We start from the raw sequence: 1,153,433 nt of genomic DNA, 5'->3' as shown, positions 1-1,153,433 counted from the left end.
CTCTGGTAAGTTGTTTGTATTTATTTATTTATTTATTTCTACATGACAATAGTGGAATGCATTACATTCATAATTACCATTCACAGCACAATTTTTCGTAACTCTGTATATAAAGTATGTTCACACCAAATTATGCCATTATACATGAGCTCTCCCTTTTTTTTTGCATTAAAATTCTTAATACACCTTTATAACACAATTTATCATATCTCTGTTTGCACACAAGGCATGTTGACACCAAATTCACATCTTCATACATGTATTTTATATAATGATGACTGTCTCCTTCCACCATCCCTGCTATTCCCCTTCTCCTTCCCTTTCCCTCCCACCCCTATTTCCTATGTAGAGGTAATCTTCCTCCCATGCTCTCCCTTCCTACCCTACTTTGAGTCATCTCTCTTATATCAGAGAAAACATTTAGCATTTTTTTGGGGGGATAGGCTAACTTCAATTAGCATAATCTTCTCTAATGCCGTCCATTTCCCTGCAAAAGCCATAATCTTATTTTTTGCTGAGTAATATTCCATTGTGTATAAATGCCACATTTTTTTTTTTTATCCATTCATCCACTGAAGGACATCTATGTTGGCTCCACAGTTTAGCTATTGTGAATTGTGCTGTTATAAACATTGATGTGGCTGTGTCCCTGTAGTATGCTGTTTTTAGATCCTTTGGGTATAGTGTGAGAAGAGGAATAGGTGGGTCAAATGGTGGTTCCATTCCCAGCTTTCCAAGGAATCTCCATACTGCTTTTCATATTGGCTGCACTAATTTGCAGTCCCCACCAGCAGTGTATGAATATATCTTCCCCCCCATCCTCGCCAACACTTGTTGTTGTTTGTCTTCATAATGGCTGCCATTTTCATGGGAGTGAAATGGTATCTTAGAGTAGTTTTGATTTACATTTATCTGATTGCTAGAAATGATGAGCATTTTTTTTGTATATTTGTTGATTGATTGTATATCCTCTTCTGAGAAGTATCTGTTCAGGTTTTTGGTCCATTTATTGATTGGATTATTTTTTTGTTCTTATCTTAATGAGCTCTTTATATACCCTAGAGATTAGAGCTCTATCTGATGTGTGAAGGGTAAAAATTTGTTCCCAGGATGTAGGCTCCTTGTTCACCTCACAGATTATTTCTTTTTCTGAGAAAAAACTTTTTAGTTTGAATTCGTCCCATTTGTTGATTCTTGGTTTTAATTCTTGTGCTATAGGCATCTTATTAAGGAAGTTGGAGCCTACCCCCATGTGGTGAAGATTAGGGTCTATTTTTTCTTCTATTAGATGCAGAGTATCTGGCTTAATTCCTAGATCCTTGATCCATTTTGAGTTAACTTCTGTGCATGGTGGGAGATAAGGATTCAATTTAATTTTGTTGCATATGGATTTCCAGTTTGGTAAGTTGTTATACACTGTAACCATATATCTGTCTCTCCAGTTTTTAAGGCAGCAGGTTGCTTTGCGACTTTGCTTCTCTGACACATTTAAGAAGAGTTAATCTTCATTTTGTTCAGCTTTTTGTTGTTGTTAGGATGGAGTGATGACTTTCAAGTTGCTTATAGGTAGACCAGAAATTGGAAGTCAACATCATTCTCTAGATCTGGGCCCTGGGAACATATCAAATCAGGGTCCTTTTCAGATCCTGTGTGTCAAAAAATCATTATAAATTTCTTCTTTGAGATGCTACCTTTGCTCCAAATATATGGTAGTATTAAAAGAGTGTCAAAAGTACTATATGTATCAGTATAAAGGAATAACATCTCCATGTATTAGAAACACAACAAAACTTCTATACTATGATTAAGGGTTGGTTCTGGATTCCGCTCAGGGCTGTGTGGGCAAGTAGGAGTGTCTCAAGACCAAAGGATTAAGCAAAAGTCTCCTGGTTCAGAAAGAATTTGGAAGTTTCTTTAGGACTGTCACTTTTGGCAAGATCTATATCCATGAAAAAAAGACATTGAATAAGTTCACCACTCGAAACTAAAATAAGCCTCATACATTAGCAAATCACCAATATGTGCAATATTAGTAGAAGCAACCTCAAACCTAGGAGAGTGGCTGGAAAGGAAGGGAAAACCAAAACCAAACCAAAACAAAAAAGCTCCTCACCTAAGATGAGCTTGTAATGCACATTTCAAAATATATGAAAAATTTTAGTCAAAGATGGACAACCAAAAATTTGAGACAAATTCACTTTAGGTACAATTTAAAAACCAGAATAAGTTGAAAAGGTATTAAATATATGAGTTTAGGGTTCTGAGTGGTGAATGAAAAAAAAAATCATAAAAGAACCAGAATTAACCAAACAAATGTAGGTAAAAATGCAATAAGGAGAGAAACATGAACTAGAACCATCTACATATCTTATGCATGAGAAATACAGACAGTTAAATGAAACACACAGTAGATTGTATTCATTCTAGGCTGACTCCAAGGGAGGAAGTAGTGCTCTGAAAGTGGGAAGGAGATGAAAAACAGGAGGCTTCAGCATGTATTCAACAGGAGATTCAGAGGAAGAGAAAGGAAGTTGTAAAAAAAAAAGAAGAAGAAGAAGAAAACAACTGAAAAATTTTCAAAATTTAAAAAATTCACAAATCCTCACATTGAAAAGAATACCAAGAAAAATGAAAAGGATAAATAGAAGTAAATGCACATGATAGTAATATTGCAAAACCACACACACCAAGGAAAAATCTCAAAAGAATTCCTGCTAACAAGTACCATTCAATGAATAATAGACTTTTTATGGGCAACAGATTCCAGAACACAACAAAATAAAGTTCTCAAAGTGCTGTTAAAAAACAACTGCGAACTTTGAATTTTAAACTCCTATAATAAATATATATATATACAATATAAAAATAAAAACTTAAAAATAAAGGCCATATAAAGACAGTTTCAAACATGCCTTAGCAAAACTTAACCACTTAGAAGCCTTAATGAAAGAACCATCAATAGATATCCAAGAATTGAGATGTAAAATAAAACCAACAAGAGAAACTAATGGTTTTAACTGCTCTTATGTTTAATTAACCATTGACAACACACACACACACACACACACACACACCCCCCAAAAACTAGATAAGAATATTATAGAAGAAGGTAAAGTGGAGAGGGAGTCTTTTCTTTGAAGATTGCTTTGGTTGAATTTAATAGGTGGATAAAGATGTTAAGTAGTTCTAGACCAGTGTTCCTCAAGCTTTGGCATTCATCAGAATCACTTAGAATATACAATTTGTGGCCCCACCTCCAAAGTTAGGCTTGGAGTAGGGCCTGGGAATCTGCATTTTTACAATTTCCACATGACGCTAATGCTGCTGCTCTAGAAGCCATGCTTTGAGAACCAGTTCTTTAGTGTTTATTATGAAGATGTTGTAATTAAGTATGTAGATACAAATTAAGGGTGATCATTAAAAGAATAGGAATTCTACATAGTTTCAAAACCACAGTGGAGAGGTCAGGTGCGATGGTGGCACTCACCTGTAATACCACCAACTTGGGAGATTGGGGTAGAGCGATCCCAAGTTCAAAGTCAGCCTTAGCAACTTAGCAAGGCCTAAGCAACTTAGCAAGACCTTGTCTCAAAATAAAAGCACAACTGGGTTCAATCCCTGGTACTAAAAAGAAAAAAAGAATATGTAAAAATGTTATAACAGAAGGCAAGCAAGAAAGGGAAAAACTAGAGAGTGAGGAGGAAGAGAATAGCATATAAAATTAATGGTAGAACTAAATCCACAGACTAGAAAGGCCTTTGCAACACTTTATCAGTTGATAAAGAATTTGTTTCCAGAATTGATCAAGATTTTTTACAGACCTTTGAAGAAAAGACAAAGCCCCAATAAAATGTGAAAGGAGGTGATTCAGCAATTCAGACAAAAAGGAAATCAGTATGGCCAAAAAGCAAACAAAAGTCTCACTAGTAAGAGGGAAATACAAATTAAGATATGGATTTATACCCAGCATATTTTACTTGAAAACAAGGTGACAATTGCTAACAAATATATGATCTTTGTATCATGTCAGCATGAAAGTGCACATTCTCTTAACCTGTGTCTGGGAAGTTGCACTTATTAAAAATCTAGAGGAACTCTTGCATGTGTGTGCAGAAGTGTGTGTATAATGTTCTGGTGGTATTGCTTGTGATAATAAAAAACAGAAAATAAACTCATTCTATCATCAGGGACCGGATCAAAGTGTGGTACCTTTATACAGTGATTTACTCCAAAGAGTTAACATGAATTGGTGCTATAAATACAGAGTTTACATACAGATGCTTTAATATTCTATATTATTAACGTTATTTACCCTGAATACTTTGAATTGGCCTCAGTTACAATTTTGGTTGAAACTCTAAGCTAAATGTTTCAGCAATAGTTAATAAAAAATTTCAGTGAAGTTATTGGCATAAATGTTCTGGAAAATCTAAAGCACAATCAGCCTTTTTTCTTTGTTTAGATTAGCAAGATAATGCAAGAGGTTAAGGAATATTTATATTCCAGTTACATGATTTAAAATTCAATCTGTGTGTCTTTTGTATTTTGTTATCATAGAATTGTCTCTATCTATGACTATTTACTTAATAGTACAAAGAACTTTCCTATTAAATATAGTAGTGACTGTCCTAAGACTGTTGACTTGATAACTTGTAACAATGTACGTTTGTTTTAGGAAATTCCATTTGTTTAAATATTTGTATTAGAGAATTGTGTGTATCTTTTACTTAAATAAACTGTCAGTCATTCTGTTCTTGTTTCAACCAGCGTATAAAAACTGTTCGTTAAAGACAGGAATGAATAATTTAAGATTTTCCTCCCTGCAAAAAATTTTTTTCCAGTTAAAAAAAACTAAGGCTTGTAACATTAACTTAAAAACTACAATACAAATACCAGTTTCCTAGTTATGTGTGTTTATTTAAGCAACAAAATTTATAAAATTAACACGACTGGTATTCCATGTGGCATTCGTTTACCAGAAACGTTAGTGTCAAATAAATATAAATATTGCTTAAACTTAATATATATTGGTGATGAATTATTGAAGTGTGAAGGGTAGTTGAGAACATGGATGATTTCTGCAGGAGGCAGGCGGCTTCATTATCTCTCATGCTTACTTCAGAAAATAAGTGATCTGATGGATATATGGCAAAAATAGCATTGCTGAATGTAGATATGGGTACTTGGATATTTGAGTATTTGATTTTAAAAGGATAAGACATCACATGCATTCTTAAATGGATTATAGATGGAAAAATAACTATGTGAAAAATGTGTTCTTTTTTCTCATATATGCAATTTATATTAGCCAATTCCTAATTTCCCATGCCAAATCAGGTCTTACACATTTCACACAGACACTGTATAACTCCAGGGACATGAGTCTTAAGCTGTGACAGCAGTGAGCCAACACCATCTTTACATTGCTCCAGTCATGTTTCTGCACATTTCTAGCTGGCAAACTCTTGCTTGTCCATGAGGACCATACAGACCTTCACCAATCTCTTGATGCTCCCTCAGCATCCTAAATGCTCAGCAGATGACGTCATTCAAGTTCCTCAGCAGAGTAGAGATTCTGAGGCATTCTTTCCAGAACATCCCTCCAATTCTTTTCCCTTTGTTCTCCAGGAAAACAGGACAAATTGTGTGTGTGTGTGTGTGTGTGTGTGTGTGTGTGTGTGTGTGCATGTGTACAATGTTGTTTATTTATCTAGCAATTGATTTATTTTAAGAAATCGATTCACACAGTTGTGGGTTGTCAAGTCAAAAAATTTGCAGGGCAGACTAGCAGTACAGAAATTCCTGCTGCGCTCCACATCATGTACAACCACTAGAATGGGAAGTTAAACTCCATGTATGTCTAATAGGTCAAAATACATTCTACTGTCATGTAAAACTAAAAAGTTTCATGTAAAATTTAAAAAATGGGGAAAAAAAGGAAATTCCTGTGGCAGTTGATGTTATAGTCTTTGGTTTGAACACAATCTGGAGGCAGAATTCCTTCCTTCCTCAGTGGGTCAGCGGGTAGGGTGCCTGGGAGGTTTAGTCTTTTCTTTTAAGGCCATCAGCTGATTGGGTGGGTTCATCAATAAATGGAGGTCAATCTATTTTATTCAAACTCTATTTTTTCTCCCATATTTTTTATTTGTGCATTAGAGCTGTACATATTGATGGGATTTGTTGTTATACATTTGTACATGCATACAATATAAGAACATAATTTGGCCAATATCATTTCCCAGCATTTTTCCCCTCCCAACCTGCCTCCCACTCTTTGGTCCCTTTTTCCTACTGACCTCCCCTTGATTTTCAAAATATCCACCTCACCTTTGTTGTCGTTGTTGTTTTCCTCTCTCTCTAGCTTCTGTATATGAGAGAAACCATATGACCCTCAAGCTTCTTAATTGGACTTTTTCACTTGAAATGATGGTCTCTAGTTCTATCCATTTTCCTTCAAATGCCATAATTTCATATTTCATGGCTAAATAAAATTCCATTGTGTATCTATATCATATTTACTTTATCCATTCATCTGTTGATGGATACCCAGGTTGATTCCATAGTTTTGCTGTTGTAAATAGTGAACTGCTATATACATGTGTATGCATGTATTACCAAAGTAAATGACTTTAATTCTTCAGGATTACTGCTGAGGAGTGGTATAGCTGGGTCCTATGGGGGTTACATGCCTGTCCTTTGGAGAAGTCTTCATACTGATTTCCATAGGTGTTGTACTAATTTATGGTTCCACTGACAGTGCAAAATTGTTCTTTTTCTCCACATCCTCTTTTATTTATTATTTGTATTCATTATATCCAGCATTTATTATTTGTATTCTTTATGACTGCCATTCTGATTCTGACTGGTGTGAGATAAAATCTCAGTGTAGTTTTGATTTGCATTTCCCTAATTGCTAATGATGTTGAACATTTTTTCATGTATTTGTTGGCCATTTGTATTTCTTCTTTTGAGAAACGTCTGCTTAATTCATTTGCCCTCTTATTAACTGTGTTCTTTGGTTTATTTTTTGGTGTCAAGTGTTTTGGGCTCTTTATATATTCTAAATATTAATCTTCTGTCAAAAGAGTAGGTAGCAAAGATTTTTCTCCCATTCTGTGGGTTCTCTCTTCACATTCCTGTTTGTTTCTGTTGCTGTGAAGAAGTTTTTAAATTTGATGCTATTCCATTTATTAACTCCCCTCATTATTTCCTAAACTTTAGGGATTCTACCAAGAAAATTGGTGCCTGTGCCTAAATGCTGGAGTGTTGACCCTAGGTTTTCTTCTAGCAGTTGCATAGTTTCTGTTCTAATTCTGAATCACTGGAATTGAAAAGGACTATGAGATGTGGGCTAATGGGATGGATAAGCCCTTCAAACTCCTGAGGCCTGTTTAAACCTAAGCCCCACCTGCTGGAACTCCACTCATAAAACTTGCAGACACCCCACTATGGGAGTGTATTGATCTGATCTATGCAAAAAAACTTCAAATGACATTACTTCCTATCTCATTCTACCTCATACAGGGGAGAAGAGAAGCTAAGACTTAATTGAACCAACTTTAGTCTTAATCCACTCCAACTGGCAGCTTGGTGAACAACACAAAAAGAAGAAGGGGATAATGACCCCTAAGTCCTTGCTTTCTCTCCCAGTACATAGCCCAAGAGGAAATGGAAAGAAAGGCATAGACAGTGTTCATCTATTTTCACCTTATTTAAAATGATTGCTTAATTTTTCATTAAGTACATGTGTTTTTCTTTTTCTCTTTTTGTTTTTGTGTGTGTTTTCTCTGATTACTGGCTTATGGACATATACATATTCTTTTTTTCATTTTTAACATTTTAAAACTGTAGTTGTTTTTCCTTGCTTTGTCTTTTGAGGATTAGAGCTTTTGATTAGTAAATTTTGATTTTGGTTTTGTTTTATGTTGTTTTTTATTTGTCTGTTTCTCTTACTTCTTATTCTTTCTTTTCATCTGCTAACAGCCAAATTCTATTGTTCTCTATTTCACTCTGTCTTTACTTTGTTATTTCTACTCTTTCTCTTCCTTCATTATAACTATCACATGCTACATCTCTTCTGAATTCTCTGTTCACTTTTTGAAATTATGAACTCTTTTCTGCCTTCCTATCACATTTTGTTTCCACTTAATTAACTGCATTCTTACCATCATTTAGCACTAATTGGTTTATGTAACTCCTGCCCCTCACCATTCATGTTGTTGCAATTATTACTGCTGTGAATGACATACTTGACCCCTGTTTCTTGCTTTAATGACCAATATAGTTCAAGGTTACTTATTGTTTTTGCTGTTGGCAATTGCTGACCCTACTATTTCTTGGTTTTGTGGAAATTAAAATTGTATATGTCATAGGAGACACCCAGCATTTAGTGTATGCTGTATATTGTTTGCATTGGTTACTGTTATTGTTTGTTTCTCCCTATTCTGTGAGGTGCTTCAAACCTACTGGGATACAAATATACAGGGTAGATACTCTGCTTCTGAACTAAACTCAACCAAAAAACAGTGTATCTTGTTCCACTCACAAACAAATGTCACTCAATCTTCAGCTATACTTTAATACAAAGAATAGAAGAGAACAAAAACCTAAACTAATGACCAGGTCTCAAGTTGAAACAGCCTTAGTGAAAACAGAGAAATAATATGGAGGCTGTAAATACCATAATTATGTGTGTGTGGGTGTCTCAATCTAAATCAATATAAGACGCTTTGGCAAGTGAAGACTGTGCTCTAAAGAAGTCCACACAAAAGATTGGAAGAGAAATTCTTTCCAACAAATGCATAAAACCCACACATGAATACAAGAAATATAAGAAAGCAAGCTAACATAAAACCTCCTAGAGTTTATAATTCACCAGAAAATGATCCCCAAACGTTTAAGTGGATGAGATATCAAATAAGGAATTCAAAAGAATTATTATAAAAATGACCAATGAATTTTAGAAGAACATTGAAAAACAACTGAATGAATTAAGGAAGTCAGAACAGAATATGAACAAGAAATTTAACAAGGAGATAGAAATATTGAAAAAGAACCAAACAGAAACCTTGGAAATAAAAGACACAATAAATCAGACAAAATGCTCAGTCTCTCTAATAAAGTAGACTATGCTGAAGACAGAAGCTCAGACTTGGAAGACAAAATAGCAAGCCTGGAACATTCAGACAATATTAAAGAAAAAAATAATAAATAATCATGATCAGAATATACAAGAACTCTGGGACATTAAGAGAACAAATTTTAGAATCACTAGAATTGAGAAGGACTGTGAGATTTCAGCTAATGGGGATGGATAAACTTTTCAAAAATTTTTAATCGAAAATTTTGAAAATTTAAGAATAATATGGACATCCAGATACAGGAAGCATTCAGAACTCTAAGTAGACAAGATCAAAAAATAACCTTTCCACAACACATTGTAATTAAAATGCCTAAAATACAAGACAAGGATAGAATTTTAAAAACCTCAAGAAAAAAAAAATCAGGTCACATTTAGAGGCAAGCCGATCAGAATCACTCTTGATTTCTAAGCAGAACTTTACAAGTCAGGAGGGTTAGAATAATGTGTTCCAAATCCTGAAAGAAAATAACTGTCAACTGCTACATACAGCAAAGCTATTATTCAAAATCAAAGATGAAATGAAAATCTTGCAGATAAGAAAAATCTAAAATAATCTGTGACTACTAAACCAGCACTACAGAACTTACTTGAAGAAGTACTACACACAGAAGAACTAAAAAACAAACCTCAGAGATCATAAAAGAACAAATATCATTTGAAGATTATCTAAGCAAATAAGAAGGACCAAATTAAACACAATAAATAAATCAAAATGGCAGGGATTAGTAAATAATTCTCTATAATAACACTGAATGGAAATAGTCTCAACTCTCTATTTAAAAGATATAGGCCAGCAGAATGGATTACAATACAAAACCTAACTCTGTGTTTTGTTTTTTTTTTTTTCAAGAGACACACTTTATTTTGCCAAACACAGCCACAGGCTGAAAGTGAAAGGAAGGAAATTGAATCACTATGTGAATGGAGCCCCAAAACATGCAGGAGTAGCTACTTTATATCTATCAAAGCAAATTTCACGTCAAAATTAATCAGAAGATACAAAGAAGGTCACTTCATATTGGTAAAGGGAATGATCCAATAAGAAGATATGATAATAATGAATATTTATACCCCAAATATGGGCACAACTAATTACATAAAAAAGACTCTATTATACTTGAGGCTCTAGCAAGGCCCCAGTACAATAATACTGGGTGCTTTCAACACAACTCTTTCACCCTGATATAAGTCATCAAGACATAAACTCTTTGGACCTGAAAAACATAAATCAAATGGACCTAATAGACATCTATAGAATATTTCATCCAAGAAGAGCTGAAATACTTTTTTCTCAGAAATTCATGGAACCTTTTCTAAAATAGATCATATTTTAGTACACAAAACAACTCTTAGCAAATACAAAATATTGATATAATTCCTTTCATCTTATTGGATCACAATGGAATAAAATTAGAAATCAACACCACCAAACCCTACAGAAACTATATAAACACATGGATATTAAACAATACTATTTTGAATGATTAATGAGTGATAGAAAAAATCAAGGGAGACATTAAAAAATTCTTGGACTCAAATGAGAATAGAAATACCACATAACAGAACCTCTGGGATGCTATGAAGGAAGTTTTTGGAAAGTTTATAGCTATAAGTGCCTACATAAGAAAATCAGAAAGATTCCAAGAAAACAACCTAATGATGTATCTCAAAGCTCTTGAAAAAGAGAACAAGTAGAAGGAGGAAATAATTAAGATGAGACAAAATCAATGAAATTGATAATAAAAAAATACAAAGGAATGACAAAACAAAATGTTGGTTCTTCAAAAAGATAAACACGATTGATAAGCCCTTAGCCAAACCAACCAAAAGAAAAAGGCAGAAAAGCCAAATTAATAGAATCAGAGATCAAAAATAAGAAATCACCACAAATCTCTCAAAAATCCAGCAGATTTTAAGGACTATTTTGAAAACTTACATTTCAACAAATTGGAAGAAGAAATGGATACATTTCTAGACAAATATGATCTGCCAAAACTAAATCAAGAGAACATAAAAACCTAATAACTAAGCAAACTAATAACTTATAATGAGATACAAATAGCAATAAAAGCTTTCAAATAAATAAAAGCCCAGGACCAGATGGGTTTTCAGTTGCATTCTACCAAACCTTTCAAGAAGAACTAATGCCAATACTCCTCAAATTATTTCATGAAATATAAAGGGATGGAATACTTCCAAATTCATTTTTTGAAGCCAGTATCACACTCATACCAAAACAAGATAAGAACAAATCAAGAAAACTACAGATCAATACCCCCCAATGAACTTAGATGCAAAAATACTTAATAAAATATTAGCAAATCATGTTCAATAACATACTAAGAAGATTGTACACCACAGCCAAGTTGGTTTTTCCAAAGATACAAGGACAGTTTAACATACACAAATCAATAAATATAATTCATCACATTAACAGACTTAAGGACAAAAATTGCTTAGTAATCTTAATAGATGCCGAGAAGACCTTTGTTAAAATTCAGAGCCTGTTCATGATAAAAACATTGAAGAAACTAGGGATAGAAGAATCCTACCTCAACATCACAAAGGCACTATATGAAAAACCAAAAGCAACCTCATAGCAAATAGGGAAAAATTGAAAGCATTTCCTTTAAAATCTGGGACAACACAAGGATGTCCACTCTCACCACTCCTATTTAATATAGGACAAGAAATTCGGGCCACAGCACTTAGGCAAGAGAAGGAAATTAAAGGGATAAAAATAGGAAAGGGAGAAGTCAAATTTTCACTCTTGGCAGATGACATGATTCCATATCTAGAATATCCAAAAAATTCTACCAAAAGACCAGTAAAGCTAATAAGCAAATTTGGCAAAGTAATAGGTTACAAATCAACATCAGAAAATCAATAGCTTTCCCATGTACTAACAATGAATATGCTGAAAAAGAAACAAGGAAAATAATTCCATTCACAATAGTCTCAAAAAACAAAGAAACAACAACAACAACAAAAACAAACAAACAAACAAACAAAAAACCCTGGAAATAAATTTAACCAAGAAGGTCAAAGGCCTCTATAATAAAAACTATAGGATAGTAAATAAAGAAACCAAAGACTTCAGAAGATGGGAAACCTCCCATATTCATGGATAGGCAGAATTAATATTGTTAAAATGGCCATATTATTAAAAGCAATATACGATTTAAATACCAAAATACCAATGGAATTCTGAAATGAAAATCCCCACCAAAATACCAATGGAACTCTTCACAGAGCTAGAAAAAACAGTCTTAAAATTAATTTGGAAGAATAAAAGTCCCAGAATAGCTAAAGCAATTTAAGTCAAAAAAGCAATGCTGGAGGTATCACAATACCTGACTTCAAATTAAAATACAGAGTTATAACACAAAAACAATGGTACAGAACAGAAGATACAGGGACAAACCCACCCAGATGCCATCTGATCCTTGACTAAGGTGGCAAAAACATACATTGGAGAAAAGACAGCCTTTTATCCATATGTAGAAGAATGAAACTAGACCCTTATCTTTCATCCTGTACAAATCAACTCAAAATGGATCAAAACCCTCAGTATTAGAACAGAGACTATGTAACTCCTGGAAGAAAACCTAGAGTTAACACTCTATCTTTTAGGCATGGGAACAAATTTTCTTGATAGAATCCCTAAAGCTGAGGAAATAATGCTGAGAGTTAATAAATGGAATAGCATCAAATTTAAAAGCTTCCGCACAGCAACAGAAACATACAGAAATGTGAAGAGAGAGCCTACAGAATGGGAGAATATCTTTGCTAGCTACTCTTTTAACAGAAGATTAATATCTAGAATATATAAAGAGCTCCAAAAAACTTGACACCAGAAAAAAAAATCTGCCAATTTTTGTAACTTCCTTTTAATGTCTGGGGCTGATTAATATGAATTTATCCTTTAAAATTATGTGGCCCTCAGGTATTCAGAATCTACTGTAGTGTGCTTTCTCAATGCCTCTAGAAGTTTCTTCAGAATGTTTGCAGGGTTCTTCTGATGAATTTCAGATATGAATTTCAGAATTCTTGATGAATTTCAGATATCTTAGAGTAACTGATAGACTTCTGCCTTGATGTTCGGAGACCTTCAAGGAACAGAGCCTGAAGATGTCTCATTCTCTAATTATCCTGTTCATCATTCAGTTTCCATTCAGAATTGTTCTTAGGAACTGTGTGTGCCCCAGGTATATTATTAGATTTACTCCTACTCTGTGTTGCAGGGGCATGAATGAGACACTGATCATTTCCAAAATGTTTAGATGTCCTTAAAAGAGTCTCCTTTTCATTAGAGGTCAAAATTTGGTTAAGCAGTAATATAATATCCTTCCAGGTTAAGATATAAGTTTTGGAACACTTCAATGTATTTATCTGGATCCTTTGAAAACTTACTTTAGTCCTTTATTTACCTCAGGTGTTGAAGGAAAAATGGGACATGGATATTGTTTGGCTCAAATTCCCTTTCTGGCATTTCCAGAAGTGGCAGTATGTTTTGCCCTCCTCTAGGGGTGGATGATGAGGGTCTTGAGGAAGGAGGACAGGAAAGCTCATGGCAAGGGTTAGTAGGGTTAGGAAATCTTGGGATTTCTCGAACTTTGCTACTCTCTTAGATGTTTCCTTAGACTTCGCTTCCATTAAGGCTGCAATTATAGCTGGGTCTAGCTTACATTGCTGATATAATTTGGGGTTCTCCCTCAGAGAAATAAAATCTGAACATAGGGGACCTCAGGCCATTTTTCTTCCTTCTTACAAAACAAACTAAGCTTCAAGATAGGTTTAAAGTTTATACTTCCCCCTGGCAGCATGATTCTCCTTTGGAGAGTTTGTATTGAGGTCACCCCTGACAGTAGAAGAAAATCAGGCACATTTTCCTGAGTGTCTGTGAATCAAATTTGTCCCAGTTTTTTGGTGGGCAGGCTAGTGGTGAAACTGGCACTACTTTTGAGGCTGAAGCTCCAAACTGGATCAGAATCAGAACTCAGGCACTCACACCAGAAGAACTGCCCACTCTCAGAGGGGTGTCTCTCTGAATGAGCTTCTTGGCCAATGGCAATCCCACCCCTCTCATTCTACATGATTCACTGGATTTATTGCTGCCTTACCAGAAAATTCCTCAGATTTTGGTTTCCACATGACAAAGAACCCGAGGAGACTCAGACTTAGTGGATCTTACTGGTCTCTCCTGGACACTATTGGACTTCCATATATGATGGCTGATAATTAAATGTCAGCCAATAGTGGGATGTATTTCTCTGCTTCATGTGTCTACAAAATTAGAGAGACTAGTAAGAATTAATTTTCCTTCAGTTGAGCAGGATCCAAAGAGTCTATGTAAGATCAGGGTCATCATGGACAAAGGACCCTTTTAAAGGGGTTTTTCCATCTACAATCTGCATCCCAAGAGGGGTCCCAGAAGGACAAAGAGGACAGGTTGTCTCTGAGGACTTTCTGCCTTCCTCATGGAAAAATTTGAGGAAGAATTAAATTAACAGTTGTGAGCCCAATGGGCTTGGAGATACCCAAGAGGGACAGAGGGATAGAGTTCAGCTTCCTTCCATGGGAAATGTGTGAGAATGTGTCTCCTAGACCCCTAAAGAACAAAAAGAGTTGGGTGCCTCCCCTTCCCTTTCAGACAAAGAAACTGGGGAGTTGCATGAGGGTGAAACAGTGGTGGTATCTTTGCAAGTCAGCAGCCCTTCAATATGTGAGAAAGGGAGCCCAAACCCATTTCTACAACCACTCTGTGTAGAATATACCTCTTTCTACGGATAGACCCTTAGTTATGAGGGAAGCGCTTGGGACAATCTAGTGTGAGGAAGGAGGTGCAGGTGGCTCACTATGAAAGTGCTGGCCTCACAGAATGTTCGTTCAGTGCCATGATATATCAATTGCCACAGGATACCCCAAAGAGCTCTTGGGAAATGGCATCAGAAGAGGGCCTTTGACAGTCACTGAAGACCAATCTTAGACCTTCCAACTTCCCACCCAGATCCTCACATCCAAGGGCAGGCCAGGATCAGGGGGCACCGTCTCCTTGCTCTGGATGCACCCTGAGCCAGGATAGAAAAGTGGGAAATGGCTCCATAGAGCCCAACATGTCTGACTATAGGGCAGGAGATTGGAAACTACAGAAACGGAGGAACCTATTACCTGAGACTTGAGCCATGCTAATTGCTTTTTTTTTTTTTTGAGAGAGAGAGAGAAGAGAGAATTTTTTAATATTTGTTTTTTAGTTTTTGGTGGACACAACATCTTTATTTTATTTTTATGTGGTGCTGAGAATCAAACCCAGCGCCCCATGCATGCCAGACAAGCGCGCTACCTCTTGAGCCACATCCCCAGCCCATGCTAACTGCTTTTAAGTGGCAGACAGGTGCCCAGTTTTCCTCCAAAGGATAGTGAAGGCAAAGAACATCAGTAGCAAATGGCTTACCTTGGTGAGGATTGGGGTCCTGGATGAGCCCCCAGGATGTTACTGGCTGGATTTGAAATAGGGTTCATGGTCCATGGAGTTGAAGAATAAACACCACAAATGCAGCAAGTGAGCAGGAATTTTATTAAAAAGGAAAGTGAGAAAAAGATCCAGAACTTCCAATGCTGTGTGCCTAGGAGGGTCAAGGCTGTTGTTTAAGTCTTACAGCATCCTCTTTTTTGTGTGTGCCTCAGTGGGCATGGGCTCTATTATGGATTATGCAGTCACCTTTTGTGAGGTAGAAATTTATACCTTTTGAGAAACAGGAACAGTTTAATAACACATCAGGGTATGTTGAATGGCTGTCCTCAGGCTTGCCCTCTTGTTGACCTTTCCTGTCCCTTCCCTACTTTCCAAGGCCTATCCTTTTCTATCTTGCCAGTGGTAGCTGTTACTACTGCCACAACTACTCTAATGTAGTCTTTCTTCATTGATTAATATAGCCAAAATTTCTGATTCTCTAAGACACTGTGACTGTCCAATACTGAGTTTTGGTGAAATCTCTCTTTCACCCACCTTGCAGAGGAAGCAGTACTCCTGCTGCTTCAGTCCCAGGCAACAGAGAAACTAAGAATGCAGCCTTCCTCTAGCTCATTATTCTGAATCCCCCTCAAAGTCTACTTTAAATGTTATCACATCTGAAAAATATAGCATTTAGGTGAGTTTATCAAATAACTGGGTACCACAAATTTAGTCATTTTACCTTTTCCCCTGGGACCTACTGATCTGAATCCACAGCTTTTATTTTCACTGTTCCCTGAAGTTTCTTTTAGAATAATGACCTTCATTCTACATAAATATATCCATGTTCCTTATCTTCTTTCCTTTTACTTTCTCCAAACGTCATTTTATCAACGATGCTCTCTGACTTCTGTTTCTTCATTGTCTCTCATTTATTTTTGTTTCCTTTTGGTATCTAATTATATTATCTCCCATCTTAAAAAAAAATCCCCCTTAATTCTCCATCTCCCTCCCATTTTCCCTATACCCATGCCTCCTGTAACAGCACTAACTCATTTCTGAAAATTCTGTTGCTAAATGAACAGCCATTAAATGAAGACAGTATTTCCATTACTTTTAATGGAAACATGATGAATTTCATCTGAACTCATACACTCAATTTTTATAGGTAGTAATATATGTTGAATATACACTCAATTTTTATAGGTAGTGATATATATTGAATGATGAAAACAAGTTTTTACAAATAATGAATAACATTGAAAATCAATAATTTGTGCATCAAGTATAATATAATGACTGTTAAGCTAAATATTTATCTTTGTATCATTTTCTTCAAAAGTTTTTCAATCTGTTCAGGGCACATGTTATCTTCACTCCTCTCCTCCCTCTAACTAGTCCCTTTCCTCTGCTCTCCTGGTCTCCCTTCAATTTTCCTGAGACCCACTCCTACCCCTGCAACCACACATACACCTTTTCCCCCTCTAACTTTTATATATGAAAGAAAACTTACAATCTTGATTTTCTTTAATATTTTTAACATCCCTCACTTTTTTTTATTGGTGCATTATAGTTATACACATTGATGGGATTTGTTGTTACATATTTGTACATGTATACAATGCATGATATAAAAATATAATTTGGCCAATATCATTCCCCCACACTCCCCCCACCCCCTCCTCCAACATACAACCTCTTGATCTCTTTCTTCTACTGATGTCCCTTTGATCTTCATGAGATCCCTACCTTTCTTTTTCTGTTTCCTCTGTATCTTCTGCATATTATAGAAAACATATGCCCCTTAATCTTCTGAGTTTGAATTATTTCATTTAACATGATGGTCTTTAGTTCCATTCATTCTTCTGCAAAAGACAAAATTTTAGTTCTTAACAGCTGAATAAAACCCCACTGTGTATATACACCACATTTTAATTATCCATTCATTCATTGGTGGACACCTAGGCCATTTCCATAGTTTTGCTATTGCAAATTGTGCTGCTATAAACATGGGTATACATATATCACTGTAGTATGATGACTTTCATTCTTCAGAATAAATACTGATGCATAGTATAGCTGAGTCCTATGGTGGTTCCATTTCTAGTCTTTTAAGGAGACTCCAAACTGATTCCATAGTGACAACCCTTGATTTTTTGAATTTGGTTTATTTCACTTAACATAATGTTCTCATCAAGGGAAAAGACCTTCCATTTTCCTGAAAATGTCACTTCTTACAGAGTTTATGGTTAGTATATTTTAGGTGAAAAAGTCATTATAGTCAAACAAAAGTGATATAATATTTCAAGAGCCTGGTGGTAAAAATCTTTCCCTTACCACCTACTATATAAGGTAACATAAGTCTTTACTGCTAAACTTTTCAAAAGAGAAATCTACTATTACTGTCTCCACTGTCTCAACTCATTTTTATGGTTGTTTGGGTTCAGTTCTCTTGCCAAGAACCTTTCTAATTGGTCATCCTGTTTTTAAGTACAATATTTTGACTTGGCTTCTTGGAAGTCATTCATAGGGCCAATCATTTCCTCTTATTTTAAAGTCTTTCCTTCCTTGATTTCAATTTTGTTGAGCAAACACACATTGATGGACCAGATACATTGTGTCAGAAATCATACTGGCTGCTAGAGACCCAGGGGTATATACAATGTAGACTCTGTTCCTGAGGATTTAACAGCCTGGGGCTTGGGGCAGACTAGTAAAATTTGCTTCAATATAATGGCATGGATTCTGGACATAACAGTACTTAAGGGCAAAAAGTAAAAGCAGTTTACTGTGGTGGGGAGGACAGAGAGATCCAGATCAAGTTTTTTTTTTTTTTTATTTTTATTTTTTAAGTGGCATCTGAACTGAGTCTTAAATCTTGAGTATTAATGTGGTTTTCAACTTGTCATATTTCCTTTCTATCTCTGGTTTTTCTTTTTCACTTCTCTTTTTGGTGTTTATGTTCCTCAGTCTTCCCTCCTTGGTGTCTCATTCTCTTCTCATTGTAATCTCTCTTTTTCTCCATGGCGGTATATCCTGCTTATATCTGTCTCTGAAACTGCCAACTAGATGTATTGTAGACACTTCTGTCTAGTCTAGACATTTCAAAGGCAATTCAACCTAAGACATCTAAAGTGGATAATTATTTAATCCCTTACATCTGTTCTTCCTCCTGTGCATCCTACCAGAGAATGACACCGCACTGCCTAGATTCCCAAGCCAACAGTCTGCCAGTCATACTCCCCTCCTCATTTTCTTTTATCTCCAATGTCTATCTGCTCCCCAGGAGGTGTGGCTCTAGGTACTCCACATCTCCTACAACCATCTGCTTACCTGAGTTCCTGCTGCTGGAGTCTTAGTTCAGACTTCCTCGTTCTTGCCCACGGCATTCACACATCTACGGGCCTCTCCATCTTCAGGCTTGCTCCCCTTTCAGTATTTTGTATATCTTGACTGCAATGACCTCTCAAAGCTCACATCTGACCTTTGATTAAATCACTGACCACTCCTCATTGACATTAATGTGTGAGATAAACTAGTTGACCTGGCTCATGTATCCTTTCCTCTGGAAACGTTCACCTTCTTTCCATTTCCAGCAAACAAAATTTTATGTGGTTCCCAGTTGACCAGGCTCTCTTATGTTTTTATACTTACACATGTTTCAATTACTCTGGCTGGGATTTCCTTGTCTTCTTTCTTTACTTGACTGACTGTACCTCAATCACTAAGTTGTCACTTTCAAACTACAAAAAATTCTTTTGGGTATAGAGTGAGGAGTGGGATAGCTGGGTCAAATGGTGGAGTTTATTTTTTCAGTCCCACCAGCAATGTAAAAGTGTGCCCTTTCCCCAACATTCTCTCCAACACTTATTGTTATTTGTACTCTTAATAGCTGCTATTCTGACTCAAGTGGGATGAAATCTTAGAGTAATTTTGATTTTGCATTTCTCTAATTGCTAGAGATGTTCATCATTTTTTAATATATTTGACTGATTGCATAACATCTTCTGGGAAGTGTCTTTTTTTTTGGCCCATTTATTGATTGGATCATTAAAATTTTTTTTTTGTTGTAGATGGATGCAATGTTTGTTTTATTTATTTATGTGGTGCTGAGGATTGAATCCAGTGCTTCATGAATGCAAGGCAAGTGTTCTACCACTGAGCCACAATCCCAACCCTAGATTATTTGGGTTTTTTTGGTTTTAAGAATTTTGAGTTCTTTATATATCCTAGAGATTAGTGCTCTATCTGATGTGGGTATGGTAAAAATTTGTTCCCATTCTGTAGGCTCTCTGTTCACTTCACTGGTTGTTTCTTTTGCTGAGAAAAAGCTTTTGAGTTTGAATCCATCTCATTTATTGAGTCTTGATTTTAATTCTTGTGCTATATATAGGAGTCTTATTAAGAAAATTGAGCACTAATCTGACATGATGGAGATTTGGGCCTACTTTTTCTTCTATTAGGTGCAGGGTCTCTGGTTTAATTACTAGGTCCTTGATCCACTCTGAGTTGAGTTTTGTGCATGGTGAGAGATAGGGGATAATTTCATTTTGCTGCATATGGATTTTCAGTTTTCACAGAACCATTTGTTGAGGAGGCTATCTTTTCTCCAATTCACATTTTTGGCATCTTTATTTAATATAAGATAACTGTAATTATGTGGGTTAGTCTCTGTGTCCTCTATTATAAATCATTGGTCTACAAGTCTATTTTGGTGTCAATACCATGCTATTTTGTTATAATTGCTCTGTGGTGTAGCTTAAGGTCTGGTATAGTGATGCCACCTGCTTCATTCTTCTTGCTAAAGATTGTTTTTGCTATTCTAGATCTCTTATTTTTCTAGGTGAATTTCACAGCTGCCTTTTCTATTTCTATGAGGAATGTCATTGGGATTTTGATTGGAATTGCATTAAATCTGTATACTGCTTTTGGTAGTATGGTCATTTTGACAATATTAATTTTGCCTATCCAAGAACAAGGGAGATCTTTCTATCTTCTAAGGTCTTCTTTAATTTCTTTCTTTAGCATTCTGTAGTTTTCACTGTACAGGTCTTTCACTTCTTTTATTAAGTTGAATTCCAAGTATTTTATTTTTTTGAGGTTATTGGAAATGGGATAATTTTCCTAGTTTGTCTTTCAGAGGATTTGTCACTGATGTACAGAAATGCCTTTGATTTATGGGTGTTGATTTTATATTTTGCTACCTTGCTGAATTCATTCACTATTTCTAGAAATTTTCTGGTGGACTATTTTTGGTCTTCTATGTATAAAATCATATGGTTGACAAATAGTGCTAATTTGAGTTCTTCTTTTCCTATCCATATCCCTTTAATTTCTTTTGTCTATTAATTGCTCTGGCCAGTGTTTCAAGAACTGTGTTAAATTGAAGTGGTGAAAGAGGGCATTCCTGTCTTGTTCCAGTTTTTTGAAAGAATGCTTTCAATTTTTCTTCATTTAGAATGATGTTGGCCTGGGGCTTAGCATGGATAGCTTTTACAATGTTGAGACAAGTACCTGTTATCCCTAGTTTTTCTAGTGTTTTGAATATGAAGGGGTTCTGTATTTTGTTGAATGCTTTTTCTGCATCTATTGAGATGATCATATTATTTTTACCTTGAAGTCTATTGATATGTTAAATTACATTTATTGACTTCTGAATGGTGAACCAACCTTGCATTCCTGGGATGAACCCCACTTGATCATGATGCACTATCTTTTTGATATGTTTTTGTATTTGATTTGTCAGAATTTTATTGAGAACTTTTGAATCTATGTTCATTAGAGGTATTTGTCTGAAGTTTTTTTTCTTTGATGTGTATTTGCCTGGTTTTGGAATCAGGGTGACATTGGCTAGCTATACCACTCCTTTTTCTATACCCATAGGACTTAAAACAGCATACTACAAGGACACAATTACATCAATGTTTATAGCTAAGCACAATTCACAGTAGCTAAATTGTGGATCCAACCTAGATACCCTTCAGTAGATGAATGGATAAATAAAATGTAGTATATATACACAATGGAATATTACTAAGCATTAAAAGAGAATAAAATCATGTCATTTGAAGGTAAATGGATGGAGTTGGAGAATATAATGCTAAGTGAAGTAAGCCAAGCCCCCCCAAACCAAATGCCTAAAGTCTTCTTTGATATAATGATGCTGATTCATAATGGCATGGGTGAGGGGAAACATGAGAAGAATAGATGAACTCTAGATAGGGAAAAGAGAAGGGAGGGGAAGGGAAGAGGCATGGGGGTAAGAATAATGGTGGAATGAGATGGACATCATTACCCTAAGTACATGTATGAAAACATGAATGTTGTGACTCTACTTTGTGTTTAACCAGAGACATAAAAAGTTGTGTTCTATTTGTGTAATATGGATTGTTGAATTTTATTCTGCTGTCATATATAACAAATTAGAATAAATAAAAAATTTAAAAAAACTATAAAAAATTGTCCCTTAACCCTCCTTTCCCAATTCACCTTCATTTGAGGTTCATGCTTACATAAATTTTTGTATCTAGTGTTTAACACACCACACATCTGTAACATGCCTGTATTTCTACTTAGTCTCTAGGGTCCCTGAGCCCAATCATGATTTTTGTTCCCTGTGGCCTCAGCTCCTGGAGTAAAGCCAGACTCACAGGCATATAAGGTGTACAAAAAGGATGTGTGTGGAATGAATAAATGAATCCAGCTTTCCCTACGAACTCTTGCCATGGCCATCAACCCACCAAGGGCTTCTTTTAAGTTTGAACTGTAAAAAGCAAGAGGAAAGGGGAAATCATTTCCCTTTCTATGTGTAGAATCATATGGTTGACAAATAGTGCTAATGTGAGTTCTTCTTTTCCATGAGGCCACACCCTCAAGAAGTGAGTCCCGATGGCACTTGTTGGGTGTGTTGTGTCTGCAGCAGCCACCACTAATCTCCAAGCAGCTGACCCCATTGCAGGAATGCCCTCTTTCCCCCACTTCTATTTAACATAGTTCTTGAAACACTGGCCAGAGCAATTAGACAGACGAAAGAAATTAAAGGGGTATGGATAGGAAAGGAAGAGATGGCAGCTCTGCTACAGCAGAGAGAGACAACAGCCTGTATCAGACCATGAGCTTCATGCTCTAGATGAAGCCCAGCAAAGAGAAAAGCTGACTTTTATGATGAAGACCAAGATGAAAAGGATATATTGCTTGTACAAGTTTTGGAAGATATGTGGGAGCAGAAATTCCTACAGTTCAAACCTAGACGTCCTATAACAGAAGCCAATTAAAAAAAAAAAAAATCAAACCTCATTGCACCGGAAGCTAGACAGGAACCTTATCCTGTTAGTCAGACAGAAGCCTGGAGATGAGGATGTTTGGATGGTGCCCCAGTGGTGGCCTGGGAGACCTTCCCAGGGACAGCTGAGTGAACCCTGGCTACACTCTCAGAAAACAACAAGGAAGCCAAGTACCCAGGAAATGCACCTTTTGATTACTACAAGTTCAAGTTCCCCCAGGCAATGCGGACAGAGAGTAACCTTGGGGCCAAAGTGTTCTTCTTTAAAGCAGGAGTAGTAAGAATACTAAGCGAAGACTTTTCCCAGACTGAGAAGAAAGGCCATCATGTGTGGGTCAGCAAGGAGGAGTTGGGCTGCTATTTGAAACTAAAATGGCTGACCCAGGTTACGTGATTTCTTTTGGACCTCTAAGGAACTGAGCTGCCTGTGGACAATGCTCAGACAAATCAGGGGTTAGGGCTTTAAGAACATTTGTGTGGTAGCCCCATATATGCAGGGAATATCAAGCAGCAAACTAAATTCTGAGAATTAAATGAGTCTATCGTTGTGTTGGTCTCAGCTGATTTGCCCTTTGGGGTGACTGGCTTCTCTCAGTGAAGAGGGAGCCACCTCTTAGGGTGCCTTTCCATTTTCCCCAAGCTGATAATTGAGTATTGTATTACTTTAGAGTGAAGTAACTGGCCTTCTGGGCTCAGGAAGAAAGAACAGAAGAATATGAATCAACCCGAAGTGTTGAGTTCTGTGAAAACTTCTAGGCCCACAAGAAAAACCTGTTCCATATAGTTTCTTAGCCATTTTCCATTTTATTTTCCCTTTCTTTTTCATTTGATATGAGAGAATTTAAATCTTGCCTAGGAAATAATGCCTTCTTTTCCATCTCTTCCTCTCTCCACCTTCTCTTTCTTTTCCCATTCCTTTTCCCTTTCTTTTCTTTCTCTCTCTTTCATTCTTTCAAAATGCATTTTATATTAAAAAAAAAAAAAGAAATCAATCATGTCTTAAGCTGTTTTGAAAACAATTGTGTGAAATAAGCAAGTTCAGCTTCTCTCTCCATTCTGCAAACGGAGGAATCATGACCAGTCTATAACCTGGCTCAGAATCCTGCTGCGCATTCCTGATGGAGCTAGAGAAGGGTGAGCTCTTGCTTGGGGTTGGGGCTTTTGGATCTTGTTTGTTGCTTGGGTCACCCGACTTGAAGCAGTGCCTGGATATAGAAAGTATAAATAAATATTTGCTACATGAGTGAAAAAAAAAAAAAGAAGCAGGGAAAGAAAGTAGAAAGGACAGAAGGCAGACTACCAAGCAAAGTGGCATGGTGGTTAAAAAAGATCTTTTGGTTAAAAGAAAAGCAGCAAAACAATAAAACAAGTCCTAACCATTGACTTTGAGATTTTTAAAGACATGTTTTAAGAAATATCAAAAATCAAGCTTTTCAAAGTCTGGAGATAAAATCTTAAAACAATGCTAATTATTATTTAAGTTAACATTAAGGAGCATTTTTGTCATGCCAGGCACCATACTGAGTGTTTTGCATGAGTGTTTTGCATGAGTGTTTTGCATGCATTGTTTCAATCTATCTCTGCGCAGCACTATGAAGCATGTATAATTAGTGTGCCCAGGTTTCTGATGAGGAAACCGGTGCCCAGTTCAGCTGGATTGAAACCCAGTGCTTTCTGTCTTCTAACAAGGAACTTTCCCCTCAGGGGACAAAGCTCCACTCTCCAGGCCTTGCCCAAGTACAGCTGCATTCTCTCTAGGCCACAGCAGCTCTGAGAAGTGGGAGTCATGGCCAGGGTGCATTTCTACCCTGTCTTCATAATTGCTTTTTGTGGATTTCCCTATTGGGAGCCTCTGGGCACAGGGATTGGCAATGCACCAGAGGCTGTGGAGAAGCTAAACATTTTAAGGTAATTACAATTTTCATTTTCCTGTGTGGTTTGTGGGTGTGAGTGCTGAGAACAAGGTTCTTCTGCAGAATGAGGAAGTGGGGGGCCAGGAGTTAGAATAGCTGATCAGAACTCCCTAAGGAAGTGGAACTCAAGCAAAACCTTGTGCTTTCACCACCAGACACTCAAGTAGCTTAAACTGGACACACATATGCGTGAAAGAGGGAGAGAGAAAAGAAATGTGACCTAGTAAATGAATCTGCAGGGAGCGAGGGCAGAAGCCTATCTTCATTTATTTGGAGCCTCCTCAAAATTTCAAATTCAGAACTCAGCTCAAAACAAACCCCTTACCCCAACATTGGATGTCCTTGGTGAATCCAGAAGATTTTATGAACTAAATATTATTTGACTGAACGATCATGTATTTATGCTATTAGGTGTTACTGATCCTTATGTAAAGATGAAAATATGAACCCTGAAAGAGGTTTAACAACTTATTCAAGGCCACTCTGAAAATGAGGAAAGGAGCTTGGGTTCCAGAGCAGCAACTCTAGTGGTCACAGGCTAAAGGACTTGGCCTTTCCTATCCTTCATTGGCTCACAAAAGCCCACTGTAAAGTATTTAGGAGCTTTCAAATTGATTATTGAATCACCAGAGGCTTGAAATCAACATGCAGTTTCTGTTAAGCTGAAAGGGGTGTCAATGAGACCTGACTTGCATCCTACCAGAGCAACGGGAAGTTCTGGTTAGAGTGTTCTATTTTCAGCTTGGGGGAAAGAAAAAGCCATGATGCTAGATGAGTTGGGATAAGGAAGGAGGAAGGAAGAAAGACGAAAGGGAAGGAAGGAAGAAGGAAGGTTTGAAGAAAGGACAGGGTGAAGTGAAGTAAAAAGAAAGAGAAAGGGAAACAGGGAAAGAAAAAGATAAGAAAATAGAAAGGACAGAAGATAGATTAGAAGGAAGGAAAGAAAAGAGAGAAAAGAAAGAGAAGGCAAAGGAGGGAAAAGAGGGGTATAGAGTAGGCAAAACAGATGAATAGTCTAGACCATATTTACAATGGGTGCTTTGGGTCATAAAATAATTGTAAACAAGAATTCTTCATTAAGAATAGAAATCTATAAAATAAGAATTCAAAAAGAGACTCATAAAAACAGAACAAAATGAAAAAGGAGATTTCGGAGCTAAGGGAACAACTTAAGAAACAAAACAATGTCATTACAAAATCTAATTAGAAACATAAATGAGAAACAACAGAAAACAGTACACACAGCTGAAAATCAAATTACTACATAGAAGCAATGTTGAGGATAATCATAATGAACACAGAGGAAAAATGTAAGAGTTGAGAGCAGAGTGAAGGGTCACCACCCCTGGTTTCCTGGCTCACTCTTGGGTCTTCTTCCTGAGATGCCAGTCTCTTGACTCCTCCACTTCTCATTACTCATCAAGCTTGCTAAGCTTACTCTCTCTTTCTCTGGATGAGGCCAAAAATACTCCTTGAAAGTCTGAATAATAATTTTTTTCTGAATTATTTTGTTTTTGGCAAACGTCTCTGGGAAGAACAGTATTTCTGGTATGAATGGAGCATGGTTTAGAGCAAGAGATTTTCCACACTGAAGGTTTTATTCTGTGGTCTGTCATGGTAATCAACCCCTGGGAAACTAGGTTTATGTTAGCTCCCTTCTCTCCTTTCCACCTTCATTATACTTGGCAACACAAATGAACAAACAAAAAAATAAGACAAAATGCAAAACAGAAACACTACCACGATTAAATCCAACTACATGCCTATTTGGAGCATCTGAAAGGGGTTGGAGTAACTAATGCAAATGAACCGATTCATCCGACTTTTTCTGTAATTTTTGAAAGAGAACTTGATATTTCCTAGCTTTCCTTGTTTGTTCTCTTTACTTTCTGATTTTTCAAAATTATATTTTCACAAATTCTTTTCTGTCCTCCAACCTTTAGTATCACACTGTTCCTACACTATCTTGGCAGATCCTTTTCCTTCACATGTCAAAACAAATTGATGGTAACACGCTTAATTTCCCCCCTCCATTTTCCATTGCTTGACTCTTGTCTCTCCCATCAACTCAGCAGCAGAGTGGGCTCTTCATCCCTTGTAAAGCACTTTCTAGCATTGGCCTCTAGATCAGCCTCAGATGACTCTTCTACTTCCCCTCCTACCTCCCTAGCTATTCCTCAGAAGCCTTACTGGATCCTCCTCTTTCTGACTCCTTGTTAGTGTATACAAAGCCTCAGCCCTAAATCCACATTCATCTTCACATATGCTGGTTTCTTCTGGGGATAGAAATTGGGCACAGGTTTTTCTTACAGCTTCTTCAGTGATTTTGCTGCATAGAGAGAACTGAAGACCACTTACCTACCCTTGGTAATTTCAATCATTTCGTAGCATAAATTGTATCTGTACTGTGACTGCTCCAAAAATTTTCTTTCCACTGAACTTTGGACTAAACATAGGTCTTTCTGTATACTGGATTTTGAGTAAATATCAATAATGTGATATTCCCAATCCTTTGTTCCCAGTCCCTTCTCAGTAAGTTGCACTAATTTTAATCCAGTTGCTCAAGTCAAACGAAACCAACAAGCCAGCCAATCAACCAAAAGTACAAATGCACACTATCATTTGTCCTTGGTTCCATATTTCTCATTCTTCTACCTCCAATCCATTAGCAGATCCCTCCACTCTACTTGGACTGTATGCCCTGAGTTTGCTATTTCTCTATATTCTTTCTATTATTGCTGTAGTCCAAGATACCATCCTAAATGGACTTCTTGCTTCCACTTTTCCATTCCAGCTTCCCTTTCAGTTCATTTTCTACACCGGAGTTAACTTGGTCTTTTCAAAATGTAAATCACTTGGTATCTCTCTATGCCCCTCTTGCTTATGTTGGCTCTGTACTCCTTTTGAATACAGTCACTTCATGTCTTGGTGTAAAACTCCCTGTGTGAAATGACTCCTGTTCATGTCTCTAACCTCACGTCTCCTTTCCTGCTCTCCCATTGAGCTCTAGCCATGTTGATCTTCTTTCAGTTATTCAAACATTTTGAGCTTATTTCTGCTGTAAGCATTTTTTGTTCCTTCTATAGAATGCCTCCCTCTTCCCGCTATAATTTTTCTTTTTTTCTGTTTTTTTTTTTTTTGTAGTAAGGATTGAACCTCAGGGCACTTAACCACTGAGCCACATCCCCAGACCTTTTAAAAAATATTTCCCTTTGAGACAGGGTCTTACAAAGTTAGGGCCTTGCTAAGGTGCTGAAGCTGGCTTTGAACTTGTGATCCTCCTGCCTCAGTCTCCTGAGCTGCTGGGATTACAGGCATGTGCCACTGTGCCCAGCTTTACCTTCTCTTGACTGTCTCTTTTGAATCATTCTGGACTTAGCACAAGTGTCACATCCAAAGAGAAGTCTTTCTTGACTTACATGTCCTTTCCTCACTTATTCACAATTTGTCCTTATATAGACAGCACTTACCATACACGACTTGAAAATCATCTTGGCTTTTGTGTTGTGTATATTTTCTCTCCTTCTTTAAAATGTAAGTTCTGTGAATGCAAGGATCTCACCTGTCTTTTTCATTCTCATTTCCAGTGCCTACATATTTTAAATATATTTGTTAAATAGACTCCAGAATGGAAAACCTATTGTTAAAATGATCAGTGTTGAGAGTTAGATACATTTAAATAGAGAAGTAGGGCTGAAAACTGGAGGATGATAATTACAGAACAGATTTTAAGTATTAAAATTTTTGACACAGTTAACATAACAATATAGCCTACAAAAGAATGTGAAGGGAATTATCCAAGACTAATTTTCTTATTGTTCAAAGTAAGGAGTCAGTCTTTCAATTTCACTTTCCAAACTTCTACCATTTAATTCAAATACAATTGAATTTTATGTTTTAAAACATAGCATATGGAGTGATACCCCATTTTACATTTTCCTCCATCTATCCAGCTTCCTGTTAGTATATATTAATAGAAAATAGATGTTAGAAAGAGAAAAGAGATAATTGTTTCTGGGTTCTTGGAATTCTGGTGAGTTTTTTCTTTCTTCTTTAATTTTTTTTCTATTGCTTAAGTTGGAAAAACAAAACCATGCCAATGAAGTGAAAAAATATCAATGAGGCGAAAAACCAAGAAAAGAAAGGTGAACAAGTAAATACTACTTATGTAGAACACTCTTCCAAGGAGCCACCATGAAGGAGAGGATTGAGAGAGATTCTCCTAAGGTTTTCTGCAGAGCTTTGCTTGCTTGTTTGCTTCTTGCAGGATAGGAGGATACTCCAGGATACAACCAGGCTGATAAAATGGACTCAGAAATTAGGATGCATGCTTGGTATTTTCAGGCCAGAGAAGAAGTGATCTACTGAGCAAGATCCCTTCCCAAGAAGGGAAGAGTGGATACTTCCACTGAGCCCATTACAAATTCACCTTCATTCGAAGGGGACGATTTACCTATTATGAGAGGGCAAAAAGGCAATGAGTGTGGGCAGATGCAGGACAGTATTTAGATTTAGCACAGTTGAGTTATTTCACGATGGGTGCTTTGCTCAGTGTTTGCACAATGACAAAAGAATCTGAAGGGAGTTCAGGAACTTTCAGGAGGAATATTGCAATAGAATCTAAGATGGATGAGAAGAGAGGCAAAGAGGTTCTAGTTAATAAACAGAAATTGGTGCTACCTGTATGTTGAAACTGATGACAGGTTTGAAGGAATGTTGTTACTAGTGTATTTGAGCAACTGTCTTCCATTCATGAACAGAGAAAGACTATCTGGAGCACTTACTTGGGACTTAGTAAATGGCTTGTGCCAAACCTTATCTGTAAATAAAAGGGTTGAACTATATCAAGGGATCTCAAACTTCAGTGTGCACACAGATTATTTAGTATCTTGTTAAAATGCAGATTCTGATTCAGTAGGTCTTGGATGGGGGCCTGAGTTTTTTCATTTCTAATAAGTTCTCAAGTCCGTGCTGCTGGTCCAGAAGCCACACTTTAAGTAGCAAGGATGGGCTTCAAAATTCTGATGATAAAATTTTAACCTTGAAATGTATTTCCTCCTCCTTCTCCTCTACTCTTCTCTGAGCTTTGCTAATTCATCTTGAAACCAGATCTTTGCACACTTCTATAGATTTCCCTTAACTGGGCAGGAAGTAAATAGAGAAAGATGCAAACCCTGCAGAATGAACAACGCCCAGCAACGGAAACAGAGAGGGTTCTGATGACGTCTCACAGCTTGTGTCTGCCTCGGTGGGGGTAAGTGAGACTGCCTTTTCCCGGGCCTGTTGTGTCAAACAGGAGTGCGCTATCCTGCAGGAAATGGCTTCAATACAAACAGGGACAGCAGAGATCAGGGTTGAATGAGAGACACTGATCACAGCAAATGGCAACTGTGAACAGACACTCAGATCAATTTCCTTCCTTTGTCGCGTCAAAAGGTCTCTGTGTCAAGCTTCCTTTGCTTAAAAAACACCTTTTCCCATTCTCAAATATTTAATACTGACCACTATGAATCATCTTTTATTCAGTCAACTTTAGCTTTCATTTTGTCTTAAGGCCAAAGACTACCAGAAGCCCATCTGGAGCCAACCTAGAGAAACCCACTTAAACTGCTCCCATATTGTGTTGCCCATATGTAACTCTTACATTTCAAGAGGTCCCAATTACAAGGGTGTGTTTTTCTGGAACAAACATGTTTTCCACAGGCAATAAATATGTGCTTCAATTATTAGATAAATAATAAGTTCTTTAGCAAATCGAATCTGATATATTAAATGAAAAGGGAAAATTTGTTACAAAGAGAAATAGAGAAAAGAAAGGAATATCATTTTTTTTGCAACAGTCATAACTATTGAGAAGAGATTTCATTTAGTGAAATGTGTATTGGTGATGGTAGGAAATGCTGAATGTGAGTAATTTAGAATCAACATTTCCTTTCAGGATGTTTCAATAGAGGAGGAAATTATTCCGAGAAGTACTTATTGGCTTGGTATTGCATATGGAACTGCCCATGGGCCAAGTTTAGAAAGGACTGCAAAAGACACACCCAGGGTCTGAATGTCCACTTCCAGGCTTTTACCCTGTGGGCACCCAGCTTTCTTAAAGAGAGAGCTCTGTCACCCCCAAGACATGAAGAAAGGGTTGATATTATCTAATGGCTCCCCCCTTTTTTTCTGGGGACCTTTGACTGAGTGTTTATGGATGGCAAAACAATAAAGGGAAAAGAGCTATTTATCTAAGATCTGGCTGTTAGGTTTTCTTTAAGTATCTTGACTGCATCAAATAAATGTTTTGGAATATGTTTTACATTGTGCTAAAATCTAAGCCATGTTGATCTCCAGGAAAAGGTGGTTGGGTGCCACAAAAGAAAATAAGATTGTTTATTGATAGCAGCCATTTGCAATAGAGTAAGCAATCTACTGAACTCTGGAAAGAGCAGTCACAAAAGGCTATTTGCACAGGAACAAAACACTGTATGCAAAAACACAAATGAACTCAATACACACAAATGAACTCCCAGCTTGCCCTCCTCCCTGCCTCTCACTGTGTCTTCCTGCACACTGTTGGATCCACAGACCATGAAATAGATGACAGCATTGACCAATCAAGCTGAAGAATCATCCGAGGTCACTTTAATTAAAAACTGGTGCTCATCATTAGATTGGGAAAAAAAAAAAAAAAAGAAGGAACTGGATTAATCTTGCTTGAAATGCATTGTTACCATGTTACAATGCCAAGGAATTTGAAGGGTTGTCACAATAGGCATTGTGGCATTTTTTTCCCCCCAAGGAGCTGCATAGGGGGTGTGAGTGGATTATAAGACTGAAAATTGCTTTGAATAAAGTAGAAATGTTTTTATGGAAGGAGTTTCTACTACACGTAGCACATTAAATTCCAGATGTTCATCCCTACAAAATCTCCACCAGATGTCCAAACTCATAGTGGCTGGGGGATGTTTATTGAAAGTAAGTCATGGAGCACCTGTTCTCCAGAGACCTCCCTCTTACCTTTTCATGTGTACTGGCATGTTAATCATGCAGGAGTGATGAAATATTTAGGTTTCATTTGATAATTAAAAAGGTTAGGGAAAATTTTAAATTGCTAATTACTCTAGAAAGCCAGTTAAGTAAATGACTATAGTATGCCTCTTGGGACATTTTTAAAGATTTACTAACAACACTGTTCCACAAATCTGGGATCCATTTTTGGAAGTGAACGCAAATGGATAAAGGACGTCAGATCAAATAATCCAGCCCAAAGGACAGATAATGACCTTTAGCATAGGATCCTCATTTATAAACAAAAGCAGCCCTGGTTTCTGCTATACTGTAACTTATTTGCTGCACAATAGCTTATTGTAGAACCTCCATTTTTATAAACCAAAGGATCGCTTCTTTCTTTTCTCTTACACGGAGTAGATGAGCATTGCTTCTCAGTGGGCAGGGAGGGGGACTCTAAGGCTGTCGGTGGTGGATCCTTTCAGCAAGTCACTGCTCCTTCCTGTGTCATATTTTAGTTTGAATTTAGTTTGAGTTCTACAGTTTGAGATCAATGTTAAAAATAAGAGTTAAAATAACTATCATTGCTACTTTTGAGCGAATACTTCAATTTCCACAAAATCAAGAAGAATTTTACTAGTTCCTGGCATATGTAAGGATAGTCACTGTCTTTCTAGCTTGTAGCCTGGCAGGGAGGTTGGGGAAGAGGAAGGAACCAATGTGGCTTTCTTCAAAGCTCATAGCATATAGCCTGTCACACATCTTGTCTTGATAACTATGGTCCCTTGAGATGGCAAAACAAATGACTTTTTTTTTTTTTATAACCTTCTTTTGCCTTCTGAGGACTGCCGTTATGATGCAGTTAAACTGAATTTTAAAAAAATGAAATAGATTTTATTTTTTCAGGGCAGATTAAGATTTACAGCAAAATTGAGCAAAAGGTTCAGAGTTTCTGTGTGTTCCTGCCCCTATGAATGCAGTCACCCAGCAACCCCACCCCCGACATCCTGCCCCAGAGTGATGTGCAATAGGTACATCATCGACACAGCATCATGATCCAAAGTTTGTAGTTTATATTAGGTTTCACTCTGAGAGCTGTGTCCTCTGTGGGTTTTGACAAATGTAAAATGACTTATATTTACTGTTATAGCATCATACAGACTAGTTTTACTGCCTTTAAAATCCTCTGTGCTCTGCCTATTCATTCCAATGTCTCTCTTAGTCCCTGTTCATTTTACTGTTTGTATAGTTTTGCCTTTTTCAGAACATTATATATTCGAACTCACAGTAGGTAGCCTTTTCCGATTGGTTTCTTTCTGGCAATACATTTACGTTCGCTCCATCTTTTCATGGCTGAATTCCTTTTTATAAACAAAACGTTAAGGTAGAGAGAGTAAAAATACATAACGGCTTGCCAAGAGTAGGGGCTTTAGTGTGTGGTCTTTGTATGATAAGTCCCCAGGATGACACATTAGATTTTGATAATCCTCCAGTGGACTTGGGAATTTTTTATATACCAGTTATTCTAATCTGTTCTGCCATTGTGATGCTCCCATCTGTTTGATATCCCTTTGTCTTCCTTTATTGCTTTCCATCTCAATGAACATAAGACTATAATGAGATTTTTTTGATGGGTTACTGTTACGAGAGGAGATATTATTCACTTCTACAAATAAAGGGGCATAGAGAATATTTTTCTGTTTTTCTGCTCAGACGAGTTGTCTTCTGATTTGGGCTTCCTGTTTCAGTAGAGGGCACTCCGATCTTACCTAGAGCCTAGTGTTTTTTTTTTCATTTGACCAGTTGTAGAAAGAAGCTCGCTTATCATATCACTCTCTGTTTTGCAGTCGGCCGTGGGCACCCAGTTGAAGTAGGAACCAGATGTACCAAATTAGGGCTCAGCCCTATCAGGAAGCCCTTTGTTCATCTCTTCTCCTGTAACTCCTGTCATTTTCTATTGTAACTAAGGCATTTACCTGAAACCTTTTTGATGAGTCTGTGAACTCTTTGGAGCTGGAATCTGTATATTTAACCCTGAGAGTGAAGCACAAGGCCTGAAACTGCCTATATACCCCCAAAATATCTGTTGATTCCATGAAAACAAAACAAAGGTAGAATCTAGCTTGACAGTAACGAAGGGAAGCTTGTGCCTGTGTTTGTTTCTTAGGAAGCCAACTTTACCTTGTGGATTCAATAGTAACCCATGTTGCTATGTATCAGGAGACAAAAATGGCATCTGCCTTAGGTCCAGACTGGAAGAGCCCATGGGGCCACTCCATTTGGCATGGTATTGTGTTTCCTGTCCATAACAGTGAGGTCATGGCAAGCCATATACATAAATGCTACTTCTTTTAGCAGAATTCAGACTGGCAATAACGCAAGATAAATCCTGTTTCCTCATTTGCTTTTCCCTTTTCCTGGTGCTTGTATGCCCATTTGTCATTCCAAGTCTTAGAATCCTAGCAGACATTCAATTGCCAGTTCCATGTCACTACTTTCATAACGCTCAGCAACAGAACACCAGTAACCTGTCCTGGTCTTGTGAAGAGACCAGATCTTTGAACAACTTTGATGGCACTTTGAGTTCCCTCTAATTTTTTTTTTTTGGTACTCAGGATTGAACCTAGGGGTGCTTAACCACTGAGCCACATCCTCAGCCCTCTCCCCTTTTAATATTTTATTCAGAGAGGTTCTAGCTTAGTTACTTAGTGCCTCGCTAAGTTGCTGAGGCTGGCTTTGAACTTGTGATCTTCCTGCCTCAGCCTCCTGAGCCACGGGGATTAGAGGCGTGTTTCCTTTCATCTAGTTATTTTTTATTTGTGTGTCTTATCTTTTCTCCTGGGATTTTTCTCTCCTTTAGAAAGGAGCTTGTCATTTTTGGAGTACCTACTACATGTCATATTATATCTAAACTTTACAACATTTCAGTAGTAGATATCACCACTTTTATTTTATCTGATAATAGACTGAAGCACAAAAAAGTAAAATATATTGAGTATTATCACTCAGCTAAGAACATGATTGATCAGTTTGGCCTGATGGCAAAATTCGTGTTCTTTCTATTATGTTATGCTACCTAGAAACAGGATCCACTATGTCCCTGAGAAGGTTGAATCCTAAGTTGTGAAAAGTAGAATCCTTTTACTTTTCTTTGTAGATTTCCAGAATTGTTATGATTTTCTTGTTTAACGCCCATTTGTCAGTCCAAATCTTAGAATCCCAGCAGACACTCACAACCTGTTCACAGAAGAGAATGTATGGAGCCTTCGTTCATATTATATATTTTAAAATTTTAAAATTGTTATATAATCTAGATGCAGAAAATACAATATCTAGTGTACAGCTTGGTGAAGTTTCATATATTATACAGAAGAGTTAACATGGTATTATGACTGCTGTCCTTAGAAAGACCTTTCAAGATTGACCCTTGGCCTGTATCCAGGAACTTGAATTCCATGAGGGTTCCCAGTATTCTTTTATAAGAATGACTGGTTTTGTGTTTATGTGAATAATGTGGTTTATTCTGAGCACTTTCTTTCCTTCTGAGAGGCTGAAATTTTGGTACATGCTGGGAAGAGGGTGCCTACTTGATTGATTTCCAATAAAGGAGAGAACTCTTCATACTTTTTTTGTACTATTTTCTTTTAAAATTTATTCTCTCTCTCTCTCTCTCTCTCTCTCTCTATATATATATATATATATATATATATATATATATATATATGAAAGTAAAGTGTATTTTAACATATTATACATATATGGAGTATAATTTCCCATTCTTGTGGTTGGACATGATTTGAAGTTACACTGGTTATGTATTCATATTTGAACATAGAAAATTATGTGTTTTTACTATTTTTTTTTTTTTTTTTTGCTGCAAGAATTAATATCCTGTAGGGCTTCACTGCAAGAGGATGCTTGGAATCTTGTACCTGGTTTACATGAAACTTGGCCCTATGCACCTTTCTCTTTGCTGATTTTACTCTGCATCTTTTTGTTGTTCTATAGCAAATCATAGCCCTGAGTATTACTGTATTCTGAGTCAGGTAAATCATCAGACCTGGGAGCGGTGGATTCCTGCTGTGGCTTGAATATAGTTTGTCCCTCCAAAATTCATGTTGGAGCTTAATTCCCATTGTGAGATATTCAGAGGGTAGAAGCTTAATCCAACTGGGATGCTTACAATTGGGACTTTGGGAGCCCTATGATTACTCGAATATGAGTACCTTTGTAAGAAAAGGGAGAGAGGCCAGGAGGCATACATATGCACATATGTCCCCTGCTGCTCATCACGTGAGACCCTATGCTGCCTCAGGAACACTGAGAAGGCCATCACAAGACCTCTTGACCTTGGGCCATAAACATGAGTCAAAATCTCTCTTCTTTAAACTTATGCAGTGTATATCATTGTGTTGTTAGCTGTAGGAAATGGACTAATAATCCTCAACTCATGTGTACATATATACACATGTGTACATATACCCAACATATGTGTGTGTAACCATCATGATGATCGAGGTATAGAATATTTCCATCATTCCAGAAATTTCCTTCATGCCTCTTTTCAGTAAATATCCTTGTCTCCAAAAGAGGTTACCATTATTCTGGCTTCTGTTGCCATAGATTGGTTTTGCCTGTTCTTGAACTTCAAATCCTTAGTCATAAATGTATATGCTCTTGTGTCTGACTTCTTTCACTGAATATAATATTTTTTGAGATTAGTCTACTCACAGTATACCATAAACTCATAAAATATGTCACAATTTCTTTCCTTCTCTTAATAGACATTTGTGCCATTTTCAGGTTTTGGCTCTTACAAATTATAGCCATGATAGACATTCTTAAACAAAATTTTGTGAGGACACTCATTTTTAGGAAAACATCCCAATTGTTGTGTCATAGGTAGAAATATTGTTGCCTGTCCTAAAAATTTTTGGAAACTTTTCTAATGCAGCTGTATCATCTTTCATCTCTACTAGTATTGTGTAAGATGCCCCCTTGCTCCACATTCTTGCAAATCCTTGTCATCCATCCTTTTAATTTCAGCCATCCTAAGGGCATGTGGTGACAACATACTGTGGTTTAATTGTGTCTTTCTGATGACTAGAGATATTAAGCACCTTTTTGCATTCTTTATTAACCATTTATATATTTTCTTTTGTGGAATAATTTTGAAATTATTTTCTAAAAAAACTCCTAATTTTGTCTTTAACTTATTTCACATTTGAGGTATGTTATTCTTTCATATAATTCACCATTAAAAAGTTTTATTAGTTTATTTAAAAAGCATCATGTTACAGTTTTCTCTTGTTCTGTGTCCATTATTACCCGGCAGTGCTCTCATTATCTGTTGGGATGTTTTCCTGTGCCTCATTCTCTATTTTCTTAGAAAAAACATTGTCTAGAATTCAACTACGATATTTTCCTGTTGCTCATTTTTTATTTAAATTTGTTTTCCTTCATTCCCAGGAGAAAGAGATAGGTCAGGATAACAGTTTTTGTGCGGCTGTACAGTCATCTCTTTTTGTAGTTTTATCGTTTTTGTTCAAAAATATGGCCTCATACTTTTGGAGAGCGTCTGGTTTTGTTACTGATCTGGGCCTTCTCTTTCTTTTCTCTTGATTGGTCAGTTTGGGTTCTATTCTCAGAAGTTTCTTCATAACATAGAGCTTTTTCCTGGAAGGGCACTTGGGCAGATTTGGTTTCACAGTTCCTAAGACTCAGATTGAGTCTTCCTCTTGAAAACTTACAATCATCCCTTTATACTTAGCTGAAAAAAAAAAAGTCCTCTAATTCTGCTGCTGTCTGCAGACTGACTGACCAAGTTTTCTAGCCAATATATTTTGCAGTTATCTCATTCTCAGATCTTTGTTCCTGTCAACTTCCTCCTGTATAGGTAGATGTTGATACTACATGGGACCTGCTGATTTGTTCTACCTCACTCCTCTTCTGGGCTTCATGAAGATAACATACTACCTGGTTTTATTATAGGTTTTATTTGTGGCTTTTGGTTTGGCTCTGGCTGTTTTTATGGGGTGATTTAGTGAAGTTAAAATCCTGTACACCTTCATGATCATCTTCCCATATTATATTTTGAAAATACACCAATATGTCTTACTTCTCAGATAACAGATGAGGTCATACAATGCTAAACTGGTGTCTACTGGGCCCTTTGAGAGAGAGGGTGCTGTGGTTTGAGTATTGTTTGTCCTCTCTGAAACTCATCTGGAACTTTAATTATTATTATGAGACATAAAGGGGAGGGACCATGTGTGTCTTTTAGAGGTAGTTCTGGTTCTGCCTCCATGCATGGATTAATGGGTTAAAGGATTATCATGTAATTACTAGATTAGTGGGTTAATTGGGCATCTTGACAGTGGGTCTGCTATAAAAGTCAGTTTTTCCAGGTCTTTTGTGTGAACTCTGTTTCTCAACAAGTGATATCCTGGACTTTCCTAGGATTCTGCCAGCAAGAAGGCTAGAGTCAGATGTGGCTCCTCAACTCTATACTGTAATTATGGTTCAAGCAAACCTATTGTCTGCTTATCCATTCTGTGGCATTGTCTAATTAGCATCAGAAAAGAGACAAAGGCAAGAGACTTAGAAAGAATATATAACTTTATGCTTAGCTTCCCCCACCCCCCAAAAAATCAACTAGTCTATATTCTCTGCTCGCTTTCCTTTCCTTGGTTTGAATTCCTAGGAGTATGTTTTACTGGTTTCTTATATAAGAGTAGCTTAACAAAGGAAATTTCTTAAACTCCTTTCCCACATCCCCAAACAAAAATTGACAAAGAGGAGGATCCAAGATGGTGGGCTAGAGGGAGGTTGTGTTCTGTGTTATTCCAGGACCTGGGATTCAAGTAGTGGGAATACTGTTTCTCTGTGAGTGATTAGAGGACTCCTGAAAGCTGTTTCCCATGCAGGAATCACAGCTGCTGTGCCTGTGCAGGTCTCCAAGCCTCAACATCAGCACAGGACTCCTGGCCACTCACCCACGCAGGATCTCCAGGTGCCAGAGCAGGAACACTGGCATCAGCACCTGCGCAGGAATCCTGGCGGCTGCTCCCATGCAGGACCTTATCGCTGCCTGTTTGTAGGACCTCTGGCCCCGACTCCCGTGTGGCCCCCCATTTACCAATGTGGGGCTCCCCTGGTTGCCTCCATCTTGGGACACTGCACCACCGCTATAATCCCCTACATGTGGTAGAGTGCACCACCCCACAGGGTCTGGATATAGCTGCCAGCCATAATGGCTCATGCCACGGAGCTGCATTTCTGAACATGCTGCCCAGTGCCACCACCGGGCCCCACCTGACCTGACACCCCATCGCTGAAAGCAACCACCTCCATATTGGGACATCTTTGTAGCCATCTTTAGTTGGGGCAACCTTCAACTGGCTGGAGCTTAGAAGCAATATCAATATCTCCAACTCCCCCTACTCCCTGGCAGCTGCTAATCTGGCACAGTGCTTGTGACTACATGGCTGGTCTGTAGCTCACAAAACCTGATCCTGAACTGCCCAATACAAAACAGCTCTCTGGGACAGGTGCACAGCCCACAAGACCTCTCGAGAGAAAGTTTCCTGGCTGGGAAGTAGATAGGGAAGGGGTGAGTGAGATACAGTTTAGAGACTAAATCAGAGATGGGCAATAGAAGGAGATAAGACCAGGTGCCCATATCATACCACCATTGGACCGAAAGGAGATCCTTGGAGTGCAGTCTCCCACTGAGGATTGGGAAGTGCTATTCCCACCCCCAGGAGGTCTGCCCCAAGACCAACCCTCCCACCCTAATAATCTTCACCATCCTGAAGGTGGAGATACCAGCAAACAACAGACAACCTCACCTATTGTATGAGAAGGGAAGCAGGAAAGATACTGATCTCCAATAAAAACAATCCTTGTATCTTCCTTTGAGATTTTTTCCCCTCTTTTCTCTCTCTCTTCTCCTGCCTTCATATTCCCAACATTTGTGAAACCAAGTACTTTTCATGAATTAAGCTACTGGAGACTGGGATGTCTGAATTGTATATTACAGTTGTGTTATATATTTTTTATCTCCTATTTTTACATTTTTAATTTTTCTTAATATTTATGGTTTTTTTGGTACTCTCTCAGTTGTCTTCCTATTTACTTGTCTCCCCCAAATCCCTTTCTTTCTCTTCTCCTGCTACTAACTTCTTTAGATTTCTTTTTTATGCTTTCTAAGATCTAATAACTCTATATTCTTACCTCCTACCTCCTCAACATCTCATGCTACACCTCACCCGTAGTTCTTTGTCTACTATCAGAAACTGTAGACCCTTTTGCAAACCTACTTTTAAATATTGTAGATAATAATTGAACTCACCGTTTCTGGATATTGTGACAAAACCATAAACATCGTAATAGCAGCTACTTGGTTTAAGGCTGTATATTGTTTAGATTGGGATCTGTTAGTATTGTTCTCTCCCTTAAGATGAGGTATTGGAGCCCTTCAGGGACACTATAAGCCTGTAGGGTAAAAACTGTAACACCTTGGATCCACAGTTCTAGAAGGAAAGACACATGAGCAATATGAAAAAACAAGGGAAGAAAGCATTCCAAACAAATCAAGATACTACATGATTAGAATCCATGGTCAGCACAACAGAAGAAATTATAGGGAAGAAGTTCAGGATGTACATGATTAAAATGTTCTGTGAATTAAAGGATGATAGAGAAAATACAGGCAACAAAAGATCATTTAAAGAAAGAGCTATATAAGCAAATATAGGAGAAAAAGATCACTCCAATAAGGAAATAGAAATTCTGGGGGAAAAAAAGCCAAACAGAATTCCTCAAAATGAAAGAAATAATAAACCAAATTAAAAACTCAATACAAAGCACCACCAACAGATTATACCACTTGGAAGACAATAAAGACAAAATATAAAATCTTGAAAATAATTTTGACCACACAGTGAAGATGGCAAGAAACCATGAGCAGAACATTCAAGAATTATGGAATAGCATAAAAAGACCAAATTTAAGAATTATTGGGATATAGGAAGGCATAAAGTTACAAACCAAAGGAATGAACAATCTAGTCAATGAAATAATATCAGAGAATTTTGCAAACATGAAGAATGAATTGTAAAATCAAATACAGGAGGCTTACAGGACACCAAATGTACAAAATTACAATAGATCCACACCAAGGCACATTATAATGAAAATGCCTAGCATACAGAATAAGGAAAGAATTTTAAAAGCCACAAGAGAAAGGAATCAAATTATACATAGGGGGAAACCAATAGGATATCTGCAGGTTTTTCAACCCAGATCCTGAAAGTTAGAAGATCCTGGTATAACAAATACCAAGCTCTGAAAGAAAATGGATGCCAACCAATAATCTTTTATCCAGAAAAATTAAGCTTTAGATTGGATGACAAAATAAAAACCTTCCATGATGAACAAAAGTTAAAAGAATTTACAACTAGAAAGCCTGCAGTACAGAACATCCTAGGCAAAATATTCTATGAGGAGGAAATAAAAAACAACAATGAAAATCAGCAAGCGGAGGTATTACACAAAAATAAAAAGGAATCAAAGGAGAAACCAAGTCAAGATAAATACTAAATATAAACAAAAATGACTAGGAATACAAATCATGTTTCAATAGTAACTCTGAATGTTAATGGCCTAAATTCATCAACCAAAAGATACAGACTGGCATATTGGATTAAAAAAAAAAAAGATCCAACAACATGCTACCTTCAAGAGACTTCTCTCATACAAAAAGTCATCCACAGACTGAAGGTGAAAGATTGGGAAAAAAAATATACTGTTCATATGGACTGCGGAAATAAGCAGGGGTTTCCAGCTTTATATCAAATAAAATAGACTTCAAGCCAAAGTTAATAAAAGGATAAAGAAGGGTATTTTATACTGCTTAAGAGAAACACAAATCAACAAGATATAACAATTATAAATATATATGCGCCAAACAGTGGAGCATCTATGTTCATCAAAAAAACTCTTCTCAAGTTCAAGAGTCAAATTTGCCACAAAACAATAATTTTGGGTGATTTAACACACCTCTTTTATCACTGGATAGATCATCCAAACAAAAGCTGAACAAAGAAACTATAGAACTCAATAATACAATCAATAACTTAGACTTAACTGACACATATAGAATATTTCATCCATCAACAAGTGAATATACTTTCTTCTCAGCATCACATGGATCCTTCTCTAAAATAGACCATATATTATGGCACAAAGCAACTCTTAGCAAATACAATAAAAGTAGAGATAATACCCTGCATTCTATCAGATCATAATGGAATGAAGTTAGAAATCAATGATAAGATAAAAAATAGGAGCTACTCCAACAACTGGGGACTAAATAATATGCTATTGAATGAACAATGGGTTGCAAAAGACATCAAGGAGGAGACTAAAACATTCTTAGAGGTAAATGAGAACACTGATACAACATATTAAAATCTCTGGGACACTATGAAGGCAGTAGTAAGAGGAAAGTTCATTGCATGGAGTTCATTCCTTAAAAGAAGAAAAAGTCAACAAATGAATGACCTAACATTACATTGCAAATCCCTAGAAAAAGAAGAACAAACCAACATCAAAATCAGTAGAAGGCAGGAAATAATTAAAATCAGAGCTGAAATCAATGATGTTGAAACAAAAAAACAATTGAAAAAATTGAAAAACAAAAAGTTTGTTCTTTGAAAAATAAATAAAATTGATAAACTCTTAGTCATGCTAATGAAGAGAAGGAGAGAGAAAACTCAAATTACTAACATCTGTGAAGAAAAAAGAAATATCATGATGGACAGTACAGAAATACAGAAGATAATCAGAAATTATTTTGAAAATTTGCACTCCAATAAAATAGAAAATATTGAAGGCATTGACAAATATCTAGAGTCATATAATTTGCCTAGACGGAATCAGGATGATATACACAAGTTAAGCACATCAAATTTAAGCAATGAAACAGAAGATGCCTCACAAGCCTATCAACCAAGAAAAGCCCAGGACCAGATGGATACACAGCTGAGTTATTCAAGACCTTCAAAGAAGAACTAACCAATACTCCTAAAGTTATTTCATGAAATAGAAAAAGAGAGAACACTTCCAAACTCATTCTATGAAGCCAATATCACCCTGACTCCAAAACAAGACAAAGATACATCAAAGAAAGAAAACTTCAGACCAATATCTCTAATGAACATAGATGCAAAAAATCTCAATAAAATTCTGGCAAAAAAATTCAAATACATATAAAAAAGATAATGCACCATGATTAACTGGGGTTTATCCAGGGATGCAAGTTTGGTTCACCATATGGAAATCAATAAATGTAATTCATCACATCAATATACTTAAAAATAAGAATAATATGATCATCTCAATCTCAATAGATGCAGAAAAAGCATTCAACAAAATACAGAACCCTTCATGTTCAAAATACTAGAAAAACTAGGAATTAGAGGAACATTTCTCAACATTGTAAAAGCTATCTATGCTAAGCGCCAGGCCAACATCATTCTAAATGGAGAAAAATTGAAAACATTCCCTGTAAAAACTGGAACAAGACAGGGATGCCCTCTTACACTACTTCAATTTAACATAGTTCTTGAAACACTAACCAGAGTAACTAGATAGATGAAATAAAATAAATGGTGTATGGAGAGGAAAAGAAGAACTCAAATTAGCACTATTTGCTGATGACATAATTCTATACCTTGAGGATCCAAAAAATTTCATCAGAAAACGTCTAGGACTAATAAATGAATTTGAAAAAGTAGCAGGATATAAAATTAACACCCGTACATCAAAGGCATTTCTGTACAAATCCTCTGAAAAAGAACCTAGGAAAACTACCTCATTTACAATAGCCTCAAAAAAATACTTGGTAAATGAAGCTAGCCAATCCCTTAAAAACAAATGCCAAATGTCTTCTTTGATATAAGGAGAGTAACTAAGAACAGAGTAGGGACGAAGAGCATGAGAAGAAGATTAACATTAAACAGGGATGAGAGGTGGGAGGGAAAGGGAGAGAGAAGGGAAATTGCATGTAAATGGAAGGAGACCCTCAGGGGTATACAAAATTACATACAAGAGGAAGTGAGGGGAAAGGAGGAAAAATATAAGGGGAGAAATAAATTACAGTAGAGGGGGTAGAGAGAGAAGAGGGGAGGGGAGGGGGGAGGGGGGATAGTAGAGGATAGGAAAGGCAGCAGAATACAACAGTCACCAGAATGGCAATATGTAAATCAATGGTTGTGCAACTGATGTGATTCTGCAATCTGTATATGGGGTAAAAATGGGAGGTCATATCCCACTTGAATCAAAGTGTGAAATATGATATATCAAGAACTATGTAATGTTTTGAACAACCTACAATAAAAATTAATAAAAAAAGACTTGGGAATTAAGAAGTGAAAGAACTGTTCAATGAAAACTACAGAATGCTAAATAAAGAAATTAAAGAAGACCTTAGAAGATGGAAAGATCTCCTTTGTTCTTGGATAGGCAGGATTAATATTGTCAAAATGACCATACTACCACAAACATTATACAGATTTAATGTAATTTCAATCAAAATCCCAATGACATTCCTCATAGAAACAGAAAAAGCAGTCATGAAATTAATTCAGTAAAGTAGCAGGATAGCCAGACCCAGAATAGCCAAAGCAATTCTTAGCAAGAAGAATAAAGCAGGTGGCATCACTATACCAGACCTTAAACCATACTACAGAGCAATAATAACAAAACAGCATGGAATTGGTACCAAAAAAGACTTGTAGACCAATAGTACAGAATAGAGGACACACAGACAAGCTCACATAAATACAGTTATCTCATATTAAACAAAGGCGCCAAAAACATATACTGGAGAAAATATAGCCTCCTCAACAAATGATGCTGGGAAAACTGGAAATCTATATGCAGCAAAATGAAATTAAGCCCCTATCTCTCACCATGCACAAAACTCAACTCAAAGTGGATCAAGGACCTAGGAATTAAACCAGAGACCCTGCACCTAATAGAAAAAAAAAAGTAGACCAAAGTCTTCATCATGTTGAATTAGGTCCTGATTTTCTTAATAAGACTCCTATAGTGCAAGAAATAAAATCACGAATCAATAAATGGGATGAACTCTAACTCAAAAGTTTCTTCTCAGCAAAAGAAACAATCAGTGAAGTGAATAGAGAGCCTACAGAATGGAAGCAAATTTTTACCACACACACATTATAAAGAGCACTAATCTCTAGGATATATAAAGAACTCAAAAATATTAACACCAAAAAACCAAATAACCCACTCAATAAATGGGCCAAGGACATGAACAGACACTTCTCATAAGAGGATCTACAATCAATCAACAAATATATGAAAAAATGTTCATCATCGCTAGCAATTAGAGAAATGCAAATCAAAACTCAGATTTCATCTCACTCCAGTCAGAATGGCAGCTATTAAGAATACAAACAACAAAAAGTGTTGGCAAGGATGTGGGGGAAAAGGCATACTCACATACTGCTGGTGGGGCTGCAAATTGGTGCAGCCAATATGGAAAGCAGTATGGAGATTTCTTGGAAAATTAAGAATGGAATCACCATTTGACCCAGCTATACCTCTCCTCAGTCTATACCCAAAGGACTTAAAAACAGCATACTACAGAGACACAGCCTCATCAATGTTTATAGCAGCACAATTCACAATAGATATATTGTGGAACCAAACTAGATGCTCTTGAGTAGATGAATGGATAAAGAAAATGTGGTATGTATACACAATGGAATATTACTCAGCAATAAAAAAGAATAAAATCATGGAATTTGCAGGTAAGTGGATGGAGTTGGGGATGGAGTTGGGGAATATAATGATAAGTGAAGTTAGCTAATCCTCCCCCAAAACAAATGCTGAATATTGTTTCTGATATGAGGATGCTGATCCATAATGGGGATGGAGAGGAGCAGGGGAGGAATAAAGGAACTTTAGCTAGGGCAAAGGGGATGGAGGGAAAGGAAGTGAGTATGGGGGAAGGAAAGATGGTGGAATGAGATGGGCATCATTACCCTAAGTACATGTATGAAGACACGAATGGTGTGACTTTGTGTACAACCAGAGACATGAAAAATTGTGCTCTACATGTGTACTATGAATTGAAATGCATTCTGCAGTCATGTATAACAAATTAGAATAAATAAATAAATTTTAAAAATTGACAAATGTACAGATCACAATCCAAACATTCAATGAAACTCATGAGACTGAAATCTTTGTATAATGAGACCACCATGGGATCTTGTTTTTATTCTCATCTCCTTAGAATTCCTCCCCTACTGAATTTAGATAGTGAGTATTCTGGTGGGGGACATTTTTAAAAAATTTTGTGGTTAATGACCAAATTTAGAGTGCCCCAATTGAGGGTAACCACACAACCCAATGGTTCTTTAATTTTGTTTTTAGAAGAATCACCTGGCATTTCAGAATCCCACAAACTGGAGATTGGGATTCGATATTATAGGGTAGGTCTAGGAATCTGTACAGGTATCTATCTATCTGTCTGTCTATCTATCTATGTATCTATCTATACATATATATACTGGATGAGGCTGATATAGTTGGTTGGTCCATGGACCATGCTTTGAGAAAAGTATTTTCTGCCAAAAGTATTTTCAGAGACCAAACTCAAATTAAGTTTGATTGCTGTGGTGTCTAAAATAAGCAGTGAGCTTTCAGAAAAAAATGCTCTATTATAGACATCCATTTATGCATTTTTTAGTTAATATATTAAACTGTCACTATGGATCAGGGCCTCCACTTGACACTGGGATGGGTGAGAGACGGGCCAAGACTTTCTGGCTAATATGAGACTAACAAGCAAAGGAATAACTCCCAAATAATATAGAAAATGCAAAAGCATGAATCTTAGACATTTTCAAGGGATTTATCTGTGTTTTTTCAAATTTTCTGTACAATTCCTCCTCCTCCCTCAAATAAGTCTGTAATCAAAAATGAAGAGCAACAATCTCAGCAAAATCTAGAATCTGGGCTGCTACACAGATTTTTTTTTTTTTTTTTTACTCAGTGACCTCCACAGAATTCTGTTCCAATTTTGATCAGTAAAATGATAATTGTTTATCAAGATCCATCTGGTCTGTTAAGAGAGTTAAATCCACAATTGTCGAAGGCTATCTGAGATTAAACTTTTGTAGAGTAGTGCTTCTCAAATACAAGCAAATTTATTAAAACCCAGATACCAGATCTTTCTATAATGTTTTGAGTAGGTCAGGAGTAGTGTTAAGAATGCTCATTCTTAGTGCTCTCCCAAGCAATGCTGCTGTTCTAAAGACCACAGTTCTGATAAGTCTTAGGTGCATTCGAGGCAGCATTGAGAAACTAGTGATTAATATCTTTGATTGAGAAATGATGGGACATGAAGATGAGGAAGCTCTTCACAAAGGACCTTGGGTGTGGAAATTACTGTCAAAAAGGGAAAATAATAGCTAAGGAGAAGGTGTCCAGGCAGATGGAATTCTCTGTGCAAAATGGAGTGGCACAGGGCATCAGTGTGTAAAATCTAAAAGCCTACACTGACGCCACAGACAGTGGAAAATAACATAGCTCCTACTTGAGCAGCAGAGGAAATGTAAGCAATGGAAAAACTGAGCTCCCACTTGAGCAGTGGAGGAAATGGAGACAATGGTATTTCAGGCTTGAGGAAACAAATTGTGCCAAGAGATAGCAGGATGCACTGGTGCTAGGCGTTCTCCTTGAGATATTTCTATGAAAGGATGAGTGGTTTGTTTCTGGGAATCAGATAAGTACAGTTATTCCTGCAGATATTGTTGTGAGCTCCCATCCAAACCTGATTCTGTAGTATTAAAAATGCACTTAAAATTTGAGGGTATGAAAATTTTAAAAAAAATGCTTTATAGGTGTTTCTTTTTTTTTTTTAAACTTTAGAAAATAAATTATTATTATTATTTTTTTTTTGTTTTAGTTATCCTAGCTTCTTTGCTTTTCCATATTGATTTTAGAATCAGGTTTTCAATTTTTATAGAGAATATTGCTGAAATTCTTTTTTTAATTGGTTGTTCAAAACATTACAAATCTCTTGACATATCATATTTCATACATTAGATTCAAGTGGGTTATGAACTCCCATTTTTACCCCAAATACAGATTGCAGAATCACATCGGTTACACATCCACAATTTTACATAATGCCATATTAGTAACTGTTGTATTATGCTACCTTTCCTATCCTCTACTATCCCCCCTCCCCCCATCTTCTCTCTCTACCCCATCTACTGTAATTCATTTCTCTCTTTGTTTATTTTCCCATTTCCCTCACAACCTCTTATATGTAATTTTGTATAGCAATGAGGTCTTCCTCCATTTCCATGCAATTTCCCTTTTCTTTCCCTTTCCCTCCCACCTCATGTATCTGTTTAATGTTAATCTTTTCTTCCTGCTCTTCTTCCCTGCTCTGTTCTTAGTTGCTCTCATTATATCAAAGAAGACATTTGGTATTTGTTTTTTAGGGATTGGCTAGCTTCACTAAGCATAATCTGCTCTAGTGCCATCCATTTCCCTGCAAATTCCATGATTTTGTCATTTTTTAGTGCTGCGTAATACTCCATGGTGTATAAATGCCACATTTTTTTTTTTTATCCATTCATCTATTGAAGGGCATCTGGGTTGGTTCCACAGTCTAGCTATTGCGAATTGTGCTGCTATGAACATTGATGTGGCAGTATCCCTGTAGTACCCTCTTTTAAGGTCTTCAGGGAATAGTCCGAGAAGGGCAATAGCTGGGTCAAATGGTGGTTCCATTCCCAGCTTTCCCAGGAATCTCCATACTGCTTTCCAAATTGGCCGCACCAATTTGCAGTCCCACCAGCAATGTACAAGAGTACCCTTTTCCCCACATCCTCGCCAGCACTTGTTGTTGTTTGACTTCATAATGGCTGCCAATCTTACTGGAGTGAGATGGTATCTTAGGGTGGTTTTGATTTGCATTTCTCTGACTGCTAGAGATGGTGAGCATTTTTTTCATGTACTTGTTGATTGATTGTATGTCCTCCTCTGAGAAGTGTCTGTTCAGGTCCTTGGCCCATTTGTTGATTGGGTTATTTGTTATCTTATTGTCTAATTTTTTGAGTTCTTTGTATTCTCTGGATATTAGGGCTCTATCTGAAGTGTGAGGAGTAAAAATTTGTTCCCATGATGTAGGCTCTCTATTTACCTCTCTTATTGTTTCTCTTGCTGAGAAAAAACTTTTTAGTTTAAGTAAGTCCCATTTGTTGATTCTTGTTATTAACTCTTGTGCTATGGGTGTCCTATTAAGGAATTTGGAGCCCGACCCCACAATATGTAGATCGGAGCCAACTTTTTCTTCTATCAGACACAGAGTCTCTGATTTGATATCAAGCTCCTTGACCCATTTTGAGTTAACTTTTGTGCATGGTGAGAGGAGGGGATTCAGTTTCATTTAGTTGCATATGGATTTCCAATTTTCCCAACACCATTTGTTGAAGATGCTATCCTTCCTCCATTGCATGCTTTTAGCCCCTTTATCAAATATAAGATAGTTGTAACTTTGTGGATTAGTCTCTGTGTCCTCTATTCTGTACCATTGGTCCACCCGCCTGTTTTGGTACCAGTACCATGCTGTTTTTGTTACAATTGCTCTGTAATATAGTTTGAAATCTGGTATCGCTATACCGCCTGATTCACACTTCCTGCTTAGAATTGCTTTTGCTATTCTGGGTCTTTTATTTTTCCATATGAATTTCTTGATTGCTTTATCTATTTCTACAAGAAATGCCGTTGGGATTTTAATTGGCATTGCATTAAACCTATAGAGAAATTTTGGTAATATTGACATTTTGATGATGTTAGTTCTGCCTATCCATGAACAGGGTATAATTTTCCATCTTCTAACATCTTCTTCTACTTCTCTTTTTGGGGTTCTGTAGTTTTCATTGTATAAATCTTTCACGTCTTTTGTTAGGTTGATTCCCAAGTATTTTATTTTTTTTGAAGATATTGTGAATGGAGTGTTTTTCCTCGTTTCTATTTCAGAAGTTTTGTCGCTGATATACAGAAATGCCTTTGATTTATGCGTGTTGATTTTATATCCTGCCACTTTGCTGAATTCATTTATTAGTTCTAGCAGTTTTTTTGTAGACCCTTTTGGGTCTTCTAGGTATAGAATCATGTTGCCTGCAAATAGTGATAATTTAAGTTCTTCTTTTCCTATTTTTATGCCTTTAATTTCTTTTGTCTGTCTAATTGCTCTGGCCAGTGTTTCGAGAACTATGTTGAATAGAAGTGGTGATAGAGGGCATCCCTGTCTTGTTCCAGATTTTAGAGGGAATGCCTTCAATTTTTCTCCATTCAGAATGATGCTAGCCTGAGGCTTAGCATAGATTGCTTTTACAATGTTGAGGTAAGTTCCTGTTATTCCTAGTTTTTCTAATGTTTTGAACATAAAGGGATGCTTTACTTTGTCGAATGCTTTTTCTGCATCTATTGAGATGTTCATATGGTTCTAATCTTTAAGTCTATTGATGTGGTGAATAACATTTATTGATTTCCGTATATTGAATCATCCTTGCATCCCAGGGATGAATCCCACTTGATCATGGTGCACAATTTTTTTGATGTGCCTTTGTATCCGATTCGCCAGAATTTTATTGAGGATTTTTGCATCTAGGTTCATCAGAGATATTGGTCTGTAGTTTTCTTTCTTTGAGGTGTCTTTGTCTGGTTTCGGAATCAGGGTGATGTTGGCCTCATAGAATGAATGTGGAAGAGTTCCCTCTTTTTCTATTTCCTGAAATAACTTGAAAAGTATTGGTATTAATTCTTCTTTAAAGGTTTTGTGAAACTCCGCTGTATACCCATCCGGTCCTGGGCTTTTCTTGGTTGGTAGTCTTTTGATTGCTTCTTCTATTTCATCCATTGATATTGGTCTGTTCAAATTGTGTGTATTCTCCTGACTCAGTCTGGGCAAACCATATGACTTAAGAAATTTATCGATGTCTTCACTATCTTCAATTTTATTGGAATATAGATTTTCAAAATAATTTCTAATTGTCTTCTGTATTTTCGTAGCATCTGTTGTGATATTGCCTTTTTCATCCCATATGTTAGTAATTTGAGTTCTCTCTCTTCTTCTCTTCATTAGCATGGCTAAGGGTCTGTTGATCTTATTTATTTTTTTGAAGAACCAACTTTTAGTTTTGTTAATTTTTTCAATAGTTTCTTTTGTTTCAATTTCGTTGATTTCTATTTTTCTTGCCTTCTGCTACATTTGCTGTTGTTTTGCTCTTCCTTTTCTAGGGCTTTGAGATGAAGTGTGAGCTCATTTATTTTTTGGTTTTTCCTTTTTTTGAGGAATGACATCCAGGCAATGAATTTCCCTCTTCAAACTGCTTTCATTGTGTCCCATAGATTCTGATATGTTGTATCTGTATTTTCATTTATCTCTAAGAATTTTTTTATTTCCTCCTTTATGTCTTCTGTAACCCATTGATCATTCAGTAACATATTGTTCATTTTCCATGTGATGTAGGATTTTTCCTTTCTTCTTTTTATCATTGATTTCCAGTTTCATTCCATTATGATCAGATATAATGCATGGTATTATCTCCACCCCTTTATATTTACTGAGGTTTGCCCTATGGCATAATATATGGTCTATTTTTGATAAGGATCCATGTGCTGCTGAGAAAAAAGTATATCCACTTGATGATGGTTGATATATTCTATATATGTCAGTTAAGTCTAGGTTATTGATTGTGATATTGAGTTCTATAGTTTCTTTATTCAAATTTTGTTTGGAGGATCTGTCCAATGGTGAGAGAGGTGTGTTGAAGTCACCCATAATTATTGTGTTGTGGTCTATTTGATTCTTGAACTTGAGGAGAATTTGTTTTATGAACGTCGCAACACCATTATTTGGTGCATAAATATTGATAATTGTTATGTCTTGTTGGTGAATGGTTCCTTTTAACAGTATATAATGTCCTTCCTTATCCCTTTTGATTAACTTAGTCTTGAAGTTGATTTTATTCGATATGAGGATGGCCACCCCTGCTTGCTTACAAGGACCGTGTGCGTGGTATATTTTTTTCTAACCTTTCACCTTCAGCCTGTGTATGTCTTTTCCAATCATATGTGTCTCCTGGAGGCAGCATATTGTTGGATTTGTTTTTTTAATCCATGTTACCAGCCTATGTCGCTTTATTGGAGAGTTTAAACCATTAATGTTTAGAGTTACTATTGATATATGGTTTGTACTTCCTGCCATGTTTGATTATTTATCTTTTTTTTTTTCTAATTTAGTTTGTTTCTCCATGATTAGCTTTCCCCCCACCCTCTGTCTTTACCGAGGCACTTCCCACTGATGGTTTTGGTTATTGTTTTTCATTTCTTCCTCGTGTAGTGTTTTGCTCAAGACACTTTGCAATGCTGGTTTTCTGGCTGCAAATTCTTTTAGCTTTTGTTTATCATGAAAGATTTTTATTTTGTTGTTGTACCTGAAGCTTAATTTTGCTGGATACAGAATTCTTGGTTGGCATCCATTGTCTTTCAGTGTTTGAAATACATTGTTCCAGGATCTTTTTGCTTTCAGCATATGTGATGAAAAATCCGTTGTTAACCTTATTGGTTTACCCCTGAATGTAATCTGTCTCCTTTATCTTGTAGCTTTTAATATTATCTCTTTGTTTTGTATATTGGATATCTTCATAACAATGTGTCTTGGCGTTGGCCTACTGTGATTTTGTGTGCTCGGTGTCCTGTATGCATCTACAATTTGTATATTCGATTCCTTTTTTATTTCTGGAAAGTTTTCTGTAATTATTTCATTCAGCAGGTTACTCATTCCCTTGGTTTGAATCTCTATACTTTCCTCTATCCCGATGACTCATAAGTTTGGTTTTTTTATGTTAACCCATATCTCTTGGATGTTTTTCTCGTGATTTTTAACCAGCTTTTCTGAGTTGGCTAGGCTCTTTTCAATATGATATATTTTGTCTTCATTATCTAACATTCTGGTTTCTACTTGCTCCACTCTGTTAGTGATACTCTCATTTGAGTTTTTAATTTGGTTTATAGTTTCTTTCATTTCTAGAATTATTGTTTGATTTTTTAATAATCTCTATCTCCTGATAAAGATGCTTAACTTCTTCTTTATCTGTTTATGTAATTCAATTTCAATGTGTTCTTTCACTGTTTGAATTTGCTGTCTCGTATCCTCTTTAAAGTTCCATTCCATCTGTCTAAGGTATTCCTTGAGTTCTTTATTTGACCATTTTTCTGATGACTCTAGGTCCTCCTGAAGATTTAGGCTGTCCTGCATTATTGTACTCCTTTTCTTCCTTGCTTTTTCATGCTGCTCATGTTAATTCTTGTTCTGTTTGACTGCTGAGTTACTGTTTACTCCTATAAATTTATTTGATGCTTGGGAGGAAAGGTATTAGAAGAGAAGGGAAGAAGTCACTAAAGAGAATGAGAGTGAGCAGGTAGAATTCAAGGAAGGGGGAATAAGAGAATTGAAAAGAAATGAAAAGACAAAAGAAAAAAATAGAAAATAAAAAAAAGAAAAAAAAATAGAAAATAAAAAAAGAAAAAAATTAAAAAAATAATAATAATAAATGAAAATTAAAATTTAAAAAAATAAATTTAAAAATATTCAAAAAACAACAACAAAAAATGAAAATGAAGAATAAAAAATTAATAAATGCAGTCTTAGAGTTGATTAACTTCTCTTCCAGTAGGTGGAGCTGTGCCCACCACGCCAAGCTTCTCCTTTCAAAAGGCGGGAACCAATCACTGTGCAGCAGCTCTTCCTCCCAGACTGGGCGGGTCTCCAATCCTGAGTGCCTAGGGCCTTCTCTTGTGTTTCCTCAAGCCAGGCCCTGCTCCTCATTGACGCTCACCACAATACTGGCTACACGCCAGGTCTGCTGCTCCTGGGAGTCCTGTTTTCATGAACTTCTGGGCACACTCTCCCCGTTTGCCATTCCCTCAGACCCTAAGTTTGTAGAGCTTGGGGCTAAGAACCCCCAGCGAATTTGCTTGCCCTCTGGTAGCCACGCCCCCGGTAGCTGGTGCAAGGGACCTCAGTTGTCAGCACTGGTGGGAGCAGTAGCCAGGAGTTCCACGCCGCGAGTCCCGCGCCACTCCTATTCCCTCGGTCTGTCTATCGCGCTAACAGGAGAGCTGGGAGGGGCCCTTAAGGTTTCCCTGCTGTGTGGAGAGGGAAGGCTAGGGGATTACACACCTGTTGCTGCTGGTTTCAATGAAGTTATCTCCTCCGCCGCGTTTTGTTGACATCAGTTCTCTGCCATGGTGGTATCCCATGCAAATGGTGGCCGTTCGTTCCCTTTGCCGGGTGACCAACGCAACGGGTGGGTCCTGACTGTCTCTCCCAAGCCCCGTTTCAATCCTGTGGCCACTGCCTATGAAGGCTCAGTTGGCATTTACCTCTGTAGGATCAGAAGGGCCGACCAGTTGTTTCGGCGGGGTCGTTAATGCTGAGTCACAGCGGTTTGGCTGCGAGAAGCAGGCGAACGGGAGCTTGAATGCAGCCGATCCGGGCTCGGTGTGTGTTCTGAGAGGCCCGGACTGTTCGCCCCAGATCCACGTCAGCTCAGCATTGCCTAGTGATCCTGAGCAAACAGCATTTAGACAGCTTACAACTCCCTATGCCCGCGCAGCTGAGGAGGTCAGAGACTTGATCTCTCTGCGCCCGCCGACATGTTGGATCTCCCAAAGGTGTTTCTACATATACAAAATCTACTTGATTAGGCTTGAAACACACCCCCGCTTGCAAAGTAGAATGCCAACTTCTATGAGAGAGGGACAGTCTCTCCAAAGCTCCTGTCAGGATAGCCCTAATATATGCATTTAGAGCCGCAAGTTCAACTTAGGTTATAACTCCTCAACTATATTCCTTGGCAAAGAATCCCACAATAACCCAGTCTCTCATTAGAGAGCTGCCAGAGAATGTTGTGTTATTGGGCAGCAAAGAACACTGCTCTGGTCAATAGATGTAATAATTGGACATTCTCATTAGCAGTATCTGGAGTTCACAGTAAGAAAACACTACAGGAGAAAGAACATCAGTAATTGTGACCCCAGGACTTTACCTCACTGGGTCTTCATTTCTCTTCCCAGGAGGACTGACATGACTTTTGCAAGAGGAAATGAATGATCTCCAAACCCAACAAAGTCAAACAATCTCTGCGTGTGTTTCTAAAGAAAAAATAATATCCACTTTTACCATAATTTTTTTTTTTGATGAAAGGTGAATTTTCTCTCTTTTTATGCCCTCTATCAGTGGCTATATAATTCTGGGTCCTGGAGTATTCCCACTTTCATAAAGAGTGGAGCTTAATCTCAGCAGGAACTAATAGCTGAGGCTAGTCCTATGTGAAGAGCCCGACACACTCTCTCCTTCAATTCTCACCATCCAGATCCACAGGCAAACCAGCACTGCAGGGTTGGCTGCAGAACAAAAGCCAGGGGCTCTTTATTTGCTACTGATTGGCTTGGTAAATGAATTTGTCACAGAAATGCTCTCTGAAAGGACCAACCCAAATCTGTCGGCTTTTATTTACTTACTTTCTCCTGCCAAGAATTGGGCTTGACTCTGGTTCTTTCAGAGACCCCTTAGAGCTCATGCATTCATATTAAATCTCTGCTTCGTGCCAACCACAGTGCCAGGTGCAGGGCTACTACGAACAATAGGATTCAGCTTAGAACTTTCTTCCTGATAGAGGAGATCGATAAGTAAGCAGCTTTTTCCCTTCTTTTCTGGCAGACAGCGCAACGTGTAAACTGACTTCCTGAAGGGAGTTTGCCTCCCAGGTAAAGCGTTAGTTGGGGTCAGGGTGATTCTCCTTGGAAGGGAAGAAAGGCACACAGGACAGGATTAATAGGAAACGCAAAATCATAGGGACTCTTTGGCCTTTAGAAACCCATAGGAAATTTGGATTGAGTTTGGATTGGATTGGGTGGTGCCAGGAGTTGAAGGTGGAGATACAGGAGGGCCACATAGTGACTGGCTCAATAAATGGTACAAGGAAAAAAACATTCACAGTATCTCTTAAGAGTCTGGATCTGTGTAGGTGTCTTGTCTGTATCACACGCATCATCTGTATAATGGAATAAAAATTATGCTTATGTTACCGGACTGCTGTGTGTTAAGGCCACAGCCGAGTCGGGAAGAACTCACTGGCGTCACCTCTCAACCACTACTTCTGGCAAAAATGCCATGCGTCATCCCAACTCGGCTGTGGCCCTCAACAGCCGTGAGTATCAAATATGGTAATGTATTCACTGGATTTTTTTTGGTTATTGTTCTTTATGAGTTGTAAAACTGTAATAGCAGTGACAGTAGAGATAAGGGCATTTATTTATTTATTGATTGATTGATTGATTGATTGGTACTGGGGATTGAACCCAGGACTGCTTAACCTCTGAGGCACATCCCCAGCACCCCCCCCCCTTTTTTTTTTTTTTTAGCTAAGTTGTTCAGGGCCTTGCTATGCTGCTGAGGCTGACTTTGAACTTGCAATCCTCCCGCCTCAGCTTCCTGAGCTGCAGGGCTTATAGGAATGCACCGCCATGCCTGTCCTGGGGCTGTTCTTGTTGGTTGTGAAGGTCATAATATTTCTGCTGCAACTTTTCCCTCTGTGTCTGTGATCAATTGTGGAGAACCTGAAAAGGAAACTCTGGAGAGCCTGTTATCATCCCGCGGGTGCTGGAATGAATGGCAGGTAAGGAACTGTCTGGAGAAAGTCTGAGAGTTCTGGGTCCCCTCCTGAGCACAGGTTTATAGATAAGTTGGGTGCATCTATGCAGGAGAATGAAAAGAACCTGAATCAGACCAGTGAGGATAGTGAGTGAGTTTAATAACATGTATGTCTTCAATATGCATGTCCCGTCTAGACTCTGCTTAACTTGATGTTGCTCTCCAGTGGTCCATAGGGAGAGAACATTTCCAGTTCACAGAGTGGGAATGAATACATTGTACAATGCGTGCAGACCATGGAATACTATGCAGCCCTTTTATTTTATTTTATTTTTTAAAATTAGCAGATATTTTTAATTTTAAACAGGAAAATTTAAATTTTTGTAAGAATTTCCTTTCTGGCTTCTTTTTTTTAATTAACATTCTTTTGTTGGTGAATTATAATTTTACCTAAGAGTGGAATTCATCATTACATATTTGCACATGCACACAATTTAATAATATAGTTTGGTCAGTTTTATTCCCTAGAACCTCTCCTTACTATTCCACCCTCACTACCCCAGTTCCCCTTCCTCTATTCCACTGGTCTTCTTTCTATTTTCATGATATTCTCCCTCCCCCCTTTTTCTTCTCTAGCTGCCACATATTACAGAGAACATACGACTCTTGACTTTCTAAGTTTGGCTTATTTTGCTTAACATAATTCTCTCAAGGTCCATCCATTTTCCTGCAAATAACATAATTTCATCCTTCTTTATGGCCAAGTAAGGCTCCATTAGGTATATATTCCATATTTTAAGAAGTCCATTCATCAGTTGATGGACACCGAGGCTGGTTTAATGTTTTGCTATTGTGTATTGTGCTGCTATAAGCATGGGTGTATTGCTATAGTATGCGACTTTAATTATTTATGATAAATACTGAAAGCGGTATAGCTGGGCCATATAGTGGTTCCATGCCTGGTCTTTTGAGGAAACTCCATACTGATTTCCAGAGTGGTTGTGTTGGTTATGATTACCTCAACAGTGTAAGTGCTCCTTCTTCCCCATATCCTTTCTCTCAGCATTTATTATTAGTAGTGTTCTTGATGACTGCCATTCTAGATTAAATCTAAATGTAGTTTTGAGTTTCTCTGCAGTCCTTTTAAAAGAATGAATTAAAGTGATCCCAGTAGAGTTGGAAGAAATTCTAGGAGGATTTGAGGGAGAAAAGCAGGATGCAGAAAAGAACAATTAACATGAACTTAGTCCTGTAAGGCAATGACCAGAAAAAGTTGTTCCTATAAAGTATAAGTGTGAATGTAGAGGATAGAATTAAGTAGAATTATGTGAGTAAAAATAATACATTAAAAGATATTGATTAGGTTGTAAAAATGGAGTTCCTTAGAATGAGAGTAATGACTAATCCATATAGACAGAAGATGAAAGATTGAAAAAGTCAACCGAAATGAAAATAAAAACATTATATATATATACACATACATATATGTATATATCCATTTACAAGTAAAATTACCTGGATGATGAAATTTTTGAAAAATTTTCCAAGAGAAGTAAAAGTGTGTGAAAGGCAATTTATTCATGTATTTACAGAGATATTTAGTGATTTTTTTCAAAAAACCTAAAATGACTTCTTTTTAAAATTATCATATTGCAAAAGTTCAATGTGTATAGAATTTGTTGAGCTTTTTCTAAAGCACTTAGTGCAAAGTCCGTTTTCTGAATTGCCAATTTTTTTCTTACCACAGAAGTATAAAGAGAATTTCAAATATGATCCTGATATTGCACTTCCTTCCATTTTTAGCAAGCTTCACATGTGATAAAACTTTGCAAATGCTTGCTAGTTTTATAGTGATTTCACTTTATTTTTCAGTAACATGTGAAGAACTCTACCTGAATGTACTTATTGAAATATGTAATAGTGTGTTAGTCTGTTTTCTGTTGCTGTAATGGAACACCTGGGGCTGAATGATGTATAGAGAAAAGAGGTTTGATTAGCTCACAAGTCTGGTGGCTTAAAGCACTAGATTAGGCAACCCCAAGGGTTCAGCCCTCATGAGGGCCTTCTGGCTACATCATAAAATGGCGGACAGCATCATGGTTGAATAACATGGGAGAGGAAGTATGCAGTCACAGGAAATGAGAGTTCAGGGGATAGGCTTGCTCTTTTCCTAACAACTCACTGTTGAGAGAACTGACTCACCCTATGAAAGCAGCATTGATCCCATCAGAGGAGGATGTACTGCTTTGACCTTATTTACCTTGCACTAGACTCTGTCTCTTAAACAAGGTTCCATACCTTCAGTATTGTCAAACTGGGCACCAAGATTCTAACACATGAAACTTTAAGAAACACATTCAGACTGTACCCAGATCATAGAAAATGATCATGTAGGATAGTGGAAAGATTTCAGACTTCAGCCTCAGTGCTGTCACTCATTAGGGATGTGAACATTAGCAAGTTATTATATTTCTGCTCTTCAGCTTCTTCCCTGGCAAAGTGGGGATCATAAAAGGGCACAACTCTCAGATTTTTTGCGAGGATGGATAAGATTAGGTAAAGTGCTCAGCTTGATTCTAGGCACATCGTATTCACTCATATTTTGAGTTTTTACTGTGTGCCATCATCTGTGCTGAGTACTGGGCATAAGAAGAATAGATCCATGTAGCCTCAGTTAACCTGTAAGTTAATAGAGGTTGCAGAAGAGTCTAATGGACATACAATGAGTAATTGAAAACTGATATGTGCTCAGAAGAAAATCTGTAGGAAGCAATGAGAGAACTTGATCCAGTTGGGATTCAGGGAAGGTTTTTCTGAGTAAGCAATGTTTAGGCAGAAACCCAAAGATTGAATAAATAGTAATTAGTTGAACAGGATGAGGAATGTTCAAGGCTGAGAAAAGAGCTTACACAAAGCCTGAGGCAATGGGGAGAATGATTTATTCTGTGATTGGCATTGCATCAAATGTCTATTGCTAGATATTTAACCAAACCCATTTTTCAGTTTCTGACTATACAAATTTTATGGGGAGTATGAAGGTTAAATCATATCTTCTTGCTAGTGTGTGAAGTAAGAAAGTGTACTTAAAGCATACTACTGTATACATACAGTATACCACAAATGTTCATTTGTACACTACAAATGTTCTCTCCTCCAATATCTGGGCTTTGCCATTGAGATGTTTAATGTAAATCAATTGCTTAATTAATTGGTAATGTGAATCAATAGGTATGTGAAATAATTTATGTATATAATATCTCTATATTTATGTATACAATATCTATATATCTATGTTTACATTCAGCCATTGTGTGGGGATCCAGCACTACATCTGGAGACACAGCTTTGTTTGTGCAAGGTGAAGTTTTCCCCCAATGAAATCTGAACCTTTTTTTTTTTCTGAGTTTCATTTCAAAAGTTTTCATGCTATTAACTTCCTTTGCTAAAGTCCCAGAAGTGAGCTGCATGGGAAAAAGAAAATTGGAATGATGACTAGAGCATTCTCCAGCTATATATGTGTCGGGTAATAATCTGCTCTAGGTAGGATAATAACAAGACACTCATTTCAGTTCACTGCGACTTAACATATGCTGACTCTGTGCTAGACATTAAAGTAGTTGCTGGGTAATCAAAAATTATTAAAACAGAGTCTATATTCAGTGAGGGAGACTTTTATATAATAAAATTAGTGCTTATTAGTCTTCTGCTCTCCTCAACGGTAGCAAAACCAAGCCTGGAGGCTAAGAGTAGGAAGCAATACAAACCGGAGAAGAGCTCGCCATCTCGCCCCAAAATGTGCCCAGGCAGCTTCCCCCCAGTGCTGCTTTCTGCTCAGCTCTAATGAAATTAGGGCTCACCCAGAAAAAGCGCCATCAGAGACCAAATACCCCTGCCATCGAGCTGCATATCCACTGTCCTCCCCACTGCTCTCCTGCCCTTATTCACATCTACCTCAGGTCTGACACAATTGTGTCTTCTTGGAGTAACTTAGGCCACATGAAAAAAATCCCAGCTGATAGGAATATTTGGAAATGAATTTTCAGCTTCCTCTCCTTCATTTTACAGTAAAGCGTAACAAAAGGGTTTTAGATTAGGAGTTGAGTGAGAATGTTGTCAGTACTCTCCATAGTTCACATCTTTATCTGGGTCTTCAAAAACCTATAATTAAACTTCAAAACAACAATGGCAACAGAAACGTTCTCCCTGCAACTATTCTTTCTTTCCAAAGGGAAAATCAAAGTCTTGACAGTTACTGGAGACATTCTCATGTCCATCAATCCTTCAGCTGAGGAGGTGGCTAACTATTGTCTCCAAACCAAATCCAGCCACCATTCATGTTTGAAAAATAAAGTTTTTTTTGGAACATAGTCATGCTCACTTGTTTACGGGTTGTCTTTGGCTGCTTTTGTGTAAGCTCAATGACAGAGTTGAATCATTGTTGGAGATACTGCATCCACACAAGCCCTAAAATATCTACTATCAGGCCTTTTACAGAAAATGTTCACTGACCCCTATCCTAGCCTCACCATGATCCTGTCTTGATATCCCATAACCAAATTGTTATGTTAGTCACCATTAACTCACCAAGGGAAATAACAGGGGACAGGGAAATATTTTTTTAAAGAAATGGTTAATATCTTTTAACAAGTAAGAAATATGAGTATAAACTATGATCGTCATTTCTAGACTTTTCTCCTCCTATGTCCTTGTTCCCTTTACCCTCGGTTAATGAAGGTACCCTCCCTGAGGACATCTCACTATAGTCGGCTGTGAGTGTCCCCCAGAAGTCCTTGTGTTGAAAGCTCCATCACAGGTTGACATTACTGGGAGATGGGGCAACCTTGAGGAGGCAAGACCTAGTGTGAGGTCCAAAGGGCCTTGGAGGACTGCCCTCGAAGGTGAATGTGGGATCCTGATCTCTTCCTCTTCCTGTTTCTTCGACCTCTTTGCTTCTTGTTTCACGACATTTGCTGTTTTCTCCACAGTGTGCTCCTGTCGTGATGTGCTGCTTTGCCAGAGGCCCATAGCAATAGAGCCACTCAGTCATGAATTGGATCTCCAGGACTATGAGCCAAATAAACACTTTCCCTTTGTAAGTCAATTGTTATAATGATGGAAAGATGACGCGTACGGCATATTTTCACTCCTCTGGATCTTGGTCTCATCAGCTGGCCTCTGTGGTTGCTGGAGTTGCTCACGGACCATTGACTATGACAGTGCTAGGAGAGGACCCACGGAAATCACTGGCTTCCAGACACATGCTTCTCTGCTTATTCTATGGAGTTCAGAACTTCTTTTTTCTTGATTATTATGAACAATCACCTCAATTCACAAAGTATTTTCACCCACAAAGTCAGGGGATTGAGGGTTTAAAAATCAATCAGGTGGCATTTGTATCTTCTAGGTCAATGGAACTCTTATTTTGTCAGCCAAAGTTGTCCTTCTTCCTTTTGGTGCTGTATAAGCAGAACCTCAAAAGAATGGAGAATAGAAATCTTGCCAGGAGTTTTCAAGTGGTAGCACTGAGAAGTGCTTTTCCAACTTGTGCCCCTTTGGTCCTTGTTATGGGCTGACTTATGTCTCCCCTGACCCAAATTTACATGTTAAAGCATTAACCCCCAGTACTTCAGGATGTGCCTGAATTTGGAAATAGGACTTTTATAGGGGATAATCATGGGAAATGAAGCCATCAATATAGGCCTTAATTCAATGTGACTGATGGCAAGAGGAGGAAATTGGGATACAAACCTACAGAGGAAATATGGTCTACAAGTTATGAGAAAAGCCTGGTAAGTATTCTTCCCTCACAACCCTCAGAAGGAGGCAACCCTGCGGTAAGCTTGATTTTGGACTTGCAGCCTCTAGAACATTGAGAAAATAAGTTTCCATTATTTAAGCCACCCTGCGTGTGGAACTTTCTTAAGGCAGCTCTATCAAACGAATACACTCTCAGACCCATATATTTTGGCTAGGAGAGAAACAGCACCATATATTGTTTACTTATTTATAACAAAGAACGATAACTCAGACCGTCTGCTGGGGTTTTAAGTCTTTAGTAGACATTTGCTATTCCATAAAGTCCGCTGCTTTTGATTGGTGGAAAGTATCATAGGATCAATGTCTTCTGTGAATGGAAACTATTACTTTATTCTTTTGCCATAAAAGTGAGTGAGTTAGAGGTTATAGCTTGTGGTCTACTTTAATGGCAAGTCCGACCATGGTGATGTTAGCATAAGCACGCCCTGCAGAAAGGGCAAATCCACAACCAGGATAAATGTACTCCAGAGAGGAGAAGTGACTTCATGGATGGCTGATATTTCAGTGGCGTGTGCTAGCAGTTGGTTTGTGTGGTTGGAAGTTTGGGTGCTCACCAATGGCATTAGCCAGATAAGGTGCTGTGCCATTATAAAAGTGCATACTTTCAGTCCTGCCACTATTATTACTTGATAAACAAATCTACAGAGAAGTCTTTAAGTACCTAAACAAAGATGCAAAATTGACATTCACAGAGTAAGTGATCTTGTCCATATGATTGTTAATTAACATTCTGAGGAGAGTACTTTGGTATACAAAATACAAAAGTATTAATATTTGATTAATTTTGAAGAGTTCATACACGTGTCTTCCCTGAAACCTTGTCATAAATCCAATTCCTCTACCATCCAAACCACTAATTACTACCTTCTGTGAATAATTATAGATTGGAGTATCCAGCTATTATTCCTCTTGATCTTTCCCTCCTGCTGTCCTTTATGGTCACCCTTGATTGGGCCACATTATACAGTCATCCACTTATGGCGGGTGTTGGGATTCTGGACAAGAGCATTTCTAGACCACACTAGTATTTTCTTCCTCTTTAATGAACTTCTAAAGGGAAACTTTCATCAGGTCTTGTATGTAGCAGTAGAGGAGAAGTAGGTGTACTAAGAATATGTATATAACAGTATATGCTCATGCAGCTTATTTGTGTTTTCAGGACTTAATTGAGTTTTATATTAAATATAAATCTTCATTGACTGTGAGATGCTTCCTGTTCATAGCTTGGTAAACTAATAACATCAAATTATCACATGCATCTTGGATGTCAAAGTTACTTTTTGTCCTATTGTCCATCTTCTCAGAGCCCAGGAACAAGTCAGAAACTATTTTCTAGAACAGTGATGTTTTAAGGAGTTTGTGGTTTATTTTCCAAATTTCAAGGGAATTATACTATAATCCTCCCACTTAGACTTGCTACAACAACCACATACTATCCTGTTTTGTGACAGACATTTTAAACAACACTGAGTTTTCTGGGTCATAAAGGCCAATTGGCACAATTATTTGCCATGCAACTAGAAAGCTGGGGGCTTTTTCTTTCTATGCCCCCCATTCAAAGATGGCAGCCTTACATATTGTTCAAATGTATCAAAATGAGGTACATGTTAACTCACAAGAAACCTGAATAAAGTGGTAGATAACTAAATATCCACAGAATTTATTTTCAACACTCTAGCATGCATGTGTTTTATGGCATCTAATATACCTGCTATCATGATATTCTGTAAAATGGTAAGACAATCCAAGTCCCTGCAAAATGAATTCTGGCAATACTCCAGAGACTATCTAGAGCTCTGTGGCAAGAGAATGTGGGCAATCTGTTGACTATGTTAGGTGAAAACAAATTTACGTCCAATTAGCTTAAAAGATGCTTCCAGGGTTTTATAATGAATGGAATGGGGTGGGGGAAGCATTACTCAGAAAAGTGGATGCATATCACAAGCCAAGTACTATGTGAATGTTCGAATAAATAGTCTAAAGTAGAAAAAAGAACAGCAGTTGAAATTAACATCTGGAAATAGGAGCAGCAGTTAAAATTTACGTCCAATTAGCTTAAAAGATGCTATTATTATTATTATTACCAAGAAACAGGCAGGCAAATTAGGTAGAAATATAATGATATCAGCATTCTGCTTACCAATTCTCTTATAGATGAGGTATTTTAAAAGTTTGTCATTTTGGAAGTCTTACCTAAATGGATCAGAAAGTCAATGTGCAGTGGCTTATATAAATTTCTGGGTATATTTATTTCAGTTATAAATACAGGGATCATGGAAATGACCAGAAAGTGTTTTTAAAGATTCTGCTAGCCAGCTGTGGCATGATTCAATGCAAACTTAGTTTATCATGTGATCCACAGAGACTTCCACTGTGGCAAGCAGATGGTAGTGTGTCTAGGACCCCCAGAGATTAGTACTAGGATTACACACTCCCCAAAGTAGTTGTCTTTTGTCAGTGTGCAGCTACTCTGATAAGGGGCTGTGGTCAGAACATCTATGAGGGCCTTTTTTCAAGAATACCAGCTTCTTGAATCAAGGGACCTTGCAGCCAGGAACTGACTGAATCTGGAGTTGGCTGATAGACCATAACTCTCCACTGCCAGACCTACAGTTTTCAGTTATGCAGATTAATTAAAATTAGTGTGCTGCCAATCATCTTTTAACCTAAGGGACTATGAGACTTATAATTCATGGTCAAAGATCTTTGCAGATCAAATCATTCTGATTATCATTTAAATATTACTGTCTGTTATAGTAACCACTTATTTTAGTCAGTTTTTTTTGCCACTGTGACCAAAAACCTGACAAGAACAAAATTTTCCACATTTTTTAAATTGGTGCATTATAGTTGTACATATTAATGGAATTTGTAGTTGCACATTTGTTCATGCACACAATATAACAATATAATTTGGCCAGTATCAATCCCCAGCACCTCCCCGCTTCTTACCTCCCTCCTACCTTTTCTCCCTTTCTCTGCTGTTCTCCCTCTGATTTTTAGGAGATCCACCCCCACCTTTGTTTTCTGTTTTCCTCTCTAGCTTCTACCTATGACAGAAAACATATGATCCTTAACCTTCTGAGTTTGATTTATTTCACTTATCATGATGGTCTCTAGTTCCATCCATTTTCCTGCAAATGTCATTTCATTTTTCTTTATGGCTAAATAAGAATACCACATTTTCTTTATCCATTCATCCATTCATGAACACCTAGGCTGGTTCTGTAGTTTTGCTATTGTGAATTGTGCTGCTATAAACATAGGTGTGCATGTTATCACTGTAGTATGATGCCTTTAAATCTTCAGGATAAATATCAAGAAGTGGTATAGCTGGGTCCTGTGGTGGTTCCATGCCTGGCCTTTAAAGGAACCTCCATAATGATTTCCACAGTGGTTGTACTAATTTACAGTTCCAACAACAGTGTAAAAGTGTTCCTTTTTTTCCCACATCCTCTCCAACATTTATTATTATTTGTTTCTTGATGACTACCATTCTGACTGGTATGAGATGAAATCTCAATGTAGTTTTGACTTGCATTTCCATGATTGTTAGTGATGTTGAACATTTTTTCATATATTTGTTAGCTGTCTGTGCTTCTTTTTTTTTGAAAAGTTATCTGTTTAGTTCATTTGACCATTTGTTAATTGTGTTATTTGATTTATTGGTGTCAAGTTTTTTGAGTTCTTTATATATTCTAGATGCTAATCTTCTGTTAATAAAGTGGTAGCAAAGATTTTCTCCCATTCTGTGGGTTCTCTTTTCACATTCCAAATTGTATCCTTTGCTGTGAAAAACTTTTTTGTTTTATTATATCCTATTTACTAACTCTTGACATTATTCTCTGAGCATTAGGGGTCCTATTTAGGCAGTTATTGCCTCTGTCTCAAAGCTGGAGTGTTGACCCTTTCTTCTAGTAGTTGCATAGTTTTATGTCTAATTCTAAGGTCTTTGATCCATTTTGAGTTGATTTTTATGCAGGGTGAGAGATAGGGTCTAGTTTTATTCTTCTATGCAGTGTTAACCTGTTGTCCCAGCCCTACATGTTAAAAAGGCTGTCTTTTCTTCAATGTATGTTTTTGGTACCTTTGACAAGAACAATTTTGGAGGAGGAAAAGTTTGGTGCTCACAGTTTCAGGGGTCTCAGTCCACAGACAACCAATTTCATTGCTCTGTGCCCAAAGTGAGGCAGAATATCAGGGCAAAAAAGCCTGGTGGAGAGAAGCAGCTCTGGACAGAACAATCAGGAAGCAGAGAGAGACTAAACTTGGCTCACCCAGGGACAAAATGTAAACCCCAAAGGCCCAGCCCCAGTGACCCACCTCTTGTAGCTACACCCTATCTGCCTACAATTATAATCCCGTTAATCCATTCAAGTGTATTAATGCACAGATTAGGTTAAGGATTTTATAACCCACACATTTCACCTCTAAACTTTCTTGCATTGCCTCACACATGAACTTTTGGGGGAATTCCTCATAGCTAAACCATATTGCCACTCTCACTTTGTTTTTAAAACATAGTTAATGATGTTTACCTGGCTCACACAACTTCAGGATCTCCTTATTGCCACTGAAATTAGGAAATCTTTCTCAACAGCAACTTCTTTCATCTTCACTTCTGGCCTATAGAAGACACAAACAAGGGTTCTTTAAAAAATCTTGCTACTTTCTTCATTGATGGCTAAGTAGATAACACCTAATAAGTTCTTTCTGATAGTCTCATATTGTTAATCTTCAGATTCCTTTATTTACATTTTAATAGGGACTTACTGCTCTCTCAACTTCAGTTGAGCCCTATTAAGACTGAGTTTTATCAATTATCAGCATAATCAAAACTATTGATAATGAATGAAATGAGCACAATGAATCCAGAATCTAAGTACACTCATGTAAAAATCTTGCCAGATCTTAAATTATCTTTCACCCTCATCTCTCCTTATTATCCTTAGAATTCATTTTCACACATATTCCTGAGAATATGTGGTATTAATTTTTATAATATTGCAATTTTATTGCTGTGTAGGATTTTCCTTTCGGGTTTGTAGTAGATCTTCTGAAACATGCTGGGATTTGGCTTTTGTTACATGTTTGGAGGTAACAGGATATGTAGGTAGAGAAAAAAGAGAACTGACTTCTCTTTAAAAGTAATAATAGTGCTAGGTCTACAAGCGAGGCAGCAAAAATCTTACTAAAGACAGTGACAAAGGTTACCTTTGCTAATAGGGGAGGCTCACTGGAGTTTGAGAGAATGAATAACTTGAAGTTTTCAAGGTTTTACAAATTTCCCTATTCCTATTCTTGAGGTCCCACTCTTTCTGAATTAGTGCCCCAACTCTCTTATAAAGCTCTTAGATGAGTCATGAATTCAACTTACATTGTAATTTAGCAACCCATAGGATCAGGTCCTTCAAACTCTGTGCACATCTCCCCAGCTACAAAAACAGATAATGTCTACATTAGTAAAGTCATGGTTCTCTGACTATGCCATTGACCAAAGCTTTAAAAACCCCAACTTGGCTATTTTCTTTATTAAAGCTTCCTATAATTTGCATTAAATTCCCATTTCCTAAAAGTTTTTAAGCTTTTCTGGTACAAATTCCTACATGGGCCAGAATTATTAGTTGCAAACAACAGAATCCATTATAGGCAGCTTGGGCATTAAGTGATTGACTGTAGGGTATTAAGTAGCAAAGCAAATTTCCAGGAGGACCAAGAAGCCATATTTGAGTACTGACCAGTCAGAAGCAGGATAGTATACAGACATTCCAAACCATCATAGGATTGTTTTAATGGAAACTTTCCTGTTGCTGTTGCCTGCTATTTGATATGCACAATATTACTGACAGAGAATGAAACCTTGGTCATAGTGCCATGTGACCAAGATCTATATGCCTTGTAAGAAGATATGGTTGTCTAGGTTCTGCTGCCTCTCATTGTTTGGTTAGACATTACATGTCTCTAAAAAGAATATGTGCAAGGGAATCCTAGCCATATAGACATTAGCCTTTTAGTATATGAAGGTACATGCTAGGGAGGGCCAGAAGCAGCTGGTGAGTGAATCAATATGCAGTATCTACCACAACTTCCATGGAGCCTAATGAAAAATATTTATGAAGACATCAATATAGAAGATTCTCAGTCTGGCATTTTGTGATTTAGTTTGAATATTCAAGCAAACACTCTATTTTGGGAATGTAATCTACAATTATTAACTGTGTCTCTGTTGGGAACCTACCTATCATTCTAATTCCATTCTATGGGAGGCATGGCCCCCAAAAAGTATCATTCTTCTACTTTAATGAACAGCCCATTAGACCCATATTATTGGACCTGGTTGCCTCATTTCCTAAGTATGGCCAGACTTTGTAAGGATGCTTTAGGGGAAACTGGCCATGGGAAAGAAAGCCAAGTTGAAACTCTAACTCGTTTTCTTTTTTCAAGCATTATGCACCATTCAGCATCCAGGGTATGTACGGTTCTCAGGTCTCTGATCTTTTTGAATGGTTCAGGGTTTTGTTTTTGCTTCCATAGCCAGGAAAAATCCTTAGTACAGGTCGACAGATTGTGGGCCACTGTCTCTCTCTGGGGTTCTCCTGGATTTTGCTCTTCCTACGCCGTGCCAGTTCCTTTTTAATCATCCTAACAATGCTGTATGTTTAGCAGTGAATGCTGTTTCCTGGTCATCTTTCATCTTTTGTGAAAAATCAATTTGTCTTCTCAAATAATAAACTGCAGGAACTTGTCTTCCTACATGCCATTTTCTCATATTCTTCTAAGGTCTGAGAGTTGAAAAAAGATCTATAATATTTCACTGAAAAATACTACAAAATGCATTTCTGAAAACTTTGGTGAATCTAATAGGGGCTTTATAGCTATTGGCTAAGGGTAAGAGCTAATGGGAGACTGGATGTTTCTATGTTTAGGAAAACTTTCTTGGGAGGAGGAAAAAGAAGCATTTTTTAAAAACCCATTCAGAAAGCTTGTTCAGAAAGTGAAGAAAAACTGTAGACTCTATTTTAATGAGAAGCATATTCTACCCAAGAAAGAAATATTTGGGCAAAAAACTTTTTTAAGGGGTAAGGATAATTAGGCTTACTCTATAGGGGAATAGTACACGTATGTATTCTTGGAAGGAAAAGAAGTAGAAGTGGTCTTAGAAGAGAAAAATATTAAACAAAGGTTTTTGAAGGGAATCAGACTTGATCTAAATCTTAACTATTCCACTTGCTACCCATGTAAGTCTGAATGAGTTATCTTTTTGGTTATTTATACCCTTTGGTATAATAGCTGCCTAAAGGAGTATTTTGAGGATTAGTTGAATTAATGTATAAAATATTTTATGCCTGGATATATCTATTAGCTATTATCATTCTGGTGATTTTTAGGCAGTTAAAATAATCTAACATTGCATGGATATATTCAACCATAGAGTTTTAGGACTATACTTTTATTTTCAGCTATCTATATCTGATCTCTTGGTCTTGTTTGCTAGTAAATCAAAATAATTCATATTTACTCAATGTTTGTGTGACTGGTTGTCTGCACAGCATCTTTTGTGTCATTTTCCTTACTAAGAAGTCCTAATGTGCTCAGCTAAAAGAGGACTACTTTCAAAGTTACACAAGAGACAGAAAGCAGCTGTCTGCTGATGAATTGAAAGAGTTTTCCTTTCCTAACCTCACTGCCTGACTTTCCTCCTTCTCACTTTCTTCTTCCCAGTTGGAAGGTTGAGATGAGGATGGAGGCAGGGTTTCCATCTTGAGGTCCCAAAGAGTCCATTAGAATGAGGGGAACCCAGGGAGGCTCAGCCGTCTTGTATCTTCTTGATATGCTTTTCTGTTTTGTTTTAAATATGTAAACCTTGGTGTTTTTTTTTTTTTTTTTTGTTAAGAGTGATTTCAGGTGTATAGCGAAATGAAGCAGGAAGTATGGACAGCTCTCACTTACCTACAGTCAGTACTATGCATAGCCTCCCTGACCGTCAACATCTTCCACCAGATATATTTATTATAATCAGTGAACCTACACTGAAACATCATTATTACCCAATGTCCACACTTTTGGTGTTGTACATTCTATGGGATTTGACAAATGCTAAATGACGTGTATTTCCACCAATGTAGCATACAGAATGGTTTCCTTGTATTAAAAATCCTCTGTGCTCAGGCTGGGGCTGTAGTTCAGTGGCAGAGCACTTGCCTAACATGTGTGAGGCACCGAGTTTGATCCTTAGCACCACATAAAAAAATAAACAAATAAAGGCATGCTGTTCATCAACAACTACCAAAAAAAATTCTTTTTAAATCCTCTGTGCTTATGTATTCATCCCTCCACACCAATTAATCCCCAGCTACCACTGATCTTTTTACTGTCTCTACAGTTTGGCTTTTTCTTTTCTTTCTTTCTTTTTTTATTGATTTTTTTTAAAAAAATAAATAACAGCAGCATGCATTACAATTCTTATTACACATATACAGCACAATTTTTCATATCTCTGGTTGTATATAAAGTATGTTAATACCAATTCATGTCTTCATACAAGTACTTTGGATAATGATGTCGATCACATTATACCATCCTTGCTAATCCCCTGTCTTCTCCCCTTCCTTCCCACCCCTCTGCCCTATCTAGAATTCATCGATTCCTCCCATGCTCCCCCTCCCTACCCCACTATGAGTCAGCCTCCTTATATCAGAGAAAACACTCAGCATTTGTTTTTTGGGATTGGCTGACTTCACTTAGCATTATCTTCTCCAATGCCATCCATTTACCTGCAAATGCTATGATTTAATTCTCATTTATTGCTGCGTAAAGTTCCATTGTATATATATGCCACATTTTTTTATGCATTCATCCACTGAAGGGCATCTAGATTGGCTCCATAGTTTAGCTATTGTGAATTGTGCTGCTATAAACATTGATGTGGCTGTGTCCCTGTAGTATGCTGTTTTTAAGTCTTTTGGGTATAGACAGAGGAGAGGGATAGCTGAGTCAAATGGTGGTTCTATTCCCAGATTTCCAAGGAATCTCCATACTGCTTTCCATATTGGCTGCACCAATTTGCAGTTTCACCAACAATGTATGAATGTACCTTTTTCCCCACATTCTCCCCAACACATTGTTGTTTGTCTTCATAATATCTGCCGTTCTGACTGGAGTGAGATGATATCTTAGAGTAGTTTTGATTTGCATTTCTCCAGTTGCTAGAGATGTTGAACATTTTTTCATATATTTGTTGATTAATTGTATATCCTCTTCTGAGAAGTGTCTGTTTAGGTCCTTGGCCCATTTTTTGATTGGGTTATTTGTTTTTTTTTTTTTTGGTGCTTAGCTTTTTGATTTTTTTTATATATCCTAGAAATTAGTGCTCTATCTGATGTGTGAGGGGTATAGGCTCTCTGTTAACCTCACAGAATGTTTCTTTTGCTGAGAAGAAACTTTTTAGTTTGATTCCATCTCATTTATTTATTCTTGATTTTAATTCTTGCACTATAGGAGTCTTATTAAGGAAGTTGGGGCCTAAGCCCACATGATGAAGATTAGGGTCTACTTTTTCTTCTATTAGATGCAGAGTCTCTGGTTTTAGTCCTAGGTCCTTGATCCACTTTGAGTTGAGTTTTGTGCATGGTGAGAGATAGGGGTTTAATTTCGTTTTGTTGCATATGGATTTCTAGTTTTCCCAGCACCATTTGTTGAAGAGGCTATCTTTTCTCCAATGCATGCTTTTGGCAACTTTGTATAGTATAAGACAATTGTAATTTTGTGGGTTAGTCTCTATGTCTTCTATTCTGTACCATTGGTCTACCTGTCTGTTTTGTTACTATTGCTCTGTAGGATAGTTGAAGGTCTGGTATAGTGATGTCTGCTTCACTTTTCCTGCTAAGGATTGCTTTAGCTATTCTGGGTCTCTTATTTTTTCCAGATGAATTTCATGATTGCTTTTTATATGTCCATGAGAAATTCCATTGGGATTTTGATCAGAATTGCATTAAATTTGTATAGTGCTTTTGGTAATATGGCATTTTGATAATATTAATTCTGCCTATCCAAGAGAAAGGTAGATGTTTCCATCTTCTAAGGTCTTCTTTGATTTCTTTCTTTAGGGTTCTGTAATTTTCATTGTATAGATCTTTCACCTCTTTCCTTAAGTTGATTCCCAAGTATCTTATTTTTTTGGAGGTTATTGTAAATGGGGTAGTTTTCCTCATTTCCTTCTCAGAGAATTTGTCACTGATATACAGAAATGCCTTTGATTTATGGGTGTTGATTTTATATCCTGCTACTTTTCTGAATTCATTTACTAGTTCTAGAAGTTTTCTGGTGGAGATTTTTGGGTCTTCTATTCTCTACCTAGAATCATATCATCATATTGTCAGCAAACAATGCTAATTTAAGTTCTTCTCTTCCTATACGTATCCCTTTAATTTCTTTCATCTGTCTAATTGCTCTGACCAGTGTTTCAAGAATTATGTTGAATAGAAGTGGTAGAAGAGGGTATTCCTGTATCATTCCAGTTTTTAGAGGGAATGCCTTTAATTTTTCTTCATTTAGAATGATGTTGGCCTGAGGCTTAGCGTAGATAGCCTTTATGATGTTGAGATATGTTCTTGTTATCCCTAGTTTTTCTAGTGTTTTGAACATGTAAAGGTGCTGTATTTTATCAAATGCTTTTTCTGCATCTATTGAGATGATCATATAATTCTCATCTTTTAGCCGATTGATGTGATGAATTACACTTATTGATTTCCATATGTTGAACTAATCTTGCATTCCTGGGATGAATCACGCTTGATCATGTTGCACAGTCTTTTTGATATGTTTTTGTATTCAATTTGCTAGAATTTTATTGAGAATTTTTGCATCTATGTTCATTAGAGATATTGGTCTGGAGTTTTCTTTCTTGATATGTCTTTTCCTGGTTTTGAGATCAAGGTGATATTGGCCTCATAGAATGAGTTTGGAAGTGCTGCCTCTTTTTCTATTTCCTGAAATAAATTGTAGAATATTGGTCACACTACATCTCAATACCCTAGAAAATGAAGAACATATCAGCAGCAAAAGCAGTAGAAGGCAAGAAATAATTAAAATTAGAGTTGAAATCAATGAAATCAAAACAAAAGAAACAATTGAAAAACAATTGACAAAACAAAAAGTTGGTTCTTTGAAAAAATAAATAAAATTGACAGACCCTTAGCTATGCTAACTAACGAAGAGAAGGAGACAGAAAACTCAAATTACTAGTATACATGGTGAAAAAGGTAATATCACAACAGACACTAAAGAAATACAGAGGATAATTAGAAATTATTTTGAAAACTTATACTCAAAAAAAAAAAAAAATAGAAGACATTGAAGGCATCAAGAAATTTCTGAAGTCATACAATTTGCCCAGATTGAATCAGGAAGATATACACAATTTGAACAGACCAATATCAAGAGAGGAAATAGAAGACGCCATTAGAAGCTTACCAACCAAGAAAAGCCCAGGACCAGATGGATACACAGCTGAGTTCTAATACCAATACTGTATAATTTATTTCAGGAAATAGAAAAAGTGGCCTTTTCTTATCTGTCATAGTTACATATAGTATGTAGTCTTTTCATATCAACTTATATCCATTTAAATTTCTTCCATTTCTTGATAGATCCTTTCTTTTTAGGGATGAATAACATGTCATTGTCTGGGTGTGCCACAGTTTCTTTATCCATTTACCAGTGAAAGACATCTTGGTTGCTTCCCAGTTTAAATGGTTATGAATAAAGCTGCTATAAACATTGTATGCAGTTTTTGTGTGTGTGTGTGTGGACATAGTTTTCAGTTCATGTGGGTAAATGCCAAAGAGTATGATTGCTGACAATATGGTTAGGGTAAGTTTAGGGCTGTAAGAAACTGTCAACTATCTTCCAAAGTAGTTGTGCCATTTTGCATTCCCACCAGCAACAAATGAGTGTTTTTGCTGCTTCATATCCTCAATAGCTTTGGTGTTGTCAAAAATTCGGAGCTTGTTCATTCCAATAGTGTATGGTGGTATCTTGTTTGGGTTGGCAATATGCTGAACATCTTTTCATGGTCTTATTCTTCATCTGAATACCTTCTTTAGTGAGGTATTTATTCAGGCCATTTTCCCATTTTTAAATTGGGTTCTTCCTTTTTTCTTTTTGAATTTTAAGAGTTCTTTGTATATTTTGATAAGAACACTTATCTTTTGTAAGTATTTTGCTAGTATGTTCTTCCAACATGTGTCATGTCTTCTCATTCTCTTAACATTGTTACTGATAGAGCAGAAGTCTGAAATTTCAATGAACTCTAGCTTGTCACTGATTTCTTTTTTGTATTGTGCCTTTGGTGTTATATCTAAAAAAATTATGTCCGTACACAAGGTCATTTAGATTTTCTCCTGTCATCTTTGAAGTTTTGTACTTTTACATTTTACGCTCTGATCTATTTTGAGTTAATTCTGTGAAGAACGTGAGCTCTGTATCTAGATTCATTCATATGCTCTCAATTCTGCTCCACTGATGTTTTCATCTGTTCTTTTGCCAGTACCACACTGTCTTTATTACTGTAGCTTATATTAAGTCTTGAAATTGGGTAATGTTGATCATCTGACTGACATCATTTATTATTCCTGAGTTGGCTATGCTGGGTCTTTTACATTTCCATATGAACTTTAGAATCAGTTTGTTGATATTTATAAATTAAATTGCTGGTATTTTGTTGGAATCATCTTGAATCTATAAATCAAGTTGACAATATTGAGTCTTCCTACCCATGAACATTAAGTAGTTTTTCATTTGTTCAGTTTTACTTTAGTTTCTTTCACCAGACTTTTGTAGTTCTATACTTAAGTATTAAAATACCTAAGTTTTTGTTATTATTATTATTGTTGTTGTTGTTATTATTATTGGCAGTGGGAATTGAACCCTCAGGTATTCTATCACTGAGCTACATCCTTAGCCTTTAAATTTGTTGAGACAGGGTCTTGCTAAGTTGCTGAGGTCAAACCTGCAATCTTTCTGCTTCAGCCTCCTGAGTAGCTGGGATTATAGGCATGTACCTCAGCCCCCAGCTAGTTTTTATTTTTGTGGATACTAATATAAATGGTAACAAATTCCACTTGATAACGGTTGGTGTTTAGGAAAGCAATTTGTTATATATACCTTGTATACTACAATTTTGCTATAATCACTTATTAGTTCCAGGAATTCTTTGTTGATTCTTTCAGAATTTCTGCACAGAGGATCATGTCTTCTGTGAACAAAGTCAATTTTATATCTTTCTTTCTAGCCAGAACACATTTTATTTCATTTTCTTACATGACTGCATTAGCTAGGACTTCTCATACAATGTTGAAGTGATAAGAAGAGTTCCTCACCTTATTCCTAATCTTAGCAGGAAAGTTTTGAGTGTCTCACCATTAAGTGTGACAATTTGCTGTAGAACTTTTGTAGATGATCTTCAGGTTGAAGAAGTTTCCCTCTCTTCCAAGTTTGCTGAGAGTTTTAATCATGACTGGATGGTTTTTATCAATTGATTCTTATACATCTTATCTGTATGATTATAAATGATCATGTAATTTTTCTTCTTTAGCCTGTTGATGTGATGTATTGAATAAAATGATTCATGAATGAGGAATCAGACTTGCATATCTGGGATAAAATCCACTTGATCATGATGTCTATGTTTTTAATACAATATTGGGTTTAATTTGCTAACATTTTGTTGAGGATTTTTGCATCTATGTTCATGAGATATATCTGTCTACTGTTTTTCTTTCTTATTGTTTGTTTTTGGTATTTAAATAATAGTGGCTAATGGAACATTAGGAAGTGTTTCCTTTCCTTTGATTTTCTAAAAGAGAGTAGAGGATTTGTATAATTTCTTTCTTAAACATATCACAGAATTTCTTAGTGACTCATCTGGGTCTGTCATTTTCTCTTTTGGAAGGTTATTATTATTGATTCAATATTCTTGATAGATGTAGGACTATTCAGATTGTCTTTCTTGTGTAACTTTTAGAAGTTTGTGTCTTTCAATAAATTATTCCATTTCATTTACATCAAATTGGTTAATAGAGTTTAAATATTCTATAATATTATTCTATCAATTAATGAGAAATGAATATTAAATCTCCAACTGTGGTTATGCATGTCTCTTCTATTCCTTTTAATTTCATCTATTTTTGTTGTCGTTGAGTACAAGTTAAAAATTTTTATATCTTTCAGGTGGATTGACCCATTATTGACCTTATTCCTAATCTTAGCAGGAAAGTTTTGAGTATCTCACCATTTTTTTTCTAGAAATTCTCTTGTCTTAAATGCTAGGCAGTTGTTTTACCACCAAGCAGGATCCCAGCCCTTAAATATTTCTTCTTATTTTATTTCCCCTCTACCTTCTTCCTAGGAACATATTCCTTACTCTTTTAATTATTACTTAGAGATGATAATGAGTCACTATTTATTAGAGCCTAATATAAATTATTACTTTTAATATATTCAGGAGAATGCAAGAGACTTAGAGAAGCTCCCTTTATTTCCCACCCAGTGGTGTGCTGAAGCTGGCTTATGGTGGCTTCCAAAAATGAATGGTAAATTTTCAAAAATTTTGCAAGCCAGTTGTTAAGACTCTGGTGGTTGATATTGGTGTGGTGGGAGCATTTATACCAGAGAAAGCAAAAATAACCCAAGTAGGATGTTTTGGGGTTTCTTTGTGAATAAGAGCTGTTAGGCATCTACTAGCAAATTACTGCTTGCATCTCCAATTATGTTTCTGTTTTCATATATTTTAATACTGTGTATATTTTACAATACTTTATTAATACTCCACAGTAGTTTATTAATATTATCTTGTGGAGTTAGTATTCATGTATGTATGAAATGAATGGAATCACGACTGTCTGACAAGACTTCACAGCTATATGCTTTTTTTCAAATTAGCATGTTTTTCATGCCAGAAAGGATTAAAGTATAAATGGACAATTATTTAACCAGCAGAATATACATGAGTTAGGGACACTGGCTTTGCCTAATCTCAATTCTCTTTCATGTCAGCAACTCAAGTGATATTTTCATAAATGTCAGCTATCTATTTAGGCATTCAGTCCAGTGTTTGTTGAATGAATGACAAAATTAATAAACAAGAGAAATAACTTTTTAGATATTGTTATCTTGGGTGCTGCTACCATTGTTACTAACACAATAAGGTTAAGAAAGGAATTCCCTTTATTATATACACAAAACATAGTGTGCCCTCAATAAAGTTTTGTGGAATTGATGAATGAATAATAACAAGCCACAAATCAAGTACCTTTTCTCACTAGCATATTCTCTAAAAGTCTATTTTTTATCTGAAAAGTCTATTCATTGTTCAGGCTTCAGCCTCCTCTAGAAAGCTTTTCCTGTCTGTCCAAGGTCACATTAGGTATCCATTTGTGCTCCTACACTATTCTGTGCTTCCTCTAGCACACCACATAACATTGCTTTGTAATTGCTTGTTTAATTATTGATCATTTCTACCATGCTGTGTTCTCTGAGAAGGCCAGGATCATGGCTCTGCTGACATATAGTAGATGGTAACTACATTTAACTCAAATGCACAAACCATATATTTCCAAGGGCAGTGCTAAATTGCATCTGCCTGTTTTTACTTTGTCACTTGGGCACAGTACAACATTGTAATGTGGATTTCAATTAAAACTTCTTATTTGACATTAACACTCTCCCTTTAAAAAGATGCTCAGAAAAAATAAACTGCTTTTAATATTAACTCGAATAAAAATACTGAGAACTAAAACTGGATTAAACAGTTCCATAATAATATTTGAAGTATTTTCCACTTTAGCTTTCCAGTTTTTGCTTCCATCCAGCAACATACGTGACTAAGCCCTCTTAGCATTTCAAAAGAGTGAAATAGAGGAACAGAGCATCTTAACCGGAGGATTTCCAAATATTTTAGATGATTTGGGGGTGGTGATGTTCAATAAAATGGAAGCAGAAATGAGTCAAATATGATATTAGGATTAAAGTAAAGAATTTCGACTCCCAGTTTCATGGTTGAATAACTGTTTTATTTGCTCAGCAGGTAGAATGTGTTGGAAATTGTGTTCACTTTGGTGCACGTCATACCCAAGAAGTCAGAATCTAAGGTTTTCAATCCAGATATCATTTTTTTTCACAGACTTTATTGAACAATTGCTTTAGCCAGAATAAAAATTCTCCTTGCTTTTCCACTGTCAACACATATTGTGGCAATTTGGAATTACGTATTTGGCATTGCATGAAGTTTACAGAATTCCCTGAATGTGGCCTTCGGCTCAGAACCAATTGGCAATTCCCGTTGGTTAGAAAGGTCAATTACATTTGTAAAGGTTTTAGTCCTTAGAAAAACATACTCTAGGAATAATGAGAAAAAAATAAAAAATCTCTAAGTTGGCTGGGATGAGGCTGATCATGTCATCTGTCCCAAATTTAAATTGTTTAGGAGTGAAGAAGATACAAGGTTTTATTTTTTTAAAAAATGACTATAGGTCATGATTTTCATAACCAGGCTGCTTTTGGCTACATATTATTGTGTTAAATGGCACATGGAAAATTTTCAAATCCAAATCATGACATCTTTTTTTCTTTTTATTTGCTGATCACAGCCTGCTTTGTCTAGATCTTCTCTGTGGTTGTGCTAGTAGAGAATTCTAATCAGATATTCCTCAGGGAAGATTCTTGTTTGGATTTGTCACTGCGCACTTTTTTCCTATTTCTTAGGAAACTTTTAGTTAGTAATTGAAACCAGTAGGTGGTCTATTGTCTGGTTTGGAGAACACATTCAAGTTCTCTTGTCAAAATGTGACCAGGGCATTGAAGGAGATGGAACCTGTGCCTTCTATGGCTGAGAAAGTGTTGCTGTTAGATCAAGCTAGAAGAATGCCTGCTTTAATGCCACCTCATTTATTTAACTCCTATTTCCTTCATCTATTCTGGGCAAACCCTATTACACTCCAATTCAAACAGAAGGCTGTGTTTATTTTTGCATACATGATAAATGGACACAATGTGGACCATGTATCTTTGTGATTTTATAACAGCGTTTACTTCCTATCTGATGCCTATTAGCTGCAGAGAAAAGATGAGTGGGAATTCAGGGATTCTTAAAGGAAGCAGGGAAAAGTCCTTCTGTTTTCACTGTTCTCTTTAACCTGTCTGTCCTCATCTGAGTTTTCAACCCTGAGATGGAGGCCCAGGCAAAGTTGCATCCTCTACCTCGGTTTCTTTATTCTTCCTCCCCACCCTCATTTTGCTTGGGCTGGAACATGCTATTGCAAATAATCTACCATTGAGCTATATTTTTATACCTTCTTATTCTTTAACCACTGCTGTGGAAGGAGCAGTCTTATGACAGACTCTTGCTATTTGAAACGGTGTTCATTCTGACTGAAACTCCCTAAGGCCTTCCAACATGGATCTTAATAGTGGAGCCATAGAATGATTCAGAACTCTGAGTTACTGAGAATGAAAATGGATTGGTTGAATTTTCCTTCCTCAAAAATAAAGCACAACTATATGCATTACAAAAATGGAACCATAATGTTTATATTTTTAATAACCCACTTAAAAATATGAACAGCTATCTGCATCCTCAGACATAAATCTACATTGTCTTTTTAAAGTGACTCCATGTTATTCCCTTGTAATTTATTCGAACTTCCTTTGCTAAATTAAAAAAAAAAAAGGGGGGGGGGATTTCATTGATAGAGCTCTTTTGTAGTAGTTGCTATGATTTCTTTCAGGCTGAAAATGTTGCTATTTCTGTACTTTGGAATATTTTCTTCTAAACCTTTAAAAAGTTTTTCAAGTCTTTTAATTTTTAAAATACTCTAAGTGACCTTGATACTCATATCAACTATTAATGGCCCAATAATTCCTGATTAGTTTTAAGATATTCTAGAAAGATTAGAATAAATTTTGGAAAAATTCCCTCATTTTCACCATCCACCAATGAACAGAACTTGGACACCTGTATCTGACTAAAGCTGAGTGCAAATCCACCATCATTCACATGTGATGTCCTGCCTCAGCATAGCCTGACAATATTTAAACACCTTGAAATCTCACAATAACCTCATCATTTTATTTTTTATTCCATGGTTATAAAACCTGTTACCATTGGGATAATCTAGACTATGGTTTGAGTGAATTTGAGAAGTCTGATGTTTTTGTTTTCCCCTACTCCCCCTGAAAAAGCGTGAGAAGCAGAGAGGATAAGCCTATTGGATATCCAATACAGGAAGAGGGCCTGGCCAGGGGGGCTAGAAGAGGGTTGGGTCAGGCTTCAGGAACTCAGTGTCTGTGATCGCTACAGGGCAATTTGCCTAATCATCTTTTTCCCAACACAGTTTCTAATGGAAAAGTCTACTACTCTCATCTCTTCTGGAAAAATGCTATCATCCCCTACTTCACATGCATAATCATGGTCCAAGTAGAGATGAGTGTAAATTTCAGGTCTTATACCCTGGGGAGGGAGCAATTTTCAGAGCCAGTGACCAGATCCTTTATGGAGATTAAAAAAAAAAAAAGACTGGTTTTATAAACATTTATTGGGGAACATAGCACATAGCAGAAGAACCACAGGTCCTAAGATGCTGTGTACATACTAATTTACTGTTAGATGGGCGCCCTCTAGGGGACGGTGGGTGGAGGAGATGGTCCAGGCCCCTGAATTTTGCCCTGTTTGCAGTTTAGGACAGTCTATGGGAAGTAGCATCAGCAATGCCTGACACTACTTGACAATTAAAAGAGGTTCAAGACTCAGAGTCATTCATAAGGGTTTAATAATAATTCCTGATCAGCTTACCTTTAGCAGTTGTGAGAAATAAGGTGAGTGGCTTACTTTGTAATCCAGAAATCACTACATGAATATGAGTAATCATAATTAGTCTGTAAGTCTTATAAAAACTGTAAGTCTCATAAAAAAACTGTAAGAAGGCGGCAATGAAACTATTTTAATTTTTCAACACGAAAATCACTCTATTTTTGTTGGATTATGGAAAATGCTTATGTTTTATCTGTCAAAAAAGGGAATATATATTTTAAAATTTCATACATATTCCTCAATAGTCCTCCAAAAAGATTTTACTAGTAAGTATACTTAACAGAATATATAAGGGCAGATTATGAATTGTACACTTAAAATGTTGGATTTTGCCCATCTTTTTAATCATAGCCAATCTGTTGTTTTATTTGCATTTCTTTGATTACTAGGGAGGATGAACATCTGTTCATATATTTACTGGCTCTGTTTCTTTTTGAATTGTTTATCCATATCCTTTACTCATTTTTCCTTCTCTTATGTGTTGATGTTGTTATAAGAACTTAACCCACTATAGGTATTTACCTTTATTTTTAGCACATATGTTGCAAATCTTTTTTCTAGGTGTTGTTTTTCTTTTACCTTGATTGTTATGTTTTTGTTATTAAGAAAATATTATGCATAATCATGTTTATTTTTGCATGCATGGAATATGGATACAATATGGTCCAAGTAGAGATGATAGTGTAAATTTTAGGTCTTATACCCTGGGGTATAAGTAGTTTAAATATACTAATATTTTTATTTTTGATTTCTAGCTTTAGAACCAGAAAACCTTCCTTGTTTAAAGTTGTAAAATTACCCATCCATATTTTCTCTGAAAATAGTATTTGTTGGATATCTATATGTGCCAGAAGCTGTGTTTAGGTCATTATGTGTATAATTTCATCACAATATTATGAGGTAGGTATTATCACTATCACCATTTTGCAAATAAAAATTTACAGGGCAGAAATCTTAGTTTATTCGTGGTCACCTTGCTGAGGAGTGGTAGATTCATGGCTTGAGGTCTTGTCTCTGACTCCAGAGAATCCCTGAGTGTGGTGATGCAGGCCTATAAACCCAGCGGCTCGGAGGCTAAGGCAGGAGGATCTTGAATTCAAAGTCAGCCTCAACAATTTAGTGAGGCTCTAAGCAACTCAGTGAAACCCTGTCTCTAAATAAAATATAAAAAAGGGCTAGGGATGTGGCTCAGTGGTAAAATGCCCCCGGGTTCAATCCCTGGTATCTGGCCACCCCCCCAAAAAAAATCTAATTCCAGAGAATAAACTATACAGATATTCCACATTCCAGAGATGACCCTTTCTACAGATATTTAATCTGAATAAGTTAATAAATTAGAGGGACTCTATTACAAATAGTTGCCTAAGAAAAAAAGCACCCAAACCTAAAAAGAGTTACTTTAATAGATTCATGCAAGCCAGATAATTTTTTTTTAAAAAGTAGAGAATACTGAGAATGCCAAGAACCAGTTTTTAGAACAAAATTCATTAATTTCTATAACATAGAGGGATTGGTATTTTGATTATTCAAACATTCCATTTAAAATAAAATGAAAAGCAATATCACCACAAGCCCAAAGGATGAACTTTCTAAGGTTTTCCTTGGGTAGAAAGCAGTTCTTTTTTAAATGATCAGGAAACAAAATAAATAAATATTATTACTCCTTCTACAATAGCTGTTTTCTTGGGCCAATGTTTTATTCCTACCTCCTTTATATATTCCAAATGTTAGTTTATTTTTACAGTCAAATCTTGGTTTCATATTTGTTCTCTTTCAATTCCCTTTCCAGGTTTGATGCCTTACCTAATTGTTTTCTGTAAATCTTTTGTTACTTGACTCATTTGCAGACCACTTCTAGCGAAATCCATCCAGTGAACTACAAAATTTCTTGTAAACAAGATAACTGGGTCTTTGGTAAGATCAGAATTGATTGTCAAATATTAAACAATGTAAAATGTAATGAAGATATTGCTGTGGATATGAATCTTTCCTACTGATACATTGAGGTTTTGCTACTTTGATAGGATTTGTAGAGGAAATGAGGTGTTTTAAAATTATATGGAAAAGAAGTTATTAGCATTGTGAGCATGATTTCCAATACTTTAAGGCCAAGAAAAAAAAATACATTGGATAAAAAGGCAAAAGGAGATTATTTAAATAAGTACCATGTTAGAGAGGGTTGTGAAATAATTTCATTTTGGTTTCCTTATAAAATGCAGTATATGTAAGAAGTAATATCCAAGGAGGTTTTGTAATGTTTTGACTGAGGTTGTGTTTTTTTTCTTAAAGATAATTTTATATGCTTGGATCGATGATCTAAAAGCGATAGTTTATAAGATGTGAAGAAGAAAGTTTGCAGGCTAATTATCCACCACGTAAGGGAATACAGTTAAGGCAACATGTAAGAAGTGGGTCCAGAGGATGTTTTTAGATATAAAAAGGCTAGATAAATTCCTTTGAACAAGCAATCTCACCTCCTTTTCTTTTTAGATAGGAGACAGAGGAGGAGAAAGGGAAGGAGGAGGAAAAGGAGAAGACAGGCAGGAAGAAGAGGAGAGGAGAGGATAGAAGGAGGTAGGGAAGTTCTGATTGACTACTGGGTAACAAATCAGTTTCTATGTAGGGTGGTCCCTACTTAATGGAGACAGAGTTATGCAGAGGTTGGGGGTTATAATGATATGAGTAACTGCATAGACAATAGTTGCATTTTTTATAATGGGAAATAGGTAGAAAGTCGAGGGAGAAGTGTAAATGTGCAGATATGGAGTTTGGAACAGGGATCTGGACTGGAGATGCACATCCAGAAGTCAGAATTCATTCATTTATTCAGTCAACTGGGCCTATGAAGTACACACTGTGTACTGGACTCATTTTGGATTCTGGGAAACAGTATTCTCTTGCTGTAGCTTTAGCCCATAGACAATTATTGGACTAATGGAGAGAGTCCTAGGGAGGGTGTTTTTTCTTTTCTCACCAGTTCCTCATTCACTCCTTGTTAAGGGATGGAGAAGAGGTTAATCAGTAGCACAGAACTTGAAATTAATGTGCTGCACTTTACAGAGGGCAGGGCCATTATGTTAATGTAGGTGTCATGTTAATGGCATGCCCTCTTCTTTCTTGCAATTTCCAGACCCAGGCTGCTGGCAGTTTAGAATGTCAAGGACTTTCCCTCTGTGTGAAATACAGCTATTTCTTTTCTCTACTCTGTCTTCTTCTATGGGTCTGGCTGCTCTTGCCAGCTGCAGGCTGCAAAACAAGGTCAGCTCAGAGCAGTGCTTTAGAGTTAGGCCTGTCCTTTCGGCCGGCTGTCTCTGTTTCTGTGTCTGGACTGACGAGGCAGCCTCTGATTCCTGTCCCTGTTGTGAGGTTGATCTGGGGTTGCCCTGCAGAGCTGGCCTTTGCTGTATACTTACTCCAGGCAGCTAGGAAGCTGGAGGTCTCATTGTGACCTCAAGGGTAAGCTATTTTGTTTTTCAAATCATCTTTTATAAGAGCTCTGCTCTGTTAATGTCATTAATAAACAGAATGCTTTATTTTTCTAGTGATCTTCGGATCCATACTTCACTGGTCATGGCCTTGATGGGGAGGAGGGGAGAGTGGTAGTTCAAATCTCCAAGGGTGCTTAAGTAACATATAGAGCACCTGAGCCTTGGAAATAAATGTGGTGTTTCAGGGATGGTATGTAAAATGAGTAAAGAAGTTACAGGATGGGCTGGGGCTGTGGCTCAGTGGCAGAGCGCTTGCCTAGCATGTGTTGAGGCACTGGGTTCGATCCTTAGCACCACATAAAAAGATAAATAAAATAAAGGCACGCTGACCATCTACAACTATTAGAAAAAATTTTTAAAAAAAGAAGGGAAAGGATGTTAGATTCCTCAGGAGAAAATCAATATTCAAAAGATAGGTATGACATTAAGTAACCACACTGTGAAAGAAAAGGCAGGGTAAAAAGTCAAATGGAAACATAATAATCATGACTACATGGACATTAACATTGTGGGATTGTATTATTTCTTTTGTTTTTACTTTTGTACCTTTAAAAAAAAAACACCATCAATGAGCAGAACCTACTTTTATAAGAATAATTTTTTAAAAAACTTAGAAGTCAGATGGAAAAAGAACTTGATTTAGATAGAAGAAAGACTCTTTTTTATGATTATAGAATCATTTCAGCTATTATGAAAGGCAGAAGTTTTCATTGCACATGGTTGATGATGAATTATAGTTTCAAAGAGTTTAGATGTTTCTGGAGAGAAAAAAAAACACCAGAGGATGAGTTAAATCTTTACATTTTATTTTTAAACTAAATCAAAAGACATCTCAAGCTTCTTTTTTTAAAAATTTCTTTTAATTAATTACACATGATAGTACAATGATCTTGACATATCGTACATTTGAATCAGATGGGATATAATTTCTCATTTTTCTGAGTGTACAGGTTACAAAATTACATTGGTCATGCAATCACATATATACCCACAGCAATAATAATGTCTATTGTATTCTGCTGTCCTTCCACCCCCTATTTCCCCCTCCCCTCCCAATCACTTCTCTCTACCCAATCTAATGTGACCCACTTCTTTTATTTTTTTCCCCTCACATCGTCATACATGTATTCTGTATAACGAAGCGGGTCTCCTTCCCTCTTCCATGCTATTCCCTTTCTCCCTCCCATTCCCTCCCACCTCTCTTCCCTATCTAGAGGTAATTTTCTTCTCATGCTCTTCCTCCCTACCCCATTTTGAGTCACCTCCCTTATATCAGAGAAGACATTCGGCATTTGTTTAATAAGACGCCTATAGCACAATAATTAAAACCAAGAATCAACAAATGGGATGAATTCAAACTAAAAAGTTTTTTCTCAGAAAGAGAAATAATATGCAAGGTGAATAGGGAGCCTACATCCTGGGAACAAATTTTTACTCCTCACACATCAGATAGAGCTCTAATCTCTAGGATATACAAAACTCAAAAAGTTAAACAACAAAAAAACAAATAACCCAATTAACAAATGAGCCAAGGACCTGAACAGACACTTCTCAGAAGAGGATATACAATCAATCAACAAATACACGAAAAAATGCTCATCATCACTAGCAATCAGAGAAATGCAAATTAAAACTACTCTAAGATACCATCTCACTCCAGTAAGAATGGCAGCCATTATGAAGTCAAACAACAACAAGTGCTGGTGAGGATGTGGGGGGAAAGGTACAATCATACATTGCTGGTGGGACGGCAAATTGGTGCAGTCAATTTGGAAAGCAGTATGGAGATTCTTTGGAAAACTGGGAATGGAACCACCATTTGACCCAGCTATTCCTCTTCTAAAGAGGAATAGACCTAAAAATGGCAAACTACAGGGACACAGCCACATCAATGTTTATAGCAGCACAATTCACAATAGCTAGACAGTGGAGCCAACCTAGATGCCCTTCAATGGATGAATGGATAAAAAAAAATGTGGCATTTATACACAATGGAATATTACTCAGCACTAAAAAATAACAAGACCATGGCATATGCAGGGAAATGGATGGTATTAGAGCAGATTATGCTAAGTGAAGTTAGCGAATCACAAGAAAGACTCTTTAGAATAATAAAGGCTTTATACGTCACAGATTCTACAATATTGCCATCTGCCTGTGGCCTCAAGGAAAGATGAATCTTCCTTCCATCTTGACCTGCAATGAAGAGACCCACTCTCAACTGTGCGTGTTGTAAGTGCACCTCTCTGGCAGTCAACACATATGAAGCATATATGGATTTTGACAAAATTCATGTTGTGAGAATCAAAAGTCATTCTGTCAACTTGTGTGAGAAACTCTTTAGGGACAGTAAAGTCTGAGGCTAGGGAGCTTCCAGTGAGACTGGGGAAGCTGGTGCAAAGGGAGAGAAGAAACCCGGCTTGACAAAGAGCAGAAGGGTTTATTCATTGATTCAGCAAACACTTATTGAATGCCTGTTGCGTTTCAGGACCTGTGTGGGGTGCTGGGAACACAAGAGTCAATAGTACTAATGTGGTTTCTGGGCTAATGGAACTTCCACGTGAGGAAAGACGGTGGCAAGAAAGAAGGAAGTTACAACAGAATGATAAAAGTCATGATGAACCACCGTGACAGTGGCACTTAGCAGGTCTGAGGCAGGCCTTGGTGAGGGAATGCAGGGTGTGGTGGTAGCCATGGGGATGGTGGTGCGCACAGAACTCTGTTGTGGACCTACACCTTCCCTAGGTGTGTATTTGATGGGTCCTCTCAGACAAGAAAGGAACATTTCCTTCTAATAACTGCAAAGTTAAGATGCTTCAGTATGGATACATAGATGTTTCTGTGACCAAATGAATGACTATTTTATTAATGAACAAAATGGCTGAATACTCTGAATACTCTGACTGCACTGCCCCGTATCTGAACAGGGCCTGACAAACCTCTTCTTGCATGAGAAGCTGTCTGGCTTCTGCACCTACACCCTGCTGAAAAGCTAATTTGCAAACCGTAGATGATGAAAGCCAAGACAGGCCGGCCATCCCATGGCAGCTGTGGCAGATTAGAGCCTGTTAAGTTGCAAAGACACATTCATTGTGTCACGGTGCTGCCGAGAAGCCCAGGTAGTTTGTTCGTGACTGTTTTGGATCTAAGTTTCCCCAAGGTTTCAGCTCTGTGGTGCTGTGTCTTGCGTTGGTGTGTAGGGAGCCAGGGACATCAGAGCTGCATCTTCTAGGCTTAGAGTGGGGAAAACTGCAAGAGCAAGGATGGAGACAAAGATTGAAATTAAAATGTGTCACCTGATGGCTTTATTCTATTGCTGTATGGCTCTGAGCCTACATTCTGTCCAAAATTTCAGTCCAATTTCTTCTACAGTTTTCATTAATGGAATGGAATTGGTGGGTATAAAATAACCAGGCTGACTATTGGAAGGGTTTCTCTCTGCCATTTGGATTTAGCGATTGTGTCAGCTTTCTGTCACCGCAACCGAATACCTGAGGTGATGAGCTTATAAGGAGGACAGGTTATTTTGGCTCAGAGTCCACATCACGGGGCCCTGTTTGGGTCTGTGGTATGTGTCGGAGGACGCTGCTCACCTAGTGGTGGCTGGGAAGTCAAGAAAGAGGAAGGGCCTGGGGTCCCAAAACTCCCTTCAAAGGCACACTCCCAGTGACCCGACTTCCTCCCAGCAGGCCTTAAAAGTGCTGCCGTCTCCCAAGAGTGCTATAGTCAGTGACCAAGGCTTTAGCACATGGGCTTCGGCTTGAAATTAAAATGTGTCACCTGATGGCGCTTTATTCTATTTATTTTTACTGGAACCATGGCAGAGATGCAGGGAGGTTTACGAGAGAACATGAGGTGAGACCCCAACCTGGGCCAGGTGACAGGAGCTGAGGGATGTTCTGAGAGGACTCTGAAACTGTTCTGAGGATTTAAAAAGAAAATGTTCCTGAGAACATCCCATTAATCCCTTTCCTAAAACCCCTCCCCTCCTCATCTGGCTCTTGGATCCCACCAACTCTTCTGACAATTTATTTGGGAACATGAAACAATAGGTTTGTGGCCACAGGGCCATCTTTTGTATTTGGCCCGTCAGGGGAAGGGCGTGGTTTTCTCAGCCTAAATGGTGGTTCTGGATCAGCCTTCACTTCAGATTGAAGGTGGCTCAGTGTCACCTCTGGTCTCTCCATCAGGTTCCTGAGACAGATAACCAGAACCCTGGATGCAGAAGAGCAAGGCCTTACTTCATGGCAGCGTTTCCTCTCTCCTTCTTTCTCCCTTTAGTCTGTCCTTTCCCACCTGAAAAAGAAAACAAAGCAGAAACAATTCAAAGGAAGTAGAAAGGTAGCTGGATTATGAACCTGAGCTAAGGCATTTCCTATAGTTAAGTACCAAATGTAGCTCTAAATTTACTAGAAACAATACAAAACCACTTAAGTAGTCCAGGGCCCCAAGTAGGCTATCTGCAATTTGAAAATAATAGATTTGTGAAAAATCTTAAAAGTGGCTTGCTCCGTAGACTGTATTTTATAAGTAACTATAGGTGAGAAAACACAGTGTCTCAGTTTGCATCATTTTCATTCCTTCTTTGAATCAATATATTAATAATTAGATGAGATTTCGTATTTTCTTTCTTTTGGGGGGCTGGGGGGTGGATACCAACTATTAAACTTAGGGGCACTTGACCACTGAACAACATCCCCAGACCTATTTTGCATTTTCATTAGAGTCAGGGGCTCACTGAGTTGCTTAGCACCTTGCTTTTGCTGAGGCTGGCTTTGAACTTGAGATCCTCCTGCCTCAGCCTACCAAACCTCTGGGATTATAGGCGTGTGCCCCCACACCCAGCAGATTTCATATTTTCTTGTTTATTATCTTCTCTCCTGAGCAGGCTTAATCTCCTTGAGGCAAGAGCTGTACTTGCATTGCTTAATCTCTATATGTGTGGTCACCACAGTGCCTTTTACATAATGAATGCTCATAAAATTTGGTGAACACCTGAATGAGCAAAAGATTTTGAAGAGGTACAGCTTCTGAGAAGATACACAAGTGAGTAAAGTAAGTGAAGTAAAAAAGATTCTACCAAGAATAAGATAAAGGGTGACATTACCAGATGTTAAAATTTAAGGGAGCTAAGACTAATAATAACTTAGGAGCCTGTATTTAGTTTTGCATGTCAGTCAGTTTCCAGGGGACCTAAGATATCAAAGAATATAAAGAAGGAGGCATTGCCAAGTAATATAGCCAAAATCTTTCCTACACGCATAACTTGTTTTTATAATTTATTTTTAATTGGTGCATTATAATTATACATAGTAGTGGGATTCATCACACATAGCCTATAAAATTGTCACATTTGTATTCTCTTACATCTAGAGTATATCATAAGTCAGTCCCACAGAACTTCCTCCTCCAAATTAGGAAGACAGGAATGAAAAAAGGCAAATAACTTGTCTAAATCCAAATGGTGAATCAGTGATGCAGATTCCAGAGGTGACCGCTGAGCTGTGAGACCCTCCCTAAGTCACTGAGTTCCTCTGAGCCTTGTCTGGCAGATGGTGTGGTGATAGGTGTTCTCTTACCTTTCTCCCAGGGCCACATCTCCTAATAGAGGTGATACTTTCAGAGACACATTGTATAAATACAAGAGAAGAGAGCCATCTATCTTGTTTTGCCTGCCAATATGTAGCTCTGTGTTACTTGGGGTACCCTCATCTGCAGAAACAAATAGACCTACACACTAATGGAGAGAGAGAGCATTTTCTTTCTCCTCATATAACAGTCTGGGCTGGTTTTGGTGGTGGAAGTGATGGTGAAGGATTCTGGTCCTGGAGGTTAGTCAAGGATCTAAGTGGATTTCAGCTCTGCCATTTTTGTGATTGCTCTGGGCATTGCAATTACCTCTCATAAAAGGCACAGTGAGGTTAATGGCCCCAGCTTGGAAGTGGCACCATTGACTTCTACTCATTGAAGAGACTTCATCACCCAGCCACACAAAAAGGCAAGAGAATCTGGGAAATGCAGCGCAGTGGGGGAGCAATTTTCCAAGAAGGATTTTGAGGGGCAACCAGAAATCTTTGCCCTTATTCTTTTATCCTAATGGAGTCAGTTTCTTCCATTACAGGATTTTATAGCACTATAGACCTCACATTCTTTGCACTTGTCAAAGATATAACTTGACACTTTCTGGTATTGGATTAATTTTGCCCCCTTAGCTAAGGGCAAGCATCCTGGCTCTTGTCCTGTATCTCCAGCACTTGACACGATGCCAGACTGGCCATAGAACTTCCAGAAATATTTACTCTATGGGAAAAAAAGGTATATATAAAGATTTTGGTTGATACTAAAAAACTTCAAATGAGGCCGAGGTGTCTGATGAGGAGTTGGGGCCTTTCCCTCATCAGTTATCTTTCTACAACTTTTGATATATTTGGAAAAGTAGGTCTGGTATACAGAACTCTTTAAAAATTATTTTTACCGGTTCTTTATAATTATTCATAATAGTGGAATTCATTGTGAAATATTCATACATGCTTTTAACTAATTTGATCCATTTCGCTCTCCAGTGCCTCTCTTTTCCCTCCTCCTCCCCCACCAAATCCATGATGAGATATCATTTCACAATCTAGTTATGATACATGGCACAGTTGACCTCAGTCAAGGAAAGTTATCCTAGGTATATATGATGGGTGAGCCCTTAAGAAGGACCAGGCCCTTCTAAAGTTAGAACTAGAAGTATGGGAGGGATTTGATGATGGCTTTAGAGAGGGTGGGAGCCACGAGGAAAGGAATGGGGATAACTCCTAAAGGCAGAGGGGGCTCCCTACTGATAGCTAGCAAGGAAATGGAGCTCTCAATCTTATAATTAAAGGTCCAAATTTGGCCATCAACCTGAATGAGAATAGAATCTTCCCCTATAACTCAGAGCTCAGCCTGACTGATACTTTTGATTTCTACCCAAGAAGACTGTGAGTAGAGAGCCCAGGTGAGACCCATTCAGTCTTCTTACCTGCAGAAGCTATGAGATTCATCAGCTATTGCTTTAAACCGCTCAGTCCACGGTAATCTGTAACACAATAATAGGAGGCCAATGCAGGCTTAGATTTATGTACTGGGGCAAACACAGATGGGATGAGGCTGGGGGCAGAGGGAAAGTTGGAGATGAGACAAGCTCTCTGTTTCCTTGAGAGCTTTGTAGGTCTAGTGTCTGAAACCTAGGAAGACTAAGTGTTCTGGAGTTGAAGGTTTCCAGGGATGTGAGGTACTCAGTGCTCACACAAGGGCAGTTGTGAGGAAAGGAGGGGGCAGTTGGTTCCCTACAAACTGTAGGAGTTTTGTGAAGAAGGAGAGTAATGGGACATGGATGCTAGCACAGCCTCTTCCTGCTCAGTGCAGGAATCTAGTGCTATTTTGGCCCATGATGACTTGTTTTAGGAGCACTGACATCAATAGGATCATTGGTACCTGTAGCAGAGGATGAAAACAAGCCCAGCCCTCATGCAACTTTGCAAGTAGAAGACTTAAGTGAGGAATCCCTGAGGGAAATTATATAAACATCAAATGTAACCACAGGGACACCTGCTCAAACACCCTAAATTAACCACATCCTGAAATGGATCTGCAGCTCAGGCAGAATACTGAAGTGGCATGTGCAAGGGAAATTTGCATTCTTACTGGCAATGCGACCTTTTTGTAACCACAGGCTCATGACACCGAGGGGTCCTCACATTTACTGCAGCAGTCACTCTGCTAGCTCATAAAACCTCACTGAGTCTTACATGGTGGCTATTATAAGCCCCATTTTGATGATGAGGAATCTGAGACTTAGTCAATTTACATAGTCTGTTTAAGGATGGCCACCTGGGGCTATTCTACATGCAAGCCAAATCTCCAGGAAATACTAAAAACAGCTTTAAGAAGCAATATATGTAACATTAGTAAAACTGCCTTTTCTGACTTAATTTGGGAGTTAGAAGCGCTGTGGAGAGAAGTAGGGGTATATTGAGTAGAAAAGTCATCCACATAGGGTTTTTTTGTGGGCCAAACATCTAAACATTTATGGAGGATAATCTTCTCCTAGGAGTCTGATGAGAAATTGTGACATTAATTTAAAGATACAGATGGATTATTTATATTAATTAAAATAAAATTAAAAACCAGTATTAGCACATGTCTTATTATTACGTTGCTTCAAAAAAAAATAAGGAGCACCTGATAAAAAGGATGAAAAACATATTTCTTCCAAGTGTGTTCATTATTTGCTGTACCAGGACTAATACTACAATCAGAAAATGAGCATTCCTCCCTGTATTTAAATTTTTTTTTAGTTGCAGGTGGATAACAATACCTTTATTTTTAATTTATTCGTATGTGGTGCTGGGATTGAACCCAGTGCCTCACATGTACTTGGCGGGCGCTGTACCATTGAGCTACAGCCCCAGTCCCAAAACTGATTCAGTTTTTCATTCTACAACCCAGGACTACTGTGTACAACTAGATGGGTTGTTTACTGCAAAAATGTGTCTGGCATAGTAGGCATCATTTTCTAATTTGCAAAGGAAAAGTACTCAGTGGGCTAGAAGCTGCTTAATCCCAATACGGGTCCCAGGTTCAGACAATGAAAATGTGCATTGTATCCTGGAAAATGTGGGTCCTTTCAAATAGCATTGTACAAGTGTCTGTTTGTTGGGATGGGAGTAGGAGATGAAGGAAGCACCTATCAGCAATGCATGCTGGGAGCTCTAGTTTTCAGGTACTGTACTGGTCAGCACATCAGAGAGTAAAATGGGGATATAGGAAGATTCCTGTACCACAGAGACCTGAACCTGCCTAAAAACTAATCTTTAAACTGGGTGTGAAAATGGTAACTTTTTTTTTTTTTTTTACTTCTAAAATATCATGTAGTCTAATTGTAAGTGCCTAATGAAAGAAAACTTAATTTCAGTTCATTTCAAAAACAAATATCAGTTATTTCAGGTTTAAATTGAGATGATTTAGTTCTTCTCTCATCCTTACCCCCATCCCCAAAGTGAGAGTTTATTTTCTCTCCTCTTTCCCCGGTTCCAGAACTTTAAACAGCATGAAAGTACCACAGGGAGGGGTCTGCACTCTGTCCATAGCAACTGTCCCTTCGACAGGTAGGAGATTTGACTCCTCCCATCTAGAGTTTGGTTTTTCACATCTGTGCCCACCGACCTGCAGTCCTATGTTGGAATGGGTGCATTCAGGGTACACTTGTTGTTTGCAGGGAGCTGCCCCATCTGAAGCCTATCATAGACACTTTTGCATCCTTTTAAGAACATGGGAAATGGTTATTTCTTCTCTCACAACATTGTGGGCTTGTGCATAAATCTTGGGGTGCAGAATAGGGACTTTTTGGAAAATAAAGTAGGGTCTCTTTTATTTTCAAAGCCCAACTTCAGTTTGGGAGTTTACTTTCCCTCTCCTGAGATTTATCCCAAGAGAAGTAGGCCCTCAGAAGGACACTTAGCAGGATTTAATTTTCTTTCTTCTATTTTGCTTTTTTAATCCAATCTTGGGTCTGGGGACAACTTTTAAGTCATCTACTATTTAGTGCACAAACTTTGCTTTTTAGTACTTAAAACCCTGTTCTTGAGACTCAGAAACATCTCTCTCTCTTAATGCATTACTTCTGCTTCAAATTTCAGAACTCTTTATAGAGGAAGGTAAGAAATGATTCTTCTTTCTCCTCCAGTGGCCTTCCTTCGGATACCTAAGTCTGGGGAGGCTAATTGCAGCCTGAAAGTAGAGAGAGAGAGAGAGAGTGTGTGGGGGGGAGCACCCAGAGTTATATAATCATTAAATGTATAGCATAATGACTAGTTGATACTACATAGTATACTGACTTTGCTAATAGAGTAGATTTTAGGTGCTCTCAACATACACACACACACACACACACACAGAGAGAGAGAGAGAGAGAGAGAGAGAGAGAGAGAAACTACATAAGGAGATAGATATGAATTTTCTTGACTAAAGTAATTATTTCGCTATGTATACGAAAACATGTTGCATACCTTAAATATCTACAATAAAAATAAATTTTAAAAAAGCCTAAAGAAGTTAATGCTCAAATATTGCTCCCTCACATTTGCTAGGATGACTTTGAGATCTGGAATGGGCATGAGTGAACAGTGAGCAGGACCATGGTCACCCACCCAGGACTGGAGGTCCTGGCTGAGCTATTTTTAATAATAGTGATAAAACAAATATTTTGTTTATTTGATAATTATTGAAGGTACTTAAGTATTTAAAAATAAATGAGTTGTTTTTGAAAGTTAACATTATTGGAGTCTAAGATCATCAAATTAAGGATAGTGTTTAAAATTAGGTGAAAGTGACAAAAAAACTGAAAGTATGAATGAGGAGGGATGAGCCTACATATACTTGTGTAGTCTGTGGACCCTCAACTCTAGGGGATGAACAGTGATTCTGGAGTTGATTAATTCAGCAACTCTAATCAGACTGAAATCAACTCTACCACTTAGTGAATGCCATAACAGTAATCAAAGGCTGAAATTTTTATAAGATGTTGAGATTTAAAGCCACATTTGATAAAATGACATAAGATAGGGTTGGCAAATACTGCTTATTTCTCATGACTTAACGGTGGCTGCCTGAGGAACTATATTAAAAAGAATTCTGAGACCACATCTTTTTTTTATTTTTTTAAAAATTTGTATATGACAGGAGAATGCATTACAATTCTTATTACCTATGTAGAGTCTGAGACCACATCTTAACCCAGAGGGATAAAAAAGCATCAGGATCAATTGTTTGTGGTTGTTATGAGCAGTGATAGAGATACCTGTGCCATGTTTTTGCTATCATAGGTATAAATTATGAGAAAAACATAAATAGAGAAAAAAAAAAAACTCTAGAAGGTAAGTGGATTAATCAAAGAGATGTTTCCCCAGGAGGCCACCCTAGGCATCTTAGCCACAGCCTGTCTCAACAGAAAAAAAGAAAAAATGAAGTGGGGGTTAGTGGTAGATTGCTTGTATAGTATGCCTGAAATCCTGGGTTCAATCCCCGCTAGAGTGATATCTTTCTTCATCTTGACACATAGGTAGTTGAACAGCTTTGTACTATCAGCTATGGGATTAGAAAACTGATAAAACTGAGATCACTTCAGATCTATTGCCATCCATGCTTCAAGCCTTAGTGCCGAAAGATTTTACTTCTGTTCATGAGAAAAATACTGACAGGGATCTGAAGAGCATTCTGAAGGACATCAAATTCAGATAACCTTATAAAGCTCAAAAGGGAATTTCCTTTGTTGTATTCATTTAAAACGTATTTTCTGCCATATTTGTTTCAAAAGTGTATTGATCTTCTTGTGCTGCCCTAACAAATTACCACAGGTTGGGTGGCTTAAACAACAGAAATTTATTTTTTTCATGGATGTGCAGGTTGGAAGTCTGGAAGTCCAAGATAAGGTGCCAGCAGGGTTGGTTTCTGGTGAGGTGTTTGTCCTTGGCTGTGGATGGGACCTTTTTGTCTTGTCCTCTGAGTGCCTTTCCTCTGTGGATGTGTGTTGAGAGAGAGCTCTCTAGTGCCTTATCTCTTCTTATAAGTGTATCTGTTCTGTAGGATAAGGGTCCTGCCCTATGATCTGTTTTACTCTTCATTACCTCTTTAAAGCCCTGTCCTCAAATCAGTCACTGTGGTAATTAAGCCTTCAGCATATGAATTTTGGGAGAACACAATTCCCTCTGCAACAGTCATCTTCCGCCCTCAGTCACATAATCTCCTGGTGGAGGCAGGTCCGTGCTCCACTTCCTGTGGGAGAGAATGTAATCATCACCAGGTTGTGAACACCAGAAAGTGCTCAGGGGGTGAAGGAGGTACTGAAAGCAAAAGCCGTAGCCTTCTCCAGGGGAGCCTCTTTGTTACCTCTTTAGCTACTCATTTCTCCCTCCACGTCAAGGGACCGTGTTTTACAGTCTTAATGTTCTGTGGATATGTTTTAATGGTTCCTTAAACGTGTGATTTGATTTTATGCAAAAATATATTTTAACTGTTAAAATCATTACATGACACATGAAATAACCCACCTGTGTTATGTACCAAGTGTTAACACATTTGGGACCGTTTTTATGACTATTTAGGAAGCCAGCCGATCTTGATTTCTAGTAGACCTTGGAATAACACCTCTGCTGTTTCTGCCTAGTTGAAGAATAGTTTGAGAACATGGGATAAGCCATCAGAAATGGTTTATCTGTGCAAACAAAGAAACCAAAAAATTGCTATCCAATTTTTATTTTAAATCCCTGATTTCTGCATTTGCCTTCTTTTTGTGAAAACAAACTCGTGGACTTAATGCAACTATTACATATATAAACTCATAAGTTGAATTATTCTAATAAATTTATGCTAATAAAATTCCCTTTATACTGATTTATTTAAAATTTTCATTTGAAAGTAAGGTTGCTGCTAAAACAAGTTTAAAAGTACAGTACTCTATTTGCTTACAGGCATTTCGTGTTGCATGTTCTATTAGAGTTAAAAGCTGCTCATGTTTGGTATGATGCAAACCAAACAGTGAAGCATGAAATAAACCAAACAGGAACGATCAGGCCCATGGATGTCCAGGTGGACAGAAGTACATGTCATTTAGGTGCCCTTGAATCATTGGTTTTACAGCCTGACTCTGAGCAGTCATTCATTATAAATCATTAGGATTTTAATTTAAAAAATTAGTGTAGGGAGCTGAGTTGGGGAGGGACATTAATATGAGTATTTGGTATTAAGATGAGAGCAGCTCGGTGGGAAACTTCCTAATGGAAATGTCACTGATAGTAATTACCCCTTTCCAGTCAAGCGGCTCTTTGATTTTCCTCCAGCATTAGGGGACCAGGCAGTCTGACAGATAGAGTGAAACAAGAGGGTGATTTAGAAAGCTGGAGAATCCAGAAAGCTGGCTAGGGAATTTGGAGACAGCAGTGTAATTTGATATTTGCATCATTTGAAGGGTGCAGTGGGACATGCTTTTTAATCACTAACTGTAAATTCAATGGGGACAAACTGATGTGGAATGGTGAGAAGTAGAGGTGAGGAGTGAGAATGGCAGGAAGCACAGACCCCGCTGACCCAGGGATTTGTACTTCGGGGGAGGTGCACAGGCAAGTCCATGGTGAAACTAACAGGTTGTCAGCTCTTCGGTTCTCCCTCAAGATCCTCCTAGGTTCTCAGTGCCCGTGGGTGCAGTGCCAATGACCCTGGGAGAAGTTTTTGGAAGATGTATGGCATTGTCGTTTTTTTGGTATGGAATATGTTTGTTGTCACTCAATGCTTATGAAATCTTGTGTTAATTAAAGTGAATGTGCAAAAAACTTTAAATATAGTCCCTGTACCAAATTAGCTTTCTTTATGCCTTAAAAAAAAAAAAATAGTTCTGGGACTCCTTAAACCTAGTACCAGCAACAACCTATTTCCAAAGTACATGCTTACAAGTTTGAAGGGTAAAATTTCTGATGATTACACAGACTCTTGCCAATGGATAAATGTGTTTGCTTTTCATTCCTTAGTTTTCTAGTATTATTATCCCCTGTGCTTCTATAATTTTCTCCACCACAGAAACAGCTCTATAATCTCAAAATGAAGAGACTGAATGAGAACTGTGGCCCCAGATTTTGTTTTTCTACTTCAATGACAGAAACTTTCTTTGTAAAAACCATGCAGGGGATGATGTCAGAGGGCTTAAATCATCTTTATTCACAAGTGATGAGTTAATGATAAGACTGAGTTCTTCTATCTGTCTCTGGAATAAATCTCATTTCTCTGAGAATACAAAACATACAAAGAAATCACACTTATCATATCATATGTAAATATGACTAATATGCTTAAGGATTTCCATGGGTGAAGTTAGAAAAATGCTTTGAATATAAAAATTTTTGGTTCTCAATAAAGAAAATTGCTCCAACTATTGCTCTGTAAAGCTAACCTACTCTGTGTTAACTGGCTGATGTAATGATCAGGGTCTTTTTTGGTCGATTTCCTAGCAATGAGAGATAACATCACGATTTACCATATTTGGTTTTTGTGGGTTGGTAATGGTTCAAACACATAAGAGTAATTCAAAGCTTTGCTTTTGTGAGTTCAATAATTCCATCCACTTAGAAATGAAATGATAGATTTTTTTTTAAAAAAAAGCAACTAAATAATGCATGTTGTGTTGGGATGAGGAGAGTATTGCTAAAATTCACATCAAAAAGCATACTCTATCACACTGCTCGGTTCTCAGAGCTGTTCCATTAGTGCCCCTTTAACATGTAATATTTCCCAATTAAATATGTTGGTAAGAATTATTCATTTTAATAATTAAAGAGCTTCCCCAGCTCCCTGAAGAGCGTTACCATGGAGGCCCAGCTCCACTGCTGGGAATAATCACAGCATGCTAATGTAAGGAGAGGGTGACAGTTGAATGCTAGTATTGCCACTAGTGAAACTAACTCACGGCCCATTTGAATGGCTAGGCCTTGGGACACCTGTGAAGTGACCTTTTGCAATATTGGGTTGTGATGTGGGTTAGCATTGTGGCTATAATAGAGCATAAAATTTATCAGCTATGATGCATTGACTGTCTTGAGACACTCTAGGATGCCATGAGACGGCTTTTGACTGTCTTCACCCTGCATTGGGTTTTGTGATGCCTTAGGGTTATACCATGAAGTTCTCCAAACAAAAGTGTCTTTCATTTTAAATCAAATAAATATGACCTTGGGACTTTTAAGAAGGGCTGATGCAAAAGGAAATTTGACAAGTGGTTATGACGGAATGCAAGAGTAGTCTGCTCTGTTAGCAGCCACTATGTTGAATGTGGGTCTTTTAGTAGCAGCAAGACAGTGCCTTCTTTGGTATAAAATGCTGGTAAAAGTAACCATAGCTATAGGGATTGGACAATTCCCAAACACTTAAGTTCCAAATATAAGAGAACTACATAGTACAGTAAGACCAAATACCTCATCCCATTATTGAAAATAATAATAGAGATAACAATATACGATAGCTATCACTTCCCCTGGTAACTTTAAAATAGCTTGCACTTTAGAGAGGATTTTCTATAGAACACTGTTCTAAGTAAATTGAATAAATCGATTCATTTAATTATGGGTTTATAGATATCAGGTCATAGATTATGATAGTTTGCTGTTTCAATGGCTACAGCATTTTTACAAGTATTAGCACCATGTCATAGTACTATTCAATACTACACATCTTTCAAACTACACCATGTTTATTCATTGATTCAATTCTTACAACAAAACATTTAGGTAAACATACTTTATGATAATTATACAGAGACACTGTGAGATTTCAAAGGTTCTACAGCTCATCTTGAATTCCTAGAATTTTCAAATTGGAAGTATTTTACAGATTTATTTATCTTTTATCAGTGAGAAAACTGATTTATAGAGATTCATAGTGTTATCCCTTAGTTTTACTTGATAAGAGCTAGTTTTGGGCAAAGGTTGTGTTATGGTTTAGATGTAAGGTGCCACCCCAAAAGATCATGTGTGAGACAATGCAAGAAGGTTTGGAGGAGAAATGATTGGGCTATAGCCTTAACCTAATCAGTTAATCAATCCCAGATGGGATTAACTGAGTGGTAGCTAGAGTTAGGTGGGGTGTGGCTGGAGGAAGTGGTTTTTTGTGGGCATGGTTATGGGGGTATATATTTTGTATCTAGAGAGTGGAGTCTCTCTCTCTCTGCTTCCTGAGCATCATGTAAGCTGGTTTCCTCTGCCACACTGTTCCGCCATGATGTCCTGCCTCACCTCTGAGCCCTGAGGAATGGAGCCAGCCTTCTATGGACTAAGACCTCTGAAACAGTGAGCTCTCAAATAAACTTTTCCTTCTCTACAATTGGTTCTGGTCTGATCCTTTAGTCACAGCAGCAAAAAAAGCTGACTAAAACAGGTTGCAAAAGGACACTCCCGGAACAAAAGCTGAGGCAGAGTTGATTCTCTAAACAATTTTAATGTTTCCCATCTTGGAATAACCAGGAATATGAAAACAATGAAAGAAGACAGAAAAGGGTCAGAAAGTTGAAGGGGAGAGGGAATTACCTGTTGTTACGGTTTGGATATAAGGAAAGCTCCTGTGTTAATGCAGGAATGTTTGGAAGTAAAATGATTGGATTGTGAGAGCCATACCTTAATCAGTTCGTGCTAGTTTGAATGGACTGGGTGGTAACTATACAGGTGGGGTATGACTGGACAGGGTGGGCCACTGGGTGCATGCCCTGGAGGAGTTCATCTTCCTTATAGCCTCTTCCACTTTCCTCTCTCTGCTTCCTTGCTGCCATGGGGTGAGCAGCTTGCCTCCCCAATGCCCTTCCACCATAATGTTCTGCCTCACTCTAGGCCCACAGCAATGGAGTCAGCCCACCATGGACTAAACCTCCAAAACCATGAGCCAAAATAAAATTTTCCTCGCCTAAGTTGTTCTTGTCAGATATTTCAGTCACGGGGTCGCTAAGCTGACTAAAACACCTGTCATGGTTTTCCTACGTGCTGTCTAGGACAGGACAGAACTCAGCACTTTCTGGCTTCACAGACAAGGGATGGATGGTGGTGAATTGCTCCACAGGATTCCAGGCTGTAACTAACCCATTTTGGGGTGGCTTGCTCAGAGTTTTTTGCTCACATTTGTGGGTAGTCATGATACAGTTGTGATGTGTGAAAGGACTGCTAGAAACCTGGGCGATGGGAGCCAGCTGCCCCGGCTCCTCCAGGGTGGATCTAATTCTCCATCTGTCAACAAGCCTCGCCTCCACCTTCTCCATAATCCCGAGCCTATCTGGACAGATGGTTCTCACATGGTATATGGTTTTTGTTTTTTGGGAAGCTTTATGGTTATAGTTAACATTTTATAGTTAACTTAGAGTTAACATTTTAGCTAAGTCTTTCTCTATTATTGTAATACTGTGACAAAAAAGAAACACATATTTAGTATTTGTTCCCAATTCCTGGCATAAAGCTTCTAAAACCTTTGTAATTTCCTGAGGGATAAAGGAATCTTTTGTTATTTATAATAAACCCCTTTCAATCATACTTGAGTTTATGGCTACTGAGGTAACTCTTGGAGGGTCCCAAGACGGTTTCAGGATGGTGGCTGGTAGCCAGAGGAACCATCCATATTAGAGGGATGAAAATTACACCCCTCATCACCTGACCTCTGGGGAGGAGGGTGGGGCTAGAGATTGAAAATTATCACTAATAGTCAATGGTTTAATCGACCAAGCTTAAATTATAGATCTTTCATAAAAATACTGAACAGTCTGGTTCAGGGGGCTACTGGGTTGATGAGCCTGTGGTACTGGGGAAGTGGTGTGCCCAGGGACCACACAGAAGCTATCTATGCTCTTCCCCTGTATCTTTCCCATTTGGCTGTTCCTGGGTTGTATTCTTTATATTAAAACAAACAAAAACAAAACAAAACAACAACAAAATCTCCAAACACACCCAATAAATGTATACAGTGTTCCCCTGAGTTTTATGAGCTCTTGTAACAAATCACTGAAGGAGGTTATGGGAGCCTCTGATTTATAACCTGTTGGTCAGAAGTACGAATGGTCTGGAACTGTGCTTGACACTTGAGGAGAGGGCAGTATTGTGAGACTGACCTCTTAATCCATGGGATCTGCACTAAATAGTTAGTGTTAGGATTGAATTAAGTCAGGAGAAGACGTTTGGGTGGATCTAGGCAGAAACCTTTGAACCCTCCACAGCCCAGAAAGGAAGCAGTGAACAAGAATAGCTAACCAGAGAGGTGGGTGACAGAACAAATACTCTAAAATTCAATACTGTAATGCTTGAGACTTGGAGGAACTTGGGAATTTAATTACTGGAGCAGAAAATAAGCACAGAATTCCTTGACTCTAAACCCTAACCATGTTGGGGTTGAGGGGAGGGACAACTAGGGACAAAGAGGGAGAGGAAGAGCCCATAGTTTACTTCCTTAACCACAGCTGGAAAGAAAAGCAGACCAATTTAAAATGGAACAGGAGGAGCCAAGACAGTGGAGGAAATCACAGAGTTTAGCTCAAATTGTGGGCTGAGAGCGGTGCCTGCAGGGCAGCAATTTTGTGGAGTCCACAGCTAGCCAGTCTCCTTAGAAAAAAATTAAAACAATACAGCTTCTCCCCAACATCAGATAATAACAAATAAAACCAGAGGGAATAACTCTGAAATGGGTTGTCTCAATAATCCACCTAAACGGAACTTGTAGAGGGATCTCTGCTAGCTGAAAGTTACTGAAACCCTCCATCATTACCACGGGCAGGGGGATTGAGGTGGGACTGACCTGAGAGCAAATCATTCCCGGGGAGTGTTAACCCCAACCCTGTGCCCCCCACAGCTTTTGCAGGAGTAAAGGGAAAGACAGGCCAACTGCATCCTACCCGAATCATGGTGATAGGCAAGACCCTAGTGAGCTGTATGGGTCAGGGCAGAGCCTTCTGTGCCTCAGATGGCCCACAGAGAGACAGTACCCACAGGCCCCACAGTTGCAGATAGCATCCATGTGAGAATCCTGCTCCACAGAAGTCCCAGCAGAGGGGAGTAGTTGCCCAATGATTCACAACCACCACAGCAGGAGCTCAGATGCAGGCAGGCCAACTGGTGCTCAAGTCATCTACATTAGCCAGGGTGGAGGCTTCTGCACCACAGATCACTCATAGAGAGCCCTCAACCATGCGGCCCACACTTGCAGACAGCCTCCCAGATATATGCCACCCTAAAGGAAGCCCTGTGGAGGTCAGAGGGTACACAGCATCCCCATGCCATCAGCAACAGCATTGAGCCCTGCATTTTATGCTTCTGTACCCAACAGAAAGAGTCAGCAGACACAGCACAGCACCCTTCAAGGACATAGGCTTGGGTCTCTAGATTGATGAACAAGAACCAGTTGGTAAGAAAACCATAGAACCAGGGAAGTAGTTCCTATGCCCTAGAACCTCTAGGAGGTTCTACAGCTGTGAGTCCTAGAGTTGCCAATTAATTAAATTCTTATTCAGGTGCATGGACCCACAGAAGACAATTCCTGAAGATAACCCCAAAGAGCTAGCAGAGAAACTTGCATATACACAGTGGGAAGTATACACACAGGGAGGGGCTTAGAGATGACCACTCCACAGACACTAGCCACCACCCTGTATGCCTAGGTACAAGCCCTCAAATCTGCAAGTTGGCATTCCAAAGGGAGCAGCAGACCTACACCCACTCACAGCCCACAGGCCACCAAGCACCACAGAAAACAAATTATAACACCTCTATCTTAGACTGCTACACCCCATACACTCTGGAATACATAGGGGGTGGCCCACATCGAATGTGACAGTGCTGGATGCACAGAACTTTTCTTCAGGAGGGTACAGAAGATTGCACACCATAATGGGGAATAATTGAGCTGCTAAGTCACAATCAGGTTTGATCTCAGATTGAACAGAAAATTAGTAAGTACCTAGACACACCAATGTTTGGAGGGAGCCTCCTAGAATTGTATCAGAGAGCATTACTACAATTTTATACCTGGATTAGAGGACATGTGGAGAACATTTCCAACAATTTTCTCCCCTAAGGTTTAATAGAACATGGCTTTGCTTTAAAGTGATTTCAGTTAATAGGTTTTAGTATCTTCTCTCAAAATGGTGCTGATATTGGAAACAGTAGATGATACATGTTGAGTGGGAGTATCAATAACTGGATATTTGGTTAGCCTGGGGCACTTAAGGGAAAGTAACTCAATATATACTTCCTTGCAAAAAAAAAAAAAAATAAAAGAGATAATCATCCCAGAATAAGTGTAGACACACAAAAAATATAAAACAGCAAGGAAAAATGTCACTCCAAAGAACCCACAACTCTTCATTGGCACCACAGTGGAGAAAATGTTGAAGAGTTTAGAATGTTTATAGTTAAAATGTTCAAAGTGCTAAAAAAGAAGAGGCAAGGATTTAACTTAGAGAAAATACAGAAAGTGGGGAATAATTTCAATGAAGAGATAGAGACTCTGAGAAAGAACAAAACATAAATACTGGAAATGAAAGATTTAATAAATCCAAATTAAAAATTCAGTTGAAAGATCATCAATAGTAGACCACATAGAATACAGATTCTCAGACCTTGAAGACACAGTGTATAATATTGAAAATAAAGTTGACAATAAAGAAAAGATGTTAAGAGACTATGACCAGAATATTTAAGAAATATGGGATAATATCAAGGGACCAAATATAAAATTATTGGCATGAATAAAAGCACTGAAATACACACTAAAGAATGCACAAACCTTTCAATGAAATAATATCAGAAAAATATACAAACCTTAGAAATGAGATGGAAATCCAATACAACTAACTCATTCATGTTGAAAACACTGGAACAACAAGGAATAGAATGAATTTACCTCAATATTGTAAAAGCTACATGTGACAAACCCGAGGTCAATATCATACTGAATGGGAAAAAGCCCTAAAAACATTTCCTCTAAAATCAGAAACAAGACAAGGATGTCTACTCTTATCACTCCTATTCAACATAGTTCTTAAAACTATAGCCAGAGCAATCAGGCAAGAAGAAGGAGTTAAATTATATGATGACATGATCCTTATATCTAGAAGACCCCAAAACTCTCCTTGAAGACTTCTAGAGCTGATAAACAAATTCAGCAAGGTAGCAGGATATAAGAGTAGCTTCCATAAGTCAATAGCTTTTCTATACTGCAATAATGAATCTGTTGAGAAAGAAATAGGAAAACTAGCCCATCCACAATAAGCTGCCCCCTCCCTAAATACTTGGGAATAAATCTAACCAAAGAGGTAAAAAAATCTCTACAATGAAAACTATGGTATACTGAAGAGAGAAGTTGAAGAAGTTCTTAGAAGATGGAAAGAACTCCCAAGTTTTCACTACATTGTCAAAATAGCCATTATATGGATTCAATGCAATTCTCGTCACAATACCAATGACATCCTTCATAGAACTAGGAAAAATCCAGTCTGAAAATTCATTTTGAGGAATAAAAGATTCAGAATATCCAAAGCAATCCTGAGCAAGAAGAGTGATGCTGGAGGGATCACAATGCATGATCTCAAATCATACCACAGAGCTATTATAAGAAAAACAGTATGGTATGGCATAAAAACAGACATGAACACCCATGGAATAGAAGAGAAGACACAGAGACAAAACTACATAGATATATTATCTTCTACTTTCCAAAGGTGCCCAAAAATATAGTTGGAGAAAAAAAATTGCCTTTTTAACAAATGGTGTTAGAGGATTTGGATATCCATACATAGATTAATAAGACTAGATACTCATCTTTCAACCTGCACAAAAGTCAACCCAACATGGATCAAAGACCTATGTACAATTGTGATTATACCACAGAGAATTTCACCTTTATGTATATTTACATGGTACCAATTAAAGAAACTATAAGTAATTAGAAGGAAGACCAGTAGAGAAAAAGGAAAAGTAGGTGGGAGGAGCCATGGTAAAAAAGAAATACTGGAGATCAAAGTGGAGCAAATTATGTCTGATGTATGTCAAAATGAACCCCAATATTATGTGTAACTATAATTCACTAATAAAACCATAAAAAGTTTTGAATTATAGGATATCTAATTGATACTTGCAATGTTATAAAAGAAAAAGAAAAACCACACACTTGGTGTTGGAAATAGTGACAGGAGAGAAAATAAATTATAGACTTGTAGTCACAATTGGCAGCATATAGACACAAACTAATGACTTTTGTATGTATAAGTAGTATAAATAACTCACCAGTTAATACTTTTAATACAACAACACATACTTACAATGTTTGTAGCACCATAAACTAAAGTAAGAGTCACCCTAAATGAGTAAAAAGAAGAGAGACCACTCATGGTTTCTCCCTAAGTTCCCACTGTGTCCCCATCACACCGTTTGTACATTCCCAGATAATTATGGACTTTTACTTGTCTGGCTGACTTAATCAGGACATATTTGGTTGCAAGAAATGAAACTCTTTCTAAAACAAATTAAGTTTTAACAAATGAGTGATTCATTTTAAGGCTACAACAAGAATTTTCAAGGTGACCTACAGGTAGGAAATGAAATGTACCCTCTTATGGGACTGAGACTTGGAAATATTAAGTCAAGGTGTGAACTTCTTTTTCTTTCAAGGTTCTCATGTATTTGGTGTCTGCCTTTCATGGGGTATCTGCAGACTGTCTTCTGCTGCTGGCATGGCTGGTAGCTGCTTTCAAATGATAGCTTAAACTCCCAGATTCTCTCTATTGTATGGTCTGATGCTGGCATCCAGCTGAATTGGACCCTGTACATTAGTCACTCTTCTTAGTTGTAAGCAACAGAAACCACCATGGCTAATTTAAACAAAAAAGAAACTTACTGGATATTAGGGAGCTTATAGAATTGATGAAGAGGCTTGAAAAGCAGGAAGAAGGGGATGGGGAAAGGAAATTACCCAACCAGCAGCACAGCCATGATCACACACAAAGCTGGTCCTGTGAAGTCACCCTCCTGCTATTAGGCACCCACAACGTGAACCAGTGACACTGGTGGCACTGGACTCTGCTGTTGCTTCTTCTGCTAAAGTCCACTTCAGCCCTCACAAAATAAAACTCTCTAATGTTCTGGCAACTTCTGTATCACTGGGTTTCAATTCAAAATCCAAGACAGATTTTCTGATAGGTTAAGACTAGGTCATGTGCCAATTCCTTGGTTACAAGTGAGGCTGGGAAAGCAATTATTAGGCACCTTCAAATTTTGTAGTGGAAAGAGCAGTATATTTCCTACCACTTCTCATAAAGCAGGAAGTTCCTCAAAACTAAGAAAGGAATTTAGATTCTGGGTAACAGAAAAAATACGATCACTAGACTCACTGATCTATTTCGTTACACCTGAATGAATACGAGCACTCTATTTTGAGTCAGACATGTATGTGTGGACCAAATGACTGTGGCCAGAAGGCAAGATTCCTTTCTACCTAGACCTGAGTTGTCCAGGACTTTGAGTTCGTAGATGTTTCTCTAAGAAGTGGGGTATGTGATATCATGGTTAGGTAGTTCCTTTTCTTCTTCTATGGCTGGCTCATGATTGGTATCCTGAAGTGATCTGGTGACTTGGATCCTGTGTTACCCATCTCAGATTACTTGATATCTTGCCATCAGTTTCATTAATACACTTTTGTATGTTTATTTCCTGTTAGTGAGGCACCAGGTTACTTTGGCGAATTTGGTGGACAAACTCAAGCCTACTTCTTGCCTGGATATCTGAAATTATCACACCTAATATTCAGCAAAGTGGACCTAGCAAAACAACACTTTGGAACTTTAGAAGAAGATCTACCAGATATGATCCTTGAGAACACCTACCTGTCTGAGATGTGTGAAGTATGAAAATGGAAGAAAGTCTTTGTAAAGTTAAAATACCACCAAGATAATTATTTATTGAATATATATTGAATGTCTACCAGATGCTAGGGACTGTCAAGTTACACTAAAGTTAGTTTTTCTTTTCTTATTTTAGGGAGTTCAGCTCATGACCAATTAAACTAGATCTCTCTCAGTGGGTGCCAAATAAATAACCAACAAAAGCCATACAAGGCCATACATGGCGAAGGCCATTTTTAGTTCTATGCTTCTGTAATTTGAATATTTGGGATTCAAATATGGGGAGATTGGCTGGTTAGCCCTATTTACAGCCTCTGTCTTGAGAGAGATTTACATTTTTTAATAAGTTCTACAATTTAATAAGGAATTATGAAACAGTTTCTGGAGTTTTTGTTTTAGGTTCTGAATTTTAACAAGCACAATTGGGTCTTTGTTCTGAATTAGGTAAATGGTGCTAGGAACAATTATCTTCAATGATTATGGTTACTTGCACTTTATAGGAGGAAAAAGAAATATCAAAGTTGATAGGAAATAAAAGGTGTCTGTAAGAAACAAAAAACAAACAAGAATGGATATTATATGAAAATTCCACCATGGTAAGGGGACAGAATGGTAGGATTTTCTTCATTACATACAGTCAAATATAAAAAAAATACAAAGTTGGAATGTTAAACACGAAAATATTTGAGCCTAGGAAGGAAAATGCAGAAGTTTAAGAATGGGCAAATTGGTAAAGAATACCAAAGATCATACCATTGTCATCTGTTTTACTAGTTCTCATTACCATCTATGTTCACATTTAATCTCTCCTTTGAAGGTCTGCTGCATCTCAGAAAGATGCTGTAGTTATGGCTGAAAAGTAATAATGTAATTATGTTTGAAAAATAATAACATAATTATGTCATAGAATAGATTGCTTGGGAAGTTTTGTTTGACAATATTGTCGTATGTGAGAGGTATCAAAATAAATCATGCTCTTTTATACCACTTTAATAATATTTTAATAAAGAACCATGATGAAATATGAAATAGTAATTTGCATACTCAGTAGGCCTAAGACACATCACTGTACAATAATTCCATTCGTCTTTGGGGGAACTGAGTTTTCTCTATAAGGAAAGTTTTCTCTATAAGTTTTCTCTATAGAGATAGGCAAAGCTCTAACCTGGAACCATATAAAAATGGAAAAAGTCTTTGTAAAGGTAAAATATCACTAAATAATTACTTATTGCAATTACTTCTTCGTATCCAAAACATATATAGTGGATGTCTATCGGATGCTAGGAACTGGGTCAGGCTTCACTGGAGTTAGTTTTTCTTTTCTTATTTTAGGGAGTATAGGAGATACCGTAGGGATGGTCTGCTGGAATAAGATCCCACTGCAGCCGTTTTTGTTTAACAAGAGGACACGGGTGGATAAAGCCCTCCATATAAGATTGAAGCTGAGCAAACTCACCATCCAACTGAATTCTCAAAAGCAAGGATCATCCAATTTTCCATAAAGGACCAGCTAGTGTCCACGTAAGCTTTGTGGTTCTAACAGTCACTATCATGACTCTTCAACTCTACCTGTAGAGCTCAAAAGTAGTCATGGAAATGAAGGAGTGTGACTGTGTTTCGATGAAATTTTATTTATGGACATTGAAAGTTGAATTTGTGTAATTTGTATGACAAACATTATTATTCCTTTGATTTTTTTCAACCACTGAAAAATGGAGAATTTATTCCTACATTTATAGATTGTACGAAAAGAGGTGGTGGGCCAGATGAGTTGGACCTTGGGCTACAGTTTGCCAACCCTGCTTTAACGTGTCCTGTTCTTTTCCTTCTTTCATAGTTTCCAAACTAATTAAGATTAAATACATTTTCAGGAGGCCTGTCAGAGCTTCTGTGGTGTCACAACTTAGTTTTAAAATATTATGGTCTAACCTTGCACATCCTCTTCCCATTCAGGTGTAAAGATCTTTAAGATATAGTGTCAAGAAGGTGAAAAGCAGATAAGACTTGTCAGAGTTCATAGATTCAGTATTTAAACCACTTTCTTCCACATTATTTAATTCATCTTTTCTTTCCCCAGTTTCAAAACATAATTCCTAATCCATTTCCTACCTTTCCACTTTAAATCGCATTTGTATGGGACATATATAATCTTCTTTGGAAAAGATATTTGCCATGACTCAAACAATCCTTCTGTTTGCTGTTGGTTTCTTACTTTTGAAATCAGAGAACACATTTTAGTCCCAGATGAATAAGAGGGGGAAAAAAAAGTAAATGGAGTTGAACATCAGCCAAAATACAGGCTTTACATAAGATGCCCAACTAATTTCCCCAGCTCTGTCCGCTCTATTAATTTTCTGCCAGTTGCTTATTTTCTCACAAATCTTACACATCCTGTACATGCAAAAGCAAGAGCAGCAAAAGCTCATATTTGAACTAAATAAGCAGAAAGAACACAGCCATTCTTGTTACCATTATAGAAAAGCATTTTAAATTCAATTTAACCCATAATGAGAGTATACCCACGCGTTTTTCCATAGATAGTGCTGTGTAGACTGGGAGATTCTAAATGTCTGTATCATAGAGTATAAACCTGTAAGGAGTTTGCAACTAAAAAATACTCTCAAGTATATTTTAATAAAGAATAATAAATGTGCCATGTGGTTTGGTCAAAAATCATTGGTTGACAAAAAATATCCTAAATGGCTCCTTTTATTCTTTGAGCCGCTCTGAAATCCTTCCTTACCTCAAAGGACTTCTCACACATGCTGTCTTTTGCATTTCCATCTTAATACCATGAGGCATTGTTTGTTTGTTTGTTTGTTTGTTACAGCCTGTTGAGCACAGCTAAGGTTGTAGCTCCTGCTAGCCTCAGTTCTCAGTGCCCTAGCCTGGAGTGCTTGCTGTTTATCCCCTCTCGTTTCTAAGGATTCTGAATATTCCGTTACTTAAGGGTGAAAAACTTTTTTTGCCCCATTTCCCCCCCTCTGCTGCAAAGCAGTTTCTTCTCTACTCAATTTCTTATCAAATAAATATATATTTTTTTAATTTTAAAAAATGTTTTTGCAGCCCATTTCTTACCTTAAGACTCAGGAACTTATCCTTGATAAAAAGGCTATGAGTAGTTTGAGGGTCTGACACCAACATGTAATCATCCTCCCTTCAGTAAAATCCCAATGACCTTGAACTAAATGTATGCATCTTAATTCCCCTTTCTCTTGGCATGAATTCCGCTCCCTAAACTTTCTCATACAGTGTCATTCATCCAGATCCTGGACCAGACAAATCCTGTAAGTCACACTAAAATTAGCTCAATAGTCACATACAACTTGGACTTCCATTCTGGGGGCTCTGCACATAAGCACATAGAATAGCTAGAGTGAACTACACAAATGATACAAGTTGTAGGTAGGTGTTCAGAGAGAACATTCTATTGGAATCTAGTGTTTGAGCTGGACTTTGAAAAATGGATAGAATATGGATAGTCAATGTCTTTCTTCAGTGATGTTCTGGACTACATTTTAGGAGTTTATAGTCCAAGTCTGAAGGTCATTGAAGTGGACAGATTATCAGAAGAAAGATAATAGAGGTTAAAACAAACATGAACCAAATGAACAGAAATGTAGCAGAAGAAATCAGGGAGAAAAGGTAATTTTTATGTGTTATTTGATGCATTTTTCAGGATATGAAATCCAAGTTCATACTATGCCTTGTAGCATGTTTCAGTTACCTCTATAGAAGACATGTGTGAATTTGTGTGCAAGAAAGGCTTTATGCAAAAGATGGGAATTGAGAAGTTTCTGAAGGTTCAAGAGGCTTTGACCAATTTAATTCATAAGATTTGTAGGAAAAAGTTTTTTGAAATATCACCAAGATGAAATCTGGGGTGAAAACTTTTTTTTTTTTTTTTTTTTTGGATTTGCTTAAAGACCTTTCTATTAACTAGAGTATTAATATCCATCAGATGTGTTGATTTTTTTTGACTGAAAGATGCCGCAGTCTCTGGCTGGGCACAAATCACGAGCCACCACACAGCTTGTAGATTCAAACAGCAATTCTTTATTCCCGATCTCACACCGGCCATCTACAAACATGTTCTGGGGAAATCCACGTTCTCTGCCCAAAATCCACACCCACTGGGCTTCGGTCTCCCAAAAATACTGTCTGACCCTAAGAACTCAAGAGGAATTCAGGCAGCAGGATACGCCCTATTCTAAACGGGGAACACCCTAATTTCATATTATGCTAAACCAGGAACACCCTAAACACGGATCCGCCCTGGTCCTTGAGCAAGGTCACCTTTCAGGAGTCCTTCCACTAGACAGCATGGGAGTATGCTGGCAAGGAAATTGTCATACCTACTTGGCTGATGGCCCCCAGATATGCCAGCATTACCACAATTAACATGTGGTGCCCTGGCAGAAAAGGGGCATTTTATGCTTGTGGTTTTCCAAAACAGAAAAGAGAAACGGAGTACAACAAGTTGCATTTTCTGGTTATGATTCATATGGTTAAGTTTGTATTGAGCCAAAGACAATGAAGGAATAACTGGAGGATCTTTAGGAGGTGGGGAGTTTTAGGTAAAGTCATGAAGGTGGGATCCTCATTATGGGATTAGTATCCTTATAAGTAGAGGAAGAAACTGCAGAATTCTTCACCAGCCCTCCTACCAGGTGAAGAAATCCTGGAAGGTGGCTATCTGTAAGCTAAGAGGTGGGCCCTCGGGAGTAACTGAGTCTTCCAGTACCATAGTCTTGGATTGCTGGCCTCCAGAACTGTGAGAAATAAATGTTATGTTGCCAGAGTCACCCAGCATTTTGTCATAGTAGTCTGCTATGGCTTGCATGTCCCCTCTAAAAATCATATTGAAATTTAATTGCCATTGAAACAGTATTAAGAAATGAAAACTTTAAGTGGTGATTAGGTTATGTGGGCCATGCCCTCAAAAATGGATTAATACAGTCATTATGGGAGTCGATTCATTTCTCAATTCTTGACCTTCTGCTATGTTGCATGAAGACCTTTTTTTTTTTTGATAAAGTATAAAGGATTTATTTGTTGAAATGAAAGTATGATCCAGGTAGAACATAAGGAGAGTCCCAAGAGAAGAGCAGCCTTGTATCTTCTGTGTTGTGATTTTTATGGCCTGCTTGGGATTCTCTGACCCCATAGATTATCCATTTAGAACAGTATGGTTGTAGCATGAAGCCTTATATCAAATACTGGCACCAAACATGCTCTTAGATTTTCCAGTCTTTGGGACTGTGAGCAACATAAACTTCTCTTGTCCATAATTTACTCAGTCTGTTATATTCTGTTATAGTAGCAGAAAATGAACTAACACAGAAAACTGGTACCAAGAGTATGGTACCAAATATCAAGCTATTGTTATACACAATAATTTGGAAAGAACTCAAGGAATTGTACTGAGTGAAAGAAAGATCACATAATGTATGGTTTTACTCATATAACATTCCTGAAATGACAAAATTATAGAAATGGAGAACTGATTAGTGATGGATAGGTATTAGAAATGATGAGGGGAAGGGAATGGGTATGACCCTAACGGGGTCACATAAGGGAAATGTTTACAGTGACAGAATAGCTCTGTATTTTGATTGTGACAGTAGTCATATAATTTTGATAAAATTATGTAGAATTATATTCACACAGTATACCAATGTCGGTATCCTACGTTTGATACTGTGCTACTAGTATGTAAGATAATACCAATGGGGGAAATTAGGTGAAGAATATATGGGACCTTTTTGTATTGTTTTTATAATTTCCAATAAATCTATAATTAATTTAATGTATATATTCAGCCTGAACTCAAATCGCAGAAAATTCAAGGAATCGCTTCTAGTGAGGCTACTATGAACTTCATGTACTTGTGTCTTTTATTATTAGATTTTAGTTGTACATACCATTATTTTTTGTCTTCTTACTATATTGTCCCTTTTATTATTATTGAATGTTTCTATCTTTGTAGTATTTAGTGTGTGTGTGGATGTGTGTGTGTGTGTGTGTGTGTGTGTGTGTGTGTGTGTATGGGTGGTCTTTTTAAAAATCCTTTATCTTTCATTCTATTTGTGTCTTTGAATATAAAATGTGTTTCTGCAGCCAGTATTTACTGGATCTTGCTTCAAATCCAGTCTTGCATTCTCTGTCTTTTGATTTAAGCATTGAATCCATTTACATTTGAAGTAATCAATGTTATACTTGTATTTATAGCTTCCCTTTTGCTATTTATTTTGTATACATCTTATTTTATTTCTCTCTTCCTCTTCAATGTCTTATTCTGTGTTAACAAAACTTTTTGTATATCATTTAAATTTCTCTGCTAATTAATATTTTTCATTTAGTTTTTCTTTTCATTTGTTGCTGTTCTAGGTATTATACTATGCATCTTAATTCGTCTTCTCAGGTTACTACTAGCTCAATTTCATGTAAAATAAAGCAAATTTATTCCAACATAGCTGCTTCTTCTCCCTATTTTGGTCTATTATCATGACCATTTATATTAATTATAATATATATATATATATAAATATATATATATAATGAATTATACAATATAGTGTTATAATTGTTGATTTCGACAATCTCATGATTTTAAATTAAATCAAGAGAAGGTAAAGAAAAAATACATATTTATGCAGTCATATATATATATTTATCAACTTTGGTTATTTTTATTTCTTTCTACGTTATTGAGTATGATGTCATTTTCTTTCAGCATGAAAGATATACTCTACTATTTCTTTTAAGGCAGGTCTACTAGAAACACTTTTACTTTTTTTTTTAAATTTGGAATGTTTTATTTTCCCATTCATTTTAAAAGATTGCTTTATAAAATATAGACTTCCTGGTTGACAGTTTTTCTTTCAGTATGTATGGCTATGACTTTTGATAGTTAAACTGATGATCTTTCAATTTTACATTGGTGTGAAAGTGATGCACATTCTGTAGAAACTATACTTAAAATTTTAAAATTTGATCTTTTTCTATATCTAGTTCTATGACCCTCTCATTTCCTGTCCTCTCATTGGAACTATTTTAAACCTAGGTAGAATTTAATAATTACAAACTGTGAATTTATACTTTAAATTTAACTGTTATTTTCTCTGTGAATGGAGATGCACAAAAGTGTGATGATATCCAATTATCAGGTTAAATAAAAATCATAATTGCAGTTGTGCCTTTTTTTGCATTTGCATTGGAAAATAATCTTTTTTACACAAGTAACAGGTTTTAGCTACAAGATCTAACTATATTTATATTTATTTAAATTATTCTTGAATTCCCTTGGAGGCATTGATCACCATTTTACAGATGAAGAAACTATGGCTGAGAAAAGGACAGGCATGTAAAAACTGATGTGATGCAGAGCATAAACCCAGCTGGTCTGACCCTCAAGATCATGTTCACATGGTATGTGACTATGTGTTTTGGAAATTCGTGGTATTGTTTCTAACTGGGAGTAATATAATTTTTAGAGGTGAGACTTTTTCATTTCCCTTTTTCCTTTCCTGTTGAACTTGTAGCATTGCTCCTGAGACTGATAAAATGAATCCACTCATTGCAGTTTTAGCCTCTTCTACTCTGGAACAACTTCCCTGGGGCAGAGTGGTAATTGCTTTTACATACCTTATAGCTCTCTTGCTTTACTTGAGAAGACAAAGTGTATAAACACAATTGCTTTACAGTCACTTAAATACAGGTAATCTTTCCTTTGCCTTCTAAGTATTGGAAATGCTTAGGTAAACATCTGTTATGGTTTAGATATAAGGTGTCCCTCCCAAACTCATATGTGAGACAATGCAAGAAAGTTTAGAGGTGAAATGATAGGGTTATGAAAACCTTAACCCAATCAGTGCATTAATCCATTTGAATGGATTAACTGGGTGGTAGCTGTAGCCAGGTAGTGTGTGGCTGAAATAGGTAGTTTCCTGGGGCTTGCCTTTGGGATATATATATTTTGTCCTTGGTGCAAGGAGCTTATTCAGCTTCCTGGTGTCAGGTCTTGAACTGTATATGTCTTCCAAAACACCCTTCTGTCATGATGTTCTGCCTCACTTTGGGCCCAGATCTGGCCACTATGGAATGAGGTCTCTGAAACTATGAGTGACAAATAAACTTTTTCTTCTCTAAAATTGTTATTGTCAGGTCTATCACTCACAACGGTAAAAAAGCCGACTAAAACACCTAAGATTTTAAACTTAGCTTCTTTAAAATTAGCAACTTTTAACTTTGATATGTTAGCCAGAATAATACTTCCAAATTCAACATGTTGTCTATCGTCTTTAATACATGCAGAATATGTGGTGATAGTATGGAGTATGAAAGTAACCCATATTTTTTTCCACTGCTGAAAATCTCTGTGATCAACAAAGATGTTATATACTATTTTTAAGTTTCATTTATTTCTTCCCAGAGTACAATTCCCTTTTAAAGATCACACGTGGGTTCTATACTGGAAAATACCCATATTGAATTTGAGTAACACTTCAGTTAGATGAGAGGATACTTACTTGTTTAAATTCACTTTTTTTTTTTGTCTGAGAATACCTATGAAGAGTGAAAAGTGTGTCCCCTGCCCTCTGGGATGAAGAAGGCCAGATGTACTGAGAATGCTAATGTTTATCTTTTGAGAACAAATGTGGCCCAAATCATTTTAATCTTTGTTTTTAATATAGTTCTCGTTGGTTGTTTATTGTTAGCTGATGGAAGAAGATGCAAGGAAGAGGAGGAAATTAATTATTTATATGGATAACAACAGAACATGTGAGATGTGGATATTGGTCAAGATGAAACAGTTTTCTTAACAGATTAATACAATTTAGGCAAAGATAAGACACGTGTACACATACACATTAGTTGTTTATAGGGAATTGGTTATGAGATAAATCTCACCTTTGAGACTGATTCTGAATCCCAGGGGACCAGAGGAACATACATGTAGCTATACAAACTGCTCTCAATGAAAAAATGAGAAAAAAAAAGGCATAAGAGAAATTCATTTTTTCCTGACTGGTTTTCTGACCTTAAATCAAATTTATCTTTTTGCCAGAGGTTATTTTGCCAATAGCTTTATTCATTCTTAGGAGGCTCAGCATTTGAATATGTCAGAGCATCACTTTGCACTCACTGTGGCTCAGGAAGAAGGGTTGCTTATATAGAAAGAAGAAACCTCTAAGAAGGTTTTTGGCCCCTGAGGTTTGTCTACAAATACCCTATTATTGTGGATCACCTCAGGCTCCTGAGATGTGTTAATTTTCTAAAAAATCAGCTCCAAAGCTACCACATAAACTTCAGAATTCTCTGTTTCTGTCTGTCTTCTCACAGTTTCAATTGACTATTACATATGGACCCACAGAGTCTAGAATATAGTTTGGTGGTTTCTAATAATAAAGTGAAAGCAGATAATGGATGAATTAGGTCCTAAAGCAAAACCTATGTCCTGATGTGTGAATGCTTCTGTAACTTTTGGGAAAAACATAATTTTTTTCAGATTGCCTTTCCAGGGAATGGAATTTAAAAATGAGGCACTTAAGGACATTATTTCTTAAAAATGGTAGCAGTTAAATTCTCTGAAAAGATGGAAAAATTGAGAAAACTTTCAAAATGTGTAATACAATGTTCAGATTTGTAATTAGCCAGTGTAGGAATTGAAATACACAGATTTGAGGCCTTAGAAAATGAACAAGAGTGACTATGGGAAGATGAGTAGCCTTTAGAAATATCTCAGAAAGTAATATACTGATACGTAGTCCCAGAGTCCCCATGCAAAGTCCCAGTCATGAGGAATCTGAAGAGGAGATAAGCATTCCCAAATACCTTTTTGGAGGAAAAATAAAAATGAAATATTTTTTTTCTTTTTTATTTCATATTAGTGCAAAGCCTGCTAAATAGTAATAGCTAGTTGAGAAAATAAAGGAGTTAGAGTTGACATTAAGATATAATTTTTTTTATAAAGCTCTTTGGAATTCAGAATTGACTTGGTGGAATGTCAACAATTGTTTATGACCATATATAGCTGTGACAGTACATAAATAATACATGTTTGCTTCATTTTAGATCTATGAGCATGGGATGCTAGGATGATCTTAGAAATATTTACTCTTTCTCATTTGCAGTTATTTCAAGATTTTCTGACCAAAAAGGTGGAAGTCAACATTTCTCCTCATAAGGTTTATGCCATTGGCTATAATAAAAAGGTAGATTTTCTATATTCTGATTTATCTGGAGAGTTCATTAAAATTCTCAGATGAGCTTGCCTTTTCATCTATAAAATATGTTTTGATACTATGTAGTGACTATATCATTCCTACACTTTAGTGTATATGATAATTGTATATAAACATCAGGCAGACTTCAAATAGAAATTACTCTGAGCTTAAAACAGTGAAGCTGTTGGGCAAAACATAATTCTTTTCAAGGAAACCCCCACAGTTAGGGGTTTAGGATCTCAATGTATATTTTTGGTGGGTCACAATCCAATAATTTAATGCCATATTAGCTATACAAATAATGGTAAACTAAGAAACCAAATAGGACACATTCTAAGGATTAAATAACAGGAGGAAGCCATTGCTATCATGCATTAGTTATCTATAACTGTGTAACAAATTGCCTCAAACTTAATGCTTTAAAACAATAGAATATATATTTTTTATCTCTTACAGTTTTTGAGGATCAAGAATGTAGACATGGATTACATGGGTTCTCCTGACTCAATGTCTTTTTGGAGCTATTGACTAGGGCTATACCTCCCCAGTGGGTGCTTGACTGGGGTGAAGAATCCCTTTCCAAGCTTGCTTAGGTGATGGGTGGAGAGTTTTACTCCTTGTATATTTGTAGCATTATGTCATGGCAACTGGCTTCCCCAGAGCAAATTGTCTTTTAAGAGAATTAGTGAGAGATATGCTCAAAACAGAGCCCATTTTAAAAAAATTTCTGAAGTGATATTCCATCACTTCTGCCTTTGTCTGTCTATTTATTTTAAGTGAGTTGCTAGATGGAGCCAATACTTAAGGGAAAGGGAGTATACAAGGTATGCATAGTGGAGGTGAGCCTATTGGTTTTCTGGGGCTGTAAGAACAAAATATCACAAAATGAGTGGTTTAATAGAAAATTAATATCTTGATTCTAGAACCTAGCAGTTCAATATTAATGTGCTAGAAGAATTGGTTTCTTTTGGGTGGTGATGGAGAATCTGCTCCATGCCTTATGCTTAGCTTCAGGTGATTTGCTGACAATCTCTGACATTTCTTAATTTGTAGATGTACCCCTCCATCTTTGCTTTCATTGTCACATGGTATTTTCCCTGTGGATACGTATGTATCTGTGTCCAGATTACCTCTTTTTATAAGGATGGGAGTCATACTGGATCAAGGTCCACCCTAATGACTTCATTGTGACTATACCTGTAAAGATCCTAATTAATACAAATAGGGTCACATTCACAGGCTCCGTGGGGATTAGGAAGTCAGAGTTTCAAACACCCACAGTTAGGGGTTTAGGATCTCAATATATCTTTTTGGTGGGTCACAATTCAACGCATAACCAGGAGCTGTGATAGAGGCCCACACAATTAGTGGAGGAGGCAGTATTAAAAATCCTAGCCGAAAGGTTACCCAAAGGAATGTAAGGTCATGGTAGGCTTTCTGGAAGGAGTCATAGAGAAGACTCAGCTGCTGCCAGAATTGCTATGTGAGCAGAGAGTGATTGGTTTTCTCTCTACCCTGGCCCCCCCAGAAGTATACAGTCCAATTTTCCCTTGCTGAAATTTAATCAATAAGGAAGCCTCTAAGAGTCTACCTCCTGCAAGACTGAACAGAGTAGGGGAAAGCCAAGCAACATACCTGAGGACAGATTGCCCCCATGACAGGAATATATGCATCCCATGAGATCTGCAGGGCAGAGTTCTAGGGTGCTGCAGTGAACTCACAGAGTACTACTGGGTATTTTAGTGTTGGGAGGTTAACAGAGTAATACTTGATATCTGTTGGAAATCACATGAAATTCTAGCTTGAGATAGTTCATGGGTTCCACATGATATTGTGCCACATTCCTTTCTGAGTTCTTGCAGATGCCATGTCCTAACTACTTTGATAAGTAGAATTGGAGCCATATCTCTGTCTAGAGGAGCTATAAAAAATTCCTGTCATTAAGTGCACTAAGAAAGTTTAAAATTAGTCTTTATTTATATTATTACCCACCACAGCCATATGTATAGATCATGCCCAAGGAAGTTAATTCTTCAATATCTTGGCAGCTAACTTCCTGCCTGTTATCATTCTCAATTTTACCTAAGTATTGCTGAAGTCAAGGTTGGGTCATGAGATTGTCCAGTTGGGATAATGCACTGAGGATAAAAGTCTTTCCTGAGAAATACAGATTAACTTTTGTTGGTCCTGGAAATCGGCACTTTCAGGGTTTGTGATTTATTTGCCAAGGCTGCTGTTTAAAAGGAGAAAACGTTTGGAGGAGTAGGTGTGTGTGTATGTTGGAGTTGGACTGAACAAGCTCTCAGCTCCTCACATACTGTGCATTTATGGACAGCAACAGTCTTTGCACCTGCTACTCCTCATTGCCAGTGCAGACTTCCTTCTCTGACCACCTGCCACTTCCACCAAGGGCTGATTTTCCCTCCAGGGCTTAGTCAAGGATGTACTTAGTCCAGAGTGTTTTTCTGTGTCTCTAAGCCTGGTTTGGTGGCCTTTCTATGTTTATAGCTGCTGGTGCCCTTCTGTGGACAGTGAACTGGACCACAAAGCATCTTTGTGTCTCTCTCTTGCTCACTGCTTTGTAAGCTCTATAAGGGAAAGAATTTTAGCTGTCATGTGGTACCTCTAGGATCTCTTGGCACATAGGCATTTAATAAGTATTTGAAAGATGATTGTCTGTTTAGGAATCAGATTAAAACAGAGAGGCCATGGCTTTCATTCCAGTGAGCCCAAGGCAGGTGCTTCCTTTGGTGACAAAATATTTTCTCTTATATTCCTCCAAGACACTACAACAGGAAATGCTACTTTAATAAGAAACCCAGTTTAATAAGATCCACATATTCACATTAGGACTCAAACATGCATAAAACTTTATTTATAGCAGATAATGGTACCCTTACTTGCCTTTTCAATGTTACTCAACAATTTCCTGTTTACAACTTAGTCTGTTCTGTGTTAACTCAATCTCTTTAGAGGGGGAAAAAAAGGCTTTTCTTTTTCATGAAGGGGTCAGTTTAGACTGACTGGGTTGGCTTAAGAGTCTTTTGCTATGAGAAAGAAAGAATATTCTGTGACCATCTTCTGACCCTTGGCTCCTGTTGTGGTGTAGATTATCTTTGTTGGTCACTGGGTGTCCTCTGTTGGCACCTGCCTGGTTACTGGGCATCATTTGGTAACCCAGTGATGTTTAGGTCCTGTTGTGCCTCTGATCCTGAGGGCCGTATGTTGTCCATCTCCATCATCTCAAACATGGGTCTCTCCTGTTTATTTCTGTCTCTAGAAAGCCCAAGAAAACTGCCTCTTCTGTGTCATCTCAGGGTGTGTGTCTCTGAGGCTCTCCTGGGTACAGGTCATTGTTATTACAGGGCACTGTCCCTGCATTACCAGGCTGAATGCCAGCCTCCCTGGGTGTTTTAGTTAGCTTTTTCACTGCTGAGACCAAAAGACCTGACAGAACAATATTAAAGGAGGCTTCAGTCCATAGACAGCTGACTCCATTGCTCTGGGCTTGAGATGAGTTAGAACATCATGTGGGAAGGGTGTGGAGGATGAACATGACAACCAGGAAGCAGAAGACTCAGATTGGCTCACTAGGGACAAAATATATGCCTCAAATACTCCCCCGGTGACTAACCTTCAGCTAACACCACGTTAACCTGTTCAAATGCACCAAGCCTTTGATTAGGTTATACCTCTTATAATGTAATATTTCACCTCTGAATGTTTTTGCATTTTCTCACACAGGAGCTTTTGGGGGATACCTCATATCTAAACCATAACAGATTACTCATGCTCTTTCTAGGATATGATATTCCCTGATAAGACAGGCTCAGCTGACTTCCATTATTATTCCACCAAGTCTCCTTGGGGCTCTTATTATTTCACATTCCCTAGAGCCAAAGTCCAGAGACATGAGGCATGGAGCCTGTCTTGGTGACTCAGGTAGCATGTTAACTCTGGTCCTGTATCCTCTGAACTCTTATTTACTCTATGACTTTATTTTATAAATTCTTCATGCTCACTGTCTTAAGTTTGGCTTTCATTTTTATTTTTCACAGTTCAAAATAAAACCCTCTTTTACCATTAGTGCACATCCCTAACTAATCAGAACCTTTTGGTTTTTGAAGGAGTGTTTTTACTCTGGGTATAAAAACATTTTATTTGAAACTCAAAGCCCAGCAATGACTTCTTTGTTAAGCAGTATCTGTTCTCCCCTTATTCAGGGAGGTAGGCCTAATGTTCATGGCTCAACTTCGCTGGCAGAAAGGATAACAGGTGAAGGCAGGAAGGGAAAGAAAGTCAATATCTAAAAATATTATTCTACCTTGGTTGTAGTAATAACATATGTAGCGGTTGTGTCATATTTATATAAAATTTTATAGTGCACAAAATGTGTTGGTGTATGTTAATGATGGTGATGGTTAAAAGCTCAAATCTTACACCTGGACTAGGCTAGCAGAGTGTTCTCAGGATGAGAGACTGATGGCTGGACAGTCCTACTTTCTGCAGTGTACTTCTTTGGCCTGCTGCAGAGAAAACACACACACACACACAAAAAAAAAAAAAAAAAAAAAAAAAAAACACCCTTAACAGCTCAATTTATCACCCAGTATACATTGAGTAAATGGGATGTTATTATAATTATACCAAATATAATGAAAAGATTTAAAAAATTGAAATATATTTTGATCATTTAACCTAAAGACCATAAAAGACATTTAAGGATGGATATTTTGGTAATATTGAAAAAGAGTATAAAACATGAAATTTATCTACAATTCTAAGATTTCTATCAAGCTTATAGTTAGGAGAAGAAGAAATCAGTCCAACTGAATATTTGAATGGTTTTAAGAGTTCGCCCAAGTATTTGAAACAAGTTCAAATATTGGAAGAGAGCAATGGAATGAGTTTAGAAATCTGAAACTGGAATTGAGTTTAGAATGCTAAATTGTATGTTTATGCATGTTGAAGATTGCATATAAATGCACAAATAAACAAATAAAAATTTGCAAGTGCTATGATTTAGATATTAAGTGTCCCCTCAAAGCTCATATGTGATACAATGCAAGAACACTCAGAGCTGAAATGATTGGGTTATGGGAGCCTTAACCCAATCAGTGAATTAATGTCCTTGTTGGGTTTAACTGAGTGGTAACTGAAGGCAGAATGTGGCTGGAGGAGATATATTATCAAGGATGTGTCTTTGGTGTATATATTTTATATCTGGCAAGTGAAGTCTCTCTTTTCTTCCTGATCATCATTCAAGTCTCTTCCCTCTGCCACACTCTTCTGCCACGATATTCTGCTTTACCTTGAGCCCCAAGGAATGAAGCCAGCTATCTATAGACTGAGACCTCTGAAACTGTGAGCCTCCAAATAGAGTTTTCCTCCTCTATAATTGTTTTTGTCAGGTTGACTAAAACACCAAGAAATCTTAGACAATATGTAGAGGTGGAAAATAACTTTATAATCTGAACTGGAAATTCAGAATCTATAAAATAAAATATATATATATAGATATAGATATAGATATAGATAGATAGATAGATAGATAGAGATCTACATATAGATATAGCATTAAAAGTTAGACCCAATTACAGTATTATACAAAATATTACAAAGTTAAGAAGTAAATGATGGATTAGAAAAAGTATGGGGAATACAAATGGCTAAGGATTTGCATACCTAATCATGCACGGAGCCCTTAAAACTTGAAAAAGATGAATAAAGCAGTAGAGAAATGGCAAGAGCATATACTCATGGAAAGTCAACATGCCATGTTAATTTGTTGATGTTAGGCTGACAAAATTAAACAGACATAGATGTACAAGACTGTCTTGTGGAACACAAACATAAATGAGTATTTTCATGCACTTGCAATGGGTTTGTTTACATTCATTTAGAAAGAGAAGTGACAATGCCTATTCAAATTAAAAGTAAAAAAAAAAGTCTGTTGACCTAGAAATTTTACTTACAGAAATATACCATAGAAATAAATAGTCAACTACAAATGGAAATAAATACAAGGATATTTATTTTATACTGTTAATGATGTTAAATAAATTATGACACATTCCCAGCATGGAAAGTTATGCATCTATTATGAGGAATGAATCAGAGTTATATTAGTCAGCTTGGAGGTATTTCCATGAAGCAGCATTGAGTAAGCAAACAAATATTTGGAGAAGTATATAATATTAACAAATTTGTATAAACAGTAACAACTCTCTCATATAAATGTCTGTAAATGTGTGCATGTGATTCCAGAGAGATGCAGTAATTTTTAACATGGGTTACCTGGGGGTGAGGGTAATAGGGCTGAGGGCAAAAGAAACATGATGGATAGAAAGCAAGGGAAAAATATATGGACTGAAAAGTAGATGCACAGGTGCCAGTTGCCAAATAAGAATATACACATACTTAGACATACACATTCAAATTAGGAGAGAATGGATAAATTTAGTTGATGTATACTGACCTATATGAATGGCCTATGATATTTAGTCAAGTTTATATGCAGAGACATTTGTGTAGTATGATTCTAATTTTATTAAAATAAGTACTCACCTAAATATCAACATAGATGTTTATGTATCTATGTCTTACAGTTATACACACACATAATTTAAGGGTGTAGAAATGTGCAAAACAGACTGAATTTGCATTCTTTAGGCAGTGGGCATGAAACAGGGACAGGATGATATGTTAATTTTTTTTGTTATATATTTCTTACTTATTTGCTAAGCTTGTATTAATTTTGTAATTTATATTACCCTAAATAAGTTGAAATAATATTACCTTGTATGTGTATGACTTTTAGATTCCATAAATGTGTTGACTCAATAAAACAATACACCAAATCCTGGTCTGTAGCCAACATGATTTAAGCCAAACTATGATCTTATTCTGAAGGGAAACTTACTTTTCTTATGTTAAGCAATTTGAAGACGCCATTAGCCTGCACATATTCCCATCTGCTTCTCATCAACAGCCCAAGTTGTTATTAACCCCCTTTTTACATATGTGGGAGAAGAAATTGGAGAGCTTCAGTGACTTGCCAAAGGTTCAAAATCTACTTCTGTATCTCAAATAGCAGTGCTTTTATTATATCACAAGTGCTGCTAAGCAAGTGTTTTTCTATCTTTCCAAAACCCCAACATGCCTCCATGGATGAGTGTGGATGGGTACAAAACTGTTCATACCACACAGTGACATTTCCCTCTCTGGTTGCCAAAGTGCCATTTATTCATTCCTATCTCAGATGCCCTCTTCTCTTCTTACTGCTTGGCTAAATGCTACCCATTTGTGAAAGTGCTTGGGTACCTCTGTTGCATGGCAGTGAAAGAAGACTCAGCCCTCTGAGCTGCCTTCTGTTTCAAGCAAAACAGCCCAATTCTTAGGTTAGACCATAGCCAATTTTTTTTTTTTGGCCTTAGTGCTAAAGAAATGAGCAAAGCAGATTATATATATATATATATATATATATATATATATATATATATATATATATATATATATATATATGATTTTATATATATATAAAATCTTACGGCCTCAGGCTACAGAAATGAAAAAATAGGAAAAGAACCAACATATAAGTTGCAGCCATTGGACAGACACTGTGGTGACTTGGTCTTCTAGCATAGGTTTAGAGGAAGTGCTGTGGCTATTTCACACCCATGCCTGTGCTTTTATTTCTTAAATTATACTTGTGGTATAGTTATTTAAGGCCTCAAATAATCCTATCCTCTTGATGCAGGCAAAACTTGCTGCATCAGAAAATGGCAGAAGTAATGGGATACTTAGTCCCAGGGCTGATTTGTATTATACATGAACAGAGAGATTTTCCTCCTGGCCTATGAAAAAAAAGCGCTCTCCCAGGTGTTATGAGAGGATCACATGGCCAGAAACTGTGGGTGGCTCTAGGAGCTAAGAATGGACCCCAGCTGACAGCCAGCAAAGAAGACAGGGACTTCAGTCTTACAACCCCAAAGAGCTAAATTCTGACAATGGTCACAGGAGTTTGGGCAAAGACCCTGAGCTCCAGAAAAGAATGCAAACAAGCCAACATCCTATTACAGCATCATGAGACCCTGAGCAGAACTAGATAGGCTGAGCCTGGATCTTCAGTCACAGAAACTGCGACATAAGAAATTAGTACAATTGTAATGTGCATCAAAATAGATGTTGTGGTGATTTGTAAGCAACAGTAGAAAATGAATAGAACACATCGCAAGTACAAAGTATGACATCATGGAAAGAACACAGCTCTAGAGCCCAGACAAGCTGGGTTATTCTCTGTGTCCCAGTGAACTTTTTAGGTTTCATGCAGGTCAAAAGCCCTTTGAGCACCTCAGCCAGGGAAGACAGAGGAGTCCAGGAGGCTTTTTTCCCAGCTGCTCCACAGCATGAGACCAAGAGAGCAGATAAACAGCTTCTCACTGAGCTGGGTGACAGATTTTACTGGGATTTCATTTTGGACACCCAGAGCAGCTTGGGGACACAGAAGATTGGCTACAACAAAATAAAGAAGAAACTCTACCGCTGGCGCTGACACACGGTGGGCAAGGGAGCCAGATTAGGGAACTGCATTTCAGGTGGCACGGTGGCATGTCTTGGTACGGAGAAATCTGAGATCAAGGACGTGACTGGACTGATCCAGAGACTGTGCTGCAAAATATCCTCACGAGAGAAAGACACTGTGTGTTTCCCAGTTGTCTGCAGAGAGCCAAGACAGGAGCCATCTTGCCACTGGGCTATGGTGGCTAGTGGCTGTGGGGACCAGGAAATCTGAGCCGTGTTTGAAGACAGGACCTGGCCTGTACCACAAACTAGACTATGCCTAAGAGACCAGGAGAAAATAAGGCACAGAGAGCATTTTACCCAGGGGAACGTGGGTCAAGGAGTCTCCAGAGTCCAGTTCCCTCTCCAAAATTTGTTTCTGGTGGCTTGCAGGACCAGCTGGGGTGAGTGGGTGTGACCATGTGCTCAGAAACTGAGCCTGGGAGGTTGAGAAGGGCAGGGTGGTGGGAGGCCAGGGACTGACTCCTCCACCTTAGGAGCAGAACCTGGGGAATACTCCTGGGGTCGTCTCCCAGCATGGATCAGCAGCTGCCAGGTCCCCAGGGGGTGTACTTATTTAATTTCTCCAGACCAACTGCCACTCAAAGAAGCACCTGGGGCCTGCCTAGACCTAAGCCCTGCCTTCAGGAGCTAGCCTAAGGGAACTCATCTCATGGAACTCTACAGCGACCCCGCCTGAGAGTGGAGCAGACAAACTTACCCTTCCACTCTAAGATACTGTCAAGAAAGGAAGCCCAGGTGTCGGCTGCCAGCCATGGGCAGTGTGTGAGCTCTGCACATTTGAGTGTATGAGGGGACTGGACTGATGGTGCTGCCTGATTGGACTGTACAACATTTGTGTGCCTTGTTGCTAGCTCTGCCTTTGATCCCACGTGGGCAGCACCTGAGATAGGTGTGGCTTTCCAAGATGTCAGTCAATCTGCTGACCACAAGACATCACCAAACAACACCCGGAAACCCAATCCCTTGCTCATTTGGGTGGAACTTTCTCCAATGTCTTTCCCCCTAATAAAAACCAGGGTTGGGGCATGTTCTCTCTTTGCCTGCCTCTCTGACCTCCCTTGTGGGATCTGAGGTCGAGGAGCTGTCACTGAACCCCCCAAAAGACATTTTATGTCTCTCTGTGGTTATTTACTAGCCAGCCCAACTCACATGGAATGACCTTAACTGATTCAGTTGCCTGTTGTGGCACCCAGGAGTTTTGAACTCCAACTGGCTATTTGATGAAAAACAAATAGGAGAAAGGATTTGACACCCTATGGCCACTCCTTGTGTACTTAGTACATAACTCAAGAAGAAATGGAAAGAAAGACAGTTGGGAACAAACAATGAACATATATTTTTTTGACCACTGCAAAGGAAACATTTCATAATTTTTTGCATCAAACACCCCCAGTTTTCTTTTTTCTTTTGTTTGTGTACTGAATCATTCATGGACATTTATACATATACATATTTGTTTCTTCTTTCTCACTTCTAGCATTTTTTAAAGGCAGTTATTTTTCATGACTCTTTTTGAGGGCTGGGGTTTTTGATTAATACATTTTGGTTTGGTATTATATTGTTTTTCACTTGGCTGTTTTCCTTGATTCTCTTTCTCTATTATCTTTTTCCAACAGCCAAATTCTATTGTTCACTCTTTCATCCTTTTTTTAAACTTCTATTTTTTCTTCTCCTCCCTCATAATCATCACATCATACATCTCTCTGCATTCTTCCTGTTCACCTTTTGAAATTGCAAACTCTTGAAAATTTACTGATGGCAATTGCTGATCATACCATTTCAATGTGCCAATTAACACTGTAGGTGTTATAGTAGGAACTAAGTGTTTAGTTTAATGCTGTGTATTGTTTGCATTATTTGTAGATATTATTTGTCTCTCCCTAAACTTTGAGGTACTGGAAACTTTCAGGGCTACTGTAAGTTCATTGGGTAGATACCCTGCTGCTTCAGATCCATACTGACAGATGGGTAAATGCAAACAATATGAAAAAACAAGGTAACAAACCACTCCAAGCACCAAAATGCCTCAATAACAGACTCCATTGACAGAAATGGAGGAAATGTCAGAGAAAGAATTCAGAAAGTTCATAGTCAAAATGATTTAAGAGGTAAAAAATGATGTAAGGAGTGAAATCAAAGAGAAAAATACAAGAGTTGAAAGATCATTTCAATAAAGAGATAGAGATTCTGAAGAACCAATTTGAAATCCTCAAAATGAAGGAATCCATTATCCAAATTAAAGATTTAATGGAAAGCATCACCAATAAACTGGACCACATGAAGGATAGAGTTTTAGGCAATGAAAACAAAGTATATAATCTTAAAAATAAAGCTCACCATGGAGAAAAGATGTTAAGAGATCAGAAATAGAATTTTCAAGAAATATGGGGTAATATTAAAAGGCCAAGTTTAAGATTCATTGGGATAGAGGAAGGCTCTGAAATACAAACTAAAGGAATGCACAATATTTTCAATAAAATAATATCAGAAAAATTTCCAAATGTTAAGAAAGAAATGGAAAATCAAATATAGGAGGCATACAGGAATCCAAATGTACAAATTTATAACAGACCCACTCCAAGGCACATCATTATGAAAATGCCAAACATAGAGAATAAGGATAGAATTTTAAAAGATGCTAGAGTAAAACTGGCCACATTTAAAGGTAAAGCAATCTGGATCTCTGCTGTTTTCTCAACCCAGACCCTAAAAGCTAGAAGGTCTTGAAGTACTATATGCCAAGCTCTAAAAGAAAATGAATGCCAACCAAGAATACTCTACTCAGCAAAATTAAGCTTTAGAATTGTTGATAAAATAAAAGCCTTTCATGATAAAAAAAGTTAAAAGAATTCACAACAAGAAAGCCTGCACTACAAAACATACATGATAAAATATTTTGTGAAGAAGAAACAAAACAAAAACAAAGATGAAAACTAGCAGATTGAGGCACTACACTAGAAGAACAGGCTATTAAAGGAGAATCAAATTTAACTTGAAAACTAGAAATAAATCAAAATGACAGAATAAAAGTCACCTCTCAGTAATAACATTGAATGTAAATAACTTAAACTCATCAATCAAAAGACATAGGCTGGAAGACTGTATTACAAAACAAGAACTAACAATATGCTGTCTCCAAGAGATTCACATCAGAGGCAAAGACATCCAAAGACTGAGGGTGAAAGTATGGGAAAAAGCATATCATTCACATGAATCTTCTAAACACAGCCCTAGGAAAAGAAGAACAAATCAACACCCAAATCAGTAGAAGACAGGAAAGAATTAAAATGAGAGGCAAAACAAATTAAATTGAGATTTTAAAAAAAAATTTTAAAAATCAACAAAACAAAAAGTTGGTTCTTCAAAAAAAAAAAAAAGAAAAAAATTGACAAACTCTTAGTCAAGCTAATGAAAAGAAAGAGGGAAAACTCAAATTCTTAAAATTTGTGATGAAAAAGGAAATATTACCATAGACACTGTCAAAGTACAGAGGGTAATCAGACTATTTTAAAAATTCATACTCTAAAAAATTAAAACATCATGAAGACATTGACAAATTCCTAGAGACATATGACTTACCCAAATTGAATCAGGAGGACATAGAAAATTTAAACATATCAATTTCATTTGAAATTGAAGATGCCATCAAAGCCTACCAACAAAGAAAAGCCCAGGAATAGATGGATTCTCAGCTTAGTTCTACCAGACCTTTAAAGAAGAACTAACACCAATCCTCCTCAAATTATTTCATGAAACAGAAAAGGAAGAAATCCTTCCAAATTTATTCTATGAAGCTAATATCACCCTGATACCAAAACCAGAGAAAGACACATAACAGGAAAAAAACTTCAGACCAATATACTTGAATGAACACAGATGCAGAAATTCTTAATAAAATACTGGCAAACCTCATACAAAAACACATTAAAGCCGGGTGTGGTGGCACATGCCTATAATCCCAGCAGCTCAGGAGGCTGAGGCAAGAGGAAGGTGAGTTGAAAGCCAGCCTCAGTAATTTAGTGAGACACTAAGCAACTCAGTGAGTCTCTAATAAAATACAAAATAGGGCTGGGCATATGGCTCAGTGGTTGAGTGCCCCTGAGAAGTTCAATCCCTGGTACCAAAACCAAACCAAAACAACAACAACACATTAAAAAGAGAGTGCACTATGATGAAATGGATTTCATTCCAGGGATATAAGTTTGGTTCAATATATAGAGATGAATTTATCACTTCAATACACTTAAAGACAAGAATTATCACATCAGTAGACTTAAAGACAAGAATCATATGAATATCTCAATAAATGCAGAAAAAGCCTTTGACATAATATATCATTTATTCATGATCAAAACACTTGAAAAATTAGGAATAGGAGGAACATAACTCAACATTGTAAAACTATATACGACAAAACCAAGGCCCCCATCATTCTAAATGGAGAAAAACTGAAAGCATTTTTTCTAAAAACTGGAACAAGATTGAGATGCCTCTTTCACCATTTTATTCAACATAGTCCTGGAAACTCTAGCCAGAGCATTAGAAGAAAGAAATAAAAGGGATAATGAAAAGGAAAAGAAGAGCTTATACTATCTCTATTTGTCGCTGACATGGTCCTATATTTAGAAGATCCAAAAAACTCCACCAGAAAATTTCTAGAACTCATGAATTAATTCAGCAAAGTAGCAGAATACAAAATTAACACCCATGAACCAGGCATTTTAATACACCAATGATGAATCAGCTGAAAGAGAAATTAGGGAAACTATTCACAGTAGCCTCACAAAAACAATTCTGAGGAATCAATCTGACAAAAAGGTGAAAGACCTCTGTAATGAAAACTATGGAACACTAAAGAAAGAAATTTGAGAAGACCTTAGAAGATGGAAAGTTCTTCCATGTTTCAGATAGGCAGAATTAATATTGTCAAAATGGCCATATTACCAAAAGCATTATCTGAATTTAATGTAATTATCATTAAAATTCCAATGATGTTCTTCATAGAAAAAGCAGTCACGAAATTATTTTGGAAAAATAAGAGGTCCAGTGTAGTGAAAGCAATCCTTAGTGAAAAAGTGAAGCAGGAGACATCTCAATATCAGACCTTAAATTTTACTACAGAGCGATAGTAACAAAACCAGCAAGGTATTGCCACCAAAACAGGCATGAAGACCAATGGAATAGAATAAAAGATACAGACACAAACCCACTTAAATACAGTTATTTCATACTAGACAAAGGCTCCATAAACATACATTGGAGAAAAGATAGCCTCTTCAACAATTGGTGCTGGGAAAACTGGAAATCCATATGTAGCAGAATGAAATTTAATCCCTATTTTTTACTCTGCAGGAAACTCCAATCAAAGTGGATCAAAGACCTACATATTAGACCAGAAACCCTGCACCTACCAGAAGAAAATATATGCCCAACACTACAACATGTCAGCTTAGGAAGACACTTACTCAATAAGACTAAGTGTAAGAAGTAAAATAAAAAGCAATAAATGGGGTGGTATCAAACTTAAAAGCTTCTTCTCAGCAAAGGAGAAATCAAGAACATGAAGAGAGAACCTACAGAATCTTTGCCACCGTACCTCTGATAGAGCATTAATCTCCAGGATATACAAAAAAATTAAAAAAGCTTAACACCATAAAAACAAATAGCCTAAAGAACTGAACAGACACTTCTAAGGGAAAAATCAATGATCAACAAATATATGCAAAAATGTTCAATGTTCAACATCTCTAGCAATTAAAGAAATGTGAATTAAAACTATATTGAAATTTCATCTCACTCCAACCAGAATGGCAATTATCAAGAATACAAGTAACAATAAATATTGACAAGGATGTGGGGAAAAGGGTTCATTATACATTGCTGGTAGGAATGCAAATTAGTACAACCACTCTGGAAAGCAGTATGGAGATTGTTGAACAAACATTTGACCCAGTTACCCCACTTCTTGGTTTTATCCAAAGGATTTAAAATTAGCATACTACAGTGATGCAGTCATATTCATGTTAATAGCAGCTCAATTAACAATAGCTAAGCTATGGAACTAACCTACCTGCCCTTCAACAGATGAATGGATAAAGAAAATGTGGAATATATACATCAGAGAATATTCACCCATAAAGAAGAGTGACCTTGTGACTTTTGCTGGTAAACGGATGGATCTGGAGACTATTATGCTAAAGGAAATAATCCATTCAGAAAAAACTAAAGGGTGGATGTTTTCTCTGCCAAGTGGAAGTGAACCCATGATAAGGGGGGCGGGGGGTAAAGGAAAAATAGAAGTTAGGATTAGATAAAGGGTGATAAAGAAAAGGGAAGAGGGATAAGAATAGGAGAGACAGTAGAAATAATTTGACATGATTTTCCTGTGTACATCTAGGAATTCACCACAATGAATCCCACCATCATTGCATCCACAAGCTTGGGGCCCCAATTGGAATAAGCTATATTCCGTGCATGTATAATTTTTTATCAAAATGGGCATTGTTTTCATGTATAACTAAAAATAACCAATAAAAAAATTTTTTAGGGGCTTTAGTAACCTGATATATGAAACCAGTTTCTCGTCAAGATCTCTTAAAGTTCTTGCTATTAACATTTGCTGGCTAATATTGATGTTAAATGCCACAGAATGTGTAGCTATATAGAATATAAGGTTTATTATTCTCAGATATTTTAAATTAGCCAGGTATTTCATTTATTTATTTTTGTAATTATTCTTCAACCTTCAAAAAAAAAAGTAAAAGTCCATTGAAATCAGCATTCTCAGATTTTGATTAAAGAAGCTCAGAAAGGTGTTAAAAATTACATAATGATCATCATCATTACCTGCTAGAAATTTCATTGTAAAAAAAGAGGAAACACAAATTTCACTTTCTGGAACATTTTTAGGATTGTGAATAGTGGACTGGGTGGGCTCCTACGTCTTCTTTTGGAGCATCATGCGATGTAGAAAAACAGCAAAATCTAGGCATCTCTGGAGAGGACCATGCACATCCCCCAGGTGAGATTTCTACGTCAGAAGCGGTGACTTCTTGTCACTCTCAGGAGGCTGGTGGTTCAGCTGGTCCACCTTAACAGTGCACACTCACAGATGCACAAACAGGTAAAGGCAACAACGATGAAGCCACCAACCACTTCCTTGTATTTTGTCACTATTCCGAAACATCATATTTCATATTTAGTGTAGTAATGAGACTTGGTGAGGCAAAGCCTCTTACTGCGCAGGGTAAATGGTATATTCCCTCCTGATCCCGCAAGGGCGCTGTAAACAAAAGAGACTTTGGCTATAAATAGGACCTTGGTCAGGAAACGTTTCATGCAAGTATTAATAATCAATGCACTACACAGACAGTGGAAGGTGAGGATTGGGATAATTATCCAGTGGAAGAAACAAAGAAGTGACTTCTTTTGCTTGAAGTGGCAGTTGGTGTGACCGATTGAAAGATTGGTTATTAATTTATTTTTCCACCTTTGTGGTGATTTAGCTCCACACTTGACACAGGGGTACTGGGCTGACTCTAGGAGTCAGTCTTTGGAGCACAGGAGTGAGCCATCATTTGCAAACTCACCACAGACTGGAAGCAAAGCTAGAAGACAGAGCTGCCAAAGCCAATCACGGCAACCTGTGGCAGGCTCCCCTGCCTGGCTGTCTCACTCACTGCCCTTGGAGTGGCTTCCCTCCCCCTCAGTCCTCCTAGACGGTTGCTGTGGCTGGCTGCAGCTCTCCCCGCACCTGTCGCACCTCCGGGTTTTGGCAGAATGAAGTGAAGAGACAGCTGGAGTCATTATAGTTCATCTATTTGAAGATTGCCCAAATGAAAAACAAACAAACAAATCTGGTGAGTTTCATGTTTCTTTTAAGTGTACAGAAATGCAGCTGCTGAATTGTGTAGGAGATCAAAGGGGCCTTTTAAATTCAGGGCACCAAAGTGTTCTTCCTGGCTTGATCCCTGATGGAGATTCGTTAGCAAACTTTAGAAGGAAGTTGTGGAAGAGGATTAGGTCTATTAAACTGGTTTGAATTGTGAAAAGTTTTTTGTGAAGCTCATTAAGTGTCCTTATTGCTGATCTCTGTGGAGAATGTGACAGGGTGAGCCCTGAGGTCTGGTGACAGGAGTCAAGTGCATAGTTGGAAAACATGCATTTAATAGGCAGAGTGATAAAATAATAGGAGTGATTGCCTATGAATTGTTAATTTCTTGAAGAAGAAACGTGTTCTCATTCATTCAATACTTTCAGTACTTTGAGTGAAATGAAATTGAGTCTTAGCTCCCAATTTGAAGTTATCTCTTGAAATATTAAGGTACTATATAGTTCAAGTAACTGGCATATTATTTTCTATGTGTGTTGCAGTATGTTAAATAGCCTAAACTCCAGTTGATTGGGGCAAAAAAAAAAAAATGTGTACTTATTATTTTCTATTAGTGCCTTAGCAGTTGGTTGCTAATTTTCATAACATTTTTATTCATAAAAGAATGTAAAATTACTTTTAGTGAATTGCAATAGAAAAAGTAAATTATAGTATTTCAATATTAAAATTTTTCTGAGCATTTAAAAAGTGTAAACATTTTATTATTTAAAATTATAGTTTTGGTTTTATTTCGATTCAAATTGGTTATTGAGCTGGCTTACAAATGATTTGCATTTTAAAGTTATTTAAAAAAATCTGACATGCTTTAAAATGACTTCTTGATCCATCTCCTATAATTAGAAGCAGGAATTTTTAAAATGCTATATGGATAGAACAAACAAAGCAAATATGTCCTATGATACATTTGTTATTGTTCATAATATTTGTATATCTGATAAAATCTATCTTGCCTTAATACAAGATTTTTTCTATGTGTTTTCCAATCTCAGTTACTTTTGATTAATTTTTTTCCTAGCTAAAAATCACATATTAAAATTAATATTCACCTGTTATTGTTTTAATCCACAAACTTCACTGAAAACTATTTAATAGCTAGTTATTTGATTGAATTTTTTTTTTTTTTTTTTTTTTTTTGCCAGTGCTAAGGGACTTAAAGTGGGGAGGAAAAGTGAGTGTGAAAGAAGCCTGGAATTAAAAATGTATAAAGGTTAAACATCAAACACTCGCAACTGTTATAATAATTCTAAATCACAGCTGACCATGGATATTGATCTTTCCTCCAATAAATCCTAACCTCCTCTGTGTATTTATTTCTTCTGTTGTCATAATTTCCATATTTTTAGTCTCTGGGATGTTAGCTCCATAAAAGGTAGGTTTGAGGACAGGACTCCTTAAAGGTAGGTTTTTACTTCAGATCCCTATCCATAGCTTATCAAATTCCATATGAGATGCTGGTTGGGGTACATGGTGTCTCCCTGTCTCAAGGTGGTCTTGTCAAATGACTGGGCTCTTGCATTGGCTGGTCTTCAAATGGAAGGCAATAGAATACTTATACCTATATAACTGAAAGAGAAAATTCTTATTTTTAAACTATGTGCCTAGAACTTTAAAATCATCTATATTCATTCATCAAAAAAGCCATTTTTATTTGCTCCCCCCCCCCAATTTGAAGGTCTGTTTATGAACATTTTAATTTGGTGGTAGGCATATAATTGGACCATCGGAAGGAAACTATGATTATCTAGTTTCTGCCTTCTATGTAAAATGCCCTTGATTTTCTTATGTTGCTATAAATTTAAGTTTTCCTTTTCTAATTTATGTTCTTAAAATAAAATCTTTGAATTTCTAAAATAAATCCTCTAACATTTTCAACTTAATTTCACTAAACATTTAACTGATATTTCTGTTTTATAAGATACATGGAAGTTAAAAAGGTTTTCAGGGTTGTTGCTTTTAAGTTCAAAGCAAAATATGTCTTATTTTTGAAAAAATATTTGAACATGAAATTTGTTCATTGTAGATAGAAAATACAAAAAAGTAAAAGGTGGTTATAAAAACAACTCAGTCTCAACAGACAGAGACAATTGTTAATATTGTGGTGTATTTATATGAAGTACATATAGTTTTAAAAAAATTGACTCATGTACAGATTTATTCTGCTTTCCCCCATAAAACATTTATTTCTAAGTACTCATGACTATTTTTAGTTACTACATAACATTGTATTAAATAGACATATCATAATTCTTTTAAATATTACCTAGTTGATATTTTAAAAGTTATTTTATATTAAATGGATACAAGATTTTCTTGGTACAATATGTTTTAAGGTATTGAAAGCACTGACTCTTCCTTGCTCCCCAAGTCTGGTTGTATTCTCTTTTCCAGAAAGGGATATCTCATTATGGAATGAATAGAGGAGCTTCTTTATGTGATTTCTATACTTTCATTTTAATTTTAATGATGAACATTGCAAACATCTTTTATTATAGCTAATGTTGACTGAGTTCTACAGAGATTCATTTAAAGACTTAATAGGCTATTGATACATCACGGGAACACCTTGTAAAGATTCTCCTTTGGAAATCATCTAGAACATTTTTTTTCTCTGAAGGGTACCTTTATACTTGTATATTTGCAAGCAAATAGGAATATTTGGCTTTATTAAAATTCTCAAGTTACTTTTGAAACTACTATAGTAGGAGTGTCACCTGAGGACTATGGTTTCAGGTGGGTTGTAAAATCAATAGGGGGTGATGGATTTTTAAAAAACTAATTATCAGCTACAAGTTTAAAATAGTATCTGGCTAGCAGTCCTCAACTCAACAGTTTCCACTTTAGGAAGATGTTTTAAACATAAACTGGTGCCAGCTATAGTGGTGGAACAGGCCTGTAATCCCAGCAACTCAGGAGATTGAGGCAGGAGGATCGCAAGTCGAGGCCAACTTCAGCAACTTAGCGAGACCCTAATCAAGTCAGTGAGACACTGTCTCAAAAAATAAAAAAGGGCTGGGGATGTGGCCCAGTGATTAAGCCCTGCTGGGTTCCATTCCCAGTACCAATTAAAAAAAAATCAACTTGTAATACTTCTAAAGTACTGGTACCATTACCTGTGAGAACTTTCACTGCACTAGAATACATCAGTGACCTAAGGTTCAGTGTGATTGAAAACAATAGGAAGAAATCCACCTTCCATCTTTCCTTATGTCTAACTCCTTATTTACAATCTTTCAGACTATATCCAAAAGAGAGCTGGATTTCCATTCCTTTACCTAATACTGCTTCTGAGGAGGCCCATGTACTGTTGGTCTACAGTTCTCCCAGATATCTGCATTCCTTTTAAGATTGTCAGATGTGGCAGACCACATAAATAACTATGGAGGAGGATGGAGGAATAACAGCTGCTGTGGTGGCCCCCACCCCTCAGTGAAGCTTTGCAGGTAAACATAGGGAGTGGCAGAACCTGGTAGCCCTGCAGATGAAGTCCAGGGAGTTCTTGCACGACATTGGTTCAATTAGGGATACCTGAGTTAGGACCATACAGTTGGAGCTCTTCCCCAAATAAGCAGAGCAGATGGGCTGTTTAAAAAAGAAAGTGTCCGCTGGGCACAGTGGTGCACACCTGTAATCCCAGAGGCAGGGAGGCTGAGGCAGGAGGACTGCAAGTTCAAAGCTAGCCTCAGCAAAAGTGAGGCACCAAGCAACTCCGTGAGACCCTGTCTCTAAATAAAATACAAATAGGTCTGGGGATGTGGCTCAGTGGTCTAGTGCCCCTGAGTTCAATCGGAAGGAAGGAAGGAAGGAAGGAAGGAAGGAAGGAAGGAAGGAAGGAAGGAAGGATGGGTTCTTTTGAAGTTGTATGTGTGTGTAGTGTGTGTGCACATGCACATGCCTCATACAAAGCTCCTGCATGTGCTAGTAGTGGCATTGTCTTTAGAGAGAGAGGAACTGGACAATGTAGTTGGAAAAGTACCAAGGCTGGTAGAACTGTGGTGTAAGTGTTACTAGGATCCTAGGAATTGGCACCTGAGCTGGGCAAATCTGTCTACCTCCCAGTAGCAGATCTGAGAAGGGGATGTGACCAACATGAGATGTGACTTAGAATAACCCAAGGGATCTTCTCATACCTCGCTGTCTGATAGCAAACCCCTGACTGAACTTTTAAAAACTGAAATCTAGTGCAATTCCATTAAATAGCAGATGTATTTAAAAAATTCTGGAAGGTAAACAAGCCATCTGACTATTCTCTGGATGGTGAGATTAAGGAGATTATAAAATGATTTTAACTGTAATAATTTTTTTAAATTTAAACAAATAATCTGAAGATAATATTTTAGTGATCAAAGATTATCTTTAAGAAAATAAAAGTGGCTAAAGCAGCTTGTCTTATATTTTGCACTAATAATGTAATTGATATCATGCTTGCCTCCCTCTTGACTTTTTCAAAGTCTGTCTACTAAAAGACAACAACAGTGCTGTTTCTCTTTTGACTGGAAGGCTTAGTGACAGTCACCTTTTGGGTTTGTCACACACTAGTTGCTCAGGCTCACTGGTGAGGGGAGAAGGATTGCATGGTCATTCAGATTTTCTTCCTTCCCAGAGCAGCAACACCAGAAGCCACACCTGAAACAACTCTTTTAATCTCAGCAATTTTCCCCGTTGGTCTGGCTAGAGAATGTGATTGTGCTGGGCAACCAGGGTTATGTGATCTGGTGGGCCAGATCCGATTAATGTTTTTAATAGTGTTTTCAAGATGTAACACACCCAGGGAGATTTGTTCCAGATGGATGCAGTACAAAATGAAAAATAAAATAAAACCCCCTCCAAGCACAATATTGTTCTAAATATTTCTTTGAGGCATCAGCAGGTTTTAAATCATTGGAAGATGGGCTGAAGGCATTCTCTACATCATTGTGCCTTTGTCAGTTATTTGAAATAAATTTCAGTTTTAAAGGCTTTTCTGAGTAGCTATATTCTCTACCTAGCCTTTGCAATCTCACCCATTATATTAAGAAAAAGGTACATGGCAAGTCATAATGTGAATAACAGAAACGTTTTAAGAGTGTTGTATGACATGTTCAATATTTTCTCTTGTGCATACAAATTCTTGCATGTGTTTGTGCATATGTGTATGCTTTGAATGGTTGAAAGCGATATAAAAGCTTTATTTGTAAACATTGTGAAATGTTTATGTAATTCAGCAATTCTACAGTGACAAGATGAAACAAATCCATCTGACTGAACATACATCAGTGGTTGGGATATTTAACAATATTAAATTGGGAAAATTTAAGTGTGTGGTAACTTCTGAAAGTTATTAGATTTCTTGTTTGATAGATATCCTGTAAAAGTAGAACTGAATTTCATATGGTCTTCAGAATCTGTTAACAAAAACTAATTTTAGGGGAGAATTTTTTGAAAGTAAATAACTGAGATTTAGTTCAGTAAATATACACATACAATGAGCTAGCAAGTTGGCTAATATCATCTTGGTCCGCTGGGTTTAACAACTAATTTTACAGTTTACAACCAAGAATATATCTTGGTCTACTCCATATCTAATGGTTATATTATTTTGATGTTGGAAAATCTAAAGATTTATCTTCAGGATATTTTCATTGTGAAAATAATTAAAAATCTAGGGTATTTCTTTTTGATTTTGCATTGATTTGAATTTTTTCTTTGAATTTAAGTTGTCCCATAGAGAGCAAAAAAGTCCTTAAACTCTCCCTTACAGTTTAGAAGGAAAAAAGTGTTCAGCATAATCAGAGGTATTAGGTGTTTGAGAAACAGAACCTTGTTTGGGAAATCAGTTTCATGTTTAGCCAGTCACCCAGAAAGCAGAAGATTAATTGTGTTGAGCAGGGACTAGAAGATGTGGTCTTTGCACTGGATCAGCTCATGAGAAAAATTGCACACCCATGCAAGATGAAAACTTCAGTCATATATTTAAGTGGTGCACACTAACAAACCGCAGGCAATTTATAACTGTCTTCTGCATTATTTAGCCCTACTTTTAGGTAATCAATAAGGCTGTTTGCATGAATTTGTTTTCTATTAGAGATTCCATATTCTGTAAAACAGAAGAAACATAACCCATTTCAAATGTCTAGGCCTTGGCCACCATCTTTGAGACTTTATTCCCAATTGAGACTTTTATATAAAGTCAGAACAACATTAACACAGCACATAGCATAAGCACCTTTGGCTAAATGCCATAGCTATTTGAGCTCAGTGGGAGTAGTTGTCATAATTGTTTTAGGTTATTCACAGTGGGAGAACAATTCGTTGACAGTGGCCAAGTATGGAGTAAGGTATGGAAAGCTGGGGTCCTCTGCAACCTGGTCCCTATCCCCAATTGTTGTTTCAAATGGCCATATTCTGCCTAACAGACACAGGTTTTGGGATTGCTGTTTCTTTACCTGGAAGTCCTGAAGCATCTCTTTGAAAGCAAACTTTGTAGATGTGCATCTATCCAAAGAGGTATTTGAAAACGATGATTCAGAAAACTAATAAATAGGGACTGTTTTAAGTTGTTTCAATCTGAATATGGTCACTAAAATAACAATTTAGTTTGGTTTTTAGTGAAAATATAACACAAGCCAAGAGTAACTTTTTCTATTGAACAAGTCTTCAAAGGACCAGAGAGAACTTCCCAACTTGGATTTTTAAAAAGATTGGAATTGTGTAAGATCCCAGGTGATGTATGGATTTGAGTTGGAAATTTTGAGGAAATGGTTATTTCCTCCTTTCTTGTATTCTTTGTTGGCTGGTTCCATTTCTGTTAGCCTCTTTGGATGGAGCACTTGTATATTGATTCATCAGCTTTCTCTGTAAACTCTGGGAGACTTTGCCAGTTCTAAATTGATAATTTGGCAAATGTACACTTTGCCAGTTCTAACTGACAATCTGGCAATGTACTGAAATGTTGTCACAGAAAGGCTGATATTTCACAGGCAAACTGTTTTCTGAGTGTCATTTGATCTGGTGATTTTTGAAGACATAATCCCTTTGGGATTATTAATTTACAGCAAATACTGTTGCATGTGTGTAGCATAATCTGCCAAACTATGGCTTCTGTTTTCTCCATGAAGACCTTGTGTTTTTCACCATTTGTTAGTCATGACTTTCCCATCTACAGAATTTATAACAAATTGGAAAGTTAAATTTGAGTAGGGGATTGGAACACGCTTTCATTTTTTTTTTTTTTTTTTTTTGCGGTGGGTGAGGTAAGGTGTCCATTTGGGCCGATTTAAATTTGTGTTCCATATATGCTTCCTCCTGCTCTTATTTCACTTTGCAACCTGTTCTATCAGTGTTTCTCACAGTGGGAGGAAAATCACAATGCTGGAGGTGGGAACTGGGCTGGCCTTTTCACCAGATCATCAGGTGGTCTTCATCATGGTCCGAAGTGTGTCCGGAGTCATCACTTCCTGTTTCCCATGCTGCAAAAGGTGGTTGAAAAATACCTCTCTATCATTCCCTCACTCCACACACACACAGAGTTTTGATTTTTTTAATTTGCATTTTGAACAAAAATTTCTTGTGGGAGAAATTAATGTGGATGATTAAAATTAGGTTATCTAGGAATTTAGTTTACCCAACATTGCCACAGGCTCATGCCGAGATGATGTCTACTATGATGTGTCTGCTACTCCTAAATGATCAATATAGGTATAATAGCTGTGGAGGTAAACAGTTTTTAGGACATTTCCTGAGTTTTATAAATAAGAGGTCAGTTGTTCAATATTACTATCAGTCATTGTCCTTAATATTGTCATTAGTGATGGCTATTTATGTTATGTTTTTGCAGCACTAGAGATCAAGCCCAGGCCCTTGTGCATGCTAGTCAGGTGATCTACCATTGGGCCACATGTTCAGCATTGAGCTAGGGGGTCTAAATGGTTTCTATGATGTAAGAATGATCTGACAGAGAGCTGAAAACTCATAGCGAAAAATCACAAATATGAAAACAAGTCAAGGCTAAAATATAAGCATATAATAGTTAGTCATTTGTGTCAGTAGTTTTTCAACTGAAATTTTGGTCATTTAAGTATTGGCCTAAGAGACTCTTCACAAGCCAAAGAGATGGTTAACTATATGAATATCCAAAAGGTAAACATAGCATATGCTATCTCGATACACTACTGAAGACAATAAAATGAGGTTAGTTATCTCAACAGGAGAGGCATAAACTACTAAAATCTGCTGGTTTGGGACTTTAAAATAATACATAAATTTATTAGTCAAATCGCTGACATGGCTTAAGGTACATGGATGTGGGAAGTGAGTGGTCTGAGAGGGACAGGGTTTAATAGGGTTCCAGAAGGGCAGACAAAGCATATAATTGTGAGGATTTTCTAAAATCCAATGCCTTGCAACTATGTGTAATCCCACAATTATGATACCATACATTGTTTAAAATACATAAATGGTAACACCAGAGCAGGGAGGCAGAGTTCTTTGCTTGAGGAAGTTCTGAGAGACTTTGGACAACTCATCAGTTCTTGCTTTAGCTACTTGTTGATACTTTGTACCTAAGAAATGTCAGCATGACATCATTGTTGTTGATCCATATGATAAATGATCTGGGAATCAGGTGTGTTTTTAGGTGATTTTTTTTCACTGGTTTGTGGAAAAATTTGTATTTAACTTTTGTCAGTGGCTTTTGGATATCTTGATTCTCTGTGTTCCCATCTGTAAATGCTGTATGTCAGTGAAATTAGTTTGGGGCTTTGATTAAATGTTTCAAAAAATGTTCTTTAACATGCTTTGTTGAAGTTTTAGAGAGTCAGGACTTTTAAGCAACTAGCTCTGGAAATGGTGTTGAATTAAGTTTTTGGAGAATGAGAAAGAATGTACAGAAGTACTTACATGATAGTGTGAGATTAAAAAGTAGAATAGACAACAGATATGTCTGCCAACAATATACCGTGTGTCTATGGAGGAGAGCTCGTGCTATTGAGGGGCTAGTTGATTGGGTTCCACTGGATTATTTTCCCTCATAATCATTTCTTCTTCTGTAACTAGAAAAACAGAATTCACAAACAGAAGATAAGGAAGATCTTACATTTTAAGTGAATAAATATGTGAAGTGTTTAGACTTTAATTGTTAACTGAAGAGTAACTCATTATGAGTTCCTCTCATTTCTTTTTGAACTATCAGATCATTTTGCTTTGCGAATGCCAGCCTTCTTTTTGTGATAGTGTGTGTTGCACAGTGAGAAATATAATGCATAATGAGAAGCAGGTTGGGGCCAGGTTGATGTTAGACCACACTGAAAGATTAGAGCAAACCTCCTGGAGGGGCATTTCCCCATGTGACTAAGGAAAGTTTGGGGTGAGTGGTCAAAGGGAGCCCTACATATTAATGAGAAACAACTTTAACATTTGCTTTCTAGCATGAATTTTAAAAATGACTTTTACTTAATGAATAATTTAAATTTATCAAGTTTTACTTTAAAAAGTAGAAAAACCTATGCTTTTATTAAGTACATCTGTTTAGAGTCATCCACATTTGCAATAGGGCACTTGCCATGTAATCTGAAGTGTGTGAATAAGACAGCCTGACCACCTAATACTGCTTTAGTTAGGTGTCTCTATCTCTGTTATCTATAACTATATCCATCTATATATTAGTATTTCTTGTGGGGGTACAAGGGATTGAAACTAAAGCCTCATATGTATTAGTTAAGAGCTTTGCCACCAAGCTACACCTCTAACTTAATGTTATTATATTAACATTGCAAATTGAATTTCAGTTTAAATCCTTCAGGGTGAGCACTAAAAAAAAAAAAGCTGTAGAGAAGTGATAAGAAATATCAGCATTAGTTTTCCTTAAAAGATAATGTATGAGGGTTGAAGTTGTAGCTCTGTGGTAAAGCACTTGCTTTGCACGCATGAGGCCCTGGGTTCAATCCTCAGCACCACATAGAATAAATAAATAAAAATAAAGATATTGTGTCCATCTACAACTAAATATATATATATATATATATATATATATATATATATATATATATATGTGTGTGTATATATAAATATATAGATATAGATATAGATAGATAATGTATGAAACTTATGGTTACAAAGACAGTAGAGGCCTCTGGAAAGCAGGAGACAGAAAATACCATTTAATGAACAAAATTCACACTAATAAGAACTTTATGATTAAATGTAGACCATTGGGTACTAAGAAACAAATTAAATCTCTTTCTTGAAAGTTAACAGTGGAACATAGTCAAACATCACCTGAGACACTTTCCTTCAAAGGCTGAGATTGCTAAGCACCTGTCAATCATTGGAACAACAATTCTATATTTATCAACGCTATGTAACACATACAGCTACAGGAAGAAGGCTGACATTCTCAAGGCAGAAAAGATCTAATACTTCAGCAAGAAATAAGTGACTTAGGATTATCCTATTCTTTGCTTGACTTTTGTGGCTGTCACTACTTTTAGTAAACTTTGCCTATCTAAATTATTTTTATTTTTATTAATTCTAATTTTAATTATTTTTTAAAAAAATTTATATATGACAGCGGAATGCATTACAATTCTTATTACACATGTAGAGCATAAGTTTTCATATCTCTGGTTCAAAGTATATTCACACCAATTTGTGTCTTCATACATGTACTTTGGATAATAATGTCCTTCACATTCTGCCATCATTTCTAATCCCATGCCCCCTCCCTTCTCCACCCAACCCTGCCCTATCTAGAGTTCCTCTATTCCTCCCATGCTCCCTCTCCCTATATAAATTATTTTTATTATTAGGAATGAAATTTCTAACCTACTTGACATTCACCAGAATTGAAGATAAATGATTGCTTTAGCATTATGCTTATAGAATCTGAACTTCCTGTCATTGACTTTAAATTGTAAGAATGACAACAAAATAATTTCCCCATAAGTGGTTTTATGCATAAATCTTTAAGTGTTTTAGCAATCAGGCCATAAAATAATTCAATTCTACTGTCTTTCTGAGTCATTGCTTTGTGGTGATTCTTTAAAGAATAGAATGAGTTGTGAGGCATCTTGTAGAAATATCTCTTTTGATTGGTGAGCAAAAAGTTGCTACATTGAACTTTTTACATGTGATTATTTGAGAGTAATAAGGTATACTAGTCATTTCTGGTCCCTTCTTATTTATATTTTATGTACAGTCAATCCATCTCACCATTTCACAGTAAATCTTTTCCTAGAAAATGTTGACCTTACCAGGTGCTGCCCAGAATTACTGTAATGTTGTTTCCCCAACTTATTCAGATAGCTGTGAATCTGCACATTAGAAAGTACTTTGTGGCACACAACATAGCAATAATAAAAGGAACTTAGAATAATTAAATATAGGGCTGGGACTGTGGCTCAGTGGTAGTGCACTTGCCTGGCATGTGTGAAGCACTGGGTTCGATTCTCAGCACCACATATGAATAAATAAAATAAAGGTCTATCAACAACTAAAAATATATTTAAAAAAAGAATAATTAAATATACATTTAGAATTCATTCAGACTTTGTCTCATACTAGATTCTCTTAAAATCAAACAGTAGCATTAACCAAAAGTTGAAGAAAATTTATAGGGGATGATTTAGTAAACTGTTTCTGTCATTTACCCATTGTTTTTATTTAAAAATTGGAGAAATTTTATATTGTTTGAAGATTCTTCCATCTCATTTTGTGAATACTAGTGTTTTGAACCATAGTTTGAAAACTATACTAGGGTACAGTGTGTCTCATCTGTGGATGTTTATTGGAATCATCTGAGTAATTGATAAGAATCATATCAATACCTGGGATTTATCCCAGATGGATATATTGATAACTCTTAAGTGTTTTCTTCAGGTGTTTATAGTTTTACAAAGTTCTCCAGGTATTTCCCAATGTACAGCCAAAGCTGAGAATATGATGACAGATAAAGTCATGGATAGACATTGAGGAAGAGTCAGTGGTAACTTTTTGTGATAGCAGAGCTGTTACTCATGGGGTGTGCTCTGGTTAGTTGTAACAACAACTCTGCTACACTGTTTTGACTCCTTCCAATTTATACACTCAGTTTTGTAACTCATAAGCCAAGCCCCCTGTTGGCTTATCATGTGCCTCAATGTCTTTAATACATGGGGAAAATTTACTTGTCTCTGGGTAGGGAATATTTCTTGGTGGACTGGCCATAGAGAGTGAAATCTAATTTAACTATTAGCATTTTGACACTTGACTGTAAGAATTTCTTTTTCCATCCATATGTTGGGAGTTAAGTCAGTCCCATATTTTTAATTGCACCTACTGCTCTGTATTGTTATGGTTTGCACCTTTGTTCTCCCTCTCCCTTCTGCATGACATCAGTAAGTACTAGTACATAAAGTTGCATTGCAGATGTGTTTGCTTTACAATTTTGTGGTCTGATCTACAGGTAGGGTCCAAATATTTTGTTCAAGGATTACAGAGACTCTACTTAGTCATTCCCAATCTTCCTTTTATTGGCTTCAACCCCAATTTTACATATACTTAAGTCCTTATACTACTGTCTGTATGTAAAGCAGATTTATCTAAATATTAACGACAGACTTTCCTTTCTAGATTTCAAAGTGCTATAGACTTTCTAATGTAAATATTGAAATAAGATCACATGAATTAAGTCTTTGGTACTTTAATTAACAAGCTATCTGGGGTTAAATTAAAGACATTTGAAATAGAACGTTTTGAAAAATTTGTTTGCTCTCCAGTAAAATCATCATTTTCAACCAACATGAAGGCGTAATGGTATTTTCATGTAAAACACAATTTTTCATTAATAATCAGAAGCAGTATAATTGTATAAATGCATGCATAAAATCAGAGAGTATGCCAAGAATTATCAGCAGACAATTTTCATTTATTACTTCTTTCTAATGTAAAATCAGTTACTGTGGTCTTTTTCTTTGAGCTGCAAATATAGTTTTGATTATATCTGGGGACTGCATTTTAGGTTCCTGAAAGCTTTCACACTGCAATGGTAAGAGCAGATGGAAGAAGGTGCTATAAAATTACAATGCAGTCTTGCAAATAGGTGTGAAGAATCAACCTCCTAAAATTTCACAGGCTTCTGTTTCTTATGTTTGCACCTGTGTGGTTGCTGCAATTTTATAATGTAACTAACATCCCTTCTTTGGAGGCAATCTTTATTTCTTTCAGGTTTCGTGTCTCTTTCCATAATGTTTTATCATGCGTCCTGCCTAGGAGACAGGGACAGACAGGAAGCCTGCCCATAAAGCAGAGGATACGAAGAGAGAGGGACCTAATGGACCTTAGAGGGACCTCAGCTTAAGTCAAGGCAGAAGGTGTTCCCTGGGTGCTGTAGGCCAAGGATGAGGAGTTAAATGTATTGAGAAAGAAAGCCAGGAGCAAAAATATATGCTCAATAATCAGTTCATTGATACTATAAACATTTGATTGGATGAGTGGGGTCTCCATGATGTACCAGAAGAAAAAAAAAAAAACAAAAAAACCCCCCACAGATTCTAATGTCTCTAACTTTCCTACCTGGAAAACAGATGACATCTTTCTGCAATCAATGCAGCCTTCAACTGGTAGCTTCAATTCTAAATATCCTTTCCATTCTTTGAGGAAAGCAAGTACATTGCTTGGGAAATTTTCAAGTTTTACTTCATTCTGTAGATATTCCTTTGCTTCAGGCTCTGCTTAAAAAAATTAAAAATGAATTTTACAATATGGTACCTAAAAATGAGGCAGTATAAAAGGAGAGTGACACTGTTTCCTTCAGGTTTTAGAAACATGTGGGTTTCATGTCCCTCCCTGATTCCATGTCAGGTTACCATATAGGCTTGTGCACATTATGTACCATGCAACTTTATAAATGTGAATGGCCACCCCTAGAATCATGCAGTGAATAACTTGGATAACTATACCTGGTATCTCAGCATATGTGACCTACTCTTCCTAAACAATACTTGAAGTTCATGAAATATGGGTCAATAATCATATATATGAAGGGCTGTTTTTGTTATTTAGTATCAAGCCCCAGTGGTATGTGCAGTTACTTAGAAGTTGTAACTGGACAATCATTCCCAGTGTGTCACTGGCTGTGACTAAGTTTTATGACCTCAGATCACTTAGTGAGAAGCAGTTGGTGAATTAACTTTCTCCCTCATGTCCCTCATGTGCTGATATCTTACATTAACCAATTTCAGTAACCCTCCTGAAGTATGTATTTCAGGGGATCTATGTTAAGTTTCTATTCTCCAGAGCAGTGTATCTCCAAATTGCTTTGTGTTAGGAATAATGGGGAGTATCTATAAATAATATAGATTTTTGGTTTTTATTTTATGTTTGAAGAATCAAAAATTCTAAGGTAGAGACTGGGGAGTTTTAAAAACCTGCTCTGGTGTATCATATTTTTTGTGATGTGGATTTTCCTAACTGTAAGATATTGCTGCAGCAGAGCATCTGCCAACTCCATTTCTGCACTACAAAAAGTCTGTAACTAAAGCCAAGGTGTTAGTTAGGCCAGGGGAACTTCTTACAGGGTCCTCAAGGTGTCTTTTGCAAATACTCCATTGTGCCATATGCTTAAATCTGTCCTATTTGAGTTAGAGCTATTCCAAAATACAGTCAAATTCTAGCTAATGAAGAGGCATTGCCTGGTGCCTGTCCACCTCACTTCAAAGACAGGGAGCATGCTCTTTTCAATGAAGCCAAAAGGAGCCATGTGCATGCTAAAGAAAGCTCTCAAGTTCTGCAACCCTTCTCTAGCTGTGGACCACTAGCCTGCACACCATTTCATGTTTCTGCTGGGGGAGAAGACAGTCAGGGAAGCTAACTCAATTTACCAGTAACACACAGCCAGCAAATCTCATGGTCAGAATACCTTTGCAGTTTTCTGGGATTTGAGCTTAATAATGTGTTTGCTCGCTCTTTCCTTCCTTCCTTCCTTCCTTCCTTCCTTCCTTCCTTCCTTCCTTCCTTCCTTCCTTCCTTTCTTCCTTCCTTCCTTCCTTCCTTCCTTCCTTCCTTTTATAACTACAGCGAGTCTCTATAGATTGCATGTTCGTTTGTGAGGAGGAGCTGGCAAGGGGTATGTGTATTCTGATCTGTTGATTGTTCTGTGGTCATGGGCAGGATGGGTGTTCTGGGGCGAGAATGGGTCTGTGGCAATGTGAGTAACAAGCTGGGATGGCTTTTAGGGTAATGTAAGACCACTCCTGGTCTGAAGTTGCTTTTTTGCTCTCCTCATCTCTTCTGGATTGATGTTTTAAACTGTGGCAAAGATGAAGGCATTCTAAACCAAGAGATGCTCAATAGGTTTGAACTCCCAGCATTTCTGCTCAGCCGGCCTCCATTTTGGTGATGGAGGAGGTTCTCTTAATACACAGGCACCTTCTTTTCCTGCACAGCATGCTGGTCGTGAGCCTTGATCTTGAGAGAGGTAGTCCACGTGGACTTTGGCAATGAACTTTGCCCAGAAGCAGTTGAAAAATAGATGTTTATGGAACGCCTTTTTAGTCATTTTAGGTAACACTGATGAGTGAATGGTATTTGGGTCTTTCAAGAACCTGTGATCCTTGGGTTCTGGTAAAAGTGTTAGGGTATTGTTTCATTGTAAGGATGACAACAACTAAATTTTTAAGTGCCCCTCCTAGGGATTATAAATAAATAATTTGTTATGGCATGTGCTTAGGTCACAGTTGTAACTTGTCTATAATTTTGGGTCTGTGTATAAAAGTTTCAGAGCAAAAGTTCTGGCCAGATAAAATAAAGTTCCACTGGGGTTCATACAAACAGTGGAGGTGCATGAAGGGTTTTATAGTCTTACTTAATATTCATATATGTTTTCCCTTAGAATTGATGGGTCTGAGGTCTGAGGTTTCCCTCTTTTATTTTCACGATTGCCTCTCTTCAGTTACCATCTTATTTTTCCTATAATTTTTCCTGAATGGAAGCACTATTAATAATTATAGAAGGCAACTGGTGTGAATCAAGACAGCTTTGGACAAAACCACCTGTATAGTCACCTTTCAATTCTCCTATTTTATAAAAGGAAGCCAAATGTCTACCAATTCCCAGATTTTACCATGATGACTGAACCTCAGTTAGATAGACATCTGGGTGCCAAACAAAGTGCAATTGAAAATGTATTGCTCACCAGGACCAGTGCCACACACCTTTAATCCCAGAGATCCTGGAGGGGCTGAGACAGGAGAATCACAAATTTAAAGCCAGTACTCAGCAACTTAGTGAGGCCGTGTCTCAAAAAATAAGAAGGGTTGGGGATGTAACTCAGGGGTAAGAGCACACCTGGGTTCAATTCCCAGTGCCAAACAAACAAACAGAAAGAGAAAATGCATAGCAACCTAAGGAATACTTAGTAATAGAAAGATAAGCAGGGTTCCCTTTCAGTAAGAACTAATGAAGGGGCTGGGGATGTGGCTCAAGCAGTAGCGCGCTCGCCTGGCATGCATGCGGCCTGGGTTCGATCCTCAGCACCACATACAAACAAAGATGTTGTGTCCGCCGAAAACTAAACAATAAACATTAAAAAAAATTTCTCTCTCTCTCTCTCAAAAGAAAAAAAAAAAGAACTAATGAAGGGACTGCACCTTGTATTAACCAGCATAAACTCCTGGTGAGACCCTGTAGCTTCTTGCTCCTTTCTATCTTAGAATTGAAATTAGAAGTGAGATGGTTGTCACAGAGATGTATATTAACATATTAGTTTAAAATGAAAAATGAAACCAGGCTTTTGGGGATGGAACATAAATCTAATTTAGTCGATGAGTTGACAACAAGTATCAGTGTTACAAATCAGGTTACATGACATATATCCTAAGTCACAAAAGTGAAGTTTTCAGCTGTGGGGTTTTGAAAAAAAAAGTTTTAAAGACCAACTATTTAAATTATATCTATTGCAACTATTATACATAATAAACACATGATATAATTTTAAGTGTTAATTTAAACATATGTGAGCGGTACATAGTTTTTCACAATTCTTTTGTCAAATCCTCTGACACCCATTTCTGCATTGAAGCAGTCATGGGGTTAACCCTCTTGGTCTCTGGTCTCACAGCCTTCGTGACTACCACAGCAGGTCCCACACATTTCCCAATGCCACCCTCACCCCAAACTATGTGGAACCATGGTGGATCCAGGAACTCTTCACATAGGTGAATCCTGTATTGGAGAAAAGCCTGAAAAGGAAATCTGGCTGCACTGATCTGGACACTTTGTTCATGATTGTGTCTGCAAGTGGACTGGAAATGTAAGACCAGTTTATTTTAAAGCCTATACACTTTAAAAAAATGCTATTTGGAAACCATGAGACAAATTTCTATTCAGAGAATAATGGAACTGACACCCAGTCCATGTTTGTCAATCCAATAAAATCTTTATTAGACCATCAATTTTTCCCCTTCTACCAAGCAGGCCACCATGTTGTTTTATTTTGTCAGTGAATCTCGATATAATGTTAGAGATGGAAGCAAAAAAAAGGTGATTGAGAAATTTCTTGAAGAAATTGGACATCAGTTCCACTGGTCAGTGTTGCTACAGGATGGGGCAGTTATAGGACAAGTTTTATTTCTGTAAAAGGAATAAAATAATGTTTATCCAAAAAGGAAATGATAATGGAAATGATCTCATTATCCTTCTTTGTAAAGATGTAACTCAAACTAGCTGAAGTGAGACTGGTAAATTTTCCCAGTTCTGGGAGCAGAAAGGATGAAATGAAAAAGAATATGTTCAGAAAAAGGGCCTGTTGCTTTGGAACAGGAGACAGTAAGGAGGATAAATGGGAGAACTTTCTATAGTAGCTCACTCACCTGTACAAAGGACTGTCATCAACAGTGGAATCACACAAATGTGGAGTTAGGCTTATTGGTGGACAAATAGAATAAGATTCTAATTCTTATTCTGCATTTCTGGATGGTTCTGAAAAATTCAGTTTTTTTCCCAAACAGCTCAGCAATATGACCATACCTGGACCTGTAGTACTTAACAGGAAGATTACAAAGTGGCCTTTTTTGTATTATTCTTAATTAGAAAATGGCATCTTACATATTTCACTCTGCTTGGCTTTAACGGGAGTGGCTCACCACACATGGAGACGATGCTCAGGCTGAAGAAGGCAACATTTGGAGCACTCTTGCAAGGCTGCAAGGTCTATAAAAAGCATCTTCCAGCATTGCTCTGTGCTGCTTGTATAAACTGTACTCATATCAGCAAATTAGCCTGTGAAATAGTTGACTCATGCCTAATTAAAGAATGTCTCTATATCCAAGATGAAAACAATTAAATGAGTAATTTACAAAATTATTTTTTAACATTTGACAGATCTAATTATGCCGACACTGCTACTGTAGGTAACCCAAGGCTGACTCCATTATAATTATAATGTACTTTACTTGGAGAGCCTTAACACACCGTGTCAGGCTTCACAGATTTTCTTTCTTTTGCTCGAAAACTAGTAATTTTTCACAAAAGTCCATAAAACCTCCTAAAATAACATACCATTAGCAGGCAGTCATGACAATAAGTTCATGTTACAAGACACAAATTACCAGTTTTTCTTGCTGTCAAGGTGTGAATAACATAAATGCTGTCATTCGATTGAAATAGATGAGCTTACAAATGAAAGATAGGCTGGCACGGTGGATGTCAATGTCTGTGTCGGATCTCTCCTTATTTGTTGATTTTTTTACCCAACTTTTTTGTTTGCAAATAATTCAACAGTTAATATTAATGGTTAGGATGAGATTTTAATATATATTTCATACAAGTCCTTAATAAACTGGAATATTAGTTCAACATACAACAGAGGGAAAAAAATCATAGAAGATTGGTTTAACCATGAGTCTTATTCCAGTTTTTCTTCCTATTTCTGCAGTCCTTATCCAATTTACACACTTATTTCATGGCTGGACTATTGTAATAGTATATTAAGTTGTCTGTCTTCCTTTGTGTCTCCTCCCTTTACTTCATTCCACCTCCTTAGATTAATTTTCTTTGAATGCTTTCTTGATATTAATACCATTTCAATGAATCAATAGCTCATTATATGAAGAGATGATGTGTGAACTACATAGTCTACCATTAAAAAGTAGCTACCATTTATTCAGTACTTTAACAGATACCAGGAGCTGTGTATGTACATTATGCTATTTAATCCTTGCAATAAAATTGTGAGGTAATATCTTTGTCCCTCTCTTATACATAATAAAAGACAAGCTCAGAAGAACTTGAGAAATATTCTTATGGTCGCACAGCTCATAAGTGGTAGAACTGGGATTTAAATCAGTCCTTCCTGATTCCAAAGTCCATTAGTTTAATTTCTAGCCTGGACTTCCTTCAAAGAGATTCTAAAATATTACTCCAATTTACTTCTTCACCTTATTGCCAATACTTTCCCATACCTAATAGCATTCTTTAGTAAGATTCTACCAGGTGCCAGTCTACATAGTTGGGTGAGGAACAGTTGGTCTTGGCCCTTTCGAAAACTGTAGATGTTTATGGAATTATGTCTATACTGCAGGAAACCTGATCAAATTCCTTTACCTTCCCCACAGCATTTTCTAATGCCTTCTTACCAGATCCTACTCTTCATTTGAGAACTATTTTATGTTATCCTAACTGGGAAGTCTTCCTAAACCACTCAAACCAATGATTTCTTCCTCCTCTGAACTTACAGCTCATACTCATTCACTATTTTTGAATGCTAAATCTGCCACCAATTAGCTGTGTGAACTTCAAAGAGTTACTTAACTTCTCTGAACTTCAGTTTCCTTATATATTGAGTGGGGATAATAATAGTATCTATCCCATAGAGTTATTGTGAGGATAAGATGAATCTGTTTACATAAAGACTCAGAACTGTGCATGGTATGTGGCAGGTATTGTGTTAACTAATATTACTACATTATTATCCTATGGTTTTACTTTTTTAAAAAAATCATGATTTTTTACATGATATTTCTGGTACAAATATATCTAATATTATTTACTTCTTGTATTATTATTTTAAATTGTTCATAGATTTCTTTGTAGTTCTGTGCTGCTTAACAGAGTTGCTTGTGCTAATTTCTCTCTGATCTTGTTCTTTGTAAGGGGATTTATTTGTAGAAGAAATGCACATAACAATGTTTTTATTTCTAATAGGATCATATGCTAAGGAGTAAAATGATGGTGATATAGTGAGATTCCAAATATCGGTCTGCTATTGTGATTTAGCTTGTTTCTTAGTTCTTGCTTTTTCATGTTTGTATATTTTACTCAGTGATATAAATAAATCCAACTATTTGGTGATCCCATAACTTCTTATTTGGGTATAATAAACTCACCTCATAAATGGAGACTAGACAGTGGAGTATATTAAGGAGGATTTTTGTACCTGAGCACATTCATTGTTACTAGGATCCTGAAGGTGTGGTTATATTTTGGAGTTTTTAACTCAGTTGCTTCAGGACAGCAGCTACAAAAATAATCTGATCATAGAAGTAACCACTTTTTGGGTCAAACAATACTTTGGGTCAAATGAAAGCTTGAAAAGTTTAAGGAAAATATGAAATATAATAATAAAAATGTCCAATAAACATTTTGTTCACGGACAGAATAATTGATTTCATGTATGATTTGTTTCTCATTTTCTAATGAAATCTAGGTGCCTGGGATAAATTCTGATCATGGATTTCTTCATGACTTAAGAAAATACAAATTCCTAAAAATGACTGGAACTCCCATTTAAAACTCTTTTTTTTTTTTTTTTTTTTTGCCTTGTGCACAAAAGAGTTCTTTGTGAATGCAGATACATGGTTGATGAAAGGATATACTTAAGCTGAAGAAAGAAAAATGAACATCAGGATTATATGGTTGGGGTAAAAAACTAATATAGGGCCTAGACACCCAGGGCCAAATATTTTGCTAGGTCTTTTGAATTTTATTTTGTTAGAGAATATTCAACAGATTTTTTTTTAATGGTAGCAGGTAATAAGGATCCCAAACATTTTAGTTTAAACAAAAATGTGTGCAAGCACAGAAAGTATGTCTTATTATGTACGTGAAAAATTAGACTGAGGTGCAATGGAATTCGGGGTGCAATCAATATTGGTGAGAATCAGTCTTAATTTGGCTTTCCTCTGTGTTGGCTTTATGTTCAAGAAAACTCTTTCCATGTAGATACAAAGATGGCTACTGGTTGATCTAGTCTAGGTTTAGTTTCTGCTAGGAGTTTCAGCAAAATCTAGCGGGGAACTCTGCTCAGCCCTACCTGGGCCTCCTGCTGATCCTTGAATAACCATTTTGCCTAGAGACGGGGAAGGTAATTTGATTGGTCAGTCTGGGTCACATGTTAGTCCTTTTTTCTAGTGGAAGCAAGGCTTTGTGATACAGAGGAAGAGAAATTTCCAAATGGGAAAACAATAATAAATACTCACCAGAGGAAAAAAAAAAGAAAGCATTAATCATATTCGGGACTAAGATACATAGAATGGTAAATATTTATTAAATAAGCAACAATAAAGCTTTAGTGTCTTTCTTCTTGACTTTTTGACTCTGTCCTTAAATTCACCTATTCTGGGAGGTTGATCACCCTTGATGTACATTCTAAGTGAAATTCCACGTTAGGCTTGATATAGTGGAACTGGTCTCTTAAAAAGGTGGGAGTAACCTAGGGAGCCCTGGGTATGGAATTCATCTACACAACATCAAATCCATCTTGCTCTTGGCCTCACCCCATATTCGGTAAGCCCTCACTTCACAGGTTCCTATTTTACTGCTTAATACTGGATTCATTTAGGAATGAATCCTTCTCCTATTCTCTATGGTGACACCAACCTGATCACTAGAAACTTCATGACCTCTTCTTTTTACTCTCCTTCTCCATTTAGTGAGTTTCTCCATGCCATTGTAACACTGGACCCCTGTTTATTACACCAGCTCTGCCAGGGACTGGATTTTCTTTCTGCAAACTCTCCTGACCACAAAATACTGTTCCTAATACTGTTTTTCTGATTTTTTTTCTCTGTGTTGCTCCCCATCTCACTGTAGAAACTTATTCCATTATCTTGTCCCTTGGACTCAACCATTTATTTAACCATTCAATTTTTTCATTTACTTAAATAAAAATGTTTTTTTTCCTTAATAAATATTAGTGTAATTCCATTAGGCACTCAGTTCTGAGTTAGAGTTGGAGAGAAAAAAATATAGATGAATTGTTCTTACCCTCAAATTTTTGAGTTTTGTGGTAAAAGACTGTCAAGTAATCCTCCAGGTATTAGGGAGCAGTATATGGGCACAATGGACAAAGGCCATATCTGAAAGGAGGGGAGGGTTGGGAAGGCTCCCTGTGGACACAGTCCTTGATTCTTAAATGCACAGTATTTAGCTGGGGAAGGAATTAGGATCTCTCCAAAAAAGGAAAACAGAGTCTGCAAAGGCTGAGAGAATGGAGCCTGCGCAGTACGGGGCTGTACGTATGGGAGATCATCAGCAGATGAGCAAACCCAGGTAGAGGATGGCTATTCCCAGGGGAATTCTAGTTCATAAAGGCATTTGGCCTTTTCCCTAATCAAGCTATCTCCTGCCTTTCCTTACTTGAAGGACACCTTGAGTCTTTATCTAATTTAAGAGTTTGGGCAAATGACAATTGAATTCTAGCTGTCTTTTGTGTAACAAACACATAGGCTTCAATACACCAGAACAGTTAGATTCTGTATCTTGCAATGATAGCCTTAAAAAAATATTCTGGGACATATTTCTTAAAAAAAGAAATTTTCTTTTCCTGAATTAGTTCTTCTGGACTTTCCTGATTCTGCAGAAGCTTCTGTCTTCAACTTAGTTGTATATACAACTGTAAAGTCCTGATAATATTTAGATCTCAGAAATGATGGAGCGGACACCCACCTCTTGGAGGCATCTAATGGTGAGGAAGGGCCACCCTAACCAAAAATAATTTCTCTGTCCTTGTGTCTGAAACCATGATTAGAATGATTTCATAAGGATCTTCTAGAATGAGGGTTGTCGTACTTTTTGGAAACAATAAGGCCATGTGACACCTAGGAAGCAAAAATCCCAACCTAAAGACACCTCAGAAGAGCTTTATCTGACAGATTCCAGGTAAGTTTTTATGAAGGCTAAGAACAATCAGGAGAAAAGAACACAGGGGGATTCTCATGTCTGTTAGCTTTCCCTACTACTCACCTCCAGAAGGAGGCCTACGGCCTGTAAGAATTCTGTTGGGTTTCAGATAACCAATTTTAGCTTGATTCATAGGTTTTATCAAAGTCAACAAAATTTAGAGAGAGAAGTAGTGTTTATGGGACATAAGGGAGAGGAAAATTTACCCTTAGAACATAGGAAAAGAGCTCACTATATATTCAGAGATTAAAAGGAGCTAGCAGCCAAAAGAAAAGCCCCCAGCTAATTGAGAGCTAGAACATCTAGCATGTTCTAGAATATGCTAGATGTAAACCAAGGGCCGAATATTCAAAGTTTATAATCCATACTTTCACTTTGTTTTTGAATGCCAAGTGTTTCAGGGAATGGGGGAGCCAAGTGGGGTGAAGGGTTTAGTGAACCCCACCACTTCTGAAAGCCTTGCATAACGTCTAGGTGGGGGTATATTGGCTGTTCGTTAATTCTGACTCTATCTGCTCCTAAACTCATGGCCAAGAGTTAGTTTGGCTTCATCTTTGTTTATTCAAGAGGCCTCATTTATAAAAAAAAAAAAAAAAATTGTTCTTAAAAATGTTTATATTAAAGAGAAATTTTGGGCCATGTGTTTATGAGTACCAGACCATCTCCTGTGCTCCAAACCTTCAGCCCCTCTGCACCCGTGAGTTCAGCAGGGCTGTTTCCCCCTGTGTTACAGTGCTACGGGAGGTGTGACGTGCAAATATATAAAAAATATACCTTACTAACCTAAAAGGTCTTCTCTGTTATTTTCAAAAAGATTCACTTCCAGGCAGTTCAATGGGACAACTCTTAAGGGAGCTTAACTTTGGAAAAGTATATTCAGGAGAAATGAATAAATATTGCCTGAGTGTCAAATAGGTATTGTGGAGACACTCCAAGAAGAAGGTCCTGGAATCTAACCCACACGATATTTCCATATTGGCCTTGTCTCTTTGGACTGACTTGAGGATTGAGGAATGTGATCTTAGGCAATTTTTGGATTGCTTTCTCTTTTGTTTTGCAATGATTGGACCTTTTCTGAAGGCTCTGTACAGTGTAGTTCATTTATACAGTTCTGAGTAAGCCTTTCCTATGCTGTTGTTCATGTCTGTGACCCTGCCAAAAAGAGCAGAGGCTTCAAATTAATTTTTCCTGCGCATAACATTTTGTATGTGTCCTGTCTTCATTTTCAGTTGTTGTGAGGTCACCAATTTTATTTTCCCTTTGGTATCTAATATTCTTGGACAGTTTTTCTCTGAGAGGCTCAGAGGGAACAGATGTTGTATAAACCTTTTCCCCCGCATGTTTTCCCACTTATATTTTCCTTTTAAAAGGAAAAAAAAAATAAAGGAGATCATTGTGTAAGGAACTTTTCTTTTAATAATGCCTAGAAACTGTGAAAACTCTCCCACCTCTATTAAGGCAGAGAAGACTTGGTTTTGAATGCAATTGTCAGTGAACTGCTCCAGCTGCTCGGACAAGTTTCTAATGAGATCCCTCATCCTAGATAGCACATATTAGCTACTAGTTTACTTATTTTTTAATTCCCTCATGTGGAGACCTTTTCAAACACATATTAAATTCCAGCAAAGTTTAACCAGTCCAGGAACAGATGTCAAAAATCTTAGCAAAAGATTTGGTTCAAAGACAAAGATAATTTCAGTATTTGTGAACTTTAATATCTGGATATTTTTTTCCAAGGGCATCTTCCAGTTTGCCAAGTCAAATGAGAAATCCACGTCATAGCTTTCTGTGTAAATTGTGTGCCCCCTCCCCTGCAAATGTTTGAAATAAGCTGAATAAACAGAACACAGTGGGTAACCTGGGGAGTGTTCTAATCAGAAATATTTTCACTCATGGGGTAAGGCTTTACATAACCCACTAAGAGCTGTGATTTAAACCACCCATTGCAAGCAATAAAGCATTGAAATGAGGACATTTTTTAATCAGGTCTCCAGATCCATGTTTATTTTTGCTCTGGCGGCTGCTTATGTGCAGACACACACTTTACTTGTGTCTTGGTCAATGCATACAGATGTCAACCTGAATTCTCAGTTAATCTTTTCTATTAGTTTTTTTTCTTTTTGTCTTCCAAGTGTCAGAAAATAATATAAAAACAGAAGTGCATTAAGAGATATACAGAAAATAGAAATCTAGCCTCATGTGTCACATATTTCAATATGAGGTAGCTCCCTGCATCACACCACTGCACACAAGGGTCTAGTATCTTCTAAACAATAATTTGGTTCTACAGCAACAGCACAATGAGATGCATAAAAAAGAATTCTCTTTATTTAGCTATCTAAAGACATACTTTTATATTAAATAAACCTTTTACAAAGGTTGTATAATACATAGGCATAACAAATAAGTATAGTTTAGATCAGTAAGAAATCAGATATCTGTGTATTTACTAAGCAGCTTAAGAAACAGATTTTGAATACCAAGACCATTGAATGCCCTTCCCTTGATACTACACCTTGATATCTCTATACTTAGAGATAATAACTACCTTTGAAGTTATTATCATTTCTTGCTTTTCTTTAGAGCTTTACTTTATCTGTGTTTTCATAATTTTTGAGCATGCAGGTTTTGAACTTTATATAAATGGATTATAGTCTGCTTGTTTAACATTATGCTTGCAAGATCCATTTGTGTTAATGTCAATACCTTGTTATTTTCCTACTGCATAATATTCCAGAATGGGTAGGGGGGTGGAATAAGCCCTCACTTTTTATTCCGTTCCTCTCTTGTCCAGGGACATTTTGAGTTGGTCCTGATATTTTATTATTTTAGGTATCATTGCTAGAGATATTCCTACTCCATGTCCTCTGGTGCATATGAATAAGAGATTCTCTGAGGTATACATCTAGAAGTAGAATGACTCAATCTTAAGAGTATTGGAATTTTCAACTTTTCTTAAATTATTACTCTGAATTTGGTTTTTATTTAATTTTTTGAAAGTGCATATTCAGAAAATCAAACTTTTGAGTGAAAGTCCAATCTGTTGCTAATTTCTGTTTTATTTTTTCCCCTATATGTTTAAACAAAGGCTCTGACTTACAATTATAAGTCATCTGTGTGCATGGAGATGTTGTTGGTAGCACCTGTGTTTTCGTCTTTGCTCCCTGCTCTGATCATGTGCACGTAGATTAACCAAGATTCCTTTAGCTTCTTAGTGTAACTCCAGGTTCCTTTGCTTACTGCCCTTTAAAGCCTTTCTCACTTGTAACAGGTTGAGCAATTCTTCCCATCTGTAACTGTGGTGGCCACTGATGCTTTATCTGACTATAATCTTTTCTTCTTCTCAGAATAGTACTACTTCTTCCTCATTTTTTTAAAAATTTTTAGTTGTAGTTGGACACAATACCTTTATTTTATTTATTTTATTTTTATGTGGTGCTGAGGCTCAAACCTAGGGCCTCACATGTGCTAGGCAAGTGCTCTACCACTGAGCCACAATCCTAGCCCTATTCCTTCTTTTTAATTAAATATTTCTTTTTAAATTTTTTTTTCTTTTTTTATTTATTTCTTACATACATGACAATAGTGAAGTGCATTACATTCATAATTATTCATTCATAGCACAGTTTTTTGTAACTTTGTATATAAAGTATGTTCACACCAAATTATGCCATTATACATGAGCTCTCATGTTTTTTTGCATTCAATTCTTAATACACCTTTATACCACCATTTATCATATCTCTGTTTGTATATAAGGTATGTTGACACCAAATTCACATATTCATACATGTAATATTTCTTTAGGTTATGGTAAAATGCACATAAAATTAACCATCAGCCATTTTTGAAGTCCTTTTGAAACTGGCTTAAAATTTTCCTTAGTATAAGGTCCTCCAAGCTCATTGTGTTGTAGCATGTGTCAGAATCTCCTTCTGTTTTAAGGCTGAATAATATCTGATGGTATATATTTGTGCCACATTTTGTTTACTATTCATCTGTTAATGGACAGTTGGCTTGTTTCTACCTTTTAGCTATGGTGAGCCTTGCTGCTATGAACCTGAGTGTACAGTTCTTTCTTTGAAGCCCTGCTCTCCTCTCTTTTGGTTATATACCCAGAAGTGGGATTGTTGGCAGACTTCCTCTTCTTTGAGCAATGTTGCTCCTATCCCTTTTCCAACCAGCTGGTTCTGATGAGGGCTGCCAATCATACAAACATTTCTTTCCTTTCCACAGTTGACTGGCTGACAGGTGGACGTCTGATCCAAACTAGGCCAATAAGAATTCTCCCCTGCAAGTTTTCAGAGTGGAGTCAGAGGCCATAATTCAGTCTGCTCTGTGGAAGGAGCCATGAGGTTTAGGAGATTAATGGCTAGTTGTCCTGTCATGTGGCAAAGACCGTTCCCTGAGAAGACAAAATAAAATCATCTGGGCAAAAGGAAATTGAAATGAGAAATGAAAGGATCCTGACAAATACTTGCTTTCTTGTTCTTTCCAAAATATATAAGCCAATGCATTTCTTATTCCTCAGCCAATTTGAATAGGACTTCTATTTTTTTGTTCTCAATGTCCTGGCTAACATAGTATCATGATTATTCCTGCCTTGTGTTTTAGGTGAATTCTTCTTTATGTTGGCCAAGGAGCACTATTGAGTCCCACAATTCTGAAGGCTATGGTAATGGAATGAAAAGAAATATGGTGCCCTACATTCTTTGCTGAAATTGGCAGTAGGGAAGAATGAGAACATGAAACTCACAAAAATTAAACCTAAGAAGATGACTAAAGAGTACAGAGTTTTAAAAAAAAAGATTCTGATTCAATACAAGTTTTTTATGAAGAGGTTGACCTAGACTAAACCTAGGAAGTAGGACTAAATATACAGAGGTCTTTCATGAAATACAGAATAAAAAACAAAACATAAAATTCTATTAGGGAGCAGAATTTTCTGGGAGGGAAGATTTCTTCTAAACTCTGAGAGTGGCTGTGAACTATTTATGATTGGCCTTGGTCCTCCTCCCATAGATTAGAACATAAAGGAAGGGTTCTAGCCTCCCTGGTTTGGAAAAGAAATGTTTATGAGGGTCCTGACTAGTTCTTGGATTTGAGAGACAGAAACTTTCCCCACCTAGATGGGAAAAGAAGAAGAGAGAGAAGCAGAGCAAGAAAGAGGAAGATGAAAAGGAAAGGAAATTTACCAAAAGAATGAAGGTGTGTCTCAAAGAATCTACCTGAGGGCAAGATGCCCTGTTGGTCTCACAGAGCCCTGGGCTCCAGAGGGAACACCTAAGGAGTGAAAGTATTTATTTTCTTGTTGCCTCTCTCACTGGAACTTCTCTTTCTCCTGTATTCTACTTTATTCTTCTATTTTTATTAGTAGGTTTCCTCCACTCTCCATCATTCAGTTCTTGAGTATGGCAGCCTCTTCCCATGACTTACCATATCCTTAAAAATCCAGCCCTTAAGTTTTGGATGAATCTGGTTGGTCCAGTTTGGATCTCATGTCCACTCTGGGTCTAATCAGTGGTGCTCAGAACTTGTTGCCCATTCTGCAGGGAAAGGGCTACTGATGACCAAGAGGAGGAGGTGGGCACATTATCTAACAATGAAGTTAGAAGAAGTGATCCACTCATCTTGCAAGAATATTAATCCAAACCACATTGGACACTATATATGTGCTTTAGGACTCATTTACACAGTATGTAGCCTGAACTATCAACTTCCTCAGAGTTCTGCTTCCTGGGTTTTTTTTTTGTTTTTTTTTTAAACCCTTGTTTTAGTTGTAGCTCTTGATGCTGGCAAAGCCCTTGTCATGTTTCTTGGGGGCTTGTTTTTATTTTTCTCAGGTACCCAGATTTTATATATTTTATATATATATATATATATATATATATATATATATATATATATAAAATCTGGATATATGTGTGTGTGTGTGTGTGTGTGTGTGTGTGTGTAATCTGGGTAGCTGAGAAAAACAAAAACACACACACACACACACACACACATTCGTGATAAGGGTATCACCAGGATACCATGGAAGAGTATTAGTCATTGTCTACATGAGTGACTTGGGCTATGATTTCCTCATCTGTATGATGGGACTGATAGTACACACCTCACTTACTTACAAGGCAGTTACAAACTTGAAATCAAATATGGGGAGCAAAACTTATTAATAACCCTCAAAATAATTCCAAGAAAAGGTAATTAAACCTGGGGTTCTAAGTCCCTGTGTACATGACCTAGAGTGCCATCATGATTTGGGAGAATTAGAAAATTGATAAATGGTAAGGTTGTTAGAAGTAATTTATTACTAGTCATAAATATCCAACATTTATGAATTACTTTTTTTTAAAGGAGAGAGAGAGAGAGAGAGAGAGAGAGAGAGAGAGAGAGAGAATCTTTTTTTTTTTTTTTTTTGTAGATGGACACAACACAATGCCTTTATTTTTATGTGGTGCTGAGGATCGAACCCGGGTCCCACCCGTGCTAGGCGAATGCTTTACCTCTGAGCCACAATCCCAGCCCCTAGGAATTACTTTTTTAAAAAAAATATTTGGAGCAGGAATTGGATGTGGTGGTGTATGCCTCTAATCCCAGTAATTTGGGAGGCTCAGGCAGAAGGATTGCAAGCTCTAAGCCAGCCTCCACAACATAGTGAGGCCCTTAGCAGCTCAACAACACCCTGTCTCAAAATATAAAATAGAAAGTAGTAGGATTGTAGCTCGAGGGTAAAGTGCTCCTGGCTTCAGTCTCCAGTGTCTCCTCTTCCCCCAAATTGGGTATTCTCAAAGCATGTATATAATAATTTATCTGCACTTGTGTAATCAATTTGTTTGTATAATATGACAATAGAAATTGGAACTGCCTATAACTTTTAACACCTGTGGGAGTGCCTCACACCCTGTGCTTCATCTACCATGCATATCACAGCATAACATTAAAAACCAACCATTGCTGGACTATGAGCTGTGTGAGGCAAGACCTGTGTCTTGTTTGGGAGAATGACTAGCCCAGTACATATTGAGGTTCTCAATAATTACTGAAATAACTCAGAAGCTGACATTCTAAGGAACTGCAGGTAGTTTTGCTATTGATAGCTGAGGGAGGAATGCTCTGGGTAGAGAAGGCCTCCATTTTTATTTTTACAAAGTCATAGATTTGAGAATTTCATTCATATACCAAGTGGGGAGAACTATGGCTTTTGCTCACCTTTGTTTAAGAGAAAATATTATGCCCATGGTGTTTGTGGCTGATTTAAGGTGTTAGTCACAGTTGCTAAATTGTTCCTTTGAGGTTTTGGAAAGAGTTGGGAACACAGAGCCATTTATTTACTATGGAGCATCACATTATAAGGTGCTTCCTTTTATGTGCATTCTAAGCCATGAGAAATTTGTTTGATGCATTAAAGAAAGTAATTGATTTTTAAAAAAATACAAAAACCTCAGTGTAGAAGATGGTTCTGAGAAAAGGGTGTTCTTTTGTTTTAATGAAAAAGGAAGAAAAAAGAAAAATAAAACTAAAAATTTATCAAATTATCCTGGTAAAATTTCTTTGGGAAAGAAATTTGAGAGTCTCTGAGCTATAGAAGATGCAAAGCAACTAAAGGATCAGAAAATGAGATAAAGGGCTATAATCAACTACTTTGGTTTTCAAATATTATTTCAGTTTTTAAAAGTTGGTAACAAGTATTACAGTGATTTTGTATGGTGCTAGCAGAGTGGGTGTTGGAGAAGAGAACAATTGCTCCTTTGAGGGAGCTTGTTGGGTGCTTGCCTCCTGCAGCTAGATTTTTCTATTTAAGAGAGCCATCTGCTTCATTAAACTTTCCAGGATCAGGCATTATCTACAGGGAGTTCCACAGCATCTTAAAACTGAGAACTGCAGCAAAGTGTTAAGTTAATGCCAGAAAACCAGATGTGAACCAGATTGTCAAGTTCTTTTTCCCTTTCAGAACCAAAGAATTCAAGTGAGGCTGAATTAATGCAAATGTCAGACAACCCTTTGGGTTGGACTTTGGAGTCGGCCCTGATCTCTTATGGTCACTGTTCATGAAGACCCTCCGAAGTCAGTTGAAGGGAGCTCTGTTTGTGGTTTTAAAAGCTCCATAAACAAAGGAGTGTATGGGGGAGAAATTTTGGCCTTCTCTACTCCCTGTGCACATTCCATACTGAAAAAATTACACACACTACATGCTAGGGAATTCAATAGCTGTTCCCAGTGCTGTCTTCTTAATCCAACATGCATTTATTCACATATTGGATGGGTTTGCATTTCTGATTGTTCCCTACAGCCTGTTGATGTAAAAAAAAAAAAAAAAAGAAGAAAGAAAAGAAAAGAAAAAGAAAAAAGAAAAAATGGAGTGAAGGAAAAAATTTGCAATGTTAACTGAAAATGAAAAAGGCTCCTTCCCATGTCCCCCACGTGCTGACATTTGAATATTTGAATTATGTGGACTGTGGCTCTCAGTAGAGATTTGGAGGTACAAAGAAAGGTATGTTTCTAGAAAGAAGTGCTGAAGGAGGAATGCTCTGGGGAGAGAAGGCCTCCATTTTTGTTTTGACAAAGTGCTAATTTATATTCTGGGATTAGGGAATTCAGAGGTTCTCCCTGTGGCTATCAAACAAGGCAACATTCAGTGTTTTTAGGGACTCGGTGCATTTTCTTCTCTTCACTTCCTTTTAAATCAAATCAGATCAAATCAACCACGCAACTATATAACTACGAAACAACAAAAACCAATCCTTTCTTATCTGACATTTAGAAAGTGAATGTTTTAGGTGGAAACCGCTGTAGTTATAGTTAATTATTATTCTTCCATTTTATGAGACTAAAGCAAGGAAAACCTTTTATTTATTGGTTTAATTTTTCTAGCATGCATAACTTTTCTTCTTCTTCTTCTTCTTTTTTTTTTAGTCATGTTTGTGAAAGTCTGAATTTTAACAGCCTTAAATGGATCAAAAATAAACTGGTCTCTTGCCATGCCTGATGTAAAGGTGTTCCAAGAGTACATCTAAATGGCTGGATTCTCCTTTTAGATCCACAGATGGGTTATCATCATAGCAAGCAAGAAATCATGACCTCTCCTGTGATGAGGGCATGATTTTGCTTTTGTGATTTGCTGTTGTATGTGGAAAATATCCTTCAGATACTTGTACTTTCTATGAGTGAAGGTATTTCAGTTTATTTGCTCATTTCTGTGAGTAGAATTATAAATACTTGGGTTGAAATAGTATTGTCCTAGTTGGTTCCAATAACAAAAAGTGTCACTAGTATCACACATCCCATAAGATGCGTAGGGTCAGGGATATTTCATTTAACAGTGTCCTTTATTCTACTAAAACTTTAATTTTAATTGACACATAATAATTGTACCTATCTGTAGGTTAAAGTGTGATATTTCCATACATGTATACAATGTGTAGTGATCAGATCATAGTAACTGGCGTATTTATCATCTCAAATATTTCTTTGTGTTGAGAGCATTCAAAATTTTCTCTACTAGCTATTTTGAAATACACATCTAATTATTGTGAACCATACTTATCCTATGGTGCAACAGAACATCAAAATTTATTCCTCCTGTTCAACGCACCTTTCCCCATTAACCAACTTCTCTCCAACCCTCTCTTCCCCTACTCTTCCCAGCTTCTGGTAATGACCACTCTAGTCTCTACTTCTAAAAAAAACCAACTTTTTTAGCTTCCACATATAAAAGAGGACAGGTGGTATTTGTCTCTCTGTGCCTGACATATTCTTTAACCACATTATTCTCTCACCCTGCTCATCTTTCTTAAGAATCCTGAGAAAGAACTGTGTAAAAATCATCAGCTACATTGCTAAGGGTTAAAAACCTAGATTTCCTAGGGATCTACCTTTATGGATGGATTTTTTTCCCCCAGAGAAGTGTATGACTCATATTTACCCATCCAGAAGTTATACTCTGCTATGTCAATATCACCTCTCAACTCTGTAGGATTCTCCCTCACTGTTTTTGTGATAATCTGTGATACTTCATATCTTCCTATCTTTAGCAAATATTAGCCCATAGAATCAAGGTAGTTTTCAGAAGCAATGGTGAGCAGCTGCTGTGCAGAAATGTCCCCTGCAATAGCAATAGTTTAAAGCTTGCTGTCAGGTCATTCTTCACTCACACTGGCAAGCAGAGAGCTCCTCATCAAGGCTGTGTTGCTCTTTGTCCAACCGAATTGCCTTCTCCCAAAAGGAGCAAATGCATTATCCTGTCACTCCCAGAGACCTCTGGGCTTCTGCTTCTCTGAGACAGAAAAGGTAGATGGATCACCTTTCTTACCAAAATGTCCATGAATTTTAAAACTGTCAATTCAATATCAATTAACAAAGCTTCTCAGTTGCAAAATGAAAATCTCTGTCAAAGAACGTTTTTGAAACCAAGAGAGTCCCAGCCTTCAGAAAAATCCATTACTCATTATAATCCCCTTTCAAGAATGTTCTTTATCCCCAGAATCTTCAAATAATGTTCTCCAGATTTCCCTTACAAATCTAAGAGTAGTCTGTCTTTTGTTTTTAGGAAGATGATAGAGACTCCTTGGCTTTGTGCCTCTGTTCTGCAGTTTCTGCATTAGAAAAATAAGTTTGCACTAATTTGATACCAAGGCTGATAATAAGGAGAGGAGGTGACTGTACAGAGATCTCAGCAATGCACCCAACTCAGTAACAGATTTTGGCCCTTTGAAGGTAAAAGCTAAATTCAAATTTCCTTTTTGGCAGGGACTATGTCTCTTTCTTTCTTTGTGTCTTTCTAATCCTATCAGTCACAAAACTGAGCATGTCGTAGGTGCTCAATAAACACTATGGATAATTATGACTTTTTTTCTAATTCAAAAAGCAAACTCACTAAACAACTTTAAGAAAAATGTAGGAAGAAAAAGAAGAAAATAAAATCACTCAAGTCCTCACAACCCAGATGGCAGCACAGCTAGGATTTAGTAAATATGTAGTTTGAAGCAGTTTGAAGTGAGGCCTCTGTTGACTATCCTGTGACCAACTGTCAGTTCATTAGTCCAGCCCACTCTTTCTCACTCCCTGTATCCTTAAAAATAGTTCTTAAATACCCGTCTGTCTGGAAAATTCCCATCTGCCCCACCCACGATCACAGCTGGCAGAGTGAAGACATCACACTCTCTCTTTTATGCCCTCTTGTAGGGTGTAAGGGAATTCAGGAATCTGCATATAGAAAATGCCATCTGACTCCTTTACCCATCCATCCTGCCACCCATCCATTCACTGATTCAACAACTATGTGCTCAGGGCCCACTAGGATCCAGGCCACTGTGTTGTATTCTAAGAGAACAGTGGTGAACAAAGGAGAGCTGATTCCCCTTTGTCCTAGACCTCACAGTCGGGTGGGAGAAAAAAGTAATAAACAGTAAGCAAGGAAATGAGTAAACATAGAATTCTGAGAAAACCAAGAAGGATAGGAAAAGAAGCCCAAGTACAGTGTATTTGGCCACATTATTTTTTCCCCACTTGGCATCTTGGAGTATTAGCTCAACTCTTCAGTGGGCTTGCCAAGAAGCCTCGTACAAAACAAGGCTGGTGTGAAGCAAAGTGCCTGTTAAAAAGGCCTGCCTTCTAGTTGGACTAGTAAGGAACAAACCAAAGCCTAAAACAAGACAAATAAGAAAGAGTGTATGAAATATTCAGATTGTATGCAATGGAGAAGTCATGAAGATGAGATGGGGTATCATATGTGTGGTGTGTGGAACTAGGAATTGAACACAGGGTGCTGTACCACTGAGCTGCATCCCTAGCCATTTTTATATTTATTTTTTTAAAATTTTGAGACAAGGTCTTGCTAAGTTATCCAGGCTGGCCTTGAACTTGTGATCCTCCTGACTCAGCCTCCTGAGTAGCTGAGATTACAGGTTCATGCCACTATGCCAAGTTACGTGTTGTGTTTTACAGACAGAGAGCAATGCTAATAAATGAAAGGGTGCTCAGTGCAGGTCTTAAATATACCTGGACTCTGGGATGTTCTGGATCTTCCTCACTGCAGGGTCACTGTGGGCCTCTATTAACTTCTTCAGATGTTGTTGCAAGAGATTGTTGAAGGGGTACCGATGACTGAATAGAATTGTAAATGGAAAGAGGAGAGCAGGGTGGTTGGGAGGGATTCTGTATTGCCGTCATTTCTTTCTCTGCTTAAGGTCACTGTTACTACATATCCTAATATAGTTACAAAGGCTCTCATTTCAATAGGAATTGTGTTTCTCTCTTTCTATTTTACTTGAGTAGTTTTTTTATGATTTCCTAATTGTTGAAGTTTGCCTTTGGACCTTTTACATGTGCAGGTAGAAAGAAATAGATCTAATCTTTCAATTTAAGGGTAATTATTATATCTACATAATGCATATGTAATTATTTACCCATATTCTATGATCTTGGGATCATGATCAGAAAGGACCTGACATCAAATTATCTTTATTTTCCTTAAGGCATGTGCTAGCTGAAGGACACTTCTAACAATAGGTAGCAATTTTCAAAGTATTTGAATAAAAAATCATAAAGCCATTTGATCTGAATCTCAATAAGCTGACTTATTAACTGTACAATCTTCTGTATGTTAAACTCTGAACCTCAGTTTTCTCATCCATAAGATGGAGAAAATTCCTGCCTCACAGCTTTATTAAAGATACTCAGTGAAATACTGTATATGAAAGTGTATGCCCAGACCCAGCATTAAATAGACATCTAATAAATGTAAGCACTCTCATTCATTATGGATGATGGCAAGAACTTGTGCATTATTCAGTATCTGGAAGCTTAGAAGAATTTGAAAGGTTCATTTTCAGCTCACATATCACAGTTTTTAAAGTGATGTTATAGGGGTCTTAAAAGTTAATAGCTTAAAACCATTCAGAGATGTAAATCTTACAGATAAGTGGAAATAACAATAATAGTACAACATAGCAATAACTATAAGAAAAACAAAAGGAATAATTAAGATTGAAAGTTTTATTTTGTACACAGCAAGATTTTTATTTAATCTTTATAAAACATTAAGGGCTAGCATTATTCCCACTTAACAGATGTAGATACTGAGGCATAGAGAGGCTCAGCAAATTGTCCAAGCTCACATAAGAAAGTAGAAGATCCAGGCTGGAAGTGTTTCTGTCTTAATCCAAAGACCAAAGTCTTCTGTGGCCTGCTTCACTTTATACCTACCCCTTTCCCTGCATCCCACACTTAACAGGATCTATTTGAAGCCTGCTTTGGTAGTATCCTTTCCTCAAAGGCAAGAGGTTGAGGAGCCCAGTGGACATGCTCAGGCAGAGGCCATGACTACCGGATCACAATTTGGATACTCAGGACCCTGGATTCTCTGAACAAAAGGTGCCCAGCCAGCTTCCCAAGGTTATACAGATCTCCCCTGAGGGTCCTCATGAGCAGTAGCCACCCATGGGGTGCACATCCCAGGTAGACTTGTGAGCTGGAGGGTCTGCAGGTGGGCACCTGGGTAACCTTGAGTTGGGAGATGAAGTTGGGGATGATGAGGGAAGGAGGTTGCATAAATGTAGGCAAGGTGCAGCTAGACTCTCCTAGGGCTGTCATGTTCTGGCTTAGAACGAGTTCAAGGACTTTTTTTTTTTAAGATTTTCTAAAATTGATGAATAAAATTTGCCTCTATTTCTGGTGTACAATATGATATTTTCATATGTGTATACATTGTGAGATGACTAAGTCAAGCTAATTAACATGGGCATTATCTCATTTCATATTATGTGTGTGTGTGTGTGTGTGTGTGTGTGTGTGTGTGTGTGGTGAGAACTCAAAATTTACACATAGCAATGTCAAGTATGCAATATTTTACTATTACCCATAGTAACTATGGTGTGTAATAGTTCTCCCGAAGGTATTCCCTCTAACTGAAGTTCTGTATCCTTGGACCAGCATCTCTCCAATCCCTTCCTTCTCACCACCTGTGCCTAGTAATCACCATTCTAGTGAGATTCTATGTTATTTGTATTTCTGTGCCTGGCTTATTTCACTTTATGTAATGTCCACCACTTAATGTAATGTCAGGGTCATTCCAGGTGGATTGGGCTGGCACTAAATAATCACATAGACATAGGTTCAGTGCTGGCTTCTCTACCCCAGCTTCCAAAAAGGAGCCAAGGGAGGCTGGCAAAAGATTTTAGAGCACACCTGAAACCATCCTATTTATTGAGGGGAAGACACTCAAGAAAGTTCCACCCAAATGAGGCAAGGGATTGGGCTTCAGGAGGGTGTAGCCCAGTCCCATTGGGTGACGCCCACTCCCAGAGCTGTAATTCCTTGCTGAGTGAAGGTGAGGTCTACCCGCTTTGGCGCTGCGAGTGGAAGCCAGTTCCACACCTCCATTGCTCAAGGCTAAGGGTACGTGCTCAGCTCCTATGAGCTCAGCTCCTGTTCATGGCAGCCCCTGACACTCCAGTTTCATCCATGCTGTTGCAAATGACAGTTTCCTTCTTTTCAAGGAGAATGAATAGTGTTACATTGTGTATAGTGAATACATTTTCTTTATTCATTCACCCTTTGATGGGTGTTTAAGGTGATTCCCTATCTTGATTATTGGAAATACTGCTGCAAGAAATATGGGAATACAAACATCTTTTTGATATACTTATTTCATTTTCTTTGACTTGACTGTCTATGCAGTAGTGGGATTGCTGAGTCATATGATAGTTCCATTTTTACTTTTTTGAGGAAGTTCCATACTGTTTTCCTTAATGGCTGTACTGACATTCCAGTAGTGTGCAAGAACTTTAAATTTAAATCTGGTATTTCAAGTCATTGCGAAGGCATTTTTCTGAAGGCAGGAGGGATAATAAATTTTATTTAATAGCTTGCTGACTTGAATTATAACTTCTAAATATTTAGTCTTTGAGGATAGATCCAAGACCTGCTTTAAAAAATCCCTTTCTACTAAATTCAATATCGAGGTTATTTAGGGACCAGTTTCTAATAATTACTTTTTCCTTTGAATATAGGTCACATTTTTGTGATTCTTCACGTCTAGTGACTATGGATTGCATACTGCACATTGTGATTATACATTGTAGAAACTCTGCATTCTGTTATTTTTCTGCAGTTTTCAAACCCCCATCCCTTTTGTTCTAGCAGTTAAATAGACTGGATTCAAACTTTATCTCTAGAGTTTGAGGTGAAACTGTCCCTCCTCATGTGGGTAGAAGCTTATCTCTCAGGTCAGTTCTATTAGCCTATTAGCCTCAGCTGAGTCTACTCAGCTCATGAGTGTTTTATAGGTTAACTAGAGATTTGGGTAAAACTTATACACAGAATTTTTGTCCATCACTCTCTTCTTTGGGGGAATTTCTCTTTTTTTCTGGGACGTCTTTCCTCACTTTTCAGTTGCCCATTGTTGCCTGATATCTGTTCTCTTCATCAAGCTAGTAAAATTGTGGGTTTGTACTAGTCAGCATGGTGATGGAAGGAGCCGCCTTTAGGCTAAAGACCTTCAAAACCCGGGAAACTCAAGGCTGTCCCCACCTGCCAAGTGTTCACCTCCAACCCCTGTCCCAGAGTCTACCTTCTTTGGGACATAGGCAAAGATGCCTGAATGAGCTCTTTGCTAATATATTTCTTTTGTTGATTATTTTGATTATTACGATATACCCCTTTTATTCTTTCGGCATAAATACTATTCATTTTCAGATGATCAAATAGAATTTAATTTTTTAAAATAATTTTAAATACCAAGAGGAAAGATAATAAATAATCAAGTCTTGGCTTTTTAGGATTTTCTTTATTTTTTCTCCTTGTGCTTATGGACATTCTAAATATGTATCTTAACAAAAATGAATGAGTCTAAGCCATTGTCAATGAGTACTTAAAGAAATCTGACTTTTTTAACAAAAATTGACTTCGAGATGACATTGCCACTTTCCTGTTTTGAGCTATGACACAGCATTTACATGTTGGCACTCGATGTTAAGTGACTCACAGGCCCTATTTTACCTCTTTAATTTACTAAAACTAGAGTAGCAATTTCATTTTCAGAGTCTATCAATTGACCAGTTGTTTTTCAAGTGTATCTGTTGTTTTTTAAGTTGGAGGAAGTTCTTTTTGAGCCATCTAAGCAATTGGAACAAGGTATATCGAAGACCAGTTAGAGAGATTCAGTATTCAAGGATCTTGCTAAGAAAACATAATCCCAAGAAGAAAAAGAAAACTTTAAAAATATTATTTTCCATTCCCAGGTGCTACTTTTAAATCTCCTAAGTAGAGCACACATTTAAATGGAAGATGGCTGAGCACTTGTAAAATCCAAGAATTTTTCATTTCAAAGAAAAGTTTTGAACGTATGAAGTCCTTTATACCAAAATATACTAATCTTGAATAATGAATGAAAGGGATTCGACTCTGAGCCGACACGTCAGAGCAGATGACTTCTCTGCACTGGAGTCAGAGGTGGTGAATGTTCCATAGAATCTGCCTAAAATGAGGGGATTGTAACATTGCTTTCTAAGTCAGTTTGCTCTACTTCCTGTAGCCAAGGTGATGATGAGGCCAACAACAAAAAAGGCACTTTGTCAAAAATGAGTTATTTTTGTTACTTGTTGGTATGACTGTCTCATTTTTCTGTCTTCCAAAATACATCTCATTAATTAATGTGAAATTTTATATATAGCAATTTCTCTGAGATAAGTCATGGTTAAAAAATAAGATGTTCTGCCCTTCAAATACCTTGATTAGTAGAACTTATTATGTTTAGCCCTTCTTTGGTGATTCAGAAGCTAATTCAGAATCTCAGCGCTTTGATGTCATTACTCTGTGAATAGCTTTCTTCTCTTTCTATTTACACATTGACGTACGTGTTACTTTTTCTAATCACCATTTGTTGGCCACTTTCAATGTGTGTGGTACCGTGTAATATATGTAAAGAGAAATGCTCTTTAACAGTGTCAGTTAATTGCCTGATGGGAAATTAAGAATTTATTACCCTTTGAATAAGCGTCTGTGTTCCCAGATTATAGTGTTCTCATATTACAAAGTCCAGCCTAATGAAGTAGAGAAATAAGTGAATTATTAACTGTCAGAAATCTGACAGGAGCTGAAATGTAAATGTAGCCACCCTAAATTTGGGAACATAAGTCACAGTTCATTTTGTTTTTTAATCGTAGTGGTATTTAGTTTTTCCACAAGATGGAAAACCAAAACAAAGGTGAACAAGGAGCCCTCTCTCCAGGAGAAGGCTGCTGCTGTTACATAAGATTGGGCACATACAGTCTTGTGCCTTTATCTTTGACAAAAAGCATGTTTTGATTTTCCGTCTCTGAAATTATGCTCCTACTGGAAAAGACCCCTTCATTCCACCTATCCTTTCCTTCCTTGTTCCTTAGTACTTTTTTTTCCCAAAACCTTGAATTTATGAGTCAGGTATCTATCAGGAAACATATGGAAGACTCAAAATGAGTAATTACAGAGCATTTAATAAAAGGAAAACGTGTGGCCAGGGTTGAGGGAAACACATAAGGGTCTTTATCTTCCCTAGGACTGAGAGGGCAATGGGACAGAACATTTAACTGCTACCCAGACAAAGTAGCTATTTAGAGAGAGCAGGAGCTCTGACTTACAGAAGAGAGACACATCTACCTGTGACAATCTAGCAGGGAAAAATCCAGGGTGGGAAATTCTCTAACCTCAATTTCTTCCTAGTTTCTATGGTACACTCACTTGACCAGTTCAACACAAAACCAGGGGCAAGGGAGCATCCAAGGGCATGGGGTAAATAGAAAAGTGTGGTGATTGGATCTGAAGATACAGATGGAAAATATTCAGCAATTTCTGCATTGCAGATTGTCAATGCAGTATACCACCACTTTCTTCTAGATGGAGGGACTCATGTTTTCCAGATCCTTTTCCTGTAGTGCTCAGAGAGTCATCTAAGGAGTGTCACTGAAGAGAGGTTTGAAAGCCAGAGGTGGAGAAGAAATATTATTTTCCCTAGGCAGTGGCAGAAAGTAGGGCTAACAGTATTTGTTACTATGTGTAATAAGAATACATTGTATGCTTGACATTGCTAAGAGTAAATTTTGAGTTCTCACCACACACACACACACACACACACACACACACACACACACAAAGTATGTGAGATAATGCCCATGTTAATTAGCTTGATTTAGTCATCACACAATGTATACATATGTAAAAATATCATATTGTATACCATAATGGAGGCAAATTTTATTCATATAATAAATAGAGGCAAATTTTATTCATCAATTTTATAATTTTTTTTTTAAAAAAAGCTCTTGAACTCATTGAATTCTAAGCCAGAACATGACAGCCCTAGGAGAGTCTGGCTGCACCTTGCCTACATTCATGCAACCTCCTTCCCTCATCATCCCTAAATTCATCTCCACCAGTTTCAAAATAGCTTTTAGGAAAATACTTGAGAAACATCCATTTCATATATTCAGCAACCTCTCTTTCCTTTTGGCCATCACAAAATTAGTAGGTAAAGCTAGTTGAAGCTAGATTCCATTATGACCCTAAATCAATATAAACCCATATCTGTTAGCAAAATTCTACATTTGTGGTGCAATTGCAAAGAATGTATGTATTTCCTAACTCTTGCCTTTGTCTAGTATGTATTTTGGATCTTAGTACAAAGACTTTATATATCCTAGAATTACTAATTGCTGAACAGCTCTACCCAACCTCACATCTACCTCTCTTCAGTTCTTTGCTCTAGACCTGAACTAGTTCATAAAAACAGTTCTGCTTTATTATATCATCAATTCTATCAACTTAGTCCCTTTACTATGTCCTTAGATACAGTAAAGCAGAATATATGTGAAATATACATCAGTTGTAAAGCATAACAAACACTCACAAACTCATCACCAACTAGATATCCAGAACCTTTCTGATAATGTTGTATTTTGGTTTCTTCCCTCTCCTGATTGCCCCCTCTATTGGTAAATATTATGTAGAATTTTGTATTTATTATTACCTTGATTTTTAAAAATATATGTTTATTATGCACATACATGTATATGTACATTTTTCTATACATTATATTGTATAATTTAACTGCTTCTAAGCTTTAAAAATTGTTCAATGTAATAATTATCTTCAAATTGTTTTCTCAGGGCATGGGATATAGCTCAGTTGGTAAGGTGCTTGCCTCACGTGCACAAGGCCCTAGGTTCAATTCCCAGCACCACACACACACACAAAATTGTTTTCTTCTTAAGAGTGTGTCCCAAAGATTCATTCAAATTATTGCGAATAGCTTTGTTTCATTCCTTAGCTTTGTTTCATTCCTTATCATTGCTCTATAAAGTTCCCTTTATCAATTGTAATTGATGCTTCTATGAATATTCTCCTACAGGCCTTCTGTTGCACTGTGTGAGAAATTCCTTAGGCAGTGCACTTTGGGTTCTAAGCGATGGATAGCAGGATATGTGAATGTTCAACTTTACAATATTATTGCCCACTATTTTCTGAAGGGAAGTAACCAATTTTCATTCCCACTAGTAGTGTGAAAAAAAAATCATTTTAACTAAATCTTTATGAACTTTGGGTGTTGCTAATCTAGTGACTCTAAAATTGGATCTGTCATTTAATTTTTTGTATTGCTTTGGTTACAAACAAGTCTGGGCAATATTTTATTTTATTTTTTTAAAGAGAAAGAGAAAGAGAGAGAGAGAGAGAGAGAGAGAGAGAGAGAGAGAGAGAGAGAGACGGGGAGGGAGAGAGGGAGAGGGAGAGAGAACCCTTTAATATTTCTTTTTTAGTTTTCAGCAGACACAACATCTCTGTCTGCACGTGGTGCCGAGGATTGAACCGGAGCCGCCTGCATGCCAGGCGAGCGCGCCACCGCTTGAGCCACATCCCCAGCCCCCTGGGCAATATTTTATATTTTTAATTTTTATGTTCCTTCTTTTGGGAAGTTTTAGGTTGAGTTCCACACAAGTCACAGTTTAATATTTGGGTTATTTGTATTTTTTTGTTGATTTCTGTGAGTTCTTTATCTTAGTATTAATCCTTTGTTGTATGTATGTACTGCAAATCCTTTTCCTCATATGCTTTGTGTGTGTTTTTTTTCAGTTGTTGGTAGAAGTTAAAGAATAGAAATTCTTATTATTAATGTACTTGCATTTTTCTATTGCTTTTCCTTTTATAAGTAGGGTTTCTTTTTAAGAATTAAAGTTTAGAGCAATGAAGATGTTCTGCATATTTTTCTTCAATACATTGAGAGTTAAATTTTGTGAAAATGTGGGATAGGCACTCAATTTCTTTCTTTCTTTTCTTTTCTTTTTTTCCCTTGTAATAAGCTACTGTCTAATCATCACATCATATGCTGAATTTTCACACGTGCCTACATCTGTTTGTGGAATTTCTCTTCTTTTTGCTCTTTTCTCTGTGATTTTTCTTGCCTTTAAAAATCATTTGAGGTTTTTTATTTGCTTGCTTAGCTTTTCTTATATAACTTTCCTCCCAAGTTGGTGAAAGTTTTACAGATTGACTTCTGTTCTTCCTGTGGTTACTTTTGAAATCTCACCATGTGCATTTAACTTAACAAAATATATAGTCACTATATTAATCTCTTCATTATTACAAGAATGTCAGAAAGTTTACCCTCACCCTGATATTGTACAGGATTTTAATTCTATTCTTTAAAAAAGATACCTTGTTGCACATAATTTATTTTATATCAGTCATGTTGGTTTAAACTTAACTGCATATTTTCCAATGTCTTTGCTCAGCATTCTTTTATTTCAGAATTTTCTTCTGGGAATCATGTACTTCCTTCCGAAAGATTTTCTGGTGAATATCTGTTGATTGTAAATGCTTTTTATCCCTGTTCATCTATTTAGAAATAGTTGTTTTGTTCATAATATTCTAGGTTGGCTGTTATTTTTAATCTCAGCACATTGAGAACATTATTTAAGTGACTTTTGGCTTCTAACATTGCTATTGGTCAGTCTATGAGAGACAAATTATCTTACTTTGTAGAAGATATGTATATCAGTCACCCATTGCTGTGTAACAAACCACACCTACTGCACTGTGACTCATTTATTCTTATTCTACATGCATGTGGAATGTAAATCTGCAGAGGCTCAGATAATCTAGACTGTACTTGGCTGGTCACTCTACTTCATGCTGTAGGTCTGACTGAAATTGGCTTCTCAGTGTGTGTGTTGGACTCAGGTCAGCTCCACCTGTCTTGATTCTGGGACACAAATATTAATTGTAATCATTCTTCATGAAACTGAATAGCATACTGAGGTTTTTAGAGTAAAATTACCAGTATGTGGTCAAATTACTAGAGTAATGAAATTGGAAATGCAGTATTAGGAACAAAGAGGAATACAACACAAAGGATTTCTTTCTTTATTAAGAGGTAAATGCATTTAGGAGATACTGATTGCAGTGTTTCACTGTCTGATTTGTGAAGAGGCTCACATGCTTACTTAAGGAATCTTGGATAAATTAGGGGTCAGCTGATTCCATTTTGCTCATAAAATTGCACTCAGAATAACTTTATTACAGTCTGATATTGGGGAAAAACCTTCAAATGACTTTGATAGCTTATAAAGACTATTCATAAAGTTGCAAACCATAACTGCCCATTAGATTTAAAGTTTGACTTAACAGACTGATGATCTAGCAGTACAAGAATAAATTTATCATAGTGTGTTACAATGAATGTTTTGGCAAAATTTTCAAAGCTTGGGCTCTTGGCTTCAAATGGGATCATCAAGTTGGCAAAAACAGAACAAATGAATTAATGACTGGCAAATAAGAAAATGTATGATTTCAAAAGGATAATAGCATTCTTTGAGATATTTACATTAATTACAAATGCTCTAAATATTATTAGACTAGATCAACTTTTGACTGGAATAACATTTCATCTTTTCTTCTTTCATTAATGTTTATATAATAAATAATAAATAAATATTTTTCTCACCCATGTTACCTAAATGCCAAATGAAAAAGAAAACATAATTAATATAAATATTCAGGTCTTGGTAGGATGCATCAGTCCATTAGTTCTAATTTCAGAAATTCATTGCCCTTATAAAACAAATGAGACAAAATAACTTGGTTTATATATCATAGAATCAAACCATTAATATTATTGGAATGAATTTGATGTGGTGTCATGCAAATGAAACTTGGGCATAATTCCCTAGAGCTAACACTTTTTGAAATAGGCAAAACATTGGCAGATAATTTGTACCTGCTGATAATGGAAAAGGCAATACCCTGGCTGAGAACTTTGCTAGCTCTCAAATTGTATTATTATTATTATTATTAACATAAAGGTGCTCTTCACAGAAAGGTTAAATAATGATTCGGCTCAATTTTATACATTGGTATTGAACTAATTCTTGTATTCTTCTTGTTATCATCATATTGTTCAAAAGATGGAAATTATACAAATTATAGTTCTTTTATTTGGATGAAAAGCAATGAAAGGCATGAACAGTCCTTCAAGTTCATATTAACTTTCCAAGCTAAAGTTGCTTTAACTTTTGTTTAGGACATGCCAGTAGAGCACAAGGTCTTTTCCTCTACCATTGGATCTTTGACTTAAATTCAAGTAAGTATACTCAGGGTTGCTTATTAAAACTTTGTATGATTCCTAGGACAACCATGAAAATTAGCATTTTAACAAACACTGCAGGGGAGAATGTTGCAGTGGTCATGAGCCCACACCTTGCTATAGCCTTCACTGGGCCTTTGTGTTAAAGTGAACTGTCTCACAAAAAAGGAATACATCTTTGCATCACTGCAATTGTTTCCTTTATAACTTCTGCTTCGTAACAACAAAAGTCTCAATAATGTAGAAGTGGCTTAAGACAAGCATACCTTTAAAAGTAATGGTTTTTTAAAAATTTGTTGTTTTTAGATATACATGACAGTAGGGTGTATTTTGACATATTTTACATAAATGGGATGCAACCCATTACAATTTTGATTCCATTCTTGTAGTTGAATATGATGTGGAGTTACACTGGCTGTGTATTCATATATGAGCATAGGAAAGTTATGTCTGATTCATTCTACTATCTTTCCTATTCTCATCCTTCCTCCCTCCCCTTCATTCCCTTTTGTCTAATCCAGTTAACTTCTATGCTTCCTCTCCCTATCCATTCTTGTTATGGGTTAGCATCCATATATCAGAGGGAAGATTTGACCTTTGGTTTTTATTTCACTTAGCATGATATTCTCCATTTATATCCATTTACTGGCAAATACCATAATTTCATTCTTCTTTGTAGCTGAGTAATATTACATTGTATACCACATTTTCTTTATCCATTCATTTGTTGAAGGGCACCTAGATTAGTTCCAAAGCTTGGCTATTTTAGAATTGAGCTGTTATAACCATTTATGTGGCTGTGTCACAGAAGTATACTGATTGTAAGTCCTTTGGGTATAAGCCAAGGAGTGGGATAACCCATTACTCCTTTCCAGAGTGGTTGCAGTTTGGAGTTGCACCAGCAATGTATGAGTTAACCTTTTTAAAATCACATCCTTGCCAACATATGTTGTTACTTGTATTCTTGATAATTGCCATTCTGACTGGAGTGAGATGAAATCTCAGCATAGTTTTTTTTTATTATTAGTTGTTCAAAACATTACAAAGCTCTTGACATATCATATTTCATACATTTGATTCAAGTGGATTATGAACTCCCATTTTCCCCCGTATAGAGATTGCAGAATCACATCAGTTACACATCCACATTTTGACAAACTGCCATACTAGTGTCTGTTGTATTCTGCTGCCTTTCCTATCCTCTACTATCCCCCCTCCCCTCCCCTCCCCTCCCATCTTCTCTCTCTACCCCATCTACTGTAATTCATTTCTCTCTCTTGTTTTTTTTCCCCTTTCCCCTCACTTCTTATATGTAATTTTGTATAACAATGCGGGTCTCCTTCCATTTCCATGCAATTTCCCTTCTCTCTCCCTTTCCCTCCCACCTCTCGTCCCTGTTTAATGGTAATCTTCTTCTCATGCTCTTCCTCCCTGCTCTGTTCTTAGTTGCCCTCCTTATATCAAAGAAGACATTTGGCATTTGTTTTTTGGGGATTGGCTAGCTTCACTTAGCACAATCTGCTCTAATGCCATCCATTTCCCTGCAAATGCCATGATTTTGTCATTTTTTAGTTTAGCATAGTTTTAATTTGCATTTTCCTAATTGCTATAGATTTTGAACATTTAAAATATATTTTTTGACCATTGTATTTTTTCTTCTATGAGGCGGCATAATACCAGATCTTAAATTATACTACAGAGCTATAGTAACAAAAACAGCAAAGTATTTGCACAATATAGAATTAAAGACCAATGGAATAGAATAGAAGACACAGAGACAAACCCACGTAAATACAGCTATCTCATACCACACAAAGGCATCATAAATATACATTGGATAAAAGATAGCTTCTTTAGCAAATGGTGCTTGGAAAACCATATGTAGTAGATTGAAATTGAACCCCTGTATCTCATCCTGCATAAAATTCAATTCAATTCGAGAGACCCTGCATATACGAGAAGAAAATGTAGGCCCAACTCTATCTTATCAACTTAGAAACAGACTTCCTCAATATGACTCCTAAATCCCAAGAAATAAAATCAAGAATCAATAAATGAAATGGCATTAAACTAAAAGACTTATTCACAGCAAAGGAAACAATCAAGAACATGAACAGAAAGCCTACAGAATGGGAGAATATCTTTATCACCTATGTCTCACATAGAGCATTAATCTCCAGGATATACAAATAACTCAAAAAAACTTAACACCAAAACCCCAAATGACCCAATCAACAAATTGGCAAAGGAACTGAACAGATACTTCATAAAAATAATGTACTGCAAGCAAAGAAACAATGAAAGACAAGGTCAATATTTAAAAATACAATTCAAGTAAAAAAAAAAGGCAGTCAAAACAGAACAAATTTGCAGACTATAAGATTTTGATTATTTGTAATAATTGAACTAGCAACTCCTCAAATTTTCCAGGCAGCTAAAACAATGAAAAGATGCAGTGAGTTCTATACTAGGTTTTTATGGTCCTAGAGGAAGCACAGCAGGACACTGGGAGTTGGGGTAGCCATGTCTTCAGGGTTTTCTTTACTGCTAGAAAAGGACATTTCAACCCCTCATCTTTACCCCCCACACTCATGGACTGTGAGATGCCTGTTAGTGTCATACTGTCTGCCAGGTATTGACAGCTGAAGGTATTTTACGCTGATCTCCATATGTTTCTTTACTTTTGCCCTTACTGGGAGAAGTTACTTAAAAAGTCCACTCCAGCCGGGTGTGATGGCACATGCCTGAAATCCCAGTGATTCAGGAGGCTGAGACAGGAGGATCATGAGTTCAAAGCCAGCCTCAGCAAAAGCGAGATGATAAGCAACTCAGTGAGACCTGTCTCTAAATAAAATACAAAATAGGGCTGGGGATGTGTCTCAATGGCTGAGTGTCCCTGAGTTCAGTCCCTGATACCAAAAGGAAAAAAAAAGTCCACTCTGCTTTCCTGCTGTGGATTTGAGTTATTCCAGCTATTAGAATCCTGCACATATGCTGCCTTCTCCAGAAGGCCTTTCAACCAGGTGATGGTTGTTCTCTAACTCAATTCAATGAGGGAAACGCTCTTGTTTTTGTCTTTGCATTTGAAAGCATAATATGGGTAAGAGTCATGCCAACTTGCCCATCATCTCAGATCCCACACAGCTCTTAGACCTGGACAGAGCAGAACTGGGTCAACTTTGGTTTTTGGCTGTTTTTTCTTTTGCTACTGAATTTAGTAGCATGAAGAGAAATCCTGAAAGCTGCTTCAGGTCTTGTCAGGGAAGCCTGCCTATGTCTTGGAACCATGGCTTGTCATGTGGAGGTGAAATGAGTAGTCATCTTGATGGTGCGATTGGTGTTTAAAACCTTCAACTCTCTTTGTTTGTATCCTAAAATATAAAGAATGATGCAACATGAGCACATTCATCAGTTCACTATTTGTAGCAGAAGGACCAAAAGTAATTGAAAACCCTGAGATTCTAGAGGAAGAAGGAGACATTTATAGATGGAATGCAGATGTAGAAGCGTAGCTGTACTCGAAACTCTTTATCTCATGATTTTATCTAGGTCTATTCTTAACCGCCACACTGGGGTGAGATGACATGAAATTATCTCTGTTTGATCTGTAGGTGATCATTGGATCTTCTCATATCAGCATAAGGAAAGTCACCTCAAAAAATTCTTTAATGAAGGGGGAAATTTGTAATGAAATTTGCACATATAGTGTTGATACATTTAAAAAGGGCCAGGGAAGGCCAAGATTAACAATTGAAGCATGAAGAAGATCATATGGGACTGCAGGGCACAGATAATGCAAATGGGTACAATGGGTACCTTGTTTGAATTTTGGATCATTACATTATTTGTGCACAGCAAGGCCAGATTCTTCTGGGGGAAGTTGTAGATCTGCGATGGATTTTATCTAGAGCATCAGTGAATAGATGTTGTTAGAGGGTGTTTTAGTCACTGGTCCCTATTTAATATGGCAAGTTTGTGCTATGGCACCTGAGAGTCCCAATGCCTAATATCCAGGCAAAACTTGTGAAAAATGGAAATGTTATTCCATCTGAAAATGAACATTTGCCATGGCCTTGTTGTTCCGTAAAGTATATCTCAAAAGCACAGTAAGGAGTAATTGTCATTGTACATAATAAGTAAACCTTTCTCAAGATTAACCTGAGAGAATGATCCTCACTGTAAAAGGAAGCTGTCCAATGATGTGAGTGGTCTTTAAACCTTTCAACTCTACAATCAGAAAGGAAAATTGCATTGGTTTTTCATGAAGGGGAAATGGAAAAACAATGAGAAAACTCATATTGTTTTCCTGGTCTCTTTTTGCTTTATTAACATGCATTCTATACGTCTTGAAAAAAAATATTGCAGTTAAGGACTGATACAGATTCATAAGCTATTTTGAAATTGTTTAGAGGAGATTTGCATTAAAAAATCCCCTCAGACATTATGTTAAATGGAATAAATGAGTCACAAATACTGCTTATCTTACTATCAGTGAATTATTCAAAAGTCAAAATCACCCAAACAAATGGTAGAATGCAAACTATCAGAGGCTGAGGTGAGGGAAATAGGGAAGTATCTGTCAAATATCACAAAATTTTAGTTAGGAGGAATAAATTTAAAAGATCTTTGTTCATAGTGGTGACTATAGTTATACCAGTATATTATATGGATAAAAATTGATATGAAAGATGATTTTATGTGTTCTCACCACAAAAAAGTGATGTCTGAGGTAATGATATATTTATTAGCTTGATTTAGCCATTTCACAATGTATATATATCAGTTATGTTACATATATGACTTCACTTGTTAATTAAAAATAAAATATGCATACATAATTACAAAACAAAACAAAACATCTTTCAAAGTCTATTTGTAGGCTAATGATCAGTCTCATTGACTAGGAATTTTAAAATGCATATTCTCTTCACAGATGTTTTCAAAAAACCTTTATATTTCAGGGCGATTATAAGTTGACAGAAAGACTGAGAGGAAGGTACAGAGATGTCTCATACACTCTCCCTGTCCTCACTCTTTTTTTTCTTAAAGTATTTTTTTTTTTAGTTGTAGATGAACACAATACATTCATTCATTCACTTATTTATTCACTTATTTATTTATTTATTTATTTATTTTTGTGGTGCTGAGGATCAGACCTAGTGCCTCACATGTGCCAGGCAAGTGCTCTACCACTGAGTCACAACTCCAGCCCCCTGACTCCACTCTTGCATAGCCTTCCTCATTATCAGCATCCTACAAGAGTAGCACGTTTGTTATAATTGATGAACCAATATTGGCACATATTTGTCACCTAGAGTCCAAAGTTTATATCAGGTTTCAGTCTTGGTGTGGTACACACTATTGTTTAGACATTATAGTATCATGTAGAGTAGTTTCACTCCCTTAAAAATTCTCTATGCTTTGCCTTCCCATCTTCCCCATTCTCCAACTCCTGGAAACTACTAATGTCTTTGCAATCACTACAGTTTTGCTTTTTCCTAAATACAGAGTTGGAATCACATTGTGTGTAGCCTTTCCGGACTGGATTCTTTCACTTAGTAATGTGAATTTAGGGTTCTGCCATAAATTTTCATGCTTTGTTTGCTCATTTTTTTAACATCAAATAATATTCTATTGTCTGAATATACCACAGTTTATTGATCTACTCACCTAGTGAGGGGCATTTTGGTAGCTTCCACATTCTGGGAACTGTTAATAAAACTGCTATAAACATGTATGTGTGGTTTTTTGTGTAGCATAAGTTTTTTATTCATTTGGGTAAACACCCAGGAGTACAATTGATTGTATGGTAAGAGTACCTTTAGTTTTCTAAGATACTGCCAAATGGTCCTCCAAAGTAGCCATACCACTTTCCATTTCACCAGCAACGAATGGGAATTCCTATTGCTCCATATCCTTGCCAGTATTTGGTGCTTTCAGTGTTCTGAATTTGGGCCATTCTATTAGGTGCATAGTGGTATCTCATTATTATAATTTCTATTTTACTAATGACATGTGAAGTGGTGCAACTTTTCCTATACTTGCTTGTCATCTCTTTATCTTCATTGATGAGATGTCTTTTTAGGTTATTTGTTCACTTGTTAATGGGTTTTCATTTTCTTATTGTTGACTTTTCAAAAGTACTTTGTATATTTAAATGATGTCCTTTATCAGATACATCTTTTACAAATGTTTTCTCCCAATCTTGACTTTGTCTTCTGATTTTCTTGACATTATCTTTAATAAAGTGGAAGCTTTTTATTTTAATGAAGTCCAGCTTACCAATTACTTCCATCATGGATTGTATTCTCTATAAAATATGTCATTGGCATATATGGGGCCATTTATATTTTACCCTATGTTATCTTCCGAGTTTTATGTTTGTATTTTACATGCCGGTCTATGATACATTCTGAATTAATTATTCTGAGAGATATGAAGTCTGTATTTAGATTAATTTTTTTTGTTTTATTTTGTCTTGTTTTGTTTGCCTGTGGATATTCACTTGTCACAGCACCCTTTTTGAAAAGACATCTACATCTCTCATCTTCATTGTGTTGCCTTTTCTCCTTTGTAAAAAAATAGTTGGCAATATGAATGTGGTCCATTGATTTACCTTGCTCCATTGATTTACTTCTCTATTCTTTGACCAATATCACACTGTTTTAATTACTATAGTTTTAAAATACATCTTAAAGTTGGGCAGTGTCAGTTTTTTGACGTTGTTCTGACTTAGTATTGATTTAGCTATTTTGGGTCTTTTGCTTTCCATATAAATTTTAGGGTCAGTTTTTCCATATTTGCCAAAAACTTGACAGAATTTTGATTGTGACTGTGTGGAATCTATAGGCCAACTTGAAAAGAACTACCATCTAGACAATATTATCTTTTCTATATATGCACATGGAATAACTTTCCATTTACTTAGTCCTTTTTTGATTTCTTTCATTAGGCTTTTGTAGCTTTCCTCATATTTTGTAGATCTTCTACATATTTTGTTAGATTTATAAGTAAGTATTTTATTTTTAGAGTGCTAACATAAATTGCAATGTATATTTACTTTCAAATTCTACTTGTCAATTGTTATATGGGGAAGAAATTTATTTTTGGATCCTATAACCTTGCTATAATTGTTTATGAGTTCTAAACTTCTTTGGTAAATTCTTTCAGATTTTTTATATGAACATGTCATCTGTGAACAAAGGTACTTTTTTTTTGTTTTCCCCAAATAGCATACCTAATATTTTTTCTTTTGTTATTTCTTGGCCAGGACTTCAAGAAGAAGGTCAAAAAGATGCAGTCAGAGGGAACATTCTTGCCTTCATTTCTGATTTTAGCAGGAGAGTTTTGAGTTTCTCATTATTAGTATAATGTCAGATTTAGGTTTTATGTCGATGTTCTTTATGAAGTTGAAGAAATTCCTCTCTATTACTAGTTAGCTCACAATTTTTACCATGAATGAGTGCTTGATTTTGTTAAATGCCTTTTCTGAATCTATTAATGATCATGATCATGTGATTTTTCTTCTTTAGCTTATTGGTGTGATATGTTCCATTAATTGTTTTTGGATGCTTAACCAGACAACCACATCTGGGGTAAAATCCAGATGATCATATTGTTCCTTTGTCTCTCTCTTTCTTTCCTTCTTTCTTCTTTTCTTTCTTTTCTTTTGCAGAACATCAAATCTATATTTACATCCATATATAATAACATAACTTTAAGCTGAAATATATCATAAATGAAACAAGTAATGTCTACTGTTTGACAACTTAAGTATCAACAATTAAATCAAATGAAATGAAATAAATACATAAATAAAAATCCAACCAGCTGTACCTGTATTGTATGTACCATTGTTGCAAAGAAAAAAACACACACAAAACCAGTAGTATCTCAATAGTTAATATTGATGGACAAAAAAATATATTTTGAAATACAAAGAAAGGTCTGTGGAAAAAATTGATATTTTTATGCATTCAGAAGTGTAGTTGGAAAAGAGAGATCTGAAAACCCCCCAAATTTCAGCATAACACAAACTGAGTTGTTTTCAAATAGATTTGGTGATTTAAAAAAAAAAAGCAGGTTTAAATTTCAGCCTGCTATTATCACATACCCCCTTTTAAGATTTACATTTACAGTCACAGCAAGCTTTCTGTAACACTTACTAGATTAGGCAAAGACAGAATCAATCTTCTTGCAAATGTGTTAATCTTCAAAAATAGACTATAAAAAGTGCAAAACTATGAAAACAAAAATCTAGATTATGTACATATGGTTCAGCTTGTGAAGAGGAAAACAGATAATCGTGTACACTTCCCTGATACAAAGTACTTTGCTGCAAGCCAGCAGACTGGTCTCATACTGGGTCTCCCCTGAACACAGGCGTTAAGACTTCTATCAAGGACATCTTACATTGCATAATAATAATAATAATAATAATAATAAAATCAGGATTTTTGGAGCACTTTTCCCTTGTTTAATGGAGAGGAGCAGGGAAAGAAAAATTAGCAGAGAAAATTTATTTTTGAAACAGTTTCTTAATAAAACATTCTGTGGTAACTAAACCCATGAGCAGCTGATAAGCTCAGCCATGGACAACCCATTAAAGGAACGTAAAATTATAACATGTAGTGAGCCAGCTGGTGTCTGTCCTCTTTAAAACTTGAACTGCATGTGCACTAAGAAAAACATGGGGGCTACAGAACCCAAAGTGGGAAGGCCGCTGAGATCTAGGCACAGACTCCCAGGACTCTCATTCGGATATACATTTCTTTTTATACACTGTTGGATTTGATTTACTAATATTTTGTTGAGGATTTTTAAAATCTATCCTCTTGAGTATTTGTAATGTTATCTGGTTTGGGTATTTTAGTAACGCTGCCTTCATAAAATGAATTAGGAAGTGTTAATTTGTTTCTATTTTCTGGTAGATATTATAAAAAATTGGTATAATTTCTTCAGCAATTAATATTAATCAATATCCTTGATATATACATATAGGACTGTTCAGATTGTCTTTTTCTTCTTATGTAAAATTTGGCAGATTATCTTTTATGGATATTATGGTTTGGATATGAGGTATACCCCTAAAATTTCCTGTAATGATACAGGAGTGTCTCTAAATGAAATCATTGGATTATTAGACTATAACTTAATCAGTCCATCCTAGTTTGAACTGACTGGTGGTAACTGTAGGCAGGTACAGTGTGACTGGAAGAAGTACGTCACTGGGCAGGAGGCATTCCTGAAAGGGCTCACCTTCCCTGTGTACCCCCCTACCTGTTGTCATGAGGAGAGCAGCTTTTCTCCACTGGGCTCCTCCCCCCATGATGTTCTGTCTCATCTTCAGCCTGGAGCAATGGAGTCAGCCATCTATGTGGACTGAGACCTCTGGTACTGTGGCCAAAATAAATTCCCCCCTTTAAAATTGTTCTTGTCAATGGTGTAAAACCTGACTAAAACAATGGAATTGGTCCATTTCATTTATCAAATTGGGAAGTTTAAAGTAATACCTAGTATTTATTATCATTTGTAGTCTCTTGGATTCTGTAGTGATATCCCTGTCTTTCATTTCTGAGATTGGTGATTTCTCTCATTTGTCTTTTTTTCTTATTTAACCTGGATAGGTTTTATTGATCTTTTCAAAGAAATAGTTTGTTCTAAAATTTTTATTTATATAAGTTTTCAATTTCATAGATTCTGCTCTACATTTTATTATTTAGCTTATTCTGCTTACTTTGGATTTAAAAATTTGCTTTATTTTTCTAGTTTATTAGATTACTGATTTTAAATGTTTCTTCTTTAACATAATTTTCTTCTTTTCCTTCAGTTTGTGCTTTTGTAGTTTATTAAATTAGTGATTTTAGATCGCCCTCTTTTCTAATAAATATATATACACCACACTGACAATCCTATAAATTTAAGCACTTTTTCTGTGTTCTACAAATTTTAATGAGTTGTATTTTTATTTTGCATTTATTTTAAAATTTCTCTAGTGATTTCTCTATTGACCTATTCATTACTTAGAAGTGTGTTTTTGTTATACATGTATCTTGTTCTATTCTGTTTTTTTTTTGCTGCTGTTTATTTATAATTTAATCCCATCATGATCTGAGAATAGACATTGTATGATTTTTACTCTTTTAAACTTGATAAGATGTGTTTTATGGCCCAGAAAGTAGACTGTTCCATGGGAACTTGAGAAAAATGTTTAATCAGCTATTATGTCAACTATATCCAGTTGATTGATGGGTTTGTTGAGTTCAACTATGTCCTTACCAATTTTCTGATCTTTCTGTTTCTGACAGAGCAGTGTTGATGTCTCTAACTGTAATAATGGATTCATGTATTTGTCCTTGCAATTCTGTCTATTTTTGCTTCATGAAGTTTGGTGCTCCATTGCTAGTTGAATACAAGCTAAGGACTGATATGTCTTCTTGGAGTGTTGACCCTTTCATCATTGTCTAGTGCCCTTCTTTCTTTGAAAAAGAAATATGACATAAATAGAGTTATTCCCACTTTCTTTTGATTCTGTTAGTTGGTATATCTTTGTCCATCTATTTATATGTCTTTATATTTAAAATATGTTTCTTGTAGATGACATATAGTTAGGTATTGTTTTTTGATCCACCCAGGTAATCTCTGTCTTTATTGGTAAATTTAGAGCATTTACATTCAAAATGATTGTTGATTAGTTGGTTTAATATGTATCATATTTGTTGTTTTCTCTCTCTTTTTTAATGCTTGTTCTGAGTTCCTATTTTTGTCTTCTACTGTTTTTCTCCCTTTTATTATTTTAATTCAGGATTTTATTATTTAATTTTGTCTTCCCTTTGCTTATCAGTTATACTTCTTTTTAAACTTTTTAAGTGTTGCTTTAGAATTTGTACATACATTTATTATTATTATTATTAATGTTATTGGTGGTACTCGGGATTGAACCCAGGGATACTCTACCACTGTGCTACATCCCCAATTCTTTTTTATTTTTATTTTTTGAGACAGGTTCTCACTAAGTACATGGGCTGGGCTTGGACTTGAAGTTGCTGGGTCTACAGTTGTGCACCCTGTGCCCAACTTGCAATATATATTGTTAACTATTTCAAGTTCATGTTCTAATAACACCAATTTTTCTCTTTCATCCTTTGTACCCTCATATCATTTATTTTGCTTATGTATGAGTATACATAGGCATGCACATATATGTACATATAATTTATACATAAACATATATGTTTGAATACATTGTTGTCATTATAGTTTTGAACTAACCATATCAATTAAGTCAATTAAGAATAAGAAAAATAAAATCTTTGTTTTACTTTTACTTATTACTTTTCAATCACTTTCCTATCTTTATGAAGATCTGTTTCTGACCTATATTATTTTCCCTTTAAAAAATAACTTATTTTAATTAAAGTCATTATACTATAGTGATACATGTGTACCCACGTTTATAGCAGTACGATTCACAATAGCCAAACTATGAAACCAGCCTCAGTGTCCATCACTGCATGAATGGATAAAGAAAATATGGTATATATACAAATGGAGTTTTATTAAGCCATATAGAAAAGTGAAATCATGTCATTTGCAGGAAAATGTAACAAGAGATTTTGTCAAGTGAAATAAGTCAAATTCAGAAAGTCAGGGGTCATATGTTTTCTCTCATTTATGGAAACTAGGGAGGAAAAAGGAAAAGCAAGGTAGAGGGGTGGTGGCAGAAGGGATCTCATCAAAGGGAGATCACTGGAGGAAAAGGACCAGGGACTGGAGGAGTAAAGGGAGGCGAGAAGTGATGGATATGATATAGTCAAATTATATTGCTGTATTGTGTGTATGTATGAGTATATAACAACAAATCCCATCATTATGTATAACCATAATACACTAATAAAATGTGAAAAGAGAAACATATGGGGAAAATAAAATTAACTTTTAAAAAATATTTTTTAGGGCTAGGAGTGTGGCTCAGAGACAGAGCACTTGCCTAGTACAAGTGCCTACACACAAGGCCCTAGTACCTCATTACACACATGCATAGTAATATTACTTGCCAGACAGAACTACTGGCAACTAATTCTCTCAATTTTTGTTTGCTGGAGAAAGTATTTCTACTTCGCTTTAAAAGAATAATCACATAATTCTAGGGTAAGCAATTCTAAGTTGGTATTTTTTTTTCTCTGAGCACTTTGAATATTTCGTTCCACCCTTTTTGGTTGTGTGGCTTCTGAGGAGAAGTCAAACTTATCTTTGTTCAAGCAATTCTTATCTCTGTTCCTCTGTAAATTAGGTACTTCTGCCTCTTCTGTTTTTCAGGATTTTGTGTATGTGTGTGTGTGTTTGGTTTCCTGTAGTTAGAAAAGAATATGCCCAGATGTAATTTGGGGCATTAATTCTACTTGGGGATCTCTGAGCTTCCTATATCTGTGGTTTGGTGTCTGACATTAATGTGGGGAAGTTCACAAGTGGTTATTTTTTCAAATATTTCTTCTTTTCATTTCCTTCTTTATTCTATAGTGCTATGATTAAGTCTCAGCCTTTTTGTGAGCCTGTGCCTCTGGGCTGTGAATTAACTTCACAAATACTTCCCAGACTCTCTCCTGCTCAGGTGGGACAGGAGGGTTAAAGGGGATGGGATTGGGGCATTTCCTCTTCCCCCGTGGAAAGCTACATCTGCCTTCCCCCAGGTCAGTTAGGCTCTGACAACACTTCAGCAGGTCATCTCTCTTTTTCTCTCTGGATTCTACATGGGTAGGGGTGATATGGTTAAACACAAAGAAGGTCATTGGTAAATATAGGACCCACTCTGTTGCCGCCCTCCTGAAAATGATGAAGAAAAAAAAAAAAACTGGAATCTGCCAGCACAGCAAGTAAACTTGCTTCTTTTTGGCTGTGAGGATCTGTCAATGTGGTTTCTGTATGAAAACAGTGGCTTGTGGTGCCTGCATTTTTAATACCACTTCCATCATCAAGGTCAAGTCAAAGTGAAGAATTTAGAAAACCAGTAGAAGTACCACCACCTAAGACATCATTACCTTACAAAACATATGTCAATTTATGTAACAAAATTGCCTTGGTTTATTGTTAATTGTATTAAATGGGCATTCTGATTTGCATTACTTTAATATTACTTTCTCAAAAAAGACTAGGAAAGTGAAGTCCTTCTAATTTGTATCAGAAAACATGCTACAATGGGTTATTGTGATTCAATCTTTTTCTTCAGTAATCAAATTATATGATGTGGTACAGTTTTTAAAATCAGTCTACACATTTTTATTTGCAAACCCCCACAGAAGAGAGATCCTGACAGTGACAGGTATATGGATTTTAAACCTTGTTATATTCAGGTGTCCATGCATATTATGTACTTCTCTAACTTTAAATTGGAAAGAGAGAAATTCAGCAAGGAATTCAATCTTCTCTTGGGCACATTAGAACAAAAGTTCTTGATCTCTACCAAGGAATTCACTTTTATTTTGTATCTTTATCTTTATGTTTACAATATTTTAATTGATGAATTGTAGCTGTACATAATTGTTAAATTGTTGTTACATATTCATACAGGCATACAACATAGCAATGTAATTTGATCAATACCATTCTCCACTATTTCCTCTTTCCCTCCCTCTCTCTGCTCCTTTTCCTCTGTTTTAATGATCTCTTTCAACTTTCATGAGATCTCCCTGCTCAACTTTTCTTTTATCCTTCTTTGTTTCCACATATGAGAGAAAACACATGACCCTTCTGAGCTTGACTAGTGTTGCTTAAAATATGTTCTCAAGTTCCACCTATTGTCCTACAAATGACATAATTCATTTTTCGTTATGGTTGAATAAAACTCCATCATGTATATACATCACATTTTCTTTATCCATTCAGCTATTGATAAACACGTAAACTGGTGCAGTTTGGATATTGTGAATTGTGCTGCTATAAATATTGTTACGCATGTATCCGTTGTTGTATGCTTACTTTCATTCTTTAGGATAAGTACTAAGGAATGGTATAGCTGGGTCACACGGTACTTCCATACCTAGTTTTTTGAGGAATCTTCATACTATCTGTCTGTTCTTGCTGACTTAACTTTTTTGAGATACATTGATATAAATTGTGCAAATGTTTGTTTTAAAATCATAATTCATGTTTTTATAAAAAGTTTCTTAATATGTAGGATGTACTAAATGATAAGGTAAAGGAAATACATATACTTCCATAAAGCGCCCACCTCCCCCAAAATAAAACGCAACAAGAACAATAAACTTCAGCAGGTTAGGGAATGTTAAGTACTTTCTTTTCAGAGAAGACCTTATTTTTTTTTTTTAAGGTTGCAACTCATTTATTTATTCATTAAAAAGAAAAAACTTACATGTGAAATCCTATCTACATACCAGGGGCTGGGAGTCCAAAGTGAACAAGAATTGTCCCTCTTACAGCCTGGTGGAAAAGAAAAGCAGTAATCACTGAATAAAATGATAATGTGATGGTGAGCGCATAGGGCAGTGCCATCAAGAAATGCTTTCATAGCTGGGGCAGTGGCACCAGCCTATAATCCAGCGACTCAGGAGGCTGAGGCAGTAGGTTAGAGTTCAAAGCCAGCCTCAGCAACAACCAGGTACTAAGCAACTCAGTGAGACCCTGTCTCTAAATAAAATATAAAAATAAACAAGGAGAGAAATGAACTACAGTAGATGGGATAGAGAGAGAAGATGGGAGGGGAGGGGAGGGGGGATAGTAGAGGATAGGAAAGGCAGCAGAATACAACAGTTACTAATATGGCATTATGTAAAAATGTGGATGTGTAACCGATGTGATTCTGCAATCTGTATTTGGGGTAAAAATGGGAGTTCATAACCCACTTGAATCAAATGTATGAAATATGATATGTCAAGAGCTTTGTAATGTTTTGAACAACCAATAAAAAAATTTAAAAATTAAAAAAAAAAAGGACTGAACCCAGGGGCACTCAACCACTGAGCCACATCCCCAGCCTATTTTTATATTTTATTTACAGAGAAGACCTTATTAAGAACAGAGTGCTGTATTCTATTTCAATGTGATTCCTTTCTTCCTCCCCCTGCTGGAGCCTGAGGATATTTTTCTCAAGCATTTACTGTGAGAACCTGGTTGAGTTCCTAAGGTAACACAAAGTATGTGGGGGTGGGGGTGTGTGTGTGTGGTGGGGAGCATAATGGGATCTCCCTGGAATTTTAAAATGCAGGCTTGTCCATAAGCACATTGAGCTTCTAGCAATTTTCCAATTACAACTCTGGTTTTCCTACCCCACACATGGTTCCTAAAGTAGTTTATGCCTTACACATATCCTTGGATTTCTGCATTCCCAGAGCCCTGCACTCTCAACTGTGACTCCTCATGGGTTCCTTAAGCTAGAGTGTCATTACTCCATGGTCTTCAGATCCTCTGGGGGGCAGTATTTCTGCAGAGACTAGGAAGATAACAATGAGAGTTATATTTGGGGAGGGAAAAAGAAAGAGGAGACTCCATTAGCAGATTGTGAGGCCAAACTTGGGAAGAGTTCTGTTGTCAGTGGAATAGGATCATTGTAATTCATAACTCTCAAGACTTTATGGTGGAGGTTACCTATCTATTCCTAATTTTTGAGTGATATCATTAACAGAGGGGAAAAAAGTTGTTAGGCCTTTCCTAACTTCCCTGCAGTTGATGAACAAAGTTGTTAGGCCTTTCCTAACTTCCCTGCAGTTGATGAACAAGGTTTACTTTTGATATTTGCTTCTGGTGGTTCATCAATTTGGGGAAAAGAATTGCTTCCAAGTGATTTTAGAAAATAAACTTTTCTTTAGGAGTTTTATGTATAGCCAGCAGCAAACGGATGCTACAGATAAAAGGTAATGCGATTAGTAAGAAGGAAGAAAGTCTACAGTTAATTAAGCAATCAGTTCCAAGTCCACCTACATGGGTTCATTTTTCTTATATGAAATGCAAGCTATAGAATGGTGGAACACAATTGTAAAAACATTATTCCAACCAAATAAGTAACTTTTTATCAATTACATATAAATAACACTGAAACTATTCTTGCAGTGCATGTTCTTTTGTTGCAATGCAAAAGGACATGAAATCCCAGTCTCTCTCTTTCTCCTTTTTTTTTCTTGCAGTCCTGAGCAAGTTTTCCACCACTAAGCTACAGCTCTGGCCCTAAGTCTCTACTTCTGGAGAAGACAAATTCATTTTATGGAGGCAATCAGTAAACAAAGAGAAACTATCATATGTGAGAAGCTCCTGTTCAGGTTCAAGTCTTTCATTTAGAGGTAGAACCAAGCCCAGAAAGGTTAGCAACTTGATAAAGCTTTCTTAGTGAGAGACAAGACTGTGGTTGGACTGGAATCAGGAGTTCCAAAGATTTCTAATCAGTTTTTCCCTCCTTTCAATACTCTGTTTTGAGAAAAGGGGTTCTCAACCACTTGCAATTTTGCCCCCATGTTCTTCTTTGGCAATGTCTGGGGACATTTTTTGCTTCTCATGACAGTCTGAGAATTGGTACTGACCTTTAGTAGGTAGGAGTTAGGGATACTCTTAAACATCATGCGATGCACAGGACAGTCCTAAGAACAGCTATCTAGCCAAAATGTCAACAGTGCTCAGGTTGAGAAAGCCTTCTCTAAAGCCTTAATAACAAATTTTGGATTGTTCTTCATTAAGTAAACAGGAGGGGAAAATTTAAAGAAAAGCAAATGTTTTACTCTTTAACAAAGGGTTTCATTAATAATATATTCTAATGTGAAAATCTGAACTGCTTTAATTAATAATAAAAAGATAACTATCAAAGACACATGTACTTCTAAAAAGGCTGAAAGTCTGGCATTAACACAACATGAAGTGAGAAATAAACACAGTAATGCTTTTTTTTTTTCTTTCTTTCTAGATGCTCTATAGGATATGAAGCAATTCAAGTGAAGGGGGGAAGGGAAAGCACTCCTATAAATAAGAAAACTGAAGCTCAGAGAGCTCAAAATACTTATCTCCATCACACAGCATTGGAGTTGGCAAACTTAGAATTTCTGTCTTCAATAAGAATATTCTCTACTTTTTAAAAAATATTTTAATTTGTTTTAATTAGTTATACATGACAGTAGAATGCATACTTTTATATGTGATGTCCATACAATGTATAGAAATAGTTGTGCATGTGTATTAAGAAGTCATTTTTTTAGAACATGTGAATGTTCTTTTGTCTTATTTTTATTCAAATAATATATGTACACAACTTTATTTTTCATGAAAAAACAGAAATAAGTGGTAATATTTTATAGGGGCACCTCTTCCTCAAAGAGGATCAATTTAAAAAGTCACAACTTATCTAAAGCCTGTTTCCTTGGGATCATTAGGCTGGTGTGAAGACTAAGCAGAGAAGGCCATGGCCCAAATCCAGGGAGGGCTCCAGGTAAATGTCACAGATGATGTTTTCAGCCCTTTTTTTCATGCACGATTTACATGGTTTCTCTGCTCACGGACTCAGTGCAACTATGGGAATAGGGGAGAGGTGACAGGGCTTCATTTTGATTTTTTTGGCATCAAAGGACACCATAATCAAAAGTGTCATTCCACTTTGGAACTAAAATATTTATTTTTCAATTTCTCCCTCAGTCTGAGTTTCCGTTCTTGCCTCTTCTGAAGGATTTCACAAGAACAGCATCTCTAACTGAATATTTCAGTGACATAACACTGGATATTAGAATATCTAGATTTTTGTTGTAAGGTTTTAAAATTGCAAGATAATTGTTTCTTTCTGTTTTAAGGCTTTGATTATTTGGAATCTCTTAATGTTGAACATTTATAGAACCTGTAAATACTGCTTTCTATACCAAGAACAAAATGAAACCAGATTTTTATGGGAATTCATTTTAATATGACTTTATTTGGTTTTCTGTAGCCCAATCCAGAGTGTCTATTTCTTATAGGCAAGGAAAAATAATTCATTTACAAGCAATTCTTCATCTTTTTAAACTCCATGTTTAAAAAGATGAAGAATTTAATCTGTTCCACGGCAGATTAAATGCAGCTTTGTTTCCTGCCTTCCCTCTCCCTAGCCCTGTTTCCATATTGTACCCCACACCTCAGTGGAAGAAATCATTTCTTTAAAAATACCACTCTTACGAATGCCTTGGGGAAGAAGGCATTTGTATCTGACTTACCCTTGGTATCTCATGCTCCAAAGATAGGAGTTGAGTTTGCTCTGGATTTAGCTCTCATGGAATGCCTTGCACTTCCTACATCCTTCATGGTTGGTGTCTACTTTAGGACATCTGGCATGGAATGGCACTGCAGCAAGAGCTGGAGGCTAAAAAGAAAGCAAGGGCTCTGAACAGCCACCTCTGGGAGCTTTGTGGCTGGGTATCATGAATCACGGAAGGACTGTTAGAAGTACAAGAAAATACTCAAGCTATTTTAAGACATTGTCCGGAGAAGTCTCTAGCCATAGCAACACATTCAGCTGCCAGGATTCCAAGTATTCATTCATAAAGTCTTCATTTATTCATGTAGTACTTTGTTCAGTCAAACATTTCCTATTGGTTCTGCACAATTCCTAGCACCACAGTCTCAGGAAATTAACTGTCCACCATTCCCAGGAAAGAATCCCCTGCTATGTGAAAGTACCCATGATCTACCTTTTCCAAGAGTACAAGGACAGGACTATGCAATTTTCCTTTCAGTACTTATTAAAAGTACTTGAATGGGGACATCTAAGGGTTTCTGTTATAAATAAACACATATGTGCATATAGGAGTTGTGACATTGAGGTACTGAGGATAATTTTACAATCAAGCATGAAACTTATTCCATTGCTTTAAACTTATGTTTTACATAGAAACATTCTATCAACTAGTAAGAGCCAGAATTAGAGAGTTAAAAAAAAAAATGAAAAAATAAAGGAATATGTGTAAAAAAGCAGTGGGTTAACTGCAGATTTGAGGAACAAGGGTCATATTTGGAGGGTTAATTTTTCCAAGAGGACATATAGGTAATATTTGTACCTTTGTATGTAAAGACAAAAGTAGAATTATAATAAGGAGGAAAATACATGTCTACATTCTTCCTACATCCTATCCTACCCTATTTCTCCTATTTATTGGAGAAAATCAAAATTTTCTTTAGCAAAATAGATTTATCATAACAAATAATACACATCAGAAAGAGTGAATACCTGGGAGGCAGAAGTAGCTAAATAAATAAGTAGAAAGGAACTGGAGAAAGATTTATTTTTGTGAGTTTTGCTGGCTGTGATATGAGAGCCGGGAAGCTCTGTGCTAGCCAGAACGGGGGTGTGGTATTTGTAGCTTCAGATCCCTCCAACAGAGCCATCTTTTGTATTTGTTAAGAGTGTGGAATGTGGGGTGGGACAATGAAACCCCAAATTCATCCCAGCAAAGCTCGACAGGAGGAAAAACACGTGTGTGAGAAGCATCAGGAGCAGTCCACGTGGCAACAGGAAGCTCATTGCTTCATTTTTATTCCACAGTAAAATCTAAACCAGGTGGCTGGCAGGCAGCCCACACGTGAAGGTGTTCTTTAGAGTTCTTCCATTGTGGGCCACGGCTGCTGTTGGATGAACGTGGGAAGGCTGAAACAGCCATCTGGTGGCCAGATTGTTGAGCTCAGGCCTGGTCTCTATCACAGAGCTTCCAGCTAGATCCCTCCTGGTGGTTGGAGTATCTTCTCTCAAGAACTGACAGAGCCTCTCACATCAGCCAGACATATGAGCTCATGTTGAGGTTGTTTCTGGATTCTTTAGAAAACTGGAACTCATAGGGCAGAGGTGCTTATACTTCAGCATGCATCAGGGTTGCCAGGAGGACTTGTTGGCGGCTCCAGAGTCCTGCCTCCAGAGTGTCTGATCCAGGAGGTCTGGGGTAGGCTATGACAATCTGCATTTTTAACAAATTCCCAGGTGATACTTCACTCCGGTCTATTATGGTAGAAGACACTATCTAATGTGTTAGGTATAGAGAAAACAAGAAGAGAGCCTTATGATAATACATTTTTCTCTATGTATGACTCAAAATTTCTGAGTTTTCATATTTGACAAAATTATACAGCAGAGTTGCCTGCATTAACCTTTTCAGATAGTGTCCTCCCAATCATTGATTGCTTCTAGCTGATACACCTATAGCCACAGTCTCACTTTCAGAGGCACACATAAATTAGTTCTCTGATTTAGAATGCCTCATTACTTGGTCAGAAAAAATAAATTCACATCCAATGTGGGCTGACCAGACCAGCAGGTTGGTTTCATAAAAAAATTTAAAAAAATCGAAATCAAATCCATTGTGTTTTCACACTAACAAGCATTTAATAAGAAGTAGTTTCTTCTCCTCCTCCACCTTTTTCTTCATTTTTTTTTCTTTTCTTCCTAGGGAACTACACTGACCTCCACCTGGTATTCTGTGCAATGAACATTTCCCAGAGATTGCAATGATAGAAGGATAAGCAAGGGTGGGCTGCAGAGATGTGGAGATGTTGTTAACTGCTTTTTAAAAATTAAAAATGACAAAGACTGGCTCTGCAGGAGCAACTTTAGTCTAGTTGACTAAAATAGGAGTTGGATAGATGTATCAAAAGAGAGAAAAACAATTTTGCAACACAGATTTGAAGAAGAGGAACATGTAATTAATCTGTATAGGCAAAAGGGAAACAGGATCATTTTGACTTGGCTATGTGTTTGGGGATTTAATGAAAATCTTGCCAACAGCCATAACAGTTTCCTTTCTGCTTCCCATTTTATTATCCTCCTTTTATCTTCTTTTTTTCTCTTCCCATTGCTCCCTAGATTTTTATCTGGCCCTGATATGTGCAAATAAACTCTAGATTGTAGAGAGGATGACTCAGATACACGGTGACAATGCCACCATACTTAAATCTACTTGTGTTCAAACTGCAATTGGCCCTCCATACCTGGAGGTTCTACATCTCTGGAAAATTTTTCCTTAAACAATACAGCACAGCAGCTATTTACATAGCATTGACATTGTATTAGGCATTACAGGTAATAAGGATTAACTTATTATTATTATTATTATTATTATTATTATTATTATTATTTGTGTGTGTGTGTGTGTTTTAAATCCAAGGGTGCTCTACTACTGAGCTACATTCCTAGATTTTATCATTTTTATTTAGAGATGGGGTACTACTACTACTAAGTTGCCCAGACTGACCTCGAACTTATGATCCTCCTGCCTCAGGCTTCTCAGTAGCTGGGATTATAGTCTTGAGCCATCATACCAAGATTAGAGGTTATTTAAAGTATAAAGGAGGATGTGTGTAGGTTTACATGCAAATGTTCCATCATTTTATATAAGGGACATGAGTAGCATGGATTTTTTTTATATCTGCAAGGAGTGGAGGTTTTCTTGTACCTCATGGATACTGAGAGATAATTGTATAATAATTTCATCCCAGATCCTTAATATAAAGTTGTATTAGCATAGATTCCTTTGAGCAATTACCCAGTTGACTGCCTCTCACCATCACAGTTTTTTTTTTCCCCTAATAATCTCCCAGAGCATCTTGAATCTTCACTAGCATCACGTATCCTTGGATTTGACTTGCTGTTAATTCTTAGTAGGTTTAAATATATGCAGATTAGATTGGATGGGGCTGGGTATCTAACACTTCATTCTGGACATTCACATTCTAGCTACTGAACTGTAACATATGATTAAAAAGACAGAAAGAATGCTAGAGATCTCTCAATCAAGCAGTTGCTCCACTCATGCATGGATTACAACTATGACTAATATTGAATTCTGTTGGATCACATAATGGTTTAATTTATGCTTATCAAATTAAATTTGATGACTATAAATTAAATATGCATTGTGGCATATTTTTGGCTATTTTGTTAATCTGAAGTCCTGAAGATAAGATTGTCATAATTTGGTTATATGGATTTGCTGAGACCTTGATAACACTAATGGTTGGGGAGTGAAGGAATAGGCAGGTAAATAGAAAAAGGGGACCTGCTTTGCTCCTGGCTATTGCAATGGCCACCAGGGAGTAGCTAAAAACAATAAATAGGGAAACACAAATTGTAGTTGTTGCAAAAAAGTGAGATCTGAGTAATTATAATTAGCTCCACCATCTACTGCTTGTGTGAACTGCTAAGCCAAAATTCAAAGGGTAATATGAAGATATTGATAATGCCTGTAGTAGAGGATTGTGAGATATAAGTGAAAAAAATGTCGAGTCTTTGGCACAGGGTCCTCAATAAATGTTAGCTATTCTTTCTCTGTCCGTCTTTCTGTCTCCTCAAATATAAACCACATGCAGGCTTCCTTCCATATTTAAGTGGTCTAAGTGCTCTACTGCAGAGGTTCTCAAAGTCTGATCTTTAGACCCGTGCCGTTTGTATCATGTGGAGAAATACAAATCCTCAAGCCCTGCTCAGACCTACTGAAGCAGAAACTCTGGGAACAGAACCAGTATTCTGTGATTTTAGACATCATCTCGGTGACTCTGATACACACTCAGCAGTGAGAACCATTGCTCTAGTGGGATACAGGAAAGTCATTCTCAGCAAGGAAGTGATGCTCAAAGCTGGTGAGCAATTGCACTGTGGTCCAGGGGACTGGCCAATACGGCAGAGGCTTCCACTTATCAGCCCTGTACTGGGGATGAGGTCCATCCTTTCAGGAAAGGAGGCTAGGGTAAGAGCTGGCAGGTTGTCAGACTCTATTCCCTCCTTCTTTTCTCCTTCCAGGCCAAACTAGTTGGTACTCAGGAAAGGGCACTTGTCCCTTGAGGAAGCAGGAGTGCTGATCATAACAAATCCTATCATGTATTTGGGCAAGCTAAGCAGAAGTTAAGGGAAACATAATTCTGTGGGCATGTAGATAATAAAAACCTGCTTCCCATGGGAGCCAAACTTATCCCCAACCAGGTTTCGATAGGCTCAGAAATTAAGTGGAACAGATGCTAAGGATGAAAAGTCTTCATTCTTCTGTCTTATCAGAGCTTGGGAAGCGAAGGACTGAGATGCTGGTGAGATTAACATGATGTCTTTGGCTAAGCATAATCAGCTTCAGTTCCAAACACCTCTGCTCCTCTGCTCCACAGGCCTGTTGCTCTGTGCTCTTGGTTGACAGATCACAGGCATTTTAGAAAGATACTTGGTACTTTGTTTCAGCATTTTCTTCTAAGGTCAACCTCAGACTGTGGCTGTGCCCTTTGTGTCTGGTGACTGCTGTGTGAAGCCCATGGGATTGCCCACTCATCTATAGACTGTGTCGGAGAGCACTGGGCTGGAAATCAGAAATGTCTTCTTGTGCGTGTGTGTCTCTCCTGTAGTCAAGGGTGATGCTTTCTTGAGTGTTCCTCCTAGAAATTTCAGGGGAGAAAATCAAGACCTCTGAGAAATCTTCTGGCCTTATCCCCGGTGGAGAAACCGGGACGCAGAAAACAGGAAGAAACCCAACCCCCCCCCATCCTCTTCCCTCTTCCCTGTCGATGACACAGTGTATCATTCCAGTGCTTCCTCCCCATGTCAGCAGAGGAAGTGAGGATCAGAGAGTCACTTGGGCTTTTTCTCTGCCCTCTCTCATTTGAGCTATCCTGGTGTGATGCTCAACAGCTTGGAAGTATTAGCCCTAATCGGCAAGATACGGATTGAAATTCAGCCTCACAATTATGATCAGAAATGGAAACAAGTTGGATCTCTGAGTGTCACATTGTTATTGGAAAGAAACCAGGGCCTAGAAATGTGAATGAGTTCATAAAGGTAGTTTTCAAATGTCAAATGCAGAATCACCTGGAAGGCTTATTAAAAATACAGCTTCCACTATCTCACACCTAGAATTTCTAATTCAATGTGTTCGGTACAAAGTCTAGAAATATTTATTTTTAACAGTCATCACCAAGTGATGCTAATGTTGTACTCTCTGAAGCATACACTGAATAACAGCGTTTCAGGAAAAGGACAAATATTTTGGGAGCAGTTACTACGTTCTTTTCCTAGACTATAAGCTTCCTGCCAGCAGAGACTCCAGGTCTTTTAATTTACCAGTAGATAATTCAGTCTCGTGTCTTTAAATGCTACGCACAGGTTTCAACTTCCTTGAGCCAGGCAACCGCTCCCCCTTCAACTTCACAGACACATACCTACTCAATACCTGCGTGTCCAGTAGATAGCTCACACTTGTCATGTTAAAACTGGACTTCTGCATTCTCCTAAACACACTCTGCTGTTAGTATCATTCATTCCAATTCATGGCAAATAGATGCTTCCGATTGTTCAAGTGAAAACCAAAAAGAAAAACAAAAACTGGGTAATCTCTACTCCTCTCTTTTTTTCATGCCCTTCATTCAATCTGTTAGAAAATCATGTCACTTGTATTTTAAAATCTACCCAGAATCTGTGTACCTCCACTCTTAATCACCTCATCTAGGCCATTATTATCTCTTGGTTGACAAATAATTGTCTCCTAATTGGTCTCCGTGTTTTCATCTCTGCCCCCTTTACAGTTTGTAACATAGCAGCCAAAGAGACCCTGTTAAAATTCATATCAGGTGAGGGGACTCCTTTGTTTGAGACAACTCTTGTGTCTACCCATTGTATTCAGAGTAAAAACCAAGAGACTTTAGAATGGAGTGCAAAGTCCTGCAACAAGTGACTCTGCACTGCCCCTCTGACCCCATAGTTGCTTAGTTTGGTCACATCCCTATGGTTCTCCTGGCTCCTCCTGCAATACCCTGAACATAATTGTACTTAGGCCCTTTTACTGCTGTTTGCTTTGCCTGGAGTAAGTTTTCCCTGTGTAGCCACAGAGCCACCCCTTCATCTTCCTCGCCTCTTTGATTCTTCATGGAAATGTGCCTTTGTTACCTCTTCAATAAGGTCTGTCTTGGCTCCTGCTCACCCCTAGCATTTCTCAACACCTTTCCCTCTCTCTGTAATGCTTATTTCTCTAATATTCATTGCTATCTAACATCCAATGGAAAAAAAAAAAAAATATATATATATATATATATATATATATATATATATATATAAAAATAATAATTTCTCTCTTTCCCCACTAGAATGTAAGCTTCACAAGTCTTGAGATCTTTATATATTTTGTTCAGTTATATCACAAACACCTAGAATACTGCCTGGGTGTTTATATTGCTATATATCAAGTATTTATTTATCCAATAAATATTAATGGAACCCTTTTATCCTCATTTTACAAATGAAAAAAAAAACCCTAGCTGACTAACAAATAACAAGTAACATGATCAAGATCAAATATTTCATTGGAAACAGAATAGAACAGAGTCCAGATTTACCTGACTCAAATTCCTTCATTTTTTCCTCTCTCACTATTTCTGTGCAATGTTCCACACACTATACTAGCTATTTAGAGGATACAAATGAAAGAGACTTGGTTTCTACTGTTTTCATTTTTTTAAGTCAAGCATACAGAAAAAATATAACTATCTACAAGGTACATATTGTCTATTTTTAAACAAATGTCTAGACAAATATACTCCAAAGCAGAATGTGACATATATTCTCAAAAATGTATTATCATAGCAAAGACAATTAGCCACTGCATAAAATTTGCAGAAAGAAATAATAATCATTGAAAATGTGATTAGTTCTTGATTAGTTATTGGGAGATGGGTAGAACTTAACAGGTGAGGTGAGGACTAGTAGTTCAGTATGAGCAAAGGAAATAGAAATGAAGACTGAAGTGTGGGGAAGATGGCATTTTCCAGAAACAGTATATAATATAGCATAAAGTCACTACCTGGGTAAATTTTCTGGTTCTTTCTTTTGAATATATAGAAAGTTTATATTAATGGAAAAGCTGTATATTGCAAGAACCATTCTGGTAGTTATGTGCTCATTTACATAACATGAAAAGTACTGATTAAATGCTTGCTATGTGTTTGGTGAAGGGAAATAGAAAGAGTGGTGGAGGAAGCCTCTGTTCTTCAGCGCTGGTAATCTGGCAGGGTTGACAGCTAGTTAATCAAGCGGATACAATCCAGTGAAATGTGTACAATGAAAAGAGACAGAGCCTATGGCAGAGAGAATAACCTAGTGTGGGTTTAGGGAAGATATCCAAGAAGATTTAGAGAGAAACTGACTTTTGAGGTAAGACTTGAAAGATGTGTAGACATTACTGTAGCAAATAGTATAAAGAATGTTATAAACAAGGGAGTGACATGTGCATAGATCCAGAAGGGACCAAAACCTTTAATGAAGCTCCCCAAGACCAAGAAGAAGTTTTGCGTAACTGGGGTATAGAATTTTAAAAAAAGGAGACAGCCCAAAGGAGTGATGTTGGAAGAATGGTCAGATGTCAGCTCATATTAAGAGTCGGAACTTTATTATGAAGATAAAGCATTGCTATTATGGGTTTTTAGTGGGAAAATTATATGATCATACTTGCATGTTAGAAATTTAATCTTGCTGCAGTGAATAAAAGTGTTGGAATGGACTAAGACTGGAAGGAAGGAGATCTGTGAAGGAGACTTTGCAATAATCCAGTCAGATGTGGATAGGTTAAAGTGGATAGATGAGCTTGGAAATTGATAGGAAGTGCTGGATGGAGAAAAGAATAGCATCACAGATGACTTTCAGGTTTCTACTTAATGCAAACAAATCATGGTACAGTCAATTACTGAAGTGTGACTGTGTAAAAACTGTGCATGAAGCTTGATGCATATTTGTGTATGTGTATGTACATATATATTTATGTCTGTGCATGTGAGGATATGTGTAGATATAATCAGCTGGGGAGCTATAGCAATGACCCAAGAGACGTAACAACAGTAACAGTGTAAGTCAGGAAATCCATCTTTCGTTAAGTTTGTGATTGTCATAATGTTATTACTAAGAAGCCATATGAATTTAGAAATGTTAACGACATAATTTTTCTAATTAATTTGGAGTTTTCTGGATCCTTAATTGGTAGCCTGTCTATATCTTGAGTTGCTGAGTAGATGTTTCATTTATTTTGTCAGTGTTTCATAGGGAGAGCATTTCAAGGCATTTTGTAAATAAAATGAGTTATAACTTCTAATATTTGTTATTTTGAAACCTTTTAAAATATTGAACAGAAAGATTTTTAAATTTAATTTCTTTGATGTAAACAATGAAATTCTACTTAAACAAAATGTGTATTTATTAGCCACAGTACAATAGAAGCTGCTGCCCACACTGGAGAATTCTTTTTTTAGAAAAGCAGTCATCTGGGAAGTGTTTAACTGTAAAGGCTTAGAAAGTAAGTAGAGGCAAGGAAAAGCCATTTGTGGCTAATGCACAGGAAGGACGGATGAAACAATTTAGCTTGATACTTCCGGGAGTGATTGTCTTCAAATTCAGAGTTGAATTCACATACTGTATATTATTCATTGCACCTGCAAGAAAGTCTAACTATGGACTTGCGAACGTTCTTCTTTTTAAATTTTAAACTTAAATATTACTTTTGAAAGTATCAGTTTAGAAAACGAGCCTTCAAAATGTCCAATCAAGGAAGTATTTAATAAAGTCTCATTGAGCTAAGAATGATGGGCAGGCAGTGCTCCTTCTGCACTCTGATGTGGATTAGGAGAGCTGGAAAAGATTTGGCTTATGAAAAAATTCATTTTATCAAATAAATGGACTTGGTAAAATATTTCTCCCTTCCACTACTTTGAATAAACAGATGAGTTATGTCATTTCTATCCTTTTTTCAGAGGTATGGTCTGGTATTAATAAATACCTTCCAGTTTTCAGAAAATATATGAAGACTTTCAACTGTCTACCAGGCACTAAATTAAAAACTAGTGATACAAGATATAGGCTCTGGTCACAAGAAGCTGATATTTTGGCAACAGAGGTATTTTCTTCAGGACATTCCTTGTAATTGAGCTATTTGCATGTTGATCCACTTACAGTAAGTATTCAATAAATAAATGGATAAAATACAAATAATAAATAAATTATATGTAATCCAGGTTGCCGGACTTTACTTCCCCTTTCCCTCTGCACTCAAATGGTCCATTTTCCATGCAAAGGGAATGTTAAGGAAGGGATTTTTTTTTCCACATAAAATAAATTTTATTTAATCCTCGCAATAAGTGTGACTATTTAAACATCACCAGGTTTTAAAGTTTAGATAAGTTAAGTATTTTATCACTTGAATTATAGACTAAATCTATGGGTTTGAATTTTAACAACAGAGGGATTGGCAGAGTGCACATGGAAACATAGTCATTATCCCACTTCAGCATGTGTTTTCTCAGTTGTCTTCTCCCCAACTGCACCTTCTTCTTTGGGTAGCTAATTCATTACACTTTTCAAACTCTCTTTCCAGGAAAGCATCTTTAATTTTGTAGAAATGGAGAACAATTCATTATTCTCCCAGTGGTTCTTACATTTTAAGAGTGAATTCTCATGATGAAAAATTCAATTTATAACTTGTTGAAAGTATTTATCTTTCAGCACTTAGATAAGGACTTGCGGGAGAAGATAGGAGATCCTTCTCAATATCCATCTGATGAGACAGTGTGAGCGGAGCGCTGTCTTCCGTGTTCACAGATGGGGTTCTGTGAATATACATTCATAATCGATACCTTCTTTCATTCCTTCGACAATTGAATGGTTAACATGATCTATAAAGTTCTTGGAGCTGTGAGACAAGATGGAGCTATGAAGGGACAGAGATTGTGATTCAGAATCACTAAAAGTGATCTAGTAAATGAAATGGAAATGATGAAGTTAGTCCATGAAAGACAAGAGTGGAGCAGGTAGAAACATAGTCACTATGGGGAGGGTCACTCAAATCCCTTGAAAGGACAGATGGACCATCTGTGCGAATGGAATAGCATGCCAAATTTACAACTTGATGTTGGAAAATATTTTAAAGCTCTAAGTGGAGTGGAAGTGGGAATAAGAAGCAAGGGAATGCCAAGACCGTGTGCTCTTTTCTCATTGTGCCTTTGTACTTCACAACTTTGACTTCCTGTGGCCAACTCTCTTCTTCAGGACATCCTCTCAGTTTGGGATTATAGGCATTCTTTGTCTCCTCCTTCTCCTCCTCCTCCTCCTCCTCCTCCTCCTCCTCCTCCTTCTCCTTCTCCTCCTCCTCCTCCTCCTCCTCCTCCTCCTCCTCCTCCTCCTCCTCCTCCTCCTCCTCCTCCTCCTCCTCCTTCTCCTCCTCCTCCTCCTCCTCCTCCTTCTTCTTCTTCCTTCTTCCTTCTTCTTTCTTCTCCTTCTCCTTCTGTTCCCATTTGCAGAATACGGATTTCGTGAGAGTAAGAATGGCCCACCTCATCTGTTTGCAGCGGTTGGCTAAGTTTGTGAGGTGTCTGTATCTTGGTCTAATCTATCATCCATGGATGGCTGCCCAAAGCTGGGCTATAGAAAACCTGTTTCCTTTCTAAGGAAAGTGGGACGTTGTAGACACCAACACTGAAAATCTAGAATATCAAGGAGTTGTTAGAATATAAGAAGAGCTAACTTCTTTGAGTGTTTGCCATATGCACATATTTCTATGTGCACTTTAAATTTATCTTACACTTATAACAACTAGGAAACTAAAGTGTGGAGATGTTCAGTAACTTGCCCTGTTGACTCAGATAGCAAGTGGCAGGCAGAGTTGAGATTTGAACTCAAAAGAGGCTGGTTCTCAAACCTATGCACTCAACCATGATGTTCTAATGGTCAGATTTAAATTTTGTTTTCTTCTTTAATATAGGTGTATGTGCCTGGGCAAGTAATCAGTCACTTTAAATTTCAGGTTTTCCATATACCCAATGAAGATGATACCTGCCTTCATATTATATAAGATTCTTCTTAAGATTAAGTAAGAATGTGTTTGAATATTCATTTTGACCTATAGAGCAAGGTATATATATTTAAAACAACATTGTTCATAATAATAATAATAATAAAAGAACCAAGAGGTTTTGTTGAGTTGTAAACTTTTCGATAATTTCTTTAAAAATCATATATTTCTCCCCTCACGTTCCCATGATGAAGTAATTTTAGTAATCTTTCACACTTGAACATGGCAATCTTTTTTTTTCTCTTGAGGCTGATCAAATAACTGCTGTATCATCCAAGAAATGATAATAATACTGAAAAAGGGCAAATGTCCAGGATCTACATCTATTTTCTCTTTTCCTCCTCCCACCCATGATTATTTGTGGAATAGATAAATTTGTAACACACTTTAAAAGCTTTGGATGAAAGGTGTTATAAGCAATTTAATAACGGCATGTTCTGTTGCATTGTTTTTTCTTGAGACATTCAACAACATATTGTACAAAGTCCTTTTAACTCACTTCTTATCTCCTTAGTTATATGTCCCTTTGATTTTTACCACACTCAGAAAACCCCCCACAGTTTTGCAGAAGTAGGAACACCAATGTGTTTAAAAGGAGATAATTGGGAATGGAGACACTTTTTCTCCTTCCAGGTTTCTCTATTAAAGTAGCAAGCACATTAAATGCCAATACAGTATTAGCCCCAAGAACCCATTAGCTTGCTATGGGATATCTGGAGCTCCATGGTAACAATTATTTGCAGAATTCACAAGGCATACTTTTGGAATTAAAAGATGCTTATCTCTTTTTAGGAAAAATAGCATGCATAGCTACAGGAGAATAGGAGAAGATTTAAACCAGACTATGTTTTTCAAGAACAGACTTTATCCATAATTAATCCTTTCCTGTGGATGTATTTATGTCCCTTCTTATATCTCTCATCTTCTTTTATACTGGAAAATGGTAGGCTTGTGTGCTGCAGTCTGCTGGGGGATTGTGTATGGTTATAAGGTTGGGAATACCTTACATTTCACCCCATAAAGTTGATTATGTCCTCAGAGTACACATAAAAATAAAATTTCCTTTATTTGTTTACTCTTGGAGTGAGATCATTGGGTCAACTACTTGTCTTCATTTTGATTAGATTGATGACCATATCCTCCCCCTATTCCCCATAATGCTCTCCTTATGTCTTTGTGCCCAGAGCAACCACCTGTTTTTTTAAACACAAGCAAGAGTCAGGTGTAGTCACTTGCAGAGGTAGTACACAGGTCAGAGGTTACATCATCTTCTGGCAGCCTTGGCAGAAATGGTTATTACAGGCATATATAGAAGGAGTCTTGGGGAATACAGAGTATTTAGGTAGATGTGAAATGAATAGTATCATCATCACTTCTTCCTAGTGAAAAATTAATAAAAGCAAAAAACGTTGTCAAACTTATTGACCAATTATAACTTTTCTTTCACCTCTAATTGTGGTCCTAAAGTTTTTCTATGATGTATCCCCACAGCTGATATCAAAATCTACTTAAAATACAGTTCATGCGCCTGTATTTTAATTTTTATATGCCAAGGTTAAGGACTGAATTTAGATCTAGTTACAGCGATTGGTGTCTGTTTCATGTAAACATCATTTCCTCCTCTGACAGGAGAGATCACCTAAAATTATACTTTCAGGGATAATTCACTTGGGTACTGCTTTATTTTCAGGGTTTGGGGATTCTTCATTAAAATGCAGATTCCCCAGATAGTAAATACTGGAAGCCGTTATTTCTTAGCTAATAGAAATTCAAAACATTAAGTTACCTGGATGAAGATTATTTTACTTTATTATTAAAACAGCTAATTAAGTGTGAACTAAAAAACTAAAAATGGGCTTCTGGTTCTGGATCAAGATGAACTAGAACTACTTTGCCCTATTCTTTCTGTAAAGTAAGGATTTTAAATAAAAGACAAATACAGGGAGACTGTGAAATGTGGAAAGAGTGTAGACAAGCTTTGGAGCTCTAGACATGAAGGGTTTCTTTTTGCCTGGTATGTCCGACACAGTGTGCTAGAGAGGCACGCCGCCCACATGCTAATGAGAAGACAGATAATCAAAACTTGCTGATTCTCGTCAAATGCCCAGAAAAGGAGCAATATCAAGAACTGTTAGACAATGACCACTTTAACACTTCTTCCACCCATGTCAGCATGGCAGACCAACTAAATCTAGAGGGTGTCCACAGAACACTCCCTTCCAACACCAGTCGAAGACACATTTTCCTATAGTGTACCTGATATTCTTCAGGACAGACCAGGCACTAGACCATGGAAGAGTATTTAATAATCCTTTAAGAGGATTCAGATAATGCAAAGTATTTTCTTTGAATGAAAGTTAAATATCAGAAATAGAAAGAAATTTTGAAATTTACAAATATTTGTAATGCAATAGTACGTTAATAACCATGGAGTAAACCATGAGAGAAGTTAGAAATTACTTTGAGATGAATGAAAATAAATACAAAATAAGCACGAAATTATGAGATGCAGATAAAGCAATGCTTCAGGGAAATATTATGGCTATAAACACCTACATTAAAAAACATAAACCCTCAAATCAATAATCTAATTTTCACCTTAATACTCTAGAACAAGAAGAGCAAACACACACCTAAAACAAGCAGAAGGAAGAAAGCAATAAATTAATAAATATTGAAGTAGAGATTAATGAAACAGAAAAGCAATGAGAAAATACATGAAATCACAAGTTGATTAGTTGGTAGGGTGGCCAACAATGGCAAAATTCTAGCTATAATAACCAAGGAGAGAGAGGAGAGAGAAAGACATACACACACACACACACACACACACACACACACACACAGACTGAAATTACTAAAATCAGGAATGAAAGAATATCTTTTACAGAAATAAAAGTTATATAAGGGAATACTATATACAAAATTCTAAAAATTAGATAACTTAAATAACATAGATAAATTCCCACAAAAACAAAGACTATTGAAACTGAGAAAAGAAGACACTGAAAACCTGAACACATGTATAATGTATAACATGTAAAGAGAATAAATAAATTCACCAGTGAAACCATCTGAACCAAGAAAAGACCAGGTTCAGATGATTTCACTGGTGAATTCTACTGTGTTTTTAAATAATACTGATTTTAAAATTAAAATTATTATTGTTTAAATGTATTTTTTTAAAAAAATTCAAGTTAAATTTTATTATTTAAATATTAGTACTACTTAAATTTTATTTTTTAAATTTAAATTTTTAAATTAAAATTAATGCTAATTTTAAAAGAATCTATTCCAAAAAGAGAAGAGGAGGGAACATTTCCAACTCATTCTTTGAGGCCTGTAAGATCTTGATACCAAAACCATACAGAAATGCCATAAGAACAGAAAATCACAGACAAATAGCTTCTATAAATATGAAGGATAAGAAAATTCTCAATAAAATACCAGCAAACTTAATCCAGAAGTCATAAAAAAAGGGGTGTACATTGCACACAACTGGGAAAACCCTGGAATGCAAGACTTGTTCAATTAATGCAACACACTGAAATTCAATTAATATAATATACCAAATCAATGGGACAACATTTTAAAAGCAAATGGCCATCTCAACAGATGCAGTAAAAACATTTGACAAAGTTCAATGTCATTTTTTTAAAATTAAAAATATGTCACAAGTTAGTAACAGGTAAAGGCTGCACCTGATCAAGGATCTATGAAAAACCCAGTGCTAATATGATACCTGATGTTAAAACACTGGATGCTTTCCCCTAAAAGTCAGGAAAAACACAAGTCTGTCGCCTCTTCCAGTTCTAGTCAACAATGTACTGGAGGTTCTAAGCAGAACAATTAGGACTCATTAGCTATATGATTTGTCAATATTTTTCTTCAATTGTATTGACATCTTTTTATTTTTGATGGTATTTATTAAAGCACAAAAAGCTTAATGATGATGAAACAACATATTTTCTTGACTTGTGTTTTTGTTATCATATATTTAAAAATTGCCTAATGTGAAGTCATAATATTTACCTTTATGTTTTCATCTTAAGAGTTTTATAGATTTAGCTTTTACATTTAGGTTGCTGATGCACTTTGATGATGCATTTTTGTATGGGTCATGAGAAGGGTTCAAACTTCGTTATTTTGCACATGGATATAGTTTTTTTATAGCATAATTTGTTGAAAAGATAATTCTTTCCCCCATTGAATTTTCTTGATTACTCTTTGAAGAATCAGTTGATTGCATATACAAAGGTTTATTTCTAGATTCACATTCTATTGTCCTGTCTTTTCTTATGCTGGTACCAGACTCTCTTGATTTCTGCCACTTTTTGATAGGTTTTCACTTCAGGGAGTGTAAGTCTTCCAACTTTGTTCTCTTTTTCAAGATTGATTTTGACTATGTAGGATTTCTCGCATGAATTTTAGGGTTACATTTTCCATTTTAGAAAATAAAAATGAAGCCATTGGGATTTTGATGTTAATCTGATCTTTGAGAGCTGTTACTATCCTAACAATATTAGGGCTAACAATAAAAACTGTGAAATTTCTTTCTACTTATTTAGATCTTTAATTTCTTTCAAAATGTTTTATAGTTTTTAGTGCACAAGTTTTCAGTGTCCTTGGCTAAATTTATTTCTAAGTATTTTATTCTTTTTCATGCTATTTTTAAATCACAATTAAGCTTCAGAAAACTGAAGACAAAGAAAAATCTTGAAAACAAAGAGAGAAAAACAAGACATTTGGAAAGACAATTCAAATAGCCTTAGATTTGTCATCAGAAACCATGGGAGGCATAAATGGGACAACACTTTCAAGGGCTGAAAGAAAAGAATCATCAACCCCAAGTCCTGAATCCCGCAAAAGTGTCAGGAATGAGGTGAAAATAAAGGCATTATGGGACATGGGAAAATGAAAAGGCTGTTCACCAGCAGATTCATCCTGAAAAATGAATGGCTAAAGGGATGTTTTTGAAAGAGAAAAGATATCTTGGAACATGAGAAAGGAAGAAAGAATATTGGAGAGAGAGAAAATATGGATTAACACAATAAAGATTTTCTCAGAAGTTTTTCAAATGTGCTTGATGTTCCAAGCAAAAAAAGTGTTAGTGTTGCCTAATATAGATCTCAATGCATGGGAAGGAAATATTTAGGGTAATTATATTATAAATAGAAAAAAAAGAAAGGATATGATTACAGGAGAAAAAAAAGAAAGGATATGATTACAGGAGATAATAATACCAGGTGCCTCGAATGCACTGTCAATTTGGGGATGGGAATAGGACTCACTGGAATTACACAACCTGGAAGCCAAATTGTTAGAAAAGGCCCTGTGGGCTCTTGTTGTTTTAAGTTCACAGTTTTTCTTTGGCCACCCGCCTCCCCACATGTCTTTACCATAATTGATTATTTAATTTCAATCATTTAATTTCTCAAACATGACGCCAAATAAATTTTGAGTTTCTTTTCAAAAAAAAAAAAAAGAGTGTAAATGGATACCAGTTTTTACTCTGATAAAGTGCCAGCATCAGTAGGCATTTTTGTGGTTCTGGAATAGTTCCGTATGTTGATTTTTATGCTGGTTATTGAGATTTACATTTTGGAAAATGGCATAGAATGTTACAATACAATTATTAATCTTCCTTTTTGATATTTATATAGTACAGTTATTCAGATGTCACCATTGGGAGAAAATGGTGAAAGGGTACATGAGCCCGTTCAATAGAATATTTGCAAATGTTATTAATCTACAATTATTTAAAAATAAATTTTAAAAAATAATAATTCAATGACTAAGAGAAACCCCCAGGCTATGTGCATATGTGTGTATGTGTGTGTGTGTATAAAAGAGAGAAAGACAGAGGTGTGTGTGTGTGTGTGTGTGTGTGTGTGTGTGTTGAATATAATAGTGTGTGGGATGGAAAAGGGGCAGATAGAGAAGACAAATTTTCTTTTGTTCTCAGCCTGGTTTGTGGCAGTCCTCATACATGCCATGTGGAGTTTTATCTTCCCATAATTAATTTCTCTCATTTTTATGTCATCATCTTCCAAGAACTCCTACATGCTAACCTGTAAAGCTGCTGTGGTTAGTAAGGTGAATCTAAACTTCTCCTTGGATCCATCTCAGCTCCACGACTGCCCTCCATCCTCCATGTCAGAGAGCGTGCTCCACTCTTGTCACTTTCTTTCCCACTCAAGTGAGTTTTAATGTTTACTTGCATTCTTCATGACTTAATCCATTAAGGGATAGGCTGAGAATAAGAGCAGGCATTTGCTAAGTACAACCTAAGTGCACGGTAGACTAAATCTAGAGAAGAGATTTAATATACCAAATCAATAGGATTTAATATACCAAATCTGTTTTAGGATTATGACACCAGAAAGCAGTACAATTTAGGGGTCCTGGCATTTTTGAGGGAAATAAATAAGATATTTGAGAGTATGAAATAATTAAAAAGGTATTATCATGTATTTTAATACTTCCTTTGCAGCAGTATTAAACAGAAGAAAATAAACTCAAAATATATAATAAAATAATCTTATCAAACAGAAAAGCTAATTATAGTTGAAACAGACAGAAGTTGGGGTCTCTTGCTGAGAAAAGGAAAAATAAAAGCAATGGTTAGGATAGTAAGAAGGGTTGAAATGAAAAACAATTCCACTTATAAATAAGCAGCACAAAAAAACATGGATATAAAGTTCAGGTTAATTTTATTCCTTAGAAGACAGGCTATCTGAGAAAACCCAATAACCGGTAAAGCTCATCACATTCAATAAATATCCACCTGTTATGATGAATGACAAATGCTTCCTCGAGTTCCACACCTTTGAACAAAGTGGCAGATTGATACATCTGAGGGGGAGCAAGTGGGCGTGAAGATTAAAAAATAGCAAGTGTCAGGGATTTGCATTGCACTTCTCTTAATAAGTACATAGAGCTAGGATGCAGGGAGGGAATTGAACATCATATTAGATTAAATGGTTGTCTATCAAGAACTCCATGAATAAATCCAAGAGGTACTTCATACATGTTCCTGACTCCAAAAAGATGCTGATGAAAGGAGTTTCAAGTTTTCATCTTTTCATTTTCTATTTTTCATGGGCAAGGTAACAGTATTTATTAGATCTTGGAATTTCACCACGGCAGCAAATAAGCAATACTTGTAGTATGCCCTCATTTAGAAGAATGTAATAATCTGTTTTAGGATTATGACACCAGAAAGCAGTACAATTTAGGGGTCCTGGCATTTTTGAGGGAAATAAAAAGCCAGGGCCAATATTCTTCTCTACTTTAGTATCAGAATGTTAAAAAAGTTCCACTAAAATAGATCTTAAAATGAAAAGAAGCAAAAAATGGACCATACACAAACCAATATGGACCTCACCATATTGGTTTGTGTACAGTGGAGGCAGGGCAATTATCAGCTGAAAGTATGACAAAAACCCTTTGTTATTTTAAACAATGATCATTGTTAGGTAGAGCTGCCACCTCCCTACCAACTGCCTCCATGACTCACTGCCCATCTTCCATAGCCCTGGGAAGCAGGGCTGGGGGTGGTGGGGTGATACACCTTATGTAATATTATGTTGCTAGTTGAAAATTTGGTTAAGAATCTGGCTGGTGGGAAGTATCTCCTGCAGCACTGTCATGTTTGATGACATTATCCTGGATTACGACAAAACCAAATGGTGCATAAAAGGGGTTACCATATTTTGCAAGTAGTAGAGATTTATACAGATAAATGCATCATCATTATCATCATTCATAATCCCCAGAAACATCACTACTTTGTATTAGAAGTCAGAAAGGAAGAACTAGGTGACTTTTATCCATGAAATACCAAATATCTAGATATCTAGATAGATAGATAATATTTGCCATAAAACTCTTTATATATGTATATTTGTATCATCCCAACCTCACAAGCTACTGGGAGGATCTACAATTGATTAAGTAAAAAGGGAAACAATATACAAGTACCAAACATTATTATTGTAAATGTGTGTTGGTCATATCGTTTTTCAATGATTTGTTCTATGAATCATTATCACTATCAGTGAAGGTATTTTTACATGTAATGCATAGCTCAAATTTTGGGGTGCAATAAAGATTAACTATGATTTTTCTACGCTCCATCTACTAAGGTAATCTTGATTAAAACAAAACTAAAATATAAGTATTATATCTTAGTAAGTTAAGAGTAGATATTTAAAAAGTTATATTTAATAACAGAAACTTCCGTATTTTTCTAAAAGATATAACAAACCCTCTTTTTGTTTACAGGAATAGTAGCATCACTTACACTTGAAATATTTTTCAACAAATTCTTTTGCTATACTGAGAATATGAATGTTAAAAAGAACAAAACACTACATTTTCACAAAGTATAGGCTAGGTTGTTTTGAGAAAAGATAGTGGAGGTTTAAAAAAATTTTTTGAAGTAAATGTAGATATTCGGAATTGCAAAATAATGTCCCTTGCACCCCCGTTCCATAGCCTTCCCAATATTACCATTGTACGAAACTATAGCATAATATCAAAGCCATGAAACTGCTTTGGTATAACATGAAGCCTATTCAGATTTCATCAGGTATACATGTACTTTTGTTTGTGTGTGTCACACAAAATACATGGAATCCAATTTATGAATTTATGAAGATAAAAATGGAAGTCTATATTTGGGGCAGAAGTTTCTGTAGCTTTGCATGTTCTCTTTCCCACTAACCTCTCTTTGCACTTACAAGGACACTTAAGACATTAAGGAGACCTAGAGACTTTCAAATTACTGTGTCTGAGTGAATTCATATTATTCTCTTTTAGAGATGTCCTCAAACAATGTTTCTTTTAACCCAATATCTCAGAGAATTTGATGAAGAGCTCCTTTTTTTTGTTGTTGTTGGGGATGGGGAAAATATTTCTGTCTTCTGAATGATATTAATTTGTGCTTTACTCTTATCTCTGTTTCAAGGAGAAGCTTGGCTAGGGATATTTCTTTTCTTTGGGGAACTTTATAGGCCCCCCAGAAGGAACTTCCTGTCATCAAGGGGTGTTCTCCTTTGTTGAAAGAGCCAAAGCTCACTGAGGAGAGGGTGTCCCAAAGATGGAGGGGAAGCTATGAATGCTTTGGCGGGGGGGCGGGGGGGAGAGAGAGAGAGAGAGGTGGGTCTAGAACTCAAGGCCATGGCTTTCTAAAACAGTGGGGACCTGAGCATCAAATCATGGCAGAGCCTCAAGAAGGTGGCCAGCTTTCAAGGAAATGAATTCACCAACTCTGCAACCCAGACCTTCCAAACCTGGACCAAGAACATGAGCTTGGGAGGAGCAACAAAGCAGGTGGTTTCAAGAGATGTCATCATTCTTAGATTTTAGTGCGATCCAGGGAGGTGAAGTCACAATAGAATTTCCTGGTGGATGCTTATTTGGCATGGAGGTCATCATCTGTCAGTTCCAGAGCAATTTGCTACTTATTTTCTTAATTATCTCTATGACATATCCTTCATAAGTGGAACATTAAATACCCCAATAAGGAAAAATCCTTATTCCTTAAATAGAAAGGAATCATGTGGTGGTGGTTTAAGGTCTCTGGAATCAGAGTAGTTGAGGACTGAGTCCTAGCTCTGACATTCACTTGAGGTGTGATAAAGGGTAAATCTGTTGATCTCTTGTGCCTCAGTTTCCTCTTCTGTAATATGGGGATAATTATTGCACCTATATCATAGGGTTACTGGACGTTTAAATCAGCTAATAGAGATAACACTCGAAATAGTGGTTTTTTAATTTACATTTTATTTACATATTTCACTAAAAGGAGATGTCTCCTCTGTCTCAGGAATAGGATTAAAGACAGTTTTCCTTTGGCAAAATTAGCTTTATTGGAAGAAGGCACTGAAAGGTTTTGATTCTACACCGTCCTTTAGTGTACAGAAGACTTACCCTATGTTCAGTGTAGCATAATATGTCCCTTCTAGGCTGAGAAACTGAAGTGAAATCACTGCTAAACAAAATAAGTTCACTTCAGAAATCTCTGCTGAACAAAATAAAAAAGTGTCAGGGAATACCATCGTTTAACTCAGTGTTCTGCATAAAGTTAAGCAACAATAGCCTTTCCCTAAAGTGTAACATTTTGCTATTAAAAAAAAAATAAGAACTACATGAATCAATAACCCCAGGAGAAGTGAACATTTTTCTTTTAAGATGTCAATGTGATTCATTCCATTCCTTTTTGGGGGGCTGGGAGGCTACCGGGGATTGAACTCAGGGGAATTCAACCACTGAGCCTCATCCCCAGCCCTATTTTGTATTTTTTTAAATTTAGAGACAGGATCTCACTGAGTTGCTTAGCACCTTGCTTTTGCTGAGGCTGGCTTTGAACTTGAGATCCTCCTGTCCCAGCCTCCCAAACTGCTGGGATTATAGGTGCGCCATCGCACCAGCTTCCATTCTTTTCTTTACTGAAGCAGGAAACTGCAGGCCCTAATGGATAGAGTTTAGGTCCTTCCAGGGAGGATTGTGGCTCCTCATTTTCCTGTCTTCACATCCTAAGCATTTGGGGCATGCACAGGGCCTGAATGTTCTCAGCTACAAGGCTTCAAAGGAGCCTGCCAAAGACGACAGACTGACTTTGTTAAATCATTACTTCAAATGTTGAACAAGTACTTCAATGTTCTAATAGCTCTAATAGTTCTAATATGCTGAAGCCATTCTCTTTCAACATTCTATTCCTTTCAAAGTTAAATATATAGGAGTTTTAAATCTTTTGTTCTGATAAAACCTTAAAATATATAATATGTAAAAACTTCTATCTAACTGGACATAGTAGTACACACCTGTAATTATAGTACTTGGGAGACTGAGGCCAGAGGATTGCAAGTTCAAGTCCAGCCTCAACAACTTAGCATGACTCTAATTCAAAATAAAAAAATACAAAGAGCTGGAGATGCAACTCAGTGGTAGAGTGACCCTGGGTTCAATTCCCAATATCACCAAAGCAACAAAAGACCCAAACCCAAATCCAAACCCATACAACACCCCCACCTCGTACCTAAATCCACCAACCTATACCCTTAAATGTTAGTATTTTTCTTTCTTATAACACTGTTGAAATTGTGTGTCAAACATTCAGTGATTTTTTTTTCATCTTTCAAACTTTGTGTTACAGCTCTTTTGTGTTTGGATTTCTGTGGTTACTTTTCTAATAATGTCAAACCACCTTTTCATTTGCTATTAATTGTGTATGCGTGTGTGTGTTTTCTGTGTGTCTCTGCTCTATATTATTTCCTTCACTTTATTTTCAAACCCACAGTATTATGATACTAACTGGATCATTGAAAAATCTCTTTGTAGAAGCAGGATGCAGGGAGAAAATTTGTGACCACCAAGCCATTGTGGTATCTATTATATTGTGGCTTATTAGAAAAAGATGCTTTAGATCTTATGAATCCTGATTCAACAGATTTTTTCAGGCCACAAATAATAAGCAAATACATTTCTTGCTAAAATAAAAGAAATCTTTTTAAAGGGACAAGACTTGTTTCTTTTTGTAGAAAGCATAGAAAAATAACACAACAAAATGATTACGAGTCAGTTCCAAACAAGTTATAACAAAACAACATAGAACTTTGGAAACAATACACCTACAATAAGTAATTGCACCAAGATCTACACAAATGGCACTGTAGGGCAGATAAGTAAAGTTATTTATTCCAAATCACACAGCTAGTAAGGAGTGGAGTCTCAACCTAGAATCTAGCTGACCCCCAAATCATGCTCTCTATACTAATTTTTCCCCAGCATAGACAGCATTTCCTTTTCAAGAGAGGGAAGATATGAAGGTCACACTGTTTTTGGTCTCTCTGGAGCTCAACTTTAGCTACAAGTACAGCATGTCCTTCTTGAAAAAATAAATGTGGTAGTCAAGGGAAAGATCAGGAAGGGCACCTCTGTCAGTTTCATAAGGTAATCTTTTGAAAGAAAACCTCCTCAACTGCCGTGCTGGATCACTTAGGGCTATTGTAATGGTGGGAGTGTTTTCTTCAGCGACTTCTTGAATGTGCAGAAGATTGTAAATATATCTTTGTCAACACAGATTGGCACAATATATTTTTTTGTTTAGAAATTATAAAGCTATCCTAAATTATCTTTTACAGTGAGTAAAAAGCTTTAAGTGCCAGATATTTTATCTAGGGGAGAATTAAAGTGCCATATAACATGTCTATTGTGGGAAGAAGTGGTAGACCACTTGACATCCAGAGAAGAGCGCTGGGTATTAAATCAGGATGATGGCACGGGATCCTGGAGACAGGCATACTAAGGAAGAGCTTACCAGCTTCCTCTCACCCATCAGCTTGTGTGCACCTCCAGTCACCACCTTCTCCAAAGGCAGGGCAAATCTAGAGTGTCCTTAACTGCAGGAGTCTTGACAGTTAGAGAACTAACACGCCAGAGCTGAAAGGTCTTTTAGGCTTCTGGCTGGTGCAGAGTAGGTGTCCAAGCGATGGATCTACTCTGGTAAGACCTAGAATACCTCTAGGTATTCAGGAATTCCTGGGACTTCCTTGGCTCTTGCTTCCCCATGGGTTGTTCAATCTGGTCTCAACCTCATAATATCTTGAAACCGAATTAGCCTTTAAAGAGACCAAAGGTAAATTGAAAGTTGTTTGTGTCATTTATTGGCTAATATTGAGGTTGGAGCACATACACACTCTCAAACACACTGATGTGCATGCATTTGAATATAATCCTTCCCAACAGCAAAGTATTTATGTCTTATTAAGATCACTGTTTCTGCACATAAAAGTGTACATAAAGGTTTAGTGGTGAACTCTAGAGCCAGGAGGCATCTTAGAGTAAAGGGAATTTAACATACATGGAAAACAATAGGGGAAATCCTGAAGGAAATGATTGACTTTTAAAAAGGAGATTTTATATTATAATTCTTTAAGAAAGCCAAAGATTCTAGTTTTGAGGCTATTTGTTCATATTACAAATGGAAAAGATGGAAAAGGAAAGTTCTCTTCAATTTCTCATCCCCTGCCCCCATAGAGGCTTAAGAAACTAAATAGAGAGGAAGAGACTGGGAGGCTTAACTAATTTTCTTTTTCTCTTCAAGGTAATAAAAATTGTGTTTGGGTAATATCAAATATTTACTTATTCTCATTAAATCACTGAAAAATGCACCACTACACTTAGTACAAAGCCCTTTGTAAACAGAGGACGTCTCAGAGGTGACTCCACACTTAGAAATAATCACTTACTCTGTCACATTAATATGAAATTAAGAGAAGGCAGATGCTACTGAGAAAGAATAAGTAAATATTTGATAGCTATTTTGATAAATAGAATTAAATAACACTCTTGTGCACCTATCCTTTTTTTTTTTTTTAAAAAAAGCAGATGCATAAAATAAAGATTTAGAATATTTTGGAATTTTGATTTCATTCCAAAGTAATAAATCAGACCAAATAATGTAAAGGAAGAAAAATGATGAAAGATCAAATGACGAAAAGAAACAGTGGAAACAGGAGTTTAAAATTAGGGTCAGCTTCTATGATTCTTATATAAACATTCACTGAGCCAAACGTTCAGATGCTGGTCATTTGTAATCCTGCTGAAATTTAGGGAGAATTTAGCATGATTTAAGCATAAAATTCAGATTGAGACCCTTGTGCCTCATATTAAAAGAAAAAAGGAAGAAAAAGAGAACTCTGTCATGCTTTCAGAGGATACTGATATGAAGATAAAGTATCCTGAGGAAATAAAGAATGCAACACCAACCGTTGGGCCCCCTGGCTCATTGTATACACACAGTGCAGAAAAGTCTCAAGGTCTCTTGGACCTCTTTCTAATTTCTATCTCAGCAACACTGTGGGCCTCTAGGATTCTGCCAAGCTGGATGATTTCCATGAAGACAAGTGGTATAAGAATGAGCTCCCAAGGGCAGAAAGTTCTAATGGGGTCCCTGTTACAAACTACCTTGTGCAGAGCCAGGAGTTGTCTCTCAGCTGTAGACAGACACCTTTGTCATTCTCTAGGGATGATTCAGTAATGAATGATCTCTCCCACAAATCACTTAGGGCAAATTCTTTCACCTAGGGTCTTGGGCTTTCTACATTGTGTGCAAAAGTCTGGAAGCATGTATAGCTATGTTTTTCTTCTGGGTGAGAACTCACGGCCCCCACAGGTTTGTAAACTATTAATGGACAACCCCCCCAACATTTAAGTAAAAGAAACATTTATTTGTGTATCCTTTTGGAAAGGAAGAATTTAGGAAGACCATGGCTTTCCCATTTACCTTTCTCATTTTGGATATGTTCCTATTTTAACCAGCTTGGCATTCTTTTATCTTGTGTTCACCATCCTGATGAGTTTTGTTTCCCTGTTACTGATCTGAACATAAAACACTGCTGACCTCTTCATTGTCATTGTATAGATCATACATTTCAGGAAGTGAGATGAGCTTTCTTTTTAACTCAACAACTGGGAGAACTCTGCATCATCTGGTACAATGTGTTCTGTGGCAGCCCAACTTAATATAAACCGTTATTTAACCCCAAGTGTCAGAGCAGGCATTGGAATCTCTATGAAATGTTCCAAGCCTCCACTCATCAGACAAAGATAATTTCAGTGAAATACAACACGTGGATGATAATAGCATCTCTCATTTTTTAGCATATTGTTGGTTTTGCTTCTTTGTGGAAGTCAGAGGAGACATGTGAAGTGCTTGGGTATTTTAGTTAGCTTGTGAGCCTCAGCTTTCAGATCCTTTTAGGTTCCAATTATGATATTGTAAGAGTTGGGGAAATGAATTTTGAAAGTACATTGAAGATGAAAAGGTAACTAAGCTGCTACTTCTTGTTTAACTAATTGCTTTCACTTCATTCACCTTTATATTCTAGAGGGGAAAATGCACAAATTTGTTCTGTTTTGAGCAGAAAAAAAATGCTTAATAGGATTCTAATTAAATGCTCAGATTCAATTGCACTTAATTTTTTTTCAGAGCAAATGGAAATTGTGACTCTAAGAAATATGGGAATTTTGCATGGTAACGTCTATGTTTCCTTTTCATATTGTTTTGTAATGGACCAAATGTCATTACTCTTTGTTTTTCCATACAAAATAACTGTAAAAAAGGAGAGTTATAAATTTTAGGTTCACAAGATCATTTAGTGCAGTTACATTTAGGAGACTTAGACATGTCTGAGCACTGACCTGACTGCTTCAGATAGTGCTGCAAATTTCCCTTGACCTGTATGGTACTTTGAGAAATTCATACTTCCTTAAAAATGAAAAAAGAGGAAAACCTAATGACTTCTCTAATGCCTCTAAGACTGTGTGAATTTTCAAGATAACCTTTGATGTTTTCCTGCCCCTTATACAATAAAACTGAAGCAATTGGACTTTAGCAAAAATGATTGCCTCATGTTCTAGGGTCACAACTCAAGATCAGGAAAGAAACAGTAGTTTACCTTCAGAAACCTCCAGACTCTGAATTCTCACCCCTTTTTGCCACTTCTGTGTTGTGTATCCTTCTCTATCAATCTTCTGCAATTCTTACTACACATCCAAAAATTCCAGCCACAGACAATGATAAAATTCAGAAGACTGGTCATCGTAGAAGGAGTTGTGTTCTTTTTTATTGTTGTTTTGTTTTGGTGTAGTTTTGTACCAGGGATTGAACCCAGAGGCGCTTAGGCACTGAGCCGCATCCCCAGCCCATTTTAATATTTTTTATTTAGAGACAGAGTCTCACTGAATTGCTTAGGGCCTCACTAAATTGCTGAGGCTGACTTTGAACTCATGATTCCCCTGCCTCAGCCTTCTGAGCCGCTGGGATTATAAGTGTGCACCACAGTGCCTGGCTAGGAGTTGTGTTTTCTAAGAAGTGTAAGTGATGAAATGCAAAGGTGGAAGTTCATGCATCTGTGATGTTGGAAAACAGGTTTGAGGAAAAATATGGCTTTACTAGAAGGATAGTGTCCCATGCCTCTGACTGGAAACAAGAACAGCTCTCCTGATATAGCTAAATTCTCTACAGGCTGAAAAGTTGGTTAAGCTGAAAAACCTTATTGATGTAAGGATAGTCTTTTCTCTGAATATGTTTCTAATAATTATATAGGGCTTATCTTTTTTATATAAACCGTATCTATCATGTAGGTTCTATAATTTCCAGGGTTTTAAAAAATACATATTTTAAAGATAACTGCAGAAGACTTTGAGAGAATCAACTTACATGTTTTCTCTACTTTCCTTTCCTTCCCTTCACAACTGTCTTGTCCACAACATGTTATACCTGCATATTTTTTAAAAATTGGAGAAGGATGACTTCTTTCTCTCCAAAACATTTAATTTGATTTTCATAGAAATGATAGCATTTATTCTTATCTTGCATTGATTTTAAACATATTTAGTTAAATTGAATAATTAAAATAAATACTAATGTAAATAGGCTTGGGAAGAAACACAGCAGACCCCTAGAAAATATATAATGCAACTTGGAGGCAGAAAGGTGTGGGTGCATCAGAGAACAGTTGATTAGTTATTAATGTTCCAGTATCAGGAAGAAGAGAAATCTGTTCCTCATGCCAGCTGGGTGGAGGTCGAGTAAGAGGCTTTCTTCATTCTATAAAAGCTTTGGCTCAGTGCATGGGGTTCCAGGGAGGGAGTTCTTTATGGCACTTTTCCAAATGGGCTTTTTTCCTATAATCTCAGAGGAGTCTCTCTCCAGTATTTCTAAGTTTTTCCCAAATGTTTCTAAAGTGCAGGAAGCAGCAAAGGCAATACATGTTGCATAGACTATCTATCTTTTAGTTTGAGTGACTTGTTTTTCTACAATACATACTTAAAATTTAATAATATAGTGTAATATAATAACACATTGCATTATTAATATATAAACACGAGTTACCTACTGCTAAGAGCCATAGCCAAGTAGTAATGATGCATGGCATTTTTGGTTGAAAGGTGCTGACAGCAAGCCATTGAGATGCTATGATTATGTTAAGATCTGCATTCAAATGGATATTAGACCCCTGCTGTCCCCCTCCACCTGCAACTTTGGAGCTCTAGTGGGACTCCCAGAGAGAGTTCCCATTGGTTGGGGAAGTGCGGTAGGAGGGATTTCCGGAGGAGGGATTTCCTGTTGGGGTAGTGTGTCCCAGGAGAACACCGCATATGTGGGTCGGCATATTTCCCGGGAGCATACAGGGTATTGGCGGGAGTTTCAGAAATAAAGTTTGTTCCTGTTTGAGTGGCTCGTGATTTTGTGCCCAGCCAGACTGCGGCAACCTACATAATTTTGTGTTATAGTGATATAAAAGTATAGTATATAAAAGTGTATAAAGATAGGCAAAAAAGAACTTGGAAGCTAAATATCTGGGGTTCAAGGCTCAGACTTTTAAACATTAGCTGGGAGAACACAGACAAGTCAGGTAACCACACTCAGCCTATTTCCTCTTGGAAAGAGGCAGGTAATACAATATATCCTAAGAGGTAATACATAAAATTATTTTGGCATTTTTAAATGTCATGGTTATATAAGAACACATGCATGGTGATATAATACATGCTTAGTTATAAAAATATAATGAGCAATTTATATAAAATGACTCTAACATAAGGAATCATATTTAGGAACATCTTTCCTTCCTTCTTTCCTGATAAACTTTTTATTGAGGTGAAATATGTATACAAAAAAGCGCATGTTTATAGCTGTGTATCTCTATAAATTCTCCAAAAGGAATATACCCTGGCTGTCAGGATCCAGGTCAAGAAGCAGCACACTATTGGCACTTGAACAGCCCTGAAGGCCATCTTACTGGGATAACAAGCCTCCTTACTTCTAATAGCTTGTTTTTGTCCAATTTCAACTTCATATCAATGAAATTATATGATATACCTTCTTTTGTGTCTGTCTTTTGCTCAGTGTTGTTCTACCACCATGGCCTTGATGTACCAGTAGTTGAGTCTTTCTCATTACTGGGTAGTATTCCACTGTATTAACATAATCACCAGTTGTTTATTTTGCTGATGATGAACAATTCTGTAGTTCCTCCTTTGAGACTTTTACAAATAGAGCTGCTGCAAACATTCTTAAAGTCTTTTATTAATCATGTGTATGCATTTCTGTTGGGTATATAGACTGGAGTAGAATTACTGGGTCACAGCTTTAGTAGATAGTCCCAAACAATTTTCCAAAGTGGTTGCATCAGTATACATACACCTACCAGCAGTGTACAATAATTTCAGTTGCTCCACATCTCAGATGACACTTAGTATTTTCTGTTTGCTTAAATTTTATGCCTGCATAAATTTTCCATTCTGATAAACTTGTTTATCTACTTTTAACAATCAAGGGAAATTTTGGCAACTTATATCCTCCTTTCATCCCTTTTCGATTCCCTTTCCTTCCTACAATTTTAATGGTCATATTATTTTTAATTCTGTCATTATTAAATTTTAGAGTTCTTATACTGTTAACATTAGCCATTATATTTTAATCTCGAAATAAAATTTTAGAAAACTATTTACCTACAGATTTATAAAGAGGAAAAAACTTTATATACATATACATTTATGCAAATACATTCATGAAAAACAAAGGTTTGTTCTAAAAATTCTTACTATCATACTGTGATTTAAAGAGTAGAAAGCCTGGATACCTGAAGGATTTGGTTTCATACTTGAAGGATTTGCATGGCCTATAGACAAGGAGGGAAGGAGGGAGCACAGTTGGGTAGCCAGGCTCTCTGGTTTGCAGTGCCTTCTGCTGTCAGGACTTTAGGATGAATGTAGCCATTGGCAGGCTTGACAGAAGGTGTGGCAGGGGAGATGGGAGATTGTTTTTCCAATGAAAGAGGATATTTTTGGGAACTATTACTCAGAGAATTTCATCCACATAGATGACCAATTTACATAAACCAGGATAACCCTAGTGTTCCTTTTCTTGATTAATAGTCATAGGCTTTGGGTGATTTTTTTGCCTGACTTACAGGCATAATCGTTTCAACTCTCACACTTTTTGGGCTTGTGTGAAACTCAGCCCTCAGGTCTGCTGAAGAGAATCTAATCATGACTAAATACAAATCCTACATCCTGTCTTTGGCTTCCTGGGTATTGACTAATCCCACTTCACAGAGAGTCTAGTCAGAGTGATTAAGCTTTCAGTGAACTCACAAAACATTTGCCCCAAGTTCATTGAACACCATTTTCAAGTTTCTCTTAGTATGGAAGAATGCTGACTCTGACTGGTCCTGATATATGGAAGGACATGACAGAAGGAACCAAGCATTGTTTGTCTAGGAGAAGAAAAATTATAGGGGATGAATAAAGACCATCTTCAAATACTTGATGATTATTATGAAGAAGAGAACATATGTTAAAATGTCTCCAGAATTTAAAATAAGGATAGAAAGCATGGATTTCAGCTTAATTTATAAGGATGGGCTTCCTAATACTTAAACCTATTTAATAAAGAAATGCTCTGCTTATGAGAAAGAAAATACTTAATGCCGAAGGCTGAATGTTTAGGCAGAGGATGAATGATAGCTTGTCAGATTTTTAAAGTTAGACCTCTTCACATCCATCTCACTCCAAGATGCTATGAATCAATATACTATATTACAATCCATCTGAAATGTCATCTATTACAAAAAGCATCCTCATTTCAGAGGTTAAAATGTGAAAAAAAATGAAAGTATTAAAACTGATGAACTATGGTTCACAGTCTCTTATTTTATCAGGAGTGTTTTGGGATCCAACACAGCTTGGTAGTTTTCATCATTTCTCAATGTTTTCCCTCTCCCTCACATCTTCCTGGTCTATTTAGTCCCTGGGTATGCCTATGGGATTACATGTCCTGGAAATAACCAAGGAAAAGATATTGCCTATTAGCTCTTGCAACAAAGTGCAAGACCATGTGACCTAGAGAAAATGGGGTTTGGAGGGTTTCCTCTGATTATAGACTCATCAACAGGCTAGTATAACCATGAAGGCCTCAGATTGGAGAGTGCCTGGGCTAATGGAGGACTGTTAGCATTTGATATTTGCTTGAGTTCCTTAAAAAAATACTGTTTAAAGTTTATTTTCCAGAATCCTTAAAAATGTCATATTTTATTGACACACATATAAAATGTCTACATTAACATTTCATTTTATATAAAAGATCAATCATTTAAGAGCCTTAATATTATGTAATTAATTTGCTATTTCTTTAACATCTAGGAATGAGGACATGTCATACTTCCCATTTGATTTTAAAATTTATTAACCTTCAGTTTTAATCTCAGTGATTCTTTTCTAGTAAAGCTAAACTGCTCTGGAGAATGGAAACAGTTTCTAGCCTTGATGCCAGTATTTCAATCCTGGGGATTTCATCATGTTCTTAGCTTTGACACTGCCATTCTCTGCTAACTTCATAAGAAATATCATAGACTTTCAACCTAGCTTTCCAGTTCCTGTCCATTAGGATCTCTGGAAAGACAAATGAACATCAGAAGGGGAAAGGGCCCATTTTTGCTTGTCTAGAATCATATATAATGTAGCCTCTTTGTACAGTTCCCAGGCACTTTTGCTACTTGTCAAGTGAAAAAAGAAATGCAGAGATCATCTTCAAACAAGCCTTTAAAAACAGTGTTCTATGATAAGGGCAATTGAAAGCTCATTTTTAGACCAAACAGCTAAAAAAATGCCATATGCAATCACTACTCATCATTAAATTTTTCTAAGTACATTTAAAAAAACTCACCAGCTTCTCTGAGTGCTCATTGACATGCTGGTAAGGTCTTTTATGAAAGCTACCCTTGATGGCAGGGTCATTTTTCTCTTAACGGGCTGATATGGGGAAACCAGGGTCTTGTGGCTCCATGAGGTGAGTGTTTTTGGATGATGTGCCTTGATACATCTGAGAAGATTCCTTCTTAGCTCCTTTTCAGGGATGTTATTACTTACATCTAAAGGGTAAACTTTTGAGTTATCCAGGTTAGCACACAGGATTTTCATCTCTATGTCTCTTTGTAGGCAATTAAAAGAAAAACCAAATATTTACTTTGCCTTAATTTGTGGACTTTCATTCTACTCCCAATTGCAATTTAGTTCTCATAACTGTATAATTTATAAACTCAGCATAATTATTTTGTTTTATTTGAAATTTATACCGAATTATTGTATTTCTATGAAATGTCATTAATAATTTCAAATTGATGAATTTAGATAGGGAGCAAGAAAATAGAAAATGGACCCTGTGGCTATCCCATTATGTGTCACCGATGCTTCAAACATTATGCAGTCTCATTGGTTTAATATGGATATGTGATTTATGGACACAAAGGGTCGTTGAAAAAGTTAAGATATATGCATCCTAAGTCTTTTTGCTTAAACTGACAGGATTAATACTAATGCAGCAGTTCACATAGGTGCACACCTGTGGGATTTTAGAACTCTGTATTCCATTCTCATAAACAGGCCAATTCCAAAACCTCTGCTTAATCAGACTGACCATCTGACAGTGATTTTCATAACTTGTACCACAACACCAACATTTTCTTCAGTATTTCTCACCCTCTTCCCTCCTCTTTCACCCCTCTCCCCTTTCCCCCTGGGAGGACCAGGCAGCATTCAAATAGGAGGGAGAATGCTTGATTTAGGAAAGAAATGAAATTTTATCTGTTATTATTGTAACAGATAAGCAACAAGTCAGCCTTTTTCAACTAGGAGAGGTGTTAGGCCTTACCCCCTTTAATAATAAGTAAGGACATTGTTTCAGCTTTTGTAAATTTGTGATGCCCCCCAACTGCCCTCTCCATCTGATCAAGGCATTCCTTAACATGAGGACAGCTCGGCCTGATAAAATAATCGACACAAGCCTTTAGAGACTGCCCGACTTTCTCCTAATGAGCAGACGGCAAATACATGAAAGGATGACAAGGTGGAGTTGACAAAGAATATACAGTACACTGTAATACTACCACAAATCCATCTCCAATCATCCTCAACTGCTGTACCCAATCTCTCTCCAGGAGCGAAAGGGTAAACTGAATACCCACTCCTACCCCAGAAGAGAAAAATGAGTTGATGCCTCAGCACTAACCTCTTCCCTTCCAAGAACCCTCCTCTGCTCCTCCCCCACAGGCCCTTGGGGCTTAATTGTGGATGGAGGAGAGGAGGGGCTTTTTGTTTGTTTTACTTGATTTTTTGCAGTTCTGGGGCCTGGAGTTTGCCAGGCAAAAGCTCCACCACGGAGTTAACCCTTAGTCCTTTGGGGAGCTTTTAAATATCCTGATTCCCAGGCCAGAGTCGGGCCAAATTAATTAGATTCTCTAAGGAATTTAAAAACATTTATAATGAAAAACTACTCAGGTAACTTCCGTGTGTAGCCAAGTCTGAGCCCCAGTGGGCTAATCTGAACAAGCGCGAGAAAGAATTAGCCTGGCATCTGACAAGGAGATGAGCTGGACTCTCCCCATGGATACTTACAAGACAATTGTTGAAAGGAAAAGAAAGGGAAGAGCAAAGGAAAGAGGACAAAGTTGCACGCTTGCTGTCTTTGTCTAAGTCTACTGGAGTCTCCACCCACGCAGTGTGTGTGCCCGGGTTTCCACCCGCAGCTCTGAAAAGGGCAAGGTTGGTCGCCAGCCCTGGGGGACTGGGCCGGGTGGGGCGACTGCGTGAAGCTACCCTGTGGTGCATCCATAGCCCCAGGCGTGGGCCGTCGGTTCCCCCAGGGAAGGCTGCGGCTGCGGAGTGTGAGTGATTTGGGGGCGCAAAAGGAAGCTGGCTTGGGCGCAGGTGGCGCTCGCAGCCCCAGCCCACAGTTTAGCCAATCGCGGGCGCAAGCGCAGCCTGCTGGCGGCGGCGGTAACCCAGCGCCTGGCTCTGGCTGGAGCCAGCAGAGGCAAAGGCGGCGCCAACCGAGAGCTGAGCGCAGGCTGGAGACATAGGCGGCAAAGAGCACAGGGCGCTGGGCCGTGTCCCCGAGGAGAGAGGCCAAGTTAGCATGGGGAAGAAGTGGAGGGATGCAGCCGAAATGGAGCGGGGATGCTCGGACCGCGAGGACAGCGCGGAGAACCGCAGGCGCAGCCGGAGCGCCAGCCGGGGCAGGTTTGCCGAGTCGTGGAAAAGGTTAAGTTCCAAGCAGGGGTCCACCAAGCGCTCGGGACTGCCTTCGCAGCAGACGCCGGTGAGTGGCGGGGGACAAGCCCACGTAGTCTCTTTCCTTTCTCCCTCTGCGCGCGACTCGAGCCCTTTCCATGGTGCTGAACTTGCCTCCTTAGGCGGTCGAACCAGGAACTTGTGGAGCCGCTTCTGATGAAACAAGTGTTGGGGGCTGCGAGGAGGGGCAAGAAGCAGCGCCTTCCCTCCCTTTAGCCAGGGGAGTCCCCTGACGTCTCTGCAAAAATGGAAAACATGTTTGAGAGGAGAAGGGCTCGCTGTCAGATCATTAGAGTTTTGTAATTAACAGAGCGTGTGAGATGTTGTCGAGTGCTTTGTTGTGACTCATGTGTACGTCCTCCAGGGTCTGTGCCCCATGTTTGAAGGTACTTGGCATCAGCTGAATGAGGGCGGAATAGGAAGGGCATGCCATATTTTTACTCAACACTTGCTCTTTCTATCTCACACTCCCACTATTTTAATGGATGCGTTTAATTGTTTGCAGAAGTCATTTGCATGCAGAGAATAGCAAGAATAACCCAGGTGCTTATAATCCTACTGTTCAACATATACCGCATTCACAAAACAGTTTTCCCATGTGTCAAATCCTCTTCAATGCCTAATTGGTGCAATAAAAGCATTCAAGTGAAATTAATATCAGCATCTTGTGTGTAGAGAAGTATTTGCATTTTTAGTATTTAAATATTATCTGTTTCCCTGTTGTAGAGGGAGAGAACTCTGTTCTAGAAGAGAGTTGCATAGCACTCCTGTTGCTCATGGCAAAGGAGGGTATACCACTTTCAACTTCTGAAACATCATTTTGAATATCAGCTTATGTATCTGTACTTATTTTTTTTTACATCTACAGGGACTGATGCAGATACTGCATAGTGAAGAGAATTTGAATTAATTTAAAGAATGGTTGATACATAGCATTGTATACTATAATATGAGCAATGTAACCCTGTTATGTTTTTGAGGGGTGGTTATTGAAGGATTACAAATTTCTAAAATGTAGGTTGTTTAAACATTACTTCCAGAGAATAAATATAAACACAATTTTAGCACATTGCTTTTGTTTGCTTGCTTGTTTAAAAAAACTAGTAGCAGAAAATGTAAAGTTTGGGGATTTTTTTTTTCTCAAATATCTAATATCTCTTGCAGGCAGCTTTTTAATCTAAATATGGATGTAGTATACTTAAAATGTATTATTTTTATTTCAGGCATAGAAATATTGTTTATTTAGAAAGGCAGACTTGAGAATGTCTAGAGAGGAGACTATTGATATGAAGATAGGGTTTTCAAAAATAATTTCATAGAAAATATAAAATTTAAGATACTTTTAAAATCAATTATGTGAATTAAGAATTAATTTTATCCCCTTTTATATAAAAGTCCAAGTGTTATTCGAAGGAACTTTCTCATGCTGCTTCTTTGATTCTGTTCAACAGGTGTGTGAATAGTCTATATGAGAAACATATTCAGTTTTCATATAACTATGTTATAAGTTAGACCAAATAGCTTGCAGATTTCTTACCTAGAATATTAAGTGTGAGAGGGCATAAAAGGATGCCATGACAACCAGATACATCTGGAAAGTAGCTGTCTTCCTGCTTTCTTAGGGTGACGATAGTGCTGTATTACTCTAGAGTGTTTGTTAAGTGAAACATCACTAATTCAGTTAAGAACCAGTTATGACAAAATCCTGTTCTTATTCTCATATTGCATGGCAAGTTTGGTTACGATTTTGTTCTAAAAATAAAAAAACCACATCTCCTACCTGTGATTTTAATGACCCATGTCTAAACAAGAATAACAATAACAATGAAAACAACAAGAAAAACCTGAAGATAATTAAGTTTTATAAATCTTACACCTGGGATCATAGTTTTTAGCCAAGATTTGATTCCTTTAGTTGTTAACAAAACTTTTGACTTCATTAGTAAACATCCAGTTTATTTTTACAAACAAGAGGGAGGGAATGATGATGGCAGCAGACAAGTTCATAAAAGTTATTAATCAATCTTTAGGGTAACAGTTTTTCTCCCACTTAAGGTGAGCTGGTGTTTTTTCAACTTTACTTGTATTTTATGTCAGGAAAATAGATTAAACTCTAGAGATTAAAGCTTTTTATGTAAATAATATTGCTTTTCATTTGTTATTATGGATGAATAAGATATTCTGTGATGTAGCTGGGCATCTTTTTCATTGTGTGTTATACTCAGAAATACTGTGACTTCCCTTCTGATAAAAATCACTTGAAGAAAAATCTTCTTCCCTTTAAAAACAAAATAGATAAATGTGGGGAAATTTGGTTAAAAATAAAACATGGGGGCTTTGTTACATCTTTCTCATTTCTTTCAAGAACATACAATGAGTATGTAGTAGTTTTATTAAAGCAGTCTTTGTTTCTATCTTCTGTGCTTTAAGTAGAGTCTAGAAATCACTTCCATTTAAAGTTATTCCCAGGGAATGGCAAAGCCCAGGACACTTTCTCCAAACTGAATAATTGCATTATTTTTTATTCTCACAAAGAACAAGCATACGTGAGGGTAAATGGAAGATATTTACTTCAGCAATGAGAGTTCTGTCACAATCTTGGCTGCTCAGAGGACTGTTTTCTATGATTTGAGTCATTAGTGTTTTGAATGTGAAATATAGGAGAGATTTGACTCAACTTTGGTTAGATTTCCTACTTACTTAGGTCTAGATAACTAGGGGTTTTTTTAGAGTTTGAGTGGCTCCCTGATTTTGATGACAATATTAGAATCAGAAGTTCCATTCCTGGCAATCTCTTTGGTGTGTAGAGTGTGGTCTTCTGTTTTTTTCAGGGAGTATGGTAGGTCTGGAGTGGGACAATGTGTGCCATCCCTGGCCAGAGCTCTCTGAGATCTGCTTCTTTTCTGGTGCCAGGCAGAAGGAGCACTATCGGGGCAGTAGCTCTTTTGAGTCCTCATGGTGGCATTTAAAAGATGTGTTTTCAAGTCTGGGCCACAATTGTGGGAATTCCCAACAAATCAATCCTTGTTGATTTGAAAATATTTTTGCAAGTCACTTTTCTTTCTTCTTTTTAGGATTCATGGAATCCTAATGAAAGTTTTATGAATTTATGTTGCTTTGGTAGGCAAATTATACCCCAATCAAAAAATTCTATTATGTTGAGGTAGAATTGAATAATATTCCTTCCTTGGAAACTGTTCATCTCTAAGATTGGTCAGAGATTGTTTTAAAATCTAGAAAATATTTTAAAATAAACAAATGAATTTTATGTCAAATTTATTAGAACAGTATGAAAGCTAAATATCTGAATTTTGGATTACAAATTAAGTTTCTGGATATTAGTGTTTTAAATAATGTTTTGTCGAGTTTGTCAATAGGCATAAAAATAATTTAAAACTTCTTTCTGTAAGATCTCAATTTCATATTTTTCCTTAAAGTATTGTGTTTGTCATTCCTATTTTTGATTTTAGCTGCACAGAAATGCGTGGAGAACTATTGAAGGTAATTCATCAAGTGCTGTCTAGTGTTACAAATACCAAATGCTCACTCAGAATTATGTGTTTTTAATTTTGAAAGGTGATTTCCTCTAGACTCACAACTATTTCAAGACTTGCTTTCAAATAGATACAAATTTAATTTAATCTCTGAGCAAGTTTTGTATAAGAAGAAAAGAAGAAACAGTTCCAAAGGAGTGAAGTGATAGAGTACCTGTAATTAGACTTGTTTTTTGACCTTAGCTAGCATGCTTGCTTCCACTAATGCTGTAATTACCCTGATCAGCAGGTGCCAACAGTAGACTGTCACACCTTGTGCAGGCAAGTGGGCAACTAAGAGCATATAGAAGCAGCAGTGAGTATATAAAATCTGCAGTGCTCCACAGTAGGCAGGTCCATCTCAGCTGGTTACCAAATCTACTCTTCCCTCACTGTATGAGATGCTGTGTGTGCAGGGGAGAATCCATGAATAAGCCTCGTTCCATTTGTGACATGGAATGGACCTAGTACATGACTTCCAGTTCTTCCTGCAAAAAGGTGGATACCTCAGGATCTGAAAATGAATAAGATTTTTTTTTTTTTTTTTTTTTTGCTGATTTCAACTCAGGGCTAAAGTCAGAAAAACTCTTGTCAACTCAGTGCCTACTTGAGGTTTGTGTGGATGGAAGGTTCCATGGTGACTGTGGTAGAACCAAGTGCAACTTGGTGAGAATAATCCTTTTTTTCCCTTCCAGTGTCTAACATGTTATTGCAGTGTCATTCAACCCTTAATAGTTTGTTCTTGATATACAAAGGGCTTCCCTGGTGAAAGCAGAATGAATCTCCTACAGTGCTAGTCCATTACTGAGTAAACCATTTCTTGACAGGTTGATTTTTGTCTCACTGTGCTGAAAAAAATTAAGAAAAGAACAATATTGTATTGCTTAGGAATACTGTTGTATTTTCTTGTTATCATGATTTTTTTTATGAAGAAGTAAACATTTTCTGATAATGGTCCATTGTGTTTAAGCATTTCTGAAATATATTTCTAATAAATTAATTTAATAACTAATAGGGTTTTTTCCCTTAACATTACCATAGCAAAAAAAATTAGTTTAATTAATTTAATTTCATCTTCAATTTGAGGCCCACAACTCTATTAGGAAACATATATTTCAAGCATTTTATGTTTGGGGAATAAAATATCTTTGCATGGCAATAGTTTTAAATTGGTTTCAAATTATTCCAAATATATTAGAACAGTTTCTCCTGCTATTATTTATTGAGATCTTTAAAAACAATCAAATCATTCAAAATATAAATAGCAAAAAAAAATAATATTCATTTGACTAGACCAGTTGTGATGGTCTCTGTGTTCATTTTACTTTTTATTTCTTTCATTTGCAAAACCAAAGGAGGTCTGGTAGAGCAAAAATGAAAGAATTAGAGAAATGTTTATAGAAACTTATTCTAACATTTGTTGAGCACTTAAAAAATTTTAGGCACCATGGTAGGTATTAGACAGCTTCCCTAGTAGAATTGAGAGTTTAACTATGGAGGAAAGCTTAAGTAAAGCAACAAGACAGAGATTTCTGGGGCTAAGTTTTATAAGTCAGAGTACCTGGAGCAAACTTTAAAGTAGTCAATGCTTCTTTAAAGGAAATGATGGGATATTTTGAGCAAAGCTTCCTAGACATGATGCCTGATTCTCAGAAGATGAGGAAGAAAAAATTTCTTGGATCTGGCAATTTAGAGAGAAAGCATTGATAGGTTTGGAGAGTCATTTGAAATGAGTCACCAAGGCAGATGGAGGGGAGGCAAAATAGAGGGGAAAGAGAGGTAGCAACAGTAAGAGCAGACACTTATGTAGTGCTTGCTGTGTGCCACATACCTACCTAAGTACATAACATGTGTAATTGTCTATTTCCTACCTTCCCATTAGGACTTCCATTATTTATTACATTAGAATGTAAGTTCCCCAGAGATTTTTTTTGTTTTGTTCACTAATACAACCAAGAGCCTTGAACAGTACCTGTCACAAAGTAACCACTCAAATAAATTAATCTATTAATAAGTAAGTTAATAAAAGTAATACTACCCAATTCATATAAGGTGGATTTCAGATTCTAGTCTATTAAGGAAAAAATAGAGGTAGACATATCTTGTTTTGTAAGCTAAGAGAGATTTGAGCATTTTGATTTGCTAAGAGGACTTTTGTGTGTGTGGTACTCTGGATTGAACCTAGGGGCACTTACCGCTGAGACACATCCCCAGCCTGGGAAAGAAGAACTTATTGGAGAAGAAATTTTAGATAAATAGAAGAGATAATTGCAGTGAAAAATTAGTCATTCAGCTTAGGGGAGGTGTCATTCGTTTTATGGGAGAGTTGAAGACCTACTTTTTCTTGTCTTATATCCAGTTTTGCCTTATCTCTTTGTCTTTATACACTTGCCTGGTGGAAATTGGACCTGATTATTGATTCTTTTGCAGGTTTTACTTAGTACATATTTAGCTAATGTCAATGTTAGTGTACTAATTTTCAAGTTGTCATGCAAGAAAATATGTATTTTTATGGTTTTCCTTGTCAATAATTCAGAGATTGCTGAAATATCATTTTATGTCTTTCTATGACCTCTCCAAATATACCAAGGGATTTGGGAAATTATCTAAACTTCGGTAAGATCTCTTGATTTGTATCTATACTGTTCCACAAAGTCATGTGTTAGCATTCTTTTATTTGTGCAGTGCTAAGGAATCAAGACGTAAAGCCTCATGCATGCCTGGCAAGTGCTCTACCACTGACTAACAACCCAGAACTCCCCACCCTCAGGTGATAAAAATCTCAGTCTCCAAAGCAGCAATGTCCACAATGGATTAATTAATTAATTAAATGGATTAATCCATTTGATGAATTAATAATTTGAATGGACTACTGAGAGGTGGTGGTTCAAACTGTAGGCAAGTGGGCCATGGCTGAAGGAGTCTGGTCAATAGGGGTCTGCACTTGGGGACAACATGTTGTCCCTGACCTCTTCCTTGCACACACATTCTGTTTCCTGGCTGCCTTGAGTTTAAAAACTTTCATCTTCAATAGCCTTCTACCATTATGTTCTGCCTTACCTCAGGCCCAAAACAATGGAACTAGCTGTCCATGCAATGAAACTTCTGAAATTGTGAAGCAAAATAAATCTTTTCCCCAGCTAAATTATTTATGTCAGGCACTTTGGTAACAGGGATGAAAAACTAACTCAGAACAATTTGGATGTCTTTCACCATTTCTATTAGAACAGTCCTTCTTCCTTACCTACTGAATTTAAGATTCACTCAGGATTCTTTTCTTGTAAAGGAAACATATTTATAGCAGTTTATTTTTATTTAAAGCTTAAATAGTCTCCAATATACAAATATTATAGAAAATATTATGAAGAGGGTTGTCATAATCTTGACATATATTAAATAAAGGTTTATAATTTGTTGTCGTTTCTTCATATCTTTTAAAAAGAAAGAAAACATTATAAATATAGCTAAGTAATCTCCCTTCCGTTCTCTTGATATTTTTCCTTAAAGGTAAGAAATACTCTCAAATCAAAGTTCATTCTCAAACAATTAAAAATAGACATATGTATGTATTATTACATAATGATGTACTCATAAAGATATGTAACTATTGTGACTGTGTGTGGTTAAAATGAATTGTGTTGTATAGTATGCATTACTTATAATTTTTCAATTCAACATTATGCTTTTTGAGGTATATTGAGGGATTATGTGTAGATGCAGCATATTTTCCAAAGTATGTTTATACTACATATAGTTTATTCCCTTAGGGACAAATTTTATTTCAATTAATTAATTAATTAATTTTGCCATTACAGACCATATATTCAGTGAACATGATTTTTTGCTTGTCTCTTTGTTCCTTAACTTGCAAATACTTTTGAAAGCATTTAAACTCAGGAACTGATGTTGTTATTTTGAAGACACAAAGATGGGAGGTTTCTCCTTCTTTAGACTTTTTTTTTCCTTTAACAGTAAGCTTGTCTAGACCTAATCTCTAAATTGAGACATCATTTTTCAAGGGGATAAAAGGCAGCAGTGCTAGTCTGCCAATGTAAGACTCTATAAACATTTGAATTAAACAGAATTGATTTGCATTCTGACTCTGTTCATTCATTGGTTTTGCAACTTAATATTTCTGTGTCTTAGGTCTTTCATCATAAAATGAGGATGGAAATACCTGCCCCCAAGATGAAGTATGAATGATACATATATCATATGCATAGCAAGTTCAGTCTGGTCTGAGCTACTCATTAAATGAAAGCAGTTACCTAAGTAACTCTTAGAGTTAACTGGAGATATTATGACAAATATCTAAAGCAGCAGCTGCCCTGGTTTGACAGGGGAATACTGTTTGCAATATTTAATTTTTCTGAAATTAGAAATTTGTTGGGTAAAGCTAAAAGGAAATACAAGGCTAATGATTGCTTGAGACTTGTGGTTTTGAAAGTGCTTTAAAAAATAAAATCAGCTTGTCTTTTCAAAGGCATTGCTTTCCATAGCAAATCTTGTTATTTGAAATCCCTATTCTTATGTGTTTTTACTGAAGGTAAATTTATTGACATTTTTGGAACTAAAATGTGAAATTCATATATATTGAGATACAGCATACTTTTTGCTTTTGGCATTTGATTATTGGTTTCTTTATGCTTTGAGATAAATCATAGTTATAAAATTATTCTCTTTTGAAGCTGAAATCCTTTGAGAAAGAATGCCCTTTAAAATATGTATATTATGGAAAATTTCAAACATATGCAAAAGTAGAGGAAATAGAATAATACGCCTATAACTAGCTTCAATTTATATTCCAATTTTTTATTTCTTCCCTCCAGATTTGCAAGATAATCTCAGGTATTATATCACTTTATCTAAAAACATTTGAAAGATGAGGGCTCTGTATTTTTTATTTATTTGGTTAATAGAGATTGAACACAGGGACTTGCATATGCTAAGAAGAAGATCTACCACTGAGCTAGATCCCTATACCCCTAAGGGTCCCTTATTAAATAAAACAAAACTGTAACACTATTTTGAAATCAAAATAAATTAATTTCTTAATGCCCATACATAGGAAGTTAGGATCACATTTTTGATTATTTCATAATTTTGTTTTTTTGCCCTCAGTTTGTTTGAATAAAAATTCAGCTTTAAATGGCATATTGTAATGGTCCTTTTTAATCTATAGCTTTCCTATTTCAATCTCTTTTTCCTTTGAAAATTATTTGTAAGAAAAAATATATTTATCCTGTAGAGTTTCTCCCATTATATAATTTGTTAATACACCCCAGAGGTGTCATCTTACATGTTCCTCTGTTCGTTGTATTTCCCATGAACTGGGAGTTTAACCAGGGACCTTGATCAGTTTTAATTTGTTTGGCAAGAATTTCACAGGCATCTGGTTGCCTCTTATTTTGTGGGTTAGCTACTACTGATTATTGCTTAGAGCAGGAGTTGGCAAGCTTTTTCTGTAAAGGGCTAAAGAGTAAATATTTAAAGTTTTATGTGCCATCAGGTTTCTTACAACTACTCAGTTCTGCTGTCATAGAGCAAAAGCAGCCATTGACATTCTGGAAATAAATGGGCACCATGGTATTCTAATAAAGCATTATTTGTAAATACTGAAATTTGGATTTCATATAGGTTTTACATGCCACAAAATATTCTTCTTCTTTTGATTTTTCTCAACATTAGTCACCAAGACATCACTCAGACCTCCTAGGCAAAGGAAAGCCAACAGTGAACAGAATGGCTCTTGGCTGAAGTTTGCTGATTCCTGACCAGTGTGAATTATTTCACCAGGGGACTGCAAAATGATGATACAAAGAATTATATTACCCTAGACTTTTCCTTTTTTCAATTATTAGCTTTAGAAAACAGGAACTCTCCTCATGAACTATTTGCTTATACTGAGTTACAATTCAGACAGTAAACTCAAGATAAATCCTTGGAAGATGGCTTTTATAAAGTAGAACTCAGAGCTGTGTGGTAGGGTTGGCATGTTAGTGTACTGTCAGATCTTAGATTTTAATTAGGTCATTGTGTTCATTCCACTGGCAGAAAATATTTGGCCATTTAATTGTGGAGGTCAGTTAAAAATCTCATTAAGAAATGGAATATGTAAAAACACATTGTCAAATTATTTCTGTATTAAAGTGTTGACTTTCAGAATTAAAAAAAAAATGTTGGGCACTGTGTGAATTTTCTGCTGCTGCCATGAAATTAGTATAAAGTTAGTGGCGAAAAGCAACATGAATTTATTATCTTACAGCTTTGTAGTTTACAAGTCTGATATGGTTTTCCCTGGACTAGAAGAGAAGGAGCCAGCAGGGCTGCTTTCCTTTCTGTAGTGTCTGGGTGAAAATCCATCAACTTGCCTTGTCCAGCTTCTAGAATCCACCTATATCCCTTGGTTTCAAAGCTTTCCTCTGTGTCCCTTCTAGCCTTCATCACATTGCTTTTTCTGACTCTTTCTTCTGCCTCTCTCAAACACATTTAAGGACCATCCTGATTGCATTGAGCCCATCCGAATAAGCCAGAATGATTTATTTTAAAGTCAGATTGTTAGGAACCTTAACTCCACATATATCCCTAATTCCCCTTTGCTATGCAGAATAACATATCTACAGGTTTTGGAGATGGGAAGGTCGCCCTCCTGAGGAGGCCTTTATTCTGCCTGCACAGGCATTACACTATTACTATTTGGTTTGTTAACTCTACCAGACGAGGTTATGAAGTTGGCAGTGAAAGATCCTTTATTTCTTATAATTCTGGGGCCTGGGAAGTCCATGATCAAGGCACCTCTGGGTTCAAAGACTGGTGGGACCCTCCTCTTAGGCAGCCATGTTTGTGCTGTAAACTCTCATGGTTTCATGTGAGGAGTGAGGGATCTCTCTGAGTTCTCTTATAATAGCACCAAACATCCTCTCTGAGGTGCCTTAAACTCCATGATGAATACTCATCTCTTTGGGATGAGGTTTTGCTGGCAGACAACACAACAAAATAATGAGAACTCATTGCACCCTCTTGTTTTCTGAGTGTTGGATTCATAGCTGCAGAAGTGGAAACTTTCCTTGCTAGTGGACACTTAGTAAACGTGGGTATACAAATGTTTTGTTTTGACTTGCATTTTCATAGCCAACCACTATGTACAAGGTAAAGCCTCAAACATTACAGGAGAAAAAAATGTGAAAAAGATTTCTGAAATATTTCTTTGTTATATAGAGAGGGAAAATTTTGTATAGAACATGAGATAAATATTAGATAGCAATATATATATATTTACTATATTATTCATATTATAAATATACTAAACTTATATTAATTATATTATTAGCCTGCTTAAATGTTAGTAAAACTGGCCCACCAATTGATTAGACTCATGAATAAAGGATGTATTTTTCAGTTTTTGATTAATTGAATCAAAACTATACAGATGAAATAACATTTTTGATGTTTTCATTTAATATTTTATACATAGATGTTGAAAAATACAATTTTTACCATTTTATAAAGCTTTTAAAATTAGTTCTAATCACTTATACATGACAGCAGAAAGCTTTTCAATTCATTGTACACAAATGGAGCACAACTTTTCATTTCTCTGGTTGTACATGATGTAGAGTCACACCGCATGTGCAGTCATACATATACCTAGGGTAATGATGTTTGTCTCATTCCACCATCTTTCCTACCCAATGCCCCCTCCCCTTTACTCCCTCCCCTTGGCCTAATCAGAGTTCCTACATTCTCTCCAACCCCCACCATTATGGATCAGCATCCACTTACCAGAGAGAACATTTGGCCTTTGGTTTTGGGGGATTGGCTTACTTTGCTTAGCATGATATTCTCCAACTCCATCCATTTACTTGCAAATGCCATAGTTTTATTCTCTTTTAGTGCTGAGTAATATTCCATTGTGTACATATACCACAGTTGCTTTACCCATTCATCTGTGGAAGGGCATCTAGGTTGCTTCCACAGTTGAGCTACTATTGTGAATTTAGCTGCTATAAACATTGATGAGGCTGCATTACTATAGTATGCTGATTTTAAGTCCTTTGGGTTTAGACTGAGGAGTGGAGTGACTGGTTCAAATGGTGGTTCCATTCCAAGTTTTCTAAGGAATCTCCATACTGTTCTTCAGAGTGATTGTACCAATTTGCAGTCCCACCAGCAATGTATGAGTGTGTTTTTTCCTCCACAGCCTTGCCAACACTTATTGTTGTTTGTAATCTTGCTAACTGCCATTCTGACCGGCATGAGATGAAATCTTAGAATAGTTTTGATTTGCATTTCTATAATTACTAAAAATGTTGAACATTTTTTTATATATTTGTTGGTTGATTGTATATCATCTTCTGAGAAGTGTCTGTTCAGCTCTTAGCCCATTTATTGTTTGGGTTTTTTTTTTTTTTTTTTTGGTGTTAAGTTTTTTGAGTTCTTTACATATCCTGGAGATTAGTGCTCTATCTGACATGCCTGTGGCAAGAATTTGCTCCCAAGATGTCTGCTCTCTCTTCACTTCATTGATTATTTCTTTGGCTGAGAACAAGCTTTTTAGTTGGAGTCCATCCCATTTACTGATTATTGATTTTATTTCTTGTACTTTAGGAGTCTTGTTAAGGAAGTTGGAGCCTGATCTGACATGATAAAGATTTGGGCCTACTTTTTCCTCTATCAGGTGCAGGGTTTCTGGTCTAATTCCTAGGACTTCAATCCACTTTGAGTTGAGTTTTGTGCATGGTGAGATACAGGGATTTAGTTTCATTTTGCTACATGTGGATTTCCAGTTTCCCCAGCACAATTTGTTGAAGAGGCTATCTTTTCTCCAATGTACGTTTTTGGTGCCTTTGTCTAGTATGAGACAACTGTATTTATGTGGGTTTGTCTCTGTGTCTTCTATTCTGTACCATTGGTCTATGTGTCTATTTTGGTGCGGATACCAAGCCATTTTTGTTACTATAGCTTTATAGTACAGGTTAAGGTCTGATATTGTGATGCCTTCTGCTTCACTCTTCTTGCCAAGGATTGTTTTGTCTATTCTGGGTCTCTTATTTTTCCAGATGAATTTCACAATTGCCTTTTCTATTTCTATAAGGAATGATGTTGGGATTTTAATTGAAATTGCATTGAATCTGTATAGTGCTTTGGGAAATATAGCCATTTTGACAATATTAATTCTGCGTATTCAAGAGCTTGAGGGATCTTTTCATCCTCTAAGGACTTCTGCTATTTCTTTCTTTAGTTTCTGTAGTTTTAATTGTAGAGTTCTTTCACCTGTTTTATTAAGTTGATTCCCAAGTATTTTTTTTTTTGAGGCTATTGTGCATGGAGTAGTTTTCCTAATTTCTCTTGCACAGGATTCATCACTGATGTATAGAAATGCATTTGATTTATGGATATTGATTTTATGTCCTGCTACATTGCTGAGTTAATTTATTAATTCTAGAAGTTTTCTGGATCCTCTAAGTATAGAATCATGTCATCAGTATACTATATCTTTGAAACAATAGTTGATAATAATTTTCTAGGCTAATAGTAGTTTGAGTTCTTCTTTTTCTATTTGTATCCCTTTAATTTTTTTCATCTTTCTAATTGCTCTGGCTAGAGTTTTGAAGACTATATTCCATAGAATTGGTAAAAAAAGGGCATTCCTGACATGTTCCAGTTTTTAGAGGGAATGCTTCCAATTTTTCTCCATTTAGAATGATGTTTGTCTTGGGTTTAGAATAGATAGTTTTTACAATGTTGAGGTATGTTTCTACCATCCCTAGTTTTTCTAGTATTTTGAACATGAAATGGTGCTGTATTTTGTCAAATGCTTTCTCTGCATCAATTGATATAATCATATGGTTCTTATCTTTAACTCTATTGATGTGATGAATTATGTTTATTAATTTCTGTATGTTGAACCAACCTGGCATCCCTGGAATGAACACCACTTGATCATGGTGTACTATTTTTAAATATGTTTTTATATGCAATTTGCATACAAAAGTAGGCCCAAATCTTCATCACGTCAGATTAGGCTCCAGCTTCCTTAACAAGACTCTTAAAGTACAAGAAATAATTGTCTAAATTTTATTGAGAATTTTTGAATCAATGTTCATCAGGGATAATGGTCTGAAATTTTCTTTCCTTGATGTGTCTCTGCCTGGTTTTTGTATCAGGTTGATACTAGCTTCACAGAAGGAGTTTGCAAGGGTTCCCTCCTTTTCTATTTCATGGAATAACTTAAGGAGTATTGGTGTTAATTCTTCTTTGTAGGTCTTATAGAACTCAGCTGTGAACCCGTCTGGTCCTGGGCTTTTCTTGGTTGGTAGGCTTTTGGTGGCATCTTCTATTTCCTTGCTTGAAATTGATCTGTTTAAATTGTATATGTCCTCCTGACTCAGTTTGAGTTGGTCATATGCCTTTAGAAATTTGTTGGTGTCTTCCAGGTTTTCTATTTTACTGGAGTATAAATTTTCAAAGTAGTTTCTAATTGTCTTCTGTATTTCAATAGTGACTATTATATTATTTCCCTTTTCATCATGAATTTTAGTAATTTGAGTTTTCTTTCTCCTTTTCATTAGGGTGGCTAAGGGTTTGTCCATTTTATTTATTTTTTCATAAAACCAGCCTTTTGTTTTTTTCCTTCTTAGTAAATGAAAATAACCCTAAACTGGGAATCTTGAATCAGAAGTACTTTTTTAAAAGAGCTCTTACCGTTTTTGCCTAGTATATACTGACAAATAAAAATTACAACAATAGATACTTATTATAAATCACTGTTAACATGAAAGAAAGAAGGGTGAAAAGTTAGCACTCAACAAGGACCTGGCAATGGATTGTTTTCAATGCTCATGTCAAATAAGGTGAGAAGTTGAGACTCTCATTCTTTTAAAAATTGTGCCATTTTAAGGAAGTGTGGTTTTGTGAAGAAGTTTAGAAAACTCAGGCCCTGAAGACAGAAATGACCCTAAATAAAACTGAAGAAATATTTACCCCAAAGGAAGTATATCTTTGAAACAATAGTTGATAATAATTTTCTAGGGTAGCAGACTGTGATTGCCTGAACCACACCACACAGGCAGTGAAAACCACTGAGCTATAAAACTTCAGAAAGTAGGTTGTTCTCCCCAGAGTGTCTGTCATGGTGTTTTAGTCTGGGATTTTATTATAAAACACCATAGGCTGGGAAGTTTATGAACTGTAAGAAATAAATGTACTTCTGGCTGGAAAGTCCCAGATCGGGGTGCATCTAGATTTGGTGGCAGGTGAGGGAAACGTTATAGGCAGAAGTGTTTTCACTGTGACCTCCCTCACAAGGTTTCATGAGGGTGGGGATTCCTTTGAATTCTCCTTTGTAAGGGCATCAGTCCTATTTATAAGGGCTTCACAATCATGACCTCAACACCTCCCAGAGGCCACACTTCTAAAGACTCTTACATGGGGGGTTAGCTTTCAACATGCAGATTTTTAGGAAACACTCCATACCACATGGATATTCTGATGAATTTTAGGAAAGTTCCAAGGTTCCTGTAGTCTCCTGATTGGGAAAGCAAAGAATTAGGTGGTGGTAGGAACCCTGATCTGGAGCTGCTGTTGTCCTGTTGAAAGTCCAGGAAGAGAGAGCACACCCCCTGTCTATAGCATTTGTAGCACACATGCTTGTATGTGTATCTACAACAGTCATTTGTGCATTTGGGGAAAAATTTGAAATGGAAATTTTGGTGCTTGTTCAGAATTAGGGAAAAATAAACAAAAGTATTTGTAAATACAAAGCTGATAAATATTCTATGCAGGTGGTTAATCATGAAGGCTCAAGAAATTCTGCAGTTGGTAATTACAAAGAAGTACCAGGAAAGGGTGGAGAAGGAACTAGAGAAAGCTAAAAACTGGATTCAGAGCAAGGTCACAGGACCAAGTTGAAGACAGGATCTGCACCTGGGCTCAAGACAGAAACATGTCCCTTTATCATTCCTGGGTAGGGGTTTTGCTGTAGCTATAGGGATCTATGATGATGATGATGATGATGGTGGTGGTGGTGGTGGTGGTGGTGGTGGTGGTGGTGGTGGTATCTTATATATGATTGAATTTAAGGTAATTGGTGAGTAGACTATATTCATTGATTCATCATATTTGTCTCTGTCTCTTTTTTCTTGTTCCTCATTTTTAATTTTTACTCAGTGCTAGAGATGGAATCCAGGGTCTAATAGAAGATGCTGGACAAGGGCTCTACCACTGAGATATTATACAGCCCAGCACTGTATTTCTTATATTGTGTTGTGGTATGTACAAAGCCTTTTGTGAAGCTCTTCAAGATTTACTGAGAGCAAGTAGTAGAATTGTTCCAAACATTTGTTGTCTCCAACCCATTCCCCAGTTTCAGAGTAAGATCTATTCCCTTTGCTCTGGCCTCATATGGCAGTCATCTCTCCATGGAAAGACACATTTCAAACAAAAAGATAAGCTTTACAATCACTTTCCTTTATTTTAAATTGCTGGAAGTCATTTTGTGAGAAAAATATGAGCTTTTAAGCATGTAAAAGTGTTTGACACCCCAGCTCTAAATGAAATTAGTTTTTCTTAAAAGATAAGCAATGATAATTCAAATTACTAGGACCTGGGACAATGTGGGAATGATTTGGATTACAGCTACTAAAAGAAACCATTATTTAAAAGAATCATCAAGTTATTGGATGTAACTATAGAATACAGTGGTAACAGTAACTAAAACAAGAGCTTAATTCATGTTATTTAGAGCAAACACTCCAAATGAATAGACTATGAAAAACAAATGCAGAAGGAACCAAAGAGAAGCAATGGTTCAGTCCTACTTTTATTCCATTATCCATTAAATGCAGTTTGGGGAGGGAGAACATTCTGCAATCATCCTGCATCTTGTGTAACTGGTACCTTTTGGTGCCCTGATGGAGACAGACAACTGAGCTAGTAGGATTATATCACAGTCCTTCACTGATCTGAGCAGTGAGGTAATTCACTGGGTATTATATTACAGCATAGTTTGTGAATCATACATATTGTAGAAAGCTGAGCATTATTTCTTTTTTGGGGGGGAATGTTTGATTATCAAACAAAATCATATGTAGACAGAATATCATCTAGTCCTTTGGTTTAGGAGCTCCTTCAGAAAAGAGTGTATTTTCATTGCCAAGTATCCCCAAATCTTGCTTAATGCCTGACATGTTGTGGAAACTCAGTGACTGTGTGTGAAGTGACAGAGGACAGTGAAAGTGCTCTGAACTTAGGTGTTTCATGTCCTGGACATAGGGGGTTGGGGTGGGGATGAACATAATTCTGGCATTTCTAAATACATGGCCCATTCAATAATCTCTTATGTAATCTTGACATCATTCTGTTAAGGTTTTATTTGGATGTCCAAAACAGAAGAAGAAACTAAATTTCAGAGAAGTGAAGTCAGTTCTTACCAAAGTCAACTCAGAAATGGTAGCCGAGACATTCAAATGTAATCACCGTTTAACTTTTTGTTTGTTTGTTTCAGTACTCTGTTGACTTGTGAGTTAGGGCCAAGACGTTTAGAAAAACACCAAGTTTATGTGCATCTTTTCTCTCAGAAAGATGATTTGCACTTGAAGGTGAATTAAGGGTTACTATAGATAGTGAGACCAAGTCAAGGCAGTATTTAATAATGAAAGCAATGAAAATATATTGTTAGCAAGCTTGTGAATTACTGATGATACTTCGTTATTATTATTAGGTGAGAATAGGGCAATTTAATTTGAGTTGTGTGAATTATTTTAAAAACTACTTTTAGTATGCTGAATCACTCTTCAAATTTTAAATTGTATTGCTTATTTAACACTGGTTATTTCTTTGTGATGTTAATAACAAACTAAAAAACTTTAAATTTATCAAGTGAAACTTAATACAAAACTCTTGTTAAATAGGTTGTATTTGTGTGAAATATCTACTATTAAAAATGTGACAAACAAGAGACAATTAAGAACCTTCACTGGTTTAATTGGAGAAAGTAATCACTTTGGTTTGTCTCCAGGTTAAAATAGAGTCAGGCCAATAATCTGTATCTTCAGTATCTTCAATTATATCAAATGAAAATTGGTGTCCATAACAATGACCCTCAACTCATAAACTATGCTCTGTCATAAGATGAAGCTGGATTTATGTTTCATGTTTTCTACTTACTAAGGAGAGAAACTGCATTAAGATCAGAGAGAAAGATGTTCAACAGCAGTGGGTGAAAGAAAATAAGTTGATAAATTAGAAAAATCACTTACTCAAAAGAATCCCTTTTCACAAGCATTCTTATTTAATCTCACTCTGTGTTCTCATAAGAAGTATATTTTTACATCTTCATAACAAAGTATTTAAAAAATCTAATTAAAATGTAATGAATTTTACTATTAACCTAAGTAGGGACCATAAAATGGAAGAGTTACCATTCATTCTTCTCCAGTCTCTGGGACCCTGATTGTGAGGTGTCATTGATGGTAGGGATATAGGAGAAGCAAAACATACCTACCCTCTTCTTTTCTGATGTGAAGAGGGAGAAAATGAACATTTGCTGTGTGTTCAGAATTTTTTTTTCACGTTTTCCTTTTATATTTACAAAGATTTCACTATTTTATATAATATCTCATTCTGTGTGCACTACAAACTGGTTAACAATTACCATTTGAATTTTATTGAGTTCCACCCCTGTGGAGCTTATATTCCAGTATGGACTGGTTGAATATACACAGGCTAGTAAATATGTCTATAATGAACCGTCTAGTGATTATGAATGCCATGAGGAAGCATAAAGCAAGGCAGATAACTAGGGAATGAGAGGGGTCACCATCTTAGCTGGAGGGAAAGGCTCTTTGGTTCTGTTGAGTTGATGCCAGAATGAAGCATAGGAACAAATCACGGAGACACCAACCCAGAGGAAGTGGAGTCAAGGCAAAGACCACAGTAGGCACAAGTGCCCTGTGGTATAGGAGCATTTGGTAAGTTTGAGGAATGGAAGAAAGCCCAAAAGGGGCTGGGGATGTGGCTCAGTGGTGGAGTGCTTGCCTAGCATGCATGAGGCACTGGGTTCCATCCTCAAAACCATATAAATGTAAAATAAAGATATTGTGTCCACTTAAAACCAAAAAGATTAAAAAAAAAGACTGGAGTAGAGTGAGCAGAGGGAAGGGAGATATAGGTTTATCTGAAACCAAAACTATGTGCTCAATGCTCCTCTTAGACCATGAACTGGAGGAGCAGTGTAGCAACTAAAGAATAAAACAGGGCATCAAAAACAACCCTAGGTTTTGCAATATAGACTGCAAGTATTGTAGAAAATCAAGAACAGAACCACAGAATGTTTTGTTGGAGGCAGGATAACATGGTTCAGGATTCTAGAATCTGTGTCTTGGCAGAATCAAACTGCAAAGAGCAGATTGAAAAGAACATGTGACAGGATTTCTAATTATAGTTACACCTATTGAAGTCCATGTGTCAGAAACTCTACTGTGGTATTTATGTATACGGAATCATTTATTCTTTTTAGCAACCTCTTTGTATCCATTTTACACACAAGGAAACCCAGAGAGGTATTAAGTTGCTCAATGTCATATTTTTTTTTTTTTGGTTTGAAACCAGGCTGCCTGGTTTCACATTCTGTATTCTAGTATAGAGAGCCTGATGCAGTGGTGCATGCCTATAATCCTAGTAGCTCAGGTTGTTAAGGTGGGAGGATCACCAGTTCAAAACCAGCCTCAGTAAAAGCCAGGTGCTAAGCAACTCAGTGAAACCCCGTCTCTAAACAAAATACAAAAATAGGCCTGGGGACATGGCTCAATGGTCAAGTGTCCCTGAGTTCAATTCCCAGTACCCACCCTCAAAAAACAAAAGTATAGAGAATTGAAGAAAAGGTAGAGCATTTGGTCCAATAATTCTTGATGAAATTTTTGATGAAATGATTTCAAATAGTCACTTCATTGGAGAAGGGCTCCCAAACCTTATGGGTTCTTTGAATCACCTGGGGACTGCTTAAAAATGCAGAATCCTTGGATGAACCATGCCATACCTGTGGACTTTCTATCTCTATGGCAGAGCTGGAAAACTGGAGTTCTGTAAGATCCCCAGGTGACTTAGCTGATAACCCGAATCTGAATATATTTTAATGAGTGTCATCTATCATGGTGATTCATATTAGCAACTATCAGAATCATCTGGAGGGCTTGTTAAAACACAGGTTGCTGGGCTCCACCCTTTGGACTTTCTAAATAAATAAACTTGAGGACTGGTCTGAGAATTTTCATTTTTAACAAGTTCCTAAGGGATCCTGGGGCTTCATGCTTTGGAAATCACTGACTTACAAGAACTTCTGCATGAGAATTGGGGTGGGGGGGCTACAGGACAGATGAATATCACCGCTTTCACTAACAACCATCTGGAGGACTCCAGGGTATTGGATAGAATCACTGACTACCGAAGAAAAAATTACAATAAGACAATGTTATTTCTCTAAGGTATAATTAATCAATTTAGTTATTTGTGTTTTTAGTGGGTTTGTGAATAATGGGCTAACCAGGGGCAATACCACATTATACAAACCTTTTGTTGGGTATCTATGAACTTTTAAAATAATGTAGTTTCATGGGCATGGAAAAAAATGGAGGTGGGGAGGTAATCTTTTATTCAAGGATGAGAACAGATTTAATGACAGGAATAAAAAGAAGATAGCAGGCATTTCTCAAGACAGAGAAAAAGAAACACTGAATTACCTCTGGGATTAGGTCTGGAAATGTTTTTTTCCCTTAACATTTTGGTGAATGCTTTGCAACTGTGAATATGGTGGTAAATCACTTAGAGTATTTAGATCCTAAATTCTTACAAGAAAGAAAATGCCAGGCTGATAGTAATAAACTTTAAAGCTCTTCATAATAAAACCTGTGAAATAGCTACATAATCTGTGGGGCCCAGTGCAAAATGAAAATGCAAAGCCCCACATTGAGGCAGTAACAATTTAAAGATGGCAGCAACAAAACAAAGTATGAGGACTCTTTGCACCTAAAAGGGCTCAATGCCCATGACCCCTGCCTGAGTGTAATCAAAACAGCTTTGAGCCACATGCCTGTAATCCCAGCGGCTCAGGAGGCTGAGGCAGGAGGATTGCTAGTTCAAAGCCAATCTCAGCAATTTAGCAAGCCCCTATGTAACTCAGTGAGACCCTTTCTCTAAATAAAATACAAAAAAAAAAAAAAAAAAGAGTTGGGGATGTGGCTCAGTGGTTAAATACTCCTGGATTCACTCCCCAGTACCAAAACAAAACAAAATAAAACAACTTGGAACGATCTGGAGTTTGAGCCAAGTGCTGTGGTGCCCAACTGTAATCCCAGCAGCCTGGGAAGCTGAGGCAGGAGGATCATGAATTCAAAGCCAGCCTCAGCAATTTAGCAAGATCCTTTATTAAAATAAAAAAGGGATGGGAATGTGGCTCAGTGATTAAGTGCCCCTGGGTTCAATCCCTGGTACCAAAAAGGAAAGATCTGGAGTTCGAGCTAGTTTTGAATTTCATCCCTGACATTCTGCATCATTCTGAGAAACCTACTTTACCTCATTTCTTCTCTTGATATGTACAGTTTGAAGAATAATTATTGCCTTAAACTTATTTAGGAAAACCAAGTTAGAAAATACATGAACATCATAATAGTAGAGCATGACATGGCAGATAATAATTAAAAAAAAATCAACTTTAAAAACCCTAAAAGAGGAAAGGGTTAGTAGGACTGGAGAGATTGTTGATTTTCCCACTATGGGTAGCATTTCTTATATTCTTATACAGTCAACTAAACCATTAAACACATATTTGTTTCATGCCTATAATGTGCCAAACAGCGTTCTAGACACTGTGGTCACGGCCAGCCTTGTGCAGATCAGTCCAGTAAGTGAATAGATGAAAATATAATTGTGAAGAACCGGCAGAGGGGTATGATTTCAGTGGGAGGTAGAGAAAACCTCTCTGAAGAGGTGACATTGAAGCTGTTACAATGGTAGAGGAAAAACTAGTTATAGGAAGCATATTTAGGGCAGAGAGATCTGCAAGTGCAGAAGTCTCTTAAGCAGGAAAGGCATTCACCTGTTTGAGAAACTGAATGAAGACAGCAGCCTGGAGCCAGAGTATGAGGTGGACAGAGGTACAGATGAATTTAAGGAGAAACACAGGGCCAGATGATGTGGCCTTCTGTAAAATCTGTTTTCAGACCTAATCCCAGAAGTACTTTTGGAGGTGAAATAGTAAGTCTTGATTTTATTCTAAGCATGACTAGAATCAATTGAAGAATTTTCAGTGGGAGAATTGATGTGAGCTGAGGAATACTGTGAACCTCTCTAGATACTTTGTGGAGAATAGTGGGAAGAGGAGAAAAGAAGAGATTGTTGTGGAGGGAGAAAAATTGGTGCACACAATGAAGGCCGGGACCAGATTGGTGACTGTAGAGATGGGAAGAAATTGAATGATTTTCCTAATGTGTTTCGGGAATGGGAACAATTGGGTGTGCAGTTAGGGTGCCTGTGAATGTTGAGAGACAGGTGAATTGAGAATGATCAGAAGTTTCTGGCATGGGCAGCTCTGTAGATTGGAATATTCACAGAAATCATGAAGATCTGGGGACAAACTGACCTTGGAGGAAAGTCAGAAGCCCAACATGAAACAGGTTGATTTTAAAGTAATAATATCAAGTTTGTTATTTGAGTCTATGTGGCTGGAGCCCTAAGAGATGTCAGAGTTACCTCTATTTATCTATAAACTAGGAGTGAGTGAGACTAATTAAGATGATGTTACACAAAGAGATACTGAAGGGGTCTAGGAAAGAACCCTGTTGACCTCTTGCGTAGAGGGGGCCATCCAAGGGAACAGAACAACTAGAAACATGTACAGGTAATCGTCACACAGGTCAAGAGAGGAGAGACTTTCTGGGAAGAAAAAGTTAGCAGAGTTAAATGCTACTGAGATAAGAGGGATGAAGATATTAGGAAACCCATTCATTTGGCAATTTGGATTGTTTGTGAAATTTTCAAGAGCAATTACTTGATAGCAATGGGGACACAGGCCAGATTGGAGTAGGCTGAAAAATGAATGAGAGGTGCAGGAGTGAAGATGATGACCGCATTCAACCTATTGAGAATGTACCAGAGAACAGAGCATGAGCTGGGTAGCTGGGAGGGCATATGCAGTCAAAGTACTGTTTTTCTTTGAAGCTAATACCAGGGTATGCTTGTGTGCTGAAAGAATATCATAGGGAGAGAATGATGGTGGAAGAGAGATGGAAACTTACAAAATGCAAACTCTTAGATGGGCAGAGCAGATGGGTCCTGTATAAAACAAAATTACACAAAAAGCAAAATGACTCACTGAAAAGAGAGAACCAGGGTAAACTTATCATTGCCAATAATGCTTGAAATGAACTACATCCTACCTTATCATATTGCTTATCCTTAAATTTTACCTGCCCTGTTACTTTGCTTTACTTTTTAACTTACCAGAGGTGGAGAAATAATCTAATTATACACACATAACTGCTAATATCTAGCACAGTGTGTTGGCCATGTGTGTGGTCAATGTGAGTATATCAAAGTGTTGTCATGAGAAAAAGGAATTTGAATCCAGATCTATTTTAAAAAGTTGGTAGAAAAAATACCATAGAATTGTTTGCCATAGGATACCAAAATATGAATATATATGAATATAAATGCAAATCGACACCTGAGATTGTTGGATTTTTGTATCAGGCAATAAAGAAATGGTCTTCACAGAAGACCAGCCGAGTTGAATTCTCTGTAGGGAACTTTGATTTTTTGCAATGCTGAAGGTAGTTTATAAGGCATCTTTAAAAATATGAACAACACGAGCTTTGGATAGAAACCAAAAGCAGAGTCTGGAATGTTGGAAAGCTATGGAGTTGTGCTTGTTTCAGTTAGGAGCAGTCAAGGTCTAGAAGCTCGGGTAGCTTGATTTCATTGAGCCACTTTAATCAAGTCATCACTGACATGGTAGAGCTGTTGCTCGATTGGGAGAAAAGCAGATGAAGAAAGTAGGTTAGTTACACCAAGGCTTGGTTGGCATTTTAATGATTTTATCTTCATTAAGAAAATATTGCTTCTCTGTGGGTTATGAAATTAGGAGCTGTTATGAAATTAGGAAGAAATAAACTGTTAGAAATAGCAGAGATTTTCTTAAATAGATTAGACAACTATTACCTCACTATGGTGTTAGTATCCTCAATTGCCCTTCTAGATTTCTTGAAATGCATATACTTCTTAAATTTCATAGCCTTCAAAAAGCATACTGTTTTGTTTTTATTTCTAGAAGAGCATAGATAATGTTTTCTACCCACAAAGATTCAGTAATGAGTATAAAATATTGAGAAAACAAACTTAAACTGCTTTCATGGTGCCAGGGTTTAGTTCTTTAGTTTTGCAGAAAATGGTGACAGTAAATTACTCTCAGAAAACAAAGGAATGGTTGCTCAGAAAGCCAGCTTTCTTCATTGCTTAAATGGGGTGTTCGAATCTCTTGTTATGCAGGTCACATGACGACATGGTCTCAAAAAGAATGGATCTTGAAAACAAAAAATGGTAAAATTTGACTTTTCTTAAAGAGCAGTTCATTAAAAAAAAAAAAATCCTGTTTATGGATTTTCTGGCCTTCAGTGATTCTTTCCTGTTTATTTCCTAAAATGTTTTCCGTTTAAATTTGTCTTTCAAAATCAAACTCTGCTACAAACCTGAGAAGTGATTTAATGTTAGTGAAAGCAACTTACTGCAGGAAATGGAGTTTTTCTCCAGGTTTTTTCTTTTCTTTTTTTTGCTTTGGGAGATGAACAATGTTAGACTGAAATGAAAGTGCTGGGAACTGAACAAAACTCTTAATCATGAGCTCACAGAGGATGGTCATAGAATACAATTTTCAGTTTACTGGGCTGATGTTTGGACCTAGCAGGTTTCGCTTTGTAGATTCTGCATCTCAATGTGGTAATGAGCGTCTGAGGCTCTTAAAGGTCATCCATCTTCCTGATAAAAAGTTTAGAAATTATTCTTACATTACCACTGAGCAAAATGAGATCTGGTTAGAACACATACTTATTTTACAGGTTCAGAGATACTGGAAAATATCAAATCACATGTTTTAATTATCAGCTAAATAATTTTTAAAGACTGTTTCTAAGAAACCAAGCCTAGCACTATGACTTGGGTCAGCTGATGTGTCTCATTTGGAGTCCTTTTTAATTTCACTGATCCTGGAAATGCTTTTAGCTCATTTGGAAGTCTTTTGATGTTACTACTAGAAACATCTGTCAAGTTCCCTTATGTGTGAAGGATAAGGGGGCAAGGATTTTCAAACTATTTGGTAAAACCTCAGGTTTTTATAAAATCTGTCTTGGGATTTAGGAAATTAGGCATGTGGTCAAGGGGTCACAACCCTTTGCTACCTGGCCCTAACCCAGCAGCAAATAAAGATTGAAAGGTCTCAAAGGGATGATCCCTTGAGTCAAAGGAGAAAACCATTGTCCTAAATAAAACATCCAGATAGTATTGCTTGCTGTATCTATTTATAACTATGTAAATAATTCTCACATTTTCTTTGGCATGTTCAACACTAATTTTATATATATATAATTATTTATTTAGAATGTTAGCATAGTCATATTATTGTACCTTATTATTTTCTGTTGTAGGGAAGGAAAAGTAATTTTCTCTTTCCCCTTTTAAGTTCTTATCTGAGACTGCTGTAGCAAAAGACAGGTAAATAAGAGAACAAATAGAAGTTTATTGACACATATTTCACACATACATGAGAGAAAACCAATGAGTAACTGTTAAGAGCCTGCTTTAGAACTTTCATATTGCATGTTCAACAAAGAACAGTATATTTTTAGAAAAATGATAAGACTAGGGAAAAGCACCTTGACTCTCCAGGATGGCAAATTTCACATATGGGGGAAGTAATGGTAGACAGAGGCTGGGTATGTAAGACAGCCTCAGCAGAGTCAATGTCACATTCCCACACTCAGCATTTTCCTTGTCACCCTCCTCCACACCAGCCTTTCCATCCACAACACCACCTCTTGTGCTGTCTCTGATCCTGTATTCTCTCCTGTGCTGTGTTACTCTTGATAAGGAGAGTGGCTAATGCTAATGAGAGCTGAAATATGAAACCATGACTCATTTCTTAGAATGAGGCATAGCAGAAAATTCTTAATGTAAATATAAAGTCAAATGGACAGTGGCTGGTTGCCTATTAATAACATATTCATAGTTTGATTTAAAAGAATCTGATTTTTTTAAAATTTCACTGAATAAATGTTAGAAGCTTTAATGTTCAGAACAACAGAATTATATCTGAAATAGGTATCTCAATCAAGGTAAGAGCATAGCTATTATCCTGACATTAATATAGAATATAAATCATTAGTTTCCAATATTATGGGAAGGAAATAAGATGAATTGGGATGCTTTATATCAGAACATTTGGTAAAAGTGTATTTCAAATTTTTAACTGAAAAATATGTTGAAATATGAACACCAAGAAAGTCATATTTTTGAATGTTGCATGCATTGTGATATGTACCTGTTTACAATTTTTATTGCAAATGTTTTGGGTTTTCTGTTTTGCCATTAACACCTTATGAAGGTTAAATTAAAAGACTCCAAGATTTGTGGCCCATAGAAATTAACTGAGTTGATACCTAATTTTTCATCTTGCTTAGGAATACATTACCTCAGAACTCCATTCCTCAGGCAAAGAGGTACCTATTGATTTGCAAATAAAGCAACTAGAAAATGATATCTTTTAAATATTTGAATAAATTTCTCATTCCTCAAACATTTGAGCAGCCATTTGTTTTCTTGGTTCTTTTGTGGGGGGAACATGCCTCTTATGTGAAGAAAATGATCTTCGGAAAAAAACACATTATTCACACATTACTACTACGATAATTGTGCTGCATTAAATCCTAACTCTGAAGCTTTTTCTATTTACTGGTCCTGTAAGTTATTTCAGGAGAGAAGTTGTTCCAGAAATTAGATGCTATATTAGAGTGAACAAAACCCATAAAGGCTCCAAATTTTCACATCTTATGATGGCTTTTCAGTTTTTATGTCCTCATATTTGCATACTGTTTTTACACTTCCCCTTGAAAGTCACAGCATTGTTAAGTTCATGTGTTGAGGGCCTTATGGCTTTCAAAGCACTGATTGTGTGTATGTAACTCAGTGGAGTTTGATAGATCCTGATATTTAGTTTCCCCGAGGTCATGTGGAGACTGATTATTTTCTGACTGCTCAGGACTTTTCCCCTCTCTGACAATACACTAATACTCTTCCCTGATAGTCTCTCAGGGCTGTCATGTGGTACCCCAGATATCTAGTCATGGAGGCAGTGATCCGACCCTCAGCATGAGCATTAGAGGTCCACTGGTAGGAGACTGCTAGAGGTCAGTTCCACTCTATAGAGATCTGCTGAACTTCCAACTTCTTATGTTCAGAGTTCCTTCTTGTCTTTCCCAGGTTCTTGAACCTCTTGGAGATGATGAGATATCCTCTTAGAAGATCCCCTTTTGTTGTAGTTTGCCAGGATTTTTCTGTTCCTTGCCATCCCAAAACAAGACATTGCTATTGTCAGTGTGGTAGAAATTGGTGCCTGGACCCCGACTTCCCAGGGCTCATTATGGTCCATCAGACAGCTAACAAATATTGATTGGTTCTTTTAAAATGCACAATTAAAGCTGAATTATAAGCAATAGTTGCTCATCTTGTTTCAGAAAATGGTTTCCCTATTTTTCCCTTTTTAAATATCTTTCCTACGTCCTCCTTTTAATCTTCTTAAAACTTAAAAAACCAAGTTAAATTTTTTTTTCCATTGGGTATTTCTACTGACAGATGACAAAGAGGAATGGTTTATCAAGGACATAATCATTTGTTTTAGGCAAATAAACAGCTTTTGTGGAAGGCAAAAGTGGTTAGATAAAAATGCACTGAAATTGTTTGACATTTGGCTTACAGAATGATCATGTCTCATGTTATAAAGTCATTTTCTTAGAAAATAGTATTTCCAGTTTAGAAGTTTATATGCAATAATAAACCCCAGGATAATATACTCTCATATTTCCATTTTGCTGGTACTTTATTTTTTTATATCCTCCTCAGGTATCTGTTCTTAATAATTCTTTTCTGCTACATCCTAGTCCATTAAATTATATTAGGGCACTGATTTCACAGGATTATGACAAAAGATTTTGAAATACCAACAAGCTACTATTGGGGTAGGCACTGTGCTGGGGTATGGGTCGTTATTTTCAATACAATGGATGGTCATTGTTCCACCAAAAGATTTGAGTGGGAACTTCATAAAAAATATATGGTTAATAAGCACATGAAAACTGATCAGTATCATTAGTACCAGAGAGAAATGCAAATTAAAACAATAATTATATAATTATACTAGGCTCCCAATAGCTTGACTAAAATTAAAAAGATGAAAAATGTCAATGTTGGCAAGTTGTGGAGAGATTAAAATTCAGATATGTAGGTTGTGAGACTAAACATGTACAATACTTCAGAACATGTAAGAAAACAGCCTGAAAGTTTTCGATAAAATTATTCATACACTTACCTTATGGCCCTGTGATGTCAAATAAAATTTTATGACACAAAGGCTATCATGTGAAAATTCATAACTGCTTTATTTGTAAGAGCCACAAACTAGAAATAACCCAAATGTCCATTAATATATAAATAATAAATTGTGGTATCAATATATAATGAAATAATCAGCAATTAAAAGTAATTAAATACTGATATGCAACTACATGTTTGAATCTTTTTTTTTTTTAAGTTTGGCATTAAACCCAGGAACTTGCATATGCTAGGCAAGTGCTCTATCACTGAGCTACAACCCCAGACTCTACATGGTTAAATCTTAAAAATATGCTGAGAGGGAAAATACAAAAGTACTTAATTAATGATTTTATTTATATGAAACTCCAGAAAAGAGCGGTTTAATCTAGAGTGACAGTAGGTAAATGATTACATATGGCTGGGGGTGGGGGTTAAATGTTCTGGTAGGGAGCAAAAACAACCTTTTGGGTGCAGTAGCAATACTCTATGTCTTGTAGTCCTTTCAAAAATGTATAATTTTGTTAAAGCTCTTTGATTTGTACATTAAAAATCACATCTTATTCTATATAAGTTATACCTCAATAAAATTACAAAAAACATAGATCGACACTGTCCTTTCCAAACTTTGAACCTTATCTTAAATGTGATTGAAATTAAAATGGCAACATCATGGTGCACTGACCAGTTATATTTTTAATGAGTAAGGTTCTCTTTAAAATACATCTATAAACATTAATTTGTATTTATCAACAATGATGTAGGATGAAGAATTATTCAGGAAGCCAGTTATATTTTCTACTTATAATAAGCAATATTTTAATTGTGGAATAAGAGTTAGACAACCCTCATATTTTTAAATAACTTGTGCTGTGAGTTTTGGGGAAAATGTTAAAACAGCAAAAATCCTCTTACATGATAAAATTGTTTGTATTGGTTGACAATTTATCAAATATAAAAAGCCATTTTAAATATTTTTAAATATTTCATTTAATACTTGATTATGAGTCTAGTAAAATTTGTAGGAAAAAAATCACACTAATGTATTACCTTTTCTCCTGCTTTCTTAAATACCTGCTCTAAATTGGTAAATCTTTTTCATTGATCTACAACTTTTAACAGTTGCCAGATAGATCCTGAAAAATCCCTTGATTCTGTAGGTAGGTAAAATGAACATGTCTATTTTCTCCCCTTTAACGAAATAAAGGACTTTCAGGAGCTGGGAGTATAACTAAGTGATAGAGCACTTGCCTAGCATGCACAAGGCCCTTAGTTTGATCCTCTGTATCCCACACTTCCATATTAAGCATTCATTTATTGAGAAGGAAAATTCTCAGCCTTACTGTCCACTAATGGAAAGTAAAAAATTCTTTGAAATATTACAAGATTATTTTAAGGTTATTTTATTTATTTATATATGACAGCATAATGCATCACAATTCTTATTACACATAGAGCAATTTTTCATATCTCTGATTGTATACAAAGTATAAGACCTCAGACAATAATAGGAATTCACTATTTCCTACCACCCATTTTTTTTTTTCAGAGTAGGTTTATGGGAAATAGTATGCTCGGATTTTCTTCCCCAGTTCTTTTGTAATGCTATTTTATTCTTAGTGTTTACATTTTATAAAAATCTTTACATGTTGAATCTAGAGAGGCCATTAGTGATGGAGACCTCCTTGCTAAGATTTTCTTGAATTCCCTCTAAGAGGCTGCTAGAAAGAACTCTCATTGAAGCAGCAACAGAAGGGAGGGGAAGCATTTTGTAAGCTGGAATTAATCTATTTTCAAAATTAAGAATTTAATGGCTGATACAGCAGCCAAGGGTTAGAGATTCTTGAAAAGTCTATAATTATTTTTAGCTCTGAAACTTGAGGTTTTATTTCCTTAATAGCATATTTAGTATCACCCTAAGTGATTAATTTATGATATATGAAAAAGTTTTAAAAGGTTATTTTTACTAGGACTAGATAAATAGAAAAATATATTTGAAGATATATGTGAAGCTAATCATGCCTATATTGTGGTCCTGTTGGCTAATGTAACAAAGGACCACAAACTGGGTGGTTTAACAAAAGAAATCTATTTTCTAACAGTTCTGTAGGCCAGAAGTCTGAAATTACTACCACAGGCTGAAATACTGTTATCGGGAGGGCAACATTCTCCCCAGAGTCTGTTGGGCATTTCTGCATCTTCTCATTTCTGGTTGAGCACTGGGGTTCTTGGCTTGTAGCCACATCAGTCCAGTCTCTGCTGCATTCTACATGGTCAAATCTCCTGCCTTTCTAAGGACATCATATTACATTTGCAGCCCACCCAAATAATCTGAGATAATCTTTCTATCCCAAGATCTTTAATTTAGTTATATCTGCAAAGATCCTTTTTCTCCAAATAAGATATTATTTCTAGGTTCCATGGATTAGGACCTCATATCTTTGGGGGCTCTTAGTCAAGTTACAGTAATGACCAAATGAGCCTTGCTGTTTTAATGGCATTGCTCTTCTTCTCATCAAAAGAAATGGTCTTGGGGGCTGGGGATGTGGCTCAAGCGGTAGTGCGCTCGCCTGGCATGCATGCAGCCTGGGTTCGATCCTCAGCACCACATACAAATAAAGATGTTGTGTCCACTGAAAACTAAAATATAAATATTAAAAATTTCTCTCTCTCTCTCTTAAAAAAAATAAATCGTCTTTCATACACATTTTGTACTTGAAATATATTTATTCAGAAAAGGCTGGATTTGGATATTGAATAAGTCAGTGTCTGTTGTCATTCATTATAATTATAAGAGTTGTGTTTTTTCTACTTTGAGTTAATATCTTGTCTGTCTCATAGGTTAGTAAATATTTTAAACACAAGATCTATATGCCTTGTTATGCCATATGCAACCTGAGGATTTACCTGATGGTACCAACTTAAAATATTGTTAAACTGTTGTTAACCAATGTATCAATTCTATGTTATATTTATGTCTCAATGCAATGATCATATACAGATCATAGGACAGAATAGGCCTTTTACAGTACTTAGTCAAGAAAATAATATTTCTTTTTATTTTAAGCTGGTTCATTACATCTTCCACTTATGTTTTTCCCTTTGTGTAAAGAAGTAGAGGTAATCAATGAATAAGCTATTAAGAGTGGCAACATCAAGTCTATTTTATAACATCAAATTATAACAACCTATTGTTATGATGAACTGATTCTTGTAATAAGGCATTGATGTAGCAGAAATAAGATCCGTCATATTAAAATTTCATTTCCTTGGTCTCACTTAGATGCTGGCTTATGCCCTCTAATGGTATCATTTTTTCCCATCTTAATAGTCTCTTTCAGCTTTGTAGACCACAGAACATGCAGCTGGCATGTGACGGGTTAGAGCTTCCATATACATTACAAAGGATGACAATACAATGGTGCAAATTAAATTTTATTTTTACAAAACACAGTTAAAAGGTTATGGTTTGTTCTAGCTTTGTGAATATTACAAAGTAAAAGGTCGCACTTGGAAAGCCATTTTAGATTAATGTCAGTGGATATGGTTTGAGCCCATCAGAAAGATGCTCAGTGTCTGTTTTATACTGCTATAATGGCCTATCTGAGACTAGGTAATATGTAGGCAAAAGAAAATTATTTCTCAGTGTTGAAGGCTAGGAAGCCCAAGATCAAGTCATTGACGGGCTAGGGCTCTATTTGCTTCTAACAAGGTGCTCTGAGCACTGAGGAGAAGAATGTCCTCACTTGGAAATAGAACATGGTAGGTGAGCACACTACTGCAAGCCCTGTTATAAGGGCATTATCCATTCGTAGGGGTAAAGCCCTCACAACCTAGATATCCCCAACCATAACTGCTAAGACTGTGCAGTGCTTATTAAGTTTCCAACGTGAATTTTAGAGGAGCCATCAGACCATAGCCCTCAGCAAGTTCATTTCTCCATTGAACACATACCACGATTCTCTATGAAAGATTTGTTAAGGGTGTAGTTTGGAGGACCTGAATGCCTATGTATAAATCCCATTATCACTGTATACTAATTTTATGATCTTGGAAAAATTGGTTAATTTCAGCTTGCAAAGTATTTTTTTTAACTTATTGAAAAGAGACAATTATAAAAATGACTTTGAAGTTATATTATGAGAAGTATATAAGCACTTAGGACTACGTATATTCACTGCTCAATAAATGTGGATTGTTAATGACTTTTGAACTCTGAGATGAATATAGAAAACCAAATCGGAGAAAATAGCCAGTTTGACATATTTAAGCCATGTCTCCATACAAATTAATAAGTAGATCATATTCAGTGCCCCTACTCAACAAAAACTTTTCCTTCAATGTGGATCAGAGCTTCTTTGGAATCCCCAAACTGATCCTTGAATCCCCCATCTTGGCCCTAACCATTGCTCTAAACCTTTACCCCTCACCTCTACATTCTGGTTCTAGAGTTCATTCCTTGATTCCTGAAGCAATACCACTTTCTGTACTTTCTAAGGGTACTCAGCGTCCAAAAAGAAAGTTCCCCAATCCACTTGAAATTACAGATGTGGTCCATGAAGGTGGTGACACAGATGACATTAATACAACAAAGCAAAGTGGTGATGCTATGTTGATTTCAAGTCACTCTAAAGCTCTGGAGAAGTTTTAATCAGATTTTTCCATGGATAGAATTTTCATTTCTTTATTAAAAGGACTGATTTGTTTTTACTGTGTGGTGTATTTTTCACTGGGTGAGCTGGAAGGCATGACCCAGCTGAATACTGAGGCTGGCCAAGGTTATTCAAGTAAGCTTTCACATGTGGCCTTCCCTTCAAGGGTTCTCCTTCCCAACATTTCTCATGGTTCCTTTACTCCTTAAGGATGATCTTTGTTAGTTATCGTTTCTCTTTTCTGTAGATTATATTTCTAAAGAGAGAGACTGTATTGTGTTTCTTTTTTGCATTGTTCTTCATTCATGTCTTTATTCTTTCATTCAATAAATATGTATTAAGCACTCCCTATAGCTAGGTACTATTCTAGGCAAGAGATGGAAGCTAAAAAAATAGTGTTGGATCTTTTCATTTGTCAACTTTTTATAGTTTAAAAAGACCACTATATTCAATGAAGAAAGGCTTTGTCTTTCTTGTTTTTGTTCTATTGCCTTTGACTCTTTCTGTACTTAGATGTGAAACAATGAAGAATAGGTACATAGATGCTTTCTTAGCCTTTGGCATCCCATAAAATAGTTCTGTTTTGAATATGTATTAGTTGTCATCTGCCAAATATTAATTACTATTCTTTGAAGCAGCCTGGGTGCAGAGGATAAAGACAAATAGAACTGATAATTTTTACACAGCACCGTGAAAAAAGAGAACCACCAGGAGGAGATGAAATTCATAAAATGACATTTTGTTATAAAGCAATGATAATAGAACTCAATATGTAAAACAAACAAAAATTGTTCCAACAGGGCTCTGAATTTACAGTGATAAAAGCTTTGTCTTTTCATGTTACTAAACGAAAAGTCATAGATCCATTTGCACAACATTGAATGAAAGGAAAATCATCCCCATGTATGGTCGGAGTTTCAGGATAAGATCTCATTTCCATGCAAGGAATACTTGGCAATTGCCAATTAGTGTCTAAATACCTTTGGGAATCAGAAGATATGGGCAGTTGATTTTATCTCTATCTGATCTAACCCAGTGTTTAATGATCACTTGTGCTCTTTCTTAAATTCCTCATTTTTTGGATGTTGTATATTCCATTATATATGCATAGTAACTAAGAAGGTACAGAAGTTTAACTGTCTTAGGATAAAGTTGTTTTATATGATGGTAGAATCTATGAAGACAGACAAGTAGTAATTATCACTTAACAGTTGACAAATATCTGCTGATAATTAGTATGAGACAAATAGACAAGATGTTGTGAAGTCAAATCAGACAGAATCCATGACTTAAAGGTATCCCACAGAGTTTAGATGTGACACATGTGAGTTACAGTAAAATACAGGAATACTAAAATGTGGACAGTTGCCAAGTATTGCAAGAGCTGGAGACATCATGGACCAAATGCTTTCTGAATAAGTTAAAGAGGACACAACAAAGGACAGTGGATATTTGTTTTATCCAGAGCATTCCCTCCCCCTGCACCCCCAGGTATCGAATAGCCAAGCATATATCCCAGGCAGAGAGAATAGCTTATGAAAAGCCCAAGCTGTACAAAAGAAACTGATTTGTGGAAAAGCGGAGGTGATGGTTACAGGAGGGCTAGGTAGTGATAATTCTTGCATGAAGTTGACTTCCTTCTCTATGCAACAGGGACCAGTGGAGGTTGGAAATAGACTAGTGACATCACGTTAATGTACCATCAGCCAATTTGGAGAATGGGGCGGAGGAGTGGAAAGGAATGGAGGCAAGAAAAATAATCAGCAATTGATAGACCCTGGCCATCTCTTAGCTGGACTAATGTTATCTTACCTGAGGCAGAAGGACAAGATCAGGGAGGAGAGACTTAAGATACATAAGGTAGGCTTGAACAAATTTGAGTAACGGAGTTGTAGGAGAGAGTAAGACAAAGACATATTAGATGATTTCAAATCTAAAAAGTTATGGTATGTTGTTCAAGTGGAGATGCATCTCATCAAAATTTCTTTTTTGTTTTTTTAAGCTGAATTTATTTATTTCCTGATGAAAATGTTCATGGAATAATTACTGAACACCTGCTTATTTCTTTTTTGTTGGACAATTCTCCCTGAAGTCAATTAAGGCACCTAGCATTGAGCTGCTACTTTGTGTTAGGCGTCAGTGCTAAGGACTTAGATGTTTTTACCATTTTCACAATTATGGATGTGTGTCACAGCCCTGTGTAGTGTATAGATGAGGAGGCCCCCGCTCTAAGTCACTGTTTCCTGTATAACATGCTGAACTTGTAATAGGTTTCATTAGTAGGACAAAATTGGACATTTCTGATTCTAAAACTCATCTTTTTTTTTTTTTTTAAATCCTACTAGCTTGCTCTCCATCTGTTTTTCAGAATTTTATATATACTGTGTTTTCAGGATTTTGAAAGGAGAAATATTCCTAATTGGCTATTAGAAAGTGCCAGCTTGTTGATGTCCTCTGAATTACTTAAATTTGATTCCTGTGGATCCTTAATTCCCCTTAGGGAGATGCACGTATTCTTGTCTTGCAGTAATCTGTGGGGTTCCAAGGTCCTAGTTCTTTTGATGGCATCTCCCGAAGACTTTGTTGATAATAACATGTTTGCCTTGAAAATGGGAGAGAGCCTGGGAGTCACACTGCCTGGGTTCAGCCCCCTCCTTTGTCATCATTGGCTATGTAACCTCTTCTTAATTCTCTGTGCATTTGTTTGCTCATTCATTAAATAAAGGTTATTGTTTTCAGAACTGTGGGGAAGTGTAAATAAGATAATGTGAGATAATCGTTAGCATAACAATACCTGAAATAAATAGTCAACATTCAAAATGGTAATCATTGAGATTTTTTTCAACCACCTAAGTGTGGAGTACTTTGAAATCTGGTCTTTCCTTATCTTCTCAGCTGAATTCATCCCCACTTTGGACCCACAAGTAACTCCCAGAAAAAACAAAACAACAACAACAACAACAGAAAAAACTTTTATTTTTTTCTACCTTTGCTTGTATTTCTGCAGCTGGGATGGGCAAACCCTATGTTTAAATCCTCTGTGGCCCCTTTCCCTTTACAGATTTCATCTTCAAAGGTCCAGACAGTAACTGCATTCTGCAATGAGGTCCACAGACTGTACTTAAAGAAATAATCGTGCTGGGTTCCAATACAAACTTAATTACAAAGACAAATGTCTGGCTGGGTTGACCTGTAGGCATAGTTTGCCAACCTTTTTTTTCTAAAATGTTTTCTTGAAGTTCTGGGTCAAACTTCTAGGTGAGTCTACCTACAAGGTGAGTCTTTACAGTCTTTACCTGTGACAGAGCACTCTACTCTCATGAAATGATTTATATCCTTCTTTCACAAGACAGAACTTTGAGAACAAGGACTGCATCTTTTTTTTTTTTTAATCTCTTTCTAATTTTTTTTTAATGGTGGAGAAGTTTCGTTAATGTTTTTTGAGTGGATGGATGAATTTCATTAACAGAATTCTGCACCCTGGCTCTGTGATTCAATTTATTTATTTTTTTAAAACAATCTGGTTTAAGCTGATAAGATTAGTGGAAGGTTCAAATTGAGGCCAAATCAGCATGGATTGTGGTTGAGAAAAGTGTGGCCTCTCTTGCCATACAGATAACACAAATTAGGCCTATACACTCTTTTAAGTTTGCTTTAAAATAATTACTGTCCCTACCAAAGAGAGCAACTTTCAGTGGCCATTAAATTGAAACAATTCAATATAAACTATTATTTTATTTCTTAAAAATAGGATAAGTTGGTTAAGTGTGATTTTTTTAAAAATCTAGTGTTCCGGGGGTAATAGTTTGGAAAAGGATGTTGATGAATATAGGTTTGGAAACACCTGCCAGTATATTATTGAGACAACAGGAGAAATATTATAGATTTTTGGTACTTCCATGACAAGACCTTTGTGCAACCTCTGGATAGTTGAGTAGAAAGGAAGTTGAGAGACAAGCTCTAGCAGAACTCGAAGAATAGGTCTGGAAGACACAGAAAATCATATGACAGAAATGGATCAAATTTGACTCCTTTTCTCCAATTTCAGATTATTATACTTACTGTACTTCTTAATATCCACTATTAAAACATACCATCTTTTTATATTTTGCACAATTCACAATAGCTAAACTATGGAACCAACCTAGGTACCCATCAATAGATGAATGGATAAAGAAAATGTTTTGTATACACAATAGAAAATTACTCAGTCATAAAGATGAATGCCTGTATGACATTCACTGGTAAATGGATAGATCTGGAGACTGTCATGCTAAGTGAAATGAGCCAATTCCCAAAAAACCAAAGGTGGAATGTTTTCTCTGATATCTGGATGCTAACACATAACAAGAGGTAGGGGAGGGGATAATAGAAGTTCAATGGGTTAGACAAAAGGTAATGGAGGGGTGCTAAAAATAGGAAAGACAGTGAAAATAATCTGACATATTTTCCTATGTACATATATGAATACACCACAGTGAATCTCTACATATACATCCACAAGACTGGGATTCTAATTAGAATAAGATATACTCCATGTTTGTATAAATGTCAAAATAGACTCTACTTTCACGTACTAGGAAGAACAAATAATTTAAAAAATTGTCTTGATAAGGAAAAATGAATTAGATATGTAAAATAGTTTGCTTTTCAATTTATTTTTGACATAAGGAAGCAGTAAAACGCCAGGCTAGTAAACTCACATGCTGATTCTAATTTGTGATAAATAATTGACAATTTGTCTGTATGCTCATTTCCTTCTTCCTTTCAACCTTGCTGGCTGAAAGTTGTCAGAAACAGAGTTGCTATGAAGACCAACCATCACCTTAGAACCTACACCCTGGGCATGTGTGGTGTGCTTTTTAGAACTCTCCTCAATAACTTGTGAGTGATTTGTTAACTTTTTTGGAATTTCAGTCTTTGCCTATACTTGAAGGCTGTCCAGCTGGTTAAATCATTTATGTTGAAAGAATTCCTAAATTTTTCAGTAGTCCATCATTAGGTTTGAGGATTGACTTTACTTTGACATAGCCTTAGAAATCTTCGAGTCTATTGTCTTTTGAAAGGAGAGGTACTTTGTCTTTCACTCCGTCACTGCTCAAGTTCAGCTCTTCTGTGCCTGAGCCTCATGATTTGCCTCACATCTCCAGTTACTTCTCCAACCACCTTACATATGAAGTTTCTTAAAATGCCACTTTCAGAATATCACTTTTTTCCCCCTGAACATGCAGTGAATCCTCATATTTCTCATCAACAGAAAACTTCTAAATTGACTTTAGACTTCTAAAACCTAACCCTGTTCTGTCTATATGGAGATTACTGGCCATATCCTTCATTCTTAATCAGCATTTGATTGCTTTTATTAATGCTGTTTAGAATGTCTTTCTTTGTAGTACTTTGAGTATCTATACTCAAAGTTACTTATTTCATTTTACCAAAGCCTCTGGATTCTGAAATTTGCTTAAAATAAGAATTAGTAAAATGTATTGCCTAATGCTTAAAAGTAGGACCAAACTATTTTCTTTTTGCACAATATTAATATTTTAAAGGAAATTGTAATTCTTTACCAGACATGGTAAACTGTGACAGCTCCTTGGTTTTAAGAATTAGCAATGATTTCAAAAAAATTAGTTCTGAAAATTGGAAAAGTTACAATTAAAAAATTAAAGTGTAAAAAGTTAAAGATTAAAAATACTTTCTGTTTATATCAAAGTATTTTAACCATGATTTCTCTTTTATCTCCTATGCAACACTTTTTTCACCCAGTTAAGGAGAGAACAGGGTTTCAACACTGAAGAAAAGTAAGTAGGGAATAAGTAACAAAAATCTCTAGATCATCCTAGTGAATATCAAAGTAAATTTTGTGTATAATATAAAAATATCTCAATTGTGTTTTTTTATTAGATTCAAATACTTGCTGTTAGCCTCAGAAAGAAAACTTCTAGTATCCATAAAATAAACATCAGCGTATGTCCAAAACCAGAGTTAGATTTATTCAATTCTGTCATCTAAGTTGATCTTCCTCATGATAACTACATAACACTTTAGTCCATTTTAAAAAGGACATTAGTGGTTATCCAACACAAATTGAGGCCCCGTGTGTGTGTGTGTGTGTGTGTGTGTTTGTGTGTGTGTGTGAGTGTGTGTGTAATTATATCCTGTCCAGGAAAAACAATAAATCGTGTTCAATAAAAAAAATTGCTGGAAAATAGAAGAAAGTATAGGGATTGAAATTAACATCTATTTCCTAATTATTCTAAGATAACTTGTTCTCATTTCATAGATGACTTTGTAGTCTTTTATTTGTCTATGATAGTACATTATGTAATTTAACTGTACTTACTGTAACCATATAAAATCTAGTTTTTTTACGTAGTTATTTCCACTTGGACTCTAAGCTCCCTGAAGTAAGGACTTGTTCTGTTTACATTTTGCTACTAGTGTCTTGAATATTTTCTGGTTTGTGCTGGGCATCAACAAGAACAATCAACTGTGCTTATTTGGCTTTATTATATTACATCTTACAATTTACTATTAGTTCAAACAAAACATCCCCCTAATTTTTCACCATTTGGTTCTGCCATGTTTTTCCCAACAATTCTATTCTTGAACAAAAATATTTCATTATATATTTTACTGGTTTTAAGAAAAATAACTATTATGAGTTTAGGATTAATGGGGCAAAAGTGATAGCTAAAACTATTAAAGTGATTCATAAACTCAATAGCTAAAAAAAAGTGATTTATAGACTCAGTGTTATTAACCATTGTAATAACATTGTGGGAGAAACAGTAGTGTGTGAACCCTATTCTATATTTGAAGGGAAATGTAAAAAGTTGTTATTTGCTCATGGTAATGGGCTGACAAAGATGGAACTGGTACTGGAACTGGACTTTTCACTATTTACCTAACATTTTTCCTTGACACTGCTCTAGCTTAAAACAAAGAAAAAAACCCTTTCAAGGAGCAATTCTTGAATTTTTAGGATAAAGGAGAAACTAAAACTACACAGGGATAGCGGGTTTAATTAAACTGATGTCACGTGCAGCTTATCATGGAACAACCAATGATGATCAGCTTATTAGTGCTTGTACTAGTATTTTTTCTGTTATGAAAAAGACCTGATGCTGGCTACTGTATTAGGAAAAGAGATTTAGCTCAGTTTTGGAGGCTGAATGTCAAGATGGGGCAGCCCCATTTTTCACTCTTGAGATCCTCATTGGCAATGGCATCACAATGGTAGGAGGTGGTGTGAAAGATGATATGCAGAGACATTCAGGAACCAGCATGACTCTTTTTATAATATGTAGCTCTTTCTAGAACTAACTAGTGTCCCTGGAGAACTGTGAATCCCCTGAGGGCTGTACCCTCAATGACCTAATTACTTTGTAGTAGGTCCCAATTTTTAAAAGTCCCTACACCTCCATACTAACACATTGGGAACCAAGCTTCCAGCACATGAATCACTAGGGGACACAACTGAAACCATAGTAGTACTATGCTAGTGCCTGACACAGGCTAGGGATCAAGGCACAGTTGCTCAGTAAATGCATGACACCACTTAAATAGGGTAACCTGGTTAAAGTTGCTAGGACAACACATGCTGTGGTGAAAAACTCAAAACATTTGGGTGAGAGTTTGACTTGGAAAGAAATCTATTAGACAAGGCTCAGATCTGCATTTCAAAGCAATTTCTGTCAACTAAGATTTTCTCTATGAATCCAATGAGGTTTGAACTTGCTCAGTAATTCTGGAATATATAATATAGATTCTCCATCTTTCCCTTTCTCAGTCATTCTCTTTATGGTAGATGAATGAGACTTCTGCATAAATGTGTTGTAACATTTGACTCATGAGAGTTTAGGTCACCACATTTCAAATTTCATTTTCTCATCTGTAATTGGATTTCAAGCTCCTCTGACTTAGGTGATTAGAGTATTAGTGCCAGAGTTTAAATTCTTTGTCATTCTTTCTGCTTTGAAAAGAATGTATATAAAGAAAGCCACGCAAGGGGAAAATGCCCAAATGTTCCCTTGGTGGGGTTTGCATTATTTTAGGTTTAATCCCATGAACACTCTGTCACGGTGGTGTTGTATTTAATATTTGCAGACCTTAGGGTGTCAAGAATCAGATATTCGGATTTCAGACTCTTGGATTTCAGACATTATATTCTTGAGGGTGAAAATGAAAAGACAAGTATGATTCTACTTTAAGGCGTTGGAAAACAGGTATTAGAATAGTATTAAAAGTTGGAGGGTCATGGTTTTATCCTGATTGACAACTGTGCCATTTTAACTTAATTTAATTTATTTTAGGTATTTTTTTTAGTTGTAGATGGACACAATACCTTTATTTTATTTGATTTCATGTGGTGCTGAGGATCGAACCCAGTGCCTCACACGTGCAAGGCAAGCACTCTAACACTGAGCCACAACCCCAGCCCTGTATCATTTTTTATTCAGAATTATCTACACTAATGTTCCTAAATTAATTCTTTGTGTAGAAATATGTTATCTTTATTTGTGACATGAGACTTTTTCCCCCCCAATTTCACAAATTAGCATATTTAGGTATAATGATAAACATTGTCCCCTCTCCAAAGAAATGTTTGCGTATAGTTTCCTTCAACTATACATAAGGTTTGAGCCCCACCCCCAATTCAGGTATTTTATTAAAAAGGTTGACTTTAATTATCCAGTCTTGGTTCTCGGAAGCATCATTCTCCTGAACAGATACTCCCATGTTCGAAATTTCTCCATTGAGAGTGTAATAATATGACTTGTATCTAAAGCTGTGGTCTTCTAATTTTAAAATATTCTGTTCCATTGTCACTATCACTTAAAATAAGAACTAAAAGTTTCTGAAAGCTGTAATTCCTTTGTAGTCTTTAAAACCAAACTGTGTCACTCTCTGTATCCTTAAAAGTGGTTTGTTAAATAAAGATGTGCTTTGATAATTATTACTGATGTCTAACCCTTTGTACATCAAGAAAGTTTTGAACAATATTTCTTAAAAGCAAAGTTTGTAAACTTGAATATAGAAAACACATATCTCTGAATAAACTGTGATTACTTCTAAATGTTGCAAGCCAGAGAAGGACACAATTTACAAAATGGCTTGTCATCTGCATGCTTAAATCCTTTTAGTAGTCCCAGTAGTTTTTTCCATTGCTTATGGAATTAAAACTGAATTGCCAAATCCTTCAAAGTCAGTCTCTCATTTTCCTGGTCTCAGTTTTCTCTGTCTTTTTTAGGGGGCTTTCTTCAACAGGGGCTTCCCTTGACTTTTGTCCCCACTCTTCCCTAATGCATTTCCCAAATTCACATCCTGTGGAAACTGTCCTGATTTCAGAACATCAACTTTTAAAATTTTAGATTTTGTAACTCCATATCTTACCTTTCTGATGAGAGGGGGGTATTTTCCACTTTAACCATGCTTTCTCTATAGCATGCAATTTCTTCTTTGTTCTTTGTTTGGCTTCAAACCTCTCTCTCCCTGACCCTATCATTGTAGCCTCATAAAATTAACTTCAGTGCTTTATTTTCATGTGTGGTAAAATTTTACTTTCTTATTAACTTAATGGAAAACTACTAAATGATAGACTTTAGGTCAGTTTTAATTGATATGAAGCTTGCCCAGCACAGTTACTTGTACCAGTCAGTGCTTTTGATTATAATGATAAAGAATTAACTAAGCTGGAATTTAAGAACTTAGTCAACATTTTGGGGTCTAATCAAAATATTGATGTAAATTTCTATTAATTTGTTAATAGCTATAAAATATAAAGGAAAATGTTTTATTGATGTTTGGTCCTTTACTTTTGCACCAATTCTTCTTGAGTACAATACTGCTGGTATCTGTTACACCACTGAAATGATTCCAGGGCATCTTGGCATGTGATTATTTCTTTCAAAACGCATTCTCTCCAGAATGTGAGGTGGTTTTGTGATATCTGACCTTTCCCAATATAATCTATTGATTGATTCAGGTAGTCTTTAGAATTTCCTAGGTGAAATTTTCTAGTATTGATTGTTGTAGATGCTTCAGGAGCCCACAGTTGAAGAAGGCAAAGGATGTACATATAAAACTGCTAATTTTTTTTTTAGAAAAAAAATCACATAATTAAGTACTGAATTGTGTACAATGGATTTCTATACAGATAAAGGATGTGTCAAAGTGTTTTGGGGGGGAGGTTCATGGAGGAGATGGATTTGGACTTGAGCCCTGTAGTAAAGGAGGACACAATGGGAAGAGCACTGGTAAGGCTCAGTGATTCTCAGGAGAGGTGCTCTTGGCAATGTGGTAGTAAAGGACTTCATTATGAGGGTTTGCTCTGGGCATTACAGAATGTTTAGCATCCCTGGCCTCATAGACAGCAGTATCTCCTGATTGCAGTAGGGATCAAATACTACACAGTTCTAACATATTTGCACTGCCCTTGGTTGGGAGCCATATTTGGACATGCCACCCTCCTGTGAGTAGTCCTGGTTTAGTAAGAATGATTGAGTCAATTGTGATATTTTTCATTTATCAGTTCTATGAATTTTTTTTTCAGTGGTGGGAATCAAACCCAGGACTTGCACATTCTGGGCAAGTGCTCCACCACTGAGCTTCCCAGGAAGAGTGAATTATGCTACATAGTAGGAAGTGAAGCATTTATTGATAATGTAACATGTTGTAGAAGAATACATTGACATGAGTGCTTTTAAAGGATAGGTTGGATTTTTCACTGAAAATTATTTCTCAATCTGAGTTTTTCAGTTAAGCAGGAGAAACTTTATTGTGGATTAATGGGGGAAAAAAATCTTGGAAAAAGCCAGATCATATGTCATTAGAAAGACTGAGCTCTGTGAGGACAGCATTAGGCACCAATAAAATACAACATTCAAATTGGTGAGTTTCCAGAAAAATATGAGAATGGGCCATTTTTGGCTGACCAGTATACCCAGATGGAGAAAATATTGCACAATTAGTCTTGGAAACTTGTAGTCTCCATGTATATTTACCAATTATATATAATTATACTATTAATCCAATATATGCTCATTTATGACAATTTGGAGAACACCAAATATTTTGAAAAAGAAACAAAAATTACCTCAACAATGTGGGGCTCTTTTATTGAAATATATTTTCTATGATTGAAATCATGCTGAGCCAATTGAGCTTCATACTTTTTTCATTTAAAATTATAAAAATATTTTACAATTATATTGAAAATTCTTTATTTATAATGCATCGATTAAATATTTAGTAAGGATGATTGAGACAATTGTGATATTTTTCACTTATCAGTTCTATGAATTTTTTTTTTCCATTCTGGGCAAGTGCTCCACCACTGAGCTCTACCTACAGCTTTCTGTGAAACATCTTATGTTAAATCAACCCAGATGCATTGGCATTACTAATTTTCTTTTTCAGTAGTAGTTCCTAATCCCTTGTATTCCTGCATCTCTGCTTCTCAGAAAAAGGCAGACATGCATATATACATAATTTTTTTTCAGTCTCCAGACCTCCTGAAGACTATATTTCTTAAAGAAATATAGATCCTGGAGTATGAATTCCAATTATTCAGCAAGAATTTTCTTTTAGATATGGGGAAAGTTAGGGGAGGAATTAATGGTAGAATTGAGATGTCTGCCATTTGTTGGTCTCCACGCAACTTAATGATTGGCATGCGGCGTGGTGTAGTGCTGCCAACTATTTGACACCCTGAGGCCATCTTTAGAGTTTGTTTATTCCAGGCCATTGTACCAGAACCTTTTTATTGATGGAATTGCTGTGTGGCTTTGGAAGGGTATGAATTGTCAGGATCTGGTGATAATTTTGTGGACTCTGCTGGCTTGGTGCTCAATTAAAAAGTATCCAAAGATTTCCTCTAATGTTCTCTTATCTTTGAGTTATTTTCATCCTTGTAATTGATATTCTACCCCAAAGTGAAGCTTTACCAGACACTCTTAAATAGCACTTACCAGCATTTCCCTTTTCTTTTCATGCCTGTCATTATCTCAGCTATTTTGTACTTTTGAACCTAGGTCAGGAAATCTCCTGGGACATGAGAAAAGAAACAAACGTTGTGTTCACAATATATGGTGCTTCTCATATCATACTATGCCATTCAAAGTCTGTTGAAACACTATGATCATTCTCAAACTTCAATTCTGTGCATTTTCTTGATTGTTTAATTGCAATGGAAACTGGAGACTATTATGCTAAGTGAAATAAGCCAGTCCCCCAAAAACCAAAGGTCAAATTTTCTCTCTGATATGTGGATGCTAACACACGAGTGTGTATGTGTGTGTGTGTGTGTGTGTGTGTGTGTGTGTGTGTAGAATAGTAAATTGGATTAGATGAAGGGGAATGAAGAAAAGGGAGGAGGATGGGATTAGGAAAGACAATAGAATGAATTGGATGTAAATTTTCTTTGTTCATATATGAATAAACTACAGGTGAAACTCCACATATAATAGATCTAAAATTCAATTCACTTTTTTTTTATTTTCTTGGTGTGAATTAGTCTCTCCCTTTCTTCTACATTACTCCAGTCTCCCCAGATTTAAAGCCACGCAGTCGTATCTTCTTCTCAGTAGTCAATTAGAACTGTTGTATCTAATTCTTCCTAGAAAACAAATAAGCTATGATTCATTCCTTCTTTTAATTTATATTGCTGTAGGGCAGTAACTTATGATTTAGATTTGTTTTCTTTCTATATTTTTCCATATTCCTACCAAATAACCTTCTAAAACATTATTTGGATCACATTACACATATACTCTAAAACATTTAATGGTTCTTTGTTCGCTGGAGGGTAAAGTGCTCTCAGTTGAATAAGATTCAACTAACCTATTTCAGATGCCATTCTCCATGCTCTAGAGGGTACAAGCATGATTTAGATGTGGTCTGTTAAACTCCCAGCTTAGTAGGAAAATCAGGGTACACGTAGTTAACTACAGTGTGAAACAGTAGGTCCTGTAAGTTTTGAGAGAGACACAGAAAGTTCTTTTGAATTTGAGAGGACAGAGTGACAATAATTCCTTCTGAATAAAAAATATTAGGAAGGCTTGTTGGAAGATACAACTTTAAAATACCCCATCTCAAAACAAACAAACAAAACAACAACAACAATAGAATTTAGATGATGGGAGAAATGGGGCAACTGATTTTGAAAGTAGAGAGGTTAATATGGAAAAGACTCATACTGAGTTGAGGCTCATTTGGGCAACATTAAATAGTTCAGTTCAAACTTGCTAGTGTTATGTTCAGGGACATCCATGCATGCCTAGCTTGCTTTCTGGACTTGTATCTCTCCTAGCCATTTTGGCCTATGCCTCCAAACTGATGGGGCCTTGGTCTCTTTCTCCATGCCTTTCCTTTGCGTTTTTTTACTTGTGGCCTCTCAACTTTTACTCTAACCAAAGTTCATAGATATAAATCTGATGTTCCAATTCAGAAGATGTTTTTTTTTTTTTAATAGTACAGTGTTTGCTTTTTAAATTAAATTTCAGTACCTGAATGTGGGGCATACATCCTCTAGTTGACCACTTTCCTTCTAACTTCTGTTATTAAACTATTTTAATTAGCTTTTCTTTGTAGTTCCTACCCAAGCCTTATTAACATTTGAATTTGCAATCCTTGTGAGTTGATTCTAATTCACTTGCATCTTTATTTTTTAAAAATTTTCATTGGTATATCATAACTATACAGAATAGTAGGTTTCATAGTGACGTATTTGTACATGCACACAACATAATTTGATCAATTTCAATCTAGTTCCTCCCCTTGCCCTTCATTTTTTCTTTTTCCAATTCCTTTCCTCTACCCCAATACACTTTTTTTCTTAATAGCCTCAGCATCTGAGAGAAAGCACACAACTGTTTACTTTGAGTCTGGCTTATTTATTTAACAATATGCTCTCTATTTCCATGCATTGTGTTGCAAATTACATATTTTTGTTTTTTATGCCTGAACAAAACTCTATTGTGTGTGTGTGTGTGTATGTGTATGTGTGTGTGTGTGTGTGTGTGTGTGTGTGTGTATGTGTATATGTATATCCCACATCTTTTTAAAACTCATCCACTGATGGACACCTAGGCTGGTTCTGTGACTTGGCTATTGTGAAATGTGCTATTGTAAAATATAGTTATATATGTAGCTCTACAGTATGCTGACCTTAATTCTTTAAAGAATGAATCTATATCACTAGCTGAATTATATATGGGTTTCATTCCTAGTCTTTTGAGGAACCTTTGTATTTATTTCCAGTGTCTGTAGTAATTTACCCTCCTACCAACAGGGTGTCAGAATTTCTTTTACTCTACATCCTCCCTAGCAATTATTGTTGTTGTATTCTTGATGATTACCACCTAACTGGAATGAGATAAAATCTCAGTGTTTTGATTTCCATTTCCCTGATGGCTAGAGATGTTGGACATTTTTTTTTATATAATTGTTGACCAATGGTGTTACTTCATCTTAGAAATGTCTGCTTAGTTCATTTGCTCATTTATTGGGTGAATTATTTGTTTTGCTTTGTGGGTTTTTTTTTTAGTGTTGATTTCTTTTGAGTTCTTTATATATCCTAGATATTAGTCCTCTGTTGGAAAGATAGGTGGCAAAATTTTTCTCCCATTCTGTAGGTTCTCTCCTCATCCTCTTTCCTTTACTATACAGAAGCTTTTCATTTGATGCCATCCCATTTATTGGATCTGGGTATTATTTCCTAAGCTATAGGAATTCTACTGAGGAAGCTGCTGCCTATGCCTATATGTTGAAGTGTTTACCCTATGTTTTTTCCTAGCAGTTGCAAAGTTTCTGGTCTTATTCTTAGGCCTTTCATTAATTTTGAGTTGACTTTTGTGCAGAATGAGATAGGATCTAGTTTCAGCCTTTACAGATCGATATCCAGTTTCCCCAGCACCATTTGTTGAAAAGATTGTCTTTCTCCAGTGTAAGGTTTTTTTGGTCACTTTTGTCAAGAATCAGATAACTATAGCTGTATGGGTTTGTCTCTATTTTCTCTTCCATTTCATTGATCTACAAGTCTTTTTTTATAATTGAAGTTCTGATTGTGATGCCTCCAGATTTACTATTCTTGCTTAGAATTATTCTGGTTTTTATGGGTCTTTTGTCATAAAGTTTTAGGATTTTTTAATGTAATTTTGAGAAGAATATCATTAGTATTTTTATGGGGGAATGTATTGAATCTATATCTCAATTTGGTATTATGGCTATTTTAACAATATTCTGCCTTTCAAAAAATGAACATGGATATCTTTCCATCTTGTATCTTTTTGATTTTTTTTTCAGTGTTTTGTAATTTTCCTTGTATAGATCTATCGTATTTTGATTAGGTTTATACTTAGGTATTTTATTTTTTGAAGCTATTTTGAATGGAATTGTTTTTGATTTCTTAGCATATTTAGTATTTGCAAAGAAATGCTACAGATTTTTGTATGTTGATTTTTTTTATCCTGCTACTTTGCTGAATTTGTTTATCAGCTCTAAAAGTTTTAGGATCCTCTTAGTACAGGATGATATCGTCTGAAAACAAGGACAATTTGACTTTTACTTTTGTATCCCTTTTTATTCTCTTTCCTAATTTCTCTGGTTAATATTTCAAAGATTGAATAGGAGTGACAAGAGTGGACATCCTTGTCTTGATCCTGATTTTAGAGAAAATGCTTTGTTTTTCTCAATTCAGTATGATGTTGGTTTTCTGTTTGTCACAAATGGCCTTTATAATATTAAGGAAAGTTCCTTCTGTCCCTCATTCCTTCAAGGGTTTTTATCATGAGTAGGTGTTCAATTTTGTCAAAGGCTTTTTCTGCATCTATTGTGATGATCATGTGATTTTTGTCCTCAATCCTTTTTATATGTCATATTAGGTTTATTGATTTTCATTTGTTGAATCATCCTTACACCTATGAAATGAATTCAATTTGATCACGATGTAAGATCTTAATGGTTGTTGAATTTCATTTGCTAATATTAAGGGTTTTTACATTTATTCATCTGTAGTTTTCTTTCCTTGAATTATCCTTATCTGGTTTTGGTATGAAGTTGATACTGGCTTCATAGAATGAATTTGGAAGTGTTCTCTCCCTTTCTATTTTATGGAATAACTTGAGGAGCAGTGGCATTGGTTCTTTAAAGTTCTGATAGAATTTAGCTGAGAATTCATCTGATCCTGGGATTTTCTTTGTTGGCAGGCCATTTATCACTGCTTTAGCCTCATTACTTGTTATTGATCTGTTTAGGTTTTCTACATCCTCTTGGTTCCATGTTAGTACCTAATATGTGTCCAGAAATTAAATCATATCTTGAATCCCCCTGCCACCCATTGCCATTTTAGTGGATGGAAGTGACTTCTGTCTTGTCTTGAAGTTCTTCTCCAATCATTCTGGTTTTCGGCCTTCAGTTGGAAATCCTGTATGGCTTGAAATATCTCTATATTGAGCAATTAAATTCCTTAAATGTTTAAACTGCTATACCTGTCTCTTCAGCAAGATAAAGGAGCTACACACATTTAATAACCTTTGATGCTCTAAGAAATTTCTTATGCTCTGCATAAGTGCAGCAGATATTAAATTGAGCTGTATTAAGAAAAAAAAAACCTACCATTTTGGTTTGTCCATTGATTTAATGTCAGCAGTTTTAAATGGTTTGACATGATAGTTAAAGAATTCTTTTTCCAATTTGGAAAACTATGCAACCTCCCCAAATGATTTTTAAAAAAAATTCTGTGGCTTAGTGTTAACTTATTTAGCATCCTTCACATGAAAAAATTTAAATAATAATTAATATAGATTGATTATTATCTGTAAAATAGAATTTGAAAGTCATTTTAATCTGAGTGTATGAATAATAAACATTATATAACTATAATTAGAGAGAATATTTTTTTGAGAAAAGATAGGATCTTAGAAAAATCTATTTTACCAATAAATTTTTTCCCAAGACAGAGAGAAATAGAAAATTATAGATGCTCGAGTGTCATTGTATAGTCAGCTATCTGAACTTGAGTTCTAAGTCTAGACAAGTCACTTCATCTTTTTAGTTTGCTTCTTGTATAAAATAGAAATAATGGCAATACTCTTCTCGCAGGTCTGTTGGGTGAATCAAATGATAAAACTCATATGAAGACCCCAAAGATGGTGCTTAGTACATAAAAGACACTCATGTTCATTTCCTTCCTTTTCATTATTCAGGCAAAAGTGGTCTTATGGGGAATTTAGTGACAAATGAGGGTAATTTGCAATCAAGGCTATATATAGAGAAGTTCATGTTCTTTATACATATTCTATTCCTTTGGATCTGCCTAATAACTGTCTCTGGCCTTGTGTCTCAACACCCTTTGCCTCTTCATTCTGTTATTGATTCTTTTATTCTAGCTAACTTCAAGTGTTCTCTTAATCTTTGCTTGACCTTTAATTTACCCTGCACTCACTATGACAAATATCTTGAAAGTATTGGGTAATACTTTCTCCCTTAGAGCATTTGTAACAATTGCAATGTAAAAGTCATTATGTAGTTTAATGCTTCATATCTCCTCCTTTGCTGGATTTAAAACTCCAATATGCAGAGCATGCTGATTTTATTCACAACTGCATCTGCAGAACCAAGCCTAGAACCTGGACCATAGAAATGAAGTGTTTAATAAGCATTTTCACAATCAGAAACTGACTAACAGATTTAATTAGTAAATTTCTAGATAGAGATCTAGAGGGGTGGATGCACAGTCCACCATGGATGGAGTAGGGATCTATTAAATCATCACAAGGTAATTTCCTAGCTATACATTTTCTAAAAAGGGCATTATTGCTTCTTATTGTGGAGTTGATAAAAAGGAGAAGCTTGTCTTTAGCCAATCTGGGGATATGAACTCTGCATTCAGAACAGTCAGAACATTTGCAAGTGACAAGCTGAAGTTTGGAGAACTCCTATAAATGCAAGTATCTTTTTTTTTAAATCATGCATATTTTCTTTGTTGATTTATATATATATATATATATATATGTATATATATATATATATATGACAGCAAGAATGCATTACAATTCTTATTACACATATAGAACACATTTTTTCATGTCTTTGGTTGTATATAAAAAATATTCACACCAATTTGTGTCTTCATACATGTATTTTGGATAATGATGCTCATCACATTCCACCATCACATTTCTAACCCCCTGCCTCCTCCCTTCCCCTACCACTCCTCTGCCTTATCTAGAGTCCGTCTATTCCTCCCATGCTCCCCATACCTTCCCCACTATGAATCAGACTCCTTATCAGATAAAATATTCTGCATTTGGTTTTTTGGGATTGGCTAACTTCACTTAGTGTTATCTTCTCTAATGCCATCCAATTACCTACAAACGCCATGATTTTATTCTCTTTTGCTGAGTAATATTCCATTGTGTATATATGACACATTTTTAATCCATTCATCTACTGAAGGGCATCTAGTTCACAGTTTAGCTATTGTGAATTCTGCTGCTGTAAACATTGATGTGGCTGTGTCCCCCTGTAGTATGCTTTTTGTAAGTCCTTTGGGTATAGACGGAGGAGAGGGATAGCTGGGTCAAATGGTGGTTCCATTCCCAGTTTTCCAAGAAATCTCCATACTGCTTTCCATATTGGTTGTACCAATTTGCAGTCCCACCAGCAATGTATGAGTGTAACTTTTTCCCCACATCCTCGCCAACACTTATTGTGATTTGTCTTCATAATAGCTGCCATTCTGACTGGAGTGAGATGAAATCTTAGTTTTGATTTGCATTTCTCTAATTGCTAGAGGGGATGAAATTTTTTTCATATATTTATTGATTGATTGTATATCCTCTTGTGACAAGGACATATTTATGTGTTTTTTCAATTTCATTTTGTCCAAAATGTTTTGTGATTTCTATATGGGTTAATTTTAGATGGAGATGAGACCTTCTCCTATTATCATATATCACTTCATGCTTTTTTATTTTCTATAAGAAGTTATTGCTTTGCTGTAATTCTTACAGCAGGATCTGATACTTTTCTGATGTCCAGACCTGTTCACATTAGTTTACATCCCCAGATTTCTCATTTGGGTTTCTGAAAAACAGTGGACTCTGGTGATCCCTGGGCTCTAGACTGCAAATGTGCATTTCCTCACATCGTTAGGGTAATCTCTCCTGGGGTGTGAAAGCCACATTAGGGAAATTGAAGACAAATTTTTTTTTTGTTAGGATTTAAATAACTTCTCTCTAAAGCTAAACTCTCCCTGGCTGATATATGTAGAGCTGTTTAAAAAGTTAGAAGCCAGTAAATTGTTCTTGTAGGCCCTAACATACTATATCAACTATTCTCCAGGCTGAAGTAGGTAGACATATAGGAACATGAATTAATTCTGCTTTACCATTAATGACTTGCATTTTTCTTAGGGGATTTTTCCATGCTCTTATTGACTTGACTTTGTGCCTTCCATATTATGAGTCTGAGATAATACTGCAAATTCCATGCACGTACTCAAAGGCTCTGTCTCAGGAATTTTATGAAGGATCGTCGTAAAATTTTCACTTTTCAATTTTAAGTGCTTCTCATAGTCTGAGTTTAATTCAGCTCCCTCAGACAAAAGTGATTAGATAGTCAGATTTTGTAGTTAAAAAAAAAGAAATTATGCTTTTTGACTTTTTATTTTCTTAAACTTTTTTGCCTATATGTGTTTATATCTGACATAGTGAAAAGAAGCCTGAAAGGTGAGCCCAAAGGTTTCTTTGGTTCATCAAGTAACCAGTGGCTCCTCTTTTTCTTTAACTATATACAGTGGAGCTGCCAAGATCTTCCTGACAGTAGAACACAAACCCCAGACTAACAAGCCTTTGATTATTGTGGTTTCTTTGAAGACAGGAAAAGAACCCTTCAACTTCTTAGAAACAGAGCTGCCCAAAGAATATTATTTGGCAATGGAAAAGTTATTGGAGAATGTAGATGAATATACATTTTGATGTGGAAATATATTTTCAACATATATTTGAGTGAAGAAACATGTTATAACATAATTTGTCAAGTATGATCTTTTATCCAAAGAGAGGAATTAATACCTGTATATCTGTGTGTGCTAGTCTTTTTTTTTAAAGACTTTTTTTTAAGTTGGAGATGGGCACAATACCTTTAATTTTATTTATTTATGTGGTGCTGAGGATCAAACCCAGTGCCTAACACATGTAAGACAAACACTCTACCATCGAGCCACAACCTCAAACCTGTGTGTGCCATTCTTTGTGTGTGTGTGTGTGTGTGTGTGTGTGTGTGTGTGTGTGAATGGATATTCATTTTAATGCTAATAGTGGCCACCTCTGGAGATGGTATTTTGGTTTCTGATGTTTGTGGAAAAAAATTGTTAAGGCCTAATCTGAATCATTTCACTTCTCACATTAATGTTACACACATTTAAATAAGAAGTAATATTTAATCAAAACAAAGAAGAACATTATTTTAAAAGAATAGTACTTTTTTCTTTCTCTCACTTGCCTACTACACTGAAAGTAAGGTATATAGACATCAGGTATTTGAGATATTGTGGCATTAACTTTCCTTTTTCCATGATGTTGTGTGTGTGTGTCTCTCTCTCTCTCGTATTGCATTTCAAGAAATCTCTTCATAGACTCAATTTATAGATGCAAAATGCCATTTTAATTTATATTAAAATGTGATATTTAGGGTCCTGTCATTTTTGACCATCTGTGCATCTGCCCACATGAGCTCCTTCCCTGAGAAATAGCCTACAGATAATTTCCTGCTATCAAAGTATAAATCAGCTTCTGATATCTGGTTTTATTAGACCACAAGGATTTAGAATTCAGAAATCATGATGTTTGACAGCCTGTAGCTCTGGTGTTCTGAGTCTGCTGAGGAAACATCTTGCCTGCTTACATTCCATCCATAATGGAAAAAGCATTGCTCTCCTATGCAATCCAAATTTCAAGTCAGGTCCGATTTGTCTCCTTATAAACTCATAGATCATTGAGCTATTGATACGCAGTTTCTTTCCTGAAAAAATTTGACCCAACTTCCATTGCTGTGTTGAAGAACTTCACCGTGTGCTGAGTGGGTGCTGTCTATAGTAGAAGCAGCACATCAGCATGTCTCCCAGCTTCCTGTCACTCAGCATTTGCTCTCTGTGCCAATGGAAGGTCACATACTAGGAAAGGATAAATGTTTGTACTTGTGTATATTTCTGTCAGCCAGCTACATGATAAACTCAGACTCAAACTTAATTTTTATATAACATTGTCATTTTCTTCAGTAAATTTATAATATTTTCCCTGGCTTAATATTAAAATTACTTGCTATGAATTTACATTTTGAGGTCTGATCCTTGGATTAACATACAGGCCAAATATATAATGCCTGATCTAGTAATACTAATACACTAAATAATATTATATGGTCTTATTTTTCTTGGCATTACCAGTATGGAAATTAACGAATGTTAGTTATATACACACCCCCCAATGTTCACTGACAATCAGACATACCAATACCTTAGTATTGTACAGTTACTACAAGGCCAACTTTCTATATTTATTATCATCAATTCTCTTACCTTAGAAGGTGTTCCTTTTCTGTATTCTTAGAGAATAGCATGCCACTTTTCACCTATTTTCTCAACTAACTCAGAAATCTTGGACTCATTCTTAATTCCATTTTTTTTCCCATTGGTTGGTATGGTATGGAATTTGTAATCACTATTTCTTAATGATTTTATGCCTAAATATATTAAGTATATCTGGGTGCAGTGGTGCATGCCTGTGATCATAGCATCTTGGAAGGCTGAGGCTGGATGATAGGAAGTTTGAGGACAGCCTCAGCAACTTAGTGAGACCCTCAGTAATTTAGTGAGACCCAGTCTCAAAATTTTAAAAAAATTAAAAAATTAAAAATTGCCTGGAGGTAGCTCAGTGGTACCAATACCAAAAATTAAATTAAAAATTAAGAATCATTTAAAAATAAAAGATAATTTGAGTGTCAATGTAGTTAGTGACAGATACATTTTTATTTTAGATGAGGGCTAATTTTTAAAATGAATGAATGTTATGGTCTGCTTGTAATATGATTGTGAATGGTAGTGACTCTGCTCATCTCAGTGCGTGTATATATCCTGCAGGTGGGTTTGAGAATAGTTCTAACCCTTCATTTTTATAATTTCTCTCCTATGGTCTGCTTGTAATATGATTAGAAGCTGATGAGTAGGTAAATGGAAGTTTCATCTGATTGTTTTTAGGTCCTCCAATATTTTATGAGAGGTTAGACATGTGGATCTTTGTGTCAATTTAAGATTTTTAAAAGTAAACTTCTAATTCAGATTAAGAAATGCCAGGCCAGTCAAGTTCTGTACATCAGATTTACCCTGTGGATTATTAGTTTTTGATTGGGGCATATACAAGTTTGAAAGATTTTGCTTAACTGAAAAATGACTTAAACCCTAACTTATGACTTGATTCTTTTAAAATGACATTAGAAATCTTTGAGTTTTAAACTCTTGAGTACCTAAACAATTTTAAGGATCACCTGGGATTCTATTAAAATAAATCATTCCTAATATTGTGTTCATTGCACAGAATTTGATGGAACAAAATAAACTGCTACATTTAGGTACAAGGCACAAAGACTTTTGTTTTGTTTTCTGACAGTACCTAAAAGCCCTAAGATTGTGAAGGGCTAGGAAAATCATAGCTGAAATTTCAGTGGTATCTATGGGAGCATCAAGGAATAGAAAGGCTACTGACTGGCAGTTTCCATGGCAACAATGGAATTTTCAGGCTAGAAAGATGTGTAGGTTACACCATCAAATGTGCCAGAGATTGGTCTCCATGACGACAGCAGTGTGAATGGGGAAATGTATGCTCATGAGATTTTGTTTTATAAGCGTATTGGGTTATTTTAGAAGAAAATCCTTGCCAAATCAATATCTTTTCAATTACGTTTTACTTTCTATTTTTTTCTAAACACATAGTCAAAATAAGAGATTCCATTTGTTCTGCTCTTTTAGAGAAAGTAAGATTCCTTAATATTTGTTTTACAAAAGAGGTCATTGATTTGCAAATAACTCCTTTGGCAGAATTTTTTAAATAAAAAAACTCAAAGAATGCAGATTTTTTCAAATGTATTGACTTTGAAATTTAAACATTTATTTCAGGGAGCAGCACCTCTAAATATAAAAACAACTATGGTGTTATTTAAACTTTCTAATATTTCTGGAGATAAAGCAACTATCAGAATGCATAGAATATCGAAGCCTACTCCTGTTGCATCAGGAAGACAGGGTTATTATAGCATTCATAGAATAGAATACTTAAAACTAATATGCAAGTTCTTCCTATGTTTCAGTTTGTTATAGCTTTGTTGTTGTCTTTTGAAAACCCTAACTTAAATGTAAATGTAAGGACTTATAGTATGTTGTCTCCATATTTAATGATGTATAGATGATATTAGTGAAAGATCTACTCAACCCCAGAAATAAACACTGGCCTTTTGCCTAAGGGTTAAAACACTTAGTGAACACATTGGTTTTGTGTCATGGGCAGATGCTTGTGTAATCTTTTTTTTTTTTTTTATCTGCTTTGTAAGTTTGATTTGATTTTGCTAGTGAGGGAATGTTAAATTTAGAAAACTGAGTAGAGTTAGGAAAAGCAAAGAAGGCTGGTCAGAGCTAGTGCTGGCTAGGAGCAGTTAGACCTCCTTGGTCAGAAGGGACAATGGGTAAGAGGCCATCCGAGAACTTGGAGTAGCCATGGGAAAGGGCCCCCTGACAGGAGCTGCCACCTTTCATTGAGGAGCCCAGAAACTAACTTGGAGCGGTCATAGAAGAGCTGAGAGCAAACCATTCTCTGCCTTCTTGGTCACCTGAGCCATAGGACAAAAACACTAATAGAGGGAATCCATAGAGATCAGTCATGAAGGGCACAGAGAAGAAAAAGAAGGATGAAAGAAGAATCCGGAAAAGGAAACACAACATATGCAGCATACCAGAAATGACATTTATTTCAAAGTATCAAGAATGAAAACATCACACATATACACATCTGCATAAAAGTGTGTTTGTAAATTAGTATGAGATAAGAGTAACATAAATATTGACAAACATTAGAGGAAATAATTCCTTTTATATGCTACCAAAAACATAAAAGCAGCAAAATTGAATGTTACACATGTGGGATATTGATTAAAATATTTTTAAAGTAATAAGTTCCATTTCTCATTATATAACATTTATCCAGTGTCCACTTAACACTATATAATACTGTTTGGGGCTTATATCAAGTAAAGTAAATAATAATGCCCCTTTTCACAATCCTAGAAAAGATTACCAAAATAGTAGTGGTTATTACTTTAATGTCTATTCTTTGTCTTCAGAAAAAGTATTATAGATTATGTCTTGGTGAATGCTCAGTGAGTGTAATACCCTGTCTCCTTACCCACGTAAGGGTAAGAAGTACAAAAGATGAAGAACGTGGAGAGAATATTTAGTAATCCCCTGGTGCAGAACTAAAGGCGTCCCAACATTAGAGAAAGCAGTGTAGTATAGTGAATTTATGGGCTCTGAGATAGACATACATTCAAATATTAATTTTCTTGTTTGTTGAGCAAATTTAACTTTTGAGCCTTGGTTTGCATACCTGTGAGCATAATTAATAGTGGCTTTGTCATTATGTTGCTAGTACACATACACTGCTAGCAATACACAGCTACATTTAATGCATTTAATACATGGTAGCTAGCAATAAAAACGATTTCATGCTGATTTTCAATCCAGCCACAGATACCTTTTTACCTTTGAACTCGGCAGTTGTCTGGAGTTCCACTTCATCCTTTCTGGAAAGCATTAAGTGACCCAAAGGCTTTACCCAGTCATTGAAATGACCACATCCTGACTTGACCTTTTGTGGGGAGCCTTATTTCCCTCTTCACTTTGGTCCACAGGCTGTACCACCTGCTATCTTCTACCTCTGTAATTTCTATTATATTCATTCTTCATCTGGGATAAATCTTCATTTGTTTGTTCTCCCAATCTGAATGTCTCTAGTTTTTAATATTTAATTCTAATACTGCTTCTTCCCCCCACCCCCGCAAAACCCACAATCTTTCCTATCCTGTAGCACTTCATCTGGCTCTTGGAGTCTCTGTCATATATAATGTGACTGCTTATGCTGCATGGGGGCATTTGGTGTCATTCTTTTTGGGTGAAGCTTAAGGGCAGTGATGACGACCTATATTAAGTCCATAGTTGGCCTTTACCTCACTCACTCTGCTCATCTCAACGTGTGTATAATATCCTTCTGGTGGGTTTGAGAGTAGTTCTAGCCCTTCATTTTTATACCTTCTCTCCTTTATTACCTGGCTGAGCGGCAAACTTCTTCCGTGTTAAATTGTGAGCACTTCTGGGTCAGGATGCTGAGTGCTTCTGAGGTCTTGGTCAAAGGTCATGAGACCTCTCTTTCCCTGCCTAGACCCTAAGTTGCCAAATAGGTTTTATTTATGATGTAGTGAGTGAATGATTTAGAGACTAAAGAGAAGGCTCAAAGGAAATGAACCTTTGAAGTCACTTTTATTTTCTATATAAGATCATATTAAATAATAACCAGATGTTAGCCATAACTCTGGACTCTGCTGATAGTTTCTGTCCTGGGAAGACCTGTGTACCTCAGGAAGAGTGGACCTGAGTTAGTTATCCTGGTTATCTCCAGGACCAGGATAACCTATCACCCTCATTAGTCAGTGACATGATTAGCCAAAATGGGAACAAATTTACATTTTCCCATCCTCAATCATGGTCCTTGAGACTTGGGTTAACTCATGCTCTAACTGGCAATATTACAAATTCACAAGCATGAGTGATTTCTTAGAACACAGGGAGAGATTTAAAGCATTTGTGAATCATTTTTGTTTCCTCTTTGTTGTATACCTTTCACACATTCAATTTTGGTCCGTGACTTGCTATATCAAGCTCCAAAGAATATCAGTGATATTTTAGCAGCCTATCATTTCCTAGGAGGAATTTCCTAAAGCAAATAGCTCAGAAGACTACTGCACATCAAAGAAAAACTAGGGTTCTTTCTAATACGGGAGATGCTCAACCTGAATAATTTCAAATTATTTCTTGATTGGCAAGTACACATATACTGTCAGAAAGAGATTGATAGAATCTGCCTTGCATTGCCTTAGCTTAAAATTAGACAAAAATAGAACCAGGGATCAAGGAATGAACACATGGCAAGGCAAAGAGGTTAACAAGAGAACTTTAGACATATCTGGGATTACTGGAATCTACTGTAGAAGTGAATGATGTGCTGACCCTGTGGCTTCTCTTGATACATTTTCTAAGACCAGTACCAGAAGATGGATTGTTTGAGTTCCTTCCCTATTAGATTTTAAAGTCATTAGGGTCAGGGCATGTTTGATTTCTACTAAAAACATAATCTCATGGCCTTTCAACAAAGTCTGACTAAGTATTTCCTGGGATTAAAAAATGAACTCTGGAAAACAAAAAAACATTCTGTAGGTCAGTGATTTACAACCATGAGTATCTGAGAATCATCTGCAAAGCTGTTGCATCACCCAGCACTCACACCAAGTCAATTAGCTTATTTTAGACATTTTTTACAAATATCCCCAAGTGATTCAAATTTGGTGTCAAAATGAAGTTGTTGTTCTGATAGTGGCATCAGCATTTATCTCTTAACATAATGAAAACCCAAGGGATGTCAGAAAGATGTCTGTTTTGTCTCAACAAAAAATATTGAGAAACTGAGAGTTTTGGTATTCCCAGAATCATATAAATTGCTTATTATATATTTAATATTCAGTGCATCCAAGTTTAACAGGACACATATCAATTAATAATAATGTAAGCTGAAGGATAGTACAAGTAATATTTTTAAAACTTTTTTTTTAATGAGGTGATATTGACTGGTGGAAAAAGATTCCAGGAATGTAATTGTCGAATAAGCTTCTTAAAAAGGAGGTTGAGAAAGATGAAGAAGAAACAAACTATCTTGCAAAATGTGATAGAAATATAGAAATGGAAGAATATTGTAGCATGAGAGATTGAGAGAGAGAATGTGCTATTTTGGGAATTTCTTCAGAATAAATTTCAAATGATAGACTCTTTGGATTTACTATATGATTTGAATTATGTAGAATCAAATATCCATATAGTAGATTTGTAAAATTAACAAAGTCATAGGCACTAAACAGCTTTCCAATAAATGCTGATTTAATTATAATTGGACATTGGATTAATAACTGAAAAGGAGTTGCTATTTATGTGCACTGAGTGTGAGTATATGTAAGGGACAACATGCCCAAATAACAAAACAAACCACTTGTATATTCTACACATACTAAATTTCCAGGGAACAGTTGTGGTATTACTATATTATGTGTAGTTTGGAGGAGAGTTGGTTTGGAGGAAGGAAAGGGAGGAATGAAAGCTTACAGAAACCTTTTGTATCAATGAATTTTTAAAATTGTATTTTAATTAACCTAATAATTTAGTATCTTTTAAAAATGCAACAGTACATTGTTTAACATAAGTAGAGACACTAGGTTAAATTTAACTGGTTCTCAGAGATTAAGGATTTTATTAAATGTTGAAGGCTGAGCAACAATTCAACTTATACTTATTTTTGCTTGTTTAGTTTTTGGGGAAGGGTAAAATGGGGATCAAACACAAGTCCTTCTACCTGCTAGGCATGTGTTCTATCTGGGATACTCTGCAAACCCTCAACCCATCATATTTTTAATACTGAAGTCCTGATGCCCACATTGGGAGGATGATAGAGCTTGGGATCTGATCTCCTTGTGTGGATATAACTTAGGGTTTTGTTTTTTAAAATTTAATGTAGAATAGAATTTTTATTTATTGGTCCTTAGAAAACCTTATTGGTGAAAAAAAGATACACTATTCAACCTACTGCTTCATGTGTTATTAAGTTACACTATTTTATTCATTTTGAACATCCATCCATATTGAACAACTTACCGATCATTGTTTTATATGGTTACTTCCAAAGACTGCAGGGAAATAACGTGCAACAATTTCTAGAAAGAAGAATATGTTCTATGGGGAGTGGCAGAGAACACCCTGTAGCCAGCCAGTCATAAAATCAAGCAGCTTTTGTCTTTGGGCTGACTTTCTTTGACTGTAATTATCTTTGCTAGTTGGCTATTGTGGGCGGGGATGATAGTCAGTGGTAACCCTCTTCACTGTACAATTACTGTTGGACACTGAGCAGATGGTAAATACAATATCTAAAAGCATAATTTAAAATAGATGTTCCAATTACAGGTGTTTTTGGTGAGAGAATTGAGCAGACAAATGCCAGTTAGTTGATTGACTATATTGAAGGTTTGTGAAAGCAGTGACAATTAATGTATGCTTTCATAAGGCTGAGCAGCCATTATTTTGTTCTAGAAAAATTGATATCATCTAAAGTATTATTCCAAGTAATGATCTTCAGTATTTTATATCTACATAAGACCTACTCAAACAATGCACATCTATCCTGTAATGTGTTCTAGAGAGATAATTAAGCTCTGATATTTTTCTAATATCACAAATTTGCCTCTTAATATTTTGGTGCTTATCTAAATTTCAAATGAGATTAAGTATCATACAACAAGGAAACAGAAACATCCTACTTCCGGTCAAGATAACAATAGTTATAATATATTGCATCGTAGATATTTATATCTAAAATACAGACAATACTGACTTTTTTGGCTGCTTAATTTGTGAATTTTTAGTATTTACATCTTCAAATTCATAGCACTTAGCAATTCTAATTTTAAAGATAATTTAAAGTGCAGTGACAGAGATAAAAATAAATTTCATGATTATTGCTAGACCTTTAAGGGAGAAGATAGAAATCTAAATTATATCACTGTGTATCAGAGATAATTGTACACATTGTATATTGAATGGAATCATATAAATGTGTGTGTATATAAATAAATAATATGGAATAGGCATTGTATATTCATAGTATGATTAATATAATTTATAATTATTCAATAATATATGTTTTAATGGTATATAATGTAAAGGCTGGGCTTAGTTGGGTTCTAGACAAACAAATCTATTTTTTACTTAGCAAATATAATTAACTAAGAAATTCTACTTAAGTGATATTTGAAGACATTAACTCAGAAGATATTCTTAAAATTATATTCTAATATCTTGATAATTTAGGTGATAATATAGAAACATTCCAAAGGACTTCAAAGGGCATCAAAGTGAAGTATCTGAAAATGCGAAGAAAAACTAAGTGGGATTCTTTGTCTCATCAGACCTGGATCTTCTGTGACTGTCAATTTAATAGCACTTTTCTTTTGTCAGAACCAGGAAAATTATGCCAAACTCTCCATTCCCTTGGAATGGCTCTAACAATAGCATTATCAGGTGAAGAGTATTAATATGTGTGTTACACTTGAATAAAAACTTGGACTAATCACACTTAGAAGAAAATAAGGTATCAAAGACAAATACTTTAAGATTAAAAAGCTCTGGGCATGGTGATTTATTAAATGACTTGCTCAGAGTGAATTGGTTTTGAGTAAGGGTCATATTATTTGGCTATCAAATACAAGCAATTTAATGAGGCCAATTATGATATTTCATATTAAGCCTAAACTTGAGATTTGGTTTAAAGAAACATAAATGTGAACCTCCACATGGCTGATCCTTTCTTAAAATGATTCAAATGATTGCTCTTGAAATAGGTTGAAGGATAATTTCTTAAGGGATTTTTAAATGCCCATTTATTCCAGATTTGGTATAGTGAATCTGTTATCAAACTATCTTTGGTTAATGTGCATTGTTAATGGTCATTTATGTTGAAACTTTTTATCCATATAAGGCAATTTAGTGTAGTGGCAGGAACTAACAATTTGGCATCTCCAAAAAGTTATTTGTATAGTTTTGCCATTTATCAAATTTTGGTCTTTGTAAATTCTTTAAGAGCATTTCTCATTTGTAAAGTACTATAGTAACACTCGCATATCTAGCTATATAAAAATTGGTATCCATGATTAGTATCTTAATACATTTTTCATAGCCTTTTGACTTCTATGCTCTCTTCTTTGAGATAATTTAAAGTGAAGTGACAGAGATAAAAATAAATTTCATGATTAATACAAAAAAACTTCACCAACAAATACATGAAAAAATGCTCACCATCACTAGCAATCAGAGAAATACAAATTAAAACTACTCTAAGATACCATTTCACTCTAGTAAGAATGACAGCCATTATGAAGTCAAACAACAACAAGTGCTGGCGAGGATGCGGGGAAAAAGGTACACTTGTACATTGCTGGTGGGACTACAAATTGGTGCAGCCAATTTGGAAAGCAGTGTGGAGATTCCTTGGAAAACTGGGAATGGAACCACCATTTGACCCAGCTATTCATCTTCTCGGTTTATACTCAAAAGACCTAAAATCGGCATACTACAGGGACACAGCCACATCAATGTTTATAGCAGCACAATTCACAATAGCTAGACTGTGGAGCCAACCTAGATGCCCTTCAATGGATGAATGGATAAAAAAAAAATGTGGCATTTATACACAATGGAATATTACTCGGCACTAAAAAATGACAAGATCATGGCATTTGCATGGAAATGGATGGCATTAGAGCAGATTATGCTAAGTGAAGTTAGCCAATCCCCAAAAAACAAATGCTGAATGTCTTCTCTGATATAAGGGAGGTGACTAAAAAAGGGGTAGGGAGGAAAAGCATGAGAAGAAAATTACCTCTAGATAGGGAAGAGAGGTGGAAGGGAAAGGGAGGGAGAATGGGAATTTCATGGAAGAAGGAAGAAGACCCCTTTCGTTATACAGAATACAGGTATGACAATGTGAGGGAAAAAAAAGAGAAGTGGGTCACATTAGATCGGGTAGAGAGAAGTTATGGGAGGGGAGGGGAGGGGAAGGGGGGAATGGAAGGACAGCCGAATAAAATAGACATTATTATTGCTGTGGGTATATACATGACTGCATGACCAATGTGATTCTGCAACCTGTACACTCAGAAAAAAAGAGAAATTATATCCCATTTGATTCAAATGTATGATACGTCAAGATCAAAATAAATAAATAAAAATTTTTAAAAATTCAAAATTTAAATATTAGGAAGAAATACAAGCATTTTACTTTTTATGTAAATTCTTAAAATTTATGATGGCAGAATACATTACAATTCTTATTACATATATACAGCACAAATTTTCATATCTCTGGTTGTATACAAAGTATATTCACACCAATTCGTGTCTTCTTACATGTACAAGCATTTTACTTTTAATTCATGCTTTCAAGAAGAGAAACACAGTCTCCAAATTTTCTGTTCCCTTAATGTGCTATTGTAGAATTCAGTATAAGTTGTATTATGTAATCTGATGTAAAGAACCTAGATGTATACATTTTATTTGAGCAAGATGATGATGATGATACAATATCCAGTAATTAGAAACTCTTACTGTGTCTAGACACTGCTGTTAGTTTGGTATACTTTTTCTATCCAATCCTAACAACTGCACAAAATAAAATACTTACATTTTCATTGTAGTAACTAGAAAAGAAAGAGGGTAAGACATCATTTTAAACATGCTATAAATATAGAACTTTTAGAAAATTATCTGAATTATTTATTTACTGAGAATGATGAAACACAATGAAATAGATTTTAAATAAAATCCTATTAAGAAATACATAAATTACTTGCAAGGGGAAAAGTGTTATTAGAGTTGTAAAGAGTTGGCCTTAAAAATTGTAAAGCTGCATCATGATTCAATCTCCCTTACTCTTAAATGAAAATGATGAAATATACATGTCCTTTTCTCAAATCCTTCTAGCTTAACTCAGAAGAACTTGGACTATCACTCCTAACCCCTCACCACTGATATTAAAAAATATAGTCTATGTGCTTGGAGAAGACATTAAAAATGAGTCTGCTTAGAGAATGAGATTCTAGTTCTGTCAGGGAATTTCTATTTGCATGGTTTGATTTTTTTTCCCTAAAGAAATATTTTATTGCAGTATGGTATACATACAAAAATGTATACACATTTAAATGTAGAAAATAATTACTCAAACCCCTTTATAACCATGGGATTTATGACCATTGCCTGCAACTCAGAAACCCACTCTAGCTTTCTCCCAGCCGCTGCCACCTAGAAATGAAGCTATAGCTTTTTCATTTTCCCAAGTTTTGATTAATTAAAAATGTAGTTTATTTCATTTATCTTGAGTGTACTGGTATAGTTTTTCAAAATATTATTTTTATCGAATATCTTTCTTTGATTTCCTGGTATTAGATTAGTATTTCCTTCTTTTTCCCTCTTAACCAGCATTGTTAGTAAATAATTTTATTCTCAGGTAAACAATTTCATTGATAATTTCTCTGATTATATATTTCTGTTGCATTCATCTCTGTTCTGTTCTAGTTTTCTTTGCCTTTTTCTTCCTACTTTTTTGAGGACTTAATTTGTGGGTCTTTAAATTCTTAAGATAGTTTATTGATTTTTATTTTTACAAAAATTTTAAAAGATAGTCTTAAATACATATGTTGCAAAAAGAATATCTCTTCTAAGTGGGGATTGTTTAAGTATCCTACATATTTTGGTATGGCTTATGTTTTACATTCAATTCACTTTTTTTTTCCAATTTCCTTTTTTGATCTGTGTTATCTTGAGGGTTTTTTCTATTTGTTACAAATGAAACATTAAATAAAAGGAATTATTTAACAAATAGAAAATCTCAAATAAACAACACATAAATGAAAAAAAATCACAAAAGGAAAATTTTATTAATTCACTAGCTCTTTGCTGGTGGTTTTGCTAGTTTGCCAGTTAGTTGGTTAGCCAGATAATGCATGATTGCTACAGCTATTTAATACAATCTAATAGTAGCCAGAGAATGATCATCTATACAACCATATTTACAATCAATTATATCCTTACCCATCTTGTTTTTTTTTATTTTCTAAAGTCCATTATTATAGGTTATATATTTTTCTGTTAAGGCTCATAAGGATTAGTTTTTTTTATAAACCTAACCAAAATATTTCTTTGTTCTCATGCCTAAGTTTACTAAAACTCTTCCATACAATTGTTTTAAGGCCAGAGATACATATAAAACAAAAGTATTATTCATAAGTAATACTACATGTTAAATCTTATCCTATCTTGATTTATTAGTTATTCTAAAATCTCCATAATCCACATATACCCAATAATAAAAGATAAAACGTATTTTAGCCTGACCTTGAAATGGGTGGTTATTTGGAGCTCTCATAGGGGTGTTAAGTACAATTTATAGGGATGAGAAGGGATTTTTTCCAATGTTTTAAGGTTTAGAAAGATACAGGTAAAATGAACAGATACACAGTCTTAAAACTGCTATTTAAGTTTTACTAATAAAGTGAAACTTTTGGCCCCAAAAGGCAAAAATAATGTTACATTGAATTCTCTTGAAGAGCAATATGATAGTAATTCATGATTCATAATTCCATATTTCTACACATTAAAAGATGGTTTAATAATTTTCTTATTTATTTATTTAGGTGTAGATGGACACAACACAATGCCTTTATATTTATGAGGTGCTGAGGATTGAACCCGAGTCCCGCCCATGCTATGCAAGCGCTGTACTGCTGAGCCACAATCCCAGCCCGGTTTAATAATTTTTAAATGCAGTAAAATTAACCTTACATTTTAAATAAGAAAAATTTCATTAATTAAAGGCAATCCAAATTTTTGACTCAATCTGATGTCATTGTATATTTTCACATAAAACAGATAATGTCTATAATGAAGATTAACTACATTGTTAATCATCATTATAATTAACTACATTGTTAATCTTCATTATAGGCAGAAAAATTATTCTTTACTTTTCGATGAAAAAAGAAATCACAAAGGAAAATTTTATTAATTCAATAGCTCTTTGCTGGTGGTTTTGCTAGTTTATCAGTGTGTCCTGGAGTTTCCTGAAGAACATTCTCAAATCACATATTGTTTGTACCCTATTACAAACATTGCTACACTACAATGTAGAATATGGTCACATCTTTAGCACATATACTTATTCAGAGGTATCATGAAATAATGTAAAATAATGTAAACAGACAGCCTGTGTACTTTAAACTATATTCTTAATTCAACTAGCTCACTTTTCTGCACTTTCCTAGGGTAAAGTGATCAGAATTTAAAAATTGCTACATGTTGGTAGCAATTTATATACTCATAAAACTATGTGATATATTTTATACTTTCTTTTGAGAAATTTGTGAATATTCTTGTTTTTTTAAAGAGAGAGAGAGAGAGAACTTTTTAATATTTATTTTTCAGTTTTTCGGTGGACACAACATTTTTATTTTATTTTTATGTGGTGCTGAGGATCGAACCCAGTGCCCCATGCATGCCAGGCGAGCGCATTACCACTTGAGCCACATCCTCAGCCCCATTGTGAATATTCTTAAAGCAATGCTCTAGGTATTTAATAAAATATTTGACTTTTAAAGTTACCACTCAAATAAATGAAATCCCTTAATTAAAAAAAAATGGGATTAATGTTTATTTGTGCTTCAATACCACACTGAATCTGTTTTTAGAATTTCTGTAATTATGTCTTTATTGTTTTTCCTCAGCTTGAAATTATAAATGCAACTCTTGGATACAGTTTGTTGAAGGCACTTACCAGTATGGCGGTACAGTGGTGCTGGTGAAGGGAGGCGGGAAGGGAGTAATTTGAAAGAATGAGATTTCATGAAAAGAATGAAGTCTTCAGTGAAGTAGAACTCTTTGGCCTGGAATAGGTATTTATGACATCTAGGCTACTTGACTACTCTGATACTGCTGTCTTTTCCAAAGCACTTCTCAGGTATGATCAGCAACTATGACCATATCCTATTGTCCTATGATGGGTTGTTTGTTCCTGATGAAATGGTTTCAGTCAGTGAGCAAGTTGAACTTGTGATTGTTAAGCCTCTTTGAGTTTTACATTTTCTTTCCTTCTAAGATTCTAGAATTTAAAAGATTAAAAAAGTATTCTGTCTTGACCGTCTTATTCCCCCCCCCCCTTTAAATGGACCGTGGATTGTTGGTAAACATTACCTAAGTTTAAAATGTGAAAATTAAGCTATATAGGTGAGGATGTGGTTATCAATATAGTTTAGATTATTATTCTCTGGCTACTACTAGATTGTATTAAGTGGATACTGCAAATAGGCATTATCTGTCAAGCTAGCAAATCAACGAGTAAACTTAGCTATTGAATTGAGAGTTGGTTTTTTTTTTTTATTTTCAAGCAAAAAGGAAAGTAAGAAAAGTGAGATAGTTGGATCAAGAATGTAGTTTAAAGTACACAGGCTGTATGTTTACATTATTTCATGATACCTCTGAATGAGTATATGTGCTAAAGATGTGACCATATTCTACAGTGCAGTGTAGCAATGTTTGTAGTAGGGTAAAAACAATATGTGATTTGATGAAAGTTATTCAGAAAACTCCAGGACATAGAACAACTTATGGCTTCATTGAGAGTGTTAGAAAATCCTGATTTCTATTTCTAAATTTAATGTAACAAGTCATGGCATAAATAATGATAAACACAATCATATATTATTTTTTAATGTGGGACCCTTGCCAAAAAAAAAAATTCTGCCTTCTTTCCTACTTTTTGTTAGCTCAGAGTCAGCTTATGAATATTCAGGAGCTTTGCATAGAGTAGAACCTCTTATTTCATTGCAGGTCCATTTGTTCATTCAACATTTTAAAGCACATCATTATGTGCTAGCATTTCTGCTTCCTGCTGGGCAAAGAGGATTGAACAAGGTATACTTGATCCTTGTTCTTGGGGTACTTTCCATTTACTAGATAGGGCCCTGCCCTCCTCTCTCAGTTCAAACAAAGAAGAAATCCATTGGCAGAACTTTTTCCCCTTTAGTTCTTGGGAGAAATTTCTTTGCTGTCACTAGGATTCATATGGAGGTTCAGGCCTGGAGTTTGACAGGTTGCCAGGGAATTTTCCAATCACTCAGGTTTGTTAGCAAAAGGGTCTGTGTAGCAGTAGTTCCCTTAAGCTAATGGATCAACTCTGCAGCTGTCAAACAAGTAATCAGATGGTCCAAATCAGTTTCTGCAATTTTGCTCACAATCAGAGGAAATAGCACCATTGGTAACCTCATCACAATTTACTGGAGAAAGAATTTATTTTAAGGTCACTGTAGTACCTCTAAAATCATGGTTCTCTCCCAAAGATTTAGGTGCAACCCTTGTTACTGACACTTCTTCAGTCAATAAACCTAAATATGTATTTTGTGTGTATGTGTGTGTATAGATACATGAATGTATATTATCTTACAAAGAGACTAAGATAGCAAGTTGAGAGACCAACTGCAGAAACATTTGTAGTAAGAGTAAGTATATACCAGGAAGATAGATGTTACTTTTTTGGTAACTATCTTAAGAGTAATTGAACATTTCCCCATGGGCAGTGCACACACTAGCTGCATTTGTTCCCCAGGGGAGGCCATCACTTCCCTATGGAATTTCTGGCAATACTTTAACATCATGGGAAAATTGCCGATTTTCATGCCTTATCCTCTTGGATTTACAGAGCACTTTTGCTTCTTATTAGATGGTGTTGGTAAGTTTGGAACTGAACTAGATATTTTTGAATGAGAAAATAGGTTTTTAAAAATGGGTTTGAAGAAGTGAACCCATAACTAGAACTTAGGGGTTTTCCCCCTTCCTATAACTATTCAAAATATTATATGCTGCACAGCTTTATTCCTAATCAAAAGAAAAATTTTAAAAAGCCGCCCAAAATGTTATTTACAAACTTGCCATTTAGTGGTGAATTTCAGCACACTGAACCTTAGCAAATGTGCATTTCCATATTTATAAATTGGAGATAGTAATAAAATATTCCTCCTCAAGTTCTTCTGAGGATTATTGGCTTTGTCCCACTCATCTGGGATAGAGGTATACTGCAGGGTGATCAGCTGTTCTTATGCAAGCCTTCCCCAAACACTGTATGCATGAACTCTTTGATTATTCATATATAGTCTTCTCAAAATGTGCTCGTAGCCTGGGGGAAGGCATTGCCAATTTCTTCAGATTTTTCCAAGTATTATTTTAAGGAATAAAATTGGATTTTAAGATTGCATTGAATGTTTTTTTCTCAGAGTGATTTTGTTTTGTTTATTTTCTTGCTGGAATAAGACAGTTCTAAAAGAACTAAGATTCCTTATTAATTCTATCCATCATATAAAAGTTAGGGCCTCTGTCTGACACTTTTAAAGCAGTCAATTAAACAGAATCATTTGCCCTATGAAGAGTTTCAATTTCTTTCTGTTGGTAGAAACTCATCTATAATACATCCATTTGAATTAATAATGATCTTTTAAAAGTTATGAATGTATGAATTCACCACTGCCAAATTATTTCTATTAGAGATTAATCTGCATTGAAATTAATGAATTCATTTAGGGTAGACCTCTCATGTAATAACAAAAATTTAAACATAAAAAAAAATCTTCTCATGACCCATTGCCCTATGAAACAAATAATTAGGAGAATGCTCTCTTGGAGAGATGTGGTAAGACAGTAGTTCTTAAGATACAAAGACAGTTTTATAAAACTGTACAAGGTAAGTCCTAAGCAAACTGGTTATGCAGGTAGCTTAGGTATGGAGAAGATGGTTCTCTCTCTGCACCACCTGAACGCTCTATACTTGTGCAGTAAGACCCCAGCTTAGGCGGAGGGGCTGAGAGCCCAACATGCTCCCCAGCAAGTCAACCAGCATGTGTCCCAAGCCTCGTATATCTCTGAGCTCTGCTCCCCAGGGCCATCACAAAGTCCCATTCCCTCGTGCTCACTAATTCTATGTTTGCCCTGTTCCAAGGAAACCATACAGGATAAAGCCAGCCTATGACAAGGTGTTAGGGTGTTCTACAGGTAACAACAGGCTTGTATTTGAATATTCGTCCTTAATGATAAAGAAATGAACTCAAGATTTATATGACAACTTATATTTTGGAGCGCTTATTATGTGCTAAGTGACTGTCCTACAAGACCCTTAAGATCCTTCTTTGCAAAGCTCTGTTAACAGACTTCCCCTCATTTTAGTCACATTTCATGTCATGTGTAACATCAGACCTTCCTGTTTAATGTGGTGCCCATCCATTATCTCCATTTTATCCATTTTATTTCATATCACTTATCACACTAATCTCATATAAAAGATGTGCATATTTTCTGCTATATCATTCGATTGTTAGCCTTATAGAAAAATAAGCTTCATTTTATGTGCCAGTGTGCCCCCATTCTTAGACAATAGGTGCAACATACACTTATGTGTTGAATGAAGTGGGGTATTTCCACAGTTGAGGAAGCTGAGATCAGAAATGAAGTGATGAGCTCAGACCACCTGGGTAGAAAATATGGAAGTGGATGAGAAATGAGAATCCATGGTTACTTAGCTCCAACTCTATTTCTTAGGGAACTTTTCCCAGTCCCAGTATAACAAGGAGACCCTAATCAAAGAGATGGCTTGTAACATAGCTCTGTAAGTGGCAGTTTTTTTGTGAAGTCACACCCTTCAGGACTCCTAAAATCATACTCTATAGGTTGCTATATATTTTACCTGTATAGTTACTCCAATTAGGTTGCTCTTTGGGAAATTTTCAGACTCTAAGAGAAAGCCATATCTTGAATGAAATCACCTTACAGGGAGAATTATTATACAGTGAGAGAAACACTATGAAGATCAGTCCAATATGTGACCTGACTACTGGAAAATAGTAAAGAGAATTCTATTTTTTGTCGGGAGGGGGGGAGGGGTTCCAGGGATTGAACTCAGGGCCACTCAACCACTAAGCCACATCCCCAGCCCTATTTTTTTAAATTTTTTATTTATTTTAATTAGTTATACATGACAGTAGAATGCACTTATATACTTTGATATATCATACGTAGATGGGATATAATTTCTTATTCTTCTGAGTGTACATATTGTAGAATCACATTGGTCATACAGTCACATACATACATAAAGTAAAAATGTCTGTTTCATTCTACTATATTTCTTATCCCCACATCCCCTGCCTTCCCCTCTTTTCATTTCCCTCTACCTAATCTAAGGTAAAGTTATTCTTTTTTTTTTTTGCATTACAATTCTTAATATCCATATCTACTACAATTTTTGTATCTATTTGTATATAAAGTATGTTGACACCCAATTCAAATCTTCATACGTGTACTTTGTATAATGATGTCCATCACATTCCAGCATCCTTGCTAATCTGCTAATCCCCTGCCCCTTCCCTTGCCCTCCCATCCCTCTTCCCTATCTGGAATTCATCTATTCCTCCCATGCTCTGCCTCCCAATACCACTATGAGTCAACCTCCTTATATCAGAGAAAAGATTCGGTATTTCTATATTACTTAGAGACAGGATCGCACTGAGTTGCTTAGTGCCTCATTTTGCTGAGGCTGGCTTTGAACTCGTGATCTTCCTGCCTTCCCAGTAGCTAGGATTACAGGCATGCACCACTATGCCTGGCTGAAAAATAATTGTTAATTGTAATCTTCATACTGAGCCTGAGTCATCTTAGTAGGAAAACAACTCACCCAAAGCACGCCGGTTACATAATTTAATATAAAAAAGCCATTCGTTATAAACCAGTGGCAGTGGGTAGGTAAATTCCATTTGCTCATTTATTCTCTAGGGTAGCAGAATGGTGAAGGAAGTGGGGACTTTGCCTGTCATCTCCCTTGAGCTAAAGGAGAAATGAGTTCTGCTCTTAAGTCCCTTGTTAGCTTATTTTCTTCTGTACCTTTCTTTTTCCTTTTTCTCCTTTCTGACTTGGTGTCAATAATACCGGGTCTTTTGTCCATGGTTCTACATTGTTAAAATGAGCAGATTCTAGTGAGAAACAAGATTGTATCTTATTATTTTATTTTACTTCCCTTCAAAAAATAGATTTTTCCCCTGGGCAAATGCTTATGAACATTCCTGTGATTATTCAGTTTAAAGGGATGTATTCTTGTGTCTGAGTAAATCTTTAGTGATTCCCATTTACTGCTTTGCTTAATTGTGGACTTCTCTGTCATCATGGGTCAGTAATTTCCCGGGATGATAAAAGATATTTTATTTAATGAGACATACTACTTTCAAGTGGTTAGATACAAATATTCTTTTATTGTTTTGTCCATGGGATTCCTATCAACTCTACCTCCTAGGGTTGAAGATTTTAAAATAACTTTCTGTCTTAGCTTAGCTCTGAACCTCATGTTAAACTCTTAAGAGGATTTATAATCCTTTAAGTCATTTGGAATGACCATTTGGGTTCTGAGATAAGCAAACAAATTAGCCAACCTTCTTCTAATGACTCTTCCTGACACTGCTAAAGGCAGATGTGTTAAGGTAATCTGCCCAGCACACACACATTTTACCCTGACCAATTAGTGGTTGAAAATGTCCAGGAGACAATCCCATTTAATTAGGCATACACAAACAGTGACTGCATATGTCTTGTGTTATCTTTGAAAGTGTCCTTAAATGGTTCAAGAATTAGCTCCCAATATTTTTTTTTAACTGATACATCCTAAGAGCAATGAATAAATGTGTTAAGACTGCCCCGAGAATGACATGTTTTTGGTTTGGTTTTGGTTTTATAAATGTGAGCCTGACTCATTTTTTATTGTTGTCATAGCCCGTATAATTTGCTTTCCTTTTTTTCCTTTTTAAGTATAATTTCTCATTATGAGACAGCTCTAAATCAAATTTCTAGTCTTACTATTCCTCCTGGTTGGTATTAAGAAAATAGCTTTCAAAAACCAAATGACCTTAAATGCCTTAAGTTTAAACCTTAAGTTTAGTATTTTCCATCTATCTTGTAAATATTTTTGTATGGTTATTATGTGCTAGGCCTGGGGACACAGTAGAGTCTAAGCTAGGATCAGGTCTATCTTTACAGAATTTATAAGCCAGTTGGGTGGCAGACATCAGCAGAAAACAGAAATCTAAAGGGATGTGCTCTGGCCTATGGAAATATGTACCTGAGGCCTCTCGGCCAGAAGAGAGAGAAATTCTCAGAGGGAGTGCAATGTTAAACTGAGATTAGATAGGTGAAAACAAGTTAGCCTATTTTTTTTTTTTTTTTTTTTTTTACATCCAAGGGACTGTGAGCTTCTAGTTCTGGCAGATGCATTCGATGTAGATGACTAGGGACAGAAAGTTTTTTGAAACAAAACACAACTTGTTGATTTGAAGATATATTAAGATAAAACTTAATATATAGTTCAAACCATGTGGTGCAGTATGGCGGCATGTCATTGGAATGAAGTTGGAATGATTGGGTTTTGGGTTTAAATGTCATCCCTGCTGTTTAAGACCTGTGTGCCCTTGGATATAGGATTTAACTATGATGTCTTCAGTCTCCTCTATCAAGATTTCCTTGTAGATTGAATGACATATAAACTAACCTGTCTAAATGGTATCATTATGTTACTGATTCAGGACTCTTAAAACAGTATCTGAAAGCCATCCATCACATTATAATGTGACACGTTAACAGTCCACGAGCAAGTTAGCCTACTGAATGACATTTGAAGTGAGTGATAGATTTTGCCCCCTTATTGATGACATAGCATGGGTACCTTTTCAAAACCAGACTACCCCAAGCCAGGAAAGGTGGTGGTGATCATTGAAATTTAATGCAACTAGCAGTGAGTCCAAATGAAGTTAGTTTTACAATGTGAATTTTATATATTCTTTATGAACTCAAGAGCCTATCTTTTTCTTTTTCTTTTTGAATGCTCATCTATCACTATGATTTTTCCAGAGTATACCTTTAGAGTTCTATGTTTTATTTATTTTATAAAAACAAAGTTGGTGGAATTGAGCATTTTTAACAACTTCATATTCTATGGAAAACACTTCTATGGAAAATCATATTTAAGCAACATGTGTATGGAAAGCAATCACTGTGAAGTTTGGGAATGCAGATCTCAGTTACTCTATGTTCTGGTTCTACCACATACTAACCTGGTAATACTTCCTAGCCTCTATTTTCCCATCACTACAATGGGAATAATAATAGCTTAACCACAGAGATTTCATGTCAATTACAATAATATAAAACTCTTAATACATGCTAAGAATAGGGCAATGGCTCAGTTAAAGGAAAATATCTCAATTTGACTTGGGGAAAACAGTACAACTCTAGGTCTATTGACAGATGGACTACTTATTTGACTATATAGATAGGACTTAAGAGTAACAATTCTATTTCCACACCAGGAAATGATGGCAGACTGGTTGTTATTAATCTGAAAATAAGAGTTTCCTGGAAATAATAGCAAGTGTTGTCTTCTTTTGCTGGCCATTGATATTAATATGCTTTTAACTATTCAATAGTAATTTGGGGGGTTCCACTGGAGCAAATGTGAAGAAATTTTGCCTTATGAAAATTATATCCAAAGGCTCTTTCAGTACTAGTAGAGGTAGAAAAATGAGAACAGTGTTTCTGATTTTTCAACCTTAGCAAGTTTCTTATTTTCCAAGACTTGACCTGGAAATGAGTTTGCTTTTTGTTTGCTTATTTTAAATGAAAGATTCATTCTTTGGTCTTATGTAATCCCAATGAAATGCCACTGGGATTTCCCAAACCCATGCCCACTAAGCTTAATTCCATAGTAATTATTTTTATTTTTTTACCTTTAAAAATTTTAAACTAAATTACATGTAGTCATTAGAGCTGTATCTGTGTTCTTAAGCATCTTATTAGTAGCTACAGATACTGTTTAATTTGAAACTTCAGATCTAATTCATTATGATAGAAGAAAATGTATTTAATTAAAAGTTAATAAGTCTAGTTATCTATTTTGTTCAAAAGGTTTACCTGTAGTCATAGAGACAGGAGTAATGTTAAATACAGGAGATCTTTCAGATGATAGGTAGTTTGAAACGTTAATTCCAATTCTCGGTGTATTTTAGAGAGCTAAGTACACTGGCTTCCTTGTTGAAATTTGCTCAACCAGGCAACAATATAAGCATTTGGGGATGGTTACCTAGGAAATAGTCAAGGAGTTAGAGTTTTTCTTGTGTTCACTAACAGCTTCTGGTATCACAACCCTCCTTGCTATTCTGAAGGTCAGCATCCTTACTGTTCATAGGCTCTGCTCTCCCTGAAGTCAGTATCCGTGGGTCTAGGTTATTAATGGCTGTAAGCTCACCCCATCTTGGTGCATTGGTTTTATAACTAACTATTCCTGAATAAGAAAAATTTAAACTTTTGAAATGAGAGATGTTCAAGCCATGTATACAGACTTTGATGGGGTATTGAGGAACCTTGTCTAAAGTTAATTCAGTACCCCATATAGTTGAGTGTGGCCTTCTGAGGCCTCATCTGTGGGCATGATGAAAGCAGCAGAGAGGGAGTTAGCTAAGAATCAGTGATTCAGGCTCCATCCCATTGTGGCATTAAGTGATGGGCAATCTTAAAGTAAATCACCTCCTTGTTGAACCATGTTTCTGTAACCTGCAGAATGAAGAGGCTTTGACTTGAGCATTCTATGATTCTATAATCTGTTTCATCTCTTTTTACACTCTTTCTTCCACTGGACTGCAAGTTTTTTTTAAGGACAAGATTTTATTTTTCAAATATATTTAATACTGGTTAGGGAAAAATGACTGAAACCTCTAACTATAATAAATCCAGTTTAATTAGTATCAGCTTTTAGTGCAAGTGTCTAGGCTCTAAAAGTCTAGAGTAATTTCATATGGAATAATACATAGACACTAGAAACAATGAAAGACATATTGTATGTGCCAGAAGTTTCTCCATTGCTGTGACAGTGCTACAGGGAGATCACCAGTAAACAGTCAAGTCACAAAAGGGAGCTTGTATATGAACCCAGATGTAAGAGAACACACCCTGCCTCTTCCAGCCAACTGGCCATACCTGAAGCCCTCCTATGTAAAATTCCTTTAGCTACTACGACCTATTCAAGAGCATTGGCTGTGGTCAGCCAGGAGGACAAAGCATGAACCAAATATGTGCCATCAAACAATTCCATCTTGGGAACCAGTTATTCCAGTCCCTTTCTCTTTATTTTTTTATTTTGCCCACCCATGTTTATTTAGTTTTCCCAAAGCTCTTTGATTGAGAGTTAAATTTTATTCTTATGCTATGATCTTTCAATAATTAGAATGCACTTATTAAAATAATATAGATGGGTTAGTGGAGTAGACCAAACAGATGGGGGAGGGAAAGCAGGAGAGGGAGAAGGAAAGTACAGGGGAATGAGATTAATTATGTGGATGTACAGATATGGCATAATGATTCCCACTATGTATATTTATAATGCTTCAATAAAACAATCATAGAAACATTTAATGTACCGATACATTAATTTTTGGAATTGAATATCATTTCAGAAAAAGATAGTTAAGATTTCTTAATGTCATATTTTTAAGAGTATGAAAAATTTCTAATATACAAAAAGAGAATAATACAAAACACTGTATGTATATATCTAGCTTCCATAATTCAAAACTCTGGCAATCTTTCTTGACTATTTTTCTGGAGAAATTTTAATGCAAACTACACCATATAATTTATTAAAAAACTATTACCTTGATGATATAGTGCTGTGCGCTGGCTAATAAACTTCAGAAAAATTCAGGTTACTCTACAGAGAACTACTAATCGGTTGTTTTATATGAATCCAAAGAGATGATGCTATGCAACCAGTCTGTAAGAGTTAGTGTGTGATATCATCTTATGCGTGAATCATCTACTTGATTGTAAACCCATGAGAGCAGCACTTTTTAGATTAATTCACTTCATACCTGTGCTATTTTTTAATTTAGAGATAAAAATAATTTGGAAATTGAATCTTTGTTACCATTTTAATCTCAACTGTAGGATGTCACCCAGTGCCTTATAATCAAGTATGATTTATTTTAAGCCAATTTCAGTGAAATTAATATATCCTTCTGAAATTATTAATACTTTATTGTTTAGTTCTCATGATCTTTGTGCTTAAAATGACATTATAAATGTTGTAATTTTGTCATTAGTGATTCTATCAGCTCATTTACTGAGTTAATTAATGAAATAGTAAAATGGTTTGTCTAAGTTTGGATAATTGTACTTGGTTGAGTTAGAATGGAACTCCTGACTCCTTGGACAGGTCATTACCCATCATTTCACACTGCTTTCTAATATCCAAAAGAAACTTAGAAATTAAATGGATACCTTGAGGTCCCACAACTGGGAAGTAAAGATTAGGATGCTAATGAATGAAAAAGCTAAAAATAATAATCAGTAACACTTACTGTAGCTGGATGTCAGCCACTTTCCCATCAACACTCTTCATTCTTTTGCCTTCACGTAATTTTTTTTTAATTCCTACCAAGTGCCAGGTATTCTCTTTGTTGCTGGGATAATAAACAATAAGCAATTATTTGCTAGCAATAAGGAAAACCCCAAATTCCCACTATCATGCACCAATCTTAGATTATGTTTTCTATAGATCATTCCGTTCTTTGAATCTACACTGCCACTTCATGAATAGCTACTCTTGCTATTGTCATTTTGTGATTGGGGAAATTGATTCACAGAACATTTAAGTTTCTTAAACCCAAGGACACATAGGTAGGAGGTGACACCCAAAATTTGAACCCAAATGGTCTGATTTAATAAACCATATCAGACACAATGCCATTCTGTTTCAATATCAAACTCCAAAGTTTTATATTAACCACACTGCTATGCTGTGTTTCTTGTTGAAGTTCTTGATTTCATTATTAAAGTGAAACCACAAATCTCAAAACACATTATGTAGCCATATGGTTTAGCCCATTTCCAGGGAACTTCTGACAGAGCAGCTTTGTTCCTTTCCATTGTTCTTTGAGCTGCTCAGTTGATGGGTCCTAAGACATCCAATACAAAAAAAAAAAAAAAAGTTTTAGAGGGAAATAAATGGATTTTTGGGTTTTTAAATCATATCAGAAGCAAATGTAGGCACTTTGACTTTCATTTTTTTAAAAATAGCTTTCATATGGGAGGAAAAGATAGGCTATAGGACACAGTTGAACATATCCCTTTAGCCAAATGAGCAAGATTACATTAGGATGTAACATATATAGGCAGCAGCCACCGAAATTGATTAGAGCAGGCAGAAATTGACAACATGGAAATTTTCAAGTTGCATTTAACAACAAACATGTTCTCTTCAAACATTCCATAGAAAACATGCTGACTGACCAGATATTTGAGTTTAAATGCAAAACAAAGGTATGCAGAAATCGAAAGTTAGATTCATTTTTCCTTTTAAAGTCTTCATGTACAGTGAGCATCATTTCTCTCCTTAGTTGTTAGCTATGACATCTGAGTGTTATGGATATTATAAAATTGGGTCTCAAAGACCCTAAATTGCAAAGTCTGCTATGAAAAAAATTCATCTGCAGAACAGCCATGAAAAGCTCCGAAATGAATTGAAGACAGTAAGACATTGTAGGTATTTGTATTGTGACTGAAATCTACCATGATGCTTAATTGTTAGCCCTACCTCAGACCATTCTGGCACTCTTGCTTGAGATTCAGGAAGTATCACCTGTGTGACCACTCATTATTCTGAGTCCTGAAAATAGTGACGTTTTTAACTTAAAGTGAAGCTCCAAGAACATTTAAAAATTTTTGAAAACAAGAACCCAAGAAATATGGGAATAATATGAGCTATGAGAGGTTAACCATAATATTTGTCATTAACAATTAATCTAAAAACTCATGTAGTAGATTAAAATTATTGGTGTTTTAGAATAATAAAGGGCAGCATGAGTCCTAAGGTATCCATTTAAATTATGTTTAAGATTAATTTGGGATTGATTAAGTCAACTTGAAACATTTGTATAGGCATATTTAAAATTTTTCTGCCAGTGTTTCAGTGACTTCCATTCAAAATTTCCTTTTGTTCAAATGGCTTTCTCCTAAGTAAGTTTTAAGATTTAGCTTATTTTTAATTGACACATAATCATACATATTTAAAGAGTACAAAGGGATTTTTTTCAACACATGTAAACATTGTATCATTATGTAATGATCAAATCAGGGTAATTAGCATGTCCACTACCTTAATCATTAACTTGTGAGGAGAACATTCAAAACATTTTCTTGCAGGTATTTTGAAACATTGTGAGCTAGTGACCCTATGCAATAGAACAGAGTTTTTCCTGCCTCCTCTACCTAGAACTTTGCACCTGTTGACCAGATTCTCACTCCTCCCCCCCGACTCCACTTGTACTAGCCACCATTCAACTCTGTGTTTCTGTGAGGTCTACTTATGAATTCCACATCTGAAAGAGATCATGAAGTATTTATTCCCCATCTCACTCCAAATAGCAAAATTCTATCATTTGCAATAACACGAATGAACCTGGAAAACATTACATTAAGAAAAATTTCCTTTTTTCATGGATGCAACCATACTTGATCATCTCAAATATGGTATTAAAAAAACCCCTAATTTCCTCCTTTAATTTACAAATACTTTACTCTTCACCAAATGGGTTGGGCTAATTCTAACAGATTCACTGTCTCACATTCAAGCCCCAAGCCTCTTCTTTTATATATTGATTACTATCCCCTAATTATCTTTGGATGCTACAGTTACTCAATCCCAAATCCTAGTTCTTAATCCTTACATAAATGATAACTAGCTTTTGTTTCAAGAAATTCAGTGGGGTCCCATAGCATCAAAAGATGTATGATTGAATTATTGACTCTATTTGAATTTATTTTAATGTTTGAAAAGCCATATATTATTTTTAGGAAAATATAGGCCATGAGGTATTATGGTAGCTCGCAGAAAGTTTGGCAATTATATGTTTGGCGATAGCATCTATGTATTGCAATGTATGATATCCAGGTGGGATAAAGCTATATCGTTGGAACTACAAGTTTTATTTCACTGTGTTAAGGTACTTTGTGGTAGAATATGATGCATATCTCAGCTTTAAAACTTCTGCACACTCCTCTTACCTTGTCATGTTTGTTATTCTTTCTTGGTATTGTGGTTTACACCCTATTTTATATTCCTTCTTTTCTTTTTAGCACCTTTCATATCCTGGGCTTAAAATGTGGAAAATCTTATTAGAGGACTTGTCAATAGATAATAAAGCACTTAGACTTAGACCCATTTAATTTGAAGAAAATGGGAAGCTTGAGCAAATAGATATCCTTGATTTTGGAGATTATATCCTAACAAACCAGTAGGGTAGACTGTTAGTTGTTTTTCCTGTATTGGTGATTGTATTCATCCAGCTGTATATCTTACTTAGCACTGGCTGGAAAATAACACTACTTTTTCAATAGCTTTTCTAAAGATTATAAGTCTGTGATTTTGAAATTGATGTAGAATCAACAGATCCATGTGGCAATTGAGCCTATAACCTTGCTTCATTAAAACCTACCAATGAGTGGATTGTTTACAGACAAAGCCAAAAAAGAAAAGGGAAAACAACAAGCCACTACTGAGAATGATAATGTTTAATAACAAAGGAAGTTGTTATTCTGGTAGTTTTTAATCTTTCAGACTATTTTATCAAAAACGAGACTTGAACCCAAACTTCCAAATTTATTGACAGGTTTGTTATATTTTCTAGTTAGTAAGTAGGTTCCTTTGAGGAAATGTTGTGTTCTTTTACAGAGAAAAAATTTATATAGTGAAAAATTTACTCCCAATATATTCTCATTTCTTCACTTTCTGTATTCCCCAAGGTCATGGTTGCATTAAAAACCGGGATGAAAATATGGAGTGAGTATAATCTAGACCATTTTGACAAGTTGTAATTTGTATGAAACATAAAATATCATCTTTCATATTGCTTTGTAAGTGCTTTTGGAACCACTAGCCTTTAACAGATGCATGGGAAAAATTGTACAACTGACCAGTTTTTTGTTTTTTTTTGGCTCTGAATGTATCTGTATGATTAAGAAAAAAAAAAGTGGGAAGAAAAAAAGGGTGCATTTCTTTTGAAGATATCCTATCACTTGGTTATGAGGCAGAGTAGGTATGCCCAGTTAGGGCATAGCTGCAGTGAACAGAAGTCATGATTTGTATTGCAGAGAAAGCCTGTAAATTTTGGTGTGTGACATGACTGCAGACAGTGTTCTCAATTCCTGCAAAACATCTGGCTAATGCATACTGTTGTTAATTAGATGCTGGACCAGAAATTGTTGATGGAGATGAATTGATGCCAATGTGAGAGGACAGTAGTGTTATCTTTGTGCTCAGGAGGATGGTTGTGAATTTAGTACAGTACAACATGCCTGCTTATCCTTGAGCTTTGGTTCCTTGTCAAATTACACAACTCTCACCGTTTGAAACAGTGTCACTTGAAGAATGTTGAATGTGATTTTTAGGAATCATTATCATTTTGGTTGGATGAAAAATGGCATGAAATTGTGTCTTCACACAGTTCCTTTTGCATCTTTAGAAATAACACACTACACAAGAAATATTGATTCTGCAAGAGGTAAAGCTTGAAATGTTTAAAGATAGGTCAAGGAGATAAACTGTAACTGAGTTGTATGTTCATTTTTTAGAATTTTTTTCCCCAGATTGAACATACATGGTACTGGGAGAAACCCTCAGTGCCAGGTCTGCAGCAGAGTGGGGTCTCTCAATTACAGGCTCCTGTCCTTTTTCACTGTTTTGTTTTTCATGGATCTCATCAAACTAATATCATGGCTTGGCAAGAGCTGCCCTAGGGAAGTTTTCTTTTTCCCACTTTAATTATGTTGTGGTTTCTGATTTCTTTACTGATCTCTTTGTTTGAGGTTCAGAGATAGGATACAAAAGAAGCTAAAAAGATTCATAACTAAATATGGATAATACAAAGAAAATAGTAGAATTCTTCAAATTTTGTGCTATTACATCAGAAGTTATAGTGTTCATAATAAATAATAATTGCTAGCATTGATTGAAATTTACTGGGTGCCAGACACCAACCTAAGTGGTTCCCATGAATTCTCATTTAATTTCTACAGCAACCTAATGGAATTATTACCCTTATTTTATAGTCATGAGAACTTCATGACAACTAAGTCATGAAGACTTAGCCAAGTGAAATAACATGTCCATATATGTGGGAAAAAGCTGAGATTTGAATTCGAGCTCATCCTCCTAACCACTTCTCTATTTTGCCATCCCATAATACAGAGACACTAACTTAAAAGTTTTCAAAGACTTCACACAGAAATGGTTCAGTTCAAAACACAGGCCACAGTCAATGTATCCGTTTCCATTGGCTAAATGTCATCACTGTGTAGGCTTGATTGTACCCACTGGTTATTCCCTGAAATTTCACGATTCGGATTTTTCTTCAGGAATGAGAATACAATTAAGTCTAATAAGCCACTAGGTAGAAGATTTTTTTCTTGAACTGTGGTTTTTCTAAGTGCAATAGTTCAGATCATTTGGACCTTAATATAAATTTTAGTTGTCTATTAAAAAATCTTAAATTTTAACACTATATTGTATACTTTTAGAGAATATCACAACAACATAGCCTTGGGGGAGAGGGGATAATGTCTTTGCTTTACAAGGTAAAAAAGTCTAAATATCAGTGTTTTTGTAACACCAGAGGTTTCAATCTAGATCATGCAGTATATCCACATCCATTGCAAGTTATTAGAGATCCAAGCCAGAAGTAGATCTCTCATTGGAAGTCAATTGCTCTTGCCTACAATGATTCCATGTGTTTCTTACATGTTTCTTATATTGGAGAGAGATAGTGACATGGTACCAAAATACCACAAGGGGATCATTTTGGTTTCAATGGTTTACCTTAACAAATGATCCCAAACTAGGTAACTTCAAACAACAAAAACTTAATCCCTCAGATTGAGTTATCAATCTGACATCCAGCTGTTGCTAAGTTTGGGTCCTTCTAGAAGTCTGAGAATCTACTCTTACTTTCTGGTGGTGGCTGCCAATCCATGGCATTTCTTGGCTATAGAAACATCACTCCAATCTCTGTCTCTTTACATGGTCTCCTTTGTGTGAGTCTAGTTCCAAATTTCTCTCTTTTAAGGAAATTAGGCATTGGGTTAGTGCTCACCTAAACTCTTCATTTTAATTTACACACTTGCAAAGCCAAACCTGTTCACATTAGCAGGAATTAGGGGTTAGGAATTAGTCACATCTCTTTAGACAACACAATTCAACCAATATTGGGGACCACGGAGTACAATTGTACCATGAGATTGGAAGGTAGAAACATAGAAATAGATGACAAAGGCTTCAATGACTGCTACATTCTATTGAAATTTGAAACTGAGACACATCTGAAAAGAAGTTGTTAGGAGTTTTAAAAAGATTAGCAGCTCAAAGAATTAAGACAGACATGACAATGAATAGAAAACAAATAGTTTAGCCTGAATAGCAGAGATACTATTTGGGAAAAGAGCCACAAAGGATATTTGTGGTTTCAGTGAATCTTATTTCTACTTGTTTCTTATTAACTTATTTCTACTACAGCATGGCAAAATGAAACAGGATTTTGGAGAACTTAGGGACAGAAATAGAAACTAAGGCCCTTTATTCAATTGGAGAATTTTATATGGGATACAATTATCCTCTTGGTGGGAATTGCAACAGAGGATAAGTTAGAAATAAGTAGGATAAGACATTTTAGTTACAGGGACTTCTTAAGATTGATGATATAGTATTATAAAGAATATATGTACTATAAGTTGATGGTTAAAAAAAAGGATGAATTGAAAAGTTAATATGCCTTTTTTGGTTAACTATTACTCAGGTATCTTTTGAAATAAAATTTCTTTGTTTTAAAAGACTGTTTAAGGACAAATAATTATATTTGGATAAAATGAGCTGTGGAAAATGCCTAGTTATAAATGTCTCAGAGGTTAAGAAGCGAGCCTCATCAGAACCTTGTTTAAAGTATCCACAGTGAGCTTAGAATTATGAATTTAATATCAAGGATGGCTCTGGATCCATAAATCAAAGCAAAGAACATCACAAGAACGTGGCATACCTAATGCATATGTAGGTCATTGAAATGCAGGGAGTATGGATATTGTCTGCCAACTGGCAAGATACAGGAATTGACAGGGTGACGTCTGCAAACAACCTTTATCAAGGGCCCTCTCTGGTTGCAGGACAAGTTGTTGTCTCATAGCTAGACTTCTGCATGGCCTATTACAACTTGGCTATGTTCTTCTCCATTGCCTGTATCCCGGAGTGAGGGATAGCAGGTATTGTCGGTGAGACCTTCCATGCATCACAATCGCAAATGTCAGCAAAAAGTGAAAAAAAAAAACATTTTAGAATTGGAGCTAGTAAAAGAAGAACTATAGCTAGAACTATAGCTAGAACTATAGCCCTTGAGGAAGTCATAAGTTCTTGCAGATGAAAGGTCAGGAGTTATAGAAAGACAAAACAGCTGGGTTTGGGGCCAGCTTTGTCATCAACCCTCTGTTGTTTAGGCAGATCATTCTTTTTATTTTTTATTTTTAACATTGAACCCAGTATTTTCTAAGTTTCTTTCTAGCTGGAAACTACCATTATTGAGAGCATTTGCAACTTTGTATTCATCAATACCTTGTGGTTGATGATTCATGCGGGTGGGCAGTCCTCAACTTCGAAGAGAGCTTTATTTCATAAAACCTGTTAAATGTTTATAAAGGAGTCGCTTGGTTTTGAGTTTAGAATTGGATACGGTGCATTATAAAAATAATATAAGTATTTATCAATTATAATAATAAAGACATATTTCAGCAGATACACTATGCAAATTGCTCTGTTTACTCTTCAAACAATCCTGGGGGAGAAAGAGAACCACATGTGGTTGAAATAACTAGCCAAAGGCAACATGACCAGTGATGATATAGCCTGGTGGGCCTTTGCCCTTAATCCTGGCATTGTAATGCTTGCCATGGAGAAATGTGGACAGTAGGTGGGAAGGAAAAGCTAGGGCACAGCAATGACTTTGCACCTCTCTCAAATTTAGGGACTTACTCATTTACTTATAGTTATTGTGCACTTGCTGAATGTCACATACAGTTCCAGACACTATGACATAACTTATCACTAGAAGCCCAGGTCCTGCCTTCACAGGGTTTTCAGTATGTCAGAACACAGGAAGTTAAACAGCATCTAAAATACAGTGTGAAAAATGCTGAGATAAGCAGGAGTAGTAAGAACATCTGTGAGTGATGGAGAGGAGTGGGGCATCTTAGAGGTAGCATTTGAGCTGTAAATTGAAGGATGAATGTGAAAGGAGTGGGAGAAGAAAGGAAAGTATTTCTAGCAGACGGAACAAGTGCTAAGAGCCTAGAGCCAGATTTATGCTTAGGACTCGTATCTATCTGGAAGCTTAAGCATCAGTGGAGATTCTGCTTTGAGTGGTAAGTGATGAGCATGATATTCACACTATGAACAAAGTGACTTGGGTGCCAGGCTGATTTGATTCCAGGAGACCTGTAAGGAGTCAGGTAGTCCTGAGGCCCAGCTTGGAAGTTCCCCTGGAAGGGGTCAGGAAAGGGACCTTTGTAGGTAGGAAATATTATGACCTCCACGGGGGGCTCTCGGCTCTGGGGAGATTTGGATGTGTCTGAGGCAAAGTCTAGATATTCTGTAAACAGTCTAGAAGCACATGGGTCATATGGGAGCCCAGGTTGGAGTTGACAGTTGGAGACAGGACAGGACATATTTCCTTGTTTTTTGAAGAAAAAAAAAATATTTTAGAAAGTGTTTAACTCTCAAGGACTAGTGACCAGCTTGCATCTCAGGATGAGTAGTGCTCAATTAAATGCCTTCTTCCACACGCGAACATGAGATCAACTGCCTGTTAATGTTGTGACACCATTTGTAAGTATTTTGCATGAATTTCATAGGTCAAATACTATGATAGCATACCCTATTTTTACCAGTAAATCACCCCAAAAGAATATAATCAGGAAATATAAATTTCACTTGTCTCAGTGATAGCTCTATGCTATTTCCAGGTTTTTCTAAAGATAAAAAAGTCCATTGTTCATTACAGTGAATATCTGAAGTCATTGTGTACGTAGAGTTGCTTTGGATGTATTTATATGAGATATTTTAAAGGAGGTTTCCTTTTCAAAAACCTTACAACTCTTTACTATGTTTTGGAATTTTCTAATATATAAAATGGTAAAATGAATAATGTGCATCTGTATGTACAGTATTCACCATAAATACTTCTAATTCAATTTCTCTTTTCTTTTCATTGCTCCCTTTCTATAATCTTTATTATTGAACTTGATATTTTTTCTGTGTAAGTGTATAACACTAAAAATATATTGTAATTTTGTATTTTTAAAATATCAAATTACAGCTTCCTGTATATATCTTTCACAAGTATTTTCTTGTTCAACATTTTATTTTAAATATCTATCTATCTATCTATCTATACACATACATATAAATCACTTCATTTTCACTGCATTCTAGTATTTTCCTGTCTAAAATTGCATGATTTATTCTTTCTCCTAAGATAGATTTTTAAATTAGAAACAACCTAAATGTCAAGTTTTTACTTAAATATATATTAGTCTTTGTCATTTATGGTTACCTTCTTCATCTTCACTGATTATCTTATAGAACTATCGTTTCAGAAAGGAAAAGGAAAACAAAGACAACTTAGCAACAAACACCAAATTTGTTCATGTTGGTCCAATTACAGCTCAAACACTGTGTATCTAATCTAATGATCGGCACTAAGAGTGACATTTTTTTAAGTGGAGACAACTGGTTAGTCATAATAAATCCAAAGTTCTGATTGTATTCCATTATCCAGAACTTCCTAGTTCCAGTGATCTTATATAAAGTCGCCAAATAAATTGGCTACAGGAAAAATAGTTTCATATTAACTTTAGACCTGCTCAGCACAATCGATCGTCTTTCAAAGCACTACTTATTGAAAGAAAAGATCACCCCATCAGAACCTGTCACACTCTTGGCCTTTTCAACCTTGAATTCTGAATCAAAACAAACAAAAATTCCCTTTATTCATTCCTAATTTCTAGGAAATTTTAGAGATATTTGCTTTATGTGTATGGGGGTAGTTATCATGATGACCTGATTATGAGTATGTATATAAAATCATTCTTCCTCATCAGTTATCATTGAAGTTTCAAATGTTCTCACCAGAAGACACATCCTTTGTGCTAACTGATTAAAGACAATGCTTATTAAATTTAGGGGATGACATAAATCTTGACAAGTGATTTGAAGTTAGATGACTAGAGTGGGTGCCTTCATATGACAAAAGATGGAAGTAAAAACACCCCACAAATCAGCAAAATAAATCGAACTAGAATGAATGGATAAATTCAAAATTTAATGAAAAAGCATTGAATTGGGTCAACTATTTTTGACAAGTTTTCATGTGAAAAATGTGTGAGGAAAAATGTGATGATAATCTTAATGTGAGTCAGCAGTTTAATAATTGTCAAATTAAGAATGCAAACTTAAGGCCCCATAAATATTCTTATATGTAAGTAAAATCTCAGTCAAAGGAAGTGGTATTCACCCTACAATATTCAGGGACTCATCAGACAACACCTGGAAATTTGTTTGTAGTTTTAGAATTTGTACTGTTCTTGGAACTTTCCTAAAGGGATCCAGTGGCCACAGTATTGAAAAGTTTGGAAATGGAGCCACTGAAGTTTTGCAAAACTAATTTTCTTGCAATCACCCACAATCCTCATGTTATGATTGATCAGCAATTGACATAGAATAATTTCACAAAATGAATGGAAACAGTGCACAAATTATGACTTTCCTTTTCTTAGACTACATAAGCTATTTGCTCATTTGTATTCATATCTCATGATGATTTCTCCAGATAGGGCAAGTCATAAACAGGAAGATGAAAAACAAACTCAATTTTATATGTCCTTCAATCTACTGATAGACAGCAGATAATTATGAGTACCAGAGAGTAAATTTTGTAGCTTCCATGTAGGGTATTTTCAAGGTTCATATATATATATATATATATATATATATATGCTATACAGTATGAATGCTGTATATGTATATATATGGTGATGGATCCCCACTACCCAGTCTATCACTTTCCTTCTTTCAGAGGCAAACAGAGGAATGGAGTAGTGGGGTAATTTGTTTGAGGGGAGCTGAACAGGTCCTAGTTCTGTAGCAATATAGGAATCACATAGGAGAGACATTGCCCAACATTGACAAATAGCTACCCTCCAAACACATTCTCCCATTAGTCAAAATGAGACATTTAAGTGAATTTTTATTGTAATCATGTTTAAATGAACCTGTGAAAGAGCATTAACTTTAAATATAGGTTTTGATTTATGTTGTTTTGTTTCTGGAAAATTCACAAAGTCAATATACTGTAGTCATGTAGAATATTTTAGGCTTCAAAAAGCCAGGTTCCATTAAAGAAGATCATTTTCCAAACACCATGCTGAAATCTCCTTGGTGGAATTTCTCTTCCTGGCATTCTTGGCTGTGAGTTGCTCCACGAGTCTGACTCTGCTAAGCTCTGGGGAAGCCTTAGAAATCTATATTTCCATGGAGTTTTAAGGTAGAGTTCTCCTTTCTCTCTACCAATCAACCCTTATTCTATTGAGACTTCAACACAGTATAAAGTCCTAGTATTGAAGACATGCTTTTTAAATTTTTCTCAATCAGAAATGTTGGTAGGAGTTTTATCTGTATTCTCAGAGAGGTAATTTCAGAGCCATATAATACTGATCTAAGATAACTTTCTGGATTTACATAATTTCTATCTCTAATTTTCTAATCTGCAGCACTGTTAGAGAAGCCAGTCTTCAAAGAAAATAAGTACTTTTCTGAAGTATATAATATATCTGATGTTCTCAAATATATTATGCACATGAAGTCTGGGAAGCTGGGATTTAAAGCATAGGATATTTTAGCTGTTTCAATTGCCCATGTTGGTTAACCTAACTATTCTTCAATAGCTTTATTTAGCAAAAATCACAAAAACAGATTTAGTAGCCATTCTAGGAATGGGTACCTTTCTTATCTGTCAAAAATAATTGTTTTTGGAAAAGTCAACAATCAAACTATCAAAGTGAATAACTGAAGAATTTTTAAAATAGTTTCTCTGTAAAAATGGAAAAGGTAACATTTTTCTTTCTGAATTATTTGGAGAATTAAATGAATTATATTCCTGAGGTGCTTAGCACAGTTACAACTACCTGAGAATATATAGACAAGTAATATAGATAAGGGGTTGGTCTCAATAATAATAGAATAATAGAAGACGTGAAAGTTAAGATGAGGGACAAAGGGCATCTCTATCTTGGCATCTGGATTGAAAAAGAATCAAAGGGAGATGATCACAAAAAGAAAAAAAAAGTCAAATAGACATGATATATGGCAATGATTTCCTAATAAGCCATACAATTTTTTTCTGTGTAACCTCTGAATAATCATTAAAATTGGAGTGAGTTATTAGCCACCATTGCTCACTAAAGTGTGTTTGTGTAATTCTTAAATTCTTAACCATAAAGGCAATTAAAAAGTAAAAATTAAAAAATAATTCTTCCTTTAAAACCTATAACTGGAAACTCTGTAAATAATTATAGCCAGTGACAAATTTTATTTTTCTAAATAATTGTTCTAATATAATTGTTCTAAATAATTTTATTTTTCTAAATAATTGTTCTAATATAATTGTTCTAATAATAATTCTAAATAATTTCTATGAAATAAAATACCCATTAAACTCATTACACTCATTTATTTTAACATTTTCCTCAATCGAAAGAGAGTCTACTACTGTGTATGTGTATGTGTCCTTTTGAACTTTTCAAGAAATGAGAAATCAAGTCACATATCTTTAAATTTAACCTATTAAAATATAACATTTATTTTTAATTTTTAGCCTAATTAATTTCTTTTAAAAGTCATGTTAAGCTGTAGTTTAGTTTATTGTCTAGTGTATAAAAATTAAGCTATTTAATCCAAAATGTTTTTTAGATTTAAGACTATATAACCATTGTATTCATAAAAAAATTTAAAACCTTTTAAATTCCACCATTCTCTCCTATTCCTGATAATAGTGCACTTCAGTAGTGCTAAGTAAATTAACTTAAAAAAAAAAATGAAGAGACCTAAGTAAAAGCCATGGACAAAGACCTTCTAGTGCCCAGGCAGAAAACAAAAGATGAAAGTGCTAACTCTCTGGAAGAAAAAAATGCAGATGCTTACAGGACTTTCATGAGAAAAAAGAATTCCAAGGAGCATTACAAGAGCAACTGACACTAACTGAATGCCTATTTTATATCAGACATTTGTACATCCATTATGGTAAACCTTAATAGCAATGTGCTATGCTTGCATGGCCATACAACTTATTGTCCAAGTGGGGATATCATTTAATCACCAACATGGTAAACCAGGTGTGATATTGAACAATGGGAATTCATTGGAGCTGTCTCGTGAAAAGCAGAATATAAAGTTATCACACATTACTTCCTTTTTCTTTATAGGGACCTCTCATTCTCCCCCACATTTTTAGGGATTTGCTTAATAACCAGGCTTCCCAATATGTCAGAAATGTCAGTTTCCCACATTGGTGTTTGCTCATGGTTTGTGCCACAGTTCTTTGCCAAGTGATGGGAGCAAAGCTATATCCTAATCATCTATGCACAGAAAATTAGAAAACAGATTCTGTATCTTGACAGCACCCTCCCCACAGTTGCAGTTCTCCTTAAGCAGACAGGTACCCTACCCCCACTCTGATCCCTTGTGCATACAGCTGGTAGTTCTCCCTTTGATTCTTTTTCAATCCAGATGCCAAGATGGAGATGCCCTTTGTCCCTCATCTTAACATTCATGTCTTGTGTTATTCTATTATTATTGAGACCAACCCCTGTTCCCTGTTATCTCCTTTCTGCTTCCTTTGGCTTATACCAGTGACTCCTCTCCTTCCCAGAAGGTTCCTCTTCTTAGTTAGATTTTTTTTTTCTTATGTTCTTCTAGTTCACAATGGCTGATAGTGACACTGGTTCCTTCACAGAGTTTGAGCTCTCTGTGAGTAATCAGATATGGGTTTAGTATGCTGCTGATGGAAGCTAATTAGGCCCTATGCTAAATTTTGTGCTTATTTTGTTGTATTTCTTAAAGTTAGGTCATAAAAAGGTAGAAGCAGCAGGCACTTCTGTTCTTGGTAAAAATTTCTAGATCCAATGAGATTGAGATGCAAGAAGTGTAGTAAAAAAAATTGGCATAACGAGAAGAGTTGACATTTGTTTTTTAAATTTAAAAAATGGTCTTTAATTTGCGTGCTATTGCAAAATGCACTGATTTTATGTTTGGAGATCAATTCTTGCTTTATATATGAATAATTGATTCCCTTTTATTGATGAATAATAGTTCATTGTATGAGCATCACGATTTGTGTATCTATTGGTAGACTTTTTTTTTCCCAATTTGGGGATATTATGAACAAAACTGCTATGAATGTTCTTGTGCAACTCTTTTTAAGGAAATATAATTTCTTTTGAGAATATAGTCAAATATGCAGTTAAGTTTTAATAAGCAAATGTTTTAAGAAAAATGTACTGAACAATTCTCTAAAGTCTATTGATCAAGTTGAGTTCCAATTGCTTTTGTCAACTTTTTAGTGTGAACCATTCTTGTGAGTGTGTGATGCACTGCATAGTTTTAATTTGCATTTCCCTGATATCTAGTAATTTTCAGCATCTTTTATATAGTTTTAATATATTCATATATCTTCTTTTGGAATGTTTATCCAATCTTGCCATTTTTAAACTTGTGTGTTCATTTTCTTGTTCTTGAATCACAGGAGTTCTTTATATATCCTGGTTATAAATCATTTGTAAGCTATATTGATGGTGGATATTTTCTCCCAGTCTATGGCATGCATTTACACTTTCTTTAGTAGTTTTTGTCATGAACAACAGTTCTTAATTTTGATTAAGCCTTTAAGCAGTGTATTTTGAATCCTGTGAAATCTTTCAATCACATGGTAATGGTATTCTTCTAAAAGGTTTATATTTTTAGCTTTTTTATTTCTCTACTAATATAGCTACTCTTTGCCCTTGCAATTAATAAGCAACTTGTGAAAGATGTGTAAAAGTCATGTACCTATTCTATATTTCATCCATTTTTATGTCTGTTTATTTTTTGCCCCAATTAATTTTTTCTTTAGTAGTTTAAGAATGGAAGATTTACAAATCTATTTATCAGTTATTATGTGTAAGAAGAATCCACTCACTCTATTTATCAACATGTAACAATAGATTTCTGTTCCATTCACTCTATTTATCAGCATATAACAATAGATTTCTGTTTTATTCAATAGATCATAATAAATGTCCCAGGTATGATCAACGAGTGAAAATTCATGCTGAGTCTTCATTCCTTTTGAAATACCTCCATCAATTTTTGCAACATATTTTTTAATCTCTGGAATAAAAAATGGCACAAACAGGGTGCCATGGCTCATACCTATGATAGAAGTACCTAGGGAGGTTGAGGCAGGAGGATTACAAGTTCAAGGCCAGACTCAGCAATTTAGCAAGGCTGTGTCTCAAAATAAAACAATAAAAAGGGCTGGGGATATGGCTTAGTGGTTAAGTACCCCTGAGTTCAATCTCTATCAAAAAGAAAAACATGGCACAAGCTCTTCTACTTCCCCTACCTCATCATTGGAATATTTCATTTCTTCAAAGATTCCTGGGTCCTTGGTCCCCTCTAAAGGGAAACTCATTTCTGGATGTCAAGTGTGCTCATTGCCACTGGAATAGTATTAATTGGAGGCCTAATCTAGTGAACAGAGCTGGAATAAGAATCTCACCAGGTTCTTCTGTACTTTCCTCCATTCCATATCTGTATCTTCCTTCTTACATATGAACATCATACAAATGTTTATTCTTAAATTGCCAATTGAATTTTGACTTTTTTATGTTTTAATATAGAAGAGATGCAGAATTAGTAGGATATTCATATATCATTTTCTCAGTTTCCATTTAAATTAACATCTTATGGAAACATATAAAAACTACCAAGACTAAGAAATGTTCATTGGTGTATACTAGTAATTAAACTGTAGGTTTCATTCAGATTTTACTGTTTGTTTTTTTCAATAGTGTCAGTTTTCTCTTCTAAGATCCAACTTAGGATTTCACATTGTATATAATCATAAGGTCTCCCTCATCTTCTCCAATCTGATAGTTCAATGCTTTTCCTAACCTTGGCAAGTTTGAAGGGTACTAGCCTCTTCTTTTGTGGAATGTTTCTCAATTTGAGATCATCTGATACTTTCTAGTGAATAGTTTGAGATTGTGCATTATTTTATAAGACACAACAGAGGTGATGTGCTCTTCCCAGTGAAATATCATGGAGTACATGATGATTCTGGTTACTAGCAGTGTTAACTTTGATTTGGTTAAGTTGGTGTCTGTCAAGTTTCTCCACACTAAAGTTACCATTTTTCCTGTTGTAATTAGTAAGGAACCCTGGTTCATTTTGTGAGAAAGTGGTCATTAGAAATAAAGATCTGGTTGCTAAGTATGTTTCATTGTTCCTGAGTTACCACTGCTTTTAGTTCCTTTCAACATGGGTGTAACCAACTCACGATCTCACACACTACTCATCTCTGTATAGATGTGTATATAACAAAACCATAAGTCCATGGTGGTACCTCCCACTCTAGCCCGAAGCTTCTGGGTTTATTCTAGTCTTCCCCATTTCTTTAGGTGTTATTTCTTTTTCTGCAATGATAAATCTGGCTCTCATTATCTACAATGTGTTTATATATTTGTTCAACCCTAGCATATGTGTGTGTGTGTGTGTATGTGTGTGTGTACACATATATAGACACACATATATGCATATGGATACAATATATGTGTGTACACATAATTAGTCTCAGAAACACTAAACTGTAACATTGATTTACCAACCAAGAATGGTGTTTTCTTTAGATTTATAATGTTCATTAAACAGGTTCAAAGATGCTTTAGTCACTTTTATTCCCTATTTTCTTCTGTGTGATTATGTAATCCATTTATAACTCAGTTAAATTAGTTTATCAGTCTGAATTCCATCTTTCTCTACAACCAATTTTTGTTTTAATTTATATATACAAAAAAATCTTTGTGGTGTATAGTTGTGTAAGGCTTTTGGATGCCATGTATCTGATATCAGTTCATGTAGAACAGCCCCATTACCCAGAATGCATCCTGCCATCGCTTTAAAGTCAGTGTCTTGACCTATCACTCCACCTCTGGCAACCAAAGCTCTCTTGTCTAACCCTATACCTTTGCTTTTCAAGGTATCAGATAAATGAAATCATACAATATTTATGCTTTTGAATCTAGCATCTTTCATTTAATACAACTGGTTAAAATTCATTTTTGTTAGTATGAATCAATAGTTTGTTACTATATTTCACCTTATGGATGTACCAGCTTGTTCAGTGGCTAAAGGACTTCTGGGTAGTTTCCAATTTTTGATTTTTGAGTAAGTCTGCTATTAAAAATTTAGGTAGAGGGGAGGGAGTATGGGGGCATGAAGGATAGCAGAGTGAATCAGAGATTATTATCCTATGCACATATAAGACTGCATGACTGGTGGTATTCTACATCATATACAACCAGAAGAATGAGAAATTATACTCCATTTATGTAGGATGTGTCAAAGTGCATTCAACTGTCATGTATAACTATTTAGAATAAATAAAAATTTTAAAAAATGTATGTACAGATTTAGGATGATAAATTTTCATTTTTCTTAGGTCAAAACCTAGAGCTGGCATTGCTGTTTTGTATGATAGGTTTCTCTTTCAATAAGAAACTGCCAAACCATTTCCAAGACTAGCCTTGCCATTTTGCATTCACATCATCAGTGTTGCATTTACTTCATTTTCTTGTCAGCATCCTCCATACTCTTCCTCCTCTTCCTCCTCCTCCTACTCTTCCACCTCCGTCTTTTCCTTTGACCATAATAATGGAGACTGACTGTTAACTCCTTTACCAATTTTTAAATTCATGTATTTTTGTACTGACTTTGAGCATTCTGTATATATTTTGGACATATGTTCTTTTTCAGAAATATGATTAGCAATTATTTACTTTCAGTGTATGGACAGTCATTCTGTTAATGTGGTATTTTTGTTCACACTGAATATTTTATCTGCACATAATCAGTTACTATATATAATTTTATTGAATATAGATTAGGTATCATATTTGAAAGGCATATCCTGCACTGAAATTACAAAATAATTCACTTTTTTTTCCTTTTAGTGTTTGCATAGTTTCATTTTAAAAATTTGTATCTCATGCATTTTGAGTTTATTCTAGTATATTGCATGAGGAGTTGATCTAATATTATCTTTTCCCCAGATGGCTGTACAATTATCCCCACACTATTTGAGTGTATCTTTGCCCGAGCAATTTGAGATATCACCTTTATCATGTGTTAAATTTCCATAAGTTGTTGGGTCTATTTTGGGGCTTCTCTCCGTTTCTATTGTTTTGTCTACTTATATCAGTATGCACACTTCTTTAATTTTGTATTATATTTAAGGGGGCTTTGTAGTTAGGTATCGGGTAGGGGTATATTTCCTGCATAGTTTTTGTTTATATTTCCTGCATAGTTTTTGTTTCTTCATTATTTTTCTAGCTATTCTTGCCTATTTTTTCATTTGAATATGGTATCAACTTGTCTAGCTCTACAAAAACTATTTTGTGATCACACTAAGTTAGTAAGATAACTTCAAAGAGGTCTTACATCTTGATATTTGAGACTTTATAAACAATAAGGGATGGTTTTAATTTATGCAAGTCTATTCATATATTTTAAAGATCTTATAATTTTATAAGTATTTTGAAGTTGTCTAAGTTTATTTTTATTTAGTTTTTATTGTGTATTGTTTTTCATTTTAGTCTTTTAACATTCTTTAAAGAATTTTGATCTTGCATAACAACCTTAAATTTACTATATTGGCTAGTTCTTTTATATGCAAGTTAGTTTTATTAATTCTCTAAGCATTTCTAGATCTGCACTGTCATGCTACCAACATGTAGGAACAGCTTTCTTCCTTTCTCATGGATAAGTGTATTATTGGCTAATCCCTGCAGTTCAATGTTAAGTAGTATTTTTCTTGGCCTTGGAAGGAATTTCTCCTCTGAAGGTAAGATTTTAATGGAGACTGAGTGTGTGTGTGTGTGTGTGTGTGTGTGTGTGTATTCATCTATTTCTATCAAGAATTTTTGTTAAAAATGTTTATGGCAGCCGAGTTATGGAACCAGTCTAGGTGTCCATCAGCTGATAAGTGGATAAAGAAAATGTGGTATATATACACAATGGGGTTTTACTTACCCTTAAAAAAGAATGAAATTATGTCATTTGCAGGAAGATGGATGAAACGTTAGAATATTATGTTAAGTGAATGTTATGTTATGGGAAAGTTATGTTAAGTGAAATAAATCAAACTCAGAAAGTCATTGGTCATGTTTTCTCTCATATGTAGAAACAGAGAGGAAAATGGAAAAGAAAAGTGGGGGAGGCCTCTCATGCAAAGCAAAGGGAGATCAGTAGAGTAGAGAACAAAGACCAGGTGGGAAGGAAAGAGGGGAGAAAAAAGAGAAATTCTGAGGAATTATATTAGCCAAATGATATTGTTATATTGTGTACATGTATGAATATGTAACAAAAAATCACACTATTATGTACAATATAATATGCACAAATTTTAAAAAATGAAGGAAAAATAAAGGGGATTCATGAAAATTAAAAGGAGAATAGTGGAGTAGAGGAAGGTGATCAAGGGGTTAGGAATGAGGGATGGGTGAGGGAAGAAAGAGCGGAATGAAATTGACCAACTTATGCTATATGCATGTGTGAATACATCACAATGAGGTCTACTTTTATGTATAAATATAACACACCAATTTAAAAAGTAATAAATAACTGGAAGGAAGACCAGTAGAGTAGAGGAAAGGGATTAGGGAGGGGAAGCAGGGGAGGGAAATGGGAAAGTCCTGGGATTGAGAATGAGCAAACTTCATGGTATATCAAAATAAATTCCATTATTATGTGTAACTATAAGGCACTAATAAAAACATAAATAAAAGGTATTGAATTTTTGTCAAGAGCTATTTCATAGCCCACTAAGTGTTTTATTTCAGATATTTTTATCCATCTTAGAATTTCCATTAGTTTATTTTATAGTTTTAATCTCTCATGAAACCATGAAATCTCCATCTCTCTCACCACCCCCACTTTTTAAATTTTTTTTTTGAAACTAGGGATCGAGCCAGGGGATGTTGCTTAGGTCCTCAATAATTTGTTGAGGCTGGACTTGAATTTGCAGTCCTCCTGAGTTAGCCTCCCAAGCCACTGGAAAAATCTCCATCTCTTTATTCACACATTCACATTTATTAATAGTTTAACATTGATCATCTAATCATCTGTTTTTTTAATATTTTATAAATTCTTAAATATGTCTTATAACTGGGTCTGTTCCTACTGATCTTTTGGGGGGCCATCAGTTATATTTCCATGTTTCTCTATTAATATTCTAGATATTATGGTTGACACACTAAGGAGCCTGTGTTCTATCGTTTGCCTCTCAAGGGTGTTGAGAGTTGATTTAACCAACAGTTGACTTGCTGGGAGATCACTTTGACCTGGAGGCTTGGATTCAGATTTTGTTGGAGTGTTCCTAAATCAGGTTTGCCCTTAGTCTAATGGCATGGGATATGATTAAATAGAAACTTAATGGAATGACTGAGGGATTTACCAAGCTTCTTTGAATTTGTAGGCAGCTGCTGAAGTTTCTGGTTAGCCCTTTTAGCATTCCATCTTTTTTTTTTCCCCAAAAGCTTCTTGGAGTCTTAAGTACAATTAAACTGTACAATAAGGAGTCATTTAAACATTTTGAGAGAAGATTGTGCAGATTTGGGGGGCTCCCCAGTTTCCCATCTTTTAGCCTAGATTTATGTAGTTCCTGGAGACCTCAGACCTCAGACTTTTGAGCTCTCAATCCATTGCCATTTTCTGTATGAGTTCTAGGCCTTCATTTGCGAAGAATGGGTAGTGCTTTCAGAGGAATGGCTGTAGGCATAGGGAAATTTTTTTATTGGTGCATTACAATGATACATAATAGTGGATTTATCATTACATATTCATATATGTTTACAACCCAACAGTAAAATTGGGTCAATTAATTCCCTAGTACCTTGGTTTTCTCTGCAGTCCTCCCTCGCCCACTCTTCTTCCTCTGCTCTACTGGAACATGGAGATCTTTCACAGTGTCATATTCTTCTTCCAAGGGATGGATCTTTTCACTTCCTGTTTATTGTGGGACAGTCTCCAATTTCTCCAAACATGAAAAAAAAATACATATTTTAAAATTTTATGTTATTGTCAAGAAGTTGAGTCTGGTACAAATACTCTTCTGTTACTTGAATCTAGAAGGCCAGAATTAGTACTAATTTCAGGGGGATTATTTCTGTAGTGCCTGTTCTTTCCTTTTTGCCACTGTCCTAACGACTCTGATTGGCACTTTCTAGGTATGAGAAATGATTTTTATTATTGTCAGGTTATCTTTCAAAGCTAGGTTGCCATGAAATATCTGGTCTTCTTGGAGTGTTTTAATAAACCAGTAGTTTTTCTGTTTTTTTTAAATTGATTGTTCAAAACATTACAGAGCTCATGATATATCATCTTTCATACATTTGACATGATTTATGAATTCCCATTTTTTCCCCAAATACAAATTGCAGAATCACATTGGTTACACACTCACATTTTTACATAATGGCATATTAGTGACTGTTGTGTTCTGCTACCATTCCTATCCCCTATTATCCCCCCTCCCCTCCCCTCCCAGTTTTTCTGTTTTAAATGAATTGATTGGTAGTTGGTGAAATAATCAGTTTGGATATTTCCTTCTGGATGATTAGTCTCATGGACCCCATGGTCACTTTTCTGACTTTAATGAACTTGTCTGATGCTCCTGCACACTTTCATGCAGAGTTGCATGCAAAAGAACATAAATCTCTTCTGAATTCTAAAAATGCCTAAAGATAAACATTTTTAGTATTGCAGCTCAAAATTAGTTTCTACATGCTAGATTCTGATAGATTTTACCTGATATTAGATCCTACCAGTCAATCCTTACATTAACAAAATTTATTCAAAAAATTAGAAAAAATATGATGAACATACAGAAAGGAACTCATTTACAACATGCTTTTTTGCTTATTCTTTCAAATAATACAGTTTATTGGTATCAGAGGCAAAACAGCAGACATTTATTTCTTATATTATTTTGAATGGAAAAGTGGTGAGCCTAATTTTGGCAAGTGTCTTCAGAGTTATATCATGAAGAGATCCTTTCATCTGTAGCATCATGAGTCACACAATAGGAAGATTACAAAGGCATGTTTTATTTTTAGAGTACTCCATATATAAAAATTTAACTACTAGATGTTAAGTTTAAGCATTATGAAGCATTATCTCCTTAATGTTGGTTTTGTAGAAGTGGTCTTATATTTTAAAATATAATCATAAAAAATTGATTGTCAAACTTCTGCCCAGGGTTTCAGAGGAGAATCCTAGTTTACTGCAATCTGTTATAATTAGCAAATCTTGTCCAGGAAAGCTGACCTCTGGTCCCCACAGTGATTACCACATCTCAGGTTTACAAACTTACTAATAAACTTTCCTATTATTGAAGTTGGTTATATTTGCTTTTATCCATATTTTTGGTTATCCATGATGTCCTTCCTATTAACTCTTAGCTCATTTCATTTCATTATACCAGTTAAAATTTGAATGGTGAGTTTATTTTTTTTGGTAATGTGGCATAAAATTTTATCATTATCAATAATTAATATTTTATTTTAAATAATGTTTTAATGAACTCAGCATTGATTTGTGAGCATATAATAAACTAATAATAGAGTAAACTGTTGGAAAGAAAATGGGATAGTGGGTAGGGTGTTAGCTGGTAAAGTCTTGAAACACTGTCATTTCTTGTAGAGATATAAAGGAAGTAATATTTAAGATAATTAAAGAAATAAAATTAAAGAATATCTAATCAGATTTGGTAACTGGAAGAAATGGCTGTGGTAGAATGGTGCAGGAGGAGGTAATTTGGGGAGAAAGATGGCTGTTGAATAAGAAATAGGATAGTGAAGAGAAAATACAATTTGGGATAAAGGATTATAGTTCAGGGACGTAGCCAAGGATAGAAAGGCCTATTTGGGATTCATTCTCATAGAAGTGATGGATGAAATGTTGAAAGTGGGTTAGACAGGATTAGCCATCATCTGTAATACAGCAGATGATGTTATGGTAATTCTGTGGCACAAATTTATAGAAACATTTTGTCTTAAAATGTTTTAGTATGACTTATATCCCTGAGTGCATTTCTGTATTAGCAATTGGCCTTTTTCTCCTAGCAGTTTGCAACTCATGTATATTAACCATAGTAGAGTCTTTCAAATTTAAAAAGAAAAAAAAATAATCCCTTGAGTTTTCTCCAGTGCTTGCTTATTACCATTCTTTGGAAACACACGAGCAGAATGTTAAGCAGGTTTAATGTGAGCACTTTGATTGATTCAAGGTGTCTGGTGAATTGCTCATTTTTTTTTCTCAAATTTTATTAATGATTGTCATACTTGCAACAGGAATTTCTTACCTTTCAATATACTATCTCTGTTGACATTTATGCTTCATCAGTAGCAGGAAAAGTAGTTTTCTTTTTTGTTTTAGAGGATTTTCCTCTAAAAGGAAATGAATTAATGAATGCTCACTTTTGATCATCATCTCTGGCATGGCCCTTGGTAGTGTATCTCTCGAAAAATGGGATTTTCCTATTCTTTTAGCTTTCAGATTTGTTATATTCTGCTGTGCTACATATTTATATATTAATAAATTGGTTTCTACTTTAAAGATATAGGCTGATTTCATATACTTAAATCTAGATTTGAGCCTGCTCTTAAAAAATTAGAAAATCGGTTGACACTCTATTACGTAGCTACTATTAAAAACAACTATCATTATTATCTCAGTTTTTATGGATCAGAAATCCAAGTTGAGGGTAGTTAGGCCCTCTGGCTCCAAGTAGCTTCTCAGAAAGCTTCACTCATGGCCTGTGCTGCAGTTGAGGTCATCTAAGACTCTGCTGGGAGAGGGATCATTTCAGCCCACTCCCTTGGTTATTGGAAGGTTCACTTTCTAAGGGGATATGGGCCAGAGTCCACCCTTGGGTCCTTCCAGGTGGACCTCTCCATAGGGCAGTTCCTTACAAGGAAGTTTGATTCATCAGAGCAAAAATGAGAGGAGCTAGGGAAAATTCTTCCAGGACAGAAGTCGTAGTCTTGACATTGTGTTAATTTTGCTGTGTATTTCCACTGGAAGCAAGTCACTAGGTCCAGCCCATGCTGAAGGGGAGAGGGTTATCTAAGTCAGTCAGCCTCATGCAGTCCCCTTAAAAGACTTGTGTTCTCTGCTGCTAAATGCAATTGAGTTTGCAATCTCTGTTTAATATCATCATAATTATCTTTATCTTATTTTTTGTAGAAATATTTGATCCATAATTCCAAATGCTTCCACACTCCTCCCAAAGGATACATAATTACCACATGGAATCAGCATATTAGACCTGAAAGGCACCAGATTTAAAACAGATCAGTTGTTAAACATATACCTCTTGGTTTTTTGGAAGTTCTCTAGGAATTCTCCAAATTTTGATACAAGTTTTATTACAATAAAATTAAACTTTAAAAAATTGTTTAAGAATATCTACTAGAATATGTTACATAAAAGTCATTGAACTTAAATTCCAACAAAGCTTAATTTGTGCTTTCTACTTTTCACATAATTTTTAAGTTCTTCTAAATGTGCTATCAGAAGGTTGTAGCCCTGCTTTAACCTTTTTAGAAGGAAAAATTTAACATTGTACATGAGTTCTCAGTGGTGTGAAGCAAGATCTTCATGGACTTAATGCAAGTAAAATGAAATATATGAGTATCTTGGTAATGAAGCAGATATAACTCTACTTTTCTCTGTGTCCTGATTTCACATTTCGTAGTTGATCGGAATAAAATATATTCTCATTGACTGATTCTATGAGTAATTTCTAGAAAATGTGAATGTATTTACTAATAAAATACCAGTTTTAGTTGGATTGCCATATCGGGTAAGCTTTTTATGAAAGCAAGGATTTTGCTGCTAATACAAACATTCAAAATTACTTAATCTGGATAAGTATTCCTTTGGATTAAAAAATGTTAGCAAAATATATCTCTAAATAAACTTTATTATTCTTAACTTTTATTCTAATTGACTACTTTATGGCTTTTAGTTTTCTCTTCCTTATAATAATTATAAATATCTAAAACAAAAACTGAGGTACAACAAGATTCTGAAGTGTCTTTTTAAATAACTCAAGATTTTAATATGCCTGTAATTTTTGTAGTAAAGGGGTTATCAATTTTCCAGATATATTGATTAAGCTCTTTGGTCACTATATTCAACTAACCATAATTTTATATTCTCTGATTTTACTATCTTATAGAGAATTTAATTTATAAACACTATTTATGCACAATAACATGTAAATGTTAATTCATATACTACAAATAGTAAAAAATATGTTAAATAAAGTAATGTATGAAAACCTTACTTAGTAAGAACTGAGAATTCTCTTTTTATGTCTACGTAGAATGTAGAATATAGTAGTAAATTGTGGCAGCTATATGTAGTAACTGTTAGGAAATCAAATACTACTTAGCATTGAGACTATTGGGAAAAATTTGTATGTAGCTATTTTATCTGAATAATAATGAAAATTTTCTTATGCTTTTTAACATTATTAAGAGTTTATTTCAAAGTAACTTTCTTTGTTACTGTCATATAATATTTTTCACAAGAAGCTTTATAAACCAATCTGAAATTGTGCTTAATCTAGGATTATTTTTATTGGGTTGTAATTAATACATGTTGAGGATTATGAAGTATTATTTTAAGTGTTATTGATATTCTATAAAATCAAATGATATAAAATTATATAAGTTGCTTTGAAGTTCTAACTTGTCCTGCTAAAGATAATGTCTTTTTTTTTTTTTTTTTCCTGAGTCCAAGGCTAATCCCTTGGGAAAAATGGAGAGTTACCTGGGCCAGGTCAGTGCTTCCATGAGCTCTGGCCATACCTGAAGCTAAGGGAAACCCTACCTGGAAAGACCACAGCACCCTTCTGACTAGAAATTTTTGCAGCCTCTGCATCCCGTGGTCTGAATCTGGTGTCCTTGATCCCACCTTGCTGCTGCCTCCTACTCAGATTCAGACTTCCTCTCCCAGGGCAGACACCTGGGTCTCACAGGCTAGATACTGCACCCCTCCAGGGGGCCTTACTCACAACACTTCAGTGTGAAGTGTGTCCCCAACAGTGCATTGTGGGAAGTCTACACAGCTGCACGGTGACATCCTTCAGCCTCTTAGGCTGTACCGGTTGTTGGGACGGATGGCTTGCATGACTTTCCCCCTTCCCTTCCCCACATCCTTGTCTCCTGTACAGCCTTTAAAACATGCCTTATTCTTAACCTTCAAAATACCCTCCAGCTTGTTCCTGTTTCTCTGAGAAGGAGAAATCAAAGTTATTCTGTTTCTTTCTATGTTATTATAATGAAAATTGAATCCTTGCTGTTAGCAAAATAATAAATTCTAACATTTTAGAGATTCTGTATTAGTAGCATAATAACTAGTAGGTGATTGGCATTCAATAAATGATACTCATTATCCCTCATTTAGTGTGAATAGTATAAGGTTCTGAATATTAGTAATATCATTTATGTATGAATCTATATAAGGATTCTAAGAATGTTTTTCTCTTATTAAAGTAAGGCCCCATATGAACAAAACGTTTTTGCTAGCCTAATTGGGTTACTATGTGTTCTTGAAAGTAATTAAACTGTGTAACCTTAAAAAATTGGCACTTGGTTTTGCATGAATTCATACTGCAGCTTCGGCTCTGGGTAGTCAAGCAAGTTGAACCTTTCGTACGTGTCATCTCATTGACACAAGAGCTGCCTGCAAGAAGGCCTGTGCCTAAGGAGGATGATTTTTAGGTGCTATGTTGGGAACATGCTGCAGCTGCTACCAGACTGTGATGTCTAGTGGGTTGGCTTCCTCTATTGTCTTGCTAAATTTGGTCCCTTTTTCCTTCTCGCTCATTTTTCCTTGTCTGCCAACTTACATCCCACAATTCTTTCAAATTAAAACTCAGAATATGATGCTTCCAAGAAATTTTCTACAGTTATTTGAACACTGGTTCATGAGTACTTAAATTGGAGTAATTTAATGCTCTCTGCACAAGAATATTCTTTTATTTTTATTTATTTTTTTACTTATATACGACAGTAGAGTGCATTATAATTCTTTCTTTTAATAGAATCTGGGAACTTCTTATGTTATAAGAAGATGTTATCCCCAAGTTCTGGGGCCATGCACATATTTTTTACTCAGGAGAAAAATACAGGAAGAATATAGAACACAACTCAAGAATCTAGAAATTCTTGGTTTGATGTAAGAAATTAAAGGCACATATTGATTTATGTTTATGGCTGCAGGTTATTTTGATCATCCATGGCACTTGTTTTTAACTCTTCTTTTAAACACATCTCCATTTACCTAATTTTATTCAGATCTCTTATAAATCAAAGTTCCTTTAATTCCTTTAGTTGGCTCCTTTGAGACACTTGCTGAATCCCTGATGCTCAGCTACATGACTTTGAAGCAATCTGTTTTAGTCACTGTTTTTTTGCTGCTGTGTCTAAAGTATCTGACCAGAACAAATATAGAGGAGGAAAAGTCTGAGGGCTCATGGTTTCAGAAGTCTTAGTCCATAGAAGGCTGGCTCAATTCATTGGGACTTGACATGAGGCTGAACATTATGATGGAAGAGGGTGGCAGAAGAAAGCAGCTCACATCACAATGACCAGGAGGCAGAGCAAGACAGTCCACCCTCCAGATACAATTATATATACCAAGGTCATGCCCCAATTCCCACCTCCTCCAACCACAACCTACCACTTTAGTTAGTCTTATCCAGGATTAACTCACTGATTAGGCTAAGGCTATAGCCCAATCAGTTTTCCTTCAAATCTTCATTTTTTTTTTTTTTGAGAGAGAGAGAGAGAGAGAAAAGAGATTTTTAAATATTTATTTTTCAGTATTCGCCGGACACAACATCTTTGTTTGTATGCGGTACTGAGGATAGAACCTGGGCGGCACGCATGCCAGGCGAGCGCGTTACCGCCCCGAGCCACATCTCCAGCCCCTTCCTTCAAATCTTCTTGCATTGTCTCACATGTGAGCTTTCAGGGGACACCACATCTAAACCATAACATAATCCATATGATTATGATCAATTATAATATTTAAGAATTATTGGATAATTAAAACTATTTTATTCTGACCATACTGAATGTTTGGAGTTATATTAGATGGTATATGAAACACAGAAAATTATAAGATCACTTCTCTCCCGGTGCTAGTTTCAGAGATAAACCAAATGAGAGTAAACTATCAAGGCAGCTGGTAATTAAGTAGTGCTACATTGCTGTTCTGGGGGTTGTTGCTGTTAGTGTTTGTGTGTGCTGCAAAGTTAACAAATATTAGCTAACATTGATTCAATATAGTAGTGTCCCCCTTTACACAGGGATACATTCCAAATCCTTAGTGGATGCCTGAAACCACAGATACTGACCCCTATATATATATATGACCCCTATATATACTTTGCTTTCTTTTTTCCTATTCAAACAAACCTAAGATTAAGTTTATATGTTGGGCACAATAAGAAATTAACAGCAATAACTAGTGACAAAATAGAACAATTTATAAAATATACTGAAATAAGTTATATGAAAGTGGTCTCACTCTTTATCCAACTATATTATTGTACTATACTACCCAGTTGGCTGCAGGCAACTGAAACCACAAATAAGGGGGATTATGTTAGTGAGCATTTTTCCAGTCTCATCCCACTGTATCCTCACAAGAGCTCCATTGTATTTTATATAAAAAAGAAACTAAAGCTGAGAGGTCAGAGTCCTCACCCATAAATACCAGGGCTGAGTTTTGAATTGCATTAAGTTCATATTCTTGATTATTACATTGTATTGGGATTCAGAGTTGTCCAGATGGGCTTATGGAAGCTCTTATCCTCTGGGACATGGTTATAGAGATGTACTTCCTTCTGTGATAGCATCAACGGTAGCTGTTAAAATACAAATGAAGCCTGTAATGCAACACAAGATATAATAATAACAAATTGCTTGTCTCATCTTTTGTATTTTGAAAGCTGCTTCATATGCATTACTGTTGATATGAATTGATTATAAGCTATAGTGTTACATGTATTGCTGTTCCCATCAGAAAGGATGAGGAAACTCCTGAAAAGGTAGTAGTCCTGTAGCTGAGGAATAATGACTTGTTCTAGACTACAGGGCTAGAGATATACATCTGGGAATAGAACTCAGTATTCCAATCACTTTTCCATCAAGTTTATTTCCTCAGAATTGGAAGACATTGTAAAAAAAAATGGATATTCTTCTGTGCTGTCTGAATATATTTAAATAGCAATTTTTAAATCTGTAATAATTACCCAGGCTTGTCAGAGGAGTATTGAATGAGAATTTAATTACTTATATGTGGAAAGTTAATTCATATTTGTTTTACTTTTTGTGATTTTTTAAATGTTCTTAGAATTAAGCTTTATCCCCTTAATTGTTTAATCATATTCTGCTCCAATAGCTATTTGTGGACTTATTCAAACCTGTTTGCAGGACACCTGGTGTCAGTCCCTTATAAAGAGTGACAAGCAACCTCTAGATTGTTGTAGTCAATTAGTTCTAGGGTGTTAGCTAGATAATTAAAAACATTCTCCTCCTTGACTTTAGATTTCAGAGAGACCATATGTCAGTCATTATACCCCCAGCCAGAAGAGAAGGGAGAGGGAGAGGAAATGATCAGAAAGAAACATAAAGTGGTGTAGCAGGACATCTTAGGGACTAACCTAGCCAGGTTGGGCTCCAGGGAAGTGGCAGAGATGAAAGAGAAATCAGAATATAGACAGGGATTTGGGGACCCTTTGACTTCTTCACTCTAGTCATTTCAGCATTTTTTCCCTTTGAAAAGTGATCTACCACTTCTTTGGCTAATGCCATCTGTAATCATTTCCTCTCTTCGATACCAGAGGGCAGTTCATCTCCCAAATGAATCCAACCTATGCACTTCCAGGGTAGTCAAACTGGCTATTTGAAGGGCTGCTGTTGCTATTGTACTATTTCAGGTTAAGTGCCACACCTGGCTGGCACACATGAAACCATCCCTCTTACATACTTTTGGGAAGCAGTGGAGGTATGATGATTAATACATCACAGCATTTTTAAACATTGATAGACCCTCTCAGGGAGATGTTAGTAGGCACAGATTGCTTCTGAAGCAAAGTGACTTCTGAAGGCAATTCAGAGGATGTTGCATGGATGCAGAGGGAGTTGAGGAACCTGGGAACAGTGTGTGTTTTGTTCTTGGTACACAGAATTAAAAACCATACTATATTACTTAAACCTTTTGAAACACTGGTTCATTCACTGTACATTTGAGGGGTTGACAACTAATGAATAATTTGTATTGCATTGTTGCATCTCTTCAGAGTGCTAATCTCATGTAGCACATTTATCCAGTGAAGTTCATCTCAGTGCCCCCATGTGACATACAGCACATATAATCCTTTTGTGCATACCTAGAAAGTCGCTGCCTCTTGTCTCGAGGGATGATGACCTGGGGAGACAAAGGGTGTATGGTGTGGCTGATCAGTCAATCTGCTCCAGCTTAATGGTTCTTAGACATTCCTAGAAAGACAAGCATATTAAATCACAAGAACAAAGGCATTGGATAGTTGCCCATTGCTCTCCATTGCTAGCCTCATTTTAATGATTTCTTGATCCTTATAAGATGAAAACAAAATTCTAATTTGATATCAAATCTGTAGAACCCCATAACGAAAGCTAAGATATTATGCCTCAATACAATAAGAAGACAAATACTATGGCCCAAGGAAAATGGAGAAACTGCATAACTCCAAACAGCAGATCCTATCACCTAGTCCAGGGTGGATAGTATAGTCTATAACTAAGGCATTTTCAGTAAGAGTGGAGGTTGTGAAAACAGTGAACATGGTTGGCCAGTATGTCCAGACACACAGTTCTGGTGTGATCTTGACAGTTGAAGTCATTACTGGGCACACTCAGTAGGAATAGAGCTTGGGAGCTGCATAGGAACACTGTCTTGTTTCTCATCTGCTGGGTTCTAAAAGGTCATGAGAAGTGACTCTCATTTATTGCTAGAACTTCAGAGTTACTAAGCGTGGGAAAGGTGTTTCTGGACCTGGGGAAGTTCCAGATGGCTTCTCTCTTTCTGTTCATCTACCTTGTCACAAAAGGATGTACCCGGGCTTCTTTGCAAACTCACTTGGAACACTAAATGGCAACATCCATGAAGGCAAAGTTTGCATTATAAAAATAGCAATCATCTACTTCCTCGACTTTATTATAACTCATGCTGAAGCAGTCTCTTTATGAATGTTACTCATTCAACCAACACTAAACAGCACACTAGTGCTGAGTCAGGCAAGTTATTGGGTGTTACAGATTCAAAGGTAAATAAAATACACATTCTCTGCCCCTCAAAAGGTTATAATCTGCAAATTAATACTTGTAATACCAAAACATCTGATAAATATTGTTAATTTTCTGGTCACCTGAGAAAACCTTCGTTTCCTTATCTAAAAGTGGAAATAATACATACAGTAGTTTCCTGATTCTTCTAGAGGTCTTCTGTCTCCTGATTCCTCCTGAGCTACTATCAATAAATGTCATGATTAGGATTATAAACTATTTTGTTGGATATAAAATAGCAGCATATTGTCAATTGAAATTGTATATGTTCTTCCCCACATTTAGCAAATTCGTGACCCACAATCTGAGGTCATTAGACTCAATGCCTATATTTTAAGTCTTTCAAACCTAGGAAGTCAAGCTGTTTTCTAACATGGGCAAATATTGAACTGGAAGAAGTAAATAACATCAGATATGTTGTAATGTCTATGACATTTATAGAATTGATTTTGTAGATGGAATTCATGCTGTGGTGAAAATATCTTCTAAAAGATAGTCTAGATTCCTCTCAAATGTGCAACAAATGTGTGAAATCTCTAGGTGGATCCAGTTATGTTAGTTATTAAAATGTTACAAGAATAGAGAAATCAAACCTCAACAGAAAAATCATTATCAAATTACTGTTTTCATTTAATAAAGTATAACAAATCCAGCATCACTGTGTGTGCGTGTGTGCGTGCATATGTGTGTGTGTATTTTGCCAGGGGATAGGGTTAGCATCTTTGAGAAGAAAGGAGGGAAGCTGCATGTTTGAAGATCTGGATAGTTAGTTATTGCCCTTACTCTTTCTCTCTAAGAAATTCTTTCATTGTGTAACAAATTATTTACCTATTAGGTTAGAGGATGTCTTTAAAATGTAATCTCCTTGTCTTCTCTCTGGACAAAAGGGGATTTTATGACTTACAGTCTCTGTCCCTTGACTTGATATTTGGTCTCCCTGAGCCTCACTTTTCTCACAAGAATATTGGGTAATACTTTCTTCACAAGGTTTTTGTGAGAATTCAATAAGCATGTGTAAAACTCACAAATAAATCAGCAGCCTTCATAGATATCACATGATAATTACAAGCTGGTGCTTGAAAAAACGAGAGCACATTTTATCACTTACCACATTGCCTCAAAATGTAGAACATGGCTACTGTTGACATGAGACTTGTTCCACAGTCATGTGGAAACCTGTTTTATTTTTACGCTAGAGAAGGTCTGTTTTTCTGGTTTTGTTTCGGGGGAGACCCACAAATCTGAATTTTGTATCACTTAAAAGACCTATGATTTCTAAGATTCTTCATTTTTACCCTAAGTATTGCTTCCTTAAATCTTCCTAATTATGGTTCCTTTCCTAATTATAATTTTCTTAAATATATACAGATGTATGTATATATACATATATATGTATATATAGTGTGTAGATCTATTCTTGCATATACATATAAGTAGGTAGATGTGTATATACAAATATATAAACAGTAATTGTATTGCATGCATAGGTAGATTATACAGATTTATGGTTTTCTATCTATAGATTGATTAGAAACTCACACCAGATGAGCACATTCTGACACTCCCTTTATTTAAAGTATCAGATAAATGTAATCCATGAGAAAGAGAAAGTTTGGTTTTGTGCATGACAGTGAGCATTGGGAATAAAGTGTAGAGCCTTTATAGGTCAGGTCAGGGCTCTACCATTGGTCTGCAGTCAGGGCAGCTTTGGTGTGATGGAGACAGCCGAGGCCAGGTTAAGCCAAGGGGTTTGGTGTGAGCCCCCAGTCTTCAATTTCACTGTCATCCAAGATCAGGAAGCAAAGTACAATAGGGTCTTCTAGAGCTCTGGGTAGAAAACCAAGAATGAGGTCCCTTTATTCCTCTCTTGTGGTATGCATGCTTTCCTTCATGTTATCTTCTCTCTGATTTTGGCATGTCAGCTTCATTTTATTAACTGGCTTCTTTTGCTTGGTCCTACGTTGGATATGACTTAGCCAAATCATTTCTTGGTCCCTCAGATTATACGGTGGCCTTTCATTTCAACGACAATGTCCAAATGACTGGGGTCTCTTTGTTTTGGTTCAAATTCTCAAGATATTCACGCTCAGTGTTTGTTGTTTTGGGATCAATTATGCATTCCTGATTAACTGCTTTGGATGGGAAAGGTGCAGATATTAACTATGTCTCATATGTTATCCTTACTGACTTGGTTAATATTCAAATCAATTTCCTCTGCCTGGGAAATATATATATATATATATGTGAGTATTTTTGTATACACACATACATAATTATTCATTCATCACAACCTTCAAAGGATAATGTGAAGAAGAAATAAAATTATTTGTGTGAGATTGTTGAGTTGTAGAGTTCAACTAGAAGAAAGAGCTACTCTAGGGGACTGTGGTTCCTAAGTCGAACCATTTACCAACTTATGTGATTGACACTGAAGCCTTTTCCCTTTAAATTTAATCTAACTCATTTTAAAGACTTTAATCCAAATCCTGCTGCAAGGCATAAAGGATAAAGGTGTTTTTGAAGAACCGAGACTGTACTGTTTAAATGGTAGACTATGAGAACAGCACAAATTAGTGTGAAAGACTAAAGAGAAAGAATAGAGCTATTTTGTGTTCCCAAATGTTGATATATTTGCTATATTGCCCAATCATGACATTTACATTTAGTGTGGAGGACAAAAAAGACTTGAAAATATTGCAAAAAGGTGAACGAAAGTAGCTAATTTTTATCAGCAAACATACTTTCTAGCAGAAGTATTAACTTTGAATTAACTGTTACTTGAACTAACTACTTTCTATCAAGTCAGTGCACTAAATTTAATGCTTTGCCTTCAAAAAAAATAAATCAATGTTATCTAGGGAGAATTGCTTAAATGTGCAGCACATCATTCTGAAAATAAATCTAAATTTAGAGATAAGGTACATAAAATAAACTAGTCAATGTGATACTTATTCATGAAATTCTAGGCTAAATCTCTAATACAGTTTATATTTTAATGGTCTCCATTGACACTCTGAAATATAAATTGGAAAAGGCCAACCAACTCAGCCTTGTTCCTGAAGTGGTGTTCATGACACAGGATTTGACATTTTCCTTGCAACCATCTTACTTACACAGAAATGCTGGTAGAGTCTACCTTGGCTGTTACCTAAGGCAATGAGACTTTGCTGAAGAGTCCTTTCTAGACTAATATATCAGGTTAGATTGTTAGGTGCATATGAAGATGCTAAATAACTTAGGGTAATTTACTGAAATCCTACAAGAAATATTTTGAATAATAATTATTTCTTTTGAACAACAACATTTAATGATGTTTTACCAATCTGATTAGATGAACTACTTGGGTGGTTTGTCTGTTAATAAATTTTCTGGGAAAAATTTACAGGCTAATGTTTACTTAATACATCAGTGAGGTCTGTCTTGACATCTAAGATGGCTATGATCAAATAGAAAGCTTACTTTAGTCATCTAAAATCTTTTGGGATGTAAGACCACTACTAAACATGTGATAGAATTTCAAATATTAAAATGTATTGCAGACTTCTGTTGCTTATTATAACAAAAAAATATCCAAGTCATTCACACAACCAAAAATCTTGATGAAAGCTTCCATGAGTCCAAGCTTCTGCTTCAAGCAGTAGGCTATTTTATCTAGAACTTTTTCTTGACATTTAGATTTTCTACTTCTGTTTGTCTTCCACAAAGCTTTGATGTACATATTAATCTATTAATCTCTTTTCTGACACCTCATTTTTTTTCCTTCTGTGATATCTTCTAGTTGAATTCTTTTGAACTTTTTCTTATTATTCATGTCTTCACAAGAGCAGTGTAAGTACATTGAACATAGGGACAATTTCCCATACGTTGTATATGCTAAAAATTGCTCATAAAATTAATGTACACATAGAAACTGTTCTATAAATGTTTACTAAATGGTGACTTTTCTCTTTACAGATAACAGTACCAGTTTATACCCCTTAGCAGCTCAGAAACACTTTTCATCTCCTGCATCTAATCACTTATGTCTACTAGGAGGCTCTTTCCACATAAGCTATTGTCATTTCTTCAGTGAAAAAAAATAATAAATTTTACATCTTCTTAGCAAGTATATACAATTTTAAATGTTATTTTGTTTCTTCCCTCTTATGGTATAGTGATTGTGAATTGTGAGTCTCATGTGAGGTGAAAATGATATTTAAGTATACTCCTAATTTCATGTTGCTGTTATTTTCTATTTGATTTGTACTAAGTGGTTTAAGTCAGGGAGAAACATAACCTTTTGTTTGTTTTTGTTTTGCCTATACAATAGTCTCTTATTTATTGATTGGTACATAACTTTTTGAGGGGATTGAACTCAGGGGCACTTGACCACTGAGCCACATCCTCAGCCTTATTTTGTATTTTATTTAGAGACAAGGTCTCAGTGAGTTGCTTAGCACCTCGCTTTTGCTGAGGCTGGCTTTGAACTCATGGTCCTTCTGCCTCAGCCTCCTGAGCTGCTGGGATCATAGGTGTGTGCCACCGCGCCTGAAGATATACAACCTTCTCACATGTAAAAACAGAGAGGCAAAGACTGGAGGTGAGATCAATTTTGAAGCAATTGGTATCATCTAGGCAAGAGATGACAATTTCTGGGTCCAGTTTAGTGTCATTGGGATTGGAGGAAAGTGCATCAACTCAAGAGAGGTAGAAATCTTAAAAATGATGATTGGATTTCTGGTATGTTGAGCAAGAGGGAGTGGTTTGGTTTTGAAAGATCTGTGCTATTGCATTTCAGAGCATGAATAAAGGAAACCAAAAGAGATGTGGATTGGCTTGTTCTGGAATTGTTGTTGTCCCTGATGGGAACTTGGGTGAAAGCAGCAGAAATGGGTAGAAGTGGACCAGTTCAAGAGATGCTGTGTTCAGGAAATAAAGACAAGAAGTGGTGATGTCAGGCTTGCGTATAGAAGGGGGCCAAGGGAGAGGAAAATGTCAAGAATGACCCCTGTGTGTGATTAGGTGATAAATCATTGGGAGAGAAAAGTGTGGAAGAGGATTTTGTGTGGGAGGAAGAGAAAAGTATCTTTTTGGCATGTCGGTTTTGAGATGGCTTTCAAATACTCAAAAAGAGTTTTTGAGTAGGTGAGTTATGGAGGGACTATCTGGGTTGAAGACACACAGTTGTGAGTCATCCTGTGTAGGTGGGAATTAAAGGTATGAAACTAGGTAAGATTTCCAGAAAGAGCACTAGCCATGGAATGAGAGAAACTGACACACTGAGTGGAGCTAGTTAGATCTGCAAAGGACATGGGGGAAGAGTGGCCAGGACTGCACCTGAGCAGGAGCAATAAAGGAAAAGTGATAAAGACCAAATGATAGAGAACACGGACACAGGTGTGTGCTTTCCTCTCTTGTGAGCAACACTGATATTTTCTTGCTTTTATACTGTTCCATGTTGGTCTTTGTCCCTTCTTGGAGATTCTTCTCATAAACAGAGAATTCTTATTCAATGAACAGTTGCCCAGGGTTTGGACCATAGAATATGTATTCACTTTTTAATTAACATTGAAAATATGTTTGCAGCAGCAGAATGATAGAAAGGATAATTCTAGAGCTTCACTTTGCCTTTCATTTATTTGTTGTTGTTGTTTTTAGCAGACCTTTTATAATTTAAGGTAGACAATAGTTTCTGGATGGCTATGCTCTAGAAGATACCCCACCCCCTTACTCAAATCCCTATTCTTCTAGAAACTTCATTGGAAATTATTTTTAACTTCTCGTTAACCACAAGTTCTAGTTACAGTAGCACAAATTTTTTAAAAAAATAACAAAGTTAAATGATGTAAAGTCTTCTCATATTAAAATTTTATAATTATGTTTTTTCAGGCATCTTAGAAATCAAACTAGAGCACAGAAGAGTTTTTGTTTTCTCTTAAAAAGCCCTTTCCATTTCATGCAGTAATAGCCATGGCCTAATTGACCTCTGTGGGCCATTTGCTTTTTGTCAAAGCTTTGGGATTTCTGAGGCTGAAGTCAACGTTTTTATATAATATTCATTTAATAATATCTTGTAGAGCATATTGCCATGGTTAATTTCATGTGTCAACTTGACTGAGCTAAGAGATAGCCAGAAAGCTTATTAAAGCATTATTTCTGTGTGTGTGTGTGTGTGTGTGTGTGTGCACGCACGTGCACGCGAGCATGCGTGTGCACACGTGGATTTCCAGAAGAGATTAGCATTCATGTGTGGACATTAAGGAAGGATCACCCTCACCATGGTGCGCAGGCATCATTAAAGCCCTGAACAGAACACAACAGCAGAGGAAGTTTGTATTCAGCCTTCCTGTCCTTCAACATTGGTGCTCCTGGTTCTTAGGCCTTTGGATTCAGATCAGGACTTAAACCATTGGCTCCACTGGCTCTCAAGCCTTTGGGTTTCATATGAAATGACACTACCTTTCTGGGTTTTGGCTGGCAGACAGGAGACTGTGAGACCTCTCATTCTCTGCAATCATGTTGGCAATTCCTCACAATAAATATCTATGTATCTAAATGTACCCTCTTGTTTCTGTTTCTCTGGAGAAACCTGACTAATGTAGGCACAAAGTACTTGGCTGCAGAGATAACTTAGAATCTCAGTTCATTAATCTACCCGTTGGGCTTGTGTGCATTTTAAAAATTTACAGGTATACTAAGAAAAAAAAACTACTACTATAAAGAATAAAATACATTAATGTCAAAAACATTGTCCTAAGTGAAAGAAGCCAATTTATCTATAGTAACAGAAAGCCATCGCATGGTTGCCTGGAGCTGAGATTTGGGGGTTAGGGATAGGCTTGGGCTAGATTACCAAGGGGCACAAGGAAATTTTAGGGGATAATGCAGATGTTCATTATCCTGATTCCAGTTTTGTTTTCAAATAAAAAAATTAATCCAATTGAATTTTAAATATTTAAAAGTTTATTTTATTTTAATAATACTTCAATGAAATTTTTTAAAAATAGTATAACCCAGGAAGGAAACAATATCAAAGTTCCTTCCAACTCTCATATTCAGTGACTCTCTTTTAGAGATGAGGGGACTGAAGGTAAAGTACACTTTAAGTTATTGTCAATTGGACAAAATTATGGTCTGTGCATGTATAAAAATACCACAGTGAATTCCACCTTTATATAAATCTATTAAAGCACTAATAAAAAATAAATGATCTCTAATTTTATTCCATTGTGATCTGATAGTATGCAGGGTATTATTTCTGGGTTTTTTTTTTTTTTGTATTTACTAAGAGTTGCTTTGTGGCAAAGATATGGTCTATTTTAGAGAAGGAGCCATGTGCTGCTAAGAAGAAAGTATATTTGCTCATTGATGGATGAAATATTCTATATATGTGTGTTAAGTCCAAATTATTGATTGTATTATTTAGTTCTAGAGTTTCCTTATTTAGTTTTTGTTTGGAAGATATGTCCAGTAGTGACAGAGGTGTGTTAAAGTCACCCAGTATTATGGTATTGTGGTCTATTTGACTTTTGAAATTGAAAAGGGTTTGTTTGATGTACATAGATGTTCCAATGTTTGGGGCATAAATATTTATAATTGTTATATCCTGATTACATATATTTCCCTTCCCTTAAGAAGTATAAAATGTCCTCCTTTGTCTCTTCTGCTTAACTTTGGTTTGAAGTCTACTTTATCTGAAATGAGGATGGAAACCCCTGCTTGTTTACACAATCCCTATGAGTGATAAGTTTTTTCCCATCCTTTCACCTTCAGCCTGTGAATGTCTTTGCCCATGAGGTGAGTCTCAATGTTATTATTGAGATATGATTTATATTCCCTGTTATTTTTATCTATTTCTGTGTTTTGATTTGTCTTAGTTTCTCATTTGATTGAATGTCACTTTACTGTAGATCCTCCTTTTGATGGTGTTCACTTTTTGTTTTCACTTCATGAAATATTTTGTTAAGAATGCTCTGTAGTGTAAGCTTTCTAGTTGTGAATTCTTCCAATTTTTGTGTATCATGAAATGTTTTAATTTAATCTTCAAATCTGAAACTTAATTTTTCTGGATATAAAATTCTTGGTTGGCATTCGTTTTCTTTCAGAGCTTGAAATATATCATTCCAGGACCTCCTAGCTTTGAGGGTCTGAACTGAGAAATCAGTTGAGATCCCAATTGGTTTCCCCTTATACATAATTTGATTTTTTTTTCTCTCATGGCCTTTAAGATTTTATCTTTATTCTCTGTGTTGGTTATTCTAATTATAATGTGCCTTGGTGTGGGTTTTCTGTAATTTTGTACATTTGGGGGGCCTGTAGGCCTCTTGTATTTGATTTTTCATTCCATCCTTTAGGTTTGGGAAATTTTCTGCTATTACATCATTGGAAAGATTGTGCATTCCTTTGGTTTGTATCTCTGCTCTTTCATATATCCCTATAACTCTTAAATTTGGTCTTTTCATGTTATCCCATAATTCTTGGATGTTCTGTTTATGGTTTCTTACCATCTTATCCACATGTTCAACTCTACTTTCAAGGTTATATATTTTTTCTTCATTGTCTTCCAAGTTGGAGAATATCATGCTAAGTGAAATAAGCCAATCCCACAAAACCAAAGGCTGAATATTTTCTCTGATATGCAGATGCTAATTCTCAATAAGGTGGGGGGCACTAGGGAAGAATAGCGTTACCTCAGATTAGGTAGAGGGAAGTGAAGGGAGGAGAGGACGGCATGTGGGAATAGGAAAGATAATAGAATGAAACAGACATTATTACTATATGTATATATGTGGCTGCATGACCAATATGATTCTGCAACATGTACACTCAGAAAAATGAGAAATTATATCCCATCTATGTATGATATATCAAAGTGCATAAATGCATTCTACTGTCATGTATAACTAATTAAAACAAATTTAAAAATTTTGAAAAACATGAAAAGTAAGACTAGTAGAGGAATAAGAAGAAAGGGAGGAAGAAGGAGAGGAAAATAGGATCACCAGTGACCAGAATGGAGTAAATTAAATTCCATGCATGTATGATTTTTGTCAAAATGCAGCCAAGTAATATGTATAACTACAGTACACTGAAAAAAAAGAGAAAACATGAAAGTTATTCCCATATCTGCTTTTAGCATTAAAAGCAGTTGGTAATGGTAACTGGTTGCAAATTCCAAACAACTTATTTTATAATGGAGAGTCTCTTCCTCCTCAGAGCCTTATCTGGTGAGAAAGGAATCTCTGAAATAGTAATATGCATGCTGGTTGAAGAAGTGTATATGATGTGAACACAATTATTGAAAAATCAAACACTTGACATTAAATTGTTCTTTAAACAAACCTCATCATCATACAGTTGTGTAAATCCTGTCCACATGTATAAAAGTAAAATTTTAAAGACAATACCATTTCAGTAGTCAGAAAGTATTCATCGAACATTATTTTATTTGAAGGAAAGCCTTTATTGTTAGCATCTTGTATTTTTAAATCCCTGGTTTGGGCTGCTTTTTAATGACTTTTTAAATTCAATAGTGATCAAGTGTATGTAAATTATCATGAACTTTGTATTAATAAACATGACTTACAAAACTTCATTCTTGTCCTGCTCTATTTGAAATATTGAAGTCCTATATTCTGACTTTACTTTTTCTAGAATGCATTTTTAAGTTTTGTATTTCAAGTATGTGGTCACAGATGGGTCAAAATTTTAATAAACATGGTTAATGCTATTTTTGATAAATGCTATTGCTTTCTTAAGTAAAATTTTTTTTAGTAGAAAGAATGAGAATACTAGTTTAAAACTAGAATAAAATGATACTTTTTGTTCCATAATTTGAACAATTTGTTTTCTTGACTATATAGAATACACAAAGACATTGTTTTTATTTATCATTCAGAATTCTTTTACTTAGCAAAACATTATCATTCTGGTAAAAAAAAAAATGTCTATATGACTGATTTCCTTTTTCACTAGAAGCAGTTGATTAATCTTGTTCACATGTTTGTCTTTGGGACCTTTAATCTTGGTATCACATGGCCTTGAAGTGAATATAATAAGATGGGTCAGAATTACATCCTGAAGTACATCTTGGAATCTTCTGAAGGAGAGAGCAAAGTAAAGTGACAGAAACCAAAACAGCATAAAAGTTGAGGACTCAATATGTATAAATTTCCTCAATAGAAAAGAATTAAGCTCCATTGTAGAGTTGTGAATGACATTAACCATTTGAAAAGCTTGTAGTCAGTTGGCCTAAAGGGTTTTTGTTTTCCATTTTCTATTATTCTTGTAACTAAATCCCACATCCTTAGTGGCTTAAGTCATAAAAATGTGTCATCTTGGACTTGTGGAGGTCAAGTCTGACGTGGGTATCACTGGGCTAACCCTGAGGAGGCGGTAGGCTGTGTTTCTTTTGGAGGCTCCAGGACAGGACCAGTTGACTAACATTTGTTTGCTTCCAGGGGCTGCCCTCCCTTCCTTGGTTCCTGGCTTCCTCCATTTTCAAAGACAACACCCTGTGTGTCTGATTTCTGACTCATAAACAGAAAGGTTCTTGTAAGAACTTGTGTGATTAGTTTGGGCCTCCCTACACAGTCCAGGATAATGTTCCTGTCTCCAGGTCCTTAACTTTGATCACATTGCAAAGGGAACTTTGTAATATAGGGTGACAGATTCATAGGTTCCAAGGATTAAGAGGACGTGGACATCTTTGGGAGGTCATTATTTTGCCTTCCATATGAATAAAATACTAGAACAGTTGAGGAATGAGAGGAGGAGAGAGATTGAATTACTGGGAATACTTTTGAGAGTGTCTGTTAGTATGATTTTCAATAAGAACATCAAGAAATGGAAAAGAATTATCAATAGCAAGGAATTTAGGTATTAGGATTACACTTCTTATTTCCAGTTGCCCCACTTTGCACACAGAGAAACTCTTTGTTCATTCAGTATTTAAATAAACTAATTACACTAATGGGCCTATTCTGTCATCTGTTTCTCAATCTGGGTAGCAGATGTAACTCCATCATTTAGGGACTTGAAGTTCTGCAGTAAACATGTACATAAATTGGCTGAAATTTATTAAGATAAAAGGACCGTTTTTTAAACCTAAAATTTCTTGTCTAGAGGATCCATGGGAGAATAACAATAACTAACTACCAAATAAACTACAAATCAAATTTTGTCTTCAGAAAACTGTTTCACTTACATAGATGAAACTGATACACACACATCAAAAGAAAGGCAAAATTTTGTTCTAGTTTTTAAATTAGCACAATAATATATTCCACTTATTAGAAAAAAATTGGTAAGAAAAAAGGCAGCTTACACTTTAAAAATCTTTTTGAAACATTGTAGGGTCATGCCCTCTTTGTTTTAGTAAATTAAATGCCTTTCATTTATTGCAGAATCCTTTTAAACTGCATTTTTTTCCTTACTAAAATTGATCTTAATACATGAGCTAGATGAAATTAATATTTATGTTCACCTACTAGAAAACTACAAGTGTTGCTGGATTTGATGGCGTTGAAGTTACATGTAGTTTGGAATTCAGAACACAGCTCTAAAATCAGTCATAGTTGAGTAAAGTAGAAATCCAAGAAGATCGGGAAGACAATTTAACATGTCACGGTAAATTCTTCATCTTCAAAGGCATAGAAAGTTTTCAAAATGCCTCTTCCCACTACTATTCTCTATAAAAACAATCTTAGTCTTAATACAAAATGAATATCTGCATTATGCAGTAGAATTATTTACTCCTAAAAGTTAATTCATACAGGAACATAAATTACTGCCATATTGACTTATACAGTTCTTGAACTCCCTTGATCTCACACTTTCTCGACTGTAGGCTGAAAAGGAGGATTGAAGGAATTTGGAGGCAGGAAAGGGAATTAATGCGTATTTTTTTTAAAAAAAGATACACAGATTTCTCTTTACAAGCATCCCCACAACTTCTTTGAGGTAGTTATTATCAAAGGGAGAAAACTGAGGTTTAATGATGGCCAGTAATTTTGTGTAAGGTGAAGCACACCCTTAGCAGGTTTGAACTCTCCTAGGCTGGACTCCTAAGCTTTATTTTTTCTCATCACCTCTATACTGACTACCTGAACTTTGAGGCACATTATTTTTTCTTTGCTTCCTTTTCTCAAACAGATCTCAGTGCCAGCCACAAAGAAAAGGCAAGCCAGTTTCCTCAAAATCTCTCACATTGGCAGATTTATAGGATCCCCTAACATAGCCCAGGGCCCACAAATCAAATGCCTTCAAGTTGCTGGGCCTTTCTTGCTGTCCACCTATGTGATTCATTGAGTCCTCTAACTTGTGGCCTCCCTCCTGAGTTATGAACCTCCTCTGGGAACACATGGAATGTGGCACGTGCCATGCTCTCTGCCTGGAAGTGGAACATGGTTGCACTTCAGCTCAAGTTGTCCCTCTCCTGCCCAGGGTGTGAGTTGTCCCCGCAGATCATGACATTCCTTGCCATTACTCCGGTCCTCACATTCCTTAGGGGTTAATGTGGTTGGGGTGGGGAGCAAAAATATTTTCCTGATTTTTAAAAAGAACTTTGAAACTGAATCTAGAGAGCAGAAGAAATTATCACACAGGCCACTGAAAGAGAACCGCTGTCTTAAGGAATGAGGAAGGTAGTAATATGTGGAGAATGCTTCAGAAAAATGATAAGTACAGATATATTATTCTTTATCAAATAAAAGTTTTATATATGTCATTCTTTGGATATGAAGTGTCCCCCAAAACTCATATGTGAGATAACACAACAATTTTCAGAGTGAAACAATTGGGTTATCAGAGCCTTAACTCAATAAGTGAATCAATCCCCCGATGTGGATTAACTTGGTGGTAACTGTAGGCAGGTAGTGTACGGCTGACGGAGGTAGGTTACTGGGAGCAGGTCTTTGGGATTTATATTTTGTCCTTGATGAGAGCTCTCCCTGCTTCCTGGTGGCCACATCCTGAGCTTCTTTTCTCTATACCTTTCTTCCCTGATGTGCTGCTTTACCTCAGGCACAGAGCAGTAGAGTCTGTTGTCTATGGATGGAGACTCTAACCCTGTAAGCCAAACAAACTTTTCCTCCCGTAAATTGTTCTTGTCACATCTTTTAGTCACAGCGATGAAAAAGCTGACTTAATGATATAATTGTGTGCATGGTTTATTTACCACAGTTATGTGAACTATCTTTCAGGCCAATATAATACTATTTCAAAAAACTCCATCAAGGGATATTTTAAATGTAGGCTGGCATTAACATGAAAAGATATTCACATTGTAATGGCCAGCCCAGGAAAATGGTTTTTAAAAAAACTACTGAATCCTGGAGGGACACATTCAGCCTACAACAAGTGGTGTTTCTAAAGAATTTAATAGGCAAAAAGTTACAGTAATTTAAAAATAAGATCAAAAGGTATATGATATTTTTTAATTATGAAAATTAATAAAAATTCTAAACAAAAGTACTAAAACATTGTTTGCCTGGGGAGTTCTGGCTTCTTGCTGACTTTTCCCCCTGTGTTATTATATTCTCCTAGTATTTACAACCAGAAAAAAACAAAGGGGTGGGGAAGAATAGAAGAGTTTGAGTATTTTCAAGTTACCAATGAGGAAATAAATACCCTTCTGGCCAAATGGGATTTATTGTTGCAAGTTAATTCTGTGATCTTCCTGTTTATATTAAAGCCAGTGAGAACCAGGTAATGAATATAAATCTGCACAATGTTATCTCAGCAAAAGGAAAAAGTAATTAGAAGAGTTATGTAACAAAAGTTCAACTAATAAGTCAAGATGAGGGATATCAGGAGTCCTACGAGGCACATGTTTTAAACATTAAAATATGACTTATCTGTGGAGATACACACACACACACACACACACACACACATATATATATACACATCAACTAATCTTGAAATGAATTGTAAATATCATCTTAATGTATTATTGTGCTTGTCCTTTAATTATTTTTTTTAGTATAAAATTACTTCTAAGAAAAACCAAATAAGTCATTCCTTTAATATAAAATTACCTCTCTCCTAAAAAAATACAGAAATTTAGGAAACAACTATAAAATATTTTCAAGTCTATTAAATATTTGATTGACATATCAACATCATTAAGCATTATGTAAAATTTATAGGTATTACTTTTAAATGTTTAGCATTGTGTTTCTTTTTAATAGATTTTTTATGGGCAATTTTAGATTCAGAGCAAAATTGAGAAGGAGGTATAGAGAGTTCCTATTGTCCCTTATGCTCTGCCCCAACCACATACAGCTTCCCCAGCTATCAATATACCACACCAAAGTAGTACACTGATTACAATTAATGAGCCTTCATTGATAAATTATCATACAAAGTCCATGTTTACAATAGGATTCAGTTTCTGGAGTCACATATTCTGTGGGTTTTGCCAAATGTATAATAACATGTACCTACTATCACAGTACCATGCAGAATAATTTCACTCCCCTAAAAGTCCTCTGTGCTGTGCCTTTTCATCTCTCTCTCCCTCCAATCCTTAGCAACCACTGTTCTTTTTGCTATCTCCATCTTTTTTCAGAATGTCATATATTTGGAATTATATAGTATTTAGCATATTCAGATGAACTACTCTTACTACTGGGTTTAAGATTCCTCCCTGTCTGTCCATGGCTTGAGAGCTCACTTCTTTTTAGTAGCGAATAACTTGCCATTGTCAGAATGTACTGCAGTTTATTCATTCATTCACCGACTACAGGACATCTTGGTTGCTTCTCTTTTGGTTAATTGTGTATACCAAAAATCTGTTTATATATATGCCTTTAAATTTTTGAATGGACGTAAGTTTTCAATTCATTTAAATAAATAACAAGGAGTATGATTGCTAGATTGGATGGTAAGACTGTTTAGTTTTGTAAGAAACTGCCAAACTCTCTTCCAAAGTAGCTGTGCTATTTTGTATTCCCACAGTCAATGAAGGAGAGTACTTGTTGCTCCATATCCTTGTCAGCATTTGACATCAGTGTTCTGGATTTTAACTATTTTAATAAATGTGAAGTAATAACTCATTCTTGTTTTGATTTACATATCCCTTGTGGCATGTGATGTAGAATATCTTTTTGTTGCTCCTCTGTACATCTTCTCTATAGAGTTACCAGTTCAGATATTTTGCACAGTTTTGTTATTTGTTTTCTTACTGTTACATTTTAAGACTATATTTTGTACAATAGCCCTTTATTAGATATATCATTAGCATGTTTTCTTCTAGTCTGCAGCTTATCTTCTCATTCTCTTGACTTTGAGAAGTTTTTAATTTTAATGAATTCAAACCAACCAATTATTTTTCATGGAGAGTGAGTGCTTTTGGAGTTGAATCTAATGAGTCATCTTCATACCCAAGAACATTTAGATTTTCTCCTACCTTCTAGAAGTTTTTTAGTTTTACCTATACAATTATGACTTAAGTTAATTTTTGTGAAAGATTGGGAGTCAGTATCTAGATTCATTTCTTTGTTTGCACATCTGTCCTCTTGTCTCAGCACCATTTGTTGAAAAGACTGTTTTCCCTGTTGTATTTCCTTTATACCTTTGTCAAAGATCAGTTGACTATTTATGTGGGTCTATTTCTGGTCTCTCTATTCTGTTCCATTGATAAAATTATCTATTCTTTTGCCAATACTGCACTTACTTGAAGATATCTTACTTTTCTACTTGAGTGTGACACATTTTCTTAAAAACAATGGCACCCTTGTAGAATGTATTTCTCCACTATAGAAATTGGTTCTAGTGTCTTTAAAAACTTGTGGTATTGAACAGGAAGGTGAATTTGCAAAACTAAAAACAAAACAAAACAAAACAAAACCTTCTTATAGACCATTTTTCTTAAGTGTATCTATTTGTGGATGAGTGTTTAAACCATTTGTTTCTTAGAAGAATTAATATAAAATGAATTATTAAAATGACATCAGATTACATTTCTGTGAATTTTTTTTAAAAAAATCACTCTCCAAAAAAATATGGAAGAAGAGATGAAGAAATAAAAGGAAAATGTTCATTCACTACAATTTCAAAATAATCTTTCTATTTTTAGTAGGAGTTCTAGAAGAGTAAAACCCAGTTAAGGAACAGATTGAAAAATTAACAAATCAGCATCAAATTATAAACAGATTACTTCTATTTATTTATTTATTTATTACACATGACTGTACAATGATCTTGATAAATCATACATTTGAATCAAATGGGGTATAATTTCTCATTTTTCTGATTGTACAGGTTGCAGAATCACACTGGTCATACAGTCACCTATATATTCTCATTTAATTGATGTCTTCCATTCTGGTAAAAAGAAGACCATCAAGCTATTTCAGGTTAAGCCTTATTTGATGACTAGATTTTGGAAAAGTGCTATTCAGAACATTGTCCTCTGCTTGAAACATGGGACCATGTCAGCTGGAGGAGAAATGACCTGAGTGATTGATTCATAGTGACCAAAGACACAAGAGACTGATTTATACATGTTGACTCCCACTCATTAATTAACAATGGGAGTACATTTAATAAAATAACTGGATCAGTTAACTGAGCAAGACACTCCCCTTTGGGTTAGTGGATGCATTCCAGTGGCCACGTTATAGATAAGAAACTTATTTGGAGGCCATGAAATTAAAGAAGTGGGAATTGAATATTACTAGATATTTATTTACAATTAAGAGAGGCTGATAATTTACCCTCTCACCCTCTAGAGATTTTCTGTTTTAATTACTAAAGAGGTGGCCTAGATCTCTCCTTAAAAATTTCAGCTTACTATTCTTTTCTTTAGATGGGTTAAGGTGACTATAACATACTGTTATTAAATCATCCTTTATGAAATGTTAGTTTCAGCTTCCAAGATCACAGTATATTTCAAATTAGTTTTTGAACTTGTCATAGGTTCTTTTTGCTGACTTGAGATATGTCCTCCTAAAAAGAAAATCTAAAAATATTAATATCATAAATTACAATGAATTTTAGCTATTGTGTATTGATACATACCTTGTTTAATTTCAGAGATTGCTGCACTTTAATATTACATTCTGTTCTTTTAGCTTGTTTTCTTTTCTGTAACATATTGAATGATAGGCTAAGATTAACATTTTAATTTTATATTTTATCTTGAGGGTTCACAAATATTAATAGCTCAGCATTTTTGCTATCTACCTTAATTTATGTTACACTTATTTTCTTTTATGAAAGATAAGTTCTTTCTAAAGAAAGGTTTGTTTTCTACTATGAAGTTCTTTTATAATTCAGTTTATGGGCTGAATGATGATAGAAATCTTTCATTCAATTTTGAATCCCACAAAATCACCATTAGAAAATAAAAGGAAAACAGCATGCAGAGAGGAGCTTTTCTTCTTGCTGTCACTTTTGTCAACTCTGCCATGATATTTTCGTGGCATTTTGATGAAAATGAATATGTGTGCATTTCAGTTGTAAATTAACATGTCAGCATATTGATTGCAGGAAGTATATAATTCTAAGATGATAGAAACAATGAATTCAGTATTCAAGTTGTGTTTTTCTCTGAAATGTTGATTTAGTACAGCATGTTATTCATATGCCCATTATTTCAGAATTATACCAAAATTATAAATGCAAGAAAATAACTGAAGATTCAGCATTGGGAAATGAAATTTATGGTGAATGTTGCCAAGCCTATTACTTGCTTTGTGGGTGATATGTGGTTATAATGATAGCCTGGATCCTTTGCATCTGTCCACTAAGTAAAAAGATTTCACCTTTAAGAAATCTATATTGAGACATGTCCATTTTACTTGCAAGACATATGAAATTTGGAATGGAGTCTTTGTAGAAAAAATAAGGCATACTTATAGTATGTAGTATAAATACATGCTCTATCATAGATATAATTATATATAATACTACATTGAATATATTTGTATTAAGAATATGTGTAAAACCAATGTAAATCTTTCTTTGGATACAATACACAAAACATGGCTATAAGGAAGTGGCTAATAGATGAGTTGTTGTGATTCTTTTTAAAAAGAAATAATCTGATAAAGACACACTATTTTATGAACATTAAAATATTAAAAATGAATTTCAGATGCTGATATGTACGTATCTCACATTGTATCTGGTTTCATTAGGTGGTTCCTAGGATGCTATGGAACACACAGACACCTTTAGAGAGTAACCAGACAAAGACAGGATTCTACTCAGTGGAAAACTCTGATAGCCCATTGAAGCCCCAATCATCTAATGACGTGATGTTCTTTCATGTGTGAATGATATATTCTGGAGGTGTCCGTGGAGAGTAACGCCAAGGAAGGAATGATCAATGCAAGATCCCTGTGCATTAGAATTGGCTTTGTAGTCACATGTTAAGATTTGGATTCAATCTTAACCAATTATGTCCCAATCATCCTTCATCTTTAGGATACCTACAGAATTTCTCAATTTGGTTTTTATAGGTGTTCAACACAGAGGATGATGGGACATAATGGGTTAAACAGAAGCAATTTTGGCACCTATTTCTTTCCATTGAAAATTTACTTTTTTCTGCTTCTGTGGTTTTATGGTCCATCTTTGAGCTTTAATTACAGAGCACAGCAGTGCTACTTAAGTCAAAACCACCCATTACTTTGTTTGCTGAGGTGTAAAATAGCTTTCATTCCAGTCAGCCAAAGTCCTACCTAACCTCCAGCTGGTCCTGCAAAAAAGAAAATGATTAGTTTCTTTAATTTAAGGGTGTTAAATACTACCTTGAGGATATGCATCTTAATGAAGTGATAACTGATCATTAAAGAGTTATGACAACTAGATTCTGCCTGAATTGCTAATAAGACTAGATAAATTTAGTAGTCACAAATCGATGTTTAAATTAGATTATAAACATCCTTGGTAACATCCTCCTCAATTTCTGCTGAGGATCTATACTTAGGTTAGTCAGTAACAAACTACAAAAACAAATAGTCATAGCTTTTTTTTTTTTAAGACGCAAATTTTTGTCGATGTCATACTTTCATATAGACTATAATTATGTTCTTGATGTTTGGGAGGCCAGGGATGTTAAACTATATTAAAACTTTTACAAAATTAAACACTATTAAAATATGAATGAGATATAACTGGAAGAAACTAATGGGTTTATGCTTGTGTTTATAGAAGGGAAAAAGGTGCTCAATACAAATTAACCCAAATTTATTTAACCACCCAAAATATAAATATATGAATACTTCCTTGGACTAGTTAACAAGTATTCCAAAGTAATATGTAATTATGATAAGTATAAAAATTTCTATTTATATAAAATGCAGAACATATTTGTTATGATTTTAACATAAGATTTTAAATATTTGGGGGTAATTTGATAAATGAAATGTTGATGCCAAATCAGTGTTACAGTAACCAAGAAAATTAATGCAATCAGTTAAAAAAAACCATTTAATATAAGATTCTAGGGGCTGAGGATATAGCTCTGTGGTAAAGTGCATGCTTAGCACTCAGGAGGTCCTGGGTTTAATCCCTCAGCACCAAAAGCAAAAGTATAAAACAAAAACCTCCAAGAGATAAAAATTTTTTAAACAAACTAAATGTTTTACTAGTAAGAATCAACTAGAAACTATAATATCAATATCAATCATTGTAGCAAATATGTATGAAATATCTAAAAGATAATCAGCAAAGAGAATGTGCATTTTCCGTAAAACTCAACTGAGAGTATAAAAAGCAAGTGTTAAGTAAATAGATATACTTCTAGTGGGAAAACTAAAATTTATAAATATCAGTCATCCAGAGTATATCTTTAAAATAATGATTTTACCTAAGGAAAGAAATGAATTATTGGAACACACTAGATAACTACTGAATAAATTCAGTTATAATACACATAGTCCTCCCCTCCTAAAATGGAGGGGAGAGAAAGAAGTGGGAAGAGAGACTATAGGAAATAGTTTGACATAAAATGTTTAGCAGTTTAAGGGAAAAATTAGATGTATATTTTATGAAATTTACTAGAATAATCTTTAATTATTCCAAAAATAAATATGCAAATATGTAAAAAGAAACGAAAAGAAAATATTTGTCAGCTTTTACAAGGAAAAAAAACTAAATGTGTAGGAAAAATTAAAAAATCAAATTTAATTATACAATTGCAAATAGAGATGCAAACAAGGAAAGATCCAAGCACACATTGTAGTAGGAAAGAAATGTAGGAGTGAGCAGAGGAAAAATAAATAAAAATTTAAATGAAAAGGAAGAAAATGTTCCCATCCCAAAAGTTTGACAGGAAGCTATTGTTCACATGGACGCTGCTTTGGTCCACAAAAAACAAACTTTGAAGGTTATGGGTACTAACAGAAGTGCTTACAGCCGTGAACCTTGTAATCCCACTCTGCTATTTCCAAATTAAGAAATAGTCAAAACAAGGCAGGAACAAAACACACACAAAATATTCAGCATAGCAGAATTTGTTGTAGTGAAAAAAATTGGAAGCAAAAATTAAACAGTGAATGACATATATGAAAAGTGTTACATTGTTTCATGGTGATGTCAAAGGAATATTTAATAGACAGTAACAATGATACCTAAGAAGCAATATGGAAATAATCCTGAAACACATACTTCAAAAATTTGTAAACCTACATTTGAAAAGAAATGTATGGAAGGCTTATAGATGTTATATTACAATAATAAATTTGTAGGTAATTTATTTTCTAAATTTGATATTTTAATACAGAAAAGAATAAACAAACTGAGAAGTAGAGGAAACTTTTCTATATTGACCACATATGTCCATTATAAAAGTATCAGACTGAGAGAAGAAAAAAATAATCATATAGAAGCTCTTCATTTAATGTAGGCAGAATTTCTCTGCAGAGAGACCATAGTTACAAATGGAAGCTTTGTAAGACAATACAAATCACTTGCTCCAGGGCTCCAAGAACTTGTGTGAGAGAAAAGATGGGTTAGTCATATTACAGAGAAGTTATCAAATCTTCAGGGATTTCTTGTTCAGTCCAGAATTTAGGCTACAGGCTTATAATTTGATTTCAGCAACCTAAATGTTTCTTTTCCCATTTGCTAAACTGTAATCAAGCAAATAAGCTTGAGGTGATAGTTACCAAGTAGCAACACCATGTCCCCTCTGCATTCTGCTTGAGAGACCATGCATGTATGTGCATGACCATCCATTGTACTTATTTATGGCAGTTGTTGAACTCTGCAGGAGGATTTAACTGTCAACTTGAAATGCAGAATGAGAATGTTAGTGTATAAAACAAGACACTTTTTTTCCTTTTAGACGTTATTCTTGTGTTTAGAATTGCAAACAAAAGCCCTGAAAAATTGGATCATAAAAAATTCCTGATCCAATAAGGAATTTGAGAGAGAGAGAGATAAAGGCACAGTAAGATCTCCCCAAACTTCTAAACTTGACTCCCATTTCACATACCCCTCAGGTAGAGAACAAATCTCAACCATGGCTGCACATTAGTACCAACTTAGAGTGCAGAAAAAATCCTGACATCTGGACCAGGATACAGACCCATTAAAATAGAATCTCTGGGGGTGGAACCCAAGCATCAGTATTTTTAAATCTCTCCAAGTGACACTGATATGCAGCCAATGCTGAGAACCAGGATCCTGTGATTAGAGAGTTATTTCATCTACTAGGGGCTGCACATGCAAATATCTGTTTGATTCTGACCATGCCTGTGGGTGAATCTGGCCATACTGTTCCCATAATGGTGTCTTCAGTAGTTTTCTTGCAAACAAATGTTTTGCTTATGTAGTAAACATATGTGAATAGTTTGTACTTTAAAAAAAAAGTTTTCTTCCTTAAAATACATGGCTGCTGGAACCTATCTTATGTACCTGATTTTGATAGAGGCTTGGGCATAAGAAATATTTCACTTTCCAATTAACTACATGAAAATGTCAGCACTAATGTAATCATAAGAACTAAAATCTATAAGTCACACTAATGGGTCCTGCTCCTCAATCTCAGTCTGTGAGTATCCAGATGAAAACAGATTCAGATTTGCATGTGAAGTCCATCACATTAAATATTGAGAATTCATTTTTAAAGAAGAAAATTCACTGTGGATCCACAATGTAAGTCAAACAACATATCTGGGTATTTTTTGCTCATAGGTAAAATGTGGTTGGCAGAAAGACAGTTTATATTTATTGAGGTCCCATGGTCAGTTGATCTTATTGCATAATTGAGAAAGAATCAGTCGTTGGATATAAAATAAACAGGATAGGAGTTTAGTTACACAACTTACCTGTTCTCAGAAATAAGGCCTAAGTAGAGTTAAGGCACGTGGTCAGAGTTAAACTACTGGTGAAAGAGATTTGATAATGAAGGACCCCAAATAATGACATTAAATCATCTCTTATGAGAGTCAAGGTAAGTTCCAAAGACTGACAGGGAGGGGTTAGAAGGAAGAAGGGGGAGAGTACGAATCAATCAAACATCTTTCTGTGGACTTTGAAAAGTCTTTACATTGATGTATTTTCATGGCTCAATTCATATGGAAACCATACCTGGAGCCAGTTGGTTCCATTAATCAAAAAACTGACTTGGTCTATTATGTGTCCTTTTCACTCCATTGGTCCGTGGGGAGAATTTGAAGGAAAAAAAAAATCCTCCCCTGGCCAGAGAGACCATAATAGAATGGTTCATTTATAGGACATTAGTTCCCAAACTCCAGCACACACTGAAAGTCTCTGGAGGGACCATTAAAGCAGATTGATCAGAAGAATGGACTGGGACCTGAGGATCTGCATTTCTAACATGCTTCCACGATGTGCTGCACTACATCTTCAGATCCTCAGTTCTTAGATCTTTAATTCTAATTTTCCCACTGACTGGTTTTGTATCCTTTATCTCTGAGTCAGTGGGAAATAATAATCTTCAAATGTACTTGTTAGTGTTCTTCTTAGAGTAAAATTAAATACAAATGCTGAAAAAAAACCCTACTAAGTGAAAAGGCAAAAGTCCTTGGCTTAATAACAACAACAACAACAACAAAATGTATGTTAAGGTTGTTAAGAGCAATGGTAAGAATGAATCTTCTCCCCATGATATTATGAAGGAAAACGAAATTCATGCTAGTTTTTTTATCATACTTCACACTGATTGGTAAATGCTTAGTTAAATTGGGCTAGGCATTAAATTGTATGATTTGATCCTATCTACTGTTTGAGCTATCCACTGGGGGTCTTAGAAAGTATCTCGTGGATAAGGGAGAACTAATAATATATGTCTTGATAAGGTTGATGATCTTTGAATTTTACTATTTGGCAATTTCAAGAACCACTTGATTTTCTTATATAATTGTTTTCCTGTGTTTTATAACAATCAATGGATGCTGATTTTATAATTCCAAATTGTGTGACAGGGATGGTGGGGACCTGTGATCCACAAAGCCCATACTTTGTATAGTTCAAATACATGTGCTTGTACAATTGAAAGTTGAGTGTCTTTTTCTTATGTCTTTATATATCTGGTGATATTTTCTAAGACAGTTGAATCAGTGGGGCACATCCTGGAAGCTGTTTATGATTTCCTTGTTATTATGATATTAGTTAGTGGAACTCCATTTGTCAGGGTGGAATGGACCCAGTAATTGAACTCTCTGGAGGTCAGAATTACTGAGAGGGAGAGCATTAGTATATTCAATTCAGCCAGATTGTATTTTGTTTCTGTATTGTTTTCCAGAGGGGATACTATGTGTATTAGTACCACTTGGAAGAAATCCTATAAGAAACAGGCTGGTGCTTCTCAGCTCTGGCAGAAAAATTACAATCTCCTAGCAACTTCTGGGGGAAAAATGCCTAGGGCTCACTCCCAATTAATTAAATTGGATGCTACAGGAAGCATGGCATTGTATATTTTAAAATCTACATAGATCAGTGGCTCTCAAAGTTTGGCTTGTGTGAGAATCACCTGGAGGACTTATTAGACCATAGGATGTTGGACCTCACCCCTAGAGTTTATGATTGTGTTTAAAGCCTGACAATTGGCATTTTAATAAGGCTCCCAGGTGATGCTGATACTGCTGGTGCTTGGACCACACGTCAAGGACCACTGCTCTCAGTGATGATGATGTGAACTACAGACAGCACTGCCAAGTGGGCAGAGGTTGCCTTTTCTCTAAACTCTGCTTAGTGACTTCATTAGCTTCAGGTTTTCTACCAGATTAAAGAATAATCCTAAAATTCACCATGAACCTTTCCTTATGGACTAAAATCATTTTGAGAAGTGTGCTCCTAGTTATGTTGGAACCCATTTCATTGTCTGGAAAATTAATTTTATATAAAAATTATAAATCTTATCTCAAAATTTGTCAGTTTAGCCATTTTACCTGCATCCATTACCTTCAAACAGCTCTATCTTTGCTGATATTTTTCAACTTGATTTTCTTGTTTTTTTTTTTTGATAAGTTACCAGACCCTTAGGTTGAAGAAAAATAACAGCAGCATCAGCGAGTTTAAAATAAATTAGATCAACACAGGGAAATTTTTGGGTTACCCCTATCCCACCCTTAGTGTAATGAATTTAGTTATTGTTCCAAGGCTATTCTCAGAAAGGTTATTTTTACTAATATGTCTAGGGATCAGTCTCCATTCTCATGAACCTTAGCAGTTGTCAAATCTTGGTTCTTTGTCTTCCTTTGATTCTGCAACATTTCAAATGTCTTTTGATTGCAATTAAACTTCTAAAAACATATTATGTTGGTTTTCTCACTGCACCAAATGTCCATATCTCTCTTGCTAGTGTAATAAAAAGAACATATTCTTCATAGAAATACTTGTCCCTGTATTCTTATTACTAGATAAATACATTTAGGCAAATGATTTGATATCATCCTGCCCCAGATAGCTTATCTGTAAAATGGGAAAATAATGCCCATCTCACAGGGACCTTGCAAAGAGTAAGTGCACAAAGGAAGACCAAGTCCTCAGTTTTGGTGACAGCTAAAATTTAAGACCTATTTTGGGGGATGGTGGTGGGATTTAAGAAGCTATTGGAATCTTGTGTAGAGAGAGGAGATCATGATCAAAATTAGAGATTTACTCAAGTTACAGAACCAAACTAGTTAGCATTATTATGTAACTGTGTGTCTGCACATGGCTTTACTGCCTCCCCTTCATTAATCTTGTCCTTGCTCTGAAGTATTTAAGTTGCCTTGAGAAAGCATCGTTGGCCAGATCTCTGCTCTGAACCACCTTTGTAAATTGCTGACCTAACTTTTAGAACTCTCTATATTGTCACAAGAGTACGAATGTCTGTTAGGCGCTATTTGAAATCTGGAGTCCTGAAGAGTTCATTTAGGCTTAATTGAGAATGGAACTTAAGGATTATCTTCACGATGTAAGCTAGCTGGAACTTGTTTGAGGTTTGTAAATCTTCATCTAACTGTCATATGGCTAATGCTTGGGGTAGACTATTCTCATTCACAGCTTAAGCCAGCAGTTACAATACAGACTTGATCTGGTGTTTTGGAGCTCCACCTCCATCAGATGAGGCAGATGCACACAGCAGCCTCCAACAGCAGCCTCCTGCAGCTTCTTGAAGCAGCAGTGAGTTTGGCAGATGTAACATTTATGAGAGAAACAAAACCAAAATCAAAACCAGACCTGGAGAACTCTAATTACTCTTATTTCAGTATGTTAATTTAACATGGATGCAATATAACTTTAACTCTGTAACATATTATATGACTATGCATGGCAGCATAACCAATTTCAGTACATTAAGCCGTTGCATTAATTATGTGTACAGTTTCTTCAAGCTAGGAATTTTCTACATTGGTCCCAAGGATACATGTTCCAATAGTCAAAGTATGTTTACACATGTTTTTATATAGGTCTGAAAATGTTTTTCATTTTTTATAATTCACAGAATAAACCTTAAATAAAATCAATGCAATATAATAAACATAAACATAGTTTTTTTTCCTTAAGTATTTCTGTTAAAAACCTATTTAAAATAACATGAAAACTGTTGTATTTTACCTTTTCTCTTGAGGTTTTGATAATAGAATTTTATTTTCTGTATCCTTTATATTTTAATAAGCCAGTGGAACAAGCTAGGTAATTAGATTTAATTTTGCCTCTCTCAGGGCCATGACTTGAGCTTTCTCCTATGGGGTTTACAAACACCCTCCTCTCCCACTCAGGGAGCATAACTCTTCTTCTCACTAATGAGCTGAATATTTGAAAAACAGTGAATTGCTAAGAAATTCTTGGGATGACGGCTTCTGGTGTGAGAGGCTCTTGCCTCTTTTTACCTTCATCGGCTCTGATTTCCCACCTGGTGTCTGGATCTCTCGAGATACCTACTGGATACTGCTGCTTCTCCATTCCACCACTGTTCAAAAGTCAACATCTAGAATAACACTGTGACCTATTAAAATTTACACTGTAGGGTGCAGATACACAGAAATGTAACCTTGTTTTCTATAATTAAGTTCAACTTGGTCATGAGCTCCCGTTTCTGTTGGTGGTGGTAGAAAACAAGCTCTGTCTTACTTTTTCAAAGGAACTTATTTGATCTTCCTTTGCATGGTTTAGGCTTTTGATCAGGTGGTGAGTCCAGGAAGAAGCTTAGATAACACCACGGTGGTGGGATGGGCGGGATGGGGTGCTCGGATTGTCCTCTGGGCTCCCTTGGGACACATTGGGGGAGGGAACTATATTGACACAGTCCCTAACCTTTGAGTCCCCACTAGTGTGCCATGTCCTGAGATGTCCAAAGTCAGGAACATCTGCCTCGGCTTTCCTGTAGCCGCCAGGTATTCTCTGAACCCCAATTGTAAGCTAGGCAACAAGCTCCTCTACTTTTAGGATCAGTCCATTTGGAGTTTATTCAGTTTGCTTCTGGGCCTTGGCCTTGTCTCTGGCCTTTCTCAGTGGCTCAGGTACTGTGGCCTATTAGGCTTCTCCCTTTGTAAAGTCTTCATAATGTACATAGCTTACTAAGGGCTCACTCGCCCCTTCTCCTCATCCTCTTCCTCCTTTCCTGTCCTTTTTGGTTAATAAATAAATAGAGATTCCACTTTTCTCCTGAACCAGTAAATACCTTAATTTCAAGGAGTATGGACTGGGTGACTGGGAATTGGAGAAATGAAATTGTCTCAAAAAATATTTCAGAATTCAAATACTTAAGTGTTACAGTTCCTGCATATTGGTTTTGTCCAATATTCTGTGGAGTGTTCGGGTGGCTTTGGACTTTTAAGGCAATGTTTTATCCTCCAGTACTCTGAGGATACAATTTTAAACATACAAACATGACAGTAAGGTCGCACAAAATAGTGCTAATATTTGTTGATAAATTTTTATGATCCCATACATATTAGTGTATCTGCAATGACCTTTATTCTAACTGTGATTAAAATAACTGCAGTTGAGTTTTCAACTGTGCAGATTTTTAAAACCACAGTTATATAGAAAGTAATTTAAAATCCCACAGTGTAGGAGTTGATTTGTGACACCAAATTGTACTTGTTTTTTTGTTTTATATAGACATTTGGAGTTTGTTCTATTATTCCCAAAGCTGTGGCAGTTATCTCTAATGATTCAGAATAAAGAGGAGCATAAAAACAAAAGCTATTTCAATCAATGCAGAGTTGGTAGGGGGAATAATTGATCAGATTTTCTAAGAATCAAGAAAACCTCCTGGGAGAAAATCCATGTTTCCACAGAACTGTAAAGGAAATTAATTGTTATGGAGCCTCCATTGTATGTCAAGTACTACTTAAAGGTTCATGTATGTGATATTTTATTTAGTCCCTACTAGGTAAGTAGATCTTACAATAACTACTTTATAATGAAGCAAGGGTACATAACCAAACTAGAATTTAAAAAACTAGGCCTCTCCCCTATAACCCACTAATAAACACAAAAAAACATCTTTCCCTCCATCAGATGGGCTGCAGACAATGTTTGAATAAGTTGGTTTTATTAAAAGATAGTCACTTATAGAAAAAGGTTAATCATATAATCAAGAAATGATTGGGTAGAAATATAATTTTATAACATTTTACCATAAAATGTGAAAAGTTAATTTTAAAATATATTGATTCACTATATGTCTTTGAAACTGGGTATCAGTAAGCAATTTTGATAATAATTGATTATAACACTTTGACACAAATTAAATGAATATTGGGAGTTGAAGATAATAATCAATATATAAAGCATCAGTTTCTCTTCTGGGAATTATTTTAGAAATAGATTTCCCTTTGAATGCTTGCCCTATCCATAAAGTGAAAAATTGCTCATAGCCTGTGAACACATCTTAGGTGCTTTTGGGCAGGGTCCTGTGTCACTTGCTCAGGAAACAGTTTAGTAAGGCATGGTCCCTTGCATCAAATCAGATGACAGCACTAAATTAAAACTTTGTCACAGGCCACCATTATACCAATCTCCTGAGGGCAGGTTTTCTGTTTTTCCTGTGTTTCTTTTTATATTTGTTTATGGTATATACATAGGAAGTGCCTTACATATATGTATTCATATGTTGGTGATGGAGTATGTATTGATATATATTCATATTGATATCACACTGATTAATATGTTGATCTTAATTACATTGAATTAAATTTCAAGGTGCTTCTAGAGACTTGTTTGAGGTTCCATTGTGACCCTGTGAACTTGAATCATAGCAGATTAAAGCTGAATCCCATATATCTTGTCAAATGACATCACTGGATTTATGTTTTTTTATTTCCATTTCATAATTACAGTGATTTTAGAAACATGATCTAGGAATTAATTATGAAATTTGGAGAAAAAAACTGGCAGGAATTGTCTTATTAATGTACTTATATATGAAGTTCAGTAGATTAGACAATGGGAATGGAGAGAAGGGAGGGGAGATAGGAAAAGGAAAGACAATAGGATGAATCTAATTTTCCTATGTACATATGAAAATATCATAATAAATTCCACCATCATGTACATCCAGAAGAATGGAATTCTAACTAGAACAAGATATATTTCTTGCTTTTCTAATTATATCAAGATTGATTTTATTGTCATGTATTAACTAAAAAGAACCATAAGTTAAAAAAATATTTTTTAATGCACCTCTAAATTATAAAGACTAACCTTGGGTTAAAGATCCTAAATTGGGAAATATTTAGGATTTTGGGTGTGGTGATATACATCTGTAATCTCAGCTTGGGAGGCTAAGGCAGGAGGATCACAAAGTCAAGATCAGCCTGGGGTCCTTAGCAGGGCCCTGTCTCAAAATGAAATAATTGTGAGACACATGCATTCCTGCCCAAACCCAAAGAATGGACTCTGTGACACAAGGTAGAGCAGACAGCAGTCTCTTAAGATGGAATGTCTCATGAGCAGGCACGCCTGGATCAGTTACAGCAAGCACTTCATTCCTTAGCATGCAGGTCCCTCCCTGGTTCCTCATAGGCTGAGTACTATGGGGTTACAATCTTCCCCAACAGTGCCTAAGTTTTGTTATAAGGTTATTCCCTTTTTGATTGGCCCCTGAACCAATCAAATCTAGGGGCATATCTTTGAAAAAGAGCAGATGTGGATGGGATCCAAGATGGCGGGCCAGAGGGACTCAAGTAGTGAGAATACTGTTTCTCTGCGAGTGATATTCCTGCTCCTGTGCAGGAATCACAGCCATCGTGCCAGTCCAGGGCTCCAGGCCTCAGTTTCAGAGTAGGTCTCCCAACTAACTACTCAACCAAAGAAAACTACTGGGTGCCCTAGCAGTGCCATTAGCATCAGCATCCACGCAGACCTTTCGGGCACCCACCTGAGCAGAAATCCCAGAAGCCACTCCCATGCAGGACACCCAGCAGGTACCCACATGTGAGAACTCCAGCCACCACTCCTGTTGAACCCCCATGTACCAACATGGGACTCCCTGTCAACTCCATCTTGGGACTCTGCAGCAACAGAGATGGTCCTCTATGCTTGGTAGCCTGCCTGCACCCGGGAACTTCACACAGGCTCTGAAGACAGCTGAAACCACACACTGCATGCCACAGAGCTCTTTCTGAACACATCTTCCACATCCAACACCATCACCTGGCTCCCCCAGCCCGACCTGACTGCCCATCACTGAAAGCAGCCGCCTCCATCTTGGGTCACCTTCGTCACCATCTTTAGTGGGTGTAACTCCCAGTTTGGAACTCTGGCTGGCTAGGAGAGGTATTGGAGCCCTACAGGGACACTATAAGCCTATAGGGTAAAAATAGTAATACCTTGGATCCACAGTGCTAGAAGGAAAGGCACACAAGCAACATGAAAAGGAAGGAAAGTACCCCGAGCAAATCAAGATGCCATATTATTAGAATCCATGGCCAGCACAGCAGAAGAAATGACAGAGAAGGATTTCAGGATGCACATAATTAAAATGTTCTGTGAATTAAAGGATGATATAAAATAGCAAATTCAGGCAGCAAAAGATCATTTAGATAAAGAGCTATATAAACAAATACAGGAAGCAAAAAATTACTTCAATAGGGAAATAGAGGTTCTAAAAACAAACAAAAAATCAAACACAAATCCTTGAAATGAAAGAAACAATAAACCAAATTAAAAGTTCACTTGAAGGCATCACCAACAGATTAGACCACTTGGAAGACAGGACATAAGACAATGAAGACAAAATATATAATCTTGAAAATGGTAAGAAACCATGAGTAGAACATTCAAGAAATATGGGATTGCATAAAAAGACGAAATTTAAGAGTTATTGGGATAGGGGAAGGAATAGAATTCCAAACCAAAGGAATGAATAACCTAATAACAAATACTTCTCAAGTTCAAGAGTCAAATTGACCACAATATAATAATTTTGGGTGACTTTAACATAGCTTTTTCAGCACTGGTTAGATCTTCCAAACAAAAGCTGGACAAAGAAACTATAGAACTCAATAATACAATCAACTTAGACTTAACTGAGATATATATATATATATATATATATATATATATATATATATATATATATATATATATATATATTTCATCCTTCAACCAGCAAATACACTTTCTTCTCAGCAGCACATTAATCCTTCTCTAAAATAGACCATATATTATATCACAAAGTAACTCTTAGCAAATACAAAAAAGTAGAGGTAGTACCCTGCATTTTATCAGGAAATTTTATGGAATGGAATTAGAAATCAGTGTCAAAATAAAAAATAAAAAACTACTACTATACCTGGAGACTAAATAACATGCTACTGAATGAACAAGGGGTTGCAAAAGGCATCAAGGAGGAGATTAAAAAATTCTTAGAGATAAATGAGAACACTGATAAATCATATTGAAATCTGTGGGACACTATGAAGGCAGTACTCAGAGGAATGTTCATTGCTTGGAGTTCATTCCTTAAAAGAAGAAAAAGTCAACAAATAAATGGCCTAACATTACACCTTCTAGTAAAAGAAGAACAAATCAATACCAAAAGTAGTAGAAAACAGGAAATAATTAAAATCAGAGTTGAAATCAATGAAATTGAATTAGATGAAATAAATTAAAGGAACACAGATAGGAATTAGAAGAACTCAAGTTAGCACTATTTGTGGACAATGTGATTCTATACCTAGAAGACTGAAAAAATTCCACCAGAAAACTTTTACAATTAGTAAATGAATTCAGCAAAGTAGCGGGATATAAAATCAACACCCATAAATCAAAAGCATTTCTGTACATCAGTGATAAAAACCTCTGAAAGGGAAATGAGGAAAACCATCCCATTCACAATAGCCTCAAAAAAAGAAATATTTGTTAAACAACCAAACAAAAGAGGTGAAAGTCCTTTACTATGAAAACTACAGAACACTAAAGAAAGAAATCAAAGAAGAACTTAGAAGATGGAAAGATCTACCTTACTCTTGGATAGGCAAGAGTCAAAGTGACCATACTGCCAAAAGCACTATACAGATTTAATGCAATTCCTTCCGATCAAAATCCCAATGGAATTCCTCATAGAAATAGAAAATGCAATCATGAAATTCATCTGGAAAAATAAGAGACCCAGAATAGCTAAAGCAGTCCTTAGCAGGAAGAGTGAAGCAGGTGGCATCATTCTACCAGAACTTAAACTACACTACAGAGCAACAGTAACAAAAACAACATGGTATTGGCACCAAAACAGACTGGTAGACCAATGGTACAGAATAGAGGACACAGAGACTAACCCACATAATTACAGTTATCTTATGTTAGACAAAGATGTTCAAAAATACATTGGAGGAAAGATAGCCTCTTCAATAAATGGTGCTGGGAAAATTTGAAATCCATATGAAACAAAATGAAATTAACCCCTATCTCTTGCCATACACAAAACTCAAAGTGGATCAAGGACCTGGGAATTAAACCAGAGATCCTGCATCTAATAGAAGAAAAAGTAGGCCCAAATTTCCATCATGTGGGATTAGGCCCCGACTTCCTTAATAAGACTCCTATAGTGCAAGAATTAAAATCAAGAATCAATAAATGGGATGGATTCAAACTAAAAAGTTTCTTCTCACCAAAAGAAACAATCAGTGAGGTGAATAGAGAGCCTACAGTTTGGGAGCAAATTTTTACCACTTGCACATCAGAGCACTAAACTTTAGGGTGTATAAAGAACTCAAAATGCTAAACACCAAAAAAACAACCCAATCAATAAATGGGCCAAGAACCTGAACAGACACTTCTCAGAGGAGGATATACAATCAATCAAAAAAATTCATGAAAAAAAATGTTCAACATCTCTAGCAATTAGAGAAATGCAGATCAAAACTAAGATTTCATCTCACTCCAGTCAGAATGACAGCTATTAAGAATACAAAGAACAATAAGTTGATGAGGCTATGGGGAAACAAGCACACTCATACATTGCTGGAGGGACTGCAAATTGGTGCAGTCAGTATGGAAAGCAGTATGGTGATTCCTTGGAAAACTGGGAATGGAACCACCTTTTGACCCAACTATCCTTCTCCTTGGTCTATACCAAAAAGACTTTAAAACAGCATACTACAGGGACACAGCCACATCAATGTTTATAGCGGCACAATTCACAATAGCTAAACTGTGGAACCAACATAGATGTCCTTTAGTAGATGAATGGATAAAGAAAAGGTAGCATATATACACAATGGAATATTACTGAGCAATAAAAGAGAATAAAATCATGGCATTTGCAGGTAAATGGATGGAGCTGGAGAAGATAATGCTAAGTGCAGTAAGCCAATCCCCCAAAAAAACAAATGCCAAATGTTTTCTCTGAAATTAGGAGGCTGATTCATCGTGGGGTTGGGAGTGGGAGCATGGGAGGATTAAATGAAATCTAGATAGTGCAAAGGGGTGGGAGAGGAAGGGAGGGAGCATTGGGGTAGAAAAGATAGGGTAATGATGTCCATCTCATTCCACTATGTACATGTATTAAGATCTGAATGGTGTGAATACACTTTATGTACAACCAGAGATTTGAAAAATTGTGCTGTATATGTGTAATATGAATTGTAATGCATTCTGCTGTCATATACAACAAATTAGAATAAAAATTTTAAAAAATATGGCCAATGTGATCCTGTAACCTGTACACATGGTAAAATTAAGAATTTATAACCCACTTGAACCAAATGTATGAAATATGATATGTCAAGATCATTGTAATGTTTTGAGCAACCAATAAAAAATATGGACATTATTTAAAAAAGCAGATATGGGCTAACTTTGGACCATTCTAGTTTGTTTATGCCCAAGGCTGCAGTAAGAGGGACGGTGCTGGGTCCCGTGGGGGTGTTTATTCTTAATATCTGCTAGTGTAAGCTAAGTATATGCTGACAATTTGCTAGTGGTTTTGGCTGTGGAGCCAACCTAGATGCCCTTCAATGAATGAATAGATAAAAAAATGTGGCATTTATACACAATGGAATATTACTCAGCAGTTCCTTAATAAGATGCCTGCAACACAAGAATTAAAACCAAGAATCAACAAATGGGATGAATTCAAACTAAAAAGTTTTTTCTCAGCAAGAGAAATAATATGTGAGGTGAATAGGGAGCCTACATCCTGGGAACAAATTTTACCCCTCACACATCAGATAGAGCTCTAATCTCTAGGGTTTACAAAGAACTCAAAAAGTTAAACAACAACAAAAAAAACAAATAACCCAATCAACAATTGGGCCAAGGACCTGAAAAAGACACTTCTCAGAAGAGAATATACAATCAATCAACAAATACACAAAAAAATGCTCACCATAGCTAGCAATCAGAGAAATGCAAATTAAAACTACTCTAAGATACCATCTCACTCTAGTAAGAATGGCAGCCATTATGAAGTCAAACAACAACAAGTGCTGATGAGGATGCGGGGGAAAAAGGTACACTCATACATTGCTGGTGGGACGGCAAATTGGTGCAGCCAATTTGGAAAGCAGTATGGAGATTCCTTGGAAAATTGGGAATGAAACCACCATTTGACTCAGCTATTCCTCTTCTAGGACTATAAAACGGCATACTACGTGAACACAGCCATATCAATGTTTATAGCAGCACAATTCACAATAGCTAGACTGTGGAGCCAACCTAGATGCCCTTCAATGGATGAATAGATAAAAAAAAAATGTGGCATTTATACACAATGGAATATTACTCAGCACTAAAAAATAACAAGATCATGGCATTTGCAAGGAAATGGTTGGCATTAGAGAAGATTACGCTAAGTGAAGTTAGCCAATCCCAAAAAAACAAATGCTGAATTTCTTCTCTGATATAAGGGAGGTGACTCAAAATGGAATAGGGAGAAAGAGCATGAGAAGAAAATTACCTCTAGATAGGGAAGACAGGTGGGAGGGAAAAGGAGGGAGAAGGGGAATTGCATGGAAGAGGGGAAGAGACCCCCTTCTTTATACAGAATACAGATATGATGATGTGAGGGGAAATAAAATAAAATAAAATAAACTTAATAACAAAGGCTGGGGATATAGTTCAGAGGTAGAATGGTCCCGGGTTCTATTTGAAGTACCATTAAAAATATATTGATATCTTTAGAAATAACCCTATAAACAAAAACCTATATTCACCATTCAGGCTGAACTGAGTTGAAAGAAGCAGATGTCAACAGTTGTGGTTAGATGTGTAATTCTTTTTTTGATAAAAAGAGATTTTAGGAAGTTGGTAAGATACCTAATGCAATCTAAGAAATGATTTTATTTTACAATTGAATGGAGAGATGAATCCAGTTAAATAATTTACAAACCAATTAATAGGCAGGCATCCCAGGTCCCTAATAGAGCCATTAAAAGTAGCTCATATCTTCATGAATTTCAAAAATGAGTTTTGACCACCAGTAAGAATATACTGAAATATTTATAACTTTCAAATTACTGTTTATTTGGTTGCCTCATGGTTAATAATATGTCACTATTATAGGGTTCTTTAAGAACCATGAAATGAGGAGCTGTCTTTGTGATGTCTGATTCTTCATAGCTCCAAACACAGAGAGATATTTTTCAATGAGAAATTCAACTTTTTCTTTATCTGCTATAGCTTTTATTTTTGCATTTTAAACTTCTGTTTTGATATAATTTTATAGAGGAGTGGAATTTAAAGATAATACAAAGTATTTTCATATATTCATCTGATTTTCCTCAAAGTTAACATCTCACATAATGATGGTTCATTTATCAAAATACTTTTGTATCTTTCATCTACCCCAACCTTCTATTCCAACACCAGTTAAGATGTACTATCTAGCAAAATTGCTGTATTGACAATGTCAATTCATGTTTCACAAGGGTACAATGAAATGACTTTAAGTAATATCTTCCTTTTTTCCCCCTCTACCCCTTACCTTTATTCATACTCTGATAGTATATAAGTGGCTTTTTAAATAAAAAATCTTCTCTAATAATCCAATTAATGAAGCTGTTTTTAGAGCTTTACTGTGGCTTAGTATTGCTCAAATTTGCTCTTGAAGTGCTGAAACCATTGCTAGAACATCCTCTTTATCTTCAGTCTCAACATCTCCATTCTTTCTTCAGCCAGTGGCCAGGATGCTCTTTGCAGATATACATCTGATCATGCCATTCTGCTTCAATCTTTGAGTAAATCCTCATTGCCCGGGGCTGTGGTCTTCAAACTGTGTAGGAAAGTGCCCAGGCACTGCAGCGAGCATGCGTACGTACATGAGATACTTCAAATATTTGGGGAAAAAAAAACAATACTTGACATCTGTTGAGTACCTTGTACTAGCTTGCGGTAATGCAGTTTCAACAATAGATCGGCTATATTCCTTTCAATGATGTCATCTACAAAGCTAGGTTTTCAGTGATTGCTATGATATGTCACTAGTATCACATAAATGTAAAGCAAAAAAATGACAGGAAGGTGGCAGTATCTAATCTCATTCCAAAATCTATGAAATTGGGAAGTACCCACCTATGCACATCACAATGGTAAGTAATGTGACTACTTCAGAGTGAAATAAATTTTTTTTCTTTCAATTTATGTGTTATTCTTTTTAATGACTAAATTTTTAGGATATAAATACTGAGTTCTTTGGCTCTAAGTACTTAAAAAGAGCCTCATTTATCTGATTTTCATTTGGTTTAGAGTCTTGGTGAAAAAAAAATATCTAGCCTAAGAGTGTCTCAAACAAAGAAAATGTGTATCTAGATCATAAAATAAAAAACAAACTCCATGGTAAGGTCTTACATGTACATCCTGTGAAATTAGTTTTCTCATCTTAAAATGAGGGAATTGTAGCATTCCTATAAAAATTCTGGGCTTCAATTTCCTCATCTCTAAGATAACAAAGAATATTGGACTTGTTGATACTGGACAATTGTTGAAAATTAAGAGATGGGCATGCACCAGCTCCTAGCTCAGCAGCAGGAATATAGCAAAGTTGGGTCATTATGTATTGTTTGTTTTTTTTTCAAATATATTTATTTTTTAGTTTTTAGTTGAACACAATATCTTTATTTTGTTTCTATGTGGTGCTGAGAATCGAACCCAGTGCCTCACAGATGCTAGGTGAGTGCGCTACCACTTGAGCCACATCCCCAGCCCCATATTGTTTGTTCTTAAAATTAACATCTCACTGAAGATGCACAGACTTAGAATCTCAGCGCCCTAATAGTCTCCAGAGTGCTGCTGTTCTTGGACTGACTTAAAGTACTTCAGCTAGTTAGTACACACAGAGAGCTCATAGTAACATCCCTTGCTTGCTGCCCTGTCGGCTGCTCCCCAAGACAGTGAGCAAGATCAGTGCATTTCATCATGCAGTGTGCACTAGAAAGTTCTGGTCATGAGTAGAAATGAGTATTGTGAGTTCAAGAAAGACGTTAGGAAACAAAGTTCAGCAGTGTGCTTTTTATTCTTTATTTTTTTTCCAGAGCAAAAGTTTTAATATTGGTGAGAATGAGAGGCATCAAATACCAAGTTGTTTGCTCTAGCTAGGAAAGCTGGGCAGTGTGGGCTATAAGTTGAATGGGTTCTTATTCCCATTTTCTTTTTGATGGTCTTCTTTTTTCCTTAAAATGGAAGGTTCTACAAAAATACTCACACCTATTCTGCAGGTGAATGCACATTTGTCTGGTGACGCAAGTGCTCTGAAGGAGGGCTGCTTTGAGCTTGAGAGAGCTAGAGAGAGAGTGTGGAGGTGACATTAGAAGGCCTTTCCTCTCTTGCTACCTGCCGTTTGCTACTGGGCCCTTGCCAAGCCATAATGGGGCATCTGTTTGGATTCTGAATTCCTATATTGAGAGAAATATAATTGAAAAAATGACAGTATAGTAAATGGGATTCGTAAAGGACCATGTTGGTCATATACTGTTGCTGAACAAATGAAAAACCAGTAATCCTATATCCTCATCTATGTAAGGAAAAGATTGGACCAGACTATTTCGGGGGATCAAAATTTACCATGAACGGAACCATCAACTCATGTTTTACCCCTTGAGTTTGGGCAAAGTTCTCAATGCATGGGTTTCCCGATCTGCCCAGGAGGAAGTGGTGGACTGATTCAAGTGGGTCTATGAGTTATGCTCCCTGATGGCATGCCAAACAAGAAAAAAAATGCATATCTTAAGGATTTATAGATCAAATATGGTTAGGATACACTGCATCCTGTACTTCTCTTAGATGTTCTAGACTCATGACATCCTCTAGTAAAAAAATCATGTTTAGATTTATTCGACTCAGTTTACTGAACTTCTTGTTTTTGATGGTATACTTTACAGATCTACCAAGGACTGTCCTGCAGAATGTAGGCTAATATGTTCTAAATCCAACTGAACATTTTGATACTGTGACTCCAGAAATGCATTCATGACAACAGAAGAGTTGGTTATCAGCTCTTAGTTTGCTGAACTAGTCCATTCACCTTTTATTATGGATGAGGGTCAGTTCCATCACAGGTGTGCTAAGGAAACAGTGACATGTAGTGAAGTGGCCAGGAGTGAAGAACATGGGACCAGACTGCCTGGATGCAAACTACCTCTGCCATGGACTAGCCATGAGATCTAGTGAAGATCAAGTGAAGAAGCTTGATGCTTCATTATTTTACCATTGATTAAATGAGTCTAATAACACCGATAGCTTAGTGCTGACCCCTATTCCTTACCCGAACCTTTAGTAAATTCTCCATTAATGTTACCCAGCTAGGATTATCATTAAAAATGGCCATTGATTCCTTCCTGGGAGATACCAAGAAGAAAGGAAAAGACTTGCATCCTGTGTTTGTTCATGCATGTTTCAATTTTCATCTCCTTAAATTTCACTTCCCCAGTCTCTCATCTCTCTGTAAATGGCATTGCCCTGCAGTCCATAGTTCCTGTTCCACACTTAGGAGCCCCATCAGTAAGTTCGTTCCTTCCACCTTTAAAATATACCTCCAAACAAGCTCTCTCAAGGTATTATTGCTACCACTTTCTCTTTCCTCTTGTCCTGAAATAACCTTCTAATGGTTTCCATAGTTCTTTTAAACAAACACTCAAGTTGCTGCTGATAAAACATGTATTTGCCTGGGATTTCAGTGCTTTAGAAAAATATCCAAACATCTAACCATGACCTTCACCATCTCCACCTTCTTCCCTAATCTCAGCCCATGGCTCAGCCTGAGCTGGTCAGCCTGGTCAAACACACACAACTTGTTTTCGCCTTGTTTTTTCCATATTTGGTGTTCCCCAGCCTTCAGCATCCCTGCCCAGACTTTTGTAAGCCTGCTTCCTTCTTGTCACTTTGCCTGGGTCCAAATGTTACCTTCTAGGAGAGATCATCTGAGGTAAAAGCAACCCCAACATACTCTGATTTTTTGTTTACTCAATAATCTTTCTTCTACCTGAGTATAAAGCTGCAAGGGAGTAGGGAGCTTCTTAGTCTAGTTCACAGACATCTGTGATTCTAGAATCATCACTATTATTATTTCCATTTCAATATATTCAATACTTGTTTAATGGCTGAATGCATTCTTGTGTAAAGGCCAAACATTACTCATGTTGCCAATTTGTTTTGAAGGTTAAAAGCAAAATTACAAGTGAAGCAGTCAGGATCTGCACTTAGCACGTGGAAGCTGGTGAGCATCTGTACTTATATCTCTTGCTATTTTTATGCCACTTCTATAACCATTTGCCTATTCTAGTCACTCAAGTGCCTAAAGAAAGAGACTTATCAGACCCCTAAAATCTAAGATTCAACAATTGACATGAGCTTTTATTCTATCTATTACATATATAATTTTTCCACTTCAGCTCCCTGGTGTAATTAAAATTTTTGTTTCCATACTTTGAAAGTATTTACCATCATCATTTTCTCAGAAAGAATAACTTCTTGTTCTAGTCTGCTAAACTTTGTGTTATCTGCATAATGAATTAATAAATATTTGTATTCAGGCACCTATATTGCTGAGATAACCCTTTTTCATTATGCATAATTATGAGAGCTATTAAATGTACAAAGATATGTATATCGACAAGAGCATATGTATGGTTTAAATAACAATTAAGTGAACATCTCTATTTTTACCATCCAGGTTATAAAAATAGCACCTATTAAGTGTGTATTCTTCCCCATGTCTATTCTTTCCCCTTATCAAAGTGGTTGCATCCAAATTTGGCAATAATCATTTCCTTACTTTTCTTTATATCCCCAATAACGTACGTTTAGCTTTGTCTGTTTCTGTCCATTTCCCATACAAATGGGATCATGTTGCATGTGTTATTCTGAAATCTGTTTCTCATTTCACATTGTGGATTTGAGATTCCTCCATGTTGAATATAATTGATTCAGTCATGCTCACTTTGGTACAGAATTGCATTGTGTGAGTAAATCACAATTTATTTCTCCATCACCTTGTTGATGGATATTTGGGCTGTTTGGGGATTTTTGCTGCTCTGGATGATGATGTTGTGAACATTTTCTTAGGTCTCTTGGTATACATGTGTAAGAGTTTTCTGAAGGCTTATACTGAGAGTTCTTTTTTGTAAAATATCCTGTATTCAACTCTGCTAAGCAATACCAACTTGTTTTCCAAAGTGATATCAAATGATAACCCCCTCGAGTGGAACATGAAAATTCATGGGGTTTTATATCCTCCTGCACATGTCAAGAAGGTTGTCATCCTTTTCATGTCTTGCCAGTCAGGCAGGTGTAAAATGGATCTCCTTGAGATTTTCATCTGCATTTCCTTGCTCACTAAAGAGACTGAGCATCTTTTCATATGTTTATTTGGCATTCCCATTTCCTCTCCTGGGAAATGGTTGTTCACATTTAATCTATTGGGTTGTTTGTCTTTATCTTACTGATTAATGATTTTATGTTTTTTACATATTCTGGATACTTTTGGGGTTTTGATTGTCATATGTACAGCAAACGTATTATGCTTGGGGATTGTTATGGTTTTTATAGATAAACAGATGTTTTTAAATTTCAATATAGTTGAATGAGTATCATTGTTTTTCCTTTCAAATTGGTACATAACACATTTTTCATGTCATAGATATTTGTGCACATTTCTGAAAAGTCTTTAACTCTTCATGTTAAAATTTTGGAATAAATTTTCATGTAAATTCCAAGTAAAGAATTTTATTTTGCTTTCTCTATGGATTTGTATTATTTCACATAATTTATTTAAAACTCCATCCATTCCCTAAAGATGTGCAGTACTAGTTCTGGTATATATTAAATCTCCATATGTGCTTGAATCTATTTCTAGGCTCTTATTTCATTGACCTATTGTCAAACCCAGGAAAAACACCATAGTTCTAAAACTGCTATAGTTTTATAATAAATCTCAATAATGTGTAGGGCAAGTCTTTTCATCATCTTCTTAATCCTTTCTATTCTGTTTAGAACCCTTCTGTCCAGTTCTGTGAAATATTCTGTTAGGATTTTCACTGGAATTGCATTGGAAATATATTTGTACTTACCACATAAAGCTAAGATGTGCAAATCCTTCATTCCTAGATATTCCCTTTTTGGATTTGTAAAGGATAGATTTTAAAATTTCATTCAAAATTTGTTATATTAAAAAGCAGTGAGTTCAAACCCAGCCTTAGCAACTTAGCAAGGCCCTAAGCAACTCAGCAAGGCCCTGTCTCTAATAAAATATATAAAAAGGGCTGGTAATATGGCTCAGTGGTTAAGTGCCTCTGGGTTCAATTCCTAGTACAAAAAAAAAAAACCACAAATGTGCATTTATTAGTTTCAATAATTTGAAATTTTATTAAGTACATAATAACCTTATCATGGAAGTTTTATTTTTTCATTTACAAACCATTTGTGTGTTCTACTTTTTCTTATTGTGCCAACTTAAACATCAAAGATAATGTATAGACATGATAGTGGACATTTTGGGTAGGATTTTAAAATTTCACCATTAAATACAATGGTTGCTGTTTAATTTCTTTGTTTTTTCTTTCTTTTTTTTTTTTGGTGGATGACCTTTATACAGATTTAAAAGAGGTCTTAGATTGTCTTTGATTCTTGGTTTTTAAAAAGTTTTTCTTGAATTTTGTAGAATGCTTTCACTAGACAAATATATAGGTATTTTTTCTCCCTTTTGACTGAAAATGTCACAGTATGAATTACATTTTTGGTTTCTAATGGTCAACCAACATTACCTTCCTTGAGATAAACATAATGTGGTCATAATGTGTTTACTTTCCTGGGTATTCTTCACTGTGTTTGGTTAGTTATATTAGTTAAATATAAATATATTTATATATGGTTAGGAGTAGCCTGTTATTTTTCTTTCCTGGTACCTATTTGTCTGAAGTTACTGTCAAAGGTTAGACTTACAAAATGATTTGGAGAACGTTTCTTCCCTTCCTCTCCTTAGCAGTGTAGTGAGGCTATTGATTCCCTGACAGTTTGTAAGAACTTACTTGTAAAATGCTGCTCTGAGTATGTTTTCTTTGAAAGGAGACAGTAAACAATTGACTTAAAAAAGTGTTATTAGGAATACTCAGAATTTCTCTCTTCTTAAGTCAGTTTAATAATTCATACAATTCTGAGACTTTTCCTTTCTACTGTGTTTTATATTTAATTGTATTTTGTTTATAATATTTTCTTACCTTTGAATTTATTACTTTTCATTCCTTAATTTCTGCCTACTTTTTAAAAAAACAATATTTTTAGAGATGCTCAATTTATTAAAAATGGATTTTTACTTTATTAATCCTTTCTATTGTATCTTTGTTTTCTGTTTCCATTTTTTTTAATCATATGCTTCTGGTTTCCATGATATTGTTTTCTTCTGCCAACTTCTAAATAAACCATTTTTCCTAAGTTAATTTCTTCCTGTTTTTGTCATGTGCAGGTATATGTATGTACTTTTCCTTCTAAGTTTCAATTTACTTTTTAACATCATTCTTCAAGTTTTCAGTATTTCTTTAGTTTCATTAATTTCCATTTTTACATGAGCTATTTTAGAAGTGTATTCCTTTAACTTCTATTTTTTTTCCTGTTTTCATCCTTCTTATTTTACCTCTTGTGTTTTTGTTTTTTTTTGTGTGTGTGTGTGTGTGTGTGTTTGTTTGATTTTGTGTTTGCTTTGATTTTGTTTTGTGTGCACTGGGATTTGAACCTAGGGACACTTTGTCACTGAACTACATCCCCAATCAATTTTTAAATTTTTGAGACAAGGTCTGGCTAAGTTGCTGAGGCTGGCCTTAAACTTATGATCCTCTTGCCTCTGCCTTCTGACTTGCTGGGATTACAGGCATGTGTCACCACTCCTGGCTCTACTTGCTGTTCTTGTCTTCCTCCTTCTTAACACTTGCAATTTTACTTCTAACTTAACTGTGGGGTAGTAAGAACATGATCTATATGACGATGATCTGAAACATTATGAAACTTGATTATTGCTGATATGTCCAACATATTTTTCTACTTTCTATTTTTTTCTTGCATTTCTAGAATTTTATTTTTCTTTCCTTTTAAAAATTTTATGTAGTTATAAATGACAGTAGAATGCACATTGACATTATACAAAAATGGAGTATAATTTCTCATTCTTCTAGTTGTACATGATATAGAATCATTGGTTGTAAAGTCATATATGTACATAGGGTAATAATGTCTGTTCATTCTACTTCCTACCTCCACACCCCCTTGCCTCCCTTCACTCCCATCTACCTAATCCAAGGTAACTCTATTCTTCCCTACCTCTACCTGCCCTTATTGAGAATTAGCATCTGCATAACAGAGAAAACATTCTGCCTTTGATGTTTTGGGGATTTGCTTATTTCTCTTAGCATGATATTCTCTGGTTCCATCCACTTACTGGAAAATGCCATAATTTCATTCTTTTTAAGGCTGATTAATATTCCATTGAATGTGTATATCTATATCTGTATCTCTATATAATCACATTTTCTTTTTCCATTCACCTGTTGAAGGGCACTTAATTTGGTTCCATAGTTGAGCTGCTATAAACATAGATTTGGCTTTGTCACTGTACTATAATATGCTGATTTTAAGTCCTTTGGGTATAAACTGAGGAGTGGGATAGCTGGGTCAAATGGTGATACCATTCTCAGTTTTCTGAGGAATCTCCATACAGCTTTCCAGAGTGGCTGTACCAATTTGCAGTCCCACCAGCAATGTCTCCACATCTTTGCCAACATTTATTGTTGCTTATATTCTTGATAAGTGCCATTCCAACTAGAGTGAGATGAAATCTTAGAGTAATTTTGATTTGCATTTCTCTAATTGCAAGAGGTGTTGAACATTTTTTCATGTATTTGTTGATTGATTGTATTTCTTCTGTGTAGTGTCTGTTCAGTTTCTTAGCCCATTTATTGATTGGGTTATTTGGGTTTTTTTGGTGTTAAGGTTTTTTTTAGTTCTTTATATATCCTGGAGATTAATGCTCTGAGGTATGTGTGGTAAAGATTTTCTCCCATTTTGTAGGCTCTCTCTTCATGTTATTGTTTCCTTTCCTGAAAAGAAGCTTTTTAGTTTGAATCCATCTCATTTATTGATTCTTGATTTTACTTCTTGTGCTTTAGGAGGCTTGTTAAGGAAGTCAGTTCCTAGGCTGACCTGGTGAAGATTTGGGCCTACTTTCTTTTCTATTAGGCACAGAATCTCTGTTCTAGTGCCTAAGTCTTTGATCTACATTGAGTTGAATTTCATGCAAGGTGAAAGATGGGTTTAATTTTACTTTTTCATATGTGCATTTCCAAGTTTCCCAGCACCATTTGTTAAATAGACTATCTTTTCTCCAGTGAATGTTTTTGGTGCCTTTGTCTAGTATGAGATAACTGTATTTATGTGGGTTTGTCACTGTGTCTTCTATTCTGTACCATTGGTCTACATGTCTCTTTTGGTGCCAATACCATGCAGTTTTTATTAATGTGGCTCTGTTGTGTAGTTTAAGGTCCAGTGATGCCTCCTGCTTCACTCTTCTTGGTAAGGATTGCTTTGGCTATTCTGGGTCTCTAATTTTTCTAAATGAATTTCATGATTGCTTTTCTAGTTCTATGAAGAATGTCATTAGGATTTTAATAGGAATTGCATTAAATCTGTATGATGCTTTTGGTAGTATGGCCATTTTAATTCTGCCTATCAAGGAGCATGAGAGGTCTTTCCATCTTCTAAGGCCATCTTCAAGTTCTTTAGCATTCTGTCATTCTGTCACCTTTTTTGTTCAATTGATTCCCAAGTTTTTTTTGTTTTGTTTTGTTTTGAGACTATTGTGAATGGGGTAGTTTTCCTAATTTCTCTTTCAGTGAATTCATCACTGATGTATAGGAGTATGTTTGATTTATGAGTGATGATTTTATATCTTGCTACTTTGCTGAATTCATTTATTAGTTCTAAAAGTGTTCTGGTGGAATTTTTTAGATCTTCTAAATATAGAATCATGTCATCAGCAAATAGTGAGAGTTTTTCTTTTCCTATTTTTATCCATTTTTTTTTCTCTTGTCTAATTGCTCTGGCTAGATTTTCAAGGACAATGTTGAATAGAAGTGGTGAAAGAGGGCATCCTAGTCTTATTTCAGATTTTAGAGGGAATGCCTTCAATTTTGCTCCATTTAGAATGATGTTGACTTTGAGTTAAGCATATATAGCTTTTACAATGTTGGGGAATAAACATGAAGGGGTGCTGTATTTTGTCAAATATTTCTTCTGCATCTATTGAGTTGATAATATATATATATATATATATATATATATATATATATATATATGGAAACAGCAATATTTTATTTCTTCACTGAAAGATTGAGAATTCCTTTTGTTAACTAATACTGTATTTGGTTAAGAATTTGAAGTCAATAGAAAAAAGTGATAAACCATAATACTTATGGAATTACTTTTTATCACCATAATTGGTTCTTGAATCCTTGCATTGACATATACAAACCATAAGTATTGCACATAATACTGCTAATCCTGCCAAATGAGGCATGACTTTCAGTAGATGATCGAAATTTTATCTTTATTTCATTATTCTCCATAACTTAGAGATTATACTATGCTATGAGTATTGTTTTAGGTTATATGCACTTAAATAAACAAATTAACTTAGCAAAGTCTAATCCATATTTTATATCCTCCCAACACTATAAGGATTTTAGAAAAATTTAATTTGACTACTTTAATTTTATTGCTTTCTGACTTAGTTGTCCTGAATTTTAGTTTTGTCTTGTTTATTTAACTCTAAAAGTAAAACACATATTATTGTTTTTCTACACAGGTTTACTCATATGTTTGTAAATTCCTTTGTTTATCGTTTCTTGAATCTTATATTCCCTTGAGGTTATTTTTTTTTCCTGACATATATCCTTTAGAAAAGTCTTAGAGTCTTGTGATTTTTAAACTGTTCTGTTTGATCTGAAAAATCTTTGCTTCACCCTTATTCAACCAGACATGAAATTCTTGGTTGACTTTTCTCTCACGGTAATTTGAAAGATTTATTCAAAATATTGGTTTCAACTTTTGCAAGTAAAACGTCATTCAACATAATTATTTCACATATCCATCTTTCCTTTTATTTACCACTTAAAAATTATTTCTTGGGGAAACTTCACAGTTCCAAATACCAAGATCCATTTCTTTTTACTCACGGGATGTCCTAGACATCTTAACTATATGACTCAGTGTCTTATTAGTTCTGAGAAATACAAAGTCATTTCTTCTTCAAAAAATGTTTCTCTCCCATTTTGTCTTCTCTTTTGTGAATTTTGAATGTATAAATCTGTTTTAATGGCCAGGATTCTCTAGAGAAACAGAACCAACATGATTTTATAAATATATAAAATATCCTGAGATTATATATGTATTTTATATGTGTATCATTATAAAATGGAGATTTATTAAATTGGCTTTATAAACCCAAAGCTCTGTAGTCCCATAATAGCCATCTGCAGACTGGAGAATTAGAGCAACCAGTACCTGCTCACTCCAAGTGGCTGGGGCCTCCACGCAAGAGGGATCAACAACGACGAAGCACCAGTACAGGACTGAAGGCCTGGAGACTCTCTGGTGAATCACTGGTCAGAGTCTATTTTGCAAGAGTGACCACAGCAGCAATCAAGAATTGGCTCAAGAAGAATGGAGGTTGCCTACACCTGTCCTGCTTCCTTATTCTTTCAAATTTTGTTCCATCTGGGTTCCCAATATATTGGACTATGCTGTACACACTTAGGGTGGATATTCACCTCAGTTTGCTGACTCACATGCCAGTCATTCCTAGAAACACCCTCATTGACACACCCATAAGCCTCTTAATCTTAAATATGTCTTAATCCAATCAAGTTGGCAATTCAGATTAACGTGTTGGACTTTTTCTTCCTGTCCTCCAACCTCTTAGCTTCTCTTCCATTTGCCCTTACCTGATTCTCAGTGTTGTATTTAGGGTCATTTCTTCCATCTTCTTTTTAATTGCACTTTTTTTTTTTTGCCAGATGTGCCTACTCTGTCATGTGCCTACTCATTCATGGAGGTTCTAATTTCTATTATGAGCAACGCTGTAGAAGTGTTATACCTTGCTTTTTCAAAACTTTGTGGTCATTCTTTAACAATTTCTTTTTTTCCTTTGGCATGCTCAGTATTATCTTGTATTAAACACATTTAGAGAAACTAAATATTTGTAGAATTTGCAGGACAGACCCTATAGTTTGCATTTTGTGCTGTTTTCTTCCATATGTTTGATTTGCCCCCCTCCATCCCCAGAGTTAAATTGTGTCTCCAAAGAGGATTTGTACTTGGTGTCTGGTGCTACCTCTTTAAATACAGAGCATATTAGTGACTGTTGAGCCTCTCAGGTTGTATGATTTGTGCTCTCCAATGCATGATTGGGTTTCAGTCTAGAAAGTGTTTAGGAATAGTCCCTCCAACCCCATTCCCATCTAGAATAAAGACCAAGAAAACCTGGATATCCCACTGTTTCCCCTTATAGGAAATTCTGTTTTTCTAGCTCAGCTATCTGAGGCTTTCCAAATTCCTCTCTGCAGGTCTTCTGTGTGACCTCCCATCTTCTGGACCCTGAGCTTTTCTTCTCTGTTTTCTGCTCACACAGTCTTCAGCAAAGTAGGCTGTGGGTTACTGTGGAAGTACTGAAACTCCAGAGTGATTTCTGGGTTTAGTGCTGCTCACCTCTTTGTATTCATTCTTTCTTGTCATTTCTGCCCTCCAAAGAAATGTCTTCATTTTCCTGTTAGCTCAGCCCTGCATTAAAGTAATTTAAAAAATAATTTTTAGTTCTTCTATGCTGCTGAACCATGTCTGTGAGTGTAAAACGAGTTTACTATGCCCCTGAAAGCTGAATGCACACATTTCACTGGAGAAATTTCTGTGATAAGCAATTTTTTTTGGTCTCTCTGTATCTATGTATGCGCATTTAATTTATTGTTATGTATGAATAAACATTTAATGGCATAATAATTTAATGCTGTGCATGGATATTATTAGTAGACTTTAACAATCAAAATTTTTAGCTTTACATAGGAAAAAATACACTACAGATCACATTATTTGTTCATTATCACTCCCGAACACTTCCTTCCTCTCTCCCCTCCTTCCACACCCTGGTTCCTTTCCTTTATTCTACTCATCCTTTGATTTTGATATTCTACTCATCTTTTGATATTGGAATTTGTTGTTACACACAATCTAACATCCTTATGTACAACTATAATGCATCAATAAATGTGGAAAAAAGAAGGAGCAGTTAGCATAGGCTTACTGCTGTTTAGGACATTCACATTCAGGGTAATTTGGCAGTGCCCATGATTGTCTAAGAAACTTGACTTAGGATTTCTCAGAATTACAACTTTGCTTGCAGAGTGGCTATTTCTAGAGTTTGAACACAGCTCTTACTACATCTTTGAGATAGGATTAAGCATTGCTTAACCTCTCTCTCATTTTATTTATTAAATGGGCTAATGGAAATGATAAATGCATAAATACACCATTCTCATGTTATTGCTATGAGAAATAGGGGTGCTTTACCACTACATTCCCAGGCCCTTTGCACTCTTTATATTTATTTTGAGATAGGGTCTCAATAAGTTGTTGAGGCTGGCCTTGAATTTGAAATCCATCTAACTCAGCATCCCTAAATGCTTATATTACATGTGTGCACCACCACGCCTGGCTCCAGCAGTTGACTTTTGAAGGTCTTTCTCTCTACCTCAAATGGGAATATACACTTGAAATAAAGTTTTCCAAAGTTGCTTAGCATTTATATAGCATATTGTCTATTACCATAAGCACTTATAGATTTCTGAACCTAGCTTAATGCTTTTTCTGTTCTCTAAATAAGATAGATTTTGTGGCCCAACCTCACAGTGATTGCCACTATAAAAATCTGACATGCAACCACAAAAGCTCACTGAGGTTTATTCTGAGATACCTGAGACTCAGGAAGGAAAGGCAAGACATTGCTTTTTCTCAGGACTCCCGTAATTCTTCCTCTTTTTGACATTTGTACAATACATCCGGGTATTGTTTCTCTTTTGCACTGTATTTCTCAATTTAGATGGTAAGTCTCCAGACTTACCATTTACATTTAAATGTAGATACAGTTTTTCTTATGTTAATTTCTCAATGTATATTAAGTTTTTGAGAATAATCTTATTAATCCATTCAACAAGTATCTATTGAGCACCTAATAAACGATACCTACAATTTCTGGGCTCTGGGGTCTATATTCATGAACAAGAACTGTGAGGCTCTGCTGTCATGGAATTTACATTGGCTTAGAGGGAGACAGGAAAATGAGTAAATGAACAAGGATTGTAAATAGTGAGTGGATATGGAAAGCTGAGAGAGATGGCATTTGAGCTTTGAATTAAACAAGATGAAGCATCTGAGGATATGAGAGGAATAATCCAGGCAGGGGAAAAGAAATTGACATTTTGAAAACATGAAGAAGGCCAGTGTATCTGGAACACAATAAACAAGGGATAGAGTGGTACTACATAAAATGTGAGAAGACTATAATGACTACATAACTTGATATATGATTTCTATTAACCCAATTCCAGGTGGAGATTAACAGAACTCGCCATATTGACTTCTATTTTATTTTGTCTCTTCTTCCTGTATCTAAGCTATTGATGTCAGTGAACACCTCTTATTATCCCAGTCTTCCCCTCTCTTCAAAACTCCTCTGGGTACTAGTGACCAACAGAATGAATAATTACTTATATATCAAAGAATAAATGTATAAGGGTATAGGTGCTCTGGGTAGAGTTTTCCCTCTTTATGGAGGATGGATTCTGCAAAGTGAGCTTTGCACATCGAAGGGCAGATCACAGCAAGATTCTGGCTTCTTGCAATAAACAGATTGCAAATCCAAATAAATTACATGACCTCCCTTGGCTTAGCTTAATTTGAATTACTATTGTGTAATATGAGTTTCCTGAACTGTTAATCATGATTTATCAACAAGCTGATTGGGAAGCTATAAAACTACTATACTTGATCCGATGACACCTTAAAAAATTGCAGTGATTACCCCATCTCCCTACCCATGCATCATCAGGGGTAAGAAAGGGACTTCTCATAATTGTTTGGAATATTCTCAAATCTTCTCATAAATAGATGTGAGGCCCTTGATTTTTTGGATTATAGGTCTCATGACATGAATCACTATTTTATGAAAATCACATTTTTTTGCATGGAGGAAATAATTATTGAAGGAAATCAAGATCTGGAGGAAAATTATAGGCAAATATGAATAATTTTGTAGCATTGTCAGTCTTCTACTTTTATAAAATGGATGTGACACTGTCTGAAAATTAGGAAGAAAAAGGGTTAATTTGCACCTTCAGAGTGATTGTCCAGGGCAGGTTTGATTTTGAAATTTGGGACAAACTCTAGCTGGGAAGTTAGGCTACAAAGATCATCAGGGAAAGCAAATGTGACTAGAAACTGGTGGGGTTGATGCTTATCCTCAGCAAAGAAAACCTTGTGTAATGTCTGAGCACTTGAGATGGCTTGGACCAGACAGCTTAGGCATTATTTGATTTGGACCAAACAGGCCTGAGATGAAATGGCTTTTCATTCAACTTTGTTAAACAAGGACATGCTGGGCCTTGCTTTCCTTTGAGTTTGCCAAGTAAAAGGATTGGCAACCGCAAAACACTGCAAGACATTTTTGCCACATCAGTCTCTCGATGGCAGCAGTTTGAGCTAATAGGCAGCTTTTCAACTCTGAGAGCTATACTGTTTGTTCAGAGTTTCCTTGCTTGTTGGGCACACAAAAAGGAAAAAAAAAAAATAGGCAAAGAGCCATCTCTTTACACAATGCAGCTAGGGACCTCTAGTGGATGATAGTAAGAATGCAGGTAATTTGAACAGGGAGTTGGGCAGATTATTTCTAACCTTCAGATACAAGAAGCAAGCTCCTGGGGATTGGGTATGAGTTTAGAGGGGCCTAAAGCTTACACAATTGAGAAGCACCTTTTAAAAAGAATGTAAATTATCTTGTTTATATTAATCTTACAAAAGCATGGATAGATTTTCAGTTTATAAATCTAATTTGGACAAAACTTTAGTACTTTGAAGTGCAATACAAAATTCAGACTTAATTTTCAATTATTTCCTCCTTATTAGAAGCTCATATATTTTTAAATCATTGTTAAAAATGAATATTCTTTTATTTGCTATCTGTACATACTAAGTAGTATATAACACATTAGTCTTTAACCTATAAAATCTTCCTTTAATTGGTTCTTTTTATTTACACAACTGTACAATTTATTTTGACATAATTATGAAAGCATGGAATATAATTTGTTCTTATTCAGTCCCCAGTACCTCCTCTTCCCCATCCCTGATCCTTCCTTCTATTCCCTTCTGATAACCAATTGTTCTGCTACTTAAGTTATTTTTTTTAATTAGTGTCTTGTGGATGTATTTGGTGAGATTCACTGTGGTATATTTATATTCATACATAGGAATATTAGATCAGATTCATCCCACTGTCTTCCCCTATTCCATTCTTCTTCCCTTCCTTTGATTCCCCTAAAATCTTAAAGTTTAGTAAACAATTTTAACAGATTATTTTAGGGATATGTATGCTAAGTTATATTATCACTTAACTATAGAAATATTTTTATAGTTAGAAATGCTCGAATTTGCAAATAGGCCTGAAAATCTGCAAAGTGGCGGGCATAAACTGCCAAATAGAGGGGGGAAATGTTGATTCAGTCTTGAATACAAAAGCTTTCTCCTAAAACTGAGGTTTCAGAGGTTTCAGTTCATGACTAGTAGGCTTCAAGGCAGAAGCATCACTGTGAAAGGGTGTCACAGAAGAAAGCTGCTCACCTCAGGAAGCAGGGAGAGGCATAGGGTAGGGGGAAGGGCTGGGGACAAGATAAACCCCATAAGGTACACACACTCCCTGCCATCTTCCTCCAAGAGGCCCCATCTCCTACATTTCTACTACCTCCCAATAATGCGGTCAACTTATTTATCCATTGATGGACTAATCCACTAATGAGGTCAGAGTACCCGTGGTCCAATAATCATTTCCCAAGACCCTCACCTCTGAGCACTAGCCTTCAACATGTGAGATTTGGAAGGATTCCAGATATAAACTATAATGCGCAGTCTACCAAAGCTGGGGGTGTGGCTTAGTGGTAGAGCGCTCGCCTAGCACGTGTGAGGCCCTGGGTTCGATCCTCAGCACCACATATAAATAAAGGTATTGCGTGCAATTACACCTAAAAAGTAAATAAATTTTTTTTTTTTAAAAAAAAAGAAGAATCACAAGCTAATGTATTCATGAAGAGCTTGTTACATTCTGAGACACAAGTCAAAAGAACTTACCAGGCATCTGGACTAATCCCTTCTGCCAAAGACATGTCAAGAGTTGTGTTCTACATGTTTTCTTCATATGTGAGGATGACCAATTTTTTTAAAAAATTTTTTTAAATTGAAATTCTTGATTTCCACTAACACCGAGGCAGATTATTTGGAGTGTTAGAACTATCAGACTATAAATGTGGATCAGTGTCTTTTATCAAAAAATGCAAATTTTATTTTTGTGAGTATTTCTGCTTACAGCCTAAGATAATAATAGCACTTTGGTTTGATAACATATCAGGTGCTGGCCTGTGCATTGTTGGGTACTTAAATTTCCCACGTATTATTTCCTTTTGTTCTCATAATAATCCTTTGAGAATAGTAAGACAGATGAGTAAACTAAAGACCATGAAGAGGAAGTAAATTGCCCAGGGCCATTTGGCTAGCAAGGGCCAGATCAGGGGTCAACTCCAGGCAATCTGTCTTCCTGATATATTGCTGCCCTATCAAAAGGTCCTGAGTAAACCCACTGGTGATCGAGCATGTGACAAAGTTGTGCATTATAATAAAAAAAGGAACATAGACACAATTATAAAACCCAGATATAAGAGGACAACATCAGAACTCATAGAGATATTGATATATTAGAACTCATAGAGAGATTGACATATTAGTGTACTTGACTCAGAGTCTTACAGTCTTCAAGAGTGGTATAATGAAAATTAAAAGAATAGAGCTGGATATACATTAAAAAATTGAAAGCAAGTTGTCCATGAGATATTTGTATATCAATATTTATAGCAGTATTATTCATAATAACTAAGAGGAAAGCAACCCAAGTGTTCATTAGCACACAATTGGATAAAGAAAATGGATGTGTGTGTGTAAATGTGATACACACATACACATGCACACAGAATATTATGTAGCCTTAAAAAGGAAGAAAAATTTGACACATGCTGACTGAGGCAAAGCAGTCACAGAAAGACAAAGACTACAGACTCTATTTATATGAAGTATCTACAGTAGTCAGACTCTTAGAGTTTGGGTTTTGCATTCTGGAGATTAGTTGTACCATGATGTGAATGTGGTCAACACTACTGAGCTCTGCACTTAAAATAGCTATGATGGTAAATGTTACATTATGAATATTTGGCATAATTTTTAAAAGCATAGGGATATGTGAGTCTAAGAAAGGAATTGTAGGTAAGAGAGAAGGGGTTAGAAGATGGAGCCTGAGAAAGAGTTAAAAGGTGGCCTGAAAGTGAGACTGAGTAGACTGGTCAATAATATGGGAAGCCTCCATGTGGCTGTGCCCGAGTGGAGGACAGACATCCTTACCAGGGGCAGCTGCTGATGTTGGTAGAACCTACACACACCCATCCCTTGGACAAGTACACCTCCCACTGACCTTAAAGTATCTGCTCACATCAACCACATGGGGAGTTTGATTATATTTCAGGAAGCTAGTAGATGAGTTATTTCACTTTGGGAGGGGATGGCAGCAGGTGTGATAATATTCCTCAAGGAAGAAAAGTGACACAACCGATTTGAGTTCTCATGCTGATGAGCCTCAAATAAGAAAGAGCATGCTGTTAATTTTGACTTTGAATTTCTATGCAGATGGTGGTAACAGATGTTTCCAAACAACAGGCTTCTAAAAAATCACAATTTGACTTGAAATTTCAAACATAAATATGTGCAGATTCTGTAGTGCTTGGGCATTTCCTCTTGTTTTGAAAAATAGCGGCATACTCTCAACCACTTAGGGTGAGTGAACCTCTGCTTAGTTATAATTTTCCATGTGGATGTTCCTTACCATTGCTCAGGAAGTGCATGGACCCTCAGATGTGCCTTTCTTCTGTTTTTATTCTTATGATTTTAGTAAGAAACTTGATAAGATTGCCAGGAATCCAGCAAATTGTAAAACAATAAGAAAAGCATACCTCTCCAGATTAGGAAGAGTACAATTTAAGAGATGTATATAGCAATAAAAGTGACAATAGATTTGACTCTAAATCCCCACCAGCAGAGTTCATTCTACTGTAAAGTATTTACTAAATGCACATATGCACCAGAGCAATGGGGAGAGAGCAATGGACAACATGCTTTTCAGTGGGACTTTATTCCAGAAAATTAACAAAATAGATAAACAAATGGTTTGGATGAAAGGTATCCCAAGCTTGACCCAGTACGTGTCTCAGAAAAATTCTGGAATCTTTTTCACGGTCCCTTAAGATCTGTCACTGTTCATGCTTATATTTGCCTCTGTCCCTTGTATCCTGAATTGCTGCCTCCTCCTTGGCTTCTTCCATGATATAGGCCAGCCTTGACAAGTCACACAGGTCTTCATCATATTGACACACCTCCCAGTGTCACTTTTGGAGTCCTGATTGTGTCTGTCAGGGCATCTTCCTCCAGTGTGTTCACTGGGAAATATTGAGAACATCATGTCGGGCACATCGCCAAGTGCTGACAAGATCCTTGACTGCACAGAGCTTATCCTCTAGATAGGGAAAAACAACAACAACAAGACAAATTAAAAACCCTAAACAAGTCCATATGAGAAGTGCTTTAAAGGAATGGGAAAAAAAAAGAACACCTTAGATATGGTGGTCACAGAATTCTTCCTTGTGATGTGATATTTAAGTTAGATAAGAAAAAAGAAAGGAAGCAATATTCCTATTTTTGCATTCATGCAGTATGTGTTTACATGAGCCAAGACCCTTAGCTTGGGGGAGCAAAAGAGGCATGATGAAGAATCTGTACTGAAGCTTTTGTGGCATTGATTTAGGGATGGACTACGGAATGAGCTGGATCTATTTCTTAAAGCAAACTAAATGTCGAGGACTTAATTGATTATTATTATTTTTCCTCCACAAATTCCCTCAAGAGCCTTGGGATCATCTCCACCCATGGTAGATGCTAATACTTTTGACAAAGCATGAATCCAGGTTATTCCCTGAATGATCTCCATCTACCCTGAGTCCCACCACCCAGACTCTTTCCTGCCTCAGAAATGGTTCTCTGAGCATGCTTCAGGGGGTCAAGAACTTCCAAGGGTTCTTACCTCTGTTTTTCTTATGATATTTTTCAGTCCCCAATAGTCCTCCATGTCATATTGTACCCTCCATTAATTGCTTAGCACCCTTTCAAAACTTTTCTATTAACACAGTGCTTAGGAAAAAAAAAAAAAAAACACAATTTGACTTTTTTTTTCATTTTGATGAAGATTTTTTTTTCATTTTAATTGAAGATTCAGTTTCTTTCTTGCAAATATTTTTCAAAAGTGCCAGATGGAAAAATATTTAACTACACCCTCCATTGCCTTAGAGAAACTCAGTAAGCCAACACACCTTTGAGCTTTGTTGTGTAACTACCCATATTTGGAGATTTTTATTTTTCATAGTATATTTTTTACCCAGTGGATATCACCCCAAACTGTTGATACTTTCACAGGAAGGGGTTGCCCTCTTTGCCTGTGTGCACATTTTGGACTTAGTAGCTGGGCCAAAGGAAATATTTGTAGCAAAAGCCACTCTGTTGAAGAAGCCAAGTTACTTCCTTTTATTTCCACTATGGGGTATTCTTCAACAATTTGGCTACAAGAAAATAATGAGCATAAATGATCCCTGGGTATTTTTATTGTATCTGAACAGGATAAGTTTGCTGGGAAGAGAACTTGAAAAATAAACAGGATCTTTACCAATCTGAAGACCAGAAAGTACTATTTTATTATTGTTTTAACTTGTATTTCTTTGGTTACCATTATAATGTATTATTTATGTTTCTAAATCACTGGTCATTGATATTTCCTTTGTGCATTACCTCTTGTTTCTTACCTGTTTTTTCTTTTGTGTTTTGACTTTTTTCAATGACAGGTAAGATTGCTATTTATTACCTATGGATATGTTAGGATACAAGCGTATGTTTCCAGGTTATTTTTGGTCAAATCTGTCCATCTATTTCATTTTTATCAAGTTGAGCCATATATAGTTCATGCTTCTGTCAATCAAACATGGCGAAAATCATCACTGTATTCCTCCTTAGAGTATTAAAAAATTTCTTCTAGCATGGTCTGGTTTCATCTAATTTGGCATATATTCATTTTGTTCTGATTTTGGTCTTCAGCATTCCCGAATACCTTTTAGTTTCCACTCTGACATCATCCCCTCTGTGACGCCTCCTGGACCACATTAGCTTGGCTAGGTAGAAGCTCTGTGCTTCTGTGGGATACTCTACACATTTTCTGCTGTGGAATTTACCACGTCAATAGAAATCGTTGATTTCTCTACTTCCAGTCTGGGACCACACTGTACTTCCAAGTCCTAGGATCTAGGTCAGTGGTTATTTTTCCTTTTACCCAAATTTAATTAATTGAGCAGGGGGCCCACAGAATACAGCAGTTACTTATGTTTAATGTTATTTGATCAACCTCCAAGCAGCATCCACAATACCAGCACTAATAGAAATAATAAGAATACCAGAAGGAATTGTACGGGACTGCATTGCATTATTATCCTACACTCTGTAGAGTTAGGTCTCTTTACCTTTGTCTTCCTTCTCATTCATTTTTCTTTTTATGTTTTTTGTTTTGTTTTGGTAAATATTCTTCTGACTTAAAATTCTAGTCTCTACGGGCTGGGGTTGTGGCTCAGCAGTAGAGTGCTCGCCTAGCACCGGCAAGGCCCTGGGTTCTATCCCCAGCATCACATAAAAATAAATAAAGATATTGTGTCGATCTACAACTAAAAAATAAATATATATTTTTTAAAAAATCTAGTCTCTGACCTTGTCTTTACATCATCTTTTCCTGAAATCCATCTGTGGAGTGTGATGCTTAACTGTTTCAGGGGTAAGAGGATATTCATGTTATTTAATTAAAGGATAGATATTTGCTGAAAAAAATAGCATTGGAAGTGTCATATCATTATGTTCAGACTGAACTCCAGGCATTTTCTATTTGGAGAAATACTCTGCATTTTAACCTGATTGTGTTAGTCAGCTTTTCATCACTGTAACCAAAATACCCAACAAGAACAACATAGAGGAGGGAAAATTTATTTTGGCTCCTGATTTCAGAGGTCTCAATCCATGGCTGGCTCATTCCATTCCTCCAGGCCTGAATTGAGACAGAACACTCTGGCATCAGGGCATGGTGGAGGAAAGCTGCTCAGCTCATGCCAGCCAGGAAGCAGAGGGAGAGAGGCAGAGAGAGGAGCCAGGGACAAGATAGAGTTCCCAAGGACATGCCCCCAGTGACATACTTCCTCCAGGCACTTCTAATTACCTACATTGACCATCCAGTAGGCTACTCAAATTTTTAATCTGTCAAGTGGATTAATCCACTTATGGCTATGACTCTCATAATCTGATCACTTCACCTCTGAACATTTTGCATTGAATAACCCATGAGCTTTTGGAGGGACATTAAAGATCCAGACCAGAATATTGATCATGTGAACATATCATAGGTAATTACATTACATTTGCAGACTTCAGCATTTCCCACATTGCAACAATTTTAAACTGTCTACATCTCTTAGCAAATAAGTGTTTAAATTTACCAAATGCAATCCTTCTTTGATTTGTCCTACTAGTTTTTCCCAAGCTTAAAATTGATTCCTGTTGAATATAATATCTAGAGGAAATGACTCATGGTAAACTGTTTTTAAAAAACAAATGAAAATAACAAAACAACTCTATATATAGAGTTATGTAGGCTACAGATAAGAAAATTCAGTAAACCATATGCAGTTTAAAAAAAGAGAGAAATGTGCATCTGTGTATAATTTGCCCCTAGGAAAAATATCATTTAAATCTCATCTTTTTGTTTTTCCTGTGCAGGTTTTCATAAGTGTTCAGTATTCTGAATATCATGTTAATTAATCCCTTGCCTTTTTAAAAGTTTTAAAAAACACTTTTAGGGAATTCCTAAGTATTATGTAATTTTATCTGTTTTTACAATTTGTGTAATGATATTATCACACTGTATGAGTTCTTGGGTAGCTTGATACCATTCAGCATTACATTCTTGAGACTTATTTTTTTGTTTATAATTCATCCTTTTTCATAATATAATATAATATGCCTTTATGGATATGTCACAACTTATTTCTTAACTTACTTATGAGGTACATATATGGGTTTTCATATATGAGGTACAATATATGAGGTACATATATTGCTATTGTAAGTAGGATAGTTGTAAATAGTCATATATATATATACACACACCAATACACATGGGAAAACTTTTTTTTTAAAGGATAAATACCTAGTAGTAAATCTCCCAATCCACAAGCTAACACATGTTTAACTTTCCTACATGATTTTCCAATCCTCTTTCATATACTCAAATTCAAGGCATGAAACTATTTTTTGCCCTGTATTCGTTGCAACACTTTTACTCTACATTTACATTTTTGCCTACTGAAATAAACTGTATCTCATCATGATTTTAATTTATATTTCCCTGATTACTAAAAAGGCTAATATCTTTTTTATTGGTTCTTTTTAGTCATACATGATAGTAGAATTCATTTTGATATAATTGTACAAGCATGGAATATCTTATGCTAGTTAGAACCCCATTCTTATGGATGTACATGATGGTGGGGTTCACTATGGTGCATTCATATAAATACATAGGAAAATTATTTTGGATTCATCCCACTCTTTCCTTTTTCTGTTCCCCATCCCTTCTCTTCATTTTCCTTTGTTTAATTTACTGAATGTCTACTCTTTCCTTCTTCCCCCTAATATGCCTGCCAGTTATTTGTTTATTCACTTTTGAAAAATTCATGTTCATTTCTTTTTGCCATTTTTCAACAGTGTTTGACTTTGTCTTGATAGAATTCTTTGTGTAGTATATAGTAATTTTTATATGTTGCTTTATCCAAACTTATAGCTTCTATTTTTATTCCATGGTGGTTTTTGAAGATAGAAGTTCTTATTTTGTGTGTGTATGTGTAATTGCATTTACCATTATTTCCCTCTTTAATTTGCTTATTTTGTGCCTTTTTTAAGAAATAATATTCTACTCACCCCAAATATTTAAAAATTCTTTTTTCCTAAATTGATTTTAAAATTTTTGCTTTCACATTTGTATGCATGATTAATCAGGGATTGATTTACATGCATAATGGAGGAAGGGATTTTTTTTCCATATGCATACCAAATTGCTCCAATACCACTTACTTTAAACAGTTCATCCTTTCTCCAGTGTTCTGAATTATAAACTGCTGCATGTATCATCCATCATTCTGTTTCTAGGCTCATTCTGTATTAATATGGCTTTATAGTAAATTTTGAAATCTGGTCGTCAAATCCCATGACATTATTTCTTTTCTTATTTTATGTAATTATTGGAACTTGGCAATTTCTTATACATTTTAGAATCAGTTTGCCAGGTTTCATGTATAATGCATATGCACATGTACACATACACAGAGAGAGAGAGAAAAAGAGAGAGAGAGAGAAAGCACTCAAGTGAACGAGTGCTGGGAATTGTGCTCAGAATTCAATCTATAGATTAATTTGTGACCAAATAACATTATTGAACTACTGAATATTCCATTCTAGTTCTACAACTACTCTTTTGTGTTTTTCAATAAATGTTATAATTTTCACTGTAGAGCTTATGAACCCAATTTTTTGGAACTGGTATTTTTTATAGTGGTATTTTTTTATAAGATTTCATTTTTAAAATTTCATTGAGAGTGAATATAAATTCATATGAATTTTTTTGTCCTTCATTTATTCCTAATTTTGCTTACGAAGAGTCATAATAATTTATTGAAATATTCTTATTGTCTGTAAGCATAATTATATCATGGTAAATAGGAATTATTTTGATTTTTCCCCCCAATTCTTATATGTTTTTCTCTCACATTAGTTTATTTATGGAACTGAGGCAAAGATGCATAGACGTGTTAATAGCAGGTATCTTTGCCTTTCTTTCAAACTCAATGGAAATGTTTTCAGTATTTCCACACTAAGAACCAGAAGGGCTTCCCTGTCTGGACTGGGCCCTAACATGGACACACTTAGGTAAAATCACTGAAGGTGAAAGGGGAGATGCCAACCTAACATTATGCTTCTGCCATAAAGTATACTAGGAGCTCAAAGCAAAAAATAATTTCCACTAAGGAAAAATGTAGTGAGAATGTAGGAGAATGTAGGAGAATAGTCCTCTCAGCTGTGTCAATCTAAAGGGAACCAGATGTTCTGTGGTCTCATTCAGTAAAGCCATTCAGTTCTGTCACACATAAAAACAGAATTTTCATTGCTAGGCCTGCGTAGGGCAGGTTTTCTGTAGAGTAGATATACCTCTTTTTGAAATGCACTTGGAGACTTTAGAAGTCAAATCTAAGAAGTTATAAATCGAGGAACACCTCTGCCCAGGACACTAGTGCAGCCGAAGTGAGCTGAAATCCTGGAGCAGCCTGAAGCTGGGGTGACCTGAGGAGGGAGAGGGTTAACACACTCACAGCCTGAGGAAGGAGTGAATGCACACTGTTCAGAACCACTGGCAACGAGAGAACTTGTGAACAATGGATGCTACCCCACGGCATGTTATCTATATAACAAGAAACAACAGGTGGCATTTCCCATATCATAGGCAGGAACTGGAATTGAGAGATACAGGGTGAGTTAAGGAGGATGGTCTTGGCCAACTCTGTAGAATATAACTCAGAGGTTATGAAGCTACCAGCAAAGAGATCAAGGTTAACTTAGAGGATACATGTCATGATGCTTGGGGGACATATGAGTAAGACGGGATAACTTAGGCTAAGGCACGGACATTTGACATTATCTTTAGAGATTCCTTATCTCCCCAGCAGTTCCAATCATCACAGGCATAATATTGCTAAATCAGCTCTTGGGGAAAGTAGATTAATAATAAACATTCTAATAGGCAATAAAAAATGTTAACAAGGATGTGGGGAAAAAAGTACAATCACTCATACTTTGCTGGTGAGGCCGAAAAATGGAGCAACCATTATGGAAAGCAGTATGGAGATTCCTCAGAAAACTTGGAATGGGCCCACCATTTGACCTAGCTATCCCACTTCTCAGTTATATCCAAAGGACATAAAATGAGCGTGCTACAGTGATGTAGCCACATCAATGTTTATAGCAGCTCAGCTCACAATAGCTAAACTATGGAACCAACCTAGGTATCCTTCCACAGATAAAAGGATTAAGAAAATGTGGTATATATACGTAATGGAATATTACTCAGCCTCAAAGAAGAATGAAATTGTGGTACTTGCCAGTAAATGAATAGAGCTAGAGAATATCATGCTAAGCAAAGTAAGCCAATATCAAAAAACCAAAAGCTGAATATTTTCTCTGATGTGGATGCTAATTCACAATAAGTGGGTGGGGGCTAGGGAAGAATAGATGTACTTGGGGTTAGATGGAGGGGAGGAGATATGGGGGAAAGAATAGTAAAATGAATCAGACATTATTATCCTATGTGCATATATGATTACACAACAGGTGTGATTCTACATTATGTACAACCAGAAGAATAAGATGTTGTATTCCGTTTACATATGATATGTCAAAATGCATTCTACAGTTATGTATAACCAATTAGAACAAATACAATTTTAAAAAAATAAGTATTCTAGAATTCTCAGGACAAAGAACACCTTCCTTTTGATGTTATAAACCCAAGGTGTGACCTTACTGACATTTTTAATGATAACTATAATGGAACAATACAGACTGAAATTATACCTTATTGATGGCATCTCAGCTTGCTAATGCTATCTCCATATTTCTGTGCCAAACGATTAAAAAAGAACAGAAGATAGGAAAACAGAATTCATGGTGACTGATCGGGTGACAGGGCTATCTTTTTCTTTCCTCTAACATTGGCCTGTTTCTTGTCAATACCACAGTGTAGGAATTGGGGCTTTGCTGTGGTAGTTGAACTGTAGCTGGAGCTAAATTTGTATCCACTGAAAAAGGGGAACACTGAAGTCAAATTTTGATTTGTCCTTTCAATGTCAGACATCTGGTCATATGAAATTGTTGTTATAGAATTAACATTCCCATATTGTACATCCCTGCACATATTTATTTATTTTTTATTTCATTCTATTTTTATACATTTATTTTATTATTTTTTAAAATTTTTATGTGGTATTGAGGATTGAACCCAGGGCCTCACATGTGCTAGGCAAGTGCTCTACCACTGAGCCACAACTCCAGCCCCGCTGCACATATTTAAATCCCAGTTCCTGTTTCTCTTAACTATGATGATATATCTGAGTTCTCTTTATGCAGGGCATAATTTTGAATAAATAATACAGTAGTGCAGTAAGTATATGATAACATAAAATAAGAAGCATAGTATTAGGATATGTAAATAATGTTTCCTGTTTGTTTTTCCTGTCACAAATTACCAAGTTTCATGGCATCATAGTCTAAACTACAAGTAGGCATAGGAGCCTTTACTAGTAGATATGGCTGAATTTAATCTTTTCATTATATATCATGGACTTCTGAGTCTGTTTCATTTTTGTGTTTTCCAGGGTCCCTAAATATATATTGAATGAATAAATAGTGAATAAATTTATAAATGAGCAAATTCATAAGTATATGTATATTATCATATCTGATATTTTCTAGGAAAAATAATTAGTTTATTTTGGCCTATTTGGACTTTGTTCAGTATATCAACAAATAGACTGCCACTTATTTATACCCTTGTGTTAATATATATACTTGAATCTGCTTAAACATTTTTATCATTGCTTAGAATTAAGCTAAGTAAACTGGCCATGATGGCACATGACTATAATCCCAGTGGCTTGGGAGGCTGAGGCAGGAGGAACAAGTTCAAATCTAGCCTCAGCAAAAGTGAGGGGCTAAGCAACTCAGTGAGACCCTGTCTCTGAATAAAATACAAAAAATAGGGCTGGGGATGTGGCTCAGTGGTTGAGTGCCCCTAAGTTCAAGTCCCAGGACCCCCTTCAAAAAAAAAAAAAAAAGAGTTAAGCTAAGTGAAATTATAACCACCTTTGAAATAGTGTCATTTTCTCTGTAGGGCCTTTCTTTCTGGATGCCTTGGTCATAAAAAGAAGAAAAAGATGAGGAAAAAAAAGTATAATTCTCCTATACCCAGACAACTGTTTGAATGTAATGCATTCACATTTCAATTTAAATTTACTACCTGCCAGGCTCAATTGCCAAGGAAATGTTCAAGCCTAACTCTCATTTTTCTCAGAATTTTGAATCATAACATATTCCTTCTGTTACCCCAAATTATGTCTCAACCTATCCAGCTGGCACAAGAAGGGCAGAATAAGTGGTACTGAATTGGCTCTTCCTAAGAGGTAGGAGGGATGGAGAATGAATAGAACGTTATCCTTTTTCTCTTCTCATCACATCCCTGTTCACCCCTTTCTTTCACGTCTTTTGATTCAAAGAGGCAGCTTCTGTTAACTGTGCATCAAGTGGAAAAGTGACTATTCTCTCTGTGTCTGGGGCTGCTGGGGATGATGCTGTCACCTCCCGTGGAGAATTCCACAGAGGTGTGTTTGCCAGTCTAGTCATTACCCAATCAAACCAGGCCCCACTGGGAGCCCCTTTGTGGTTCTTTCATATTTTGGCATACTTACTCCAGCACCCCCGCCCTCACAATCTTTGCTCCTTGAGGGAGTTTTGTGTTCCTCACTTCAAACGGCTTCTCAGAAACAGACTCCTCTCTTCTGATTGCTGCAGAACTGTTCTCTGTTTCCTCTTCTCACAGAGCTGATGAGCTAGTGCTAAGTTTGTATTCACAGTGGGGAAATTCAGATAATGTATAAAGTCAAAAAATTTGAGACCCTTTCCAGTATGACTCGCTGACTGCAGTAGCAAAATCTTACAACAAAAGCAGCCTTAATAATTTTAAATATAGGGAAATTATTTGTCTGTGAGAACTTTGGGTATGAGGGTAAGAAAAATACTCTTTCTTGTATCTATCAATCAAGACTCATTTTCTTACTAGCACTTGTTGAAAACTATGGGCTAGCATACTTCCCCAAGCCTCTTCTAACTCAACTTCCCACAGAATTAATCTGCATGGAAAATATGTCTGATATTATATTTAAGAGATCTTTGTTTTATTTTACTTAAACATTTTGTTTGGGATTTGACATATCGAATGCTTTGTATTTTTTACAGGCATATGAATACTTACATATTTCCTAGAACAACATAATTGAAACATCATACTACACAGGAATGCATGGGGGTGGTATGTGAGGGTGTGTGGGGGTATAATGTTGCTTCGTTGTTGAGAACGGTGATTAAAAGGCACTCTCTGCAGCTGTGACTTTGTACAGACGGCAGGATCCAAGTCAAAGAGGCTTAAAGGGCTTTCTGGAATGAAGCCAAGAAAGAGCTCCAGTTTTCCCTACTGAATTGTTGGAAGAAAACAGGTGAAAGTACATGCTGCGCAAATAGGAGACATGTGTGTTGTATGTGTGTAGATCTTTTAACTTCCTATTTTGGTCATGGAATTGAATATACAATACCTACTACAAGCTTGTAAAGTCTGAAACCATGTACCTATGTTGTACCTATGTTGAATCTTTAAAAAGATGTATATTTTACACAAAGAGAGAAAGTATTCGGATACAGGACAAGTTTCTCTTGCCTCACACTCTTCAAACAGCTTTGGATAACAGATCAGCTGTAAATTTTGAGACAGTTTGAAGATAACTAGAAAATTACCTGTTTTACATTTGAGTTATTTCTCTGTCTCATTAAAATGAATACTTCTTCATTGTTTGATTTTCTGATAATATCTCATCTACCTTCACTCTGATCTAATATTATGTCCAATTTTGATCTCATATTTTGTCCAATTTGTTTTTGTTTTGAAAAATGGTCTTTTCTATTTCTTGTACATTTCCACTAGATCTCCTGTACTCTAAAATCTTCTCTAAACACAGGTTGTTATTAAAAAATATTCATCCTTTCTTCGGTTAAGAACATGAAGTTTTGATCAAAGGATAGTTGAGAGTCCTGGCTCCCAATTTCTGCTAGGTACAAAATTCTTCTTAATCTTGCATCAAGTGTGAGGTTAGTGAGCCACCATATTAATTGGGACAGAGAGCTAACTAACCAAACTCCTATGTTCTTTGGAAAAATATGTAAAATAGAATTTTCAGAGTATAGATTATTCTTGCAATGGGTCTTTATTGAGTATCTGCTCTAGATGACACAATCTGGGCATAAACCTTATTGAAACATACAAACTTGCTGCCTTCAAGAAGCTTATAATCCAGTGGAAGGAGATGGAAAATAACTAAATACATAGTAAAATGAGGCTAACAGGCTATGCATAGTATGGGAAAGAAAATAAAATTATAATTTCATAATAAATTACAGGTTCAGGTCTCCTTAGATTGGGCATCAGGGTACACCTATGTGAAATGGCATAATAGTTGTTATTGCCATGTAACAAATTATTTCCCTAACTTGAAGCTTGAAAAATGCCATACTTTTTTCTGTTACATGTTTTTTTCCAGATGAGAATTCAGAAATGACTTACCTGGATAGTTATATCTTAGGTTCTCTTAGGCGTTTGCCAGTATCCAAAGGCTTGCCTGGGCTGGAGAATCTGCTTCCATGATGGTGTAGTGCAGTCCCACAACTGTTGGCACAGTCAACACATGGGTCTTTCCATTAGGGCTGCAAGAGTGTCTTTTTGACATGTTGAATGGTTTCTCCCTAAACAAAATACCCAAGAGAGTAAGGCATAGCAGTATATCTTAAATCTTAGCCTTGGAGATCACATGATATCACTCTACCATATTCTATTGATCACATAGATTGATGCTGATGCTGGGAAGAAGACGATTACAGGATGTGAATGCCAGGAGGTGAGGATCCTTAGGAGACACCTCGGATGCTGGCTACCATCAGAAGGGAGAGTGTTATGGTTTGGATGTGAGGTATCCCCCAAGAGCTCACATGCAAGACAATGCAGGAGGATTCAGGGGGCAATGATTGGGTTGTGAGCACCATAACCAAATCAGTGCATTAATCACCTAATGGGATCAATCGGGAGGTCATTGAAGGCAAGTGGGTGTGGTTGGAGGAGATGGGACATTATGGCTATGGGCTATGTATTTGTATCTGGCAAGTGGAAATCTCTCTCTCTCTCTGCTTTCTGATCATCATGTGAGCCACTTTTCTCCACCGTACTCTTCCATGATGTTGTTCTGCCTCACCTTGAGCACCAAGGAATGGAGCCTGCTGTCTATGGATTGAGACCTCTGAACCCATGAGCTCCCAAATAAACTTTTGCCTCCTCTACAGTTGTTCTGGTTGGGTCCTTTTGTCACAGCAGTGATAAAGCTGACTAAACCAGAGTTAAACTGAGGCCGGAGTAATTGCAAGGAACCTGCTAATGGAATACCCAGGGAGAAGGGCATTCCAGTAAAAGAAATAGCAGTTCCCAGAACATGGAGGCAGAAGATGCTTGGTATTCTCAAAGAATAGACATAAGACTAACTGCAATAACTAGGAGAGTTGTGTGGGATGAGTCCAGTGAGAAAAGAGATTACCCAGATCTAAAGGTAATATGTTTTGAGTGTGAAGTGAAACTGTTGGAAGAATGGAAGTTGTTCCAAGCAGTGTCATAAACTTCATGACCACGCATTGAGAACAAAAGTGCAATTCTGAGCAGAGGACTGAATTGGACCTGTAGAATAACAACACTCAAGAGAGTGAAATAGACTAGGATTGTTACCCTTCATGGTCATACTATGGAAACTCATATAAAATGAGATATTTGCATATTTATTCTATTTGATTGATAGAATTAAAGTGGTTCAAGGAAGTAAGTGTGAACTCTGAGCAATTTTCATCAGCCCTGATTTCCCATTCTGCCACCATAAAAGTGGTGGATCTGTTGAGCATCCTCAGGAACCAAAATCCAAAGGGAATTTCAGGCAAGAATATTCCTATGAGATCTTGTTTCAAGGGCCACTGTCTTTCCCATTCAAGCAGTGGGATGCTTCCCTGTTGTTTCTTAAAGCATCGTTCGTTCCAGTTTCTCCAGTTCTTTTTTATGCTCTTGGAAGGCAGGCTTTAATCCATTTTTAAAAAATTCACACAAAAGAAGAGCTCTTTATTCTTTTCTTTCCATATCTGACTCTCCCAGCTCACTGGCCAATGGTGAGTCTTGCTTTTTAAAAGGTGGCTTTATCCTCCAAAGTAAATGAGAAGTAAATTTTATTTCAAATGAGATTATTCTGCTCTGTTGCTCTGTGCAGGTGCTAAGATGCTGGCCACGGTTCACTGACTTACAGAAGGAATGTGTTCAGTTTTTCTCTTAAGCTGAACATACTCAACATGTTTCTGCCATGCCTCTAAAAATATTTCAGTGGTAATAGGCTGTAGCACACACACACAAAGGTTCATAATTTATGATCCTGACCACGTATGCAAAACAAGCCTTTTCTCCAGGTATCATAGTTTGATGCAACATCTCAATCTCCTCTGATTATTTATAGTTTTCTTTCTTAATTAAGGAGTACCTGTGCTTTTTAGATCTTTAAATGCAATGTACCAACTCTTCAAATGTGAATCTACTAAATGTTGTGTATCTTTTATTCAAAATGGTTTTAGGCAAAGAATATGCCTCTATTACTGTAAAGTCCAAACCCCATATTTTGGCTCACTCTTCACCCTTGCCTGCCCCCTCAATCACCCTAGGATCTTATTTTCCTCTAAGTATACCACATCTTTTCCTGATTACATTGCTTTGTATGTGTGGTTTGCTCTGCTTGAAATGTTCTCTAACCTTTCTTGTGAATTCATATTTCTCCTTCAAAGCTCAGTGACAATAATGCTTTCCCCAAGAAGATTTTTTTCTGATCCCTATACACAGGTCTAGCACCTGTTCTCAAGAGCTCACACTAGGGTATTCAGGAATCCTTTAGAGCATTTAGTTCTAGAACCACAGTTGCTTAAGTCTGTCACTAAGTTCACCATCCTTGACATATTCTAGGTTCAATAAAGCTTATTTTCTGAACTAAGAAATATTCTGAAAACATTTTAAATAATCAACTTGAAGCATTCAAAGTTTCCTAGCAAATTTTCTCCTATGTCATTTGCTCATCAGAATCCCATAACAGTTTTAAAGAATATGAACACTTCAGGGTGACTTACCTCAAGAGATCTTAAATGCACTGAGATGGAAAACAATCCCTGTCTTTTCTTAGGTACCCTAGAAGTTCCAGTAACTGTTGGGGATATGAGACTCATTTTATATATGATGATTGTTTGCATCATTTGTCACCCCCTGGGAATATTAGCAAAAAATCATATAAGTCCATCTTCTGTCATGTCCATTGAGAGTATGTGACAGTAAACAGATATCTTCTTGTATTTCTGGGCATTTTAAAAAAGAGTGAGTCTGGGCACTTAAAGTGAGAGGTATGGAATTTTTGATTCTCTGGGGGAGCAGCAGAGATTCTGGGTAAAGTCTAAGCAAAAGGCCTTCCTGACCTTCTGAATCTGTGTGGCCCTGGGGAGTGCCAGGAGAGAGATGGAATTGGAGCACTTAGGGAACTGGCATCCGTGAATTTATCCATGTGTTTATTCATTCCTTTGGCAGCCATCTACCAAGAACTCCCTGGGGCAGCCATTTGCTGGGTGTTGGAGCCACACTGACAGATAAAACAGAAAGAGGTCTTGCCCCCATGGTGTTTCTAAACTTGGAGAGCAAAATGAGTAATTTAATTGCTACAGTTTGGATAGATGTTGTGCTTAATATTCCAGGGTGTTATAAAACAGTGGAGGTGGGCGTTAACTTCACTGAACTCTTAGAAGTCTTTTCCAAGATGGTGACACTTCAGCTGAGCCCTGAAGGAGAAGGCAGTGGGGCAAAGGAGGTGGGACATGGGGAGGAGAAGGCCAAGGGATTCCTGGCTTCCTTGCCACTCTTCATGAGTTTGCCCTAGATGACCAATAGGGTTGGCTGTCTTGGTATCTGTTTCCTTATTTTTCCTTATTTTTGACTCCTAGAACATTAAAATTTACTTTTGCTATTTGGCATGACTTTTTCTTCTCTTTTTCTTTTGTGTGTGTGTGTGTGTTTATGAGAGGAGACACGGCATTGAAAGGATCAAAATTATGTTCATTAATAAAACAGTATCATGCTCATTGAAATTAGCCAGTCACAGACAAATGCTGCATGATTCCATGAATGTGAGGTGTCTGAAGTCATCAAATTCATAACCAGAGAGTGGAATGGTGATTACCAGGGTTTGGGGAGAGTGAGAACTGGGAAGTTACTAACAACTGACATAAAGTTTCATTTTAAATAAATTAAATAACTTCTAAAGATCTACTGTCCACTGTGCCTCTCATCTGTAATACTGTATTGTACACTTAACATGAGATGATTCTCTTAAATTTTTAAGTATTCTTACCACAAAAAAATAGAATAAAATATAAAAATATGATAAAAACAAAGAACACACTAAAAATTTTCTTTATGCTTTTGGACTTGTTTGGCCACTTACAGGAAAAAAAAGAAGGACTCTTGGAAATAATTATGGGAGGAACAAAATCACAGAGAGAAAACAGATAGAACAAAATGCAAGTATAGTGATGGATGGTGTGTTCCAATTACTAAAAAAAAGAAAAAAAATGGATTGGTCCTTTCTTCCTGGAGCCTCAAGGTTCAGGGCACTGTCTTTTATCATTCCCTCAAAACATAAAAATTACTAGGTTAGTTCGTGTTCACCACCTTCAATTCTTCTTTATTTTGACATCTTCAAATAAATTATTCTCTGGATTCCGGTGCCCAGAATCAGATAATCATGAGAGCTGGATAAAATGAAGGCAAGAGCCCCAGAAAGCCTTAGTTTGCTAATACTGTCTGTGCAGTGGTGTGTAAGGTGATGGACTACATATAAAAGTAGCCAGGAAATAGCCAAAACCTAATATTCCAGTTTTGGCTGCAGTAGACTGTAACTTTGAGAGGTCCGTAGGTCTCAGCTGCTCATGATTGGAAGTTGTGATGGATACCAATTCCCTCTCTAGTCAGGGGACATCATAACAAATTGGTTGACACTTACTCATAAGATGGGTTATCCATACTGAAAGGAAGGTTGGAATGTGATACTTGTGACAGTGTTAGATTTCAATTGAGTAGGTCACTTGAATTTAAAATATGAGAGGAAAAAGAGGAACAGAGAGAGATTAAGGTGAGGCAACAGTGTGAGGAGGAACTATGACAATAATAAGTAATCAAATAACTCATACAATTGTACATTAGAAAGGAAAATGTGAGCATGTGAGAGAGATGGCTGTCATCCACCTCAAGGGCCTTTCCCCATGGTGCTCAGCATTCACAATGGACTCACCAGTAGCTCTAAACTGTAGCGTATCATGGAATTGGTATCCATCACAACTCACCAGTAGCATATCATGGAGGACACAAAACAAGTAAAAGAAGCCTGAACAACTTTTGTAAAGTGATGTTTAAAAACCATCAATGGGATGCCAGGTATAGTGGCACATACCTATATTCCCAGTGACACAGGAGGCTGAGGCAAGAGGATTGCAAGTTCAAGGCCAGCCTCAGCAACTTAGTGAGACCCTGTCTCAAAAAGGACTGGAGTTGCTCTGTGGTGGGGCATCCATAGGTTCAATCCCCAGTACCCAAAACAGAATCAACAACAACAAAAATCCAATGGGCTAATGGAAATAAAGTTAGAGAGACTGGAATCACGTGCCTTGAACTTTGGTGGTATATAATATAGAATGTAAAGGGACAATACAACAATAGCTATTTAGCACACATGTTCATTTTATGCATCCTGAAAAGTCACCATTTAAAGCAAAATTTTTATTACTTTATCATTCTACCGCTTGTCCAAATGATTTCTTCTTTTAAAGGATGTGAGAGAAAAGAATCTTAACACACAACCTAATGAATTTAAGTAACTATCAGAAAGACAATGTATTCTAATAGTTGATCTGGCCACTATAGGAATCCAGTATTATGCTCAAAGAAAATTTAAAAATCATGAAATAATTCTGCTCTTTAACAAATGTATAACATATTTTGTGGATAATATATGAGAGGGAGTTTATTAACCTTTGCCATGAAAGTTCTAATTCATCTTTTCCCTTAATTCCTACTAAAATATTAAAGCAATTTAAGAGAATCAAGTGGGTGTTTCATACTTATAAATATATCTTCCCTTGCTATCATCCAAATTAAATGTATTTCTTTGTTAAAACACCTTGTGGTAGGATTTTAAACATGTTCTCTGTAGTATTAATGAGAAATGATACACCCACATGCAATCAGCAGACTTCTAAAAATATGTTTTCTTAAATTTGGCATTAAACAGATTTTCAAACTACTCAGGATAGAAATAATCTGCTTTAGAATGTAGAGTATTGAAAATGAAATGCTTTTCATAAGGTGGGGAGAAAAGAAGGCAAGTGGTACGATGAATCGTTATGTAGCTTCACAGGACGCCCAAGTTCATTTTTACTTAAACTCTGCTCAATGGCCACATTGACCGAGTTTCCTTAACCTTCCTACCCTTGGCTTCCTCACCCAGAGTGGGTGGGAGCAATGCCCACCTCATAGGGCTTTTGTAAGGGTCCAGTGAGTGAGTGTGTGTGTGTGTGTGTGTGTGTGTAAAGTTCACAAAATAGTGAGCATACCTGGTAGAGTCTCATCGAGTACACAGAATCTATTATTTTCTTTTAAAAGGAAAATATTCCTATGCTGATGAAACTGAAATATTCACCACCCCCAACTTTATTGAGGTACAATTGACAAATAAATATTTAATCTATTTGAGTTTTCTCATCATTCCCTTTTTAAAACATATTTTTTTTATTTTATTTATTTTTATATGGTGCTGAGGATTGAACCCAGCGCCTCACATGTGCTAGGTACACTCTCTACCACTGAGCTACAACCCCAACCCTTGTTATTCCCTTTTGTTACCTGGTCACATCAGATGGTAGAGAAGGTGGGGCAAGGTGCCATCTGCATGTGCAGGTGTAAATTCTTTCCAGCTTCTGAGAGGGGGCCACCATTCCTTTTTTTTCTTAAAATATACCTTTTTATTGATTTTTTAAAAAAAATAAATGACAGTTGAATGCATTACAATTCATATCACACATATAGAGCACAATTTTTCACACCTCTGGTTGTATATAAAGTATGTTCACATCAATTCGTATCTACATACGTGTACTTCATACATGTACTTTGGTTCCATTCCCAGTTTTCCAAGGAATCTCCATACTGCTTTTCATATATCCATCATGTTCCACCATCATTGCTAACTCCCTGCCCTTCCCCTGATCCCTCTCTGCTCTATCTAGAGTTTGTCTATTCCTCCCGTGCTCCCCCTCCATACCCCACTATGAGTCGTCACACCAGAGAAAACACTCAGCATTTGTTTTTTTGAGACTGGCTAACTTCACTTAGCATTATATTATCCAACTCCATCCATTTACCTGCAAATGCTATGATTTTATTCTCTTTTATTGCTGAGTAATATTCCATTGTGTGTATATGCCACATTTAAAAAAATTCATCTATTGAAGGCCATTTAGGTTGGTTCCACAGTTTAGCTATTGTGAATTGTGCTCCTATTAACATTGATGTGGCTGTGTCCCTGTAGTATCCTGTTTTTAAGTCCTTTTGGTATAGATTGAGGAGAGGGATAGCTGGGTCAAATGGTGGTTTCATTCCCAGTTTTCCAAGGAATCTCTATACTGCTTTCCATATTGGCTGCACCAATTTGCAGTCACACCAGCAATGTATGAGTGTGCCTTTTTCCCCACATCCTCGCAACAATTATTGTTGTTTGTCTTCATAATAGCTGCCATTCTGACTGGAGCGAGATGAAATCTTAGAGTAGGTTTGATTTGCATTTCTCTAATTGCTAGAGATGATGCACACTCTTTCATTATTTGTTGATTGATTGTATACTGTCATCCAAGAAGTGTCTTCTTCCTCAGTTCTTTGCCCTTTGTCACTTTGTTTCCCCCTCTTCTTAAGAATCTTCACAAGTGAATAAAAGGTAAATCACACTAGTTTTGGAGTAGAATTGGGTGTAAGAATTGCCTGAAATGAGAACAGGTAAGAGATGTTGCATATTTGAGATCCGGGGTGAATGCACCATTGGTTGATCCTGTGGCCCTTGTGCACATGCATGGACTACACTTTTCCCATCTATGGGGAACAATCTAAGAACTGCAGAGGCTGAAATGAGAGAGCGTTCCTTATACCTAAGGAATGTATCCTTGCAAATATACAAAGTTAACTTCCACCTCCATGGAGATCTGTGATAAAGGCCATGAGAATTGCTGCTCAAAGAATGATCTTCTGATAAATTATGCTATTATAGACTCTGAAGTCTTTGTAAGACTTCTATTTGGGGAAATTTCTTTCTCTTGGGTTTGGAAGCAAATTTCAAATAAAATAAACAGTCTCTGTATTATCTACTCCATTTTGAAATTTAATCTTGGGATTATCTCAATACAAGGGAAAATATTCATATAAATTGGGTCACTAATATTTTTAAAATATTTTCTGAATACAAGGAAACTTGGAGGAAAGTTAATTGTAGTTTATTTTATAAGTAAAATAAGATGAAGCTGTTAAAAATAACCATTACAAAAACACTTGTGATATAATGTCTAGTGAAAAATCAGGATAATACTTTTTAATAGAAGAGAAAAAATACTTTAAAATAGTGGTAATCAGTGGGAATTGTGTAATTATTGATTTTAGTTTTTCTAAGATTCCTTAAACTATTTCAGTATTTTCAAATGTAGTGTTAAAAGTAAAATCACAGATTTTAGATATTCAATTACAGTTATTACTGTCACTAGGAAATTAAGGTTAAAATCTGTCATGAGTCCTCAAATAGTAAATAGTCTGATTTTTAGGAGGAAAACTTTCAGAATGCTGAGATCAGGGAAATTTTCTTGCTGCTTTTTTGGTGGGGAGGGTACTGGGGTTTGAACCCAGGGCCTTTGCACACACTTGGACAGCCTTCTACCACTGAGATAAATCCCTGGCCTTTTTAAAATTTTATTTTTGAAATGAAGTCTCACTGATTTGTGGAGGCTGACCTTGAACTCACAATCCTATTGCCCCAGCCTCCTGAGTAGTTGGGATTACAGGCATGCACCAGTATCCCTGGCTCTGAAAATTTATCTCTTTTTGTCTCAGATTCCTTGTATTATGGAGAATATCTGAAAAATATTCCATGGATGTTGGGAAGATCAAATATGATAATGCATGTTAAATAAGTGACAATACCTAATGGTCAGCCATCACAGTTTTATAATTTAAAAAAAATCATAAAATTATTAATTTTATATATTAATATATTTTAAAGATTTAACATATTAACTAAAAGTAACATTATTTGGAGGGTGGAAATTCAAAATGAAAGATCCTCAAGGTAAATGCCAAATCATCATTATCCTATAAGTCGTTAATTTATTTTTGAACATGACAATATAAAAGATGGTGGTGCAAACCTGTAATCCTAGCATCTTGGGAGGTTGAGGCAAGAGGATCAAAGCCAGCCTCAGCAACTTAGCAAGACCCTAAGCAACTAGGGGACACCCTGTCTCAAAAAATCAAAAGGCCTAGAATTATGTCAAAATAGATTCTATTGTCATGTGTAACTTAAAAGAACCAATAAAAAAATGTTTTTAAAAAGGACCTGGAGATGTAGCTCAGTAGTAAAGTGTCCCTGGGTTCAATCCCTAGTACCAAAAAAAAAAAAAAAAAAAAAAGAGAGAAGGCAACTTTTAATACTCTACAAAATTAGGTGCTCAAGAGCTCAGGCACTGCGTCAGGCTACCTGGTTCCAGTACCAGGTTTGCTACCTGCTGCAATAACTTGGATACCCTACTTAACCTCAGTGTCTCTATCTATAAAGTGGGGTTAACAGTAGCACTGTCTTTATGGTGTTACTGTAAGAATTAAATGAGTCCATATATGCAGGGAACTGAGAGCATTGCCTGCTACATAAATGATTGCCATGTAATTTTCTAGAAAATTTGCCCGTGAAGTTTTATGCCTGTGAATTTTTGTCATTTCCATAATTTTAGCCTTTTATCTAATTTTGATTTGCTGAGCAACACCACTCAGAGGTAATAAAGTAAAATATAGTTCTTAGTAAATGTATGTTTTGATGCTTTTAGATGGCGAGAGATCTTTAAATTCTTGAGGTATAAATACTTACTGAATGAGCACAGCAAATTGTCTTACAGAGCAATTTAACACAAAATCCTCCCTCCCCCTGCTTTGTGTATCTGATAAAGAAAAGATTCATTCATGGGATGTTAAGCAATCAGGACTCTAGGTGAGAATTAAAAAGAAAAAAAAATTATCCCAATTATCAATTGTTGTATTAGTTAGCTTTTTGTCACTGTGACCAAAATACACAGCTAGGACAAGAACAGGGAAAGTTTATCTTGGCTCCTGGTTTCAGAGGTTCATTCTGTGCTTGGCTGACTCCATTGCTTTGGACCAAGGTGAGGCAGCACATCAGGGTGAAAGGGTCTGTCAAAGCAAAGCTAATCAGGACATGGCCGCTGGAAAGCAGAGAGAGTAGAGGCCACAGGTCAGGGAAGATGAGCCCTCCCAGGGCACACCCATCTGCCTACAGTTACCACTCAGTCAGTCCATTCAAACTAGGATGAAATGATTAGACTACAGCTCTCACAAACTCATCATTTCATCCCCAAACATCCCTGCATTAACACGAGAACTTTGGGGGGACATCTTGTATTCAAACTGTAATAGCTGTATTGGAGGGAACTGTCCTGTCACATGATACTATCAAAAAGCCCAGTGGCACCGTTCTTGTCTCAACTTCAAAAATCACGTATATGTGTTAAGTGAGACTTAATACAAAGGTAAGTTCATCTGAGATTACTGGTTTCATGAAGGTATTTCCTACAGGAGTGCTATAAATACACAATTTCTTTTGACATAAATCGATACATTTTGTATGTCATAATTGTAAACATTTAAAGAAAATGTCTTAAATAGCTCAATGAGACCCATACTATTGCTATCATATTGAAAAACTGTTTTACACATAATGGTTTTTTTTTTTTTTTTTGATCATCACTATCACAGAGTTCTATTGCCAACCATCAAGTACTTGGTATAAAGATTTTTATGGAACCAGCACTCGAGTCTTTATCCCAATCTGCTGTTCCTTGTTTTCTTCTTCTGACAGATGACACCACCATCTACTGACCTGGAGTTGGTCTTGCATACTCTCTGCCTTACCCTGTCTCCACCTCCCACCCCGTCATTTACCATGTTCTCTCAGGCCTCTCCTCCAATAGCTCCCATCAAAGGGCCCATCTCTTCTGGTTTTCTGTCAATCTTAGACTTTCATCATCTTTACCTGTACTATTTCAGCACTTTCTAAGGGATTTACCCTCTAGGCCATCTGTGACATTAATTTAAAAGGATGACCCGAAAGCAATTCTAAGATGCTAACCTAATTACATTACTTGGCATTTCCCAGAGTTCTCTGCAACACTCATTCTGCACTGTGTCAAAGTTGGTGCATTTGGTCAAGGCTGGGCTCACAGGCTTCTTCACTATAAGAATTTTCAGCATTTTTAGGAATTATACATTATGAATGTCTGAGAGGATATTATAATACCTAAATTTTCCTAAATTTTATTTATTGTATTATTTTTGAAACAGCACAGAGAGGACCATTGTTCTGTGGAATATACTTTGTCCTATACTGGTTTTTTGTCTCTCCAAACCCTTAAAATTCACATCAAGCTACAAGACAAGGCACAAATTCCTTAATGTGCCTGACCAGAGCCTACATGGTCAGCCTCTGCTATCACCCTGGCCAGGTACGCTAGAGCTGTTTTGAAACACATTTTTAGTTTGGGCCCATCAAACTCTCTCTAGATCCCATTTTGTGCCTATTGTGATGGCTTGCATGCTCTCCCCTCTCTACTTAAAGTACATTCCTTGTCCACTTGATGAAGTCCGCTTCACCCCTCAAATCGGGTATAAATAGTACCTGACCACTCAAGCTGACGATTTCTTCTTCTTCTACACCCCTGGAATTTTTCTCTCTTGTACACTTCATCACACTTTATGAAAACCATCTGTGTGTACTGCATTTCCTATGCGAGACTTTGGGAGGGATTGATGGCCAGGGTTCTTCAACGCTGTGTGCCCTACATTTGTGGCATAGTCATTGCTGAGTAAGAAAATTTAGGACTATAATGAATTCAGAGTCAAGTCTGTGTTTACTAACACAGGAGGACTTCAGCCATGGAAGTAGTATCAGCAGGAACACATCTGAATCAGGCAACTGCACAGCCTACTAAAAAAGATGTCCTCAAATCAAATTTAGGGCCTTTGAAGCTTTGAAAGTTACTTTTTACTATATCTCTTTTTCACTCTTGTGGTCTCCATACCTCTAAATAACAGAAAAAAAGAGAAAGGGCCTTCAGAGGGACTGAAATTCCTGTTGAATATGTCACATCTCAGATCTTGGAAGGAGATCAAAGAAGCAGCAATAAATAGGTTTTTTCCCCCCTTTTGATTTCACCACTCACTCTTGGTTGGCTCCAGATCATTAATTTTTGAAAACAAGATAATGTGGCAACAGCTGTCTGTAAGAAGCAAGCCATGGAGTTGGCTTTTCTCCAAAAGAAAGGAAATGAAGATAATGAATTTATTCAGAATAATAACCTTTTAGAGTTTTGACAATTAAAATGGGCACATAGAACCCGTAATTTTACGCATAAGAAAATGGATGGGTCACGGGATTTAGAAGACTCATCCAAAGTAAAAAAAATCAGAAATTCACATTTTGTAGGTTGCAAAGATGTGTTTTTATACCTGTTTAAAATCATGGTTCAAGAAAGACTCAAGTAGTAAGAGTAGACCTCAAGAGCAGGCAAAATAGTATTGGCAAGGTTTTGTCTCTCTTTACCTTCCATTTGTGTATAACATTAATTTTACACCAATTGGTATTTAATGTACTAGGTCATTTGAGCAGAGGTATGTGGAGAAGATGGATCTGTGAGTGAGGAAGGAAGGGTCGATGTGGGCAAAATGGGTGAATGCTTGGCTAGACAACAGGCGTTAAGATGAGCTAGCACTGGGAGTTCTTGAAAGATGGATGTAAAGCCTTCTCTTCGTTTACTCTTGTGACTTAGTGAAGGAGACCCCCAGGTATTGACTCATCACTCAGCATATTTTTAAAGTGAAAGACAATTCGCCAGAAAATAAAAACACAAGACAAACGCTTTACCATTTATGGAAGCACCCAGGGGTTTAGATGGCTCCTACCTAAGGCAGTGGGAATGTGGAAACGAACATAGGTTGTTGCCATGGTAGGTTCTGGATACCTTTGCTTACAGCAGGTGGATCCATGGATTGTGAAAACTATAGGAAAAGACACAGATCTCTTGTGTTAAATTGTACTGGTGAAGGCTCTGTGGCTACAGAAATCATAGAATCTAAAGTTGGATGTGGCTTTGCTAAAATGAGGGTGCTCTATGAAAGAAGTGGGGCCTTCCATTTGGTAATTGGGGAACTCCAGTAGTGCTTCTCAGGGCGGAAGGTGAGAATAGAGGAGTCTATCTGTCTCTGATTTTGTTACTGACTATTCTCTCCTTGCTTTTTTGCCTCTTCCCCTTAGAGGGGTGTGTATGTGTGTGTATGTGTGTGTGTGTGTATCATTTGATCTCATCATGTACATATAAAGCTTTTATGGTCTGCCTAAATATGTGCAGGACCAGATTGCTAACATGTTTAGCAGATTATATTCAATCTTTAAAAAAATAATTTTGGAGCAGTCTGGGGCTGTAGCTCAGGTGGTAGAGAGCTTGCCTTGCATGCACAAGGCCCTGGGTTCAATCCCCAGTATCACCAAAAAAATAATAATTTTGGAGATCTTACTACTTTGGATAAATCCCTAGGAGTTCCTTTTTTAAATTAAATTTTGAAATGTCAAAAATTGCATTCATTTATCATGCACATTATGATGTCTTGAAATATGTGTACAATATGGAACAGCTAAGTCAAGCTAATTAATGTACACATTACACTACCTATTTCCTTTTTGCTGTGAGAACACTTAAAATCTCTCTTAGCAATTTTCAGGTTTATAATACATTGTTATTAAATATAGTTACCATGGATCTCCTGAATTTCTTCATTACTGAAATTTTGTATGCTTTGATCAACATCTCTGCAACACACCTGACTCCAAGGACCCTTAGTAACCACCATTAGACTCTATGTTTACAAGTTCAATATTTTTAGATTCCATATATAAAAATAAGATCATGCAGTATTTGTCATTCTGTACTTGACTTATTTCACTTAATATGATATATTCCTATCTAATCCATGTTTTCACAAGTCACTAACTTTTCTTCTTTTTAATGGCTGAGTAGTATTTCATTTGGCATATATTTCACATTTTCTTTATCCAGTCATGCTAATGAACATATAGGTTGTTTCCATATCTTGGCAATTGTGATTAATGCTACAATGAACTTGGAAGTTCAGGGGTATTTAACAAACTGTTTTCACTTCCTTTGATATATACCCAGTAGTGGGATTGCTGAATCATATTATAGTTCTATTTTAAGTTTTAAGGCCTCTCCATACTGTTTTTCATAATGGCTGTGCAAAAGCCATTTTAGTAGGATAAATTTGGGTGTCACTGTTCCATTTTAACACATGTGAAGAGTAATTGAAATTTTAAAGTCAAATATCCAACCTTAGCACTTTGACATTTTGGCTATCTAATGCTTTGTTAACCAAATTAATTCATTAGAGACTGAGATCAGCATGCAACGGCAGTGCAGATGCAGATATGAAGGATTGTAGCTGAAAGAGGCAACGTGAGCATCAACTCTTGCTCTTTCTGATTTTCTGAGTGCATGAAGATATCTCAGGAACACTTGAAGGTCAAAAAGCATCAACCCCCATATTAATGAAGCCTATAGGAAACCATAGGGCAACATAAATGATGTTAAAACTTATTTTTTCTCTGAGAGAAACAATAAAAGGTAGATAAATCTTATCCATCTATCTGTCCCTCCATCCACCCATTCATCTACCCATCCATCCATCCAACTTCCAAACAAGAGTGTGCTGATCTTTTTGAAACAATACAAAGCATGTTACTCCTGGGATTAGGTTCCTTCTGTGGTTTCCCATTGCTTTTAAACTGAGCCAAACTCCTTTCCATGAGCGTTGGATGCTGCCATGACCTGCCCCTCCTGTCTATCTGACCCATCTTAAAACTCTGTTCCCTTCCTTCAGCTAATCTGCCTTTTACTCTCATCTTAGTACCTCTGCATATGCACCTAAAATTTTGTTCCCTCTGCTCTGGCTCTTGCCCTTCCATCTGCTGGTTGCTTTTCATGTTTCAAATCAAAGTTTAAATGCCACTTCCCTAGAGAAGCTCCCTATTACAACATTCATTTCACTTCAAAGCCCTCCTTGAGAGTAGGAATCCTTGTCTGTTTTCCTCACTAATGTACTCCTGAACAAGGTATAAGAATGGTGTATCCTCAGTACATATATTTTAATAAATAAGAATACATTGCTTCAAGCATTTATTACCTACAGTAGATCATAAGCTTCTTAAGGGCAAAGGGTATATATCTATTTTGGTCATCATTGAATAACCAATGCCTAGGTCAGTTCCCAGTTCAACAAATAACAAGAAATATTTTTTTTAGACATTTATAATAGTAATCCATTTAATAGAAAATGAAGGGTTTTTTATTAGAATCAAGTAAACTTCAGGGATAGAAATTCATTATATATAATTTTATACCACAAAATTTCACTATGTTTGTATTCATAAAAGAATTAAATAGGAAAAGCTGTGTGGAAAAAAATGTAATATATTTCTTCCCCCCACCACCACCCCGTGTGAAGGGTTGAACCCAGGGCCTCATAATACTAAGCAAGCACTCTGAGCTACATCCCAAGCCCAAACAGTAAATTTCTTTAACTGTTGATTATATCATCTATAAAGATGTTGTAGCCCAAATACAGAAACCTACTAAAATAATACGTGAACTTTAAGTGAGGAGAGCCTATTTATTTACTTTCAGTAAAATATTTTTTTGAAGAAATCAGATTATTTATAAGGTTTAATTCAGGTTTAAAAAATAGCAACCTGTGATCCTACTATTAGTCTGCCGTGAATACAGGGAGGAAAAGTTAAAATTTGGTAAACTAATTAAAATGATCTAGCTTGAAGGTTAAATACGAGTGCGAATATCTATTCAAGTTGGATTTATTGTGGGAAAAAATTCCCTGAAATTATTGAACTAGGTTTAAAAATACTTCCCGTTTCTCATAAAATTGCAAGGATGTTCCATTATTAACATTTCATATGATTCTGACACAGTTTAAGTGAGCTTATAAAATTTGTTAGTGAGGTTTATTCTGTTAATGGCTATGGGGTGCTATCAAGACTTAAATTATGGACCATTTGAAAGACCAATATTTACATTGCAGTGTTAAGAGTATAAAATGTTTTCCAACATTAGCCACCAGATGGCAATGTTTCAGGAAAAACTTTCCTCACTTGTGGAAGAATTCCTTCTTCAGCCACTTGGTGGCATCTCTCCATTGTTTTCAGGAATTCTTGACCAACTCCAGATTCCTTTTGTGTTCTCTGCCTGCATGGCTTTCTGTTCTGCACTTCCTCCCTTTCACAGAAGCTCCCACATGCAATTCCAATCCTGTATTATGTTTCCTAAAATCAACATCTTCAGAACATTTCTTTGAAGGATATTCATTGTGAAAATTTTTCATTTTAATTGTAGAAACTACAAATGGTAGCAGAATGATTTTTTTCTTCTGTATTTAAAGGAAACTGAAAATTTTATAGCATTCTTTAAAATTTATGAGAAAATTAAATGTATATCTCAATGAAAAAAAAGAGTGTGTGGGGGGGTGATGTTTTAAAGCTTTCTAATCAGTTCATACAATAATATCAGGTTGCTACATTATATTATGATTCCACACAGGGACCTTCAAACTGTATTCTTTGTTTATGACAAGTTCTGATTATAAATATATATATATATTTATAATTATATATATATATATATATATATATATATATATATATATACACACACACACACACACACACACACATACATACATACACACATACTTAGGGTGAAATGCAAAAACATGTCAAGCTCTATGTAATTTAGAATTTGAATTTCTAATACTTGCAGGTAAATGAATATTTTAGAATATATATGTTTTTCTTAAAAGGCTGGTAGTTTTTCTTTTGAGCTTAGTTAGTCTCATTAACTTATTTGATTTGATCTAATAGAATTTTTGACTGAGACTTTATAAAACAAAGAGACGATCATGTTTTCAATGACAACTCTTTCATAGCATTTTAAAGATGCTTCCAACAAGTTTGGCTATTAACAGTCTGCAAATGAAATGAGCAAATTTTGCAAGGGCTGTTTTTAAATCAGAGTGGATATCCCACATGAAACATTGTTTTCATTGCCTACTGTTTAAAAGCAAATCATGGATTTCTTAAAGCTCATTAGAGATAATCTGCTTTGAATTAAATCTCTCTCCTATTTTTCCTACATGAAAATGTTTATCTGTGTATCTTCAAGTGGCTTTTCCTTGTGCTTTGTGCAATAAGGCTCCCTTCTTTCAAAGCGCCTGCTTCCAAATAACACAGAGCTTATATTTACCATCTTGAGAGCTCTTCCAAAATGTGATTGTTCAGAGAGGTTGACAACCATAGGTGGCCATGTGAGTGTGTAGCAATAATTGGACACTCACTAACAACACTTACAGCAGGGATCCATTGAAAGTGTCTTGGTTTGATGGGAAGATCAAGTAGACAATAAGAGAAAGTTGTGATTAGCTGGGCTGGAGAAAGGGACTTTCTCTCTCCTGTGGACCCCTTAAATCAATTCAGATAGGATTTTCAGTGAGTGACCAAATGTAAAAACCAAGTAAGTTAAAATACAATAAAAATATGTCCTCTTACCTAGAAAGAGGGCCTGGGGAATAATAGTCCAGGTTGGTTAATACAGAGCCTGAATGGTATCCTTTCTGACTTTGACTTCTACCACCCATCTGACTGTGTTGTCTTCTGGCTTGTGCCCTCATGGTGACAAGATGATTGTGCTTCCTGGTGTCATATTCAAATACTAGAAGGTCCAAAAGAAGGAGACACCACCTAGCTATGCTCCCTCAGGTCTCAGTGGCCAGAGTTGGCTGCATATTCCTGTCTAATCCATGGAAAAGCAATTTGATTTCCACCATTGCTTAGACTCTTCAATTTGCCACTGAGTCACCTGGTTGTGGGGAGAATTTCCCAATTGAAAGCATTCAAGAAGGGTAAATGGGATTTGGGTCAACAACCAAAATTTCTGACCCTTACCTTTCAATTATTGAAGGTTTTGGAGAGCTTGAATAAATTCAGTAATTAGACAAGAGTGAGAATATGCAAAATCTGTAATTTTAATGTTCTTGGATCATGGACCCTTTGAAATCCATCAGCCTGTGAGATTTTATTATCAGCCTAGGGAAAGCTGATTTCTTTTTTATCCCCCTCAAATATATCACTGTTACACCTATGTTAAAGTCTTAATTCTAGCTAGTAGACTATTTATTATAAAATAAAAGTTAAGCTTCTAGGATTTCTTGTTCTATAGTTCATAGTTGTTTGGTCTCACATTTCTACAATAGAAGATGACCCTAGGCCATCGTCAGTGGCCAGGCATCAGAAAGGAATCTTTTCTTGCATTCCACTCTCTCCATTATCACATGTATTTGTCAGCTTTCCATCACTGTGACAAAATACCTGAGATGATAACCTTAAAAAGCAAAAAGGTTTATTTTGGCTTACAATTTAAAGGTCCAGTTCATGATCATTTGGCCCTCTTGATTTAGGTCTGTGGTGAGGAAGCACATTATGGCAAAGAACATGTGACAAAGGTGGCTGCTCATGTTATAAAGGCTGGAAAGCAAAGAGAGGGTGGGGGGCAAAGGGCTGGGATCCCAATATCCCCTTCAAGGACATGCCCCCCAATGACCTAATTTACTTACACAAGACTCTACCTACTAAGGATTCCACCACCTCCCTATATCTCCAGAGACTGGGGACTAAACCTTCAGCACATGGGTCTTTGAAGGGCATTTAGGATTCAAACTATAGCACCATAGCAGCTGTTCCCTTACTCCGAGTTAATTACCTAGGATCATCAAGAATACAAGGTTCAACTTCTAGGTGTTCCATCAAATGATCTTCCTATTATTCATCTCTGAGTCTCTCCATCTTCACTCCCATCTTTAGGGATGGGATTCTTCTTCTTCCCAATGCTAATTCCTCATTTAGTGTTTTGGATTCCTGGCTTTTTCTCCTGACTCCTTGAGACTTGTCATTCCAGTTCATCTCCAAGACAAGTAGGTTAGACAATTTGGGCTTGTCTCTGACCCTTTCCTTGACCCCACATATAATGAGCTGGCAACTCCTATTGATTCTTCCTGGAGCTCAGTAGACTGTTCCCCAAACATAGCTTTTCTATAGTCTGGCATTTGTAATAGAGTTTCTATTTTTTTATTTTTAAGCTTTATTAACTATTCCGAGAGGTAACCTTTTGGTAATCTATATTTGCTTTGCCATACACTAGAATTACGTGGTGCACATAAAACCTGAATAGACTGAAATGGTAGTAACTAACTACTAAGTACAGAGAAAGCACTAATTAAAGTGTCTTACAACTAAATCTTCATGATATTAGGGTAGATAAATTAGAACTGTGTGAATTTACAGAGGCCAATTTTGAGATGGCAAAATAAAATCCTGTTATTATTCAGGCCCTGAAAGTAGGTTGATGTAATTGTAAGCAAATGTCAGTTAATTTTGTGAAACCAGTTATTTGGAAAAATGGCTATTAAATAAGGGCAATTCAATTCTGGGTGCTGTTGTGTAAAGCTGTTTGCTTTTCTTTTCCTTTTTCTCTGTTTAGTGAAAATCTCATTTTTTTTTTTTATTATGGCCAAGACTAAGGGGCTTTGTTTCCAGAAACATGTTCTGAAATGTGTGAAGGGTCATCACCTTAAGTAATTTTATTTAGTTTTTATACAATGGTCCATTGACTTCTCTCCTTTTCATTGATTGATTTCTTTCTTTTGTCCATTCACAAATCCAAAATGTGACCAGTCTTGCTTGAAGACTTGGCAAGTGTGTCTGATCTTTTCTAACTGTTTTCTAAAATATAAACACTCGGGGAAATTTTTGAAAATCATTTTTTTAAAAAATCCAGCAATCCCTGGGGTAGAACATTAAACTTTCTTGGAAAACCTTGACAGTGTTAGGACTGTTGCATTGAACTACTTTTCCTCCAATTGTTAGTTCACATAAAAGGAATATTTGGTACACAAATAATCCAAATTACCCAGCAATGTATTTTCCAGACCTCCACCTAAGTTCCACTGTGTAATTTTTAAAGTTTTAAAGCATTATTTAAAACCCTAATCATACTTTAATCTCCTCTTTATCCATTGATTTTGGGTTCCAATTTACTAAGAAAATAAAAGCCAGTCTTCATTAGCTTGATCAAACATCCCTAACCTCTTCTCTCTTGCAAATCTCTCTCCTGTTCCTCCCCTATCTGGGGCAGCTGGGACGACTTCTTCCCATTATTAACTCCAAACCCCACGTATTCAATGTCTGTTCCCGTCTCCTGAGTCTTTTAGCCACCATCCTTCTAGTTACCCAGAATAGACACTTTTAAATGATAGTCAGCCTTTCCTGGAGCCCCTTTTCACGTGACTGGTCACTTCTATTCATTCAGCTGCTTTTACCTGTACTTTCTATTTCCACCACTGTTGTCCTGGTTGAAGCCTATCTCACGTGCATGCCCTGCTTCTGCTAATTTATTCTTATAATTTCTCTCAGCTGTGTTCTTAAAAAAAAATGGAATCATCTTAGTCGTTATCTCAATACTCCTTGCCTGTGATCTGGAGGATAAAAGTCAGGTGTCTTCACATTTCATTCATAGCTCTCCCTGGTCTGGAACAAAACTACTTTTCCAAATTCGTCTCCCAGAATGTTCCCTTTATGTTACCCACGTTGTCCTTAGTGATGCTCTGTACAGTATTGGCATTGTCATGACAGCCAGGCCTCTTTTCATATTGTTCTAGGAACCTAGTACGTCCTCCTCACCAAGATTAAAGTCCTGCTCATTTCTTAAGATCCATTTTGAATGCCATCTTGATTCTCATAAACCCCTTCGCCTAATCCACAAGTCAGAATTTAGAACACAGCACAAACATATGCTATACTACTAAGCTAAATTCCATGTGATACTATAAAATCACTTCACTCATCCTGCCTGTTATTGGATCCAGTGGTTCTCATTTGCATTTTCTCCATTAGTTGATACATCTTCCCACTTCCCTGCCCTAAGCACTTAGCAGAGTGCTATGCTCATGCCAGGAACTCAGTAACATTTGTGGAATAAAATTACCTGTTATTAAAATAGTATGGCTTGGAACTTTGATGTGATCTTTATAATTTTATAAAATTTATTATGAAAAGTAGAGTGCACAACTTTCTGGGTTTTAATGCACTGGTTGAACCCCAAATGGACTTTTGCCTTGTCTAGATATTGATTTTTTTACCCCTCAGAGCAGCATGACTGGACTTGGAATGATATGGAATATTGCCAACAGACATGACAGATGTACAGAAAATACAAATACACATTATCAAGTCCTGTGTTTACTGTGTTGCAAAAGTAGAAGCAGAGAGATTAGTAAAGAGGCTTTCACATAAAGTCCAGACAAGAAGTAATGCAGCAATGATGATAGCAATGGCTATAGTAGCTGAAGTGGTAGTAATTATAAAATAATTATAAAACATATAGCTATCTCTAAGGTGAAAATAAATACAGCATCAACTGTGAACTGTGACTGGTATGTTTCAGTCATTGGTGGCCAATCATTTTAGTCTATAGTTTTATAGATTCTTGGGTTTTTTCTTTCTTTTTTTTAATTGTTATTCAAGTGAAAGCAATTTTAAAATACATTAAGCCACAAGTCTAATTGGGTGATGAATTTGCTAATCCCATGTTCTACTCTCTATTCCTATCTTCCTGTTATAATGCCCTTCTGATTATTTCTGTGTTACATATGTATTTAACAAGGAAAATTAATTAAATTATGCTTTAATTTGAATAATTTCTTAAAGTGAACTGTTGTTTTGTCTCACTGAAAATTTTCAACTGGAAATATTGCACAAACTGCATATGTTCATCTTTTAAATAACTAGGAAATAATCCACCTGTGCCATGATATTCTTAAATATATAAGCAAATATTAAAATTCTTTTGATGCCTAACATTAAAAGGAGTTAAAAGACAAAAAAGTAATTATAAAAATAAGATCAATATCAGAAATAATAGCAATAATAGTCATAGCAACAAAGAGGCTTATCTTTCTATGCCCAATTCTGAATACAGTACTAGAAAAACCAACATTCAGAGAGTCAACTTAGATTGCATTCTTGCATCAAAACCTAAATTCCTTTATTGCATTTCATTCTGTAAACAAAAGTCAAGTAAATAGGTCATGCTGTGCATTTAACCTGGTAGTGATGGAGACTTTTCAGAGTGGTACTACAAGATTATACAGGCTGTTCAGGTGTGGGGAACTGGGCATTTCCTCAATTAACTGACCATTTCATAGACCGGCCACGGAGAGCTGTAAGTCCTCCTGTGGGTCCAGTGAATCTTTTGCCATTGAAAAAAAACTGTGTGAAGTTAGGGACCTCAGCTGGAGGTATCTTGGTTTCATCGTGGTTTCTTGCTGCTGACACAGTAATGCTTTGTGCGGAGTCCTGTACCTTATGCTACTGAGGGACAACAGAATCTTTTGCCTAAAACACTGCTTTCTACATCTGTCTGCTTAAATTTTTTTTTTTAAGTTTTAAAGAAGAAGTGATTTCCCAAGTTGACGCATATGCAAATGTGAGTGATGTTTTTGTCTTAAAACCTCCTTGCAAAAACAATAATATACCTTAGTTATTCTGATTCTCTGTGCTCATTGGCACGATGAACATCACCACTGGATATCTGATGAAGTGAATGTCCTAAATAAAATCATGTGAGCTAGATGTTTTCTTGAATATTTAATATCAATATTAATTTGCATAAAGTCAAAATTGGTCCATTTCTTAAAGCTTTGATTTTAAAGTGAGTTTGTTTATATCACTCAGTATATTTCTATCTATCTATCTCTCTTTTTTTTTTTGCAAATGAGTTTAACTATTATGGCAAGTCCAATCAGTAAGCTTATGAAGCATTAATGCAGTAGATGATACAACTGCAATATAGTGCATTGCAATTATTATATGGATAAAGATTTCAATCCAGAGTTATTTTTTATTTGTTAAATCAAATAGAAGTTTTGTCTGGACATGATTAAGAAAAAGTCACTAGGACTATAAAGAAGGAGCTACCAAGAGAAAGAGGAGAAAAAAGCTCTGGCAACTTTGCCCTTACCACTGGAGAAGATTTAAAATCTAAAGGTGTAAAACAAGAATCAGTGAGAATGTGGTTACCTGAGATTCAAGTTCTGTTTGAAGGCTGCTGCAATTGGATGAAGTAGCATAATGTGCTGTTAACTTAAAACCCTACAAAAGAGTGCTAATTCTGAGGTGTTTTCTTCTATTTGCATTTCTCTTGGAAGGCAAGTAATCCAAATCATTAATAAAGCTTTATTTATATGTTTAGAAAGAAAGATAGTTTAAAAAGGACACATTGTTTATAAAAGGGCTAATGATCAACTAATAAAATAAGGCATAATCTACACCATAGGAAATTCTCAACATAGGAAATGTGGTATCCTGGTAGGAGCCAAAAGAGTTTGATTAAAATTTTAGCCCTAGCATGACCTAGATACCACTCTATGAATTCTTTTTAGCAGACTAATCCTAAAATGGGAAGACTACAGACTCTTCTGTTTTGTTTGAGTTTGTGTTTTACCCCAAAATGTTGACAGTTCTCTCTTCCTTTTCCCTTCCCCGGATGATTTCCCTTATCGCTAAGACATCTTTTGTAAAGTTTTCAACAAAAGACATTGTATTTTTCAAATTCCTATCTTTGTTTCAAAAAAAAAAAAGAGAAGGTATATTTGTTGTTTAAAAATATTTTAATTGAAAATGATGTAGTTCCTACCCTCCAGGAACTAGTAATCTAACCAATCTCTTCTCCTGATGTTCATTTCAGATTATAGCAATAATGAAAAATTTCCCCAGAAGAAAAAAATGATTCAGTGATGAGGTAGACAAATTTTAAATTCATCAAATTCATTAAATATTATTTTAATAAGGAATCTGGCATAGGTGTAAAATGTGGTACATATAAGTCTGATCCAGTTCCATAGAGAAAAAGAATCTGCACATTTATGTAATGATTTTTAAGATGCATGAAATTATCCCTCTGAGCTACATTTAGATGCTATAAACTTTTCTTCAGTTAATCCTTGACAAAAGAATGAAACCTTTCAAGCAAATAAATTCACATGTAGAAAATGTTGTGAATAAATTCCACAGGCTGCCCTAACTAATTCCATTTTCTAAATACAACAAAACCCCTCTTTTTAAAAAAGACCTAAACAGGCAAAGCAATCTTTGAAAATTTCAGTCCATGAAACTCTATCATGGTGAGATAAATTAGTTTCAATGCACATTTTTTTTTTGTATTTAGTATTCTTAAGGTTTTGGAGTTGATCAAATGTGTGAAACTATGAATTTCTCATCCATTTTTAATTAAAAAAAAAGCTCATCAAAAACTCATTTGAGGAATGCATAGTGTATTGGTATTCTACACATTGAATTGTATATTGTATTTATTACTGTTGAATTATATTATTAGTTTGATTCAAAGGAAACAGGTAAATATTTCCTGTAACTTGTAACCCCTATTTTAACTCATGACCTTTGATGTAGAAAGGTGATTTAAAAAAAATTGCTGATAATTTTTGCATACCAAAATTGTGGTGGGAAGGCTTTTCTGATATGGGAAATGGGATCAATATCAATTAATTTAAGTTGTGGAATTTCACCACAAAATAAATATTAAATATTCCATATTTGGATTATTAAGATGCTGTTATTCTTATTTTACTTCTTCAAGGAAAGGAGACAGGAAAAGTCATCTCAATAGAGTTTTCCTGTCTCCTTTCCTTGAAGAAGAAAAATAGAAGATCCCCTTTACTCTAAAAGGCATTCTGATTTCTTGGTGACCTTCATGTGGTCTCACTGCTTAAAGTTCTACCAATTAGAGATGCATTGAGTTTATAAGGTCCCTTTAAAGTTAATGGACCCTGAAGAATAAAGATATCTAATGTGATATTGATAATATTTAATCACAGAAATTCTAGGAAAAGGGCGTCTTTACTCCGTAATTATGAATGAAGGAAAGAAAGTTTATTTTAGAGCACTGGGAATTGGAGACCGGAGCCCAGGGAGATGAAGGAAAGTGATGATTAAATTTAACTGAGGACTTCACAAAATAAAGTAGGGGGACTCCACAGCCTGGTTTAACTTTGAAATTCTTTCCTGAGGTTGAGTTGATAACTTATCTTGTACATTGTGAAATGCTTGGATGAGGGAGAGAAAGTTAAAGTTTCACCTGAGTAAGAGAATGATATGTAGAATGGGAAACCAGACTTCATCCCTGAGAAATCAGGCATCTATGTGAAATGGAATCAGATTACATTTACTGAGGAGAAAATCAGTGTCCTAATAATTTAATGCTACTACTTTATTCTTTTATAGAAATGCATTACAGTGTATTATGGAAATGCAGAAAAGGTGGTCTTTTTGCAAAACCTGTAAATTTCAGCTAACCCTTCTTTGCAATGACCATTTAGAGTTCAATAGGTGTAACCTACTCCATTCACATGAAAAATGAAGGAGAAAAACCTGCCAATCATTTTTTGGGAGTCTTCTATCTTTTGCTTGGAGAATTTATGTTTACATTGAAATTGGTGTCCAAACAACAAAAACACTAAAATCCCATTAGAAATGCCCACAATAGAAATCATCTTCTACACCACCTAATAAATGCATAAAATTTAGACTTCCTATTGCTATCCACATCCCTTATCTCATCTACCTTGTAAGAAAATGAAGCAGGTTTCTATAGCAGTGCACCTGGATAAGGAAATACTACTTAAAAGATGGGGGGGGTATTTCTAAATGTTATAATTGATGAAAATGTTGAAGTCATATTAACATGCTCTGAAACTGTTCAGACTTATCTCCTCATTCACACAAAAGCAAAGAGCATTTGATTCAAGAGCATACTTAAAAGACTCTGAATAGACTCTGAATTTGGGAGACTTGAAATCACAGTCTAATTGTACCCATTTCTTGTGTGGCTCAGCACAAAACTATTTCATCATATGCTCACCTTCATTTTATCAGGTAACTCCGTTTACACAGAGGGTTGCATTTTTTTTCCAGGTGGGCCAATAAATAGATGTATATCTTATTACCTCTTAGGACATGAAGTATTATAAGTTAATTTATCCTCAGAGGATTCTCTGGAGGTTTAGGGAGCATAAATTGAGGAGGTATAAATAGTTAATAAAACTCAAAGTTTTTTTAAAGTGAAATAGGATTGTTTAATTATATACAATCACTGTTCCAAAACATCTCCAGTTACTTCTTTTTATTTTCTACTGCAAGTCTAGAGGAGTGGCCCAGAAACGTGAAGTGAGGAAGAGAAGTAAATGACTAGATTTTAGAACTGAAAGAAACATTACAGACTTGAACCATTACACCTCAGTTTATAGAAAAGGAAACTGATGTCCAGAGAATTTAAATAACTTACCAAAATCCACACATGGGAACCTGATACTGGAAATCAGGTGCTCTAAATCTCAGTCAAGAGGCATTTCCACAATCCATAGAAAATTTGAGGATGAGGACAGATAATTTGTCTCTGAAAGTGTTTTTGTAAGTTATGTTTAATCAACTTATCTTATGGCATCTGTAGACCATAGAAAGTGGCTGATCCATCTAATAATTTTGTCACCACCATATGTCAAATTATTTTTACATAAAAAATTCATGTACAACACAAAAAGGAAGCATAATCCTAAGCCATATCATTTTTATTAGAGTAAATAATTATTTTCTGCCTTCATTGATTGGTTTTGGGGAAATGTACAAAAGTTTTATGACTTAAGAGGAAGTCCTTTTCAAGTCTATGAACTTGAATCTTTCAATATTTAGAATTTCTGGGAAACATATCCAGATTGGCACCCATTTGTGTGTTTGACTATTAACATTGCCGATGTAATATCTGAGTCTGAGTCCCATATCTGAGGAAAACAAACACTTACTGGCAATTTCCAATGTAATTAAAGCAATTTACTGATAACAAATTATTCTATTACTGATCAGAACCCCGGGAAGATGTAAATCACAAAACGGGCACCGCCTTAGTTCCTCCTCCTCTGTTCTGTCAGTCAGACTGCCCAAACTAACCTAATTGATACAGACATGGGTTCATTTATTCAACAAATAAATACTTAGTTTATGTACGATACACTATGACACTGGGTCAACATAATAAAAAGAATAAGCGAAGCCTCCACGATACTAAATCTCATAGTCTAATATGGGAGACCAATAATAAACCATTAAAAATATAATATAACAAGACATATTTGGGTGAAGGTTTGGGGAATGGCTGAGATGGAGGAAGAATGTTTATATAAAATGGGGGTCTGGAAAGTTCTCTCTGAAGAGAGCCTTTTCAGCAGAGTTTCAAATAAGCGAGGGAAGTTGACCTGTAGTGGTGCAGCAGCATAACTCCAGAGGCCAACACAGGTGGAGATCCTCCAGGGCCACCAGCAGGCTGAAGCAGAGGAAGAACAGGTGGAGTGACATGGAATTAGGTTGGAGTCATTAGCAGGGACCAGGACACATAAGGAGAGCCATAGGCCATGACAAGGAATTTGAAGGTAATCCTTACCTGCTCAGAACTTTCTCTCTGAAACCTGTGACACATATGTAGATAAATACGAAATGGTTATTTGTTCACTATTTGTGAAGGGCACATGTATTTCTGGGTAGGTAGTTTGAATATTTGATAACTCCAAGGACAATGGATGCCGGTTATGAAGAAGGTAGATAACAGGATGCTTTGGGCTGAACTGTGTCCCTTCCAAATTCATAGGCTGAGTTTCCTAAACTTCAGTACCTCAGAATTTGGTTATATTGGAGATGAGGTCTTTAAAAAGATAAGTTAAATGAGGACTTCGAGGTAGGCCCTAATTCCTTGTGACTGATATTCTTATAAGAAGAGATTAGGATACAGATACATACAAAAGAAAGACCTCAGGGAGTCACAGGGAGAAGACAACCACCTGCCAGTCAAGAAGAGAGGCCTCAGAAGAAATGACCACTGTCAACTCTTGGATCTCAAGCTTCTGGCCTTTAGAATTGTGACGGGGGAAATTGTGTTGTTTAAGCCAGCCAGTCTGTGGTACTTTGTTATGGCAGCCTGAGCAGACCCACACATAGGGGTCATCAGGCCGTCAGCCACTGAGACAGAACTACCACAATGCCTGCCTCCAGGTATTCCCACCCCAGTGTGGTTCCCCACACACCAATCGAAAATAATGGTGACTTCCAAGGCTGGGTCAAAGTGATGCCGGGCTTCTCCCTTGCTTTCTCTTGGATCAGTCATTCTGGAAAAGGTAAACTGCTCTGTACAGAACACTTAAGCAGCCCCATAAAGAGGTCCAGATGGCAGGGAACCCAGACCTCCGATAACAGGCATGTGGGGAGTAGCCGGCAGAAAGTCAGCTTGGCCAACACTGACACTGCAGCCTCATTCCTAGGCTTAGACCCACCCAGCTGAGCTGCATCCCTATTTCCGACCTCTAGGGATGGCTAAACATATATTGTTGCTGTAAATCACTCAGTCTGAGAGATACCTGTTCCCTTCCGACTGATTAGTAATATAATAATTAAAGAAAAAATGGCCTCATTAATATACTACATTTTTTCTTTGTGAATCTGAAACTAGGTCAACAGAAGCTCATTCAGTCTGAATTAAAGGAAATGATTTTTAAACTTTGCTGCAGAGAAATCCTGAGCCTGGAATGACATTTCAAAGGTCTACCTGACTTTTTGGCTAGAGGGTCTTTGAAAAGTTGTTTTTTTACAAATTCTAAAAGATTTTTAATGCTAATAACAACCCATATGATTCATTTAGCTCTAATTTAAAACACATTTTTCATGTGAACTTCCTCGCTTAATTTGGAAGATGGCAATTCTTTCTGCAGTTTTCTAGAATTTGCAGTTACTTTTCTAAAATTATCAAAGCCGTTCTCCATGGAATAATGCATACGATAATGGCTTTTATTTTTATGGCATAGATGATGCCTTTGCAAAGTAGAACAAGATTTCTTCCCATCTTAATATGTCTTTTAATTTTGCAAATAATACTTTTATCAAGAATTGAGCATTTGAAGATATCTGCATATAATTAAAACTGCTATTGACTGGAAGATGAATATTTGGTACTGAAACTTTAATTATCAAATTGTTATGTGGAGACAAATGAATGTCTGTTGGCTTTAAGTGATTACAGCTTTTGCAAAATGAAAATGGGGCATAGATTCTTTGACAGAACATGACTCTGTCATCCTTGTGAATTTTAAAGGGAGGATAAAAAGGGGGATGGGGAAAGGTTGATGGGAAAATTACAGTTAGATAGGAGTAAGTCACATTGCACAGCCAAGTGACTGCTGGTAATAATAATGTCCTGTACATTTCAAAAAGCTGGATGAGAGAATTTTGAAAGTTTTCCCTATAATGAAGTGATGAATGCTTAAGGCTGATTTAAACATTACACAGTGTGTATCAAAACTTTACATGGTTCTCTATTAATATGTTCATTTTCTTATTTTTATGTATCAGTTAAAAAATTTAGAAATAGGATATAAGATGTATTTGATGTGTAAAGGACATTATCTCTTCTAGGTTCATTGGTTCAATTGCGCTATGCCAGTTTAAGTGAGGATGATGCAAATTGTTGAAGAGTTAGGTGGCACAATAAAACGAAAAGCCTGGATTGCCTTTTCCTGGCTACATGTGGATTTTCAGTTTGTTCCTAGAAGGTGCTTGAGGTTTACAGCCTTTCCTGCATGGAGGCTGAGGACAGATAGCAAATATAAGCCTAGTTACAGAAGGAACATGATCTATGCATTGTCCCAGGGCTATAGTGTGATAATGGGGAAGTTCGTTCATTGTAGCAAAGCCATGGAAGGCAACACAAAGTTAAATGTAGAAAGGAGGAGGGTACAAGTTTAGGAACGGGTGCTTTCACATTGAATCTGCTTATAAATGCAATAGATCATGCATCAGAGAAGGAACAGGATAAGGGAAAGAAACATACAATGTTCTTGCAGTTAATGTTTCAGAGGCTAATGTTAAAGCTTTGATATAACCTGTATATTGGAATTGTATTAGCTTCAGTTTAGCTTCCAGTTTAACCATTTACTAATTAATAGTGTGTATGACTTTGGCAGGTTGTTAGGATGGTGCCACAGATACATAGCTCAGACTGGACTAAAGTGCAATGGGTATAAATGGTGCTGGTGCCAGTCCATTGCTAGGTTGAAAGCTCAGATTCCCTCCATTTGCTCTATCCTCTTTCTTTTTAGACTATGCCCCATTGATATCAGCATTTATTGAATCTTGCTCTCTGGAGCTAGCCTCCATTTTTAACATACAGCTAGGAGGAATCTTTTGAGTCTCCAAAGAAGCATAATGCATTAGGAATTCTTTAAGTTCAATTTCTTAAAATAACTAATACAAATGTAAAACTTGACTTTTAATTTTATTAAAAATTCATCATTTCATTATTTTAATTTCATTATAATAAATATATCTATAAATATGTCTGTGTGTAAACATACACATATATATGTATACACACATACACACACATATTACCTTTTGATGTTGTAACAAATGACTACCAATTTAGAAGCTTAAGAAAAGCACAAACTCATTTTTTAAAATTCTGGAAGTCAAGAGTCCTAAAATGGATCAGGAAACCTGCATTCCTTAGAAGGTTCTAAGGGAGAATCAGTGCTTTAATTTTGTAGCTATAAGAGGCCAGCTGTGTTTCTTGGTTCCAGCAATGTAATATCTTTCATCTCTCTCTTACCCTCTGCTTCTTCTATCACATCTCTTCGTCTGACTCTGACCCTTCTGTTGCCATCTTATAAAACTCAGGGATTACACTGGGTCACATAGATAATGCAGGATAATCTCCCCATCTCAGAACCTTAACTTAATCACATCTGTAAAGTATATTTTGCCAGATAGGATGATATAAAGGCTGTGGGGAGACAATATGGACATTTTTGGAAGGGATATTTAGCCTACCACAGTATGTGCCTATGTAAATAGCTTGTTCTATTCCTTAATACCATTGTATTTCCAATGTTACTTCTGGAAATTATAACTGGGTGATACTGGTTAAATTGCAGCTCTGAAACCTAGTAAAAATTAAGAGTCGTAGATATTTTTTTCTATGTTGTCTCAAATCTTTCCTGTTATATGAGCTATATAAAGTTTCCCATTTTTATTTTTATTTTTTTCCCAATATTTGCAATTGACTTTATGGGTGTTCTACCACTGACCCATACCCCAAGCCCTTTTCATTTTTAATTTTGATTCAGAGTCTCTCCCAGGCTGGACTTGAACCTACAATCCTCCTACCTCAGCCTCCCAAGTTGCTGAGAGTACAGGTGTGCACCACTGTGCCCAGCTGAATTTACCTTTTAAATGTGGAGGAAAGATAATCCAGAAGCCAAGAGAGGAACATATACTTAGAGGCTTGAGGCTTGGAAAGCTGCTGAATAGCATTTGTAATCCAGAAGCTTGACTTTAACCTCAGGTGGTCTTCATTTTATCTTCAAATTAGAATCTTCCTGCCTTGGAATCTATGCAGAACAGGATTCTAATTTAATGAAAAAAAAAAAAAAAAACATGAGCAATCTGTATCAAGTCCATTTTGCAAATGCAGAACTTGGGAGAAAAAGGGTTCTGCTGCAGAGCTGGCCTACAAGCAATTGTGTATTTGCATTGTTAAAATTGCTTGTCTCAGTTATTAGAAAGAATGTGTGTGGGTGACGGGTCGGGAGCACTGAGAATATCTGTTTGCTCAATCTACCTCCCCATGAAAGAAACCACCAAATAAACAAAGGATTACTTCTTCAATTAACAGAATGATGTTTGCTGTTTGTCACTGGGACTTTCTTTCACCTTCAGACTCTTGTCCTTATTACACTCCAAGCATCCTAGAAAGATTGAGCTGTTAAGATCACCGAAAGCCAGGTTTATTATATGTTTAGTCATTCACTCAGTCATTTTTCTATTTTTGACTTATTGACAGTGCGCTGCTCAGTTTCTTTTGTGAAAGAGCTAGGCCATTTACATAGACCAGACACATTGTGTCTTTTCAATGTCAGAATTTATTGAATAACAATAAACTCACAAGATACATCACTTTCATTGGTGTTAATTCGCCAAGTACTCCTGGTTCACTTGGCAGCCATGACCAGGGAGATCACACATTTTTAATCCATTTCAGTCTTGACTTCTGATATGTATAATACTCAATCACACAGCACAGTTTATACATTGATATATGGGTTCTAAAATGTCTATAGAAGGGATCACAGTGGCCACAGGGTTTAAAGAGAGCACCAAAACCAAAGGCAGTTGATACAGATGCAAAGGAATCACTGTAGCTGGTCAGATAAGATTTGCAAACCTGTGGAAGAACTTGTTGGAGGCATGCAGCCATTCAAGGTAAGGGTCCCGACAGTAATTTTGATGTGGGCCTTGTCAACAGGGAGATCTAACTAAACTGAAGCCCTGGCGATAGAGTTGGGAGTTCTTACCTGTTGACCTCCTGAAGCAGTCTCCAAATGATCTGATAAGATGATGGGTCAGTGGGTCAGGTGCCCCTTTGTCTCAAGTACCACTGTCTCAGGTGCCCCTCCTTTTAAGTGTTTCAGGTAAAGGGATTTCATCATCAGATGGTCTGCTATGCTTTGTAAGCTCACGGGCCTGGTTTTTATGGGTTTGATCCACCCGTGCATCCATATGCTTCTGATTTAATTTGATAAGTCCATAAGTGATCATTTTTTTATTAGCACAATTAAGTTATTAGTTTGTGCCTTATGATTGCACTATGCAGCTTCAAGTTATTCTTTTAAGTTCTATACGTCCAACATCTGTTGGTTATCTATTTTCTCAGACAAGTTTCCAAATCATTCTGTCTTAGCAATTGTACTCAAAATGAAGTAGCTCAGGGAAAACTGTTGCTTTATAAAATGGAGCAACTTGGGGCAGGGCACAGCACTCCCCACAGTTTCAGCTTCAACTAATATACTGTAAGCACATTCAGAGAGCCACGCACCCTGGTAGGTATATTGATCACATATGAAGATGAAGTAACGTAATTCTTTTCTTTCAAATATAGGAATTATTCCAAATCTAAGTGGTAGGGAAACTGACATTTAATGTTATTAAACTTCAAACAGTTTGGTATACATACTTGCTCACTGAATGTCTGAGCAGCTTCATCTTCTGGGACTATTATTCCCCTTCATCTGTCTCCCTCAAGCATGTTCTAACTTACCTGGGTTTTACTCCCTGGTTTGTCTCACATCGGCTCTAACTTTACTTCCTGCCTGATGGGCTCCCACAGGTAATCTGTCTGAATTTAATGTGTTGACATGACCAAGGTCTGATCTCCTGGCCACTGCTGTCCTCATGTTATGGCCACAGGTGGCCATCTGGACAGACCCTGTGTCACATGCCAGCCACAGGCCAAATGTGAATATTGAGCACTGCAGTTGACATGGAAATACAAGGCAGAGAAAGGTAGTTTTGAGTACACATCCAGTTTTATACCCAAGACCAAAGTTCATATCTTTCTGCCCAAACTTCATTGTTTCCCATGAAGGTCCTAAATGTCTGAAGGCATAAGTTGAAATCTCAGAACAGGGCAGGAAATAAGAAAATTTCAGATGGCCCTTGAATTAGTTAATAGATTAAAGGATATTGAGTGCAAATGGAGTGGGATTAGCTTTTCTTCCCTAAAACCTATTTAGGTCAATTGGTAAAATGAGCCCCCTTTGCATCAGGCTTTTCAAAATTAAAAAGCATTATTTATTCATATTGAATATAGTGGACAAAGAAGGAAGTAATGATATCTACAAAGTAATCTAATATCCGAAAGGCAGAGTTTTCATAGTATCTCATAGTCTAGATATTGTCTTTGCAGAGAGTGGCTGGTGTCACATATGAGATTAATGTTTCTTCCTAAACTGTGGTTAACTCTTTTGAGTCAGCTTAGCTATTAAAAAACCAATACTGGGAAATCTTTTAAACAGGGCACTTAGTATATACATTTATCACACAGTTGACCAGGCAGAAACACGATGAGTAATAAATAAATAAAAAGGAAAACGAATTCTAAAACAATAGCGATATTAATTTCTTTTTCACTAGTGAAAACAGTCTGTTTTTAAACTATTTATTTTTGGTGAGAGGATCCAGGAAACCATACAAACCATTTTAAGCTTCATAAAAGTCAATCCCGGGAATTTTAGCTTTGAACACATACAAAGTTTTATACCCATTATCAGATAGTCTCTAGATCCTTGGAGCCCACTCTTAGTTATATTTTATGACCCTTGAGTTGTATCATTCTTCTACATCTTCTGTTGATCCTTTTCTGTAATATCTACTCGGCAATCTGATTTTCCCAAATTCACCCATATTTCCCTAGTTCCCAGTTCCAAGATGAATGTTATGCTCAGTATATTAGTATGTATGTTATGTGCAGTATATTAGTATCTAAGTCTCAGTTTCTTAAACTCTAGAAAGATATCTGATATACTGTATTTGTGCCAAGAAACACAGTGACACAGAAAGTGGAAAAGGTGTACATTTTTTAGTTCTCCTGTGTTAGCAGGAAATGAAAATAGTTTTTTTTTCTGAATTCAGGAAAATTTTATTGGTTTCTTGCATGCCAATCACTTTGTTTTTTAAATCAATGATCTAGATGTTTTATGGCTGACTAGGCTAGCTGATGCTATCTCTTAAGAATTCAACACATATGTTTAAATCACACACCATATCACTGAGACCTCCTACAGCTGACTATTAAGAATATCAAGAATATGTACATTTGAGAGATTAGTGAATATATTGATGCATGCTATTTTGTGTCAAATCTGATATTATTTGCAAGTCCTAAAATTTTGGGAAAGTACATGATAGCAAAAAAGAACCATGAGAAAGCCTTCCAACTTGCCTTAAATCTTTTAATAAAGCTTGGTTACTCCAAATAGATCCCCTGCACAGAAGTAAAAATGCAAACTTTTCTCAATGAGAAACTGAGCACAATCATAATACAGTCATAATATCACCAGTCAATATATTTCTTATCCTTTCAGGCTTGGTTAAATGATCATTCAAAGTGAAAAGTTTCCTTGACTGACAGGTAATTAACCAGCCATTTTTTTGTGCTTCTGTATAATTCTGAATAGATTATATAGAATTCATTGGAATATGAGTCAGCCTTTCTCAGTAGATTGTAAACTTGGTCTTATCCATCTGTGTATCCTTAGCTCTAAGCACAGTCACTTGTGCATATTAGGGATTCAATAAATGTGTTTAGGTTGAATGAGTGAATGGATAAATGCCCATGTCCATAGAAGGACCAAAGGACTGGAGATGTAGCTCAGTGATAGGATGGTTGCCTAGCATGCTCAAGGCCCTGGGTTTGATCCCCAGAACTACAAAAAAAAATAAAAAAATAAAAAAAAAGGTCTCTATATTAGTTAGCTTTTCATTGCTGGGATGAAAATACCTAACAAGAATGACTTAGAGGTAGAAAATTTTATTTTGGATTTATGGTTTCAGAGGTTCAGTTCATGGTAGTCTGTTTCCATTGTTCTGGGCCCAAGATAAGGCTCACATCATGGTGGAAAGGCATAGGAGAGGAAAGATGCTTAGTTCATGACTGCTGAGAAGTAAGAGAAAAGCCAGGAGCAAGAAACAAAATACAATCTGTAAGGCCACACCACCAGTGACCCACCTATTCCTGCCATGCCTTGCCTGCAGTTACCATCCAATAAGCCGATCAAATTACTAATTCTTCAAATGGATTAATCCACTATTTAGGTTACAGCTCTTATAACCTAATCATTTCATTTGTGAACATTCCTGCATTTTCTAACATGAACTTTTTGAAGGATACCTCATATCCAAACCATAATTATGGTCATATCAGATAACCAAATGAAGGGCTGCAATTTTTGTGATAGAAAAGTTAGGTTCATTCCAGGCAATATTCTTTGGCAAATTTTGTAGATCACAAGAGAATAAGCAGTAAATTTGAACTTAGGGACCTGGGAGCTAGATTTCCTAAGTTCAAATCCTGTCACTACTGTTTACTACTTGTATGAAATTTGGCTTGTTATTTAATTATACTGTGCTTCAACTTAGTCTGTTTGATCCATTTGGTTTCAAAAATGGACAAACCTAAAGCATTATATAGATTCAGTTATAATTATTATTAAATAAGTTAATGTAGGTAGAGCACCTGACATATTATGTGCCAGTGTGTTACTTTTGTTTTTGAATCTCTGTGTATTTGGAATAGAGAAGATGTAATGGGTAGAGCTGAATTTCAGTCCAGACTTGAAACTGTTTCTTTAAACCTGTATGTGTCAACATTTTTCTATTTTTCCTTAACCTGATATTTTATTAAATGATTTTAATCATCAATATATTTTTATTGTGCACATTATAAGGATGATGCTGCACAAAATAACTTGTACATAAATTCTGGCTTTATAAAGTAGTGATTAAGGTGGTTGAGTGAAAGCTGGCCATGCTTAGTCCTTTAATCAGTCATAGAAGATAAACACCAAATGTTCCTCAATTCTTTGCCTACCTCTTCTCCCTCCTGCCCCCCCCCCCCCATACACTTTTAGTACCTGCAAAATTGGAACAAGGTGACTGTTCCATGGTGTGTCTTTGCTAAACATGAGCATGAACTCCATGACACTATCCATAGTCCACAGAAGAGAGGGAGAGTATTTTAAGTAAGGTCCACTGAACATGTCTGCACAAAGCCAATTTACAAGTCACTGCTGTGGCATCTTAATTGGGTATTTTCATGAAGATTTTCTTGGCGGGGGACAGAATGAAAGTATTTGTTCTTCCCATGAAAGTATTGGGTGATATGAGTAAATTAGTGCATAATTTGATGCTACAAACATGAAGTGAGCACCTAGTATATGCCCTATGCTATTAAGTTACAGTAAGGTAGACACCTTTACCTTTTTTCCCCCAAGAAATTTATCAGAAAGAGGATCTAACTAAATACAAGGATGCTAGGTAGTGAACTGAGTTAATGCATGAGTACCTCCTCTTTAGCTCTTTATTTATGTTCATCTTGAATGAATATTTAATAAAGTAACTGCCTTTTTTTCCAGTATGGACACATGTACTGATATATGATAATAGAGGCCCACAGTAAATTGAGAACATTCTACCAAAGTCAATAGCTATACATTACTACTTTATGTAGATTAAAGTATAATAATTGTATTAGCTCTTTAGGCAAGTGCAGTATGAAAATGATTTACAATCTTGGGTTCTTTTTCCTCTCACAAACAACTAGGCAAAAAATTTGAGAAAGAAATAGAAATATCCCTGAATCCATTTTATCTGTTGATAGGTATCTATGAGATCAACTCACACTAATCTATGCACAAGTTAGTAGAAGAATAATTATCATTTCTGTTAGTTAGAAACCAATTTACAATTTAATCATTTGGACTTATTCTCCCACTTTTAATATATTCACAACTTTTCATAAACAGCAAAGAATAGTTATAGGTCCCCTTAGTTGGGAGCAAAATTCTGTCAATAAATTCAAACTTGGTTGCAATCGGGGTGTGGGTTTTTACTTAAGCCATTAGGCACTTAGCTTTCACAACACACATGTACTAGACCTTTGGTTCCAGACTGTTAATTACTGATTTATCTTTAGCTGCGACATGTCCCTTTACCCTCCTGTACTGTGAGCCTACTAGGGGAAGACATTCCCCTGTGTTGTGTAATGGCTCTGACTGTGGAAATGTATTCAAGACAGTGAGTTTTCTCTGGTTGTGGAGAGCAGTGACAGTGAATGGGAGGGCAGTGTCTGAGACTGGGGGGTGACTTCATGGCTGTGACACCCTTGGTGCCTGGGAAAGTTTCTGTGCAAAGGTTCAGGATGCCTAGCTGTGGTAATGCCCTCCCTGAGGAGACTTTGTGCTAGAATGGTATCAGCCTCCATCTTGATCTCAGACACTCAGCTCCTGGGAATAAAGGAACTCTCTTGCTAAACATTGTTTCACCAAGCTCTGCTGCTCCTGAACCTGTCTACCTAACAGTAACTTTAGAAAATGGACTTTTTGAGAGCTACATAAAGCTTCTAACATTGCACATTGCAACTATAGTATGTAACTGAGGAATAAGCTACATAATGTTGCTAACTTTGTAACCTGCCTAATGACACAATGAACAATAATGTACTAATAATGCCAATGATTTTGATGTAACCTATTGGTATAAATAAAGCCAGCAGCTAGGAGGAGCAGCCATTTTTGCCTCTGCACCTTGCTTCTGTCTCCTTTTGATTTCTTTATAATGTTGTGTATAACTTTGAGGGTCTCCCTGCAACTTTGTAGTAGGAACTTACTTTTTCTGTTCTGCACCGATATGCTGGTTCATGCTGACATTAAAAACAAAAAAACAAAATCTATAGAATACTCTTGAAAACAGTAAATGAGCAAGTACTTTATCCAATTAAAATCACAAAGAAAGAAAATCACTTCCTCCCCAAAATGGAACTGAGTTCTTTATTTCATTCTCTTTCATTTCATCCTTAAGTGAACCTACCTTCTAAATTTGCTGGTTTCTTAATACTTGTCTTGAATTCCCAAGGATGTCAGAAAAAATTAGTGCGTTCTTTGGTAGTGATCCAAGAATGCATTTAGTTAAGACAAGTTCAAAGCAAATTGAATTAAATTCTAGTTGCTTCTGGAAGAAATCTCTTAAGCTACAAAATAAGAGGACTTTAGGAAGTTGTGAAATCCCATGGATTCTAAAATTAGACTTGGGATGTTGAGCAACTGTGGATTGCAAAGCAGAGCTCCCAAGTCTAACTAATTTTTCAGTCTACAAAATAGGCTCCTGGAATGCCTCATAAAATCTGACACATGGCCATGAAATATTGTTCTTTGTCTTTACTCTTGCCTTATTTGCATACTTAAAAATGAGTCTCCTTTAACATCTCTTCCATATGCAAGCCAAATCCAATGCCTTATTAAGGTACATCGAGGAGTAAATTTTAGAAAACAAGGCTGGCAGTAGTGTTCTGAGATATTAATTAACAAATTTATGAACCATAACTTTTTGTCAATCATTTGTGCTAAGCACAAGAAAGGCATTGTCCCTGTCCTAACAGCCTTTACAGTTTTGAGCTGTATTTTTTTTTTCTTGCAAAGGATGGACAAGTATCTGCTGCAAAATTAAAAAAAAAAACTATCAGCAACAAAAAGAATTATGATTATAATGAAGAGGCCTCTGGGTATAAAATAATAGGAGAATTCACCTGGGAAAGTGGAAATACTTAAGGGAAGCACAAGAAAACACAGGCAATTTCATTGGATCTGGAAAGATTAATTTCCAGGTGAACAAGATGGGGAAGTAAGTTTCAGGCAGAGGAATCAATAGAAGCAGGGAGATGGAATTATGAAGTATGGGAATATTCAGTGATTATTAGCCCCTGTGGCTAGAACACAAGGTGTATGGGAGCAAAGGATGATATCCATGAAGAAGATTTAGTAGTGTACCATGGTCAATAGTTTAGTCTGTGTCCTGGCAATTGTAGGGAGCCATCAGAGATTGAAAAGGGAAGTGACATAATATGATAAAAATATGAGAATGGTGAATGGAGTCACCATAAAAAATGACTGGATAATTTGATATCTATAGTGAGAGGGTTTAGTGCAGCTGGTGGACATTTGAGATGGTTGTCTTCTCTAGTTCTTGCTGCTTTCAACATTTTCAACTTTCTGTGTGAAAGCGCTTTTTTGTTACTCTGATACCCAAGAGTGGAAATGCTAGATTGTAAAATAAACATTAACTTTTAAAGAAATATCTAAATTATTTTCTTATTCTTAACATTGCGGGTGGAGCAGGGTGCATGGACATTGTGAAGTAGCAGATATGTTGTTAAGATCTGGATTCCATTCCTCCTATTCAAAGAAAGAATAATTAATAATTAAAGAATAAAATATTTCTATTCTGTTAGACTCTTCTTTCTGGGAATGCTGGAAGATTGCCTTAGACATTGTTTATAAAAGTCAAATGAGTGGGAGGCAATTTTTTCCAACAAGGATTAGTACATAATTACTCATTTCCACATGTTTTAGAAAATTATGAGTTTTGAGAGAATGGTTAAGAGAAAGCATCTCATAAACTCAAGTAAAATGACTTTACTTTGAACTGTGGAGGCAGAATATGAAGCATTTGAAGAAAAGATAAAATAAATCACAACCCAAGAAGCTTTGGGCTTATAGTTTCAAAGTAAATATAAATCTTCACCAAGCTTTTCTCTGCCAAACAGGTTCTATTGTGTGTTTGTTATGCCAGAAAGAAATAGGTAGACTATGCTTGACTTTCAAAAAGTGAATGGATTGATCATTCCTTTATACAAGAAGCATTTTGGACCAAAAGAATATATGTGGGCCATGTCTTAGTCTTTTGGTGGAAATTTGAATTTGGAAATCTTTGTGGTATCTGTTGAAAGCCCTGCTGTATCCTTGTATCCCATAGAACGGATGATTCCATCTCAGTCATTTTTCTTGAAAGAATAAAGTTTTTTAAAAAGACAAGGGCTGGGGATGTGGCTCAAGCGGTAATGTGCTCACCTGGCATGTGCAGGGTTCTGGGTTTGATCCACAGCACCACATAAAAATAAAATAAAGATGTTGTGTCCACCGAAAACTAAAAAATAAATATTAAAAAATTCTCTCTCTCTCTCTCTCTCTCTCTCTCTCTCTCTCCCCCTCTTTAAACAGATTTTTAAAATATTTATTGTTTAGTTGTAGTTGGAAACAATATCTTTATTTCACTTATTTTTTCTTATGAGATGCTGAGAATCAAACCCAGGGTCTCACATGTGTGAGGCGAGCGCTCTACTGCTGAGCCACAACCCCAGCCCATCTCTCTCTCTCTTTAAGAAAAAAAAAAAAGAAAAAACAGAGTAGTAGGACAATTAGTAATATCATGCTGGGTCTATAACATATTTTGAAACTTATTTATTCTGTGCCTGAACATGAGAAACCAAAGATGGAATTAAAACCAAATATCCAGTTCAATGATTGACAAGGCTCAAGGGCAAAATCCAGCCTGATGACTATTTTTGTACATCTCACAAGCAAACACTGGTGTTTTGCATTTTTAATGATTGAGAAAGATCAAAAGGAGAATAACTTGAGACACATGAAAATTATTTGAAATTTAAATGTCAGTATTCTCCCAGAAACTTTCATGGGAACGTGGCCACTTATTTCTGTACATATTGTCTAAGGCTGCATTTGCGCTACGATGCCACTGTGAAGCACCCACAACAGAGATTGTATGGCCCGCAAGACCTAAAATATGTTCTAGCTGGTCCTTCAGCCAAAACATTTGCAGGTGCCTGTTCATAAAACTCATTGTGGTCTTATTTATCTGATTAAAAAATGCATTATTATTTGTTTTTGGTTATGAAATCTTGGCTTATTTTTGTCTTTACTATTAACTTTGTTCTCCACCTCCTGGAATGTATGCCTGTAAACTTTACATTTTATTCTAGTTATGAATTGCTACAATACATGCATACATGCTAAAGCTGAATGTGATCATTCATAGCACATTATAAAGTCTCAAAAAGGAAAAAAAACTTTAAAATAGTTTTGCCCCCAGCCATTTTCCTCTCAGAAAATGCTTCTGTTAATAATTATCACTAACCTCATGTACATTCACATCTTTGTATTTATACTGAAAGCGTCTTTCTTCTAAATGGAGCATTTATTGGGGAATGCTGGTCTCAAGTCACGGACCTCCTAATTGGACTCAGCAATCAAGTACATTTGGGGAGCAATGCAGCCTGCTCTCCATCCATAACACACATCTATATCTTAAAGGTTCTGAGAATCCTTATGGTAAAGACTTTGCTTGAAATTACTGGACTCAGTGTTTTCCCTCGGAGACATTTTTTCATCATATAATACGTATCAATAATAAACTCAGGGAAACACAAAAGCACACTGATTCTTCGTATCTTTTTTTATCAAGAGAATGAAATTAGAAACTCGATGTTACAGAGACCCTCAATGCAAAAACAAATGACATAATGTCTGTCCAGGCCTAAGCTTATGGGAAGGGAGTGTGAGGCCCATTTCTCTGGCATACCAGCTGAGCTCTCCTAGCCCAACCTCTTGGTAGAATCCATTTAATTAAGGTCCTATGATTATATAAGTGAGATTACAAAATGAACTTTCAAGGTACACTCTGTATAAAAGGTGCTAAGTGTTGATTTGTGTCTCCCCCAATTACAATCAGGTTGCTTGAAGTCCTAACCCCTAGCACTGAAGAATGTGACCTTATTTAGAAATAGTATCATTGTGGTTGTGATTAAAGATGATGTCACACCAGAGTAAGATGGGCCTTTATTCCAAGTTAACTGGTATTCTTAGGAAAAGGGTACACTTGGACACAGTGATACTCACAGGAAGAATACCAAGAAGATGAAAGCAGAGATTATGGTGAGTCTTTTACAAGTTAGGGAATGCCAAAGACAGCCAGTCATCCTCCAGACAGCAGGAGAGGCCTTGGACAGATTCTCCCTCACAGCCTTCAGATGGAACCAACTCCGTCGACACCTTGATCACAAACTTGCAGCCTCCAGAACTGTGAGAAACTAACCATCTGATTTGAAGCCACCTAGTTTGTGGCATAATGTTATAGCAGCCCCAGCAAAGTAATACTTAGGGGATGTGAAACTTTGTATTGGCATCATGGTTTTCCACGCAGACTCCATGGAGAAAGAAGGACCATGTAAGAAAGGACTATGATTATATAGAGAAGAATAGCAAACTGAAGGAAAATGGGGTTTGAAACAGTTGTACCTTGTGGAAATAAAAAAAGTAAGGGATCAGTGAAACTTCTTGATACATTTAGAAAGAGCTAAAACTTAGGGATAAGGGATAATGACTTTGAGATTCCTGCAGAGCTTTGGGAAACTGGGATCAGATTGAGTTTACTGCATTTTTTACCTATGTGGTTCTCCATCATGTACAGAAGCAGCACTTCAAAGATCTGCCACAGAATGAATTGTGTCATGCCCCAAATTCATACACTCAGGCGCTAACCCCCATGTGTCTCCATTTGGAGGTAAGGCCTGTGGGGAAATGATAATGGGCAAATGGGGCCAAAAGGATGAAGTTTTAACCTTGGATGATGCGCTAGTAAGAAGAAGAAGTGACAAGTGTATGTACTCTACCATGCAAAGATACAGCAAATGAATGGTCATCTACAAGCTAGGAAGAGAGTTCTCACAATAAATGGAATTGACTGGTACTTTGAGCTTAGGCTTGCTAGCCTCCAGAGCTGTAAGAAGTAGATTTCTGTTGCATAAGCCATCCAGTCTGTGATGTTTTGTTATAGCAACCAGAACTGACCGAGACAAGATCTATGTGCTAACTATATGTAAAAAAGCAATAATATCCGAATCTTGGGCAATTATATTCTACTCTTGAATCAGCTTGATAGAGATGAGACCCTTACAGAAGAAAACAGTAGGCCAAAACCCTAGGGTCTTTCAGAAGTAAGGAAAGGTACCAGGGGAAGTCAGCCTAGGATTTAGAAATGCACTGAGGGATTTACTGTTGGGATTCTGAAAAATCTAAGGTTAGCAGACAGTTTTTATAACACAACCAGGAAATATTTTAGACTTTGTGTGCCACATAGTCTGTATCACAATTTCTGAATTCTGCTGTTATAACTCAAAAGCAGCCATAGACAAATGTAAATAAGGGAACATGGCTGTATTCTAGTAAAATTTTATTTATGGATATTAATGTTTAAATTTCATATAATTTCCATGTGCCATAAAATATTCTTCCTTAGAAGTTTTTTTTTCAACTATTAAATAATGTAAAACCATTCTTAGGTCATGGGTCATACATAAAGAGGCAGCAGGTTGGATGTGGCCTGAGGGCAGTAGTTTGCCAAGCCCACTGTTCTTATTTGTGCAATAATAACACTTAGCAGATATCATTGAGAAAACAAGATGGGCTCTAATACCTGCTATTCTTTTGTTTGAGATTATTTTTGGAAAAAAAATTCACTCCCTGTTTTGGCCTAATTGATCTGATATTTGTGTTAAAGAAGGAAATAAAAAGCCCCTCCCTTGCTTTCTCAAATCTCCTTTTCTCAGTTATATAACTCATAAAACTCATTTTTTGGCATCAGTTTCCTCATCAGGGAGTTAAGCTTAAATATCATTTTGCTTATGGAAATGCATATTCGTGTCCTAATATTTGCATAGAAATTGCAAGTTTATTTCTTACAAAGCAAACAGTTGGTTTTAACAGTTACAAAGCAGAATGGAAATGTGCATTGATTTGCTAATTGTCCTTCCCCATTCTAATATCAGCCAGAACTCAACTTCTAGCTGTGGCATATGAATAATTAAAAAGACTGAGGTTTCATGATTTACATTGGGTCTGGATGGGCTAAAACTTCTCTCTTCACTCACATTCTTCACTAGCCAATAGCTTCATGGGCTTCTCTTCAGGTCTTGAAATTTGAACAACTGGAGATATGTCCAGTTTACAAGGATTTCCAAGATATGTAGTAAAACTTTAAAATAATGTGAAAATTACAGAAGGTCGCACTTATGTTTACATGTCCTTGATCACCTGAATTATTACTTTGGGAAATGAAACAAAAAAAGGAGGTGTTATAGTGTATAAATTAGCAGATATTACAAAAAGAAGGTTATTTTGGCCACTCTTGTGTTAGTACATACTTTTAATGAGATAATTTAGAAAAACTTCATATTCTTTTCTTTTTCTGAATATTGATAACATTAACACAAATATAATAATTTATTTTGATTGACTGCAAAGACCAAAGTAAGTTCCATTATTTCTTAGAAACTGCTCTCAGTTTGTCATATTTCATTAATGCAAACCAAAGTAGGCATCTGTAAAGCAATGTGAACTATAGTTTTCCCTTGATATCTGAGGGAGGTGGGTTCCAGGACCCATGGGTGCTGAAGTCCTTTAAGTAAAATTTAGGAGTATTTGTATCTAAATTTTGCGATTCTCCTGTGTACTTTAAATAGTTTCTAGATTGTTTATAATACCTGATATAATGAAATGCTATGTAAATAATTGTTATGCTGTATTGTTATAAATTAAACCTAGTATGATGAAATGTTATGTAAAAAAGTGTTATACTGTGTTTAGGGAATAATTATAGAAAAAGATAAATGTATACACATGTTCAATTCAATGCAATTATTTTCAAATATTTGCAATCTGTGGCTAAATTTGTGGATATGCAGACATAGGAGGTCCCCTGTGTTTATTCCTAACACCTATTCTCCCCCACAAATATTGATCTTCCACTACAGAAATAATTTCCACTGATTTCCTAGATTTGTGGTAAAGGATGCAAGTCAAGTTCTGATGTTTCCCTCAATGTTTCAAAAGCTCCAGTCCCAAAATTAAAAAAAAAAAAAAAAAAGATTTTTTGCTTTTTTTTGGTCTTTTTCTTTTTTAAAAAAAATTATTTATTTTTATTAGTTACACATGACAGTGCAATGATCTTGACGTATCATACATTTGAATCAAATGGGGTATAACTTCACATTTTTCTGAGTGTACAGGTTGCAGAATCACATTGGTCATATAATCACGTATATACCCACAGCAATAATAATGTCTATTTTATTCTGCTGTCCTTCCATTCCCCTCTTCCCCTCCCCTCTCCTCCCATCACTTCTCTCTACCCAATCTAATGTGGCACACTTCTTTTTCTTTTCCTCTCACATCATCATATATGTATTCTGTATAACGATGAGGGTCTCCATCCATCTTCCGTGCAATTCCCCTTTTCCCTCCCCTTTCCTCCCACCTCTCTTCCCTATTTAGTGGCAATCTTCTTCTCATGCTCTTCCTCCCTATCCCATTTTGAGTCACCCTCTTATATCAGAGAAGACATTTGGCGTTTGTTTTTTAGGGATTGGCTAACTTCACTTAGCATAATCTGCTCTAATGTCATCCATTTCCCTGCAAATGCCATGATCTTGTTATTTTTAAGTGCTGAGTAATATTCCATTGTGTATAAATGCCACATTTTTTTATCCATTCATCTATTGGAGGGCATCTAGGTTGGTTCCACAGTCTAGCTATTGTGAATTGTGCTGCTATAAACATTGATGTGGCTGTGTTCCTGTAGTATGCTCTTTTTAGGTCTTTTGGGTATAGTTCGAGAAGGGGAATAGCTGGGTCAAATGGTGGTTCCATTCCCAGCTTTCCAAGGAATCTCCATATTGCTTTCCAAATTGGCTGCACCAATTTGCAGTCCCACCAGCAATGTATGAGTGTACCTTTTCCCCCGCATCCCCACCAGCACTTGTTGTTGTTTGACTTCATAATGGCTGCCACTCTTACTGGAGTGAGATGGTATCTTAGTAGTTTTAATTTGCATTTCTCTGACTGCTAGAGATGGTGAGCATTTTTTCATGTATTTTTTGATTGATTGTATGTCCTCCTCTGAGAAGTGTCTGTTCAGGTCCTTGATCCATTTGTTGTTTGGGTTATTCATTTTTTTTGTTGTTGTTTAACTTTTTGAGTTCTTTGTATACTCTAGAGATTAGAGCTCTATCTGATGTTTGAGGGGTAAAAATTTGTTCCCAGGATGTAGGCTCCCTATTCACCTCACATATTATTTCTCTTGCTGAGAAAAAACTTTTTAGTTTGAATTTGTCCCTTTTGTTGATTCTTGGTTTTAACTCTTGTGCTATAGGTGTCTTATTAATGAATTTGGGGCCTGACCCCACGTGATGGAGATTAGGGCCTACTTTTTCTTCTATCAGATGCAGAGTCTCTGTTTTGATATAGAGCTCTTTGATCCATTTTGAGTTAACTTTTGTGCATGCTGAGAAAAAGGAATTCAATTTCATTTTGTTGCATATGGATTTCCAGTTCTCCCAGCACCATTTGTTGAAGATGCTATCCTTCCTCCATTGCATGCTTTTAGCACCTTTGTCTAATATAAGGTAGTTGAAATTTTGCGGATTGGTCTCTGTGTCCTCTATTCTGTACCATTGGTCTATCAGCCTGTTTTGGTGCCAGTACCATACTGTTTTTGTTATTATTGGTCTGTAGTATAGTTTAAAATCTTGTATCGCTATACCACCTGTTTCACTCTTAGAATTCCTGCTTAGAATTGCTTTAGCTATTTTGGGTTTCTTATTTTTCCAGATGAATTTCATGATTTTTTTTTCTATTTCTGCAAGCAATGCCGTTGGGATTTTGATTGGAATCGCATTGAACCTGTAAAGTGCTTTTGGTAATATGGCCATTTTAATAATATTAATTCTGCCTATCCATGAGCAAGGTATATCTTTCCATCTCCTAAGGTCTTCTTCTATTTTTCTCTTTAGGGTTCTATAGTTTTCATTGTATATATCTTTCACCTTTTTTGTTAGGTTAATTCCCAAATATTTTATTTTTTTGAGGATATTGTGAATGGGGTAGTTGTCCTCATTTCCATTTCAGAGGATTTGTCATGGATATACAGGAATGCCTTTGATTTATGGGTGTTGATTTTATATCCTGCCACTTTGATGAATTCATTTACTAGCTCTAGAAGTTTCTTGGTAGAACCTTTTTGTGTCTGCTAGGTATAGGATCATGTCATCAGCAAATAGTGCTAATTTAAGTTCTTCTTTTCCTATATTTATGCCTTTAATTTTTTTCGTCTGTCTAATTGCTCTGGCTAGTGTTTCAAGAACTATGTTGAATAGAAGTGGTAAGAGAGGACATTCCAGATTTTAGAGGGAATGCCTTCAATTTTTCTCTGTCTAGAATGATGCTGGCCTGAGGCTCAGCATAGGTAGCTTTTACAGTTTTGAGGTAAGTTCCTGTTATCCCTAGTTTTTCTAGTGTTTTGAACATAAAGGATGCTGTATTTTGTGGAATGCTTTTTCTGCATCTATTGAGATGATCATATGGTTCTTATCTTTTGATGTGGTGAATTACATTTATTGATTTCCATATATTGAACCAGCCTTGCTTCCCAGGGATGAATCCCAGTTGATCATGGTGCACGATCTTTTTGATATGTTTTTGTATCCGATTTGCCAGAATTTTATTGAGAATTTTTGCATCTAGGTTCATTAGAGATATTGGTCTGTAGTTTTCTTTCTTTGAAGTGTCTTTGTCTGGTTTAGGAATCAGGGTGATGTTGGCCTCATAGAGTGAATTTGGAAGTACTTCCTCTTTTTCTATTTCCTGAAATAGATTGAAGAGTATTGGTATTAGTTCTTCTTTAAAGGTTTTGTAAAACTCTGCTGTATATCTGTCAGGTCCTGGGCTTTTATGGTTGGTAATCTTTTGGATGGTTTCTTCTATTTCCTCCATTGATATCAGTCTGTTTAAGTTGTGTATATCTTCCTGACTCAATCTGGCAGATCATATGACTTAAGAAATTTATTAATGTCTTCACTATCTTCTATTTTATTGGAATATAAGGTTTCAAAATAATTTCTAATTATCTTCTGTATTTCTGTAGTGTCTGTTGTGATATTGCCTTTTTCATCCCTTATGTTAGTAATTTGAGTTCTCTCTCTTCTTCTCTTTGTTAGCATGGCTAAGGGTCTATTGATCTTATTTATTTTTTCAAAGAACCAACTTTTAGTTTTGTCAATTTTTTCAGTTGTTTCTTTTATTTCTGTTTAATTGATTTCAGCTCTGATTTTAATTATTTCTTGCCTCCTACTGCATTTGCTGTCGATTTGCTCTTCTTTTTCTAGGGCTTTGAAATGACATGTGAGATCATTTATTTGTTGGCTTTTTCTTTTTTTTTTTTTTTTGGCTTTTTCTTTTTTTTGAGGAATGAACTCCAAGCAATCAATTTTCCTCTTAGAACTGCTTTCATTGTGTCCCATAGATTCCAATATGTTGTCTCTGTGTTTTCATTTATCTCTAAGAATTTTTTAATTTTCTCCTTGATTTCTTCTGTAACCCATTGTTCATTCAGTAGCTTATTGTTCATTCTCCAAGTGATGTAGAAATTTTTCTTCCTTATTTTATCATTGATTTCCAATTTTATTCCAGTATGATGGGATAAAAATGTATGGTAATATCTCTACTCCTTTATATTTGCTAAGAGTTGCCCTATGGCATAATATATGGTCTATTTTTGAAAAGGATCTATGTGCTGCTGAGGAAAAAGTATATCTGTTTGATGATGGTTGATATATTCTATATATGTCAGTTAAGACTAGGTTATTAATTATGTTATTGAGTTCTATAGTTTCTTTATTCAACTTTTGTTTGGAATATCTGTCCAGTGGTGAGATAGGTGTGTTAAAGTCACCCATAATTATTGTGTTGTGGTCTATTTGTCTCTTGAACTTGAGAAGAGTTTATTTTATGAACATAGCTACACCATTGTTTGGGACATATATATTAATGATTGTTATGTCTTATTGGTGAATGGTTCCCTTTAGCAGTATATAGTGTCCTTCTTTATCCCTTTTGATTAACTTTGGCTTGAAGTTAATTTTATTTTGTATGAGTATGGACACCCCTGCTTGGTTCCGAGGTCCATGTGAGTGATATGATTTTTTCCCAATCTTTCACCTTTAGCCTGTGTATGTCTTTTCCTATCAGATGAGTCTCCTGTAGGCAGCATATTGTTGGATCTGTTTTTTTTTTAATCCAAACTACTAGCCTATGTCTCTTGATTGGTGAGTTTAAGCCATTAACATTTAGAGTTACTATTGAGATACGGTTTGTACTTCCAGCCATGTTTGTTTATTTTTGTTATTTAGCTTGATTTGTTTTTCCTCTTTGATTAATTTTTCCCTCTACTGTGCTACCTCCCACTGTTGATTTTCATTGTTGTTTTTCATTTCTCTTCATGTAGTGTTTTGACCCCCCCCCCAAAAAAAGAATTTTTTGTTTAATTAAAAATTTTAACACAACAAGTTGTGTTATTTCTTCCCTTACCCCAGCAGTCTCATTCTACACTATTATTGTGTGGCCAGTTCCAGCAAGAGCGAATGCAATCATTTGGTAGCAGGCATGCCAGATGAAAGTAATTGGCTTAAATGCCAACAGTGTTGGGTCTACCCTTTCTGTGACAGAATACCTAAATAAAGTGAATTCTTTTTTCAAGATTCTCTTCCCACTTCCATTTCAAGTCTAGGGCTGGAAGAACAGAATGAAATGGTCCTGCTCTTCCCAACTTGTGTGTGCCCTCCTTCCTGTGATGTGATACACCTTACCCCATGGGTCAAGTGTGGGACAAAGAAAGGAGGGTTTTAGGGATATGGAAAAACTTAAAGAATGTATTGATGCAATTTTGGAGCAGTTTAAGAAAAAAAATAAAATGACATTAACCTGTATTTGGGAACTAGTGAAAATAGAAAAGCTTGAAATATCCCCACTCTTTACTCTTTCATATTGATTTTTAGAAGGGGCAATGAAGTTCTGTTAAAACTTATTAAATAGACCAACTGTTTAATATATTCAAAAATACTTTAAAGTTCATTTTCATTTTGAATAATATCTGATTCACAGAATTTCTGTGAATACCCTATCCATTACTGTATAGAAAATTTATAGTACTAGAATTAACCAGATAAGGTATAATATCTATCAGAAGATCTATTCAGGATATCTCAATTATTTCTTTAGCTCTTGTGCCAAAAGTCATTTTAGGAAAAAATGGCCAATTTGACTTAATGGGTTATCTATCAAAGAATCTCAATATATTCTTTAAAATTTGGGCTGGTGTTCTTAGCTATCATCTTGTTATAATGTGATAACATTTAAATGGTCACATCTTTGATAGTGTTGGAGTGAAAAATTTAAATACGGCTAAGGATTGTGGTACAAAATCCATTTAATGAAAAAATTATTTTTAACCCTAAATACACTTTCTCATTAAAAAAATACTAAAGTGAGATTCATCCTAGGAATTAGGCCTATAACTGTTAGAAGCATGTTAGATATTTTTAAAGGGTCATAATCTCTTTATTAAAGAAAAAAAGGGGGAGCCAGGCATAGTGACACAGGCCTATAATCCCAACAGCTTGGGAGACTGAGGCAGGAGGATCACAAGTTTAAAGTCAGCCTCAGTAATTCAGCAAGGCCCTTCTCAACTCAGCAAGACTCTGTCTCTAAATAAAATATAAAAAAGGGTTGGGATGTGACTCAGTGGTTAAATGCCCCTGAGTTCATTCCCTGGTACAAAAAAAAAAAAGAAAAAAAGAAAGAAAGAGAAAAAAGGAAATTTTGTAGAAACTGGCTGTTTGATAAAATTTCAAGTTTCTCATTCCTAGTCACTTTTTAGATGCACAGCTGTGTGATAAAGACCTGAATCTGAAATACCAGCTCTTGTCTACAGCCATACCCTGAACACGCCCAATCTCGTCTGAAATATCAGCTCCTTATTTCCTACTCTAAGCTGTTCTCCAGTGTCCTTGCTTTGCTTCTGCATGCAACTCAACTGCTGTCAGAGGGACCTTCCCAGTGTGCTGTATGAGCCAGCCATTGCATGGTAATGCAGTCCTTGGGGTGAGATGGAGAAACCTTTGAGTGTATTAGGAATCAATTTTCTTCTGCAAAGCATTTTGTAAATCTGTGTATTTTCTTCACTCTGTATGCTGTCTCTCTACCCCTGTTCTCTAATATCCCTCATCTTTAAACTCTATTTTCCCTTCAGATTCTGAGGAGTGTTCTTAGAATAGGAGCCAAGGCTTCTTGTGCTTATTTTCTTCCCCTGAGGTGACTCTTTCACACTTTGATTTGTACTGAAATCAAGGTGTACAAACATAGGGATTTTTGTCATTTCTCATGGAAACTACTGGTAGACAGTTTAATTTGTCTATTCTGATGACAGTCTAAGGTGAAAGACATTTATTATTTCGTGTGAATGAATCACATTTACCACTACAGGAAATGTAAATTTGGGAAGGGTGAGTAATTACTTTTTGAGCTGATATTGTTTCGACTGCATAGTGTATAGTTCAAGATGTATCAACATATGTTACTTGGAAAGAACATAATTAGTATAGCTTTTATTTTTCTGTCCTCAAACAACTCAATGTGTTTCAACGCTTTGCACAGTATTGCATATCATTTTATTTGAATGGTGTTTGGCTAACAAGCTTGGCACAGATGCCATTCCATCTCCTTTACTCTCCCTGCCAGCTTCATTCCTCCCCAGTCAGACTCTACCCTATTAGGTGAGAAGCAAACCTAGGCATGGACCCTCATGAAACCCAAGGAAGTTTAGAGGAGAACATGCAAAATTCAATTGGGGTTGAATAAGTAGCTATTTTAAAGCACAGAGTAAAAATAGAAATCAGTACTTAATTTTGTATAATTTTCCTCGTTTTACATTCAAATCTTTTAAATGGTATGCTTAGCAATTATATCGATATCTGTGGCACTGTATTTGAAGATAAGAGAAGGAGGAGGAAAAAGAAGAAGGTAGGAAGGATCATAATAAGCATTTTTATGAAATTCCTAATAGTGTGCCAGGCATTAGCCAAAGTGCTAGATATATTAACTGATCTAATCCACACAGTGGCCCTTAGAGGTAAATAGAACTCCGATCACTACTTTACGGATGAGGAAATAGACACAGAGAGGTCAAGTAACATGGCCAAAGTCACACACACATTTGGTAGCAGAGCTAGGATTTTAATATTAACTATCCCTCTCCAGGTTGATTCTTCCTTTCTAGTATTATTATTTGCCTTCAAGACATATTTTTGACTGAATAAACAAATGATCCAATAAAAGTTTAAAGTAGACAGGAATGTATGTCTGCCATGTTTTAGTATAACTAAATACAATGAATTTGACCATAATTTACTTGTTGAGAAAGGGAAACAAGAGTGTTATTGAATGTTCATTATTAGGAAGATACAGTACTCCTGTGAAAGGGGAAATTTGGAGAGTTTTAGATAAGGGAGAATGAAGCACAGGGAGGTTAGTAAGTGTAACCAAGGCAACATTAAAAGTGGTGAAAACAGCCTTCTAAACAGATCTGTCCTTCTCCAGGGCTTCTCTGTTTTTATGGAACAAGATCTTCCTCAGTGTGTGTTAGTTGATACAAACCAGAGAAGCAGATCCAGTTACCTGTGTACGCTGGCCAAACCAGATGCTTCTGGCACCGACCTGCAGGCTGCCAATTAGCAACCAGGCTTTAAATAATTAATGCTGTTTTCATAAAGTCAGTGCAGTGGGCATACGATGATATTGTTGGCCAACTTAGGGGCTTCCTTTTTACAAAAATAAATGAATTATTCAATATGTATAATGTTCTTTTTCAGAGAACTTTTAAAAAATATTTGCTATGCACCAGTTACCATCTTAAGCAATTTATACCATTTTTTCTCCTTTAGTCTTCCCCAAACTTATATGAAGTAAGCTGTACCAGTAGATTTATCTTACTGAGAAAGATACAAAGGGTAAAGGGCATTGCAAATGACAAAATTGGCATTCAAACCTAGGAAGTTTGGCTCCATTGTCTGGGCTCTTAAAAAAAAATCAGACTTCACTAAAATTTTACAACCAACAATACTGAAGTGTCTTTGCTTCATAGCAAACAGTGTTGTACAGCAGCACATCCATGTGTAGATGGTCAGACTCCTTTTCATACCTTAACTTTCTTTGGAAATAAATGAAAGCTCCACAAGCATTGCTAATAGCTAAATATAGCAGGAATTTAACTGTCTGGTGTCAATTAGGTAACTAAATATTGGAAGCTGATTGGGGTGAAAGTAGGAGAGAGGGGACAGTAGCAGGACAGGGAAGAAGGAGGGAATGTGGCAAAATACACATGCTATGTTAGCAGAAAATGTGCAGTATAAAACTCCATCTAGATTATTAAGGCTGAAATGCAAATATTGAATATGCACATGAACAAGGACCAGAGGTGGCAAAAATGAAAAGAAAAATGCATTTGGGGATGAGGGTATAGATGATGTTTCTGGCTTTGTTATTTTAATACTCTACAAAATAAAGTATTAAAACAGTAAAATGAAGAGTTAATATCTAGAGGTCAGAAAATCATAAGTATGCTAAAAATAAAGCAAGTAAGTTCAATACACTAATTTGTGTGTGTATGTTTATCACTATATCCTTTCAAATAATAGTGCCTGTTCTACATTTTTTCTTTTTTTTTTGAGATATTTCAAATTGTGTAGTCATCAAATAGAATTAAAGTAACATAGTTGATATAACAAAGGAATTCAGAGCTGACAATGTGAGATCTTTTTAAAGAACACCATGTACAAAAGTTAAAATGTGTTAAAAAATTAATAGAAGCCCACTGGACATTTGCCCTCTGCCTCTTCCAGGTGCCTTCATAATTTTGTATTGCTTCTTTACAGTTAACACAATGAAACCAGAGACATGATGTCCATGTTTCTTTGTGTAATGTATACGCCATGATCCTTAATTAGCCACCTACTTAAAAGTTTGTTGAGCACGATTATTCGTGGTGATTTTTGTTGCCTAAATTTTGTTACATCTGATCCCTTCCTCAAGTCTAGCTGAGTTCTTAGAGCTACAGATCAATCATTCTGAATTTAAATATCTGAAACTTGGAATTGGAAATGCTCCAAAATCCAAAATTTTTTGATCATCAATATAACATTACAGTAACAGATACCACATCTGGCCCCTGCGGTTGCAGTCAAAACTTGGGTGCACTAAAAATGTTGTGTAAAACCATCTTCAGGCTCTGTGACTAACTTATTTCTGAAATATAAATAATTTTATGTTTAGATTGGGTCTCATCCCCAAGATATCTCATTATGTATATGCAAATACTCCAACCCAAAAGAAATCTAAAATACTTCTGGTTTTAAGCAATTTAGATAAGGGATTTTCAACCTGCAATTGGAATTTTTTTCCCAAATTATTTCCACATACTGCCAACTGTAGGGTATGCGTTTAATACTGTAGTCAAAGCAGTTGTACATGGATAAAAATACTTTCTAATGCATGTGTTAAGGAGTAGCTTGCTGCTGTGGCAGATAAACCTAGTGATTTCACACAGTAAGAGTTTCTCTCTTGTGCGAGAGTTCTGTGAGAATGTCCCTAGTTGGATGGTTCTCCATCATGCAGAAATTCAGAGACCCAGGCCTTATCTACCTTGTGAGTTCACTACCACTAGTTTATGATGCCCAGGCTAACCTTGGGGGCCATGTTCACTCCAGTTGATCAGATCACCTGTGGGAGTTTTCATGGACCAACTAGATTGTAAAATGGAATGCATCCTTTTGTCAAATTGTATTGACTGGGATTCAGCAGCAAGACCTAACTTAGAGGCTGGGAAACACATACCAGCCATGTACCAAGGAAGAAGAGGAAGCAGGATTCATGGAGCCTACAGCCCCTGTGACAGTTGACTCTTTTAGAGTCTATAGATGATCTATTTCACTCTTTCTCCCTCACATGAATAATTTCACCTTTTCATAAATCGTTAAAAATAGTCAACAAAGGGATACATATTTCAGTGGTCTGTAATTGTGAATAGTACTTTCTAATTTAGTAGGAATGAAGGTTAGAAAGGAAGCCTGATTCAATCTTCCCACAATGCTAACAGATCACAAAAACTCCAGACAATGTCATCCCTCTCCACAATATGAAACACTTCAATGTCACCCACACTTGTAAAATTACTTTTATTTTTAAATTTGTATGTATGTGTGTATATTTATTTATATTAACTTTATATCCAAATTTGATGGCTTGGCTGTACACTGAGCACTCATTAGTGGATATTTTAATGAATGCTGAAATTGTGAGAATTGCATGACCTCTAATGATAAGGGGACTGAGCTCCAATAAGAGCAAGAGACTTTTCAATATCAAACCACTCATTAGTAGCACTTTTTCCATAATCCAAACTGACCTTCTAGATTTTAGATCTCTTGCTAAAATGACTACAATGTCATTCACCGACTGAGGGAACACAAGAGAATAAAAAGTTTGGGAAATTAAATGGATTTTGTGTTTTGTGATGTGAGATATTGCACAGACAGATTTAATAGATGATTTAAATTTCAGTTTTGGAAATGAATATAAAGGTGAGAATTGGAGATATAAACAAGCATCTCCTGAATTCAACTGGAGGGAAATAGATATTTCAAGAAGCACTGAGAAAGAGGAAGGTGAGAGATGAGAGGGAGTTTTGGAAAAATTGGATCCATTAAAGAGCTGTGTTTGAGAGTGTGGGTGGGTAGGAGGGAGTGCAGTCATGAGGACTGAGAAAGAGGACAGGGAGCTGCATCTGATTTTAAGTGGAGCCCAAGAAGGACCCTATTGACCTATTGCAGGTATTTTCAGGAGAATGCAGGAAGTGGAAGACTTTAAAATGGATTCATAGAGCAGGGAGGGAACAAAAGTGATGGCCGCATGGAAAATGAAAGATGATTGCACATCACCAGAGCGACAAAGGCTTGAAGGAAGCACTTCTGGAGTAGATTCATGAAGAAGTCCGAAACAATTTTCTCTCACCTTTGGCAAGGTGTCTCTCGTACCATAAATAGTTTTAAAATAGCACTTATTATCTCCTTAAAGATACTTTACAGCTAAAGTTGAATACACAGAATTCACTTTTCTCAACTGTATTAAGGTATAATTAAAAAATAAAAATTGTATAAACAAAGTGTCAAAAAAAGATGTCTTGAAATACATGGTAAAATCAATTGAGCTAATTAAACTTTGAGAAGAATATCTATGGGGGGGGGAACTTCATGACAGGTTTTGGCAATAAATTTTTGGTTTTAGGTATGACCAAAAAAGCACAGCCAATAAAAGTGAAAATAAGCAAGAGGAACTATATCAATCTAAAAAGTTTCTACAAGGGAACCAACCACAACATGAAAAGGCAGCTGTGGAATAGGAGAAGATATTTACCAACAATATACCCACTAAAGTGTTAATATCAAATATAGGGGAAATAGCAAAATAAGGTAAATATCAAATATAAGGAAATATTGAAATTAAATACCCAATTTAAGATAGGAGGGAAAAATGATTGTTTTAATCTACACTCATGTTTATTAATGGTAATTATTCACAATAGCCAAGATATGGAATCAATGTATAAATAAAATATGGATGATTTAAATTTCAGTTTTGGAAATGAATATAAAAGTGAGAGTTGGAGATATAAACAAGATGTGTAGCCTAATAGCATCTCCTGAATGCTGCCAGTGACTGGTGACTAGAATTCACACTTCAGTGTTTTGATCCTTGATGATGTGGTAGGTTAAAAAAAAATCGTTGTTCTATATATGTATATGTATATGATATGGAAACAGACAAGGATATATGAAGATACATATATCCATCTGTGTATGTGTATATGTATATATAATGAAATACTATATAGCCTTAAAATATATATGTATGAATACTATATAGCCTTAAAAAGATCTCAATATGCCAAGTGAAATAATCTAGCCACAGAAAGACAAATACTATATGATCTTGTCTCTGGACTCTAAAACAGTTGAATTTATAGAGGTGAAGACTAGCATGAGGATTACCAGAGGTTGAGGGAGGGAAGTGAATGAGAAAAGGGGAAATGTTAATCAGAGTATATAAAATTTCACTTAGTAGAGAAAGCTTTACTACTCTATTGCACAGAATAGTGACTATCATAAATCATAGTGTGTGATATATTTAAAAAATTGCTAAAATAAATTGTAAATATGAAGTGATTGAGTATGTGAGGTGATGGAATTATTAGTCTGATTTAATTATCCTACACTATAAACATGTATGAGAACACCATGTTGTACTTCCCCATACAGCAAATACAATTATTATTTGTTGATTAACAACAAAAGTAAATAAAAAGTTATGGCACAATTCTGGGACATATTGTTTGAAAGAATTTCTACTCTTTCATAAGCATTCTTAGGCATGACCCTTAAATTGCTTTTAGAGAGCAAAGCTTCATGCCTTCTCCCCGCTCACCCTCGGCCATCTAGAATTGGAAGAGAATATTAGCTATGCTGTGTGAAGGCCAGCACCCTGTAATACCCTCTGGACTTGTGGGTCCATAATCCGTGCCTTTGCTATTTTTACATCAAGATTTAAGACACTGCTTTTCTTAAGCTCAGAAATAAAGGTTATTGTTGTACATGAGATACTTTTGACTTTTCTTTCTGTATTCTAAGACTAAAAAGGCAGAGTAAGAAAGTACCACATCTGTTAGAAGGGTACATTGATTTCTGTGGGGGTTGTGAAGTACCAGAGTCACCTCCTCAGCAGTTCTGTAAGAAGGGAAAGGTAATTTAACTCGCAAACATGACATTATCTGGAGGCAGAGCTGCTGGCGACTAGTGACTGGAATTCACACTTCAGTGTTTTGATCCTTGGTGATGTGGTAGGTTAAAAAAAAAAATCATTGTTCTATTGTTTCTTAAGGAAATAAAAACAGATTAAAGTCAAAATTATTTCCTCCACAGCAAAAGAAACAGTGTTTACATTTGAGAAAGAGCTGCTCCAAATGGGCAAATTGCAATATTCAAAAATAGTTTTCATCTCATAGCCTTTCAGGTGAGTATAATACAGCCTGGCACAGAAAATGCCGAATCAGCTATCCCTGAGCTCCAGGCATGAAAACTATGGGAACAGAAATAAATGAGAAAGGACAACAAATACATAAGCATTGAAAGGCAGTGGAGCATTAATTGTAAACGTATAGTAGAGACCAGGAGTTAAGGAGAGATAGGAGTGGGTTGAAGAAGTTGGTCAGTCATGGGAAGCACTGTAGGAGGAGGTGACCTTAAAGGAGAGTTGAGGGAAGGCTGGGTGAGCTTTGTCAATACACCCAGAAAGCAAGCAAGCAAAATCACAGACTCCTGACCCATTCAACAAACTTCTATGGAGGATCCGCTCTGTATGCAGCACTAATCTGGCCACTAAGGATACGGACAAGTTGAAGTTGGAAATTACAGACATGTCCAATGCAGCTGTGGGTTTAAAAAGGCTTGGAACCATTATTCATATTCTGGCTACATTACTTTTTAGGTGTGTGGCTTTAGGAAAATTATACTATCATTTTAGTCTACAGGTTTTCTCATCTCTGAGTATAAAGCAAAATGTGTCCTTGGCAGGGCTGTTGTAAGGGGTCTACGGGATAATAATATGCAAACAAAATAGCAAAGGCTCTGAAAATGGATATTGCTCTTCTGGATTAGAGCTTACATCTAGTGGAGGAGAGGGAGCTTTGGCCAGGTGCCTGGTTAGGAGCGACCTATGAATGGTTGGAGAAAGATGGAGACAGTCTACAGGTTTCAGGGGCTTCTGTCCAGGCGAATATCATGATCACAGTGATTATTTAACAGGTGGAGTGTATGAGAGGACAAGTAAGTCACCTTGGTGGCTACTAAAGCTTGGCATTCTGGGATAACTCATTTTGTGTATCTGTATCTACACAGATATGGAGAAGCCATTTCAAAAAGAAATGTGTGTTGTGAACCTGAGCAATTTCTGACATGATTCCTGGGAATTTATCAAGTATCTGTACAAAAGTGAATATTCCCTTTTCCCCCACTGCTCATTATCTTGCTTGTCCATCTTATAGAAAGACCTCAGACACCTGGAAGACTTCTGTTTTCAGATACTTCATAAATTAAATAAAATTCTTACATGTGGACAAAAGATTATTGTCTTGGAGCTAATTGCTACTAAGTCTCTGTGGCAAAAATTTTAATATTGGACATTAATGGGAAAACTTTTGATTGTTGATGATATAAAAAGGGTTAGTATCCACTCAGCAATTATTAATTGAATTCTTATTATTTAGATAGGTATATGTATAAGTTCTTTTGGGCAGGGTGGACTGACCTGCTCTGTTTAGCATGTTGGATAACTTGTAGATCCCAATGCAAATGGGAATACCATTACCATTTCTACCGTGGCTCCAGTGAGCTACTGTGAACAATGACATGGTCCTGTTGCTGCTCATTCCTTGTGTACTATAAACTGTAGACACAATGGATCCTATAGACTTATAGTTCAAAAGTCAAGACAAACAATCAAAGCATTTGGTTTCCTCTTTCACATCTGCTCATCTTTTATGACCACTGGGGACATCAGTTTGTAAGTTGAAATGTATAAAAATGATACCAAAATCAATCTAGAGAATAAAATAAGTCAGCTGATTTTTCAAAGCCTTTCTAGTTACTGTGGGCTACAGATGAATTTTTATGGGACAGGTAAAGGGACTGTGTAACTATTGATATGTAAAATCCTATAGATAAAAGATTTTAAAACACATGATACATAAATGTTCTCAAGAGATATATAATCTCAAAGGAGGAGGAGAGATACTCAAGGTACATTTTGCAAAAGCTAACTTGAGATAGTGTTGTAGAAGAAAGGGAGGGATAAGGGCAAAGGGTTTGAAAAGACAGTTGAGTTGGACTTTTAAGGATAAGCAGGAGTTTAATAAATGAGTGGTGGTTGGGAGAGGACAAAGCTGTTCTAGGCAGGAAGGACAGTTTGGCCACTGACACAAAGATGTTTAAAAGCAGTAGCCATTAGGAAACCCTGAAGACCATGGAGGGTGGAGTTTGATAGTGGAAGCATTAGGATTAAAATGTAAAAGCTAAAATTGTTCTAGAATGCAAATAATCTTTTTTAAAATTATTTTTTTAGAGTTAATGTGTACATCCAATAAGTGAGCAATACAGATAGCAACTTGAGGACACATGGATATACATAAATATTAGTGCCCAGTGCTTCAGCATATAGATAAATTTTTTTTATTCTACAAATTCATGTAGACCAAAATCAAATTCCTTGTCCTGGCTGATTAATGTGGCAGAGAAAACTGATTTTCATAAAAACTGATCTACCTTATTTCTCCACTGAAAAATTAGCTTTTATTCTCTTTCCAGGGAATAAGATAAAATTTGAGAAAACAGTGAGCTTTTATTTTCCACTTTCCAAGATGGTTTCCTTTCATTACACATAGCTTATTCTGGAAATAGGTCAGGGGAAGGAGGTGGATTTCACTATGCATACATGAGAGGTATATGTTAGCCTTATATTTTCTCCAAATGTACCACACATATTGCTGAAGGTACAGCCCACCACCCAGTGTCCAAAACAGCTGAGTAAGAGGCAAACTGTACTTCTGAAGTCAAGTGAGCAAAGTCAATGGATGATCCTGTTTGAATTTTGAGACATCTGAAGGTAGAAGGACGTTTAGAATTGAGAATATTTAGGGACTGGCTGACCTTTGTCTCCCAATTCTGAACACCAGAGAGAGATTTTTGCTGTTGGCCATCTTTCAGAAACATCTTTATTGGAGTGATGTTGACACGATTGATTTAAAACGAGTTTTGGGGATTGTATATATTCAAGGCTCAGGGATGATAGTAGGCTCTTCCCTACTTGAATTTGTAAAAATTCAAATTTGTCCTCAAGAACATATGAGCCAAAAAAAAATCAAAAAGCACAGTAATATAAAAATATCAATGTTCTACATTTTCTTCATACCAGAAAATATGAAAATTTCATGTACATTATTTTACTTAATCCTTATTTGTAACTCAGAGATCAAGAGATAGGGATTATTTATCTCCATTGTACAGAAGAGTGGTACAAAACTTAGAGTTGTAGAATAACTTGCTCATGGTCACAAACCTGATTCATACACTAGTGGGGAAGCAGGAAGATTCCAAGGTGATTTGTGATTCTGAATATAGCCCGGGGTTTGGGAGACACATGTACTTTCTCACCAATATCTGGATGCTCTTAGACCCTGTCCCCCAGGGTTCTTCAAACTATAGAGTTTGATATTTATATGATGCAACACTGTAATCATACAAACAGAACTAAACTATGAAACAAGAAGAGAAAAATATAAAATTGCTAGCATACTGTGATTAAAGGATATAAACCCAAATAGATGGGCACAGATCAGCTTGTGGATAGCAACTCTCTAAATGGGCATTGTTGTTGTTGTCTCTATAATGTTTTCAGTTTTTTTTAAAAAGCCCCCTTTCCCTGCTCTGATTGGAAAAGATCTGGATATTTGATGATACCTGGTATTGGCAAGTAAATGAGGGAACATGCACTCTAGCTCCATCCATCCATCAATCTTTCCTCTGTCTCAAAATGAAGAGAGATGATCTGTTCAGAGACAAGACTGTTGTAGAATAATATGGATGGTATGTTTTCTTTCATATTGTGAAAAGTGTGTGCCTGCATATGATCATATATTCTCAGACCATGTCAGAAGATATGACACTCCAGCTTTAGATAATAGAGGGATGACTTTTAAACTTTGGCTAATGCTCTTCTATATTGTTTGTATTTTTTTATTTTATAAAGAATGTTTTTCACTGATAAAAATCAATTTGGGGTTTTAAATATAATCACTTGATTGAGATACAATTTTGTCCTGAAGATGATTCTGTGTTTTCTAGTTCATTCAGTCTTCCTACTTCCATTTCCCCAGAACCTTCTCTCTTTTTTCGGTACTAGGGATTGAACACAGGAGCACTTAACCACTGAGACACACCCCCAGCCCTTTTTTATATTTTATTTAGAGACAGAGTCTCATTGAGTTGCTTAGGTGTTAGAGTCTGTAAACAAGTCAGGATGGCGCCTGGCATTTTCCCAGAGAAATGTTAGAGTCTATAAACAAGTCTGGATGGTGCCTGGCAAAATGCCAGAGGGAGTGGTTCGTGAAGTAACGGCCAGCAAGTCATTAAGTGTGGAAATTCCTTATTGGTTGACTGCTGTATCTATTTTATGCTAATTAAAATAAGTTGTGTGGAATGTATAAATACCACTCCTGTCCTACAATAAAAGGCTTCTACTCCTGCTGTAACAATCTACACAAGTTGCTCGTCACCCCCCCCCCCCCCCAGTTAGTTTGCTGCAGCCGGACTGCGGCACTTAGGGACTCACTAAATTGTTGAGACTGGCTTTGAAACCGTGATCCTCCTGCCTCAGCCTCCCAAGCTGCTGTGGGAGTACAGGATTGCATCACAGTGCCTAGCTTCCTCAGAATCTTCTTGATGGACTGAGTGTGCAGATGCTAGGCACATTCTTCCTCCATCCCCTTCATGCCCTCTTCCAACCTGTGGGCCTTTGCTTAGAGTGCTGAGTATCTAGAAGGATGCCTCGGATTAACAGAGGGCAGACTTCTGTTGGTACTGTGAGTAGGCATTGCCTAGAAGGAAGAGAAAACAAACCTATGTGTTGAGAGAGAACTCAGTGGGAACAAACTGCTTAGAAACAAAGATTGTGATGCCAACATGTAACCTCTTAACTATAGGTTGATCAACTAGAAATAAAGGGAACTCATTCCTAATTAGAAATGAGGACTTATGTTGGAAATGAGGAACTAAATTTGTTAGGATTTTACAAAAATGTGTGATATTTTAATAAGAAATATATTAAAGCAGAATTTATAAAAGTTATTAGAAATATAGTGGGAGCTAATTTTATTTTGTCTCTTAAGAATAATGACTTAGAAATAATGGGATATATGTTGAACTCATGTTTATCTGATCGACAAAAAATATTTACCAGGCATATAGTACTGTTATAAAGATATTCAATAGTTTATTTAATCTGCTCTATAGAGCTCCTATTAAAAATTTACTGACCTAATTGTTGGTATGCAAACATTCAATTATAAATCAGACCCATCTGCTAATTAAAGTTGTCTCAAAGTTATTTATTCCCACATAATAAAATTATCATTTAGAAGTTTTTAACTAATAGGGGAAAATATGAGAGACTGTTTAAAATCCAATGGCATTCTCAGATTTACTCACAGATGAGTTGGCAGTAATGAGAGAGACTTTTTCTAACTTTTTCTCATTGACAAAGAAAGCATCAATATAGGTAAGAAGAATGGAAAGGTTTGTAGACATTCAAATCATTATTTTTAAAGGACAAAATATGAAAATTAGCAGCTCCCACTATATTTCTAACAATTTTTGTAAATTCTGCATTTCATATTTTTCTAATTAAGAACATCACACACTTTTGTAGAATCCTAACAGATTTCATTCCTCATCTTGGTCTGGGCTTCACTGCATATTGCCAAGATTCATTTATGTTTTTCCTCAGAGGCAGCTCATCTCTGGACATTAATCAGTTTCCTTCATGGAGGCTAATTTACAAACTAAATGTCCTTGGAGACAGGACATTAAGGTAGATATAGCACTTGCAATTAAAAAGCACATGTCATAAGAGCAGAGCAGGCATAAAATTAGAAGGAAATGGAGGGTTGGCTATCCTTTATAAAATGATTACTTAGATTTTTCTAATTTTTTAGTTTGCAAATAGTTTGAATGCAATGAATAGTTAATCTCTAAAATTTCTTAAATATTTTACGTCCTAGATTATGTATTATATTAAAGAATGATTTTCTTATTTGTTGAGTTGACTTATACTCCTACCCCAAAAGATATGTTGAAGGCATAACACCTTATAGTGTGACCTTATTTGGAAATAGGGTAATTGCAAATATATTTAGCTACTATAAGGTCACCCTGGAGTTAGCAAGCTCCTCATCTAATATGATTGGCATCTTTGTAAGAGGACAGCTCTGTGAAAAGAGACACACAGGTGGAACACCATGCAATGTTGAAGGCCAAAATTACAGTCACACAGCTGCAAGGCCAGAGGCACCAAAGATTACCAGCAAGCCACTAGAAGTTTTGGAGAAGAAAGAAAGGACTTCCCCACAGGTTCCAAATGGAGCAGGGCCTTGCAGATAACACCTTCATTTTGGAATTTTAGCCTCAAGGCTACTATGAAGACAATAAGGCACCCAGTTTGTGGTACTTTGTTAAAGTAGACCCAGGAAATGAATATTCCTTACATATGAGATTATGATGCTTTCTGTATGAACAATACCCATTCTCTGCAAGCTGTTCCCTTTAGAGTAATCACTGAGTTCAAGCATGAGTTGCCTTGTCTCTTTGAGCCTCAGTTTTCTGATCCACAAAATATTTAGACTTCAATTTGATAGCAGTGTTGTATGGTGAGACCACACATTAAGTACACAGCGCAGGTCTTGACACACAATACGTACATAATAAATAAATGTGAGGTCTCTCGCATTACCTCTCAGTGAATTGAGCAGGACAGCAGGACAGCAGATTGCTCAAGGAGAAGCTTTGTCCAAAGTCTATTCTAATTAGTCTCTGAGTATGTGAAGTCAGGTCCAGGTCAGTAATTGGGCTTATTTTCGACCTCACTCAAACAGCCCAACAGGAAACAAAGAAACTCACCCTACTGCCAAAGTAAGTTTTGGGGGTTTCTGGGTTGTTGTTGTTGTTTTTTATTTTTTTTGTCATTTCTGTTTTATTTCGGTTTTTGTCCATTCTGCATGAAAATACTGCATAGATATTTGTGGAATTTCTTCAAGTTACTATCTTGAATTTAGATCCAGGGCTGGGATTGTGCCTTTCAATAGTAGGAATCAGGAATGAAAGAGGTGGATATGAGCTGCCTGTGGTTATATCTTAGTATTGTATTAAGGATTTCTCTGAATTGATTTTTTTTCCTTAACATCTCTTCTTTGCTTTCATGCATCAGTTGCACACTGGATTTTATTGCTTTAGAGTTTGTAGTTTCCCCCACAGCACCTTTTGTACCTCAAAAGTTCCCTCTAGGCCACTTGAGAGCCCAATCTTTGAAAAAGTACTTGTTTCTCTAAGAATGCTCTTAATTTGCCCATGAATGTACTTTCATATCTGCTTGTTGTAGAAGGCAGACAAATCATAGGACAGCCTGCATCTTGCCACTACTATTTTGAATGTTTGTACACACAACCCACTGTGTGGTGTGTTGTGTTTTAACAACTTGCTTCTCTTTCCCACCCTCCTTTTTTATAAGAGTGAAACAAACCTCCTCATCAATTACAAATACGACCTGGGTACAAATTCTTCTATAGTAAACAGAACTGGAATTACGTTGGGTGAGGTCTTGTCAAGCCCTTGCCTAAGAGCAGGTTTTAATGGGTCAGAGACTGAAGTAAATATAGGGAGAAGGCTTGGGCAACAAGAAAAAAGAAAAGCAAAGACTGAGACTGCTCAGAACAAGGTTTTGCCTCCTTCATAATGTTGCCCAAGGCTGCTTCTAGACAAAAACTACTCAGCAAGAATGTTGTCCAGCTGCTCTGTGCAGACATGGAATCTGTCCAAATAGAATTATTGTAGAGAGCAGTGATGAGAGTAATCAAGGACTAGCAGATATTGAGAGAGACCTGGGTTACTTCCATCTGCAAGGCTTTAACAATACTGAAGATGGTTGGTACAGAGGGAGGGTAGCAGACAAAACCATGCCTGTAATCCCAGTGGCTAGGGAGACTGAGGCAGGAGGCTTAGGAGTTCAAAGCCAGCCTCAGTAACAGTGAGGGCTGAGCAACTCAGTGAGACTGGGTCTCTAAATAAAATACAAAATAGGGCTGGGGATGTGGCTCAGTGGTTGAGTGCCCTTGAGTTCAATTCCCAGTATCCAACCCCTGCCAAAAAAAAAAAATTGTAGTAAGATTTACATGTTTATATTCTACTTCTTTTTCTTAGAGAAACAATTTAACACTTTCTTCTTCTAGCCAGAGGTCTGTCTATTATGGAGCTGGGATGGAACCCAAGGCTTCCTGCATGCTAGACAATTGCTCTATCACTGAGCTATACCCCAAGCCCTAAGCCTGAAGTCTAGATTCGCAGCCCTTTTTAAGAATGAGCATTGGTCCAAGGGGCACTCTTGGAGCACCTCATCCCTGGCATTGACTAATATCTTAGTTATGCTTTGATCCACTTCCATGTGGCGTGTCATTAATAGTGAGACCTCTTCATGGGATGTATTCCTTACTTCTTCTCTGACAATAATACATTGGTGACAAGTGGAAAAGAACACCCAAAAGCTATGTTTAGAGGACTATACTGAAAGCTGGCTGCCTGTCCAGACTTATAGCTGGGCTGATGGTGGGATTTGACATTTCCTGGCAAGGATGTGGCAAAGCTGAAGTACCCTTGATCACTGTTTGTCCAGTGGGCATTTAACGAACAACTGTTGAGTTCCCTGGCATATGAGTGAGGCCTAAAAATGCTAACTACGCTTTCTTCTTTTACTCTTTTGTCTTTATTCCTACGGAGGAGATTTCATGGTGCTTTTATTTCAAATGACCCTGTAGGTTAAACTGGGATATACATACCAGTTCAATATCTCTCATCCAAGTACTAACCAGGCCCGACCCTGCTTAGCTTCCAAGATCAGACGAGATCGGGCGCGTTCAGGGTGGTATGGCCATAGACTACCTGTTCAATATCTAAGGGCAATGAGAAAGTTATATCACTCCTATCATTCATGTGATTAGTGTGTTCAGAGAGCAGTGTTATTAGTTGCAATGTTCAAAACTCAAGAAGGGAAGGTTTTTCTAAGCTGTGCGTATTTGAATGTGAAAGTGATCCAAATAAATTATCTTTAATATTTGTTACAAATTAGCATGACATTGATAAGTAAAGCTTAGAAAAGAATAGGCGGCTATATAACATCAAAAATCATGAAATGCAACTGTGCTCATAGTGGTTCTCAGGAGAAGGAGCCAATAATCTCAGTGAGACAGGAAATTAAAGAGTGGAAGAGAAAAGCATTTTCAAAGGGAATGGTTGGCTAGAGGGAGAAATGCCTCTAGCATTGCTTCCAAGAGAAAGATCTGATTCAAGTGAGAGCTTTTCTTTCCTGTTCTTTGACTTTCTGTATGCTTAGAGAACCTAGCAGGGGTTGAACAGGTGGTAGTGGAAGCCAGTCCCACAGTGTGTGCATGGTCCTGACCTTGCACCGTTCATGACCTTCGCTATTGTAATACTGCACACATCAGCTCTGCATCCCAAACATTTATTTGGTTTTAAGTCCTTCCTAAGTGGTGGATAATGGATAAACTCACAAAGTACATTTTTCAGTGTACCAGAATTCCTCACTCTTTACTACCTTGTCCAATATGTTCTATCTACCCCCACATTACTTAATGTCTCTTTTTTATACTGTTTGAGAAATGAGTTAAATCATTTATTGCATTTTTTCTCCACCAGTGAACATTTGTTTTCTAGCATAAATAAGCCATTTTACTATTTTATGTTTTATTATGTTGAATTTGAGCAAATAAAATTCAAAATTGCAGAAAATGTATTTTAGGACAAATTGGTTTTTATTTTATTTTAATTTTTTATAAATACGTATGAAATTAACACTATTTTCTTCTGTGGTGCCTGCCTGTAAGTTAAGTGGAATAAAATAAAAATTCTTCTGTTTAGACATGTAGACTAACATAAGAACTTAAAGAAACTCAAGTTCCTCTTGTAGACAGAGAACCCTGGAGGGCTGCTCTTCCTTCTGAAGTTATCATTTGAATGGGGAGTTTCAATGGGATGGAACATAGAAATGTGGCTAATGAATCAACAGTATTTGTGTCATGGGCGCGCACACACGCACACATAGACACATACTCACTCACTCATACCCCAAACATTGTGTTCTATATGTTATGCTGTGCTATGACTTGAACTTAAGAAACTTCTCTGAAATGTTAGTGGCAAATACATATTCAGTAAAAGATAATGGAACAATTAGTAAACACACACTTCAAGAATTTTTATATTGTGTTTGCATCAGACTAAGTGTCCTTCTAAAAAATAAGTAAGACATTTGAGTAATACATGCAATCAGAGTTTGAGACATGAATCCTGTAGAAACCTTGATTTCCTTCATTTGATGTGTCTGAGGAGACTTGCTAAGCATGCAGAATCCTTGACCCTCCTGGTGATTCTGGTCCAGCATTTTTGGAGTGGTCTAGAAAGTTGTATTACCAGACAAATCAGGTGGTTAAGACGCCGTCTATTCAGGGAACACAGAGGGATCATCTAATGCTGACTGGGGAGAGGATCACCTGGTCCAGACATTGGAACAAATATTTGACCTCAGCATTATTCCCAACTAATTCCATTAGAGTCCCATGTGGGGCGTGTTTGTAGGAACAGCAGTGGATGACCTTATGTGGCTAAAGAACAGTGACGAATTTGACATCATTTTTATAAGTTTCCAAAAGAAAAACTCAACTGTAGAAATGCAATACTGTACAATAATGATACCTCAAAGGCAAAAAAAAAAAAAAAAACAAAACAAAACAAGGTAGTTGTCTTGTAAAATACTTCATATACTCCTCCTCATAGTGTCTGATGATAAAATGTTTACTAAATGCCATGCATTTTCCTCATTTATAGTCATCAGCTATTGTTTACCATAAATTTCCTATTTGCTGCTTTATGTTGAGTAGAGTAAGTTGACCTAACAGCTTAAGCTGTCATCTTACCATTTTGTGGTTCGAAGAAGTGTTCTTCTAATCAAAAGAAAAACAGCAGTTTCCTACTCCAGTATTCTTTTTAAAAACCAAACAATCATTTCTATGAAAACAGAAATTGGAGTTTAGAAAAAAAGACACATACTTTCTATATAGGGTTCAAAGTTCTAGGTTGCTGTGGTAGTACAAGATCAGTTTTCATTCAACTTAAAAGAGGACTGGGATGATCTGAGGGTGAGTGATGGGATAATACCTTTGTTCTTAGGAAGAGCACAGATTTCCCTTACTTTATAAAGTGGGGGTGTTAAAAAGACACGGTTATGTTAATTTTAATGGGAATCACTCTGACTTCTGAAGTATCTGGGTCCTCCAATAAGGGCAGTCTTGTCATCCCCCTGTGACTAAATTAACACGAAGAAAATAAACACTCCAGAGCTTTCATGAACTGTTTGCTTTTATTCTGGCAACTTAATTCTCACAGAACTGAAAAGCTGAACCTTTAAATGGAATTTTATTCTGTAATTAGAAGATCAAATATGCCAGACTTTGGGAAAAGGTCAGGACCCTGTTTTCAAAAACTGTCAACCTTTTATTTACTCTGCCTACATAATCTTATCATTCAGAAGTTTTAACTAAGGTCAGAAAATCTCATATCTTATTTATACAAAAGAGAAACCCTTTGTGATGTATCCAGTCTTTATTTAACTTGATAAAAATAATATTAAAGGAAATTTCTCTGGCAACAATAAGAAAGATACCTTACTCATCCTCACAGCTACTCACTACAGATTCTATGGGAACTGTATCCACCATGCCTCCTTCCCGGATATCCAGAAGGACACATTTTCAGAAATTAATTTGACCTTGGAGTGTCTATTATGGATTCCTGTCAAGGACTGAAGTATTGGAACTCATGTTTCTTTCGAGTACAGAACTTACAATGTATAGTCTTCTTTCTAAAAATGGGATCAGGCATGACCCATGCTTTAGGACATCATGACAAGGTTAAATTCCTTTTTAGATGAACTGATTTTGAAATACATTGGGAAGGATATTCTTTTCTAAGAAAGATAGATGATCAGACTCTCCTACTGTACTGTGTAGTGTTGAACCTTTTATGTTCTGTTGAGATCGAGATGATTTCCAAACATGGTGGTTCAACTAAGCAATTTCCTCCTGTGGTGAACTCAAGCATCCCAGGCCCATGAACACCATATGGTGATGGTAGGTCCTGCTGCTATTATTAGGTAAGCCACTAAAATTTATCTCCTATTTTGGGAGGCAGATTTGATTAGAGAAGTCTCATTATGATTTTTAAATTTTGTTTAGGAGACTATTTATGGAAAAAATATTCCCCAAATGGAAATTTCCCTGAGAGAGAAGAAGGGAAGAAGAGTAGGTTATGTTTCATTGGTATGATAAGTGAAGGCTTCTAGATTAGAACAAGTCAAAGAAGTCTCCAGCTAGGTCTACATCCTGCCTCTTCAGAAAAAGCATGGAGTCTGTAGTTTCTTGATTGCCTGGCCTCATTCAACACCAGTTTTGTTTTACAGTTTCAGTTATTACTAGCTTTAAAAAAAATAGATATTTGCTCAGAATTATTTAAATGGTCCAAATTTGCCAGAAGATAACAAACCTTCCATTTTATTATACATAGTATGCATTTGGATTTGGTTCCTAATAAAGCAATGTCAGGCATGAATTCTAAGAGCAGGACGGAGGATACTGAAACCTTGGAGGTGGGGGAGGTGTTGCTCTTTGCAGACAACAGCAAGGCTGCTAGGGACTCTTACTCACTTTCAAGATCATGATTTGATTACTGCAGAGGGATTTTGCCTCTCCTTGGCTTTTAACCATAGGTTAGTTCTCCAAATTCTTTCAGACCCAGTCTGACCCTGGGGGCCAGTCCCTCACATGGAAAGCTGCAATGCACCTTTAGTTGGTCCAGTGCATTTTGCACCAAACTCTTCTATTTCAATTAACTTCCCTTTTTTCTCCCCAAAGGTTTGTCAATCCCTTGAAGGCAGGGAGACACCTGGAGTATAAGGACCAAGGAAATTCGTGGTTTGGTATCTTGTGAAAATTCCCTTTTAATGACTTTATTTGAACGCATGAAACTTTGATTTTTAAAGACTTAAACCATCCTCTAAAGTGTTAAAAATGTTTTAAAATAAAAATTAATTCTGAGAATCTTGATTATATGGTGCTGGAGTGTCACTAGGGAATGACACAGGTTAATTACCTCAACTTCCCAGTATAAACTCCTCCAATGTAAGTAGAGCATGCCTACCCATCAGAGGAGGAGGCAGGAGTTTCCATAGCAGATTGGAATAACAAGAATACAGAGTTTATGACTATGAAATAGATGTGGCTGCTATAACATCGTGCCTTTGTTTACTTAAAAATATTCTTAGGAAATGAATCTTACAAAATTACAATTTTCCCCTTGAGTGTATTATTCATCTTCACTGAAATTCCCTGAACTTTCATGATTATATGTTTTTTTTTAAAAAAAATAACAGCTTCTAACTACCAATGTCATACATATCATATCCTAAAAGAAATAGTCCTAGATATTTCCATAGTATTAAATGCATCATCTTTTCAAATTAATTATTTGCAAACATCATATAACATCATAGATTTGTTAAAATTTAAAAGTCTTTGATATGGGCAAGTCTAAAATCTCATCTGATAGGGATTTCATTGGCTAAAGATGAGTGATGATTAATTCAAACCCAAAACTAAATTGCTTGAGATCCTATAGAAGGGAGAGAAACTACATTTTGTTTTCATTTCCCCATTTATTTTAAATGTCTCAAGTGTATGATCTACTGATTTCAGAAGTTTTTATATGAAACTACTATGAAAACTATATTCTTATTATGTTTATACTGTCTAAAACAATTGATGTACTCACTCTCTATAGCATGTTTCATTCTAATTTGTTTTAAGTTGAGAAATATCCATAATAATGAGTAGGAACTTCTGCCTGAAGTGTGCTCTTATCAACTTAAATACAGGGGTATGGTTTAGGCCATACCTCACACATTGCTATACTTGCCATTGTGAGGGTTTATGCATTTATTATATACCTTTTCTGCTAGTATAATGTGTGATAAAAATCCATCTGGAAGAAAATAAATTCCAAGACCTAACACTCTGAATAATACAAGTTTCCTTATAGCTTAGGGAAGGTAAGTTAAGAAAAACAGCCAGTGAAAACTTCATAAAAAAGTCCATGGAAGAGAGTCCTACATGGCATTCCCACAGAACAACAAACTAAGCCATGATGCGTTAGTCCCAAAGCCAAGGGAAACCAGCTAAAAATCTGAGAACCAAATGAATTATTGGGCCTGGTTGGGTATGTTTTATAATATTCAGAATATTAGTTGGATCTTCCTAAAGTTGAAGATTTGTGAAATAGACCAGGTTGACTTAATGAATAAATGACATTCTCTTTATGTGTGTGAAAATTTCAATATTGAATGTATCAGACAGATATTTTCCATTGTATGGCATACAATCATTCATTGCACACCTGCTGACATTTCTGCTGTGGACTCTGTTTTTAATGCCTTGTCTACTCATACACCTTACCCTTTGGTGATTTCCACTTCCATGTTGAAAACTGATTCAACTCCTCTTGTCACTTGTTGATCCTTCCTTGGTGGCACAGCCAGATACCAGTCCTGATCGTTGAGTAGGACTTGGCTTTGGAGCTCTCTCCCCAGGCCTCTTTCTTCCCCTCTAATGCTATCCTGGCTGCCTGCCATCACTGAAGCCGTCATCCCTTCCGCACGTCTTCACATTGGAGTGGCTGGCAGCCTTCTAGCGTATCTTGTGTTTCTCTGCCTTTGGCTTTCAGTCTTCATGATATTAGAGATTTATTTTTCACACCCACAGTTCCCTGACCCTTGACCTGCCTTGCAGACTCCCTTATGCACTGATAACCCTTGGGACTGTCTCAGCGTAGGCTCTCTCCTCGTCTGTTCATCATCTTCTAGACTTGAGGGGAGGGAAGCATAGATTAGACATCCCGAGCCTATGACAGATTCACACAAATTTAGTCTGGCTGTTGACGAAGCTTCACAAGCCATCTACTTCCCTTTGGTGTAACCCTAAGCTCACTTTCACAGAGGTCACTTGAGACCTGCTTTTTCATCTCTAACTCTCAGTCCTTTCTTCCCCCCCTTCTAAGTTTATTGCAAAGATTGCTGCAGTCTGGTGGGTCAAGTTCACCTCCATCTATTCTTCCTTTCCTGTCCCTACACCTCATGCCTCCAAGGAATTCTGTCTGCCTACCATTTTCTTATTAGTGCTTGAAGACCCTTCATCTCTCATTCCTTCCAGTGGCCCTGAACCCCTTCTTCTTCTTTTAACAGGATTAACTCTCACTAGCTGAAAACAAAACCTAGAAACAGCTTTTGGTTGACCTTGCTGGCCTCGGTTGGTGCTCTCCTACAGAGCTCCATCTTGTGTGTTGAGCTACAGGTGTGTGTGACTCCCATCTGCACATCAGCATCTTCTTCTGTCCTTGGACTCTGGCTTCCAAAGATGATGAGCCCATGCTTCTGTTCCGTCTCTCCTCCACCTACCTCCCAGCTCATTTTTACCCCCAGAGTCTAAATACAAATGTTTTAAAAGTATGTACTTGATTGGTTTCACTCCTGGTTCTTTGCTTTGCATTCCTGAGGCCCCAACCATTAACTATATTTCCACGATGCCCCAAAATAAGCCTCCCTGCAGATCTCTCTTCAAACTTACATCGCCATTTTCAAAGGCCTGCTGGGCATTTCAACATAATTTTCCTATCACTTCTTTCATTTTAGCTTGCCTACAATATAATCAAGGATCTTTCTCAGAACTTTTCCCCTTTAATATTCTTTCCCTGAGTGATTTTTCATTTCCAAATTTATTTTAATTTTTCAGAGAAAAATAGAAGTACTAGAAAAGACAAATTCCTTTGGCTTGCTACTAAGATAGTCACATGCAGTGTCAGCTATCACTTCAGATTTTGGAATACTTTCCTTAGAAACTACACTGTACTGCAGGCTTGTCTTTGAGTGGTGTGAATTTGGGATGACTGTGTGTTCAGCAATTTACAAGGCAAAGCAATGCCCAGATCTTGTCAATTATCTGCTCATCAAATCCATTGTTTTTATTACACGTAAAAGCTCACAAGTAAGAAGAGCTATTTCCAGAACTAAATTGGTTTTTCTAGGTAATAAATCTAGAAACAAATTAAAAGTTGACTCAAAGAGTCCTGTGGCTATTTCAATATCCTTCTTACCTTAGATGAATGTAGAAAAAAACCCACAATATTTGGACTGTTCTTCATGTGCTCACCTCAAAAAATCTCCTTTACTGACATGTAGTGATCTGCTTCCCTCTGTGCCCTGCCCCCATGAAATATTACATAAGGACCGTTTGCATCTCCATTAATATACAGCCATAGCTCTTTCTTCTGCCAAATGCAAGGGTAGCACTTACAAACTATGTTTTCAGGTACTACAATCTTGTGAAGTGTAAGTCATTTCTTCACCAACACTAAATCTGTTTGCCATTTACAATCTTTGTTTCTCTCATCGTTCTTCCTATTTATTAGGAAAAATTAATGATAATACCCTACTAAGGAGATGGGTGTTTGGAATGGGAGAGTCCTTTGTTAATTGAGCGAGGAAGTTTGGAGACTCTGGGGCAAATTTTGTTATGCACAGAAAATGGGATGGACTGGAGACATGGAAAATTTAGATTAAGTTAACAATAACTGAGAATGGGGAAGGCAGGGTGAAGGGTCTAGAGAAAAAGTAACATATATTAACTGGGTGCTATGGAGTGTGCTGTGCAGAGAAAGAGACAATTTTCTTCCAATTAGGCTGCAGAATGTTCAGGAAAATCTCCTTTGCTCATCAGTGGTGCTCAAGGTCAAGTAGATTCTGGGATATGGAAAGAATTCTCCACACTAATGGCATTTGTAAAGGCTGAATGCATGGTGGCAGATGCACATGGTGGTGTTACAATGCTCCAGTCATAAAACAGCGTTGTAATTGTTTTCCATTTTCTACTCCTAGTCATCACTGATGTCTGTTCATGACACAGGATAGACAGTCAAGGAACAAGGAAAATGCAATTACAGACCCGGCATTTAGTGACTTGATTGCTGACCCATAGTTAGTCCATGGCAAAGATTTGTTTTATTATTGGCAAAAACAAAATATGATATTGAATGGAACCTCTTTGTAAAATCCATACCTGGGTGATGATGTCTCTAAAGACTTAGCCTTATCCACACTATCACTCACCCTGACTCTCAGGACCAACAGTCTAGGCTCCCCAGTCAGTTCCACCTCCTGATCCAAGATATCTTGGATATTGGGGTTTTCAGATCCTCTGAGTCTTATCTACTTCTGACATCCTCTCTTCTCTGTCCTTTTATATTTTTATTCTCTGCTGAACCCTTGTCCACTGGCCAGTATCACCTCATCCTCCTGATCCATTAACTTCATTAAACAATATCAGAATCTTTTCAAAACCCCACCATTTCCAGCTTCTCCTCTTCAGCTTCTTTCTCCTTATTTCCCATGTTGTGTATCTCACCCTTCTCCTTCCCACTTGCCACTAGAATTAGAAATTAGAAAGTAACTAGTAGAGGTTGAATTTGGATTTTTATATCTCTGTGTATTTTCCACTCCTGCCTTCCTTCCTGATTGGGAGGGGGAAACTATAGATTTATAACATCAGTAAAGAATTAAATGGTTGTCTAATTGAAACAAACAAAGGTTTAGAGCACTTGCATCATGTGCAAAAGTAGATTTTGGTGGTGGGGGGGAGTTCTTTCCAGATACAGTTTTCAATTGGCTTTCCTGGTCTCTATCCTTGGTCTGTATGCACAGCCCATTAGGCACCTCGTTTGTCTGTTGCAGATGAATAGCATTCACTTGGAAAAATCTCCCCTTCAAAATCTGCATTGTCTCATCTAAGACAGAATCAGTTTTGTGGCCCTGTTTCCAACCACTGTTGAACCTAAAAAACACACTTTGCAAATTGGAAGCCTGAAGGTCACATCTGACTTACAAATATGTTTTGTTTGGAACAACACTGCTTGAAAAAAAAATTATTTTTAGTCAAAATATGGAAAATTATAAGATTTCGTACTCACACATAAGTCAATATCAGATGATCCACTTCACAAGGTGCAAAAATCATTTGGGGCTTAGAAGCAAAAACTTTATTTATGTAGGTGTCCAGTCCTTAGTGGGCCATAGTCCTCACTACTCCCTGTGTGGATACCTGATGCAACTGCCATTCATCTCCTCTTCAACTGTATTCTTGTATCGTAGGAAATATTTTCTCGTGTCCGTGACTGTGTTAATTGTGGGAAAATGAATGATAGCTGAAGAGAGCAGCTTTTTTCAAGCACAGACTGGAAACTAGTTTATTTGTGTCAGTAAAGTATATTCTTACACATGAAATGCAAAATAAAGAAAGAAAGAAAGAAAGAAAGAAAGAAAGAAAGAAAGAAAGAAAGAAAGAAAGAAAGAAAGAAAGAAAGTGTCTGGATCTTTACCCAAACATCTTCACTCATTTAAATTGCTTCCTTGTTCTTGTAAGCATTTAAGTTTGTGGGCCTTGAAAAAAGTTCAAAGAATAATGTTACTATTAAAATTACACTAACACCCCCAGGAAACAGTAAAACCCATGTAGGAAGATTGTGGAGGCCTGAAGAAGGTGTCAGTTGTGCTCTGTGGCCAGTCGTGACCACTCTAAACCTCCACTCAGTACCCACTGCTGTCTGGTCCTTTCTACCCAAGGGGACATGGGGACTGGATCCACAGAGGACAGATGGTACAGGATCTGTCCTGATTTACTCTCTGGTGCTAGGAAGTACAAAAGAGTGAAAACTAGTCCTCAAAGGAAGGCAGCAGAGAAGTTATCTATTAAAAAAGTCATTGCCATGTGCGTGCCACTTTGAAATAGAGGTGACTGGTGGCTTCAAAGCAGTGTAAACAATGCCACTAAATATGATATGATGATGGCTGGTAGTTTTAATTTGATTTGCTTTTCCCATTGCAGGGAAAAACATTTTTGGCAGGCCATTTTTATATTCTCTGTGAGGTGATAATAATAGTTCTTCCTCTAAATGAGGTGTGTCATAATACACTTATTTTCAGCTTGAGCAAAAACAATTCTTTAGCAGTTTATTTGTCATAGAATATTATACAGATATTGGGAAGAAAATTATGTGCCTCATAAAAATTATAGTTTAACCTCCTCAGTCCATCCATATCCTGCCTTCTGCTCATCCCTTCTACTTCCTCTTTTGTACATTACAGCAACTAGGATGCTGTTAGATTTTGAACAGTATATTCTGTCATAATTCCATCTATAACTGGTTTATTAAGATAGACTGGGTAAACCTCATAAAGCTTAGCAGGAAAAAAAAAAATTAAATAAATAAATAAAGCTGTAAGCCACTTGTGCCATTAGGGTGTTTTAATTGGAACCTTAGCCCTGAGCCTTTGGTTCGCAGAACTCTGGAGGCTGCTAATTAGGTTCTAAATTAACATCTGTGTGGAGGAGACTGTTAACTTTAGGAGCATGTTATCACTATGGGGCAGAGTGATGTTTATAAAGAATTCAAAATGAAACTTGTTATGGGAGAAAGAAATGGAGTTTATTTGTTGGGAAGGGCATGATGTTTGATAGTTTTGCTGGTTTTATGGATGAAGCAAGTATTGTTCTGACAAATTCACTCTTGCATTCTTAATGTCTTGTAGTGTACACTTTTGGAATATCAGGAGAAAATAGCAGTGAATTTTACGTAAAAGACAATAATGTCTTTATTTCATCGTATCATATTCACTGCTCTTAAAAATATGACAGGAGGAAAATGAATGAGCAAATCATCTAGGAAGCACTGGAAAAAATGTTTTGGAATAATGTGGATGTAACTTCACTGGTTTTTAAACCAACTGGAGCAAGTGGTCATTTAAAAGATAACATCTAAACGTTTCATTTGATTCAAAATTTGAATTCTGTCATTAATTAAATATAACAGCTTATTTTCTGTGGACCAACTACATTTTAAGTACTATCTCCACTGATGTTTTCTCTCTCTGTGATTCACTGGGTATCTAAAGCAAATGGAACCTTGGGAAACTGCTGTTATGGAGGGAAAAAAAAATGAAAGAAAGAAAACTGGGCACCAAACACACGCCACAAATTTTCACAAACTGTTAAATCCTGTCTCTTCAATACACATTTCTGTAAACCATTGCAAATAGTTAAAAGGAGCAAGTATATTTGGAGAAATGGCCGGTGAATTAACTTTTAGAAAACTGGTTTTAAATGAAGTGGTTATCCAGCCAGCAGGGAATATCAACATTGATATATCAACATTGGTTGTCCTGACTCCTGCCTCTCCTCTTGCTCAGCTCCTCCTGATGATGCCAGCGACTATCTTACCATCTCTGTTCTTGAGCTGATTCTAAACACAACCTTCACACAGGCTACTTAGCATCTGTCATTTGACAGCAAGAGTCTCAACTGAAGCTGCTGGGTGTTGGATTCTCCACTGAAATTTTCTCTGACCATAGGGACCACTGACCTCCAAATGGTCAAATCTAGTGGCTATACTTTTGTCCTTATATTTTCTGATAATTATCTTCTTTTCCCCCTTGTGACTATTCTCTGCAGCGTATACTTTATTTCTGTGATTTCTAGAATCTCTGGGCTCTCTAACTGTTCATTCTGACACCTTTCCTTCACCTGCCCATTCCCTTTAATGGGGTGTTTTTCCAGGGCCCAGTCTTTGTTCTCCTGGTCATCTTGCTTGACATTTTTTAACGTGTTCACATATGAACATGGCTAATGTACCGCACTGAAAATCCCAAATTTATCTCCTGTATTGACCTATCTTCTGAACCCTAGACACATGTCCAAATGTCTACTTGTTATCTCAGTTTGAGTATCTCACAAGTACTTTAACTCTATCATCCTTTTCTGAATTTTCTTTTCTTTATGCTGCCTATCTTGGTCCACGGCACCATCATTTACCACCCGGTATACCACACTGTGCCTCTTCCATCTGTCATCCTTTGTTATCCATTTAGCCACCAAATCCTGCCATTTCCATCTCTTGAATCAATAATCAGCTTCCTCATCTTCCCCTCTCCCTCACTCCTTCCTTTCCTCTTCTCCTTCCCTTTTCCTTCCTCTTCCTTCTGTACCTCCTCCTCCATCTCATCTCCTTCCTCTCTCTCTTAACAATATATTTTTCCTGCCCTAGCACAGTTCTGCATTTGCTCTCACACAAAACACCACAACTGATGCTGAGTGCTATGTTCTGTTTCATCTGAACTCCTTCCAATCTGTCCTTCACATTGTGGCTTCTGAGGGAGTTTCTATGGTGCAATTCTAATTATGTCACCTTTGGGGGTAAAAGTTGTCCCTAGATGTTTATTCTCTTCAGAACAGAGTGATCTCTTTAATATAAATATGAGGCCCTTGTAAACTGGCCCCTGCTTGGCACTCTTAATATTTATTCTTTCACTCTGTGACATGTCTCCATCACTATGGGCCATTTGCAGATTAATGCTCCCAAGCCTCTGCACCTGTTCTGTGAGATCCACGTAAAGCCTTACCTCCGGTAGGAAATCTCTGCCTCCCCAGGCTGACGAGGCCCTTCCCTTTTGTACTCCTACAGCATCTTGTGCACACACATCTTATCAAACCCTTCTGAAATAATTTGTTTACTGTTTTTGTCTCATATACTTAGGTCCAAATTCTATCCAGTTTATCTCCCTAGAACTTAGCCCAGCACATGATAGGTTATCAATGAAACTTTGTGGAATGAATGACCAATGTGTCAGTGAATGAATGAATAGCATAATAAATGAGAAAATTAAGATACTAGCAGAATGTTTCATTTCTGAAATTTCATTCCATTTCTGTAATTTATAGTTTTAAGTCTGCATATTTTGAGAAGAGTTGAATTCATATTAAATACATATTTGAATTAATACTCTATGAATGAAGCATAGCCATTGTTTTGAAAAAGAATATAAAAAAACACCTAGTACAAAAAACTGTGGTCTTAGTGGACTCTAAGCAACTTAGTGAGACCCTGTCTCAAAATACAATAAAATAAAATAAATAGGGCTGAGTATGTGGTTCAGTGGTTAAATGTCCCTGGGTTCAATCCCTGGTTCCAAACCAAACCAAACAAAATAAAACAAAACACACACAAAAATAACAACAAAAACCTGTGGTCTACATGAGCAAATCTATAGTGTTGTTTTCATCTTTGTTTATTGTCATATCCTGATGGTTGTTGTGACTGTCAATTGTTGTCATATGGTAGATATGGAACCTGCAGTTTACCAGAAATCAGAAGACATGTATTTTTTATTCTAATTCCTATGCTGTACTTCTGTTTAATGAGATTGTTTTTTTTAAAGATCTTCTGGAATTTGCAGAGGCTCAATAATACAAATATAGTAAACTTTTAGGTATTTCAGTCATCTCTCTACAAAGTTTTAAATGATCAAGAATCCCTTTTTAAATAATTTTCCAGTGTTTCAGTCAGCTTTTTTGCTGCTGTGACTTACAGACCCAACTAGCACAATTGTAAAGGAGGAAAAGTTTCAGAGGTCTCAATACATAGACTCAGCAGCCTCTGTTCCTCAGGGTTCAAGATAATGTAGAACATCATGGTGGAAGACTGTGACGGAGGGAAGCAGTTCACACGAGTCAGGAAGCACAGAGAGAGAGAGAGAGAGAGAGAGAGAGAGAGAGAGAGAGACTCCATTCACCAGATAAAAATATATATCTCAAAGCCGTCTCTAGTGCCCCATCTCCTCCAGCCACACCTACCTGCCTCCAGTTCCCACTCAGATAATCCCATCAGGTGATCGATTCGTTGATTGGATTAAGGTTCTCATGACCCGATCATTCCTCCTCCAAACCTTTCTGCATTGTCTCACACATGAGCTTTTGGGGGACACCTCACATACACATCACAACATCCTGTAATGTAGCATCATTCTTAAAGTCTAAGCTTTTTCTAAAATAACCTCTGTATAGTTTGAGTCATCAGAGATTCCTCTATTTGCCTCTTCCCTAGCATGGTACCAGGTGCTCAGCAGGTTCTCAGTAACTATCTTGAATCTGTTCTTGAAGCTATTTGTCTTTTTAGTTATGTCACATGTAGAAAAGTTTAAATCCACCAAAGTCCCTAATATAGTCTTTGCAAAGCTGAAGGTATGTTCAAGGACATAACATAGAACAAGAGATTAAGTGTGTATTATTAATCTCCTTGTGATTATGGACACAATCTCAGACTTGAGAGTCTGACATAGGTCCTCTTTGAAGGGAAATGCACATACTCATACACTCACAAATATTGAATGCAAGTTCAAGAGGTCATGGATCCTTGAAAACTTTCATTGACCTTTTATGGTCCAGGCAGCTCAGGTGGGTCCTGGAGTCAGGTTTGATTATCACTGCAGTGAAAGGTGTTCTGTTGGGATGCTGAGGCCAAATTAGAAGTAAATGTGAGATAGAGAAGGGTGTGGATTCTGTAAAAACAGTTGAGATTTCCTCCTAAAGAAGCATTTTACCCTGTGATGACTAAGTTGAAGGATAGTTACAAAACCAAGACTAACAAATCAGAAAGTGAATTTTTTATTTGTTTCAGAGAAAGGCTTGATATAATTCTGTAAAAGTTTCAAGAAAAATATTGAGATTTCTGTGAAATGGCATTAAGTGGGAAATCAATCAGCAAATTGATGTACGCTGAATCGGGAGAAGTGAAGTACCATTGGCTACAAAGCATAAGGTTTACTTATGTCTAATGTTTTGTCTACCAACAGCACAAAACCACAAAGAGATGGCCAGTTCAATCTCTTAAGTATAATTGGATACCTAAAAAGTGTCTGACACTGTTCAAGCTCTAACAGGAAAATAAGCATTTAAAGACTATATCTTCTTGAGCAAGAGACACAAAAGCAATTTTGGTAATGCTATTACTAAGGTCCAATTATATTGGGAAAAAAGAAAGATTTGATCCTGAATACTGGAATCTGAGGCCTTCAGAGGGCAGAGAACTTGAGCAGACTTTGAAGACAGGTTGGGTTTTAACAAGTAGAAATAAGGGACAGAGAGTTTTAGATAAAACTATCCTGTGATCAAAAAATATGGAGTTTGGCTGGGGGTGTAACTCATTAGGAGGGAACTTGCTTAGTATGTGCAAGGTCTTGAGTTCAATCCCTAGCACTGCAAACAACAACAACAAGAAATGGGAATTAGAGAAAGCAAGGAGGATGATAAGTAGTGTTCTTGAGTTGGGGCAGAGCTGTATGATGTGAGGTAAGGAAAAGTATTAATTTGTTCTGCAGCCAACATTCAACAAAAGAAAATAAAGCAGGTAAGGGGGACTGTGAACGCCTTGCAGGATGCAAACTTTTAAACTGGATGGGCCAAGTATAATTCATTGGGAAGGTGATATTAAAGGGGAGAGGGAAGAAACCTTTCAGGGATCATAAGGGAGAATGTTTCAGGAAAGGAGTTACAAGGCTAGATTGTGCCTGGTGTGCCCGAGGAGTGACATGGAGGCCAGTATCAATTGAGTCAAGGACACAGGAGAGGAGCGAAACATACAAAGAGGTAAAGTGGTATGAGGCATCAAGGGTGCTGGTTAGTCTAACATCTGGTGGAAGTTTAAGAATTTTCCCTCTTCCAGTACACAGAATTGGCTCGCAGAATATTCAGTGGGTACACAGTTTTGTTATCTCATAGAAAATGTGGAGTAAATGTTCTGCCACAGCTTTCCCCTGGAAGGGATGTGGTGATTCATCTATTTGTATGCCAGCAGATGGAATCAACATAGTCTCTCTTATTATTTCAAATTTTATTCAACCTCATAAATCTCTGAAATGGAGATGATTTTAATAGACTTCAAAAAGAAAGGAAGCAATATTTCAGGTCATTAAAAGTTTCTCTCTATTGAAACTTAGCTATATTGCCGTAAAATCAACAGGTATGAGTTATTTCTAACTGTAGAGAGTTTTTACCCCAGGAAATTTGCTAGAAAGAAGGCAGTTGTATAGTAACTTTTTTGAAAAGATGGGAAGATAAAAGGCTATGTTTATAGGTTTTATGCTTATTAGGGTTTTTTAAACATACGTGTATTTTATGGGTCAAACATTGAAATATGTGTGCTTGATACAACATACTGATATAATAGATTCCTCTTCTAATTCACACAGTTAGTATATCCAGGCCTTAGTTTTTCACATGATTCTATCTATATCAGGGATATATAAAATCATGTTTGTGTGTGTCTGAGAATATTGATGTCTTTCTATGGTCTGTTCTGTTCAATACTGTTTTCACTACACTCTCTCCCTTATCCTTATAACAAATAGTCCCATGATCTGCTATCTGCAAGTTGGAGACATAGGAAAGGCAAAGACAGCTTAAGGACTCAGGAAAGTCTTGGTAGTGTATATTCTAGTCTTGGTCTAAAGACCTGAGAATGAGGGTTAAGAGTACTAGAAGATCACTGTCTCAACTTAAACATTCAGGCAGGGAGAAAATTCAACTTTCCTCCTCCTCTTTGTTCTATTCAGACCCTCAGCAGATCGAATGAGGGTCCTCTGCTTTACTAAACCCACAAATCTAGCACCTCATAGACATGCCCCAGGCTTCCCATGGACCAATCAAGTAGACATAAAATTAACCATTATAGCCTCCATAAAAGGGAAATATCCATTCTAGTTTTAGAGAAGAGTTATCTCAACCCAACAATGGTTAATTAATTTTGCCCAAGTTACACTGCTTATAGACCATGAAACTATATTATTCAAGTCATGTTTCTCAGACTCCAAATCCTTTGTAATTTCCACTTAATTGAGTGCTTGTCTTCCTTTTAACTGTCTTTGAACAATAAAAATCTAAAGTCCAGTAGAAGAAATAAATTATGCATGGGTTAATAGGTACTGGTATCATCTTTCCTGGATGTGACACCCTAGAATAATTTAGGTAATATGGGTTTAAAAGTCCTGGATCACATACAAGCTTTGCCCCTCATTATGGTATAACTTTGTTCAAGTTATTTTATAATCTTGAGTTTTCATTTCCTAATCTATGCAATGAGGATAATCATATCTACAGTGCAGAATTGTTGAGAGAATTAAATAAGGGCATATTTTGGACCACATAAGACTTCAGTTTTTGTCAGTTGAATATTTCTACAGTCAAAGAATGTTTCTATATCAAGAATTAATAGTCTAAGTTATGTCACAACTTTAAGATTGCATGTACCATGTCTCACTGCATTATGTTCTAATTAGGCTTTCAATAAGAAAAGTTCATTACCGGTCTTGCATGGTAAGTTGTGCTAACCTCATTTAACCCAGTCAAGTGTTCTGTGGTGCCAAATGCAGACATTTTTTTGACAATCTGTCCTCTTAGTTTTTGCATAATTTAATTATTTCAGTTTCAACAATCTGTCTGTGTGCTCTTCAGCTTGTATCTCCTCTTACTAAACTACTTGATTCCTCCTACCTACCACAGAAAAACTAAAAATAGCATATCTTTAACCTAATTTCTTTTATTGCTTAGCATCCATCTGTAGTCAAATGGTGTCAGTTAAAAAGCTAGGCCATCAAAACTCCTCAGTTTTGTTTCCTCTTAATACTTAAAAGCACTAATCATGTACCAATGCATTTGTGGCTCATAGTATGGCTAATAACTGAACTTTGATCAGAGTTTTGGTACATATATGTATACACACAAACATATGAATAATCACATATGTATGAATAGGCAGAATGGCTTTGATTTATTTAATTTATATCACCTGTATAGCATAATAAAAATTTTTAGATTTCCATTGTCTTAATCTCATCCTGCTCTTTCTGTAAAAGAGATTAAGAGTCGAACAAACAATACTAACTGTACGTTTAGGTGGCTATAGTGTAAGAAATTAGAAACTAACGTCTTCAAATTAATGGTTTTGGTCTTTAGGACTTTTCAAAATGAAAAGTAATACTATGAAGATTGAATTTAAGCAGTATGGACACATAGCAATTTGCTTCTGATTCTTTTTAAGTTGCAAGACTTTGGCATTTATTTAGCAGAAATATTCTTTGCTTTCAGAACTGTAACATTTGTTAGTTCAGAACACCAAAGTGTTCCATCAGCACTGTGTAGGTGTTATGCTTTTTTGTTGATAAAGTACTGGTATTCATTTCCTACCAATGTTTAGAAAATAAATGTAGAGTCTAAGAAAGCTAGTACATTCAGTGTGGATTATTACAGTCAGGGAAGCTCTCACTCATCCATGTGAGTGGGAAGGAGGCAGAAGTGGGTCTTTTAAATATTTAATAAAATATGCTTTGTGGAAATTACACTGGGACTTTAATACTCTCCTACCAACTCCTATGGAAACATCACTGTAACAAGTGTTGTGACTTAAGTGTGTTCAATTGGTTTGATCTTAGAGGATAGTTGTCATGAAGGCATCTACTATTCCATCAAACTGTCATAACCAGCTTAGATTGCATTTGTAGTGTCATTGAACTCTCTTTCACAAGGGTTTATAAGTTTTTGAGAAGGCAAATTTTTTCCTGTTGTATATTAGAGATAAATCTTAAATTTGCAAATCTGTTAAGAATCCTGAAGAATATTTATAGCAAGTTCCTAAGTATGGTAATGACTGACTTAGAAACACTGATACATTTTGTTTTGTAATATGAAAACCATTTAATAAAGTAATTACATGGGATTTTATTGGTGGCAACCTAATCACAATAAGTTTTTTCATTTAAAGTATTAAAAGTTAGTTCTGAAAACAAGAAATTGGATTTTTTAATTTATTTTTTATTATTAGCTTTATGGTACTGGGAATTAAACCCAGGTCCTGGTACGTGTTAGGCAAATACTATAGTGCTGAACTATGCCTCCAATCCTTTTTCGTTTTATTTTGAGACAGGATCTTGTTAAATTGCCCAGGCTATCCTCCAACTTACAGTCCTCCTGCCTCAACCTCCAGAGTAGCTAGGATTATATTGCATGCCACTACTCCTGGCTTGTTTTTATTTTAAATAGATAAAAGACTAGGCTGTTCACATGATTATTAATAACCATCATTGGCATTTACTGATCAGTTACTAATGTGCCTGGTTCAGTCATCATCCCTGTATATAGCTTAGCTAATGAAAAATGAGGTAAATACTAATGGTATCCCCATTTTTTTAATATAAAGAAGCAGCAGTTTAAAGAATTCAGTGATGTTTCAAGTCTATAGAGCTGATGAGTTAGTATTCAGTCCAGAGGAGACCTGATTCCAGAACTCACAGCCTCAAACATCCCACTCGATAGCCTTTCTTAAACTATCACTGTGCCTGGACCAATAAAAGTCCACCTATTAGAGCAAAGGATCCCAATACACAAACTGGTCACCAGAACAGGACAATTTGTAGATTAATTTAGAGTGATAGTTTGCAAATCTCATTGAATTCATCAGAATTATCTGATGAATAATAATGATAATTCAGAAGTATCTGAATTAATTATACGTCAGAATTATCTAGAGAATTTTGAAACATACTGGAATTTTGGTTTGATTGGTCTTAGATGGGATCTCAGTACCAGCATTTTTTAAATGTTCTCAAATTTATGCTAACGTACCACCAAGATTTAGATGAATCTATAGAACAAAGTGTGTCATGTAGGATACTAGCATTTTGGAGAAATGCTCTAGGTTTTTTTTCAAATTTAATTTTTAATACATTTGAAAATTAAATAATTATAATATAAGTATATTTAAATATGTTAAGCGAAAAAGGTTTAACCCCAGATGGGCCAAACTCACTTCAGTCTCAGAGTCTTTTCAGTTGGACTAAAATCCTGTGAAGCTTTGTCCAGATGGTGTCTTGTCATCATCCAGGTCTCCGTTCCAATCTTCCTTCAGAGACTCTCTGGATGTCTCCCAGAGGAACTGCCTGAAAATTCTTCATTCTGTTCCTTTAAAATTTTTCTTTAAACCACTTTCATTTTGTGAGATTATCTTATTTTTCCTTGAATATTGTTGGAGCTATTACAATATATGAAAGCAACACATGAACAGGGATCTTATCTGTCTTGTTTTAATCTGGGAGTATTCCTGCAGACTTCAGCACATGGTTAAGTCCTCAATAAATGTCTGAATGAATGAATGATCAGGACACAGCCAAATCAATGTTTTTTTTTAATGTCTTCATACATATACTTTTTATTTTTGCTTTATAATTCTTATTACACATATATACCACAATTTTTCATATCTCTGTATATAAAGTATGTTGACACCCAATTTGTATCTTCATACATGTACTTTGGATAATGATGTCCATCACATTCCACCATCCTTGCTAAACCCCTGCCCCTTCCCTTACCTCCCACCCCTCTGCCCTATCTAGAGTTGATCTATTCTTCCCATGCTCCCCCTTCCCTAACCCACTTTGAGTCAGCCTCCTTATATCAGAGAAAACATTCGGCATTTGTTTCTTTGGGACTGGTTAACTTCACTTAGCATTATCTTCTCCAATGCCATCCATTTACCTGCAAATGCCATGAATTTATTCTCTTGTATTGCTGAGTAAAATTTCATTGTGTATATATACCACAGTTTTTTGTTTTTCTTATCCATTCATCCACTGAAAGGCATCTAGGTTGGAAAGGCATCTAGGTTGGCTCCACAGTTTAGCTATTGTGAATTGTGCTGCATCATTATCCAAAATACATGTATGAAGACATGAATTGGTGTCAACATACTTTATATACAACTAGAGATATGAAAAATTGTGCTGTATATGTGTAATAAGATTATAATGCATTCCGCTGTCATTTATTTTTTAAAAAAATGAATAAAAAATTTTTAAAAATCAATAAAAAAAGAAAATTTAGGATACATTCTATCCTAAATTTTGGATTATAATCTAAGCTCTCTCTTCCAATTTTAGACACAAAGTCTGCAGGAGATGAACATAGGGTATAGATAGAGGGTTTCTGGATTTAATATTAAACTAATGTTAGTTGATAGAACTTTCATTCATAACTGGGATGGTTATGCTTATTTGAGAAGAAATAATGTTTCTGGAAAATAATGGTTGCATTTTCCCATTAACTGGCAATATTAATAAATCTATAATACGTAGGAAGTTTAAATTTTTAAGCTATCCTTCAACAAAAGTCCAAGGTGATTTTCCTTCAACAAAAGTCCAGGGTGATTTTTTTTAATAGATGTGTATCACTGGTAACACTACATGTAATTCTGTTGTTGTTAATATTTTTAAAAAAATCTTGGCCTTTGAATTTTAGCTGTATCATTCTTTGTGCCAATGCTTTTTGACCTTGGCACTCCACTCTTTGGATAAAATAAAATTGGTCAGTAAAGATTACTTTTGTAGAGATGGGAAGGTGGAAAGTCAGAGGTGATCACAATCTCTTATAAGTGAGGCTCTTGACTTTTGTCTGCTTATTCAGAATGGCAGTTTCTAGAAACCATAAAAGACAAAACAAATTCCTGGAATAATATAAAAGAAAGCTCAGTTCAGAAGTAAAATCAGCTTAGTTTTTATTGAGGGATGAGAAATATTTCTCCAGTTAGATTATATAGGAGGGATAAGTCAGTATAGTTTTATTCCATCTAAAAATATTTCTGTCTGCTGCTAGTTGAAGTTTACTAGCTGACAAAATAACAGTAGAATCCATCTAAAGGTAAAAGAAATGTTACAGATTCCTTAATTGAATCATTCATTTTACATCTGAGGAAACTGATCTCAGGAAGGAGGAATGAGTTGAGATCTTTGACTTTTAGCCACATGCTCTGACTTCATAGCTAATGTAGCAAATGGTTCACTACTATATTTTGGTGATTATTTTTTAAAAGGATTTTGCTTTGTATTTATACAACCTGCAAATACTTTGTTTTAAATAAATAAGTAAATATGGATGAGTGAAAAATGTCACTAGGTAAAGGATCTAAAGCATAAGTGATTATTTGCAATGACAATTTGAAACTAAAGCCTTTTTGTGTATATACCTAAAATAGAATTACTTTTATTTGAATAATTCTAGGATCATAAACTATGTTTTTTGTTTGTTTGTTTGCTCTATGAAGCTTGAGCTTTGCCATTACATCTCTCACAGTACCAAAATGAATTTACTCCTGGTATTTTAACATTGACCTTACTTAAAGACGGCTATGGACATGCCAAATTATAAAACACAAAATAAGTTTGAAAGGGACTAAATTAAGATATATACAAAATTAGACTATATAAAAGTCAGTTTGCTAAGTTACAGGGAAAAAAATGAAGGTGCTAATTGTGGGTCACAATTTTAGGGGTATTAAATTCCATTTCCCCACTGGGAGATGTTGTCTTTAAAAAGCACAGATGTCCAGCTCAGGTCAATAAGAGTGTAAGTCTCTGAAGCTTATGGGCCAGGAAAACTGACCCTCCTTTAGGTCAGCTGTACCCTGAGATAAAAATAGAGTGGAATGAACAGGCATGTGTGCCTGGGACACCAACATTAAGGAATATAAGCATTTATAAAAAAGAAAATTTTAATGATGCCTTTAAAATAATGGCATTTACATATTGGCAGAATATGAACTTAGCACCTAATTAGCAAGAAAGAATAATTATGGTAGGAATCTGCCATTTGACAAGCACTGTTACTAATCTCCCCATGAGGTACATAGCCAAGATGGTTTGATGATATTGCTTTCCATGGGCCCAGTATTTCCAAAGATCAATCTTGAATATGCTGGTCGCACAGGGATGTTATGAAGATTATAAGTGAGATAACCTTTGAAATGCTTCCCTGGTCGTGTAAATAAATGATACAATTGAATCAATTTATACTTGGCCATCATGATGGTCAGCGCTCCTTTTCTGTTCTCCAGTTTTGACATTGTGTTAACTTTATGTATCTATCCACCATCTTTCCTACTAGACTTTGAGCAGGGCAAGACTACTTACTGTTGTTTTATCCTTACTACCAGGTGCAGTGCCTGTTGTGGAATAGATTTTCTGTAAAGAGATGAAATGGATGTACACAGTCATTCAGATGTTACTTAATTGGGGCTATTGTTATCATTTTTTGAGACTTCAACCTCTGCCCTGATAGGAAAGATGAGCCAATAAAGGAGGATGAGAACCTTTTTCCACTCCCCTGATGGACTCTGGAGCAGTGATAAGGCCAGGAAGAGCCTATGGTGATTATTAACATATGTATTACCTCCTAATCTCTACCCTCTCTCTCTTTAGCTTCACTTGAAATGTAATAGGTTGGAATTCAGAAATAAAAATAAAAATCTTCTATGTTTATGTTATTTTTACTGAACGTTAATATGATCCAGTTAAAAGGAAAATATAATCTTTTTTTCTTATTCAAGTTATATTTGCACTCTAAATAAGATTTCTTTGGGTTTAAAGCCTTTTAATAATGAAGATTTGCTCACAGAAGAACAATAATAATTAGAAGAAAGATGTTCAAGTCATTAGTTGCTCAGGAGCAAGGCAATCAACCTTCAGCACCTTTCTTGAGAATATGTAACGTGTATCCTCTCAAGTGACTTGGTTTTTAGCAGTGGCCTTGACTTGAAAAATAAATCTCCAACTTACTATGCAGTAAATCTTAGAATCATTCTCCTCACAGTTTATAGCACAGTAAGTTGAAGGTGATAAAATTCTTAACAACAAGGAGTCCACAGTTTTATATGTGATTAAGGACATGTACTTCTGGTTATTTATAACATGTGTCCAGATTTTAAAAACCCCTCATTATCATAAACTCAGCAGTAACAAAAATTGATTGAAAAAGAAGCCATACTTCCCATATATATTCTGAAAGGGAAAGCCACATTTATCAGAGTATGGCTTTAGCAATGTACTTTTTTACTTTTTGATGACAGATATTTGAAGTAAAAAACTCAGAACCTTCACGTGAGAACCCAGCAAATGTGTTTGCTAAAATGGAAGCATAAAATATTCATGTTTACTACCTTCATTTATTCCCTTGGGGCTCATGCCCTATTAGAACTACCTTATTTTTTAAAATAATTGCTTAGTATTCCTATATTTGTATTGATCAAAAGTTGTTAACCAGTCTCCTATAGATACAATTATATGGTATTTCTAAATATTGCTGATATGAACAGGGGTGTACAGAATGTCATGTGAATGTGTCATTGAGCACATGGTGACTACCCTGTGCTAGAATAAATTCCTATCAGTAAAATTGCTAGGTCTGTGGTTCTATACATTTTTATTCTTGATAAATATGACCAAATTGTCTTTCACAGAAGTTGAATCAATTTATATGTACACCAGGAGTATAAGAAGACACATAATTTTTCCCATATGACTTTTTGGTTTTTACCACTCTAATAGATGAAAAGTAGTCTCCTTTTAATTTACACAGCTCTTGTTATGAATGGGAAAAATTTAAGTTATTTATATATTTCATGTATTCTTAAACTCTCTCTGTATTGTCCATTTTTCTCTTAGCTTGTTGGTCTTATTTTTATGTGATTAAGGACATGAACTTCTGGTTATTTATAACATGTGTCCAGATTTTAAAACTCTTTGTACAAACTTTTTCCACATTGGGAAAATCTCTTTGTAATAGGATTTGTGAATGTTATTTTTCTCATTTACTATTTGTATTGGAACATTCTATGATATGGTTTTCCATAAAGGAAATTTATATTTTTACCTAAATAATCTTTTATTTAATGGTTTCTCAGTGCAAATTCATTCCCTAGCCTGTCTCTCCTCTCCTTCCTCCCTTCCTCCCTCCCACCTATTTTCTTCTAGTGTTTTTACCTGGAGTTTATTTTAACATGAGGCAGAGATTCAACTTTGACTTGTCCCAATTGGCTTCCCTTTTGCCTTAACATCATTTAATCTAATCATCTTCTGCGAATCTGACATGCAATCTATACCATAAACTAAATTTTCTTTATGTATTTGGATTTGTATCTATGCTGTTCCATTGGTCTTCTTGTGTAACAGAACCACACTATTTTAATTTCAGTAGACTTATAATAAAACCAGTTTTCAGCGTATCCCTAACTCTTCATCAGATTTCTTCTCTAAACATTTCCTATTTGTGCAGTTATTTTTCCATATGCAATTTTCCAAAACATATTGCAATTGTATTTAAGGTTTGTGCATTAGTTTTCTCAAGTGCTAGTGATTTGTGGTGTTAGGAGGAGCTCATTGTATTGAATTTGGGCATTCTTGTTATGTTGGCTTTCTATAAATAATTTGAAAGATTTTCTTCTAAAAAGAAGAAATACTTTGAATCTGTTTCAATAGTATTTGAAGGGTTTACATTTTTAAATTGAATATAGTTTTGGAGCTATTTACTCTTTATTGTTTTATTTCACCTGGAATTACTTGAGACTGATACTTTTACAAAAGTACAAAAATGGGTGGGAAGAATCACTACTCTACTGGTTTCTCAAATTTATTTCACCAATTAGGATATTTATGATCTTCACTTATCTGGGTCACTTTGTAAATTATATTTTCCTAGTAAACCATGCATCTTATGCAGCTTATCATATTCGTTTGCAAACTGATGTGAATAATAGCTGTCTCTTATTTCTTTTCATTTCCTCTTTACTAGAACTTATTTCTCTCTTCGAGTATGTGTGTTTGCATGCTCACAATGCCTTGCACTTTTTATTGGTTGTATTTGTAATTCATTTTAATGTATGTTTTAAAAAGAATCATTTCTTGTATTTAAAAACAAATCTACACTTGCACACTTAATTATTTGTTCTTTATCTCTCCTTAAATGTTTCTTTCTTTTGCTATTGCTTAATATCATTTTACTTTTCTAATCTCTTAGGTAAACCTAGATAGTTATCATTCATCAGTTTTCTTTCTTTTTTGTTAATATGGATATTTATATACTTCCTCTCATATCTAGTATTAGCTCTTTCTTACAATTTCTAAGGCAGAAAAAACAGATCTGTATTCATTATTTGTATTTTCTAAGTATTCTTAACTGTATTTCTATTTGCTCTTTAAATCACATAGCATGTGTAGCAATGATCCTTTGAGAAATTTACTGAAGTGTTCTGTATGACCTAATACTTGTTTTTTTTTTTTTAATGGATATTCCATCATTACTCCAGAAGAAATTGTCTTGTTTTACAGGCTATAAAAATTTATATCAATCACTCACTCTATGAGTTTTGGCTTCAGGTACATGATGACATTGATTTTGTGTGTTCTACTTGTTTTCTCTGGGAAGATGGAACTTAAATCCTGAATGACTGGTGTGTTTCTACGTCTGTTTTTCCTGTAGTTTTTGCTTTGTGGATTTTAACGCTACACTTTATTTGCAAATATCCTGATAAATCTTCAGTGTGTTGAACTTTTAATCATAATCCTAAGTGTACAATGGAAAGTTAGGTTTCACTCCCCAAAAATCTTTTTCTTTCAACTGGCAAAGACTTCCCTTTATAAGGATCTGGAAGACCAATTTGACCAGTTCTCTGTTTTGTGGTATGTGAGTCCCTTCTATTTACTTGGACAAAATTTCTTGACTTTAATGGTATTTTAATTAGTATTTTTCACTTCTTCTCATCCGTGTTTCTGTTCACAATTTCAGTTGATTACATATTTGTTTTGGTCTTTTTATTTACGTCTTTGAATACCTCTTTTTCTGTTCATTGATTGGTCAGCTATACACAAGGTCTTTTGAATCCTTTAGTTTTAAAAGTGAGGATATAGGCTGGGGTTATAAGTCAATGGTAGAGCACTTGCCTAGCACACATGATGCACTGCGTTCTATCCTTAGCACCACATAAAATAAATAAATAAAATAAAGATATTGTGTCCATTTACAACTTAAAAAAAAAAGTAAGGATACCAGTATTTGGTCACTACTATCAACTTTTTTCCTCATTTAAGTTTTGGTACTTATATTATTTCTTTTATCATATATATGTGTATGATATTATATATATATATATATATATATATATATATATATATATACACACACACACACACACACACACACACACACACAAACACACACACACACACACATACATACACACATACACACACACACTCCATAATGGTCATAGGTTTGATTCCAAATTTAGGTGGCTTCAATAGCCACTGTCATTTGTTGTTCTTATTCTGTTTTTCCTCTCTCAGCTGAAATTCATCCTCTGACTTTCAAGAAATTTCAAACTCCTTAAGAAAGCTTTCTGGGAACAATATTATCTGAGTTCTTCTATGCTCAAAAATGCTTTTCAATGACCTTTATACTCAGATGATTGCTTGGCTGGATATAAAAGTTTTGGTTCATGCTCTTCCTAAAGTATTTCAAGATAGCAATTTATATATGCTGCTCTGGAGAATTCTGTGAATAAGAGAGATTTAAACACACACACACACACACACACACACACACACACACCCTCAAACTAATGCATCAAAAAGCAAAGCATTTTAAAACAACATCCAATGTACCTCCGCTGTATCTGAAAGCATTATTGTAACATACTACATAATATTATCCATGACTTATTCTAGGGTGCTAAGAGAAGTGTGAATTATTTTAATGTTACTTTTAACAGTTCAGGCAAATGTATACTTTGTTTTAGAATACTCTTCTAATAATTAAAGAACTATTTACATGTTCTAATATTTTGGATATTATTAAACTTTAATGTATTTAAAATTTTTGTTCTGTGCAATTTCTCATTTTCTAAGTACTCAAGAAAATGGAAATAACTTTGCTTGCTCAAATGAAGCATGTAAGCATGCCAAAATAACTAAAAAGATTTTTTGAATGCATATATTTCTGTTGCACCACTCCCTGAGATCCTCATTTGAGAATCAGTAATTAAGAATCAAATGAGTTTTATTATTATGAGGGAAAATGGGGGCTCCTTGGGTAGGTCCCTCACTGTAGGCTTCTTGGTGAGGAGACACTTGAGTTGGATAGATTTTTGTTAAAGTAGAGAATAGAAGTGGTGACACATAATCAGTACCCCTGGTGAGGCCTTTGTTGATGGCATTGATGCTTCTCTCAGCAGGTCTGAGATAGGAACTATTCACCGACCTTTGACCAGAGGCAGCATGTTCTATTTGTGTGGTTGTGAATCACCAGGACTGTCAGCAAATGAAGTTACTCCTTTGGTCTGTTCAGTGATTAGAGCTCTTGAAATGGGCTGAGTTCCAAAGTGTAGTCTTAACCTGACTTCCATTCTGACTGGGGATCAGTTTTAAAAAATCACTCAATACCCAACACAGATCTCTTGAGGGTTCTGTCAAGTGTATGCATAGGATTTCAGGAAGCTCAGGGTAGGGCAGCAGAATTTTATATCCATTAACCCTTTCTCAACCAGTACAATATCCATTGGCAGGGGAAGTGATGGGGGTGTATTTAGTGACAGGTGTATATATTTTGCTTAAATATTACAAAGAAGTAGCTGGACCATGGTACAGATATATTTTAGATAGTTCCTGTATGGAATTCCTGTTCTAAAGTTTCCAGGGTCTGTTTTTAACACACAGTTACCCGAAAACAGGAACAAATCAATCTGCATATTTCTTTCACAATTATTGTTTTTAATTAATTATGAACCCCTTAAAGACAAGTAAGTTCATTCGATTTTTCTATCTGGGGATTAGGGTTAGTGCTTTGCATGAAACAATATTTTAACAAATATTTGTTCAATGAGTGTGTGAGCTTTTCATCACTGAAGTTACCTGACAAGAACAACTTAGAGGAGGAAAAGTTTACTTTGGCTCATGATTTCAGAGGTTCAGTCCTTGGTTGAGCAACTCCATTGCTCTGGGTCCAAAGCGAGTTAGGAGTTCGTGGGAGAAGAGCATGGCAGAGGAAAGCTGCTCAGCTCATGGTAGCCAGGAAGCAGAAAGGAAAAGGAAGGGCCACAGAGAAATGATCCCTTCTAGAACAAGTCCTCAGTGACCCACTTCCTCCAGCTATTCTCCACATGCCTACAGTTTTCACCCAGTTACTCCATTCCAACTAGGAAGGACTGATTAGGTTATAGCTTTCATAATCTTATCATTTCACCTCTGAATATTCCTGCATTAACAGAGGAGATTCATGTGAGATACCTATTATTCAAACCACCACAAGGAGGGAATGACCATGAAAAGCTACCAGTTGCTAAATTTTCAGGAAAAAGCATGTGTTTTTCAAGATGTCAAGAACATGGTATTTCCTCATTTCCTTCAACCAGCAGTGCCCTCTAGGGCATGTATTAGTCAATGGCTGAGTGGAATTAACAGGGTAAGAAACACATACAATTGATTATCCTCAGAGTAGAATAATTATTTCCAGAAGAATCAGGAAGAAGGATGCTGGTTAGGGCAGGACGAGCAATCCCCGTAACTTTTACTGATGGAGTACTCAAGAGCACAATTGAACTCTGAAAGGAGCCTGCTACATCTCCACAGATGCTTGTGATGGAAAAGAAATCCATTCTTTGAGGATTATTGTGACAGGAAAATACTAGTGTTAAGAGAACAGACTCTCAAGTTAGTGATTGACAGACTAGTGTTTCTCGAGGATTTAAAATGTTGTCTTTGGCATCTGGTTGATTTTTCACCATTCTGGGTACAGAATCACCAGTGTGATTGTGAAGCTCCTTCACTCTCTCCACTTGCAGACTCCTGAAAGCTGACTTTATTCCACCACAGCATTGTGTAGGTGCATTTGCAAAGGAAGACACTTCCATGGAGGTATCTAGAAGAGAAATCAGAGCTTGGTAACATTTTCTACCCACTGCCCCAAATACATAAAGATAAGAAGTATTTATTTCTTCATTTTGCCTTTAAATGGAGATATTGATCTAAATATAGCAAATGTCTGTCTAAAAATGTAGATACCCACCTAACTTGGAATCACAGCATACGTCACTTTGCCTTCACATGACTTCATAAAGAATCACATTAGTGAGCAGGGTTTTCATTTACCCTAATTCTTTACAATTTTTTAATTTAATAATGGTGGGTAATTATGATGTTTACCATTGGATTTGGTGATTTTGCCCCTTGATGATCATCTTGTATTCAAATTAGTTTAGGAATGTTTCCTTTGTTACACGGCAATTCTAGATACTATTTTAATCTGGAATTTATTTTGTTTAAATTTAGGTGTCATACATATATTTAATTTTTAGTTATTCATGACTGTGGAATGCATTTTAACATATTGTACATCCATGGAGTATAATTTTCCATTCTGTGTTTGCACATGACATGGAGTACCACTAGTCATGTTCTAATCTGGAATTTAAACTCCATGTTTTCAGAAATGATTTTTGTGTATTAGAATTCGAATAGTATACAAACAGTAGCTACTTTACCTTTCTGGTTGTGCAGAAGAAAAATTAGGATTTGATATGAGAAGAGACATTGGCAATGACTGTTTTGTCTGTTGTTATAATTATTATTATCTATATTTTATTTTCCCAGAAGTTCAAATTATTCCTAAAAGGCACACCCAGGTTTCAAAACAGTTTATTAGGACTTTCAGAACACTCTGAGGAAAAGCAATCAGGGGCATGGTAGATGCTGTTTTCTCATAGAAATTCCAGAATCCATTCTCAAAACCTCATATTTAAAGAAAGTTGTATTTCTTACTGTAAAAAGAAAAAAAGTAACATAAGCTCTTGGCAGGATGCCCACATTTACTCTTTCTTCTATTGCCACTTGACCTCTGGTGTGATCAGCTCCAGGGAAGTTACCCAATTAGACTTCCAAATGGAGTTCCATCTGATATTTAGGCTAGTATGTGCATTTCCTCTTATTTTCATATCCTTTTTTACTTCATAATAAACTGACAGGCATGTGACCCTTGATTCTTTGCTCTTGGTTCACTATTATTATGTAGATAAACACCCAGCTTTTCTAGTTTCCCTAAGAATAATAATGAAAACATTTCATAACTTATGATTTGCTAAATTTTGTTGGATTATTAACAGGTATTTATGGAAACAAATATTTTTTTTCTTATAATAAGAAACTTTTAAGATCACTAACATAGTTCTGGTGGCACAACTATTTGGAGCTCAAAATATAAACCTGGGTTACCATGGATACATGCATGCAAGAGCCCACTTCATCAATTTATTACAAAACTTCTATTTATTTTTAGTATGTAATAAAGTTTAACCAAAATCACTGCTACTGCTCATTTTTACTTCCACTAGGGTTATTTTATTAAGCATATTGCTGCTAATTGTTTCTTTCTTTCTTTCTTTCTTTTTTTCTCAAAGATGTTTTATTGCCAAAGGGCACAGTTTAAACATGTGTCAAAATGACTGATCAGCAGGCTGGGTTGACTTTTGCAAGTCTTCCTTTCTCCTGCTGATAATTCGAGTAAGGTTTATATATAACCCTCAGATTATTGTTCATTATAATGTGCTAGACCAATCCCTAGGGAGCTCACAGAAATCTGATTGACCCAGAGGGGGAATAAATTGAACTCTTCCCTTCCCCTAAGAAAAGTCCCCAAATCTCTTGGTGCTCTGCCTATTTTAAGAACACTATAACAATTATTCAGAACAGACTAGAAGCAAAGAAATAATTACTGATCTTTAGGAAGGAAAGAAAAAGAGAATGAGGTGGTGCAGACTTGGAACCACGCCCAGGTCAGGTTGTCCACGAGCAGAGTTGGATGAAAGGAACTGGGAAAGATTGTTATTTATTTATTTATTGAATGGGCCGATATTGGGTAAGGGTAGATAAAAGTGATGGGGCAGGCCTTTTTAAAAATAACTTTTTTGAATAAAATATGCTGCTAGGTGCACAGGATCAAACCTGAATGATAAAAAGTTTAATAGTCGTGATTCTTATGAGATTCAGAGCTCTCTTACTCACTTTTTCTTACCATAGGGTTAAGCACAAAGTAAGGGAGATATCATATAGGGAAATAATTTGGTTAAAATATAACAGGAAAACTTGAATTTGACAGCTAACCAATGTGAAAAGAAACTTCTTTTGAAGTATATATAGATATACATATATACATGCAGCTCCATTACTAAAAGAATAGTGAATGGGACAAGTTCTACTACTGGAAAAATGTGAAACTACTTTGGAGACTGTGTACTATTTGTATAGAGTAACAGAACGTGACAAGCATATGAAAAATGCATCTTTACATGAGCAGAAAAGCCAACTTCAGTATAAATTGCCAGAGAAGCTTCTTTTTTTATAAGTTATCAGTATAAACTAAATCTGAGAATGCTACTTTCATTAATGTGTTCTAATTCAGTTGGCTGATTTTTTGATAATCTGAACTCAGTATTAAAATTTAAATATTAATTTTGATCTCAGGCTAAACTCTGTGTGTCTATGTGTATTATGCGAATAAAAATATAAAGAATAATGGAAGAAAATCTTAAGAAGCACCTAGAAGAACCTAGGCATCCACTATATGCTTATTGGAGCCACTAGTGATGAATGAATTTTCAAACATCATGGCTTAGTGTTATGAATTTGAGAGCAACATTAAAATGTCAGCATAAGCTACTTCAATGTTTTAGATATCTAAATGGTTTAAGAGTCAGAGAGGGGTAAGTAGTCGGTATAAAAACTATGGTAATTTATGCCTGCTCTCTTTTCTTAGAGAAGTAAGAGCCAGCTTGGTGAGGCTTATCTAACAGTATTGATCAAATAGATGGACTGCTAGCCTAGAGATAGAGAAAACTTATTAATGGGGAGAAAGGCATGCAACGGGATTTACACTGTAATGGAAGAGTGTGGAATGACAGAGCTTGGAAATCAAAGGAAGTTTTACAGAGGATGTGTCACTTACTGGCACTAATTTGCAGAATGATCAGGTGTCTGTGACATAGATTGGAAGGGGAGATGGGAAGGGTGTAGCACAACAGGCAGTTGCCCACCCATATCCCTCAACCCACATCAGTGCTTCAAAAACCAACTTCTAACTCTTCACATATGCATCTATTGGAGAACTTCCTCTGGTTGCCAAGGCCCTGTTGTGCAGGCTTCAAGTGCAGGGGAGTTGAAGCCCTCTTTTTGTAGTAGCCCTCAACTGATGACTGACAGCCATTGGCATACAAATTCCCCAGCCCTCAAACTCCACCCCCACCCGCCCCTGACTCTAGAGGAGTAGATTTTATATTATGCCCCAAAGCATCAAGGTTTTAGAAGCTCCAGGGGCCTTCTGTAATAACTTCCTGATAATACCTCCCTCCTTGCCTCTTTTCCCTTTCCATTCTGAAGCCCCACATTTCTTCTGTGTTTCCTGAAATAACTACCAAATGAGCTACTTGTATGCAAACCCTTGCTTTTGGGAAGAACACAACACAAGTGAGGAGGAAGTCATCTCAAAGAGTGTGCAAAAGGATTTTGGAGCTGCTCTGCCAAGAGATGGCCCACCACAAGCCATTCTTTTTACAAATAGAAGAACGGGAATACAGAGAGATTGACACCTAGTCCAAGGTCCCAAAGAGAAGAGATGGAATAAAAATTCTACCCTCTTCACTACAAATGTAATATTCTTAACTGTATTTAACCTCAAAAATTTTAAATAACAGCACTAAAGATTAAAAATGAAACACTGCAGTTTTGACAAAACCCTTTCAACTTCATTGTAAAGACATTCGGATATTATATACTGTTGTTTTGGGTGATGTCCCTCCTAGACAAGGAAATTGAATATGTTATAGACTCAGTGAATGTAATTTCAGAAACAATCAAAAAATATCAAGTACAGTAACAAAATATTGAAGATGTTCTTCCAGAAGAAGAAACTTCATTTCATGGGAAATCAAAAGGAACTGGCAGAGAAATTGAGATTTTGCAACATGGCATCTAACAGATTCAGACATGAGTGAAAGTAGTATTTTTAAAATGTTGTCAACCTATGAAATACAGTAAAAATTTATAATGGTAGCAGTATTATTAATCCCATTGTTCAAGACCTCAGAGATCTTTTTTTTAAAGTGTGATATTTTATTTCAGATGCAGACAATCCAGTATTGGATATGTAATCACAACAACTCAAAATATTCCAGATACGTGTTTGATAAGTCTCTTTAACTTAACAAGTTTATACACACACACACACATACACATATGTGTGTGTGTGTGTGTGTGTATATATATATATATATATATATATATATATATATATATATATATATATATCATGCTTAGAGACTAAGAGTCTGCTAAGAAAGTTCTACTTTAAAGTCATCAGTAAAAGAATAAAAGCAGAATCAGTGGTAAAAAGTAGAGTTATATTCATCCCCAAATTAAAAACTAAATGTTCAGGGCTTGCCATTTTGAATTCATAGAGGATGTTTTTGAACATCAAAATTCAGCTTGAACATAAATTACAGAATTTTTTATATTTATTTTAAATACTTAAGATGTTGTCCCAGGATATAATTAGCCCACCCAATAAAATGCTATTTATAAAGATCTCTGAAGCTGACTATGTTGATTATTGTATGAATTAAGTTTTAATATCTTAATACAACTAATTAAATTACTAAAGTTATCAGAGTAAGAATCAAAGCATAATAACATGCTAACAACAGGCTGGCTTCTTCTTTTTATGGTAATTTTAAAATTTTGAATATCAAAGTTAGATGTATCCTGTTCTATGTACTTGATTTGGGTTCTTGTAAGTATAAAAAGGTAAAAACATGATCTAATTTTCTTTGTTTCAACACAGATGAATACATAACAAGTGATCCATACATCAAGGTTCATATCTGGCTACTGGTTATTTTTGAGCATAGAAACTAATTAAATTTGATTAAGATAATGCCCAGTCCAGGCACGTCCCTTTGGAACTCCCAAATACCCTTAGACAGAGCCAGTTGCTTTATTCTTCTGCTAATTATAGCTTGCTTACACTTATATTGTTGTGTATTTATATCATATGTTAATATGCAGTTATTTTCCTATATAAGCACATATATGTTCGGCTGTTAGGTTCTAGATTTGCTCATCTTTACCCTTGCAACTTATCTTAGTGCCTGGCACACAAAAGACAAATTAATAAATAAATGAACTAATGAGTGATTAAAGAAATATGTCAGTTTAGTGCAATCATTGAGGAAGGTTATGTCTCTTAACTTTAAAGATAGTATGACATTAAAATATGTTTAAGCACTCTTCTAAGATGGGATAAATGACCAAACTTGGAGAGGTGTCAGGATTGTCATAAGAAAGGGTAGAATTGGAACAGGTTAGGGGAATGAAGAGGGAAAAGAAGCAGAGTAACTCTATTTTTAAACCCAGTGTTATGTTGTTTAAGGATTTTAAACACTGGAGATATGGTGCCTGGGTCCAAATGACATGTCTACCAGTTTGTAGCTGTTGGCCTTTGGTCTCTTCATCCATGATTTGCTTCATAGAGTCATTTGTGTTGAGACATTCAAGTCTATTGATTGCTTAAGTAAAGGCATTTGATTATCTTATCTTGGAGGCAGGGGATTTGAGAATAGTTTAACATTGTAGATGCCAGGTTTCCAGGCTATGACTCCTCCTTTCTCTGGACCTCTCACTCATGGTCTCAAGAAGATTGGTATAGCATCATTTATCACTTTCTCAAATAACAGCACCCCAAAAGCAGGACATGAGTGGAAGGACAGTAAGTGGCATAGCAAGGCTGCAGGAAAGCCTGGGGTTTCTTCACCTTTCAAGGAGGGAAGATCTTTCCCCCAATCTCCACATCATTTCTTTCCTTTATTGATCAGAACCAACTTTAAAGGAGACTCAGAAACAAACATTTTATTTTTTAGCCTCCCTGAAAGCAAAAGGACATCAAGGCTGAGATGGCATTTGGGTAGCCAGCCAAAAGCATATGTCAGGTTGTTGTAAGAATTATTACTGATTAGCACCATGTCTGGCACAGTGGAAGTGCTTAACAAGCATTAACTCTTTTTATTATTAGCTAGTCTGCAGTGCAGTAAGCACAATAATTCTAAGATAAATTCAAGTTTTCCTTGGAAAAGTAGACCAGTTCTTACCACATAACATTCGTTCATAGATTATTTATAAATTCATACATTACTATAATCACCAATCCTTTTCACACTATCTTTATTGCCATCCTCTCTTTATTCCCATCTCCACTGCTTTTTTTGTGCAAATAACCAAATATGAGAAGCAGTTTGTTCCTATTTTTAGAACTGAAATGTAAACAGTGGTTTTCCTAAAATATTAATTAAGATGTATGGAAATTTTCATTTTAATTATTTTGAATGTAGCCTTAAGAGTTAAAGTTGAATTTTGCCTCAAAGCTTCTTAAGTTATGAAATTTTCATAGTGGGAAACCTCCTGAGATAATACCTCGCCACTCAGCCATTTCTGTGTGGACTCTTTAGCTAACAGGAAAATTCATCTAATACACTCTTTCCATCAACTTAATCTTTGAGGACACTGCTTATTTCAGTTACATTATGAATTATGGTGAGAGAGGCAGCAATTTGGGAAGATAAAATAGCATGTATTCATGGAATCAAGTAAGAATACCACAGTGGTAAACCAAACAAACAAAATGAACAGGAACCTCTAGAGAGGAGAAGGATCAAAACAGTAAAACCCACAACCAAGTTGTTATGCTGGCAATTAAGTGACCTCTTTAAATGCACTAATCACAAACCTTTATGCTCTTCATGTCATTTACCAGCAGAACTTGCAGTCAGTAGCCCTAAGCAATGGTATTTTTGATGTTTGTAAATAGAAAACAAATAATCGCCTTTAAAAATCAATTTTTATATTAGAGTAAGCAGAAATGTACATGATTATTTGGTGTGTTATTAATATACTGGGGGATCAAAGGGCCAAACAGAGACAGAGACTCCCTAGGAAACCTGATGTAATTTCTGCCTTAAATACTAGTTGAAATATTGGGAAAATCCCATTATAGTCCAGACTTATATTTGTTATCATCTGCTTTATTTTTAAAATACCTGTATTGAAATACATTTAATTTGACCATAATTTAAATTCAACTGTTTATAGTGTACAGCTCAATTATTAGAACCACTATTTTTAAATAAATGAGTTGATTTTTTTAAAGGGAAGGAATGCATATAAACTATTAGTTTCTCACTGGAAACTCATGCCAATACTAAAATAATTAACTGAAGGACAAGTTTTTCATGTAAAACTCAAAAAGAAATTAGAAATATTTTTCACATATTTCATGTTCTCTGTGTCCTATGCTCAGGCTTCTGTGTGTGAGCACAGGATCATTTTCAGGTGGGAATGGAAAAGCTCCAGCTGAAATATCTGGGAGCTAGTATAAACAAGGGCAAGAGAGAGAGTAGAGGGGAAGAAGATACCAGGGAGACCTCTGATGTGGACTCAGGTGTGCATGTTTGAGAAAACTGAATTTATTGATAGGCTTCCTATTCATGTTTCCATGATTTCTATTATTTCCTTCCCCAAAGTATCACTTTTTGCTTTTAATTGCAAAATTCCTTCAACATATATTTTAAATTGTTTAAATAGGGCAAAAGTACTCGAAATGTGTCATCCAAGCCTGAAGCTTCCTTTTGGACATTTTGCAGAACTTCTGAACCTTTTGCATAGGAGTCTTGCAGTGGTATCAAAACAAGAAACTCATGAGAATCAAAGGTCAAAGTCACGGGCTTTTCCATTTGGAAAATTAAAGAGAAATCATAGAAGGGCTACCTTTTTACAAGGAAACAGATTAAGATAATTGGAATTGCTCAGACAATTTACCAGAATGATATTGGCACAATTGCCAGATATATTGTCCATAATCCTGCTAATGGATCTTCAAAATTCTGTATCTTCAGAACTAATTTATTCATGTTATTCTTATGCTCAGACAAGCTTGTCTTAAGTATTTACGGAAGTACTTAAGTTAATCTGTTCACTTGATATTTATTAGACAATTTGATTTTTATTTGATGTTCTTTCTACAAGAGGAAAAGCTACATCAAAAGTAATAGATTTTTGCCTTAGTATAAGGTCATGAAAATGCTGGCATTTATTCTTTATTTCCTTGAAGAAGTATCTTTTTCTTCTTTGTCTCTTCTATGTGAATTTCAATTTCAATACTTTTAAAAAAATAGTTTTAAGGAAAAGCCACAACATAAAAACAATTTTTGCATTACCAAGCACACACTTGAAGTATTAGGTTGATCTCCACTCTAAAAGAAGATTATACCCCTGGGTCTACATAGGTTAAGGAAAAATTTGGTTTCCATGAGTGAAAAATGAAGAATTGGTATTTTTTTTTTTTTTTACAATCAACAGGTTTTATTTCCTTCCTCTAGTATTGCCCATTCAAGCCCATTTCTACACAGACACTAAAGTCATTTTCTTTGAAAGCTTTCTTCTTTTTCTTTCTTTTCCTTGTGATTCTGGGTGTCAAACCTCAGGTCTCCCACATTGTTAGGCAAGAGTGCTATCACTGACCTACTCTCCCAGTCTTAAGGTCATTTTCAAACACAGTTCTGATCACATTCAAGTGCCACAATTAAAAACCTCTATGAATCTCTACCCCACTATGAATCAGCCTCCTTATGTCAGAGAAAACATTCAGCATTTGGTTTTTGGGGATTAGCTAACTAGCATTATCTTCTCCAACACCATCCATTTACCTGCAAATACCATGATTTTATTCTCTTTTATTGCTGAGTAAAATTCTATTGTGAGGCAGATAGGGAGGGGAAGTAAGGGAGGAATAGATGAACTCTAGATAGGGCAGAAGGGTGGGAGGGGTAGGAAGGGGGCAGGGGGTTAGCAAAGATGGTGGAATGTGATAGACATCATTATCCAAAGTACATGTATGAAGACACGAATTGGTGTCAACATACTTTATATACAAACAGAGATGAAAAATCGTGCTGTATATGTGTAATAAGAATTGTAATGCATTCTGCTGTCATTTATTTAAAAAAATCAATAAAAAATAAAAATAAAAACCTCTATGACTCCCTCACCTTTCACTCTATTCACTATTATGATACAGTTCAAACATCTTAGCAACCATTATTACCCATTTCATCCTATACTTTTGGTATAAAAAACAAAACAAACAAATAATAACAACAACAAAAGAAACACTTCTTGTGTTCAGAATATATATGGGCCCTGTTTCTTTCTTACTTTTTTCCAGTATTATTCTACTGTCTCCCATTTCTATGGATGAATTTGCTAATTCCTTGTGTTTCCAGAAGCAACACAGAAATTCCATCTACCCAGCATTCCTATTTCTATGCTTTCCTCATCTCTGTACATCTTTCCATCTGTACCTGGATTCAGGAGCACAAGTAAAAGCAGCAACCTGGTTCCTGTTCTTTAATGGAGAGTTGAACTTCCTTAGAATGCTCTTCAGAAACATTACATTTGTTGAAACTCCTTAGTGGGAAGCTAAGATATGCAGATGGAAAGAACTGATTGGAAAATAATTTGTGTTGGCAAGTAAAAATCCTCAGAAGTAGGTTTCCATTTCCCAATGGCCTTAACCCTTACTTGAGTAGAATAGCTGGTTACCTGTGGAGTTTTGCTTTATCTGATGGAGTGTCCATGTTTGATGGCAGAGTTGAATGACTTGAAGCAAGAGAGAACAGGCGGAGCCTCACAATCTTCCATTGTTGCCCACAAATCTGTCACTCATTCTCTCCTCCAGATTCCTTTAAAGGAATTGACCTTCTTGAGCTACTAGCTAAAGACTTTGTTTTCAGCTTCTCTAGAGGGCTTATTGTCCTGCCAAGTCTTGTCTATGTACAGTTCTTATCTCCTCAGTTAGTTTGCCCGTGTGTTCCATCTTTGCATGCACTATGGATTAATCTCACGTGTATCCCCAGCACTCAGCACAGTACTCCACATACAGCAGACATTCAAATGAAGCTGACAAGACTAAAAATTTGGCTGGCTTGTCCAATCAATGCAAATTTAATCACATTTAAATTGTATCTTTATAAATTTTCTACAATCTTAAATTTATGGTCACCCTGCAAGGGTAGCATCAGATAAATTCTATTCCTAGAGAAATGTATTTATCTAATTCCTCAGCAATTAATAATGTTTGTATTATATGCTCATAAGACTGAAAATGTAATTCTTTTTCATTCTGCTGAGAAAAATAAAGCAGATTATAATTTGCTGGTGTTTTCCTTTTGCCCAAAGATAAGCATATGCTCATGGGTATCTGCCGCAGATGTTTCACAGTATAAATTTCCATAACATTGCCAAACCCTCCCTTCTTAAATCTGTAGGATTCCACGATGCTTTAGGTGAGTTTAGCCTGTTAGGCTGTCCTATTCCATGGATTCTGTATTACATTATTAGGCAATATTCACTTTCTACTCTATATTGCTAATGCTGAAAATAAATGCTTTATTTGTGGAACACTAGAAATGGTTAGAAAGAATCTATACCTCAGTGGATTGGTTTTAAGATATAAAATGTTACTCTGCTAAGAACTCAACAGAGCATGAACATCACTCTTATTTTGTACTATTATCCCAAGATGCAGATTAGCAAGGTAGCCTGACAGAGTGTTCATACTGTTGTTCATTGGTACAAACTAGAGAATTGTGTTGTCCTGTTCTATTCCACTCTGTCATTGTGTCTTTATGGCTTCTGCTTCTCACTTTCCTATCCATTCCACCAAAATAATTGGAAAAATCAGATGACAGGGTTTACATAAAGGGAAGTCAAAATAAAGGGGACTAGGGAGCTAAAGGGTGACTGAGAATGAGTGATTCAGTGTGTGGGCAAGATGCCAACAAAAAATGACATTACATCAGTTCCTGCCTAAGATCCAAATAAACACTTGGTTTCAAGTGAATTCTTGAGAAGGAATGAACATAATTCAAGCATACTGAAAATTATCATAATTGATGACCCCCAATTTTTAGATTTAGGTAGGGATGTCCTTGTAAGGTTTTGTATTAAGAGTTCCTCTTATTGGCTTTCTTATTCATCTGACAGCCTTTTATGCATCTTTCCTGTTGGAAGGGGTTAGTGAATTTTCAAATCGTATTTGTCTCCAACTGCTTGGCAACCAGTTTGATAGCTCTAGAAACATAAGTTCTCTATTTTCTGGCTACTAGTCCACAGAGCTTAGTTCAAGATATTGGCTCTGATCTTGAAATCTCCAGTAGCTTAGATTCTGGCAAACTCAAAAATTAATGTTTCATTTATTCAGTAGCAGGCCAGTAGGCTAGCACTCAATTCACTTATTGCTTTTGCCAGCCAGTTTTGTGGCAGAGATCACTGCAGTATTGAATGATGCAAAACTGAATCTGAGACTGAGAAAAAAGGAATTTCAAGGCATATGACTTCTTTGATTAATGAAGATTGTGTTTACAAGAAAGACATTTCTTATGATAATATTTAAAAATACGAAGCAATTGATATAGATAATATGATAGAAAAAATGCTCACCATCTCTAGCAGTCAGAGAAATGCAAATCAAAACCACCCTAAGATACCATCTCACTCCAGTAAGATTGGCAGCCATTATGAAGTCGAACAATAACAAGTGCTGGCGAGGATGTGGGGAAAAGGGTACTCTTGTACATTGCTGGTGGGACTGCAAAATGGTGAGGCCAATATGGAAAGCAGTATGGAGATTCCTGGGAAACCTGGGAATGGAACCACCATTTGACCCAGCTATTGCCCTTCTCGGACTATTCCCTGAAGACCTCAAAAGAGCGTACTACAGGGATACTGCCACATCGATGTTCATAGCAGCACAATTCACAATAGCTAGACTGTGGAACCAACCCCTATGCCCCTCAATAGATGAATGGATAAAAAAAATGTGGCATTTATACACAATGGAGTACTACGCAGCACTAAGAAATGACAAAATCATGGAATTTGCAGGGAAATGGATGGCACTAGAGCAGATTATGCTAAGTGAAGCTAGCCAATCCCTAAAAATCAAATGCCAAATGTCTTCTTTGATATAATGAGAGCAACCAAGAACAGAGCAGGGAGGAAGAGCAGGAGGAAAAGATTAACATTAAGCAGAGTCATGAAGTGGGAGGGAAAGGGAGAGAAAAGGGAAATTGCTTGGAAATGAAAGGAGACCCTCATTGTTATGCAAAATTACATATAAGAGTTTGTGAGGGGAATGGGAAAAAAATAAGAAGAGAAATGAATTACAGTAGATGGGGTAGAGAGAGAAGATGGGAGGGGAGGGGAGGGGGGATAGTAGAGGATAGGAAAGGTAGCAGAATACAACAGTTACTATTATGGTATTATGTAAAAATGTGGATGTGTAACCGATGTGATTCTGAAATCTTTGTAATGTTTTGAATAAAAAATAAAAAAAAAATAATATGATAGATCTGAAGATCCTTGCTTTCACAATAGTTATCTAGAAAATTTTATCACATCTTTTTGATGGCCCTATAATAAAGAAGATCCTAGTTTGGTTAAGTATCAGCCAGGAAATTTTAGTTAATATTTAAAATACAATTGGAGATGAAGAGATATATGCATACACACATATATGCATGTAGACTTTTACAGATAGTAGGGAAAATAATGAGATCAGTGAGGAGGAGAATGGAGCAGAGATGGTGTTCAGAGTAGCTGACAGACCATAGAACAACTCTTAAGAACATATAAAGGTGAGTGGCTCTCCGAGCTTGAGTGGAGGATAGCATTTCTTTAATACAACATCTATGTTGCATGGAACAAAGAAAATGGCCACTAAATCAAATGTAAAAAAATGTTAAAACTTTCTTAAAATATGAAGAAAAATAAAAAGTTAAAAGATAAGTGCAAAACACAAAAACTCTGGTCACTCACTTGACAATGGATTAATATCCTTAGTTTAAGAAAAGATCTTTTGAATTGATAAGAAAAATAAAATTCTAATAGAAAAAAAGGCAATTTCCTATAAGAATTATAAGTGGTTGTAGGAAAAATGGATCTTTACAAGTAATCAAATAAGTGGACATACATTTCTTCTTCCGTGATCAGCTTGACCATAAACTCAGTGCTATGACCAATCTTATCAATGATTCATTAGTAACATTTTTATACAATGCCAAAAAGCATGTGAAATTCTCCATTCTGAACAGCAACATGAAAATGTCAAGATCCTAGAAAGATATTCATGATTTATGAACTAACCATTCTTCATCCTAAATTGTATCTTAAGGAAATAATCAGAAATGTGCACAAAATATATGACCAAAATATTCATGATAGCAATATTTGTAACGTTAAAAGTGGAAATAAGCTGATTATATTCCACTCAGTAGGTAACAACAGAATCCTGTAAACCATTATATTTTTTAACATGATACCTATAATACTTGATAAAATTTCCAAAAATCATGTTCATAGTTATGGATGAGTAATAGAATTGTAGGTTGTATTCATCTGCTTTCTGTTACTGATAATAATCTCATAAATTGAAAAGGTTTATTTTGGCACACTCCTGGAGGTTTCAGTCCATGACCTTTTGGTCCTGTATGCTTGGTGACCTCTGGTGGCACATCATGGTGAGAGCTCACGGCAGAGCAAAGCTTCTTACCTCATGGCCAGGACAAAAGAGAAAGGAGGGATATCTGGTTATGCTCTCTCTTTCAAGGGCAATCCCTCCCTCCATAATGACCTAAAGAACTCCCACTGGGCACCATCTCTTTAAGGTCTCACTACTTCCCAATAGAGCAACTCTAAGGAACAATCCATTTAAACATGGGCCTTTAGAAAACATTCCAGTTCCAAATTATAGCATAGGTAACTTTTTCATAATGAAACATTTTTCATAATGAAATTTTGTTTCATTATAATAATCATAAAGGACTAAATATATTTTCTCTATCATATATAAAAATTCACCCATTTTGAGTGTCTAGTTGGAATTCCAGTGATGATCCATAGTTGAGTGCCCCTGACTTCAAGATGTAGAGTATTTCCATGATCCTGAAAAGGTTTCTCATGTTGCTTTGTGGTTAGTTCAATCCCCTAAGCAATCCCTGGCAGCCAGCATTCTGCTTCTTATCGTTCTTGGCTTGTCTTTTCTAGAATTTCATGATTTTGAGATATATCCATATTACTGTAAGGGCCAATATTTTCTTCTAAAGATTATATTTCGAAAAACTACTCAGGACATGGCTCACTGTAATTATTAACCTTAGAGTGAAGAGGCCATGAAGCCTAATGGAAAGAACAGCAATATTGCACTGGAATTGGAGAAGTCACCTGTATTCTCTCTTTCTCAGTTTGCTCATCTGTAGAATGACGACAATAGTGACATACCTTTCTCATCTCTCAGCATCGTTATGGGCAATGAATCAGAACATGCTTCTTAAGCCACTCTGTGAGGCAGGCATCCGCTTCAATTCTGCTTTTGTTTTGTGAGTCTGATTGCTGAAGTAGGTCACTGTTCCTCTAAACTTCAAAATAATATTTATGCAAAATAGAGAGTCATCTTCATAAGGACTTAGTCTAATGTCAAGTCCTTCATGAATTGTCATTAGGGGACATGTTTAAGAATGTGCCAGATGGTTATGAGTAGAAAATGGCTGATTTCCTTAGCATGAGTTATTTTCAGTTTCAAATTCTGATATCTATTTCTCTCTTTTCTTATTTTGATTTTATTTTTTTAAATCCCTCTGTGTTTAGAGCTTAGTCTCTACTTAACAGGTTAGAGGCTGAGAACCATCTCTTCTTGTTATTTTTTTTTATTTCTAAATAAGGGGTTCTTAGATGTCTTAAAACTGTGGAGTTAAGACTTGAGGAAGAAAAAGGGCTCTGAAGAATTGATATGTTTTTTTCTTCTTTTTTTATTGGTTGTTCAAAACATTACAAAGCTCTTGACATATCATATTTCATACATTAGATTCAAGTGGGTTATGAACTCCCATTTTTACCCCAAATACAGATTGCAGAATCACATCGGTTACACATCCACATTTTTACATAATGATGTATTAGTAACTGTTGTATTCTGCTACCTTTCCTATTGATATGGTTTTGAAAGCAGCCTGTAGATAAGCACCAGGCTTACCTCTAAAGGACCTAAGAGAGATGCTTTTAACAAACTTGTCTGGTTCCTTCATTCTTCTCTTATTCTTTCTATGGTCAACAAATTCAGCTATCATCAAAACAACCAGAAATAACAAATGCTGGCAAGGATGTGAAGAAAAGGAACCCTTATACACTGTTGGTGGGGATGTGAATTAGTACAGCCATTATGGAAAATAGTATGAAAATTTCTCAAAAAACTAAAAATAGGACTACCATAAGATTCTTCAATTCCATTATTAACCCCAAAGAGATGAGATCGTTACATCAATGTTTGCACTCCCATCTCTTTTGAAGCACTATTCACAATAGCCAAAACATGGAGTCAACTGAAATGTCCTTCAGTGAATGAATGGATAAAGAAAATGTGGTCAATTTATACACAAATGCCACATGTTTTCATTCATTTGAGGAAAACACTAAGTCAACCTTGTAGAAGACCAAAGGGAATATGGATCACTAGAGACTAGGAAGGGTAAGCAGGAAGGAGAACAGAAAGGAATTCAATAGAGGCACAAAAGATACAAAGTAGAAGAATCAGTCCTGGTTCTTCTTTAGCATAGCAGGGTAATTATTGGCAAAACAACCTGTGATATATCACAAAATGAATAGAAAAGAATAGTAAGAAATTCTCAATACATAACATAACAGTTAAACAGGTACAAATTCATATTATTCTTATTTGATGACTATGATATGTACATATTCCTATATGTACTGAGTTGTAATGTACTCCAAGAACAGTATACATTTTAATAATAATAATAATAATAATAATAATAATAATAATAAATTTTGTTAGCTCTTACCATGTTCAGATACTCTGCTGGGATCTGAGATGCAGTTTGACAACTGCTCTATAGAAATTATATTCAAGTTGGAGATGGAGAGCAAAAAATAAGTTAACCAACCAATTACATGCTTGCAAATACTGAAAGTGTAAAAAGAATCCAAAGAAAGAGCTGCAGTGAGTGAGAAAGAACTCTCAAGGGAGATTATACTCAGGTTGAGTTCTAATGCTTAAATAGCAATGGATCTTCCAAAAAGCTGGAAGAAGGAACATGAGGAGCTGAGGGAACAGCGAGTGTGAAGGTCCTGTGAGAGGAAACACAGAGACTAAAATAAATGGCTGAAGCATGATGAGTAGAGGGGAAGGTGCAGAGTAGAGGCAGGAAAGATGGACAGGATCAAGGAAGTCACAACACTGAAAACCAAGAGGAAGAGTCTGGATTTTCTAACTTTATGAAGAACACTTGATCTGCTTTAATCCCGGGTATTTTCATAAAATTGAATTGATCATTTTTTTTTTTCATCTGATCTGTAGCCAGCAGTCCACTTGAAAAGAATTTAATTAAGGTTCAAGAAAAACTCATACATTATAGTTTTACCTATTCTTCACTAAAACAATCATTAGTCAAGGTGTTTTCCTTGGGATAATGTTCTGTAACAGAACATTACAGTGGAAGAGCCTTTGGTCCTGTGTTCTCTAACAGAACATTATCATTCTTTCTCTATAATCATGTCTCTACTTTCTTATTGAGGAAACCTCCAGGGCAGGTTGGGGGAAACTTCCAGGCCAATGCATGTTCTATTTAGACTCAGCAGTCTGAACCTGATTTATTAACTAATTTAGAAGCTATTATAATCAAATTCTTCTTTGGCATCTTCATTTTCTAACTTGCTAGCTTCAAGTTGGAAGTAGAGTTTTCAAAATGTTTTGTTGTTTTTTTTTCCTCCCCAAATACTTAGTTTATTTCATATGAAGGTCAAGTAAACTTGAATAGTTGTCATACTTTTAATTATATGATTGTAAGACCTGTGCTTTTTACTTACTAAAGCAGGTATCAAGTTTTTCAGCTGAGTACATCTTTTGTGCGATTGAAGCTACTTGTTGTCATAAAAATGATCAAGAATGTTATACCTCATTAGACTACCTGGAACTAATTCAATTGACTTAAAATAAGTTTTTTTTTATTTATACATTATGAAACTTTATATACTATGTGAAGTATTTATATTGGAATTCACCCCCATTGCTCTGAAACTTACTGTGTAAACTTAAGAACCTAACCTTTATATGCGTCAGTTTCCTCATCTAAAAAATGTATGTGAGGATCAAAGTTGGACACTAATAAGAATTGGATGAGCTCAAATATATGTAGATGAATATACAGACATATATAAACCTGTATGTATAGATGTATATCTGTAATATGAATTCCCCCTACCACATGAGTTTAGAGACATTTTCCATTTAGTAGATACTGTGTTATAGGTGAGGTGTTATTTATCGGGCATAACAAATGAGTGTGGACAATCATCGCCCCAGCAGAGTGATCAGCCAGATGGAACTAGGAGGTAGGGAAGGGATATGGAAGTCAGCAGTAAAAAACAAAAGAAAGCCAGAGCCATCAGAAGAGCCTTTGGTCTTGTGTTCTGCAGAATTCTGGCATTAAAGTTAGGTGCATAGAGTTGCTTTTTCTCTTTTCAGGTTTGTCAGATCAAATACTAGCTTCTTTTGGGGAGGCCACAAGAAACTTGCATAAATCTTTGCTTTTTAAATTAGTAGCAACGTGCTATATTCAGTAAAAGGACAGGTTATAGAATCAAAACTGGATTCAAGTTGCCTGACCAGCCATGTGAACTTCTGCAAGATTTCTTAACCTCTCTGAGACTATTTTCTTGTTTGTAATATAACATATAATAATGCAACAAACTACATTAGTGTGTTAGGAGAGGTAAATGAGGTGTACACTTAGAAGAATTAGCACAGTGTGTAGCACATACTAGTGCTCCAAAAGATTAGCTATCATCTCTAACATTTTCATAATCAGCCACTATCAATTTTAAGGATGAGGACTCCTAAAAGTTATATTAATTGCCCAGTGACATAATATGGATACAAACCCAGTTCTTCCTGACTTCAAAATCCATGTGGTTTTTTAATTGACTTGATGGCTCTTCATGAGAAAAATGAAACAAAAACTGGACAACTGTAATCTCTGCCACTGTTATTAATAAAATGGAAGGCTTATGGTTGTTAAAAATATGATAACAGAATAAACATTAACGAATAAATTTTTTTTCTGGAAGCATGACAAAAGTAGATAGCAAGTCAAATTTTCATTAGCTTTCTCATTAAAATGCTCTACCAAGCAGAGTACTGCTTTGAGGCTTTTCCAGATCACAGTATGTCTCTGTTTCCCAGGTGAGCAGACCTTATGGTCCAAATCAGTGCCGGCCATTAACATCAGAAACCCGGATACATGAGGCAAGGGGTGGCTGAGCCAGACTCTCAGTTCATTGGTGGGAGTCAGAGGCCATTCCTGAAGATATACATGAATTTTGAGCTTGAATTTGTGTCTTATTTCTACATCCATTAGCCAAAAGAATCTATCTGAAGCTTCAGTGTTAACAATAAAAATGCTGAATGCCCCTCCAATTCACACAGTTTATTTAAAACAATAATTGGAATTCACTGATTCAATCTTCCCTCCCAAAACACATTAATTCATGAGTTCTTTACCAAGTTGGTCAGATTATGAAATTTTCATAATGAAAATTTTACTTAAATTCTGCTTGTAGGGGTTTGTATGTTTGTGTACACATGTGTCTGTGCTGCAGATGTCTGGATTTAGATTAGAGAGATAACATTTATAATAATAGCATTGCAAATAGAAAGAGACTGTGAATATTTAGTGGTTAAAAACAAGCACCTCAAATTCTTATATTTTTAACAAGCCTCCATGAACTCAGTAAAATGTCAGAATCATACCAAAGGGGGGAAAAATCCCCTTTGTGAATGGAAGTAATAGGATTTCAAACCTGAATAAGGATGTATTTTAGCTCTAGACCTTTGAATATCTGTTATACATTGTGTGTGTGTGTGCATGCATATGTGCATAGGATTTTTATTTTTGCTGAGACAGAAGCTGCTTCTATAACTTTGTTTTCCAAAGTGAAGCATTTTATATATTAACGTTTATATTTTATTAGTAGTTGTATGATCCACTTTTAGATGCACAGAGGAAGGCTGTAAGGAAACTCAGGTGTGACTTCCTCCTGTGTCCTCTGCAGCTGCTCCTTTTATTGGAAGAAACAAAAGGAGCAATGAAGGTGTTTTGTTTTATTTATTTTTAAATGGTCTTACTTTCCAAAGAGAAGTCTCTTTGACATATATTAAGCTTATCATCTTCTTGAATGCTATTACTTTTCTTTTCTTAAAGCAATAGCTGTGTGATTTCAGCTTAAAAAATCAAATTAATAATATTTTTTGAGTTTTTGCCACATGTAGACCTCTTTTAAAGCCTCTAAGAATATTGGCTGATTAATTTCACAATATTCCTTTGAGAGACAGAGAATTATTATTCCCAATTTGCAGACGAAGAAACCAAAACACAGTAAGAATAAATAATTTTCCCAAGCTTCATGTAAATGTTAAATCCAGGGTCCAAGTTCAGGCCATTGGGTGTAGAGCTGATGCTCTTAAGCACTGTGTCAAATTAACTGCTAGCAGTCAGTGAAAGAGATAACAATAATTACATTTATATGTATTTTTCACTTCATCAATTCTGTGCTAATTGCTTTTAATCTCAAAAATCTTGTGGTGGAAACTGTTTTGGGCACTTTTTTTTTTTTTTTTTTTTACAGTGGAAAAACTAATTTTCTAAGTGTTTATGTATCTGGCCCAGAGCTACAAAGCATGCACAAGATAGGGCTTAGGTTTGACCTGAGCCTGTCTGACCTTCAGCTATCAGATAAACATAAGGAGGATGAAACACAGATAGTCCAATCCTGCTGTTTCCTGTTTCAAGCATGGGCTTCACTTAGCCCATCACCACCCACCACCACTTCCCATAAAAGTCTATGTTGAGTAAACAAATTTATTCATAAAAATTTTTTTTAAAAGATGCTAAATTATTAGTGAGTCTCCTCTCAAAACTCTCCAAGAGAACTTTGAGAAGTAATAAGAAGGATTTAAGAGGGTTGAGTAATGAACTATATTTAAAGTATCCCTATAACTAATATTGAATATGATCCTAAAGAAAGATTAATGGTCCAAGATGTCCACTGTGGAGAATAGGAGGTTGAACAGAGATTGTTAACAGCATTTTTATAATACTTGAGGATCTTGTTCTCTGGAAGAAAACTTGACTTGGAAGTTTCAGGGAGGCACATTTCATCCGAGCCTTCTGTTAACTATAGCTGTTCAACTATAGTTAATGAATTGCCCCCCAAACTCACCAGAGGGTGGACAGCACTCAGTGAATCTGGGTGAGGTATCCCAATATTGAGAAGAAAACTGGAATAGAAGACCATTCTAATTCTGAGGTGTTTTCACATTTTATATGAAATAAATGCTTCTAGGCGAGTGTGGTGGTTCACGCTTATAATCCCAATAACTTGCAAGATGGAGGCAGGAAGACTGAAAGTTTGAGGCCAGCCTCAGCAGCTTAGCTGGGGCTCTGTCTCAAAATAAAAAATAAAAAGGACTGGAGATGGAGCTCCAGTGGTAAAGCACCCCTGTGTTCAATCCTTAGTGCATAAAAGAAAGAGTGTGAGTCATTTATTTTAATATATTTTAATATAATTCAGAATCTATTATCATAAAAATTACCAAAAGGAGAAATATATGTTAAGTGGAGGGAAAAAAATATTTAATCTCTTTAAAGAACATATACTTGGAAATAACTAAGAACTATTCTAAGTACCAAGGACTCTATAAAGAAATTCATATTTTTGAGAATATTGAATTATTAAAAAATTCCTAAAAATGTTACAGTTCTACTTGAATGCAGTTCACTAGAAGAAATGAGAAAAACATGCTGTTTAGAGAAAAATTATGAGTTGCCAGAAGGTCCACAGGTAGTTTTTTGACAAAAATATCGAACTATCAGAACATGGTAAAGTTGACACTGAGGTCAACTGTAAAGCAAACAGGAAGTTAATATTAAGACTGGAAAATGTGGAGGCAGATGAAGTTCTCTACAAAAGCTTGACTGGTTCCCAGTCTTTTTCTTGGATGCTTGAACATCTGCACCATATAAACCACATTCATATAGTAGAGCCTTGGAAATGCATGCTCAATTAAAGTGCAGATACCCAAGCATTTCAGTGTTATAAATTATACTGGAGTGTGTGTGTGTGTGTGTGTGTGTGTGTGTGTGTGTGTGTGTGTTTTGCAGAAAACACATATGCATGAGGCTTTTTGAATATGCTGTACTATCTGGTCAGTGTGCCATTTCCATTTTGTTTTCTTAGGTTTTTATCAGCCAAACCCCTTTATATCTAAGGGATAGTAAGATTGAGCAAAGTAGTGTAAGGTATATTAAGGTGCCATGATTTTCCTAAAAAGAGGGAAGGTGGCCATGAAAAGGCATAAAGGTGGTATGTCTGTAACCATAGCTCATTGTCATCACTGAGTCTGAGCTCAAATGTTATTAGGATTCTTGAATTTAGCATCATTTATAAAGGACATAAAAAGGGAAGGTGCTCAGTGTGAAGCGGGCTTAAGGAACATGGGAAGGAATTAGAGTTTGAAGAAACGCAGAATTTGGAGTGCAGAAATTTGATACACCAAATTTGCTGTATTTTTAGGATACTGAAAAGTAATATGATCATGTCAGTTTTAAGCTTGCTGAAATGTTTTCTGCATATTTGTAAACACCACATTCATAAAATGTATGAACCAGTTTTTTGGGTTTGTAAAATGCTAACTTCTGAGGATGGACTTGTACCCCTTTGCTGTTCCTCATCAGACTCCCCTCCAAAATCAGGGACAGCATCATCATTCCCTATGAAAATACCATTAGTCAAAATGGAGGAAAAAAGTTTCTGAAAAACTATTGTAGCGATTTTGCTAACAGTTCTGGCGTAAGTTACCCCAAAGATGGAAGAACAACTTTCTGTCTTGGAATTCATCTTTCTTTGATCTTCACCTCTTTTGCAGTGTAGTCTCCAAATCAATTCCCTGGAGGTTTTGTGCTTCTCTCCTTTAATTGCCATTAGAGAGGGCTGTGAATCCTCCTACTTCCTCACTTCATGTACATCCTAACTATATTCTTGGACCAAAGTGATTCATAAAAATTAAAGAGGCTAGGAGGATCAAAGGCTATGTGATTTCAGAATGGTGCTGTCATTTGTGTGGAGTTCTTCACATATTGGAACATTGAGGGCAGGAGTAGGCAACTGGAGTGCTACAGCCTTTCCTTGGAGCAGACTTCTGGCAACTGCAAAGAAACCACATAAAGGCATTTAATAGCTTAGACTATTAAAGACTGCAGCCTCATAGCCTCACTGAAGGCAGTAGCTTGGGGGCTGATGACTACCACTCTGCAATAAAGCTTAGGAAGTCCCTATGCCTTTATACTCTTTTACTTTCCTCTTTACCCCATTTATAAAACTCATAATAACTAATAGGAAGCATTCAGTTTAATTTCTCTTGCTTGGCTTCATTACCTAATTCTGTAAATATCCATACTTGCACATACTTAATGGGAAATGTCCATGGGTTCCCAACCTCAAATCAGCTCATGCTACTTGGAAGATGATACATGGTACAAAGGACCCTAGAATATGGCAGGCGTTGTTCTAAGTGCTTCATTGATAGGCTTATTCAGTCTTCACAACACTCCTGGGGTGTGGTTTTATGTTTATCTCCATTTTATAAATGAGGACTCCAAAGCTCAGAGGAGGCAAGAAAAAGTGCTCCAGGCCAGGGTCAGTATCAGAGTTTCAGCCACGGAGCCTGACTTCAGAATTCATGCTGTTAACTGCTACATCAATGTCATAGCACAGAGATGATCTGAAGGAAGTGCTGAGCATTATTTCTTCTGTCTTTTAGCTTGATTCTTATATACAGTTGAATTACCAGAAAACTGAGGCAGTGATTTTTTTGCTATGGTACCCTTAATTATAAAAGAAACAGGAGAGAAGGAAAAGCTTGTATTAACTAGCCTAGTAAACTAGTTTCAATCCAGACTCCTGATGTACCAGTTATGTTAGATTTATTACTAATTTCTCTGGACCTCACTTGTTTAACCAGTGAAATAGGGTCATGACAGCAGCATCTGCTTCATAGGGTTGTCATTGATATGAACTTACATAATACATTTAAAGTGCCGAGCACCATGCCTGACACATACATGTTAGCTCTTACTATTTTAAAACTACCTCCAACCCTTTGTGTAAATAGTATGGTGACAGCAAATGAACCAACTGGGTGGATTTCTATTAGAGCATACTGCTTAATAGAAGGTAATAAGGCACATGAATTTTATTTACAAGTCAGTGGTCTGTATTCCACCAATGGACCCACTTTTTTGCAATATTCTTCTTTGATCTGTGACTCAGGAGCATTGTATGGAAGTGGTGTTGTAATGCAGTGCATCAGGTATTTATTACACTCTAGGGTGGATCTATGTTGTCCCCAACCCTGAAATACAGCAGTGATCATATTGCTCAAACCCCTCCCAGTTCTGCCTCGGAATATGAAGGAGTCCTGGAGTGGGGCTTTACCTTTCTCTGCCAGCTAATTGGCAGTGGAAAATCAGTATAGACATAGGAAGGGCTAAGAAGTAGAAAGCATAAGTAAGATAGCAATCCTCTAAGGATATGGAATTCTCCTGGGTGGAGTCTTTTAGTCCACTGTACTGACTGAGGTCTAATGCCTTCCGAAGATGGGTACTCCAAATAGGGGGTGTGACACAAACTCTCCCTGCCCCCAATCCTCCTCTAACTTTCTTTTTCTAAATGAAATTATATGATTTCTGCCTTAAAAAATTGAAAATTTCTCTTTTATTCTCTCACCAAAAGAGCCCTAAAGACTATGCATTCCAATGCAGCTACTCTTTCTCGCAGTCTCCTTAGAAAATGATGGGAGTAGGAATCCCCACTTGAGGAAATTCTGTCTTTTATAAATAGCATCCCACATAACACCTGAAGGGTTAAACTTTTGTTGGTGAGGAAGGGTATCAAGTGGCTTCCCAGGAGGAGATAACCCCCAGTTTAGAAACTGACACTTTTAAAATGTAAGCCAAGTATGCATTAGTTTGCACAGCTTTCTATGAAAGGAATAACTCATTGGCACCAGTGTGTGTGTGTGTGTGTGTGTGTGTGTGTGTGTGAGTTTGATCTGTCTTTGCCGTTCTACCTGTCATCTATATAATGTATGTATCAGAGTGGGGACTGTCAATCACAGTTAATAAAAACCCCAGAACAAAACAGGGGTCCCTTCTACTTTAGATCCATTTTATGATAGCTCTCAATTTAGTATGCCAAATAAATCAAAAGGGAAGCATTTTATCTTATCATTCAGAGGCATCCCTTCTCCTTTCGTGTCCTAGCCCCTCCCCCATGCTTGTCCCCAGCCCCTCAAAGATGCTTTGTGCAAGAAAGTGCAAGTTCCCATTCTGGCTTTATTTTTGTTCCCTTTTGCTCTCTTCCTGGCTCCCCCCACAAACCGAGCGAGCAAAGCAAATGGCCCGGGTTCCCCCCCAACGCCTGACCTGCGTTTGCTGGGAGGAGAGCGGGAGAGGGAGCGTGCATTCCGGAGCAGGCTGCTCTGACTCCGACCACAGGCTGTTTTGTGCAGGCTGTCCCTCTCCTTCAAAACCCTGCATCCCCTCCCCGAAGCAGCAGGCAGTGTGCCTTCATTCAGCCACATTTGGTATGCATGAGCACGGCTGCAGAGAGAGGGGAGGTGGCTTTCTTAAGAAGGTTCAGGGGCTCAGGAAACGCCACTTGACTAGTCTCCCAAGTTCCAGGAAGCCTCTGCCCTAATGGAATTTGCAGGTGTGGAGATGACCATGGGATGCCAGGGCCGTGGGGAACCATTTATTTTCTAGGCGTTGCTCAGGTTTGCAGTTTCTTGATTTCCCGGTGGAATTTGGAAGGGGTCATGAATCAAACTGATGCTTCTCGACCCCTAAACTGGACCATCCGGAAGCTGTGCCACGCAGCCTTTCTCCCATCTGTAAGACTCCTTAAGGTACTGTAACTTGCTGCTTTGAATGGCTCTTATTGTGTTTTTCAGGTCTAAATATCCAACTTCGCACTTGGGCTGGGATGCACGTTTTGGGGAGTGCAAATGCATGCAGTACTGGCTCTGTTGCCCATGGCTGGAGAGAGAGTCTCTGCACCCTTCACTGCCCCCACCCCTGCCTGGGAGGATGGTGTGAGCCACACTTGAGAAGGAGATTATGGTCTCAGAGAATGGGCTACCTGAGTGCTCCCCCCACCTCTGTTAACCATCCCTAAAACAGAATTAATTAACTTCTTTGGGAGGGTGGGAACAGGAGTGGGCGTGAAATCTCTTACTCCCCTTGTGTTTGGCTCCTGGGCTTTTTTTTTTTTTTTCCCTCCCTGGGGAAGCCCTTCGACCTACTTTTCCTTAAATGGAACCAGGGAGAACAAAGGATTCTCCTCATTATTTTAAAAGCCCTGTTGTTAGGTGGTCAATCAGGTAAAGACAAAGAAAGAATGTACATTATCAGATGGTGATTTTTTGGTGCCCCTGTGTTTTAAAAAAGCATGATAATTTGTTTCCTGGAGTGAAGTCAGTAGTGGGAAAGTATTGTTCAACACATATTGAACGCAGCTCTCTCTAGCTCTGAGTCACACAAAAGATCCCCGCTACACCTGAGCTAGAATTGCCACCTTGTGTCTGTATTCTTCTCTTTCTAGAAGCACATGTATTAAAGATATGAAAAAGTCCACACAACTCCATAATAATCCACCTTCATCATCAGCTTTATAGGGAAAGAAATACAATTAAAATATAAAGACACAGAAAAGAAATAGTCTTGCCTAGAAAAGAGAATGTGGTAACACTTATTTGGGAAAAGTAGTATTTCTGAAGGCTCTGCCTAGGTCAAGTTTAAAAGTTCTTAATTCTCTTTTCCATTTCATAGATGATCTTTTGATATAATTTCCACTGGGCATTGAACAAATCAGCTAAAATGGAGAATTAATGAATTAACCCTGAATAAATCATACTTATAGATTGTTTTTCTGAGACTGTGTTCTGAATAGGTTAAGTTTAACAATCAATTTCATACAGCTAAGTGGCTCCTCTCCATAGTGTTAGCCATTGTCTGAGTTTCCCTGACCCCGTTAAACACAAACTGGTATTAACTTCCACAAGGGCTGTCCCCAAGTGCTCTTCAACCCCCCATCTTAAGGTTGTCATAGAGATGGTTTGCTTTCCAAAGGGAATATTTGGGGAGACAAGCAGGTTTGAGCTCAGAGAGAGAGGAAGAGAGGCTTCCTAGGATATGTGTGCTTTTGCTATATTGGAACGACACGTGTGATAGGGCGTGAAAGAGAATGAGGCCAGAGAGTTCACAAATGAATGTAAATTCTCCTCCAGAATTACTAGTGAATCAAGAATCTGGGGCAAAGAATGTTTTGGCAAATCTAAGTATTTCCATGTACAATGAGAAAAAATTTGTTTTTCTGTTAAAGTCATCTGTTGGCTTTACCCCAAAAGAATGCTTTACTCTTCTTAAAGATTATGTGTGTACATTATTAATGAACATTCAATGTTATTAATTAATACTGTAGTTTTTAAATGGAAAATATTATTGATTTACTGGTCACAAAATCAGCAAAGAAATGCCTCCTTGAGGTGGGGTTGTGTATTTTTAAGAGTTATCATCTTTTTAAATCTGAAGTCTGTACTATATCCCAAGGGCTGTTGTGGGTGCTTTTGTTGTCATGCAGCTCCATCCTGTCACCATTTACTAACTTGGTGCTTGACAACAGTTCATCTAACAAAGTGCATTAGTGAGTATTCCTCCAATCCTTTCAATATCTTGAAAGACAGGATGCGTTTTCCTGGGAACTTTCCAAATGACATTTGCATTTTTGAAAGATCATAGCTACCCTATGAGATTTTAGATAGCACATTTCAAACTCTTAAAGAAAATAAAGTGCTACCAGGTTTTCTCAGCAATGCTTAGAAAGCAATGAAATCTACTCATGTATATGAGCAATTGTATTATCCCCATAAATATGAATGCTATGTGTTTTTCCCCCTTTGGATTGGTGCTACTCTGTCTTTGCTTAGGCAGTGCCAGTGTATTCTTGCACTGTTTTTTTTTTTTTTTATTGTTCAAGTGAAATGGAAGTTCATGAGTAATAATTCGCATCTTTGTGTAAATGTTCTTCCTGGCTTAGTCTTTAGATTAAATATTTAATAGCAGTTATTCTTACTATTCCTTCCTTAATTTTTGCTTCCTAACTTTCTCCTCTCTCAGACTCTTACTCCCCCTCTCCCATACCACCGCCATGTTATTTTCATGGATGGATTCTCTGGCATCAAGAACTTTATCAAAATACTTGACTAAGAAAGCTAGTTTTCCTATTCAACAGGTAATTTTCGTTCCTCTTCCAAGCTCTGTTCTGATGTGATATGCCCTCTCCAGTGCCCTGACTTGTCAGTAAATGCAGTGTAGGGCATGATGGTCTGATTAGATTTAGCTAAACGCAGACCATTCACCATTTCTGACAGACTGGGTTCAAGCCAATTTCCCTTCTCATCCTTTCCTTGAAAGTGCATGGTTCTTTGCTAACTTACTTTGGTACCATATTAATATTTAGAAATGGCTTCATAATGCTATTTCCTGTATTTCCCATTTCCTAATGGAAATAAGATACTAAAGAATCAGGAAAGGAAGGCCAGCCTCTGAAATATGAATTAGACACAATAAGTGTTAGAATACACTTATTATTTCTTCTGAAAACAATAAATTTGTTGTTTTGTCCATCTCAGAGCAAATTTTAAATGAGCCAACCAACTTGCATTTTGAATTTGGGACTTTATTTGGAAATAACACTTGAAAATGAATTTCTGGACAGATACATGGTAATGATGGCCAAAAGACAGAGCCAGTTTTCAAACGGATAAATTTCCAATGGGACCTTTCCAAGCTGATTCTCCTCTGTTATCATTTGCTTCATTCTTTTGTGTTTCAAGATTTTATCTTACCATTAATCACACACAAAAAAGTCAAGTTTGTTTCAGTGACAGAATGTTCTTAGCATATTTCATATTCATTATCAGGTCTGTCTCTGCCATTGTTTTATTTGGGAGATTTTATTTTGGTAACTCATGTTGAATTTGGAGATTATTTTTAGGGCAGAGAGCTTTCTTAGTATTGAAGTCTTGGCAGACTTTCTGAAGGAAAGGCTCCTAGAAAAAGGGTTGCTTTGGGGGAAAGGGAAGTTCCATATTTGTAAGATTTTGGATGGGCACATTTAAGTCACTTTGTTAATAAACACCAGATGATCAGTAGTGTGTTAAGTTTCTCAGTGTTTTAAAATTGTCTGATTTGAGCAATGTCATCAATCAATAAATTAGACTTTAGAAAGTAGGCCTAAATACTGGGTCCTAATTCATGGTATTCCTAACCAGCTGTGACCTTGGGCCAATTAAATAGTCTCTCTGTAACTTGGGATCCTCTATAAAGTAAAGGGTTTGGATCTTGACTTAGATCCAGAAGTGTGATTCCCTTTGGTGGAGCCTGCCTTGCTCCAGGGGCTTGGAAGAGGACAGTCTCTTTGGGCTAAAAGGATTGAATATTAAAATGAGAAAAAGAAATGGGTGGACTGAATGAATGGCAGGGTTTGAATCTTAAGAGGGCCTTGTCTACTAAGCTTAAGGCTGAAACTAATGAGTACAACCAAAGGAAATTTTGCAGTGAGGTGACCACTAGATTCTTGTATTATATAATTGTTCTGAAAACTGAGACCACAGGCCTGGAGAATTTATTAGAACCTTGGCTAAGGCAAAGTGATCACTGTAAAATAGAGGGGCTCCTTACATTGATTTGTGTAACAGAAGAATCTAGGACAGTTGCTGAGTTCCTGTCTTTCTTCTCTGGTAGGATGTTGGTCCTACTGTTAGAATAAAGGTCCTGACGCAGAAGGGCAGAACCACATCGTGGTTCCCTAATGAGACTAAGACGAAAGTCAAGAATGCGGTTCCTTTTCTCCCTCATCCCATTGACTAATGTGGGCCCCAGTGACTGCCCAACAGCAGAATTCTTTAAAGTATATAATCTGCAGTCAGAAGTATCACTTCTAATTTTCTTACACTGAATTCCCATAATACAGCCTATCATAGTTTTTAAGGTAAACTCCCCCTACCCTTGCCTGGGAAATCCAGCCATAAAGGTCAGACATTGGTTTTAGTTTTCTCTTCTCTTTTATGCAGAAGCACTAATGAAAGTAAACTGGGTGACTCACTTGAAAAATTGTGCTCTATATGTGCAATATGAAATGAATTGCATTCTGCCATCATGTAAAACTAATTATAATAAATAAATAATTTAATTTTTACAAAAAAGTAAACTGGGTAACTCAGGGGAATTGCTTGAGAGAACATTGATGGAATGAAGGGATTAGGTCAGCTCCAGTTTTGCCCTAGTGTTGATACTTTATACTCCTATTAAAGCCAATGTCCATAATGTCCCCCTTGAAGCACAGCGAGACCTTAATAACCAGGTGAACTTGGTCTGACTTCTGCAGTGGAGAATTTACTAGAACCTAGGCTAAGGCAAAGTGAGCATTGTAAAATAGAGGGGCTCCTTACATTGATTTGTATAATAGAAGAATCTAGGATAGTTTCTGAGTTCCTGTCTTTTGTTCTGCAAAGCCTTCTAGAAACTGGATTCTCTTTGTTCTCCAAGAAACAGTTTTGACATTTGTTCAGAGTGTGTTTTACGTTTATGACCTTTAAGGCCACCAATTCACATCTGAAATTCAGAATCTTATAAGGGAGTTAGAATAATACTAAGAAACCAGAATTTCTGTTTAGGCAGGACAGGACACTCCTGAGCCTCACGGTGAACAGCAGTTAATGTCTACAGCCAGAGAGGACCCCCACACCTGCTATATCTATACACATTGACAAATCAGTAAACAAGGGCACAAAACTTGTTAAGGACCAGTCCATGAAGTGCCTGAAGGTGGGAAACTTGAAGAATAAATTTGTCTTAGGAAAACAAAGTGTATTGTTAGGTAGAGTTATAAGGGCTACAAACAAAGAAATATATGCTTTTCCATCTCTCAGCGTGCATTCCCATTTCCTTCCATTCCCTTAAGAAAAAAAGTGAGAAAGATAGAAAAGGAAAGAAAATGTGAGCAAACGCAACCCTGGGGGAGAAGGAAAACTGTCTGCTGTGTTGTTCCTTCCACTCAGTGAGCCATGTGACTGGCTTTTGTGTGAAATGTTCTCAGGCAGCCTGAGCGGAATTCTTGAGACTACAAGAAACCTTCCTGTCTCTCTGGAACATTCTGTCTCCTCTATTGTGGATGCAAGAATGAATATGTGTAGTCAGTGGAGAAGGAGGAAAGAAATGGCTGGGATGTCTGAGTCCAGTGGCAACATCACTGAGGGATGCCTGGAGTTGCCATCATGCCTCTGCCAAAGTCTTTCTTTTTTTTATGATTTCCTGCCTCTCCAGCAGTGGCTTCACATCCTTCTCTCTCCCTGTCTGTTGGTGTAACCTCAACTGCTACCAAATCTTCAGAGAGCTAGATCATGTCCTTTCTCCTTTTCCATGATCTAATAGGAAGTAGAATTTAAGATTGTGCTTGACAAAAGGTATTCAATAGATACTTAGTGAATGAGCTGAGCAAGTGAATGAATGAACAGATGAAAGATATGTGAAATCCTGATGATGCTTAAACATCACTTGGGAAGCTCACATAAAAAGCAAATATTCAATCCTGTCTCCAGAGGTGTTGATTCAGTAGGTAGGCTATGCACCCAGGAATCGGCATTGTAACCCGCTCGCCCACCCAGTTGAGTCTGCTGCCTGTAGCTCTTGTGAAGACCCCACAATGAGAAGAGATGCCACGGATGCAGTAGAGCTGGAAGAAAATTTGATTCAGTGGCCTCTCTTACACTGGCATCTGGGCAGAACAGATTTTGTGCTAGTCAACGGTGGAAGCAAAAGGTTTTAAGTAAACAGTTCACAGGTTTTCAAAATTTAATCATGAAAGATCATGCACAGACAGAAAAATAAATTGAGTTCAGCTGCCCTGTTTTGGGTTGTAAATAATATAACATTATAATCTGAAAATTTTTTTTGTCCTGCTTCCTTTGATTTTCTGCTTGCTTATATGATCATTACTTTGTGTATTTTCTTTTCTGAATTTGTAAAATTTGTTCTAATTAGTTATACAAAGAGTAGAATGCACTTTGATACATCATTCATAAGTGGAGTATAATTTCTCATTTTTCTGGTTGCACATGATGTAGAATCCCACCAGTTGTATAGTCATATATGTACATAGGGTAATAATGTTTGATTCATTCTCTTTTCCTTTCTACCTCCAAACCCTCTCTCCCCTCCTTTCACTCCCCTCTACCTAATCTAAAGTAACTCTATTTTTTCCTAGCCCCACCCATTGTGAATTAGCATCTGCATATCAGAGAAAACATTTAGCCTTTGTTTTGGGGGGGATTGCTTTTTTCACTTAGCATGATATTCTCCAGCTCCATCCATTTACTGACAAATGCCATAAATTCATTCTTCTTTAAGGCTGAGTAATATTTCATTTTATACACACACACACATACACACATACACACACACACACATATTTTCTTTATCAATTTATCTGTTAGAAGGCACCCAAGTTAGGTTCATAGTTTAGCTATTTTGAATTGAGCTGCTATAGACATTGATGTGACTGTGTCACAGTAATATTTTGATTTTAAGTTCTTCCATGAATTTTTATGTGATATAAGATTTCACATTTTCCTGTTCTCTTAAATTTACTTGGAGATATGGTTCTGAACCAGAACTCCCAAAGATGGTATCCGATGATCTTCTAGAGCATTCTACATATGTCCTAATTATTCTCCTATGATATTGAATTACAGTGGCACTCAGTGCATGCTCCTTGGGTTTCAATGGTATGTGATAGTACTAAGTGAGAAGTGAACAGTTTGTGTGTGGGCCAAGGACAAAGAATCCATAACTGTTGCCCACTGTGCTGGAACCCCTACCTCTTACCAGATTCACACCACAGTCTTCAAAGACCAATCAGAGATTCTAGAGAGAAAAGGGGAAGAAGAGAACATCTAGGGATTTTGTTTAGAAAAGTCTATTCATATTTAAAATTAATTTTATACTTATAAATTTTAAAAAGTGATGCTTGGTAATAAATATTATGTAGGAGAAAAATAGAGCTGCACAAAATTGTCTCTTGTGTGCATAGTAAAGATAGTTATATGACTGGGGATTGAAGAGGGCTTTGTAAAACAATTTCTGGGATGGAAATTTAACTATGTTTTGTATCACACATAATACTGTGTTTAATAGCATTCAGGACTTCTGATTCAACCATTATCTCATCTCTGCTTCATTTTGAAGAAATGTGTACCTAGGAATTATAGTTTAGAAATGACATTGATCAGTTTTGTTTCTTCTCCTCCAAATAAAGATTCCACAAGATTTAATAGGTAAGTAAGTAAGTAGTATGTGGTAGATAAGTAGATAAATGGAAGGAAGGATCTTGTTGTTTATAAATCCATTAGAAGTGACATTCCACATATTAAATTACTTTACATGAAAAGAAATTTATCCAATACAATCAGCTCATGAAGGAAGGCTTCTCAAAGTGTGATCCAAGATTGCCTGTCATAGAATCAGATTCTCTGTATTCTACCCAGAATTATTCTCCTGAATTACACTGCTGTGAAACCACGAGAATCTGTATTTAGCAAGCAATCCAGATGAACCTTACACACTGTAATATTTGAGAACATTCTCTAAAGTGTGAAATTTTAGTAGAGAAACACTGGCTCATTAAAATTAGGCCTCTGGCATGACCATACCTCAGTATCTGATTTTTATTGTTCAAAATTGAGCACCACGTATCTCTCTACAAATTTATATAGACTCATAATGTAACCACATCTTGAAAATCCTCGTGCTCACAGGGAATTGAATGACTTTTATAATTGTTTCGTATGTAATTTTGCAGGAAACCTAATTTAAATGAAAGAATTGTATATTCCATAGGTAACACCCTGAATTAAAAAATGAGATGGCATATCAGCCTTATTTTTGTTCACTTAGAACACTATACACTTTCATGGTTGGCAGCAGAAAAATTTTACAGCAGAGAAAGTACAGCTTCTGCTCTATTCATATGGCCATTGCTGAATCAAATTAGCCCCCACCCCCCAAAATCTGCTCCTTTTCCTCTATGCATCAATTGCTAGAATTCTCCATTCACCAAATCACCCAAATTGGAAAACCTGGGTTTATGCCTTTTGCTTTCTTTTCTTATCATTTCTTATATAATCAACCAATAATTTCTGCCAGATTTTCTCATAAATATGAGTCTGATCCACCCCCTTCTGTCTGCTCCTAGTTCCCAAAATTGGTCTCCTCTCTCTTGGGCCAAAAATACGACAACTGCCTCCAGTCTTGTCTACCTCAAATCAGCCTTCCCACAGCCACCAGAATGGTCCATTTAAAATGCAAGGAAAGATGAGGATGATGCTGTATTTGACATTCTTCAGTGGTTCTCCCTCTCCTACAGAATAAAGTCGAAGCTCCTTGCATGATAGACAAGATCCTCAGTGATCAGCCCTCTGCCTACTTCCCACCTTCCTAGCTCATTTGTCCCTTGCTCAAGTTATGGAATTCCATATAGCTGGCTTTTCTGCACAAGTTATTTCCTCACATGGAAAATCTGAACCACACCTTCTTGCCAACGCTTGCCTATCCTTTAATGCTCAACTGAGGTAAGTAAGAGAAGTTCAGGAACAATTTTCTAAATCCCCAAAGCAAGGTTCAACTCTCCTTTTCTGCATGCCCATAATAATCAGTGGGTATTTCTAGCTTTGCTTTTTAGCATGTTTTGGTATTAGTACTTTTTCCTCTTTTCTGAAGATCATTTCAAAGTTGGAAATCATATCTTATTCAATTTAGCAGAAAGCCTAGGATATTTTGGGTTCTAGATGAATTATGCTTGAATGGGTGAATGTTGGAGGAAATACACTCTTGATCCAGAGCTGTGAGATGGTTACTTAGAAGAATCAGTGGTATTACAGGGTCTTCCTACTTTTATATGATTAAAGAATATCTTGAGCTTGAGGTTATTTACTTCATATGTTCCCCAAATTGGATTAAATAATTTAATCAATATTTAGTATAGTACTTAAGTCAGATCAGATGCCTCCTTTGAAAGTGAGAGGTTGAAATTGTCTCATCTTTTAATTATGTCACAGAAAAACATTTCTTAATTTAGTGATCTAGTAGACTTTAATATATTTCTTGAAATAATGCTGTTGAATGGGTTAGGCTACAAAATAGAGAAAATACTATTAGAAGAAAACTATGCTGGTACTGCTGGGCCCATTCCTGCTTTATCCTTTAAACATATCTTTGGCAAATGTGTAGCAATAACTATGTAGACACTATCTTGTTGAAATATCTTGGGGTTTCTATTTAAAGGTAAATGGCATTAGGCTATTTTATTATGGAAGATATCATGCATGAATCACAGTGAAGTAGAAATCTTGGTTTATCAGTTTCCTTTGGAAAAAATAAATTTAAGTCAAAATAATTTTCTTGTGGAATTGATCAGAATTGTTAGAAAACTATCTTACTGTTTATTGGTTAAGATCAAGAGTACATGTGGCTGGAAAGAAGTTAAATAATCATCTGTGGCATATCCTTCTGATTTTCCTTCTCCTTGCTAGAAGAAAATGTTATCAAGAATGAGCTGATAAGCTTCCATAAGAAATCTTTGCTCTATAGTGCTTGCGCAGGAATCAATGATGGCGTGATCATTTAGAATCAGGTGGTTTAATTTGCAGAAATGTTTAATGCTTTGAGCAAGCCTAATGTTGTTCCTTTGAAACAGGATTCCTCAACCTCAGCACTGCTATTTTGGAATGGAAAAATCTTTGTCATGAAGTTACCTGTCCTGTGCATTGTAAAACATTTAGCATTATCTTTGGTTTCTATTCACTAGTTATAAGAAGCTCCCCATTGCGACAACCCAGAATGTCTTCAGATATTACCACAAATTCTTTGAAGGGCAAAATCACCTCAAGTTCATAATAACTGCTTTAAACATTTCCCCTTGAAGACAGGTGTTTTATGGTGAGAGGAGTAGGTAATTGATACTTAAAAGTATCAAAGTATCACATGAAGTAAATACTTTAACTTTAGATACCCTTTATTTTCCATCTTAAAAAAGTTCTGAAATTTAGCTTCCATGTGGGAAATTAACTGGTTGAGAGTGAGAAAGATTAAGGAATTATTTTCTTATCTTCTTGTCAATCATCTCTTATAAGAAAATTGAATGCAGCCAATTTGTCTTAAAGTAAATCTTCCATACACATTGTTTTGTGAATTGCAAACAGAGCATATTTGTCAGTTTGATTGATGGTAGAAGGTGAAATATTTAATTTTTACCATTATTTTCTTCTATAATATCTAACTTAGAACTGCTTAAGAAAAACACAATGTAAAGGTCATTTCAATAGCTAAATGAGGATGATATTTTACTTCATCAATATGAATTTTTGTCATGGCATTAGCTCATGTGAGCTATCAAAGATTTAAGATTGATCCAGTAATTTATACAAGGAGTCTATCTAATTTAAATATGAGTATAACTAAAGTTAATTTTTCATCATTAATTTCAGCATGACCAAATGGATGTGAAAACTGGATTTTTGTTCTCAATATGCATTAATTAACATGCCAACTGAGTTACCTAGAATAAATAGTTTTATCTTTTAGTGCCTCAGTTTTCTTATCTGTTAAGTTATTGGGTTATATTAGGGTCAGCAAATATTTTCTAAAAAAGAGTGGATCATAAATATTTTAGGTTTTGTGGATCAGACCATCTCTGTAACAAAGAACTTTGTGAGTAATCCAGTTTCTCTTACAATATTCAACTCTATTGTATTGTAGCATTAAAACATGCTACAGGAGATGGATACATTACAAATGAGCACAGCTGTGTTCTAATACAACTTATTTATGAAGACTGAGATTTGAATTTCATATAATTGTCATACATGATAAAACATTATTCTTATTTTCATTGTTTTCAATCATATTTTTAATTAAAAAAAACAGTTTTTGCTTACCACCTACACATAAACAGGGGATGGATGGTACTTGGCCTCTGGACATAATTTGTCCACCATGCGATGATTGTGAAGGTCCCTTCCAGCTCTAACATTCTTGAATTTATATAAAAATTCCTGAAAAGTCATTGTATGCCCCTTGTTATCTTAAAATTACTTTCATATCTAAAGGAGGCTGAATGTAAACCATTTGTTCATTATAATGATGTCAAATGCTCTTTGAGAGGCTTGCTGTCTGGTGATGGATAGAATACTTGTTCTCTCTTAAGAAAGCTATATAGTCTCAGTTCTTCAATGGTTTCCATTATTCCAGACTATATTGAAATGTATAAGGATTGAAAGTGAAATAGTTTAAAAAGCTTAACACTTGAAAAGTCCTTTTTAATTTTCAGGGTACTTTGTTTTACAAATGAAATGAAATGAACTTCACAGCAACCTTGTGAGCAACTGTAATAGTTATAGTTACTACTCTTTTTAGGTCAAAAATTATTATGGTCTAGATAAGAGTCAGCCACATGTTAGTGAACTTTTCTGATTCAGAACTTCCCTGCATTCATCTGCATCATATACCTGTCTTCTTTTACACCCTTTTCATCTGGGAAACCTAACTAGATTACAGAGTTACCTCTCACACTGATAATAAGTACAGATTGTTTTGGTACTTAACAAAAATAATTAAAAGCATATTTCTAAAATGATCACTGTCAAGACACAAAACTTCTCTGATTCTTAATTTCCTGAGTTGTAAATTAAAATAATAAAAATAATGCATTATATAATTCCCAAATTAACATATGTTTGGTGTTCGCATAGATTGTAGTCGGTGTTCAATAAATACAAATTTTTTCCCTTTCAACCTAAAAAAACAGAAATGATATAATACGAATTAGTGGAATTCAAGATGTTTTTTGTGATAATTTGGACTCAGGGAATTCATATTATTTTTGCACAACTATTTTCATTTTGAAGTTACTGTAAGTTGTATTAGTCAAGGCTCTCCAGAGAAGCAAGCTAATAGGATGAGAGTATATATAGAAAAAATTTAAGCAATTAGCTTGTGTGATTGTGGTGGCTTGCAAGTCCAAAACCTGATGTTGAGGCTGGGGACTGGGACAAGCTAGAGAATGTGTTTTAGACAGGAAGTTGCAGATCAAGTCCATTGTAGGGTCTGGGGATATAGCTCAGTTGGTAGAGTGCTTACCTTTTGTGCAAGGCCTAGGTTCAATCCCCAGCACACCCCCGCCCCCAACACACACCCAAATCTGTTGTAGAACCAGGAGGAACTGATGTTGGGACCCAAGTCTGATGGCAGTGTGCTGGAAATTTTCCTTCTGCTTGAAGGTCAGCTTTTTGTTGTAGTCTGGCTTTTAGCTGATAACATGAGGCTCACCCACATTATGAAGAACAATATGATTTACCCAAAGTCCACTGATTTAAATGTTCCATCACCCAGAATCAGCCTTATAGAAATAAACATTCAAGTAATGTTTGGCTGAATCTCTGGGCATCATGGTACAGACAAGTTGACATGCAAAATTAGCTATAATATAGTTCATTGTTACATAACTCACGCTTATGTAAATAAAATTATTTTCCTAAATTAATCTCTAGGGTACACAATACTAAAATGGAAACAGAAAACACAGAATGTAGTATTTTCTGTTGTGGGGGCCTAGAACCTCTTATTTCTGCTCTTCCTGGCTCTGTCTATACTACACTTCTTTTTGTAGACCACCTTCCTCTGTTGCTGTATATTCTGCTAACACATGCTTGGGTGCCCTGTCCTATGTGACCTTAGAGTTCTATTGTATTTCTTGCATCTCATCAGTGTGTCTCTCCCTTTCTCTGAAGGAATCTCATTAATCTAGGTTTGGTCAGATGTCCACCTTATCTATTTACCTCTAATCAGGGAATCGAATGACCAGAGCTAGGTAGATAGTATGGCCTGCTAGAACTATTCTTCTAGCAAATGATACAGATGGGAGCAGATTCTCTAAGCAGGAAGATAGGCATAGTGCTTCACTAATTCAATTAGTGGTGAATTCCCTATATACATAATCACTCAGTAGTTTTGCACTTCACCCAGACCTAAAAGGAACTACAAGTAATCCCAAACTAGAATTTCACTCTTCAAGTGAACATATACTGTTTGCTGGTGTATAGCAACAGAAAATGTACTCTACCGTAAGGCCCCATGGAACTTTATTTTTTTTAATTAATTAATTTATTCTAATTTGTTATATTTGACAGCAGAATGCATTTCAATTCATAGTACACATATAGAGCACAATTTTTCATGTCTCTGTACACAAAGTAGAGTCACACCATTCATGTCTTCATACATGTACTTGGGGTAATGATGTCCATCTCATTCCACTGTCTGCTGTACCCTCCTGCCCCCTCCCCTTTGCCCTATCTAAAGTTCCTCCATTCCTCCCATGCTTCCCCCACTTCATCCCCATTATGTATTAGCATCCTCATATCAGAGAAAATATTCGGTATTTGTTTTTTTGGGGATTGGCTTACTTAGCATTATATTTTCCAATTCCATTCATTTACCTGCAAATGCAATGATTATATTCTCTTTTAATGATGAGTAATATTCCACTGTATATATACCAGTTTATTTATCCATGTATCTACTGAAGGGCATCTAGGTTGGATCCACAATTTACCTATTGTGAATTGTGCTGCTATAAACATTGATGTGGCTGTGTTCCTGTAGTATGCTATTTTTAAGTCCTTTGGGTATAAACCAAGGAATGGGATAGCTGGATCAAAGGATGGGTCCATTCCAAGTTTTCCAAGGAATCTTCATATTGCTTTCCATATTGGTTGCATGAATTTGCAGTCCCACCAGCAATGTATGAGTGTACCTTTTTTCCCATATTCTCACCAACACTTACTGTTGTTTGTCTTCATAATAGCTGCCATTCTGACACGAGTAAAATGAAATCTTAGTTTTGATTTGCATTTCTCTAATTACTAGAGATGTTGAACACTTTTCATATATTTGTTGATTGATTGTATATCATCTTCTGAGAAGTATCTATTCAGGTCCTTGGCCCATTTATTGATTGGGTTATTATTATTATTATTTTTTTGGTGTTAAGATTTTTGAGTCCTTTACATATCCTAGAGATTAGTGCTCTATCTGTGCATGTGGTAAAAATTTGCTCCAATTCTGTAGGCTCTCTATTCATCTCACTGATTGTTTCTTTTGTTGAGAAGCTTTTTTGAGTATAAATCCATCTCATTTATTGATTCTTGACTTTATTTCTTGTGCTATAGGAGTCTTATTAAGGAAGTTGGGGCCTAATAAAACATAATGAAGATTTGGGCCTACTTTTTCTTCTGTTAGATGCAGGGTCTCTGGTTTAATTTCTAGGTCCTTGATTCACTTTGAGTTGAGTTTTGTGCACGGTGAGAGATAGTGGCTTAATTTCATTTTCATTTTCATGTATTTCTAGTTTTCCTAGCACCTTTTGTTGAAGAGGCTATCTTTTTTCCAATATATGTTTTCAGCACCTTTGTCTAGTGTGAGATAACTGTATTTCTCATGGAACTTTAAATGAGCTTTGTCAACTTTTCTGGATGACTAAAATTGTACGATTTCAAATTTATATCTCTGAAAAAAAGAGAACAAAATAGCACATGGTTCAGAAGTAATATGATAGTAAACTGAATATGAGTGAGAATGGTTTTATGTATTTTTAATTAATTATGCTTGAAAGAGTTCAGCATAAAAGAGATTATTAATGAATTATTAATGTTTTAATCTGGATATTCCTGTTTTCATTGATGTTCTTTTTTATAATTTTCTCACGGATTTTTACTCATTATTGTTGTACATAATGATGGATTATATATTTGTACTCGGTGATGTTCTTTGGAAGGACAAAAATTTCACACAAATTTGATGCAGTCGAAATGAGTATTTTTGTTGCATTAAGTATATAGCAATTCATATGTCTTCCTCATTCATTTATTTATTCTTCACTCAAGTTATTTATTCTACAGGCATCTATGTGTTAGAAACTGAGTATTAGAAATTTAAATATGAAGAGTACTAAATCCTTGGTCAAAAGGAGCTAATAATGGACTTAGGGAGACAGAAAAGAAAATCGAAAATGACAATATGGCTTGATATGTTTTCCTATCAGGGAACTTAGATAAGGGGCACTGAATGCAGCCAGGAGGGCTGGCAGAGTTTTCTTGAAAACATAATTCCTAAACTGAGAATTGGAGGAGATACTTGTGGGGAGATGGGGTGGAAAGAACATTCTGGATGATTAGAATAATGTGGCATGCACACAGGCAGGGAGGGAGGCATCCTAGAGAGGACAGCCCTTTTGGGAAGCCCCCATGAGGGGACCTGAAGTGTGATGTGTAAGGGGAGTGTCGCGGGAACCACAGGAAGCTAAGGGCCAGTTTCTGTGCTGGGTACAGGGTACATTTATAATCCTCTGGTGTACAGCCCGTACTCACTTACCAGGCTGCCTAGTTTAGGCTGCTCAAGTTGAAGTGCAGTGTTGCCACCTCCTCACCCTCTGCCTGGAAGCTTTGTAGACAGCACCACTGCCCCCAGCTGTGCAAATGCAGAGGCGAACCCAAATTCATTAGTCATTAAGTGTGGGAACTGTTCAGCAGCAGCAGGATGCTCTATTAAGAGGGTTACACTGTAGGAGGGATTCTTCACACTCCTTTCTTTCCTTCCTTTTTTTTTTTTTTTTTTTTTTGTGCCCCTAGCAAACTCATTTTCCATATCCAAACAACTTTGCAAACTGCTTCATCATGGAAAAACATTTTATTCTGTTGTATACATTTTGAAGTATCTGTCCAGAGGGATAATGACCTTCAGAGAATTATAGTAAATGTTATGGTGAGAATGTTTTTCACTCTGGACAGCTGTGAAATGTTAGGCAAAGAGCATGTTAGTTTGACGGTTGTCAACAATGGCCTCTCACTGAGCAGGAAGTCTGTAGGTGTGCGGTGTCTCCTGTCAACAGGTGAACTCCAGATTTGGACACTGTTGAACATCCTGACTCTCTAGGATGGCCATCTTCCATCAGCCTCTGAAAACCTCCAACAGGTCACCTACTTGAGTCAACAGTAGAATAGTGTCAGGAAAACATTCTTCAATTGAGGAGTAACTTGCATCAAGACAATTCATGAATTTAACTATAAGCTCATAACTTTTACAATGTTATTACCTATCTGACCACCACCCATATCAGGGCATGCTAATTTGTGTTAGCACAAATCTTGGAATCCTGGAAATTTCTCTGATGTCCTTTCCAGTAAATATCACCACCATCACCCTTCCCAAGGTAACCACTGTCAGACTTCAGTCTCTCCAAATTTTGTGTTTTTCTATGTATATATTTGAAATGTTTCATGTATTATGATCTTTGGCATTAAAAACAAAAACCTTTTTTGGATGGAAAGAGGTAGAGAATTCTAAGAGGTAATAAGAGCTCAGCTAGGACCATGCCTTTGATATACAAACTCACGGTCCAGAGCCAGACCTCCTCCATCTGCTCTGGACACCTCAGGAGGCAGAATGCTTCTGCCTGAATCACCACAGATCCAGATAGAGGCACCCAAGGACCACCCCTGTAGCTTGCAGTTCACTGATTTTGCTGAAAGTCACCAGTCCTAGCTGATTTCCCTGCCTTGCCTTTTCTGAAATTTAGGACTGTGACCTAAAATTTCCCCTCATTCCTGTCTTCTGCCTCCTAACCACCCAGTGTTTTTCTGTGTGGACCCACAAGAAATGTGTGCTTCCTGTTTTCAGGACCTGGAAGCATGATTATCTGTTTTCCTGAGTCTCTCTTGTCTCTTCTTGTGGACACACCTTACTGTTTGTCACCTAAAATTACTATTCAAAACACAGTCTTTATTTTTGCCTGATCTGAGATTTTGTTTAAATTGAATCATACAATGTGCTTTCTTGTACATGGTGTCTTTCACTTACTGTAATATTTCTGCATTTCATCTACTTAATTTTGTTTATCATTCTGTGTGCCTTGCATGAATATATCACATGCTGCCTGTCCTTTTTATATTAATGGACATTTGTATTATCTCCCACTGGGAGTCCTATGAATAAAGTTGTTATGAACATTCTTAGAGACATATGTGCCTCATTTGTGATGTTATTTACCTAGGAATGGACTTGCTGGGTTATAAGGTACTGTATGTTTGACATTAGTAGAAATTACCAAAGAATTTTGCAAAATGGTAATAGTATTTTATACTCCCTTTAGCATGGTATTATGAGTGTTTCAGTTGCTGCACACTGTAACCAATATTGGCATTAGCTTTCTTTCCTTTTAGCCATTCTGTATCTCACTGATAATAATATGCATCTTCCTAATGAATAATGTGATGTGAATTTTCACATGCAAAAATAAATAAATAATAATGATAGAAAAAAAAGATTTCAGGGTAAATTTGAAGAAAGAAGGGGAAAATTAATATTTATTGAATTATTGTTGCTAGAAAGCAAAAATACATTCTTCATAGCTTATTTAATCTTCAATAATGAAGTCTTCTTATCTCCAGTTTTCAGATGAGGAATTTGAGATTGAGAGAGATTAAATGACATAGGAAGAGTAATATTAATTGCTTTGTGCTATGGTTAGGAGAAATAAATTAATTAATACAGAGTTATGAAAATAGTGTCTGGCACATGAGAGGCATTCAATATATTTTTGCTGTTACAAACCAATGCTATAAAGAAAGGAAGTTAGCTTGTGAAAAGCAAGATATAGTAGACTATAGACCTATTCCCCTGAAGTTATCATCCAGAAATTTTATAAAATGCTGCCTATACCACTGGGGATGTATTTGTATTAATAGTAATGGTCATCCATGAGGAATTGTCAAATGGGTCTTATTGTTCTCTGCTGAAGTTATTTCATGGAGCTTGGTTCTCATGGAAAATGTTCACATTTCAGAAAGAAGTCAGAGTCTGTCATCAATTGATGGATAGATTCACACCTCCCATCAAACTTGTCAGATTCATCCTATGCATAAGATCCAATATTGCGAGGTGGAAATAAACACTTGTATAATATCTTTGGTTAGCTTTCATGGAGCTAAAGGAAAGAAGAAACTGTCTTTGGGAGGGTTTCGGAGGGTATTCTATTTCCCCATCCCTATCACATCTCCTTCCTTTGTTAGTTACACTTGGAATGCTTCCCTCCTCTTTATTCCAGGTCTCTGTAATCAGGAAGATCTTTGTGTTTGGGGCAGGTTTTTATTTTTTAATCTCCTATAAATAAATTTCAAACACTACCAATTACCATGCCAGTATTTGATTTTTTCTCAACTCCAGCTTCTAATGTCTCAGATTTTATTTGTCAAGCTTCTCTCAATTATGTAGTCATATTTCTAACTTATAGGTTGAAAGACTGATTTTCACAGGATTCTTAGGTGATAAGAGAGAAGACACATCACTTTGTTCTAAGATTTCTTATTAAAAAAAATTTTTCTTTTTCTTTTTAATAACTCATTTTATCAAAGAAAATGTAATAGGATGTTTACTTTGGTTATAACAGGAGTCAATGAAGGAAAAGATAATACAAGTGTTTGAGAAAAATTTCAAACACTGAAGTTCAGTATGTGATTTATTGGGTGAATTTTTAAATGACTGAAGTTATCATCCACTTTGTTTATTTACATTTATCTTATGCCTAAGAGGAGTTGAGGTAATGTTTCATTTAAAACCAAACAGCAACTTCTTTGATTAAATTAAACTTCTAAAAACTTGACCCCTGTATTCTCTTTAAACACAAATACTGGGAGGGGGTCAATTTGTGTGGTCATTGCTCAGTGTCTGTGGAGGGGTGTTTGCAATATCCTTGTGGAAATCATGATGTGTGTTTGCTCGAGTCCCTCAGGTAAAATGGAACAGTATTTGCATATAACCTACACATATTCTCCTCTGTGCTTTAAATCATCTGTAGATTTCTTATAATACCTAATGTGATATAAATTTTATATAAATAGTGATTATACCGTATTTTTTTTAGTATGGCAAGAAAAAAAAGTCTACATTTTTAGTATCAAAACAATTTTTCCTGACTGTTTTCAAATGTGGATGGTTGAATCTGTGAATACAGAAGTGGCATGTATGGAGGGCCAGTTGCACTGGTTTATCAGGAAAGGGCAAAGCCTATGGGCTAGTCTGAAAACTAGAAATCAATTTAATTCCATAAACATTTTTGTACAGCTCTTTTGTTCCAAACTTCCTGCTAACTCTGAGCAATACAAAGATGAAAACGACATAATCTTGAAGTGCTGGGTTCTGACCAACTAATGGGAGATGGTTACATGAACAATTAATCAGTGTTTGTTTTGTAAAAAAAAAAAAAAAAAAAAAAATGTAATAGAAGAATATATCAGATATAAAGAGCAGAGTGTGAAACAACTAATTTTGCTTGAGGAAAATGACACTCTTAAAAGGACTATACTTGGTTTGGACCAGTCTTAAAACATGATTAAGATTTCAACAGAAGGAGGAGGGGAAAGCCATTCTGGCTATGTGTGAGAGCACTGTGATGTGAACGAGGAGTATGCCTGCTGGGTGACTTGTAGTTGATCAGTGTAGTCCAGGAAAGCAGGCTTGAGGGACAAGTAGGTGGTGTGGCAGGGGCTGGGACAGGGAGAAGGGAGGGCCTCCTGTGCAGAGATCAGTAGTTTGGACTTAACATCGAAGAACATTCTGCAGCGCTCTCAGGGGAAAATGTGTTCGACAAATATTTACAGAAATCAGCCATGTGGCAGAATCTGGGCTAGGCACTAAGAACACAATGATAAATAAAAACGTACCCCCCACTCCCAGAAATTCCAAGTGGAGCTGAATCAACATAGAAACTGTGGCGATTCAAGGACAGGTGGTTCCCTTTGCTTAACTCCAAGGGAGTTTGGAACGTAAATGACAGCTTTGTTGACTTTGTGACAGAACACCTTCCATTTACTACCAAGGTAAAAATTATTATGTCACTTACCAAAAACTAATGCATCTGTAATGTCATTTCTGGTTTTGCTTTGCTATGGAGAGAATGCCCAAAATATATTTAAAAAGAAAAAATCTTTATGGCACTCCACTTTCACAGATTTGGTGTTCAATGCACAAATTCCCCTAAAAGAAAAAACAAAAATGGAATAGAGTTTTGATTTAATTACCCTCTTCTGAAAGATCCAGAAAGAAAGCTGTTGGACTTTGTAGGGCTTCACCAGTTTTGTTATCAATAATACAAGATTTGGATGCTTAAATGTAGTTTTCTCACAGGGGAAATGCTGTCACAAGAGCCAATGACCTAAATTGTCTTTAAATGTCAAACTTTCTAAAGTGAAGAGGACACATCTGCCCTTTGAATATTAAACTAGTGACTAAACTGGGTCAGAAAGCCTACAAAGAATGCTTTGACAGTGTTCTGGTCTCTTGCAGAAAGAGATGTCTTGAGTATTTATTACCTTGAAGAAATTAATTATAATTTGCATTCAATGGAAGATCTGTGTTTTGCTGATCACCTTTGACAATAGAGCTAAATGCCAGTTTTTAGAGTTCCTTAAACTGATTTGAGTCTAGCTACTTGGGAATTACTCATTCTATCCTACCTATATTCCCTGCTTTCCTCTTCTGTCTTCATTCACACATACAAATAAAAATCCACTTTCTCTTTAGTCTTTAGAAATGGTCTGAATAATTACTTTAGACTTTTTATCTGACTTTCCTACATCAGTCTCCATAGAAGGAGGAAATCAGGGAGTGCTTAGGAGGACTTGAGTAGTTTGGATGGTCAAGGGTAACTGACTAAGGAAGTAGAGGGGGTACTCAGGAAAAAACTTTAAAAAGCAGTAGCACCCACAATCATCTCAAGAGTAGGGAATTTATATCTTACTGACGGTTCTTTCTATGAAACCTGTATTGAAACCACAGATGCTCATATGTTTCCTTCATGGATGAGTGAATAGAAAGAAGAGGCAGAGGTAATCTATTTTAAGAGGATTAGCAGTAGTGGAGAGGACACCTAGCAGGTAAGCTTCAAGTCGTTGTACAGCCCAGAGAAAAAGTGCATTTGGAGTTTAGACACATAAGAAAAACATACGGGCAAATGGAGATTTACACTTTAAGCATGATTTAGGAAGAAGGAAGAATGAGTCATGCCAATGCTAAGACCAAAAATGTAACTTAGGCTCAACCTAAGATGTTTGTGTTATGAGTCTAGGCTCCCTTTCATTCATTTCATAACAAATAACAATAGCCAATATTTATTGAGCATTTATTGTGTTCAAGGCAAGGAACTTTCCCTGGAGATTCGAAGTCTAATTGGCAGGCACACATTTAACACTTCTTGAATAATTTAGTGGGTGAGGAATGATGCTTTCTCTTCTTAAACAATGAAAGATGAACTAAAGCTACAAAGATTTTGATGCTTTAATCATCCAAGAAAACTGATTTAGGAAATGATGACTGTATTCCAGGTAGTATAGCATACACTTAATATTATCTCATTTAACCCTTACTACAAACCTACAAGTTGAGTCAGGAGTAATATTGTTATCATTTATACTTAAATGAGTGAGACTTATTCTAGTTAATTAGACCCAGGGAACTATTAGAGCTAGGACTTGAGTTTAGATTCTGCCTTCAGAGAGGCAAAATCTGCTACCTGATAGTGCTAAGAAATGAGGCTGGAGGTTTGAGTACCTTTTACTTCTGATTGGTCTGATGGTTCCTTATTGCCTCATGATTTTTCATCTATTGCTATATGGATTATGTACTCATTAAGGGTAATGACCTTGACTTGGTAGCTTTGATTTTTCTTCAGTGAAAATAACAAAATTTGTCTTGCTCATCATAGTCAGTTGCATATTTGTTTATTAACAGAGTTAAAATTTGGGACATGAAAAGAGTAGAAAATTAGAAATGAGAATTAAGTTTAACAAAACAATGAAACATAAATACATCTGTTCCTTGAAGTGTGGCAAATTAAGATCTAAGGCCCTAACAGCATAGATAACATTTCTCAAAGGCATATTCAACTTCTTCCAGTATAAAAATAATGGGAGATATTACAACACACTGTCATACACATAAAACATTTAATTTACATCAATATCCATCCAAAGGGAAGCAGAATATCATAGCCTTTGGGGTCAGATTATATATATGTTCACATCTCATCTCTTTCCATGTTAACTTTAGGTCAATTACTTAATCTTTTTAAACCTCAGTTTTCTCATCTGTAAAGGGAATAATAATGACACCTTCTTTCTAGAAATGATATTAAGATGAAATGAAATAATGCATAAAAAAACTTTCAATGAATGAAAGGTTCCATAGACACATAACACAGATGTAGCACGGATCTCAGGTTGAGTCCAAGTTGCATTACATTTTCTCTCGCAGCGTGTGACTAACTGATACATTTGGTTCTCCTCAGTCTTCTTGGAGGGGGAAAAAAAAAACCTCCTGTAAAGATAAAAGTCACAAGCCATTGGATCATTGACAAGGTCCCATATGAGAGAGGAGGGGTGGTATGGCATATAGCATTCTACTCACCCTGTGCTCTTCAAGGAGACAAGGAAGATCTATTTTCCTAAAAAGTGTCTGAAATATTATTAAGTACTAACTGCTCTGGTCTGAAACCTTTGGGGAGGTAGCAAATCCCTTGAGCTTGGACATCCCAGCCTCCAGAACTGTATGCTGCTCCTAAGCTACCCCATTTATGGTAATTTGTTGTGGTATCCCAAATGGACTAAGGCATCCACTCACATGTCTTTGGCTTCAGTGTCAGGGTGTGGAGCCTAAGGAATGAGAACAAGCCCCTCTCTCCTCACCTGACACTGACAGTAGCACTAGCACCAGTGTTCGCTATAGAACTGTCATTGAAAAGTGACATTCTAAAGAGAATATGATAAGTATAGTTTGTCATTGGCTCTGCCCTGTATGGTGCTGTGGAAAGGACAAGGACCCACACCCGGGAAAATAAGGAAAGATCTCCTGTGCATCAGAAATGAGCCACATCATGCTTGCTGTGCTATTCTTGGGGTCTAAGTTGTATAAGCAGTTAAATAAGAGCAGAGGAGACCTACAGTGGTGAAGTCTTAGTACCTAGAATGTTTGCAGAAGGAGAAGCCCTCAAAACTGAAATGGGGTTCACAGCCTGGCTGCAACTTCCACGAGCCGAGATCAACAGTGTAAGTTCATAAACCTGCTCCTTGGTCTCCATTTAGGCCTGGCGGCCCATTTCTCGATAGCAGAGTCCCCAGGTTCACCAGCTGATGGCTGCGGGTCCTGAAGATGTCTTCACCATTTGGACCAGATGAGAGTAATAAGCAGGAAAGCTAAATATGTTCACTTTGGAAATCAATAAGTATTGTAGTCATGATAGCTTGTGTGTTGGGTTTTTTGTTTTAGTCATTTTTTCACAAAATAAAAATTTGACAATCCCAGTGTACCCGGGGTGTGGGGGAAGAGAAAAGTGACATTCTAACAATCATGAGCTCTAGGAGAGAAGAAAGTAGAGATCCTTAGGGAGGCAATAGTATCAGTTCCCAAATGGTGGCTCTGGAGGTGGTGACACAAGTGAAATGCTATTTCACTCTCCACCAAAATCTCCAGGGACTTCAAGAGATCTTTGGACAACACTGAGAAGGATTGGTAATAGTCTGGTTGATATTTGAGAGAATCATGCTATAATTATATCCATGCATGTACCACTTCCAGAGGAACAGGAATTATGTAGAACGTTAGACCTGAAAATAGTGTAACTGGTCATCTGGTTCAATTTTATCACTTAACCAAGGCACAGAGAGGCTAAGTGATTTTGCAGGATCACCTGTAGCAAGAGTGTGTTTAACAAAGTTTGGGTTAATAGGGGAGAATTGACAACTGTGTGTGCCTGTTACTGACCAGCGCTGTGTCGAGTGTGACTGAGCTGAAGAGTGTATAGCAATCATTACATTTACACCAGAATACACGCATAGGTGCATTCGGGGAGTCTGACTTGGTTTGCTTTCCCACACACATCTACTCATTATCCCTCTTTAAAGGTTTCTGGCTGACTGAAAATAAAAATAAAATAAAAACAGGCTCATCAATGCCTACACACTAAATTAATGTTGAGGTGCCATTATGTTTGCACTGTGAGTTATTGATTTCTACTATTTATTTTTAATTGTTGTTTTATTGTCTTTCATTGTGTCTTGATTTAGGTTTGTGTTAGTAGAGGGAGGACACCAGGTGTAATGCATGATACTAGTAAAGGGACTAACAGGAAATAAGTAAATATATTACATGTACCATCATTGAAAAGTGACATTCTAATAGTCATGACTATGTACCAAGAAAGCCATGCTGGTATTGGGTGAATTTGTATGTCCTCTTCTTTTCTTCTTATGGCCTGATGCACTTGGGGATCCTGGTGGCTTTAAAGACTTATCTGTCTCATTCCATTACTGGACTCATTTAATCATGGATCTTGTCCTTTCCACATGTCCCCAACTTTGGGCCATCTGTGATTTTTGGCATCTGGTTATATCCAAAGTCCCCCTTGGCTTCAGCATCTATTGGTTTGGATGAAGCTGGAAATATTTCATCTGTTGGCAATGTTTTTCAAAACCATTAATTGGTTATTTTATCACCTATGATATTGAGATAATCGTGTCACTTCTATATTGCACTGTTGGGCACTTGGAATTTCTTCTCAGCTATTTTTAGGACTTGTCATGCAGAGCCACATAAGATTGAACACCAGGATGTGTTTTGCCCCCTATGGGGAATATATTTGGTTTTAGGAGAAATTCAAATCATGCCAATGAGAAGGAGGGGGAAGGAAAATACAGAGTGGGAAGTGTCAGAAAGTCCTCAGTGGTAAATTTTAAGCACAGAGAAATTTGGAAGAACCCAGAAATTTTTAAAAAAATGCATATGCATTTTAAATATGCATAGTATTAAGTGTAAGTAAATACTACAAAACATGTAAACTGTACTAACTTGTACATATACATGAGTGTATTTATATACATTAAATATTGGCCAGTTTTATATGTGTGGGTATGCATATATACAAACATCCCAAAGTTTTAACAAAATCATTCCATGACACAACTACAGAGAATATTTTCTTACATATTTTCTGAGTTTTTCCATTTTTTTCCCATGGGCATGGAGTAATTTTATAGAAAGGAACAAATGTTGTAAAGCAAATCCATCCTTGAGTCTTTTTGACAACAAATCATGAAAGCTGCCAGAGTCAGGCAGGACATAGGAAATTACTGTGCTTCCTGGGATCTCGCCAAATAGGTCACAGGAACTGGTTTCTCTCCCTTTCTCCTTTGCTTTAGCATCAGCCATTCTGAGCCAGAATGATGTATGTGATCAATGAAGTGACTGCTATGGCATCACCAAAAAAGAGTCCTTGAGCACTTGTTCTAGTGAATTTTGAATTTGTGCATTTTCTCACATAGTTCCAGATAGTCACTTCCCACTCAGTCATAGAAACTGCAGAAATGTACATTCATTCCGTTGATCACTAGCTGATCTGAAAGTTAATGCTCTGTTATAAGGGACTTTTTACAGATAAACAATTGCAGTATTCCAGGTAAATAAAATCTGCTACTGTCATGCTAGGTTCTCCTACCTCCTTCATTTTATTTAATTAAGTGTATATATGCATATGGTGTGTGTGTGTGTGTGTGTGTGTGTGTGTGTGTACACATGCCCAGAAGATGGGGTTCCCACTGTCAATTAGTGATCCTATAGACTTCTCACCTACTGGGTCTCACTTTCTTTCTGGAAGAATTTCCCAGCATCCAGAGACAGCATAGCCCACGATCTTCAGTTTCTCTCAGGACTCCTAATCTACATCACATTATTCTTTTTTTTTTTTTTAACTATAATCGTGACTATAGACATGATTATCTTCTTCCTTCAGATCCCAGTAATGTAGTTCCTCCAAGTTTTAGCAGTTGACAAGAATTGCAACTAGCTGTGAAAATCAGTTGAAATAAGAGGGAATCACACACTACACTGTTTTAATTCTGGATAGTAACATAGCATTTGTAATTTTCTTTGAATTTACATTTTTGATCACTAGCTTATTTTTAAGATAGAAGTGATTGAACTTATTTTTGGAACACCAACTCCACTCACATTCAAATTCAGTCCTCAAGAAGTAAGAGAGCTAATCTTGGGAAGCTATCTTGCTTCAATAATACCTTAGTTTAATACTCAACTGGACACAGTCATAATTGTGTCCAGAAAAGAAAACCACAGACCCACTTTGATTTTGACAGCTGACCTATCTGATCATGGAAGAGGAGAATTGTAATTTCATAAGAAGTTGTTCTGATGAAAATATCAAGTATCCACTTCCTATCTCTGGCAGCTATTTGGGTGAGTAATGGAAAAATTCTCATAGCTATTGGAAGATAATACCCTTTAGCAGGAAATTCTCTAATTCTTCTGGACTAGAAGAGGTAATTGTGTCTTCTCCCTGTTTATGTTTGTGGTGAAAGGCTCATAAGAAACTACCCAAGAGCTTAACTAGAAGGATCTCCTTCTCACTCCCTCTCCTCCAGCCCTAAGTTCTTGTCAGAAAAAAGAAAGAAAGAAAGAAAGAAAGAAAGAAAGAAAGAAAGAAAGAAAGAAAGAAAGAAAGAAAGAAAGAAATCTGGAAAATGGTTTCATTTCTAATACATAAGCATGGAGTCAGTAAGACTCCTGTATTCATTCAATAAGATATTCTTCTGTTAATGAAAACAATAGAGTTTTTGTTCATATAAATTTTAATAGCCAAATGTAATCAGAAACTCAAAAGTCCAAGAAGCAAAAAGGGAATCAGTTAAATGTCCTTTGAGCTGTGCTGTAGATAAAAGCCCAGGCATTTCCCAGGGTTTGGATTACAGTCCATTTTGTAGATAGTCATCTGTGGGGATGATATGTTTCCTCTTTTGAATATCAAGTAGTTGTTTAGAATGGAATGTGCCGAGAGGTTTCAAGATCTTCCTAGAGCTGTGTGTGCTTCCAAACTGCAGAGCCTGTGGTTATCCTGTTCCTTCCTCTATGAACCCTGCCTGCATCCCATGAGATCAATGCAGTCTCACTGACTTGAGTGTTGCTATTGTATTACATGGATGGATTTGTTCCTTAATGATATAAGTGATTAAACTGGCGGTGAAGGTTTTAGTATACACCTTTGTAAGAATGTAGAAGGCACCAGAGAGCCGCCACTGTGTGCCAGGCTCTGTGCTCAGTGCCTTACATGCATTTAGTGTGTTTAATCCCTACAGCCCTGTGACATATGATTACCTTGCTACCTGTGAGAGAACTAAGCTCTGAAAGCTAGATGTTCCACTGCTAGCAGTAGAGTTGAGGTTTGAATCTGGTCTGTACCCTTGGTCCCTAGCTGGATTCCCCTCTCTATTCCTTTTGCTAAGCTCTTCTGTCTCTTATGAGATAATAGGAGTTCTCTGGAAATGGAAGCAACATGGAACAGTCAAACTTATAAAGTGGGAATATGTAGGACTAGAAAGAGATTCAATTTTTTTTCTTAAATATTTGTCAAAAATAATTTGCACAAGGGAGAAAAATCTCGTCTCTTCTGTTTAGCCATGGATGCCCAAATATCTAGTGAAGTGACTGGGGGAACCAAATATTCTAAACAAATGGATGTCTATATTTTACCATCTATAAATTAATCACATTTAATGTAATAGTTACGTTAAAATAACATCCAAAGAGTAGTGGACATTACTTTTGTCAATTCAAATGAATGCTATATTGGTCTTAAAGATTCAGAAATTTAGAATCACAGCAAAAGAAATGAAACACCTAATTGATTTTTTTAAGAGAGAGAGAGAAAAAAATTTTAATATTTATTTGTTTTTTTAGTTTTTCGGCGGACACAATGTCTTTGTGTTTGTATGTGGTGCTGAGGATCGAACCCGGGCCACACGCATGCCAGGCGAGCGCGCTACCGCTTGAGCCACATCCCCAGCCCAACACCTAATTGATTTTGTCTTTGCTATTAAGTCAGTAGTGCAATCCTAAGAAATATGATTGATATCATTTGCAAATACCATTTAGACAATTTCTAAAATTTTGAATTAGGTATATTTTATAATTTATAAAGTATTATGAGAAAGCAGAAGAGTCTATACTTGGTAAGTTGAAAAAGTGAATCTTACTGCTATTAGGAAAACACATTTATAAGAAATTACATTTAAATTCCAATAAACCTGTATTCTTGCATACATATCATGAAAATAGATAATTATTATTGTTTTATTTTCTATAGTTTAAAAATGTTATTCAGATTGCTCACTGCACAACTCTAGAGGGCATTATTCATACTGCAGTGAATCTGTGAATGGAGTCCTGGGCCTAAGGGTTTTGTTTTCTCATTCATACTAGTTGCAGATATCCACAGCCCTGTCCTATCCTTCATATAGACTACTTAGGCCAAAGCAACAGATATCTCTTTGCAAAAAAAAAAAAAAAAAAAAAAAGGGAAATAAATCAATTTACCCAGGATTTTTTTGCATATTAACAAGATAATTTGTTTAAATTTAGCACTTATGGGGTACCTGTGTCAGATTCTGAACCAGAAACTTGTGAATGAGTGAGGTATGACCCTGAGAATAGACTCCCTATTCATCAGAATGAAAACAAAGCTGATGTGACTGTATCTTTACTTGCAGACAGATGTGATATATCACCTAATGCTACAGGTACATAGGTGAAACAAAGATAAAAAATAAGTACAAGTATCCAAGCGTACTTGTGCTTGGATAGTTAGAAACCAAAGCTATTATTATGTTTTTAATTTGGGACCTCCAAACAAAAATTTTTTATTGCTCTTATACACATTGCCTTTCATAGTAGCCAAAAATCCCTTTCCATGGGTTTTGGAACACTAAGGCTATGATTGGAAACTTGTCTTTTGTAGGGTTTATGTCCTTAATTTTCTTTAGCAATTCATATAACTGGTGATTCATTTGTATTGGTTATGGCTCTTTGCAAGCTGAAATTGACAGCAGAATTCAAGCCCAACCGATTTAAAGCACAGAGAAATTTATTCGGTCCTATAACTGGAAACACTGGGAGCTATGTGGCTGCAGGTTGACAAAGTCTCTCTGACTTCAACTTTTTAGTTTTCTTCCTCTGAGTTTACCCATTCCCAGGCAAGGTCTATTGTGGTTCAAAATGACTCCAACAACTCTGGATCTATACCCCGTGTTTCAGGTGAATATCTGAACTACTCACTGTTCGAGGAGGGGGACTTGTGATGTTTCAGCCAGATTAAGCTTGCATAACCTGCTCCAATTGTGAACTGGGATAGATTTCCCAGCCAAAGAACAGCGACTGAGGCTGTGAGATGGGTGGTTTCTCAGAAGCTTGGAGTTCAATTAACAGAAGTGGAATGAAGGGAATTTGGGGCAGCACAAACACACACACACACACACACAAATAGATATTAACTATAGCAGCTGTAAAGAGATATTTGACCTTTCTCAGCTGTCCTTTAATGAAATCAATGCAAGTTTTGTAATAGAAGCTGTCAACATATCAAAGAATCAAATGCCCTAGGTGCAAGGGAATGACAAACATTGTATTTTCAGGCTTTGATATTTCAAGGGTTCACTTTTCAGTCAGTCAAAAGGTAGGATCAGCAGCCATTAAGCAAGAATTACTCTATAATGGATAAAATGAGTAAATTTTTATGAAGCTTAATAAAAAGAAAGAAAGCTTATTAAAAAGAAAGAAATGGGGGAAGTTAGAGAGTACCCTAATATAGCTGTGAATCAAGACTCTGAACATTTAATTCGAGCTCCTAAAATTACTACATGTGAGTGTATTACTAATAGTACTTAACATTTATTCACCATTTACTATATGTTCACTAGTGTACTAAATACTTTTAATACTAATTTAATCTTCCAGGTAATCCCATTAAGTAGGTAGTCATTACCTTCATTTCATGCTGAAGCATGAAGATGTTAAATTGTCTAAGATCACTGAATGAATGAGTACTAGAGCCAGCCTTGAACCTCAGTTCAAGATCAAGGTCAGTTTGGGAGAAAATGATTTAATCTTTGCCATCAAACATTTCTATTAATGGAAGTAATTCAAAGCAAGTAAAGCAGTTATCCCACTGTTTCAATGCTTGTCAGAGCAAATAGGAAGAGCAGTGTAACAGATTGGGAAGTGCATTTTAGGGAAGACCTTGATAAACATGAGGCATGTGGGGGATGTCCAAGATAGGGAGTGGTCTGGAAGTTGCTGGATGAGAAGATCTTATCAAGGAAACAGGATGCAATGACTTGACCTACTTGTGAGAAGTTGCTTATAGGAATGGAATTATATTTGTGCTACACAGAATGGCTGCTGGATGTTTCAGGGAGACAGTTTACAGCTGAAAGCTTTCCAAGCAACTAACTATCCTTGGATATATGCCATTCCTGTCCAGAATGCTTTTCCTTTTTTTCTGACCTGTCCTTGAATATTTAAAGTGTCACTTATTCCACGAGGCCTCACCTTGATGCTGGCATCTCCTTCCAGGAACTCCCACATCATTGACTCCTACTGTGCCAAAGTCCCTCACCACCCCTGAACTGTGCTGTCCTTTATTCATGTGACTCTTATCTTTGGCACAACCCCATAAGCTGTTTGTGAACAACTAGAGATGTGAGTCCCAGGATGCTCAGGACACCTGCTGGAGTGGCCTGCCTCACGAGACACAGCACTCCCGTCTCTGGGTATCTTTGATAGAGACTGAAGACTGTGGTTATTGTGGCTAACTCTTGCATTAAGGTTTATTATATGACTTCTAAGAACTCATTTCACTCTGTGATTCTATGATCTTACACACTTTTATTACTATTTTATAGTTTTGAAGTTATTTTCAGATACTATTTTATGTATCTGACAAAAGAAATCCTAAATGAATTTCTAGCTCTGAAGTATCTAGGTACCTCCAGCTGGAGATGAATACTTCCAGGTAATATCAAGGAAGGTACAAAAAGTATGATCATGGAGTCTGTCATTGTCTTTTATATGTCCCTAACTAGACCATCTTACAAGTTATATGGAGAAAGAAACGCTATTTGAAGAAAAATATATATCATATGCATGTATTCTTTTGTGTTAAGCTGCATGCTTAGAGGTTATAAAGCACTTTTGCAAAAATTATTTTACAGTTATATAGGGACAATATTTACATGAACAAAAGAAATAAATATGTAAAATAATGCATTTAATAATGCCTACATTATTTATGCATACATATATGTGTGTGTAATGTACATATATAATTTACAAGCTTAGCTTGATATTAAGTATCCTTTCAGCCTGGAAGTTAGCTAATACGGGGTCACAATCATTGTTTTTAAACAGTGAAAACTGGGAAAGAGAAAAATCATAAACTGCCTCCTCCCTACACCCAACCCCAGTCTTCATTTCATCTCTTCCCACTCATCTCTTCCCACTCTCATTCCACCTCTCTGCTTATGTACATTTTCATCTGGTCTCAATGTATAAACTCAAATAAAAAGTTAGAGTCAAGTAATTTCAAAATTCAAACAAGCATGAAGAACATTTCAAAGATAAGAAATTTGGGTAAAATAGTATTAAAAAACCTTAGAACTGGAAACAACCTCACCTACATCCACATTATTCCTTCTGTTACCCAAGGTTGTTAAGAATGAGTGAACTTCTTTCTGCCTTTAAACTCTTCTGCTTATACCTCAAAATGTCAGCTGGCTTCTTGGTTAACACAGACAATTTTAGACTTTCTAAAATTGAGTAATGTTTCTTGGGTCTAGAGCCAGACAGAAGTAGTGTTGATATATTTGGAAACATTTTGGTAGCCAAGTAGCTGCAGTTTAGTTTGTATAATAAAATCTCATTAGATTGTTATCTAAGTTGTGTTGGTTCCCAAAGGTATGTTGAAACACGATCTAGATTTGAAGATACACTGAGCAGATTTAGCCTTCTGTTTATGTCCCCACTTCATAGAATGCAGTTCCTCCCTGGCTGTCTGGAAAATCTCACTCAACTTTCAAAATCTGTTTAAATTGCCTCCTCCAGAAATCCACTTTCTCTTTTCTGGTGTATTTAAGCATCTGTCCACTGTGTGATCTGGGTTCTTGAACACTGTGTTGACCAGTGCTGTCTGAAGTCCCTTTTCTTCCACGGTTGGCTATGGAGTCACTGTAACCTGACATGTGTTACTGTAGCTCCATGATAAGAGCTCATGAAAGAACAGTTTTCTTGTCTTCATTGTATTTCTAGTGCTTGCCTCAGTATCAAGCACAATGGAGACCCAATAGACACTTGTCTAAAGAGTGACAGTGGAAGGGCTGAGGCAGATGGACTGCCATAGATGCAATTTCTTCTTGTCAACATTTAAATCCAAAGAACATCATGTCCATGTTTTTTAGCCCTTCAAATATTTGGGCTTCCAGGACTTACTTGCTTTGTATTGATGCAGATTGTAATTTAAAAAATATAATTATACAATGTGCTGATGTTGAGGTCATTTATTATGTTTTCTTAGTCTTTATACCCAATAGAATAGGCCTAAGTGTGAAACAGTCTATGTTTAAAATCTACTTTGCTGACTGGAAGAAGGAAGTGAGCTGTTCTCTCCCAGACTTGCTCATACTCTCCTTCCTGCATGTCCTCCCTGCCTAAAACTTATTAATCCAAGTACACTTTACAGTACTAAATAATGTACCCCATCATGCAAATGTATTGAGGGCCCACCAAGTGCAATTTCATTGCTGGATTTTACAAGGGTACAAGAAAAATAAGAGGTATCTTCCTTCAGGAGTTCAAAGGGCAGTTATAGAACAAGTTATAGAACAGATATAAATGGCAATTTCTTTCTTTCTTTTTTTTTTAAATAAAAAAGCACACTAAGATTTGTGCTCTCTCAGTGTTGTAAACAAAGAGCAATGATAGAATGGGAAGGAAGAGATTAATTTCTGGTGGAATGTGAAAAGTCCTTTCCCAGGAAATGGTATTTGAATTGAGCTTTCAAGTACACAGCATAAGCAGCATACAATGTAAGAAATAAAAAGAAGAAAACTTTCAAGAAGTAGTTCCAACTTGTGATAAGGGTTGGCAGCAGCAAGGTTTAAAGCTGTTCTTTGATACATATGGGATGTTAGCATGGTAAGAGGGTAGAAGATATGGCTGCTGTGTTAGCTTTCTGTAACAAAATACCTGAGGTACTCAACTTAAAAAGAGGAGAGGTTTATTTTGACTTATGTTTTAAAGATTTTTGTCCTTAGTGATTGTCTTGTTGTTTTTGGATCTGTTGTGAGGCAGCCAATAATGGTGGGAGCATGTGGTAGAGCAAAGCTACTCATATCATGGCATCTGGGAAGGAAAGAGATTGGCAACCCACAATCCCCTTTGAGGACATCCCTCCATGACCTAAGAGATCCCACCAGGCCTCACCTCTTAAAGGGCTCTACCACCTTCCAATAGCACCAAATTGAGGACCAAGCCTTTGGAAAACATTCAGTATCCAAACTACCACAACTAGAAAGCAAGATTCATATCAGAACTTCACAGTGAAGGGTTAGGATCTGCCTTTCAGGTACCAAGGAGATAAAAATGTTTAAGGGTAAGGAGAAGACAAATGCTGTTATTCAAATGTTTTCAAGAATCGGTGATTCAAAGTCAATGGAGAGTGAAATTATAAGTAGCAGAATTTAGTAATTTCATAACATTTTGAAATACTTTGAATTCTTATCTTCTCGTAACAGGGCCAATGTGAAGTGTATCAGGTGTAAATTTCTGGAGGTATTTATTCTTGGAGCCTGGCAAGTGCATAAAATAGTGCCCCCCCCACACCTTACCTTAGTCCTAGCCCTACCTAGAAGACTAAGTTAGCATCACCTGGAGAGAGACTCTGCACACTTCCCATCTCTTCTAATGATCAGTGAGGTGGCTGGCTGATTTCTTTCCTTGGTCAGAGCTGCCACTTTTGGTTTCTGAAAGGTGTAGGGAAATAATACTTTAGTAGAATCATCTCAGCATTAAAATCTTGATGTATACTATGCCAGGAAATACAATGATTTTATTGTATTTCACTACCACCTGGAAGAGAGAGTTGGTTAATAATTACACACACACATATATGTATAGGTGTATATATGTACATATATATTTCACATATATCCATACATACATACACATAAATAAATAGAGAGTAGCAATACATCTTTGCAATACTGGTTACAAAACAATACCCATCAATGTATAATGTATAGACCTACTAATTACAGCAACAATAATTAATGCATAAAGTATGTTATTAAAAATACATACTATATTTACCCTTTTCTTCATATTTTCCCATCTATCCCAAACATCTCATTGTGTTATCACAGCATTGTGAAGCTTTTATTTTGAGAATAAGTATCTCTTAAAGTTGGTTCATCCAATAAGACACTGGAAGAGGCAGGATGGAGGAGGGAAAGGAGCATTGGCTTTGAGTCTGTCAGCCAGACCTGATTTGGGGCTTCCCATTTACTAGCCCCATAACCTTGGCCCAGTTGCTTACCTTTCTAAATGTTGATTCAGAAAGTAAATTGTCCCACTGTGCTGTTACAAGCATTCCATGAGATGATGGGCATAAATCATCCAGTGCAGTTCTTGATCCATGGTAGACACTCAATAAATGATAATTATCAGACTAACATTGACTATATTTTATGAAATTATTCTCATCTTACACCATCAGTTCACCTTTCCATGAAATTCACCCAGAATTCAGACCCATACTCTGACACCGCCCCCTCCCTCGTCGCAAGTTGAATGGATTCTGTAGAATGCATTCCCTGTGATATTGTGTTATCTAACTGAAGGTCATTCCTTAGAACATACACATAGAGGTATTTGAGATTTTGCTATTGGGTCAAGCTAGAAATCTCCATATTTCCATGTAAATATTTTTTTTAAAAATTGTCTTCTAAGGTATTACCTGTGCTGTCCTTGCCTGTTGAATTCCTTGTTGTTATCCCAAAGTCTGGTTTGAAGTAAAACTCAATAGCTTATTGTTTGTATATGACCTTCCTTGCCTCTACCACCAGAGACACTGTTCCTGCTAAAGCCATGATCATTGGTTACCTTATTAACATTTTGATTTATTTTCTCTGACATAGATCACTTAAACTCTAGTGACAACCTGCTCTGTTTCTTGATTTGATAGGCAATCAGGGCATGCTGGGTCATTGAATCCTCTCACAACAGAATCCCAGACTTAGATCTGGAAGGCTTTTCATGGGGCCCTACTTCCCTTGCGGGAATACACTTTCTCCTTTTGACACAGCAGGAAATGGAAGTTCTAAGTTAAGGCATCTTGTGAACTTATGTCTTAACACCATACATAGATTCCCTTTGTTTACCTAAAATGAAATTCAAACACAGCTCTGACTTTGCTTTGGGGTATCCCCTCTTTATTCCTTAGGTTAGTAGATATTGCCTGACAAGGCTCTGCAGAACAGTAGACCACAGAGCCCTATTGAGAAGGCAATGTTCCATGAGCATCAGGAAGGTCAGCATCATTAGAATGGTTTCTCAACTTTTATTTTCAACATGAGCTATTTGGCTCTCTATGCATACAGTCTCAGGATTTATTACCACGTAATTAAATCAAAGCACACAAATGAGCTTCAGTAAACACCAAAGGAAATACCCCTTATTCATCTGATGTGTTTTTACCATCTTTAAGATTGGCAATAGGATAAGTTGAGAGGATGTAACTAGTAACTGAACACAGAAATTTTCAAATAATTGGTATTTTAGTAACTCATACAGCTACAGATAAAGACTCATAACCAAATATGCACTTTTTCTTTCCAATATGGATTCCTTTAAAAAACATCAATTGAGGTTGTTTCATCTGTGCAGGGACATAGGGCTCTGCTGGCAGAAAAATTAGAAGATTGGTGAGTAGGCAGATGTGGCTTTTATCTTATTCAGAGTCATCCTAAATTGTGACTCTAGTGAGTCAGTGTAGTAAAGGAAGGAGCCAGAATGTAAGACAGATGTTTGCATACTCTCATTAGAACTGCTTACTACTGGAATAAGACTGTGAGATTGGAAAAACCAATGGCAGTCATTTCAGAAATAGCACACAAAGCATGTAGTTAAACTAAGGCTCTTATTTCTAAATGCTCCTGTGTGTGTATGTGTGTGTGTGTTTTCAAACAATGACATAAAGCATTTTCTTCTAGCTATTATATCAAGATTAAATTACTAATTTCTTAGTAATGCCACAAAGACTTTCAGTACAACACCTGTCTTGGCACCTTGCAAATCTTTCCTTGATTGCCCTACAACTGTCAAAAACTTCTCTCCCTTACACTCTTCTATCTAACACTGATTGAGCACATTTGCTGGTTGCTATATCCTAAGCATTTATTCATTTCAACAGTTACTAAGGTGACTACTCTTACTATCCATTTTTAAAGATGAGCACACTGAAAGGCAGAGGTCTGCTGGCACAGTGAATAGCAGCTTGTGATGAGCAAGGAATAGAATCCAGGCCAACTTCTTTGACTGCTCATCTTCCTAACTGCTTTCAAAAATCACCTTGCATTCCATTCACCATTTGGTGTGACTTTCTCCCTTCTTTCCAGCTAGTGTGCTAATACATTATGCCTTAAAGGCAGAGTAAACTCTGACTTGCTAAAGATCAGTTCAGTGTTATGTCCACAAAGCTGAGGTGGAAGGTGACTCACTGAGGTCAGTGCAGAGGAGCAGTCACTCCAACAGACCTGCTGTTTCCCTGTTCCTCACTTTATCCTGATCTTTGCTTCTGTCCTTATCAGGTACATGACTGACACCAGAATGTAGGTAGAAAAGAGGGTGAGTGTCACCATCACAGTGGAAGGAGAGACTGTAGGGACTTCCATGCTTACTGTGTACACACAAGACCAACTACATAATTTACCAGGTCTGCTGCAAAATGCAATTGCAGAAACTCTTATTCAAAAAGCAGGGAAAAAAACATTACTTTCTTTTGTAGTCTCTCTGTCAACCTGTCATGGCTTCTGTTGTTGGCTCTTTCATGTTGTACTCCTGAAGGCATGGGATACTTACTATGTGAATACATCTAGGTCCCTGAGATGGAAAGTGAGGGAGAAGACAAGTGCTAATTGGGGATCACCATGATTCCATCCCAAGGAGGCAGTGGAAAGTGGGATTGCCACTGGATCTAGGCTCCATAGCCCTGGTTTATTCCCTTATCCAGTATGACCTCACTAAGAGAATACATATCCAATAATAAAATTACTAAGTATTTCAAGATGGCAGCTGCAGAGTATTGAACTCCCAGGGCAGACTCTCCCTTTTGGGTGTGGGGATCTGTACAACTCCACTGGTTGCAGACTCATGAGGCTGGACCTTTGACCATGTTTATTTGGTTTGTCTTTGGGGTTAGGGAGTTAATAGAAAATATAGCTAAAGCCTGTCTTGTCTACCTCTTGTTCTTGCCACCACAGGGTGACAGCAGCAGCCTTTGATATTGTTGCCGTCTCATTCTTATGACTAGATTGGGAATCCTAGAAGGCAGAGAGTCTCCATTATGTCCTTATAAACGTTCCCAATGTAACCAGAAGACCATTCATGGTCATGTGGGCAGTGCAGAAAGGCCATTTCAGGATGTGCCAGTCTTTTAAATCCAACCCCAAACCCAGAAGGAGGATTTGCACCATGTTAGAGTGAACACACTGACAGACGCTGTGGAGGCCTGAGAGAGCTGGAGAGGGAGCAGATGGATGCGACTTGCATAACCCAGTGCTGCATTCCATTGGGAAGACTCACATGCATTTTTAATAAAGAACTACTTACTCTCCAGCTTCTGTCTGAATGGTATGCTTCTGAACGTGCAAAGTGAAAAGGACTTTGGAAATCACCTCTTCCCACGCAGGTGTTTTACCAAACCAAAAAAAAAAAAAAAAAGAGTCCCTCGGAGCAGATTGACTTATCCACATTCACACACCTCCAGGAATAGGCTGGCCTGGATATTTTGCACAGCACACACTCCTCAGGAGGCCAGCACAAGTTCTTTGGAACAGAAGCCAACCCAAGGGAACAACATAGAAAGGCCACCCCCAGAGTCACACCTTCACTCCAAACCACAACTCGCCAGTGCTCATGGACCAGACAGATCTGCTTTTTCTTTTCCCAGAGAGTGTTACCTGTTTTCATCTTATGCTTTACTTTGGTGGTTTATCCAAGTTCCAGCTGCCAACGCTGACGGGCACAATCAAACGTGTCCTTTCCTTTGAGATGTTGGGCTTGTGCAAACCAAACCCCAGCCCCAATACAGTGCCTTCTTATCCCTGCCTCTCCAGGAATTCCAGGGAACTATAAAACTACACAATCTAGGTCATCCTCTCAACTTATCCTGAAAAAGTGGTTCTCCTTCTAATCAATTGGCAGTGAGTTGCTTGAAGAGGATCCTGACCTTTGGCAGGGGGTTCTAGGTTGTATCCCTTCACTTTTGGTGGAGGGTTTTAAGTTTTACCCCCTATTTGCTTCGTACCCAGCATAGGTACTTGCTCCAGATTTTTTTCCTGTATTTTTTATGCTCTAAATTAAAATAATAACAGAAAAAAAGTTTTATGGAAATTCTATGCTCATACACTAAATTTTATAATACGCTTCTCTATTAGCCCCAGCAGAAATACAGCCATCATGGTATTTAAAGGAGCAAGACAATTAGGGGAAAGTACATTTGGTGATCTCTTTAACATTGCATGTGTGTATTTAACAAAATGTTATATTGTACCTATATCCGTCTATACATGCGAGACTAAATATTTTAAAACTCTTTGCTTTTAATTACACTGATACCTAAATTATTTTAGCATTAATTGAAAAAAGTAACAAGCCTCAGTGAAAATTTTAAAGAGTATAAGAAAGCACTCCATAAAAATATTATTATGACATCTCATCACTAGTAATTAATTCCAAATTCTCCATTCTCCCTCCCAGGAGGCAAGTCCTATTAAAATTTTTCTTCATAAGTTTCTAGAAATTGGCTCTGTAGATTCCAGTGCAGGCAGAGTTGTGGGTAAACACAGTTTTCACAAGAGCTTTGGGACATGGGAGGGGGATTTGAAGGTAGGTGTGGTGTTGCTGGAGAGGAACTCTAGTTTATAGTTCCTTTCTGTACTTTGCCCTTGCTGCTTGGGCTTGTAGCATTTACGTGTGAGTCAGGACAAAATGACACACAGCTTGATCCCTGATTAGCCATGGGGTGAATTCCAAAAATCAGTTAAGTACACTGGAGGCCAGTGTACCTCTCCCCCCAGACACATAGCCATACATTCTTTGAATTCCTAAAACAGCACATAAAAGCGTATTTTACCCATAAGGAAAATTGTGCATCTGTGGTTAAAGAAGGTAACAGTGCTGTGGCAAAAATGGGCAAAAAGCAGTACATTTGAATAAGTAGCTTACCATCCAGCCCTGTACCTAAAGGAAGAAGGAAAGGTCTGTCAGGATTTATCAGGGCTGTTTCTCTGAAGAGGCCTTAAGAGTCAACTCACCTCTCCTGATTTCTGCCCTTTTTGTTATCTGAATTGTCTTTCTTTTATGATTCATGGAAATGTACCAGAGGGAGAGGTGTTCCTGAGTAGAAATGAATGGGGCAGAAGAGTAGAAAAAGATGTGATTTCAAATAGGGGGTATATATATCTCTGTGGGAAAGAGGTGACCTGGAACAGGCCTGAGGGAATGCAAGGAATAGTCAAGTGATGGCACTTAGAGTCAGATAGTTGGGAAAATGGCCATCAGGTCACGATGTCCCAACCCCTGGGCTGGCTGTTGAAATGAGGCCTCTGTAGTGCTTGCTTTGAACCTGCAGTTCCCAAACCCGGGAGTATTTCCAAGTCATTTGGAAACTTTGGAAATGTAGATCCCTGGGCACTAACGTAGGAGATTTTATTTGGGAACATGGGGGACAGAGCCCATGAATCTTTATTTGTCTATGTTTGTAATCACAGCCATAATAATAATTGAGAACTTATTTGTACTATTCTACTGTGACTGTGTACTGTTCTGACTACTTTGAAGATGTCATTTCTTTCTGTCTTTGCAATAACCCTGTGAATTAGAAATGTTTATAGTCATCATTTGAGATGTGAAGCAACCAAAGCAGAAGGATGTCAAGTAACTTGCTAAAGAACAAGAGCCAGGATGTCTGATGTTAGAGCCCAAGCCCACCATGAAATACCAAAACCCACAATTCCTCAGAGTCTTATGGTGAAGTAACAGAAAGTCACATTCTTTTCTCTGTTGAAATATAAGGGAAGTATTATACAAACAGAAATAAACAAATATCTATAGCAGGCAATTCTCTCCATAGTAACTGGTCTGTTCTCATACTAATCAGAGCAAAAACTCTGCAAGAAATAGCTGTACAGGTTGCTTCTGTGCAGAAAAATATTGTACAATATTTAGAAAATGATTTAAATAGGTGCTAACAGTGTACACTTTACCTGTTCTGCTGGTTACTAAAATAGAATTAATTGCAGACTGTTGAGTTATATTGTTAATTACAGTGTCGTCAGCCTCTGTTAACCAGGTGGAGGAAGAAGTATTTTGTTACCTCTAAAAGTTATTTATTATCCCAAAACCTAAATGTAATAGAACCAAAAGATATACTCTTCATACAGATGAAAAATAGTGAAAAATAAAAGTTTTAATTAGAACAATTTTATATGATGAAAGTCTATTCTTCTTTATTAATGTTTTTCCGGCTTTTTTATAGCTACCTAGGGAAATAGCATCAAGATAATCATAAATACCTTTGTACCAAAATAAAATTTAGCATTCGTTTTTTTTTAGCATTACGTCTTGCAAATATTTTTGTATTTTTTATTCAATAATATGTAATTCGTGCATTATAGAGTTCCTGCCATATTTTAGCTGCCAGTTTGAAAAGCAGGGCTCTCTACTCTAATATTATGCAACACAAGAAATAAAATTTTCTAACCAAATTGGTTTATTGTCCACTGATAATCTGCAGTGAAATGGGGAAAAACATTACAGCTTGCACTAAAATCTTATTCAAGAAAATATTGATGGGCACTTTGGAACATGAACCATAGTTGAAGCTCCATTTCTGGCCTACAAAATTAAAGCAATTAGGTAGTGTCAGGAGCTGATCATGGTTAGGCCCTCTCTCTGCTTTGTCAAGCTCAGAACTGGGAAATTAAATGACAGGTTGAGAAGGATACCGTATATTTCTCTTTGAGGAATAATCACATATCTTCTACTATGTAGTGAAAACCACATCACATATCCAATTTTCCTTTTTTTTTTTTTTTTGGCCTTACTGCCAAGAAGTTCTGAAGTTAAAATTTTGACTCAATTTCAGGATCTTGCATCAGGCCTATATTTTCCACTGTCAAGTTCCTCCTCTCTTCATCTCTTCATCCTTGTCTTTATTACTTCCCTCTTTCAGTTTTCTGCTCACAGTTGTGGTTTCTTCAAGTTTCTGTGCAGTGTGCTATATATGGTTTCAGTTTTTAAAAATCATTTTGAGTCCTTGAAGAGACAGTATAACTGGACAGGCTCTGGACTGCCTGGGTCCAGCTCTTGATTCTGTACCCTACTGCGGTATGACCTTGGACCAACCACTGAATCCATTTGTTTTTTGTCCTTATCTGTAGAATAGGGTGAAAATGGTACCTGCCTCTAGGGGTTATTGTGAGGATCAGTTAATGTAGGTTAAGAAGGGTGTCTGGCACATGGTAAGCACTCAGTAAATATTAACTATGAAGAGATGGATGGACAGATATGCTCAGAGGGAAATACAAATAGGCAAAACTAAGATAAAATGCTTTATAGAAATAATGGTAGATTTTCTTAATTCATTTTTCTTAATTAACTGGTGACGACACTGAAAGAAAAATTTGGTCCTGATGCTGACCAACTGTAACAGAAAATAGAGAAATCTCAAAAATGTTGATGTTGCCATTAAAGTGTGTGTTCCATAACTTCTGGAAGCTAGATCTGAAATATTTTGGTTTCTCTGTGTAAAAAAAATGTGTTTGTAATATCAGTCTCAATTAGCTCCTCTCTGAAAGTATTTCTTAAAGATCTGGGCTGGGGCTAGGGCTGTAGCTCAGTGACAGAGCACTTGCCTAACAGGTGTGAGGCAATGGGCTCGATCCTCAGCACCACATAAAAATAGACAAAATAAAGGCATTCTGTCCATCTACAACTACAAAATGTTAAAAAAAAAAAAAAGATCTGAGCCCACTGATTCTGCCACTTCAGACCTAATCAACAGAATCAGTACAAAATTAACCAAATTCCATTGTCTATACTGTCCTCTTACCCATTCTTTTTTAATCTCCTGGCACTAAGATGTCTGTGATGCCCCCTCAAAAGAGTGGCAGAGTGATAGATATGCCTGACATTGATTGATTGACTCCCTCTGTATAAACTAGGTTATGTTATAGAAGTTCTATCTGCACCTTGATGCCTCAGAGAGATGTGTTACTATTCCCACTTACACTGCAGGTTCAGGGGACTTAAATGAATCTCCCAATACTGTGTGTTAGTAGTGGCAGAGAATATATGATGCCAAAATTCTATATGATGCCAAAGTCTGTCTGCTTCCTATTCTGTATCTCTAATGACTCTACATAAGATATGTGGACAAAGATATAGCTATAATGCATTAATTTTGCCTTGCTTTGTTTAAGGACCTTTAGCAATGGATATAGAGTCTGGGTTACAATTTCCGTTACAAGTTTTAGAGTTTCTATTCTTCAAGATTTTTCTGGCTAGTTTAGTATTATTCACTTCATTGTTAACATTTTAGTCCTACTAACCATATTTTATCCTTTATCCCTTATGACCCTATCCATTCTTGATTATTCACAGCCAAACTGTTCTCCTGGAACATTCTCTTATATCCAGCCATTTTCATTAGTAAAGGTACAAGCCATCCATTTATAATTAAAATGCCCCAAAATATAGTGGCTCAAACAAGAGTTTTCTTTATTCTTTAACAGTCCACAACTCCAGACCATTCTGTCATCCTCAAAACATGACTCCTTACATTGCCACTCTCCCAGAAAAAAGAGAAGAAGAGGAAGTATGAGGCAAGGAAATGACCCAGAAATGGTCCCTTATTGTCACTGACATCTTATTGGCCCAAACTAACTCATTTGTGCTGGGGGACAATCATGTGTCTCTGACACATTAAGACTAAAAACTAAAGAGGCTTTGAGCTCCTCATTGTCCCTTGTATTGAAGCTGACTAGATTCCAGTGTGTTCCATGATGAGGTCCAATCTTATCAATTTTTCTCTGGAGACTTGCCAACATAGGATCATATCAATTATAGAACTGAAAATAATATTTTACAGCAACATTTATGGTTTTGGCCTATACAACAATCTGTATATTATAAAACCATTAATTGAGTTGGAAAAATCTCCAGCCACTGTCTTTGATGGAGTGTTTCTGATTTGATGAAGAAAATGAGATTTCTATTCATACTAGCTACAGAGATAGTGATTGATACTCACATTATAAAAAGGCAATCACTATACTGAAAAGATAATTTCAGAAATTGAATATCTCTTCCTCTCCCCCTCTTCAGCCCTCATTGTTAAAAAAAAAAAAAAAAAGCAAGGCTGCAGGGGTGGGGAGGACTTGTTATTTGCAAGGGTATCTGTTGAAAGTGAATATTCTGCAACTCTGAGTTTTGCAAGGTTGTTCTTCCAAACCCCCTTGCTATGGCTTTGTGTTGTTTTGATTTTTGAAAAAAAGAAAATATATCTGATAAGAAATTCTGACCCAAGAGAATTTAAGGAACAAAGCTTACAGAAATTGTAGTGGATTTGTTCCACAAGCTGGTGCAAAGCTAAAAGCAAAGTGAAGACCCGTCTCTCTGCTCCCAAACAGTCCTCTCTGTTTCAATCAGCAGCAAAGAACCATGCAGCTGAACATCTTGTAGTGCCATGCATCATTCATGACCTGATGGAGTAGACAAAGTGCATAACAATCGATGCAGAAACCCTGCCGCACAGATAAGTTCACCACCAGGTTATGGACGGCTCCAATTTTGTTTTCTGCTGATCTAGGACATTTCCTCCTCCTGTTTCAGAAACAAATTACTGATACATTTTGATAATAACACTTCATCCAGATATCTCCCCCTGGATTTGCAAACTGATTTGGGTGATGAGAGTTTTGGCAACTATTAAATATAATGATTTCATGAGCAGCACTTATTAAAATCTAAACTAAGCAGAAGAGTGATAACTTGACATGTTAAATTATTGGACTAGTGGCTTTAAAGTCTCTTTTCCTTGCTCAGAATAGATTGGTGTTAGGGGAAGAAACTAAAGACATACTTGTTTTTAATTTAATTTTGGCATAAAGGCTCCTGTTCCTATCCACCCTGTTTATTTTCACAGATAATAACCAATTTTTTTTAGTTTCTTTATACATATACACATACAATGCAAATACCTATTCTTATTACCTGTGTTTCTTTTATATATATATAGATATAGAGATATATATATATAGATATAGATATAGATATAGTGTATATATTGCTAAGCACTTTGTTCTTTCCATGCCTTAGAGAGTTTTCAATAAGTACATAACCAGCCTCCTTATTCTTTTATGGAATTACATATTTTTCTGTTGTGTGGATATGTCAGAGTTCATTTATCTTGTCTAATGGGCACTATTTAATTAAATCCTTAACTATACTGAAATACAGGCATTACTATTCTGATGTTAGACAAACCAAAGCTCTGGGAATCTATATAGTATTTTTGTGGTGATCTCTACTTTCCATTGTCTAATAGATATATATATTACATCATCAGGATGGAAGCCCCTAGTATAAATTCTTAAAATCTGAGCATTCTCAGTAAAAATCTCCTTTTTCATATGCCCATAAGTAAGTTTTTCTATGACAGAGGTTCTAGACTTTAATATTCATGAGAAATGAGATTTTTGAAGATGCACATTCCTAGGTTCTATGCTTATAAGTTCTCATCAGTGTGTCTGGGGTGAGTCTGTGGGGTCAACTGTACCATGGCCATTCACACAGAAGGTAACATACAGAGGTCCTGCTTGATGATCTTCATTTAGAATTTACACCCAGATGATTGTGGGCTGTGATCCCTGGGCGACACTCTAAGATACACAACTGTAGATCCTCTGTGAGGCTCATATCACTTGTGTCTGTCATCAGCAGTAGCCACAGCCCATGGCTACCTGGTTTGGTTTGGTACTCTGGGTCAGGCTTTGTTTTCTAGGGTGCTTTTCACCCTGGCTATGGACTGGCTGCCTTGGACGCCAGTGGAAGCAGCAAAGCATGAGGCTAAATATCTCTTGTTCCTTTGGGATTGAGAAAGCATACAATTATCTGCAGAAAATTAGCATATAAATAAGTGCTGTTAGATTCCCAGATCCTGAGTGAATCAGGAATTGGAAGTATGTAAGAGATTTAATTAGGAAACTCAATAAGATGGAAAACAGGGAAATCTTCCATGAAGAAGAGTTGCTTCCTGAACTTCCTACTCACCCCTTTCTTTTTTTCTACCATAGTCAGGTCAGGAATCTTAAGGATGAGACCATTTCCATGAAACTGAACACCTTACAAAGGCAGATTGAGGAATTATCTGAGATAGCAAGGGGTTCTTAACCTAGGGCCTGTAGAAGGGCTTCCAGTACTCAAAAGCGCCCTGAATTTATGAATAAAGTGCTATATCAAAGGATTTCTGATATACCCCAAATGATTAGGAACAACCTACGGACATGATCCATTGACTTACCAAGGTTACAAAAATTAATGGCTAGGTTAGGAACAGAACATGGAGATCTTAATATCTGATGATTGAGAGGACTTTGAAAATAATATGTGAAGAGCCCTTAGCAATGAACACTCCGTTGCCAGAACCCTGCAATCTTCCTAATAGGAAATGTTAGCTGGGCATGTCACTTAGCCACTTTCAAAGTACTTATTAATTCTGTTGATTCTCATAATCACCCCACAGCATATTACTGTTGTTATTTCATCATCATCCTTATTTTATATATGAGAAAAAATAAAATACAAAGAGATTCATCTATTTGCCAGGATTCAAATTCCAGCAGTTTGGCTCTACAACCCATGTTCTTCCCCAAAAGTTAAGGCATTTCTTTCTCTGAATTCATAATTGATTTCAAATAGGAGAATGACAAAGTCTTTTTACAATCACATTTTCAGAAAACATGGGAGGAAGTGATATTGACTCTTTTCCTGGCTAACTTCTGTACTTAAACATTACTCCCCAAATGAAGAAACACCGTTAGTATGTTTTATGGTTATATACCAAAATGATAACAGCAGTTATCTCTGGGAATATAATAGAGGAATTTAATTTTTGGTTGGTGCTTTTCTACTTATCAGATTTTCTGCAGAGTATGTCTACTACCTTGGTAGGTAAAAAGAAAATATTTCAAAATATTGTATGCAGTGCAAGAAATCTAGAAATGCACCATCTCACATTATTTAAAAAGATCCTTGACCTCTGTAGACATTTGCTGTCAGGTTACAGATACACTCTTGTCTATCTTTGGAGTGATTTTACATGAGTGTGAGGGGTTGAAGGTGATAGAACCACTTTAATGTTGCACTATTGCACTAGTCCCTCAAGAGCCAACAGAAGGAAACAGATTTTCTCCAGACCTTTATCTGCAAACCTGAAAATGATGAACTGATTGAGGTATGAACAGGTGGATTATAGTAGTTAACTTTCAGGTATATCAAGGTGCACAGAGTGGACATTGGGGGTGCAAAAAAGGGAACAGGAGAGACTGGCAGGGGGAAAGAGTCTGGGACAACACATACAAAAAGGTTTTCTGGAGAATAAATTCTGCTCATCTATGATTTCCATGTCTTATTTTTGAAAAAAGTAATTTAATATCCTAAAGCTTTCACTGATGGTTGACATTGATTTTTCAGAGCAAATCTTGCTATGCCAAAATTCGCAGTTGGTAATGAGGCAGCAGCATAAATGTGACCTCACTCTGCATGTGAGGCCATCAGAGGCCCTCTATGTTCTGTACTGTCACATAATAGTATTAGCACATCTTAAAGACTGCTGTCATCTGCCAAGACTCCATTTCCAAACATTTTAGGATCTATTATTTATGTCTAGGAAGGCCTGTGCCATGGAGTTCATTAGAATTTTGAATCTGAAGTTAATGGGCAATTTCTTGGAAAGTCTGAACAGAATCTTTGAGATTTTATCTCCTGGTATGAAAGTAAGACATACCTCCTTTCTCAGTAGCGTTAGCACTTCTCAAATTATGACTGGTTAGTTTTTCTAACATTTTAGTAATAAAGGTCACTAATTTAGTCTTGTTTAGATATCAGCATCATCAGGATATAAAGTATGTCACTTTAGCAAAATTTAGACTGAATTTTGTAAGCTACTGAAGCTTATTTTCTATAACTTTAAATAGAGGGGTAGAAACATTTCCCAGATATGTGATGATGTTTTGTCCATTCGGAAACAAAGCATTCTGGGTGGCCAGGTGTTTATATACACAGCTGATTGTTCTTGAGAAATGAGGTGTACCCAGCAGTGTCCCATCATGCATGAGTCCCAGGCTGCAGTGCCGCTTCACTTTGCATGTCCTTATTTGTTGAACATTTTATCTCTTCTCTTAATTTCCCACTATGAGATGTTATTACTTGCTCTTTCCAGTGTGCCAGTCTAGAAATGCCCAACCTCATACATACTATGTTCCTTTGCTCCTACCATGGACTTAGAAAACTGATAAGCAAACATGTTTGATTCAGGCTCTGTGTGAAGACTGGATTGTTCTCTGGGAATAAAATGCATCCATGCACAGACATGTTATATAATTTTGGTTACTGTCCTGAATATCCTGGATTCCAGGATTTCTTTAGATAAAGAGATAATGAGACAATTTTTTTTTTGTTAAGTCACATTTTACTATGAGTATGGATAGATATTTTAATGATTTTAGTGAATTTAGTAATATGTCCTTAATGTTCTCAGAACACATATTAGTGGCTTCGTTGTTTAGAAATGTAGGATGAGTGACTGAGTTACAGAATTCTGTGTTTGTGATTTGATCATATTATTTGGATACCCAGTAGTAGCCGATCAGTAGCAACCCAGATGATCTCTTCATTCTTCTAATGTTCACGCTCTGCATTCATTCAGTTATTAAAGTACCATATAAGAATAATTTTGTTCTTATTTGTGTGATTTCAATATTAAGGGAGAAGAGGGGTTCATAATATTTCACAATGCTCAAAGATCGTCTACCCAGATAAAGGCATTTTTAATAATTCAGTATGAAAAGTCATTTTTACTTGATATTCCTACTTGAACAAGTTGTCTTCATCCATTAGCTTTGAGAAAATTTAGTGACTATTATTTGTACAATAAAACTCAGTTTTTATAATGGTACAACCCATTATATAGGAATTTGGAAAAATGCCACTTGTAAAATACCATAAAAGCCCTATCACCTAACACCTAACACCTGTTACAAGTAAGCAACTTTGGTTATAAATTAATTTCTGATTTGTCTTGCTTAAATTACTCCTAGTAGGTCTACATATTAATTTTATTTCTGAACAATTGCAGTATACCACAATTTACACCAGTCACTTGAGACACAATCCCAACCTAAAAGAGGTTTTTTTGTTTGTACCAGGGATTAGACCCAAGGGCACTTAACCACTACGCCACATCCCCATCCCTTTTTTTTCTATTTCATTTAAAGATAGGGTCTTACTAAGTTGCTTGCAGCCTCGCTAAGTTGCCGAAGGTGGCTTTGAACTCACAATCCTCCTGCCTCAGCCTCCCAAAACTGCTAGGATTACAAGTATGTACTACCATGCACAGCCTGACCTGAAAGAATTTATGAGCTAAGAAAAGAATCACAATCAAGCAACGATGACATTAATAATTACTTTATTATAATTATGATGAGGGCTATAAATTAGAAGTATAGTGTTATATATTATGACAGTACAGGATCAAAAACATTTTTTAGAAGTTTCCCTTTGGGATCTTAATGTCCTAAATTTCCAATGCTTCTTGGCTATTTCCTCATTTTTGCCTATCGTAGATGGGTCTTTTACTCCCTCTCTGTTTCTAATCTAATTTGATCTCATTACAACAGACACACTGTGATGCCCTTTAGTTTGGAGTCCTCCCAGAGCTCTCTTTCAATGACTTACGGCTTCTTCCATACTACTCTTCCTGAACCTCATCTGCAGAAATGTCGCCTTAAAAACAACCATCAATCCTTCATCATTAGCAAGAGGAATGACAATTGTAGATTGCATTTGAGGCTGTTGTCAGCCTTCCTTTCCAGATCTGCCTTGCTTCCTAGCCATGCCTTCCCTCAGCCATCTTGGTTTATTCACAGTCTCCTAAGTGTAGGTGTGTGCTCATTCTCAACTTCATCAGAAATGCCCTCCTGCCTCTGACCAGTGAATTTTTCCAAACCTCAGATTTCAATATAGATCTCTCCTGTAAAGACTTTCACAGTCCATGGCGGGTTTTGCCTTTTCTCACCTTATAATATCAACTTATCTGTTGCTTACCAACAGTGGTTGTATTACAACCACTTCTAAATACCAAAAACTATGTTACCTTCAGTAGTACTAGGAAGTAGATGCCTTCTAAATATTTATTGACTTCATAAAAATTCCAACTGTACTCAACAAAGGTGAAGACATTTCATTGATCCATATCAATGAGAACCTCCATAGGAGAATGTGCCGGGTTGCTCAGAGACATCAGGTCCAAGAGCTTTGTGACTTCCTCAAGTGGCATTTCATGGGAGGAAGGTATGTTGTGATAGGAATTAAGATCTGCTTTGATAATATGGCCATTATGGCTGGGCTCCAGAGATAGAAGAAACTGTAATGTTGCTTATTGATACTTCAGAAAGCAAGAATGTTTCTTCCATGCCAGTTCTTATCTCATCAATATTTTATTGCCTTTTTCCCTCTCCTGGGAACATAAGGGTAAATATCTTGAATTTGCATTTATTCCAAGAAGCAAAAGTATTTAGCAAGCAAAATCAGCAGTTTTAAGCCTTGCTCCACTGACTAGTGAAGTTGGATACATTTTGTAAAATGTGTTTTTGTATGGTTTTCTGTTATATTAATACTGAAAGGTATTGAAATTGACAAAATCTAAAATGCAGAGACATGAGTGATTTCTCTTGATCTTTAATAATTAATTAATGCAATAAAAGAGGTCCTTTAGATCATAATATTATAGCTTCAATATAAAGAGACAAAGTTGAAATGCCCTAAAGAATACTCTATTAAACTCATTGGCAAATCCAGCATTTTAACAAAAGACAGATAGTTCATTTTGCAATACTCCATGGTTTCAATCTTTCTAAATTCCTGAAGGTAATGTGGAATATTCCTGGAAAATCTAGGGCAGTGGCACTGGGAATTGCAGGTGGTTGTTTAATATGTATTATGGATCTTCACTGGAAGTTGGTGTACATCTTTAAATTTTCATTATCCAGCTGTGGATCACAGCAGACATTTCTATGCCTTAGAGTAGAAATGCAACTACAGAGGCTAGAGTTCCCTGGGAGCATTGCGGCCATTCCACTCCATTCTTCTAAGCCCTACCATGGTCAAAAAAGGTAGAATTCATTCCATAGTCACTTTGGGTTTTTAGGTCAGCAGGCTCACACCCTATGCCAACATCCCCAAGGCATAACAATTCATGAAGACTCACAGGACTCATTATTATATTTATGACTAAGATTTATTACAGAGTAAGCATACAAAACAAAAATCAGCAAAGGAAAAAGACATATAAGGTCAAGTCTGAAGGAAACCAAGCACAAGCTTTTAAGAAGCTTCCTAGTGAAGTCACCCAGGATGTCCAGCAATGAGTTGTGACAGTTCATATGAAATGTTCTTTACCAGGGAAGCTCACTAGAGACTGAGTGCCTGGCATTTTTACTGGGGATGGGCCAGGCAGACATTCTTTACCTGGCATGTCCTAAAATTCCAGATTCCCAGAAAGCAAGCAGGTATTTAGCATAAACCATATTGTTGTGCAAACAGTTTAAGCAACTTAGAACATTCTTTTCCCTTCTGGAAATGGTGGGAACCTTTCCAGGATTTAGGTTCCCTGATGCCTGCGAAGGGACAACCTTGCAGACAGGACTTTTTAACAATAGCAGTCTTGGGCCTGTTAAATTGACTCTTTCTACACACCACACAGCTCTAGCTGTGACTACATCTGAGGACTCTATGACTGGGATGTCCAAACCACCACGTTATCTTTGCCCTTCATTCATTTAAAAAGTTTATATTTTCTCCATGAAGTAGCCTCTTTCTACCTCTTCAGCCACACTGTATTCAACTACTGTCTTTTTCCTCAGTCAGTCACACTGGCCTATGGTCAGTTCTTCCAGAGTAACAAGTGTTTTCCAATTTCAAGGCCATGTTGCACACTACATATGAGTATCATGAGTCCTTCAGCTTTCATCCTAGTGGTCACTTACTGAGCCGGTCCCTAGGAACTCATTGCTTTAAGAGGAAGTGATTCAACACTAATCATTAACAAGCTCTTGCTTGCATTAATCACTCACTGCCCCTTAACTTCTTCTCTTAGAACATGATTATTTTCTGGGACAACACAAAACAAGTCTGATTCCTCTTCCACATTTCCTAATCCTCCAGATGAAATAAATACCCTCTTATCACTCTCAGAATGCTCTTTTCTTCTCAACATTGATGACAATTGTAATGAAATACTTAAGACATTTTAATTTAGTATTTGTCCTCAAAACTCAGAGTAATTGTCTTGATTATAGATGTCAACAACAACTGCAACATACCTTCACAGCAACAGTAACATTAGTGTGATTAAATAACTGGGTACTATCGCCTAGCCAAGTAGGTTAAGAGCCATATCCTTAAACTACAGTGCCCAGAACTAAGCACAAAGACATTTGCTCTGACCAGGGTCCAAGACAGAGAGATTAATAAATCCCTTGATCTGCAGACTACTTCAGCATGAATGAAGTCTGAGGTGTTATTCACTTTTTTAAAGTAGCCAGACCACACTGACTGGATTGTTTTTGCAAGAAGGAGGTCTGGAACCTGTTGTCAGATGGGAGGGTAACTCACAACAAGGGAATGCCCCAAATTGGAGGGAAAGATGTGGTCAAGATTCTGGGAGGAAGAGAAGGAGACTGATATATTTAACACATTCTTTTGTTTATTATACCCCTTAACACAGCCTTCCCTATCCCCTGGAACTTTTCTCTTAACTACCACTTGAAGACCACTAGCATAGACTAAATCAAAATAACTATTAAAAGAAAAACTTGAGACCAATTAAACTCAGGGAGTTGTTTGAGGAAAGAAGGATTCATGAGTTACACAGTCCTTGAACCAGTAGATATTCAGAGAGCTCTGCTAGAGTGTGAGCAGTGAGCATTTATAGGCTAAATATAGAAGCAGAGTAGAGAAATCACCTGATTGGCAGCCAGGCATGTGCTTTATTGGGATCTGGTGTAATGAGTTGGCTACCTATGATTGGCTGAAACCCACTGCTTGTGATTGGTGGAAACTGGGCTGTCTTCTGCTCTCAACTTAGGTTTCTGCTTGTTTATCTGTTAAGTTAGGCTGAAGGTATACTCAAGGTATAATGGCAGCCTCAGGGAAAATTGAATTTATGGTGTTATGTCTCCTAAAGTCTAATTATTTACAGACTAAACGATGACTCTCAATTTGAAAATCATATCATACAAATGCATTTTTGCAGCAGAACTTCCAATTCCAAAGACAGGCAGGAAGGGAGATATTTTTGGAAACTGGCACAGGATTCAGCAGGTGGACCAGCTGTGTCCTACTCTCCATTTCTGAAATCTGTCCACGGTCCCTGTCAAGAGTCTGACCTCTTCAAGAATGGCATCCACTTGATTATCCTGCAGGACCAGCCCTCCTGCATCTATGCAGCTGTGCCACCTCTGTCAGTGGTTTGGTTTCCTAATTCCCATATAAATATCAAGAGGGCCTGAGCAGATGAAGAATCAGCAGGAGAAAACAAGAGAATGGAGTGTGTCACTTCAAAAATAGTCTAAGCCTGCAATACACATCAATCAGAGCTATAGATCTGAAGCTACTGCCAGGTGGCTGCCCCACTGGCTTTAAACATGTTTCTAGTACTATCTGGAACAACATCAAGGCTTGTTTGGGGCTATGCCTTCAAGTTCATTCTGTTGCTAAAGTAGTAGCAACTCTTAGTGAAGTGTTTCAGGGTGTGATATCTCTACCAGTGGTGAGACACAAGATAATGTTAGGTGCCTCATGGATGATTATTTCTACTCTAGACTTATATGTTTATTTATTTTAATGCATATTCTTATAAAATGAGATGTAAGTTTGTATTTATTTTGATTTATATTTTAGAAATATAACTATTAAATCAAATATGCAATTGCTTATAGCTTAAGACAGGCAAAGATAAAAATTTGAGCCTATTTAAAAAGAAATATTAAATCAATAAAACATAGATACTAAGTAGATATAGTAAAAGTTGGCACAGTTACATGAGAATTACTGAAATTAGAAATGCATGATCAGTGGGAAAATGCTGGACTTTACCATCAAATCAGTTGTGTTCAAATTTCAGCCTCATTATTGCATTTAAGATATTGCTTTTCTTACCTATGAAAATGGTAAGAAATATAACCTGTGTACCCTAATCTTTAGGACAGTTTTGATGATTAGAGCTGATGATATAAAGTGCCAGGCACATTTTAGGCACTCCCCCAAATAGAAGTTATTGCTTTTGGTAGTTTAGATCTGTCAGAAGAAAAGGGCATACCTATGAAAACACTGAGAACAAAGAGTAGAGATCTAGTAGCAAGACATTAAGATAGCAAACCCCTTATTTAAATCCACAAGACTACATCAATATTGCTAAGCAGTAGTCTAGCTAACCCCACTTAGAGCACTTAATTATTTGACACTAATTTCATATACAAAAGTGGTGTGAGAATCAGGGCAAGTCCAGACTAGACCTTATGCAAAAAGAGAATCATTGGCACAGAAAGTGTCATGAGAGTTTTATTTAAAGGTACAGAGAAGAGGGACTGGCTACCCCATAGCCCCACCAGAGGACAGGGAGAAAATGACCACCAGATCCCTTGGTCAAGTAGAGAAACATTGAAAAGGTCATGGAAGCCTACTTCTGTGTCAAGGGTGTCCTGAGCAGATTGATTTGGCATCTGGAGATATCCAAATGCAAATAACACTACCAACTACATCTTTCATCCCCTTCATCTGTTTTTGAAATCTGAAAAAGATCTCCCGTGCCTTAGCAATGAAGTCATGAGCCTCTAGAAGATTTCTTTTCACTCCCTTTCCACTTAGTCAGTATGCTGACAGGCATTCCTTCACAGGGCAAATCGGGTCCTAGGGTGTGGATGAATCCAAGCATGCTATGTTAATTAATTTGCTGGGACTGCCATAATAAAGTCCCCCAACCTGGGCAGCCTAAACAATAGGAATTTATTTTCTCACCATTCTGGAGTATAGAATTTTGAAAGCAAGGTGTCAGCAGGGGTGATTTCTTCTGAGGCTTCTCTCCTTGGCTATACTTTGGATGGTGGGTGTTCCCCACAGGTCATGTGTTAACAGGCCTGGTCCTCAGGGTGGCACTATTGGAAGGTGCTGTGGACACTTAAGTGTTGGGACCTAATGGGAGGTTACTAGGTCACTGGGGGTTATCCCTCAAAAAGAATTGTGGGACCCCAGGTCCTTCCTCCTCTTCTGTTTCCAGATGAGATGAGCAGTTTCCTCTGCCATGGATTCCCCATCATTGTCCCCCGGTACCCCAGTCAGAAGCCCAAAGCAGTGGGTCCACCCAATCTTGTACTGGAAGCTCCAAAACTGTGAGCAAAAAGGCCTTTTTCCTATAAGTTAATTAGCTCAGGTACTTAGTTATTAATTAGAAACTCACTAACACACAATCGTATTCTGTGGTATTGGGGTGAGGGCATCGTCATATAAATTTTGGAGGACACAGCTCAGTCCATAAATGTATAAATTGCTCCTGGGAAGAAAGAATTCACAGTGACTGGACCACAGCCTCAGTTTGATCTCATGAAGAGTAATTAGCTGTATCTTTACAGTGTATTCTAAGGATCAGAGTCCAACAATCACCCTTTTCTGAAGTTTTAAAATTGATAGAATTAGATTTCCTTTCAATATATTATAAAAAGATTAAAATAAGAGGCAACACACCGTGATTGGTATATAAATTTCTATTCACAGCTAATGAGTGCTTTGTAGAATACATAATTCTTCAGTTTTGCTAGTCCAAATTCTACCCTCAGTCATGATATTTTAATACTCCTTTAAACTTGTTTGAAATCATGCTTTGCCACCAGATACTTGAATAACCTTGAACAAGTTTTCAGGTCAAGGTTTCAGTTTGTTCATGTATAAAATTCAGATGATAATTACATGATTAAGGGGATAAGAGAAAAGTGCTCTGTACAATTCATGGCATGCAGCAGGTGTTCAATACATGACAGGTAAAACTGTAAGCATAATTTGTATTCTGAGTATTTGAGGAAGGTGGAGTTTTGGGTGTTGGGTTGGTGAATCAAGGAAAAGGGTGGGTCCCTCTCCACCTACATTCTCTGTCAAAAGCAGAAATTTTTCTGATTTACTCTCAAATCATTCATTCAAATCAACATTCAATTTAGAACCAAGAAAGACACACTAACGTTGAATTGTAACAACCTCGGAACATCTAATATTGTCTTTAAGAAAGTGGTATAAAGATTTGAATCCGAGTGACTTTTTGCTACATCATCACTTCCTTCAACAGAATAGGAGGTGGGGCTGGAGAGTCTGTAGGAGGGACTGGGGCAAGTGTCCTGAGGCAGTAAGTGAGAATGCCCAGGTGTGTGTGTGTGTGTGTGTGTGTGTGTGTGTGTGTGTGTGTGTGTGTTTGAATTTTGAGAGCCAGAGCTGCCTTTCCTGGAAAAATATTCCAGTTGAATATAAGAAAGGATATATATTGATTACTTTCCAGCCACTCACAAGCCCTGGTTTTAAAAGTACATGCTGAAATCTAGAAAACTTTATACCTTTTCTTTCTCCTCATGACTCTATTTTACTCATCCTGAATTTCCTACTTTTCCAGGCATTATGTGTGACACCTTGCAAGTATTTAGAACTTCCTCCATGTTAGTCTCTGTGTCCTCTGAGGTTGCAGCTCAGGGGTAGAGCACTTGCCTACCATGCACTGAGGCCCTGATCCAGTCCCTAGCACTGTAAACAAAAATAAAGATTAAAACCAAAACCAAAACAAAAACAAAAAAATTTCTCTAGCTCCAAAGGTGTCAAATTATATTCAGACACCTCCTTCTATTGTCAATAGCACTGACTAAACTTAAGTTTCCACTAACTTTTGTCTAGATTATTATTTTTATAACCAGTTTCCCTGACTTTATTCTCTTTCCTCTCCACTGCATCCAATTTGCGTGATTAAATGTTCAAGCTACCATGTGAAATCACAAATATTCCATCATCAGGCAAGCTGCCTTTCAAATGCTTTAAATACAATCCAAGCTCTGGCCTTAATATAACTACCTACTGCCTTCCTTCCTCATTTATTTCAAACCTCAGATCTACTCTGATCTTGCTGTTTAAACTATAAGCATAGCAACATTCATCCGAGAGCTTACCAGCAGCTAGGCATTATATGGAATTCTTTATCTGTATCATCTTTTTTTAATCATCAAAATTATTCTATACATTATTGGAAGGTACTCTTATCCTCTTCATTTTGCAGAATAAATTGGGGACTGAGGAGATGAAAGGGCTTTCCCTAGGTCATAAAACTAGCAGTGATCAAGTTTGGTTTACCTGACTCCAAAATCACCCTCCTGTCCCTCAACCTGATTCAAATCTACCAGCTAGTCCTTTATGGTACCACAGATGCATCTCCCCTGGTAAAATTGTAAGCTCCTTTGTATTGATATTAAGGAGATGCTAGTTGTGTATGTTTTATTACACATCAGCTCTAGCACAGTGTTAGCTTCACAGCTGGTATTCCATAAATGTTTGATGGATGAATAGATAGAATGGATGGCTTTCAGATAAACCAGAATACAAAACTAGAAATCAAAGTGGCACCAAGTGCTACTGTATAGACTTAGATAAACAAAAACTGGTATGAATTAAATTGCATTTCACTTTACAAACTACCTGAGTGGCCTGCCTCAAGGGCAGAATAAACAGATTCTATTAACAGAGTCTGAGTTCATACAAATGAAAGAACATTGCTGGTGTATGGTCTGGCCTCCTACAAAGGGAAGTGTTTCATAGCAGATATCCTGAATGATAACCAAAGATGCAGAATCCTGTATGTAGAAAACCTCTCGAACCAGTCAACAACATCAGGCTTCCTGGGACCGTTGTTTGCTTAGCATTGACACAACTTACCATTCTTCCCAGGTAAGCCACTGCTCTCTCTAGACCATGTTCCTCATCTGAAATGAGAAGAGGCTGAAAAGTCATCCTTCCCCATTCCCACCTACCATTTTTTTAATGTATATACCACGATAAAAGTATATATGTGTCATTAGTAGATGACACAGCTGTTATGTGGCAAAGCCAGCACTGAATCCTTCTAAGCCTACCTAAATTTTAAGTCTTGACTCTATTATTTTAAAGGTTTTTCTAGCTCTATGATCCAGTGATTCTCCTGAAAGTACTTTTATACCAAAGTTCTTGAGTTGCCTAGAGGCTCCTGCACACTAGTGTCTTAAGCCCCCCTACCATGTTTTGTTATTGTTTTAGTCATCTTTTCATCACTGTGACCAAAATACCTGACAAGAAGAACTTAGAGGAGGAAAAATATATTTTGGGCTTATAGGTTTAGAGGTTCAGCTCATTGTCATCTCACTCCATTGCTCTGGAACTGAGGCAATGCAGAACTTCATGGCAGAAGGTGTGGCAGAGAAAAAATCTTTTGTTGATGGCAGCTGGAAAGCATAACAGAGGGGGAGGAGCCAATATATACTCTGCAAGGACATACCCCCACTGACCCTCCTCCAGCCATGCCTCACTTGTCTATAGGTTCTACCTGATGTAGAAGTCATTTCAAACTATTAGCTCATCAAACAGAATAACCCACTGATTAGGTTATAGTTCTAATTATCTAATCATTTCACCTCTAAACATTCTACATTCATACAGGAGCTTTTGAGGAACTCTCATATTCAAACCATAACTTTCTTTCCCTGGCCCCCAAAAGCTCTTGTCCATCTCACAGTATAAAATGTATTTAGTCCATCTCCAAGAGTCCTCCTCGTAGTCTTAACAGTTTTAGCATTTCTCAAACATTGAAGTTCAAAGTCTCCTCTGAGACACAAGGCAAACTCAGACCTGAACACCTATAAAAAAAATTTAAAAAACTAAGTTATATATATCTAGTATATAAAGCCAAGAGTAAACATTTTTATTATAAAAGGGAGAAACAGGGGCATAGAAAGAATTATGGGATCAAAGCAAAGCTGAAATGCAGTTGGGCAAACGATTCCCGCAGCCCCATGTACAGCATCTGGGGCACACAGTGACAAGAGGTGTTCTCCAAAGAGTTTGGGAGCCCTGTACCTCTTTGGCCTTGCTGGTTGCAGCCCATGAAGCCTACCTTTTAGCCTGGCTCTGTCTACAGCCAGCCACTTTTCTTGGCAGACTTTCCATGTCATTAGTATCTCTTAATCTTGGAGATCTCCACTGCAGTTTCAGTTTTCTTCTCATAACTTCATCCAGCACCCACAGGGGCTGCCTGAAGACATGTTGACACTCCTAGACTTTGCCTGGCCTTTTTTTTGAATCTTAGTGGAAGTCGCCATAACCCCTTAACTCTAGCACTCTGCCTTCCTGCAGAACCAGCCCCCTGTATGCAACACCAAAATCCGCTCACAGCTCAAGCAGTAGCAGGACTCCCTTGGGTCATGACTGTAGTGACCTCTGAATGCCTGGGTGGCTAAGCATGGTGAACCAAATCCTGGGGAAACAGCTTTCTAGGCCCCCCTGTGATAACACTTTGCCCCATTGTTGTTGTCAAAGGATTTTTTACTTTTACATCCTTAAGCCTATAATAGGTACGGTCTCGCTCTTTCCTGAGATACCCTCAAGTCATCTTTTTTTATTGTCTGTATGTACAGTACTTAACTTTTATTAAATGGTGGTAATCTCTCTAACATCTTCCTTGTCTCAATTTTATATGCACTTTTTTTGACCAAATTGCAAGTTCTAAAAATCCTTCCACTCTGCTCCCTGCTCCCAATTCTCTTAACCCTGGTCAAAAGATGCCAACAATATCCATGCCACTGCCTGAATGCTGTGCTGCCTGAACATTTTCTCTGCCAGATTGATTAGTCTATTTTATTTAAATTTAGTCTCATAGAAAATCTCAAGACATGAGCATAATGTAGACAACTTTTTTTACAACAATGTAACATAAGTGGTTTTTAGTTGAAATTTCAATAGAGTTCCTGTTCTATGCTCTGAAACCTTATGAACACAGTCTATATTCTCCACAGCATTCTGGTCTTCTGAGCTCCCACCAAAATCATCCATTAAGCTCTGTATATAACATGTTAAAGTTTATTCAGCCTGCATTTCAAAACTTGTTAAAACTCCTCCCTCAAACCATTTTTAAAGGCTTTTAAGTCACATAATCATGTTAGTCACAGCAATGGCCTCACTCCTAGTACTCATTTTTGTGTCAATCAACTTTTTTTTTATTGCTGTGACCAAATTATCCAACAAGAACAATTTACAGGAGGAGAAGTTGATTTGGGGCTCAGGGTTTTATTTGTCCAGTTTATGGTTAGCCAAATCCATTGCTCTGGGCCCAAGGGATATCAGAGCATCATGGCAAAAGGGTGTGGCAGAGGAAAGCTATTCTGTTTATGGTAGGAAGCAGACCAGAGAGGCAGAGAAGCCAGGGGACAAGATATGATACCCCCGATGATTAACTTCCTCTAGCCACACCTCATGTGCCCACAGTTATTACCCAGTTCAGTAGTCATTTTTAATTATTGATCCATTTAGTGAATTAATCTAGTGATTAGCTTATAGTCCTTATAATTTAGTCATTCTACTTCTGAACATTCTGCATTAACACAGGAAATTTGGGGAGGGGGGAACCATTTATATCCAAACCTTAACAGTCATAGTTGGTCAGTAATATGTATTAGTGATGTTTATACTTTGGTAGCCCTTGGAGTTCCTGCTTGAGAACTATCAACCATTGTGTTAGCTGGTCTGGCTCACAAATGCTAAGAAAAATGTTGCTCAGGTAATATGAGGAGTGTGATGAGGGACAATCAAGAAGCTACTATAGCCAAGTCCATGTCATCAAAAGGCAATTCAATCCTTAAATAGAAATTTTGCAATTTGGATAGTCTCTATGTAAGACAGTTTGACTTATTTTTTCAACTATATGATGGTGTGAAAGCATCCCATACAATCATTCTGTTTTTTTTACTTTCAGTATAATACTGAATTAATTGTATGAGATAGTCAATACTTTATTATAAAATAGGCTTTGTTAAATAGTTTTATTCAACAGTATGCTAATGTAAGTTTTCCAATCACGATTAAGATAGACTGGATTAAGCTATGATATTTGATAGGGTAGGGTAATTATATGCATTTTAAACCTATGCTATTTTTATCTTATAGTGGATTCGTTGGCATATAACCTCATCAAAAACCAAGGAGTATGTTTTAAAATTGTCAGAAAACTTCTATACCTCCAACAGAGCTGCAGAATTGCACATGATTGTCAAAATTGGGTAGTAGAATTTGGGGTGGCATCTTTAAAATCTTGCATTTCATATGCTCATCCTTTGCCACAGTTTTTCTGGTAACCTAGAGAGAAGATCTTAACTTCTCAGAGCCATAAACTCTGTGTGCCTAACATAAATTCTCTCACTTCTGAAGAACGTCTCTTCAAATCTACATGAAGCTGAAATGACAAAGTAGTACTTAAAAGAGGGCTTAGAAACGAGGAGAACAGCACTGTGTAGGTGAAAGTGACCAGGTGGGGTGAGTCCACTTGGAAGCTGTAGTGTGGCCCTGTCCTTCACAGGGTTGGTCTGGTTTAGACTTCATCCACACTCTTCTTCAGCAGGGAGCTGAAATGCATGACCAAAAGACCCTTCCAGAGAGTTGAACAATAGATTCTAAACATCTCCTGCAAGCTTGGTAAACAGCTTTCTCTTTTCCTTCCTTTTCATTTTTTTTTTCCACAGAATTGTTTTAAGGAAAAGATATATTCATTTGCTGATTATGAAGCCCAATATGAAACATTGGTACCAAAAGAGTTACTGCAATCTATTGTGGGTGGTTGTAAAAGTATTTTTGTTTTTGTTTTTCCTGTGATGTAATATAATTAATTGGCCTCCAAAAAAATATCTTCTGGTGGCTATTTCAGTCAATATGAAAAATAATTATTTCACATGGACTCCCATTTTGTGGCTTAGAAGAAGTTCACTTATCTGGTGAAAGTGAGGTGTACTTTGCTTATATGCTAAAAAGGACGAATGATGGTACCTTGGCCATTTGCAGCAAACTCTTAGCTACCTAGAGTTGTAGGGGTTTTCAAATGATTATATGATTTTAGGTCCAGCTAGTGAACGGAGGTGGATGCAAACACGTATGATTGACTTTCATTGTTTAAATTACGTGAAAATGACTTTTAACCCTCATGCCACCACTTCTGTGTCCCCATCCCTATAGAAACATGACTGTTTCATGACTTCAAACATCATACTCCTTCCTAACACCATGGGTCATGGCCAAGAATACTTTCTCAGAGTAATTCAGGAAGCCACTACTAGGGAGAATTGGTAGCCAACACCTAATCCTGTGATTCATTTTAAGGGTATTCATGGCTTAAGAACATAGCCATCTCCCAGGCTTTGTTGGCCGAAGTCTGGAGTTCAGTCAGGGCCCAGTGATTTATAATAAGCTTTGGCACTCAGTTGCTCTGGGACGGATATGGTTCTAAGTGTGACGAATTTAATTTTGCCATATTTAGATTAATGAGCTCATCTCTCCTCATTGTCACTTCATTTTAACCACAACTGAAAAAATACTTTGAAGAAACTATGGGACAAATTTTTGACCTGCCATATTACTAACTGTATGAACTTATCCAAGCTCCTTAACTTGCTTGAACTTCAGAATACTCTGGTATGAAATTGGGATAATGATTTACACAATGCCATCTTAACATGAGGTGAAATTGTGCCCTCAGATTTCTCTCTTCAGTGACACAGAAACAATCATCAGTCATAACAGAGCTACTTATTTTTCTTTATATGGTCTTATTTCTTTTTAAATTTTTTTCCACATTTTATGATAGTTGTACACAATGGTAGGGTAGAGTTATATTTTTAATTTTTTTTTTTTTTTTGGTACCAGGGATTGAATCCAGGGGTGCTTTACCACTAAGCCCTTTTTGTATTTTATTTAGAGACAGGGTCTTGCTGAGTTTCTAAGTGCCTCCCAATGTTGCTGAGGCTGGCTTTGAACTCATAATCCTCCTGCTTCAGCCTCCTGAGTTGCTGGGATTACAGGCATGGCCACTGTGCCCATCCTAGTTAGAGCTACTTTTATATCTTCTTCTCCACCCTGCCCAGTTTCCTTCCCTCTCTGACTTGTCATTCCGATATCAGGAATATATCTGATGAAGAGATGTGGATGTTGTACTGAAATAGATTCAAGTTTATGCCAGACTTGAGCACTAATTGGAATAAAAGGAAATGATAATTATTTTTTCTCTCATATCCCCTAGATGAGACTAAAATGAACAATGCAATTGTGTTCCATAGTAATCCATGGTAACAGAAAAGAGAAACAGCCAAAGAACATATTGTCCTGAATATTCAGAGCACATTTAGGATCAGAGTAAAACAATACAATTCCCTGATTTCTCTTTCATAAGACAATACAATCTCCTGTTTTCTCTTTCTCTCTGTCTTTTATATAGCATAGCCTGGAGCAGGAGAGTACCTTATATGGGTGAGGGAATGTGGTATAGGGGAGACCACTGACCTTGAATCAGAACCCATGTATTCATGTGTCCATAACCTTCTGGGTATCCCGATGCGTGGCTACCATGAGCCTTAGCTTCCTTATCTTCAAAATGGAGGATAATTGTTTTTACCTCATGAAATGTTGAAATGAGATCATGGAATGGTATTTGGTGCATTCGGTAATGGATTTAGCAAACTGCCAAGAATTTAAACCATTTTTAGTTCTAAGAGAGATGCTCAAAAAGAGGTTGAATGAATGTAAACCAGTTAAGGCATAGAGGCCAAGATAATCAACCTAATCAATTCTTTACATTGTAATTCTTTGTTCAAAGCAAGCCTTACTGTAAAAAGCCAGTCATTAAAACAGATAAAATGAAGGTACCCAGACTGAAGAGAAGGAAACCTGATCCCCTCCTCAGGAATCAGGAGACACAGTTTTTAAAACACTGATGATGTCTGCATCTCTTGTTTTACAGATTTGGAAACAAAGCCTGGGCATGAGGGAGTTGTATTTCTTGTGAGCTGATTGGCCATGGCTAGTCAGTCAGTGTGCCAGGCTTTCTCCCATGCCACCTTACCAGGCTCCCTCACTATGTTGTGAAAGTATATGGAATAAAGGAATCCTCTTCTACAAAGCATCATCTGAAGTCATTGCGGGGGTGGGTCAAGTAAGACATAGGCTGTGAAGTAATGCTATATAGTTAATTCAGTGAGATAGAAAACCCACATTCTGTTGTCATGGGCCCACTGCAATTCTGGATGGGTAAAAATTATCTGAAAAAAATGAGTATACACCAGAGGTGTGGATATACTTTGATAAATTATACGGAAAGAAGTGTGTTTTAAGAAATCAGTACTTCAAGTCACCAAGTGATATATTAAGGTAGGATTTTTATTTTGGCAAGATCTATATGACATGAATAAGATACAATTTTTCTCATTACAAACTTATTCAATAAATTTCCCACTCTCACACACTCCCCCCCCAACCCCATTACTATGGCTTCCTTGGCTGATATGGCAAGGACTTCAGAATTAGTCTGAGAAATTCTTCCATTTTTATAAACAACACTGTACCTTGTCCAATTCAAAAGTCCAAATTGTACTTCTTTATATTTATTTCTGTATTACCTATTACCAAAGTGTATCTGTATCTATTTTTCTCACAAAAATAATTTACAAATTTTATTCATACACATAAATATCATTTGAGAGCTTCCTATTCCACAAGCACCATTCTCCATACTAGTGCAACAATGGTAAAAAAAAAAAAAAACAACAAAGTTATGGTTCCTATTCAACAGTCTCCTGTGAGTCTGGATTTCTACTATGTGCATGAACTGAGAAGGTACTTCATAGAATACAGTTAATAAGGTTTTTGAGCACCTTCTGTGTTCCAGGTCTAGTTGTTATTTCATTTTGTATGATTCCACAAGAACCTGCAGTGAGGGTAGTGTGTGTGTGTGTGTGTGTGTAGAACTCTGAACATAAGATCTAACTTTTAACAAAATTTGGATGTAGGGCTGGGATTATAGCTTAGTGAAAGAGTGCTTGCTTAGCATGTGTCAGGCACTGGGTTCAATTCTCAGCACCACATATAAATGAATAAAATAAAGGTCCATGGACAATGAAAAAAATTAAAAAATTAAAAAATTGGGTGTATAATACATTCTTGTTGGCTACAGGTACAGTGCTGTGTAGCAGATCTGGAGGGAGGTTGCTATTAACCCTAAGTGACAGACAAGGTAACTGAATCTCATATAGGCAGTTTTCCCAGACTCACACAAATAGAAATAGAAGAAATGGGATTTTAATACAGGCTCCTGGAACTCTAGAGCCTATAGTCTCTTCCACTATAGCACAGCACCTCGTCTGCTATGGAAGGGTTGCATTCCATCAGACAACACAACCTATTTATGATGACCAAGCAAACTAAAAATGAACAAGTGTCAATCATCTTCTTGGACCTCCCTATTTAGCCACTTCTTCTCCTCAACTCAGGTAATACACGTGCCTTCTTACTGGCGTGGCTCCTTGGGGCTACCCTTTCCCTTTCCTCTCATGCACTTGGTCAATTTGATTTATGTACCGTTATAAAATAGTATTCAGAACTTAAAACTTCACTATCAGAGAAGTGTTAATATGAACATTTTGGAGAATATATATATTATATACTCTGTGTTGGCTATACCACATACTATATCTTAGTACATAAAGTATCTATTTTGTAGGATCCACAGATGCCACCTATTCTAAAGTCTTTCCCATGCCCTGAAAGATAAGTATTTACCTCTGAATCTGACTGAATATTTTGGTGAAAGATGGGAGCTGTGTGAATGGAGGGAAATCAAATTGTGCAGATATGTCAGAACAGCATTTATGTGACAGAGTTAGGGTGGGCCTCATGATAATAAAGTCACATGAGATGGAGTCTCTTATGATGCCTGTCAACTCTTGTGCAAGAATATGCTGAAGGTGAGGGTTCTTGGCCTGCTCTTTGGAAGGATTCATTTGTCACATTCCCTGAAAGTGAAAGATCATGGTAAAGCTATTTTACAAGATGGCATTTAAGAATCTGAGTTAGAAGGGAATGAATAATTTCCATCTGCTTTCCTCTCATAATGGCTAAGGCAGGCCAGAACTGGAGCCATAGCTCAAGCCTCTGATGAAAAATCATATGTCCCCTTTACATTAGAAATGAGTGATTTCTAGTACCTTCAAGTAATTTAATATCTCACAGAAATCCATTCTGACATTCCTCTCATGTCAGCATCAAAGTCAGGTTTTAGTTTTCTGAGTCAGTCTCAAAACTTAGACTTACCTGCAGTTTCTGGGCTTGAGTGTAATTATCTGCAATTTTTCCTCTCCTTCCCAGGGCAAATCTGAGATTCTAAGTCACACAGCAAATAACAGTTTCAAATCACAGAATCAAATGGCATGAGCAGGACACAATTCTGCCCCCTGGCCAGAGCAATAAACCAAGTGCTTAGAGAGGAAACAGAATGCCTTGAGAATTCTCCTGATTTAGATGTCGAAGGAAAACTGTAGTCTTATTGTTGAAAGCATGTGCCACCCCAAAATGCCTGCTTCTCAGACAGATTGCCAGTTCATGAATGGCCAGTGACTGAAGAGTTCCCAAAGACATAGGGTTTAAGGCCAGTCAACCTGTAACTAAGCAAGGGCCTAATGCCTGGATAGTTATTATGAGAAGAATTACTTAATTCTTTGACATAAAATGTGGTAGGTAATTGAATACCCAACTACTTCAAAAACTTAAAAGATAATGTTAGCCATCCTTCATTGGACAAATATATTGAGCACCTGCTTTGACAAAGCAAGATACGAGTCCAGTATGTAGGGGGAGGATAGGATGATGAAAAGGTACATTCTCTAATATTAACAAAAGTGTCAATCACATACTAGATTCAATTTCTACACTGAAGTTCAACCATGATATGACAAGAGCAGAAGAGATGAAAGCTTTCATTCATTCAGCTAATAGTTACTGAGCACTTACTATATACCAGGCACTCAATGAAGCATTAGTAAATTATTGGTAAAGGAGAGAATCAAAGATTCTTACAATTTATTTTTAACCTTGTGGAGTGAAACCAGTAGGCTTGCATCTTGAAAGCATGGTTTTCCATGGCAATTATATACGGATCAACTTAATTTTATAGTTATTATATTAGGGAAGGTTTGGCCCAACTAACTTTCAATGATCATAAAGGATTGTGTTCTTTCGTAAAGAGTAGACTGGGTCATGTCTTGTAGAGATACCATTCAAGGGAAATAATAAAATATTTATTTTATCTAGAGGACAGCCTAAATTATAGGGAATGTCAACAGCCTTGCTTCAACCAGATTTCACTTTCTGTACAAAATCAATTTGTAATTCTTTCCAGGAGTATTTCTGACATGCCTAGATTCTTAATGATGGATCCTAATTCTGGGACATTCAAGTAAAATACATCATAAGAATTTTGTTTAAAAATTATTAAAATTTTGGTAGCTGGTGATCAGTTCATACTAGATGATTTGGGGGTTTAGAATAAAACTAACACAAACTGGGATTATACACACACACACACACACACACACATAAACACACATTTATACATATATACATATATTTTATATATATACATAAAACACAAAAACTGGGATTATACATATATGTGTGTGTGTGTGTGTGTGTGTGTGTATATATATATAATGTTTTTTTTTTTTAATTCCAGGGGTTGAACCCTAGAGCACTACCAAGCCACATCCCCAGCCACATTTTAATTTATTTTTATTTTGATACAGGGTCTTGCTAAGTTGCCAAGGGCTTTGTTAAGTTTTTGAGTCTGGTTTTTAACTTGCAATCCTCCTGCCTCAGCCTCCCAAGCCACGGGTCATGGAATAATATTTTTAAAATAGAAGATCCATAAAATATTAAAATATAAAATAATATCTGTGAAATTCTTGGGCTGGTCTGTTTGATATTTGGTGTTTAATACTTTAAAGTATTATTTTGAACATTTCTTAAGTAAACATTATGCATTTGGTGTTGGGGGGGGTGGAGAGGACCATAACCATGAAATCAAAGATTAGGTAGAATATTAACTCCTTTCCTTCCTGATCAGTCTTTCATTCTGATGAAACCACAGATTGCCTTTAGCAACACTTTCAAGTCATGGTGAATCCATTCTAAATTCTAATGGCCTAAGGATTGTATGTCTAATTTATTTTTTCTTACCTCCTTAAATTGCTAGGAAGATTCCTCCAGAAAAAGGAGTGTCTCACTAAGCAACAATAGGGAAGGAGAGTGGTTGGTATTGGAAGAGAAATCTGGAAACAGAAAACGAAAAACTAATAATCTGTGAAATCCACTTGGGAGAAGGAGCTGTGAAACAGATAATGATATTTAGATGCTTGAAATAGAAGCGCCCTTTTCCTTGATAGACCTGCTAATTCATTCATTACATATCTTAGGCATTCAATGTTAAAATTGCCTTTAGGGTCTTGTTTAAAAACTCACAAAATATCACACTGAAAAGAGTAATTCATGAAGTGCTTCCCAGCATGAGTTCCTCAGGCGTGCTGTCCTTACAGGCTGCTCTGTGATAAAAGACTTGAGTGGTCATACACATGTAGGAAGTACCGCTGGTGGTAGCCCACCTAGAATGTCACACAGTAACCAAAAGAAAGATCCAGGGCATGGTACAATAAAGAACCCTGTTTATTTTTGTCAGATTTTTCCATATAATTTGGCCATAGAATCCCCAATTTTATGGGGTGGCATCTATTAATTTTCCTAACTAATGTCACATAATATATAAACTCTGAGGACTATAGCCTGTTGAATGTCCTTCCTTAAGTGTCCCTTATCCTATAGTTAGAGCTTCACAATTGAAAACAAATCCACATTCCTTTCTCAAGTTTCTGCTCTAAGAAAACTTAAGTATTTCTTCTTTTAAGTTAAAAATTTATTGTTTGCATCCTATATGTCCTCTGTCCCTTCCCATACCTGTTTATCTTATGAGACCCATCAATCATCTCATAAGTAACCTACAGCTGGAATTTATTCACTCAACATACAAGTATTTATTAATCATCTGTCAGATAACAAATTGTGTTTTAGATACTTAGGTGAGAATAATAAATAAATAAATAAATAAAGGCCAGTTCAGTATCTGTCTTCAATGACTTAATAAACTATTTAAGAAGAGAAGCCATTGTTCACGTTGTTATACTAACTCAGATGTCTCATCCAACATCTGTATAAAGGTGGTGAAAATAAGGGAAAGATAATATTCAAATGCTGAAAATCTAAGGTGACATAGAGAAAAATTAAGATGGTATCCCAGGTTGGGTAAAAGCATGAAAAACTAAAATTATAGGAATATAAGAGGCTTTTATGGAGTTATTGTCTTGGTGTGGCTAGAGAGCGGTGCTAGCTAATCCCAGAGAAGAAGTTTGGAATCATAAAAGATAACCTTAAATATCCAGCTATCCAGCTAGTAAATGGAGACTCTATATGGAAGGTAGTGGCAGGTATTAGAGGCTCAAAAATGTCTGTTTATAATATAATAAAACATTGTAATAATATATTGTGATTAACTGAGAAGCTATTACTAGAAAAAGCAATAGTGAAAGAGGACTAGAAGTTGAGTGTTTTGGAAAGTTGGTGGAAGTGAAAAGAATAAACAGACTCAATAAGGCTTGGAAAGTAAACAGTCATGGAGTGAATAAAAACAGATAAACCTGAATCTTTGAGTTTTCTTGTCTGAGAGTCTGGTGAGAGAAATAGGAACAGCTGCTTTGGGGGTGGTGAGGACCGGGTGTTTGGGTTTTTGTGGATTCCTTTTAAGAGGCCACAGAATGTAGAGATGGCATTTCCGTGCAAGCAATTGGAAAGACAGATTTGGAGATTAATAGAGAGTCTTGAATAAAAAGCAAAAATTTAAAAGCTCTATGCTAAATTAATAATTGTAATCATAGAGATGTATTAGACATTTTGGGGGAAAAGCACAAAGACCAAGGAGATGAGAAGTAATGGTGGGAAATTTCAGATAGTGGGTGGGGGATCTATGAGAAAGATTAAGGCATGCTGTGAAATAAAACAGAATCAGTTGGATATTATAAATCTACTGGATGTAAACAGATGAAAAGTTCTCAAGGAGTGGAGTGACATGGTACAAAAATAAGGAAGGATCAGGTTTGAAGAAAAATTGTGCTAGATTTGGTGAATCAATGGAAATTTTTCAATCTTTGAGATGGTTCCAACAGGGTAGTGGTTCTCAGACCATAGTTTGCATTGGATTCCTTGGAGGGCTTGTTAAAACATGGATCACTGGTCAGTCCTTTCATCCCACCCCAATTTTCGATTTGTAGACTAATAGTGAATCCAGAAACTATCCACTTCCAACAGATTCCCAGCTGATCCTCATTACTGATAGTCTAAGGATCACATTCTGAAAACCACTTCAGTAAGGTGATGGGAGATTGCAATAGATGGAAGAGAATTCAAAAATAAGTGAACAGAATGTTCAGGCAGCAATGGCAAGTTCAAAATATTTGCCTTGGAAAAGAACATGGGAGAAGGCCATAGTTCTGGGGACCTGCTTCCCATCTCTTCAGTAACCCACAGCACTGTAGCTTATATCTTGAACTCAGGGACCACCCACACATACACACACAAAAGATTTTCCTTCCATTTGCCCTGATAGCCAAGACTTCTTAAATGCAGCTAATGAGGTCAACTCTTCCATGCTTCTCTATCTCTTCTTCCCAGAAATGACCCCCAAATTCTACTTCATATCCAAAATACATCAATTGAGTGATGATCCCCCTTTACCATCAAAGTTGGGATGGAGCAACATTTGGAGTTCTCCTGAAGGAGTTTGTCTATTCAAGAGTCGAAAAGACTGTGTCAGACTTCACGTTAGCTTTGAAATGCAGCTGTGTGTATATTCTTACATTTACATGCTTAAAAGCTCAAGATCTGTTTTGCAAAGATATCGAAATTTCAGTGCTACTCATAAACCTGCAAGAGCTTGGCAGAATGTGTGTGCTTGCTTCCCTCCAAATGTAGTCATGCTCCTGTGTAATCCCCGGAAATAGGAATTAACACAAATTTTGCAGTTTAGAAAAGTCATTTCAAAGTCTGTGTAGTAGTTTTCTTCATGACACTATGATTTTATTACCTATAATTTAACACACCATGGTGCTTCCTGATGAACTGTTTATAGCTCTTTCATTTTCCCCAACAGCCAGGTAAGTAGGTAATGCTTATTTAAATTAAAAATTTCCTTTCTTATTCCAAACCTTTTAAGGACTCTGCTCTTTGAAAAATTGACTCTTACCTGTGTAAGATGAGAATAAAAACTTACACAAATATAATCAAAGGTTATGGGAAGGCTGAAGCTTCTATTAATTAAAAGTCAGTTTCAGGACATCCAAAGGTCAATTATTTTACATATAAATATTAGCTTAGATATAAGAAATTGTAGTGGTAAAAAACTCAAGAACTACTAAGGAATACTGTAAGAGAGAAAGAGGTTTAGACAGCTGAGCATATCCCTGCCTGCTATCATGGGATATTATTAAATACCTTCAGTTTGCTTAACATATGAAGGAAACTGAAATATAAGGCATAGTCAGTTCTTCACATGAAGACCATCTATTGGCATGACAAGACAACAATTTTTTTCAGAGTGACTTTTGGATGGCATGGTGTACACTAAGCGGAAAAGGCTGCACAATGCCTAACACAGAATAGCAACACAAGTCAGCACAGCGGAGGCTGAGCTCATTGATTATTTGTGCAGAAGGGAAAATATAAGAGGAGGTATTAGGATAGGGGTATGATTTGGGGTCACTGAAGAGATCGGCTGAGCCAGGTAGAAGTGTTTTGTTTCAAATATGGAGGGGATTATGTTGGCTAAATCGTGCTGAATAGAGACTAAACACAGTAGAGACGAAGAAGAGAGTAGATAAAGAAAGAGTGCCCGGGCATATAGCTATGAAAGCCAGCAGCAGTTGACTGCCATTCATCCTAAGGCCTCCAACTCAGCCTTTATAAATGGTATGACACACATACCTATAAGTAATCAAAGTTTATACCAGTTGTTTTAGCATCCACTGGTGTTTCTTTCTGTATAACCATGATGATTCCAAATGGTGATTTTTCTAATTCCAAGTCAAAGACATTTTTTTAAAAAAAATGTGTGTATTCAGAGAGCTACTGCTCTATGTGAGTTACTCTAATTTTAAAAATGCCACCCTGGAAGAAAAATGTTTTATTTACAGCATGGGAAAATATCTCTAACACCCTGCTGTGATAGTCAGTGTCATGGGGAAGTGCTGCTGGGAAGGCCAAGATCAGGTTGATGAGCAGCTACGCATCTCAATGCTTCTGTTATAGAGAAAGCTTTGTTCAGTTTTTACCTTTAACACATTGAGGAATGTCTGCACTTCAGGATAAACTATTTTTATGAAGAAAACTGGCTCAGGCCACCAAGATTTCCTTCTGCTTAAAGACATAAGGAGTTTGGGTTTTCTGCTTTTGCTCAAGCAATAAACATATTTGTACACGATTGAAAGCACACTTGATGCCTTCAAAGTCTATTTGGAGAGAGCTACAGATTTTTTTCCTCCCTACATAGAGACTCTTTCTTTCCCATTATTTGAAATTTATTACAAAACATGGATTTCTATAACACCTGTGAAAGGTATTGGATACAGGAGGGAAAAAGGCTTTTTATTATTACCCTTAAAAATCAATCATCAAGCATCATCATTTCAAACCTATATTATAAAATAGGACTTTTATAGTTCATAAATTTAAAAAAGTATAGCATCTACTGAGTACCTATTATGCCCCAAATGCAGGATTTATTATTATTATTATTATTATTATTATTATTATTATTATTATCATCATCATCATCATCATCATCATCATCCTATTTATCTATAGCTTCATCAAATCCAAAACTATTGTAGAAGGTATTACCTCATTTGTAAAAGACAAAACTGAGACATGGAAAAGTTAAATGCACTTCATTTCATTTCATTTCATTTTCAGGGATTACAAGTTCTCCACCAATGAAAGCTGAGTTGGAAACTATTTTGTTTATGAACCTTGGTGAGAATAGTCAGAGACTATTAACTGTGTCCATGACCCAACAGGCTTATTAATATATTTTACTTTTGTGACTAAGTGTGGCATTTCCAGACCCAATATGTTCTCTTGAAAATGCACATTTTTTTCATCTTTAGCAGTACCAATGTAAAGAGTATAGATTTTTATATTTCTATAAATCCATTACTGTTATTAAAGCATATTTACTGATACTGATTTTTTTTAGTTGTAGTTGGACACAATTACCTTTATTTATTTTTATGTGGTGCTGAGGCTCAAACCCAGGGCACGCACATGCTAGGCGAGTGCTCTACCGCTGAACCACAACCCCCGACCCCTGATACTGTTTTAAAACCTTTTATTGTTAAAATGTATTATGCCTTTGTACCCACTTATGAATGTCTATTAAGTACATAATGTGCCTGTCACATTCTATTGGGTTCTTTACCTGTTTCCTACATAACCTTCTGAAGAGCAGTTTCGAATTCTGATTCTCCACATGAGAAACTAAAACTGAAGTTTAGAGACAGATTTGCTCCAGATCAAAGCACCAGGAAGTTCAGAGTCAGGATCAAATTCCATGAGTTGTGTGATTTCAGAATCCATGACCCACTCACAAGGACTTTCACAAGGTTGCAAGGATCTCTGGGTATGAAGCACACCAGCACACGTTATGATGACAGTGTCTTAGCATGGGTAAATGATATATTTTCCTGTATTTCTTAGTTTTTAAGTTTACTTCAAAATATTCTTCTGAGTTTATTAACTCGATATTTAAAAAGTATGCAAAGATGAAATATTTCAGCAGGAATTCAGGCCTGAAGGTTGCACCTGGGCATTGAGGACAGGTTCAAACAATATTATTGTTTTACTGTTGTCTGGTGCATCATTTCCTCCAAGACCTCCCTAATGGTTTCTTCTAGTCTGGGAACCAACTGAGCAGCTTTCTGCTGTGGGACATCAGCAGGTGCTGTTTCCTTGGCTTGGAATGTTATCCCCAGTCCCCAATGTTAAGATTCAGGTATTAGGTGTCCCCAAAAATCTCAGGTGTGAGGTAATTCAAGATTATTCAGAGGTGAAATGATTGGGTTATGAGAGTCTTAACCCAATCAGTGAATGAATCCACTGATGGGGATTAACTGAATGGTCACTAAAGGCAGGTAGGGTGTGGCTAGAAGAAGTGAGCATGGGGGAATGCACCTCTGGGGTATATATTTTGTGTCCGGCAAGTGGAATCTCTCTCTGCATCCTAGCCATGTCCTGATCCACTTTCTTCCACCATACTCTTTCACCATGATGTCCTGTCTCACCTCAATCTCCAAGAAATGGAGCCAGTTGTCTATGGACTGAGACCTCTGCAACCGTGAGCCCCAAATAAACTTTTCCTCCTTTAAACTTGCTCTTTTCAGATCTTTTAATGACAGTGGAGAAAAAGCTGACTCACACCCCCAATGTCTGTGACAAGCTATCTCCTGAGTGGCCTCCTGCTGGTCTCAGTATCAATATAACTTCCTCAGAAAGCTTTCCCTGACCTGCTGTGGCCATGTACCCTCTTAGACTATGAGCTCCCTGAGGCCAGAGCCCCAACTGAATCCCCAATCCCCAATACCTTGCCTCGTTCATAATAGACACTCAATAAATAATAGTCCAAGTAGATGGATGAGTGGAGTGGATGAAAGAGAAAGAGAAAATGAAAGAATAAACAGAAGAAAAGGACAGAGTCAAGGAGAGAAAAAAGTAGGGAGGGATAGTGTGAGGGAGAAAGAGAGGCGAGGGGGGAAAAGGAAGGAAAAAATGCTCAACCAGTTCAAACGATAAATACATTATAATGAAAACAATTACTGGACCTAAACTCAGTAGCAAAGAATTCAAGTGTTAACTCCTGCATTCACCTGTTCTGTGGGCTTGAATAAATTGTTTTCCCTCTCTGGACCTCTATTTCTTTAATCAGTAAAATTAAAGTTTGATTTTTGAAGGCAAGAGGCAACCGGGTCTCTTCAAATTCTTTCATTCTCCAGATCTACAATTGCTAGTGGATAAGTGTTCTCAAATGACTAATATACACCTCTCCAACTTGTCTTCCAGCTCCCCAAAGTACAAAACAATTCATGGCCTTGAATGATGCAAATGTGTTTGAAAACACTTTATACTCTGTCACTCCAGCTTGTATCGCACTAAGACTGTTGAAAATTCCCTAGGATCATTAAAATCCATTCTTTGGCCTATGTTCTTTTGTAATCAGTCAGTACTCTGTGTTTTGACTGAAGAGAATAAAAGCACAGAAAAGTGTTGGCAGAAAGAATGATGGGCTGAGCCATTTATTTGCATACATAAAATGTCATTTTTCTAGAGGACTGATGATATTATCTAAGTTTTTCTTGATTAGGATTCTCTTGTGGCACCCATGCTTGTGAGTGGACAGGAAGGAAGAATGGCAGACTGGCTTATGTTTTATAGCTCACAAGCTCTTGTATGTTACTGATTATATCTTGTGTGATACATTTCACTGAAAGGCTTCTGCATATTCCTGCCACATTATACCATTGTTCTGAAGGTTGTTAGTCAAGAAGTAAAATGAACCACACAGCTACAAGGCCTAAAGACTGGAGTAAGCAAAAAGTACTCCATTTTAGAAGACTTCTGCTGAATGAATAGGCAAGGGATTGGGCTGAGGCCTCTTTAATGTGTATACACACACACACATACACACACACACACACAGGCATACGCTGTGTGTGTGTATGTGTGTGTGTATACATACATTACATGTACATGTAATATATGTCCCATCTGAAGTCATATATTACATGTACATTTTCACATATTTACACAAATGTTCAAGGGCAACCTCGATTTGAGAAACTCTCGAATTCTGCCTGGTAAAATTAAATCCAGTTAAAACATTGAATGTGTGTTATATATTCAAACTTTACATGTAACAATCCCTTAGATGTCCTCTGAGGTTTAGGGTAGAGATACTAATTTGTTAAAGCAGACTAGCCTTACATACCTAAGTGTCCAAATGTTGACACTCTCCCAATTGTTACAACTTGGAAATGATCATAGCTTACTATGATCAAAAATGCATGATCAGAATACAATTAATTCCCAATAGCTAAAAGGAAAGGAAATAAATAGAGTTTATATATAATATAGTATGTATTTCACACGTGGGCTCTTTTCTGGTTGTTTTTTATGGCTCAGGGCTTTATCTTTTTACCTCAGTCACAGATTCCTGACACCACAGATGCTTACCAGACACGATCATGTCATATTAGGCCATCTTAAATGTTGGGTAATTTTAAAACTGCCAGTTTGTGTTTTTCTTTGAAATGTGCTTTTATACTCCTTTTCAAATGAGTGTTGATCCGAAATCCCCACTGAGCCACCTGGTGACACCCCAAGGTTCAGAGGCCTTGTTTAGCTCCCCATTCTGTCATTTTGAGCAACTCTCTTACAAGTTGCATCATGAGTCTAGGCAGCTACTTTTCTTCAGACTAATGCAATTTAGCCTTCTTTCAAAACTTCCCTTAATCTGGGCAAGGGGCCAAAATCTTGTTTCACAGTTCTCCTTGTGCAAAATAAATTGAGGGAACAACTGCATGCATTTGCCTATTTCTTCAAAAATATTGTGCCAACAAATGGGTAATGAAGCGTCTTTGCTTTTAACTTTTCAGTTAATACCCAGCAAGTTCAAGTAAATAATTAATTAAATGAATTGTGGTTTGTGGGAAAAAAAACAGAAGGCTGAGTCAATAATATATACACAAATACACAAAATCTGGTTGCATGAAGTTTATATGGCTTCATACTAAAAACCAAGCCAAGATGTCTGAGACATGCGAGTTTTCTCAAGAAGATTGAAAAGGCAAATATACAGAGGTATGTGACCCGGAGGTCCGTGCTTCATGCATCCTAATTAAGTAAAACAGTCACTGAAATTGCTTTCTGTCATCTGAGTAAGAAGCAATTACAATTATACTTCAGCTTGTCTGTTTAGTTAGGGAATAAGGTATTGTATTTAGCTGACTCTTTTAATCAGCTGAGGGTTAATAAATTAATGCTGGTATTTGTAAAAATGTAATGTCACAAAGGGGGAACTTCATAACTACTTAGAAAATGGACACTTGAAAAATCCAATCTGCAATCTTCCATTTCTAGATTATAAAGTTACATTGGTAATTTTTACTTCTCATTAAACCTGAAAAAAAATTCCCAAATTGTAAAGCCAAAACAAAAATCACACAACACCCCCCAAACCTGTGTTTGTATCACCAAGTTGGGTTTTAACCTGATATCTAATAAGTTTGGTTAGAATAGAATTCTTAATATACCATCCTCTACTTATTTTTATTTAATTAAAATTATCATATATTTTATAACTCTCAATAGACAATAAGCTCATCAAGGGGAGTGACTATAAGCTTTTTCTTTAAGAAATCCTAATTATAGCAAGTATTCAATGAAAATCTGATGAAGAAGTAAGTTTTTATATTCTTATAAAATAGATCAATAGCCAAACTTGTATCTCCTGGTACCTGTTGTTAAGATATGTTAAGTTTCTAAGAGTAGCTTGTGGATTGGGGGAGTTGTTGTTATTGGAAGATTTTCTGGGAAGTATTCAGTGTTTGCATCCACTGGACTTTGTTTTAGTCTGTTTTTGGTTGACATAACAGAATATCTGAGAATGGGTAATTTTTTATTATTATTTGTTATAATTCGTTATACATGACAGCAGAATGTATTTTGATTCATTGTACACAAATGTTGAGCCTGGGTCATTTTTAAAGGAAAAAACTTTATTTTGCTCTTGGTTTTGGAGACAGAAATCCAAGAGCAAAGCAGTGGTATATGGTAAGGGAGACATAACATGGTAGAATGTAAAAGGGCAATTGATTGCATGAAAAGAAGCAAAACAGAAGAATGGCTTCTGCTTACAACATCTCACTCTGCCAGTGGGAAACTGCTTTAATACCTCTTAGAGACCCCAGGTCCCAACACTGCCACAATGACAGACTGTACCAGTCTTTTTGGTAATTCGTTCTTTTTCCTCCAGAAAAAAAAATCTGAACTCTATGAATTCTTGATGAATGTATCTAGCTGAATGGTTGTCAATAAAGTTTTATTAATCAAGAAAAGACAATTACTTAAAGGGAAAGTTTTTGGAATAATTCTGATTCCAAATAAAGGGGTTGACCTACTAAAAGAGAAAATTGGGCTGGGATTACTAACAGAAAAGTCCACTATTACCAAGTGCCACATTAAAAAAAAAAAAGAATAAACTTGGAGAAACAGCATTAAGAAATTTTGTAGAAGCTAAGTTATTTATCTAGACCACTTTTTTACTGCATAAAAGCAAGATTTAAAGTTATTTCCAATTAATTTTCCATGTGTTAAATTTCCAAACTCTATGTACCATGTGCTTTGTTGGTAACAATTTAACAACCCAATAGCACTCCAGAAAAAAAAAAAAAGAAAAAAAAATATATGTATATATATGCAAAGCAAAGTGACAAAAACAAGAAACAAATAGTAAAATTCCTGATCTGTGGCAATGTTGTTTTCCATGATGTAAGTTCTCAACCATGGCTGATTTTAAACTTACCAAAGTATTGTTACTGAGTGCATAGTTGGGAAGGAATATATAGTCATCTGTCATGCTGAAGTGAGCTACCTTATTTAAACTCAAATATCTGATATATTGAATTCTATGATTTATACATACATAGAGATGAGCCAAATCTCAGTACAAAATTACCTACACTTGCATGAGTAAAATATTCACCTCTTTTGCCCATGTTTCAGTAAACTCAATAGAAGAATGAGACTTTGGACATAAGCTCAACTTAATGAAGCACATTCAGTTGATAAATGTTGTGTATAAATATGAACCACCACTCTCTCTATCATTTTGCCAGTGACCCACACTTACTGACCTGAGTGCTGCCTGGATCACTACTGTTCCAGGTAGAGATGAGGTATGTCCGTCCATCAAGATAACCAGAAAGGGCATCCCTGAAGTCCTAGCTTGTATATGTTAAAGGCAGCTCTCTTCCCAGGGACCTTGCTCCTAGCATCAACTGCATCCGAGAAAACTGTCTGGCCCTTGATTTGTCAGTAGTTTAGGATCCCTTCTTTTATTCTCTATGCTCCCTCCTGCTTCAGGGACTATAAGTCTCAAACTTCTAAAGATGGGGAGATGATTTGTCAAGGTAATATCAGATGGATGCCAAGAGAGTCAGATGGAAATAGAATTTGATTGTTTCACTGTGCTTATAATCAATAATTGGCACTAAGTTAAAGCAGAGCATTTTTAATCAAGGTAAATGGAACTATGATGAATAGGTAGCTAGCTAACTAGAGGCAGGAAAATAACAGAGTATAATTCAAAAAGAAAGGTAAGATTTTATTCAGATACGTAATAAACATCTGACAGGAAAGAAACTTATTCCTTTGCAAATTCTGGAAATTCAGTTAATGAATATTTATTAAGAACCCATACAAGTTTGCATAGCCATGTAGTACACAAAACAACAAAAGGCTATATATTGACAGTTTAGAAATTGTGTACCTCTAATCAACAAATATTTTCCAACATCTACCCAGTTAAGTCTATATCGAAGCCAGTTAAAAACTTAGATGTACTTTTATTCCTCATGAGACTTTATAATGCAAAATCAACAACAAAGTAATCCTTCAGAGTTTTTTTCTGGTGAAGAAATGAAATATCTTTATATCTCAAAATCTGTTGGCAGAATGCTAAAACTAATAGTAAGGATCATCCATGAATAACTGTACAACAGATTTAAAAACACATACATGTATCCCTCAGTATTGTGGTAAAAAATAAATACATGACTACAGTTTCAGGTTCTAGGTCAACTGGATATAAGAAATCACTTTTTGTGTCTATTGCTCCAGATCTTTTTATCATGCACGCTTATATCAACTTTGGTTAATAGAATATTGTTACATTTATATAGACTTGAATTACTATCTTCTTGTTCTGCCTTTTTGCAATCTTCCCTTCTTTCTCTTATACAGTTAGCTTGCTTCACTTCTGCAATATTCAGAGTGTACTCCGATAGTACTTTGACGTATAATCTGATATTTATACATGTAAACCTATACCATTAAATACATGGAGGATTGATCCCAGTGTGTTCCTTCTAAGTCAGTAATAAGTAGGAAGTGTTAGATTTCAATGGTTTTAAAATAATAGTCTATGAAATATATTTTATAAAAGAATTAATGAGCAAGCACATTTTTGGTGAGATTAACCCATAGGGTTCAGCCTTGACTCTTTAAGTTGTTTTTACATAAGAAAAGAGAGTCTGTAAATACAAAGTGATCTCAGAAATGGGAAATGTCTTAGTCCTAGTGGACTATAAATTGGAATGATTTATTAAATATTACTAAAAATGTTATCAATGGCAGGCAGAAAATTATTAATGATAGGTATGCTTTATTCAGTATCTACTTAGGCCAGGAACCAGGACTTCTTAAACATTTGCTATGTGCTGACTACTATGCTAGGTATTTAACCTACATTGCTTCATTCTTTATAACAACATGACAAAAGAATTATCACTACCTTGTTTTTATAAATGAAGAAACTGAAGATTAGAAAAGTTCAGAAACAAATATGAGTAGAGCCAATATTGAAACTCTATTCAGTTTAACCAAAGTTCTGCACTTCTATTACTATGGCAATCTCATTTTAAGCTTTGAAAGGACACAGATCACATTGTTCTAGCTTATGTTTCTATTTCTAGCATCTAATGATTTTCTTGGTATTTCATGTATAGGTGTGAGATGAAGAAATATATGAAAATTTTTCCTAAACTCTCGTTAGCTCTTTTGTTTTTTTTTTTAAAAAATCTGCATAGTGAGAATTATAATGTCAAATATTTTTGGTGAATTTTTAGACATTTAATGAGACCGTAAAACTTAATGTGGTTGCAGCATTTTAATTCCTCAGCATGAAGTAATAAAGATCAGTAGGAGCCCAAGATGTAATCTAGGAAAAGCTCAAATATGCAGAGATGGTGAAGTAAATCCCTAAATCTCATGAATTCAGTAATCTACCTTTGATTCAAATAATTTCACCAGTGACAATAAACACCCTGTAATGGTGCAATTTCTTTTCAAGTGCCTTCTGTCAATATCAGCATAATAAATGCAAGAATTAAATGGAAAAGCTCTAGGAAAAATAGCTTTAAGTTCACTCAGTCTTTGTAGTCCAGTAACACTGCCAAACAGTATTGACTACATCATGGGTGTTGAATTCATAAACATTTTATTATGTATTAATACATTATACACATGCCAGCATTACTCAACCACATTCCAAAATGAATAATCTTGACTATATAAAATAAAGTCTTGCATTCTTAAAATGTCATTCAGCCTGATTAGTTCAGGAAAAACTGGTTGTCATTTTAGCAATCTTTGAGCTTCATTAAAATTTAGAATTCTATCATAATAGAAAAATAGAACTCATCCTTACCAAAGATCATGATGTCCTTGTCATTTCTGGAAACAAAAGAGTGGCAAAGCATTTTCAAATAATTTAAACAACTTTCCCTAACTATAAAGGTAGCATATGTTCATAGAATATATTTTTAAAAATATAATCAAAAGTAAGAAGTTAAATATATCTTTTGAACCTAAGATAACTTCAATAAACAGTGACATTTGTTTGTGTGTGTTCAGAAACTTATGCCTTATTTATAGATAACATGAGTCAATAGAAAGAGAATGTTGATCTACCCTTCTTGTCTTTATAGAAATCCTCAGCATGTCATTGCAGATATTTAGGGCCCTAGAATAGCTCCTTTCAGCTAAAGGGTCAGTAAATATCCTGGTACATGAGTCAAATAAGAGCAGCCCACCAAAGCAATGTCATTGCCCTAAATCAACTGCAATTTTCCTGCTAAACATTTTTTCCTGAATTCCAGTTATCTGTCTCAATATTGTTTGCTATAAATATGTATAATATTGGCATTTGAACCCATATCTATATTATGATCTGGAGTGACTTTATAAGGTCTTTTGCTGAAAATCTCTCATCATAATACATCATTATATACCTTGATTCATAAAGATTTTATAATGCCTGGAGGGCTGTTCTCAATACACATATATTGATATATATTGAATTCTTCTCAATATTAGACCATCTGAACTTTATTATGGTATTTCTCTTCCTTTGCCTTATCTTCAGAGTATTTGAATTTGGAATGGATAAATCTTGAACATTTTATTGAGAAAATATTTCCCAACTTGATTTCCTGTCATATTTTCGTCATCTTTCAAATCAAAGCCTTTACTCCACACTGAATTGTGCACATTTTTAGTACTAGAAATCTGTGCACACACAGAACATACAAATAGTTCCTGTTACAATGTTGATACCATTTCCTCTCTCTTGATAGGGTACTTTGATCTTATTGTAGGCCAGGAGTGCTTTATCTGCAATCTTCAAACATCCAAAGGGACCAAGCACTGAATTCAAAAGGGGAATGAACTTGAATAGGAAAAAATATAATTTTTTATATTCAAAACCTATAGCTGAAGTTTAGTAGTGTCTTTGACTACTAATGAAGACAACAAACCACAAGTCTTAGAAATATCTATGACTTTGTCACAGGTACAATTCACAGTTATTTTCACAAAATAAATATCACCTTACAGTTAGAGATACCTTAAATATTATTTATATTCATCTCTAAGGTGAAATTATGAAAGTTATTAGACCTACTGCTAAATCTTGGTATTTGATATATCAATAAAAGCTTGAATATTTTATTCTGTCACCAGTTTCTGGTTTAAAATTTCAACAGCTGTATTTCACTATTGGTTTTCTTTGTAAACAGAGATAGTTTATTTTATGCATAAAAGCTGTTTTGACAATAAGAGTATCATCCATGAATTTATTTTAGTTCCCCAAAGATTAGGATAACATAGTAAGACATAATAATAATGTCACATTTATGAGCATTAACAACTTTCTAAGAGGAAGACTAGATAAACTTTAAGATCTAATTTAACAGTCAGGTATTTTTATTTAGAGGGCATCATTTTAAAATGCATCCTTTAAGCCATTTTGACTTCAACCTATTTTTCTTTGATTTATAGATATTGGCCTATTTCTCTCTCTCAATAGCTACTTATTATTTGATATATATTCTTCTAATATTTTTCTTAGGCATTTAATTGTATTTTTTAAAAATTGGATGATAACCTGCAGAGTTTTACAGATTGCTTTTTTTGTGTATTTATTTTACAATCTACTAAAAAGATCTTACATTATCATGGTGTTTTACACATTGTCTTAATGGTGACATAATACTCCTTTGATAGATGGGCCACACAGAGCCAGACTTTCTTAGACTACAAAAGCATCTCTTCACTGGTTTCTACACTTTGTTTTGTTTTAATTTAATTTTATTATTTTTTAAATACATGACAACAGTGGAAAGCATTACAATTTTTATTACACATATAGGGCACAACAGTTCATATTTCTGTATATAAAGTATGTTCATGCCAATTTATGCCTTTATACATGTACTTTGTTGTTGTTTTTTGCATTACAATTCTCATTATGCATATAGAGCACATTTTTCATATCTCTGGTTGTATACATAGTATATTCACACTAATTCCGTGTCTTCATACATGTATTTTGGGTAATAATGACCATCACATTCCACCATAATTAATAACCCCATGGCCCCTCTCTTCCCCTCCAACCCCTCTTCCCTATCTAGAATTCATCGAGTCCTCCCATGCTCCCACTCCCTAGCCCACTATGAATCAGCCTCCTTATATCAGAGAAAACATTCCGCATTTGGTTTTGGGGATTGGCTAACTTCACTTAGCATTACCTTCTCTAACTCCATCCATTTACCTGCAAGTGCCATGATTTTATTCTCTTTTATTGCTGATTAATATTCCATTGTGTATATAGGCCACATTTTTTATCCATTCATCTATTGAAGGGCATCAAGGTGCTTCTACAGTTTAGCTATTGTGAATTATGCTGCTATAAACATTGATGTGGCTGTGTCCCTGTAGTATGCTGTTTTTAAGTCCTTTGGGTATAGACTGAGGAGAGGGACAGCTGGGTCAAAAGGTGGTTTCAATCCCAATTTTCCAAGAAATCTCCATAATGCTTTCCATATTGGCTGCACCAATTTGCAGTCCCACCAGCAGTGTATGAGTGTACCTTTTTCCTCACATCCTCACCAACACTTATTGTTGTTTGTATGCATAATAGCTGCCATTCTGACTGGAGTGAGATGAAATCTTAGAGTAGTTTTGATTTGCAGTTCTCTAATTGCCAGAGATGATGAACATTTTTTCATATATTTGTTGATTGGTTGTATATCATCTTCTGAGAAGTGTCTCTTCAGGTCCTTGGCCCATTTGTTAATTGGGTTATTTGGGGTTTTTTTTTGGTGCTTAGATTTTTGAGTTCTTTATATGCCCTAGAGATTAGTGCTCTATCTGATGTGTGAGGGGTAAAAATTTGCTCCCAGGATGTAGGCTTTCTATTCACCTCACAGATTGTTTCTTTTGCTGAGAAGAAACTTTTTAGTTTGATTTCATCCCATTTATTGATTCTTGGTTTTAATTCTTGTGCTATAGGAATCTTATTAAGAAAGTTGGGGCCTAATCTCACATGATGAAGAATCCTACTTTTTTCTTCTATTAGATGCAGAGTCTCTGGCTTAATTCCTAGGTCCTTGATCCATTTTGAGTTGAGTTTTGTGCATGGTGAGAGATAGGTGTTTAATCTCATTTTGTTGCATATGGATTTCCAGTTTTCCCAACACCATTTGTTGAAGTTGCTATCTTTTCTTCTGTGCATGTTTTGGCACCTTTGTCTAAGACAAGGTAATTGTAATTTTGTGGATTGGTCTCTGTGTCCTCTATTCTGTACCATTGGTCTACTGGCCTGTTTTGGTGCCAATACTATGCTGCTTTTGTTACTATTGCTCTGTAGTATAGTTTAAGGTCTGGTAGAGTGATGCCACCTGCTTCACTCTTCCTTCTTAGGATTGCTTTAGCTATTCTGGGTATAAGAGTATTTTTCCAGATGCATTTCATGATTGCTTTTTCTATTTCTATGAGGAATGCCATTGGGATTTTGTGTTTTTAAAATGATGACTTAGAACTTGGAAAAAATAGATAGAAAATTAAAATTAAAACAAAAAGAGAAGGATAAAAAATGGATAGACTTGGGTGAAAAAGGGAGATCCCAAAGAGTTTTGAAGAGGATGTGTCCAAACTCTGCTTCTAGATGATGCTAATCTCATCCAGGAAAGGAATTTCCAGATTAATTTGAATTATTTCTAACAGATCTATAAGACATGGCAGAAGTACTTTTATAAGTACAACTTATGTACTTTTATGTATGTACTTGTTTACTTTTCATACGTTTTGTTATTCAAAAAAACAATCCTGGAAGAGGGACTTTTGAATGCGGAAGTCATTTTTAGGCATTTCCCAAAGTACAAGGCTCTGCAGCCAGAAATGTTTTCTCTGTTCCACATGCTCCCATCCCTAAAGACCTGACCATCTTTAGCAAGAATCTCAGAGAGGAAAAAAAAAGCCCCAACAATCTCATTCTGATTACATGCCCGCTTATTATACAACCATGTCAGGGGGATGTTTCTAGTTCCTGTACATCCACAAAAAAGAATGAATTATGGAGGAAGTTCAGTGAAGGGTAACTGAAATGATCACAGGACAGATTCAGACTTGATTTGAGAAGGCAAAGGCCAAACAAACCAAAACCAAAGCCCTACACAATTCTGAAAGTATAAATAAGATGGAGATGGATCTGTTAAATTCTGGAATGCAGAACTTCTCTTAAAAATAATTGATTTTCAGAAATTAAGAAAAAGTAAATGGTAGAGTCACTATGCACAGCAAGTAGTAACCCTGTCGACTACTTATCTCCAAAGGTGACATTTGTCAATATAAACAGAAAAGGGGCTTAGGACAGTTAAATGAATGTATAATGGCCATCCTGGGGTTCATTGAGGGAAAGCAAAAGTGGCAAGCCTACATGTCTAAATTACTAAAGGTACAGACAAATTTTTTTAGAAAATCAAGAAAAAGGAGCCACTCAATGAATGGGATTCTGATGCTCTGACCATGTAGCTTTTGTTTCCATGAGTTGCATATTGCATCTGCTTTGTCAACAGCAGCGGCTGCGATGTCAATGCCTCTCTTTTTTAAAGAAGAAATGTGCTGGGACAACCAAGTTGTTATTTTTCCAAGGAAAGATCATATTATTTATGGTTCACTGGAAAATATGAGTCTTGTATGACTCACATCCATGTATTTAAGATTTATTTATTTATTTTTAGTCATATATGACAGTAGAATCCATTTTGATACAATCATACAAGCATTTAATATATATTATTCTAGTTAGGATCCCATTTTTGTGAATGTACATGATGGTATAATTCACTGTGATGTTTTCATGTATGTGCATAGGAAAATTACATCAGATCCATTCCACTGTCTTTCCTTTTCCTATCTCCCTCCCTTCCCTTTATTCCCCATTGTCTAATCTTCTGAACTTCTGTTCTTTTCCTTACCTCCACCCTTTATTGTAGGGTAGCTTCCGCATATCAGAGAAAACATTCAACCTTTGGTTTGGGGGCCTAACTTATTTCACTTAGCATGATTGTCCCCAAATCCATCCATTTACTGGCAAATGTCAAAAGTCATTCTTCTTTATGGCTGAGTAATACTCCATTGTATTTTCTTTATCCATTCATCTGATGCAGGGGCACCTAGTTTGGTTCCATAGCTTAGCTATTGTGAATTGAGCTGCTATAAATATTGATGTGGCTGTTTCACTGTAGTACATTGATTTTAAATCCTTTGGATATTTAAAATGAGTCTAATGGTGGTTCCATTCCAAGTTTTTGAGGAATCTTCACACTGTTTTCCAAAGTGATTACACTAATTTGCAGTCCTATCAGCAATGTATGAATATAATTTTCTCCCCACATCCACATTAACATTTATTATTACTTGTATTATTGTTTCAGAAAATAGTTATTTCTTTTTTATGAAGCATGTATTTCTAGATTCTCATACATGGACTTCTCACAATTGTTCTGTGGACCTTAGGACTACTTCCACTCTACTCTAACAGGCAGAATAAGTCTTGTCTGTAGGGATTCAGAGATCATTCCTCTCTGTCAATCTTCATCAGTAAGAAAGTTGCAAAATAAGAAAAAGAAAAATAATAGATTTGTCTGGAAAATGGTTACTACATCTTCTATTTGGAAAATGAGAGATAGTTAAATAAGGTCCACCTGTGCTTTGGCAAGGAAGAAGTTAAATTCCTCGATGCTAGAAGAGTGAAGAAACAGCAGAATATTTTTTGCTGAAGTCAAATAACAAAGACATGCTGGATGTCAAAGCTAGGGAAAGGGGGAGAGATGTCAATGAGATGTATTGTTGAATCTGTTTCCCTTTCCAAGTAACATCACATGTACCTGGGGGAGGGGTGGGTAAGCAGTCACCTGCATGACACTTGTCTTTGGCCTATTTGCAATGGGTCTTAGAAATCGGAGATGCAGAGTTCAGTTCCCCAGACATAGTGGAATGAAAGCAGGCAACAGAGCATCAAAATGCAATTAATGATAACAGTAAAGTAGGGAAACCATCACTTATGGTGTCGTGCATGACAAATATTCTGCTATTCATTAATGTAGTTAGCTAAGACTGACTAAATGCCAGGCATTTTTCTTTCTTTTTTTTTTTTTTTTTAAAGAGAGAGGTGAGAGAGAGAGACAGACAGAATTTTTAATATTTATTTATTTTTTTTAGTTTTTGGCGGACACAACATCTTTGTTTGTATGTGGTGTTGAGGATTGAACCCGGGCCGCACGCATGCCAGGCGAGCGAGCTACCGCTTGAGCCACATCCCTAGCCCTGCCAGGCATTTTTCTAAGCTCTCTACATGCACAATTTCGCCCTCATATTAATCCTGTGTGATTCATGTATTCTGAGGAAGTTGAGGCATAGAGAAGTTTCAATAACTTGCCCAGGGTCAAACTGCTGATGATTTACAGAGTTGACATTAAATCTCAAAAAATTAATTTTAGTGGGCCAGGGTTGTGGCTCAGTGGTAGAGTGCTTGTCTAGCATGCATGAGGCATTGGGTTTGATCCCCAGGACCACATTAAAAAAAAGAAGAAGAAGAAACTAAGTAAAAAAATCAACTTTAGAACTCACACTTGTAACAGTTTACCACGTATTTGGGGGATATGCTCTATTCTGTTCAATAAGGCATGGAGGAAATAAGGGAAAACCCCAGCTAATAAGCTCTGCACATAATTTGGAAAATATTTTAAAGGAATCTTAATATACAGTATTTCTGAATATGCATAGAGGTGAGCATCTACATGGTTTATTGGTGTATTTGTAAATAAATGCATCTTTTTGTAGATCAGTTTTATAATAGATAGTAAAGCCTAAAGATAAGAATATTTATACCCAAGATTAATTTTTAGTTTAGAAAATTGTTTTAGTAACATGAGAAATAATTTCATTAAAAATGGTAGATAAAAAAGTTATATATAATGAGGTTAAACATTTATTTTTTGTTGTTGTTGTTTTTGTTTTTCAGTGGTAGGGATTGAAACTAGGGCCTCATACATGCTAGGCAAGTGTTCTACCACTGAGCTAGAAACCAGTCCAAAAGCTAGGTTTTCAAAGACCTTAGAAAAGAAATTCAGATTGAAATACATCACAATGTTAACAGAGTTATCTTCAGGTGGCTGTCTTATGGGTTTCTTTTTTTTTTTTCTTTTTAAAAAATTGTGATGCTGTCCAAAGAGTCTTTGTAACAACAACAACAAAAACTCATTATGTTTTAATAAATGCTACTTAATGCCTAACCCTGTGCCTGGCTCATGGGGAAATTCAATAAATGTTTATCAAATTGAAAAAAAAATAAGGCACAGAGGTATACCTTCTCTGGACTTCCATCCTGGGTAAGCAGAGCTTACCACCACCTCTTCAATTTTTTTTTCTGATCTAGTATGTCAATCTCTGTGTTATAACTTTTTCCACTTATATTTTACAAATTATTTGTGTATTTGTGGTTAAATATATCATTGTACCATTTTTTTTCTTCTGGTAACATATCTTTAATATCTATTTTCTCTCTTTGCTTGCCTTCTTTTATTTGGAAGGCTAATCAGTTTACCTAAGGAGATAAAAAACCCCAGCAAAAAAGAAATATGTCATGGCTGCCACATGTATGTCTCCTTGGGCACACTGTGGAAAGGCTCTCTAATGGATTTATGTAAGATGTAGAGAAGCTGGGTTTGATATTCCAATTGCAGAGCAAATGTGAAAATACTCATAAGGGTATATAACACAGTATCTGGCGCATAGCAGCACAATGTCTATTCAATTGTTTGAGTCTAAATCTTGTGCTCACAATTTAATATTGTAACAGAAATGCAAGCACAAAAAGGCTTCCACAGTGAGATGCCACTTTATACTTATCACCATGGCTATTATTGTTTTAAAACCAGAAAATAAGAAGCCTTGGTGAATTTGTAACAAATTAGAATCCTGATGCATTGCTGGTGGGAAGGCAAAAATCATGCAGCCACTGTGGAAAATTGAATGTTAACCCCTCAGAAATTTAAAAGAGAATTACCATATGATTCACTACTTCCACCTGTGGGTATACACTCAAAAAAAGTGAAAATGGAGTGAGAATTTTGTTCATTCTTGTTTGTAGCAACATTATTCGCAATAGTCGTAAGATGGAAGAAACCCAAATGTCCCTGGATATTTGGTGATATATATGCACAAGAAAATATTGGATTTTGAAAAGAAAGGAAATTCTGACTCATGCTACATCATGGATGGACCTTGAAGACAAGTAAAATAAGACAGACCCAGTGCGAAATGCTGTATGGTTTCATATATAGGATATACTTGGAGTAGTCAAATTTATAGAGACAGAAAGAAAAAAATGGTGGTTGCCAGGGGTTGGCAGTGAGGAGGGGGAAATGGGGATTTATTGTTGCATATGTTTTTATTTTAGGAAGATAAAAGTTCTGGAGGTGGATGTTGGTTATAGTTATACCACAGTGTCAGTGTGCTTAGTCACACTTAACGATGTTTAAAAATGGATAAATAGTTAAGTTTTATGATATGAGTGTGTCATGATTATTAAAAAGGAATGTTAATGAGATCTGAAGTCCACTTATTGTTGGTGAAATCTTCAGAATGTATTACTTCTCTGTGTAAGGAACTATCAAACACCTACTCCTATGGGACACATGGATATTCCATTTGAACAAAGACCTTTTCTTTTGGTTCATCAATTGGAAATGCAGAACAGATATGAGAAACTCCATATGATAAAATTCATAGTATTAGGATAAAGGAGAGATTCTTGAAATGTTATCAAATCACTGTTCTCGGAGGTTCTATAGCAGTATATAACCATTTTAAATGAAAGTGCTTATGCCATTCCTTTTTGATAAACCGATACCAGATCTGAACCCTTTCTTGCCCCAGAGTTTTGTGACTAGGTAAATCTGTTCTCTGGGATGTGGGAAATTATTTCAGTCCCTGGCAAGAGTGATAATTATGCTAACTGTTTACTATCCCAGGTCCCAGAGTAGCATAATTCACAGCCAGTAGGAAAATAGGAAAGTCTCTCAGTTTGTAAAGGTTTATAAGAAGTTGTCAAAATGTATAAACTAAAAATATGAAACTTTTTTTTTCTTAGTACTAGAGACTGAACTCAGGGGCCCTCAACCACTGAGTCACATCCCCAGCCCTATTTTTAGAGAGTTACTTAGCGCCTGGCGGTTGCTAAGTCTGGGGCTTTGAACCCAAGATCCCCCTGTCTCAGCCTCCCAATCTGCTGGGATTATAGGCGTTAACCACCAGGACTAGCTTGTTAGAAGGCTTTTAATTATTGCTTCAATCTCTGCTTGATATTGGTCTGTTTAAGTTTTCTATTTCCTCATGGTTCAATTTGGGTAATTCATAGGTGTCTAGAAATTTGTTAGTATGTTCTAGTTTTTCCAGTTTATTGGAGTATAAATTTTCAAAATAGTTTCTCATGATCCTCTGAATTTCAGAAGTGTTTGTAGTGATATCTCCTTTTTCATCTCTAATTTTGTTAATTTGGGTCTTCTCTGTCTTTTGGTTAGTTTAGTTAAAGGTTTATCAGTCTTGTTCATCTTTTCAAAGAAAGAACTCTGTTGCATTGATCCTATGTGTTTTTAATTATTCTCAATTTCATGAATTTTTGTTCTGTTTTTAATTATTCTCTGTCTTCTACTGATTTTGGAATTTATTTTCTTTTTCTAGTGCCTTGAGGTGTAACATTAGATTATATTTGTTATCTTTCTGGTTTTTATGTGGGCACTCAATGCAGCTTTCCTCTTAGAATTGTGTTCATACTATTCCAGAGATTTGACATGTTGTATCTCTGTTCTCATATGTTTCAAAGAATTGTTTTTAATGTCTCCACTGATTTTTTCTACAACCCATTCCTAAAATTCATATATGTATTATTTAATCTCCAGGTGTTAAAATATTTTTTGTTATTTTCTTGTTATTAATTTATAATTTCCTTCTATTATGATCTGGCAGGATGGAATGAATTACCTCTATTTTTTTTATGTGTCCTAAAATATGGTCCGTTTTAGAGAAGGTCCCATGTACACCTGAGGACAAGGTAAATTCATTTGCTGATGAATCAAATATCCTGTATATGTCTGTTAGGTCCACTTGATGAATATTATGTTTTATGGAAAGTAGAGTACTGAGGATTATAATGGAGCAAATTATATTCATGCATGTATGACTATATCAACACAAACTCCACTATTATATATAACTGTAATACACTAATCAATATATTAAAATAGTATTAATAAATAGAAAAATGTATTCCAAAAAGGAACATAAAGCAAATAAAAAGAGCTAGTTTGCATGCAATTTGAGTCTTAAAAGAATAATAATTTTAAAATGGAGTGGGTCAGAATTTAAAGGAGTATCTCATTCATAGTTCAGCTACCAAACAAAAAAGGAGAATGAACAGTCTATTTGATTCTTTTTAATCTATGGGTATGTTACAGCAAAGAATGTTTGAAACTTTTTGAATTTATTTTTTAAAGGTTTTCACAGAGTAATGAGGACATTTTAAGAGGTATTAGTACAAAGACAAGTATTTTTTAAAAATAAAAACTTTCTTTTATTCCAAAAAAAAAGTAAGGGAAAAAACTGAGAAAGTATAGAATATTCATTTGGGGTCTCTCATAGTCGTTCTGTATTTTCAATTTGTATACCAAAGCTTTCCTTTAGGAATAAGCCAAGCAAAAAGAAACTCAATGAATGAGAGTTGTTAATTCACTGCAGATTTTCAACAAATATTTGTTATGAATATAGTGTTGAATATAGTATTGAGACATAGTGTGACAAATAATGCCAATATGTATAGCATACATTAATAAGACACAGTTGATACAAAACATTTTAGCCACGTGAGTACATGTAAATGGGCTCACAATTATAACAAAACATTTTCAGATTAGCTGATCAAAACTCAACTCAATACCGTGTGAAAATATACCTAAAAGTGGTTTGCAAAGGTTAACAATTAAGAAATGGTTAAAAACGTGTCAGGCAATTCCAAGCCATAGGAGATCAGGGATTGCTATCCTGATACTTAATATAAAATTCAGGCGCTAAATAAAACAAAAAAGTATGCTAACGGCTTTGGGTGGCCAATCTACACCAAAGGCCCTTTGTAATTAATACCTACCAACTAGTAACCTATTTCATAATGCAGAAATTAACAGAGATTCAAGAAGTTGGAACACTAATAACAGGAGATGTTCATGTTGCCACTCTCAGACTCAGTTCAAGTGGACAAAAAATGAATAAGAATATAAACTTTTTATATAAATAACAAAATATTCTTTTGGCTATATATATCAGTTTGTAACACAATAATAGAGAATATACATGGGACAGTCACAAAAAGTACTACACTTTAATTAATGACATTCTTTTTAAAAAAATGTGGAAAAATACAATACATATTAAATAATAATTTTTCCACCCATCAACAAAATAAGAAATTAATAACCATGAAGATTCTTTTACACTTGGAAATTTAAATATAACACTCTCCATTAAGTCATTCATGAGATAAAATGATAATTGTAAACCAAAATTTCAGAATTTCTACAAAATAACAATATTGAAAACACTGCAGATCAGAATCTGTGGATACAGCTAAAGTACTGGTCAAGGAAAAATAAAGAGCCTTAAATGCTTTTACCAGTAAAGTTAGAGAATAAAATAAATGAGTTAAATTCCCACCCCAAAACATTTCGAGGGGTAAAAATGAGCTTAAAAAGAAGAGAAAAAGAAAAAAGAAGGGAGAAAATAATTACTATTAAAATAGATATTAATGCAATGGAAAACAGAACAGTAGGAACAAGAAAAGAAGTGAAAATGCTATTAAACCATTACCAAACACAATGGGGCAAAAAGTGTGAATTTATGGAAAAATTACAAATGCATATAATAAGAAATGGCAAGGGGTAAATACCATGAAACAACATAAATTTTAAAATCATTAAATCTATTTAACACTGCTGTATGCAAATGAATTTTGAACATCTAATTGAAAGGTGATAATTTTCTATAATAATACTGTTTATTAAAATTGACCTTATGTGATAAAAAGTTTAAACAAATGAATTTCCACAGAATAGGGTTAGTTATCACACACTATGTTGCTGGTTGTGGTGGTGCACACCTGTAATCCCAGAAACTTGGGATCACACATACAAGGTCAACCTCAGTAACTTAGTGAAGCACTATCTCAAAATAATAAAAAAAAAAAATTATCTCAAAATAAAAATAAAAAGAACTGGAGATGTAGCTCAGTGGCAGAGTACCTCTGGGTTCAGTCCCCAGTAAAACACACACACACACACACACACACACACACACACACACACACACAGCACTACCTTTACAACAGAGATTGTTTTCACAAGCAAATTCTAGGAAAATTTCAAAGTCTTGTTCATCCAAATGTACTTAAATTGTTTCATAGCCACATAAACATTAAAAGCATAAGCTTCAAGAGTATTCTCATGAAACCAGTATGACCTTGAGTTTTAAATGTTGTATAAATATAGCACAAAAAGGTCAAGAGTAGCCTGGTCTCACATGTGAAATATAAATGTAAAAATCATAAATGAAATTTAGTTGCACATTAAAAAATCATTGTATGAATAAGAAAGAGCTGTTTCAGGAATTCAAGGATGGTATAATATAATTTACCATCATAAAATATATAAGATAAAAAATCATATCATTATCTCCATAGGAAATGATACTCAATTGATCATACATTCCTGATTTAAAACAAAAGTCAACAAAATAGGAACTTATGGATTCTTCTTTAACATGACTGACTCTCTTTTTTCCCTCCTCCTCCTCCTCCTCCTCCTCCTCCTCCTCCTCCTCCTCCTTCTCTCTCTCTCTCTCTCTCTCTCTCTCTCTCATCCCTTGTATGTGTGTGTGTGTGTGTGTGTACATTTATGTGTGTATACGCCCATTGTACATGTATATCCAAAATTCAGCATCAATGAGGAAACATGGGTCTTTCCATCAATGCCAGGCAAAGATGGGCAGTATCCCACTGTTTGTGTTGAATGTATTAGCCAATGAGATTAAACAGGAACAATCATACAGAGCAAATTTGGAGCTAAAATTGTCCGTATATACCAATAAAATTATATCTAAAAATTCTTAGAGATTTAGTAATAAAACTAACACAAAACAAAAGAATTTGGTAAAATATCACAATAGAAAATAAACATAAATATCATTAGCTGTCAGGTATATAAACAAAAGCAGTTATAAGAAATAATGGGAAAGAAACTCATTTCAAGAAGTGTGCCAAACATTCATGAAGAAAACTTCAAAGAAAATTTTATGAAAAGACACAAAAATAGAGGTGAGCAAGTTAATAGATAAATGTAACATTTTCCTAGAAATAAGTTGTATTCTTCCTGCAGATAAACATCAAAAACATAAGCTTTTTTTTTTACATTTTTGTTGACTCCAAAATTTATCTAGGAAAATAAACATGTAATAATAATAGCTGAGAACCTGCAGAAAGGGAAAGTAGTAGGGGAAGGCTAGCCTCACTAGATAGGAAAGAAAATTACAAAGTTTCTATATTTGAAACAGTATGGGACTGGCACATGAATAGACAAACTAAAAAATGGAATAGGAAATCAAGAAGCCAACTCATACACATATGGAAATGTAGTATATGGAACTGGGGCATCTGTGATCACTGATGTAAAAATAATCTTTTTAAATAAATCACAAACCTAGTTTCAAAACAATAATATTGAATATATTGCATAAGAGATAAGTGTAAAAACAATGAAGGCATGCAAGTACTAAAAGAAACAGAAAAATTCCTGTGTGGCTCCTAAGTAGGAAAGCCTTTTTGTTGTGATTTGTAATCAAGATGCAATTAAATAATGTTACATAAAAATATGCAATTTAAAACAAAAATAAAAGTTTGAAAAATTGCTTTCAAATATGGCACTGATGAAGGGTTTCTTTTCCTGATAAAGAACTTAAACATGATAGGAAAACAAATACCAAAAATCTGTTAAAAAATGGGCCAAAGACACAGCTGACCAAAAACACTATGCATACAGTCTTTAAAATTTTTATTTTAAAATTCATTTTTTAATACCCAACTTTATTGATAAAAGTAATGAAAATCAAATTTCACTAAGACATTTGTCTCATGTATCAGATTGGTAAAAATTCAGAACACTGACAGAACACTGTCAGTGACAATATAAAACAAAAAAATATGCCCTAAAGTAGAACGTCTATTAAAACCTAATTTTAAAGAATGCATGTTTGTGTGTGTGTGTGTGTGTGTGTGTGTATTCATTTACTCTTGTATTTATTTACTCTTAAGTAGTCTGAATTCTAGAAATTTACCCTGAAACTGAACCTTAACAAATACAAAATAACTATATTTCAAATTATTTATTGTATCATTATTTGAAATAAAAAATTAAAAACAACCCCCAGATTCCCATCCAGAGAAGAGTGTTTACATACACTTTACATAGTAAAGTACAATGAACACAAAGATACACAGAGGATTTGGAGAGTATCTTTGCATTGCTGTGCAGGGATCTCTATGATATCCTGTAAAAATGAAAAAAAATTGTTCAAAGGATTCATAATGTCTAAGCTGAATCTAGTCTTGGAAACAACAACTAGACAAATCAGAGAGTGAAACACTGTAGAAGACACATGATTCGAGGATTCTCTGAAAGTATAAGTGCAACGAATAGTAAGAAAAAGAGAACTATAAAAAGCAGTGGACTTGTGCTGGATTAAATCATCTGAAGAGATTTGAGAACCAAATGCAGTAAGGGATCCTAGACTGAATCCAACAAAACAAGAAGTATTAAAGACATTTTTGGAAAATATGACTGTGGACTGAATATTAGATCATATTTATCAATGTTATATTTCTTCATTGTGATGTTAGTACTGTGGTGATATAGCAGAATGTTCTTATTCTTAAGCAGTGTGTGCTTTAGGATCCAGGGATAAAATGTCATGATATCTACTACCAACATTCAAATAGTTCAGAAAAATGAGGAATGTATGTAGCTGGAGGATCTATCTGTCTAGCTAAAGCCCCACAGGTGCCTGTTGTACTCTTAGTTCAACTCTTTGGCAGATTGGAAATTATTCAAATAAAAAGTTGGGAGACAAATGGATAAAAGATCATTTAAATTAGATCAATGTAAATTGATCAGAATTTGCACTTACATTTTAATAATCATAAAAGTAACACATTGGTCATCCTTACCAAATAAATCTATATTGGACATTTATTTTACTGGATTATTGCAGAACAGACCGTATCTCAAAAGAAAAAAAAAAAAAAGAAAAAGGAATGGGGATGTGGCTCAGTGGTTAAGCCCTCCAGGCTCAATCCCTGGTACCAAAAAAAAAAAAAAGAAAGAAAGAAAAGAAAAGAAAAGAAAAACACCAAGGGACATGGAACATTTGAGAACTAAAAGAAAGGTGGTATCATTGGAGCACAGAAGAGGAAAAGATGAATAGCAAGGAATAAGGCTAAAGAGATGGATGGCAAAATTTTCATGCACCTGGTTGCTCAGTATAGTTCTTCCATCTGCATTAGTATGTCAACCACCAGGGGGCACCCAAGACCCAATACCTGGGCCCATGGCATGCTTGACATCCCAACCATTTCCTTTGTTTCTTAGGGTGGTACAAAACCATGTTGGATAGTCCCCATCTTTTTTACATATGCCTCTGCCAACTAAGCAACAAAGGAAAAAACTGACCCAATTAAATTCCAAGTTGCTACCACCACACAAGTGATGCTACATGTCTCATGCTTTCACTTGGGATAGAATACAGAATAGTTGCCTAGACACAGGTTTTCAACAGTACCATCCTTGAATGTTTTCTTTGGATACAATGTCAGAAAGGCTCATTTTTCAAGGATAGAGAATTGTTTAGATGGGAGGAGAAATAAGGAAAACATTTGGTTTTACTTTTTACAATGCTCATATTGTCCCTGGATTTTCCCCTTAGTGGGCATTGAGTGGTACCAAGACATTTAGAAGTAAAGTCAGTGTGCATGGACAGAATGCATTTGAATTTGTAGAAACTTTGTAACTTCTGGTTGAAGTCTCAGTTTGCTAAAATATCTTAAAGTGTTTTAAATGACCTTAAACAGAATGAACCTGAGGGGGAAAGATGTGTCTTTTTTCTGTACCTCCGTATTTGTTAGTTACCCCAGGGTTTATGAACTGTATCAGAAGGCACCGTGACTATGGAATGGTTATAGACAGAACCACCAAATTGGGCTTACTTCTGAGCAGAGCCAAGGGCGTCCTGACCACATCATTTAATTCAGTCTGGACTCCTTGTTCCCAGGACTAGAGCAGACTGGAACTGGCTTTGGGCTCCAAAAGGATAAATAATCAGAATTCACTCAATCACCCATCCACAAACCACTACTTAATCATTTTCTATTCAAATCTTTCACCTATCAGAATGAATGACAATTAATTAAGTAGTGTTGAGAACACAAAGCAAACTATCTTTTTGTATTCTGCAAATAATTTGTTGAAATCCCTCTAATAAGGAAATGTGTTTGGGTTGTAATCTAGATGACATTGTTCATAGAAACAAAAAATTATGAGAATAATATAAATTTCTTCTATAGACACAGCAGAACTGATAAATTGGAAGATAGTGATTGGGAGCTATCTTGATTATGTGAATGTTTTTATTCTATACATGCTAATGAAAAAATTGGAAAAATACATCACCCCCCTTTTCAGAAAGTGACAGCCTTGTGCTAAGTAGCTGATGTACATTTCATCATTAGCATCTTGTTAACTATGTAATGGGTCTTGGTTAATGAAGTAAAGGGCACGAGCCTGCCCTCTTTTTGTTGACAGGTGATTGTTATTTAAAGAGAAAATTGTGTTTAATTAGCTCTAAAGGTAATAACACTAGATAAGTTTGACTACTGATTGCCAGAGGAAAGGCACACAAATTATATAGGAAAATCTAAAGTTTTTTAGATTGCAGTGAGGTTAAATATTTTTTCTATTGTATATATACTCTTTACAATTTATTTTTCATTGAACACCATACCTTGTGGGATTAATTTTGTACCAGAAAACATAGCAATGGATCTGAAAACCATTTTAGTACTTTTTTATTTCCAAAACTTAGCAGCACTTTGGAAATGGCTTAAAAAAATAACTGAAATGAGGTAGAATTTAGCACTTGAACCTGAATATTCAGCCAAATAGAGTCTTCAGGCTCTGAATTGTAAGCTCATTCATCTGACTTGATTTTAGGGTCACATTGAGCTCAAACCAACTTCAGTGTGTTAAATTCATTGCTTTGAATTGAAGAGTAAACTGTTCACTTGTTTCCTATGGAATACATTATGCTGAGGAGTCGCTTCCTGTTTGTCCTGGAGGGGCTTCCCCCTGAAAGAAGTCATCATTTGGGTCAGCTGTCTCTGCAGGGGCCATTCCTGATAGCCTTCTCAGGATAAGTGAGAACCAAAACACCAGGCTGTCCCAATGTATGAAATCAAAGGCGTGGCACATACCCTTCCTTTGCTGAGGGCTCTGACTTTGAAAAATGACCTGAATGCTGAAGTCATTTTCCCCAGGAACTTCTGCTAAAACTCTCTGTGGTATGTTTCAGATGCTCCTGGAAGTCAGGGGAATGCTCCCCACATGGATATTTTAGAAGGTCTGTAGGAGGATTGCCCAAAAAGAGTTACACCTTCTAGGGTGATAGTGGAAGGTGTTGGAGAATAAAAATAGACCTTGATCAACAGATGAGTCAATTGCTGTATTTATCCATTCTGTAGTTAGGGAACAAAAACATAAAATGCCACCTTGCTGAAAATAACGGACAATTAAAGTATGCAAAATCTGTGATACCACACATGGTAGCCAAGTGTACTCAAGAAGCATCATTATGCAGGAATAATGATACTGGGGTTGCCAGTATTTCACACTCTGGGTGCTATCTACTGAAGGCTTTACCCTTTTGCATTTGAAAAGAATGGTTTCATCCAGAGTAATACCAATACTGCCTATCATTTCTGGTCACTTTGAGAAGAAGAAACAACTATGTCCATCCTACTAAATTATAAAGTATGATGCCAAATTCTGGTACAAGCTCTTGCCTGTAGGAGTAGCAATGAGAAAGTACAGACATTCAAAGACTACCCCTTTCACCTGCCTAGAAAATTCAATCCAACTGAAAGTACACCTGCACTATACTTCAGGAATGATGGACAGCATTTTTTACTAGGTCAATGCCTATGTAATTCTTTCTTTCTAGTAAGGCCCTGCAGAGACAGGCAGATACTGTTGCTCATCTTTGCTGAGTGCTTTCATGCCAGGGTTCTCCCTTCTCTGAAAGACATCAAGAGCTTAAGGAGGTAGTGATTGCCAGGCAGAAATAAGAAGATTTGCTAGAACATGGCTGGTAAATGTGCCTACCCTTCACCACAGTTCCTGATCAAGAGCAGACATGCTGCCAAAAATTATAGAAAGTATGATAAGGATGAGTACACTGTGTAGACTGGCAGGAAACAAGAAGAGAGAAAATAAAATTTTAAAGAGAGCTTAAAGACTATTATAAAAAGTAAATATATACAGTTCTAGGACTTCTAGACTACAATAGTGAAATGGTGCATTTCTCACTGCTGTAATCTGAGTTCTAAGAGTACATAATGTTTCATTCTCATGGAATAATGTGAATAGAAGGAGGGAGGGGAAGGGGGAGTAGAACCTACTAGAAAACAACTAAACATCATATGGGGGGGGGGAAGTGAACAGGAGCACACAGAGGATTTTTAGGATTACTCTGCATGACACTATAATGGTTGATCCAGGTCCTTGGACATTTGTCTATACCCCTAAGATGTATGACACCAAGAGTGAACCCATTGTGGACTTCGGGTGATAATGACCTATTCATGTATTTTCTTCAGTTCTAACACATGTCTCACCATAGTGAGGGATGTTGCTAATGGGTGAGACTATGCCTGTGTAGGGATAGGGTGCATATGAGAAATCTCTGTATTTTTATCTCGATTTTGCTTGAATTTAAAGTTGCTCTAAAAATAAAATATTTAGTCTTAAAATAGCGATAGTGATACAAGTAAAATTTAGTTAAAGTGGGTAAGGAAAAAACTGAGGAATACCATTGGAGCATAATGTAAGGAATATATACATAGAAGATAAAATTAAAAACAGAAATTTTTGCAACCACCATAACCTGAGAGCTATAAGAACAGGCTTGAAGACATATGGGCTAGGTGCTTCTTGTTAATGTGTGGCCATGTGCTGTAGGCTGTGGGATTTTCTGTGGTGAGGTTTTGGGTGATCTTCGTAGGTGCTGTGTAAGTGGATTTCAGAGAAGTGCTGAAACTTGTGGTACTGTCAACAGTTAAGAGAAGGTAGGAAAAACAGTGGATAAGGAAGGGTCCAACAGTTTGCCCAAGAAATTTGTTAAAAATTGTGACATTTCTAAGAGATCCTTAGTGAATTATAATGAACATTGATACCCAGGAATTTGACACACTGAGGAATCTGACAAATTAGTGATACAGTGTGGTCTTATGAAAATCATCTGGCACTAGACATCAATTAAATGCTCTACAAAAAACAGTATCCATTCTTAGGGGGAAAGAGAAAGCTTTTGGGATTCCTCTTTTGTGATTTATTAGATTCCAGCTCACCAAAGTGGAAATTTAGTCCTAGTAAAGAATGGGAAAAAGTAAAATTTAGAAATTGTGAAAGGAAATAAAATAAAGTAGTAAGATTAGTGAGTATAAAAAATGTGTTACAGGATATGTAAAAGAGAAAAAAAGGAGTATAGTGTTGAAGTCATAAATCAGTTTTGAGCTCTGTCATTGGAAAGTTATATTGTCCGTGTATTCCTTCCAAAGATGCAAACAGCTGAACATGCTCCATTAAATAGACTATTCTAACCTTGGCCAGCAAAACAGACCCTTATACTACCCCCAGGAAAAATAGGGGTCCTAAACCCCTATGAATGGGATATTCTTGTTTGATTAAAAATTTGTTCTCATTTGTGAAAAAGAATAGCAACCTTACCCAAACTTCCCTCATCTATCTAGAGCATCAGAAAAAAATGTTAATCCATGTTTCTAGTTATTATGAAATTCTGGACAGTAAATATTGAAGCTCTGGAAACAAGTAGAAATGGTCCAGTGAGCTGACCCCATAGTAAGAAATCAGTGTGACCTAACACTGTGACTCAGACAGCTAATTCACTCTTAGCCTTGAATATAATCTAGGTGCCGTGGCCATGGATAGGGTGCCGTGGCTGTCCATAGGGTGAATCTGTATGTTTAGCCTGCTAGTTTGCTTAATTAAACCTGCATAAACCAACAAATGCTCCTGAGTGTCTCATTCAATTGATTTGACTATCAGGCTTTGCTAGCAATGGACCAAGTCCTTTGGCATCATTATAGATCAGAGTAACAAACGGAGAGTCTCTATGATGCCCTGCGACTGACTGCTACAGTATTGGATCTGTGCACTGCACCATGTAAGCCTTCACCCTCTAGACAGACTGCACGAGGTGAGTGCATGTGTGTAGATCAGAATTCTTTATTTTTTTTTTTCAGAGAGTGAGAGAAAGAGAGAGAGAGACAGAGTGAGTTTTTTAATTTATTTTTTAGTTTTCGGTGAATACAACATCTTTATTTTATTTTTATGTGGTGCTGAGGGTCGAACCCAGCGCCCCGCGCATGCCAGGCAAGCGCATTACCGCTTGAGCATATCCCCAGCCCTGTAGATCAGAATTCTTAACCCCTTAAAATAATATACAGAATGCTGATTCTAAGAACATGTACTCAGTTGTTCTGAGGAAAGGATATCATTGGCTTTTCGCATGGGCCTGAAAAGGTTAAGACAGGGCTTTCATTGATTTCAACAATGTAGAGCCTTCAGTGTATGAAATACTAGACTCTGTGATTAAAGAAGTGAATAAGAAACACTAATTGCCCTTAAGCAGTTCTCAATCCACTGGGAAAAACAAGCCCAAGCCAATTTAAAAAATGCATCCTGCATTACAGGAAAGAGACACATAGGCCTAATGGATCCAGGGAATTATAGAGGGAAAAGTGATAAGATTCAAATTTCTTTCTGAAATTATCAGAAATGGTGCCAGTTAGGGACCAAATTAGGGACAATTGCAACAAAATAGTCAAGTAAATTTAAGTCAACAGTGAAGTAAATATGCACGTGTGTGAATCTGTATGTTTAGAGCAGTCAGCAAGTGGGTTTTGCAGGAATTTATTTTGAGCAATTGTTTTTCAAGAGCCTGGCATGCTGATTTATTCATCATTTTGCCCACACATCTGGAAAGATGCTAGGAACCTCTGACATAGCTAATTAAAACAAATGGCTCTTGCAGAACTATGAGGAATATGGTAAGCAACATCTCACTCTTTGTTAATAGTTTCTGCCACAGTCTAATGGGAAAAAAAGGTCAAAACATGCCACCAGATATTTTTCCTAATTGTTACAAGCATAGTGCATGTGCAGGGATGAAAAAATGCCAAAATAAAAGGAGGTTTAAAAAAACAGATCCTGTATGTTGGGTTTAAAGATTAAACTGATGAAAATTAAAAAACAAAAAGTAATCATCTAATATGAACGCTCAGGAAAGATAAGAGTTAAAAACAGGAAGTGATCCATTTCTTCCACTTTCCATCTGCTCTGATTCAGAGAAAATTTGCTTGAACTGCTAATTTGAATGCATTCTTGGAAAAGACCTAAGTGATGTGGACAGTTCAAAGAGGTAATTAGATTCTCTAACCTTAGGAAATGCTGACTATTTTAAAAATAGCACCCGTGTGTTGTACTAAAGAGACTCCAAGGCTAATTTTCAACCAAGTGTAAGGCAGGAAAATGCTGATGAGATTACACAAACGCGTGCACACACACCCCATGAGAGAGAGGGCACGAGGGAACAAGCGTGCAAACCCAAGTGTGAGTTAGAATCATGGACACCTTCTGGCTCTGATTTCTGCAAAGTTCCCTGGGTGCCTTGGTGGCTGTTGTTCATCAGGAATGTCTGCATGGCTCCAATGAATCACCTGTGCAAATACTAAATAAAGATGGAGAACATGCTCTGCAGAAAAGGAGGAGAGGAGTTTCAGAGATACCTACCCTAGGCTGGCTGCCGGTTTCCAAATTGATCAGCTGTTTTAAATAAACTGCCATTTCTTTGTTTCTTGCATGCAAAGTGGCTGGAGGTTTATTAAATAGCACGCACCCAGAAAGCGAATTCAGCAGGAATTTACCTAATGCACATGTTTAATGGCAGGTTGTGAAAAGGGCAGTGCTTTGTGCCTTCCTAGAGATCCCTGGATGCTGAGTAAGCTGGTGATGTTTCCCTGAGGAGTGGGATGGGCTATGAAGAAAAAGAGATGAAGTAGAAGAGGGGAAATTTTTTCCCTGGGTGTTTACTTGAAAAGGAACACATAGATCATGGAGTTGCCCGCCAGAGAGCAGAAGGCAGAGCCAAGCTCAGGAAGCCACATAGATCTACCAGCAATTTTAAGAATGAGTTAAATTCAAAATGATTTTGGAGGACCTTTAGAGAAATACAGAAGAGAAATAAGGAATACAGCCGGAATCAGGTACTTCTGAAGCCAAGAAAAGACCACGGACTCTGTTGTTGCACACACCTGGATAAATTCCCCAGCCCTCTCGTGTAATAACTGGGATTACTAACACTGCTTGAGATATTTCATATCAGTAGCAAACAAATTTTGAGCATTTCTTATGTATTAGGGACTGGGATGTTGTGCATTATTTTTCTTAATTCTTTGTACAGTTTCATTCCATCATAAAGTTTGAGAGAGAAGTTTGTATCTTTTCCATGGTAACACAGCCAAGAAAGTGAAGTCAGGATTTTAACTCAGAGGTCTGCTGACCAGTTTTTGTATTCTAATTATGTCCTCTGTGAAACAGATATGCTGTGATTTATCTCCCAGGGCTTATGGATGAACTACTGGTTTTCTTGTTGACTGAACCCATCCTCTTAGTGCAGTAATCCAAGTAACCTCTGCCATGTGTATGCATGTTGGGTCACTGATGGGAACAGCCAGCCTGCCTGGGTGCTGGACAGCATCTGCAATGCCATGCCCCCAGAGCCCTTTCTCTCTCCTGCTTGTGGTCATTCCACAGGTGCCCTCCACCCACCCCTCAGCTTCAAAGACCATCCTATGCATCTCTAATGCAGATCTGCATTCCCCACCCTGACCTTTCCTCAGAACTTCAACTCAATATCTCCACTTGGATCTCTAATAGGATTTCACATGTGGCATATCTAAAACTGATCTCTTACTATTCACCCTAAATCTTTTCCTGCTTCAATTATTACCTCAGTCAATGGCATTTATCCAAGCTGAATCCCCAGATCTAAGAATTGCTCTTAATCCTTCTCTGACTTTCTTTCCACTCTCCAAAATCAGCCTAGTAGCAGATTTTGCTGACTTTGCTTCTACAATATGTAGTGATTCCATCCATTATTACCGATCATAGTACAAAGTCACCGTCACCAGATACCTGGGCTCCTGTGGTCATTCTAACTGAGCTCCCGGCTCTCATTCTATAATTCACTTTTTATAGTCATCAGAAAAAATATAGATAAAATTGTGCCATTCCCTACTTAAAACCTTCCAAACACGTCCCATTGCACTTGGAAAAAAGATACACAAATTCCTTACCTTGGCTTGTAGAGCCCTGCAGTATGGTACTAGTCCTCCTCTGATTCCATGTCCTATTGCAACCCCTTACCTGCTGTATGTCAGGTAGGTGGGCTTTTATACCCCTCACACAAGCCAGGCAGATAATGCTCTTGGAGGTTTGTACTTGCTTCTGTTACCTCTGCCTAGAATTTTCTTTCCTTCATTTCTTCCTATGGCAGAATCTTTCTTAGGTCTCAGCTCAAATGTTATCTCCTTAAAGAGTACTCCCTGACACCACGGTGAATCTGTGTCCAACTGCATAAGTCTTTGCATTGCATTGGTAGTTTTTAATAACTGAGGCCTTACTCAGCTACATGGCTCTTTTCTTTGTTATTCACACATTTATTCACATGCTCATTTCTAACACACACCCTCTACAACTGCATTATCAATACAGTATCCTCTGCCAACATATGGTTATTTAAATTAAATAAAATGTAAAATTCAGTTCTTCTGTCATACTAGTCACATTTCAAGTGCTCCATATCCATATATGGCTGGCAGCTACTGAATGGGACAGTACAGATATAGATCACTTCCATCACTGCAGAAAGTTCTAGTGGATAGTTCTGTTCTATATTGTAAGCTTCATGAGGATAGGGACACTGTTCATTTACTGCTTAGTCCCCAGTGTCTGGGACATATTGACTCTCAGAAGTATCTGATCATTGGATAAAGTGATCTCATTTTTTTCATGAGAAGATGGTACTTACTTAAAAATATCAAAGGTAAACATTTGAATTACAAAGGCTCCTTAGTCACAATAGAAATCTCCCAGGATCATTCCAAAGATGTAAATTAATCCATCCAGAGGAACCAGGAGAATTCAGCACTAATATTTGGAACAGAAAACCTGCTTTATAAAAAAGTTATCAGGGAAGCAAATCAGTCAATCCCACTACAGTAGAGGGTCCCACACTAACTGCAAAGCCAGTTTGGGGCCAACTCAGGTATTGCTCTTTTATTTAACACTTGTGGACAATAGTCAAGCCCATCTACACAAAAAGCCCACCGTGTGCTCTGTGACATTGTAGCACAAATGGTACCAGAAATTTTCAGACTTATAACCCTTTAAAAACAATGGACTTGTAAATATATAACAGTCGTGCCCTGTGCCCAGACAGAGTGGAAAGCAGGAAGCAAAGAAACTACTGATTGTCCCTAGTTTGAAGGGGATAAAGAGTTGATGTGTCAGATGGAGTGTCACAGGGAGGTAGGTGACCTGGATTTTGGTCTCACATGATGAGCAGGATTTACTAGCAGTAAATCAGAGAAAGACATTGTAATCAAAGGGGACAACATGCCCAGGATGTAAGGGGCTGAAGTAGCTCAGTGCATCTGGGAACTTGAGCCAATTTGGATCAGATGGAGGACAGAGTACAAAGATGGACAGGTGTGTGGGTGATAAGGGAGCTCACAGAGATGAGTAGGTCATGAAAGGTCTTCCATGAGCCACAAAGGATAAATCCACTAGATGGAGCATGTCTTGGAACCTCCGAGGGAGTTTAATTAGTGGAGGAACAGAATAAAAAAATTTTTAGAAATATTCTTCCAAATCAGGGTTCTAGTTCTAAATCATGCACCGCAGGACTCAGCAGTGATCTGGGAAAGCCAATGGATCCCTTCTCAGGATTAAAAATGAATAAATAAATACATAGAATTCCAAAGGAGACCAATTACATTGAAACATGGTTTTCAAAATAAGAAGACAAATTTGTTAGACATCAATATATGTGCTGCTTTAATCTGGTAGTGGGTCTGATAAGTATCATAATGTTGAATGGCAGTGAGCATAAATGACTTGAGGGTATTTGCCACAACTGTAATGAGATATGAACACATCTGTGATTTTTTTGGTGACAAGGTCACAGATACTGCATATAACACTGAAGCTTGTCTTCATTCATGATGGAAGGAAATGATAAATCCCAGTAAGATATCAGTAAAAAATAAAGACAATTTCTTTCATCCTAGTTTATGGGCCACTGAATTCTCTCATGGAATTAACTGCATTGAGAGTCCCTGCTCTATGTAATTTGAAAGTGGACTTGGGGTGGGGAAGAATGGAAGTGGAGGATGTTAGGCTGAAGATAGGGAAAGCAGTTTGAAAGATTTCACCATAGTTCAGGTGAGCGATGAAGAAGCCTAAACTGGCAGTTTCTTCAAACCAATGATATTATATATCAACTTTCAAAATCAATCAATTAAAAGATAATGATATATATTCAAAAGGATCCATTGGGTGTCTCCTGTGAATGGGTGCCCCTTCTCCTTTATTTAAGATGTAACTCAATTGGTTGAACTTTGAGATATGCAAGTTTCCAAAACACATTATTTCTGGAGAAAAAAAGTTGTACCGGTTTTGGTTTTAAAGCTCATATGGAACATAATGAGAAGAAAACTGAGTAATTCTAAAATCTGTTCTGACAGGAGGGGGAAACCCTATTGTGCATTATTTTATGCACTTGGTGGGTTTTTTTGTTTGTTTTAAACCACGTGCATATGTGCACACACACAGTGTTTAAAATCATGACATCAATGATAATAACACATAACTCGGGACTGAGAGAAATGGAATTTTGCCTGCCTTCATTTCAACACAAACATTTCAAGCACAAGATGTTTCGGATCCAAGAACATGTTATAAAGAAACAGAGATCCAGGGAATCACCTTTCAAGACCTATTTATCTCATAACTTGAACTGAAAGCTTCTATCTTGTTATAAACTCTTAAACTGTGCTGTCTCTTTTATGGTGCCTTATTGAATTTTCTAGGCTCTAGGCAGAAGTTTTAAAGCAGGCATTCTCATTCCTCATTTTTATTGCCAATAGCAGTGGTGAGGGAGTAGGAATGTTTGGAGAGGGAAATATTTGGACTCAGTGACTGGCTTTAGGTGTTTCTCTGTTTCCTGCTTGTTCATTTGCCTCTCTAAGCACAGCTAACATGCCCTGACTCCAGGGTCCTGCATCTTTTGCTGAATGTTGCATTTTCTATACAGTAGATTTTTGGACTGAGATAATATATCTTACCTCAGAATATAATGAGCATTAAATATACAATCAAAAAGAAAGAATTCTGGATTCTGAGCTCCTCCACTTATTTACTATCTGATTTGAGGCAAGTGTCCTCTTTGTAAAAAATGCGTAAGGCTAGAATTTATAGTCCCTTTCTCAAAGAGATGTTCTCACAATCAACAGCACCACGTAGCATGCCCACACAGCGTACGACATATAATGCTTAATAAATATTTGGTGTTATTATTTTTAACAAAATGGAAAATGCCCACATTTCCTACACAAATAGAGATTCCTATACATTGTTGTTTTAGATGTAAAAGGGGAAAGCAGATCATCTTTGTATTAGATCTGACTTCAATAAGACTGGAAACATGATTTATTTTTATATGAACCACATTAGAAAATATAATTTGGATGTATATCCAAGTTCCGAGTCAAAATAAGCAAAGCCATTTGGGATTTTCCTGGAACAACATATAATGATTACTGGTCTTACTGAAGTTCCAAGATTTTTCAAGGAAAATTTTAATCTTTGTCCAGATTGGAAGGGCAGAAAGTGCCAATGTCTATCCTCTGAACTATACAGAAGAACAAAGAAAAAGAAAAATGAAAACAGTAATAAAGAGGAAGCTCTTCACAGTTGCAAACCTTTGGGGTTTGCTGTTTGACCAAGTTAAAAGTTCAAGTTGCTGTTTCTAGATTCTTAGCCACGCCCTGTGGGCAGCATGGGAAAGTTGTTTCACTGTAGGGCATTTAAAACAAACTGAAGGAGATGGAGTGAAAGAGATGTGCATTTATGTAGTCCTTGGTGATGTGTCAAAGCAGTGGATATGCTGTTCTTCCTTCCATTTGTCCCTTGGAAGAGAAGAGCTGTCACTTCTTATTTATGTTATAGATATAAACTGAAGTGTGTTGTAAATAAGGAAAGAAGTTTACTTCCCAAATAATATTACCTCTTAAAAACATAGGATTCCATTCCATTTATATGTGTCCTATCACTACGTAACAAAGTATCACTAACTTGGAAACTTAAAACAGCACCCACTTACTGCGTCTTGGTTCTTCAGGTTGGAAGTCTAGCATGATGGGTTCTGCCCAGGGTCTTACAAAGTTGAAATCAACTTATCATCCAGCTGTGTCATCATTTGGAGGATCAACTAGAGAAAGATCTCTCTTTTTCTCTGAGCTTTTTTAGGATGTTGTTCACTTCCTGTTGGTGGTAGGACTGAGGTCCCTTTGCCTTGCTGGCTGTCAGCTAGGGACTTATATCAGTGAATAGAGGCCATTCTGAGGTCCTTGCCACATGGTCCCCAGAGACAATTCACAAGCAGGTATGTTGGCTTTCTTCCAGGTCAGCCTTAGTGCATCTCTCTAACTTCCTCTTGTGCAACTGACAAGAGAAAATGCTGTTTTTAAAGAATTCAGGTGATTAAATCAGGTCCATGAGAATAATCTTCCTATATTAAGATGCACTGCTTTGGGAATTTAATTACATGAACAAAATGCTTTCCCAGAAGTACCCAGATTCATGTTTAATTGAATAAGCAGTGGCAGAAATTTGAGGAGATCATCTTAAAATCCTGTCTACCAAGCCGGGCTCAGTGGCACACGCCTGAATCCTAGTGGCTCTGGAGCCGGAAGCAGAAGGATCACGAGTTCAAAGCCAGCCTCAGCAACTTAGTGGGGCCATAAGCAACTCAGTGAGACCTTTTCTCAAAATAAAATACAAAAAAAGAAATGAGGATGTGGCTGGGTGGTTGAGTACCCCTGGGTTTAATCCTTGGTATAAAAAAAAAATCATATAAAAAGCCTATGATGGATGCTTATCTAGCATATAAAGGGAAAGGAGAATGGGAAAGAACTAGTTGTCTTGAGTTACTGTTCTAAACTATTTGGAATTAGAAATGTCACATTGATTATTTATATTATGCTCCGCCGAATAGCCCTTGCATTATACGCATGAGACAGTGAAGGCTGAGAGACATCTTAGGTCACACAGCTAGGAATGACAAGGAAAGATTTAAAACTTAAAGGTATATGAATTCAAGGCCTACATGCTTTACTCCATAGTAGAGGCTCCCAAACACTAGGATGCACATAAATATGTGGCAAGTATCCTAAACTTGCTTATTTATAGGCTTTCCTTAACGATACCCCAATTCAATAGACTGTGGCTTGGGAATGATTGCTTTATAAGAACGTTTCCCCAGAAATCCCAAAGAATCTCTGTGGCTGGCATAAACTTGATTATTCTCAGAACTTATATTGAGCTGAGTGTGGTGTATGCCTATCCTCCCAGGTACTCAGGAGGCTAAAAGCAAGAGGTTTGAAAGTTTGAAGCCAGCCTCAGCAACTTAGCAAGACCCTGTTTCAAAATTCAAAAAAAAAATAAGGGCTAGGAATGTAGTTCAGTGGTGGAAAACCAATCTCCAGTACATCAAAAAGAGGGAAAAAAAATGGAACAGATGTTTTTATACCAGAAAATTTAGAAGAATGTGAATACAGAATAAAAGACAATCTTTTAGGTCTTGATTTTTCTCATTTTTCCAGGAAATGATAACAAATATTTATGAAGTCACTCAGTCTGACATTTGAGAACCACTCTTCTATGCCATAGTTGAAATGTTTTTAAATTATTTACATGACATGCCTGAGTTATTAATAAAAATTTAATAGGATTTTAAATTATGAACATTTTAATATACTATTAAAATTTGAAAAAAACTGAAGTTATTCCATGATTTAACAGATGATTAATTTTTATTCCATTGATGCACAGAAGTACTGCTTAATAGAAAGTTCCAGTTGATAGGTTACCACATTACCAATACCTTATACTGTGTATATGTTGTTCAGAAGAATCACAGCAGTAAGAACAAACCTCTTTGAGCTTCTTTTCACAGATTGTATTCTCAAAGAGCTTCCTTCATTTTTAAATCATAACTACTGATGTGTATGTGTGCGTGTGCACGTGTGTTTGTGTGTGTGTGTGTGTGTGTATTTGTTTGCTTTACTTTTTGTTTTTGTTTTTGTTGTTTGCAGGGATTGAACCCAGTGGCATTTAACCACTGAGCCACATTTCAAGCCCTTTTATTTTTTATTTTTGATACAGGGTCTCACTAAGTTACTTAGAGCCTCATAAAATTGCTGAGGTGGGCCTCAAACTTTCGGTCCTCCTGTCTCAGCCTCCCAAGCCACTGGAATTACAGGTGTGTGCCTGATGTGTGTGTTTTTAGCCACGTATCAGCATATATGTGTGAATGTGTTGTATATATGTTGTATGTACATATGTATGTTGTATCTGGTCTTAAAATTTCAAGAAATTACCAGAAGCAGTCATTTGAACATAATTTTTATGGTAATAAAATGATCACTTCACTTGAAAAATATTTTGATTTATGAAATACTGAGTAATATAATAGATTTTAGAGATCTTAGAAATAAAAGGGTATAATGAGAAAATGAGGCAGAATATTCCAAATGTTCAGTATGTTTCCATTACCATCAACATAGAGTACATAGAATTTACATCTTATTCAGAACCTGTGTTCAAAATTTGGTAGAAAATGCAAAATTTACATGAAGCCAGAATTATCTTTGAAAACCATATAAAAGGATTGAACAGATTTTAGATTCTTCAGTTAATTACTAGGTCCAGTGTTTGGCTGAAGGTTAGGGCCATTTTGTATTTTTAAAATACACATCAGTTCTTGTTTTTACTGGTGTTGCTGTTGCCATCATTATGCCAGCATTATTTTTGTGTTTATTTAGCAGAGTCCATGAATTTTAATTAAATTTAATGGATGTGATACTGTTCAACTATTGGGACAAGTAGGAAGGTATTATTATTATACTTATCATGTATTCCTGTAATGTTAAGTGTACTTAATGTAAATGAAAATTAATTAAATAAAATAAAAAGTCAATTTCTCAGTCACTCTGGATACATGTCAAGTGCTCACTCTGGGAAAATCTATCATAATGGACAGAAACAGCACAGACATAGAACATCTCCATCATCCAGGAAGTTCTCTTGAAAGGAACTGACCTCTCATCAGTTAAATGATGCTGCTTGAAAGGTAACCATGATAATAAAAGATAATAGGATGTTTCTATGTTTTTTGCTTTTCTATAAAGTTTCTCTTCATGTGTCTTAGAATTGTTTTAAAAATCTAATGAGGGAAATAACAGTACCATTCTTGCATGATAGCAACAATATCAGTTCATTTTCTGATACTATCATGAAATACCTGATGCTGAGAGTACTTTATAAATAAAAGACGTTTGGTTAGCTTACAGTTTTGTAGGCAAAAACAGCATAAGCTCTCGAAAGGGCCCTCTTGACTATGTCACATCCTGGCTGATAGCATCATGGTAGGAGTGCTTTGAGAGAAAGATCACATGGTGAGAAGGGAAACAAGAGTGAGGGGACGAGCTAATCTTGCCCTTTTTATAGAAATTTTCTTGAAAAAACTCAGGGTTCTGTGATAACTACCTTAATTCCTCCCCTATGTGTCACCTGCAGTGACTCAGTGCCCTTTCAGTAGCTCCATCTCTTAAAGGTCTCTATACTTGGGACCAAGCTTCCAACTCATGAACTCTTGGAGGACACAATCAAACCGTATCTAAACCACTGAACCTACACCACCTCATCTCATCCTCTGAATACGCCCATACTATTTAGATGTAATCACTATCCCCATAACATACTCAGGTACCCAAGATGTCAAGAGGCTTGGTCACTTGCTAAAGCAGCCCCTGCTAGGAAATGATGCAGTCAGAACCAGATCCAAGACCTACTCAGGTAATGTTGTGATAACAGCAAAAGTGACTTTCAGGGACCTCCCAGTTCTTGCAGCTGTCTCTCTTTTAAGTTGTACTTACCCAGACCGTTGCCTGACTCCCTCCTTCCCAACATGACACATCTTCTATCTCCTTTTCAACTGAGGCAGTAAAAAAATCTTTGCTAATGGGCTATTTGTGTATTCCCAGGCACAATATTAATAATTTATTAAGGAAATTTCTGGAGACAGTGGCCTAAATCAAAGGGAGAGTCCTAATTGTGCTTTTACTCTCCCATTCCCAAGCTATTCTGTGCCATAAAACTGCAGAAGAAATAAACAGTGATGTTTTCCTATACTGTAGCTCCAAAGGCAAGACTTGCACAGCTCTGAGTTGAATCGCATTGTCATCTTTCTCAGTGAAGTGAATGGGGGGGGGGGCGGGGGGATGAGGCAACAGAGGATTGGCACATAGTTTATTGGGATCAAAGCTCATGATAATGAGAATCAACTACTTTGATGACACATTCTCATGTGAAGCTGTGCACGTGTATTCACACATGTGTGCACTGACATTACTTTAGATTTATTAGGCACTTCCTAGGTCCTAACACATAGGAGAGGATACAAAAGAGAGAAATGTTCAGACAAAGTGGTACAATGAACCCAAAGATTGGGTTCCTACATTAAAAAAAAAAAAAAGTTGAGCCAATGTTTAATTATCTCTCATCCCACCTCTAGAAAGACATTCAAGGTAAAGTAGTGGAAAGCGGGGGTGGTGTCTGCAGGGGCCAGGATGCTACTGATCAAACTGGGGGTGGGAAATCAAGAAGAGGGAAATAAGAAGCATGAGTATGGAAGGATGAGACAGTCAGATAAGGATGGAGACTGGAACAAAATAAGAATGTGCAGCAGATGCCTTAGAACCCCAGGGTGCAGCCGACAGAAGTGAGCAGAGGGAGTTGGAGAAATGAACACCTACGCGCACAGCCGGCATTGATTAGCTCCCTACATCAGGAACACAAAGGAAAACCATGATGGAAATTTTTTTTTTTTTTTTTAGAAAAGCAAAGGGAACAAATGAAAACTCTCCCCGCACCCGCCCCCTTCATTCCTCTCTCTTGCTTGCCACTCTGATCTCTCTTAGGTTGCCTCTCCCTCTGCTCTTACCGTTCTCTGTATTATCACTCAAATCTGACTTTCTGCTCTCCAAAAATCTCCGGAAATCCCAGTTCCCCCAGAAAGCCTTTCCTGGCTCACTGAAAAGAGGGGAGGCTGACCTCTCCTCCTTCTAGCTGGCTGCAGGCATGTCTCCAGTGTCACCACATGGCCTGACCCAAACATGTTGTCCACAGCATCATTATCCCATGAGTGGTGCACTTACCAAGTGTCAGCTCTTGATTAGTGTGCTGTGCTCCGTGTGTGTGTATGCATACATGTGAGCACATGCATGTTACAGACTGGTTTGTATCCCTTCAAAATTCACATGTTGAAGCCCCTAACCCCCATAGTGACTTATCTAGAGATGTCTTTAAGAGATAATTAAGACTAATGAGGTCAGAGGGCCTTCTTCCCTGTCCTCCTCTCTTCCACCCTCTCTACCATGGGAGAACACAGCATCAAGGTGGCCATCTACAAGCCAGGAAAAAAGCCCTCCCAGAAACCAAATCCTCCCATAACCTTGACCTTGGACTTAGCCTCCAGAACTGTAATAAAAAAAATGTTTTTGTTATTTAAGCTTCACAGTCTATATTTCATCATACCAGCCTGAGTAGACTGTGACAGTTTGTGGGGGTGGGTGGTGGCAGTTAGGAAGAGTGCTTGTTGAATCGAGGTCACCCATATTAGAATAAAACTCCCACAAGGCAAAGGTTGTCAATTTAACTTTATTTACTCCAAGGAGCACAATATTTATGTAAAGCAACTACCTACTAAATACGAGTGAAATCAATTTCTTTCAATTTAGCAATGACAAATGTCTTCTGCCTTTTTTTTTTTTTACTTTTATGCATATCTCCTTTTCCTTTTCCACTTTGTCTCTCCTAAACTTCCATTTAACGGAAACCAGGGACCCAGATAAAGCAAGACTGCAAGGTCGGGGTTATTTTGGATAAGATTGGAGTAAATTTAATCCAATAACTCAGAGGAGAGAGAATATGATGATTAGGCATGGGTGCTTCACATTCTGTAGACTACAGCTGTAGTAAGTGGTCATCAGTTGTTTCAAGTGAGGGCACCTGAGTTATCAAGAATCAGGTAGTGCTGGGCATGGTGGTATATACCTGTAATCAACCCAGCTACTGGGCAGGCTGAAGCGGAAGGATCTGAAATTCAAGGCCAGCCTGAGTGAATTAGCAAGACCGTGTCTCAGTACAAAAAGTAAAAAGTATGAAAATGTAGCTCAATGGTAGAGCACCCTGGGTTTAATCTCCAGGACTAGGAAGGAAAACAACAACAACAAAACACAATCCTTGGTAGTAGATGATGCCTTTCCTACTACCTTAATCAGCACATTGAAAAACTCTGGGAGAAATCTGGAAGTAATTAGATGCTGTTAAAAGGGGATGGAAGGAGCATGCCTCATGTGGCACCTAGGCCCAGCACATACAGGCTCCATGCTTTATGCCAGAAGACCCATTCCCTCTGCCCCCAAGAGATAGTGGCCTCTGTGGGGCTTCATAATGTGGGCTGCAAGTGTGCCCCTACAGACTTGCCCTCTTTCACCTTTAGATATCCCAGTCTCACAACATGGACCTCCGAAAAGACTATTAGGAAGGCTGGGAAAAGCACATAATTGTTTCTGTAAGGTTTCAGGGCCAGTCAGGAGAATAAAATATCAGTGGTAACAGGAAGACCTGTTCCCACTGTTGCAGATGGTGCCTGGATCAAGACTTTTTAAAAAAAAATAATCAGTGTTTTCAGCATTAGACATTGGCACCCAGGAGCCTTTCTGGTACCCCATTTTGTGTGGCATAAATCAGCTGAGTACCTCTTACGGGATGCTTGCCAGGTAGGAGGAGGGGAGGGGAGCCCAGGCTTACCTCCCCTCCTCCCATTTCCATTCTTGCTCCTACCTACCACTCACTGGTCCCGTGGAAACCTAAAAGGATCCAGAGATCAGAACCCAGAGCCACTGATCCTCAAGCTTCCTTCTCCCCAGAACTTCAGGTTGCCTGAGATTAAGACCTTTAAGGTTCTAAACCTTACTGTCATTATATAACCATTTCTTACATGTAAATCAAACTGTAACATGTAAAAAACTAAGTGGAGAGGCCATATGATTTATCATCCAAACCTTGATACTGGTGAGGATGAAAGAAGTGATTCACATCGGTCAGGACAACAGAATAAACCAGAAATTTCCTGGACAAATGGGAAAGTGTGATTGCTCTAGTCTAAAACCTGAAAGAGGGATAAGAATGTTATTTTCCTATGGTGACTTATGTTTTTTTTTTAATAAACATCAGGTTCTTATTTTTTTTCTCTGTTCTCTATAGGGAGAGTTGATACTTGGTCTGCTTATTGTTAAATCCAATTCGGAAATTCTCAAAATGAGTTGCTATACGAGGAGATTGGAATCATCTGAGAACATATAGGAAATACAAATTCTCAGGCCAAGTGACCTGGTAGCTTGTGTTTTAATAAATCCTTCAGGTGATTCCCGTATATACTGAAGTTTGAGAATGATAGAACTTATCAACCCAGCCCTGAAGGTAGCTTGTTGGAGAGATTAACCAAAACTTAATTTAATGCAGTTTCTTACAAAGTGGAAAAGCATAATGTGGGGATGGTCCTCATCAGCCTCTCAGTGAATAGTCATGTCTACTGAGCCTAGTTGACCGTCAGTTTCCACCTCTTGGCTGGTTGCCTGTGTCTGAAGCAGAAGCATCTGCACAGGCCACATGTCAGATTTCATAAAATTCTTCTCTTCCTTGGGAATGGACCTCAGTTTAAAGTATGCAAATATACTATTTGACTTTCAGACTACTGGTTTTCCAACACATTGTCAAAAATATGCATGAGAATAGAGGAATCTTTGAATCTCCCAGATGTATGACACTGGGCAAGTAATGTCACCATTTTCCATATGTCATTCAGAGTAGGTTCATTATATTATGGTATGGAATAGTCTCCAGATCTCAGTGACTTAGGACAGCAAAAGTTTATTTCTTTCTCATGTTTCATCTATCACAATTTGATGGAGTAGGAGTGTGGGAGAGTTCTACTTACCAGAGTCGCTCAAGGACCAAAGCTGCCATCCACATACTGCTGATCTTCATATAGAAAGGAGAAGAGAGTCTTAGGGTGTCTCATTTCAGTACTTAAATGCTCTAACCTGGAAGTGACACATTCCACTTCTGCTTAAAACTCAGTGGCAAGACTAATGTCATGACACAGGGTTACCAGATATTAAGCAAAAGGCATAAAAAGTAAATTATATAATATGCGAGAAAGTGTTCAGCGCCATGGAGGAAAAATTAAGCAGGTCAGTAGAAGTGGGTATGCTGGCACAGGTGGTGAGGGGGCAAAGTTGTAATTTGAAACAGATACTCAGGACAAACCTCAGGAAGGTGACTTTTGAGCAAAGACTTGAAGGAATTCATATGAAAATCCCAAGGGAAGGATATTCTAGGCAAATGAACAGAGAAATGACTAATGCAAGTGTCTTGGATTAGAAAATGAACCTGAGATGGTCACTGCCAGCAAAGAAGCAGCTTGAATGACCGTGGAGAGAGTAAGCAGGAAATTGTTGGAGGTGAAGCTGGAGAGGTAAAGTGGACCTTGGCTTTGACACTGATTGCAATGGTAGTGATCTGTTGCATGCGTAAGGGAAGAGAAATGGCAAGACCTAACTTGTATTTTGCACTGATTGCTCTGCCTATACTATTGAGAATAAGCTCTAGGAGGCCAAAGATGGGAGGAGAAGGACCTTGTAGGAAGCTATTGTCATTACCTGGACATAAGATGGTAATTAGGTGAGGTAGGAAGTAGAGATCAAATCCCAGACATATTTGGAAAGACTTCTAACCAATTAAATGTGAGCCATAAGGACCATAAGTCAAGGGCCGCTTAACAGGATTTTTGTTTTTAGCCCAAGGAAGGGAAAAGAAATGGAGCATTCATCAGTAGATAAGAAGACTACATAGGAAGCAGGTTTCTTGAGAGAAGACCAATCATTCATGAGATATGAAAGAAAGCCTCTTACAAAAGCAGTTGACACCCACTGAAGTGTAGACAATCCTTAGTCAACAAAAGAAAAAGTACAGAACCTCACATTTTGCATATAGTGGCTTCCTGAATTTTACCAATCTAGTTAGGTATAAAAAAACACCTGAGATGATTCTTTAGATGATTTTATGAGACATTATAGATTTCATAGAAATGCCTCAGAATGAAGTGGGATAAGTGAAGTTAAATTAGAAATCCAGCAGGACATCGTCATTCAACTTTGTATTCAAAATGCTGTGGCACGTGTAAGCAAGCAGTTAATATTTGGTAAGTAGATGAATCCACTGCCCTCTGGCTCTCTAGGTTTGATGATGTTCCTGGGCAAGTGGGGAGGTGTAAGAGGAGATAAGGTTGAGTCATCAAAGGGCCCAGGATTGAAACCATGCACTATTTTAGCTTAAAGGGACCCTTCTATATTGATTTATCACTGGTATCAGGAAGCAGTACCCAACTCAACCTCAAAAGCCGTTGTATTAATTAGAAATTGTTTCTGTGGTAGAAAAAGCTTTCCCTCATGATGACTCATCTCAAGGTACCTGTGAGTATAATAACCCTCAATCTTCTGATTTTCTCTCTTCCCTGATTGGGGGAGGGGGGTGGGGCATCTCATTTTAGTGTTTGTTTCTCTGTCATTTTCAGAACAAGTATCAGGGTGACATTTTTCTGGGTTATATGGGTGGTGTCCACCTTCTGTATTTTTGTATTTTGTATTGAAAAGACTTTCAGGACACCAGTGAACCTATAGCCATGAGAAAAACTTCCTCACAGAAAAACAAGCTGCCTGCCATCAAAAGGAATAGGTTTTCATTTCATGCTACTTACGTTTTATGAAACAATTCAAATTGTCTTGATGGCAAATTAACACAAACTGAAATGTCTTGCCCCATGGTGGGAGTTATGCTACTTTTTTTTTTTTTTTTTTTTTTTTTTTGGTGGAGACAGTGTTTCAGGAATTTAAGTTACAAACAAAGCACTGGATATAACTCCATGAATCCATATCTCTGAAATACTAAAAGCAAGTCTGTTGCAGATGCACTAAATAATTAGGATTTCTGCTGGAAAAGAAAGAACCCAAGTTTTGAGAAGCGGAAAACCCTTAAGAAATTTTGTGAGTAATGTTAACTGACTCTAGTAAAACGTACTAGATCAAAGGAGAGTGAAGTCACCATGGGTTAGTTTTTCTTAAACTCCACCTGCTGTATTGCATTTGCTTTAGACTTGAACACATAAAGCAGACAGTAGCCCTGAGCTGACATTTTCATTTCACCTGCGCAGGTTAAGCTGAGCTGCACTATAGCCAGCTTTGGTGACTGTGATTTTTGGAAATTTATATTTGGTCTTTGTCTCTGACTCCTGACACAGAGCTTCTGAAAGTGTTTGAGTTTCCTGGGGAACAGGAGTGTTTTATTCTAAGGAGGCCACTGTTGGTGGGCCCCCAGATAGCTTCAGGATGGGGGTTGTTGTCAGAAAGGCCAAAGCACTACTACAGCACTGAACCTCCAGCCCCACCCCTGACCTCCAGGGAGGAGAGAGGGACTGACTCGATTGTATGGATTGTATGTCGCCAATGATTTAAGCAATCATGCCCCCATTGTAGAGCCTCCCTGCACCCTGAACCATAGGTCTTAGAGAGCTTCTGGGTTGCTGAACACAGGAAGATGCTGGCACTCCCAGGAAGGGCCTGGGAGCTCTGTGTCCCTTCTCAAACATCTTGCCCTCTGCATCTCTTCCATTTTGCGGGTGAAGAGTCTTAAGTGAAAAGATTGGATTGCGAGAGCTGTAACCTAATCAATCCATCCAAGTTTGAATGGACTGACTGGTGGTAATTGAAGGCAGGTGAGGCATGGAGAGAGGAGGTGGGTCCCTGGGGGTTGCCCTGGAAGGCTTCATCTTCCCTGCAAACTCTTCCCCTCTGCTTCCCCACTGCCATGTCCCGAGCAGCTTCTCTCCACCACACCCTTCTGCCACATGTGCTGCCCAGAGGAATGGAGTTAGCCCACCATGGATTAAATCTCTGAAACTGTGAGCCAAGATAAGCTTTCCCTCCTCTACGTTGTTCTCATCAGGTACTTTGGTCACAGTGATGCAAAGCTCACACATCCTCTGACTTTGTAGCCAGCTGGTCACTCCGAAATACAGCTGACTTGGAGTTGGTGTCTGAAGTGGGGACAGTCTAATGGGACTGAGCCTTTCCCTAAGGGGTCTGTGCTGACTCCAGGTAGTTCATGTCAGTTCTGAACTGAACTATTGGACACCCAGTTGGCGTCCAGAGGGAGAACTGGTTTGTGGGGGGCGGGGAAAGTGTTGGATTGAAAATGGTTTCTACGGAGGTATCCATTTTCCTATAAGAAAATGTCTTAAGAGTGTCTTTTTATTCACGTGGAGTTCTTACATATTTTTTATGTTTTATAAATTTCTGTCCTGAAAAAAAATGATCTCCAGAATTTGAGGGAAATTACATAGTACTGATTCACAAATGAAGAAAATGAAACTCTAAGAGATTGTCCCATTGTCCATCAATAGCAGCATGGAGGGTCCTTCCTTCTCAAGCAAGAACTCTTCAAGAGGTCGTTATTACTCATGAAACCCTCCCCAGATACCAGTTTCGTGGTGCATTATCTCATTTAATGCTCATAATAATCCAGTGAGTTGGGGACTCCAATTTTGCACATTTTTACAGACAAAGAAATGGAGGCATAAAGAGATTAAGCAGCTTGCCCAAGGCTGCACAGCTACTAAAGCAAGGCTCCAGGCATTTCACGAAAGCAGTGTGGTTCCAGAACCCATACCCCTAACCACCATACTATACTGGCTTTCCAGAGACATATGTACTTTCAAAGAAATGAGCTTCTTTGGAAGATATCCTCAAATCACACTGTATGTGAGACTCTCCGAGAACTGCCTGATTCAGTAGATCTGGAGTAGGACTCAAAAATCTTCACTGGGTGGAGCATCAGTAGCTGAGTCCACACTACACACACCTCTGCTGCCTAGATAGGCTGTGTCTGAGATGGGCTAGGATTCTTTTGACCCTCTTGACTTCAGCACAAACTTTGAACATTTTCCTGGTGACCTGGTGTACGTGAGTGTCTTTCTTTCATGGTTCTTGATGCATCTGGCCCAGAATCACTAGCTGCAGACCTCCTGGGACAAGTTGAGCTTCCTTGTTCTGTGTTGTCTTTCACAGGGAGCAAAGCTTTCACTTCCTAAGGTTTGGGCTCAGGAGAGGATGCTAAATTCACCTTACTCCTCCTTGACCTATGTCTTATGCTGAGAGAGACCTTACTGATCTTAACCACCTACATCCTGTCATTGATGTGATAAGAAAGGCAATCATTTGAATTAAATAGCTGTAGGTAATAAGAGATGACTAGATGCAGAAAACCCAAATTCCAGGGTTGCCTCTATGCTACTTAAAAAGGTAGTTGGCCCTAATTATTCCATCTTTATATTGGTAATAATGATGATTGAAAGCATAAATATTAAAATGCTTAAAAGGGCATCATGTACATATCATATCTGAAAAACAGAGTATTAAGAGTATGATTGTGTCTTAAGACCAGGGTTAGGTTCCAAAATCAGAACAATAGAAGGCAGAAACCACATTTCTCTTGACTGATGCTTCCAATGCTTTAGATATCCCAGCTTCCCCAGAAAATAATATTGGTAGGTTGAATGGGCACCCAGCTGAATAATGTTTACTGGATGAAACCTTAGAAGCAATATAAGCCAGATACCATCTGAGGTCTGTGTGTCCCTTGAGATGTAGAGGAGAAAAAAAAAAAAACCTTCAGTGTTTCAAGTGTGAAGCTGCCTTTTAGATCTTCACAAAACTCCTATAGCATGGATGCTCTTATTCTTATATAATCAGCTTTGTTGAAAGACAATTCATCTTCTGTAAAGTTCCTTTTATTAGAGTGTACAATTTAGTAAATATTAGTATATTCCCAGAGTTGGGATTAATCACTACTATCTAATTCCAGAATATTTTCATTCTCCCCAAAAGAAAAACCATACCAATTAGCCCCTGGCAAACACTAGTCTACTTTCTTTCTCTACAGATTTGCCTATTCTGAGCATTGGACATAAATGGAATTATATATGGTGTGGCTTTCAGTGTATGTCTTCCTTCTCTTAGCATGATGTTTTGAAGATTCATCTATGTTGTCATACATATCACAACTTCATTCCTTTTGAGGGCTAAGGAGTATTCCATTGGATAAAATGATAAACTACCTCAATTGAAGTACATTGAAATCATTTTCATTATGAATAATGCTGCCATAAATAGCCATGTTCACAAGTTTTTACATGAACATGTGCTTTTAATCTCTTGGGTATATAAACACCAGATCACATAGTAATTCCACTTAACATTTTGAGGAAATGTCAGGCTGTTCTCTAAAGTACCTCCCCACCAACTGTGGATTAGGATCCAAATTTCTTCACATCAGTACCATCCATTATTATTGTCTGCTTGCTTACTTCTTTCTTTCTTTCCTTCCTCCCTCCCTCCCTCCCACCTTTTTATTTCTTTCCTTTATTCCTTCTTTATTTCATTTCTTCCTTCTTTCTTCCTTTCTCTCCCTCGCTCCCACTCACTCTTTCATCTTTTCTTCCTCCCTTCCCATTCTTTTCTCCTTCCTTCCTTCCTTCCTTCCTTCCTTCCTTCCTTCCTTCCTAGGAATTGAATCTAGTAGCACTTAACCACTGAGCCACATCCCCCAGGCCTTTTTCATTCTTTATTTTGAGACTGAGCCTCACTAAGTTGCTTAGGGCCTCACTAAATTGCTGAGGCTGGCTTTGAACTTGTGATCCTCCCACCTCAGCCTCCTGAGCCACTGGGATTATATGAGTACATCAGTATTCCTGCAGTCTGCCTTTTTTCATTGTAACCATTCTAATGGGTAATTAAATGATATCTCTTGATTTGCACTTTCCTAATGACTAATGATAAGCATCTTTTCCTGTGCTTATGGAAAATTTGTTTATCTTCTTTAAAGAAATATCTATTTAAGTCCTTTATCCTTTTTTTTAGATTGTGCTGTCTTTTTATCATTGAGTTGCAAGAGTTGTTTGTGTGTTATGTATACAAGTTCCTTATCAAGTCAAAGGTAGAGAATGTTGCTCAGTGGTAGAGCACTTGCCTAGTGTGCACAAGACCCTGGGTTCAATCCCTAGCATTCTGAAAACAAAAACAAAATCAAAACTCCGCTTTGTGTCCTGACCATTGTGAAGGATGGAACACAACAGGTTGACTGAGAGACCCAGTGAGGGTAATGCAAGCAGCACAAGTTCCTTATCAAATGATTGCTTTGTAAATATTTTCTCTCATTCTATGGATATCTTTCTACTGTTTTACAATATGGTTTTTTTTTTTGGAGGGGGTACCAGGGATTGAACAGAGGAGCACTCAACCACTTCCTCTTTTGTATTTTATTTAGAGACAGGGTCTCACTGAGTTGCTTAGTGCCTCACTTTTGCTGAGGCTGACTTTGAACTTGTATTCCTTCTGCCTCAGACTCCTGAGCTGCTGGGATTACAGGTGTGTACCACCTTGCCTGGCCCATTACATTTTATTTTTAATTAACACATAGTAATCACACATATTTACAAGGTACCATGTGCTGTTTTAATACATGTATATGATGTATGATGATTAGACCAAGGTGATTGGCATATCGAGCACATTAGACATATCATTTCTTTGTGGTGAGAGCATTGAAAATTCTCTGTACTGGCTATTTTGAAATACTCCATTGTGGTTTTCTAGGCTGTAGAACACTGGCAGTGACTCTTCTGTCCAGCTGCATCCTTGTACCCATTAACCACCAGGTCTCCATCCCCTCAAGTCCTATATCCTACCCAGAGTTTTTTCTTTTAACTGTTTGGATGACATTCTTTGCACAAAAGTTTTTAATTTAAATGAAGTCCAGTTGGTTTTTTCGCTTTTAATGTTACCTAATCCAAGGTTATAAACTTACTTTTTTAAAATAGTAGTTTGCTCTTATGTTCAGGTCCTTGATCCCTTTTGCAGTGTCTTTTGTAAAGGCTGTGCACTGATACCGTAATAGTCACCTCTGTCTTTGGGGCTTGCATCTCTATATGCTGTTTCTGTTCTCACATGGACACACATGGAAACCAGGCACTTCCTTGATTTCTGTATACATTGCCCATACACACCCAAACTCCTCTTCCATAAATCATCCACAAGGTAACAGAACTCAGTAAAATTTTACTAGTCAGTCATCTCATGATCCATTCCTTCGGTCTAATATCAAATTCTAGACATTTTTGACCTTCAATGTTCTTTTGACCACAAGGCATTTTACTTATAATTATCCCCAGTACAATTCGCTTCCTAAATTGTTTTTCTTTACCTCTACTCAGTCATTTACTCCGCTCCCTAATTCTTCTTGTAAAACCCAGTACACAAATTGGTCTCATTTTCTCATGCAGTACTGCTTAACTTTCTCTTTTTTCTTTCATGAGTTCCTGCTTACACTTATACCCTCAGGGAATCTCACTTTCTTCTTCTAAGGAATAGAAATGCTGGTGCCATTTTTCACACCACGATTCTAGGCAAGTTTGGACAGAACAGTGAGCAGAGAGAGGTCTTAGCATGGAATGGAGAGCCTAGGTGGGTGAGTAGTATAATAATAACAATCAGAAGAAGAATCACCAAAGGAATAAAAAAGACACAAAAAGCATTTACAATTATGAGCTTCAGCTATATTAACATGTTGTTTAGAGTTGTGGTAGCAGAAAACGCCTTGTGGTCAGCTCAATATGGTGGCAGGAGGGGGCAGGTGTGGCAGGAGTACTTGGTGGAAGAAGGAAGAGACCAACCTTAAATATACAAACCAATTTCTTATCATACAGGCCCACAGTCTTTTGTATCTAGTCTTTTGTAAGTCAGTATTTTTCACATTTTATAAAATTGAAATACTAGACATACCATGTCCCCTGGTAGTGTCTCAGGCAGTATCCCATAACCAAACATAGCATCAAATGTATAGTACACTATGTGGGATTAAAGAAGACAAACTCTGAATAGTTTTATACCAGTGTGGTTCTCGTTTGATTACCAAATCAGTCTAGGGAAAAAAAAAAAAACTTTCTATTTTCAGTTTGGGTTTTTCTTTTTATAAAATTCTGAATGTCATATTGTGGAACTTTCTCTTTCAAATACAACACTGTAAGCGACAAGCCCTTCTTCAAATGTTCTCTTTGCTGAAATCTCTCAGCAAGTTGGATGAGGATGAGGATGAGGACAGGGATGTGTCCCAAGTGCTATAGTATTAAGATGCTATTTATGGGTGAGGAAACCGAGACACAAAGAGGGCAAGTGACACAGTTTGCAAGAGTCAGAGATGTCACCACAATGGTCTTTTCACCTGGTGCATCTTATTGGGTCAATGGTTTACCATGCAGATGAGCTTCACTGCCTGAAGGAATTCACTTTGCCCCCATTTCCTCCTGGCTGTTATTGTTGTTGTTGTTATTATTATTATTCCTTCTTTTATTTTTTGTACTGGGTATTGAACTCTGGGGCACTCAACCACTGAGCCACATCCCCAGCCCTATTTTGTATTTTTATTTAGAGACAGGATCTCACTGAGTTGCTTAGTGCCTCGCCATTGCTGAGGCTGGCTTTGAGCTTGAGATCCTCCTGACTCAGCTTCCCCAGCTGCTAGGATTACAGGCATGCGCTGGTGCACCCGGCTTCCTCTTGACTTTCCTTGTAGCTTCAGTCCCTTATAGTTTACTATGGTTAGTATACATGGAACACAAGATGATGGACAAAATGGTGTTCAGAACAATAATATGAAGCTCAAAACAGTCAAAGAAATCGCTGCACAGAGGAGAGTAGCAGCGAAGAACAGAGGAGATAAAAACAAAGCTAGAAAAGTAGCCACCCCCACCCCAAAAAGGCCCATCAGTCATACCAGTTCTCTCCTTGGAAAATTTCAAATGATAATAAATGAGCATGGAGATCTAGAAGGAGTGACTGACAGCATTTTAAACACACTTAATTGAGGAATTAGTCATAATTTGCCTTTTGTTTTTCAATCACTCTAAAGGGATTCTGACACAGCCTTAGGGAAGTAGAAAATGCTCAGGATTTGAATTAGGATATTGGGTCTCACAAACCTCCTTCTCCATATGACCCTAGTAGGCACCATTTATTTTTATTATGCAGATAACCATTTCGTAAGACTCACTCTGATAGGAATGTTTTCCATACCTTAGCTCTAAGTTTACAACCGCTTTGCAATCTAGAGTCTAACCTTCCCACATCATCAGGAAGGAAATCGAGGTTTAGAGAGGTTAGCTAAATGACCCAGGCTGTACAGTAAGTAATCTCTTCCACTGGGATTCAGATTCAGCTGTCTGATGCTAAAGTTCTTGCTCTTTCTCCTGCTCTTTCCCTGGTGTCCTAGTTTTATCATTGTCCACATAGATACTGATCTTGCTGTACAGCCTAAAGACCCAGACTTCATTTCAAATCTAAGCTTTACCATATACTGACTCTATGACCTTAGAACATAATAGTAGTGACAATATTTACAATTCACTGTGTCAAACACTAGTCTAAGAAATTTTATTGATGTAATTTCTTACAATGTAATTTTCTTCACAGATACGCATAGGATTGTTGATGCTAAATAAAGACTAGAAAACTGAGGCACAAAGAAGTAAAATGACAGTTTATAAGAGGCAAATGGAGATCTCAATACAGAGGTCTATCTGCAGAATCCATGTTTTCCACTATGTCATTATAAAGTAAAAAAAAAAAATTATTTAGACTCGGAGGCTCCATTTCCTTATCTATGAAATAGAATAATACTGTCCACTTATGTGATTATCAAGGTCAAATAAGAAAATATATGCAAATGATTCATCACAGTCCATGACAAATAACAGGCATGCAATGATTATGAGTTTCTTCCCCTCTGCCCTGAAGCCACACAACAACTTCACAAAAGGTATTTCACTGTAATAATGATCAGCACCACTTTTAACAGAGTTATGTGGAGCAATTCAATATTCAATAAGTCCTCTTGAAGGAGACCTGAATCCCAGCATAAGGGAGCCTACCAGATTCATCAAGAGATGCAAGGTGTGCTAACCTGCCAAGATCCCTTGAGTGCAGGGAAAGGACAGGATCCTCAGGGTAAGAGGATTAACAATACAGTATCCTATGGGAAAAGGCAGAAGTAAATGGTATCTTTATTCATATGAGAGCAAGGAACCAGAATTTGTATAACCTAGAGAACTTCCATAAGAGATTTGAGCCAGTCTCCGGAGGACTTGATTTTATGAGTCTCACAGTTTTTGTTTATAAAACCGGAAAAATAGCACCATTTGGTCTTCAAAATAGTTCACATACTGTGAATCTGTATTATCCATTGTGCACTGCAGATAGGGACGGATAGGCCCTTGACACTTTGAAGGAAAAACTTCTGTGATAAAATTAATTGGCAAAGTGCTCCATAGTTCCCCTTGTTAGAGGTTCTCAATGCATATTCACTGATGACGAGAAGTATTTAAAGCTTAAAAGAAATTTTTGAACTTTGTTTAACTCTTGGGGGGAGTTCCCAAATATTTTATCACAGAACCTCTTTATTCAGAGTGTATCCATTAATATCTTACAGGTCCCATGGAACACACTTTGAAAAATGCCAATATATATGAAGTCCTTTGTACGCTGGCATAAAGTTGCATGATTATTCACATTATTTTGTACAACTAAATTCACAAAGGAAACAATTTCTTGGATCAAAAAAATGTATTTGACTTTAGCTCTCACTCTACCCAAGGGCTTTTTCTCCTTGGATTTTTAAAAAACAACAAACATATTTCAAGTTGATGTCTTACTATTCAAACTCAACCTTCTCAAATGTAGGCCAAGATTTCCGGTCTCTCAAAATCTTTCTGACCCTCCCTCCCTTCCTACCCACAGGGATGCCTCTGTTCTCTGATCTGCCTCAGAACTGACTGTCCCTGAGGAACTGGGACTCTGAAGGAGTCTCTAAGGAGCTAGAATTATACAGAATTAAAATGTCCCACATTTCACTGAGTTGAATAGGATTAGAATGAAATTTGTGAGAAAACCACAGTTTTAAAAGAAAAGCAGCATTTCCTCAAGTTGCAGAAGAATTGCAAGAAGAAAAGGTTTCATTTCTTTTGTGTTCTGCTTTGTAATTCAATTCTGCGCTCACAATTCAATTTACCCAAAATATTAAGTTTAGGTCTTCTAAACTTAATGGTCATGTTTAAATTTCTCATATCTTTTTAAAACTACAACTGCAAAACTAATGAATTTTCTCTGTGTGACTTTTTGATTGTTCTAAACTTTTTCATACTTTGCAGCTCCATTGAAGTCTGTGAATTCATATTCAAAGTCACTTTTTTAAAAAGTGTTAAAATGCAATATTTCTAATAGGAATTTAGCATATATTTATTTATTGGGGGGGGCTTTTGCAAAGTTTTAAAACCAAAACAATTATTTACTAGTTTAAAATATCAGCACTGCTTTCACAAGGGAGTTATCATTGGATAAACAGGACAATGAAAATGTTACATTGTGAGAGGAGAATGCTCATGAGCCACATGAACTGTGAATCTAAAAAAAAATAAATAAAAGTGGTTTGAAGGGATTATGCTGTAGCTATAAGCTATAGTGAAAAGTTAGGAATTAGATGAAGGAGAATTAATTAGTTAGAGAAGCAGGTAACTGAAACATCAGCAACAGTTGAGCAAAGATGCGAAGACACTACCTGGTACTTGTTTATAGCATTAGATTAAAAAAATAAATGTGATGTGGTGTTCATTACATTATGGAAAGAGACTTAAAATGAGGCAGAGAAATAGATTGATGCAAATTTTTATTGCTTCATATAATAGAAAACAGCCAAAAAAAGTAGATTTTTAAAATTCTTATGATTTGCTAAAATAAAACTTGACACCTAAGTAGAACCTTTGGTAACCAAAAGGTGATTTATTTCTAAAACTTGTAGTTAGTTACAGTATCCATTACTCAAACACAAATTATGATTTATGAAAATTAGTCAAGGACAGGAATTACCTGACACTATAATTCAAACTTGTTATTTATAATCATCCACATCAGCTTGGAATACAACTGGAAATTTGTCGGTGAGTTCTCCAACCAGAATGGCTTGTAGATTACTCTCAGCCCCATGCACTGGGCTTGGGATTAGTTACTGCTCAGTGAACACTTGCTATCCTGCCCAGTCACCTGGAGAAGTACAACAGAATGAGAAACCATGAGGAAAAAACAGCAATCAATTCTGTTGCCTTAACTTGAGCAATGTGCTGATTGCACCTACCAAAATGTTCATAGTTTATGAAGTTTTCTTATTCTGCTTCCTTTCTGTTAATTCACTCATTAATTTATGATTTCATTCACTCAAAACCTCTTCCTTAAGCTAATTCTGTGTTAGACACTGAGAAATAAAAAATATATTCTCTGCCCACCTAGAGTTTATGATGTAGGAGAAAAGGCATACAAAAGCAAGTCAAAATATATCTAATTGCAACTGAGAGAAATAATAAGTATAAAAATGAAGATATCAAAGTAGAGAATCCAGACAGGACAAATGACTTTGAAATGGCTTTTCTAGGTGAACAAAAATTTCACTTTCCATTGAGAAATCACTCTTTAAATTGATTTTTATTGATGATTTCCCAAGAAAGCACTATAAAATTTAAAACTGAGGATAAAAACCTCTCTAGCCAAAAATAAATAGATAGATAGATAGATAGATAAAAGACTCCACCAAACACATTTTATAAGAAAAAATATAAAAATAACAGGATCTTTAGGGTCATAATTGACTTTTATTAGTTTTATTTTTTTTTTAAGAAATTTTGCTTTGAAACAGTTTTTTCTGACCTCACACAGAAGTTTTCTAGCTGAATCCTTGGGCTAATTGTAATGCAGAAGAATCCCTCTTTATTTACTCACTCTAAAGTGCAGATTTTGATGATGAATACAGATTTGGGCACTTGGAGAAACATAGGTAAGAATGTATGCTTTGCTGGAGGTTTCCAGTGTGAATTTAGACATATTATTTAAACCTTCCAAGCCTCATTTTTATAAAGATTGTGTTACAAATGTAGTATATAAACAAAAACACACAAAATAATCAATAGCACAAAATAATCAATTTATAAATTGGTGAATTATCACCCAAACAAATACATGTACCCACCACAAGGCAGTCGGTCACCACCCCACACTCTCCTCCTGGGCCCTCTGCTATCCTTGGCCTTTACTCCTCTCCAGAGCAGCCACTTTCCTTACTTCTAACATTACAGTTTAGTGCTGAGCCTTCTTTTTTAGAAGTCTGTACATGTGGACTCAAATTGCACATATCATTTGGCATCTAACCACTTTCACTGAGATGCCTTTCTGTACCTTGAGGGAAATGATCTTATTTTGTGTTTGTAATAATGATGTTGGACTATGCAGCATATAAGGGCTTGGCTTCCACCCACTTGCCAGAAAAGATGAGTCATTTTTTTTTTCCCCCTCTCCCTAGTTGCATTTTCACAAGCAGTGAAATACCAATGATGAGGATGAAATGGATTTGGAAACAATTGAGAGACCTGACTCAGCCTTGAGTTCTACTGGTCAAAGTTTGGCCTTATTGCTACAGATTAGTACAGATTAGCTCGCTCTCCTCTGTGCCATTTCTTCCCCATGGAGTAGCTGTTCCTTCTCCATTCATTTCCAAGCAGGTTTAGTTGGTTTGTGCTCTGGAAGATTATGTAAGTGACCCAAAAAGGTTTTCTGAGATGACAATAATTACAACTTGGCTTTCATGAGGATTTGTTGTGTGCCAGGCATTCTGCTGATAATTTTACATATATTATCTCATTTCATCTCCCCAGCCAGATTGGAGATATTCATTTCCTCCTCATATAGAAATGAGTTACTGAAGCTACAGAGGCTTGGAATTTCATCCAACCACTGAAAGAGGGAGTTAGGATTTCAACACAGGCAGTTGATTAAGCACTCTTAATTTCTGATCTACATTCCCCTGATCCAGTCAGATCCTAAAAATTTTACTGCAATCTTTTTTAAAGAAAAATTTTAGTTGTAAATGAACACAGTAACTTTTTCTTTTTAATTTTTATGTGGTGCCAAGGATCAAAACCAGTGTCTCATATGGGTAAGGAAAACACTCTACCACTGAGCCACAACCCCAACCCCTTTACTGCAATCCTTTAGAAAAGGTTATTATCGGTGACTTTCAATTCATCATTGTAGAAGTTCTTGGCTGAACAAAGCAGGGGTAACCTTATTATAACCCACTATTTACTGGAATATGTCCTCAGTATCTGGCATAGAATGGAGCTTGAAGGCCACAGGTCACATAAATACTGCATTGAAAGTCATGAAATTTAAATCTTATATCTATTATTATAGGACTACACCTGCGCTAGAGCACATCATAGTTTATCTGGGAAAGTGTCTTTTGGGATTTTGGTGGTTTCTCTAGTTCTGCTGTTTCTTTCCTATTATCTCACCAATATTTTGATCTATTTCTTTATTTTTCATTATTTCCCATTAATCACAGCTCTGTAGATTCATTCTAAGCTATTTCAAAAAATTAGGGAGTCTCTGACAATCCACTGCCAGGTTTCATCCTATAAAGTTGCTCAGAAAAGGGTCTACTTGAACATTTTATTTTAAAAAAAACACTATTTTCTATAATAAATAATACAAAAACCAAGCTGATAAATACTTTTTTTTTTGTATTTGATATCATGCTACACAATCTGAGTAAAACAAGAAAATAATATAACATCCAGAGAAGTCAAAATTTATTTGGTGAAGAAGACAAAAATATAGTCACAGAAAGATACCTGTTAGTCCAAAATAATAGTAGCAGTGTTAACATAACAATGTTAATTACTGACATACTAGGAGTGGTGGTCTCAGAATTATTCCTGGGTATGTTCGGTGAAGTCAGGAGTCATTTCAGGATGTAGAAAGGATGAATAAGAGCCCCAGCACCAGGCTCTATAAAGCTCGGTAAATGAAAACACGTAACTTTACCCAAGCCTTCTGGAGGAGGAGGAGAAACAGGGTAGAAGGTGAGTGCATTGGTTTCCTATTGCTGCTATAACAAACGACCACAAACTTGGTGGCATAAGACAAATATATCCTATAGCACTCTATAGAGCAGAAGTCCCAAGCAGGTTTTCCTGGTTAAAATCAAGGTGTGACCAGAACTGTGTTCCTTCTGGAGGTTCCAGGGGAGGATCTGTGTCTGCCTTCCCCAGCTTCTAGAGACTACCTGCATTTCTTGAATCATGGCTCTTTCTTCCATCTTCAAAGCACATCACTCTGCCCTCTGCTTATGTCTTTGCATATACTCTCTGACACCTATTCACTCCTTCCCCTGGAAGGAATTCCTAAGTTACACCAAACCCACAGGGATCACCTCCTTATTTGAATGCAAACTTCATCACATCTGCAAAGTCCCTTTTGCTATGGAAAATAACACATTCCTAGGTTCCAGGGCTGAAAGTGGGTGTGGACATGTGTGAGCATCATTAGTCTGTCTGCTACACTCCATTAGTACCGTATAAAGGGGGCATTTAAACAGTAGGCTTTGAGTTTATTATGCACAGCAAGAAACCATTGACTCATTTGATCTGGGGAGAGATGTGAGCAAAGCACAGAGTAAAAAGGAGGGCAGACAAGCTTGGAGATGAGACCAACGTGGAGTGTGTTGAATCTATCATTGGGTTGTGAGCACACAGCATGTGTTTCGTGTGTGTGTGAGAAAGCACCCGCATGTCCACTCACACCTCCTGTCCCTCAACTGGCTCCAAGTGGGCATTTGCCTAACCACGGGAAAGCAGCAGCCTGAGTAGCCTAGGAAACTTCTGCTTCCCAATATTCCTCTTAAAACATAAGTGATTTATAAACATTTGCTTTCAGAGCAATCATCATCACCCATTAAAATATGGGCTATTCAGAGAGTTGGGAACTCCCTCTATAAAGAATTTTCCAGGTGTTCCCAAGGGTTTTCCAATCATAAGAAGATGTTTTAGATTTTTAAAAGGAGTCTGTAATAAGTGATTATGCAAGGCGCAATATCTCCCAGAGAGATCATATGTGTGGATGGTAGCATCCCTCACAGGAGATAACCCAGAAGCAATTTGATTAATGGTGTTCATAGCAGAGCTGAGAGGCTGTGCATTAACTCTGTCTGTTGTTTTCTATTTTCCATCATGTTGTTCAGAATGTGAAATGAGTTGTCACACACTGCGAGTTTTGAATCAGAAACTTACTTTATTGGAATTAGCTATAGCTGTAGAGCCACACAGGTGTGAAACAAAAAGAAGAGGAAGAAAAAAAGAAAGAATCCAATGAATTAACACACATACAGTAGATTGAGATTGTTAGGGGAGCTCTCACAGGCAAGAGCCAAAGTCACCTCTCTGGCAAAACAAATGCAGAGAATTCAGAAAAGAACAAGCCCAAGTGATTATTACCTCTTGGGCGGGGGAGGTCCTATCATCAGCTCAGTTGCTTATTTTAGGGTAAGCAATTAAGATGGGATCAAATAGCTTCACCTCAACCCTGGTAAGACTTGATAACATGGAATTTTTAGAACACAAAACTGTGTCTTGAGACATGGGAGAGGAAATTATTAGTATTCATACTTTGATTTCATTTTAATCTAAAAAGAATGGACATAATAAAATTAAAACTTTCCCCTCTGTCCAAAGCAGAACAGTGCAGCAGAGTTATTTTGGTGATGTTTGTTACGATGTTCAGTAACAGAAAAAGCTCAGAAATAAGCCCAGAAGTCTCAGAAGGAAAACATAAGCGTTCAGTTGTGCTTTTAGAGACTTGCTATTTTCTTTCTTAATTGTGTTTACCTCTAAAACAACAATAAACAGAAGCCAAAAACTTGGCAGAGGGCTGCTTTTTAAAGGGAACGGGTTCCTTGACTGCCAAAAAGCATGCTCCTCTGTCTTCCTTGGTTCTCTTTCTTAAAAACAAAGCAAAAGTGAGATTTTCTGTTTTCCCCATTCAAGAACATGTTGCCAGTAAGTCATCATGTGGAACTCAGACTCCAGAATGTGGGAGGCCCAAAGAGGACAGGTTGAGGGCTGTGTTGTTTATTATTATTATTATTATCATCATCATCATCATCATCATCAACTTTATTGTTATCTGATTGCATTAAAATATAAGTATTCATTAAGGCTCAGTGTATTGGGCAACAGGTATGTACTGGATTGAGACACACACATAAAAAAATAATTACAATAGAGTAAAGTATTTGAAGTTAAAAATTACTGAGTGTTTTAATCAAGAGTGAAGATCTCTAATGAATTTGTGTACATATTTGCTGCCTTTAAAGAGTTTCTTGCCCACACAGAGCAAAACTAAACAAATTATACCAGCAATAACAGCCTACACTTTTTGAAACTGTATCCCATTCTTGGGATGTAAAATAGAAGGGAGGTCCCTGCCATCACATAGTTGCCACAACGCTCATCAGGAATATACCCCAAGGGCATAGTGACTGTCAGCTTTCTGTTACTATAACAAAATACCTGGGATAACCAACTTAAAAAAGAGGAAAGGTTTATTTTGGATCACAGTGTTGCAGATTTCAGTCCATTGTTGTTTAGACCTATTGCTTTTAGACCTCTGGGAAGAGGGATAGCAGCTTATCATGGCAGGCATATGTTGCAGAGCAAACCTGTTCACCTCATGGTGGTGATGTGAGAAAAGGGGATGAGACCAGGATCCCATGCCCTCTTTCAAAGACATTTTCCTCAATGACCAAAACTCTCCCACAAGGTTCCATCATCTAAAGGATATGCCACCTTCCAATAGCACCACGCTGGGGACTAAGTGTTTAAGACATAAGCCTCTGTGTCACATTTCAGATTCAAAATATAGTAGTGACCCAGGGCTATCAACTTTTGTCACCCTGTGCTCCTTTTTGTGCTTAATCTAGAAGTTGCAAATCTCCATGTATAGTTATTATATACGCCATTCTTAGTTTTCAGGGTATTAAACTGTCTTCCCTCTGTACTCAGACTCTGTCTCCAGAGAATTAGGCTACCAGATGAAGTTTAAGGTGGGGCAGGAATTTAAGGAAGGGAAATATGATGAGTTTGAGCAAAATACTCAAATTATGGAGAGAACTGAGGGAAACTGAGAGGAATGACTATTTATTAATCAACTGAACCAACACTCTGTTGCATAATTTAAATATACTTTCCATTTTATGTCATGTTTGAAAGTATGAAGTTAATAGATGTGAAAACTAAGAATTAGCAAGATATTACCCACAATACATTGTGTTCTACAACTACTGAGTGGCCTATCTGGCATTTGAATGCAGTTCTTTTGACCCCAAAGCTTCCCACCTCTGTAGTATAGTAGTATAAAACATTTTCTTTAAAAATATAAAAGTTGAATTTGTTTTGAAGTGTAAAAAATAAACCATTAAGATCTTCATTCATTTGGATATGATATGCATATATGTATATACACCCATATATTTCTATTTTAGTTGGCAATAATTTGATTTTTAACATCTTTATCTTTTCTTTAATAGTTATTTACAACTATCCTACTTGCCTTGTGGACTCATTACAGATTACCTATGCTCCCTCATTTTTTTCTGTTTAAATCTACTGTCCTTGGGTGAAAATGTTGAATTAATTAATAGAAGCCATTCCTTTTGAAATGGAAAATGTATATTTTTCCTGGTACTAATTTGGCTGTATTTATTTATATGATTGATTTTTTAAAGGATTAATCTTTAGGACTGTTTACATTCTACATTTATCCCTATACTAGGTATAGCCTGTGGTCTGTTACAATCAACCTTGCCAATTTCCTTTATCTTTATGCAGAAGAGCTTATTTTGGAGTAAGCAAGCATTTGAGTCCCTGTGATTCTCAGTTGGGTGTCCTTCAAGTGACATTGCCAAATAGTCTAATTAGAATCTTGGAAGGTCCTCTGATGTGATAAGTCATTCACTAGGCATTTGCTACTGACTAATCGGTATTGGCCACTGGAAGATTGTCAGAGATAATGATATCTTTCCATTCATGTTATTTTAATGCCAAGTATAATATGTGCCAATTAACAATCATAGAGCTGCCCCCAATGATTCTGCAGTTACCATTAAACCTGTTATATTAATTTGAAGCGTGGGGATCAAAACATTGACAAAGGTTAGGATTCTATTTACCAGGAAAACAGAGATGATAACATATAACACATGGAGCTTGTAGTATAGGATACTTTCCTGGATGAGCCAAGTTACGTCTTGTGAGTTACCTACCATTTTACTTGGTGAGTTGGTGGGCTATTCCAGACACCCAGAAAGTGTGGTCAAACATTTTGAATTCTAGTCCCAGTACCTTCCCTGATTTTAAGTGTCACTTTGAATAAATTATATAAGGTCTCACATTTCCCACCTACAACATAAAAAATAATGCCACTATACTTGGGTTATAATTCTAGTGAAGATCAAATAAATAGTATATAAAAACATGATTCAAAAATAGTATTAAGAACTAGATAAATTTATAGTTCACTGATATTATTGAAAGAGGAGACTATAGAAAGATGGGAGCATGAGGAATAAAGCAAATGAAGGTAACTGGATGAGATAGGGAACTAGATCAGGTCAGAGAACAAGTCCTCTGTCTTCCTATAATCTCTTCTTTAACGCAGAAATACCCCCAAAGTGAGTACCCCTAAGTAGTTAAAGGAATTTTGTCAGCTAGAGGCTGGAGTGCTACACAGAAGAAAGAGGAATGTGATCACTACATGTTTTTAATCACTCCAAAAACTTCAAGCAATAAAGTCTCTAATACAGGGAATTAGGTGGTTGATGTAACTGTTGAACGGGCTGAAGAGACAAAGGTCAGGAAGAGAAATCACTACCAGTTTTCAGGTACTCTGAAAATGCTGGAAACCTACAGAGCTATTGCTGATGATTCTAATTTCCTGCAGTACCCCAGTAAACATCGTGCTCCCCTAGAAAGCCCCAGGCAAAATTTTATGGAGGCATCTGTCACTGTTTCACGGGGTGCTGTGGGAGGATGAAGCGGCTCCTCTTCTGCTTTCCAGATCTCCTGCAAGTGACTCCGGTTGGCACAATTTGTATTGGAACCTAGCTGTCAAAGTATCCTGAGAAGTGTAGGGCCCCAGCTTCTCCCCCAGGATGAAAAGTTATTTGTAGTTGACAGCAGACAGCTGGCACAGAATTACTCTTCAAAACCATTTCCTCAATAGCACTTGCATGAAAAGACTAAAGTTATAAACCACAGATTTCAAATGATAAATCAGAGGTGATTGAAAGTTGTACAACTAGTGTTTCTTCCTATGCCCTTGTGTTACCCTATTTTAATTAAAATTCCAATGATTTGGGGTTGTACCATTAATTTAATAAGTTATCCCAGGGGAAAAAGCAAAATAAAAGATGTGCATCAGATATATGAAATGTAGCCCCAAATCACTGCTGTTAACAGTATAAAAACGAGGAAAGAGAACATTGCTGTGATTTGGAGAGCTCTAGTAGGAGGCATTTGGAAATCCCTCATTGCTTCTTACTGAACCCTACACACTCAATCCACCTATCACAAAGTTGAGTCAGTATCAAGGCATTTCACCTGGTGGACAAGTTGAAGATATGTTACGGGACTCTGGGCTAGAGGAATCATGGAAAGAACCTGTCACTCTTCTGAATTAAGAAGGAGGAAGCAAAAGAGACTCAGTCTTTCTCTACACATTTTTCCTATGGTGCACTAGAGAGCAATAGTTAGTTTTCTCCCCTCTTTGGTTTCCTTCTGCTCCCGTCTGGAGGGTGGGCTCTTCATCCTGCTTTGGTTCTTGATCTTTTTAGTCTGTCTTTTTAGGCAACAGGAGTTCCCCCTAAGTCTTCTCCTAGCTCACTCCATAGTTCTACCTTTGGAGTTTGGGGGTTATATGTACCTGAATTTCCTTTGGAAACTGGCACAGAGGGATGGCCATGCTATGGCCCAGACTCTTAGGTTCTTAGCTAAATTCTGTAATAATCTCACCTTGTTTTGAATAATGCCATTTTATAGCCTAAAAAATAATTTCTAAACATTGTAACATATAAGCAAGATTCTTAAAAAAAAAAAAAAAAGCTTGTGTGCTCAAAATGAAACATTTAAAAATGTTTCACAAAGTCACGTTTTTTTTCTGAAAATGCTGTTATGTTCTTACTTTATCTGGTTTGTTTGAGACTAAAAGAAAAATATCACAATAACCTTCCTCGGGGCAGGTTTTCATTCTGGGCTAGGTTTCGCTTTGAAGGAATGTTTGTGGATACTATTTCCCTATCATGAACAATAACACTTGAAAGCCTAATCCTCAGAGGTTAAAATGGTTAGGTGACTGCAAAATAAAAGCACTGTGAAACTGGATGGTTCTTATGAAAATTCACAGGAAAAACTCACCACTATGAAAGAAGAAAAAAAAAAAGATTGGGGGTATGTTGCAGATCTTGTCTTTTTCTGGTGCCAATGGAAGTTCTACTGATTAGCAATAAGAATTGTGGATCCCACTGCTATAGATCATCACCAAATTTAGCCAATCCACTTTTTTAACCAAAAATGGAGCACCAATTTTAAAGTCAGTGCTATGTTATTTGGGTCAGTAGAAAAGCTATTTTTTCAGCATTTGGCATAGTTGCAGGAAAAATCGTTTAAATGCCAAACCATTTATTTGATGAGTTAAATTCAATTTTGCCACTTCCCTGCTTAAAAACTCCTTCAGTGGCTCTCCCTCATTTTCTGGTTTGAGTCCAAAATCATTCACCAGACTTTATTAGACTTTTTAGCAGCTGGTTCCTACTCACCTGCCCAGACTCCCTTTCCAAAGATGTCCAGCAGGCTTTCTTACTACAGCTCAGGGAACCTGCCCATTTCCCCAGCACTCAGGCTCAACTGACAATTCCTGCCGGCCTCCCACCTTCCCTCTCTTCCTTATTGAATCTTTCAGGTGAACTTCTGCTTCTCTTTCAGAAGACTTTAAGCTCCTCCAAAAATTGACCATATTCCTTGGACATCCAAATTTGACTAATGTATCAGAGGTGCCCCAAACAAATTGGTGTACCTGAAATAAACTACATCATTGTGCATTTTCTATATTATGCTCATCTCAATGGCCGGAGTCTTCTCCTTATGTAATATAAACAATTATTAGAAATGTCTGTAACATCTCATAAGCAGGGGCCTTTTGGGTCATTACCGAAGTCCCTAGTAGGAGCCGTATTATTCATGCCAGCTGTCCGAACACAAGATTTAAGAATATAACTTAATTGCAGTCATGATAGTAAGACCATTTTGAAGCCATGGATTTGGGCTATAAAATAAGGAATAAAAATGTTGCCAAAGAAAAATGTGTTTCCATTAGTGCCACCAGTTCATCAAATAATGAAGTGTTAGCTAAAAGATGAAAGGTATTTGAGGGCAGAAAGTTTGGACTCATCAATGACTGGGAGGATGGCACTTATTAATTCACACTTTATAGCATTTGTTTTCCGGAGGTAGAATCAGTGCTTCTCAGATTATGGATGCTAGGGAGCATCCTTACCTTGGTCTTTCCAAGGCCAATTGGTCAGTCCCAGAATGACATTTTTGACCCAGTTGCTCTTGAAGTTCAGGGAGAAGCTCTGTCCAACTTTTTATTTCAACTTTTGATCAGTAATTCTGGGAAACTGAAATGTAAAAACATACTTATATTCCCTTTGTTAGAATGTCTGTTAGTTAAGGCTTTCTTATCAGCTTGGTGAAATCTATTTCCTGGGAGTTTGTAGGGACTTGAATCATAGAATCTAAGAGAAATATTATCAATTTTCTGTCATTTCTCAAATTCTTATTCATAATTGTACCATACATCCTATTTACGCTATGCATTAAGTTAGGAAAGACTAGCAATGTAATAGAATAAAGTTGAATAGAATTTTATTTTAAAAATTCTATTTGTTCATTAATTTTCACTTATTTTCCCTTGCTTCTTTTCCATGCATAATGCATATTTTGGAATTCATACCAAACCCTTCTAACTTAACTTGATTACTTACAGGATAGTGGAATGCTGTTATTACACCTATTCTTTAAAGAAATTACCTTGGCCACATGGTTTGCAGATTTAGAATTATTAGCTGAGCTGAAAAAGTTTTAAGAAATTTATTATGTCATTTCTTGACATTTCTACCCATATACCTACTGAAATGTAATTATTTATTAAGGCATCTACTAGGTTGAGTCCTGAAATGAAAAATCTAGGAATTGTTTCTTACAGGCTAAGTTGATTGAATCAAATTTTTTACATAAGAGATCAGGAAAACTTAAATAATTGAAAAACAAATTTAATTTTAAAAACCCCAGTAAGATAGATGTGCTATAAGAAAAGAGAGCTTTATGCAAACTAGAGAAATTGAACAAGATCTAACAGCCTTTGGGAATTCTTCTTAAAAATGTCAGTGAATTCTTAAGTCATGATATTGGCTTTCACTTCTCTTTATTTTGGTTGATTCCATATCTCAGAAATTGTCTGCTCATTATATATGGAGTGAACTCCATTCTCCATTCTAGTGTCTCAATTCAGAGAAACTTGTTAAAAAAAATGGTTATATTTTTCAAAGATTCATGATGGTTCCCATATAATCCATGTAATATTAAGTAATCTTAATTTTATTTCAACCACCTTATTTTTCCTTCAGTGACACTATCAGGAACACAATTAATATGTGACCCTAGTCCAGGAAAATATTATGGAGGCTGGTTTCTCTACTTTTGGTGCATCAAGAATAAATGTATTATAGCCGTTTGAAAAATAACACTGTGAGCTTGTGACAGCTCTTTATTAAGAACAAATAGAGATTTCCGTAAAAGGTTTTCTGAGGCTACAAGTAGTGTTCGGCTCTGGGTTGAAATGCATCTGTACTGTGACATTACTTAAAAGTAGAGTCATATTGCTACTTAAAGGGGGCTTTTTAAATTGTTTAAATAAGACAGCTTTAGAAGATTTTGTGGAAATTGCAACAGCGTTATAAACTTTGCCATTTCAGTTTGAAAAAAAAGTTCATAACTGAGCAGGGAGCCTTCAAATCATTTTCCCCTCAATCTTAGTAAACAGAGTCTGAACATCTCATCAATCATGCCAAAGCAAATTACATTAGTTTTCTTCCAAATGGTAGTGCCAAATAAGCATTCGGGGAGCTTCCAGATTTCACCAGGACTCTATCAAGAGGATCAGTTTGCTTGAAGCTTAGGCACAGGGTGAGGGAAAAAAAAAAAAAAGCAGATCAAGCTTGTCCAGGCAGTGACACCCATATATCTCAGGAGAAAGAGGTGAATTCTACCACTAAAATGAAAGAATGTTGAATTTCTTCCAGAACCCTGCATCGTTCTTGCTAATAACTCACATGAATATATCTATCTATCTGCTCCGTCTCATACTGTTTTTCCTTAAAATCCTCCCTGGGCTCCCAGTTGTTGCTTTGAAGGTTATGATCAAACTCCCTGACATCAGGGGAGGTTCTCTCAGGACTTTGCCCCTGCCAACCTCTCTAGTCTTAATTCCTGTTTATCTGAAGTGTAGCTACGTAGACATTTATCTGGTCCTCCAAACAAAGCTGTGTCTGCTTTAGGATACTGTGCCAGCCAAGCTACCCCTTTCCATCTGTCTTTACCTATGCTTCAAGACCTACCCGATGAGTCTCCTCCTCCCCAAAGCTTTTCAAACAGATTAAATCACTCTTGATACCCATTATAGTTGTTACTTGGGTGTTTATCTCAAGTACATTATAACACTTCAAAGGGAATGATCTCATCAGATTGACTACTGTATCAACAGAACCAGTAGAGTGTTCAGAATATTAGAAGTATTTTTATTTATTTATGACAGCGGAATGCATTATAATTCTTATTACACATATAGAGCACAATTTTTCATATCTCTCATTGTCTACACAGTATATTCACAACAATTCATGTCTTCATACCTGTACTTTGGATAATAATGATCATCACATTCCACCAACATTAATAATCCCATGGCCCCTCTGTTCCCCTCTAATCCCTCTTCCCTATCTAGAGTTCGTCTATTCCTCCCATGCACCCACTCCCTATTATAGTATGAATCAGCCTCTTTGTATCAGAGAAAACATTTGGTTTTGGAATTGGCTAACTTCACTTAGCATAAACTTCTCTAACTCCATCCATTTACCTGAAAATGACATGATTTTATTCTCTTTTACTGCTGAGTAATATGCCATTGTGTGTATATGCCACATTTTTTTATCCATTCATCTATTGAAGGACACCTAGGTTGGTTCCACAGTTTAGCTATTGTGAATTGTGCTGCTATAAACATTGACGTGGTTGTGTCCCTGTAGTATGCTGTTTTAAAGTTCTTTGGGTATAGACCAAGGAGAGGGACAATTGGGTCAAATGATGGTTCCATTCCCAATTTTCCAAGAAATCTCCATACTGCTTTCATTATTGGCTGCACCAATTTACAGTCCCAGCAGCAGTGTATCAGTGTACATTTTCCCCCCACATCCTCGCCAACACTTACTGTTGTTTGTCTTCATAATAGCTGCCATTTGGACTGGAGTGAGATTAAATCTTAGAGTAGTTTTGATTTGTATTTCTCTAATTGCTAGTGATGATTAACATTTTTTCATATATTTGTTGATTGATTGTAGATCCTCCTCTGAGAAGTGTCTGTTCAGGTCCTTGGCCCATTTGTTGATTGGGTTATTTTATTTTTATTTTTTTTTTTTGGTGTTTTGCTTTTTGAGTTCTTTATATACCCTAGAGATTAGTGCCCTATCTGATGTGTGAAGGGTAAAAATTTGCTCCTAAGATGTAGGCTCTCTATTCACCTCACAGATTGTTTCTTTTGCTGAGAAGAAAGCTTTTAGTTTGATTCCATCCCATTTATTGATTCTTGGTTTTAATTCTTGTGCCACAGGAGTCTTATTAAGGAAATTGGGGCCTAATGCCACATGATAGAGATTAGGGCCTTCTTTTTCTTCTATTAGCTACAGGGTCTTTGGTTGTATTCCTAAGTCCTTGGTCCATTTTGAGTTCAGTTTTGTGCATGGGGGAGAGAGAGGGGTTTATCTCATTTTGTTGCATATGGATTTCCAGTTTTCCCAGCACCATTTGTTGAAGAGGTTTTCTTTTCTCCAATGCATGTTCTTGACACCTTTGTCTAATATAAGATAATTGTAGTTTTGTGGGTTAGTCTCTGTGTCCTCTATTCTGTACCATGACTGAGTGTTTTAATACACACTATTGCATTTGTTTTCTGGAGGTAGAATCAATGCTTCTCAGATTATGGATGCTAGGGAGCATCTTTACCTTGGTCTTCCCAAGGCCACTGTATGATTTTGACACCTTTGTCTAATATAAGATAATATAAGATAATTGTAGTTTTGTGGGTTAGTCTCTGTGTCCGCTATTCTGTACCATTGGTCTACCAGTCTGTTTTGGTGCCAATACCATGCTGTTTTTGTTATTATTGCTCCAATGTATAGTTTAAGGTCTTGTTGGTGTATGGTTCCCTTGAGCAGTATGTAGTGTCCTTCTTTATCCTTTTTGATTGACTTTACTTTGAAGTCTACTTTATTTGATATGACTGCTTCTTCAGTCCATGTGAGTGGTATGATTTTTCCCAACCCTTCACCTTCAGTCTGTGGATGTCTTTTTCTATGAGATGAATCTCTTGGAGGCAGCACATTGTTTTTTGTTGTTGTTTGTTTGTTTGTTTGTTTTTTGTTGTTGTTTTTTATCCAATCTGCTAGTCTGTCTTTTGATTGGTGAGTTTAGGCCATTAACATTCAGGGTTATTATTGAGACATGATTTGTATTCTCAGCCATTTTTGTTTATTTCTGGTATTTAACTTGACTTGGTTTCTCCTCTGATAAGTTTTTCCTTTAGTGTAATACCTCTCTCTGCTGATTTTCATCATTGTTTTCCATTTCCTCTTTGTGGAACATTTTGCAGTGGATGTTCTGTAGTACAGGTTTTCTAGATGTAAATTCTTTTAACTTTTGTTTATCATGGAAGGTTTTTATTTCATCATTAAATCTAAAGCTTAATTTTGCTGTGTATAGGATTCTTGGTTGGCATCCATTTTCTTTCAGAGCTTGGTATATGTTGTTCCACAGTCTCCTAGCTTTGAGGGTCTGGGTTGAAAAATCTGCTGAGATACGAATTGCTCTCCCCATATATGTGATCTGATTCCTCTCTCTTGCGGCTTTTAAGATTCTATCCTTGGGGGCTGGGGATGTGGCTCAAGTGGTAGCGCGCTCTCCTGGCATGCGTGCGGCCCGGGTTCGATCCTCAGCACCACGTACAAACGATGATGTGTCCACCAAGTGCTAAAAAGAAAATTCTCTCTCTCTCTCCCTCTCTCTCCCTCTTTCTTTAAAAAAAAAAAAGATTCTATCCTTATTCTGTATGCTAGGCATTTTTATTATAATGTGCCTTGGTGTAGATCTGTTGTAATTTTGTACATTTGGTGTCCTGTAGGCCTCTTGTATTTGGTTTTCCAATTCATTCTTTATGCTTGGGAAATTTTCTGATATTATCTCATTGCAGAGATTGTGCATTCCTTTGGTTTGAAACTCTTTGCCTTCCTCTATCCCAATAACTCTTAGATTTGGTCTTTTGATGCTGTCCCATAATTCTTGGATGTTCTGTTCATGGTTTCTAACTTTCTTCATTGTATGATCAACTTTATTTTCCAGATTGTTTACTTTGTCTTCATTATCTGATGTTCTTTCTTCCATGTGATCTAGTCTGTTGGTTATACTTTCTATTGAGTTTTTTATTTGATTTATTGTATCCTTAATTTCAAGTATTTCTGACTTTTTTTTATCAGAGTCTCTATCTCTCTCTTGAAGTAACCTTTTGCTACCTGTATTTGCTCTCATATCTCAATTTTGGAGTGGTCAATTTTTGCCTGTATTTGCTCATTTAGGTCATTCTTTAATTCACAGGTCATTTTAATTATGAAACTTCTGAACTCCTTCTCTGACATTGCATCAACTTCACTGTCCATAGGTTTGGTTATTGTAGTGTCCTGGTTTGTTGGGGCACTTTCCTCCCTTGTTTTTTCATGTTGTCTATGTGTCTTCCTTTTCTTTCACTGTGGATCTGAGATATTGCAGTTTCTTCCCTATATTCTTGTAGTAGCCATTGCAGATTGTCTGAACCTCACCTTGATATTGGGTTTCCAGACCCTGCTGGTGGCCCTCAATGAATGCTACTGCATCCTGGATCTGGGTCCTGCATAAGTTGGAGTGGGTGGATCTGTGCTGCTGGGCTTGACCTCCTGTGGTAGTCTGCTGGTTGGAAGGGGCAGTCCTGTGCCTTCAGAGTTTCAAACCAAAGAAGGTAGGCTCTGTCGGATGTCTGGGGAAGGATGGACTGGGCCTGCTGTGTGCCTGGGTCCAACACAGGCGGGTGTGGGTAGATCTGGGCCCCTGGGCTTGACCTCCCCTGGTCGTCTGCTGGTCAGAAGGGGTGGTCCTGCACCGAAGGCCATGCTCTGGTGGTGTCTGCCCCTCCTGGGGAAGGGTGGACCAGGCCTGCTATGTGCCTGGACCCTGCAGAGGCTGGTATGGGTGGATCTGTAGAAGCATTTTTAAATAGTAAATTAATAGCCATAAAAAGATGAGATTACACTATTACCACTTTATTCATAGTTTTTCTTTTTCCTTTCTTTCTTTTGTTTTTTTTGTTTGTTTGTTTGTTTTTACAGATTGAACCCACTGAGCTACAATTCAAGTCTAATTTTATTTTATCTATTTTTATTTTGAGACAGAATCTCACCAAGTGGCTAGCACAGCCTCAAACTTGTGATCTTCCTGCCTCAGCCTCCCAAGCCACTTGGATTTCAGGCATGCATCACCACACCCAGCTCATCCATAATTTTCTGAAATTATTTGACTGAATACTTTGGAGAGGAGGGTTGTGTGCCATAAAAATTTATTTTTACAAAAGGGAATTAGTTCTGTTATTGATCTGATCATATAAGTTATGGAGGGTAATTCCAAGCATGCAATACAAATAGTACATAAAATGAAGAAAATAAAATCATTGTCTAGAGATAGCCACCATTAATAGTCTCTCTTCTATAATTTTTATGCAAAAGTATTCTTGATGACTAGACATCCTGTTTCATGATTGTATATTCTACACTTTATATTTCACAGTGGCCAGCTTTCCCTCTCAATAAATATAGATGATGATGACAATAATGATAAAGACACTTCCTAAGTCCATTGTATGTATTAATTCATGCAAATTTCACAACAGGCCCACCTTAGATGATTATCATCTTCATCTGATAGACAAGAAAACTAAAGCACACAGAAGTTATATAACTTGTCCAGAATCACATAGCTACTAAATGGCTGAACCTCAATGTGAACCATGGGAGTGTTATTCCAGAATCAATGTTCAGAACCACAAACAACACTGTTATCCATTTTCAGTCTCATTTTTAATGACTTCACATTTTTAAATCATGAGCATAAACTTTAATTTATTTAATAAATTCCTTACTGTTAGACATTTAGGCTATTTTCAGGTTTTCAGTATGATCAGCAATGCTGTGATGCTCTATCCTTTTGTTGTACAGTCATGACCTTATGATAAATCCTAATTTCCAGGTTGTACTCTTTCCTTCAGACACTTTACTTCTTCTAATTGCTCCTCTACTATAAACCCCCAGAGCTATTACTGCCTCTGCTTGGAACATCCTTCCTCCATCTCTACCCATGGTTGATTCTCATCCTTCAAGTGTAAGGTTCAATGCCACCTCAGAAAACTCCTCCTGACCACCCAGTCTGCCCTTACCACCTCTGTCTTCCAGCACCATTGCATGCAATTTATTTTCTTCCAAGAAACAAAGTTTCACAAAATAGGTATTTGATGGGCTTATTTATTGCTACCTCCTTCACCCCCAGCATCATTTGATCTTTATGTGCACACAGGTCATGTCTGTTTTACAGAACAGTTTTCCTAGGACTTATTTTCATGCCCAGTTTATGATAATATATATATATATATATATATATATATATATATATATATATATATATATATATATTTAGATACTAATTGGATGAACAAATACATTTAGGTATAATTGCTGAGTCAAGGAGATGTCCTGTGGGGATGTCAGCTTAAGGTACTGACTTTTTCTGCCTAACAACACAATCAAAAAAATGCCAGAATCAGCAATACAACAGAGTCTGTCTATAGGAAGGATATAATTTGATCAAACTTTAGAAGCAAAAAATTTAGCATCTTCCTGCATCGATTACTAGTCTGAGCAACAAGGCAAATGGTGTAAGTAGTTCAGGAAAATCCATGTCAGAAGTGACTCTGGATTCAATGTCATAATGTGAGTTCATGGGAAGCAAAGGACTCCCTTTTGGGAGGTTCCCCCAGCAGGAATAGTGACTGCATGCTAACTGCTGGGACACTGAAAGTTGTGTTTGCTACTTCTAAATTCCTAATTAGGGTGATTTTTGTTTAACAGTCTTCCAATGACCCAAGTCTTGCTTTTGAAGGCATTGTCTTCAATTATTAGTAGAAGCATTAATCTTTAACCCAGAGCGCAGTCTGCAAGTCCGTCTCAATGCTTTATTGATAGACCCCATGCAGGAGGGCATGTCAGGCTACAAAACCACAAATCCATAGTTCTTTGGTCACTGAAGCGCTATTTCTTTTTCAAGATTAGAGTGAAAGATAAAAGAAGGTCAGAATAGAGCTGAATGCAGTCATTCAGAAACATTAAATTCTATTTTGTTTTCAGCCATGGTCAGATTGACACAGGTGACTCAATAGGTACCTCCCCAATTAAATGCTAGATAAAAACCTTGGTACATTAAAAAATATATATATTGTAAGTAATTTCTATTAAAGGATGTCTTGAACAAGTTTCTTTCAAGTCCAGGAAAGGAAAAACGGTGATTTGAACATGAGCCAAGACAATATAGTCATTAGCTGGAACTGTTTTATGAAAACAGAGAGCAGTTTGGTGATCTATCTGAAAGGCAAAAAATGACTTATGTGGGTGAGAATAAAAATGTAAGAGCCATATCCTGATAATACTTAGGCTGGTGTTCATAAAATCACATATGTTAAGATTCAGATGTACTGATTTATATACACTCTTATGAGCATATAAAAAAGCAGGCATAGCCTCTGGGTTTTATAATATTTATAATTTAAGAGAGTAACTTTTCCCTCTGAGGTTCACTGCAAAAGGATTTGGATGAATGCAGGAAAGTTGGATATACTTGTGCATACGCTAATTGCAAAAGTAAAACTTAAAACCCAAAGCTATAATCATGCATTCCCTGAAGAGTGGCATAAGCTGGCCACAGTGTCACTATTCTTACAGATACACCCAACCTTCTCCCCTACACACACCTGGCTTTTGAAAGCTCCTTGTATTCACCAAAAATGGTGTCATGAAGCCTCCAGAAGTAGGTCAGCATCCATTATTGTCTTCCCCTTCCCTCTTCCCAGTTCTGAGCTGGCTTTGTAGAGCAAAGATAATTTTTTTTTCCTTTAAATTTCACTTTGAATAGCAACAAAAAGAAGAGCAAAAATGTGTTTTATAGAAGACCCCCATCTCTTCCCTCTATTACCAGAAGATAATCCTCTAAATTCCAAAAGGAAAAAAAAAGTAAACCCAAAATAAAAATAGTAATACCCTCTTTTTTTTCTTCTAAATTAGGACTTAAATTTCTCTGAGAAGCTTTGACAGAAGGTAGTTATTAAAAACTAAGAGTGAAGATATAGAAAGAATAGGCTTTTGGTTTAGAAAAATTCAGATGTTGGTGTTACTTCATGGTATTGGACATCCTGATGCCCATTACTCTGGTATTTAATTTCATTAGTCATCAAGGAAATAAAAGTAAAGCCACAAGGAAAGATCACTCCTCACCACAGGAACAGCGGCAGTGAGAAAGGCAAAGCAGAATTCTCACGTACTACAGAGGGAAGTGTGTTGTACAACCACTTTTTTTTTTACAGTATATTCTAAAGCTGATTATATTCATATATTACAAGCCAGAAATTGCACTTTAAGTATGTACCAAATAAAACACATACACAAATGTTCACCAAGAAGTGTTAACAGCATGTTTATATCAGTGCTATTTGTAATATCTTAAATCTAGGAACTATGCAGATGTCTGTCAACAGTAGAATAGATACACAAATTTTGGTAAATTTACAAATGAAATACCATATGGCAGTGACAGTCAATGATTTTTATCTACACGCAGCAGCATAAATCAGTCTGATGAATAACATGTTGAAGAGGTAGCACACAAAAGGCTACACATTGTATGATCAGTTTTATACAAGTATAAAAATCAGCAAGACCAATCCGATGTGTTGAAAGTCAAGATGTTGGTTACCTTTCGGGGAGGGACTGGAAGAAAAACTAAAGGGTGATTTCAAACCTAGTAATATTCCAAGACCTGCATGCTGGTTACTTGAATATGTCCAGTGTGTGCCCCCAATAGCTAGCTGGATATGTACTTATATGTGATTATACATATAATCAATACCTACTCTGTACCAGCATTTTGAATGCTTTGTGAATATTGATGCATTAATCATCATAACAATCCTAGAATACAATTACGATGATGATGATTTCCAGAGGAGAAAACATACCCAGAGGCACAAGTCACTTGCCCAATGTCCCACTGGTACATGTTGGATCTGGGCAATTCAGCTGCCTCTCTAAAAATTCAAGGTCCTTCACCACCATACTGTGTCATCTCCTTAGAAACCTAACCTGACTAGCTTTTCTCATTTTTTAAGTCAGGACATTAATACATCAGGAGTTGCCCTAAGTGATTAAAAGAAATAATACAGGGCAGATTTCTGGTCCACAAGGTATTTACTTCATGTTGACAAAAAGCATGTCTCCCTGGCTCAGATGTAGTCAAGTTTGTCATTCAAATGCTGCTTTCTCCCTTCTCAAGTCCCCTTGAGACAGTGCCCTTATCCTGCTCCATGCTCCCCCAACACACAGACACACACACACACACACACACACACACACACACACACTCCCAGCACCCCCCGCCAATTCTTCCTGATAATTGGAGCTGCCCCGTCTAAATAACTCAGCACTTCCCCAAATTTCAAATTTAATTCAAAATCAATTTGTTCTATGTTTTAAAGTTGCCAGTGGTTGCTAAGTGATAAGAAGTCATCCAATTAATATTCTTACAGCAAGGTAAGCAATTTACATTTTAACAATAGTCAGCTGAAAACCAAATAAGTCATCTAAGGTGGGAACTCCTGAACTATGAAACATTTGGACAAATATTTTGGGTACAATAATGTCTTATAATAACTAGAAAAATATTCTTTAAGGATTTCACATGATTCATGTTCTCTTACATAGATATAATCTTCATGAGTCATCACATCAATCAGGTAACATAGGAAGCGGTATGAGTTTTCTTATCACCCACATGAGAAACTCATATTTAACAGGTTTAATCTCATCTATTTGATGAATACATATTAGAGCTACTGTGTACCAAATACTGTTCTGGGTTCCCTGGGATTTTCATTCCCAAGAGAAGATTGGCCAAAAACAAATCACAAAAAGTATACCAAGATAATTTCATATGGTACTTAACATTATAAAATAAGGAATGAGACAAGGTACAGAATAGAAGGTGACCAGTAGACATACGCAGGAGGTCCATTTTCTCCTGAGAACTTCACTGTAAAATTTCCAAGGTCTGCCTTCTTCACACTGGCTACATGGTCCTCACCTGAAGTGCTTAAAAAAAAAAAAAAAAAAAAAAAAAAAAAACTTTGCCCAGGCTCCACCCCTTGGAAGCTTTTCAACTAGACATGATACTTTTAAAGGCCAAACCGCAGTTGAATGTGGCCCAATGAATGATAGTACTTGCTTCTACTAATGTCTGTGTTTAAGATAAAATTTGAACAAACTTTTGTTGAACTCTGGTCCTTGCCTATTTTTATTGAGGGTTCTATGTGGGTATTTCCCTGTGGGCAAAGCAATCTGTGTCTATGAAATAGGAGGAGATAAAATCCCCAAACCATAAATGACCAAAACCGTTTCCTTGTAAACTGAAAAAAAAATCACTTGAAAATTTCAAATTTGTGGTAGCAATGTTATTCTTCTGATCATTGTAATAAAAAAACATCCTGGAAAGACTGAAGAGAAACATAAAGTTCTAGTATATGATTTTCCTACTGAGTGTCCTTAAATCCAGTATCTCTTTGCTCATATAAATAGTTAGCATTGCTGTCAAATGACACTGTGGTCCATCCCTGGCCTATTAAGGCAAAAGGGGCATTTGTCAAGTAAGAAAGTCTTTATAAGGAAAATTTAGAATAACTCTTCATTTTTTGACTTATTTATTGGAGGTAAAAAAAATATCAGAGAAAAGGAAAGGGACAGGAAGGCAAAAGAATGAGAAAATTGTGAGTGTGGAAGTAGAGAGGGATGTGGGCTCTGATCTAAAGTAGTTCAGCCCACTCAGAAGTCAGAGCAAATAAGGGAACACAGGGACACTAGGCCTTGCTCCAAGGCTGGCTTTCACTTAAGCAGTGGCTCCCCTTTTGCTTGTTTGAAGTGGGATTATTGCAGCAGTGTGGTCCTTAAAGAATCTACAGCTCTTCTTCCTGGCTTCCCTTCATCCACCTCCACTGACCACCATTCCTCTTAACTGTTTTCTTCCTTGTACCACCAGAGAGGGCAGAGGCCAGACTGAATTGGCTTCTGTTAATTTTTATAACCTGATGGAGCTATCTTGTTAGGAAAAATTGTTTTTAAATCATCATCATGTCTAATCATTATAAAGTTGTATTCAGGAGTAGATATTCAAAAGACTTCAGGATCTATACAAAATATTTTATCAAGATGGTAAGTTTTTTTTTTAGTTTAATTAAGTAAGAAAGTAGTTAAACTTGGAAGCTTAGTTTAGCAACTCTGACCTATGTCTGGGATTAGTATGGATATTGTCATAAGAGCATTTGCACATAAAAACTAACCCACTAAAGCAAAAGACAAACAAACAAAAAAAAAAGTCTTTCCTCAATCTTTTAGGAAAAGGTGACTCAAGTTATTGAATGGATGTGAGAAATAGGATGGAGGCTTTAAAACTGAGGGCCCTCAGGGACAATGTTATATAATCAAAGCATTTTTATATCAAAACTGTACTACAATGGGTAACCATGCTTTCAATTCCTGTGTCTAAGAGATATTAGATATTAATCTGTTAGAAATTTTTTGAGAGAGTTTTTATAGAGTCAAATTAACTAAGCTTTATGTATAGAAGGTTCTAGATCAGAACATAAATCCAAATATTGGAAGCTATTCTACTTCAGCTAATATTCATCAGTCACCTCCTGTGAGACACCTTACCAAGTAAAGTCATGACCCCTAAATGTGGGCTTTATTATCCCTATTTAATAAATGAGGACAGTATGGGTTTCCCACATTAGGTGACTTGGCCGAATTCCCACAGTGAGTGATGGAATCCATATAGAAATTCAAAGCTTGGATGCGAAAGACAAAAACCCCTTTCCATTTTATAACAGGATTCCTGTTAGGAAACATTTATCAATGGTCAGGTGCTTGTTACCTAGGTCCATTTTTAATCTCAAAAAGCAGTGGTTCTGAAACTTTGGTTAGTATGAGAAATACCTGCAGGACTTGGTAAGACTATAAAGGCTCATGACCTGTCCTCCTTTGATGAATTTGTTCTCTGTGTTTCCCACTAGCTTTCCATCAGAATTTGAGAACCATCAGTCAAAAACATTTGTATTACAGATGTTCTACAGAGGTTTGTAGTTTTCTCCAAAGCATGATAAATGAAGCCAGGAATCAACCCATCTCTTTCCATGTCTTTGTTTCTGACTTTGGACTACCATGCTAGTGGAGATAAAAGACCTGAAGGTCGTATACTGGTCTATGGGAAGGCCAGTCTTCATTATTGAAGAAGATGGAAGAGACAGGATGACTGTTGATTGACATTTCCAAAGAAGGTCTTGATTCTCCATTAGCCAGAGTTGATTTGTAAATAACTCACTCAATGTTATCAATGTGACTATGGATGCTTTAAATGCTCATCTCTTTCTGCATCTCTTCATCTTTTCCCTTTGCCTCTACACTTGGACTCACTTGCATTTTGGTCTAAATATATTCATTGATCTTTGAATGAGATTCCTTATTGCACAACTCTGTGTGTCCATATATAAGAGTTTGTTTGAGAGTCTTCAAGTCATCTCCAAAAAAGAGGAAGTGGTCCTGGGGTGGACTTTTAAGGAGGAAAATTGTCTCTACCTCTTTTAAAACTTTTTTCTGGAAAGCATTTCAGTTAAAGAGTAACCAATTGTTCCTGCTAGTTCCTGATAATCTGAACAGAATGATCCATTTGTCTCAGATATAAAAACCAAACAGTATCCAAAAGGAAGCTGAAAGAGTATGTAGTAAAATTTTAGAGGAAAAAAACCTACAGGTTGAAAGCAAAATATATCAAAAGATTCCCCAGGGCTTCTGACTGATTCTCTTTGGAACAGATAAAGACAAGTTAGTTTTTTTCAAGTATCAGATTTGGGGGTGGAAATTACTCCAGTAGTTGTGGAGCTGGGCCAAACAGTAATCATATCTGTTATCCAAAGAGTACAGCGAGTTCTCAGGTAATTCAGGAGAATAAAATTGGATCCAGATGTTCACTTGATACAATCCAGCACACCTAGTCCTCTGACTGTAAATGGAAAGCTGAGAGTCTGCCACCTTTAAGAAAACATTCCAAGCCTTTCAACATCAGCCTGTGCATCAACAAAATCTTTGGGCCCTGGGATTATCCCCAGCCCAGGGCAGGTACCACACTGATATCCACTCACATTTCCCCCTCACTACATAGTAATTCTAAAATCCTATTTGTGCATTTGTTGTATGGAAACTGTAGACATCATAAAATGTTCATCATTTTAAAGAGGAATCTTAAGTAATAATTTCAGCTGCAATGATGTGCAGACAGAGGTAGTTCTGTCCCCCATGAAGATAACCACTCTGCACTTGCCTCAGTTATTAAATATGCATAGGTACCCTTGGCACAAATGCTTCCAGAGCACATAATAAGTCTTTTTCCTTCCTGTCTCTATTTCTTTCCCCAAACTCCTCATTGATGAATCTTCACCCTTCGGTCTTAGCACCCACACCACCTCCTCTGAGAAGCCTTCGCTGACCACCTTATGAAAACAAATCTGTGCCTTGGTATTCAATTTGCTTCACGTTTATTTTTTCACATCACTTATTTTGCACATCATTATATATTTGTTGTTTGGATTACTTCCTTGTTGTCTCTTTGCCCACCCTACTGTGACTCCTTAAAGGCAAGGAATACCTCATCCCTTTGTAAAACACTTAGCTCCACTTAGCACCATGGTATATACTCAAGATATATTTGCACTGGAGGACCAGCAAGAGCAAGGGATTGAGATGGACTCACTTTCTTGTCTCCCTGCCCATTGCTCTCCAACCATGCCGTGTTGATAGTCCAGTGAATTCTAACATGCTTCCAAAGAAACTTAATAGAAGTAATATGGTCTAATGATGAAGAACAAACTCAATCCCAGTTTTTCCACTTTGTTGCTTAGTTAATCATGACAAAATATTTTACCTTCATGCACCTGAGTTTCCTCATCGATCTACTGGAGATAATAATTACATCTACTTCAAATGATTGTAACTAGCCTTAAATAATTTAATGCATGTTATGTACTCATACCAGAGGTTGAATATTATTCCTCAGGGTGAAAAGCTCAGTCAACCCAGAAGAGTCCATTTCTCTGTTTATTGAGGGTCACATTTTCAGTCAATCACATTTCAAAGCTGCTTTGCTGATGAGGTTCCCTCACCAAAGGGTCAGTGAAATAGCTGCTACTTATCAGTATGTTTGTTTGTTTGTTTGTTTTTAACTAGAGAATGACAGTATTTATTTTTCATATAATTTTTTTGTTCTTTTTAGTTATACATGACAGGAGAATGTATTGGGGCAAATTATACATACATAGAGTATAACTTATTCTATTTAGAATCCCACTCTTGTGGTTGTACATGATGCGGAATTACGATAATGACAGCATTAAAAAACTATCCAGATCTCAGAAATACCAAAACATGAAGGAACCCTAACACTTTGAGTGGTTAAAGTCACCCAACTGGGAGCCAGCATTATTTGTTTTAAATATGGAAATGTGAATTCCTCACTTTATCATCTTAGCTTTAGCTAGAAAAATAGCTTACTATAATTATAGGGAATCTGTCTCGCCAAGTATAATTCCAAAGGAATATATATTTCCTTGCCCCCTACACATTTCAAGAGTTACATTTTATGTTATTAGCAGGATTAATTAATTTCATCATTAGACAAGTATGTGAGTAAAAGGAACTTCCCAGGGCAGGAGAATGAGTGAATAAAGGTGCATGGGAAAGGTTGTAACAAACCTATTGCATAATTCAGTACTTAATTTAAGAGATCGAGCTGTCTCTCCTTTAGATTTTTTATTCTATTGTTCCATATAAATTTTAATTGGATTTATCTTAGGAAATTTCTCTTTTAAATCTTTCACTTGCAAAATCAACCCTTACGGGTATATCTGAGCACTCTAACCCAGTTAGGGGTTTGTTGATTTATCTCAGGAAGTTGTCCCTTGCAGCGTTAAGGTAAATCTCATTGCTATTGTGAAGGTCCTATGTTGCTAGAAGCAGGTAGGTTGACAAATATATGTGCTACTGTTGAAATCAGATGAAAATCATTAATCCTATCAAATAATTAACATGTGAGGAAAGGGGAGGAAGAACTCATGACATCTGGGAGAAGGTTCAGGGGCTGTCAGGTAATCAGCAGCAATAGTGGGTGGAACTTCTTACTGTGATTGAAAAGTTGTCATAAAGACAATAACAACTGGTAAAAATCCTGAGGAAGAGTAAGGAACTAAAGCAATTCAGTAAAGGAGACAAATCTCATTCTTGGTGTTTCTTAGTACCCTTCCAGTCCTGTCTTCCCATCCTTTCCTAGTTACTTTGAAATGGGGAGCCAGCATCTATTATGTCCCACCTTTCAACAGAGGATAGTGGCTCTGAGAGGCAGATGTATTTCAAGACATTACTGGTTTAGTAAGGTATCCTTTGCACAGGTTATCGCATTTTACAGTGTGAATCACAAAGAATGTTTAAAGGACAAGAATATGCAAAAAAAATCCAAAAACAAAACAAATAAAAACCACTGGGAACCAGAAGAGATATAGAAGTTAAAAACAGGATTAAATAGAGACAGCATCAAAGAGGAAGATGCATGTGGCATTGGCAGATGACACAGGGCTCAAAGAAGATAACAAACAGAAAGTATACCGTGAAATTGGTGACAGTGAGTCATGACCACCTTAAAGAGAACAGGCTTAGGACTGAGCCAAGTGAGAAGAGGTATGACCTCGGGAAGTGGAGAGAACACAGACCACGTGGCTTCAATTTCTTGTTTGGAATCTATCCAGATCTCCAGTGCTGGAAGCAGCCTCACCCAACAGCTGAAACTTGAGACAAGAATCCCTGAGTGCTCTACTCCTCCGTCTGCTCCAGCCCCAGGTTTCCAGCTCTTGGTCATCAGGATAGGGGTGCAGCCCCCCAGATCCTGTTCTCCATCCCAGCAGATTGAGAAGTCCTAAAAATGGTCCTCTAACATCTGCTTGTTTATTAGACAAAATATGCTGAGCCACTGCAACGGGAGACAGGGGTTCTCATGGAAAGTGGCAAATTAGAGCACAAATCCTCAGAAATCAACAGAGGGGTCAATGTTCAGAATTTTATTCAATTGTATGTGTTGTTTACAAGCTAAGCTCCCTCTCTGCCTGTCACACCAAATGCCACTTTTTAGTCTGAGAATTTCGTCCATGTCAGCTGATTTCTGTAGGCCCTATAGGAATCACAAAGGATCACGAATTCAGTTGCTGGAGTTCTCCTTCCCCTGGAACTTGGAAAGAGGATTTCACAGTCAACCCAGAAGAGTCCATTTCTCTGTTTATTGAGGGCCACATTTTCAGTCAATCACATTTCAAAGCTGCTTTGCTGATGAGGTTCCCTCACCAAAGGGTCAGTGAAATAGCTGCTACTTTTCAGTATGTTTATTTATTTTTTTTACTAGAAAATGACAATATTTATTTTTTTATATAGTTTTATTTGTTGTTTTTTTTAGTTATACATGACAGGAGAATGTTTTTGGGCAAATTATACATACATAGAGTATAACTTATTCTACTTAGAATCCCACTCTGATTGCATATGATGCAGAATTACAATAATAACAGCATTACAAAATAATAAGGAAAAATTTAAAAAGAGGCAGTCAATTAAATAACTTTTTTTTAGCTGCCCACAGGAAAGTTTAAATTACCTCGGCAACTTTGAACACTCTGGTCTATAATATCTTTCAAAGATGTTTCAGCAAGAATAAAATTAAATATGCTAAAGCATTGTCACCTTTGCTATTTCTAGTGAAGCACTGTATGACCTAGACCCTGAAAGGACAGTGTTCAGAGTCATAAATAAATCTAGTTTAAGGATGAGTACACTGTTGGGAGGGAAATTAAAAAAAAAAGTGCCCAAAGATTCTGGCTTGTACCCAGTTGTGAAAGGAAAGGAAACTATGGACTACAACCTAAATCTAATTCCAAGCTCAGTTCCTGTTTCTCTGCTACATGCCTCTCACCACGTTTAACTACTACTTTTAAAAACTCCTTTCATTTGGAGTTACATAGTTATGAAAAGATGTTATCTCATCACCTCCTACCACATGGTGAAGTTCCAGTGAAATATACCATGAAATAAGTTCATTAATTTCTGTAAAACTATTTTTAGCTCATGGCACATTCTTCATTGTGTTCATATTAAACAGAAGTTTAAGGTATTTGTGTAGTAGGCTGAGTTTGCCTCAGAACGTTTTTCTGATTGCAGTGATTGACAATCGGTGATCAGCCATGAGTCTATATGGTCTGGGGATCTGAGTCTGGAAGGTCTTGACAGTTGAGTGATAGCAGAGAAATGTTACCAAATTGCCTTTTCAGTGCCAAAGCCTGCAGCCAGCTGAGCTGTGTCCAAATGAGTCTGATCCAAGTTCACTTTACCTACAGGGACAGCTCTCCTGAGCAAAGAGCATGTATCCCATTGAGTCATAATAAAAATCTATTGACTGAGTCAAAACTGCTGTGGGCATGGAGGCTACAGCCATCAGGCCCCTGAGGGATAAAAACTGTAGCTTTTAAATCATGTGACCCCTTATCCAAAACACCCAGCAGCCTGGTAGGAATCAAAGTACTATCAGTGCTGATTTCTACTCATAAATAAAACTCATTTATGAACGGGTTTGCTGATGAAAGGGAGATTTTTTTTTAATTGCTCAGAGATTCTAGCTTGTACCCAGCTGTGAAGGAAGCTAGAGGATAAACTAGAACCTAAATCCAATTCCAAGTTCAGTCTGTGTTTCTTTGCTACACACCTCTCTAACCACTTTTAACTTTAGCTCTGCTAACCTATTGGTGGTTTCTGAAAAAAAATCGGTTGCCTTCCAGCTAAAGTTTTCCATTTCTGCCAATACAGCCTGAATTTTCTTATGTAGCTCCAAAGGTTTTATAGAATGGCACATTGTGTCCAGAGCTGTAGGATACAGAACCCCATCCTTAGGCAGTGTTTTGCAGAAGGTAGAAATAAGTCTACCCCTTCAAGGAATATTCCATGGCTTCATACAAAATTTAATGAATGGAATTGAGTGAAGGTTTTTGTTTTGTTTTAGAATCCCTAAAAATTAAATAAATTTGAAGCAAAACTCTTACTCATATCCAAAGATGGGTACACTTAGTCAATCACTTACTTGTTCATTTACTGCATTTGTTGAACTTATAGTACATTGTTACCATATAATCATTTTAAAACTTTGGAGGGTAAAAACCTGGAAAGTTACTTCCATGAAATAATCACACCCAAGAAAGTGTTCTCACCTGTATTTTGTGGGCAAAGCTGATCCAATTGCTCAGGCAAGGCCAGGGGTCTTTGGCATTATCAGACAGCATTTGATGGAAAGAAGGTATATAAATTCACGAATACTCCTTGCAGCTTTCACATACATTGGAGTAAATATGGGACTGGGTAACTAACTTGAGTGAATGGCATACCAAAAGATATTATTTGGTGAAATATTTATCATGCCCGAGGGAGAAAAAATAAATCTGTCATCACTTTCTAAAAGGTTCACAAATATAAACAAGGTCATATTTAAGTCTAATCCACATATTTAAATGCCTACCTATTCTTGGAATCATACTAATTATTAAATATAGCTATTTTGTCAGGATTCTTAGTACGCAGTAGCCCAGACAAATATATAGGACACACATCAGTGAGTGAAGGAAAGGCTACTGCCTTTTTTTTTTTTTTTTTAATCTACAGGCCAAGGTTTGATGTGTTTGCAGGCAGCCTGGAATCTGTGTCCAGCTTCTTCGTATGGTGATATTTTCTAAGCAATAAACATCACAGCTGATTATGCAGGTCAGCTTTTGTTATTTAAAATATCCCCACAATTCATTCTTTCCCTCCTCCAACATCATGATATTAAACACCAATTGTAACTCTAGCACCAGAGCAGGCCCTGACATCGTGCCAAAAGAGAATTGGGTCCTTTGCTTCTTAAGTGCTTAAAATCCAAGACGGGAGGCAAATTGATGAACAACTTATTAAATCCAACCTAGTAAATATTGCAATGAAGGAAGTTTAAAGTTTCAGAGGTTATAAGCCTAGATAAGAGAGAATTAACAAGTGCCTAGAAAATGGGGGAAGTTGTCCCAGAAAAGGTGGTTGCCACTGGGTGCAGGGTACTTTATGAGTTGGGGAGGAGAAGCAGATAGCAGAGAGGCAGGGCTGGAATGAGGTGAGACAGAGGCGGTGGTTCAGGTGCATACAATGGGGAAGTGACAGAAGACACACCTGAGAAGTAGCTTGGGATGTGCCCGTGAAGAGCTTCTAAGAATTTACATTCGATTCTCTGCTGTAATTTCAACATGTCTCCAGATTTTATGTGTTGGGCACTTAAACCCCAGTTAACCATGTTAAGAGGTGGAAACTATGTGTAAGAGGCAATGATGTTACGAGGGCTCTAGGAATGGATTTATCATTATTCCAAGAGTGGGTTAGTTACTGTGGGTGTGGGTTCCTGGTGACAGTGGGATTGCAGTTCTTTCCTGCTGTCTTACACATGCTCTGTGCTCCTCATGCCTTCTCCATGGATGGCATAGCACAAAGGTCACCCCTAGATCTTGGACTGCCCAGTCTCCAGAATCGTAAGGAATCTCTGTTCACTATACATTTCCCAGTCAGGTACTGTGTTATGGCAGCACAAAACAGACAAAGACATTCTTTAATAACTTTCTGCCATGGAAAAGCCCCTTTATACAGCAAACATCTCATCTACGGAATCTCTAGAGGCAACTGAATTATTTTTCCTGGTTATTCCATGGCACTATTCATCAAATCAAAGGTCCTGAGGACAAAGTCCAGCACCTTCTGCTGTTACATTTTCCATAGCTATGGCTCAGCTATACACCTCCTCATTGAAAACAGGTGGTAAAAGAAGAGAGACTGCTGTATGTGTAATATGAATTATAATGCCCTCTGCTGTCATATATAAATTTTTAGAAATGAATAAAAAAGACAACCTTTTACTCTGAGGGAAAAGGAGGTGCAATTATAGTAGGCATTTTATGTTACACAATCCTGTTTAAATCTTTCTGCAGATCTATGATGGTAGGAATTATTAAATCCCCATTTGTAGAATGAAATTTAGAAAACTGATGCTCAGATTAGTTGGCCCCGATTCACTGCCACACTAGTTTTGCAAGTTACACTGAAAGTATTTCCAGCAGGCATTATGCATGTGCACTACTTATTTTACATATTGTGTTTCTATCTTCACAACTCTTAGAACTCATATTTTATTCCCATTTTAAGATGCATAAGTTGAAGCTAAGTAATTCTAAATAACTTGCTCAGGGCAGAACTGTGATTTGAAAACTAGTTCATTTCTAAGTCTTTTGTTTTTTCTATAAAACTGTTACTTGTGCTCATATTCTCTCCAGAGTCTAATGACCATGCAGCCATAGTCTTTTTTTTTTCCCTTTCCATTCAAGGAGAATAGAGTTCCCATAGTTAGGTCTTGCAACCTGGGAGCTGAGTGAAAATCTCTCCTGGGACATCCTCACACTAGCTGTAGTTTTCACAGAATGGAAGTTGGTGTGGTTGTCTTTGGTGAATTTTCCTTCTTCCAAATTTTGTATGAATGTTACTTCTTTGCACTGTAACTCTAAAAGTTATTAAAATGTGACCTGAGTAGGATGGCCACTTAAATTATTATAAGCCATTCATTTCTAATTTATGTGTCATTTTTAAAAACAAAGCATTGAGATAAGACAGGAAACTACTAAATGCTGATGGATTAAAAAGTTCAGAGAAAGTCTCACATGGAGTACATGAAGAGATTAGGTCTGGAGAGTCACAGTGATAAGTGCTACGACTTTCTCTAATTCCAGAAGAAAAAAAAAGACCATAAGATGGTAATTCTTGCCAAGCATGGTAGCATATACCTGTAATCCCAGCGACTTGGGAGGCTGAGGCAGGGGGATCTTGAGTTCAACACCAGCCTCAGAAACTTAGCAAGATCCTAAGCAACTCAGGGAGACCCTGTCTCTATAAAATATTAAAAAGGCTTGGGGATGTGGCTCAATGGTTAAGTACCTTTGGGTTCAATCCCTTGTACCAAAAAATAAAAAATAAAAAAAATAATTTGCTCAGCTTTCTGCTACCAGGCAAAACCTTGATTTCATCTACTCCTGCCCTTCCTTTTTTTGTCAATCATGGGAAATTACCTTCTTCCTCTCCAAGTCCAAATTCACCTTTTAAATTCATTTTAAATTCATGTTTTAAATTCACCTTTTATTCCTTCTCAGGAACATAAGATTATGAATTACACCTTTTTTTTTTGTTCTTCATATTCTCTTGTCTTTCCCAACTAACGTTCTTCCCTTCAATATTTGTACTCCAGCTTTACAACCATTTTTAATCCCATTTGATGTCTTATATCCTTCTTCTGCTATCATCATCTCTTAGTCCATTTTCTGCTGAAAATAACAAAATGTGTGAGACCTTATAATTCACAAAGAAAAGAGATTTGTTGTTGTTATTGTTGTTGGTTCTACAGGATGGGAAATTCAAGATCAGATACTGGTATCTGCTCAGGCTTTGTAATGATGAAATGTTGCTTTAGCTCATGGCAGAAAGCAGAAGGGAAAGTAAGTGTGTGCACAAGAAAGAAGTCACACTCCTATGATAACTAACCCTTGCTTTTGTGAAAAACATCTATCCATTCATGAGGAATCTACCCCTGCATCAAAACACCCCCCACCATGAGGTCGCACCTGTCAATGCCACTACACTGAGAAATTAAACACCCATATGAGTCTTTGTGGGGATATGTCACATTCAAACCAACTCTGTCTTTTCCTTCGTAGCAAAACTGCTGAAATCCTCGTCTGTTCTTGCCCGTTCTTTTTCTCACTGCTTCTCATACTTCAACCCATCTGGCTTCCACCCCTCTCCACAGACAACTTTTAGCCTACCTCCATGTCACTGATTTCAGCCCTTGCCTACCTTCTTGGAGTGCTGTCTGATCTCAGATTCTATTTTCTACACTCTCCCGGTTTTCCTCCTACTGCTGTGGACACTGAGTCACTTTTGAAGGCTCATCCTTAAACATAAGGGTCCCTAAAGTCTCAATTCAGATCCTCTTCTTTTCTTAGCCTTCACTCTCTCCCTAGGCAATCTCATCTGGATCCACCAATATAGGTCCTATCAATAAACCATAGATTTCCAGATTGACCATCTGCATACTGAACATCTGTTCTGGGTCCATGTCACGTGCTTGACTGTCTATTGGACATATCCAACCTAACATCTCAAACTTAGCAAGTCAAGGCTGAATGCATGATATTCTCAACTAAATCTTTACCCCTTCTAATCTTAACTATCTTATTTTCTTGTTTCACTTTCACCTTAATATATAAACCAAGAACAAGGTGCCCTTTTTGAAGCTATCCTCTCCTTAGTACCTCCTATCAACACATCACCAAATCTTACTGATTTTACCTCTGAAATATATCTCAAACACACCTATTATTTATCATCTCATCTTCCAACCTAAACCGAATATCTCTACCTAAAGCATAATAATACCTCTTAAATGCCTTACATACACCACAGATTTTTTCCAACATGGTCCACTCTCTGCGGCCATGATTTTGACACCTCCACTTTTCTCTACTCAAAAATTCTTCAGAGGTATCCTGTACTCCCGTTAGAATAAACATGAGAGACCTAACAGACTCCTCTTACCACTATCAAGTCAACTTGGCTCCTTTCAAGATATCATTGCTACCTGCTACAGGATCTTTGCACACTCTTACATTTGATCTGTTAATCTGATTTCTTCTCTTGGTTTAACTCTAGATCAGAATGCATTTTTTGAAATCTCTGTGACCTTATTTCGTTTATTCAGAGCATTTTATCCCTGACTTTTATGACACATACAAACATCTGAATATTTATATTCCTGTCTCTGTCATAAGTCTGTAACTGCGTGCAAGCAGGGAAGGTAGCTGTGGTTTCTCATCATTCTATTTCCAGTGACTAGTCTAATGCCTAGAACATAGAAATGCTTAGTAAAACCTTGAGGTAGGCAGGCTAGAAGGAAGGAACGAGGGAGTATGTGTGTGACCCCTTTCCTCACTCCCTCACCTTATTCCTGTTACGACCAGTCCAAAGAAACAACAGTGGATCCCCAGGAAGGTTGGCGATCATGTGATGATATAAAACAGGTAGAGAGTCTAGGTCCCCCAAGCAACCTTGAAGTCTTCTTTGTTTTTCCCAGGCCTAATTCTGGATTCATTAAATGTGATAATGGCATTCTTCTTCCATATCATCTTAGATGATGGATGGTAGACATCATCTTGGCCCTTCTTTGTTACTCCTAGGTAACAAAGGCACGTCACTCCTTTGTTACTCCTCTGACTCAGCACGTCCTGATGCTATCCTCTGCATTCTGAGAATGTCAGTATACTCATGAAAAGGTTTTGATAAACACGTGTTGAAGACAGATGAGAGAAAATCCCTTTAGCTTTGAACATGTTGATAAAGCAAAAGAGGTCAGAGAATGCAGTGTGTGGCTTCCTTCCCCTCACCGCTGAGTTTAGAAAAAGGTGTACATCATTCAATCAGACACTGATTATTCTAGAAACACACACACATCAGTGACAGGCACACTCCAAGTGTGATTGCAAAACTTTGAGCTTTAAGGTCTGCATTAATTCAAAAAGCATGTTGACAAAATTTTGTCATTTGGAGAAAATACCATCATTCTCCTTTTTCCATTGCTTTATTCCATTCTTCCAAGCTGTAAAACAAATAAAATCACAGAAAACAAAAACAGTGAAATGGCGAACAATCCTGCCTTTTACTTCTTTGAATGATGTTTTTTCTTCAAACTTCATTTTGTTGTTCTCATTTGGAAGCTGATAGGATCTATCTTTGGATACAGCTCTATTTTTTGGGTTCTGTCTCTAAACAATTCCAGCCAAGCTTTCTAACCAAGAGCTCACATTTGTGAAGCCATTTCTTATTTCTTAATTTTGGAGATCTTTTCCTTGAAGTGCATTCTGAGCACACTGCTCTTAACATTACATAACCTTTGCATATTTTGTCCTTATTTCTAAAATGCACTCAGAACACAGAAGTTTTTAAAATTTACTCTTGTTCTCTCCAACTACAAACTCTACTAATTTAAATTATCTTTAACACTTATGGCTTATATATGCATGTCAATACAGTTACTTTGGATAATTACCATTATGTCAGAATCTACACCAAAAGTAAGTTTCTATAGTCTGGATACTGTTACCCATAATTCATCAATGGTAGTAATTTTTTTTTTACTTTTTTTTTTAAATCACCTTTTGGTAGAAAGTAAATATTATGCTTCTTGAACCAATCTGGATCTTGGAGGATACTTTATTGGAACTCTTCTGTTCTAACTTATGTACATTTGCTCAGCCTTGATTATTGCATTTGCTAAATGAGTGAGTGTGGGCATTACGTATTTCCTTCAGCTGTTCTCCTTTGCTTTTCCTGTTCTCTCAAGCTCCACATCTCAACAAAACACTCTGGTAAGGTTTCTCTTTATTTATATAAAATATTTAAAATAGTATTCTTGCCTTTGCCAAAAGTATTTAAGAATATCACTCTTTCTACTGGATGTAATGAAGCTTAAATCACATTTCATTTCAAGAAAACAGTCAGCAGTTATGTCCCAGGACATTGCTTCTCCTTGATAAGCCCACATTTCACATCGTAACACCCCCTAACATGACACTAACAAGACTGTGTGGTGCTTGGCCTCATCCTAATAGTTAAGATGTGGGCTCAAATATTAAAATATTGTAGCTTAAATGTTAGGATTTAAATATGTAAAGTAAAAGAGGTCAATAAGATGCACTTTTACATTCTTTAACGATCAAAAGCCAGTTATAAGAAAAAGGTAATGAAAAATGATGAAGTACAGAAATTCACCCAGAGAAACAATTTTCATAGCACTGCTGATTCCTGCCAACAGTTGCTCACATAGAATCTTACATAATCTGCCTTAAGTGATAACATAGACCATTTCCTGAAATTTTGAGAAAGATGATAATGAATAAATTGTCACTGTGTATGGTATGCTGTCAGTGTAAGGCATTGTGGTAGGCAATTTATACATGGGACTCTATTTCTAGCTATTGCATTTTTCCACTCACCCGTGCCATCCACTGTCTCCTGTGGATTTCTTCATTCTTCCCACCACCCTAAACAGAGGGGTGTATAAAGTCAAAGAGTGGGATGTTCAAGACATTGCTTCCCAGTTCCCCCACATAAACATGTAGGATTTGTACTTTCTCTGTTGTTGTTCTCTAAGCCTCAGTTGCTATATAGAGAAAATGGGAATACAAATATTTGCCTTATAAAAATTGTTTGGATGAATCAACCATATTGTGTGCATCTTAGTGACTGATAAGTAAAATTCCCCAATTTCTTTATCTTTTAGCAGATAGGCTGAAGTGCTAGAATTTTGAATTATAATCCTATTTCTACAGAGATTCAGGAAGGTGACAAGGAAGGCAAAAGTGTCTTTTAAAAATGAGAAAAATATCTGTTTAATTATGTTCATGTCCATAGAAAAGCTCTTGGTTAAGATCAAAGACCTGTGCCAAAAAGGGTGGAGAAGACATTTTTCATGTTAAGGATAGAATTTCCCATTGCCAGTGCCACTCATCAAGAGACTCTTCCAGGTCACTGCAGAACCTATGGTTTCAGATAGGAAAATTAAGAACATAAGACTTTGCAAACTGCAATTTATCATGTGGCTTAGGCTCTAAAGACATAAAAACATGAAGACAATTAAACATTGGTCCCCCTTACCTGTAGCTTTGCTTTCCGTAGCTTCAGATACATCTGGTCAACTGTGGTCTGAAAATATTAAGTGGAAATTCCAAAAACATTTATAAGTTTTAAACAACTTGTTTTATAGTATGAGATTATAATTACTCCACTTTATTGTTGTTAATCTCTTGCTATGTCTAACTTATGTATTATACCTTATCATAGGGTGGGTATACATGTAGAGTTAAAAAACAAACATGGTGTATATAGAGAGAGTTTGGTACCCTCTATGACGTCAGTCATCCACCAGGAGTCTTGCAACATAGCTCTTGGATAAGGGAGCACTACTGTTTTTAAAGAATGAGGAGGAAAGCAATATTTAAGGTCTATTAAAAGAAATGTTGTCACCAATGAAATTGATTGAGGCTACTTTTCACAAATTAGGAAGATGACTAGAAAAACCATGAGAATGCAGAATCCTTTGTGTCTCAAATATGTACTCAGTCTTTCCTGGACAGTGGAGGAAATGATGGTTGGCTGGTATAATGAAAATCATAATCAATTTCATCACTGATGAACCATCATGCTGTATCAGAATAGGAACCAAGGGGTTTTTGCAGTGATAGTTTGGTCATAAGCAATAGAAGCCCATCCCAAGTAGATCCTGAAGGAGGTGGCTGATTGTCAAGGCGATGCGATCTCTCAAACAAAAAGAGCAAAGGACAGAGATCAGCTAGGTCTTTTATGTGGCTGCAGAATCCATGCTCTATCTTCTGTCCATGCACCTGCTTTATTCTCCCACGTCTTCCACTGGTTTAAGTTTCTCAGAACCTCCTGATGTCTAGTCCTCCTGCCACCCATGGCTCAGGTTTGCCATGATGACGCTTAAAGATCAATTAAAATGTTCAGTTGCCAGTCACAATGAAGCAAGCAGAGAGGTGATCCTCAACAGAGTGGCACTGGGAGTTAGTGTCATAAAGAATGTCACTGCTCTATAGATATTGGCAGTTAATATCACAGGAGTTCTAGTGCTCCATAGACATTGATGGTCAATGTCATGAAATCCCCTCATTCAATAAACATTGATAGTATCATGAGATGCCCATTTTTCTATAGACATTTGTAGTCATGTCACCTGAGTCCCAGTGTACCATATCAATTATATTCTCTGTGTCCTTTAGATTAAATTATCAAGAAAGACACCATAATTGGCTGGGCTTAATCTCTAGACAGGTTCTCTTAGAAAATTGGGTTTCCACACATTCTCTCACTGTGGCCTGAGGGTCAAGACCATCTGTATAAAATCTGATTGTCTCTAGGATCCCTTTATCAAGAATAGGAGAGCGGAGACAATTTTTAACAAGAAATGAGGGGAGTGGTCTGTTCAGACAAAGCCAGGTGTCACTAGTAGAGCTTTATGGCCTGTGGTTCTACAGTTTATAAACCACATGGGTATTATCTGTACTTCACAGACAAAAAAAAAAAAAAAAAAAAAAGCAGACTCCATGAGATTAAAGCTCACATCCAATGTCACATTTCTAATAAGTTCCAGAGATAGCATTTGATTCCATATCTGTCTCTCTGCTCCCAAGCCTATATGCTCTTTGTTTTGTCTACCACCCAAATAAACAGATGGTCTGCAAAGGAGTCGTAGGAACTCAAAGAATGAAAGTCTCCAAAATAGCCTCCATACTTGCAAGCGGTGTATACATGTGTAACATGGAGTTAGGCAGTTGGGTTCTTTGTCTTGCAAATTTGAGGAATTGAAATCCACAGACACAAGATGATAGCAAAATAACAGAATTTCTATTAGAGTAATAGAAAGGAAGCAAAGCTCCCAGAGAGGAGGGACTCCAAGAGAGAGATGCCAACTGAGGTCCATTTTGTAGGAGTTTTTAAAGGCATATCTGATGGTCCAGCACAGGTGATTGGTAGGGTAAGGGATGCCAGTATGGACCAATCAAGTTCTTCAAGCTCTGAGCTTAATAAGCTAATCAGAAGTGCATAATTCCAATTCCTTATTTACATAATTAAGAGGATAGCTCTTGCCTGGTGTTTCATGATAGATATATTAGAAAGAGGAAGCATTTGGGGTAGAGGGTCTGCCTGCGGTTGGCTGTTGCTAAGGGTAAGGACCAGGGTAACTAAGGAAGGGGCTTCTGTGGTTGCAGATGTGAGGAACACAAGCATTCTAGATCAGAAGAGTGCATTGTGGTTAATGCGGACAGGGAGCAGCGAGTCACAGGATGTCTTTCAGAACCACTGTCTCCTTCCAGTTTGGTGTGAGATCTCCCTCCCCTCCTGTCCTTCTCCAAGGCCTTATCTGGGCTGCCAATGGGAGATCTATCTTCCCGCCCTCACAAGGACTTGGAAATGGGATGTCTCAAGAAAGCACTTGGTAAAGATAATAGGTGAAATTAGAAATTCTTAACGGGTAACAAGTGAGAAAACTTAACTGAAGTTGAATAGGAAGAAGCCTGAATTAGAGAATGGACAATACCTAAAGAGAAAAAGGCCCAAGTCAACTGTGTCCACCTTTCACTGTTGCCATAAATGACCCAGCTGGTAGGGCCTATTAGACACTGTGAGATAGCCAGACTTTTCTTTTTTTTTTTTTTTTTTTTGTACAAAATGGGCCACTCCAGACTGTGCCCAGGCCCAAGGAAAATACTGAAAGAATACAGAAGCAAAGTACTCAGAAAGTCCTTGCAAATAGGAAAGATCATTTTTACCAACCACTGAAGACTGGCAATCCAAAAAGTATATACAACATATTTTTTCTCTTTCCCCCAACCTCTCCATCGCCATGAAATAACCTCAATGTGCTTTTCTAATTTACAAAATGAAATTGGAGTCTTTCTAGTGGCATTAAAATTCTTTTACCTTTTCTTATGCCATGAATCCCCTGAAATTTCACTCATTGATTTACACAGCTAACAGTTGCTTTGAAATGGCATTTGCTAACATCATTCAGGTAATGTTCCATTGTGTCTTATCCATGACTTGATGTATTTTCGTCATGCAGACCTGATACTATGAAAGTAAATTTCAATTTCTATAAAAATGTGAAGATATTTAGATTCTATATAAGATTACTTTACCCTAGTCCCCCCAGCTTCCCATGAAAAGAGAACTCGAGTACAGTGAATTCAGATGCAAATTGATGATAAATGGGAAACAGTTTGATATGTTGGTAAAAAAGTATAGTATAAAACCTTGATAAATAAGACTGAGTCCTTCAACTCTGATAGGCATAGAGACGTCTAGAATAAATTTTCATGTTACTTGAAATGGAATTTCCTTATATATGTAGCATTTTTAGGTTAGCATTCAACCTCTTATTGGAAAGTCGCCAGTACAATCCAATGCCTGTCACAGGAAAGGCTGTCAACATAGATCTGCTCTGGAAGATTTAATTGATATGTTCTGTGATTTCAAACCTGCAACTTTGCTGATGTTTTTGAAATTTTTTGAAATTGCCTTCCCTACGCATACCCAGGGCTGAGATTGCTCACCAGTTATGGTTTGTTCAAGGAGCAAAACAGCAAAGTCCATTAGGTGGAGCATTGGTAGAGAAGGCTAGGTTTTGTAAGGCTAGGTTTTGTAGCAATTGTACTATTGTATTGTAGCAGTACCTTCTTTAAAACAGTACCTTACAGAGAAGTGATTCTGTTTGTTAACTTTTATTATCCAAGGCCCAGATTAGGATGTGAGTTGAGTTAGAAACTAGTTCCTTGAAGAATTACTATATGGGAATTAAGTTATGGCTTTTTTTTTAATGAGATGTTTCAAGACTGAAAAGAGTAGTCCAATCCCTGTTCTCTAATTGCCTCTGTAACAAATGTCTAGCACTTCCTTTTTTTTTTTTTTTTTTTGAGTCACTACAAAATCACACAAATTCATTCATATACAAGTACCTCTGAATTATATAACTACAGATCTTTACAAATAAATATGGATAACTTCACAGATGGGGGTACCTCACTCTAAAGATGGTACAACCATCTTCCCCAACCAGATTCTTAATTTATTTACCTTCTTTGTCAAATTATAAAATGGAGAAGGAAACTGTTACGGTTCATTACCTGACAACCTCATTGACCATCTGTCCATTTGCCAGCAGCCAATGTATCATCTTGGTCTTCTTAAAACATGGCTGACTTTTCTATGTGGATCAGTGAGAGTTGTTTGAAATATACAAATTGCGGGGTGGTTTTAAAGGTAGTTTGATTTTCTGTTTGTTTTTGGTCTTTGGTTTTTCCAGCAGAATGTTTTTTTCCATCGTCCTGAATGGGTGACAATGCACTTTATTGAAATTGAGCCCTCACCAGGACTGATACCCTTTTCAGAAAACTTGGACTGACCTAGTTTCCTCATTGTAAATACTTTCTTAACCCAGGAAAGAGGCTGTTCTCCTCCAAGTCCTAATTGTGCTAAAGGGGACTTCTAACCTGTATTGACAGTGAGAAATTTACCTCCCCTTGTACAGCTGAAAGGAGATATTGTGCTGCTGCTTTCATCTTAACATAAAATTATTTTAGAAAATGACTCACTGCTGATACCCCAAACATCTAATCCATATTTCACTAATATTTGTTCTATGATGTCTATCATAGAAGCAATATAAAATCTGTATAATGACTCATAATCCTTTATAAATACCCTATTTAGGGTTCACTTCTGAATTCCACAGCTTCCCCAAAACATTTACTTCAATGTCTCGAGGTAAAAGAAAAGCCTGGTTTAATACACCATTGCCGTAGGGTGGTGATTCATCATTTACTTGCCCTCAGTACTTTTAAAAACATGTTGTTTTCATCGATACTGAGCAGACTGGTTTTATATTTGAAGTATGCTGTCTCATTTTCAGATTTGATTTTGGGCCTGTGAGCAATTGCAATAAAACCAATGTGCAAAGTAGACTTCATTGAATATCTTTGAGCGGGCTGGCTCAAATCAATCAAGTTATAATTTGCTGGGTAGCATATTTAAATATTGGAAAAACAGCACCATCTGCTGGAATGGGGCAGGTAGGGAAATTCATGTGAGCCAGGTACGAAATAGAAAATCTGGAGGCCAAAACCTTTGATTGGTTCAGGTGTGTTCGTGCACATCTGTGTTCACGTCATTGTCATTCATATCCTGAAATGGCAGTGGTGTGACTTCACTGATGTTGAGGTGGTGTGGTTCACTGCAAAGAACACAGAATGAAAGCTGCTAGTTGTGGTTCTGTCTTCGTCTTCCATTTCTGCCCCCTCTCTTTTGCCTCCTCCTCCATTTTCCTCCACTTCTTCCTTCAAATCCAGTTACCTTAAGGAAATTATTTAAAAAAAAAAAGAGGTTCAAAAAAAAAAAGAGATTCTTATGTAGATGTTGGGTGGGGTGAGTATAGTAACTCAACTTCCTACCTCACATTAGCCAGCTTTAAAAAAAAAAAAAAGATTATATCCCATCTGATTCAAATGTATGATATGTCAAGGTCATTGTACTGTCATGTGTAACTAATTAAAACAAATAAAAATAGGGATAGTAGAGGATAGGAAAGGCAGCAGAATACAACAGACAATAGTATGGCAATATGTAAATCAATGGATGTGCAACTGATGTGATTCTGCAATCTGTATACGGGGTAAAAATGGGAGTTCATATCCCACTTGAATCAAAGTGTGAAATATGATACATCAAGTACTATGTAATGTTTTGAACAACCAATAATAAAAATTAATTAAAATAAATAAATAAATAAATTCCTAAAAAAATTTAAAAAATAAATTTTAAAAAAAAGATTATTAAAGTACTTCGTACCCTGAAAGCCACATTCAGGTTACAAGGAGCAAGTATCGATGTTAGTACATCAGACTTCAAATCATCAAGATTATGGTAGAAAGAGAGCAGACCTGGCAAATACACTACCAGAGAGCCTGCTAACCAGAAGAGTAATTTGGCAACAAGAGGAAGAGCTTTAAAAACATTCATCTAGTTTGACTCCGTAATTGTACTTCTAGGAATTCATCCAAAGAAAATCATTAAAGAAGTGGAAATAGATTCATGGTCAAGAATGTTCATACCAACATTATTTATGATGTTGAAATACTGGAAATAGAATAATAGAATTTGTGATCATCAGTAAGGAATAGTTAAATCACATGATAGATTGTTGTGCAGCATTAATGTCATGTTTTGAAGAATAATGATATGGGGAGATATTCACAAAAAAGTATAAGAATAAAGGATAATTAGGATGATTATAATTTTGAAAGAAAGAGGAATTGAAGAAGGAAAAAGAGATAGTGGTGATTATAAAACAAAATGTTAAACAGCAGTTAACTGTTAGCATTAATAGACTGGTAATATTTGGGGCTAATTCTTTGCTGTCCTGTGCATCAGAAGATACCTAGCAGCAGCCCTGGCCTCTAACCATTAGGTACCTGTAGCTCAGTTTCACCCAGATGTGTCAACCAAAAATGTCTTCAGAAATTGCCAAATGTCCTGGAGGAGAGGAGAAAAATCACCCTGAGTAACCACTGACTTAAATAAAGTAGTAAAAAAAAATCAATAAAACAATTTGTGCTTGTACATTACTGAGCCATGCTGGATCAATAAGTTGGTTATATGAATCAAATGGAGAATTCAGGAGAAACTCACTCTCCAGGGTCTTTCCTGAAGGAAATCCTTGGGAAGTGCGTTTGACATCAGGTAGAAAGAATTCATAATCGATATTACTCTGTGAACAGATAGAACAAAGGTTTTTTGACATGTGACCCTTAGGAACCTAAGAATATTTCTTTTGTACTAAGGACATTACTCTATCCATTTCTTGGCAAAAGACTCAATCTCATGGCTTCTAGGTGATGAAAATTCATCTTTTCTGTGTTTCTTTCATCATTTTAAAATGAGACAAACTTGCATTATTGCAAAAAATATATGTAAACATTTGTTGAAAAGCATTAAATACCATGAGAATAAAAAATACATAGCTATTTTAAGTGACCTTTGCCTTCAGATTTTCTAGTCTTCTCCACTGACTAGTAATTCCTCCAATTACTAAAGAATTAATAAACCAGACAATTTACGAGTTCACTTCATTGTCTCTGAATAGGCACCATATTTTATCATTAGTCCAATTGGTGGCTCCTCTTGGGAAAGCCAGAGCCAGAAAGACCCTTGGTTTTTATTCTTAGTGGCCATTGTTTTGATAAGTGGATCAGTTACACCATTTCAGATGAGTTCATGGCTGATGAGCTTGGGTGAGCATGTTTTGAGAGCCTTCTTTTTCCTCAGGCCTCAAATATTACACTCTATATAACATGCTGGTTACCTGCAGAAACTCCTTTTGAAAAATAACCTCTTTGGAGATCCAAGTTCAATATGGGGAAAGAAAACGAGCCTGAGACCACTTAGCTGCACTACAATAACCGAAATCAAATAAAAATGAGCAAGTTGTTTCCCTTTCCAATTTTTTGAAATGAGATTTTCTCACCAGTGGCATATCAGTGTGTGAGGTTTAGCCACAAGCTAAGTTAAAGGAACTGTAATAAATTTTGAAAGCGCTGATTTAGTAGGAAAATGATAATCAAGAGAAAGTATTATGCTTTCAAATAGGGAAAAATAAACGCAGAGACACAAAGAAGTACAAAAAATGTCAAAGCTACCTTTCTGCTATTTAAAATTCTTTTGTAACAGTTTTATTAAGACATAATTCATATAAAAAATAGTTCATTTAAGTGTGCCATTCAAAATACATAGGAAATTCACAGAACTGTGCAGTTAGCACCAAAATTGAACTTTATTTTTTGAGGCCTAATGTATTTAAATATCCAAGTAAAATTTTAATGGAAAAATTCATGGAGACAAGGTCTATGGTTGAAGACAGAATTGAGAGAGATGGTATTTATTCAGAAATGAATCTGTCATACCAGGAAATGACCACAAAGGAATCTAGAGTTGGTTCCCAGGTGGATCTGTTTTCTGTGGCTGTGTAACAAATTTCCTAAAACAACATTTGTTGTCTAACCGTTTTCATGGTTCAGGAACCTAGACAGGCCTACCTGGATCCTCTGACTTAACGTCCCTCGGAAGACTGCAGTCAGGGGGTTACCTGGAACTGCCAACTCACTTTAAAGCTCTAGTGGGAAATGATGTTCTTCTAAGATCATATGGTTATTGACAAGATTCTGATAGTTAGAAAGAAGCCTCTCTCAATTCCTTGCCCTGTGGTTCTTTCCATATGGCAACACACTAGAGGAAGAGAAAAGAACTTAAGGGAGAGATGGAAGGAAGGAGAGACAGACAGAAAGATAGACATGGACCTTTGCCCTGCCATGTTGTAAGTACAGTCACTCCCGGTGCTACCTTCCCTTCAAGAGTCACATATCAATCCCTCCAAATGGGCCACTTAGAGACCATTTGAGTGTGTCATTTTGTTTGGGAAGTAGCAGCCTCCTCTCCCAGATGGAGAAGTGTCAGAGCACCTTGACACTGTCCCAGCATATCCTGTCTCTTGGACTGTTCACAGTAGTGGGAGTGGGAGGCCTGGCTAATGCTGACAGTGACAATTTGAGCTTTTCTCTTGGTGAGTGCCACATAGATGAGCTAGCATTTCACTCTACAATGTGAAGGGAGTCAGCAGTTCTTTACAGCTCAGCCTTTGGGCCTCAGCAAAACTGAGGCAGAAAGCACTCTGTTTTATTCTCCTGTTAGCCTTTAATCTAAAGGGAGTGCAGCCCAGAGAAGAAGATTATGGAATTATATTTAAATGCACAGTGAAAAGCAGAATTTAAACTGGAAGGGAGAGAATAGAACAAACTGTGTACAGAAGTACAATCAATTGTTTGATGAAGAATAACATAGGCAAAGAATGAAAAGAATACAAGACTGAGACAAATGTACTTGTCAACAAAATCAGTGTGAGAGGCAACCAAACACATTTTTAGGACTAATAAAGTCAAATTATTGCTAGAAGATTTTAAAAAGAGAAAGAGACACCAAAGGATAATTTGCTTGGAAACCCTTGTCTGGACATAGTGAGTAGGGATATTTAGAGTATGCCAACTGTGTTTGAAGAGTCTGATAAATATGAATGCCTAATATTGATCTACAACAAGCCTTTGTCAGTTTAGAGTAAAATAAGGATAAAACAATAAATATATTAATTCATTAAATATTGAAATAAATATAAAAATTTATTTTAAAGTACTTTTTGGCATAACTTTCCTATTTATGAGTCTTAATATTTCCTTTTATTTATGAAATAGTATGGAGAGCAGAAGCATGATTATTTGTATTGAGAGTTTCGTGTTTTTTCCTTCTAAATCTTCAGGGATTTTTTCCAATGCATTCTATTACTTTTTGGCAATAATGAGTATGAAGCTTTCGTAAACTATAGAGCAGCCAGAATCAATTGTTTTAGTTACACGTAAGGAGTTCTAGTTATAAGTTTGGTGGAGGAGACTTTAAAATGCCAAAATTATTGATATTTTAAGTTCCATCATTTTCTGTTCTTGTTTCTGTTTTCATTAGCACATCTCATTGTTTCATTTTATTTTATTCTCACAGCATAAAACTAATACCCTTATTAAAGCACTGACCCCCACCCACTAAGTAATGAAGAAAAATTTATCAAGCACCTACTATATACAAGGCACAAAGGCATTATAAGGAGAACAAATATAAACTGGGCACATTTGTTGCCTTCAAGACACTTGCTGTCAAATGCAGAAAGAACATATTTATTCCAAAAATGGTACCTATTACACATAAAGCACAAGGGGGAAGTAATTTTTTTAAATGATAGGTGGTCATTATGCTTTCTGTGCAATCACAAAATGCTGGGCATGGGATAATTCATTATCTATAATAAAAATCTTGGATATGATGTCTACATAAGAGAAAGCTAAGTACATTCTTGAAGGTGAATTAAGTGAATCCTGGGAAGAACCATTCTGTATTCCCAACTCCATTTATACAAGGATAGCTATATTTATATTGGTCGATAGACTGTTGAATACCAAGTTAGACTTTCACAAATAAATACCCATCATGGACATACATAAATAAAAGATAAGGTAGAATATTATAAAGTAATGGACAAAATATTATATGAGTACAGAGGAATGCAAGATTAATTCTGACTGAGGAAAATGATGAGATTGTTTTTGAGCTAACCTTCAAAAAGATATCAAACATACATAAAGAGGTCAGGGTAGGTGGAAGGAGGTTCTTCCAGTAGGGACAATCTTCCCACTGGTAAAGTCACCTGCTAAGGCAGGAAATGTTTCTAGAACAGGACTGTTTGTAGCATCAGGTGCCTGGAGAAGGGTAGTGAAAGGTCAGGCTGAAAAAGGAGACACCAAGCAGTTGACTGAGTGCCTTGATTTCCACGCAAGGCATTTGGCATTTGTCTGTTAGCAAATGAGCAGTTATGAAAGAATTTTTCACTGAGTGTGGTAACCTGATGCTTTGGGAAAACAATTCTTGTAGCACGACAGAGGATACAATCAATTGCAAAGGGGAGAGACAAGAGGAAAGGAAGATGGACAGACACCCCCACTGAGTGTAACCATGCAAAGAGATGAAATGAAGATTCATGTTTGATCATCAGCAACAGAACTGGAAAGGAGTGGGATTGAATTGTGTGTGGATTGGATCTCTGATATGATTTTTAGTGTTATATGGAAAATGCTGTATTAGTTCAGGTGAACCAACACGTGCCTACTTCATAGGAAAAGCTTACCTACTCAGCATTATGTATTTGTCCCTATTATTTTTATATACGAAAGGAAATATATTTTTTAAACTCAAAATCCCCAAATCACATCATACCCATGACTTGCTGGTTGAGGCATTTTATTTTTAATTCTTTATCCAGTGGGTGTTCCTTTCTGAGCCACCACCCCAGTTGTTCTCATTTTGTCTGCAAAATATCCAACCCTGTCATCTCCTTCATTATTTGAAGACAGATGGTTTTGCTGTACTGCTCTTTATTTTCAAAGTAACTTTCTATTTTACTCTGGAGAGATGAGAGAAGGAAGTCTACACAGGAAGGAAGAATCACAGGCTCATTCTCATCTCACCCCTAGAACAGAGCAAATGACAGATCCAGAAATGCATGACCAGATAGATCATTGGTCCCAACATAATGGTATTTCAAAACAAAAGCAAGTTCCATTTGTCTTGAAATGAAACCTTTATTGTAAATGTATCATTTCCTTCAAGACCCAAAATCATTAAAGTAATATGTCCTAATGACACTTCCATTCCTGAGCATCTAAGTGATTTGAATCTTCCAAAGAAACATTTTAAGTCATTACTATAGATTTTAAGAGCATAGTCAACAACTATTACATAATCCATGCCCTCCTGTCATCATAGGACATGTCTGTTCCACTCCAGCATCTGTCACTATAGTAAACAAACATGACTTTGTTTTTCATTATGCCTCCAGTGACTAAGCCAATGGTATTTATCAGCCACTGTGGAAGGATGTGATAAAATTATTTTGCCAGGGAGCATGGTAAGGAGTCTGTGCCCTCATTATTTCATTCCTTGCCCTAGCCTTGCCCATAATCGATAGAACATGTTAGGGCAAGAAGGTCTAGGTATAATCTGTGACCATCACATGGAGAACAAGAACCTGCACACTTGGCAAATTTTATGTTTTCAAGATGCTGGTGCACAAGTCTTAAAAATTTAGATTTAAGGCTAAAAGAATTAATTTGTCCATCAGTCTAGTACAACTTGGTGTTTCTATGCTGGTAATACTAGATATCACAAATACTCCTCTAGAGTAGTTAGTGCTTGAAAATAATGAGCTATTCACTTATTTAAATAATTATTGACAATTAGTGTTTTTCTCTGCTACAGAATGTCTTGCAAATTTTAGCCAGCAGCCATTTTCCCTCTACTGTTTTGACTGAGGTAAGATGATGGAAACAGATATCTATGAACTCAATGACTTTGCGTGTGTGTGCACGCACGCCCATGTGCACGCTCTACTCTCTCTACACCACTCAGTTGTGGTGGTCATGTGACAAGCATAAAGTCTAGAGGAATAATAATTCTGGCCAACACAATGAAAAAAAAGGTCACTACATTTGCACAGAGAGGAGTACTGATTTTTTAAACCCCTATGACTGTGGGAGTGCAGTAAATCATTTCTGGGTGAACCAAATAAAACCATTAGGATGGTTATGTATGTGGGTGGAATTCAGAGTTAATAACTGTGAATTAAGTCAGAGGAACAAAGTCCTGGAAAGAAAAACTGAATATTATGGAAGATAACTCATTGCAAATTTCAAAAACAATCTGTTTCTTCCATTTCGGGTAGAACTGGTTTTAGCAGTGTCATCAATGGAGGGGGTAAATACAAGTCAGACTCTTGTTTGTAAGTTGTCCAATTAAATTTTATTTTACAGGAATCCATTTCATGGGTTGGATACCTCTGTATCCCAATGGTTCCTTTGGAAAGGATAGATTGGAAAGGAGAGATGAAAACTTTTGGTAATGATGTAACTGTACATCATCAAAATTATAGTGACAAATACATGTTTATGCCTGCATGTTAACATTCATCAAATTATACATTTTAAGTATGTGTAATTTATTTCTATGTCAGTTGTACATCAGTATAATTGTAAACAAAATGAGAGAAGGCATTGCCAATCTAAAATACCATACACTGTGCTTGCCATAGAGTTGGTTGATAATAATATATTTTACTTTGCTTCTCCTTCCCATCGTTTATCATTTTCTCTGGGCTTTCTCTCCAAGTCTATACTCTCAAACACTTGATAGGGGCAACATCCACTTTGGGTTTTACTTTTGTGGACTGCTACTTTCACTGAGCACTGAGCCCTGTTTTCTAAATACCTGTATTGATTTATATGATAAGCTACCTAAACACGTTTTTACATCCCCACCTGCTATCTACAATTCTAAGCTAAACTAAGAAATTCCAATTTGTTTTAACCAATTAAAGTTGCCTCACTTCATCAAGCCTCTGAGGCTGCCACTCACAATATCTCAGGAGAGGTGTTTTCAATTTTTTAATCAAGTGGCAAAACGATTTTCCCCTGAATTCATTAATAATATTTGATCCATGAAAACAATGTTTTATTTTATTTTACAATTTTAACTTTGGGAAACTGTTTAACCTCTAGCAAATATTCTTGACTTCATACCTTTGGAAAGGAAAAACACTACGTGAGAATTGCAAACTGCCTGAAACACTGAAAACCAATGGAATGGTTCTAAGAGAAGATTACAGTAATACTTTTAAATATTTATTGGCCACTTCTTTTTTGCTTTTTGATTTTCCCTGTCTGCACTGGCCACAAAGACTGACCTCAGATCAACCACTAACTGAAATGAGGATGAGGGAATCCACTTTAATTATTATGAAGTTACAATGAGGGGGGTGTTGCAATGCCACAAAAAGAGCTGAAGGGCTGAATTAAACCAGTCATATAAGCGATGAAGACAAAGAGAAGACAGAATAAAGACATAGTTTGAGACTGGAATCAATAGGACTAGGCAACTTTTAGATGGTGAGAGGGAATGTGAATAATAGAGAGGACCCTATCGACATCCAGGTTTTTAATTTAGTCACTGACAGACTCTCAATGATGTTCACGAATAGAAAATATAGATGAGATGGGTTTTGGTAGAATCTCATGGGTGCATAGGATCTCATGAGTTCATGTTTGAACATACCAAATTAAAGACGTCTTTGAAGCATCAGATTAGAATCACCTTGTAGATTGTTGAATATACAGATACAGGATTAGAAAAGATCTAGGTTATTTTGGTGTCATCAAATTTTAAATAATAATAATTTTGTATAAAAATACCCAGAAAGGGAGTATAGCATGGCATAAATGAGGGAAGCACCTTAAGTGGAGCCCTGGGGGCAAACTAGCATTTTTAAAGTGGTTTAAAAATATCCAGATCTTGGAAAGGAGACCAAGAAAGAATAGTTGGAAGGGTGCAGAAAAATCTAGAGTAGTAACTGAAAAAATCTTTCCCAAAGCATGTCCTGTATGGCATGACCTTTATGATCTTATCCCCTCCGTTGGATTCACTGGTAAAACACATTTGAGCAATGCTGCATGTTGTATTTCTTTATTACGTACTTCCCATCTGAAGGTCTTCTGTAAGTAAGATTGCATATGTCATCTAGGGATTTCCCAACATGTTGGACTTCAGAGCATGAGGTTTTCTAACACAGTAAATCTCATTAAGACTACTGTTCCTGAACCACATCTTAGGAAAGAGCCAAGGAACTGTCAAGGTATGGGGTTTTCAAGGAGAAAGACATTGCTTTCAATTGCTGCAGGAAAGTCAAGGACAAATTTAGGTTGAAACCCATATATTGAATTTGGCAGAGTTAAGCAACAGCTAAGAATTCAGGCAATGATAGTAATCACCTCATAGCTCTTCTGGAAGGATAAAAATGTAACTATATATAAACTGCTTACAGAAGTGCCCAGCCCACAGTGAGTGCTCTGAACTAGCCTCTGGTAACTTGTTCATAGCTTGGCAATTTCAGTGGTATGTTGTAGTAGAACTTTTAGAGGCTGAAAAAATGAATACAAAGTGATAACACAATAATAAAGGATTTGGCTTTTCAGAAATATCTTTTTATGTATATTTTTACCAAGTGTAATTCATTTTCAATAAACTCATTAATTAAAATATAGCAAATAGGAAAGCACACAAATCTTAAGTATATTGTTCAACAAATTGATGCAAAGTAAACACACTCATGTAAATACCAACCAGGTCCAGACAGTTCCCTAACCACCATGCTCGAACCCCTCCCAGTCACTGTGCCCTTCTCCCCAGAGATTTTTATTTTTAACAACATGATTAATTTTACTTATTTACCAAGGTTATGAGAAGTAAAATTACATGTTTTTTGCATCTCATTTATTTTGCTTAATATTATGATGGTGACAGTCACCTGTGTTTTCACATGTACCAGTAGTTTGTTCTTTTTCACTGCTGGATAATATTTCATTATGTAAGCAAGCCATAATCCATTCATTTATTGATAGAAATTTGTGTCCAGTTTGGGCCACTATAAATAATGTTACCATTAGTATTCATACTCATGTTTCTTGGTGAAGACCTGTATGCATTTATATATTTGCCTAGAAGTAGAGTTGCTAGATCATAGGATATGCATATGTTCAACATAAGTGGACAAGTCTAAGTAGTTTCATCAAATTCACATGAAATTGTAGCAATTTACATTCCACACAGCATTCAGGAGTTTCAGTTTCCCTACCCTCGCCAACACTTCATATTGTGAATCTTTTTACTCGTAGCCATTAGGGTAGGAATGCACAGGCACTCATTGTGGTTTTAAATTTAATATTTCTGATTAATATTGAGATTTCATATCTCCTATGTGTTTATTGGCCATTCGAACATCTTCAAAGGTCTTTATCCAGTCCTTTGTCAACATTGCTAGTAGATTATGTATTGGATTCATTATATATGTCTCCCCCGTTAACCCACGGCCCTCCCAAACTTGTGGACCTTTGGCCACCTATTTAGTGGACAGCCCTAGCTATCAAGGCTGTTATCTCCTTTCCCAACACTGCAAGCTACCTAGGACTCCCCAGAAGTAGAGGCTGGGCTTCAGCATGGTGTCCTTCATGCCTGCTATACTTGGAGCCACAGCAATTCTGGTTCCCAAGCCGCAAACTACTACATGCTACAGGGTCTGGCCACTCCCTTCATCTCCCTAGAGGTTCCCTAGAGGCTGCCTGGAAAGGCTAGGTAACCAATTCTAAAAATGTAACTTAATGTTCTATGTGGAATAGTTTGACAATGAGAGAGAGGAGCGAGAAAGAGACCACCATACACATTCTTTTCTTTTCCTCCCTCCTCTTTTTCTTTTTCTTTTTCTTTTCCTTCTTTTTGAGTTAGGTGACTGTCCTGTCAGATAACTGAGCAATCAGCCATGTGGTTTCCATTTTGATTCTTGTATTAAAATTCTCAGTAAATATAAGTTCATGTCTTTGATATACTGCAGTCAACTTTTTTTCGCTTGTGAGTCATGCTAAACAATCTTTGCCTACCCCAAAGATGTGAAGATACTTTATAAGCTTCTAGAAGCCTTATTTCACATTTTCCATTTGTATCAACAGTCTACCTGGGGTTATTGTTTGACAATGTGAGATAGGGATAGCTTTTTTTTTTCTGTGTGGATATTCAATTAACATGGCATCACTTATCCTTTACCTACTGCTCTGAAGTGTCACTTAGGCAAAATATTAAGTGTTATGGGTAGGGTGTACCCTAATTTATATAGGTCTTTAGTTTATTTCAATACTGTTTGCTTGTCCCCTGGGTTTCCCCTTCTCTCTAGAATCTTGGCCCCATATGTTCTTGCTACCTTGATATGATAGCTTCCAAAGTCTTTAGAACTTTACATATATATATTTTTAATCATTTTTACTCTGAAGTAATATTTCTCCCTCTCTATTTAAATAATTCAGTATTATTTAATTAAATAGTTGATTCTTGTATTTCACAGTTATTATTTGCTATAAAATCACTGAATACTGAATCACTAAATACAAAATCATTGTTCCTAGAAGAATTATAAGCTTTGGTTCCTGGGGGCTCCTACTCACAACATTGTCCTCAGTGTTCACTATATATAAAATCAATTCACAACGTGTTCATATTTAAAGACCACTTGTTCAATATAAATTGTTGATTCACTAACATTGAGCATAGAACAGCACCGGAAAAAGAAACTTAGCTAACACATCTTCCCTGAGGCACATCATAACTGCCTTGCATTTAAATACCACCTCATCTCTTTTCTGTGATTAGTATAAACTTGAAAATTCCCCGACTTCTACCTGGGATCCTTTATATACAATAGGAAATAGCTGATGATTCATAAAACTTCTTCCCCCAAATATATAGAAATAAATACTCAGTAAAAATCCGGGATCATTCAAGATATCAAGGAAGAACAAAGTCATAATTTTACTTTGTCTTTCTCTTGGCTATTATTGTTTGTTTTCAAGACCAGAAAAGTCAGAGAATTCTCAAACAATAAATGAATTCCTTTTCAGAATCCAGATCCTAAACATGGAAGATCATCATATCTTTGTATTGATCATCCTTTGGGCATATTTATTTGCTATAAAACTATAGCAATTTATTTATTACATTTCTAGTTTTCTGGTTTATAAAGTGTTGCTTCTATTTATGGCTAGAACTCTTGCTGCCTGTTTATGCAGTGCTAGTTTATTCTTCAGAGTAACTACATTTACATTATTATAATAAAATAGTATAACTGTATAGTTAGAACTAAATAGAAGCCATTTTCTTCAGTTAGTTTCAGTGATATCTGGTGAAGATTCTAATATAGTTGCTTTGGTATCTCCTAAACAATGTTAACTGTTGTTGCTCCACCCCTAAACAAAGGTTGAGGAACTTTCAATCAAGTTAATTTGGGAAATGTTGGCTTAAATGAAGTTCAACAGATTTCTTTACTGTAACTTGTAGGGTATCTCCAGATGATTGGAATCTGATGCAATCTCAAAATACTTAACTTCAGAACATTTTTAAGCAACATCTTATAGGAATATTGTGTTGAAAGACACAGATAGTGGAAATATATCCTAGAATATGATCCACATTACATCTGTAGACTTAGAAATTTAGGTGAAGGAAAACAGATAATTCATGATTGACAGAAGCCAAGACTAATTGTTTTTGGTGCTCTGGAGGTGGCTTTGTAGGATCACTGATATCTCCATGGGATATATTGAAACCTGCTAAAACAATTGAGTTTTTGCTTACTTCATTGAACTGCTGTTTATCCACTTCATTAAGCCATACTGTGAATGAAGCAGATGTTATGAGATTTAGGGATCATTATAAAGAAAATTTCCCCAGCCATAAGAAAAATTTACATTTTGAATTATAAACAAAAATTTTTTAAAAGATCCTTTCAGATTTTGTTAATATCCAAAGAAACTACTCTTTAATGAAAAGACTATCCATTAAGAACTCTTTTAAAATTTTTGTAAGTGAATGAAAGTTCATTTTACCATCTTTGAAAATACTCTAAGTAATCACTTTATTTTTTAAACTAATTACACTGAACCAAATTCCACATCTCCTTGAGGTCTGTCATTTTGTGATTATCAGGGACTTTATGATGCTTAAAGTCAGGCTGGCCCATTAATTTTTGTTGTCCATTCAACCACCCCTAGACTGCCCAGCATGCTCTGCTTTCTGATGTTACTTCCTACTTCCTGTTTGCTCTGAGGTCCTTCTTTTTTATCCTGCCTGTCTTAAGACCCTCCCCCAAGCTGTTTCTATGTGTTGAAGTCTTGGAAACCTCATTAATATACTTTTTAGAGGAGGTAGTGAATTAGAACACTGGCCCAGAAGGAACTCCTTGGTCTTTTTTACTTAGAAATAAGAAACTTAAATTATTTATTTTCTTTTTTTTTTATAAACTGGGAAAGAATTAGTTAACAAATATTATTATGATTTAAGCCTTTTTAAAAATAGATTTGCCCCCAAAGTGAAGCATCTTCTATTTCTATTAGTTGATTTAAAAAAAAAAACTCTATAAACTTCAAATTTTATAAATCTGTACATTTCAGAGAAAACATTTCTTGTATTCTTCATTATACACAATGAACTCTTAAAAATATTTAAATAAATTTATGCACTATGTACATTTTATCTACAAAGAATGCTGCTATATGTAGGTACCACTACCAAAACCAAGGCAAACTAAACTCCTGCACTCCTGCCTGTTGGTTCTAACAAAATTATATTCTACAGGTGGCATTTAACTCAAATGACTCCTTTTAGGGTTTTATGTTTAGCATTTTGCTGAAACTTTTCCTTTATGACAACTAAACTTAACACAAAGGCAAATTTCTTAAAGTTTCCATAAAAAAAAAAAAAAACCTTCTAAATTGTAATTCCTTGGTGTTACTGGATTTCCTTTCCTTTTCTCCTATAGTATCCTCAAAAGTTTTTTTAACAGAACACTTAAAGAAAAAATTTCCTTTTAAGGGCGACAGAAGTCTCTATGCACACTTTAAAAGGTACAGAATGTGAGCGTGGGTGCCAACGTGGCTTTTCCATACAATGGAGCTAATCCCTACAACCAAACATGTCAGTCATCCGTCTGTGTATTCATGTTCCAACTCTTATTTAAACAGCCAAGAAAATCCAGATCATTGTTTTAAGTGCAAAGCCCTGCTGATGGGCCAACTTTGTCCAGACCCCCAGCACATTGTCTGTGTTTAGTGACCTGGAAAAAAAAGGCCCATTATATCTGAAAATGTTAATGTTTCAACACAGAAAAGGACAGTAAGGTACAAACCAACACGGGGTCATCTTTCCTTTGTACTGGATTTGATTTCTGAATTCCTTCCTGGGAAAGAGTTCCGGCTGTAATTTTTCCCTTGCCAACTAAGTGGATAACATCTTTACATCCTCTATCCGCTTTTGCCTTCTCTTTTACATTTATAGCAAAACACATGATGCCTTGTATTAAAGTATCTTATGTACTGGTGCCAATCCCTGTTGTAGGCTGTGAACCAGAGGTAGGAGCAGGGCTAGGATGACTTGGCTGTCTATCACAAAAATGCTCTGAGCTCCTTCGGCAGGTGCTATGATTTGTTATGCAATTCAAGCCAACAACTTTTATTTTTCCTGAAACATCAAGTTCAAGTCACAAACCAGTCATTCATTCATTCACACAGGATACATTAGACATTAGGAACACTGACTAACCCATCAAAGATCCTAGGCATCTGCTAAAGGACCTGGGACCACTATGTTCTCAAGAATCAAGTGAATACACGAATTTCCTATGTTTTGCTCATCATATCTTCACTTGAAGAGAAACAACAAGAGTTGATATGATTCTTATTCAAATATTAGGTGAAAAAATAGGAAGGAAAATCAAATTACTAAATTGCCTTATATAGATACAATGTATTTGTCTCTTGTGAAAGATCCAAACTACATTCCAGCCTTATTCTTACCAAGTGAAAATAAATCGCCATCAGAGTAATAAAACAAACCTAACATGTACACAGCCAGTCATCAGCATTTTTTGAATATGTACAGTGTCGGACACAAAGGAAATGAGACATTTGAGGTCTCAAGTACAAGAAGTCAGGCAAAACTCCAACTTTGCTGAGTATGGTGTGTGAATAAATAAAGGGGCATGGCTGGAGTCATTACCAACCCTGCAAGGTGATGCTCATTTGTATGTGGGATAGCTCTGATCCTGCCCTTGCTCTAGGTCATTGCTTATAGGCTGGGTGAATTTAGTACCTTATCAGTTAGACATGTTGAAGAGAAGCAGATTTGGTAAAGGAAAATTACATAAAAATTTCCATGTTGCTGAGTAGATAATCAGTGTTGGTCCTCAAATTCTGCACAACCTCACTCCCAACCATCAAGGAACAAGAATGTTAGTGCACAAAGCCTGCCTTGTGTGCCCATGTCATCTTATCCTCATTGCAGCAACAAGCAAAGTAGGTGACATTTAATAAAGGCATAATGATGAAGAACATCATCAGCTGGTTACACTTCCCAAGACACTTTTCAATATGTGCTCACTTGTACTTTCATATCTCAAGTTATCCACTGGGGATCAAACCCAGGGCCTCACTCATGCTAAGCAAGTACTTTCCCACTAAGCTACAACCCCAGGCCTTTTGTTGCTTAAGTTTTATCCACAGTTTAATTTCAAATGTATTCATTACATTTATTTTCTGAATATAAAATAAAATTCCTGAGTATGTTCTTTTCACAGTACATTTCAAATTCCATAAAATGTTTTACCACCATGGACACAAAATTGCTAACCAAAGTCACATTTAACTTTCCTTGTTTAAAAAAAATGTAGAATGTTACATATTAATCTGATTCATACAAAATAAACCATTGAAGGAGAAAGGAGCCTCCTAAAAGAATTTTCTTAGTATTAACAGGTGTGTCAGTCTCCATGGGGAATCCATCTAGCACCCACTATGGAGACCAGGTCCCTTTTATAAAATGCCATAGTAGTTGTATATAACTCATGCATGTGATCCTGTATACCTTAGATCCTGTCTAGATTACTTATAATATCTAATATAAGTAAATGCTATGCAGATAGTTGGATTATTTAAGGAAAAATGACAAAAAAAATCTGTACATTTAGGGTACATATGAAATGTTTTTTCATAGTTTTGACCATCAATTGCTTGAATCGATTGCAAAACCTACAGATATGGAGGGCCAACTTTACTTGCCAGTTTTTGGAGTCACCTAAGGGAGATTTTGCCAAGGATGGTGATTCTTTAGGAATTTTCATATAATAATATACTGTGTCTTAGGACCTCAAAAATTGGGTTGTTTTTTCTTTCTTTCCTCTTTTTTTCTTTCTTCTTTTCCCCCCCTCTTCTCTGTATTATAACAAACACACCCAATAACTGTCCCATAGATCTGGTGACATTTAAGTTCCCTACCCTGATTTTTTTTTTTATTTTTCATGCTGTTCTCATTTTAGTTTCTTCCAGATCAGGGAAGCATATAAATAGTAATAAAACAAGGAATAGTGTTGAAATAAACCAGTCGGTGATTTCCACTGAAAGCAATTGGGAAAAAGTTACCTTTTACATCCTATTGGGCATATGATAGAAAATAGTTTAGAAAGCTCTTTATGAACCTCAGAGGCATGTCTTTTATAGTATCTGATGCCCAGATGGAAAATCCTGCTCTTACAAGAGTATTCGGACTGCCTGCCCAGGTTGCACTGGACAGAGTCTTCCTCTGACTGGCCTTCTCATCTTATCTCATCGTCAGTCTGATGAGCCCAGGAGTCATTCACCAAAGGTTGATCTGGGCTGGGCCATTGCCATGATTTAGGGCAGAATTAGAAGCCCTGCCTATAGTCATGTTGTGTAGTGACTTTGGCCAGGAGAAAAGTGAGAAGAACATACGCATAAAGGTTGATCCAAATAAACCTACTACTTACAGTTGGAAAGAACTAGAAATTCTTATTAAAAGACATCTATTGCTACTTTGGGGTGTGTTTTTTTTTTTTTTTTTTTTTTTTTTTGCTATAACTTACGGAATATGCCTTTTGAAGTAAAGTAATTACTTGGTTGTCTTTAAATTTTAGTAATCTATTTCTACAATGTTCTGTTCCTGTGTTTGCCTTAAATTCCAAATTTTATTTCTTTTTTTATTTGTTCCTTGATCTGCATTATGTCTTTAAAACTATGACCCATTCTTCTACTTTATCCACTTGATTTTCTAGAAATTTATTTCTTGACCTTTAATATGTTCAATTGTATCTCTATCATCAAATTTATGATCACCGTGCTTGGAACTTGATGCTTCTTTTTTGATGAGTTTATGTTTTAAGGGATCTTCCAACCCTGAGGTTCTCTTAAATGGTTTTTCTACCCAAGCAAGAAAAAGGTAAAGTGTATTCAGTGATTGGTCTTACATTCTCGACAGAAGTTTTAAAGTAACTGTAATTCTGCAGTAATGTAATTAAGTCCAGTCTCAACTATACGTTCATCCAGTGATTTGTTGATCAATATTTATCCTTCAAACATTTAATGACCTCTCTTTGCAAACATGATGGTAAAAACTATACCCACAGTGATAAAGCAGAAATGGTTCCTAACACAGATGAGTTCAGAGTCTACAAAAGACAGACACACAAACAAGCAGATGCCATCAGATGGAATTGTTCCTGTGATCTAAGCAACTGTGGGGTGCACCAGGTATACAGCAATGACTGGTCAGTTCTCCCTGAGGTGAAAGTTAGGAAAACCTTCATAGATAACAATAATTCAGCTGAGTCTTGCAATACAGCAGATTCATATGAAGCCAGGGGAAGGGATAAAATGAGCAGAATAGGCAAATATAAGAAAAACCAGTGAAGGTGACCTACCCCATACAACAGTTCTGAGGCTGCCCAATCATTCTGTGCTCAAATGTGGGGTGCAAAGGAGGGACAGGGACATATTAGGAGATTAGTATGCCAAGAGTGGAAAACTTTCAAGCTGCCATAAGAAGTTTGGATACAAATTCTTAGGCAATGGGACACAACTAAAGAATATGGTGAGATTTGCCAGAAAGACCCTGTGTTAACATATAGTAAATTAAAGTGACCTCAGAAATGACAAATCATTTTTCATGGATAAAACAAAGTTTGGTGACAGCTTTATAATCAACTATGGTAGTTCATGCTCCTCTACAAAACAGACTCTCTCTCTACATATTTGGGTTTGGCCAGTTTTCCTGTTCCACTGACACCAACAAGTCCTGCTTCTTTCAAAGAAGTATAAATTTCTGTTTCTCTGAACACCTTATATAGGCACTGGCCTTGGCTTCAATTCCTTTCACTGATGGAATTTTATTTCTGTAGTTCAAGCTGCCTGTTGGGAAGAAACTGGCCAGTAAGGTGAGCTTTCCTTCAAAGGTTGCCATCTGAACCACCTTCATTCCCCATAAGCCTTCAAATTCCAGAGAATAGTTCAGTCCAAATTTTATCAGAAGTCTTTGGTATCCTCAGGAGGCTTTCGAACAGGTAGAAGTAGAGGGAAACCAGGACAGTGTTTTTATAACTCTATTGTGAGCTATTTGTTCTCTTGAGTCCCTCACTAGGTAGCCTTTCTCGGGCATCTTAGTCAAGCAAGGGGATCCCCAGAGCAAGGCAAGCTCCAGAAATTGAAGTTAATGCTTTATTTGGTCTTGAACTGTTAATTATCTGGTTTAATGACAACTTTCTAGACAGCGTGGGCCTTGCTGTAATTTACCAGTCTGACCCTCCTTGAACTTCACTGGAAATACTATTAACAAGCAATGAGCTGATACTCTGCAATAAAGAGAATTTTCTTCTAGTTTATCAGCATAATTTAGAAGCCACTGTTTCTTTAATCTTTCAAGCCATTAGTATGCTATGCTTCTTCCCTACACTAAATGAAATTATTTCCTTCTCCCAGTTGGGGACATCTAACTAGAGATTTTATCAGTTTCCTAGGAATTTGCCTCTAGAAAAACAATTTTTTCTTCAAAGTTGAGCCTAGATTTTGGAGAATTTTTACAACTGTCCAATATACTCAAAATCTCCAAATGAAATTGCTGGGAAATAAGGGCCTAAGTCTAAAACCCAACTCCCATCTTTTATACATTTCAGTTTTCTTATCTATCAAAATGATTATTTATAAACTGCTCAGCTTTCAAATGTTCTGTGATTTTAGGCTGTTTTTACACCACTCTGACAATTATAAAACTGCTGTAAACTAGAGAAATTCATTTTAATAAGGCATAAATCTCCTGGTACTAACGTTAGTCCCTACAAATCTCATCATTGTTATTTGTTAGCAGTAATCTTTTAATTAAAATCTGACTAATTCAATCCAAGAGTGATATGCAATGAATGTGATATGTTTTATTAATAAATGTTAAAATAACTGCACAGTGAACATCAGTTGTGATTAGACTGCTCTATTTTCTGTTTCTTTTGTTACTGAAAGCATGCATTGTCTCTGTTCACAAATGGATTTGCACTCTTTTTGTATTATTATTCAAGTATACTTTTGAATTCCTTCATCTTCCAGCCTCTGGTTCTTTATATTCTGTGACTGTATCTCATAAAAGAAATTGAAGATATAGCAGTTATCTGCTTAGCTTCATCACTATAGTCCATCCAGATCCGGGTCTATTCTCAAGGGCTTTTGCTTTTCAATGATCAGTTTAACTAAGTAACTTTGTAAGACTAATTCCCTACTTCCTTTGAGGCTGCAGAGCTACACCGTGACTTCTACTCCAGAAAGGACTCACAGTCAGGTAGGTGTGAACACCTCTAGAACTATAACTGTTCTGCCTCTATGTACACCTTTCTGGAGTAGAAGACTTTTCTAGGGAGAGGGCTTCATCTCATATTTCTGTCTAAAGTGTGCCCTTTTTTTTTTATTTTTTCACCCTGAATACACGTTTAGGTTACTTTAATATTTTTTCCTACTTTTCATTAATCTTATTTTCTTACTGTCCTAGAGCAATGATATATATTTATGGGGCATAGTATGATAATTTATTACATGTATTCAATGTATAATGATTAAACTAGAGTAATTAACATTTCCTTCTTAAACTTTTATCATGTATGTAATGAACTTCTCTTTCTGGGTTCTTTATAAAATATGTAATAAATTGTTGTGAACTGTAATCATCCCACTCTGTTGTAGAATATCAGGATTTATTCTTCCTATTTTAGTATATTTTGGCAGCTGTAGTCTTAATCTCTAATGATCTTTCTTGTGACCCATCAGTTATATTTTTTGGTGTCTTTTTGATACTTTTAGAATGAGATTTCACTGGAGTTGTCTCTGGTCAATCACTCTCCCTTGTTCCTAATATTGTGTTTTTTAATTCTTTGGCATCTCTAGTCAAATTTTCTGTGTTTCCCAGGTGTATTCCTTATAAGATATACTCTGTAGTTTCTGGTTGTTTGCAGGCTAGTCCATGGTCTCTTTTTTTCGTAAGTTATAAAGATCGTTTAAACTTTACAGGTCCTTCTCTACCAACAAAATACATCCTCAGTGCAGGTTCATCTTAAATATTGTGTAGGATGGTAAATTCACTGAAAATGATGGTTTTGCATAATATAAAGGAGGTAATTATATAAAAATTCTCTTTGCTGATGAATAGTTAGAATTTTCTATATTCCAGTTATCGTATCATAGGATATGGAAGTTACCACAGGTCATTTGTAATTGATCAGTTTATTGTATTAGATTATTCTAATAAATTATCAGATGTGAAAAAATCAAAAATTAAGGGGATTCCATCCAGATATTAATTATCTATTTCATTTCAAATAGATGGCATATTATGGTGTCTAATTTCTGTGCACGATGGAGTCTAAGTCACTTTACAGACAGATGAGTTTCTTTAGATTGGTCCAGGCGATCCTATCCAGTTAGAGAAAATATTAAGGATTTTAAGAACCTTATGCAAAGTTAATAGTCACTAAACATAAAAGCAAAATACAAAGCTGTATGCACTTGAGAATTCTTTTAAAAAGAGAATGTAGCATTGGTTGTCTTCAGAGCCCAGTTCATAATGGCATGCATAATTGTTGTACTACCGCTAATTTACAGAGCGCTTGGCACTTCTCAAAGTGCTTTCATGTGTAATCTCTCACTTGATGCTCAGTGCACGTGGAAGACAGTTACCTATATAATCTTTCAGGGCTGATGAGGAAAGTAAGGCTCGGAAAAGATAGAAGATCTTCCCTAGTCACAGCACTAGCCCGCAGTATAGATTTTCTGACTGTAAAATGTGTACCCTTTTTTTTCATTTTATATTCACAATCTTGAGATCAGGGCCCCAGCACCACAGTAGGTCCTGTTATAACCAGTATAGCACTAAAAACTAAGTTTCCTGAAGATGGGTTCTCGAGAAGAGCGATTGTAAGAAGCAGCACTGTCCTGACTAGCATTTATACAGCCAACTGGCAAGTTTGTGATATTATGACAACTGTGAATGTCAAACAAATAGATATAGACATGAACCCCCAGAGAGGCTCAATGTTGAGTTTTCTGTTCTTTACAGAATTCTCAAGTGTACATACCTTTGTACCTCACCCTTATGCTTAATGCTCTCTTCGTACTGCACTTCCAAGTGCCTAAAGTCATCTGGTACTTGGTCCATGCTCAAGGATCATTTGATGAATAAATAAATGTTTAAAGATGATGACAGTACACTTGACCTTTGTACTACAGGCAAGGATCTTATTATAAAAAGAGTTGTCTCAGGAAATACAAATGTGGAATGTAGCAAATCAGGGTGGTAGTTTTAGAAAACCCATGTGATACTCTTTCATTTCTCTGGCTCAGGTATCAATTAATTCCATATCACAAAGCAAACCTCTGCTAGGTCCATGTGGATATGCTCCTACCTGGTAGTCATTGGGCAATCCCAAAGAAAGTGTTTCTTTTTGTTTGTTCAGGTAATAATGTGGGTATAATATTTCATATACATATCTGAATTTATACATAATACTACACAATGAAACTTATATCCTTATAGCTTAACAAGGAGCACATGTTGATATTTCGTGGAATAGTTTATGGCCACCTTTTCTCTCTGTCTATTGAATGTGACCTCCTCCCACAATTCTCCAAATAATATTCCCAAGTTCCAAACAGTATTCCCAGGTTCCTGAATATCCACGACCCAATTTGTCCTCTAATACAGCATTGTTTCCTTTATGTGGAATAAGATCTTAAGTATATTATAACTTGGCATTTTCCAGTGGAATCAATTTGTGCTTACCTCTTCATATTTTTCAGCTTCTTTCAAAGTAACTGAGAAGCTTAGAATGTTTTGCATAATTCTTTCGTGTCCTAGGCCTTCTATGGAAGAAAAGAGAAAGAATCCTTTGATGTAAATCTTTTTTGATGTAATCCTTTTCTAATATTAATCTTATTCACTTTGTGTCAATCTTTAATTACTATTAGCCCTTTAATCTGGCCACGTGTGGAATTTGGGGCGAAGGTATTTTGCTTCCACAGTAATGTGACTCTGGTTGCAAATTGCAGTCTTTCCTTTGCAGTAAATAAGGATATAGGAGCCTAACATTTCCATATTGCAGAGATGTACTTTTAATCCCAAAGTCATCAAGATGCTACTAAAATGACATGCAATATACCAATACATTTGGTGGTCACCATTGGGACATTTTGATATTTATATTATGCTCTTACATTAAGAGTATATCATAATTTATATATCTGTAGTGCTTTTTCAACTATAAAAGAGGTTATTCTACCTAGCTGATCATATTCTTTATTCCCTTTAACAAAAGCCTTATGAAGCAAACAGGGCCTCATTTTGTGGATAAGTTGGTCTAAATTTTTAAATGAATTGCTTAAGGTTCCTTTTGACAAAGTCAGTTCTTTAACCCAGGTCTTGGCATGACCTGTGTGATTTCACCAAGCAAACCTCCCTATTGTGGCTATGTAGTCCTTCCAAATTGGGGGACCTGTGGAGAAGAATTTTATTAGCTGATGCATTATTGCTATCTTAGGCAGTATGTTCATATATTATAATGGCAATCTGGTTCAGAGGACTCTCCATGGGGGAAATAGATCACCAATGTCACCTCCTTTTCAAAATATATGGTAGATACATAGTGCTTTGTGCTTGTTTAATATGTCATCTCATGTTGCAGCATATCAGTGACCTGAAGCAGTGTTAGAATGTGAGGCATTTTCTCAACTTTTTTTTTGTTGGTGGTGCTAGGAATGGAATGTAGGGTCTTACACATGCTAGGCAAGGCTCTACCATTCAGCTAAGCTCTCAGCCCCTTTTCTCTCATTTTTTTATGGGCATATTTAGCCATATAGAAACTAAGCAACTTCCCTAGACACATGAAGGGAAATAAGAACCAGAATTATAAACTTATGCTATTTATAATATGTTCAAGTGATTTTCTATCCTACCATACACTCTGGTGGGAATAACAATTACCAGTTTTTAACTATTTAGATCTCAGTATAACCACTTTAATTGAAACCTCTTTAACTTTCTGCAGAAATAGATTTTCTTAGAACTGGTCTTAACACTACATCCATGAACATGAGAGATTCTCGTAAATGATTGAAAATCGGCTAATTTGTTGATCCTTTGTGTGGGGGTGGGCAAAGGGTTGTCAAATAGGTAAGTACAAAGCTTGAATCCAAAGAAGGTACAATGTACTCATTTGGGAATTCTTTCATCTTAAAATTTAAATGAAATGTTGCCTAACTCATTGGCTCATGGTAGATTGCACATGCTCATTTTATTTAACAACCCAGGAGGAGCTGGAAAAATAGCTAATGGGCCAACATCATACTCAAAATTAGTATTGTTGTTAACTTAATTCTTGTTATATACTTTTATTATATGCTTAAAAAGTAAAAAAAAAAATACATTTAGCACAATAGTCTCAAACATACTCCACATCACCCGTATTCCTACATCCCATCCACTTTCAACTCATTTAGCATGTTTTTCTAGAATTAAAATCTCTGTAGGGCTGGGGCTGTGGCTCAAGCGGTAGTGTGCTCGCCTGGCATGCGTGCGACCCGGGTTCGCTCCTCAGCACCACATACAAACAAAGATGTTGTGTCTGCTGATAACTAAAAAATAAATATTAAAATTCTTTCTCTAAAAAAAAATCTCTGTAAACAGCATACTTATAATTCTACTTTTTTCATAGTAGATATTTTAAGTGTGAAACATGGGATTTAGTTATTTTATTCTCCTTCCCCAAAACAGACTGTCTGTTCCCCTTACTCCCGGTATAGATTTAGCAATTTATTTTTCAAATCATATTCAGTGTTTTCATTTTTTTAACTATGGAAAATTGTTTATTTCTGAGCCCAATAATAACTATTAAATCTTTTATCCCGAACAATATTTTGGGTTATTTGTGTGTGTTTGATTTTGTTGTTTTCATGTGCACATTTTTCTTTTCAATTCTAGCCATATTTTCCCACACCCCCTGCATCTCTGGAAAATGTGTCTGGATTCTGTTTTCACATTGGTCCTACATTCCTGTTTAGAATGTCTGCTCCCAGGTCTTATATAGACTTGCCATTTCATCTGGCACTTTGCTTTCTCATATTCCTATGAATTCCCTCCACCTCTATCCAATGCTTGGCTCCTGCTTCCTCAGATACCATATTGTATTATATTTATGGAACATATTTTCCAGTTGCTTCCAAAGAAAGGTTGCATACGAGGTTAAATTTCAATGTATGTTAGGTCCTAAAATTTATCCTATTCTCACACTTGATTAAAACCACTCTCATAATTTCAAGCTGTCCAAATTGCTTTCTAGATTTCCCTAACTCTTGATCTTATTTAAGAAACCTGAAACCTGTTCTCTTCTGTCTAGAAGCTACAGAGTCTTCTCATTGTCTCCATCTTTAGAAATTCTACCAAGTTATATTTTAGTGTAGGCTTTCACCCATTGCATTCAGCAACAGGAGTTTCTTCTGTTTGGAAATGTATGTTCTATAATTCTGGAAAATCTTCTCATGTCACTTTTTGTTTTATATTTTGCAGTTCTGGGGATGGAACCCAGGGCTTTACTTACACTAGGCAAGTGCTGTACCACCAAACCACATCACCAGCCTGTGTATCTATTATTTTTAATCTTTCCTCTTGGTGTTCTATGCTCTTTTCCTGCAAACTGTTATTACCAATTCTCTAAAATCTTTCTATTTTTTTCTTTCTTATATTTTTCTTTGTTATATTTTTCAATGTTCTCAATACTTTTATTTTCCAAAAATTCTATTTAGTTTTTCTTTTTCCTGTCTTATCCCTTACCTTTCTAGTACTAATTTCCAGCATTTTAACTGCCCTTTGTCATCTAATCTCACTTTTCTTTGCTAGGTCATCTTTACCTCTCAGAGGCTACTGGTTAAATTTTTCCCATGGTTCTCTGCACCACTTCTTTACTGTTGATTTTGATGATTTCTGTCTCTCATAAAAGAGGCTATCCTCAATCCTATTCTAGGCCGTTACTATACTAAAAATTATGACACTAAAATGCAAGTTGGAAAATTTTAATCCCCGTGGAAATTACTGGCTGATAGTCTTTTCCTTGGGTACATAACATTTTGTTAGGAGAGTCCAAAAGATTAAGATTATTAGATCTCTGTTTTGTGCTCTTTGATATTTCCGAAGAGAAGCCCTCCAATGTCTACATGAAGGTGTGCAAGAGCAGAGGTAGTCAGGAAGTTGGGAGGAAGAAATTTAGCCAAACTGACCATGCACTAGCAGATGAGTGAGGTAAAGATCCTGGGGGATCTCACCTGTCAATTTACAGTTTCACATATTCCTTTGTTTTCATTCTGAGCCCCACACCTTTTCCAGGTATGTCTCAGAACCCAATCTAAGTTTCTGCTTCTCAAAAGAATAAATTTCTGCCTTCCCCTGGGTTGAGAAAAGGACATTTACTGGCTTGTGGAAAAGAGGAGGAAATTCAGCTGCTGCTTATAAAGACTTTCTATCCAAGTACCCCATCTGAGTCTAGTCCGACAACCCCATTGATTCTCCAATCTGCAAACCTGCCTGTCGCCTCTGTCCCTCAGCCTGTTGGAAGTTCAGTGGTGTGAAACAGCTTGTTTCATGCTGGTTTTTGTCTACCCTTTCAGTCCCTGGCCTCAGATTAGCCTGAGGAGAATCATGTCCCCTCCTTTTCTCATTGTAAGCTAGAGAGTCATCAGTTTCTCTGCTGAGCCAAAGTAGGCAGATGAAAACCGTAAATTATCCCTGGCTCAGGAAGAGGGTATGACACAGAGGGTATAACACTGAGATTTTTAAAAGTAGAATGCAACATACACTATGTTGGAGATAAGACTGTAAGTAAACATGGAAAGAAAAATATAGAACTGTCAATAGAAAAATTAATTCCAAAGTTAAATTCCCCAATGAGTGAGACATCAACTTTACTAAGGAAAGTCTTGGAAAAACATAATGTCTAATTATATCTTAATTATATAGAAAAAGGAAATATGAATAAAACACATCAAAAAAATTAAAATAAGAGCAAAATATCTCCCTTTAACCAGATAAGAAATTAAAAAATTGCCATAAAATTAAGGGTTTTAGCACCTACTATGTGCTGAGTGGTAGTAATGACACATAGTTAAGACAGAAGCTAAGCCTTCTTTAGTCATAGAAAGCTTCATCATTACAGTGACTTGGAGAAACCCAAATCCAGTTAATGCACCTTCTTGGTTCTATGGAACACACTACAATCTGTGCCAGATGCAATTAAAGAATGGTTCAAATGGCAATCTGTAGTGCTTTGAAGATATCCGTGGGAAATAGGCTGCTTGGCTGTTCATTACTGTTGTAATAGATTAGAAGTGACATTGGTTTTTAAAAAAATAAAAACACCTCATCATTCTGGTCCAATTGCCCAATTAGGGCATTCACACTTGTCAAACTGCAGTTGCACAATTGTTGACATTATTTTGCATTGTATGATGATAATGGGAGAGATATGCAGCATTTAATAGAGTCTTATAATATCTCTGTGTCTGCCCAAATTAAAGCCTTAATGCATATGAGATGTGTGTTTATGTACATAATTGAAAGGAGCAAACCACTGTCTGGTGGTAAAGAAGAACTGGGTTGATGTTTGAAAAACAGATGTTGAAATGCACAGATACCCAGGTACTCAGAAAACAGGAGAGGTGGTGGCCTGCCTCATGCCCCCAACTGTAACATACACAGCAAGAACCATAACTATAAGAGAAAGAATCTTGCAGTTGCCTCCTAGAGTTCTCTTCTTGCCTTTCCAGATAGCCAGGAAATCCTTCTATAATGATTCATAAAAGGAGGGCATTATGTTGTCATCAGCATTATAGCATCAATTTTTATCAGATTTTCTTCAGTAAGCCCTGAATACTGAAGGAGAAATCATTTTTATATTTACATTTTTAATATTTACCACTAGGTTTCATTAGCACTAGTTAGGAATTGTTTTTATCAGTGAACAATTAGCTCTTTGATGTTATTTCCAGAATTTGAATAAACTTCAGGTTTTTCTTCTGTAAATTCAACAATGAGTTGGAAAAAGTCTTATGTAGACCTGACATGATGTGGACTAACTGAGACCTGGAATGACCTGAAGTAAGCCACCTGAACTCAAATTGTCTGCCCTCTTTCTTTTTAAGTAGGAACTGGATCAGCCAGGCACAAGGCATGCTGTTGAGAAAAAAAAAACAAACAACAACAACAACCAAAAAAAAAAAACACATAGGAGTCAGGTAGTTAGCATGGGCAACCAGGCAGAACATTAGTACACGTTTCAGTGTGGAAGAACCACTATCCTTCCGACTCTTTGTCATGGCTTCATCCCCTCCCAACTGTGTTCTAAATGCTGACACCTTATTAGTAAAAAGAAATACTCTCCTACGAATCCTATCACCACCTATATTTCTTCCTCAAAAGTCCTCTCTATTCCCTCAAGCCCTTGTCCCCAACTCTTTCTTCTCAGCTAAGAATCACTAAGGTAGCAGAAATAAGTGCTTTAGACCGGGAGCTAAGTGGGGACATTGAGATCACTGGCTGTATTTGTTATACAACATAATGTAAGGACACAAAGCAATGGGGAAAACTGGAGACAACTTAATTGCTTTAGATCACTGTAATTGTTAAGGCAATAATGGAGTGGGTCCTAAAGACTAGAACTTCTTGCGAGTTCCCTTTGTAACAATTCAGTAGCACCTAAAGAAGCTGTACTCTTCAAAGATGACTTGAATTTACATTTAGTAAAGGAAAAATACCAAATTGGACATGCTCATGGGTTTTCTTGGAGGTGGTTTTGTTCAATCAGGGTTGCTTATGAATAGTTTAGTCACTTATTCCTACCAATTTTAACTGAACTCAACCTAAAGATCTAATGCACAAAGCAAATGAAATTCTCTGAAATGTTGAGGGTAATATCCTGCCTAAAATGTAATGCTACAAGTCTATAACAATAACATTTGATTTTATTTTCATTATCTTGATGAGTCAGTTATAAAATATAGATTAAAAAAAATTCCTGCCAGTGTTATGCTTTAAATGACAAACTTTTAGGCCTGAGGATATAACTCAGATGTAGAGCTCTTGTCTAGCATGTACAGGCCCTGAGTTCAAATCCCACTACAGCCAAAAGAAAAATTATAATAAACCAAAATTTTATTCATTTGTGCTGTCTCTATGCCTGATATGTCTCCAAGTGCCAGACTTGTACAGAATGGGGTCTAGACTTTGCCATTGTGGGAGAAAAAGATGGCAGGAGAAACTGGTTGTAAAAACAAGTTTGAAGGAGTAATCTCTGGTAAGGGCCTATAATATACAAAGAAATAGTTGAGATAAATGGAAAAATCAAGAAAAAACTTTGGAGAAAATGGATTTTGAGATAATCTTTGAAGGAGACAATTTTTCCTGGGAAAGCAAGTAGGAGAGGAAGAATACTCAGATCTGAGAAAGAGCAAAAGCAGATGCATAGAACTGTGAATGCCAGTTTATGGTTGGAGGCTTGGTTTGGTGAATATTGAGAATCTGTTAATGGTAGATAAGCCTAGAAATGTAGCTTACAGGCACATTCATAGGTATTTGAATGTTTTGGTAAAATGTTTGGATAATGGAGGAAGAGATTAACCCATTCATCCCTAAGGCCTAAGAACAGGAAATATTTTGCCCCCAAAGGACATTTGACAACAATCAAAGACAAATTTGGTTGTCCTAACAGGGATATCCTTGCTACTGTATATAGAAGGTAGAGACCAGAAATGTTGCTAAACATCCTACAAGGCCCAGGACATCTGCCCACAAAGAATAATTCAATAGTCAATATTACCCAACTGTAATACTACCAGGTTTGAAAAATCCTGGTTTAGGAAGCGCATTCTCAAGGCACCATGTAGAATGGGATGGGGAGGGGCAGCAGAGGCCTAGAGGCCTATTATAAATCTATAGTTCAAGTATCAGAGTGAGATGAGAAGGACCTGCAATGATGCATTAGCAGTGGGCTTAGCACAATGCTAGTAAACCCAATTGCAGATCAGCCAACTTTGAGAAAGTAATGAATAAGAAAAAAATGTTAGCAGTGTTGCTCAGGGAATAGTTCATGGAATTATTTGGAAGTTGAGATTCCAGAGACTAATCCTTGCCTACAGACTCAGAATCTGTGAGCGAGGTACCATAATATACTCTCCACAAACTGAGAGGATTTTTAGCAGGAGTTCTGCCTCAAGTCATTGATTCCTAAACCTGTCTTCTCATATACTAGTGTTCATATAATTATCTCTAGGATGGTCAAGATTTATTTTTAATCACTTAAATTAAAAAGATACTTGTCCTCCAGTTCTGTAAACCAAGGACATAAACCAAACGTGCTTAGGATATTGCAAGAACCAAAGACATAGCTATGCTTTTTATATATGGGAACTGTCTGGGGTATTTACATAAAATGCCATGTCTCTGCTGTAATGAGGAGACACTTTGCCACATGCTGCATGCACACTTTGCCCTGTGCTGGGGCCACTGCCAGATCTGCTCCCACTTGCCGGGTCAGCACATTCTCAGATGAATGGTTAATTCAGTTCTGCGTGCTTTCACCAGGTCACTGCATCCCAGGGAGAAATCAGACATTTGCTCTGCAGGCTGGTGAAGTATTCCACGCTTTTCTACCAGGAACAAATGCCAACAAGTTACCAGAGTTCTTTCTGAATGGGAATTGGGGTTAGGGAGGAATATTCTCTTTTTTTTTTTCTTGTTTATAAAGATTTTCCAAAAGTCCCTCAGTGAATTAGCGTGAACTTTGTGAGACAGAAAGAATTCACAAAATAATTTGTAAACAGGCAACTTAAGAGTTTTTGAGTTTGGGCACTTTCCTTGCGTGAGATCATTGTTAGCAATGCCCTAATACAGGGACTCCCTAGAAAGCCTTTTGTTAGGGATGGCAAAAATGAAGACATACAGGGGCTGAATGTCACTATAAATATATGTCCTTATATGTCTTGAGGTTCCTAAAATATAGCTTTAAAAACAAGCTAGAAGACAACTACCCAAATACGAAAAACCAAATTCTCTTAGATGAATCACATTAAGTCAAGCACAGAAATAGCTGAGACTCAAGGATGTTCAGAGCTAAAGCTGCAACCATTTCCAAGTGTAAGGTAATCCTAAGATCCTGTCCTTGATACACATGGAATGTTTTAGCCTGTCTAAACTTGTCCTACAAATCCAGACTCTTTCCAGAAATGAAAATACTCTTATCTTAGAAGCCAGCCGACTCTGCCTTCCACATGGAGGAGTGAGCATGATATGATTGGAGTACATAGGGTGCCAAGTAAGAAGAGCTGACTTTAAGTACTGGTGTTGCTAGGTGCCAGTTTCTTTCATCCATAGGGGTCAGATAGATCAAATGAAATGCTGAATTGTGAGCTGAATCTATACACTGTAAAAATATTTTTTTGGTATATTTAGATCATAAAACTTGCCATTACCTTTTCTAGATGTACTGTTAAGAATCACTCAAATCATTCAAGGAGAGGGCAAATTATTGTGAGGCTAGAAATCGAGTAGAATTGGAATGGGGAAAGCATCCGAAGCAGGACTTACTATCTCCATCTCTCTGTCCCTCACAGTTACCTGAGTTTTCTCTCATTCCTGGCATTTCTGCTTCTAACTGCACAGGTGCTGTGGAGCACTCTGATAATGCCTGTGTTCTCCTCTCTCCATTTCCACTCATGCATAAGTGCCATTTTCAATTTGGGGCTTTGTTTGCCTCCAGACTTCTCTGCATTAGTTCCCCTAGGCTTGTGTTCTCTAAGTTCAGACTTCCAACAAATGGAGTTTGGTCAGCTTCTCTCCAAAGGCATAAGTCCTAGGGAATGGCCAGGCTGCAAATTTTCTACTCTTGCATTGGGCACTACAACTAGTCAGTCCAGTGGTCTGTTCAATCCTGACCATTGTGGTGGGTGGGAATGTGGGTATCACAATAAAAATGGCCACAAGTGGACAGATAGGCATTGGCTGAGATCTCTGGGACATATATTGGCTTGGATACTTCTCTATTATTCCTGGAGTTAATAGTCTTACATAGGCATCATTTTGACATTTATTACATTTTTATTAACTATGATTTATTATTATGTTATAGTGAACAGGATGTTTTCTTAGAAAATGGGCCCACAGTTGAAGTGGCACCCAATCAACAATAAATTCACGATCACTAAAATGAAGAAATCAGCTTTTATTACCTTTTGTTATCTACAATATTGTAAAATCATTCAGAATAGTTGCCATGACCTGTAGTCAAGCATTCTTGCAAAGTTCCTTGGTAGAATCCTTAAGGGAAAAGTATATCAATTATCCAGATTGACCTTTTGAGATCAAAGTATGTGGTGGGAGATACAAATGTGAGGTTAAGTCTAAAACTAATTTTCAGGGAGATGTTACACACTAGAAAACTCAAATTTTCTTACTAACTTTGAAGTTCGGTTATCATTCTGAAAAACGTACATTCTGAATAGCCAGTGGAGAAAACAGAAATCAGTCATCATTTCTGGGACTTAAGCGTCACACAGACAGTTTCAGTGGTATTCAAATATCCAGGAATAGAACCAAGATCATCTTCAGGAATTCATCTCCAGCCATTACAAACAACTTTGGTATTTATGAGATGATATTTAGGTCAGTTCTCAGTTTAGCATTTTTTACTCTGATTTGTGATTTTTGCAAGGTGAGGAGTTCCAGAGGAATGAGGACTCCTTCTCTTTATTTTGCAAAGACAGTTTAGGCGTGTAACCAAATCAGTGAAGATGAGGCCCAGGCAAGCCAACAGAGCAAGTCAGTGTACCCAGTCAATTGACCTGGGATGAGTGCTTGTGTGGCCAAGTGTCTGCAAAATCACCATCTGAGTCATTGATATAGCCTCTTTCATATGTTGACTCAGTCCTTCAGCTAACAGTTACCTTTATTCTCTGATGATAACTTCCTACAACTTGAAAACTTGTTGATAGTATTACTGTTGGAGGATACTGTAGGGTTATTTATAGTAATCCATTCATCAATTAAGCAAATACTGAAATGTCAGGTGAATTAATACAGAAATACCTGTATACCAGGTTCTATACTAATTGCTTAGGATTCAGAAGAGATGCAGTCCCCATCCTTGGTATAGACAAGGAAATAGAAAATTCAGGGAAACAATACCATACTTGGCACAGCTTAACCTAAAATGAAGATCTCCACTCATGATACACATGAAATGTGACTATATCTTTAATTCCTTCCTAAGTCAGGTGATTTACAGGTGATGGGCTCTGGCATCACTGAAGGGGGCTGGGGAGAACTCTAAACACAGTACCCTAAAGGAAACTGCAGAGATGCAGAAATGGTCAGAAACACCACTGCGATGTTGCCTTTTATTAGCCCACAGAGGAAATACAATTATTCTAGTAAGTCTTCATTTGCTCTTTCAGAGCAACAAATTAAACCCCACTAATCTACCTCACTGGATGGTACTTATTGAACCTAAGAGGCTTCAATTATCAACAGCTTAATAAATGTACTAATCTGCATTAAATGAAATCCTTTGCAAAAATCACATTGAAACAATGCCTAAGTTGTAATCAGTCTGCCTGGTACCTAAGAGCCTACTGTGGCTCAGCCTCAGAATGCACTGTGTAATCAAATTCCACGTTACTTAAGCCTCAGAAAATTCCTAATAGGTTTTTTTAATTATTATTTTTAAGGGGTGAGTGGATCAATTCTTATAGTGATTTTTAATAAAAAAAAAATTGACATTTAGGTGTAAGTCAAGCAAGAATGTAATTGAAAACTGCTTAAATTCAGTCATCTATTTTTATAAAATGAAAGCTTTAAAGAACATTTTTGTCTGTTGGGCAAACTAGCACTCTAGGCTAGCAAGTTTTTGTGAGGCATCCAGGGTATTATCTCATTTATCAATGCTGACCACAGACCCATGCGAGGGAACAAGATGAACAGTATTCTTTGTGATTGCAAAGGAGAAGCTGAGGCAATGGAACAATTTTCCCTGGTTGTAGATGGAAGCATGAGCAGACTACCCATTCCTCTCTCTGTTCTATTCTAAATAGACCAGGTAATAGAGGACTATAAAGACAAACTCACTAACCAAGCAACTTAGGATTCTCATACATGTTCTGCAAGTTACTTGTACTGACATCTGACATAAAAGCTCAAGCTGACAGTAACATTGTCATGAGGAATTCATTAATTAGTTTTAAATATTAAGGAATGAGCAGAGCAGTACAGATGAGGTGGGATATGTGCAGCTGAGAACACAAAGGGAGCCATAAAATTCATCTGAAGAAAGCACATCTGGATTTTGTCCTCAAACTTATGGACTAACTAATCATGTAAAACTGTCTAGGGTACACACATCTACATTTGCATATGGAAATACCAACTGAAATCCACCCATTTATGATTCTGTTGGCAGTTTTATTTTTTAACATAGAAACTGCAGAATTTTCTATTTGGGTAAAGTAAAAAAAAGCTAGGAAAGGACCATGCCTATGAAATAAAAATGTGCTCTTTTTCATTATTTTGAATTATACTGACTGAAATTGTTTTTCAAGTAGTATTTCAGCCTGTATTTTTTTCTTTTTCTTTAATATTTTTTGATAGTCGTAGATGGATTGCATGCCTTTATTTTATTTTTATGTGGTGTGAAGGATCGAACCCAGTGCCTCACACATGCCAGGCAAGTGCTCCACCACTAAGCTACAGCCCCCACCCTCAGCCTGTATTTTTTAAGGCTTGAAAAATTGGGAACAAAGACAAAACATGTGACTCAAGTTTATGGGAAAACATAATTAATGGGAAATTATGCTATTTAACAAATGACTGAATTTAAATAATGAAATCTACTGACATTTAGAAAATAATTTATGTATCTTCAAAATACCATTTTATAATCCAGAGCCTTCCTAAATTCTTTGCTTTAGACCATGAAATACTAATTTTAAGTCCCAGAAATTCAAGAATGATGGTAGGGACCCATTATCCTTCAAATGTGCTAATAAGCTGTAACGCCAACAAAAAGAAAAGTGGAATATTTGATATAAAAATATGTATTTTATGTATATGTGTAATTTTCTTTTTTCTTCAGTGTTTACTAGCACTGTTATATCTGTATCGTAGAATTGGCAAACAAAATTTGTATGTCTACCAACAGAAAAAAAGTATGAGCATGTGTGTGCTCACAACAACCAGTCTTGTGATCATTGTAATCACTTTGTCAATTCAGAACAATAATTTAATATTGACAGTTACATTTGCTAAATATTTTAAGGCTTGATGGTTCTATTTGTGCAGAACATGTTAGGAAAATAGAGGAAGAGCAAGATGTTCCATGAATGAATATCTTATAGAATGTTCCACCCACAGTTGTGGGATCTGTGACTGATGACTTATACTACTCATCATTCTTCTTTATGACTAATATTATTGATTATTTTAACAAATGTGTATTGAGCTTCTTCCAGGTGCCAGGCACTGGGGGTTAGAAGAGAGGGTAAAAAGGTTAAAAGATATAGTCCCTGCCCCATATGAGTTGAGATAGGAATTTAAGGATAGAGGATAAATAGATATTACTTAACAAGATAGAAAGTGTAAATGGGCAGGAAAAAGAAGAACACTTTCTGTTATAAAGATGAGGAGAAGGAAACAAATTAAACTAAATCTTAGATAGCAGGGAGTATGAGAACCGTAATTAAATTGAAACCATCTCTCTAAAGTTATGGAAATAGGGAAAGACGTGTTATTTAATTCAATGAAATGCAAGAAAAATTCTTTCACTGCGTACCTTCTGCTACCAGCACCAACAGTGTGTCAGGCCCAAACACCTCTCCTGGCCTAAATTATTTCTTCCTTGTTCTGAAGCCTCTGGCATATGTCTCCACTTCTGTCACTTAAGCTGTTCTGCATGCCTGTGTTCTGCTTTCTAGGTGAATGACATTGAACCAGTAGTTTATCCTCTACTGCCTCAGTGTCCTTTCCTGTAAAATGTGCAGAATAAAACCACTTACTTTACAGGATTTTGATGAGGTTCAAATTAGTTGTGAAAATAGTAGACCACTGTATGGTGTACTGTAAGAGCTATAAAACTGTTTATTATTGTTGCTAATATTGTTACTATAGTCTTTACTGTACCTGATTTCCCTCCAGAACAGTATTGTTCCAATTTTAATGTCAAAGAATTACCTAGGGATTGTATCAACATGCAGATGCAATTCTAGTAGATCTAGGGAGGCCTGAGTTCTGCATTTTTAACAATGTCCTAGCTGCTGCTGATGCTGCTGGGCCACGGACTATAGGCTCATAAGTGCCTTGTAGGCCAAGAACTGGTGCTTGTGAATGATGAAAGTACGAACACTGGAGAGTAAACATGTAGAAACTTCCAGAGCCATTTACCATCTTCATAAAATCCAAGTGCATGATCCAAGTGACATTTCAAAAAACTTATTTTATAGTGGATTGAAAAAATTTTAAATGTTCTTTCACTAAAAATCATTTGAGAAGGATTCTTCTAAAACACAGTCAACTTAAAGCAGATACAAGGACTTTTGTAGAGTTTTGTATGTTTTTAGAAACTAAGAGAGCTTTGTATAGGTTGATGTTCAGTGGGTATTTTTGAATATGTGAGTACAGCTCTAATCATTCCATTTTCAAGTTCTCCTTGTAATACCTAACATCAGAGCTTCATGTAACATCAACTTTAGTGAAGTATGCCTCATTAACAAGTCCACAGCTAACTTTCTGTTTATATTTTCTTCTCAATGATCGCCTAAAGACTTTTGCATTGGAACTGTAAGAGCAGCAAGGTGTTTTCTGTGTCTGGTTCTCTCTTGTGAGATATTAGATTTACGTATTTGTAGAAATACAAGTTCACTTTCATAATAATTCACTTTCAAATAACTAACATTGGGACCATAAGCAGGAAAAGATCTATATAAATATGTGCATTAATAAAAAATACCATGTTTGATCCTAGTATGTTCTCAAAATCAAGTCATTACTTAATAATGTACATATTATTGTATCCTGTGGTAATCAAAGAAAAAATAAATGGAAAAAATAACTGTTTAGACAAAATAAATATTATAAGAGGGTCACCAAGCCCTATAGTATATTTTGAGCCTTTCCCAGTGGTGACAGTTTTAAAGAATGGTCATAAATAGTGTTTTAATGTAGAAAGCATGCCAGAGTCAGGAGTGTCATGGGGTGGAGAAGAGGCAGTTTTCCCTGTGCAGTTATGTTACCAGCTAGAAACGAGGTATAATTTACCAGGAAGAAGTTAGTGTTCTACTAAATATTGGAGGAGGGACCTAAGATCTCTTGCAAACTTAAGGTCTTAGGTCTTCATGATTTTTCTAACAGATCTAAAAAGACCTAAGACCTAAGAGATCTTACATCTTCATGATTCTCCAATGATGAACGACTTTACCTTACTTTCAAAATACTTTCACACTTACCCCTCTTATGCCGAGTGACCCTCTTTTTTTTAAACTAACTTTTTTTTACTTGTTCTAAATAGTTATACATGACAGTAGAATGCATTTGACACATCATACATAAATGGAATATAACTTCTCATTCTTCTGATTATACATGATGTAGAATTACACTGGTCGTCTACTCATATATGTATTTAGGGCCATAATGTCTGATTCATTCTACTATCCTTCCTACTTCCATCCCCCATCCCCTCCCTTCACTCTTCTCAAATACAAAATTCCTCTATTCTTCCCTACCCTCCTTCTTATTGTGAATTAGCATCCACATATCGGAGTAAACATTTGGCCTTTGGTTCTTGGGGATTGGCTTATTTTGCTTAGAGTGATATTCTCCAGCTCCATTCATTTACCAGCAAATGCCATAATCTCATTCTTCTTTAAGGCTGAGTAATATTCTGTTGTGTATATATACCACATTTTCTTTATCCATTCATCTGTTGAAGGGTACCTAGGTTGGTTCCATAGTTTAGCTATTGGGAATTGAGCTGCTGTAAACATTGATGTGCCTACATCACTGTAGTATGCTGATTTTAAGTCATTTGGGTATAATCCAAGGAGTAGGATAGCTGGGTCAAATGGTGGTTCCATTCCAGTTTTTCTGAGGAATCTCCATACTGCTTTCCATGGTGGTTGCACCAATTTTCAGTCTCACCAGCAATGTATGAGTGTGCCTTTCCCCCCACATCCTCAATAACATTTATTATTGCTTATATTCTAGAAAATTGCCATTATTAAAATAAATCACATTATCAAATGAAACAATTCTATAGGGAATTTTTAGCTCCCTGAAAGGAGGTGATTCTTCAGTTATTACTTCAAAAATGTGGATTTGAAATATCAAATTGCCCATGGATTCTCCCTACCTCTGCCCCCTACCCCAGGTCATGAAAATTATTTGTATTCCTTCAGAAAGCAGTATTCAAATTAAAGACTAACTTATAGCATGATAAGTTTTACTCTTATGTGTTTTTATTCAGAAAAGTTGGGAATTTGAAGAAAGTCAGTGTGACTGGATGTAGCGAGCAGGGTCAGCCGGGCATAGAAGAGTTTGGACAAGTGAGCTGGGCTGTGACTGTAGAAGGCCTGTGAGACCCGCTGGCTAAGGAATCTGGGTTTGTCCTAAAGGAAAAAAAGAAATCATTGAGTGATCTAGGATGGAGGAGATGAAATGCCTTGAACCAAATCATCGTTTTGAAGGATCACTAGGAAAACTGTTTCATATGATACTTGTAATGATGGACCCCTGACCTGCATTTAACAAAGTCCATAGAACTGTACAGCATAATGAACCTTAATTTATCCTATGAAATTTAGTGAAGAATATTGCAACAACATAGCAGTAATATAGCAATTTCTCAGGCGCAACAAATATACTGTACCAGTGTGAGGTGGTCAATAAGGGAAAGTGTAGGGGAGGGAGTGAGGGGGTATATTAGAACTCTCCATACTTGCTGTTCAATTTCTCTATAAAACTGAAACTGCTCTAAAAATCTATTAATTAAGTAGTGGGGGAAGATGACTCATTGCTGGGTGAAGAATGGATTGGGGAATCAATTAAGAAACCAACACACTATTCTTTTTAAAATTAGCATAGCTTCTCTCAGAAGAATCTTGCTATCAGAAATTCATTTTGGCATCCAAATTTCAGAGATTGGAACTCTGGAGTACAGGAGTGAGGTTGTCAGAAAACAGGACAGAAGAAATTGCGATGTCATCAGTGGAACACAAATTGGAGACTGTCTATATTTTTTGTGCCACCTATTAAAATTCTTTACAACTGCTTTTGAATTCATGTTCATTCTATGTGCATCAAATTCAAACTAATATATTTAGAAAAAAAGCTAATAATATATGGTCTAGTCTCTTCTAGGACCTTAAGTCTTCCAAAGAGATTTTTATGTTAATGTATAAGGTAAGAGAAAATCAATAAGACACAACACCGGTAATGAATATTAAGGAAAGATACTGATGGTTATTTTTGAGCTAGACCTATAACCTTGAACAACCTTAAAAAGTGTCACATTAGAACAACATCACCAATGGTTGAATGGCTTTATTTTCTACCTAACAATCTAGTAACTTGACAGAGAAAGATGACTATCAGACAAAAACACATTTATGCTGCATTAACTTAATACCTAGTAGTTTTTCATTTCCAAAGATAATAGGAATAGCTTTGCATTTATACTGCTGGATCTGTCTGCTTGCAAGTTGCTTCCGATGATACAAATGAGATTGATTTGTTTTCAGTTCCTCCACTTAAATAATTCTCAGTTGTTAGATTAAAAAAACCCTACAAATCCTGGGCAGTCTGCATATTTTGATCTGATTGATGACATTGAGATTTGATTTATTTGGTAAGGGGTAAGGACATTTTATTTATTTGGTAGGGATAAGAGCAAGAGAACACCAGGTTCTGGTCTTGAAATTCTCTCAATGACAGAACAATAAATGCTATATTATTGCTTGATCATAATAATGTCTTAACATTTGAAATCTTACTGAAACAGAATTAGAATTTAACACATGTGCTGAATTGCTCAGCCAGGGGCATTCTTAAGAATGGTTGGAGCCTGGTGAGAATTCTTTGAGGGATTATTTGTTAGTTCAAATCTCCTTATGTACTTTGTGCCCCATAGACATAAAACCTTGTGCTCTGCAACATTTTTATTTGCTTCGTTATGAAAAGAACAACAGCTCCATGAATTTGTAAAGATTTCTTAAATCCCTTATTTTCAAAAACCTCTACACATATTTTGTGCACATTAATAAGAGACTAACAATAAAGCTGTGCGCTTCTGATTCCCAGGATCATCTATTCCGGGAGCTACAGCTAACCATGAGGATCACCAAGGTTAAGTCACTGGCTTCCAAGGTCATGCGCCTAGTTGTCAACTTGTCATGGCTAGGTTATATATCTTGAGACTCTTAATCCGTTATGCTTTTACCATACTGCCTTACTATTGCTTTGAATGGATAAAGAAAAGGGGAATTTCAGAAATGAAACCTTTCAACCAAATTTAAGTCAGCACATTGCAAAGATAAAGACCTGATTTTAGATTTGAAATCACTCATTGATTAAAATAAAGCAGCACCCAAAATACTTTTAGATATTTATGACTGATGATAAAATAAAAATCTATGCACACATAGGAAAGCAGAGGGCGGGGCAGTGTATCCTCAGTAGTCAATACTATTGTGGCTATTTATCCATTCTCACCCACTACTTTTCTCAGCATCTTCATCTTTTCAGGGCAAACGAGTTAAACAACATTAATGTTGTTTAATGTTAAAAAACATTAAAAGCAGCCTCTAAATCTGACATAACTTGTCATATAAATTCCATGTTTCTACCTAACACAAACCATTCCAATTTAATGAGTCAGCACATTTGGGGTCTCCTAACAAAATCAGAATGGTGCAGGGATGAGTGGTGAAAGCTAAACAGAATTAAGGACTGAAAGGTGGACATTGTGTTGCTCCAGCTCTGCATTTACTTGATGGAGAACAAAGTTATAGTTCCCACTGGCTCTGACTCCATGAATATAAAAATCCCTCCCAGTCACTAGGTATGGGCTGACATTGTCATAGTGGTACTGCTTTCTAACAAACGAGCTGTCATCTTAAAGCTCTTGGCCCTTGAGGGCGATGTCTAACCTCAATCTCTTGCACTTTTTGATCATAATCTTGTCTTTCATTTTCTCCTTCTGAGGGTAAAGTTTATCCTATTACTATACTTCTATGATGTACTCTAGTCTCACAGGACTGGCACTACTGTTATTTCTAGTTTTATTTTATTTTATTTATTTATTTTTGCTCTCCAAAGGCAACAAATCCCCTAAGTGGATGTGTGTTGCATATAAGTTTTAAGACACTGTGTACAGAAATAGCCGTTATGTTGAAACTGACTTAATCCTTGACCATATATAGGATACTTTTGAAGTAGAGGCCTCCATCCTCTGATTTGAGCACCATTAATTTCCAACCATAAATAGTTTATCCCCCAAAGGTGAATTCTAAGAATGAAGAATTGAAAATCCCCTAGAAATGGTGATTAAAAATAGGAGAGGGAAGGAAGTAAGTCTTCCAGGTGAGGCTGCCAAGCTCTAGGTATTTCACAACAGACATAGAATCCAGTGTCTGTGCAGTGGGAATCATATATATATATATATATATATATATATATATATATATATATATTTCATTTTCTCCTATAATATATATATATATATATATATATATATATATATATATATATATAATATAATTATAATACACATGACTTTTCCCCCGTGAGAGTGTGAACAAGGTTTTGAAGTGGAACGTAAGTTATAATGTAACATAAGTTATAAGTTATAATGTTTACCCTGGAAGTGGCCAGCCAGGCCTCTCAAGAAACATAATGTTTTATGCAGAGTTTTGAGAAACAGAGTCATTTACCAAGTGCAGAGGGAAGAAGCTAGCATTTCAGGTGAAGGGACAGCATTTTCAAAGATTGAGAAGTATGGAACATCATGGGGCATCAGGGGCACAAGCAGTAATTTGGTTTGCTGCGGCATAATGTATGTGAAGGTCTGTAGGGAAACTGGGAGATTTGAATAAGATCCTTTCAGAGTCAGATCCTGAAGGACTTCAGTGCTCAGTTGATGCTCATGCTAGAGCTGGGGAGCTATCAAAGGATATTGATATGAGGATGGCATAATCAATTGTTTCAGAAAAAAACATGCTGGTGTATGGCTCAAGAGGTGGCTGGCTTTGTCCTAGCCCTCAGCATTGTTTACTCTGGGTCAATGGCAACTCAAACATTAGAGTACACCGTGCATTTATTTTCATGTATTAAAATAAGAAATAAGAAAAGGACACGTAAAAATGGTCTGGCTCTCTGTTGCTTTAATTTCCTCTTTTTTGACATCATAATGATCTTTCTCTTTTCTAAAAATCATTTTTACTCGGACTTATTAAATGTTTTTGCTGAGTTCATCTTTTCACAACACCAAGGAGGAGAAATTATAGCTTTTAGCAACAGTGTTTGTTGAATCACAGGTATAACCATCCCTTGTATACCATATACGACTATAAACCCAAATATTAAAAGAAAAAAATCCATCTATGTACCATTTTAAAATTCCCCATTAGGAAACACTGGTCCATTACATACCATCATCTTCCAGGGGAATAACTGCTTCTCCAAGAAATCAAATGGTTTGCTTCAGTGTGTGCTGACCGCATGCCACACTGATAGGTGCGGGGCAACATCAGCAACTAAACAAACCACTGCCCTCAGGAACTTATCTTCTAGTAGAGGACATAGAGACACAAGTACACACAAAGGTGTTGCACAACACCAGGTAAGGTGAAGGGCTACAAGAAAAACAGAAAGTTCTGGCGACAGACAAGATGTACCGGTGATTAGGATGGTCACCAAAGACTTTTAAGCTGCCTAGATGTGTAGAGGGAGGGAATAGTGGGATATCTAAAGGTGGAGTTGTCCATGTAGGAGGGACAACAGGAGCAAAGGAGACTCTGCCTGTGCACTTGAAGAAAAGCAGTAAAATTAAGTTGCCAGGAAAGTCTGGATTTTAGGAATCATTACCACCCTACCTGGACCCCTTTATTCTACACCGGGGTGTACTAGCACACACCAGTTACAGCCCATTTCCTATTTTTGTTTTTGTGATTCTACAGATTGAACCCAGGAGTGCTCTACTACTGAATTACACCTGCAGTTATTTTATTTTACTTTATGACAGAGTTTTCCTAAGTTGCAGAGGCTGGCCTCAAACTTGTGATCCTCCCTCAGCCTCCTGAGTAGCGAAAATTATAGGCCTGTGCCGCTGGGCCTGGGCATAGCCCTGCCTCCTGTTTTATTGAAACAAAGCCATACTCACTGTGAGTCTGTTGTCTGCAACTACTTTTACACCACAGTGACAGCCAAGTACTATAGCAGAGACCTCATGGTCTCCAAACAGCCTAGCATACATACCATCTGGCTCTTTGCAGATGCCATTTACTGACCTCTTCTATCATGCTATTTTGCTGCTATTATCAAATGTAGGCATCACAGAAAACAAATGCTTTGGATATTATTATTATAATGAAATATGTGTTTTCCATGTCAAAATCTACTTTCTGCTGGTAGAAAATCTGATTTAACTTTTACAAAATTGTGTCGTGTACCATAGAATAATATTAGTACATTCTCTTCAAGTGTAATGTTTCAGTGATGAATTGGGAGAATAAGTTATTCTGCCTTGCACAGAGAAAGGAGTGAAGAATAACCACAGTTAGCCACATGCTTTGTGGTTTTTCTCTTGTTAATATTCAAATTATATTCTCTCTAAATTACCTCTGTAGCAGGCCGGTAATACCCCCTTTGGGGAGCAGCATTGTTGGGTGATACACAAGACTTTTAAAAGATCCATATGCACAGTGTGGCCCAGAGCTTCGAGTCTCTTCGGAACTAATTACTTGCTTAAATCAAAGGGTCCTGGGGATGAGCTGCTACTCATATGAATTGTTTCTGTGCTGACTCACCTGGGGCTTCCTTCGGTACTAACACCAGTCGTCCAGGATACTCCTAGCAATACTTTTGTCTTTGGTGTAAACTTTGTGGAAGGCACATCATATTTTATTTCCTGTTGAATATGTATTTCTCTTTAGGAAGGAAAAAGAAAGAAATGCAAACAAACAGCAAAACAAGTAAGACTAGAAAGAATGGGGGTAAATATATATATATATGGACAATATTTAAAAGACTCAGTATCATGGGATTGATCTCCAGAGTTGAATAAAAGGAAGGCTGAAGCAGTCTCTAGTGAAGAAGAAAGCTGAAGGGCTGAGTTGTTGGGCCGTTTCTTATATTAGGAAGATTATCTGCGACCAACTTATTAAGTCTCACAGGCCCAGAGCAGCCACACTGCAGCCTGCCCGCTCAGTGGGCCTTCCAGGCCTCCGCCTGGCCCCATGCCTCTGCCTTCCCTTTCCTTCCCCTTCCTTCTTCCCTCCTCCCCCCTTCTTTCTCTCTTGCTCCAGAACATTCACCCTTCACATTATAAAACTTTCCTTTCCAAATCATCCCCACTGAGCCTTCAGTCTCCACAGACTTCTTCCTCCTCAGTCACTTCCAGAGCGACTCTTCCCCAATAACCTCCTTTCTACTAACTTAATATAGAACTTGACAGTTGGAAAAAATAGATTTTCTGAATACACAAACTATAGCATTCTGAGTACCTACCCAGACATAATGACAGGGGTAAACTGGAAAATATGGGAAAGCAAAAGAATAAAGTAACAACTTACAATGTTTTCTACCTATCATCTCTATTTAAAGTGTATAGCTTTTTGCACTATTTTATGGCCTAGTTTTCTTATATAAAGCAAAAATATTTCTCTTTGTAACTAAGGAGTCTTCTAAACCCTGATTGTGATCACAAATGGCACAATTCATATTAATTAGTCTCCTGCTGATGGACTTGTCTCTGGTTCTTCTTCATTGTAAGCAATGCTGCAGGGAACATCTTCATGTGCTCACACCTCTAGTGACTGCCTGGGAACAGATGCTTAGAAGTATTACAGGTGCACAGAGGAGAGGGTGTGTATGCTGGCTATAGCCAGTTCCTGAGGACAGGCAAAGGTATTTGTTCTCTCCATGTGTTTAATGCTGAAGCTTGGTCCAAATTTTCATTTGAGTCTCGCTTAACATAATGTTTTTTAGTTGAAAATCACTAGGCAGTTTATTGTCCCTTGTCCTTGGGGAAACCTTGGTGAGAGACCAGAAAATGTGAGAGTTTGATGATCAATCCTGAAAAGAGCAGAGAGGTAAGAAGATGATCCAGGACCTAATTCTTGTATGAAGTAAATCATTCACTTACCATTATTGCTCTTATTCAATGTGGACATGACACATAATAGTCACTTTGATACAAGATTGTAGAAAAATGAAAATCAGACCTTTACTGCCTGTACAGATTTACAGGTGAAGAGTGCCACCTCTCAACTCTAGCCTCTGTTCATGCAAGAGTCAGTCTTTAGAGAGGCAGTGCTCATATCTTCCCTTTTCAAAAAGCATTTTTGCCTTGTTGAAATGTGAACTCTTTTCTCCCCTGATGTATTCACTTATCTGGTTAAGAAGAACTCCTATTGTCTAAAAAATTCACTCCTGGATGGTATTTGAAAGAGCCATTTCTGTGTGAGTGAATACCAGCTGGAATCTCACAGTGGAGCCACCCCAGATAAACACATCATGGGGTCACCACTTTCCATCTGCATCCACGAGCTGTAGAGGCCACAGGTCATCATTTTTAATAAGGAAATAGAGTGTAGGTTTCTAATCATACACTTGCAGCTGTCGGGAGGGGTAGCAGAATGAGAAGTAGGATCAGGCAAGTTTTACCATTGACATTTGAAAAGTTTTGTGGAAAGTCCCCGGCAAACTCCAATTTTATTCTATTTGGGCTCATGTTTAGGGACCAAAATATCCTTTTGAAATACTCTTGAGTTTTTTTGCAGTTTCTCTTTAAAGAAATGCTATCATTCCATTCTTTGCAGCTGGGGGAACAATGCCGCTTGTGTGTTCAAACCACATGGAGCATTAACACACTCTTTCTTCAGAAGGATTTGCTTTCCAAAGTTGAACTTTCCGAACTCAGAACACCTTATCACACTTTCACAAGCTTTCTCTCTGAAAATGGAAAAAAGAAAAGGGGTTGGGGGGGGGGAGCCTGTTAGGACTTGTGCCAGTTAAATCCGATCTCTCCGGGGATTTGTTTTTCTTCTGGCGTCAGATTAGATGTTCACATCAAGCAGTGTTTGGAGGACTGCAAGGGAATGTCCATGGGATTCTTAGTGAGGATAATCCTGAAGCAGCGGCACATTCCAAGGGGCTAATCTGCCCAAGTTCATTGCTTACTTGAAACGTCTCTTGGGGGAAGAGCCTGGCAAGTGACTTTTTTTTCAGTGGGCGGTCATAAGAGCATTATTAACGGGATGACCAGCCCCAGCCACAGCAAAATGAAAGCAACAGGAGCCGCTCCAGGGACTGCCGTTGCCACCAGCCAGAGTCAGTGCACAGGTAAAATGACTTCAGCTTAACTTTTCTCTTGTTTAACTTCTCAGCATTGGAGCTGGGGACCTAGAGAAAGATCAAATAGACAACCAGAGAGTTGTTGAGGGAAAGCAAAAGGTGCAAATGGACATATGTGTTCAGTCCCTTTGGGTCTTGGTATTTTGCTATAATCAAGACAGAGTGTCTATTTGAAATAGAAAAATATGAACATGGGGAGTGTGGTAAAGTCTTCCTTGTAATTTGTTTCTATAAAGTTAATGTACTTAAAAAAAAAAAAACTTGCAATTACTGGTCTGGGTTATTGTCCCTCTATATTGCTCTGCTAAAAAAAAAATGATTGCAATTGCTTTCTGATGGGTTTCATACATTCCCTGTGTGTGTTCTCATAAACTACTCCCTCGCAGAAAAGGTCTGGTTTGTAGCTAGCCAGGACTGCACATAAAGAAGATTCAAACTAGTCTAAAGTTGGGGTCTAAAGTTGTTGGCAGAGCCTTTGTGAAACAATTGAAACTTGCTTAAATGAAATTATTCAAGTTTTCTTCTTCTTTTTTTTAAGGCAATATTTACAACCTTCTTGTTTGGGTTTTGATCATTTTGATGCTTTATTGATTGCACACTTCGTTTTCAAAATTTGAACTTGCTTTATTCTCTGAGGGTAATTATACTGTGTTCAAAAATGTGAATGTTCTCATTTTTGTTCTGAATAAGATGTCCTTTAATTATTAGCCTTTGAAAAACACTTCCCTATAACACATCACACATGACTGATAATGCAGAAAGACAAGAAGAAAATAGCCCTTCACAAACTCAGCCTTGGTTATGTGACCATTCTACCTCTGGAAAAGAATGTACAAAAGTGATTTTTCTGAGAGTTGATAGAAGCCATCTTTTCTAAGAGAACCTGAGCCCTGCAAAGCATATTAAAGGAAAAGATGTTCAGACAAACTAGCCATTGATGTCTTGCATTAGAAGAGAATTACAAGGTCAGTTAGAAACACAGTGTGTCAAAATTATTTCATACCTTCTAACAACTAGGATAATCATTGTGGCTAACTTTAGTTGAATGTTGAAGGAAAGTATAAAACTTCACACAGAATAGTTTAAAGCCTTTGAACAAAAGAAAGGGAATTAGTTTAGGGAACAAGTTTAACTATGATCATACATCAAATACATTCTCTCCAAGAAAATAATTTTAAAAATCTAGTATCTGTCCACATTAAAGACCTGAATAAAAGCACAATAAAGCAAAGCCCATTACAGAGCATGCTAAATTAAGCATGATGTTTTGTAGAATTCCTAATTCATGTGTTACACATGCATTCTTTCTATTATGCATTATACTGTTCTCAAAAACAGAGAATTCAATCTAATTATGAATGATGAGACGAGATTTACCTTCTGTTTCTCTTTTTCCCCCACCCACACACCTCAGTTGTCTGTGCCTTGGCAAGAGAAATTATTAATCAACTAGTTAAAAGAAATAGAAATTAATATTTAGTCCTTTTGCTAACATTGAGGTAACTTTTTACCTTTGAAAGGTAATTAATTTGCTAAACTGAACACAAGGGAAGTTATTGTATGCTGAAAGACAAGTGGGAGTCCATACTAGTAAATCTGACCCGATGCCATCTTACTTAAATTTCCAGTACTTTTCAATGAAACTGGGATCTGTAAGTGAAAAGAGTAATGAAGGTGTCCTTGAAAAGACTAATCTACTTGCTGTGGTCCCCCAGATTCTCCATTAGAAAGTCCCGTTATGATTTCATATCTTTCCCATAGCTGTGATAACGGCCTCCCTGCTTCTACTTCTTTCTCATATTCTGAGCTCTTCCTAATGTCCCTCCCCACCTCCTTTATCCCCAGGGAGAGAGGAAGAACAGATAACATTGAGGTTGGGGAGTGGGGAGTGAGAATGTGAAAGGAGCATGCCTGAGCTGGTCCTAGACAGGCCTCCAGCGTCCAGCCTTCTCCAAATACCAAGGGACTCCCAGGCATGCCCAGATGGCACTGCCACATCAAGGATGTTTAATATCAACAATATCGCACTTGGAGAGGCAGTTTAGCAGAATCGGTGATAGTGAACTCTGGAATCAGGCTGCTCAAGTTCAAACACTGACTCTCAAACTCTGCTGTATCTCATCACCTGAGATTCTTCATTGGTATAATTGTAGCATTTCCCTCAAAAAGTGGTTCTGAGGATCTGTGTACATAGTGCATATGTGGCACAATGCCAAGCACATAATGAGTCCTTCACAAATATTGGCTATTGTTATTACCTATTGAGCTCCTCCTATGTGCCAAGGGTTTTATCTGATTATCCCAAAACTTCCAGAGTAATTATGATGAACTACATGTTATGAAAGAGACTCAGAGAAGTAACTTTTTTACATGCCTCATTAATGACCAGTCAGAGACTGTATGAGCCCCAACACAAGAGAAGCTCAATATAGATCATTGCTATAGGATTTCAAACTATCCTCATCTGCGTTTTCAGTAACAGAATCAACCGAGGACCATTCCCTCTTCTTGAAGGGAAAGCATGGTATTCCTAAAATAATGACAGCAACTTTGAACATCAGTATTACCATTGTGCCCATTTTATAGTTGAGGAAAACTGAGAAACAAAGAACTCATCTGACTTTCTCCATGACACGGAGTCCCACTCATGCCAGTTTTTCTAACTGCAAACTCCACATTCTACCCATGATACTGCTTTTCCGACTTCTTCTCAAGGCACTCTCTGAAATTCCCAGATGCTCCCCAAAAAGATTTTTCTAAAGGCTGGCCAAAGTGGACCATAAAAAGAAAAAAGAAGTACATTCTCCATTTTCTGTTCCCTGAGGTGTAGGGAAAGTGGGTTTCAAATATCCAGTGAGGAGCATTTCACCATCTTTCTGCCAAGAGATATTATCAACAAAAGTATTCAATGTCTAGGGAAAATCATGGCCTTTACAAAAAAGCTTGCAAGCTTCTTTTGTAAAGATTAAGACTAGCTATCTTTGCTGCTAAGCTCATTCCTGTTGCAAAGATGTCACCATTAACTTTTCCTACATGTTTGGGAAGAAAAATCTTTGAGAATATTTTCTTTTATGTCTAGCTGACTGAAAAAAAAAAAACTGCAAATGTTACCCTTTGCAGCATGAGGGTGCAGGGGTCCATCTGGACCTGTGGCTATCTGAAGCATTGTGGGGCTCTTTTTCATGCAGACAATGCATGAATATCCAGGAATTATGTGACCCCATTGTCAACATCACTGAAACAGGATGCAGTTGCTTTGTGGCCCCCAGAGATCCGTATATTGCCACTTGTAAAATGTGCATTGTCAGAACTGTTAAAAAACCACCACTGTCAGTGTTACGTGCTTGCATAGGCCTCCATTATATGAGATCAAGGGGTTAAGGGCAAACCAGAACCCAGCACAGTTTCTATACAGATGTTTGAGTTGCCATTGGCTTCAAGACTGATTACATCCAACAAACAGGGGCCCATAACAGTTAACACCAGTGATTGAGACAGTTCAAGTAAACAGCTCAATTTTGCCTTAACCCTGTATATTTTAAGAGTATGAATTTAGAACTGATACTGGGTTAGAGAAAAGATAATAGCATATAGAAAGAACATTATGGGTTGTTCTAGCAACTTCCATCTTAAGTGCTTACGGAAGGAATCTTCCAAATAGCTTCTTGGACTTCATAGGAGACTTCTCTACCATTTCAAATGCTGGTAAAGAAAGGGGTTGAGGATGCAGGACGAACACTCTTCTTTGGAACAAAGATCCTACAGTTCGCCAGAACATCTTTTGTTCATCCGGGAACCCAATCGCAGGGGCAGGACATCTGGGTGCATAGTCTCAACAAAAGTTGTTTTTAGAAACTGTGCTTGCTGTGTATGTGTAGGGCATGTGGAATGGGGGTGAGGGGAGTCTGTCTTATTTTCTCCCCAAGACAATACCTGTGAAATCTGGGACTATAGTGAAGAACTTTATCTCCCTCCTCTTTTCATTTCCTTTTTTGCTTGTTTGTTTATATCTCAGAATTGCTAATTTGGATTTTAGAACAGCATGGTGATAGGTTGTGGCTGTTGAGGTATACAATTCCCTTGGCTATTTTCTTCTTTCCTTCTATAAGGAAAATCTAATGGAAGTATCATCCATGAAAACTTTATTTAGATGTATGTCTTCCTACCCTGAATATTCTCTCTCTGTAAGGTTACAAACATAATGTTCTATCTCTCCAGGTTCATTTTCTCAGCACATAGCTTTGTTTCTTTCCTTCAAAAACCATTAGTATTTTATACATGGTTCCATCACTACTATTTTTTTTTAACGCAGCTGTTCCCTTAACTCTCGATATTATAATGTTAACCAAATTAGTAGTCACTGGGCGGCACAGATTTTATTATATTCAGTGTTTATGTGTGAAACAACCACAGTTTCCATTTAGTTTATAATATACTAGTTTATTATGTGATTATGAAGTTTTGCTTTCTAGTCAAAAATACTTAAAGGTTATATTCATCCTCTCTCTCTCTTTCTTTCTTTCTCAGGCACAGAAATCCTGGATAGAAAGAGCATTTTATAAAAGAGAATGTGTTCACATCATACCCAGCACCAAAGACCCCCATAGGTAAATATATAATCTTATTGTCTCTAATGTATCAAGAATACCCATTGCAGGGGACGATGTCAAAGTAAATATCTTTTGTTGTAGTTGTTATTATTGCTGGACATTTTCAAAGCAATGGTGTGTGTGTGTGTGTGTATGCCCTATATAACATGCCATATTTACAGTTAATTCTGAATTTAAGAGCCTTCACAGAATAGCAGATGTACTGTTGCAGAAGGAACTAATCACTGTATATAACACTGAGCTATATATATTTTTGCTATGGTTACTGGTTCTTCCTTCTAAGCATTTTGTTAAAATGCTTAGTTCATATCAACATGCTCCACTCTAGTAAAAAAGATGCTTTAAAATTAAAAAAAAAAAAAATCCTAGCAAATTACTGATGTGTGACTGCAGAACTTTAGAATTCTTGGCACATTTTTTTTTTTTTGGTACTTCCTTACCTTCCTGAAGATCAACAGTATGTAAGGCAGAAAGCATTTGGAATAAAGTAGCACATCCATGTCTAAAATGCTTTTATGAGCTGGAAATGTAATAAAACTGTTTAAAGTATAGATCATGCCATCATAAAGATTCCTTTATAACCTTGAACAAATCACCTGACTTTCAAATATTTCATCATAGAATGGACGATGAATTGTTAGTGTTTAATAAATGGTAGTTTCATGTTATATCTATTAATACTAATAATTGTCACAGTGGTAGTAGTAGTGCATGAAGGACATTTTCATTGTCAGTGGAACAAATTTTAACTTTTCAAATATCTTATGAGTATTTTCTTCCTTGTTTCTTCAAGAACACTTAACTCTGCAAATTTTTATTCTTGGAATTGGATATTTGACAGCAAATGTCAATTGGGGAGAGAAGAGTTAGGTTGTGACTCACGTATAAGTGAGATTCCTCATTTAAATGTGCATGTTAAAATTCTTCCCTCAAAGCTCTTCAGTATTCTTCGTGTAATACTTGATAGCTGGGAGGAGCGAGAATTAGAAAAATTCTAGAGAACTTTTTTGTTCATAGATGTCTTATCCTAAACAATATGCCAGGTGGGAAAGGTGTGGCTGGAGAAGGCAGATGCATGTTGTAGCTTTTATCACTAAAGCAAAGTGGGGAAAGAAGAGGAAAAAAGGAGATATGTTTGTCATATAGAGCCAGAGTTTGCCATTTGTCTAATATAAGAATATAACATAAAATAATAATAATTCGGGGATTTTACCTAAGAATCGACTGAAATGGGTCAATATGAACTGCAGGTTTCTGCAGCAGTTGCTTATGTATTCTAATAGTGGCTCACACAAGGGGTTCACTTTAACCTCTTATGTTATAGGTGTTGCTGTGGGCGTCTAATAGGCCAGCATGTCGGACTCACTCCCAGTATCTCTGTGCTTCAGAATGAGAAAAATGAAAGTCGCCTCTCCCGAAATGACATCCAGTCTGAGAAGTGGTCCATCAGCAAACACACTCAGCTCAGCCCAACGGATGCTTTTGGGACCATTGAGTTCCAAGGAGGTGGCCATTCCAACAAAGCCATGGTAATCAAAAAGCAGCACTCCCCAGGGCAACCTCCTGCCCTGCAGAGGAATGGTGAAGCGCCTGAGATTTAGTCTTCTGGCTTCATCTCAGCCCTGCCTCTCTCTGGTGGGGCAACCTGCTCTAATTATCTTCTCTTGTAAGAGGGGAATTTTTTTCTCCCAGAATTTAGAAAAAATAATTAATATAAGATCAAGCATAGTGATTAATATTAATAATAAGACAGATATCTTTTTTTTTTGGTTGATCGACAGATATAGATTGTACATTTTAATGGAGTTTGGTGTGATATTTCCACAGCTGCATACAATACACACTGATCAAATTCAACCTCCTTTTAACCAACCCCCACATGTACACACTTCCCAACCTCTAAGCACTATTCATTAACCTCTTAATCACCTTTCTACAATCAGGTCGACATTTTTGAGTTTCCATGTGTGAGACAGAGAACATGCAGCACTTCTCTTTTTGTTTGGCTTATTTTCTATAGCTATCCACTGTTTATTATTTTTTGTATCTTATCTATTCCAAACTTTTTCTAAATCTTCCCCCCACCCCCACCCTTTGGTGGAAAATGTTACCTTTAGGTTTCTGTCTATTCTGCTACTAAAGTACCAGTTCTCACTATTCAAAGTAGACACAATCATATCAGCCTATTTCCTTCTGTGTCCTAATAGAGATCTTATCATCTCTACTGAAGGATCTTGTCATCTATACTGAATGCTTTTTGTCCAAGCAGCTGTGTTCAGTAAAGTTCTTAATAGAAAAGTTGCATATGAGAAGAACTTTTTAAAAGAAGTTTCAGAAAATATACAAATTTTACTTTTAACAGTTGTCACTTCTAAATTTCAGATCTCATCAAAGACCATTCCCTAACATGGCTGACAGATTCTGCAAGGCATAGAATACAGCATATGTTTTGAAAATTCTAGAAATAGTATAGTACAAGCTTGCCTCTGTTAAGAGTTGGCTTAGGGTGGAGTAGTTGGACGTGGTTTCTCTTAGGCAAGCCATAGAGCTTCTCAAGTTTGAAGAGAAAATTCTGCTGAGAGAAGCACACTACTAAATTCACTAAGAGTCCACTCACATGACTTTCAGTCTAAAAATGCAATGAGGCCACTTCCCACTTTTTTCTCCATCTCTTCCCTTCATTTTTCCTCATCCTCCTCTCCTCACTGCAATAATTATTTACCAAGAATGAGTAACTGAGCTATTCTCAGAGTTTTTCCTTAAGAAATTTAGTTTTGACCTATATAGTAAATCAAAGCCAATTTTTGAAATATATATTGGAAAGAAAATGATGCTATTGGTAACATCCAGCCAGGTTTGAGGGGAAAAAAAGGAGGTTAGTCTTATCCTATGTAGAAATAATTAAGGGAAATAGAGACTACCAACTTTCCCGCCCAATCATGGGATGTAGTTGCCTACACAAAATTACAAAGGGTCCCTAACTTACAACAGACTTTGTTCACGTTATGGAATTGAGCTTGTGGAATCATGCATCAAAAGTCAGGCAAGTTCTTCCTGTATGAAAAGTGTTGCTTATGATGAAAAGGCTCACTGAGCAATAATCATTGCAGAGAGGGACACCCAGTGACTTCACAGGTGCTTCAGTGGTACCTGAAAGCAATGCCATAAGCCCAGAAGGCACATGGGAAGCGTCTGGTCATCATCTCCATTGTTAATATTCAAGGTCAAATATGGACACAAATATGTTTGGAGGTAAGAGTGTTCCGCCAAGGTCAACATCTTGGAAAACCCATGATGATGCCATTGTCCAAAAATGTGTTGCTCTTTTGGGGACTGACTTCAGATAATTTATAGATCATAAAAGAATGGCAGTCTGTATTTTCTCCAAATGATAGTTTTGACAGAAAACTCAAGTACCTAAGAATTACAAGACATAGAGGTCAGTTATGAATAGCTTCTGCCAGTTTTTACAAGTCCAGTTTATTCTCTGAAAGTAAAGTTTGCCACCATAAAACTGTCTAAAAGAGTAGAATATTAGTTTAGTAGTGAAGAATGTAGATCTTGGATTTACATGGTTTAAATTTACCTCATAACCATCCCATAAATGCTGTGTAGCAGGGAGAAAGTTACTTAAGTTTTCTTGACCTCAATTATTTATTCTGTCATATAGACTGTTGATATTATCATAAACATTGAGATGACTTATGTAAAACATTGACACAGTATCAGACACATAAATACATGTAAAACTAATTTAGCTACTATTATTATTATCACTATCATTATTTGTCCCAGGCATTGAAAGAAATTGCAAAATCCCTCTGACTAATACTTTAAAGGATACTCATTTGGATGTATGTGTCCCAGTATATTATTTTTAGAAGGTCAAATTATAATTTTTCCGTTAATTTTTTTGCATAGGCACATGCCAGTAATCCCAGCAGCTGAGGAGGCTAAGGCAGGAGGATGGCAAGTTCAAAGTCAGCCTCAGTAAAAAGTGAGGTGCTAAGCAACCCAGTGAGACCCTGTCTCTAAGTAAAACACAAACTACGGTGCGGATGTGACTCAGTGGTCAAGTGCCCCTGAGTTCAATCTCCATTAAGCCCCTCCCCCCCACCCCAAAACGAAGTTCTGACTCATAGTCTACTTCCATGATGGATCATAAAATCGGAAGTAACGTTTCTTTTCAGCAATAGCCTGGCTCTATCATTCAGTGGTCAAGTGACTTTGTCCAGTTTATTTAGCTTCCCAGTGCAGTAGTTTCCTTATCTGTAAAATGGGGGTTGTCATTTCTACTTCCCAGGGCTGTCTCCAGGGTTAAATGAGTGAATACATATTCAGTGTGTAGAACATTACCTGATGTTTAAAGATAACTAAGCATTTGCAACTGTTAAAATTTACTGACTCTATCTAAAAGAAAAGCTTCATAATCAGTTAGAAGAAAATACACAGGCGGAGTTACTCCGGGGTAGACTACTTACCTGGGATGCAGAAGGCCATGAGTTTAATCCCCAGCACCACACACACACTCAAAGATGCATGATCTTGAAGTCAGGCAGAACTAGATATAAACTCTTATTCTTTCCCTGTCTCATTGGAAAGTCTTGGTTAAACAATTTAATTCAGTAGAGACTCAAGTTTTTGTGGGGTTTTTTTTTTTGTTGTTGTTGTTGTTGTTGTTGTTTTGTTTTGTTTTTAAATCTCTAAAACAGTCTTGGTTGCCTTATTTGGTGCTTATGAGAAGTAAAGAGAAAATAAAAACCAGATGGTATATAGGGCTAGTGCTCAAGATATTTGTGAAAATACTAACTGCTTATGAAAAACTAGTGATAGAGCAGTGAAACACCTTCATTTACTTCCTGGGAGTCCAAGGATGTGTTAGAGTATTTCCACAGGAGCAGTTGGTTGCATAAGTCAGCATTCTGATCTCTGTCCTCTGAACACCAGCACTGATTGACTGTCACTGGCAGGAAGCTAGCACTGTGAACACCATCCACCACTGACTGGAGATGAGGGGGTCTTTAGTCCCACATATATACTTTGACTGTCATATTCATCAATCTCCTGCATCCACTAATTCCAGCAAAATAGAGCCTGACTATGTCACCTGTATCCCCTCTGCTTTATTCCCTGAATCCCCCAACAATTAAACACCTGCTGTGGGTGTGCTGTTATAATGGACACAGCCCATCCCTCCTCATCATATAATATTCTTCTATGTAAGCTTCTTTACCTGTCCTGAAAATGTCCAATGAACTTGAGAGACTCTGAAAAAACTGAAGACTGAAAATCAAATGAGTTTATTAGAATACCCTTCAAAGTATTAATCAAAATACTTTGGCAATTCCTTTCAGAATCTGTAGTATATCATAATCATGAAAATAGCTAATAAAATCTATTGAATATCTACTATATTTCTGGCACTGTGCTTGGTACTTAGCTATGTTTTCTATGTTTTTGACAGGAATATTAGTCTACATGACAGAATAACATACTGAGGTCTTAAAGTATTTGTCTGGCTGGGCATGGTGGCACATATATGTAATCTCAGCAGGTCAGGAGGCTGAGGCAGGAGTGTCGTGAGTTTGGAGCTGGCCTTAGCAATTTAGAGAGGTTCTAAGCATCTCAGTAAGACCCTATCCCTATATAAAATATTTAAAAAGGGCTAGGAATGTGTCTCGGTGGTTAAGTGCCTCTGCCTGAGTTCAATCTACAGTACAAAAAAAAAGTATTTGTCCCATGTCATATAGCAAATATAGACTGTATGTATATTCTTACATTTAGCTTTGGAAGAAGAGTCTAAAGAGGATGATTGATCCTTCACCAGAAGAGTGAAGACATACAGATATCTGGGTTTGACAGCCCTCCTCAGGTTCCACCTGGTGCTCTAGAACCCAGAGCACACAGTGGTCACATTAGGCAAGGTCAGTTAATTAGTGGACACCAATGCAATGTGAAAATGTATGCTTGTGACAGGGAAAGGGGAATCAATCCCCTCTTCCTATGACTGGCAGCCCCAACTCTCAGTGGACTGGTGATCTCCACTCCCAAGGTCATTGCACCCTTACCTGAGATCGGCTCAGGATATGAAGTGGGTAAACTTCCCAGCAAGTTATCCAAGAAACTCATCATGGCCCTGCCCACCCAGGGCAGATGTTTCAGCACACAGGTCCAAACAGAGGCATCAAGGGAGCAAGAGCAGGACCACATAGTCCTAGCCCTTGTGGGCTCCTCTGTCCCATCAGACTTCACTTGCCAACCACAAATCCAAAGATAAAATCATGAAGAATTTCAAGATAGCAAGCCTAGAACCATGAGCCCCAAGCACTGCCCTTCTGAGCAGTGTGACTATCCTGATTGCACACCTCTGATGCTAATGGAGGTGAGGGTGGCCCAAGGAGGTCTCAGAGTAAGCACTACAAAGGCAGGTCTTTCTCTCTCAGTCTTGATCAACCAAATTAAGACCTGTTTTCTTTTTTAAAAAAATTTTATTTGCAGAGGGGTTACTCAGAGGCACTCAACCACTGAGCCACATCCTTAGCCCTTTTTTTGCATTTTATTTAGAGACAAAGTCTCACTGAGTTGCTTAGTACCTCACTGTTGCTGAGGCTGGCTTTGAACTCCCTATCTTCCTGCCTCAGGCTCCTGAGCCACTGGGATTACAGGCACGCCCCACCGCACTAAGATGGTTTTTCTTTTTATTACCGCTAAAAACATAACGTGTGAAAGCCCCAACTAGTCGCCCAGGCACAGATGAGCATTTTGTTCACTTTGACAACTTACCCTTAAATTATTCTGTTCTTCTGTCTCGACAAAGAAGTGGAGTAGTCTATAGGTCAGAGGTCCCATTTGAGGAGGCAGGCTAGTGGTTTGGTGCAGATCTGGACTTTCACCATCTCTCATTGTCTTAAGCAGTCCAGCTTGTGGTTTGGACAGAGGGGAATCAGTAAAAGCAGAACAGTCTTTACATGAGCAGGACGTTGTCAATTATTCACCAGGACTTCAATGAGACAGGCCAACTAACTTAATGAGCCTTTGGTCCCCGGCTTCTGACAAGCATGCTTGAAAGTTGAAATGATTTTTAACAAAGTGGCTGAAAAACTCTAGAGGCAGATTAACTTTCATTTAATTTTTAAAAATTAAGATGTAATATTAACTTTTTCCTTTAAAACATCCCAAGATGGAGCCTTGGGTCTTCAGTATTCCAAGGTGGTCTGGGTACAAACTGAGGCAGTTCAGGCAGAAGAAGTAGTTGGAGGGGAAGGGCTGGTTACTAAACTGTCACAGGTCATGTGAGAGCCATCTCTCTACTCAGGAATGGGTCATATCTGTCCTATCACAAACAGGACTGCAATATGTCACAGAACTTCAGCCACTAGATTTTAGAGGGCATAGATGCAGTGGTTCTCACTTGGAGACTCAGAATAACCCATGAGGTCATCACAAACGGCCAAGTTCAAGACTCAGTTCCAGAGTTTTGTTCATTAATCTAGGATGGAACCTGGTCCATAGGTTTTTGAACGTTACCAAGGTTATTTTGTTTAGCCAATATTGAAAAATACTAGTTAATCCTAGTCCCTGCATATCATTGATAAGGCAAATGAATCCTGGAGAACCTAAATTATTTTCCCCAGTGTCACACAATCATTTAGCAACCAAATTCTGAAACTCAGCCTCCCAAGGACTTCCTTTCAATTCTCTTTCTCTGACATGTAAGCCTGTAACCGATTATGATGGATATTTTGTTTGGGAAGCTATGTGTAGGTAATTGAAAGGAAGCTATTTACTATTTTAGTTCTTGTTCTTTTATAAGGATTTTTTAAACTTTGTAGTAAAATTACAAAATCACTATTTAATGAGGTTATTTAAACTCAAAAGCTGTGAGCAGGAAGAGGTCTTTGTAAAATTACGCCCTGGGTTAATAGAACATTTCTGAGCCCTTGCAAGTGCTTCATGGCATTCAGGCCTCAATTTCTAGGTTTGACAAGCTCCCCCGACCCCCACCCTCCACCAAACAGCAAGGAAACCATCACTTTACAGAGAGAAATTGCAACACAGGAGACATTTTGCAGCTGACAGTGAGTGAAGGATTCTGACTTCCTCCTCAATACCAAATTGTCTACTACCAAATTGCAAGCCCCAGAACAGCCAGTCCTGGACTAGGAGATGATCTGGCAGCTCATTAGGCTACCTTATAATTTTTTAAACCTTCCTGAGAGAACAACTGGCCCTATCAACAACAAGATGGCGCCATAGGCAGACACTGTGTAGTTTCTCAAAGGCTCTTGTTTATCCAGGGCTCTGTTGCTTAGACAGGGAAACAGTGCTGAGCTTGGTTATAGACAGCCCTTTATTTGCTTACTAATCATCTCTTCTAATTAATGCTGAGCTGACTTGTGGGCCAGGTAAGTATAACCTAATTAAGGACTCGTGTTTAAACCCCTCAAGTCATCCACATGATTGTCTTCAGCTTTTCCCTTGCCGTTTGTTCTGCTTATTAGATCAGGTTGAAACCCTTATTATAGTTTTCATATAATTCCGATAATTATTCCTGGCCCTCATTTTCACACTCAAAGCTGTAACTGTGGGTTGTATGAAAGCCTTGTTCTCTGAGCGGCATGGGGGTGGGGGAGTAAAGGAGTTAGGGGGAGACAGGAGGCAAGGGAGGTATCAGCAGCTTGGCATCTACAACCTGATGCCCTTACAATGCTTCAGGGATTGAATTTGAGATTTTGAAAATTGTCTATCTTTGCATTATGCAAATCTGATCTGGGAATGATTGACTGACACACACCAAATAGGAAATTAAATGTATCCCTCTTCACACAGACACAAAATAGTTGATCACTAGACTGTGCTAACCAAGTCCTTTATGTAAGCATGTTGAAGTTTCTGAGAGGCTTTATAGTTGCCCCATTGATTTCAGGTTTCCATCTTGTAATAACCTCAAGTCCACTGAACTGGCAGTAATTTTGGATGGTCTTTCTGAAACTGAAAATAAAACTAGAATATATCACTTACCATTCAATCCTAAGTATACATCTATAAAGAAGGAAAACCAATCCTCCTCCAAGGAACTATCTCATCTCCTTCCCTCTAGAAAAATGTATGCTAAATAATTCCAGCAGAAATTTCATAGACTATCCCCTATAATCTGTTCATATGCTTCGAGACATATTATTTCTGAAACTTTAGATTTGAGTTATCATCATCCATCCCTATAAGTACCTGATCTAACAGGGGAATTGCAAAAACAATATGACACTTTGACTTCCAAGGTTTTGTGGGTCATCAAACTGGAGATTTAATAACAATGAACTTGATTGCAGATGTTTTCTTTCCAGGGAGATTTTATATCTATTAAATCATCATAAGCATTAAACCCTCACTGTAAAACAAAAGGCTCCATAGACTAGAAAAGTTAATATCGGCAGAATTCTCTCAGCAGTCTGATGTGACATATTCTGCTTGGCCACAGCTTTAATTACAAGTGCACACTTTAAATGCGGCTGCAGAAAATTAGGAAATGAGATGATGTTTGTCACATTTCTCAACAGAAAGGAGAACGGGGCAGTTTTCCAACTACAGACTTGAAAGAAAGGCATTATAGACACAGTTAAAATAAACTGATCAATGGTAAGCCCATTACTCAGAAAAAGAATACTTCTTCACAAATATCAAGTGATTATTTCCAAGAATTAATGATGGCTTTATACTGTTAATCAGAGAATGTAAACATTTAACATTTCAAAGAGTGTTAGCCACTGTATTATTCTGCAGCTTTTTTACATTTTCATTAAAACATCTGGGCAAAGTTACATGGGTAAAAATTTAGGGCTGAAGAGGGGACTGATGAATTATAAGAGCCAAATATCTGTAGAATGTGAAGGAAGACTCTTTTTTTCTCAATCATTTATATAAATTTATTTTAAAATGAGATTGTTCTTCTATCATGTTTCATAATAGAGAAGGTAAAGTTTTAAAAAGTAGTAACAAAACTTAGGAGCAATTAAAAAATTTTTAGTTTGCAGTCAACCTGTAGCATACAGTATGAGATTCAATGAATCTTAACATAATTCATCACAAAGCAGTAATATCAAAAAATTTTTAAAATACAGGAGAACTATTCTAAACCTTTTTTCTTGTTTGTGTATTAAATTATACCAGGTGATTGATTTACAACGTATATTCATATCCACATATGAACTGAATTTTTTATAGAACTCTGAATTAGAGAGTGACTTCATCAAATCCTTCAGGATTTGGAACAAAAGCTTTGGAATAGATTTTTTTTTTCCAGTCACCCTCATAGAACCTATAAATTAGGAGGAAAACAATTCTTCACCTACTTGAATAGGTAAAGAAAGGGATTTTTTTCAGGTCAAAATCGTGTTGTTGCTTTTCTAAGTCTATATATTATTTCCTGATACTTTTTTAAAAAATTATTTTCCTGTTCTTTTTTTTGAATCTTTTTTTTATTATTAGTTGTTCCAAACATTACAAAGCTCTTGACATATCATATTTCATACGTTTGGTTCAAGCAGATTATGAACTCCCATTTTTACCCCGTAGACAGATTGTCTAAGCAGCAATGACTGCTTTCCCACCCCACTCCCTGTCCCCAGACTTTGCCCACTGGGTGTGATGAAAAGGATCCTGTGTGGAGTTGCTGATACCTCTGTGAATCCCAGCAAGATTAATAAGAGAATAGTAGCATATCTAATATTTTAGCAGTGAGAATGGCTACAGTTTTTTAAGAAATGCTGAAAAAAAATCACCTGTTAAGCAAAAAGAACTTCAGATTCAGACAGAGAAAACCCTCTAGAGTTTTAGTTACCAAAACCCTCTGCTATTCAAGTGAAAGAAAATCTGTAGGTTTTATACTTAAAAAAAAAACTACCCTCACATATATAATTTTATTTCAAAGTTTGTCATGTGGATATCAAAAGGCATTTTCTTGTGAAAATAATGCTAGATGCATTGACCTCCACAACACCTAAGAATAGATCAAATAATTGGATTTCAACTATTTTTGACTTTTGTTTTCTACAGAACATTCTATCATTTACACATCTTGTGTGAGCATCCTGCTACCAAGCATGGATACTCATGATATGAAGGGGAGAGGGTGGATAATCCCAAATATGAGTAAGTTATTTGAACACAGTGTCTCTCTTGAAATGATAAACTGGTGAACTAAAGGTCTGTGAATAAAGGAAGCATTACGTGGCCCAGAGCAGGTACTTCTATAAACACCTGTAATAAATGACTTCAGCCGTTCTCTACAGATCTAGAGTTGAAAGCAAGGGGGTATTTTGAAGGGCACACTACTAATCAAAGAGCTGAAACCAAGTTGCTTAGACCTGTTGTATACAGGAGTCACACACACTAGAGGTAGTGCATATAAACTTTTATCTAGTATTTACTGATGGATTTTTTTCAGCCATGTATGTTCCACAATTTAATCAATGCAGCATCCTAAAAGGTGGTTGGGAGCACCCCCATTTAGCAAAAGAGGATGCTCAAATTGGCCAAATCACTGATAGAGCCAGTGTCTAATGCTAGAGTGTGTTGCTGTCATCATCCAGGGAATCCCTAAATGAGAGTACCCCATCAGAGTAAGGCTCAGGTGACAAAATTTAATAAGAACATTAGGAAGATTCCTTGTTATCAGTATGATAAACCCTCAGCAATTAATAAACAAGTGAACAGTCAAAATTGCTTACCTTGACGACCAAAATAGCTCCTAATTTTAAATTACATTGACCTTTTAACAGTAATTGATTCATTGCTCTGGGCACAATCATAAGTGAGAAGCTGCTGATTTAGCAGAGTTAACTATAAAATATTACCAAAGCACTTACCAAAGACACGATGTGGGGGGTATAAGAATATAATTCAAAAATTAAAATCTTTAGATAATTTCAAAATATTGTTTTATGCCTTAGTTTTATCTAGATAATTTCAAAATATTGTTTTATGCCTTCGGCTTATTCCCAAGTCATTTACTTGAGTTGCTAGACAATAACCAAAACAACAACAACAACAGCAGCAACTTGATTCATTTGAATACTTTGTTTTAGAGGGTAGGGGACGTAGCTCAGAAGTAAAGTGTTTTCTTTCCAAATTATGGAATAACCTAATCACCGCATGTGGAATTTACACAGGATATCTTGATTTTAATTGATGAATAATATGATCAAAAAGGGACTGGAAGAAATAGTCTACCTGTTGGTATCTCATAGAGAGCTCAGAGCCAAAGAATTCTCTGGGAGAGTTCAAACTGACATCCTTAAAGGAGGATGCATTCTGAAGACAGCAGAAGAAGGAAAAGAGAGAAACACCTAGTTATGAGCACCATTTTGAGAAATGGTTCATTAGGACTCAAAGATTGGTTGCTTGTTGTAGGTGGAAAAGTATGGGAAAAGAGACATTTATAGCTTAGTCTGGGGTATGAATCCTGTCATTACTGTTTCACTAGCAATGTGCACTTGAGAACATGATGGATCTTTTCTGTTCCATCATGTGGCTGATGCCAACCTCTTTATTACTGAGAAGAGTACATGAAATGGAACATGTAGAGAACATTGCATGTAATATGATATTTTGATATCATCACAATATTTTGATCAATAATGAGCCACATGTGTAATGGTGATCCCATAAAATTATCATGTACCTGAAACATCCTCATCACCTAATGACATCATTAAAGTCTTAATGTTGAAGCACAATATATTATGTTTGTGGCAACATGTTGTAAATAAACCCATTGTGCTGCAAATCCTGTAAAAGCATAGCATATACAATTACGCACAGTACATAATATATAATAATAAATTACTTCCTGGTATATGAAATCATCACATTATGCTTTTATCATGAGAGTGTATTCCTCCTTATTATAAAAGAAAAATGTTTAGGGTAAGACAATACATGAATTAATGTATATGCGTCTGATCCCAGGTATAAACTTCAAAAAGGTACATGAAATTGGTCAAAACTCAATTAATACCTTTCTCTTCTCTTCCATGTGCATACAGACTTCTGAATGCTATAATTTTAGTTACTTCATCCAATTTGTATACCAGATTTTCCAGTGCTTTACTTCTATTCCTTTTTACCAAAAATTAGACATTTTCATCATGAGTGTTTTTTTTAGACTTACCATAAAGTTGTTAAAATCTTAGTTTATCATCCCATCTCACATCCCAATTCATCCATATTAGATCTTACAAGTTCTGCCTGATTATATATATATATATATATATATATATATATATATATGTCACACACACACACATACATACATATATACTTTAAAATTTTCTTTAGCAAAATCTGCTAGAGGTAAACTCAGTTTGAGCAGTCAGAAAGTGTCTATAATTTGCTGTCATTTGTTAAGGAATTTTTGCTGACCGGACTTCTAGACTGACAGATAATTTCTCATTGCACATTACAGATCCTGGCTTTTGGTATCCATTGTTGCTATTGGGGCACAGGCCCTAGGTCTATTGACTGTTTCTTTGTGGTTGATCTTTTACTTGAGGATTTTCCCCCACCGTTTGATATTATCTCTGTGTGACCTTGAATTCATTTTTTTGTAATCCATCCTGAGTAGGATTCACTGAACTTTCTGCACCTGAGAATTACTATCTTTCAATAATTCTGAGAAATGCCCAGGCAATAGCTCTTCAAGGATTACCTCTTTCCCATTTTTTATTTCTATCTACAATTCTAATTATCTCCTGCAAGGGTCTTCATTTTTCTTTTATATTTTTAATTCCTTTGTCTTTGTAGGTTGTATCTGTTTTATTTTCCAGATCTATTACCAGTGTCTCTCTTCTGTAGTTTATCAATTATAATTTTCCTTTAAATTACTCCATATTAATTTCTAGAAGGTCTGTTTCATTCTTTTTTCAATTGTGCATGGTTATTCCTTCCTCATACATTCAGTCATTTCATTTGCTTTTAGCATATTAAACATAGCTATTACGTATTCTGTCTAATCATTTCAATATTTTTTGAGAATGTTACTCTGATGCCTGTTTCTGATTCATGCTGCTTTGTTTCCATATATAATTGTAATTAGATTTTACTTTAGGACCAGGGAATGCTTACTTTCCCATGGGAATTATTTCCCACTGGGATCAATGATGCCTCCCTCCACAAAAAAAAACTGTATTTGCTTCTCCAGTTATCTGGAGGGATTACTCAACCAGAACCATCTTACCTTAAACACTATGCTTGGTGTGTCTTAAACTGAATTGATAGCATGAATGTGGGCCAAAACTTGTGTGAAGGCCTGCTTGTGTTTAGAAATAATCAGAGGAAGATTTTTTCATTCTCTTCTACCCAGAGCCAAGGTTGAGGTAGGAAAACTTCTTTGCTGGCTTTTTCTGTACATCAGAGTTACTTATTTTTTTCTTCCTGATGCTTCAGGGTGGAGTCCTTTGAAGTAGGCCAGCTTTACTCCCCCATACTGCATAAGGCCATCAAATCAAATGTTCAGAATGACCAAGATTTAGACCCTCAGGGTCTGCCTTGCCTTGACATTTTGCAACCTCCCAAGTTCAGCTTCTACTTTAAGAGTTGAATATTCCTTCTTTTCAGACCAATTTGGCAATGTATTTCTAAAGCCTTTTTCTATTTACCTAGTATTTTAGTTGTTTCTAGCTAGAATCAAATCTTTTTTTAATTATTTATTTATTCTAATTTATTATACATGACTAGAATAAATCTTTATAAGTAGATGAAGACCTAAAAAATGAACCTATGTTTTTATTGATGTTTATTTACATATGTACTTAAAGCATTTTCTTTATACATCTCATAATTTTATTTCTAATTGCATCTGGTAAAACCTTGATATCTGCTATAAACCTTAATTTTCAATTATCCTGTGGGAATAATTAATTCTCTTTAAAAAATAAATCATTTTCATATGCAGTTATTATAGACTTCAATATAATCTTTTACCTTATTTTCAAATTTTTCACTGCCTTATGTAGGATTTTAGGATCTTCAAAAACCCTCTCAAAATAGTAGGTTCACAAAAATATATAGGGCTATCAGCATTCAACTTATTTGAAGCCATTACTCATTGAAACATTGGAGCTATTTGGGCCCTTACACAAATACAATCAGTGGTAAAATATTAGCATGCTTTATTTTGGACAAAACTCATTTTGGGAAAAGTTGTGCTTAGACAACATTTTAGAAAATCAAATAATGTAAGTTTGTAGTTACAGAATTTCAAGAAAACCTCTAAACTCTTCATCTCTTGAAGGCTCTTTTGGTAAAGGAAGTGATCACCCTTTAAAAAAAATAAAAATCTGATTTCACATGAAAAATTTTCTTCAAGTAACAGCACATATGACAAGTTGCCTTGTGATGCAGCATGGCACATCTGTAATCCTAGCTACCCAGGAAGTTGAGGCAGGAAGATCACAAGCTCAAGACCAGCCGGAGTAACTTAGGGAGAAATGTTTCAAAATAAAAAGGGCTGAGAATGTCATTCAGTGATACAGCATGTTTGTAGCCCTCAGTTCAATCCACATTGGGGCGGGGGGGGGGGGGGGAGCCTCAAGAGCCTAGCCCATATCCCTAATCAATTATTTAAAATATTTAAATAATAATATTTTTGTTGCCGTTTCCTTTATTTTTTATTCTAATCTGTTATATGACGGCAGAATGCATTACAATTCATATTACACATATAGAGCATAATTTTTCATATCTCTGTATATAAAGTATATTCACACCATTCATATCTTTATACATGTACTTAGGGTAATGATATCTATCTCTTAAAAATATTAAATAGTATCTTATTGAAATATTTAAATAATATCTTACTTAAAATATTTCATTAAATAGCCTTTCTTCTTCTAGTACGTGCGAGTATCCTTTGATACGAAACCTGATCTCCTTCTACACCTGATGACCAAGGAATGGCAACTAGAGCTTCCCAAGCTTCTCATCTCTGTCCACGGGGGCCTGCAGAACTTTGAACTCCAGCCCAAACTCAAGCAAGTCTTTGGGAAAGGTCTCATCAAAGCAGCCATGACCACCGGAGCGTGGATCTTCACTGGAGGGGTTAACACAGGTAACTGGAGTGTGACGGGGAAAGGCATCATAAGGCCATGAGAATGTTGTGCCTAAGATCATTTTCTAAGAGTGTATTTATATTTACCCACCTCTCCCCTGCTCCTCATTATAAGGCTCAAGACACAGCTGCACAAGCGCATTTCAGCAATGAACTCGGAATGCTGCCCATGCTTCATATTGTTATGTGAAATCCTGACTCGGTCTGGAAGCTGACATGATCTTAGATTCACCTGCTCAGTCAGCTGTTTAATGTTTACACTCTAGTAATCAAATATCCAAAGAGCAAAATTCTTTCAGTGACTGTTCAGGTTTTAAGCCCCATGTTTTTGCTCCCTACTAAGTGGCCATCACCCATTCGTGATTCTCCAGCTGTAGACTTTCCTGACATGCAGTCACCAAACCAAAAGCTTCTAAATTTTGAAAGAAACTCCTGTCAATCTATTTCTAAGAAGTTGGAACATTATTTTTCTTCTTTAACACAATGCATTCAATGTCAAAAAAATGTACATCTTAAATACTATAAACTGACACAGGCCTCTAGAATTCCAGCAACTCAGGAGACTGAAATAGATTACAAGTTTGAGATCAGACTCAGCAAAATCCTGCCCCAAAAAGGAATGTAGATGTAGCTTAGTAATAGAGTACCTCTGGTTCAATCTCTACTACAAAAAGGTTAAAAAAAAAAAAAAAAAAAAAAAAAAACCTGCTACAAACCAAAGAGTTCATCTCTGCTTCCCTCTGGACTTATCATTCAGTCCAAGACCAAAGTGACAATCTAATGACAGGTGCTGAAGTTAGGTAAGAGGTAATAAGAGAATTGTGACAGACAGCGAGGCATACCATGAAGCTAAACTTCTTGTTCAGGGTTGGTCCTGTGTTTTGCATATTATCATTAATGTACAGATTTTCATGTTTTAGTGTTTTGTTTTCAGAAGCTATCTTAGAAAATTCTCTTTTTCTGGGGGGCAGGGGGAGTACCACAGTTGAACTCAAGGACACTCTACCACTGAGCCATATCCCCAGTCCTGTGTTGTATTTTATTTACAGACAGGGTCTCATGTATTATTTAGCAACTCATCATCCTCCTGAGCCATTGAGATCACAGGTGTGCACCACTGCACCCAGCGTTTAGAAAAATCTTAGACAAACTACCAAGTGAGAATAATGTGCTCCTCCATACTCCCAGCATAGTGCAACATGGATTAGTGATCATTTACACTACATTGGTACTTGATTTTTAAAAGAAGTTTCTTTAAGCATGTATATTCTCTCCCCTGATTAAATTGCCTGTATGTTCTGCGTGTTTGGGACACAATTTCTGAGTCCTTGCCCTTAAGGAGCTTTATTATTGGCAGAGTCATTCTTATACATAATTATGAATCATTGTAGAACAGATCAGGTGACATATGGAGCTGCTCAAGCTGTGCAAACTGCATTATGTGTAAATGGAATCCAACTTGAGAAATCAAATCCAACTCAACATTCATATAGGAGATGGCATTAGGTGTGATGTTTTTCTTGAGGAAGAAGTAGAATTTTGATAAAATGGAATCTAAAAATATATCAAAAATGATTGTTCAAGAGGGAAGTTAAAAGATTATTTTTTAAATTAATTAATTTATTTATTTATTTATTTTAATTAGTAATATTTGACAGTAGAATGCATGTATGCTCTTTGGTATATCATACATAGACAGGATATAATTTCCCATTTTTCTGATTGTATATGTTGTAGAATCATATTGGTCATGTAGTCATTATATATATATAAAGAAATAATGTCTGTTTTATTCTATTATTTTTCCTATCCCCATATCCACTGTCTTCCCATCACTTTCCTCTAATTAATCTAAGATAACACTATTCTTCCCTAGTGCCCCTGCCTTATTGTGAATTAGCATCTGCATATTAGAGAAAACATTCAGCCTTTGGTTTTGGGAGGATTGGCTTATTTTGCTTGGCATGATATTCTCCAACTCCATCCATTTACTAGCAAATGCCATAATTTCACTCTTCTTTAAAGCTGAGAAATTTTCCATTGAATATATATACCACATTTTCTTTACATCTTCTTTAAATAGTTTATGAAAAGGTGAGAGATAGGTTCACAACCATTTTAAACTAAATTTCCTTTAACTATGTTGAGGACAGAAGAAGAAAATTAGAATGATGAAGATTAAAGGTGTATTTTTAACAAATTTTCTACAGAATAAGCCAACATGAAGTAGATTTGCTACATGTTTTGTAAATAGGAAAATGAAATTAGGACTAAAAATGTGAGCTAAATAATTATTCAAATGATTCTGACTCAAACATAATCTGGAGTGTATGTTTAATATAACATTATATATGGTACTTTTTATAGAATCAACACGTTAAGTGTGTCCTAAGTCCTATGAACAAATCATTAGGTTTATATAAAAAAAGTAAAAGTGACTAAAATAGTTGTTTTTATTCTTCTTATAGGCATGTTTTCATACAGATTCTAGTAATGCTTTTACTGACATTTATATCAAGTCTGGGAATTATATCTGGCACAATCACAATCTTATGTTCTTGCCTAAACATGTGGTTTATACACAAATGTATCAAAATTGTACTTTTGATGCATTTCACCTTGGGAGAAAGTTATTACCCTTCAAAATGATGTAAAGGTCATTGCTTTAAAAAGTAAGATAATACTTCTCTCTCTGCCCCCAGGTGTCATTCGACATGTTGGAGACGCCTTGAAGGACCACGCATCTAAATCTCGAGGGAAGATATGTACCATAGGTATTGCCCCATGGGGAATTGTGGAAAACCAAGAGGACCTGATTGGAAGAGATGTAAGTACTGGGGGCTGCCCCTTTACATGACTTCTCCTGGAGGGGCTAGCACAAGAGTATAGTTAGTATCCATAATATGCATAATATTGTTTAAAATAGTTTATTGGATGACTACTTGTTTTCTAAAAATCTATGTAGACCCCATGTCCTTTATTCTAATCAAGAAAAGTAAAACACACCAATCACCCCCTTTCTGCTTCAGTGAAGCAGTGGTCTTTCTTTTCCATCAAACTCTGCAAGTGCTCTCGGTATGGTTATCTTAAAAATACCCTATACCCACGTAACACTTGTCACCCCAGGACTCCAACATCGATTATTTGAGTGCTTCTTGCCCAGCTCAAGATTGCTACAGAGAGTCTTTCCATTGGAGCCTGTGTCTTCTGTGGCCAGTTTTTTTTTTTTGTGTGTGTGTGTGTGTGTGTGTGTTTGTGTGTGTGGCGGGGGGATAAATGCTTAGTTAACATGTAGGCACAGTTGGATTCTTTATTTTGCATGAATTTCAAAACCCCTTGCCCAAGCTCAACACTTTCCTAGCCTGTATTTCCCATTCTGATGTCCAGGGCCACATACTGACCAGTTGTTCAACAATTTTACTCAGAAACTCAGAGCATTTGGTCTTATTTTTTATGAGTCATCATCTCATTTCTGATCCTTCTAGGGATCTCATTTAAAAAAAAAAAAAGTCATTTCCAATCTCCCTTACAGTATGCTTCTCTTTCAACAACCATAATATTCTATTTTAAAATAATTGGAGTTATATTACATAAACAGATTACCATACTGTATTTGCTTCCTCCAATAATTGTAGCAATTGTTTTTCATTGTTCTCTATATCAGTTCAATAGTCATTCCTTTCCAATCAAGACCTGCCAAAGTATTAAAAATATGCTAAGTAGTTTTATCCACATATCTTGAGGTCTGTGCCCAAAAAGAGGAAAAAAAAACAGATTATGAATCAACTAGTCTTAAACTGTTTCTTTTAATGATGGAGCAGTACAATTCAACCATCTCATTTCAATCCAACACAATGTATAGAATTCTTTAAAAATTTGTTTACTCCTTGTGTTTTGACATTTGATTTTTAACTCCTTCAGAACCTTTAAATGATAATAAACATGCACATCACTGTTATCAAATTAAGTGCAGAAATCCTAATTTATCCAGAAGACAGAGTACTATTTTATTTTATACATACTTTATGCCCTAAATGTTATGTAGACAAAACTGATAGAAAAAAATTAGTAACGCTTTTCTAGAATATCTGAGACTAGTCATTCACGGAATATAATTGGACTAATACTTACCTTAGATTTCAAGTTGGCTTTTAAATGGATATCAGTTAACTTAGGAACCAGAACAAATATATTTCCTAAAGAATTAAAACATGCTAAAATGACCTCAACTCCAAACACATTTAATATTGCATTTTAATAGTATGTAAATTGTTCTAAAAATAACTTCTGAGTCATATTTTTAATGTTCTTAGCTTCAGGATCACTATTAGAAATTTAAATAATTATTCAATGAGTGGAGGCTGGTTTAGAACTCTTATTTCTGTTCTTGAGATAGGCAACTAAGGTTATAATTTTGTTACTCTAAGCATTTTTGTGTTTGCTCATCCTAGACAATTGGAGATTTCCTTCTATTACATGCCAATGGGGTTAGAGATGTTTAAGTGATCCAAAGAAAAATGGTCACAGAGGGCAAAAAATTTGTATACTCATCATCCCTGCTGCCGGGGGGGCTACTAAAAGCAAACCATTATACCTAAAGAACCAGGTAAGCTGGCAGAGAGAGGCTGAATGGGGGTATCCAACATACACCTGCTATTCCACAAAGAACCAAAGTAACAAGCACATAGCTGCATTGTGAGGTGACTTACAATGGGAGAGCCCTGGAAATTAGACTGGAACCTTGGGAGATTCCGAAACCTGGAACATTATAAAAAGAAAAACAAAATGCCCTAGCATCTGTGACTTTAGCTCCACAGCCAAGCAAGGAGGAGTCTCCACTTTACAGAAATAAGGGCAAGAGACCCAAAAAACTATCAGTGAAAATAGGATTGAAATCTGGTCAATAGCATTGCTTTTGATAAAGATATTACATCATCTCCCACTGAATACCCAAGGTGCTGTAGCCAGGTACTGTGTTAAGAAGTAAGCTATTGCCTGAGTTTGGGATACTCTAGAGGTCAGAAACTGCTTCCAGAAACTCACCAGTTTGAAGGTAGCTGTCTTGAAAATTCAAGTTATCCCAGTGGAGTGACTGAACTAAGCCCACTAGATGGTGTATAAGGATGGGTGTTGTGACACAGAAGGGAATGGACTGTGATAACATTGAGAACCAGAAGCTTGGGTCACTTTCCCCGAGACCAAGGGCATAAATGACCATATGTGACTCAATGCCTGCATAGTTCCTGCTGCCCCGGCACCACACTCAGATGCCTGTTCTGGGCAGGGTTGGGGAAAACATCATGGTTCCACAGCTAATCCTGGGTGCCAAGAAGGGTCAAGAGGAACTTTGGCACCATTCCTACATATGCACTACCATCAGTTGAGAATACACCACAGTTCCACTGCACCTTGTCTGACCACATACTGCTGCTGTCTGGACCGGGTATGAACGCTATTGTTGCAATTCACACCACTCTCTCCCCATGTGTCTCATGGGACTGTACCAGAACAAGTGATTCAGGGCACTCACTACTGCTGGTGCTACCAGTGCCAGAGGCCCTTGCCAGTAGCAGAGCAAGCATCAGCAGTATGTGAGGAATTCCCCATCACCTGAATTGTAGGAGTAGCCCTAGCACAGCACGCAAGTTGCACATGCTTGCTAGTGTGTCTCATTCTTGCGTGAACCACAGAAACAAGGGGTCTCTCTTACTTCATCACAGTAGGCAATACCAAAGTCATTAATCACAGCCAAAGAAGCTATAAAGAGACTGCACTACTGGAAATAAGGTGAACACTGCATAACAAACTGATAGTAAGCAGCTTTCTCCTGAAGGTATGCCCAAGATGGCCACCTAATCAAAGTGGTAGAGACACATGATCCAAAAGATTCCAGAGAAATTGATACAGTTAAAAAGACTGATAAATTATTTAAAAGCTCAGTGATATCTAAAAGACTACAAGTAAACAGTTCAATGAAATTAAGAAGAAAATACACGATAAAAATGAGAAATTGAGCGGAGATTTAGAAGAAACCAACAAATCTTTGAAATGAAAAACTCAGTAAGTATGTGTGTATACACACAGCTGAAAGCCTGAACAACAGACTAGATGAAGCAAAAGAAAGAATATTTGAACTTGAAATCAGGTCTTTTTACTTTTGGACAGTAAAAGGTCACTATAAAAAAAAAAAGGAAGATTTAAAAATTTGTTGAAACAATTGAAAATGGAAGCACAGAATACCAAAAATTATGTCATGTAACAAATATAGTGCCAAGAGAAGGAAGTTTATAGCAATAAGTACCACTTTATAAGAACAATGATTTCAAACAACCTAACAGTGTATCTCAAGTACTTAGAAAAGCAAAACCACACAAAATCCAAAAATAGAAGGGAAAAAAAATGACAGAGCAGGGATAAGTAAAATTTAAAAAGAAATAAAAGATCAATGAAGCAAATAGTTAGCTTTTTGAAAAGAAAGTTTACAAACCTTTAGCTAGACTACCCAAGAAAGAAAAGACGCAAATAAAACTAAACTGATACCACAAAAATACAAAGGATCATCAGAAATTATTATTGAAAATCTGTACTCTAACAAGCCTATAAGAAATGGACAAATTTCTGGACACATGTGACTCACCAAAATTAAACCATGAAGACAAAAAACTGGAATAAACTAATAAAAATCAATGAGATTCAAGCAGGAATATAAAGTCTCCCCAAGTAAAGTCCAGACCAAACGGCGTCACTGTTGGATTTTACAAACCTGTTTCCCTTTTTCCCCCCTCAAGAAATAAAAAGAGGGTTTATTGCTTTGCTAGAAAAGAGAAACACAGGGGACTCCTCTCCTAGAGGCTGTGGTTCTATCCCTTAGCAGAAACAGAGGGCTTTTTAAAAAATACGTTTAGTTGTAGATGGATATAGTAATTTTATTTTTGTATGTAGTGCTGAGGATGAAACCTAGTGTCCCCCCAGAGTGCTAGTCAACCCGCTCTACCTCTGAGCCACAATCTCAGGCCAACAGGGTCCTTTTAAAGAGGTGATTCAAAGTTGGAGTTGTAATTCACTTGTTAATTTGGGAGACAGTTATTTCTGAGATCTTCTGGTGCCATCCCCAAAGCTTGAATTAGTTGTTCCTGCGGTGGGTGTGTACTCAAAGACACAAATCTGCCTAGGATAGGAAGACTGGTAATCCTGTTTCCCTAATCTTAGGGAGGAGGAGAGATTAGAAAAGAATAGGGAAAGAAAGAAACATGTCCATTTTAAAAATACGTGACAATGGCAGAGCAGCAAGGGCTATATTCAAAGCATAAAGTGGACCACTTTGACATTTCCACATTCCATTTCTACAGAAAAATAGGTGATGACAACTCCCTGCTGAAAAAGAGCGAAGTTGGGGGATGTAATTCAAAGTCCTTGTTCTCTATTAGGTGGGGCGTGGACAGTTAAGGATATTCTGCATCAGGGCAGTCCAGAGGTCCACAGTGGTAGATGGCAGATGACTGGACAAGGCATACATGGGGCAGGGATCGTGCAGATGGTCAAGGGTGTTGTGACTTTACTGAGTTCAGTTTCCTTTTTCTACAGTAGCATAGTAGCAGCATGGTATTTGGCATAAAAACAGACCAATGGACAAGAAAAGAAATCCCAGGAATAAACCCACACATATATAGTCAACTGGTTGCCAAAGTTGCCAAAAGCATACATTGAAGGAAGGACAGCTTCTTCAATCGTGCTTGGGAAAATGGATATCCACAAGATGGATCCAACCTAAATGTAAAACCTGATTTCTGAAACTACTAGAAGAAAACAGAAACACTTCGAGACATTGGTACAGTGGTACAGGATTTTCTACATAGGAAACAAAAGCAAAAATTGACTTCTTTCCTAACATTGCATCCCTGACTTTAATTTCCCACAACTGACTTCTTCCCAAGCTTTCTTAGCCTGCTTGGGCAGGCATACAAAATATCAGAGACGAGGTGCCATATAAACAATAGAAATTTATTTCTCACAGTTCTGGAGGCTCTGGGATGAGTTCTGTGTCCTTACATGGTGGAAGAGTTTCAGGATCTCTTGGGTCCCTTTTATAAGGACACCAATCCCATATTTGAGATCTGCACCCTCCTGATCTAATTACCTCTCAGAGGCTCCAGCTCCTAACACCATCACTTTGGGGGTTAGGATTTTAACGTATGAGTCTGGGAGACAAACACTTAGTCATTTGCACCAGTGTAATTTAAAATGTCCCAAAGATTTTTGTTTCCTACTAAACCCTAATCTAATACTTTAAGTGTTTGCTGTGTTCATGCAAACACTGTAAAATTTCATCTCTAAGTGAACTATCAAAACATTTGCTATATTGTCACATGGCTTCTATAATTATGATAGTAATTATAATTTGCTGATCTCCTAATTGAACATGCATTGTAATGGCACGTACTAGTCATTATAAGGTATTATTATACCTTTTTATGATTGAGTAATCTAAACATGGATTGGAACTAAGATCCCACTCTCCAAAGTCCATTCTTGTAACAAAATATATTAAGTGAGATTTTAAAATTTTAACTTTATATTCTTATTGTTACTTGAGACACTGGAAAATATGCTTATAAATAGATTTCAAAAACAAACTCTGTGAATGATCAGAGTCCTTTTCTTTCTCCCTACAGAAATTTGCCTAGATAGATGATTATGAAAGTATCACCAGTATAAAGTCAAAGACCTTCCAATCAATTATAATTTTAGTATAACATTTATATTCCTTACTTTACAAAGCTACCTGACTAGAATTGTGTCAGGTGACTGAATAATTCCTGAAGCCATTATTGTTTGTATTTCCCCAAAAACTAGATTAACCAGACACATGCCAAATTAGAAATCCAGATATAATCAAAAAACAAAGTACTTTTCATTGGAACCCGGGAATGGACATTATGTTTGGCTATATTTTCCAACACAGAATCATGCGGGTATTGTCTTTCATTTAATTTCTCTTCTCTTCCTATAGAATTGATTCTAAGTTTTATAAACACTCACAGTTCTTATGTCTACGTGAAAAATGCTCTGGTGATGCCATCTTTGTGTTTCAAGCCAAGAAATATCAAGGCCAATAACACAATTGATGGCTAATTGGATGTAGTTATCAATTTGTACATTTGTCACTTATTTGAGGCAAGCCAAATAGGACTTCATATAGCAATCTCAAAAAAACTACACAATAATGTCCCCAGCATGAGGTTTATTGGTCTGTCATGACTAGGTTAGATAAGATGTAGCCAGAGGATGAGAGGAAAAGGTCAGAACTAAGGAAACACACCCAAATCTGTTAGTTATAGAGGACAGAGCCAGAGCTTGCTGAGCCTGAACCACACTCGGGTCTGGGCTCACTGCCAAGGCAGCAGTTAAATTCACTCACATTGGCAACACAGTCTTGGTGAAGACAATGATTTGAGCTCAATTTAGGGCATGTTGATTTTGAAGCTCCTGTGAGAGATGTACATGAAAATGTCTGACAGGGTAGTAAATATATGAGGCAGAAGCTTAGGAGCAAGATATGGCTACACACTTAGATTTGGAAAGCATCGCATACAGATGGCAGCTGAAACAATCTCAGTGGAGAGGTTCGCTACAGAGAAGTAAAAAAGGAGCCTATGCCTGGATCCTGATGATCTCCCAAATTCAGTAGCTGAGCATAGGAAATACAGCCCAAGAAATGTCTGAGACACAGAACCAACACAGGCGAGAGTTATGGAAGCCGAGGGGAAAATGGGCTTCAGAAAGATGGCGTGAAGGGCAATGCCGAAGGCCACCGAGAAGCCGAGGAGGGCAAGAACTTCAAAATCGCTCCAGAACAGTGATGAAGTGACAAGAAAATTTCAATAGGTTGAGGAGGGGGAAGAAAGGAAGCAGCATAGACAGCAGAGCTACTTTAGAGGTTTGGCTGTAATCAGAGGAGATGGGGTAGCCAAAGAGTCATAATTTGAGGGAAATTTTCTTTAAAAAAAAGATGGAGTGGAGCTTGTGTGTTGGTGATAGAAAGGGACATAAGGACAGAAGACGTAATCAAGGAAATAAGTTCCAATGGGTCAGTGAAGTGATGGGAGTCCTGAGCTGAGGAGGAGAGAAAAACATCCTGTGTGTACCCTTGTAACCTAAGGAGAAGAGGCAAGACTTCACACACAGCGGGCTGGTGTCAGGATGGTCAAGTGTTAGCCTGGAGATTTGTCATTTATCACTGAAATAACAAAAACTTACTAAATATAGCACCTGCCATCATAAGGTTGAAAATGCTAAACTGAACCATTGTAATTTGTGGATATCTGTACCTCTATGATTTTTTAGTATTTTTATTTGTATAATACTTTATGTATTTATACATGTAGTGCTGAGAATCGAACCCAGTGCCTCACGCATGCTAAGCAAGTGCTTTACCCCTGAGCCATAATCCAAGCCTCACTTCTATAATTATTAATTAGAATTTACATATGAGATTGAGATAGAGTAGTAATAACCCACTGGCAAGAGTGTAGGAACAGGGGTCAAATCTTCTGCCAAATAGAGAGGGATGGTGTTCAGGTTATAAATAGGAAGAGACTGGAAGATGTTACCACCCTAGTGAAATAGTATCCAGAACTAAGCAGAGCCCACAGAAAGAATGTCAGGGAGCATGAGGACCCAGGGAGAGGTGGAGGGGACTATAGACCATGAAATTATATGCAACTACTATTCCAGAATAGGAGAGGATACATTCTGAAGTCTCAATGAAAGATAATAATACACAATTGTAGTAGTAATCAATTGATGTGTAAAATATCATCCCAAAACATAATGACTTAAACAACATACAGTGTCTCACAGTTTTAGTAGGTGAGGACTTTGTGAATGAGTTACCTGGTTGTTTCTGGCTGTGGGTCTCTCTTTCGTCACAGTCAAAATGGCGGTTGGACTGCATCAACTGAAGGATTGAATGGGGTATGATAAACCCTATTCAAAGTGACTCACACACAAGGTTTGTAGGAGTCTCTGGCCATGCAAATCACTTCATAGGGCTGCTTTATTCTCTTCACAATATGGTACTGGCTTCCTCCAGAGTAAGTGATCTGGCAGAGAGCTAACAGAAAACCTTGTGTGGCCTAGTTTGGGAAGTCATACATCACCACTGTTCGGTTTTATCCCTTAGAGGCAAATCACCGATTCCCACCTAGACGAAAGGAAGAGTTTCAAAGAGTTTCTGAACACAGTTTAAAAATCACCCCCACTGGAAACTTGGGATTTGTATAGAAAGCTTTTCAGAATTCAAGAGCCTCTTGCCACTGCCTATAGCTAAATGGCACATGGCTTCCCTCAGGACAGGCCAAAGGGAGGTGAATCTATTCAAGTGGAAAGGATAAAACGAGGGCTATAAAACTCTCTGCAGGACACACATTGAAGGGCACATTTTCTAAGTGTTACTGAAAGATGCAATTGATGTTCCTGTGAATTTTAGTAGGCGTCACACAGCTAAAGTATCTGGGTGCTCTTTGGAAATGGGTCCCTTGGTTTGCTGATTCCTGTGTGGATTGCTGAGCTGAGAGATGGACTCAGTTTCAGAGTGACCTGCTTTATGCCCGTACTCACAGTTCCTCTGTCTGAATAGGAAATAACCATCCATGTACCACTGGCTTAGGCTTCTGTGATGATGGGGACATACAGAGGCTTTCACATTTTTATCTCATCCTCTTAGTCCCCATGTTTCTTTATCTCTTACACAGAGATGGCTTCTTACTTCTCAGCAGTGTCCCCTCTTCCCTAGCAGAAATGGATACCTAATGCTAAGAGAATCTCAGAACTTTTTGTTTCTCTCTTACCAAAGCACGACCCCATCTTGCTGCCTACTGGTGCCTTTTCTGACCTCTGTATACATCTAGTTCTAGATGACTCAACTGGAAATAATCTGGTCAGCTGTCAGAGGATTCCATGGCGCAGCTGAGCCACTAATAAAAAATGTCCAGCAGCAAAACTAACTGTAATATCCTCTAGAAATTTAAAATGAGATTGGGTTTTCTATCTTCCCCTTTAATGCATCCTGGCTTAAAAAGGAACTTAGGACCTATATGGGGTTAGTGAGGCAAATTTGGTCAGGATACCTCACTTCTGAGTTCCCAATTCCATCTACAAAATAAATCCGAAATAGATTGTTCCACAATGCCTAATATGCAAAAAATGATCAATGAATGTTCATTTTCTTCTGGTTTAAGTTAAAAACCATGGTGCTATTAGGAGGAAAGAGATGACTCCTTGAGCTGTACATTCCCTCTCCTGCTGCTTGACCTGTGGCATGTTGATATATAACTCACCAGGTAATGGGTGTGGGATTGTAGAAGTCTTGTGATTGATGGCACAAAAACCTAATTAAGCCCAATTCAGTTGTATTTGGGATAAAGAATCTCAGTTGACCAAATTGCCATTTTATCAAGGAAAGCACCTCAAAATGGAAGAGACCTCAGGACATGAGAGAACGACTTTGCCAACACACATTGTTTTGCTCTAACTAGAAAAGAGCATGCACATTTTTTTTTTAACATAGGCTGTTCAGATTCAATTGTAGAGGTATGAAGCCATCAGAAATTACCATCAAGTCTTCTGCTTCACAGATGAAAAAAAAAATTCCCCACAGTTTATTTTAATAAAAACATTTTGAATACATATTAGAAGATATTACTTAGACATATGATTATGTTGAATGAATTCATTCATATGAGTGAATGAATGAATTAGAGACCTGCCCAAGGTCACAAGTTAGTACTCAGAGGAACAAGAACCCTGATATTCTGACTTCCTGATAAATACTCCTGGGCAAGTCCAAAATATTCCTGAAAACAGGTAGGAAAGCTCTAGACTGGCTCCTGAATGACTGACTGATGTCCATCCAGGGAAGACAATTGCAGCACTCTAGTGTCAGCACATGAAGGATGTTCAGTTTTTCTACAGCATCTAACTCACTCTCTTCTTAGCAGTGAGGGTGTCCCTACCAATGCCTTATATGAAAGGGTTTTTACCTCCATTTAATCCCTTGGACAGCCCCCACTTCACAAGTCCTCTTTGTTTCAGAGGCAAGATAATTACAGATGCCTTAAAGCCAGAATTGTTATCATATCATTATCATACTAAATGCTATACAAGGAATTGGTTGAATAAAGAAGTTTTTTGGTTACTCTTGAGGAGCAAGAATGAATAGAAAAAAAAATGTCATTACATAGAGGTACTCTAGCCCATGATGATCAGAGACTATTAGGGTCTAAAATCCTAGATTTCTAGGTACAGATACTACTATGTTTCTAAGTATATATACTACAATATTCATCATTTATGCCACTCACCTGGTTTGAAGGCCTTTCAGATACAATTTGACCTTGTCCAGAGCAGGTTTCTTATCTGAACTATGAAATACAGAAAATTATGGGAGTGGCTATCTTCTCAGTTCTTCCAAGGATGGAATATAAGCTGAACCATCCTATATTCTTAGGAAAAAAGATGATCCATTACATGCCATAGAGTTATAGAGCATTAGGACTTAATTTTCTTACAAAGTCCCGGCTGAGAAACATGCTACAGTAATCCAGTATACCTGCAAGTTATGAACACATCACAATCGTTCTCAACAGCACATATTTCCAAAAACCCTTCTCTGTTTATGAGCTTTTAACAATGAAAGTGTTTGCATGACCTCCAATATTTTGTCAGAGGGAAAAGTTAATTTGTATTCATGTTATTAAAAGGCATTATTTTTCTATTTGCAAAACACAACAGAAAGATCAGCAAATCTTTTGTACATATGCAAATTGCAACTCAAAAATAAACTACTGCCATATTTGTAACAAAGAATAGTAAGTGGATTTTGCAGGCAAGTTAGACGAAAATGCATTTCTCTGAAGTACTTGAGCAGTTATCTTAAACTTTTAGTTAGTCAACAAATACTTGGAGGATATGACAAAGAAAAAAATACTGCATATTTTGCCAACAGATGGTTGGGGGTTTTTTTCCTTACATTAAGTTAAATGTCTCGGATAAAACAAAAGTCGATGATTTGTCTCATATTTCAATTTGATCACTGGTTTACAACTGGAAACTCAGCTTATAGTTGGCAAGATAGAGCAGAACTGGAAAAGGAAGTACCATTTATAGAATGCCTGCTAGGAGCCAGGCACTTTGCACATATAATCTCAGCTAATCCTCATGAGGTAAGTGGTTTTATCATTTCCTTTTTACAGATTAAAAAAGTGAGACTCCAGTTCTCACAGTCACTGGCAGAACTGGGATTCAAGTAATTTCCATGATCCATGTGTGCAGGATTGTTCCAGGACTCAGTACACCTTCCTCCAGTAAGGTCTGAAAGCAGAATAGGGCATTTTACTTAGTTTTCAGATTTATATCCCCTTTTATTTGGCAAACTCTGTCCTTAAACTTGCCTTCACACCAAATCAAAAGAAAAGGAGGTCAGTACAATGAAAACCTTTAGACCCTGGAAATTTGACCTTCTTACCATGACTGATTCAGATGTGCAATATTCCCAGAGAGATGTTGAGCTATGTTTCACAATAAAACAGGGTCAAAAGTCAGAAGACCAAACCACCAATGTCTTTAGAATCCAGTAATGGAGGAAAGAGATGTTTAGAATACAGACGGTTTGTTTACCTTCTTTTATTATCAGATTGTGATGAATACATCAGCTTGGCACAGAATCATTTCTATACTTTCATTAGTTGAAAATTTTATTTTCTCCAATGGTCTTCAAGTGGGATTTCCAGAAATTAGAAACTATGTATCTCAGCCAGCAGAAACTTCTGGGGTTCACAATCACACACAGTTTAACGTCTAGAACATCCGTCAGCTCCACCTCTCACAGAACTGCTTTGGATCTTCCCTCTCCTTCACATGGAGTCGTCAGAAACCGCTGTTAGAAAAGAAAGAACAGTAACAAAAGTATTTTCTTTTGTCCAAAAGCACAATGCAGAGGCACTTTAAGAATAGGAAAAAGAATTTCTAAGCCTCTTTCAACAAAGCATTAATATTTATTAACTTGCACTTTACTGTAGAATGAATGTTTTATAATCAAAACTTGAGTAGCAACAAAATGGAAATTTCAACCACAAGTGACCTACTCTTCCAGTGATAAAGAGCTTGGGATGGGTGTAGCTGTCCACTGCCTCTGCATTTTCAAGGGTTCTCATTCACTCATGTAGACAAAGCAGTAACTGATTACTGCTCCATGTGATCACTAAAAGTAATAACTAAAAGGTTATGATCTTTATCAATAAGATGTAACTATAATGAAGCTATGAATTAACATATCAATGCTATGTTGAGAAATGGGACATGTATTAGAAGCTTTTAAAAGCTTAGAATTATATATCCATTTTAAATTTAAGTCAATTCCCAAATAATTCAGAAAAGAGGATTTTTTTTCCAGATTTGAACAAAACATTTCAAGTTTGCTTATCCATTCATTCACTATTTATTAAGCACATTTTATTTTCCAGGCACATAGAAATGTTGGATTTTGAATCAAAATCAAAGGTCTAAAAAATAACTTACATGAGATCTTTACTATCAAAGACTGCCCTTACTAAATCACTTTGTAATTTAACAAACTACTCAATCTTACTACAGCTTTTCATGGTGAGTTATTGCACACTGAAAAAGAACAAGAACATCTCAACTCAATAATTAATGTACACACTGCATAAAGGCAGAGAAATAAAAACCCAGTAGCATTTATTTGTCTTGTCAATTTCCATGATTCAGTACACTGATTGCTGTACTGAGACCATGTAGCAGTGAGCCTGTTAAATGTTCTCTTTCCTAGATTTGAGTGAAGTTTCTATCCAAATACGTTAGTACTGAATTTCCAACACATCACCTATGTTTCCATTGGATCTAAGCAGTATGGAAAAAGTACAGATTTTGGAATCAGGCAGATCCGGGTGTGAATTTCCAATTTTCTGTCCATTTCTCAGTTTCTTCATCTACAAAATGAACATAGCATGAAACTTGCAGTATTGTTGCAAAGAATAAAGAGAATGTACATAAAGCAACTAGGTCACAATATATGTTGATTATCTTTTTATACCCCAAATCTGAGAGACTACACTGAAATTGTTCTATTTTAGCTACTGTAATTCACCATGAAAGTAAAAATCAAGAAAAAGTAGAATAAGCAAGAGGTGAGCATTTGGAGGCTGATCTATATTTGTCTCAAGAGGCAGTTATTCTATATTCAAGCTATTTCACAGTTAAATAAGGTATCTACTAAGAACAGTGTTTATTTTAAATAACAGGCCTTTAGATTGCTGAATGGGATTGATAGAGAAGAACATATTTTCTCCATCCCTAGACCCTCTGCTTGCTCCAGAATTGTGATTTTGCTGTGACTATTGAAATATTCACATGAATGTGTATGTAGGAATATGTTGCAATGAACCCATTATATAGGATAGGATTATAAAGTACCAATGAATTAATTAAATTATGAAAAAGAAGAAAAACAAGATAACTAAAGATTATTTTTGGTTCATTGACAAATAAAAGATCAAAATAAAACAATCATCTACTAATCACTTTTTTTAGAGCAAAAAAGCATAAACTCATTTCTTTAAAGTTTTTAAGCACAGTCTTGCTTTGAATGGAACTCTTACCATAAATCTTGCTTCTACCTGAAGCAATTCTGAGAATGCAGACTACACTTCCACTGTACCAAAGAATGGATGTTTTCTCTCTCTTTCCAGTTCTCCTTTTCATATCTTGTTTGCTTTTCTAACTTCTGCCTTTTCCTTTTGATTCCCTGCAGGTAGTCCGGCCATACCAAACCATGTCCAATCCCATGAGCAAGCTCACTGTTCTCAACAGCATGCATTCCCATTTCATCCTGGCTGACAATGGCACGACTGGAAAATACGGAGCCGAAGTGAAACTTCGGAGACAACTGGAAAAGCATATTTCACTTCAGAAGATAAACACAAGTAAGTTGCCCACTGTCCCACTGTCATGCCTTGTAGAAAGTACACAGAAAGTAAAATTATATATCATGCAGCAGTAATACATAAACTTGAGCAAATTGTAAACATGGATCATGTTTTCTCCTGGGCCAGTGGTTCAAATGAGAGACAGTGGTCCAGAGGAGGGCAATGGAGGCAAAAGAACTGATGATGGAATGACTAGGCCCAAGCCCATTTATTATGCAGAACATTTCAACCCCATGAGGGGTATGTCAATGCAGCTATGCTTTCCCTCCAAACTTTTTTTTTTTTTTTACATCCTTTTCATAGGGACTCCAAGGAGAAAAAGTTACCCTGGAGAATTTTTTTTTTTTTTTTTTTTTTACTCTATTAAGCTTTTCTAGTGGCTATAAAAAGAAAAAGGAAAGAAGACAGTATTTTGATCATTGCACAGATCTAGCTATGCAAAGGCATTTCAAGGGCACTGAACATCCCCTAAGCTAAAGCATCATGCAAAACCATCTCCATGAAATTTTAACTCATCTCATAATTGTATGTTCATATTGTCTCTAGATATATGTCTAGGTACATGTGTTTATTTATGTGCATCACATAATACATATCTACTGGCTACATTAACATCTCTTAAATGGCTTATGGGCTCTATGTTGTATTTTTTGTGTAAACATTTAACTGTAAAAGAGTACCAACAACAATGCTCCTCAGATCACTAAGCAGCTTATGTTTAAATGTGATTAATCCACTGTCCATCCTCTAAAAGTTCAGTTTCTTTTCAAAGTACCACACCAGGCTTCATGACAAGTTCAAACTTGATGGTATGATGTGTTCCCCTCAAGGAAACTTGACTCTAATTGACTGAAATTCCAAAGCCTGCAATTCCAAATACTAAAAGATTCTCTTTGCATGCATTAGTTTTCAAAACTCCAGTGTATTGTGGCTCAATGCACCCAAATCACTTTTCTTTTCTCTGATATTTTTCCTGCATCTATTCCAAATGGGTCTCCCCTTGGTACAGTGGCCTTCCTGCCACAGTTGGGATGGTAGACCCACCAGACCACAACTTCTCCGTCCTATACTCTCGTCTTTGGGTGTTTGGGGGAATTACTACTGCTTAGTAGCCAAATTTTATACTTTCATTCTTTTCACAGTGAATTCTGAAGTACTGACTTTGGGCCTAGATCTGAAGTAAAAGTTGTATTAGAAAACTCCTTTCCCGAAATATCTTTGGAAAGAAGAAACACAGTAATAGGTCAAGGTGAATGTTTTATGGATAAAAAGAATAGAAAAGACTAGAAAACTGATTCAGAGGCCAGCAGAGATCAAATGCAATGACACAATCTTATCAATGGGTGGCAGGTTTTGCTATCAATACTAAAACTGAATTTTGTTATAATATTTGATAGAATGGGCAATTAGTTGCAAACGCTATGCAATTAGTGTTATCTACTTAGGTTTTTACAGACTGAATCTTTTCTTTTACCATCAGGTTAGGAATGAGAGCCAAAAGGCACAGAAGCAGGAAAAAAAAAAAAGAATAAAGGGTCTAGTTAGGAACTTAGTGATGAGAAAAATCTGTCTAGACAGGCAAACCACCTTCATTCTGCTAGGGCTTGCTGGTGCCTGGGCCAGCTAGTCAGTAGTGTGGGAGCAGAGCTGGGTGTGTGGTTATGTAACTTAAGCTTCCATCAAAGGGATGTAAGCTGGAGTTAAAACCCAGTCAGGGCTCTGTTAGTCAAGCCTTATACCTTACAGAGTTCCCAGAGGAAAGGTGCCCTTTTCTAATTGGTCATCCCAGGGAGGACACCTTTGTGATGGACTTTATGTATCTCAAGATACACCTTTCTCCAAAGCTTGCAGAAGTGCTGAATGTATGAGTAGTCTGCAGAGGAGATCCAGGGAGGCTCATGGACAGTGGCCTGGCCTCAGTGAGGAGCCGAGCTCAGCAACCTGGAATGTGAAGAGCAGGCCAGAGCAGACGGTTGGGACATCAGGAATGTTGAAAGACATGGCACCAAATGCTAGTCTATGGGTAGGCAGATCATCATGGACACATTGCATCCCATTTGTGTAGACACTAGGCCCTTGCTAACCCATGGAGACAGGTAGCAGCATATGGGCACATGACAAGTGGGGACCAATCCGGGGGCTAAGGTGTAAAGAAGGGACAAGGCTCAAACCAGGGCACTTTGGTGGCTGTTTTTGAGGCATCAAAGAAACCCATAGGCTACCATTCAGTAATGAAATTAAATAGAGGAAGGTTCCAGAAATCAACAGAGATTGAAGTCATAGGAAGTTAAGCCATACAGGATAAGGAATTTGCCCATGAGCTGTAGTAAATGATGTGTGATTCGGCTCCTACCCCAGTTCTATCCCTGAACTTAAGTGTAGCAAGCAAACAACTCATTCCTGTTTGCCTGGAACTGTAGCAGGTTTAGCACAGAAAGTCCCATGTCCCTGAGCACCCTTGGTCTTGGAAAAACTGAGAGATAAACTCATAAGATACTCATTGATTCTGTTTCCCTTATTACTGTAGTTAGTCCACAAGGCATGGAGGGGAGCAAGCTCCTCACAGTGTAAAGGTGATCCAGACTCACTGGCATAGAGGTCTCCAGCTATTAGCAAAGAGCCCACAGAGAACATAGAAACCTACAGAACAGAACAGAACTGAGATGGTGGGCAAAAAGTGAACCTGGTCATAACATAAAACAGCCTAAGAATATAAACCCTTGATGCAATCCTCCTTAGCCAATATTTAGAATAGCACTTTTACTTTCTAATCTAGACATTTTTTTTCTTTATTTCATAATTAGCAATAATGTGGTTCTTTCAAAAATCAAATTTTATTCTGTGAGTTTATTCTAAAAATTCCATTTACATAGTGACACGTAGAGAAATTATTAAATTTTAGAGAAATAGCAGTCCTATGCAGAATCTTGTTAAGATATATTTCCTTCCATTTTTTTCCTTTTAAAATAAACTCTGAAAAATAAACAAAAAAGAATATCCCATTTACATTTTCATTTCTTGCTTTAAACGTTTAGGAAATCTAACGTACCACTATGAAACTCAATTTTATGCAAATTAGAGCCATGATTATATTCTCTACCTCCTCACACTTAGGACATCCCCAGGACATCTGCACACATATGACACTTTCCTCAATAAAGTGCCAGACCTTATCACTAGTGGTGACCTGCATGTGGCAGTAACCTACCCATAATCCTCTTTTCTTACATAGATGACATAATCCTCTGGAGTGTATTTCTTTTAAATACAAAGTGAATCCCTCTCAGGACACCCATAAGCTCTTTCTCACCAACACTCCAATTATTAATAATAACATATCACAAGTGCCAATGTTCTCCATTTTTCTCAGCACTCTGGCATTCATTATCTCATTCTCTCCCCTTCTCTCCACCCATTCCTACTGTTGACAGTCAATAGTGAGCATTGTAAGGGATTACTGATGAGCTTTGTTTATAAAAGACAATCCTTTTAGACATGAACAGTTACCTGCTTTAGAACACTATCTGCAATTTTTAAACTTCAAATTTAATATGCAAGGAACAAGGCCAATCTTCTCTTCCATAAATAAATATTTACTGAGCTCATGTACCAGTAATAGTTAAGGTCTGGAAAGCAACAGCAACAATTGTTTAATTCATTGATCTTAAGTCAAAGATAAACAGTAATAAATAAGGAAATATGTGATGTCTGATAGTAAAAAGTGCTATTAAGAAAAAATCAAGATCTCAAGATATATGTCTGCATGCATGCTTATGTGTTTCAGAGAATCATTTACATCAGGTGGTAGGAAGGGTCTCTATGAGGAGGTCACATTGAAGCAGAGGCCGGACAGACATGGTGGTGGGGCAAGGACTGGAAAGAGCATTCCATAGAGAATTAAAGCAGGGACAGAAGTTCAAGAGTTCAATGAAAAGCAGGAAATGCTTGGTAAAAACTTGGATTCTGTTATAATGAGTTTGGATCTGGCAATTTATAGTATCTCCCTTAAAAAAAAGTCACTGAAATTCTAATCTAGAGGTTAAAATGTGGTCAGGGATAAGATTAAAAGCAAGGAGATGCTCTTAGCAGGCTACTGAAGTGTTGCAGGGGAAAGAGGACAGTGGTTTGAATAAGGATGGCAGCAGAAGAGGTAATAAAACATGGTAGAATTCAAGATAGAAAAAATATACGGGCTGTTCCAGAAAGCAGCATCCAAGTACCTGATGAAGCTTTAAGACCCCACCATACATTTTGTAAACATTATTAAATTCCAAACATGCCAAAACTAGAGCACATTATCATGGCCAGGGTATTACTATGACTATTAGTAATATATATTACATGGCAGGCACAGTACTGCTAGTTGACATATAACCTAAAACTATCACCTAGCCTCTGTATTCATCAACCTATGCCCAGGTTTTTTTCCTCGATATGTAAACCCACCACTTCCCTCCTCTAAGGAAATTAATGAAACCCAAACAGCATATCATTTCATCCTTACACATTTCAGTACCAAAGTATTTCTTTTCAACTCGTGTTGGCCACACATAGGCTCAATTTTACATGTATCTTCTTAACTCAGTAGCAATGTAACAGCAAATGTTGATCCAAGCATTCTTTAACAGATATTTTTAAAAATAAGACACATTTCAGGAGCATCAAAACACAGTGAGGGGGGATTTAATTCTGGTTTTCTATGACACAGTAGGGTAACCATTTGTTAAAACAAACTGATGTATTTTAAGATGACTAGAAGAGTCTAAACTTCCCAACACACACACACACACACACACACACACACACACACACACATGGTTAATGTTTGAAGAAGTGAGATGGCTCCTCTGACTTGATTACTACACATTGTATACATGCATTGAATTAACAATAATGTGCTCAAAAATGTATGAATATTGACTCAAAAACATGTTAAAGATTATCTTTAAAGTTTGGTGATCATCTTTTCTAGTACACAATTCTACTGTAAGCTGACTGGAAACCATCTAAAACAAATGCTAACATTACAATTCTTAAAATGAAGGTTAGAAAAAGCCCCAGCAATTTTGATTTGCCCTCTAAGAGTTTGAAAGGAAGAATATATCTTTAGGGGAAAAAAGTGGGGAATGTCTATTCCAAGTCTTATAAACTGACAGAGGCAAGTGGACCCAGGAATTCAGATCATCATGTTTCTATGACCTCGGGCAAGTGTATTTCTCTTAGGTTTTGGTTTCTGCATCTATGAACAAGATTGGCAATTCCTCTCAGTCTTGTGAGAAAGTCAACATACGAAAGGATTCTGCCATATGGAAGTTCAGGACATTGGTTCTCTTTGTGCCTTCTCAGGGGTATGTGTACCCCAGAGGACACCATCAGACTGTCACAGGTTCTACCCTAAGACTCAGACCTCTCACCTGAAGTCTAGGGCATTCGTTAGAATATCTTCACTAGGTTAATTTAGACCCTCATTCTGGTATTGAAGAAGCCACAACCCCTGTAGTTATGGAGAAGTCCCCAAGGGGAAACAGAGGCTTGAAATTATACCCTGGCCCATGTCATCAAGTCTCTATTGACATTGCTTATCAAAGAATAATTGAACAGTTTTGTGGTCACTGCAGTGATAATCAGAAAACTGTCTTTTTCTATAATACAGTTTAAAATATATTTTAAGCTGTAGTTGTCACTCCAGCTGGAGTAAACAGTATGAGAAATATAAGCTTTCCTTGCAGATTCATATTCTAAGTGTTTAAGAGTAACAGGATACATCGGTGGGATTGCAGGTGCCAGAATTGGGGCTGAATGTGCATTAGCCCAGAGTTGATCTTAAAAATTAAGGTTCAGTCTAGTACTAGATTTTCTTATAATTTACCACTTTATTCCAAAAGGATACTACAAATACTTTGATTGTTTAAGATATTGTTTGTATTTGCCTGTCATTTAGATTTGGCCAGATGGAAATTTTATTTGGATTGCACATCTAATTATATTGTAAACATCAATTGCACATGTAGAAAATTCCTTTAAGAAGCTAGAGTCTTCTGACTGTCTCCCTGCTTGAGAAGGAACTCTATGTCAAACTAAATCCAATCTAAGATTATTTCTTCGTGCAGACCTTACAGATACATATTTTTTTGTGATGTTAGTTGATGGGGGTGTCTGGATAGGCTTGGATTTCCAGAGCCAGTGCTTTTGCCACCTTCAAAGTTCACTTGGAAGAGACTTTGATGCTGTTCTTTCTTTGCCTCAGAGTAACATCTGACATTTAAGTGTGGTCTCACCTGATGAGTCTGTCTAGAGTACTCTCCTCTAAAGAAGATTAAAATGAGCTTGGCATTTATTTCCAAGTAAATAAGGAGCAGAAATGATTGCAGAATTCATAAAATACAATCAAACTTGGTATTTGAGCATATTGGAATTTAGAAGTCTATGGAAAAATATTTTATCACAAAGTTCCCAAGCCAGCACCTATTCATATAATTATGTGCTTATTCACACAAACTAACAAAAATGATAAGAGTGGTTCCCAGTGGGATAGAATAAGTTATGGGGATTTTGTTGCTAGGGGTCGGTGGGTGGAACAGGGAAATGGGGAATAAGGATTTCCCCTTTGCTTGGAGATATATGATATGTGAATACTGTGAACATGTGGAACACAAGGTAAGTCAGTAAAGTCCAGTTGGTTACTGGAGGCTGGTAAAATCCACTTGGCTAAACTAAACTGGACTTTAAATTGGTATGTGTTTGAGAGATCACACACACACACACACACACACACACACACACCAATGTAAAGCATTTTGTTGCAGTGAGGTTTTGTTGTACTTAGTCACAGTAAGTACTTATATATGTCTCATTTACACTTTGGTTCCTTCACCAAATTTCTTGGTGATAATCCTAAAATATGATTGTAATATTGTTCTTAACTAGGGAGACTTGGTTTCTTATAGGATGCCTTTAAAAATATGAGAGAAGATTTAGGGTCATGATTTCTGGTGCTTATTCATGGCATAGGAGAGGGAGCAGGAATGTCCGCCTTCTACTATATGGAAGACATTTTCACCGGAAGAACAGCCTCACCCAAACACCAACAGCATCCCTTAGGAAATACTACTTGGAGTATATCCACAGTTAAAGATTTATGTAAAAGAAATATCACTTCTTTCACAGTGGCAATACGATATAAAATATTTGACAACCTCCAAAAACTCTGATACCCTAAATTTAAAGCACAAGCTAGATGTCAGTTCTGATACTTCTTTAAATCCTAATATCATTTGCTATCAGGAAGTTCTTCCAGAATTCATTGGTGCTGAATCTTGAACCAGTTATCTCCTGGGTGAAAACCAAAGTCGTCCGCCTTAGAGCTCCCAGCATATTTGAAAACTGTAAAAGAACTTGAATTGATTCTCTGCCATAATGGCTGTCGGGAAGTCCTTTTTCATTTGAAGAGACACACTGACCTGCTTACCAGGTAGAATTAACTTATGAAGTAAATCAGATCAGAATTTCGAATTCAGTAGCAGCTGTATTTAGCACCACTGCTTTGTATATTTTGGGCTCATTGAATCCAGGAATATGCTCAAGGCTGGGAGTTTGCTGTCAGAGTTCTGGGTTCTCAGAAAAATCCTGCAGTACACAGTTATTAGCTAATGTGGGAGAAGATACAAGGGCCCAGAGATACAGCTGCTTTACCCATGGGCCAGGGAGGGAGATGGAGAATCTAATCCGTGACGACGTTGCCCAGGGACTATTTTAATAAATCAAGATTCTAACAGAATGGAGTTTGAAATTGAATAACAAGAAAATGCTAATTTTTGATCTACAAATTACTGAGATTTATTTTGGACATAAGAGACAGGGTAGAAATATAAATCTTGAGTGAATGAATAAATTCATGAAGTAAAACACCATGAGGCATTGTTTTTCAAAAATTTACATTCCATTTCTAGTACATGTCATTTATTTCCCTGGACTGTAGTAGACCCCTGGTATGTATTAGCATTTTCCTATTGTTAAATTATGATACCCACTTACCCTAAAAATTTGACATAGATTAAAGAGCACCATTGACATCTTTAACACATGTGTCATTGATCCAACCCTATTTTTATTTTAGTTTGTATAATCAATAAAACCCAAATGGTAGATTTAGATGATTTATAGACAATTGGGGTTTCCCTTTTACCTTGGAGAGTTTAAAAAAAAAACAGGGAGAATGAATTGCCTTACGGATTTAATGAAACCATAAGCAAGAACTTTGCAAATAAATTTTGCTTTTGCTCTCTGGATACTCTATTGTACAATAATTTCTTTGCTCTATTTTGGTCTAGTATTTTTTTCCATCACTATCATATTGAATAATATTGTCTTAAATACTACTAAGTGAAACGTTTCAGATTTGGAAATTTTTTTGGATGTAAGATTTTCAGATTAGGGAAGTTTAACCTAAATCAAAATTGGGACTTGTTCTTTCTCACAAGTCAAGTTCCTAAAATAATATTCATAAATCCCATTGGAAAATAAATATTTTAAAATATAAATGACTAAGTCAAGAAAATATTATAACCATCACAATGGAATAATTTCCATTATATGCAAAGAGTATCTACAAATCAAAAAGAAAAGTGCGAGAAGCCCTTTGGGAAAATAGATAAAATATACCAACAAGATCTTCACAAGAAACAAATACAAATGCTCAGCTTCATTTGACAATGAAATTTTTAACCTATCAAATTGGAAAAAACCAAAGGTTGAAAATATCTAATGTCAGTATATATGGAAATATGTGCTCATTTTTGGTAAATATAGACAACAACATGTGAAAGATAGTTTTGCCACCACTGTCAAATTTTAAATGTGCATGCCCTTGAGTCCTGTAATTTTACCTCTAGGAATTTATTCTGTGTATATATGCAATATTATATTTTTAGTAACAAATGGAAATAACCCAATGATTCATCAATAGCAAATAGTTCAAGTTATATGTAGATGTATAGTGAAATATTCTAAAAGTATTATGAATAATGCAAAAGCTTTGAACTCATAGAAATTTAAGAGCATATGTTTTTCTTTTCTTAAAAGTCTACTGTACAGGGCTGGGGTTGTGGCTCAGCGGTAGAGTGCTTGCCTAGCATGTGTGAGGCCCTGGGTTTGATCCTCAGCACCACATACAAATAAATGAAATAAAGGAATTGTGTCTATTTACAACTAATACATATGTCTAATGTATAACAACTATTTAAACAAATGTATAATCACATTTATATGCTTGAACAAGTCATATTTATAGACAGATTTAGGTTGTGGAGGGGAAGGCAAGAAGTGACACCCTTTACCTTATATCTTCAAAAACTTCTTGATGTTGATTTTTTACAGTGAAAAGGTATTACTTTTGTAAAAGAACAAACCTTTGGAAGTAGTCAGGCTGTCTTGTGTGGGAGTTTGGAGTCTTCCTCTCACAAGTATACGTGTATCTTTTTTTAAAGAAATTAATTTTAATGTACATATTTATACAAAATGATGCTATAAGCCACATATGTGGTAAAGTAGTACTATAGTGGGACAAATTAACATCCCATAAGGTTATGCAGTTATCCATTTTCCCTCTATGACAAGAATAGCATAATCTACTCATTTAGCAAAAATCCTGAATTCAGTACACCATTATTAGCTATGGTCCTCAAATTGTATGTTGTACATTAGATCTTGCAACTTGTTCATCCTCCTAAGACGTCCCAGTTTCCTTTCCCCACCCACTCCCAGGGGTGGCCCCTATGATTCTTGACCTGTAGGTAAGGAACCTGTCCAGTTGTGTTCAACAAAGTTTCACCAAACTTCTGGCAATTCTTTACTCCTAATAAAAATTCAAGTCAGGAAATCTAAGAGTAGAGAGGTTGGGTAAGGACACAGAACAATTTTCTCAAATGATTATAAAGAATAGGTGTACAAATTATTGAGACCATGGTAACAGATTTTGTGTTAGATTTGATAATGGCCGACACTGACACCTTTTTGAAGCTGGTGAATGACAAGACAGCCTAAATTTATTCACGATCCTTATCTACTACAAGTGGACTTAAAATTCCCCTGTTTATGTCCTTACCATGAGAACAATCTAGTGCAGCTCAAACTGTTCATTTCCCCTTGGTCAAATTCCTAGGCACCCCAAAGACCAGCTCCTTCTCCCCAGTATGGTGCAGCCCACTAAACAGCTATTTCACGTTGAACATTGTCCATATGCTTACTGTGAAAAAGTAGCTTCAGGAACTCTTTACTTCACTATATTTTTAAGGCCTTATCTTTGCGGGCAAAATACATGTCAATTTCTTAACTTTTTCAAAATGTGGTCAAAACAAGAACTTGAAATCTCAAATAGTGATTGCTCTCTGTTATATTTCCCCTTGACAATACTTTAGGGCTCTTTCTTTAGAAGTATTTACTTGTGGGCCTATAATATACAAAGCACTGTAGGGGTTACAAGATAAATAAGACATAGCTATGTACTTGAAGAACTTAGTTTTACAAATAAGTTACTAACAACTGGCAATTTATGAATGCTACCCTAAATAATTTACAAACAATGCCTGATTTAATCCTAACACTGAACCTGAAGCAGGTACCACTATTTTTCCCTTTTACCAATTTAAGAGAGAGAGAGAGAGAGAGAGAGAGAGAGAGAGAGAGAGAGAGATATCAAGTAATAGGTCCAAGGTCAGACTTAGTAAGTGGCAAACCCAAGGAGTCTATGTCTAAGCCAATGCCAGGATTGCTCTGCTCTACAGCCTCTCTGTAGGAAAAGATATGCATTATAGACCAGCAAGTGTTTAAAGTCTTTTAGTCATATAAAGTACAATTGTAATTCAAACATTTCTGGGTTGAAAATTCATGGGAGTGCCTTGTCAGAGGGATTTCAAGTAAGATTTAACAGGCAGAATGGGGGCGATGGATTGCCAGCCACACGGGTGGAAGCTTCCAACAACCAGAAATTTAGTCTACTGCATATAATCTAAACTTATTTTACTTTTGTTAATTTTTTTAATCTTCTGTCAGCATAAACAAAATTTCAGCTACAGGCATGAATAAAGAGGACACATGAACTAGAGTTCTCTTTCAGGAAATAGAATTATCAAAATCATAGGGGAAAAATTTACATATTTCATTTTTTCCTTTTGCTTATGCTGACAGATTTCTTTTAGGGAGATGTTAAAGCAGAATACAGAATCAAAACAACAGAAAGTATGTATTTATAATTTTCTTTTCATCTAGTTTGTTGCTTTAATTTTGTAAATAGGAAAGTCACTTGGAAAAGGTCAAGTCTCCTGCCTCAACTCATTCAATGAATTAACTTGAACCTGAACTGTAAACTCCTAGTCTGCTAGTGCCACCTTAGTTTTGGGTGGCACTTTCTTACTCTTTGGTATAACTCCTTAAGAATTCAGATTCTCCAGCAACCAACAGAAGTAGGATATGTGGGGCATCAACCTTATTTCAATGAAAAATCCTTAGCACATTTCCCATTTTCTCTACTGTGTCTTGAAGGGCAATTAATGAAATATCAAGACAACCATGGACATAATCAATACATACTTCTGATCTAGACATTTCCATTTTTAACTTTGCCACTAATATTATCCTAGATGATCTTCACTAAAATGTCATTTAAACTTCTGTTCATTAGGATTTGATAACTGGGGGTAAAATAAACTGAAAATACCAGTTTGCTGTTCACTCTGCAGGAAGGAAGTTGCTAAACCATTTTTTTGTTTGTTTGCTCAGTTCCATTAACACATGCTTGTGCTATATTTCCAGGAAGGTGTGTGTGGTTGCTGTCTACCTGAAGCTTTGCTTATAGTATTTAGCAAATGGTCTAATTGTCATACACAGTTGTAGAGCAGCCTGGGGATGAGTTTGCAAGCTGAATATGTTCTTAGAAACAGGCTAATTAGGAACTTTCTGGACAATGTACAATAGTTACTCTTGGTTTGTTATTTTATGAAGTCTGGGGAATCCAAAGGAACCAATCTTTACATCCTGTACTTTGAGGGATATTACTTTGTGCTTTTCCCAATATGGACATTAATACTAGAGGTCAACTCTGCCAGGTTATGGGCACTGGGGAATGGCCAAGAATTGGATACCATGCCTCTCACCGACCAGCTACCTACCACCCAACTCCTGCATCTCAACAACTGCTACTGGTTGAGGCTGCTCTTGAAGTCTACCATGATCCTGGGAAGCTAGGGTCAAGAGACCTAACTTGAGGATCTGGAGTCCTCCCTAGATGCTATTTCTAGGGAGGGAACAAAAAGGCAGCAGAAAAAGTACTGCTTTTGCCCATGGGATTCTCCTCCAAGGCCTAGATTTGAAGTGAGATGCCGTCTAAGCCATCTCATCTGAAGCATGCTTGTTTAAAAAGCTGGCAACTCCAGAAACATGATGTTGTCATTGCCTTTCTCTCTCAGTGTGGTGTAGAGGAACCAACTTGGTAGGAAACCTGTGTACCTAAAATGGCTTTGATGACTTTATACATAGCAATGTAGATATGACTATATCTATATCTTGGCTAATGAAAGAAGAGAGTAGCATGTAGAGAACCAGTCAAGTAAAGACATTATTCATGTTGAATGACACATTGACATTTGTTTCAATTCATCTTTAAAAAGAAAAACATTAGATTAGCCTCTGAAAGGGTAGTTTTTTAGGTCATATGTAGCTAATTGCTTGAGAATGGTACACTTATTTCTCCAGAAATCAGAAAAATTATTTTTAAAGGAGGTAAGGGATGAATCTAGATCTTGTGTCTGGGAAGGCACAGAACTGGAAGATGCATAATTATCATTATAATTAATTAAACAGCAACCAACATTTCTTAAGGATTTACTAAGTGCCAGACATTGCGTTTTAACCCCCTCACTACCCTTAAGCTGAAACAGAATTATAAAGGATATTTCCTCCAGTAAAGGGAAGGTTGATTTTAAAAAATCTGTTTAATCTTGACTTTAAGAAATGCTGCCTGATTCTTTGCATAGGTCTGAATGCGCATTGTGAGTTGCAGTCACACTTATAAAATGTATACAAATTGGGTAAGCCATCTGCTTTAAAAAAATGTGTATCCAACCAGTGGGTTGTAGAAATTTCAAAGATTTTATTTTTTGACAGGATGCCTGCCGTTTTTCTCTCTTGACTCCCGCTTGTTTTATTCATTTTGGGGTAGTTGCCAATTAGACCCCATTGGTAAGTATAATTAATAGACAACTTGAATTTCCTCTTAAACCCCAGCCAAGAAAGTTAACCACAGAAGCCTTCGTTTCCTTTAAAAATTCCTAACATTATCACTTCCTATGACTGCCATTTATCTCTATCTCCTAAAGTCATCCAACCCTATCAGAGACTAGTGACTTCTCATGATTTGTCATTCCAAAGCTGCCACATAGGAGAGCTTGGCAGCACTGCTAGGATATTACCAGAGGAAGGAAGCATTTAAGGCACTTTTATACATGCTGTCTCTTTTAAAACATTCAAAAACCTTTCAAGTAGGAACTGTCTTCCTTTCTTAGAGTTGACAAGATGGCAGCTCAAAGAGATTATGTCCTTGTCTTAAATCCATTTAGTGAGGCAAATAGATGTGTGTGAATCCAAAACCCTCGCTTCTTCCATCCACATTGGAAAATATTATCTCATTCAAGAAGATCCCCTTAAATTTTGTTAGCTTAGAATACCTAATGGTCATCATTTCATTCAGTAACCAGTTGAGCAGCTCTGTGCCAGACATGGGTCAAGCATTGGTTTGGTCGAAAGGAGACATCAAGCAGGACTTTGGGAAGAAGATGGAGTAGAACAATATGAGGACAAAGTGGGTGAGGTGATCGGTTGGGGTGCAGGCGGTCGGAGCTCCTGATCGTGTCCTCATGGCTACAGTCTTTCTTCATGTGACTCGTGGACTTCCCTTTGTCATCCTATGCCTGAGAATATATGAAGGAGGCTGGGAAGGCAAAGGGACGTTCAATTGTCATCACTGGCATCTTTTTTTGATCATTGCACCATCATCCAATGCATTGGGATAACCATAACATGATACTTTCCATCATTGAGCCCATGACTGTCCCATGAGAGGGATAACAACTCTATGTTAAATTCATTGTAGAATTTTATCCAGGGATCTTGGGAAGTGGGAACAAGTGACAGACTAACCACGAAACTTCAAACCATGTGACCTGAATAGAAAATTAATATTTCTCTGAGCAGGCTATGTGTCTATCGACATCTTACTGTCTTCTGTGGATGCTCTCATCTGTTCAGCCCAATCATGCAGACTTTCTACTGCCTCGACCAATCAAGACCAAATATCAAATTGCAGATACCAATTCATGATCATTTTGCACAAGACTGTGAAGACTTGCCATTTTTCAGATGCTCTCAACTGACAATGTTGTTCAATATTTTCTCTGCCGTTTAGAAGGTTGACCCTCTAGAGAATAATTTGATGAAGAAAACAATCTAAACCTTGCCTTGTCTTCATTTATTGGAATGACTTGACTCAGGTCAGCTGTGTATCTTAAAATGCTCATTAATGAGAAGCCACTTTATCAAGATAACAAAGTCAAAATCACTCTGAGGAACAGAACAATTTTTAATAAAAACAGTTTCATGGAGTCTGCCTATCTTGTTCATCTGACTCTCTTCCTATGCAATCTGGGCATTCTCTCTTTTTCAGGAAAAAATTTTCCACGTCGGAATTATTCAGGGACTGAGACAATTCTTATAAACAAATAAGTCTGAACAGGGGAAACTCTCTACCATTCTCATCCGATGTTGTAGACACTTTTACCTGCAGGGAAGAACTTTGAGATCTCTTTGCAGATAGAATGATTTAGGTTGCAAATGTTAACTGGCATTTTTAATCTCAAGGTCATAAAAATTACTGTTGTTCATCAGATTCAGAGACTTTCCTGAAGGGATCCAATCTCATTCTTGTTTCATTGCTAACTGAAAATCCTTCCATATTTTTCATTTTTTTTCTAGCTTCTTATTCACCATAATATCATGTGGACCTTCTGTCCCACCCATTCCAAAATACTTGTAATTTTTCTTAAATAACTCAATCCATTAGATGTATTTCTATTCCTTTTTGATATTTGCTAAAATTTTATCCTCTCCCATTCCTACCTGTCTGGTCAAAACCTATACTCCTGAGTCTCAGATCAAAAATTTCTTCTTTGCCCATCCCAATCCCTCACTTCCTCTGATTTTAATAGACCCACATTCACCCCTTCTGCTGTGTTCCTATGTCACTCTGTCATGGCATTGCTTCTTTCAGTAATAAGAGTGTCTGCCCATCTTCTTGCTCTGTCCCCCATCACATGTAGAAAGTGGATTCCTAGAGAGCAGGGCATGTCTCTTGTCCATTTTTATCACCCTGAAAACTTAGTACAGCATCTGGCACATCCCGGCAGGTGCTCAATAAATGAGCTGTTGTAAATATTAACACCTGGTTTTCCTAGCCCAATTTTTAGTTCTGGTTTCTAATTTGATACCAAAAAATGTAATAGAGGAGCTTAGATATTAAAATCTAGAAAAGAAGGACAAAATGACAGCAACATAGACTCACAGAGGAAAAATAAATGGGAACATGTACAAGCAAAGACCATCATCATGCATATTTCTATTTATTAGGCATGAAAGCATTTAGTCTGGGAAATTTTAACTGTGTTCCTATGATTGTTGATAAATCATATCCATCTTATGAGAGTCTAAGAATTTTTTTTTGTAGAATCTGATGCCATCATGGCTTCAAGTATTTCCACCTAAATGGAATAAGATAACTATTGACTTTTCCCCACTTATTCAAAGTGATCATTGCCAGTGGCTGCTTTTCAATCTAGATTTTGATCAATCTATTGGGTAGAAATGCATACTCACTTTAGAAAGTTAGAAAAACATAAAATAAATGGGAAAACTTGTGCTGAGAACTTTTCTGCCATAATGAACAATTTTACAGTGAGATATATTTAGAGAAGATATGGTATCTCATTCCCTGGGGATCTAGAAGAAAAGTGGGCTGAGATTTTTAATTTGCTTAAGAATGGCTAAGGCCAAGGAATTTATATAGGACCTTCAAAGTCCCTTCCCAAGGATTTTATAATAATTTGTTGATCCCTTCAAAGTGTTTGGAGCATTTCAAGCCCTTGAAACTCATGGATGTAAAAATGAATGTAATTCAAATAGACTTGAGGAATGATGAGAAATAATGTTCCTGCTTGTCACTAATCAAGCTGCCATCATTTTATTCTTTTAACCTTGAACCTCAGCTCAATATCCTTGAGCCCTGAGGGGGAAAACTGACAAAAAGAAAATAGGAAGTTTATGCCCTAATAATGGCCCAACTAACAGATTTTTTTTCCTCTTATGCCACCCATAGCTACAACAAATAAGGAGCCCTTCCCCTCACTGAACAGGCTGTCCCTATTCTGCACTCGAGGCCAGATTTCAAAAGCTATGCCAGGTTCTGCATGCCACAACCCAGCAGGCAAGGCAAACACTCAAGTCTTAAAGCACAGGCTGAGGAATCAGGGACTCTAAAAAGCCTTGGCACCTCTGGATCCACATGGGGTTCTGTGGGCAATCTCTGCTGGAAGGAGGGAGAGGGAAAGAAATGGGTGTGTGTCTCTGCCAACGCAGGGAGGCGAGGACTGGAGTCAGCTCCTCCGGTCATCAACCAAATTGGAGCTGAACCCACCCTCATTAGCAGCATTTCTCCTACCCAGAACCACACAGGGGGCACATATTGATTCTACTGCATATTAGGATTTATTATGATTCATTATGAATCCTGGTGGAGATTGGGAAGCAAGCAGCAAATTGAACATGGCAAACCCACATGAAGAGTTTAGGGAGGAGGAGAAAGTTCACCCTTGTGTTTCTAATCTCAGGTTCTGTTTTCTTGGCATACATGCATGGAGCAAGATTTGTTTGTTCTATTCATGTATTTGTTCTCATTAGTCAAGAACTGTTGTAGCAGGTATAAATTATTCCTCCTCAACTTAGATATGTAGGAAATAAATGTCACACAATAAATGTTTTCCTTAATTCAAATACATCTAACTCCAGGACCCTTTCCATCCAGGTTTCGGTAAATTCAATCTAATCTTTATTAGGTTTCTCCCCCTACTCCCTCCATGTTAATCCATTTTCCATCACTACAACAAATCCCTGGGATGATCAATTTATAAGAAGAAAAATTTTATTTAGCTCATAGCTTTAGAGGTTCCAGTCTATGATTGGGGTCCTGTGGTGAGGCAGTCTATCATAGTGTGACCATGTGGCAGAGCAAAACTACTCATCTCATTACCAGGAAGTGAAAGAGGATGAGAAAGAGATTGGGGATCCCACAGTCCCCTTCAAGGACCTCAAGTGACCTAACGACCTCACTATCCCCAAACACACAGATGTTTGGGGATACTGAAGATCCAAACTATAGCCCTCCACCCCCATACACCCACACCCTTTTGCTCTCCTTCATTCCTACAGAGCTCTTGGGCAATTGGGAAGGACATCTTCCCTCAGCCAAGGTTACCACTGATTGATAGAGTCCAAGTCCTCTTGATCTCTCCAAGCTGTGTGCCTTTGGTGCTCATACCAAGTAAAACCAGTGGGACTTTTTTGCTGCCGCTGACCCCCAAGGCTCAGCAGCCTCAGTTCAGCATCCCACCATGTACTTCTCAGTAGTCACTCTCAAATGGGATCCTGGGGTCATTTCCACCCTCATGGAGCTTACACATTGGAGAAAAGGACATAGAAAATAAGGATGTCAGATGAAATCAAAATATATAGTGTATTGGATAATGACAAGAGAAATGAAGCAGGGAATGTAGAAAAAGGGGTGCAAGGAAGGGGCTGCAATTTTAAGTAGACTTGTAGGGAAGACAAGAAGGGCCAAGAGGGCCAAGAACTGAGTCTTGGGACAGTCTTAGCATCACAGGTTGGGTAGATGAGTAGGAATCAGGAAAAAGAGATGAAAGAGCAGCTAGTCAGGTAAGAGAAAAACTAAGAGGGCAACTGTCTGTATATCCAGGAACAAGCATATTTGCAAGAGGAAAGAATGGCCAACTGAAACCATCAGGAATGTTGTTAAGTCTCTTTTTGGATTTTTCCCCTATCTCACCTACTCCCACCTTTCTCCATCAAAGAAACTGCCAGATTTGGTGGTGGTACACACCTGTCATCCCAGTGACTAAGACGGCTGAGGCAGGAGATTATAAGTTTGAGGCTAGTCTCAGCAGCTTGGCTAGACCCCATCTCTTATTAAAAAATAAAAAGGGCTGGGGGTGTCACTCAGTGTTAGAGTGCCCCTGAATTCAATCCCAGTACCAATGACACTTGCTTTTCTCTTCTTCCCCTTCAGGACATTAGTGAGCTTTGGGGTTGTGGTAGTGGTGGTGGTAATGAAGAGCTCATTACCACTACTGCTTTGTAGTAGCTCTAGACAGCACCACAACCCTTGCCTAAGACAAGACACTCCCAGTGGCCTCTTTTGAAATGAAGAGAGGGAAAACCAATGGCAAACAAGATCCGTTTAGTAGCTCAATAAATTTTCCTAGAAAATAAAAATTAAGTATATTCTCTATTTCTAGGTAAAGCACTAGGTAGAGAGTGTACTAAATACATATGCAGGCAATTTTCCCCAGTACTGTGAAGCCCCTACTGAAATAGGGTAAAATGTTAGCATATTTAATTTAAATATTCCCAGATAGCTGGGTTTAGGGGCTGAATTGCAAGAATGATTATCTTCCAATAAGGGCAATATCTCAATAACATACAAGTAAGTTGTCTATCAATTCTTGGTTTACAAGATCAAATTTTCAACTTGGACAGTATCTCATGGATCACAAACACATGCAGGGTTAACAAACAAACAGATGTGGCCTTCTATGAATCATTTATTTACCACATTAGTTAAGCCCAGGAATGGGGTGGACATACCATAGCCCATAAGCGAAATCTAGGGTACCACCTTTTTTTTTAAATATAAAGCTTTATTTCAGTGTAGCCATGTTAATTCCTAATGTAGGGTCTGTCTCTGGATGCTTTTGTGCTCTAACTACAGAATTGAATGGTTGCAAGAGTCCATCTGGCCTGCAAAGCTGAAAATATTTACTCATCTGGCCTCTTACAAAAAAAGTTTGCTGATGCCTCCTTTAGACCTTAAAATAGACTGCTGAAAACCTGTTGTTCGTGAATGTTTCAATCCCACTCCATGGACTTTATTTGTTCTCAGGCCACACCAATTTTAAAAAAATAAAAACAGGCAAAAACTCTCTCCCTACAGTTTTATATCAGGGCGCTCATTCTCAAAGTGTGGTCCAGTGAAATCACCTGAAAATTCCTTTGAAATATAAACATTCAGATCTCCCTCTACACCTACCAATCAGAAGCTGTGGGAATGGAGCCCAGCAGTGTGCAATTTAATAGCTCTTTTAGGTGATTCATCGGCAAGCTAAAACCGAGAGCCATTGTTGTAGAGCAAACACTGAGAAGAAGAGCCCATGATTTGAAATGGTGATTTCTACCCACCCCTTGCTAGAATAATTTTCAATGGGTAAACTCCTTTTTGCGTACTAGAATTGGCATTTTAAGAATATCCCTTATAGTGCTACTTTCTTATTGGTAACCTTAGGATAGCCCACTTTGTAGACAATGGTATTGGCAGTTATTATTGGAGTTAAATGGTTATTTGGTGCCAGCAGTGGGGAAAAGCCAAGTAGCTGTTTCACACAGACATGACAGAGTGAGATAATGAGGTTAAATACTCCAGTGATTAAAGACCCAAAATACCCATTGCATGCCTCTGGGTCATAACTGTCTCCCAATTCCTCATCATCATGCACTGGATGCATTTATGTGCTATAATGTAATGAGGCATTTATTTCCAAGAAAAAAGTAGCAGGGTTTATTTTCAGCACCATCAAGGATATGCTAGAACATGAGAAAAAAGTTTCCCTTGGTATTTGTCCCCATATAGGATATGCCAGGTGCTGCTGTATTGTTGCTCTTTTCCTTTGCTTAATGATCTACTCCTTCCCTGGAGCTCCATGCCTCCCTGTGTCTGGAAAAAGGAATCGCTCTGATAATGAACAGCTGTGGTTTAGATGCAGCTAGAAACCCCAAAGTGGGGAGTGTTGACATTTTTAAGCCAGGAAGTGATGCAACAGGGAACAGTGAACAAACACAGGCCTGTTTTTTAAAATATCTGAGTTTTAAAAGCTACCAGAAATGAGTTTGAGACCTTATGATATGAGTGAAATAGAGTGACCATACATACTCTGTCTGGTTTGAATTAAATAGCTCAAGTTCATACCTGTCATATCAGAGTAATTACCAATGATGACCCCTCCACAAAGGTGTCCTGAAGATATGATAAGTGTGATATTGTCCCCTTAGTGCATAAAACCAAATGAATAGAGCACAGACTAGAATTCCTAGCACATCTCTGCTTGAAACTCAATTCAGACAATTATGGGTTGTGTGAATTTTGCAGTTTATTCCTTACCCCTCATTTTCCTTAACTGTAAAATAGGAATAATAGTATCTCTATTATAAGATTGTTGAGCAGACTGAGAAAGCATAGACTACCTGCCTGGCTGAATATCTGACACTTGGTAGGTGCTCATTGACTGCCCCTTCTCTTAGGGAAAGAGAGACTGCCTTTAATCAATTGTCCCAAGGCAAGTCACTACATTTTTAATTATTCACTGCAACCCAGAAATTCACAAGCAACCTTGTTTTTATTCCATTTGTAATTTGTTTTTTTTAACATGTTGCCAGTTTCTTTATAAAAACTATAATGACATTTTAATTTTTCCTTTCAGAGAAAGTCATATTTTCACTTAAAAAATAAGTCCAGATTCCCAAAGTAGAACCGGAAGCTCAAGTTCGTTAGATGCTATTGCAAAGTAAATGGTAGAAACAGAAACAGCAGAATTGCACTCCACAGTGTTGAAATTTGAGGAGGCCCAATACACTATACCCCATTCTTGACAAGAATCAAATTGACTAAGAGCCACTGCAGTCAGGTAGATGGAAATTAAAGTATCATTTTTATTAGTGATGACATTTTTATGTGGCTTACTGTGAGGGGCAAATGTATTTGCCTACCCACCTCAAGTCCCAAAGATCTTCACCCAGATCACTGGTCCCTGGAGGCAAAGGAAGAAAGCTAAATCCCCTTCAGTGAAGAACTTGTAGTAGTTTTAGCCAATCCTTGGTTTATATCCAAAGGACTTAAAATCAGCATACTATAGTGATGCCGCCACATCAATGTTTACAGCAGCTCAATTCACAATAGCTAGACCAAGGATGGAACCAACCTAGGTATCCTTCAGTAGATGAATGGATAAAGAAAATGTGGTATATATACACAATGGTGTATTACTGAGCTTTAAAGAAGAGTGAAATTATGGCATTTGCCAGTAAATTATTAGAGTTGGAGAATATCGTACTAAGCGAAATAAGCCAATCCCACAAAACCAAAGGCCAAATGTTTTCTCTAATATGCAGATGCTAATTTACAATAAGGCAGGGGACACTAGGGAAGAATAGTGTTACCTTAGGTTAGGTAGAGGAAAGTGATGGGAGGAGAGGGGAGGGGATGTGGGATAGGAAAGATAGTAGAATGAAACAGATATCATTACTGTATGGATACATGTGACTGCATGACCAATATGATTCTGCAACATGTACACTCAGAAAAATGAAATTATATCCCATTTATGTATGATATATCAAAGTGCATAAATGTATTCTACTGTCATATATAACTAATTAAAACAAATAAAAATAAGAAATAGACAATAGATGTGGAGGATGTAGCTCAGTGGTAGAGAACTTCCCTAGCATGCGCGTGAGAGCGCGCGCGAGAGAGAATAGCCATATAATCATTTATTGAATGAATTCCCCATACAGATGAGAACAACAGAAAAGGACATGAGCTAGATATGTCACACTAATGGAGAAACACACACACACACACACACACACACACACACAGAAATATGAAACATTGTCATCACCTTATCACCCTTATTTCTGAGGATTTAATCACAGTAAAGATTTGATCAGATCTGACATTACAACTTAAATTTTGGAAAAGATGCCCAAATAATAAAATACAAACAATTCATCACTTTTTTTTTAACTTGGATCAGAGATTAAACCCACAATATGGCATCCACAGCCAGCCAAATAATTGATCTAAAATAATCAATGTCCCTTTCCTTAGTCTCATGTATAATAACAGCAGTTGTTATTTTAATAACCTTGGAAGTGAACGAAGGTCATCCCCGACCTAGTGTACTTTAGCTACTAAAACAGATCAATCGCCTCAGTGGGATCAGAATTTGGTTTTTATTTCAGTCTCATAGATCCTATTCATTTCAACCAGAGGAAATAATAGCTTCACGGGCGTCCTTCTAGCAAGGGGGAAGAATGTAAACCTTTGTTTATGTCTGTCTCCCCAGTGGCTGAGACACTTTGTTCTTCTAACCAGGTCCATTTCTGAGAAATTGCACAGCTTCAATTTAAAAGAGTAGGACAGCTGAACTGAAATTGGCTATTCCAGTCCCTAAGAATTGGGTTTTTTTGGATATAATCCAAATGGACAAGTGAAATAGAAACACCCCCTCCCAACCAAGTCTTTCAACATGTTCTTCTCTAGGTCCCAGACTACTGCTTAGGCCCAGTAGTTAAGGTAAGTAAAAGGGTGCCACAGAGCGACCTAAATGGTTGTCACCTCCATTTTCAACAGGACATAGCAGCAATTACTGAGGTATGCCAGTCAGTCCTTTTGTAACTATCAATTTATTCCTTTCACTTTGGCTATACTGTTCCCAAAGTACGTACTCCTAAACATTGTACAGTTCTTATTTTATCTCACAAGCATTTGTTTGAACTACCTTCTCAGGGTAAGGCACTATGGGAACCAGCATGTTACCCAAGAGACGTGGGGAATGTCCCTCAGAAGGAGCTCATAAGTTAGCAGGGAGGGGGAAAAAGGCATTCATTAAAAGCAAGGCACAATAAAATAACTGCCAAAAGACAGTTTTTTTAAGTGAACATTGGATCACAAAGGAATGAAAATTTAATATTACCCGAGGGAGTTGGGAAGGATCCTGGGAACTGGTAACATTTGAACCAGACTTTGAAGATTGAGTTGGAGTCTCTGAGGGGCTAAAATGAATTGCATCCCTCTCCCTCATCCAACTTCCAAACAATTTGAGAAATAAAAGGAGTACTGGTTTGAACCTAAATATCATTTGGATTACTTACCGGGACTAGTGGACTGATGTGGCTTTAGGTCTATGTATCAAATGGGCTTAATGACACCTCACAATTAGGCAGAACCCCAGGTGAGCCCTCACATCCTCACCTGGCTGCACATCTTCAGGCCAGAGCCCCTGGAGGGCCCGGGAGATCTCAGGCTCCCTGCAGGCAGCATATGCCAAGAGGAAAACGGACCTGACTGAGGTGACCAAACCCAGTGATTCTTTTCAAATATACCAAAGGGCTGAATGAGTGAAGGGGCAGCGGAAACCCAAGAATGTGCTTAGAAAAATACCCTCCTGAACACAGGTAAGGGGAAAGATACTCCTTTCTGAAAATGAGGATGACTAAGAGGAAGTTTAAAAATAATCCCTCATGGCAGATCATTAACATAGTCTGTTAAGAGAAGGGTCAGGGTGAAAGAGCTCTGGAGGTCCTTGAGGATGCAAAGGAAGGCTGGGTTTAGTACAGGCAGAGCCTCGTAACAACACTGAAAGATGTGGGCTTTTCTCTATAAGCAATGGGAGTCCACTAGATTTTTACAGAAAGATAGTATGCATGAGTGATAACTAGCAGATCTGTGAACATTGTTTGGAAGCAATATCAGTAGTTCACTGAAAAACCAAGGAACACAGATACTAGGTACTTGGCATTCTTGATTTTATGAAATTTTAAATCATATCTGAGTATTGTGGATCTCAGGTCAGTTGACTGACAGAAAGTTACTCATGACATAAAACATTGAAAATGTTCTATAGAAATAATTACATCATCATTAGAGATCTGCATATAGTGGAGTGATAATTCAGTAGCCTACTTTCCTGCCTGCCTTTTGTATCCCAAATTTTAGTGAGCAACTACTACAGGTAGAACATCATATGACATGCTGGAATCACAAAGATAAATCTGCATAATAGAGAAAAGAGATGCCTAGATGTCTAAGTAATGAGATACAACTTCAAAAGAGATCTGTAAAGTTCTGTGAGAATTTTTCTTTATACTATCATAGTTGACTGACAAATTTATAAACCATAGTCATTGGCAAGGGCTTTTTAAAAATTAATGCTGTAAGATCACACAAATGAGAATGATTAATTCTGCCTAATGGAGGTGAAAGGGAGGAGACTGCAGAAGACTTGTCTTTGAGAACAGAATAAGTTTCTTACAGAAAGGAGGACAAAAAAGCATTTCTTAAAGGGAAAAGAACTATTTGCATTTGGGGCTGGGAGAAGTAATTGCAGTCTCCCTGAACACAAAGAAAAAAATATTTTTATAATTTGGGAAGGATGAATTGATACATGTTACCAACAGCAACATCTCTCTCACCCCTATCACTTCCCTCCCTACCAGCTCATCCCTGAATCCTGGGTCTTCCCTTGTTTTTGCTATGCATAATCCCCCCTGGCTGCTGTGTTTCTTGCTAATTTTGCCAAGAATCTTGCATGGGATGTGGACATAGAGCCTGGCACGTTTGTAAGGGAGGGTTGGCAAGATATTATAAAGTAAAATGAGTTCAAATCACTCCGGTTTACCTTACATTTGAGAAGGCAAGGTCAGCCTTTTGATGTGTGTTTTGAAAAGAGTAAAGACTAAGACCATAGCTTTGTTTGGGAGAGGTTTTTTTTTTTTTTTTTTTTTTTTTTAGACTTAGATCAATTACATTAAAACATTCAGCTTTCAAACAATGACCCCAAAGAAATAATGCTGGCTTTTTTTCTTTTATGAAAGTAATATTTGCCTTGCCACTCTTGGGATTGAACATTCCCTTTCTATTGAAATGATTCACAGGGATGGCCTGATAATACACTGACATTAATAGCAGAATATTTCAATCAGAGCTGTCTGACCATAAGGGAATAACTGTTCCCATTGATTAAGTCAAAAATCAAGTTAGTTTGTAAGCAATTGAAGTTGGTTTATGGGTTTTGTTATTTGGCATTTACATTTCTTTCCAACCCACAGAACTCAAAAGACTTAACAAGCTGATTGAAGCAGTAAGGAGAGGGCATTTGGGGAGTGATGCAAAAGGTCACTTACCCCAAAGCAGAAAGTTTTAGCCTTTTGGATCCAAGATAAAGGCAAGTGGCTTTCTCAGCATATTACAGGTCTGCATGAGAAAGTGGTCAAACTTAGGAAAGCATGTTTCAAAACATTTGTCAGGGTATCCTTTTCATTTAATCACATAAATTGCTTTCAGTTTTCTTCCTTCTTTATGAATCATTTAAAGAGAAACATAAGTTTAATAAATGTAAATAAACATCTTTTTACCTGTGTTTAACCCTAAAGTCCTTTTTAAGTGCCAAGTTCTAAGTGCTATATAGTAACAACTCACGTATGACCCAATGACCCATGAATTATATAGCTAGTCTGTGTGTTAGATACTACATAGAATATGAAAATACATTTTTGTATATGAATCTTTATCAAGCTACTTTTCTGCCCTTCTAGGACATGCCTGGTTCCAGCTCCTAAGTTATTAGTTTGGTGAAGTCTAGCCATGATCTCGGATTTCTAGTAGCAGGGCGTAAAATAGAACATAGACACAATAGGTGGAACTGGGAGTCAACAGGAAGCCCAAGATAGATGGAGATAGAGGCTCTTATAGAACAAAGAACAAGGAGATGACAGATCCTGTCCAGGGCTAGATAGGACCTCAGGAAAAGCTTCATCTGTGGGGCAAAATGGGTCAAGCTTCTAAAGTGTAGAGATGGTAATGATGGAAGTCCTTCCAGAAAAGTCCACTGAGATCAAGGCAAGGCCCAAGCACAGGGCCCACATTGCCAGGAAGGGAACAGGCAAATGTCCCAATCCAGGTGGTATGTAGGAAGTGGTTCTGTTCTCCAGGAATCTGGGCTATTCAGAGGAAGGATTGCCCTCTGCCCTTGGGCATAGACTTCTGGGGAGATGAGATCTAATCACCCTCCTTTCTTTTGCCAAGGGGAAGTTTCTGATATGCCACACAGGCAGCTCTTCTTTAAGTGAGAGAAGCAGAGCAGCTTATCATGGCAGGTAAACAGGCTTCCAATGAAGTCATCAACCTTGCTCCAGACGAAGCCCCACCTGATACTGATAGATACTAGGCACACGCCAGCACTGACCCGAATATTACCTTCCACAGGCACGCGCACATGCATGCACACACACACACACACACACACACACCCAGGGACAGAGGGATGGGGGTGGTTATGCTATCCCAAATTCCTCCTATGCAAAAACCCCTCAAGTATAAGTACTCTTTCCTTGCAGGTTTCATACCTAGAAAAGTGTCCCTGGGGATCTTCAGAAACGCAAAGCAAAAAGACAAGGCCTAAATGGAAACCAGCTGATGGTGGCTAGCACAGATCCCTATGAAAGTATCTAGGCCACTGGTAATAAAGACTGTGTTCTTGAACCAAGAAGAGGTGAAGCTGGGGGTGGGGAATGTTTGGTAGCAAATAAACACAAATTCGTGCAAAAGTATATAAAGGGATATATGTCTATAGAAGAGTTGGCCACCCATGATCCTTTCCCATTGTCTGAATCTCCCCCGCACCTTCATCTCTGCATATGTGTGTCTCCTTCATGCCTCTCCTCTCTCACACATACCCTGCTTTCCTCTCTCACTTGGATCATGTGATCTCTCCCCTCCATGATTCCCTGTGCTCCTGTTTTCTTCCTTCATGTGGGGCTTTCTGCACCTTGATTCACCTCACCTGGTGTCTTCAGAGCCACTATTAATGGAGGCTTCACTCCCCAAAAAGGAGGACCCTTGCAGCCCACCTCCCACCTATTCACTTGGGGCTCAGGATCTTCATACCACTTGTGGGAAGGCAAATGCATATCTGATGACTATCTCTAATCCAATCAGGTTTGGAAAAAGACAAGTGAGGCTGATTTCAGGGCTGGGTGCAGGTCAGTTCTCAGAGAGGATGAGTGTTTCCAGTACACCCTCCACAATGACCTCTTCAAGGGCTTTCAAGATTTCTCAGTCAACCCACTCATCCAACTCCCTGGTTCTGTCCTTTGGCCTCTAGTTGCTGGACAGAAAAGCAAAGCAAAAAGACAAGGCCTAAATGGAAACCAGCTGATAGTGGCTAGCACAGGATTCCTATGAAAATATCTAGGGCACTGGTCATATACAAACTGCATTGTACATTCTGTACAGTTCTTGGGTTGGAAAATTAAGTTCCAGATTCTAAGTGTTGTTTAATACTGTTGAGCAGTATTGAAGACAGAGAGTTTTCTATTAATTCAATAGATTTCACATTTATGTCTGAAGGATGAGGAATACCATGAACCATTAGTTTTCTTTTTTGTTTTTCCAGTCTGAGGGAGGTATTTCAATTAATCCAAACCCTGTATCTTCAGTATTTTGACAACCTCGTATCTCTTGCCACATTTTCTGAGAAGTCCCATACCAAAATAAAATATACAGGCATGTTTCTTGTGATAGATTGATATTAGCTTCAAATATGGGAGGACTGCATATTCAGGAACTCTTTTAAGTTAAATACCAATAAGAGTTGCCATAGACAGGTAATGACAGGAAAAGATACAGAAAAAAAAATTCACATTATTTTACCTCTGCTTAGTCCTAAAGTGAAGCAACTTGATACATGTGGTTTTATTTTGACTGGTTAATTGTTCATGAAGTTCTTTATATTTCTAAATGCCTTCTTCAGCATTAATTTAGGCACAGAATGATAACTTTCTTCCGTACACAGATGAATACACCACCAATGAATCTCCACATCATGTACAAACCACAAGACTGGGGTCCTAATTAGAATAATTTATATTCCATGTATGTATAATATGTCAAAATACACTCTATTGTCATATATATCTAAAAAGAACAAATAAAAGAATAAGATATGCTTGTATAATTATATCAAAATGGACTCTATTGTCATGTATAACTAAAAAGAACTAATGAAAAATTGTTATAGCAGCACACAGGATTGGTGTATTAGGTCTGGCAGTCAACAATTGGGCACATCACCAAAATTCACTAAAAAATATTTTGCTTTATTACCCATTTCTAAGTAAGGTCAGACACATTTCAGTTATTCTTTCTTGAATAAATAATGTATCCTACCTCCAAAAAATAAAGGTACTATGCAAAATATCTGCTTCTGTAGAAGACCTGGAAAATATTCTGCTTAAAATAAGATGTATTTTTTCTTATGTGATTCATTTATTTCCTAGGGCTTACTTGCTAAGTAGTTCAGAGATTTCTAATGTTTCCTTCTACAAACAGCACAATAAAATATTCTCTCTGTATAATATTTCCACAATTGTACCTGAATATTCATGTATTTACAAACTGGAGTCTTCCTAATTATAAGAAATGCTTTAGAGAGAAAGAAAAAAAATTTTATGTTGTCATTCTTAAATACAACTAATTACCAGCTTTATATAATTTTCTCTTCCCATTCCTCTGTACAGTAATTGCTGATGTCCACTAAGTCTGCCTAAAAATTAGTATCTTAGGGGTTTACCTAGTTGTTTGGGCCCCATTATATAAACTAAATATAGAAGTTGGTGACCATGTTTCTGTTGGTAGACTCAACCATTGAATCAAAGACAGTGCTTTTTGAGGAAGAGGTTAGATGAAGAGCACTTGTTCAATGATTTTTAATGTTATGAAAATTATAATCACGTAAGCAAAGCTGTGTAAAGTAAAACATTGACAAAATTTCACAATACCTATTGTTTTGAAACATGAATTTTTCACACAAACTTTTTAAAAACTAAGAATCACATAATCCCAGAGCTGGCACCACCAAGAATTAACTGAGTTCCTATTATTGCTACAAGACTTTAGCTGGTAAATAGAAATAGCTTCCTACCATCGACTCAGTCCTGAATTAGGCAAGGTCTTCAGGAAGTCACCTCACACAAAGTGGGAACCACCCTTTCTGAATGACCTGTACTATAATAATCATGATCTGTGGCCTGTGGGCATTAAGACTTAAAAATAATTTCCTATGCTGCATCTCCTGTAAAATAGGAACCATTTTCCAACCGCAGATAAATGATCCCTATAAGCACTTTAGATCATATATGGTGATCTTCACATAAAACCAAAGCACTGGTTTGAATAAAATTCTCAGCTATTGAGGCATTTTACTGCAACATACCCAATGTTTTCACAAATGCCTGAACTGATCATAGATTATGATTTCATGTCAGAAGAGAGAGAAATGCTTTAAAAAACAAAGCTGTTTGGAATGATAAGACATTCTTCTGCTCTTGCCACCTATCTCCCTCACAATGCCCAACCCAGTCTTTGTTTAATCCAACATAGAAACTTTTAAGTTTGTTAGAAGTGCTGGATGAATTGCATATCAGTCAGAATGAAGTGTGACCAAAGTCTAAGAGGTTATCTTACACAAAGAACTAGGGCTCCATGTGTAATTAGAAAGCCTTAGGTCAACCCGGAATCCTGTAGAATGCAGCTGCTGAATCCATTATCCAAACTCACGTTTATGTGTGCTATGATGTTTCCAGTTCCAAAATTGTAAAAGCTGAAGAGCATGGCAAGCCTCTTGCCTCTTTTTGCTTAAAGCAACTTAAAGATTGTTCTAAAATTAAATTCTAATAGAATTTCTAAGAACTTCTGCAAGGCTTTGGTTATAGAAGAAGATGAAAAATGACTGCAATCAAGTAAGGAACTAATCTACTTTTCCCTAAAATCAACTCCCCCCAAAAAATAAACAAGAATTTACACACACACACACACACACACACACACTCCCTTAGGATCAACTTTTTTTCCTGAATAATACATATTTTTTAAAATGTCAATCTAAATCACATTTTTTCAGGTGTGGGAGTTGAATTCGTCTGTAAGTTTAGCTGAGCAAGACAGAATTTGTGAGGATCTTGTCAAAGGAAATTATATTAATTTTTTTAACAGCATAAAGAAAATGGCAGTGAGCTATATTAGTCCTGCTACATATGCAGGGGATTCTCAAAATGTTTTCTTTGTGCTAATAAAAATATATTGTTCTTGGTATTTTACAAAGCTCTTTGCTTACTAAAAATTCACATCCCACAGATTCTAACTTATAAATTTGTGAATTTTTTCTAGAGATTTTTAGAATATCCTATGTCCAAAATATAATTTAGCAAAGACAGTTTGAACAGAAAAATCAAAGAAAAACAAGGAAAAGAGGGAGGGAGGAGACACATCCTGATTGGCTAAACCTTCCAGGTGAAGCATATCAATATAACTGGTAGCAGTGACCTGACATAGTTCCCCTAGATATAGAATTTTCTTTGAAAACCCATCCTAGAACTTGACTCCATGAGCTGTACAAAAAACAAATCGATAGTTTTTACAGTTGCATCCAAATATTATAATTTAGTGTGGGGATTTTTGAGGTCCATTATCAAGATATTCAGATAGGCTTCAAGGATCCGTGAACCTCCTGAAATTGCATGGAGGCATTTTTGTATCCATCCATATGTTCCCTTTTCTAAAGAAAGCGTTTGCCGAGATCCTTGCCTCCACAAATTAGGTTAAGAACCATTGCTTTAGGTCATTGCTAAACACTAGGTATCACTTTCTTTTCCCTGGAAACAAAGGCTGAGTAAGAGAGATGTGACAGAAAAGTGTTACCATGCATTAGCAAGTTTAATTTATAACAAGCATGGTATTTTTAGACCTAATCTGATTCTCTACCTCCCATAACTAAGAAATTTTAAAATGCTTTTATTTTAGGCTATAATAGCTTTTATTGTCTATGGAATAAACTTTTCAATGTTTTATCACTGAAGGAAATAGGAAAGAATTTGGAGTTATAAACATATAATTTATAAGCAATACTATGCTCTAATTTTTACTATTTAATTTCAGCTTTATATTAATATACCGGCTTTAATTATTGTAATTTATAATCAGTTTCATTTCAAATACAAAAAATCCTATCCTGAAAATGCTTCTATGATTCTAGAGGTTATAATATTTTCAAATATTGACAAATATATTGGAGGAGATAAATTGGCAGTTTATTACTGTTATACAAATTAGCCTTTAAAAAAAAAAAAGTCGATCTTTTGCATGGATGAGCCCTCTCAAAGAGAGGACTTTTCCAGCCATCTTGCTTGCTGTCCTGTAGATCCTAACTGGAACATTCTAGAAAGTTCATTCTAGGACTTCTTCCTCCTTGAGAATACAGAGTGGATAATACTTGGTCTGGGAGTTAAAGTCTCACTAAATTCATGCTCAAGAGTCAGAATTGGGCAAATTTTTAGAGGAGATCCTAAAATGAATGTAGATATATCCATTTTATATCAAACAGGAAAATGGCATATTGTTCCTTGATAAAAGGCATAGGAGCCTGGGTTAAAGCAAAGCAAAGGGAGAAATAAAATAGTATATATAGTGTTTTTTTCTTTTTTTTATTGGTTGTTCAAAACATTACAAAGCTCTTGACATATCATATTTCATACATTAGATTCAAGTGGGTTATGAACTTCCATTTTTACCCCAAATACAGATTGCAGAATTTGAGAAATACCTCATATCAGAATTTCATATTGGAAAAGATGCCTTCTGTTCCAAAGTATATGAAAAGAAATACAAATCCCTATATGGGTGGATATTTTTTAGGACACCAAGTTCTCTCCTAGAAGAGGTGTGCTCTACCAACATTTCAACTTAGCTTTTCATCTTCAGAGCAACTTCCATTTACTTAGTGGTCATGGTCAGCAGCCATGCAAAAGTATCCCCTTCATAGATACCCAGATCATGAGAGAAACCTAGTGTCCAAGACAGCAAGGGATCCTGGGTCAAGACAGCAGCAAGACCTTTCACTCCCTGACTTGGATTGGAAGGAATAATTCTCAAAACCTCACCATCCAAGAAGACTAACAGGACCCTAGGTCACTTCTCTCCCCAGGTTCCTTCTGGAGAACAAAAAGAAATCTTGGCTTAATCAACAGTCATCCTTTTCTTTATATTTTTAAAATGTAGATTTGAACAGCACCCATTTTGGTGTATCTGGCATTTGGAAAATTCCCTTAAAATGAAACTCAAATAAAAAAAATATTTTCTAACTTAGAGTAGATAAAGCCCTGCAAGACTGAAGTACTCACATGTTAAAAGTAAAACAGGTCACATAAGTCAAATAAGATCTCTAGAGCAAGAAACAGAATCCCAAACTATTATTTGCCACTGGGAAGCAGTTTTTTTGATATAAGATAAAACCACAGCAAAAGGGACTAAGGGAGAACCAGGTGACCAAAGGTTTGATTTTTTTTTAAGTTCATATTTACAGAAGTGGCAAGATTTCAATTTTATCTTTTTAAGAGAAATTTTAAGATGACCTTCTAATTTTTCTGTTACTTCTCAACTTCCTAATTATTCTGAGGACATAGGGAGATAAAATACAGTGTAAATCCAAACTGAACAAAAGGGAGTTATTAGTGAACGCTGGTGATACTTGAAATGTCACTTGAAAATGAATTTAATGTCTCATTGTGTCTCATTTTTAAAATTTGTTCTTTTTAGATATACATGGCAGTAGAGTGTATTTTGAAATATCATACATGTATGTCAGACATTCATTTTTTTATTTTTTAGACCTTGTTGGACCTTTATTTTATTCATATACTTATATGTGGTGCTGAGAACCGAACCCAGTGCCTCACACATGCTAGGCAAGTGCTCAACCACTGAGCCACAACCCTAGTCCCATCAGACATTCATTTTTAATACTTCCGTTTAATATGTTAGCTTGAACTACACATGCAGCACTGATACAAGAATATTTTTACCTAAAAATAGCAATGTGCCATGGCTTGGAATAAATAGCTCAAAGATTTTCAGAAAGATCTGTGAAACCCCTTAATTCAACTCAATTCACCAAATGTGTACTGATCACGTGCCTGGCGCCTTGCTCAGAAGAGAAGAATTTGACTGTGGCAGGTGCTGTGTCTCCTGGGGAATCAGTTAGGACCACCGTGCTGCTGAGCACCAGTAATCAAGCTGATCGCCTGTGGTCAGGATGCTAGACCTGCAATTTAGCCAGCAGTTGATTCAACAACCGCTCTGCAGATATTCAAAGTCTTTAATAAAGAGACTATTTAACATTTTCTTATCGCTCTCATAACTTCAGGAGGGTGGCAATTTTTAACTTGCCATTTTTTTATATAGGAAATGAAACTACTGGATAGATAAGAGACTTGCTTAGGATTACATTTAGCTTCGAATCTTTTGGCTGCTGGCCCAGTGCTTTTTCTGTTAACTGGTTCCTTTCTCTCCCCTCACCGTAGGCTCCCCACTGCCAAGTAGGGTAATTGGTGCCTTAGCTGACTTGTGCATCCGGACAGCTGTGGGGAGAGGGCAAAGTCAGATGGATGCCCTGGGGGTGGGATTCTGCTAATGAGTTTTCTGTAAACTTTCATTCAATATTTTATCCCTTCATATGTTGTCACCTCCCCTGTGCTCAGTAATTTTAGTTTTTGCTTTTTGTTTCTCTTTTTGTTTCTTTGGTTTGCTGGCTTTGTGTTCTTTTCTCTTTTTTCCCTTTTCTTTTCCTTTTTTAATGCAGGAATCGGTCAAGGGGTTCCAGTGGTGGCACTCATCGTGGAAGGAGGGCCCAATGTGATCTCCATCGTTTTGGAGTACCTCCGAGACACACCTCCTGTGCCTGTGGTGGTCTGTGATGGCAGTGGACGGGCATCTGACATCCTGGCATTTGGACATAAATATTCAGAAGAAGGCGGGTAGGTAACCCCTGCAGCACATAGTAGACCCAAGGGAAAAGCTTGTGTTTGATGGTTGGAAAGGAGGGTGTGAGATGAGTATTCCAGTAGCTCAACCAACACTTCACATCAGAATCAGCTATGGACAAATTGTCTAAGTGATACATATGGAGGGAGAGTGGTGGGGAAAATCAGAGGAACAGATCCTAAATGTCCCGTGAAATGATAAATTCCATGGATTCTGTACCAGACTACACTGATAAGAGAGTGAGGTGAAGAAAGGAGATTGTAGATGTGGTCATCTTTTCTCTTCCCTTAATTTCTCCTCCAAATAAGGAAAAGCAAGAATAGGGTTACAATACATGAAGCACAGTTAATCTGGACCAAATAGTGCAGGTTAGTAACCAAGTAAACCCTGGATGTGCAGCTTGGCTTCCAAACACCAGCATTACCAAACTGCTGTACAAAACATTTGGTGAAGCCCATCATGGTAGCTACTCCAGAGACTGAGACAGGAGGATCATAAGTTCAAGGCCAGCCTGGGCAATTTAGCAAGATCCTGTCTCAAAATAAAGGATAGCTCAGTGGTAGAGAGCACCTGGATTCAATCCCCAATACTACAATAAATACAGTTAAAAAGCATTTGATGGATAGTGCTCTTAGGTCCCTCTAGACTGGCTTGGAAAGTTTGGGGGGAAAAAATGGTAGCTTCTCTGGTCTTTTTGTGAAATCCTCTTGAGTCACCTCCCCATGTACTTACCTTGGTTCCTCTGCTGTCTAATGCTGCTTTCACCAGTCCAAAGCCCTCAACCCTGAAGGACTCCTTCACAGACCCCCTCCAATCTGAGTCCCTACTCAATGACTATTAGGATTCAAGCATTCTTGCAGATATACAGATCAAAGTAACTCATGTCAAAGTATGCAGGAGTTTAAAGAAGAAAACACAAGAAAGTCATTCATTTTTAAAGAACTTAATCCAATCAGTTTTCATAACCACACAAAATTAGGAGCTGGGGATCTTTTATTCATGCTTTTTATAAATGTCCATCGAGTGCCCTGCACTATGTCATACACTGAGATAAAAAATGAAAATAACAAAATTGCCACCCTTAAGAAGTTATTGTCAATCTAGTAAATGGGTGAGCATATAGTTACCAAAAAATGACAGATGAGCTGACCTACTGCACAGGACACTCCCTCCTCTGCCTCTCCTATTCAGCCTTCCTTAAAGTAAAGAGACTTCACCTTCTAGTTCAACACCACCCCTCCTCTTTCCATCCTAACTCTGTCTTTGCCAGCTGCTCAGCCCTCCAGGTGAGCCATAGAGCAGGTTTACCTCATTAGTACAGGAACCTAAATATCTGAATTAAGGAATAATGAAAGGCATGGGGCTTCTAGTCGGACAATGGTTTTAGGCCTAAAGAGTTGATACCAAGAAAACCTCTGCGTTTTTTTTAATTAAAAAATTATCCATATTCCTCACTTTTTAAAATTTTAGACCATATGTCTTTTTCCAGAAATAAACAAGAATTTTATAGTTTTTAGCTTTGGCTTATTTTGTGCTTCCTAATGTTTGCAGATTATTTTATTGTATTCCTACAAAGTAGATACAAATTTGCATTCAGAATGCAAGTTTCCTTTTAAAATGTTAAAGAAAAAATAAGCCGTTTACCTCCACATTTCAGGCTTCCTAGGTCTATACATAATGTTTTAATATGGGATAAATTTGATACATCTTAATGGTTGGGAGGTATACTAGATAGTTTAACATAGTAGACAGATATTCAGAGAAGTTAAATGGTTTTCTAGGACCACAACATATCTTAATCCTAGACTAGGATTCTTTCTAGGATATTATAGAAAGTCGCTGAAATGTGTTTTGAGATATGTGCTTCAGTATTTCTCATAAAGTATTTCAATGAAGCTGTGTTTTAAATATTTAAAAGCACTAAAGTTATGCCCAGCTTCCTCTTTGAATTATGATTTTTATTTTTTATTATTCTCTCTATCCCAATAAAGAGAAAACCAATGTATTCCTGGTTGCAACCAGTGTCCAAATTGAAGATCCCTATGTCATGGGGATCCCTTCCCCATACAGGCCATCTTCCCCATTCCCAAAATCAATACTCATAACACCATGCCCTTTTAACTTGGCAGTCCTACCTCTAATTATTTTATAGTTGGAATATGTGAAACCACAATCCCACAATAATGGAATCTGCATAAACATATGAACATGGCTATGGCTAATTATCAAAGAATATGAAGTATGTACATAAACTAGTACAGAGATAAGAAAGATAATTTTATATTTTTATATTTTGAAACTTTAAATTCAAACCTTAATATTTACAATGTTTAAAAAAGTAGAAGCCTGAAGCTGTGTGTGTGCATGCACATGTCTGTCTATTCACATATTCTATATACAGATTCTCTATATATAGATATGAGAGAGAGAGAGAGAGAGAGAGAGAGAGAGAGAGAGAGAGAGAGAAAGAAAGTGTGTTATGATAAAAATGTATTCCTTCTCCAGGAAAGCAGTGATAAATTTATCATGGTAAATTAAGTCAGAATGTTCCTTTGCCATCTGAATAACTGCCAGAATTAATCATGTTTATTTAGCTTGAAAGGAAATTGTCTAGCCACATATGTGCAGCCAATTTTAAAAATCATTTCCAAAGAACATTATTTTGCAGTAGTGTGCTTTCTTTTTTGCTAAAAAGACGACCTGGTTCACCTAGACTATATATACCAGGAAGGATTTCTTTGATTTCTGACAAAGTCCAACATATTTGGACATATTTCACTATAAATATAAAAATATAACTGTTCATATAAACAAATGTGTCGTTGTACATATAAAATTAAATATGGGAAACATACACACCCTATTTATGAAAACTATTTCAGGATTGAATCAGTATCTTTTCAGTTACTTTGGTGATATAATTTTAAAAATGATTTTAAAAATGTTAATTTATAGGTTTTTAAACAAGACAGGTCAAAGGAGTGTAAATGCGTATATTCAGCTATATACTTTTTCATTTAAAATCTTGGAGTAAAATTTTCACACCTTATGTTTTAACTTTTGTGATTTTTCTGTTTTCTTTAAATTCCTTTCCAAGAACATGAATTTGAAAAGAGAATAAATTTGGAAGCAAATTATAATTGGCAAATCTGATTAGCTTTTGTAGAAATTACCTGAGGTAGAAAAAGACAGATCTTATCTATCACAATGCAAATGAGTTTGGATAAACCAAGAGACAACTGCAATTAAATTCTTATTTTTGTCTTTTTCTCCATTTCTCTGCAACATATACTACCTGAAAGAAAACCTATTTCTCATCTGTCATGGTTTAGAATGAATCAATAATCTCTTTCCCTAACTGATTTAATTGCTTCAGAAATATTATCAAATTGTATTTCTTAATCACAAATGACTAAATGCTATAAATGCAAAAAGATCTATGCTACCCAGTTAGTGTTAGAATTGCATAAGATGTTAAACACCAAGATCCCACTTTGGGTTGTGTTTGATTGGGTAAGACAAATAGCATTCATTGCCCAAAGTTAAGAACACTTTTCAGGCTGCTGTCTCCTGATGCTGAAATCAGAGACTCCTTTGCCTGATCATTGTCAGCCTCCAGTCTCAGACTGCTAAGTGTGGGTCAGTCCTTCATTTATCATTCAGGGAGAAAGTATTTTTGAAATGAAAAAAATATTAGTTTGAAAAAGACACCTGAATGCATATATGTTCTGAGATGATGCTCCTTGTTCATCAAAATTTTATCACCAATGTATGTTTATTTTAGCATCTTTGTCCCCAAAACAGACATCTGGATTTACCATTTTTAGACATCCTAGGATAAGAAGGAGAACCAGCTGGTAGCAGAAAGCCTTCAAGAATTTTAGTAGTCGGTTTATAATTTTGGGGAAATTATCAGCAAGGCAAACACCAAGAGACTGTTCACATTCTTATGTTCCAGTGGAATTTGTTTTAGATTCTATGAAGAATAAATGAGCAATGGCTTCCTCATGGCAAAAGAATATATAATATATTCAAATACAAATTAGGCTTTCCTATTTAAAGGGAGCTTGATAAGAGCCCTTACATTTTTTGATGAGCTGAGGTAAAAGCATAAATGGAACATCACTAGAGATGAAAAAGGAAAACTATGTTGCATGACTTCCAATTATATAACTACAAATTATTTGCAGAGATTTGGGGAAAGTTTCTCTTAGAATACACATCAAAATGACCAGAGATGGGAGAAAATCACCAAAAAGCTAGGAATTTCAGTAACCCTGATGAAGTCTCTAATCCCTGGAGTCTATCATTTTGTGCAATGATCATAAATGTTTTCTCCTGCTGCTCCAGAAATTTCCAGCTTAAGCTGAAGGATGGCAAAGCCCTGTCATTTGTCCCTGTACTACCTGCAGAAAGTAATTGATCTTGATGGTCTGTGTTCCAGCATGATTTAAACATAATTGAAATGTCAAGTGAGAAAGGAGGAAATGGATATCAAGCATCTTGATTTCAAATGTTCATTTTAGTTTTTGTTAATTTCCTCTTGCATTGCCTCTTTTCTAGTATTTCCTATAAAAAAATGTCAAAATTTGATTTTTTTTTGAAACTTTCTTAGAATGAAAGTAAGGAATCTTGGTAATATCTGTACAGACAAAAAGAATACTAGTAGCTTTATTCATTAAAAAGCATGATTTTTGTAAATTTGTTTTCCAACTTAACATTCATGGGGTGCCTACTATGTACATGGAACTACAGGAAGATAAACAAGACCTGGACCTAGCTGTAAGGGATGTTATAATGGATACTGAAACACACAGACATGAATGCATGAAAGGGTCATGCATTCTCTGATAAAGACACACAATATAAGAAGAGCACACAATGTAAGAAAAATGCCCATGTAGGGCCCCCCTACACACACAAGAACCCTTTCAAATGTGCTAATTGTCCTCAAAAATGGCAATATATTTGATTTCTCCTCTTCTCCTTTCCATTAAAATCTGGACCTAATCTGAGGGTCAGACTAGATGACAGAAAAGAAAAACTAATATTTGGTCCTCTCTTGCATAACTTTAAAAGTGATTCACTCTGAATAGGATTGCAAAAAGTTGGTAAAGAAAAATTATTTGAGCTGTTGTGGTGGTATTTTATGTGTTTGTCTCTCTCTCTCTCTTTCTCTCTCATATATATATATATATATATATATATATATATATATATATATAATCATTACATTGAATTTACATATTTAAGTTCAGTGTAATGAGTTTAATCCAAGAAATTCATTTAATAATGTATAATTAACATAGTCATATAATAATCCTATTGAATCATAATCATTATATATAAATGCCTATATTATAGTTATGTACATACCTTTATGTTTAAAATTGAACTGAAAACATATAGAAAGAACTGGCTTTTCAAAATCAATCTATCAATCACTAGGTATTTTTGAATGTTTATTTTAAGTAACATGAGTACTAGGAAATGAAGCAGAACTTTCCTCAAGGGATGTGTGTACAATTCCATTTAAATTAATATAATAATAAATTTTTAATTAAATGTTATAATTTCTGAGAAGTCAGGAAGTTCCACAGAGGATTCCTGCAACTTTTGCCTCATAAAGATATGGAAATATAGCCATGTAAAGATACAGACATATAGCTACCTATGTCATTGTATCCAAACTCTACATTTATTTCATTACAGTTTGCTATTTAATCACTCTATGAATTAAGTCTATGAATGAAACATGGACTTTAAAAAACAATTATCTAGTTTAGGGAATAAAATGTCATGGAGGAGAAAAGTGTTATTGATCTGAATGAACAAAACAGATCCCTATATTGATTTAATTTGCATTAGAATTGCTCCACTCTCAACTCACTGGGAAACTATGTCTTTGAACATGAAGAGTAAACATCAAAAAAATCATATCTGGGCAATACGTTATTATATTATTATAGAGAAATTCCTTTTAAAGAACCATTGTCTACAATTTTCAGAAAACCCATCAATGCCAGGTGAAGATTTCAAAGGTATCTATTACATTCCCCAAAGATTTGCTTAGCTAACACTCGACCACTTGTTTTACAGAAAACATTCACAACAAGCATGTGATTGTGGAACTTCAGCATACCTAACAGTCACCTGGAGAGCTTTAGAGCATATAGATTCCCCTGTATGTCCCAATTCTGATGGACGGGGGGTGGGGTCCGAGAAACTATTTGAAACTAAACCCCAGGCGATTCCGATGACAGTAATCCGTGGACCACATTTTCAGAAGTTACATTACAATTTATAAAAATTAGATTTTTTTTTTTACATTTCTCTGATGTTTTCAAAAATAGCTTCTTCCATTTCTACTCCTTAATTGCATTCTCCTCACAAGTCACTGTACTGGTGCCCCAGGCACATTGTACCCTCTGTTGCATTTGGTCTCTGGAACCCAATTGACTTGAAAAGTGTATTTACCATGAATCGCCTCATTTAGTTCTTTACCACAGCTGTGCCTGGTTCCAAACATCTGTCAGACTTGGAAATTCTTCCCTGAAGAGCAAGCTATACCATAAAAACACTCATTTAGACAGGAATGACAGACTTAATTTATTTTTATTTACATGTATTTCTTAAGACCATTTCGTTCACTCCCATTTTTCTAAATTATTTCCTTACTAGTTCAAAATATCCATCCAACCAATTAGAAAGGGAAAAAAAATGATAAGAAAAGCCAAAGTATTTCAAAGTGAAATGGTGCTAGTTGATTGTGAACAATGATTCTCTTCACTGTAGAAGAGGCATAATCACTAGAACCAGCTTTAAAAGTTCAGCCCTGGAACCATCCCACCCCACTTTCCTTTGACTCAACAGTTGTCAGGAACAACCATTAGAGTCCCAACCTCCTATGGGCCTGATTTTTCTATTTAAAGGCTCTGAACTTTTTCTTAATTGAAATCTCAGGTAGAATCAAAATTTACCTGATCACAATGGGGATTTACTCTGTTGAAACTAAGGTTGAAGGTCTAGATCTGTGGCTCTCCTAATCATCCAAATCAGATAGCTTCCTAAAACAAATTGCCCAACAGGAGGCATGAGTTCAGGGAGCTATCATATGTCGTTGTAACTATAGTTAAGAACAACATGTTATATGCTTGAAAATTGCTAAGAGTATATTTTAATTGTTCTTACCAGAAAAAGTATAGGAATAAATGCATGCGTTAATTGGCTTGATGGAGCCATTCTACAATATGCCTATTATCAAATGTTGTATACCACAAATAGATCATTTTGTCACTTAAATATAAATTTTAAAAATAAGAGGAAAGACAACAGCACAAATTGCTGGGCTCCAACCAGACATTTTCTAATTCAATAAATCTGGTTGAAGTCAGATAATCTGCATGTCAAAGGAGTCCCAGAAGAGGATGATACTGTTGGTCCTGGGACTGACTGTACTGCCAGAGCCATGTTCCTAATGCTTCCTGTGGCTGCCTGGCTCCAAGACAGCATTAATATCCAGGTCAACTTCCCCGGCCTTTAGGTGGACTCAAGACCCTGTACATTCTAGCCCCAACCTCTCTCTAAAGTCATCGAACACAACGTGCCTTCCATTCACCCTGCAACCCAACCTCATGCTCCTCTACACTGCTCTCAAGTACACCCTGTTTTCATGGACCTGTCTTGTCATGAGTTGGACAGATAAATTTACTAGAGATGACGTGGGTAAATAAATGTTTCTCTGCAGTTCTACAAAAACATATCCTCTCCCTCATGAAATGATTTTGGAAAGGTATTAAAATCCACAGGTATGTTTAAAACATATGAATAAGGCTCAAAAAAATCCCTATAATTTATCCCTCTCCTCTAGAGGACATTAATTTTGAATCAATGTGGCTGACATTAGAACCTGCTGCTGCTAGAAATGTAGTAGATTAACATCACCCCCCCACACCCCGTAGTACCATTAATTACAATGTTTGGGATGTTCTTTATGGAGTTTCCTCTAATTCCCCATGCAAGTCTCAGATGCTGATCATGGACCATGGGATTTGTGAAAAGTATATACACCATTGGCCACCTGCTTTCTTCAGCCAGAGAAAGACTAAAAATGCATTGAAGAAGAATTCCAGAGATAACTCAAATCCATATTGCTGTTGTCTACAAAAGTCTCCTTTTGGTTTTAATGAGACCTTTATTATCCTAGTTGCTGTACAGCTATTCCAGAGTCAATACATTATTATTTATTCTGGGAATATTCATAGCAAAGCATATGTCCATCCAGAATGGAAACTCCCAAAGGTTTGGAGTAAACCGTTTCATATATGCTTGAAATCTAATGATTACTATGATTAATATCAAGAATCTGTTTCATAGAATCCATGTTTCATCCTCTTGGAGACAGACTCAAATCTGGAGTTCCTTGGGTCTAGGATATCCTTAGTTTTTGCTGTTTGATAGTGTATTTGAAATTTTATCATCATCTCTGGGGCAGAAATGACAAATAGTGGAAGCTCAACTCTGTTGGTGGTGGCTTCCTGGAATGTGTTGAGGATGATCCTGAGGCCATGGCTGGGCTGACAGGAAAGAGTATTGTGATTAACAAAGCCAACTGAGGCAAAGAAAGGAATGTACAGTCAACATACCACAAATGTCTAACCTTACACTGGAACAAAGCCAAAATCTTAGAGATACCCTCCCTATATATAAGACTACCAGGCAATCAAGTAGTTCATTGAATTTTGAAACCAATAGGAAAAATAAGAACCCTAGATAACTTAAAGATACTCAGAAAAAAAAGGAAAGTTGTTTTTTAAAATCAATACTGTGAAGCACATCAATTTCTAAATTATTTGATATGACACTTTCCATGCATGACATAAACGAGATGAAGGACAAGACACTCTGTACTGCAAAATACTGTTTGGCTCTTGAGCAAAGGACAAGTTCAATTCACCAATTGCTTATGGATAATGTATAGGAAATAATAATTTTTAAAAAATAACTAGAAATAAATTACACAACATGGAACAAAAAGAGAAAACTGGGGCTGAGGTTGTGGTTCAGTGGCAGAGCGCTTGCCTCACATATGTGAGGCACTGGGTTCAATCTTCAGCATCACATAAGAACAAATAAAAAAATTTTTAAAAAGAGAGAGAAAACTATTTGCCCCAACATCTTAAAGTAGCATATGGGGTTAGAAGAAATAATTTGACAAATTACTTTGTGAAAGATAAAGATTTTTCTTTCCCCACACCTAACCCTCTCTCCAACAGCATGCTTAAGGCATTGGAATTAATGTTTTTAAAGCTTCTACATGCAAGAGCCCTATCTAAATATGTTACCTGTTAAATTCTACAAAACAGTTATGATTATTATCCCCATTTTATAAATGAAGAAATTTAGGACAGAAAAGTTCTGTCATTGGCCAATTATTTCACAGCTAGTGAGTGACCTGCCCAGGCAAATTGGGGCCGGAACTGGAGGTTTATTTTGCTTGCCTTGGAGTTGAGCTATTTCAGACAACAAAGGAGGCTGCATCCAGCTTCCATCTTCTTCCATATACTAGTTATCATCTCTGAATAAATCTTGAGCCAATACTTAACGCCCATCCATTGAAGGAGCACCCATATTTTGCCTGCCTGAGGGTTCCACACATCTCAAGCCAGCTCTGATTCTGTCTTTTATGCAGAGCCCAAAACAATAAATATTTTGACTGTCCCTCTTGCCTGGCTATGGGCAGTATTCCTAATGGGATTTTACTTGGAATGAGCACAGAGGATGTGCTCCACTTACCATTTTGGCAGAAAACCTACCTGACTATGTTACAGTCCCTGTGTTCTTTGGCAACATTTCATTTTCTACTCTTGGGCACATTCATAACCAAAAAGCAAAGTAAAGAAGAGAAATTGCATAGACAGAGCCAGCACTCTTCAGGATTTGATACCTAAACATCCAGCTAGACCTAGTCCAGGTGGAGAGTATGGCAGCCCCGTCAGCCTTAAGAGCATTGCTGTCCAATAGAGTCCATCATCATGGAAACTTAGATATCTGTGGTGTCCTCCCAGGCAGGTTCTGAGCACTTGAATTTTAATTCTATTTAATCATAATTAAATTTAAATAGCCACAGATGGTTAGCAACCTCTACATGGGGTGGCATAGCTCTTACATTCCACCAAACCAGGAATGCCGGAACATCTAATAGATTGCCAATGTATTTGAAATTGCTGCCTTCATATATTCATTACATTATTTCATCCAACATTACATATTCTGCCACTCATATTTTTAAACAACTATTACGGTCTAAGCTCCAGTATAAGCACTGGCAATAGCACACCAGTAAACAAAAAGACAAAACTTCCTGCCCTTCTGAAGCTTATATTTTAGTGAGGTTATATAGATGAATAACCATACTGTATAATATTTTAGAGGTGATATACTATGGGGAAAAGAGTAGATAAGGGGGGTCAGTATAAAAGTAGCAGAAAAGCCTTTGGCCTTTGACACTTGCTTGGTCCTAAGTGAAGGGGAGAAGAGGATAGCCAAGTACTAAGGTGAAGCCTTTGTATCCAGGGGTTTACAGTCTAGTCGGGATTTGTTTAGGTCAATCTGTGTTATTAAATGCCCTGTGCAAAAACAGAACCCAAAGTTTTTCCTACAGTAGATACTGAGCACCTCTCCTACCACCCTCCACCCCACCCCATCCATCTACCTCCTGTTTCCTTTGTTATATATAGCTTTGCCTTCTATTTTACCATAGCCATCTCAGGATTTTAGAGTGGGGGAAAAATAAAAAAGAACAAAGATTAAAAAAAATCAGCAATGATCACTTTGTGGGTAGCAGTAATGAAATTTGCCAAAAAAACAGATTGTACCATCATTTTTTTTAGTTGTAGTTGGACATAATAGCTCCACTTTATCCATTTATTTTTTTTATATGGTGCTGAGGATCAAACCCAGCACCCTGCACGTGGCTAGGCAAGCCACAACCCCAGCCTCAATTGTATCATCATTATATAGACATTCTGCCCTTAACAGGTCAGTTTCACTAAGTTCTTTCTAACTAGCTCAAATGACCAGATGAAATCCTCAAAACAAAAGCATAGGTGAATAGTTTTTCTAGGCTAGACACTAAAGCAATATCAGAGCTGCTATTTCTCTTTCACAGGTCTTAGCTGATAGAGCCATTTATATCTGACCATCAGTGCCGCAGTCTCTGGCTGGGCACAAATCACGAGTCTCCACACAGCTTGTAGATTCAAACAGCAATTCTTTATTCCCGAACTCACACCGGCCGTCTACAAACACGCTCTGGGGGAATCCACGTTTTCTGCCCAAATCCACACCGCATGGGCTTCTGTCTCCCAAAATATACTGTCTGACCCTAAGCACTCAAGAGGAACTCAGCAGCAGGATACGCCCTATTCTAAAGGGGGAACACCCTAATCTCCTATTATGCTAAACCGCCCTATTCTAAAGGGGGAACACCCTAAACACGGATCCTGCCCTGGTCCTTGAGCAAGGTCACCTTTCAGAAGTCCTTCCACTAGACAGCATGGGAGTAAGCTGGCAAGGAATTTGTCATACCTACTTGGCTGATGGCTCCCAGCACATCAGTAAAAAGTTGAGCAAAATAACACCTAAGCCCATTTATTTGTTCCATTTAATCTTTTCCATCCATCTTTCTAACTAGTATTTTCTCAAAAACATCAACATCAGTCAGTTAAGTGTGATTTTAACATGAATCATCACTTATCCTAAGAGTTATTCTTAGGGCTTCTAATTGTTAAACAAAGTACTTATGTATCTTTTAATCAACTAAAAGACACCCTAGCATCTGATATAGTGAGGAAATAATTCTGGGAAAATAGTGGATCCTGGAAATCACATTACTGAGTCTTCTCACACATGATATGAAACATTCTATCTCAGATACAAAACCATTTGTACCCAAACAAGTCACTAACTGTATTAATACACTGAGTTGCACCTGTACATTTACATTCACATAATCCATTTTCAAAACTTCTTTCCTACTGTCTTGTCCTCTAAGCCCAGCTGACTCTTATCAGCTATCATCTGCAGGCTTCATATTCTTCACCCATAAAATGGTTGCTCTAAAGTTATATTCTTCCTTTACCTTGAAGTTCAAATGCCCTGGTAGAATTTTCTGATTAGTACCTTCACTAAAGAAAAATAGAACTTCAAGCCAGGCACAGTAGTACATGCCTATAATCCCAGCAGCTCAGGAGGCTGAGGCAGGAGGATCCCCAGTTCAAAGCCAGCCTCAGCAAAGGCAAGGTGCTTAGCAGCTCAGTGAGACTCCATCTCTAAATAAAATACAAAATAGGGCTGGGGATGTGGCTCAGTGGTCAAGCTCCTCCGAGTTCAATCCCTGGTATCAAAAAAAAAAAAAGATATACAGACTTCAGAAATCTCAAATTCTGATTAGCAGGAGCTCAAATTCTGATTAGCAGGTGGAGGTGACAGTTGAGTGAGATGGCATGGAATTTTATAAGGGTAATGACTTCAGGGAATCCTGGCATCACACTTTGTTTCTGCATGACCTTTACAAATATGATCTGACATATCTGGGCTCTCTTCAGGAACATCCTGGCTACATGGCTTTGAATTGGGGTCTTTTCCATCCCATTCACATAAATGTTTTATCCAACATTTATAGAAATACTAAAATCTGATTTTTCAAAGTGATGGTCCTCTCCAGCTAATTTGAATGCCAGTTACCTTGGTTCAGCTTTGAGCTAGCTAAACATCAATGGGATTCCCTGCTGGTGCAGAAGACTCTACTTAACAAAAAACTGCCAGTTTTTCAACATCTATGTGCTAGGACAATGGTGCTTTTCATACAGTGTTTTTCCACCTCTACCATCACTAAATATATCAACCTTAAAAGACATGCTGCTTCCATTTAACAGACAAGGAAGACAAGATTGAATAATCTGTCTTGGGTCTCTCATTAGTAAATAAAGGAACTGTATTGCAACCAAAGGCACCATATCATAGCACCTTCATTATTCACTCCATCTTCTACAGCAGATTACAAAACCCACCATGTATATTATGAAATTAGTTGAAAAATGTATATCATGCTGTGTTGACTTGTAAGAGAGAACTACTTCCATGTGTCAAAACTGAGATTTGTGTGAGGGAAATCACCTTGATATCACAAAAATCCTTAAGGTCTTCACACAGTTGTTGAGCATTTTTATGAACTAAAACATTACCCTAAACATTATGGGGGAGATGCAAGTGCGTAAGACTACCTGTTCAAGACAAAAACTACAAAGCAGTTCAAAGGGAGAGCTAAACTAGTATCCAGAAATAAAATCACTTAAAGCCTTTTGAGATGGATGATCAATTTCTAAACTCCCCATGAATTTAAAAAAAAATGATAGAGCCAGGTGCAGTGGCATACTCCTGTAATCCTAACAGCTCAGGAGGCTGAGGCAGGAGAATATGAAGTCTAAGCCAGCCTCAGCAACTTACGAGGCCCTAAGTAACTAAGCAAGACCCTGTCTCAAAATAAAAAAGAGGCTGAGGATGTGACTCAGTGATTGAATGCTCCTGGGTTCAATCTCTGGTACTGGAAAAAAGAGAGAGAAAGAGACCAAGTATATTCTTAGAAATTAATCTGGTTAAGAAAAAGGATAAAAGAAAATCAAATGGTTGGAAGGTAAAACTATGTCACTTCTCCTGTTTTCCCAAAAAGGTTTGAAGTCGGTCCCACCATGAGTACAAAGACAACATGGTCTCCCAACAGAGCAGGCAGCTTTTCATTCAGTCAATTCACAAGCATCCCTTCAGAGCCAACATTGAACCATACACTCTTCTAGAACTTAAGGTACCAGCAAAACAAGCAACCTCTGCTTTAAGCAGTTCATAACCTACTGGAGGAGACGTGAAATATTTTCCCATACAATGTAATAACTACTGTAGTAGATGACAAGTGCTTTGAGAACATCATGAAAATGGTAGTCAGAGACTTTTACACAGGATGTAGGGTTTGAACTGAGTTTTAAATGATGAGTTTTGAATGATGAGCTCAGGAGTAAAGAATATTCCAAGCAGTTGACCCAGCATGTTTAAGGGCATAGTGGTATGCAAAAGTCTGGTGGACTTGGGAGATTAGTGTTTGTGGAACATGTGTGTTCAGCATTGATGGAATGATTCGTCTCTAAAGCAAACATGATTCTATCCCACCCTTTCTAAAACACTGAAAGAGTTTTCCATCACTAACAAGATAACAACATCTCAACGTACACATATATACCATAATTAGATGTTGAAGAAAGAATTCACTATGAGGTTGGTGAGGCTGATTACCACTGAACCATGGAGCAGACTGCTACTTCACAATGTCTCATCTGAACAGGAGCACTTAATGGGGTTGTCGTCAACATCATTACATCCACATATCTCTTCTTGACATATTGTGCCTTTTTCCCCATCAAGAGATGGAGGGTATTCCTTCTCTCCTCTTGAATCTGGGCTGCTCTAGAGACTGGCCTGATTAATCAAATGCAAGGAAATGACATTCTGGGGCTTCTGAGGCCAAGTCATAAGAAACCTTGAAAGTTATGCCTGTCTTCTTTTAATACTCTCACTTGGAACCCTCACTGTAGGAAAGACCAATTTCCATGCAAGTTTACCTTACATTCATCAGGGAGAGAGCAATGCATCTCAAGCTATAGCTCTCTCAGCTATTCCAGGCCAGATGCCAGACTTGGAACCAAGAAAATGACTTGGACATTACCAGAAGATGACACATGCAGAATTAAGGCCCCAGTCACACAGGCCCATCTGACCCTTGGAGGCTTCTTCAGCCATTCCAGCTGAGGCCCCAGATATCACTGGGCCAAAAGAAAAGAAAAGGTCATCTGATCTATGCTCTGTCTGGTTCATAAAATAACAATAAATAAATGCTGTTTCATACCCTTAAGTTTTGAGGTGTGTTACCTAGTAATGGATTACCAGGATATATGGTATATAACCATGTAGAGCTGAATAGTATTCCCATTAAACCCCTAAAACAGTGCCTGCCACATAATAGGTATCGGTATGGTTTGTTGAATAAATGACTAAGTAAATAAGTGTGTAAATATCTTCATGGGGTGTTTGCAAAACTCCATATAATGAAGCTTTCTAAATATAAGTATCTTCATTTCTCAAGTGTAAGAAAGAATTGGTGGTCTCTAAACCCCCTGAAGTAGAACAGTGTCTTGTCCAGCCTAAACCAAAGGACTTTCCAAGTCTACAGAGCACTATTAATTTCAGGAGAGAATTCTGCATTGTACACAAAGGACAGACCTCAGATTACCCTACTCAATAGAAAGGAATATATCAGGGACTCTTTCCTAAGAAGCATGATAGCATTTGAAAAAATAGCAAATGTTTATATAGGACTTGTTATGTGCCGGGCACTTTTCTAAGTCTTTTATGAAGATGAATTCATTTAACATTCATAAGTCTATGAGATAAGCACTATTATAATTTCCATCTTACATATGTGAAAGAACAAAGTATAAATAACTTGCACAAGGTCACACAGCCAGCTGGTGACAGCCTAAATCCAGAAAGCCTGGCCCTGGTGGTCATGATGCCTCTCTTAACAATGCTCTACTGCCTCTCTGGGGAGGATCATGCTGTTACTTTTGGCCCCAGAGCTATGGCATTTAGGAGGAAGTAGCAACTGTCACCCAGGGGATGGGAAGGAGGGGCAGAAGGAGAGTAGGGAAATGCCATTCTCTAGGACCTTAGTCAAGACACATAACTTTCTGTGTCCTTTCTGTAATTCTTGGTAATTTGCTTTGGCTTCAAACAAATGATAAAATTCCATTTTTCTTGAGAGAATTCGAGATTCTGTGGGAAATGATGTCTTTTAAGTACCAAATTATGGTATTAACAGCTTTTTATTTATATAAGAAAAATTTTCTCATTTTGTGTCTGAAGAAACTAATAGAATCTATGGGGGTCACAGGAAGGGCTCCTCTCCTCGAAAGCCATTAATTAGCTTTGAGATTAGCTCTTATACTCTTGCTGAATTCTAAATGTATTTTCTGATTTTCATATCTAGGAACAAAAATCTGATATTACAGATAATTAAATTTATTCTAAGAAAAGTATGTCTGTATGTGGGCTGTATTACCAGTGCTTTAATAGAATACTAATTGCAAACTGTGGGGAGTTTTGTTGGTTATCCTGAGCCCTGGATAAATATTGACCTATTTTAAATTACTCTGTGACTCATCTAAAAGGCTCCAGATCACAAGTGCAGCATTTAAATGGAGACACAAATGCCATAGTAAAGACATTTTCTTCACTTAAATGATTATACTTTTTATCACAAAGCACTCTAATTTTAGGTGTACCAAAAATAACATTGGTACATATGGAGTCACAAATTAACAGTTTCCATAAATAATACCACTTTGTCAAAGAGCCAATCCTAAAAGTGAAGTTTCACATAATACTACAACCATGTTTGGATGTGAAGAAATATTCAATCACTATTCCAGTGCCATAAAAAGAAATCTAAAATGGGCTTATCTCTAATTTTGCTGCTGATTAAATATCACAGTCAACATTCTTAAATTACTCCAATGTCATACAGAAGAAAAGTTGGAAGAGTTAGAAAAACAATCATTTAAAGCAGGCTCTCAGCCACAGTGGCGCACGCACACCTGTAATCCCAGAAGGGCGATCACAAGTTCAAGACCAGCCTTGGCAATTTAGCAAGACCCTAACTCAAAGAAAGAAAAGACCTAGGGGTATAACTGAGTGACAAAGTGCTCCTCAGTTTAATCCCTAGCAACACACACATACCTTCCAAAATCCTAAGGAATATGACCACAAAAGAGAGGGTCTATGAGAGAGACAGAATATAAATCTTTGTACCAAGCAGAAAATATCCAATTTAGCAAAGACTTATTTAAAAAAAGGTGAGAAGCAATCTTCAAACTATCAAATGCTCTTTGCTGTGGTCATAGTTTACCAATTTCCCCTTATCTTCCCTAGACTTGTCTGATCACCTTCAAATGTTCTCTGAACACAACATACGTGTTATACAGAAAGGAAAAGCATTTTCCTACAGACAAATAAGCTTAAATTTCTACCTGCAATGCAGATTGTTAATAAGCTAAGGACACACCAAGAGAATACATAGGAAAGGCAGCATCATGGAGACAAGACTAAATAGATTCAACTCAACATGAAGGTCATCAAGCTCTGAGATATAACGCAAATCATTTAACCTCCTTTAGGGAGGTCTCCTATTTCACCAAGTGGAACTCATACCTACTTGCCTCACAACATTGTTATGAGCGTTATCTCCCCAGCATTGCATCCTGCAAACCATGACATACTATGGATTCAGAAAATGTACGTAATCTTATTTAAAACAATTTTATTAAATGTTTGTCAAAGGCATGAGGTGTGAAATCTATCATTTCTTTGTTAAGGGGGAAATCTGAAATGTTAGGGAGCTGTTAAAGCAAAATGACACCAAAATGATGTTTTCTTCCTGATGCAATTAGAAGGATGGAGAAAAGATTGAACCAGGAATACTGGTTATTTGCCATTTAATGAATACTACATAATGCTCTGGATAGATAAAAACACTTTTGTTCTATGTCTTATCATTTTTGTTCCATTAGCAATAGGTGTTTCCACTTTGGGAAACACCAGCATACTTCTTGCATTCTGTGGACCTTGTTGCTAAGTGATTTATCCAAAGATATAACCTCAGTCAGTTGTGAAACTGGGCTCAACAGTGTAAGATTTTTCATTTCTTCAAGCTCTCCTAATCAGTAAAAACCTAAACTAGCTTAACTGCACATAATTCCTCAATTTTTTACAAAGTGGCAGACTGAATGCAAATGACAGGCAGATCTCTCAAACAGTTAATGACCTCAGGGAATTTGAATTTTATTACAGATGGTTAGCAATGGAAAACAAATTTTGAATTGTAATAAAAATTAAAGACCTGCAGATGAATGATCAGACCTATCAAGTGTCTAATCAGGGGAGTCCCTTCTGTCACTAATCATGTACAACACTTACACACACTTGACACTGCAGAACTCTCTAAACACATCCACTTGGATTTCCTGTCAAGTAGATATATGCCCAGGTATGAGTGCTCTTCAAGAAAATTAATTGGCAACACAAATGTGATTGTGTCACTTTCCTTAAATGCTTCAATGACTTCTCAATTGCCTTGGGGATAAAACCCTAAAGCTTTAACATGATTTCCCCCTTGATCTTCTCCATGAAATGGGGCTGCTCACCCTCTTCGGAGCCCCGTCCTGTTTTTCTGATTTTCTCTCTTTAATCAGATTTTCCTTGCTGTAATAAAAACCTGGGATAATCACCTTATATAAATAAAAGGTAGAAATAAAAGGTTTATTTTGGCTCATGTTCAGAGGTTTCAGTTTGGTGTTTCAGTCAGCTTTTTCACTGCTGTGACTGAAAGACCCGACCTGCACAATTGTAGAAGAGGAAAAGTTCATTCGGGATCTCACGCTTTGAGAGGTCTCAATCCATAGACAGCAGGCTCCATTCTTCCTGGCTTGGGGTGAGGCAGGATATTATGGTAGAAGGATGTGGCAGAGGGAACCAGCTTACAGTGTGATCAGAAGCAGAGAAAGAGAGACTCCACTCTCCAGATACAAAATATATACCCCATAGTCATGCCCCCAATGAACCACTTCTTCTAGTTGCACCCCACCTGTCTCCAGTTACCACCTAGTTAATCCCATCAATGATTGGTTTGCTGATTGGGTTAAGGTTATAACCCAATCATTTCTCCTCCAAACATTCTTGCATGGTCTCACATGTGAGTTTTTGGGGGACACCTTACATCCAAACCATAACAGTCAGTGACCCATTGGCTCCATTATTTGTTCATGTGGCAGCACATTATATAGTGAGAGTATGAGGCAGGGCAAACTGTTTGGCATTTCAGGATGTAAAATAAAGAGCAGAAGAGGCCTGAATGTCACTTTCAAGGGTATACCCCCAGTGACTCAAAACCTCCAATAGACCCCAGTTCTTGAAGCTTCCACCCTCTCCCAATGGCACCAATATGGAGGCCAAGCCATCACCACATGAGCCTTTGGAGGACATTCAGGATCCAAAGTATGATACTCTCCATACTCCAGTCATACTTACTTCCTTTTATCTTCTCCAAAAAGAGGCCTGTTCATACCACATTCATCTACTCTTTCGCAGCAGCTGCATCACTCTAATCCTGTGAATGCTCATCCTTCAAGTCTCAGATGAAATAGCATTTTCTCAGAGAGTCTTCCTTGAACCCCTCAGATTATCTGTCATAATCTTCTCTACTTCTTGAACACTGAGACTGCAGTTGAATTGCTGGTGAATGTCATTATATTCTACTGGCACATAACTCCCTGAAGTGGGAAGTGTATATATCTTTTCTATCCCTGTCTCTCTGGCATATACTACAGTGTCTGGCACTAAGTAGACATTTGCCATTCATCTGCTAAGAAGAGATACAGTAGAGCTAACTAGAATAACCTAGAAAATCTTGAGAGAAGATTTGGTATCATTTCCCCTCCCCCCAAACACCATCTGGACCATTCTCTTTTTCTAAATATTGATTTGGATCTTTCTGGAGAAGGATGGGTGAAGGGGGAACTCAATCTTCCATCCATCTGAGTGACTTTGAAGGTCCTGGGTGTGGTTCCATCCTGGGGGATGCTATCCTTTTCAAAATAGGACCACTGTAATATCCAACCCAGTGGGCTCAGATAAACCCCACACAAGCCAGAGCATAGCAGGGCACTCAAAAGACAACCTTCTCAAGTATCTTGCTTTCTCTTAAGCAATAAAAATCAGGCTTATTTTCATGTTGAAGGAAATCCCACAACTATCTACTCCAGTAGCCACAGTAGTGAATAGAGGAAGACATGTGATACACTTGGGGCAAAAAGAGGCAGCATGGTAGGATGGCGGGAGCACTGGCCAAAGAGTCAGAAAAGCAGTTCTTGTTCTGAAAACTAGGTTCTGGTTCTGACTCTGCCACTTATTTCCTGTGTGACCCTAAACATTTGGATCCTACTAGCTAAATGCCCTGGCTTTAGAATTGAACAAATCTATTGTCTGTTGGGGGTATTATCATTTACTATTTTATCTAAGAGTTGCTGATACTTCAATAATATAGGCAATGTGCAGATTGTAAAATACTGGACAAATTATGGAAAATGTTCCACTGGTCCTTAAGAGAACTTTGATCCTTTTGCTTTTGAACAGTGTCTGTTAATAACAAAATGAGCTTTCATTCCCTGCTATTTGATGGCTCCTTTTCTCATCAAGCTAGTGAGAGAGGAGTTAAAAATTAGTTGTGACTGATACATATTCAGACATAACTGTGTGTCGATTGATGTGATGCATCTCCCCTACTTTCATTCATTCTTCTATAGAAAAACCGTCTTTTAATAAAATAGCCAGTATGATACCTTCTTATGGATCAGACTTTTGTTCACTGCAACAGAGCAAAACTTGATGTAAAGAGTGATGACCTGAATCATAAGCTGGATAGGCTACCACCTGTATGCTTATTTTTTTAAAGGAAACATAAATGCTCTTTCTGCTTATTGATGCTCAAAAATTCATGATTTATATAACTTTTCTTTGCACAATTAGAGAAAACTTTGCAATTTACAGGGAAGTGATATAGTCAATTCTTACCAAGATACAGATTATTAATTTGAAAGTGTTTTCTGTTGACAATTTGAGGAAGAGGACATTAAACACATGCCATATGGGGGGATAAAAGGAAAAGAGCAACAACAACAAAACGAAATCAATCTTCCTACTTTACTCTGTTAGGTTCTGAAACATTAAAAGGGATTTATTTTTAAATGTACTCTTTTTAAATTATCTCAATTGAAGTAACTATTTTGAGAATAATACAGGAAGACAATCTTATTATCTAAATTCCTCATAATGCTTTCTTGTGTTCTATAACATTTCCATTGCATTCTAGGGTCACTATGGTTAACAATAATTGCACTGGATATTTCAAAATAGCTAAAGAGAGGATTTTAAGTATTACCACAAAGAAATGCTAATTGTATGAAATGCTGGATATGCTAAATACTATGGTTTAATTATTATACAATGTATCAGGTTTTGAAATATCACACCATGCCCCATAACTATGTATGATTATGTGTCAATTAAAAATAAATTTTAAAAAGAAATGCATATCAAAGAGGAGCTGGGTTGACCTATTTGACATTGGTTTTTATTTGCAGACTTATAAATGAATCTTTGAGGGACCAGCTACTGGTGACTATACAGAAGACCTTCACATACACCCGAACCCAAGCTCAGCATCTGTTCATCATCCTCATGGAGTGCATGAAAAAGAAGGAATTGGTATGTAATCCCCCATGGGTGGCAGAGGCCTTCTCCATGTGACCCAAATATTTTCTTGAATCATGCACCATTTTTCTCCCCCTGGTCGAGCTTACAACCCTCCTCAGGCTCACTGGTCCCACAAGTTTCCTCACCTAAATAGCAAAGACACAAGTCTTTCAGCCTTGGATTTAATGAAGCATGTGCAGCAGGGTTTTAGCATAATTTCCTTTTAGAGCTCATCTGAATGCTTCCAACTGCCTTAACCAAATGAATTGAGCAAAAATAGGTTTCCTCCTGGGAAATGCTCAAGTTGATCCTTTCTTGGGTTTGGGGTTTCACTTGCTGGTAAGTAGCAAGTCATTCATAGTACTTTGTGGCAAATATCTTTAGTGACAGCATCCAAACTAATCTGCTAATGCATCATGGTGGAAAATGAAGAGACATACCCAAGAAATGCTAGTAATATCTGTCTGCAGTTTCTGAAATGTCGTCTAGTAGCTATTGAAACCTTTCTTACATCAGAAAAATGTCTAACAAATGTGGTATAAGGAGAGGCCCTCTGGTTAGGGTAAACAGAAATAACATGAGCAAACATTTAACACTTGCTGTACGCCAAGCAGGAAGCTGAATCTTTACATCTACTAACTGGTTCCATCTTTGTCTTGATCAGGGAGGTATGATTATTGCCTTTACCTTACAGATGAGGAAACATGGACTCACTTGATTAGTAAATGAGAAGCTAGGACTCAAAAAACAGCGTTTTTTGTGGTTTTTTTTCTCAATTGTCTCATTGAGGCCAATGTAGTAAATCGCCTGTTGAGTATATTCCATCAGTTCCCATCAGGCCTCAGTTTGCAAAGACTATTTTCAAAGATCATTTGAGTCCAGCTGGTGACAGTGGTAGCAAAACATTTTAAAGTAGAATTGATTATATTAAGCAAGAGGCATCTCTGGAAAGCATCCACACAGCCTTTGTGAGAAGTCTTCTGTCAGCTTCTGGGTTTGGGAGGAAACTAAATGGGGAGAAAATGGGGCATGTCTGGTCCAAATGGGGAGAAAATGCATGTCTAATCTTGATTATCCAAAGCCTGGCCACCACAGACACACACACACACACACACACACACACACACACACACAGAGAGAGAGAGAGGGAGAGAGAGAGAGACAGGCAGACAGACAGACAGACAGACAGACCAAACCAGCAGTTAGGGTACATGGTCATGACTGCTCTTTTCCCTAGAGCCTCTACCATCCCTGACAGTGCCACCCATGTGCAGCATCCTCCCATCTCAAATTCAGTTCTTTCCACATCTCAGCTCACTTGCTTCCTCCCAAGAAGGAGGTGCCTAAAACTTGAGCTTCCACAAGCCACAGTATGGATTTTCCTGAGTACTGATGATTTTCCAATATTGAGGCCAAAGCTCACTGTAAAAACTTACCAGAGCTATATATTGCAGTCCTGCAAATTTCCCAGAAAGGCAATTCTAGTAAAATTCTAGGAACCAACTGGAGGTCATAAAACCAAATGAAGCTAAATGGACTTCTCTGGGTAGCTCATGGGACTGTTCTGCAAGACGCTGCCTGATAACAGTTGTGTTGCTTAATCGTGATCACTGCTACAAAGGTCAGCTGCATTGTAATCCAAGTTGTTCATTATAAGAAATGTGAAATAGTCCTTACTCCAGGCTAAGTAAATGCATCCTGACCAGACAGTAAGTCATCTTCTATTCACATCTAGGCAGAAAAGTTAGGGTTTTTAAGATTGTAACTGTAATTAAAATAACTTCCATTTCTGAGGGGCTATTTATGTGCCTGGACAGGACTAGATGTTTTACAAATAAAGTGGATATGAGGTAGCCATTTTTTCCTTCTCTTGCAGAGACATTTAGAGGTGAGGAAATGCATACACAGCCAGGAAAAGGAGAGCTAGAACTGCCTTATTACAGTGTTATCCACTCACCAGGCTGCATAGCACATAACACAAAACAAAGCATTACATAGTGAAATTCCTCTTTCATATATTTGTCAAGTTTCCATCGATTCCCTTTACAAACTGCTTGGACTATAATATTCTGAGCCCAATCTAATATTTGCCAAGTTCAGTTAAGGGGTTTAGTTTTAAGGCTTATGTGGTTTCTTTCTCCTGCCAGACTCCAGTGAACTTGCATAGAAAAGACCCACATTGAGAATTTAGCTTATGTCACATGGGTCTCAAGCCAGTGTGGTCTCATGGAAAATATGCCTTGAAGGTCCTTTGAGGTGTCCAGGCAGGTGAGGCCACCCCTCACGACATCACCACATGGAGATGTTGCTATACTTTCTCCTCACTTCACAGTTTTGAAGAAATTAATTTCTCCTGTTTACTCAAAAGCTGTCAACAGATGTATCCTCCCATAAACTACCCTGTGGGATAATTCCATCAATTTATTTGCATACAAAAAGAAAAACTGTCCACAACAACATATTAATCTGAGAACATATTTAAGAATTCAGACTTTAATAATCATCCCCCACCGCCCTTCTTCCTCAAGAGTCATCTGGCCATAAAGAACAGTGAAAATAGTACCCAAGTGGCCATCCCCTCCTTGAGGCTGATTCTATATATAGAAACCTCCTCCTTCCAGAGGCTGGTGCCAGCTTCTTCTCCTCCTGTTGCTGCCTCCCAGGGCTCCTGCCTACCCTCTGAGCTCCTGCAGAAGCCCTTCCCCCATCACCATTGCCAACTTACCAGCCCCATAGGGAGGGAAAAATTTCCTTTTGATACTCTACAGTGGAGAAGGACCCACTGGACTCAGCATTGCAAGCCCCATAATATGTATAGCCCTCAAAAAGTCACAGTGACAGACAGCAGTGGCCCAGCTGCTACTTCACCACCTCCATTTCCAAGCCAATAATTTCTATCGACTCTCCTCTCCTAGACCTCCCAGGATATGGTGCTATTCACCTTTCCATCACCTCCCAGTCAAATCTAGGACTTACATCTGTACTCAAAGCTGATGCTGCTCCAAAATCCAATGCTTTGAAACCTACTTTTTCCTCCAAACACAACTGCCCTACTTGTCCCTGCCCCTACACTGCTTCTTCCTTGATATTGAACCTGACCTTGAATGCCAAACCTCCCTATAATTCATTAGCCTAAGACCAAATGCCCAAGTAATCCATGTGGAAGTATGCCTAGATTGCACCTTTCGTTTATTTCCCTGTGCCTTGAGAGTACATGCTATGTATTTCTACCCTAGGTTCTCACACCTGTGTGGCCCTCTGCTCTGTCCCAGTGCTTCTCTGAACCACCCACAAAGCTGAGCCATTTGGTTCTCATTCTCCTAGGCCTTCAATAACATAGAGCAATCCTTGTGTTTGTCTTTAATTCATAGCCACTCTCTTTCCCAACAGTTGTTCCAAGTCTTTTATGTTGCAGTTTTAAACCACACTCACATTTTTAATGTATTTTAAATGCTCACCCTGTGCTGATTAGCTTTTCCTGTTTAAGACTTTTCTATTCACTATATTTGTAGTTTGATAAATTTCCATTTGAGAATCTGTTTATCGGCCTTTTGTGTTTTGAACTTTTTGCCTCTTAATAAACTCTTATCCCAATGACAAAAAGATGCCCTATAGTTTCTTCTAAACCATGTATCTAGCTTCATCTTTCACATGTAATGCACAACCAATCTATAATTGGCTTTCTGTATATAATACAAAGTAAGGATGACTAATTCACCCTGCATTTCTCATTCATTGGTCCAACCTTACGTCACATAATGCCCGCTCTGTCATAATCCAGTTTCCGTACCTACCTACCAAAAGACTTTCCTAATCAGCAAAGCTCTATAATAAGCCCTGATTATGGTAGGGAAAGTCACCCTGCCAGTTGTTTTTCTCTAGGAATGCCAGCTTATTTTAGCCCCCACTCATAAATTTTAAAGTCCGTTTGTCAGATTGCTTGTGTCCCCCCCCCCCAGTACAGAAACCAAAAATTATTAATTTATGCCCTTAATATTCAACAGAAGGCTTATCCTTCAAAGAAAGCGAGGGCTGTACATTTAAGCTTCCCCCATGCCCTTCCCCTCCATATGCATGTGATGGGATCTTGACTGATGCTTTATTTATTCAATCTGGTATCAAAAGAACTAGTATCCTTTTTCTAAGATCATTCTTAAAACTTGGGCTACATATCCCATCACTTAACACTTCCTCTGTGATCTTTCCCTAAAGATCTGTGGTTTTGAGCAGTAGCCCTCTCCACTCTTCCCTCTGCATTGAGTTCTACCTTCATCTTCTGCCTCCCTACAGATCCAGGGACACTGGGCTCCTCTGTTGCCCTTCAGCTTCCATTCCCCCCCCCTTTTCCTTGCCCTTTCTCGCTGCTTTCACCCATAAATGTTGACACTACCTGAAGCTTTGTTCTCAATCTCTTTTTTTGTCATTTTTTAAAGAGATTTTAAAGTTTTCCACAGTAGGAGACTTCTCCTTGAAATTCTGTCCAGTTTTTTCCTTTATATATTTTGAGATTGCTATGAAGTTCATAAACTTTTAAAACTAGCCCTATTCCAGTGAGTTATATTTCTATCATTATTCAACAACCTTATTTATTCCCGACAATTGCTTTTCAGTTCATCCGATGTTAATACATTTATATCGGCTTCTTTTTCAGACTTTTCTGGAAAAGTAAATTTCCATTATCTTTTTTATTTCCAACTTTGTTATGTGGGTTTCTTGAAAATGATATATAGCCTTTTCTAAAAATGTATTAGAAGCTCTAATGTTGAATGATAAATTTAGATTATTTCCATGTTTTCTGCACTATTTACTCTGAATAACTTTTATGTTTTATTCATTAAGATACACTCCCCTACTGAGTCTCATTTAAGGATTTCACTCTAGTATCCTTTTTTTTTTCCCTTGGCTTTGACAATGTCCTCTTTGGAAATTACTCACAAACCTATCTCTGGCTCTAACCTTTTTCTCACTGTCTCCACAATGATCATTGCAACTTACAGGTGGACATTTCTTTGTCACTTCAAGTTTAACAGGTCCAGGAACAAAAATCAGTCTCTCTAATACCATCAAATACCTCCCAACCCTATGCCTGCACAATACTCCCTCTTCCAAGTCTTATTTAGTTCCCTCAGTCTTGGCTTTTTGCTTCTCCTTACCACATTGTCACCCAGACAATAATTGCCAAGTCATCCTGATTTTATGTTGGCTGTGTGTCTCACATTTGCCTCTTCTCCCTTGATTCCAGTAACCACCATTATTTTCTTCAACAGGACCACTTAAGGTAGGAGGGCTTCCTACTTGATCTCTTCATCTCCAGCTTTTTTCACATACTGCTCCAGGCTTTATCTTTTGGGACCCAGTTCTGATTTTTGCCCCTGCATTGCTGAGATAGCTTCAAGGACTTCCTTTTGATATTGACTAGTGTCCAAACCATTTAATGTAACTTTGGGGACCCTCAGTCTGAATGAAGCCTGGTATTTCATTCCTACATGGTTTATTATTTCCCTTTCCTGCCCTGTTCCCCAAATAATTCAGGCTTTCCAAATTCCCATAGTATCCTTAACCCAAAAAGTAATTCTGTTCTGTTGCCAGTTCCACTTGCTCAAATGACATGGAGCTGCAAGCATCCAATAGTAATATCTCATCCTTGTCTACTGTGATTTTCAATAGAATAGTTCATGGTGTCATTCTATCTGGTTGCCTGGTAGTCTGGGTCTAAGCTGCCATGCATCACTGATCACACAGGGTCCCTACACTATTTATTGTATGTGTAACTCTGCTAGGATGAGTGGTTATAACAACCTGTATTAAATTATAATTGTCTTAAATGAGATACCTGGCAGTGACTGGCAAAAAAATATATATATCAATAATTATCCGCTGAATCTACATCTACAGCATATGAACTTTATCCATTATATGTCTCTTATACACAAAATAATTCATATCCATATTTTCCCCCATATAGGTAAAATATGAGACCACATTTAACTGTGTTGAAAAATAATATGTTGGATACAACCAATAGTTTTTACTCATTTCTTGACTTCTCCAAGATGACATTAGAAAATGGTGGGGTAGGAGCGGGAGGCAGGGATCTGAATTGTATTCTTCTTACCTTAGAATCTAGACACTTTGCAGTTTTTTCTATTTTGTTACTTGTTTTTTGGCAAATTTCTTCAAGAATCATAATAACTTTTTTATTATTTCTTAACCCTATCTTGTCATTTCTAAAATAAGGTACTTATTCAAATGACTTGGTTTAGTTTTATGTTATGTATTGAGAATTTATTGCAGCCCTCATAGCCTGAATGTAAAAGGGTGGGGGAGAATAGCTTTCTAATCATGATTTGTAATAAAATTAAAATCTTATTCTCCTGATCACTTCTTGGGGACTTTTGAAATGTATTTCATAGTCTTCATGGTATGGTAAAAGGGCTTTCTACCTTTTCACTGTATGTAATGGCACATGCCCATAATCCCAGCAGCTTGGGAGGCTGAGGCAGGAAGATTCTGAGTTCAACACCAGCCTCAGTAACTTAATGAGACCCTAAGCAACTTACTGAGACTTTGTCTCAAAATAAAAAATAAAAAGGATTGGAGATGTGGCTCAGTGGTTGAGCACCCCTGGGTTCAATCCCCGGTTAAAAACAAAACAAAACTTACTTAATTATAGTTGTTCTCATTTGCAATGTTTAATCTAAATGAAGAAGCCAACATTTGAAGAAGAGTATTAAGTGCACTTACTTAGTTCAACAACTCAGGATGCACAGGAAAGAAAAAGTGATTTTTCCTTAAATCTCATAAGTACAGAGGCTTCCAACAACACTGTTTTAGTCCAGGCTGCAAAATATCATGAGCTAAATAGCTGAGAAATAAAAAAACTTATTGCTCAAAGTTCTGGAGGCTAGAAGTCCCAGACCAAGTTGCCAGCAGATCTGGCATCTAGTGAAGACTTCCTCAGAGGTGGTGACTTCTTGCTGCATCTTCACATGGCAGAAGGGATGAGTAAACTCCTTCGGGTCTCTTTTATAAGGACACTAGTCCTGTTCAGGAAGATGAAGCCTCTATGACCTAATCACTCCCCAGATGCCTCTAATTATCATTACCCCGGAGATCAAGATTCAGCATATAAATGAATAATGGAGACACCAATGTTCAGATCATGGCAATCACATGGACATCTACTAGTAGACATGAGAGGGAGGTAGTTTGAGAGGAGAGTTAAGGGGACTTGGTGTCTACCTTTACTTAGAACATAATGCAGAACCAATGTGAGAAGCTCAACTTAATGGGCTAGGTTACTGCTCTGCCTTAGCAGCTGATGATATCATTATCATCATATTCTCTTGGGTAGAGCATCTTAAGGCAGAAAAGCCAAGGATGTACAAAATGTGCTAATGGAATAAGTGGAAGCAAAGACATTAGATTATCACTTTTGCATCCTTTTTAGTAACTTCTGTAGCATTTGACAGTGGCAACCTCCTCTTCCCTCTAAACTTACTTTCCTATGGGTTCCCTTTAGACTCTCAATTTTCTGTTTCCTTGTCATTTCTTACAATTCACTTTCCCTTTCCACTGTTAGTTCCTCTTATTTCTCCCCCATTCTATAAACAGATGTTTAAATATTCATTCTTGGCTCTTTTCCCTTCATTCACTGTTATGACTTCTGCTACCATTTTCATTTAAACAATTCCCAAAAGCACAAATAGCTAGCCTCGTCTTCCTCTAAGCTTCTGCATTTCCAACTTCCACGCTCACTCATATACCCTCATCCTTCTTTGCCAAGCTATCGCTATTTTAAACTAGCCTGATTTCCCTTAGTCAAATATCTACCTGACAACCCTTTTACACAACAGGGGTTGGCAAAATAGTAAAATTTTGCATGCCAGATAAGCTCTCCATAACATATTCTTCTTTGCTCATTTGTTTTTAAACACTCTTTAAAAATGTAAAAGCTATTTTGAACTTATTGGTGATATAAAAGCAGACAGTGAACAGAACTTGATCTGCAAGCACAGATTTGATTGCATCTTAACATTATAACACTAGATACTTCTCACTGAAGCACAGAGTCAATCACATAATTCATCTAAATATATTTTAAAGTTTTGCCTATAAGTCCATGTTTTAATTCCATTTCTTTTTTTATTTGTAAAGTATTTATTATAATCTTAAATTTATAGATAAACCTATTGTTTCTCCTTCAGTGTGTGTAATGTACATATTTAAGTGTTTCATAAAAGAACTGGTAATCTCTCTGTTTCCCTTATATAAGTCTTCCTCTAGTGGACAGTATGTACTGAATAAAGAAGCTTTATTTCTGAAGATCTGGGAATTACTTTCCAGAGTATTCAGTACATACTATCTATTCCTTCTTTAAGGACCCTTCATAATTTAAAAAAAAAATGCTTGGAGATCACTTTAATTAATTTCCTACTTTCCTGAATGTGTTCAAGCTTAGAGCATTTTCTTTAGCCATATTCAATTATCAAACTACCATGTCCTACTATGTATATGTGTATGTGTGTATATTTATGTGTGTGTGAATATATATGTATTATATATACGCACATGCACACACACAAACCTGGGATAACCTTAACTCCTGTTTGTAATGCTTATGCCTTATCATTTATTATTTATATACATCGAAAACTTCCCACATAAGCTTGAGAGCCAAATCTGTGTCTGGTTCACTTTTGGTTTTCCTTGTACTCACTCATGCCTAATTGTGCTTAGCACCATAGCATATACAACGCAGACACTCAATAAATCTTCATTTAATGGATGAGTGGGTGTATGAATAGATTCAGATGAATATACATTAGTGAGGATGATACATATTCAATATCCATAAATTTCATTAAAATCTCTACTAACGGTAGCATATCTCCTTAGGGAGTTATAGACTCAGTTTATGAACCTAGATTTGATTCAGGCCCATCTGCTTAAGTTGTTGGACCTCTGAGAGGGAACTTAATCTGATAGTTGTGAGGAACAACTCTAAAAGCAGACAAACCTAGATTCCAAATCTGGCTTCACTTGAGTGACTCAACCAGCAGTAGTCCCAGAATCCTCAGCTTTAAAAGAGTGATAGTAATAGCCCTGTTTTCTAGGATCTGCCATACTTAGGGATTTCTCCTTTTTGGTTCAGACTATGCTTGGATTTTTTTTTTTAAGCAACAAGACATACACCAATACACAAAATGTTAAAACTGGTCTGAGACTTCCCATATACCCTACTGAATGCAAGGCTAAGAAGTAACTAGATATTATAACTTCCCATTCTCTACATATGGGTCCTAAGCTTCAAGCTGATGAACCTCCTTTAGACCTGGACAAGACAGAGGCCTGTTGTCTGTGTCTTTACAAAGGAGCCTCTGGCAGCCCAACTCCACCACTTTCCAAGGCAGGTAGATTTATTATTTTCATAAGGACAGATCAGAAGCCTCTCCTGGCATCAAAGCACAACTCACCCTTAGGAACAATGTATCTGTCCTTTCATAATAAAAGTCAAGCATGCATTACTTCTAGATAAATAAGTTTTCTCTCCTTTTGCAGATAGGCATCCTGGGTCTGAGAAAGAACCACAAACTCAAAGATGTGATTCACCAGGAGGCCAAGGCCGGAGGATTGTAAATTCAAACCCAGCCTCAGTAACTTAGTGAGGCCCTAAGCAACTCAGTGAGACCCTATCTTTTATAAAATATTAAAAAGGGCTGGGGATGTGGCTCAGTAGTTAAGCATCTCTGGGTTCAATTCCTGGGAGGGTGGGGGGGGGGGGAGAGAGAGAGAGAGAGAGAGAGAGAGAAAAGATAGATTGATATAGTCTTGTCAGTCTCTTCATATCACAAACAGAGGGTAGTTAGTGTTACCTGGCAGGCTGAGGTCTCAGCACCACTTGGGACATATTCCTGAGAATTATCAATACTCCTTTACTCATGATTGTTTCGAGAGTTAAGAGTTTTTACTTGTATGAAGAATGTTAACCATGTGTGTGGAAGCACTCAGTAGTTGTTTAGTTATCATTACAGTTATTCTACCAGTAACTACAGGCACCAATCAGAATATAAGCACAGATGTCTTTTTACCTGGCATTCTCTGCAATCCTAGTTAAAATTGCCAATGGGTCATTCGTCGATACCCATGATGTGTCATTCTATCTTCAGGTTCCATCTTCCCTCAACTTAATGGGCAAGAGTACAGTCAAGATGAGACATGTTCCTCTTTTATCATCCAAGAGGTTAAAAGTCAAGACCACTTTCTTTAGAACATAACTAAATGTTAAAAGCTAAATATTAGAGATCTGACCATAGTTCACTATAATATTGATGCATCTGACAAGAAAATTCAAATACTCTATTGTACACGGCATTTTAAGATAACCAGAATTTTTACTTACAGCTTTCCACCACATCATATTTCTGTGAATTTGTGTAGTTTCTAAAACACATTTCAAAAATGTGTCTATACAAATACAGCTTGAAGATGTAGCATTGTTGTTTGGCAATGTTTCCTCTCTAATAATATATCGATAAGTCTAATGCATTTAGCAGATCTCTTTCAGACTCTCCAGGGGCCCTCTGGAACATCCTCAAATTAGTCAAAAGACCATCTAGAACTCAACTTTGGGAAGTTTGTCAAAACAAAGGTATAAAGCTCTTGATCAAGATAGAATCAAAAGTCACTGTAAAATAATCACCATTCATTTAACCAAAGTAACAAACACAAAGGCAATCAGACTCCAAAGGCAAATATGAAACAAACCACAAAGCCATGGGAAAAGTCCCCGCTCTTTGACAGAGAGGACTCAGTGGTCAAAAGACCTACTAAAGCTCCATTCCCTACTAATTCTCTAGCACACAAAAAAAAAAAGATTCTAATTTTACACATAATTTTGCTCAATTCTTAGAAAAACTTACAATTCCATTCTAATTTTAGCCAGCTTGGTCACATATAAAATTCCTTTTACCAGAGTCATCTTTTATACCTTCTATAACCTTTTTAACCCTTCAGTTTCAACATTACTTAATAATGAAATGACCTCTGAACAACCAAACTAGGAAAAAATTACTCTTCCTCAACTACAAAATAAAATGTCTTCTGTACCTTACAGCTTCACTTACCAAGAGACACCTTCCCTTCTTCACAAAAGAGGTTATTTCTAATTTTAATTGCCATATACTAGAAGGTTTTTTTTAAAAAACTCCTAGCAAATTTCTAGTGAAAACCTAGGAAGCAAACAATCTTGAACAGACCTATACCAGATTTTGTAGAAGAACACCATTTAATCTATTCATTATCAAATATTCATCTGAGACCAGTTGCTTGTCCGGTACTGGATAAATGGCAACAAAAATGGCTGGCAACCATTCACCTATTTACAGACACTAACAGGGATAGAATGAATGGAAAGTCCCATTTCTTCTTAGCATTTACAACAATCACAAATTTTCTGTGTTTCCTTAATCTGTGGTAGGAATGTCTTCTTTCTCTTATGACACTCCATGAAGGAAGAAACAACATCTACCTTGGTTATCATTATACCCATGGCCCTTGTAGAATGTTATGCATATAGGAGATAATCAGATCTCTCTAAATGAATGTATTCTTTAACGTTTTAAAATTATTCAAGACACATTCCACATTCTCAGTGAAAGCAGTGAATAGCTGTCTTCTCTTCAGAATAATTCCTAGTAGCCTTCCCCAAATAAAGGTAACTGGGAACTCGCCCTGGTCAGAGTCATACTTAATCCTATCTTCAGACTCTCTTCCTCCAACACAGAACAGAAACCAAATGGCCGAGTAGCAAATTCCAGTATTTTAACTCAAAAACTCAGATATTTCGTAAGTCTCTACCACTCGGTTTGCCACAACGTGACTCCAACACTTTAAGCCACTGACAAAGATTCTTGACACTACAAGTTCATCCAAACTTCCATCTCATTTATATTCAACCACTTTATTCATTCTTAACTAAGCTTAAGTTTTTCATTAAACAAAGCCAGCCATTGAAGATGTTCAGGAAATGCCACCCCAAAGCACATTGCTCTGGTATACTAATTTGAAAAACAGAAAAATGTGAGATTTTACAAGTTCCCCTCCATTTACTCAGAGTCCCCAAAGGAACTCAACTATTATCAATCTGGGAAAATTAACTCCTATCAAGAAGTTAGGAAGGATACTTTCACCACATCCAGAGAGACCGTACTGCAACTCGTTTTCTGTTTTCTAAGGGCTCACACATCTTCTCCCAAAACCGTTTACTGAGAGAGTTTTTCCTCACCCCATGACCATTTCTCTCATTTCAGCAAGGGGGTTGATCAAAGGACTATTGTCCTTTTCTTGGTGGACCTAATTACTGTCCTGAAAAAGTTGTTTGCTAGGTTTCTGATTTTATGAGCAAATTTGGAGCCTAAATACCATTACCTGTCAAGACAAAGAAAAGCAAAAAGGAGGAGACCTAGTAAGCCAAGAGTCAAAGGTGAGGCATGGTGGATAAACCCAAGTCTTTTTGCTTCTCTGTGAGCACTTCTAGTGATTGCATTCTTCCTCTTTTACAGAGCAGAGAAGCCAGCCCCTAAGTGGAGACTTCCTCCACTGGGCCCAAATTTCCCTCACAAAGATAGATCTCAAAAGAACAAAAATAGGCAGTTTCCCAGCCCAGTCAGTTTTCTCTTAACTGCTGAGGTCAGGGCAGACAAATCATCTTCCAGGCTGAGATACTTTCATTATAGTTCTAGATAAAAGATTTTAACCAAGGCATAAATATGGTTAAAGAAGCAGACCCCATTAATCTAAAAGCTGAACTGAAATAAACAATTTTTCCTGTATACAATTTTTTAAAATGCATCCCATCATTTCTTCACAGTTTTTGATCCCCATTTCCCAAACCATTCAAAATTTCAACTTCCTCATTTTGGTCACTGAATTCCAACTCTTTCTGGTAAAGTTCATCTGTTTCTCTAAAAAGAAAGTACAAGTTCTTGCAATTCTTATTCATGAAATTGTCTGGAGTTCCAAACACTGGGCCCAGTCCAGTTTGCCTGACCTAACAGCCACTAAAAAACCCTAAAAGGTCATCATCTGTCCTCTCCTAGAACAAACTGACCCTTGGTACCCAAACCAAAGTAATGTGCTTACTCAAAGCGTAAAGTAACCTGAATGGGGTTCCAAAAGGTGGAGTTCTAGATTCTCTGGATCCAGAACCACCCATATCTTCCTATCTTTCAATAAATAGCCTTATCTGCTTCTACTGAACAGTTAATTTTTGTCTGACCCAGACATCCGTGGCCTCTTATACAGGAGCCAGTCCTGTTTCCATTGCTACTTTCAAACTCTCTCCTGATTTCAATTTCTATACATGAATGAGTTTGTCAGGATGAACCCAACTACTATGGATAACCATAAAGCTCTAATAAAAAATAAAAATAAAAGTTTGTTCAAGAAAGCTCAGAGACCTCAGAGCACAAATCCATGAAGCTTCAAAATTTGAGAGAACTTACAATCCCCAGATACTACAAGAAAACAGTTCAAAACAGGCTCAGGGCATTCCCATACCCGGATGCTTGATGCTGTGGGTCAGGTGGTAGGCGCAGAAGCTCTGCTTAGGGTCTTGCTGAAAACACCAAGTGTGTTAAAAGGAAAAATTTCTTAGGTCACTTAAGTTTAGTAGTGTTTAGATAAAGAAAAACAAAATTAACAACAACCTCACAAACTCACACAACCACAGAAAGTTCTAAAAACCCCTGCTGACAATGTGATCAGGCAGCATCATTTATAGGATAAGAGAAGGGCGAGAAAACAACTTAATTGGCTACCGCTTGGCCAATCAACCAGTCAATTGGGTACAGCTTAACTAGTTAATTGGTTCTAACTTATTTAGTTGACCAGTTACGGGGCTCCTACAACCAGCCACAGCTCAGTTACTGTGATTAAACTCCATATTGGTTTGGTTTGGTTTGTTGGGCTTAGTACAGGTTTTCAGTTCAAATACATGGCCTCCTCCAAATTTTATTTAACACCTATTACCAAACAAGCTCAATAGGCCTCTTGTGGTCATGAGAGAAAGAAACTTCTTATTGCTGAGAAAGAGTTTTTTTATAGAGTCGTGGATCAAGTTTAGAAACTAGTGCTCTCCAACACAATGTTTGAGAAGAAATAGAAATGTACCTAAGCTACTTTTAAATTTTATCTCTATGTCATCTTAATTATGTAATTTAAGTCCAAGCATTTTAAATGAGATAGACATGTTTTGAGGCACTAACTAAGTTGGGGTTTCAGTATCAGAGGGGCTGGCACAAGCCTGTCCTGAAAGGGCAATGAAGGAGAGCACACGTTGGGATTTACAGAGAGCCTTTCGTGGGACATTTCTTTCACCTGGCCTAGTAGCTCAACCCTTGACCAGGGATCCTTCACACAAGAAATCTGTATATACTGGTCGACACTCTTGTGGCTCTTGTCCCACCACGTCCAGGCTGTGCCTGCCAGCCCATCTCTCTGGTGCTAGGACCCTCGTCTTGTGTCTCTCTCACACCCAGAATCTCAGGGAAAAATCTAGCCTGGAGTAAGCCCTAGTTCTTCTAAAAGAAGGCACAAATTCAATACACCATCACAATAGGAAACAAGCACAAAGATTTTTACTTACAGATCTCTGCGAGGAAGGCATAATGAGGCTGGAGCTTGGTCCTCCATCTGGAGATCTCACCAGGCATGAAGAGTCAAGCAGAGAAAGAGAGAGCTGGTGCACCGCAATAAGCAGTGTATATATAAGGAAAAAGGGTGTGGGTCACTTTAAATTCACGGGTAAATGCCTGAATGCCTTTAACTGATAATGTTCCGGTGTCCTACAGATAGGACACCTACAAAGACATAAACTGAGCAATAAAATTACAGTAGGGGTATATTTATGCTCAACTTAGCTTTATACTTTGTTGCTCGATTTACCTCTTTATAGGTGTCTTGTATGTAAGAGGCAGGGACTTGGTGGGTTCTAAAGGAAGCAGGGAGGGCAGCCTCTACATTCCCATCTCTGGCCACTGGCTTGAGCCATATGGCTGAGGTGTCCACCTGGAGACTGTGTCAAGGGTGGCTGAGCCCTGCTTCCAGGATGAGAAAGTTAAAGTCGTATTCAAAAAGATGCCAAGGCAACAAACCCTATAAACATTCCTTGCAGAGGGTACCAGGAGAAGCATATTCTATAATACACAATGTCTTCCAGCATATGGTGAGTTACTAATAAAGTTTTGAAGGTTCTGAAGCTCTTTCAGATGATTACAATATCACTATTCTGGAAAACACAATACAGCCTAAGAGCCCTTTCCCAGCTTCGCATCCCAAATCTACCATTTAATATGACACTGGGCACATTATTTAACATTCAGATGCCTGCCTTTTGTCCTTCAGAAAAGTGAGATGATAATATCTTAATCATGGAATTAATTATAAGGACTAAGCGAATTAATATACAAAGATAACATAATAAGCACTCAATAAATATTTTATTGTTACTGATGATGATGGTGATGATGTTATAGCACTTTACGTTTAACAAAGATCATTTCCACGTTATCTCAGTTAACACTAAATCAACCTTGGGGCATCAATTCCACTTCACCAAGGGAAACCAAAGACATTAAGTAACAGGTCTAAGTTTATTTAGATAGTGATAAACTTGGTCTTGAATCAAGAGCACCTTTTTGCAAATTCTGGGCTCTTTCCATCATATTCTAGTTGACTCTATATTCTAAATGAATATGAACTAGCTTAAGTCACTTTAAAAAATAGTCCGAACTATTTCTATTCCTGAATAGTCCGAACATATATTATTAGATTTTGAGATTCCTGGAAAGAGAAGACTCCATGTTGACCAGTATTCTTGGACACTCTCTGCCCACATCTAAGTGGCATTGTATTTCTATGAGCAAAATGTAAGCACAGTGTCTTGATCACTCTATGTTCTCAAAACATTCACTGAAATAAAAAGGGATTTGAAGAAAATGTCACTCACACAATTCCTCGCCAAGACAGCAACAATAACACCTCTCATCTTATGTTGGTATAAAATGAATAACACTGCCTTGTACAAAGTTCTGTTGCATTCCCTTTGTCATTTGAGCTGCACAACAATAGGACAAGAGTTTATGTCAATTTTCTCAGCTACCCAGAACAGTGAGACAGAGTAGGGAAGGCTACAGAAGTAAATGCCCATCTGATTTCCCACCTTGCTATCCAGTCCACGGATTTTCTTTTACAACCAATGAACATGCCTCTGACCTTTTTCAGTCATATTTATCAACAAAATTAGCATGCCAGGCATGATGATGCACACCTATAATCCCAGCGGCTCAGAGAGCTGAAGCAGAAGGATCACAAGTTCAAAGCCAGCCTCAGCAACTTAGCGACTTAGTGAGACCCTGTCTCAAAAAAAAAAAAAAAAAAATCTGAAAAAAGGGGTTGGGGATGTAGTTCAGTGATTAAGCACCCTGGGTTTACTTCCTGGTATTAAAAAAAAAAAACAGATTATAGACAACGGCAAACATAATAAGTACTCTCTTTTATTAGGTGGGAAAAAAATTAATAGAAATGGTACAATAAATAAGATGTAAATAATACATATTTTAAAATAAGCACATTATTATTTTGTTCCTGTTAAAAGCTGACTTCTTAAATACACACAAGACAACTAGTGGTTTGAATTCCAGCTGTAGGAAGGTCCTCCTAAAGACTGGAGTGCATCTCACCTCCATCCTGCATTTCCCTCTGCCTCCCCAGGCCAGGAGCTTACCATTTTCCCTAGATGATCTGTCTCTGCCTGGTCTCACCACCACCAACCTCACATCCCAATTCATACATGACTGCTGAATGGCTCCCTTCAAAGAGCATCTCAGAAAGTAACTTCCCACCCAGTCGAGAAACTCCATTGCCCTCACTGTGTTTCCCAAATTGAGAATGCCTACCACTGATTTCATAGATCACTTTAGGTGAATTGTAAATTCATGTTTTTATTTTCTGAGTTATCTTTCTACTTTCATATGTATAGAAAGCAAGTGTAATAAAACAAAACTATAGGTATTAAGCCTAAATATTTAAAAAGTTGTAAAAGGGATAAATTTGAAGAATATCTAGTTGTAGTTTTGGTGTACAGATATGGCAAGGAGATGAAGACTGTAAAAGGTTATATTTCTAATCTAAAAATCCACAATGCTCCAGAATCCAAAACGTTTTAAGCATTGTATGATGCCACAAATAGAAATTCCACACCTGAGTTGATTTGCCAGATAAAGTCAAAAGGCAAGGGTACTAAAATATTATATAAAATCGCCTTCAGGATTATATGCATAAAGTGCATATGAAACGTAAATAAATTTCATACTAAGACTTGAGTTCCATCCCCAAGCATCTCATTATGTATTGCAATTATTCCAAAAAATTTTTTTTTAATTCAGTATGTGAAACACTTCAGATTCCTAGCATTTCCAACAAGGGGTACTCAACCTGTACAAAAATAATAGTAGGTTGGTACATACTGGCCTTCAGAATTAAGCTTCAATTTCTTACATAACATTCAAGACCCTCCATGATCCTCCAACCACAACTACAAAGACAGGGGAACAGAGCAATGCCACTACCAGAAATGGGACTTGATTGAGGAAGATCGTGATACTAGCACAAATTGAATACAGCTGACAAAGCCCTATCATGCCTGTTACTTCACTGATTCAATTGCCCAAACAACCTCTCATGGTAGGTAGAACAGATATTTTATTCATTGTTATTCATGCCAACCCCAGTCTGAAAGATGCTAAGAGATTTGTCCAGGTCTGTATAGTTCCAGGCAGCAAAGCTAGGACATAAGCCTAGAGCTTCTATAATAATTATTATGAACCTAATAATATTAACAATAATACTTACAAAAAAATTTCATTGTAGAAATCTAGAAAATAATAGAATACATGATAAACATAAAGGAGCATAAATATGATTTTTGTACATTTTTCATTTTTCTGCACAAAGCTTTTACATAATTGACTTTTTACATATTTTTACGTTTCTATATCCTGGATTTTTTTTACTTAATAATATGCATAGTGATTTTTACATGTTATTAAAAATATGATTCAATGAACAAGTAGTAGGTTGTAATTTTTCAGAAATTTATCTTTAAAAATCAGGAAAGCATGAAAACTTTAAAGAGCAAAAGGAATCTGGTTAAGGCTTGAGGTCTACATGTCAAATTGGAGCCCACCATGAGGAACCCAGGTAAACTTTTGGTTGGCAGTTAAAGATATGGGACCAGACTAGAGACACAGGACAGATGGGAGCATGCTCACAAAAGACTGTCTTGTAGGAGTTTGAATTTAATTGTTTTCTTTCACTAGTTTGAACTGAGAATCCATAATGAATACATAATAAATGCCAGATTTTTAGAAATAATTATCCCTCTGTCTTCTGAATTCAAATACCACTTTCTCTCCTGTGAGTGTCCATAATTCTAGTCACAGCAGGTAACATTTACCTAGCCTCAGATATGAAGCAATAATGTCCCATGTGCCACCCCTTGTAATCCTCAGAATAATGCTAGAGTGATCATGTGTCTTGTTTGCCTGAGATAGTCTAGTTTATGCTTGTGGCCCAGCATGATTATTAATAGCACCACTTTATAGCACAAGATCTTTTATAGATTCCCCAGGTATACGGAGGCACAGACTCTCCAACATTTTTATTTGAATCATAGAGGAGGGATGTAAGCCCTTGATTCCTCCTTCAGATATTAAATGTATTGAACTCTTCAAGCACCAGGATGGATTCTCCAGCCCTACCCCATAGCCAACTGCAAATAGAAATTTGTCTTTAATGCATGGGCCAATGTAGAACAGTAGAACAAAAATTCTTAGCATGTAGTCCATGAACAACTAAAAGTCCTTAGGGATTTCTGTGAAAATATATGCAAGATTTTGTGTGCATACATTTCATGGGAACAATGCACATGATTCTCAGATTGCCAAAGATATCAAAAACTCCCATTACAGCATTAGAGACCTCTCCATGGTGGCCAGTAAGAATCACAGAAGTTGTAAATGTTCCTTAAACTCCTCATAGTCTTCAGGGGTGCCACAGCTGGATTTAACCTTCTCCAAGCAATTTTCAAGGGTATGAACCTCCACATTTTTCATTAACAGTTTTTGTAGGGTTCTCTTTCCTACACTCGTCCATCAAGCATTTCAGGAAACCATCAGTTTATAAATGAGCTAGAATTCAATGATCCATTTACAAATCAGAATCTGTGTACTCATAAAACAGAATAAGTAATTTAGCAAAATTCTCATTTGAGATAAAGAGACTGAGCTCAAGAAAGCATGAAATGTAGAAAGAAAAAAAATTATTGCTACCCCTTCATTGGGACAAGATTGACAGGAGACAAAAAATTATAATGTGCCAAATTCATTTTCAGTACCCAACCATTCATTCATAGCATTACTCCCAGGAGCTCCCCAACCCCAAATCCTCTTTGATTTTGATGTCTTAAGGGGATTTCCCCATCTTCCTCCTTTGCCCTTACCCATCTCCCACCTCCCAAAATTCCATGTTCTCACTAAAAGAAACTTCACCTGAGATCTAGAGGCCAGTTGTACTATTGAGTTTACACTCATGTGTGCAAGACTGATAGCTCTTTGACCTCTGATACATGTGAACTTTCAACAGAGGACACATAAGATGCAAAGGAACTTTTGATTAGGTTTTGGAGGCAGTGTGACAAGGTCAAGGGGAAAATGCAGGCAGGAGAGGTTAGGAAAGCTGGGATGCCACAAAGATTAAGTTTCTCAGACATTTCCTGATTTCAATGCTCATATTCAGATCACTTCTGCTTAAAATTTATTTTAGTACTGTAACCCTTTTCCGGTAACATCACTTGACTAAAAGACTGCAGGACTAAAGTTTGAAAAACCACTGCTCCAAAATAGGTATTTCCCAGTTTATTGCCTCTTCCACTGCAAATTTTGCAAAATGTGTTCAAATCTACAGATTTTATTGTGTTTTTGACTCATAGTGTTGCAAAGGGGTGGAGTCGAGGGGACACAGAGGAAGGAGCTAGAGAGGCCATTCCTATGCAGAGGTTATTTGTAAATGAGATGTCTTGAAAAACAGATGCCTAACACTTTTTTTCTGAAGTTAATCAATGCATATAAAATACTCACTATCATTCAAACTCAATCATCCACAGTTCCTTCTACATCAATATTTATGCTTCTTGTTGTTAAAGGTGATGCTCAGTAAATAAAAGCATTCATCAAATTCCAAGGTTTCAGCCAGGGCCATTAGCCTGATGTTGATCATATGTTGCCCAATATATCATCTCCTAATTTATTATCTGCCTTTGCCAATCTCAAACCTTCATCTGAGAAAAGTATCCTAATCAGGGGAAAACAAACATACACTACCCGAAGACTCGTGCCGCCGCCATGATCATTTATCTTTGGGTTTTAACTGCATGACTTAAACATCTTTCTAGAATGGAATTTAAAGCTTTGCCACCTTTCTGTTAAATAATTTTTCCTTTCTTTACACCTGGTCATCTGACCTTCCTCTCTGTATTTTCTTGATCCCATTGCCCAGTTCCACTGTTTGTTATTGGCACGTGGCTGTTGGTGTGGTGACAATGCTCAGGTCTCACTCTGGAGTTGGCTTCTCCCAATGATGTGCTCACCTTTGATCAACATCTCAGTCACCCAGTTCCCTGTGGTCCATAGCACTGACCTGTAGTAGCCACGTGGTTATAGTCATCTTTTTGTTTTGCTTTGTTTTTAATTCATACAAACATAGACACATCCAGATGTGTGGAGTGTTAAGAAACCATACAGCTGTGGTTCTCAACCCTGGCTGCTCATTACAATCACCTGGAGAGTTTTAAAATCTCTCCCAGCCTGTAGCCCACTCCTTGAGATTCTGAAGTTATTGGTCGCAGGAGTGTCCTGAGTAGCGAAAGGTGTTAAAAGTTCCCCAAGTGGGACTTTTGATGTAAAGAAATTCTTGCATGGCACCATTACCACTATTGTACTCTATTTCCTACTATGCCTTTGGGCCTAGAGAAAACCTGACATCCTTTGCCACAAGGATATGTGTTTAATATTTCTGGGGGAAAAATTAAGAGTTCACTTACACAAAACCTTTTTTTCCCAAGGACACCATCAAATGAAGCATCATTATGCCCTGAGAGCAAGCCTCGTTGCCCGGTTCCAACTGACTTGATGGTCAATGTTGTGATCGCATTCTTCTCCAAGCACTTGACCATGACTTATAATAAGTGGTGAGAATAACCATTGTGTTCCACTGCTATGCTTCCAGCTCTCTGTACACACAGAGAGGAGCCATTCAGTAATAAAAGACAGGAAAGAGGAAGGAGTCACTGACTAGTGGAGAGAAGTAGCAGAGTATATTGATGCCTAGCATGTGGATTGCTTTTTGTACCTTTATCTTCCACAATGCCAAGAGATAGATAAGGTTATTCCCATCTGTATAGACCAAAAACTAAAAAAGTGCTTGGAGAAGGTAAATATGTGCTCAAGGACACTTAGGCAGTAAGATGCATGACTTGGGCTCTGCTCACCACTCTATTACCTCTTCAAAGATACCCAGTTTTGAGGTGAAACCAGGAACAGAGAACATACTCTACAGATGAGGGAAATGAAATTTCCTTGTTATTCCCACCAACCATTTTTTTAAGAGAGAGAGAGGAGAGAGAGAGAGAGAGAGGATTTTTTAGTATTTATTTTTCAGTTTTCGGTGGACACACATCTTTATTTTTATGTGGTTCTGAGGATCGAACCCAGCGCCCCACACATGCCAGTGAGTGCATTACCGCTTGAGCCACATTCTCAGCCCATTCCCACCAACCTTGTTCCAGAAGGGAAGAAAGTCAGGTCAGTCCTCCAGGTAAGACCAGGCTGACTTGAGAGCCAAGAATTGGAGCCTGAGCTTTCCTGGCAGTACCTCAGCCTCCAAGAGAACCCAGGTCAGTTTTATTTGGTGAAGAGGGAAACAGAAATCCTACCAGGAAGGACCAGAAGGTGCACCATCAATGCCAAACTGGGGTCCTTTCTCATAGCTGGCTCTTTCTCACTCTTCATTCTTAACTTGAACATCACCTTCTCCAGGAAGCCTTTCCTGATCACCCCAATGTGATCAATTCCCCCTTTCACTCTCCTAATTTTTTCCTGGGACACTTACTATGCTCTGCATTTCTCTCACTTTTTTGTTTGCATACAATTTTGTCTGTCCACACCATTAGCCTTGCCCATCACATTATTAAATACTTGCTGAATGGTGATATATAATATTATATATATAATATATAATATTAAATACATTAATAAATGAAGCCCATGTCTACACAGGCTGTACTTTCCATCCTCTTCTTTTTAATAACTACTTAAAGAAGGCTCTATTTCAGATGATCAGTAGACACTTGGAACATATATCATTTAAGACTGAAAACAACCCTATGTGAACAGTTATATTTTTCCAATTTTACAGATTAAGAAACTAAGTTTTGAGAAATTAGATTTCTTACCTAAACCAATACCATAACTGAAAGATCTAAGGTCAAGCACAGATGTAATTCCAATGTTTTTGCTCTTTTTACTTTGCAACACTCTCTAAGGAAGAAAAAAAGAATATTAGGGAAGATGGACAATCTTTCTGAACAATTGAACAGTAAAACTACTTTAAAAAATATTTTAGTTGTAGATGGACATAATGACTTTATTTGATTTATTTTTTTCAATGTGGTGCTGAGGATTGAACCCAGGGCCTCCCCCATGCTAGGCAAGTGCTCTACCACTGAGCCCCAACCCCAGCCCTTTCCTCCTCTGGTTTTATTTGTTGGTTTTCTTCCCCATTCTCCCATTTCACATTGTCCAAAAACATGCACCTTCGCTGGCAGAAAACACAGGGAAATAACCTGCTGTTATTGGTACTGCTTTCTGGAATCGCCATGGCCCACAGAATGTGTTGAATGGCAAGCTTTCTTCCTGGCTCCCATGGAAATCTCCTCACGATATCTGCATTTCCAGTGCCTTGGCACACCATGTCCAGCCCTGCATCACCACAGAGATGCCCCAAAATGGCTGAGTGCTCTGAGGAAAAGGTACCAGGCCTGGGTAATGCCTTCCAGCCTCCCAAACACTCAGGTCTCACAAGGACCAACTTGCACATTCCATCATGGACACGGTATGAGGGCAGAGTGATGGAAGAGAGGACCCCAATCCTGACACAAGAGAGAGCTGAGATTGCCAGAACTTGTCATTGGCTTAAAATGCCCATGTTCCAGCTCTGGCAAAGACAAAATGTTTCTTGACAACCAGATTTCTAACCAGACCTCCACCATCTGCCATTCGTGAGCCTAATCTCTTTGTCTTCCTCTATCATTGGTCCTCAGAAGCTCTCCACCCCTACTGCAGCTGTTATCTCCTTGCTTGGGTTGATTCTGTCTCTCTGCCAGCTTAGCAATACCTGGTAGCTTTCTTGGCCCCAATAGGATAAGTCAAAGGGCTCAGAAAAGAGGATTTTCCAAACCACCTTATAATAGGCACAAATTCCCAGATGCCCCGCAGGCACAGGCACATAGAAGGACAGGAAGCAGAGCAGATGCCAAGCACAGCACACATCGTACACAAATAAACATGGGCATATGCAACCAGAGCTCACGGCAGAAAAGTCCAAGTAGGAAATGAGTCTCTTTTGAGAGCCAAGCCATCACTCATGACAGATTATAGAACACTGAACAGAAGTCCAGGATGTACTTGGGAATTGATAGTGGCATCCATGGGGTAGGCTTCAGCTTGGAATAGTCGCTCACATTCCACTTAAAGCCCCCTTCTAAGTCACATATGGAAAGGTAGAGTCAATGCCTGTTGCCTCAATAATCTTCTGTTCATCAAAACACTCATGCAATCATTCATTCAGAAACACACAGAGAGGGCCAGATACCATCCTGAGGGCTGCGTTCACAACAGTACCTGTCCTCCTCATTCCACCTACATTCTACTGGGGGAAAGATAGTAAAGACATAGAAAATAAACCTATGGAAAATTATCAGGTAGTGCTGAGTGCAGTGGCACACTCCTGTAATACCAGTATCTCAGGAGGCTGAAGCAGTAGTATCACAAGTTCAAAGCCAGTCTCAGCAAAACTGAGGCACTACGCAACTCAGTGAGGCCCTGTCTCTAAATAAAATATGAAATAGGGCTAGGGTTGTGGCTCGGTGGTTGATTGCCCATGAGTTCAATCTTGAGTAGCCAACCCAAAATTATCAGTTAGTGACATGTACAATGAAAAATTTAAAAGCAGGATTAGTAGATAGAGGGAAATGAAATAAGATAGGATGAGATGAGTTAAATTCCTGGGCAGGGGGGTTGTTCACTGTTGTCCCTGGCACCTAAAACACAATCAGTGAGTGTATACAAAGGGAGATTGAAGGAGTCCTCCTTGATAATGTGCTATTTAAGATGAGAAGTAGAGGAGCCAGCTGCCAAGTAAAGATCTGGAGGCAGACATTTCCTGGAAGAGTAGGTGCAAAGACCCTGAGGCAGGAGTTGTGCCTATTGTGTCTGAGATATGGCAAGAAGGTTGGTGTGCCTGAAGAAAACTGAGCATGTAGGAGATGTAGTTGAAGAAGCAGCCTGGGGAAGAGAGGATAGGGCCTAACAGAACATGGCAAAGAGTTTGGGCTTTACTCTGATATGCTGGTAATCCATTAGATGTTTCTGAGCAGGGCTGTAGCGTGATGCAATTTAGGTTTTCAAAGGATGATTCTGGCACATGCCAAATATGGAAACCAGGCCATCATTCATAAGCCTATGAAGTAATCCAGGCAAAAGGTGATGGTGGTGTGGGATGAGAGATGGTAAAAGGAGGTGGACTGGGATAGACACCTGATGGACTGGAAAACAAGTATGAGGGAAGAAGAAGAGTCAAGCACTGCTTCTTAAATCTCTGGCCTGAAAATTAGAATAAAGTGAACATCTGTTAAGATGGGGGAAGAAGGGGAAAGGTTAGCCTTTGGGAGAAAGTGAAACAAGAGTTTTATTTAGGACATGAGAATTTTTAAAAGCCTATTGGGCCCTGCAGGCCTGTAATCCCAGCAACTCAGGAGACGGAGGCAGGAGGATCACAAGTTCAAAGTCAGCCCCAGCAACTTAGTGAGGCCTAAGCAAATTAGCAAGACCCTGTCTCAAAATAAAAAGGGCTGGGGATGTGGCTCAGTGGTAAACCACCCCTGGGGAAAGAAAGGAAGGAAGGAAGGAAGGAAGGAAGGAAGGAAGGAAGGAAGGAAGGAAGGAAGGAAGGAAGGAGCGAGAGAGGGAGGGAGGGAGGGAGGGAACAGAAAGGAAAGGAGAGGAAAGGAAGGAAGGAAGGGAAAGAGAGAGAAAGAGAGAAAGAAGGAAGGAAGGAAGGAAAGAGAAAGAAAGAAAGAAAGGAAGGAAGGAAGGGAGGGAGGGAGGGAGGGAGGGAACGGAAAGGAAAGGAAAGGAAAGGAAGGAAGGGAAAGAGAGAGAGAAAGAAAGAAAAAAGGAAGGAAGGAAGGAAAGAGAAAGAAAGGAAGGAAGGAAGGAAGGGAGGAAGGAAGGAAGGAAGGAAGGAAGGAAGGAAGGAAGGAAGGAAACAAGCTTGTTGGACACCTAAGGGGGAACAAGAAAGCAGATGGATTTATGGACCTGGACTTCAGGGAGCAGTTAGAGTGGGAGATATGAATTTGAGGTCAATTAGCCTATAGTCTGTATTTGTGCCACAGAACAGCATGAGCTGACTGAGGAAAGACACAGATGGAGAGGGGAACCACGGCCCAGGGCACTGTGAAATCTAAGGTTAGAAAGAGAAGGAAGGTACCACCAACAAGACCTGAGAAGCAGCATTCAGTGAGATGGAAAGAGAATAAGAAAGGGTGATGTCTGGAGCCAAGGGAAGAAAGAACTTCAGGAGGAAGTGAGCATGTGCTGATCCGTCCAATGCCACATGCATTAAAACACTGCCACCAGACTCAGCAAGATGAAGCTTGTTGATGGCCTGGATAGTGCAGTTTCAGAGGCGCTGCAGGAGAAAACCCTGAATGATCACATTCCTGAAAGAATGGGATTAAAGGCAGTGGAGACAGCAAGAAGACAAAATGCTGCTGAGGAAAACTGCACCACAGAGAAAGACGTGGGGGTGGGGTGAGTAGAGAGCAGGAGATGACATCACCACTCTTGTCTAAGAAAATATGCCAGGATCCTAATTATCCTCTTCAGTACTGGAAGACGCAGGACTTCAAGGAATCTAAATTAGTCAAACTCATAGAAGCAGAAATAGAGCAGTGTTTGCCAGGGGTCAGGGAGAAGACGAGATGGGGGTTGCTAATCAACACGTATGGGTGTTCTCTTCTCTGGATTAAATCAGAATCTATCTTAAGTAGACCTAAGTAATTTGCCCAGAGGTCACAGAGTTAAGAAGCATCATCAAAATTTGAATCTTGGGTCAGGCGCAGTGGCGCACACCGGTAATCCCAGCGACACAGGAGGCTGAGACAAGAGGATCACAAGTTCAAAGCCAGCCTCAGCAATTTAGCAAGGTGCTAAGCAACTCAGTGAGACCCAGTCTCTAAATAAAATACAAAATGGGGCTGGGGATGTGGCTTAGTGGTCGAGTGCCTCTGAGGTCAATCCCCAGTACCAAAAAAAAAAAAAAAAAAAAATTGAATCTTGGCTTATTTGAATAAAAAAAAAATGTATTATTTCTACTTCTCTCTTCTAATCTGAGGATAGACTTAACTCTCCAGACAAAAAACTTCACCTTCAAATGACCCCATAAGACAGAATGTATTTAGATGATGTCCAGGTTCCATTTGTCACTGCTGTACTTGGATTCTGTGGTTCATTTCCATAGTAAGAGTTTTCTTTCATATTTCAAATTAATTCCACATTTCTCACCATCTTAAATTTGAATATGGCTTTAATAGAGTCCATTTTTTTCATTTCAAAAGTAATGTATGCTAATGAAAACATGGTGATTATAAAAGCCATCATCGTATAAAAGGAGGGAAAATATCATCCACACCCCACAAACACCAATGATAGGAATTTCCTTCTATGGTAGGTTGTTGTTTTTTCTTTTAAATTTCCTATATAAAAGCATTTAGTCTTATTTGTTTTAAACATAGCTGTAATAATGTAGTAGATATTTATACAGTGAGAGTTTCCATTTAGCAATAAAATATTTACATTTTTTCATACTATTATACCCATTTTTTTTAAGTTTCCAACTTACATTATTTCATGAAATGAGACCCACACAAGTGAAAATGTGAGCCTGAATTTTAGATTAAGGAAAAGATACCAATGGAACCGGCCTCCAGCCATGGTTTTAGATGTAATGAAAATCCTGATTCTAAGGATACCCAGGGTCAAATCTACTAACATCTACTTCTCCCATTTCCACCTTAGTTCTCAAAACTTTCTGCCAAAGATCTGCCTTGGCAGGTGTGAATTCTGGGATCATCAATGATATGACCTTACTGAGAATACTTTAAAAAAAAAACTAAAGATTTATTAGCATGCCCACCCCACTTCTGCCTAAGAAAGCTCTCCTTAACCATTAAAAATGCATGCAGATGCTGGTTATGAACATCTACTGAAGACTGTAATCATGCAGCACTTGAATAGAGGTAATTGTTAAATACTACAATGCAGAAATGACCCTTACGACTTGCTGTTCCCACTCATGAATTTTATATAATATAATTAATTAAACTTCATTTAATGCCCAAACACTTTGTTGGGCAATTTCCTGAGTTAGTAAGTAGAATAGACTCTTAGCACCATGAAGTTTGACCTTATTTGGAACGTACTGGGGGATCTTTGTTCCCTGAACACACAGTCCCAGTGAAGGAAACACAGGATAAGAACTAATTTCATGACAAAAAGAAATATGAAGACCCAGGCTGCTCTTGACATCTGTGATGAATGAAGCCTTTCTCTGATGGACTCATGCCAGTCCCACCTCCGTTTGAATCTGCATTCTACATTAATGAGGTTATAATGCTGGCCCTGGTAAAAGTCCCATTGTTAAGTCTCCTGTTTCTGGATATAATACAACCAGCAAGGTTGCTTACACACCAGCCATTGACTAACAAAACAGTGACCTATTACTGAAAAGGTCATGGGTCTCTGTACAGCATATTCTTTTACATACCACAAAAGCTATGTTGGGTACAATGTTAGAAAATAATTAGAATCACCAAAGAGAATCCCCTTCATTCTCCCTCAGGCATGCTCTATTTCTCTTTTTTTCCTGTCTTTTCCTTTAGAATTCTTGCAAGCAATGTTACCAGTACACATGTCTGATCAGAAGAAGTTTGCTTTCTAACTGGACCGTTGGTACCAAGAAAATCTGTATCTTCCTGACTGCTTTGCTTCTTATGACTGTTCAAATTTTTAAAATTTGGAAATACTTGTTGAGTGCATTTGAGAGCAAAGAATATAGCCCTTGTGTTTGGGTAGAGTCAAAACCCTGAGAAAAATAAAGACAAAATTTCTTTTCTGGGAGACGATGCACTCACTCGCTCAAAGCCTAATTTTAAGCAGTTTATAGTCCCCATGACTGACATTTAGTTTGCATTGGAAGGTATTTGAAAAAGAGAGCAACTATTTGGGGAATGAAGGATTTACAGTAGCAGTTGTTAGAACAACTGGCCCTCAGCCTATCCAAACATTCACCTAGATTTATAACATAAAATTACCGTATCAGAATGAGTCTCCAGGGAACTAAAACAACCAATTGACAAGCTGTTCTACTCCCTATTAAGGCTGAGCTGAGTCTCTTTCTTTCCGGATCCCAACGTATTCAAAGCTGAGCCAAGTTTTTACACCCCCAGGGGAAATTACCTGCTTATTATTATTTCACCGTTCTGGCAATTAAAAAAAAAAAAGGCAAACACACAGAAGTTATTTGCATGGAGCAAGACAAAACAGTTATGCTTCTATTTGCTACTATGATCTCTTAACACTTGGGAGTAAATTTTCATTTGTATTAAATGTCAACCCAACCCACTCATCTATGATATTGGTCACTGCAATAAAAGTTAAAGCACAGGGCAACAGAGCATCACGAAGGAAAGACACTGTAGGAATCATCCAGATTAACTCTTCAGGTTATAGATGAGGAAACCAAGACTTTGATAACAATAACAGGAATTGCAACAGCATTTACTGAACACTCACATTTTCCAGGTTGCTTTTTTTATTTTTTTTTTTTATCTGACAAGCTAGTCCAATTTCTCCAAAAAATATACCAGGATATTTTCTGACCATTTTACACATACATTAATTCTCTTTTCTCATAACAACTTGTGGAGGAGATATTGTTAGTATCCTCATCTGTAGAACAAGCAGTTAGATGCTTGCTCAAGGCCACAAAGCCAGTTAAGTGTCCTGATATATTAAATGGGCATATATTATTATATTATCTCTAATATGCTATTACATTATAACAGATTATATAACAAAAAACAGATTATGTTATAAAGTAATAACTAATAAAGAGTAATAGTAATAAGAAATAAATATATAACATACTTTGATATATAATATAGTTCGTATTTATACAAAATCCATTTTTCTATAAGGTTCTATACATTGACTACTTGACTAAGGAGTGTTGCAATATGAGTGGGTGTGTAGCTCAGAACTCACCGACCATATATGGAACCCTGAGGCCCTGGTTATGATCCCAGCACTGAAGAGAGAGAGAGAGAGAGAGAGAGAGAGAGAGAGAGAGAGAAGGGGGGGGTAATAAGTTCATTATATGTTAGGGGAAAAAAGAAGTCAGTAAAAAAAAAAAAAGTAATACCTACATAATAAAGGTTCCCTGATTTTATATGATATTGAACTGAAACATCAACCTGGCATCAAAAGGAGATATTAAAAAATATTTATTGGGTGGGGACACGGCTCAAGAAGTAATGCGCTCACCTGGCATTCGCGGGGTGCTGGGTTCGATCCTCAGCACCACATAAAAATAAAATAAAAATGTTGTGTCCACTGAAAAACTGAAAAATAAATATTAAAAATTTCTCTCCCTCTCTTTAAAAATAATCATTGAATTATAGTCTGAATTTTACTCTCAGAGTAAATATAGCAGGTTATTTAGATCCAGTAGCATATTTTAGAAACTAAAATCTAGAATAGACGCTCTTGGATATGCACTAACAATTGGATCAAATATCATAAATAGGTACTATTCTGAAATTTTTCATTTGTATGGTCAGTGTATGCATGTTTAGTGTGTGCATATGATTATGAATTTGCTGTGTACATGTATAAAACATAGAATGACATTTTTAACTTCTGTTGTTTAATATCTCATCAAACATTTGTAAAAATTTTAAGATCTGATCATTTTAGAAACTACAGGTAAAGTCCAATAAAAATTTTAGAGTAGTAGTGAGAGCAGGAACTCCCCTATTCTTTTACAAATCAGCAAATACATTACCATTGATGAGAAGAGAGGCTCCTCACTGGTTTTGCCTCTGTTCCAGAAATGGGTTCTTTCCAACTCCATAAGCAGTTTTAAGTTCCATAAAGTATAAGATTGGTCACTATAAGAAGGTATGTTTAGCCAGGCACAGTGGTGCACACCTGTAATTCCAGCAGCTTGGGAGGCTAAAGCAGGACGATTGCAAGTTCAAAGCCAACCCCACCAATTTAGCGAGGCCCTAAGTAACATAATAAGACCCTGACTCAAAATAAAATATAAAAACAAGAGGGGATATGGTTCAGTGGTTAAGCCAGAAACAAAAAAGAAAAAGGTATGGTTAGTTGATTGCAACACTACTTACCATAGCCAAGATAGGAAATCAACTTAAATCTCCATCAGTAGATGAATGTGGTATAATTATACAATGGAATATTATTCAGCCACAACAAAGAATGCAATTCTGTCATATGTAGCAAGATGGCTAGAACTAGAGGACATTGTATTAAGTGAAATAGGTCAGTCACAGAAAGGCAAATACACGTTTTCACTTTCACCTGGAAGCTAAGATTTGATACTCTTATCACATCCTGGGAAGAGTATGGGGGAGGAAGAATGGAGAGAGAATGGTTGACAGGCACCTGGGTGCCTTTGAAGCCTATCACAATGGCTTCAATGTCACACAGCATTGTAGGATACAAAAGAGCTATTAGGATTTTGAGTGTTCCCAACACACACACAAAAAATGATAAATACTTCAGGTGATAGATATGCCAATTACTCTCTTCTAATTATTGCACATTGACTGTGGATCAAAATATCACATCATAACTCCTAAATATGTACCATTACTATGTGCCAATTGAGAATTTTTTAAATTCTTTTTGGAAAAAAAAAATACAAGGAAATGACAAAAAAAAAAAAGTATGTTTAGGATGACTTTTTCAGAAAACTGTTAAAATGTGCTCTGCCTTTAAGTGACTTGAGGGTTCTTTCTGTCTTTTCCACCCTGGCCCCAGTAGTTCCATGACTGCTGAGTGTGCTCAATGAAGCACTGCTTGAAAAGCAATCGAAGCCTCAAGTCGATTGGGCCTAGACCAGCAGCCAGTCAGTTTGAGATTACAAACTGAACTCCTTGAAATGAAACTTGTCATGCCCAGCAAAGCTGTTGACTGCCTGTCACATCTGGGAATTCTTGGAGGAATTAAACAGACAGGCTCAAAAAACCAAGCACGCTGGAAAATATCCCTGAGCCTCCCCCTCTTGGCACATCAGGGATGCCGGTGGCTGTACATTGTTCTTACGTGTTAGCTCCTGGTGGCCCTGTGGTTCTGGCCTTTTTAAGAAAGAGGATGATATACTTGATAATATAATATCTTAAATAATTGCAGGACCTATCATTCCTGTATTTCTCCTTTTGGTTAAAAAAAAATCTTCCAGTTTTGCATTTATTTTATGGACACCTCACTGCTATCAAGCTTTATGTTATGATATCCATGTATGATACGATATCCGTGTATGCCTTGAACTTGGCCTCAGCTGCTCTTTGAAACTGACATCTTAATTGTGAAGAGCCACTAATGGTGTCATTCTCTCAAACAGACTCCATTACCTCATAAAAACTAGGACTTTCATTTCTAAAGAGTGAATAAAAATGAAACCTGGTTCCTTTTCAAGGAATTAGAATTGTCCATTGTACCTGGTATAAACCTGTTAATTTTCCTTTCATTCAGAATTTCAGGGACCCACTGAGTAGTACATAATTTTTGTCATTTTTTCCTACTGCTAAATTTAGCTTCATTTAGTTACTCATGTAGGCTTTTGTTTCTTATTTTAAATAGCTATGTCCAAAAAAAAAGTCTCTATTAGGCACATTTTATTCATCATCTAAAAAATTATATTTGTTCTTTAACCTGATAAAATTTCTCTAATGATGAAGTTTTTGAAGTTATAAACTCTGGGCTTTACCTAGCTGTATTTCCTATCATGTAGAAACAAAGAATCACTATGACCTTAAAGTAAAATAGAGTTGATTGAATTGCATCCACCCATTTCTACCCAATTATACAAGTGATCCTAAAGGCAGATCCAGGTGTGTACACATATATGTGCATATATAATAATGCATGTATATCATAGTACATATCATAGTAGATGTATGCAACATACAGTATATATTCACTGTGCCTGCCTTAAAAGCACTTAGAAATTGTGAGATAGATAGATAGATCTAGTCCTTCAAAGGTTCCTAATTAATATTTTTGGAAACAAGAGCAGAAATAAATGAAGGAAGAAAGAAAAGGAGAGACTGAAAACACAACCAAAAGAAATGTAGGGTTTGTGTGAGACAGGACTCAGAATATGAATGTTTCTTGAATGTTGTGTGTGTGTGTGTATACATAATTTTAAATAGTGTTTTGAGGTGTTTTCTGCAATGGAAAGATAAGGAAAATATTCAAAACATCTCTCACTGAAGTCCAAAAATGAATTGTAAAGTAATAAGCTCAAAAACAGGTGTTGGAAAATAATTACATTCTACTTTGTGCAATTGTTACCTCAATTAAGTGCAGCAGATTTTTAATTACTAGCTAAAAATATACATCCTTTCATACATTGTACCATGTCAATGTTTCGTAATTAGACTTTTATTAACAGTTTGCTCTATTCCATGCTAGAATTTCTTGTGGGCATCTAGGGAATTTTCTTTTTAAGAAAAAAAAAATTTAAAGAAGTTGATGATCAAAGCTAAATACATTTGGATAATTTGGCCATTCAATAGGTTTCTTGCCAAAGCAATGGAGGAGAGATTCATGGCTATATTAATTCTGTCAGTTTCTTTATAACTGAGATTTTTTTTAACTTGTCCTGTAAATTGATGGTTTTCCAAGAAATAAGAAGAGATTGAATTCTGTGTGTTAGAAAGGAAAGGGAAGAAGGGTCAACAGTCAGGATTCTTTTCTTTCCACCTCTAATGAGCTTTTCTCTCAAGGGTCCGTTGAGTCGCGGAGTAGAGTGTACAAAAATGGGGGATGCTGGCTTTAATGACAGAGAGGCTGCTCCACTTCTCAGCCTGGCAGAGAGCCAGTTGGGAGTTCATGCCACCAGCCAGGCTCTGCTGCTTTCTGACCCATTCCCTGAGGAGGTCCTTGGTCTACCTGAAAGCAGTAGCCATTGACATTGAATAACTTTTTTTTTAATTTTAATACCAGGAATGGAACCCAGTGGTGATTTACCACTGAGCCACATCCCCATCCCTTTTATTTTATTTTATTTTTATTTATTTGTTTGTTTGTTTTTGAGACAGGGTCTCATTAAATTGCTTAGGGCCTCACTAAGTTGCTGAGGTTGGCTTTGAACTTGTGATCCTCCTGCCTCAGCCCTCCCCCACAAGCCACTGGGATTACAGGTGTGGGCCACCACACCCAGCGACATCAAATACCTCTGACCTTGCTGAGGCTTCCATTCATTATTCTAGTTCCCCAAAGAATCCAGACAATCATGATGAGTCACCCTGCAGAGCAAACAGGAGGCTGCTCTCCTGTAATGTGTGAGCTCGAGGCATGAGAACTCCAGCTACCATGACTTTCAATAAGTGGCTCTACCTTTCTAAAGCCCCAGTTATTATTCTATTGAAAAATGGGACTGATAACACCAAGGGCTATTGGGAAAATTGAGATATATGCAGGTGTAATGCTGAGAGGAATACTGGCATGTGGCACTTAATGTTATTATTATTAAGAGATCCATTCTCCTCCCAACTTGGGCAAACATTTATTTCACTCAGTAAATGTTCTCCTTAAGAGTCTCAATATGTTCCGTCCTTCCTTCACTAGTAGAGATCAGCAGAAACAGCTAAAGTAAAATTGGTTAGAAATTGTTCCTGCCAAAATTGTGGCACTAATTTATCGAAAGGACTTTATATGGAAACCTTAACTTCCCCGAAAATATACAAAAGCCACAAATAAGAAAGATAAAAGAAAAAAAAACATGAATTTGAATTTTGACATTCATATCAGACAACCCACACACTACTTTATACACAGCCATAAACCAGCTCCTCAGCTGGGTCATGGTCTGGTACTGCTTCCCGCTCACTACAGTTAAAAACCACGGAGCCACAATGAATGAGAGCTTAGAACAGTTTGGTCAGACAATAGAGACAGGAAACTATAAATATCAGACACATGAACTCTAGATGTAAGCAGTCTGGGGTCATGCAGATAAGCCCAAATAGCCCCTCCATCCCCGACACTCAATGGGAATGTCATGAAGTCACGCCAAAATAAAAGAATGAATTTTCATTCTGAATACAATAAAAACATTGTCTAAGAAGACAACCGTGTCTATTTTATTTTAGACAAGTTTCCATCCAAAGAATTAACTTGTTTTTATCCAGGATGAGGGATAATCCATGCTTAAATAGAAAATTGGCTTCCATAAAATTACTTCATTCCTTAATATCTCTAAATAAAATAAGCTTTATTATATAACTACAACCACTGAAATGGGGAGATGTGAGGGAAATGCTAGCTTTCGGCTCAAGTGGTAAGTCAGACATGTTTTGGAGGGTTCTATGTGGGAAAATTGAGACACCTGCCGTCTCAGAGACCCATAGTGATGCCTCCCTCACCAGAGTTGCTTTGGGAACAAATTTTAGCATATTTAACATGTCTATCATTGCCCAGTCAGGTGGCTCATGAAACCACTGTATGTGTGCACATGTGTGTACAGACATACCTCCTCATTGCCATTGATAGACAACTGCATGTGGGTAGAACCTCCCTCTGGATTTGCACTCTAGAGATCAATTCCATGAGAATTCCAGAGAGGTTCTGCTTTCTTTGTCTTGCATACACACACATTGCTTTGTGTCAGCTGTAACCTAAAAAGCTGGTGACAGCCTCTTAAGTTTTGCCAGATCCTTCCTTTCCTCACTCTGCAGAATGCCCCCTGGGCTTCAGCAGATTTGTAGGCAAAGGCATTTTAACCAAGCCCATTCTTCTTGCTTTCTAGTGCAAAAACAAGGTTTCCAGAGCTTGTGGGCAGCAGCTATGCCACTCAGTTTGGTTTCACTGCAGAGCAGGGCACTGTCTGAACACCCCCAGCACCTGCCCCTGGCCTTGCCATTTTCCAGGGTCTTGCCCAGGGCTCACACTCCACTTAGTCAAAAAGGATGGAAGTTCTGGATAAGCTCATCACTTTCTTCCCAATTTTCCTGCGTTCCCTGTTTCTGTAAATAGCGAACCCATACTCTCAGCACCAAGGCTCAGAAATGTGTATCTTCTTGACTCTTTCCTTTCCTTCATCCTCGTAAGTCAATTCACCTGGTGATTCCCTCACTTGGTGTTTTCTTGCCTGGCATACAATCACTCTAATCTAGGCCCTCATTATCTTATGTATCCTACAAGAACAGTCCTGGAACTAGGCCCCATTGCTGGTCCTCAGCACAAGCTTAAATTGCCTCTGACAGTGTTTGATTTTAGCAAGAAAGCTTAGGAAGTGTAATGCTGGACCAATCTGAGACCAAATCTTAATTCTGCCATTCATCAGCTGAGTGGCCTTGGGCAACTAATTTAATTTCTGAGTCTCAGAAAGTTGGTGTAAGTATTAAGAGGCTAATTTATATACAGTGTTTGGCACAAGACCTAGTACATAGTGAATTATGTCCAAATCACTTGACATTGAAGATCATCTACAAATTGTCCCCAATCTTCTGTCCTTCTTTCATGAATTCCCTTTCCTTCATTCAAGAGTTCAGCCAATCGCATATTTACACATAGCATTTATAGTGTTCACTTTTCTTTCTTTTTTTTTTTTTTTCTTTTTGGTAGCAGAGATTGAACCCAGGGCTCTCAACCACTGAGCCATATCCCTAGCCCTTTTTTTCATTATCATTATTTATTTTGGGACAGGGTCTCACTAAGTTGCTTAGTGCCTTGCTAAGTGGCTGAGGCTGGCATTGAACTTGCAATCCTCCTGCTTCAGCCTTCTAAGCCACTGGGATTACAGGCATGTACCACTGCATCTGGCTTCATTATTGTTTTCTCTCACATTTTCTTCTTTCTTTTCCACACCACCACCAACTTCCCTATTGAAATTCTAATATAGTCCATGAAGTCTTCTTGTCACCAGTCTAAAAATGACCTTTGTCTCCTTAGCCTTCATATTCCTTTCCCTAGCTAGAATTTTCTCGTGACTTTTATCACAGCTTCCTGATGTTAATTCTGTATTTATGTACCACACAGCAATGCCTCCATTAATGCTGGACTGCATATATGACAGTGTAGCCATAAGATCATAATGAAACTAAAAATTCCTATCTCCTAGTGACATTCCTAGCCACCAAGACATGATAGCACAACATGTTCCTCGAGTGTTGGTGGCAATGCTGGTGTAAACAAACCTACTGTGCTGCCAGGTGTATAAAAGCACATACTGTTATGCACACTACATAATATGTGATAATGATAATAAACAACCATGTGACTTGTTTATGTATTTGCTAGGCTATACTTCTTATCATTGTTTAGGGTATGCTCCTCCTACTTATATAAAAATGGTTGGCTATAAAACATATGCCATATTACACTAGCAGCAACCCCATACCTCTTCTGTATACTATTTTCTGATTGCACTAACAACCACATAAATTGATTGTAGTGACATAGATTTGTGTGAGAACAGTCTGTGAAGGTGTGTGAAAATATATTCTATGATGTTTACACTATGACAAAATCATTGTCTCAGGATGTGGCCCCAATATTAAGTGAAGCATGACTGTATTTTACTCTCCATGTTTCCCCAAAAATTTTTAAACTATGTAAGAAGAGAGGCCATATTGGCCACCACTAAATATACACTAGGATTTATGTAGACAGTTCATCATTTAACAGCTTTAATGATGAGTAAGAAACATAATGAACTATATCATTTCCCCCTTTTCTTTTTAAGGACTCAACCCCTGGTCTTTTTGTGGCCATCGAGTGTCTTTGAACCAATAATCACTGTTGCTGAGGATGTGTGTTTTCTATGTGTGAGATCTATACTTTTTCTTTATAGGTCTTGCTATAGACCTTTGTCAAATCAAAACCCACCCACTTTTACCCTGTGATTCAATAAAAACAATGCTGGCACTTGTGCTGGGGCTCCCCCAAGTACCTAGTGTACATTACTATCTTTTGCTTTTCCACAGAAAATGATGAGAATGAAAGATATAATTACTCCCATTTTCCTAATAAGGAAATGGAGGTTTCAAGGTGGCTGTGAACTTGCCCAAAGGCTGGTACAACTACTAAGAAATAGAACAGGGCTTCACACACAGGCAGCCTGACTTCAGAGGCTTTTCTTCAATACTTTGCAGTTAAGTGGAGAATCAGCCTGAGGAAGAGGCAAGGAAACTGTTTACTGAGCTAATTCAATAATCCAGGATAGAGAATTGTAACCTCGACCTGGTGACCGCAAGAAGTGGTTAAATTCTAGATTCAAAGTAAAGAAGGTGCCAGCTGGGTTTGCCAAAGAACCAAATACCATTAACAATATTCACTACTGATAATAATTTTTTACTGACAAATATTCTCTTTGAAACTTCCTGACAAGATGCCAGAGAGGTCCACTTAATTTTTTACATGTGACATTGAGAGCAAAAGCAATCCTAGGACAGATGGAGAGGAAAGAATTACTCCTATTAGGAGAAATGCTGCTGCTCCTACATAGTTATTCTAAAAAAATTAATAATCTGAACTCAGCCTGCAGTTTTTATGTAAAGAGTTTTGGCCCTAGATGGAGCCTTTAGCAACTATGGCTTATGCAGTGGGCCATGAGGAAAAGCTGGACTCTTCAGTGGGAGGACCCAACTGCTGTGTTGTGTGTGCATATTGGCACAAAGAAGAGAGAGGAATTACTTGGGTTTAGAGAGAAACAATAGATCTGATAAACTGCATTGTTCTCTTTTTTTTGAGTCAATGCCATGGAAGCTTTCAGGAACAGAAAACTTTCCAAACTAAGGTTCATTGTCGGGGGTTGGGATAAAATGGCCTTGGGGGTAGTAGCCCCTTTTACCATTTAACCGCAGTCATGCTCTACCATTGTCAGCTCAGAAAATGCAGCTTCATGTGAAGACTTCATTCTCCCATCAGCTTTCTTTTTAATTTGCCAAGCTGGTTTAAGGGGACTACTCTTTGTTTCCTTTTGTATTTCCATTCTTGTCATAGGACAAAGGGCCCTGCTGGATGCTTATTCTTCTCCAGCGGCCCTAGGAAAAGGCCTTGAAGGAAGCCAAACTGAAATTAAAAAAAAAAAAAATACTGCAAAAGGGAAGGAAAAAAATGACAGTGTTTCCAGGCTCCGCATTGTGTAAATAAACAAGAGAGTTTCTCTGCCCATGGGACTGAGGCCAGGCGCACAGGAAAGGACAGGGGCGCAACCCCTGGCTGGCAGGCAAACTAAAAGGCAAGGGGAGGGTCTGGGCAGATTTGATTTCCAGTAAATGGCCTTTGTGATTTTTCTCTTTGTTTAAGACAATAACACCATACTAAAATATAATCTTATGGCTTCATTTACAAAGCTTTCTAATGTATTAATTCAAACAAACAATTCAGGATTATCTTGAGCCAGACACAAACTTCCTAATGTCCAGGAAATTGCCCAGCATGTCCTTCAAATGTGGAGTTTTTCACACATTCCCAAGGCAGCCCAGAAGGTTTTCTTTCTTTTCCGCCTCTCAGGCTAGGAGTTTATTTCAATATTGTTTCTTGTGACCACATGGGACAGTCTGGACTGAACAGCCATAACTTTTTTGCTTATGATTAACTTTTAAGGCTGCAATCCCTAACCCTTTGGATTTGAGGGCCCCTGGAATGTGTTATTGAGCCCGTTCTGTATTTACTGGTGAGATTAGGGATAGCAGGAAGAAACCTGATTGGTCTCTGCAAACCCAGTATCTGGGTTATGGTGCATGTGTGTCTCTGGAAAAAAATACAGAGACACACATGCACCATAACCCAGATACTGAACTTCAAGTTCCTACCTGAACTCAATCAGGACTGTTAATTTTTATACAGTCTCCATCTGAAAATTACAGGCCCAATTTAGATTGGGAATAGAGGATTCATTTCACAGATATTCATTGAGCACCCACATTATGCCAAAACACCACTGAGCCATGAAAATGTTCAGATAGAAGAATTATCCTTGCCCTCCATGGAATCCAAGGCTAAAGGAAGATAGACAAACAGGTGAACTGCCATCAAGTCAGGCTGTCTAGGTTCTAATGCACCTTAGCCTTTTCTAACTGCATAGCCTTCCATATGATATCTAACGTCTCTGACCTCAAGGTCATCAACTGTGAAATGAAATTAATAACAGTAACAAGTTATAGATACTTGTGAGATTGCCTGAAGTCCTGATTGTGAAGTTCATGCATTGTGTTTGGCACATTGTAAATACACAACAAACAACCATTAGCAATATTGTCACTATCCATGTCAATATCATTTGTGCTGGGATAGATGTATATTTGCATAATTCTAGGCACAAGGTGAGCTTACTGCAGATGACACTCAACCTGTGCCTCAGGGAATAAGGAACTGAAGCCAGGCACAGCTTCAAGGATGAGACAGACCAGTAGAGAGAACAACAGGACAAATCCGCCATGATGAGAGAGAGAACACATCCAGAGAGCATGCTAGGTCAGCACATGGGAAGGAAATTAACAATGACTAAACCCCCCATGCCTGCCACTCAAAACTGATTTTAAAAGGTGATCCCATACAAAATATTGTGAAAATTCACAGACACAGAGTTATCTCTATTTCACGTAGGGAAAAACCAAAGTTCGGAGAGGTTCAGTGGGTAGCCTAGGATTACGTATGTAGTAACTGGCATGATTCCCTTCTAATTCCAAAGTGCATATTCTGTACTTAGTCTGTTCTGTCCAAACCAGAGCATAAAATATGTCCAGATGTCAGACAGTGTATGTTATAGACTGGTCCAGGAACTTGGCCATTTGCATGCTATGTTTGTTGTAGGGAACCCTGGGCTATGGCCACTAATGGGGTAGTATGAGAGTGACAGGTTTTCCTGAATAGGGAAAAAATTGTCATGTGCCACTTAACTAACTTCATAGGCATAATAGCAGGGTATATAGTAGACTAATCATTAGCAATGTGTTTTTTATCACAGAGAACAGAGATTATGGTGTCACCATCCAGGACTATAAAAGGGAAATATTTTAAAATGGTAATTTTCCCTAAGCTAATGAACTGACTACATAACACAGAAAATGGAAATAAGTTTTCCACTCAGGCTGCCTGTCAAAATCCCTTCTCATACTGTTGTTGAGGGATTAGTGTATCAGGTAGGGGGCTGCACCTATTTCATGCACTAAGGCTGATTTTCTGTCATTCTGAGCGCAAAGAATGAAAAACTGTGGCTTCTAGAGCTGCTAAAAAAAAAAAAGCCCCAGTGACCACCTCACCAAACTTATGCAGATATAAAAACCAAGATTCTGAGACCTGAGAGCATTAGGCCAAGAGCTTTTCAACTCATGTCATCTGCCATAATAAATTAGCTTTCTCCTGTCAGCCCTATAAAGAAAAACCAGGAAGGTGAAAGGAGGGACAGGCAGAAATGGGCTTTTCTTTCTCAGACATTTCGCCCCACCCTCCATAGCAGAATCTCTCCCAGGCTCTGAAGTAAGTGTTGCTTAAGCAGCTCTCCTCCACTGCGAAGCCGGGGAAGATGCAGAAAACCAAGCTGGAGGAAAGTGTGCCCCTATATGGCCTATCTTCAAGATATTTGTCTTGGGTGTTCCTCTTTGTTGGGCAGGAAGGGAAGGAGAAATAACATGTGTCTTTTCCTAAGCTGATAAGAATATCCAAATTACTATTCTCCTTATGTCCTCAAAGATCTCTCTCACCGGTTCAGTCTCAGGGTTGCCCTGCGCAAATTCTGGAAGAATGAGGTTGCCCAGTAACAGGTGAAGTGACCTCTTGGCAATCAGGTTCCCAGAGAGTTACTCCAAGGGCATCAAGTCTACCAACCTTGAACACTGTCAATAACATTGTCACAGGGTGAAGCCGACTGGCTTGAGTTAGGAAATGGGAAAGCTTCTGTCTACAGCACTTCCTGATGACTTCCTGACAATCTCTCCCCTGGTGATAGTTTTGCAAAGAACTGCTTGGGCTACAGAAATATGTGATGTCCTGATAAATATGACAGGGAAGAGAAAAAAAAAGATGCATAGTTCTATCCTGTGATGATGAGAAAAACTACCCAAAAAAGCAAAGAAAAATTTTACAACCCAATAAGGAGCACATATGGTGTTGGCCTAGAAGTACCATCTGTGGTCCTGGGTATTACTCCACAGAGAGATGTCTATTCATTTTTTAAAATATGTGGAAGAATGCACATGAGCCTAGTAATATTCTTCCTGAGATGGGAGATGTTACCTTGATCAAATTGAATTTTTACCCATCTGGTTGGCTGAAAAGATGGTAAATAACAAATATTCTTCTTCTGCTAGCCAAGACCCTACGATCTATAAAGGTGCTTCTGGGAGTGTTACTGCTGGACCTGTGGCATCTGTCACATTGGCATCAAGTGAGGTACATTACACACAGCTATATAATAAATGAAAGAGGTAACTCAGTTGTCAGGAAAATAACTGAAAGAAGGAGGTAGTAGATGACAGGTTGTCATCTCATTTCAATCCCCAAGAGAGCCCCAGTGAAATTCCCCATTGAATTACTACATGAAGAGTTTAGCCTCTTCCTGGTTTTTTGCCCTCATCACAAAATTAGCTGGGCAGCTTTTTCCTGTCCTCCCTACATATCACCCTAGGGTCACAAAATGCTCTTTCAGTATGTCAGTCATGCATCCAGGAAGACTTGGTTCAGTGACTGACCCATATTTTAAAATTTCTTCACTGTGATATGACTTAAGTGATTAAAAAAATAGTTCCCAAACCTCATGTTACTGCATAATTTCATTTGCACATGTCCAGTTATATAAGGCAGCATTTTCCTTGGACTTATGATAAAGAAAAAAATCAGGAATGTACAACTGGAAGAGAATGATGGGGGTAATCTGTTTTCCAAGAACCCTTTTCCAAGAAACAAGAGCCTAAGCTCATCCTGGGAGTCAGTAGCAGTGAAGATAGGGAGAGACCAGAATCAATCCTGCACCTAGCACCTCTGCCTTCAGGTGAATGGGTTGCCTGCTCTACATCCGCATATGTCTGTGTTTCCAGTATCATTATAGGGTTGTCAGCTCTCCCCAGGGCTGTCATTAATGGTGTCAGAGTGCTATCACAGCAAATCTGGTTCAAGGACAGCACAGACTTTCTTTCACTTCAACTCACTCTTATGTGCTAAAATACTCATTTCCAGCTATAGAGCAATTTGTGACAAAAGCTTTAAATTTTTAGGAATTTATCCCAAGGACCAAATACTAAATACAGAACAGGATTTATACACAAAAATATTCATCACATTTGTTATTTGCATCAAACATTTAGAAATAATGTGAGTGTTCAACAATGGCATTATTGATCAAACAAACTAATACATCTATAGGATAAAATATTCTGCAAATATTAAAATGATGCTTTTTGAAGAGTTCTCAATAATTATAAAAACATAAAGTGAACAGAAAGGAAAATAAGAATGAAAAATAGTGTTTAAAGTATGCTCCACCTTCTGCTCCATATATACTCTGTGTACAGGAAGAAAGAAGGAAAGGAAAGAAGGGAGGGAGGAGACAAGGGTAGGAGGGAAAGTAGGCAAGCCTTAAGGAAAGTATATTAAAATGTCATCAGTTATCATCTTGGAGTAGGACTTGGGATGTTGCAAATTAATTTTCATTTCTTTTTCTAAACTTTCTATAATTTTAATGGAAAGCATGAAATTCATTTATATAAGAAAGCAATTTTTTGTTTGTGTTGGAACCAGTAGACTTCTAGCCTCTGAATTGCATTATTTTGAGGGAGAAATAAATTCTGGTATTTCAAAATTATAGGGGGAAGCCAGGTGAAGTGGTGCACGCCTGTAATCCCAGAGGCTCAGGAGGCCAAGGCGGGAAGATCACTAGTTCAGCCAGCCTCAGCAACTTAGTGAGACCCTGTCTCTAGTAAAATACACACACAAAAGGGCTGGAGAGGTGGCTCAGTGTTTAAGTGCCCCTGGGTTCAATCCCTGGTACCAAAAAAAAAAAAAACTAAAATTATAGTGGGAAAGAAAGAGCGGGAAAAGGAATAAAGGATCAGAGCCTACAGCAAACTCCTACCGTTCTCTGACACTCTTCATCAATGCCCAAGTTGCAAATTGTTCGTCCATGAGCATCCCCTGAGAGCATAGAGTTAAATCGTTAATGTGAGTGTACTTAATTCTATAAGACAGCCTATTACTAAAAGTATTCTAAATCAAGTCATATACTTAAGACAGAAGGAAGGAACTTTTCAAATAAACAAGCAAGCCTTTTATATAATAAAATAACCTTTTAAAAGTCAAATTATCACTTATTTTATCTAATGTATTTACAAATGAAGGTCTAATAGGACATACTGGAATTATATTAATTTCACCCAGTTTCAATCTCCATAGCATGACTTTTTATTTACCCAGTTCAGCATGAACTTAGTTTTAGACTTCTTCAAAAATATTACAAAAATCTGACATGGAAAAGTCAGTACAGTCATCCTTTCAAATCTAAAGGTGCCACCCACAAATTCAACCAACCAGAGATGGAAAACATTTGAAAAAAAATTGCACCTGCATTGAACATGTACAGACATTTTTTCTTGTCATAATTTCCTGAACAATACAGTACAACAATTATTTATATCGTATAAGATCTGACAAGTAATTTGGAGATGCTGTAATGTATACAGAAGGATGGGGAGGCTATATGCAATTACTACATCATTTATGTAAGATATTTGAGCTTCCTCTAGTATCTACAGGGAATGCTTATACCAATCCCCCATAGAGACTAAGGGATAACTACAGTTGATAAGGAACTTAGTTACAAATAATTGAAGTCAATGATATTAATTTTCTAATAAGAATCTTGCACATCTCTCTCCAATGCTCTTCTGATTGCTCAGTTGCAGGTATGCTTGCATTTCCTCTGATTTACTTCCTTCTATACAAATCAACATGTCCCATTCTAAAAGTTAGTACCATTGGTAAAATGATAACTTTAGAATTTTGCTAGGGTTGGGGATATAGCTCACTTGGTACAGTGCTTGTCTTGGATACATGAGACCCTGGGTTCAATCTCTAGGATCACCAAAAAAAAAAAAAAAAAAAATTGCTAGTCAGGCTGCAGATGTGGTTCAGTGGTACAGCACTTGTCTGGGATGGGTGGGGCCCTGGATTCAATCCCCAGTATTTTAGAAAGGAAGGAAGGAAAGGAAAATTGACAACCAAAGAAAGTTCTTTTTTTTTTTTTTCAAAGGCTGCGAGTCAAATAAGAGTATGTTTAGAGTGCACCATGTTCTACTTAACGAATTGCATTGTTTTGTTGCCTGTACCAAGTCACCTTTGATTATGCCAAAGAGAAAACTGAAGTCAGTATCTGCCAAAAGCCCTTTTGTTGTCAACCAGCACCCCTAATTGGATCCCTGTCAGCAGTCATATATTACTCCATATCTTGTTAAATGTAGATTTTTGCATTTTCTATTAATCATTCAATCATTTCCTGTTATTTTAAATATTAATGATCCATCAGAGAAATATTAGGATAACCTGGTTGTTTTTAAAATCATTCCATGGTTGTGACCAAATTACTGACCAAGTCTGATTCTCTCCCTCTCTCCCTGCTCCTGTCGTGGGGAATCTCATTCCCAGATTTTATTAAGAAATTGAACAGGAAACTAGAAAACATTTCATAAATGTGTTTTTGTAATCGAATATATAGATATATCATTTTTTAAAAAAAAATTAGTTGTAGATGGACACAGTACCTTTATTTTATTTATTTATTTTTATGTGGTGCTGAGGATCTAACCCAGTGTCGCACGTGCTAGGCAACCACTCTACCACTGAGCCACAATCCAATCCCTAGATGTAGCATTTTTATTGTTCTTAGGTATAATAGAAAACATGATTATAATGGACTTTTCTAAACTCATAGACAATTAATAAGAACTTACTGTGCTGATTATCTATGGCATGGTTATATATTTCTCTAAAATACTCAGACACATTACAAACCATTTGTCAAACTCAGATATCATCTCTAAAAATTTAACACAGCATGAAATGATTGTGGAATGTTCCTTTCTATTCCTAATAGATTGAGCCAAAGTGTCCTCGAAGCTTATGGATGTTTTTCAGTCTAATATCATGGTTATTTTCATTTTCAAAAGCTCTACTCAACCTCTATGCCTTGTTTTCACAGATTCATTGCTTACTGTGACATAAATATAAATCACAAATCAAACTAATTAATAGATGCTTTGAAAGTGAGTCAGTTTAATTTCCCAATATGTTTTTCCATACTCTGATCTTGTTCAACCATACGACCTGCTGGTTAAATGGAAAGTTCATGATTAATTCAGATATACACTCTATTTTGCTATTTATGTAGTGAGAATGCTTATTTGTTTCCCAGGAAATGAACTAAAATGTTTCCAAACCTAAAATTCCTACCTCAAACCCATTTCCATGCTTCTGTTTCATTTTTCTATAATATATTCTTTCTTTGAGTATTTTTCTCTACTATTGCTTAATCTACGTGGAACCAAAGTTTCAAATGTCTTACTGAAACATACTTTGGGATTATTTGATTCTTCCAATATCCCAAAAACATCAGATTCACACTAAATCTCAGTAAATAATGTGTATAACTCAGGCAGCCCAGTTTCTTTTACATCATGCTTGACTAAGAGTTTAAACTCTCAGCAATAACACAAGCTCCAATAGACTTGTGCTAAAATTGATTCTTACCACTTTTAACAAAATCTTGGTCTATTACCTAACATACCCATTCATTTACTTTTGTTATCATTCTTGAATGGAACATCCTACTTTTAAGTTTTTGTTTTCTTTAAACCAGTCTCTTAAGCACAAGCATTTGCTGAAAAATTCATCCTCTCAAAACTACTCCAGCAAAGACTGGGGCTCTTGCCTGCAAATGAACCTGTCTTTAATACAAAGAGACATGTGCAAATAGGAGCTGGACCTGATGTCCTAGCAAGGCTTCAAGCATAGTAGGGACACACAAAAAAAGTGAGTGTTCCATGCTAGTTGTATATTGTCTAAAAGGGCTTCTTAAAATGGCCTGTGTCAAGTAAAAGGCTTGCAGTTAGCTCACAAAGCAACGGGAAGGGTATTCCAGGAAGAAGGAACAAATGGACGAAGGCAGAGAGGCTAAAACAACATCAGGGATCCTGAAAGGAGCAAGTTAATCTGTGCCAGGGGACATCAGGTGTGTGAGACAATTGTGGCTGTGTTAGTAGCAGTGACAGCAACAGGCGTGGCAATGAGATCTAACTAACAAGAGAGACTGAAAAAGAACTGGAAGAGAAATGCTCACAGCCCTTGAATGCCCTGCTAAGAATTTCTAGCTTTAAGTCATAGGGAATGGAGGCCATTAAAGAAATTTTAGTAAGGAAGATTGCATGAATAGCGCGGTATGGGGAATAAATGGAAGAGGGAGAGACAGGACTGGAATCAAGAAGACTAACTGCAGTAAAGAAAGGCGCTTCAGAAATGAAGTTGTGACGGGCTGAACAAAGCCTGTGCCAGTGAGAGCAGAAGGGAGTCCACAGGGGAAAGCAATGCTGTAGGGAACTTTTCACAGTGTGAAAGCAGAATGCATTGGTCAGCATGCTTCACAGCTTCTTGCTCAGCACTGAAACAGTGCCAGGCACAGCAGAGATAATCAATACATGAGTTCAAACAGTCAATTTTGTACAGATTCCTTTTTTTTTTAAAGCTTGCTCATCCTCATTTTTTTGTTTCTTTTTTTTTATTATTTGTTCTAACTAGTTATACATGACAGCAGAATGCATTTTGATTCATTATACACAAATGGACTCTACATTGTACACGATGCACCATATGTGCAGTCATACATGTGTACCTGGGGTAATGATGTCCATCTCATCCCACCATCTTTCCTGTTGCCCATTCTCCCTTCTCTCTCTCTCCTCCCCTTTGCCCAATCAAAGTTCCTCCATTTTCCCCATCATGAATCAGCATCCACTTATCAGAGAAAACACTCCACTATTGGTTTTTTGGGAATTGGCTTACTTTGCTTAGCATTACATTCTCCAACTCCATTCATCTACCCACAAATGCCATAATTTTAATCTCTTTTAATGCTGAGTAATATTTCATTTTATATATATATATGTGTGTGTATATACATATATATGTATATGTGTATATACATATATATGTATATGTGTATATATATATATATATGTGTGTGTGTGTGTGTGTGTGTGTGTGTGTGTGTGTATATGTATATTACATTTTCGTCATCCATTCATCTATTGAAGGGCATCTAGGTTGGTTCCACAGTTTAGCTATTGTAAATAGAGCTGCTATGATCATTGATGTAGCTGTATCACTATAGTATGCTGATTTTAAGTCCTTTGGGTATAGACTAAGGAGTGTGTTAGCTGGGTCAAATGGTAGTTTTATTCCAAGTTTTATAAGGAATCTCCATACGGCTTTCCATATTGGCTGCACCAATTTGCAGTGCTACCAGCAATGTATGAGTGTACCATTTCCCCCACATCCTCACCAACATTTATTATTGCTTGTATTCTTGATAATTGCCATTCTGACTGGAGTGAGATGAAATGAGTTAAGGAACTAAACAGGCACTCCTCAGAAGAAGATAGACAGTGGATCAACAAATATATGAAAAAATGCTCAACTTCTCTAATAATTAAAGAAATGAAAATCAAAACTACTCTAAGAGTCCTCTCTTCTAAGAGGATATAAAATGTGAGGAAGAACATAAGCAGAGAAACTGGTGGACAGAAAAGTTGAAGGGATAGAAAGGGAATGTTGTCATTGAAAAATTCCACTTGCTTTCAATATGAGAATCAGAATTTCATCCATGCTAAGGTAATTTTTCTTAACAAAACGTTTTGACATTTCTTCTTTTGGTTCTGGATGAACACGTTAATCTCCCTGTATCCCATGGTGCTTAGATAAGATAACCATGTCAAACAAGTCTGAGAGTTATTTCTAGCGTGCATGTTGAAAATACCAATTGTATAGTGACTAAAAATCAAACCATACTAAATCACCTATGAAATAATTAAATTAATACCTCTACATAATTTAAATTTTTCTATCACACATAATATATATGTATGTATGTGTATGTATATATATATATATATATATATATATATATATATATTTTTTTTTTTCTAAACGAATTTCTATTAGTTCTCAGCATAAAGAGATAGGTAAAAATATACCACTCACCATAACAGAAAACAAGAAGTTTTATAGTAATTTCTGGAATGTTAAAAGCTATAGGAGGAAAGTACATACCAGGAAAAGTTATTTCCATATAGAATCAAAATATTCAAAAAAAAAGGAAAAGGTGAGGACTCTGGAGGAAAAATCAAAGAAATGAATTAAAGAACTTTCCTCAGAGTAACTGGATCAAGAAATTCCATGTCTACCAGTTTCATTCCACAGATATACTCACCCACATGCATATGAGGATATTCACTGGAACAGTGTTTATAATGGCAAAAGATTGATAATAACCCAACCAGAAGACTGGTTAAGTAAATTTTGGTGTATGCATATTATGAAACTTTAGCCAGTCAAAAAATAATGATGCCCATCTCTAGGTGGCTGAATGGAATGCTCTCCAGGATACACTGTAGGAAAAGCACATATAGAATAGACAGTAAAGCTTTTTACCACTTGTGTAAAAGAAAGATATATACTCTATGTAAATCATCTCTGAACTGGTAGCATGGTTGCCTTTGATGAGGGTGCTGGAAAGAGGGAACAGGAGGGGAGTACTCAATGCTCACCACAATCTCTTTATACTATCAGGATTCTTTATTGCCATGTGTATATATTACCTATTCAAATAAAAAAAATTAAAGGCAAGAAAAGGTGTATAAGAGAAATGATAAGAAAGTATAGAAAACAAAATAAGATGGGAGAAATAAAACAAAAAATCAGCCATGTTAAACATAGCTAGATTCTTGTCTTCAGTTAAGAGAGAGAGCACTTCTGATTTGTTTTTTTTTTTAATTGTCTATTCCTGCTATTTATAAGATACAGAGATGGGTAAGGGGAGCCGGGCATGGTAGTGCACACCTGTAATCCCAGCAACTCAGGAGGCTGAGGCAGGAGGATGGCAAGTTCAAAGCCAGCCTCAGCAATTTAGTGAGGCCCTAAGCAACTTAGCAAGATCCTGTCTCAAAATATATCTCCTGTCACCATTTGAAACCTAAGGAGTTCATTGAGTGAGCTTTTTTCAAACCCTGACAGAAATATGTTGAAGTCTTTTCCCCTAAAAGGGTTGGGGAAGAGTTGACTGTTTGTTGTCTTCATTCAGATTAAATCACTACACATGTACCTCACATATTCCCCTTCCCTGCAAAAAAAAAAGCCATGGAAAAGTTGGAAGCCCAAGAAGTCTACTGATGTCATCCAAACTTACTTTAATGGAATTATTAATAATAATATCTTGTTTAAAAATGAAGAATCTAAAACAAAATGCTAAAGCAAACTGGATGCTGAATTAATAAGCACAAATCAACTCAATTCCAGGCAAACCAAAGTACATATGTCTCTTTAATTCTTCCCTGATGCTAGAGTTTCATTCATTTTCTATTATTGTTACATGAGTCAGATACGATGAGAGAAATCTGGAAGATTTGTTTTTGTTTTGTTTTGTTTGCTACAGAAAGTATTTATTTCCTATCAAACTTGAATGATTTTCACTTCAGAGAGTTAATTTCAGTGTAAGGGAATAAAGGGATGGTGAATAAAGGCCAAGAAACAAAGACATCAACATCCAAATAATGGGAAAAAATTTTTAGAACTGTTTATTATTCTGTGGGCCTTTAGAACAAAAATAAAAGGGAAAGTAACCGATTCCCAGAAAATCAATCCCCAATACAAAAAATGGTGGGAAATGGGTAAGCGGAGGGAGTGCAGAATGAATTCTTCAAAAATCATGTTATGTTCACATATAAATATACCACAGATAATTTCACCTTTATGCATAGGTAAAAAGAACCAGTCAAATATAAATAAATAGAGGAGTGCAAGAAAGTCTAGTAGAGGAAAGGAAAAGGGGGGTTATCATGAACCGAAATCAAATTCCATACATGTATGAGTTTGAACCCAACCTATGTATAAATACAAAGATCTATAAAAATAAAAAGATATACATGTAAAATGAAATGACATGGAAGGAATAAAAATAAATTGACTAAAAAGTCAACTTAAGACCACAGGATAAAAGTAGCTAAGGAGGCAAAAGTAGAAGAAATGATAAAAGTAAAAACAGAGTAACAATAATATTGATGAATAAATATAAGAGCCTATTCTTTGAAATGACCATGATTTTGATCTAGTGATAAATAACAGGAATTTTTTAATGCCATATAATTCTAGACATAGAGCAATTTAAAAATAATACGTGAATTCTATATACAACATTATGGCCAGTGGACATGAAAATCTGGATGAATTGTTTGCTTATCTGGGAAAGTATCTGAAATTGAATCAACAAGAGGCAGAGATCTAAACTGATCAATTATTTTAATAATTCCTCCAATCCCTAAAAATACCCCCATTTCAGGAACATCTTCCTAAATCTTCCTTCATCACATAAACTGCTCTGGGGCATAGGGAAAAAGTAAGAGCTTCCCGACTCATGCTGAATGGTTAGTGTGTCTCTAAGACCAATCCAGACAAGACTGGAGACATGGACCAACCTCACAAGTGCCATTGCAAAGGTCCTCAATAAAATGATAGCAAGTAAAGTCTAGTGTTATTAAAAATGCTACATCAAAACCAAGGAACTTTATATCAACACATCTTACTCCAAAACTACTATTTGGATCACATTACCACCAAAATGATTAAAGAATACCTTATTTTTTGGCATCTCTACCAATACTGGGGATGTTAGGAGAAGATGACTTTGATTTTCTCATTGACATTTTTTCCCCTGAGACAGAGATATAAATTGTGCAATTAATTTTTTAATGTTTTAATTTCAAATGAAAAGTTTCGGTGCAGTGATGAAGATGTAATAGTCCAGGTCAATCAAGGCAAAATTGTATGAATTCTATCATTGGAGTCTCCAGCCACCCCTTAGTGCTCCCCTTTTCTCTTCTTAAGGCATGCTCACTCCCTCCCAGTGTCAATCCAAGGTCTTTGGGGTCTTTGCCAGGATGGGGCACAATGGATGGGCAACCATTGCCAACACATCAGTTTTACAGAAAATCTCTGAAACCTTGGCATTTGAACACCCATTTCAAGCTCTTACAATCCTTCAGAAGCTCTACATTTACATGTCTTCCTTTCCCTAACCTCAAATCTACATGTGCTCCTAGGAGAAAGCCTGATGATCTCAGACGTCAAGGTAAATATATCTATTTGCTGCCCCAGAAAAATTTCTATCTGAAAAGTGATCGCTAATTATGCAGCAAAGTGCGGGCATCAGAAGAACAAGGTCAAATTGGCACCTTGGCCAATCCTGTGATTATGCAGAGCAGATTTCCAGACAAATACAATAGAGTTGGGGCACCCTTCCAACTGACAGTCATTACCTGAGATTGTAACTGTGGCCATAATCCAAACATAGCACACTGATAGATTTTGTTTGGCTCTTCCTAATTTTTAAAATGTTTTAGTCCAAATGCCTATGAAGACATTTCACCTTGCAATCTCTGCTTTATATTCATCCCAGGCTCTGACCTCTGGACATAATAATTATAATAAACAATTTCAGGTACAAAAGAGACAAGTACTAGTGTAATCTTCTTCCCTCCCTTCATTCCTCTTTTAAATTCTATGGTTTTAAGGGAGAGAATTGAATTACAGCAGATGTGGTAGAGAGAGAAGATGGGAGGGGAGGGGAGCGGGGATAGTAGAGGATAGGAAAGGTAGCAGAATACAACAGTCACTAATATGGCATTATGTAAAAACGTGGATGTGTAACCGATGTGATATTGCAATCTGTATTTGGGGTAAAAATGGGAGTTCACAACCCACTTGAATCAAATGTATGAAATATGATATGTCAAGAGCTTTGTAATGTTTTGAACAACCAATAAAAAAAAGAAAAACCTGTAATGAAAATTTTAAAACAAATAAATAAATTCTATGGTTTTAGAAAATATTATAACCAGTAAGATGAATTCTACATTCTTGCTCTTTAGTTTTGGTATTTTCCCCTGTAATTCTAAGAAATTTACCTTTCTGGATAAATTCTAGAATCAATCTATCAAAGACCATGAAAATATTCTTGGAATATTTATTGAAATTATAATTAATTCTATATTCATTTAGTGAGAAATAGCATATTAATTATATTTTTCCCATCAGTCAACTTAGTATATGCCTCCAATTATTCTTTCCTGTTCTTCAGCAAAGTTTTGCGCTTTTTCATAATGAGCACCTTAATTAAGTTTTTATGAAGATGACCAAAAATTCCTTGAGAAAGGTTAACCTAACTTTGTAATGCAAATTCTTCCTATGCAGGTTGTTATGCCAAGTTTTGCTCTAAAATCATCTGATAGCCTGGTTTGGGCTAGGAATTAGTGATATTTAACCACATTGCTTTTGTTCCCTACAGTTGGTGCTAGGATGAGATACCCCTTTCGTGTGTCAGGGACTCATATAATGAGCCTTATTCTTTCCTGGGGCACTTGTTCTCCAACCTTCCTTCATACTGAGCCTTTTGCTGTCGAACTCTTCCTTCAAATGCTGTCTTTACGATGCCTTACAATGCTGCTTCTCTTTGTCTCCCAAACCTGAATACTCTTTCTCTCTATAATCTTCATCCTGTAAAGTGGCAAAGAAAGGGGCCTACTGGACCCCTTTTGGTTAGAGGATTCACTCCTTACTTCAAACACAAGATAAAAATTTATCTTTTTCTGCCCAACATGGATACCTGGCTTTTTGTGTGTGTGCATATAAGTTCCCTCCCAGAAACATAAACTCAGGCCTTTAGTGATCCATAGTAGGTGCCTACAAATAACATTCCTCATGACTTTCTTTAAATGTCAGAAATGGTTATGGTTATGAGAGGAATTCTTTAACATCATAAAAGTAAAGATTATCCCAACATTAGTTTATGATAAGGGCATCAATCCTTAGTAATAGTTTCTCTAGAACGCATCTCCTAGCGTGCTCTCCACTCCCCCCCCCCACACACACACACACAAATACACCAGCAGTCAAGTCTTCCACAAGTATCAATTCTTCATTGTCATCTCTTCATTCTCCTCCCTGTTATTCTTCCCCAGAAAATACTTCTCATCCCTGGATTACCAAAAAGAAAAATGTTATTGTTTTGTCCACTTTCTACTCCTTACAACCTGGATTTCAAGATACTCTAAAGGAGGTTTAAGGTCATTGAGAGGATTGAAGGGTCAGAGGCATCACAATGTTGAAACTCTTGGGTAGCCACTGCAGAGGAGAGAGTGCAGAGACGGTGGTTGCACACAATGGGGCCAGTTTCTAAAAGGCATACTAACTACTTCTTTTTTAAACACAATTTCCTGCACTCATATTTACATTACAGGTTACACATTTTTGTAAATCCTACAAGTTTTATTTTTAAAAGTGAAATGATAAGAGAACATTTTACTTGGTTTCTGGTTTCTCTTATATCTATAAGCAATGCAATTATTTAAGGTGGCTTTGTTTGGAGGCTGCTAAAATGTTCTCATTGCATCTTTATGTGCTTGCCCTCTGGTTAAGAATCTCCTTTATAGATATTAAAATGGCCTCTGTTTAGATGTGTTCTCATTGACTTAATTTCTCTTGTGGGGAAAAATACATTGCTAATGATCACCTTGTCTTAAATTGCAGATTACAGTTTTTCGGATGGGATCAGAAGGACACCAGGACATTGATTTAGCTATCCTGACAGCTTTACTCAAAGGTAAAAGAGTTTCTGTATCCATAGAGTATAAAAATGATTTAAATGAATTAACACAGCAACCTCATGTCTCCTATTAGTGGGTATAATCCCAAATGATTCCCTGACACATCTAGTTATTGATAACATGAGGAACTCTCCCATAAGACACTGCTACTACTGTCAAATTCTTCTAGAATAGACCTGTTACAGTGTGACTTGATTTTAATACACTATGGCCCTAGTCATATCCATTGAATCATAAAAATATATAAGGAAAAGTTTGAAATAAAATGTAAGACAAGGTCATTTAATAATTATTATTACTTTATCTATTTTCAAAAAAAATACTCACTATGGCATCTATGTGTGTGTGAGGGAGTATTTGAATATATGCACTAAAATTGAAAAACTAAAAATCATTAAAGGGAAAAAAGAAACAAACCAAAAAAATTAGGCTACTATACTTGTTTCAAATAAGCATTAAATTCAACTCTACTCCCTGCAAAAGTAGAAATACCCTGGGTTGTGGGATTTTAATTCATATGGTGGGTTTGTCCTATTCTCTAGTCCCAATGTTATAGACATCTCACTACCTGTCCTCGTCTCTGGTAACATATCCGAGAGATGAGCCATGTCCTCCAGATTTTACAGATCAAATTTCATCCTTGATGTGCCTTAATAATTGTATGCATTTGACCAATAATTTTTAGTGTTAAAATAATAAAACAAGGTTATGCCTGTTCTGTTCTAAAATTCAAACTGGAATCACAGGACAAAACTAAACTACAAGCCATGTTGGTGGTGGTTCTCAGAAATGTCTACTACATCCTCCCGTAGCTCCATAGTTTGCCTGCTGTGGTGCTTATCACATGGCTGGTTTACTACATGGCTGGAGGCTATGTTTGCAGCCTCCCTAGATTAAAAACTCTTTGAGAGCAGAGAATGTGTCTTGTGCATTACTGCACTCTCAGGACCTTGCACAATCCCCAACACATGGCAGCATTCAATCAGTTCATTTTATTTTTTTATTTTTTGGTGAGGGGAGGCACAAATACCAAGGATTGAACTCAGGGGCACTCAACCACTGAGCCACACCCCAGCCCTATTTTGTATTTTATTTAGAGAGAGGGTCTCACTGAGTTGCTTAGTGCCTCACTATTGCTGAGGCTGGCTTTCAACTAGTGATTCTCCTGTCTCAGCCTCCCGAGCCACTGGGATTACAGGCGTGTACCACCTGTACGCCTGTAATTACAGCAGCATCCAATCAATTTTTGTTGAATAAAGAAATTTATAGATTACTCAATGATTCTGCAATTGATTCAGTATTCCAAAGTTAGACCTCAGAATAACATTTCATTCCATTTTTCCAATATACCTACTCTTTTTTCACTATTAATATTTTCTTGAAAACCTATCATGTTGCAGCCTCTTTGCTAAATTCTTTATAACTCCTATAAACATTAATTCTTGGAACTATCTGCTGTTGGAGATATTTTTAGTTCCCATTTTATAGATTAAGTAAAACTATAAGAGGTTAAGTAACTGGCTAAAGTTACAATGCTAATTAGTGAACCTACTCTTGGGCCCAAGTATATCTTAGTCTTCACTATGCCACATATGAACCCTTAGACAATAGAGACTATGTGTCCTGTGGACACTGCTCAAAAGCACATGCACAATCATTCAAAATTGTGATCACATTTCAGGAGATTCATAATCCTATAAAGTATACTATGTATCCCAGGTTGAGAATTATGGTCTAAAACATTTCATTTCAATGAGCTAAAAAAATATCCACACTGGACAGAAGAATTAAAGGATTAGGAACTGTGCATGGGCTGAATCACAAAACATACCCTGGGCCCCATTCTTCTTTTGTCACAGACAAAAATAAAAGTTTAAAGTAACTCTTATCATATTTGCTCTTCTTATATAAAGGTAGGAAAACATAATGATATTAGTAAATAACATTGAGTATTTGCTTTATGTCAAACACTGTGTTAGGTGTATCCTATGTGTAAATTCATTTATTCTTTCTTTTTAAATATTTTTAGTTGTCTATGGACCTTCATTTTATTTATATACATGTGGTGCTGAGAATCAAACTCAGTGCCTCACACATGCTAGGCAAATGCTCTACCACTGAGCCACAACCCCAGCACTCATTTATTCTTTATAAAAATTCAGTTACCAATTTATCACAAGTTTATTGACAAGGAAATTGAAGTACAGAACAATTCAGAAACATGCCCAAGTTGGTAAATGGTAAAGACAGTCCAACTAGATAGCTTCACTAAGGTATGCCACCAAGATATCCCTAGCATGTTGATAATAGGAAATGAAACACATTATGATCCTGAAAATTTTTCCTAACAAATAGGGAAGTGATCCAATTATCAGTAAAAATAAAATGACTATCATCTTCTAATGAAATATTTTCTTGCCCTTTCACCCATTTATGAGATTCCAAATTGTGCAACACCTTTAGATCAGTGTTAGAATTCACTTATTATATTAGAGAATCATGTTTTCCAACTATTTTGAGCATGACACACAGTATGAAATCCACTTTATGCCATAACCAGGCAGTTACACATATGCACTGAGAAAATTGAAATTGAAGTACTTAAAATAATATTTACATGGACAATATGGAGTGAAATTTAATATTTTCTATTTTAATCTATTCTATTCTCCTGAATGCTGATTGTATCCCACTAAATTGATTTCATGATCTACTAATGGGTTGTATCCTGCAGTTTAAAAAACACCACCATAAAAGATGAAAGGAAATTATTATCGCTCTAAGAAATTAACATTTCTAATCACTATAATGAACATTACTTATGCAGCAGTTGAGCTAATGGGAATTTATGTCATTAAAAGATTATGGTGTGTCAACTTTATTTTGCAAAAGCTTTTCAATGCTCTCAGATATTGACCCAGTTGATTTGTGAAGGATATCAAGCATAATATTTTTGCTGACTTCTTCAGAGGCCAAGAGCATTCATTCTTATATCAGTTTCAAATTCTTAAGTTTGTTATGTTATCCTTCCTGTGTTTTTCCTGGGCATGTAACAATGTTTAATGGAACTTTTGATTATCTGATGCACTGGAAATCTTTGCAGGCTCTAATTTTTATTCTGAGAAATCATAAATTTCTGAGAAAACCAGAAATTAGAAGGAAGATGAAGTTTTGAAACTAACCACTTGGCACACAAATCCAGAGGCAAAAGGAAGAGGAAAGAAAGAGAGAGAAAGTGAGGGAAGAAAGGGAAAGGGGGGGAAGAAAGCTGGGAAACCATGTGGTTGTAGGAAAAATACACCTTTGCTGCTCATTATCCCTGCTCCCATTGAGTTTGATTTTCTTGGATCTGTATTAGAGAATATTCTTTATATAATGTAGACTTTTACAGTTATCTATTCAAAAATCAAGAGATAAAGAAGACAAAAAGAAGGCTGCTCCAGAGATGTAAGAGGCCCAGAGTTCCTTCAAATGGTGACCTGGGGTACTTTTGACAATAAGCAATGTCACATTGTCCTTCACTACAGGTAACTGCTCCCTGAGAGAGGTATTCTGAATCAGAGACAGTGCCTCTCCCTTCCACTAGCCCTCCATCTCCCATGTCACAGAAACATTGGGGACAGAGTAAAATGCAGGATGTCCAATTAACTCTGACTTTTAAGATAAACAAAAGCTAATTTTGTTAGCATGAATATGTCAAGTGGGACATACTTACTCCCCTCCCCACGCCCCCCCCAAAAAAAAAAACATTGTTTGCCTGAAATTCAACCCTCACTGTGAGTTCTGTATTTTTATCTGCTAAATCAGGCTACCTGACTCAGACAAGACACCATGAATACTTCTGGCTTTCAGACACCTTGAAAAGTTTTATGAGAAGAGTGACCTAAAAAATCTAGGGAGGTCCCCTCATCCCTCTCTCTGCCTCTTTCTCTCAGTCAGCCCTGACTAAGTTATATCACCCAAAGAAGACTTCCACTGGAGAAGACCCCACACCTGCTTTGTTGGTGCATATCAACCTGCTCCCTCAGCTTCTTGTCCTGTGTGCATCCCTCACACAGCAGTACAAACCTCTTGTTGAGGCTCAATAAAGCCATAAAACATCTGCTCACAGCAGATGGGTCCTTGTACCCTTCCTGTGAATACAATTGTCCCCAATTCTTTTCATCTTTTCTTGTGGACCTTGATTTAAATAAATAAAGTCAAATCACAGGAGCCAACTCTCATTCACCTCCACCCTGGACAGTGTCTCATGATGAGCACTGTCCTCCATAACTGAGAAGTTCTTTTTCTTTGGATTTCATCTTCAGTGATAAAGAAGATCACCTGAGGCCTGGGGAGAAAGTTACCTTGACTTCTTACTTTTTTTCTGTAAAGTTTTTTTTTAAAGCTAAAAGAGTGTAAAACAATATGTTCCTTCTCACAACTGTTAAGATTGTTTAAAAAAAAGAGAGAGAGAAGTCTGAGAGATTGCCTAGAGAAGCCTACAGAAACCGGATGACTAAATGTACTGTTCTTTCCTGGATGGTATTCTGTAGCAGAAAAAAAGGGTGATATGAGGGTAAGAATGAAGGAAGTATGAATAAATATGGACTAAACTTTTTTTAAAAATGCTAAGAGAAAAATAAGAAATATATGTTATCATATATTATGGATCTTATCAAGAGACATATTATAATCAAAAAACCCTAAAACTCTTTCATATCAAAAAGACAACAAAGGAGATAGTTATTTATGGAATTAATTGTAAAGGTCAGACATACATAAATTCAAAGGACTATGACAGGTGCAGGCAGTATCTATATAAAGTATCTATATAAATCACATAGTTATGAATAATAGCTAATCACTATCAGTCTAGGAAAAGATTAGAAATACCATTAGGGAATATGAGCAAAAGGTATATGAATGCTCAACTAAAAGAAAGCAAATGTATGAAATCAAATTTGTCTATGTACTTACATAATCATTTCAGAGATAATTATCTAGTTCTTATTTTATTGTATGCATTTCTGTTCCTCAGACATAATCAATAGTATAAATAATTAATCAACTAATTACTTATGGATGTGTGGAAGACAACTTCTTTTTAAGACATGCATTTATTAATTTGTTTAAAATGTAAAGAGAAAGTTTGAAATAAATACTTAAATGTGAAAAGATTAACCAACATAATCTGACTTCTAAACTTCATGAAAACTTACTGTCAATTTGATTAGATAATACAAAATAATGAAAACCACTATAGTCTGACCCATTTTCCTTTAAAATTGCATCTTTGAGGGAAAAAAACCTAAACCTAGAATATGGGTGGACTTTAAAAAAGAAGAAGAAAAAAATGTGGGGGCTGCAGATATAATTTAGTGGTATAGCATTTGCCTGGTACACACATAACACCTTCGTTTTGACCCCCAGCACATCAAAAAAAAAAAAAACCACAGTGTATTAATGTTTTGAAGCTATGTCTAAATACATGTTTCTCCCCAACTCTATTAACAAGAAAATTCAGAATTATCACAAAGTTTCAGTGACTTCATAGGCAGCTAATCTTGCTATCTAGCTCATCTTATTTTAAAAATGGTTTAGTCAAACCCTAGCAAAACAACACTTTGGGTATATGTTCTGAAGTAGTCCATGTCCAATAATTCTATGCATCAGTTAGATTTCATAAGCAACTAACTTATCCTGAAGTGTTACTGAGAACACCTGCTTAAGTTTACCTTGTTTAAACAATTCATGAGTGAGTTTAACAAGAGTTTATTATTGTTTGCTTGAAAATAAAAATTCTTTCTAATTATTTGGACAATCTTTGCCACCCTTCTTTCCATATGGGTAGGTATTTTAATATAATACATGCATGATTGCTCTCTTTCTAATATTATTATGTTCTTAACCCAGTACTAGATATCCTTAATAAGGCTAGAAAAAGAGACACCCAGGTTGACACCTTCATCACTTATTTGAGATGCATAAGTTACTACAGTTCTTAAGTAGTGTACAAATGGAAGGAGATAGAATTTTGTCCAAAAGAGATCTACAAAGTCAAAATGTATTTTCCATCTATTTTTAGACATAAAGAAAATTTTATTAAACTTTATTAAAGAAATTTTATTAAACTTTATTAAAGGACCCAGGGAAGGCTAAAAGTAGCCTGACATAGAGAAGGTTTAACCACTATTAGAAAAACTACATTATAATCCTCACTGGGTGGATTTAGTCTCTAGCTGAAAATTTTCACATTTGGGCCCATACCTTCTCTATGTCAGGCTACTTTTAGCCTTCCCTGGGTCCTTTAATTTATAGATCAGTCTTCCTCAAATGCACTTGTTTCTTGGTTGCCCATTGGTCATCAAGAATTTCAATCCAGGCACTACCCACCCCCCCAAACCAATGTTTGCCCCTACACTTTATGTCTTCATCCCAAAGCTACCCTGAAGTCATACCCATTTGGAGCCAAAGATGTCTAAGATCATTCTACAAATCACTGGTAGAATCAGAGCTTAAATTCCAGTGCTTTCACTTCTACAGTTTTCTGTATGCTAAATTTATGAGGCTTTGGGTGAGGGGGTCCAAGATTCTCAGCTTTCCAATGCCACAGAGATGTCAGGCCGGCACTTGCAACAATGGTTCCAAGGGTATTCCAAGTAATTAACAGACCTGAACATCTAGATGCATAAAATTTTCAGGACATATACCAGAGCTTTAGATGCCAATGACCTTAATTGCACACAAAATGTTTCAGTGAGATAACTAGGATGCCTGTAGTTTCACCTAATGTAATGGGAAGCACTAATGTGATCTAATGGTTGTTTTATTCTCTAAATTATTATCAGTGAACTATTGCACCACTTGGGAACTTTTTTAGTAACAAGTAACAGAGACACAATTTAAGCTATCTCAAACAAAAATAAATAAATGGATTTTTAGGTTTGCATGACCAGAAAATCTAAGGATAAGCTGAGCTCAGGCCAGGTGGGATATAGGACTTGATTGCTGTCATCGAGGTCCGTTCTCCATCCCTTAGACATTAGCCCATACACATGCAGGACCAAGCAGTCACCAGCAGTGCCAGGGTTCATACCCAACCAGTTGAGAAAAAAAAACAATTAAAAAGATGCATTATTCCTGGTAATTACAACATAAAGGTCACAGGGAGAACTTGGATTTGCTTGCCATAAATCAGTGTCCACCCCTGAATTTACCACTGTGGCTAGGCAGTTGGGAGAATCCCTATAACCATGAAATGGGATATGAGGTCAGCTCATCCATGATCAAAGACACATGTTCTCAATGGAGATTCTATAGCCATAAAAGAGGGAAAGAAGAAATGTTGGTAAAATTAAAAGCAATTAGAAGAAACACACATGTCTACGGTTATATTAAAGGAAGTACTGAAGAGTATCAGATTTTCTCAAGTGGAAGCACCCCAAAATCAAGTTCCAGAATAAAAATTTCATGACCGAATTGCCCATTCAGCTCCAATGAATACTATGTTCCAAGAAAAAATTCTTCATTCGGGAGACAAAATCAGGAACTAGTTCACACAAATACTAATGAGGGATCACACAGTCATTCAACTCATAGTCAAAAAGTTTATGTCAGGTAGACCTATATATGTCACTAATTACCATTATTTACTATATATAATTCTTATTTATTATGATGATAACTATTACCTTTTGTAGTTTTAATGGTCTGCATTTTGTTATTTCTGCCAAAATTTTTAAAAGAAATCACGTTTACCACCTTTTCCCCCCAAGACCAAAGTCTTCCCCACTCCCACCCCAAGCCCCAATACCATCCCTGGGACCTCAGTGTGGTACTTACCATGTTGAGACACAAAGCCAAAGGTGTGTGACACCTTATAACAAAATGATGGTTGTAGTCAAAACATTACTTCCCTTTGCCTGGAAAACTTGTTTGACAAGTTGTGAGGCTCACTGAGCCTCCATCTCCTAATCCATACATTTGAGATAATAATAATCACTCTCACACAGTCATTATGACAATTCTAACCTAAAGCACTTGGATATTCCTGGAAAAAATATGTTTAATAAACGTGGCCTGCCAAGATGATGATAATGCCAAGCCAGAGATGAGGGACCACATCGGTTTCACTCACAGCAATGCACTCAATGCCCAGCACATAGTGGGAATTCAATATATATGTGCTGTACTTATGAATGAATAACCCACAGACTTTGGAATCAAATTAAATAAATTTTCAAATCCTAATCCTTTACTGGCTGTGGCCAGTTACCTGCATTATTTAACTCTTATGAATAAATAGAGAAATCAATGGTACCATCTTCCCCTGGGTTCATATGAGGGACAACTGAGATGGTTATGTTGAAATCTCTTTGAGGACAGATACTCTGCCTTCTTTGTAGTAAACACTGAATACTAGCATCCTCATACCCTTTCCCTTCTAAAATTAGCTTTAAAACTCCCTAGGGCACTGGGACTTCCCCCATGTCCAAAATCCATCAAAATTATTTAATCTTTTGACTATAATTAAAAGAACCCATAAATTTGAAAATAATAATTTTTAAAAATCTGGGAAGACTCTAACATACATGTAAGGATGCAAAATAGAGTACAGAAAGGAGTTTAACCTAGAAAATGGATGAGCACATACTAAACCACCATCAGATAAAATTAATTTTCATGCAAATCCAAACAGGTCTCAGAACAGTAACAGGGGCCAAGGTAGATATCAATTTCAGACATTTCGGTCACCTCCAAAGGAGAAAGCAATAAAGGAACTTAAATCTCTTAATCCCTTTCATTTGTATTTGTACAAAGCTTTACAATTCACAAAGCTTTTTGTTTTCCACAGAATTTTTATCAGCTAACCTTCACAATAAATCTGTGAATGGTTACCAGATAATTTATCTCCAAAATGGCACTTTCCTGGGTATGAAAGTGGGCAATGTTAATAAATACACCAGAACAGTTAGAATAAGCCAAAAATGTCCAGGGAAACTGGGAAGTCTGACCACCCTGCTACAAATCTACCTTCCAATTGGGAAGTTTCTGGAAAGGGATGATGTCATTTTTTGCCTTTGTATCTCAGCAACCAGCAAAACTCCTGACAAATGGTTGAAATTGAGTAAATACCACTGATGCAGACAAGTGACACTGGGTCCCAACCATGTCAATCACTAGCCTGTTACATTAACAACCCAGACTTGAGCTGCATCCTCCCTACCCCTATCAATTGAAATGTCCGTAAACTGGGCTTCACCCTCTCAAGCCAAGGATCCACACACGGGGCAAGTCCTGCACCCTCCTCAGGATTTTTGCAAACTCCTGAAGGACTTCTGTTTTCTTGGTCACCCCTGTCCTCAGGTTCCTGATTCCATATGTTATTTCCTTTACTCATCACAAAAGTCAAAATGTAAAACTCAGCTCTTCCACAATTTCAAAACAAAACCAAAATTTACTTTAACAAAGCATTTAATGAAGAGTAGACTCTTCTAGAAACATAAGGATAGAAAAGAGGTCTACTTCTCAACAATGCAAACAGCTTCCATCTAAAGAGCAAGCATCCCCAACGTTGACATCCTTTGGGTACTTCACAGAGGGGTTTCTCATGGATCTCCTTCACCCACAACTTCCCCAGGATCATACCACCTCACAGGCTCCCACCACACCTACCACTCCTCCATTATTTCCTTCTTTTTCATGCTTTCCTTTGAGAATGAAACAAACTTTCTTTCCCTTTCAAACAGAACAGTTTCTCCCTGTTCTCAGATGCTTAGCTCCTGCCCTCAAAACTCAACAACCCGTGGGGAACTTTGCAAGGTTTTTTTTGCAAACAAAGACAGTTGCTTTCTGCATAGAATCTGGGTGGTAATTCATAGGCAAGAGTGTTTCCTCTGTTTGGTAAGAAAGGTAGTGAGGTTTGGACTTCTGTCCCTCCTCATAGGATGAGACTGCGAGACCCTTTGCTCCAGAGCCATAATCATAGCCCATAACGACGCAGTGTGTACACCTATGTGCTTGCCAGGACCATGGACACCAGGGCCCCCAAGTCTATAGTCTTAGGCCATTCCTAGTAGATTTCCAAGGTTCTGATTATGTCCACTAGATTGCCTTCCAGTAGAATTTTAATGCTTGGTAGAGCCATAGAAATCCAGGAAACTGAGAGTCCCTTGCTGCTGTATAAAGAAAGAACTGGAATCCAAGTCAGCAGATACCCACGCCCATTATTCTTTCCCTACACCAGGCAGCCAGTTCCGATGACAGGCATGGTCATCCCTGGTCTGTAGTCACACAGAAACGAAGCATCCTTTCACTTGGTGACTTGTGCAAACCTCTGATTTGGTAGGAGATCAGAGCTCGGAGCACTCAGTGGTCTGCCCACTAAGTTAATTGGAAACCCCAAGCTTTGGAGCAACTCTCAGCTTGTAAAGAGCTCACCACCGCAGGCTTCTCAACAGGGCTATGGAATCATACTTTCTCCTTCTTGAGAACAACGAATCAGCATTATTTGTTAAATGAACCACTGCCTGGTCTTAATTACATAATGATGCAGATTGGCAGCAGCACAATTTCTGAAAGGAATAGTTTACGTTAATAATAAAGATAATAGTGAGAACCGTAGTTCCTAGCATGTAACAAAAACAATTAATATAGAACTGACTATATCTCGTATTCACTACATTATTCCTCACACTACCATAATGGGGCAGGTACAATTATAGTACGAGAAACTGAGTCACAGAGAAGCTAAGTTCTTGGCCAAAGTCACACGGCTAGAAGTTGAGAGAGTCTGGCATGAACCCAGGTTGTCTGAGTCTAGAACCCTTATTCTCATCCTGAACATCTGTGCCCAGGACCACATATTAATTGACATGTTTTGGACAATCACTGATGACTAAGCTTTTCCTGGGACATGACAAAGTACAGACATACTACCAGATAAATATGACCTACGGAACAAAGAATCTACTATTAGTCTCCTCTCAACCCCTCTAAAACAAATGTGTGAGTTCTTCATTAAAAGTATTAGGACAGAAGCAGTATTTCATGTACACCCTCCTTATTTCTCTTCTTGCATACTAGAAGGTTAAATATCCCAGACTCCTTTGCAGAGAAGTTGGGACCATGTGACAGGACTGTGACCCATTAGCTGTGATCAGAAGTGACATATATCATTTCTAGACCTGGAAGATGAGAAGCAGATGAAAGAATAGAAAATAGCAGACCAGAAAAAAGAAAGAAAACTGAATATGAAGCTGGTATCAAGCTGACTTACACTTCAAAAGGCCCAGAAATTGAGACATCCAGAAACTCAAAGGGGGAAACAGAAGTATTTGTTGTCTTTGTTAAGAAGCAGCCATGTCTTCTTCCCTACTCTTCACAGCCCTCTCCACTCAAAAAGATAAGAGTTATTCTCTGAAGAAAGTAAAACAGATTTTCTGATCTAGGAGATAACAGGTGCTACATGAGGGCTGGGTCACAGTTCTGAAAGAGATTGTGGGGAGGAAACTAAATAAATTATTGCATATTGGATGCTAAGACCCTTGTCATTTCCTCCCCCCCACTTGATTCCCAGTATTCTGGCAGTTGATTCTTGATCTTCCAAGCAGGAGGTTGGAAAAACCTTTAAATACACACACACACACACACACACACACACACACACACACACACACGGGGCTGGGGGTGGGTGTCCAATGAGAGAAAACAGGTCACATGCAAAGGACCAGGAGCTAGAATGCTTTAGACGTCTAAAAATGCAGGAAGTTATCATGCAATTCCTTGTAAATTCTGGAAAACACTTATTTACAATGTGGACGTCTATACTTAATCTAGCAGCCACTTGTGAATGCAGAGTAAAGCTATCAGAGGTACCAAAAAAATCACTCTCAGCAGAAACAGTTTTCTTCATAAACAACTGTAGGATGCACTTCATCAGGATGACAGAAGAAACAAAACAAACAGAAAATAAGAAACACAAGAAACAGGAGCTCCCACACAGGAGGGAAGTGAAGAAGTTCTGAAAACCCCCTGGAAGAGGAGGAAAGATCATCTAAGGTGACAGGAGGCAGAAGCAGGAGCTGGCAGACTTTGTTAAGGCTCAGCCTGGAACTGGCAATACTTCAGCTGCATCCTATTGGCTACTGCAAAGCAGCAAAACCAGCCAGATTCAGGATGGGAGGAGCTATCACAGGAGCCTGAGTCCTGGCAGCTATATTCCTGGGAAAACATCTTGAAAGACCAGCTACCACGGAGGGCCAAAAAATCAGCTAGAAGAAGTACAGCGGTTGCCTCAGCAGAGTCAGGGATGGGGTGATGAGACTTATGATTTTAGTAGCAAATCTGAAAGGAATTGGTGAGTCCACTCTGCATTTAACATTAGTAAAATAGAGTATATGGTCCCTCTATTGGCTAGTAGTCAAAAAAAAGAGACAGAATGAGTTCAAGAAGGAACAAAGAGAACAAAAAATAGGAACTCATCAATGTGATAATTCCAGGAAATGTCTCAGAACTCCAGGGCATAGGTGAATATGGAATGCTACTAAAGAATGACAGTACAGAGGCTGGGGTTGTGGCTCAGTGGTAGAGCGCTTGCCTCACACGTGTGAGGCACTGGGTTCAATCCTCAACACCACATAAAAATAAATAAATAAATAAAGATATTGTGTTCATTTACAACTAAAAAAAATGTTTTAATGACAATACAGAAAGTAGAGTCACACCATTCGTGTCTTCATATATGTACTAAGCAATGATGTCCATTCTCATTCCACAATCATTCCTACCGCCGTGCCCACTCCCTTCCTCTCCTTCCCCTTTTCCTCTTTACCCTATCTAGAGTCCATCTAATCTTCCCAACCACATTTTGAATCATCATCCTTAATTCAGAGAAAACATGCAGCATTTGGTTTTTTGGGGATTGGCTTACTTCACTTAGCAGGATATTCTCCAACTCCAGCCATTTACCTGCAAATTCCATTATTTTATTCTCTTTGAATGCTGAGTAATATTCCATTGTGTATATATACCACATTTTCTTTATCCATTCATCTACTGAAGGGCATCTAGGTTGGTTCCACAGTTTAGCTATTGTGAATTGTGCTGCTAAAAACAGTGATGTGGCTGTGTCCCGGTGGTATGCTGTTTTTAAGTCCTTTGGGTATATCATTATCCTAAGTGCATACATGAAGACACAAATGGTGTGACTCTACTTTGTGTACAACCAGAGTTTTGAAAAATTGTGTTCTATGTGTGTAATATGAATGATAATGTATTCTGCTGTCATGTATAACAAATTAAAATGAAAAAAAAAGATAGCTAAGTAAATAATTAGTGGAAGGTTTTCATTAGGAAAAGTCAGTAAGTATCCGGATAGTAAATTGCACTTTAGTTTAAGAAATTATTGGATTATTGACTATTAATGTGTTTCACTAGAATAGCATTTTCAAAGTACTTAAATTATATATTTAAAAACCAAAGGTAAATACTATGATATAATCAAAATAAAGCCAAATAATATTTTTTTAAAAAAAGATAATACAGAAGAGTTATATTTCATTAACCTACCTATGTGAATGAATTCCTCTTTGTCGTATCACACATAAGCAGAATAACCTGACAAATTTTTAGATTTCTTTTCTTTTGATCCCTCATTCTTACATTAATAGCAGGATTCTCAGATTTGTATGTTGTGCATGAAACAGAAACAAAAGACTTGGGAAGTATTGCCTTGTTTTATTGCACAAAGGGCACAGTAAAGAGGACACATCCATTTAGGTATGTTGGCAAAAGGAAGGAAATAACACAGTGCTCTGCAATGTGATTAATCATGAACCATATGATTTCACTGTCCTTTCTCTGTGCATATGTTGTTAGAACACAAGGAAATCGTGGCGCTATTTACTGTAGAAACTCTCCTTAAATATTACCAGGGGACAAGGTACATATTTAAATACTTAACTGTAAGGTTTTTATATAGTTTTTGGTCCATAAAAGTCTAATACCACAGCTCCAAACAGGAAACCAAGAACACTTCTTCAAAGTGAGTAGACCTTGCACAGAAAGAGCGGCCTGATACACAGAGAAAAATCAAAACAAAGTTTAACTACGACTTCCTGTCATCCCTAGACCCTGTAGCTAAGAAGCAAAGGGACCCAGGGGAGGGAGGTAGCCCAGCCCTCTCTCCAGGTGCACACAATCCTGAGAGGAACGGGAGCCTCCATTCTCTGGGGAGCCATGGGCCAACGTAACTCATCAGTCAGATGCCACCATTCCGCCAGCTCCTTGCATCAGATTCCTCTAGAGAGCCTCGGAGTGATGTCCTGTGGCACTGTGGAGCCTTCAGGAAAGTGCCATTCCTAATCGGGGTGGAAGGCTCCTAAGGATGCCCAGAAAGGGAAGGTATTGGGGAATTAGATTGATTAAAATATGTTAACCTTCCGATACAAATACAGCCTAGTGAACACCACTAATAAGTATAATTTTATTTATTTTATTTGTTCTTTTTAATTATACATGACAGTAGAATGTATTTTGCCATATCATATATACATGGAGTATAACTTCCCATTTTTGTAGTTGTACAAGATGTGGAGTTTCGTGGGTGAACATAGGAAAATTATGTACTATTCGTTCTACTGTCTTTCCCATCCCCATCTCCCCTCCTCGCCCCCAACTCCACTCCATTCAATCTGGTGAACCTCCCCTTCTCCATCTCCTCCCGCTCTGCCCCCACCACCACCTATTGTGAGCCAGCATCTACATATCAGAGACTGGCATATTTCACTTAGCATGATAGTCTTCAGTTCATCCATTTATTGGCAAATGCCATAATCTCATTCTTCTTTATGGCTGAGTAATATTCCATTATACACACACACACACACACACACACACACACACACACACACACCACATTTTCTTTATCCATTCATCTGTTGAAGGGCACATCTAGGTTGGTTCCATAGCTGAGCTATTGTGAATTGAGCTGCTGTAAACATTGATGTAGCAACTCCACTACAGTAGGCTGAGTTTAAATCTTTTGGGTCTATACCAAGGAGTAGGATAACTGGGTTAAATGATGGTTCCATTCCAGGTTTTCTAAGGGATCTCCATGCCACTTTCCAGAGTGGTTGCACCAATTTTCAGTCCCACTAGCAATGTGTGAGTGTATCTTTTTATAAGTATAATTTTAATGCACCAATAAAAAGAAGAAGAATCCCCTGTGTCCATGATCTGGGACACCAAAGCACAAATATGAATCTGGCTCTCTTAAATTACATTGCTGCAAAACCATCACATTCTTAAAATCCAAATATAGCATCTGCATCTAAATTCAGACCCATGCATTAGATCTACCTTATCGTATGTATATCTTAGCCCCTGCAAGCTTCAACTCACTCACTCAAGGGAAAGTCTGAAGAGAAATCCTCATGAGAAGGTAGCATTTGATTGACTCTACAAGCTCTGTCAGAGAGCCTCACCTGATAGCAATGCACATAAGCCCTGGGTAATTTAGGAAGTGCCAGTACTTAATTCTAACACTGACTGTTTCACTATATAGGAAGTCTCATGAAAATTCATTGACAACTAGTCATTCACATGGAGCACAACAGAAACCATAATAATAGTATAATTGGTAACTACCCTGTCCAGGAGTGTGAGCATGATAATGGAATCAATAACTTGGTAAATTTATTACATTATCATTATTAACCTGGTAAATTTTATTTTCAAGAATATGTAAGACACTAAGCCAGGTATGGTGGTGCATGCCCTGTAATCCTAGCTACTTTGGAGGCTGAGGCAGGAGGATCTCGAGTTTGAGGCCAAACTGGGCAACTTAATGAGACTCTATCTCAAAATTAAATTTTTTTTAAAGAGCTGGGAATGTTTATTAGAGGTAGGGGGCCTATAGATTCAATCCCCAATACCAAACACACACACACAGTAAGGCACTGTGTTTTAGCAAAGTATCTTCTTCCATTTATTATCCCATTTAATCTTCAAAGCCATCTTTTGAGGCAGATATTATCAACTTTGTATTATACATAAAGAAATTAAGTCTTGGAGAGAATTATAATTTCCCAAGCCATCACATATGATAGCTCAGTTCAATGCTCTTTGTCTTTGATCCAAAGGAGTTGTAATAAACTCATAGGTATAATTTGCTCCTCACCTGCTATCCAGTAAAAGGTCACCTGACACAAATTAAGATTGAGCCAGGCATCTGCCATCTGGCTGGAATATCCTTCCATTCTCAAGAGACCAATATAGGTCAGGCCTAATATCAGGGAGAAATGACCAAATCCCAGGAGCACCTGTTGTGTATAGGCATCATCTTAAGTGCTGCAAAATCTTCATGGATGCCAAAAACAGTTTTAAAATTTGGTAGAAGTACAGACCTTAAAATGGAAACAAAATACTACAAAGGTTCAAATAGAAGACTCCTGGGCTTAAGGGAAATTTTATTATGGAAACAACATTTGAAATGCTCGGCTAGAGTTCAGAATGCTACCTATAAATCTAGGCCTATTACATCTAATAAACAGCCTGAAGAATTACAAAATATATGGTATTCCCATTACTTTCTCAGAGCAATTTAAACCTGAGAAAAACATACATTTTAAAAAAATCTTATTGATACTAAAGGTGAGAACCTCCAAATAAATAGTACACACAGTGCCCAAACAGGATTCATCTTGTCCACACATCATTTTACCCTTTCAATAACCTTTATAATGTATTTATAAACTATCATTCAAACTGCATATTTTACTTGCATATGCAAATTCCTAATTAAGAGAGGAGTGATAAGTACTTTCATAAAGGAGAAACCTCCAAAATATTAAAAAAGAAAAACATATATTTATATATAATAGATATTACCTAAATTGCTGTTTTGTTAAGTATTATTTTTGCAGCATGCTGATTTAAAGTGGAGAACTATAGTTATCGTTATCAGGGAAAGAGAGCCATTGAGATGGAAAGTTTGAAATAAATGGGGCTGATAGGGATGGGTGGAAACTATTTTAGAACCAGTGTTCACTATTCCAAGGAAAATGAGTGTCAAGTTCATTTTGAATCATTTCAGTAACAGTCATAGTATATTAAGTAAGCCTTCAAAGAATTCTATCCAAAACAAAATCCCACTAATAGAACCCAAAGGAGAAAAAATGTATATATGCATGTGTGTGTATTCATACATATACATATGTGCACACATTTTTTTAATTTTTAATTTTCCTTCAAGAGTAGAAACCCTGTTCCCCCAGTGCCCACAATAAAGGCTGGCAGAGAATTGGAGTTTCATAAAATTGGTTGAGTAAGTGAAAAAATTAGGAATCCAGATCCCTTCCCAAAAGGCTGTCTCTGTTCCTTTCTCAAGCCCAGAATCAGTAAAAGAAAGACACCAAGAATTTCAGCTCTGAAACCAGATGCCTGGGTTCAAATCTGATCTCTGACATTTCCTAGCTACTTCAACTTTGACCAGTTTCTGTGCCTTGGTTTGCTCATCTGTAAAATGGGGATAATGGCACCTTCTAAACTGTTGTAAGAATCCAGTATATTAACACTGAGACACAGTACCTGACACACAAGCATGAAAGCAATGTTAGATATCATTATCTTCCTATTGACCAAAGACAAACTAAAAATAAAACCCTCACCATCCTTCAAACAGTGTCTTTCACTCAGCTGCCTGTTTTGTTTGTCTCTTAGAAGCCAAAAGGGACTTTCTTCGGCTAGAATTAATTCACTTTTTCCTGATTCCTTTTAACTTTCTCCTGGGATTCACCTAAAGTTATTTTTACCAAGAAGAAATAGTTATCATTCAGGAAAGAAAATAGAGCAAAGAATAAATTACACACAGACTTCATCTACTTAAATGTGTGTGCGCATTTCCTGCCTTTAATTTGGTTTGTCTCTGTGTAGCAGCCACATTCCTAAGGGAGGCGTATGGGGTAGACAGTGTCTCCTCTCTGGCAGATGAGTGAAGGTGTATCCTAGCAACCTTGGCCATGGGAGGGGGCCTGTCATCCAGTTTCCTTCCACCTTAGTGATCTTCATGTAGGTAGGGCATCTGGTGTCTTTTAATGAAAGGATGGATGGGTTTTCCTTGACTGAGACCCTATTGCACATAGCTGTCACATTTATTACAAATAAAGTAAATGGATGGATTATAAATCATATCCCTAGGAAGAATGTTTAACCCAGACAAGATTCTTTAGCTAAGACAAAGCTACCAACAAGAAGAAATGCTCCTCAACATTATTATAGACATGGCAGCATCAACCCCGGTACGTTAAAGAATTATGGCGCTGCTGTGAATATCGCAAGGTCAACACATCTAGCCCCCATCCCTGCCTCCATCCCTCAAGCAGGTCCACACTTAAACTATCCATGTCAAAAGAGACCCCTGACTTTTTTATTCACATCTCTCACAAAAAAGGGGTTCCCATCACAACTTCAGTTTACAATATGTTGAAGTCTTTATCAACCCTCAGGGTATTAAAAAAAAAAAAAAAACTCCCCCGACACACTGATGCTCAAGTCCCCAAGGAGGTACTCTCTGTACCAGGTGTGCCCAGGAGTGCCATGGCATATTTATGATGTCTTACCTCAAATGGGTCCAAATTCTGTTCTGCAACCTCTTTCTTCTTTAAGTCCTGTTCTCTGACATTCTGCACCTTCCTCCGCTCTTCCCAGGTCCCCGGGACTCCCTCCCACCCTCAGCTGATGGTCCCTTCTGGTACTCCTTATAATATCCAGCTCCATCAGCTCTCTTCCTGCCATGTTTTTCACTCATGAATCCTACTTTCCTTCACCCCCTCTGCTCTTGCACTCTGAAGACTTCTCTTCCTGGCTAATACCAATGCCTTCCTTCTCCAGGTCCTCGTCCATCATGCACTTGCCCCCTCCTTTTACATTTTCAGCGTCCCCCTCTTCAATGGCTCTTTGTCACCTACGAAGATCCTGGCTCTTCTCTTCAAGGTAGCACCTTCCTTTCCACCTCTTAACCATTAAACTCTGAAAGGCACTGTGCTTTTCCACAGTGTTTCTCCCACACACTGTAAATTCCTGACTTGCTCACCTGCCACACTGCACATTCTTACTTTCTCGATTCTACCCCACCTGCTTTACTCCTACACTTTGCATGGTCCCAAACACCTTGTACGCTCATCTACCCCAGTGGTCATCTTCCTGAACCTCTTGGCAACTTGTGCATGTTGACTTGTCCACTTCTTACTGCAACTCATTGCTACTTTGAGGGAAGATCAATTCTGAAGCCAAATACTCAACTTCTGAGTCTCTTTTCTGATTAGCAAAGAAGAAAAGGTCTTCACTGTACAGATTCTCAGTATTCTATGAGATAATAGTAGTAAAATGCCTAGCATGAAGTTAGCTCTCTCAATATGATGGTAATTATATTCCTTTTTACTTCTCCTTGTTGTCAAAGACACTGAGTATTCTGCCTTTTGACCACCTCTCTGTCCCATTGAGCAGAACCTCCTATGGCTCGACTTTGCCTTCTGCAAAGTACAAAGAAAAACCATGGCTTCCACCATCACATCCACGTGAATGTGACCTTGGAACTTCCAGATTTGCCTTCAACCATTTCCCTCCTTGGTCCCCTTTCCTAACATCCTACTGGATAATTCCCTTGGAATCAGTAGGCTCTTCAAATTCAGATTAACTGTCTTTAAAAAGAAAGAAAGGAAAACAAACATGCTTTTCTCCAAGAGCTGGTTTCCTCCTGGTTTCCCCATTTCTGTTTCTGAAAACACCCTCCTTCCAGGTTTCCAGGCTCAAAGCCTCCGTTGAATATTTCCTCCCTTTGTGCAAGAGAACGCTTGCTAATTCTGGGCATTTTTTGCCTCCACAGTATCTGTCCTTTCTATCCTCACCCGCACCCCTTTGCTGGCACCATTAGGCTTTCAGGACTTTTTATTTGGTTGATTTCAGTGGCCTCTTGCAGGAAGATCCTGCTTCTTACTGCCCATACTCCTATGCATCCTCCCTACTTCAGGCAGAGCAATAGTCCCAACACAGTGAATCAGGACACTTTCTACCTGCAGAGTACCTCAGTCATTACGCCAGGTGTAGCCACAGCTACAGAAACTCCTCATTCTCTTCTTCTCCTAGAAAGCTTCAAAAACTAACAAATAAAAAGCCATGGGTGTGGAGAACAAAAAAACTGCATTTCTAGTGAAACTAGGAAATATATTCCAAAATATTTGTATATGCAGGAGCTGTGTGGGAGGAAGGGGCAAAAACCGAGGAGAGAAAAACCAGCCATGGTAGTCCTCCAGAGCACCAACAAAATACCATTCCCGGTTATGAGGAACACCCTAAAAAGCAACATTCCCGCCTTTGTCTGCAACAGCATGTTCCAGAACAAGAGTGAATTGCCTGGTGGCAGGAGTCCCTACAGACCCTGACTCAGTACATAGAAACAGAGGAGGTGGGCTACACAGGAATTATGCAGATAAGCCATGCTTGCAGGAAGGAGTTGATTTTGCAGGAATTTAGAAGAAAGCTTTCCAGTTGTGAATAATAACTAGCTTGGAATAGTACCCTGGGCCCATTATAACCCAACTCATTAAATGATAAATAATAAAAAAGGGATTAGCATGAGCTACATACAGAGAGATTCTAAGGAAAAAAAATACAAAAAAGCGAAGCATATTAACAGAAGAATAATATTCTTTACAAAAATGTTTCTGGGGAACAGATGAACATTGAATACAGTAGTCCCCTCTTGTCTGTGGGGGACGTGTTCCAAGACCCCTGTGGATGCCTAGAACCATAGTCAGCACAGAACCCTGTTTGCACTGTTTCTTTCTATACCTACATACCTATGATAAAGTTTAATTTATAAATTAGGCACAGTAAGAGATTAACAACAATAACTTGCAATAACATGGAATAATCATAACAATACACTGTAATAAAAGTTATATGAATGTGATCTCTCTGTCTCTAAATATCATATTGTAATACATGCATTTTTATTTTTTAATTTTATTTTTTAGTACCAGGGATTGAACCTAGGGGCACTTAACCACTGAGCCACATGCCCAGCCCTTTTTAATTTGTTTATGTTGAGACAGGATCTCACTAAGTTGCTTAGGGTCTCACTAAGTTTCTGAGGGTGGCTTTGAATTTGCTATCCACCTGCCTCAGCCTCCTGAGCCACTGAGATTACAGGCAGGCACCACCACACCCAGCACATGCACCCTTCTTAGGTTGATGATGTGATAAAAATGCCTCTGTAATTCTGATACTGCCCGTGATGAAAATCAATCAGGGCTGAGTTCCATTTCCCCGATATGAAGATTGAACACCCGAGGAATGCTGAGGCAAGCCTAGAAAGCAAGTTTTATTTAAAGGATAGAACAGAGATAAGACTTTCTCTGCAGAGAAGGGACCTCAGAACTGCATATCCAAGGAAGTAGGGGTGTCCTCTCCTTTTTATACATTTTAGAATTCTTTTGTTCTCATGCCCTCCTCTCCCCCAATTTGCCTCTCTCCTCTCCCCTTTTGGTCATGTACCCCTCTTGGCACATCCCCCAAAAGGGTGGGCCAAAAGATAGCGGAGTCAAAAGGTTCGGGGAAAGTAGCCTTTCAGGAGTGTGTGTCTCATTAACAACCTTTGGGAAGGAACAGTTCCCTGTAGGCAGGTAAACTTGGCAACAGTTTGAGGGGACCAGGGGGAAGGTCCCTGGAAGTATTTGCATTTCAATCCCCCAGAGACAGCCTCCATCCTCCCAGACCCAAATCAGCTTCCACCTTCCCAATCCGACCCAATTATTTATTATTTACACTGTCTTTTTGTGTCTCGGCCTCAACTCCATGAAACCAATCAAAGAACTGAACACTCATCACACATTGTGGTCATAACTTTAGTAGTTGAGTGCGACAGCAAAACTAGCACGTCTTCCCCCTTCACAATTTCATAGATGGAAGATTTATTCTTACCACAGATCATAGCATCTTTAGCACATTGTTTTCTTTTCTTATGAAGTCATGAAAATTTACCTTTTCACTTATGAGAAGCACTTTATAGCTTCTCTTTGGCAAATCTCATTTGCCAGCATCACTAACTCCTATGTTTTGAGGATGTTATTAAGGAAAATAAGAGTGATTGAACACAAGCACTGTGATACTTGTGACAGTTGGTCCAATAACTCAGATTTCTATTAAATAACTAACAGGCAGGTAGCATATACCGTGTGGATATACTAAACAAAGGGACAATTCATGTCCTGATCAGGTCAGAGCAGTGTGGCATGAGATTTTATCAACCTAGGCAGAATGGTGTGTAATTTAAAACTTATGAATTATTTCAAGAATTTTCCATTTAATATTTTTGATCCAAAATTGAGTTCAAATAACTGAAATTTCAGAAAGCAAAAATCATGAATAAGGAGGGACAACTGTGAATATTTTATCACAAAATTTAAAATTTTTAAAGCTCAATAAAGCACATATATATTCAGGTAAGAATTTTGGTGAGGCAGCAAGGAGATAAAATATGAATAGCATTGAGGAATGAAGTAGAGGGGAAAAATGAAATCATCACAGAATTGCAGATGAAATGAGAAATGATGCAAGATCAAATAAAATTGTAAAAATAAAATAAAACCCAGTGTAGGACACAGATCACAAACTGAGAAATATGAACAAAATGGAAATTAAAAGTTAATTGGGATTAAAAAGAAAATATATGATAGAAAAGAGAGATTCAACATAAGCATACTTAGCATCTCCAAAGAAAAAACTCAAAATACTAGATCAGAGCAAAAATTTTAATGAAAACATTTCTAAATTACATTTAAATTTGAGTGCATAATTTTAAAATGTAATTTAGGATAATTTTAAAATGTAATTTAGTAACATTTTCATTTAAAACCTTTTAACTTATTATTATCTTATAGGGGTCAGATATTGAACCTACTCCAGAACCATTCAACCTACCAACCAAGAGATGCATGCATACAATCCAGCAAAAGGACTAATTGTGACCCCTTATGCCAAGAAAAACTGACCTAGACTCATTAATGTCCAGACTTATCCTAATAAAATTACTGAACTTCAAATAAATAAATAAAGGATAATTGGGCCACCAATCAAAATGATCAGGTCTCTTATGAGGCAAGAAATCAAGCTGGACTTAGATCTAGAAAGATCTGTAAAAACAGCAACATTCAATACCAGGAGAAAATAGAACAACAGGTTCGATATTGAGCTAGGCATTCAAATATAAAAACTCATTTAAAAAAAAGTTTAAAACATGTTAGAATTTTGGCAATATTGTTCCCATACATTCTTCTTGAAAAAACCTACTGCAGAACCATTCAACCTACCAACCAAGTGATGCATGCATACAATCCAGCAAAAGAACTGTTTGTGATCATTGATACTAGAATACAATAGAACTATGATAAAAACAAAAATACTAATGTGATCGACAGAAATTTAAATGTTTCTTGTCATAAAATTATAGATTTAATTAAACAGTAAGGAAATTTAGAGGATAAAGAAAGAAGGGTGGAGGTAGAATTGGTAGGCTTTTTGCCTCACAATTATATCTGCACCCTTTGCCTGCTGTAATCAGGAAGATTACTTAAGACCAGAGACTAAAATACAGGTAGTAGAAATATGAACATATTTAACAGTACAAAGTAAAACACTAAAAATAAAATCTTACGTTCTAAACTTGAGCGGTGGAGGAGCAGAAAGGAGAAAGGGCCCTTATCCTGAGTTTACTGCTCACAGTAGAAAACTAATGAATACTTTCTACAGAAATAGCAGGGGCCTCTCCAGAGCAACTGAATCAGAGCCACCATTGAAAAAAACCGACAGTGAGTCATTTAATTTGGAATCCTTCTCTATGCCACAGCTAAATTGTAAAGGGGATGTTTGCTTCCTATTTCCCTTCTCATGCTTTTCTTGATAGTTTGTCTGCCTAAAATATTTTAATAGCTCTATATTAGTTTTCTAGCACTACTGTAACAAATTGCCATAAGTTTAATAGCTTAAGACAATGAAAATTATTATATTATAGGGGTCAGAAATTGAAAAGGAAGATGTTGGCAGGGCTGTGTTCCCTCTCAGGCTGGGGGAGCATCATTCTCTTACCGTTCAGTGAGTGTGAAAAATGTACTAATAGATACATGATCTTATATGGTAGACAATGCATAGAAGGAATAGCAACCTTTTTACTTGCTGTATTGGTCAGCTTTCCACTACTGTAACACTGTAACACTGTTCCACTACTGTAACAAAATACCTAAAATAAATAAATCATGAAGGAAAAAGGGTTTTTCTGGCCCACCATTTTGGAGATTCCAGGCCACGATCTGGCATATTTTGCTTTTAGTCCTCTGGAAGGGGTGCCAGATGGCAATGACAGGGGACATGGCAGAATAAACTTCTCACCCCAAGTCCAGGGAACAAAAAAGAAAGAGACCAAGATCCCACGACCCTCTTCAAAGGCACACCCCCAATGACCTAAGGACCTCCCATAATGTCCCACCTCCTAAAGTGCCCCCCCCAATACCACCACCCTGTGGACCAAGCCTTTAACACATGGACCTTTGCAGGACACTCCACATCCAAAGTGCAGCAATTTTCCCTATTGACCACTCTCTCCTGCTTGAAAAGCTCTGATCCCGTAGTTTAGGGCACCATGATCTTGGGTTCTCCTCCTGTCTCTGTTTTCTGTAGTCCCTTTGTAATGACAATTTTAGTTTCACACCTTTTAAATGTTGGTGTTACTCAGTTATCTATCCTTTGTCCTCTTCCTGTCACCTTCAATATTTTTCAAATTCCCATCTCCAGACCTGACTGCACCACTGCTCAGATCCCAATTCCCAACCATGTACCATGCACATGCATACCATGAGCATCTCAAGTTCAATGTCATCAGGAACGAAATTTTTCTGCTCCAAAAAGCTTGGCTTCATCTTGCATTGCCAATCTCAGCTGGTCACTGTGTACTGAGGGATCATTTTTTCTTCTCTTTCTCCCTTGCTGTCTTACTCACCCAAGGCTGTCCATTTTGCTCTGTAAATATCTCTCCATTCCCAGTTGTTCCTTCAGGACTCCATTACCCTCTTCCTAGAATATGTCTAATGACTTTTCAACCTACCCCTCTAACCCATCCTCCACACTGTGCTACCAAAGTGAATTTTCTAGAAAAATCTGACTGCATTCTTCCTAAGACAGTGTCTTGGTGCTCTTCCCGTGTCTTCAGGTTAAAGGGAAACTCTTCTACATAGTCCACAAATCCTCAAGTGCTAGCTTCACACACACACACACACCCACACACACACACACACACACCCCACCTCCCCCTCTCTCTCACACCACCCTCCAAGCATAGAGATCCAATGTCTTACCAATATGCTTTACTATTTCACTCCCTTAATCTTTGCAAAACCCATTCCCTTGGCTAGAGTGACTTTATTCATCTCATTCACCAAGCGTATTAATCCCTTCAAACCCTGTCAGGTAATTATTTATGTACTTAGATCATCTCTGACCTCCTATGAAAGAGAATATAATAAAATTTTCATCTTTTGCTTACCTTATTTATTCCTACACTAGGGCCATTTCACTTGATGCTCCTTCTTCCTCTAATGTTCTTCCCAAACTTTTTCATTTAATAGCTTTTCTAGTCAATTGGGTCTCCAATCAAATATTGCTCTCATCACCCTGAGAACTAGTGACATATGGCAAGGGAAGGGGGGTGTCCTGAGCCCAAATCAGAAACTATGTGGAGTCCAGATCCTTTTCAATACCTCAGGGCATTTTCCAACCAGATACCCCGGAAGGTCAAGATACACGTGCCTTTGGGTCTGTCTAGTGACTCCATTTCCAGCTGTCATTTCAGGGAGGCAGACTGGCCAATGTATTGCCCCAGCTAGCTGGCACAGTATCTATCATGGGAACATGCAAGATCTGGTGGCCAGAACAGTGCTGCTGCACCGATTTGATTATGTGGACACGGGTCACACATGCCCTGGGGTGGCCTTGTTCACAGCACTGACACAATCTAAAGGTACATTGTCTATTCATTTATTTTCTGGGTGCCAACACTTCATGAGTAGAACATAAATACTGTAAAGAGGGTGACCACTTAGAACAAATGCAGTCAGCAGAATGCATTTCAGTTCATAGTACACAAACAGAGAACAATTTTTCATGTCTCTGGTTATACACAAGTAGAGTCACACCATTCGTGTCTTCATACATGTACTTAGGGTAATGACGTCCATCTCATTCCACCATCTTTCCTGTCCCCCTGCTCTCTCCCTTTCCCCTCTCCCCTTTGCCCTATCCAAAGTTCCTCCATGCTCTTCCACAACCCCCATTATGGATCAGAATCCACTTATCAGAGAAAACATTCATCCTTTGGTTTGGGGGGATTGGCTTACTTCACTTAGCATAATATTCTCCAACTCCATCCATTAATCTGCAAATGCCATGACTTTAAGTAACCAGAGGATGTAGGTAAAAGATGAAAAATTTATTATTTACTCTTCACAATGGTCAAGATACAGAATCAACAATGAATGAACATGTCTCCTCTACACTAGAGATTCATAATCCTGTCTTCCAATTGTAATCACCTGGGGAGCTCCTAAACCTGAAATGTCCCAGACCAATTAAATCAGAATGTCTGGAGGTGCATCCCAGGAATGAGTATGTTTAAAGTTTTACTGTAGTTTCAGTATTAAGTCATAATTAAAGACAAGCTGACTAACTAAATGATCAGGTTTCCTCAGGAGTAAAACTTCTCCAACAGTACAGTGCTAAAATTGCAACTGTTCTAGGTAAACCAGGAGGTTATTCACTCTGCACTGATCCACACTTTCATGCAGAACCATTCTTGAGTGATGTGTTTTCCGTTTTTGGAAAGTCAAGACTCTTTGGCTTCATGCTTTCATTCAACACTTTTCTGATTACACTTAATCACTGCTTCCTGCTGTGTTCTTGCTCAGGTTTGTGTTATCATCAACATGGGTAGCATGCAAATTTGTAACATGTGAATGAAAATGGGGATGAATAAACCGTTAAAGCAAGTCAGCAATGACCAAGAGAACAGCTGAAGAAGCAAAGGGTCCTCACATGTGCAAGGCCCTAGGATCAACCCCCAGCATCACAAAAAAACAAGCAAAGGGTCTCTCGTACACTATTGTGGGAATGCAGAGCACAGCCACAATGGTAAATGAGATGGAGTCTCCAAAAAATCTTGGAAATAGAACCACCATACGATCCAGTAATGCTGAATCCAAAGGAAATGAAATCCACTAAGTATAAAAAGGAAATAAAACCAGAATGTCAAAGAAACTTCTGCTCTCACATTTACTGCAGTACTCTTCACAATGGTCAAGATACAGAATCAACAGATGAACAGATAAACAAAATGTGGTCCATATGTGTGAGTAGTATTCAGCCATAAAAATAATGAAATCCTGTCATTGGCAGCAACATGGATGGAACTGAAGACATTGTGCTAAGTGAGATAAGCCAGGAATTGGAAGACAGACAGTACATGTTTCCACTTCTGTGTGAAAGTTAAAAAGTTGATCTCACAGAAGTAGAGAGTGCAAGAATGGTTGCCAGAACCTGGAAAGGACATGGCAGGGAGGTTGTGATAAGGGAATGGATGCAGTGGTGCGGCTGCAGTGGAGGGTACTTTCTAATGTTCTGCAGCACCATAGCTTATGTACAGTTGATAGTTAACAGCATATTTCAAAATAGCTCATTGAGTCGCCAAGCACACAGGCCTACAATTCCAGTGGCTCAGGATGCTGGGGCAGGAAGATCACGAGTTCAAAGCCAGCCTCAGTAAAAGCAAGGCACTAAGCAACTCAGTGAGATCCTGTCTCTAAGTAAAATATAAAACAGGGCTGGGGATGTGGCTCAGTGGTAGAGTGTCCCTGAGTTCAATCCCTGGTATCCCCCTGAAAAAAAGTCAATGTCAAAATAACTAGTCAAGAGGAATTTTTTTGGGGGGGTACTAGAGATTGAATTCAGGGGTACTCAACCACTGAGGCACATCCCCAGTCATTTTTGTATTTTATTAGAGACAGGGTCTCTCTGGGTTGCTTAGCACCTCGTCATTGCTAAAGCTGGCTTTGAACTCACAATTCTCCTGTCTCAGCCTCCCAAGCTGCTGGGATTACAGACATGTGCCATTGTGCCCTGCCAAGAGGATTTTGAATGGTCTCAATTAAAAAAAAAAAAAAATATATAGAACTATATGCATATATGTATATATGTCAAAGACAATGAATACACCAGTTACCTTGATCTAATCATTATACCTACATGTATCTAAATGTCTCACTATATCCCCATTAATATGTACCATTACTATGTGTCAATTCAAATATATTTATATTTTTTAAAAGGAAAACAATAACCAAAAGAAGATGTAAAGTGCCATCCTTTCAAATGCAATCCCAATGAGCCTTCACTTTTACTTGACACATTTCTATTTATCACTATTTATACCTGTTACCCTGGTATGAATTTTTGGTCACTGTTGTTATCAAGAAGAAAGCTAATTTTCTTAATGGAAAATTCCCTGTGCAAACAAAATTATCATTCATCATTCCAAACACTCCGCAATCTACTCCAAGATTGTGGTTTATATGAAACCCATCGACGTGTAGACACCAGGATCAGAAATGTTCTTCCATCTATGAAGGGAACATGACCCTACAGCTCTCCAGGACCGTCTTATTCAAAGTGTGGTTCCAGATCAGCAGCAGCAGCATCTGGGACCCTGCTAGAAACACAGAAACTCAGGCTTCAACCCAAAGCTACTGAGTCAGAATATCAGCAGGTGGAACACAAGAATTTCTATCCTAAAACAAACTCCAGGTTATTCTGATGCACACTACAATTTGAGAAGAGCTATCTAGCAAACACCCTGTTTTCTAATTGTCCCCAGAGGGAAGAGGTGAGGATAATCAGGGAAAGTGGTCTAGGTTCCCAGCCTCTGCTGCACATAGGAAACACTCGGAGAGCTTTAGCAGTAATCCCAAGCAATACTATTTAATTTGTCTGAAGTGCAACCTGAGCACAGGGATGGTTAAGAGGTGAGTCCATGGGTGGCAAAGTTTGGGAATTGCTGGTACATATGACTTCATCAGCAAAAGCCCTGCCCCTGCCTTGCTGCTTCTCGTCTCCGCTGCTGATCACCCCTAGGAATGGGCACCATATGCAATGACTGTCCCTCCCTCCTTCAGCAACATCAGAAGCAGCAGTGGTGGGAGCCCACTGGGTGTGAGGCTCACCTCTGCACCTGAGCACTTGTTGTGTTCACCCACTGTTAGTAGCTGTCTGATCTTTGACATTTTACTCCAACCCCTCTGGACCTCAGTATCTTCCTCTATCCAAAACAGACAGTGAGACCCAATTCTCAGGATTATTTAGGACACTACATTTGATGCATGGAAATGCCCCATGCTTTTGCTTTTGAAGACATAAGAGTCTTCAAAATACCTGAGCCAGGAAAGATTGTTTTCTCTTTACCCTCCTTCCCCACTTTGAGATATTCAACAGCATGAATTTGGGCAAATATCAAGGGATATCTTTTCCTGAGAGCACCAAGGTTGTCAAATTGTGAAAAATCTGTTCTCACGTGAATTCACATATATGATATTCAGTCTCACAGAGCCTCAGCCAGGTAAAACAGGATATTTGTATGGTCCCTATTTCACAGATGACCAACAGTGGTGTAGAGAAGTCCATGGTCATGCACACAGTCACACAATGGCAGACTCAAGAAGCCCCATGTTCCCTCTGCCTACCACGCTGCCTCCACTCTCAGCCTCTCATCGCCAACTTGCAGCCTGCATTCATGGGCAGCTTGCACTGACCAGCTCTGTCTCAATGGGATCTTCTGTAAAGATAACAATGTCCTCTCCATCATCTCCAATCCACCACCCACTAGCCACATGTGGCTCTCAAGCACCGAAATATAGCTAAAATAGATGAAGAACGGAAAATTTAATTTTATTCAATCTTAATTAATTTATGTTTAAATGGCTGCATGTGAACAGCACGGATCCAGACACTGAGTCTGGGGTATAATGAGAAACTGGAAAATCTTTCCAATGGTTTCTCCCCACAACCTAAAGTACACCTAAGCTGCTGTGTGTGTTTCTCTTAAGAGAGCTCAGCTCTCTTAAGCCAGATTACCAACACTGGCCCACTAGCTGAAGAGGACCCACCCCATGCTAAAGACAATTCCAACCATTCTTGAAATCAGATTAACCACAGGAGCAAAATGTGTTCTAGAAAAGCGCTTCTCAAACAACAGCATGACCAAGAATCATCTTAAAATGGTTAAAATGCAGATTCTGCCAGGCATAGAGGCTGGGGCAGGAAGATTGTGAGTTGGAGACCAGCTTGTCTAATATAGCTAGACCCCCTCTCAAAAAACAACAGCAAAAATTCAGCCTCTGATTCAGTGGGTCTGGAGAGGGCCTGAGGTTTGCATTTCTAGCAGTGATGCTGCTGTCCCGGGAACCCTCTGAGCAGCCAGGCTGTAGAGCAGGGGTTCTCAGTAGGCTGCTTTAGTTTGCCTCCATACTTTGGGGCCACTTGGCAATCTTGTTTGTCATAACCGGGAAAATGGGGAGAGGGCTGAGAAGTGCTAACTAGAACCCAGGAGATTGAGTTCAGGGATGCTAATAAATAAATTTGCAATATATAGGACAGCTCCCCCAAATTCAATGGTGCCAAGTTCGAGAAACCCTGCTGCATATCTGAGCCTGCTCTTCAGTAGGAGGGGGTGAGTGGCAGAGCGAAAGAGTGGGTCTTCTCTTTACAATAACTGATCCTTGTTTTCTCTCTCCCATTCTTTTCTCCCATTTGTCTACACACAGGTGCCAATGCCTCGGCCCCAGACCAACTGAGTTTAGCTTTAGCCTGGAACAGAGTGGACATCGCTCGAAGCCAGATCTTTATTTATGGGCAACAGTGGCCGGTAGAGTATACATCGTCACCCCCGAAAAGCCCACTTGCCTGGGCAAGGGTATTTGTTTAAGGAGCTTTTGAGAGTGGCTCAGTAAACTACTGCCTTTTTTTTTTAGGATGAGATCTTGCTTTGCGCAGGAGTACCTGGCCTGGGCGCCTCTTCTCATATTTGAGGAAATGCTGCCACCTGGTGGAAGTTATAACTAAGCACATCTCCTAATAGCCATACATTTCCATCTCTGAGTGGCCTTTGAGAGCTGTAGATAATATCTTTTAGCGTGTGTTTAAAGAGACATATAACAAAAAGTTGTATAAAGCTGGAATTAGTTTGTTTCTGATTGTCTGTGAGGCGGGCAAAAGGAAGAGGATGCTGCTTCCAAGTGGAGGCGCCCCCTGCTGGTCTGCGGCTGGGTCATGCCTCGGATGCAGAATTAGAAGCCTCCCGCAAGCAGGTGCCATCTGGTCCTGGTGACAGAGCACAGGTCCTCCCTGCTCCCAAAGAACAACACAAAGAACCGAAGCTTTATATAACTGTTCTTGGTTTGTTTCCCTCAATTGACTCTACCAAAAATAAAAATTTGCGAAATTGCCCATTGGGTGGTATACACATGCATCCACAGGCGGTAACCCAACAGCCCAAAATTTCATTTCTGTACCTGGAATCCTACCACTCATGGGCAGGTTTCTCTTAACCCTTCCTTTTCCTCAACAGCCTTTGGCTGAGCTTAGCAGTTGTCTTCATGTAGAGCTAGTGAATTGCTAGCATGGAAATACTTGTCAAGGAATCTAGACACTGGGAAATATTTATGAAAGGAATTAAATAAAAATCTTGGCTAGGAGTTGAAGCTAAGTGGTAGAGTGCTTGCTTAGCATGCATAAGGCCCTAGGTTTGATTCCCAGCACCAAAAAAAAAAAAACAGAAAAGAAATCCTAGCCAGTGGCAAACCAGATATTAGGTTGCTTTTTTTTTTTTTTTTTTTTTTTTAGTTGGGTGACACCAGCTTACCTCTGTCTTACCCATTTCTACACCTCCTGCATCTGTTTAGGCCCTTTGGTCTGTATCCTTGGGCTCATCTTCTCAAGTCAGCCAGGAGTCTAATTCAGAGCCAAGGGAAGGTTAAAAAAAAAAAAAAAAAGACAGTAAAATACTTACTTTGGCTCTTCTCGGGCATTGCAGAAATTTGGTCAGAAAATGGCAAGGGGAAAAAGCCCCCATAAACTCTTGCACCTTCTCAGGATTCAGAAAAGAAAAATGGTTCCGGGAAGAAATAGCTTTTGGACCTTGAAATCCTTGACTTCTATTTCCAAAGGCAGGCCCCCCGAACACAATGGTTGTCCCAAAGGTGGAGCTGGGAACAGTCTCTCTAGCATTTTCTTGGATGTCCTGAAGATTTACCAGATGTCAAGCCATCCATTTTTAAGCTTTTCAGGCAAATGCCAAGGAACCGCATCCCGGGGCAGACTAACTCAGTGACTTGATTTGCAGGTGGGGTCTCTGGAACAAGCCATGTTGGATGCCTTAGTTTTGGACAGAGTGGATTTTGTGAAATTACTCATAGAGAATGGAGTAAGCATGCACCGTTTTCTCACCATCTCCAGACTAGAGGAATTGTACAATACGGTAGGGCCAAGCTAAGGCACTTGTTGTTTTCTTTGTTTTTTTGCTTACCTTCTCCTGCCCGCAACATGCCTGTGATTCTCTTCCTCCCCTAAATGCATGCATCATTCTTCACAATACTCCCTTAGACCTTTGTAGACAACAAACACCAAGTCACCAAGACTTCACTTGTTTTAACTGCTCAGTTGTCAGCATCCAAGGCAGAAGGTTAGGTCATCACCTGAAGGGACCATTCTCATGCTTTTAGACAAAACAAGGCTGTGGAAATTGGAACACAGTTTATTCTGAAATCCAGAGGGCATTTGTGACAATTGGCAGAAGAGGAATTATTTAGCTCTAAGCATCAAAGGAGGCCACTTAAGTACCTGTGTCATTTTGTAAACTTCAGAGCTATGAAGTTCTTTCTTTTCCCACAACAGTGGAATTGGATGTAAAATACGTCTTGTTAGGAGTTATATCAAAAAAAGTTTTTGTTTGCTTTTTTTGTTTGTTAGTTTGTTTGTTTGTTTTTGGTTTGGATTTAGAGTCAATTTCACTGTTTTATAGATAAGGAAACTGAGACTGTCTTAGTCTATTTGTGCTGCTATAACAGAATACCCAAGATTGGGCAATTTATAAAAAATAGACATTTATTTCTCACCATTCTGGATGCTGAAATTCTAAAATCAAGGTTCTAGCAGGTTCTGTGTCCACATGAATGGACAAGGATTGAAGCAGTACACAGGAATTGCTTCAGTACTTAAATGTGTTACAACACATTTGCTTAAGGATTTGACATTACAATTTTAGATCCTACAAGAAAATTGCCACATTTAGCACATCAAAATACAGAACACCTAGCTAAATTTAAATTTCAGATAAACAATAAAGAGTGTTTTTAGTATAAATAGAGTTGTCCCTCTGTATCTGCCTGGAATTGGTTCCAGGAGTCCCCACACATCCTCCAATAGACTTTAAATTATTTCTAGATCACTTGTAGTACCTAATACAATACTAGTTCTGTGTAAATAGTTATTATACTGTATTGGTTAGTGAATAATGGCAAGAAAAAAGTATTTTTATATTCAACACAGTTTTTTTCCAAATATTTTTGTTCTATAATTGGTGAAATCCATAAATGTAAAACTCACAGATATAAAGGACCATCTATATATCCCAAATATTTCATGGGACATACTTATGTTAAAAACTGTTCAGCATTTATCTGAAATTCAAACTTAATTAGGCATCCTATATTTTATCTAGCATTCCTGTTTCTGAAACAAGAAAATAGAAACTCACTTCACTTTATTCTTACCTCAAATATAAATACATCTTTTCACCAACTCTCTCTTTTCTCCAGCCTGTGGCTTTTGCTTTAAATCAGATTTCAGCAAACTATCACCAAAGTTCAGATCCAACCCACAGCTTTTTTCTGTAACCCTGTAAGCTAATAATGAATATATACAATATATACATATATATGTGTGTGTGTGTATGTGTGTGTGTGTGTGTGTGTGTGTGTGTGTGTGTATATATATATATATATATATATATATATATATATATATGTTGTAGTTGGACACAAAACCTTTGTTTTATATGTGGTGCTGAGGATCGAACCCAGGGTTTCTCTCTACTGCTGAGCCACAACCCCAGCCCCTAATAATGACTTTTTATACATTTTTTAAATTGTTGATGCAGTCAGAAGAAGGATATTCTATAACATATTTAAATTATAGGGAATTTTATTTCTGTGTCCATGAATAAAGTTTTATTGAAACACAGCTAAAGTTGCTTATTTATATAAAAACAACAGAAGGGCTGAGGATGTAGCTTAGTGGTAGAGCCCTTACCTAGCATGTACAAGGCCTTGGGTTCCATCCCAGTACTACCAAAAAAAAAAAAAGAAGAAAAAGAAAATAAAAAACAACAAAGTCCATACTGCTTTCACAGTATAATAATAGTTAAACTGATTTGATAAAGACTGTCTAGTCCACAAAGCATCAAATATGTTCTACCTGGCATTTCACAGAAAATATTTGCCAACTCCTTTTTGAGATAATTTTCTAATTCATTATAGAAAATAAAGAAGTCTCAATGACAATGTGCCCAGGTATTTTTCCAGTTGGTAAATTGGCCCTTATGTTTTCCCTGCTGCAAAACTAACTCCTTCGTTAATGCCTAGGCCCAGCCATCTACAGAATTGACAATGTGCCTTAGAAACTTTGAACCTAGGACCTCCAACACCTTTTCTTGTGACAATCCAATCCAAAATTCTGCCTGTGTTTCCTTAGAAAAGACAGATAAAACTGAGCAACTAAAACAAGGTCCATCGTAACAAACTGCCCTCCACCAGTCAGAACCCTTCCTTCCAGAACCTTCTTGCCTTGCCAGTTAGAGCCCCTGACTAGCAAAACTGTTTGATTCTTCTTTATTGTTTTCAGAGACATGGGCCCTCAAACACATTGTACCACTTGGTCAGGGATGTCAAAAAGGTAAGAATCCTCTTGACCCCAGGTCGGAGGCCCTGTCTTGACTGCTTCCTGTGATTAGAAAGCGACCGTTTTGCATGAGCTGCCAGAGTGTTCCTGTGCCTGCCCGAACCCCATCCAGAACAATGTGCGCGTGCGTCTGTCTAACTGACACCTCTGCTGATGATGCAGCTGTGGTTTAACCTCCAGTCGCCATGGTCTTAGATGCTTTACCTTGGACATAACGCTTCTGAATAGTGGAACTCTAGGCTTTCCCTGTGCCAGGTGGATTTATGCCGTTCCCTGTACTTTTCCATACACCCCTCACTACCTGGGGAGCAAACTGACCACAGGAGTGTCTCCATTTACCAGCTCCTGATACAGTGCCACGTCCAGCATACCAACAAGAACAGCTCCAAAGAACAGGCACCAAAACAAGTACATATGTGGCATTCTTCTATCACTTTATGGTTTTCAGAACCTATTGTCACACCAATCATCTCATTGATGGGGGATGAGGGGGTGAAGCTAGTGTAAGCCAGGCCAGGTGGCACACACCTGTAATTCCAGTAACCTGGGAGGCTGATGCAGGAGGGCTCACTAGTTCAAGGACAGCCTCAGCAACTTAGAAAGTAAATAAATAGGGTTGGGAATGTAAGCTGAGTGGGTAGAGCACCCCTGGATCCAGTTCCCAGTATCACAAGAAAAAAGCTGGCAGATACAGGTCATGTAGAATTATTCACATTTTACAGATGAGGAGACAAGGAGATGATAACTGCATTGGGTGGTCATGTGTGCACTAGGATTAGAGCCCCGGTCTTTAATTAATAATGAAATAATAAGAGCTACGATGGAGTGATGATTAGGCCCAGTGCTGATGTAAGCTTTCCATGCATCTTAACACATTTAATCTGCACAAGTTTTATGAAGTAGAATTATTATTATTTTCTTATTATCAGGTAGTATCTCCATTTAAAGATGAAAATAAGTCATAGGAAGGGTATGCTTAATCCTAGCAAAGGTCTCATTCCTTTGCCCTACAGGGTCAGCTTGGGTTCTGAACCCTTAACTCCAAAGGACAATAAAGATGATGGCATCTTACCCATCTCATATGTACACATGCACACATATGCCCACTATCACTCCTTTGTAGCAATTCTTCACCAAAGTCCACGGGACATACTTAGAGAAAGCCTCAAAATGAAGTTTGAAAATGGAGTACAGTTTTTTTCATATTATAGAAAGTCATTGGCGAGAACTGACCTGTAGGTACTCTGAAGCAACTTTTAAATTGTTTTTTCAAAAGGTCAAGCAAAGTCCCTGGGGCTGTTTAAAATCCATCTATTTGAACCCATTAGATCTTTGATAGTAATATGTGAAGGATATAAAAACAAAAACCTCCTTTTTTTTTTTTTTTGGCCCTTGCAAACTTTTCTCCCATCTCCTGGGTACCTTAATGAAGGATTTGCATATGTGTCAGCGAGCAAACCTGTAGCTCTTTCAAAGCAAGCGAAGCAGATGCAAACCCATCTCTCTTTCCTTCAACACTTACAGTTTCATTTAATGGATCCAGGCTGAAAACTGCCTGGAAGCTAAACTCAGAAGTGTCCTCATTCAATTTATTCTCCCCAAGCTCTTTGATGCTCGTGTTCAATAAAATGTTTTGAGGTTTTCTAAAATAATAAACAAAGCATAATCCCTTCACCTCAGGTGGGGTTTTCTGAAGAGGCGGCCATGCCTCTGTCCCTGGGTCCCAACTATTGGCCATCCCAGACTTCAAACAAGTCACTAATCCACTTCCACGGCCACCCTCCCAGCAGCAATGTATTGCTTGATTTTTCTATGGGATTTGTGCAGTTAGATTTCACTGACTACAGATGATCAAAATCCCTGTTATTAGCTTCTCTTCCCCATAGGACTCTGCTCTGCAAGATCATTTTCTCTTTTCTGAAATCCCTCGAGCAGCCTCTTGTATTTGCTCACATCACTTATATTATTTGAAGCCTATAAAATATCTTTGGGGTTTTTTTTCTTTTCTTTTTCTTTCTTTTTGTTTGTTTTGTTTAGCTTCTTGGCTAAAAATATGCATCAAAAATAATATATATACTAACGAGAAAGAACAGAATGGAGCCAGGCGTGGTGGCGCCCACCCATTATCCCAAGGGCTGGGTAAGCTAGGGCAGGAGGATCCTGAGTTCACAGCCAGCCTCAGCAACTTAGCCAGACCCTGTCTGTAAATAAAATATTAATAGAGCTATTGATGTGACTCAGTGGTTAAGCGCTCCTGGGTTCAACCCCTGGTACCAAAAAAAAAAAAAAAAGAAAGAAAGAAAGAACTGAATGATAAGAATTTAGAAGGAAGGAGTTTCAGCTAAGAGATTTTTTTTTTTTAAGTGTGAGCCAAGTATTGGCACAAGAAGATAGTTACATAAGCATGTCCTTTACTTACTAATTTAGTAACTGGAAAGAAATGGCTTTAAAAAAGAAAAATCACCCAGAAAGGGACTGAACGACTAAGAACAATGTATCCTTCCACCAGGGAAAAGGACTGCTGATGGGGGGTTGAAGGGAACAGGGCAGAGTAAGTCCTTGTTTAGTTTCTTCCTTGGAAGAAGTGGGGGCAGGAAGCGCAGCCTCAAGTGATTTCTGTGGTCAAGGTGAGTGTCGGACTCCGGAGGAACCAGAAGAAATAGCCATAGTAGTGGAAGGAGCCAGAAGCACCTGCGGTTGATGTTGTATGGATGAAGGGAGCTGCACTGCAGCTTTCTGTTTTGTGTTTTCAAAACAAGTGAACAAGAGAAAATTAACATTGGTGCACAACTTTCTCACACGGTTCCAGACTATTTCCAGCAATGTAGGCTGAAAAGATACTGAGAGCTACAAAAACTAGGCTTAAAATGCTAAGAAAGTCTTGGGAAGTTTACTCAATTTTCAAAATTGGAGAATATGATAATAAGCAGCTTGTTCACTCTTTACAATAGCAGGGGAAATATATATATATATATATATATATATATATATATATATATATATATATAGACATGTTTTCATCTATGACAAAATGAACCAGGAATTTATAAACTCCAGTACAAAATGCTGCTCATGAGTTAGAAAACACAGCTCTGGACCTTAAACATAGCATTTGATAATGTGTCTTTAAGTTTAATGTAAATAATGACTATAAACCCAGGAAGTGCATTTAGGAATGATGAGACCATCAAAAGTCACCCAGTGTGACATCTCCAAATCCAACTTGTCTTTGTATTCTTTGAAACCAAAAAAAAAAAAAAAAAAAAACAACTAGATGTGCAGAATTGCTCCCAAACTGTTTTCAAGATCTCAAATTATTTATATCAAGGGAGCAATCTAGAACAATGAGAAAAGGAGTTGCTGTTCCGAATCAGAAATTTTAATTGATATAAGTCAATCCAGTTTACTCAACTGTATTCATGCATAAATCCATTAATGTACCAATGCTCTCCTTTGAAACCAGAGTGGCCTAAGTCTGTCTGCTTTTCTGTGAAATATAACCTGCTATTTTAGTAAATGTCTGCTTAATTTGTGCCTCTGTATGTTTCCAAATAGTAGTTTTTCTTTCTTAAACTAAGTGTGCTAATATTTCAGGTTACCTATATTCTCCCTCCCCACCAAAGGAGGGTGACATTTGACTACTGTACAGAAGTAGTGGTGAAATCATGATAAGTTCATTTACATGGGAAGTAAGACCCAGAACTTAGCAGAATGCAAAGGTGTTTCTGACACTTGGAGTGAGGAAAGGACATTTTCATAAGCCTGCCTTATATTCAGGCATATTTGCTAAAGTATTCCTATTTTTTAAGAGATTGACTATTCAGTCCATTACCTTGTTAATCTACCAAACAGAGGAATAATGTCCTCTCTTTCCCAGAGCCCAAATCAAATTACCTGGTAATTACTCAAAGGAACTCAATGTATTTTTCTTTATTATAAAAACTATCCCAGAACAGTCTTCTTCACTCACCATTGGCAAAGCGAAAAACTAACAATCATCTTAAACTTTTCACACAACAGAATGAAACAATCTCGTTTGAAAGGGTGGTTGTGAGTTTCAAAGAAAAATGAATGTCCCTAAATAGCTAAAATCAAATAGCTGAAATCTGATAGCAATATCAAGAGGTGACCTCTGAAAAAAAAACAGTTCATTTTGAAAAGCAGGTCTAATAAGGGAACTCAAACTATTCTTTAACTAAGATATCGTTAAACATGGCATGGGTTAAAACTTGCCTTCAGACTAGTCATCCACAGTCTGAAAAAAGAAGGCAACATCTTCAAGTTACCAGACTGTATCTTCCCACATGCCCAGACGCTCCAGCAAGCCATGTGACCTACCACGTGATGTTAAGGCAGGAAATGGAAAATCATTTTCCAGACTCTGCCAATGACCAGTCATGATCAAAAGGGTAGGGAGGTCTGGGGACAGGCTCTGTTGTGGAGCACTTGCCTAGCAAGTGCAAGTACCTGGGTTCAATCCTCAGCTCCATGAAAAAAAAAATTTAAATAAGATATAATTAAAAGGGGGGAGGGTAACAGAAACAGCAGGCAGAATTTGTATTATTGCAGTATTAAGGAAGTTAAGAAGATTCCAATTTGAAAAGGCCCTGAGCAAAGGAAGACTCCTCCACAAGGTTTTGGGACATTATCTGTTGGCATGTGAGGGGTTGCTCACCTCCTCTGCTTTCTCCAAAGGAGATGGATACGATGAACACAGCCCATCCCTATCAATGCCTTTACCATTCCTGATTCTGAGCCCCCCAGTTCCACTAACTGAATTCCAAGGGACAACTGGAAGCTACATGAACCCTGAAAGCTCTGGACAGGTGTCTTTGCCCAATGGCCTGGCAGTATAGAAATAAGAGCAGCTGCCAGGTACTGATCATAAAACTGCACTCTCAGACATAGGCATGGCCTTAGAAATAACTCTGTCCAAATCACCTATTTTCAGAGCATAAACTGAAGTATAGAGAAAGAAAGCGATCAGTCCAGAGGCACAAGAGGACACAGCCCAGCCAAGTCCTGTTTGCACTCGGTAGCCATGTCTCTGGCCTCTGGCTGTCCTCTGCTAGAAGACCCAGAAAGTTCCCCACTTCCCAGCAGGGCTGTCCTAGGAGAAGCAATGCAAATGCATCATCTGAGACATCTACAGGTCAGAGGTGATCCAGGCCACCAGCCCAGTACTTCATCATGCCATCCCCTTTAGAGTCCACCCACAATGTCTAAATTAAACCCAATTTATTCATTTTGTCAAATTTGTTTCTTCTTCCCAAAAGGGTTTCCACTCTTCTAATAAGAAATAGAAAGCTGATTTCCCTCAACTTCTCTGTTTCCAGCAGTCATCAGCCTTGCAGGCAGAGTTCAAACCCATGCCTCGCTAAAGTAACCTTTCCCTCCTCCGGATATCATTTCAACAAGAACATCTGACCCTGTCTTTCTCTTCTAATCCTGTGCACACTCTGGACTCTTTAATGTCACCTTATCACACAGAACAGAGCAGGCCGGTAATTGTTGGTGAGCCTGGAGTCCTGGTAGGCTTCTGGTAGGTGAACATCGCCCCCTTGTGACCAAATAGAACGCAAGCCAGTTCCTGTCACCTTCACTCAGAGCCACACCCAAATAATCAGAGTCCTTTCTCCTGCTTCAGATCTGACTACACAGAAATCATGCTACAATAATCAACCTTTCATGAGAATATCTTAGCACCTTCCTTGGCAGTATATGCCACTAAAAGCTCTATTAATAAAAATCATTGTGTAAAAGTATTGTATTTGCCCTTAATTTTTTATTTACTTTGAATTTTACTACTATTACCACTTTACTGGCAATCTCTAGTAGTAAAGACACTTAAAATGCATAAATATTGCCACGCAGTTATTGGTCTTCAGGCAATATTGGTGTCTCAGTCTTAGAATTCAAGTTCATGCTCACACGTATGTTTCCCAAAACAAAACACCTAGGTGTCAGGCTCACTATTACCCAGCTTTTAAATTTAGAAAATTCTTATAACATGAAAAGTAGGAGATCTGGGAATGTAGCTCAATGGTAGAGCACATGACTTATATGTGCAAGGCCCTGGGTTTAATCTCCAGCACCACAAATATAGAAAGAAAGAAAAGTAGGCACAAGTTCATAGACTTGCTCTGATTGCTTTTCAATAGCATCACAATAAATTCTTTGGGGGACTTTCCCAAAATCTGGAACATAAGCAAAGCAGCATGGTGTTCAGCCCCTGTTACTGAGAGACCCTGAGGGAAAGTTACTGGTTCAAGAGAGGGACAGAGAAGCCCAGGACAGCTGACTGAAAGCCAGTGTGCTTTATCCCACTGCTTCCCAATGCCAAGAAAAATAACATATGGGTGGGCATCCTTGGAAGGTCATCTTATCAGAGCCAAATGTGCATGCAAATAGACTGACCCAGGCATGGCCTGGCTCCTGGACTCTTCTACTCTTTAAATAACAGCCTTGCCTCATGTCCAGTAGAGCTGGAGGCTACAGAAACTGTGGCCTCATTATATTTTAAAACTCAAATTTTAATGGAAAGGGCAATACATAAAAAGTCACTATCTTAAAACTTTCTGTGTTCCCTTTTGAATAGTTTTTGCCATACTTTGCATAACAAAGTCAGACAATTGGGTTTTGTTAGTAGCCTGAGGTCAGCCTAACTAGTTAGATTGATTAAATCATCTTCAAAGGGGAACGAATTTCTGAGGAGTGTGGGGAGGACAACAGAGATCATTTTTGTGAAGGAACCATTCAAATAATGCAATGGGTCTCACGCTGGACCTCCCAGGGCCAAGGTGCTTCCACTTTATACACAGTGCCCTTCACAATCCTGCCTGTGTGTCTTGCATTAGATCCTCAAACCCAGGAAGAGGCAGAACCCAGTGGATGGAGGTGGGAGCTAAATCTGGGGACAGCAAGGAAGTCTAAAGAGCCCCAGTGAGATCACACACCTGAGGCCGGTGCTCCCAGGGCTCTCCCTTCATTCCTACCACACTGAGAATTGCTACTGAATTTATGTATAGTGACACACATGTATTTCAAGTCCAATTTCCCTACAAAAGAGGGCTATCCCAACCAGCAGAGACTAACAGACTGCGACCATATAGTGTATGACACTACAATACCAAAAGCCCAAACCCAACCTTGATCCCACCCACATCAATTAATTTCACTATTTTATTAATTTATATTAAAAAAAACTTCTAAGTGCCTACCATACCACAAAGACTTAAAAAAGCACTGAAAATATGTAGATTAAAAGAAATTCAGGAGGAAGAAGCGGGCACTGGGAATATAAAGATTTTAAACATTTAAGAAATATCTAAAGCTCAAACTTTTAAGAGTAGGTCCAGTGGGTCACCTCTAACTCTGAATCCCAAAACCTTGGAAGGGATGTAGTTGGCCAAAGGAAAGCTGAGCAAGGGTAACTGAAACCTATATTCAGCTCAGCAAAAAAATTAGGTGAATTTCCCACTGACAGTGTTCCCCATGTTGTACTTGAATGTCCCTGTTCTGCTGTGCAGGCTTCTATTGCCTCCCTGAAACTCCGTTAGTAGAGAAGTGGCTTCACAAGCTTTGGTGTGCATCCGAATCACCCAGAGGAGCTAATGAGGCACACAGGGACCCCGTACTTGGATGAAGTAATAGGACAAGGCCCAAGCCTTTGCACTGTCACCACTCCCCAGGTGATTCTGATACCACTAAAGTTGGAAAATCCAGTGTAGATTAGGAGGTTCTTCTCAAAGTGACAGAAATCTTATGTGACATCCTGGGTGGGTCATCTACTAAAGAAAAAGTGCACCCAAAGATTCCTGCCACTGAAATCTAAGGACTTGCGCACCAGCCTTCCCCCAATGATACTGTCCCCACCACTCCTGGTACCCAATGCCCTCCTGCATGAAGGACACAGCTGTTCAGGCTCATTAGTGGTGCCCCTGGAATTCACAGTGCACACAACTACCTCTTCCTTGACTTAACAGAACAAGGATTTTCCTTAGACTCTAGAAACCCCTTTGAAAGTAGAAAGCGACAATGAGTAGACAACAAAAGCTTTTCTGTTTTGCATCTATGCATGGCTCACATCTAAGAGACACACCAGGTGTGAAGCCCTGGGTTCAATCTCCAGAATCTCAAAAAAAAAAATAAATTAAAATAAAAGATACACCATAACTCCAGGTCCTTGAGAAATGCTACTCTCTTTGAAGGAAAAGGTGGAAAATCTCCTTGATTCTGGGGAAATATTCCATTGATAAAATTTCATCTTCTATTTCTCCCCACTTCTCTTTAAATACAAGCGTTCCTCATATACAACTCGATTCTGACACTCCAATTCCCCTCCCTACACACTGTTCTTTTATGAAAAAAATGCCATTAAAAAATGGTTAATAGAGGCTTTAAAGGATACCTGGGCTCTAAGCAGGCCCTACACCATGCAGGCCCTGGTAATGACCCTCACCCTCTGGGCGGAGTCTTCCTTTAGTGAGTGGGAAGAAGATACATCATCTGCTAGAGGGCGGTGACAGGCCTGGGTCAGAAACAGAGAGGGGACTGGGGAACGTGGGGGACCCTACTCCTGGTGGCTGGGAATGATAGCACTTGCCATGTCTAGCCTGTGTTTCTTTCTGCTACACTGGTGTTTTTTTCTCCCCAGCTGAAGACTTGAATAAATATTTTGATTTTCTGTTATTGCCGACGATTACTGCATCTTCTTATTTAACTTATGTCTTCTTTCCAAGCGAGAATATCCAGGTTTCGGTTGGATCTATTTTAAGGTGAATTAATTAACCAGCATAATAATACATTCATATGTTTCTTTTTTCATTATATTTTACTCTAAAATAGTTACCGAACACGTGCAATAGAATCCCTAGTAAACCACGCTGTCTTTTGGATTTGTTTGTTTCTTCCTTTCTTGTCTGACAGGGGAACCTGCCCCCAGACTACAGGATCAGCCTGATTGACATCGGCCTGGTGATCGAGTACCTGATGGGCGGAGCTTACCGCTGCAACTACACGCGCAAGCGCTTCAGGACCCTCTACCACAACCTCTTCGGCCCCAAGAGGGTGAGTTCCCGCCATTCCTAGGTGGCGCAGTAGTAAGTTGGGAGAGATTCAGGGTGTGGCTTCTTGATGTCCGTAGGGGAGGTCTGTTGAGAAGGTGGTAACCGCTCCTCCTCTTCTTCTCTCTTCCATCCAAACTGTTAAAAAAATTAATTTGGCAACAAATACTATCAGTTGTTTTCCTTGAAGTGACAACCTCACTTGGGTCATTCCAAAAATGCCTGCCCAATGTCCAGTCTGTCCGCCGGTCTTCCCTTCAAGTAAAAGCGATATTCTATGTAAACAAAGGGACTGTGACTTAATCCAAAGAATGCCAAAGTGCTTTACCTCAGAACAGCCATCTAGATCATAGATAGCACAAATGTTTCTGAGGCAGGCTTCCCGATTTATCCCAGGGGGTGGTAATAACACACACAGTCAGAGGTTAAACAAACATGGTAATTATTGAGGGCTTCAAGAGCATGTTTAAGGGAAATTGTTTGGTGTTTTGTTTACTTGTTTTTGTTTTGTCCAAGTGCCTATCAGCGTAATCCAATGACCATAGTGAAGTTTGGTACCACTACCTTAATTTTTATTTATTGATTGATTGATTGGACTGAAGATTAGACCTGGGTTGCTCTACCTCTGAGCTACATCTTCAGGGGGGGTTTATGTATTGAGACAGTCTCACTAAATTGATAAGGCTGGCCTCAAACTTACAATCCTCCTGCTTTAGCCTCTGCAGTCACTGGGATTACAGGCCTTTGCTCTTACCAGCTTCACAGTTTTTACTCTTGCTAAGGCACCAAGCAGTTTTACTCCCGACAGCTTTGTGCCATTTAAGCTAGTGTAGACACAATATCCAAACTCAGTATTATTATGAACATAGATTGGACTTCTCACACCCTCTGAAAGGATCTCGGGGCCCCTCGTGACCCATGGTTGACATTTTGAAAGCTGCTGCCCTAGCTGGTAGTGGACATCATTTTTCTCTTTCTTTTGTTTTCCCCTATTTTTAATTTTTTTTCATTTTATTTTTGTATTTTTTAAAAATTTTATTGATTCTTACTTTTAACAAAGCTTTATTCTGACTACAAAAGTATTGCAGGACTAGTGGGAAACTTTGAAGATACCAAAAAGCATAAACAAGAAACAATAATAGCACAGATTATAAATTGGTGGTCATCTCAGAAGCTGAAAGAGAGAGAGAGAGAGAGAGAGAGAGAGAGAGAGAGACAAGGTTCCAGCTATTTGAAGGACTTGTGAGGGCTGGGACCTTCCAATCTACTCAGATAACTTCCAAGATGGCACCCAAACATTCTGTACTACTTAGAACCACAGAATTTGTGATTCTGACCCTGTAGGTATTTTTGGTATCTCCCTTTGTTAAATATAAATCAGAGATTTGCCTTCTCTGCTGGCTGCAATCTGTGCCTATTGTGCACGTTTCCAGATGCTCACACTATCTGTGCCTTGAGGGCCTCCTGCCACCCTCCATACATGCCCTCTCACCCTCTCTACAGCGCATCAGCACAGGGAGATGGCCAGCAGGAAGCACCAAAACATGTATTTATGAATGATATCTGATACATCTCCAACCAATAGAGGTATTTCAGAGGTTGGAGATGTGTGGGATTTGATCTGTTTGGTTGTTTCATTGCTCGTCTTAGTTCAAGCTACTGTAACAAAATACCACAAACTAGGTGGCTTATGAACGTGAATCTACCACTCACAGTTCTGGAAGCCAGACGTTCAAGATCAAGGCACCAACAAATTCAGTGTCTAGTGAGGGCTTGCTTTCTGGTTCACAGATGGCACCTTCTTGTGTGTCCTCACATGATAGAAGGGCGAATGCGTTCCCCTGGGCCTCTTTTATAAGGACACCAACCTTATTCAGGAGGGCCCTTCTCTCTTGACCTTCCCAAAATCCCTACTCCAATGCCATCACCCTGGGGTTAGAATTTCAACATATAAATTTGGGGAGAAAAAAAACACTCAGACTCTAACACTCATACAAGTACTGGAAATCGTGACATTCTCCCCAAGAAGGATGGTTATAGGAAAGTGAAAGAAATCTTAGTTCACAAAAGATATTATAAACCTTTGGGCTTTACCTGTGGATGAACACATCTCTTCAGTTTCCTAATTTTCTGTGAGTCACCCAAATTATTAAATCTCTAATTCTTTTATAAATTCTATAAATTTAGTTCCCTTTGTGTTGTTTTATTCAGAGAAATAAAATAAATGCTATATGGTGCACTAGAGTTACTGATTACTTGTTTATGATATAGTAGGATTCTTTTCTTACTTCTGTGAAAGAAAGACCTAACTGTGTTGACATTTCTTTTTAACAGCCCAAAGCCTTGAAACTTCTGGGAATGGAGGTAAATATTTGTTCAAATTATTAGTGTCAATTATTCCCTTTATTACACATTTTAAAAAAATACAGTGCTAGCGTTTAACATATCTTTCTAGAATAATGAAATGAAGTTTCTAAGTGTCATGGGGGCAGTTCCCAGTGGCTTTAAAAATTCCACCATGAGGTTATGTTAGCATTGCAAACAAAAATAAAGAAATAAGTCCTATTTGAAATACTAACCTGAAAATCAAGGAAGCATACAAATTCCCATAAGCAAAATCTGTTCATGGGTATTTGCAAATGACAACAGATCCAACAGCCTGAACTACTTCACAGATGCATCCGTAGATAGGCAGAAATGAGAGACATGCTATGTTTCCCATCTTTTGTTAAAATGGTTATTTTCATTTCTGCAAACACAAGTATAGGATATCCTTGTCCTTTCGACAAAAAAAGGGGAGTGCTGTCTATCATGAGGTACAAAACTTACTAACAGAAGAACAAGTGGACAAAAGTAAATAGAATAAGAAAAATGCCTATTAAAATTAATTCTTTAAAGTATAAAATTGGCTTGTTCCCATGGGACTATGCTTATTTTAAAATAAGCAGAACTTATTTTAAAATTAACCATAAATGAGATTGTGAGTTCTTTTAGGATAAAACCTGGCCTACTGCATTTCAGTATTGCTCTCAGAGCTGAGCTAGTGGAAGATATACAATAACTATTCAGTGAATTGAACCGATTCATTTTTAACTCAGCCTCTCTGTTTTTATCTAAAATTACAGGATGATATTCCCCTGAGGCGAGGAAGAAAGACAACCAAGAAACGTGAGGAAGAGGTGGACATCGACTTGGATGACCCTGAGATCAACCACTTCCCTTTCCCTTTCCATGAGCTGATGGTGTGGGCTGTCCTCATGAAGAGGCAGAAGATGGCCCTGTTCTTCTGGCAGCATGGAGAGGAGGCCATGGCCAAGGCCCTGGTGGCCTGTAAACTCTGCAAAGCCATGGCTCACGAGGCCTCTGAAAATGACATGGTTGATGACATTTCCCAGGAGCTGAACCACAACTCCAGGTTGGCCAACCCAGCAAACAGGGAGGTCGGGGGAAACATGGGAAGGTTGTCTCCAAAGACTCCAAGGTCTGAGAAACACATAACATTAGAGGGAGGCAGTATCACCCCAGTGGTGCACACAGAGAGTACACACAGAGGGTACACAGTGATACACATACCAATGCACAGATTTCATGTCATCCTCTCAGCTTTCCCAAGAGGTAGGTCCTATTGTTATGCACTTTGTTGAGCTGAGGACAGTGAGATTCAGAATTTAGGTAACTTATCCAAGATCACTTGGATAAGTTGTAGTTGGAAAGGCTGGGATTTGAACTTGAGGTCTGCCACATCAAAGAAGACAGATTGCACTCTAATTGTTTGGACAGCCTCCCCCATAAATATGCCTTGGATTTGGGGCTCGAGTATGGGAATCATGTCTTGTTGGACTTACATCCTCAGCTCTAGACATGGTGCTGGATGCTTAATGGATGTTGTCTGGATGAATTGTATGAACAGATGAGACCTCACATGAAGCCATTGCTCCACGCAGCAGCCACATTTTGTGGCTGGCCAGTGGATCTGTTTTAGTTAGCTTTTTCATTGCTGTGACCAAAAGACCTGGCAAGAACAATGTAGAGGAAGAGAAGTTGATTTTGGCTCAGGGTTTTAGAGGGTCAGTCCATGGTCAGCCAACTCCATCACTGAGGGCCTGAGGACCAGCAGAACATCATGGTAGAAGGAGTGGTAGAGGAAAGCAACTCAGGATATGGCAATCAGGAACCAGAGAGAGATCTTTACTCACCAAAGAGCAAAATATAAACCTCAACGGCATGTCTCGTGACTACTTCCTCCAGCCACCCATTACTTGTTTATAGTTACCACCCGGTTAATCCGTACCAGTGGATTAATTCACCAATCAGGTTACAGCTCTCATAAGCTAATCATTTCACCTCTGAAAATTCTTGCACTGTCTCTCACATAAGCTTTTAGCGGACACCTCACATCTAAACCATAACAGGTCCATCCCCACTTTTGTCATGTAAGTCTCCAAGCTGGCCTGAGGCTCCTTTGTACATTCTCTCTTTCAGGGACTTTGGCCAGCTGGCTGTGGAGCTCTTGGACCAATCCTACAAGCAGGATGAGCAACTGGCCATGAAACTGTTGACGTACGAACTGAAGAACTGGAGCAATGCCACATGCCTGCAGCTGGCTGTGGCTGCCAAGCACCGTGACTTCATTGCGCACACGTGCAGCCAGATGCTGCTCACTGACATGTGGATGGGTCGGCTCCGCATGCGCAAGAACTCAGGCCTCAAGGTCAGCGCGCCCAAGGAGGCCCTGTGGGCTATGAGGGCCCCCAAGGGTTGGTTGTGGTTTTCCAAGCCAAATCTGTGGTGGGATTAGGCATTCCTTTATCTCAAGAGGCTGCTACTAAAACCCAGCTGTTCACCAGAATCTCCTGGAGAGTGTTTTGAATTCCATATAGAGGCGAGGGCCTCCCCTAGTCCTGAATCAGCATCTCTTGAGATAGCGCCTAGACATTAATGTTTTTCAGAAGATCCAAAGGCAGTGGTCACACAGGTTCCACAGGGGACACATTTGCTCTGACATAAGCTGGGCTATACCAGGAGTCCTCACCAGGTAACCCCTCTCCACGTTTGGAGCCTAACCTCTCCCTTTCCTCCTAAGTCCTTTACATCATGTAGTAGAGACATTGAATCTTACCAAATGTGCTTGAGGACTTTTGTGTAGTATTGGGGATTAAATTCAGGGGTGTTTTATCACTGAACTACATCCCCAGCCTTTTTTAAAAACAAGGTCTCACTAGGTTGCCTATGCTGATCTCAAACTTAAGATCCTCCTGCCTCAGCCTCCTAACTAGATGGAATTACAGGTGTGCACCACCATCTCCTAAGAGAAATTTTTTAAACTGAAATAAATATGTGGCAGATTTAAATATCAAGGCATTGCTACATGATTCTGAGCTGTTGTTTTCTTTTTTTGGTGTTGGGGATTGAAGTCAGAGCCTTACACACATACTGTGCCACTCTGCTACATTCTCAACCCCCTAATCTATTATTATATGAAGAAAAACAATTTACAGACCAGTCTGTATAACCTGAGTCCCTTTTACAAAATGTATATGTGCAGAATTATTGCAACATAAATTCATTTAAAAAAAAAACAAGAACAGAGTAAATTATATGCAGTGGTTACTTCTGAAGTTGAATGGACCTTATTAGGAATTTTTTTGTTTTAATGAGAAGTAGGATGGTAAGTGGGACTTGCTTTTTTAATTTTCAATGTTTTTCAATGAAAACATTAAACCAAAAAAGAAAAAAGACAAAACAGGAGGTGGAAGATCAAAAGAAAATATAGTTTTGTTGTTTGCTTTTGGTTTTTGTTTTAATTCGTTATAATGACAGTTTCTTTTATTTTCAAAGTATATAACACGATGTTTTGATATACATAGTGAAATAGTTCTTATAGTTAAGCAAATTAACAAATCCATCATCTTGTAGAGTTAGCCTCTTTTTTTAATGTGATCAGAACTCCTAAATCTTCTTTCTTAGCAAATTTTCAGTGTACAATGTGATATTAGAACTGTGGTCCTCATTAGATCCTGGGATTTACTCATCCTGCACACCTGTGACTTTGTGTCCTTTGCCCACCATTTACTAAGCCAGCAGTCCCTGTCCCATTCCTCCCTTCCCGTGGGCTCTTGACCCAGAGGCACAGAAGGTTCCATGAAGCAAAACATGAACATTTCCCTAGCTGCATTAGTGACTGCTGAGCCTGACCTCAGAGGGCAGTTGAGTCAGTTCTTAGCTCCAAGGACAATGTGTCATGTCCCCTGAAGGCTAAGAACAGCAGCATGCCACCTGAGACCAGACCTGCCAGGCACCCAGAATCCAGGGTCCTCACCTTTCCTTCCTTCTCCCTGACTGCTCTCCAGTCCCCGTGGCCATTCAGTCCTGGTCTGTCCCTGTCTTGTGCCTTGAGCTTCATTTTTCCCCACCCTTTGTTTCTTTAAAAATTAGACTGAGATACTATGCAGAATATTTCTCCAATGGGATAAAGTGACCTTCTTCACATCAATGTGCTTCAGATATTCAGGTGTTCAGGTCCACACACAGGGCATACAACACCTGTACAAAGTGCACATGCACATGTACCCAAACATAGACTCTTAAACGCCACACCCCAGGCCCTCTGATTCTAAGCAACCACCTAATCTTAATCCTTTAAATGTGATTATTATTATTATCATTATTATTACTTTAGGTAATTCTGGGAATTCTACTTCCTCCTTCAATTCTCAGCTTGGAGTTCAAGAACAAAGATGACATGCCCTATATGACTCAGGCACAAGAAATCCATCTCCAAGAGAAGGAGCCAGAAGAACCAGAGAAACCCACAAAGGAAAAAGATGAAGAGGACATGGAACTGACTGTAAGGAAAAAAAAAAAGAAAAAAATATATATATATATAAAATAACTGTGTGTTATTTTCCCTGAGGAGAATCCCAAATGCACTGATAAGGTTCAATAGTTCTTAAGGTCTGATAGCTGTCCCCATCCTCAAGTTAGTCATGGGTGCTTCCATTTAAGAATTGAGACCAGGGTATTATAAAAATGCCTCTTTATGCACAAATAACATGACTGTTTGGTTCAATTCTATGTGAAGTCCATCAGTCCAGTGGAGCAGGAAAACCCAATGAAATTCAGAGCAAGGCACCCTCAATTTCCCAGGCCAGCAAAGGTTTATAAACAAGGAGATGATGTAGCAATCTTAGCACACAAAACAAGAAAGGAGAACCATGATTTGGGAGCAGCCAGCTTCACAGAGCTGGAACCATTCTGCTGATCAGAAGCTGAGCCCTTATCTATCTCAGGGTCAGGCTCACAAATACAGCACTAATTGAATTTTGAGGTTTGTATGGAAAGCTTTTATTAGCTCTCCCCAGTGTAATTATAGAACATGGGTGCTTTGTTCTGCAGGGGGAACGGGCAGCTGCGCATGGGATGGCTTCCCACAGCCCCCGCCTGAGCAGCGTGACTGTCACTGGCTCCTTGCCAAAGACTAAAAATATCCTATGCTATTAAAGGGACACACAAGGCTTCATAGCTCAGGAAACATCAAGCAACCACTCCCTATGGACTTTCTTGATATGCCTCACCCCCCTCATCACTCCAGCCAGCGATGGCTGCCATAATCACCCAGAAGGAACTGTGAGAGGAGAAAACGAAAATTGGTTTTGCTCAGGTGACCAAAGGCCTATGCATTATCATCCTGGTGGGGCCACTGAGGATTGTTCTTCCTCCAGACAAAGAACATTTCCTTCAGTGGGCCCCTTCTCAACCTCTGTTTGCAGACATGATCCCTAACTCAAACACCAACTTTTGTTTCAGTTTCAGGATTTTTACAAAAATCCACATAGGTCTCTGCTCACCTCTATAGGAATACAGATGGTCTTCCCTGAAATTATCTTACCATAATTTTGGCTTCTAAACCCCACGATGGATAGGAAATGATATTTTAATCATTAGCAGTGACATGGGTAGGGCTAATGCTGAATCCTTCTTGGGCAGCTCAGCAGGGGAGTAAAGAGTGTGTTCTCTAGAGTCAGAATCCTCCCCATCACCTCTTGCTGTATGATTTTGAGCACTTTCATCATTTTTATTGTGGGCATAATAACTTTATGTGTCCCACAGGAAGCTGTGTGGTCTAAAACATATTCATGTAAAATGCTTAGACTGGCCGCTGACACACCACAAAGGTTGGTAAATGCTCACAAATGCACACTAAGCATTCTTTGTACAGTTCTTCATGGAATCCTCACACTGGACCCACAAATAAGCACTGTTTTTATTAACCCCATTTTACAGATGAGGAAGATGGGACTCAGGGAGATCAAACTGCCCAAGTTTACCCAGTTGCAAATCTGGGATTAGAACCCAGGCAAACAGACTCCACTGGTCCCTTTTTTGATTCAGGGAAGGAGAGAATTTCTTCCTCGTTTCAGCTACTTTGGGTGAATACATAGCAACACACAGGCCTCCTAAGTCAAGTGTGAGGTGACCTTGATGTAGACACACATCCTAGGAAGTCAGCCAGGAGCTGACTCAGCCTTGTGCCTGGTTGGATCTCCAGGAAGAAAGCAAAGGGAGGCGCTTCCCCTGCTCAGGCTAGAGCTTTGAGGATCTGATCCTACAGGAAGCCACAATAAAGGATGTATCTCTAAACTGAGAACAAAGTCATCTGGCCAGAGAACAGCCTCCCGTGCTGTGTACTGAGAACCTGTGTAGGAGACACAGGATGGCCTTGCTGCCTGGGCTTGTTCTCCCCAGGGAGAAGGAAAGGAAGTAGGGATGGACTTGAGGACAGCAAGCTCAGACCCTGATGGCAAACTCTTTCCCTGCTGGGGCTCCCATCAGCAGGCTCACCCCAGGCAGGACTGAGAGTGCAGCTTGATGATATCTCCCTTTCTTTCGTAGGATTGACATTTGAGCTTCTGTGTTAAACTAACATATCTCCTCTTGTAATGGGACATCCTTTGTCCTGCCAAAACTATAACCCAACATATTCGCCTTGGTTCACTCCATTTCAGAATGTTTAGTAGTTCAGGATCTTTAGTTCACGTCAAAGGATCTTTTTCTACATTAACACCTGTGCTCGGGCAGCAGAGATTTAAAATCCACAATGTACAGTGTATTTGAATTTGACCCTTAAATTCTGCTTTAAGGGATGTCAAAGGAAACATTTGACAATAGGGAAAAGAAAAATAAACCAAATCGGCAAGTGAAGCTGCTGAGGAATAGATGGAAGGGCAAAAATGCTTTAAAAAGAGCAGGCTTTTTAAAATTGGCATTTGAATCATAAAGGCAAAACTGGTTACTTTGCTTTCTTTGTTTGTGTTTGACTCACATGACCTTGTAAGTGTCTCCACCTTGCACTTTGCCTGATAAAGTACCAACATGTCCACAGCCCCAGAGATGGCCACGCTGGGAAATCCAGTGTCCCTGGAGATAAGCCCCAGCTGCCTCTCTCCAAGATGCCTAAAGATCTCCAATCTACCTTTACTTCTATCTCATTATGTCTCCAGAAGGCATTGCATTGTCGAACATAGACATAAGCAGAACAGAAGCAGGATAATTATATTACATAAATTATGAATTATAGAAGGACAAATACCACGTACCTTCAGAGTTTCTTGAGATCAGTGATCAATACTTAGAGAATTCTATGGGGGGTCTAGTGTTATCCATCATGAAGACTGACTCAGCTCACTGACATTAAACACCTAGACAGACCATGGAGGAAAATTTGATCTTTTAATTAACTCAAGGTCCTTTTCTAGCCAGAGTGTCTACAAAGAGATGGAAGTTACCTTCCCAGAAATTCAATTGATTAGAGAGAAATCATTTGTGATCATCACATATTTGAGCGAAGTGGTTATTTGAGACAGTGACTGAAGTAGTTGAAACTAATATTTGCATATTTTAGATTAATTTGTTATTTGAAAACAGATTTATGTAGTAGTTACTTCCAGTCTCAAGTTCGAGACAAACTTAAATTATTGCTGTAATTAGATTGCTCAACTTGAAATTCTTATGCCCAGTACTCTGTCTTGTCCCAAATCCTTGTTAGTCCTCATCAGTCATAATATTTTACCCGATTTTTACATTTAATAAAAAAAAATCTCATTTCCCAACAGCATGAAACTAACCTTATCTTAGAACAATATTGAAGTAAAGTCAGAAAACTGTACTGCTATACATTCTAATAATATACTTTTTTGTGTGCAAAATCCTAACTAGATAATTTCAGTGAAGAGTAGCCAAGGTCTCATGTTACTTAACTAGCTAAGTTACTGAGCATCTATTATGTGCCAGGTGCTAACTGATTGGTAGACCAACCCTATATCAGGGGCTCTTATTACCCCTATTTTACATTTTTAAAAAAACTAAGTCTCAGGGCTGGGAATGTAGCTTAGTGGTAGAGCACTTGCTTGGCATGCTTGAGGCCTTAGGTTCAAATCCCAGCACTGCAAAAAATAAAATAAAATAATAACAATAAATAAGTAAATAAATGAGAAACTGAGTATCAGATTAAAAATACAATATTCTTGATGCTGTTGCTGTTGTCATGAATGAGAAGGGAATCATGGATTCTTTGGGAAGATCTCCAATAGCTTAGAGATGAAGACCTCTGCAAGCTGAGGCTGACTAGGGTCCTCCTGTTGTTGCCTAGCTGCAGAGAAAAGGCAGCATGCCCAGGACTTGTCATACCACTAATGCCAGCTGTAGCTCAGATTTTACCAGGACTGAATCAAAGAACCAAGGCACATGCCTAAGATTTGAGGAGATGGCCCTAACAACTTCAGGTGCTTCAGATAACTCATCTCTTGAGGGATCATGATCTTTGGGTAAAGTAGAGACTCTGTTCCAATTTACCTTTGACTTAAAAGTAATCAGTATGGGTGGAGAGAGAATCTGAACCCAGAGGTAGCCTGTCTCACAATATATAAGAACAGGGTGGGGGCACAAATTCCTCCAATGTGGCCTTCCCCCCTACAATCTTCCTCCCTCTCAGAATGCTGTGTGTCTTCCATTGCCTGCCTCTTCCAAAGGGTTCAGGGTACAAGAAAATGGTCAAGAGTTTTCCCAAGACCTCCCATCCCAAACAAAGGAAATATATAGATTGTACAAGAGTGCAATCACATACCTAGGGAAGGCATGAACTTTAAATTGCTGGGGGGTGGGGGCGGCGGGCGGCGCTCAGATTCTTCTATTTAATGAGCTCTGAAGTATAAAATAAGCGAGTCAGAGTTTATGCTCTGCAGAGCCCTGCCATGATGGGTTCCATTCTCTCCCTTTGTAGGCAATGTTGGGACGAAACAATGGGGAGTCATCCAGAAAGAAGGATGAAGAGGAAGTTCAGAGCAGGCACCGGTTAATCCCCTTGGGCAGAAAAATCTATGAATTCTACAATGCACCCATTGTGAAGTTCTGGTTCTACACTGTAAGTATTTTTCCTTTCCTCCTTCCTAGTGGATGGCCACAGGAGCCAACATTCACGTCTCAGGCACCTGGGTGGCTTTCTCTGTGAGTCATACGTAGCACACATTGCAGGAAAGGAAGCTCTATGACCTTCCTTTTCCAATAGTTTTGCAAGATCTGTGGAGTTTGTTGGGCAGGTTCCACAGGCTAAATGTCTTCTCTTCAAAAAACTTAGGGAAATGATAAAAGTGAGAACCAACAGAAATAGAGGTGAGGTGAGTATGAATTCAATCTAGTAGGAAGTAGATGTCCGCTTTCAAAACACTTTCCTGTTCTGGATAGATGAAGACTAGGTCAGAGTTGCCTATTTTAGGTGCCAATCCTGGTTTTTTGTGGTTTTTTGTTTGTTTCTTTGAGGGTGGGGGTTTACATTTAGTAAATAAGACTTAAGCACAGTGTGGAAGTGGTGTGACTAGGCATGGGTAGCATATGCACATAGCTATTCCCAATCTGGTATTGCCAGCAAGCAAATTTTCTTGGTTAGACCCAATAAACAACAAATAAGCAAAAGAGGCAAAAACTCCCAGAGCAACCAATAGTCATGACAAAGATTATTCAGTATGTACACCCCACAAACCATGCCTACAAAATCTTGGGTTCCTGAAGAGGCTTCCTGATATGGTAGAAAGAACTGAACTGCTGGTTTTCCACTTCTACTTCTCAATGATATTTTAAGGTGAGCTTGTGGCTCATGTCCTCTCTGATTCTCCCCAGAGACAGTGGAACTGTGTAAAGACAAAGTAGAGTGCATCTGTATTTTTAGCCTTTTTGATAACCAGCTACAGAGCAATCCTTTGAGTCAGCAACAAGATAATCTAAATCTGAGGCTGAGATGACTCAAATGTCTAGATGAGGTGGTTTTTGTGTGGTCCTGTGTGCTAACTAGCACTGGCTGTATAACAGAGACTCTCAACCTCAGCAATATCAGTTCTTTGAGCAGGGTAAGTCTTTATCGTAAGGTGCTGTCTCTGACATGTAGCATGTTTAGCAGCATCCCTGGCCTCTACCTACCAGATGCCTATAGCACTCTTCCTCCAAGTATGACAATCAAAATATTTCTAGACGTTGCCAAACATCCCCTATGGGATAAAAAAAAATAAAAATAAAAAAAGCCATCAGCTGAAAACCACTACTTTAAAGTATGGTCTCAAAACCTCTTTTCATAATCCAAGATTATGAAAATATAAATATTACATTTATATTTAGTAAAGTAAAACTTCAAATGTATTAATGTTAAGAAAAGAGAATATGGAAGAATATAGCCTACTAAAAAGAAAAAAAAATTTCCACCCCCCTCAACGGAAGCATGCAAAAATTATTTCTATTTCTACATTTTATACAGATCTACATTATTTTTACCTTGCAGAAAACAGCATAGTGGTGACAAGCATGGACCTTGGAGTGAGACAGCCTGGGTGGGAATCCCATCTGTGCCTCTTTGTATTGTGTAACGTCAAACAAGTTACTTTCCTATTCTGTCCACACTTTCCTTAAGATGGGGATAATTTATTTATACACACACACACACACACACACACACACACACTCACACACCTTGTAAAGTTTAATGGCAATTAAGCGTGGTGAAGTAGGTGATGTACTTAGAACGATGCCTGAACCTGAAAGAACCATGACAATCAGCGTTGTATTCATCTATCCATCAGCACTAATAACAGTATCACTTGTTGAGCACTTACTATGTAGGAGGCAATGTTTCCAATGCTTTCTAAATATTCTCCCTAACCCATACAATTTTATCAAGGTATTATTTGTACTATCATCTCATACACAAATCTGTCCTTGCTCTTACATTATGCTTCACCAATTTTCACAACGTAGAACAGGGCTTGGCAAACTACAGCCCTTAGTCCAAATCCAGCCCACTGCCTGTTATTGAAGCCTGCAAGCTAACAATTTCTTCTACATCTTTATTTATTATATGGTGCTGGGTATGGAACCCAGAGCCTGGCACATGCTAGACAACTGAGCTACACTCATGGCCCTGTTTTGTTTTGTTCTTGTTGGGTTTTTTTTTACATTTTTTAAAGGGTTGAAATAAAATTTTTGAACACATGAAAGTTATATGAAATTCAAATGTCAGTGTCCACAAAGATTTATTGTAACACAAGCAAAGTCACTTATTTACCTTTATAGCCTAGCTGCTCTTGTTCTATAACAATAAAGTTGATTACTGGTATAGAAGCCTCTTGACTTGTAAAGCCATAACAATTAACTATTGGACTCTATAGAAACAGCTTGCAAACTCCTGATCTAGAACACAAAAGAAATTGGTAGAAGTAATTGTGTCAAGAATTTTCTATCACTTATATGAATGTTCACCACTCTTACCTTCCAAGGCATCTTTTTCTCTTTCTTGATCTGCATTCAGTTTTATAGTAACTTTAGCTTGTGCTCCCCCTAGTCCCCACTGACTCATGTCAGGCAATTGTTAGCCAAGAATACTTTTAAATTACAACCACCCTGGTGGGTGGTTCTACCTCGGCCTCACATTCGAAACACCTGGAGAGCTTTTAAAACACACTGGCCCCTGGGCTCTACTCCCAGAGCTTTGACGTCATTGGTGTGAGGTACAGCCTGGGCACTGGGATATTGTAGAGCTCCCAAGTGATTGTCATGGTCAGTAGGGAATGAGAACCACTGGCCCAGACAAAGAACGGTTAGTTTTTAGCCCATATTTCTAAAAGATCCATGATGAGAACAGATCTTGTTAGAAACGCCAACTCCTCACTCCATCATAGACTCACTAAATCAACCTCCAGGCAGGAACCTGATGTGTTTAGTGAATGTCACCGGTGCATTAATGCTTAGGGAAGCTCAGGACCCACAGCTTGGCCTAAATCCTTTGCAGCTTGCGGGATGACAACTCTTTGAGGGGTGGAGCCTGAGCATCCAGCTCTTCTTACATGGCTGATGGGGTTAGCCTCAGCAAACCCATCACACTGGATCCCCCAGTTGTTTCCAGTTGTGTTTATACAATTGCCAGGAATCTATGTCCACATGTTGACCAAGTGTCCTCAAGGAAGTGGACAGAGAGAGGTGTGTCAGTGTTTTAATTTCCCAGGGATGCTTAACAATAAAATTCAGCTTTAGATTAAAGGTCTCTTTGGCTTTGGGTTGGGTTCTCTGTAAAAGTATTTCTCACTATGATTTCAAAATCTTCCCTTCCTACTCTCCCAAGGTGCTGGAAGGGAGGACACATCTCACTTCCCCACAACCCCGCTTGATCGCAATTTCCCGAGAGCAGCTTGGGTCCTCTTCTAGTCCAAGATGAAGGGAGGCAGGGACCCATCTGGCTCCCAGACCCTGTCTGGGTTGAGAGCCCATTTGAAGTATCCAGCTAGAGAGGATTCAAATCCAAGGTGTGCAATGGCCACAGATCAGGGGACATGATAGGCACCCAGGGCTATCATGGAGGGCTCTTTCCTGGAGAGCAGGCAGGTTAGGTTTTAGACAAGATGAAGAACATGAGCTGGGATTTTAATTCAAGTCTCGGTGACTTTGCTGCCCACCTTCCTTATACCAGACACACTAACCCTATTTTCAGAGGACATACGGGACTAGTGAAGTCATTTAAGTATTAAGCTGCGGAAGTTTTGGTAGAAGTGGGTGCATTTCGTAACTGGACCTACAAGTGTCAAAAGAAGATAATGCCTTAGAATGTCTTATACGAAATTGGGTAAAATGATGAAACCAGGACAATTAACAAAATTCATTTCACTGAGAATCAATAAAACTTGATCAACAAAGAGAAGGAAGCAACCAGGAAAAGAGAGTGATTTCAAGTCAGAAGGCACCAAGAGTGTATTATAGAATTTTAACCACTGAATTCCTTTCTTTGCATTGTGTAACATACATACTCACAGAAACTATGGAGTGAATGCCAGTGTGTTATGATGGTAAATCAAAATCATGCAAATCAAGTCAGACTGTGAACTAATTTTTTTTTTTTCAGTGCTGGGGATTGAACGCAGGGCCTCTCATATGCTAGACAAGCACTCTATCACTAAGTCATACCTCATCCCTAGAACTAAAACAGCATCCTACATGATAAAAAAAAAAAAAAACTCTTTCCTGAGAAATTTTCATAATTTGTTAATGTTCCTGAAGGTGTCAAGGTGTAAGGACCTAGGCACAATTAAAGATGACAGTCCCAGGGTGGGAGAGGAAAAGCAAATCACTTGGATGGAAAGTAAACTCAGAGGATCCTGGGCATCTGTATAACTGACTGTCTGTGTGATCACATTGCTTTTATTCATGATATCGTTTAACTCTGACGTATTTTCTTCTTTAAGGTATGGAAGGGAAGGGTAGGGTGGGGTGGGGGCTGGCATGTATCTCAATGGTAGAGCACTTGCCTAGTATGCTCAAGAGCCTGGGTTCAATTCCCAGCAACACACACACACAAAGAGGTGAGGAAATTATATGCCAGTTTTGTCTGCAAATATATTGTCATTCTAATACGATATCAGAAACCCTTGATTCATATATTCATATTAAGAATCTATTTATTCACTTACCAAAATGAGAGAGAGAGAGAGAGAGAGAGAGAGAGAGAGAGAGAGAGAGAGAAAAGGAAGGAAGGAAGAGGCCCTTTCAGTAGATAAGGCAGCATCTCTCCAGGACCCCAGTATATCTCCAAACCAGGCTGCAACTTCCTCCACCTTCCAAGCTCCCTCCATGTCCCAAAGTCACACACTATCTCCAGAACTCTGGAGGCCGCAATCCTCTTGCCCACACAGTGTATTATTCTTTGCTATATGGTGGCCTTGGAAGAGTGCAGGTGGTGTGAATTAACTAGCTTTGAGTTTCTACTCACAGCCCCTGAGAACAGTAATGCCTTGCCTGAATAAAGTTTTGCTTCTGTGCCATTTCCCTTAGGGTGAATTTTCTCTTGCAAGGCTCCCACCAGCTTTCTGCCACTCTATGCACCTTGACATTGCTGAATCCTCCAGTGACAGGCACCAACTTGAACCCTGAGGAGTTTTTCCTGATATCCATCAATCGAGCCAGTCACACCAGAATTCCCCCTCAAGGTGTGAGAGACTGAGGATGAAATCTCTCTCTAGTCTCAGTGGGCTGCACAGACCCATGCCTTTCTGTGTGTTGTCTTTTCTCACTTTGTTTCAAAGAAGTAGATACCAAAAGTGAATATTCCAGCTGGGCACAGTGGCACATGCCTTCAGTTTCACCTTGGAGCCTAAAGCAGAAGGATCACTTGAACCCAGGAGTTCAAGACTAACCTAAGCAACATAGCAAGACCCTGTCTCAAAAACAAACCAACAAACCAAAATATTCCAACTGGGCTAGGGCAGGGAGGTAGTACAATGAAAAACAGGAAAAACCTTCCCAGTTCACTGACAAGCCAAAAACTTTAAAGTATGAGAAAAAAGGAAAACACTCACTTAGCAGAAAATTGAATTGGAGTCTTAAGGTAAAGTCCGGGCTAGTTTCATGTTGGTTTGACCAATTTGCAGGAATTAGGTGTGTCTTCCTTTCCTTCTCATGGACATTATTTAATTGTCTAGTGTTAGGCAAAAATCCACGGTGCAGCAATAGTTCAGGAATCTCAAATCTGGGCCTGAGCAAGAGCCATCCTCACAAAGTTCCCTGTTTTGCTAGGAAGACATAAGAAATCAGGTCATTGCAAAAAAAAAAAATGATACATGGTGACATAGACATACCAATACTGTGTGCCCAGAGACACACAGAGGGTCAGAAGGAAGACTACATATTAAGTTATTTCAAATGCTGCAGTCTTTTTAAAAAGTTATTTTGCTAGTTTAAAGCCTGTAATTTCATTTTGTCATGAATTCTCTGTCCTGTTTGCTGACCTTGTTCTGTCCTGCCATGCAGTGGCCTCGCCTGAGTCCAGGGCTCCTGGGCCTCAGCAGCCAGAGCACTGTATTGTATTTCCTTACAGCTGGCATATATCGGATACCTGATGCTCTTCAACTATATCGTGTTAGTGAAGATGGAGCGCTGGCCTTCAACCCAGGAATGGATCGTCATTTCCTATATTTTTACCCTGGGAATAGAAAAGATGAGAGAGGTAACTGCTTTCATAAAAGAAAACATAAGAGCAGGAGAGTGTTTATATTTGTGGATGGAGGGGAGAAGGGGGTGCTTGGGATCCAAATTAAGCCAGAATCTATCTTCTCTAATGCCTTGAAGGCTGTTTCCTGCCACCTTTGACGAATCTGGGGAGGCTTCCCTGGCTGATGTTCACAGGGTTGTCACTCCATGACCGCTTTGGATATGGTCTATTTTCTGCTCACAAATCTTTTGTCCCAAGGAATCCTCCAGTTGTCTTCCACATCATTTACACCTCTCTTTACTTATCCCTATAAACATAACTTTTCATATTGGGCTATTTTTAATTCCCATTTCAATCTCTTTCTTTGGGTCTCTTTGGACACAGCCCACCAATACCAATGTCATTTCTGCAAACGTCCCTCAGCAGCTCTAGCAGGGGGTCTGCTCTCGTTCATTTATTCAATTTATTCTCTGGTTGACTCCTTGTCAACATTTGTCATGAGCCTGCTGGGCACTAGCCTTTCCACCAGCCCTAGGGATCAGTCACTAAGGCCAACTGAACACGGTTTTGGTCCTTCAGGTTGAGGCTGTGGGGTTCCTCTTTTATCCCCTCATCCTTATGACCTAAAAGAGCTATTGAAATGCCACCCTTATATGATTTGTTTGAACTCAAGACAACCTCCCAGACAATGGATGCTACAAAAAAAAAAAAAATGAGATGAGAAAACATGGAGGAAACTTAGATGCTTGTTACTAAGTGGGGGAAAAAAGGCTACCTGCTTCCAAATACATGATATTCTGGAAAAGACAAAACAATGGAGCCAGTAAAAACATCAGTGGTTGCCAGGGGTTGCAAGGAGGGGGATAAATAAGTGAAGCACACAGGCTGTTGAGAACAGTGAAAATACTCTCTATGATACTGTTGTGGTGGATGCATGTCAGTACACATTGGTCCAAACTCATAGAATGTACAACACCAAGAGCGAGCCCTAGTGGAAAGGCTAGACCCTGGGCGATGTGATGTGTTGCTCTCCGTTCATCTGTGATAGCTCATGCTCTACTCTGGCGGGGGGTGTTGATAGTAGAGGAAGCTATGTGTGGGGGGTGGGGAGCAGGAAGTCCATGAGAAATCTCTGTACCATGCTGCAGATTTTGCTGCTCTAAAAATAAATAAATAAATAAACGTCATAAATAAATAAACGTCATAAATAAATAAATAATTAAAGCTCTAGATTCCAAATGCTTCTTCCAAAATGAATGTGGTCAAGCAAAAGTCCACAAGAGGGCTCTGCAGCCCCGTTCAACAAACTCCTGTTTCACCAGAGGAAGCCACAGGGAAGGCAGGCTTGTGAGGGGATACAGGCTCATCTGCACTTTCCCTGGAACTGCAGGGCCTGGAGGGGTGTGTTCTGGAGGCAATGCTCCTGTCACATCCACCGCACCTCCAAAAGCTCAGGAACAATCCTGGTTGCTGTACTTCAGGGGATGGATGGGCCTCATCGAAAAAAGGATTCCTGCAATCCACAGACCCACCCTGACTTTTCTCACCAAAACAGGTTCAAAAGGACTTGCCTTCTTGAATTCCAGCTCAAGAATGTTCTCCTCCAGAGAAAACATGCAGTGTCTATTAGATGCATTTGTATTGGAATGATAAAAAGTTTTTTCTCGGTATTCAGAGGCTCTCTCTTGGGTTTTTAAGCTGCGAGATATTTTAATTCTAGCTAAAATGTCCCCATCCCAAGAACTTAGGACAAGGTATATTAGTCCTTTTTTAAATATGACTGGATTAAATTAAAAACAAACAAAAGCAATGTGCCAGCCGGTTGTCCACACCGAGGTCCCCCAGTTCACAGAGCCTTCTGCTTCTTAACGGAGGTTGTGGATTTCCCATTTCAACTAAGAGCAGCAGTAAGTTTGCTCTGGTTTATATGTGGCTCTGAGAACCGGGCTGCCACTTCGGGGGACCCAGTGGCTGTGCAGTGCCAGCTGGTGCTCTTGCAACTTAATGCATATTCCTTCCCCACAACAAGCAGAAGAGGGAGAGATTGGAGCCTGGAGATTGGAGTCTCTCCAGGGACTAGGCTGGAAGAAGACAGGGAGCAGTCTGTACTCCATGGACTGTGCTGGTGGAGACTGCCAAGCCGGCCAGCTGCCAGGACCTTCCGGGCCTGGCTCTCCATTTCTCCCCAGGCAGCGTGTCATGGCAGGAGGGCAGGGCTTCCTAGCTAGGGTCAGGAGGGGGTCAGAGGAAGAGTCTTGGCTCCTGAGGAAGCTGTGGGGAGCCAGGCAGTGACTGTCTTAGTGTCTGACCTTTCTCTCTGTGGCCTGGTGAGGTTGCCCCTCACCCTGTGTCCCTGCCCTGAACTCCATCAAGAGATTGTCCACTACCAAGGGGAAGAAGACCCCCCGCTAGACACCCGCCTGAGGAGCTCAGACGCAAGATCCTGGAAACATGGAAAAGTTTGCACTTCCGTGCCTCCCAAGGGATAAACAAGGACAGCTCTGTGGTTTCACATGCTGCCCTCCTGTTCCCAGCACCACATACTTCTGCCAGTAGTCACCAGGCAAGCCATGGTAATCCCTTAACAGAGTGGCACTGTTTACAGCATGGCTTTGTAGACGTTATCTCATTCCGTCCTCCTCCCCCCAACTCTGTGAGGTCAATGGCACAGCTATGATGACATCCCCACTTTACACGTCTGGGAACCAAGGCTCAGGGTCGTAAGCAATTAAAAAAAAAAAAAAAAAAACCCACAGCTGTAAAAGAGGGCTAGGACTGAAAACTGTCACACCATCTCAAGACTGCTTCCTCTGCAGGGTCCCAGGATGCTAAGGAAGGTCCCTGGGGTTGGGGGGAGATTCCTGACTCTTGACCCTTGATCTTTTACTTCTGCTTCACCCCAAGCTATTTTGCTTTTATCTCTTTTCTTAATGTTGTGGGACACCACAAAAAAAATATTTTCACTATTTAAAAATTTTACTATATAACTCTGAATTTAGCAGTTTGAACAAAAGGTTAGAAAAGCTCCAGGGCATTGCCCATCTTCCCTCCCTCTTCCTCTTCTACACACACACACACACACACACACACACACACAGAGATATTCTGGTTGAGATGGGGCCAAGAGTGAGAAACAACCAGGACAATGGCAACACTCCTGATGGGTACAACAGTGGCTCTCAGAGACATGTTAGAAAGGTAGATCCTCTGGCCCACACCAGGCCTACTGCAGCAGGAACTTGAAGGTGGGGCCAGCCATCTGTGTTTTAACCAGCCTTGTATATGATTTTGATGCACACTGAAATTCAAGAAACCCTGGGCTAGAGGTCAGAGGAGAAACACTGTAGAGGATGAAGAACAAGGCTACCAGGTGATTCTTGGTATCTTGCTCAGCCTTCCAAACCCAAGCCTTGATTTACTAAACCTCCCCTTCTTAGTATTTCAGACCAGGGTAAACCATTCTAGTGGATATGAGGATTCAAGAAAATAACAGCTGATTATTTGAAATAATCAATAATAATCAGAAAAATAACTGTCTCCAGTCTTTTTTCTCCTTTTCTTTGAGAGATCCTGAGTGAGAGAAAGGGTCGGTCATGGTGAAGAGTTGGAAACCTCAGTAGTAAACATAAGAGAATCATGAGATTGGCATTTCCTAGAGTCCACGTGTGGCAGTCTCTCTTGGCTTAAAGTAAATCGAGAGTTCCACCCCGCAATTCAAATGTGTAAAAGACAGGAGAATTGCTGCCAGGTACCAATTCAACATCTGTTGACAAATATTTATTGAGTGTCTATTATGTAACAGGCCTGGAATACAAAGGCTCTACTCCCAGAGTTCACAATCTAGTGAAGAGGGAAGGAAGGAAGGATGGATGGATTGATGGATGGATGGATGGATGGATGGGCATACACATATTCATATAAACATACATATACATGTACAGAGAAGATAATTTTCTAGTGAGAAAGACTTCAAAAATTCAATAGGGCAATATATTAGAGAGTGACTTGGAGACATGGAAGCTACTGCAGCTAAAATGGTAAAAAAAAAAAAAAAAAAAAAGCCTTCCTAAGAAAAGGACATCAAGAAGAGACACTGAGGATGAAGAAGAGCCAAACATGTAACATTCTGGGTGAAGAAATGCCCAACAGAAGGAATAAGCACAAATGTCCTGAACATGGGATGAAACTTCTATGCTTAAGAACAGGCCAATGTGGATCCAGGGTGCAAAGGAAGGGAGCATGTGACAGGACATGAAATGAAACCACAATAAGGAGTTTGGGATTTTCTCTAATGTAATGGAAGCCATCAAAAATTTTAAGTATGCATCTATCATAATTTGCTTTAGTTTCTGTTGTTGTTCATTTGTTTCTCAAGTCTCTCCTTTTCAAAAGTGAGGACTAATTAACCCGTAAAAAATACTAAAGATGCAGCTTGATGAGTTTTTTGCCTACACAAACAATCCATCCTGGAATCACCATTCAGATCACGGCTTAGGTTTTTGAAGATCAGAGAATGGATTCCAGTCTGGTAGGCAATAATGACAACAGGGATGCCAGTTAGAAGCTTGCCACAATCATGTGTGAGAGGTAATGGGACTTTGATGTAATGGGAAATGGAGGTAGTGAGAAGTGGATGGTCAGGTTGTGCTTAGAAGTGACAGGACTGGTTGATTGGAGAGAGGAGTTAAGGAGTGTTCCTGAGGGAGTGGCCTGAGTAATTCAATATGGCGGAGCTGTTTACTAAAGTGGAGGAAGATTTTGCAGAAGATTTGTAGTATACTGAGAATAACAATGTTATAGCAAAACCCCAAAGGATAAAACTTATTGCTTATATCTGATTCTGGACCATTTGCATTTAGATCACCTAAGCTTAGCTCAGTTGTATATTGCTAGCATGCAAGCATTCGAGTAGACACAGATGGGGGGAGGCGGGAAGCTACTGATGTTAGCTAACAGACCAAGCACGTTCCAACTGGGCTTGAAATATAGACACAAACCACACTTAACTCCACTCTCTCTCTCTCTCTTGCCTTGTAGATTCTGATGTCAGAGCCAGGCAAGTTGCTGCAGAAAGTGAAGGTGTGGCTGCAGGAGTACTGGAATGTCACAGACCTCATAGCCATCCTTCTGTTCTCTGTTGGAATGATCCTTCGTCTTCAAGACCAGCCCTTCAGGAGTGATGGGAGAGTTATCTATTGCGTGAACATCATTTATTGGTACATCCGTTTACTAGACATCTTCGGAGTGAACAAGTATCTGGGCCCATATGTAATGATGATTGGAAAAATGGTAAGCAGTGTCACATTCCACAACTGAACACTCAGGGTCACCCCAGGTGAACTGGGCTGGCACGCAATAATCCCACAGAGACAGAGAAATACCTTTTTCTTTGGGTCCTATGATGGCTCCTCTGACCTTAGGGGTCCGTGGAAAGAGAGAGAAGAGAGGAGCTGAACATTTTATTGGGAAGAAGCCATTCAAATGAGGCAAGGAGTAGGATTACAAAGTAATAGGTGAGTGTAGCTCAATCCCCTTGGGTGACGCCTGCACCTGAAGACGCGCCTTGCTATCTGAGCTGGGACAACACCCAAGTCACCACGAAATGTAGTGATTGTTCAAAGCCTCCTGCTTCAGGACTGGAAGACGTGGTCATTCAGAGCAGCTCACCACAAAAGAGGGCTCTCTAATTCTATGTCTTAAGTTCTCAGAGGAAGAGTTATAATAATAGGAGGAGGACTATAATTTATTTGGACCTGCTATCAAAGTCTGCAGGAGATAGCTCCAGGGATGTTTTACTTTATCCCCCACCCCCCCACCCCACTCGTACTGGGGAATGAACCCAGAAGTGGTCAACCACGAAGTTACATCCCCAACTCTTTTTATTTTTTATTTTGAGACAGGGTCTTATTAACTTGCCTAGGCTGGCCTCAAACTTGTGATTCTCTTGCCTCAGCCTCCTGAGTCACTGGGATTACAGTCATGTACCACCAAGTTTGGCTGGGTGTTTTACTTTTTAAATTCCCGTTAAGTGTTTGGGAGTTTGACTGTATCTGTATACAAAAACTGGGGAATTTAATTATCAGCCATTTGCAAACTACAGAATATACAAAGATGATCTATTTTGTGCCAGGTACCAGCCTAGGATTTGAATGTACAAAGAGATTCTTTCTATGAAATAAACATTGAGAGAAAGAAAGAAAGTAATTAATACACAGTGTGAGGATGTTGTAATAGATGTGTATAAAGTACAAAAAGAATATAGGTCAGAAAAGCATTCACATGAAAGTTATGTTGTAGCTGAGTCACAAATTTTTAACAGATTTTTAAAGATTTTTTTTAAAGATGCTTTTTTAAAAAGAAGTTATAGAAAGATTCATTTCGCTACATAAATGGAAGAAAAACAGTGTGTGTTTGAGTTGAGTACAGTTGAGTTTGAATTTTGAATTGAAGATCATAACGTTGTGTGTATTCTACACTGCTAGGAAATAATGTCTGTTTTAAAAAAAAACTGGGCACTCTGGCACACATCTATCATCCCAGTGGTTCAGGAGGCTGAGGCAGCAGGATCGAGAGTTCAAAGCCAGCCTCAGCAAGGCTAAGTAACTCAGTGAGACTCTGTCTCTAAATAAAATGCAAAATAGGGCTGGGGATGCAGCACAGTGCTTGAGTGCCCCTGAGTCAATTACCAGTCCTGGGGGAGAAAAAGCTCCAAAATGCTGCACCTAGATCTTTAACATAGAATCCCTAGCAGAACAAACTAATATGCTTCCTCATAAGTGGCCAAGGACTTTGTCCCATATTTCTTAACCACACACCAGCTTTTAGTCTTCTTCCATAAAAACTGAGCCCTAGAGGACAGCATTGACAGAAATCAGGGAGTGCATGAGTAAATTGACTCCTTCCCCACACTCCCCAGACAAAGAGTCAGATCCTGAAGCCCAAACACTAGGCATTTTATCAGATCTCCCACTTCTTCTGTATATCCCCTTTGTAGGACCTATTTGGGAAAGCTAAGTACATCCATCCTACCTACGTGAACACCTCTTAATGAGAAACCTCTTTATTAATAATCTGCATTCTTATTGTATGAGATAATGAAACCAACAAGTGGTCAATAGAGGTCTGTTTCTTTTTCTTTCTTTCTCTGTGTGTGAGAGAGGGGGTACTGGGGTTTCAACCCAGAAGGGGGTGCTTTATTTCTGAGCTACATCCCCAGAACTTTTTACTTTTTATTTTGGGTCAAAGTTTCGCTAAATTGCCCAGGCTGGCCTCAAAATTGCCATCCTCCTGCCTCAGCTTCTTGAATTGCTAGGATTACAGGTGAGTGCTACCATGCCCGGCTAATAGATGTACTTTTTCAATAGATATCCTTCTTCAAAAACTCAAGTTTTACTATATATATATATATATATATATATATATATATATATATATATATATATATATATATAAACTATGTATAGTTTTACTATACACATCATTGCCAACTCAATATTTATCAAACATCTGGGTGTGTGACTACTAAAATGAATCTTACATACAAAATCTTCCTACAAAAATCATTTACAAACTCTTGCAAGAATTTGAATTCACAATGAATTGAGTAGACCTTAAGCAATGTACTTAACCTCTTTGAGATTCAGTTTACTCATTTCTCAAGTAGTAATGAATAATGAAAGTGCATCTTGTAGGTTTGTTGTGGATCATTAGAAGTATGTTAAGTGGCCATCCATGTCTCGCTCATGGTTTAGTGGTTGATAAATTGTATCTGCTATCATTATGTTTATATTGCGTTTTTAAAGTACAATGTAAAAAGGAAATATCAGTAAGCATGATTATTCTGCTATAAATTTAACCTTTTGATACAGAAGGTTGGTATTTGTAATATCACCCATATTTAAAGCATGTTTTAGTCAGCTTTTTGCTGCTGTGACTAAAGAATCCAACCAGAACAATTGTAGAGGAGGAAAGGTTTATTTGAGGACTCATGATTTCAGAGGTCTCAGTCATGGAAGTGTGGTTCCATTTCTCGGGCCTCAAGATGAGGCTGACCATCATAGCAGAGTGTGTTGCAGAGGGAAGCAGATCACATCTTGGTGATCAAGAAGCAGAAAGAAAGAGAACCCACTCTCTAGATACAAAATACATACCCCATAGCCACACCCTAATTAACCACTCCCTCCAGCCACACCACATCTGCCTCCAGTTACCGCTCATTTAATACCATCAGGGATTAATTCAAAGATTCTCCTCCAAACCTTCTTGCATTGTCTCACACATGAGCTTTGGAGGGACACCACATCCAAACCATAACAGGGCACATATCGCCAAACCATTCTAGAGAGGAAAAATTTGAATTCTCAAACTGGAGTTACTCACTCAAAACTGAACCCCAACTCAATTAAGTATTTTTTGGCTAGGAAAAAATATGTATGTTACTCTGTTATTCTACCTGGTATATTGCCTTTTTTGTACTTTAATGATGAATTTGAGATTTTGGTGAGAATATCTGTCTAAGGACAGATTCTATAGTTGGGGCTTAGCAGAGCAGTCTATGGATCCTTCCCTCAATTTATATATGAGTAGTAGGTGAATTTTCTTGACAAACTTTTATGAAATTCTCAAATGAATTGTACCTTGGCCCAATGAGAGTGAAGAACTCTAACAGCTATAAAAGACTAAGCTTTCTCCACCTTGACGCTCTTGATATTCTGGGCTAGGAAATTCTTTGAGGCACCATCCTAGATATTACAGGTTGTTCAACGCTGTGGCCTCTGCTCATTAGATGCCAACACACAGAGTTCTGACAAAACTGTCTCCAAACATTGCTGAGTGTCTCCTGAGGGACAAAATTACCCTCTGCTGAGAACTACAGCACTAGGGGCGGGGGTATTTAGTCTGTTTGGTTTTCTGATGGTCACCTTATTTTAACAATTAAAATCTGCAAAAACCCAAACTGACCAAATATAATTCTTTTAAGAGTCTAGGTGGCGTTTAAACACTTGAAATAACTGAAGTTACACTAATGCAGCAAGATTATGTTAAAATCCACATCTGTCATTTTAATAATGGCATAATTATCCCCAGTTTTGACTAGAATGAAATCTTACTAAGGATTGAGCAAGAGGAATGTACTGCGTTTTCTCTACCTCCTAACTTATGAATGACTTCATTTGTCAGTCAAGAATAGGTAGAAAATGAGAATATTTGAGGACTTTGCTTCTCTTCTATGGAAATTTTAAGATAATTAGTTCAATAATTGAGTCATTGATCCAGAAGGTAGATAAAATACGTCTGTAGAATTTATGAGGGAGCCAGATGGGCTGCCAGGCTGGAAGTGGAACAAAATATTCCCAGATGTGTTTACACAGAAAGCCCCTCAACATTAGAGAGACTCTTTTCAGTATTGAACAGTCAGGTACTCACTGTGCCCTGAAGTCTAGAGACAGACATCACTGAGATTCCTGGACACAAGAGGACTATTTTGAAATTGGTTCTGTGTCCCTTTGCATTGCAGAAGAATCCAGTGTTCCAAGTGCTAACATGGAAACCCACATCTCCAGTAAAATCTCATTTGATCTGCAGGTCCAGGATGGCTTGAAATCCTAACCCCTTGCCTTCATAATCCACTTATCAAGGCAATTCTCTAAGCCAAGTCTCAGCTCACTTATATAATGCAGAACAAAAAGAGCATTAGCAGCTACCCTTTACTATGTGCCAGATACGTGAGACATGTCTTCATCATTACACCCCAAGAAATAGGTCTTAGTATCCTCATTTAGCAATACAATAAACTGAGATTTAGCAAAGACAGTGACAGGATTTTAGCTCCTGATCCCAACACCTGACCTCCTTCCACCTCTAATAATAATCCATTAATAGCAACTGAGAACTCACCACATTAAGTGTTGACATGTTATCACATTTAATTCTTATAACAATAAGATGCATTTTTGATGTTATTACTGTCCCCATTTTAAAAATTAAAAAAAAAATAATAAGATTAAGCAACTCACCCCAGGCCACTTAGCAATCCTTTTTGTTTTTCTTTTCTTCTTCTTTTCCATTTTTTTTAATGGTCAAGAAAATGTTCAGAAATCTTTTATTTTCTTTTCCTGGAGTCATCTTTAACTTTTTTTGTTGTATTTTTTTCCACTTAGCTTTTGTTTCTACTAGTAAAGCCAAGGTGAAAACCCAGGTTGTCTGTCACCTGAGAAAATGTGCAGAATCACTAGAGTACATACCCTCCTGTGTTGAGCACGCTGAAAGGTATTTCTAAAAATAGTGCAAAATCTTAACATTGAAGTGAGTGAAAATGATTTAGTTTTACAAACACAAGGAGTCATCCCCTGTTCTCATTAATAGTGCTCAGATTTTGATATTTGTATGGAAGTAAAGACTTTCAACTATACAAAGCTAAGCAGTTGAGAAGTATGTGTCTTCTTTTTGGTTATTTTGACCCTCTGGAGAGATATCAGAATCAATCTGAGTGAAAACAATGGTGAGAAATTAAATTAGTATGGTTTCTGTATTTACTGGCTGAATTTTCTTGGGTCAAACAAGTTCCTAAATCTCATGAGTGCACACCGGACTCTCCCACCCATCTTTTAATTAATGTAAATAAACATAATACAAAGGACTCATGTGTGTTTTTTTATTGATAGAACTTCTCGTAAATAAGTGATGAAAGAATTTTACAAAATAGAGAGAGTAGATGAAAAACAGATCCAGATTTCCTATAAAATGATTTCAACACAGCCAGCTTGCTCACACAGAGAGTCCTGAGACCATTAAACTGTGGAAGGAATAACTAACTAGCATGTATCTATGAGGATAATGAAAAATAAAAATGGATGTCAAATTTGGAGGGATTTGGGGGCTGGGGTTGTGGCTCAGTGGTAGAGCACTCGCCTCACACGTGTGAGACCCTGGGTTTGATCCTCAGCAACATATAAAAATAAATAAGTGAAATAAAGGTATAGTGTCTAACTACAACTGAAAAGTAAATATTTTTTAAAAAAATTGGAAGGACTTGTATTTTGTTTCAAAGTTGGAAACGGCTTTTGAAGTTGCCTTGGAAGTTGATTAATTGATCTAAAATATATTGAGACCCCAATGTCCTAAGGCATACAGGAATGTTTGAATTTCAGCAACATGTATCAAGGAATATACTCTTTCAAAACAAAAGTTTTTAAATTCATCTAGGGAGCAGAGAGTATAGCTCAATGGTAGAGCATTTGCCTAGCATCCATTAGGCCCTGGGTTCAATCCTCAGAACCAAAAGGGGAAAATAACAAAAGGATTCGTTGGCTTCTCTGTGTAGGACCCACTTTCCATCTGCCATCACCATTGCCAGGGAGTGAAGTGCTTGATTAACCTCTCCTGGGAAACAAAAGGATAGAAACTTTTCTAAAAGAAAAGAGGTAATGAGTTCTGGCCTGGCAAAATCAATAGTCATTGCATCCTCATCTATTTTGGGTAATAAAAGGAAAGCAATTTGGCATTTGAGAAGCAGATCCCAAATAACATATATCACAGGAAGGAATAAATAAGGAAGGAAGAGGAATAAGAGACAACGTTGTGCTAAAATTCAGTAGGAGGATTTTATAAACATATCAAAGAGAAAATGCCTCAGTTCAGCAGTAGGTACAGGTGTAGGTCATTAGGCCACCTGATTCTAATGCTAGGAAAACAACATCCATAACTAGTAAGATACCTGCAGGAAGAATATAGGAAGACTGGTTCTCTGAGAGATTGGTTTGTGCTAGACAAACAATGGAATGTGGTCACAAGAAGATGATAGAACTGGCTTTATTTACAAAAAATTATTTTCTTGAGCTTTCCAATTCTTTGTCAGCCTTTCAAAACTGAGAAAGGGAATTTACTACATTGTACAAGTTCTTGAAATAGTTCAACTATCTCAATTCCAGTTTTGCCAAGAAGAGCCCCAAAGAGACCATCCCATCCCCACCACCAACACCAACCCCCAAAAGCAGAGAAAAAGTTTGTGTGGAAGTCACATCCTTTGTGATGCGGCTATGACTCCCTTGCCTAAACTATGTCACAGAGAAAGCAATGAAAAGCAAAAGGACTTCATTTGGTGTGTACTTTTTTAAAAAAATGTTTTTGAGTTACTGATGATTCTGTAAGTGCTCAATTGGTAGAGTCCTTGCTTTGCATGCATAAGGCCCTGGGTTCCATCCCCAGCACCACCAAAAAAAAAAAAAAAAAAGATTCTGTGGACATGGGACTCAATAGGCCAGCTGTCCTCCTATATGGACAGAATTCCCTATCAAAATATCTCTTATCAGCAGTCTAGAAAGTGACTTTCCTTCACAGATGTTCCTCAACATCAGCATTCACAAAAGCATTCAATCACATGGGTTTTCTTGTGTTTTTCCCTCTGCTTCTCCACTCTTCCAGATGATAGACATGATGTACTTTGTCATCATTATGCTGGTGGTACTGATGAGCTTTGGAGTCGCCAGGCAAGCCATCCTCTTTCCCAATGAGGAGCCATCATGGAAACTGGCCAAGAACATCTTCTACATGCCCTACTGGATGATTTATGGGGAAGTGTTTGCGGACCAGATAGACCGTAAGCAAGTTTATGATTCTCATACACCAAAGTCAGGTATTTAACTTCAATTGGGTTGTGTCTCTTCCAAGTTCATCTGTTTGTTCTCAATAAATGGCTCAAGATAGAGGACCGATTCCTAGCTTGTTATCCTGGTGGAAAAAAAAAAAATTACAGAAGGTGAATATACAATTTTAGCAAATAGTCATTAGGTGTATTTTCAGGTATGTCTTTCTGTCTCACAAATTGACATCTGGTATACCAAATTGGATCCAAAAATGAATCATTTAAAAAGATCTAAATTTTTGTTTTTGTGGTTCAAAATCCTAGGGCCATGTGTTGGATGTTTTGGTATCATGAATATATTATGTCACAACTCCCCACTCCTAACCCAACACTTAACCCTCAGTCTTTTAAAAAAATAAAGTCCTTGAGTTTGACTTCAGTCCAAATAAACAATTCTCAATTTTGTCATCAGAATTCAAGGGTAAGGGCAAACATCTGTATGGTGTTTCCCTTGCACTGGAAAATATTCTCCAATTCCCTTTCCCACTGTCTTAAATTATGTGCTTTTGAGACTCATAGGAAGTTAGTATTCATTGCCTGGAAGTATGGAAAATGCCTTAGGTCATAAGCTGAGTTGCTTGTTATAAATGCCAGAAAAAAAAAATAGTATCAGTATCATGAAGTGATTCAGTGTGAGGACCGAGCACAAGCAGGCTCCCAATGTTTCAAGCATTAAAAATACTGATTCTCCATAGTAAACACTCCTTTTGTATGGAGTTTGAAGATAGTTGTAGCCTAGGAGTCTGTTCCAGGATTTTATTTGGACCAAATGTCAGGGCGCACCAGGCACTGGGAAATTACTGGGGAAGAAAGCATCAGGAAAGAGAAAATCTTTTAGTTCAGTGGAGTTGAATCCCAGAAGCAGCTATCTCTCATTTTCCCTGAGGAGTTTAGCTCTGGAAATAACATCCCTCCAACACTGTCGAATTAACATTTTTCAGACAGTTTTTGCTGACAGGCCAACCATCTGAGCCCAGACTGTGGACATGGATTAGGGTTACATAACCAGGTAGGATAGCTTATTAGAAGCAGGATCAGAGATTAGTCAGCATCCCAGTCCCCTTGCCCATCTCAGGTCGGGCCAAACCAGCAACACACAGACAAAGCACTCAGGAGTGATTCCTCCAGTCCTGGGAAGAGCACGTATACCCTGGCAACAGAACACACCAGCACATCATTTTCCTCCTCATGATGGATTTTGAACAAATACCCTTTCCCTCTCCAAATGCGTTATCGGAGGCAGATGAGGCTTTTTGGAACACCTAATTGGAACAAATATTTGTGTATGAGACTTAGCCAACTCACTGAGAAAGAATCTTAACTCCATCCCCCAGTTGTAATTGGTTGACAATGTCCAGGCTTCTGCCAGGGCACCTTCTCAGAGAGTGGAGACAATCCTTGAGAGCCTCCTTTCCAACGGTCCCTAGAGGAAAACTCTTAAAAAGCCCACCTGTAATCATCATCCTTGGAGATTAGGTATGTTTTTCCCTAGAAATCGCTTTTCCACTTAGTTATGCTATTTTACCTTTTCTAGTTGTCATTTCTTCCCCAAAATGAGATGAAGCTCCCATGGGTTTGTTTGACAATGAAGGATGGGAGAAGCAGGGAGGCGTAGATATATTTTATAAATGGGATTCTGTCTGTCCCTCTACAAGTGGCCATTTATTGATGTTGTACTATGAACCCAGCCTAGTGCAACAAACACCACCATCTGGCTGAATAAGAGGATTTTTTATTGCTATTTTAAAAGAAGGGCTGATTGTAGTTTAGAACTTGAAAACCCCAGTCCCCGGAGATGGAAGAGAGGTGTTTTGTGTGAATGAAGTCTGAAAATAGATTCCCCACACTGTGAATTAGATCTGTGGTGCTCTACGTGTGTGAGAATAAATTTCTACCCCAAATCCCCATCTGTAACTGACCCAGCCTTGGATGGATGCAACCTTGGTAATGCCCTTCCCCCTACCACTTACTTCCCTTTGTGACGTTCTGAAATTGGCTACAGCAGTAGCCACTGTTCTAAGCTAAATCAGCCAGTTTTCTGTCTAGAGTGCTAATGTATATTCGTCCTTTCTCAAATGGATACAGAAGGCTGCCCCCAAATCTGTCACACTGTTTGGCCAAAGTCACTGAACATCCTCTAAAATGATTTGCTATTCATGCTATGGTACCAGGTGGGCTCAATGAGGATTGCATGACTACCCCACTTGGTTGTTCAGAATCGCCCAAGAGATCCAAGTACTAAGCTGTTTGAGAAAGGTACAGATCATTTCTGCTGCCCTACAGTGTCTGCCTCTTCTCTGTGCCATGTCCAGGTTGGTGTGTGAAGCATGTATTCAGGCTGATCGGATCTCATGTCCGCCTGGACCCACAGCCCTGTGCAGGGTCTGCCAATCCCATCCTGTGGATGTGCCCTGTGTGGGCCTCTCCAAGTGCTGCTCATTCAAACACACCTCAGGCAACTCATTCCGAACGTGATGCACGTGCTCCATATCTAAATCTTGTTGATTTTTTACTTCAAAATTGCTGAACCCATTTCATGTTTGGGAAATGATCTTTCTTTATTGGGTGCATATATGGGGATGTGCAATGGGATCCTTGGGATAGGTAATTAACATCAATTATATGCCTCAGAATGGAGGACAGCTTGAATGTTCCTCACTTCTGGGAGGCAATATTACCTAAGTGAGAATTTTTTTATATGCATTTCATCTTTTTTCTTGTCATTTGCCCTAAACACAGAACTACCAATAATGCCAAAGATACTAGAATTAGATTTGAAAGGTTACTTTCCAAATGTGCTTAAAAACTAAAATCAAAAGAAAAAAATGGAGTCACATAAAATCACCAAATAACTTAAGGTGTTTTTCACCTCTGACAAATGATAGTCCAGGCTTAATCTAAGTTATCCATGGAAGTTAAAACATTTTCTTTGGTGTTGAAAGCAGAGAGGAGTGGAAGAACATGGCTGGAAGAAGATAATGAATCTGGGGAAGGGACTGTGATGGCTTACTTTACCCTAGAAACTATGCCTAACACTCTGATTTAACTCACAGGTTTTGTCAGGCATGGTAGTGCACACACCTGTAATCCCAGCAACTCATGAGGCTGAGGCAGGAGGATTGCAATTTCAAGACCTTCCTGAGAAACTTAGTGAGACCCTGTCTTAAAATAAAATTAAAAGGACTGGGGATGTAGCTCAGTTGTAATGTGCTCCAGAACCACAACGATCATAATAATAATCAAAATAACTCACAGGAATTGAACATGCTACTGTTTGGTTGGTTAGTATTTTTTTTTTTTATTTTGTTTTGTTTTAAATAGCCCCAAATTGTCTTCAGGTACTTGTGTTATACATAATACTAGCTCTCTAAGAGCCAGTTAAGGGCTACTGTGAGGTCATTTGGGCTTCAGGTTGTTAAATACATTGAAACCAAATGATGACATTCTTTTTAGCAGTCTCATTAGGGTGACCCATGTTGCATGGCCTCTGAGAGCTGGTCAGGATCCCACTGGAGCTTAATGGGTAAAAGTCACTTAGAGTAAAGAGGCGGCAGAATAAATTTCCAGCAGCAGCCCTGCCAAGGCCAGAGCAAAGTTAAAATTAGAGAGATTCTCACCAGCTTAGAAATCTGGTTCTACTGTTTGGTGTGTGGGGTGCCTGGAAGTGCACCTTGTTGGAAGGAAAAATGGGGCATCTCTCGCCTCCAAATGAATGAGACTTCAATTTATTTACAGGGTATCCACGTGCTGCCTGGTGTCTATTCAGATTCCCCAGGCTGTACCTAGGCGGGGGAAAAATGAATCATGCTCTTGAATGCATTAAATGAGGGTCTAAATTTAGTCCTTCTTTCTGCCTCTCTGAGTATTTTTACAAGTTTAGATAGTACTGTGAAAGCAAAATGTCCAAAACTTACTTTCTACCATGACAACTTAATATTATCTAGCCATTTCCATTTACTCCAAATTAACTACCCAATCTTCTTCATGCATGGGCCAATTTTTGTGTCTTACTGCTTAGGGCTTTTCATCTGAAATTAATAGGCAGTATGGAGTAGTAGGGTATTTTTTGTTTTGCCTTGTTTTGTTTTTATTTGATTGATTGATTGAGTAGAAACCTTTGCTAGATCTTTCAAAAGTCCTTACTCTTTGGGATGCATGTTATCCCCATAACGCTGACTAGAAACAAAGATCGTGCATGTGCATATGGAGCTACAACACTCTCCTGAATTACTTTTATGCCACAGATTAATTGTTCCTCACTTCAGGTGTGGAAATTAGGACAGCTCACGGAGCTGGTCTTTAAAATATGCCTGCTGATGGGGAAACCAACAACAGTGTGAACGGAGATGATGGCAATTGTTATGCATCTCCATCATTAGACTCCAGTTCTCAAAACTCAGCTCTGTGCATCTGTTTAGTATTCCAGGCTGACCTTCTCTAATGGATTCAGAGCACACAAATGCCTAACAGCTATAGTGCAGGGAGTGTTGCCTGACCAAAGAAAGTATTCTGGAAAAGAAAAACTTGAGCCACTGCCAACTTTGGAGGAAGTGGGGAATTGTTTGGTTGCGTTTTAATTTTGCAAATTGCTAAGGAAGCAAGCCAACATCAGCCATTACCACCCCTATTTTCTGTTCCTGAAAGTCAACTCACATTATAGGGAATACTCCGCCTGACTTGTTTACTAGTGTAAACTAAGGCTTAATAGATTTCTGAACAGCAGAGCTATTTGTGCAACAGGCCTCTGAGATGATTCAGTATATTGTTGTGGTCCACATTTGTTCCACTGTCATGATAGTCACTGAGCATTTGCTCTCTGTATTAGATTAATTCATTCTTCATTTGATGGATTTTTATTTTGTTCCTTCTATGACCTGGAAAATGAGGTACAGAGATACACATGACAGAGATACTTTCTTCAAGGTGTCTACATCTCAGGAAAGACAAATTGGCATTGATGATATGTGTGTGGAGCCCCCTAAAGAAGAAGGCAGTCACATTTATCTGAGATAAGAGTATGGGTTCAGTAGAGGTGGGACCTTGCACAGGGGCCATGCTAATTTTCTCTGTATGGTTCCAATTTTAGTATATGTGCTGCAACACAGCCACATCAATGTTTATAGTAGCTCAATTCACAATAGCTAAACTATGGATCCAACCTAGGTGCCCTTCAACAGATGAATGGATAAAGAAAATGCGATATATTTACACAATAGAATATTATTCAGCCTTAAAGAAGAATGAAATATGGCATTTGTCCGTAAATGGATGGAACTGGAGGATATCATGCTAAGTGAAATAAGCCAATCCCCCAAAAACCAAAGGCTGAATGTTTTCTCCAATATGTAGATGCTAATAATTCACAATCAGTTATCAGGGAGAGGGGGGTTGTTAAGGAAGAATAGAAGTACTTTGGATTAGACAAAGGGGAATGAAGGGAAGAGAGATGGAATGGGAATAGGAAAGATAGTAGAATGAATTGGACATTACTATCCTATGCCCATATATGACATGACCAATGTAATTTTACATCACGTACAACCAGAAGAAAGAGAAGTTATACTCCATGTATGTATAATATATATACAAGTTTACATATTATACATTTATAATATATATATATATATATATAATTCATTCTACTGTCATGTATTAGAACAAATACATAAATGTGCCTTAATTTAAGAGAGAGAGAGAGAGAGAGAAGAGAGAGAGATGGGACCTTGCAAAGAAAAGGAAGGCTGAGAGAACTTTAAAATACGAGCAGATGTTCGCTAGGCAGATGGGAGCAGGGGGTGTGAAGAAAGAAGAATGGCATTCCAAACTGAGACTTAGTATGGAAAGTTCCAGGAACAGCAAGCAAATCAGCATGGATGACTGCAGGGTGAGAGGCAAGAGGCAGGAGCAGGACAAATGGGTGTGAGGAGAGAGGCAAGAAACCAGATCACGGAGGACTCCATGCCCAGGGTAGTGCCATGATCAGACATACCTTTTCATCAGAGCTCTCAGGCAAAATTGTGGAAGGTCCACAAGAGGGGATGAGGTGGGAAGTGAGCAATGAGGGGACAGTGTCATGCAGTAGTGGATGGAATGAAGAACACAGGCACCATGGGACTCGAGGAAGGCGAAATCATCAGGATCTGGGAAGAAATCAGATGGGGTTGAAGGTGGTTGTCGGGAGGCAGAAGAGGATTTAAAATGGAGGAGCTGGGGATCGCTCCAAGATTTCTGGCTCAGTCTAAAAGTGAGTGTCATTAACTGAAAGGAAGGACCTTGGAGAAGGACTCATGAGGAAGGAAGGAAAATCTGCAATCCGAATATGAGAACTCTGAACTCTGGAAAGACAAAAACGAATGTGCTTGAAGTGTATGAAAGCCCAAAGTTAATCTCTGTGGATATAGTGAACACGACTCAGGTCCCCAAACCTGAGTATAGTTCAGCCAAGAATCCCTTGAAGTATGAAGATGTTAGACTTAACATTCTACAGAGAACTTGTGGGATTTATTTCCCCCAGAGATTTCCCCTCAGAATTTTGAGGCAGGAAAGGACTGGAGGAGTAGTAATATAAAAGGTTAATGAGGGGGTGGGGTTGTGGCTCAGTGGTAGAACGCTTGCCTAGCACATGTGAGGCACTGGGTTCAATTCTCAGCACCACATAAAAAAATGAATAAAGATATCTTGTCCATCTACAACAAAATATTTTTTTTTTAAAAAAAAAGGTCTTAATGATACTTAGCTTTGTATAATAGTGAAGTGTAACCAGACCCTGAAGGTGACTCTCCCCAAAGGTCTTGGGAAGTCTCCATCTCAAAGGAAGTTCTCCTTTTGAAACCAGCAGTGGCCTGTGATGCTAGAGAAGCATCATTTGTCACCTTGCCCAAAAATGAATCCCATATCAGCCTGGAATATTCCATTTTTCTTTAGTCCTTTCTAGACTTGCTATTACCTTCCCTATAATTAAATTTAGTGCTGGCCCATCGTGACATTTTCAGTCTCTACTGAAACTCTACCTTGAACAGAGCCCTTTTGATCCATCCCGTTTGCCTGACCCTTTGCAAAACCTGTTCTTTTTGTACTCTGCCACGAATACTCCAACGCAGTCCTAGGTAATCTTGTAGAAAATAAAGCATCAGCAGATGGGACATATTCTAAATCTTGAAACTTTCTCCAAAAAGCTCTAAACCACTTCCCCAAAAATTGTGCTCAGGGAGAAAAGTTGAACTCCCATCTGGATGTTGGGATGTCTTTGTCATCTATGAGGAGCTAACTTAGCACTATGTGGGAAAAAGACATAAAAAATATCTGTCCCTCTGGATAAACGAGTCAGTACGTTTCATTAGAAACTATGTTGGAGGGCTGGGGTTGTGGCTCTGCAGTAGAGTGCTTGTCTAGCACGTGCGAGGCCCTGGGTTCGATCCTCAGCACCACATAAAAATGGTAAATAAAATAGAGGCATTGTGTTCAACTACACCTAAAAAATAAATATTTTTTAAAAAACTATACTGGAACTTATCCTCTTTAACATGTGCAAAAGTGATCTAAAATGGGAAGCCGGGCCCAGGAGATTAACAGAAGAATTATCTAAAGTCCATGGCAGTGCTCAATACTAAACCAGAGTGAGGGAACTTCAGAAAGACTTTATGTGTGTGTCAACAGAAAAGTAGCAGATAGTGTTTACTAAGAATATATTCTGGATAAAATTAATCATTAAAAGACACTAGTATTTCCATACTCTGGCTGTATTTCCTTGGCTATAGGTAAGGAAAGGTAATCACTATAGGTTAAATTCTAAAGACACTTTCATGGAATGTAACTCAATCCAAAATGATGTCAAACATGTTATCATCTATGATAGTATTAAAAACCAAACACAGGGGCCATCTTTACCTAGCCCAAGCTGTGGCATAACTGTGCCTGGGACTCTATGGGCAATTCTAGTCAGTGCCCCTTCGGGAGAACATACATACACTGAGCAAAAACAGCCCGACTAATCAAGGAAGGAAAGAAAATCTGCAATCCGAGTATGAGAACTCTGAACTCTGGAAAGACAAAAACGAATGTGCTTGATGTGTATGAAAGCCCAAAGTTAATCTCTGTGGATATAGTGAACACGGCTCAGGTCCCCAAACCTGAGTATAGTTCAGCCAAGAATCCCTTGAAGTATGAATATGTTAGACTTAGAACAACCAGTCCCAATATACCATTCTACAGATAACTTGTGGGATTTATTTCCCCCAGAGATGTTACAGGAGAAATAATATATTCTCAAAAAGAATTTTAAAATTTCATCTTTATAATCATAAAAAAGAAAATTCCCCCAACAAAAAAAAAAGAGATTTTTTTTTGGTTTCCCCCAGAGGAATAATTTACTTTTGAGAGAAAAGAAAATGGTGGTGGTGGGGGGGGACCCAAAGAGGAGGAAGATTTTGTCATGTAACCAAGGACCCATACTCTAGAAGTGGCATGGATAATTAAAACATGGAATATAACCTCAGATCACATGGAGTAAGCATAGATCCCATGTGGTGTTGTGGCAGGTACCCTTTGTGCTCTGCCCAGACACCCTCTCATCCCCCTTTACCAAAGTTTTGCACCTACCCTCTAGTTTCTATGTGCTTTACTGCTAGACTCACCTGTGACCTTGATAATTTTCCTGGGCCCCTTAGAGCCACTTCACCATCCAGAGAACCTAAGAAGGCCTGAGAGTTTTTGTGGCTCTGGGGCATTTCACTCTGTGTTCCTGCCTGTTAGGGAGGGATTCTGAGTAAAAGCCTGGTTTCCTTAACCCTCAGAACTGCAGAATACCTTCCTGAATGCAAAGTGCAATTCCTACTCTGGAGATCCCCATGGGAACAGGCTAAGGCTCAGACTTCATCTGAAATTGCATCTTGTTTTAGATTTTTTTTTTCTTTCCTTTTTCTGCTTCATCCAGTTTCTACTCAGTTTCTCTTTGGAGCATTTCCTTAACAAATCTCTTTCACTTGAATTTGTTGCTTAGGGTTGCCTCTTGAAGAAACCAACCTGAGACAGGCACTCAGGCTCTAGGTCCCTACAGATTCAACCTGACATCACTGGCATTGGAGGCTTCTTATAGTACAGGGTAGGAAGCCCCAGATTATACATAAAGCAGATGATTAATCTGGTCATCCGCATTAACAAGATGACAAGATAAAATTATCTCTCTCTTTACATGTCTAAGTCTTGGTTTTGTGTTACTGTATCAAGATACCTGAGACTAGGTAGTTTATAAAGAAAAGAGGTTTATTTAGCTTACAGTTCCAGAGATTCATGAGCATGGTGCTGGTATCTGCTGACTCTGATGAGGGCCTCATGGCGAATGGCATCACAGTAGCAGGAGCACATGCTGAAAATACTGTGTAGAAAGATAAGAAACAAGAGACTGAGGAGGGGCCGGGCTCATTCATTTTATAAAAGCCAACTCCACAAGACCCAGCATTAATCCCTTCTGAGGGTGGTGCGTCAATGACTTAATTACCCTCACCTGGGCTGCTGTTAAAAGTTGTACACCTCAGCACCACCACCCAAGGGACTAACCTCCTAACACATGAACCTCTTGGGAACAAACTACTTCCAAGCTATAGCATCACATCTGGCGGAGACTTAATTGCACCTTCTTTAGTGCCTGAAGTTAGTAGGCACAACTCAAGGCATTATGTTCTCAGCATTCACTAAAACAAATCATCCTTAACACTGGAAAATTCATTCTAGCCTTAGCATCTTTTATTCCACTGCATTTCTCAGATTCCTGCTCTGCACCCAGCAGGGCTTGTGAAGAAACAGGAAGATCTTTAGACATGGTCCTTCTCTTGGAGGAGTTTCTAATCTAGGCCAGGTGTCAGCAAACTTGTTCTACAGAGGACCAGATGCTATGCTATTGCAGGGCCATATGGCTTCTGTCGTAGCTAGGCAGTGTTGCCATTGTACCACAAAAGCAGTCATAGACAGTAAGTAAACCAATGGGTGTGGCTGTGTGCCAATAAAACTTTATTTACAAAACAGGAGGCAGGCCAGATTTGTCCCACAGACTGCAGTTTGCTGGCCCCTGGTCTAAGCCACCCAGTCATGTTACTGCATTGGCTTCATTCCCGTGTAGTTCAGTTGAGGAACGTGTGAAACCAGGATGGAGACAATTTCCTAACTATTTCAAGTTTTCTCCAAACACATCAGATGACACTGCTTTGTGCTTTTTCTTCCCAAGAAAAGTGTTATTCTACCAACTTAAATAAAATAGGCCAAAGGAGAAGATGCTGCCTATTCCTGCTCAGTCAGTGTGTATAGAAGGAAACCACGCTGCTGGTGGGGTGGGTGTGACTCCCAGAGCACAAATGAAAAGGCTGCCAGGAAGTCAGCTTTTTAAGTCATGATTTCGCTCATTTTCATTTTGTATGCCCATTTCCCAAAGCTGAGGGAAGATCCCCAACTCAGACTCCCCTTTCGACCTTCCCTGGGGATGGATCACGTCTGGGAGTGGGGCTGGATGCAGTTCTGGGAGTGGGGCTGGATGCAGTTGTTGAGCATCTGTCCACGCAACAGCTGCTGAAATGTCCATCATCCCAGCCGCCATGATGCTTCAGTTCCAGTGGAGTTATGAGGCCCCATCTCAGGCCCAGATCTCAGACTCTCTCTCTCAGGGATGCTGCTAACGAACAGAACAGAACTGCCAGGACCACACAGCCTGAGCCCACAAACACGTGCAAGCTGACTTCACTCTCGCACACCCTCACACTTGTGTGCAGGGCTCAGTTTCTCTCTTCTCCTTTCTAGCCCTGTTCCTCTGATCTGCTCTCTGAATCTTCCTTTCTGTTGTCCCTTCTACACACACTCTCAGCTCCCTGAGAACATGTACAAAAGCAGGCAGAGAGACTCGCAGGCTATTCTGGATTCTGCCCTGTAACCGCCTTCCTTTCCCTGGAATGGTGGGTACAGAGCCCTTTCTTGCTTGAAACATGGGAAGAGAAAATGAATAACTTCAGTCCTCCTTGGTAGACACAGGAATTGGTTTCAGGGCCCTCACTCCCACCCCAATGGATACTAAAATCCACAAATGCTCAAGTTCCTTATATAAAATGGAGTAGTACCTCAAATAACTTATGTGCATCCTCCTGTATACTTTAAATCATTTCCAGGTTACTTAGACTATAGGTAAAATGATTTAAACGCTATATAAACAGTTATACTATATGATTTAGGTAATAATAAGAAACAATGACAAGAAAAAGGCCTATGCATTTTTAGTACAGATGCAGTTTTTTTCAATGATTTTCCTTCTGTAGTTGATTTAATCCACTTATGCAAGGTCAAAAGAAATGGAGGACCAATTATATTTCAAAAAATTTTCTCACCCCACTCATTTAACCATCTTATGAATAAAAATGGATGCTCAAAATAAAAACAAACCTATAGGTCCCAGGAATACTGAATACAATCTACGTGTTTCAAAGGGAGAATTGTATGTGAAGTAATTATCATCTGGTGTCACCATTAATCATCTCACAGTATTGCTCCATGGGACTTAGACTCACAGATTGAAGGTAGTTCTCACAAATTCCTCCATCACAGCCCTGTCCAGAATCTCCTGTGATGGAGCTGGTCCAGATCTCTGCTGTCCAGTACCATAGCTGCTGGTCACCCATGGCTATTCAGTGCTTGAAATATGGATGTTGTGAATGAAAACTGAATTTTTAATTAATTGAGGTTGAAATTTAAGTAGCTGCATGTCTCTAATGGGCCTCATATTGGACAGTTCTGTGCTAGAATATAAAACTCCCTTCTACTACCAGCTCCATGAGAGAGGGATTACACTTATTTTTTTTACTGCTACACCCTCAACCTCTCAAACTGTATTTGGCACAAAGCAGGTGCTCAGGAAATAGATTGTGCATGAATGAACTCCTTGAAGCAAAACATAGAAGAAGGATGTTATCTGCTTTTTAACTATCAATCAAATTAAAAAAAAAAAAACTTCAGTGACATGTAAAAGAAGTAGAAAAGCCAAAGTGCCTGAAATGTTATTGAAGATAATGAAAAGAAGTTAAGTTTGTTATAAAGGAATTTTAAATTGGGGTTGAATTAAAGAACATGAACATGGATTCAAGGTACACACATGCATAGGGTGAAGGGGTGAGAGAAAGTAAAATCAAAGGGAATCCTAGAGTCAATAATATCCTAAAATTTAGTCAAACTTGTATTTAAGAAAATTAAAGTCAGGTTCAAGAACTATCCATTGAATAAACCATCATGCTAGTACATGCATGAAGATGAATTGTTCTACAGCTAAGAAAGAAAGGGGGAGAAGCAGTAAGGGCGGAAGAGAGGGAAGGAGGGAGGATGGTCCTCTGTTGAGGGCAGCAGAGGAGGGGAGAGAGGGCTGTGTGATCCCAGCAGAGGGACCGGATGAGACCCATGCAGAGTCCTGCCAGCTCCACACTGTGCCACACCGGAGCTGGTTGCCATGCCTCCTGTAACCATGGCCTTTCCAAAGGCACAATGTTCTGACCCAGCGCAGCGAGGCAGATGGTTGATTTCCACTGAAAGCAGAGCTGAGTACACTCCTTCTGAATAACCTGGCAAGAGTTTAACTATCTGTACTAACATCAATCCACAAACAGACTGATCTGCACACAAGTTAACTATCAGCAGATAATCCCAGCAAGGCTCCCACATTAATTGTTTTTCCTCAAATGTGACAGAGTCCACAAAAACCTGCAACCTCAATATATAAGGGGAAGGAAGATAAAAGAGATCTTTTGCAAGATTCTGTCCAGTGGAGCGAATAGCTTCCTGCAGCTAGATTTCAGACCACGTTGGCCAAATGATGTTCGACTGAACTGCTTGGCTTTTGACCAAATATTTAGTATCAAGAATATCAGACCTGAGGCTGGGGTTGTGGCTCAGCAATAGTGCTTGCCTAGCATGTGCAAAGGTCTGGATTCGATCCTCAGCATCACGTAAAAATAAATAAAATAAAGGTATTGTGTCCAACTACAACTAAAAAAATGAATTAATATATATATATATATATATATATATATATATATATATATATATATATATATCAGACCTGGGGCTGAGGTTGTGGCTCAGTGGTAGAGAGCTCATCTAGCATGCATGAGGCCCTGGGCTCATTTCTCAGCACCACATAAAAATAGAATAAAGATATTGTTTCCACCTAAAACTAAAAAATAAATATTAAAAAAAGAATACAGACCTAAGGTTCAAGATGAGTATTTGCTTAGAAGAAGACTCCAATAACTTCAGGTCAAATACAAAGTTTTGCATCTTTATCTGAGTGACATCCTCAATTCAGGTCAATGACATCCCTGATAAATTAAGAATACAGGGGCTATTTTGTAACCTGGGCTGTGTTTATGTGGCTTTTCATTTTACACTGGAGGTGTGTGTGTGTGCGTGTGTGTGTGTGTGTGTGTATGTATGTGTGTGATGGACTCTTCTGTATATACAGTGTATCTCAGAGTAGAATGCAAGGATGACTACAGGAGGCCTCCTGCTATCATATCACTAGTCTGAATGTGTTCATCAGGTTCATCGGTTGGTCATTCAGTGATATTTACTAAGTAATTCTGTGTGTCAGGCCCTGTGCTGGAACTTGGGGGTTAAAAAGAAAAATACTTCATTACTTCATCTTTGAGGAAAGTTTAATGGGAAAGATTGACACATAAGTGAATCATTACAAATTGGTGTGATGTACATTTCCATCGAGGTGATACATAAAGACTTACAGGAAAGAGTACACTTGGTTTATAAGATGGGGGTGGGGGGGCATGACAAAAAGAAAAACAGTGGAAAGCAAAGAATGGTCAGAGAAATTCTCTTGGAAGTAACAGTTATGCTGGATCCTAAGGGATATTAATTTGTCAGATAATGAAAAGGTATTCCAAAGAGAGGGACTATCCTGTCCAAAGACAAAGAAGGGTGACAAAGCATGCCAGGTATAAACAGATGGGGCTGGGGAGAGTCAAGATGTCCTCCCTGGACCACTCAGGAACTAACCTCCAGGTTAGTTGCATGCACAAGGTGCTCCCCAGCCACCTATACCTATCCTGGGCTAACATACTGCCCCCTCTTATTTTGCCTGGTTTCTTGAGTGTATCTCATTGGATAACATGGGGAGAGGGGAGTTTGGTTCAGGGTCTGTGTCCATCTTTTCCACTATTATTTTGGTGAATGAATGGAGATGAGTTTAGAAAGGCAGATTATCATAAAGGATTTATAAGCCAGACTAAGGAGTTTGGATTGTTTCATAACTCACCTCGTGTGGTCTCTTTCTTGGTGATATCTCCTGTTTATTGAATCCATATGTGTGATTGAGGGGTGGGGAGATAGCAGCACACCAGGATGCTCCTTCAGAAAAACTAGATATGCCATGCAAAAGCTCTTTGTTCCATCCAAAGCATCTTCTAAAAGGGGAGTAACAAGCTTCTCTCTTAAGAATCCTAACATTTCCTAAGCAGGTCAAACCTGTCCAGTCTTCTGCCCTCAGTGTGAAGGATTTGCCTCTTTACCCTGAACCCTTGAGAAACAGCTGAAATTAGCATTCAGGGAAGGAGAGTGGAAATGGAGGCAAGTCACACTGCACAGATGGCTCAGCCTGGCTGAGGTGGACTTTGAGCAACCAGAGGGCAGCAGGAGGCAATGTGTCTGCAGGGCAGGGAAAGAGAGGAGGTGGGTGGGGAGGCTCAGAAACAGAGGTGGTGGCAAAAATGACTTTTCACACATTGCGGTTTTTACCAAGGGCCCAGGCAAATGTCTGACTTGCCTCCAAAAACCTTCTTCAGTGCTGTTTGCAGCAAACTGCTGACACCTCAATTTAAATATCAGGGTTACTTGAAATTTCCCAGCCCCCTGCCCCCACCCCAGTTCCATCTTCAGGTCCTGGGCTTCCCAGTTGCAGCTTCTCCAGTTCATCCAGATTTCTCTTCCTGGATAACCCATCTCTGCCCTTCTGGAAGACTAACAGAGATGCAAAGCAAAAGAGAAGAATGAATGCATCCATGCACCTCTCCCTCTTACCATTTCCTTTTTTATTATTAGTTCTTGTTTCACCTGCCTACAAGTACATCACAGTCTATTCCCCAGGAAACTCAGAGGTCAAAAAGTCCCCAAGGTAGCCAAGAGAAGCCAGAGTACACTCAGAGGCTTTCTTGTGACCACAAAATAATCTCCCAGGGGCTGGGGGTGTGGCTCAGTGGTAGAGCACTTGCCTAGCGTGCACAAAATTCTACCATTGCTACTATTAATGATGGTGATAGTCTCCCACAGTGAAGCTCCACCTCAGTGGTCCTCAACCAGGGGCAACTGTGCCCATCCCCACCCCCACCTAGCAAGGGGATATTCAGCCCTGCCTGGAGCTCTTTTGGTTGTCACAACTTGGAGTGTCGTCCCAACATCTACAAGGAGAGGCCCAAGATGTCTGTTCAACATTTCTCAGTGCACAGGACAGCTCTCCAAATAAAGAATTAGCCAACCCAGAATATCAGTAGTGCTGAGACTGAGAAAGCCTGACCTATGAGAATCCAAAATTTAGCCGGGTATAGTGGTGCATGCCTATGATCCCAGCCACTGGGGAGGCTGAGGCAGGAGGATCAGAATTTCAAAGACAGCTTGGGAATTTTGGTGAGCCCTGTCTCAAAATAAAATAAAGGGGCCAGGAATGGAGCTCAGTGTAGAGCACCCAATACTGCAAAAAGAAACAAAGAGAGAGAAAAAGAAAGAAACAGAATCCAAAATGCAACTTCTTATTGTTGCTTTCAAAGAAAAATGGTATCCTCTAGTTGTCTCAACATCTGAGAAGTCCTACAGGACTAATCTAAAAAGCCCCCACATGAAGATGGGCAGGGAGGGGGAAAGTACTAGATCAAATTCAAATCAGGGTTTAAACATGCACTGGAGCCTCCCAAGCAGACAACGGGGTCCAGCTTTGCAAAATCACAGTCCTTGAAGCAAAGGAATGAAATCTGCCTCATGCCCTTTTTAATATTCTGAACAACAGCTTCAGAAGTAAAATGCCACTGTGAACTGAATGGTCACCGCACCATATAGGAAAGCCAGTTGCTGACAAGTACTTCAAAGTCATTTATGCCACCCGAGGAACCTAATGTTCAACTATCAAAGGAAGTATGTAAGGTGCATGTGGTTCTATTATACAGCAAATAATTGAATACACAGAGGCAGGGACACCCCTATCAAACAGGTCTTGCACTAAAATACTCAATTCTTTCAATGGATTTAAGATTACAAACCCTATCAGGATTCTACATGAAATAACCAAATGTCAAAAATGTCACTGCTTTTTGCAAAGTGTGCAGCAGTTATGCTTAAGCAGATCGTACTAAATATATGGATGTCTAAGTTCTGTATTCGCTATCAAGTATGTTACGAAGGCAGCGTCATGGGTTTCGTGGGTTTCTTTGACATTTGTAGGGAAAGGAGAGTCAATGAGTGCTTATTGAGATCCTACTACAGTGACTGGCACTGAACCAGGCACATGATATACTGCCACTCAGTCTTGATACACACAAAGAATGGAGGTGGAGCTGGCCATGGTAATGCATACCTGTGATCCCAGCAACTAGGGAGGCTAAGGCAGGAGGAGCACTAGTTCCATATGAGGAGCCTCAGCAACTTAGCAAGACCCTATCTCACAAAAGATAAAAAAGCCTGGAGATGTAGCTTAGTGGTAAAGCATTCCTGCTTTCAATCCCCATTGCCAAAAACAAAAACAAAACAGCAAAAAGAGCAGAGGTTGAGTAATTTGCCAAAGGCACATAGCCACAGAGGAGAAAAGGTTGAAATGGACCCCAGGCCTGTCTAGCTCCTAAGTCCGTGATCTTAATTTCTTCCACAGTCCTGCTCCTTCCCCCGCACCTCGATGCAGTGACTGGATCATATCATGCATTTATCTACCTGGCAATCACTTGTCAGATGCCTTGCTCAACCCTGGGAAGTGGTAAACTGAGGCCGCAGAGATCCGTTGGTGGGAGTTGCAGTCTATTAAGGGGCAGGAGGAAGACAGACCATAAGTTAACACACAAGCAAGATATTTTGTGGTAATAAGTTCCTTGAAGAAAATAGATCCACTGGGGTGAGGAGCTAGGGGTACCATTTTATAGGATGGACAACAGAAAGCCTTAAAGAGAGAACACTGAGTTGAAATGTGAACGACAAAGATAGTTGTGGCAAGTAATGGGAAAAGAACATTCCAGAATGAGGGAATGGAAAGGGCAAAAGCCACATGGCAGGAGTGACCTAGAAATGTTCCACTAGGGCCAGAAAGAATGCCAGTGTGACTGCAGGCTAGGAGCTAAGGCAGCTCACAGTGGGACGGCCTGTCAGGGTGGAGTCCCTGTGTTCAAGTATGTGGCTTCATTCTAAACAAGAACAGAATGTAAGAGCTGGAGCCATGACTCTGCGACCATGAGGGAAACAGCACGCTGCCATCGAGCCGACTGTCGGGAGAAAGCAGAACCTCCCAGAAGTCAGCGGCTTCCATAATCAGCAAGGCAGATGCCTCCCGTGTTGGAGCCAGACCGTGGCCTCCCAGAAGGGTTGCCATGGCACTGGGAGAGTGACACCGTGGATACTCTGAGAAGCACTCCTCGTGGATGAATTCGACACTAGCATGAAACAAACATTGTACCTCCCCAGAGAAGGCAGACTTGCCTGTCTCTACAAGCGTGTGTAACGGCATCCATCATCAAAACTGAACATTCTGGTATTGCCAACAAGAATGCAGCCTTTGTAGATGATACACGGCTCACAGATGAGTCAGAAAACTATAATGGGGATGAGGCAACTAAAAAGTATAGCTCAGGGAACAAAACCTTGGAGACAAGTTTCCCTTTAGCAGACATCATGAGTCCCATAACAATTCATACATCTGGAAGGCCTGGTGTGGGGGGAGAACCCAGTTATGAATGGTTTGTGTGAGTATGACAGGGACAACCCAGGACAGAATCTGGAGCCAGACACTTTGAATCCTAGTCCCATCACCTCCACCAACTCTGTGACATTGGGGGCAAATTGCCGAAACCATTCTTCAATATTCTTAACAGATGGGGTCAGGAAGAAGGCCTGCCTTGGTGTGCCTCCCTCATAAGGACACTGCTAAGAAAAACAGCATCTTTCCCACGTGAATATGATAGACCCAGTAACTTCGGAGTTCATGCATATTACTGTTTTTTTTTTTAAAAAAAAGGTGAGAGCTGCATTGATGTCAGGATGTGATGTACTCAAAGAAAAAACATCAATAAATAATAGTCCTGGTGATGTACAGAGGTGCCAAATGAATGAAGGTGATATCCAAAGACCAAAGTTTGAGGGGAAAAATATAAAGCAAAATGCATGATATTAAGAGACAAGATGTTATCGCTAGTAACAGTGGAAGGATACTTATAGGGTTGCATTGTGTAAATCTGAAGCTTGCAAAGATGCTATTAAGTCCAGGCCCTTTCAGCAGGGAAGCCAGCTCCAGACGGATGCAAGAGCCTCCCTCCACTCACTCTGGACACATCAGTGGAGTAGGTGCGTCTACTCCATTGTGTTCTTTTAAAACCAAACTATGAAAACAAGTCAGAACAAGCAATCTCAAATAGCAGGTCTCTCTCTCTTCGAGGCAAAATCAAAGCAAAATATTATGCTGCTGCTCACCGTAAAAAAAAACATGATTGTGTCTCCTCCTTTGGTGTCTGCCTTCCAGCCAGCCTGAAAGTCATTCTGGGCAGGAAACCCAATTATTCATCCATTCATGGATCCAGCAAATATTTGGAAGCTACTCTGTTCCAGGCACTATGCTGTGTGCTGGGAATGAGTGAAAACTGACAAAACTGCTGTGTCCTCAGGAGCTCACAGCCCAGTGGAGGTGTCAGATAGCAAATCCAGAATCACACAAATAAATACTTAATCATAAGCTCTGGTAAGTGTGTGATTAAGAAACAAGAGCGCTATGAAAACATCCAACAAGATGTTTTAGGGACTCAGAGAAAGGCTCTCTTAGGAAGTGACTTTTAAAGCCAAGCTACACAGAATAAGCAGTTTGCCAAGCAAAGTGTGGAGGAGCCTAGGGAGAATAACTGTCTGTGCCAAGGTCCTGAGGCAGGCAGGAGGATAACTCTTGCCAGTGACAGAGAGCAGACAGCAGGGTGGAAGCAGAAAGTGCAAAGGAGAAAATGGTGCAAAATGAAGCTGGAGAAGCAGACAAAGGCCGAGTCCTGCAGGGCCTTTCAGACCAGCCTAAGAAGAAGTTTCTCCTCCGTTCTCTGAGAAACCTATGAAGGTCTGTGTGCAGGTATTGAGGTGGTGGTGGAGATAATGATGATGGTGGATTGTGTGTGTGTGTGTGTGTGTGTGTGTGTGTGTGTGATGAATTGCATAATTTTCTTTCCATTGCAGCAGCAATTCAGGGGTTGTTTCATTGTGTTTTGCAGTGATTGGCCTCAAACCTAGGGTCTTGCACATACAAGGCAAGTACTCTAACACTTAGCCACATCCCAGCGCCCCATAGATATTTATGAGGACTCAAACTTACCAGAGCTTGCAGATTAGGAGCTGGCAAATTTAACTTCTAAATTCAGTTTGGGGGCTTTTGTTGTTGTTGTTGATTTTTGTGAAGTGTGTATGAGTGTAACTGGGTATTAAACCCAATGGTACTCTACCACTGAGCTACACACCCAGTCCTTTTTATGTTTTTATTTTGAATCAGGGTCTCACTAAATTGCTCAGGCTGGCCTCAAATTTGCAATCCTCCTGTCTCAGCCTCCCTAGTCACAAATCACTGACTGAGATCATAGGCATAAGCCACTGAGCCCAGAGGGTTTTTTAAGTATCTTTTTGTGGTACTACTGATTGAAAACAGAGCCTCACACATACCACTCAAGTGCTTTACCACTGAGCTACCTCCTCAGCACCTCTTATTTTTTCATTTGGAGATAGGTCTTGCTAAGTTGCCTAGACTGGCCTTGAACTTGTGATTTGCTTGCCTCAGCCTCCAGAGTAGCTGGGATTACAGGTGTGCACCACCACACATGGCTGTCCAGGTTCAGTTATGCTCTTCTGTGCTGACTACATGGACTACAGCCCCACTCCTAGCTGTGAAGTGAAGTGATTGGACTTGACTTTACCACTGGTGCTCTCAACTGGGGCACCATGACCTCCATATTTTGGAAATTTTATCTTAGAAAGTCGAGGGGTGTTTTGTTTGCCCTTCCTGGTTGGCGGGTGCCATTGGCATTTAGTGGGTAAGGCTTTCACAATAAAGCATTGTTCTCCATCCACATAGCTTTCCAGATATTCATGTAGTTTAAAAAAGAAAATCCTGTTTATAATTATCTGAGATTAACTCCATTTATATTTAAATATATGATATTTCTGCATGTTCTAAATAAGTCATGGATTTTTCCATTAATGAAACCAGCATAAAAATCAAGGGAGTTGGTATTTTGTTTGCTTTGAAACTTTTTCAAGTGTTGTTCATAGTTTTGGAAAAATCAGTTCACCGCTGACAAACCTGCTCATTGTTTTTGAGTCTTAAATCTGTTTACATTTATGTATGTCCCATTTATAGAAATATATATGTGTGTGTGTGTGTGTGTGTGTGTGTGTGTGTGTGTATATATATATATATATATATATATATATCCACTTAGTGATAGCTTCTAGAATAGTCATGTCTGAACTTTTATAGATTGAGATATATATTACTATATAATAAATCATTGTCCTTTTGTTTCTCCTTTATATTAAAATTAGAATAATATGTTGGCTTTCTGTGGTTATATGTTCAGATAAATTATATCATCAGTAATTTCATTTTAGAAGATTCAAGGAGGCAGTAAAAAATATGTATTATAAAAACGGGGTGTTAGATCTGATGAAAGTTGACAACAATTGAACAAATCTGTTCAGTGATTTCAAAAAGCTGCAGTTTTAGGAATCTGGCTACTTCTTACCTTTCAACTGTCTCTTGGTAACTTTAGCATGTGAGAATTCTATGTACAAATTCTATTTTGTTAAATGATATAGAGTTAGTAAGGTTCACAATACCAGTAGGAGGCTGAGATGCAGCTCAGTGGTAGAGCACTTGCCTAGCATGTACAAGGCCCTGGGTTCCATCCCCAGCACTGCAAAAAAAAAAAAAAACAAAACAAACCAAAAACCAATAGTGAGATGTCATCCTAGTATCTTTTGACCCCTAATATAACATAATAAGAAAGCCACTTTTCCTTTGTGATATTCTTCTCCAAAATTTATAATCCTAGTCTAATCATGAGAAGAAAAAAAAATTAAACACACTCAAGTTTTATTAAATTTTATTACATACTCAATTGGAACTTATCAAGAGTAGCTGGTCATGAAAAAGGAAGAAAAAATAAGTAACTGTCCCCAACCAGAGGGCACTAAAGAGATATGATGATTAAATATGCTGTAGCATCCTGGATAGGATGCTCTTGGAAGAGAGAAAGGATACCAGTAGAAAATTGATGAAATTTGAGTCAAGTTAAGAATAATGTACTGGGGATGTAGCTCAGTGGTAGAATGCTTGCCTAGCATGTGCAAGGCATTCTGGGTTGGATCCTCAGCACAAAAAAAAAAAAAAAAATAGAAAAGGAATAATGTAAAATGGTAACATAAATGTACATTTCCTAGTTTGGGCAAATATATAATCAGTATGCAAGACTTCCATATTAATGAAGACTGGGCAAAGCATACACAGTAATCCTCTGTGCTATCTTTGCAAACTTTTCTATAAACCTAAAATTGCTCTATTTTTTTAAGATTGTTTAAAAATATAAAGGAAGACAGTAGAGATCCTTTGAATATAACTGAAGGAAATTTTCTAAAGATACAAAATAACCATTACATCAGAAAAAGGCATATTTAAAGCTGAAGAAATGTTGTTTTCTCTAGGCCCTCCATAGTCCATGGGAGCCACTGACAGCTAAAGTGCAACCTCAGGTCTTCTGTTAATACACAAATGCCAAGAGACAACAGGAACCGAGCGGGTGGGTCAGTCAAATGGATTGAGACCAAGCTTTGAAGGCAGCACAGAAAGGCTGATTGACAGAAGCGAAAAGAAGGATTAATAAGCAGGCTGTTCTTGAGAAAAGCTTGTGTCAGGCAGTAATGATATATGAGGGTAATAAAAATAATAACAGTAAATACTTAAGGAGCACTTTCTATATATCAAACACTGCCCTGCATGTTTTATGAATGCTGACTCATTTAATCCCCATAAGAAACCTATGAAATGACTACTTCACCTATTTTTAGTGGGGTAAAAACACTGAGGCACCTATGGATTTGGTCAAACCCTGGCAAATGGGCATTTTTTGCAGGTCAAAAATGGTCTACTCTCAGAAAGTTCCTGTGGCTCATATTTGCCTATTCAGTAACTTGCCTAAAATCCAAGGCTTTTCAAGAGGCAGAGCTTGGCTTTAAACTTTGGCACTTGCCTCAGATGCCTGGGCTGTGAGACTCCAGCTCTGGCACCTCTCCCAGAAATAGCATTCCCTGAGCATGTGCTATGTGCCAGGCCCTGTGCTAAAGCTTTACCTGTGCCACCAACCACCCATTCATCTTCTCAACAGCTCTCTTGAGGTAGGTGTCATTATCACCCAATTGAGAGATGAAGAACCAGCGGCCCACACAGTTGAAGCACCAGCCACAGCTCACATAGCTAATATGTGGAAGAGCTGGGATTTGAACCCACACCACCTGACCCCCGAGCCTTGTGTTCTGTCTCTTGTGTGTTTGTAGGTATGGCAGGATTTGGATTGAGACAAGCTTTGACTGTAGATGGAGAGTCTGGAGAAATGAGGTTTTTCCTGTCTAACCTCCAGGCAGTTGCTCAGGGTTTTCCAATTTGTGGGATTCATAGGAGGAAGACATACTTTTTCTGGCCAACTCAAAATGACTGATAATGTTATTCAGGTGAAGTCAAAATTTTAATCTCTTCCAAAATAAACAAGGAAATGAGAGAATGAAAGAAAATGGGGTAAAAAAAAATGTGAACAATTGCAAGATAGACTACAAAGATATTTCAAGTGTTCCCATCCTAGAGATATTTGAAATTGAGCAATTTCTTTGAAATTAACTAGCTTCTCCCTATTCTCCAATGATTCATTGATCCATTCATGGACATTTGGTGCTTAGATCTGTTTTATCTAGTAGTTAAGGGGCATCTCATAATGGCCCAATATTTCAGTCTACTTAATTTACACCAAGATTTTCTCAGGGAAAGAGGGAAAAAAATAGCTGGATGAAGATTGTATACAGAGAATTCCAGAATTTAAAGTAACCCTAATTTTGAGCACTAAGTAGTTCAGACTACCAAGTGCACACAAAGATGGAAGCATACTTAAATTTATCTCTTTAAATATCAGAATTGAGTGAATTCAGTCCTATGAACCATTGTTCACAGATCAACAGTCCAGGTCAGTTCCACCAAAACATAACTTAGATTTGGAGACAAAGCATAATAAGCAAAAAAAAAAAAAAAAAAAAGAAAGAAAGAAAAAGTTAATTTAAAAAGTGCGTGTGTGTGTGTGAGTGTGTTTGAGTGTGTGTGTGTGTGTGTGTGTGTGTGTGTGTGTGTGTGTCTGCAGTAGTATTCTACCTCTTAGACCTTGAAGCCTGTAAACATGATTGTGAGCATCCTAATTGGTCTCAGATGCTGACACACAGGCTTCTACCAGTTCACAAAGCCAAAGCCTTTTGCCTGAGATTACTAAACTTCACATTACAGGATCCTATTATAATCTGGGACCAGTTGGAGCAGTGTATATCCATGACAACCATCTATATAATCAGTTCCTTCAATCACCTAGTAACGTGAAATAATAGAATATTCTTCATGACATGCAGCAAAACAAGATTTTGCTTTGCTCATTGCTTATATAAGCCTCATTAGTTGGTCTTTAACTACTTGACAGAGATCCTAGTGCAAACCCAGTCCTACTATGCCAAATGAAGCTATCCGTAAACAAGGTGCAAAGAGCTATGTCTAAGCAGAATGCTTATTGTTGGGTCCATCTGCACTGTAGTGAAATGGAGGGGTCTCTGTTTCCATGAATTTAAAACAGATCTAGGATAAACAAGGCCCAAAGGGGTGTTCCACTGGGTCTTTGAATCTGTGGAGGGAACCACTTTGTCTAATACCCTATAAATAACGTTTCTGAAGCCGAAATTGTTTATGTCCTTGCCAGAGTATAAATTTACTCATTTTCAAAGGAGTTATTGTATAACAAGTAAAATGAACACTGGGCTTTTTGGTTTCATTCATTATATTTGTGCTAATAAGCTTTTTCCACTTGCATTTAATGTATCATCTACCAAAATGTGTTTTGAAAGAGGGCATGTTGGCCAAAATCCCTTGTAGTCAAACTCAATCTCTAAAGTCACTATAATATGGTAAGAGTGTTACTTATGGACATCATTATTTTATAGCCACTATCCCAGACACAAGGATGGCAAGGGAAATCTAAATGCAGATATCTGGGCATTAAATCAGCCAGCCTTTAAACTGACTCTCAAACTCCTCACCAGGAGAAATAATACAGCACAGTAGTTAAGATGGTGGAATCTTAGATTTGAATCCAGCAGCTGTGTACCATTAAGAAGTTATTCACCTATTTGTGGCTCAGTTTACTCATCTATGAAATGCACATTTTTTCCTCCTATTTTTATGAGCTGAAATTTAGAAAGCATGCAGAATGGTGCCTAGATTATAGCATATAAGTATTCTTAAACAAAACATTTTTTAAAGTAAATGAATGAGTCAGAAATTCTAAAATGTTTCCTGCAGAATTTATGTCATTTTTTTTTAATGATCAGCCTCTCGAACCTTAATACCTTTGTAAAAATGTATTGGTTATTGTGGAGATCAAATTAGGTGCTATGTGTAAAAGCACTTGACCTAGAACCTGATATGTCTCAGAGAAGTGGATGATTGAAACTAGAATTTCTTGCTAGATAATTATGAGTGCTTGCTGCACTGGAATTTCAAACTTGTTTTATCAGATCCATATCAACCCTGCTCTCTGAAAAGTGGTAAAGAAAAACTTTGCCATCTGCTTTGTGTCTTTACAAGTTAGCACATCCTACTGTGGCCCCAATGAACAATCACCATGCTCATTCCACTCGAGATTGGTTTTATGTAGCCTTAAATTGCCTCTTATGCAAGCATCTGACTGCAGTCATGCATGCATGAGGCCACTCCTATGCATCTTGTTAGCAAACTTAGAAGTCAAGTTGAACGTGACCTCTTAACTTTCTTTCAGCTCTCTTCTCTTTCTCTCTCTTACTTTCTTTTTTCTCTTCAATGTAAGTCTGTGTATTGTCTGCATTTATATGATCATTAAGAATGTGGCCCAAAGTCTGAACATTAACCATACTCCTTCTACTAAATAGTCACACAAGATACAGAGAAAGAGAGAATATTCTTTTATAAACTTCCCAAGTTTGCACCCTGTGAGAACCAATCCATCACAGCCCAGTGAACGGCTTTTGTTTTACAATTAGGCAAGGGATATAAGTAGAAAAAGACCAACTTGTTTCCTTTCTGCATAGGACCTAGAAACTGGCCAGTTTTTATCCTGCTTGTGGTTTAGCCTTAGGATTTTCCCACAGGTCTATTCAGACTAGCTTGGCCAAAGAAAATGCCTTTCATACACTGTGTTCAGAGCAGAGCTGTATGAAGCATGTGCTTATTTAAAATGTGATGGCTACATTTAAAAAAAAAAACAAATGTAGGTCAGCTTTCCTGTGTCACCAGCTCATACTCTGGAGTGTTTGTACACCAGGAAAGTGAAACCACCTTATTTTCAAATATTCTAATGAATGTGATGAATGGAGTTGATATTTTGGAGAGAGGGGTTTCTGGCCTAAGAGAAGAATATAGATTTTCTGCAAACCATCTCTTATACTAAACAACAACAAAAGTAAAACCTTTCTGTCTTCATGAAGAAGGGAAGTAAGAATTTAAATCTACCCTTCTCATATATTTTATGATGAATATGCTCCCCATTTAGTAGAATTGTCTAGAAATTTTTCAGATGCCCAAGGTTACAGCTTTGGGTTAAATTTCCTGCCTTTGGAAAGATTAAGGTACTTAAAGGATGGAGAGGTTTTGCCTGTACCTAAGCTTATTGTTCTTGAACCCAGTCGGTGTAATGAACAGTGTGTGCTGAACAGCAATCACAATGGAGTTTAGCTGCAGTGAGAAAAGCTGGGTTTGTGCCCTGATGCCATCAATAAGAACCTATCCCTCTCCCAAGCCTCATGCTGTGAGGTTTTCATCTATCCATAAAAGTTTCTTTTGCTCAAACAGATTAGAAATCAGCTTTCCTTGGGCAGACTGCTGTTTGGCCAATAAAGGCAGAATCGCTGTGTGTGGGTGGAATTGAGAGAAACCCGTAAGAGCCCTGGCACCCATCTTCGTTAGCGCTCCACTTCCTTTTTGTAGGTGGATGTGAAAAGGAGTCTGAGAGTCACTGTTGAGGATGGCAGGGTAACAAAACAGAGCTGCTTCCGGTGATCCACCTGGGTGCAGAGGGTGCTCCCTGATTCATTTAAGTGCTCCTCAAACTATTGGGGAAAACAGAAGCCATGGAGAGAGGGTTTGCTTCACAGATAAGAAACCATCAGGAGAAAGCTGGAGGAAGGGGAATGACTCACTTTTTAAATCAATCCAGTAAAGGATTACAATCAATAATAATCTAAGGTTCTTCCAAAGGCTCCGTGTGACGCCCTCTTCCTTCCACCCCTTAGCACTCTTCTCTCCCCTCCACTGCGTCTTCAACATGACTTCAGATAACAGGGACCTTCTTGGGTTCACAGAACACACAGGCAAGCTTCCCTCCAGGCCTTTGCCTAGCAGGGCCTGCTGCTTGGAGCACCCTGTCCCTAAGCCTCTTGGCCAACTCTTTATCCACCACGTCATGCTAACTCTTAGCCACTCATGCATCCTCTGAGCCCTCTGCCCTGTTCTACTTTGTCTTTCCTCCCATCTTTCTTATCACCTAACACCCCTCTCAGTTTTTTCATTTTTAGCTGTTTGGTGTTTTTTTTCTTGTCTACTACCATCACCCCTATCACCACCATCGCTTTCCCAGGGCAGCCTGTGGCAGGTGGGGATATTGGTGTCTTGTTCTCTGGTGTATTATTAGCACTTACAACAGCACTTGGCTCCTAATAGGAACTCCATAAATACTTTCTGGATGAACAATGAGGGAAGCTGGGCATGTATCATCATCATTTTAAATATTAATTTTATTATCATTATTTTATGAGGCTTAGAGATGAGGAAACTGAGGCCCAGGCACATCAAAGGATTTACCCAGTGGTACACAGATGACACAATGTTAGATCTAGGTCTCGAACTAAACCTGAATTGGTGCCTCATGTCTGTATTGACTTTAAGGAATGATTTTAATAATTAGTTGTGGGTAGCTACCAAAACAGGAAACATGGAATAATGCAGTTGTTTTAAATATCCAAACCATCATAGATAGCTGAGTGCCTTTCCCTCTTCCTATGTCCCCTCACCCCATTTCTCCACTTGATTGGCATTGGAGTTTATTGTTTTTAACAGATAAATCCATCAAGATAAAAATGTTCACTTATTTTATTTTAACCAACATGTCAATGTTAGTGCACTCTACACAAGTGTGCTATCACCTACTTATGTTATTATAACAATAGTGTTTATATCCAGCATACATTGCGCTTGGATTCACAACACAATAGCAAGTGCTGGGCACTGGCATCTAAACCCACCAACAGTTGTTTAGGTTCTAAACAGAACATGGACTGCATGCTACCTAGATTCTTTGCTGTTTGAGGATCATCACTTGTAGGGTCGAAAAGCTCTAGTTTTAAGAATAAACAAATAATAGGCAGGGAGAACAGAGCTCAGGAGCTGGATGGCAATAAATAAATGAGAGCATTAAGAGGGCATTATGCCAGCAGATCAGAACTAAGAGCGTGAGCCATGAATACAGATGGGTTTCTTGCTTTGTCACAATTTCTTACATTGTCATTATTGTAAATAATGTCAGCAGGAACTTGTGTTTGCTTACAGAGGCATTTCTGAATATTAGGGGCCATATTGATTGCTTCTGTAGATGTCATATAACCCCTCTGGCACAATCCAATGAAAGTCGTTGGGAGTCATGGATCATTTCTGTGGAGCTGGTACAGCCTCATGTGCCCTGAGGTACATCTGCACAGAGATGCACCGTCTGGCTCACTGCACTGATCTTTCTAGGCACAGACTGCCCTGATGCCACATTGCTGGTTTCTCCTTTATAAGACAACCCCTCTTGAAAAGAGCCCTGGTTCTTACTTCTTCAAATATCCTAAAGATGTATGGGTTTCTGAAAAAAAGTATGTGATCCAATTTTAAACAAAACAAGTGCATTTTCATCTGTTTCATGGAGACTAAGGTAGTGTGGACACTCAGGGGAAGCTCTCCATGGTCAGCACATGCAAGTAGAGTCATGCTTTGCTGCCCCTGTGATGGAAAGGAGCCCTCCTTCTGCCCTCAGAGCTCTGGAGGATGTATTGTTGCAACTTGAGTCGCCATGAGAACACTGCAATCAAGAATTCTGATGGAAGTGGACAGCAGCGTGATAAATCTAGAAAAGTAGATTGTTTTATTTCACTTTTTTCTGAATTTTTTTGTTGCTATTTTGGTGCAAAGAAAAAAGCTAATTTAATCCTATTTGTTTAGGCAAGTGTTTTAAAGGAGTGTAAGGAGGAGGAGGAGTCAAGCCCTTGGTAAAATAAACATGTGAGTTAAATGGTTTTATTTCCAATCCTCCGTGAGCCCTCTCCTGCCATCTCAGTGGCTTCCTTCCTAATCCCAGAGTTCTGGGCACTCTGGATCTTCGCCTCCTCTGCTGAACTCCTGGTCTGAAGCTGCTTCTCTGGAAGGTGCTAATGACACACTAGAGGGAAATGTTGATTGCAAGAAAACAAAACCACTCAAACTAGATTAAACAAAGATTGACTGTAAGCATGTAAGAGGAAACCGCAGAGGCATCCAAAGACAGGAAACAAGGCATGACGTGAACTGACTGGAAATGAACCTGGAAGTGGCTTTGGAAAGTCAGCATCTGAAACCATGGCCAATGTTTGCTTTCTTTTCTACTCCTCTTCAGCCTCTGTCTGTCAATCATCTCTCTCATTCTCTCATATTCTCTCTCCCTCTCTCTCCCTCCCTCCCTTCTTTCCTCTCCCTGTCTCAGTAAAGATGGCTTACTTTACTTTTGTATAACCAGTGTGGTCTGGCTGTGTATGACCTTTCAATTAAGTAGCTGCTGTCATCTAACTAAAGTCTCTGCCCTGATTAATTTCTAAACACAAGGACTCTGATTAGTCACCAGTCATTCAGTGAACGGTGTCACCCCTCCTTGAGCAGTGGTGGGATCTGCTCCAATCCACCATGACCTAAATGAAGTGTGGGTGGGGAAAGAAATGAGGAAAGGGCTTTGTCAACCTAGAGGACCTAGGGCTGCCTTTTCCAGTTGTGTGCAAGGCAAGGGAAGATGAATGCATGTATCAGGTATCTATTAACACAATAATGCTGTAGAGCAAACCGCCCCAAACTCAATGGCTTAACGCCAAAAACATTTATTACACTCACAAGCCTGTGGGTTGGGTAGATGTTTTTTCTGATCTTGGCTAGGCTTCTCATATGCCAAGGAGTTCAGTCGGCTATCAGCTGATCCAGAACAGCCTCAACTCAAGACAACAGAAGCCACTAGGAGCTGAGGCTCTGTGTGTCTCATCCTCCAGCTGGCTAGCTCAGCTGTGTCTGTCATGGGAATGGCTGAAGTAGAACAGCGGAAACAGAAACCCTCAAGGGTCTTTTCAAGTTTCTGCATGGGTCACGTTTACTAACAACCTATTGGCCAAACCAACCAATGTAACCAAATTCAGAATGCAGGGAACTGGTTAATGGTGCTTCCAACTCTATGGACTTGGGAATTACCTTGTTTTTGATGACCTCTGCTCTTCCAGACCTCCATGACTAGGGCACGTTGGCAATCATAGACTAAAGAAATAGGAAGTGTCCCCATGTGTCCACAGAGATGGATTCTACCACAATCCAAGGTCCTCAGATGAGGAAACTTCTGGAAGGATGTGGCCACACAGAGTGAAGCATTTCTGTTATCCCATCAGGGAGAGTATTGTATCAGGAAAAGGCCAAGGAACAGCATTATCTAAATCAAATTCACTCTTGGAATAAGCCAGCAGAGCTGTGCTAATGGCATGCTAAATCCTCCACAGTGAAATATGGATTTTTCAAAAGGAAATGGAGGAATCCTCTTTGTCCCATTATCTTTTCAAGATGGATTTTTAGTTGAAAATCCTTTCTTTAAAAAATAAAATAGGATAAATGTAGTCAGATATTCAACTAAGCTCCTTATTCCATTGCCTGCAATTTGAAATAAGCTGTTGGTGCTTATTTCAGATAGGAGAGAAGGAACAATCTTCAAGAAATATCCTTTCATCTTATTTTTAAGGATAATGTTGATTATATCAAACACTAGCCAGTGTTTCATTTTTAGTTTCTCTTACTTTAGGCGCAACGATGTAAAATAAGCACATGAAATAAGTAAGCATTTCCTTTCCCTGCACATCAGCTAAAATGAAAATGGCAAGTGTCTCCATGTGAGGGGTATGAGTACTACACCTGACACCTATTACATGAACCTGAATTCTTTCTCTGCACTCTGGACTTTAAAGTGTTCCGTATACCTGATACTTCATCTTCATAGCTCAGGCCACAGTTGTTTGTGTCAACAGGAATAAGCTAAAAGCCAGCGCCTCTAAACTGTCTCTACATTTCTGTTTTATTTGTAATAGAATCTCCAGTGCCAATTGCTGCTGGCACTTAGCAAAAACTAGGTATTTTTTGGACAAATGCAATGATTCTGGCATTATCTCTGATTAGCTGTGTGGTCTTGGGTAAGGTGTGCACTCCTCGGCATGTGTTTCCTCAGCTGTAAAAACAAGGACAATGTATTCCTTATGGAGCTGCTAGGAAGTGTAAGTACAATGGCTGACATGAAGTGCCCAGCATAGAAGTTGGCATCTACTATGCTTTCCACAGATGTTTATTCCAAATCTTCACTGATCTGAGGATCTCAGATCAAGAAAAACTAGAATTAGCATCTTCTGGAGTCATACCCTTTTTAAAAATTATATTAACATTTTAAAATTTTTTTCTAATTAGTTATACATGACAGCAGAATGCATTTCATTTCATTGTACACAAATGGAGCACAATTTTTCATTTCTCTGGTTGTACACAATGTAGAGTCACACCATATGTGCAATCATATATGTACCTGGGGTTATGATGTCCATCTCATTCTACCATCTTTTTTCCCCCCTGACCCCTCCCCTACCCCCTCTCCTTTGCCCAATCCAAAGTTTCTCCATTCTTCCCATTCCCCCCGCCCCTTCCCCACCATTATAGATATTCAGCCTTTGGTTTTCTGGAGTAGCACCCTTTTTTTAAAGTTCCCTTTTGAAACAGGCAGTGGGTAGGGTCCTGGGGCCCAGGATGGGTGTTGATAAAATCCACAGTACTATCAGAGTGGTAGCTTGTCAGAAACGTCAACATCAGAGATAAGCAGGATGTCTGATACTGTTCTTTTTTGGTTCCTGGGCAACTGAGAGGGGCCATTGGTCTGGTGTCCACTAGTGCGTGTGGACATGGGGATCCTGACAGGGAACAGAAGTGACTTTTCACCTCAGACCCCCCCCCCCATGCTGGGGATAGAACTCAGAGCACTCTACCACTAAGATATATTCTGAGTCCTTTTTAATTTTTATTTTTTTTTTATTTTGAGGCCAGTTCTCACTAAGTTGATAGAGGTCTTGCTAAATTGCTGAGACTGACCTAGAACTTGTGATTCTCCTGCCTTAACCTCCCAAGATGCTGCGATTGCAGGGGTGGACCACTGCCCCCAGCACATCAGGCATAACTCTTTTAAGGACTAGTACTGCAGGCCAGATGTACAGTCTTGCTGCATCTGTTCAATAAATATTTATTGAGCCTCTACCATATATCAGGCAGTGTTCTAAAGGCTGTGCTCAAGTGTTTAGTGAACAAAAGAGACAAAAGCCTTGCCCTCCTGGAGCTTATAGTCTAGTAAGGATGCTGTTGGTCCTCATATTAGTTTTCATTTGGGGGAGTATTTGTTCTTGTTGTGGTAGTGCTGGGAATTAAACCCAGAGCCTCACACTTGCTAGGCAAGTATTCTTCCTTTACTTTTTTTTTCTTTTTTTTAAATTAGAGCATTATGGTTAAACATAGCAGTTGGGTTCATTCCAACAAACTCATACATGCATAGAATTCAATTTTAGTTCATAAGCCCCCCCCATTTTTCCCTCCACCTCTTCTTTCCTGTCTTCCCTCCCCTTTCCCATTCTCCTTCCTCTACTCTACTAGACTTCCTTTTTTCGTATCTATTAATTTGTATTTGATTGGTTCTTTCTACATAGCATAAAGGTAAGGTTCCCTGTCATATATTTATATATACACATAACATAATTTTCTAAGAATTCATTCCACATTGTTCCCCTTACCCATCCCTCCACTCCACGTTTTGATCTCCTTATACACTACTGATCTTCCCTTTATCTTTATGTTATCCTACCTATCTTTCCTTCCCCCTTTCCTTTATTTTACTCTAGCTTCTGCATATGAGAGGAAACACTTGACCTTCTGAATTTGGATTATTTCACTTAGCATGATGTTCTTCACTTCCATCCATGTACATCCATGAGCCATAATTTCTTTTACTTTTTTTTTTTTTTTTTTGGCTGAATAGAACTCCATTGTATATATACCACACATTTCCAACCCATTCATCTATTGACGAGCATCTGGATTAATTCCATAATTTAGCTATTGTGAACTGTGCTGCTATAAACGTTGAGGTGGTTGTATTGCTGTAGTATTGCTAGGCAAGTGTTCTACTACTGAGTTACACTCCCAGTCCCTTTAGTTATTATAAAAGTTTTTTATGGGGGAAAAATCGTTGCAAGCTGGGTGTGGTGACAAGCAACTATAATCCCAAGTACTTGGGAGGCTGAGGCAGGAGGATCCAAGTTCAAAACCAGCCTAGGCAATTTAGTGAGACCTTGCTTCAAAATAAAGAAAGGGATATAACTCAGTGGTAAAGAGCTTCCCTAGTATGTGCAATCCCCTTCAAAATAAAAGCGATGTAATTCAGTGGTAGAAAGCTTCCCTGGCATGTGCAATTCCCAGTATTAAGAGAAAAAAATCCAACCACTGCAAGGCTATGCTCCAAAACCTCCATAGCATGTCCCGATGGGAGGACTTTCTTCTTATTTTCCACCCTGACTGGATTGTGACTACACAGGCTATCAGTGTGTTCTGAAACCCAATTATCCATTTCTACTTATTAATACATAGCTAGCAGAAATTGTGCTGCCAGATTTCTGCCCTGCAGTATGTCAGTGTGACCCACATAAATCAGCCACAGAGAATCTAAATCTCCAAATGCTAGATCCTTTCTAATTTGGCTACAACTGCATAGATGCGTCCTCCTCTGTGCCTTCACTCACCCTGAGGCTCCTGTGGCTTAATATATCTAGGATCAGTTTCTAGAATAAGTTTTCTTCACTTTAGGGGTAGCTGGTGGGTGCTTGGCCAAAGTTTCCCAACTGCATTTACCCTCTTAATTCTATAAAAGATCACAACTGTGTTGCCAGTTTCTGAGTCCAAGGCCCCAACCAGACCAAAAAAAAAAAAAAAACTAGTTGAACATCATCAGTGTCAACTTCTTAATTTATTTTAAGCTTTGGGAAAGAAGGGAAGCAGTGGTCTCTAGCTCCTGAAACTCTGACACTGGTGCAACCAAGTTATCAGGTCAGATTCTGTGTCCCTGGCTGCTCCTTCCAGTCTTTCTATGCTATTCCAAGACTTCAAATGCAGCCTTTCAGAAATAGGGTACCCAAAATATAAGCATCTTTTATTGACCTGTGGACAGGGGTGGAAGTGGAGATGACTGTATTAAGCAGAACTCTTAATAGCAAGTGATAGAAGCCCAATTCAAATTGACCTGGGAAAGGAGAAATTGTATGGCTCATGTAACTGTAGAGGGCTAGTTTCAGACATGACTGGGTCAAGAATCAGTTTCTTTTCTCTGTGAGGAAATAACTATTGGTGGCCTTACATTACATTATAAAAATATTTTTTCAGTACTTTCTAATTTCAACAAGAGTCCCAAAGCTGATGCTCATTGGCTGTGATTGGTCAGGTCAGGTTTTATGTCCATCTTGGTACCAATCACAAAAATCAGGGATAAAGCAGTATGGTTAATCTTCTTTTAGATATGGAATTGGAGTTCATTTTACCCAAACTTTATGAACTGAGAGTGGGTGTTGGGAGAATCTGCAAAGGGAAACCAGGGTGCATTTACTAGAGGAAGGGGCAAGTGGAATTTGCAGACATCCACTACAAGGAGACTCTGCATTGACAACAATAAAGAAGACAACGATAACATGCCACATGATAGGAAGGCAGTAGTGACAATACATTTGCTTTTGCAAGAGAACTGGGAGAAAAACCACCCAAGTTTCAGGTTCTGAAAGCAGAGAAGGAGACACAATGGTCGCCACTAACCCACAAGTCCCTAACCATCCACCCATGAGCTGTCTTAAGTATGTGTCTGGAGTATTTCCCTGGTAGCATGAGCCCCAGGTACTGGTTGGTGCCAGATGACAATCCAGATAACTATCCTCCATCCTGAAATTTACTGCTCATCAGGGCTTAAGACACCTAGTTCATCTTCATGAGTGGTAGACATCTGTAAATTTGAGTAGATAAATACCCAGAATAAGGCTATCATTAGAATCCATTATAGAGCAATGTTTTACACTAAGTCCTGCATATATATAATGTCACTGCCTTTATGCTGTTATTACCAAAGGAAGGCTATCTCTTAATGATTCACTTTTATTATCATGATCATTGTTACAAGGATCATCTAATTCATTTACACTGCACTTGTTGCTGCAGAATATAAATGATGTTTCTTAGGCTAGTCTCGACTCACTCATGTGACCCAGGCCAGTGGAACTGCAGCAGTCAAGCTGGAGGGTCCCCTCAGAACCCACATTAGCTCATGCCACACAATAATGTGGTGTTTCATTCCTTGTCTGTGCCCCCTACTAAATTGTGGGTTCCTTACCAATGGGAATTCTCTTTGATTCCTGATATGCCCTGTACCCAGCATATCAAAACCATGTAATAAGTGCCATACCTAATGATTATAAAACTAATAAAAATAAGACCTAGTCCCTAAACCCAAGAAGCCTGTAGCCCATTAATTACAAAAATAATTACAGTAATGATGACATTAACTGATGTTCATCAAGTGCTGTGTATTAGGTACTAAGCCATGTGGTTTAGTACTATCCCACATAATGATCTTGACATGATATTGGTACCAGCTTTCATAGTTGAAGAAGGTGACATTCGCAGAGTAAGCCGAAGTCAGGTCATTGAAAGTGGTAGAGTCAATGCATTTTATGATGCATGTTTCTAGCCACTAAACTAGTGCTGTCTCTATCAAGGCAAGATATATGAAAGGTTGGGGAAGCTGGATCAATCAATAACCAAGGGATTGGCAGGTCATTCCCAGGGCCAACCACATTGACATCAAGTCAAATCTTATATAAAGATATTAGTCTGGTCCAAGTTTTAACTAATGAGAATCTTTGAGGAATCAGACAGAGGAATACAAGAAACCTACAGATGAGTCTGTGGCACTGTCCAAAGGCCAGTGGAAATGCAAGCACCTACTTTTCTCTCTGGTTTCCCCCTCTCAGCTTGGAGAAAAGAAGTGTCTGCATGGCCTTCTCTAAATATGGGATCAAAAATAACAAGATGGCTAAGACAAAATGATGCACACCTATAATCCCAGCTACTCAGGAGGCTAAGGCAGGAGGATCACAAGTTCAAAGCCAGCCTGTGCAACTTAAGGAGACCCTGTCTCAAAATAAAAAAAAATAAAAAAGATTAAAAATGTAGCTCAGTGTTAGAGTGCTTGTAGAGCATGCACAAGGCCCTAGGATCAATTCAAGTACAAAACACACACACGGGCTAAGGTTGTAGCTCAGTGGTAAAGTGCTCGCCTTGCATGTGGAGGGCACTAGGTTTGATCCTTAGCACCACAAAAAATAAAATAAAGGTATTGTGTCCATCTACAAGTAAAAAAATATATATTTAAAACACACATACATGCATAGATGCTTCACAAGATGGGTAAGCTCTGCCTCTTACAAGTTTTTTTCACATTTCTCAGAATGGAGTTAGAAATGGAGACTAAGATGCATTTGTACATATTATATAAGCTTTGTGACTTTCCCCAGGCAATTATTTCTGCTCTTCTCTGTTGCCTTCCCAGAGGGATCTGAGCAGAAACCAGAGGAAAGGGCAGAACAAGGAAGCAACCATCCCATCAGACTGTCAGGCCAGGAGGAAGCATGAGGAATAGGTGGGGAATAGCAATTTTAATTCCAGGATCTGTGGTCAAGTGGGTAACAAAGATCCCAAAGTTTGGTTGAATGTGAGAAGCCAATGCACATTCTTCTTGTCAAGCTGGATAGGACTTCTGTAAGGAACCTTTGTAAGGAGATAATAACCTCCCAGAACTAGGACTATGCATCATGGGTAGGTTTGTGCAGGTGTGGGAAATGTGTGTTACTGCTCAACAACCAAATTGTGTCATTGTGTTATTCTTTCTATGAGCATTGATCGTGTATGGGTGCATATGGGTATGCTGTGTGTGCACTGAGCCAGGTGATGGGAAAGCTGGAAGAACTATTTTCCCACTGGAATCTTGGGGGGCATGTAGATGAGTAAATTACCAATGGCAGTACAGTGTTAGAGCCCCCCAAGAGGCAAACAGAGGATGCTCTGAGGTTGCAAGGAAGCTTCCTACCACCATCATGGTTGGAAGAGGGTAGAAGGTGAGCTGCAGTGGGCTTCAAAACACTGGAGGAGCACTAAGGAATGAATGGAACCCACCCAGCATGACTGTAGGGATCAAGGAGCCTTTTGAAGTAGATAAAACAGCATGGCTTAAAATCAGGAAGCAAGATAGAGCATGGCATTTCTAGGACCTGCAAGAAAGTCCAGTTGGTGCCCAGGAGGGAGAGATAGGAAGCGGCAGGAGATGGCACTGGACCAGCCACACACAGAGTTTTGGCTTCATCCTGAAGCCAGTGTGGTCTCTGTCACTGGGTTTTCCTTCCAAGGGAGAAAATGATGAGGACCACTTTCAGGGCTGTCTTGGGTGGTCGGTGCCTCAACTGCCAATAACAAAAAGATTCCTGCTTCTCAAAAGCATCCAGTTCCAACATCCAATCATCTTGCAGGAAGAACCTGAGGAAGCACTTTGTCCATCTTGTCCTGACCATAAAGACAGAGTGTAGGTGGCTTGATGTCATTAAACCCTCCTACTCTGAGAGCATGTGTTTTGGTAATCAGAGCACATCAGAAATTCTCATGGCATTTTTACCAGCCTAATTCAAGTTCAGTGGGTTCAACCTTTGCAGCAACTGAGAATCACCTGGAAAGTTTGAAAAACAATGCCAATGCCCAGGGCACCCCTGGGGATTCTGATCCAATGGGATGGCACAGCTCAGTGTTGGTGTTTTTATCAGGCTCCCCAGGTGATCCCTGGAAGCCTGGGTTGAGAATCACTGTCAAAACACAGCCTAGCAACGGGAACTCTAAAAAATGGAATGGACTGCCTTTGCCAGGTCCTCCAGCCAAATAGATTCTGGGTGGGCTTTGCAAACCTTCTAGACACATCACCAAAAGCACCCTGTGGCCACTGCTCTTGGTGCTTCTTCCTATTTCTCTCCACCCCAACTCCCTTTCTTGGTAGATGCAGAAGGACCGTGTCCTAAGGCCAACATCAGGGAGCTGGCTCCTGTGGGCATCTCTCACTCCACGAGCCACGTTGTCAGTGTGGTACTCTAAAGCTTCATCAAGGATTTTTCTCCCCCTGCATTTACCTGGAAGCTCCAAGCAGTTCTCATTAGCACATTACTCACGCTCACCTAGTCCCACACATCACCTTCCTCCTCACCCCACCTCCAGATCTTTTTTTTTTCCTTTGTCCTATTTGCCCATTTATTTAACTGCAGTTAGGTTTTATTCTCCATGCCCTGAAAAGCACATTTTCAGAATGGAAATGCTACTGGAGAAAAGCAAGTGGCTGTGGGCTCTATGGTTCCAACACACTCACACACCTACCCATTGCCCTCTGGTGAAACCCCACCCATCAACAGCACCGAGTGACAAGCCCTCTAAATACTTCCCAAGGCACTGCCCTGTGTTGTTCCTCCTGCACTGAGACAGTAAATCGTTAGCTCTGAGCCCTTGGGTTGTTTCTTGCAGCAATTAACAGCTGCCCCAGTGTTAATTCCCAATCAATAGCCCCTCAATACTGCTGCTCTTAAGCTGACAGCTGATGGCTTCCACAGCACATTTTGAAAGTAACTTGCTGGGGAGGTGGGACTCTCTGCGTTCCCCAGGCATCCTCCAACACCAAGTATCCCTCACTGAATGTCAGGGGTCAAGGGACAGAATGAGCAAGCAGGAACCTCTTTCCAATAGGATGACAGCCCAGGGAAGCAGGGAGAATTGAAACTCCCCTCTGGAGAAGCAGCCCTTTATGATATTCATGCAGCTTTCATTTTTTTCTATTTTGGCTTTTTTAGAACCTTTTTTTTTTTTCCTATTCGAGATGGCTGTATTTTTCTTCCATCTGAAGCTCTCATTCAAAGCAGTTTTGTTTTGTTTTTAAATCAAGTAGCCAGAGTCTCTCATTTCTTGTCTGTGTTGCTTCCTCCAGCTCCCTGTGGACAGAATGAGACCCGAGAGGATGGCAAAATCATCCAGCTGCCCCCCTGCAAGACAGGAGCATGGATTGTGCCGGCCATCATGGCCTGCTACCTCTTGGTGGCAAACATCCTGCTGGTCAACCTCCTCATTGCTGTCTTTAAGTGAGTAGACCGTTCTGCAGCACATGGGGGGTGGACATGGGGTGGAGGGAATCGATGCTCTAGAAAGCAGCAGGTTTTCTTATTTGATTCTCTCTGGTCTGTTTCAGCAATACATTTTTTGAGGTAAAGTCGATATCCAACCAAGTGTGGAAGTTTCAGAGATATCAGCTCATCATGACATTCCATGAAAGGCCAGTGCTGCCCCCACCTCTGATCATCTTCAGCCACATGACCATGATATTCCAGCACCTCTGCTGTCGATGGAGGAAGCACGAAAGCGACCCAGATGAAAGGGACTATGGCCTGAGTAAGACTCAAGCGATAGCTGACAGCCAGAAACCCCACCCATTTCTTACAGGCAGCCATGCAGGGTCCTGGCCTGACTGGCTCCTCCCCCTCTGAAGACTAGGGGAGGGGGCACAAGGGAAGATCTCTTGCAGCAGAAACGGTATTAGAAAGAAGACAGTAGAAGCTGATATTAAGTGTTCTTAGCCTCACATCTTTCTTAGTGAGATAAAATCGGTCTCCAGCAGGGTTGTTTTAGCACCTTCATAGGTCCTAAGCGTCTTACTTCCCAGGGGTCCCACCTCCAGATACATCAACCATATTAATATGCATCTAACGCTGCATAATATATCATTTTTACACACTGTGACATGAGTTGAGTTTCAGTGACTCAGTTTGATCCTCCATTGTCATTTCTGGATCTATAATTTTTTCAGGTCTTAAGCATTTTCCTTGAGCCTTAGGAGTTGAGCCCACATGACCTCATGAAGAAACAAGCCTTACTTTCTATTATGCAAAGAACAAAACGGGAGACTCCACCATCCATCTTCTAGCCCAGGGTTTCTAAAGGAAGTTCTGTTGACACTGGGGTAGAACAATTCCTCTTTGTGTAAGACTGTGCCACACATCACAGAAAATTAGCATATCCACCCACACACATTAAGTACCAGTAGCTCCTGCAGATTCCTAAATGCCCTTTGGGTACCAACTCCACTCAGTTAAGAACATTGGGAATCCAGCCGCATACAGATCAGCTACTGTGGTTTCTCCAAGTACATGGAATCAAGCACTTACATTAAATCTATGAACAAGACCTCTGGAATTGTGGTCTACTTCCCTCCGTGTGACACCTGTATATAGATTAGGTTTAAAACCAAAGCCACTTAAGCAGGTCCTTCTCCAAGTCTGAAGCTTTTAACTATGTCCCTGACAGCAATTCCCTACTTCTTTCTAGACACTAAAACTGGGGAGTTTGAAAGAGCTTGGACATCCAAAATCACTGGTTCCATCTGAAACACAAATTTAGGCAAATAGAAAGTTGGGGGTGGGGTGAAGAATAATCTGCAAGTTGAACCCTGAACTAAACTATTCAGGACTTTGACCAGTATGGAGGATGATGGGTTGCAAAATCAGGAGCAGAGGAATGTTATAATGAATTACACCCTACAATGGACACTCAGTTGAGGGTGAACTGGAGGTCCCAACATCATTTACAGTAAAGCGTGGGTCATTTTTAGTAAAAGGAGAACGTCACTTATCCAGAGTGCCCAGGAAGGAGTGTGAAATTAAACATAGAAAGTGGAGCAGTCCATAGATCTGTTTCTGCTCCAGGACCCACCTCTCACAGACCAGAGGACCAGAGCCAGCCAGACACTGGAGCAGGTAGGAGGCAGCTCCATAAAGCTCTAGCTCATAGTTTTCTCACTGCTGTTATCCATAGTGGCAATGAAAGCCTCACCAGGTCTCTGGGCACATGGAAGGGAGATTTCTCAGAGAATGAAGATTTTGGAACTGTGGCTGGGTCAGATAGGATGACGAGGAGACAGGAGAGCACTGTGTTTTATATATATCAATCAAGGGAAAGTGAACTTTTCACTGTCAATCTGTAGCCTTAATTAAGAGATCCCAGGGCACTGCCAGGTTCTTGCAGAGCCTCAGATAAAAGCACTCTGAAGTATAAAATGTAAGCTATATTGCAAAATTTGACATGTTGATGGATTTTTTAAAAAAAATAATATTTTATTTTTTTAAGAAAGAACATTACATTTAGCCAAAGAAGTCAAAGAAGTGCTATTAAGGTGCCAACAGAATAAGAATTTGGAACACTCCTTCTGGGCTCAAATATAGCAATAGTAAGAAGGAGTCTGAACTTTGCAGGCCGCGATGCCTGGCCTCTTTTCATGGGTCTCTCTCCCACCCAAGGCTCTATGTAATTTCATGACTGAACCTCAAGTGTCCACTTCTGAGAAAGCCTTCCTTCGCTGAAAGGGAAGTGAGAAAGTGAGAGAAGGTGAGCAAGAAATGAAGGACGGAGACCAGGCAGAGACCCACACAAAGGTTTATTTGTCAAAGCTGACAAATATAAGGCCATCTCTCTATAGAGAGGAGAGAGGCTCCAGATGTTCAGGTGCTCAGCTTTTGTGGGGTAGGGGTCTGGAGTTGTCGTTGTGGCTCTGTGGGAGAGACTGGGGGTGCTTGTGTCAGAGCTAGGCGGGTGGGGAATAGCATAGGATTGGCTTAGGTCCGTGGCACCATGGGGCTTTCCAGAGCAAAGGGGTCGCAACCTTCTGGGATTGACTTAGGGTTATGGTACCATGGGGTAGGTCACTAATGGGGGTGGGAGGAGTTCAGGTAAGAGGAAGTACAGGAAAGCAAAACTTAACTCATAAGACGGCAGTTAACATTTAAGATGGCTGCTCAAATGATAAATCAAGACCCTATACTCACCTCAAGAAGTTGGCCATATTTAAGAAAAGCAGTCTAAAATTTCTGGTATTTTCTTTACTCTCATCTGCTTTTAAATTCATATTTTCCAACCCCCCAGCAATTTCAAACAAAAGCCTCAAATCAGGGAAGACAGAAAATTCCTGAAGAGCCAAGATTCAGAATTCCAAACACTTAAGATGATCCCTGTGGCGCCTCTAGGGCACAGGATTAGAAGAAGGACTTGCTCATTTATGGTTCTTCCAAACTAGCTCTCTCAGCCCAACCCTAATTCATGAACCCATTTAAAGGCTCACATTTCTACTGGGCTCTTTTCATGCTTTATTAGTTATAAGTTTACCTGCTATAAGGAGAAAACCAGAGTAACAATAGCACGAATAAATATGGTTTTGTTTTTCTCACATAACAAAAAGTAAGGAGATGGATAATCCAGACTCAAGGATGGTTCCCTGAAGTCAAGGGCCCAGAGGCCTTCAGTTGTTAGGCTAAGCTCTTCCTTTTGTGCTCTCTTGTTTCACAGCCACAGGATAGCTGCCTCTGATCGAATCTAGCGTTAGAAGGCAGTGATGCAAGTCACCTAATTGGATTTGGATTTCATTTGAGACTAGACGCTAGACCCCTTTTCCCCCGCCTTGATTCACATTAGGAACTTCATTAGGCCCACACATTCCTGCCATCACTGTTGTTTCTCTGCCTCATAGCTCTCATTTTTTTTTTCCACAGAACTCTTCATAACTGATGACGAGCTCAAAAAAGTACACGATTTTGAAGAGCAGTGCATAGAGGAATATTTCAGAGAAAAGGATGATCGATTCAACTCATCCAATGATGAGAGGATACGGGTGACTTCAGAAAGGTGTGTTCCCTGGGCACATGCCTCCTGCAGATGCTTTATGGCATGGTCTGCTTTCCCCATTGAATTCATTCTTACGATCCCCAATCAGAGACCCCTTGTGTTTATTTTTTATTTTCCAAGAAAGCATAGAGCTTCTGAGAGAACAGAACATTGCATGAGGTGCTCTGGATCAAATCCAGACTTGGAGATCCTAGGCTTCTTCAGCAGGCAGTAGCAGCGGCCCTCCTGGACAGCAGAGATTGGCAAGTCCAGGGCTGGCGCTGCTGTCTCAGACCAGTAACTAGAAAATTCTGACCCAGACACAAACCAAGAGAGACTCATTCTGAATTTATACTTTTCCAACAGTTTCACTGAGCACTGAGCATCTTCTCTGGCAGAGTAGAATGGTACTAGGGCCTAGATTATATGTGTACTAAGTATTTTCCAGATAAACAACAGCAAGAGACTTGTGTATCAATGAGAATCATTATTGGGTTTTTCCCCAGAATTGTTTTGTTTTGGTTTTTGTTCTTTATAGAACAAGATAAAAACTAAAATAAAATAAAAGCAGGTTTTTCTACCCTGTGGTTATATACTTTTAGATCTCATTGACCAAGTAGTTTTGAGAGCCAGTAGGGAAAAAAATCTCCAAATAAAAAGAAGAGAATCCTTTAAATCTAATACAATAGATTTATGCAAATGCTCATATATTTTCTTTTTGTTCTTATTTTATTGTAGACTTACAAAAACTCAATTCTAGTGCACTTGGGAACTACTGTTCTAAAGAACACTCAGAGTATAACAAAGAATAAGTGTAAATTTACATTTTAACCATTTGCAATATGAAAATGGCAAAAGCTACTTATAAATAGTGTAGAAAAATAGATATTGATGACTTTATCTAATATGAATCAGGATACTAAGATTCAAGACATTCACTTTTAGCTTTCATAAAATGACATTTTGGGGGGAAAATGACATTTTTTGCCTGCTTATCCACTTCATACATTCTGTACTGAATGTAAAAATTAAATGAATAACCCTGGCCCTTTATTTCTTTGCAGAATGCAGTCCAAATGAATGTGTGTGTGTGTGTGTGTGTATGTGTTTGTTTGTGTGTGTATGTGTGTGTGTGCATTTGAGTGATTGTATCCATAGGTACCAAGTCAGTAGTAAAAAAAATTTAAAGCCATGCAGATTTTATACACATCTGTCACTAAAAAGAGAGCATTTTGTGATGATATCATGTGAAGCAATAGAAAGCAGAGGAAATAGCTACAAATCTGAAGGTCTTTCCCATTCTGAGGCCTTGAAAAAATTATTTATTAATGGACAGATAGCTACATGGGTCCCAGAAAATTATGCCATGTAAGCACATAACCATTGCTCGGGCATCTTTCCAAAGCTTATATCTACAGGCCTTTGAAATGCTTTGAATTTGGGAAAGCCATAGACCTTGAAGGAAAAAAAAAGGTCGGGAGGAAGGAGTGTTAAGATGCCAGAAAAGCCAGATGCTGTGGTGCACACCTGTAATCCTGGAGACTCCGGAGGCTGAGGCAGGAAGGGGATTGCAAATTCAAGACCAGCCTGGGAAATTTAGCAAGACTCTGTCTCAAAATAAAAAGCAAAGACGACTGGGAATGTAGCTGAGTGGTATAGTGCCCCTGGGTGTAATCCTAAGTAAAAGAAGAAGAAGAAGAAGGTGAAGGAGAAGAAGAAGGCAGGAAGTCTTTGTCTCTTCGGGGAACTAGAGTGAGGAGCTGCAGACAGCAGCACGTGTGAACGCACTGTGACCATGTCACCAACTCCTTCTATAGAGAAACAGTAGGGAACTATAGCACTGGGTGGGAGCCTGTGTCTGCAAACCCTTCCCCAAGACCCAGTTCTGTCTGGGTGGTTACAGAGCCCCATCCTCAGAGAGGGTGAGAAAGGTGAGCAATTTGCAGAAACCCAGAACAGAGTGTAGAGCCTACCCTCCCTGCATTCTGGAGTGATAGGCCTGGAGAATCAACATGCCCTCATGACCAAGCCCAGGTACCTTGCGCCAAGCCTCATTCTGTTTTGTGGCTTCTTCTGCACTTGTCTGGAGATTTTTATTTTGATTGTTTCCTGTTGCTGTCCTTTTTTGTTTTGTTTTGTTTTGTTTTGTTTGTCTGTGGAAGCATATTAAAAAGAAATATCTATCAACACCAAAACTGCACTCAGCACAACAGAAACATTGGGGTGCCCGAGGGAAGAGAGTGTGACCAAAGGATGAGTCGATCCATATTGCCCATCCCACACATCTCCAGGTCATGCCCTCTCTGAGTCGGAGCGACAGCAGACGTCACGTGTCCTGATTGCATTCTGTTGGTAGAGAAGAGACAGATACACATATGTGTATTATATAGATACACATTGGGACAGATACATGTGGTTGAATCATTCTAAGTTACCTGTGCACATTCTTTTTTTTTTTAACCACATACATTATACCTTATAAATTTCTTCCTTCCTTTTCTTTTATATTGAAACTTCAACCAACTTATTTTTATCTGAAATATTATTACTTTCCTTTCCAAATTCATGACTTTTAGTATTTGCTTTCCTGTAATCTCTATACCTGTGCACATTCTACATAGTACAGAGAACATTTCATAATTCAACCTTTATGTTAGGCAACCCCCAAAAAAGAGATTTGAAATTAGAAACACTGAGAGCTTTCTCCCTTTCCTGGGCACCTGCCACATCGTGTTGTTCCTGGACCCTGTTGTGATTATGCCATAATGAGCCACTCAAGATTTGGAGATTTCAGAGAGGGAAAGATAAATAAGAGTTCCTTGCATGGAACCTCTTGTTTTCCATAGGGCTTTTTCTTTTTTTTTATATACTTGGTCACTTTATATCACCTTGGGGATCCCTGTTGATCTATAAGTTCTCATCACCTCCATTTTAATTCTGAATTATTTGATCAAAATCAGCAACTAGTGGCTACAGTCATGACCCAAAACCCCTGGTTGGCTCCTCAGGCCTATTTATATGGGATGCATACCTGTTTAACTTAACTTTTCAAGAAGAATTTTTAAAAGAGTAAGGGAAGTACTCTAATTACATATTAAACATGTAAATTGGACTCTAGGATATTTCATTTTTAAAAAATCACTACCCCTTTTATTTTTTAAAAAACCCTATTAGGTCCATGACTTAAATGTCTCAGACAATTGGATGTTTACATAGTCAAAAACACCCAGAGTTCTGCAAGAAAATGGATGAGACAATTCATTATTATTATTTTAGGCAAGACTTACTTTCCAGCCAGGCGTGGTGGCACATGCCAGCTACTCAGAGGCTAAGGCAGGAGAAGCCCAAGTTTGAGGACAGCCTTAGCAACTTACTGAGACCCCATCTCAAATTAAAAGAGAGTGGTATAGTGCCTGTAAATTCAATCCCCAGTACCAAAAGAAAAGGCTTACATTTCAACCCACCTCAGAGCCCACAGGAGACTGAAGTTGGTGAAGAATGATTCTTCAGCCCTGTTTATAGGCCTTCCTCCCTGGCTCCATTCCCTGGGACCGTGTTGTTTTCACTCTTGGGGCTCCTGCCAGCCTCTCCTGACTTTCCCTGAAGAACCTCTTCTTCCTATACCCCCTGACTTCCTCGTGTTCTCTTTGGGCTCCACAGTCTGTGTCCAGCTTCCTGATTACAACAGATCTTCTGCTGCCAGCTGTTGGTACCTCAGCTCCACCTCTCACCTGCTAGTTTTCTCTATGACATTGGATCCTGGGGCCAAAGGGAGGTGGGTCATGGGAGGAAGGCCCCACAGTACAGGCAGTGAGGAGAGATTTCACAGCTCTTGGACCAGTGATCATTCATGTGCAATTATGCCAAAAGAGCATCTTTATCTTTTTCAAATACCAACCGTATATAAGTGGCCCTGAAAATAATAGAGAAGGAATAAAACTGTTCTACCCTTTCTTGTTCTTCTAGCTCCAGCAAGTTAATAGGACCCAGTACCTAGGATATGTTAAACAAAAAAGCTAAAACAACAAAACCCATTATATCAGGCCTGGTGGTGCATATCCATGGTCCCAGCTACTCTGTGGGCTGAAGCAGGAGGCTCACTTGAGTCCAGGAGTTCAAGACCAGCCTGGAAAAAACAGTATGGTCCCATATTGAAATAATTTAAAAAAAAGAAAAAAGACAATGGAGGGGCTGGGGATATAGCTCAATTGATACAGTGCTTGCCTCACTTGCATAAGGCCCTCCCTGGGTTCAATCCCTAGCATCACCAAAAAAAAAAAAAAAAAAAACCACTTACACACACACACACACACACACACACACACACACACACGAGCAGGCACAATGGTGCATGTCTGTAATCCCAAAGACTTGGGAGGCTGAGACAGGAGGATTGCAAGTTCAAAGCCAGCCTCAGCAACTTCAAGGCACTAAGCAGCTCAGTGAGATGCTGTCTCTAATTAAAATACAAAATGGAGCTAGGGATGTTGCTCAGTGGTTCAATGCCCCTAAATTCAATCCTCAGTATGAAAAAAAAAAAAAAGACAGATTAGATGATCCTCCAGCACAAAAAGATTTTAATTCTATTTCTCAGCAAACACATCAATGCCATTCTTTTCTCCTCAGCCCCTCTAACTACCTGTAATCCCTCAGATTCCCTCTGGGAAAAGAGTCTTGGTGGCCTCTAGGTGAGCTGAGCTTTGATGCCCCCTGTCCTTGCTCTCTAAACCCCCAGGAGAGGAACCTGACCCAAGGGACTGTCATTCTCTCCTTTTCATACAGGGTAGAGAACATGTCCATGCGGCTGGAGGAGGTCAACGAGAGAGAGCACTCCATGAAGGCTTCACTCCAGACCGTGGACATCCGGCTGGCGCAGCTTGAGGACCTCATCGGGCGCATGGCCACAGCCCTGGAGCGCCTGACGGGTCTGGAGCGAGCTGAGTCCAACAAGATCCGCTCGAGGACCTCCTCGGACTGCACAGACGCAGCCTACATCGTCCGCCAGAGCAGCTTCAACAGCCAGGAGGGAAACACCTTCAAGCTCCAAGAGAGTATAGACCCTGCAGGTGAGGAGACCATGTCCCCAACCTCTCCAACCTTAATGCCCCGTATGCGAAGCCATTCTTTCTATTCAGTCAATATGAAAGACAAAGGTGGTATAGAAAAGTTGGAAAGTATTTTTAAAGAAAGGTCCCTGAGCCTACACCGAGCTACTAGTTCCCACTCAGTAGCAAAAGAATCCAAAGCTCCTGCAGCCCCTGCAAACACCTTGGCCATTGTTCCTGATTCTAGAAGACCATCGTCATGCATAGACATCTATGTCTCTGCCATGGATGAGCTTCACTGTGACATAGACCCTCTGGACAATTCCATGAACATCCTTGGGTTGGGAGAGCCAAGCTTTTCGGTTCCAGCACCTTCCACAGCCCCTTCAAGCAGTGCCTATGTAACCCTTGCACCCACAGACAGACCTCCAAGCCGGAGCATTGATTTCGAAGACATCACCTCCATGGACACTAGATCTTTTTCTTCAGACTATACCCACATCCCAGAATGCCAAAACCCCTGGGACTCGGACCCTCCGATGTATCACACCATTGAGCGTTCCAAGAGTAGCCGCTACCTGGCCGCCACACCCTTTCTTCTAGAAGAGGCCCCCATAGTGAAATCTCATAGCTTTATGTTTTCTCCTTCGAGGAGTTATTACGCCAACTTTGGGGTGCCTGTGAAAACAGCAGAATATACAAGTATTACAGACTGTATTGACACAAGGTGTGTCAATACCCCTCAAGCGATTGCAGACAGAGCCACCTTCCCCGGAGGTCTTGGCGATAAAGTAGAAGACTTATCTTGCTGTCATCCTGAGCGAGAAGCAGAACTGAGCCACCCTAGCTCTGACAGTGAGGAGAATGAGGCCAGAGGCCGGAGAGCAGCCATCGCGATGTCCTCCCAGGAGGGTGACAACTCAGACAGAAACCTATCCAACAACATCACGGTTCCCAAGATAGAGCGTGCCAACAGCTACTCCGCAGAGGAGCCAAGCGCGCCATATGCACACACCAGGAAGAGCTTCTCGATCAGTGACAAGCTCGACAGGCAGCGGAACACAGCAAGCCTACGAAATCCCTTCCAGAGGAGTAAGTCCTCCAAGCCGGAAGGCCGAGGGGACAGCCTGTCCATGAGGAGACTGTCCAGAACGTCAGCTTTCCACAGCTTTGAAAGCAAGCACAACTAACTCTTCTTACCATGCCTTGCAGGAGGCTCGAGAACCCAGCCCTAAATTCTCCCCAAACTCCACCTTTTTCCCCCTTCCTTGAATCACACCCGCTTTATTCTTAGCTGAGCAAAACAAGCAATGTGTTGGGAGATGTTAAATCAAAGGTGACTTCTGGGCCACAGATCCAGAAAACATTTGATCCGACCCAGTGCCAAACACAGGGTAGTTGAAGCATGTTCACACTTGCTGGGTAGGGAGGGGATGGGGGGAGAAGAAAGGTTAGAGATGAATGTGTATCACCAATCACTGCAGAAAGCCATGAGCTCTGGGGAACCAAGGGGCTTCAAGCACTCTCAACGCCAGGAGGCATCTTGTGATTTCTACCCATTATCAAGAGCTTTAGGATGCAGGGCTAAATTGCAAAATAAAATAAAATAGCCAGCATACAAAATGAGATATTCTAAACTTCAATTCTGTTTTCTTTTCACATTGGCTCCATCACTGGTGACTGATGAAGAGCATCCTTTTTATTCAGTATAAGCCGGCAGCAAGCAGTTCTACCTAACGTCCCACATCCTTCTCATGCCAACACTTCTGTAATTGGTCATTATAAAGAAAAAAACAAGGTAACAGTCATAGTTCACCTGTCTCTTATATATTCACTTCTGGTGCCACAACTGTTTTATCTTTTTTGAAGAAAATAAGGGAACAGAAATGCCTTTTGGTCTTGCAATGGAAATGATAGAAGAGATGATGTTAGAAGCAACAGTCACGTGATGTATATCATATATGGTGGGCATTCCAGTATAGTCAAGCAAGCTCAGGATGAATGTAATTAAATAACTTTATATTTCTTAATTTATTTTGTATCTCTCCTGTCATCAGTGAATCCACTCATTGAATATGTAATGTTGAACTTAAAAAAAAAAAAAAACAGTGAGCAGAACTAACCTAAAATTGCCATATGGAATATTGTTGTATTCTCTCCATTCATGTCATGTGTTGTGCTGCTGTGTGACCTTCTTCATTTGCATGACTCCACCTACTGCGTCCTTTGATCACCTCAAGGTGTAACTGCCAATTTTTCACACCACTCATCGTATGGCCATTTTGTATACAAAAACATGGTTATATGTGGCTATTTTCATACCTAGAGTTTTGCCATCTAATCTGAGCTCAGCATAAATTTAATTGGAATTTTTCAAGGGCTGGTATCTTTTTTATGGAAATGTTCCAAAGTACTTTTTAAGGAAGTTTCAAAACCATAAATAACTTTAGAATTGACTAGGAGTTTGGTATCAATCCAAAGCCATCAGTTGCAGGCATGCCATGAATATTTTTCTTATATACAGAGCTATAAAAAAAAAGATATAGTAGGCCAAAATAGAAAGCAAATAAACCATATAAAGAGTTCTCTAGTATATGCTGCTTATATACATATATATGCATTTACATAGCAACACATGTTTATATATAGTATATAAACAGACATACAGAGCTTTCTTAAGAGGCTTGGACTTTTCTATCTCCTGGAGGTATAACCAAGATTTTTTAATATCCAAGAAGTTCCATTGAAAGAGTTCATTTTACCATTAGACCAAATGTTGAAACTATGACTTTTTAAATCTCTGATCACCTTACTTTTCCATGTACCAAATAACAGTTGTCAAAATGACTCACCCTGCCTTCTGCCCCTTTTTGTCCAAAAACACTCACTCTCGTGATATTGCCTTTATTCTGGTTTCTCCCACACAAAGCTATTACACCAAGTACAATCTGAATAGATGTGCAATTCTAAACCAGCTAGTATGATGAACTCTAGAAGAGAAGCATAAGCATAAGCTTCTCTTCTAAAGTCACAGTCATTGTTTGAAGTGACATAAAGAAATCTTGACCCCAAATCTTCAGATTCCTATTTGGATTATTGAAATTTTTAAAAGAATGAAACCTTTAAGAAAAATAACTTCATTTTCCTGGCCCAAGATCCTACCTGATTATTTTTTTTAATTGTAGTTGTAAACATTAGGTTATATCCCATTTTGAGAAATCAAGTAAGTTTATTGACAAAAACCTCTAGCCTTTAAATATTAAAAAAGAAAAAAAACTGAACAAGCTTTTTGGTACAAAGTGACAAGTTCACGTGTGTAAAGAATTCCTTCTGCATTCCTTATACTCCTTAGTAGGTAGGGCACTCAGTAACAAAAACCCAAGCCCTTCATTTATAATTGTTCTGGAGACAATTTCGCTTTAGGGCCCTATGTTGGAGTTTTCCCTCTCAGTAGACATGCTTTCAGTCTGAGAATAAATCAGCCATCTTTCAACTTCCTAGAGTGATGAGTCCCTTGGAGGATCTGATGAACACACTGTCTTCTCCCCCAACTCCCTAAAAATGTACATACATGTGAAGTTGCAATATAACTTTAAAAAGTCCATAACCTCCTGGTCTATACTGATTGATAATGAGAAAAAGGAATGACATTTGCTCATAATCAGTATAGTTGCAATAGGCACTTTACATCTTAAGACCATTTCCCTGTGATTCTCAGGAAGGCCAAGTCTCAGCACCAGATTGGAACCACCGTTTCATTATTTTTATTGCTTAGATTAGATGTGACTAGTTGGATACCCTTACATGCTAATGTTTTGGTGGTTTTAAGCGGTAAGCACACTCACAAAGTTGAAGGCTCTCTGTGGGAGTCCATGGAGGAATCCAAGGAGGTGAAGCCATTCTTTGACCATAGAGCAGGACAAGCACCTCCAGAGCCTCATTCTGGACCAGATTGGAAGTAAGGGAAAGAAATGATGAGCGCATGTGTTTCCATTCATTATGATTTCCAGAGAGAAAAGGAACAGGACCTGGGAAACTAAATGCTTAACAGTCCTGATCTTGTAAACTCCTGGTTCTTTGGTTGTGCATGAAACTAAATGTTAACATCTTTGGTGAAGTGTGTGACATGTATAAGCCAAATTCAAATGACTTTAGACACAAACTGTGTAATCCTCACAAGCCATCTCTTTCCTGTGCACATGCGTGTGTGTGTGTGTGTGTGTGTGTGTGTGTGTGAGTTGTTGATCTCCGTCTCTTTCCATTTTCGGGTTCTCTGTGCACCAGCGTGGCATCGATTATGTGGCCTTGTACAGTCAGGTTGTGCTCAGCTCATTTATTCCACCATGTCCCTGATTGAGGGAGCATTAATTACCTGTCTATGTGAATTAAGCAACTCATGAGCAGCAAGTTATTGAGGACCGTAAATAAAGTCATAGCTCCAGGAAGTAAATAGCTTCTGTTTAATCATCTGCTTCAGAGGTGCCAATTTTTATATACTACTATAGGTAATGATTTGTTCTAAATTGCTTGTTCTTTTCGGAAAAAAAAAATTAAGGATGTTTTATGAAAATGACTGTGAAGGTTTCCTGATTACCAACATACTTTATATTTATCATTAGAAAAAATATAACGGCTTTGAACGAGGAGCTGGAAAGCTGAGTGCACTTGGCATGGCTAGTTTGTGTATTTCTGCAAGCCAAAAGGTGTATTAGCAGTCAGAACACAGCACTTTACAGAACTGGATTTTTTTAAGTCTAAGCTTCTGAGGCCAGGACAATATTTAGCACTTTGAAAGTTCCCCTTTTAAAAAATATATATATAAGTATAATTAAATGGGAAAAAATGTACTTGTAAAAACACAAAGTGTGTTTCTTCTGAATGTTTCAAAATGTATTCTAAAATATGGTTTCTATAGATACTATGGTAGATAACTGGATAGTACTTTTTTTCTTCTTTCTGAGGCTGTACAGTCTAATCTTCCTAAATGTTTGGTCTGTTTAATTTCTTTAAAGATAATAAAATATTATCCAGTCGTCCATCATGCTATATCTATAGGCTATACCATATGATATGTTGGGCAATGCTGTATTATAAAACATATGTAAACATATATGTAACCCGTGTTTAACCCAGCATAGTTGTAGCATGTGGTTGTATTAATGAACGTTACAGGACAGCTTTATAATCATTTATAAATCTGTAACATTCAATAAAGAAGCACATGTTGCAAGGATTAATTATGTTCCCTATTCCATGTTATTTAGCTTCCTCGTGAAATGGGCATTTTTGTTTCTGATCCATTTTGTGTTTCATATTCCTTCAGACCACTGTAAAATATTTATATAAGCTGATGTACTTCCTCTATCAAGTCCTGCAAGCTGTGGTAGGCAAGTTGTGATTTTTGTGAAAGATGAACTGGCATGTTATGCAAAAGAGTATACGACAAATGAACTTCAAATAATATTTTAAACTCCAGTTGAATTAGCTGTTTGTTTACATCTGCTGACCCAATGCAGAGGCATTGTACAGTATTTTATAAATATGTTCATTTAGTGACATTATGTCATTTCTAGTTAAAGTGATGCTAGTATGTAGGTGGTTTATATATTTGGCCTAGATATTGCATTTATAACTCACTGTCCTTTAACAATGTGACTTAAATGAAGTAATTCCTCTCCAAACCCAGTCTTAATTTTGTGTCAACAAAATGCATGCACTGCTTTATGCATTTCTTTTGACTTTTTCTAAGGCACTTAACATTTTACTATTGCCTGCTGCGATGCTTAAACCAGTTAGGAACTCACTCAAATTGTTGGGCTTCTTACACTAGGGATTATGTTTCATTTTTTAAATTAAAAACAAGGAATCAAGGGGTTTTCAATTTTTCTTTCTTTTTTTTTTTTTTTGTAAACCTCCAAACAAGTAATATAAAATAAAGTATTAACCACAGGTTGCATGATAGGGAACCCAGAAATGGCAAACCAGCACCACTTGGGGTTACCAAGGTCTCGGTGTTGGTCAGCCATGGTATGAGAGGCATGCTTCAGATTTTTTAGGACTGAAAATTGCTTCACCAGAGATGAACATGAAAGGTCAATTTGTGACAGGGCAGAAGTGCATGGGTCACGTGACTGAGTGGTTCTGCACTACGGTATGTGACTCCCTCCTTATCTTGTGGCTTTCTGCGCTCTGTGGATGAGCCTGGTCTCTGGGTGGGAGGCAGGTGACAGCACTGGGTGACTCTGAAGAGCTGACTTTTTTTAAAGAAATCACCATTTTATTAGGAGAAGCTCTTTAATACCTGGAAAAGAGAAGAGCCCAGGTGCACAGCAACTGCTCCTAAATTGAGTGGGGAGAACTCTTAGCCTTCCTTGACCCTAGCTTTCTCTTCTTTTCACCAAATATTTGGCTGACTCTCAGACTGGAGTCAGCCAGAAAAGGAGTTGGTTCTGATTTAAGAAAAACAAGATTTGTTTTTCCTTGTCTTTTCTGGGTTTTAATTCATTTCAGAGGGTCTTCGTGTTATCTTTTCTCTGACAATCTCCTTGCTCCTATCACTGCAAATAAAAGGAAGATGTTACAAGTTCTGTGTGTCATCTAAGAGAGGATTTAGGTGACCAGGTTATCCAGATGCAATAAAAGTGAGGTAAATGTGTGCCTTTCCCTAACTCGCCCAGTCTAACCAGCTACCTTAGGACTGCACATTTGCCCATTTGCACAGTGTATGCTGAAAAGTGAATAAGATATGATATCTAGAAGTTCATTGGCTTTCTGAAGAGCCTCAGTGCCAGCCATGACCCCAGCCTTCCTCAGAGAGAGGCAGGCTACTAAGAGCTGTGGGACATGCTGCGGGAAATCAGCCTCGGGCCTGGGGGTACAGCCTTCTTTATCCCCTCTACTTCCTCCTTTCCTCTTAGTCCAACCCAGCTCCTTTTTTTATATGAGACCAACAGGCCATTGATTCTATCACCTCAGTACCTTGTGGACCCCAACAGAGTGAGCCAAAACAGCAAGTATTTGGAAAAAGCCAAACATTCAGGCTTTGGCCCAGGCCTGATCTTCCCACTGATTCAGCCTCTCCTAACTGGCTGGCACTTGCATCTGCCTCATCCAGTTCTTTGCCTTTCTGAATCCCAAGTGTCCCTCACGTCTCCACCAACTTCTGACACATCATCAGGACCCACCATCTGCAGCTAGAGTGAGGGCCTGCAAACCCAATCTGGGGGCCAGATCCAGTATGCAAAGGTGGGAATGGGCCTGAAGACAGCAGAAAGACTAGACATTTGTGGGCCAAGTTACTGGAGAGGCTGAGGCAGGAGGATCACTTCAGCCCATGAGTTGGAGACCAGCCTGGGCAACATGGTGAGACCCATCTCAAGGAAGAAAGAGAGGGGGGTGGGGAATGAATGACAACAGAAATAGCATTTGTAAAACAAGAGAAAATGCATATCCCACCTCAAAAACATTCAAAGTTAGGTGTCCTTTCTTACACCCCCCTTTCATTGAGACCGGGTTGCCAGTCTGGTCTCCAACTCCTGGGCTCAGGTGATCCTCCTGCCTCAGCCTCTCTGGCAGCTGGAACTACAGGCATGTGCCTCTGCACTCGGCTCATCTTCAGGTTTTCAATCCCTGTGCTAGCCACCCAAATATGTCTGCCAGCAGCAGCATTCCCAAAGGTTTGAGACCTCTGATTTAGAGCCAGTCAGGATCAGTTTCTTGATTCCAATTTAGAAAGCTGCACATGAAATACACTAAGAACTAAATACACAGGGAAAAGGGACTCTATTTGGAGTTACTTTGGTTCCCCTGGGTGATATATGCATGTGTATTTGTTAGCCACATCATTCTGGACCCAAACACAGAATCCTTGTGAGGGAGATTCAGAAGAGGGTAACATAACATTGTGTGAAGACTTACCTGCTTCCTGTCACTACAGGATCTGACCTGAGTTTATATTGCTGCTACCGCTGTGTGTAACAGTCCATGCAGTATACTGTACTCATAGCCATTTCATAATATAGCACTTAGAGTCTCATTTGTAAATGTTCTAACCATAGTTTATAATGGGGGAAATTATTCAGATATCATTTTTAAATGAATTCCTATAAATAAAATGATTTTGAAATTGGGTTTACTAAATATATATATATACATCTTTTCCTTCTTTGCATATGGATAGACAGAGGTTTGCATATCTATTGACACTATGAATATATATAAATCCTTAGAGGAATTGTTCTTTTTTAAAGGTCTATTATTGGATTCACATTGCACTTTGAGCTTGTTTGTGTAGATATATAATTCAAAGCAGAAGTTGGCAGATACCACAGGAAAATCTTTCTGAAATTTCTGTAACAAATGTTTTGCAATAAAAAAAAAAAACTCAGTAGTTCAAAACATGATTTGGACTTTCTCGTGCATTTATTTGTCTCCATCTGATCTTCACCATACTCGGGATGAGAACTTTGGGGGTTCATAGAGATAACTTCCTAGTACTTCATGCAACGCAAAGGTTACAAACTGGTGGCCTATGGGTCATATCTAACCAGCAGAGAATCAGTGTTACAGGCTAGCATAGTGCTTTAAAAAAAACATTGAACATTTTAATACTGATAAGTTTCACATCTATTCTAGATTTCTGGCCTCTCATGAAAAATGTGAAGATATGGTTAAAATAAAACCTAAGTCATGGCTTCTTGCATATCCCTTTGGAAGAAGCGTACATCTCAGTCCCTACCACTCCCTACTCTCTCACCTATGGTTCCTGTCGCTCATTAGCATTACCTGGACTGCCTTCATTTGCACTGGAGACTCGGAACCCTGTGTTAAAGGATTTTTGTAATGTCAGCTATAGAATTTCTAAGTAGGAAAAGCTTAGGGTAGCAATTTGATTAATAAGAGACATAGCAAACTGGTCTCTAAAGTTATACAGCAAGCATGATTTCATTATCTATTTTAAAAATATATATTGATTGTCTTCCACTGGATTCGCTTTGGAAAAGCTGAGAGATAGGGGTAGGATCTAAATATCATTTCTATTAAGTGATCCTGGCTGCAGTACCTGATAAGAAAAACAAGCAATGACCCCGCCCTTATAAATCAAATATTTTAATTTCAAATAGTATGGGAAAAGAAATTGTATATAGAGAGATGTTTCTTAATTCAAAATGTATTCTAAATAACTATTATGTGTCCAGTGGAGTGTCAAGATGAATAAAGTAAGCAAAGTCCTTACTCTTGTGGATTTTTAAAGTTATAATGAAAATGTAATCTTATACAGTCTTATCATTGCCATTTAGTTGCCTAAGAAAGAGAGCATGAAAAATATGAGTTTAGGAGTTCAGAGGAGTGACAATGTTCTGTGACAATGAGGGCTTTGTGGAAGAGGCTGTGCTGGAATGTGCCCTGAAGTACAGGGAAAGGTTAACTAATCAGCTAGGGAAGACACTTCAGGTAAAGAGAATATCATTTTAATAAACACCCAAATGTTACAGTGCTTCATTCGGGAGTCTCGGATTCATGGGCTGCATCCCCAGCATGGATCCCAGTATTCAGAATGGGGCATGGCTCCAACTAGTTCCTTTTATCTTTACTTCTCCCATTAGCTTTGTCTAGTCAATATTTTAATGGAATGGCTGATACAGTTTTCGGGAAGCAATTTGTCTACATGCGTGAATTTGCATATTCATGTATCACACACAACATTCAATGATGTGCCCTAAAAAAATCAAGTCAACCATCATTTGCTGCCAAAATCTCAGATTAAGCCAACCCAGGCCTTCCCCCTTGATGGAGGTAGGAGTAAGTGTAAATTCTCTAGAGCTAATTTATCATTTCTTACTTGTTTTATAGTATCCTGCTCAGTTAAAAACCATACTATGGTTTGCCAGGCTATGAGACCTGCATTACCACATTCTTATCACTAGAATTCTCAGTTACTTCTTTTTTAACTATTTCTGATCCTTGATTGTTAATTTGGCCTTTACCCATTCAGCATACTGCTTTCTTATAATTTAAGGCCTTCCCTCAAAGCTTTGGGCTTTATCACATTCATTATCTTTTAACCTATTGTTGGAATAGGCAATATGACACCACACAATCACCCTAGAAAGACTATCACTCAAAACCATAACCTATTGCTCTGGTATTCTTTGTCTCACATACTTAATAGTCGCTTTTTTAAAAATTAGGTGTATTAATTTGTGAATTATGGTACTTAACAAAGTATCATAACCTGGATGGTTTAAACAACCGAAATGTGTCATCTCATGGTTTGGGAGGCTAGAAGTGGATCATGGTATTGAAGGGTTGACTCCTTCTTAGGGTTATGAGAGAAAATTTTCCCCTGCTCTTGCTCACACTGTGGTGTTTTCTAACCATATTGGCATTGCATGGTTGGTAGAAGCATCACCCTGATCTCTGCCTTCATTTTCACATTATGTTCTTCCTGTGCACATTCTGTCTCCAGATTTCCCTTTCTTATAAGGACATCTCATCATAGATTAGGGGTCTATCCTACTCTAGTCTGAGCTTATCTTAATTAGTTACATTTTTGATGACCCTATTTCCAAATAAGATCTCATTCTTAGATCACATTCTAGCTTGAGGCTAGAATTTCAACATACAAATTTTGTGGAGACAAAAATCAACCCATAATACTCAGTGAATTTATGAACAGAAGTACAGTGGTCATTTATCTTTTTAATATCTTTTAAAGTAAAGGAATTCTAATCCAAGAATCAATCAGAAACAACATGTGTTAATCAATAGGACAAAAGTCAATTATGCCATGACACAGAGCCATTAAAAATATTAAATCATTGTGCCAGGTGCAGTGGTGCACACCTGTGATCCCAGCAACTCAGGAGGCTAATACAGGAGGACTGCAAGTTCCAGGACAGCCTCAGCAACTTAGCAAGGCCCTGTCTCAAAATAAAAAATAAAAAGAACTGGGGATGTTACTCAGTGGTAAAGCACCTCTAGATTCAGCTTTCATTACAAAAAAAAGAAAAAGAAAAATCTATGATCTTATCCCAATTTTTGTAAAAACCAAACCAGATAAACCAGATATATAAATAGGGATGTATTTGTATGTGAACGGTCAAAAAAAAAAAAAAAAACCAGAAGAAATTCCCAAAAAGGAGTAAAAGTTTTGCAACAGAGGTTTGTTTCAAAAATTCAAATGCTGCATAAGAGCAACCTAAAGTGACCTAAGTAGAGTTCAATCAACTGTCAAGAGACACCAATCAGGAGGTTTTTCTTGGCATTTGTGTTCAGAAACTCAGTGTTAGTCCAGGTGGACAAGACGACAGAATGGAGACACCCACACTTGCCTGCTTCTTCTCAAGACAGAACCAAAACAACAGGTGTTGATGCAGTGTGGTAAGACCTGTAATCCAACAGCTGAGTGATGGACACCGAGTGACACCCACAGAGTTTAGATAACAGAATTGCCAGAGAGACAGAGTGCCCCAGCACCAATCCATCATAGAGCAGTATGGCCAGAGGAGGGGTGTAGTTGAAAGGGTCTCCCCAGGAGCTTCATTAACACAGAATCTGGCACCTTGTAGACACATACAGTCTAAACAGGTAAGAGACATGGGATCTACACAGAGAGCTGGCTTTGAAGAAAGAATTCCTTGCATTTCCCAGAGAACTCTTAGGGTGCTATTGTTAGAAGCCATCTTGAGAACAGTTCTATTGTCTGAGCTTATACTGCTCAGGGGGGTCAGATCCCCTCAATTTTCCTATCTCTGGGATCTCAAGGTCACTCCACTACACTGCCTCAGTGGGTAGCCACCTCATGAGACACCTGGCTTAGGGAAGCAACTCTGACACAAAACCACTGAGAGTCCTGAGCTGTGGGAAACCAGACTGCAACAGAGAGAGCAGAATGTGTTTCCCTCTAAAATCAGTGGCTCAGGGGACCCACCCTCTGAGAACCGGGGAGTGAACAGCCAGACCCACTGAGGGACCCTGCCGCAGTCCGGCTGCAGCAAAATATCCGGGGGGTGACGAATGACTTGTGTACCTTGATACAGCAGGAGTAGACAGCAGGAGTAGGAGCCATTTATTGTAGGATCTGAGGGATATTTATACATTTTACACAGCTTATCTAATTAGCATAAAATAGATACATCAGTCAACCAATAAGGAATCTCCAGACTTAATGGCTCGCTTTTGTTACTTTACAAACCACTCCCTCTGGCATTTTGCCAGGCACCATCCAGACTTGTTTACAGACTCTAACATTTCTCTGGCAAAATAACAGGTGCCATCCTGACTTGTTTACAGACCTTAACAGGACCCCAGATCAGAGAGCACCAGAATGTAGCAGTCTTCAGATCCATACTTCTCTTCATCCTGCACAGATCTTTGCTGTTCCATTGTTCCTCTGCACTCTCAGAGGCTTCTGGAGACACACAAAAATGGTAGCTTTTGCCCCATCCCTAGAGGGCATAGCATTAAAAGCTCTGGACAGAGTCTGCCTGGTACCCTCTGCAGTCTTTGCTAGCTTGTTCCAACATGCAGTGAAGCAGAGAGAAAATAGAGCTAAGCTTCAGCCACCAAGTCTTCTTGCTCATCACCTGGCTGGCACTGTAACTGAAAGGATGGGAGAGGGGGGAGGGGGATGAAATAGCCTACATAACGGGTTGTGCAGTCTAAGACTTGGAGAGAAGATTTGATTGGCATATCTCACAATCATTTGCCCTCACCCTCTCATCTGAGCATCTTGAGAGAAAGGAAAAAAAATTTCTCTTTTGTGTCCCCCTTTAAAAAAAATAAAATGTTGCCAGGCACAATGATGCACACCTGTAATCCCAGAGGCTTGAGAGGCTGAGGCAGAAGGATCTCAAGTACAAAGCAAGCTTTAGCAACTTAGCAAGACCCTGTCAAAATAAAAAATAAAAAGCACTGGGGATGTGGCTCAGTGCTCAATGGTTAAATACCCCCAGGTTAAATCCCTGGTACAAAAAAAAAAAAAAAAGTTATTTTATGCTTTGTTGTTGTTGTTGTTGTTGTTGTTAACCTTACTTTTATCTTTTGTTTAATTTTATTTCCCCCTTTTACTTTCTATTGTTGCTTTTTTTTTTTTAATGTTGTTTGTGTGTGTGTGTGTGGTACTGGGGACATGTCCAGAGCCTCACAGGTGCTCTGCCATTGAACTATGCTCCCAGTCCAGCTGAGAAGAATTGTACCCAGATCCAGCCACAACCCAGTCCTGCTTCAACTTTAACAGGTACTTCAAAAATACAGTAGAGGTTCCTCTAAAATCTGGAACAAGACAGGGATGCCCTCTCTCACCACTTCTATTCAATATAGTTCTCGAAACACTGGCCAGAGCAATTAGACAGACGAAAGAAATTAAAGGCATAAAAATAGGAAAAGAAGAACTTAAATTATCACTATTTGCGGATGATATGATCCTATACCTAGAAGACACAAAAGGGTCTACAAAGAAACTACTAGAGCTAATAAATGAATTCAGCAAAGTGGCTGGATATAAAATCAACACGCATAAATCAAAGGCATTCCTGTATATCAGGGACAAATCTTCTGAACTGGAAATGAGGACATCTACCCCATTCACAATATCCTCAAAAAAAAATAAAATACTTGGGAATTAACCTAACAAAAGAGGTGAAAGATTTATACAATGAAAACTACAGAACCCTAAAGAGAGAAATAGAAGAAGATCTCAGAAGATGGAAAAATATACCCTGTTCATGGATAGGCAGAACTAACATCATCAAAATGGCAATATTACCAAAAGTTCTCTATAGGTTCAATGCAATGCCAATCAAAATCCCAACGGCATTTCTTGTAGAAATAGATAAAGCAATCATGAAATTCATATGGAAAAATAAAAGACCCAGAATAGCAAAAGCAATTCTAAGCAGGAAGTGTGAATCAGGAGGTGTAGCGATACCAGATTTCAAACTGTACTACAAAGCAATAGTAACAAAAACAGCATGGTACTGGTACCAAAACAGGCGGGTGGACCAATGGTATAGAATAGAGGACACAGAAACCAATCCACAAAATTACAACTATCTTATATTCGATAAAGGGGCTAAAAGCATGCAATGGAGGAAGGATAGCATCTTCAACAAATGGTGCTGGGAAAACTGGAAATTCATATGCAATAAAATGAAACTGAATCCCCTCCTCTCGCCATGCACAAAAGTTAACTCAAAATGGATCAAGGACCTTGATATCAAATCAGAGACTATGCGTCTGATAGATGAAAAGGTTGGCTCTGATCTACATATTGTGGGGTCGGGCTCCAAATTCCTTAATAGGACACCCATAGCACAAGAGTTAATAACAAGAATTAACAAATGGGACTTACTTAAACTAAAAAGTTTTTTCTCAGCAAGAGAAACAATAAGAGAGGTAAATAGGGAGCCTACATCATGGGAACAAATTTTTACTCCTCACACTTCAGATAGAGCCCTAATATCCAGAGTATACAAAGAACTCAAAAAATTAAACAATAAGAAAACAAATAACCCAATCAACAAATGGGCCAAAGACCTGAACAGACACTTCTCAGAGGAGGACATACAATCAATCAACAAGTACATGAAAAAATGCTCACCATCTCTAGCAGTCAGAGAAATGCAAATCAAAACCACCCTAAGATACCACCTCACTCCAGTAAGATTGGCAGCCATTATGAAGTCGAACAATAACAAGTGCTGGCGAGGATGTGGGGAAAAGGGTACTCTTATACATTGCTGGTGGGACTGCAAAATGGTGAGGCCAATATGGAAAGCAGTATGGAGATTCCTGGGAAAGCTGGGAATGGAACCACCATTTGACCCAGCTATTGCCCTTCTCGGACTATTCCCTGAAGACCTCAAAAGAGCGTACTACAGGGATACTGCCACATCGATGTTCATAGCAGCACAATTCACAATAGCTAGACTGTGGAACCAATCCCGATGCCCCTCAATAGATGAATGGATAAAAAAAATGTGGCATTTATACACAATGGAGTACTACGCAGCACTAAGAAATGACAAAATCATGGAATTTGCAGGGAAATGGATGGCACTAGAGCAGATTATGCTAAGTGAAGCTAGCCAATCCCTAAAAAACAAATGTCAAATGTCTTCTTTGATATAATGAGAGCAACCAAGAACAGAGCAGGGAGGAAGAGCAGGAGGAAAAGATTAACATTAAGCAGAGTCATGAAGTGGGAGGGAAAGGGAGAGAAAAGGGAAATTGCTTGGAAATGGAAGGAGACCCTCATTGTTATACAAAATTACATATAAGAGTTTGTGAGGGGAATGGAAAAAAATAAGGAGAGAAATGAATTACAGTAGATGGGGTAGAGAGAGAAGATGGGAGGGGAGGGGAGGGGGGATAGTAGAGGATAGGAAAGGTAGCAGAATACAACAGTTACTATTATGGTATTATGTAAAAATGTGGATGTGTAACCGATGTGATTCTGCAATCTTTGTAATGTTTTGAATAACCAATAAAAAAAAAATACAGTAGAGGAAAGGGAACAGGAGGAGGAAGAAGGACAGGGAAATAGGAAATACTTGAGACTGAAGTGGAGCAAATTATATTCCATGCATTTGTGATTATGTCAAAATGAACCCCAATATTATGTATAACTTTAGTGCACTAATAAAAAAAATTTTATAAAGAATAGGGGGAGGGGCTGGGGTTGTGGCTCAGTGGTAGAGCACTTGCCTAGCACGTGTGAGGCACTGGGTTTGATCCTCAGCACCACATAAAACAAACAAACAACAACAACAACAAAAAAAAAAAAACCAAAGGTATTGGGTCCATCTATAACTTTAAAAAAAAATTTTTAAAAGAAGAATAGGGGGAATGAAAGCTCTTAATCACTAGCACTTCCTCAAGTAGACACAGCAAGGGGGAATCTGAAGTTCTTCTCCTACACAAATATCATCTCAACAGGAGGAATAGCATAACCGTTGGGGACACTACTTACAGGGGGTCCTCTGAATCTGTCACACCACCTCTGTCAGATCACACACTGCTGAACAGACTGGATGTGACTGTCTCAAAGAATAAATTATGATACTGGCCCCTGCCTCTCTCAAAAGCCCCTGTGGAAACCCCATCACCTGATAAGGGCCTCCACTCCACAGAGGGTGCACCCTACATAGTCTGTGTCTATACCACACCTGCCTGAATGACCAGAGGGTCCCCATTGTTGCAAGATCTACAGAAACAGTGGGTGCCTCAGATCCAATATATTAGGCACTGTCCAAACCATCAATCACAGCCAAAGGAGCCCCAGAGAGATTACATTATGGACTCTAAAATCTCAACATTGTACAACAGATCAAATCGCAAGGTACATCATAAAGAGAAAGCCACTTACTAAGAAGGCCATCACTTAAAAGTGGAAGAGATTTCCACCCCAAAAGACACACAAATCTCAACCTAGAATCAAAAAGAAAAAATAATGTGACAAGGAAAAAATAAGGTAATATGTCATCTCCTGATGGTCTTAACTCTCTAGTAACAGATTCCAAAGATAGGAAAGTGGGTGATATGCCAGATAAAAATTCACCTCTAAAAATTTTTAGTCTCCTCCTTGATGTCTTCTGCAACCCAATGTTCATTCAGTAGCATATTATTTAGTCTCCAAGTTTTAGAGTAGCTTTTATTTCTTATTTTATCATTAATTTCTAATTTCATTCCATTATGATCTGATAGAAGGCAGGGTAGAATCTGTACTATTTTATATTTGCTAAGAGTTGCTTTATGGAATAATATATGGTCTATTTTAAAGAAGGATCCATGTGCTGCTGAGAAGAAAGTGTATTCTCTCATTGACAGATGAAATATTCTATATGTGTCAGTCAAGTCTAAGTTATTGATTGTATTATTTAGTTCTATAGTTTCTTTGTTCAGCTTTTTTTTTTTTTTTTTGAAGATCTATCTAGTGATGAAAGAGGTGTGTTAAAGTCAGCCGAAATTATTGTGTTGTGGTCTACTGTGGACTCTTGAACTTGAGAAGAGTTTGTTTGATGAATGTAGATGCTCCACTGTTTGGGGCATATATATTTATAATTGTTAAGTCTTGTTGGTATATGGTTACCTGGAGCAGTATGTAGTGTCCTTCTTTATCCTTTTTGAAAAATTCAAAAGAATGGTTTTAAGAAGGCTCAATGAAGCCAGGTTTGGTGGCACATGCTTAAAATCCTAGTTCCTCAAGAGGCTGAGATAGAGAAGTTCAAGGCCACAAGTTCAAGGCCAGACTGAACAACTTAACCACACCTTGTCTCAAAATGAAATGAAAAGGGTTGGATATGTAGCTCAGTGGTAGAGTGCTTCATAGTATATGCAAAGCCCCAGAATCAATTCCAAGTACTTCAAAAGGAAGAAAAAATGGATGAAAAAGGAAAGCTCAATGTAACCCAAGAGAATACAGATAAACAATTGAATTAATTAAGGAAGGCAATGCAATGCAGGACATGAATGAGAATTTCAGTAAAGAAAGAGGAAATTTGAAAAAGAACCAAACAAAAAAAATATTGGAAATGAAAGTTTAATAAGTCAGATCTTAAAAACTCAGTTGAAGGCATCAGCAACAAACTGGATCAAATAGAAGAAAGAATATTATAACTTGAAGACAAGTCTTTCAAAATATTATTCAGACAGAATGAAAAAAATAAGAAAGAATGAAAAGAACATACAAGATCTTTGAGATACCATTAAAATATCAAACATCCAGCTTATCAGTATACCCAAGGCAGAAGAGCTACAGTTAGAAAGCACTAAAAAAAATTAAAACAAAAACCAAAAAACTATTCATTGAAATAATAGTAAAAAAAATTTCCCAACCTTTGAAAAGACACTGAAATCCAGAAACAGACAGCATTTAGAATCCCAAATTGTCATGAACAGAAAAGAACCTCTGCACAACATATTGCAGTTTAAATTGGGATAAGTACAGAACAAATAATAAATATTAAAATCAGCAAAAGATAAGTGCCAAATCAAAGGTATGTATGTTATTTGTTTGTTTGTTTTGTAGTACTGGGGACTGGACACAGAGGTACTCAGTCATTGAGCTACATCCCCAGCCCTTTTTAATCTTTAAGACAGACTCATTTAGTCACTGAGGCTGGCCTCAAACTTGTGCTTTTCCTAACTTAGCCTCCCAAGTCACTGAAATTCCAGGAGTGTACCACTGTGCTTAGCACCAAATCACATTTAAACGCAGCCTCAATTGACTAACAGCAGATTTTTCATCATAAACCCTAAAGGCCAGGAGGGCAGAGAATAATGTATCTCAAGTCCTGAAAGAAAATAACTGCCAACCAAGATCACTATATCCAGCAAGGTTATCCTTCAGATTTGAGAAAAGAGATAAAGGCCATCTAAGATAAGCATGAACTAAGAGAACTTAAGACAACTAAACCAGCATTACAAAAGATATTTAAAGGGGAGTATTTTTTTTCTTTTGGGTTGTTCTGTTTGTTTGTTTTCCCTGTATTGAGAATTGAACTGAAGTCCTTGCACATAAAGGCAAGCACTCTGCCACCGAGCTACATTCCCAGCCCTCAAAATACATTTAAGAGAATTTTATATTCATAAAGAAATAAAGATAAACACCATCATGAAAGAACAAATTACAGTAATAGAGTAGATATACAAATGAGGAAAAGAAAAGAATCAAACATTATGGTACAGTAAACCATCAAACTATAAAAATGAATAAAAGAGGAAGAAATGAACCAAGAATATTCTAAACAGCCTGAAGATAATCAATCAGTTATAGGAACATATACATATCTGTCAATATACTAACTTTAAGTGTAAATGGTCTTAATTTTTCAATTAAAAGACACACACAGAATGAATGGATTGAAAACCAGACCCATCAATATGCTTCTACCAGAAACTCACTTCACATCCAAAGGTGGAAAATGATATTCCAAGCAAATGGAATCTGAAAAGAAGCTGTAATAGCTACACCTATTTCTAACAATAGACTTAAATATAAAATCAGACAAATAGGTCTGATTTGTTTATTAGAACAGACAAATAAGGTTAATATATATTGATCAAGGGGAAAATTCATCAAAAATATATAATGAGCCAGGCACAATGGTGCAAAAAATAACAAAACATCAGAGAAGAAGTAACTGAAACAGAAACTAAAAGAACAAAGGATCGATGAAACAAAGAATTGGTTCTTTGACAAGAGAAACAGAAACTGATAAACCTTTAGTTAAATTGACCAAAAGAAAAAGATAATTTTTTTATAAATTTTAAAAATGCTTTTAAAGAATGGGGTACAACTAAAAAGGAAAAACATAGACCCTAATAAATAAATTTAGAGATGAGAAAGGAGATATTGTAACTGACACTACTGAAATTCAAGGTATCTTTAGGAAATATTTTGAAAAACTATATGCCAATCAATTGAAAAATCTAAAAGAAATAGGCAGTTTTCTGGACCTACCAAAATTAAGTCAAGGGGATTTTTAAACCTAAGTAGATCAATAACAAGTATTGATATTGAATCAATAATAAAGTCTCCCAACCAAAAATGTAACCCAGGAATGAAAACATTTACCTCTGAGTTTTACCAAACTTTTAAAGAACTTAAACCAATACTCCTCAAACTGTTCCAAAAAATAGAAAGGGAAGGAATTCTTCCAAACTCATTCTACAAAGCCAGCATCATCCCACTACCAAAACCTAACAAAGACACTACTAAGATGGTACATGCCTGTAATTCCAGAAACTCGGGAGGCTGAGGCAGGAGGATCACAAGTTTAAGGCCAATATAGCAAAGTTCTAAGCAACTCAAAATAAGAAATGAAAGGGCTGGGATGTGGTTCAGTGGTAAAGCCTTTCTGGGTTTTACAAAAAATAAATAAATAAATAAATAATCATTGGAGATGTAGCTCAGTGATAGAGCAATCCATAGGTTCAATCTCCAGTACCACACACCAAAAAAGGGTACAACTAATGGGGCTTGGGTTGTGGCTCAGCAGTAGGGCACTCATCTAGCACGTGCAAGGCCCTGGGTCAATCCTAAGCATCATATATGAATAAAGAAATAAAATAAAGGTATTGTGTCCAAGTACAACTAAAAAAATAAATTTAAAAAATGCTTTTAAAGAAAGGGGCACAACTAAAAAGGAAAAACATAAATAAATTTCCCTGATAAATATAGATGTAAAAATCCTCAACAGAATACTTGCAAATCAAATTCAACAGCACATTAAAAAGATCATATACTATGATCAAGTTGGTTTCATTCCACAATTGTAAGGATGGATCAACATATGCAAATCAATAAATGTAAATAGGGCACATAAATAGAATCAAGGATAAAAATCATACAATCACCTCAATAGATTCAGAAAAAGCTTTTGATAAAATTCAACATCTTTCATGATAAAAGCCCTGAATAAATTAGATATAGAAAGATCAAACTTCAAAATAATAAAGACTACATATGACAAACTCATAGTCAATACAATATTGAATAGGAAAAAACAGAAAACATTTTCTCTAAAATCAGGAACAAGATAAGGGTGTCCACTTTCACCACCCTCATTCAATATAGTAATACAAGTTTCAGCCAGATCAATTAGACAAAAGAAATAAATAAAAAGCATACAAAGAGAAAAGGAATAAGTCAAATAATTCCTGTTTGCAATGATATGATTCTTTACATAGAAAAACCTAAAATTTTCAACAAAAGACTATTAGAACTGACAGACAAATCCATTAAAATTAGCAGGATACAAAATCAACAGTTTTGGGCTGGGGATGTAGCTCAGTTGGTGGAGTGCTTGCCTCACATGCACAAGGCCCTGGGTTCAATCCCCAGCACCACCAAAACAAAAAAAAAACAAAAAAACAGTTTTACTACATAGCAATAATAAAATAACAAAGAAATCAGGAAAGTAATACCATTTGCAATAGCCACACACAAAAAAAAATTAAAAACCTAGAAATAAAGACTAAGTATGTGAAAGACTTCTACAATAAAAATCACAAGTCACTGAAAAAAATTAGGAAGACACTGAAAGGTGAAAAGATTCCCACCATGATCATGAACTAGAATTAATATTGTTAAAATAAATGGTCATACTACCCAAAGTGATCTATAGACTCAGTGTTATCCTCCAGAAAATACCAATGACAGTCCTTACAGGGCCAGAAAAAAAATCCTAAAATTCATGAAGAAGAATAAAAGACCCAGGATAGCCAAAGCAATCCTGAGCAAAAAGAGCAAGGCTGGAGGTATCACAATATTTAATATCAATGCATAGTAACCAAAGCAGCATGGTATTGGCAGTAAAACAGACACATGGACCAATGGAACAGAATACAGGACTCAAATAAATCCACACATCTTCAGCCAACTGATTCTCAACAATGATGCCAAAAATATACACTGGAGAGAGGACAGCCTCTTCAATAAATTGTGCTGAGAAAAAAAAAATGGATATCCACATGTAGAAGATTAAAACTAAATCCCTGTCACCTTAAAATCAAAGACCTTAATGTAAGACATGCGGCTCTAAAACAATTAGAGAAAAAACAGGCAAACATTTCAAAATATTGGCACAGGCAAGGTTTCCTGGATAGGACTCCAAAAGCTCAAGAAAAAAAAAGGGGGTGTCGGGGGAAGAATTGACAAATGGGATTACATCAAATTAAAAACCTTCTGCACAGCAAAGGAAACAAGAAAGTGAAGAGACAACCTGCAGAATGGAAGAAAATCTTTGCCAGTCATTCAGCTGACAGAGGTCTAACACCCAGAATATATATAAAGAGCTCTGAAAACTTGACCAAAAAAAAGCAATCTATCAATGAATGGGCAAAAAAATCTAAAAAGTGGATTCTCAAAAGAAATACAAACAGCCAAAAAATTCTCAATATCTGTGTGTGTGTGTGTGTGTGTGTGTGTGTGTGTGTGTGTGTATTACTGAGAATTGAGCTCAGGGGGCTCTACAACTGAGCTACGTCTCCAGGTTTTTTAAATTTTGTTTTGAGACAGAGTCTTGCTAAGTTGCCCAAGCTGGCCTTGAACTTGCCATCCTCCTGTCTTAGCCTCCAGAGCAGAGCCTTTGGGATCAGAGACATGTGCCATCACATCAGGACAAAAAAAAAAAAAATTGCACTGTATCTTTAGCTCTCAGGGAAATAGAAATCAAAACTACAGTGGGATTTCATCTCACTCCAGTTAGTATGTCTATTTTCAAAACAACAACAACAACAACAAAAAATGCTGGCAAGCATGAAGAGAAGAACCCTTATACACTCTTGGTAAGAATGTAAATCACTACAGCCACTATAGAAAATAGTGTGGAGGTTCCTCAAAAAACTAAAAGTAGAACCACCACATGATTCAGCTATGCCACTTCCTGGTATCTATCCAAAGAAATGATGTCAGCATACAAATAGACCTGCATGTCCATGTTTATTAGAGCACTGTTCATAATAGCCAAGATATGGAGTCAGCCTACTGCCTATCAATGGATAAATGGATAAAGAAAATTTGGTACATGTACACGATGGCGTATTTTTCATCCATAAGAGAGAATAAAAATCCTGTCATTTTTTAGGAAAATGGATAGAACCGGAGGACCTCATGTTAAGTCAAATAAGCCAGACACAAAGAATCTCATGTTTTCTCTCACATGTGAAAACTTAAAAAGTGGAAAGCAGAAGAGGGACTATTAAGGACTGGGAATGGAGCTGAGGGGAAAAGAACGAGAAGGGAGAATATTAAGGAAAGGTGATTGGAGGGCACTAGGGATATAGCTCAGTTGGTAGAGTGCTTGCCTAGCATGCACAAGGCCCGGGTTCAATCCTCAGCACCACACACACACACACACACACACACACACACACACACACACGGTGAATGGACATGATAAATGCACAATATGTGCATGTATAGAAATATAATGGTGAATCCCATTAGTTTGTACAATTGCTATATTAACTATAATAAAAAAGAAAACGAAAGGAACCTGTTGTAAGCATCATCTCAATAAACTTAAGCAAGTTGTCTCCTCTGAGGAAGGTAAAGTTAAAAGAAAAGAAAAGGAAAATGGTAGAAATGGTTTAACTACTAATGTCATGAAATTATAATTTTAGGCATAAATATAATCAGTGCCTTTTGAACACTGCTTTGTTCCTCTGGAAGAACTGAAATTTTTATTAAAAAGGCAAAGACAGTCATGACTAAAAAGATAATTGCATGTTTTCGTTATTTAATTAGAGCTGTTGAAAAAATGGGAATGAGCAGCCTAAGTTTAGCTCATCAACATTGAAACTGTTCAAGTAGAAGCAAAACGGTCACTAGGAAGGCAGTATGTGAATGGTTTCCCACATTCGGGTAGGAAATTGGACTAAATGATCTACTCAGAGGCTCCTTGTTGAACAGACTAGAAATTCTCCTAGAATTAAGAGAAAAGGATGAACATGGTAGGCTGGCAGGGCCTAAAGGAATGGGCAGGACTAAAGAAGAGGGTAGCATAGAGTCAGGTGTGGCCAAGGCAGGCCTCCAAGGAGAAACAAAGCTTCAGCTGTGTTATGGTTTAGATGTGAGGTATCCCCAAAAGCCCTTGTGTGAGACAATGCGAGAAAGTTTAGAAGTGAAATGGTTGTGTTATGGGAATCTTAACCTAATCAGTTCATTAATCCCCTGGTTAACTAGGTGGTGACTATAGGCAGGTAGGGTGTGGCTGGAAGAGGTGGGTCACTGGGGGGTGGTGTGCCTTTGGGGTATATGTTTCCTTCTTGGTGAGTGGAGTGTTCTCTCTCTCTCTCTCTCTCTCTCTCTCTCTCTCTCTCTCTCTCTCTCTCTCCTAGTTCCATGTTCTGAGCACTTTCCTCTACCACACCCTTCTGCCATGATGTTATGCCTCACCTTAAGCCCAGAGCAAAGGAGTCAGCTCTCTATGGACTTAGACCTCTGAAACTATGAGCCCCAAAATAAACTTTTCTTCCTCTAATTGTTATTGTCAGGTCTTTGGGTCACAGCTGACTACAATAAGCCATGAGAATCATTGAGACAAACATTTGAAGAGCAGAAGTAGCCCAACCTGATCAGAGCAGAGGACTCACCAGGAGATGTGTTAGCAAGTCTAACAATCCCTCATATTCACTTATTCTTCTCAACACATTTTTGAGGTTATTATTATTATTATTATTCTCCTACCCTGGATGGAGAAATGGGGCTCATCATTTTGTACATCAGTGCCAAGTCAGATTTAGAACCTGATTCTGTGATAAGAAAGCAATGACTAAATTCTAGGCAAAAAGAACAAGGCGTGTAAAAATATGGCATAGAAGCAGGATGCAGTAGTGCATGCCTGCAATCCCAACTCCTTGGGAGGTTGAGAAAGGAGAATTGCAGGTTCCAGGCCAGCCTGGCCAACTTAGAGAAATCCTGTCTCAAAATTTTAAAAAAGCATGGGGCAGTGGGCAGCAAGGCATATTTCATTTGTAAAACATTTGCAAACATAAGCTGGGGTTTAATCCCCAGCAACATACACACACACACACACACACACATAGATATACAAATGTAGGGTACGTTAAAGAAATACATCAGTTCAAAAAATACATCTTGGATACTCACTATCTGAAAACTACTAAGTACTAGCACATTTTCTCTGAAATGTCACCCTCTTACTCAATTTCCTGGTAAGCCGTCATCCTTCATAGAGGACTATTTTTTAGTGTATGCTCAGCTTAACTTCCCTTGAAATGCCCGCCCCCCACCCGCTATCATTAATACAATGTGGTAGGGCACTACCCTTTGGTTACAAATATAACTTTGGCTATATCCCTGTCAAAGGTGGCATTGACCTGAGAGTGCCAGAGTCCTTCCCTTGGGAATCTGGACCAGACATGAGAGGGGCAATCTCTGGATAACAAAAGCAGAACTTAAGGCCTATGTGTTTATGTTCCTATGTGTTGGCTGAGTTTCAGAGAAAGTCAGTTTGCCAAGGAAATGAAAAAGAAATATAGACATGAGACAGGAGCAACGGAGGAATCAGAAAGATTCCAGACTCTTGCCCAGGCATAGTGGCTCATGCCTAGAATCCCAGCAACTCAGAAGGCTGAGGCAAGATGATCACAAAGTCAAGGCCAGCCTCGGCAACTTTTTGTTTGCACTGAGGATCGAACCCAGGAGTGCTTTACCACTGAGCTACATCCACAGCCCCTTTTATTTTTTATTTTGAGATAGGGTCTCACTAAGTTGGGATGGGAGAGAAACATTGCCACGTTAAATGCAAGCATTGATCAAAAAATATATCCTGGCTTCAGAATATGAAAAAAAAAGACAAGTGCTCAGAATTATTAAAATAATGTATCCAAGTCTCAACTCAACCAACTCTGCCTCTGTGATGTATTCTCCCACCACAATGAACTCTCTTTTCCTGACTATGCTTCAAGGCTCAAATGTACCTTCCAACATAGAAATCACCAACTACATGATACTGGGAAGTTTACCCAGCCAGACCCTGAGAGCCTTGACACATTCCTAATACCTAGCTCAGTGCCTGCACACAGAAAGAAATGCACAGTCAGTACCACCCTCAGCAAATTCCCCACCAGCAGAAGCACAAATGTCAAATGTCACTATACAAATCAGACTTTTCAAAGCTCCATAAATAAATCACGTAAACAAAGTTGTCCAGAGTACAGGGTGTGCTTTAATGTACATTCAAATTTTCAATAACTAGAGAGAGAGAGAGGTCAAAGGAAAGTTTAGGAGGGATTCTCAGAAGAGATGACATTTGAACATCTCAGTCTTGAAGAAAGAGTGGAATTTCAAGAGGCAAAAGAGAGGCAGAGGGGGAAGGATTCAAGGAAAAGAACATAACATGAACAAGAGAAGTCACAATGGCATGAAGATATAACAGAGCACAGGAAAACAGGTGTAGGACCACGGCGACTGCAGCACATGCCAACACATCTTAAGTGGAAAGAGATGAGTTCAGGAAATTTGATCAAGGTGAGAACTAAAGAGGACCTGAAAGGGGAAATGATGTTGAAACCAAAATGGGAAACAAACAAACCAGGCTTGCAAATGAAATAAAAAGGGGCACAGAATAGTTTAAATGTACAAGAATGAGTTAGATAGACACAATAAGGATTTAGGAAAAGTTGGAGATGACTCCAAGGTTGTGAGTCTCAAATGTGAATCCCAGAAATATCATGATAAGAGTGCCATTGTACCACGGTGCTGTGGTGCATGCCTGTAATGTCAGACTCAGGAGGCTGAGGCCCAAGGATCATATGGCACTTTAATGAGACCCTGTCTCAAAATTAAAAAAAAATAAAAAGGGCTGGGGATATAACTCAGTGACAGAGCATCCCTGGGTTCAATCCCTAGTGGCACACACACACAAAAAAATAAAATAAAAATTAAAAATACCTGGGATCTTTTACCCAAAAATGGATCTAGCCTCAAAATCATTCTAGGAATCATGGCCATATGTGCTTTGCCCACCACAGCACTTTCCCCCAGTAAGTTATGTCTGGATATTTCCCTCATGCATTCCCAATCTAGAAGGAACAGATATCTTTGTATATAAAATCCAACAGATGTCCCTGAGGGGATATTTAAAAATTGTCATGAAAGCTAACTTGACCATGGGAAAATGTTTGGAGTAGAATGGTCTCTTGGAAGACCCCGAGTCACTGGATGCTCCTGAGGAACTGAGAGCAAGAAAAGCTGGGCGAGAGATTGCAGGTAGAGGGCAGCATGCCTCCCAACCCATGACCTCTCCCCACTGGGAGCAGAAGAGGCCTCAGGACTCCCAGACACTTAAAACCTTTTCAACTTTACTTAAATGGCATTGTTCTTGGTTATAATTACTCCCCCACGCCCACACTCATCATTCTCAAGTCAAATTTAGAGAATCCGTCCTTTCTTATTTTTTTGTAGCATGGAAGAGGCGGGTACTGGGGATTGAACCCCGGGGCACATCTGAGCCACATCCAAGCCCCCCTTTTTTGCTTTGTTTTGTTTTGAGACAGAATCTCACAAAGCTGCTTAGAGCCTCACTAAATTGCTGAGGCTGGCCTGGTACTTAAAATCCTCCTGCCTCAGCCTATGCCCACCTGTCCTGTCTTACCTTATTTGGTAAACACAATAAAGTTTCATCAGAGTCTTTTCTCTGTTTCAAAAAGAAAATTGAGCTCCCTCTTTTGTGTAGGTTCTTCTAAATGGCTCTCCATCTCTGTCTTTTTTAAAAAATGGGGTAGAGAGGGTAGGTAAGGAAGAGAAGAGAGCAGGTAAGGGATAGAATAAGTTGGCATGGTTATTTTGCAATGATTTTTTTATTTTTTTCCCTCAGAGCTCAGATATAATCCGAGCAAAAGAACCTAGCTGATCTCCCCCATGTAACTGGCTTTTGGAGACTGAGGGACTGCTCCTAAATTTGTCTCTCTTCTTAGGGATTTCATCCAGACTCATCTCTGCTATTTGGGGTTTCTATGCTGGCAACAAAAGCTCCCTAGTGGCTCTATTTCATTCAACCAATTTTACTGGGCCATTAGCTCAGTCTGCGGTGGTAGAAAACAAGGTCAGTTCTATAATGCTATGCAGATATTCCAAAAACTGATATTTTTTCCTAATATGCTCTCTTTGTTTCTCTCTTAAGTGGAGCTTAAAGGTTGGACTAGATCAGTGGCTCCTAAATTTCTGGAGTTATAACCACTTCCTAGGATCTAAGACCCCTTCCTGGACTGGGTGGGGGTGTTGCAGCTGCTATCTGGAAGACCATTTAAAGGGGTTCATGGAATTCCTGAAACTCATCCACAGTCACCAAGGGAAGAATCTGCAAAGAAGGAGTTAAGAACCAATTGTCCTTGCAGCTCTAAAGCCCTGAGACACCATGCAGGCTGTCAAAATGGGAGTCACACACAGTCATTTTGAAACATCTGTCTGTGGAAGAAATGAGGCTGGCAGCTGTAAGAACCACGGTGTCTCAGGCAGCAGGCACTCGCTCCTCCTCCGCAGCTGCTGAACTCAGGCTCTGAAGTCAGACAGATCCTGGATTTGAGCAAGGACAATGTGAACAGTCTGTGCACCCTCCCAGTCCCCTGCAAACCAAAGATTCTCCAGCCCTCCAAAGGTGAGCTCTGCCTGCAAACGAAGATGAAGAATCCCGCCAGTCATCTCGGTGTGTCTGGAGATCTGTGTCCCTACCTCCACTTCCCTAAGGGCTGGCCACCGATGAGAAAGCCACCCACATTCAAGCAAGTAGACCTTCTCATCAGGACCCCATGGGACAACACAAAAACTCTCTGTCACACTGGACAGGATTCATCTATTTATTGAACTAGGAACACTGTTCCACAAGCACAGGGAACAGCTGCTGTCACATCTCTTCGTTTTGCCAGCAAATTCTTTGAATCCTCACATCTTGTAGCCAGAAGTCAACTCACCCCTCAAAACTCTCCATTCCCTCTTTTTTCCTTTCTACCACTTAATGATGAAATTTTCAAACATACAGACACATTGAAAGAACAAGAAAACAAACACCTAGACACCCTCCATCTACATCCAACAGTTATTGACATTTTGGTCTATTTGCTTCCTCACTTTTTCTGTAATATTTCCTTCTGAACCCACATGAAAGCAAGCTGCAGTCATCAAAGTGTTCCACTTCTATGGACTTTAACATCGATTTCCTGCAAATAAGGATATCCTCTTCTATGACCACAGTATTAATATCACGCATAAGAAAATTAACAATAATCCTAATGCCATCTAATATCTAGCCCAACTTCTAATAACAGAATTGTTTCTAAATTTACATGTGGTTGTTTTTGTTTTGTTTGTACTGGGGATTGACCCCAGGGGCCCTTTTCCACTTAACTTTATTCCTATATCCCCAGACCTTTTAAATTTTTATTATTTTGAGATTGCCCAGGCTGGCCTTAAACTTGAGATCCTCCTTCCTCAGCCTCCCTAGTTACTGGGATGACATGTCTGCACCACTGCACCTGGCCCATATTTATTTTTATGGCTACTTTTATTTTCCAAATTATCTCCTTCAGCTGTTTAGAGCAACCCACACAATACACATTTTTCATTATACTGATTTTGGGGGAGGTTCTAGGAACTGAATCAGGAGTGCTCTACCAATGAGCTACATCCCCAGTCCTTATTTATTTATTTATTTACTTACTTACTTACTTACTTATTTAATTTTAAGAGAGGGTCTTTCACTGAGCCACACAGGCAGGCCTGGAACTTGAGATCCTCCTGCCTCCAAGTCTTCAGTATTACAGGTGAGCCCCCAACATGACACTGACTTTTTAAAGAATGTTGGCCAACTGTGATGTTAACTGTCCCACATTCTGAATTCGTGTGGTTATTTCATCTTATTCTCTTCATGCTCCGCTGTCCCCTATGTGTCCTGTAATCTGGAAGTTTGGCCTAAGGCCTTTATCAGACTTGGGTTAACAATATTTGTCAAGAATACCTTACAATATTCTGCATACTTTTGTGTCCCACCAAGAGGTACATAGCGCTGGTTGTTTACAATAGTGGTGCTACATTTGATCACATGGTTAAGGTGGAGACCACCAGAGCTCTACAATGTAAAAATACATTTTACTTTTACAATTCAAAAGTAATCTGAGAGGTGATGCTTAGGTCACATGAATGAACTGTTTACCTAAGAACTTTGCACCTACTGGTTTTAGAATCCATTGATACAGCCCTGACTGCATCAGTCACACAGAATGCACCCCCACCCTCTTCTAGAACTACTCATCCAAAAAAGATCAGTCCTGCTCTCACATTCAATGAGGTGAGAATTCGGTCATGATCCATTTGCCACTGCCACTGCTTCTTGTTGTCACACAGCATCACTGTTGAAGTCTTTCCCTGCACAGTCCTGATGGGTTTGGTCCATCTTGGGATGATGCCACTTCGATCCAGGTCCCTGAACAAGGCGCTGTGGTCCAGGAAGGAGGTCAGGTCCAGCCCATCAGTGCTCAGGGAGCTATGGATATCCCTCTGCTGTCTTCCCCCTTCAGCTCTCTGGTTCATATACACAGACTCATCTCAGCATCTCAGCCTCGTCTCAGAGATGCTGATCCACAGTTGGTTCTGGCATCTTCTACCTACTATACCCCAGGACAGGACTGACTCCATTCTTTTCCCAAAGATCCATACTGCAAGGCAGGCGAACAGGGTGGGTCTGATGGGTCTCCCTTCCCCCAGGCATTAACTATTTATTTTTCCTGCCTTATTGAATTCACATTAAATCTTTGAAGAGAAGAAAAAGACTACTGGGCTATACAACAGATACAGGAAAGACCCAAATATACTTTTCCCAATACCTAGCCTCCCCTGCCCACTAAAGGTAACATTGTCATAACTTTCATAACAGCTCTTTCTTCAAGGGGAAAAGGAGATCGGGACAGCTGAGATTTGCAGAACTTGCTCCTTTCCATGACGTAAATATTCTGGTCATGGCTGATTCCAAACCACCAACAGAGATTCAGATTGAGATGCCACTCAGCTCGACCGATGCAGTACTGTCCAGCTCCAGCAGAAAACTGCTTGTGGTAATCACTGCCTTTCTCTTCTTCATGCTTTTTCTACTTAAACATACATCCTTAAAGTTTGCCAGATGTGATGGAACACTCCTGTAATTCCAGCTCCCCGGGAAGCTGCAGCAGGAGGATTGCGAGGCCAAGGCCAGCCTTAGAAACATAGTGACCTCAGAAATTCTGTTTCAATTTTTTTTTTTTTTAAGCACCAGGATTGAACCCAGGGGGTTAGCCACTGAGCCATATCCCCAGCCCACTTTTTTTTGTTTTGAGACAGGGCCTCACTAAGTTGCTGAAGCTGGCTTTGAACCTGCAATCCTCCTCCCTCAGCCTCCTGAGCCACTGGGATTATAGGCGTATACCACCAAGCCCATCAAAAAAAAAAAAAAAATTAAACATCTAGGAGTATAGAGACCTCAGGAGACTAGGACAGGGATCACAAAATGATCATCTCTACCACTCCTCAGAATTTATCCAAAAGAACTAAAGTCAGCATTCTATAACATGCATACATGCCCATATTTACAGCATATAATTCACAATTGCCAAGTTATAAAAAGTGCCTAGGTGTCCATCAACAGATGAATGGATAAAGAAAATGTGGTATGTATACACAATGGAGTTTTATTAAGCCATAGAGAAAATTTAAATTATGTCATTAGCAGGAAAATGGACAGAACTTGGGAGAATTATGTTAAGTAAACTCAAGGATGTACATTTTCTCTCATATGTGGATGCTTGAGAGAAAAAAGTGAGGGAAAGGGAAATTCTCATGAAAATAGAAGGGGGACCAGTAAAGGAAGGGGACCAGGGGGTGGGGGAGGTACTGGGGAATGAATTATTCTATGTGCATGTACAAATATGTCACAATGAATCACACTATTATGTATAATTGTGATACACCAATAAAAAATCAATTAAAAAGCATACATCCTAAACTAAGTATGCTCAAGACTGTACCTGCACTTAAAATGCATATGTATAGACTCCCAGAATAAAACCTTCATGCTTCCATGCTTCCTTTGTTCTGGGAAAGCATCACTTTGTAGATACCTCTGGAGATCTCCTTACTCACTGTGGATAATAAATCTTTCTCCTTTCTTTTTTTTGTAATTTATATATAACAAAAGAATGCATTACAATTCTTATTACACATATAGAGCACAATTTTTCATATCTCTGGTTGTATACAAAGTATATTCACACCAATTTGTCTCTTCATACCTGTACTTAGGATAATAATGATCATCACATTCCACCATCATTAATAACCCCATGCCCCCTCCTTCCCATGCTCCCACTCCCTATCCCACTATGAATCAGCCTCCTTATATCAAAGAAAATATTCAGCATTTGTTTTTTTGGGATTGGCTAACTTCACTTAGCATTATCTTCTCTAACTCCATCCATTTACCTGCAAATGTCATGATTTTATTCTCTTTTATTCCTGATTCCATTGTGTTTATATGCCATTTTTTTCCATTCATCCATATCTCCTTATTTATTGTGGATAATAAATTTTTCTTCTTTCTTAAAAAAAAAGAAGGAAGAGGAGGAGAAGGAGAAATAAAAGTAGAAGAAGAAGAACTAAAGAAAGAAGGAAGGAAGGGAGGGAGAGGAAGGACAGAAGGAAGGAAGGAAGGAAGGAAGGAAGGAAGGAAGGAAGGAAGGAAGGAAGGAAGGAAGAATAGCACTTGCTTAGCAAGTATCACAATCTCCCGTACCAAGAAAGAAAGAGCCAGGCACAGTGGCACACACCTGTAATCGCAGCAGCTCAGGAGGTTGAGGCAGGTGGAATCCCAAATCAAAACCAGCCTCAGCAACTTAGCCAGGCCCTAAGCAACTTAGTAAGACCCTTTCTCAAAATTAAAAAAATGAAAACAGATGGGGATGTGGCTCATCACCCCTGGATTCAATCCCTGATATAAAGAAGAAGAAGAAGGAGAAGGAGAAGGAGAAGAAGAAAGAAGAAACAAAAGAAAAAGCCAAGCCCCTTACCTGTAATCCCAGTGACTCGGGAGGCTAAGGCAGGAGGATCACAAATTCAAAGTCAATCTAGGCAATTTAGCAAGACACTATCTCAAAATAAAAAGAAATGGGGATGTAGCTCAGTGGTAAAATGCACCTGGATTCAATTTTCAGCACAAAAAAAAAAAAAAAAGAAAGAAAGAAAAAGAAAACCTAAAGTTTAATTGAATCCCCTTTTCTTTAGGTAATTAGAATGAGATTGAGGGGTTTTGCTCAATATTATTGTTTTTTATGAACATACATTCTTAACGTTCCTTTTACAATTGGTGCTCTTCATGTCCTTTTTTTTAAATTTTTTTTTTTAGTTGCCAATGGATTTTTCACTTTATTTATTTATTCATATGTGGTGCTGAGGATGGAACCTAGGGCCTCACACATGCTAGGCAAGTGCTCTACCACTGAGCCACAGCCCCAGTCCTCTTCATGTTCCTTTAAAAAAGAAAATTGCTCCCACCAGCCTCAAAGTCTAATGCCCATAATCCCAGTGATTCGGGAGGCTGAGGCAGAAGGATCACAAATTTGAGGCCAACCTTAGCAATTCAGCAAGACCTTCAGCAAAATTTAGCAAGACCCTGTCTCAAAATTAAAACTAAAAAAGATCTGGGGATGTGGCTTGATGGTAAATATCCTCTGGGTTCCATCCCCCCTATGAAAGAAAGAAAGGAAGGAATGGGTGGGGGGGTAAGGAGGGAAGGAGGAAGGAGGAGAAGAAAGAGAGAGACAGAGAGAGAGAAAGAACCAGTTCTATCATCTCCAACTTGATAAGAAAATTAGGCTCAATATGGTTTATCCAAGGTCACATGTGTAGCAAAAAGTGGGATGCAAATTCAAACCCAGATCTCCTGAGTCACAGAGCCTATGCTTTTTCCACTCCTCTTCTGGAACCCACGCAAAGCCCAGGTTTGAGGTTTTACATCTTGAGCTCTGAACTGCCCAAGAGTTGCTCTTCGACTGGAGATCATCTAACAGAACTAACCAAGGAACCCCAACAACAGATCTCTGTCTGCCATATTTTTTTATGCAAAGCAAAGTTTAATTTTATAGAGTGTTTTTTTTTTTCATCCAGATAGTTTTGTGCCAAGGAAATAGTAACAACGTGAATAAGGCACTTTGTGGTGGTAATTTTAAAACTAGTAAGACAGGTAGAGGAAGGAGAGTCAAGAACCATAAATATCCATTTCCTGAGCTCGTAAGTTGAAATGCTTAAACGTTTCTCACTTCTACATCACAAAAGAATGACCACAACCTCTTATTACTTACCGTGTTGACAACATGTAATCCATCTCCTCCAGCTTACCTGTTGGCAAGCAAATGGCTCCACTAAGCGAGACAGGAGATGATGGATGGAGAAGGATGCCTCTCCTGGCTGTGCTGCATTCATCATGTCTCCCAGGAGCTGGGACCTAGGGTCACAGACTCGAGTCAGGAGATATTCCGTGGGACCGCCGAGAAGGAACAGGCCACCAAAATGACTTCTCCAGACCTCTTTGGCTTCGAGCTACAGAATCACAAATTACTTTCCGCTTCTGAGCATGTAAGTGCTAAACCTCACCCTATGCGAGGCAGGCCTCCCTGTCATCAAGAGACACCCAAGAGGGGCTGAGGTTGTAGCTCAGTGGCAGAGCACTTGCCTCACCCATATGAAGTACAGGGTTCAATCCTCAGAAGCACATAAAAATGCATAAATAAAATAGAGGTATTTTAAAAAGAGAGACAGAGAGACCCAAAAAGGAAAAGCTTTCATATGTCTTTTTGTTCTCTCTCTACTTGCCCACCTTACGAAAAGAACAAAAAAGGGGCAAGTAGAGCTCTTGCCCAGCCTGTGTGATGCACAGGGTTCAATCCTCAACACTACATATAAATAAATAATGGATGAATAAATAAATGAATAAATAAGAAAGAAAAGAAAAAAAAAACAACATTTACTGGGCGGCAGGTGTGAGTCAGAGAGTCTGAAATATGGCTCTCATTAAACAGCTACAACAGCCCTGTGAAGTGGGCATTAGTATCCCCTTTTTATACAGGGATTATATCTCTTGCTCAAGGGCACACACACACACAAAAAAAAAAAAAATCAGGTGTCAGGATTGAAAAATAATCCCAGGTCTATGTGGCTGGAAAGTCTGAAAACTCTTGACCTTCCAAGTTCTCTCCTAGGAAACAAGCACCATTTTAGTTCTGTTGAGATTTTAAGCTGGGGGAAAAAAAACCTTACCAAGTCATCCACTCCCAATGGTTATGACTTACCTCTCTTACCAGCCACAATGACTTATTCTCCCTAGACCAAGCCACTCTCAGTGCTGAAGAAAATAAAGTACATCAGCAAGATGCACCAGTGCACACCTGTAATCCTAGCAACTTGAGAGGCTGTGGCAAGAGAAATGCAATTTTGAGGGCAGTCTCAACAATTTAGTTAGACCTGTCTCAAAATAAAAAGGACTGGACTGGGAGTTTCGTTCAGTGATAGAGCATCCCTGGGCAACGTGGGCTGGGGGAGATAAAATTTAAAAAAAGAAATATGGGGGAGGGAGGTGAGCAAAGGAAAGAAAAGAAAGAAAATCAAAACTCAAGTATGAGCTGGGTGCAGTGGTGCATGCCTGTAATCCAGTGGCTTGGGACACTGAGGCAGGAAGATCACGAGTCCAAAGCCAGCCTCAGAAATTTAGCGAGGCACTAAGCAACTCAGTGAGACCCTGTCTCTAAATAAAATACAAAATGAGGCTGAGGATGCAGCTCAGTGGTCAAATGTCCCTGAATTCAATCCCCAGTACAAAAAACAACAACAACAACAAAAAAAAAACACTCAAGTATGTAGAGAGGCATTATAACAGGAGACAATGCAAAACCTGCCTTGTGATTTTTATTAATTAAATATTTTCAAATACCATTTTTTCTATTTTCTTTAATTCCTGATATATATATGTGTGTGTGTGTGTGTGTGTGTGTGTGTGTGTGTGTGTATTTGTATATATATATATATATATATATATATATACATATTTTTATATAAATATGTATATGTATATATATAATTGATCACAATATTGGATTGAAAAATCATGAAATATTGGTAGTACAATCTTCTCATTTCACGATCAAGGAAAGTCAAGTCCAATAGGTGTGAGCAATTTGCACAGTTCACACCACTTCTAAGTGGTTTGGTTAAAGTGAGTCATTAAAATCATGCTATGATTTCTTCTTCTATACCATAATATCCAATTACCTGTCCTGGGCAGGAGAAAGACTTGCTCTGAGTTTCTCCCTCCTGAACTTCCCCTTTGGTGCCCTTTCCTTTACCTGAATATATTCATCCTATCTTCCATTTCTTTCTTCTTCTTCTCCTTTTTTTCTGGTACTGAGGATGGGATTGAACCTGGGATGCTGTACCACTGAGCTCACTGAGCTACATCCCCAGCCCTTTTTCTTTTTATTTTGAAATCGGATCTTACTAAATTCCCAGGCTGTCCTTAAACTTGCGATCCTCCTGCCTCAGCCTCCTAAGTCACTGTGATTACAGGCATGTGCCACCACACCCAGCCTACCTTTTATTTCTAAAGTGTATGTTCACCATGGACAGAGACCACATTTCTTCCCACTCCATGGAGAGCCTCTCTTCACCACCTGTCTTATAGAAACACTGTAGTCTACACTCCAATGAAACTGGACAGGCAGAACAGCTAGCTGTGCTGCACAGTCATGGTTCTAAAATATTTTGGTCTGAAGATCTTTACACTCTTCAAACCAAACAAACAAAAATTAGTGAAAAGAATAGCATGGTGTTACCTGTTTGCAAACCTCTTCCGCACCTGGCTTAATAGAAGACAGCTGAACCCTCGTCTCTGCTTCTGCATCCTATCCATTGAGACATCACTCGTCTCATAGCCTCTGCACTTTGGTGACAGACTGAGAGGTAAAATGGCAAATACTGTCTTGATATTACTCGGAGAACAATTCTCACTTCATTGACCCACTGAAAGTTTTCCCATGATCCTGCATTGAAAATAAGTGCTACAGGATCAATGAACTTGGAGTCAAGAGGATCACAAATCCTGGAGACCACTTACTAGTTACTTGACCCTGGGTATGAAGGAATGCATAAGAAGCTTCTTTATAGCTTACCCTAAAGACATCTATGTGTAAATAGATAGTGTTTAGGGATAGTGCCTGGATACAAAGCAATGACTCTACCAACAGGATCTCAAGCAGTTTTGGAAGCAGACTTTGGGCTGGGTGCAATGGTGTGTACCTGTAATCCCAGCGGCTCAGGATGCTGAGGCAGGAGGATCTCAAAGCCAGCTTGAGCAAAAGTGAGACACTAAACAACTCAGTGAGACCCTGTCTCTAAATAAAATCCAAAATAGGGCTGGGCTGTGGCTCAGTGGTTGAGTTCAATCCCTGGTACCAAAATAAATAAATAAATAGATAAAGTATAATTCTCAGAGCTGGGGATGGGGCTCAGTGGTCGAGTGCCCCTGAGTTCAATCCCTGGTACCCGGCCCACAAAAAAGGAAGCAGACTTTGGAAGCGAATTGTGAGAACAATTGCTGGTAGTGGGTATTGCAGGGGTCTTCCCTTCCCAGCACTCCATGGTTCACACCATGCATATGGCTGCTTTATGGAAAAACTCCAGCTATGGCTGCATGTGTTCTACTTGCACAATATCTACTTCCAGCAATATCCATTGTATCTGAGCCTTTCGGTCCTCACTGGCTCATCTGAGCCCACCTCTGCCCAAAGGCATTGAACAGGAAGCCCTCTGAGAGATGGCCCTGCAGAAATGAGTCTTTTGGGTTGAACTTCCTATTTGAACCAGCTGCTGGCCTTCTTCCTCCTTCTCCTCCTGGCAGAGACTGTCTGCGGAGTCCTCGCCTTCCCAGCTCCACCCCATGCCACGGTCATGGATAGCGTCCAGGACTCATCCCAATTCATTTCTGAGCTAGATAACAATCAGGATTTCTTAATTAGACTTAGTTCTTGGGGAGTTGCTGCTGAGAGGATTATAAAAAATAGAGTGTGGTCTGCATTTGAAATTGCAAAAATTAATTTGGGCTGCCTAGTACACAGTGGTTTTCCAACTTGGCCATCTTTTATGGCCACATAGGACCAAGAACAAGCACTAAAGTCACAGGCAGCAGGTCTTCGAGGAACTTCCCATCGTGAGTTTAATTGAATCATACTGCCCTATCCCCAAAGAATACACAGTTCATTTCAGTACAGTTGGAAACACATGACTGAGGTGTTTGGGAAAAGGAAAGCTGTTAGTGGCAAGAAAAACAAATGCCACCATCTGGTACCCCAAACTAGGCAGGTAGCACAAATAAGTGGCACTGTCTGGTAGGGACAATGATAAGCAGAACACACACTGCACCAGAGGGCAGCACATCCACTGGCTGGTTCCAGGCTGCCCAGTGCCCAGGAGGGCCACAGCTTCTGATCTCAGATAATCAAAAAACATGGATTTCTTAAATATGAAATCTCCCAATATTTAAATGTTTACACATTAAAATACACACACACACACACACACACACATACAATAATGTCAATGAAAAATTAACAAAGCCAGGCATGGTGGCATATGCCTGTAATCTCAGCCACTCAGGAGGCTGAGGCAGGAGGCTCACAAGGTTAAGGCCAGTCACAGCAACCAAATGAGGCCCTAAACAACTTAGTGAGACCCTATCTTAAAATAAAAAGTAAAGACTCTGCCCTGTGGACAGCCAGAGGAATGAGAAGCTGTGTTCCATTTGTGTACTATATGATAAAATGCATTATACTGTAAAATTAATTAATTTTTAAAATGTAAAATATAAATAAAAAATAAACAGGGCTAGCGATGTGGTTTTATGGTTAAGCACCCCTGGGTTCAATCTCTTGTACCAAAAATAAATAAATAAGTAAAATTTTTCAAGGTGTAGCTCAATGGTAGCGTACCCCTGGTTAAATCTCCAATAACACCAAAATAAATTTTTTTGACAAAAAAATTGTTTCAAAAAATTTCATCAAAAATGTCTTTAGGGGATAGGGTTGTAGCTCAGAGGTAGAGCACTTGCCTCACATGCAGGGGCACTGGATTTGATTCAACACCACATAAATAAATAAAATAAAGGTATTGTGTCCATCTATAACTAAAAAAAAAATTTTTTTCAATGTCTTTAGGGTCCCAGTTTGTCTCCTATAGCCCCAAAACTCATTTCTCTTGGCTCCTGCTTGATATTGCCCAGGGCTCAGGTTTTTCAATGTTTTTATCTTCTATTGTAATGAAAATATACACTTTACACTGTCTCAGGACAGAGTATAACTGATATTCTAACTGATATTTTAGGCACTGATTTGGGGTCTATTATGGCAGATCAGATATGTTTACACAAGAATATCCTTCCTTCTGGAGAGCTGCAGAGATCAAAGGATCACAGCCTGGGGTTCTCTCTTACTTGCTCTAACACCACGGCCTCCTCTCTGGGTCCCCAGGGTGAACTGCTGCCCAGCAACCTCAAAACTGACTTCTCCGTATCCCTTGGAAAAGATAACTCAGAATGAAAATAAATAAATAAATCCTAGGGGAAAACCAAAAGACAAGGCAGAACAAGGAGCAGAGGAACAGGAAAAAGAATGCTATCAAACATTTCATTTACTAAGTACAGCTGTCTATGTCCACCTCAGCGAGCTCATAGAAGACCTTTGATGCGTATCCAAATTTTTCATGTTTTCACATGGTCACTATCAATGTATGTAGTCAGAAACAATATACAATAGTGTTCTGTAGGTTTTAATTTTACATAAATATGTTGCTATATTTAATCTGCAACCTGTTTTTCGTTTTTGAAATTTGTGTTTCTATATATTGACCTCATTCACTCATCTCAATTGCTATATAGTTTTTCATCCTTCAAATGTACCACAATTTAATTTAGCCATTCTTCTTTTGATTGATAAACATTTAAAATTTCTTAAAATTCCCACTATTATGATGTATTCCTTTAACATTACAAGTTTCTCCAGTAAGAGAAGTGCTGGGTTGTAGTAAATACACAAGTTTGCCAGGCACTGTGGCTCACGCCTGTAATCCCAGCAACCAGGGAGGCTAAGGCAGGAGGATGGCAAGTTCAAGACCAGCCTCAGCAACTTAGCAAGGCCTTAAGCAACTCAATGAGACCCTGTATCAAAATAAAAAGGGGTTGGGGATATGGGTCAGTGGTCAAGCACCCCTAGGTCCAATCACCAGCACTGAAAAAACAAAAACAAAAACACACAAGTTTATCCTTCCTACATTTTGCCATATTCTTCAAAGTGGTTGCTCATTTGAAGACCCATAGTCGAGTAGTCCTTCTAAAAGTGTCTGGTTTTCTCTATGTCCCTAAAAACTGTTTAAGATCTGGACAGTGTACGAACACAGCTGAAAATGAGCACATTTCAAAATAATAGCATGTTGTGTATGTATGTTACTGCGGAGTAATCTTCAAGGTAGAGATTTGCCACAGGTCATCTGTGGGCTGTGTGTGGACTATGTTGCACATCATAGCCTCCTGAGGGGATAAGTCTGGCACTGGGACTCCCTGGGGCACTCCCCACAGGGGTTGACCTTCTGATGCAGGTGAACTTCCCCCTCAAGCTCTGCCTGAGATCCCACAGGACACCAGAGACGGGTGTGACCTGTCAAGTTGTCAATCAACAGGATGACTGCAAGACATCACAGAGCAAGACTCCACCCTTGAAACCTTACCCCTGCCTTTGATGTACCCCCTTAAAATACCACAGGAGCCATTTTGTCTTTGTTTAGTTCAAGAACCCACGTAGACTAGATCTCTCAGGGGCTTCACTTTTGTAAATATATTTCTGAGTGTTTGTGTTTTATTATTTGTTAATTTTTGAGATATTAAGATTCAGGGTGGCTTAATTATTTGACATATTAAGATTGAGAGTGACCATTTAGGGTGGCTTGTATTCCTCCGGCAGAAGAACCCTCCAATGAGACACTGGCCATCTTCCGCCCAAAAGAGATTAAATACAGAAAGCAAGGAGGAATAAAAGTGTATCAGATATACATACTATCATTTATCTAAGAGAGAAAGATATAAGTAGATAAGATACCTCTGTTTATATATTTTATTCTTATTTACGTATTTATTGCAGTATTGTAGGGATCAAACACAGAACCTCACACATGCTAAGCAAGCCCTCTACCACTGAGCCTCATCCCTAATCCCAGTTTTTTGTTTGTTTGTTTTTAATAGAACAATAAACCATTTTTTTAATTGCCTATAGATAAAGGAAACATTAGGTACAGAGACTGGGGAAAAAACTAAACTTCTTTTTATATGTGTTTTTTAAAAATATTTAATTTTTAGTTGTAGTTGGACACAATGCCTTTATTTTATTGATTTATATGTGATGCTGATGATTGAACCCAGGACCCTGCACATGCCAGGCAAGCAGTCTACCACTGAGCCACAGCCCCAGCACCTCAATATATGTTTTTGTTGTTGTTGTTGTTGATGATTTAATTATGGAAATTGTTTTAGTTAGCTTTCTCATCAATGTGACCAAAAGACCTGATGAGAACAATGTGGAGAAGGAAATGTTTACTTTGACTTGTGGTTTCAGAAGTTCAGTCCAGGGTTGGCTGACTCCATATCTCGGGGCCCAAGGTGAGGCAGCACCTTGGCAGAAGGGATGGTAGGGAGAGCAGCACAGGACATGGCCACTAGAAAGCAGAGTATTCCTCACCAAGGACAAAATATAAATCCCCAAAGGCACATCCCCAGTGACCTAGTTCCTCCAGGCACATCCCACCTGCCTACAGTTACTGCCCAGTTAATCCACATCAGTGGATTAAGCCACTAATCAGGTTACACTTCTTGCTACTTCTCCTCTGAAAATTTGTGCGTTGCCTCACACATGAACTTTGGGGGCACACTCCAGGGGTTGAGGCAGGAGGATTACAAATTCAAGGCCAGCTTGGGTAATTTAGTGAGACCCTGACTCAAAATTTAAAAATTAAAAGGGCTGAGGATGTAGCTCAGTGGTACAGTACTTGCCTATGTGCTAATATTTTAAAAATATTTAAAATTTAAATATTTTTAAATATTTAAAATACTTAAATATTAAAAAACTGAAATAGTTCATATTTTCATAATTACAACTAAATGTATTTAGCACAAAAACAACCCTAAAAGTCAGAACCAAAATAAAGCAAATAAACCTAAATAATAGTTGAGCACAATACAGCATGACAGTAACACCACTGATTCAGGAGGCTGAGGCAGGAGAATTGAAATTTGGAGACCAGCCTCTGTAACTTAATGGGACCCTATCTCAAAAATAAAAAATAAAAAGGTTTGGTGATGTAACTCAGTGCTAGAGTACCCCTAGTTTCAATCGCCAGTACCAAAAGGAAAAACAAAAACCTAACTATGTGTACAATTGGTAGTATAATCACACAGAGATGAAGTATTCCATGTCTTCTTAAATAAAGAACTTCAAAACATATATATCTGGTAATTATATTATTGGTTGTGGTATTGACACTGTTATTCTGAGGCTGTCGTGTGTGTGTTGTGGAATAAGGCAACTTAGAATAAAAAATTTAGCCTGGTGCAGTGGTGCACACCTAGAACCCCAGACACTCCAGGGGTTGAGGCAGGAGGATCACAAGTTCAAGGCCAGCTTGGGTAATTTAGTGAGACCCTGACTCAAAATTTAAAAATTAAAAGGGCTGAGGATGTAGCTCAGTGGTACAGCACTTGCCTAGCATGTGCAAGGACCTAGGATCAATCCTCACTAACACACACACACACACACACACACACACACACACACACACAATTATAAGTTTTATTCCAAATGCATAATATATCTTAACTTTTGGGGTAGAGGGACATAAAATATTTAAAATACTTAAATATTACAGTGGTGCATACTTGTAATCTCAGAGACACAGGAGACTAAAGCAGGAGGATTACAAGTTTGAAGTCAGCCTCAGCAACTTAGCAAGATGCTGTCTCACAATAAAAAGTAAATGCATGTAGGTAAAGCATCTCTGAGTTCAATTCCAAGTACCAAAAATATTTTTTTAATTAAAAATAAAAGTTCAATAAAATTATGGGACAGAGGATATAGCTCAGTGGTATGAGCCCTGGTTCAATCCCTAGGACTAGGGGGGAGGGGGAAGTAAATACAAATATTCTAGCTGTGTCTCCTGAAAGAACCTAGAAACAATGACCAACCCAATATCAATGAACTCCTCTGGCACCCTGACTGTGCTGTCTAAATATCATTTTCCACTGTAAGGAAGCAGATCTATTTGGAGAAATGACTGATTCTAGGTCTAAAGCCAAAATTGAACATCTGGTCACCAAATAACAAAGAAAGCAAAGATCACCAGGATTACACCAAATGACTTAAGAATCAACCTATTTGGCCATCAACTGCAGTAGACTGAAAACACAAGTATAGTATGTTTTATCTAAATGTTCACAGTAACTAGTTTTTCTCCACGTTTTTTACTGGTGCATTATAGTTGTACATAATGATGGGGTTTGTTGTTACAAATTCCTACACGCATACAATATAACAATATAATTTGGCAAATATCATTCCCAGCATTTCCCCCCTCCCTCACTACCTCCCATCCTTTCATCCCTTTTCTCTACTGATCTCCCTTTAATTTTTAGGAAATCCATCACCACCTTTCTTTTCCTTCTTCCTCTCTAGCTTCTGCATGAGAGAAAACATATGACCCTTGACCTTCTGAGTTGGACTTATTTCATTTACCATGATGGTCTCTAGTTCCATCCATTTTCTTGCAAATGATATAATTTCGTTTTTATTTATGGCTGAATAAAATTCCATGAGTATATTTACCACATTTTCTTTATCCATTTATTCATTGATGGATACCTAGGCTGGTTCCATAGTTTTGACTATTGTGAATTGTGCTGATATAAACATGGGTATGCATCTATCACTATAGTAAGATGACTTTAATTCTGCATCATAGTGATTGTTTTTTAAAACACTATCATTGGTTTCATTGGGGGGATTTTCCAAAGCAACTGTATCTCAAGGCAACCAAGTAGTTTATATGAGAAAGTTTCTTTTCTAGATGTATGCCAATAAATAAAGCCTGGTAAAATTAGAATGCTATCATTTTGCAAGTCTAATAAGTTAGTGTATCTAGATAATAAATACCTCTCCCATAGGAGAGACAACTGAATGAAAAACACAATGTCAAGGCTAAAGGCTCAGGAAAAAAAAAAACTGATTAAACTCCTAGGTTTACTTACTAGTTTGTGTGTGCCATATGAGACAGAGAAACATATCACATGGTTCCAAGTGAAGATGGGGAACAGTTGGGAGTACTGCAGGTTCCCAGGTTGCTCTTGGATCAATACCACTACTGTTGATAGTCAGGGTGGTACAGGCTTATAATCCCAATGATTTGGGAGACTGAGGCAGGAGGATCACAAGTTTGAAGCCAGCCTCAGCAACCTAGGGATGCCTTAAGCAACTTAGCAAGACCCTGTCTCAAAATAAAAAATAAAAAGGTCTTGGGGTATGGCTCAGTGGTTGGGTGCCTCTGGGTTCAATCCCTGATAACCAAAATAATAAAATAGAATAAAGTGAAGGAAAGATGTTAAGTGTCCATTTCTATAATTTCCAAACATTCATTTAGTAGTCTCATTAAAAATAAAGTATTGCTGGATGTGGTGGTGCATGCCTATAATCCCAGTGGCTCAGGAGGCTGAGACAGGAGGATAGCAAGTTCAAAGCCAGCCTCAGCAACAGTGAAGCACTAAGCAACTCAGTGAGATCCTGTCTCTAAATAAAATACAAAATAGGGTTGGGATGTGGCTCAGTGGTTGAGTGCCTCTGAGTTCAATCCCTGGTACCAAAGTAAATAAATAGATAGATAAAATATAATTCTCAGAGCCTTATTCATTATATTAAAAAGGAGGTTAAAAAAAATATCTTTAGAAACCTACCATTTAGAGAGCTATGACTTTCAATAGGGAGAGGACTTCAAATATATTGTTATATAGCATAAAAGGGATGAAGCTACTTCTTAAAAGAAGGTCTAAAAAAGGCAGCACAGCTCCCCTGCTTCTCATAGTGTCTCAATCTTTTCCATATTTAGTGAGTAGGAGTCAAAAATATCAAAACTCCTGGGAAATTCTCAGTAAAAGAATTTATTTTTGCTTAGCATAATTTAGTTCCATTTGTGGTTTCATCGTGCAAGATTCAGGATTCCTTATACTTAAAAGAAGAGATTCAAAACATGACTGCCAAATAATGGTCCAAATATTCCTTTATCATTTGACCATCTTTCTAGCACATTCATATAAAATTAAGAAATGGGATCAAAAACTGGGTGTAGTGGTGCATGCCTATAATCCCAGCGGCTCAGGAGGCTGAGGCAGAAGGATTGAAAGTTCAAAGCCAGCCTGAGTAAGTTAGTAAGGCCCTAAGCAACTTAGTGAGACCCTGTCCCAATAAACAATAAAAAAGGCTGGGGATGTGGTCCAGTGGTTAAGTGCCCCTGAGTTCAATTCTCACTATCCCCCCCAAAAAAAAGGAAAAGAAAGAGAAATAAAATAAATGGGATCAAAAAGAAGGGAGTGTGACATTAAATAACAAACAATCCTTAGATGAAGAATCCTAAACAGTGATTTTTACCATCTTCATACACTGATATTATACACTTCATATTATCTATGACCAGACATCAAAGGAAGCAAATTTATAGTAAACAATCCCATGCAAAGGAAGAACGTTGATTTTGATCTTAATTGCCCTTAATTTTTACTTCAAACCAGAGAAAAGCAAGACTTTGGAAAAAGTAATGATAAAAACTTTAAAAAAAAAAATCTGAAACAAATAAATGGATTCTGCTTGAGACATTCTCTAAAGCTAAAAAGAGACATTTTCCCCTTCTCCCCAACAATTGTCTGGATCTACTATCCCACCATGTTAATCCATGCTAAAATCTGGAACCTAGAACAATATCTACAGCTACTAACTATAAGACTCAAAATATCAGCTAAGAAGTAAATGTAGTGCAATACAGCTGAAGCCACCAGGAGATATTTTTTAAGGTATAATATTTGCTCTAGGTGTTTTATGTACTCTATTTTTAGTATCCATTACTAATGGCTGATTTAAAATTAGTACCATCCAAACTGGAATGAATCTTGAGAATGAAGATTATCCCCAAATGACCTACCTGCCACTTTTAAAGTTGCCAGGCAGATGCCACAGATAAGATCCATCATGCTCAGTTATCTCAGATTTCTCATCTAGTATAAAATTTTTAGTTTAACGGAATCCTTGAAAAAAAAAAAATCTAGTCCTGATGTGTCTTTTTTTTTAGCAGAGAGGAGGGGGAATTGAACCCAGGGGCTTTTTACCACTGAACTACAACTCAAGCCCTTCTTTTTTATTTTGAGGCAAGATTTTTCCCAGTTGCTTAGAGCCTTCCTGAGTTGCTGAGGCTGGCCTAGAGCTTGTGATCCTTCTCCCTCAGCCTCCCAATTTGTTGGGAATACAGGCTGTGTGTGCCACCACACCTAGCCTCCCACTGTGTCTTGTGATACTGGATGTATCTCTGGGGCACTGTGTTGAAGACTTTGGCTATGGTTGGACTCAGTTGGAAAGAGAACTTAGATCAATTCAGGTTGCTACTGCCACCTCTCAGTGTATGTTGGAGAGAGGAAGCAAGGACAGAACATCTCAACCTTTGTGTCACACTGCCTCCCTGCTCAGGTCCAACCTCCCATCCAAAGGCAAAAGATTCCAGTCAGTTTCAAAGTTCTTCCACTAGCTAATCTGTGACAGTCATTAGTAAGCAAAAACAAGTCACCTAAAATGTTGGAACCTGGGTTTACCCATCAGTAGTCAAATGAAAATAGTAATTAGTAAGTTACCTATTCCAGCACTCAGAGGAGGTAATTGTCAAGGCCAAGATAATGCCTAGGGCCAGGCACGGTGGTTCCCAGCTACTTGGGAGGCTGAGGCAGGAGGATTAAAAGTACAAAGCCAGTCTCAGCATCTAAGTGAGGCCCTAAACAACTTAATGGGATCTTGTCTCAGAAAAAGGGCTGAGAGTGTGGTTCAGTGGTTAAGTGCCAGAACCAAATAAATAAATAAATTTTTAAAAAGACTCTCAGAAACTTAGCAAGACCCTATCTCAAAATAAAAAGAACTGCAGATTTAGGTAAGTAGTAAAGTGCTCTGGGTTCTACCTCCAGTACAAAAAAAAAAAAAAAAGAACATGAAACTAAAAATCCAAAACTGATTTGCATTTCATTCTCCCCGGCTACACAGGAGGCTGAGGCAGGAGAATCCCAAGTTCAAGTTCAAGGTCAGCCTGGGCAATTTAGTGAGATCTTAGCACAAAATAAGAAATAAAAAAATATGTAAAAGAAGATGTATCTTAATGTTATAGTGCTAGCCTAGCATGCACAAGGCTCTAGATTCATTCCAATCACTGAGAAAAAAGTAATAATTACATCTACTTTGGGGACTTCTAAGAGGGAATAACAAATATATTTGGAAAACACTGTAAAACATTAAAAGCATGTTCATTATTTTTTTTATTTTTTTTATTATTAGTTGTTCAAAACATTACAAAGCTCTTGACATATCATATTTCATAAATTTGATTCAAGCAGATTATGAACTCCCATTTTTACCCCATATCATGTTCATTATTATTAACCCTAATGTTTTACAATAACAAATGTATCTAATGTAGCAATGTCCAGAGTACATGTTGCCTCTGAAATTTAAAGTATATATCAGGACCTGGGAATTGTAGCAAAGTACATGTTCAGCATGTGCAAGGCCCTTGGATCGATCCCTGGCACACACACACAAATAAAGGTAGACATCGATTGTGTTAAATACAAATAAAAAGAGGTATTGTTTTGAACTAAACTCCTGCAGTAGGCTCCCAACAGACCTGGCTAAAAGCCAAAATGGAGTCACTCTTGCTAACATTCCATGACATCAAACTGCAACTAAGCTGTTTATCAGACCTTCTGAGAAATCAGGATTAGAGAGAAAACAGCCAAATTTCCCAAACTGGACAGTTTTAATCTACATGATGAAGTTCCCTCTGCTTTAATCCTTACACAAAAGAAGTAACCTGAAATAGCCTGATGTTAAGTAATCAGTTATTTTCCAATTGTTTCTGTCTCCCTGTGCCCTCTGTAGAAGGAGAGTAATTTGCCCAGCCGGGTGGTGCACACCTATAGTCTTAGCCACTCTGGAAGCTGAGGCAGGAAGATAGCAAGTTTGAGGTCAACTTGGCCAACTTAGTGAGACCCTGTCTCAAAATTTAAAAAAAGTAAAAAGATCAGGGTGTAACTTACAGGTAGAGTGCTATCAAATTCAATCCCAAATGCGGAAGGAAGGAAGGAAGGAAGGAAGGAAGGAAGGAAGGACGGAAGGAAGGAAGGAAGGAAGGAAGGAAGGAAGGAATTACCAATCTACTTTTTAGCTTTTGTTTCTGCTTTCTTTAGCCTTTTTTATGTCAACTTCCTCTGCTCTATTTATGAAAATATTCATTCTATCTTTGGAATAAATAGTCACTCAGTCCTAGAATTTTTAAAAAGCCAATTGAGATGTATAACTTACTGTAATTTCATCCTTTGACAACTGCTTAGCCAGTTCAGGCTAATATAAAAAAAAACACCAGGCTTATAAACAACAGAAATTAATTTCTCACAGTTTTGTTATGGAAAACTGAATTCTTGTCCCCAATGCCAATCCAATAACGAGGACACAGTTTTGAGAAAAAGGAAAAACAAGGTTTATTGCTTGGCCAGCAAAGGAGAAACATAGGGGACTCCTGACCCAGACTCCCCTGCCCATCAGCTGGAATAGGTTCAGAAAGAGGTGATTCAAAGACTCCATTCCACATGTTCTCTGTTGGAGTTGGAATTCACTGTTAATTTGGAAGATGGTCATTTCTTGGCTCTTGTGGTACCATCCTCAAAGTCTGGATGACTTTGTTCCTATAGTGGATGTGTACTCAGGGACAGATAACTCTGCCTAGGATGAGGAAGAAAGGTCATCCTGTTTCCCCTGAGATTAGAGATGGAGAGAGATTAGGGAGGAACAGGGAGAGAGGAAGAGAGAGAAACCTGTCCATTTTAAAAGTAAGTTGCAGTGGCATAGCGACAAGGGACCACCCTGCGGTTCCACTGAAGACTGAACCCAGGGCCTTTTACATGCTGGGCAAGTGGTCTGCCAGTGAGCTACATCCCCAAACCTCCATGGGTTCTCTTATGAGGACACTAATCCAAGTCATCATTAAGCCTCTTCCCTTATAACTTAACCATCTCCCAAAAGCCATACCTCCCAATACCATCACCTTGGGGTTTAGCACTTTGCCATATGAATTTGAGGGGGGGGACACAAGTATTCAGTTGATAGTGTAACAGTGTCCACTTTATGGGATGAAATGTTATTGTCACCTACTGAATAGAACTCAGGAATGCTGCTGACTCCCATACATTATACATGATAGCCCATGCAACAAAGACTTATGTGAATGTGACCTAGAAGACAACCATACCGGGGCTGGGGATGTGGCTCAAGTGGTAGCGCGCTCGCCTGGCATGCGTGCGGCCCGGGTTCGATCCTTAGCACCACGTACAAACAAATATGTTGTGTCCGCCAATTACTAAAAAAAATAAATGTTAAAAAATTCTCTCTCTCTCTCTCTCCCTCTCTCTCTCACTCTTTCTTTAAAAAAAAAAAAAAAAAAAAAAAGAAGAAGAAGAAGAAGACAACCATACCAGGGTTAAGAAACCCCATACTAACCCCTTCTTAAACATATTGATGTTTCCAACCTACACATGTAAAAGGGCTTTGACCCTTTAGTTTTTGCCTACAAATGTCCAACGGGTGGCTGAAAGCGGGATTAAAGATGGGCATCTTGGGCTGGGATTGTGGCTCAGCGGTAGAATGCTCGCCTAGCACAGGTGGGACCTGGGTTCGATTCTCAGCACCACATAAAAAAATAAATAAATAAAAGCATTGTGTTGTGTCCATGTACAAAAAAGAAAAAAAAAAGAGTTAAGGCATCTCTGCCTCCATTTTGCATCTGTCTCCTTTGCTCTGAGTCACCTTGGATTCCAGGAACAACAGGCTTAATCAGTAAACATCTTATGATGAATCGAAATTACCCTCCAGGTGACAGCAACCAACAAGACCCCACCTGACCCATCCTGTGATGGGTCTGTGATGGGCAGACCACGCCTCATCAAAATCACATGCATTGACAGCTGTGCAAAGCCTCCAACTAGGCAAACCCCTGCCCTCTTTCCCTTTCTATAAAAACCTCAAAATCATCAACAGCCCCTCAAAGACAGGGAAAAGGACATGGATTCCCTTGTCCTCCTGGTGTGGATACATCAATCCTTTCCTGCTTTTCAACATTATTTTTCTGATTGGTTTTTGAATCAAGTCACTGGATCTGATTTCTTAGATTGCCCAGAGATGGGCTTCTGGCCTAGGATTCCAGTAACACATAATTTGTAGGTTAACCATCCATAGATATATTACCTTCTGTGTGCCGTAATATCTTTTCTTCCCTCCCACGCTATTCTGCTTGGAACTGGTTTGTGTCTCTGGTGCTTGAGGTCAATATGAACAATCCACAGAGCCCAACCCTCATCTTTGCCAAGGCAGGGACAAAAAAAAAACTCCCCCTTGGTCCTCTGAAACTTGGCAGAAATGAACAGACTAAATAGGAAAAAAAGATACACATATTATCGTACACAGGGGAAAACGCAATCAGCACAGGGATCCCACATAAAGTATAAGCCTCCGAGAAGGACAGATGATTGAGCCATAAATAACATCCCAAGGCACAGCAGAGAGGGAGGGGAAGCATGGACACCAACAGGGTTGTCTGATTATGCAGATAAAGTCTATCATGCAATCTCTTAGGAGCTGCCTTCAGAACCAATGAGATGTCCATAGGTGCCGGTGTCCTGCGGATACATCACTCTTGCCTCTTTCTTTCTGGGTGGTTCATCTCTCCTGGCTAATGAGATTGCCTAATAATTGTATACTATCTGGGAAGAGAGCTTCAGAGGAAGCTCCTCCTTATGCTTTGGGAGACAAAGTGGTTAAGAGACAGGGTCATGTGGTGGGGAAATCAGGTACCTTGAAGTTGCTCCTTCAATTCAAAGCCTCAGTCACCATACGAAGCCCCCAAATTAATGATAGCCCATTGCCAGGTTGCTATGTCACTTCCTTGCAAAAGTTAAAGTCTGGATGCTGACAACCACATGTTCTCAGCTGCCGATCACAAAGTTATCACGTATTTCCAGTTACTGGAGGATGAGGAGGAGCATGCAGGAAGGCTCCACAGTGTCCAGACTGGGCTCTTTCTGGTCAAGATGTCATATTAGATATCCAGAGGACCTTGGGTTCCTTATAATCTCATTATAATGATAAAAAAAAAAAAAAAACATATCCACCAATGCCATGACAGATCTGGCCATGCCCACATTAGGGAAGAAAAGAGGTGGAACCCTGACCCTAGGAAATGTCCTGCTCTTCCCATGGAAAGCTCTGATGACAGCATGCACATGGCTCACCTCACTGCCCAGTCCTGGTAAACACAGACCTGCGAGGGATAGGGTGCCTTTAGAACATAAGCACCCTTCTCCATTTCCTGGCCATTAAGATTTCTGCTCCTACAACCTATTTGCTATTTGTAAATGGTAATGAGTCAGGAAACATACTGCTGAGTTGCTAACATCACCAGATTTGGGGGTTGGGACACTGTTTTCTGAGCCCCGACACCACCTCTGATGACAGATCTTCCCAGCTTTGCACGTTCTAGTCGGTCAGCCACACTAAATGTCAGCGCTGTGCTGCCAACTTACCTCTTAGCACGGCCATCTCTGAACCTTCTCCTTTTTCCTGAAGGACAGTGACCAGGTCCATACCCACCATTCCTGAGGACCCTATCAGTGAGCTGGGAGCTTGCCAGTCTGGAACTCCAGCGCTCAAGCATCCTCCTGCCTTTGGGTGCTTTCTAAGAGAAGCCACCAACTTTTTTCCGGAGTCACAGTGAAAAATTCAGAAAATGTCACCTCATGATCGTAGTTTGGATAATGTCTGAAAGGACACTTGCAAAGTCCATGCAAAGTCCAAGGACCACACTACACACCGGAACGTCCCTCCCAGGAGAGCAGCGTTATAGCCCTATAGCCCACAAGAGGGATCTCCTAAGCTGTTTAGGAGTTTAAGCTGGGGTGGGGTTGATAGCAGGCACGTGTTCTTACTGGAAGTTAAGCAGCTTTGCCTCAGAATCCAAACTTTGGAACCTCTAGATAAAATGGTTCCCAACCTAAAATGATAAATCTGATGCCAATATTGATCTGAGGCCAATAATGTCTACAGGTAGTGTATACAAATATCGGCTAAAATGTGTCCCATGTGTACTTTTTTTTTCCATACTGGGAATTTATTTAAGCTTCATCCCCAGTCCTTTTTAATTTTTGTCTTAGAAAAGGTCTCACTAGTTATTGAGGCTGGTTTCAAACTTGCAATGCTCCTGCCTCAGCCTCCCAAGTCCCTGGAATTACAGGCATTTGCCACAGTGCGTCGCTGTTTCTGTTCTTTGTTCCATTCATCACATATTCTGTAGGCCCAGACTCATCTTAGGGGCCATGCTTTTGGAAATCCAAATTTCAGCTTTGAACCTTGAAAACTTTTTCCCCTCAAATTACCATCTCTGCCAGCAATTTCTTTTTTTTCCTTATTTCTTTTAAACAGGCAGAGCACAGACTTATTGAAAATGCGAGGGAAAGCAACACTCTGTAAAGCAGAGCAGAGTGGGCAAGAATGACTCAAAGCCCCTGCCAGAGATTTCAATAGTCTGTTTCAACTCTGAGCGTTCTCTCTGCATTTTTGCTGAGTCATTCATTTGCCATGAGAATGTCCTATGTGTTAATAATAATATTAACAATATTTTTTTAAAGAATGTCCTTAGCCTTAGGGAAGTGCTATAAAGGAAATGCAGTGGGAGATTTGATTAAATCCCACAATAGGATCATCTCACAAGAGTCAGCTCCCCTGCCTCTTTAGGTCCACCTTAATGGCCAGTTCACATCTTCTGGTGTCCCGTATCAACAAGGTTTAACATTTCACTCCTGAAAGAGTCAGGTGTAGGGATGACAAATAGATTTCATCTCACTGGCTAAATGCAATTGATTGGTGCTGGCTGCCTGGAGTAGTGTTGAAAAGCTTTTTGGAGGCCTCCGCTAGGCTCAGTGGGCAAAAATGGATTAGTCACAAACATCCACCATGGGTATGGGAGGAGGAGTGACGGCATCATGCTAAGAAGTGCCATCGCTGCCTACTGTTCTCTGCAGACTTGGAGATTCATCTAGAACCTCCTTTTTCCAGGTCAAATAAGTACACACTGTTAGAGGGCCTGATGGCAAGTCTACAAAGGAGGGAACCCCCAAGTATAAGGAATGCTGAGGCCAGCTCACCCCAGGACCCCTACTCTAAGCAACACCTCTAGAATTGGCAATAGGTTGAGGGCAAATTATAGGATCCCCAGAATACTGCAGGATACTGTCCATCCATTCTCCCCAGCTTCCAGGTCTTCCTCAGAGAAGGACAGGAGAGTTTGTACCTTCTGGAGTAAGCACAATAACTTCTTGTGTGTGTGGTACTAGGAATTGAACCCAAGAGCATTCTGTCTCTGAGATACATCCCAGCCTTTTTTTTTTTTTATCCTAGGGGTTGAACCCACAGTTGCTCTAGCACAGAACTACATTCCCAATCCTTTTTATTTATTTTATTTATTTTTTATTTTGAGACAGAGTCTCACTAAATTGCTGAGGCTGGCCTTGAACTTTGGATCCTGACTCAGCCTCCTGAGTTGCTGGGATTGTAGCCCTGCATCATTGTGTAAGGCTAAGCACAAAAATGAAACAAAACAACTCTGACTACACTAGCTAAACCAACTAGCTATTTATTCCATGAGCAGTGGACTCACTGATTTTTTTTTTCATTGTTGCTGGGGATGTAACCTAGGGCCTCAAGCATTGCTAGACAATAAGTCTACCACTAAGCCACATTCCCACCCCTACCCCACTCATGGTTTAGGGTTTTTTTGTTGTGGTGGTTTATTTGTTTGGTGTGTGTGTGTGTGTGTGTGTGTGTGTGTGTGTGTGTATGATATTGGGGATTTAACCCAGGGTGCTCTTCTGCTGAACTAAACCCCCCAACCCTTTTTTAAAAATCTCTATCTTGGGGCTGGGGTTGTGGTTCAGTGGTAGAGCACTTGCCTAGCATGTGTGAGGCACTGGATTTGATTCTCAGCACCACATATAAATAAATAAAATAAAGATCCATCAACAACTAAAAATATTTTTTAAAAAAAATCTCTATCTTGACGGGGAGCACTAGAGAAGAATAGAGTTACCTTGGATTAGGTAAAGGCAAGTGAAGGGAGGGGTGGGGAGGGGATGTGGGAATAGGAAGGATAGTAGAGCAAAAGAGACTCTATTATTTTATGTACATATGTGACTGCATGACCAATGTGATTCTACAACATGTACACTCAGAAACATGAAAGATTATATCCCATCTATGTATAATATATCAAAGTGTATACGTGCATTATACTCTCATGTATAACTAATGAAAACAAATTTAAAAATTAAATTTAAAAAATCTCCATCTTCAGACAGGGTCTTGCTAAGTTGCTGAGGCTGGCCTCCTGACACTAGAATTACAGGCGTGTGCTCCTGGTTTACTGGGCACTAGTGGTTTCTAAGTGGAGGAATAACAAGATAAGAGAGGGCTTTTAACAAATTTAATGCAGCAGCTACAGATAGAATGGATGGGAGGGGAGGATTTGGAGGCCAGGACCCGTCTTGGAAAGTCCCAGTGAGAAGGGTTCACAAATGGATAGAGCAGGCCACCCTCAGGTGAGCAGCCAGATCACAGGCCTTACAGAAGCACAAGTGCCATGACTTTCTCCTGCCTCGTGCCTGCAGTATCTGCCTCTCAGGAGAGCAAAGTCCGAATGCCTCAAAACAAGGCTGCCAGCCTGGCCTGGTTTAGGGAGGCCGAGGAGGAGACATGCCCTCTTCCTGTACAGCCAAGGGGCACTTCTGGCGCAAGGGTGACTCTAGGCCACTGTGAGAAAGGTCAGCCTGCACTGGGAATGGGGCGGTAGCTCTTTCCCTCTGGGCACTCCTCCAGCGCCTGGAATAGTCTCTCCAAGGCACAAGTAGCCCCTTCCGCTGAGACAAACTAAACCAAAAACACAAAAACAAGGCAAGTGCAGGACCTCAAAGCAGAGGTGAGATTACCAAGGAAGACACATTCTGCCCAGTTTTTTAATTTGTTCAAAGCTGTATATCCTGACATGGGGGTAGAAAAACAGAAACAGTGGAAGCCACTCAACAGTGTTCCACCTTTCAAAACAGTGGGATCCTGCCTCTTCTCAAAGTTTGGGGTCCCTGCTTCTCTTGCCCACATTGACTTTCTCTTTCCCTTCTCTCTCTCTCTCTCTCTCTCTCTCTCTCTCTCTCTCTCTCTCTCTCTCTCTCTCTCTCTCATGGGATCTCTCTATTTTGCCCCAGGCCTTGAACTCCTGAGCTCCAGAGACTCTCCTGCCTCAGCTTGCCTTTTTCTCTATATCTAGCTCCCCTTCCCTTCCCAGTGTTCCTTGCTCTTGCTCCTTCCCTCCTCTCCCTTTTTCTCATCCTCACACAAACAAGGTAACAACTGAATGTCCTTGAGTCAACCCTAGCAGACAATTCACAGCCATCTCTTCCAGATCCCCAGCCCAAGGAGAAGTTGGACAGGCATCCTGGGAGATGGCAGAGCTACCCAGAGTTGATTCCTAACTCTCCCCCACTCACCAATCAGAAAAAGATTGGATTCCTAGCCTTGGCTAAGGTCCCTGCTGCCTGGCTCAGCTGGTTTCCTTTACTGAGGACATCAGAATGGGGGTGTGGGCGGGGCTCCAACCAAGCTGTCTCCAATCAATCAATCGGCCAGTCATTTGGCAACTGACCCTGCTCCCGGCATAGGAGACAAAAACATGGATGCTGCCAGGAAGGAAGGCTGGGAACCAGGGAGGAAAGATGAGGAGGCAATAATGGGAAAGAACCGCATGGACCAGAAGAGAGAAAGGGCCTTCCAAGTGGTGATGGATGAGTGAAGCCCCCCAACAAAAACTGAGCGAGGCCATTTGTGGGACAGTGAGCATGCAGGCCAGCCTGGAAGGAAAGAAAATCTGGGCTAAGAGTGGTAGGAGAGAAAGCTGGAAGGCTAAATTGGAGCTAGTTTGTGGAGGGCCTTGAATGCCAGGACAGGAGTTTGGAATTCATCTCATTCAAAACAGAGACATGGAAAGTCATTGAGCAGGATCTTTCCATTATCAAAAATGAGGTAGAGTAAAGAAAATATCAAAGAGGGCCTTTCTTTTCAGTACCTGGGATTGAACCCAGGGCACTCTATAATCAAACTTCATCCCAGCCCTTTTTTTTTCTTTCTTTCTTTTTTTTATTTATTTTTTATTTTTTTAGTTGTTGATGGACTCGATACCTTCATTTTTTAATTTATTTCTATGTGGTGCTGAGGATTGAACCCGGGGCCTCACACGTGCTAGGCAAGCATTCCACCGCTGAGCCACAACCCAGTCCATCTCCAGCCCTTTTTATTTTTTTGTTTTGAGACAGATCCTCCTCTAACTAAGTTGCCCAAGCTGTCCCTAAACTTGAGATCCTCATGTCTCAGCTGCCCTAGTTGCCGGGTGTGGGCCACTACACCCTGACAAATAGGACTTTTCGACCGAAGCACACTTGGCAGGCCCACAGCTGAAAACAAGGCAGATGAAGAACTTCTGAAGAGCACCAGCCAGCCAAGCATGGTGGCCCATGCCTGTAATTCCAGCTGCTCGAGAGGCTGAGGCTCTCAAGTTCAAAGAAGCCTCAGCAACTTAGCCAGACCCTGTCTCAAAATAATAAAATAATTTTTAAAAATAAATTAAGAGAACTGGAATGTAGCTCAGTGATAGAGTAGTCCTGAGTTAAAACCCAGTAACCCTCCACACACACACAGACAAAAAAAAAAAAAAAACAGATGGGACCAGATGCCACACTCTCCTGGTCCTGCAAACCTTGGTTCCACTATAAGGGCCACCACTTCAAGCTGTGGAAGCATGTTTGGGGAGGAAGCAGGGAGTCAGGAGAGACTGGCTCAGGGAAGTGCAGTGGCTTTCCCTTCTCTGGACAGCTGACATGCACCCAATTTTTTCCCCATCTGACTTCCCCCTGGTGAGGCCCAAACTTCTCCAGGCCAATCTCATCAGCATTAGGGCCTTCAAAAGTCTCACTCATCAAGACTGAGGATCTGAAGACAGGGGGGGCAGGCAATGCATTGCTTGCTTAGGCAGCAGGGTGCTGAGATCCTTCAAAGCCAGTAAAAAAGAAATTGGAGCAACAGCAGGTGGAGAAAGAAGGCTCCTAGAGGGTACCACCATTTGGCAGTACACTGTGTGGGCTTCCTGTGGGTCACAGGGACTGCAGACAGTAGCTGGGTTTAAAGACACAAAAGATCACATGTTCTATGATTCCACTTATATGAAATATCCAGAATAGGCAGATCCATAGAGATAAAAAGCAGAATGATGATTGCCAGCGGGTAGAGGGAGGGAGAGGGGAGGGAAAAACTACTTAATGGGTGCAGTTTTCTTTTAGGGTGATGAAAATGCCCCAAACTAGTAGTGATGGTAGCTATGAAACATTGTGACTATACAGAACACACTGGATTGTATACTTTAAAATGATTGAATTGGTAAATTTCATGTTAAATGTATTTTACCACAATCATTTTCTTTAAAAAGAAAAAGTAGTTGCTGGGTTTCAGCCATCTTGTAAGTCATCACCCAAAAACTACCTATGAGGAGTGGAGTTTCAGCAGCAAGATGGCCTAGAGGGGACTTCCAGGAATGTGAGAGGGTGGGACAGGGTCTTCAGACCAGCATCAGAGTTCCCTTGCCTGAGAACTAGATCAGGCTGAACCTTCTGAAGAAGCCATTCCATTTCTGAATATCTCTCTCTCTCTCTCTCTCTCTCTCTCTCTCTCTCACACACACACACACACACACACACACACACACTTCCTGTAATAGTTATTACCACTGTTTCCAAATATTTCCAAAATATTTTTAGAGCCCCCCTTCTAGAAACATGGTATATCATACATGGCTTCCTTCAGTGTGGGTGAGGCCACATTGTTAGTTCTGGACAATTGAAATGCAATTATTCGATCCTCAGCACCACATACAAACAAAGATGTTGTGTCTGCCGAAAACTAAAAAAAATAAATATTAAAATTCTCTCTCTCTCTCAAAAAAAAAAAAAAGAAAAAGAAAAAGAAATGCAATTATTAAGTCACTGCCTACCCAAAGTTAAGTCCTGCTGCAAGGCCCTCTGGAAACTCTTATTCTCTGGTGTCTGTCCCATGAGCCTGAGGCCCTGAATGGCACAGTGGGCAGAGCTTCTGCTGACCTGCAACAGGCATGTAACATGAAAGAGAAGTAAACCTGCTCTAAGTTATTAGAATTTGGAGGTGATCTGTTTCCCCAGTACCTCTTATCAGTCCTGAAAGACTTGGCATTTGGGCTCTGACCCCATGGCAGTTTTGATGGGGCCTCAGTGTTAGACTTCAGCAAACATGCAAGACCAAACTATTCCAGGCACTGGTTATACAAAGACAGGGTGTCCTTTCCCCTTTTCCTCCTGCTCCCTCAGCACTCAGGACATGCCGGGCAGGGGAGGAGGCATAGAAGAGTACAGTACTGTTCTCGTGTGGACCTCTTCTTGAGCAGAGGAAAGGAGAGAAGCATTAAATCAGACTCGAGGTTAAGTTTTTAACCCATCCAGGCTAAGTTGCAATAAATTGGAATGAGTAGAAAGAAAAGGGAGGCCTCTAGCTATAGACAGTGACTGGGGCCCCAGGACCAGTCAGGTTCTAGTAAGAAGCAGAGGGCAACTCAAATGCGGGTAAATTTGAAGAGTGTAAAAGAACAGGACTGTTGATGAAGTGGTGGGCAGATGAAGGAGAACCCACAGGGCCAGCAGTACTCGAGAGGCCCTGGCATCCATAAACCTGAAAGGGGAAAGTTGTAGCCAGAGAACAGGGTTCAGAGTCTAGGACAGAACACAGCCATGTCCCACCACCAGCCCATCAGGTTGGGCAATACTGTAACCTACCTTCCCCAGCCCTCTGGTCTGCAGCCAGAGCTTTCTTTTAAGTACTGAGTGCTAACAAATTGAGCCACGAATCCCCCCCCCCCAGATTAAAACCAGGGTGCTGTACCACAGAGCTACATCCTTTCTTTCTTTCTTTCTTTCTTTCTTTCTTTATTTTAGTTGTACGCGATACCTTATTTTATTTATTTATTTTTATGTGATGCTGAGGACTGAACCCAGCACCTTGCACGTGCTAGGCGAGCGCTCTACCACTGAGTCACGGCCCCAGCCCTGCTCATCCCCTTTTTATTTTTTATTTTGAGTCAAGTTCTCATTAAGTTGCCGAGGCTTGCCTCCAACTTGTGACTCTCCTGCCTCAGCTTCCCAAGTAGCTGGGATTACAGATGTGTGCCCCCATGCCAGGCCTAGCAGTACTTTCTAACTGGCTGCATCTAACAGGAAGCTAGACATCTCGTGAGTCCTTTGATTACCTATCACAGTCTGTCTTTCAGGACTCAGAACCTGCTTGAGAGGGGCAACTGAGATGGTCCAGAATCTACCTCTCCTCAATTAAGACTGCAACATAAATTGGTTCCAGGTGTTTGGGGAAGATTGCGTTTTTATGGGTGATATGTTAAATGGGGCAAGATGAAGTGGAAAGAAAAGGACGGGTGTATGTATAACAGTTCTTGTCAGAGAATGAGTGAAAAGGGAGTCGGAACGGCACCTAGGAGACTAAAGGAGAAGATAGAGAGGAAGAAGTAATTTGAGCATGAATGGCTAAAGAGAAGAAGGGCTGAGTTTCCTGGGTGTCCGTTTGGGATCTCCCTGATGAACCTCCAGGGAACCATTTCAGGACAGGTGAGGATGAGCACTACATCAGTTGCCATCCAGACAGGAAGCAGATGAATGCTCCAAAGGCTTGAACTGTAAAGAACTGGATGAAGGGACTATATAGGGTGAAGGAAGGAATAAAAGAAACAGCAAGAGATAATGAGGCACCCAGAGACTCAGGATGGCAGGAAGCTGTTTCCATTTCTGTGCCTGAAGGGACTAGAGAAGGAGTGTGATTCCAGAGCCCCGGGGGGGCCCCTCCCTACCAGGAATGGCTGCAGGGGAATATAGTCTCCCTAGGACAGAGCACGCCACGGCCCTATCACCTTCCAGTCTCCTGCTGTGCCTTCCCTTGGGAGAGAGCCCAGGGGAGGAGAGAAGTTGCAGGAAGAGGATCTGGGTGGGTGATGGGGGTGGGGGGATAGAAAAACCAACCCAATGGAGGAAGTTAAAGCAAGTCAAGAGTAAGGAAATGAAAGCCAGTCAAGGCAGCAGACCATTTTCTGTGGGGGGAAGAAAAGAGATTAGGTAATAATAGCTGCGCTGAGAAAAGGTGTTTTCTAGGCAGAAGAGACCTGAGTGTGCTTTAAACTGAGACCTAATTCTCTTAAGCCGCCCCTGGTGTCATGGTGACCGGTTAATCCTGGCTATAATCATTTTGAAAAGTTTCTGACATAGCTAAGCATTTCAGATGACCCAAAAGATTCCAAGGATGAAGTGAAAGGGGTGACTTGGTCCCCACACAAGTTTGCAAGTGGCTTTTGGCTCTACCTATCCATCAGTCACAAAAGAGAAGGAAAATCATTTAAGAATAGAAAGCTTTCAGTTGTAGTAACATAAAGGCTACTGTGTCACATCCCTGGCTCCCTGGAGGCTGGCTGGATCTAGTTCAAATAATTTATTTCCCGAGCTGCTGTTGCCAGGAGGATTTAGAATAGCAAACAGTGATGGTCAATCTAGGTGAAGCAGCCGCTGCTTTTCATGGCCTTTTCCTGGGCATGTTAGTAAAATCAGCATCTGACTTTCCAACAATAGCCAACTGTGGCAATCCAGTGCACTGTGTTCATTTTAAAAGCTTAACTGTCCTCTGCAAAATCACTCATCAACATAGTTTAAAAGGAAGAATTCTCTTCTTTGCAGTTGGAACAATCCACAGGCAAGCACCTGAGAAGGCCCGCAGGTTCTGGATCACTCACTGGTGAGTAGTTAAGAGAGCTAGCACAGACTGCTGCATTAAGCATAAGTGAAAAGACTCAGAGAGGGGTCAGTGGTAAAATGGTCCTAGCGTGTTAGATGGACTTTGCCAGGAAAACAAGGAGTAATCTTTCAAGAGTTCAACCTTCTCAGTGGTTCATCACTAGAAATCAGGACAGATTCTACACTGCAAAGAGCCTTGCAGCCACCCCACTCTCCTGCTGAGGGAACAACAAGAGTCAAAACCCAGCATGCAGTCCATCAACATACCAGGTGCCCTAGCATGCTAGTGTCTGCCTAGAGGAAAAGACTTTTTCTTTGCACAAAGAAGCTATCCACTTGCTAAGCCATGTTCTGAGGGACTGTCCAGAGGTAGAAGGAAAGGTCTATTTCTGATTCTAACAAACATGCTGTATGTGCCTACAACAACCTGCCCAAATTCTTTCCAGGTGCTAACGGTGCACTCATTCTTCATGTCTTGCCTAACTTTATACCATAGTCAGAGCATGAGTGGAAGACATTTAGAACAGACAATAACAGTAATTATAACAATGATTTTTTTTTTCTTGCAGTACTGGGGAGAGAGCCCAGATGCATTCTACCTCTGAGCTATATCCCCAGTCCACTCTTTTTGTTTGTTTTGTTAATTTTTATTTTGACACAGGTTTTCACTAAGTTGTTCAGGCTAGCCTCAAATATGTGATCCTCCTGTCTCAGCCTCCCAAACAATCCCTTATTCTTGTTTAGCCTTTCACATTTTATAAAGTACTTTCCTATAAAGAATCCCACTCAGGGGCTGGGATTGTGGCTCAGCAGTAGAGCACTCAACTAGCACGGGCGCAACCCGGGTTCAATTCTCAGCACCACATAAAAATAGAAGCATTGTGTTGTGTCCATCTACAAAAAAGATTCTCTCTCTCTCTCTCTCTCTCTCTCTCTCTCTTAAAAAAAAAAAAAAAAAAAAAGAATCCCATTCCGAATAACACTAGGGTCCAGTTCGATAAAGGTATTCCTCCCACTGAATTGTGGAGCTGAATTTTGAAGAGCTGAGATTGTGATCTTGGTTTTCTGATTTTAAATTATCTATTCTTTGCATAATAAAAACCAAAAACTTAAATTAAAAATCTACACATTAAGCTGGGCAAGTGATAGACTCAAATAATCCCAGGGACTCGGAAAGCTGAGACAGGAAGATTGCAAGTTCGAGGCCGCCATCCGCAAATTAGAGAAACACTGTCTTAAAAAAAAAATAAAAATAAAGTACTAGGGATGTATCTCAGTGATAAAGTGCCCCTGGGTTAAATTCCCAGTACCAAAAAAAAATAAAAATTAAAAATCTACACACAAAGAAGAGCTTCTAGATATTAAACTGGCGGGCCAGCACCCATTTGCTTGTCTCCTGGGTAACAGAACAGTGTCTTTCCTCTGGGGACATGGTGCCAATCTCAGCCTACACTTTAGCGCAGGAAGAGACAAGCAGCTCAGGGCTGGCCAGAATACTGCCATGTCAGGAGTAAGCACATGACCCAACCAGAGAAACCAGGGGCAAGGAGATATGAGCATCAGTGGAGACAGGAGGAAGCCCACCTCCTCTCCTTGGGTTATGAAACTGGAAGGTGTATCTGGAGTTAGGGCTACTTTTTTTTTTTTTTTTTTTTTTTTGGTAGTGGGGATTGAACCCAAGGGCACTTTACCAATGAGTCATATCCCAGCCCTTTTTATTTTTATTTTATTTTATTTTTATTTTTTTGAGACAGGATCTTACTACATTGCTTAGGGCCTCATTAAGTTGCTGAGGCTGGCCTTGTACTTGTGATCCTCCTCCTCGGCCTCCCAAGTCTTGGGATAACAGGCATGCGTCACTGTGCCTGACTTATGGCTACTATCTTGACTCCATGTGGAGGTGAGAATGAGACCAATGTGGATAATGTCAGGATCCTAGTGTCATTCTTTTAATCTCCATACTGAGTTCCATGCATGCATACTTTTTATTTACTTGGTCTATACTTCCTGTCCTACCCTGTGCTGGGGATTGCATGGAGGGCCATGCTAAATGTGTACTTTACCACTCAGCTACACCCCCAGCCAGAGCCTGTAATAATAATAATAATAATAATAATAATAATAATTAGAATTTAATCATCAGTCTCTTGCAACTAAAATATTTTGACTGGTTCAGGTCATTTCTTCCTCTTCTGTCTCATCAGTCATGTGCTGATATAGGCAATGACACTTTTTTTTTTTTTTTTTTTTTTTTTTTTAGTTTGTAACTGAGGATTGAACCTAGAGTTGCTCTACCACCGAGCTACAGCCCCAGTCCTCTTTATTTGGTATTTCGAGTGAGGATCTTACTAAGTTGTCCAGGCTGGCCTTGAACTAAACCCTCCTCCTGTCTCAGCCTCCCAAGTTGTTGCGGTTCCACACATGCACCACCATGCTGAACCAAGCAATGCTATTTACAGCACTGAGGGCCTGCATACAGTCCAACAGCCAAAGATGGAGTCACAGAAATTCAGTAAGTGCCATTCTGAGGCTAACCACTAACTTAGCAGTCCAGAAAACTCTCCTTAGCCCAGTTGTGCAGTAGAGTAGTGTGGCCTGCTGGGCACTATGAGGCAACTGTGCAACAGAAGTGTGCTTCACTTGGGAGGAATGGAGCTGTGTCCTGTGTTTGGATACCTGCATCTGACAGACCTTTGAAGGTAAAACACTGGCTCCCAATAGTGGTGACAATCACAAGCAAGAGAGAGAGAGAATCTTCTCCCTGAAGCATGGGACATGAGGCCTCCCCTTCCATCTTCAGCTGATGGTCTGGGCCATCCTGAGCCATGTACTCACCTCTGGATCAACAGCAGGGAAATGCCACACAGTGGCTTAGAGTGGCCAAGATCCACTGTGGGCTGCAAATGAGGTCAGCTTCTGAGTCACAGTCAGGAGGGATGGAATCCAAACTGGAATTCTATGGAAAAGAAAGAAACTGGGCAAGATAGTCAGTGTCATTATAGCCACTACTTGATCATGTGGCTCTGGACATACCCCTTTCAGCCTTTCAGCCTTGGTTCTTTGCAGATTAAAGAGATCAGAATAAAGATATCAACATTCCCTTCCTCCTCCAATGTGCTACGATTCTATCATCTCCTTGCACAAAACAGGAAAAACAAGTAGATAGTATGAGGAAGAAGGGAAAATTGATGATGGTGGTAATCACTCATTGTCATTCAGCCCTGCACTTTGGGGGAAGGGTCTTGATAGGATACAGATGTGTCCTACTTTAGGAACTCCCCCAAAAATCCTATCCACAAAGCACATGAACTTAAGTGGACTACACATACTATATTTCCTTTGCAAAAGGATGTACCATAAATCTCTTTTCTGTTTTCTATTTATTTCTAAATACTAAGATGCTTATGCTGTTGTTAAGTCTAAAAAAAATGCACTTTCAATCTTTTGATTTTTCTTTTTTGTTTGTTTGTTTGTTTGGAGAATCCTATTATCCACATTTGAGAGGGCATTACAAGCTGTCTTGTGGAACAAGAAGGGGGAGGAACTAAGGATTCTCTCCAAGGAGGTGTGAGAAAACAAACTTCACACAGCGCAGCCATGTTCAACATAAACCCATTTAGCGTCCTGTGTGTTCTCATAGCTTCTGGACTTTATTAAGGATATTTGGTGTCCAAACAATGGCTCTCTCTCCCTTTCTTATAATATTTGTTCATCTTCTTTGGCATTTTTCTAAAGTCAGAAGAATGAGGAAGCAGCAGAGCAAATGTATCCTTTGGTTCCACAGCCAAAATTTCATCCCTGAATCTAGCAACTTCTAGGAGCCCCTATAAAAAGCAGCTAGACTCTGTCCTGATCCTCAGCACATCCATCTCCCACCCTTCTCCTCTCGCCTTAAACACTCTCCTTTGCGCCATCTTTGATACCATATATAAGCAGGGCCATTGTGTGCCAGAACCTCTGTCAGCATCCAGATTCCTCCATGACCCTGCCTTCCCTGTTCTGGCTCCAGACAGACCCCACAGACTCCAACCCTGGCCTGCCAGCTTAGTTCAGAGACTTAAGCAGATAAGGCTCCTTCAGGCTTAGAAGGCTTTCCCAGACTGTTTTCCAACCTGGCATTTTTAACTCCTTGAAGTTTAAGAAACTCCAAAAAAATAAACTGAAATGGTCTCTTGTACCTTTGAGGATAGAGAACTCTTCTCCCCCTAGCAAAACAGCCAAGGGGAATCAATTCATAAAACAGTGAGAATGAAAGTTAGATGTGGAAATACAGTGATTTACTAAAGAAAAAAAAAAAAAAAACTTGACATTCAACATTCTTTATTCGGGGATGAGAGTTTCCAGGGATTAAACTCAGGGGTATTCGGCCACTGAACCACATCCCCAGCCCTATTTTTTGTATTTTATGTAAAGAAAGGTCTCACTGAATTGCTTAGTGCCTTGTTTTTGCTGAGGCTGGCTTTGAACTCACGATTCTCCTGCCTTAGCCTCCCAAGCTGCTGGGATGACAGGTGTGTGCCACTGTGCTCAGCAACATTCTTAAAATCTAGAGATTCTGTAGACAAACCCTAATGTGTATCTCCCCCCCACACACACACACACACTTTCATGTGCTCCCCAAAACAAGAAAAAAATCAAGGAAAGTTCTACCAACAATAGGAGAGATTCATTTGGCAACAACAGCCAAAGCTGAGACAGTGTTCCCTGTTGAGCTAGGACTCCTTCCTGGCCCCGGCCTACTGGCTTGTTGTCCTGTATCCTGCCTATCTCCTCCAGCAGTTACCTGCCTGGCCCCTGGCAGGTGAGTGAGGTTGCAAACCCTGGTTTAGAAGATCCTCCCCCTCCCCCACCACCTCCACTGCCCCAGAATCTTATGCTGGTTCACAACAATCCCACAGAGCAGAACAGATGTGGACTTTGACTCTCCCCCAAGCACATTCAAAAATACAAGCAAAAGATTTCCCCAGATTTCTTTATTACAAACTCATATTCAGTGGCATATAGAAAGTCAATTCAGAGCAATGACCACCAATGGAAACAAAGGCTGAATTTAGCTTTTTTTTTTTTTTTTTTTTTCTGGACCTGATCTGATCATATAATCACAGCACATTATAAATATTCGGGAGGATTTCCAAATCCTGATGTCAGGATGGACCCCACACCTCAAAATACAGAATCTCTTCAGGCAGGACCCAGGTGTCCAGAGTTTTTCCAGGTGATTCTAAAGTGCCTCCAAAGCTGAAAATACTGCCTTCAAATCTGCCCTAAAATTAACTGCTGTCCAAGCCCAGTGGCGGAAGGGAGGTGAGCGCCACATTTCCCAACCCCTGATGAGAAGAAAAATAAAATTGTTATGGGATCTTTGAAGTCTTATGAATTCTGGGATATGCGGGGGAAGGCAGGTGTTCTTCTGTCTCAGACAGGATCTTGAGCTTCATTTATAGGAACTGATCAGAATGGAAAGTCTTGTTCCTTTTCTTTTCTTTTCTTTCTTTTTTTTTTTTTTTTTAACTGCTGAGGATGGAACCCAGGGCATCACATGTGCTAGGCAAGTTCTCTACCATTGAGCTACATCCTTCACCCTTATTCCTAACAGGCTCAAATTAAATCATGCTATCTTGTGCTACGGTCCATTACCCACACATTTCATATGTTGACCAGCAGCTAGTCTTACTTTGGAAAGTGCCTCTGCCCAGAACAGTTTATAGGTCTTCAGAACAGGAGAACACTGAAATTATTTTATTATCATTTTACTACAGAAAGACTTAACTAAAATGGGAACAGAAAGGACACCTAAAATGTTCCAAATATTCTCCAGGGAGAAGCGCCTAAGCAAGAGATACACCTTCAGCCAGAGAAGCCTCAACCTGGGAAAGAGCCAAAGCTGTGTCCACTGTGGCCCTAGCCAGAGACTAAATGCAGGCACAGGAAGTCATCTCAGGCAGCTGAGGGACATTTAAGGTGAAGCAGTGATTCAGTTTAAGGCATAACCTGTTCTGTTAAAAGCATTTTAAAATGTTCTCTAACCTCTGACTTATGGGAGTGACACTATTTCAAGAATTCAAAGTTAAATGTTGGAAACAGGAAAAATGTTCCTACCACTAGCTTAGAAATATTTGGTCATTCCTTGAACCAGGGATAAAGATGAATACTGTATTGGGATCCAAGATTCCTACCTGGAGCTTAAGAATATTTGGTCATTCCTTGGAAACCAAGAATTTATTCTCTGATTATATTTTGAAATAACTTCAAGGCTTTAAGTATTGTTAATCACCAGAGGTGTTTATTACACAGAGACTGGCTGAGGGCTGTGCGAGATAAAGGCAAATGAGAGGAAAATAAAATTGTTGTGGGATCTTTGAAGTCTTATGAATTCCAGGATATGCTGGTCTTTGGTTTCTAGTTGATACTTATTAAATACGAGCCAATTTTTGATGGACTGATTCTTAAGAAGAATTTATCAGGACTAAGGTTGTGGCTCAGCCGTAGAGCACTCGCCTAGCACGTGCAAGGCCCTGCGTTCCATCCTCAGCACCACATAAAAATAAATAAAATAAAGGTATTGTGTCCAACTACAACTAAAAAAAAAAAAAAAGAAGAAGAAGAAGAAGAAGAATTTATCAGAGAACAGATGAAAAACACACCCAGAAGCCACACATGAGTCCTAAAATGCAGGTCACCATCAGTTTTCCTTCCTCAGTTGTCACCTGCTCACCACCAATTTCTTACACTTTATAAGTCCACTGCAGGCTTATGACCACAATCCCATCATTCTTCTCAATTCTCAATATGAGGGTCCTATCTCCTTCCAAGCAGAGAGATGTAGCAGAACACTTGGACCAAGAGGCTTATGTGTGCCACTAGGGAAGTGCCGGGCTATACACTGAACACTTGGACCAAGCAGGTCATTATGAACACACAGGCAAATAAAAAAGGAAGTGCTTGCAGGTGACCAGAACCATAGGAAACCATTTGACTCATTACAATCTTTTTTTTTTTTTTTTTTTTTTTGGAGGTACTAGGAATTGAATCCAGAAGCATTCAACCACCAAGCTACATCTCCAGCCCTACTTATATACTTACTTTGAAATGGTATCTAAGTTGCTGAGGCTGGCCTCAAACTTGCTTCAGCCTCCCTAGTCATTGGGATTACAGCTTGAGCCACCAGGCCCTGCACAACTCCTTTTAACTTTGACCCTCAACTCAACCTGAACTGGAATAGAAACCAGTCCAGGCAAGTTGGGGTCAAAGTAACCCTATCAGCCCAGATGCCAGAGAGAAAAAAAGCTGCTCTCTGGGTTGTTCTTCACTTATAAGTAAGCATGGAGCATGGAGCATGAAGGATGCACCCATCAGTTTGAACTCTTTGAGTCGTGGCTTACAGAAGTCAATCCAAACCAGAAGGAAAATGATTGGCTTCAAGGTACAGTGTTGGCTGAATCTCAGTACTCAAAAGACATAATACAAAATCAGTTGCTTTCTATCCCTCTGCTCTGATTTCTTTCATGTTGGCTTCATCTTCAGACAGGCCCTCCCCAAATGATGGCAATAATAATTGCCAGAAGCTCCAGGCTCACAATCTACCAGCTTGGCAGCCCCAGAGAGTTCTAGCAAGAATCTGGGGCTGGCTCCCCCTGGCCTAGCTGTGATCCCATCCCCTTCTCTACACCAATAACTGTGGCCCAGGCAGTGCAGTCCTCTCACTGGTCACGCCTCTGTCACATACCCACTTTCACTCAAAAAAGGAGACCAGCCCTGCTCCTGCCATAGGACAAAGACTTAAGGGGAGAAGTGCTCAAAAGGAACCTGGGGTATTTTTCTAGAAGGTAAATAGAAACCGTGTCAAAAACAGCACCTGCTGTAGTTAGATCTTGGCGTAATGACACCTGTTCTTACCCTCATTGTCATGCATTTCCTATGTCTGAACCTTAGCAATTTGAGAAATAGTTCTGGAATGAATAAATCTAGTTGAGGATTTAAATATGAACCATTTAAATGGATGATATAAAATAAAAGGTGCAAAGATAAAGAGATGAAGGGAAGTCACAGTAAGGAGACCAGAACTGACCAGTCCTGAAGGATGGGCAGGTGTGGAGAGCAGGGAGGGGCAGGGGAAGGACGCTTTCTAGGCAGGGACACAACACAGGCACATCACTGAAGTCAACAGGAACCACCCACCCGTGGGGAAAACTTGCCAAGCTGAGCTTCCCGTGGGGAAATAGTGGGAGAGGTGGGGTAGAGCCACTGTGATCTGGGATGGTCTTCTGAGGAGCTGTGCTTCATCCTGAAGACGCTGTGGTGGGATGGGAAGGGGAAGCCAGTGTCCAAGGGAGAGGGAGGAGTTCACTGTGGACAGGATGAGCCTTTAGTGTCAGCAAGAAGCATGACGTAGGAGAGTGTGCACGAGGGTGCTGCTTTGGAGAGAAGCCTGGTGGAGACGTGGAGGGCAGCTGTGCTGTCGGGGTGAAGATGGAAGCAGGGAGCTAGCTGGGAAGCTGTTGCCAGGTGATGAGTTGCCTGGTGACCAGGCCTGGACTTCAGTACTTCAGATATTCCTTTCCAGCCCAGCCTCAGAAGCCCATTCATCAACACCCTCCCCATTATTTTTCGGCCTCTTTTTTTTTTTTTTTTCCCTGGTACTGGGAATTGAACTCAGAGGCAGTGAGCCACATCCCCAGCCCTTTTTATTTATTTATTTTATTTTCAGTTAGAGTTGCACTAAATTGCTTAGGGCCTTGCTAAATTGCTGAGGCTAGGTTTGAACTCACGATCCTTCTTCCTTGGCCTCCAGAGCTCCTGGAATTACAGGTCTGTGCCACCACACCCATTTCTTTCTTTATCTTATTTCTTTTCCAGTTTCTTTTCCTGCTTCCAGTTTTTGAAAGCATGTGAGGTATTTAATTGATTGATTTTTGCATACTGGAGATTGAACCCAGGGATCCTCTACCACTGAGCTACACCCTCAGCTTTTTTATTTTATTTTGGGATACAGTCTCACTAAATTATCCAGGCTGGCCTCAAATCTGCAATGCTCCTACCTCAGCCTCCTGAGTAGCTGGGATGACAGACATGTGCTGCCATGCCCCACTTAGATACTTGATTATATCCATAAATTACAAATTGAAGGAGGCTCCACTAAGAAAAGATAAAAGAGTACCGAGAGATAAGACCAAGCCCTGCTAAGAGACACACAAATGAAACCAAGGAAACCAAGGAAGACACCATTTGCTAGTCCAACCCTTCAAAATGTTTTCCAAGTTGTGTTAAGCGCGTGTGTTCTGCAAACAAACTGAATGAGTCTGAGTTCACCATTTACTGACTGTATAATAATGGGCAAGTTTTCTCTCCTAGCTTTGGTAGCTCTCAAATGTAAAAGGCAAGCAATAATTCATTTTCCCTCCGAGCTTTATTTTGAAAATAAATTGTTACTGATATATGTAATGTGCTTGACTTAATAAATGTCCATGATAAGTCAAATGTGCCTTCTCCAAAAGGCACAAAACGTATGAGACTGCATACGTTTCAGATTTAGGAGTTTTCTGAATTGGGGAATATTTGCATAGACTTTACTGATTAGAATCCCTAATCTGAAATCCAAAATTCTCCAATATCTGAAACTTCTTAAGCACCCTCAAGTTACAGCTGCTCAGCCTATATTATCGTTGTTATTTGCATCTGGAAACATCACAAGCAAACCTGCTAATAGGAATCACCTAGAACTTCCTCCCAAAGTAAAAGTGCCTACATGCAAGAAAGTCCTTCGACTTGGGATCAGCTCTTTCCCACTGGTCCTCAGGCAGAGCTGAGCCTACAAACCGGAATCTCTCTGAAAGATTCCAACCACTAGAGGGAGAGTGGACTTCCAGAAATCACCATTTCTAAACAGTGTCTTTCAAACTGCAGCTTTGAATCACATTGGTGATTCTGATATCAACTTGGAGGAACTTGATCAGCATTTTCATTTTTTGATTAAATAAAACAAAACAGAAAATATCAGTACTAACTGCAAAAGTTACAAGTTGATATTGTTTCATGAAGCCCTTTGATTGAGTTACATAATTACCTATGCATGTGTATCCCAGGTCATGTCACGTGGTTCATGGTCAGAAGAGTTTGAGAAACATTGCCTTAAAGGATGTACAGGAGAAAGCCATCTATTTTCTTTAATTCTCAGACAAACACCAATAGGTCCCATTCAAGTGAGTCATGGTTCTGCAGCAAAGAAAAACCAGACAGGAGAGGACTAGATTTAACTAATGATACCCCAGGTTGGTTTTTGTTTGTTTGGGGGGGGGGGGTTGAACCCAGGGGCATTTTACCACTGAGCTACATCCTCAGTCCTTTTTATTTTCTTATTTTAAGACAGGATCTTGGTAAATTGCTGAAGATGGCCTCAACCCTGAGATCCCCCTGCCTCAGCCTCCCAAATTGCTGGGATTGCAGGTGTGCGGCTCCACGCCCAGCTCCTGGATTGTTAAGAACTTGTGTTATCTCAGCTTCTCCTTCTCAGGTGTTCATTAAACACAGGCACCTCTCAAGATCAAACCTAGCCCTTCTTTCCTGTCTGTCTTCTAAGAGATGACATGAACTCCCCAGCATTCCACTGGTTCTTCTGCGTGAATCCTGAACTACACTGGGTCTTAATGCCAGATGTGTATTTCTAGATAAGAGCTGGGATCCTCTCCATGGATGGCCCAGTGACTCCTCAAGTTCACACCCTGTCTGAAACTCAGCTCATCTTCTGTTTGTAAAAGGGAAGGTTGAAGTTCTAATCCTGCTGAAACAGGGGTTCACTTGATGCTTTGATTATATCCCTTGTGGCTTTGAAACTTACATATGTGGGGTTTTTTTTCCCTTTTTCCCTAACCTTCTCCTTTCTTATCTTCTCCTCCCTGATCTTCTTTTCCTTAACCTTTTCCCTGATTTTCTCCTCTCTGATCTTTTCCTTAACTTCCTCCCTAATCTTATTTTTGTTTGGGGGCTTTTTTTTGGGGGGGGGTAATGGGGCTTGAACTCAGGGGCACTCAACCACTGAGCCACATCCCCAGCCCTATTTTGTATTTTATTTAGAGACAAGGTCTCACTGAGTTGCTTAGGGCCTTAATAAGTTGCCGAGGCTGGATTTGAACTTGTGATCCTTCTGTCTCAGCCTCCTGAGTCACTGGGATTACTGGTGTGAGCCACCATGCCCAGCTCCTGATCTTCTTTTCCCTAATCTTCTCCTTCCTGATCTCTCCTTCTTAATCTCATTTTCTCCAAATCACCTCTTTAAAAGCCCCTGTTCCTGCTGAGGGGCAGAATCACAGCCTTTGGGAAAGGAGCCCCCTGTATTTCTGCTTTGCTAGCAAAGCAATAAACTTTTTCCTTTTTCTCAAAACCATGTCCTCCTTATTGGATTGGTATGGGGACAAGGACCAAGGTTTCTGCAACACTGCATTCCTGTCCCCTCCCCCGTCCCCAGCGCCTCGGCCTCTCAGTACCCAAAGTGAGAAAGCTTAGTGATGATCAAGTTTTCTCGCTCTCTCTTTGCCAAGTCCTATCATTTCTACCTCCCTACAGCCTCTCCTGTCTACCCACATCTACTTTTCCCTCCCACTCACGTTGTTCTAGATGGTTCTCACAGTCTTCTTAACAATCTTGTTTCCAGCTTTTCACCTTTTCTATGGATCCTACCCTCCTGAACTTCCTCACAAGACATTTATGACTTTGAGTCACAATTCTGATTCTTGGAAATGGCAATAACTCCTCAAAGAAATGCAAATAAAATGCAAATATGTAAGTATTGAATTTAAAGCCCAAGCCAGAAATGACAATGATTCTATCTCAAGTGCCAATCTCAACCACTACCTAGTGGATTCCTGGAGAACTATGTTAAGAAAGATTCAAAAGATTTAAAAAAAAAAAAAAAAAAGCAAAGGGCAAAAGAAGGGGAAGAAGACAATCCTTGTCTATGTTCAATCTATTTCTTTACCTCTTCCTACATACTCTAGCTTCAACCCAAATATGCCATGACATTCTATTAACCTCAAAGATCGTCTGATTCCTTTCCTTTACTGTCCAGACTGCTCTTGCTTCTACTTCTTCTATGAGAATCCTCATCTTGTTTCTGTAGCACTCTACCTCCAGCTTGTTACTTGTAACTCTAGTGGGTATGTAGAAACCTCCTTCACTTTATATATATTATATATTGTGTATGTTTCTGCCTCTCCCATGGACAATAAACTCTTACAAGGTAGTGAGTGTGTCTTGCTCATCCCCCATCATCTAGATCTCAGCCTCTAACTTAAACCTACCAACCATTCAGTTGAAGTTTATGAAATGAATGAACTATTGAACCAATATTCTAATATCATTTGTCATTCCTTTTTTTTTTTTTTTTTTTTTTGAGATTGAACTCAGGGGTGCTTTATTCACCACTGAACCACATCCCCAACCCTTTTTTTCATTTTGAGAGACAGGGTCTCACTTGGTTGCTTGACATTGGCCTTGAACTTGTGATCCTCCTGTCTCAGCCTCCCACATTGCTGAGATTACAGGCCTGAGCCACCCTCCCCCAATGATGTGACTTTTCAAAAAAAATATGATCAGAGGGAATCCCTTAGAACTGGAAACCTCTCACAAGTAAAAATCTTCTTATAGAAATTTTGCTAATGCCAACAGCATAAAAAATCCACAGGACAGCAGCTCCCAAAACAAGAGTTTCCTAGAACTGCAAATTCAAGAGAAGAATCTTGAGCCAGGTGCAGTGGTGCACACCTGTTCATTCAGTCGCTCAGGAGGCTGAGACAGGAGGACAGCAGGTTCAAAGCCAGCCTCAGAAACTTAGTGAGGCCCTAAGCAACTTAGCAAGACCCTGGATCAAAATAAATAATAAAAAGGGCAAGGGACGTGGCTCAGTGATTAAGCACCCCTGGGTTCAAACCCCAGTACAATTACAAGTGACTCTGCCAGTACATGTGACAAGATTTACACCCCTTTCACAAATGAGTCTCAGTAAATGACCTGTCTAATATTATATGAGCAACCATGAGAAGAAGATTCAAATCCACTACTCACACAAATTTGTGCTCTTCCTGCTTCACCAGTGAGTTTTTAGTAAATTTTAGTACAATAAAAGGAATCAACTACTTTCAAAAATAGTAGTTATTAGCTAGGTGCAGTGGTACGTACCAATAGTTCCAGCTACTTAGACACTGAGACAGGAGGATCTTTTGAGCCCATAAGTTCAGAGCCAACCTGGACAACGGCAAGACCCTGTGTTTTAAAATAATAATAAGTTAGAAAACCTCTACACTGCACCATACTGTATATCCCACAGAAATCTCACCCTCCAATTCTCTAAGCAGCCCTCTAAACCATTTGTGCCCTGGAAATTCAAACATGACTATGTGAAAGTAGTTTTTAAAATTTTATTTATTTATGTACTTATATAATGCTGGGGATTGAGCCTGAGGGTGCTCTTTCACTGAGCTTCATCCCCCAACCCTTTTATTTTCTTGAGACAGGGTCTTGACAATTTGTTGCGGCTGGCCTCTACTTGCAGTCCTCCTGCCTCAGCCTCCTGAGTCACTGGGATTAACGGGTGTGCACCACATACTTGACTTGGAGAGAAATTTCAAACCATTTAACCAAACATTAGCAGCTTCTCTCGTTGGTAATTTATATGGAGGCCAATGACCCTCACAGTCATCTCTCTGCAGTCATAACAGCAAAGTGGTAAACACTATAATATTGTGACAGCTCCAACAAGTGAGAGAGAAGTCACTAGCTCCAGGGGCTTATCTTTCCTTTATAGGAAAATAGCTTTTATTTGTTGTTGTTCCTTGAATGCCTAAGGGAAAAAAAAGAAAGAAAGAAATTGAAGAAAGACAGTGACAGACTTGTTAATTTCCAAAGTGGATGCCAAGTCCTGTCTTAGAAGAAGGACATCACAAGCATTTTGTTCTTCCAAGAAGTGTAATGCTTGGGATTTTTTTTCATTCTGAGTCGTGCAAAGCGAATGGCCCGAGCCCCAAGTGCAGCGAACATCAGGACTTCAAGGATTTGGGGGGTTATCTTCCCTGTCGCTTTCTTCTGTGTCTGTGTGGTTCCTCAAACAAAGTGGGCTGGAAGAGTTCAAGCTCAGTTCACAGAAGAGAACGTTCTGTACTCGGCACAACAGGCTGGGCTGCTCTCGGTAAAACAAGACCAACAGCATGATCTCAGCCGTGGCAGCAGCAGGCACCGCAGCCGCCAACCCCGGCCCCCGGCGTCTGAATGCAGGGACTGTCAGAGGCCATCTATGGACCGTGCGCTGCGAAGGTGGGACCCAGCGCGGGCACACACGCCCCCGCGGCTGGCAGAAATGGCTTCCCTTGCAGTTCCATTGTTCCTTCTTCTCCCCAGAGGGTCAAGGAACTTGTTTGGATAGCCCTCTTTGGAGGTTAATTATAACTGAAGCATTTCCAAGGAAACCACCCCCCGCGCGCGCGTGCACTTCTGCTCTGGCATTGATTTGGGGCTTCAATCTGTTTGGATGTTACCGTAATCAGATGACAGCACTAAGGCTAAACACGCGGTGGCGGCCTGGCCCGGCCCAGGGTGGGAGGGAGGCCTCCAAAGAGGACCCCCCCCCCCCCAGAGCAGAAGGAAGAGTCAAATTCATGGTTGCCCCGCCCCCACCCGCAGCCTTTCTGTCGTCTTCGGGATCCAAAGATTTTCCTTCCTTTGTCTAGAGTTTAGCACACAATTCAACACATATTTATTGAGTGCTTTTCTCTCTCTCTCTCTCTCTCTCTCTCTCTCTCTCTCTCTCTCTCTCTCTCTCGTCCATAATATAACACCTGAAGCAAGGTTTATATAGCCAAATGAAAACCTGGCCTTGAAGCCAGAGGACTGAATAGGATAGTAAGAAAGGAAAGTTGGGTGTGACCACCGGAGGAAGGCTGAGAGGGGAGGGTGGCCAGACTGAGCAGGGAAGGTCTTGAAACCAGGTGGGCAATTGAAAGAATGACAAAGCCGGCATCTGGTGTGGTCCTTACAGGTGGGATTCAAGTCTATTTATTTGCAAGAGGGAAAAAAAAAATGAAAAAAAAAAAAAAAAAAGCAGTAGAACTGCCACAGCAAGAGAGTGGGGTGGGCCTGAACCCCTTTTATAGGTAACCTTGCCCTGACCTGTTGCAGGACATGGAGACCAGCAGGGGTGAGGGGCAGCAGGGGAGCCACAGAAAGTGCTCTATGTTGGTGGCTTTGGATCCTGGTTTTCTGTCTCTGTGACATCAGGCAAGTTCCTCAAACTGTGCCCATGAGCATGTGTGCTCTCAGCTATTAATTAGGGAGCTGGTTACCTATTTGTAGAACTGTTCCTACTGTGGAATTAAAGGAAATAAAATGTGCCTCTTCTTGGCACAGACTGGGTATCTAATAAATAGCAACCATTGTTATTAATAATGTAGGTACCCATCAGAGAAAGCTGTTAACCAGGCGTCAGTTAAGAACTTCCACCATGGAGTCCTCTGAAATGTTCCATCGCCCACAGATTTTCACGACTCATTTTCTCAGCGAATGTCTATTGAGCATCTGCCTCTGACACCGTGCTCTGTGCCAGGCACAAGGCACCACGGCAGCAAAGGCCTTGACCTAGAGAAGTTCACTTACTTTGCAGCAAAGGCCGTTGCTACAGGGCAGTAAACTTGGGACAGTTGGCCAATGCTTCCCCGCAGCCTGTTTTCTTTTCAAGCTCAGTTTGTTTCTTCTAGGTCCAAGATGATGGCTATGGCTGTGATAAACCATCCCAGAGAAAAATAAGGTGCTAGGCATGCTGGGGGACGGGGCTGATCAGGAACAGCCCCCATGCAAGACATTTCTCAGGACTGCTCTTCCAGAATGTAAACATCCTTTCTCACTTCAGGACTAGAACTTCTGCCAAGGCTTTGAAAAACAAGTTACACAAGCACCTTTGGGGTGGTTGGACATGCCACATCACAGCTGCTGCTACGCAGGGAGGTGGGAGGGAGATGGCCTCAAGGACTCAGGGACAATACACCCACCCATAAACACAACACACCCTGGGCCAAAAAGCACAGCCTTGGGGACAACACACCAAGCCCCAACTTGTGACCCAAAGGAGTCAGTCATTGAAAACAACTGCAAAGACTTCCATGCTGCCATCACTAGTGAGACCCAAGTTCAAGAGGGTGATCAATTGTCTGCTGTTACAGCTAAGGCCTGGGCAAAGTAGGACTCTCCTGGCCCTGGACACCATGACATTCTAAATCCTTTCCTCCCTATGGAGACCACCTCCCTTCACCTTCCTGGCTCTGCCTCTCACACTGAGGACCCTGTTTAAAATTGGCAGAAGAGCCAGGCACAGTGGTGCATGCCTGTAATCCCAGCGGTTCAGGAGACAGAGGCAGGAGGATCACGAGTTCAAAGCCAACCTCAGCAAATTAGCAAGGCACTAAGCAACTCAGTGAGACCCTGTCTCTTAATAATAATACAAAAAAATTGGGCTGGGGATGTGGCTCAGTGTTCAAGTGCCCCCTGAGTTCAATCCATAGTACAAAAAAAAAAAAATGGCCACAGAGAGCCTGTCTCAAAATTACTGTCCTCCCAACTAGAGACCTTTACCAATGGCTACTGCCAACTCCAGCCAGGTATAGATGAACAGAATATGCATAAGGCAGCAAAAGCAAAACTTTAAGGAACAGGAAGACTGAGTTAAATAAATCCAGGGACTAGGCAAGTAATGGAGATCTCAGAGGGAGTAAATGAAGGGAAGGAGTTCCCAGAGAGTTAAGCAAGAGTTCACACCAACCCACACACATCTGGTGAGAAGAGACCTAAGAGAGTAACTGTTGACCATTCATGACGTGCCAAGGACTTTAAATACATTCTCTCATTTAATCTCACAATAATTCTGTGTGGTAAATGGTGATATTATCCCTGTTACAGATGAGGAAACTAGGACTCAAAGATCTTCAATAACTTGCCCATGGTTATGCAGCCAATACATGGAAGAGATTGTACCTGAACCCAGATATATTTGGCTCAAAAGCCCAAGTTTCTTTCATTGAAATATTCTGCCTCCTCGTATATATAAGAATGTTATTGGAATAATCTTGCACATATATTTGGGTTTTTCAGACACTGAAGTCTTAAGTTGAATTACTGATAACAAGTTCCACTCTCCAGTCTAATATATTTTGCCTTATCTCAGTTCATATCACCAATTGGCAATAATTATTGAACATCCATGAAACATTGTTCTGTGTTCTACAGGAGATGGAAAGGTGAGTTTAGCATAAGTGCTTAAGGAATTTCTAGTCTGTCTGCACAGGACAGCTTGTGCTGCAGTAACAAACAACTTCTGAATTTTCTGTGTGTATGTGTGTGTGTGTGTGTGTGTGTGTGTGTGTGTTGTTTTTTTGTTTGTTTGGTACTGGGTATTGAACCTGGGAGCGCTTAACCACTGAGCCACATCCCCCAGCCCCTTTTTGTAATATTTTATTTAGAGACAGGGTCTCAATGAATTGCTTAGCCTCACTAAATTGCTGAGGCTGGCTTTGAACTTCTGATCCTCCTGCCTCAGCCTCCAGAGCCTCTGGGATGACAGGCATGAGTCACCATAGACATCTAACTTCTGGATCTAGCTAAACACAACAAAGATTAGCTTCCTACTCACCCCACTAGCCCATTGTGAATCAGCTGGATCTTCACTCAAAGATCCAGGCTAATGAACAACTGCCAGATAACTTGAACTTTTCCAGTCACCACATCAAAGGGAAAGAGTGTGGTCAGTCACTTACCAGCCTTTAACACTTCTTCCTGTGAAGGGACTCATGGCAATTCTGCTCACATTTTGAAGCAAGAACAAAGGTCAGGCAGTTAGTGTAGATAGGTGAATGGGGGTGGGGTCCAGAAGACAGAAGTTGAATAGGGTTGGGAAGATAGAAGCTGGTTCAAAGGGGAACAATGTTAATACCTTCAGGACACTTCCCCCTCCCCTAAGCAATAACCAAAAAGTCACCTACTCCAGTAGGTGTTCATCCCAGCAGGGAATTATTAATGAGTATTTCCTGGGCCACTCCCTCTGAATTGCCTCTCTTCCACATTTTACTGCTTGACCAGGATAAAGGAAGGGGACATGAGAAGTGAGAAAACTGGAAATTATAAAAATGACAAGCTTCACCCCCTCCCATGACACCCAGCTCTGGGCCCCTTCTCTGTTGAGAATTGTGTGTTATGTTTTCTATGCTTGCCTCACACCGATTCCCAGGTGTTCAATCTTCACATCTGGAGAAGCGGACTCGCCCTCACCAGTAACAGGCGGAAACCATTTCATTGACCACAGCAAGACAGTTGCATATAACTTCAAGGAGTCAGACAAGTACAGACCTACCACAAGTCTAGTAATGGAGAAAAACCAAAAAAAAAAAAAAAAAAAAAAAAATGGATGAATAGCCCTGATAACAACCACAGTCTAGAAAGATGAATGACCTCAAAGCCTCACACTCAACATTGCATAGCAACACAAGGCCAAACAATTAAGCACCCTCAGTGTGGACATATTCAGGGTTTATGTCCTAACAAGTCAACAGAGAAAGGATTATACCTGGGCTAGAGGACTCAGAGAAATGTCCTGAAGAAGTAAAGATCTATGTTGAGCCTTCAAGAGTGGGAAGAACTTGAACTCACATGGACCTACAAGACCAGACCACTTGCATCCACCTTGGCCTTCCTTGGGGTGATGGTAACCCAATACTGATCACCCTCATGAATGACATAGATGATTCCAGGCCTGGAGAAACAACCCTAATGAACACCTGAAAGCAAGAATATGCACCATAGGCTTGAGGGGAAGAGAGCTCGTCCTAGTTGAGCAGAGTGCTGGAGTCAGAGAGAAATGACAGCTGGTCAAGGCATTAGTTGAGAAGATAGGGAACATCTTCAAACAGAAGAAAACCATGATAAGAGTAAGATGTTAGGGATTTTAATCAATCAGTAGCTACATTCTTTCAATTATCCTTCTTTCATCTCACAAGTATTTTAACTATTTTGCAAAGGAGATGCAAAAATGTGTGAAACTTGATTCCTGTCCTTAAAGGACTAAGCAGGCTAAATTGCTAAAGAGGTTGGGGTGGTGGTGAGGAATCCAGTGGGGAAGGAGACTGGAGCCAGCACAGCTGGAGGAAAGTGGAGAGTGGACACTTCGAGGAGATAGAGGAGGTTAGGTGACTGGCAATGGCAGAAAAGACTATTGGAATGGATATTTTCAAGGGGATTTTATGGAGTTTGGCTCCTTGGTGTTCCATGTAAGCCTTCCACTTTTCTCCTCATGAATATCATATCAATAAAATCTACATTACTGAAATGCTTTGGGAGGTGACATGAGAGGTCACAAGTGGACAAGTGGGTGGTAATGAAGTGTTGACTATGGCCTCAGAGTGGGTACAGGGTGTGAGCAGGGACTTCCCAAGAGGGCCCAGTCATGTTTAGTTAAATAGATCTGTGCAATCAAGTTTATAAAGGACAAAATGGCTCATACTAGGAGTGAGTTAGTCAAGAAAGGAGATGAAAGATGATCCTGATAACAGTCATTGAAAGATCTGCAGGGAGCACATTCCAGTCCAGGCACTAAGAGCCACATAAGCAAATGCACCAAGGTGTGGAGCAGCCTGGCTTGATTGAGCAACTCCAAGCAGACACTGATGAACACGAGTATGAGAGATAAAGTCAGGAGAGGTACATTCGTTAAACTAACGCAACCATCAGGATTTGTGAAAATATGTTTAAACCAGGCGAGCCAGCCCACACCTGTAATCCCAAGACTCTGGAGGCTAAGCAATTTAGCAAGACCCTGTCTCAAAATAAATAAATAAATAAATAAATAAAAATTTAAAAGACTGGGGATGTGGCTCAGTGATTATCTGCCTCTGGATTCAATCCCTGGTACCAAAGTTCACCTTCAAAATTATTCACTCAGCATTTATTGGTCCTGAATACTTTGCAGATTTTCTGCAAAAGCTTTTTCTGTGATTTCGGCAAAAACATGATAAACTCATGATTTCCTATTTGCCAGTTGGTAATAAAATGGCAGATGCAGAATGAACTTTTCTAAGGATACTCTGACTTATTTATATTCACCTCTCATGTGCAGCCTGCCAATATTTACCTTGCTGCTAAGCACCACCTCTCTGTATGCCAAGATCCTTCAGGTCCTTCGTCCCAGCAGGTGAAGGATTGCCTGAGACAGCAGCAAACAGAAGCAGAAATCTGTGACTATTAAGACACACTTTCTTATACAGTCAATTGTCAGGAAAATTTATCTTCGCTGATCAGAGCCAAAACTATCTTGAGGATGGGTGTGGGTATCTGAGTGCTCCTGGGTAGTTTTACTTATCCTCTTGGGAAATCTCTCAATCTGCATTTATTTCATTAATCTTGTAACAATTCCACTCTCCTTTTCTCCACACACTAATAAAAGGCAGTTTGATAATGTTACATATCTGAAAAGTCACTATGGCAAGAATATAAGGAAATAGATACTTAGCCTCCCACTGAGAATAAGGGGCAGAGTATACTTTTGTTGAAAAGTAAGTGGGGGGGGGGTCTAAGACAGTGTATTTCATTCAGAATGGGAGCATATTTAAACAACATTGTATTTCATTAAAATGTCATTCAGATTTCTTCCTAATAATTCATTCAGATTCTACCCAGTTATCTCCTGTTTCTAAATTCAACTCCACGGTTGACACTAAATTTTGGTCCCCTGGAATAAAACATTTTATTTTCATTTTACCTGAGTATTGCTTTTCCTAACCATCAAAAGAATGGTGGTGGGTGAAAGTCCTTATGTCACTCTCAGGGATAATACATTATGTATTTCAGCCCAGTTCCAAATAGAGGCCAGTGAGCACTGTGAGGAAAGTGAAGGAACTTAAAGCCATTCATTCAGCCAGTAAATATTTAATGAACAGTCACTATGTTCTAGAAACTATGTGCTGAGAGCCAACAAGACATGGCCCCTGACATCCTGGAGCCAGCCAATTCATAGGGGACATGATCATTAATCCAATAATCACACAAATCATTATAAACCTAGTACCAAGCAATGGTAACAAAGGATGACTCTGAGAACATAAGCATGGAGCCTGACCTAGACTCGGGGGAGAGTTAGGGAAGGTTGTCTGAGAAAGTGAAGGTCAAGTGCTCATCTGAAGGATGAGCAGGAATCAGCTTGGGGGGGTGTGTGCATGCATGCTTGTCTAACTTCTCCTATTTGTTTATGTTTTTGTTATTTTTTTGTTTTGCTTTTGTACCAGGGATTGAACTCAGAGGCCACTTAACCACTGATCCACATTCCCAGCCCTTTCTTTTTATATATATATTTTATTTAGAGACAGGTCTTGCTGAGTTGTTTAGGGCCTTGCTAAATAGCTGAGGCTGGGTTTGAACTTGCATTCTTTTTGCTTCATCCTCCAGAGAGGCTGGGATTATAGGCCTGAGCCACAGGGCCCAGCTACTTCTCTGATTTATCACACAACTGTAACTTACAGTATCTTGTCTGAGTTTAGGGTCCCCAGAAGCAGACCTTGAGATGAATACTCAGAAGAAGGTGATTTATAAAGAAGTATCTCTGAAGAAAATTGCTGGAGAAGGCAGGAAGTGGGAGTGGAGAGGGATAGAGGCCAAGCATGGTGGAGAATCAAGCAAAGTCCCATGGAGAGGTGAAGGGAAGACAGGGCAGGTCACACAGGGAGCTGGTAGCATTTGTTTCCCTATTAGGGACACAGCCAGGATGGTGTGCAGGAATACTACATGAAATATGCAGAGGATGCAGGCAGAGCACCCACATCGGTTACGTAGGGCACAGGCGCAGGTTCAGTGAAACAGTGCCCCTTCAGAACTGAGCACAGTGCAGGATACAGCAAGGGTCCCATAAATATTAGCTTTCATTGTAATTTTTCTGTACTGGGGACAGAACCCTGGGACTCAAGCATGCTAGGTAAGCACTCTACCACTGAGCTACACTCCAAGTCTTCTTATTTTATTTTGAGACAAGTTCTCACTAAATTGCTGAGGCTGGCATGGAACTAGTGATCCTTCTGCCTCAGCCTCCCTGAGTAGCTGGGATTCCAGGGCATACGCCACCAGCTGGGCACCTTTGTTAATTTTTATTTGTCACTATACATTAGAGTAACCTCCAACAGGCTCTACTTTTATCCAGTTATCTCAGCCTACTCAAATCCTCCAGGATACCCTTCTTCCCACCACTCTCTGCCAGGTCTCCTGGGACAAACACACATATAAATATAGCAATATATATTTATATTTCCCAGGATTGTCACATTTTGCTGAGCTCATAACAGAACTGAGCAAATAACCCTGTCATCCTCTGTAATATATTCTATCATTCACTGGAGCTTCATCTCTCCCTGTCCTCCCGGGCTCCCGGAGCTCAGAAATTCATGCGCTCGGCTGCTTCTTAAATGTGATTCGTACTAACCTGATATAATGCTCAGGCCTTCATTTCCTAGGCAAGTGGATAGAATTTTTAGGCCAAAAGGACTTCCTTCATCTGCTCAAATTGCTAAGCAATTAAACAATTGTTTGCTACTTTCAAAATCAGCATTTTGGTTGGGGGGGTGGTGAGGGCCCACTGGGGATTGAACTCAGGGGTACTTGACCACTGAGCCACACCCCAGCCCTATTTTGTATTTATTTAGAGACAAGGTTTCACTGAGTTGCTTAGGACCTCACTAAATCGCTGAGGCTGGCTTTGAATTCACGATCCTCTTGTCTCAGCCTCCAGAACCCCTGGTATTACAGGTGTGCACCACCACATCTGGCTCAAAATTGGCATTTTTAAATAAAAAGAAATGAAGTATAGATACTCTTAAGGATGAATTGTAAAAACTTTATCCTAAGCCCAAAAAAAGCCACACTCAAAAGAATGTACATGGTATGATTCCAGGTATTGGAAATTCTAGAACAGGCAAAATTGATCTAGGGTGAGAGAAAGCAGGTCAATGGTTGCCTGAGGTTAGGGTTGGGGGCAACAAATTTTGGGAATTGAGTCTTCATTTCTTTCCTCCTCCTCCTCCTCCTCCTTCTTCTTTTTGTACTTGGTATTGAAGACAGGGGCACTTAACCACTGAGTCATATCCCCAGTCCTTTTTTTACTTTTTGAGCCAAGGTCTCCATAAATTGTTTAGGGCTTCACTAAGTTACTAAGGCTGCCCTTGAACTTGCAATCCTCCTGCCTCAGCCTCCAGAGTTGCTGAGATTGCAGGTGTGTGCCACCACACCCACCTTCAAGTGTCCATGTCTAGGTTGTAGAGGTTTAGACCAGTATATATATTTGTTAACATTCATAGAACTGTATGCCTAACATGGGTGCATTCTATTGTATATAAATTACACCTCTATAAAGTGATTTCAAAAACAAAGGAGCTAGGTGCAGTGGCACATACCTATAATCCCAGTAGCTCGGGAGATCGAGACAGGAGGATCACGAGTTCAAAGCCAGCCTCAGCAACAGCAAGGTGCTAAGCAACTCAGTGAGATCTGTCTCTAAATAAAATACAAAATAGAGCTGGGTGATGTGACTTAGTGGTTAAATGCCTCTGAGTTCAATTCCCAGTACCAAAAAAGGAAAAAAAAAAAAATGAGTAGGTAGGTATTTCATTGTCTGACCTAAAGATCCAGAGTACATGCAAAAGTAATTGCAGGAAACTCCAACTAGCCAGACACAGGGAAGTATCCGAATTGTTTTCCATCCACGCCCCCTAGTTTTTCTTTGGCAGGAAGCCAGTCTTTACCATTCGCACGAATGAAGGGAAACAGTGAGAAGGAGAATCTAAAAAGAAAATAATCCACAGTCATTCACATCTCATGGCATTAGAATGTGTTGATTCCACGGAATTTGACTAAAGTTGTGTACACTTGACATTCCCATAAATACACTTCACAGAAAATAATGAAGTCCCCCAGGAAGACCTGAATTGGGAGCAGGGAAGCAGTTTGCTTTTCTTGCCTGACTCTACTTCTCCCTTCCTCGCTTTCCAAACAGGAAAGGCAAAGATTCACCTAATTCTCCTGCAAGCAGGCTATCTGGTTTGGTGCCTCAGCCTTCGGGAGATTCATACCTCTGCATTAATGTCTTTAATGTGCAGTAAAAATGAAAGAAGTGGAGACACCTAAACCGTGGCAAAAAGGCTTGGGAAAAAAAGAAAAGTTTTCTCACAAACTAATTCATATTGTATTTGCAGGTCATTGAAAACATATTTTACAAAATCAAGTTCTCATATTTAACATGCAGTGTAACTGGCTCAGGCTCTGGGAGGTCTTTCCTGGCACACTGCACCCGCTTCCCCAAGCCCTGCCACTCTCAAGGCTGGATTCACCCCACCTCCTGTCCCCCACACTCTGTACTTTGCCCTTCATGGCACTTACCACGTGGAAGGCAAATGCCTGTTTACTAATCTGTGTCCTGGTTCAGACTGAGAGTTCTTTGAGAGCAGGGTTGGCTGAGGTCACATTGTATTCCCAGCTGCTAGAACAGTAGCAGGTTCATAGTAGGTGCTTAATAAAGAGTTGTTGATGTGGGGTGCTGTGGCACACGCCAGTAATCCCAACAACTCGAGAGGCTGAGGCAGGAGGATTACAGGTTCAAGACCAGCCTGGGCAACTTAGACTCTGCCTCAAAATAAAAAACAAAAGGGGCTGGGGAATCTATTCAGTGATAGAGCCCCCCTGGATTCAATCCCCAGTGTCTAGAAGAAGAAGAAGAAGAAGAAGAAAAAAAAGAGTTGTTACGTTGTTATTGTTCTAGACACCTAACAACAGAGTTTATTTAAGGTTTAGAAAATCAACTGCACAAACAGGAAAATTCTGGTGCTTCCAAAGGGAACTCCACCCAAGTAGAGCTCCAACAGGAAATACCAAAAAGTCAGTATCTAGCACAGAAATCACTGTGCATGTGTTTCAAGGCAAACTCTCCAGAGCTGATCTCCAAGAGCCTGTGGAATAGTTTGTAAAATCCAAGGCTTTAAGAGCTGTCCATAAGAATTCTCCTCCAAGGCAAGTGACAGTCTCTAAGTGACAATAGAGGGAAGCAGGGAGGCTCCTTGTTACCTTAACCTCCTTGGGCAACTAAAGCAGCCCTGAATTTGGACTCAGTGGACCAAGTTTGGCCACCTAGACTTGGAGATTCTGTAAATGACAATGCTAATCCCTCCTGGGAGTGGTTGCAATGTGCCATCTGTACATTCTTAAAGGCAATGCCCGTTTTAGCTGTCTTTATTGGCAAAAACAGCAATAGCAAAATACACCTGAGACTCAAATAGAAGAATAAGAGGAGGAAGAACGAGGAATGCTGAGCTATAATCATAAGTTTCCGCTCATCTTTCAAAAGCTGGCTTCCAAGGTATGAGTCACCCCAATGCCTCCTTTCCTCCTATGGCCTCCTGGGTGTCCAACTTTGGGTCACTTGCTCCCCTGTGAATGAGGAGAGAGTACAGAGAGCCTAAGTCTACTCAGCATGGCCACACTAACACTAGAATTGGGAAATGAACAACTGGCTCAGATGAACATTTGCAAGCAGTTCCTTCCTCCCTGGTCCCAGCCAGTACTAGGGATTGAACTCAGAGGCATTCTACCACTGAGCTTCATCCCCAGTCCTTTTTATTTTTTATTTTGACACAGAGTCTTGCTGAGCTACCCATGCTGGCCTTGAACTTGCTATCCTCCTGCCTGAGCCTCCTGAATCACTGGGAATACAGGCATGAGCCACAGTAACCAGTGAGTAATTGCACTTCAACTTTCCATAAATTTACCTTGATGGGGATCTAGGTATTAATAGGCAAAGGCCAGACATTTGTTAATTGACTGATAATACTTATTTCTTTCACTAAAGTGCTTAGCTAAGAAGTGATTTGAGGGAGCTGGGGTTGTGGCTCAGCAGTAGAACATGTGCCTAGCACTTGAGAGGCCTTGGGTTCGATCCTCAGCATCACATAAAAATATATAAATAAAATAAAGGAATTGTATCCAACTACAACTAAAAAAAAAATCATTAAAAAAAAGGAGAAGTGATTTGAGGACTAAGAGTATAGCACAGTAGTAGAGTACGTGTCCAACAGGCACAAGGCCCTGGGTTTGATCCCTGGCATCACAACATAATAATAATAAAAAGCCCATTAAAGCTGGCACAGTGGGGCATGCCTGTAATCCCAGCAACTCAGGAGGCTGAGGTGGAGGATCTCAAAACCAGCCTGAACAAAAGTGAGGCACTAATCAACTCAGTGAGACCCTGTCTCTAATAAAAAATACAAAATAGGGCTGGAAATGTGGCTCAGTGGGCAGGTATCCCCAAGTTCAATCCCCAGTAACCCGCACCCCCCCAAAAAAAAGTCCATTACAAAAAACAAGAAGTGACTGGTGAATTTAATGTATTCTTTTGATCCATACAAGTCATAGAATTCACCCTGAGTTTAGGTAATAAGTCCTGCCAATATTTGGGGGGAAAGCATAGAAATACAAGAACAACAATCAGATCATCTCCTCGTGAAAGATCAGCATGTGCCCACCATTGTGATTTTCACCAGCCATTCATTCATTAAATCATTCATTCAACAAATGCAAAAGAACTCTGGTTCCACATTTTATTGGGGTGTAACCTTAGTCAAATTGCATCTCCCATCCTTTGTAAGTTACAGGTCACAATAATTCCCGCCTTAGAGATTAGTCATGAACACCGAATAGCTTAATAATTCATAACAATAGTAGTACTATTGTGTATGATTATAATGCGCCCAAAAATTTTTTTAAAACAATAATAGTAGTAACAACTGTTGCTCTGTGTGTAATATATGCATCATATATGGACTACAGCCATTGTGCCTCGTCCTTTGAGAGTGCCATCCACAATGTGGGAACAGCTGGAGCAGAGCACAGCTGTTCACTCCACACTTCCCACTTTTAGAAGCTTCTTTTCAGCCTGCAGGCTTGTGAGGGTGTGACTGCCCTCAGGTACACGTGCCACATGCAGAGAGTGAAGGGAAGCTCTCTCGCAAGGCAAGCTTTGCAAACTGCTGTGTTCCCTATTAGAGAAAGATAGTCCGTTAGGCCAAGCCACCTGACTGATACTGGAGGAGGAGAAATGGTTTGCATGCGTAGAAACGAACAAATGACAGAGAGAGAGAGAGAGAGAGAGAGAGAGAGGGAGAGAGAAAGGGGAAAGTCAGACACAAAGGGTCAAGGTAAATACTTTTGGGAAACACAATTTTAAAACGTCAAGTCAGATCTTTCTAGTACAGAGATGTGGTGAACACAATAGTTTCTCCAAATATGTCCCTCCCTAACTACAGCTGAAGCACAGTGTTTTGTAAATACGGTAAGGGTGCCAGAGCAGTCGATAAATAGTTATCATGCCTTCCCTGGGACAGGCCAAGGAAGTAAGTCATTAGAGGCCTCGCCTAAAGGAATTTGGTAAATGTTTGGTGACTTAAAGAGAAAGTTTAAGACATCGGTTCTAAGTTGATCAAAATTCCACGGCCCTTTACCTGTTCCCCTCTTTGGGACCATTTTCTCCAGAGCCTGCAGGTGACCCTTCTTACCAGAGATGTCAAAGGACAGGGAAGGATCTGTGGCTGGTCCAACACCGTGTCCCTCACAGCGCCCAATAGTGTGCCAAGCATGTGGCGTATACTCCACATCTTTGCTGTGCACTTGGATCAGAGCACTCATCTGCCCAGAGGAAACAGTGGGACACATCCCACACCCTGCATGCTACACAGGGACACATGGGCAGAGGAACAAGGTGGTGGCTCTAGGCCATGGAGCCAGAAACAGGGGCAGGAAGAGGACCCAGGGCCTTGACGTGGTGCTTTCATATACACTTTCCCAAGGAAAATAGAGCTCCGGATGGAAGAGAGGGTTTGATTCAAAGAAATAAACTTGAGCATGGAAAAATATGAAAACAGTCCCCCCATGTTTCTTTTCACGTTGAATTTTAAAGATCTCAGAAATGACTATCTCCCATCTGTTATATATAACAAATGTACGGGTATGTGTTAGGTAGGAGTTCAAGGACACCAAGCTGGCAGAGATGGGGATTAGAAAGAAGCCGTTGGAGGACAAGACAAGGAGCCCTGCCCCTGTTTAAGATAAGTCCCATCACCATGATCACTCCCGCCATTGAGGACTTAGCACCTTAACAACTCCTCTCACAGGTTGGATATTTTTAAATGACCAATGGGGATAAAGTGGGCAGAATTCTAATTAATTTTTCTAAAGTAACCAAGGAGGAGAAATTGGATGATATTCTAGTCAGGTATCGTAAGGTAACCAACGAAGGCAAATGGGGTAAGGTCTTCAATCAGGTCTGTATAGGGAAGAGACAGCCACACAGTTCAGCATATAAGACACTGATTTCCAGCCATCAGGGTCTGAGCCTCCCTGTCTTGCCCAGACCAGTCTGCTCTTCCTTATGAGTGCTACTTTCACCTTCATCTTCAATAAATTTGTAATTTGCCTCCGAATAGTATGTGTCTTGCACAATTCTTTGTTCAGGACACCAAGAACCTGGACACCAGCCAGACACCCTGTTGATAACGTATACACACACTTCTTTATGCATGTGTATCTGTCTACAGCATTAGTCCTATAATTGATATATGTGTGTATGTATATATATAGCATTTTTGTATATTTATATAAAATATATATCATTATTTTGTATATATCTGACCTTGAGTACATACTACCACAGGAATGAAGTCATCCAGACTTTGGGGATGACAACAGAAGATCTCAGAAATTAATAAGTGAATTACAACTCCAGACAGACAACCTGTGGAATGTAGCCTTTGAGACACCTCTTTAAAAGCCTCCTGTTCCTGCTGATGGGCAGAATCACAGCCTTTGGGACAGGAGTCCCTGTGTTTCTCCTTTGCTAGCAAAGCAATAAACCTTTCTTTTCCTTTTTCGAAAAAACATGTCCTCATTATTGGATTGATATCAGGGACAAGGACCAAGGTTTCAACAACAGTTATAGAAAAACCAGGAATGTTACAAAAATAGAAGGGACATGATGAGTGGAGAGTAGAACCCCTCCCCCGACAGGAGACAAGACACAAAGCAAGTCCCACGTGACCGTGACAGTAAGACTTCTCCAAATGGCTCCTATGATGATGCTCTTCTTCATAGTCTTAGCCTTGGCATGGACTGTGCCCCTGACTTTCCAATCCTCACTCTGTTTGCAGCCACCTTCTAGGAGTGACTAGTCTAGGAGTGACTCCTAGACCCAAGCCTTTTACTTCAGCGACTTGGTTGAAGTGGCACTTTACACATGAGAGGGAATAGAGATAGAGGAGCAGGTTAGATTGCCATGTCTGCTTGCCAACTTTTTTCCCCATCACAACCAAAAAGGCACAAAACACAAGCAGAGGTATGTATTTCATATTGCTGATCAGAGAGAGAATTGTGGTATAATAGGAAATCTATGTGGTGTTTGCTCCCAGTTCCTGTCTCAGAGCTTCTAAAACCCTTGGGATTCCCTGAGTGATAGGAGTGTCTTTTGCTATAAATGACAGTTCCTTCCTGATCACACCTGCCTTTATGCTAATAGTACCAGAGGGAAAATCCCCTAGATAGTCTCCATAAGGGCTGAACCTGGAGAATATGAGCCTCACTCATCAGCCTCTGGGGAGGAGGAGGAGAGGAAGAGGAGATTAAATTCTATATAAATCCTAAAACAATAGATTTTTGACAAGATTCCTGATTGCTGAGCATATGGAAGTTTCTGAAAGACTGGTGCCCTAGAGAAGGCACTGAAGCTTTACATCCTTCCCACATCTCTTGCCCCATGTATCTCCCAACTGGTGTTCATCTATATCCTTTGTAATAGCCAATATTATAAATAAGCCAATGTATGTAAGTGTTGCCAAAAGCTCAGTCCAATCCAATAACGAACACATGGTTTTGAGAAAAAGGAAAAGAAAGGTTTATTGCTTTGTTAGCAAAGGAGAAACACAGGGGACTCCTGTCCCAAAGGCTGTGATTCTGCCCATCAGCAGGAACAGGGGGCTTTTAAAGAGGTGTCTCAAAGGCTACATTCCACAGGTTGTCTGTCTGGAGTTGTAATTCACTTATTAATTTGGGAGATAGTCATTTCTGAGATCTTCTGATGCCATCATCCCCAAAGTCTGGATGACTTCTTCCTATGGTGGGTGTGTACACAGGGACACATAAAACTCTACCTAGGATGGGGAAGAAAGGTAATCCTATCTCCTCTGAGATTAGGGAGGGGGGAAGATTAGGGAGTTGCAGGGAGAGAGGAAGAGAAAGAAACATGTCCATTTTAAAAATAAGTTGCAGTGGCAGAGCAGCAAGGGTTATATTCAAAGCATAAAGTAGACCACTGTGACATAAGTGTTTCCCTGAGTTCTGGGAACCATCCTAATACATTAATCAAACCCAAAAAAGGGGTTGGGGTTGTAGTTCAGTAGTAAAGTGCTTTCTAGCATGTGTGAGGCAGTGGATTTGAGCCTCAACACCATGTAAATAAATAAAGGTATTGTGGCCATCTACAATTTAAAAAAAAAAAAAAAGGAAGGAGCTGGATAAGGTGGCATGTGCCTGTAATCTTAGCTACTTGGAAGGAAGAAGCAAGAGGATTAAAAGTTCAAGGCCAAGTCTAGGCAACTTAGTGGAACCCTGTCTCAAAATAAAAAAATGTTTTTAAAAAGGACCTGCACAATGCTTACCTAATATGTGCAAGGCCCTGGTTTCATCACCAATACTTCCAAAAAAAAAAATGCAAAACAACACAAAAAAACAAGGAAGAATAGTAAGGATCCTGATTTAAAGTCAGAGGTAGAGTTGACAACCTACTACTTACAGTTGGCATCTGCCATGGGGGCGTCTGTGGAACTGAGCCCTGACCCCATGGGATCCACCAATGTCTCCAGGTAGACAGTGGCAGCAGTGAGCTGACCCAGAGGATACCCAGCTGGACTCTGCTGGAGAATTGTTTGGTGGGTGGGGAAACCCACACACCTCTCACCCTGGAAGGATGATGGGTTGAATGTGAGTTCCAAGGGGGGAATCATTGATCCTTTTGAGAAGTCAGAGTCAACTCTAAGACACACTTTTGGGTTTACAAAGCTCAGCCTTTCCTAGTAATCTTTGCACGTGCACTCAGGCAGTAAACGTCTACATTGAGTACCTCTGAGGTAGGAGGCTATGCACTAAGTGCTGAGGACACAAGGCACAATCCCAGCACTTAAGAGATTTGTGAGAATCTATGAGCCAAACAAGAATTTGCTGAGCACCTCTTCTGCACCCCATGTGCCAGTGCTCAGCAATCACCTCTGAGATTTGGCCCCTCCCAACCTGCTGAATGCCACAGTGACAAGGACTGATGATGGAACCCCTGGAAGCCTGGTTCCCTTTGTTTTTATTTTGTTTATTTATTTATTCATTTATTTTTGAAGTACTGGGGAATGAACACAGGGCCTCGTACATGATAGACAAGTGCTCTACCACTGAACTACATCCCAGCCCTTTTTATTTTATTTAAAGTTGCTGAGACTAGCCTGGAACTTGTGATCCTTCTGCCCCAGCCTCCTGAGTAGCTGGGATTACGGATTGTGGGCCATTGTGTCGGGCTTAGTTCTTTCTCTCTCTCCTCCCCTCCCCCCCCCCCGCCCCCCGAAGAGAAAGTGGTTGACAGTTTAGAAAAACAAAATAAATGGCTGATTCAATTTACTGAAATGATATGTCTCTCATGGAAGATTGCACAAATTCTGAAGAAGCATCAGTGGGTGTTACCCTTAGGTAGGTAAAACCAACCTAAAAAATAATAATAAAAACCTTCAATGGCTTTAAAAATGTGGGGTGAGAATCTGCACTGCGCCCTTTATGGGGCATGACTGGTGACCCCACCACGGCTCCTAGAGAGATGGGTCTGTACATTTTTAGACACCAAAGAAAGTTTCCTTTCTGACTGGGCTCCTTCAGAGCATTGTACATTTTGATAAAATTTTAAAACAACACAGCAGGCAAAAGAATAAAGGCTTTCCCCTCCTTTCGTCTCAATATAACTGTGTATGAAGGGCAGAGAGCCAAAAAGTTCATGTCCAGAAACTCACGTACTATTTGTAGCTCCCTAATGAGCAAAACTTTTTTGACCATTCATTTTGTTATCTCAAGAACCTGAGGATAGACACGTAGTAGGTACACAGCATGGGCTAATCAAATAGATTGCATAAATGAATGAAGCAATGGATGAATGAAATATCCCAAAATCAGTCCAGAGTCCATACCCATTCCCACAAGCACAAGTGAATTCAGGACTTGTCAAGAGCAACTATCTTGTTTAAACACCACCAGAGTCAGGAAGCATAGAGATACTTCCTTCCTTCCTCCTTCCTTCCTTCCTTCTTTCTTCCTTCCTTCCTTCCTTTCTTTCTTTCTTTTTTTCTTTTATGGTACTGGGGTTTGAACTGAGGGCCACTGATAAGTTGCAGTGGCAAAGTAACAAGGGTTATATTCAAAGCATAAAGTAGACCACTGTGACATAAATGTTTCCCTGAGTTCTGGGAACCATCCTAACACATTAATCAAACCCAAGAAAGGGGTTGGGGTTGTAGTTCAGTAGTAATTTACAATCCAGATCATTTTATTTATTTTGAGGCAGGATCTTGATAAGTTGCCAAGGCTGACCTTGAATTTGTGATCCTCCTGCCTCAACTTCCCAGAGTAGCTGGGACTCCAGGCATGCACCATGGCACCCAGCTAGAGGAGAAGTTCTTATGTGCTGGTCCCTATAAGGAAGAAACCGAATGAAGACTTAAAATACACTAACTCAAAATGAGTGCTGAACCCAAGAAATAAAGAACTGGAGATATGTGAAACTCAACCACTCTAAGGCCCACCCAACGGGTCAGAAATTACCTCACTTTAAGTACAAATATTCACCTAGCTTTTACTAAGTGCCACAAATACCAAGGTGAATCAGACTACACATGCCTCTTCTTCCAGCTTACTTTCTCTGGTAAGTCCCCTGTTGCGTCACTGTCCCTAGATCTTGGTTGACATACTTTCCACTCCCTTCCAAATGCTTCCAACTCCCCTGCCCGCTGTGTTCCTCGTCAAACACACCTGCCAAACCTTCACCTATGAATGAAACCCAAGAGCCACCTTCTCAGTTCCAGCTCAGTGCTGCAAGAGAAAGTTACACAACGGTGCCAGCTGATTTCATGTATAATACATGACCCAAACCCAACCTTCTCCCAGTTTTCCCACTTTGCTAAATTGTATCATCACTTGCTCAGATATTCAAGCTAGAAAGGATTCTTGAATTTCCCTTCTTCCTCGTGCCCTACATCTAAACCAACATCAAGATATTAATGCCGTACCCACATGAACCCCAAATCCACTTCTTCTCTCCATCTCCATCAGCCACCATTTTGTCCAGGTCTCTGTCTTCCCCATCATCACCTGGACCACGGCACACTCTCTGAAAGGCAGCTATGCTAAGCTCTAGACCACCGACACCTCTATGAAACAGTCTCTGAAATAGTCTCCCACTTTCTTGTCCTTCTGGTCTATTCACTGAAAAAAACTAAAGTGAACTATCTCCTCACCAGAATAGCCTGCCCATCCGTCCCCATCCAGGGCTTCAGGGTTCACCAACCTGACTTCCAACACCCAAAAATTCTGCATTTTTTTTTGCTAGAAATTTTTCTCTGGTCACGAAGCTACTTTGCCTACCCGTCACCCCACAAATACTTCCCCTTCCCCCAACATACCTCAAGCAATGGCTGGCATGATAGGGTGAATAAATACCCCAGTTCTTGGATACCTCAAGTGGGATCATCTGGGGGCATAGCCTAGAATGGCCCCCTGTGATCCCTAGAGGACATAAGTTCCAGTTGTCCACAGTGAAATTTGAATTATCCTTCATTGGACTTCTTCCCTTACTTGCCTCAATCCTTCACTTCTCTGTTGATGCTTTTTTATACCACCTCCCAAATCAACTTGGTCTTCTTCTGAGGGAAACCAGACTAAAGCCATGTCTCGTCTCTGCCTATAGTCCTTACCATGTCACACCATGGCCTTTAGGGTGAATTTCAAAACTCTTGACTTTTCCTTCGAAGTCCTGCAGGATGCTCTTACCTACCTCTGTGGTTTTCACTGCCCATCATGCTGCTCCTTCCCCCATCACTGGTGCCTGCCTCCTTTTAGTTCCTGGAACACGCTAAGCCCTTTTCCACCTCAGGGCCCTTGCATGTTCTATTTCTTGACTTGGAACACCCTCACCCAGCTCCTCCACGCCCCTCTTCCTTCCTTCCTTCTGATCAAATACCGTTTCTCAGCCAGGCCTTTCTTTATCAACCCATTCAAACTAGGTCTTCCTGCTATTCTCTCTATAAAACACCTTCATTTCCCAATGACACTTACCACCATTTACAACCCCATTTGTATGTTTGCTTGTCTAAAATCTGTCTCCCCACCAGACTGGAAGCTCCGCTTTCTTCACCAGGATGTAGCAGAGGCCCTAGCATGCTGGAATTCATCAATTCTTTTTTCTAGTTTGCTTTTTTAAAGATTGAACAAAGATATGTTCCTTGCCCTTGAGGACCCAGTGTAGAGGAAGAAACTTGTATACAAATGGATGATTTCCATGAGGTGTCAGAGGCCAGATAGCCACAGACCGAAGGCACTAGTGGTGCACAGGGGAGGGGAACCAAGCCCACAGTGGTGGATAAAAGAAGTGACACCCATTTTGCTAGCTCAATAGCCTCCAAGTTCCGTGATGTATAAAAAGTAAACAAATCCTTTTCTCATTTCTATATGCTCAGTGCGGGTATAATGTATACCCCAGGTTATTACTTGAAGGAATAAATGAGTGATAAATTCCAAATCTAGGTTTAAAATATTTTTGCTGGGAATGATGGTACATGCTGTAATTCCAGCGACTTGGGAGGCTGAGGCAGGAGGATCACAAGTTCAAAGCCAGCTTCAGCAATTTAGTGAGACACTAAGCAACTTAGCAAGACCTGTCTCATAATAAAAAATAAAATAAAAAGGGCTGGGGATGTGGCTCAATGGTAAAGTGCCCCTGAGTTCAATCCTGAACACCGTAAATAAATAAATAAATAAATAAATAAGGTTTAAAATTCAAAATAATTAAAATACCACAAGTCATCAAGTCAGAAGGTAAACATACATGAAATCAGTATATCATCTTCTCCTTCTCCTTCTCCTTCTCCTTCTCCTTCTCCTTCTCCTTCTCCTTCTCTTTCTCCTTCTCCTTCTCCTTCTCCTTCTCCTTCTTCTTCTTCTTCTTTTTTTGTACTAGGTATTAAACACAAAGGTACTTTACCACAGAGTAATATCCCCTTCCCTTTTTATTTTGAGACAGGGTCTTGCTGCATTACTTAAGACCTCACTGAATTGCTGAGGCTGGCCTCCAACTTAAGATCCTCCTGCCTCAGCTTCCCCAAACTGCTGGAATTACAGGCATGCACCACTGTGTTCAGCCTAGTATATCCTCTTAATTGAAAAACAAAAATGTAATCCTCAAATGTCAGAGGCTGGAATGAATTATGGGTTTGTTTGAGCCATCTCAAGGCAGGGGCGTTACTATTCTGAGAACTCTTGGTGAAATCCCAGCAGTTCAAGACTGCTGACCCCCGCCCGTTGGCTCAGACAGCCCTAGGTTCAAATGCAGCAGCCTGGAAGGAAAGGAGGTGGGCATAACCTGCCAAGCCCCAACCAAGTTGTCTTTGCCATCTTCTTCCTGTTTTCCTCAGGAAGTTCTTCAACTCTGAATCCCACTGGTGTTCCTATCCATTTAAATAAAACGGGTGGGCTCCATTTGGTTGTTAGATCCAGTCTCTATCAGAGCTGGACCATCCCACCATGCCCTCCACTTTTCACTTATGTCTGTGTCTTGTCTTTATTTCTTAAACTTCTCATACCTTTAATATTTCTAATCCGACTCATGCCCTAGTTCCAGGAAACTGAGTAAATGTCACGTGGGTGGTAATAATCAAAAAATATAAAAGTGAAGAATTTTTAACAAGATAGAAAATGCTGATAATATTAATGGGGAAAGCAGGGTCTAATATTAATTTATAGGACAGTACTGTAGGGTAAACACAAAACACCAATACATAAAAAGGGCCTGGAAATAAGCAAAGGGGCTCAGATGCTTTCCTTTTTTTACCTAATTTTACTCTTTGTAGATCCCAAGTCATCTATAATAAAGCGTAATACCTTTCTAATTAAAACAAGACCAATTAACTTCTTTTTTCAAAAGAGAAATAGGTTATAAATCTGGCTAGGAATTCTAGAAATCAAAGCAAAAGACAACTAGTATAAAACATCAGTATTTATTTTAAAATAATGACCAACTAAGAAAAAAAGAAATTGTGTGTGTGTGTGTGTGTGTGTGTGTGTGTTTGTGTGTTGTGTGTGTGTGTAAATAAATATCATTGGTTCTCTCCCCTGAAAAAGGTTCTTGTGTTTTGTTTTGTTTCCACTGTTAGGAATTAAACCCAGGGCCCCACAAACACTGAGCCACATTCTCCACCCAGCACAGGCTGTTTTTAAAGTTGGTTTACATGTTGATTCCGTTCACTTCAACATGATTCATCATATCATTAAAAAACGAAGGCATATATTCTGATACATGAACCACAAAGGCTTCCAGGCCTTGATTTTTAAGAATGAAAACAACTAAATCATAAAAAGATGGTCCTGGTAGACAGCCTCCAAGGTGGCTCCCAATGGGTCCCACCTTTTGTTATTCGCATCCTTTTATAATTCCCTCTCTTTGAGTATAGACTGAGTTAAAGTTTGCCCAAGAGTCAGGGGTTCTCGAGATTTGGGGCTTCTAGAACTAACAGCAGGAAAGTCTTGGAAAAACAGGGATGAGTTGCTCACTCTAGCTGGATTTAGTGACTTCCTTTCAAACAATGCGATCCAGCAGAAGAGATGAGTCATCATTTCCAATGTTCTCACGAAAGGACTGGTGCTTCTGTGTGACATATTTTCTCTTGCCCTGGGTAAGGGCAGGCATCATGGCACAAGGCAGCTCTGTGGAGAGGCCCATGTGAGTGAACACAGAAGCAGATATGAGACTTGCCAATGGTCACAGCAATGATATTGGAAGTGGATTCTCCCTATTTGAGTCCTCAGATGGCCACAACCCCATACAACATATCTCCTCCGACTATGCTGCTAAGCCACACCCAGATTCCCAAGCTCAGAGACTGTAAGAAATGTTTGTGGTTTTCATTTACTGAATTTTGGGGTTATTTGTTATACAGCATGGATAACTAATACAGTAGTGATAGATCAGAAATTCAGCCTAAGAAATGAACTACTTTTGAGCCTAGGATAAGGTTTCTTTAAAAGGAGATTTACCACACAAACTGCAAGGACTCTCCCCACCCACATTTACATTTATATAAATTAATGTAATTTATATAAATATGATTTATATTTATATAATGTTACCAGAAGTGTAACATTCTTTTGTCCCACATCCCCCGATCCCATTGCAAATATTCAGATCATGTTCTTTCCTTTGACTAACTAAAAAATCGGCAAGTGGTTCCTTCCTCTTCTGCCTCTCTCAAACCCCAGTGTGGTACAAATATTGATGGTTTCTGTGACCAGTATATCAGTTAATCACAATTTCACAGAATAATATAATCAAAGAATTGTAGGAGTCAAGAAATTTCTGATTATATATTTAATAAAGGTATAAATTGTATGCTTGACTTGAGAGAAACTCTTCAGTGCCTTTTCCTCCTCTACCGAAGAAAGCTAACAGAGGAAGAGCCTGCAGAGAGATCTTTCATTTTTAACTTTGCATAATGGAAATCTTCAGCATAGAGGAAATAGATAAATATAATGAACCCGTCACTCTATCTATGACCCATCTTCAACAGTCATCAAACTCGGACAATCTCATTCCATCTCTCACCTCCATTCCCGTCCTACCCCCACCCTCCGCAAAATCCCCATCCTGACTCTCTGGCTTATCTTTTTGGGGAAGGGGGTTGCATTTTTTTTTTTTTTTTTTTGAAATGCTGGGAATTAAACTCAGGCACAGTCTATCACTGCATTACATCCTCAGTTGTTTTTATTTTATTTTGAGATGGGGCTTTCTAAGTTGCCCATGCTGACCTTTAACTTGTGATCTTTCTCCCTCAGCCTTCCAAGTAGCTGAGATTACAAGTGTGCACCGCAGCATGCAGCTACATTGGGTTTGGTTTTGGTTTTGGTTTTTGCAATAATGGGGTTTGAACTCACGAGTGACCTACCACTAAGCTACACCACCAGCCCTTTTTAATTTTTTTTTATTATTATTTTTTTTATTTTGAGACAGAGTCTCACTAAGTTGCTGAGGCTGGCCTCAAACTTGCAATTCTACTGCCTCAGGCTCCCAAGTTGCTGGAATTCAAAGCGTGTGCTACAATCTAGCTCCTTTGGGTTATTTTGAAAGAAATTTCAGATACTATATCATTCCATCTGCAAAAACTTTGCCTATAATGCATTTATACATTATTTAAAGCAATATAATTCTTATACCTAATTTTAAAAAATTCCTTAATATCATCAAATATCCAAACAGTGTTCTTATTTCCCCAATTTTCTTGTATTTCATTTGTTGGCTTATTTTACAAATCAGGATTCAAATAAGGCCTACATTTACATGTGGCTGACACATCTTTTAAATCTGTTTTAATTTATGGTTTCTCCCTCCTTCTGCCCCTGCTCCCCACCCACCACGCCCTGCTCCAGGGTTACATTTTGAGACACTCTTTCCAAGCCTTGTGAACACACTGTTTTCTGATTTCTATCATTGACTCACCTCCCCTGCAAAACAAATAACGTACTAAATCCTTGCCTTTAAATAATTTTAAAAGGTATGCTTAGGTCTAGGTTCATTTTAAAGGATTAACATTTATCAAGGAAAGAGAGTATTATACACCTTGTATTAGAAGAGACAGGAGTCAATTTCACATGACACAGGGATATGAAAGCACATGCCTATAATCCTAGCCGTTCAAGAGGGTGAAGCCAGAGGATGCTAAATTCTAGGCCAACCTCAGCAACTTAGTGAAACCTTGTCTCAAAATAAAAACCAAAAAGGGCTGAGGATGTAGCTCAGTGGTAAAGCACCCCGGGTTCAATCCCCAGTGTTACAATAAATACATAAATAAATAGATAGATTCACATGACAGTTGATAGAACTTTTTAAAAATTCTATTGCAGATGGTTTCAGGAAGGTCAATAAATATTTAGCTCTGTTGATGCTACCTTTGCCATAGCTTTTTAAATAATAAATAAGAAACAAAAAAGTATTTCAGTAGCCATACACATCAGTTACATCCTGATGATGGTGGCCCTTCTCCCTAGACCTCTGTAAGATTACTTTCACAATCTTCTCTCCATGAAGTGGGGTAAAACTAATAGCTTCGCAGGGAAAATTTCACTGAGACTTCTTGTCAAGTTTCTCCCAAGCTGAGCTGCATCTGCCTCCGTGGAGAGCTGGTGTGAAGTGAAAACACAGGGAGTAACAGATATCTGTGAATTCATTTGGGTCATCTGGATGCTATTAACTGCAGGGCTTTGACAGGATTGCTGAGAGCCCTGCCCCTGGACCCAACTCCCTCACTTCGGACCCAGGAGGAAGCACATTCTCAGAGTCTGTTTGCTCTTCAGATCTGGTTCCCCTGGGCTTGCGCTTCACCACTGCACTTAACACCTGAACAGGCAAAATCTGCACCATAAACTTGGAGGTGTGAGCCTCATTACTGCTTTTCCTATGGTGAATGCTTGGGATTTGTCCAGCACTGGAACAGGCAAGAGTTCAAAGCAGGCTTGCTGTCGCCTTTTCATGACTTGAGTCAATTAACAAGGGATTCCAAGCTGGCCTGGAAGGCCTGGCTGCCAGAGAGTCTCTGGAGCAACAGCTGGAATAAAACTAATAAAAACAACTACGGAGCAATTTGTGAAAATGTCAAGTGCAGCACAAACACACTGACCCTCGTAAACCTCAACGTGAACTTGGAGAGGTTGGGCCCAGTCAGCTTTCAGGATGGCAGAGACTAGTGCCTAGCTGCTGCCCTTCTGCCGCTGGTTCCAGTCTATTCAAGTCTTCCTAAGGCCTTGCTCTGTTGTCCAACCGATCGATGTCTCCTATGTGGCCTGCTGAACTTGGTTAAACATCTGGGTCATTTACTCTTTTAACTAAGCAGACCCTTCCTCTACCAACTCTCTCCTTCCACGAGTGAAAGCAAATCAGGTCAGAGGATGCTGGAGCTGGCCAATTTAACCTGTTGTTAAAAAAAAGAAGAAGAAGTAGAAGAAGAAGCCTTAGGAAGATGGATCGCCAAATAACTTTGAAGCTTCTAAAGGCACACAGGACCTAAATAAGTCAGTGTGAAGACTCCAGGCTCAACAACGCATCCCTTTCCCTTCTTTGCCCTCCCTTTAAATGTTCCAGGGGAGAAATTCTCACCACTGTTTATACAAAGCAAAAGCTCTTTCAAGACTCATGGACTTTCTGTAAGCTCAGAGCTGCGTAAGCTACAGAAAGTTACAGAGCTGATTAGTTGATAAATGGCCACAGCTTTATGGACAGTTAAAGCAAAGGACAAGCCCAGATCATAATTTTGTTACTATTGTATATGTTGAACCAAATGACAGTTTCAGGACCCATAAACTTGACTAGAGAGGAAGATGAGGGGAAAAAATAATCTAAATAGGAAAGGAAAAATCAAAGGAAGATTTGTTTTTATTGCATATTTACTTGCAAATGTTTTCTTTCCCTCCCTTCCTCCCTCCCTTCCCTCCCTCCCCCTCTCTTTCTCTTTTACGCACTTTCATCAAGATAGTGGTTCTCCTGGGGAGTTGAGCAAGAAGGTAGTGGACAAGAGGGTAATGACCAAAAGGGGGGTCTAGAAGGGTCTTCTATGGGTTCCAGCAATGTTTTCATCTCTTTTTTTTTCTATCTGTGTGCTGAGATTGAACTCAGCCCCCATGCTTGCTAGCACTTTACAACTATGCTACACCCCCAGCTAAGGTTTCCCATTTCCGAACCAGCCTAATGGTTACAGAGATGATTGCTTTATGACCAATTACCAAGCTGCACATTTCTAATGTGTACGTCTTTTATTATATGGGAGATATATATATATATTTTCCCTCCCCACCCCTACTAGGTTAACAGCCCATCCTTAAATAATATACAATACTGAAATAAGTTTTGCAAAAGTTTAGTTAGTACTTCTAATGGGAACCTTTGAGAACTCACTGTTTCTTTTTTTAAATTTTTTATTTTTGTCATATTAGTTATATATGACAGTAGAGTATAATTTGACTTATTCATACAAACATGGTAAGACTCACTATTTCTTAAAGTGTGTCACTAGTCCATCTACTTCTGAGAAATGTCGCATGATCTATAAGAGCACATAGGTGGATCTCATCCCAGCCCAAATGTGGCAGACTTGGGAGAGAGGAGGGGAAAGCTGTAGGGAGTGGGTCAGGGGGGAGCAGTATCCCTGGAGCTTATCTGAACCAGAAGAAAAAAAGAATGAACAGAGCACAGTGGTGCACACCTGTAATCCCAGTAGCTCAGGAGGCTGAGGCAGGAGGATTGTGGATTCAAAGCCAGCCTCAACAAATAAGCAAGGTCCTAAACAACTCAGCAAGACCCTGTCTCAAAATAAAATATAAAAAAGGGCGGGGGATGTGGCTCAGTGGTTAAATGCCGCTGGGTTCAATCCTGGTACCAAAAAAAAAAAAAAAAAAGAATGAGCCTTTCTTCCTTTCCCAAACTCCTTGTCTCCAGCCATCAGATCCATTCTATAACAGTCAATACAAACTCTTCAGGCACAATGGGGCACACTGTGATCCCAGCCACTCAGGAGACAAGGCAGGAGGATCACAAGGTCAGGGGCAGCCTTGGCAACTTAGAAACACTCTATCTCAAAATAAAAGTTTTAAAATGAGGCTGAAGAAGGCTGGGGATGTAGCTTAGTGGCAGAATGCTTGCCTAGCATGCTTCAAGCCCTGGGTTCAAGCCCCAATAGCGTACACACACACACACACACACACACACACACACACACCCCAGACATTCAGCTCTCTGCCATGACCTTTCTTCCTTGATCTCCTAAGATGTGTCATAATTCTATTCTTGCCCTCTGCCCACTTGTCCTCCGCACTGTTTCCAGGACAGAATTTCTAAAGCACAGATGTGAGTATTTAATGAGAACCCCCGCATACTATTAAGTCCAGCTCCTTCTCAAGGTCTAGATCTCCCCTGAGGTCACCTATTTATCAGGCACACACACAGCCCCACCCTGCTTTCCAATCACACTATGCTCTTCCATACCTTCTTGGCTTTGCCGATTTTGTCTTCTCTGCCTGAAAGACCCATCTGTTCCTTTATTTTCCTGGCAAAGCCTTGTTCAGATGGCAGGCTAAGCCCACAGTAGCCTCTCTTTCCTCCTGCAAACTCCTTCGCTTGCTACACTATTCCCCCTAGAATGAACACATCAACCTGTTTTTTATGAAGAACTTCTTTACTAGACTATCAATCCTAAAGAAAAGAACCATGCCTTTTTCTCTTGAATTCCTAAAGCTTTGCATGACTTCTGACGCAGAATAAGTGTTCAATAAATATTCCCTCCTTTGAATTTGACTCTTAACCAAAACTCCTCAATAAAATCCATTGCCTGGCTCCTACTCCTAGTCTCTGCTACCTAAACTGCTCCCTTTGGGTTCCTTCCCAATGATGGTGAGCCCTTGGTCATGTCTGGCCAGAGAGATACTGCTGTAGATCATCTTTCTTTGCTAATTCTCCTCTCATTGGCCAGACTTGAGCCTGAGCAGCCTGAACTGGTGCCAGTAACTATAACCACTACGTGCTTCTCCTGCCAACAGTGGCCATGACCCAGGAGCAAGGTGAGCACAGTAACTGGAAAACATTCAGTCTTTGCCAGTTGCTGGAACCTTCTTTGGTCACCTTCTGAAATGGCAGTCAGCAGATAGAATTACCCTCACTCAGAGTGGAGATGTCTGGTAGGATACTTGATTCCCTCTAAGCCACCTTGTCTTCTAAAGCCTTTTGCAATCCACATTTCTACCCTCTTTCCCTGGAGTTTGCCTTCTTGGAGATTTTCAGCCTGAGATGGCAGAAAATAATCTTGGAAGGATTTAAATTCTCAGGGCAATTGCATTGACTCCGTGGCTGGGCACAGCATCCACACTGCTCATAAAGGCTGGTAACTTAAAACAGGCTCAGTGGGACAAACATGAGGTCCCATAGAATGCATTATAAAAAATTAAAATAATGAACAGCCTTTTGAATTATACCATGATCACATTGAAAAGGAATTGGGTAAATGTCAAAGTGGCACAGAAACAACCTAGAGATCAACAAGTTCATACCCTCATCTTACAGATGAGGAAACTGAGGCCTAGATAGAAGGAAGAGCTGGTCTAAGATAACACAGCTTGTTGACACTGAACCTCACTCCATTCAGGGTCCTTTCCAGCTTCCATACTTTTTTTTTTTTTTTTTTTTGGTACCAGGGATTGAACTGTGAGTTCACTCGACCACTAAGCCACATCCCCAGCCCTATTTTGTATTTTATTTAGAGACAGGGTCTCACTGAATTGCTTAGCACTTTGCTTTTGCTGAGACTGGCTTTGAACTCGCTATCCTCCTGCCTCAGCCTCCCAATCCAGCTTCCATACTAGCTCTAGGAGTTAGTGAACAAAACAAAGTCCTGAAATTCCCATCACCTTTACCCAGCCCATCTTCCGCCTTCTCAATTCCACTGAAAGGGGTTATTTTTCTGAATCCATCACGTATCAATTTAAATTGCACATTGAAGCTTAGCCATTGCAAAGGACATCCCCTATTCCATGCATTTAGAATGGTTATAAATATTATGGTTTCTAAATCAGGCATGGTGGTACACTCCTGTAATCCCAGTGCTTGGGAAGTTGAGATAGGAGGATTGTGAGTTCAAAGCCAGCCTCAGCAATGGCGCAGTGCTAAGCAACTCAGTGAAACCCTGTCTCCAAATAAAATATAAAATAGGGCTGGGGATAGGGTTCAGTGGCCAAGTGCCCCTGGGTTCAATCCTTGGTACCAAAAAATAAATAAATACTGTGGTTTCTAAACCTGCACTGGACCACCCAAAGTGACTCTTGAAAATACAGACTTCTAGTCTTCATTTTTGTATTTTCCATTTAGTAGGTCAAGGATGGGGTTTCTAGATTCTGATTTAAAAAAAAAAAATCCCTCACTAATTCTCCTGTAATTCAGGTTCATTTATGCAAGCTGCCCTTTTTTAGATCCTTTTCAACTTAGAGATTCTATGTTTTTACACAGTAAGGAATCCCCAGTAACTCATGATTTACTGATGAGTTATCATTCATAATTTTAAAAATATTTTAAAATATATTTTTAGTTGTCAACGGACCTTTATTTTATTTATTTACATGTGGTGTTGAGAATTGAACCCAGTGCCTCACACATGCTAGGCAAGCAAGCACTCTACCACTGAGCTACAGCCCCAATGCAAAAAAAGATTTTTTAAAAAAATACCAGGCTACCATGAGAAATATAGGTTTGTTTTCCAGAGTTATAGCAAGAAAACAGGACTCCAGAGAGAATGTGAAAGTCACTCAAGGTCAACAACAGACAGCCTCCATCAGCAGTACAGCCCATGACTTTTAACTCAAAGGCCATGAGATGATCTGTCCTGAAGAATAAGCAGCAAAAAAGGAAACCTGTGACCCTGAATGACTCAGCCATTTCCTTGCAAGGTGAAAGTTGATTAATGTCTGTGCACCCTCTCTCCATCCATGGCAGTGAGAATGCTGGCCTCCATCTCAGGCGACCCAGATACTGACAAAACACAGAAAGGATAAAATTGTGGTGGGGGAAGACAGAATTGCCTTTCTAAAATAACTCTGACATGATATTCCCCCATACGTGTAAAATTTCCATTTAGATCCAGCATGGTCACATGAAATTTGAGAGCACTGACATCTTAAACCCCTGTTCATATAACTTGGGCTAGATGGGTGGCCTCCCTCGGTATGGCTACTTCAATTTATAATTTATTGAAATCAGCCTAACATCAAATGCAACTTTCTCAGGTCACTAGATTCTGCAAATCCAAAGCCCCATGATAGACTCTGCAATAAAGAAGGTGCCTCCTTGGAAAAAGGCAAAAACGTTTTCAGCTATAAAACTGGACTCAGGGGGTTGGAAACTGCAGAGCTGGTTGAAGAACACTGTTCAGTGACCCAAAGAATGTTCCTAGAATCATCAGAGACCCCTGGGAGAACCTTGATTTTAGCTCTTCTCACATCATCTTGTCCCAACTTCCCCTAATCTATGAGCTAATGGGAAACAGTCCTGTCTGGTAGAATGTCTTAGATAGGATTGAAAGCTTCAGAATGCCTTGAGTAAATCTCACTGAGGGACTTTGTGTGGGACTTTGATGGCTACCGTTTCCTGGGGTTTCAGATCCTACAATGCAAAGGCTGTTCTATAACTTACTGTGTTCTTCAACGTCCATCCATGGAATTCTCATCCTCAGAATTCCCTATCATTTCCACACTGGTCTGTGGGAAGGAAAGTTCTTGCTGATCTTCACACACATACAGTGAAAGCCCCAGAGCACAAGTAGGAAGAAAATACAGGGAAAAGATAGAGACAGCAGAAAAAAAAAAAAATGGAGTGTTGGAACAGACCAGAGAGAAAGACGTAGATTCACCAGTTAGACAATAATTTTATGTGCAACAACCAGAGAAGCAAATGCAAAAACAGAAAACAAAAGAGGAAGAAGAAAGGGGAAAACAAGATACCTCCCTTTCTAATAGATGATAAATGGAAGAAACAGGTCTCAGTTACAGAGTGTTTTGAGTTGAGGCAGTAGGAATAAAGGTATGGGGTGATGGGTTTGCTGATTGCAAGGGAACAAAAAGTTACGTCATCCCAAGCGCTAATCGCACCTGGGACAAGGAAGCTGCCAGTGCAGGATCAGGTGAGGTCAGGCCGCCCAGCAGACTGAAATCACATGTCGGTGTGGCTGCACCTGTCATTCTGGTTTCCAAGTCCACAGGAAATGCCAGGACTTGGCCTGTCCCAGGCAAGTCTTAAAGGAGGAAAGAGAATTCCCAGTGGGCCAAACACATGAGGGCTCTCCCACACAGTGGACTAGAAATTCAAGGGGATCCTAATTCTGCCCAACTTTCCATATGCTCTCCTACCAAAGGTCTTCTGAGTGGGCAAGCAGAGTAAGTTCTTCAAGGTAAACCCACACCAGGTGCCTTGCTTTATTCAGGGCCCCAGAAACTCTGGAAGGAAGTAGAGCCTAGGGGAATGTCACACAAATGCTCAGGCTGCTGTAACAAATGATATAGCCTGAGTGGCTTAAACAATGGAAATTTGTTGATCATAGTTCTGGAGGCTGGACATCCAAGATCAAGGTGCTGGCTAAATCTATTGCTGCTGAGGTCCCTCTTTCCTGATTTTTAGACAATCATACCTTATGTGACTGATGGAGAACCTCTCTCTCATGTCTCCTCTTACAAGGGCACTAAAATCCTGTTCTAGTCAATTTTTTCACAGCTGTGACCAAAAGACCTGACAAGAACAATTAGAGGAAGAAAAGTTTATTTGGGGGCTCATGGTTTCGGAGGTCTCCAGTCCATAGGTGGACAACTCCATTTCTCAAGGCTCAAGGTAAGACAGAACATCACAGTGGAAGGGGCGGCAGAGGAAAGCAGCTGGGAACGTGGCATCCAGAAAGCAGAGAGCGAGCTCACCTCACCACAACAAAACAGAAACCCAAAGGCATGCCCCCCAGTGATCCATCTCCTCCAGCAAAAACCCTACCTGGTTTCAGTTACTATCTTATCAGGGGATTAATTCACTGATAGAGTTAAACTCTCGGAAATTCAATCATTTCTCCTCTGAAACTTCTTGCATTGTCTTACACATGAGCTTTTGGGGAACATCTCACATCCAAACCATAACAAATCCCATTCTTAAGGACTCCAACCTCATAACCGAATCATCTCTCAAAGTCCTCACCTGCATATATGCTCACACCAGCGATCAGGGCTTTGATATATGAACTTTGGGGGACAAAAACATTCAGTCACAGCTAGTATTTGTTGTCCTGATTTTTTTTATGAAAAAAAAAATGTCAAACTACAGAAAAGTACAATATAAACCAGAATTTCCACCATGCACGTGTGTTTTTGGTTACTGGTAGTTGAACTCAGGGGCACTAGACCACTGAGCCACATGCCCGGCTTATTTTGTATTTTATTAAGAGACAGGGTCTCACTAAGTTGCTTAGTGCCTAGATTAATATTTTCCTATATTAGCTTTGCTTCTTAACTCCAAATTGTTTCTACTCTTGAACCTTATGTGGGCACTTCCCTGACCTATAGCCTGAGAAATGACCAAAATCATGAAATTTGTGTTTATCCTTTCAATCCATATTTTTCTATTTTTACCATATATATGTATTCTAAATAATATTTGCCATTATTTAGAGGTGTTTTAAAAATTTGATTAAAAAGTAGTAGATATAACCCTGAAACTTGTTTTTTTTTTTAATTCAAATATTCTGGTTTTTGAAGTTTATTCATACTGCTCCATGTAGGTGTAATTCACTCATCTAACTGGTGTGTGCTTTTCCCTTATGTGAATAATCTTTGATTTATTTATCCTTCTACTTTTGGCAGACTTCTGTTTTTCTTTTTTTTTCTTTTTTTTTTTTTTTTTTTTTTTTGCTATTATAACACTGCAGTGAAATCCATGCACAATTTTCTAGAGTGTTTGCCTGGATGGGGCACATATATCTTCAACTTCCACAGATATTACCTAATTGTTTCTATACTCTACTAATTTGTGTGTGAGGTTTCCTTTATTCACCACTCTCTAACATTATTGACTTTTAATTTTCACTAATCTGATTAGTGTAAGATAACATCTCATTTTTATTTTAATTCACATTCCTATGATTACCATAGGAATCTTTATCTCTTTTTTGTCTTGAGGTCAAACTTTTCTGTGGATTGCCTGTTTGAAATCTTTTCTTGCTTTTCCTCTTTTTGTTTAGTAGGTTGTTTCTCAATTCTTTGCAGAAGTTCTATGTATATGCTAGATGCCAACCCTTTACTGATTGTGTATAATGCCAAGTATTCTCCCAAAAAGTAATTTGTATTTTAATTCTGTTTTTGTTGTCTTTTATCATTCAAGAGTTTCCTACTTTCTCTTACTATAGTCAAATGAATCAACTTTTCATTTATGGTTGCAATTTTTGTGCTTAGTAAAAATTCTTCCCTACCCTGAGTGATAGTCTCCCATAATTCATTTCAGAGTTTTGCTTTTCATATTTAGAGCTTTAATTATTCTAGAATGTATTTTGTGTATGACAGGGTATAGGCATATAAATTAATTTTTTCTCATATAGATACCCAGTTGTCACAGTCACATTTATTGAATAGTCCATCAATTCCTCTATTGATTTGAAATGCCTCTTCTATCACATATCAAGTTTTCATATTTGCTTGGGTTTTATGAACTCTCTATTCTTTTCTATTAATGTCTTTCTGCTTTATCATTTCTCCAGGATCATACAGTCTGATTAAACACCTGTATTCTAGGTCTTGATATCTGCCAAGGCTAACACCCACCCCACACCCTCCCTTTTTCTTCTATTTTTTTCAGACTTCTCTCAGCTTAATCTTGGCCTCCTCATCTTCTATATCAATTGTCCAATCAGACTGTGAATTTTCTATGAAAGCCTATTTGGGACTCTGCATGCTAGGAACTGATCAGACACATAGGACCACTGAGTGATATAAAATAAGGGGTCTATTTAATATAGGGCTTAGGACTAGAGTCAAATCTGAAGTCAGCAGGGCCAACTTCAGATGAATGGGTAGAGCAGAAACAATTAGAAATTCACAAGGACAATCACATATCTGTGTCTCACTGCCCCCAACCTTACTAATGTTATGTATGACCTTCAGGATAAATAACACCCTTCATCACCAAGCTGCCACTCAGAGCTGATCTAGATGCTATTGCATGAGCTGCAGGAGCACCTGACCCTATACCATACTAATACCTGAAAGCTTAAAAAATAGCTACTGCTTCACCTGCAACTATCAATCCTCATGCAGAACTTTCTTATGGCTCACCTAAACAACTACTGTTCAATGCAGGGGAGTCTGGTAACAAAGTTCCTGCCTAGCTAAGTTAACACTGTTGAAAGCTACCTCAGAGATATTACTTCTAATAGCTTAAATATATGGATTAAGTCAGGTACATTGACACACCTAGTTGCTAAAATCTAGCAACTTAAGAGGCCAAGCCAGAAGGATAGCAAGTTTGAGGCCAACCTAGGCAACTTAGTGGGATCTTTTCTTAAAATATAAAAAGAGCTGAGGATATAGCACAGGGGTAAAGAACCCCTGAGTTTGATCCCATGAGGGGAAAAAAAAGATATGGATTTAGATTGACATCTTAAAAATATTAACTCAATCTATGAAATTTAGTTTATATCTTCTTTTATTCAGATTTCCTTCATATCCCTTGAAACGTTTGATAAATCTCTCCATGATATTTTTTTTTCACTTTCTTAATGGCTCACCTTTTTTTTGTTTGTTTTGTTTTTCATTTTTTTTGTTCTTTTTGGTTATACATAACAATAAAATGTATTTTGACATAACATACATACATGGGGTATAACTTCCCATTCCTGTGGTTGTACATGATGTGGAGTTACACTGGTCATGTCCATGACTTTCTTTCTTTCTTTCTTTCTTTCTTTTTTTTTTTTTTTTTGTACTGGGAATTGAACCCAGGGAGGTTTGACTGAACCACATCCCCACCCCTTTTTATATTTTATTTAGAGACAGTGTCTCGCTGAGTAGCTTAGGGACTTGCTAAATTGCTGAGGCCGGCTTTGAACTCTCAATCCTCCTGCCTCAGCTTCCCAAGTTGCCAGGATTATAGGCATGCACCACCATGACTGGTTCCAGAACTTTTTTTCACCTATTTTGAAACTTAAGCACTTAACAAATTTTTTATTTGATATTTTGAATGGAATCTTTTAAAATTCTGTTTTCTCAAACTGGTTGTTGTGGCTCAGAGGTAGAACACTCACCTAGCATGCATGAGGCTCTGGGTTTGAGACTCAGCATCACATAAAAATAAAATAGGGATATAGTGCCCACCTATAACTAAAAAAATAAATATTTTTTAAAAATTCTGTTTTATCATTGACTCTTGATGGTTAATAACAAAAGTTTGATTTCCATAGGTCTTCTATCAATTATGATAACTCCTGGCTACCAAGAGGTGAGGAGCTTTCCTCCACCATAATCTTTGGCTCTGGTGATCTGCTTTGCCTCAGGACCAAAGCAATGAAGCTAACCAATGATGGACTGAAACCTCTGAAACTGTGAGCCAAAATCTTTTCCCTTTTAAGTTGACTTTTCTCAGGTAGTTTGTCACAACAACAGAAAACTACTACATTCACTTTTAGTGTGTTAAAGTCAAAGTTTTTAAATTTAGTGCCATTAATGTCTTCATATGCATCAATTATGAAAATTTTAAATCTTTAAGTATCTGTAGTAAGATCCCAATATTGCTTAAATGTTTTCTTTTGTCCCTGGATTAATCTTTCTAGAAATTTGACTATTTTTTTAAACTTTTCAAAAAATTAGTTTTTGTTTGTTGAAACTCTATTGTTTCTTACTTTTCTGTTTTATTTCATTTTAGTTTTATCATTATTGTTGTCTTTACTCAACTTTTTAAAATTCACCATTATTCTTTCCTTACCCACTCAAGTATAATACTTAACTACTCTATTTCCATTCTATCTTTATACCTAATATATGAATTGAATGCTATAAATTTCATCTTAATTTTACTTTAGCTATATTCCACAAGCTTTAATGTGCAAATAAATTTATTGATATTCAATCCTAAATAGCGTATCATTTCTGTTGTGATTTCCTCTTTCACATAAAAATTACTGAGTATAGGGTTTTGTTTGTTCTTTAGTTCCAAACATTTGGAATTTAAAATATTTTCCTTAAAATTGTTAATGTCTAATGTAAATATATCACAATTACAAAACATGTTCTGGATAATATTAACTACTTAAAAATTGGAAGTTCTTTTGTGAACTATAACAAACATTGAATTTCAATGTGTTCTGAAAAAAATAATATACATTTGTATTTGCATAGTGCAGAGTACACTTTTATTCTTGTTTTACCTGTATGCTCTCTCAGATTCCAAGTGATGTGTGTAAAAATATCCCACTGTAATTATGGATATATTAGTATTCAATATTATTTCTTTTTTAAATTTTTTAATTTGTTTCTTTTAGTCATATATGACAGTAAAATGTATTTTAACATACCCACATGGAGTATAACTTCCCTTTTTTTGGTGGGGGATTCTGGGGATTGAACTGTGGGCCTTGTGCATACAAGGCAAGCACTCTACCGACTCAGCTATATGCCCAGCCATTATAGCTTCCCTTTCTTGTGATTGTACATGATGTGGAGTTACACTGGTTGTGTATTCATATATATACATAGGAAAGTTATGTCCAATTCATTCTACTATCTTTCTGATTTCTGTCTCCCCCCTTCCCTTCATTCCCCTTTGTTTAATCCAAAGTACTTCTCTTCTTCCCTCCTCCCTGAATATTATTTCTAATATCTTTTTCATTCCACCTTGCTTTGCCTTAAACCTTATTTTCTTTTTGTGAAGGTCATCTTTTAGCCAATGACTATAAGTGGTAAGCTTTCCTTTCCTACAGTGAAAGCATCCTTATTTTATCCTTACTTTATTTTCAAATATATTTCAAACTGTAAATCTACATTATTAGTCATTATCTCTTCAACTCTTACTTCTCCAGCTATTCTTCTAATTACCCTTTCCTAGAAATCCTACTGTATGTGTGTTGGCTCCTCTCAATCTTGTTCCATGGCTCATAACTTGAATTTCATGTTTCAATACATGCATGTATTGAATGCTGTATGTCTTTTAGCTCACTGTGCTACATTACGGAAAAATTGCACAAAACTATCTTTCAGTTTACTAATTGTCTCTTCAACTGTATCTGAACATGAGTCTATTCAATCTATTGAGTTTATTTTCAAAGGCTATATTTGTTTTATGTGTAGGTTTTCAAAATTGACAATAATCTGAGCAACACCAGAAGCTGAAGCAGGAGGATCGCAAATTCAAAGCCAGCCCCAGCAACTTAGCAAAAGAAAAAGGACTGAGGATGTAGCTTAGTGGTATAGCACCTGGATTTCATTCCCAATGACAAAAAAAAAATTAATTTAATTTAATTGATTACTATAACCAGCTGTTACAGTTTCATATATAAGTTTTCCCGTTGCATATTTGTCTGCTTCCTTTTCATAACTTCCTTTTCATAACTTTTATGGACTCAATGATTCCTTTGTCTTTTTCTTTTTCAATTTATTTATTTACTCATTTATTTCTGGCACCAGAGATTGAACCTAGGGGCATTTAACCACTGAACTGCAAACTCAGCCTATTTTTCTTTTAATTTTTAATCTTTTTTTTTTTTTTTTTTTTTTTTTTGGTGGGGGGTTACCGCAGATTGAATTTGGAGGCCCTCAACCACTGAGCCACATCCCCAGCCCTATTTTGTATTTGATTAGAGACAGGGTCTCACTGAGTTGCTTAGCACCTTCCCATTGCTGAGGCTGGCTTTGAACTCACTATCCTCCTGCCTCATCCTCCCAAGCTGCTGGGATTACAGGCCTGAGCCACCGCACTCAGCCTTTTATCCCTTTAAAAAACTTTAACGTACCTATTCTAAGAATATTTTCAGATTGCTATACTACATTGATTTTTATCCAGGATAAATTTGTCTCACTACTGACTTTGTTGACTCTCTTTTTGTTTTCTTCAAATAGTTAGTTTGCAAATTCATGGGTTTTATTGTTGTTGCTTGCTTGTTTTGTAGCACCAAAGATTGAACATAGAAGTGTTCTATCTCTGAGCTACATTCTTATCCCTTTTTATTTTACTTTCAGACAGGGTCTTTCTAAGTTGCTGAGGCTGGCCTAGAATTTGTGATCCTCCTGCCTCAGGCTCCCAAGTAGCTGGGATAACAGGTGTACACCGCTGCACCCAGATTGCAGACTCATCTTGTATGAAAGTTGATGCTCTCTATCTCTCTGCTCACTATTCCTAGTCTAACAATCTTGCAATCACCAGTCCTCAACCCCAACCTGCAGAATTACGAAACTACAACTAGATTTTATCATCTACAGCTCAGCACAGATGTCCTAGGATTATATCTGTGATACTGGTAGTTTGCTTTAGGTCCTAGGCAAGAAAGTCTGTCTGCTTTTCCCCCTCCTCAGCTACTCTGTTTTATGTGACCAGGACGGTGGTCAGTTTCATTTATTTTTTAGCCTCCTTTCAAAGGTGGGAAGGAATAAAGGGTGCCTCTCTCCAGAACCTGATCTTAAGCGGTGAACCTGGTTTTGATCTCCTGTCTTGGCTGGGAGTTTATGAACCCTGTGTCAAGCAAAAGCAGATTTCTTCACTGCTCCTGTCTGATTTTTCTGGACCCAGAGCCCAGAGACCTGCTATTTCAGCCCCACTCTTTGTCTTTCTGCTCCATGTCTGACAAACGTTTATTTTTAAGCTTGTCTGTGTCTGTTTTGTTTTCTCATTTTATATTTTGTCTATCATTGTTACCATTGAAGCAAAGATAGTATCAGACCATGAACTTATAGTACAGTCTTACAGAAGTCTTATGTTAATTCTTGTTCCAGTCCTCAAAGGCACAAAAATCTCTGTCTGCATGGGAAGATTTAACATTCATGGAAGAGTCAGGGATGTGCCAGAAGTTGATTCAAAGCCTGTGTTTTTTAGGCTGCAATGTTCAGTGTTGTTCCACATGTTCTCCCTAAGTGGGGGGCATTTCTTTTAGTCTTGCCACTAATTATGTGCCTGACTGAAGGAAGTGGTGGTGGCCAGTTACCATCACAGGGCTGACCCCAAGTGACCCACTGCTTAATGACCGCTTTGTCTGGTGGAATCACCCTCCCCTGCGGTTTCCAGTTAAAGAAAGAGGGACAGAACTGTTGGCAAGTAAATCCATGTTAAAATGTTAAAACAAAGCTTCAGAGATCAATTTACTTTTGAGCTCGTCAGGAGGTACATCCCAAATTATAAGAATGTGATAACGTATCAGTGATGGGGGATGGGAGCTACATATAAAACCGTCCCATAAATACTATATACCATGACTTTCTAGAGTAACAACTTTATCATTAATTTTGAGCAACAAAAATTTTTATATTAATAAAATATAAATTAATAAAGTGTAAATCAATAATAAAAAATATTAATAAAAAATATTAATTAATAAACAGATGAAAGCATTAATACTAAAGTCTTTTGAGTTCTAATAACAAAACACAGGTCTTCAAAGGCATAAATAGAAATAGCCATTTTCCTTTGAGTCATTTCCTTAGAATGTCAGAAGTTAACTCTTCTGGATATTTTAGTGAAAAGTTCAAGAGGAGCCTGATGTGGTAGCATACACTTATAATCCCAGTGACTCTGGAGGCTGAGGTAGGAGGACCTCAAGTTCAAGGCCAGCCTGGGCAACTTAGCAAGAGGCTCTCTCAAAATTTTAAAGATGAAATAAAAAGGGCTGGCAACATAGCTCAGTATTTGAGCACTTGCCTAGCATATTCAAGGTCCTAGATTTAATTCCCAGCACAACACACACAAAAAAAGTTTGCGCAGAATCGTCATGAGTAAAGGAAGAGAAGACAGAGATGTTGAGAAGTGGGAAGACAATGTCCATTCCCTACTGCTTCACTCTCTTTGGTTTTGTTTTCCTACTTCATAACCAAGGAGATGAGGGTTCGAGATAAGAGTCCCTGGTTATGATATTTTGTTAATGCTTGAACATTTTGCCTTCTTTACCTCAACCGTGTTAGATTATCTAAAAAACTGCAAAGCAGTAAGGACCCCCACCCCCCCACCCCAGTCCTTGAAGATGCTGCCCAAAAGTATAGCAGTTGACAATTACTCCTTTCTTTCCTTTCATTCACACTGAAAATTATTTTCCTGGCAGAATGGCAACCTCTGATACAGGAGTCCCCTATGTTTCTCCTTTGGTAGCTGAGCAATAAAACATTTTTTTTTCCTTTTTCTCCAAATTTTTTTTTCTTTTTATTTGCTCAGTCCCAAGTCTCTGAGTTCCATGATCCCCATATTCTCTAAACTGAGAAGATGAAACATACCTGGCCTGACAATGGAACCGAATCTTTGAAATTAAGCCTGTCCCAGAAAATTTTGGCTGTGTGTTCCTTGGAACAATGCCACCAAAAAAGCCAATGAGAACAGAATATATCTGCCTTCTGCAAAACGTCAGAGCAGGAGAGCGAGGTCTCAAATGAGCTGATCTCACCACCGCGCCTGACATATACTGAACAGTGGATAAACAGTAACTGGACCCTTCTCTCTCCCCGTGTCTGCAGGGGACCTCTCTGATGGAATCCTGTCCTGTCCCCCACCATTGTCATATGCTTCCCAGAGCTCCCGGTTTTCCCTCAAAAAACTCAGGCTTCCACTGATAGGGTCCTACCCATTATTCACTCACTCACCCACCCCTCCATTCATCCATTCTTCATCTTTCTTTTCTATTTTCTCTAACACAATAGCAAATTTTCTCCACAACAGCCCTTGGAAAATGACACTTTATTTGTAATTTCTTTTCCTTCTTTCACCATGTTGTTTGTTTTGATGTAACAATCTCTTCCCTCAAACATAAGTAATGATCAAATAGTATTTCTTTCTTTGTTTGTTTTTTTTTGTTTGTTTGTTTGTTTGTTTGTTTGTATGTTTTTTGTTTTGGGGGGTTTTTTGTTTGTTTGGTTGGTTTTTGGTTTTTTTGGTACTGAGGATTGAACCCAGGGAACTTAACCTTTTAGCCACACCCCCAGCCCTTTTTTATTTTTTATTTTGAGAGTGTCTTGCTAAGTTGCTTAGGGAATCACTAAATTGCTGAGACTGACTTTGAATTTGCAATTCTCTTGCCTCCGGAGTTTCTGGGATTGTAGGTATGCACAACCATACCTGGCAAGAATGAGTATTTTTGTTCATTGGGGTGTCACACAAAGACCCAGTCACCAGTTTCCTTGACAAATAGTTTATTATAGGAAATATTATTTGGAACAAAAAGAAATTTGTTTTTCTATTGGGAATTGAACTCACCGGCACTCTACCACTGAGCCATACCCCAAGACCTTTGTTTATTCTTTGAGGAAGGAAGGGTCTCACTAAGTTGCTAAAACTGGCCTCAAACTTTGAGATCCTCCTGCCTCAGCTTCCCAAGTTGTTGGAATTACAGGTGTGTGCCAATGAGCCTGTCTATTTGAACAAATCTAAATTATGAGCCTTGTTTGGTTAAACTCAAAACATTTTATTCTGTGTATATATGACTAATGAAAGAACTCACAGGATGCTTCTATCATCTATGGTTTTTTTGTTGTTGTTGAGACAGAATCTTGCGATGTTGCCCAGGCTGGCCACAAACTCCTGGGCTCAAGTGATCCTCCAGCCTCAGACCCCTAGTAGCTGGCACTACAGACACATGCCACCGCACCCAGCTATCCACAGCTCTTTGATCTGCCCTGTGCCACCACTGTCTCCATGTATTTCAAAGCACTCAAATGTTTGGCTTTTATGTTGACCTAGAGGTATTTTTCAGTGCTATAGTTTTATTTTTAGTCCACTGTGAATGTAGAAGTCACCAGAAGGTTGAAAAAGAAGAAAAAATATGTACAATAAAGCTTTTTTACTATGCAATGGTTTATGCATAAAATCTATTTGCTTCCAAATTGCTGTTTCTTACTTAAACACATTTGGGGTGGGGGTGGGGGGGTTATTATTGTTGTTTGTTTGTTTGTTTTTGTACCAGGGCTTGAACTCAGGGGCAATCAAGAACTAAGCCACATCCCCAGCCCTATTTTGTATTTTATTTAGAGACAGGGTCTCACTGAGTTGCTTAGCACCTCACCATTGCTGAGGCTGGCTTTGAATTCACGATCCTCCTGTCAGCCTTCCAAACTGCCGGGATTACAGGTATGCACCACTGTATTCTCCTTTCTCAGTCTCCTGAGCTGCTGGGATTACAGGATATAACACTGCGGCCCTGCAACACATTTGTTTTTATTGTTCGATTGATACATTTTTCTGTCTTTAAGAATTGCTTTCTATCTTGGGGTGGGATACATGGTAATTTTTCCAAATTGTGAATATAGTAGTTTTTATTTCCATGTAACAGCTTTTGACTTAGTAGCAGAATTTTAAGGTACAAATTCAAGTCCTTTAAGGGAAATGGGAATAGTCTGTTCAGGACACCCTATGAAGCACAGGAAATCCAGAGACAAAATGAGCAGAGATCCTGCCTTGAGCTCATAATCTAATCTAATCTAATTTATTAATTGATTGAATAGACAACTTAGAAAGCAATGAGATAAATGTCACACCAAAGACAAAAGAAGAGAAGTTTCATGCAGCCAGAAGGAGAATGAACTTTATAGGTGGGCATGTGAATTTGATGTAGTGGGAGATAGTTTAAGTAAAATAAAAGTATTTGTATCTAATTCCTTTAGGACTTGGCAAGTTTAACTAGATTGCTAATCTGTAATAAAGTAATTTAAGGTGAGGAGTTCATGGTTAAGAATTATCCAACTGTGTACTGGACAGTTCCACTGGATTGTCCCACAAAGACCTCAAACACAACTCTCCAAAATGCAATTCCTTCATTTTCCCTATAAGTTTGTGTTTCATACAATTGTCCAAGCCACAAGCCTAGGGGAAATCCTTATCCTCCTTCTTGCCCTTTCTCCACCAAATCAGATTCCCAAGCCTTGACAGTTTTTCCTCCTAAATTTGTCTGGAATCTTCCTACTTCTCTCATTATCCTGTTCCAAGTTCCCTCCACATCTGTCCTAGACTCAATTCCCTTCCTTGATTCCCATCAATTCATTTTTGACCTGAAGAACAGGGATATTTATTTCCTTTTTTCCTTTTTTTTCCAGTAAAGGAATTGAACATAGAGATATTTTACCACTAAACTAGCCCTTTTTATTTTTCATTTTGAGACAAGGTCTCCCCCTAAATTGCAGAGGCTGGACTTGAACTTGTGATTCTCCTGCCTCAGCCCCTGGAGTCTCTGGAATTACAAGTGTACACAGCCAGTCCAGAGGGTATTTCTAAAATATAAACCTTATTCCCCTTTTAAATTATTATTATTATTTTGGTCATAGATGGACATAATGCCTTAATTTTAATGTGATGCTGAGGATCAAACCCAGTGCCTCACACATGCCAGGCCAGTGCTCTACCACTGAGCAATAACCACAGCCCCTTATATCTCTTTCTTGACTGAATACCTGAATGGCTTGCAATTGCCTGTAGATAAAGATCACATAGTATGCAGAGCCCTTTCATATCTGCCCTATGCTGGCCTTCCCAGCCCCTCTTCTATCCCACAGCTAATTTTCCATGACAAATTTTTTCTTAATATTATTTGGTTTTAGAAATTGAACCCTAGGGGAACTTAACCACTGAGCCACATCCACAGCCCATTTTTATTTTTATTTTTTATTTTGAGACAGGGTCTCACTAAGTTGTTGAGGGCCTCACTAATTTGCTGATGCTGGCCTCAAACTTGAAATCCTCCTATCTCAGCCCTTCCAGTTGCTGGGATTACAAATGTGTGCCACGATATCCAGCCTGTGCCATACCTTGTATGCAACATAATCTCTCACCTCAGGAGTATTTGCTGTCCCTCTTCCTGGAATGCCTCTCTCCCGCCCATTTTCCCTCCAAGCTTAACTAACCCCTACTCTGCTTAGCTCATAGCCCCTCTCTGATGTTCTGACAAGGCATTACATTTTCTTCCCACCATTGGTTATTTTCTTCCTTTTTCAGACTATAGGGTCTCAGAAGGCAGGAACCATGTGTTCTGTTCACCTTTCTATCCCTAGTTGCCAGCTCAATGCTAGCATATGGTGGGGCCCATTCTGTGGAAGAATAAATGAATGAATTGCTTCTTTTACAATTAGTTACAGAAAACTACTTATGAGTTCAATGCTTTGACTCAAAGAAATGGGTTGTACATTTGGCCCACCATGGCAGGTACAAGGAGGTATACCTGTAAGTTCCCTATCCAAAGTGGGCTTTTTGTTTTGAGGGGGAGATTCTCAAAGAGCTAAAGCATTGGTTCTGGGTTCTCTGTAGACTTCCTCTTCCTCTCACATTATTTCGCCACTCCCGTTAGTGAGGTAAACACATTCTGGCTCTTGCATAATTTAACCCCTCTCCCCAAATTGCCAAACCCTGCTCTGAGTACTTCTTTTCTTCCCTTGCTGTAGCTCAACTGCTGAACCTCACAAGCCCCCAAAGGCTTTTGAGTCTGACCCTCTATTTTCTCTGTGCCAACAAGATAAACAAAGAGGGATGGTAAAGGATAAATGTACTAATAGACATGTAAATACTACCAGATATGCAAGGGCAAAGCAATAATATATAAATTTTATAATGACAGCATACTCCCAGCCAAATCTGTTTTCTCCTTAAAGGGATGATAGGGAAATCTAAGAGATCAGGGAAGGCTTATAGCCTGATTCTTTGAATTGGGAGACCAGAGAATCAGTTTGTTGACTTCCACATTCCTGCTTTTGGAACTGTTAGGGTTGCTTAGGGAACATCATAGGTACTTGTCTATCAGCACCATAACTCATTTATGGTTTCCCAGGCAACTCCGTACATTGCTAAGATGTTCCGATTGGTATAAGCTTTGTGGAGAGCAATTTGGCCACACATAGCACTCCTGGCATTTTCCTCTTGGCTCTCAGCTCCACCCTTGCCCTTCCATGCTCTGGTCTACAGGACCAGCTATGTAATTTGCAGTACAAAATGAAAGTGCAAATCTCATGTTCTAAAAATATTAAGAATTTCAAGGTAAAACAACAGAACATTAAACCAAGCACTGGGCTCTGCTGAGGATGGGTCCTTGGTGACTATACACATGGAATGCCCCCGAGGCCAGTCCTGCTACTCTGTCACTGGGAATTGGTCCTTCAGATACCTTCTCCAAACTCCCTCCTCACCTTGTCCCTGGTTAGGTTCAGCCAAGGGGGGCACTGATGGAGAAAAGAGAGGCCCACTAGAAGGGAGGAGGTGGAAGGCATCTTTTCCCTATCCGCTTCCAGTGAACTTTCCCACCAGAGCTGACCATCCTTTAGTGATTTCAGCAGCTTCAGTGATGGATGGCTATGGTTCCAGCATCCTTCAGCGATTCTAAGTCATCTGCCACTTAATAAAACATGTTCTAGAAACTATCTTTAGCTAATTTAGTCACTGTGCAAACATGCACCTAGATGGTACAACCTATTCCATGCATAGGCCATATAGAATGTGTATATGACATAGCCTGCCACTCCAGGAAGGGCCATGGTGAACAAAACAGCATGAAATTACAAATGCATGTACCTCTTAACCTAACGATTAGACTTCAAGAACTTTTTCCTTAAGGCATATCGTCTGAATGTGAAAGGTTATTTGCTATAGATTTTTTTTTTAAATTCCAAAGACTTAGAGAAACCTAAATGCTGAGCAGGAGGGAACTTGTTAAATAAATCAAGGTACATTTATAGGAGTTTTATGGCAGCCCCTTAAACATGAGAAAACAATATATTGAAGGTCAATACATAGTTGACCTTCACTGTGCCCTTTAAGATTTATTTGTAATAAGGTAAAGTGCAAAACAAAGTTATAACAGTAACCACTTTTGTATAAATGTGGGAGAAATACACACACATATACACACACATTTACTTAGATATACATAAAGTATCTTGGGAAGGATTTGCAACAAGAACAACAAAAAATACAGTATTTGATTGCTTTTGGAAAAGGTAACTAGATAGCTAAGAGTCAAGCTTGCAAAGAGATTTTCCATTACGTATCCTTTTATAGTCTTTGTATATTGAACCACATAGATGTTTACTAATCCAAAAGATAAATTGTGTTTTAAATATTAACATATAAGAATATAAGATAATGGAGAAAACATTCATAGAAAATTGTAAGCTAAAAGAGGTTGTTAAAAATACATGCACTTTTATTTTTCAAAAATGTCTATATGTGCATAAAAAGGAAAAAAAACTAAATATATGCTAAATACTAACTGTGGTTACCTTTCTGGCTTGAGGGACATGATTGATTTTTATTTATTTTGTTTTGTTTCTCTGTTTTTCAAAACTCTTATATAATGAAAATGTATTTATTTTGTAATAAGAAATATACAGCTGGGCTGGGTAACTGGGTTCAGTGGCCCATATCTATAATCCCAGTGACTCAGGAGGTTGAGGTAGGAGGATCAGAAGTTCAATGCCAGCCTCAACAACTTAGTGAGACCCTCTCTCAAAATAAAATAAAAAAGGGCTGAGGATGTCACTCAGGGTAGATCACTTGCCTAGCATGTGTGAGGCACTGGTACTGGGAAAAAAAATCACATCTATCCTGAATTGAATATTTTTTTCTTATCACTATTTCCTAAACAATACAGTCAATACTGTTCAATACCTTTTTTTTTTTTTTTTTTTGTACCGGGGCTTGAACTCAGATACACTTGACCTCTGAGGCACATCCCCAGCTCTTTTTTGTATTTTATTTAGAGACAGGGTCTCACTGAGTTGCTTAGCGCCTTGCTTTTTTGCTGAGGCTGGCTTTGAACTCAGCCTCCCAATCTTCTGGGATTACAGGCATGCGCCATCATGTCCAGCACTCAATAACTATTTTTTTTAATATATTTTTAGTTGTAGATGGACATAATAATTTTATTTTATTTATTTATGTGGTGCTGAGGATTAAACCCAGTGCCTCACACATGCTAGGAAAGCGCTCTCCCGCTAGCCACAACCCCAGCCCTCATCAACTATTTACATAGTATTTACATTGTATTGAGTGTACCTGAGCATCCTGGGATTTGGGTATTGACAGAGGATCCTAGAACCAATCCCCCAGGAATATCAAAGGATGCTTGAATTCACAAGCAACAGATTCATTCTTTGAATTGAGAAAAACTTCTGTTAGAGACACAATGCACAGAGACATAAATAAGGCAGTCCATCAGAAGACAGCATTACAAACCCTTACTCCTCTCCTCATTCCTCCTTCCATGTTCCCTATCATCTTGCTTTCACCAACCACATGGTCCTACTTCATGAAGAAAACAGATGCCACCAGGGGTCAATTCCCAGGACTTTTCCCTTTTCCATCCCCAAACTGTTCCAAATTTTCAGCCAGGCTTTCCCCCTCCTTTCCACTCAAAGGAAAACATGGCTTTCCTTTATCTTCCTGGGTTTATGAGACTCTGTTCCCTTCTGTATTTTATCAGTGATCTTCTCCTACATATATTTTTAATTCCCCCCAGTGCTCTTTTTCCATCTAAGTTAATGACACCAGGCCCCACATCCAGGACCCTGAGACTTTCTCTGGATTCCTCCCATTACTCAGCCCCTTACTACACCTGGCTAATGCTGTTTGCCAAGGAAGTCTCTGTAATCCCCTCACCCTCAGTGCCACTTCCATGGCTTTTGCTCAGGCTCTCATCATCCTCCATGAGGATTTTTATAATTACTTACCAATTAGTTTTGGGCCTCAGGCTGTGTCCGCATCAGCTTGCCCTCTACTCTAATCCACAGTGACTCTTCTGTAGGAGAAGAATTTGAATGTACCCTCCAAAATCCAGTGCTAAAACTTAATGGCCATTGCCATTAGAAAGTGATTCAATCATGACATTGAGCCCTCATGAATGGGACTAGAACACTTATAAAAGGGCTTGAGAGAGCAGGTTCGTCATTCTTTGCCCTTCTGTCCCTTCAGTCATATGAGGGTATAGCATTCCAGGCGCCATCTTGGAAGCAGAGATGGGAGGGAGACTTCATCAGATACTGAACCTGCCAGAACCTCAATCATCAACTTCCTAACCTCAAGAATTTGAGAAATAGATTCTATTGTTCACAAATTATCCGGGTTGTGCTATTTGGCTATGGCAGCACAAATGGACTAGGACAAGGCCCTTCCTGACAGGTTCATAGTTCCTGCCACCCCCAGAGATAAAATTCCAAAACACATTCTGCACAATCTGGCTCTCCCATTTTTCTCATGCTGATTCCCATGTGTGGAAATCCTTCTCCTCCTCCTCATATTTTAATCGTTCTTCACAACCCACTCAAATATAATTTCTACTAGGAAGTCTTTACCTATCTTCCCTCAAAGAAAGCTAACCTTGATTCCCTGGACTCCCAAGCTCTTTGTTCAAACTTATTTGTCAAACACTCCATACTGTTATAGTTAATCTGGACACACGCCTTCCTCTACCATGCTATGAGCTCTTTGGGAAGATATTCCATGGTAGGCATTTATTTGCTGTATATCAAATATATCTACTTAGTGTTAACATTATGCCCCTCATAAAATTCAGAAAACTTGTAACGGTATGGGTCTATCTACCCTCCCCCCCATCCTTTATGCTATACTTACCCTTTGTAATACATTGCCATTATTCTAAACCCCACAAGACAATGTTATAATTTTGGCTTAAAATACCTAACAGATATTTTAAAGAAATTATTTTAAAAGTATTTTATATTCACCACATATTTACCATTCCTGATATTCTTTATCGTTTCCTAAGACTCCTATCTTCCATTAGGTTTAATTTTCTATCATCCTGGAAACCTTCACCCCGACCCCTAGTGCTAAGGATTGAACTAAGGGTCACTCCACCACTGAGCTACATTCATTTCCAGCTCTTTTTAAATTTTTATTTTGAGACAGAATCTCCCTAATTGTTTAGACTGGTCTCAAATTTACAATCCTCCTGCCTCAGTCTCCCGAGCCACTGGGATTACAGACATGTGCCACCCCCCACAGCTAAAAAACTTTTTATAGTATACATATGGTAGCAGCAAATTCTCTTTTCTTTAATCTGAAGCTATCTTTATTTTGTCTTCATTTTGAAGGATATTTTAACTAGTTATAAAAAATCAGGTTTTACAGTTTTCTTTTAGTACTTTAAGATGCCATCCATTGCTTCTGATAAGTTAGTGGTGTTCAAATTATTTCCTCTGGATGTAATATGACAGTTTTTAAATTTTTCTTTATCTTTGCATTTCCAGAGCTTGATTGTGATACGTATGTATTTCATTGTATTACTTCTGCTTAGGGTTCACTGAGCTTTTTGAATCTGTCAATTTATGTCTTTACATAGTCTCCCCTTATCTCCAGAAGATATGTTCCAAGACCCCCCAGAGGATGCCTGGAACCACAAAGAGCACCGAAACATAGATATATATCACAGTTTTTTGCCTACCAATACATAACCATGATAATGTTTAATTTGTAACTTAGACACAATAAGAGAATAGCAGCAATAATAAAATTGATAAATTATAACAATATATATCATAAGAGTTATAGAAATGTTTGTGTAGTCTGTCTCTTTTTTTCAAAATATCTTATTGTGCTGGGCGGGTGGCATACGCCTATAATCCCAGGCAACTGGGGAGGTTGAGGCAAGCGAATGGTGGGTTCAAAGCCAGCCTCAGCAACTTAGCAAGGCCCTAAGCAACTACAGCTTAAAGCTGTAGTTTCAGAATAAAAACTAGAAAGGGCTTGGATATGGCTAAGTAGCTAAGCAACCCGGGGGTTCAATCCCTGGTACAAAAAAGTAAGGGAGAACTACTGTATTTCTTCAAATATGTAGCCTATCCCATTCTTGACCTCCCAATCTCCTCTCCTTCTTTTTTTTTTTTTTAATTTTATTTCTTAGTTTTTGGCAGACACAACATCTTTGTTTGCATATGGTGCTGAGGATCGAACCCGGGCCGCACGCATGCCACACGGGTGCGCTACCACTTGAGCCACATCCCCAGCCCTCTCCTCTCCTTCTTAGGCTCTAATTATCTGTGTGTTAGATTTTCTGATATGATCCCCCAGGTCCTGAGGCTATTTTTTTTCTTTCTTTTTTTCTTTATTTTCCTTCCTTCCTTCCTTCCTTCCTTCCTTCCTTCCTTCCTTCCTTCCTTCCTTCCTCCTTCTCCTTCTCTTCTTTTTAGGAGCTAGGGATCAAACTCAGGGCTTCAGGCTGGCTAGGCAATTGTCCCCTACCCCTCAAATCTTTTAATTTTATATATTTATTTACTTATGAGGAGTTGAACTGGGGAGTGCTATACTACTGAGCTACATCCCCGGCCCTATTTTTATTTTGAGAGAGGGTCTCACTAATTTGCCCAGCCTGGTTTAGAGCATGCGCTCTTCATGCCCCAGCCTCCTGAATCCCTGGGATTACAGGTGTGTGTCGTCATGCCCAACAAGGATCTCTTTTTCTTTTTTTCCTCCAATATTTTCTTTCTCTGCTTCTCTAGTTGAATGATTTCTATCGATCTATCATCAACTTCACTGACATTTGTTTGTAAACTCCATCTGCTGCTAAGCTTATGCAATGAATATATATTTTTAAATTCTAGAATTTCCATTTGGCTTTGTTTAAAGTCCTCTGTACTACAAAAAAATAAATAAATAAACTAAATTAAAATTCATATGTGTAATCCTACATAGGGTCACCTAAGACCTAAGGGTTGATCTGCATGGATTATCTTTACTTATGAGAATGCGTCATTATTTTGTTTTTTCATTTGTTAAATAACTTTGAAACATATTCAGGCATTGTGAATAACATATCCACCACCACTTAGTTTCTTCTTTCTAACTCTCATTTTTTCTGGAATTTCTTCCTTTAGTTTTTCACCATTAAGGGTGCCCCAAACTGTGTCCTCTGGCTCTTTAAGCCAATAAGATTTTGTGAGCACACACACACACACACACACACATCTCATCAGCATTTTAACCATTTTAAATGGCACAGATTGGGACCATTAATATTCTCAGTCTTAAAGCTGTAATAAACATAAAATTCTGTCTTTTGAAACGCCTTTTGATGTTGTTGTTTTGGTACCGGGGATGGAAACCAGAGGCACCCCAGTTACTTCACATCCCTATCCCCTTTTAATGTTTTGTTTTGTGAATTTTGAGACAAGGTTTCAGTAACTCGCTTAGGGCTTTGCCAAATTGCTGAGGCTAGCCTCTAATTTATAATCTTCCTGCCTCAGCCTTCCAAATTGCTGGAATTACAGGCACATAACATATCCAGAATTTTTATCCACCTGCTTTTTTTAAAAAATATTTTATCCAGAATTCATAGTTGTTATACTTAAGAGGGTTCCTATATATATAGAAGCTTACTCAGCCATACTAGATGTAGACCCAGAAAATATTTCTAGCTCTCTGCCTGCTGGGCATGTGGAAGAACTATGCTTTCTGTTCCCTTAAAGGATAGGATGGCAACATGTAAGTGGAAGTTATGACTGGAATGTTCCAGATAGTGGCTGTTCCATCAAACTGGGTCCTGAATGGACAGAGACCTCAGTGAATCCTACATTAAAATGTATTGTAAGCAATAAATAAATCATATTTTTGTTTAAGTACCTGTGATTTGGGGATCATTTGCTGCCAAAATTTAACCTATCCTGACTGCTGTAGACCTCATTTTGTTCACATTTGTTTCAGATAATATGGCACACCCACAAATGTTGTGGGTTAAAATTTCACCAATCTATTCCCTTAAGGTTCTGAAAGTCAGATGCTAAAATATATCTGCAGGGCTACATTCCTAAGGTGGCTGTTGGGGGAAAAATTCCCTGGCTGCCTACATTCCTTGTCTCCTGGCCCCGCCTCCATCTTCAAAGCTAGCATGTGGCCTGCCTCCTTCTTTTAAGATCCTTATGATTATGTCAGTCCTACTCTGATAATCCAAGATAATTGCCTATCTCAAGATCCTTAACTTAGCCACATCTGAAACATTCCTTTTACTATGTAAGGTAATACATTCAAAGTCTGAGCATTGGAATGGGGACATCTTTGGGAGGCTATTATTCAGATTACCACAAAGTTTTTTTTTCTTTTTTTAAATCAGTATCTAACATAATAACTATGATAATAGGAGGTGCTTGATAAATGTGCTTCAATTAAATAAATCTTTGCTATTAGTATTAGCATCACCTGGGAGCTTGTTAAAATGTAGAACTCTGACCCATCCCGAACCTACTGAATCAAAATCTGCATTTTAATAAGATCCCCAGGTGATTCTACAACACAATATCAGAGGTACTGAGTTAAATAATCTAATCTAATAGTTAAATTAACAATTGCTAAAATAGATTGAACATGTGTAACAGACTCTTTGCATGCCTACACCTCACATGCTCTGCACATTTCTGTCGATTACAGATTGCAGGCAGATTTCTTCCGGTGCATGCTTTCCCACCTCCTGGCCTTCTCCAAAACTAAGGGAACCAGGGAGTACAGGGGTTAATATTCCTAGGGTGATTCTTCATGATAAGAATCTAATAATGGGGCTGGAGATGTGGCTCAAGCGGTAGGGCGCTCGCCTGGCATGCGTGCGGCCCAGGTTCGATCCTCAGCACCACATACATACAAAGATGTTGTGACCGCCAAATACTAAAAAATAAATATAAGAAGAAAAAAAAAAGAATCTAATAATGGTAGATAAAAATCTCTGCCTCTCATTTTTGGGATGGACATTTTTTTTTTCCTGGATGCTGGTGCTTAACCACTGAGCCCCATCCCCAGGACTTTTTATTTTTATTTTGAGACAGGCTCTCACTAAATTGCATAGGGATTCACTAAGTTGTTGAGGCTGGCCTTGAACTTTCGATACTCCTGCCTCAACCTCCCTAGTCACTGACGTTACAGGCCTGCACCACCACACACCAGCTTGAAATGGACAATTCTAGGAGGCATTCCTCCAGCAGGGATCTTAATACTATTCCCAAATATTGGCTTTTTCCTTCACTGGGTTATTCTTCCTGCTCCCTGAGATCACCTCCCAAATAAACCACTTGCTCCTCCAAGTCCTTATCTCCAGCTTGGTTTCTAGGACAAGCAAAACCAAAGCAGGACTTGTTCAATGCCAGGCTCGCTGCTATGAGTTTTATATCATTTAAATCACAACAACCCTATAGAGTAAGGTACTATTTTTAATTCCCTTTCAGAATAGACTTTTCAAAGAGGTTATATAATTTGCCCAACTTCAAAAACTAATGAGTTGCACCATCAGAATGCTAGGGTCCAGCCAGGTACCAGTGCTATTCTCCCATAATCCCAGCAACTCTGGAGGCTGAGGCAGGAGAACCGTGACTTCCAAGCCAGGCTCAGGACTTAGTGAGGTCCTGAGCACCTTAGCAAGAACCTATCTCAAAATAAAAAGGGCTGGGCACACTGGATTCAATCCCTGGTACCAAAAAAAAAAAAAAAAAAAAAAAAAAAAATTCTAGGGTTCAGTTTATTTGAAACCAGAAAGCTAGAAACCATGCACTCACTTAGTGAACTATACTGCCTCCCTGGTAAGAATACATCATCTTTCACTGGTATAGAGTTCAATTTTAATATGGTAAATTTGAGATTCCTATTATATACTCAAGTGGAAATGGTGAAGAGATGGTTGTCAAGTGTGGAGTTCAAGAAAGAAAGAAGTCCAGACTAAAGATAAAAATTGGGAAGTCATTGGCATATAGAAGACGTAAAAGCCTGAAAGCTACGCAAATTATCAAAGGGGTGAGTACAGATACTGAGGGACCTGAAGACAGGGCTCTGGGCAACTCAACTTTAAGAGAACTAGGAGTAGAACTGGGCAGTGAAGGGGACAAAAACGGAATTTATCTCTCTTCCTTCACTTAGCTTCTGAGACATTGTATTCTGCTCTTCTCCTGTTACTTTACTGACAATTCCTTGGTCTTCTTTGATGTGAAGTGGTTGAAGTGAAATAACTGTTCAATAGATCTGGGAAGAGGGAGGATCACTGGTGACCCTGATAAGAGTAATTCTGATCCAGTAATGGAGGTGAAAGTCTGACTGGTGGGAGGTCAAGACAGAATAAGGAAGTGCGTACATACAGTAAGTACAAGTTATCTGGAGACATTTGCAGCCATGAAAAAAATGACAACTGGAGTGGAGAAATATGGGCCAAGGGAACACACACATGCATGCATACATACATGTATACATATAAAAACATGAGGGATTATACATTTTGTGCTGAAGGGAATGATTTAGAAGAGGACAATCAATAAGCAAGGGATAGGGAGGGAGTTCAGGTATGGTCATTAATACTTGTATTAGTATGTATTTCACTACTGTAATGAAATACATGAGGCAAGGTATTTTATAAAGAAAATTGCATAACCAGTATAATTGACATTATGTACAACCACAAAAATGAGACCTGATCAGAATAAGTTATAGTCCATGTATGTAAACTATGTCAAAATATACTCTACAGTCATATATATCTAAAAAGAACAAAATTTTAAAATAAAATAAAAAGAAAAGAGGCATATGTTGGCTGATAGTTCTGGATGTGCAAGATCTACGAGTCTCATATGATGATGGTCTTCTTGGTGGCAGAGTTCTGAAGTGGCACAGAACATCACCTGGCAATAGATACGGAGTGTCTTTATATCTGTGTGTGCTTCTCTTCTTCTACTTATAAAGTCACTAGGATTCAATCATGGGGGCTCTGTCCTAAGGACCCGAGCTAATCCTAGTTACTTCCCAAAGGCCTTACTTTCAAACACCATAGTCAAAATTTCTGCCCTTTTAATACCCTACAACAGGGATTAAATTTCAACGCCTGAGGACCTCAAACTATATCCCAATCATGGCAATAGTTAAAAGAGGAAGAGACCCTGGTGCCAAGGAGGAGGGTTTCCCTTATATAGAGCAGGGATGGTAGATCCATGTGACAGGAGGATAGGCAGAGTGAGCGAGAGGCAGGTAAGATGGAAGATAATGCTGGCGGGAAGAGGAAGCAGTTTCTATCAAATTGCTTTTATTTTCTCAGTGAAATAAGCAGCAAGGTTCTCAACTCAGAGTGAGGAAGGGGAGAGGTGTTAGATGTTTCAGCATAGAAGGTGCAACATAGTTATTTCAGAGTGTGGGAAAGTAAACCAACTAGGGAAGCACAGAAGGGCAAGTGTTAAGAGCCCACTTGAGATTTATGGTCATAAATTTAGAGTGACAACAGTTAGCCCTATTGTTTTTGTCCAGCATGCCAAGCTGGACAGAATCAGAGTTTTGCCAGGTGTTCCCAGGAACCAGAAAGTGAGGGCTGTATGCAAAGGAATGATATAATGTCAGATCACGAAATCTAAGCTGGGTCGGAGGGATGTGAGAGAGACAAGGAGATTGGAGGTCAGAATAGGGTCAAAGAATTGTTCAAATGTGGTTATTAGAGAAAATAAGCTCAATAGAAAGAGGTGTTGGTCAGGGATTAGGATGTTAGAAATGAAGAGGTCAGAGTTGGTGCTATTATTTGATGATGAAGGTTCAGGGTAGCCACATGATAAGAGGATGGAGGGAAAAATGCTTGTATTTCAGGTACCAGGGTGCTAAATTGGCCCCAAATGTTAACAGGAGTGGGGTGGGGGTGGGGGACTGTGAGTCAGGTGTTGGAATCAGGGTGAGTGAGTGGGAGTGCACAAGAGCCTGCAGATGACAGCCAGGAGAAGGGGGTGGTACAGTCTGATGGCAGGTCCTTCAAAGCAGCTGGGGGATTAAATGCAGGGAGGTTGTGGGGGGGTGTCTAACGTGAATAAGATTCTCAATTCCTTGTTCTCAGTTCTGCGCTCTCTGGTATCTCAATAAGCTTCCTTCCCTCTTCTGGCTAAGAAGTCACTCAGGGTAGGGGATTTATTTGGGGGTCTTGGGATTAGAAGGAAACAAGGAAGAATCGGAATTTTTACTCCTTCTTCACTGTTACCCTAGTACCAAGGCGGCATTTTGGATTTTTAAAAGAACATTTAAAATGTCCTTGTTTGTTTCTGTCTCTGTGCAACATGAACACTGTGAAAGGACAGGGAACTGGTAACCATGGCAGTGGAGCAGAGGGTGGTGGTGAAGAGGTGGTTTTTTAAATGGGGTGAACTTCAGGCAGGCAGCGCCCCAGCTTGTGGCTTCCCTGACATCCTTTGTTCATTAGCTAACTTGGGAAGGGAGGCTGAATTCGTCCCTGTTGAGGAGCAACCTTTGAAAGGGAAGATTTTGCCAGACTCCATAAGGAGAGGGTGTGTCCCTGGGAGCAGGTTTTGGGGCCTGCCTGCAAACCTTCGTCAGCAGGGAACTTTGGGCCCCCTATCATGAGCAGGAGTCTGTAATGGCAAAGCTGCCAACACTGCCGCATCCTGGATGCAGAGTTCTTACACACTGTCAGCTGTCTCACCGCCACCCTGGACAGGTGGCCACTCATGGGGGTGGCCCAGAATCCTGGCCAAAAAAGCAACCAGGCAGGGCCCCCACAGGAAGATATCTGGTAGGAGGAGGAGGTGGAGGAAAAGAAGAGGGAAAGATGGAGGGAAGCTGTCACATTGCTGGATGGGGAGCCCCAAGAACGTTCCTTTCCAGGACAAAGTGCCCAAAGTGGCCACAGGGCAAAGCAGGACAGGACAGGGCAAACCCGGGCCACAGCTTGGGACCAGGGAAGTCCCATGACTGCAGTGTTTTGCTGTAGGAAACCCAGCTGATCCAAGCGGGAGGCAGCACCGGGTGATGGGGTGGAGAGGAGGAGGGAAGTAAACAGGAGACCACGGAGAGAGCCAGTTCCCGGTGTTCAGAGAACACCAGCCGCCTCCGGTCCCCAGTGGGTGGCTGTGTGTGTGGAAATGAAACTGGGAGTGGGAGGGAGAAAGGGAAGAGCAAGGACGCACTTCTCGGTTGCCATCTACTCACCTCGCCTTTCCCGACCCTCCAGCCCAGGACCCCTACTAGGGTAGGGGAGTGGGAGGTGGGAGAGAGATGGTTCACCAGGGGCCCACCCCCCAGTATGAGAAGCTGGCTCAGCTGTCGGTGAATCAGAACAGCAGCTGGTCACTTGCGCTCGGGCGGGGAACAAAGGGCAACCTTGGGACTTGGGAGGGGGAAAGGGGGGGAGTGAAAGGTCCAGCACTAGTCGGGTTTGGGGTGACTCCTGGGGCTGGGTAAAGGGGTGTCTAACTTCCAACACCTCCACACATCTGGACCCCGTTTCTCGAGTAGATGGGGTGCGATGGGGTCATGGGCACGCAACTGAAGAGAGGCTTGGAAGCCAAAGGGGTTACAGTGAGGTGGGAGTGTATGCAGTGGGAAGCACCGGGGTGCA

The 1,153,433-nt window shown here is 37.6% G+C and overlaps 1 protein-coding gene, 1 long non-coding RNA gene, 1 other non-coding gene and 2 pseudogenes across 24 annotated transcripts; 3 read left to right on the top strand and 2 right to left on the bottom strand.

The window, feature by feature from the left end:
* Positions 1-21,769: 21,769 nt before the first annotated feature.
* Positions 21,770-23,290, top strand: LOC143386328 (large ribosomal subunit protein mL46 pseudogene; annotated as a pseudogene).
* A 210,109-nt stretch (positions 23,291-233,399) lies between these two features.
* Trpm3 (transient receptor potential cation channel subfamily M member 3) lies at positions 233,400-1,021,824 on the top strand. 22 transcript variants are annotated; one of them, XM_077108674.1, is made up of 27 exons: positions 531,753-531,929; positions 754,818-754,897; positions 756,225-756,429; positions 770,795-771,008; positions 773,711-773,835; positions 787,837-788,008; positions 821,869-822,043; positions 843,353-843,476; positions 898,019-898,091; positions 928,992-929,092; positions 930,569-930,703; positions 933,127-933,177; positions 941,925-941,960; positions 942,112-942,252; positions 944,583-944,612; positions 945,374-945,663; positions 946,731-946,959; positions 948,928-949,095; positions 953,527-953,667; positions 959,647-959,775; positions 964,798-965,049; positions 972,184-972,358; positions 1,011,352-1,011,502; positions 1,011,610-1,011,809; positions 1,014,956-1,015,088; positions 1,019,850-1,020,133; positions 1,021,802-1,021,824. In XM_077108674.1, the coding sequence occupies exons 1-27, from the start codon at positions 531,753-531,755 to the stop codon at positions 1,021,822-1,021,824; spliced, it is 4,014 nt and encodes a 1,337-aa protein (XP_076964789.1). The 22 variants fall into 22 exon arrangements, with proteins under 22 accessions (XP_076964776.1, XP_076964780.1, XP_076964774.1 ...); XM_077108654.1 differs by lacking the exon at positions 1,021,802-1,021,824 and adding an exon at positions 801,170-801,244 and having other exon boundaries at positions 1,019,850-1,021,302; XM_077108661.1 differs by lacking the exons at positions 531,753-531,929; positions 1,021,802-1,021,824 and adding an exon at positions 233,400-233,582 and having other exon boundaries at positions 1,019,850-1,021,302.
* On the bottom strand, positions 977,411-977,506 carry LOC143393198 (U6 spliceosomal RNA; annotated as a pseudogene).
* A 19,071-nt stretch (positions 1,021,825-1,040,895) lies between the features above and the next one.
* On the top strand, positions 1,040,896-1,040,968 carry Trnav-cac (transfer RNA valine (anticodon CAC)). The gene has a single exon. It is a non-coding gene; the product is annotated as a tRNA-Val (tRNA).
* A 78,147-nt stretch (positions 1,040,969-1,119,115) lies between these two features.
* Positions 1,119,116-1,123,787, bottom strand: LOC143390968 (uncharacterized). Its single transcript, XR_013090261.2, has 2 exons — positions 1,123,400-1,123,787; positions 1,119,116-1,121,333 (listed from the first exon to the last, which is right to left on the bottom strand). It is a non-coding gene; the product is annotated as an uncharacterized LOC143390968 (long non-coding RNA).
* Between the last annotated feature and the right edge of the window lie 29,646 nt (positions 1,123,788-1,153,433).

This window comes from Callospermophilus lateralis, chromosome 2, assembly GCF_048772815.1.
Source record: "Callospermophilus lateralis isolate mCalLat2 chromosome 2, mCalLat2.hap1, whole genome shotgun sequence".
Lineage (NCBI taxonomy): Eukaryota > Metazoa > Chordata > Mammalia > Rodentia > Sciuridae > Callospermophilus > Callospermophilus lateralis.
This window is presented reverse-complemented; position numbering and strand designations above follow the sequence as displayed.

Coding starts and splice junctions, on each gene's coding strand:
- Trpm3 (XM_077108654.1), top strand. CDS start 531,753: ATGCCAGGGCCGTGGGGAACCATTTATTTTCTAGGCGTTGCTCAGGTT. Junction 754,898..756,224: donor AGCACCAAAGACCCCCATAG/GTAAATATATAA, acceptor CTTATGTTATAG/GTGTTGCTGTGGGCGTCTAA. Junction 949,096..953,526: donor AAGAGGACATGGAACTGACT/GTAAGGAAAAAA, acceptor CTCCCTTTGTAG/GCAATGTTGGGACGAAACAA.